Source organism: Rousettus aegyptiacus, unplaced genomic scaffold, assembly GCF_014176215.1.
Source record: "Rousettus aegyptiacus isolate mRouAeg1 unplaced genomic scaffold, mRouAeg1.p scaffold_m13_p_10, whole genome shotgun sequence".
Lineage (NCBI taxonomy): Eukaryota > Metazoa > Chordata > Mammalia > Chiroptera > Pteropodidae > Rousettus > Rousettus aegyptiacus.
The window spans coordinates 58415592-59569024 of record NW_023416285.1 but is presented as its reverse complement, the minus strand read 5'-3'; the positions used below and the strand labels follow the sequence as shown (position 1 = coordinate 59569024).

At 32.5% G+C, this 1153433-nt stretch overlaps 1 protein-coding gene, 2 non-coding genes and 7 pseudogenes across 29 annotated transcripts; 5 read left to right on the top strand and 5 right to left on the bottom strand.

Annotated features, from left to right (window-relative positions):
• The first annotated feature begins 17598 nt into the window (after positions 1 to 17598).
• Positions 17599 to 17717, top strand: LOC118609205 (annotated as a pseudogene).
• Positions 17718 to 277842: 260125 nt separating this feature from the next.
• On the bottom strand, positions 277843 to 299405 carry LOC107514911 (annotated as a pseudogene).
• Positions 299406 to 326709: 27304 nt separating this feature from the next.
• LOC118608841 lies at positions 326710 to 326828 on the top strand (annotated as a pseudogene).
• A 50020-nt stretch (positions 326829 to 376848) lies between these two features.
• Positions 376849 to 1089900, top strand: ADGRL3 (adhesion G protein-coupled receptor L3). Of its 27 annotated transcripts, XM_016153120.2 has the most exons (31): positions 376849 to 376965; positions 377291 to 377875; positions 408175 to 408240; positions 539858 to 539927; positions 580146 to 580244; positions 611935 to 612052; positions 613476 to 613598; positions 628666 to 628896; positions 648294 to 648497; positions 706646 to 706859; positions 781829 to 781938; positions 824163 to 824177; positions 826299 to 827099; positions 877717 to 877797; positions 949369 to 949671; positions 951703 to 951806; positions 957994 to 958179; positions 961217 to 961255; positions 981996 to 982179; positions 983085 to 983207; positions 986254 to 986462; positions 990259 to 990435; positions 1009579 to 1009788; positions 1012206 to 1012426; positions 1023068 to 1023134; positions 1024684 to 1024775; positions 1042335 to 1042361; positions 1044902 to 1045070; positions 1052570 to 1052695; positions 1058288 to 1058384; positions 1083575 to 1089900. In XM_016153120.2, the coding sequence occupies exons 8-31, from the start codon at positions 628842 to 628844 to the stop codon at positions 1084372 to 1084374; spliced, it is 4614 nt and encodes a 1537-aa protein (XP_016008606.2). In that variant the 5' UTR covers positions 376849 to 376965; positions 377291 to 377875; positions 408175 to 408240; positions 539858 to 539927; positions 580146 to 580244; positions 611935 to 612052; positions 613476 to 613598; positions 628666 to 628841; the 3' UTR covers positions 1084375 to 1089900. The 27 variants fall into 27 exon arrangements, with proteins under 27 accessions (XP_016008606.2, XP_036082721.1, XP_036082656.1 ...); XM_036226828.1 differs by lacking the exons at positions 580146 to 580244; positions 611935 to 612052; positions 613476 to 613598 and adding exons at positions 1076703 to 1076831; positions 1081616 to 1081667 and having other exon boundaries at positions 1083575 to 1083769; XM_036226763.1 differs by lacking the exons at positions 580146 to 580244; positions 611935 to 612052.
• LOC118609013 lies at positions 390912 to 391030 on the top strand (annotated as a pseudogene).
• LOC107514910 lies at positions 429973 to 439864 on the top strand (annotated as a pseudogene).
• LOC118608861 lies at positions 439783 to 439900 on the bottom strand (annotated as a pseudogene).
• On the bottom strand, positions 531910 to 532028 carry LOC118609083 (annotated as a pseudogene).
• A 12471-nt stretch (positions 1089901 to 1102371) lies between the features above and the next one.
• TRNAV-UAC lies at positions 1102372 to 1102444 on the bottom strand. The gene has a single exon. It is a non-coding gene; the product is annotated as a tRNA-Val (tRNA).
• Positions 1102445 to 1132448: 30004 nt separating this feature from the next.
• On the bottom strand, positions 1132449 to 1132567 carry LOC118608911. Its single transcript, XR_004953221.1, has one exon. It is a non-coding gene; the product is annotated as a 5S ribosomal RNA (ribosomal RNA).
• Between the last annotated feature and the right edge of the window lie 20866 nt (positions 1132568 to 1153433).

Sequence of the window (1153433 nt, the reverse complement as noted above, 5' to 3'; positions counted from 1 at the left end):
TACTCAGCATATCCCAAACTGAGTTTGATAACTAATCTAGTAAGCTATTTCTCTCTTACTTTCCTATCTCAATAAATAGGATTACCATCTATCCAGGTACCCAAACTTGACCCTGCAGTCATCCTTGAACCTTTCTATTCCTTAATTCATCACATTTTTAAAAATCGAAAACTAGGTTATCTTTTTTCCTTTAGATTCATTCTTACCAACTCTCTCTAAAATTATACCAGCTTGTCTGCCAGCATCCATATTTTCATGTTTAAATGCAACAGCCTTCTACCAGGATGTCCTACCTCAAAATAGGTATTAAAACAAGCAAGCAAACAAATAAGCAATAACAAAAAAACAACTAAAATGCCATTCACTGGCTAGTGGTGTATTGGAGATAGTACCTAATGGTCATGGGAACCGATGGTTAAATACTTAGGGATTTTTTGATTGATTTGCCAAACCATTGGTAGCTTAAAACTGGCCAGGGTGCAAGTATTTGTACTATAGAAATTAAACACTTCAGTCGATTTACCAGCATACAAATAGGTCTCCATTAAGAAGTAAGACTAACACTTTCAAAGCATAATTCTGATGATGTCATTCTCATGCTTAAAAATTGTTTGGTGGCCTTATCCCTTTCCTAATCAATTCTGGTGGTTCCAGTGGAGCAATAGAACTTATCAACCTGCATATCTTTGGGGCTTTTCTACTTGGCGAACCCTTCTGTTCCTGTCAGCAGACTTATCATCTTTGTCCCTGACCCAGCTCAAAAGAATTACCAGCCTCAAAATCTTAGAACTGTCTGTCACCTGCATCTCTCTGATATATATATAGTTCCAGACATCCCTTGTAATCTGAGCTATTCTCTGTCCTTTTTTCCATCACTGATGGAGCTCTACCTGCTCTAGGATGAGTCCAAAATCTGACATTCCTCTAGCTCAGTCACTGGAGACAAAGGAGGCACTGTGCCATCACCTGTAATTAGCAACCAAGGGATAAAATTGTACCTCACATTGGAGCAGGTAGAGGATTCACCTTACATTTTACAGAACTATAACCTAGAGTTAGACTATTTGGAGTGGTTGGATATTCAGAGGAAAATAAAATCACAAGATCAAATAGCTCCTGCAGCAGAATGTGGCTAATTTTATCATCCTCGCCATCACTACTAACCATAAAAATGATCAAATTATGGAAAATTATTGACAGATATTTTAAAAGGCTTACACTGTATAACCTAAAAGAGGAAAAAAACTTAAAGTCTTTATAGTAACGTCACTCCCCGTCATTATGCTGACCTGAGATTTCATGATGGAAAAGAGAATGTCTGCCAATGGCTTGTCATGCTGTCGTCAGTGACTGCGGAACATGAATGTCAGCAAATTACCTGAAAATCACCTTCTAGCACTTGACTATCAATATTAGAATCTTTATTTCGATGACAAACACTCCCTGATTCTAACCCATTGTTGTCTCACACATGCAGAGAATGTGACATCAGCAAAGAATGGCAAGCATGGACTAAGTTCTTCCAGGTTACTCTCTCCTGTACACAAGCTAAACTAAAATTCTCAAAGAGTTGATACCCTGAGGTCAAATTATTTTTGACCACATGTTTGATGTATAGGCCATAAAGGGAAATGCAGCGGTTTGTGATGTCCCTATCTTTTAATCACAGTTGAATAAAAGTCATATGCCATAATAAAGCATTAAAACATGATCTATAACTTATTTCTGAAAAAAACTATAAACTCTATTAGAGAAGAAACTTGGTTTTGGTTACAACTGTATCCTCACCATCTAGAACAGTTCTTGGCATATTCTAGAGCTTCAATGTTTGTTGATTTAATAAGTGCACGGTGATATGTGAACAGAGAAGGAAGTTTATAATTACATTTCAGGAATTCCGGGCACCGCTCTGTCCCCATGATACCGATTAAATCACCTCTCCTACCTGCAAGGCACTGTCTGGATGAGGCCCTAAAATGCTGAACAAGATCTTGGTTTTGTCCTTCTCTGAACATGCAATGTAGAACTTAAGTATCTGTGTTTCCGATTGATGTTTTATCCAGTTGTAGCCAAAGTCCTTTGCTTGAAATAGGAAGAGATAGTCTCGGTGTTGAAAAATATACTTGTAACTAAAAAAGATACATCCTGGTTCTTGGAAGGACCCAGATGTTGGGTCTCTATCTCTAGGCCACAGACCAGGACTCTGGAGCTGGTGATGAAGTTTAATGTGGCACTCACTGCAGGAAGGCATAAAATGGCATTGCTCTGGCTTGATTTATGATTCAGGCATATTTGCTGCCAACACAGATATAACTGGGGAACTCTTGACTTAAAAGGCCATATTGGCACTTACATTTTCCAGCACAGTGGTTGGAAGAAAGTCAAGAGCAATAGAGAGATAAAACATAATTAGAAAAAATCTCATGGGAACCTCATATAGCCTACAGAAAGAGCCACTCTATAATCAAGCAAAAAAAAGCCAAACTCATTTTTTCTAGTGATAACCATTCTATGTACCTGGGACTGTGACCTTAAGCTGGAGATAATGGTGCTTTTGAACACTGGCTCCATCCTCTTTTAGTTCTCTGGCCATGGGATCTTGTATCCCTAGGCCATATAAATGCAAAAGACAGAATGTCTGCTTATAGCTCTGTTTTAAACAAGTCAAGTGCTAAATGTTTTCTGATGTTGATTAGGCATATAATCTAAACTAACAATAAATATTACTTATTGAGTATTCCATTCTATTCTTTTATCAGGTATGTGACAGTGATTTAGAATCAGAGACCAATTGTCACTGAATAAAGCTACTAACAGTGGAGGTCAAGGACTAGAAGTTAATCTTCACATCAGATACTGAAACGTCTTTCTCAAATGGCTTATAAGACTCACGAAGGTTTCCAGCTTCTCAGCTCAGTCACTATAATTGTTCATTTAATTTGCCTGAAATAATTTTGTAAATAATGTCAACATTTTATAATTGCAAAGATTGTAAAGCAGGAAGATTGGCTGAAAAATGAGAGGAAAAAATGATTTAAAAGAAAAAATTTTAAAAAAGGAAAAATCAGAAATAATTAATAAAAAATGGGCGAAATATCAGATAACTCATGAAGGGTTGCAAATAACCTTTAGATGTCCCCAAATCATCAATGTTAAAAAACAAATCCTGTGACTAGAAATAATGATTTTCAATCAAACTATCATTTTAGATATATTGTCAAGTTGACCAATATGATTTTGCCCAATCTATTTTTAGCCAAATTACTGCACACAAGTAAATGCAATTACAACATGTTGGGAATTACACCAAGAGCTGGATAAATGTAAGATGCAGTGGAAGTACATAATCTGATCTTCCTGGAACCTATCATGGGTCAAGCAGGCATCCCATAGTAAGAAACAATAAAGTGGTAACTAGAAAGACAAATAAAAGTAAATAAGGTGAAATAAAGAAGAGGATATTACATGTGCAAACCTCTAGACTAATAGGAAAAAGCACACTTATCTTTGAAGTAGAGAAGGCAGGAAATTCATCATCAGCATACATCACAATATCCAACATGTATTAGGCACACTAAATTTTTGTGAATTATTTTAGTTTGCTTATCTATACCTCACATTATGAGTATGCATTATTTTTGCACTAAAAACACAAATGTTGAAAGAAAATAATACTTAGTTTTCAAATAGTCATATGGAAGCTCTAATTACTAGTTTTTGCATAACAGATACCTGAGGTTTTTTTCTCCCAACCAGACAACCCAAGCACATTTGTCATGTACATTAATGTCCAACCATAACTCAAAACAGTTGTCCTCATTGCCCAGCAGACCATAAGAAATTTGAGGAGAGGTGTCTAATTTACCATTGTCCCATCAGCACCTAGCTCAGTACCTAGGTCATACTATACACATTTGACAAGCATCATTGTACTGAATGGGAACATGCTCTTTCCATCACCTGTGTACTTAGTTTGCAATTCTCTGTTGATTACCAAGTCTATACTTCTAATACCTCTTGACCATTTTCACTGAGATGTCTCAAAAACACCTCAACACAAAATTTCAAAACATGTCTCTTTTCCATGCATTTTATATTAGTAAATGGTACCACAATTGATGCCATTAATTTTAAATAGCCCTAGATTTCTCTCTTCTCAATTATTGACTCTCTTTATTAATAACTAAGACCTATACATTCTCCCTTTCTAAATCCCTTGAAATCATCTCACCTCTGCTATTTCTCCTGCCATTCTCTAGGCATTCATCCCTTATTAGCTGGATTATAATCATATCCTTCTAATTGCACTAACTTCCTTCTATTGTTACCACTGTGATCCTCCTAGAATGCAAACTTGATTAGTTTTACACTTTTTAAAATCCTTTAATATCATTGGGATACATTTCAGGATAAATTTTAGACTCTAAGATAGTTTAAATAATCTTTTAGATTAAGAATTTCTAGCTTTACAAAGAATCTATAGCCCCCAAAAGCATTTAAAATACTCCCAAAGTTTGCTACAAAATGTGAGATATCTACTATACAGAAAATAAGGTATCATGAGATATCAACTAAAATTTTTTTCATGATGCTAACATTATCAGCAGATTCACTATTATTACTATTCTTAACACTCATAAAATTTTCATATTTTTTTCTCTTTTTTTTCCTGTGCCGATTTTGACATTCTTAGATGTGTAGCACTTTACACCAAGATAATGATGCCTCAGAATTTTGTGCAGCACTGTAAGTCTTAGATACTGAGAAAAGGTTAATCATTCCTAGTATATATTTTTCTAGAGTTTTGTCTATTTTCTTTTACTAATTTTAAAAAAGTTTCCCCACCTCATTAAGTATTTACATTTCAGGGGGCAGTTAGTATTCTTACTTTGTTTGTTCTGCATAATAATTGTTTATGTCTCTTAACTGCAAGCTTTCAAGGACAACAACCAGTTATTTGTCTAGTGGTGGCCCACGATGTATGTTTCCTGTCCGAAACAGGAAATAACCACCTGGTAGCTATTATGTAAAAAACAGCATACACAGAGCTACATGACAAATTATAATTTATAATGTCACAATAATCTTGGGTACTCACATTTGAATCAGAGTGGTAGAAAATCCAATTGCCCTAGCCTCCTCACTTGAAATAGTCAGCGCATCTATTTCTTTATACTATGTTCATTTTTGTTTGCTTTTTCCCTACGACAAACTAAAAATTCTATCTTCTGTATGATTAAGTCATAATTTGCTTAGGTATTCCATGGCTGCCAGTATATTTTCTGTCAATAATCTTTGGTTTGTTTCAATCAGCTCTCATTTATTGATTTTATGAGATGAGTTTTTTACAGAAAAGCAGTTAACTTAATTCAACTTCTGTAGCCTTTCTTCTTATGGACACCATATTATAGGTGTTTTTTTATAATATAATCAAAATTTACTACTGAGCAAACTCATTTTCGATTCACCCAAAGGCTAAATTTTTATCTAACTTGTTTTATATCATATTTTATTCTTGTGCTTGCTCTTATACAATATAGATTAAAACAGAGGGAAAATTCAATTGGAATGCCTATGAACAAAATACTGTTGATATTTATAATTTTATAAGTAATTCTGCAGAAGAAAAGTCTTCCATGTGTCTAACCATATGTTGGCAGATTGTAAAAACATGGTCACAAATTCCTTCATCCCTCTATGCGAGTATCTTTGCAATGTGACTTTACCATCAAAAGGTAAGTTCTATCTCTTTCACCTGTTGCATCTGCAGTTGGCCATGTGACTCACTTTAACTAATTAGACGTTAACAAGTGGGATGTAAAAAGAGGCTTGCAAATCACATTTACATTGTGGTTTGTTTCCTCTAACTGTTAGGAACATTTTCATCGCCATTTGACTAGCTTAATGGAACGCAAGGAAATACATGAAACAGAAAAAATGCATATCAGCTTAAATTCCTTAGACCTACCAGTACAAAAGTCAAAAACACCCTAGACTCCAGCCCCGGTCACAGCACCAAAGAGATCAACTACGTTAACCCAGATCAGAGGAATCACCTCACAGCATCTGAGAGAACTATGAACAAATGAAATGGTGATTGTGCTAAGTTTTGGGCTAGTCTGTTATGCAACAATAGATTGATAAAATAGGTAACAGTTTGCTCTTTGTATTGCAGACAGGTAGAAAAGACAGTACTGCAATGTGCAGCTATAAATTAATGGAGTATATCTTGTTTCTTGCCACCAAGAAGAAATTCTTTAACTTCCTTTATTCTCTGTTTTTTTTTTTTTTTTTTTTTGGTCTCAACCACAGACACACAGACACAGACACACAGACACACAGACACACAGACACTCCAAAATCTCAAACCACCAAAGACAGCCCAGTGATGAATGGATGCAAAAGGAAAGTTTAGAAATGAGAGGAGAGTTGATATGCGCACATTTTAATTGCTATCATTATCATTGATCTATTTGTAAACCTAATCATAATACATGCATAAATTTCTAAGAACTCAGGAAGCAAATATGGTTCATAGAAACCTACTAATTTTAAAAGATAGATATATAAAAAAGAAATGGGCTATCTTAGAAAGTTAATTATAATAGAATTTAATAATATAAAAATTTACATTCACAAAGCATTATAATTTAAAACTATTTTAGCTTTTGTTAGATAAATATTAGAAAATTTTGAGTCCATAGTTTAACTAATTTAAAAAAATAGTCAAATCATTGATTATTTTATTATATTTTTTTGTGCTAGATAATGTTTCACAGACCTCTCATCTTAGATCTAGCAGTAAATAATGTCAATTATTATAAGCCATGCTGCAAAGCATATACATAATATGTACTGAAATTTTAAAAAATTATTCTAATTTCTTACAGTCACAAGTACCAAGGGATAGGGAATCTCTATTAAAAATAATAATAATAATAATAAATAAAACTATCCAAAGAGCTATAATAAATCTCTTAAAGAATCAAAATTGCATCCTTATATAGTTCATTTTTGCAACTCAAAGAATCCAATTCTAAGTATTTTAGATGTAAAATGAACTACAATAGTCTAGTAGCAAGAAATTTATTTATCTAATGTCTTTTTTCTCTTGGAGAAAATTCACCTATGTCAATGAATTGCATTGCTAAAATAAAATTTGTCTCACTTCCGGGTGGAAAAACCTCAGAAAATAAATAACCAGATTATAGCATATTTATACCTCTATCCAAAAGGGTTTTCTTTGCTTTCTGTTTGTTTTTCCATTCTTATATTTGTGGTAGGACAAGGACCAGCCTACCTTAGGACATATAACAGCATTAAGATAATTTGACCTGTCCCCAGGCAAATGGTTAAAAAAAAGCTTACAATCCCTGCTGTCATGGTCTCCTCTAATATGACAGATTTCTTACTCTGTAAGAGCTGCACTGACCACTGGTGTGTCCTCAAGAATAAAGCAGAGCTTCCCCTACTTTGAATGTTGATCTTTCTTACTGTTTGCTTCTTTAGTAGTAAATGAAAATAGTAAACGAAAATGAAAGAGAACTTCAACTGAGTGTAAATTGCCATTTGAAGGGTCTTTAAACTTGGACCCACCATCCTCACCTTGCAAAATGTATCTCTTATGCTGCTTTATAGATAACTTTGTAATTTCTTTAATCAATTGGGCTTCCTGCTTTCGAGCATCTGTTTCTGTGGCATGAGTACATCCAAAGAAAGCATATTAATAGCATGATCTGTCCCTGAAATATACCCAAATGTAGCATTATACATTTTTAATCACCTCCTCTCAAAATAATAATTTACAATGCTTACATATACTCACTACTTTCTGTGTCTATGGAAATTAACTAGGACTGTAATATATTATTTATGTTGTTTCTAGAATTGAAGCCCTCTGGTGCTTTCGAATGTTGTAATTTATAAAATTATCTTATCTCAATATCATATGACAACTAGGTCACCAAAATCCTTCTCCTAAACTTAAGAATGTGAAAAATAAATTAAGACAGTAAATAAACCTGAGACCTGTGAGAACTAGACAGAGAGGGGAATGTAGAAATCTTTTGCTCTAAAGGTTGCTATTTACCGGGACTTAAGTTGAATATTTGCTTTATAAGAAAGTTATATGGAAAATAAGCACATGTAAGGACAATAGTTAACAACAATGATTTTTTGTTTGTTTGTTTAATAGTAAGTTCCTGAGGTATATTAGAAATGTGGTGCATGGTCAAGACAGTACATAACTAAATCAGGTATATGGAATAAACTACTTACTGTAAGTAAACACTTGATTTAGCTCCTGTTTTTCCTGGCAGTCAAGGCAATAATAAAAACATAGTAAATGCAGATTTTATTCTTGGACAAATGGAAACATCCAAGTGAATTCTGATAACAGACACATTATTTTCACTAAAAACTGAGCAGCATCCATAGTATGCTACTAGGTATAAGGTTATCATAATTAATGAATGGTAGTTTCAAATATGATTTTGTAAAAGATAAAGAATCATTCATCAAAAGATGATGTCTTTAACAAGTCTTGGTACATGAAGTCTGGGACATTAACTAATACAACAAGGCCTTAGTATAAAGCAACTAAAATAATATCATCCAGGTATTTTAATATATTGTGCTCTAAATTAATAAGGAACATGTTTAGAAAAACTACTTTCTAAATAGAAAGACACAGTTGACCTGTTCCTTCGACTGTCTTTCAGATCTTAGAGATTTTGACAAGTGCTGAATTACATATGAATCAAAATTCTATTTTCTGTTTCTATAGAATTTTATCCTAGGAAATAACTTTAAAAGCCATATCTTATATTTTTATAGCTCTTTAAATTTTGAAAACCCCCCTTTTTTTTTTTTAATATCGTCTCATCCAAACAAACCCACCTCGAATTACAGTCATTTTTATTTTACATTTTGCAGGTAAGGAAAGTCAGGCCTTTATAGAAAAGGGGATTTATTTCCCAAGATCAAGATAACTGACATTATCTATTCTCTACCTTTTTTTTTTCTTTTTTTTTTTTTTTGCCTCATTCTAGGCACTGTGTTTGCACTGGAGATACACTGATAAGTGATAAGACAGATGTGGTCTCTAAGCTGGGTCTCCACACAGATCTCTTTCCTCAACCAGGTTATGTGAATTCCATCTGCAAGGCCAGCACAACCTCCATTTGTAGGCCGCACACAAACTACTACAGAGAGATCTTAGATGGGGACCCAGGAACATTTACTGAACTTCGTTCTATTTTTTATCCAAGATGGAGTACATGTCTCTCTCTCTCTCTCTCTTTTAATTTCACCTAATTTCTTCACACTGTCATGCATGTAAACAGCAAAATTTCTATAGGTGGATCTTACATTGAAGTCTGAAGTCAGCCACTTTTACCAACTTTCCAAAGTATCAGAATATTATTTTATCTACCCAAGTATCAATGTCCTCAACTGTAAAAGGGGAAATTAATATCCATCTCGAAGGATGTTCATGAGCATCAGAACTAATATATTTAAAGCACTTAAAATATCAGGCACATAATAAGTGCTCATTAAAAATAAATGGTTATTATAAGCAGTACATGTAAATCTCAGCTTCATTAGAACTTAATTCTCTCCAACTCAGCTTAATTACCTACTCCAAATCTATTCTGCTCAGATGGCAAACCACTTAACCTCAGTTTTCACCCCACACCAGGTTGTGCTACAGGCCTAGAGCCATCTTTAGTGGCAAGCTCTTAGTTAAGAAGGAGACTGGGGACATAAGGTCCTCTGTCATTAATTGGCTCTACTAACTGCTCTTATCTTCTGTGTTACACTTGAGGCAGGGGAATCGTGGCAGCCCCAGACTCTCTCTACTGAGATGTCCCCTGTTACCATCCCTCTCTTGGGCTTTTTGCTACCTCTCTATTTCAAGATTCACATATGTTCTCCCTTCTGTTTTTCCACTGCCCAGAGTAATTTTCTTTCTAGACAAGAAAATTATCTTTTTCCTCTCATTGCACTAGTTAAACCTTCTTCCATTCTTCCCATTTTGGGGATTAATTTGTTTGAGGAAAAAAGCAACAAAAACTTCTCCCGCCCCCCCCCCCCATTTATCTTCTAAATAAATGAAAAGGGGAAAAATATGCTATAATGCCTCAAAATATTGGTTCTTATAATTCTGGCCCATCAAAGTCTGATTCCCAGGGCCTGAGGGTACCAGTATCTGTGGAGAGATTTCTCTGATGCCCAGTTATTGCTCCACCTATATTTAAAAACAGTGGTGATTCCTAACTGTCTTCCATATCATTCTCTCATCCTCCACAGGAACTTTGTGCCCCTCTTACCTCTGAGAAGCCTGGCTCCAGAGTGAGATCCTACAGAAGATTTTTCAGGCCTGAGCCAATTAATCACAAATGCGTTAGGGGCCAGTCCTTATGCAGGGGGGTTGCCCTCCACACACAAGGCTGTGTACACAGCCTGTTCACAGCAGTCTCTGAGCTGCAGTCAGGGTCCCAGGCACTAGGAATGTCGCACTCTTCTCCTGGGTGCATTTCCAGTCCAAGTGCTTCACTCAGAGGCCTTTTATAGGGAGTCTTCAGCTGCGGCCTCCCCCAAGTGCCTTTGCTAAAACCTCTTAAGGGGAAAGCCAGTTCCCTCTCCTCTTCAGCCTCTTGCTTACACTATCACAGTAAGTATGTGGGACTGTACTTTCATTTGGCTTATTGTCTTATTCAGGGATTCGGATACCCAGCAGCTCATCTCTCTCCAGATCAACCCAGCTCTTGACAATCTTTCATAATTAGAGCAGACCTAGACTTCTATTGCTGTATTCCCTAGAGTAACATTCTTTCTACCTCATTTGAGTTCTTTACAACCTGCTACTGCTTCTATGGTCTCTTCTCCATGGCGTGTATATAAATCTAAATTCATGTCCCAGAGTTGTCTGCCCTGCTCCTCCGCAGATGACAGGGACCTCACCAGTGCTGCCATGAGATTACAATATGTGATAGAATAAGGATTTCTCTCTCAATCCCACTATTTCTCATTCACAAATTTGCTTTAGATATCATAAAATTCCTTTTATGTTTTGAAAACATAGGAACCAGTTATATGGGCCTATTATCTGCAGATAATAAGATTTTTTCCCCAAAGTATTTCTCATGTAGTTTGTTGTATTGCAATTTGTATTTGCTTTAGAATTAGAGAACTGTGGATTCTGATCTTAGCTCCTCCACTTCCTAGACTAATCTCCCTGTGTCTTAATTTTCTTAATGTGAAAGAGGCTACTAATGCCTCCTACATAGGGTTGCTAGTAAATAAAATCAGTAGTATATGTACCTAGGACTGCACTTACCCCATAGCATACTCAAGCAATGTTAATAACATTTTGTTTTCTTGAAATGAGAGTAAATAAATGTGTATAAAAGAGATGATTAGAATTTTTATATGGAGAGGGAGAGTTTTATTATTATTATCTTATCAATAAAATAACCTATTGACCTACTGATCTTGATATCATTCTATCCTAAAGTATCCATAAAGGTGAATTAATTATCAAAACACTCTCACATGGCATTCTGAATGAAAATTCTAGGTAGTCTTTTTTCACTGATGCTCGCTTAGGTGTTGAAGAACTGCCCAAAAAACTTGTTTAGCAGAGTTGACAGGAAAATTTCTCATTGGTACTAATAAGGTGACCTCTACAGTTACATTTTAAGTCCACATTTAGCTGTTAATAAAAAAAAGTGTATCATTAGTGTACAAAGGGATCCATGATTTTCTCTATACTGTGATATAGAGAAATTATTTTGGTTCTTTTAGTTCTTATGTCAGGATCTGGAGATTTAAGTTAAAAGAAAGAATAAAGGAGCACCCAGTTCTATACCATGCTAAATTAAAACATAAATTCTCAGTTTTTTGCCAATTCTAAATCTCAATAGTATATAGTACTAGATTTGAAGAAATTACGCCCTGAGCCAAGACTATAAAGCTTGACCAGAAGACAACCCAGTATATGAAATTGATAAAATGTCACAGCTGTTTTAAATAATCTTATCAGTTCTGTTATTGAGATGAGGCAAAGTATGGTAGTCATCCTTAGCAGAATTCCACCTAAAAATTTACTTGTAAACAATTTAATAAATTTATTTTTAAAAACTTACTAAACAAAATTATGTTTTAGTAAATATATATTAAAATTATTCTAGAATTTAATGGAATGTGTCACATATTATCTTTTGGTAGTCAACTCCACCCCAGGCCTTCAGCTCCAGGAAGAAAATGGGCTTTCTATGATTTCTATATCACTGATCTCTGGATCATTCCTCTTTCTCACTTTTATTCTTCCAGTAATAGGCACAGTATTATGGGTTTCCTGTAATTATTAAAACCTAAGCAAAACCATACTTCCTCCCTTTTTCTTCTCAAACACTTTCAACAGTTTTGTCACTGATTTCTTACAATGAATTCTTCTCTGTTTGAATATGTACAATAGTTTCTGTTTTCTTGTATGGACAGTGACAGCTGTACTGTGGTAGTGTGTGGGTGAAATCTACCATTACATAATTTATATCTACCACAGTGGATTACATTCAAGATGTTAAGAGTGTTCATCGATGTGAAATTAAATGAATTTTAATTGTTTACATGGTAATTCTTCAAACACAATTCTATTTGAATCTCATAATGCTTGAAGGACAGGGTAATAAGTAATATTTATAAATGTGTAAATTTATATGTATTAGCCTCAAGAGATTAATTGATCTGCTTATGATCGTAAAACTAATTTATTTATGGAATAACTATTGTATCAAACAGGGTCCTTAACTGTAAGCAGGTGAAACTGACTCTATATTTTAAGCAAAAATATAGTGCATTAAAAGAATATCGAGTAACTCAGAATTACTGCAAGGCTCTCGTACCAGTATTGAAAAATGGGAAGGAGCAAAGGGATGCTGGATGGCAAATTGACTAAGCACTCAGATATCGAGGTCGTGCTGCCTAAATTTGAATCCCACCTGTGCCACTTAATACCTACTTGATTTCAGGAAAATTGCTTATTTTTTTCTTTTCCCCATTACTTCATCTGTGCAATGAGAATAAAAATAGTGTTTATCTTAGAAAATTTTTATAAAGAATAAATTAGCTTAATCAATGAAAAGTATTTAGAATGGTATTGACCACAGTGAGATCTCAATAAATATTAAAATGAATAAATGAAAATCATGCCAGTCAGGAGATAACAGCCACTCTATTTCCATTGCGTTGGTTTTTACACTTCCCACCACCAGACTTTGGATGCTGTCCCTGACCAAGTCCTGGTTGCTGATAACAAATCACATATTTATGCATCAGCTGCCATAAATTCTAAAAGATCCTTCTCATGTTCTATAACTGAAAGTAGGCCCTTCCCAATGATAGTCCACAGAGTAAATAATTTTCCAGACTTTGGGTGTCCATATACCGGGCAGACTAAAAAAAAAAAAAAAAAAGAAAAGAAAAAAAGACGAAGAAGAAGAAAAGAGGAAAGAAAAAAAGGAAGAAAGGAAAGAAAGAAAAAGAAGGCAGGGAGGGAGGAAAAAAAGTCCTCTATATATAGCTTTTAGTACCAAAGGCTAGTTTTTTATCTCAGGATGAAAAGATATCATTACTACATATTAACAGCAAGCATTTGAGGGGTGAAAATGGTAGTTCACTCATCTTTTACATTACCAAAAAATGCAATCCTGAATCAGCCTATAGTTAGAGATTCATATCCAAGCCCTGTTATTCTGCCTATGGGTAAACTTTAAAAAGATTAAACTGCATTTTTCTTCTTCTTTTACATCTAACTCTACTAAGTCTCCCCATGTTTTTGAACTCTAATAAAAAAGTGCTGATAGACATAGTGAGTCAAAATAGAGAACTTTATTATTTTTTTTGTCACATGATAGCAAGCAAATACAGCATATCAGGTAGAATGAATGGGTTATATATTATTCTTGCCTGGAAAATTGTTTCTTTACTTCAAAGTTTTCAGCCCAATTAGATTCTGTTGCATATAAACAGGGCTTAACCTCTCTCTCTTATTCTCTTTTTCGTTCTCTTCTTCCAGTGTATGAAATGGGTAGGAGTATCTTGCACATATGCACAAAATGGGACTCTATAAGGATGAATCTGATTTATTTACAAACATAGTGAGACTTAAATATACAAACAAGTGCTCTCTAACAGCTGTCTCCTTTCAAGGCTATATGTTATTTTAATGATGCTATTTCTGTTTGATCACAATCTGAAACTTCTCTATCAGAAATTGCAATTTCAATCATTTTAAGGCCTACAAAAGTTCTTCCCTTTTTCCTAAATTATATTTTAGTTTTTATTAATCATAGAAAGATAATACCAATAATATAATTTCTTATATTACTTATTAGACTTGATAGTGCAACTTTTGCAAAAAAAAAAAAGTAATCCATATTATAAAAATAGTTTTTCCACTAAAAATGATTTTTAAAACTATCCTTGCCTCTAGAAATAATTCCTAAGTAGATATTTTGCTGTATGACTTTTTGAAACCAGTGTTATTTGATTAAACCACATCTCATAGTAGTATTATTGATGATATGTAAAATAAATCTCATTTTGCCTTAACATGTATATAATATGCAACTGATTTAAGGTTATTTGCATCCTGTCTAATCAATTCTGTTAGTCCCCATTTCTAGTTATCTCACAATAAATATTTATCAACAAGAGAAAAATATAATATATTGAAAGAGAGAAAAGAAAAGAAAATGGAGTAGAGAAAATAAATGATACAGTCCTACCATTACATAGGCAGCTATTTAACCCAAAAACCTTCACACCTCCTGGCTAGATTTCTCCGAGACAACATCTTGAAAACTAATTCCATTTCCTTAGAACTCTCTAAAAGCTTCAATTAAATTGTGTACATACACAGAAGCTGAACCAAAGGTCACCTACCCAAACAAACAGGGAAAACACATAATTGTAAAACATTCAATAAATGTGTTTTAAACAACTGCAGAATGTGCCAGGTTAACTTCCAAATTATATAGTAGAGTAAGGAGCTAGCCTAGAAAACTGGCACGTATTTGTTTGTTTTTTTTCTCCTTCAAACACCCTCTTTCTATTAGAGCCTATGGTGTGCCTTAATCATTTAGAAAATCCCATTATTATTTAATGCACTTCTTCAAATACCAGTGAATCATGTCCATTAGCTTCCATCTAGGTAAAAACGTTAATAAATATGTTATAATTATAATTGGCTTTGGACTACTAAAACAAACATAAAAAATGAAATATTAAATGAATCTTTAAGGACCTAGTGTATGTTGTGTTTGGGTCACTGAAACATGTATCATTTTATAATCAAACAAAAACCTATTTCAACAAATTCAAGAAGTGAGACAGGGGTGTAATAAATGAATACATAGAAAAAACAACCATCTCTATTAACAGCAGTTGCTTCTATAATATTTGAAAGAGCAGAGTGCTGTCACTTTCTTTAACTTTATTTGCAATATTTCTGTAGCCAAGCCTATTTTGTCTACTTTATTTGTTGGTGAAATATTTGTTTTTGCAAGGCCATGGCAATAAAGACAAATAAAATATGACCATAATGCATCACTTTGCAGGTCTACTAATTTATCATCTCACAAATGTGACAACAGAAATGGAGCTTATATTTTAGAAAGTTAATCAATGTTTCAAGGTACAAAAGCATGGGCAGTTTTACAAGCAAATATTATATACTTATTGTCCAATAATTAGGGGGGAAAAAGTGAGATAAAATGTTGTTTAGTGAGAAGGGTTTAAGTAAAACTTTCAAAATAAAATCAAAGCCTTAATATGTGAAAATGAAAGACCACATTGTCATTAATTAATATTTTCAATTTAGAGTGTATTCTCTGAAGATTTTCGAAGGCCTGTAGATTTTTGTATGTTGAGTAAAGGATCACACAAAATAATTAAAAGGCATAAATTAATTGTTTCCTCTTATGAAATCAATCAAGAGAAGCTATATAAGCCAGAAAAGAATTGGACTTAACCCAGGAATTAAAATTAACAACACAAAAGAAACCTAACAACAGAAATGATAAACCCCTGGAGAGACAGACCATTTTCTTCAATAGTATGTACTAGATGCAAGAAGAATGAGGGTCATTGTTCTGACTAGAGGTAAAGACAAAAATAGATGGCAGAAGGAAGTTGAAAACAGACATTTTCATTCTGTTCTTGATCCTAGCAACACAGACTTCAGAAAATCATATTGGGCCCTTTCACCAGAGCAATCAATAACAGTCCTGATATAAGCAAAGAAGTCCATGGAAGAATTATGAGGTGAGCCCTGCACCCTACTGAGATGAAGAGTTATAGAAAACAGGAGAACATTGACCGGGAAATCATGAGAATTCACCCCTTCACAACTTCCTCTTTAAATACCCTATGGCTGGATTACAATCTGAAGACAATAGCTCCCATGAAGCTGCTTCTCTCTAAAGATTTATAATGATACCCAAGACAATATTTGGGATTTTGTGGCTTTATACTCATCCACCCCATCACTCAGTGTTCACTTCCCTATCAACTCCATGAGACCAACTAATGACTAGCTTTAGCCAGACAGTGTAGCTGATACTCATCCCTAGAAGGGAAGGAAGTTACAGGTCAAAGTAAATGGACACCTGAGGCATACAAGTACCTTAAATGTAAAATAACTTACTGGGAAACATATGATTCAAAGCAGAGTTAACAAAATGAACACAAAAATAATTTAAAATAATAATAATCTATAATTTATACTTAGGAGATATGAAAAGATAAGTGAAATTAAATCAGAAAGAAATCATAACAATGAATAAAAAAAGAAGAAAATGTGGTTAAACAAATGAAACAATACATTGGATAAGTAGTAATACGGACTCCACTGAAGGATAAAGTTTAGTGAGTTAGAAAATTAGATGCATAAACTCTCCCAAAGGTGCCAGGAAGGACTAAACAAATATGGAGTATAAATGGAGTGATAGATGTGCCAATATCAGATAATAGAAGTCCTGGAAAATAAAAAGCATAAAAAACGGACAGACGAAAGGTAAAAAATCCCAACCTTAAGTGATCTATACATTGATAAAGAGAATAGGTAAGGTGAAATGCAACAAAGACAACAAAGTCACCCCCACAAGAATACAAGGATCAAAGAATGTTAGATATAAGAACACAGTATACTATTCCTAAAATATTAAAGGAAAGAATATTGAGTCAATAATTTGATAGTCAAATTATAAAGAGATGACATTATAATGATGATAAAAATCCCAAAATAGGCCTTAGAAAATGTGCCATAAAGACCTGAATTAAAAATACTTTTTGGAATAATGATGCAAATAATAAGGAAACTCAGAAAACTTAAATATTTGAGCTGGTATCTGAACCTCAGTCAGGCTGCTTATAAGGTCCTATTCTTTTCACTCTACCATACTGATTTTAATTAACAACAATATCATCTACATTTAATGTCCTTATATTTAAAGCATGGTATAGAAGTAAAAAATGACAGTGGTTTTATGCTCTTGGTAGGAGTCATATATGATTATTTAAAATATAATTCATGTCTATGGCCACACTACCCTGAACAAGCCCAATCCTGTCTGATCCTGGAAGCTAAGCAAGGTCAGGCCTGGTTAGTACTTGAATGAGAGACCACTTAGGAAGATCAGGTGCTATAGGTGTAAAAAAATTAAAAAATAAAAAAAAATAAGGAATTGTAAACTGACAAGGTCTTTTCAATCTGTGAGGTCAACCAAGGGTTGCCTCACCTTAAATAAATAAATAGATGATAGATAGATAGATAGATAGATAGATAGATAGATAATTAATTTGCTTAAATGACATAATTTCTTTACATGTTTATCAGAACACATTTCACTATATTTATATGATTATAACTTTATGATCATTGTATCCATGAATATGTCTGAGAAGGAACTTGAGATCCTCAAAATAATTAGGGGTAGATAACTTTTCAAATGAATTAGAGAAATAAAACATCTTATCTGAAGTCACCTAACCAGTAAGTGGGAATCAATTTGGCAGTCATGGTTTTTCCCTCTGCTTCAGCTCTTTCCGAACTGCCTAATTAATGAATGTATGTTCCACCAAAATTCTTCGATTTTTGCCCTCTTAATATTAGGTGGCAATCCTTAGCTAGACACATGAATGCTTCATGTTAAAAAAAAAAAAATGCTGTCCAGCCTCTCTCAGGACTACTTGTGGCCATGTGCCTAAGCTATGGACAAAGAGATGTAAGAATAATTGTCGTTCTTACAATTGTTGTTCTTACAATTATTCTTACATCTCTTTGTCCATAGGAGAAATTTTCTCACCAGATGTTTAGAGGTTGCCTTTGACCCTTCAGTTTCATCTCTTTATCCTTCTTGATTGTTGAGATGAAGACACAATGGCAGGTGCTTGAGCAGGCATATTGGAGCAGGCAGAAGAGACGTGCACTTTAAGGGATAAAAAATAAAGTTAGGAAGGGCTCGAGTCCCTGATTATAACCAGTCCAGGATATCCTACCTCTAGACTTCTCTTACTTGAACAAAAGTAAATTATATCTCTTTTTTTGTACTATATATATTTTTGTCACATGTGTACAAACTAATCCAAACTAAAAATGATTCTAGTGAAATGTTGAGTATTGTTAGATATGAGGAGTAGAGGCCATTTACATTTGACATGTGAGTCAGATATATAGCCTGAAGATATGAATAGCACATAGGTACTATTTAGAGGCATGGGATAGAGAATTATTTGGAATGCACACAGACATCATTATCACATTTCTTAAATAAACCAATGTGATAAATGCATGGATAAGATTATTATATATAGGATATCATGAGTATATTTGTAATATATTTCCAATTTCTTCAAATGGTATCAAAATTAATAATAATAAAATCTATATTAAGAACTTATTATGTACTGTGTACTGTTATACATATCACAGGGGTCGACCTACTTGATATTCACAACAACACTGCGAAGTAGGCACTACTTTTATCTTTATTTGCAAGATAGGAAATTAAGGCTCAGAGAGGTGATTACCTAACCAAAAATCGAAGCATCTGTAAGTATTGGAAGCTGGAGTTAAACCCTAACGATCTAACAGTGTGTACATACATATGTGATGCCTCTGTTAGACACTACGTAACTCTGTTTTATCATGATTACTTGTTTAGTGCTGGCTTTTCCTTTGCTTATGGTATTCTCCAGGCCAAGAAACAAACCTTTCACAGCAGTAACTTTAAAGCTAGTGAAATGCCTGGCACTCAGGAAGCACCGAATAGATGTTTTTGAATGAATAATGTAAGTCATTGAACTCAATATACCAATTTTCACTTTCTCAAACAACCAAAGGAATAGGTTTTAAAGCCATTTCTACTCAAAACATTAAATACTTAAATTTTCAACATTTATATCATTTTTTTTAGGCTGCAGTAAATCTATCCCTTACCATTAGCAAAATGAACTAACAAGTAACTCACATAGTACCTTGCCTGACATCGTCAAAAAATCATCCTGGAATTTTCATTTAAGAATGTAAATCAGTATACATTAAACATTAAAGTCTGATTTCAATGAAAACATGTAACTTGATTGCAAGATAATGTAAAGGAAAAATTGCTCCAGATAAAATCCTGCCAAGAGTACTTTTATGATGCTTATTGCTTTTAAAGTGTTAGAGCAGCATGATAAAAGATCATACATTTGGTTTTGGTTTTGTGAATTTGTATGACATTGGCTTTCTTCCTCTTCTGAATCCATTTTTTGTTTTGCTTCAAACTGAGGCTACTTCATTTACTCCAGCCAAGATCTGAAAGATGCTGGGATTTTTTTTGCTCACTATCAGCCATTTGCTCAGCTTTATATCCACTTCTTTGCATACATCCAGAAATACACAGCCAGATTTTTGGAAATGCCAATAAATTGTGCAGTCCCTTTCTGATAAGTAAAAGGCCACACACCACTCAGTACTTCCTTCTCTACCTTTGTTCACAGAGTTGCACATGTATAAGCAAAGACAATCGGTTTGTGCTGTCAAAAGTCAAATGCTTTCAAGCAATTGCCCTGGCTCTAGTCCTACCTCCTAGCAGATGTATGAATATTTTTCCAGTCCTTTTATTACAAATCAGAACCTGCATACTGCTAAACAGAGCCAACAAATTCCAGACCCAAATTCTGGAAACTGTAATGAGAGACTGACAGAATTGAATAAAACCAAAATAAGGTTTCCAGTGAGATGTTCTAACCCTTACCAAGTTTCATTATGACCTATTCCAGGTATAAACATTAATAACAAGTGCTGGAGCTGGAGGAAACACTGGCAGAAGTAAAATAAAAGGGCTTCCCACAACCAGAGCAGAAAAACCCTAATAAAATCCTCATGACTTCAATTTGCCAATACACAAGCACGATGAGTCAATGTGATGTATTATACACATTTAGACTATCAAAATTTCCAAATGTGAGACTAAACAAAAAATAGGAGAAACAGTTTGCATGGCAAGATTTCCGTTGTTTTTTAATTTATTTTTTATTTTATTTTTCTCTTCCTGTAATGAGTTGTTTAAAGTTGTGAGTATCCTTAGGTCTCCAGATAAAAGACATCTGATTTCATTCAGGCCTGAAATTTTCTTTTCTCTTCTCATTTTGAATATATACTACAAAACCCCCACTAGAGTCATCATGCACATATTTCAGATTCCCCAGTGGGACTCCTTTCTAAAGTTTTCTCAATAAATTCAAACCTAATCTGTACTAGCAGCAATACTTTTAACACCAGCTGTTTCCTACTACTACTGTTGAGATGCAGTACTCCCATGATTTCATATTTTCCACCAACATCTGAAAGATCAAAGCCATGAACTGTGGAGAGAAGTCCAGGCCACTTCTGGCAAAATGAAAATAAAAGAAGGGATGTCTTACCAAGCACTTACAATGCATTAGCATCATTCTAAGCATTTTACATGTATGAATTAATTTATCCTCTGAACAACCCCCTAATATATTTTTTTCCTCAAATGAGGAAACCGAGTCTCAGAAATTTTAAACTAACTGCTTAAGATCACAGCAAGTAGTGGTGTGTCAAATTCAGGTACTCTCACTCCAGAGTCTAGTGTCGTAACTACTCTATGCTATGCTAGCTCTCCTTAATAACAATGGCTAACACTACCTAAGCACTTTTTAAGTCTTTTCTGAGTGCTAGAAGTGGAGTCATAAGTAGCCATCTCTTTTCAAGGTTTCAGCACACTGAGAAAGAACCTTCCTGGTTAAAGTGGTAGAACCTTGTGTAGTCATCAGTCCATGTTTCCATGATAAACTTTAGTAATGAAAAGACAAATCTTGGGTAGCTGTATAAAAGGTGAATCTTTGGTTTATATCCCTCAAACCTTCAGTTAACCATACCCTTTACAAAGCTAAGACAAATAATACAAGATTGATGTTTCAATTTACCATGATTCACTATTTTGTTAATTGTTTTGTATCACTTAGCAATTGCTTCTTGTATGCCCAGTTTAATGTTTAGATATGAAGAGGCAACTATTTTGGGCCATCTGAACTAAAACTTAATCTGAATGTAATGTGGTTTATGTTTGCTGCTTTTTACACTGAGATTATTCAAAAAGGTTTAAATCACTTTCAGAACTCCGATTCAAATTATAATAGGAATGAGGAAATGAATAAGGACTCTCAAAAAATGGAAGAAAAAGAGTTAGGTGTATAACTAGAGATGTAGCAGGATCAAGTATTGCTTTTTAAGAAAAAGAATGATTATCATTACTTTTAGTATATTAAATATTTTGTGGAAACTTGTTGAGCCACAGCGTTAGGAAAGTTGAGAGTCTCTGGGTCTATCTGAGCATGAGTGAGATGTAAGACACAGGAGATAAAATTGCTCTGTATGAGAGAGTACTAGTAATATGGAAGTTTGGAGTTCAGAAGCTCAGTGGAAGTAGCAAAGGGTATCAATTGGAGAAAGAGGCCCAAGGAGATGGTGATAATCTGAGTCTACTGAAACAATACAGTCAGCAAGAAATTCTCTTTGGCATAGAAGAAATAGTAAACTTTTAGGACAGTGGATCCTATTTAATTTTGATTTTTTTTTTTTCTTTCTTGGCTCTACCCTTTATCACCCTTCAGTAAAAGTCCATAATATACAATAACCTTATGCAAGTGGTAATTGAGGAAAATAAAAGGCAGGATCAAGCTGTCTGTGTCTGACAGTTACAGAAGTTTATAGTGCCTATGAGAATGAGCTTAAAATGGTGAAGGCAGTTGCAGTGTCTTCTGAGAAGAGGATTGTAAGCTCCTTGAAAGTGGTGGTGATATAAAGGTGACTCCCCCATGGTAGATCAATCAATGTATCAAGAGAATCCTCCCCCTGCCCCTACCAAAAACAAACAAACAAACAAAACAAAACAAAACAAAAAACCTAGAGGGAAAGAGAGAAAGAACATTTATTTATTTTCTTTAGAGAATTTTAATTATTTTAGCAAAGGGCCACAAAGGATAATACCCATCCTCTCACCTCACTCCTATTATTTTCACCAATAGCTATAGGAAAAGCACAAATTAACACTTGCAACTAACAAAACAGATGATTCCCACAGTAGTCACTGTACCAAAACGGAGACTCAGATCCCAAACTAGAAATATGATTTTCACATTATTATCTTTTCTCTAATAAAAACGATGACCTCAATCCAATGACTTTATTCAACACAATGGGAAAAAATATTGCATTAGGCCTGTAATTGTTTAGTTTTCTTTTCCAATAACAAGTAGTAGTATCATATAATGAAGAAAAGGAAACAAATTTTAAACAGAGTTGACACTTTTAAAGTCTAGCTGAGCATCAGCTTTCATTTAATGATTGGGATGCCCATGAGCACCTACACAAATGGAATAACAAGAATACATTTTTATCATATATGTATGAGAAGATGGATGTTGAACCTATTGTGGTAATTATTTTTAAATGTATGTAAATCAAACCATCATGCCATACACCTTAAACTTATGTTGTTTGTATGTCAATTATTTCTCAATAAAACTGAAAAAAAATACATTTTTGAGCTGATGGTAGGAAATTTTAGGTCTTCTAAAAATAAAAAAAGTTATACGAAACAGCTTTTACCTAGTAGATAAAAAAAAGGGAGAAATACATAGTATTATATTTACAGGCCATGAAAACTAGAAGATATGGATGAAAACCTAGCTTTATATGCTTGTTAGGCCAATATAATAAGTAAAACTATTAGATCTTGACAAGTAGACTTCTAAAACTCTGTATTTGTATTAGAATTGCATGGCTCAGACTTCACCCACATTCCAGATTGATGCTGTCTTAGTTTGTTCGGGCTGCTATAACAAAAATAACATAAATTTGATGGCTTAAACACTTACTTATCTCTCACAGTTCTGGAGACCAGGATGTCCAAGATCAAGGCACTGGCAGATTTCATGTCTGATAAGGGACTGCTTCCTGGGTCATAGGTTGCTGTCTGCTGCTATGTCCTCACCTGGCAGAAGAGCAAAAGAGCTCTAAACGGGCACTAAACCCATTTACCAGGACTCCACTCTCATGACCTAATTAATCACTTTCAAAAGGCCCTGCCTCCTAACATAACCACACGAGAATCAGGATTTCAACCTATGAATTTTAGTACACAAACATTCATTTCATAACAGATGGTGATACATAAATAGACATTAAATCATCAGTCAGTTTCTAGTGAATGGAAATGCAAGTGAGCCAAAGGCTGACCTACCGCTGATAGTGTTACTGCCCATAGCATAGAGGTAAAACCAATTCTTGTCTATAATTTAATCAGGGAACAAGCCCTTCCTAACTCAGGGAAAACATATGTCATTCAGTGACTATAACTTTTCTTGGCATTTCATGTATTTAAAAATGAAAAATTGTTTCCATCCTGAGTCTTGGCCTTTCCTTTGCTCTAGGGACTGAGTGTTACTAATGACTTTAGTTCTTGAATCTCTAAGAGAGTGTTGAGGACTCATTCAAATATCAGACACCAGCAGTTTTGTATTCACCAATCATGGAAGGAATTAGTGTTTATTAGAGTATATAAGACCAATGTTTCTCCTCTCTCTCTATCCATGGTAATTTAGAAATAAAGAATTAGTCCATAAGAATTTAAATTCTATTTTACAAATCCAGAACCACAAACACTAAAGCTACAGAACTTGTTTCTGCCTCTGTTATATTCAAGACCATTTATATACAACCACTTTGAAGAAAGGTTTGGTAGGGTTTATATATGTGTGTGTGTGTGTGTGTGTGTGTGTGTGTGTGTGTGTGTGTGTAAGCATACACTTACATTATGACACAATAATTCTACTTCTAAGTACTTTCCCAAGAGAAATGAAAATGTAGTAGTACCCAAAGATTTGTCCATAACCATAGTAGCTTTATCCAAAATTACCAAAAACTGTAAACAACCCAATGTTCATGTGTTATGTTCATGTAATGCAACATTACTCAACAATGAAAACAATCGATAACATAGATAAACCAAAACATATATAAATCTCGTAGACATTATGTAGAACCAAAGAAGTCATACCTAAATAGTTACATTATGGATCCTGGTGACTGTAATCATTGAAATAGCAACGCAAGTGGACCAAACATGCTTAAAAGAGAAAATTATGATCCATAATTAGAGATAGAGCTTTTTCTCTTGCTCTTCCGTTGGACGAATAAACATTACCTTAGATATTATTAACAGTCACTTTAAGGATATGATGGGAGCTAGTATCAAAGTGAAGTCTACAATTAGGATGATAGAACATAGAGCTAAATAAAAACTTTGGTTTTTGGACATAGTCCTAGGCATTAACTCAACCAATTGTGAAGACTGCCCTACTGTACTACTTCACGTTAGAACTTATACATTTTCTTAACTTCACAGCAGTCCGAGTGAGATATTCTGCTACAGACAAAGTATAGTAAATGAAAAGGCTCCATTCTCCACTTGGGATTCCTGTTAAATTAGTTTATTAAAAATATTCTGGCATCTAGGTTTTGCTATTTTATTCTGCCTTGTACAAGATTTCCTTGACTTTAAGGAACTTTCCATACCTCAAACTTTTAGGTTATGTCCTGCCCCAACCAATCTCTAGTTAAGAATGGCAGGAAATCTAATTTCTATGACCTCTAACCAGGTTCTCTTGAAGTTTTCCTCATTGATGTAAATGGTACTTCCATACTTCCAGTTGCTCCTGCTAAAATCTTTGAAAACATTTTTGATTCTTCTTAAATGATCTTTTTGTTACTGTTATGCCCCTACTTTATCCTGTTATTATCAAAGTAACTTACGAAATCCAGTTAAAGCCAAAGTTCAATCATATTAACTCTCTGTTTAAAACTCTACCACCTCAGAATAATATAATTCAGGCTTACAATAATCTGCAATACTCTACATGACCTGAACCCAGTTCCTTTTCCTACTTAACTTCTTAATATACTTTATTCAATCACTTCACTAGCTATAGTGGCTTCCTCTGTGATCCTGGGTCAAGCTTGCTAGACTCCCAACTGAGCATTTATTTTTATTTGCTATTACCTCCTCTTTAATTGCTCCTCTACACAGCTTGCCCCATCACATTAACTCAAATATCACTTTTTAAATGAAGGCCTCCCTGTCCCCCAAAAATTTCCTATGCTCCTTATTTATTTATTTTTCTCATGGCATTTCTCACAAACAAAAATACTATATACTTTATTTAAACCTTTTACATCATCTATTTCTGTGATAGAATTAAAACTCCACAAGGACAGAGATTTTTGCATGTTTTTGTATGCTATACTCCCATGTTTAGATAGGTATCTGATACATAGTAGATGCTCGAAAACATATATTAAATAAAATAATTATAAAAATCTATGAAGAAATATAAAGCAACTAAACAGAGCGACTGATAGTAATATCTTAGATAGGATGGTCAGGGAAGACCCCTCTAAATGAGTGCAGAAACTTGAACCAAGTAATGGGCTAAGCCATTCACCTATCTATGGGATGAACAGTCCAGGCAAAGAGAATGAGAATGTAAAAGCAATGAGGCAGGTATGTGTTTGGTGCTTTCTAGAAATAACAAGGAGGACAGTATGATTAGTTTCAGGGAGAAAAGGAAGTAGTAGGAGACCTTGTCAAAGTTTTTGGCCAGGTAAGATCATATTAGACTTAGGCCATAAAAAGCAAATTGTATTTTAGTTCTATGAACTGACTACTTTGCTTCAGGAGCTGTGGTAGAAGATAGTGTGACAAAAAAAAAAAAAAAAAAAAAAAAAAAGAGAGAGAGAGAGAGAGAGAGAGAGAGAGAGAGAGATATTTCTATAGAAAGTAACCTTATAGGGTGATCTGATCATACATTTCTAACTGGGCAGGTTATGATGGGTATTCATGCCCATTCCAGGTATTTAACTTCTTTAGTAAAAGGTTAATCTAGGTTAACCTTTGAAATAAATCAAGAGCATATAATCTTATTAACTAGCCTGTAATCTAAATCCCACCTTGATTTCTCTCACCTCCATGTACTCTTCCTTTTGTTCCCTCCTTAATCTCAAATTCATAAAAGAAGCTGCAAATCCGTTATTCTCTAGAGCATTTGAGATCTTGCCCCTCCACATGTTGTTTGGCTCAAATAAACTTCTACAAAAAATTTCTACAAGTTTGGAAGTTTCTTATATGGAGAATAGGAAATACGATAGCGATGAAAATTGCTCAGCCCCCTATTTATTGACAGCCTAGTAAGAGAAGCATCACTAATGAAAAACTCACATGAATACAAGTAAATTGCAGCTAAAATTTCCTCATTGTAAACTCATTTTCTGATTAACACATCTAATAGAGTTGTCTGAGTGGCAGAGTTATAAAGTTCTACTCTATGGCTTCTTATTAATTGACCCCTTGACTCTGAAATAATTAACCTTTTGTTGTCCCTGTTTCTTTCTAGAAATTTCAAGATATTTTCACAGTGAGAAAATGCGAAAAAATATATTGAAGTTTTATACATAAATTTAAAACAAAATCTAGATAAAGGGCTATTTTCATACCATGCTATATATATACTTTATTTTACTTACATAAACTTCTATCCATTCTCTCCTTTCTCACTCTCTTTCTTTCCTGAAGATACTGTTCCTTCCTTTAATCCTCTTTTATCCTCATTATAATCCAGATAGCTCCTGGAACCAAAGGACAGTATGCTCCAGGCTACTGTCCACCCAAAAAGTTGGGGAAAATTATTCCTTGATTTATATAAAGAAAAACATTTAATTACATTTACTTTTGTTTGTATATAAATATAAGAACAATATGAAAGTTTACTAATACTAAAATATTACATGAAAAGACTATATTACATAAGTGGAAAGTAAATATACATATATTAGAGATGACTGCCTTTAAAAGAAATATATGTATTGAAAAAAAATGGGCATAAACAGAATGTTCTCTCCTGTTTTTTTCTTCCATTTAGAACACTCTCTTAACTTTCTGAATCTAAATTTTTGCTCCTGACTTCAATATGATTATTCTTAATAATCATTAGAAATCTTTCAAAAATAGTAATAGTTATATTAGCTATCACATTAAACCTTTCGAACAAGCCCCAAATCTAGATATTATTATCTCTACAATGAAGAAAGTAGAGCTAGTGATGATTAAGTAAATCAAGATCAAATAGCTATTATAGTGCTAGGTATATATATGTCACCAACAAACACTTGTTGAATAAATGGCCATGCTTAGATTTATATCCAGTCCTTTAGAAATGAAAACTCCACTGTTTCTTGCAGTTTATGCTAAGATACTTGAGTTTTATTTTGTAAAAATAGAAAAATATCTTGGATAAACTTGAAGTGGAATAGTAGTGTTTGGTCATTACATGGCTAGATGTGGCATTTGAACAATGAATTATAGTAGAGTGCCGGGCAGTCCGAAAATACATTAATAATGATGCTGTCTTATAATATGTAGTAACCATTTATTATAGACAATACCTACATACTTATATTTATACATGTAATGCCATTTTATTTCTTCTCACATTCCTTAGAGAAAAGTATTATTTAGTAAATGTTTCAGGATCCAACAAATGTTAAATGAGTGTGCAAGGTTTATGACCTGATATGTATGACTTCAAAGCCATTATGCTAACTACTTGAGAGAGTGCTTTCCTGCTTCAGGTAGGATATGATGAGCCTACGAATTGAAGTAAGAGAAATATGAATGTAAAGGAGAGAATTGATTTAAAAAGGTAAACTGGTGATATCATTGGCAAAATTATTCTTCTAACTTTGAAGAATAATTAAATATGGAAATAAAAAGATACATTTATGTAAAAAATGATCCTGTTTTTACTATTTTTTCTTTTCTCCTCTTTACATCTTTTTTTTTTTTTAGGAGGGTGACATTGATTCATAAAATCCAATAAGTTTCAAGTGTACAATTCAAAAGTAAGTCATATATATATTGCATTGTGTGTTCACCTCCCATAGATTTTTTTCTGTCACCACATATTTGACCCCTTTTACTCCTGTCCACCACCCTTCTTGCCCTCCTTCCCTCTGGCAACCACTAGTCTATAGTCCATGTCCATGAGTCTCTGTTTATTTGTAATGTTTGTTTGTTGCTTTTAGGTTTATATCTCACATATAAGTGATATCATGGGGTTTTCAACTTTTTCTGTCTGGCTTTTTTTGCTTAATATGATTATCTCAAGATCCATACATGTTGTTGCAAAAGGCAGTATTTCATCTCTTCTTATGGATGAGTAATATCTCATTGTATATGTGTACCACTGATTCTTTATTTGATCATCTATTGTAGGACACTTCAGTTGCTTCCATGTTTTAGCCACTGTGAAAAAGGCTGCTATGAACACTGGTGTGCAAATATCTTTTTGGATATGGGTTTTTAAGTCTTTGGAGTAAATACCCAGTAGGGAGATTGCTGGATCATATGGTAAATCAATTCTTAGTTTTTAAGGAACCTTCATACTGTTTTCCATAGTGGCTGAACCAATTTGCAGTCCCAGTTGAAGTTTATGAGAGTTCCTTTTCCTCTACTTCCTCTCAAACACTTATTATTACTTATCCTGTTGATAAGTCATTTTAATAGGTGTGAAATGGTATCTCATTGTGGTTTTGATTTGAAGTTCCCTGATAGCTAATGAAGTTGAGCATCCCTTCATATGTTTGTTGGCCATTTGTATATCTTCTTGGGAGAAGTGTCTGTTCAGGTCCTCTGCCCATTTTTTAATTGGATTGTGTATTTTTTTGTTGTTGTTTTTGAGTGTATGCTTTCTTTGTATATTTTGGATATTAGGCCCTTATCAGAGGTGCTGCTTGCAAATACATTTTCCCATTCAGATGGTTGTCTCTTTGCCTGGTTGACCATTTCTTTTTCTGTGCAGAAGCTTTTTAGTTTAATATAGTCCTATTCATTTAGTTTTCCTTTTACTTCCCTTGCCTTTGAGGCCAAATCCATAAAATTCTCTTTAAGTCCAAGGTCCATCATTATAATTCCTGTTTTCTTCTATGCAATTTATTGTTTCAGGTCTTATATTCAGGTCCTTAATCCATTTTTAATTAATTTAGGTGTGTGGTGCCATTCAATAGTCTAATTTCATTCTTTTGCAGGTGGCTTTCCAGTTTTCTCAGCACCTTTTATTAAAGAAGCTTTCTTTTCTCCACTGTATGTTTTTGACTTTTTTGTTGAAAACTATTTGTCCATATGAACGGGGGTTTTATTCTGGACTCTCAATTCTGTTCCACTGGTCTATGTGTCTGTTTATCTACTGGTATCATGCCATTTTTATTATTGTCGCTTTGTAGTATAATTTGAAGTCAGGCAAAGTGTTGCCTCCAGCCTCATTCTTTTTTCTCAGGATGGCTTTGGTAATTCTGGGTCTTTTGTGCTTCCATACAAATTTAATATTTTTTTGTTCTATTTCTTTAAAAATGCCAATGAGATTATGATGGGGATTGCATTAAATTTGTTAATGCTTTAGGTAAAAGGCCAATTTAACTATGTTGATTCTTCCAAAGCAAGAACATAAAATATCTTTTCATTTTTTTGTGTCTTCTTCAATTTATTTTAACAGAGTCTTATAGTTTTCATTATATAGATCCTTCATATATTTCATTAGGTTTATTCCTAGGCATTTTATTCTTTTTTGTTGTAATTGCAAAAGGTATTTTTTTTTCATTTCTTTTTCTGACATTATTAGAGTATAGGAATGCTATGAATTTTTTAATGTTGATTTTTTTATCCATAAACTTTACTGTATTTGTTAATTGTTTCTAGCAATGTTCTTGTGGTGCCTTTAAAGTTTTATATAGAGAGAATCATGCCATCCATTAATGGTGACAGTTTGATTGTATTTCCTATTTGAATGCCTTTTATTTCTTTCTTTTGTCTGATTGCACTTGCTAGGACCTCTGATATTGTATTGAATAACTGTGATGATAGTGGACAGCCTTCTTTTGTTCCTGATCTTAGCGGAAACATTTTTAGTTTTTTATTGTTAAGTATGTTAGCTGAGGGTTTGTCATAAATGACCTTTATTGTGTTGAGGTACTTTCTTTTTATACCTATTTTATTAAGTGTTTTGATCATAAATAGATACTGTCTCTTGAAGATGACCCTGTTTTTAACCAGAGTAATTGAACATCATTGTCAGCAGTAACAAGAGCATAGGATTAAGAGGATGGAGGTAAAGCAGACAATGATTAAAAACATGTTTCTCAAAACATTCATTTCTGACAAAGTGGAATGTAAATTACTGTAGGACAGTTGGATAGAAAAGGTGAAATTGAAAAAAAAGGAAGAGAATAGCTTGGGATATATTAATAAGTTATTTAAAATAAAAGAGATATAAAATAAAAAAATTGCTTAGATAATGTACTTGTGTTTATGTGAAGAAAATCAATGTATTCTTTCTCTGAAAGATTGTTTATAAGCTGTGCTATCTTACAAGTAGCATCAATAGAGTAAATAATATACATGATGTTTGTTGTTGATAATGATATTTTTTTGGAAGAAATATTTACATCCAAGATTTTCTTCTAAAAACATTTTGGAGACAAAATTTTATATTTTTCTTTCCTCCAATAAGCCTTAAATTCTAGTCTTAATTTCCTGAGCAATAACTCTGTGGCGATTAGACTTAAATGTTTTATATTTACAAAGTTAATTCATTGCTCATCTACAGTGGTAGATCATATCCCTCTCAGCCATAGGGAGTGAGATTGTACACCAAATGCTATTTCCACACACACAGTGGTGTCAATGTGCCCTTCTTAGTCAAATACAACATACATTCTGGCTCTTGATCTTGCTTGCCCAGGTCCATCTGCTATGATGGCAGTGTGCCCATTTGCAAGACGCTCTGCCAGGTTTAGCTAAACAAAAGTACAAAGAGAGGTTAGAAGGAGAGTTTGTTTCCCATGCAAATGAATGTACTAGGTAAGAAAATGTGTCTGATCCTTGAAGATACCACATCTGAACTGTAAACACTGAGAACATTTGATCAGTATAGGCAATAGCCTTCAAAAGGCTTAAAAATCCAGTCTGTTTCCCAATGTGTTAACCACAGGTCTCTTCATTAAAACTGTAGGAACTAAGAGATGACTCTTCAGCACGTCACTTTAGACCTTAAGAGCAGTAAGTCCTTGTAAAAAGAAAATCTTTATAATAAAAAAAAAAGTTAATTTGTAAAATTAGTAGTGCTGTAGAAGAACAAATAACTCAGTGAATAACAGTCTCCATGATAGTGGCCAAATGAATATTCAAACACTTGGCCATTCTACATTCTTCAGCTTGCTCATTTTGTTCTTTATAATTATATTACTTACTCACCTTATTTTTCTATCATATGAGATCACAGGAATTTCATACCATAGATATGTCACACAATTTCTAATAAGAGTAAAACCTTCACTTGAGCAATATTTACTTGAGACTCTAGTTTCTTTTTCTTTTTAAAAATGAGGTTTTTCATTATATTTGGATATAGCACTTAGATAGGTAGTAAGTCTATCAGAAATAACTCCTTAATGCTGGTTTTCCTGTCATCAGAATTGTATTTCATTAATTGACCAAATATCCATCAATTTCTGCCAAGTTCTAGATTATAGTTATTTAACCATTCTTTTACTTAACTATGTTATTTTACAGATGACTATAAAATTCACTGGAATTTCTAAGTACACCAAATACATGTTTTTACCTTCAGACCTATAGATATGTATTTCCCATACTCTTATTAGTGAACTCCTTTTCTATCTTTTAGAGTAGTGGTCCTTAACCTTTTTGGTACTAGGGACTGGTGCCCATATGAGAATCTAATGCCTGATGATATGATGTGGAGATGAGGTGGTGATGCTAGCACTGGAGAACAGCTGTAAATACAGTTGAAGCTTTGCTCACTCATCTGCTGCTCACCTCTTGCTGTGCTACCCAGTTCCTAACAGGACACTGACTGGTACCTGTCTGCAGCCTAGGGGTTGGAGAACCATTCTGCTTTAGAAACCATTTCTGGTCTAAATAAGTTTCTTTTTTTATCATAACTCTTTATCTTACTGATTTTCTTCATAGTATTGATTCTTATTTGAGCATATTTGTTTATTTACTTATTAATCATTTCTCCCCCAACATATTTAAGCTTCCATATGTAGGGTTGATATCTGTTTTCATACACCAGTTTATGTGCATCATCTAAACCAATGTCTTATGCGCAATAATTATTTTGAATGGATATATATATAAATACGATTATTTTATATTAAGAAACTTTAATGAGGCTCCCTTATTTCAGTGTTCAAAATTTCTGTCTTACTTCAAGATTCGTAGTTATAGATAACAGAGTTCACTCTAGCTGGTTTAAGCAGAAGAGCCCTTATTAAAGCTAACTCATAGAATTTTGGGGAAGTCCAAGGAACTAAACTTGATACTAAACAGCCAAAATGATATAACCAGATTTACCCAGTGCTGCCAACCAGAAACAGCACTGATGCTACCACCTGCTGTTCAACAATCGTGAAAAGCAAAGGTTCATATATTCATATATCAAAACCTCTTAATGGACGCTATAGAAATAAAAGGCCTTTGGCTTACGTTCAGGAAAGAAAACAACTAGCCTTTGTCCCCAATGTTTATTTTTGCCTTCCTAGTCTTATTAATGCATGTTTATTTGGAGAAAGAAAGTCTCATCAGAATCCTGATCTACCAAAATCTAAGAAATGCAATCTTTAGCTTTTTAGCCTCTTGTTTAAAAGAAAATATGCTACCCAACAGACAACTGAGTTTGAATGAAATAATCTACAATATTTTCCATAATCTCATAATCTCTGTGACTGAAGAGAGTATAATGCAATCAAAGAATGGAAAGAAAGGCAATGGCGCTGAAGCACAATAAGAGTGAGTGTGCACTCCATATATACCTTCTCACTCAGTTCTCACCACAGTCCTCTGAATCAGGCAATCAATCACCTATTTTAACCCATCTATTTGACTCTAAAACTGAGTACCTAAAAATGTATCTCTATTTCTTTTACTATTATTACCAAATATTAAATGGCACAAACACTTAGCAATTGATTCCATATTATATATAAAATATAGAGACAAATTGATGTCCGAGGACCTTAGTAATTAAAAAAAAAAAAAATGTGCCATAATGTTAGAACTCATTCTTCAATCTCTTAGTTGTTTTTTATTTGGGGATCTAATTTTAAAATCCTCATTATGGCCCATTTGTAAAGCCCTAAGTAGTCCTATGCTGCTCCAGAAAATGAGCTGTCAATGTAAGTTCCTCTTGTGGGAAGCAGTCCAAAAGTATCCTGTTGGTCTACTTAAACTTAGTCATGCATAATTTACTGGATAATCACTAGTGTCCTAATCAATATCTCTATCTACCTACTCATTAATCCAGTTCAAGAACTATATGATTTAACATGCGACAGGCTCAGGACTAACCCTGAGCAAAATGGAAGTCAGTCTGTGGTATCCTCACTTCTCTCTTTAGCAACTACCCTCCCCCAAACTCTGACTGTGTTCTCATTAAATTTAAACCAAAAATGGCTTTAGAGGTTTTTTTTTTTTTTCAGTCTCTATCTCTCAATGTCAGAAAATCAAGGCTTATAAAGTGACTGACTAAGGCTTATAAAGGTTATTAAATTAAACAATGATAAGGTCAAAAATAATAACCTATTTCTAGGACATGCCGAATCCATAGCTCATAAAACTACCCATGGTCCATCTCTAAAGTGTTTCTAGGACTGTCCTGGTCAGTCCTAGAAAAAAATAAAATTAAATTAAAACACACACACACACACACACACACACATCTTCCAGTGAGTGATGAATAAACAAGAATCTAATCATTTTATTTAGTTCCAGGTGAAGAAATACATATTTTCCTTAAAGTAGTCTTGAATATTAAAATAAAAATTAATAATAATAATAATAACAATAATAAATAACTGGGTGTTTAGTCTAGCTCTGGTACTAACTAGTTCTAGGTTAGTGCTTTTCTCAGGCAACTAATTTTATTTCTCTAGGCTTTAGTAATAAAATATTTATAAAACAAGAAATTGAAATTGATGACTTCTGAATTTCCTTCCAGCTTAAGAAATTCATTAAGTAGTAGTATTGCTACTATACCACCAAAAAAATGACCTCAGGCCAGTGATTCACAACATTTTATGTATGACAAACATCTATCCCAGTATGACCAGGACAGTGTCAGTTTATACCTGTTGTCCTCGTATAATTAATTAGTTTCACTCTCAAAATTATTCTTGTTTTAAAGATAAATTATAAAAATAAAATTATACATGTAGAAGAGGTCATTGTTGGGTCAAACTGACATTTTTATATATCATGTAGAGTACTAATAACCATAATAACAGTTTCTATATTTACGAGAACAAATGCGATGTGCTTAGACACTTTTTTTATTCCAGAAATGCTGTGTTGTTTGCTAAGAAGATGATCTCTCTTAAGTCAGGTTGCTGGATTCAAACTTAGTTCAGCCATTCATTTACTATGTAAATTACCACACAAAAGAAATCTGTTTTCTCATCCACGAAAAATAAATAGGTGACAGATAGATAGATAGATAGATAGATAGATAGATAGATAGATAGATGATAGATAGATAATAAAGGAGTTGAGGGGGAGAGAGAGAGCATTGTTATAAGATCTAAATAAGTAAATTAAAGGTAAGAGCTTCAAATTGCACTTGGTAAACTGTACTTTTCAATGTACCTTAGATATCATTATTTCCAAAAAAGTATATAGGTAGCTCCTATTAAGCCTATTTTTACAGACTCTTGTCTGAAGTTTCTGGGAGGCTTTAAAATCTTACCTAAAAGGCAACACAATTTTCTTCATTTAATTGTCCAACCTGCTTAGCTCTTTCTCGTTATGGGGCTTACAGATTCCACTCCCATTACTTCTGTCACTGTTCCTCCCCGTTTCCAAATGGCTGTTTCCATTACCTTTAAGAGTCTCAGTTTAAATGCTTCTTCTTCAGAGAACTGTGATCCACAAGTACCAACTGAGCTACAAATCCCAAGTACTATTACTTTTGGTCACATCACTCTATTCTTCTTTATAGCATGGATCTCGATGTTTTGTTACATTTATTCGCTTAGTTGCCAGCTTGTCTGTTTTCTCCTCTAAGCTAGATGCTCAATGAGGTCAAGACTCATGTCAGTCTTTTTCATTATGGTGTATCAAGTACTGAACCCATGACTTGGTACTTAATAAGCACTTTAATGAATTTTTTAAAGGAATTTGACTGTGAATTTAATTAATGGGTAACTTGCAAGTGCCTAACTCAAGATTTACATCTGTATCTACTCACTTCAGTTTTTCTCCACACTATGAAACGTGATTTGTTGGTACAATCATTACTTTACACCTTCGTGTTAGCTGACTAATTCAAAAAATCCTATGCAAACATTAGAAAGTGATTATGAAGCTAGAAGTCCTAAAACATAATTTCTAGTTATTTCTCAAATTATGACTTCTCAAACACAAGATAAGAAATATTTCTATTAGGTTTAGCCACATCAAGATGTCATTTTTGTAGGTCAATATCAGTTAAATATTTTTTCGTCATTTATTTATAAGAATATCTTTTCTTGGGTTATCACTTCCTACTAGGTATAGTTAATCTTCTAGTAGAAATAAAATAATTTGGGGTCAAAGAATTGACTAATTAAAAACAAAAGGAAATTCTGCAAAGGTGGGCATTTATCACAAGTACCCAGGAAAAAATAAAGAAATAAATTTTCACTAAAATTTATTTGTGTAAGGATTTTACATCTGTGAAAATAATAATGTCATGAATTATAACTTTTTTTTTTGATTTAGGCTATGTTAAGAGCTTAACTCAATATTAATACTATATTCATATGATTCAAGAATTATTATTAAAGGAAAGATTAAAATTAACTAAGGCAATTATATCTGAGAAAAACAATACTTAAGGACTAAAAATAAGTAGTATGTAAAATGGTCATGAATCCAGCTATTTTAGCAAAAGTTACTTTTGTTCTTTATTTTTTTAGTAGGCAGTCTGCAACCTAGTTTTATGGTCTCCCAATGACAGGGGTTCTTTAAATAAAGCTTAAATTAAATACTATGGCTAATTCCAGTGCTCAAAAAACTTTATTTCTAGGTTTTCCCTAATTCTTCTTATATTCAGTTTAGATCTTAGCATCTTGAATGCTGTACATTTTATATTTTAAACAGGTGATTGGATAAAATTACAAATAAGAATTAATTAAGTCTGAAATAATCTCTCTCCTTTCTGTTCTTACATGAATCATACCTGGAAGAAAAATCATCTGCAGATTGAAAAGATTAGCAGGAGAGACTGTTTAGTCAGTTTTCACATTTAACAGGTATGCCAGTTGAAATTACTCCCTAGACTTGATTTGGCCTGCAGCCAGATAGTTGATACTGTTAATACAGAAAACATCTGTTTACCCTAATGTGTTAGTTTACTGTGCTTGGAGGCCATCAGCAGGAGCTGCTGTGCTCAGGTATTATAAGAGGAGTGAATAATCTTTTTTCATTTGGAAGTCAACAGTAGATAGAGGACTCTTGTTTATCGTCTCCATTTTAGGCCATGCTCAAACCCTGGAGAAAACGAATTACAGACAAACCAGAGACCACACTTTGTTCTCATTAATTCTAAATAAGCATTTCCCTTCCTGAGTGAAATCAAAAGACTATATTCTTATGCAGTTGGGTAAAATAAAGCAATTAATAAGAAAAATATATATACTGCACGTAGTTAATTAGCAAATCCAACAAAATAACCTATCATTTGATTATGTGACTTCTGAAATAGCCTCAGAACATCAGCCTGAAATTTGTGAAATACCTGATTTACATGTTTTACAGAGGCAATGTCAAATTAACTAATGGTACTCTAAAGCCATCACTGCGAATAGATAAAGGCTTGCAAATTGTACAGATGTGTGAGAAAAATACACAAAGATAGAATATCTTTTCAACAACTTGGAAGTAACATGTTCAGAGAAGTTCTTATGAAGGTCATAATGTGACCAAACTTCTGTGCTATCTTGGATAATTATGTAACCTTCATACATAATTATTGGTTATTGAAGTACAAGGAAAACAAGTTTGAATTTATATGGAGAAAGTCATTACTTAAATGTAGACCGTCTCATTGCTTTGCACGATAGGCTAATGAAAAATGTACTTGAACACCACAGCAAGAATCAGGGCATGAACTAAAGACATAAAACTTTTATGGAGCTTCTCCACAGATATCACATTGCTTTCTTTGCATTTCCTTTTTGCACTATGCTTGATAAGAAAAAGCTAAGTGTAGTACCAACATTTTGAGAAGCTTGCTCAAACTTAAATTATTTTGCTTTTGGGTTGAAGCAGAGTCCTTCTGACAGTTTTACTGGCTGCAGGTTTGGTGGAAGGTAAAACCATGCTTCATGTAGTGTTGTGACTATGAAGTATAAATCAGGTTTTATAAATATGCCCATTTGGTGTACTCAATTGACTGTAAAGTAATTATGCTCTGCTGTGTAATTGTTATGCTGTGGAAGAAAGCAGGACTTTAAACATCTAACAGAAAATGATTATGCAACCTGAATTAAGACAATTTTCTCTAGTCATCTTCTATAGTGCAACAAAAACATTTTGTAACAATTTAATCTTAAATCTATAGGGTGCAAACCTGCTTGAGTATTAGTTGTTGTTTTTCTTTTGTGTTTTTTTCATAATTGTTTCTGGCTGTTTATTTGTCCTCTCGTTCCAACATTTTAGATCCAGGGGATAAATGTAGTACATTTCAGTGAAAGTATCAGGAATTTATTTTACTTCAGTAGCTTTTTATTGACCAACTGAAGAGTGAGATGCAAAGTTTGAGGAGAAAATATTCATTATCTAAAATATTTTGTTTCATTTTTTTTCTGTTTAATTCAAAGCTTTTACTGAAAATTTGGTAATTTATGTTTCATCAGGAAACCTTTGGACATAATAATATAAACATTTTAGATATACCTTGAAATATATGTCCAATGATGTAACAGCATTCATTTTCCTATCATGATATAATCTAATAGAAATGTTCTAGTTATGTGTCCTTCATTATTTTTCCAGATATTGACCTAAGAAGAATAAATAAATAAGTCAGAAAATGAGTTAGAGCTTTCAGCTGTAATATTTTCAGTCTGCATTCCTCTCTGTTTATAAAATCAATAAGTGTTCAGTGTATAAAACATATGACAAGTTACCCACAATCCTATCGTTAACATTTTTATTTAACAAATGTATATTTTAATATGAAAATATTTTTCCCGGACCAAATCATCAGAGTTCTGAATATTTGCCAGTCAGTATATGACCACATTTCTCAGAACACTGGGCAACAATCTGAATATGAACCATAGTGTGGTATGTCCTAGTTTATAAATGTTATCATATGCATTTATTAAAGTCCCTATAGAAGTATTATTTTATTCCCTAGGCTTTCATACCTAAATATGAAGATAAAAACATATGTTCTTCTAATGAATCTAGAAAATAAAATTAGGAAAATCATTAACCTTGAACTCTTCAGTCTATTTATTTTGTTTTAAAGAAAGGTTCTCTTCAGCTTGAGTTTATCAATTCTATTTTGTGGTCTCTATTGCGACTTTCCACCAGTAACGACCTATCTAATATACAAATATTAGGGTTCTGACTTTTAATTGGGGTGTGTGTGTGTGTGTGTGTATAAATCACATCATCTTTTTCATATTTACCTTAAATTTTATAGTAGCGGAAGAACTTTGTAATGTCTAGGATGAAGCCATTATCTTTATGTCTAGGTTTCTTCAAAGACCATCTTAATCTATGAAATGCTGCTTTGAAGTTTACCTTTTTTTACTTATCCTTTGAATCCCCAGGGAGCATTTAATAATTCTTTAATCCAGAGCCAAAATGACTTCCTGCTCTGGTGCTGGCCTCAATTATGTTAGAAAATTGTCTTCTCTTAATTAAGAAAATCAGTTCTGTTTTGCAGTACTGAACATTAAATTTCCAAGGGTGGAACATCCATCTTCAGGCAAATATAAAATATTTGTTTTTATATCTGTTCTGGCCAGATTTTGGGAATAAAGGTCATTTTGCATACTACACATGTAAATAACATATGTAAATATCCAGAATTTGTCTAATTGGAAAGACAGAGGCTAAAGATTCAGTGGAGGATAGAGCCAACAAACCAGTTCTAATAGCAAAACTTAGCTTACTTAGAATTATTGAGTTGAATATGCTGTTTTTCTGGAAAAAAAAGGATAATGATAGACTAGCTTGTCAATAAAATTATTAGAGTGATTTGGTGATATTGAAAATTTGTTCCTCAATTAGACTTCATTCATTAATTTGTAGAAGGCTTTCAGTATATAAAGCATTATCTACTACTAAATAGATGATTGACCAATTTTCCACTGTATATTATTCCCCTAGGTAAAATATTTGTCTTTGGAAACATTGTCATTCTTATAAGTTCATCATCTTAATTCTTCAGTAAAGGTTTATTAAAAGTATTCGTATTCAGTATTTCTTTTAGAGTAGTATTTTCTAACGGAACTTTCCATGATAATGGAAATGTTCTATAATATACACCGTTCAATACATGTGGCTATTGTGCACTTTAAATGTAGCTATTGCAACTAAGAAACTGAATGCTTAGCTTTACTTGATTTTAATTCACTTTGATTTAAATTCAGATAGCCACATATGGCTAGTACTCTGTTAGTACAGATTTAAAAGACATTCATACAAATTCTCAGCAATTCATTCCGACATGATTCTTAAGAAAAATCAATAAAAATATTTTTGCATTTAATCACATATGCGCAGTAGATATTCAGCAGTAGCTACATATATTTATTTATTTATTTCATATTATACTACCTTAAACAAGAAATAATAACAGTTTAAAATGCTCATCTATGCCTTATACTTGTACTCACGTAGGAACTGAGCAGCTCAGCAGAACTACCAGATCAAAACACTATGCATAATATTTTAAATCAGAAATCCAGATGTCTCATTAAGCTTGGGTGAACTGTAATAACATAAAAAATAGATTTACATGTGACAAAATTTAAACGTATTTAAGATAAAGTTTGCCTAGAATTAAAATATGTCTTATTGCTATCAAAAGTCAATTCTTCATTATTCTCTCCCTTAAACATAATATCTCACTTCAGTGTCTTTGCACTGGCTGTTTGTGGCACTCTTTTTCCAGAGTCACAGGCCTCACTATTTCACCTCTTTCAAGCCCATACCAATATCACATTTTCAGTAAGGACAATTCTAACCACCCTATTTATGAGCACCTCTCAGCTTCCCCTCAACACTCTCAAATTTCCAGACCCTGCTCTATTTTTATTCACAAAATGTATTACTTCCCCAAATACTATGTAACTAATCAACTTATTCCCTTACTACTTTTATTTTCATGTTCTATAGATAGATGTGTAGTTCATGAAAGCAAGCAATTTGGATAAGTTTTACTCACTTCTGCATCACCAACTCCAGGATATAGCCAGGCAATTGGTAGCCCTCAATAAATATTAGAAACTGTCCAAAAGCCTTAGTGAATTGTCTAATTCACAGATTGGCAATTTTGTAAACTTTTCCATAAAATGTAAGATTATACATATTTTAAGTTTTGTGGGCCACATATGGTTACTGTCACAAATTCTTTAAAAACGTGAAAGTTTTCTTAGTTGGAAGACAGTATAAAAACAGACTATAGGCTAGACGTGGTTCATGGGCCATATAGATTACCAATCCTTGGTCCAATTTAATGAAGAGTTACAATAGAACAATAAACCCAAGAAGATTAGCTTTAGAATTATTTGTATTTGAAGTTAAAACAAGTTTTGTAGCTATGCATACTGAGTACAAACTTCACCAACTAAAGAGAAAATACTATTGTAGAGAATTTAGTGAGAATGGCCACAAAATTATCTAATTTAGCAACCCATACTCTTTCCATTCCTCATGTACCAAAATTGTTATAACTTATCTATTATAAAACATTTATACTAAAGTGATGTTTGGTTCTTAGTTTTTAAATAGATTTTGAGCCCTATTTAATAAAGGTTATGCTCTCTTTCTTCACTAAAAATTGGCATATACCCATGATTTTGCACACTTATTTTCAGGGTTTGTGAAATCACTGAAGGCTGTTATTAAAACTCCCTTCTATTCTTTGGATTTTTAATCTCTCTCACTCACTGTTGTTTCGTGTATCTACTAGAATGCAAAGATTTGCTTTAAATAGGCTTTTCTTCCAACTTATTTTTAAATGACATACTTGAGAATATCAAAGAACTTTAATCAGACACAGCACCTAGTAATTAGGTACTTAAAAGAATAATATGCCTGAGACATCATTTTAGACAGATAATTCCATCAGTAACTAGGATTTCATTTTAATGGTGAAACTTACATTTTTGTTGCTTTTGTTTGTTTTTAGTAATCAAGCCCATCTCATCCTTAGAATCTTCTGGATTGATAAAAATCTTCATTCTTTCATTTTGAGCATTGAAAATCTTAGAATAAACAAAACCAAGACTATAATAAAGAGTAACTATTATTTCATTTCTTTATTGATGTCACCAAGAAGTCTAGAAACTGGACTTTTTTTCCCCTAATCTTCCAAACATGAACCATTACCAATATCAAAAGAGCATATTCTATAAAAAAAAAAAAAAAGTATGCAAAAATAGCCATTTTACCAACAGCTGAGTTTTCAGGTCTACAGTCTTTGATAGTATCTAGAGCTGCAATTCTCAAGCATGAACACGATACCAGTGTTCCACACTGATGAGAGACAAGTTAACTGTTATTGATAACAGTTAAAGCATTTTCCTCCAAATAATTTACTTTGCAAAAAAAATTAAAGTTGTTTGTATTTATTTCTAGAATAGTAGTTCATTATCATTTAGTTGGGCATTCATGAGTGAGTGGGAAAGGAAATTTAAAGCCTTTCAATGTAAGTCAATGGGAACATGTTGGTCATGAGAGCATCTATCAAGTGTACCTTTGAGGAGAATAACAAATGGTGAGGAACAGGGACCTAAAGAAATTATCCCTCCTTATAGAAAATAGGCACTCAATGTGCTTATTAAGGAAAAGTGCTATACATATTCAGTAATAGTAATAGGTTTCCTGTTTAATAATTCTCAAGGACTCAAGAGGTAAGTCAACTGCTTAGGCTCAATAAAATATGGACGGAAAAATTATTCTGTTATTTGGTTAAATACAATCTATTTATTGAGGCTGCCTAGAGGAAATGAAGATAGAGTTGTGGCAAAGCACAGCCAGAATTAACAATGTCCAGGTCAAATTCATACGTGTTGCTTGGAAATGACAGAAGTTACAAGAAGAAAAACTATGACATAACTTGGTAATGACAATTTTTAAAAATAGGAACAAACTGTTGTACTTCTCCCCCCAAAAAGATAAAAAATACTGATTTATCGGTTCGATGATTCATAAATTCTATTGCCTTTCAAGAGAACATCTCATATCCCTGTTTTGTCACAATTTTAGAGAAAGAAAAATCAAAATATATCTCATTAGCCAAATATTAGATAACATTAACTGATCAGAGTTTGAGATGTATCTCACTAATAGAAGGGTCAATAACTTATAGATAAAGGGGCAATAGGAAAACATAGCAAAGTGAGAGACATCCTCAGATCTCTCCCCTTGAAACAACAGTAAGTTGAACATCTAGAACTCAACAAAAAACTCCCAAACTGCACACCAGCTCATCTGAGTGAAGGATCTGCACATAAGAGCTACCATAGGTCAGAGTCCCGGGTATCAGGCAGTGGACTCATAGAAATAAAGAAGCTGCCTCTCGCAGCCACCTGAGATCTTTGCAGGAGGAGGGGAAGGGGTGAAAGTGCGATGACTTTCCCGATTAGCCTGCCTGGAAGTACCGAAACGTCTAGCTGGCATGAGGGCCTAGTCATCAGGGCAGAAAGCAGAGGGGTGGGATTGAACAGCAGAGAAACAACAGTTGATTTTTACCAGCCCCGGTTGCAAAACAGAAGCTAAGCCGCAGCCTGTAACTCCCAACCCAGAGGGCCCCTCCCCATACCCTCCGAGACCGAACACCGTGGAATCCCAGGAGAATCTGAACAAAAGCTCTGAGACTGTTGCTAACACTGACGGGGGCTGAAACTGAGAGTAGCCAGTGTGATTAAATATCTACAAGAAAACAAAAAAGATATATAGGTTTTATATAACACAGGGATCTAAGAGGCTTGGACACCACCTGCTGGAAACCAAAAGAAAAGCACCTTCTTTGCAGCAGGCTAAAAAGATACCATTATATAGTAAATCTTCTTTCTGGAAAAACAACAGAATACACTTCCATTAATGCCCAGGCAGAGAAATAGTCCATTATACACCATGAACAACCAAGGTGACAAGATATCTCAGAAAGAAAGAGAAAAATCTCCAGAAAATAAGCTTACGGACATAGAAATATGTGACTTCGATTAGAGAATTCAGGATGATACTTCTGAAAAAATTCAATGAGATCCAAAACAACTCAAATCTACAATTTCAGGAATTGAAAAAACAACTATGTGAGCAGAGCAAGGAGATTGAAACCCTCAAAAAGAACCAAATACAACTTCTGGTCATGAAGAACACACTGCAATAGTTGAAAAATGCAATAGCAAGCTTGGGAGATAGAGTAGACCAAATGGAGGAAAGGACCAGTGATATCAAAGACAGAAATCTAGAAATAAATAAGAAGGAAGAAAAAAGAAACTGAAGAATGAAAAATAATGAAAGAGAAATTCAAGAACTAACTTTTACCATCAGGAGAGAAAACATAAGAATAGTGGGCATTACTGAAGGTGAGGAAAAGGAACAGGGACTAGAAAGCATTTTCAGAGAAATAGTGTATGAGAATTTCCCAAATCTAAGGAATGAGCTGTGCTTAGAATTCAAGAAGTCAACAGAACACCCAATTATCTCAACCCAGAAAGGCCTTCACTAAGACACATTATATTAAAGTTATCAAAAATCAACAACAAAAATCAACATGGCAGCCAGGGAAAAGAAGAAGGTAACATATAAAGGTAAATTTGTTAGATTATAGTCAGACTTTTCAATGCAAACCTTACAAACCAGAAAGGAATGGAATCAAATATTTAAACTATTAAGTGAGAGGGACTACCAGCCTAGAGTAATGTATCCAGCTAAGCTCTCCTTTAACTCTGAAGGAGAAATAAAGGCCTTTGCAGGCACACAAAAACTGAGGGAATTTTCAACTATGAGGCCTGCACTACAGGAAATAGTGAAAGGTGTCATCTCATCTAAAACAAAATAACAAAACAAAATAAAAGATACATAATTAGGAGTAAAGTGACTATCAGACAAATAGAAGCAGAGGACTGCAACCCTTACTAGGAACAGGGCATTATAAGCTTAAATAAAAAGAAGAGAATTGCTATAGCATGATAGTAATGAATGTTCAGCATACACAGGGACAAATTGAGATAACAGTGACTGAAAAGGGGAGGATTCAAAGATCCAAATGCACAAAGGGCACATGCAGAAAAAAAATGGACAACTGTATATATATAACTACCTGGTACATACTCATAATGGTAACCACACCCTAAAGATTCAGAAATGAAGTATATAACATGAAACAAGAAGAACCAAAGGTAAAACCCACCAAAGCCAACCAAAATAAAGAAAACAGAAACTTAAGGACGATGAAGCAAAAGATAAAATAGCTGTAAAAATACCTCATATTTCAATAATCACCCTAAATGTAAATGGACTAAACTAACCAATAAAAAGGCATGGAGTTGCAGAATGGATCAAAAAACAAAACACAACCATATGCTGCCTCAAGAAGAGACATCTCAGTTCAAGGGAAAATATATACTCAAAGTGAAAGGATGGGAAATTATAATTCAAGCAAATGACATTCAGAGAAAAGTGGGAGTAGCAGTACTAATATCAGATGAAATAGACTTTGAAATAAAAAATGTAAAGAAAGATACTGAGGTAAACTTCATAATGATAAAGGGAATCATGCACCAGGAAGACATAACACTTATTAATATCTATGCTCCCAATCAGGGAGCCCCAAAATATGTAAAGCACTTACTAACAGAACTAAAGGGAGAAACAGACCAAAACACTATCATAGTAGGGGACCTAAATACCCCACTGTTGGATGTGGACAGATCATCAAAACAGAAAATCAATAAGGAAATAACGTCCATAAATGACACATTAGACCAACTGGACATAATTGACATTACAGAGCCTCCCATCCCAAAATAACTGTTTATATATTCTTCCCTAGTGCATATAGAACATTCTCAAGAATCGACCACATACTGGGACACAGAAATAGCCTCAACTAATATGATGGTTGAAATCATACCAACCATATTCTCAGATCATAATGCTTGGAAACTAGAGATCAACTGCAGAAAGAAATCAGAAAGAACCACAAATATATGGAGTTTAAAGAACATGCTACTGAAAAACAATTAGGTAAGAGAAGAAATAAAAAGAAAAGTCAAGAGATACATATAAATAAATGATAATGATACTACAATATATCAAAACTTGTGGGATATGGCAAAAGTGGTCATAAGAGAAAAGTTTCTATCATTACAGGCCTACTTCCCAAAACAAAGAATGAGCCCAAATAAAGAATCTATCAATTCATCTTAAAAAAAAAACTAGAAAAGAAGAACAAATAAAGCCTAAGGCAGCAGAAGGAAAGAAATCATCAAAATTAGAGCAGAAATAAATGAAATTCAAAACAAAAAAAAAGTAGAATAAATAAACACAACGAGGAGTTCGTTCTTTGAGAAGGTTAACAAAATTGACAAACCACTGGCTAGACTCACTAAAGAAAAAAGGAAAAGGACACAAATAAACAAAATCAGGGATGAGAGAGAAAATTACAACTGACATCACAAAAATACAAAGTATCATTCAAGAATACAGTGAAAAAGTATATAATAACAAATTTAATAACCTAGAAGAAATAGACTAGTACTTAGAAAAATATACTCTTCCTAGATTGAATCAAGAGGATCTGAAAAATCTAAATAGACCTATCAGCAGTTAGGAAATTGAAACAATCATCAAAAACCTACCAAAAAGTAAAAGTCCAGGACCAGATGGTTTTACCAGTGAATTCTACCAAACATTCAAAGAAGATTTAATATCTATTGTCCTCAAATGTTTCAAAAAATCAAAGAAGAGGCAATACTTCCCAGTTCATTTTATGAGGTCAATATTACTCTGATACCAAAACCTGGTAGAGATAACACACAAAAAAGAAAGCTACAGACCAATATCTCTCATGAACACAGATGCAAAATCCTAGATACTAGCAAACCAAATACAGCAACATATGGAAAAGGTTATAAATCATGATCGAGTGGGCTTCACCCCAAGGGCACAGGGATAGTTCAACATAGCCAAATCAATTCATGTCATATACCACATAAATTAAAAAATATGAATCATATGATCATATCAATAGATACAGAAAAAGCCTTTGAAAAGATACAGCATCCATTTTTTATCAAAACACTTTACAAAATTGGTATAAAAGAAAAATTAAGTACCTTAATATAGTAAAGGTCATCTATGACAAACCCTCAGCCAACATTGTACCTGATGGTGAAAAACTAAAAACCTTCCCTCTAAGATCAGGAACAAGGCAAGGCTGTCCACTATCTCCACTGTTATTCAATATAACATTGGTAGTCCTAGCAAGTGCAATCAGACAAGAGAAAGATATAAAAGTCATCCAAGTAAGAAATGAAGAAGTCAAACTGTCACTGTTTGCAGATGACATGATTCTGTAAATAGAAAACCCTAAAGACTATGCAAGAACACTACTGGAAACAATAGCAAATACAATAAAGTCTCTGGATACAAAATCAATGTTCAAAAATCCATAGCGTTCCTATACTCTAATAATGAAGCATCAGAAAAAGAAGTGGAAAAAATAATTCCTCTTTTAATTGCAACACAAAGAATAAAATACCTAGGAATAAATTTAATGAAATATGTGAAGGACCTGTATAATAAAAACTGCAAGAACTTATTAAAAGTAATTGGAAAAAATACAAAGAAATGGAAAGATATACTGTGTTCTTGAACTGGAAGAACAACATGGTTAAAATGACCTTATTACCTAAAGCATTATATAGATTTACTGCAATCCCCATCAAAATCGCATTGGCATTTTTTAATGAAATAGAACAAAAAATCATTAGATTTGTATGGAAGCACAAAAGACCCTGAATTGCCAAAGCCATCCTGAGATTAAAGAAGGAGGCTAGAGGCATCACTTGACCTGACTTCAAATTATACTACGAAGTGACAGTAATCAAAACAGTATGGTATTGGCAGCAGAACAGACACACATACAAGTGAAACAGAACTGAGAGTCCAAAGGAAACCCATTTTTATATGGGAAAATAATTTTCAACAAGGAAGCCAAAAACATACAGTGGAGAAAGAAAAGCCTCTTCAATAAATGGTGCTGGGAAAATTGGAAGGCCACCTGCAAAAGAATGAAACTAGACTATCACCACACACCAAAATTAACTCAAAATGAATTAAGGACCTGAATATAAGACCAGAATTAATAAAATGAATATACAAAAACATAGTAACTAAACTCAAGGACCTTGGACTTAAGAAGTTTATGAATTTGACCTCAAAGGCAAGGGAAGTCAAATAAAAAATAAATGAATGGGATTACATCGAACTAAAAAAACTTCTGTGCAGCAAAAGAAATCATCAACAAGGTAAAGAGACAACCATCCAAATGGGAAAATATATTTGCAAGCAATGCCTCCAATAAGGGCCTAATATCCAAAATATACAAAGAACTCATACGACTCCATAACAATGAAAAAAAAACAAGTGACCCAATCAAAAAATGGGCAGAGGACCTGAACAGATACTTTACCCCAGAGGACATACAAATGGCCAACAAATATATGTAAAGATGCTCAACATTGCTAGCTATTAGAGAAATGCAAATCAAAACCACAATGAGATACCATCTCATACCTGTTAGAATAGCAGAATCAACCAAACGTGTAATAACAAATGTTGGAGAGAATGTGGAGTAAAGGAACCCTCATACACTGCTGATGGGACAGCAAATTGTTACAGCCACCATAGAAAACAGTACGGAGATTTCTCAAAAAACTAAGAATTGATCTACCATATGATCCAGCTGTCTGCATAATGGCTATTTACCCCAAAGACTTGAAAATTCATATCTGAAAAGATATTTGCACAGCAATGTTCATAGCAGCATTATTCACAGTGGTCAGGATATGGAAGCAACTGAAGTATCCTAAGATAGATGATTGGCTAAAGAAGTTGTGGTACATATATACAAAGGAGTATTACTCAACCATAAGAAGAGATGAAATACTGCCATTTGCGACACACGGATGGATATTGAGATAATCATGCTAAGTAAAATAAGCCAGACTGAAAAAGTTGAAAATTACATGATGTCACTTATATGTGGGATATAAACCTAAAGGCAACAAATGAACAGGACAAACAGAGATTCAGGGACTTGGACAATGGACTAGCAGTTACCAGAGGGTAGGAAGTGGGAGAGGAGGAAAGAAGTAGACAGGGCAAAGGGGTTCAAATATAGGGAGTTGGGGAAGGGTGAAGTGGGTAAAGGGGATCAAAGATGTGGTAGCTGAAGGAAACTAGACTCTGGGTGGTAATCACACAATAGAATATATAGATGTCAAATTATAATGTACATCCAAAAGTTATATAATTGTATTAACCAATGTTACCTCAATAAACTTAAATAAATAAATAAATAAATAAATAAATAAATAAATAAAAATAAAGGAAAGAAAAATGTTTTTTAAAACTCTTTAACTTTATTTACTGATTCTTTACAAAATATCATTCTTATTTTTTGCTGTGGGTGGCATCAATTGTTACAAAAATTTACATGTAGCACTGATTTCGAAGGAACAGAGAGTTGCATGATAAATAACTAGCTAAACCAACAAAGAAAGAGATAACTGGCAAGATGACTTCATAAATAAGATTTATCATCATCCCAAGTCTATCTATAGGTTACTGCATGTCCCAAAGAACAACAGTTTAAAAGTCATATTTCAAAGAATGATTGTTAATCTGAGCATAAATGGAAAGGATTTGCCATTCCAAATTGTATTAATGATCTCTTTAACATCCTTCCCATGGCAATGGTCAATTTTTTAACAGAAGAATGGGGAAAAGAGAAGAATATTTCTAATCCTTTTTCACCGTTGCCATAGGTAAGTGGATTCTGTTTAAACTCGGTGAAGAAAAGATCAATTCATTGTTCCTATCATGAATTAGGAACTATTTCTTATTTTACCGGGCATCGTTACTGACAGCAATAGCAAAAAACACAAAAGCAAACAAACTCAATCTTTTTTTAGTACTATATAAAATTATATACTTTCATAATGTCTAACAGATATGAAGAGACTACTACAGTTGAAAAATATTTTAAATTATTCTTTAGAATTCATGTGGTATCTTTAAATTTTAGTATTTTTCTTCCTTGTTAGTTCGTCCTCATTACTTTTCAATTGGTAAATGCTTTTCAATAACAGTCTTATAAAGGCAGGCATTAGGACTGAAACAGAAAAATCTTTACTAGTAAATAATACTCTGGCAGGTTTATTTGTATTACACCATATAATTTCAGGATTCTATTAATAGTCATATGATAACTAAATGCCCACTAAGTGGCCTTTTATGTGTTGTATGACTGAAAATTTCTTAGGGTCACCATCCATATGTGCTTGGGCATCTATTCACTCTTTTGACAAAGCTGAATTTTGAAAATTATTTTTCTTTATTTGGAGCTGTATCTAACTCCCTTAGTGTCATATAGAAATATAAACTTGCTTTTAAATAAAACAATTCCATGTATTTGAACTGCCTACATATGATGAAATAATCAGGAATTTTCTATATAATATATTTTAATGTGTATATTTTTAATATAATAAAACATTTCATCTGAAATTCAAAATGATTGTAAGATATGGATAAATAGAAAATCCATGTACCTACCATCCACCTTAAAAAAGCATTACATTCTAACATAATTGAAAGTCTCTAAAAACTTTTACTTAATTTTTCTTCTCACAATTATGTATTTTCCTAAATTTTCTCATTTGCATGCATTCTGTCATAATTTTTGACTTATACATATTTATCTTTAAACAATATATAGCATTTAGACTATTTTTAAATTTATATTAATGCTATCACACATTATAATTAATTTTATTTATTGGCTTAATATATTTTTTTAGTGACATTCATTTATATTTATATATGTAGCTCTATTTCATTCATTTTCATTTCTGTATCTTATTCATTTTTTTAACTTTTTAAATTTATGTATAATACATACAGTGAAAATGACATAAATTATGATTGTATATATCAATGAATTTTCAGAAACAGAACATATTTATGTAATAAGCATTATCATATCAGAACATTACCACATCCAAGAAGTTATTCTTTTACTCTTTCTGGTCACACATCCCCCACAATGGCAACCACTATCTTGACTTCTACTACTAGAGTATAGTTTTACCTGGTTTCGAACATTATATAAATTGATTCATACTATATATGTTCTTTAGTCTAACATGTTTGCAAGATTGATCAGCATTTTTTCACTCTCTGAATATCTTCTTACAGATGGCTAATTCTTTATGTCCACAAGTAGAAATAGTTCTTGTTATTTGTAGTATATTTATTTTAAAACATTGCTACAAGTACAGAATTTGTGAATATTTAATCATTACCCCTAAAGGAAAATGAAGTTAGGTTTCTATGAGCCTCGGATCACGTTTCCATTATCCAATCAATACATAACCTTATTTTATTTGTGTTTCAGTTTAAAGACACCTTATTTAATATATATTGCTGATTTATTAACATTGACCTTAACAACAGCATTATAACTCATATTCAAATGAAGCTTATCTAACAGATGTATTTTTTCTTAATACACACCATATCTTTCTTCCACTTAGAAACAACAGACAGCCCTTCAACACTACAACTAGAAACTACTTCAAACAGCAACATTTAAAAAAAAGCACAAAAATGTGAAAAATATGGTCCTAAATAGATCATGAAAAGGACACTTGTTTATAGTGTGAGGGCTCAAACAAAAAGGCAGAGCGTCTCCTTGTTTGGCTTCAGCTGGGAATGTTCACATCGGGCAACTTATTTTTTTGTTTCTCTGCACATGTACATGTCCCTGACTGACTACAAATGAACCATGGGTATTAATTTCAGGGTTACAAATAAATTTTAGTGACTAGACAAATTCACAAATACAGAATCCACAAATGAGGACTGACTGAGTCTCTTTAAAAAATCTCTATCCCTTCGTCATGTGAGATTACAGCAGCAAGACAGCTGTCTATAAAACAGGAAGCAGGCTCTCGCCAGACACTGAATCTACCAGTGCCTGGATTCCGGACTTCCCAGCCTGCAGAAGTGTAAGTAATGCATTGTTGTTTAAGCCAGCCAGTCTATGGTATTTTGTTGCAACAGCCCAAATGGACAAAAGCAGTTGACATTCAGGTTTCCCACAGGCACCTCCAATTCATCTCCTCCAAACTCACGTCTCCTGTTGCTTCAATATTATCCAAGATAGGAAATCGGAAGTTCCTGGACAACGCCCTCTTCCTCAACAAGATGCTTTTATCTGTAACCTAGTACTATGAATATCTCTCTCTCTCTCTCTCTCTCTCTCTCTCTCTCTCTCTCTCTCTCTCTCTCTCTCTCTCTCTATCATCTATTTATTTATAGTCTTTCTTTTCTTCATCTAAACTTTCTCCACTAGTTCAGTGTCTATCATTTCTTACCTAAATTCTTACCAAGGTCTCTTAGTTGTCTCCCTATCCCCCAGGAATTGCTGTTTTCTTTCTCCTTACTGTTCCTGAAGGTTCAGATGTTCAGAGACAATTTAAGAGCTATTGTATACACACAAATGTTATGGTTAAGAACCTTAGACACTTTTGTTTGAAAATAAAGTTGGCCGTACCTGTTTTGTGTTTGTTTCTCAATGCCACCACCCACCATATTCTTTTAGATTCTAATGTAATTAACTATGAAAGTTATTTTTTTCCCAATTTTTCTATTAGAATACAATAGAATCTATTGGGGGCCAACCTATGTATTCCAGAACGAGTTTATCACTATCCTTTCTCCTATTATACCACGTGTCACAGTGAATGTTAAATCTTTTTCTTTTAGCTGTTTTTCTTCACCATTTCTGTATGATTTCCTTAAGACAAAAAATTCTTTCCATTTTTATTTCTGCAGTCTAATTATCACCAATAAAAATATAAATCAATAAATTGGTGATGAAAAAAATAAGATTAACAATTGTGTGTGTACCATTTCCTTTTCTGATTACTCCCACACAACAAAATATAATCCAAAAGGAAAAGTCAACTTCCAAGGATATTTTGTATACATTTTCTTTTGTACAAAACTCCTAGAGTTTTCATGTTCATATAATTGCACTTGCCCAGTCTAATCACATATTAAACCAGAGAGGTAAAATTTAAAGGTTTGAGAGAAGATTTTTATTAGTTTAGTTGCCAATGTACTAATTATTTCTGAGGAATTTATACAAAGGAATAAACCCTTGTTCTTTTAAGAATTTGTTTTAATCCATTAAGCTTAAATTTCTATTTACCTGCTTTTCCCATTGTTCCAAATTATTTTAATCCCTTAGTGTCTGTTTTTAAATTAAAACTTTATAATGGACCACTAGGTTTAAACTCATTCCAGTTAGCATTTTCTTAGCTCTGGAAGTTGATTTAAATTAGGAGAAATCAGCAATGTTCTCAGACATGGTACATCATTAGGAACAATAGCCATTTGTCTCTCATGTAAGATAAAAGAATAAGAGTTAAACTGCACACGGAGACAAATAAAATAACAGGAAGAATTATCTCTGAGAGTTGGATGATAAAATAGATTTTATAAGTAATTAATGCTATAGCCTAGAGTGAAATGCTGGTGTTATTTAGGACATTAGGAGATTGAATTGTATTCATCTCCTCAAAAGTCTCAGAAGATTGTTATTGCTTCCATTTTCTCACCTCTCCCCAAAAGAATATTCAACTCTTTCCTTTAAATTCTCTTTTAAGCTTTATTGAAATATAATAAACAATTAGTTGCTCATATGTACATTGTACAATTCAATTATAGTTGGCATATAATATTAGTTTCAATTGTACAACATAGTGTTTACAGATCTATATGATTCACAGTGGTCACTTCCCTAAATCTAGTACCCATCTTCCCACTTACATGTTTATTACAACATTAACTAGTTTCCTTATGCTACACTTTCACTTCCATGACTATTTCGTACCTATCCATTTCTGCTTCTTAATCCCTTTGACCTTTTTTGCCATCCCCCAAACCCTTTCCGTCTAGTAGCCCTCAAAATATTCTCTGTATCTATGAGTTTATTTCCATTTTTGTTGTTGTTTACTTTGTTCTTTAGACTCCTCATGTACATGAAATCATGCACTATTTGTCTTTGTGTGACTTATTTCATTCAGCACAATACCCTGCAGGTCCATTGAGGCAATATCTTTTTCTATCCCCTTCCTTTTAGTCTGTATGTGTCTTTTAATCTGAAGTGAGTCTCTTATAGACAGCATATGTAGGGGTCTTGTTTTCTAATCCATTAAGCCACTCTATCTTTGGGTTGGAGAACATAATTCTTTTCCATTTGAGGTATTTGTTGATAGCAATGCAGTTATTACCATTCTTTATTCATGCTTTTGATACATTATTTTTTTTTATTCTTAAAGAAGTCCCTCCAACATTTCCTGTAATACTGGCTTGGGAGCGATAAATTCCTTTAGCTTATTTTTATCTGGGGAGCTCTTCATCTGTCGTTCGACTCTAAATAATAGCTTTGCTGGAAAAGTATCTTTGGTTGTAGATCCTAGGTTTTCATCACATCAAATATTTTGTGCCAAGGCCTTCTGTACTGCATAGTTTCTTTTGTGAAATCAGCTGCCAGTCTCATGGGTTCTTGCTTGTAGGTAACTAATGCTTTTCTCTTGCTGCTTTTAAGATTATCTCTTTGTATTTAACTTTTGGCACTTTAATTATGATGTGTCTTGGTGTGGGCCTCTTTGGGTTCCTGATTTTGGAGACTCTCTGAGCTTCCTGGGGTTGTATGTCTATTTCCTTCAACAGGTGAGAGAAGTTTTTCATCACTATTTCTTCAAATAGCTCTTTAACATCTTGTTTTCTTTCAGGTACCCCTATGATAGATATTTTTATATTTAATAGTTACTTAATGACTATTAAATTATAATTATATAATAGTTATTATAGTATAGGCTTTTTTTTTTTTTTTTTTTTTTTTTTTTTTTTTTTTTTTGCTGTTCTGATTGGGTGACTTTGGCTTCCCGATTCTCTGTATCAGTGGTTTGATCCTCTTCTTTATCCACTCTGTTGATTCCTTCTAATTTCTCTTCATCTCAGATAATATGTTCTTCATTTTCTACTGGTTCCCTTTTATAATTTTCATTTCCATTTTTATTTTTTTTAAATCTCTTTGTTAAAGTTCTCACTGAGTTCATCTACATTTACCCTAAGTTCATTGAGCATCTTTATAACTAGTGTTTTGAACTCTGCACCTGTTAGATTACTTGACTCCATTATTTCTGAATCTTTGTTCTGTTCTCTCATATGGTTTCTGCTGCTTTGTCTTTCTATTTTGTCTGCCTTTCTGTGTCTGTTTCTATGTACTAAGCAAAACTCCTAAGTCTCCCGGTCTTATTAGTGTGGATTTATGAAGTCGGTGTCTAATGGTACAGTCCTTAGAGAGGTTCAGCTGCAGGCCAAACTTAGCCCAAGCCTCTACCCCTCTGGGGTCACCTGTTAAGATTCATCAAACAATCCACAGATGCTGTGCTTATAGTTGCCTCAGAAAAACACACTAGAAACTGAGGCCAGCTGCCACTAGTGTGAGTCTTGACGCTGCTCAGCCAGGAGCACCAGACTTGCCAAGGACACAACTCGATGTGGCTTGAGTGGGGCTGTGATTTGTCAAGGCCGAGTTTCATGGAGTCCATTGGGTGGAGTGACCTCTGTTATCCAGTTTGATGACAGGTCAGCTATGGCAGCGCCTAGTCCAGACACTGGGAAGGGGGAAGGCTCGACAGATAAACAATGGATACCGCCGGTACTTTTGCCGGGGAGAGATCCTTGTCCTCGGCCTTTGCTCCGGCAACTCAGTGTCCTCCTGTAATTCCCTGGGGTCACCCATGCAACCGACCAGGTACTGGTGCTCAGAGCAAGAAGGTCCATTAGGTCAGAAGTCAGCTTACAGACACGGCCCCTTTGAGAGGCATCTGCAGCTGCTGGATGCAGCAGCCTCTGTTCCACTCAGCCACTGGGGAGCAGGAAAGCCTTACATCTTCACCCACTCCTGCCTTCTTCCATTGCAGGTTGATTAATTAATTCTCTCCCTAGTTGTAGTGCTTCTATTCATCTAGATCCCAGGTGACTTTACTTGCTGTTTACTTTATGTTTCTGTCACAACTTTGATGTGGTCACATGACAGATGAACAAAGCCTCTATCATCTACACCATTTTTACTCTCCTCTTTCCATTAAATTCTTATATAATAAAGTTAATCTGGTAATAGTCACCGCTGATTCATTTCTAGTCTCATATGAAGTCTTTGCTACATCTGGCCTTTTATTATCTTTTCCGTTCAGAACTCTTCTTTCTGAGCTGTCCATAACACCAAATTTCACCCTTTTAAATGCTCCTTTTAATTATTTGATCTGTAGTATGCTGAAACTTATCATTTAAACTGATTTGTTTTCCTTGTCATGTCCATAAATATTTGTATTCACTAATATACCATCTTCAACCCGTGTTCTTTCTTCATAATACATTTCCTAACTGTGAAATCTCATTTACTTCTGCATATTCAACCATCACAGATATGCTTGAGGCTCTTCTTTCACAAAACACATAGCTATATTTAAGCTGCCAACAAATTCTCAGCTGTATGACTCACAGAAATCTCTAATTCGACATATTCAAAAATGAATTTTGGTTTTTTTGAGGGGCGAGGCATTAGAGTGTGGTGATTGATCAAAAGATCAGTTCTGGAACTATACTCTGTCCATACTGCTCTACAGCTACCAGCTTATTATCACTTTGAACAATTTTTTAACTTGCTAGGCCTCAGATGCTATATCTGCAAAATTCAGAAAGAAGAATACTAAAGTAGGTATGATATTTTAATAAATTAACACATATAAGTTGCTTAGCACAATACATGTTCAGTGCCTGATAAAAGAGAAACATTTTCATTTTTATTGTTTGTGCTGTTAAGTTCCCTTTCTCAGCGAAGACTATCAATATCTGCCCATCTGTCCAAACCGGGACCTTAAAGTAATTCTACCAAATTCCTCAATGCCCAGATATTCAGTTCTGTACTAAATACTTCCTCTTCCACTTTCAAAGATTTCTTACTGCTGTCTTCTGCTCTCTGTCCTGTTGTTAATGCCATAATTCCAACACTTACTACCAGAACATTTTTTTAAACTTCCTAATCATGTAACTGTCTCCACGCACTCTTTTTCCATGAGTGTGCTGTTTCTCTGAGACAAGGTAATTCTATTCTTTCAATACTGACATCTACTCATTACCTTCAGAATAAATTTCAAACTTCATAGCACAGTATATAAGTCACAAACTGATCTATTTCTAGTCATTAGCCTCTGTTGCTATGTTCCAGTCTCATTCACTTAAATCATGCCCTTGTTAAGTCCTCCTTGCCTGCATACTGTCTGAAGTGCCTTGTCTACCTGGCAAAGACCTATTAATTCCTTAGGACTTATTCCAAAGATAACTTCTCTCTATGTATATCCCTGATTCTCTTGAATACCCACCCATTCTCCCTCAGAAAATTGTGTGCTTATATGTCTTTTTTACCCTATTAAAGAGATTTTCACATTATATCATTATTTTTGTATTTATTTTACTCTTAGACTTTGGTATTTTTAAAGGATGGAAAGAACGCTTTCCTCTGTATAATTTAGTAAATAATAAATAATTTGGTATTATACTATTATGTTAGTAACTAGTTGATTGTTTTGGTTAATTATAACAAATAGTCCCAAATTTACATACTGGCTAAAATATAATAGAAGTTTATTTCTTGCTCACAAAGATTTTCATGTCAACAAGGAGGCTCTGCTACACACATTGATTTAGGGTCATGGACTTAATTTTGTCTGGAATCTTTAACTCGTGGCTATAAAATTGGTCATGGAAAAAGCATCCAACTGACAGAAAGGGAAGAACATGGAAAGCCTTAAAAATATATATTTTTGTTAAAATTACAAATCATTTTTATTGATACCATATTGGCTAGAACTCAGCTACATGATCACACCTAGTATCAAGGAGGCCAAGAAATTCAATCTGTCTGCCTGAGAAGAAGAGAATAATTCTGGTGTATAGGTGCTAGAATTTATTGTCACAGACATATGGTAGGCACAAGCACATACACACAACAAAGTGAGTTGAATGGCAAACTAGTCTTTCAAATTAGAATTCTCTATGGAAATTTTTAAATATACAAATGCCTGAGCTACTACTAGCTGAAATCTTTTACACCTAAATATCCACCTGTACATTTAAGGGATCTGTATTTTGTAATTATTTCTAGTTGTACAGATCATTCTGATGTATAGACAGGTTAATGATTCTATAGCTACTAACTAAACAGTCTACTGAATAGCATTTATAATATACAGAAACAAAAGCAGTCATTATGGCACAGACTAAATCAAAAGATATTTAAAAATAGGTCAAAGTTTAAATAGAATGCATTAATTGTTCTATCTCATTAAAAATTCAATAAAATGATAGCCCCAACAATGCAGAAACTATATTGTTTTGTACATTTTCTTAAATTCCCTTCTGTAATAAGTACATATAACATGTGATACACTATCTGAGAGGACTTGTTTTTTCCTCCTCCAAGAACACCTCCAACATTAATTGGTACTTACTTGCAATCAATAAATATCAAAGGATCAAGTTCTATTATTTGCCCTTTGCTTTGCAGTAGGTTTGAGTGGAAGACTACACATAAATTAGTGAATGACTTGAGAAAAAGGATAAGTGGCTTTACTTTACTTGTAATAATATCCCCTTTGGTTACATTATCCATATGCAAATAAGGCTTCATATTTGTTTCAGCTTTAATCTGTGTTCCTCGATCACTTCAGTGCCATCTAATTAGTGTATAACTTGTAATCAACTTAGCCTTTTATTATCCAAAATGAAAATATTTATTCACAAGTAGTAATAATTAGTAAAGTTACACAGAACACTACCCTCGCCTATTCTGTCTTCACTAAGCTCCTCTGCCTTCTGTCAGTTAACTGTAAGACATTGCAAATTTATACAAGTATAAATATACAAAAATGCAAAGTTTTTTAAAAAATTAATAAGTAAGTAAACATAAGATGATATATAAAATTCAAATAATTTTTTCACTATACTGAAAACTATGAATCAGTAACTGGTTTATTTGCAATAGGAAAAGTGAGGTATTCAAATTTGCAAAATGATTTATTTTATTTTTAATTATGAGATTATTTCAAAACCTTCAACAGCATTTCTTAACATAGGAACATTTTATTCAGATCTATACTGCTACCTGGATTGGTCTCAAACTTATAGAAAGATGGGGTAGGTAAGGTCCTTTGTGAAAATACTCTTAAAATATACTTGTTTCATAGAGATGTGATATTGATTTGTCATTGGAGCTTGAAGGCTTATATAGCAATGGATTTCTACTTTCTGTCTAGATGGTACTAAAACTGACCATGGAGACACTTTTTGTAAAAGGCTAGATGTTAACAATAATGAAAAAGCTAAAGGAAATTGTAAAAAGATTACTGTAACAGAAGGGAAGAGAAGCACATTCATAGTACTATGTACCAGACTTTAAGACACTGTTTTGTGGTTTTGTTTTGTTTTAAAAACTGTTGTAGTTATAATAAAATGAGTTCCAAATAATAATGTCTAGGGAGATTAATAGTACTCTGTTGAAACCTTAGGAAGTAGAAGGGCTTCGGTTGGTTTCCTCATTTAAGGATCTAGTCTTCAGGTTTGCAGCTCCAGAAACTTTTGACCAAAGAACTGAGCAAGTTCAGAAATTACTCACGAAAAACAAATGTAAGCAGTAGCGAAGCAAATAGTAGAGCTGAACAATACTTTTTCCTGTGGCTACACATGCAAGAATATAAGGTAATTAGGGGGATTAAAAATTATTATCCAGAGTATTATATAGTGCGGCATTATTCTTCATACATTATTGGTACAACTACTTATAAAACTGTCAGTGTCTACTAAAACTGATTATACATATGCTCATTCAGCCAGCAATTCCACCTTTAGGTATGTAACCAATAAAAATGTATTGATATGATTAACAACACAACATACAAGAGTGTTCAGAGCAACACTGCATGTAAGAGTCAAAAACTGAAAACAATCCAAATGTCCATCAACACTAGAATCAGTAAAAAATTGTAGTATATTCATACAATAGAATATTAAACATAAATCACATGAGCAAACAATTTTCTATATGAAACACCATGGATAAATTCATAAACATATGGTAAACAAAATAACTGAGACTTAAGAGAAGACATATTGTATGATTCCGTTATGCAAGTTTGACCACAGACAAAATTATATTAGAAGTAAGGATAGAGATTTCTTTGAGATCATGAGGTTGCTTCTGGATAATTCTTAATATTCAATTTCTCAATTGGGATTCTGAATATACATATACAAGTAAAACAGTAAAATGATTTTACTTTGTGAAAATCTATTGAGCTATCTACTTATGATTTGTGGACTCCTCTGCATACATTGATAAAATGCTTTAAAAAATGTTAATAACTTGGGTGTATGTAGACATAGGAAAGAATACAGATAAGACAAAATTGACCATGAGTTGATAACTATTGATGAGAAGTGATGACTACATGACAGTTCATCACACAATGTTCCCTTCTTTTACATGTTTTAATATTCATGATTAAAAAAATAAATACCTAGAAAAAATGTAGTAATCTTTCTGAACTTGTGTTAGGCATTTATCTAAGCTATATATGAAAAGTACATTAAAAATGATACTTTTTAAAATAAAATTAAAAAATTGTATTCTTTAAAAAAATTTTATTTATTTTAATTAGTTTCAAGTATACAGTACATGGGTTAGACATTTATATAGCTCATAATACAATCTTCCAATTACTCCCTCCCTCCCCTGACCCTCCACCTAGCCAACATATTAATGCTAACTGCATTCCCCATGCTATGCTCCCAATCCCAGTGACCATACATCAGCTACTAATTTGTACTTCTTTAACCCTTCACCCTATTCTCCCATCCCCACAACCCTCCATCCCCTCTGTCTGTTACCAAATTGTCTACTATATTTGTGAGTCTGTTTTTGATTAGTTTGTTCTTTTTATTCCTTAGATTCCACATATAGGTGAAACCATATAGCACTTATCTTTCTTTGTCTGTCTTAAATACCTCCTAGGTCCTTCAAAGCAATATCTCTTTCCATCTCCCCTTACTTTTAGTCTGTGTGTATCTTTTAATCTGAAGTGAGTCTCTTATAGGCAACATGTAGGAGTCTTGTTTTCCTTTCTATTCAGTCACTCTAGTTTTAGTTGAAGAACATTATTTTCCATTTGAGGTACTTATTGATAGGAATGTAGTTGTTACCATTTTTTATTCCTGCTTTTGGCATGTTTTTTTTCTTCTTAAAGAAGTCTCTTTAACATTTCCTGTAATACTCCCTTTGAGATGATAAATTCCTTTAGTTTATTTTTGTCTGGGAAGGGTTTCATCTGTCCTTCAACTCTAAGTGATAGTTTTGCTGGGTAAAGTATCCTTGGTTGAACATCCTCGGTCTTCATTATATCAAAAATTTTCTGCCAAGCCCTTCTGTTGTGCAGTTTCTTTTGTGAAATCAGCTGCCAGTCTTATGGGTATTCCAGTCTTATGGGTAACTACCTGCTTTTCTCTTGCTGCTTTTAATATTCTTTCTTTGTATCTAAACTTTGGCATTTTAATTATGATGTGTCTTGGTGTGGGCCTCTTTGGATCCCCGTTTTTGGGGATTCTCTGAGTTCCTGGGGTTTAATGTCCATTTTCTTCACTAGGTTAAGGAAGTTTTCCATCATCATTTCTTTAAACAGCTGTTCAACATCTTGTTTTCCTTCAGGTATGCTGATCAGTGGATATTTGGACCCTTAATAGTGTCCTATATGCTTCTTAACTTATTCTTATAGACTTTGAATTTTATCTTTTGCCATTCTGATTGAATGTCCTTGGCTTTCCCATCCTCTAGATAGGGCATTTGATCCTTTCCTTTATTTACTTAGTTTATTCATCTGTTTATTCCATTTAATATACTTCTCATCACAGATAATGTTCTCCATTTTTATATTTTTTATCTCTTTGTTGAAGGTCTCACCGAATTTATCTACACTTTCCAAAAGTTCATTGAGCATTTTTATAACCAGTGTTTTGAACTCTGCATCTGTTAGACTTGACTCCATTATTTCTGAATCTTTGTTCTGTTCTCTCATATGGTTTCTGCTGCTTTGTCTTTCTATTTTGTCTGCCTTTCTGTATCTTCTTCTATGTACTAAGCAAAATTCCTAAGTCTCCCGGTCTTATTAGTGTGGATTTATGAAGTCAGTGTCTAGTAGAACAGTCCTGAGAGAGGTTCAGCTGCAAGCCAAACTTAGCCCAAGCCTCTGCCCCTCTGGGGCCACCTATTAAGATTCAGCAAGCAATCCACAGATTGCTGTGCTTATAGTTGTCTCAAAAAGCCACATCGGAAACCGAGGCCAGCTGCCTCCAGTGTGAGTCTAGGCACTGCTCAGCAAGGAGCACCTGACTCGCTGAGGATATACCTAGATGTGGCTTGGGTGGGGCTGTGAGTTGGAGGATGTGGGGTTTCAGGGAATCCTCTGGGCAGAGTGATCTCTGTTATGAATTTGGAGGTCTCAGCTATGTTGGCACAGTGTCTGTACTGGGTAGGGTGGAGGGTAAACAGGGAACAATGGATAATGCTAGTGCTTCTGTAGTCTTGCCGAGGCCCTCACTCCGTTTAATTGTCTTCCGTTAAGTCCCTGGTACCCACTCCACACAGCCAAATCGGCACTGGTGCTTAGAGTAAGCAGGTTTGTTACCACGAATACTCATTTGTGGGTGCAGCTCCTTTAAGAAGAGTCTGCTGCTGCTGCCACTGCTGCAGCCTCTGTCTCAGTCAGCTGCTCCAGACCAGGCAGCCCTGCATCCTCACCCCAACCTACCTTTTACCATTGCAGGGTGATTTCTTGGATTTCTACCTAGTTGTATGGCTTGTTCTTTTGGATTCCAGGTGATTTTTCCTTGCTGCTGCTCCTACTTTCCTTCACAACTTTGATTTGGTCACCAGAGGGATGAACAGAGACTGTATCAACTACACTATTTTTTTTCCCTCTCTCAAAAACTTTGTTCTTTGAAAGATTCTGCTAAGAGAATGAAAACACAAGTCACCAATAGGATAAAATATTTTTTAAACACATATTTAATATAGGACATTAATCCAGAGTGTATAAATAATTCTCAAATTTGATTAAGGTTATAGATAACACAATTTAAGAAATAGGAAAAACAATTAAACCGATATTTCATCCAAGATGACATAAGGATGTCAAATAAACTTATGAAAGATGTTCAACACTCTTATACATTAGGGGAATACAAATTCAAGCCACAAGGTACCACTACACATCTATTTAAATATAAAATTAAAAATACTGACTATACCAAATGTTGGTGAGGATATAGACAACTGGAACTCTCCTATGTTGTTGGTGAGAATATAAAATGTTACTACCCTTCTGGGAAACATTTTCCAAGTAAGTTAAAATGTTAAATATATAACTACCTTTTGACTCAGTATTTTTACTGAGTCAAATCTTTAAAATGGCTTTATTTTTAATAGTCAAAAATTGGAGACAACACGAATATCCATTCACAGGCAAATGGATGCAAAAAATGTGGTAAATCTGTAAAATGGAATATTACTCCACTGTAAAAATATAAATGAAATACTTATATATGCAACATGGATAATCTCAAAATAATTATGCTTTTTAAAAAGCCAGACAAAATGAGGAAATTATGATTCCATTTATGTAAAATTATGGAAAATACAAACTGTTTTATAATAACAGAAAGCAGTAATTGAGGACTGGGGAGGAGAAGGAGGTACAGAAGAGAGGGGTTACAAATAGCATGAGGAAACCATGGTGGGGGGTAATGGATGGGTGCATTTTCTCAATTGTTGTGATATGTATACAAATGTTCAAACTTTTCAAATTGTACACTTGAAATATATGCAGTTTTAGTATGGGAATTATACTTCAATATAGCTGTTAAGAAAAAGAAATAACTGTCATATCTTATTTATCTTTCTATTTTGAACTTACTCAATATTCAGTTCTTGTAATAAAAAAAACCTTGAAAAGCTTATTTTATTTAGGATACAATGAAGACTAGTATCTATCCCTACCTCTCAACAATACACACGTTCTTAAAGCCCAGAATATTCAAGTCCATATTTTTAGACTATCTTGAAAAAAAAAAAAGATTAAATTCTTCTTATTTTAGTGGTTTTAATCATTCTGTAGATGCTTTCTCTCATGTTAACTATTATTTTTTCTTTAAACAAGGGCCCATGTAGACCTGGAGAGTTTACAACTTAATTGAAATTTGAATCTTCCGTATGCTTTAGCTGCCATAAATTATTATTATATAGGCATTTTCTTTTCCTCTAATAAATCTTATGTGTATTTGGATTGTTTATAATTTTCTTCTCACAACATAACCTTACCCTCAAGTTTTGAGAAATAGCATATTATGTCCTTGTGCACTGTCAAAATAAGTGTAATTTAATTTTTACAAACTCAGAAGTAGTAATTATAACGAACTTTTGCTGACGAGAAACTCAGATTGAAAGAAACTTGCCTAAAATTACACATGTTAAGTTGTTAGGACTCAAACCCAGATATGACTTCTCATCGTATTGTACCACTTTCCAACAGATGAAAAGTACGACACTTTTAAGATGTTAAAACTTTTAAATTTATTTCTTCCTTTATAACATTTTCCCTCAGAATAGAAATCATTTTTTTAAATTATGTAAATCTAAGGGCACATATATACTGCTACATAACCTTCTGTAGTGGGAAATGTAATCATTAACAAAGGTGGTATGTTATTTTAAAAAAATGAGATTTTCAAATCAGACACAAGTTCAAATCTAGGTTCAGCTAACAACAATATGAGTGAATTCAGGAAAGTTATTTCACCCCACTATATTTCTATTCCCTAATTCTATAAAATTGAGAAATAATACTTACCTTGCTGACTACTCTCAAGCTTCAAGGTAATGCATACACATCAAAGTGCTCAATAAATGGCCTCTGTAAAAAACAGGATAGATGACTAAAGATTCTACTTCAAAGGGCAGTCATTAAATATTGCTACCACTTTGTAACAATCATTTGCATTTCTAAAGACAGATTTCTGAAAATATGTTACAAAATCACTTGAAGAAGACGAAAAACCTAAAATGTGTGTGTGTGTGTGTGTGTGTGTGTGTGAGAGAGAGAGAGAGAGAGAGAGAGAGAGAGAGATTCTTATTCTTTACAAAAGCATGCTTTGCAAAAAAAGAGAAAAACTGGAGATTAAGAAGACTCACAGATATGAATATCATACTTCACTTATTCTACACATATATTAGATAAGAGATAAAAACGATAGGATATATGAAGAACATGTTCCCATAACCTCTCTACCAACTGTAACAACTGCTTTGTGTGGCTTTGGGCAATTTACAGATAAGTTTCCACCTATCATAATGAGACAATAGAACTAGATTTTCTCTATACTATAGTAAAGCCCCCAAATTCTGTCCTGACTGTATTCCTCTTCCTAATTAAATAATATAAAATTAGCACAACTTTGAGTATTAATTTCATCTCACAAAATTAACACTCTGTAGGAAGATAAATTAATCTATGCCAGCTATATTCACAGTGCTCACTATTATAGAAATGCAATGAATCACATTTGCTGGCTTTTTCAGTTTAGTTGTTATAGGATTAATGCTGTGTTGGGCAATTTTGAGTTTTGCTCTATATTTGCAGTGCACAAGCTCAATATTATCAATTCAGCCGAAAGAAAACAAATCCCTGGGATTAGGTATACTCTATAAAATTTAAACTCTGTAATGATTCTCTCTTTTCTGTAACAATGTATCTCTTACAGAAGCCTTTGCAGTGTTATGTGAACAATCTTGAATAAAATAAACCCTCCTTGGACCCCATGTCCTTCTATAATCACTACCCCATTTCCCACCTCATTGATCCTAGTTTCGCTTCTCTGTTTACATTATTTGATGACTTAGCAATATTTGAAACTGCTTGCTATCTTTCTTCTTGTAATTTCTTTTTCCTCTACACATTCAAGATATCTCTTTCCTAGCTCTCTGCCTCTTTTACTGGCTACTCCTCCTCAATCTCCTATGCTAGCTTCACTTCCACTCTACTTCTCAGTATTCAAGGATATAATCCATAACCTATTCTAGGATCCTTTCTTCCTTGACATTCTTGTTTACCTCATGGCTTTGAATACATTTGTATGCCTTTGACCTCCAAATGTACACATTCAGACTTAAGGTCTTTTCTGAACTTCCAACTCATGTACTTGATTATTTGATATATCCATTTGGGTTTCTAATAGACTTCTCCTCAAAATTAACATGTCTAAAAAAGGACTACTTTGATCCTCCTTCATCCACACTCTCCAACAATTCCGATGAACATAATCTCTCATCATCTTTGGAGTTCTCACACGAGCTATAATCTTTCATCTAGACTGTTGCAAGAACCTTCTAATCAGTCCGCTTCCACCCTTGCCCCCTTTAATCTATTCTCAACAGAGCAATTGGAAAGGTTTTTTCAAAATACAAATCAAATTGTATTGTTCCTTTTATTGAAACCATCAAGACCTTAGAATAGAGTATGAGTATATACAGTAGACCTCAATATAATTAGTGCTAACTTCTGACCACATCTACTACAACTCTGTCCCTTGCTCAGTACACTCTATACTGGCATCTTTTCTGTTCTTTGACTATGTCAACAATGTTCAAACATTAATGCCTTATCCTGGGTTATTTGAATAGTTGACTCCTCAAAATTCTAAAATCAGTTTAAATGTTATCTCCTCAGGGAGGCCTTTCTTGTCCATTTAATTTCTAGCATATCATCCTGTTTTATATTCAATATATTATGCTCATTATTTTTTATTTATTTATTTTTTATTGTTTACCTTCTCCCACTAAATATAATCTTTAGGCAGAATCTTATCTATCTTATGCAATTTTTTTAGACCTAATGCTTAAAACAGTGTTTGCTTCATAGGAGACTCTCATTACATGTTGAAGGAACAAGTTGTAAATATATGTAGATGTAACTATTCAAAATAGGCATGAAACCAGTATCAGATAGTTGAACAGGGCTTAGGTAGTCTCTTCAAGAAATTAATAAAATGGTAGCGTGGCTAGGCTAAGAGGAGATATATATAATTTAGTAATAATTGGAAGTCAATAATTTTAGTACCTGTGAACAGAATAGAACTTATAAAATCTGTGTCTTTGGAACCCATATCAATTTTCCAACTAGTACATCCTTTTCACACCAAAGCAACGCTAACAGGTAAGCAGCCACTAAAAGCAACAGGCATTAGGGAAAAGCAGTGTCTGAAGGTCAATAATTGCTGGCCTGTTAATGTAGGCACATATCTGTGACCTCTTAGTTAAGTGGTGGGTCTAACTTAATTAAACAGGAAGAACTGAAGAAGAAAGGCCACTACACCCATTTCTGCACAGATTGCACTGATAAATTCAGTTTTGGAGAACTCCAGGCATGGACCTGACAGAGCCATTATTTCAGAGATTATTATATTGGTAACAACGCAAACCCTGGGATTTGGGATTAGGCTATTTTCCTAAGCCAATAGTCAATTCTTCCATTGTTTTTAAAATATCTAGGATTGATTCTAATAAATTATGCCATTACAGTTTAAGGACCATTGATAAGGCATGATTTCCTTAAGAATATTCTAAAAAGTTACCATAGTTAGCCTTAGGTGTTAGAAACCATATGTGATCAACTCTAAACATCTTTTATAAGCACAGACAAGCCCCTTTCCTGCTGTGTAATTTATAGCCGCACTGGCAAGGAAAACTCAGGCAGAGAAAGGTTAGTCTTTAGTGACCTGGATATTTCAAGTACTGGCATGAGTGGCAATCATCAGACATAGGCTGCATCCCTGAGGGTTCAGGGGCATTTGTGTATTTGTAGATTCACATTCCTGTGGATGGCTCTCTGTTAGACTGTCATTTCCTTAAGTGTAATAGGACATGAACACCCATCATTTATTTTCACAGAGAAATTTTCTTTCTCTCCTTATTCTTTTCCTCACCAGCAAAAAGAACCTGCTAATGACACAGTTTTTTAACAAGTCTACTCTCATTTATGATTATATGTGATCTCATTTTGCTTCTTTAAATATTCTCTCTTTTGCTATTTGTGATGATCCAGGGTACCGTGATTTATCATATTTCTCTACCTCTTAAAAGACTCAGTTTTGTTCTTTCATGAATTCTTATTAACATTTTTAATTTTGGCTGCTTTAAAGGACCTTTCATACTTCCCTCATCTTTCATGTCCCTAATCAGTTTTTTCTAATTTATATTATTCTATGTTACCTTTGTAAGTGTATTCTCTTAATCTAGATCTTTCTACAAAAGAAATTTATATCTGTCATTAGCTTTCTGTTAAGGTAGTAATGGCATGAATTTCACTTTGTAAGAAAGTTAAAGCAGATAACTTAAATGTTTTATTTAAAAAATAATAAAAAGTACCGGATTCAATTCAATACATTGAACTAAAAATAAATCCCAAATAAATAAGTAAATAATAATTTCTACAAAAGAAACAGATTTTTCATAACTCAGTATACAAAGATTCTAACTTATCATTCCTCAGCCTTCACTTATATCTATATTTAAGAAGCCATATTATTCATCAATGAGATTTAGGAGATTGTTTTAAGTGTTGATAAAAATAAAAGATGAATTGCTATATTAAATAAAGAGCATCTTATAGATATAATAAGATATGTAAAGCAATACAAGAATACTCAATATGCCTGAAGAAGTCAGCAGAATAAGTTTTCTTCCAACTAGAAAAATCATGGAAAACTTTTGAGAAAATGTGACAGTTGAGTTGGACATTAAATAAGATTTGGAATATTTGACATAATGACTAAAGCTTGTATCCCAAAAAAGCACAAAAGCAAAAAATATATATAGGATGTGTTTTGATGATATTAATGTAATAGGGAGATAGAGGAAAAGGTCTATATGAAATGAGATCAAGCTTAAGTGTAATTTAGGCTTCAATTATAGAGAACTTGAAATGAAAATTTAGCCCTGATATGCAATAGCAAAGCATTCAACAATTTAAGTTTGAGATATGTTTGCCTGTGTAATAAGAAAACTAATCTTATAGCGAAAGCCATGCCAGTTTTAAGACTATTGAAATAAACTAGGTCAAGCTTGAACTAAGGTGGCCAGAGGAGGAAATGGAAGCAAACTTGATTTAATGCTAAATTTAAGAGATAGAGTAAACATATTGGTAACCAATTAAACAAGAATAAGACTTCAGCCAAAGCTCCTACCAAGAGGCTTCAGTCCAAGATTTTGCAGCCAGGTAACTACCAACAATAAATAATAATAATAATATCAAACACTTACTTAGACATTGCTAAATATTAAATGCTCCAAACGTATTAATTTATTTATTCCTCAGACCATTCCTATGAAGCTAAGCAACTAGTGTGCCATTAACAGAAATTAGAATATGTGAAGAGGGAATAGATTTGAAGTTAAGAATAATGAGCTCTGTGTTTAACATTGTGGTTTTAGATTTAGTTTTAGTCAAAATAGGGCAAGATATGCAGCAGAAAGTTATCTACCATATCTTAGAAATCAGACGCAATGTACTTTTACTTTTTGTGCTCATTAAATGTCCCACACACATTGTCTCTGGACTCTGCCTTTATAATTCCAGGCTGATGAAGGTTCTGCCCTCTTTTAGCTAGTATTGAAACACATGGCCTCTGAAGTTTTCCATAAAAGGAGAAAATAGGAACGAAGTAGGCACATCCTTTTTACTGCATCAGCCCAGACAGGACTGATGTCATTTCCACTCACAGTTCTTTGAATAGAACTATCACATGGTTTTAACATAATTGCAAGGTAGGCTAGAATATACAGCAGCTCACATGGACTACTCGGTGAGTGACAGGCACCATCTATTCCTTTAAAAGACATAGTGGTATAATAAAAATGAGGTCTAGAACTACATATAGAGTTCCAAACTAATTTTTCCAATTATGTGCTATATTATTTATAGGTTTTAGATCCCATCATGTTCTTAATTGCATTTTTGTCATCCACTATGTGAATCCACTTGCTGAAAAGTCCTTCTCTTTCTTGTCTGCATAGTTCATCCCTATTCATTCTTCAAAATACAATTCAGTATATTAAAAAAAAAAAACAGTGTTATGGTAATTGATTATCTATGTGGAAAGGAAAGCATTCATCTCAAATAAATAAAAATCAAAGAGTAAACCTCAATTTAAAAAATTATTAAACACTAGAAGAAAATATATTAATATTTTGAGTATAGGTATAGAAAAATTCACAAAAAATATCAATTGATCTAACTACATATATTTCTAGACATTAAACATTAAAGTATAAAAATGAGTAAGGGAAAACACTTCCAAAATAGTAAACATTCAAAATATTTTATGTCACCAAGAGAAAAATGATAAAACCCAGCTGACTCATAAAATAAATATAACCACAAGAAACTTCTAAAAATGAAAAATTACTAATTATTATTTTTTAAATGCACATAGCAATAAGATTTACTTTTACACTTCTTAAATTGGCACTCAGAATACTAAACATATGTATCTGAAAGTATTAGAAAACTCATTTCTGGAAAATGTTTCTAAAAGTATTTTCTAAGTTTATTAGTTCATTCCACAAATTTTGCACACATACTCTGCACACGACTCTGTTGTAGATACATCAATTAATAATAATAATAATAATAATAATAATGATAATGATGATGATGATGATTAATAATAAAAGAAAAAGTCCTGCTCTTATGAAGCATACTCTAGCTGATGTCTTAGTTTGGATTCCCTCTGGAGAAGATCCTGAATAAGGTATTTGAGTAAAAAGAATTTATTTAGAAGTAGTGGATTTAGAAGGTATGGTAGTGGGCAATTGATTAAAGGATAGACAGACAACCAGTCAAAGATGAATCATTATGTCAATTATGATGGGAGATTGTCACATAGTCTTGTGCAGAACTGTGAACAAATGCAAAAGATAGTCTTGAGAATTATCTACAGAGGACTGAGAGAGCTTAGAGTATTTATAGACTAATTCACACGAGCTGGTTAAGAGTGGCTTTTGGGGTCCTTTCTCTACACATTCAGTCTGCCACATGCAGAACAGCCTTCTACAAATTCAAAGGGAAGCCATAAAGCCCAGTGATGCTGAAATTGGCACTGGGATAGGAGCAAGAATAAAGAGTTTACTAAGTATAAATAGGGTATTAACAGATATGCTATACTAAGAAAGACGGTAAAGAACAAGTATTATAAGAAAGTAAGTTACAAGTATATTAAAAGATGATAAATGTTATTGGCAAAAAGTAGATTAAAATAAAAGGAATTGGTATTTTTGGGCAGAGGAAAGGCCTGTTTTGAGTAATTAAATAGGGTGATCAGGGTAGATCCCATTGGGAGGATGAGACATACTCAAAGACTTTAAGAAGGAGGGAAATCAAGCAAATAAATATCTATGCAAGATTATTATAGGCAGAAAAGACATTTGATCAAAGAATCCATTGGATTTTCTCCGGAAGGTTTGAAGAGCAACAATAAGGTTAATGTAACTGGAATAATGGCAATGACAGGAGGAGAGGTGATGAGTTAGCTAGGGAGAGACCGTACGTGAATTTTGTAGGATCTTAGAGGACTTGTAAGGCCTTTACTACAACTGAAATGGAGATCTACAGCAGGATTTTGAACAGAGGGAGACATTAAATATTTTCTCTTAAAAAATGATTGCTTGGCCTTTTCCTTTCTGATCATGAGAAAGTAACTGGCATCAGACTTACCCTACTGGAATAAATAAATAAAATATGAGACAAAATAGATGTGGTAACTGTATTTATAAGCTCATATAAAAACACCTAGGAATAGAAATAATGAATAATAAACATAACCTCTACACTGAAAACTATGAGACACTGTTAAGAGAAATGAAAGGATATCTAAATAAGTGGGAAAACGTACTATGCTCATGGAATGTAAGACTCAATGTTGTTGAGGTATCAGTTTCTCCAAATTAATTTATACATTTCAATAGTCCTAATTAAAAGCTAAATAAAAATTTTGTAGCAATTCAGAAGCTAATTCAAAGTTTATATAAAAATGCAAAGATATAGCATAAAGAAAACTTTAAAATAATTTCCCCAGCTTTATTGAGATATAATTGACATATATATAACATTGTGTAAGTTTAAAGTATACAACAAGGTAATTAAATAAATCTATATATAACGAAATGATTACCACAGTAACATTATTTAATGTATCTCTTATGTCACAGTTACTTTATGTGTGTTGAGAACTTTGAAGATCTACTCTAAACAACTTTCAAATATACAATAGAGTATTTTTAAATATAATCATTATGCTGTACATTACATCCTTAGAACTTATTCATTTCCTAAGTGGAAAATCTTTTACATATATATGTATGTGTGTATGTGTACCTCCCAATAAATTCTCTCTCTCTCTCTCTCTCTCTCTATATATATATATGTAGAATATTTTCGTAATGCTGGAATAAACAATGATTTCCTTAAGAGGCTACTGAAAGCTATAACCATAACAAATATATATATATATATAAATTGGGCTTCATCAATTTTAAACACTGAAATTTCTGTACTCATATGTGGGATATAAAACAGAAAGCAGCAAATAAGACAAATAGAAGCTCATGGACACAGTCAACAGTTTAATAATTACCAGAGGGAAAAGGGAAGTGAGGGGAGGTAGATAAGGGTAAAAGGAGTCAAATATAAGGTGACAAAAGCAAACCTAACTTTGGTTGGTACACACACACAATGCAATACACATACGACATATTATTGAACTGTACACTTGAAACCTATGTAATTTTATTAACCAATGTCACCTTCCAATAAATTTAATAAATACAAATATATATATATATGCATGTATATACATATGGAAGGTGACATTGGTTAATATATATGTATGTGTATATACACACATACACACACAGTGATACTATGTGTGTATATATTGGTTAATATATATGTATATATTTGTTAACATATATGTGTGTATGTGTGTGTGTATTTGCACAAACACACACAAACACACATACTGATACTACTTTGGGAGGGTTTTATTTCATGATCTACACTATGCCCTGATAATTCCACTCTTAGTTGTTTACTAAAGAGAAATGAAGATATCTGAATATAAAAAAAAAGTTGTGCAAAATGTTTATAACTGCTCTATTTATAATAGTCACAAACTAGAAACTACCCAAATGTCCAACAAGTGAATGGACAATATAGGTGGTGTATGCATATATTATAAAACTACTGAACACTTTACGAAATGAACTATCGATTCAGTCAACAACATGGAAGGCTATATTATGTTAAAACACACAAAAAATAAACTATGTGATCGGCCGGAGATGAAAGTGAGGGTGAGATTGAACCAAAGTAAAGTATAAAACAGGCTTTATTAGGGTCTGCGGGCGAGGTTCACTGGTCCCGAGGAAAGGGGCCAGAGCAGTCGCACATTTCTGGGGTATAGGCGCGGTTTTTAAAGGTTTTGGTCCAGGATGTTGGTGGGGGTACAGGGCAGGGACTTCTCTGTTTGGCTGATCTCGCCGCCCAGGAAGTCTCTGCTGTAATTTTGGTCGTGAGCCGTAGGCCATCTTAGGTATTGAGCCACCTTCCCGCTGGTGTAATGGTGCCCATGAGCAACTAAACACTATGATTGTGATTGAATAATAAATGATATAGAAAGGAATAAACTATCATTATGATATAATAATGTATGCAACAGAAAGTCAGAAATGTCTGTGCCTTAAATTCCCTTTAATTACAGAACTACACAAGAGAAGCAAAAGATGGTTATGAAGTATTTGTAATGTTTTTTCAGATCAAATTATTTATAGTATGATGTCTCTCATCTCTTCATTTATGATATCATAGAAAGTACTAACTTTACCTAAAAGATAGGTAGAGTTACATGTAGTTAATTTGCTTTCTTTCAATATGAAAATACTTGCCAGGCCTTCTATGGCATTTAAAACCAACTAATGATAGACAGGGTGGAGGATTCCTGAGAAGAAATAGGACGAAATGTTGACTTTGGAAATCTGGAATTTCCTTGCTGAGGTTTATGCTACTATTAACTCATTTCACTATATTTCATGTTCGGGTTGGCATTTGTTTTTTAGTTTTATTTGTTTTGTTTCTGTTTGTTTTGGAGGGAGTGTGTGTGTGTATACGTGTGTTTGGTGGAAGGCAAATGTTGCAGTGGTTTGTTACATGTGGATTGTGAGTTTATTTGCCCTTGTGTGAACTAGATTTGAATTATATTACCTGTGTGTAAAATGGCTCCACTAATGTTAAACCTCAGAAATGTAACCAACTTGTTTTGCCGAACTGAAATCGTTTACCCCAAGAGTGCCATTGTTTTGACCAAGAGTGATAACTAGACACCCAGCGATGCTGGCTGAGACAGACACACTATGAGCAGGAACGGCGCCGTATCAATGCTGGGTCAATTACCGGTCGATCAACCGTTGATCGGCGAAGAGGCCTCTCTTTTGGATGGGCAGAGTCTTAGGCCAAGAAGTAAACCAAGGGACGGAGATACACACTCTTGTGAGACAGAGAGAGCGTTCTGATTCAGGCAGAGAGACCTGGAGATTTTATATGTAGCATTGACGTCTTCAGTGTCTTATCAGCCAGGTGCACGGGTGTCTGGTTATCACTCTTGGTCAAAACAATTGCACTCTTGGGGTAAACAATTTCGGTTCGGCAAAACAAGTTGGTTACATTTCTGAGGTTTAACATTAGTGAAACCATTTTACACACATGTAATATAATTCAAATCTAATTCACACAAGGGCAAATAAACTCACAATCCATATGTAACAAACCACTGCAACAGTAAAGGAAAATGTAATCTGCTTGGCTCATGAGACTGTGATTCTTTGGCAAGTTCTTATCACAAAACCGAATTCCTGATGGACAATGTGACATTTTTGTAAATAAAAATAGCTGTCAAAGTTGAAAATAAAAGTCTCTAGTAATGTCCTAATTATAATTCTCAGACCTTTGATATCCATATATCCACGCATTAAAGTGGCAGATTTGTTAGAAATTAAAATGTCCTTTATATTCATTGTCTTTCACAACTTAAACCTAAATTAGATGGAGCCATAGTTGATGTAAATGATCCTAAACTCCAAGGACAAAAACTAATAAAAAGGGAATTTAGGAAGGTCTAAAGGTTCAAACTGAGTATATTCTTCACTAAAATCAAGAATTCTCCTTTTATTCTTCCCAGTTTTGAAAACAGGAATAGCAGTTGGAAGGTAAATGGATACAGTTTTAGGCATATTTTGTGGTTCTTCCTTCTGAGGTCACAAGTCTCCACAGAAGACCTCAACTGCTTTTAATTACAGAAACTTTGGTCTGTCCACCATTCCCATTGTATTTCAATTAAACCCTTTATCATGTAAAGCCTCCAGAGGAAGCCCCCATAATCCTAAAGAATTAGGCAAATAGGACTCAGCTCTCTGAAACTTTAAATTCTTAAAGAAAAAAAACTCATGTGAAATATGTAAGAATGCAATGCTACAGCTATCTATAAAATCTGGTAAAGTATGTTAAGTGGGTGTCCTTACAAGAAGTTAGAAACACAAACTATGAGCAGAATAGGATTTGCTTTTGATTTCAATGTAGTTTTGGCTGTTGTTTTTTATGCCCACAGGTATATACACAGACAGGTGTTGCATCAAGTTGCAGCTAAACTAGCAGGGGTCCAGGACTTACTGGAGTTTATCAGTAAGAATCATAGCTCCATAAACAGAACATGGAAATTCCAAGGGTTTAGTACTGTTAGTAGTGAAGTTGTCATTGCTGAAGATTCTAGAGGCAAGCTGTCTATCTTCCGATGCTTCTCTTTTCATTGTTAAATGTTCATTGTATTTTAGAAGAGCAAGCGCATTGTCATTGGTAAACAACATTCAAGGTAATGTATTTATTATTTTTCTGCTGATATTTAGACTTTGTCTACTTTGTGCTATTGCCAAAAAGCACAGGTTTCTATATGTTCTGGTGTATTCTCGTACTCAAACTGACCTGAACCAGAAAGGCAGAAAAAGTGGACAAAAAAAAAAAAGGCCAGTGGGCTATAAAAGACAATTTAACTCTATGGTAAGAGGCTGCAAAAGTTCATCAAGGTCATTCACTTTTCTTGAAACAGAACTTAATCTAAAACTTTATTTCTTATATAATAAAATATTCTAATTACTTTCAATAATCAGAAAAGTTATATATAATCTCTTGTCAGCCTCAAAGCCTCCACCCTCAGCAAACATTAATTAAATTTCTGCTTGTCCCTCTCCTTCTGCCTGTCTCACCTCTGCTGAAAATGTGATATGAGTGTTCATCATCTTCATTCTTTTTCTCTCTGCTTCTCTCGCCCTCTTACACACCCAGATACACAATTTTACTCAAAAAGCTTGTAATATTTTCTCTCGAATATCGGTACTATAATGACAGTAGTTCCAACAGCACTTCTAAAAAAGATACATCTAGGAATAGATATGTAAACATATCTCAATAATATCCTTTCACTATATAAATACAGATTTTTCCCAGTCTTTGCATGTGCAACATAAAACTCCCAACGTCAACGTTCTGGTTTTCTTCAAAAGGTGGCAGTACATGCAACGCTATCAGCTCTTCCATTGACTGCTTGATATTGTGTTCGGCTGAGACAAGCTACATGAGGGTGGGGACGCGTAATGGTGCCTGATCTTGGCCAGTGTAGATCCCATTACAAGGGATTAGGTTGACACTAATGGGGTTGATTCTGCAGGCTGTTCATCTTCTGTCTGCCAATAGTCAGAGTGAGCAGCCAGAGAACAGAATATCTGAGTGTTCATGCCAAGACAACTGCAATAACTGAGGCTTGCTGCTATCAGTGCCTCTTCAGAATGGAGGCAGACAGAAACATGAACTAGAGACTAGCAGCAGCAGGGTTTTCAGATTATTTGATGCAAAAAGGCCAAGAATATCAGGTGTCATGCTCTGTTATCAATGCCTCTTGTTTAGGAAAGGTTAATGCTCACCCATGTATGCCCCTCGGGCGATAAAGTCTGATTTGGAGAAAAGTCTAAGATTATCACATAATGTTTTCTGCTATGCTTAAGAAGACTTTTACCTATATTTAGTGTGTTATAGATAAGATTGCATTCATGTTTGCTTTGTTTTGTTTTGTCCTGGCACAAAATCTGGCAAAGAGAGAATTTGTACCCCAAATAGCAAGTTCCTATATATTTCCACATGAGCCTTCTTTGGTGCCAGTTGGTGCAGCCACATCTTTTATCTGCTGCAGACACCAAGAACCAAATTACAGAAGCAGGAAGGAGGTAAAATTATGTCAAAAAATAGCTTCTAAATGTTTAGTCCCCCAAATATGCATTTGATAGTCTAGAGTCTTTGATTTATTTTTTAAAAGAAAAATAAGCATTTTCTTAAAGTCAGAGAACCAAGGTGAGTGTCTTGATTAGAAAATTGGCATTTTATTTCGGGTCCTTAGATGTCACTGTATTGTTGTCCCACCTGCCTGGCCTTGTTGAAAAAATTAAAACTACCAAACTGTTTGGTTAGCATTTCTTCAAATAAGAATAAACTGTTAATAACATTAGAAACTAACATTTTAATGTTTTTTAAATGTTTATTATGTGCCAATTACTTTACAAAGTACTTTAAGTTCATTATTTATGTATTTAATGTTAGATCTAAATATTTACATATTGTTTCAGTCTTTTCCTGGAAACTGCTATACAAATTTTTGAGTCCCATTCAGTTCTTGGTATCAGGAATCATGACTTTGAAAAAATACTCTTTTTTTACTGTGATATAGAGAGTATTATTCAAGGAAATTAAATAAGAAAGTAAGGCAAAGCCCCTGACTTCTGGAGACTAGAATTTCAAATAGGAATTCACTCTGTACTAACATCTCTCTCTTTCTCCATGTATATATATTTACACATTTCAATAAGGAGAGATGCTAAATAAAACTGTATTTGTATTTCTTGGATTTGAGGTGAGAAAGAATAAACACAATGAAAGTTTAATGATGTCCCTAGAGCTGTTCTTAAATACAATTTTAATTCTTTTTTTTTAATTCACATATACTCAAATAATTTTTATTAATGTCACAATTTCTATTTCCCACAATATTTGTAGTTAGATGGTTTCTTGTTGCAGTAAAAAAACAATCATGTAAGTAGGGAAAGGATATCTATTTTACTGTTTTAGAAGAAGAAATGGTCAAAGAGAAATTAAACATACTTGTATGAGTTTAAAACAGCTCACACTACTGATTCCTTTTTTAATGCTATAATCATGTTTTCTTCTGCACTGCATCCTTATTATAACATATTTCATTCATTAATCTATCTTGTCTGCAACAAAGAACCTCACCAGCCAATTAAAAAATAGATGAATGTGTGGCTAGGATGAGATCACTATAAAGAAAAAGGGTTTTTCACCAAAGAGTTGAAATTTGTGCCCTTGAGATCAACATCAGAAGGCCATTTAACTTTTTCCTTTCATAGCTCTTAGGCTTTATTAGGAACTGAAATATAGCCTTGTCTGTGTCTTAGGTATTTGAACTAGCTAATGTCAATAATTCAGGCCTATTTTGTTAGTCAGACTGTAGTCAGGAAACAGAAACCACACACGTATGTTAACAGAGAGAATTTAACATGAATAATTGTTAGCCAGGTGTTAGAGAACTGAAAGGAGAAAATGGACATGAAGGTATCATGCCACAGTAAACACAGGAAGCAGATGCTAACTCAGGGCTAGGAGAACAAAAGGACAAGATTGAAATTACTAAAGTTTAGAATCCTGGAGAAAGGGCTCAGTGAAATCTGAGAAAGGGGCACTGCTTGGATATTATTGGTGCCTCAGGAATCCATAGGAAAGACTCTAAGGAGTAGTGATTCAGGACTTGGAACAGGATGTCTCTAATGAGGTAGGTTACCTGCTGGCCGGAAACACTGTAATCTAGAATGTGTTGATCCGACTGTGGCAAACTGCTGCCATTAGGTAAAAAAGTGTTGCATAGGAGATGCTGACAGGAACAGAAAATGTCTCCTTCTGCCTCCAACCCACTAGTTTCCCAGTGGCATCCCCCACCCCCACCCAGTTGGAAGAACCTACCAGGAACCAGCTGATAAAGGAGACAAGGTGGTTTGTAGTAATTTGGCCTTAACATTACAAAGCAGAGTTTGAAAGAATAAGTTAGAAGCTGAGAGACAATAGTTTAATAATTGTCACACACGAAAAGAACACAAAGAAATTATGAAGATCTTCCGATAGGTTATTTTACCAGTAATTATTCTCCCAATTTCTAAGAAGTAGGCTCAAATCTGAAGCTGAGTATTTAATAAAAAAAATTATTAATAAATCTCAGTGGTTCTCAACTCTAGCTAAATATTATTAACATTCAAAGTACTTTTTAAAAAAATGCCAGGACAATCTGAATAAATTAAATCGGAATTTTTAGAAGTGGGACCTTAATATTATTGTGTGTATGTGTTTAATTTGAATTCCAGAGAGAGGCAGAAAAAATGCATAAATATCTATAATCAGATAATATGGTATTTTAATAAAAAATCAATTAAAAAATGGGTGCAGAATGAAGTTAGTTTAAATAGGATAGTCAGTGATGGTCTCTGAAGAGGTGATATCTATGGAATCAAATCCAAATAAATTTGTTATAGTTGAAGAACTGGAAGAAGTTTAATGTGGCCAAACTCAACAAAGGGCAAAAGAAGTAGGCAAGAAAGGCAGAGAATTACTCAGGAACCAGTGTAAGCTGAGCATCAAAGGCTACCATAAGGAGTTTGAACTTTACATCCAGTGAGAAATAATATGGAGTTTTAAGAGGAAAGTGACATAATCTAATCTGGGTTTTAAATTGTCACTCTGAAAGCTGTGGTGAGGAGGAAGGGGTTGGAAAGTGTAGAATTAGGAGGACTAGCAAAGTAATATTAAAGCTACCAAGGTGAGAGATGAGAGTGGTTCACTCTCACTCTACTACTAAATTAGTAGTCGCAAAATGAAAAAAGTAGAACCATATAGAACTTATATTTGAGGTAATGAATTAGATAATAAATGAGTAAAAAGGAAAAATACCTATAGTTTAAGTAATTTGGTAGATAGTATTTACTGAAATGGGATACTGAGGCAAAAAAAAAAACCTTTGGAAAAAAAATAAGGAATTTTTACTGTGTATTTCATGTTTTAGAGCCTATGCCAATATAATTGATATCTGGATAAAAGAGTCCGTCAATAGTGAGAGCACAGTTGGAAGTATGGAAGTCTTTAGCAGACTATGGCAATTGGAGATTCTGACAAATGTCTTTTTAATTAAAAGGCATTTGTTGTAATGCTTTTTTGTAATGGAAAACTTTGAAAATAATATAATAAAGATTAATAAAGTAATATAATGTCAGTAAAAAGAGAATCAGGTTGACTTCTATCCTACAGCCATCAGCACATTTTCTTTAATGAGACAAGGTTAGTGCTCAGTGATAACCATTATATGGCTCTGGAGCCACAATTATGATTGCGACTAAGAAAAAAATATTCGATGAGGCTTATAAATGCTTCATTTATGCTCATATAAAAACTATTTACAGAAGTAATTAGGCTAATTAAAAAAGAATTTAAAATAATTTAAAATTTAAAAGAATTTAAAAGGCTATCTACAAAATAAAATTAGAGACATCCATGAGTCATAAGAAAAGTTTTCTATAAATAGAAATAGAAAACCGTACTGCATGCATGAATGCATCAGAATAAAGATCTGGCTCTTCTTGGTTAAGGTTATGATCCAGTAGCAATTAATATCAGATAATTTTAGACTTCAAATATAAAATATGATCCTTCTACTCATTCATATTTAGGCCTAATTTAGTATGTCTTCATCTATTATCCTGTGTACTTTTATTTGAAATTAGTGCTAAACAATAGATTTCAGATGTGAAGGTTTAACTATGTAAGTGCCAGTATATATTATAGACACAAAGCATCAGACAATGCAGTTCACACAAATGTTTTTTTTTTGTTGTTGTTTTTTTGTTTTTGTGTTATAGTAGCAAAAGTTAGCAAACTTATTATCTCACCTTTCTTTAAGTCAGGAGTCTCTGTTAGTTTGGCTGGTTTTTCTGCTCCAAGTTTTAGAAGAATGAAATTAATGTGTAGGCCAACTTGTCTCTTTGTAAGGCTCTCCAACTTCCCTTTCTCACAAATCTCTGACTGACTCCTCTGCCTTTCTCTTCTCCTTTCAACTACTTATGTAATTACATTGGCCCACCCAGCCAATTCAGGTGAATCTCATTTTAAGGTAAGCTGATATTGTTTCTTTTGATACTAGTAATGTAATTCACCTTTTTTAAATTTCCACACTTGACATCAGAAGTGAATTATTTACCAATTTGAAACCAATCTAGCTGAAGTAAATTCGGTGACTTCTCAATTACATAGTTTTAATTATTTTCTTTCAGCACATTTCAGAAGTTAAGATTCACCCACATCCTGATACTCATATCTGCTTTATTAATCCATTCACATAAAATCATTGTTATTTACTTTGTATATGAATATTACAAAATAACAAATTTTTAAAATTGCAACATAGATCTCTTCATCAGTGAAAACTATTACACCTGTAAGTCTTTTATTTCATACTTTATATATGACTGGAGAAATTCCTGCTATCCTTCCTAAGGTTTAGGTGGAAATAAGTTTACATACTCTTAGAACATTAGCTAGAAACCATTTTTAATGAAATACTTTGTATTAGCTTTTTTGCAGTCCAAGTCAGTACTAACTATTCTTTGATTAAAATATTAACATAGACTTTCAGAATTCCAAAGTTCTTTCTTCTAAGAAAGTAAAACTTAAAAAAAATAAATAAATAGAAGATATACCTTCTGCATACAAAGAGCTATCAAAAAATAATGATGAATTAACAACAACGAGATAGTAATAAAAATAATTAGTAAATAAATAAAATAAACATGACACATTAGAATAAATTCAAGATTTAAAAGAGAACGATTTTTTTTTTTGATAGCCTTTCATTTCCTATTCGCTCTAAGCTGCTCTAAATCAATCTAATTCTCAGAAAAGACAAGGGAAAAACAAAATAAAAAAGATAAAATAGAAAAGAAAGTCTCTTATCTTAGATAGAAGCAAGAAAGACAGGACAAATTATCCTCTTTAAAAATTATTCTCCCTGTTTCTAACATATGATTTTAAAAATACAACTAGCTTTATTAATTAATCTCAGGATCATACACTTTAGGTATCATATTTCCTCTAACTTGCAAACTATCTTTCTTACTACCATAGATAGTAAAACCTTTTTTTTTTTAAAGTACACACATTTATATTCAATAGTTGCGCTATGTAAGAAGAACTATTCAATTCCTTAAATTATCCCTGCTTCTCTATCACATATCAGATATGTAACAGTTTTCCTAGAGATACTTTTTTCATGCTCTTCCATATATTGAACTAAAAAGAATGAAAATTCTCTATAAATTGATTCAGGATGAGAATATGATATTTTCTTCATTATATTCAAAAATATTTAGAGGTTATTATTTATGTATGTCCAGATATTATATACAATAAATCCCTGAGCAATAGCTCAGTACCACAGTTCTGTAATAGTAATTCTCAAAGATTGCTACATAGATCCCTAAAATTTCTGGATTCACCCCGGGGTTATAAAAACACTATCACAGTTCTTTTAATGTAGTGTTAAAAGGTGTTTGGCCCTGAAAAAACCTCATGAAGTATAGGAGAAACTGCTCGTGGCTTTTCAGAGCTAATTTCACCAACTCACAAATATAATAAAACAGAATGACTGAGGGGAAAAAGAACTGAAAAACAATTGCTCCTTAACTCAGCCTCAAGCTATTGAAATTAAATTAAAAAAAAAAAGGGGGAACAATTTAAGTAAAACTTCCAATGGAAATTAAATATTTATTTTATTCATTAACTTGTTGAATGAATTTAATAGTCACTACTGAGCTTATTTTCTGTGCATGAAGTTATGGAAAACACAAAGAAGTAAGAAAACATCTTATTTTTAAGAAGCTTAAAATCTGTCTGAAAAATAAAAAAAATTGGGACATAAATGGATCAATTGGAAAACAAAACAACTAATACCATAAAAGGACACATGAATGTGTATGAAATATAAGACAAAGGGTGATAATTACACATTAAAATTCAAAGTACAATTATTTTGGCAGAGGCAAATATAAGATTTATTCATTTATATAACCTACCCTCCCTCATTAAATGCATTTCGATATGTTGTAGAATTTTTGCTAATCCCAGATAACACCAGGATGACTAAAAAGCAGTCTCTACCCTATATATGTAAACTAATTCTTAAGCCATTTTGTTATGTGCTGTATTTGAGCATGAACCAGAAGTTAGGGAAGTTTAGGAAAAGAACTACTTAGTTATGTCAGAAGATGGCAGAGACGGTATTGCATAAAAAGTGACATTTGAGCTACTCTAAATGATGAACAGGAGAGTATCCTCAGCAGAAGGAACCACAAGTTAACAAACAGGCATTAAATATTGGTCATTCGCTATGCTTGTCTTGAGGAGACATGTGCACAATACTGTAAATGCTGCAAAGATACATAAGAATTTGGTCATGAATCCTTTGTATTTGATATTAAGAATTTTTAAATTTGTCATATGAGCTTTATGGGATCACTGAAGAACTTTAAGACTGTATTGATAGGATTTGAACTTTAAAAGATCAAGCTGGTGGCATTGCAGAAAATAGATTAGATGAAGTAAAGAAGGAAAAAGAGTTAGGAAGTGTGTTGGACACCCCTGATGAAACACCTTAGGTCCTCTCAGGCTCAGTTGTCTCTGCATGCCTCTGACTGAACTCAGACATTTACGATCCAACAGCACTTTTTCACATGACCTTGTCTGGTCATATGCCTCTAGTCTTGAGGCTTTTCTGTTGACCTTTGTGGTCCTAATTGGTACCCACTTTTGCGGAATCCAAAAGTGAGTCTGTAAAAGCCCCTGGACACATATTTGACTAATAGAAGATAGGAACAAATTGATAAAATTTTCCAACATTTTTTTAATCTCTCCGCTTTCCAGCCCTTAAATGTGGGTTATAGAATTTCTCAGGGGATGGTTTCTCAAGGTGGGGCAGTCACATTTAGTAGAAGCCAGCTAAGTAATGTGTCCACTTATTTGTTCTCTTTCCTTTCCTGCTTTATACCTCTTCACTCGTACTCTCTGTATTCCATTAAAAATATATTTACTAGGGAACTTATTTTAACCATTAGCAGTGAAGGAAGCAAGAGAATGGATTTAAGAGGTATTAAGAAGATAGACTCAATATGGCCTGATGACTGATTGGATGTGGTAATTGAGTAGTAGAGTAATATAGGCTAGAGCAGCTTCTGAGATGGTAGGCTGGGTAATATGTTTGAGAGTAGCACCATTAAACAAAATAACAAATGCTGGAAGAGAGGCAGGTTTGGAATGTAGAAGTCAATTCAATTTTAGATATAAGACATCATTTATCACTGAGAAGGAGCAAGCAAAAAGAATATTGGAAATACAAGAGTGGAGCTCAGAAAAAATGTTTAGAAATTATATTTTGGGAGTCATCGGCTTTAGACAGGTTGGTGGACTCACAGAGGAGAAGAGGATAGAGGATAAAACTCTTAAGTACTTTATTATTAAGGAACAGGAAACAAGAAAAGTTAGAAAGAGTCTTACAAAAAGTTGCAAATGAGAACTGAAGAGAAATAACATAGGCTTGGAAGCCAAGGAAGGAATTTCAAGGAGAGAAATCAACTGTGTTAATGTGGCAAAGAGATTAAATAAGATAGAGGGGAAAGTGTGAAGTGGATTGAAGGAAGATGTCATTGTTGACCTAACGAGAACATTTTCAGAAGTAGGGTGTTGTGGAACAAAGAAGTCCATAGAAGAAAAACAGTAACTGGAAAAAATGAAGTGAGCCAGGGAAATTGTAAAATACTATGTAGGTAAATGCCTATTTAATAGGCATTTCCCAGCCTCTCTCCCTCTTGTTCCATCAGGACTTCCTCCACCAGTAACTTGCAGATGCTTTAAAGGAAAGAGGCCCAGCTGGCAAACCTGCATTTAAAAAAAAAAAGTAAAAAAAAGAAAAAAACAAAAAAGGACTTAAGCCTTTCATTGTTTTCCTAAAGATTCACTACTGCTATTTTTGGCAATTCTTTCATCTTCTATTTTCCATGGACAAGATTCCTTGTTTTAATCCCTTTATGGAAATGGTGGCATCAGGAAGACTTATCTATTGTTCCACTTTGAAGGAGTGTACCATAGTTCTGCTGAGATGTTTGTCCGTGGCATTTATTTATCCATTTATCCAAGGGGAATATTTCCCCAGAACACCGGGAAACTTCTAGCTCCCAGAGTAGATCTGCATTAAGATAGGCAGAGCCATTTCTCACATCTACACTGGGAACATATATCCAGGATATGCATGACACTCTCGGAACAAACAAATCTCTGCCACCACTTCCCTACTCCACCCATCTTCCACCCCTCAACCCTTGAAAAAAAACAACATACTTTTCTCCTTTCTCTTCTTTCTCTCTCTTTTTTTCCTTTTTCAGGACACATTTTGCTTTTATAATTCTAATTCAAGCATTGCTTTTCCATTTGGGGGTTTAGTACCTAAACAAGTAAGTAGAGTAAAAAAATAAACAGAATTATGTATTAACATACTTGAAATAGTTTTTTTCTTTATGAAACAAAGGCATTTCTTATTGAAGCAGAGGGACATCTTGTATTTTAACATGATTCAGAACAATTTGTTACAAAAGAAATTATATTTTATGACCCCAAAGTTATTATTTCAATACAATGAGACAAGGTTTATTCTCTCATTGAACATGTTGGATCAATTTGGAACATCACTGTGAGTAGTGTAAATAATGCAGGAGAACATTAAGGAATTCTTGTACAGTTTCTTTATCCAGAAAAAGCAACTGAAATGCACCAGTATATTAGTGATAACTTGTAATGAGTAAAATAATACTGTTCAGTTATTTCAGCAAAAATAAAATAAGTTGGTACTAATCTATAACAATATATTCTAACATGTTTTGAGACTCTGGCAAAAATGAGAGAAAAAAAACTCAAAGTAAAGATAAAATATCAAGAGAGAGATAAAGGAGAAATGTAATATAAGGGTTGACCTGCTCAGAAATAAAGAAGAAAATTAAATCCTCATAATTTTAAATCATACTTAAATAATAGAAGTCTGTCTGGTTCAATAAGAGATGTAGTTCTTGCATAATAAAGAACAAGCATAGTTCAAATTTGTGACATATAGTTATGGTCAGCTTTGCTCATTAGACTAAAACTAAAAAACAAAATTGAGGAGCTCATTAAAAATGCAGGTGAGAAGCTCATTCTGGAAGGGTTAATTAAAGACCTCCTAAAACTTCCGATGTGATACAGTAGCAAAATATTCAACAAAATATAGCAAAACTATCTCAGCAACATAAAAAGGATTATAGACCATAACCAAGTAGGATTTATCTCAGAAATTCAAGGTTTGTTCAACATACAAAATCAATCATGTTAATATAGTATATGACTAAACTAAAAAAAAAAAAACAAAAAAAACAAAAAAAACCAAAAAAAAACATGATCTTCTCAATAGATACATAAAAAAAATCATTTGAAAAAATCTCAACATCTTTTTTCCATTAAAAGCACTGAACAAACTAAAAAGAAAGGGTAACTTTCTAAATCTGGTTAATAAAAAGAATTTTTAAAAAAGCAAGCATTAAGGAAAAACTCACAGCTAACCTACTTTATGGAGAAATACTACAAAATTTCTCACCAAGATCAGTAGGGACAAGGTAACTCTTCTCACATCTTCTATCCAACATTGTATTAAAGGTGCTAGCCAAGCAACTGAGCAAGATAAAAGAAATAAAAGACATCCATTTGGAAACAAAGAAGTAAAATTATCTCTATTACCAAATGACATGATCTCATATACAGAAAATTCTAAAGAATCCACACAAAAACTGTTAGAACTAATAAACAAATACAGCAATGTTACAGAATAATAGTTCAGTGTACAAAAGTCAATTGTCTTTTTACACACTAGCAACGAACAATCTGAAAATAAAATTAAAAAACTAATTCCATTTACAATAGTATCAAAATAATTAAAAATTAGGAATAAATTCAACAAAAGGAAATGCAAAACTTATTCACTGAAAACTGTAAGACATCATTGAAAGATAATAAGGACCTAAAAAAATAGAAAAATATTCAATATACATGGATCAGAAGACCAAATATTGTTCAACTGGTGTTATGGCTTGAATTGAAATTTCTATGTTGAGTTAAAATTTCTATGTTGAAGTCCTACCCCAAGGACTACAGAATGTGACCTTATTTGGAAATGGGTTCATTGCAGATGTAATTAAATTAAAATTAGTTTATATTGGAATAAGGCAAATTTCTAACAAAAAAAAATGTAGTATCCTTATTAAAGAAAATGCCGTTCGAAGAGAAAAAGACAAATGTAGAGGAAAGATATTGTGAAGACACCAGGAAGAATGCCATTTACCAGGAACTTCAAAGATTGCAGTAAACCAGAAAAATCTAGGAGAGAGACATGGAACAGATTTTACTTCATAGCCTTTAGAAGAAACCAATTCTGCTATCACCTTGATCCCAGACTTCTCTTGCTCTAAAACTTTGAGAAAATGAATTTCTATTGTTTAGGCCATTTAGGTTGTGGTACGTTGTACTGCAATCTCAGAAAACTAATATAGTTGGCAATGCTGCCAAAACTGATTTGCCGATCTAATACAAGTCCAATAAATATCCCAACTGCCTTTTCCACAGAAATTGATAAACTCATCCAAAAATTTTCATACAGCAATTCAAGGAACCTAGTATATCCAAAACAATATTGAAAAAAAGAAGAAAAAAAATGTTCCTTATTTCAGAACATATTACAAAGTCACAATAATCATGAATAATGTGGTACTGTCATAAGAATAAACATAGAGACCAATGGTACAGATTGAGTATCCAGAAATAAATCCTTAAGTTTTCATCAACTTATTTTGACAAGTGTCCCAACATAACTCAAAGGAGAAAAACAAGTCTTTTCAAAAAATGGTGCTGAACAATTGGATATCCATCTGCAAAAAAAAATAAAGTTTGGATTCCTTCCTCATATCTTATATAAAAATAACTCAAGAAAGATCTTGAAACTAAACACAGCTAAAAGTATACAAATGGATACAAATATAAGGGTAAATCTTCATGATTTTGGATTAGGTAATGGTTTCTAGATATGACACCAAAAGCACAAGGTACAAAAGATAAAATAGATAAATAGGACTATATAAAAGTTTAAAACTTTTATGCCGCCTTTTTGTATTCAGTTCTCTCGTGCGCATATATCTCTCAGATTGTTTTTAATCATAGGCAAAAATTTATTATACACAAAAATATTTAATTATTCATCATTCTACCATGTAACAGTTAGTTTTACTATAGCATCCCCTTCTAATTTTATGCCTATCCATATAAGTGAAGTTATGGTTACTCACAAATTTATATATTTTTATCACTACAACAATTGCAATGAAGTAAACTGATAAATTAAAATGGCAACCCAACGAATGAAAGGACATATTTGCAATTATGTATCTGATAATAATATTGCCTATGATGTATAAAGAAATATTGTAACTCAACAATAAAAGATAAGTAACAAACTTTAAAATTGACATCGAATTAGACATTTCTCCAAAGAAGATATGCAAATGGCCAATAAGTACATAAAAAGATGTTCGACTTTATTAATCATTAGGGAAATTCATATCAAAATCACAATGAGATACTACTTCATATCTATTAGAATGACTATAGTCAAAAAAGAAAGAGAATAACAAGTATTCGCAAGGAAGTGCAGAAACCGATATCCTCAAGCATTTCTAATGGGATTGTAAAATACTATAGATGTTTTTAAAAAGGTCGTCAGTTTCTCAAAAATTTAAACGTAGAATTTCACATGATCTAGCAATTTAATGCAAGGTATCTACCCAAAAGAATTGTAAACATATTCCCCACACAAAAATATGGATATGAATGTTAATAAGCAGCATTATTCATAACAGCCAAAACATAAATGTCTATCAACTGATAAAGAGATAAATGAAATGTAGCATATACATGCAATGGAATATTATTCAGCCTTAAAAAGAAATGGAGTTCTGCTATTTGCTACAACATGGATAAACCTTAAAGACATGCTAAATGAGAGAAAATCAGACAAAAAGACCACATGTTGCATGATTTCATTTACATAAAATGTCCAGAATAGGCATATCCACAGAGACAGAAAGTAGATTCAGATTTGTTAGGAGCAGGAGGCCAGGGCAAATGGAGAATGTCTGCTAATATGTGAGAGGTTTCTTTTTGTGGTGAGGAAAATATTCTGGAGTTCGATGATGATGGTTGTATAACTTTGTCAATATTCTACACATGTATACTTAAATAATACAAATGAATTGTATACTTTAATAATTAATAAGGAAAATTAATAAGTAATAATAATAAACTATTAAAAAATTACCACTATCAGCCTTATGAAATCAGAATTTCTAAAAGTAAGCTAATTGTAAACTTTTCTGACAGCTCTTAAACAAATTTTTAAAAAGGTGCAAGTAGCCCATTTCCTCATAGTCAAATGTATGAGACTCCTTACTATATAATAACTTTGAGATATTTCCTTCCTATATCTAGATTATTTTTTATCTTAAGGGAAAAGAGTTACAAATGCTCAAAGACATTTAATTAGTCCATCTCATTACCATAAAACAATTATTTTCATTTTAGCATTCCCTTCAATCCTTATCTTTTTCTATACAAGTGCAATTATGGTACATACAGATTTATATATTATGATTATCATACAAATACAATGTGCTAAAATTAACAAGTAAATTATCTTGCTAATCAATTTTATAATATTTCTATAACACAGATAATGCTAACATTAGAATATTAGTACTCATAATTTTTTTTTTCTGCTGTAGATTTTTTCCTTAAAATGATCTTCCAGAAGTGGGATTTTTGAAACAAGGGCTTTAGTATTTAGCTCTCTTTTCTAGAAAGGGTGATACTAATACATATGCCACTGGTGTTTATGTAAAAATTCTCCTACCCTTCATATTATCATGGCCATATATATATATATATATATATATATATATATATATATATATAATGGTGTTATAGCAGTGTTTACAGGGCAAAGCTCTATTATTTGTGTTTCATTTGTTTACACAGGAGTGAACTCAGGCTCTTCTACAGGGTGGCTCACCTAGTGCGAGATGATAATATGCAACCACAAATAGTAAGTTAATGAAACTAGCAGTACCCCAGAACGATTTTTAATACTATTTGTTTTAAGAATTGGCACAGCCAAACCATCCAACCTACATACTACATTCATAAAACCTTCATTAATGGGCCACATTAAATTTATCTGATAGCTACATCGTGGCATTCACAGAGTAGTTCTGAGTAAAATGAAAACTGTAAAAATCAACTTCTCCCATAAAAGATCCTTTCTCAATTCAATAGCCCTGTTTTCCCCACATTCTATTTTTTATTTTCATTCTGTATTATATTTTATTACAAAATACTAAATATTTATTGTAACAAGTTAAACAATTCAAAAATATATAAATTTTAAAAATTGCTTATCCAACACTTTCCATGGTTATGCCAGTCAAATCTCAACTCCAAGGTGACTAATGTTAACAGTCTTGTGTGTATCCTTTAATTCTTTCCCTGATGTTCATGCAAGCATAGGCAGAAATGTTTAGCATCTTTTTTTTTTCAAAGACTGCTGAGACTCTCATAATTATTTCATAAGCTCCTTACTAAAAAAACGTCTCCAATCTTTCCATTTACAGAAATGACTAACTTCTTAAAATATTAATCTTCCAATAATAATCTGTTGTTACCAGGCCAAAAATGCTGTAAATTAGAAATTAAATTCTAACATCAAAATTGTAAGCTTTGATCAGTGGATAAAAAATTGTAGATAGTTTGAGTAAGGGAAGAAGCAGTATGGCGCCTTCCAGAGCCTCAGAAATATATTTGATTTCTTATCTTTTCTTATATATAAGGTAGTATTTGAGCTATTCTTATTTACTAAGTATACAGGATTTGGAAAATTTCAGTTTACAGAAAGACTTTGGTAAAACATCACAGTCACATACATACATAAACATGTACCAGGTTACTCTTTCATCTATTTGCTAGTCCTTGCATGTTACTAAAGAACTATACAGGTTCATCAGTGAAAAGTGTCTTTGTTGTTTATGTACTGACTTTTTATGTGAGGACAAATGAAGTGGAAAATAATATGTAATGTATTAAATAATAAAGATCATTATTAAATATTTGAAAACAATGAGGAAAAAATGAGGTAACACAACAGCAATGTTTAGGCAACTCCTCTCACCCTACCTGCCCCAGGTAATGTGTGGGAGAAGGAAACGCAGAGAATATCTAAGCTTTGTTTTTTCTGTATCTTTGAAGTTCACACCTGCTAGTTACATCACTATATATTTAACTGTATAGCTTAGTTGAAGCAATTACTTACTGAGATTAGAGGGAAAAAAAAAAAAAGAAAGAAACCCTGACAACATTACATACAGAGCATTGATAGTTTCTTCTATAATAAAATCAAAATTATGGAATACCATAGAAAAAAATACTGTGGTTCTGGAAACAGTAATGGAGACAATTTAAGCACTGAAATAAATCTTACCAAATGTCATGGGAACATTTTTTATAGTCTCTCAAATAGATAAAATTAGAAGAAAGATGACTAACAAACAATTCATACATTCCTCTAGGGATATTTTCCCTTACATTTCTCTGGAGAAGGCATTGGAACCATTTCATGAAATAATCAAATAATTTTTGGTGCCACCATAAAATTAATATAAATCTTTGACATTAAAGGTAGCTGAGTTCACTTGGTCATCATGTTTATATTCTAAGTATCATAGCAATATTTCAACACTGGAAGTCTATGATTTAATTCTCTGTATTATCTCTATAAAATATTGTTGGGTATTTTGATCTTGCATTTATCTTCCCACCTTTCTTGCTTAACACAAACCTATCTTGGTTCAAGTAAATTAGTACAAATCAGTCAAAGAGGAAAGCCAAAGCTGAAGACAAGAGAAACAGTTCTAAAACCCTGGTTTAAGGAATGAAGTAAGATCCAAGATGCTAAAAGTGTTCATAATATTAGCAGCCAAAGATTTTGCAAACAGGTTGGAATATAGAGCATAAAGCAGAATATTGGTAACTGGGTATATTACAAAAGAGGGCAGAGGATGAATTTTATTGTCTGGCAGCCCTGGGATGTACCTACAAGGTTAACACAGATATAAAAATGGATTTCTATGCTAAATTAAGGCACTATTTGTGAATGTTCACTATTAAGCTTGCTTGATCTAATATTTTACCATCATTAGCATATTAAAAGTTGATTTATTATGTGATCTTTGGAAATGGGGCACAAAATATGTGATAAAAATAAAGGTTATGAACAGATGATGAATCACATATAAAGTGAGACATTTAAAATATGGTGCCTGGGAAGTCCTGGGGCAGCATAAAGCAATTAGTATCTCAAAAGACAAAATGTAAGCATAATTGCAGTCATTTTTTCCTGTATAAAAACATATATTTTACTTAATATATACATACTAATAAATTTTATTGGATTGTTTTAGAACTGAAATGGGCTTAATAAGAATCTTATCAGATTACAAATGAAAAAAGCTTGGAAAATAATGTGTTAAGAAAACATTAACACATTTTCAAATATGGTTTTTTTAAAAAAAAAACAAGTGTCATACTTAAGTGTATTCTAGAAATTTTAATAAAAAATAATGTAAAGGTTTTAAATGCTATCACAAATTATTCTTCAAACAAGACAAAATATACATGAAATCTAGTATAATTCTACCTGAAATTAGGTCATGATTTGAAAGAAGTATATAATTTAACTAGAAGATAAATGTCCACAAATATCATGCACGAAAATATACTAGCATTATGTTTCACAGGAAAGAATTAAAAAAAAAAACCTATTATTTCTTGATGAAATAGATATAATTATCTACATTTTAATTTAATTCATAGGAGGAAAATGAACACCCAGAGGCCAAAGAAGAATTACAACATTTAAAAATGTTAAAGCTTTGACATGGTTATTAGATTTTAGGCATTAATGAATGGGCCACTATGATAACAAATATGAATTGTTTAATCTCTGAAGCAAAAAAAATTATTAATTATACAGATCTATTTTTTAAATTGTGAGATATTTCTAGTTTTGATTAGCTAAAAAGGTTAGTCTGTATATTTGAATTTAAAAGTTCTTAGCGTCAAAACATTATTGAAAAAAATTCAGTTTCATAACTTTTAAAATGACCTAAAAGGATTATAATAGTGGGTTCTTGTATGAGGGTATAAACACTCTCCTTGACATTATCTTAGGCAATTTACTTTAAAATCCTCCTCTTCATAGTTGATACTAAGTAAACCATAATTTACCCCTTGTTCTATTTATTACAAACAGAAAAGCTTGATGTAAAGTTGGTGCTAATTAAATTATAATATAACCTTTGTTCCCATCATTACAATTAGAGAAGCCTGATGTAGTAAAAAGGGCACTGAAAAAAAATGTGGGAGAAACACCATGGTACAGGGGATTGCTTGTTACAAGTTTGCTGTAATACTTTAGTCTCATCACCTAATCCTTGACTCTAATTGTTTTCATTCATACAGTGAGCGAATTGGTTAAAAGAATCTATAAGCATCTTCCAGCTCAATTGATAAAGTACTAATTGATGAAAAATTACTGTAGTAGACTATTACTTGATTTAATAGTCTATCTTACACTGATAACTTAATAAATCAGCCAAGACATTTGGTAATAAATACAATGTAGCATAAGATTTATGCTTAAACTTTGATAGTTACTTAGTATATTTTTTACTACATATTTAATGGTCAGCTCTTGTTAGTACTATATAACTGTCAAATTTTTATAAATATCTAAGGCAGAAGTTAAAATCCAACAGCCTATGAATTAAATGTCTTCAGCAGTTGATGTTTAGCACTCATTGTGTTTAAATAATATGTATATGTATACATATATATATGACATATATATGTGTGTGTGTATATATATATATTATATATGATAGATACTTCTTAAATTAGAAAACTTGTGATTTAAAAAATATGGATTTCTAGCTTCTTTAGAAAAAGCAGATTTGGAAACACTGGTTCACTCTTTAGGACCCAGAAACAATTAGCTGGTGCCGAGTAGCTGAGACTCTAATACAGCAGGAGTTCACACCAGTCCCTACCCAGTCTCACCTTCTCATTTACTTTGTAGGCTTTTGGTTTTAAATCTTACCTCTCTATTTCAGTAATTCATCAAGAAATTAATCCAAGTTGCAAGAATAAAATATCATGAGACTTAGTCCTAGAGCATTCCTTTGTGGAGAGCTATGTCTTTCAGGAATGCTAGCAGAATATTTTAAATCAGAAACTTTGACTAATACCTTTTTCTATTTGCCACTAAGAGACATATCATCCTAGTAATATATCATCAAAATTTCTTCCCCCAAATATGTGCAGACAAAAAGACATTATCCTATTTTTTATATTTGTTGGCTAGAATATACAGTGCCTGAGCCGTATATAGTTTTGAATTGTAGCAGTAAAAAATTAGCTGTGTGAACAGGAACCAAGAGACAGACTGAGCACTATATTTCCTGCTCATATGTTGTCTCAGCTGTTTTGCACTTTATAGTTTCAGCTGAAGAATGTCTATTTATCACGTAATGCTAATCAGTTATCATTCTACTCTACGTTTTGTACAAAACATCGCTGGGAAGTCTGTTCTGGATTTGATGGATAGCCAGAATGGGATAGCACATAACCAAAAAAGGGTATAAATACTCACAGATGTCTGGTCATACAGATGGGTTAAAATCAAAGAAAATTAGAGCTGGATGAGACAGACGTGATCATGGAGCACATCAGGGGAGTGTACACTTGCTTTTTCTTCACCTTTCTCATCCAAATGGGTTTTCTTCTCATTAAAGTAAATATTGAAACCAGAAGGTCTTTCATTTATTTCCTTAAACTAGTAAGGTTTCCCTCCGCCAAATATAAACTCCACATCAAGAAGACAAAAAGCAGAAATCCTGTTTATTACCAAAGACATCCAAAAAGCTGTCCAAATCCAAATTAGAGCATATGGTACAAATTCCCCCCTTTTATGTACTCCGACATTCCCCATCTCATCCCCTCATCTCTCTACTGTTCTGGTTTGAGAAATTTGTTTATATTTCCTTAGTCAAGAGCCACTGAAGTCAAGTCATTTTTGCTTTACCAAAATAACTGGCTAGCTAAAAATAAAGCAGTAATTTTACTATTTCCTTATCCCATTGGTGATTCTGTATTTTTGTCAAGTGATATCTGATTATTAGAAATGTTTCTCACATATTATTTTTCACTCCTGAATATTATTATTTTTGTATACTGTTATCTATGTATCAGCATTTTCTGTTGTTGTACATTCTATTCATATCCTTTATGTTGCCAATCACCCATTACTCTCATAGCCACCTATTAAAATCAGGCCATATTAACTAGACTCAGCCTGAGCTTATTACTATCGCTTCAGTTTTTTTGTCTATAAAAATAATGAATAATTAATGAAATTTAAAATTACAAAAAGGTATGCGGCTGTTTCTTTCCATAGGAATTATCCTTTCACATTGTGATACTTCAAAATGCAAAGTAATATATTTTATTTGGATATTCAGTCATATGATTAATTTTCAATTCACCATAAATGTAAATTCAATCTTCAAAGTGTATTGTTTTTCAAATTACTTGATGGGTTTATACCATAATAATCTTTAACCATATAAAAGATAACTTTAACATATTGGATATTTGTATAACAAATGTTTAAGATATCAAGATTTCAAGTCAAATGGTAATGGCAATCCAAGAAAGAGGCTGACAACTAGGAAAGCTTTCCAGATTTGAAACTTAACACTAGATTTTTAAAATACAGTCTGGTCACTTCAGTAGACTTGTAAAGACCAAGGGTTATGACAGAAAAGACTCAAAGTAATTGTACACTTTAAATTTATGTTTTCTGAAGTTATTTTTCAGCATAGATTTTAGGACATAAATTTGTCTTAATTTATTTTGAGTTGGAATTGCTAGCAGGAAATAGACTATAATTTATATAATGCTATGCTTTCTTTCCAAGAAAAAAATAATGCTGTCATGTTGTTAATCAGAAAAAAAGTGTCTTTAAAAAAAAAAAAACTAGCAGAGTCTCTCCATATACATGACCAGTAATTTTATTTTTATTCTTTAACAGAATTATATAATTATTGCCAATACTTTTAAATAATTTAGCAACTAAACTATCTCCTCTTTTTTTTTAAGTTCAAGTGTCTCCAAAAAGATAAAGGAAAAGTTGTGAATTATAATATGATGGCATATTCTGATGGTGGATAGCAAATAAGAAACATAGTAAATAAAATACTCATATAAAAATTTAAAATAAGCAAAAAAGTATGAATTCGAGTTTCATTTTTTCAAAATATAAAATAATTATCTGATGATTTATATGTAAATTTAAGACAGAGCCTACTTAGTTTATTTATTCATTTTTAAAATTTATTTATTTAATACATAATTACTGAGTAATTTCTATGCCTAAGGCACTCCACTAACATACGAAAATATATTATTGAAACATCGGGATTCTAGAGTCAAGGAAAATTAATTTCAGCTTTATTTGAGTGTATACAGAATATGCCTTTTTACTCCCCATTTTATAAACCATAGGTTCGGGGCAACCGCTAATATAAATTTAGAACCATTATTAAATCACTAGTCCTGGACATGTCACTAATAAAGGCTAGCAACGCAATTTTCTATGCAAAGAGCAGTTCAATTAACTTCATTTATCACAAGATTGAAGGAAAAACAGATAACCACAATGCTCAATTTTTTTTTTTTTTTTTTTACTGTTTGGAACATCATAAATGTATTAACTTATCATTAATTTATTTTATAAATGTGTAAGGAGCACCTATGATGTGACGTATTTCTGTGTTGGCTGTGGTGAATAAGCGTAAAGATCTAACAAACTAGAGAGAAAGACAGATTAGAAAACAGACAATTTTAATACAGTAATGAATCAGGGAAGGTATTCTAGGAAAGATGGAGAAGTGGGGCCATATTTGGGGGTTTCAGATTTTATCCTGAAGACTATAGAAAGGCACTGATGCTATATATACTGGGAAGTAACTCAGTATGTTTTGTGTTTTAATAAGATCCCTCTGATTGAAAGTTAAAAAAATAGAAAAAAAAACACAATTGAAAACTGTAAGACTAGAAACTGGAAGATCAGACGAGGATTCCTTCAAGAAATAAGATGAAAAGAATAATGTCTGGAACTAAGGACATGATTATAAAGATGGAGAGAAGTAATTTGATGTGAGGTGAATCGAGAGATAGAAATGATGTGGTAATATGATTGATTTGATGTTGAGCTTATTGCAGAGAATATTACAGTTGACTTTGAAGAATCTGCAGGTGATTTGAATTCACTACATATAAGACTCATTCATTAACATGAACATTCATCATGTATATTTATCATTTCTATACCTAAAATTGTCTTATTAATTTAATATATAAGTTATTCTACCCCCAAATTTAGATATTGATCCATTCTTTATTCATGCATTCATTTAGTTATTAATTTGTCAAGTATTTATTGAGAATATTCTGAGTATTCTATACTTATTAGAATAAATAAGACATAACTAGTTGAAAAAGGATAGAAGAATGCAGGGAAATTCATGAGCAAATGTAATAAGAGAGATCCAGCATGTACAATGAACTAAAAGAAGGTAGAAAATTAAAACTGAAAATGCAAAGGAAATATGATACAAGAAGGAGATGCTGGAGAGGTAGTGCTGAGTCTTATTCAGTGGTCCCCAACCTTTTTTGGCACAAGCGATCAGTGCTCCTATGAGAATCCAAACCTGATAATCTGAGGTGGAGCTGAGGCAGTGATGCTAGAGCTGAAGAGCGACTGCAAATACAGATGAAACTTCACTCACTCACCTGCCACTCGCCTCCTGCTGTGTGGCCTGCTTCCTAATAGGTCACAGACTGGTACTGGTTTGAGGACCGGGGTTTGGGGACCCTGGCAATATTCAATGTATTAATTACCATTAATCTAAGAAAAACTAGCAAACTTCAAAGAATTTTAAACAGAGGAGGAAAAGTAGTGTCATTAACATATTTACGTTTTAAAAAGGTTATTCTGGCTGCAGTGTGAATAAATGGATTGGGAATTGTTAAGGAAGGACATAAATAAGAGAGTGCTTTTTTAGAGAACATGTTTAATGGTAATTAGCAGTAGGATAGTGGAATGAAGGATGTGAAAAGAAATGAAGATATTCAGAAGATAAAAGCAACAAAACTTGGAGGAAAAAGTAAATGGAGGGGAGTATCGAGATTTCTGGCTTGTATCACTATACGGATAGAAGCACTACTCACTGAGATAGGTAACATTGGCAGGTGGAAGTTTCATTCAGGGAAAAGTAGGGAAAGATCATATTTTTTGAGGTTCCATTGAAATCTATTAGAATAAATGTCTCATAGTTAGATAGAGTGTGTTCCGAATAGGTTGGTATGTTTAACCTGAAAGAGATGAGTGCTTCTATTTTCTCTGTAAATTGGAAGATATGGTCAGGGATAGAGCAGGAAACAAACAAAGTTGAAGTTTGTGAAGATTTTTTTATTTTATGTTTTAAATAGTTGAATGAATGAATTAGCCAGAAAAAATGTAATAAGCTTGATAAGCAATGAAGAAGTATCATGCATTTATAGTATTCACTGGACTTTCTTTTTCAATGCTAAGATATAAACAAATATAATTGAGTTTGTCTATGGTTGAGGAGTTGCCATATAGATTAGGAAAAAGGAGAAACAAGGGTGTTTGGTGTATTTGTAAAAGTACAGCTGATATTATTAACCATGAAAATAATTTGGATAAGGATAACAATGAAGGCAGAAGAAACCTCCGAATATTGGGAAATATTTGATTTTTAAATAGTTTCTCTTGATGTTGAGGAAGAATTAAAATGGGAGTAGAGGAAAAAGCAAGGTGGAAGAGAGTAGAATGACATATTTAGAGATTTTTTGAGATAGAGCAGTTATGGGTGATGACAGGATTCAAAGAGCAATTGTGGAAGAGAGAAACTAAAGAATTAAAATAACCAAATAAAACAGATTATTAAACAGTGGAACATTGATATGGCTTTGAAATTATTTAAATATCACAGCCTCTGGCTTCAAATTATATCACAAAGTGACAATAATTAAAACAGCATGGTATTGACAGAAAAAAAGAGACACAGAGACCAATGGAAGAGAATTGAAGAACCTATATAAGTACATATATATGTGTGTGTGTGAGTGTGTGTGTGTGTATACATACACAAATAATATTCAACAAAGAAGCCAAAAATATACAATGGAGAAAAGAAAGCCTCTTCAATAAATAGTGCTGGGAAAATTGCAAAAAAAATGCAAAACAGTGAAACTAAACTAGCATTTGTCCCCATACATAAAAATTAACTCAAAATGGATCAAAGACCTAAATATAAGACCTTAAACAATAAAATGCATAGAAGACAACCTAGGTGCTAAACTTATGGACTTTCATTTTAGGATTTTATAAATTTGACCTCAAAGGCAAGGGAAATTAATGTAAAAAAAGATGAATGGGATTATATCAAACTGAAAATTTCGTGCACAGCAAAATAAATTATCAATAAAACAAAGAGGCAATCAACTGAATGGGAGAGAATATTTGCAAAGAACATCTCCAATAAGGGGCTAATATACAAAATATAAAGAGCTCATACAATTCAACAAAAAAATTATAATTAAAAAATGGGCAGAAGATCCAAACAGACACTTCTCCCAAGAAGACATAAAAATGACCAACAGATATATGAAAAAATGATCAAATTCACTAGCTATTGGGAAAATACAAATCAAAACCACAATCAGATACCACCTCACACCTGTTAGAATGGCTGTTATCGATAAGACAAGTAATAACAAGTGTCAGAGAAGTTGTGGAGAAAAAGAAACACTCTTACACAGCTGGTGGAAGTGTAAACTAGTACAGTCACTATGAGAAACAAGATAGAAGTTCCTCAAAAAATTAAGACTAGAATAATCATATGACCCAGCAATCCTCTTTCTGGGTATCTACCTGAGAAATTTGAAAACATTAATTTGTAAAGATATACGCACCCCTGTATTTATTACAGCATTATTTATGATAGCCAAGATATAGAAAACAAAACAAAACAAAACAAAACTCAAGTATCTTTCAATAGATGATTGGATAAAGAAGATGTGATAATATATACAATAAAGTACCACTCAGCCATAATGACAGATGAAATACCGCCATTTGTGACATGGATGGATCTTAAGAATATGTTGCTAAGTGAAATAAGTCAGATTGAAAAAGGCAAGAACTACATGATTTCACTCACGTGTGGGATATAAACTAAAAGCAACAAAAAAACAAGACAAACAAACCCTCATAGACAGGGACAACAATATAGTGGTTACCAGAGAAAAAGGGTGCAGGGGGAAGGGATAGAAAAGGGTAATGGGGGTCAGACATATGGTGATGGAAGGAGATTTGACTTTGGGTGATGAACACATAATACAATATGCAGATGTTGCATAATAGAATTGTACTCTTGAAACTTATATATTTTTATTGCCAATGTCACTCCAGTAAATTTAATATTTTTTTAAGTAAAGGCAAGTTTTTTAAATAAGGTGCTTACATTTTTGCTAAATATGAAAGAATAATTAGGTTAGAGATTACCAGTAACTAATTGAGAAACTGGATAATAGAAGCTTGATTTTCAAAGGTATAAAAATGAGTAAGAAGGTGTTATAGGTGAATTACCCTCACTCTTAGTATCTCAGAATGTGACATTATTTGGAGTTCTAACCCCCAGTATCTCAGAATGTGACATTATTTGGAGATAAGGTCTTTGAAGTGGTAATTAAGGTTAAAAGGGGTCATTACAAAGGGCCCTAATTCAATATGACTGGTGTTCATATAAGAAGAGGTAATTAGGCTATAGATTCCCACAGAGAGAAGATGATGTGAGGCTCTTGGAAGAAGACCATCACTTATACATGAAAGAAAAGAGGTCTCGGAAGAAACATTTCTGCTGACATCTGGAACTTCTAACCTCTAGAACTATGAGAAAATAAGTTTCTCTTCTTTAAGCCACTCAGTTGTTGGTACTTTGTAGTGGCAACAAACTAATACAGGGGAATTATAAGAAGAATGGCCTGGAAGCAGCAATAGAGAGCTACCAACCCCCATTCTTGGTCCTGAGGTTCATGGAATATGGTGAAAGAACTAGCACCCATTTAAACATACTATAGGGGAAATTAGTCTTCAGGGTTCCAATTATGGCAAGGAGGCAGAGCAGTACTCAGTAAAATGTTTGAGGATATAGAGGGTGATATGAATAAATTCCTATTTCCAATAATTTGAACTTAGTTCTAAGGAAGAAAGCAACCAAAGGAGATCAAACTCTCCTAGCATTTTAGGTCAAAATATAATACAGCAGGCATTAACACACCCAATAGGCATTTCTAAGTATAAACTAAATAGTTTAATTAAGTGCACCATTTAGATCAATCCAGTTTTAGACAGTCAATTTAGACAGCAAGTCATCTGGCACAGAACAGAGAGAAAACCAACAATCTCTATCTTTCACATTCCTTCTACCGACTAAAATATGTAAAAAAAAAAAAAAAAAAAAAAAAAAAAAAGGTTTGCCATACACTCTCAACATTCTCAATAGCAATAATGGGAAAAGGGAAGAAAAATGAAGGCAGATACACTAACTGACCTGTGGAAAGACAGAAATTTTCTTAGGAGAAAGAGGTTTTAGAGGCCAACTTAGACATATATGAAAAAGAAACAATGATATATCTAACTACAAATAATTTTGAAGATTATAGAAAATAAAGATATTCTAATACTTTTCTTTGAGAATGTGTCCAAGACTAAAGCTGATTTAATGGAATGATAAGATTTCATAAAGTAAGCTGAATTGACTTTCTAAGAAGAAGAAGATAAAATGAAGAAACTTTTGAGGCTCTCTCTGAAAGCACAGGAAAGACAATAATTGGAGCGATTGTGGAACTCCTTTTTCGTAATGGGTCAATTAGATGTAAATATATTTGAAAAGGGAAAGCTAGAAAGATCAAGAAAGAATTCTTCTGAAACCGCTTAGTAGTTTCAAAGGGATCAAGTTATTTCATATGAAGAAGGAGTTCTGACTTCCATGAAGGGTCAGGGAAGGTAAAAAGAAGATATAGGAAAGACCAAATTTATTAAAAAGAAGCCATATGAAACAATTTGCTAATACCTACTATAAAAGGTAATTTTCTGTGTAAAAATATCATGATCAGGAAGAGGATGATAGGAAGGTGTTTTGTTTTGTTTTATTTTGTTTGTTCAAAACAACAGATGATTTGGAGAGTCCTACGACTCCTTGGCTCTTGAAGAAACTAAGAAGGCAGACGAAATAAGAATATATGCTCAAGTAATAAATGTCTAATTCTGAAACAAAGTAAAAAGAAAAAAAATTACCAGTATTATGGTATTCTTTCTAACAAAAACAAAAAGAAAAATTTACAATTAAAACGTAATTGGACTTTTTTAAATTTAAACTTTGGGGATTTGGGGTAAATTATGAAAGCCCTGAGAAATAAAAACACTGCTTTAGAAGTAAAGAAAGTAGAAAACATTTTTCTTATGCCTATGAAATAGCTAATAGAAGATACTATGGTTTGGAAAATCAAAACTCTGAGAGGAAGCAAAACTTTGAGAAGCAACAAAAAAATAAACTAATTTTTTTCATCCTCTGGGTTGCTAAACAAACTGTAAACATGAAAATCTATTGATAATGGCACTTTAATTAGTTCAGTGAGGATACCAGAAGAAAGTCTTCTTAGAAGGTCGCAGCAGTAAGTGCTATATAACACAAAGTAAAAAATAGGTGATACTATTTGTATAAAAAAAAAAATACAGATAAGAGAAAAAGTCATGTGTGGAATCAGAACAATTATGTCACTTGAAGAGCTGACTGCTACAAAGATGAAGTATCCTACTCACAGTTGAAAACAGAGTTCTGGTAACAGAAATGTCTCACAATGAACCCAACATTGGAATGTAAAACTGGCACAGAACTGTTTTTATTTATTTACCCATGGGAATTTTGGAACAGTGAAACACAGAAAATGTTTGAATTTAGAATAGTTACCCTTAAAAGTAGAGGAAAGTTTGGTCTAAAATTACTATAGTACATGTAATTAAGACTTCTGTTGCCAAATGGGTTAATTGGTATAGATGAAATCAGAGTTTAACATTTTTAAAATGTAATTTCTCCAGTCAAGAAGGGAATTTCATTTTTTATTATAATTTCTCTCTGAAAATGTAATAACGAGGTGTGATTTATGTTGTTAATATCCCCATATACGCAGTGTAATTGTATTTATTTCTAGGTTCTCAAATCTTTTAGGGGAGCAAGATGAATAGCAAGCTTTTGCTTTTTTTCAAAAAGTTGCAATGTTTAATCAAACAAGAGTCAAATTTTCAGCCTAATGTACAATATCTTTTTGAATTTGCTTTAGCTAATGTCCTAATAAGATCTGTTTCAAAAACTTTTGAGAACAATAGAACTACCCATTTTAGTATTCAAGTGTGTGTGTGTGTGTGTGTGTGTGTGTGCGCGCGCGTGCGTGTTTGTGTGTGTATTAGTCAGAGGCCAAAGGTAGACCCAGGACTATTTTTAAAGACTATTTGGCTCTTGCCCCACTTAAAAGAAGCAGAACATTCTGGATGACCATAGTCTCTCTGCATAATCCTAATGAGCTAAGAGGAAACAGGATAACAAGTAGTATTGAGGAATACTTTCCTCTTTCATTGCCTAGCAGAGCAGCCTCGCATAGTGAATGAAAATATAATTATGATTTCTAATTTCACAAGCTATCAACCTTTTGACCTTGGGCAAGTTACTTAGTCTCCCTAAACTTAGATTTTGTATCTTAAAAATAAAATTAATAAGATTATGCCTCAAACTATTATTGTGAGGGTTAAATGAAGGTACCAAGTGTGTGATAAGGATTCAATCAATTTTGCATATATTTAAAATTGTTTTCTCATGTTCGATTAAACGTACCTTGTGTCAACCCATACCAAATTCTTCTTTATCCTCACCACCCTCACATTCACCCTTAGAGAAAAAAAGCATAGCAAAATGGGGAAGAGCACTACCTCTGAAGCCAGGCTGTCTAGATGCAAATCCCAGCCCATAATGCAATTTGGGGACAGTTGCCCTCATTGAACCTCAGTTTTCTTCTTTGTACTTACCTTGCAGAGTTCTAATGAGAATTAATTATTCTCTATATGTGTGGTGCTTAGCAGACTACACACATATAATATGAATGTTTTAGAGTGCATAACATACATTATTAAGCATTACTTTTATCAATATGATTAACGAGAACGTGAGCATTCTAAAAATCTCATTTTACTGCTGTGCCTTAAAGCTTAGAATCCATATTCCACCTTTCCTCTTGCACTTTGTGCTCGCTATAGTGGCTGTGGAAGAAACATGTCTATGTCCTAGGGCAGCCCTGACTCAATCTCTCTTTGGGCCTGTTGTGCCCTCTTCGATTTCAATAACAGTAGGAATGTAGCAGGGTAGGCAATCTCACTTAGGCTCCAGCCTATGCAGAGACTCTGACTCAGGCTTTTCCCAAATGATCGGCATTAGAAGATTACAAAATTACAGTTATTGAATGGCCAATTCCAAATAAGTAAATCAATTAACTAAACAGCTTCTGTAGGAACCCTATAGAGTTAAAGGAGAGGTGTTTGACAACATTCACGGTTCAGGTATTTGTGAGTTCCTAGAAATAACAACAATACAACACTAAAATATCATCCTTAACTTTAACACACAATCTCTGATATTGAGAATATTTTTCAACATTTGTAAAATTATAAAATGTCATAGAGGAAAACTGGTATGAAATGACACACAAAGTTTAAAATTATTAATAAAACAAACTTTCAGCCCTCATCACCTACAAAAAGAAATAGAATATAAATTCCCTATGTAACAAAATTTTCTTATTTTTTTAAATAGAATATAACTTTCTCATCGTCCAATCATAAAATTTTCTTTCTCTTTCTCTCTTTCTCTCTCTCTCTCTCTCTCTCTCTCTCTCTCTCTCTCTCTCTCTCTCGGGGAAGCAACCTTTGGTTGACTTCATAGATTGCAAAGAACTTGTCAGCTTACAATCTCTTATCTTTTAAAATTTTTTAGACCTACAGCACCTGGTCTTCTTAAGTGTTCTCCCATTCAAGTACTGACCAGGCCTGACCCTGCTTAGCTTCCATGTTCTTTCTTTTTTTAATGAAATTATAATACTTTGGTATTAATATAAAGACTATTATTCATCAACTCATAACACTGAAACATTCTGGATTTCAACTCTTGGTGTAAACATAATATGCTCTGGGAAATAGATTTCCTCAAATGATGCCATCTTTTACTGTACATATTTTACACTGAATTAGTAAAATTCACTCAATAGTCAAAAAACATATTAAACACTTATCACACTGACAAGTTCTATGCTTGGTTTTCTCTGCTGAGTTTCACCCTCAAAACCATGGTCTTTCTAATAGCAAAGTATAAAATTGAAGATCAGTCAACCTCTCAAAGCTTAATTGCCAAAATAGACCTAGCACTGCTCTTTTGAACTTTCTTGTCTGAAGGACAATGTCTCCTCATGGCAAACTTCCCTGTACATGTACCAAATAGACTAAAGAAGTTCAAAGGGCACAATATTTTTGCTTACCCATATAATCTGCCTTTACTAATGTGTCTCGAATATCCAACAAGGTTCTAAAATGGTCTTCTTCCAAAAGACCACTGAAAAATATTTTGTGCATAGAAGTATAAACAGGGAGAAAATTTCTGAAGGAAAAATTAATCATAAGTAACAAAATGAGCATTACATATTCCCTTGATGCACTAATTCAAATTGTAGGTGTTTAACTAAATAAATATTCAGAGAAATGTGTAAAGAGATATATGGAAATTGTAGCAGTTTTGTGGTTTCACTTATGTTGTTTGTTGACAAGGCAAAAAATTTAAATACCAATTACTAATAGGAGATTGGTTAAATAAATTATAATGCCTTTATATATCAAAATGTTACATAGTAGTTAAAAAGAATTCAGAATATTTATATGTATTAAAACAGTTCAAAATAGAATAGTTGAAAAGAGATACAGAGAACATATAGAGCATGATTTTTATTTCTATTTTTGCATGTAGAAAAATCTTTAAAGGGTAGACATTAAATTGTTAACAGATTCTACCACTCAGAAGTGGAATAATGTGAAGACTTCTATTTTATATACTTGTATTCTTTAATATTATACAGTTCATTGTGTGTGTGTGTGTGTGTGTGTGTGTGTGTGTGTGTGTGTGTGTGTAATCAAGAGAGGAAAAAGAAAAGAGTGAGCCTCTGGAGATAAGCTCCTTTAGTCTTCTGAAATTCACTGGCAAAGATTATGTAAAATTAACTGGTCAATATTTAAAGTACTTTTACAATCTCAAAAAGATGAAGGAATGTATGTAGAACAAATCAATTTATAAAATGTCAGGAAAACTGAATATTGTATAGGTCCCTGGTGAAGAAGAAAGAACTAAAGGAAGGATGGAGATAAGTGGTATTCGTAAGAGAAGCTTTGATAATAATTTGACTACGTCCCAATTTAACTGGTTGCTAAGCTTACTATTTAAAGTTTTGGGTGTCTTACAACATTTAAAGTAAACTCTGACCAGCCAGAATTAAGAGGATGGGCCCTTCACTTCAAAAGAATAAGCTGATATAGCTCTCACCTATTTATCTCATACTAATATTAAAATTATGTAAATTGAGATTTTGCTTTTCTACCTTTAATAGAATAGAACATTTAATTCCTGGTACTTTTTCTGATACTCAGAGTTAGCACTTGCATTTATGCAGACGGTTTCAACAACAACAACAACAAAACAACATCAAGCATTGTAATTGTGGCTTGAAAAAAGAGGGAAAAAAACCTCTCATTCAACCACCAACCTCTTATCACAATTCATTTATGTTCCCCTTACCTGTTATTCTGCCATCAAAAGTTCTATATCTTAAATTCAGCTATATACAGGCAACTAAATGCTGGACTTTCACTTATCATGACTTTGATATTTTATAATTTTCCTTTTTTAACAAATGGTTTTCATTTGTACTTTAACTAAAACTGAGTTCTTGTTATTAATCACTTTGTGTGTGTGTGTGTGTGTGTGCGTGTGCGTGTGTGTGTTTAACTTATTGCATAATGTAGCACTGGGTACGCAAGAATGTTCTGTTGGTTGTAATGCCATTAAAAGCCACTGGCTTTTGAGTAAAATGGTTAACATGTTTGCCTCTATGGTGAACAAACTTTGACTAGTGTAATAGATCTATAAAGATCTACTTATGAAGTAGTCTTTAAATCTACTTTCCCATTGCAAACTGTACAGATGCAAAGAGTTTCTTATTTGGAAAATGGAGTGTATTACTGGGTAATATTGAGCTGCCTATGTTGTAGCCAAAAAATACAAATAGTTCCACTTACTGAGGCCTCTCCTGAGGATTTTAAAGACCACAATTTGCTGCCTTCTAATTCTAGATTTCTGGCATAAATATAAGACATCTTTGGAATAGGGAAGGTTTATAATCTATCCATAGGCTATTGCCAGAAAATAAAACATATTTAATTTCATTTAACATTTAGAGTGGCATTGCTTTATGAGAAATTTAGTCCTACTGAAATTATATGGCAATATTTTTGTTGAGTTTGAATCCTGTTGGAAGAGCTCATTTCACTGTGCATTCATCTAATTGAATATTTTCCACTGACAGTCAAACTAAAATTGTATTATTTGGCTAAGAGCCAGATGTAAACTTTTGAAGTATTGTAAGAGTTGTGTCAAAGCATTCTAAGACTGCAGAAAATTTATGAAGCCAAGTCTTGCAAGACTAACATGGGCTCAGGAAATTCATTGTTGGAACTTAATGATCTGCTATAACTTATATGCTATTCTCAAGATATGAGCTACATGACTCTAGAAAAAGCTGTTTGCTGTATCAGGCAATTATCACTAGAGGTACATTCTAATAATTAAAAGAAAGTCTGACATCTTTTTTTCTCAGAAGCGTATTCATAAGCCACTAAAATACACTCATTATAACACACATCACATATCCATACCTATATACAAATGATTTATGGAGCATTACATGTGGTGATGTCAAAATATGTTTATATATATGTAGTATGTGATTCATCATATTTTTAAAAATATACATTACATGCTTACATATAAAGGCTTATATATGCATAGATAATTCTGAAAAGATACATTAGAAATCATTACATAGAAAATATTCTGGGAAATATAACTAGGGAATTGAATATTTATGAGAGAAATATTTATTTTTCAACATATACTTCTCAGAACTATTAATTTTATTAAGTATTATTTATAATTTTATAATTTTAAAAACTAGTTATACATGTTTATATGTAGGATTAAAGAAATATGTTATTAAATCTTGATTTCATATAAATATGCAATTAATTTTCAATAAAAAATAAGAAATATGAATTCCCAAGAGAAATTTTTGTCATATTTACAGATCTAAACCCACCGAAGAAAAAATTCAGAGCCTCATTTTCTTATGTTGTACATACACACTTAATACAAATTTAACTTTTATATAAAACTTTTATTTTAACTTTTATGAGACGTTTAACCAGACAGAACAGACTCACACAAATATTTAGACACACTAATGACAACTTTCTCCTACCCTAAGCTTATTTAGTTGTATTTTCTAACAGTGAACTGGTTACTATTGATCAACTATGGAAACATTATCTCCTTGAAGAGGACTCAGAAAGGAATTAATAAGAACCAGTAGTGTTTCCAAGATAAAATAATTTTAAGCAATCCGAGGACTGTTAACATAAAAATTTGGCACTCAAAGTGAGTAAATATGGTTAGAATTCGGCTACAACTGGCAAATTCAAGGTCTCTCAAATACTTTAACAAAATACCTGTAAGGATAGAGTTTAGACAAAAATCAAAGATGTGCCTCAATACCATGCAAGATCCTCATTGCTTTAAGAGATTAGTGAGGAATACAAAAATAATTTCCCTTCAGATAGTTGTGAAGAGAGTCTACAAAGTGCAATAACAAACAAAAAAAAATGGAGAATAATATTCCATAAAGACAAGAAATCAGCCTCGAAGATTATATTCCACTAAAACTCAACCTAAAAACAGGACAGAATTTTTGTGTCAGTCCAGTGGTCAACTCGGTGATTACAGCATTATTTCCAAATAACAAGACATCAGATCTATGCAGTTTTTCTTTTCAGAAAATTCCCATTATAGCTTTTCTCCCCATCACAGTTTCCCCTATTATAATGTTATGCATCACTGTGGTACATTTGTTACAACTGATGGATCAGTATTGATCTATTATTATTAGCTAAAGTCCACAGTAGAATTCACTTTTTGTGTTGTAGTTTTATGGATTTTGACAAATGCATGATGTTATTTATCCACCATTACAGTATGATACAGAATAGTTTCACTGCTCTAAAAAATCCACTTATCCACTTCCCTTTTATACCTTCCTCCTCTAAACCTCTGGCAATCACTGATCTTTTTGCTGTTTCTGTAATCTTGCCTTTTCAGAATGTCAGATAGTGGGAATCATACAGTACATAGCCTTTTCAGATTGTCTTTTTCCCTATGCAAATATTTATTTAAGCTTCCTCCCTGTCTTTTTCATGATATGATAACTCATCTCTTTCTATCACTGTATAATATTCTATCGTATGGCTGTACCATAGTTTGTTTATCCATTCAGCTTTAGAAGAACATCATGGCTGCTTGCAGATGAATGTACTTTTAAGTAAATTTACCTTTCTGCCATCACCTCTCTGAGCTTAACTGCTGTTTCAAGTGGGTGATTTACAGCTGCATTACTCTTCCTTCCTGCGTTTTGTTGAGAAACTGAGTTATAGATAATGTAGCTTTAGTTTTTCACATCTAAATAATGACCATATTTTCCTTATCCTTTTGCTTTCTGGTACCTCCTGAATGAAAAGACACTCACTGGATGTATTTGCTTGCTCCACAGACCACTTCCCTACATCCTGATACTTTATAATCTATGCCTGAAATGGGGATAAATCTACTCTTAAAAATATTCATGGTAAGAAATATGAGAACACTTAATATTATAGTTGGCTTTGTGGGTTTAGATGCATTTATCTGTGCTCACTGAAAACATAAAGTCTTAATCTTGGATACCTTAAATCAAGAATGTAGAGTTTGGATTTTAAAAATTGCTAGGAAATGAAGTAGAAAAAACTAGCATAAACTTCAAGTCTCATATAGATTTTAAATAAAAGGAGTTTGTGGATTACAACCCTTGAGAGAAATTGGCTCTCATGATAACATTTATAATTTAATAAATATATATGAAACAATCACATATTTCAACATAAGCCAAATTCTTTAGTAGATGAGATTCCTATTGAAAGTATAGACCACTTTTAATATTATCCTTAGTAATTAGCATGTAAATTATTAAGGTAATCTGTAATTGTTTTTAATAAGTCATATAATTTTATATATTAATAGTAGTGTCTTGATATTCTAAAATTAGTACATCATTATAACATAAGATTTATATATATCTAACCTCTTCTCGAACATCTTACAAGTTGATGTGAGAGAATTCATTCAATAAATATTGATGATTTACTTATCCTCTATGTGCTGCATTTAAAATCTGCTGAACAAGTAACAGTGACCTATATTAGAGAATCAAAAATTTCAAAATACCAGAAAATAATAAAAATGTTAACTTGTTCATTTCATTTTTTTTTTACAATATGACATTAGTCAATAATAGGCAAATACAGAAAAAACTTACAAAATTGGGGAAAGAAATATGGTAGGCAGAATATGCACCACTACCACTACCCAAAATTGTCACAAAATCTTACTCCCTTAAACCTAAGAACATGGCAGAAGGAATTTGCAAAAGTGACTAAATTAAGGATCTTGAAAAGGGGACAGTATCTTGGGATACATTGGGAGCTGAATGTAATCACGAGGGTCCTTATTAGAAAGAGGCAAGAGAGTCAGAATTTAGAAAAGATTATGCAAAGACAAAATCGAAGATCAGACTAGTGTGGTATGGAGATGGATACTAGGAGCTGGAAAGGGCAAGGGATGTGTTTCCTCTAAAGCCTCCAGGAGAAATCAGCTCTGCAATCACTTTATTTTTAGCCCTATACGACCCATTTTGGACTCTAATCATCATAGCTATAATAAATTTATGTTACTTAAAGCCACTAAGTTTATGGTAATTTGTAGGGAGCTGGGTGAAAAAGGTGAAAAGATTAAGAAATACAAATGAGTGGTTACAAAATGGTCACAAGGATGTGAAATACAGCATAAGAAATAGAGTTAATAATATTGTAGTAATGCCAGGTGTGTACTAGACTAATGAAGGACATCACTTCATCAATTATATAAATGTCTAACCACTATGCTGTACACCTGAAATTAAAATAATATTGAATGTCAATTGTAATTGAAAAATTAAAAGTAAAATAAAATGTAAAAAAATTGAAACAAAAACAAAACAAAACAAAACAAACAAACAAACCTCATACAGAGAATAACACTATCTGCCAGTCACTGGCTTGTTTTCTCTCAGTACCATTTTAGGCTTTACTCTATCTCCAGCCCTTTTTTCCTCCAACTTCTAGATAATTGCAGCCAACTGAAGGATGGGGGGCGGGGCGGTGACTGGAGGGTGGGAGGAAGGGAAAAGCCAAAGAACTGCGTTCTCTGATTCGGGAGAGTTCCTCTGGGCTGCATTCCTCTCTGATGCCAGCCCCTGCTGGATAGCTCTTCCTTGTCCACTTGAAACTGGAAATAATCACTCACATATGCCAGAAATACTAGTATTGTGAAAACAGATATTTCAAGACATTTATATATATATTTAATACTAGTTTACTAGCTACCTTACTGGCTATCTAGCTATCTATCTTTACAAGCTATCTTACTAGAAAGAAAAAAAAAATTATAATTGCACACTTTGTACAAAATGTTATCTCAAATTTATCCCAGACTACTGCAATCTGTTACCCATACCGATTCTTCATTATCCCAAACTCAGATTCTTGTGTTGCTTAATGTTGGATTTGTATAACTTGTTACTATTTCTCAGCTCATTTTAGCTTGAAATTTCCAATAACTACCCTTCCTAGTTGGATCTGAGCTTGCATAATTCCGCATATTCCATCCCCTTTCCCTTTTAATGCCACCATTTAACAGTCTAGACTTACTATGTGAATTTAACTTGGCAATGCTTTCAGGCTTCCATTCTGCTAAATGTATCTCCACCTTTCATTGTGGGTACACCATCAAGGAGATGAGTCTTAAAAGCTATAACACATGAAAATTTTAAAAAGATATAAAGGTATATTTTACAAGCTATTAATGAAAATGTAGAGCAAACACCCATTGAGCTCATAAAATTGTGATTAAGTGATGAAAATGTACCATTAAGTATCTCCTGATATTTTCATAGCTATTAAACAGGTATCTTTATAGACATTTTAATAAAAAATAATTAACAACAAAAACAAAAATAAGAAGGCGACTGGTCTGCAGATGTCAGTGGGTTATCCAGGTTCTATATTTTTTAAGGCAGCTTATTTGCCCTGGCTCTTTAAAATACTAAAAAATTTCTTACAGATATCAATAATTTTTTTACTAAATTTTTATTCTAAATAATTTTTAGAAATTATTAATTCAACAATTCAAATGAAACATTTTTCTACAAGATTTTTCTACCTTAGGAAAGAATTCATTAAAAAAAAACAACAAGTAATGTTATTTTATTTTTCTACTTATAAACAATTATTAGCCTTCTTGGGTAAGAATTAAAATTCTGCATCTTCATAATATTGAAGAATTCATTACTCACACACTAACTACATCATCAAAACCCTCTCAAAGTGAACTGGGATTTCACAGTAATAAACTCTCACAAATTACTTCTTTTTCCTACATAAGGCTATATTAATGTATTGATTGCAGGCAAAAAGAAAGGTAACATTAAATTAAACTGTATTTGATTTGAGTCCAATTTGAAAAAGAAAAAAAATAAACTTAAACAGTATTGCACAATTTGCATAGTACTTTCGGAAAAATAGCAGGATGTCCAAGTACCATTGAATTTGGTCCCTAAATCACAAAATTATATCAAATTCAGGATTTATGGCTACTTTCATCAGAAAGGTGAAAGTTGCCTGCTCAGTCAGATTACTTTCAGCAATATTCCAGTACTTGTTGGCCATATGTTTCAAGTTGTAAGATGTCCTGTTAAAAGTTATGGATGCAGTTCTGTGGTTAGGAAAATGACAGATGTCTCTCCCTTGAAGACATTAACTTTATTCTACTTTGTTCTAACACTGTGTACAGACAATGAGAATGATATAGTAGTCCCATTTTCTCAATGAATATAATTCAAGGTGAGCCTACTGCTGCACTCTCACATTACCTCTCTCTGACCTTATGAATCCCAACTTACCCTCAGCCTTGTCTTCTACAAGAATTGCCTCACTTATTTCATTCTCTTACTCATTACTAATTTATGCAGTAATAATGAATTATTATTCATTCAAGAATAAAACATATTATTTATTATTACTGCATGCCAGAGAAAAGTATGTATCTGTTCACCTAGTCATACTAGTCAGTTCACAAGCAAATATTAAATATAAAATTAAATAGACAACCAAAAATGCAATTAGTGTCCATTGTCATGTAGAGAACACTTAACACTGATAATAAAATTTCACATTATACAGGTATTTTAATATAATAACTTGCATTTATATTCTATCATAAGAGGACTCTTTCTTCCCATTCTAAATGCTGGAATTTTTTATTTAATCCAAATGTACATGACCTTTAGCTTACATTATGGGTCTTCTTAATTATTCATCCTCAAACAGACATGAATTTAAGATCTTTTGGCCCCAGGATTATGCTAGTTCCCCAAACTTTTTAATCCACCTTAACATATTTTCCTGCACTCAGCTGTAAAGTTTTCTTCTTGGGTGCATGTCAATTAACACATAAATTTTTCTTTATTTTTACTAGCTCCTAATACAAAGATCTATCTCATTTTCTTCCTATCACTGTCTTTATTGGGGTATAATTGACAAATAAAACTTATTTATATTTAAATTGTACGGCTTGTTGTTTTGGTATGTGTATACTCTATTTTCTTTTCTTAAATGAGTTTTTATATTTGTCAATACTTATTTTATCCATTTAAAATCATAATCAGATGAAAATCCCACTCATAAACAGCTGAAGAGCACACCATGCACTGATTTTCATGTTGGAATACTGTGTTTTAGCAGATACTTAATAAATGAAGTATGATTATGGTGAAAAGCAGCCATTAGAAAGAATATTAAGTCGTTGTGAAGTTTTATTTATTCAACAAATACTGAGCACCTACTATGTGTCAAGAACTGTTAGAAGCATGAAACATATGGCAGAGAAGATGCCCTGCCCTCACAGACCTTACATTCTTATTGTTGTTAAAGACAGACAAGGAACAATAAATCTCATAGAATCATAATGCAAAAATATGGTTCAGATAGTAATATGTGTTTGAAGAAAACAAAACAAGATGCTATAATAGAAAGTGAATGGGAATAGGAGACCACATTAGTCCAAGGATGGAAGGAGGCCTCCCCAAGAAGATGGTCTCCAAGCCGAAACCTGAATGATAAGAGGAGTCCAGCTGTACAAAGATCTTTCAGATGAGTATTCAGGTAGCAGGAAAGTCTCTAATGAAAAATTAGCAGTGCTTTTAAAAACAACAACCAGATATAAAATAAATATATAAAAATGTGTTGTATTTCTATACCTTAATAACAAACTATCAGAAAACAGTCCTATTTACAACTGCATAAAAGAATAACATTTCTAAGAAAGAATGTAACTAAGGAGGAGTAAAACCTGTAAACTGCAAGCTATAAGACATTAAAAAAATAAAACAAAGAATTGAAGAAGATACAAATGAATGCAAAGATAGTTCATGCTCATGGATTGAAATAATTAATATTGCTAAAATAACCCAAAGCAATGTACAGATTTAATGCAATCCCTATCAAAATTCCAATGATATTTTTTCACCTAGATAGAACAATCCTAAATTATCCTAAAATTTGTATGGAACCACAAGAAACTTCAAATAGCCAACGAAACCTTGAGAAAAAGGAGAGAACAGAAGGATCATGCACCCTAATTTAAAACTATATTACAAAGCTATAGTAATAAAAACAGCATGGCACGGGCATAAAAATAGACACAGAGAACAATGGAACAAAATAGAGAGCCCGGAAATAAAGCCATGCATATATGGTCAAATAATTTATAACAAAGAAGCCAAGAATATACAATAGGGAAAAGACAGTCGCTTTAATAAGTGTCATTGGGAAACTGGACAATCACTTGCAAAAGAAATGAAAAGGAACCACTATCTTATATCATCCACAAAAATTAACTCAAAATAGATTAAAGACTTGAATGTAAGACCTGAAAATATAAAACTCTTAGAAGAAAACATAAGCAGTAAGTTCCTTGGCATCAATCTTGGTGATGATTTTTCTGATTTGACACCATAGCAAAAGCAATAAAAGCAAAAATCAACAAGCGGGACTGCATCAAACTAAAAATTTCTGCACAGGAAATAAAACTATCAACAAAATGAAAAGGCAGACTAGTAAAGGGAGAAATTATTTGCAAATCATTTATCTGATAAGGGGTCAATACCCAAAATATATAAAGAACTCATTACGCTCAATAACAAAAACAAAACAAATAAAAACCCCACAATCCAATTAAAAAATGGCAGAGGATTTCAATAGATATTTTTCCCAAAGCAGACATACAGTGACCAATAGATACATGAAAAGGTGCTCAACATCACTAATCATCAGGGAAATGTAAATCAAATTCATGATGAGATATCAATGCACACCCATTAGAATGGCTAATATCAAAAAGACAAGAAATAATAAGTGACAAGGATATGGAGAAAAGGGAACCCTTGTCTACTGTTGCTGAAAATGTAAATTGTTTTAACCTCTATAGAAGATAGTATGAGAGTTCCTCAAAAACTTAAAAAGAGGACTACCATATGTTCCAGCAATTCCAGTTCTGAGAATTTACCCAAAGAAAATGAAAACACTCATTTGAAAAGATATATTCATTGATAGATGAATGAATAAAATAATATGGTATACATACACAATAGAATATTCTTCAGTCATAAAGAGGAAAAAAATTGTCATTTGCAACAATGTGAAGAGAACTTGAAGGCATTATGCTAAGTGAAATGTAAGCAGAGAATGAATACAATATTATCTTATTTACATGTGGAATAAAACAAAAAACACAAAGAAAAGCTAGCTCATAGGCTCATAGAAACAGAAAAAAAGAAAAAACAGATTGATAATTGCCACAGGTGGAAAGGGAGTGAAAGGGTAGGGGAAATAAGTAGATGGGTAAAAAATAGAAACTTTCAGTTATAAGTAAGTTCTGAGGATTTATTGTACTGCATAACTTTGGTTAAAAATACCTTATTGCATATTTGAAAGTTACTAAGAAATTAGATCTTCAAGTTCTCATCAAAAGAAAAAAAATTAACTATGTATAGTAATAGATGTTAAATAAAATTATTGCAATGAAATTACTGCAGTGATTATTTTCCAATACATGCAAATATCGAATTATTATGTTATACACTTGAAACTAATATAATGCTATGTATCTATTTTGCCTCAATAAATAGGGAAAGAAGGAAAGAAAGAAAGAAAGAAAGAAAGAAAGAAAGAAAGAAAGAAAGAAAGAAAGAAAGAAAGAAAGAAAGAAAGAAAGAAAGAAAGAAAGAAGAAAGAAGAAGGAAGGAAGGAAGGAAGGAAGGAAGGAAGGAAGGAAGGAAGGAAGGAAGGAAGGAAGGAAGGAAGGAAGGAAGGAAGGAAAAGAAAGAAAAGCAAACAAGCAAGCAAGCAAGCTACTGAAAAGCTATTCCTGCAGAGTAAAAGGCAAAGGAAAAGAGACACAATAAGACTGGAAGGAAAGTAGGTACAATTCCTTGCAGGATTGCAGCCCGTAGTACGTGTTAGGTTTATTCTATTTGTAATGAGAAACCTTTAATAAAATGAGATGAAATGATTGAATTGACTTTTTAAAAGATCATTCTGGAGAATGAAAGATGTGCTGGAAAGACTGAAATAAGGTTAATGAGGAGGTTATTATAACAACCAAAAGTTCAGTTCCAACAAGGATTGAAAAAAATGCAAAATATATTTCATTGCAACACTTTTCTAAACTTTCCAAATCCTCAGCACTGGACTAAAGTACTTTCTATTTCTGAAGAGTTTCATTGATTAACATACCATTAATTCCTACAAATCGAAAATGAAATCTTTTTGGTTGGCTTATATATCCATTGTTGTTGTTGTTGCTATTGCTGTTTTTTTGATCAAACAAATTGTGAAATACGTGTGTCATATTAATTGTATTTTAAAACTGCAATTTCCTACTTTCCTGTGATGCAAGTACTTTTCCTTCCTGTAACAATATAGAATCGGTTAAATTACAGCAAACTGTAGGTAAAGTACAACTGAAAAGAAGATAGCCTACTAAGTCTCAACCTTCAAGTGTGGCACTGCTACCATATCCATCAACATTTTAGAGCTGCATTCAAGACCCAATTTCATCTATTTTTATCTATACATTCAAGTATTTTACAAACTGTGACAATCCTGACTCTGCCAGCTCAGCTAGTGGGATTATTATTAAATAGTCTTTCATACAGAAAATATTTTCTTAGAAATTTATATTCTTAGAAAGAAATGGATCCTAAAGCAAGATGAAGAAAATACGGTTTTTGTTGTTGTTTTTTATCTAGTACTCAAACTGAAGATAATTGTATTAGTTTAATGTGGAGACATCATTATGCCTTAAAACACAAGATTATTCATTTATCATTCTGAGGAAAAGGAAAGTGTTCATATATAAATACCACTCATAAATCTGAATTTTTTTTATCAGTTAACAATTTAACTTTCTTCTGAGATTAAGTTTGTCTTTTATTTTCTTAAGGCAGTTTGATTAATCAAGTATTTGATCTTGAAATTTATGTTGTTTCCAACTTTCATTCAAATCTTCCAATCTCATCAGACAAGATGAGGGAATGAGAAAAGCTTTGTACAATGCATAAAACCAAGACTCTCCTTGACTTTTACAGTGATGACTAAAGCAGAGTAAATGTCACATTCTTGTTAGAGGAATGAAACTGAGTAGAGTAGTGTATTTGGGAACCAGGGCCAAACTAAGATGATGGGACTTTGTAGTGAAGGAAAATGTAACTAGATTTAGTTACAAAGCTAAAATGAGGGCCAAAAGGCTAGGTGGAGGTCAGTTCTAAGAAGTAGTAATAAGTTATATTACAACATTTCCATGGCCTTCTCTGTACTGCTGAAATAAAGAATTTGCTGCAGCTAAAATTCAAACAAGATTAAGGTATATTTGGCCTTCTCTGAGACCTATCATCATCCTATTTTACCTGCCAGATACTCAGAAACCAAGTTCTCCCATCTAGCCCACATACAGCATTGATAGGCGAGAAGAAGAGACATTCCCCATTCTTAAGTTCAACTGTTACATGCAAATCTGGAGGAAAAAAAGGACAGCAATAATTACTCCGAACTGATTTCCAATGCGGCGAGCACATCAAGTTAAGAGCTTTCAGCTGCCTTTTAATAAACAAACATAACTAAGAGGTTTGTTTATTTACTATGGTTGGTATTTTATGCTCTTTTGAAAGAAAATGATAAAAAAGAAAATTACAGGAGTAGGGTATTTTTATTAATATATCTTATTTAGAGAGGATTAAGGGATATGTCTGTGCTTTGATTCTGCTTTTAGTTCATGCCTGAAGTAAGGGTAAGAGAAATAAATGCTTCAAATATTTTTCTTTTTCTCTGGTTGATGTCGGTGGAAAAGCAGCCTTGTAAACCCCTACTGCAAATTAGTTGCTGACACAATGGTGACTAGAGTGGGCCTTGTTTTATAGCAATAAAATAAGTTCATGAAGTCATAAAACCAGTACAAAGGTATATATAATGTTAGGTAAACATTCTCTTTCTCTCCTATTGCCTTCACATGACCTCTAGCCATATAACTCAATGGTCGTCTTTTTAATAACACTTCCTAGTGTGTCCTTCCAGATATTTGCTATGCATGTACAACATTTATAGAAATATTCTTTTTATTGAAAGAATAAAATTAAAATAATACTTTGAACTTGCTTTTTCATTAATAACACTTAGAATAAATGTTTGTATGCTTCTATTAATCTATGATTATTAAAGTCTGCATTTATTTGTGGCTGTATCAAAAATCAGTGTTAGGAAATAACAAACTGAAACACAGATATTTTCAGTATTTAAGACTACTTATGAATTTTTTTTTTAGGTTAGCAAATAAGCCAAAGGGAAAATAAAAGAAAGAAATTTGGTCTATTGGCCCAGAAAATACCAAATGAGAAAACATAAAAATCTAACCCCTCACCCCAAAAATGTGTATGTATATTGGCAAATGTGGAAATAAGTATTAATATGATATTTTTAAGAAAACTACTATTTTTACTGTAGTTGAAAAATTATTAAATAGAGATATTAGCTAAATGAAGTAAGGAAAAGCTAATGATTCTATTGGTTAGATTCTCTTAGTCCATAAGTTACTCTCTAGAAATTTAAGTGTTTTGACAGAAGCATAAACTCAGCATCCTGCAGCTGGAACATAGTCCCTGGAGCAAAATTTACACACGGAATTTCTGGCTCGCTATCAAGAAAACTTTTATTCAAATAAATAAAAAACATTATAGCGCTGGAAGGGATGATAAAATTCTCAAAAGAGAGAGTTTATTCCCCCATATCAAGACATTCCAAACCTTCTCAAAAGCATTTACTTTCTTTGCTCTTTAAAATTATCAGTGTCAGTAATTCTCTAATATCTTTGTGTGATGCAGTCCATAATTTCACACCCTTATGGTTAGAATCATATGGTTTTCTGGAAGTCTAACTGCAAATTATTTTAGCTATAATTCAGTTAATTCATCCTCTGTTGTTAATGAAAGAGAACTGAACACAAACTCACAGTTCATTTAGTCTAAGAGGATTATAAGCATGTGTCAGTATGCTATATTCCATAGAGAAATAGTTTTTCCACTCTACCATAATGTACCTAAGACTTTTAGCAATAGACTTATAAAAGCATCAGCACTATTTGCATGTGCTATACTGGGTGAAAACACAATTTTGGTCACTGCTCTGGTATCTCTTACGTGGCAGGAAGCAGAGAGAGTATAAAATGAGAAATCTCATCCTTGCCTGAGATCTGTTTACTCTGTGGTAGGGAAGAGGTAAAAGTCATTTTGAAATGTTTTCTGTGGCCACAGAAGAAATAGGTTTAAAATAAAATAACAGTTGAAGAGCTTTCAGTCTGAATGAAATCTGTATCTTTCAGTCTCAAAACAAAAATCCTATACAAGGTCTTTAAAGAGCTGCCAAACAAACTCCAGGAGGAAAAAGGCACAGTGGGGTAAATGTGTGTTCTGCAAAAGGAAATATATTGAAAGGCAGAGTTGTAGATGGAACAGAACCGAGAAGCAAACATAAAGTATTCATGGGTTGATTTCAGGGAATCCAAAGAAATAAACTTTTATGTGAAGTTGTAAATGAGCCATATGAAGGACCAGGAAAATGGAGAAAATGATCAAAGACCAAGGGGAAAAAAAGGTACATAGGATATTAACCTTGTAGAAACAGCCTGTTTGATTTAAAGAACACATGAAAACAATCCAGAAAGTAAAGGCAGAAAATGAAATGGAGAATATAAAAGGCAATGAGATAGAGGATAAAAGGTTTTTCAGATAAATAAAGCAACAATAAGCTTATAAGAGCCACTGTTGCCTCTTGAGAAACCAAAAGGCAAATGGATAATGTACCCGGGAGATGTAATGGGATGTGTTACCCCCCTTTTGTCCATCAGAAAGTAGAAGAAAACATGCCGAAAGTATATTCATTTTTTCCAAAGAAAATGAGACACGGAAAAAAAAGAAAATGAGAGTAGCTCAAAATGTGTTTAAAAACAAAACCAATTCTTAAGCCAGCTAAAACTAGAAATCTGAAAGAACTCGTAGTGATAGAAAAAGGAATAAATATTTACATACACTTATTAGGAGAGAAAAATAAAATGTACAGTAAAAGTATATTTTATATAGGCTAACAAGTCTTTTTTTTTTTTGTCGTTAAACATAGTTGTAGTTTTAGGTATAGTATGAGATAGTTTGTTAGTCAAACAAAATAAAATTTCCTTTCTATTTGAAAGAAATGGAAATGAAAAGATTGATAAAACATGTTATAGATACATCATTTTTTGAAGTTTCCTCACAATATAATTTTACTTCAGGTTTAGTACAGCTCTAAATTCCTGCTTTCATAGCAATGGTATAATATGATAACAATCTGAAAAAAATAATCAGTCTAAACCTTTGCAGAGATATCATGCATACGTGCTTATCAAATATCTTTAACTGCCTGGTAAATATAATTTCTATTATACTAATTTTTTTAGAAAATTTCTATAAAATATCCGAGTACCTCCTGTTCCTTAACATTCCACTATAAATTCGCTACAAATAAAAGTAGTCAATAATGTTTGTCAGTATGGTAAGTTATATAAAAACATATTCACTTTTATTTATTGTGCTTCATTTCTCTCAAATGCATGCAGTTGTACAGTGAAATCTGTGTAGCAATTGCGAAAGTCAGACTATATTGTTCATATGCATGCTTTCTTGTCCATACCTCCACATTCCGTAATTCTCTGTATTTGATAGCATCACATTTCTTTCTTGTTTTAGATTGTCTACGTTGAATCCAGTGTTGTGCACAACCCTTATTTGGTCAAGATCATTGAACCCAGACATGTAAAGTCATCTCCATAATTCTTTATTCACCAAAAGCAAGAAAGAGAAAGTTTAGAAAGTTCAGAAGTTTTCAAGCTCTTACCCCCTTTTCTGATTAAAAACCAGTTATTATCTCATTATTCTATCATATAAATCCAAGAAGGATTTATTACATGGTATCTTGATATTTTAAAAAGGTAATGTCAATTTCAGTCTCCTCATGATAGCATGAGATTATTGCAGACATACACCAAAATTAACAGAAAACTTGGGAAAATAACTCTAATGTATTCTTCAGAGGGTCACTCAAATACCTGTCAAACATTATCTGAAGGACTGGTTCTTTTTTAAATGATAAATTTTATAAGCTATATTAAAAATGCTTTCAACTGCTGCATAATTATAATAGAAACACAGATATCAAGACATCATCAGTCCTTTCATCTCTCAGCCATGAATAATTTTACTAACACTTAGAAGTGTTGCACTGAAAAAAAGGACCTCTGTTGACCATTTGATCTTAAATTATTTCTCATCAGCAAGTGCTCTATTAAGGTAATATGATTTATACAATCTACACTGCAGTGCAGTGTTGATTTTAAATTGATTCAACTGTATAACACATACATTACTATCAAAGCAAACATTCTCAAATGGATAGACTGATATAATGCAATATTCTGTTGACATAATTAACAATATAAACAATTTACCCTGCCATGTCTTTCCATGCAGCTAGTAGAGTCTGAAGAATATAAACTAATCATCTTCTGTAATGAAAAGTGAGCATGATTTTTGCCAAATATAGCATTAATTACTGAGGCAAAATGACATATAGTGCCAGTTCTTTAATAAGCTTTATCAATTAGCTTACCATTAAAAATATAAATTGTTGAGAAAACTGTCTTTCTTTTTTATTATTATTATTTTTTATGGTGACATTAGTTAATGAAATTCAATAAGTTTCAGCTGTACACTTTAACAGTAAGGCATACACACACACATACACACACATATATGTATATATTTACACTATATGTTCACCTCCCACAGTTAGATTTCTTTCTGTCACCACATATTTGACCCCCTTTACACTGTCTACCTTCTCCCATCCCCCAAAGCCCTACCCTCTGGTAACCACTAGCCTATAGTCTGTGTCTACAAGTCTCTGTTTATTTTTCCTGTTCATTTGTTGCTTTTAGGTGTATATCCCATATATAAGTGACTTTTAACTTTTTCTATCTAGCTTATTTTGCTTAGAATGATTATCTCAAGGTCCATCCATGTTGTCACAAATGGCAGTATTTCATCTCTTATGGCTGAGTGATATTTCACTGTATATATGTACCACTGCTTCTTTATCCAATCATCTATTGTAGGACACTTTGATTGTTTCCATATCCTGGCCACTATGAATAATGCCACTATGAACATCGGTGTGCAAATATCTTTTTGGATATGGGTTTTCAAGTCTTTGAGGTAAATACTCAGTAGAGGGATTGCTAGATCATATGGTAGGTCAACTGTTAGTTTTTTGAGGAACCTCCATACTGTTTTCTATAGTGGCTGCATCAAAAAATGAGCAGAGGACCTGGACAGACACTTCTCCCTAGAGAATATACAAATGACCAACAAATATATGAGAAGATGTTCAACATCACTAGCTATTAGGGAAATACAAATCAAAACCACAATGAGATACCATCTCACACCTGTTAGAGTAGCTATAATCAACAGGACAAGGAAGAACAAATGTTGTAAAGCATGTGAAGAAAACGAAACCCTCATATACTGCTGGTGAGAAAGTTGTCTTTCTTTAAGTGAATGGTATCATTCTGATTTCTCTGATTTTACTTTTTAATCAATGAGTTTAACTCTTGCTTATAAGTCACCAATTTCTAGCCCCAATCAATTTAATAAGATGTGCTCTAAGGCTGACCTTGTCGAATTACTTAAAATTTAAGAAATTCATAAAAGAACCAGGAGTTTCTGCTAAAATCAGATTTTTTTTTTTTTGCTAAAGCAAAATTATTTAGTATTACAGTAAAGTGGAACACAAAATCATGTCTCGTATTATGCCACTGAAAATTAAGCACATCAGAAATTATGTTATTAGCCAGGAAAATAGAAATGATCTTATTTTTGCCTCAAATTTTATCTTCTTTCACTAGCATCTAGATTACACTTAGTTTCTAAAAATAAATATTTTACTAAATACACTACTAATTTAATATTGCTACTGCCTTTGGACTGATTCACTCGCAAGTAAGCAAGGCAAAAATGTTACCGCAGTTATCTTTTAAAGCCCAGGCTTCTTTAGAACATGAAGCAAGTCTAAAGTCTAAAAATATTACAGAATCTGCCCAACTGATGTGCTTCATGTGCTAAGAGTCATGTTCACCATGCACTCTGTGAAGAAGCCATATAATTATGGCTGAACAGAAGTATAAATTTTAATTCTATAAAATAACTTAAAAAAAAATCCTACGCTATTTCTAAAATTAAAATTGTTCTTTAATGGGAACGTTCTCTACTGCCTTTGTCATTCCGAAGGGGAAGTTCAATATTTTTCATACCATGCTCAGCATATAAAATTGATAAGTAGAAAAGACCAGATCAGCTCTTAATACCAGAGGGGTAGTTTCTGGGAAACTATGATAAGAAACATAGATAAGAATAAGATAAGGTAGAGACACACACAGTTCAGAAAATCAAAAATTAAATATTGAATAAATAAATAGCACATACAATAATTTGTTTTAAGCTAAATCCATAGAAAGTGTCCGGAGGCACTATTTTTTTTTTATTTACCCCCAAAACTTTATGGTTAAAAATATTCACTTAACATAAGTCTAACTTTCAAATGCCAAATACAAAGAGTGACATGATTTCCAGATGTAGTTTTAGCAGATCATGTCTTGAGTAATTAAGTGCAGTCAGATCTGAAAAGACTAGTAATTGAAGCAGTATAGAATACAATTTATTGTCAAACAATTCCAGACATTAGAGAGAAACTAGAATTGAAGTACTTCAAACATCAGACTCCATGTTCTGGGAAGTTGCTTTTATGCCTTAAAGTAACAACATTCATTTTGTTTTAATACATAGACACACACATATACCATAAATAAGTTAGTTGAATTAAGAAGATAGAGGAAGTTCCTGGAAATATATTATCCCCTCTGGGGTATCCATTGTTTTAGAGTTACTTTGTTTAGTTTTGTTGTACATGTATATATGATATTATTTAGTGTCGTAATTGCACATATAATTAAAACTCTTTAGATGTCCACTTTACCCCACCCTAGTTAGTCCAAACGACAGACAGTTTGACTCCAAACATGAACATCAGCTCTCAGCTCTCAGCTCTGATGTGCTCAAAATAGTTTATGTTCAAGTATAAAATGAACCATCAGAAATAGGACCTCAATCCATTAAAATGTCAGACGATCAAGTTTACAGTGAGGCAATGGCTAAATTTCCAAGTCCAGAGCCTACATCATTGTCAGAATCTCAGGATTATTTAGGTGAACTGATTTACTAACACAGCAGCCAGGAAGATTTGTGTTCTTGGAGGTTGATTTATAAATTGAATTCTTTGTGTTCTACAAACTGTAAATAATATCTACTTAGAAAGATATTTAAAAGACTGCTTTTAAATATCAAAAAGCTATACAGAAGTCCTCAAATGTATTATTTTGTGAGGGGATGGATGTTAAAGAAATAGACAAGATCTGTTTAAATGCATTTTCACTGGAAAAACTAAAATGATAAAAATAGATTTTCTATTCTTTATAACTTTCATTTTTTATTTTGAAATGAGAAAAGAGTACCACCACAATAAAAATTGTAAGAAAGATATTTTGAAAGCACAACTGACCATAGCAGAAAAAAAAAAATCATAAGGAAGATATTTTCTTCTACTTCATTATTTCCTTAATTGCTACAATTTTTAGAATTACATACTACTATCTATGAGCTTCTGGGAAATCTAGTTTATCAAAGGTCAACCTATCATTACTACTTATAGATTCAATTCCAATAAGGGTGATATCTATATTTATTTTTTTCATCTTCAAAAGTACTTAAAAATGTTGTATTTTAATTTTTGCCAGGTATCTTTGGAAAGGAAGATATCCCAGGAGCTTTATGGTCCAAGTATATGCATTGCTTGAAATAATAGATTTGTATTTGAATATTTTTATATTTATCTCATACATAAAACACAAAACAGGTTAATTCTTACTTGTCAACACAGTAGCCATTGTGCATATGGTATGACTTAAACATTATAAGCAAAATGTATGAGTGAGATAACAAAAAGTTACCTATTAGAAAACATTTATCAGATATATTAAGGAATTAAATTCTCCCTTTAACAAAGTCTTAATTAAAAATGAAACAGCACTGGTTTTCGGGAAGAAGTGAGTAAAAAAAATACGACTTGCCTTTTTTTTTCTGGGATACTTTTGTTTTTCCTCTGATAGCATCCCTGCTTTTTTAGGATCAATCCATTTTGTGTATTTTACTCTTACAAATGGGGTCCAGGGAATAGGAGTACCTTTCGGTAAGATTATGGATTCAAATTGGGCATTTAAGCAATGAAGACCAATCAAAAGCCTCCATTGGCCAAACTACGTGAAATGTTCGATACATGTGTTTTGTTCTTCCTGGGATTATCAGGTTGGCAGGTTATAAATTTAGGAGAATCAGACAATTTCTATCCATCTGAAAAACAGGTGGAGAAGAATATGGAACATTAATAATATTGTTTGAGCCCCTGGATCCAGGAATACCAGAATCAAATGCATTTCTGGCTCATCTCATTACATAAAACAATAAATGCCAATTTTTTTTTTTTTTTGCTGATTAGATTTGGTTTGATTCTGCTTATAACTAAAGAAATGTTGACTTATACTATGATTATAATATGTGACATGTAAACATTAGAGCTACAGTTTAATTGGGCTGTTCAAATTTTTTTTTTTTACTTATGGCTCTTATGTTTACTAAAACTATTGGGGGCCTCTTTGGTTTGTGTTTGTTTGTTTGTTTGTTTGTTTTTTGATAGGATACATCACAAGACAGAAGGAATCCATGAATTCATTCATCCATAATGATTATTGTTTACTATGAGCCAAGGCGATTGCATCAACATTCTCTAATCTTTTTACATTATAGTGAGAAAGGCAAAACAAAAACAAGTAAACAAAAAAATTATTAATTTTGTAGAATTTATGAAGCCGCAGGGAGATTGGTAAGAGGGTTAGAGACGTGCAGTGGGCTAGCCCACAGACACCTGTAGCAGTTAAAAATTGTGAGGACTGTCTCAGCTGTAGATGTCTCCCCTGAGAAGTGAGGGGTGCCAGCCCCACACCAGGCTAGCCAGCTTAGGATTCCAGTACTATTTGCAATAGCCAAGATATGAAGGTATCCTGGGAGTCCATCAATGAATGAATGGATTAAGAAGATATATATATACACACACAAAGGAATATTACTCAACCATTAAAAAAAAAAATGAAATCTTGCCATTTGCAACAACATGGATGTACCTAGAGGTATTGTGCTGTGTGGAGTAAGTCAGAGAAAGACAAATGCCATATGATCTCACTACATGTGGAATCTAAAGAATAAAGGAAACAAACAAAACAGAAACAAACTCATAGATACAGAGAACATTTTGATGGTTGCCAGATGGAAGGGAGGTGGAAGGGACAGGCAAAAAAGTGGAAGGAATTCAGAAGTGGAAACTGATAGTTACAGAGTAGTCATCAGTTGTAAAGTATAGCATAAAGAATATAGTGAATAATATTATAATAACTGTATGATGTCAGACGGTACTAGATTTATTGGGATGATCACTTCATTAGTTATATAAATATCTAATCACTATGTTGTACACCTGAAACTAATATAATATTGTATGTCAGCTATAATTGAAAAATAAAAAAATACATACTTAAGAGGGAAGATGGTGGACTAGGTAAAAGCAGGGTTTGTTTCTTCTTAGGTCCACATTGAAATTATAGCCAAATTAAAAAATAATCAAAGTGGAGAATCACCTGAAGTCTAGCTGATTATAACACCTACATCTGATAATATAAAGGAGCCACATAGAAGCCAGTAGGAGGGGCAAAGTCACGAATGGGGCTGGACCCACACCTGTGGGTGGTGAAGGATCACTGGGAGGGAGAGTGAGGCTGCAGAGGCTCTCCTAAAGGAGGGGGGCAGTTTCCTGGTCTCGTCTGGGGCTCGGCTCAAGGAAGAGGATATCCAATAACTCCGACCATAGAAACCAGAGGGGAATCTATCATCTGGGTGAGACAGAAGGAGACTGAACCCCTAGACATCCCTTTGAAGGACCCACTCAAAGACTTTCTGATCTGTGGACACTCACCTAGGACACCAGCGGTGGGTCAGAGGCTCCTGTGGGATTCGTTCTGAAAAATCTCCATTACCTGGCATCAGAACAAAGGCTGGAAGGGCAGCCCTCATTGTGCCTTAGTCCAGCCCTCCTATAGGGTAACCTACAGATCATGCCAGCTTACTTGTGCAGACTCCTCCCACAGAGACTTTAGGAAGACTGGTCAGAGGGGAGCAGCCTGCCCTGCCAAATCTGTAAATTGCCTGGGGTAATTGTTGCTGAATGGCTGCCAAGCCCTGCTCCTATTAAGGGCCAAGTATTCATAGCAGGGAACCAGCGCTGTGCAGGATATTTGCAATCCCAGCAACAGCAGCCAGCACTGTGAACCACATTTCCATTCCCAGCGGGCTATGAGCACATTTCAGAGATAGGGTCAGGCAGATTACAGCTGCCAACACTAACTTCAGCAGATACCGGGGTCCTGTGGGCCAGTCCCAAACAGCAGCTGGCCTTGCTGTGATCTGGAACTTCTGCAGGAACTCACAAAGGGTTAGCAAAATTGCAGCAAGACTGAGCCTGTATAGATATGACTGCCATTGTCTCTCTGAGACCCTGCCTCACCCTATGCCAAAATTGCTCCAGGTGGCCTATTAACAGTGAACTCCTACTCCTCTCCTCTGATCTAATCTACACCAGCATCAAATTTGGGCTGGCACAGGGTGGATACTGCACAGAAATCAACAGCAGGCAGACCTTTGCTGCCGGCAAAAACTGCAGTATTGTATCCGGGGAGCACAAGGGTCTGTGGGACTGTCCCTGATGGCAACTGGTCTCACTGTGATCTATGTCTACAGCGGGAACACACAGGCACAGAAGTTAAAGCAAAACTGAGGCTGTATTGGCCAAACTAATCTTGTCTCCCTGAGATCCTGCTTCACCCTCACCACAAAGTGCCTGCAGCCCAGTGACATGGAGCCTCTTGTGTCCTGCTGACTCTGGGGTTGTGGAGTTAGAGCAGGCAATAGAACTTGGCTAGAGCAGTGCGTGCTTTTCGAGGAAAACAGTTGTAGACAGACCACGGCTGCCTGTACAAGCTGCAATATCCCTTGACTCCCTGAGCTACTGCTCCATCCAGTACACAAAGTGCCTCCTGCACATTGATAGCCAGATGCCCCTGCTCTGGAGAAATGCAGTTAGGCCCAGGGTTGGCAGCAGTTGACCTTGCTACAAGTGGAGGCTTATACAGCGAGCCACAGAGACAGCATGGGGAAGTGAACTGACACTTCAGTAGCAGGAGAAAATTTACTCAGTAGACCCAGGAGATTCCCAAGGTCCCTGCACCATCTAACATGCATATCACCCAGACTCTCAACCAGTTTCAGAGACTTTCGGGCAACCTATAGGCAGTATGAGGCTTTGAGGAGAACTGATCTCTCTGCTAAACTGCCATAGATGAGGGACGGGGAATAATTGAAAGCTGCCTACAGCGTTTTCTCTTTCACTTACCTAGAGATTCAACATAAGCAACAAACCATCAATGGATCGCCTTGTAGTTCTCACCTGGTAGCCCTGAGCAGTTAAAGCAGCTGCTGACCTTGACCTATGGGGGAACCTCTCCCAAGGTGCCACAAAATCAATGCATCTGGAGGCTGGCACCAGACCACCATGGAGCAACTCTTAACTGGTTCCATTGGTGATACACACAAAGGATGGGTGCGACAAGTACATGAGACTGCTAGGGCAAACCCCACTCAGTGGGGTCAGCCGCCACACAACTCTTATCCTGAGGGTGTAGCCAATTCCCACAATTAGTAAGCCTGCACATTAATCCCATCCACTGATCTACTAACAACAATAAAGACTCAGTGGCAACAGTAGATCACACACAGCCCACACCAAGGTCACATCCAGAGCTCCCGACATAAGGGATCAGGGAGAGTGTGCTACCGGGCCACACAAGACGCCTTATACATTAGGCCATCTGGCCAAGGCTGAGAGATGAAGCAAATATCCCTGACACATAGACACAAACACGGAGAGGCTAATAAAATGAGAAAACAAAGAAACATGCCACAAATGAAACAACAGGAGAAAACTCCAGAAAATAAGCAAAATGGAGGCAAGCAACCTATCATAAACGGAGTTCAGAAAAATGGTACAAGGATGTTCAATGAATTTATGGGGAGAATGGATGAGCACAATGAGAACCTCAACAGAGAGATAATAAGCATTAAAAAGTGCCGGAGCCCGCCGGCCTAGGTCGAACAGCACTCAAGATGGGGAGTGAAGATTAAAGAAAAAGGCAGAGACAAGAGATAGATTCGGGAGAGCTCACAGTCAATACTGCAGCAGACTCGAGTTTATTTTGCACAGATACTTATACCCTACTGAGTGCATAAGCAGCAAAACACCTTTAAATAACAACCAATCACAGAAACTCTGTAGCTATTCAAAAAACATTCTGTTTCCCACCCCCACGCCAGGTGCACTTCCTTTTGAGTCAGCAGACTGCACAGCTGGCCAACTTCGCAAAAACATCCTGCTTAACAAATAGTCTTGTTTTCCTCAAAATGGCTCCCGACATCTCCCCCTTTTCTATTTTATAAATGCTATATCCTTCCTAGCTATGGCGCAGATAGACTGTGCCTGTCTTAGGCGACCCTCCACAGGCCTGAGCCTTACCCGTCATTGGCTCATGAATCTCTTGCATCCATGCCCTGTCTTAGGTTGGTCCCAGCCCTGGAGGATTCTTACCCATCACTGACTACCAGCCTCTGCTAGCAGGGAGATCAAACCTGCTCAAACCCAGATTTGGAGCCTGAGACCACGCATTTCTGCATGGATCCTCAAGAAGGAGTTGAGGAAATACTTTAACAAAGGAGGAAGCAGACATAAACCTATAACCACACAAAGGCCCAGTGACATTAACTGGAAGCATAACAAAAGAGGGTTGATGGAGCACCATCACAGTAGTTCCATCAAAAACAGAAGAAACACAAGTGCTCAAAGCACAATTATTACAAGTAACATTAAATCTCTTATCCATTATGGTGCTGTTAATATTACCAACCAATAATACATAGTAACAGTGTAAAAAAATGCATTTCAATAGCATCTTCCTTGGTCACATCTCCCCTCTTTATTCTGGCCATTACTACTTTAGAAAATATGCTGTTATGGTTAGTGGTATCAATTCCTCAGTAAGTTAGCCCCAAGGACAGGGCAGAGAGTGATATCTCCAGGCGCCAGCTGCCTCAGAGAAAATAGCTCCAAGGTTCCCGAGAAGAAAAATAAAACAATATTGCCCCTGAAGTACAGATAACATAGCTGTCCACCAGAAACCATGTTTCTTTGTGCTAGACGCTAACAGATAACTTTTGCTTTTGTAATCTGCTTGCTTGCTTGATCAAATCCAAACAAGACGTAATTTTGGGCTTTATAAGCTGCCTCCTCTGGAGGCTCGGGGCTGACTCTCTATTGGGGAGGGTCAGTCGCTGGCTGGCTAATAAAGGCTCATAATTAATCTCAATGGGCTCCGTGGGTCTCAAATTTGACCACACCACAACAACATGAGGTGAAGTTACACATGCAATTACATTCTTTCCTTTGTCTATTATTACAGTGCCGTTGCTCCCACTCCCGCTAATAACCATGTCCATAGCAGCGGCAAGCTTCCATATGTAAGTCTGTGGAAGTCCATCATCTATCCATCATTAACCCGCAGGCAGACTCTTTTCCCTTGCGCAGTTACTCTGGTTCCCAGACCAGTCTATAACATGTTGATCGGCCCCTGACACATTATACCTGACTGGTTTGTCCATGTAACAGTTCTTCCATAACAGAGTCTTGTTGTTGACACGTGTTTCCTTCCCGCACAGGGAGAGCGACTGTGGAGGGGGAAGGGCTTCCTCAACTTTTTCTCCTCCACTTGGTGCACAAAGGCGCATGACCTGAGCTCCTTCAGAAAAAGAAATCCTAGAAACATTTAAACAGCCGGGTATTGTCTCATTTTTGGAGAAAGAGATTGGTAGTCCGATTCCAGAGCCTGTGTAGTTAAATCCTTTTCCAGTTTGTTCTTGCATTCTTCCCATTGATGGGTGATCTCATTTATTCTCACCATAATTTCTGAGCCTTCCAATATGGCAGGAACATAGGCCCAATACATCTCTCCTTCAACCATCAGAAGATTGCTTATCGGCATCATCATCAGGAGCAGCCTTCGTGGTAGGGGAGGTCCCCGCAAACCGAACCAATCTTTCTGGCAGCCACCTGGCATTTTCAGCATCCTGTGGAAAAGCACAAACATGCCCTCTTCCCCATATTAATACTGGGTCGGGGCCATTCCATGCGCTTGTGAGGGGATCCTTCCACCTCACCTGTGCGTACATAGTCTGAGTCTTTGGGTGCCAGAAACGCTCTGTAGCCGAAAGTCCCTGAGCATCCATGGTTAAAAAAATTTAAAATAAAAACTGTTTTGTGGGGAAGTAGAGTACAGCTCCCCCTTTTTTATTTTATGTAATTGATTTTTAAGAGCACCATGGGCTCGCTCTACAATTCCTTCACCTCGAGGATTATAGGGAATGTCTGTTTTGTGCACTATAGAAAGTTGAGAACAAAAGCGCTGGAATGCTTGACTTGTATACCCTGAATCATTATCAGTTTTTATTATAGATGGTTGATCTACTATAGCAAAGCATCGGAGGCAGTGAAAGAATAAACCCTGAATAGGTGTCAACTGTTACATGTACATACTCCACCACCTTCATAATAAAATTTCAAAACAAAAGCTCTATTGCCTCTAAAAATGAACCTATATAATGTTATTAAGAGTAGAAACTCTAAGCTGTCTTCTAATTATAATCCAGTTAAGTCCACCTACACTGTCAAAGCTTTTATGTTTGCCACAAAAGAAATAACAGTAATTAGCCTGAGGTATTTAATAGCATTCCCCCCCCCCTAAAAAAATGGTGTTTTTTGTTTTTCTTTTTGGTCCCATGATCTCTACAACATGGTCATAACTAAAATATCTAAAAACAATTCTGAACCTTTTGAAATAGTTATCCATCCACTTCTATTAAAATAGGAGCCAAAGTGTTATCTGACCAGATTCAGAATAAAGCACTTAATTTTTGTTTCCCAATTTTATCAAACCATGGAATGAATAAAATGCCAAATATCAGACTCATGGTGCAAACAGGTCCAAATTTTTAAGTTTTTATAAGGTTGAGAAACATTTCATAAAATTTAACTTAATATGCATAACACATATCTGTGAGGTAGTTAAGTAAACAGTATAGATCTAAATGTAACTTTTCCAAAAAACACCAAAAAGTACAGTGTAAAGCATCTCCTCATTAAATACAAACTTTAAACATAGTAAAAAGAAATAACATATTTTAAATTGGAACTATAGAGGTTTGGGGCCCTCTCATTCTAACCAGAAAAAAAGAAAAAAGAAAAACCTTAACTTTTTAGATTACATAAGATTTTGTCTTTCTTGTCCATACTGTCTTTCCAAACCATCGGGGCGTCCCCCAGGCAATTTGGCCCCTTCTTTTCTCTCGTATGATCTAAGGGCTGACCCCCAATTTTCTCTCTCTTATGCCTAGGATCCCAACTATCAAAAGCATGCTACTGTTTCCAGTCCCCATTTTCTTTTATTCTTTTATTTATTATTATTATTTTATTATTTATTTATTTATTTTCTCTCGCTCTTTTTTTTTTTTCCTCCTGAAGAATATTCACCGCAACCCTTACCTTTCCAAGCCCTCACTCTACGTGGTGTCCTTCAGTGTTGTCCCCAGTTCTCAGGTCCCTGTTCAGGCACCACCTGCCAGAGACTGCCGGCCTAGGTCGAACAGCACCCGAGATGGGGAGTGAGGATTAAAGAAAAAGACAGAGACAAGAGATAGATTCGGGAGGGCTCACAGTCAATACTGCAGCAGCCTCGAGTTTATTTTGCACAGATACTTATACCCTACTGAGTGCGTAAGCAGCAAAACACCTCTAAACAACAACCAATCACAGAAACTCTGTAGCTATTCAAAAAACATTCCGTTTTCCGCCCTCACACCAGGTGCACTTCCTCCTGAGTCAGTAGACTGCACAGCTGGCCAACTTTGCAAAAACATCCTGCTTAACAAATAGTCTTGGTTTCCTCAAAATGGCTCCTGACAAAAAAGGACATAGAAACCATAAAAAAGAACCAGACAGAAATGAGGAATACAATAACTGAAATGAAGAAAACACTAGAAGGATTCAACAGTTGACTGGGTGAAGCAGAAAAATTGAATCAGTGAATTGGAAGACCAAAGTAGCTGAATACATCCAATAGGAACAACATAAAGATAAAAGAATTTAAACAAATGAGGATAGTTTAAGAGGCTTCTGGGGCAACATGAAGTGTAAAAATATCTGAATCATAGGAGTACCTGAAGAGGAAGAGAGAGAGCACGAGATTGTGACTCTATCTGAAGAAATAATGACAGAAAACTTCTCTAATCTTGCAAAAGAATTAGACATACAAGTTCAGGAAGCACAAAGAGTCCCAAACAAGAGGGATTCAAACAGACCTACAACAAGACACATCAAAATTAAAATGTCAAAGGTCAAAGACAAAGAGAAAATCTTAAAAGTGGTAAGAGAAAAGAAACTTGTTACTTACAAGGGTACCCCCATAAGAATGTCTGCTGTCTTTTCAATGGAAACTTTGCAGGCCAAAAGGAAATGGCAAGAAATATTCAAAGTTATGAAAAACAAAAATTTATAACCACGGATACTCTACCCAGCAAGGCTTTCATTTAAAATGGAAGGTGAGATAAAAATCTTTTCAGACAGAAAAAAAGCTTAAGGAATGGATCACCAACAAGCCAGCATTATAAGAAATATTAAAGGGACTTCTGTAAAAAGAGAAGGGATAAAAAAGAAAATAGAAATAACAAAAATGAATAAAATGGTGGTAATAATATACCCATAAGTAATCACTTTAAATGTAAACAGATTAAATGCTCCAATCAAAATACATAGGTAGCTCAATGGATAAGAAAACAGACCCATGCATATGCTGTCTACAAGAGACCCACTTCAGATTAAATGACACTCATAGACTAAAAGAAAAGGGATGAAAAAGATATTTCACGCAAACAAAAATGAAAAAAAGCCAGGGTGGCAATACTTATATCAGATAAAATAGACTTTAAAACAAAGGCTATAATAAGAGATTAAAAAAAAAAGTATTACATAATAATAAAGAGATCGATAAATCAAGAGGACATAACCCTAATAAACATATATGCACACAACATAGGAGCACTCGCATACATAAAGCAATTATAGACTGACATAAAAAGAGAAATCAATAGTAATACACTCATAGTAGGGGACTTTAACACCCATTGACATCAATAGACAGGATCTTCCAGGCAAAGAATCAACAAGGAAATAATGGGCCTAAAAGACACACTACAACAGATGGACTTAATAGATATTTTCAGAGCATTTTACCCCAAAGCAGCAAAATATACATTCTTCTCAAGTGCCCATGGAACATTTTCCAGGATAGACCACATGTTAGGGCAAAGTCTCAATAAATTTAAGAATATTGAAATCATATCAACCATCTTCTCTGATTACAATAATATAAAACTAGATATCAACTACAAGAAAAAAATGGAAAATCCACAAACACATAGAGGCTAAATAACATGTTACTAAACAATGAATGGGTTATTAATGAGATCAAGGAAGAAATCAAGAGATACTTAGAGACAAATGAGAATGAAAACATGATTTGAAATTTATAGGACATAGCGGAAGGAGTCCTAAGAGGGAAATTCATAGCAATACAGGCCTACCTCAAGAAACGAACAAAAAAAAAAGCTCAAATAAACCATCTGAACTTACAATTAAAAGAACTAAAAAAAGAACAGCAAACAAAGCCCAAAGTGAATAGAAGGAAGGAAATAATAAAGATCACGGTAGAAATAAACAAAATATAGAAAAACAATGCAAAAGATTAATGAAACCAAAAGCTGGTTGTTTGAAAGGACAAACAAAATTGACAGACCCTTAACCAGACTCATCAAGGAAAAAAGAGAGAGGACTCAAATAAATAAACTCAGAAATGAAAAAGAAGGAATAACCATGGACTCCACAGAAATAAAATGGATCATAAGAAAATACTATGAACAATTTTACGCCAATAAATTGGACAACCTGGAAGAAATGGACACATTTCTAGAAACATACAATCTCCCAAGACTGAGCCAAGAACAAACAGAAAAGCTGAACCAACCAATTAACACCAAGGAAATAGAATCGGTAATCAAAAACCTACCCAAAACCAAAAGTCTTGGACCAGATGGCTTCATAGGTAAATTTTACCAAATGTTCAAAGAATTATCACCTATTCTTCTCAAACAATTCCAAAAATTTCAAGAAGAGGGAAGGCTCCCTAAATCCTTTTATGAGGCCACCGTTATCTTGATTCTAAAACCAGGTGAACATTACAAAAAAAAAGAAAGAAAGAAAAGAAAACTATAGGCCAATATCTCTTATGAACACTGATGCAAAAATCCTCAACAAAATATTACCAAACCGAATTCAGCAATACATTAAAAATACCATATATTGTGATTGAGTTGGATTTATTCCTGGGATGCAAAGTTGGTACAATATCCACAAATCATTTAATGTGATACGCCACATTAATAAATCGAAAGATAAAAACCATATGATTATATCAATAAGTGCAGAAAAAGTGTTCAACAAAATCGAGCATCCATTTATGATAAAAACTCTCAGCAAAGTGAGAATAGCGGGAACATACTTCAACATAATAAAGGCCGTATATGGCAAACCTACAGCTAACATCATACTCAATGGGGAAAAGCTAAAAACATTTTCCTTAAGATCCTGAATAAGACAAGGATACCTACTTTCACCACTTCTCTTCAACATTGTATTGGAATTCTTAGCCACAGCATTAAGACAAGAAAGAGAAATAAAAAGTATCCGAATTGGAAAGGAAAAAGTAAAACTCTTGCTATTTGACGATGACATTATACTATATAAAGAAAACCCTAAAGATTCCACTGAAAAAACTATTAGAACTGATCAATGGATTCAGTAAAGTAGTAAGTTACAAAATAAATATTCAGAAATCAGTGGCATTTTTATACACCAATGATGTACTATCAGAAAGAGACATTAAGAGAACAATCCCATTTACAATATATGGGAATCAAATTAACCAAGAAGGTAGAAAACCTGTTTTCAGAAAATTATAAGTCATTGAAAAAAGAAATCAAAGAAAATACAAATAAATGGAAGTACATACTGTGTTTATGGGTAGGAGAATCAACATTGTTAAAATGGCCATACTACCCAAAGCAATCTATAGATTCAATGTAATCCATATCAAAATACTAATGGCATTTTTCCAGAGATCTTGAACAAATAATTCTAAAATTTATATGGCGCCATAAAAAAACTGAAATAGCCATGACAATCTTGAGAAAGGAGAACAAAGATGGAGGTATTACACGACCTGATATCAAGCTATACTACAAGGCTACAGTAATCAAAATAGCAAGATACTGGCATTGAAACAGATACATCAATCAATGGAAATGAATAGAGAGCCCAGAAATAAATCCATGCCTATATGCTCACTTAATATATGACAAAGGAGGTAAGAATGTGCAATGGGATAAAGTCTGTCTCTTCAATAAATGGTTTTGGAAAAATTGGACAGATATATGCAAAAAATAAAAAGAAGAAGAAGAAGAAGCTGGACCATCTTCTTACACCGTATACAAGAGAGTCAAAATGAATTAAAGACTTAAATGTAAGACTCAAAACCATAAAACTTATAGAAGAAAACATAGGCAGGAGACTCTCTGATATTACTAACAGAAATTTCTTTTCAGATGTATCTCTTCACACAAGTGGAACAAAAGAAAAAATAAACAAATAGGACTACATCAACTAAAAAATTTTTGTGCAGCAAAGGCATCCATAAACAAAATAAAAAGACAACTGACTGTTTAAGAGAAGATATTTGTTAATGATACATCTGATAAAGGGTTAATATCCAAAATATATAAAGAACTTATACAACTCAACAATAAAAAACAATCCAATTGAAAAATGGGCAGAAGACCTGCACAGATACTTCCCCAAAGAGAAAGTACAGATGGCTAATAGACATATGAAAATGTGCTCAAGGTCACTAATCATCCGAGAAATGAATATTAAAACCACAATAAGATGTTACCTCACACCTGTCATAATGGTTATCATCAATAAATCAAAGAACAGCAAATGTTGGTGAGGATGCTGAGAAAAGGGAACCCTCATACACTGTTGTTGGGATTGCAAATTGGTACAACTGCTATGGAAAACAATATGTAAGTTTCTCGAAAAATTAAAAATGAATATAACTTTTGACCCAGCAATTGCACTGCTGGGTATTTATCTAAAGAAAACCAAAACAATAATTCTTGAAGATCTATGCACTCCAATATTCATGGCAGCACAATTTACAATAGCCAAGATATGGAAGCAACCTAAATGCCCATCAACAGATGATTGGATAAAGAAATTATAGTTCATATATACAATGGAATATTATTCAGTTATTTAAAAAAAAAATGAAATCCTACCATTTATAATGACATGGATGGACCTAAAGGTTTTATGCCGAGTCAGACAGAGAAAGATAAATACCATATGATTTCACTTATATGTGGAATCTAAGGGGAAAAAAGAACAAACTAATCAAAAACAGACTCACAAATATAGTGGACAATTTGGTGGTAGATAGAGGGGAGGGGAGGGGTCTGGAGGAATGGGCTGAAGGGTTAAAGAAGTACAAATTACTAGTTGATAGTTGGTTACATGGATGGGGAGCACAGCAGAGGGAATGCAGTTAATATTAATATGATGGCTAGGTGGAAGGCCAGAGAAGGGAGGGAGCAATTGGGGGAATTGTTTTATAAACTATATAGATGTCCAATGAATGTATTGTATACTTGAAACTAATTTAAATAAATAAATTAAAACATATATATATATATATCTCATATGTATGTATGTATGTATGTATGTATGTATGCATGTATGTATATATTTTTAAAAAGAACCAGTTAGAAATTAGGAAATAAAAAGAGATATTTCAAATACATTATTTTATTATTTATGCTTCTCGGACATATCAGGTCCATATGAGTGAGAAGGTAGTCATAACTACCCAGTCTATGTTTGAGATATCAAAAATCAAAACTAGAACTCTGACTATTCTATTGCGTATATTTCCTAGATCTCGTATGTTTTTGAGTGTCTTCTCTTGCCTCCGTTAAAGAGAACCAGGTAATAAAATATGATGAGCAGAACGAAGGTTCACTAAACTCTTTGTGAGATAGTATTGGCTACTTTGTATATTTACTTATAACTTATTCTGAATCATAGGTGTATAATTTGTCAGAAGTTCAGTTAGTTGATTTCTCAATGTATACTAATCTTTAGAGCATTTTTGAAAATACATCTTATTACTGAGTGCTAAACCACTATATATATTTATTGCCAGTACTGATTCACATTGAAAAAATCTGCATGCTTCACTTCTAACTAAGAAAACTGAGGCATGGAAACTTTACAGACAGGTTTAGGCATGAGGTCACATATGTGGTAAAAAATATATTTAATTTTAGTGTGTCACTATTAAAAATACATTTCATTCTGACTGATGCCAACTTTGAACATAAGCTATTCTATATATATAACATATACTATCTAAGAAGATATTTAGGACAGCAGTCCCCAATCTTTTTGGCACCAGGCACCGGTGCTCCTGAGAGAATCTCATGCTTGATGATCTGAAATGGAGCTGAGGGTGGTGATGCTAGTGCTGAGGAGCAGCTACAAAAGGAGATGCAGCTTCGCTCATTGGTCTGCTGCTCACTTCCAGCTGTGCAGCCCAGTTCCTAACAGGCTGCTGATGGGTACCCATCTGGTCCATGGCCTGGGAGGATGAGGATCCCTGATTTAGGAGATATTACTATTACTGAAGGAATAATATATTTTTTAAAAGATAAAAGATTTTTTTCTCTCTTGCTATTTCTATGATATTTAGAAAGCCATTACCAAATCATCTTTAGGATAAATAGTAATAAATTTGGTTTAATTTGCCTTACTATAGAATTATGCTACAAAAACTTAATAATAACTTCTAAATTGAATCACACATATTATAATTAATTAGTTGATTCTCATTATTGATAAATCCATAAAACTGAAGCTGAATTAAATTGTTTTCAGAGACAGCAAAGTAAGTTTTTAAGCTCCCATGATGTTGAGTGAAGCTTTATAATGAGCTGGTTCTATTTGTAAAAGCTCAGCAAAAGCTATTCACCATAATAATCAAGAATATTTTATTCAACTCCTCCTTAAAATGAAACTAGCAAATGGTAGGCAGTACTTGGTTATTGTTGGGTATACATAATAATAACAATAATAATAATAATTATTATTATTATTATTAGTAATAACAATAATTATGATGATGATGATGATGATGATGATGATGATAAATAATTTATACTATCAAAGAAGACTTATCGAGAGCTATGTTTCACTTAGGAAGGTGTTAGTTGTTATCATAATTCACTTTTATTGTAATCTAAATTCTCGGAAAGTTAGTATTGCAAGCAAGTTTGTGGCAACAACTATATTTTCACACCAACATGTCTATGGTTTGCTTTTTGCAGAGTAAAATTTATAATTGTTTAACTCCTATTAGACATCATCTAAAAGCTTCATCATAGTTTATATTTGACTAAAACATAACAATTGAGGATACTAAGATATGACATCTATTTCTGACCCTGATTCTGATAGACTTAAGGTAGAAAAGTTACTTTGACACGCATCCTGACTAGACAATGTCAAAATAAATTTCTAAGGCAGATTAGATACTGCCATGAATGCCAATATAAAATCCATAATGCTTTAAAACATTATAACAACATAATATATGTTGTTTTTCATTTCATGCTCCCTAAACACTGGACTAATTTTCTGAGTCAATCTTCTTCACTCCTTTATATGCCTTTGGCAGATATTGTTTTTCTTCATGCTATTTACAAGCTTGTCTTTGAGATTCTTAGAGTTTTTCTTTGTTTGTTTCTTGAATTTTTGTTTGTTTCCTTCAGTCTTTTTTTGTTAAAAAAAATGTCGAATCGTTATAGCTGAGCTTATATAATGAATGTCTTAATAGCTTGGTTATAAATAAATTGACATCTAAAATAATGTATGGATATATTTTAATCAATGAATACATTAACAAGTTATATATTTAGGAATTTATTCTATGTAGTATGTAAAGACATACTTTTATACATTTTGCCTAATTCACTTTTCTCACTAAATTTATTTTTAATCTCCTATGCAAAATCTATTTTCTCAAATTATTGTCATCAAACTAAACATTAATGATTTTTGCTATGTTAGTAATTCTAAATCTTACATATTCCCATGTTATGTCATAGCAGTACCACCCCTGAGAATTTTGGCTAATAGTGTTGGGTCCATAGAAAAATGCCGAATGCTGCAATATGGGAGAGAAGTTTGTAGTGATTGTCACTTGAAAGCCAACATGAGACCTGGAGACTTACCCAGAGTAGGTGCTCAATAAATGTATTATAATTTATTATTATACCTACATTTTATGTAGTATAATACTGTAACATTTATACTGTATATTTCCCCCCAAATTCTTATTTGTTATTTTATAAATTTTTTGAAATTTGAAATTTTTTTCTGAAACATGAAGACATATATTTTGTCTAGATCTTCTTTTTCCTCTATTAACTCCCCTTGGATACAGGGTCAATATCATAGCCAAAGACATCTCTATCATTTAATTACATGAACACATGGTAGTTGAAAAATTAAGTAAATAAATTTAAATAAGGATAGCAACATGTAGAAAAATAGTTTTGTCTGAGGTCACGGTGGTTAAAAAAAAAAAAAAATGAGAAAGCCAGAAGGTGATTCCAGAACTGCAGACACTCAATGTTTTTCTCCCCTAGAAAATATTTTCAAGATAAGTCATTTATCTGTTGGCTGGGGGTTTTGGGAGGGTAGAAGTTCAGTGCTTAGCATCTGAAAACTGTATATATTTCTCATATTGAAATCAGAGCAAAATAAAAGACCATGTTGTCAGGCTACAAAATCCAAAGCAGAATGCTTTTTGTAGTTATGTTATCACCCGCTGTATTAAGGGTGTCTTGCCAAGAAAACAACTACTTGTTAGGGATTTGCTCTCAGTTGATTAATCAGCCCCCAGATTGGTTGACTTTGGATCTATTTCTAATTGTAAAGTATCAAAGTGATCTTTGACTCTTCGGTAAGCTAAATGGTGGTAGGTGTATTTACGTATTCATTATGGTCTGTGCTATCTTCTCTCATTGTCCATCCTGGGTTTGTTAAATTGGTCAGAAAATAGAGATACTAAAGAATTGCTCTTTCCGTCACTTTTTGAAGACACATCTGTCATTGAGGTATTAGAGAATATACTCTCCTATAACTTATCTATTTTCTTTTCATTCTCATTGTGACTTTTTATTCACAGAATATAAAATTATTTACTAATTTTTTGGTACAATTACAATTTCAACCGTTGATTTAAATATGAAGTTTACATTTTTAAGCATCAAAAATATAATTCAATCTACTGTATTTACCTAATGCCTGCTGATTCAATACTAAAAGTCACGTTGTATGCAACATACTGTAATGATTAAGAGTGTGGAATCTGAAATTAGACTGCCTGGATTGAAATCTCTGGTCTCTTACTTATCCAATGTCAATTTCAGCAAGCTGCTTAACAGATTTTATGTATCAGTTTTTCAATTTAAAAATGAAAATAATAATAGCCCTTATTTCATAGAATTTTTCTAGAAATCAAATGAGTTAACACTTATAAAACACTCAGAACAATGCTGGGACTAAAAATAGTTTATTAAGTTAAATATATGTATATTAAATGCACTCATTTCTAGAGGCATTAACTCCATTTTATAGAGTAATTGACAATTTGACCATGAATTAATCAGAATTAATCAACTCATTCATCATTTTTATACTAAAACTTTACATCCTGGATACCATGGTTACTGTAAGGTTTTTACAGACTAGTGAGCAGTTAGGGTGTTGTGTGTGTGTGTGTGTGTGTGTGTGTGTGTGTTTTAACAAACTAATTTTATGAAGAACGTGAGAAAGAAGCATAAAAAAATAGTCTTAATAGCAATTCAGAAAATATGTACTGTTTTTAATGACAAGCATTGTAATTCATGACCTTTCTATTTTCACACCATTGCCAGAATATCTGCTTATCTATACTCATCGCAATGTAAATGGTCATTAAACAATGTAGGAATGTAAAAAAATTGGGCCTCCGGGAAAAGTCTATCTTCGTAAACTACCTTTATACATGAAAGCAGGGTTAATGATTTGGAGAAATAACCTGAGTGAAATACAAATTGTGCTGCTGTAGTTTTCTTTTTCTATCTATTCTGTTTTCTGGGGAAAAAAGTAATAAATTTAAGATCTGCTAGGAAGAAAAAAAGATAAGAGAACTAAACCATTAGCGGCAATATGTGACATTGTTTGAAAGCAGGAGTTCTAAATCTAGACTGCCTGAGTTCAAGACTTAGTTTAGCCACTCTCATGCTGTGTGACTTTAAGCAAGTAACTTCACTTCTCTGTAGTTGTTTCCTCAACTGTTAATGAAGGGTGATAAAAATAATGTTTGTTTTTGTTTGTCTGTAAAATGATACAGTGTTAGATATAAAAGAGGAGTTTAATAAATGCTATATAAACAGTATAATTTAGTTACTAAGAGCATAGGCTCTGAAGCAATATTGCTCAGATTTAAATCCTGGCTCTAATAATTGCAAAATGGGAAAAGTTCGCAAGTATTTCTAATAGCCTATAATTATCAATCAAAAGATCTTTTAAATATCAGAATATTTGGAAACATTATAAGAATAAAGAATTTTTATTTAATTTACCTTGAAAGAATCATTCAGCTGTAATTCATTAAACTATAAGGATGATCCCATATTAAGTAGTTTAAAATAACAATAGGCAAGCTTCTGGAAGACCATGCGGGATTGGAAACATTGCTGAGGAAATAATCTACCGTAATCTTTTCTCTGGTCAAAACAATTTATTCCCTCTCATGTATGAAATACGATCACTCCTATTAAAGACCCACTAAAGTTTTATCCCATTGTCATTAGTTTTATGATTGAGGTCCAGGATCTCATCATCTAAATCAGGTCCATAGATGAAGCACTTCAGGTGTAATTTGTCTAGTATAGCTTCTAGAAAACAGTTCCCATTGATATATAGACCCGTAAGCTAAATAAACAGGATATCTGCCCCTGCCACCAAATTCCAATATACCATGGTAAGACATGCTTTAGATCCTTCTATTTAAAAGTGTGGAGAATTTAAAAAACAAAGAAATTACTGGAGAATAGAAATTCTAAATTCCAGGTGAGTACATGTTGCCAGCGATGATTCTCCACAGATCTTGGCTTGCTTTCTGGGCTTTTGGTAACTTCCTCTAAGTAATTCTTTTTTGCCACAGAAATTGTTGGTGTAAGCAGATGAATGACATTTTTTTCCCCCTGCTTTCTATTACAGAAGTTTGAGAATCCAAAAGCATCTTTTCTTTTGACAATACCATTCTGTCTTTTGGTCCAAGCTGGCTGTGTTCTCACCAATATTATTCTCTTAAAGAGTTTATGGATTTTTTATAAATCGTATCATAGTTTACTCCATTAGACAGAATTCCACACTTAAAGATCTTGAAATAAGACTTTCTGTATCATGGTCTTTCTAAGAGGGAATTATAGAGCAATGTCCCTTAGAATCTTAGAAACCTCATTTTTCAGAGAATCTCAATGATACTAAAAAGGAATTTATATTGGATCAGAGTACTGCTTTAAGTCTTTCTGAACTCTCAACAAAGGGTTATACAGTTACTCATTGTGTTCATGTATAGATCATGTTTTATGACGGTACACTGATACTATTTTTCTTAGATTTCTTAACTTCAGTACTGTTTTTATCTGGAGATACTGGGGTTATTTTCAAACACAACAAGTACCTGTTCATTTGTATTTACTAGCTCCTTCTTAGTTTACCTTTTTTCTTCTTGAATATAATAGGCAGTGAAAACACTGAGAAGCACCTTCGTCATTTTTCCTGAAATCTCCTTAGCTGGCACATCAGTTTATTAATTATATTTTCTGTTTACACATTACTGCAGGCAACTGTTGTGAAACTTTCTACCACTACACAAGTTCTCTCTAGTCTCCAGCTTCCAATAACATCTAAACTCATTTTACTTTAAGCTATCAACAGCCAACTCAAATGCCATCAGGCTTTTTACCTTTCATTCTTCCAGTTTCTGCCTGCGCCACAATCCTAGAGCCACGTGACTAAGTTTGAGGTTTCCTTACATCACTTGTAGAAAAAATTACATATATATTAATGATATATATAAATTATAATACACAAATTATAATTTATATATAAATTACACATTTTATATATAATTTATATATAAAACATATATATTTCTCATCTATTGCTACTCTATCAACCATACTTTTGATTTTTTTGCTTTGATATCTGAGGCCTTGCTGTTTTAGTAAGAACTGCTTCTCCCAAATGCTAGCCAATTCAAAGAGATAGTAAATAACTCACCCCCCCCCCCCCAGTGTGCCTTTCAAATGTGAATTAAGCAATCTAGAGCCCACACTCCTGAACAGAACCCTCATTCAACTGCTCTAATCACCTCAGGGCCAGGTAGATATCAGACAACTAAGGATGACACCTCTGCCCCAGAGCGCATTGATTTTTTCTACAAGCAATCTTAAACCTACTTACTGAGCCCACTCCTTCTTGAATAACAACTATAAAGTCTCTTGCCTACACTTTTCTCTTGCTTCCTCTGCCTCCTGACAGACCCAGTGCTTCACTGTATGGCCTTCTGTGACATGGAGTGCCCCTCCTCTTGCGAACTATGCATATAACAATCTTTCAATGGCAGTCCTCTCCTGACCTTTTGATATTGCCATACCTAAATAGTAATAAAACCTATGTTTAGAAAAATAGTTATATAACAAATAATACCAAGGTAATAGCTTAGAATGACATGTTAACTTAATTACCGAGTTTGGCAGGGCTCACTAGTTTAGCTCAAAAATTAATAGAAGCAGCACAGTTCTGGAAGAGTATATGCAGCCAGAGTAGTGAGGAAGACATTCCTGAGAAATATTACTTACATGGATCATAATTTGAGAAAAATTATCCTAATAATTCTACAAAAAAGCTACCTAAAATGTTTGATATCTACTGTCAATGCAATAACATTCCTAAATACCAGATATCTGGAATATCATTATATTTTGAGTTACAGTAAATTATTATGGATCATGAAGTACTCTTCTTTCAACTACTTCATATATTTAATGTTTTATTTCTGAGTGTCTTAATCCACAAAATTTCCCCTGTACAAATATTTTAGATTATTTGTATACACTGGAAAAAATTGTTCCTTTGTCACATACACCCATGTTAAGAGCTAGTTACAATTTTTATTTTTTTACTTGATCCTTCTAACTACCAAATTATTTTTGCTCTTTATTTTATTAACCATCCTGATGAATTCACAGATACTTATTATCCAAATTTGTCTGAAAATGGGATTCAATAAAAAGGAATGTTCCTGGTAATTAAAGTTTTCACCTGAAGTGCCATCCATTCATTTATTCAACAGGTGAGAATAAACAGTGTGTAAATAATGTTTTTCTTTGTAATTTGGTACCTAAGATCATATTGATTATATATATATATTTCTGAATTCACTTTTATCTTTTAAAAGATTGAGATTTACAGCTGTTTGATTTCAAAAGTAGTGGTTTAGTGCTATATATTTTAAATTGAATTTAAAAATGTTTTTCTTGGGAAATTCCTGGGAATTTTATTCTTATTCTTGAAATAATCAACACCCCCTGGGAGTGTTGCAATAGCAATCAATTAACCATTCATAGAATTACTGTTCTAATAAAATTTCAATCTCTTGCTTTCTTAAGTGGTAGCTAGTGTGATCATCAAAATTATCTAGTAGATTCTGACATTTTTATTTTTTTCATATTTGCAAGAAGAAACATCTGGGTAAAACAGTGCTTTGATAAGGCAAAAAATACATACTTTTTTTTGAGAATTTTACATTTATAAATTGTTTTTTGATAATGAATGCTAGAAATATTTATTCAATTTACAACATTAGCTCATAAGTTTAGCTTACGAATTGGTAGATAATAAAAAATGCAAAGAATCTTTTTGCTTTTATTCTTTTACTCAAGTCCGAAAAGATTGCAATACAACAAGTAAATGTTGAACTCTTATTATGAGTGAAGAAAAACACCTAAAACGTCTTAAAATAATTATAAGAACTCTTATTTAAGACTACACGCAATTTCTTTAATATGAAATTGACTGTTGTTGACTTGTTACTAGGATTTCCTAGTGTTATATGGAGGGTTGAATTGCTGTTATTTTGAAGTACATACTGAAGGGGGAACATGGGTTTTTAAACAATAGAAATAATTTCTTTAATTTGTAGAAAAATAATAATGTAGGCAGGACACAAGATACTGAACTTTCACCTGTGGAGAGTAAAGTAAAACAGAACAGTTATTATACTACCAGTCACATTCAAGAATTTAGCTTAATGTGAGCTTCACAGTAGATAACGAGTGCAAATCATTATAACTGTGCAAGAATGTTAACTTACTCTGTCAACAGGAGAACTTTTTTGTTGTTGCTGTTTGTTTTTTGTTGTTTATTTGTTTGTTTTTATGCAGGATCAGCATTGCTTTGGACAATTCAGGGCAGAAAAATTGATAAATCAGCTTGCATTCATTCAGGCACCGTTCTGAACTAAATATTTACATTTTTATTTCAGGTACGGTCCAATGCAGCTAATATATATATATTTAAAAATCTCATTTCTGGGTACTTGGAGAATAATAGTTTCCTGATCATTTAGAATATTCTAAAATGACAAATATTCTATATTTTGAAATACAAAAATAAAATATTATTGATAATAATTTAAAATTTTTCTGACTTTTTTTTTTTCTTGAAACCCTCTTCTTTCTTGGCTTACTTGAAACTGTACTTTCCTCTTATTGGATCTATGGTAGCAATGGCCTGTTCTCACTCCACTGCTCTCTTAGTTCACTTATTTTCAAATCTTCAGATGGAGAATATCTTTGTTTTCATGTTGACATGAATGAGAAAGACAGCATTCAGGGAAGTACCAATAATCCATATGTAATCAGATACTGCCTTTGAAGCAACCTGCAGAGAAAATCCAATGATATTAAATTTAGCAAAAGATACAAAATCCAACTAGCTTACTAAATCTCATGATTATGCTAAGCCACTCTTCAGACCCCAAATTAACATCAATCTGGAACTTAAATCACTTTATATTATAGGCCCATAGAATAATGTTCAGAATAAAGAAAAAACTATTTCCTAAATTATTTATAAGGAATTTACAAAAAGCATGGATATAAAACTGAGGATATTCAACTGAAATGTAATCATGTTACCAACCTACAGCTGCAAGAATTGGAAAGAAACCAAAATCTTACACAAGAGACTGGATGGCTTTGAAAACGAGTGCAATGGAAGATATTCTACTGGAATAAAACCAATTTACTCCAACAGATAATCTAAGGAAATAACCATTGAGAATGATGCCTCTACTAGAACTAGCAACAAGCACAAACTTATTTAAGCCAACTATTCCAGATGTCCACCCATGGGCACAAAGCCGCAAAATCAGATGGTATGACCTGAGTGCCAAAGAAAAACCTTAAAAAACACCATAACAGAAAAAAAGGGCAGTTGATCTTAATGCCATACAACAGATGGCAGTAGAATGCAGAAACAATTATTATTACTCCTTGTGCCAAGGTTGGAAAGGAAAGGAGTCAATAAACATTCTAACTTGAGGTAAGAAAGTATATTGTGTCAAACCTAGAATATTCTGAAGTCTTTTTCAAAACAGAGTAAGACACTGAGAAGTAAATCTTTATTTTAAACCCATCAAACATTTTAATCATGCAAAATTCTATACACCAAGGTCACATTTCTTTGCCTATGATCAATGCATATTCTGGGTTTGAAGCTGCTCAGAAAATTATTTTTTAAATGTAACAAGTAACACAATGAGAGAAAAAATGTATGGAATTTGCTCTAGTCATAGGACGGATGATGAAATTTTGGATTCAATACCTTACTTCTTTACTTCATAATCTTTGCAATTTATTTAGTACCTATTGTATGCAGAGCTGAGAATAAAAATTTATGTTTTTTTCTTATTGTTCACTGCGTATGGGCAATGCCATAACACAGGACTATGCCATAACATAGTCCACAAGACTATCGTGGATCAGTTTTACATCGTCTTTATGTCACTTGGTAATATGGATTGACAGGAACATATAATTTATTCTTAATGATGCAGATACAAAGTGTCCATGGAATCATTTAATAATGCCCACTAACTGTCACTCAGGTTACTACTTTCCTCTCATCTATTGGCATGTATTCAAAGAAAGCAAATTAATGGTGAAAGTACTCAAACTACCATGTGAATAGAAAAATATATGTATAGTACAACTAGACAAACACATAGTGTATACCAAAACAAAAGAGCAAAGACTCTTGATTTATCTGTTTCTTTATGTGCCATTGTTTTCCAGTGTTTTCTAATTAGCATGTCATAATAACAGACACAGAACAGGAAATGCTTCTTAAATGTCACACATTTTGCATATATTATCTTTATGTTCATAACTGTTTCTTTCTAGAAGAGTAGACTGATGCTTATTGAGGTGACATAAAATAGCCAGAGCAACTCGACCAATATGTCACATGACGGATATCTAAAATTATCCATATGTTTTATTAATCTAAGGAAAACTCAGAGAAAAGTAAGAACCCCTCTATGTACCTAAATCTGAAATAATGAATGAAACCTGTTGTGCTTATTTAATCTGTGGCAGCATGTTGTTGGAAATCATTAGAGACATCCAGTGGGAATCATTAAAAATTCCTTCCAAATATTTTACCAGGTATCGGTATCAATGATTCGTTAGGATATCCATGGTTTTGAAATTGAGTTTTGTCCTTGATGACTTAAATAGGCCAGGTAGTTGATTCAAATGGACTGAATTTCTAAGCTGAAAGGCAGTCAATATTTATATTATCAATATATTAAGCAAAATAAATTAATAGTGATGCCCCACAAATTAGAGACTATAGGAACACTGTATGTATAAATAGATGGCTTATGAGAGATTTCATGCTATAATATTTTGTTTTTTAAATATGTCTGTTTCTTTTCTAATATCTTAAGTAGCTTTGCTGGTTTGCAAGTTAAAATGCCTTATATCACCAGACAGGAAATATTAATATGCAGATGGGCTAGTATCTTACAATAGGAAGTGGTGATATGTACATCAAGCCTAAATAATACTATGCAAGGCATTTTTATTATTATTCTTAACTAATAATGCACAAATAATAATGTAACATGTATTCACATATAATACATAATGCACATTCCATAGGTATTAGCTTTATTTTATGGATACAATAATTAATAACAACCATGAATTAATCTACTCATTCGTCAAATGTTATTGAAAATTTACATTCTGAATTTCATGATTTCAGAAAGCCTATCTAGGAAGATAGTTATAACTTAAATAAAGTCACCACAAATAATTTAAGGATCTAGATATTTTATAGAAACTTAATCAGCTATCTTTTGCAATTTAAGATATCATACTTTTACTATATACCCCATATTTTGGACAATGCCTTGAACATTATGTTCTCAATGTGTCTGGTAATTCATTCAAACATTTAATTGGTCATCTACTATAGTGCTTATGCTGAGGATCAATATCCAGCTTGCAGGGATCTTTATGATTTACTAACAATAAGATGGTGTTGATATTGATACCATGTATTCTCTAAAATATAACTTGTTTGAAGAATTCAATGCCAATAATTGTGTTATGGTATTGGCCAGAATATATCAGAAAATAAGGAATCAAAATTTATGAATGTTAAGGAAGAAGAGAATATGATAAATTTGTTTCTTCCCACTAGGTGCTATTTTATTAAGTGCCATAACTTGTAAAAGATTCAGTTTAGAATAGGCAATATAAGGTTAAAAGACTGTGATCTCCCTGTTGATAGCTCAGACCAGTAATTGAGGCTTGCTTCATTTTGTACCATCTGTAGACTCCATGTGGTCCTAGAACATAGAAAGCAGAATTGGACCCTTAAGCATGAATTAATCAATGCTCCTCCAAGGTCTGTCATAATTTACTGTGGGCACAAATGTTATGGAGGAAAACTGGTATTAAAATTACTCTTTCAAATATCATACAAAGCCAACATTATAAAGAGCAACACTTTAAAAAGAACTCCTGCAATTTTCAGCATATTTAACCTCTGAATTATTGGAATATTTTTTCTAATGTGTCGATTTTGTATTTTCATAAACTAATATTTTTTTGGTTGCTTTTCCTACTCCACCTCTGTTTCCCCCCAATTTGGATACCAGTTAATGTAATTAAGTTTGTTTGTTTTATTAGTTTTCTTCTTAATTACTAATACCAAAATCAGTGGTATAACAAAGGAAAATAGGAAAAGGTGATTGGGAATTTTGGTGTTTAATCTCTTCTTTGGGAAGTAGCTCATCTACACCTTTATTGTTTCTTATAAGAATAATTGATTTTCTGCTAAAACCCAGCAGTTGTACCTCTTCATGTACCCAGAATGAAATATCTCATAACTGCAGAATTTACTTGGGAATTCGTGTGAAACAACTACTCCCACTTGAGCTATTCATAGATGACTACAATTATTAGTCAGCTTATTGGACTTCAGAAGTTGCAGTAATGAAAGAATATTCTCTATCAACTTGGAAAGTAAAATATCATGGAGATTATTTTGTTCCCCCTCTTTTTAGTTCCTTGGGAGTTCTTTGTCAAACATCTATTCCTACCTGAAATATTCCTCTCATTGAACAGTCACCTGGATAACCATACTTCACTCTGAAACATGCAAAGGGTAAACAACCAAATATAACTCACAGTCTTTAAAAGAAACATTTCAGATTTTTGGTTGCATACCCACCATAACATTTCTAAAGACCTTGAATATCGAGTTAAAGTACATTAAGGAAGCATGGTTTTCCTATATTGTTACTGGGGGAGGCGGGGAGGGAGGGGAAGAGAGAGAGAGAGAGAGAGAGAGAGAGAGAGAGAGAGAGAGAGAGAGAGAGAGAATGTGTATGTGTTGCCAAGACACTAACTATGATAAATTCCAGTAGATAGACTGAAAGGCAAAATATGCAACTTCTTTATCCTTTAAGTCTTGGGTGGATAACCATAAAGGAAGAACTTCTTTCTTCTGCACCAAAGAGTCATAAGTAACAACAGGTAAGATGAGGGGAAAGTACACAAGCTGCCTCCTTACATACTGAATTTCTTTCCAGCAAGGTCCTAGTGAGATTTTTAGTCCAGGTGCAAGCTATTACCCTGTTTGTGACAACAAAGCATGTGATTTTAGCCTGAATATTTACAAACGAGTACAGGTGGCATTTCAAAATAGGCTTTGGAATAGATATTAGAAAGCAGAAAAAACAGCAGGCTGTCAAAGAGATTTACTCCAAAATTGTTTTACTTACAATTACGATCTATTGTTATTCAAAGACCAAACTATCTTCCTGAAACCATTATTATTATTGTCAACATTATTCTTACATATTATTATTTATTTTACCACTGTAAAAGTGCTCACTCACCAAAGCCACTATCGATTGTTTTCATTATATTTACATAGATCAAAACAGAGTTGCAATGTAATAAAATTTGAAATTTAGGCAAACTTTAATAATTAGCACTTTTTTCAAGTTTATTAATTGTGACTAGAGCTTTGTTTCCCCAAAATTGATTGGGGAATATCAACATAAAAAAGAATTTAAAAATCAGAAAAAAATGATTTGAAAACAAAGATGAATTATTGACCCAAATCCCTATCTATCTCTTTTTACTTCTTATTCTTCATCCGTTAAATGTGATAAATGTCACATTAAACAAACTGTCTGGCACTGTCCTTGGCATACAGTTGTTGTACTACATATTAGTTCTTTGAATTTATGTCATTTTGTTCCTGAAAGAGTATTATTGACATATACTCAACTTCAAACAATCCAACTCATTTTTTAATAAAAATTAAGAAAGGTGACAGAAATAAAAAAGACAAAGGATATGTCTTTGTGCTTTATAGCATTGAATAAAGATTACCTTAGGTCGAATATATATGGTCCAACTTTGCCTATAAATTTTCTTAAATTTCTTTTGTGTATTTTATAAAATAGTTGTAATTTTTTTGAAGTTACAATTATTAATGGAAATAGTTTTAGGTTAAACATGTGCTAGGATATTTTGTTCTTGAGTATCTAAATCAAGATTATACTACTAAGGATTGTCATATCTTAGTTTATAAAGCTACTTGTAAAATAAGTGACAATGTAAGTTAGTCCTGGATGTAAAAACTTTTAAATTATTTCTAATATCTAGATAAGAGATGTGTTTTTGATGATACACCATTATTCCAAGACCACCACATGTTTCTTTTCAAGATACCTTACCTTAAAAAATTTTTCATTTGAGCAACTGTTAGAAAAGTTATGTTTTTCTTCAAAACATGAAAAACTGACACCCCAGAACTCCTTTTTGTAAAATATTAAATAAAAATAATGCTTAGGCCTTGTAGAAAAACTTATTAAACATAAATTTCCAGATCCTATTACATCAAGTAATCACTTTGTCTGGGTTTGACTAAATAAATAAGAAAACAAAATTTTAAAGATTGAAATTAAATGTAATCTACCATTTAATTTTAAAATGTACTAAAAGGGCTATTTACTTTTCACTATTTCTGAATTCTCCTTTTTTATGAAAGCACCTTTCAGATTCTTAACTTTTTTCAACTGGCATGAAAATAAACTTCAAAACCAAAGCCATTCAAAAATTTCAGGATCTGCTGAATAACTTGAAATAATAATATTTGTTTACATGTCTTTCCTAAGATATTAAAATATAAACATAAAATATATGATTTACAACAGCCATATAAATTGAAGCCAAATCAGAAAGTAATGGGTCTTAGTAAACTTGACTAATTAGAAATATATTTTTTTTATGATGCCACCTTTACTTATATACATGGAACCTGTGTGACATTATAAATGATTCATCCCAAATAAATTAGATGACTGACATTGAATTAAAAGCTAAAATCAGAGACTATTTTATATATTTAAAGTATAGAAAAATTAGAATTTATCAAACTGTAATTAGTTCATCTATCAAAAAATAAATCTTATCTATATTTTCTATAAAGACAAAGGCCATGACATCCACTTAGGTTTGTTCTGTTTCTTCATTACATAAATGCATTTATAGATAAAATACCACATCTTTTATCATCCCTAATCCCCTTCCACCATCATTTTAAAGATATTTTAAGAGAGTATAACATCATTAAAATTTCAACAGAGAATATCATTAGTTGAAAATATCCAAAGAAAAGTCAATAGTAGAGTTACATTAGCAACAGCAACAACAGCAACAAAACGACATAGCAATTTCACTCCTGGGTATTTATCCAAAAAATAAAAATAAAAACACTAATTTGAAAAGACATATGCACCCCTATGTTCACTGCGGCATTATTGACATTAGCCAAGATATGGAAACAACCTAAGAGTCTATTAATTGATGAATGGATACATGAGATCTCACACACACACACACACACACACACACACACACACACACACACAATGGCATGTTATTCAGTAATAAAAAAGAACGAATCTTGCCCTTCGTGACAATATAAATGGACCTATTATACTATGTGAAATAAGTCAGAGAAAAAATATAATTTCACTTATATATATAATCTAAAATTAATAAAGCAAATTAACAAATTAGAAACAGACTAATAGATACAGAGAACAATATGATGGTTGCCAGAGGAGAGGAAGTGGGAGTGGGGGAGATAGTTGAAAAAGAAGGGGAATAAGAGGAACAAACTTTCAGTTATAAAAAATAATCCATGGATGTAATGTACAGCACAGGGAATATAGTCAATAATATCATAACTCGGTATGGTGAAAGAAGATTACTAAACTTATGGTGATTATATAATAAGGTAAATAAATGTCGAATTACTGTGTTGTACATCAAAAACTAATATTGTGTTTACTGATCAAATTTTAATAAAATTTAAAAAAATTATATTTACCTAAGCACATCTCACAAAGGAATTAATTTGACTAGCTATATATTTATGGTAATATTACAAAGATAATTTAATAAATATATGAATTGTAAAAAATACTGATTATGATAAAACAAAATCAGTTACTCATTTATGATTTTATATTGCTTGTCTAGAATAAGTCTTTTCATTAAACTATGCCTTTCAAATATTTAGGTAATTCAAATACTTCTCAGTTGCAAATTTTATATCTTCTGCTGTAAACTTCCATTGTGACAACACTGATGAATTTAAAACAGTTTCCATTAAAACTACTGGCTGATAGAATTATGTGAGCTTATTTAACATATTACAGTTCATCTTCCAGTCTTTTGCCTTATTATTTCAAATTTTATTTCCTTGAAAACATAAAGATTTTTGTCAATACACAGAGTTTAGAAATAGAATTAAATAGATTTTAAAAGAACTACAGTACAGAATTTTCAATTTGTCATTGAATAAAGTAATTAAGCAACAGTAATATGCTTGTATCATTAGAAAAACAGTTGGCATATAATTTTAATTTTATTTTTTAATCAATGAATAAAAGTAGGGGAGTACATAAAAAAATATTTCTTGATCTCATAAACTAGAAATACAAAGCAATGCTGTTTTTTTCCAGAATTGTTGAATAGCACATGCTGTGCTCTCACTTAGTTTTGAATAGTGTATTTTGTCCTTGTTACATGAGGAAAACCCCTCCCAAAGTGAGATAATAGTGACAAATTCTGAAGGGAAACCATGCTTTGACAGTATTAAACTTAAGCCAAAGGAAAAAAACGAGTTAAAATACCTATTTGCGAAATTCTAAATTCATACTCCTAGCTGTAAAAAGTAAAAACATTTTAATGATAACATGTAAAATGTAACTACAAAAGTAGATTATCTAATGATTTACATGTACTTCATCTTCTCAATGAGTAGATTAACTATCAGTTAGCTTTTGCTACAAAACAAACCTTCCAGAAACTTGATGGCTTAAAGTAACAATCTTTAGTTCATATTTCTGTGGTTCTGCTAGGGCTGGGCATAGCTAGGTAGTTCTTTTGATTTCATTTGGGCTCATTCATGTGTCTCCAGGCAATGAGGTGGCTGTGCTTGTGAGGGTTTTCTGGTTGTTGTGTTTGGGGACAGGATAGACTGGACCATGTCAATCTCATCATCCTGAAGGATTTTGCTCAGCTTTGTTCCTCTAGTAGCTGGACAAGTTTCCCAGAGAGGCTCTTGTGTGTAAAGATTTTGAATTGCTTCTGTCACATTGTCTTATCCAAGGCAAGTTAAAATGCCAACTCATATTCAAGGAGTGGAGAATAGACTCCAATACATGATAGGAAGAGCTACAAAGTCATGTTGCAAGGGGTGTGAATACAACTACAGAAAATTTTGTGGCCATTTCTTTTGCAATCTACTATAGTAGATTACATATATTAACCATCCAATAGAGTTGTTGATTGAATGAATGAGTACATGACATAGATGTTGATAATATTTTGTAACCATTATTTATTCAGAGAGGCTGTATTGGCTAAATTGAATATTTGTTTTTTCTAATTTTTTATATTTAAATTTCTGAGTTTCAGTTTTCTGAATTGCTAATATAATTCAGTTATAAAGGATATTATTGTTCACTCATCATGAATAAAATTTTCAAACTTCGTTTTATAGTAGTTGACCTCATTAAACTGATTCTGGCCTTTAAATAGTTCTTTTTTTGTCTTATTTTATCAAACTAAAAATTTAAACCTTATAGTAGAATTAGAACTGTTGTTTATGTATGTAAACAAGACTAAGTGCTATTAAATGTAGGAAGTCTTACATTAAATAACCTTACTTTCAGGAAAGTTTTCACCATCTTTTCAGCATCTATTCTTCCTACCGCAAAATAAGAATTATTTGAATAGATCTTTTTAATCCAAATTACATTTTCATTTCTGCTCATGTATTTTTAAAAAATGAAGAATACTGTAATAATGAGCTTTTAAAAGCATGACTGAAAACCATCCCAAATTAAACATATGCCCACATGCAACACACCTCAAAGAAAAGGCACAAAACTGTGAGGGCAGAAACAATGCAAAGATAATTCAATATGTAAGTAATTTTCATATGAACTTTGAAAATTTTGCTATATATGACAATGTGGACCACAGTGCTCGATCAGTCAAAGGGTAATGCTCCTTTGTGGAAGTTAGCTCATTTTCTTTTTATCAGTTGTAATGTGTATGGTCCCAAGCCACTCGTTTCATCTTCATTGTCTTAAAGAGAAAAGCTCATCTAAGTTAACAGATAAATTAATAATGCAACTACATCTACTAAATTCTTCTGCTTTTCCTCTACAAAGCTATTTAGTTTTTGTGGTAAAAAAAAAAAATCTTTTAATTGTTTTATTTTATCATAATTGTGCCTCACAGCTGCCTCCTATATCCTAGAGATGGAAGGAAAACAAAATTGGAGAATTAAAAAGAATCTTAAAATTTTCCAAGAATGAATCCACTTTAATTTAATACAAATTAGGAGTAACAAAACTATTTACAGAAACTTTTAAGAGAAACTATATATGTAGTCTATTAATATCACTCAGAATTTCTTTCTAGCTATACATGTGTGTGCGTGTGTGTGTGTGTGATACTACCTATACATTCGGATCAGTATTTATACAGATCCTCTGCTCATTGCTTTGTTGCTCTACTATGGTTACAGACCTAAGACTTCATTATTAAAAATGAAACTCTTCCCTCTAATTAAAGCTATGATATGATTCATTTAAGATAAATGTGCAAATAAATATCTTTCTACTTGACAATCCTACTGGGGAAGTTGATGAGTTTACATAAGCGAAGAAAAATGGTTTTACCATTAATTGGAACTACCTGAAAATACCTACATAGGAAAGTCAACCTGTGAGGAATCATTTTACATGTGATTGTTATTTTTCAAAGAAGTTGGAAAAGAAGACATGTAATAGTCTTTATAGATATGAGAATTCTAATACTCAAATATTGAACTTCTCAAAGCACCCAAAATAGAGAATCAAAATTTCCTCTTCTTTTGTCATCTAAACTCTTCACTCAGTCTCACTACAACAATATGAATCATAGCTTATCAATACCATCTACGTTCTGCTTTTAGCCAAGGCTCAACATTACTTAACATAAAACACCAATTTAACATTTCTTTAACAACAAAAAAGTATATTTAAGGCACATGTATTATCTCCATGTCTATAAATTACAAAAATCTATATTTTATTATATTTTCCCAGCTTTTTTTGAGGTATAACTGACAAATAAAACATAACTTATATTATGAATATTTATTTTCTCAAGCAAAAAATATTTTTCTAAAACATTTTTGGAAACATAGTATCTTCGATATTAAAATTAACTATAGAGATTATCTCCTTGAATCTCCTTTTTGTTCTAGGATATCCTTATATATGATCCTCAATTTCTACTTTTAAAAGTCATCTGAGAACATGAGTCCATCATTTCATTAGGAAGACTATGATACTTTGTTTTCAAGGTCTCGATTTGAGTTCATCTTACTCACTTTAAGCTTAACCACCATTAATAGTTCTGTACAATTAAGCTAGTTCTTGATTCCCTTTCCACATGAACTTATGTCCAAACATTTAGTAGTGATTGTATTAACAAAAACAACAATAATTAAAATTTATTGAGCACTATATTCCAGGAAAGGTTCTATATGCTTTGCATATATCTTTTAATGCTAACAACAATTCTACAAAGCAGATCCAGTTATTAACGCTGTTTTACCAATGTAGGGGAATGGGGAAAGGATATTAAAGTAATTTCCCAAAGGTTAGGCAACTTACCCAATGGTACTGGATCAAACCCAAGAAGCCGGTTCCACAGCTGGTAAAGCTATTTTGCTATAATAATACAGCTCACATATAATCTTTAAGTTTTTCCTTTTCAAACAAGTACATTTTATTCAACCACTTTTCATATATCAATAATTGGAGTACATTACAGGGAAAATATTTGTAATTATATATGGTGATAGATGTTAACTAGACTTATCGTGGTGATCATTTCACAATATATACAAATATAGAATTATTATATCATATACCCGAAATTAATATAATGTTAGATGTCAATTATACCTCAATAAAAATATTGGATAGTCTTCACTATCCTTTGTATTTTCCCATATAAATTGCAACTTTTCAAAATTGAATGCAATAACAATAGGTCACATGTGGTGTATTTGAAGTGCAAATCCTTGAGGATTGATTTTCCCACTTTGGGTAAGGACCAAGCTAGCACTAATGTAGTTTAAACTGGCATAAGCTTGGGTTGCAAATACGAATCATACTGTTACTATAACTGAGCCAAAGAACAATGGAAAAAATCGAAACTCATTCACACAAACTTTGCAATCAGATCTCCCTAAATCTTTACTTTGTAGATATATTATTAGACCTATATAAAAAATGCTATACTTTATGTACAATAAATTTTATTCCATTCGATTTAACTTGTCAAAAGCCTTTTTAACTTTGCTTTAAGTCCTGCATATCAACTACCTTTTAGTAGTGATTGTATTAGTCCTGCATATCGACTGGCATTGTATAGTTTATCTTATTATTATTAACATCAAACAATTTCTGTTCATTAATATTTATCTTATTATTATTATCATCAAATAATTTCTGTTCATTAATATTTCATTCTTGAAATAAAACAATGTTTTTGGTCCAATGGACAGACTAAGGTTACTCAAATATATTTTATTCTCACAAAAGCAGCCAGGGAAAACTTATTTAAACTTAAAACAGTTTTAAAAAATCATTTACCTTTTAAACATTCACTTTCCACTAAAGTGGCATAGGGATTGTTTACTTGATAAAGACTCACTTCCTTTCTGACTTATTTACCTATTCTCTTCCAATTCATTAGATTCCTAGACAAAGGATAAACTTCTCCTAGCAAGGAATAAATGTAGTTTCACCTAAAAGTAGAAAACTCTATTCTCAAATGTGCTCTGATAGAAACCAACTTTAAAGAGAACAAAGTCACTGTGATTGGAGAAAGTTTTCTTGCTTTGTTGTTGCAAACTCTTTGCACAACTCCCATTGCCATAGTCATTTTCCTTTAAGTCACTTGGAACTTCATTCATTGATATGGCCTCTTTTAGGATTATTTTAAAATACGTATGAGAACTAAAAAACGTAGTGAAAAAACAATTTAAATAAATCAGTATCTTTAATCGAATCAGCATTCCATTTTCAAAGTCTTTCCACAGTATTTTGAGAAAACATATTCATCTTGTTCCAGTGCTAATTCTTGGTATTCAACAATTAGAGAAAGAAAGACGTCAAATACACTATCAGAAAATACAGAATGGGGAAGGAAAACCAGATTTTTATTTGATGTGAACCAGGCACATAATAATTTTTCATTTGATATAGAGGTCTGAAAAATAAGTGAAAATAAAAGTTCTAAATTAATGTATACCAAGAACAATCTATTTTTGGTAGAAACTAACCTTGTGTAAACCCCTTAATAATATAATTAAGAATTCAACAACAGTACTCTATGTAATTCACAGTTTCAGATGTCTACAGCTCTGATTCTGACCTTTCAAAACCCCATTAAGCTATGTAAATACAGTACAAAGAAATGTGTACTATGCAAAACAGTATTCTAAAGTCAACTAGACAAGGACACATTGCCTCACTCTTGTTGGTAATACTTATAAGGGCATTGCTGAGGCATTAATACATTCTTCCTATTGATTTGTATATGACAGATCTACCATGGGACTCATGTTGTGGCCTTTCTGTTCAATATGTGGTTTAAGGATAACCCTTACTTATATTATTCTGACATATTAGACAGATTGTGATGGTGAATTTTATGTGTCAACTTGACTCGGCTAAAAGATGCCCAGATAACTGGTAAAACATTATTTCTGGAAAAGGTTAGAATTTGATTTAGTGGACTAAGCGAAGAGATTTGCACTCACAAACATGGGTGGGTATCACCCAATCCATTCGGGGCCAAATACAGCACATGATAAAGAAAGGGTGAATTTTCTCTCTCTCTTCTTAAGCTGGGATGTCCATATATTCCTGCCCTTGCACGTTGGAACTACTTGTTTCTGAGCATTCAGAATCTAGGACCTACATCAGCTGTCACCTGGTTCTCAGACCTTTGGACTCAAACTAAGTTACACCACTAGCTTTTCTGGTTCTCCAGCTTTCAAAGCAGATTGTGGGAATTCTAGCTGCCATAATTGATTTCTATAATAAATCTCTTCTTATATATATTTATATGCATCCTCTGGGCTCTATTTCTCTAGAGAACTCAGATGAATGCACAGATATTACAAACATCTTTAGTAGTTCAATAAAAATAATACCAGTGACTTTAAAAAAAAGAAAAAAGAAAAAAAGAAAAGCTCAGAACTTCACATTACATTTCATGAAATTCTAGTAGGACCATGTTTGATTACATATATATATATATATATATATATATATATATATACGCACACACATACATATATATCTTAATTACATAGTTAATATTCACTGTAGAAAATTTAAAAATATAAATCACCCATCATTGAAATTTTGCCCATCATTGAAAATGTCCATTAACATTTGATATTTACCTTGCAAAGTGTTATTTTGTATTTAGTGTATGTATTCCTATATGTCCACAATCATATAAACACATATGTAGACAAAAATAAATCAACCACTATGTTTAGAAACTTCTTTTGATTAACAATATACTGGAAACATATTTTTATGTCAAGAAGTATACTTCCAAAATATAATTTTGATGAATAATCAACATTCCAGTTTGTGTGTAACCCAAACAAAATTCCTTCCTGCCCCTGCCTTAAGGCTTACTATGTTATGTGATGAATTCAAAAGAAGCAAAAGTAAAATTTGTTAAGGACTTGGAAGGGTATGTAATAAATAATATACGTTTATCCAACTATATAAGTTGTCTATCTCTATGTAATGTATTATTATATATGTAACAACTTAAAACAACACTAATTTCTTCTTTCATGGTTTCTGTGTATCAGGGCTATGAGTTAGCTGAGTCCTCTGCTCAGGATATCAAAAGCTGAAATCAAATTGTCAGACAAGCTGCAATTTCTCATCTGGAAGTTGGACTCAGAAAGAATCTACTTCCAAACTCACTGGGGATTGGGCAGAATTCATCTCATTGCAGTTATAAAACCGAGGTCCTTGTTTTCTTGACTATTCTGTCGGTTACTCCGAGGTCCTAAAGGCCACACATTATTCCTTGACACATGGCCCTCCTAGGCAGTGGAAAACCTGGTAGTTTGTGTTCTCAAGAACAGGAGGGATTAATCTCTCTAGCTTCTTTGTCTGCAATTTGCCGGAGAAAACTACTTGCTTTTTAAAAATTTACGGGATTAGGTAACACCTAATCTCGAAAATCTTCTTTTTGCTGAAGAATATGACATAATTATAAAAGTGATATCTCATTGTATTCAGTTTCCAAATGTATTTATGAGGAAGATGTTATACAAGTATAAGGGTACCGGGAATAATCTGAGAATTCTACCTGCTACGGTATTTGCCCAATTACTTACAAATAAGACATATACATATATAATAAATAGATTTGTATATATAATATAATTATACCTAAAACAAAAAAATATTCACCAAAATTTGATATGAGATTATATTATTTTTCTTAATAAATTAAGCACTTATCAAATTTTGAATATTTTAAGTTTTTAAAAAGATTTTTATTAAAATATAGCTAACATAATATTGTATTAATTTCAGGTGTACACTATAGTTATTCAACCTTTATATACCTAAAGAAATTATTACCATGATAAGTCTCGCAACCGTCTGACACCATACAATGCTATCAAAATATTATTGATTATATTCCTTATGCTCTATATCACGACTCTGTGACTTATTTGTTTTATACGTAGAAATTTAAACCTCTTATTCTCCTTCACATTTTTCCTCTTTTTTTGATTTTTCATTTACAGTGACATTTAATAATATTTTATGTTATTTTCAGATATATAGCATAACGATTAGACATTTATATGTTTATGAAGTGATCCCACACACGTTTTGAATATTTTAAAATTGTCTGCAATTAAAATTATAATTTGTATTTTCCTTTAATCCACTGGATTTTTTATTTGTCTTTTTTCAAAATTAACTTACAAATGTGTATATTATGAAACGTAACTTATACAATCTTGATTTTTTATAATTTATAGGGACTTTCATTGTGGCTTGAGTAGAAAAAAGCTTCATAACTATTGCATAATTATTTGGAGGTGAAATAGAACTTAGGTTTTACAATTAAAGAAACTTTGAGTTAAACTATAAATAAGTATCTTTTAATTATATAACACATTTATTGCACATAGCATAGGATTATGACCACTGTTACAGATTAAATATCTCTTCTATTGAGCCAAGTACCTTCAAGAGCCTTCATTTTATTGACTTGTCCCTTATTCTCTTTTTCTCACTTCTGTACTATTCAGTCCCTTGTACTCTGTGACAGCAGTTGAATGATTTTTTGGGTGTATAATTTCTATTTTATCCTTTTATGGTTTCATCATTTGTAAAAATCCTCTTTCTTCTTTTTTGGTTTCTCTTGGCAGTACACTTTCCTCCTAGGAAACCACCACTGTTTGACTCAGCTACAAATATTTGAACTTAGTCAATATCAAATGAGTGATTGCTTGATTTTTTTTCAAGAGAACGATTTCTGTAGCTATATATTATGTTGAAAAAAATCTCTAAAGGAAAAGACAATATTTATTTTGAGTAGTTCTTTTTTTCAGAGACCTGTCTAGATATATTAATGTTAACAGAACTGTCAGTTTATTTAAACAATCCAAGAATTCTGAAAATGACAATGAAGTCTGAAAAAATTTTAAATTCTTACAATATAGAATTTAATGAGAACAAGTGTGACTGCACACTCTGTAGTACACACTAGTGAATTCTCGGTAATTTTTGATATTCAAGTCTAGAATATTATAACTATAGATAAAGTGGGGCTTTGTAATGCTATGGCTTTTGAATCATCTTCATATTATAGAACTGTTACTTAATAAATTATGAATAAAATACAAAGCATAAAAGTGTGTTACTATTTGTACTGCAAAAATAAAACCTTGAAAATTTTACAGTTTAAAGTGTAAACTCAAGTATATTTTCCAAAAAATTAAAGATGAGGCAAGAGACATATTTTACCTGTAATTTTAAGGTTAAATATCTTTATGCTAAGTACCTAGAAACAGACTTTGAGAATCCATGGGTAAGTCATTTATAAGAAAATTCTCTTCAAGAAACCATTAAAGCTATTATAGGGGATACCGGAGAAAGAAGAGTAGCCAAGCCATCCAAGCCCATGTCCTATATTGGTATCTTCAGCCTGACCCCACAGAATTATTCTGTAGTATAAATTGTGCTTTAGAGTTGTCCTGAACCCAGACAAGGAAATTGGGGCTTGCTATTCTAGCACCCCATCAGTCATTAGGGAAGGAATATCATTCCAAGAGGCCTTCAAATTGCAAAGGCAGTACTTCTTAAATTCCTCCAGCTATTGAAAGCAAAAACAAACAAAAAGCCCTCTACACACTCAACCAGGAGCAAAAGGAATGCTGGGAGATTTGAGTAAAGCATGTAAAATTATTCTTATTTGCATTCTGGGGTGTGAATTTAGACAATTATAACATTTTATATGACTAAAATTAGGCAGATAGAATATGAAGAATATTGCTGAAGAATAAATGACTTTCCAGTAGCTATCTATTATAGTTGAAATATATATAGAGAGTTGCTGCTGCTGCTGCTTCTGCTGCTGCTGCTGCTGCTGCTGCTGCTGCTGCTGCTGCTGCTGCTGCTGCTGCTCTTCTTCTTCTTCTTCTTCTTCTTCTTCTTCTTCTTCTTCTTCTTCTTCTTCTTCTTCTCTCTCTCTTTCTCTCTCTCTCTCTCTCTCTCTCTCTCTCTCTCTCTCTCTCCTTTTCTCTCTTCTCTTTAAACAATTAACCAAGCTTGTACATCTATCAGAGAATACAAAAGGAAAGATATAACCAGAGTGTGATTAGGCTGTCTGAGAAACAAAATTAGTAAGGCTCTCATTAAAAAACTACTAAATCATGTGCTTAATCATGTAATCATTCACTGTGGTCTAGAGTTAAAACATTTCAGTGGTAATTTTCATTTTTGAAACCAAAGTTTCTAATTGAGGCATAGCAAGATAACAGCCAAAGCACTAGACTCAATATTATCCAGAGCATTATGAGTTTGACTTGCTTGTTTATGTCTGTTTTAAAATTAGTATTATTCATGTTATTGGTAACAACAAGGTCCTTAGATCAGGCTGCTCACAGGCACCTTCCTAGTAATTTATCTTATACTCTCGGCCCTACATGAATCAAATGAACATAAGCAAACTCTGGCTCATTTTGACTTCCAAAGCAATTGTGAAAAGAATGTGAGTTTATGAAGGAATATTTGCAATCAGAAGGAATATACTGAGCAAAGGGATGTCCAATTTAGTTTAGTTGCATGGAAAGTTCTATCTAATTAAGTGATTTAAAAAATATATTTATTTTTTATAAGAGATTTATTTTTCCCTTTATTTCCTCTTTCCTCTCAATTTCTCCATATCTCTATTCCGTCATCCTAGTCATTCTGTAATCTTTGTCTCAAAAAATAGCCATAATTGCAGATAGCAGAGAATAAGTGTGTCTCTGCCCCCCTTTTGTTTCCAAAATTTAGGTTTTAAGAACCAGAAAGTACACTTGAATGAAAAAAAGAAAAATGATCACACAGAAAATATCATGAATCAAATATTGAACAAATGAAAAGAGAATAGATACTCAATTGCTTTTAAACATAAAATTTAATTAATAAAAGCACAATATATAATTAAGAAGTCCAGGAATCTACTATCATTTTTGTTAGTTTAAGTTCTGAAGTTCCTAGCCATAATTTTAGATATAAATGACTCAAAGGTTTCTATTTGATAAAATGACTACCCTGTTTCAAACTCACATATTTCTACACACACACACACACACACACACACACGTGCATACTTAAACTTTGTACCCAATGGTTAGAGAATACATATTATTCTCAAGCCCATGTGAAATATGATCATAAATTAACTATAAATATGTTCTCAACAAATTTCAAAGAATAATCATAAACTGGCTATAAATATAGTCTCAACAAATTTCAAACACTCGCCATATTCTATAACCATTATAAAGTAAGGTTAGTGTGATGATTAAGCCTATATGTCAATTTGATGAAGCCACAAGGGTACCCAGGCATTTGGTCAAACATTATTCTGGGTGTGTCTGAGAGGATATTTCTGGAAAAGATTAACATTTGATGGTAGATTCAGTAAAGCAGAGGGTGTGCTTTGTCCAATAGAACAAAAGCCTAAATAGAACAAAAAAGACTAACCTCCTGCCTCGCTACCTCCAAGTTGGAACATTAACTTCCAATTCAATTGAAACATGGGCTCTCCTGAGTCTCCTGCTTGCTAACTCACCCTGCAAATCTTGGAATGTCAGTTTTCAAAATCACATAAACTATATAAACATCCAATTAGTCCTGTTTATGTAGAGAACCCTAATACGATTGATATAAATTACAACAAAACATAATTTTAAAAAATCCTCATACATTTAAAAAATAAGAAATACATGACAAAATAATCCTGGAGTCAAAGAAATCATAGTGGAAACTAAAATACTTAGAATTGAATAATACAAACACGAATGTATATCAAAACTTATGAAGCAACTGTGAGAAATTCCCCACTTCTCTTGGCCATCAAAATTCATCATGTTACAAAAGTAGCAACTTTGATTTCCATTTTAACGACCACATTTGTAGCACTTCAAAATATCTCCTCATATATACAATGGAATATTAGCCAAAAAAAAAAAAAAAAGAAATCTTACCATTTGCAATGACATGGATGAACCTAGAGGTTATTATGCTGAGCAAGTAAGTCAGAGAAAGATTAATAACATGATTTCACTTATATGTGGTATCTAAGGAGCAAAAAGAAAAAACTGATTGAAAATACACTCACAAATATAGAGGACACTGGTGACGGCCAGAGGAGAGAGGAATCGGGGGCTAGGAGAAAGGGGTGAAGTGTTAAAGTACAAATTAGTAGTTGATAGGTCATGGAGATGGGGAACACAGCATTGGGAATTTAGACAACAGTAATTTATTTAATGGCTAGGTATAGAACCAGAGAGGTGATAATAATCAAAGGATTGTTTCATAAATGTCTAACCAATGTACTGTATACTTGAAACAAACAATAAAATAAAGTAAAATGCCAAAAAATAATAAAGTAAAATGAATAAAAATAAAATTTAAAAAAAGAACTTTATTCCAATTCATTTGAGTACTTACAATTAATAGATTCTTATAAAATTAGGTCAATCTTGACTTAATACTATATAGTCCCCTAACAATTATAGAAACAAGGAATAGTTAAAACACACACACACACACACACACACACACATACACACACACACACAGATACCTTGCAGCATCATATAGTTTGGGGAGAAAGTTTTGTCAAACTTTAAAATAACATATTATTCCCACATTATAAAACATCTTTAAGAAAGTAAAACATGACCATTTTCATTTCATGAAAGCAAAATTAGACAAGGACAATGAAGAAAGAAAAATTGCAGGCCAATTTGATTTTAAAAACATTCAGAAATGAACTTCCTTAAATTGATGAAGATTTGTTACCAAAACATTATAGTAAATATTCTTAATGGAAAAACTTTTAAATCTTTTACTTTGATATCACATAAAGGATAAAGATGCCCATTGATTTACTGATTCATTCATTCACTTACTGAAAACATGTCGATTGACCTCTTATTAGGCACTCTTCTAGGCATTCAAGATATATAAGGAAATAAAATAAAAATTCCTGATTTCAAGGAACTTATATTCTAACAAAAGGTAATAGAAAACAAACAATAAATACAATTAATGCAAACTACATAGAATATTGGAAGTTGAAATATGGTAAATATTTATAAATACAATAAATGTTAAATCTGAAATAAAATATTTAAAAAAAAAGTAGAGCAGACTAAATTAACTCAGGAATACAAGAGGGTAGAGATAGGAGTGTCACAGGTTGTAGCATTAAACTGGTAGTCATGCTAAGTCTCATTGAGAAGAAGGTAATTGACAATCATAAGAAAAGTATGAAGGAGATCAAACAGGTATCTGGAGGAAAAGAATTCCTGGCAATAAAATTGCTGTTAGGCAGTAATAAGCATTTATGTTTGAGAAATAGCAGAAGCCAGTGTCACCAAGTGGTTTGGGTTTTTCTGAAATTCATCCAATCATCAAGGGTTTGGATACGCATAGTTTATTTGAGGGGTAATACTGAGGAAGGAAGGAAGGAAAGTAAGGCAGAGAAAGAAGAATGACTAATAAAAAGTGAGTAGAAGGCAGCTCAGAATTTCCCAGGAAGAAGGAGGAAAGTAGGAGTATTTATCCACTGATTCCTATCCCTCACAGACTAAAGGATGTCCTTGGAGCATCTCCAGCATTTCTGGGCTGCTCTGCAGTGGGCTCAACAGGTTGCTCTGCTGTCAAAGCCTGTCCTTGGGCAAAGAAGCAAGAGACACAAGTATTTTAAGTGAGGTTGTGCTAGTGAACATTTGAGGTGCCCATCACCATAATTATAAGTAAGCTCGGAGGAAGTTCTCTGTGATGGGGAATCAACAGTGTTTGCTGCAAAGTGGCAGGAACAAGGGGAGCGAAAAAAGGTTGGTAAAGGGAGTTAAGAGAAGAGATCTTATAGAGCACTGTACTACGTGTGAAGAGTTGGCTTTAATTCTATAGCAAAGTTGGAACTATTAGAGGGTTATAAAACTATCTGGCTGTGCTACTGAGCATAGACTGTGGGTGATAGAGTAGAAACAAGATTAGGTGCAATAAACTGTTATGAAGCTATTCAAGAATTCCTTACAGGAAATCAAGATGGCTTAACCAGGCCGGTACTGGGTAATTGGTGAGACAAGATCAGATTCTACTTAATGTAAAATAATTTTCTATTTCAGATTCTACTAAATATTTTTAATATTAATGAAGAAAAATAGACAGAATGATTGACAAGAATATAAAATTGTCATCTTACATGATCATTTGACTTTCTACATGGAAAATTCAAAATACTCTGGAATCTAATTATTAAAAATAACCGTAAGTTTGGCATGGTGGATAGCTAGAAGATTGACATTTTATTTTTTTATGGCTTATACCATCTTTGTTTTTAAAATCCTGTTTTGTTTTCTTAAATTATGAAGAAATTATCATTATAAAATAAAGAATAATTTGCCATAAACCTGAAAATTAATACTATATGAAATTAAACTGAGTTCTTGGTATATAATTATAATACTTCATATTGGACAAAAGTAAATGTTCACTAAAATAAAATTGTTATCAAATAATATTTTACTAAGAATTATGCATATGCATATGACAACTGCAAATTACACCTATCTTCTTTTTTTATATATTTCTTTCTTTCTTTTTTTTTTTATGGTGACATTGGTTAACGAAATCCAGTAAGTTTCAGGGGTACAATTTAACAGTAAGGCATATATATATATATATATATTGCATTGTGTGTTCATCTCCCATAGTTAAATTTCTTTCTATCACCACATATTTGACCACTTTTACCCCATCTACCTCCCCCCTCAAACTCCCCTCTACCTCCCACCCTCTCCTCTAGTAACCAGTAGTCTATTGTCCATGTCCATGAGTCTGTTTGTTTGTCCTGTTTGTTTGTTGCTTTTAGGTTTATATGCCACATATAAGTGATATCATGTGGTTTTCAACTTTTTCTGTCTGGCTTATTTCGCTTAGCATCATTATCTCAAGGTCCATCCATGTTGCTGCAGTTTGCAGTCTTTATCACTTCTTATGACTGAGTACTATTCCATTATATATATGTACCACCACTTTTATCCAGTCATCTATCATAGGACATTTCAGTTGCTTCCATGTCCTGGCCACCATTAATAATGCTACTATGACCATCGGAGTACAAACATCTTTTCAAATCATTGGAGTAAATACCTAGTAGAGAAGTTGCTGAATCATATGATAGATCAATTCTTAGTTTTTTGAGGAATCTCCATACTGTGTTCCATCATGGCTATACCAATTTGCAGTCCCACCAGCAGTGTATGAGGGTTCCTTTTTCTCTGCATCCTCTCTAACATTTATTATTACTTGTCCTGTTGATAATAGCTATTCTAACAGGTATGAGGTGGTATCACATTGTGGCTTTGATTTGTATTTCCCTAATAGCTAGCAATGATGAGCATCTTTATATATATTTGTTGGCCATTTGTATGTAATCTAAGGAGAAGTGTCTGTTCAGGTACTCTGCCAATTTTTTGATTGAATTGTTTGTGTTTGTTGTGCTTAGTGTTATTGAGTCATATGAGTTCTTTGTATATTTTGGATATTAGGCCCTTATAGGAAGCATTGCTTGCAAATATATTTTATCATTCAGATGGTTGACTCTTTACCTTGTTGACAGTTTCTTCTGCTGTACAGAGCTTTTTATTTTGATGTCTCATTTATTTATTTTTGCTTTTACTTCCCTTGCCTTTGAGGTCGAATTCATAAAATCTTCTTTAAGGTCAAGGTCCTTGAGTTTAGTTCCTATGTTTTCTCCCATGCAATTTATTGTTCTAGGCCTTATATTCAAGTCCTTAATCCATTTTGAGTTAATTTTGGTGTGTGGTGATAGACGACAGTCTAGTTTCATTCTTTTGAAGGTGGCCTTCCTATTTTCCCAGCACCATGTATTGAAGAGGCTTTCCTTTACCACTGTATTTTTTTTTTTTTGGATTTTTTTGTTGAAAATTATTTGCCCATATAAACATGAGTTTACTTCTGGACTCTCAGCTCTGTTCCACTGGTTTATGTGTCTGTTTTTCTGCCAATGGTATGTCATTTTGATTATTGTCACTTTGCAGTATAATTTGAAGTCAGGCAAGGTGGTGCCCCCAGCTTTGTTCTTTTTTCTCAGATTGGCTTTGGTGATTCGGGGTCTTTTGTGCTTCCATACAAATCTGATGATTTTTTGTTCTATTTCTTTAAAAAATGCCAATGCATTTTGATGGGGATTCCATTAAATCTGTGTAATGCTTTAGATAATAAGGTCATTTTAACTATGTTGATTCTTCCAGTCTAAGGCTACAGATATTTTTCATTTCTTTGTATCTTCAATTTCTTTTAATAGGGTCTTATAGTTTTCATTATATAGGTCCTTCACATGTTTCATTAGATTTATTTCTGGTATTTTATTCTTTTCGTTGCAATTTCAAGAGGTATTATTTTTTCCACTTCTTTTTCTGACACTTTGTTATTAGAGTATAGGAACACTATGAATTTTTGAACGTTAAATTTGTATCCAGAGACCTTACTGCATTTGCTTATTGTTTCTAGTAGTGTTCTCGTGGAGACTTCTGGGTTTTCTATGTTGAAAATCATGCCATCTGCAAATAGTGACAGTTTGACTTCTTCATTTCCGATTTGGATGCCTTTTATATCTTTCTCTTGTCTGACTGCACTTGCTAGGACCTCCAATGTTATATTGAATAATAGTGGAGATAGTGGACAGCCTTGCCTTGTTCCTGATCTTAAAGGGAAGGTTTTAGTTTTTCACCATTAAGTATAATGTTGGCTGAGGGTTTGTCATATATGGTCTTTATTATGTTAAGGTACTTTCTTTCGATTCTGATTTTGTTAAGTATTTTGATTATAAATGGATGCTATATCTTGTCAAAGGCATTTTCTGCATTATTGATATAATCATATGATTCTTATTTTTTAATTTGTTTATGTGGTGTATCACATTAATTACTTTGCATATGTTGAACCATCCTTGTGCCCTGAGATGAAGCCCACTTGATCGTGGTGTATAATATTTGTAATATGTTACTGTAGTCTCTTATTTAGGATTTTTGCATCCATAATCATGAGAGATATTGGTGTGTAGTTTAATTTTTTGTGTTTTCTTTGCCAGGTTTTCATATTGAGATAATATGGCCTCATAAAAGAAGTTGGGAAGTATTGCCTACTCTTTGATATTTTTGGAAGAATTTGAGGAGAATAGGTATTAAATCTCCTTTGAGCGCTTGGTAGAATTCACTGGTGAAACCATCTGGTCCTGAACTTTTACTTTTTGGTAGGTTTTTGAAGACTTTTCAATTCCCATACTGTTAATTGGTCTATTTAGATTTTTCAGTTCTTGATTCAGTCTAGGAAGATTACGTTTGTTCTAAGTACTTATCCATTTCTTCTAGGCTATTAAATTTGGTGTTATATACTTTTTCATAGTAATCTTGTATGATCCTTTGTATTTCTGTGGTGTCTGTCATAATTTCTCTTCTTTCATCCCTGTTTATTTGTATCCTTTCTCTTTTTTCTTTAGTGAGTCTAGCCAAAAGTTTGTCAATTTTATTGACCTCAAAGAACCAGCTCTTTGTTGCATTTATTTTTATGTTGTTTTTGTTTTGTTTTCAATTTCATTTAATTCTGCTTTAATTTTGATTATTTCTTTCCTTCTACTAACTTTAGACTTCATATGTTCCTCTTTTTCTAGTTTTCTAAGATGAAGAATTAGGTTGTTTATTTGGGTTCATTCTTGCTTGTTGAGATAGAACTGTAATATGAACTTTCCTCTTATGACTGCTTTTTCCATGTCCCCCAAGTTTGAGATGTTGTACTATCTTTATCATTTATTTCTATGTATCTCTTCATCTCTCTTTTTATTTCTTCTCTGATCCAGTCTTTCTTCGGTAGCATGTTGTTTAATTTCCATGTATTTGCAGTTCTTCTGACTTTCTTTTTACAGTTGATCTCCAGCTTCAAAGCATTATGATCAGAGAGTATGGTTGGTATGATTTCAACCCTCTTATATTTGTTGAGGCTATTTCTGTGTCCCAGTAAATGGTCAATCCTTGAAAATGTTCCATGTGCACTAGAGAAGAATGTACAGGCAGCTGTTTTGGTATGAAAGGCTCTGTAAATGTCAATTATGTCCAGTGTCATTTAAGGATGTTATTTCCTTATTGATTTTCTGTTTGGATGATCTGTCCATATCCAACAGTGGGGTATTTAGGTCCCCTTCTACAAGAGCGTTTTGGTCTGTTTCTCCCTTTAATTCTGTTAGTAATTGCTTTATATATTTTGGGGCTCCCTAATTGGGAGCATAGATATTAATAAGTGTTATGTTTTTTTTTTTTTTTGGTGTATGATTCCCTTTATCATTATCAGTATCTTTCTTTATCTTTTTTTTTATTTCGAAGTCTATTTTGTCTGATATTAGAACCACTATTCTGCTTTTCTCTGAATTCTATTTGCTTGAAATATCATATTCCACCCTTTCACTTTGAGTCTATATTTCTCTTTGGAACTGAGATTTGTCTCCTGTAGGCAGCACATAGTTAGGTTTTGTTTTTTATCTGATCTGCAACTTGTGCCTTTTAATTGGTGAATTCATTGCATTTACATTTAGGGTGATTATTAAAATATGAGGTTTTCTTATTGCCATTTTATCTTTTGCTTTCTGGTAGCTCAGTGTGTCCCTTGCTTCCTTGTCCTTGTGTATCTGTTTATTATTATTATTATTATTATTTTGGTGGTTTTTATGGATTTTCCTTCTGGCCTTTCTTGTTTTATGTTATATACTTCAGTTCTGAATCTTTGGCATATGGTTACTATTATGAATATGTAAAGAATAGTTATATATATATACAGTCATATATTTACTTCCATGTGTACCTTATCTCCATTCCCCTTTGCAAATTTGTATCTTTGAATCCTCCCCTTTTCTGTTATTGTCTCGATTTGTCCCTATGTATGCTGAACGCTCATTACTATCTTACTATAGCAAATGCCTTCTTATCATTTAAGCTTATAATGTCCTGTTCTTAGTAAGGGTTGCAATCCTCTGCTTCTATCTGCCTACTAGTTGCCTTATTCATAGTTATGTATTTTTTTTTGTCATTTTGTTTAAGGTGATCTGACCCCTTTCAGTATGTCCTGTAATGCAGGCCTCGTAGTGAAGAATTTCTTTAGGTTTTTATGTCTGAAAACATCTTTATTTCTCCTTCATATCTAAAGGAGACCTTAGCTGGATACATTATTCTTGGCTAGTTGTTCCTTTCACTTAATAGTTTGAATATTTGATTTCACTTCTTTCTGGCTTGTATAGTTTGTGCTGAGAAATCTGATGATAACATAATGGGTTTTTCTTTATAGGTTATCGTCTTCTTTTCCCTGGCTACCCTGAGAATTCTTTCTTTGTCATTGATTTTTGAAAATCTTAATACGGTGTGTCTTGGAGAAGGCATTTTTGGTTGAGATAATTGGATGTTCTGTTGACTTTTTGAATTCCAAGCTCCAGCTCATTTTTATGGTAGTTCTTATATGCAGATCTCATGCTCAGACATGCTCATGTGCAGGTTGGGTGTTTTTTGTTGAGTTTTTAATGTTCAGCTTATTATTGTTTCAAGGAGAGAGATCCAGGGGACATCTCTCATTCTGCTATGTTTCTAACCAAGATTGATATTTTAAAAATTAATTGCATTTCTAGATTTCAGGAACATAAAGAACATATAATTATTTTAAGATACACCCTTGTGCATTAGCTACTGATGAGGTATCTAGGAATATATCCAATAGAAGATAAGTAAGACATGCATAAAAAGTTATAACATATTTTTATAGACGTTAAAGACATAAATAGAAAGATATTTTATGTTCACGGGCGGGAACATACAGTTAAGATAAAATATGTAAATTTACACTAAATAAATCTACAAAATCAATTCAATCAAATTTTAATAAGAATTTGAAATGCAGATCTTAAAATTTATGTGGAGTATACAGGAGCAAGGACAATTAAAACAAAGGTAAAAGAATAAAGTGATGGCACCTCTCTTCCCAGATATTAAAACCTACTACAAGGCTACGGTATTTGGATATGTAGCATTTGTGCAAAGAGATAAAAACTAAGCAATGAAACAGGTTAGAGAGCTTGGAACTGGTATGTACGGCAAACATAGTATACCAGATTGGGAAAACAAGGCGAGGGTGGGAGGAGGGAAGAGACATCAATGAATATCGTCAGCATAACTGGTGAGTCCATTTTAGGAAAAAAAAAAAAATTCTACCTCACACATCAATTTGAATTGGAAAGAAAGAAAGAACTGTGAAAAACAAAACATGATTTTTATGAATAAAAGTATAGAATGTTATCTTTATGATTTGGAGTGAGGGAATAATTTTTTAAATATGATTCCCACCCTGACAAAAGCTATAAATCTGACTACTTATATGAAATTCAGTTAATCAAAAATAAGCCAATGGATGTAAAATAATAAGCCACAAAGTAGAAGAAGATATTTATAATACACACAACTGACAAAGATTTAGTATCCAGAATAAAGAATGCTTACATATCATAAGAACAAGACAAATATATTCCATTTTATTATCTACTTACTTGGCCAGTTTTAAAAAGTCTATATTGAGAAAGAATGTGGATCAATGGAAACACATACATTACTCGTGAAACGCAACGTGGCATTTTCTGAAAAAAAATGAGGATTCACATACCCTACAGCCCAACAATTTGATTCCAAGATACATTCAAAGAAACTCATTTCCATGTATACTTAGCCACATGTACAAGAAGAATTACAGAAATGGACAAAATATCAGAGACAAAGTAAATGTCAATAAAGAAGAGAATAAATTAAAACTTACAGTATGTTCACATGTGGCATATTACAGAGCAGTGAAAATAAATATAGCTACAGCTACATTTAGCAGCATAGATGAATCATTAAAGCCTAACTTTGGGTTTTAAAATAAGTTTTAGAACACTAAAACTATATGCAAGTATGATAAATATCTACAGTTTTAAAAAAGCAAAACAAAATAGTACTTTTTTTTCACAATCTACTGATTAAGTATTCATTCCATCCAAAAATACCTTCATAGAAACATTGAGGATAAAATACCTGTGTACCATGGCCTAGTTGAATTGATACATAAAATTGACCACTACAGTAAGTCTTGCCAATATTGTTTTGTACATATCATATTTACATGAAAGAAGCAAATAATAGAGAAAGTATATAAGAGATTAAGGTGAGAAAATAGGCTGTAGTTGAAAAGATAGTGGGAAGGGATGAAAGGGATGCTAAAGGTAGAAGGAGAACTTTAGTGAGATATTTTTCTCTCTTGGCAGCAAAATCAGATGTTATTGGGGAATATTGAGTTTAACTCACAAATTTTATGAGTCCACTATTTTCAACCAGCCACTTAAAACAAGTTTTGTGCAGAGTTAACTTAAGCTCTCAGTCCCTTTGGTTCTCAGATGTAAAATGAGTATAATAACAGCTATTTGTCTACTATGACTGTTTTCATAATTAAATAAGGTATTATATGTAAAACCTTAAGAACAGTGCATGGAATATAGTAAATGTAAAATGTTAACATTATCATTGGTGAGATCAGTATTTATATTTGTACTCATATTCATTCAATATTTTTTAACATTATTGTTGCTGTTTTTTTTATTAAATAGAGGCATAAAAATGTTATACTTTCTCCATTAATACTGGTTTAATTCTGAGAACAAAAAGGAAGAGACAGAACTACTTTTGAGTTCCTTCTCAATCTGGTAGAGTGAGAGTGCCTCCTACATATAAAGCATCTATGTGCCCAAGAGGTGCAAAAGGACAAGGAGAAAGCCATACTAGCATATTTCATTCTTGCCTGCTGTGCGCAGTCATCTCGTTTCTGTTCATTCTTATATTTTAGGCTAAATAAGTCAAGAAGTTATAGCTGGTGTGTGGGTGATCTCTTTCCATCATTCCATACTCCACTAGATACATATCACATATGTAAAATATTATTTTTAAAATAATTGATGTATTTCTTTACTTTATAAGAAAAAAATAACTATAGTAAGTATCTCCGTATTACTTTAAATCCAGGTTTCAATAGGCAGAAATAATTTTTAAGATTTTAGTTGCAAATACGTATTTGTATAAAACTTAGCAGATAAAGAACGCTCCTCTGTAATCTCTCTAGCTTTTGAAAACAATACTGATAATTTACACTAAAATAATATCAAAAAGTATAATGTATTTTGCAAAATCACAATTCTTCTAGAGGAATCACCAGCTTCATAAAGAGTAACTCTTATCCATTGTAAGAATGGTTTGAAAACAGTTTTCTCTTCCTCTAAGACATTGATATAAAAGTAGTAACTCTGCTGCATTATGAGTAATTCAGTCAAGTTATCTATATTACTAAATGGTGCTGTCTGCGTGATCCTCTTTTACTTTCAGAAATTGTTTTGAAACTCTCAATGTCTCTTCAGTGGCCAACTTGATATTTTTCTTCCTACAATAACACTGGGAATAATTAAACTGTTAAGAAAAGATTCATAATGAAGCAACAAAACACAAAACAATTAAGGCAAATATTTTATGCTCATTTTATTTGCCTTCATTAGTATTTAAAGGTCAGAAAAACATAAAAACAAACAAATGCTAATTTTGGGGGGGCCCACTTGGAAAAATATTAACATTATTTTGAAATGTAAACCCAATAGGAATTTAAAAAATAATCATCTTTAGATTAATGTATTATTTATTTGCAGTTTTAAAAATCTTAAAAGAGTAACATAATGCTAAATTAAGGAAATGGTAGGTTTTAACCCTTATTCTTAAATAATAAAACTTCTTAAGTAGTATTTAGAATTGAGATACTCTATTTTTTTACATGTCTAATAGGATTTGCATTTCATATGCTAACCTGCCTCTGATAAAAACTATGTAATCTAGGATAAAGGACTAAAAAGCTCTAGTAAAGGTGGAATTCTTGTTTAAGTGAGAAAACCAATAATTCTATTACCAATTTTGAAGTTCATTTCCAATAGCAAGCACTTTTATTCTCAATTATAACATATTTCTATATATAAGGCCAAAAATCTAAACAAATTTCCCCAAATCACATTTACATGCTGCTTTTTTCTAATTTATCATTTTCGAAACCCAGTAATATTCATTTCACTATACCTAACATAAAATTTTTTGATGAAAAACAAATTATAGGCCCTACCATGGGGGAGGGATAAAGATACACACACACACACACACACACACACACACACATATATACATATTTCAAATATTAACATAATCATCATACATTTTATTAACTCACAATTCCTTGGAATTTTTAATAATTTAGAAGGGATTTAAGCTGAACTTTGTCTTAGTTTATCTATCCAATCTTTTTCAGATTCTATAAATGTATGGTATGGACAAAATAGGGATTTATTTTAAATAAGCCAAAGACCTATTTTTGAGAAGTTTCAAAAATTTATATACAGAAATATATTAATTACAATGTTTCTCTATTTTTTCATAAAAGAAAAGTCCCCGATGGTTGCAGGCTTTAAGAGAAAGACCAACCTCCATTCCCCACCTTCATCCCCAACCCCCAAAAGAGAGAATTCTGCCAGCAAGACTGCCTTCAGGCTAGACCTGCAGAAAAACATTTTAGACTAGTTAAGTTTTTCAGTTACTCTTTTTTGGGTTATTGTATGCCTCGAAAATTAAAACACTGTGTTTCTTTTAAATTTTGCCTACTTCAATTTTTAATTTATTAAAATGACCTCATTGAAGAGATTTTTATCAAAACAGTAAATAATACTTAATCTTCTTACTAGAACAATTAACAGCAAGAAAAAAATTTATTCTTTAAAGACATTTATAGGTCCTATTTATTACTACTAGCTCTATACTGACAACTAATACCTCTAGTTCTTGTACTTTTTCTCATCTTATGTCCTTATGTCTCTTAGGAAATCTTAAGTCTAGTCAATTCTGGAACACAGAAAATCTACATGCAAACTTCAAACAGCCATATTTATTGCAGTGGCTACTTATAATTAATCAGCATAATGGTTTTTTTATGTGTCAACTTGGCTATGCCACAATATCCACATATTTCATTCTAGATATTTCTGTGAAGTTACTTTTTGGATGAGATTAACATTTAAATCAGAAGACTCTGAGTAAGCAGAGTCCCCTTCATAATGTGAGAGATAACCTTGTGCAATCTGTTGAGGGCTTTAAGAAAAAGACTGATCTCCAAGCCCCATCCTCACCCCCAAGAGAGGGAATTCTGCCAGGAAACTGCCTTCAGACTAGAACTGCAACTCATACTTTGGTTTCTGACTGTCATCCTGTCCTGCAGATCTTGAACTTGCCAGCCTGCACAATCCTTTGAGCCAATTCCTTAAAATCTCTCTCTTATATACAAACACCCAGATATATAGGATGTGTGTGTATATATCTGTTTTTCTGGGGAATGCTGACAAATGCAATCTATGAAAGTGGCAAAAACAAACAATTTAAAAGAAAATTATTTTACTACCCTTAGATAGAATTATTTCAGTTGAAGCAGTTATTTGACTATATTAAATTGCGTGGTTCTTCATGTAAAAAATAATCGTACTGATTTTGATCATCGGTTTATAATTATTTGCAATTATTTTCAACATATGTAAAATTGTATTTTTCTTCTACCATATGATCATGACAGTATATTTCAAGCTCCTTATAATTATAAAATATTAGAAATAACTAAAATATCCAGCAATAAGTGAAATTAAAATTTCATTCTTCCATATAAAATATTACAAAAATTAAAATATTTATGATTTTTTATATACAGAAAAATATGAATGCATTACAAATAAAAGAGATATAATAAAGTGTACATGAAGTGCAACTTTAATCACATAAAATATATAGGAAATATATACATGAAATAAGACATAAAGTAAAATATGTCAAAATGTAAATAAAGGTTATTTCTAGAATATAGAATTACATGTGATTATTATTCTATTTTTCTTTTATATTTTCTAGTTTTCCACAGTAGCCCTGTGTTATCTTAATCATTAGGAAACACAGTCAAAAGCTTTCAGCAAACAAGTAATATGATTTTCTTAATGAATTATCCAGTGACTTCACATGATACCGTCTTTCTATAGCATTCATTATATGCCTGTATATGATAATCTTTATCAATTGTGCTGTAATTATCTATCTATATATCTATCTTCCCTTGAAGTCTGTGAGCTTTAAAGGGAAAGACATTGTGCCCTATTTGCCTGGGCATGCCCTCAGAACATAGCAGAGTTCATAATGCTTTTTTTATGATAGGTAATACATAATGTTGGCAGATCTTTAATAATACTGACTATTAATAATTAGTAATTAAATTATGGCTGTCATCAACAACAGTACATATTTTTTTTTAGCCAAGAGTACCTTTTTTATTAGGGTCTAGTTTTGTGAAAAAGTACACAAGAAAATTGATAGTGGTAGGAGCAATCCTTAAATGATCCTGTTTTCCCACCCCATATGATTACACACTGTTAACACACAGCACTGGGACTGGGAATCTGATGAGATATAATGCCTGTGATTATGTTATGTGACAAAAATGATTTCGAAGATTTAATTAAGGTTACTAATTAATTGACTTTTAGTTAATCCAAAGGGTGATTATTCTAGTAAGTGAACCAAATCTAATCACATGAACTTTTAAAAGCAGAGAGTTTTCTTTAACTGGTAGAAGAGGAGAAAATCAGAGCGATATAAAGCATGAGAAAGACTGGGCTTGCCGCTGCCGTTTTGAAGTTGGAGGAGGCATATGAGAAAGAATGCAGGTGGCTTCAAGAAATAGAAAGTAGACCCCAGATGACAGCCAGCAGGAAAACAAACACCTCAGTCCCTACAATTCACAAAGAACTGGGTTCTGCCAATGAAATGAATAAGCTTGAAGTGGATTTTTCCCCAGAGCATCTGCATAAAAGAGCTCAGGTCAGCAGATGCTTTTATTTCAGGCTTGGGAGATTAAGCAAAGAATCTAGGGGAGCTTGACCAGGCTTCTAATTTATAGAACTATGAGCTAATAAATTTAGGTTGTTTTAAGTTGTTAAATTTGTAACAATTTATTCTAAAACAATAGAATTCTAATACAATAATAAACTATCCTTATTTTATTGTGGAAATTCCCAATTATAATTTTCATTGTATAAGTAATATTTTAATATTTTGCAGTGCTTATAAGACCTAAATGAGTACAGAACATCATACAAACTTGGAAGGTTTTTAAAATTTTCTCACATTATACTCAGAATTATATAGAAAAATTTAGCTTCTTATTCTCTAAAACTGGCCTAATCTTCTATCCAAGCCCATTCCGCGTAGAAGATAATTAATTTCTGCCAAATAATAATATTTCAGTCTCTTCTAGTTTCTACATTTCTGGTTGTATACTTCAAAGTTCAAATCCCTCAAAGAACTGTTTTAAAGAGTCTTTTTGGACTGCCCAGACTTTTTAGTAGATGTTCCATCTCTAAATTTGTGCCCATTTATTCTTTTCTTCCCCAAAGCAGTGTACTGAGTATATTTAGTAAGCTCACATTGCGCTTACGTCGTCTGAGTGAGGAAGTGCTGGAATGCCCTGTGTTCACTGGCTCCTCTAGGCTCTGAGGACGTTTCTTATCTGTCTGCCTGCTGCTGTTCCTGCTGGAAACTCTCCTGTAATTCATAATCTGAGTTCTGCAAGGCTTCACCAAGGACAAGTGGGGAGCTCTGACTCATAAGGCCTCACCTCAGCTCTTGCTAGTATTGTGAATCTCTTTGAATCCTGTCTACATCTTCCACCCAGAGCCTGGAGTAGGCAACCCATTTCTAATCTCTAAACACTTTGGTTGGGTCATATCATTTCAAAAATTCCCAAGGGAGCAGGTTATACAAAAATACTTCATTCTACTCACAATCATAGGTACCGCAAGCAACTCAGGAAAAGTAAAGGTAAACCACATCTCGTCTTCATCCTAACCATGCTGAGTTCCAGAGGTTAGTTTTTCATGGCCTTTCGAGTGGTAGTCTCTTTTCAAAGTTCCAGAGATGAATCTAGGTAAGTACTCCTAGCCTTGGGAATTTTTTCATCTTATATAACATGCCTCCTTCTGCTCAACACAACATTTGAAAATCAGAGATTGGTGCTCAGATTCCTCCCTCCTTCACTCATTTGAATTTCTGTTCATTTACCTCTCAAAATTCCTTGACACCAAAATAGACAGGCTCTGAGTGATCTGTCTACTGCTTTTACATCATATCTTTCTACAATTGGTATCAAATCATAAAGATTATCCATAAAGGTGGAAGGTGTGACCTCTCTACATTTAGGGAATATTTTTGAATCGATGCCATTGATGCTTGGGTATTGGTATGTTAAGAAAATGTATAAAATACCTACTCCAAGGTCTTATTTCAAACCTATTTTCTTGTGGAAAATTATATTTTGATTTTAAGAAATTAAACACTAATTCTACCTTAATCTTTGCATACTTGCTATAAAATTCCTAATCTCATCTATCCATCCTCTGAAAACAACCGAACCTTCAGTTTAGCTAGAGAGAAGTCCTTATAAACAGAAGTCAAAATAGAATATCATAATAATATAATCAAGATATCACCTCAGATATATGAGATACCATAAGGTTGAGAAAAGAGGTATCAACATTGATATGTTTTGTATTTACTCATCTTTTATAGACATTAGTCAGTTTACAAATTTGTAGAAATAAACTTTACCTGAATTTTTCTGTGTGACTAGAGGAAAAGCAAATGTTATTTTACTTAATTACTACACTAAATACTGTAACGTGACATCTACTCTTCCTATTGCATTAAGGATTTTATGAATAGTAAAATTTAAAAGAAGTTTCCATAGGATGTTTTGTAATTGGTGCACTCTATATCACCATAACATATAAATGGCCACCCTAGCAGTCTTCCTTCTCTAATTTAAAGCACAGATAATATTTCCGCATATCTGAAAGCCTTTAAAACATCTAAGACAACTATCATGGACAGAAACTGATATAGCATCATGAGAGGTAGTTAAATTATGCAATCTTGGATTGTAACTAAATCCTAGCTTTGGGTGAATTTAAATGCTTATAAACTAAAACATGTTGCTTTTGAAGATTTTTCTCATATATTTAGTGTTCATGAAGCTTTTTTTTATAGAGACTTGCTAAAAATATAATGTAAGAAACAAACTTTTCTCTACATTTCCAAGGCTCTTAGTGTAAGAATAACATAAAAGTAATGCATTGTCCTAATTTATTTTTAATCTTTTCCTGTGATTTATTATGTAGGACACTAGACACTCCTTAGAGAGCCAGAATTCTGCACCATAGTATATTCAACAATGCCATTTATTCATTTAAGTCCATATTTCTAAAGTTGCAGTATTTCATTTACTAGGAAGTTCTCACAGTCTTGGAGTTTGCTAAATGGAAATTCAACTGTATTGTCTTTCAGCTGCAGAGAATTCCACTCTCTATGGAAAAATGTCAGTAACAACTTAAATTTCTCCTGTTGTGTGAATATCTTTTATCAACAAAATGTTCCCAATAATCACATCTCATTTTAGAATTCTATCTTTGGTTTACACAGACTGAGAAGTTAAGTGAGAGAAAGAGCAAAGGGAATTGGGAAAAAAACAATAATAATTGTGTGATAAAGAGATCGGTGACTACTAGCTGCGTATGAAAATGAAAAGTGTGCAGATTAACCGATCTGATACCATTTCTATTAGTCTCATTTAGTAAAGTTATAGCAAACTGTTTACCCTGCTGGTTAGCTCTTTGAATAGTGACTCTGATCTCATGAATGTCAGCATTTGCCCTCCAGGTTTACTCAGCTTTCAGCATGGATACCTTTCTTGTCCAGCTCTTCAAAGCACAGAAAAGAAGAAAGGAGGAAAAAAGCATGCAGTGGGAGATTACAATACCCTCTGCAGGGAATGCCTCCTGAGATCTGCTGACTGTAAGAATATGTTGAGAAGAAGCTCAGTGTGCCATAATCCATTCTGAATGTACCTGGAAACTTCTGTGCAAGGTGAGCCAAAGGTCACTCTGATGTCAACACAGAACAAAAAGAGAACACATATTTTGCAGCTATAATTTCTTATTGTTGGTAGTAAAGTCATGCTTTCTTAAAATTTTTTTCATTTTGCCAGATGAACAGAAACGAAGTAAAATGTTCACCTAAAAATATTTAGGCAATTACAATTTCACTATTTCAGTCTTTGTAAAATAAGTTCCAGCCCCAAGAATGTGTGACTAGACTTTAGAGTAATGTTCCAGGTAATCTCAGCTCTAGAGACATTCCTAGAAAATTTGAGTAGTTAAATAGCTTATACCATTCAATCTGGTTGCATTAAGTCTAGTTCACCTGCACCCATTTAGAGAAAGTGTGTTTTATTACTGAAAGTCACTCTAAAAAGAGAACAAAAATTTTTTTAGACCAATGTATATGTATGAGACAATTGTGATTAATTGGTAAATCGAAAATATGATATTTATCCAACAGATCGAAACGTTAAAAACTCTTTTTCTGTTACATGGAACTTCCCTATGTTAATTTCTCTTCTGATCTTTCTATAATATCCTGTTTGAAACTTGCATAATCTCTCACAGTATTTCGACAGCTTACTATTGAGTCTAAATTCTTCCTCTCCTGCATCCTATCTCTTCGTTTTCCACATTTCCACTCTGACACTACAGCTTTCTAAAATATAATCATGATCATCTCGCTTCCCTATTAAACCTTTTATGGACTTTTGTTTCATAGTAGATAAAGTCCAAACAGCTCACTGTTCAAATATATTTGCAATCTCTTTGAACTATCTTTTAAGACTCATCTACACCTTTGTTGTCACCTCCGTTTATAAACTTCACTCATAAAGTGTTCACTGCTTACAATGTATCGAAGACTAGCTTCTTTAGTTACTTCTTTTACTTTGTAAAGGAAGTTACCTTTTGTCTGTTTTGCACATATCTTATACACCTAAAATGTCAGCTACTTTCTCATATTCTCGATTGTTAGTCTTAGCACCAATATTTTCATATCCCTCCTTAACCACTTCATGTGGAAATAATTTCTCCTACTACTACACCCACTTAGAAGATAATTCTTAGTTAGAGACCACTATCTCCATAGACTCTTACCTTCTTAAATCTAGGTAGGGGCTTGTCTTATTCAATTTTTTTAAATAGGAATTACAGAAATTTTCAAAAAGTCTGTTGAATAAAAGTATAAAATAATCTAGTAAATTAATATATGATATTATTTCCTATGGATCTAGCCACCCCAAAGTATCTCTATTAACTCAGTTCTAAGGCAACATTATCTTTTCTTAGTATCTGGATATAATTGCTGAGTATATTTCTGTAATTCCATGGAAATAAATAAATTACAATTATACTAGCTGTGGAAAACAGACACCAGAGCTTTACTAAGATCTTATTATTTAATTACAAATTAATTAAGCTGAGATGACACAAAACAGTAATCCTAGGTAGCAGTATTTTTGGACTTAAAAGTGGCAGTATTATATGGCTTTGCCTGAATAACAGTTTTTACAAATCTTGAGGCATTATTAAGAACAACCACATGAAACAATTAGCATATATTTTATGATTTTACTCCCAATTCTTTACAAATATAAACCTGATCCCCTCGAGAATAACCTTTTACGATCTCTGTTAAACTGAAGAAACTTTACTTCTAGAATTGTACAAGTAACAATCTTCAGTTTACTTCCATTTCAAAACATGAAGTCCATTCTATTTATATATAACAAATACACAATAGATAACAATAATTTTTGTTTATCAAATAAAAGGAAAAAGAATTATTTTCTTACATTACCTTCTAAATTATTCAAATTATTTTAGATTTATAACTAAAGATACACAATCATTTGCCACTTTCTCCCATCTAAAAAATGGGTATCGTTTGATAAAATTTAAATATATTTGAACATCTGAGAAGTGTTTAAGCTACTTTTATTAAGGAGCTTTAGAAAGCAATGTTATTGATTTTTAAAAATGGCAAATCTTTGAAATACTTACAGAATGATTAAGGATTTAAATTCTAGGGAAGATAATCAATATTAAAACAATTAAATATTAATTTTTAAAAAACATTCTACAATCTTGTTTCAACCCAAAACTAAAATTAATAACAGTGAAAAAATAGCAAATAAAATTATGTTGCTATTTAATATTTGATTTCATTAGCATATCTCAACCAATTTTGCAAACCAAACTTCCTTGTGTCACTTCGTAGGTGGAACATATTTAAATGATTATTCATTTTCAACTAATCCAAGGATACTTGTAGAATCATTATATTTTAGCTTTATCCATCTTTGAATGCATTCCATTTTATAATTAAGGGAGAAAAAGTTAAACATGAGAAGTTTTAAAATAAATGTGTATATTACTAAGCTATTAAAATGAAAGAATTCTAAAATTATTATAAAGGGTTTAGGAAGAAATTTATTATCAGATCATCATCTTTATAAATTCTTTTCAAAATTGTCTAAATGTAAGAAAGAGAGTTGAAGGTAGAAATCAAGATTTCCTTTCAAATCTATTTTGAAATAATGCTACAGTTTGGAAAAAATCTAGTTTGAAATGATACTATAATTGGACCTAAACTACCAAAAAGTTATCATCATCATCAAGAAATATTTATTAAACACTTAAGAGTACATAAAGCTTCTCTTTTGATTTTACTTAAATTCTTCAAAAGAAGTAATCTATTTTTAGGCTCATTTACCAAATATTCTATCAATATAGCAAATACAATTAAATTAAATAATGAATAATCAGTAGATAAACAAAAAGTAAGATTTAACTAAATGAAATCAAAGGAAGAACTATCTTTAAAACAATGATCAGTAGTAAATAAAAGTCTTGAGCTTAAAAAAAATAGTTATTAGACATTTCCAAATGTGATTAGGCATCATTTGAGATATTGGGTGTGTGGCACACCTATGTTTAAGTATGAAATAAGCCTTTCATTTATTCCATCATAAAGTAGGCCAAATTAAATTACATTATAATGCACATGAAGAAGAACATTTCTCCCTCCTAATAAGTTTAGTAGTTTGAACAGGCCAACAAGAACCTTTAGAGAAACAGCAAGTCAAGTGGCAGAATTGATTGACCTGGTTATTATAGTTGAACACTTCCTACAGTACAATTTATCCTTTAACCAGTTTCATGCAAATTATGTAATTCTGCATTGTAAATTAGAAATATTCTGATGGCTCTTGTACACTAATATTTCTTCATTATTTTCTTTATAATTGATTTAAAGAAAGACATTTTTACCAACAATTCTTCAAGTTTATTTGGTGTTATAATTCAGTAAGCAACCTATTCTATAGATAGATAAAATGAGAAACATGAATCACTTAACTGGATAAACTTAGTTAACTCATCCGAAACTTGGAATCAGAATTCTAGGTTAAGGAAATAAAGAGAATCCATTAGCCCCAAGGTCAACATAACAAATGAAAGGAATAGGAAGCCATATACATAAAATGATATAATAATCATTGATATATTTTCAGAATAATGTAACCCATTTAATACATAAGAAATATTTTTGATGAGAGAGTGAGAGAGAGGAGGTAAGCGAAAATATTGAGCTCTTTATTGTTTTGATACAAAGGTAGAGGAAAAAAGTAAGAACCAGCTGAGACTGCTTTGGAATTGTTTTAAGTCTTGTCTTTTAGAGCCTTATTATAATTAATGATTGTCTCTACTACTCTATAATTATTTTCTGTATATTTATCTGTATGAATCATAAAAGAATATTTGGAAATGTATCATTTTTCTATTTCATACATACGTCATCATTGGAAGCAACTATCTGGTCCCTTCCTTGATTACTTTAAGTGTTAAAATCCTCTTTTTAAAATTACATTTGCTTTCAGGGATACCTTCCTTTATAACCCTCTTCATCCTGCAGGCAAGATGACTTTTTGTTAACTCTGTTCCAATCTGGGATTATCTTCACATTTACTTACATGGATTTTAAGGGTCTAGAGTTCCACACTCATAGAATTTAGCCACCCTTGCTTTTAAACAGGTTCTTAAATTCTAGTTCTGACTTATTACTGATAAAATTTTTAATAATACTAAAAATGATTACTCATATAGATCCTATGTCTAAATTTTTCAGATAATTATATTTATATATTGTACATTTAGATAATATAAGAATTTATGTGTCATGTTTTTATATAATAAAATTTTATATTTGTAAATATATAATCAATTTTGAAAATAGATATTACATTTTATTATGATAATATAAAACAATACTCTGAGCTAAATGTTCTGACAAAAATTCCTCTACTTGATTAAAGGGGTGCTGTGAAATTTATTATATTTTATTTATACATATTGTTATTTATTTTTCTTCATGTATGATCGTAATTTTTTTGGAACAAATTATGAAGTTGATGTGTCTGAAATTTTTAATCTCAAATTCTTTTAAATTTTAAAGTGCTAATAATGACAGCAGTGTCAGACAAAACAGCAAATTTTCAAATTCAAATTATCCATAAATGAAAAATAATTTACATAAACTTTGTTATCAGAATTTTCCTCTTTAATGTTAACATCTCAATATAAAGAATGTTACATTAATCTCAAGCTGTATAAATATATAATTATAGAATCATATCTCATTATATAAAGTTCCAAGATTTACAAAACAGCAAAATAAAATTCATCATTTAAATATAACTATATATAATCAAGACTTGCACATTTCAATTAGTTTTTTGTAAATCTGCTAAAAGCAAACCTCTGCTGCATTTGAAACAATATTAAATAGGAATTAATATTAAATAAGGATAAATGCATAGATTCCAACTTGGTAAAAGTTTTTTAGAAAGGAAAAGTGGAATATTATATTCACATATTTTGAACTGTTAATACTTGAAACAGCCTGGAGCAAAAGAGGGCATACATACACAGAGATAGAAGTCTTTACTTATTCCTAGAGATTTCTGTAAAAGCCATAGAACATAACTGAGGACAAATGCTGGAAGAAAATGGGTAATTATTCTCTTTATGATTCTTAACATTGAAAATCCTTTTGTTGAATTCTCTTTTAAAAACCAAAAGAATGATGTCATGTAGAAAGTATAATTTTATACTGACAGGGTGTTTTTTATACACAATTCTGAATGACGTCTGCCTAACATCTGCCTGATTTTACGATCAAAACTTTTAATCTTTGTGTATTATCAGATGCTTAGATAAAAGTATACTAAAGTTTTATAATAAAAATAAGTCTCAAATTAAGGTCATTTTTAATCCAAATAAAAACAGAAGAAATATCAATAAGAAATAGAGCTCTCATATACTTATCATTACCTATAATAAATTGTTCAGAGTGTTTTACAAATATATCTAATTTAAATCATAACAATTATGTGAAGTATGCACTATTTTAATTGTCTCCATTTTACAGATGAGGAAACTGGGTCACAGTGAGGTTAATCAAGGCCAAGAGCATACAACTAGTAACTTATTATATGTCTGACCTAGGCAGTCAGATTCTAGAGCTCATGAGCCTACAAACTACATCATTCCATATCTCATTATAAAAAATTGCAAACATCTAGGAAAAATAAAAACTGCAGTTCGCATATGAGTATAAACATCAAGCCACATATATTTTATTACATATAATAAAATCCACTGGGCATTTTCTTTACCTCTCTTAAAATATTTATTTCATTCTACCTAGTACTATAAATATTTTTTACATATCTCCTCTCACATACATCAAGACTCGGTTCCTTGACATAAAAACAGAGCCTGTTTTTTTTTTATCCTCCAAAATCCTAAATTCTTACATATACTTTAAGCATTCATTCATCATTTTTGAATGATAGAACATAAATTTGTCTCTTTTATTAAGAAAGGGGGTAAAAATGACAGTTAACACAATGTACTACAGATCTAGATTAAATTTTGACTCTATATAACTATCCCCCCCCCACACACACACACTGCAAAAAAAGGAGAAATAAATATCAACCCCCTGCACTGAGAGTGAATTCACTTCATGAAAATTGAGTAAAACTGAACATAAACTTTCAACCTATAGTAATCTCATTTTTAATGTTTTTGTAATTTCAAAAACACAATCTACTATATTTAATATTTAGTTTATTTTTATTTAGTCACTAACCTCTAGTCTTTTGACTTTAACTGGTAAAAAAGAAGTTTTAAAAATCATATCATTTCCACAGCAATTGAATTCTTAGCATTTTGGCATGCAAAGATAGAGAAATGGCTGAGGCCAAAAGCAGAGAATGCCCCAGATCATAGAGGTGAGAAACACCAGGAAGGTATGTTGATGATATGGTACCATTAGGTAGCTAGTAAGACCTGGGACCGGGAAATAAAGGAATAAGGACCCAGCCTAGAGACAGCCCAAAGAACACCCTATTGGTTGTTAGACAATCCCTGCTGCATCTCCAGAGACAAAGGAAAGGAGGATCATAATCCTGCTACAAACTCCTGTGCAGAAGGTACTACCTTAATTTGCCCACAATTTAAGCTTCATTATAATACTATGGTTATGTCTGAAAGTTTATGAATTTAATTATGACAGACTGAATTCTGGATAAGCACATGTACACTAAGCAAAGAATTATATAGCAGCCAAGTGTCAATCAAAATGACCTCATTTGCCAATCACCTAAGAACACCTTTGTAACCACCCATCACAGCCCATATATAATGTAGACCTCTCCCTCCCCTGGAATTGCAGCTTTCCATCTTCTCTGGCTATAACCCATACAGTCCCCACTCCCAGGGGTACAGTAACCTTGTTTCCACATGGTTAACCAGTTTTAGGCTTGACCTGTCTTCTACCTAATAACATGCTTTTAATAAATATTTCTCATATTCATTTTCTCATCAGTGGTAAGGATCTAGAGGTGGGTGTGTTACCAAAACTCCAATTGCTGCAACAATAACAATAGGTTTAATTAAAAAGATATATAGGGGAGTAATAAAAAGTAATAATGGAGACATAGTAGAGATTAGAGATAATGACAGAGTTGGCTTTTAACTTCTTTTGGGATGATGACAGACTTTGCATACTAACTACGTTTCTTGGGCAATGTGGGTGGATATGCAAAGAAAAGGAAGAAATGGAAAAATAACTCATTGGCATACTAGCTTAGATCATTTTAAAGAAAGCACGTGAACAACAATTTCAGAAAATAAGGAACACAGAAAGTTCAAGTTTCAAATATTTTATACAGTATAATGAGAAAAAGTTAAAAGAATTGTTATATTTTAATGACTAAACATTTTTAGTCACTATAGCATGGTTTTATTTGAATTTTGAAAGCTAACACATGGCTGGTAAAGAATGAAGATTATGACTGCTCAGGGGAAAAAAATATACACACAGATTACTTTTTAAAGAAAGACAGCAATTGAGTGATTGACTTAGAAGTTTACAAAAGCATGATCTGATCATTAATAACTACTGTTAGAACTTCTAGTAGAAGGAAAATGATTTTAACTAAAAAGATATTACACATATGAACATTTTTGAAGTGAACATCATTGCGGTTTTCTGAATATCCTCAATCATTAACCTATGATATATTTGATTCTGAAATACCTTTAGAAATATTATCTTAAATTTATATAACACTTCACATTTGCAAACAACTTTTTTGGCCTTGAGAGTGTTGTGATCCTCACAATACTATATGAGTAGGAAGAATGATTATCCTATCTTTTCAAATGAGAAAATATATTTTCTAAGAAATGTCATTTGGCCTTGAAGAATTAGTGGCACTGATTGGGCTAGAACTCAGTAGGTCAAAACCCCAGGGCTAATGCTCTTTCTACTAAAACCAATATGATTCAGGAAGAGTTGCATTCAGAGTTTCAAACCAAGACTTTACTTTAAAGACTCCATAACCCAATATATGTAAACACAAAAAGTTAGGTATACTTTACCACTAGTCTTAAGGCTATGAAGCACTTCAATAGCAGTCACTATACATTCACTTCTCATTTGTTTTTCATTATTCTCTCTCACAAGACCATTACTTGAGCTGATGTGTCAGTCTCTATTTTAGAGCAAAAATAAACAGAATGAGTTATTTGTTAAGTTTACAAAACAGGTCAATGACAGGACTGGTATTAGAATTTTAAAATCTCAACTCTTTATCCAGTTGCTTTTACTAAATAACCATATTCTTCACAAAACTAATTCTATTTACTATAATGAGTTTATTATGTTACAGTAAACATATAAATTATTATTTATACCTGCACATACATACAGATTTATCAAATATATGATTGTGTATAACTGAATTATATAACATAATATAATTGGATTTTCAAGCAATAGGGAGGATCAAAAATTCCTTTTTTCTCTCTTATCCATGCAAAACCAAGAGCTGAAACAGATTTTTCTTTATTTTGTTACTTAATTTAATGCACCCTGTATGAGCTTGACTTTGAAGTTCATGATACTACAGAAGCTGTTAGTTAAGCTAGTATTATACTTCGATGTAAGTGGAGGAGGGAAGTATATAAATATGATAGATATAAGAAAATAAAAAATAATTAGAGCTTAGATATCAAGCATGATTTTAAAATATAAACAATGTAAATTCAGGTTGTCTGGCTCCTTATCACTATCTGTGGGAAAAAATAATGACTCTCTATAAACATCTAGTACCCAGGAAACTATAAGAAAATATTGTTCAGAGGTATCTACTGATTGTAAAATTATCTTCATGAGAAAAAAAACTGAATGTACATTGAACCAAAGACAGAGAAAACATAAAATCTTATTGGATCAGAGATAAAAATTTGTGCTTCAACAAGTTTACTATTTTACAGTCTACCTTCTTTGCGAATGCTTACAAAATACATAGACAACTTAGTCATTAGCATTAAAACACAATAATTCTAAATCCTATAGCATGAAATGTGGGCAAAGCAGCCACTCAGAAAAATACTTAATGAATGAGATGAAATTCCATTAAAAAATTATTTTCTCTGATAAAGTTCACTTTACACAGAAACAACATTTATGAGGCACATGAAGACTAGAAGGCTCATTCAGAAAAGAATGTTGAACAAATAAAAAGTGTTTTGCTTTTGATACTAATCATATTTTAAAATACCTTGATGTACGCATTAAATATTGAATAGTAGCAAACTTTTATTATTTATCAGTCAACTACACTTACTTCTAATTCCTGAAAATTTAAGATTTTTTAAAATTCTTATTATCCTTACTTCTTATAGTTTCAGCCAATCAGATTCTACGCTGGTGCTACTGGTTCGGCCGAATGTCAGGAGCTATTTAACTTTCTATTTAATACTCATGTAGTTAATTTGGAATTATGAGGATGTGCTTGTTATTTTGTAAATAAATTATTCATTGCTAAAGACAACACACTCATGAATACAAGCAAGTTGTTTTAATTAAGGAAGACTTAGGGTCATAAAGTTATTATAGTTAAAAATCTAAAAACAAAAAAAGAAAAATGCAAAAATTTTAGATGCAATTAGCTGAAAAATCAACAAACAAAACTATATATCTTGAATTCTTCCTACAGAATCATATGTAAATCATGACATCTCATGAATCTCATATTTATAAGGATTTAAATTCTTATTATACCAAAAAAACTACGTGGCCATTCTGTTAATGATTACCTCAGCCCACTCCAATCTCCAGAACTAAATTCAGCCTTCTCGTGTCTATTTCATATTTAATAGACCCCCCAAATTGTGATCCATTGTCTCTCCAAAGCAAACTTTCTAAACAAGAAGGCATAACAATAGCTTGTAATATATATTGGCCCCTGGTTATTTGAATAATCTTATTCAAATTGAATAATAATGTTAAATTATTAAGTAGCTGAAGAATATCAAACCCAACTGAAGACACTTTATGCTGTATTGTTTTTATTTGGAGCCAGCAACAATAATGCTAATACTGATGATGACGATGATGATGATGATGACGATGATGATGATGATGATGATGATGATGATGATTACAGCTGCAAAAAAGCAAGCCATGAAAACATTATACATATATGTTTTCATATAAAACCTATGAAGTAGGTATTATTATGTATGTTTTCCCATAGAGAAAATAGTGGCTAAATAAAATATTTAACCCGTTTATTTTCATACCATCAGTAAAAGATTGATCCAGTACTTAAACCTAGATCTGTTTAACTAAAAGCTGTATTATTTTTACTTTGGTGATCTATTTTTAAGCTGTTAAGATTAAACAACATTGAATAATTACGTTTATCTTTGCTCCCTCCGAAATCCCACTAAAACTATAGTAAAAGGGGAAAAAAAAAGTATAAACTCAAAAAGAAAAGGGAAAAGGGGGAGATAATATATGAAAGAAGTAGTAAATATCTGGAAAATGAAAAGCAAATGGAAAGTAATTGACATGGTAGCTAGGCAAAAGTAAATTCCTATTGGAAAGCCCAGAAAAGATTAAGACCAAAATATCGGGCGGGGTTTGAAAAAAAAAAAAGATAATTAATTCAAAATCTTTAAAAGGTCAAAAACTTTAAAATATTTCCCCTAAATCCCTTTATCTACAATTTTATTTAGGAAATTACTCTGTCTCAACTTAGCAGAGGACTCCAGTTTTAGAGAAATTGAACCTAAAAAAAAAAATCTAGTCTTGTGAACATGGGTACAGTTGATGGTGGAAGAAGGATGCTATCCTGAAAAAAATGGAGACAGAAAATTTGCATTGGAAATGGTAATGTTCCTTCTTGGAGCATCCACCCCTAAGATCCCAGACTGATACCTCAGAAGCTTAGACCACACCAACACTTCCAGATCTGTACCCACTCTGCTCCAGACAGGAGAGAGAGTATTCCTCTCTGTAATAATTGACAAGCCTCAGAAAAAAAGCTCTTCAGTTACTGGTATTTGGTTCCTCAGGAAAACAGTAGTCTGTGCTTAATCACTCTGTGGCCTTTCACTTAGCAATTTATTTGTCTTTATGTCTGACTGTAGTATAGCCCCACTTCATCTCTCTTATAGTTGCTGCTTACATGGTACATCTTTCCTATCCTTTTATTTTCAACCTATTTGTATCTTTAAAGCTAAAGGGTATCACCTATGTATATTTGGGTCTTTCATGTTTAATTCGATTTGATACTATATGACTTTTGATTTAATTAGATAATTCATTCATATTTAATTTTATTAATGAATATAGTTAGATTTAACAATTCTTAGTGCTTGCTCTAGGAATATATATGATATATTAATATCAACATATTAATATATAACACGTATATTAATATTAACATATTAAATATAATAATATGTACTACATATATTAACTTCCAAAGTCTTCTTCAGGTTTTTTGTAAATTGATTCCAGGAAAATATAGAAGCTTTACTGATATATAGCTGCATCCTCCCCATTTTTGTGTTGTTGTTATCTATACATTACATTAAATATGTTATAAACCCTAGATTGGTATAATTATTACATTTTATAATATTACATCTTTTAAAGAGAACAGAAGAAAGGAGAGCAAATATGCTTTTATAGAATTTATTATCTTAATATTCCTATATATCATTTCTGATTCTCTTCAATTTTTTTCCTGCAGATTCAAGCTACCATCTGGTGTCACTTCCTTCCTCAAATAAAACCTTTTTCCCACCCACCATCTTTGTGATGTTTTTGTCAAATATGTTAGATTTGTATGTGTTTTAAGTTCAACAGTATAATTATATACATATTGTTTTATGCAAGTACTTTTTAAATTAGTTTTTTTTTTTTTTAAGGAGAATAAACATGCAATTACATTGTCAGGTATAATTATCTACATAATCACCTTTACTAAAATTTTTTGCATGTGTGGATTTGAATTACTGCCATGAGTCACTTGCTTCCAGCTTCTAAGTACTGCTTTAGTATTTTTGTAAAGTGGAATTGCTAACAAGTTCTCAGTTTTTACTTACTTAAGAATGTCTTTATTTAAACTTAATTTTTGAAAGATAGTTTTGCTAAATATAAGATTTTTGATTCACAGTTTTGTTTTGTTTTGTTTTGTTTTGTTTTACTTCAATCACTTTGAATAAGTTAAATGTGTTATCCTAGTGCCTTCTGGCCTCCATGGTTTCAGAAGAGAAGTTAGCTGTTAATTTTATTGGGGTTAACTTGAATATGATGAATCATTTTTCTTTTACTAAATTCAAAGTTTTTTGGTTTTAACATCTTGATTACAATGTATCTGGGTGTTATTAACCTTGCATTTATCCTACTTGATGTTTGTTAAGCTTCTTGGATGTGAGATTATTTTTTTTCAACAAATTTAGGAGATAAATAGTATCAGATTGCTATTTTTTAAAACATGGTCAAGAAAAGACAATCTTTGGATTTAAAGTTTGACCAGAGACATGAATTAAGTGACAGTAATTATAATTTGCTTATGTACTCAGAGATTCTAATCTGTTTGTAGTATTTTTCTTTTAAATAGGAAAAGACAAAGAATGAACACAAGTGTGTTACTGTTGTGTGAAATGTTATCACAGATTTAGCAGCTTAAAACAACACCCATCACTTTACAGTTCTCTAGGTAAGAAGACTAGGAATGCCTGAATGAGATTCTTTGCTCAGTATCTCAAAAGACTAAAATCAAAATGTCAGCCAAGCTGCATCCTCATTTACACCTTGATGAAGGAAGATTCATTACTAAGATTATTAAGTTGGTCAGCCAAATTCTATTTCCTATGGTTGTACAATGAGGAAATTCTATTTCCTTGTTTCCTGCCTGACTTTTATGTGAAGGCCAGTCTCAGCTATGTGAGACACTATCGCCTCTGTCTAGACATGTGGTCCTTTCCACACAGGGTGGTTTTTTTCTTCAAGGCCAACCAAAGACTCTTGCTCCAGTCTGCCAAGGTAGAGTGTTTTATAACATAAGTTAATTCTATAGGTGACTATCCCACCACCTTTACCATATCATGTATACTAATCAAAGAAGTGACTACCCCATCATATTCACAATTTCCATCACACCCAAGGGGAGAGGATTATATATGACATGTACACCAGGGACAAGAACTTTGGGGCCATCTTAGAATTCTACCTACAACATGAAATATTTCCAGATATTTGTGTATGTGTGTGTGTGTGGGGGGGGAATCCCTTGAGTAAACTAAGAAAAGATAGCAAAGACTAAGAAAATTTTAAAAAATCAAAAGAAATAGCGACAAGATAGGGAGCAAAAGAAAACATGAGGGAAATATCTATGGTTAATATCCTCAGAGAGATAAGAAAAAGCTTTGTTTTTGAGAAACAAGAATAGGCAATGATAAATAACAAATGAGAATGAGAATAAAGAGACCTCAAAATCTAAAATTATAAAAGAAAAAAATTTAATTAATAGAAAGTTCAAAAAGTAAAGCGAAGGAAATCTACCAGAAGGTATAAAAAGAAAAAAGAAAAAATAGAAAAATTAAAGGCACAATTCAGAAGCTCCAGCATCTAAATATTATAATTTCTATAAAGAAAGTAAAAAATTAAAGAAAGAAATTTAGAAAGAAAATAATATAAGGGAATTTCCTAGGATGAAAAAAATAATGTCCCAGATTTAAAATTTTAAAAAAAAAAATCAAAAGTCCAGTTAAATAATTGAAATTATATTCTTAACAAATCATATTATTATATAAATTCTGGAGCTACATAGAATATCCAAATAAAAATAAAAACAGTGTCACATGAAATATCTGGTATCAGAATGGCATTGAACATATCAACTGTATAGTGGAGATAGATGAAAATGGATCAGTATCTCCAATTGTCTTGGGAAAAAAATATTTGTAATCTAAAAACCTATATTCACCTGCAAATTAGTCTTTGGAAGAATAGAATAAAATAATTTTAGAGGTGCAATATCTAAAAAGTTATAACTCCTATTCACCATATATCAAGAACTCACTAGGAGGTGTACTTCATTAAAATGTAGGAGTAAACCAAAAGAGGAAGAGATGGTATCAAAGAATCAGGAAATTCAATACCAGAGAAAAGAGAATTCACAAAATTAATTTGGAGGGAGGTCTCAAAATAGTTTCTATGTTCCAGCCTAAAGAGAAATCTATATTTTAAAGGCCTCTAGGAGACCTGTCTCCAAGAAAAAAGTTAGACGATGTATTAACAGGAGTATTACAGATTTTCCAGAAATTTTGGTGTATATTAGTGATAGATACATAAAAGACTTTGTATCTGCCACCTCCCCTCCCCACCCCAAAAAAAATAAACTGCAATGGAGGTGTGTAAGTGGTCAAAGTCATTGTATTCAAATGTAATAAAATCATAGTTGACTATACAGCACAGCTTAAAAATGAACACTAAAAAATGGAGCACTTCTTAAAGAAAAGAGTCCCTGTGTCCTAAGAATGGAGCTTCGCCTCTCCTGCTTAGAGTTGTAGCAATTCATTATCAGCTTTTTATAAGTCTAATGCCACTTATCCTCCACAATAAAACAAGATAATTAATAAAACTCTGTTACAGAAAATGCGTTGATGAAATTATGGCGCCCCTCCTCTCTTCCTAAACTCGATATTAGATTGTGTCATTCCTATGCTTAAATTCCAGAATGGCTTCCTTCAATTTTAAGAACAATATGCAAGTCTTTGTTTATCATTCAAAAATCCCTGAGATTTTTACTTCTCCTACTTTTCAAAGAGCACTTTACTCAGCTCCCTGCCCCACACCCTCCTATCACCAATCATACGGTGAGCTACTCATGACATTTCACATCCCTGCACCTTTATACATCCCATTCATTCTGCTGGAAACATCACTATCAACTTGACTCCTCTGTCTACATAATTCCCACCATTCCTTTCAGTCTCTATACAAAATTCACTCATCATAGATATTTCCTGAATATTTAGTACCAAACAGCTCCTCTTGTGCCTTCGCAAATGTTAGCTAGCTCAAAAAACATTAAAATTCAGTTTCTCAAATTCTGAGACTAGATATTATTCAAGATTCCTTCCCTTCCTATATGCCCCATATGAAATCAAGGACTAAATTTCATTAATTCTACTGATAATATCTCTCCAGATAGGTCTCTTTTTTTCTTTCTCAACTGCCTATCTTAATCCCACTTTCTAGCACTATCATTTCTTCTCTAGAATATTACAGCAACTTGTGTCTGTATTTTTTGCCTTGTCTCCTGTTCCAATACATCACCTATAGTAAAGCTAGAGTAATAAAGGGGTTATATGTTTACTGCTACCCTAGTTCAGAGGAAAATTTCAAGTTGATTACTTCTAGTCCTATACTAGACAGGCTTTCCTTTCATTTTACCACCACTGCCAAATTCTCAAAATATCTGCTTTCTGTATAGGTTATCTTTTTTGGAAGTTCTTCACAAATAATAAGATGATAGAGTTGAGGAGGAACAAAAGCTGTGAGGTAAATGTCACTTTGAATTGGTGGCCAATCAGGTGACCTCTACGGATTTTAATAGGATTGTTGATCACTGAGTCAGCTTTCAAGTAGCTGCCTAGTACTTTATATCCTTGCTACTTAAAGCAGGGTCCATGGACCACTCACAATTTCACCTCCTGGTATCTTGGAAGAAATTCATATTCTCAGGCTTTATCTCAAGCCTACTCATTAAAATATGATACATATATAACATTAAAATTTGAGAATCTACTCTCTAAAAGAAAGCTTTCTACTAATTGACCACTCTCAGCCCCCTTCAATTGTCATGGCTTCTTCCCCCATTCTTGGTCTAAATCTTATCTAGTTTCTAGATGTAGAAAAACTTGCTCTGCTAGCATGTATTTAAATCTTCCTGTCTGGATCATTTGAGTCCTAGTCTCTGTTTGTGATTCCAGAATCTGTCAGTCATATTAGTCAGGATGATCTGGTGAGGGAAGTGGCCCTTGAGGGGCAGAGGGAAAAATTCTGTGAGTGATAAGGGGCAAAGAAACTCAGGAAATAATAGTTTGAAATTTGTAAATAAATCCTGACACTTATATACATTAAAATTCAAATATAAGCATGCTGGTTCACATTGTAAAGAGCCTTCAGTAGTAATCTGATGCTCTTAGAATAGAGTACATTCTCTTCAAAGTGGCTTGTAAGGCTATGTTGGACATTTATTTTTTTATGGCCCATTAACTCTGTTGATTTTTCTCAGAGCAACTGTACCTCTTCCATCCCCAGTCCATGTGCTTCATTAAAAGCTGGTTCCATCTTTAATTAGGGTGTGCATGAAACCTTAACCTGACCATAATCTGAACATAACCAGTGTGACCAGAAAGTGAGGAGTCCAGGCCCCAAGCCAAGTCAGTCAGATTTAGAGGTAATCATAGTACTTTCACCTTAAAAAGGGGGTTGGACCAGATGGCAAATATTTCAGGTTTTATGGGTCCAGCCATATATTGTTTCAATTACGTGCACTTTTTTATTTGTGTTTGTTTGTTTACAGCCCTTTAACAGAAAAAAAAAATCCTTAGCTTGCTAGCTGTCTTAGTTCAGGCTCCTTAGAATACCATAAACAACAGATATTTATTACTCAAAATTCTGGAAGCTCCAAGTCCAAAATCAGTTTGCAAGCATGGTCAGGTTCTAGTGAAGGCCAATTCTGTGTCGCAGACAGTGGTTTTCTTGTTGTATTCTCGCTTAGATGAGAAGGCAAGGCAGCTCTCTAGGGTCTCTTTTATAAGCATTAATCTCTTCATGAGAGTTTCACCCTCATGACCTAAGCACCTCCCAAAGGCCTCACCTTCTAGTACCAATGCATTGGGGTTAAGATTTCAACATATGAATTTTGGGGGGACAAGAATGTTCCAACTATAAAATGTTCTGGAACTGATTTGACCTACAGGCCATATTTTACCAACTCGCGCTAACAGATCAAGACAAAGGATTGTCTTTTCTGCTGTATTAGAAACTGTGAGAGATCTTTCACCAAGAAAGAATAAATGGTTAGAAAAAGAGACAGAGTGAAAGGACAGAGAAAGACAAGATTCTGGGGACATTGATGGAGCCCCATCAACTCTATTCCTGCATTTTCAGTTGTAAAAACTCAAAAAATTTCTTTTTACTTGAGTTGTTCTGGGCTATCTTTTTGTTTGTACTTGCAACTAGCAAGAGTTCTAACATAAAGAACCTTGTCGTTTGTGTCCCCACTTAAATCACCAGCATCAGTTCTTATAATAACCCAACTTACACTCAATGCTCCAGGCATGCATTCTCTTGCTTCTGATAAATTACAGAAGCGAGATTATCCTTCATTCTACAGTGACCTTTCCTCCCATGTTTACCGAGTTGAACTCCTAGAGAATTCAAAGAAGTCACTGCCTCTGAGAAGGCTTTGCTGCTTCCTGCCCTACATCTAACATTTTGCACTGTTAATACTCTTTATACAATGTTTTTCGTACAGTTTGGATGGCCTATTTGTTGGATTCTCCCATTAACTTATAGCCACTGTTGCTTCTGTTACATCTGCCTCTTCCTCTCCTTCTTCTTTCCTTTATTCCTCTTCTTTATGTTCATAATAATAGAAGCTAATATTAAATTATTTTATAATATTATGTACTAGAATAAATTTCAATATATTAAGTAATTTAATTTTCAGGGCATTCCTATGAAAAAAAATTTCTTAATAAACAAGAAAATTGAGGCATAGAGATTAAATAACTTACCTCCATTCATACAAATGTTTGGTAGAGAAGTTAGACTTTACTGAACTGATAAAGATACTCCAGTCACCAGTGTTTCCTGTCCTTTATTTTATTATAATTACTTACCACAAAGCCTGGAACAGAAAAGAGTAAAGTACTCAGTGTGTACCTCCTTATGAACCCAGAGAGTCCTGTATACGTTTCTATTTGATCCACTTTTCAAATTGTACTATAATAAATAATGTAAATATTTTCATCATTTCCAGAATTTTTAGCTCTATGAGAACACACAGCCAGTCATATGAATCTTTAAATCTTACTATTTAGCCCTGCTCTTAAAAATTTAGTGGATATTCAATTTATTATTAAATATTCTGTTACTACCCATTTGGTAACTTTTTAGTTCTGTTTACATTGAAAAACTTAATCAATGAAAAGTCAAATATAATCAGGATAAAGCACTGCTTTAAATCAATGGAATGCATTTGGTAAATACAACATTTATTTTTCTACTAAAATTCTAAAACATTTTCCTTGCTTTGAACTTTAGATGCAGGAGGGAAAACACATATTCAAAGTGTTCATCAACCATAAGATAACATGTGTCATTCTTTTTTGTAATAATCACTCTCAACATTTATAGAGTGCTGAGGTGACTAAATCAAGGAGTTAGCAGACAGTTTCCAATCTCTGATACAAACAAAATTAGTCGAATCTCACTTATGAATATGATGCACAGTTTCAAAACAAAACACTAGGAAGATAAATTTAGTAGTGTATTAAAGTAAAACATAATGATTTTTATTTAAACTTTTCACATTCCTGGGAAGAGAGACACGATAAGACTACCTCAAAAAATAAACATTAACTTAAATAATAAACCGGAATATAATAATAAAACAGGAATAGCCCACAGCCGGGTTTTTAAGAGCTTAGGACACATTTTAGGATGCTGCTGAAATTGCGTTCAAGACTCGCCCAGATAACGAAGGATGCTCCTGAGTTCCCACTGCATTGTCATACTCTAGCATCTAGAATCCTCTACTCTTTCCTCCACTGCTCTTTTACCTAATTGACTCGGCTACCCTCTGGCTATGCTTCTACTCTTCCTATAACCTTGATTCTTCCCTCCTTATAGTTTCTACTTATCATAGCACCTGTTAAACATACTTTTCAACAATCAAAAATTTTAAAAGACTAGGATATGTTACATATATTGTGTTCCTGGATGACTATTAAATGTTGTGAAGACATCAATTCCTAAATAAATGTAATACATTTGCAATGGAAACATAATTTTTTTCTTTTAAATGTGTGTATGTGTTCATCCTAAAATGTATCTAAAAGAATAAAGTAAGAATAACAAAAGTTAGCTGGAAAATATTAATAAAAATAAAAAAACACTATCATGAGTTATTAAAACATTTTAAAGTTACAGTTATAAACCCAGAGTGGTGTTATGGCAAAAAAAAAAAAAAAAAAAAAAAAAAAAAAAAGAGAGAGGTTTATATACTCCCTAGAAGCATATTCTAGTATCAGTAATGAAAAAAATTTAACATTTAATAAATGAAGTTTACAAATCAATAGAGAAATGATTCTTAGAAACAAATAATGTTGGAAAAATGGGCTAGCAAGTAGGAAAAATCCTCAAGTAGATCTTCACCTCATCTCATACAACAAAATATATTCCAGATAGATTAAATTGGTAAATGTAAAAATCTATAAAAACCAAATTTTCACTTTCTGTATAGTTGAATAAATGTAAATTGAAGCACAAATAAATCTTTTTTACTAATCAGGTAGTAAATATCTGTAGAAATGATACTTTTTGCTGCTGGAATCTGTGCTGGAAATGGACACAATGATTTAATTGTGATGTTCTCATCAATAATATGCATGAAAGTATAACTTTATAATGTTTTAGAAAATGATTTTTCAATGTAAATAAAGAGGTTCAGAATAGTTTATACCCAGTAATTAGAAATTCCCCTTAGAGAAAACCAGAAACATGTACAAATATGTACATACAAAATGCTCTGTAATTTTTTAAAAATTAAAATTTTAAATCCCAGAAACCCTTATTGTTGCCAGCATTTGGATCCTTTTTGAAAATAAAATAGAACTAAGACAATAATTTTAGGCATATTTTAATTTTTTAAAAATTAAAAAATCCAAACATTTAAATATAAAAAAATCATTTTACAAGAAGAATACAATACTTTTATTAGGAGTGAGAAGAGGAGAAGCTTAACACTATAGTAGTTTTGAAGATTATATAAAATGTTTATAGTAGATGTTCGATAAATGTTAGCTCTCCTCACACACTCCTCTAGATTTTCCTCTAAAGTTGTATCTAATAAAAACATATGTGTGTGTGTGTGTTATCCAAATGAGACATGTTACATTTATCAAGCATCATATAAATATGGATACCCAGTTATACTTAGAAGACCACTGAGACTAAGAAATATGGGAATTTGTCTATGGTCTCAAAAGCACTAAGATCCAGTCACCTAGCTCTCGGTTTATTGCTACAGAACACGGATGAAATATCAATGCTGAAACTGAGGTAACTTGTAAATACCTGGATGCCAAAAGTATATCTTCCCACGTTGTAACAATCACCTCCTTGTTTCTGGAATCTGTGAAGCATTCTGACTTGGATGTGCCCCAACTTATTGTCTTAGTTTTATTTTGTTTTCAAAAAGGATTCAAATGCTGGCAACAATAAGGCTTTCTGGCATTTAAAATGCAAGAGTAGATTTTCTTGACCATCTAAATTGGGTACATTGATAAGAAGCAGATTCATGGTAATGGAGAAGAATTTATGCCAAAAAGATCTAGCATTTATTTAAAAAATAGAGGGTGGATTGTCAACAAAACTAAGTTAGTTTTGAGATTGAATAACCCTAAGACTGTATTTGCTGACTATTTTAAAGGTCTTTTTTGACCATAAAAATTTTTATAACATCATCATCTTTGTATCTACCTACTCACCTTTGGAAAACAGATATGAAACTAAAATAGAATATGCCTCTTTCTGCATGATTGTTCCGAGATGTGTGGGAGAGCCATGTGTGGTCTTTCTTGCATATCTTTGTGAAAATATATTATAGCTGTCCTACCGGCCTGAGGAGTGGTGGGTGTTGTGCCATGTGGAGTTAGTAGTGTGCCGTGGGAAGAAAAGCTGTAGGAGGCTGGTGTGATGTGTCCAGGAACACGCATCAGTTATGAGTTAAAGATGAGTCACGTGTGTACGTAACAGGCAGCAAAATCTTTCCCTCAAGTGGGGAAAAATTTATTCTCAATATACCTTGAATTAGAAGATTTGAGACCACCCTTTGAAAAATCCAGGAACTCCTCCCAATATTGCCCTTAGAATTAATTATAAAACAAAGGTAGCCATGGTAGCACAGGAAGAACAATTTTAAAAGATATGGAAACATTGCACTTTCATCACTACCATGATACGAAAGCAAACTTCCTAATTTGTATCTAATTTAAGTTTGTGCTAGGCACAAAAAAAGTAGTTTAAAATACAGAGTATATAGGCAGATGTTGAATTATAATGTACCCCCAAAACTTATATAATAAATAATATGGTATATAGAATAAACTCAGAATTTAATATAGAATTATGTCCATCTTAAATATTTAAAATTTGTTCTCAAAAATATATGTCACATGATTATAAGTGATCAAAAATATACTTTTAATTATTTATTACTACTAATGATGTTGCTCTGAGAACATATTACTCAATGTATTATACATTGAGAATTTTTTCATTGTTGCTAGGTATACAAATTGAATAATATATTCCTCCAGTTCCATATCCTACTCTATATTAAATGCATTGTTAGCTATTTTCTTTTTATTACTGTATTCAATGAATATCTCTATGCATATATCTTGCCCAAATTATTAAATTTTTAGTTTGCCATCTGTTTCTACAACTAATCTGCAAATTTTTGAAAGGAGAGATAATATTATATTTTTGTTTGTATGCTAATCTCAGTATAACATTTAATAATGCAAAGCAGGCACTCATTATTGATAAACGAACGTGCCATAATTGAGGTATGTACTATAAATAACCATAATATAAAGGAAAGGAAAAAGAAAGGCAAGAAATTGTCTAAATTGTAGAAACTTGAGTCCTGATGGGTGACTAATAGTTTGTAATACTAGTCTTGCAACTTGTTTGTCTTCCTGAAGCATTATTGGATTAATTTCTACACCAATCCTCAACACACCTTACACCTGTTTATAGAAAGAGGTATCTAATAGTAGGCCTTACTGGCACCTTGTGGAGATGATTTCTGGAAAGCATTATGTAGCACTGAGTCAACATTAAAGAATAACATAAAAAGAAGCCAAACTCACTTTTCGGCCATTGGCTACCTCAAAGAGATGATTCAAAATAAGATAAAATAAAATAAAATATAATAAAATAAAATATTCTAAACACTGATACTCTAAATAATATTTTACTTTATTCATTCATTTATGAATTTGACAAAATATATCATCCTTTTATTACTTTCAGAGGGCAGAGACTATGGGCCTAGTGATAACATGTCTCATTCAGAACACTAAAGAGAATAAATTTCTCCCAGGTTTTAGTGGAAGGTTTTAAAAATTAGCAAAAATAATTTCAAAACAAAGATAAACCTATAAGAGAAAATGTGTAAATATTACAAATGTTTTTGCCTTGTTGCAGTTACTTAATCTAACTTTGCAGAGGGAGGTAAGGTGTATCTAAAGATCCTGTTTAACTTATTAAGATCAATAGTTAGTCTATTCTGCTTTCTCAAAAAGAAAAATTGTTACTTTCAGTGTCAGAAAATCTTTTACCCATAAAAAATATCTCCACAAGTTTTTCCCATAACTAGCCCTCATTTATAAGGACTCTTCAAAATGACAATTCAATGAGCATACCTATAAGAAAAATCTCAAAAGGAGAGATGCAAGAATTGCCTGTATATAACTACTGTCATCTCAAATGATATAGTGAAACATTCAAATGAGATCATTTTGAAACTTGTATGCAATCAATCCTTGTATAAGCCTAAGGTCAGGACCAGTCACACTGAATTCTACCTTATGACTGACATCCATACAGCCATTTCCAGGAAAATTTTATGAGCCATGCCTAGAACTTTTTGTGCTGGATTACCTTTTTGGCAATTCAGCAAGAATCTCTTTCTTCCATGCTCTCCCCTGTATCTCAGGGTCTGAAAGCCTGAGAACTACATTTCCCAGAATCTCGGGGTTAATTCTCATCAGTAACAGGCATTCATAGGAGATTTGGAAGGAAGAAAGAAAACAAATCAGTTTTCACAGATGTAAGTAAGACTTTTTTATTATTAAATTTATTGGGGCGACATTGGTAGACTTTGAAGAAGCTTCCTGTGAGTCACTCACCTCAGTTCTAAAGCTGTCATCATCACCAAGTACTGCACTTTTTAAAACAATCCATAAGCAATGATATGATGTCCTTTAAAAAAAAAATCCATTGTTTAAGAAAGATTTATTGAGTACATCCTAGGAGCCAGGTACTGGCAAGGCTCTATAGATACAAAATCAAAGAAAAATTTCCCTGACCCAAAGGAGCTTATTATAATTTTTATAACTATCTGACTACAACAAAAGACTCAAACCTACAGAGATTGATTTTCTCTCATTTACAGATGGAGAAAAGAGGCAGCGCTGGTTTTGCTTTCACTGAATACTGAATGCAGCAATTTGATCCTGTAAAGTTGCCAAGGCAATGCCAACTGTCTGTTACAGCATATGGGGGTAGACAGACACTCACATACATAGACACAGTGATTTTGTAAGCCTCCTTTATAAGATACCGAACTAAAAATAAAAAATTTCGTCAAGACTATATTTTATCACATTAAAATAGCCTAATTTGCCAGGCTGTGGAAAATAGATGCCGAACCACTTCTGGCGGCTTGAAATGTGTGATCTAAATATATTAGAAGATGAAATTTCTTTTACCTTATGCACTTCAGAGACTCATCACTGAGTAGTATTACAGGTAGCATAAAGGAACGAAATAAGAATGTTTATTACACTTTACATTCCTACATGATTTAATAGACACCTACATCCTTATATCATACTGAAGATCATAATGAGGAAATGATGAAAAAAACATTTCAGCAAAGTATCTTTCTATATATAGTTTAAGCCATGATTTTAAAATTAAAACGTTTATAATCTTAAAGTACATTCGGCTGCATTCAGAATGTCAATTCTACGTTCAATTCAAGTAAGAGACACAGAGTTGTTTTTAAAAGACATGAACTGAGATAGCACTAAACTTTTGATGTCTTTTCACGAAAAACAGTGAAAAAGCCAAAAGGAAATAGAATAATTTGCTTTACATTTTATATTTTAGTCTGCACATTTCTGTTAACAAATTTTCTTTTCTTTTTACTCTTACGACATTACTTAAGCATGAATATTATATATGGAATAATTTATTAGTTTAACAAAGAGATTAGCAATAATGTATTCAGGAGCACTTGATGATAAAGAAAACTGGGGCTCAAAATAATTTCAGTCAATATAAGTCACTGACCTTTTCAGAACATAAACTTTCTATTAATGGCTCTGTGAATTCTCTAAACTCTCATTTTAACAGAAAAAAAAAACTGCATTTTTCTTAATCATCTTGTTGAGAAAGACCAAACAATCATGTTTTAATTACAAAGCAAAGCCATATATACTAGAAGTCTCAAATATGTCAAGGTGAAAGTAAGGCATTTATAAGGAATTGTAGGGGAGGTTGAAGGGGATAGGTAGGGTAAAGGAGGTCAAATATGTGGTGACAGAAAAAAATCTAATTATGGGAGGTGAACACACAGTGTAAATATATATATATATGCCTTACTATTAAAGTGTACTGCTGAAACTTATTGGATTTCATTAACCAATGTCACCATAAAAATAAATAAATAATTTTTTTTTTTTTTTTAAGAAAGAAATTAGAGAACGTATCCAAAGCAAATAAGAACATTTAGCTTTAGGTTATTGTAAAACAAAACAAAACAAAACAAAACAAAAACAAAACAAAAAACAAACTAATGTTTTTGTAGAAGAATAGTGTTAGTATAAGATTGCAGGGGAAACATAACCATCAAAGGTAGGAGTATAAGAACAAATGGGATCCACATCATGGCCATGAGTTGGCTTAGGGTAATGCCAACACAGCCAGTGCCACAAGGTGGGTGCTTGGAATATTCGTTAAGGCAATGTCATGATGCTTTCAAAAACGGCATCTATCTTTAGTTTAATGCCCAAATAGAAAGTGACAATGTTTACTACTGTGCCTGTAATTAGGAATGAATGAATACATGAATGAATGAGTGAATGAATAAATATAATCCTCTTGATCAATCCAAGTGCACATAGGATCTAGAAAATAATAACCCACACAAATGCATAACAGCATTCTCCAATAAGAGAGATAAGTCATTCTTAAGTTAAATAATCACAGGTGCTTTGCAGGAAATATCACAGGGAATAAATGGGCATGGAAAACTTTTAATAAAAACTTAGTGTTTGAAACAAAATATTATCAGAGGAAAAAAATAGGCTGAAACTGAAAATAAGAATTCTAAAATAATTGCATAGCCAATTCACAAAAAACCCTCAGAACTGCAGATTAATGCCCTGCTTCTTATCTTCTGGTGTTCACCAAATGCATGAAGATTTTTTTTTCCCAAAAATATAAATTTATTAACCTGGAAGGCATACTTTGAAAAAAATTGCAGATGATTTATCAATAACCTTATCAGCAAAATGTTTTTAATTGAGAACTGGAAGGTCATATCACAATCAACAAACTAACTTTATTGTTGCTGAATATTTGTATTCAAGCTAATACATCACAACATGTATAATGTTCTCATTCCAGAGAAGGTTCAATTGTATTTTTCTAATTTCATGTGATTTTGTAACTGCTTAAATTAAAATACGATTTCAAGTATTGTTTTAGGAAGTTCTCCAACTCTCTGACAATTTCAATTAAAATTTTCACATTTAAAATGGTCAAAATGAGGTAAGCATCACCTCTTAGAGAATTCTGTCTTTGTTTTAAATCTATCTAGGTGTAATACATGTTACTAAAGAAAAATGTTTTCCACTAGGCTTATAATGTAATCCTGCTTTTAGATACAATTTCATGCATTTATAATTAATTTGTGTAGACAATATAATATTTACAATATAGTTTAGGCTGCCATAACAGAGAGATAAGAAAATAAGAGAGAAGTTTATTTCTCTTTTAAGTAATAGCCTAATACACAAGTGTGTACTCATACAGAGGCTCTGCTGTGTCTGGTATCCAGGCTTCTGTTATATTTTCCCAGATTTGCAGAAGTGGAAAACCTTCTTCTGTGTGGCCAAGGTGGCTCACCACCAACTAGTGAAGAGAGAAAGGGAAAAATGACATTATGTCCTCACAATTTAAAGAACAACCAGGAAGGGGCAACCAAAATTTCTACTCATATTCTATTTAACAAAGATCGGTCCCATGATTATATATGACTACACAGAGGCCAGGGAATTCTAGTCTTTATTGTGAAAGCCATAGATCACCCAAAACTCAAGGTTTATATTCTAGGAAAGAGTAGGTAAGAATAGATATTAGAAGTTGTCTTTGTTTCAGTTTGTCCCCAAATAAATGCTGATTCTAGGAGGTTATTGTAGATAGTGATCTCAGGAGGCAAAATCAGGAACTTTTCAAAAGTACTTTAATTCTGGTCCCCATACCCAACCAAAAGAATTAGAATCTTTGAGGCTGGGCTGTAGTAATTTTTTCCAAATATTTTCGAGATCTCCCAATGCTGCAGATCAAATTGAATAGAGAACACACACACACACACACACACACACACACACACACACACGTTGTTAAAATAAGATCATATCTCATTAGAATTATATTGTAAAAACATCAGGATGTTCTTTTGTGACATAAAAGAATGTCTAAAGATGGGAATTTAGACTGCAAAATATCTTATGAAAATGTAAAACATAGGATAAAATAGCATACTAGAAGTTTCTTAAAGGGTAAATCTTCAATTTTCTAATTATTTTCCTTGAGCTGTCTGCTATCATATAGATTGAATTAAATTATTAACAAAAACTAACCTTCCTAGAGGGCTCTTAACATAAAAGAAGAGTTGTACCTTCAGACTAGATGAAGTAATAGTTCTTAATGAGCAGTTTTCAGAAGTAATAAATTCAATTATGACATACTGTTTCTTCTCCCCTTCATTGAGGAATACTTAAGGTATTATGCAATCTAAAAATGAAAAATCTAAGTTATAGATGAAAATCTTAATGTTTATCTTGGAGATTTTTTCTTCTTTCAAAATAAATAATTATATTGAATTTTAAATACTAAAAACTGTATATAGTTTTTCATTTTAAAAACATTTTTATTGTGTATTTATATAACTCAACTAAAATACTTGTCTTTTACATGTTTCCCAATTAACTATAATTCTTTATCTTGTATATAGCAATAAATTATCTTAGGACTAAAAGCAACCTTCAGGTTCACTTCTTATTTTCAATTGAGGAAAAAGTTAAGGATCAAAATACCTTTCTCAGGATTCCATACTAGTTCTGTTAGGTAGCTAGTCAGACATAAATGAAAGGGGAACAAAGGAATAGGACCCAGTCTAAAGACCATCCAAAGAACACTCCAATGGTAGTAGAATTCTGGGTATGCATATGCATATTAGGCAAAATTATAGCAGCCAGGAGTCAATCGAAGTGATCTCACTTGTCAATGACCTAGGAATGCCTTTGGAACCACTAGTCATGGCCCAAATATAAAGCAGGCACTCCCACTTTTGCACCCTTTTTTACCATTCTGGGCTCCCCTCCCTTTTGCCCTCTGGATTCCCCCCTGCTTTTGCCCTTCTGGGCTCCCATTTTTTACCCTTTTGCCCTTCTGGGTTCTCTTTTTGGTGGCCTTTTCTGGCCCTTTTACACTTTTGTAGTCATTTTGGCCCCTTTGTGTTGGTTACGGCTCCGGAACCACGTGCCTCTTTGGGGCATACTTTGCCTTTCTAAAATATGCTTTAAATAACAGTTGTCTCAATGACCTGTGATTCTTCAGTGCCATCATTTGAGGAGGAACTGAGAGAAAATGCTTACTACGCTTCTGCACAGTCATTACCCTCTCCCTTCCCACTGCCGTTGGGGGCAACACCGAACTCTGAATGGCTTCAACGGTGACAGTTCTAAACAAGGAATCTCAATATACTGTTGTCATTAGTAGTTTTGAACCATATTGCAAGGAATGTGTTATTAATAACAGGAAAGAAACAAAATTTTGTTAATGATTTTTAGTTTTCTAGAGCAAAGAATTTCTAAGTTTATATCTACACTCATACATTTCTCTCACCTGAATGGCAATATACTATTTTGAGTAAATGCAAAAGCATCAGATTTATGACTAGCATGCTGATAATTGTGTGTGAGAATATGTCACATAAATTTCTAAAATGCATAATTCATTGTAGATTCAATCTCAGAACCTGAAGTTTCTGCTCATGTACTCAGTAATCTTTCTAGTTTGACCAGTAATAATCTATATGTTTTAGTGTAGCATCTTAAATGTACCCTAGTAACAGAATGCTAAAATGGAAGCTTCAGCTAAGAACGTAAGATGACAAGTGTCAAATATTAAAGTGAGATGTCAAACTAAATTTAAATCTCAAAGTAGGTGGTGAAGAACCTGTTGGATGAATCTTAAACTTCTCACTGACATTACAAATATAAAAGCTTTTCAAGAGCTGTACAAAAAGAAGTAGGGTTTCTTTTAAAAGAATAAAATTTTTTTGAAAAGAACTTTTTGGTTTATTATGAGTCAAAAAAAAAAAAAAAACCCTTAATGATTTAGAAGACGATCTGTATGCTCAGACACTGAAGTACAAAGTCATCAGAAAGGGGGGCTGGACAACACTCTCAACTATATGATTTTCATGTAAATGTTCATCCACCCTGTCTGCTCACATCTGTGCCCATATGCTAATATGATTAGCTCACCGCTACCCACTCTGTGCTTCCAGAATCTCCATCTTTACATCTTTCTGTTTACTCTCTTCACACAATCTAGGATAATCATCATGTTTCCATATTCTACTAATATAAAGCCCAAGTAGATTAAAAGTAAACAAATAAACAAACAAATATTTTTTGAAAGCCTGGGTGTTGTCTTTTAGCCTAGATTCTGTCTATAAACTCATCAATGATTACAATCTTTATTAATATAGTGTGATGGGCATTCTGCCACCAGAGTTTTCCCCACCTATCCCAAACAAAGCTTTGAACTTGATGCTGCACGTTGAATTACAGGTCTGAAGAAAGGGTTTTGGTCCTTCACCAAGCTGAAATAAATTGGATCAGCTGGAAACTTATCCAGGAACAGAGGCAACCATGCACAAGCACCACAGTATATCCCTATTAAATTCTTCCATTTTAATTATGTTCTTTATTAAATAATTAAGACATTTTACTATATATTCAAGTTTCATGTAATATTTAACTTTGATATTCATGTCTTCTAGACTATTAATGATTTTTTTTGCAGGAGGCTACAGAGTATTTATTGATTTTGAAATTATTTGAGAAATAGCCCTCCAGGAAAAGACTATTATGGTTGATAATATAATAATTATATTCAGAGACAACCCACTTCTTTGGCCAATGGCAGAATATAAAGATTACCTACCCAATACAAAAAAAATTTCAAGTTAATTTATTTATGTTTTTATGGTGACATTGCTTAACAAAACCAATAAGTTTCATATATATAAATTTTAACAGTAAGGCATATATATATTTACACTGTGTGTTTCCCTCCCATAGTTAGAGTATTTCTGTCACCACATATTTGACCCCCTTTACCCTGTCTGCTTCCCCTCTCTCCCGCCAAACCCCTAACGTCTGGTAACCAGTAGTCTATAGTTCATGTCCATGAGTCTGTTTGTCCTGTTCATTTGTTGCTTTTAGGTTTATATCCCACATATAAGTGATATTATGTGATTTTCAACTTTTTATGTCTGGGTTAATTCACTTAGCATGATTATCTCGAGGTCCATCTATGTCACAAATGGCAGTATTTCATCTCTTCTTATAGCTGAGTAATATTCCATTGTATATATGCACCACCACTTCTTTAGCTAATCATCTATAGGAGGACATTTCAGTTACTTCCATGTCCTGGCCACTGTGAATAATGTTGCTATGAACATTGGTGTGCAAATATCTTTTCAGGTATGAATTTTTCAGTCTTTGGGGAAATTCTCAGTAGAGGGATTGCTGGATTATATGGTAGATCAATTCTTAGATTTTTGAGAAACCTCCATACTGTTTTCCAAAGTGGCTATACCAATATTTAGTCCTACCAGCAGTGTATGAGGGTTTCTTTTTTTCTGCATCCTCTCCAACATCTGCTATTACTTGTCCTGTTGATAAGAGCTATTCTAACAGGTGTGAGATGGTATCTCATTGTGGTTTTGATTTGCATTTTCCTAATAAATAGCGATGTTGAGCATCTTTTCATGTTTGCTAGCCATTTGTATGTCTTCATAAGAGAAGTGTCCAGATCCATTTTTTTATTGCATTGTTTAATTTTTTGTTGTTGCTATTGAGTTGTATGAGTTCTTTGTATATTTTGGATATTAGGCCTTATTGAAGGCATTGCTTGCAAATATATTTTCCCATTCGGATGGTCGTCTCTTTGCCTTGTTGATGATTTCTTCTGCTGAACAAAAGTGTTTTAGTTTGATGTAGCCTCATTCATTTATTTTTTCTTTTACTTCCCTTACTTTTGAGGTCAAATTCATAAAATATTCTTTAAGGACAAGGTCTTTGAGTTTAGTTCCTATGTTTTGTTTTATGCAATTTATTGATTCAGGTCTTATATTCAGGTGCTTAATCCACTTTGAATTTTTGTTGTGTGGTGATAGACAACAGTTTAGTTTTATTCTTTTGCAGGTGGCTGTCCATGTTTTCTCAGCAGCATTTATTGAAGAGGCTTTCCATTCTCCACTGTATATTTTTGGCTTTTTGTCAAAAATTATTTGCCCATATAAATACGGATTTACTTCTGGACTCTCAATTCTGTTTCATTGGTCCGTGTATCTGTTTTTCTGCCAATTCCATGCCATTTTCATTACTGTCGCTTTGTAGTATAATTTGAAATCGGTCAGAGTGACACCTCCAGGTTCATTCCATTTTTCTCAGGATGGTTTGGCAATTCGAGGTCTTTTGTGCTTCCATACAATTCGATGGAGATTGAATTAAATCTGTATAATGCTTTAGATAATATGGTCATTTTAACTATGTTGATTCTTCCAATCCAAGCACACAGAATATCTTTCCATTTCTTTGTATCTTTTTTGATTTCTTTTGATAGAATCTTATAGTTTTCATTATATAGATCCTTAACATGTTTCATTAGATTTATTCCTAAATATTTTGTTCTTTTCATTGTAATTGGAAAAGGAATTCCTTTTTCCACTTCTTTTTCTGACACTTCATTATTACAGTATAGGAACGCTATGGGTTTTTGAACGTTGATTTTATATCCAGAAATTTTACTGTATTTGTTTATTGTTTGTAGTAGTGTTCTTGTGAAATCTTTAGAGTTTTCTGTATAGAGAATCATGGCATCCACAAATAGTGACAGTTTGACTTCTTCGTTTCCTATTTGGATGCCTTTTACATCTTTTTCTTGCCTGATTGACCTTGCTAGAACCTTCGATGTTATATTGAATAACAATGGAGATATTGGACAGCCTTGCATTCTTCCTGATCTTAGAGAGAAGGTTTTTAGGTCTCAGCATCAAGTATAATTTTGGCTGAAGGTTTGTCACGTATGGCCTTTCTTATGTTAAGGTACTTCAATTCTATACCAATTTTGTTAAGTGTCTTGATCATAAATGGATGCTGTATCTTGTTGAAAACTTTTTCTACATCTATTGATATGATCATATAATTCTTATTTTTTAATTTGTTTATGTGGTGTATCACATTAATCACTTTGCATATGTTGAACCATCCCTGTGCCTCTGGGATGAAACTCACTTGATTGTGGTATATAATTCTTTTAATATGTTGCTGTATTCAGTTCGGTAGTATCTTATTTAGGATTTTTACATCTGTGTTCATGAGAGATATTGGTCTGTAGTTTTCTTTTTTTGTGTTATCCTTATCAGGTTTTGATATCAGGGTAATACTGTCCTCATAAAATGAGTTAGGAAGAATTGCCTCCACTTCGATTTTTTGGAAGAGTTTGAAGAGAATAGGTATTAAATCTTCTTTGAATGTTTGGTAGAATTCACTGGTAAAGTCATCTGGTCCTGGATATTTACTTTTTGGTAGGTTTTTGATGATTGTTTCAATTTCCATACTGCTGATTGGTCTATTTAGATTTTCCAGTTCTTAATTCAGTCTAGGAAGATTGTATTTTTCTAAGTACTGATCCATTTCTTCCAGGTTATTAAATTTAGCATTATGTAGTGTTTTCATAGTATTCTTGTATGATCCTTTGTATTTCTGCAGTGTCTGTCATAAATTCTCCTCTTTCATCTCTGATTTTGTTTGTTTCTTTACTCTTTTTTCTTTAGTGAGTCTAGCCAGAAGTTTGTCAATTGTATTAACCTTCTCAAAGAACCAGGTTTTTGTTGCATTTATTTTTTCTCTTGTTTTTTTTTTTTTTGTTGTTGTTGTTGTTGTTTTCAATTTCATTTATTTCTGTTCTAGTTTTATTTATACCATTTTCCACTCTTTCACTTTGAGTCTCTATTTGTCTTTGGAGCTGAGATGTGTTTCCTGGAGGCAGCATATGGTTGGGTTTTGTTTTTTGGTCCATTCTGCAACTCTGTGCCTTTTTACTAGTGAATTCAATCCATTTACATTTAGAGTGACTATTGAAATATGAAATCTTCTTATAGCCATTTTATCTTTTACTTTCTGGTAATTCGGTGTTTCCATTGCTTCTTTGTTCTTTTGTTTCTATTTTCTTTATTTTGATGGGCTTCTGTAGGGTTTCCCTCTGGTTCTTATTTTATGTTTTAAACTTCTGTTCTGAATTTTTGGTGTGTGGTTACCATTACGAATATGTAAAGGATAGTTTTATACGCACACACACACACACATACACACATGCATGTATATGTGTATATATATATGTATATGTATATATACATATATATATACATATATACATATATATATATATATGTATATATACACACACAGTAGCCCATTTTCTTCTGCGCGTGCCTTATCTCCATTCCCCTTTGTGAATTTGGATCTTTGAATCCTCCTCCTTTCAGTCATCATTATCTCAATTTGTCCTTATGTATGCTGAACATTCATTAATATCTTGTTATAGCAATCCTCTTCTTATTATTTAAGCTTATAATGCCCTGTTCTTAGTAAGAGTTGAACTCCTAGGCTTCTATTTGCCTGCTAGTTGCCTTACTGCTAATTATGTTTTTTCCATTTGTTTATTTGTTTTTGTCATTTTGTTTTAGGTGAGCTGACCCCTTTCAGTATTTCCTGTAATTCAAGCCTCATAGTGGAGAATTCCCTCAATTTTTGTATGACTGGAAAGGTCTTTATTTCTCCTTTATATCTAAAGGAGTGCTTAGGTGTATACATTATTCTAGGCTGGTAGTTCCTTTCACTTAATAGTTTAAATATTTGATTTCATTTCTGTCTGGCTTGTAAGGTCTGTGCTGAGAAGTCTGATGATAATCTAATGTTTTTTTTTCTGTATAAGTTACCATTTTTTTTTCTCCCTGGCTGCCCTGAGAATTCTGTCTTGCTGTTGATTTTTGATAATTTTAATTCAATGCGTCTTAGAGAAGGTGTATTTAGGTTGAGATAATTGGGTGTCTTGTTGACTTCTTGAATTCCAAGATCTAGCTCATTCTTTAGCTTTGGGAAATTTTTGTCAACTATTTGTCTAAAAATGCTTTCTACTCCCTGCTCCTTTTCCTCATCTTTGATAATGTCAATAATTCTTATGTTTTCTCTCCTGATGGTATCAGCTAGTTTGTATTTCTTTCATTCTTTTTTATTCTTTGGTTTCTCTCTTCTTTCTGATTTATTTCTAGATTTCTATCTTTGATATAACTGATCCTTTCTTATTTTTGTTCAAATCTATTTCCCAAGCTTGCTATTTCATTTTTCAACTCTTATGGTATGTTCTTCATCTCCACAAGGTCTATTTGGTTCTTTTTGAGGGTTTCAATCTCGTTGCTAAAGAACTCATTCTGCTCACTCAATTTCTGAAATTGTTTATATGACTCGTTTCAGAACTCACTGAGTATTTTCAGAAGTATCATCATAAATTCTCGGTCATTTAAGTTGCATATTTCTATGTCTATAAGTTTATTTTCTGGAGATTTTTCTCTTTCTTTCTGAGATGCCTCGTCACCTTGGTTGCCCATGGTGTTTAATGGACTATTTATCCACCTGGGCATTAATAGAAGTGTATTCAGCTTTTTTCCCCAGAAAGATGATTTATTATATAAAGGTCTCCCTTTAGCCTGTTGCAAAGAAAGCACTTTTCTTTTAGTTTCCAGTAGGCAGCATCTAAGCCTCTTGGATCTCTGTTTTATGAAGCATTAGCAATGTCCTTTTTTTCCCTTATAGATATTTAATTGTGCTTACTACCCTCAGTCTCAGTCTCTGTAAGTGTTAGTGACAGTTTTAGTAGCATTCGCTCAGATTCCCCTGGGCTCCGTGGTGATCAATCTCAGAGGTTATGGGGGAAGTGGCTCTCTGGGTTGGGAGATGGAGTTTGTGCCTCAGATTCTGTTTTGCAACCACAGCTGGTAAAAATCAACTTTTGTTTCTCTGCCGACTGCTTCTCTGCTTTCTGTCTTTATGACTGGGCCCTGCTGCCGGCCGCATGGAGCTCACAGTGCCCCTAGGAGGGCTGTTCAGGGAACTCACCACACCTTCTCCTCTCTCCCTACTCCTAAGGGAGCTCCAATGTCTGCAAGAGGCAACTTCTTTATTTCTCCCAGTCCACTAGCCAACACCTCAGGCTCTTACGTGCAGATCCCATGCTCAGACATGCTGGTATGCAGTATGGGTGTTTTCCATTGAGTTTTAAATGTTCAGTTTATTGTTGTTTCAAGGGGAGAGATCTGGAGATGTCTCTCACTCTGCCATGTTTCTCTAAACTTTTTAATGATTATTTTGAACAGGACAGGGCTGAGAGTATAGTTTTGTGGTACAATGTTAAATATTTTAAGAATTCCTTCTAAGTTGGCCTTGATATATCACTCATACCCTCCAGGGAAAGCTTTTCAACTACCACATGTCACTGATTTTAACACCTACATGTTTTCACATTTTAACATGTCTAAAACCAAATAGCGTCTCATAATTACAGTTGGTCGGGCAGTGGTCAATGATATAGATTCATTGCCAGCCCTTATACTAACATCAAAATGAGCAACACAAAAACTTATGGAATTGGTGCCAGAAATTTCTGGAGACAATAGTGGAGGGCTATTTGATAACTACTGTATCATCTGTTCTCTTGATGTTACAGAGGACAATATTGTGTGGGAAAACATAGACCCTGATGACTGAGCTAAATGTAATTCAGAAAACTCTGAATGTGAAGAGGTTTTAGAAATAACTAAAAAAATTAATGTCACTTAAATGTTTGTTTTAATATAAACAGAGTGATATATGAAAAAATCTATGTCAAAAATTATGCTAAATTAGCTTTTTAAAGTAAATTTAACATATATATAAGGAAAAAGAAAATATTGTTGTAGTAATTAAAAATGATTTTATTTCTTTTTGTGTTATAGAATGAGAAAATGTACAATTAATAATATCTTAGATTCATAATAGATTTATAATATATAACATATTTTAAAATATAGTATATTTATGAACATAAGGAACTAGAAAAAGAAGAACAAACTAAGTCCAAAGTTATTAGAAGGCAGGGAATAATAAAGATTAGAGCTGAAATAAACAAAGATAGAATACAATAAAAATATAATAAAACTGAGTTATCTTTAAGTTTATCAAAAATTTTAAAAAGTTGTAATTAGACTAAGAAAAAAAGAGAGAATGTTCAAATTATAAATTTAGAAATGAAGGAGGAGACATCACAACTGATGCTACAGAAATGAAAAGGAATATGAAAATATAATGACAATCACATGCTTACAAATTGGGTAACCTAGAAGAAATAGAAAATTCCTAGAAATATGCCACCTACCAAGATTGAATCATGAAAAAAATAGGAAATCTGAAAAGACCAATAACAAATAAAAAAATTGAATCAGTAATCAAAAACTATCCAACAAAGAAAAGCCCAGGACCTAATTGCTTAACTGTAGAGTTCTAGCAAAAATTTAAATAATTAACTGCAATTCTTCCTTTGCAACTCTTTCAAAAAACTGAAGAGGAGGGGACACTTCTAAACAAGGACACTATAAGAAAAGAAAATTATAGGCCAATATCCATGATTAACATAAATGCACATATCGTCAACAAAATATTAGCAAACTGAATTCAATAGCACGTTAAAAGTTTAATACACATGGGATTTATTTTTGGAATGCATGAATGGTTCTACATATAAAAATCAATAAATGTGATACATGACATTAATAGAATAAGGATAACTATCATATGCTCACCTCAGTAGATGTAGAAAACGTATTTGACAAAATTTAACATTCTTTTATAATAAAAACTTTCAACAAGAAATAGATTAGTTCAATATAATCAAGGCCATAGATGACAAGCCACAGCTAACATCATATACAACATTGCAAAGCTGAAACTTTTCTTCTAAGATTAGGAGATTATTTTTCAGCCTTTAAAAAAGAAGAAAATCTTGTCATAACCTATACAGCATGGATAAACTTTGACAGAATAAGGCAGTCACTAATGGACAAATACTGCATGATTACACTTATATAAAATATCTAAAGTAATCAAACTCATAGAAACAGAAAATAGAATGGTGCTTGCCAGGTGCTAGGGATGGGGGTGTGTGGAAATTGGGAGTTCCTATTCACTAAGTATAGAATTTTAGTCAAGCTAGATGAAAAAGTTACATGAATATACTATTGCTGATTAATAAATGTTGATAATTGCTGAAAATTATAAAGTCTCAAAAGATGTTAATAGAACAAATAATCGAGCCAAGAACCAGTAATTAAGTGTTTCTCTTATTTAAACCAATAATAAAATTCCCCAGTGAGGTAGTTGTTTGAAAGTTTCATGATGGTATCTTCATAGCCCACTGCTCATTATTAATTTTTCTCGATCCATCTGGTAAAAGACCTGTTACTATTATTATTTCCTCACATACTAACATTCATTTAAACTGTTTTCTCACACCTAACATCAGTTACCTAATAAACCAAATATAACTAATAAACCAAATATATTAATACCATACAACTGTATAGCATTAACTGAGATTGTACATACATGCTAAAACATGAACAATACTTGAATTCTCGTACAGATTTCCCCTATTAGCTTTGTGACCTCAGGCAATACTTAACCTTCTCTGAGCTCACTTCTCTCACTGGAAGAATGAAATGAAAAACTGAGTGCCTTCTAGAACTAATGTTTCTCCCTAAGTAACCTGAATGCAACTGGTGGTCTTGTTTCTACCTTGTGGCACATTTCTATATACCATCACATTCAACTAATAAAAGTCTCATACTCCAAATGCACTGAAATGTATTTTTATTCAAGGGTCTTAGGATGGACAAGAGGTGATACATCACATGACACAAACCAATAGGCTCTAGAATTTCTCTTTGTTACTTTCTGTTCTCAAATATCTCCTCTCTCTGACTCTATTTTTTATTTCCAAAGATCTTTTCTCCCAAAACCCCCTTCAGTGTTCCAGCACTGGATTTTACTGTTATGCACTTTTTCCATATCCCTCCACACTGTGCTGTGTAGATCAGTTTAGCTTTTAGATTTTAATCAATTCTTTTTACCCATTACTCTCATCAGCCCTCACAGAGCAAAGTAGGCAAACATTTGTAACTTAATTCTTTTCCTTCTATATGCATGAAATTTTCAAATGTTGCCCCAAATTCTATGTGTTCCAATTCTGATCCAACCATGCATAACATTGAACATAATCCCAAGGAATATCCTTGTAAAAAGACTCACAGCTTTGGCAGTATCAATAGTAGCCCTACTGCCAGACACAAGATGTGTAATTAAAATAGATGACACTGTTTTTTTTCTTAGGCAAAAATGCTGGTTGTTGAGAGAATATATTGCAGAGCCCAGATCTTGGCTGAGAAACAGGAAATAATAAGTGAGTTAGGGTTTTAATTTCTTCTGTTTCCAGGAGATTCCTCAATTGTGTTTTGGGCTCAAAATAAAATACACTCTTCTTAACCAAATTGCTTTTAAAAATAAGTAGTGAAATTTCTTACCAAATATTACATTAAACAAATTACCAATACTTTGAAAACAATCTTCCTATTATTTTTATCTACTTATGTATTTATCAGAAAACAAACTGTTTAGTTACTATTACATGTACTTAGAGATACAATCTCTAAAAGAGTAATCCCAATAATATGGAAAAAACTGAACTGATTAGAATCATATATCATGTATCACAGAGTAAGACACTAAAATGATACAAAGATTTATCTAAAGCTTAGGTTGAATGGCTAGTACTTCACATTTCACCCTCACTGGCTAATCTGGTTAAAAAACTGTCCTAGGTATAATACAAGTTTCAGAGACTTTTGACATTTCTAGGCATTATTATTAGCTTTAGTTGAATCTGAAAATTTACCATAAGTACTTCACAATTATTATTGACTGGAATAGTTAGAACATACTTTCAATCAACTCAGTTATTCCATAGTTTGTCCTTTCACAAATTGAGGAGGCATTTATAAACTTTTCTAAATTGAATACTATTTTCTTCCCTATGCCTAGAATTTCAGACTTCCAAAACTCATGCTTTCTTTCTGTAGTGTGATATGCTCAAGCGTGTGCATGCACACACACACACACACACACACACACACACAGGGAGAGAGAGAGAGAGAGAGAGACAAAGTTCCTATTTCCTCTTATTCTCTGGAAGCATGTCTCTTTAACTCTCAATTCTTCTGATTTGTTGGATTTCTCAGTATAGGTATCTATTAACAACCAAAAGAAAAATGCCACATAGCTGTACCTGCATGCCAGTTCTGATGCCCAATACTCCCTGGCTCCATTTACATGAAATCATTCTACTCACAGCTCATAATTAAGGGGTAGCCCTAAATTTCCATAACACGTACAACTTGTCTGAGCTCTCTCTTAGACAAACCAGAAACAGGTACTTAATTCAAGTTCAACGATAATCAATAGGTTTTCCAGAACACATGAGATTGCCTGTGATAGCAAGTTAAGCTTAATTAAGTTAATTTTCTCTGGCATGTCAGCTTGGAAAGAACTCAAAAATTGTTGGAGAACAATTACTTACAGATGATCAAGAAGGTATAATCAGGGTTTAGAGGCAGGAAAGCTGAATCTAGAAATAAGCATCACAGAGAACCAAATATATGAGGACAGAGAAAAAATAAAGTATCAACAAGTTGAGTGGAGGAAAGAGGATAAAAACTGAGTCAAAAGCAAAAAACAAAATAATAGAAATAAGGAGAATAAATGAATTCATGATTAGAGAGAAAATAGAAGCTAGCTAGTTAATGACTAAATTGAAGATACATGCCCTTTTCTGTTTGAATTACAGCAATACTATCTTATCTGTAGCCCAATTGTTATGCTTGCCCTTTAGGATCCATCAATTCTCCATACAACAGTCAGTGTAGTCTTCCAAGTCAGGCATCCTGTCATATGACACCCTTTCTCAGAATCCTCCAAGAACTTCCCATTATATCAAGAATAAAACCTAAGGTCCCATATGAGCTACCCAGTTACTAAGCTTCAACAAAACTTGTACCACTTGCTCCTGCTCACTTAGCAACTACTTGCAATGTTTTGTCTCTAGATCTTTTCTTTATTGAGAACTCTTATCCAATACCAGCTCTTCTGAAAGGATGTCCCTGAACACCTACTCTAAAGCATCCTCAGTATCCCTCAAATCCTCTACTAGTCACTAACTCATCACCTGGTTTTATTTTCTTTTTAGCACTTGTCACTAGCTGCAGTTCTATTTGTTTACTGGTTAAGATCTACTGTCTTTCCCCACCATAAGAATGTAGGCAGAGACCTTGCCTGTATCTCCAGTGCTTAAAACATGGTATTTAAGAAATATTTAAGAAAAAATATTTAAGAAAAAAAATAATGAAAAGATGGAAAGAGAGGAAGAAGGAAAGAAGAAAGGGATGAAAAAAGAGAATGAAGGAAAGTATGAAGAATGAGGAAAGAAGCTTCTGGAAGAAATTCCTAGTGCTAGTTTGCAGTCTCTTATTTCAGATGTTGCTTTTCCTCAAAGAGTTCTTGAATTTTCTACAATTCTACAGTTCTTGTTTTGTCTGTGACCAGATAGTTCATATTTTTCTTGTTGTCTGATGTACATGAAGCATTATAATAAATACTCACTTACATGAAGTACCTTGTATAAATTTCAATTCCTTCTTAGTACAAGAAGAAAAATCCTTATAGGCATAGCAATAATGACAAAGAAAAACTGACCATTTAAGAATAAAAGAGCTGTACCTAGTTCTTTGTTAATCAAAAAGAAAAAGTTAAAATAATTATATTTCTTTTTAATTTTTATTGTCCTGTCATATAAATTATTTCACCTAGTTAAGTTTCTCCTTAAAATAAAAATATATTCATGTTGAAATTTTTAGAAAATATAGAAAAGCACAAAGAAAATGTAAAAATCTATCATAATCTTACCACCCAGTCATGATCACTGATGTTTGTCCATGCATTTTAAATAAAAGTGATATTATAATATACACAATTATTTATAACATGCTACTTCACTCAATAACATATCAATAATATTCCATGTCTTTAAATATTCTTCTATATACTTGTTTTTCATGTCTGCAGTTGATTTTATATAATATAAATCATTTTACATAGTTTACCATTATGTTTTACCTTTAGATTAGTTGAAATTTTCACAAATATAAACAACATTGAGATAAACTTTTATAAAAGATAAAGTTTTTATATTCATTCATGATTTTCCCTTAGGATAAATTCAAGGAGTTGTTTTTGCCATGTATTATTTTGTCTTCTGAATCACAAACAACTATAAAATACTAAAAGTTTAACAATCAAATTAAATTAAATTACACTTATTTTAAAAGAACTAAAGTGGGTAGGGATATTTGTACACATCATAAAATAGCCACTTTTTTTTTTTTTTACAATATTTTAAAACAGTGCAGATATAATGATGAGTTTAGATAGTAGAAGAGAAGGATACTGTCTCAAAATATGCACAAAGGTAATATTAGCAGGAACTAGATGAGCATTTTAAAACTATTTGGGCTTTTTAAAAACTTACTGTAAGGAAAGAAATATAAAGTTACATTGCCAATCAATAACATATTAGCAATTTTTTTTTTACAGTAATAGATGCCTTTAAGGTTTGTCCATAAACATATATTACAAACTTTAATTAAAACAAAACAAAACAAAACAAAACAAAACAAACAACTCTGCACATTTCTATTGATTTAAGATCAGAGTTTATGTGTCTTTAATTTAAGCGAGACAACCAAGGGAAAGGAAGAGAAGACTAGATGGAAAAAGAAACTTTCTTTTCCATACATTTTTCAAAGGAGCCCTAGGTTTAAAATCCACTAGATGAAGAACTACTTTACACGCTGAAGAGGATAGGCCCTCCTTAATCAGAGATGACACAAAATCAAGACTTTTCAGGCAATACCTGAAGTAAAGAGTAAGTATTCTGACAATGTCAGTGTCTGCAAACATCTCCTAGTGCCACCAGGTAAAAAATAATCACCATCAGCAGTATCTAATGCTTATTCAGCTAGTCACAGACCTAAATGACCCTTACTCAGATTTCTGCTGCAAGATTTATAGAGGTAAAAAAGTTGAAATTCAGCTAAAAAAGAAAAGTCACTAAAAAAGAAAAGAATCAAAATCAGATATGTGATCACCAATAATCGATGGTATCTAAATTGCCAAATAGCAGGCAGTAGGTAGTGATCTATTTATTGTTTTGGGTCTTGTTATGTTTAATGAAAAGCATTTTTTAGATATGTAAATACAGTATTTATATAGGTAAGCCAAGTAGCATGCTGAAGTCAGTGTGACAGCTGATTTGACTATCTCTTCTAAACTCTGCTTCTTTAGTGATATCAGTTGGTAGCTGAAAACTGGCCATGGAAGGTGTATTTAAATGGAAATTTTTCTTTTTCTTTTTGCCGTAATGTCAGTTGTTAATTTACCAGCACACTGCTAGAAACTTAACTGTATTTTTGTGAATTATATATTCAGATATAGACTCTTATGATGGATAAAATAAAGTATAAAATAATAAAATAACTAAGGGCAGGCCACACTGGTTAATGATGTTACAATTAGGCCCAGAAAGCAAATTTCCAGTCCAGACTCTTCAATGTGAGCAAAAAGGCACTTGATTTTCACTTAGCTACATCATGTGGTGGAATGATAATTTATAAATGCACTTTTTTTAATTACTCAATTTTACTGAGATTTTTTTACATAGAATGAAATACACCCTTCTTAATATAGTTCATGAGTTTGAACAGATGCATAACCCATGCAACTAACAACAAAATCAAGATATAGAACATTCCCATCACCTCTGAAAGCTCTCTTGTTTCCTTTCCAGCCAGTATTAAAAACACTTCTGTACTCTCTGCCCAGGTATCCCCAGTTCTAATTTCTAATATCATAGATAGGCTTTATTTATTCTAGATCATCTAAATGGAATTATACAGTAAGTACACTTTTGTCTTTGCCTTATTTCACTCAGAATAGTATTTTGAAATGTATCCTTGTGTTTTTAGTAGTTCTTTTAAAAATATGCTTCATTTAGAAATAATTCCAAATTTATAAAAAGTTTACAAGAATTGGAGTAAACACATACACAGAAAAAAAAAACCGTATACCTACCTCTTAGCCAGATTCATTTGTCGAAGGCCTTTGCCTATTTGTTGTAATATTTGTGTATGCTCTCTCCTTTTATACAAACACACATACATATATCCACATACATATGTATACATGTACATAAATATCTCTCTATATACATTTTATATAATATATGATATTTTTCTCAAACATTTTAGAAGTTACATGCATCATGGTTCTTTACTAGTACATGCTGTTGGCTACCTAAAAATAGGTATAGGTATTCTCTTACAAAATCACATTATATTCAGTAAATTTAACATCAATAAGATTCTTTAGTAAACTACCGCATATTCTAATTTTGTCAATAGACTCAGTTTTGTACTCTGTGTTGTCTTTCAGCCCCATACAGGGTCCAGTCTAGAATCAGACTTCTCTCTTATATAGCGCAGAGTATTCCTTTGTATGCTATATTTAAGTCATTTATTTAATCTTTTGTTGAAGGATATTTGAGTTATTTCAAGTCTAAGGCTGTCACAAATAAAACTGCCATAAACATTTTTGTCCATATTCTTTTGAATACATATACTATCATTCTCCTGAATGTATAACTGTGAAATTGTTGAGTCAAGGGTAAGAGATATTTGACTTCATAAGAAATTGCCACATACTTTTCTAAAGAAGTTGTGTAATTTTATAGGCCCCAGAATATGTTAGCATTCTAGGTACTCCATACTCTCATAAACATTTGTTGTTGGTTAGTCTTTAAATTTTAACAATCCAGAAAAATGTGAATCCAGAAAAATCTCTGTGGTTTACTTAATAAATCCCTAATGAAATATCTCATGGCTTATTTGCCATTTTTATCCTTTTGTTTTCTCTTTATTAATAATTTATAGAAGTTCATTATGAATTATTTATGAAAGACCTTTGTCAGATATATTTTTTGTAAAGACAATGTATACATATATCAAATCACCGTGTTTACTTTAAATATATTACAATTTTATTTATTGTTTTATCTCAGTAAAGCAGGGGAGAAATTGTTAAAAAAAAAAAGTCAACATTCTTTTTGTTTTTCCCCCATAGTTATCCAGTTGTTTCAGAAACATTTGTTTACAAATCTTTCATTTTTTCTTTGGATTGAATAGATGCATTTGTTTAAAATAACTTGATCCTATATCGTGGATCCTATTTCTGTACTTTTACTATATTCCTTTGATCTACTTGTACTGATGTCTATATGACATTGCCCTGATTTTTACAGCTTTAAAGTAAATCTAAGAATTAGGTAATATAAGTCTTCTCAGTTTATTCTTTTTCAAGATTTTTTACTTCTTCTGTGGCTTGTGCATTTTCCTATACGTATTAGTATCAGCTTATCATTTTCTAAAGAAAAATAAATCATTTAATAGTAATATGTAGAGTGTTCATTGAAACTATAGCTAAATTTGAGGTAAATTTACATCTTATTTATTGTTTTCCTAAAGCAAACATGGTGCATCTCTCCATCTAATTAGTTATTCTTTACTATTTCTCAGTACTGTACTATAATACTATACAGTATTATGCAATGCAACAATGTACTGTTGCTGGTGTATAGAAATTCAATTTTATTTTTATAAATTGATTTTTTATCATGGGAAGATGTTTCATTCAATCTTTATGCTCTGTATATCTTTTTGTGTATTATTGTACCAGTAGGACTTTTCAGAACAATGTTGAGTACAATAGTGAAAGCAGATACCCTTGCTTTTTTCCTGATCTTAGGGAAATTTATTCAAAACTTCATCATTAAGAATGATAACTGTAGATTATTGTAGATGACTTTTATCGGGTTGAGGACATTCTATTTTTAAATTGCTGAGAATTTTTATTATCAATGGATAGCAAATTTTATCAAATATGTTTTGTTTTAGTAGTTTATTTTTTGTTATTTTTTTTGCATCTACTACAATGTCTATATGATTTTTCTCCTTTATTCTATAAATATGGTGAATTGTATTATATAGATATAGCACTAATAAGATATAACTTACTTTTTTAAAATCCACAATATTAAGTGTACAATTCAATTCTTTTGATTGAATATATACATGAAGTCATATACTAGCCACCACAATCATGATATAGAACATTTCCATGGTCCGCAAAAGTTATCTTGTGCTCCTATTCCCTCACATCAGTCAAACTCTGCTCTCACTTTTAGCTCTGATAATCACTGTCTGATCCAAAATTTTGTAAATGGAATCGTACAGTATAGAATTTCTTGTGTCTGGAGCATTTCATTAAAACAATGCCTTTTAGAAAATACTCCCTTATTGAACTGAATTGACACAGTTATCAAATATCAATTAACTATATATGTGTGGGTCTATCCTTTCTCATGGACCTATAGTATTCTTGCACCAATGCCAAACAGCTTAGATGACTATCACTTTAGAATTAACCTTAGAATCTGTAGTTTAAGTTCTCTGACTTTGTTCCTCTTTAAAAAGTTATTTTATAAAGTCTAACTTGTTTGCTTTTTCATATAAATTTTAGCATATGCTTGTCAATTTTTATTTTGAAATGTGCTTAAATATTGAGTAGGATTGCTTTGAACACATAGATCGATTTGCAGAGAATTGGCGTGTTAATAATATGTAGTCTTCCAGTCTATGGATTTGGGATATCTCTTTCTTTAGTTAGGTTTTTCAAAATATTTCTCAACTACACTTTGTATTTTTAGTGTGCAGGTACTTCTCATAGTTTATAAAATATTTCAAAGAAATCATGTTTCTGTATATCCTCATTTAGGATTGTTTTCTTCATGAATTGATTTATCAAATTGATATTTCCCTATTTATCTGTAGTAATATTCCTTGTCCTCATCCACTTTGCCTGATATTGATATAAACAACTCCAGATTTCTTTTGTATATCCTCTTCTTTATTTATTTTTATTTCATCTTTTTCTTTTCATTCATTCTGCACCTTAATATGTAAATAAATTTCTTGTAGTCATCAGTTATATTTTGCTTTTGTATACAGTCTCAAATTTCTGCCTGTTAAACAGATTTATAGATCTCTTACATGTAATGTAATTACTGACATGAGTGTATATCAACTTACTATTGTGATATGTTTTCTATTCAGACTATTTGAATTTCATTTTTTAATTTTATATGCTTTGCTTTCCTTTCAATAAATTGAGGACTTAGGTTACATTTTCTCTCCACTATTCTCTGATTAGTGATACACTTTTGTTTTGCTTTATCTTCAGTGATTTTTCTAGCATTTGAAACATGTTATATATTTACGATTATATATTGCATCTATTATATTTTATATAATTGTATAAATTTTATGTACAATTATTAGTATATTTTAAATAATGTATATAATGTATGATATATAATAAATATATTTATTTATTAGAATAAATAAACTTATCATAGCCTACCTTTAAGTAATACTATATTTCTTTAGGTATATAGTAGAAGAACCTTACAACATTTTATTTCCATTTTTTTCTCCCATATTTTGGCTCATATTTTCACACATTTTATTTCTTCATACATTATAATCCCCACAATACTTTGTTGTTATTTTTGCTTTTTAAAATATTTTTTCGACTACAGTTGACAAAAAATATTATATTAGTTTTCAGTTTATAAGATGATTAGACATTTATATAACTTAAGTGATCACCCCAAAATCTAGTTCCCATCTGGCACCATACATAGCTATTACAGTATTATTGACTATTTCTTATGCTGTACATTACATCTCCATGACTATTTTGTAAATACTGATTTGTACTTTTTTAATCCCATCCCGTAAAGCCCCTTCCATCTGGCAATAATTAAAATGTTCTCTGTATCTATGAGTTAGTTTCTGTTTTGTTTGTTCATTCATTTTGTTTCTTAGATTTCACATATAACTGAAATCATATCATTTGTCTTTCTCTGTGTGACTTACTTCATTCAGCAAAATACCATCTAGGTCCATCCATGTTGCTGTAGATGGCAAGAGCTCATTGTTTTTAATGGCTGAGTAATATTCCATTGTATATATGTACTACTTCTTATTTATCCATTCATCCATTGATGGACACTTAGGTTGCTTCCATATCTTGACTATTGTGCATAAAGTTGTAACGAACATATTGATGTATATACCTTTTCAAATTAGTATTGTGGTGGCTGAAACAATGACTCTTACTGGAAAAATTGCTGCTTGGCTATCGCTTTGGGAACTTAGGCCTTTGATTATAGGAACATAACATTCTAAACAAGTTTTCTGCTTCTGTAACCTCGCTTACGCACCTGACCTGTAAAGTTGACAGGTAGTGAATAGAAAAAAAAAAATAGACCTTTGTGTTTAGACAGAATAAAGAATGGGATTTGGGGCTTAAAAACCCTGTACCTCTACATTTCAGGGCTGCTTAATTTGGGGTCTGTGTACCCCTGGCAGACCCAGCTGGCCGAATAAAGAGTGTTTCCTATAACTCACTCACTGAGTTCTGGTGGTCCTTGTGTCTTTCGGGGGCTGGCGGTTTCAACAGTATTTTGGATTTCTTTGAATAAATACCCAGAAGTGGGATTAGTGAGTTCTTTGTCTCTCCTTATGGCTTTTATTTTAAAGTCTACTTTGTCTAATATAAGTATTAGCACCCTAGCTCTGGGTTGGTTTTTTCATTTGTTTCCATTTTCATGATTTTTTTTTTACTTTCAGTCTGTGTTTGTCTTTGATCTGAAGTGAGTTTCTTGAAGGCAGCATATGTAAAGACCTTGTTTTCTTATCCATTCATCCACCTTATCTTTTAACTGTAGTTAAACATTTACATCGTAATGTAAATGTTAACCATTTACATTTAAAGTGATTGTTGATGTATATGTAGTTATTGCCATTTTATTTTTTGTTTTTATTTTTTTCCATTTTCTTCTTAAAGAAGTCTCTCTAATATTTCTTGTAATACTGGTTTAGTGGTAATGAACTCCTTAACTTTTTCTTGTTTGGGTAGTTCTTTAACTGCCCATCCCATCCTAAATGATAGCTTTGCTGGGTAGAGCAATCTAGATCCTTGCTTTTCATTACTTTATCTTTAATCTTTGATATTTTAATTATGATGTGTGCTGGTGTGGGCCTGTTTGGGTTTATCTTGTTTGAGACTCTGCACTTCCTGGGCTTGTATGTTTATTTTCTTCACCAGGTTAGGGGAGGTTTCCATCATTATTTCTTCAAATAGATTTTCAATTCCTTGCTCTCTCTCTCTTCTCTTTCTTGTACCGCTATGATACAAATGTTGGTATGCTTGATGTTGTCCGAGAGGCCCCTTAAACTATTCTTGCTTTTTTGGATTCTTTTTCCTTGTTGCTCTTCTGATTGTTTCCTGCTATCTTATCTTCTAAATCACTGCTTCATCCTCTACTTCATCGAATCTACTGTTGATTCCCTCTAATGTGGTCTTTATTTCAGTTATTACATTGTTCATTTCTGACTGTTACTTTTTTTATGGTTTCTATCTCAATTTTTACATCTTCTATCTCTTTGTTACAGTTTTCACTGAGTTCATCTACTCTTCTCTTAACTTCACTGAATATCCTTATAACCAGTGTTTTAAATTCTGCATCTGATAGATTGCTTATCTCTATTTTGTTTAGCTCTTTTTCTGGAGTTTTGTTTTGTTCCTTCATTTGAGGTGTGCTTCTTTGTCTCCCCATTTTGGCTGCCTCCCTTTGTCTGTTTCTATATATTAGGAAGGGCTGCTATGTCTCCCAGTCTTAGCAGAATGACCTTATGTAGTAGGTGTTCTGTAAGGTCCAATCTCTTGGTCACCTAAGCTAGGTGTTTCAGGTGTGTTACTTGTGTAGATTATGTGTGCCTTTCTGCTGTAGTTGAGCCTTGGTTTCTGTTTGCCTATCAGTGGGAGAAACTGCCCCTTAGGCCGATTGTTCATAAGGACTGGATGTGACTACAGCGGAGGAGCTGTTGAGCAGTGGCTGACCCTACAGAGAAGGATTTACTAGAGCAATTCTCTGGTGCTTGTTCAGTCTACCTTTGGGTGTGTTGTCCATGGAGGCAGCTGGGTACTGTTCCAGGGCACTGAAGTTGGCCACTGGTACACTGGACCTATTGCCTCCTGGAAGAAGCCTCACTGAAGACCAAGATCAGCTGCTACCTGTGCCCTTTCCAGGCTCACCTGGCATAAGCTGCAAAGTCATTCACAAATGGCTGCCACCTATGCTGGATTTGGAGGTGCCTGGGAGAGGTCAAGCCATGAAATGAAGCTGGCTGCCAGGAGTGCTAGCTTTAGGGCTACTCGGCAAGATGTACAGGGCACATTGAGGTTAGATGCTGCTTGTTTGGGATTGTAAACCTTTAAAAATATTTTGGAAAATTTTGCAGCATGAGCCAAGACTGGGCACTTTTATGGAAAAGCCACTGAAAGCAGCTTGGGCGGGCCCACAAGTTGGGTAGGGCAGGGTCTCAGGGAATCTGTTATTTTTCCTTTAAATAGTCAACTCTCTTTTAAAGAATCTAAAATAATATGAAGATAGTTTTTACATTTACTTAAATATAGTTCCTTTCCAATACTATTTTTTTTTATTTATTTTTTATTTTTTATTTTTATTTTTCTCTGGATCCACTTTTCCATTCAGACATGTTTCTTTTCAGATTGATAAACATTTTGGGGAATGTGTTTAATCTTCAAATTGCAGTTATCTGGAGTTGCAACTTTACTTGTGAAAGATAATTTTGCTAGATGTAAAGTTCAGATTACATAGTTTATTTTCTTATTTTAGCCCTGTTAAGATGTCATTCTATTGTCTTCTGGCTTCCATTTTCTTTTCATATGGCAAGTCAAACATGACTTTTCTCATTTTTCCACTAAGGGTGGCTACTTTCAAGTGTTTCTTTATATTTTCGGTCTTCAGTTGTCTGAATATGGCATTCCTATAGGTACCTTTATTTGTATGTATCCTACTTGAGTTTTACTGAGCTTCTTGAATATGCATGTTATTATTCTTCAGATTTCTAAAATGTTTTGCCATTTAAAAAGAATTTTGTCTCATTTCTCTTTCCTCTCTTTCTGAAATTCTGACTACATATATATCTAACCACTTTTTATTGTCCCAAAGGCTACACAGGCATAGTTTATTATTTTTAATATATTTTTCTGTGTATTTGAATTTATATAATAATTCAATACAATTTATATAACACACTTATATTTTATATACATTTTACCATATACATGTATATCTAATTTTTATATATTACATATAATACATAAAATGAATTACATAATACAATATAATTGTATTAGCCAGTGTTCTTTACTGATTCTTTTTGTTGTAATGTTTACTCTTCTCTAAATTCAATGTAACAAACTTTTATTTCAGATAGTGTAATGTTTTCAACTCTCAAACTTTTTATTTTGTTATAATCTGTATATACTGCTAATGTCCTGCAAATGTCTATCCATTCTATCTCCGTCTATATTATTTGAGATATTTATCACTATTTTAAAGTCCTTGTCAGTTAATTGTAACATCTGGGTTATCTTTGAGTCTACTTCTACCATCTTTTCCCTTCTTCATTATAGTTATAATTAACTTTTTTTTTGCATACCTAGTAATTTTTGATTGAGTATACTATATATTACAGATGATGCATTGTAGAAACTTTGATTTTGTTCCTGTTTTCTAATTACTGGCTTTTTTTCTGGCAGGCAGTTAAAGTACTATCTTATTACCTTAGTTTAATAAAAACTTAGTTTTAATCTTTGTTAAGGTGGTTATATTTTGATTTTTTTTTTTTCTTAATCATAGAGCATAGCACACATCCTGGGCTTATTTCTGTTTGAGTGTATGTGTCACTGGGTCACCTATAGTAAGTTGCCTACTGGCTCTAGATCCATAAGAGCAAAATAAAAGAGAAGGACCCGTTGGTGAAGCCCATCTTCCTACAATGTTCTTTCAGAACCTTTACTGACAAGCTCTAACCTGCAGCAGCTGGCAAAGAAAAAAAAAATATTTGAAAGGTCCACCTCTAGTATCATAATGCAGGGCAAAGAAAGATGCACAGATGGTGTAATATTTTCTTAATTATTATAAAATAGAAAAGAAAAAAGTTACAGTAATTTTATTTTTAATTTCCAGTTATCTAGTAAATCCAAACCTCAACCTATATCTGTTCCTCCTAGTAAGACTCTTATGTTCCTTAAGGGTATTTACTCATACATCATCCTGAATTGGCAAGTGCCTTGTTAGCTAATTGCAACATCTGAGTCATCTGTGGGTTCATGTGAACTTACTTGGGATTTAATGGAAAACCTGAGAATTGCATCAAGAGCCCCGAACTTAAAAGGTCTTGAATCCCAAACTCTTCTCACCAGCACCCCGCAACAGCTACCTTGAAAGTTCCCTACTGGACAATATCCTAGTGAGTCTTGCTGACACCCCGATGAGAAGCTTTCCATATCGTCTTTTCATCAATTTGGCATGCTGCTTCCTAACACATTTTGCCAGAATCAAAATTGACAGCTACCTAGTAAATTTCCTTGAAACCCTAATGGGTGTTTTCCTCCTCACCAGTCTTGGACCATGACATATCAGCAAACCTCCTCCATCCAGTGTTCCACTGCCACACCCTTTCTGTGAAGACTGAATCTCAGTTCATTTGTGGACACTATCTCTTCCAAGTTTGTTCCTTCCTTGAGTTTGCTCCCTCAACCGTACATATGCTATTCTAGCATTCTCTATGGTTCTCTTTACCTTTTCTTAGTAGTTAGTCCCATTTTACAATTTAAAAATCATTTTCAAATTCTAGTATGGTCTGTGCCTCCTTAATGGACCCTGATATCTTTAAATAATCTCAGTGCAACATTCAATTTTGACAAAAAAACTTCTCAAAGGATATATGGTTAAATTAAATTCAGTTTAAATTTCTAAAAGTGTGTCTGATGCTGAAATATCTACAAACAGAACAACAGAAAGAAATGCAGATTTAGTTATGAAGCTAGGGAGATTTTGGGAAACATAAATAACCCTGTAGCTTGCACATATTCTTTAAAAGTAGGTTCTAATTAACATAATGCCAGTGTCAATGTGTGATGATCCTATGATGGCAAAACAAGACTAAAGTTTTATTGTGAAGTTAAAAAAATTCATGTTACTTAACATAATTTTAAAACAGATGTTTCATCTATAAATATAATGAAAATAATATGAGATCATGAGATCATTTAACATGAGATAATATAAAACTTCTAATTTTTACCTTATGATAAGTGGACCTTCTTGATTACTGATATTTCTTTTTTCACCTGTGAACGTGGATTCAAATACTTCCTTCAAAGCCCATTACTTTAAATATCTTCGTTTACCTCACATTCTCTTTCTCAAAACAATTCACTTTTTCCCTCCCTCATCAGTCTCATTGCTGCTCTTTCTTCAGTCTTGCTGTAGTGGTATTTGTTTTTTTGTTTTGTTTTATTTTTATTGTCATAGGTAGAGAGGGGAAGCCTGGAAAACTGGTAAATACTGGATTTTGTTTTACCCCCTAAGTACTTGAAGCAACTGATTCCTTCTCTACTGCTGAGAGTTGCTGAAAGGGGAAACCCCACTGCTGTTTGCTATTCTAAAAACGTATTGACTATCAGTATCTCTGGGAAACTCCCTGCCGCATTGAGGGACTTCTGAAGTAAAAACTGAGAAAACATTCATTTTCTTAATGATAAATTGTTTCTCTCTAAAATATTTTTGAAAGATGATTGTTACTTGCTACTGCTCTTCTCAGGAAAGGGAGCTTTCCTTTTAGCAGGATATTGATTGATATAGATGAATAAGCTTGTTTTATCATGAAAAGACTCCATAGGGCTTACAAACTTTTCTTTATCCAGAGTGATGGAAATTGTCAACAGATATTCTGATTGATGAGCATATAAAGTCATTCTATGCAACTCAATAAGTATTTATGAAGTATCTAGCACATGTTTTGAATCATGTTAAAGCAGATGCATTTATAATTTAAAAAAATATTAAGGCCCTGTAGTCAAACTTTCTATATTTGAAATTTAACATTTCTTTCTAATACATGTGTAGTATAGGAAGCCTTTTCAGAACCAAAATATTATTTCTGTATATTTCTGTATAAGAAATAATATTACCTACTTTATAGGAGGAGTACATAAGATAATTCAAGGTTATTTATAATTATTATTACATAAAATATTTTTTAATATTGGAGAGTTGTATGAATTTTACTGCCCTCAAAAAGCTTGCATGAAGCAAGAAATAATAAAAATATATTATATATACATTTATTATATATTTGCTATACTTGTTATAATTGCTAGGCCCCATAAAATAAATTTTATAAATTACAGCACTACTAATGTATATAATAAACATTTAAGAAATAGTCATTTCCTAGAGTTTTCTGAAAAAACTTTAATAGAAAGATATAACTATAAATAGGTATAAATTAAGTGCATGAATAAAAGCAGAATATACAAAAATAAAATATTCTATTTTTTTAACATCCAAAATTCCTGGTCTCCATAGGAACATATATAGATTTAAAAAGTAATAAACAGCCTATCATCTATTAACTCATGAGCTCTAAAAATAATCATTTTCTGCTATACCATTAAAGAAGAAAATGACGAAGTAAGAAAGTCTTGGTTCCTGCTTCTTTAATGAAGCAGTGTCACTACCTAGTAAGAGCAAAACTCCTTGTGTATATGGGTAAATGTAAAAGTACACAGAATTATATATACATGAGCTAAACAGTTGCAAAATACATTTGCTAAACGATTATTATTTATACTCTAGTGCTCTATGCAATGTGTTTTGCTTTATTTTGTCTTACTTTTATGAGCCTTACTAGGAATCTTTTCCATCAGAACCAATTTCACTAAAGCTGTCTGCTTCACACTTCCCTAAACTGTGGAGACTGGAAAGTTCTCTGTCTACTTGTGGACAACTAGTAAATTAAAGTGAAATTAGAAGAAGATATTATTCATTTCCCTACTAGTAAAATTGTACCTCTCCTGATGACTTTTCATTAGTGGCTGCTGCTGATAGTAGGTGACCTTGGAAATGATATAACATGTATATGTAATGATGCAAATTCAAATACAGTCTGTCATCTGAGATCTTCCTGGGGTATAGCTCCTTTCTTTGGAAACTACCCCATCTTTCTTCATGCAATTTAGGTGAGACAGTCAAACTACCTTGGACAAGGACTGGCATATGACCTAAACCACATCAGTCGGAATCTCTCTCCTGAGTGTTTGTATCTTGAGCCGAATGACATGAGTTAAAAACACAAAGTTTCCCCTTTTATCTTCCACTGAGATGTGTACGGTTGACTCCATTCTTTGCCATGTCCTCTCACAACTTTAAAGAACAAAAGATTGCTGAACAATAAATGAAAGCAGAATCATCCCATTCCCCCAAAGAATTCAGATGAAAATTAGTAATAAATTCATATATGATAAGAGAAAATGTTAGGAAAGAAAAAAGTTGGGTCTATAAGAAATTGTACATGAAATGGCACAAATATTTATGTTGTATCAAGACCACTAGCATCTTACCATAATAAACTGAAAAGGTCACCACTATCTGGACAGTTAGACATGTTTTACTGAAGAACTGATGACTTCTTTTTTTCCCCTTATGCTTCTGTACTAGTAAGTTGGTTCAATAATACGTGACCTAATATTTGAGGAGAAAAAAGAAAAAAAACTGACCGCTCCAAAGAAAGAAACTTGAGAAAACTTTTCTGATACTTGAAGCTGCCCTAGTTTCTCTCCTCATTGCTTGGTTGTTCAGATTTTTCTGTAAAGTTTATGAGCTTTTCTGTGTATTTTTAACAAACGAATCTTTTACTTAAATTAGATAAATCAATTTCAATTTTTAGTAACCAGGGAGCCCTACCTGATGCACAACTGTACCAAAAAATGATTCTAAGTATAGTCAGAAAATATTAAAAAAAATTGTTTTTTTCTCATTTTTTAAATTTATGTTCAATTAAATGGAACCACGACAGCAGAAATAGCTATTTATGGCTAAAAATAACATTTTATTGTATATATACACCACTTTTTGTTTATCTATAAATTAGTTAATAAACATTTGAGTTATTTTCACTTTTTGACTGTTATTCATAATGCTGCTGGGAATATTCATATTTAAGCTTTAATGCAAACCTGTTTTCAATGCTCATGAGCACATACTTAGGAGTAAAATGGCTGTGTCATATGGTATATTTGTGTCTTTATGATATATTTGACCCTAAAGGATTCCCAGATGACAGCTGTGGTGCTGCTAGAGTATATTGGCTTCTTTTTCTGCACCTGTCAGGAGACGCTTTACTAATGAGAGACTGTTAAACTCTGTGATTGATTAAGTTCTCAAAAACAATTTTTCTTCTTCCTGTTATTGGTAGTTCTGAACACTAGATATCTCCCCACCACCACCACCACCACCACAGAGTCAAAAAGTACCAAAGTATATATGATTGCAAGTAAAAAAATAGGAAACAGGCATCAGGTATGAGCAGGGACATAAAGCATTAATACAAGACAAAATGTTTCAGTGAAAAGTTTCAGCAGTTCAACTTTACAAATAAATTCTTTACAAGAATTACAAATAAACCTGTTCAATTTTTCTGGACAATGGTAGCATAAATAACAAGTAAATTTTGTGTTAGTGGGAACTAAAGGATGTTTATAGCATTTTTATCATACAGTAGATTCTATCCATTCACTACATTGTTTTAACTAAGTTGTCCTACATGCAAGTAAATGTCTTTAATGTTATCTATCTTCTGTGTTGTTCTTGTAAGTTTGCTATTAAAATACATTATACTCTAAAAAAATTGGTCAGTATAATTATACATTGTGATATTTTTCTGTTTTACATTGTACATTTAAATAATCAGAAATTTAGATTATAAGTTATAATTATACAGTTTATCTACATTTTACAGATGGGCAACTGTACTGAATGACATTTAATATTTTCCCTAACTTTAAGAGACAAAAAATTTTTCAACTTCTAGTATAACTTCAAGTACAAAAAGATAAATCCTCTAAACATTTTGTTAATAGATCTTTTTGAATATATGTCATATCTAATTAAACTGTAAACTCCTTGGTCATGGAGCATGCAAAGCTAAGATGTAATACCACAAAGACAGCACAGTACTAGGTAGAGGGCTCCAGAATCTGAATCCAGAGTCTGTTTCTTACCACCTCAACAAATGTGATCATTCGCTAGAACTCTCTTACCCTCAAATTGCTCAATGATATAAGGTATGTAATGACACTTCCCTTAAAGTATTGTTGGGAAATTAAATGATGTACTGTGTAAAAAATCATTTTTCTTGCACAACACTCAAAAAATATGTGATTTTATTTTGTTTTTTGTTTTGTAAACTTCAGGCCTTAGGGGAGTTCTTTGTATGATAAGCACTCAACACAAAATATATTAAGGATAATGTAGCATTTTTATATAAATTTTTATCTGACAGGTGTATCCTTGCTAGTTCTTTAGTAATTATGTTCTAATATATTCTCAAATATATTCAAAATAGTAGTTATATTTAATATGTGTGTTTCTGAAATTATTAATAATTGAGTCAGTGATCCATTGTTGAAAATACATTTATTTTTGAGAAAAAATTATTTCCTCATCAAAATGTACAATATGACTTTGGTAGTTATTAGTGTGGGCCCTAATATTTTTTATTCTCCTCATGAGAAAATCATAGAATATTTCCCTGCCTCCTGGAAGTGCAACGGGGCCATGTTTTGATCAACCAAATGTAAGCAGAGGTAGTGTGAATCACTTCCAGGCAGAAGCCTGAAGAGACAACATGCAGTTTCTACTTGCTCTTTCCCTCTATCCTGACAACCAGCAGCATTTCAGAGAACAGTGATTGTGAAGTGATGCCTGAACCACCTTAGGGGACATTTGCCAATAACAGCATAACTGAGAAGGGTGTTCCCTGCATCTAGTGAGTAGAAGCCAGGTCTTTACTAAATATTCTAACTTGCAGAGGACAACTGTGACCAACTCTCATCCTGAAGCAACAAAAATTATCCAGACAGAAATGTCAATAGTGCCGCTGCTGAGAAACACTGGCTGGGGTTAAGGAACAAGTAGCTGTCCAGAAATGGACAGGAATCATAAGCAAGAAATGAACCTTAGCTATTCTTGACCACTAAGAGTATTAGATTGTGTTTTATTACAGCATAGCCTAACTTTCTCTAACTGACCCATTTATTCTGTAATTTGAGTGAAATTAGAACATGATGTGCTTCCTCTTGTAATGTTTAAATAATTTAGGTCTGATATTTCTGGATTTAATATTCATTGAATACATGACTGCTGAGATTAAAATTAAGGTTGAACTATGTTTAAAATTGAAAATAAATTGATCAATTTGGATTTCAAAAGAGGTTAGCTTGTCTTTAGTGGGAAATGATTGTTCATGAGAAGAAATGATTGTTCATGAGAAGGGTTTTCGTCCTTAATGCTCTTGCTCTAAGAAACCTAAGAATCCAGTCAAAGCTTGGGATGAAAATAGATACTATGAAATAAGCTTTGAAAACTGAACTGCAGAGTATAAGTTTACTGTAAAAACAACAACAGAAATAATTTTGTTACTTTTAGTTAAATAGTTTAATTATTTTTACTATTTTGCTTTGAAATATTTTAATACACATGTCAAACTAATCATAAAAAAAACTGTTTTGATTTATACTTTTATGAGAGCAAGAGATAGAGAAAATAAAAAAGAGTTATAATGACAAGAGATGTTTTTCTTATAAAAGAAAGTTCTTTAGATCAAAAATATTAGTTGTAATAGAGGTAAAACACTTATGCAATTTTAATTTGTTTTCAAAGTCACATACTTTCTCTCCTCAAGACATTCAATTTACTTTGTTATTTATTACTTTGAATAGTTAGTATATTCATATTAGTTCAAATAATTAAAAAGTATAAAAAGATAAAAAGAAAAAAAGTTATCCTCCCAGTCAAAATCGCCACTTATGATCATGCAGATTGTACATGGTTTAAAACTACTCATGAATGGAACTAGACATGCTGTCATATGACATCCCAACTCATGATACTAACATCATTCACAGTAACCCTGCTATTATTATTTGCATATGGTTATGCATATATTCATTCCCTTATACATTCATGTACATATATGATATATGCATATTAATATGTGATACATGCATGTAAATCAGATAGAAATGTGAAAAACTAATGTGAATTAAAAAATGTTTATTGTTTTTCTTACACTAAGCACTTCTGTAGGCTAGAACATAATCTCCATGTCCATCCACAATAAAAAGCTTTCAAGACTTTCCATTCAAGATGGTAAAATAGGTAGTAAACTCTGTGCTGGCAGAATCCACATCACTTTATTGAGCCCTCCTCACTCTCAGCATGACACAGGTGGCCACCATATCTGAGTCTCTATCAACTTGGCGAACATTGATTGCCATGCCCTGGTGATTCCTTGAGACACTGCCCCTCCCAACTTGTAGACCAAACCAAGCCTCATACAAATAGTCTATCTTAGCTTTTGCTGAGGACTTTCCTAAAATCTCTCAAAGGTTCACAAACCTCCGACAAGGAACATCTGGCCTCGGGATGCCACAGACCTCTTGCTTAGTAGCCCCAAGCTTGGAACTGCTGGAGCCAGCCTTGGTTCATGGCTTGGTCTCTCCCTGGCACCTCTAAGCCCAGCATGTGTGGCAACTAACTGATTTCTTGATGACCTCAGGCAGAGTATGGGCTGTGGCTGAACTTGGCCTGTGATGGGGTCTATCCCAGGAGGCCCCAAGACAGCACTCTCAGTGGCCAGCTTCAGACTGAGCCAGACCACCCAGAATCTTATCTAACAATGACACATCAAAGAGAAGACTGGGCAGGCACCAGAGCCCTGCTAAGGTAAATCCTGATCCTTAGAGTCAGCCCCGCGCAACAGGTCCTCTACTATAGTCACTGGACAGTCATCGAAATCAATTAGCCCAAGGATCAATCCCTCCCACTGATGTGCAAATGGTAATGAATATCAACTATGAGAAGAGAGTATATACGACCCATAAAAGGGACAGACCTGGAGCACTCAACTTAGATAAAAAGAGAGACTACACCACTGGAACCCACAAGATATCTACTATATAAGGCCATTTTACTAAGACAGGGAGACATAGCAGCCCAACCTAACATAGAAACAAACGCAGGGAGGCAGCCAATATGGGGAGACAAAGAAACAAGTTCCAAAAGAAACAAGAGAACAAAGCCCCAGAAAAAGAACTAAACAAAATGGAGATAAACAATCTACCAAATGCAGGGTTCAAAACACTGGTTATAAGGATACTCAGTGAAGTTAGGAGAAGAGTAGATGAACTCACTGAGAAATTTAACAAAGAGATGGAAAATATAAAAATTGAGATAGAAACCATAAAAAAAGCAGTCAGAAATAAACAATATAATAACAAATAAAGACCACATTAGAGGGAATCAATAGTAGGTGAGATGAAGCAGAGAATGAAGCAGCAATTTAGAAGATAAGACAGCAGAAAACATTCAATCAGAAGCATAACAAGGAAAAAGAATCTAAAAAAACAAGTATAGTTTAATGGATCTCTGAGACAACAGCAAGCATAACAACATTCCCATCATAGGTATACCAGAGGTAGAAGACCTAAGCGAAATAATGACCAAAATCTTCCTAGACATACAAGCCTAGGAAGCACAAATTCCCAAACAAAATGAGTCCAAACAGGCCCACACCAAGACATATCATAATTAAAATGCCAAAATCTGAAGACGAAGAGAAAATCTTAAAAGTAGCAGGAGAAAAGCAGTTAGCTATTGTTGTGGTGCGATCAAATCCAAGACCCACGGAGCCAATTGAGATGAATTGTGAGCCTTTATTAGCCGGCCGGTGACTGACTCTCTATACCACACAGGGTTAGAAGAGATCGGCCCCAAGCGCCCAGAAGAGGCAGTTTATATAGCCACCAGCATATCCCTGAGCAGATCACCACACCCTGGTTAACAGTTGGCCGTTAGCATATCCTTGATCAGATTACCACACCCTGGTTAACAGAATCAGAAGTAAATCCTTAATGTTGGCTTACTGGAAAATTGTCCACCCATAACACTATCTACAAGGAAGCTCTCATAAGACTGTCAGTTGATTTCTCAACAGAAACTTTGCGGTCCAGAGGTGATTGGCATGGAATATTCAAAGTAATGAAAAGCTAGGACCTACAACAAGGTTACTCTACCCAGCAAAGCTATAATTTAGAATTAAAGGACAAAGAGCTTCCCACAAAAAAAGTTAGAGTTCATCACCACCAAGCCAGTATTATAAGAAATGTTAGAGGAACTTCTGTAATAAGAAGGAGAAAAAAAAGATTTAAAAAACATGAATAATAAAATGGTAATAACTATGTATCTATCAATAATTACTTTAAAAGTAAATGGATTAAATGCTACAGTTAAAAGATAAGGTGGCTGAATGGATAACAAAACAAGGCCCTTACATATGCTGCCTACAAGAGATGCACTTCAGATCAAAGATACCTACAGACTAAAAAGGATAAAAAAGATATTTCATGAAAATGGAAACAAACAAACAAACAAACAAAAAGCTGGGGTAACGATATTTATACCAAAGTAGACTTTACAACAAAGGCCATAACTAGAGGCAAAGAAGAGCCCAGTAATTTTACTTCTGGGTATTTATCTGAAGAAACACAAAACACTACTTTTAAGGGACATGTGAATCCATATGGTCATTGCAGTATTATTTACAATAGCCAAGAGGCAACTTTGGTGTCCATCATGGATGAATGAATAAAAAAGAGGTGGTACATATGCTATGGAATATTACTCAGCCATTAAAAAAATAAATAAAATAAAATAAAAAATAAAATCTTGTCATATACAACATGGTCAGGCCTAGCAGTATTGTGCTGTGTAGAATAAGCTAGACAGAGAAAGACAAATGCCATGTGATTTCACTTACATGTGGAATCTAAAAACAAAATAAATGAATGAACAGAACAAAACTAACTCATAGATATAGAGAACATTTTGATGGTTGCCTGGCTGGTAGGGGCGGGGCAGGGGGAGAGAAAGGGAATGGGTGAAAAAGGGAAAGCAATGAAGAAGTGCAAACTGGTAGTTACAAAATAGTCATGGGTATGTAAAATACAGCATAAGAGATACAGTCAATAATATTGTAACAGCTATATAGTTATGTCAAATGGGCACTAGATTTATCAGAGTGATCACTTAAATTATATAAATGCCTAAACACAATGTTGTACACCTAAAACTAATAAAGTATTATTCTCCAACTATAATTGAAAAAAATTTTTTTAATTATAAAGCCTTCAAAAAAGTAGATCTGACTATTTTAAATGCCTTAGGTAAATATACTTCGATATTAGTCAAAGCTATTATTTAGCCAAAATGTAAAATGTATATAGCTTATGGTCTGTAATTTCCAGCATTTCATTGCAGAACCTGTTGCCCCTCTCTTTATAAACACTTCCGTAGATAATCCATGTCTTCTGCTACTCTAAAGCTCTCATTTTCAAGTCTGTCATCCCTTAATTGTGTTTTACTCATATAACTTACCCTGTTGACATAATTCATATTTCCTCTGTTTTACATTTAATAATCTAATACTTAATGCATAATGTTTTGAATGTTATCCCTGAGAAAAACATATTGTGATTTTTTTTTTTTATTTTTACGAATATATTTCATGTGTTTGTTTTAAAATGTTTAAAACATGTTATATTGGGCAACTTCATTTAAAAAAGATTTGGAATACTGTGTGAAGACTGATATTGGAGTCATAGTATTTAAACCTCTTCTCCTGGATACCAAAGAAAATGACATTTAAAATATGAAAACTTGTACTATTCAAAAATTAAGATGGTCAAGGAATTTCTGAATTATACAATGCAGACAGGCTCAGACTAGGACCAACTAATCATCAACACTCCTGTAAAAGAGTTGTGTGCCCAGGAAATACATAAAAAATGGCCCTGAGACTATATCAAATGAAAAAAAATCTGCATACCAAAAAAATAAATAAATAAAATAAACATAATGAAAGGGCAAGCTATGGAATTAAGGAAATATTTGCACACCATATATCTGAGAGGAGATAATAATCAAAATATTGGACACTCGTACAATTCAATAGCTAAAAAAATCTAATTTAAAATTGGGCAAAGGACTTGAAAAGACATCTTTTCCAAAGAAGACATACAAATGACCAACAGGTACATGAAAACATGTTCAACCTCACTAATCAAGGAAATATAAATCAAAACCACAGTGAGCCATCATCTCATATCTGTTAGAATCACCATTATAAAAAAGACATGACAACAATTATTAGGGAGGAAGTGGAGAAAAGGAAACCCTTGTGTACTATAGTGGAAATGTAAATTGGGGTCACCACTATGGAAAACAGTATATAGGTCCCTCATAAAACTAAAAATAGAATTAGCATATGATTTAGCAATTCCATTTCTAGGTATGTAACCAAAAGAAATGCTTTCACTATCTTGAAGAGATATCTGTATCCCCATGTTTATTGCCTCATTATTCAGCAGCCCATACATGGAAACAACCTGTCCATAAATGGATGAATAGATTTTTAAAAATGTGATAACAGGAAGACAGATAGATAGATGATTGATAGATAGATAGATAGATAGATAGATAGATAGATAGATAGACTGACAGATAGATGATGGATGGATGGATGGATGGATGGATGGATGGATGGATAGATAAAGACATAGACATAGATATAGACATACACAAAATAGAATATTATCCAGTCATACAAAAGAAGGAAATCTTGCCATTTGCAACAACGTGGATGGACCTCGAGGGCATTATACAAAGTGAAATAAGTCAGAGAAAGAAAAATACTATACATTCTTATATGTGGGATCTTAAGATAACAACTCATAGAAATAGAGAGTAGGATGGTGGTTACCAGGAGCAAGGGGTGAGGGAATAATGGGAGATACGCAGCATGGTGACTATAATTAACAATACTGCATTATATACCTTAGAGCTGTGAAAAGGGTCGATTTTAAACGTCATCATCATCACACACACAAAAAGTTATTATGTGAGGGGGTGAAAGTGTTAATTAACCTTATTGTGGTAATCATTTCTCAATACACAGCAGGTCCTCAAATAACATCACTTTATTCTAATGTTAATAAGAAAAAACCTGATTCCTGGCAGAGGTCACTGTCTGTGTGGAGTTTATATATTCTTCCCATGTCTGCATGGGTTTTATCCAGGTACTTTAGCTTTTTTCCACATCTGAAAGATGTGCATAGAAGTGAGGTGACATGTCTAAACTGACCCTCTCTAAATGACTAGGTATATAGTCATTTAGTGTGAGTGTGAGTGTGCCCTGTGATGGAAGAGCATTCTGTCCAGGTTTGGGTCCCAATTGGTGCTCTGAGCTGTCTGGACAGGCTCTAGCCACCCACCACCCTGAACCGGAATAAGCAGGTTTGAAAGGAATTGTCTTACTTGTGTTTTTTAGTCTCTTTTAAATGTATATATGGCTCGCGTTTATTTTAATGTTTACTATTAGAAGTGTTTGGGGTCTTTAAAAGTTTTTAATATGCTTTAAGAACTTAATTTCTGTTTATATCGATTAGCTTATAATAAATTGGTTTTATTATATGTTGTTTCACTTAAAATCACAGTTTCCAAGAACCTATTGACAACATTCAACGAGGACTTACATGTTTGTATATTGAATCATTCTATTATGCACATTAACATATGTCATATATCAATAATATCTCAATAAAACAAGCAGTGGGAAAGAAGCCCTGACAAAAATATAATAGCGTCCCCTAAGACAAGTGAGGGCTTTGATTTGTGATCAAAATAAACAAGATTCTACCATTACTGCACAGAAAGCCACAGAATCAATGAAATGATACCACAAAGAAGAAAAAAACCCATTCTTAAGAATAATATTGTATAATCTTTCTCACTGTAATAGATATCCTTCAAGAAATTATACTGTCAGAAAAATATTTTTCAGCCTCTAAAGGTTAAAAATATGCTCAGCAAGGTATTGTTATGCCCCGACTCGTATCTCCACGAACCACCAAGAAGCCGACACTGATGCAAGAGCAAGAGGGAGTTTATTTTAGACCCGAGTCCAGACTGCAGTCCGCACACCAACGCAGCAGTGAGTAGGAGGCGGTCCCGAACATGGGGCTTCAGGGGTATTTGAAGGGAAAAATCGTAAGCATGGGAGTGATGTCTTGGTGTTACAGGATTGGTACAATGAGCTTGTCTCTTAGCAGGATTGGCTGCATGATGGTGCCAAGGAACAAGGCGGGGAATTTAGAGAGTTACTTTCCATAGTTGCTCTGATTGGCTGAGTCTAGGGTGGGGTGATTGTCTCGCTATCTGCGGCTTTTCCGGGAACTAGCCTGTGCTTAAGATTGAGTCTTATAGCTAAGATGGAGTCACTTTGGTTGTTCAGTATGATTGAAAAAATATTTTACTTTCCACCTTAATAATCATTATTTTTGTCTGTTCTACAGAACATTCAAACTTTATCTCAAAAATGACACTCTGCAGATATAGAAAATATAACCTAAATGAGGTCAATAAGATTTTTATCTTCAAGTAATTTAAATTTTGAACAGAATCACATTGAGAGTAAACACAGTTGGAACTGAAACATTTGTTTACAGTGTCTGATGACAAAGTTCTTGGAATTTTTCAGTTCTTACTGATTCAGCTTGCCCTTCGGTTTCTTCAATTAGCCCATGATCCTTCCAGTAAGTCCCTCTTTTGCTCATTGGATTCAGTGTTTCAATTCCTAAAGAAACAAATAATCTTCATTAAATTTTTGTATCTTCAAAATCAAACATATCTTTGACATTAGAGCAAGTAATCACAAGAAAAAGAAAACAATATGGGAGCTGAAAAAAATTGCAACAACATGAAAAACAAGAGGTCAAAATTTAAAATATGATGTAGGCTCTGAAAAACAAATTAGTAACTGAAAGAAATCTATTTAGTATTAATAGAAGACTATTCAAATTCACCCACAATTCTGAGGATCATAAAGGAATAGAACTAAGTGATTATTATGGACTGAATGCTTATGTCTCCCTCTTCCTGTGATTTATATGTTGAAACCCTCATTCTCAATGTGGCTATATTTGGAGGTGGTATTTCTAAGGAAGTAATGAAGGTTAAATGAGGTCATAAGGGTAGAGCCCTGATCCCTTAGGATTAGGATTCTTACAAGGACAGAAAGAAGAGAGCTCTCTATCTCTCTCCCTGTTCCTATGCATCAAGGAAAAGCCAAATAAAGAAGTAATTAGGAGGCCACCAGATACAAGCCAGGTGGAAAGCCCTAACCAGAAACCAAATCTGCGAGAACCTTAATCTTGGACTAGTCTCCAAAACTACAAGCAAATAACTGCTGTTTAAGGAACTCAGTCAGTAGTTTTTTGTTATAGAAGTCTGAGCTGACTGATAAGCAATGATAAAAGAAAAAGGAACTAGATTCAGGAAATTTAATCTCAGTGGGCAGGGGGGAGGCGGGGGGAGCTAAAGAATTCATGAAAAAGCAAACAGATCCACAACAATAATAATAATAAAAAAAGAAACATTCTTAAACTGAAAATGAGCATTAACTTGAATATTTAAAGGTTCACCAAGTACGAAAAATGTAGACATACATAAAATAAATATTTTAATGACTATAGAACATTTCTGCAAATATCAAGAGAAAAAATTACCTACAAAGAAATAAAAAAATAAATAAAAATAAATTCAAGTGCCTATTATGCAAAGCAAATGATAATAATAATAGATTAATTAATGTCTGCAGTATTTTGAATAAAAATTATTGGTACTTAAAAATGTTATATCACTATTCCTAATTTTTTGTAGGTCAATGTACATACTAATCAAGTTGGTTTAAATGTTATAAATGTTATAACTAAACACCTCAACATAATAGATTAGCACATCAAGATTTATTTCTCATGCAGGTCATAGTTCGCCTTGGTTTGAAAAGGGGCCTCACCTCCTGTTTCATGCAATCATTCAGGAACACATTTTCCTTCCATGTTTAGTCCCAAAGAGATATATCATTTCCTCATAATTTATGGATAAGATCTAGTGACATGGCCAGGCCTCAATGTAAGAGACTGGAAAATATTTAGCTGCATGCCCAGGTAAAGAAAACAAGTTTGACAAACATCTAATCAGCATTATGCAATAAAACTTTCTATAAAAATAGAAATGTTCTATTTTATTGTCTAATATGAAAGGTACTCATGTGGCTGCTAAGCACTTGAAATGTAGCTAGTGTTACAAAGAAAATGTATATTTAATTTTAGTGAATTTAAATATAAATAATGATATGTAAGTGGTGGTTTTCATACTAGAGAATGCAGACCCATCTGTACAGGGCAATAAGATATATGTTCAAGGGAGTTGTTGAGCATTATTGGTAATAATAGAAATCTGGAGACAAAACAAATACCAAACAATTTGGGAATTTGTAATATAACCCTCTCAGTGAATGGTTAAAATATTATTTCTTTAATATTAGTGCTTAGGTTCTGTGCCTGTGAAGGATAGGAATTTAGAAGACTTGGTAGGAAATATTAAAGTATGAGAGCAGGTTGGCTATTCTAAAACCTCAGTAAGGTACTATGAAAAGCATCATGTTTTGGTCTAAGGCAGTGATACTCAAAGTGTGGCCTGGAATCAACAGCATCAGAATCACCTGGGAACTTGTTGGAAAAGCAAATTCTCCAGCCTACCCCAGACCTACTGAGTCAGAAATTCTGGGGGTGGAGCCAAGCAATCTGTGTTTAATAAGTCCTCCTGGTGATACTGACACATGCTTAAGTTTGAGAACCACCAATCTAAGGCGATAGTTCTCAGTTCTAGTTGCTCATTAGAATTACCAGGGGAATGATAAAAAATAGGGTTACCATGGCTTTACCCTTAGAGAGTTTCAGTTAATTGTTATGTGACAGGGCCAAGTATTTTTAAAAGCTCCCTGGGTGATTCAAATGTACAAACAGAATTGAGATCCAAAACTGAGGTGACCCAAAATGAAAGCAGAAAAGGAAGCTGAATGAAAATGTGTTGTGAAAACCTTTTTCTGTGGTCCACAGCACAAAATTGCTGAAAGCCAGTGATGACATGGGATGATTATAATAGCTTGATTCTTTGTATCATTTCAAATTTCATGTGAGCATAGACAAGGAAGGAGAAAAGCAAATAGAAGTGTGGACTAAGCCCTTAGTGGTACGATGGAACTGAAAACGTCTGAAGTTCCTAGCCCAGACAGCTGCACAAGCCTTCTGACAAAGCCTCCCTGAGATACATCCTGAGATATTGTTCACTTCGACTCTCCTTGACATTTAGCCTTACTCACTGCTCAGAGAAAGAAGCCAGGGCAAAGTTCATGAAAGTGGTCAAATGTACAGACTCAGGAGCCAAACTGCCACAGTTGAATTTTGGCTCTGCCCAAACGTAATTTAGGAAAATAAGTGAATTCTTTTATGCCTCACTCTCCTGCTCTAAAACAGGGATAACACTATTTTACCTACTCCATAGGGTTGCTGAGAAGGAAGAATGTAAGCCACTTAAAAGGGTGCTTGACACTTGTTAGACTTAGGAAAAAGATTAAAAACAGAGCTTATATTAGCTTATTGCTAAAAACAAAACCCAAAAAGGCAGATCAAATTAAACAATCTTGAGTTAGCAGTTGGTTATTAGCTTTAAAAGCAATTACACATACATTATATGTGATGTGAATAATTACATATACTATAACATGTGTTATAATACATATTATTAAGCATATGTTACATATGGGTGGATAGATAGATAAAATGTTTCAGACACCATTCTAGAAAACAGCAGTGAAGAAAATAGAGAAAACCTTGCTGTGAAAGAGATCACATTGTAGCATTTTAGTAGGGTGACAGAAAATAAATACACAAGTAATATATAACATTAGGTAAATATAAGCACTACAAAGAAAAATAAAATAACATAGAAGAAAGAAATGACATGTGAGGAGCAACTTGAAAGAAATAAAAAAACGTAATGCTCACATCTGGAGACAGAAAGAACCGAGGAAATAGCAACAAAAAAACCCTGGGGCATTATGACCTTGAAGTGTCCTTTGACTAACCACAAGGAAACTGGTGTGGGTGGAATGGGCTGAGCAAGGTGGAGCTCATCAGAGAATGAGATTTCAGAGGTGGTCATGGCCAAACATATAGAGCCTTGTAGGGAATAAGTCAGGATTTCTAATTTTACTTTAGAATAATGAGAAAGTAGGATTGTTTGGGCAGGAAAATTTCCTTGATCTTATAGCAGATTTTAAAACCAAATCTAATTTAACTACTATGCAGTGAATTTGCAGTACTGGGTCAGGAGTGAAGGTGAGACACCAGTGATGGAACATATGAACCTTATATTTCAGACAAGAGAGTATAGTAGTTTGAACCAGGATGATGTCAGTGAAAGTGGTGATAAATAGTCAGATTCAGAATAAACTTGAATTTATAGGTATGATTTATGAGCATTGGTTTGAATCATAGGGCCGGATACTAAGATATGTGAAGACCCAATGGTTTGGCCTTGTAAATTTATTCTCCCATGTGGAGGTTCTAAGGAATTGGAGATACAAGTCTGATGACCAGAGGAAACATGATTGCTAAAGATTAATCAGGCTTTACAACTGTATTTAAATCCATAAAAATACATGATATCACTTAGGAAGTAAGTATAGATGGAGGGGAAAAAACTAATTTCCTGGCATCCAACCAGTTATCTAAGTGAAATATTTGCCCCTGGGCCATCTGTCAGAGACCTAAGACTACTTTTCCATAAATTATAACCCACAGTGATCACATTCATGTTGGAAGTCCTTATATGAGGATGCTGTGTTATTTATGTGTGACCTTGATTTATAATATAAATACCTTGATTTTATACTAAACCAGTATTTCTCAAATAGTAACCCCAGTATCAATGGCTTACATGAGATATGCTTTGAAAAATTATTTTTTGGTCATTTAAATCTGAAAAATAAAGTTAAACAAAGTTTAAACAAGAAAATAAGTTCTTTGTTTCCCTACAATGTTTTTAAAGCTTCTAATTGCACTATAATTCTTTGTTGTGATGTAGAGTAGCCACAGTACCATCTATTCAAAGAAAATCATATCATTTATTAATATCTCCACAGAACACACTTTGAGAAATAATGGACTAGTTTATGTTATACATAGGAAAACTGTCCTTAGGAATGTTATTCTTATCTTGTTTGCTCTGATTTAAAGTCTTAAAAGAAAAAATAAAATAAAATAAAAAGTGATGGGGCCAGAAGGAAAATACCATTTTACCCCAGAGCAAAACACTCCCAGATAAGGATGCAAGTGAATTCAGCTTCAATGACCAACATTCAGGCTGTTAAATCAAATCAAGGAAAAGCAAAGCCCGAAGCCAAATAAACAAACCTCTAGTGATAGAGCCATAGTGACTGTGACTGGCAAATCTGGAATTATTTACGAATGAAAGAAATTTCCTAGTTTTAAAAATGACTGATGTGCTTAGATTCAGCAGTCTATAGTCCTGATAGGCATCAATTCTGATAAAAGAAGTTTATTCACGCTGTCTTAGGTGTTAAGGATTTCCTGATTCCCATATAGTCATGAAATGATAGTGATTTTTGAGAGGACTGTGGTAACTTTAGCTTCTAGATTAATCCTAAAATATAAAGTAATCATTTTTAAAGATAAACTAAAAAGAGGTTAAATTCTGGGCTCTCAACTATTAGGTTTAGTGCTGACCCAAAAGTGTGAAGACAGACTAACAGCCTTGAAAATCCTTGTAATCAGTGTCTAAAATAGAATGACCTGGCATTTTTCTAATGATTAAGATTTATATAATTTCTTTTATTTCAGCGCTGCCCAGGTTTTGAAAGTATTGGGTAGTATGAGAGAAAGGGGGAGAAAATGAGGTGTACACTTAGAACTTATAATTGAAAGAATTAAATTTGCTTTAAGATTCCAACTGATAATATCCATACAGAACAAATGTCAGTAGCTGTCGTGAAAATAAACCTAGAAATTGTCTGTCTGTATATGACTAATGTATACATGAACATAAAAAAAAAAAAAAAAAAAAAAAAAAGTCAGGTTGGCCTAAGTGATATCTCAGAGAAATTTCCAAGTTCAAAAAGTGGGAATCAAATAAAATATTTAGAAAAAAATTTAATAAAGAAAAATGTTATAGCAAAAGATAGGAAAATTATTCTAAATAAGACTTGTTTGCAGTGTTATAAGTATTATGCAGGTAAATCAAAAAATTGGGTAGATATCACTCATCAGCATTTATCATGGCCCAGAAGTTAACCTCAAAATCATGTGCTCTATTAGCTCTGAATGTATGCATAAGCTATGTTTGGATTACCACTATGGCTTCCCTCATATAACAAGAGATATATTAATCTGAATAGAAGATAAAAAGTAATCCAGCGACTGGAAATGCCTGTTTTATATGTTAATGTAACACATTTCCCAGGCCATTCCAATCCTGGTTATAAAATGAAGACATATTAGCAGTAAAGTTTACTTATTCTTGTTGTGACCTGCAGTTTCTCTAGTTCTTAACATGAAAATCCCAACAGCTAATTTCATGTGTTCACAAGCAATTTTGCTCAGTAACCACATGACAACACCGTTTGAATATTGTTTGTTTTGTTTTGCTTCCAATCATGACTAGAGTTGATGCCTCCTTCCAGGTGAGTTGTGTTCCCTAGAAACAGAGCCTGATTTGAGGATTCTTTTTCAACGGTATTTTGAAAGAGTGCTTTGATAAGAATTAGGATGAGAGAAGCTGGAAAGAGTAGGGGGAAAAGCTAAGCAAAGCTATATCTCAGCTGGAAAGTAACTTCCTTCTGCTCCCATAGTGAATTTCTGAAGTTTAAATTGTACCACAGAGACAACTCTACCTTAAGTTAAGAAGCTGCCCTTTAGAACACCCATGTCTAAAGTCCACAGTCATTGGCCAAAGTCCACTTGCAAGAGGTTCGAGAAGGTGGCCAGTAACAATTTAGGGAGAAAAGGAAAGCTATGGGTTGTTATTAAGCAACATTCAGACCAGATTGGGCATATATTGTATATATTCCATTGTCTTCTAAATCTATTTGTTTCATCTGTCTCTCCAAGTCTGGTCAGAGATCCTATGAAAACTGTTTACACCCTGAACCTTCATGAATTCACCAAAGTAATGCCATCTCATGAAGCCTTTCTGGAGACGACAATTGAAGTTTCTCCTCAAGGCATCCCAGCTTCATTATTGTCTCATTTCCTTCCTAAAACAAATACATTTTCTTATTTATTATTTTGTTTTTCTTTTCTTTCTATTGATATGAATTAAATTTCTATCATTTTATTTGATTTTATAACAGATACAGATTATAAAGAGCAGCAATGATTCAAAAGCTCCTGAAAATAAAATCCAAAGTTTGTAAAGCACATGTTGCATATGCTTTGTAACCACTTTCATTTCATGATTATCTCTATGAAGACCTGAATTGTTTAAATCATGATTTTAGTTGATAAGATTTAATAGGCTCAAAATTATTTTTTGTTCTGCTTTTCAAATATTAGACTTGCCCTTGCCTTATCTTTCTATGCATATAATCTTTAATAAAAATTAGAGTAATAAAGTAAACCAAATAATAAACATAAACACTCATTGGAAAAGAAACATAAATCATTTTCATATGACTCTAGGTATAAGAATTTCAGTAATTTGTTTCCACATATATATATAGTATACTTTGGTAAGCGACAAAAGAAGCATATTTTCTCCTGTCAAATCTTTGGTTTTTAACCTCATGGCATATAGTTTCTTTGTGACCAAAAATTTATTGAATATATAAAAAGGAAAGAAAATAAGGTTAAATTATTTGGACTCCCATTTCATCTCTCTCAATAGTTTATTTTAAAAAATCAGAATGTGTTTTTCTATAGAAGAATGTCCTAAATATTACTGTCTGGAAAGATGAGAAGGCTCATGTTATTTTAGCATTTGTTTGAAGTCAGGAAACCTGAGTTCTATTTACAGCTCTGATTGACATTATCAGCCAAAACCAAACATTTCACCTACTCTTCCTGAAGTTTCTATATTTGTACTATCAAATAATAATTACTGTGCTTGTTGCATGGGTAAAAATGGTTACTAGACTTATTGTAGTGATCACATCAGAAAGTATATAAATGTTGAATCACAATGTTGTACACCTGAAAATAATATAATATCATATGTCAACTAAATTTTAATAAAAATTAAATTGAAGTAAGCTTGGTACTTTAGAAATTAAGCATGTATTTCTAGAGACTTTGTAACACAGTATTATCAAGCATATATTTCACAATCAGACTGCCTTAGTTCAAATAACATCATTCCTTGTACAACTTTGATTTATCTATCATTTCTGTGCCTCAGTCTCTTCATCTATAAAATAGGGATAATACTAGTACTCATCATAAAGGGTGGTTATGAGGATTCAAGCTGTCAATATCTCTAAAGCTCTTAGGGTAGTAGCTGACACATAGTAAACGATATGTTTGTTGATGAATACCATTCAGGTAATTATTACAAAATTTAACATTGTTTAATTTGTACACATGTTGGTAGAGGGAGTCTAAAATAATAAAGAAGCAAATAACCATCCTTTAAAACAATACATAAAATGACATTCAGCAGTAGCAGAAACAAGTAAAAAAATTAAGCTGCCAAACCATCAAATGTGGTGTTTCTCCTTGTGTAATGGAAAAAATGGTATGCCCAAAGTTTGTCACTTGCCTTAGATTTTAAAATAATGGTTAAAATAATGAAAATAAAGTCTATACATCTTGTTTCTCAGGTTAATATCGCTTTAACTTTAAAAACATCATGGACTTCTCAAAGCCTCTTAAATATTTTTTTAAAGAGATATATAAAAAAAGTTCAGAATTTTAGAGATGAAAAAGTCAACTTTTATTGGCAGCAGTATATAGAGCTTAAAGGTTAAAGTTCTTGCCTCCTTACTACCTAGACATGTCAGTATGACTAAGCTCTGACAATTAATATCTAAGCATAAGTGCTGTGTAAGACTTCTAAAATGCCTACTTAAAGAGACTCTTCTCTGATCTTTCCTGCTCCTGTAATGGAGATGTGAGAGTGGGTGGGTGCCATTTTTGTCTATGAGAAAACCTTGGGAATGCAGGACATGTGTTGAGGCTGGAGGAGCAGAATGCTAAAATGAGACTGGGGACATAATATCTGTGAAACCACCAAGTCAGTCTCAACAATATTTTATCTCATGTTTTTAATTTTGAGAGAGAAATGAAATTTTAAATTATTTGAACCAATGTTAGTTTTATTATTTTATTCAGTCAAATAGAGTGTTAAATGATGCCTCTCACAGGAAGGACATAAGCAAATTTGCCTCTTCCCTACACCTAGTGAAATGTGGAAAGCTCTGTATGGAGAGAATGAGGTGAGGGGATATGATCTGAAAATACATACCTTAGTAAAAAGAAGTATTTGAGTGACACAGGTCAAGTTACCCAAATTATCTGCATTGGAATTCAGGGCAAAATTAAATTAGAAAATTTTTTTTTATTTCATTTCTTCCTGGGAATAGGCAACAGGATTTGATATTTCTGGGGTCCTTGTTCATATGCTTCCTTTCCTCTCCATAGCCCCAGAATCTCACCAGAACTCCTTATCTGAAGCTAATCAGAGTGCTGGGACACAGTGAATAGGGAGTGTCTCTGACAATACTCCTACATTAAAAGACAATGCAGCTCCCTTTAGTCATAATAAATGGCCAAAAATATTCTTTGTGAATGCCCATCTGTTATCAAAAAAGGCGATATTTTAAAATTACATATTTCGAGTGGAGTTTTAAATAGTCCAGAATTAAGCAAGGAAGTTATGGGCATTTGACTATTTTTTTTCTTTTTATATGATGCACAATAATTTGCCACCTAATAGATCTCAAAGAGCCAGCGATTCTAACAAAGAGTCGTTGTTTATTCAATAACCAGAACTTTGTTGACTTTCTCCACTGAACATAATTCACCTTGGGTAATGTTTCAGATAAATAATTTCCAAAATATGCATGGAAATTATAGGTCTAATCAAAATAAATAACAGTATTAGGTAAGAATATCTGGAACAGATATAGCTTGCCTATTCTCTTAAAACATTAAATTTAAATACTGCCAGTACTGAGGACTCATTTGCAGTGTAGTTAGGAAACAGTATTAGAAACAGTATTTCTTATAATTTTAGTTAGAATTAACTAACTTTATAGGATTCAGAAAGTTTATCAATTTATGGATTTTCTGTTACACAAAAGGCTATCTTTTTTTTTTTCTGAGAAAAAGAAGTGGTAGGAGTAGGAGAGATAATATTATTTGAAAGACATGAAATAAGTCATGCCTGATAGAGACTTTAGTATTCACAAACAGAATGAGACTGAATTAATCATTCCATGTTCATAATTCAGTTGGTTATATAAGTACTCACTGGGCTTAATGGGGTGTAGAAGTAACTCATCCTGAGAAATAATCTGTAAAAAGGTAAGTCACATACTATAGAGGAACCCCAAATTCTAATACTATTGACCAGAAGATAGTCTCAAGGAAGGATAACTAAACTCATTTCCATGTCTAAAGCTCAGAGAAGAATGTGTTGAACCCAGGCAGATGGTCTGTATAGAGTTGAGAAAGGTCAACCTAAAGAAAGAAAAGTTAGCATATTTATGCAATCTTGGCCAGGGAAAATGGAAACTAGATCTGACTAGAAAAGTTCATTTTAGTCAATAAAGTACATCCTCAAAAAAAAAAAAAGTTTCATTCTGTTTTATTTAAAACTCAGTACCCAAAGAACTAGCAAGATAATGCTACTAAAACAAAAATGCGAGTGGGAGAAATGCAGCCTTTAATTTAATTTTATCTAAGGGCCACACCACTTCTTTGAACTACTACAGGTGAAAGTCACCCACATCAAAAGAAACAAAGAGCCAGCCAAAAAGACATTTGGCAGGAGGAGAGTGAGAAGTATCTAAGGGAAAAAAGCAGTAACTGAAGGTAGAAAGTAGTATAACTTCAATTGTTTTATCAGCATCTATCTTTACAAAATACTATTTCTTTGTCTGGTCTGGATGGAGGAGAGAGATGTAATTCAAGACTGTGAATCGCGTATCTTATATATAAAAACATCTCCTCACCCTCAGACATATTGAGTCTAAATTTATGTATTAGATTATCAGAATGAGAGGGAAAATGTGAGAGAGGGAGAGGGGGAGTGAGGAGGAGAAGAAGAGGAAATACTCACAGTAGAATTTTCCCCAAGAATAACTGCTCATGCCTATCATGAAAATATATCATCCCTACTTTAGCAGCTTATCAAGTATTCTGATGGTGAGGAAGTGTGAGAGTATTGTGATCTTTGGATCTCATCACAAATTTCTTAAATATCAAACTAATTGATTGATTAATGTTTACGTATGAGATTAAGTATCATGGGACTAATAATAACTGAAAGGCATTGGAAGGCAGAATGAATCTCATTCGATCTTCTGTTGTAAGTTATGGTAGGCAGAATAATGCCTGGAACCCATAAATATGTTATTTTCCATAGCAAAACAGACTTTATGAATGTGATTATCCTGGGTTAAGTAGGTTGTCCCAATCTAATTACATGAGTCCTTAAAAGTGAAGAACTTTTCCTGGCTCAGAAAGATAAGATAGAAGAAGGAGGAGATATGTGAAAAGGGGGCTCAACCCTCTATTCCTGGCCTTAAAGATGGAGAAAAGAGCAGCCAAGAAATGTGGAAAAACTCTAGAAGCTGAGAATGGCTCTAAGCTGAAAGCCAGCAAGAAAATGGTGATCCAGTTCTAACTGCAATTAACTTAATTCTGCCAATGACTGGAATGAGCAAAGGAAAATTTTCCCCCAGAGCCTCCAGTAAGTAAGGTAACCCTACCAGCATCTTGATTTTAGCCCAGTAAGAACCATGTCAGGCTTCTGGACTATAGAACTGTATGAAAATAAATTTGCGCTGCTTTAAACCTCTAAGTTTGCTGTAATTTGTTATGACACCAATAGAAAATTAATACACCAACAGTTAACATTTTGTTTGACATATCAGAAGCACACAAGACAAACTTTAATTAAATGAGTCATTCATTAAAAACATAAAAAAAAACTACTCAAGTCCTTACCTCCTAAACTTAATATTTACTAAAACGTGTTATTCAAAAACATCAGAGCCAACAGATATTTTGTGGTGATAGGAGAGAGTCATAAAATATATTGAGAGAGAGAGAAAATTCCTGTTTGATAATCCATAGTTCACACTACCATAATAAAAAGTCAGAGAAATACTGCAAAAATAAACTTTGTAAATTCTATTTGATTTTATGTTTTCAAACTTATTTGATCTGAGAAGCTTTTTTTTTCTTATGAAAAAATTTTAATAGTCTCTGGAATGAAATAAAGAACTATGACTTAGTCATTGGCCTAGTTTGAGTTTCTTTTCTTAATACTACAGGAGAATCGGTAAACTTTAGTAGAAAGAATTATAAAATCATTAACATATAGTAATTATAAAGACCATATGGTTATTAATAATGACAAAAAGATAATGTTCTAAAAGAGCAGACTATAACATGGCAGGTCCATTTATTTGTTCTTTTAAGAATATCAAACCAAAAAAAAAAAAAAAAAAAACGAAAGAAAAGAAAATAATATCAAACCAAAAAACCATTTATCTTTAACCTTTCTTTGGAGTAAATTTTCTGTTTCTTTATATATGTGCAGAAACATTATTATAATATCAATAAATCAAGCACTTATAAAAATCCAGATCTTTGGTCTGATGTTAATATTTTGTTACTAAAGTATTTAATTCTAAAGGTTGAGAATTTTATTATATCTCAAAAGAGGATAATATGTTACCAAAAGTTAAGTATTAACAATTTAATGTTATTTTTTTAATTTATTAAATAACTTGAAACCCAATGACTCAAACTGGAAATCATAAAAACAAAATTTAGTCTATCTTATAATGTGCTTCTTTACAGTAGCCTTCTCTTCTACTAAAGGAGATTAATTTAATGGGAAGACAAAACTTCCAACTATAATTTCTTACTGTCACTGGACTCATTAAAATTGATTTTACAATTCTAGATTGTAAAACAAAAGACATTTATTGTTCTGAAACTGAAAAGTTTACTTTGACAAATTTATCATAAATGTTCTGTCAAATATTAAAATTTTATTGGATTCATTATTGCCAATATCCCTGAATTCCAGTATTTTAATACTATGATAATGGCATTAAAAATACTATCTAAAACATAACAAAAAATTACCAAAAATACAATTCAAATTAAAGATCATATATATAATACTATATGTGCTTTATATAATACTGTGTTTTAGTGCCAACTAAAACGTGACAATAGAACAGAAAAAAGTTTTCATTTGTAGGTTGAAATTTTTCATCATGATTGCTTCAATTTTACCTTAGCTTAGAATGTCAGCTTCTTTTCTTATCACATTATTTAAAGTCTTGTCTTTACGTATGAAATATATGAATCGAGGCACAATCAATCCATTATTTCAGCCTGCATAATGGCTGATGTCAACCACTGGTAGGCTGATGTAACCTACATCAATCATGACAATGGCTAAAATGAATGGTTTTACCAGTGCCAGGTGTCATGATCAGCAGCTACTGAAAGACATGGCAGACTGTGGAGACTTGAGTTGATCTAAGTACTTATGCCTCCAGCCATGTGTAAACTAAAATTAATAAAATTGTGACCAGGAGTATATTTGAAGTGATTTTGAAGAAACAGTTTAAACACCTTAAAACATTTTCTTTAAGAGATTATAATGAACTCAAATGGAAATAATCCTTTTAACAGATAAGAAAATTATTAGTCTAACAGTCATCTTTACTTCCTGTTTCATAGACTCTTGATAAAGATAATTCGAGGATATGAAAAAGTTATCAGGATAATCTTTTTAAAAGGAAAGTTTTTTAACTTTCAGGTTATTCCAAACGCACAAATAACCTGAATCACATATTTGACTGAGTCATTATGAACACTAAAGTTGAGGACTAGTCCTTCCATCTCCAAACTTTCTGTTCTACCTAAACAGTGCTGCACTTCAGTGTAAGCTAGAGCAGTAACCTCAAACATTATTTTCTGTTTCTCTTACTTGCATGAGAGGACAAGATTAAACTGTCTGTTGACCAGGCAGGGAATCCAGAGCCCCATGGAAATTGGCTAAGGCTGAGTGCTAAAACCAATTAATTCTAGCAGAATGTGGAGGTGGTCTATCAGGAAACTGGTTTACTCACTAGTTCATAAAAGCTGTAACAGGAATCTCGGAACACATCTGCCCTGATAACATCAAGAGACAGTCTGGTGCTCCCTCATTGTGTTTATAGAATAGGGCTGAAAACCAGGGTTTGCCATTTGTTGATGCTGCTGTTGCATCCCAGCTCCTTATCATGCATGCCATGAGAGGGACTGGTGATCTCCTAATCATGATGGTTAACAGACACAAGCTCTCAGGTCAGACTTCTGGCAAGGACAGATTCGGTTTGCTGTCCTTGATGGCAGTGGTCACCAGTAGACCACTATGGCTCTGGTCTCTGTGAGTTTCCTGCTGATAAAAATGGCTTCCTGAAGGCCTATTCAGTGTGTGCTATCTCGCCTTGTTTGCCTGACTCTTCCCCATGCATCTAGAGTACCCTGAGCCTATCTTTGTTTCTTGTAAGCCGAAGGTGCATAATTTAGATACTGTATCACATAAATCAAACAGAACAAAATTTCCAAACATTTTTAATGAAAATACAGCTTTTGCCAAGAAAACAAATATTGGCAACAGAGAAGAAAGAGCTTCAAATTTTACTGACAAAGTTTAAGAACCTGAAATTTCTCTGGAGAAAGGTTTAATATAGGGTCTTTCACCAGAAAATAGTATATATCCTCTGTTACAAACTAGGAAGCAAATGATGTAGTCAAAAGAACCCTGGATTAGGAGTCAATAGACAGAGATCATAGACCTGGCTCTGAAAACAAATCTACTGTGTAACCTGGAGCAAGTCACTTAAACTTTTTGAACCTGTTGAAAGAAAATTTGTGAGAGGGAGCAAGAATTGCCATGGCAAGTGAGGAGCGACTAAGTCATAGGCATTCCATGACTTGAAACTTTGAGCAGCAGAATATGTATTAAAACAGGCTTAGATGATTAAAGAGGGGCACCCTAATATTTACACTTCGAAAAGCCTATCAATTCATAAGTATAATGAAAACTTTTATTTTATCACCAATATTTTAATGTCTATATATACAATGTTGGATGAGAAAGCAGATGACATGTAGAGTATATCCAGCAATTTCAAACAACAAAATTATTTTAGGATAAATATAATTAGTACATTTTAAAAAGCATAAAGGCAAACACAACAAATAGTCACTGCTTCTTCAATAATTACCTAACAAGCTCTGAGGAAGTGCTTAGATGCAAAGAATTTTTAAAATGTGTTCACTCAAAATGTAATAGCACATTAACCTCACATGCCATTTTGTTTTCCTAAAGAATTCAAAAGTGCTTTGCATGATTTCATTCATCTATTTTAAAGTTTTTATTTTTAATAAAGGAAAAAAGATGTTCAGATATAAAATAGCTATGTTTATAAAAGATGTTAGTAAGTACTGCCCAGTCAGGATTTTAAGAATAAAACTCTCTGGAATACCAATTTTAGTTTGAGAATTTTTGTTTTATTTTTTGTTTTGTTTTTCCACCTGCTCTTGGTTGGATTGTTTTTTCTTTTGAGAAGATTTTTCATCTTATTTATTTTCTAAGTCTATTACCTAGAGTCCCTAGAAGTTATGTTTTTAAAGTTTCATAATTAATAATAGCAAATACTGTTTTTTTGTTTTATTTAAAATTAGAAGTCATTTATTATTATTATTATTATTATTATTATTATTAATTATTATTATTTATGTGACCAGAATTCTCATAGACCACTATCTACAAAGAAGTATATTAGAAGTATATTAGGATATCTTGTTTTACAGACATTCTGGATTTCTTCGCTACTCTTTGTCTTTTTTTTTTTTTTCTGAAAACAAGAAGGTGGAGGGGGCAATGTAGACAAAGGAAGTGGTGGTAACTACCATGAAGTGAGAAGAGAGGATGCCAGATGTGTATGAATATGTGTGTGTTTTTGCAAACCTTTGCAGCTGCTAGTTGTTATCTTCTTTCTTTCTGAGTTTCCCTTTATCCAAATCCCATCTCTCTACCAGTCCTGGCAAGGTCACAGATGTTTTGCAGACTGAGAAACATTGAGAAACAGTGGTATATAGAAAGACTAGTGTGGAGAAAAACAAAAACACACCCTGAGGAGGAGGATGACTGTCTTGTCTTGACAAGATGGTGGCAGCATAAATTGTTCCTGTGTATCTTAAAGAACAATTCTATCAGTGTTCCAGAATAGTGCTGTGTCTCAGCATGGTCTTAGCATACTATTTTGTGACAATATCCATTTTAGTGTTTCTGTACTGTAATTAAATGTTAGACGTACTAGATTTTCTTACCAAATTATACATTATTCCACAAATTTACAAAACAGTGTGAAATATACTTTCATATGTATTAAAAGTAGCAGCTCTCCAAGTGTCTCATATGTTTTTTTGACTCAATTCAAGAGTGATTGTTTTACATTAGTTTAGATTTAATAGGAATGATATTTTTATCCCAGGAATACAACAGTCACATAGTCTTTTATTTTGGAAGCTATGATAATCATCCTAAATTCCTAATTCTGTACAAATACATGGTAGAGTCTCAAAAACATATTTATCTCCTTACAAGCATGAATTACTAGGTGGTAGACAAAGAAATACAATTTTTTGAAACACAGTGAGTTCAGAAAATGATAATTTATTTGAACTGGAATCCCCTCCTCCCTGTTTCTTGGTCAATATTTGGTTCATTTTAAGAAATACTGAGCTCATTTATCTGTACAAAGGACTGCATTAGGTGCCAAAAGTAAGAAAGACTTTAGCTTTCAAAAGCTTATAGTCGCTTAGGCAGAAAGACAATATACAGACAATACAATAGCATAAGATAGAATATAGGCAAAGATACTAACATGTTTTAAGTAATATAGAAATGATGAGAGAACACAGATACATTCACTTGGGTAGAATCATGAAAAACAAAAAAGTATCTAAAAATGTTGATGTAATTATGATATCTACAGATAAGTGGTAGAAAGTATTACAAACAGAAGACTGAATGAGCAAAAACTTGAAAGCAGTAAAGGTTAAGCACAATTATTCTACTGTGGGTCAGACACTGGTGTTAGCACTAGCAATGCAATAATTAAAATTAAGGGCTTTCTATGTTACAGAGTTCATAGTCTGGTAATGATCTGAGAAGAACAAGTAGAGAAGTTTTTCCAACAAGACCAGTGCCATCCTATCGGTTATTGGGAAGTTATTCAGTGAATGCTGGAGTGAGTGTGGGTGTGTGTGTGTGTGCACATGCAAACATGCCTGCGAGTGCTTTAAGCAAGTGAGAGGCATAATCATAGTTGTGATTTAGAAAGATTTCGTAGAAAGGATGCGAAATTGATAGAAAGGAAATAATGAGGACAGGACATTTACTTCTGTATATCAAGTTCACTCTTTTTTAAGTAAAGTTTTACATTTTATCTCTCTTTCTTTAATATATATATATATGTGTGTGTGTGTGTGTGTATGTATGTGTGTGTGTATATATATATGTATATCTATATGTATATATATAATTTGTTTTTCATTTTTTTAATAGAAGACAGATAAAAGTGATTAGGGTCTCTTGCCTTTTCTGCACTTGCCACTTGCTTTGGTTTCTCTTATCATATATCTTGCATGGTCTTTCTGCTTCTTCTTACTTTTTATTTCTGTATCCATTGTTTTTTCTGTAATCTCCTTTGTCCCTAATGCCAATCCCAAGCACTCAAAAACTGGTCAATTTTATAAATGCCTACCTTCAAACTCAGATCTCTAAGTTCTTATATGGATGTATGTTTCATTTAGATTGGCAGTTCAATTTATAATAAGACCTTATACTGACAGAATCATATATTCAGGTCTTTTCATTTTAAAAATATATATATATATAAAATAAAAGAAACTGGTACCTCAGATAAAAGGGCTGCCCATTTACAAGGTAGAATAGGACCAGATGTATGATTGTGGAGAAAAAGGATTAGGAATCATAGTAGATAAGATGATAATGGGTCACCAGTGTGGGATCCATTAGAAAGGGAACATGATAGTGGGTTACATGGGTAGAATTATAAAATATAAAAGCCATAAAGTACTCAGCTTTAATCAGTTTCTACAAATCTGGGCTTTAGTATCAAAAGGAGTGTGATGACAGGGCTTGCCTAAGGCACAACTGCAAGGTAAGTGAATTTGGCTTCAACAGCTGCTGACCAATCTTTTCCACACCAGCTTATCACCACTGATGCTTATCCCTACAGGTAGATAGCACTCAGTACTGACACATGTGGCCCATCACCCTGGCACTATCCACAACGCAATATCATTTGGTTCTCTGTCTCTCTTTCAAATTTTCTCATAATTTGAGGCTGGGATTCCAGAACTCTGATAAACTACTTCAGAGAAAGTAGTTATGTTTTCAATGGAAAGCTTAGAATAACAAGACTTAAATCTAATGCAATGACATTGCAATGGTGCAATTTCAGACAGTATGGCACACAGTCTAGAGATATATTGGGATGGGGAGATGTAGTAAGGATGGCTTTATATTTTCTTGTTCTATACGAAATATTTAAACCCAAAACACATTATGCATGTAAATATCTATGGAAATACATAATCCTGGCATAAAATAATTTAGAATGGCTTTAAGTGACTAAATGGCTAAAAAGATAACATAATTCATATAATCCTAAAACATATTGCTCTTTACTTTTTCTTGCTGAGTTTTAATCTATTTGTTTCTGAGCAGTTCAAGTTAATAATATATATATATATATCATATAATCATAATCATTTATCTATTCTTTCATTTAAAATCCAAGTCATTCACTAAAATATTTTAAAACATTAAACCAAATTAGAGTGCAGTTGATCTCACTCCTTTTTCTAGGCTGCAAATAGGACTGAATATATGGAAACTAAAACTAAATCTCTCAAAACTTTTCTATATCTCAGAATATTTAAGTCTTCAGAACTATAATTTGGAAATTTGAGTCAATAGGAAGATTTTCAACACATCAAAAGGAAATAGCTGAGAAGTCCTTCTAAATCCATGATCCTTATGAGGCAGGGAGGAGGGAGCGTCCATTTAAAGCAAACCATGGCAAATAGTGCATATTCATTACATTTTCTTGCCAGTTAGAGTCAAATCTGCTCTCTAAATATGCACATTTATTCATTCACTTACAAGTTTTTGGTTTGATGTTTCTATATGCCAATACAAACGAAATCACCAAATTTTTTTTTCATGGAATTTAAATTCTAATTGAAAGAGGAAAGAAAATGAACAGTTTAAATAATATAAGATATGGATGAGTGCTCTTAAGAAAATAAAACACAGTGACAAGACAGTAAGTGTATGACGTGATGATACTTCAGATAGACAAACAGCAAAGGTTGCTTTGAAGAGGAGATCTTTGAGATGAGACCTAAATTTCACCAAGGATCTAGCCTTGCAAAGAGCTGAAGGAGAACCATTCCAGGAACAAGGAAGAGCAAATTCTAAGTCCTTAAAGTAGGAACAAGCTTAGAAGATTTAAAGAATAAAACGAAGGTTGATGTGTCCACAGTAGAGTGACTGAGGAGGCAATAAAAGAAAGGTGATCAGGGAGAAACAAGTATGTGCCAAATGATGTAGGGCTTTTTAGGTCTTGGTAAAGAACTTAAATTTGATTCTGAGTTAATGTGGAAGCTGGTGAAGACTGTTAACCTGGAGAGTGAAATTACTTTTTTTCTTTTTTTTTTGATGATTCTACCTCCTATATAGGGAATAGATCGAAAGTAGACAAGGTTATAGAAGAGGAACCAGTGGAGAGGCTGTTGCAGTTCTTAAGGAGAGTGAGCAGGTGGCTTTCACTAGGTAGTAGTAATTTAAATGGAGAAAAATGAAAAATTCAGGCTATATTTTTGTGGTAGAGCAAACAGAACTTGTTTTTTATTAGATGGAAGAGGAGGAAATGAATCAAGTTTAATTTTAAATCCCAGTCAAGCAATGAAATTATATACATATGAAAAGAAATTTTTTTAAAACTATAAAAAAAATAAAACTAGATGTATATTAAAGTCACTTGGTGAACTAATCCTATTGGAAACAAAAACTCCTTTAATTTTCATACAGTAAAATTCAACTAAAAATGTGTGCAAAGCATTTTGATAAGACAGATAACACAAAAGATACCATTTGTGCTAAACATAGGAGACCTATATAAGTAACTAGAGAACTCATTTTTAGATAATACTTTCAAATCAAGTAAAACATTTATTGAATGCCTACCATGAGCACAGCACTGCTAAGAATAAAAGGTGTTTATACACAGATGAGCAAAATGTGCCATTGGCAGTAAGTGACTTAAAATCTAAAAGAAAAATATAAAATATACATCTATCCATTCTATCTTCAATAAGTTTGGAATTATCATTGTATTGTTTCCCAAATCCATTGCTGCACTTGCTCAATGGCACTTAGTGGTCATATCCTTTTCCACCTTTATATCATGGCTCAGCAAAGTATGCTGAAGGGATTAAAGCACGTTGTTTTTCTTTCAGTCATCGTTTGCTTGGCTTTTGCTGTTTCAGGTAGAGAAGATGCACTGCTAAATTAAAAGGCTGTGTACTCACAGCAAGTGGGTTCTGATGACCTAAATGATTGGAAAGAGAGTGATTTGCTATGCTATCTGAACTCTGAGTGTGCAGAGCGGAGTCATGCACAGGGCACAGCTCTGTGCTTTTCTATGCATTCATGCACCAGGATTTCCTATTCCACATAATTAGTCACTTTATATTAAAATAATTAATTAGAAAGCATTTTTAGTATCTCGTGTGTTGCTAATGGTGTGTTGCCGCTAGCATAAAAATGCTTCAAATGTCTCTTTGGAATGTGAAAGTGTCTCAACTCAGCATCAGGCATTTTCAGGGCTGAGTGGGAGAATAGTGACAGAGGGTTTGTGTCTTGCGAAATGACTGAGATTACCTCATCTGCTACTTATAATTGTAGGTGTTAAATGCCAATGGTCTGTTTTCATTTTCAAGGGAAGTTTTATATTATGTCAAAGCCAATGATATGTGTATATTCATGAGATTTATGGCGAAGATTGGTAGAAACGCTTAAGGAGTATAATTTTTACATATGGAAGCAATTGAGGGCAAAACACAGGATCATAGGACAAATCTACTTTCAGGGATTCTGAGTACAGTTGACTTCTCTCTGAGTTCAGATGAGTACCTAGAGGCTGGATCTAGCCCTCATAGTGATAAAAATAACATGTTCTTACACTTATGATGATAGACACCTGTTATTTAGACAATTTCTCCCAACAGCAAAAAAAAATAAAAATAAAAATTTCTCATTGCCAGCACTTCTCTACTCACAGCTGCTTTTTCTCCATACTAATCACAGCAAAGCAAACACCCATCTCAAAATTGACCAGAGAATGCAAATGGAAATAAAAATCGTCACTAACACATCTGAATATGATAACCATCTAGCAACAGTGCTTAGGGAAAAGGGGAAATTTTAAAAGAAGTAACTGAACAGAAATGGAATTAGAAATAAAGTTTAACATAGTACAAATTCATAAGTCTATATTCAGATTTAAGTCCTTTATATATATGGATATAAAGTAAAAGATATCTGAGAAGATGTGTCTGTTTATCTTTATAAAAATTATATAACTTTATTCACTTAACATCTAGAGAGTGCCTATCATGAGAAAAGAGAAATTTCTTCTGGTTAGATCAGAATGTGGAAAAGATGGAATTTGTTATGAGTCTTAAAGAAGCAAAACCATTGTGTAGGAGAAAGATGGAAAATGATAATGTTAAAGTAACAGCCCTTTCTATCCTATGGACAAGTAAAATTGATTTTATTTTGGAGACTGTCTCAACCATGCCTGGGGATGCTACCTTCTAGACTCAAGGTCGGTCCTTTCTGCCAATAGAGCGGACGCAATCCTGACTTCCCTCAACCCATTCTCCAGTGGTACTTGCTTCTGAATTATCTAGAGCTGTGCCTTATGGTTTTGGATTGAGCAACTCAGAATTCACCAGCATTTTCTCCTGCCTTTTTAAAAATCGAACTTAAAATAAAGCAGGTGCTCAGAGTCTGCTATATTCTACTTTTCACATATGCCTCATTTAACATATGAGAATTATAAACATTGTGGTTTCAATTGGCTCTGTTCTAGGACCAAGTTTTTGCTTGCATTGATCTTGTCTTGTCACTTGATATTCACTAACATGTAAAGAATCTGGTGTCATGGAAACACAGATGATGAGAAAAAATGACTATGTTGTAGATGTTTTGCTTAATATGGAATATCCTGATTTTGTAAAAGTAACTTGCAAACTGAAATATTTTATACGAATGTGAAAAAAGTAGTTGCAGTAACATTATTATGCTATTGACCTTCTAAAGGACACACTGACCTTGAGTCAATTTTCTTTCTTGTTTTTACCGATGGCATCAATAAACAATACACGTATCTCTACATGGTACTCATATGACATATATAAAACTGCCAGCCACGGGTAGAGTGTGGTTGCTTCAACTTCAAAGAACATTTGACTCACTGAGAACTAATTTATTAAGGTCGTAGTTGATAATGTTAGCATAGATGCTGTCTTAACTGAACCACTCTCTAACATCAGTGAAGGAAGAAAGAACTATGTATGTATGTGTTAATTTCAGTCACAGGCTTATAGAATATGAAGAGGTTTGAGAGACCATTGGGTTGGCAGGGCTCAACCTAGAACTTATGAAGTTCAAGAACTTTCTAAAAACTATGAGAGAAGTTGGGCATTTTCCACTCAATAACACTACACATGTACACAAAAATAAGTTCTTTTACTTTAAGTGGAATTATGTAACTATGTGATAGAAGAAAATAAAAATAATTTTTGTGAATTGTGATCAATTATTACTTTAAAATTGTTTTTGAAACAAATCAAGTTACTAGTTTTAAAAAAATCTCCTTATCACCTGTCTTTCCATCTTTCTAATCCATTCACTATGATGCTAACATTATGACATTTAAAAAAAAAAATCAAACCTCAAGAGCTTCCTTATTTATAAATCCTATGAAAAATTCTCATTTGCCTAAGAGACAAAGCTCAAACTCCTTATCAGAGCATATAAGACATTCAGTGGCCAAACTCCAGCCTACCTTCTTAGCTACATTTCTCATCCAGCTTCTCATTTCCTTCTACCCACTCATCCACCTACTCTTCTCAACCTCAAACTATACAAAACTGCATGACTTGCAGTTCCTCATAAATGCCAGGATATTTCATGCTGCCTTGCTTTTTCATACACTGCTTCTTCTGCCAGAAGTACTCTTTCCATCTTTGTTTGCCTAGCAAACAAACACTTACTTATCTTTCAAAATTCAGCTATGCGTTATCTTTTCTATGAAGAGTTTCCAGATCCCTCCTTGCTACACTGCAGTGGAATTATCACTCCCATTTATGGTGTACATATCATGTCACATTTAGCACAAGGTGCACTATCTCGTTTACAAGTCTGCTCTTGCACTTTCACTCCACCCTAAGCCCCTTCCCACCACTGTCTTGATTGTTCCAAGGTCAGGAGATGTGCCATAATTATTTTAGGATCCCCAGGATTAGCATCCTCCCATTCAGTGTTTGTGGAAGGAAGAAGATGGAGAGGGAGAGATTCAAGGAAGCAAAGACAGAAAATCCTATGTATCTTACTAAAAATGTGATTCATACTAACAACATCTGGACACCCTGAGCAGAGCCACTCTAATCTGAACTTCTGCGATAGCTTCTCTTTCTGGTCATTTTCCTTCCACTTTTGCCTCGTCTAGTCCATTCTACATATAACTGCTAGAATAATCTTCCTAAAAAGCAAATCAGATCATGTGACTTCTGTGATAAAACTTTCTGAGGCTTCATATTAAAAAACAAACAAAAAAGATCTTCACATGCCAGGTCAGGTTTTCAATCTCATCTTGCATGCTGCTTCTCTTAATTCAATATCATCCAACCATACTGTTCTTATTCATTTCTCACCAAGACATCAAAGTTTTCCTGTCTCTGAACCTTTGCACTTAACGTGTCAAGAATATTCTCCCTGTACCTTCATATGGCTACTTTTTTCACATGATTCAGAGATGAGCTGACGAAAAACTTCCAAAAAGAAGTCCTTCCTGATCACCCTGGTATAGGCTCCATTCCATTCCGAATACTATAATTGTCTAAATGGAACTTACCACTATCTAAGGTTTCTTTTATTGTTCACTTATTTATTGCCTATGTCCCCCACTGGTAGAATAAAGAAGAGTTTTGTGTTGTTCAACACTCAATTTAAGTCTTAATAGTTATGTTTTCCAATGCAATCAAGGGCCTAAATTCTAGTTTAAGAAAACGTAGGTTTCAAACTCATTCCTCTTAGCCTTAGATGTGCTGGAAAGTCCTGATACCAAGGAATGGTATGAAGATATTGGTGTTTTTACAGTGCAAGAAGATAAAAGAGATGATCTATTGAGTCTCTGATCCTAACAGTTATTCTGAAGAGTGACTGGTCTGCAACGGCAACTCTTTATGAAGCTTAAGTCTTTTACTACAGAATAGAGTCAAACGCTGCCTCTGATTTTTGCTGGTAAATAATGCTCCAACTAAAAGAGCCTGGTCTAATTTTTTCTACAGCTATTAAGTACTGGAGTTTGAACTCAAGATATTAATCTCCCAAACAAGAGCTATTCCCACTATTCCACACTTCCTCCTCTTTTGTGCATGCATATCTTCACATGTACAAACGCCAATTACAAATGCGGGCTGTTGTTAACTGACAAGAAGCTTGTGTTTGTGTACAATGCAGCTGTGAAGAAACTGCACATTTCCTCCTGGGAAAAATAATATTATGCCTCTAGGCAAGCAAGCCATATATGTATTTTTTTTTTTTTTTTTTTTTTACCTAGATTTCAGCCCAAGTGTAATATTAATAGTATTACAGCACCTAATCACCATTTGTAAAAGTGCCACTATGGGAAACAGTGCACAAGATTTTAATTCATTGAATTGAAAACACCTCAGTGCCAGCTCTGTAAATAAGAAAACTCCCCAAGAAGTTTCTGCTGTTTCTCCACAGTGAAGATATATCACATGCAACAACGCAATTGCTACAGTGGAAAGCACAGCATTTCCCGATAGTTGGGAAAATAATACTTGAATAGGTTTGCTGTCGAGGTATTATCACGGACAGAATAATAGTTAATGCTTTTCATACTTAAGGTTGTAAAATATTATTTAAATCGATGCTAAATCAATTATTTAAATCAATTCTCCTTAATCAGTAATATTGAGTACTTAATACAGTCATTCTTTACTATTTCACTTTTGTATATGTGGTAGGCAGAATATTGCCTTTCCTCCATCTCCCCATATGTCCCAGTCTCAATTCCTATAACTTGTGAATATGTTGCCTTACATGGCAAAAGAGACTGGGTGACTAAGGTTAAAAGCTTTGAGATGAAGGGATATCCGGGATTATCTAAGTGTGCTCATTATTATCACAAGGGTCCTTAAAAGCTGAGAACTATTTCTAGCTCTAGCCAGAGAAGGAGATGAGGCTATGGAAAAAGAATCAGAACGTTGAGATGTGTAAAGGACTCTGCCCATTAACACTGGCTTTGAAGATGTTGGAGGAGGAATACCAGCCAAGGAATGTAGTTGGCATCTAGAAGCTGGAAAGGAGAAGACTGTTTCCTAGAGCCTCCAGAAAGGATCTCAGCCCTGCCAATCCCTTGATTTTAGCCCGTGGAGACCCATGTCAGACTTCTGACTTAGAGAACTGTAGGATAATAAATTCGTATTGCTTTAAGCTATCACATATGTGATACTTTGTTATGGCAGTGATAGAAAAGAATATTCATTTAAAAATATTTTTTTCACTAAGTATAAACCAAATATCAACTGGAATCTCCCTGTATCAAGAACACAAATGCAGATCCCCGGTCCACTGATCATAAGAGCCAATCTTTCCTCCAAATTTGAACACACTATAAGGTTAAGGGTAGTTTTCATGATCATCTTCATCGATTTGTTGTAGGAACTGTATCATTATCTTTTTATACATCACAGACCCAAGTGGAATTTACTTTTTGCCCTGCATTTTTACTAAAATATTTCATATAAGATTTTACTAAAGACAGAAAATTTATGATATGGAAACACAAACCACATAAAATCGATATTTGTCAAAAATATTTCTTTATCTTTTCTTCAACTGAAGTTTCAGAACTTAGTCATGTTTCTCTTCTCTCAAATCTTATTTCAGAGTAGTGTGCATTCTTTTGTTCTACTGAATCTTATAAGCCTCAAGCTAGAGTTCTCTTATCCCTATCCAGTGGCTGATCAAGTATTTTCTCTAACAAAATATTTCTTCCCTTAAAGGCTCCAACTAAGATAATTCATTTGTCACCCAACTACATAAACTTTAACAGTTTAATATATTTCTTTCTATGATCTAAGTAAAGAAATATTTTCCCTTCCCCACTGTTCCCCACCGATATACAATAAGACACATATTTTATGGCCACAGATCAAATTAGATAATCATTAAATTCTAATAGTATCATGACCATTTTTCTCATGAAACAGTAAATTAAAGTGGAGTGTTTAACTCCGAGTTTTTTATTAAATTGATTTCCTGTTTTAACTTCATATATAAAAATAAATTAATAAATAAATGTTGCTTATATTAATCCCCAATAGAAAGTCATATAGCCTTTAAGCAACTCATTACTGACTTACAGAAAAAAAGAGAAAATTTTATTAACTATTACCTACGTGCTAAGTATTTTGCAAGCATTATCTAATTTGATTAACACAATTAATAAAAAAATGATCAAATAGTATTTGATACTATAAGCTAGCAGAGCACATGTATTTTCTCATTCATAAATAAATTCACAAGGTAGATACTAATATCCTCATAATACAGATAAAGAATATAAGGCATAGAAAGGTTAAGTCACCTTCCCAGTGGCAAAACAAAGTGACGAAGCTAAGATTTATGTCCTGGAGTATTTGACTCAGATAATCTTTCTATCCTGTAGGTTATAAAACTACATGATTAAGTTACAGAAAAGTCAACTAAATTTCCAAGAATTTAAACAACTTTCCTACAGTTCCACAACTAATGAGCCAAAGACTAGCTTTCCAAACCCAGTCTATTAGGATACCAAAGTTCATGCACTTCTTATTGCTCCCATAATCTGCACAAGTTAAGCACTTGCAACTTTAAGCAGACACAATTTAGACTAGAAGACGATCACGTTTTTCCTCCTCAGTTTTGATGCTAAAATATCCCAAACAAATATGATATGTAAAACAATGTTTTGGAGAGGTGTAATTTTATAAAAAGAGTGAAAACTTTGTAGCAAAAAAGACCCAATTTTACGTTTAACACTCACAAAGAGAAGTTCTAGAAGATGCACAAGAAAATAAAGAAGTTTTGAGTCTAAGCAAACAAAAGTGTGTTTGGCAGATTAAAGTAAAAGAAAGCATTTTTTTTGCTAAATACAGTTTGCATTTTTAGAATTTTCTATAATAGATCAATGTATTAATTACAGGCAAAAATTAATTTTAAAGATTATTTAATATAAAGAACCTTGCATTGTACACGGCACTGGGTAGGAACTCAGTAAATGATCTTTTCTCCTTTTTTGAAACTGTTTATTTTCTTTTAATCTTACTTTTATTTTCTGTTTAAGAGTTTGTGGAGGAAGAGCTTAAGACCTCTCAGTGGTTGTTCCTACCCGTTCAGTGGCCGGAGCTGTGGAAGTGGAAGACCAGTCTTTGGAGGCAGGCTGAGCATTCTATTCTCCATTAAGGAACTGCTGAATCAGCTTGAAGGCACCTGCATACCTTATATTCATCTGTAGCCTCAGGTTGAGCAGCAGTAAATTCAGGAGCTGGAGCAGTCCACTCACCCTAAAGTTCCTCCTTGGTCACAGCCTTTTTCAGTGGTGGCCTGCTGTTAATTTTCAATCTCTTCAGGATCTCTGTGGAAGTAGAGACCAGGCAGAACCCCCTCCCCCCGCCCCACACCCCACCCTCTGGGGGTGCTCACAGAAGATGGTGCCACATATGTGCAGAATTTTCCAGCCCTGGACTAACTACATCAAACCCACTGAATGAGCTTCCTTCTTGTTTTAAGTGAAGGCAATCTCTACATAGCACAGAGGGGGGGCTGTGTTAACACAGAGCAATGCTAGGCAGGTAAATATGTCTCCTCTGGATCATCTCTGGATCAGTAACCACCAGAAGTCTTATTTTCTAGAAGCCTGCTTGGATCTGGTTCCAGGAGTGAAGTGGCAATAGGAATGGCTTCAGAGGCAGCAGCACACAACAGTAGAGCTCGCTGGCTAGTATTCCTGGAGGATATAATACTGACATCAGTTGGGTTTTCAATGGCAATGATGGTGCAAGATGCCAGCAGAAGCTTTTCCCAGATTCTTTTCAGATTTATGGTGTAGATATTATCTTTGGATTTATGCTGTAGATATTATCATTCTTCCTTTTGTAGATGTATTGTTTCATTTGGAAGTCAAGGTTGGTGCCACCTAAATGGGTTTCTGCTTCAAAGAATTTGAGGCCATCCTCCTCCTTTATTTGCAGAGGGCTCAGATATTGTGAAAGTTTCCCTTTAAGTTCTGAGGGGAATCCAGAATATTCCACTCTCCTCTAGTTGGCACAGAAAGCTCTTCTTTTTACTGAAAAATGGAAAATACCTTCAATATCAACAGGATACGAAATTCCTGATAAATAATTGTTTTAGAGCCAAATAATGCCCTCTCTCCAAAGATGCTGCTGCTCAATAAAAGTTTGGTATCCAATAGTTTTCTTTCCATAGTTTTGAAAAGAGGTGATTTCTTAGAAATAGAGCTACAAATGTAAAAGTTGCACTGTTCTTTATTTAAGATGCCATACTAAGCTTGACTTGCTTGAAAGAGCTAACTTACAAAATTCATACAACAAAGGTTTTAATTGCAGATAAATTATTTTGAACTTCAAGTTTTAAGATGTATATTTTTTCTGTAATATTTTGTAGCTCCTCTAAAAGCACTAACAAAATAAAATACATCAAAAAAGCAAGTAAAGATAGAGGTTTAATATGTCCAATCATTACTGGATTTTTCATACACACAAAATGAAAAATTGCTCTAATTGTCAGGATATTTATGAGACATTTGCTAAGTTGCTTCATTCTTAGAACAGATTTTCTCCAATCTGGTAGTAAAGAATGGTGAAGGTAGAAAAACAGGGCACTAGGGTATTATTTGACTTATTAAAAAGAAAAATCACTGTCCTACTTAACTGAGTTAGGGGTACTTTCAGAAAGAAAACTAAAAAGATAAAATATGCTTCTTTGAAAATATTTTCAAAGAGACTACATGTTTATAAAGTTCTTGAAAAATATAGTGAAGAATTTAATATTATTTATTAATCATAGAACATGTGGCCAATTACCCTAATTATGAAATAACCAATCCATGTTGACTCCTAACGTGACAGTCTTTTCAAAAACTAGGCAATATCTAGTGTTTTTGTTTATTCAACAAATGTTTAGCGAACATTTTCTAAGTCTAAGGTATTATACTAAGTGCTTTGAGTAATAGAATAGCATACCATATATAGTCCCTGACCATAATCACCAACAAAATTAGAATAGGACATTATTTCTGCCGAAATGCAACTTAAAATCTAGTGTGGCAGATAAGACATGTAAAATAATTTTAATAAAAGGTAGTATTTGAAAAATGTCTAATGACTACAATACTCTTAATAAATGCTCAAAAAAAGGATGTGGCTAGATGAACAGAGAAAGTTTACTGGTGCACAGGAAATGAGGCAAAGTATCAATCCCACCACAGGCTGCCGTCACCTATTCCTCCTGTGATACAGACAGAGTAGGTTTACAGAGTATGATCTAGCTAGGTTTGAATTCTAGTTCTGTTACCACTACTAGATAAATCTATTATCCTCTGTGAATCGATTTGTGAAATGGAGATTAACAATATCTACATGCCTTTTTAAAATCTCTTCTAGGGATGCAACCTCTTTCTCTTATTCATTTCTCAGTCCTTAGCAGTCTGGTTTCATCCCACTTTATCCCACTGGAATCAACACTGCAATAGGCACCCCTTAATTATCACTTTATGACAGTTAAATCCATCTGAGGTCTTTTGACCATTATCTTAATCTCTCTACTGTCTTTGACTCTCTTAATTAATCACTACTTGAAATTCTTCTATCCCAGGTCTTAATGACACTACACTTGTCGCTACTTTTCTCTGTAGAAGTATTATTCAAACCCCATATCAAGACTTACTAGTGGACTCAATTAGTTGATCATCAACACAAGTTTTTCTTTTAATACGATAAAATAGAATTGACTTGAAAACATCAGCTATACCACACAAAGTATAAGAATTGTTTGGTGACATATTAAGTTCAGGTTGCGTGTGTGTGTGTGTGCGTGCACGTGCGCACGTGCGCGTGTGCCCATGTATACGTGTATAAATGAGTTATTGTGTGTTTGTATACCTGATCAAAATATAAAATGTATTTTTCATTGCAAGTCATGATGAAAATTCCGCAACCTATGGTTCTAGAGACATCTCTTCTCAATTTAATTTGCTAGTTTCTATTCTTACACCTATCCCTTTGATATTAATTCTCCTCTTCTAATTATAACTCCTAACTATCTCTTTGGCAGCTGTCTCTAACTTCACAACAACCTTTTCAATACTACCACCTGGTTTTTTATAGATATCTAAATGTTACTCAATTAAAATATTGATTATTTTAATTGAGTGACATGAAGAAAGTGTTGGCATGCTTAGGCTGACAGCAGTATGAAAGATATGTCTGAAGAAGAGAGACTGGAAAAAGTAGATCAATTAGAAAGTTATTGCTGTGATCCAGGTTAAAGTGATTAGAGAATAATCCAGTGACAAATTTGATGCCAAGTCTAAAGAATTAAATTATTTTCCCAAAGTTTTCAATCTGAAGAGTAAAGCAATTTCAATAAAATAATCACCAGTGATAACAATATTATTTTTATTTTATTTTTAACTTAGGCCACTAGCAAGATACTAACCTAAGCAGTTAAAAGGCTAAAATATATCCAGAACTAAATCCAGTCCATAACTTAGTTTCATAGAAATGTTGGTTTAATAAACAGTATAAATCTCTAGATAGGTTTAATTTTGTGCAAAGTTAATTAAAAGCATAAATATATATTCAACAAAACTAACTCCTCTGAAATTCTACTGCTGGCTGAGCCCTTATACTTGTGCCATAACCAAATATATAAATGAATACATCATAATTTTTAAATTTTTCCAATAGTTCTTTACTCTGTAAAAATTAGAGTAAATAAGAGAAATTTAAATTATTATCTGAATCTTTAAATTCTAGATTTATGTGTAAAGATTATTTTCCCCAATGGGATCTCCTTTACTTCACAGTAAAATGTATCTTACTCTTTTCTAGAAATAGTTTAACTTTCAAATTATGTGTCAACAAAGAAATTTGTGATACTCTTATGTCAGATAATTAATTCCTCGTTTTCTCTTCCTCTTCAACTAAACTTCATAACATGCCCTCTAACCATACTTTAACAGGGTGATGACAATTTAATTAGATTAAGACCTCAGGAAAGAAGAATCATGATGGCATTGAAGACAGTTATAGATTACAGTTTGAGGTTTTGCTGCCATCCTTCAATGAGTCCAGCAGCTACATAAAATGACTACCTAAAAAGTCAATAAGTGCTTATAAATTTAGGTTTTTACTTTGCCACCAAAAGAATCAATGAGATAATACCCACCTATTAATACCCAATATCATTAAAATAGAATTGGTCTTGAAATCAGAAGAGCCCATTTTAAAACTGAATTTATATTTTTTTGTTAGTGATTTGGTTAACAATATCCCTTCTCAGAAAAAGGAGTCAGATAGACCAGAATCTGGTACTAAAGGAAAATAAAGAAAAGCAGGTCTGGGTTCAGAGAAGTTTATTTAAAAACGATTCTTTGTATGATGACTATGTAAGTTTATTTGGAATTATTTAGTAAAAGCATGAGATTATCAGTCAAAAAGTAGATGGACATATAGTAGGAATGCTGTTGCTGTGTTTGTATCCAAGAAGACTGACATTACAACAATGTTCATGGAATATTATGAAAGAACCATAAAAATTGTAGTCATGGTTTGCTTTCTTACACTCCAGAAGTGTATTGAGGAATGCAGAGTGGAGAATGGGCTGGAACCTAAAGCATCTCTTTCTCAAACAGTAAAAACTGCTCAGGAAGGGGATAAATACAGGTTTGCATCTGTCTTTCAAAAATAGGAAAAATCACTGGCACCAGGTCCATCATTCTCCCGAAAATGCTAGCCCAGAGAGAAAGATAGTCTCTGATGGCTAGGTTTCTCAAATGAATCTTTTTTCTTCTTTTTCCTCAATTCATATCGTTAATACCTCACTCCACAAATGATGTAAGGTTGCTAAGCCCTGGGAAATTCTTACTGGGTTTAATTCTTCTTTCCAGATTATGATTCAAGAACATATATTCTTCCTATGGAAGCAGATATTTTTCATGCAAAATATCTCTGGGAAACAACTCAAAATTTCTTTTAATTACGCATTGAATGTGCTTGATCTCAAAGCAAGCCTGATAAACAAGTGTGGTCAGTGAATAAGAAGAGGAAACCAAGACCGTAAAAGAAAGAGATAACAAAAAGAAGAAGAAGAAGAAGAAGAAGAAGAAGAAGAAGAAGAGAAAAGGGAGGAGGAGGAGGAGGAGGAGGGGCGTAGGAGAGAGGAGGTGCTTAGGAGCGGCTTACCCATCAACTCGTGCCTACTCCCCTCACCCCCGCATCCTCCTGCCGCTAGTCTTCTTCTTCTTCTCTTCGTCTTTTCTTCTGCTTCTTCCTTCTTCGACTCTGATCTTCGTGATGAATCCTCCAGAGAAGAAGAAAAAAAAGAAGAAGAAGAAGAAGAAGAAGAAGAAGAAGAAATATCCCGACTGACATTTCCTTAGGGCAGAGCTCTTTGAGGGGAGGAGAAGGATTATGTAAAGAATAGTGCACAAAGAGGCTATAGTTTATAATTTATATCAATAACCAGCAAAGACTAAGAGACTCTAATCAGGAAAATGGGGACAGAGAGCAAAGGTTCAAAGAAGCAGGCAAGTCTTGAAATCAGGTCTATAACAGGTGCCTAATATTAGGCCATCGAGCCATTTGGAAGTTACCAAACTGGTAATGACTATACCAGGAACAAGGTACAGCTTTTTATGCAATTGCTGTACCAAAAGCTCATCGAAGTGTTAGAGTTATTTTTAGGTAAGCAGTTCAGGACAAAACTATTGTAGAAAATTAGTACTTACCAGTACATAAAGGCAGAATTGAGCCAACTAATAAGGGCCATATGGAAAATATAGATTGAATAGGCATCTAAATCCAAGAAATTAATTTTAGACATATAAGATCCTGATTAAATAATATCAAAACCATTTCTAGACCCTATCACATTGGTGGGATCAAAATAACAAATGTGTTCCTGGTATTCATCAACATGATTTGAAGACCTAAGCAAAGATGAATCTTTGTATAAACTGACCCTACCAGACCTTGACCTGGGACTTCTATACTCCAGAATTGTGAGAAAATAAATTCCTAGTGTTTGTGTCACCCAGTCTGTGATATTTTGTTATGGCAACCTAAGGCTACCAAGACAGTCCTAGATTTGAAACACCACACCTGGATTCATCACTGCTGCAACTTCCCCAATATGTTCCTCTTAAGCAAAAGATGGGTGGGGACGGGGTGTCCACAGATAAAACACAACTCAAAGTATCAGAAACCATCAAATTAGATATGTTTTATTACTAAAGGATGCCAGATCTTTGAGGAAAAGCGATGCAAAGATCTATAATTAAAAAGCAAGATTTTACCCTCCTTCATCAATCAGGAGTCAACACTAGCAATAGTGTGATGTTTATCTTTCTAGACATATTTTTGAAAGTCAAGAATCAAGAAGTCAAGTGGATTTTAATAGTTTTCTAATTCTTACATTTATAAGAATCATCAGGAATACTACTAGATTTACGATCTAGATTGTTGTGATTCGCCTTCAGAAATTCTGACTTAATAGATCTGGGGCAAGAACGAGGAATCTGCATTTCAAACATCCAAGTAATTCTGATGATGGAATCCAAGACCACATTGGTCAAACATTAATTTAAATATTCTAGCTATGGGTTTGGTGTTTTTATTAATTTTACTACATGTTTAAATGTCATTCGATTATATTATTTTTGCCATTTCTCAAAAATGTATTCACTTTATGATGCTTTCATAATGTTATTTATATAACAGTCTCTAAACACTCATGAATCCCTTTAGAAAAATAGAAAATCATATTTTAATTGAGCTGTGAATTTGGATGCTGGCCTACTAGAACTCATAGGAAAAGGTATTTCTGCTTGATTTTTCTTTTTATTAGTTTACAGTAGCCGATTACTTGTTTATTTCCACATTTTATGGCTGAACTAATTTGATCCCATAATCTCAAGGCATTCATAAAGACAGAAAGATTAGGCAAATAAAAGACAACCGAATGTACCTTTTTCTCCTCTGATGAAATTTAAACTAGAGCAACTGAAGTTTATTGTAAACTGCCGGTGTTAAAAAAAAAAAAAATACTAGAAATTCATTTTATTGAAGAAGAATAGATAAGAAATGCTCTGCTCCCTTACAGTCATCATTAATACTTTTAACACAATTAAAAAAAATAGTCCATTAACAACTACAGGTGATTTGTAATGTGAGTTGAACATTGTTGTCATTGGGGTAAGTCAGGATAGATTTTCAATCAATTACCTATATGTACCAAACTCTTCAGTGATTTTTTTTTTACTTGAAGTTTAATAGCTCAATGGCAAATTAATGTATTGTACTTAAATTGCACTCAAATGTCATCATTTTAAAAATCTACTAACACAGCCTTACACTATGGAGTTAAATTCCATCATTCAATTTAGCTTTGGGTTCTTTGGAGAAATTATTTTTTTTTATATCAAATTCAAGCTGCAAGGCTGCCAGAAAAGATGTTAATCATGTCATTTGCTACCATTAATATAACTTTGTTTTCATCCAGTTCTCTGCTCTCCTTTATTTTGCATCAATTTTTGCCAGTCTTCCTCTGTACAATTACTTCCTAAGACTAACTTCCATGTATTATGAAGCATATTAAACAATTGATAAATATTTATCGAATGTCTACCATGTGCCTGAAAAAAGACCTGCACCCTTCACTCAAAGAAGTTATCATCTTATTGGAAAACGTGATTTACATATATAAAATGATTAAAGGGCCATAAAATAAAGTGGTAAAGAATTACATGCCATATGATTTCAATAATAGAAAAAAGGCCAGAGGATTTAAGTTGAATTCTAAAAAATGAGCAAGATTTGGGAGGAAGAAGAGAAAAATGAAAACCATTACAAAAAGACTGGAAATGGTATGAGTGCAGAAGTTAGGTTCAGAAGCAAGGAGTGTGGCCAATGTGACAGAGTGGGCAGTCTGCATGCCTGGACTGGAAGCTTCATATTGGGAAACAGTAGGAGATAAGACAGACTAGCTAAAACAAGAAAAAACATTTATTAAATTGTCCTGCTGTAAAACAAACAGAAGATCAAAGACCATCTCTGACCTCTAAAAGTTTACATTCCTTAGAGAAAGATAATATTTTAAGAACATACCATTCTTGCTTCTTCAAATAATTCACCTATAGATTTTTTTTTCTGCACTTAAATTTGATTTATTTTTTCCTATCACTGGATTTGCAGAATATCAGAGAAAGATTTAAACTCAACTTTGATTGTTTACGCTTATCTGTCCTTTTTCTTTATAGGTTAGGAAGTGATGGATTGAACTCAATAAAATTAATCATTGATGCAGCATTATAATAGCTAGACATTTGTTAGGGCCCAAATTCTCTATTGCTTTTAATATAGAATAACTCCCTGTGAGAATTATAGATTGGGAATTAAAACAAAGAGAAATTTAATTGAGAATATCTCAAGCATACTGCAAATGAATTATAATGTGAAGAGCATAACTTTTAAATTTTGAATATGACCATCTATTTTTCCTTACCTAGGAAGCTAGAAGTCTTTCTCCTCCAATATATATATATATATATATATTTTAAAGTATGACTTGATTTATTGTTCTTAGTTTCTCCACTCTTCTATTTTCTTTCTTGGTACCATGTAGGGGGTTTGCGAAGACCCTTGCCAGTAAGGCATAGTTTAGTTAATCCTGACATTTGGGCTTTATGACCTCCTTAAAATTCCCAGTAACCCTCATTCTCATTTTCTTTCACATTCTCTTGTATTGTTCTCATTATGTGTATGTAAGTGTTTGGTAAAGTATTTGTTGCCAATTGAAACTATTTATTGTCTTCACTGCTTCAGCTGCTGTTGGATTTCTAGACTTAATCTGCCAATAACTTCCATGCAACACATGCTCACTGCAGTTTTCATTCCTGTTGCCGGTTGCTGAACTCTTTGTACACATTCACAATTCATTGTGTTACCGGTACCCTTCATGCTGTTTCTGGCATCTGCCCTAACTGCTGGATTTTCCTGTTTGAAGAGGTTCAAGCAATTCTCTTTACAAACTCTCTGCCCAGTGGGAGGTACTATTATTTTACTGTATTTGGGGAAATTGGCTATTCCCCCAGGAAATCAAACAAAACCCCTGTCTTTTATACTTCCTCATTTTCTCACTCTGACTAAAGTCAAAAGGTATTTCACCCAGGGGCTATGAGCATAGCAGAAACATTTTTTTTTTTTGTTTATTTTATTTTAAACTCCATCCAGACTTTTCTCTAAATGTGGGTATAAAATCCAACCTCACAGAGTTTAGAGCTAGCTAATAGCTATTGTTACCTGAGCACCTACATTTTAAATTATATACTAAGTATTCACATGACTTATTTTAATTAATTTCCACAACAACCCAATGAAACAAGTACTATTATCCCCCTTATTTAGATAAATAAAGTTTTAAAAGTTAAGGAAATGTTCCTAAGTTAATGAAATCTGGCATTTAAATATAGGTAGGTATAAGTAGTAAAGGAACTACCAGATGCCAATTTCTTTAACTTCTATATTACATTACTCCTAAGAGCAACAATGACACTGAAAAATGAATCGATTTAGAACGAGATCATGAGCTTCTTGTCCATGTCCATTATTTTTTTTAAACAGGTAGAATTATGAGTGCCTAGGACAAAAATAATAATAATAATTCACTTTCCATTATGCATGTGTATTAAAGTAGGTACAACTAGATCTAAGTTCTTATTACAAATAGAACAAAGCTTTGCTCAAATTTAGTAGTTCATTCTTCATTCACTTAACAGTCCACAGGGAAGCATTTAGGCCAACAGGGTAATTTTCCTCAATGCTGTAATTCAGTGTCCCAAATTGCTAGGGCTTGGTCATTTACATTTGGTTTCCACCATTCCAACACAAAGAAAAGTGAGAAAGAACATGAGGGGACAAGACTGAAAGTCTTTGTAGCCAACCTCGGAAATGGCACACATTACTTCTACTCATATGGATGTATAGTGGAACCATTAGAAGAACAGAGTCTCATGACTACACCTAAATGCAAGGAAAGTTTCGAAACACTATGTAACTGGTTAGTATGTGTCCAAACCTTTAATTATAATGTAACAAAGGGGGGATGAATTCTTAGGGACAGATAGCTATCTCCACAGTCTACCTCTCTGACCATCAAATATATGTACTTGGATAAAATAGACTCATTTCTTTCCCCAGGAGGTACTTCAAAGTCTTATCTAGTTTCTGTATCCACTTCAAAGTCCAGTATCTATGGAACGTGAAGTTTCTCCATCAGAGCTAGATTTTTTTTTTTTTTTATTGTTGGTGAGTTATGCTGTGTGTGTGTGTGTGTGTGTGTGTGTGTGTGTGTGTGTGTGTAGTACAGAGACCAAAATGAAGGTTTTCTGCTTGAGCCCTAGTCAATATACATTGATGGAGTGTAATAACTACAATAAAATTCCTGCTAAAAAGGATAATATGTGGAGAAACAGAAGCATTAATTACTGGTAGGAATGTAAAGTGGTAAAGTCATTTTAGATGATAGTTTGGCAGTTTCATACAAAAGTAAACGTATTCTAACAGTATGATTCAGTACTCATGCTCCTTGGTATTTACCCAGATGAGTCAAATACTTATTTTTATGTCCACGTAAAAACCTGCACATGAATAATTTATGATCACCAAAATGTAGAAGCAACCAAGATATTCTTCAATAGGTGAATGGATAACAAACTGTGGTACATCTATATAATGGAGCACTATCCAGTGCTTAAAAAAATAAAAAATTATCAAGCCATGAAAAGACATGAAGACCCTCAAATGCAGATTGCTAAGTAAAAAAAAGTCAATTTGAAAAAACTACGTGCTGTATGACATTCTAGTAAAGGAAAAACTATTCTGACAGTAAAAAAATTACTGGCTCAATAAGCTACTACCTCACACCTGTTAGAATGGCTACTTTTAATAAGACAAGTAATACCAAGTGTTGGAGAGATTGTAGGGGAAAAGGAACCCTCATACACTGCTGTTGGGAATGTAAATTGGTACAGCCACTATGCAAAACAGTATGGAGGTTTCTCAAAAAGTTAATAATAAACTAATATATAACCCAGCAATCTCTCTTCTGGGTATCTACCTAAAAAAATTTTTTTGAAAACATTTATCTATAAAGATATATGCACTCCTATATTCATCACAGCATTATTCACAGTTTGCAAGACATGGAAACAACCAAAATATCCTTTGATAGATGATTGAAAAAAAGATGTGGTACATATACTCAGTGGAATATTACTAAGTTATAAAAAAAAAAGATGAAATACTGCCATTTGTGACAATAAGAATGAATCTTGAGATTATCATGCTAAGAGAAATAAATCAGACAGAAAAATTTGATAACCATGTGATTCACTCATATGTAGAATATAAAACTGAAAGCATCAAACAAATAAGACAAACAAACAACAATTCATAGACATAGACAACAGTTTAGTGGTTATCAGAGGGAATAGGGGGGAGGTACAAAGGGTAAAGGGGATCAAATACATGGTGATAGAAAATTTGACTTTGGATGGTAAACACAATGCAGTGTACAGATGATGTATTGTAGAATTGTACACTTGAAACCTATATAATTTTATTAACCAATGTCACCTCAATAAATTTAATAAAAAAAGAAAAGATTAGTAATTACCAGAGGCTAGAGTGGGACAGAAGTGTGGGTGGAGGTTTAAGGAGGAAAGAAGAGATGAATAGGTGGAGCACAGGAAGTTTTCAGGGAAGTGACACTATACTGTATTACATCATAATGATGGATATATGTCATTATACATTTCTCAAAACTCATAGAATGTACAACATAAAGAGTGAGTCCTAATAAAAATTATGGAATCTAGTTAATAATTTATAAACATTGGCTCATCAATTATAATAATGCACCACACTAATGGAAGATATTAACAATAGGAGAAATTGTGGGAGTTGGAGTTGCATTGAAGAGGTATAAGGGAACTCTCTGTACTTGCCGCTCAACTTTTCTGTAAATCTAAAACTGCTCAAAATAGAAAAGAAATACTTAAAAAAAATTTTTTTAAGAGAAGACTGGCAAAATGCTATAATCATGGTTTGTTGAAACAATGCACTCCTGCTGGGTGAGCACTGTGTAAGGCCCTGCACTGGCAGTAGAGGAGACCCCCGGAGTAGTGTGATTCTGCTTTCTGGGAGAAGTTTTGTTATTCACTATACTCAGAGGCCCCTGGATTTGCCCTCTGAGAGGTTCTTCCTTTTCTGTCAACCTCCATGCACATCTGTAATGCGCACTGAGTGTATGCCCTTTTTGCAGATCAAAGAGTCAAAAAACTTTCTCGTGAGATTTATGGTTTCTTTGAAATTACAATTCCCTCGAGAACTAAGTTTTTGGATTATTTATTTCCTGTCCCTTCCAAATGCCAGTGGCCATACCCAAAATAATCTCCTAGACATTATTTTTCAATCTGCTCTTTTTTTAACTACTCTGAAGAATGTGTTTATGTGGTTTATGTGTGTGTTCGAGTGTGTGTGTGCTCATGTATGGACTTACTGACAACTACTTAAGTACATCTAAAACAATTGGGTGGGAAGATATTAGATTTTTGTTGCAAGGCTAAGTACCTTAATTTAACTTAGACATCTTATTGGGTCTTTGTATTTGAAGCCTTTTAAAATCTTATTTTCTGTATGGGTTTCAGAAGTAGCTAGCTTTTTCAATCCTATGAGGCCCTTCATCTGTGAATTTTCTTTCTTCCCTTTACTCTCTGTGCATAAACCAGCCAATTTTTGTAATACAGTACCTTACTTGAAACAATGAATGGCAGCCAACAAGTATAAATGCTCCAGCTCTTTCCAATCGCTACACCTAAAACTATATGAGCATGCAGTCTACATTCCAAGTTGTAGTCAGAGATAGATTTAATAAATGTCAATATATTTCTCTAACTTTTCAGCCTGTGACATCACTGCCCAAACATTAATTTCTGAATTGGTTATGATAGGCAAATTGGTTGAACAAATACCAAAAATTCAGTGGTTTAAAAATACATCTCTCACATAAAAGGGGCTCCAGGCCAACTCCAGCTTTTCTCCATACAGCCATTCATGCATTAGTGTGATGCTGACTCTGCCATCTTCATCCCATACAAGTTTAAAGATCTCTGGCTATTGTCATACTAGTCAGGCAGAAGGAGAAAAGAACATGGCAAAATGCTTAGTAGGCTTATAATTACAAGCCAGGCCTGTGAGTGGGGTATATCACTTTTACTCACCTTCCATTAGAGATAACTCAGTCACATGGCAATATCTAACAGCAAAAAGAACTGGGAAATGTAGTGTAGCTGACCAACCATTTGCCCAACACTTCAAATCCAGTGAAAAAAAGGGAGAATGAATTTTAAAAGTCAGCAATATTTCCAAAATCACAATAGGCCTTAATCCCAATCCAGCCTAATTTTGTGGGATAGTGACTAATTTATACCTCACCACCACACAAGAGGATGCCAACCCACCTCCACATCTAGACACTCAAAAGTCCTTTGGTCAGAGCAGAAAGAAAAAAAATTTCCTTCCATATCGCTTGAAAGATCACCTTCTAATTTTCTGTTCCAGAATCTTCCTCTACTCAAGGTAGTTATGGGTGGGAAGTTTAATTCAGGAAAACTGCCTTCCTGAAACAGGTAAACACATCAGGACATAGTAGTACATATTACCATATCCATCTGGGTTAATCATGTGCAGAATCAACAGGCATTTTCATGTTGCACTTGCAACCATATACATTATACATAGTATTCCGAGCAGTAAGAATAGGATTTAGATTTCATTCCACTGTCTTTTTTCCAAAGTACCCACATCTCCAGGAAAAAAACAAAAATCCAGAGTAGTCTGGCACAGAGTAGTCTCAATTCAGTCAAGTAAGTGAAATATTTTTTTTTAAAAGCAGCGATATTATAGTACATCATTATCACTAATACTAAGCCACTTACTAGAGGTGAGACATAATTCAGAGGTTTACTTGTATTATTTGTTCTAATCCTCCCAAATATTACTGTCCCCATTTAACTGAGGAGAAAATCGAGGCTAGGAGAGATTCACTAAGCACAAGTAGAGACAAAATCATAATATTAGCATACAGTACAGTTAGCTTCACAGTCCAAAATGTTTTTGTTCGGGTAAATAATTACATCACATTTTTCTCCCCAAACAATATATAATTCATAAGTGATTCTTGCTATACCCATTTAGGAGTTTTTTTTTTTTCTTTCTCAGAATGAAGTAATAATTAGCTCCTAAGGAATAATCAAGTCTTTCCCCATTAAAGAACTTGCCTGTAGCTTTAATATGACAGTTTTTACAGCTTCTACCTACCCAGATTTCAGAACACACTATCGGAAAGACTTGTAAGTGTAAAGAGTTGCTCAGAAGCAATCTTACACTCATCCTACTTAATATTTGAGTCATTTAAAGCTACTTGTTTTAATCCCACATTTACCAAGCAACCTTCTGATTATGAGTTGGCTTCTTATGTGGTTCTGCACCAAGGAAAGAATGTGGTGATCAAAAGGATTTAGAGTATTTATGGCTTCTGTGACAATAGCTTCTTGTGGAAAAATTAATAAGTGGCTTAGATTATAGAGTAAATTCCCATGTCAATTGCAGAGAGACAACTGCAACGGTCATGCAAATTCAGGTGTTCTCATCAGGCAATAATTAATTTTATTGTTGAAAATTAAAAAATTTTATATTTAAATCTCAAAAGAGGCTTGAACACAGAAACCAAAATTCCTCACTAGCCATTTTGTTTGGTTCAAAGATACCAGGCTAATAGTTAAAGATGGAAAAACAGGAAAGGAATAACAATAAGAAGACTGGAAATTAAATTGTTCATAATTCAAGTTTCATTCAGATATTGATAAGGAGACACTATAGGATTTCAAGTAAGATGAGGACTTAGTCAAACCTAGAAAGTTTATTTTATAGTTTTACACCACACAAAAAGGAAAATTTTAGAAGATAATCTATCAAAAATTAATTTTAAATTTTCTGCTTGATGTTATTCAGACTCGAGCTCTAAGAAGAATGAAGAAATTGAATTCAACTGAAATAAATGCAGGAGGAAAAACTCAAGAAGCAAAGGCTAATATAAAATTTCATGTTTCAGAGCGATGGGAAATGGGCGTGCTTCCAACAGTGATGAAAAAATCAAATGGGGGAAAAAAGTTTTTGTGTTCTGAAAAGTTATGTTTCCCTCTGTTCAGATATTGATAGCACTCATTTTGACAGAATACTGTTGAACACCTGTATAAGTCCAGTGCTGTAGTAGATGTTGCATAAAATATGAAAAAAAATAGTTCTAACCTATATGCAACTTTAACTATTATTAAATAAAAAATACATAAATAGTTTCATAATTTATGAATATGAACAAATTGTGAAACTATTTGTTCATATTCATAAATTATGAAACTATTTATGTATATGAACAAATAGTTTCACAATTTGTATAATGAGACTATATACAAGTGAGTAATAAAGATTGCAAGCTCATTAGATGTTCAGAAAAGAATGACAACAAAGCAAACTAGAACTAGGAGAAAAATTCTCGAAGAAAAATAATTTTAAAAGCTTGTCTATAAAACCTCAAGAAAGCTTTTAGATATTGGCAATACAAGACTCAAAATATATCCGAATCATATAACAGCTGCTGGAGAAAGCTTTGGAACCAGCATAGCCTGTCCCTAGCCACCCCCTAATACATACATACATTACATACACACACACACACACACACACACACACACACACACACACACACGCATATAATAATTTTGTATAAAACTTTTATATTCATTATATATATTTACATATATAAACTCTTATGTATATACAAAACTCCTCAAAATCATTGTGAATTAAGAAGTTCTATAAGAAGTGAAGATAAATGACTAGAGACTTTAATAGGTATGCTCTGTTGATCCTCAATTATGAAAAGTCTGAGGATGGTTATACTGGGTGCCAAATTTGCTAACACACACATGAACCTTTAGAAAATCAAATTAAAATCTAGAGCATAGGTGGTAAGCAACAGTCTTCCTCAGTATATTTTGATTATCTGACAAGATGGGACCAATAGAATAATTTAACATTTTTAATTGGTTTCCAACATCTAAAAATCAGAACGTCTCAGCTAAAAATTCACTTTCCCAGTTTCCATATTTAAAAAAACCTGAAAATCTGATAACATTATGTCTGCACTCCCACATGTAACCAATATGTTCTTTCATTCAGCAAATATTCGCTGAGCTCTCTGAATGTGGGCCACGCACTGTACTAGTTACTGGGAATATATTATAGAATAACAGGAGAAAAAAAGAAAAAAAAAACGGAAAAAAAGGAAAAGATTCTCTAATTTTGCAGAGATTATTTTAGCAGTATCTACTTGAGTTTAGTAGTAGCTATCCATTTTAAACAGATATGCAATCTTCAGGGCTCTACAACTCCCACAGCTTCTAATTAGAAACAGAGAAAGAGACAAAAAGACAGGCATTTTGGAGAAAAGAAAAAAATAAAGTAGAATAAAATAATTCATGCTGCTAATGATAAAATAAAATGAAATACCGAGATACCTTTTATTTTAAATTTTTTCAATAATTTATGTTACTTGTCTGGTTCATAGGAATCCTACGTTGGAATTCGTAGGATTCATTGTTTCAAGTTAAGATCTCCTGCCTCTCAGAGATCTAGTGAAATTTGGATCTGAACCTCAATCTTTTAGTCTGTCACAGTTTAGAATCTTCCCATCAATTTCTACTAGTTTCTGCAACTTATTTAGGTCATGGTTTTCTCTTCCTTCACATGTTGCATCCTTGAAAGTTTAATCTCTTGCCTTGAGACATCCTAAAAAAATTCAATCTTTTAACCAATTTCCCTATAATATTTCTTCACATTAAACATATTATGATTTCAGTAGTCTTTATTCAAGATTTGGAGTAGAAGGCAGGCCTTAGAAAGGAACCGTAGTCTCTGGCATCAGTTTTGGAAGCTAAGGGTAAAGTGGGAAAATTCTGAAAGCTAAGGGTAAAGTGGGAAGGAGGCACAGACAATCCCAAATGAATGGGCGATGGGCTTCAGTGACACCACAGCTTTCCCATCAGCCTCGTCCTCCAGTGGAACATTTTGAGAGTTTTAAGAGGGTCTCCACATGGGTGGATTCCATCCATAGCAGTTAATAGACATAGTGATGCTTCTTCTATTGCCTTGTTATTTATCATTTTCTCATCTCCTTATTTCTTCACATTGGACAACTAAAATCACTTCCCAATAAGTACATTCACCCAGGTTGTGTCTCAAGTTTTTGTGTTTACCGTTTCTGTTATTTTTTTTTCCTTTTCTTTTCATTTTTGTTGTTGTTTTTATTGGAGTGGGGGTACTGAAACTAAGTGCCACAAATAGAGGTTACATGCCTGGGCTCATGAACATGATTTTACATCAGCTTACTAATTCCTCTTTTCTTTTTTTGCTGTTCTTTCCTCTACCATGCCTTCTCTAGAGGCAAGAAACAAATCTTTTATCTTGTAATTTGTAGAACAGTCTCACTGATATACCACATTTTTTGGACTCCTGTTCTATTTATAAATATTTACCCAAGTTTTACAAAATAAATATAGATATTTTTCCTAAGACAAATTTGGATGCCACCTGTTAATTACTTTTTCCGTTTTACTACAAATAGTAATTGTATAAATATAGATGCAAAAAAATAAAAAAAAGAATATTCAGCTTGAAGCTGGTGCTAAAGACTTGAATATCAGAGGTTGATTTTAAACTAGAAAAACTTGTAGATGATGCAAGGGGAAGCCACCAAATCAGATTTCAAAGGTTTTTTAGATTTGAATAGCTTCTAAATAAAAGTGAGTGGTACAGTTAGGACTCAACCTGGAGAAGTACTTAATTGAACAGTAACCATAAAGTAGAGAATAACTTAGTTCAGCCTTTTACTAGATAGAAATGAAACATATGCAAATGATTGTATGGTTGAAATTAAAGGGTAAGTCAGCCTTTCTAAGGGAAAAAGTAAAGAAGAATCTGAAAAATAATGTACTGAGCCCAGTGAATAAAGTCAGACTCTATGGTCCTAATTTACTAATTCCTCTCTCTTCAACAATGTAAGTGGGCCTCAAGATTCTTCATACTGGGGTCAAATAATAGGTTTTTTGTTTTTTTTTTTTTTCATTTTCAATACCTTACTGAAGTATTTAACAGTAGATGCTATCAAGAGGAAAGAAATTCCTGAGGGAGAAAAAAGTAAAGGGGAGTTATGATTCCTTCTATAACCTTGCCTACTTTCCCTGTCCCCGCTCCATTCCTTCCTGGGTGGCAAGAGAACAAAAATGTCCAAAGAGATGGCTAACAAATCTTTTTTCCTGAGTGCTGTGCTCATTTTTATTGGGGAAGGGTGGATGTGGTATACAGTGAGAATGTAAAAGGAGCTGCTTTTAAAGATAGGACCCACCCACATATGTCAAGATCATTAAAAATAATACTATCTAAAATATAGTCATTTGCTCTGAAAACACTTTTAATGGAGACTTTATAAGCAGCAATTATGTCTAGCAACCTTCTGAATTTCATTATGTGCTTTAAAAAATACGATAAAAATAATTAATAAGATTTGCTTGCCACTTCTAGAATGATTATTAAGCCTCAGTGAAGATAAGTAGCCAGTTACTTTGATGAAAAAAATATTTAAAGTCATTGTGTACCTGGACTAATCTAGTCAATACAGTTTAAAGGTAAATTTAGAAACTCCCTAAGTATAACCTACACACCTATGGATTTCTCATATATTATGCAAAAAAATTCAGGTACAGTTTGAAAATTTGTCAAAATAAAACAATGTTAAAAACTACTCTTACCTTAATGGTATAGAGCCTTTCAGGTTTCTTCCTATGAAATATAAAGAAGCCTTGTCATTTTCGGGAGCCACATCTCAATGACTTATATAACCAGAAAACCATTTATACAAGACAAAAGCTGTGGAAGCAATCTTGAGCATCTCTTTCTTCCCTCATACCAAATCCATATCCACATTCTGTGCATTTACTTCCTAAGGAATGTATTCACTCCTCTCCATATCCGTAGCCACCATCCTTGTCAAAGTTGTTGTCATCTCCTCTCTGAAATACTGCAATAGTTTTCTAATTTCCTCAGCTACACTCACGCCCATTAATTACATCTACATACAACTTCAGAATAATCTTTAAAAATATCAACCTGAAAATTTCATCCCCTAATTAAAAATATTTAATGGCTTTCCAATGCTATCATATTGAAGACAAAATTTCCTACTAGAGCCTACAAGACTTTATAAGATTTGTCTCCCAGCTATGACCCTAGCCACATTTGGAATTGTATTCTCTTTTCCTTACTATCTGCAGCTACATTTGAAGTAACTTTCATTAAGAAGAAAGTGCTATACAAACCCTAACCAGATTCAGACACTGCATATTCTAAAGTATCCTCTTTCTATTGCAATCTTAATTGTTACATTTGGAGTGCAGAAAATCCTCAACTTATAATAGTTCAATGCTCTTTCTAGAATTAATTAGGTTCAAAGCATTGAACAAGACAGATTTATCTAACATATAAGAAATATTCGACTCTCCTCTAGGAAAAAAGAAGGCTTAAAGTAAAACTCAAATCAAAATCACAATATCTTAGAATATATTCATTTTTGTTGATAAAAGTTTTGCATCTATAATAAATAACTTCAACAGGTAACTAATTTTAAGGTAATGAGAAATGTAAAAAGTCATAAAATATAGTAACTTACTTTAAACTTTCATTTTCTTCAATTAAAAAGGAATTTTATTATCAGTTATATTGAGAGAAAAATTTTTAAGTAGTCTAAACACCTTAAAATCATGTTCTAAAAATGCTCATATTCCAACTAGAAATAAAACCAACTTTAAAACAAAAGCAAAACACATGAAAGTTCTTGAAGAAAAGTAAAATGTCTTTTGAAATTTGAATTTGCACACTAAGGCGAGCAATCACATACAATATTGGAAATTCAAAGCTATCAAGCAAGAAAAAAGCTTTCCATCCAGAAATAATACTTCAAAATGTAATAGACTTTAAAAGAACACTTTCAAGGTTGTTAGGCCATTTTTGTGTCCTCTCTAAAGAGTTGCTATATTGTGAGACTCTTTCCCAAAGTAATACAGATATTTTATTCTCAATTTATCCTCCTCTAGTAAGAGAAGAAAAGGGAGGGAAGAAAAATCAGATTGTTCTGCAATTTTTCCAGAAACACACCATTACACCTGTTCCCTAACTCCTCTTTACAACATAAAGATCTAGTCAGTAAGTTTCAATCCTTTTTAAATCTAAAGGTATTCAGCATGCTGTCTTCTTGGAGCAAAACTGAATTAGAAAGAGGAAGTATAGAGTGGTAGAAGGGATTATCACTGTACTTGTAAAACTTAATGGGTTTTTTTTTTGGCATTTTTAGTTTATATAAATAATAATATAACTTATTTATATATGTTAATACAAAATTAGATACATAAAATAAAGTGCAACATATTATAAAGTAGGATATAAACAATGTAAGTTTAAGAAATAATGTCACAATAAATAATGTCACAATATCTTCAAGCATGATTAGCCTAACCTCTTTCTATAATCCAAGTGTAAAAATTGTTTGTATAATACAAATGAAAAAAAAAATCCCTAATAGAGGTGTGAAAACTCTATTTAGAGTCAGAACCATTCTAGTGCTAGTCCTGGATCAGCTACTCACTATTTAAAACCTCTAAACCCTAATTTTAAGGTGAAATTGTGGAGTAGATAAACACTGTGCTTGTCTCCTCTCATGACCACATCTAATTACAACTAAACTACAGAGCAATGAATCATCAAGAATCAGCTGAAGTCTAGCTGAACAGAAGTACTAAAACTAAGGACATAGAAGAAGTCACCTCAAGAATGGAAGGAGGGACAGAGACTCTGGAGGGGCTTGTCACAAACCCATGTATAACAGTTAAAAATCAAGAGGGTTATCTCAGCTGCAGAGGTCCTTCCTGAGAAACAAATGGTTTCAGTCCCAGATCAGGCTCCTCGGCCTAGGGTTCCATTGCCAGAAAAGGAGAAATTCCCACAACTTCTGGGTGTGAAAGCCAGCAGAAATTGTGGCGGAGGAAGACAAAGAGTGACTGGAGGTCCCAAGTATTCCTCTTAAAGGACCCACTCAATGAACTTACTCACTGATAGACTCACACTCTGTGTGCTCCAGCATTGGGGCAGCAGATTTAAAGGAACCAGGGAGATACAGGGAGAAACTTAGTTGTTTAGCTTCAGGGCAAGGGCTGGAGAAAGAGCTTGTGCTGGCAGAATCCATCATCGCATTGTTCAGCCCTCCCCACTCCCAGTATGCAGGCACAGGTGGCCACCATATCTTAATCGCCATCATCCTGACTTACACTAGTCACCCTGCCCTGGTGATTCCCTGAGAACCCCACCCCCACCCCACCCCTCAACTTGTGGGCCCACCCAAGCCATTCCAATGGTTTCTCCATATAAAAAGCCTATCTGGTTCATGCTGTGGACTTTCTTAAAATTTCTCAAAGGTTCACAAACCTCAGGCAAGTAGCATCTGGTATGACATACCCCAAACCTCTTCCTGAGTGTCCCCAAGCCCAGCACAGGCAGCAGCCAGCCTCGGTTCTTGGCTTGCCTTTCAAGGCAGTTCCAAGGCCAACCCGCATAGCAACCATCTGTAGATTGCCTGGTGGCCCACGTCAGCTGACCCTGGCAGGACATAGGCTGCAGCAAAACTTGGCCTGTAACAAGCCCCCTCCTGAATCCCTGAGGCTGGCATGCCCAGTGATCAGCTTTGGACCAAGCTAGAGCAGCATCTGGGGCCTCATCCAAAGATAACACACCCAAAAGGCAGACTGGGCAGGCACCAGAGCCCTGCTAAAGTAAATCCTGTTCTATAGGATCAGCCTGGGCACAATAGCTTCTCCACTATAATCACCAGCCAATCCTCACAACTAATCAGTTCAAGGGTCAGTCCCTCCCATTGACATTTAAACAGCAATAAAGAGTCAACTACAACAGGAAGGTACATACAACTCACAAAAAGGACATACCTGGAGCACCCAGCTCAGATGACCAGGGAGACTGTGCCACTGGGTCCCACAGGACACTTACTACATAAGGCCACTCTACTAAAACTAAGAGACTTAGAAGCCCTGTTCAATACATAGAAATAAACACGGAGAGACAGCCAAAATGAGGAGACAAAAAACAAGTTCCAAATGAAAGAACAGAACAAAGCTCCAGAAAAAAAAAAAAATACTAAACAAAATGAAGACAAGCAATCTACCAAATGCAAAGTTCAAAACACTAATTATAAGAGTGCTTGGTGAACTTAATGGAAAACTAGATAAACTCAGTAAGAACTTTAACAAAGATAGAAAAATAAAAACAGATAGAAACCATAAAAAAGAAGCAGTTAGAAATGAAGAATACAATACTGAAATGAAGAATACAATAGAGGAAATCAACAGTAGCTTAGATGAAGCAAAAGATCAAATCAGCGATTTAGAAGATAAGGTATCAGAAAATACCCAATCAGAACAGCAACAAGAAAAAAAGAATCCAAAAATATGAGGATAGTTTAAGAAGCCTCTGGGACAATATGAAGCATATCTACATTTGAATCATAGGGATACCAGAAGGAGAAGAGAGAGAGAGAGAGCAAGGAATTAAAACCTATTTGAAAAAATGACAAAACTTCCTTAACCTGTCAAGGAAAATAGACATATAAGCCCAGGAAGCACAGAGAATCCCAAACAAATTAACTCAATGAGGCCCACACAAAGACACATCATCATTAAAATGCCAAAGGTTAAAAACAAAGAATCTTAAAGACAGCAAGAGAACAGCAGTTAGTTACCTACCCATAAGACTGCCAGCTGATCTTTTAACAGAAACTTTGCAGGCCAGAAGGGACTGGCACTTAATATTCCAAGTGATGAATAGCAAGGACCTGAAACCAAGATTACTCTACCAGCAAAGTTATCTTTCAGAATTGAAGGATAGATAAAGAACTTCCAAGACAAGAAAAAGCTAAAAGAATTTACCATCACCAAGCCACTATTATAAGAAATATTAGAGGGGCTTCTTTAAGAAGAAGAAGAGAGAAAAAATATGAATAATAAAATGGTAATAACTACATATCTATCAATAATTACTTTAAATGTAAATGGATTAAATGCTCCAGTCAAAAGATAGCATGGCTGAATGGATAAGAAAACAAGGCCCTTACAAATGCTGCCTACAACAGACTCATTTTAGATCAAAGACACACACAGACTAAAAAGGATGGAAACAGATATTTCATGAAAATGGAAACAAACAAACAAATAAACAAATAAAAAGCTGGGGTAGCAATACTTATACCAGACAAAATAGACCTTAAAACAAAGGCTACAAGAAGAGACAAAGAAGGACCCAGTAATCTCATTTCTGGTTATTATCCGAAGACACCCAAAACATTGCATTGAATGGTTATATGCATCCATATATTCCTTGCAGTACTATTTGCAATAGCAAGATATGAACATAACCTGAGTTTTTATCAATGATGAATGGATAAAGAAGAGGTGGTACATATATACAATGGAATATTTCTCAGCCATGAAAAAGAATGAAATCTTACCATCTACAACAACATGGATGAACATAGAGGGTATTGTGCTGAGTGAAGTCAGACAGAGAAAGACAAATCTCATGTGATTTTACTTACATGTGGAATCTAAAGGATAAAATAAACAAAGAAACAAAATAGAAACAAACTCATAGATACAGAGAACATTTTGATGTTTGCCAGGTGGAAGGGGTTTAGGGGTTGGGTGAAAAAGGGGAAGGGATTAAAAACTACAAATTGGCAGCTACAAAATAGTCATAGGTATATAAAACATAGCATAGGGAATATAGTCAATAATATTGTAATAACTATGTACAGTGTCAAATGGGTACTAGATTTATCAGGGTAATTAGTTTGTAAATTATATAAATGTTTAATCACTATGTCATATACCTAAAACTAATATAATTTTGTATGTCAATGGTAATTGAAAAAATATGTATTTAAAAAAAGATCTAACTGAAAAAACATTTAGAATTCTATACACAAAAAAAATAAAATAAAACATTTATACGCTAATTCTTAGATGTCTAACCCAAGAAACGAAGGACTCTGATAAATTTCTGAGATTATATGATAACTTATTAAAATAATATTTTGTTAAGATAATTTTTATAGTTGCAAGGGTTAAATATATAAAAAACAAATTAGGAGAAATGGAAACTTATAAATATTAGTAACTAAAAGGGAAACTATTATAGAGAAAAACTTCATAAAGTAATGTTTGTAGTTGTGGTTGTAGTATGAATAAAATATGTGTTCGAGGATTTTAAAAAATGTTCTCTTGATTATAGTAGATTTAAACACAATGCATGGTTTTATTTGTTTTTGTTTGTTTGTTTTTACTATAAATTTATAGCAAATATTTAGCTATTCTGACAATCTACTAACTAGTTACATCTTTGTGTTATGAGTTTCAAAAATAAAAGTATAGCTTTGTGGCCATTACCAGTTATTCTTGTTGCTTAAATTTTCTCTTTTATTAATACATATAAGTCAAAAGATAATGTGGTTATTTTTTTCTTAAAAATAATGAAGATAGTCTAAACAGTAGACAGTATGTCCTATAGTTCCAACAATCTTATATAAAATATTCCTCAATCATATAAACATTTGTCAATATTGTGTTTTTCGCAGAGAGATAGTTATTTTACAATGTGAGGAAACCAGAGCTATATGTCATTATTTAGACAGTGCAGTATAATCAATACTTTGTGTAACCTAGACTGGTTTAGGATTGATTATTGCTTTTCTTCTTTCAGCAAAACAGTTAGGTCCAGTGGACCAGCATAAAGCATCTTAAGTCTATGTCAAAACAAATAACCCCCGATATGAAAGGATCTTAAGCCCCTGTTAAAACCTTTATACCTACTCTGACAGTTAGCCTTCAAAATGGCCCTAAAGGATCTCCACTTCCTGGTGTTCATGACCTACCTATACAGGTCCTACTACATTGGATAAAGCTAATATATCTATCCAATAAGATATTAAGAATACAATAGTGTGAATTTCAAGACCAGCTGATGAAAGACATAGTGCTTCTGTCTTACACTCTCTTTTAAACTGTTTATTCTGTGAGAATTTAGCTGCCTTGTCATGAGGATATATGTGCACCCATATGAAGAGATCTGTATTGAAAAAAATGAAGCACCCTATCAACAGCAAGTAAGGAACTAAGGTCTCCAGACAGTAGTTATGTTGAATGAACCATCTTGGAAATGAATCCTCCAGCATTCAGATGAATACAAGCCTAGCTGACATCTTGATTATAACCTCCTTAGAGGCCCATTGCCAGAGCCACTCAATTAAACTACCCCCAAATTCCTGACCCTCAGAATCATGTGAGATAAGAAATGTTTATCATTTTAATTAGCTAATTTAAGGAATAATTTTTAATAGGAAACAATTGTATTGATACAATACTAAGAACTTTTGATTTTTATTTTAAAAAAACATCTTGTCATCACTACCTCGCCACACACACACACTTGTAAGTATACAAGTGGAAAGCATATTCAAAAAATTATTTTTTCTACTCCAAAGGCACTCAGGAAAATTCACCTTCTCTAAATAACTTCCTCTTAGTTATTTCAGTACATATTAAAAATTGGTATACTTTTAAGTTATCTTAAAATTATTGCATCTTTTTAAAAATTTTATGAATTAAATTTACTTTTAACATTTCTATATTACACCAAATGAATTTAATCTAATAGTTAACAGCTACTTACCAAGAATAATAAGCCTGAACTCTATTACATAAGTATATTATTAAAAAATAAACCATTTCACTCTCTCAGACATTTAGTGTTCCTATGACTAAAACAGTTTATGGTACCAACAGAGACGTTCTTATTTTGACATGTATAAAGATAGTCTCCACAGAAAACTTTGCACCTGACACTGAACACGTAAGTTTTCCATCAACACAAAATGCTTCTTGGCTTAGACCTTTACCATGACACATAAACAATTCATAAGAGTGGATTGTTTTGCTGCTTCAGCTAGATTGCCTGCTTACCACAAAGAACTCCGAAGTGCAACATCTTGAAGACATTCCTCATATTTAACACTACAGGAAAACACTTTTTCACTCCCAATTTATTGTGATTTTTTTTTTTGAAGTGAGGATGCCACAGATTGGAAAGGCATGCCAAGTGTTGTTTGTTTCCCACAAACTGGACATCTTGCTGTGAATAAAAAGAAGCTCCCATCATAAACTTGTGCAGAAATGCACTGATTGGCACTCTGCTGACTCCTTGATATTAAGCACAGCCAGCAGAAGCCTGATTGTAATTATTCTTGTTCTTGCTCTCTGTGTACACATCAGGTGCAGCAGGGCTCTTGGGGATATGCTGTTTAGTATCAAAGCCCAACAGAGTTGGAAGGTTCCCCTTACTCATTCACTGGTAGGCAAGAAACACATTTAACATAGCTAAGTTGTTTGCAAGCCAAGTCAAACATAACAGGGCTCATGATCGGAGCTTAGCCAAGTGCTCATAGTGGGTGGTCAAAGCACATTTGTCTAATTTAATTCAATGATCACAGGGAGCTTTAAACTAAACTGGAGCTTTAAAAAAGTTTTCATTATAAATGCTAGCTTTTAACACTAAAATATGGTGGCAGATTCATATTCTCAGATTGTGATTACCAGAGTTTTTCTGGAAACTTCCTGGGGTGTAGGCTATAATTAGTATATGTGAGCAGTGTGGTCACAATGGAAGCTTCCTGCTATAGTGTTCTGGTCCTCCTAGAGATTTTATGAACTATCCAGTATCCTTTCAATGAATTCATTTCCTTTTTCAGTTATCAAGAGCTATTTTTATGTCTTACTATTGAGAATTTTGACTGATACAAAGGTCCTTTAAAAAATATCTTTCAGAATTTTAAGCTTTCAAGCCACTAAAATACATAAAATAAAAATTTATGGAATCAATGTAGAGCTGGCAAACACATGATATTTAAATAGTTTGAATATGATATTTTGATATTATATAATTCTAAAAAAAGTAAGACAAACATAATTCTGAAATTTAATTTATTTTTACATTTATCATACTTAGTTTCATGGCAAAGATAATTTTTTTATAGTGAAAATAGTGTTCCTCAAGCATTTTGGAATCACAGCTCTAGGACATTAAAGTATATTCCTAATCACCCTTCACCATTTCTCATGTTACCATTTATTTCATATTACACACTTCTCACAACTTGTCTTCTTTCATTTCTATATAATAAAATCATAATACATTTAAATAATTTATCAGTCTATAGGATAAACTAGGTTAGGAAAAAAGCTTTAAAAGAAATAGATCCCAAAATTAATCTAGAGGTAACACAACAATGTCTACCAAAACTCTACTGGCTTTTTTTGGTAGAAATTGACAAGCTGATCCTAAAACTCATAAAGAAATGCAAGGGATCCAGAATAACCAAAAATATCTTGAAAAAAAGCAAAGTTGGAGGATTTCCACTTACCAATCTCAAAACTTACTACAAAGCTATAGCAAACAATACTGTGTGCTACTAATATAAGTGTATATATATATATATATATATATGAAATAAAATTGACAGTCTAGAAATAAACATATAACTATGGTCAACTGATTACTACAAAGCAATTTAACAACAACAACAACAAAAAAAAGGAATAGTTTTTTCAACAGATATTGCTGGGACAACTGCAAAGCCACATTCAAAAGAATGAATTTGGACACATACTTCACACCATATGTAAAAATTAACTAAAAATGGATTGAAGACCTTAAAAGTGAGAGCTAAAACTATAAAACTCTTAGAAGAATATATAGGAATAAGCCTTTGTGATCTTGGATTAGGTAATATGTTCTTAGGTAAGACAACAAAAACAAAACAAAAAATTAGATAAATTGGATTTCATCAAACTTTGAAGCATTCATGCTTCAAAGGGTACTATCAAGAAAGTGAAAACAACGCACAGAATGGGGGGAAAAAAAACCTTTGCAAATTTCATATATACGACAATGGTCTATCATCCAGAACAAGAAGTGACCAACATTCCATGGGTTATAGTTTCATTGTCACTTCTATTTTTAAAGACTTTACAATGCTATTTAGATCTGTCCTGTATGTGTACTTCTCATTGGTCAGCCTGGGACTTGAGTGGAAATCTATCTCTTAGTTCAGTTCTGAAAATCATTAGTATGCTATTTAGGACCACAGCCATGTATATACATCTCATGGATGATTTCAAAAGTTCATAACAAATTTACGTGGCTTGATTTTTCAAACTCCTTTCTCTTCATGATTTCCCCGGTACTTCCCAGTTCCCTGTAGCTCTCCTTTTTAGTCCTCCACCCAGAAAGCTCGGGGTATGTTTACCTCACTCTGCCACACACTTGCTGCATATGGAGTAGAGTCTTTGTAGGATAAAATGAGACCCAACGCAACAAGGGTTTACCCCACTCTCTTAGGAGCACAGTTCCTCTGATCAAGAGTAAATTTCCCCTTCCTAGTTTTACACACCAGTGGGCCCCTGCTATCACCACCGTTGCTACCAGATCTCTTTTCTGCTCATCAGTTGTGAAATAGGGTGCTTTTACATGAGACAGAAAAAGACTAACATTTTATTGTTTGTTTCAATAAAGAATTATCTCACTGAAAATAGCTCATTTCATCCTTTATACTAATGATGAGAGTATATCTAAGAGATAATTTGTATGGAAGTTGGAAAATATAGGCAATAACTGAACAATCTTCTTTATGATTATTTCCTACCATTATTTCAATCTACTCATATAATAGTTGTTGAAAAGAATCCCCATTCCTTTACTTTTTTAAGACAAACTACATAAAAAAAAATCCAAAATATTTTAGTTGGGACTGTATAACTTAAAACACCTAAGTTTTCACTAATAGCTTCCTTTCTCTTCTATTCAAACTAAGTTGATGAGGAAATTATGTATTGTAGGTTTGAAAATAATTGCAAATGTTAACAATTGATTTAGTAATTACTGGAATGATTGTTTGATTTAATTCTAAACTGTTTTATTGGTTCTAAATGAATCTAGAATAGTAACAGTCTTATAAGAACAGAGACTTTCAAAAATGACACTTCCACACTCTCATGGCCTAATTATTGTCACAAAGAATCCTCCAACAAAGGTATTGCATCACACAGCTCCCTGCTCCTTGTTATAAATGAAGACCCGAATCTTCATAACATAAACAAAAAGAAAACATGTAATAAAACTTGAGTAATGTATTTGAAAGGAAACTGCCCTTTAAAGATAATGGATCTATTCTCGACTCCATGCATGAATGAAACTCTCATTAACACTAATGGAAGTTACTCATGAGAATCAAGAAAATATACCTGGTATAACAATTTCCAAAATGGGTAATGGCTTCTAATCTATTCCTGGCATAGATGTGTCTTTACGGAGCCAAACAAAAGTACTCCTGAAATTTAGGAATAGAAATAAGCATTTAAATCAAGAATTTTAAAGTACTAGGAAACTCTGAGAGTACAGCAGTAACTTTATATTTTTCTTTTCTCCTCAAATACTTTTTTCCAGTCACTTGATTGCTTCTCTTCTGCCATTATATGAGCTTTGAGAGACTGGTTTCAAAGCAAGGATGCAACATAATCAATTAGATAAGATAACTTATAGTACACTACCACAATCCCTAAAACAAATATAGTTCTCAGAAAAGTTAAGTTGTTTTCCCAATCTTATTTGAATATTCTTTATAGAAAATTGTCATGATGTGAGCTAGCAATTATCCAGAAACATTTTTTTCTCTGCATTTAGATGTTCCTGATTATAGATTATCTGTTGATATTTTCATAGCTTAAATTAGCTTTCTGAAGCCTTTCGCTATAGAATTTTTAAACATCAGAAAGTCACAACGTTCAAGAAAATTAAAAATTTTAATACACAAATTATACATGTAATTTATTTAAAATAATCAAGTTAGATAATATTATAATATTCCAATGAACAATAAAATATGTTGAAAAGCAGGGCAGTTTTGTTACCCCTTCATCTAAATATCTTCCATGGTTTCTGCTAGAGATGAAATGTAAGCATTGAATACAAGTACTTATGTTCAGATACACTTCAGCCTCCTTATATAGCTGATCTTTGTCCAACCATATGACAGAGAATACCTAATTGTTTTGAAATAAGCTACTTCGCAGTCCATGATCTTGGTTTTGTTCAAGTAATTAATTACTCAGTTTATCTAAATGAGGAGTTTTTATTTATTTCATGTATTTATAGTTCTCCGATCTTTCCTCTGCAAATTTTTTCTACCGAAATTAAGTCTCAGAAGCTTCCCAGTAACACTGATTTTTGTTCAATAATGGAAGTTACTCCTAGTCAACATGTAGACCTCTCTCTCACTCTCTCTCTTTCCCTCCTCTCTCTCTCTCCCCACTCCCCCCCTCCTCTTTACTGTTGCCTTTTGCTTTCCTTTCTGTCAACTTTACATATGGTGTAAGCATTTCTCCTTGTCTCCTATCTAACAGGGTAGAACGAGTTAATTATGTTAAAGTTTTCGAGAAGAGTGTACAAGATAGTAATGAAACTGACTTAATGCTAACATAAACATCTCCATACGTTTATGATAACCATATATATAAATATGCTACTAAAATGTTTTCAGGAAGATCGAAGCCATGCCTTTTGAGATCAAAAATTGAAAAAAGAGGGAAAATAGAGATTCTGACATAGAGTCTGGAATAGCAGAGATCAAACAAGTAGTGAAAGGAACTGTCAGGAATAGAACTAGCATGACTGAAAATTGCTTGTATGCCTGACACTTTAAAGTATTACTGCCATACATTAAGTATCATCCAAAGAGATTGAAGCTCAGAGAGATTTAGTAATTTTCCAAAGACATACATATTGCAAATAGTGTGTATATGTATATATGTGTGCATGTGTATGTATACACACATTTGATTCCAAAGCTTCTGAACTTTCTACAGCTGGACAAGATTGCTTCACTAATAAAATGGAATTTTATTTAGCCAGCATTCCCTGTTCTCTGAGTTGGTCATCCAGGCCATCACATTAGAAAGCTTTTGGTCTCCTAACTTCCAAATATATGTACCTCAAACCACATAATATATACACTAGAAAACAACACATTCTAATTTTCAGAAGTCGATAATGGCCAAATTTTTTCATATTTCTTATTGCATGTATATTGCTCTTAATCCCGAATTTAATACCTTTCAAAGGTATGCTTTTCCAGGCTGATTCACTGTTCCCCAATTCCTTATTCATTGTTCCCCAATTCCTTAATGTAAAATGAGGATGACCTGCCCTTCTTCCTTACACAGTAGTTGAAGGATAAAATTTATGCAAAATAATCTTGTTTGTTAGTGTGAGCTATTTTGTACTTTTTCTATTCCATTACCTAAAATAATGCTGTATATAATAATTCTAAATAAGTATTAAATGGATGACCTTTGACTTCTTAGTTCTAAATACAGCTCCAAAGAAGAAACATCATATAAGTGTGTGGGATAGGAGGGGGAGAGGGCGATATGTACATATGCAATTAATGTGATTATATTTTCCTGTTTATCTGTCTCATGTCAATTTAATTCTTGGGCTAGCCAGAATAACAATAGGGGAAAGAGGAAAATATTTTCCCTTCCCCCACATATTAATCTATTATAGTTACAATAATCTATTTTTAATGTTCTAAAAACAATGTTACAGGGCAATTATCTCTACCATTTTCTTCATTTATATGTGTTAATTTTGCATTTAAACAGGCAATGCCGGTATATAGAGAAAACATGAGAAATTCCAAAAAATACTTGTTCAAATCCATAAAAATACTCGTTATAATGTTTATAATCTTTGTGAAAGATTAAGTAACGTGTTTGTATTTCAGTCTCTACAGTTGCAAAATTGGAGCTGAATGTTTACCCTACTGATTTGTTTAAATGAAAGGCACTGTACCCATTACATATTATGCACAAAATAAATTCTTGTTACTTTATCATCAAAAGTCCTCAAGTCAATACAATGAGATTAAAAAGAATTACTTCAGAATATAACATATGCACAGTTTCCTGAAATGTATTTTTTAGTTTGTGACCAATACTCTCTAGTTGCTGGACATTAAATTAATTAAGATACACAAAGCACTAATTGCAGAGAACAATAAAAGATTCCTAATACAATTGCCTTGCAAAATAGAGAATGGAAGGTCATCTAATAGCGTCTGAGTTCTGTTAGCATGGCACTCCCCTTTTTTTTCCCTGCAAAATCTAAATTTATATTCCCATATGATATATTTGTGCCCTTGGAAGTGTAAACTAATCAACACTTTTCTCTTTTGTCCTTTTTTTCTTTTTCTTTTTTTTTATTTCAAAAATTGTAAATTTATTCAATATTCCAAGAAAATAAAACAATTTGCTGACTCTCTTTTCATTTTATTGTTTTCTTCTTTCAACTCCTCCCCATAATCTTTTTTTCAGTCCTTTACTTTTAAAAAAAGTCTCATTCATTCTAGAATATGAAAATTCAGACCAGATAAGAATAATAGTATTATTTATGGAAAGGAGAACAGTGTTATTTTATATTAGTATAAATCAAAGCATTAAATAATCAAGCAAGCACTTCCAAGTATAAAAATTTGGCCTCCCAAAATCTGACCAAGTCATGGTTTCCCAAAATCTGAACAAAATCTGGCAAATACCCTGTTTGCCACATTTTCATAGTTGCATCTCTGTAAAGTCCCAAAATATTGGCTAAAAACTTAGAGAAAAAAATACAACTGTCAGAAGCAAAATAGAATCACCAAATACACAGGAAATCAGCTACCTATCTTGAAAAGCACACATTGTGAGTTTATCCCAAACTTCTTATCAAGGTAGATCATTGAATATCTTTATATCTATCGAATAATAGGTATAAAGACCCTAAATTCTATACTATGGAAAGATCTATCACAACCATACAAAACTACAATATGTTCCTTTCTCAACATTTTTCTTTCTTTACGTTATACCTATGTCTTCTAAAAATAATAGAAACACTAGCTATATCTGCTTAGGAGTTAGAATGGAAAATACTCATTCTTTCATATAGGGTCATATTTACCAATGTATTACACCTTCATATTTATTTATCTAATAATATCCCAGTCGACACCTTAGACTTATGTTCTCCTATCTTTGATTAATGTAATGGAATTCTGAGTATGCCTTACAGAATTTCCCCCTGGTCCATTCTGAACCCATCTTGTACTAAGCCATGTTTCTTTTCAGGTCTGAATAGCTAAACCTTACATTTGATGGATTGAAGCAATGGCTTTTTGTTTGTTTGTTTGTGTTTTTTTTTTATTAAAAATACATACTGAGAAAAACAAACTTAACAAAGAATAAAGATTGACTCTACAAATTGGAACAAATAAAGCTCAAAACGCAAAAGAGTGGAGTTACATTAAAATAAGTATAATTTAAAAGTCAAATTTAAATATATGCAGAAAGCAAATGAAATTATGTGTATTTTAACCATCAATAGACAATATTATTTCCCTCAAAAATCTCATTTTTTTAATGAAATAATAAAATGTTTTAAATATGGAGAAAATGACTAAAAACTGAGTAGTGTTACTATGGAAACAGAAAACCATTCAACTAGTCTTAGGCTAAGAAAAGTGAAAATAGATTCTTGTTCTATGAGAAATAATATTAAGGAAAGATATGCAATTTAGTAGTTACACTTTTTACTTAATAAAGATTCTAGTAATATTTAAAAGCACATTTCTTAGAGGAACATTATGTTCTGAGTCTTTGGAAATACATATATTTTTTAAATTAAGAAACCATAGCTCAAATTCTGAAGGCAATGTTGATGTTCTTGGGATAAAATGGTACATCAAAGAAATGTATTTTATTTTTTGCTTAGTTCAACATATATTTATTAGATTTCTACAATGTTCCAGCACTGTGATAGGTGCTGAGATAAAAAGTGAAAAAACAACGCGATCTTTATTATCTTGGCAAGAAAAATGAAGTAGGAAAAAGGATACCTATCATTTAATCATATATGTAATTAATATCACTATAAGATCTTTGCATATGTTGTTCCTCCTGGAGAAAGGGTGATAGGAAAGTAATCCCTGACATAAGAAAAATGTATAGTAAATTCTAGAAACTATTTTTAAAAATCCAGTAGGAGCCTAAACATACAGGATCTTATAGATCAGTTAAGACTTTGGTCTTTAGTCTAATGGCAATAGAAACTATTGAAGTGCTAATCAGAGAAATTAAATGCTCATATTTTTTGTCTCAGAGAAAATTAAATTTTAGACTACATTGCTCAGCTTTGTTGTGGAAACAAACATCAAAAGCTATGAAACAACAAAAGGTTTGTATGTGAATAGCTGCTGGTCAGTTCTGGCTACCAGGCTACAGTTCTGCTTCCTAAGATTTTTTTTTTTTTTTTTTTCAGACCAGGCTGAAGGAGCAGCCTCTATTTGGAACATGCTCTTCTCAAGGCACATTAAAAAAAAAAAAAAAAAAAAAAAAGTCTCCAGCAACCCACAATGTTCTTAAAGGCCCTGGCTAAAAGTGGAATGAGATCTTTTTTGCTCCATTGGCTCCCACAAGTCACACAGCCAGACGGGCCAAGTGGTCAGAAAGTGTGCTTAGCCAAATGAGAGGTGTGGTAAACCACATGGCAAGGGAATTGGAGAGGAGATATATAATCTTTCCTTAGAGAGGGAAGAGAATAGTTAGGAACAATAAAACAATCTACCACAGAGAATTTTCTAACTTACCTATGCTTATATATATATATTTTTACTCTAATAAATAAAAGTATAAGGTCACATCATTCTTAAAATCACCTTGCTTATTACTTAAGTATGAGAGAATTTCTAAACTCGTACATAATTATCCCTTGTCTCTGAGAAATTTGTCTAGTCATGTGGCCTCCTGAGAATTTCACCAGTCTGTCTAGAAATTTGAACACCTCCTGCCTGATCAAAGTGTCCCAAATACAAGAATTTTAATGTTCCTTAGAATCTTATTTATACAAATAAATACCAATTTTCATAAGTATTATTCCATGAAAGTTTGTTTTCATTAAGTATGCCCTTTTAAAAATGACCCATTTATACTGTAATTATTTTTTTATTGCTATATAATATTACTACAAATTTAGCTATTTATGGCCATACAAATTTATTGTCTTACATTTTTCTTGGGTCAGGAATCTAAGTACAGTTTAGCTGGCACCTCTGCTCAGTCTCACTCGGCTAAAATTAAGGTGGTAGCCAGGACCGCTATCTCATCTTAGGCTCAGGGTCCTCTTCCAAATGTCCTGGTTGTTGGCAGAATCAGTCCTTTGAGGGATATTTTCTAACGAGCTGTAGGTCAGACAATTCTCAGCTACTAGAGGCTACCCTTGGGGCTTAGCCAAACACCCTCATCCCCATAGACAATTGATAGTATTCTAATTTGCTCCTTCAAGGTCAGCAGGAAAATCTGCTGTTTGCCTCTCTGGCTTCTTTTAAGGGCTCAACTGATTATATCAGTCTTGCTCAGGCAAATTTCCTTTGTGATTAATTCAAAGTCAACTGATTAGAAACCTTATTCAAATCTTCAGCATCTCTTTTGCCATATAAGGTCACATAATCACAACAATGATGCCCCATCATATTCACCGTCCTTCCCACACTCAAGGGGAAGTAATGAATCTTCTGAGCTATCTTAGAACTCTGCCTACCACACATGACTACAATTTTTTTTTTAATATCTTGCCCTGTGGACTCATTTAACAATCTAAAATTATAGCAATAGAAATTAAACAACACAATTAATTGTAAGTACAATCTGACAAATGATATGCCTGTAAGATCCTTGAGGGAAAAATAAATTTCACAATATATACTATGTTGAGAAATGATCTACAATTAAAAACTCACTTCATATGAACCTATATTTAAACTTAAAATAATTCTACTATAAAGAGTGAGTGAACTAGAGAGGTCTAAAAGGGAACTAAGATGGGTTCCTTAAAATTCCACACCCACAAATTTTATTAATTCAATCCTTTTCTTTTGCTTATTCCCTTTCCTCAAGGGATGACCCTGCATGAATATCAACACAGAGAACCACTACCAGCAACCTCAAAAGACGTGGAATTAGTAAACACCATCAACCCAAGATACTCTAGATTCCTGAAAATTGTGAGCTAGGTTTTTAGTAAATAAGCAAACAAATCAATAAATGAGAGAGAAAGATAATATTGGTTGGTAACTCTAGTCTTACGCCAACCAACATAAATTATGAAATTTGTGTTTTAATCTGAATGCTTAGCAAATTCTAAAGTTATATTGATTTTCTGCTGTTTTAAATTCTTAAGGCAACCTTATATATTCAAAAATGAGTATATTGCTATACTAATTTTTTTTCTTTTACTCAGAGTTTATAACAAACTGAATACCTGAGGGTGAAAACTTGTGAATGTTAAATGATGAAGGAAATCATTACCTTTTAATATAAGTAGAAAAATTCTAAGACTAATAAATAAAAACCTAGACACAGTTGAGTTGCCATTTATGACTGAAAAAGCATCTAATTTCAGCATGGTATAAATTACAGTATAAATATTTAATTGTTTATCAAAACTACTCAAGGGAGAGATGAGTTTTTAGGAACATGCTGCAGACAGGCATAAAGAAGTATTGAATTATCCAACTCGATTAGGGCTTGAAAACTGCACACTTTGAGATTCACTGCCCAGGTGAGTGAATTGACATTTACCTCATTTTTTTTTCTGTGATACTTTTTATTGTTTATAAGCTTCCTACATTTTTATATCTTTTATCCTATTATGAAATATAAGGCTCAGATCTTAAAATATAAAGATATAAGCTATAAATCATAGTTTTACCAAGCTGAGTAAGATGAACTAGGTATATAAGAATAGAAAAATTAACTAAAACATAACTTCAAAATATAATAACATTCTACCCTCCACAGTGGCAAAAATATTAAAAACGTATGGCAAAATATACTGAAATCTCACTAAAATGTTTTAGTCCTAAGACGAATTCTGTAGAAAAAGGATTTGTCTTGTGTTTTACCAAAGTTTAGAAGGTCAAGACAGAAAAAGGATCTCAATTCTAAGGTGATCTCTTGCTCTGGTCCCTCAAGGACTGTGTTATAGAAAAATTTTACAGCGTCCCCTCAGTCATTAATAAAATGAACAGATATTTAAAAATTCAGGAACTTATTCATACTTCTGAAAATATTTTTATTCCCCAGCTCCTCCTTCAAACCATTCAAACATTATTCTATTACTTAAAATAAGATAAAAATTAAGAGTTAGTACTAAAAATCAAATAATCTTTTTAAACTTTTTTCTAACTTTGCAAATATACTTCAGGAAAGTTGTCCTCTTTTAGTGTTCAAGAAATTATAATACACATACAGACTCTGATAACCACCACAACAATCAGAGTTCAGAATAGGTCCATCATCCTCCAAAAACTCACTAGAGCCGCACTCTGTAGTCACAGCATGTCGCATTCCCTGGCAAATGCTGATATATTCTCTTCACTATAGCTGTGTCTTTTCCAGAATGTCACAGAAATAAAATATGCAATATGTGACCTTTACATGTGGAATGTTGTGTGATACAAACAAGAGTAACCAAAAAAAAAAAAAAACTTCAGTATAATCATGTAGAGTCCATTAAAGTAATTTCATGTAAATAGAACTTAAATGTCTTCCCACAGACTTAGAACTGAAGATAAAACCAGTTTTATAATATATGAGGTCAGAATGAAAGGATAGAAATGGTCTGTGTCACCAGACTAAGAGAAGAAAATGTAAAGCTATCCCCTAAATTCATCTCTCAGTAGTATTTATCTTTTAGACATGTTTTACAACTTTAAAATTTATTTTGAACTGGTTATACCCATTCTCCCTTTTGGAATCTGAGGCTACACTACACCCACCTGATAGGGTCAATTAATTTATAAGAGAGAGCCAACAGCTGTCAGCAAAAGCTCTTTTACATTTATTAAGGCATCAGAGAGCTGTCATATGTTAATTGCTAATCCATTTCTCATTTAGAATAGCGAGACAATAAAAGGCCGAATTTACACAACACATTAAATTATCGTTCTTTTTAAATATAAATGGACATTTCTATAACAATAAGGACAAGCATTCCCCTAAAAATGTATCCCTTATTTGTGAAAACTTGTTTTCTGCAGTCCATTTTTTTGGAGGAAAAAAAATATAAACAGAGGAAAAAAGGACTTTCAATGGTTTTAAGTCATTTTTATAAATAAATTGTAGATTATAGGTATAATAATTTATAATAAAGGACAACTCCATAAAAAAATAGTTTATAAAGAAAATGCATACATTTATTTCAGTTAAAAGACTCTTGCTAGCTAATCAGATAGTAAAACAATGGAATAGACAAACTGGATACAATTATTGCACTTTGCTGGGACTGCCACATCTAGAAGGAATAAAGAAGGTTTCATATTCTTATTTAATTTTATGGTATTTTATTGGTTATTGGATGGTTCAAATGACCACTTTGAATCTCTATAAGAAAGGTTAATGAGAGAGCTTTTAAAGCGTTTGATGGTGATAAGAGTCCTTATCATTTACAGATGTGTGTTCAAAAAAAAGTTAGAGATTGGAGAAAGGAAATCTAAATTTCACTTTATGCTTCCTATTATCTGTCAGTTTCTCTTTTCTAATATAATAATATAAAACTTCAAAATTGATCAGTTAGTCATCATAGTATTTATAAATTGGTGAGAATATATTGATTTATGTATACTTCACTACCCTGGTAGGTTGCAAAATATTAATAATGACAGTTTCTCACATAAATAATATAATAGAAAAGTCTCATCTTGAAATACTGTATTTTGATTGTTGTAGATTAGAAAACTGTCACACAGAATTACACATGCTAAAATCTGGCTCACAATCTGCAAGGCCTTGAAAAATAGCTATTTCCCAAATAAGTCACAAAATAATATTTTTATTTTGTTCTTGTGTGCTACATAGTCGTGCTACAGCCAGTTTATTTTGTCACCGAGGACAGTTAGACAATTCATGTATTTCCTCCTTTTGGACATGCTTTTCCATAAGCTACTTAAGAAGTCATTGGCCTCGATTAACAACAATAAACATTTACTGAGCCTCTACTGTGTGTCAGGTGCTTTATTAGTCACCCTTTTAAAAGAAGAGTCACTCTAAAGCAAACATACCCAATTAGATTCCCTGTTTCTAATTCCTCTGAGGACTGTATCTATCCAATCACTTGGAAGATTTATTCACATGAAATAGAATCTCTACCTGCTCAGTTGATGAAATTTGTACTTCTAAAAATATGATACAGGACAATCAGCATTGCATCTATGGAGCAATTAGGTTAGTAAACTGGTTTGGCAATCAAGGAGAGGTCAAGAGTAAGGGCTCAGAGTTTATAGACCAGAAAGATAACATTGGAGTAGGATAGAAATATAACAAAGAAGGGCTTGATTTGATCTGAAGGAGAAGAAAGAAGGATCAACCCCATGCAAAAGCATGAAGCAGTGCATGTTTAGTGTCTGTCATTCCACTTTGCATTCTCTTTGGCTCCATGGAAACAATCTTTCTTTCTTTTTTTTTTTTTTTTCACTTTCATCATATAACTGGTGTTTTTCTATCCACCCACTAAGAAAATGTGTTCTTGAAAAGAATATAGCTTTCTTCACTTTAAGGTGTAAAATATAAACCTTCAAATTCTGTCCCATTTATTCCACACTGGAAAAGAATCAGCTAAAGATAAGAATCAATGTATTATGTAAATAGTACCTGCTGATCCTACCACCTCAGGTCTGACTGCCCTTGACTTCAAGAAAAAAGTGTTTAAACTAACTCTGGGCTGCCTGTTCTCCTTCAGGGGATTTTGAATCCCAGGAAGAGGAAATAAACAAGAGCCAGGGAAAGGTAGAAGGAAGCAAAGTTTTAAATATTTAATAATTTTTCTCTGGTTATTTCAATTTTATCCCTGACTTATTTTTGTTTTTTGGCCTTATTAAGCTGACTTTGTGTCAAGTCACTGTATGCTCATAAAAGCAAATTGCAGATGATAGCCAAGCATTGATACAGGATCTGCATCCCTCTCCAAGTCCATCCTCTGTAGTGCCTAATATATCACTATAGGCTCCTGCTTCCAAATTCTGGATTCTTATGGTACTTCAAAACTCTCCTTCAAATGTCACCCCTCTTGTTCTGGTTTGCTGACAGACTTTAGTGTTTTAGATGCAGGTGGTTCTCTCCTGTTTAGGCATTATCTATGGGCAAGAGAGGATTAACTCAGCAGGTCTGAGTTATTCAAACTCTGTACATGCCAATAAAAGACTTGTTTTCAGGACAGACCCTTGTCTGGCTCCTGCAAGGTAATTTCTGAACTACCCAAAATGAGGTGCCCTTGCTAAATAAAGAGAATTATGATAGGTAGACCAAAAACAAATATCCATAGCGAAGTAGTATTTAAGGCTGTTACCTAGGCCTAGGTTTTACTTTGTCTCCCAGAACCCCTTGCTTCTCACCAAACTTTGTATCTACCTTTAGTTACAAAAGTTTGTTCATTATTGTACAAAATATGTTGCCATGCCTTTATGTTTCTGGTCATGCTATTGTTTGTGTTTAGAAGGGCCTTCCTCAACTTCATCTTTCGAACTTTTATTTTCTCTTCAAAACTCAATTAGAATACAACTTTTTTGGTGACATTTGTCATAATCCACCAGTCAGAATCAATTGGTCACTCTGTGCTAATTTAGACAGTTTATATTTCTATTATGAATTCACAATCTTAGAGTTAGTTGTATTTATCTTCGCCCATCAGAAGATTAAAGAACAGGAAAAAATAAGTGTCTTAATTATTTACATCCTCTAATTTGTGGTGGTGCCCATGAATAGCTGGGCATCACCCTGCTGGGCACTCTCTCAATTTATAATCTAAGTAAAAAGCATAATTGCTGTGTAAAAACAGTATTAAGATAAGGCTCCTAACCTCACCTTCCCACCAGATTGCAACTAATAAGCATAACTCATATAGATATTCTAGAATCACTTCTAGTACTTAAATCATAATAAATGATAAATATTTAATTAAATTTGATTGAAGCAAAAAGCTATGTAGTCTCCCTTAAAATATTCTCATTGGCTCACAGTTAATTGTCCTACTAGTTAGATGACAAGTTGAGAATTAAGGTTTTAAGTAACAAGTGTTTGAGCAAGATCATAGGATGAGTATGTATCAGTATAGAAGTGAATTTAATTTGGATACATCATAAAAGATACAGAATTGTTATATATGCATATCTAAATAGTAAAAAAAATTGTTACTCATGAATAAATTGATTATATATCATATGTAAAAATATTACAAAATTTAGCTTTTTAAAAATAGTACATTCATAATCAATATAATTAGTTCTGTGACTTTACCTATTACTGTCTTTTTACAGACTATGACTACTGGATCACAACCAAATTTGTCAGCTGAATTCCAGCTGCAGAAATCATGTTTCTCTTAACTATATGAGAAGGAGATAGAGCACAGCCTCATTTCCAAGCCCCAGGTTGAGACCATAGTGTCAGCTGCAAAATGATAAACTTTAACTTTTAAATGAGTTCCTTTTATGAGGAAACCACTTAGAAAGTATAAATATGAAACTAGTTATAGTGTATTTTCTGATACATTTCAGATTTCAGCCAAAGCTAGAAAAGATGCTTGTAACGTTATAGAAAAAATTTTCCTGCCTACCAACAGATAATGCATATAGCTGTCTAAAATAGTCTCACTAGAGTGATGCATATTATACACTTACAGATTCCCATAATATAAATATCCAAAATAAAGCAAAAAAAAAATCACATTATAATTTTAAATTTAATTATTTAAATCATCTATTTTTGCCTTTACTTTCATATGTTTTTTCCCCAAAAGCTGAAATTTATCTTATAACATAGAAAAAGACATTTTCCAATAAATATACAATTGAGATTTTATTTTAGTTTTCTTTTTTTACTTTTAGATACAATTCTAGAATTAAAGACCTGTTTTTGTGTAATATATTAATTTATCTTTTGTAACTTGTTTTTTAATAAACAATAATAACTTTTAATATTTAAGCATGTAGTGTAAAATCTGCTTTTTAAGGTCTTCAATGAGCATGCCTATTATACCTTCCTAGCTAAACTTTGCTCTACTATCGTATAATAACAGGATGAATCAGTTATGCTGACCTTCTCAGATTATTGAATAGCCCAGTGACAATGTCTTTCACTTACTGATATCGTGTATTAGTGACAACACCAAACATTGTACATACTCTAATGAAAATTAGCATATTTGAATGGTTTAGACTTGCAAATATTTGAGGTTAAATACCAAACAAATCACTTAGTAGTTATGTGCCCATGGCAAGCTACTCAAACCTCCTTATGCTTACTTATCTTCATGTTTGATTTGGTGATAATAATAGTACTTAAGTCTTAGCGTTTTTATGAACATGAAATTAGTAAATCTATGAGAAGTGCTAGACAACTTGCAAGTGCTCAATAATTGTTAATTGGTGTTTTAGTCCTAGCTTTGTCACTAAATGATGTGAAACATCAGGCAAGTCATTTATTCTCTTTTGTCAAATGAAGATAATAGCACCTTTCTTAAGTAGTTACTAAGGTTGTCATCAGTGCAAAGTTTTAAAATTTTAGTAATTTGCATATTAAATTAAAAGAATCTTTTTTACTATAAGTGATTAGTCTTAAAGGGGGTAGAGTAAATAGAGTTAAAGATGTGTTTAAAGTAGGTATAATTGTAAATGGAAGATATGAGAAGATAAAAAAGAGAGAATAAACCAAGATATCATTTACCTGAGCCTGAAATTCTATAAACACTGAGCAGAATGTGTGACATGTACAGACCAAAATCAATGTCTGTAAAACACAGAAACCTGAAAAACACTATATAATAGAAAATATTATAAACTTATGATAGAGTAATTATTTTTAGAAAATGCAACATAAGTACTCAATAAATATGATTTATTATGAATAGACATCTTCAGAACAATCTTGCAATCTGTATATTTTTTATCTCCAATTTACTAATCAGAAAACAGAAGTTCATAAAATTTAGGTAAATTACCCAAGTTCCACAGCATAACTAAAATAAACTCAAGCCTTCTGCCAATAAAGCTTATAGTTCTTCTAAGATAATAAACTGCCTCTCAATTCCATGAAATCACAATATATAAGTATGTCTGAAGCAATGGTATAAACCCAGGATGAAATAGCCAACACATCTTTCCAAACACTTTAGAAAATTTATGTTTCTTTTTCCATTAAAAAGAAGTGGAATATATGATTCATGTGGCCATATAAATTCAAATGGTAATGGCTTCATCAATATCTTAAAGGAAGAAGTTGAATAATTAATTACCACTAGAAAATATTAACAATGCAAGAGTGTGACATAATCTTCTGTAGGTTTATATAAGGTCAAGAATATACATTTTTAATTGTATTATGTTCTATGTATCAAATTGTATGGAAAATTTCAAGGATAGTTTTGCCACATGCAATTTTAACTTTTCATATTGGCTTTAGTTTTTATTCTTTTGTTTTTTGTTATTTATTTATTTATTTATTTTTATGCTGGCATTGGTTAATAAAATCCAGTAAGTTTCAGGTGTAAAATTTATCAGTAAGGCATGTGTATATATATATATATAAATGCGCTATATATATTTATACATATGTAAATATATATTTATACATATATATTTTGCATTTATATATACATATTTTTATATATATGTATATATACATATATACATATATATAAATGCAATATATATATTTATACATATATAAATATATATTTATACATGTATAAATATATATTTATACATATATATTTTGCATTTATATATACATATTTATATATAAATATGTATATATTTATATATATATATACATATATATACATATATTGCATATATTGCACCACCCATAGTTAGATTTCTTTAAGTCACCATATGTTTGACCCCTTTCACTCCATCTACCTTCTCCCACACACACCCTCTGGTAACCACTAGTCTATTGTCCATGTCCATGAGTCTCTGTTTATTTGTCCTGTTTCTTTATTGCTTTTAGTTTTATATCCCACATATAAGTGACATCACGTGATTTTCAACTTTTTCTGTCTGGCTTATTTTCCTTAGCAAATATTACTCAGCCATAGGACGAGATGAAATACTGCCATTTGCAATAATATGAATGACTTTAGAACCTAACATTACACTTCCCATCCACTGATGGGAAGTGAATTTAATCAGTTCTCTTTAGATGATAATACTTCTTATATTCTCTGTATTAGTGAAAGTATGCTAATGGCTATAGTCCACAAATGTTGACATTTCAGTAGCTTACCACAATGAACATTTACTTCTCATTCAAAATGCCTCAAATAGGTTTTCCTGATCAGAGGGTGGCTCTCCTTCAAGCTGTGATTCGGGGATCTAGGCCTCTTCCATATTATGAATGTGATCTTTCAACTTTATCACTTGGTCTCTAAGATCTATGGACTATCTGCTGCAAGGAGAAGAACAGGAAAAAAAAATATGCAAATGGGAGGTTTTATACTCCTGACCTGGAAGTCTGAAAACTTTATAGAATTTTTACTGAATACATTATGCATTATATACATCACAACGTATATATAATATATATCCCTTTGACTAGAATTCAATCACACGGTTACACTTATCTACAAAAGAGGATGAGAAAAGTAATCTAGGTCGCACACAGGAAGAAGATGTGGCGACAAACTCTCCAAATTGAGATATTGTAGATATCTTCTCCACAAGAAGATAATGTCTCATTCTAGAGTTTCACATACCCATGTTTTGAAGACAATTCCAAATAAACCTTCCTAAAAAGCTGAGCTTCCCCAACACAGATGTGATTCTTCCATAAGTAACCATTAAACAAGTTTGTGGCATTTTTGTTTTGTTTTGTTTTTACATTGTTCTTAAGGAATGTAAAGGCAAATAGAGATGTTAAGGGTGTGGTTCAGGAACCAATATCACAAGTTCAAACTCCAACAGGTTTCTGGATTAACTTTATGACCTTGAAATTTTGCTTTAACACTCTGTGACTTAATTTTGTTATCTAAAAGATTCAGTTGGTAAGATATATAGATGTATTTTAGAAGAGTGCCTGGCACATGGTGAGTACCCAAAAAGTGTTATCAATTATCTTAAATCTGCCATTTATTATCCATTTACTTATCTCATAACCTTTCCTAAACCATAAACCTCCTGAAGTCCATGATCATGCCTTACTCAAATCAAATATTTGTTGGATCAAGCAAATAATTTATCTCTTCTTTTTTTATATAAAAAAATTATATGCACTGTCATTTTCATGATGAAAAGGATAATACATCAGAAAAAATACATAATGATGCTTCCTATTAAGTTGTAAAATATTAAAATATATTTATAATTTCCCCCATTACTTCACACAGCTTAGTACGTAAACACCCATCTAAATGTATAGGGTAGTATTTATGATTGTATTTTACCCTATGTGCCCTTTACATTAATGTAAATTCTTGAACAGTAACCAAAAATCGTTACAGTTTGATATCTTCCCAGTGGCCAGAATTAAGTGAATTGGTCTCAGTCCAAATCCTAGCGGACAAGTGTCTAAATCAAAAAAACACCAACACAATTAGCATCACTTTAGTTAATAGTTTTAACCACTGAGGTCAAGGATAAAATGAATAATAAAATTTGAACTAACCTTGCCATGCAAGTTGTACTCCTTCCAAAATAGAGATTGGATGAGCTTAAAGGGATATCTGTTAACTAGTTAATCTGCAAAATAAAAGGAATAAAGGAACTCCAATTAGGCTGACTAAGAAGTTATGTTGTTTTATAAAACCTAATTTTCTATAATAATCATTTATTTTCAAATAGCCTTTAAAGGTTTTCTTCATGAAAAATTAAAGTTGTACCAAAACTAATAAGAATTATCAACTTACTATTAATTTTGCAGACAAAGTTGAGAACTGAAATATAGCATATTTATTTCATTCCCAAGTCACCATGTCTTACACTCAAATTTCTAAAAACTAAGGAGAGACACAAATATTCCCTAGGGTCTTTACAGAAAATAGAAATGATCTCTGGATCCAAAGCACTTTATCAAAGGACTCCAAAGTAAAAAAGTTAAGTCTTTCTAGGAGAAAAAGGTAAAGCCTGACTATTCACCCCTTCATAGAATGATGGGATTCTCTATGTTTTAAGAGAATTCAGACATTTCATTTTTACATATGAGATAATTAAGGTTCTTATAAACCAAGTTGATTTACTTGGAGTTACATGGTGATCATTACTCTTCCTGTGGTACTTTAGTATCTACCCTAAACAAATATGCATTAATGAAATTTTTTTATTTATGCATTTATCTATGTATGTGATCAACACTGTTCAGGCACTGAGAAAAACATCCATGAATAAATTTGGTAGAACTTCATGCTTTTATGAAATTTACATTCTACTGATAAGAGAAAGAAAATAAATAAGAAATATATTTAATAATGCAATACTACAAGGTCAGGGAAATAAGTTTGAGGGTGGTATGTTAGTTTTCTAGGATTGCCATCAAAAGTATCTGTTGTTTAAGACTGGGAAGCTTGAACAACAGAAATTTATTTTCTCCCAATTCTGTAGACTGGAAGTCCATGGTGAAGGTGTTGGTTGGCAGTGTTGGTTTCTTCTGAGGTCCATGAGGGAAGAATCTGTTCTAGGCCTCTCTCCTTGGCTGGTAAATTACCATCCATTCTCTGTGTCTTCATATCATCTTCCCTTTGTACATGCAACTGTGTTCAAATATCCTCTTCTTATAAGGACACCAGTCATACTGGATTAGGTCCTACTCTAATGATCTCGTTTGAACTTTATTACCCCTTTGAGGATTCTATCACCATATACATTCACATTCAACATATATATTTTGAGGAGCTCACAATTTAGCCCATAAAGTAAAACTTGAATTTTAAATAAAATGATCAAGTTGGATTTCAATGAAAAGGTAACATTTGGTCAAAAGGATGGAGATAATTTGCAAAACAAAACAAAAAAAACCTTAAATGGCAACTTTGTAATAAAAAACAAATTTGCAATTAATAAGAATTAACTAATGCTAACTAAGGTAAGGACAAAGTAGAATCTCCCAGAATCCAGGAAAGGAGTTTAGCTTGGTTTCAGGAAGACTGTAAATCAGAACCCAGAAAGCCTCCAAGAATGTAGGCAGTACTATGTCTCTCCATCTCTCTTTTCTGCTTCTCTCAGCTTACCTGCTTTATTCTCTTTCTGTAGACCTCTCTCTGCTTATCAGACCACATAGTTGCTGAAGGCTCTTCATGCTTCATAGTTAATATATATCTTATTTTCAACTGTTCGTAGAGATTTAGTAGTTATTCTTGAATGCTAATTCCAAATTCCCAGGAGAGTCCAAGTGGTCAAGTTAACTGTGGACAAAGACCTAGGATAATAGAGAGATGCCAAGGATCCTTCTCTGTGGAAGAAGATGAGGGTATGACTTGTGGACTAAGTAAATGCCTCCAACATATTCTATGACAGACAGTAAAGTTTTCTTCTTTGGCTGCTAGAAATGACTTTTTTTTTTTTTTAGAAACTTTATTGTTTCAGTCCTTTTTCCATTCTTACAATTCCTTCATCAGATTTTACCAATTCTCTGTCAACTTAGTCTGTGTGTTTCTTCTCTGATATGGAAAGGTAGAAAGAGTACAGAAAGGAGAGTCATAAAAATTAGGTGAAATCCTAAATTTCACATTACATAGCCTTATGATCTTGAGCATTTTACTTTAAACGTCCAATCTAGAAAATGCAAAAAGCTGTTGTCCATTATAATATGATTGCTTGTTTGCTTAAACCCCCAACTACTCATTTAAAATATATTTATTAATTTATAATAAATAAAAAATAATAATTTATTGATTTCTCACCATGGGCCAGGCACACTAATATAGGGTATACAAACACGTGGAAGAGAAAAAGAACCTGGCACATTATCAACCCTTAGGAATTATTGTAGGTTGAATGTTTGTGTTTCCCCAAAATTTATAGGTTGAACTCTTAACCCTCAAATAATAGTATTAGGACATGGGGCCTTTGAGAGGTTATTAGGTCATGAAGGAAGAACCTTCATAAATGGGATCTAATCCTTATGAAAGAGGCCAAAGAAAGCTCTCCCCACCTGCATCATGTTAGGTTACAGTGAGAAGAGGTCTATGAATGAGGAAACAGGTTCTTATCAGATACCTAATTTGCCAGCACCATGCTTTTGGACTTCTCAGCCTTTAGAACTATAAGAAATAAATGTTTGTTGTTTATAAGCCATTCAATTATGATATTTTTGTTATCAGCCCAAATTGACTAAGGTAGGAATTGCTATTTGCAATTCAAAATTCCAGTCCATGGCCATGCCACCCTGAACAAGCCCGATCCCATCTGATCTTGGAAGCTAAGCAGGGTTGGGCCTAGTTAGTACTTAGATGGGAGACCACCTAGGAAGGCCAGGTACTGTAGGCGTAAAAAAAATAATAATAAAATAAAATAAAATAAAATTTTAAAATATAAAATAAAATTCCATTGGCTTTATGATAACCTTTACTTATTTTAGTAAAGTCTGAAGCAAGACCCTCCCATGAAAGTGAAACGGAGAAAGTAGAGATAGAAACCGTAAAGTTTTAGAGAACAGAAATAAATCTTAATTTAATTTACCTTAAATACTTAAGATTTCACAGATTTAAAAAAAGACTAAACAGTGATATTTTGTAGACAACGTCCCCATTCTCATATCTTTCATCTATAAGCAATATTTAAGAAGGGAAATTTCAGGACAGATGAAAACGCAGTGATTCCATGACCAACTAGTGAAGAATAAACCAGTATAAAAATAGGACTGTGAGATAACTATAAAATAAAAGCATTTTGGTCATTATATACTATTCATATTATATCTTGAAAGATATTCAATTCTCTTTTATCTCCACATAGATTACCAAAAATTTGACATGTGGTGATGGTTTTATTTTACCTCTAACTTCAGCCTCTAACCTCAACATTCATATCTCCCAAATGTAAGCAATCCATGAATAGCTAAATAATTTAAGGTTATTAATTAAAATTGGCAGTTTGACTGCAGAGTTCAGCCTGTTTTCTTGTGATTCTTTAATGTAGTTGACTGCCTGCAAACATTTAAATGATTCCCTTGCCACTTGTCTATGTATTTAAGCAAATAGACTATTACAAGAACAAAGACCTACTTGGTTTTTCTAATTTGATGGAGGATAAAAGGAGGCGTTCACAGCTTTGTTGTATTTCTAAACTCATTTAGCACTAAGTGCATATATACTTCGATTTTTTTGAAATAGGTTCATTGTGAAATAGTCTAATAACAAGTAGTTGGACCTAGAGTTTTTATCCATCCCTAAATGAGCCCAAATTGTTTCTCAACATTTCTTTGTTTTATTATTATGTTCTCTTTCAACCTATTCTGTAGTCTCCTTCTGAACATAATGAATATACCATTAGATGCAGTAATTTCTATTATAGATCTAACACTATAAATTCATCAACTTATCTCTACCTAGAGATCTCTATTTTTCTTAAATAACCCATTGACAATTTATAATATAGATGTTTGCTTAAAATCTTATTCTTATTAAGATCTTAGTCATATTAAGAAAATATGAGTTAGTAAGCCATTAAATTAAAAAAGAATGCAAAATATAAATGTTTTATAATTCTGAGGTTGACCTTTGCCCAAGACAAAGCTTGCTTGCAGATAGTTTGTTATGAATGTGACACAGATTTGAGGGCATAGATAGGAAAACATGAAAGGAGGGAAAGTAATGTAAGTCTGCAGAATCTAAAAAACCTAGGGTCAGGATACCAGCTCTTTTAATTCTATGTAAGTGGGACATTTTTTTGTGGTGTCCTGCAATTGTCTTGTGTGGGTTCCCAAGTGATGATTATTAATTTTCAGAAATTTGGCAAGTTGTTTTCCAAACCATTGGTACTTTGAAATTAGCCACAGTAATCAGCAAAAACTACCCATCAGGATGTTTATTTTTTTCCTAAGGAACACCACTCATGCAAATTTTTATCTGTTCTATCTGGATCTACAGACTACAGTGACATTTTTTGTTAAAACGTTTTGTTGAAACACAGTCACACCCATTTATTTATGTATTACCTATTACTGCTTTCACACAACAAAGTCAGATTTGAGTAATTGGGGCACAGATTATATGACCTACAAACCATAAAATATTTACAATATGGCTTTTTACAGAAAAAGACTGTTAAACTCCATTAAACAACACTAAGTGATTTTTCTCCCTTAATGCAAAACTCAGCAGCAAGATTATTCTATTTACATCTTTGCATTTGTTTATCAGTATAACAAGTGGGGATACCCTCACTCTTTCCTGAGTAAGGATTATGTATATCTGTCCCAACCCTTGTGTTTGGCTCCTCATATATAGATATGTTTCATAGCTCCCTAAATTTATCTGGCAGTTACAGAAAAATTTTAAACAGATTTTAATCTCCTAGACCCTGGATCACTACATCCCAGAAAAACAGTGTAACAAATTGTCCTCCTTGTGGTGGATTTTGCTTTTTTGTTTTTTAACCTAGTAATATACTATACTGATAAATCAATTTCTCCTTTGTGTAACTGATAGCTTAACCTGTGTTCTTCATTTTGGCATTCGGTTTTGCATGAGCCAAAGTCCCAACTACTCTATCCACTGCCTTCAGGATGTCTCTGATCCCAGAGAGCAATGGGGCAACTTTGATCTTCATAGCAGTGAACGTAAACCTCCGCTTTTTAAATTTATTTTCTAGGTCTTCGTCGAACTCCATTTTCCTTCTCCTGTTTTTTTTTATGTCCATTATTCCACCAAGAAAAGAAAATGTACATAGTTCATATAGACCTAAAGTAATATATAAAGCTTTTCTTTGATTCGTAGTCTTTTCTACATTTCATTATTCTCAAGAAATTTTTGAAATGTTATTTTGTTCAATATTTGCATAACTATATTTAATTTTAAAGCACCATTGCTCTTTTCCATATTTGATTATTTCACTTTTTTATTGCTAATCTCAATACTAATCATAATAGCTGATCAGAATTTAATAAAATTCAAAAACATAGCAAAACCCTTAAAAAATTAAATGCCAAATGTAACTCATACTCTGGTTAAAAACTATTATAGTTTTTCAAATATATTTTGATACTATATTGATACAAAATGCAGTCTAAGAAACCAAAACTAAAAACACATATTTAAAAAAATCCTAAGATTCTAAATAGAATACTACTTCATTATAAATAGCAGAAAAAGAAAAAGAGGTAAGTTAGTTCTGTTGCTTTCTTCATCAAACAGATTCTAGGTGTTATTGTTGCCAATAATCTTGCAATGAATAAAATCTAGCTTAAATATGCAAAATGGAAATATACGAAAGCTGAATATATCTGCCTAAATCCAGGATTCTCTCTCTCTCTCTATCTCTTGTCTCTGCTTCCTCCTCTGTTGGCTTTAATCTTAGGCAGACTCTCTACAAGTAGCAAAAATGACACCCTATAAGAGCTCTAAGCTTACATATTACCTGTTAGGCACCAAAAAGAAAAAGAACCTTTTACCAATAGCTCAAGAAAATGTGCCTTAGAATGACTTTGATTATCCCAACCAACACATATTTGTCTTTTCCTGACCCAATCTATGTGGTTATAAAAAATATATACTGTGATAGGCCAGGGCTAGATCACATGCTCTCCTCTATGGTATTTGAGAGACTGTCACATATAATTCTCAAATAATAATGAATTCTGTTAAAAAGACATAAACAACAGGGGAAAGGAAATAAAGGTCATTGTACTTACCAATGTCCTCTATATAGACTATAAAAAGCTGCTTGTTTCTAATGTAAAAATTCGCACTGTAATGAAGGTGTGTTATATGAAATATAACTAAAATTTGAGCACTACTGCTACTCTCTAAAAGAGTTTGCTCTAAAAAAAGGAACCCTCGTACACTGTGAGTGAGACTGCAAATTGGTACAGTCACTATGGAAAACAGTATGGAAGTTCTTCTGAAAACTATGATTTGATCTACCATATGATCTAGCAATCCCTCTACTTGGTATTTACTCCAAAGACTTGAAAACTTATATCCAAAAAGATATTTGCACACTGATGTTCATAGCAGCATCATTCACAGTGGCCAGGACATGGAAGCAACTTAAATGTCCTAAGATAGATGATTAGCTAAAGAAGCTGCAGTACATGTATACAATGGAATATCACTCAGCCATAAGAAGAGATGAAATACTGCCATTTGCAACAACATGGATGGACCCCGAGATAATCATGCTAAGTGAAATAAGCCAGACAGAAAAAGTTGAAAATCACATGATATCACTTTATATGTGGGATATAAACCTAAAAGCAACAAATGAATAGGACAAACAAACAGAGAGTCGTGGACATGGACTAGTGGATACCAGAGGACTATAGAGTAGTGGTTACTAGTGGAGTGGGGGAAGAGAGGGGAGGTAGATGTGGTAAAGGGGGTCAAATATATGGTAGCCGAAGGAAACTGGACTTTGAGTGGTAAATACACAATAGAATATACAGATGTCAAATGATAATGTACACCTTAAAATTATATAATTGTATTAACCAATGTTACCCCAATAAACTTAATTTTAAAAAATAAAAATAAATTTAAAAAAGGGTCTGCTCTATTTCAGATGAAATACTAGTGAATAAGTAGATGAATGAATGAATGAAGGAGTGATTAAACATGGACTCCTCTGTCCAGGGTATTTCTAACTTCAAGATTAAACTGACCATTTGTCCATTTTTTAAAAAGATGAAATCCACTGGGGGTTGAAGTCACCATTCCGTCTCCATTTACACATTGAAACAGACCCAGACCCACAGAAGTCAAGAGACAATTTAGAACAGGGGAAGTAGCCAGATTTGAACTCAATAGCAAAGTTGTTGAAAACATGAGCTTTAAAGTCTTTATTAAAATATTCCAATAAAGAAAAGGAAGTCATCACCTAATTCATCTGATGGCTCCCTTAAAACTTGTGAATCCCTGAATTTTGTAAATTGTCTTACTTTTAAGTGACTTAAAGACCCAATCGCAACAGATGTTCAACAATAAAATTCCTGATTATTTAATCACAAAACATTCAATCATTGATTCCTTCACCCAATTTTTTTTTGGCCAAGTAGCTTTGAACAAGGCTTTAAAAAAAAAAAATTCTCTATTCTTTCTCTTCACTTTTCCTTTTTCCCCATTGCCTCTAAATGCCATACTAAATACTTCAGACTGAATAAATCTATTTGCTTGATAAACACAGCACTTGATTTTAGCATTAATTTTATTAATTTGTAATTATGTATGTGTATGTATTTTTCTATTAGATGGCCATAGACTCTTTAATACTTATATCTCCAGTTCCAAATCCAGTGGAAGACAAGCAATTATTCAGTAAAATAATTGAGCTTATTTCCAAATTTTCAAATGAAACTACCTATGTGTAATGTTTGATATAAAATACTTTTTAATTTAAAAGGGGCAGGAAAGCTTCATAAGAATTCTAAGTGAGATTTTTTGGTATTTTTAAGGGCCCCAGAGATTATTTGCTATGATTTCAAATTCAAAACATTAAGACTTTTCTTTCATTGATATGAGTAAGAAAGCACTCTCTCTCTTTCTCTCTCTCTCTCTCACTCTGCCTCTCAGAAATATACAGAAATAGTATATTCTTCAGTTAAAGGGGAAAATGGAGGAAGAGTAGAGAATGAGTCAGAGATGCTTAAATGATCATATATGTAAATATTTTATATTTGACAGATGTTTACATATTATCATTTTGGAGTCAGTTTGATCCCATATGAAGTGAGAGGGAAGATATCATTATCTTTCCTTAACAGATCAGAAACTGGAAAATTAGAAAGTTAAGGAATTAAGGCAAGTTCATGAATCAAGTCTATACATGACTTCTCCTGTAATATGGAGCAGGATTGTAATTACAGCAAAATTTTCCCATCTTTTTCACTTATTACATTACATTTGACCAGCATCATTTTCCTTCATTTTGAAATAGGGATCAAATAGCACCCACCTAATAAAGTCATAGTGAAAAAAAGAAAAGAATCCATGGAAAGCATTGCTCAATAGAAAGTGTTTGTTTTATTGCCACTTGGGTAGCTCTTTCTAACTTCACCATGCCAACATGGCTTGTTTAAAAAAGATGTTTGCCTACAACACCTTTGATAAGGAGCTAATATCTAAAATATATAAAGAACTAATTCAAGTCAACAACAACAACAACAAAACAATCCAATTATGGACAGAGGACCTGAACACACACTTCTCCCAAGAAGACATACAAATGGCCAACAAATGTTTAAAAATATGCTCAACTTTACTAGTTATTAGGGAAATGCAAATCAAAACCACAATGAGATACCACTTAACACTTGTTAGAATAGCTATAATCAACAAGACAAATAATAACATGTGCTGGAGAGGTTGTAGAGAAAAAGGTAGCCTCATATGCTGCTGGTGGGAATGTAAATTGGTATAGCCACTGTGGAACAGTATGAAACTACCTCAAAAAACTATGAATAGAATTACCATGTGACCCAGCAATTCTTGTTTAGGGTACCTACCTAAAAAATGTAAAAATCTTTTTCTATAAAGATATACACACTGCTGTATTTATTGTAGCATTATTCATAGCAGCCAAAACATGAAAACAACCAGTGTCCTTTGATAGATGATTGAATAAAGAAGATGTGGTACATATAAACAATGGAATATTAGTCAGCCACAAGAAAAGATGAAATATTGCCCTTCGTGACAACATGGATGGATCTTGAGAATATCATGCTAAGTCAGACAGAAAAAGTCAAGAACCATATGATTTCACTCATGTGTGAGATATAAAACCGAAAGCAGCAAAGACAAGACAAACAAATAAATAATAATTCATAGACATAGACAACAGTATAAATGGTTACCAGAGGAGAAGGAAGGAGGGTAGGAAAGAGTAAAGGGAGTCAAATAAATAATGACGGAAGGAGATTTGACTTTGGGTGGTGAACACACAATGCAATGTATAGACGATGTATTATAGAATTGTACATTTGAAACCTATATAATTTCATCAACTGATGTCAACCTAATAAATTTAATAAAATTAAAAAAATAATTTAAAAAATTGCCTAGAAAAGGCAGAGGAAAAGTGGAAAATAACCATAAGTTGAAATTGCTAAGCTATAAGAAGAAAGGCCCTAGGAAAAAATATTTGCCTATTCAATCTGCGGATCAACAAGAAGTGTTACTGGTTGAAAATAGGTTGATTGCCATGGGAGAAAGAGCTTGTGGCTCAAGTTGGTGCAGTATCCGCAGGGTCAGATAGTCAAGAGGTGCATGTATGAATATTGAATGCTATTTCCCCACAAGACACTTGCAGGGGGGATGATTAGAAAAAGTAGCTAGAATCTATACTGACCAAAACAAGGAAATATTGAACCTCATAAAAGTTTTTTATATTGAAATGATAGTTTTTAGGACTAAAACACTAAAGTATAAATTTTAAAAATAAATGCTGGTGATATTGGAGCACTTTTCATATGCAAGTTGCTTGATATTTATGGACCTTTAATATTTGAAACCAAAAAGTTATTCCAGACATTTATATTAGGTGTGAAGGAAAACTGTAAACCAAGTGTTATAAGGTCTGGATTAGCAATTTATACAATTTTTCAGAAGTCTTCCAGGCCTACTAATGTTACAGTTTTCATATTCAATAAATATTAACTTAAATTTATTCTAGTTCTCATGAATTAGCAATTCTTCCATTTTTAAAAGAAAATACAGAGTTTTAATAACACAGTGTTCTTGCTGTAACTGAACAATCATTCTAACATTTGTATTTTGATAATAAATAAACAAGTTATTTATCCAAATATGAGTATATACTTCTGAAATGAGAGGTAAGAATTAGTTTCTCAAAATGTTCCCTAAAATAAAAGATAGTCATTTGGAAGAAAATATAATCAAAAAACAAGAACAGATATTTATAATCTGATAGTATTACTATTATTTGGGGGGAAAAAAACTACTTGGTTTCCCCCTTCCTTTACTTCTTGATAGTATAATGAATTCTAAAATTAACAATATACAAATTGTTCTAGCATCTTGCATACATCCTGGTCCCAGCCATCACAAATCCTCTTGTATAATCCACTTCTTTTGAGCTGTAGAATCTCAAATTGTGCAAAGAAAAGATATGAGAAATGGGAGAAGAAAAACTTGTCACAAAAGGCCAAAGATATATATATATACATATACATACATATATATATGTATATATATGTATATATGTATATATATGTGTATATATATAATAATGTTGAAGAAAAAGGAGGGAAGGATAGGTTGAGTAAGAAGCCACATGGGCTGTCATAGCCTGAAGACAGAGGCATATTTGTTGATGTTTAGGTGGTAAAGGTCACTGAAACCCAGAATGAGAACAGATTATGACTATATATCGAGTTTTTATGTAGAGGGAGCTTTATCATTCCAACACTGGAATTCTCTGGACACATAGGTCCAGAAATCAAAAGAGATATATTTGGAGGGATTATCTAAGATTTTGAAATAATTCTGAGAAAAAAAAAATCAGAACTACTAGGGATTTAGAATGATGATACTATCAAACTTCTATAAATTAGAAAGTCAAAGAAATATTATGAAGATAACAATATAATGAAGTCAAGTTACAAAGTAGAGAAAAATCTTTATATAGAAGTGGATATACCAGCCATAGATGTAAACAAATGCAGAATTACATTGTCCAGTACATTGAGAAAACTAAAAATATTGCCTTAAGGAGTATTTAGTAGAACACAGTTTTTGTCCACCCATTGACACACACATCCACACATCTATACACCCAATTTCTTAAAAAATTGGAGTCCTTATTAGAAAAAGAGTTCCAAGATTATCTTGCATGGATAAATGAGTGGTTTCTTTCCATTTCTACATCATCAAAAACAAATCTTTATGTGTGTGTGCATGGCAAGGGAGAGTGTTGGTACTAACAAGGAGGCAGAATTAAAATAATATTTTAATTTTCTATACAAGTTATTTGCCAAAGAAACTTGGAAAATAGGCAAGAAATAATATTTTACAAAGTGATTAAGATGCTAAGCCATAACTGAAATATTATAGGCAGAGAAAAACCACTGTTTTTAATTACTTTTTCAAGCCTTGCATTCATACTTAAAGCTGTAAAGAATCAAATTTCTATAAAAGCATTCATTCTCTGCACTAGAACAGGGATAGGCAAACTATGACCCAGGAGGCAAATCTGGCTACCTACATGTATTCTTACCACTCCTAAGAATGTCTTTCACTTTTTAAGTCATTGAAACAAATATCAAAAGAAGAATTATATTTGGTGATATGTGAAAATTATATAAAATTCAGATTTCAGTGTCTAGTGAAGTTTTATCGTGACATAGACATAGTCAAAACTCATTTATTTTCATGTTGTCTATGGCTACTTCACACTACAAGGGCAGAGTTGAGAAGTTAGAATAGATATCATATGTGGCCTGTAAAGCCTTAAGTTTTTACTATCTGAAGCTTTTCAGAAAAAGTTGGCCAAACACTGTACTTGAACAAGAATATTATGGAATGGAGGACACCTCCACCTCTGTCAGTTTCCTAACTTTACATTAAAACCAGGGGAAATGTATTCTGCCTCATGGATAGGCTGTATAGCTCTAGTGAACAGATCCACCTAGGACAGTAGAACAAGACATGGAGGCTCAGAAGTAAGTTAAAATGGAAGTGATTTGGAGTAAAAAATTCATAAGCTCTATTGAAATCCATGACTCATTCAAAATTTCCCAGATTCTTATTGTTGGTGAAACAAATCAGAGCAGAAGAGGAAAATGAGAACAAATTAGAAGCTATCAGGAAATCAAATTAACTAAAAAAATTCAAACTGAGATATAGGGATGAATATGATAAACCAAAGAAATACAAGTTTATCTTTGCCTTTAAAAACTGATGGACCCCAGAAGACTAAAATAAACAGGTTCCCCAGTCTTAATCAATGGACTCCACTAATTATATGTTAGGACTAGACCTACAAAGAATCACCATGCTTGCTTGGCTATTCATTCAGAAATCAGCTGGTGCAGAACTAGTTAGGCATTTACTCTGGTTTTGGTAAAGAAGATCTTTCAGTGGTAAATAACTATTAATATTATTATAGAGTAAATTCTTTGTCAAATTACTACTCAGTGATACTTGGAAGTGAGGAAAGTAAATGATAAGTTCCCTGACCCTAGCTTCAAGTGAGAGAGGCAGGATTGTGATGAATCCAATTAGGAGATTTTCTGGATAAATTAGATAGAGCTCTCCAAGCTCTCCTCCTCCCCTGGCCCCAGTAAAAGAATGAAAAGAAAGTGAGTCAGTGTGTGAGTTTGCCAATAAAAGGACTATCTGAAAGTTGCATTTAAATATTGGATTTACCTTTGGAAGCATCTATGAAAATTGACCAGAGTAAATGTATTAAAAGGGTAAAATTTTAACTCATAAATTTCCCAATTTTTTACTACATTAAAAAATTGTTTAGTTTCCTCTGTTTAGTTTCTCTCTGCCATTTACTCTTGTACAAAACATGTCTTTGCCAAAATATCATGATGCAGAATCAGATAACAAGTGGAGAGAAAGAAGAAAGTAGTAGATGGAGTAGGGAAAGAGCTTTTATGAAACACTGAGATTACCTACATAATAAACGTAATTAGAGATTGGAAAAATAAAGAAAAAAATCTGCATTGATTGAGAGATATTGAAAAGGAGGGTTTATTATCATTTATTTACACTCAGATATATTTTGAAACATTAGTTTGAAAGAACGACAGACTTCGAAGCAATATAGAGTAGAAGAGAATCAAAGAGAAAAGAGATAAGAATTCTAGAATTTAAATATCAGAAATATCATTTCAATTAGGTGTCTGCATACCTATTGAATATAACCAGGAATGAGATGGAATCTGGAGTTCTAAGATCCATAAAGTTTATCAAGTAGAGCACATATTCAGTAGGTGACAGCTTCATTAGAGCCATTCTTTGGAACAGCTCTTTATTCATAAGAATTAATCAGATTCACAGCCTAGGTGACTGTCCATAGAATTTCACTGCACCTTAAAGATTTTTGGTTGACCTTCTTTTAGTATGTCTTCTTGAGGATTCCGTTGTTTTCAATATTAGTGTTGACAAATCATCCTAATTTTCTATAACTTTTCCCTCTAAATTGTAAACACATAGCCATAAATCTTCAATTTTTTTTTATTTTTTAGGTGAGGCAACCCTTGGTTGACCTTGTCAGCTTACAGCCCCTAATTTTTTTTTTTTTTTATGCCTACAGAACCTGGTCTTCCTAGGTGGTCTTCCATCCAAGTACTAACCAGGCCCAACCCTGCTTAGCTTCTGATGTTGTAGCCGCCAGCCCTTGAAAAACACACAGACCACCAGAACTCAGTGAGTTATAGGGAACACACTCTTTATTCAGCCAGCTGGGTCTCCCAGGGGTACACAGACCCCAAATTAAGCAGCCTCAAAATGTAGAGGTACAAAGTTTTTAAGCCCAAAATCCCATTCTTCATTCTGTCTAAACACAAAGGTCTATTTTTCTTCTATTCATTACCTGTCGACCCACAGGTCAAATGTGCAAGTGGGAGTACAGAAGCAGAAAGCTTATCGTTTGACTGTTATGTTCCCATAGGTAATAGCCTATGTGCCCATGGTGATAGCCAAGCAATAATTTTCCAACCAGCACATTGAGATCTGTTGGGATTGGTCTAGTTCAGGGTAGCATGGCTGTAGACTCCCATAAATCCTCATTTTTGTGGTGACGCAATGACTACTCACTTTGTGGAAAGGAAATTGACTTAATTTTTCTCTATTCTCAAGAATATCTTGACAGCATATTTGCCTCTTATGCTCTAAAGGGATGGTAAATATAATCAATGTACAGTGAAATATTTATATGCATAATTCCATTTCTAATGCATTATCAAAATATCTGTTATCTCCACTTAAATAAAAGTTTAAAACATTGTGTTTCCCTAATAAGACAAAGAGAATGTCACAAAATCTTTAAAATGCAAAGGACTAGCACATTTTGGGTGGCACTTTAATACTTTGATACAACAGCCCGACAAATCATTTCCAATTAGACTTCCCATAGTAAGGAAATAATTTATGCTCAAAGATTGAACACTTCTTTTTTTCCAACATCGAAATACTGTTTTAAAAAGGGTATTTCAGAGGTATCCTGCTACTACTAAATAGTAAGGGTTGATATAAGTGAAGAGCAAACTTATCAAACAGATTAACTTTTGAAAAATGGCAATTACTCCTTCATTGAAGAGAATTGATATATCAAAAAATCAGTAAAACAGGATCCATACACACACATTCAATTCAACAATCATGTATTGAGTGTCTTCATAAAAGGCAATGTACTAGGTGTTTGGGTGCAAAGATGAGAAAACCACAAGTTAATGTGAAATAAATATATCACTTTCTCCACTATGATGTCAAATGAGCTATAGAGGTACAATGTGCTGCTACTAGAAAGGGAGAAAAATTATGCGGACTGTGGAATTGACAACTTCATGCTACATGTGGGTTTAGGCTGAGACTTCAAGAATTGTAACTGGTTGTGATATGGGGGAAAGTAGAAAAAAATGAGCATAAGTAGAAAAGCTCATAGGGTACTAGGTAAGGAGTAGAGGTATAGAATAGACTGGAGGAACTAATTCCAAAGACACTTTAGAGATTGAATTAATAAAGCATATAACGTAGTGGCATAAGATTTGGGTAAGAGAGCCAAGGTTGAGAAGTTCCCTCTCAATACATCTTCCTGCAAAGTTATATCCTTAAGTGATGCTGAAAATTCAGAATAAAATGCAAGGTTTCAGGATAAGGAAATCAATTCTGTTTTGAATATATTTGGGGTGACTGTCAGACATCCATAGTGGTACCACTCCAAAGGTACTATTCCTGCATTTGAAATATTTCTATGTGCATCTTTATCTGAATATCTTCACCTATCACTTACAATGAAAAAATTTCTCCTAAGACTAAGGTAGGTAACAAGATATTAAAAATTATACATTATTTCAAATGTAAAGATGTTCCCTCTTGAGCTCCAAATTTATAAATATAACCGTCCATTTGTTATGGTTACTTAGTCTCAAACTTATGATATTCAAAACAAATTTGTTGATAGGCCTCCCTTCCTCTCACCCTTCATAACCACTTGCTTCTCCCTCAAGATTTCTCACCTCAGTAAATTGCACCTTTGCTCTCCTGGTTGATCAGCCAAAAAAATGTCGGAATCTGTTTTTTGTTTTTTGTTTTTTGTTTAACATCCCTTCATCCTAAATGGTCTCTCTGATCCTGATATGGCTCCCAGGGCAGGAGTTAGAGTAATTAAAAAGAAAAATCCAGTCTAGTTATTCTTTAGTTTTAGCTTTCCAACCTTCTCAGAGGATAAGCCAAAATTCTCATAATAATATTCAGGGTTTTAAAGATCTCCTTGATCTCCCTCTTGAATCACTCCAGGCAGACGCTCCCATTTCCTTGTTATATCTCGAATACAACACGTATATTCTTACCTCAGAGCCGTGTACTTTGTTTCCTCTGCATTAAATAATCTTTCCTCAGATACTCCTATACTTACTCTCTTAACTTCATTCAAGCCTTAACCTAAGTTTCTTGTTTTCAGCAGAGCCTACTATATTCATCCTATCTAAAAGTTTAATCTTCCTCATACATACACACATGTAATACACTTCCTCTACTTTGTTTTATTTTACCTTTTAAAGTTCTCTATTATAATGTAACTGTTATGAGGTCAGGATTTTTATCTATTTTTTTCACTATTACATTATATCTGTGCCTAAATAGTGCAAGAAACATATGAAGTGACTGATCAATATGTCAAATATACACTAAAGATAAATAAATTATAACCCTTGAATAACTGCTAAACATATTCTCGGAAGGAAGGAAGGAAGGAAGGAAGGAAGGAAGGAAGGAAGGAAGGAAGGAAGGAAGGAAAGGAAAGGAAAGGAAGAGGAAGAAGGAAGAAGGAAGAAGGCAAGAAAAAAGGAGAAGGTGGCAGGACAGGAGGGGGAGGGAGGAAGGAAGGAAGGAAAATAAGAAAAGGGAAAAAGTGAAGAACAAAGAGGGAAAACAGGTATTTCATTTTCTAAGGCAACGACCTTTACACAATTAAGTTCTGTATACATTTATTCTATGGTTAATAGAGAAATATAAATAGCAACCTTAAAAGTACAGACACACTCAAATTTAACTTTAATAGAACCTCTAACACTCCTTCCCCATCCTGTCCTTTTGATATGGTCAGATTTAAATGAGTGATAAAGTAAAAGTAAAAACATACATATACATATACATAAATTCATGCATATAGTCTACATAGTCATGCCTTCAAGTTCTTAGTCTTCTAGGTCATAAATTCAACCATTATTCATCTGGAGCCTATCTTATCACCACAAGAAATCCAGTCCCTTCCACCAGTGCTACTGACATTTCCTGTTTATCTCCTCTGACCAATGCATAACTAACTTTTACTCCAAAAATTCGTGGGTCTCTTTGACTTTCACTACTCAATGCATACACCAACCTCTCGCTTTATTCTTTGCCTCTCATTTGAGACTTTTGAATTGAACATTCTAAGAACTTAGAAATTACAGAATTAGCAGCAAAATTGATCCTCATGCTTCCTTTGTATTCCATGTTTTGGTGAGTTTCCCCCCTATTCACCCAGATTTGTTTGTATGGTCCTAGGTTTCACTTCCTACTTAAATTAGAGTCCCCTTCGTAGATTCTCTTTTCTAAATCCCTACACCCCACATCCTGTCTGTGTCCTAAGATATAATAAGTATGTGTGCATAAATATCCCTACCTAAAACAAATATCTTATGAAACACATTGTTTAGCATCCCAGGCTGAAATATCTGCTTTTAAATTATTCCAAATTTGAGTGTCTTTATAGAAAAATAAAATTATTTTTTGGTATTTACTTTATATCTTCATTACTATAATCACTCTTAAAAATATTAGCTTCCAGATAAAGGGAGAATTGGCCACCAACATTTACAGCTTCTATCAGAGGTACAGAGAGTTCAGAAATATCAGAGTTCAGTCTCAAAACAATATATTAAATAAATTAATGTAAACATAGCAATTAAAATGATGGTTGTTTTAAGTACAGTGGTACCATTATATACATACTCAGATATTCAGAAGCTCATTCTGTTTCTTAGAATTAATACAGTGAAATACCTAAAATAATTTCTGAAAATAAATAAGTTTTCTGAATAGTTATGTTCTAAGGATTTAAATCTAGTGCGCAATGAATGAATGGTGATAATTTTCAATTTGAGTTGAATTCATTTTCTTAAAATTTCCATTTACAAAATTTAAATTAAATTGTGTTTTGAGAATGCACACATACACCTTTGGCCAGCTGCTTTACTTAAATGTATTTAAATCATCACAGTCCTTCGAGGTGAGTCTTCTTTTCCTATTTTTAAAGAAAATTTGCAAGAAAACAAATTCAATAATCTGAAGCTCAGACTTTTACTCCACTATACTACACAGCTCCAAAGAGAGGGAATATAATAAACTGTTTTCTTCTTTGATTGTTTCAATATTGAACAATTCCATGAAGTTAAGAATAACACTAAGGATAGACTGAAGATAATTGTTGCATTGCAAACATATTATTCTGACTATAAGACTTTTTTTATTCATCAATATTTCCCTTATCTTCGACGTTTTTGCTTCAGACATATTTAATGGGCAAATAAAAGCTAAAATTTCTCCTAATGATAGTTTGTCATATGAATGATCTCTTGCCTATTCTTTCAAAACACATTTACGAACATGGTTTTACAAAAACACAATATATATTTTTTTCACAAATAGATTTAAAATGTCTGTATACATAAGGACAGTTTTTATTACAGTCTTATTTAAAGCAAAGGCCTCTTCTTATTTCCGCAAAGATTTTGTGGAAAGTTGAAAAAAAACATGGGATAATTTGAAGATTTTTAACATTCTAAAGGTCATCATCTGTAGAGCTAAGATTAAGAACCTCTATAAAACAAAATCTAAAATAAAATCTTTCTTGAGATCTAAAGCTAAGACAATATTACTTACCTTAAGAATGTATTGTCTAACATACTTAACAGACTAGTGTGTGCAGGTGGTACTTATTAAACACTATTTTAATACTATGATTTGCGATGAATTTCAATTAGATTTGCTGTAGAATATGGAAAATTTTAACTTATAGCTGCATATGGCATTGTCACTTAAATGCCTTTCTTTAAGATTTATAAAACATCTTTAAAGTTTTTTTTTTTTTTCATACTGGCTAAGTGTTGCTTCTATAATATGTTCCAATACTAACAAGATAGAATAATTAATTTATTGATTTTTTTTAAAAAAAATTCTACTTGCATGTAGGCATTTGGCATATATTTCTACAGATAGTTAAATGCAGTACAAAAATTAGATGATTATATATAGTTGACCTAATTTGATTGAGCTAGAAAAAAAATAATTTTTTAAATTATCCTTTTTTTCAATTTTTTCTCAAATTAATTGTATGTATTTTGGAGAAAAATAACATGGAAACTTTGTTAAAACTACTTTAAAACCTTAAAATACAGCCAAAGGATCCTAATTTTCTAGCTAATAAATGTTATAGGTTGCAGTAAAATTACTAAAGCTTCCTCCCCAAAATATAAAGAAATACTAGAAAAAATTAATGTTTTCTTACTACGCTATAACTGAGAATTTTGCACATTTTCTAAAAGTGTATTAATCATCCCACCGAGTAAGTTTGTTCAGAGAATTTATCCCAGTTATACTAACCCTTTTTTAAAAAGTTGTCTGCTTTCTAAATATAATTAGAAATATTTTTCATTACTAATAAAGGCTTTGAATTTTAATTTGTTGAAACTGAAAAAAAAATTTAAACCCCAAATTCCAAACTCTCATTATTTTATACATATGTATTTGTGATTACAGTTATTTAAAAAAAATCATACATCTAAAAATAAATGAATTAAAGCCCAACACAACCATATGTAACAAAACTAGTTATGCAGAGTAAATTACCAAGCCAAGTAATCAAGAGACTTCTTTGTGAAACTGGTTTTTGTTTAGTGAGATGTGAGATTATATAAATTATATATATATATACACACACACACATAATTAAATCACAATTCACTGTTATCATTGTAATTAGAAATTTGTAACTCAGGGATTTAAAAAACTTAATAGAAATGTCTATTTTGAAGTGGAATAGAGAATCTTACAATAGATCAGTGCTCCACCTAGAACAATCAAAAAAGCTGTGTAAAATAGTAAGCTCAGGGAGCTGTTTAGGCAATCAGAACTAGAGAAAATCTTGAAATGGTAAATTTATTTCTACAAGCATTTTTACCCTGGAGCATTTGCCAATCCTGAATGTAGAAGGGACTTTGAATATGATAGATATCACTCTTGTAATTAGATTATGTTATATGGCACAGTTGACTTTAAGAAAGGGACAATATCCTTGATAGAACTAATCTAATCATGTGAGCTCTTAAGAGAACTGCATTGTTTCTGGTGAGAGATTCCACACGTGAGTGGTAATAAGGACATTCTTCTTTGCTGTGCTTGAAAATGGAAGGGACCATGTGGCAGAGTCAAGCTGGTAGCCTTCTAAGAGCTAAAAGTAATTCCTGGCCAGTATATAGGGGAAAAATGAGACCTCACACCTACAACTGCAAGGAACTAGATTCTTCCAACATCCTGAATGAGAGAGAAAGCAGACCCCTCCTTAGTAATTACTCCAAATGAACACACAACCCCCTTGATGCCATCTTGGTGAAAATGTGAGCAGATAACTCAGTCCTGCCATGCTCATACTTCTATCTATAGAAATACAACCCAATAAGTGGCTGCTGTTGTAAGCTGTGAAGTCTATGGTAATTTGTTATGCAGAAATTCTAAGCAAAGACAGACGGCTGAGAATATAGTTATTTATACTGATGAGGGGCCATTGCACAGAGAAACAAAAAAAGATTTTGGTAGAGGTTTCCAGATCAGTTTCTGTGTGGGATAGGGTGCTAAGTGGAAAGCCTCTGAAAAGCCCAGCAGGTAAGTAACAGAAGTAAGATCCAAGAAAACTAAACGGACTTTCAGTTGAATCTTGGAGAGACAGGGGTGGGCCAGAAACAGACTAAGACTTCCCAGGGCTACAGCTACCCTCTAATCAGTAAAATCCCTGATAGATTCAAGAACAACTCTCTTCAACTAGTGGAAAGAGTAAACCACATTATCTGGAATCTCTACAATATCCAGCAATCAAATATAAGTAGCCATGCCAAAAGTCAGGACTATGTGAGTTAAAAACAACAACAACAACAACAACAACATAGATGAAACAGATCTTCCAATGATACAGATGTTAGTTATCAAAAAGCTTTAAAGTAACTGGGATTAATAGGTCCTAGAAAATAAATGAATACAATGACAAAAAAGATAAAGTGAAGAATTTTACAAGAGAATTGGACTATGAAAAAATATAATCATGTAAACTTTTTGAACTTAAAAAAACTACAATAACTAAAATAAAGCATCGTAAATGATCTACTATTGATGAGAAAATTCATGTCAGAATTCTCTAGAATGAAAGAAAATGACCGAATAGAGATTACTTAGCTTGACTATCATTTTTAATTTAAAAGTATAATGTGATTTTACAAAAACGCTTCTTAAGAACCATTTTCCAAATACGTCATAGCAAGAGGATCAACAATGGTTGTTAGTTAGATGATTCACATACAGCTATATACTTGAGAATAGTTTAAAATTTGGTTATTCAAATGTGGAAAATAAAATATTGCATAACCAAAAGACTTTCCAACCTTTACCACTAAAGTTACTGGAATTCCGGAGGCATAAGAATTAATAGATTGGTAAAATTTAGGAAGTCCTAAAAGTCTAAAGCTAAACTTCTCTGAGGACTTTCATTTCAAAAAAAAATTTAAGAGACAATAGTTAGTTTGAAAGATACTCCTAGTTACTCTTTTTCAAATTAATAAAGCTTGTCACAAGTCATATTATAAAGTCTTTAATTTGATTTCTCTCAAAAATGTGAGAAACTAAAGAAAAACTAGAGATTAATTTTGTTTCTTAATACCTTGTTATAATCTGGTCATAAAGGAATTCAGAAAATGCTTACCAATAAATAAGCAGTTCTATATAAATTATATTTGATCCAGGGACACACAGGTATTAATTTATCTATGAGGTATTGATTTCACTCATATACTAATTGTTTTTGTTTTGTTCTTAAGTATAACATTAAAGTGGTTTTTTTTTTAACATGTTAACTAGCTAAAATGTTTTACATAAGGATTATAAAAACAAGCATACACTAAAATTTATTTTTCATTTCTTCTTCAAAAAATTTTGTGGACCAAAAAATGCCGTCAACTTTCTTTTGAAAGTTTGTTTTTTCTGAGTAAACATCTACTCATTGCAGGATTCTTGCTAGTACAGAAATAATAGATATTAGCTACCATTATTATTACAGATTTAATTTTTTAATGCTGAAACAAAAAGAAATGTCAAAATTCCAGTTAACATAAATTTATTGACATTTATAATTTAATTTTCTAAGCATATAATTTGATTTTTCTCAAAAAACAAAATATTTGTGTGATTATAGTTAACTATATTCCACATGGTTTTAAAACATATTTTATATAAAATGAAATTACAAAAGATATTACAATAATCAAGTTGAAATCAAATATAAAATTTTGAAAATTATAATAACAAATGTAGGCTACTAACGTGGGCTTATAGTAAATCATTACAAAATAGATTATAAATCTATTCATATACATATATATGAATTATATATACATATATGTTCCCTTAAAACGAGCCAATATTTTCCCATCTTACACCTGGTATTAAATACTACAGATAAGTCTTCTGAAATGAGGTAAAATGAACTCTTTCTGCCAATGCTTCTTTTTTTAATAGTAGTCATTAAAATGAAACAAACTTGGAAAACATTTATGATCTGAGCTTTGGACATCACTATGAATTACCTTTACAGAATTTTGGACCCTTTCAATAATTCAGCACTTCTATTTATTTTAGGGTTGGTCAGTATAAAATTTCAAATGTGTATGTAAATGGTTTTTATTTCTGAACTGGATCTTAAACTGTGTACTACAGGCGTATGTTAAAATAACTTGGCAAGACAAATGCTATTGAAGTTTTCAGCTTCCCAGATTCTAATTGCAAAGTCAAAGAATGACTAATAGACACTAAATAAATGAGAACATCCAAGAAATATACTACTCATATTTATCATGATTACATATAGTTTATGGTTTATGTAACTCATGTCTGAGATACCAGGGACTTGCACTCTACCTCATTTCACAGTAGGCCAGGTGAAGAAAGAAATGACATTTTGTTTGGCCGACCCTCTTTCAACACTAAGGAAAAAAAATATTTCTTTGGATTCAGCTTTATACAGATGAAAGAGAATTAGCTTTGGAATGGACAGATCTTTGTTCCATTCCTTTTCCTGGCCCTTGTTAGCTTTTGAAAATTAAACAAGTTACTTAATTTCTTTATTGGTAAAGTGATATACATGTAGGTATTTCTACCTATATAGGAATACATATATTTAAAGCTCTTGGCCCTTAGTAGGCATTCAATAGATGGTAAATATTCCTGGATGGCCTGGCCCTCAATTGGCAAGTATTCTATTCAGTGGTTCAAAAAAGTTAATTTACAGAAAACAAGGAAAAATGAAAAGTTTCACTAAATTCATTCAGCAAATAACTGTTAAATGCATATTATACTTACATAGGGGCTAGATATTATGGGTCACAAATACATATAAGAAGTGATTATTTTCGTTTTTTAAGTTATATAAATGTCTAATCACTATGTTGTACACCTGAAATTAATATAATAAATAATATAATGTACATCAACTGTAATTTAAAAATAAATAAATAATGTTAAAAAGATCATTTTATATTTTAAATAGGTAACAGTATTTTTAAGTGAAATGAAGCATGTAACCAAACGAATATAATATGAAGGAATTATTGATTCATAAGGTAGACGTGGGATTAAGTACTCAATGAGTTCTGAAAATAAGAGTATTTCTTGCTGAAAAATGAGAAGATGTTAAAACAAGTTGGTACTTGAGCTAAGTCTTAAAGGAGTAATAAATGCGTTAAGCCAAAATGGAAAAAAGAATATGAACAGATTCTCCAGAGTGAAGATGATCTAAGTGTGTTGAATTATGTCCCAAAAACACATGTTCAAGCCTTAATCCCTGGTACCAATGAATGCGACCCATTTGAAAACAGGATTTTTGCAGATATAATCAAGTTAAGATAAAATCATACTGTGTTAGGATGAGTCCTATATCTAATGGCTGGTTCCTTTATAATGAGAGAAAAATTTTGAGACACGCAGACACACAGGAAAGAAAGCCATGTTGATTATGGAGGCAGAGATTGAAGTAATGCAGCTATAAGCCAACAACACCCCGAATGACCCACAGCTGCCAGAGGCAAAGAAGAGACAAAAAGATTCTTTCCTAGAGCTTCCAGAGGAATCCTCTTCCTGCTGACACTTTGATTTCAGACCTCTAGCTTTCAGAACAGTGAGGCAACAATTTTTTGCTGTTTTAAGCCACTAAGTTGTGGTAATTTTTTGATAGCTATAAGAAACAAATATATTGGCCAAAAAATGTGTGTTTTCCACAAGTTTCCTTCTTCTGTTTAAGAGCTTCTGGGACATCAAGCTTAACAACATTTGCATCTTTGGGGTACCAGAAGGAGATGAGAGAGAGCAACAAATTAAAGCCCTATTCAAAGAAATAATGATGAAAAATTTCTCTAACCTGGTGAGAGAAATAGATGTAGAATCCCAGGAAGTTCAGAAAGTCCCAAACAAGATGAACCCAAAGAGGCCCATATCAAGACACATCATAATTAAAATGCCAAAGATTAAATTCAGAGAGAGAATCTTAAAAGCAGCAAGAGAAAAGCTATTATTTACATACAAGGGAATGCCCCTAACACTGTCTGCTGATCTCTCAATAGTAACTTTAAGGGCCAGAAAGGCTAGGCACAAAATATTTAAAGTGATGAAAAGCATGGACCTACAACCAAGATTACTCCACTCAGAAAAGTTATCATTTAAATTAAAGTAGAGATAAAGAGCTTCCCAGACACAAAAACAGTAGAAGGGTTCATCGCCACCAAGCCAGTATTATAGGAAGTGATGGAGAGACTTCTTTAAGAAGAAAAAATATGTATCAAAAGTCGAAATAAAGAATGGTAATAACTATATACCTATCAATGAATACCTCAATTGAAAAAGAATTAAATGTTCCAATCAAAAGATAGAATGGCTGAATGGATGAGACCTTTACATATACTGCCTAAAACAGACTCACTTCAGGTTAAAAGACACACACAGGCTAAAAGTAATGGGATGGGAAAAGATATTTCATGGTGGACCTAGAGGGTAGTGTGCTGAGTGAAGTAAGTCATACCGAGGAAGACAAATAACATATGATTGCAAGTATATGTAAAATTCAAAGGACAAAACAAACAAACAAAAAAACAGAAACGAACTCATAGATAAAGAGAACATTTTATGGGTTACCAGATAGGAGGGGAGTTTGGGAAGTTGGTGAAAAAGGGATATGGGATTAAGAAGTACAAATTGCTAGTTACAAAATATTCATTGAGGTAGAAAGTATAGCATAAGGAATATAGCCAACAATATTGTAATAACTATGTATGGTGTCAGAGGGGCACTGGATTTATTGCGGTGATCACTTTGTGAGTTATATAGATATCTAATAATTATATTGTACACCTGAAACTGAAACTGATGTATGCCAACTATAACTGAAAAATAATTATTATTAAAAAAAGTAAAATAGATAAACAAATTACTAGATAAATCAGTACTAGATAAATTACTAGATAAATTTTTTCATAATTACAAGTGGTATACCTGACTCTAAGCATTGCGTTTGATTGATATTAGGTAGTAAATAACACTAAATAAACAATGTTATTTTGTACAAGTGGATCAGAAATACGTTGGCATTATATTAGATAGGGTTAGATATTGGTACATTTCTTGGTACTATGTACTAGTGTATAACTTGAGGATCACATAGTTTCTGCTTTATTTATTTTTAATGAATGGAAGATAAATATATACAACTATACAATATTTATGTACATAAATATGTGCAGTCTGGTGTGCTTTGTCCATGCTTCTTAAAATTCGGTTTAAGAGGTATAAAAATTAGTGTATGAGGTGATACCTGACAACTTCATAGGATAAACAATGCATTTATTCCTATAGGCTAAATTTTAGGGAGACTAAAAAAGGAATTAAATTTATAATATCAAAGCAAGCATAGCAATGAATGAATGTTTAACTGCACAAGTTCTGAAGACAGAGAGTTCATCCTACATGACCAATCGTTAACTTTGTGAACTTGGGCAAGCTTCTTAACCTTTGCGTGTGTCAATTTTTCTAAGCTATAAGGTAGAAATAATCATTAGTATAACAATTAATAGGTTAATTGAGCTAATATACATAAGCACTTAAAAGAATAGTGCCTGATACCAGAGTTGGATTTACCATGAAGCTACAAACCTTAGCATTAAGTACTTTACTCATATCACTCATTCTGTCTTAGGAGGCAACTTGCAATATTTTCACAGGCTCACATCTTTTTGTAAATATGTAAAAAATAAGACATTTATCCACAATCACATAAGACAACCATCTTTTCATTATGAGTCCCTCTTCATCAGCTTTCTTTCATGTCAAGTGTTTTGGAGTGGCCCTGAGCATTTGAAACCAGCTAATGGTAAACTGAGTTGAGAAGATGCTGAGCCTAGATTTAGTAGGATAATTTGCATGTATAGTTAAGATTTTATTGACTATCTTGGTGACAGAATGCATTCCAAGATTACTCCTAGCCTACTGTGCTGATTTGCAGTGTCATGACATAATGGTAGAGGGCAAGAGGATAAATTGTCTTGTAGCAAGGTGAACTTGACCTGTAGCACCTGGCAGTGGAAGTATGTGGACAGTTAAGAAAAAAACAAGCTTTGAAATGTATAAGGCTAGAAGCTAGCTTCTTGAAAATTCTTCCAAGTATTGTAGCTTATACATAAAGTAAAGTTAATAAAAGTCTGTCCAAGTTTGAAAACAGTCCAAGACATTTACATGACATTATAAGTGAGCTGTGATGCTGAAAGAAGTTTTTCTGATGTCAATATTATTAAAAAAATAATAACCAATCAGTTCTGCCAGAAGGAAGACTAAATTATCTTTAAATTCTCTCTATAGAAAATGATATTGTGTAATTCTTGTCATATAATGAGGCAATCAAAAAGTATGAAGACAAAAGAAAAGGAAAAGAAAGTAATATAGAGGTATGTTATGCATTTAATTAATAAAGATGTTTTGTTTTTTCTGGATGCCCTTTGTATTTGTTGTGATTTCTTTCCTCATTCCAAATAAATATTTACTTACATACTTAATTTTATGTACATTATTTTTATTCATTTTCTTAATGAGCCAACAAATTTTATAAGCTTAAGAATCTGTAAAGCCTGGATTAGCCCCTGCCTGGTTTATATTAAGTATTAAGTAATAAAATCACAGAGCCATTAAAAGTATGTATGTAAATATATATAAGTATAATATAAACATACACATATATGTATGAATGTTAAAAAGTACCCTATTTTTAAATGTCTGAGAGTCCAACGAAATTTACAACTCACAGAGAGCAGGCTTTCTCATCACCATGTATGATTTTGAGATGCTCTGTATCATTTTAAACCATTCAGCGGACATTTGTTGAGCTCCCACTAAGTGTTGACTAGAATACAATTTGAACACCTCAACATTTCCATCTTTAAGGAGCAGAATATGTAAAAAGACAGAGTTGCTATAAGATAAACGAACAATGAATAACGATGATAAAAGAGAGAGAGGGAGAGAGAGAGAAAGAGAGAGAAAAAGAGAAAGGGAAGAAAGAAAGGAAAGGGAAGAGGAAAGAAGGAAAGAGAAGGGAAGACAATAATTTTACTCTTTTTTTACTACTGTTGAAATTAAATGTCAGAACAATGATTCAATTTTGTTGAACACAAATTTACTTCAACGTACTTTATAATACCTCTCTGTTATTTTCTGAATGTTAGTTCTTCTCATGTCATTCTGAAAAGAAATTAGTCAAGCATAGCAACTAATAGATATTATATATTCCCAAATAATCAAAATGCAAAATATTTCCAGATATTACTAAGTCAAAAGAGTGTTTCAGCAATGACGTATGACAAGTGAAAGAATGGCTCAGAAGAAAACAGTGAAATGAAAAAACAAACAAGCAAACAAACAAGAAGTGTTGGATGTTATATAAATTCATTGTGAGCTATTCCTCTATGTAATAAAGAAAATTCTTTAAAATGAAGATTCATTTTTATTATTTTCAAAATAAACTAAAATATAGTGGAGTAACAGAAGTAGTAAATCAGACTGAAAATATAAAAGCGAAGTAGTAAATTATATAAATCAATAGAAAATCTTTGGTGAATTACCATTAAAAAGTAAAAGAAAAAATAGCATAGCCATCACTGGGTTCTTCAACAATTAATGAGTTAAATAAAATCTTTAGCACATGTTCATGTTACATTTCTATTAATCTTAATTTTTTACTCTTAAAACAATTCATCAAGATGCTGAATGATTTCACGTGACAGAGACAGGTAAAATGTGTTGCTAGTTAATTGTATACCTAATGAATAGCTTAAGCCCGGGCATATCTTTTCTTAAACTCCCAGAGGTGAATCATGATTAACAATATAACTTTAATTTTCTATTCCCTAGCTCTTCTCTGCTAATTTTGTATTTTGTTTAGTTTTTGATTTGCACACAGAGGATAAATTTTACCCTTTGGGGCAGCAATAATTGAGAATTTAGTTTTATGGTTTGATCATTTCTGAAAATAGATTAATAAATTACATTTATTCTATGTGGAGGGAGATCTGACAGAATTGGATTTATTTGTTGTCTTTTAGTTTAATAAAAACATCTATGTATTTTTTCTGACATAGTTTTCAAGTTCTCTCTGTTTAAAGTACAATTATTCATGTTATTCTATTCGGATTTTCTTTTTCTAATCAAATTTTACTTTTTTAAAAAATCTTATCAAATAAACTAACTTTACTCCTACATAATGTTTAAGATTATTAAAATGTAAATTTGTGTTTAATGAAATTGAATCTTTGTTTTGACAATTTCAATAGTGATTTTTTATAGTGTGTCAACTTGAAGATACTTTCTAAAATCATTTAAGGCAACTTAACACCTTAAACTTATATTAAATTGAGTTAATTATAGATAACTATTGGATACCTAATTAGTCTGTAAGATAGAATACTGAAACATCCAAACTATTGATTGTGATTATGAGGCTATATCTTAGGCTAATGCTAACAAATGTTCATTTTTGCCACTTTAAGAAAGTGTGAAAAAAATGTGTAACTATCAAAACTAATTATTTATTTTCACAAACTTTCTTAATCTGTTAAAATCCTTGTGCAAAAGAGAAAGCTTCCATTATCCTCTCTCCCTCCAATCCATCCTGTTTTCTCTGTGAAATATATTAGTTTCTTTTCTATAAGAGTTATAATTAAGATGAGTAGTTAAGATTTCTTAAACTTTTTTGCCTACACATCTTAGGAATTATTAAGAACTCCCAAGAATTTGTATTTATGTGAGTTAAAGTTATCAATATCACCATGTTAGAAATTAGAATTGATAATTTTTAAAATGTTTATAAAGTTAGTTTTTTATCTAGTGGATTTCCTAAGAGCTGTCATAAAATAATGTATCAGTTCTAGAATATGAAAAAGAATAATAAAGACCAAAAGTGAGAAGGCAAATTTTATTTATTTTGAATCATAATACCTGAGTCTGAAAAGGAGCTAGCTAAGAAATGTGTTACAATTTAAGTTTGTTCCAACTTGATTGGCTTGTTTCCTTGCTTTACTGATAAATATCTTCACCTCAATGTGAAAGATAATTCTTTACTTTCTGTGTAATCTGTCAATTTTGTAAATTCTACGTTTTACTAGAACAATTTTCTGTGCTTTATATTCACTTCATTATATCCTCAATTATTTAAGGGGAAAAAAAATAAACCAAAAGTTCTCACTTATCAAAAACTGAGGTTCTTTACAATCTTGTTATCATCCGAGTTTATTTTACATGTTATTGTCATTTTAATTAAATGGTTAACCATTTCTCAAATGACCATGATTCTATCTTAATGGTGTGTCCAAATCTTTTCTGAATTTTTTTCTTATTTACCTTTGAAAAATCTAATCCTACACATAAAAAAAAAAGGATAAAACTTTTTGAATATTTTTACACTTAAACTATCAAATTATAATTAGAGAATCACTAGAAAATTACAAAGATTTGTTCATTCATCTCTTAAAAAGAGAAGCTAGAATATTTAGGTTTTTTTGATGGGCTTCATGAGAACAATTGTCAAATCAAAAGAGACACTCAAATTTCTTAAGTTGAATTGATATGAGTAAAATGTTATTAATGTAAATATTTCAGAATATCATGCTTTAGGGGAAGTCTTTGAGTATTTGAATGCCCTTGTTTTTTAGGAACATGTTTTAACCTCAGGGAAAATATCAATCAAAACTTTTAAGAAATAGTTTTTACAAGTTTTCCTACATAATTCAGAGTTCTGGTAGTGCTTTATCTAATAAATTAATCATCAACAAAATAATGTTATCAGCCATAGTTTCAGTTATTACTTAAAATGTACGTAGGCCACCATCTTTCTTTATTTTGAATCTAGCATCTTCCAGGTGCTAGATTCTCAATGGTGATATATTTTAGACTAATCTATGGCATTTTATAAAAATACAGATATGTAGGTCCTATGCCAGAATTTACTTGATATTTTTGGTATATTCTTGATCTGTATGTTATGCTTCAATATTATTATATGTTATATCTCAATATTATTTCTTCTACTACAAAAACAAGTCCTTCCATTTTTTAGCCATCAGATAAAACAGTCTTCGTCAACAAAGGATAGTCTTGAATGCTTGTGGGAAAGAATCAGACTAGGTACTTCAAGCTATTGATACTTCGTAAACATTGTTGGGTACATACTTTTGACCTTATTTATTTAGATCGTTATTTATTTAGATCATTTTTCGACTGTACCAGTGGACTGTTAGGATTTCCAGAACTCTTTTTAGTTGAGAAACTTGTGAAAACCCTGAACCAACATCCAAGAGAACAGAAAGTTAATTATATAAGACAGAATGAACTTATGAGGAAAATTTTGATTTTCTTTTTTTTTTGGGGGGGGGTGTGATATTATTAGTGTGGCTTTAATGTTCTTTTTCCTGAATATATACGAAAGTCCAATTTCTTTGTTAAGCTATCTGGAACCAAGAACAACTAAGTAAACTCTGCTTTTGTAAACTAAATAAAATATTTTAAATGATACCTAATTCTCAGTGATCATCAAATTTAGGAACTCTTTCTACTTCTCTTTACGTTTTATGGCAATATAGTTATTTGCATAGGCTTGATAAGAATGTCTTACTTTTTGCCAGGATTATGATAACAAAATAATTTTACAATCATGGACTTATCTTAAGTATCACATTTGAGAACAATGCTCATTTAATCATATGTGACAAGCTGCTTTTGAGAAACAAATGCTGGCTTTATTATGAAAACAATCCCTACAAAACCTTCCCAGGAAACTGCCTGTTATTTGGTTTGCAGGGTCCAACTTTACAAGTACTAAGGAAGGTTTCTTTCTGGTAGGTCGAGAATCTAGAAAATTTAAAACATTATGAGAAGAGAAAAAAAAAATCACCCAAAGTTAGCTACTGCTGACGAAATAGAGTGGAAAGAATATTTTGGGCCTTGTTTCCTCTCCTTGGGATAGTAAACAATAAGAGCTTTTATAAGTCAAATCTGAGATTACTTAGGAAAGTTTCCAGACAGAAGTTGACCTTATGGTATTTATAATTGTTAAATATTACATGGTTCTTGATTAGCAAAAGTTTAAGAAGGTCTATATGGTCAGTTAATACTCTTATAGTACCTACGTAAATAATCAGGCCAAATCTAGCGAGACTAACTTTATTTTGTAATCAGAAAATTTTTGTGATTATTACAATAACAGGTGAGGAGAGACTATCAGAAAAAAAGTGTGAAGGAATTTGAAAGGTATTAAGAAAACTACTAGGTTTACTCAGTGGAAGACTATGTGTTGTCTACAGCATACACTCCTAGGTACCTGACTATGGAGTCTGCAGTTTTCATTGTCTTTGACCTGAAGTAGCCCCCCTTTGCCAGTGGAGGACAGGTTGTTCCAATACCTGCAGTGGCTGCCTGAAACCACAGATGATATCAAACCCCATACATACTGTTTTTTCCTATGCATATGTATATACTTATGATAAAGTTTAATTTATAAATTAGGCAAAGTAGAGGTTAACAACAATAACTAATAATAAAATAAAACAATTATAACAATATACTATAATAAAACTTACGTGAATGTGGTCTCTCTCACTCTCAAAATATCCCATTGTACTGTACTCACCTTCATTTAAAGGTAGCACTTTAAAGATTCTCTTTGTCATACCTAAATTAACAGCATCACTACTCTTGCTCTTTGAGGACATTATTATGTAAAATAAGGGTTACCTGAACACAAGCACTGAAATACCAGGGCAGTGGATCTGATAACCATCTGCTCTGAAGTGACTGATAGACTGAGGTGTGTACAGGGTGAAGACTTTGGACAAAGGGATGAGTCTCATATCCAGTGGATGGAGATAGCACAAAATTTCATCATGACTACTTAGGCACACAATTTAAAAATTATGAAATATTTATTTCTGAAATTTTTCACTTAATATTTTCAGACTGTGGTTGACCACAAGTAATAAACCAAAGAAACAAAACTGCAGATAAAGAAGGATTACTATATTTTATAACTGTAAATTGTAGAATATCAAAATAATATGAATGATTCTTGATCATGGAAGAAAAAATTGATTGTGTTCAGTGGAATGAAATCAATTGCTCTGTGGAAATGAACCAATTTTGCCAGTTTTGTATCTATTAAGCAAATTTATTTGAACATTCACCATGGGTCTGCTCTTTGGATTCTCCTGCAAACTGGTCATACTATCTTATTGATTCTTTCATTACTTAATAAATTTTATAGAATTTTTGGTATGTATTCATTTAAAATATAAGTAAGTTATGATAAGTAGAATACTTGGATAAGTAGGAGGAGGATAATACACCTTCACAAGTTCAAGATAAAACATCTTAAATCAAATGTATAATTAAGCTTTCATTTTGATCTCACAAATGCTGTTAAAAAAAAAATGCCATTAAAGAAAAAGCTTAGATTTTAAAGTTTCATGTAAGCACATTTTATATATCTTTATTTTCTATAACACCAGCTAGCCTATCTCTCAGAAACTATTTTATGAGTACTGTTCAGTCACATAGTTTTATTGATTTAAATTGTGTAAAAGGTACAATGCTTTCATTTTTGAAACAGTGTAAATGTTCTGTCACCTAAAAATGATATCTCCAAAAGGAGAAAAACAGAACTCCATACGTTGAGTATAGTGCAATCTTGAAGATAAATTTCTGAAAACCGACAATTTTTATCAGTCCATAAAATTTCATAACTCTGCTCTTGCTTATCAGTGTCATGACTATAAGCACCCAACGTACAGACCATCTATGATCTTGAGGAAACTTGTGCTGACACACCATCTATCAAAGTTGTATAAGAAACACTTATTTTTAAAAAAAAAGTTGATAAATATTTAATGAAAAAAGGATCCAGTGTAAATTAAAATTGGGAAGGAAGAATCTCAATGAAAACTAAAATATTGGAAGTTCTGTGTATTCCTATCATTAAAAATCATACCTGTGAAACTTTAATTAAAACAAAGTTTTCCAAATGTATATAAGCATTTCCCCCCATAGATCGCTATTTACAGAATACGAAATACCATTCTTCAGAACAATGGTTTAGGGTATGCTACACTATGTTATGAATCATACTTTAGATTATCAATAAACTCTCAAAATATATCCTCTAAAATATGAAGTATTTTTAAAGATAGCAATTATAAATGCTTATAAAAATGAAGTATAAATATAAGCAAAAATAAATGAAAATTTTTATCACAAGTAATCCCATCATGTAGAGGTAACTGTATTTTACACTTTGCGTCATTTTTGTGTGCATTACTTTCATTTTTTAAAAGAATCATACTAAATGTTCTTTTCTATGGCCTCTATTTTTTATTATACATATTACAAAAATATAGGCTGTTAAATATTCTAAAACACAATTTTTAATGGCTTCATGATATTCTATTTAGAAATGTACCATAATTTTTTAATTTTTATTTATTTATTTTTTATTATATTTACTGGGGTAATGTTGGTTAATACAATTATATAATTTTCAGGAGTACATTATAATTTGACATCTATATATTCTATTGTGTATTTACCACCCAAAGTCCAGTTTCCTTCAGCTATAATATATTTGATCCCCTTTACCCATTTCACTGTACCATAATTTTTTAAACAAATCTTATCAATAGACATTTAAATTGGTTTAGGTTTTTCACCATCACAAATTCTTCCATGGGTACCCTTATGGCTTTATCTTGGGTACATTTATGATTACTTCTTTAGGATATATTTCTACTCCAAACAGAGTGAATCAAAAAGTACGCAAAATTCTATTGCTTCTCATCTGTGTAAGTGTTTGACCTCCAACCGCAATTGTGTCCTCCAGGCTGCAGATCTCTATTGTGTTTGTATGTTACTATCTGCTCCCTTCAAGCTTTTAAGATGTTTAAAATCATGACCACTCTATTCAAATCTTTAATTATATTTAGTTTCACCCAGCAGACACTATATCCTTCTTTGAAGAGAAAATAGAACAAACCAGAGAAGAATCGTCTTAACTTCCTTACCTGAAATAATTCTGCATATTTACTTGCATCACCATCTATTCTATTCATCTTGATTTAAACTGTGAATCTAAATATGTGAATCTGTTCTATTCATCTTCCCACAGATTAAAATATAGATCCTTGTCCTGCATATTAGAATCCACTCTTTTGGGTTTCTTGAAAGACCTTATGTTCACTCAGTGACCTGTTCTTTATTCTGCTTCATCAGCTTCTCCTTCTCTACTGATTCTTTCACAATATAGTTCTCCCCCACACCAAAAAAAAAAAAAAAAAAAAACAATTCAGTACAACTACCCACTCCAGTTACTATTTTATGCTTCTCCCTCCACAGTCAAACTGCTTAAAAATGTGGTCATTGTCTCACCTCCACTTGAGGCTCATTTCACTGTACGGCTGACTCACCTCCCACTTTCATTGCTCTTGCCAAAGGCATGTTTTTACTGATAATTCTAACAAAAACGTACCATTTTGTCCTTCTTTTATTTGCCCTGTCAGCAACATTTAACACTCTTGATTATTCTCTCTTCAAAACATTCACTTTCCTTGGTTTCACAAATGCATAGTGTTCCATTTTTCCTCTTACCTTTCTGACTCCTTGATCACACTCATTTGGCAACTTCTTTTACTCCAGCCATGCTTTATTTATTTATTTATTTTTGTAATTGTATCTTTTTAATCTCAAAAAATATAGAATACCTTATAGAATACCTTAGGAATATATCTGACAAAATTGTCATATTTTTAAATTAAATTAATTGGGATGACTTTGGTTAAAGTTAGCTATTTCTTTAAAGTATTGCATATGGCTCTTTTCTCTACTTTTTAATTGCTGTTTGTGTTTTTTTTTAAGATTCCTGCAACTCTGTAATTTGGTTAACTTAACATCATATTTGGATATTCATATCTATCACAGGAGCTAATAGGATAAGATGATGTGTGTGTTTATATCAATGCTAAACATTTGTTTAAGTATTTATGAATGAAAGAATGATGAGAAAGCTACAATAAACATGGCCTAATAAACATCCTCCAGGACACCTGTAGTAGACAATCCCTGAAATATTCTGTGATCTTATTTCTTAATATTCATATCCATGTGAAATCTCCTGTTAGCGTGAGCTTAGATGTAGTGACTTTCTCCTAACAAGTAGGATATGGGGAACATGAATCACTTCTGAGATTAAGTTACCAAAAGGCTAAGACTTTCATTTCTCTCTCTCAATCTCTCTCTCTCTCTCTCTCTCTCTCTCACACACACACACACACACACACACACACACACACACACACTGCCATGTTGTAACGGGAACAAGCTGCCATGTTGTAAATGTACTATGGAGACACACAAATGGCAAGGAGCTGATACCTCCGGTCAATAGTTAGCAAGGATTAGAGGTCTTTCAACAGCCCCATGAGTTAGTTGGAGGCAGATCTTACCCCACTCAAGCATTAAGGTGACCTCAGCTCCAGTTAATAACATTATTTATACCCCCATGGCATAGCCTGAGACAGAGGACCTGCATAAACTGAACCCAGATTCCTGACCCATCAGAATTGTGAGATAATAAATACGAGTTGTTTAAGCTTCTATGTTTTTGGAGTAATTTGTTATGCACAATAGATAAATAATAAAATATCTGACTGTTAAACAGCAAAGATTTAATTATTTCCAAAACTGGTATTCTGATGTAGAATAACTCACTTCTGGGGAAAAAAAGCAACAAAAAAAGATTTATTCCCATTTCTTCTTATAGTTTCCCTATGGTTAAGCTCACTTCCTGCCCCCAAAAAGCACTAGACTGCTAAATCAGAAATTTTCCTCTCTTTTATTTCACCCCTTAAGTTTTTGAACTACCCAAACTGTGCCTTGCTGTCTCTTACTCTTCTCTGATAATACATTTAATATTTCTCAGTGAACTATCTTTACCACAAACTTTTAAAAACGCTTTTCATAATATTCTTATCATATAAATAAAATTCAAATTGATCATAGAGTTTAGAAAACACAGATAAGTAAGAAAAAAAATCAACTATAATCCCATAACTCAGAGATCTATCATTAACATTTTGATGTATATCCTCAAGCAGCTATTTTATAATAACTTGAGTCCTCTGGATTTAAATAATTTAGGAATGATACATTTCTTTCTATATGCCAATTATTTTCCTAAGCATTGCATTCATACATATATATACACACACACACACACATATATACATGCATATATATGTATGTATGTATGTATATTATTGTCCCTGTGTTACAGATAAGTAAACCGAGGCTCAATATATTTATTTACATTTACACACATTGTTTCTCACTGAGCGAAGTGATCTAAAAGTTACTAATTTGAAACCTCTTAACACATCATTTAGTATCTCTCACTTGTTTACATTTTAACAAAAGCCATCTAGTGACAGACATACTTTGTCACAGTCATAAATTTGGGTAAATGATAAAATAATAGAAAGCCTGACGAATCCTTAATCACTGCTTTTAAAACACACACATGCATTTTTTTCACCTCTGCATAAAGCCAGTCCAGAGGTCAGCATTTCTCAGAAGTTACCCTGTGGTCCAGCCGCTGGAGAAGAGCATAGATCTATGTTCACATTTCATGCAGTATGATCGGGATAAAAGAGGCCATTCTGAGATATCTACTGAGTCTTTCTAACACCTAAGGTTACATTTCCTTATGCTTTATGAGATTTGGTAAACACATAATACCCGTAAGTTCAGAGAATAATAAAGGAGCCAGAAGGTGATTTAAAACCTAGGACATAGCATATGAGGAACTCTGGTATTTGTCTCAACTGCCTGATTAAAAGAATAAGTTAAACATCAAATCAAGCGTCATTTCACAGTAACTGGGACATCTCTGCATTGAGTGAAAGTTGCCAAATATACTTACTATATTGTATTCTGTACCTTGAGATAAAACATTAAGTACATATGGTGTATGTAAGAATTTGTGATTATATTGGCCACCTTGATTCCTGGATGATTTAAGAAAACATTCACTTCTTATTACCTATAAACATAAACAAAAATATAGAATATGTTGAATTAAATAGTCTTTCAAATATGTTGTTATAATTACAGAAAACATTACTATAATATATTCTATTTGTTACTATACTTTGACCAGTATAGCTGTCTCTTCAAATTTAATCTTCATCAAACATAAACTTATCTGTCTCATAAACCACTGTATCCCCTAGAATAGCTTTGCGCCAGGCACATATACCACATGTATTCATTCACTTAATAAATACATATGACTACATACTATTTACAAGGAAATGAGTTACCGAGAGGCTAAGTAACTAATTCAGGTTCATAGAGCTAGCATATATCAACTTGAATTCAAAATTATCTCTTAAAATGTCCACCACCACTACCACCACCACTAAGTAGGAGGAAAACAGTCACGGTGACAGCTAGAGATCTGGAACTCACACAAATCCTTAAGTCTGCTCCAGGAATATGCCACTAGGAAACATTTCAGTCACAGAATTTTAATGCCTGAGAAGTTTTACATCTCTATCTATTCATATTACTGATTTTTTTTTGTCCAGCATAGATTGTGATTCCATAAAAAATAAACTATGTAGAATTTGTATTTGTTATGAGCTAGTAGAGTACCTTGTACTCAGTAGACACCCAGTAAAGTTCTGGTGAATTGAATCAAAGAGGGATAATATGTAAGTGGTACAACAAATTCACAGAAATGAATATCCTTTTTACTGGACAAGGAAGAATATAAATATATACATATAAACATATGTATGTACATACACTCAGGTTCATCTAATCTGCTCTCAATATAGCATCAAACACCAAACCAAAGAGCTAGAGAGAGATGTTTATTTCTAATTTTTTATAGTGATGAAAGAGTTTAAAACCAAACCAGATACCTGCCGTGGGTTAAAGCTGGCAGTAATGGGCATGAATGTTAAATTAGACATAGATGTTGAGTTATAAAAGGCATTTTGCAAGGCAAATATTAAGAAAAAGCCAACTGACTAAAATATGGGACAGGTAAGAGGGACCTTCTAGATAAGTGGTTAGCATTAATATAAACACATATCAAACACCTCCTACTGGACTTTCTTAATACCATTAATATGCATACGTGTGAGTATGTACATACAAGTGCATGTTCATACATGTATATAGCAACAGACAGATGGTCAGGAAGGCTCTTATTCAGAATTGGGGCTATCTGTTCAATGGTAACAAGACCTTATGTGCATATCCGACATTCAAAAGGAGAGCTCCAAACTGGGAACAAGAGAAGCTGTAGAAAAAGTTTGTCAAACAGAATGGTGGTTATCAGAGGAGAAGTGGGTGGGGGGATGGTGAATTAGGTAAAGGGGATCAAATATATGGTAACGAAAGGGAACTAAACTGTGGGTGGTGAGCGCACAATAGAGTATACAGATATCAAAGTGTGTATATATATATAAAGTTTGTCAAAATAAAGAAGAGTTTCATTCTTGGCGGAAATGAGATATGAAGACATGTTGTCAAGCATAAAAGAGTAAAGCAGCTGTCCCAGCCACTCCAAGTTGGATACAGAGCAAGAATTTGTTCAGTGAATCAAGACAGAAATCATTAACACAGACTGAAGTAAACAGGGCAGAGCCAGACTTGAAACAAAACTGATGAAATGTTTAATTTTCTCACTTCTTTTTCTTTCTGTTTTAGGCTCTTTTCTCATCTTTTCCCCTCCTCTTTCTTACCTTCAATAAAAAAGAGAGATATCTCATAAATTAAAGCAGCACACTAGAAAACTGTAACATCATTTAAACAATGACAACAGACAAGTAATGATGAGAACAATAATCAACGCAGACAATGAAGTCTAGGAAAACTATTGCTATTGTGCACAAAACCCAGTGCTTATCTTTCAGGCATTCACAGTAAAAGGGGAACATAATAGGATATGTTGCTTTCAATAGCTAATAAGGTAAAAAACCAAATTATCAGAAAAGAGATATTTCCCCAGCTCTGAAATCTAAGAAGAAACATTGCATGGGTCTACATTGGGACTTTTTTTTTCTTTTTTGAATAACAGTAGTATTGTAATAAGATCTTTCAGGAGAACACACACACACACACACACACACACACACACACACAGAGAGAGAGGGGGGTGAGAGAGAGAGAGAGAGAGAGAGAGAGAGAGAGAGAGAGAGAGAGAGAGAGAGAGAGACTTTGGAGAAATAATGAAGTCATAGAAATAAGATAGAAAAAAATCAGCAATGCAAGTGAAGATGAGATTTATAAAACTAAAGGAGACAGGTAGAAATAACTAATCACAAAAAAATAAAGAAGCACAAAAAAGATAAAAGTGGTAGAATCATTTTCACAATCGACTTGGACATGACAAAATAGAGACGTAAAAATGATGTAAAACCTCATGGACCAATATCTGTCACTGTAAATGTCTACATTTCCCTCCCAAAAAGGTATTCATCATTGTCATATAGGTATCTCTGGCAGAAATCATTATGGTTCAGAATTGTCATTTTAATGCAGTGGTTATTGAATTAAAAATTTAAGAGATTATATAAAAATTTATTATGTTATCTTTCAATATCTTGTTCTATTCTTAAATGTCATATTACTCTGTAGAGTTGATTTTTTGCTCATGTGAAGATGTAGGAGAAAGAAGGTAAGTTTTGAAATTAGATAGATCTCGGTTTGTATTTAGCTCTTTAGCTTATTGGTTGTTTGAGTTAGATAGCCCTTGGCTTTTGTACTTATAATGTGGAATAAATAACTCTTAAATCTCTGAGTTGTTATTATTAAATGAAATCATGGATATAATTTCCCCAGCAAATTTTTAAGCAAGTCTTAGATAAATAATGGATCTGTTCCCTGCTCTGTTCTGATTGGGTTAGAACTCCATATCTTAAATTGGTAAATGAAATACATACTATCAGTAGTAAAAAAGAAACCTTCAAAGGAAAGAATTTCCTAAATATTTATACAATGAAAACAACTTTAGGAAAGTAGCCCTATGTCTATAGTTTTTCAATTGTTTCACATTCAACAGTTTATTCATTGAATATTTATTTGCTACAAAAAACTTCCTGCTGGATAATACATATATTAAAGTACATTGTTCATTCTTCCCCAACAGTCCAATGAAGGACAGACATATGTAACTAAATATCAAGTGTCAGTCAAGTTCTGAGGAAAACCCATGAGACTATTGTAGGTAGAACAAATGGCAAATTTCACAGTAGTTCCAGAAAGGGTAAAAAAATAACTATGAAGGTTCCTAATCAGTTGTACATTTAAATATTCTGCACATTATTAAATGTATGGGGTTCGGTAGTTACATTTTATTCTCAAAAATTCAAAAGTACTACTATTTTTCAGTACAAAATAAGCAATATTTATAGTCCTGCAAGTTTCACTTCAGTTTTTCCCAAATTAAATTGAAGGTCCGATCTTTCCTTTTCTAATAAATACAAGTCAAATTTAGTCATTCTCTTATCCTTGCTCTACCACCTGAGATCCATCAGTTTTCATAGAGTTTTATAATTTTTTTCCATTAAAACAAATCTCTGTAATATGGGAACCACACTAGTTTAGTTCTATAAAATTATTTTAAGGATTTTTCCTGATTTATTTTGTTACTTAGAAGATATATTAATACTATGGTTTATCTCAAAGTACCAGCAAAATGTTTTCTTGTAATTGTTCAAGGAAGGTTTTTTTTTTAATTAAAAAAATAATGTTTCTCATAAAGTTTGTAATAACTTCCTGACAGTGCATAGTACTCTCCAGTGTCCCAAGGTGGGCTACAAAAATGTAATTATTCCAGCTCATTTACCATAAACTTATGATAAGCTTGGGAACCATGGTTCCTGAGAACTGTTTAGGCCTGGGGTCCTGTGGTCAGTTCAAAGGTTTCTTGGCCTATTACAGAATTAGTCTCAAAGTTTTAAGTGTTGTGGAAATAACAGCACATTCTAGGTTAGATCATACAAACCTATTTCAGAAAAGGAATGGAAAATGAATTCTAATGGCATATAAAAATAATTTTTTTAGCCATTCATACGTTCTGTAAATATTTATTGACATTAATATACTCCAGGTCCTGTTTTACTTATTGGAGAAATATCAATGAGCAAAAAAGGGACAAAAGTCCTCTCTTCCAAGAGCCTACATTCTGATGGGGAGACAGTTATGAACCAGGGCCAATTTATCCATTATGCACAGGGCCTATGGCCCACAATACTTCTAGGAGATTATAAAAATGTTTAAATTTTTTTTAAAACTAGAAGAAAAAAGAATATAAGAATAATGAATTCATCTTGGATTATATTTTTTCTTTATGCCAATGCAGCCATAAAATAGCATTTTAAATATTTTTTTTCTTTTCTTTTTTTTTTTTAATGGAGGGAGAGGCCCATTAAGGCAAAAGAGCCTTAAGACCACAGAAGTCATATTGCAGATCTATAATAAACACATTGAATAAGTAAATTACTTGGTATATAAGAAGGTGAGAAGTTCTGTGGAGGGATGAAAAGGAAGTATTATAGAGTGTGGAATAAGGTTGTTTGTAATTTTAAACAGTGTTAGAGAGAGCATCAATGAGAAGCAACATTTGTGGTGAGATTGGAAGGAGATTAGGTAAAGAGACAAAGAGACATGTAGTCCCCAAGCAAAGAGCATTCTGGGTGCAAAAAAAGATAAACAGATAAAACCTTGAGATAAGGGTATAACTGGCATGTGGAAGGAGCCACAAGGAGGCTATTATGGCTGCAGCAAAATGATCCCTAGGGAGAGGAGCTGAAATCGGGCCATGGAGGAGTCAGGGGTCAGGCTGTATAGTGCTCTGCAGGTCACTTCTGGTTTCCTCTGAGTGCTTTAAGGAGCAACTGGAGGATTTGGGGCAGGGTCACTGTTAGGAGTTGAATTGTGTACTCTAAAAGTTATGTTGCTGTCCTAACCTGTAAATATGGTAATATGTAAATATGTAAATACAGATACCTATAAATATGACCTTATTTGGGAATATGACCTTTGTAAATATAATCAAGTTAAGATGAGGTCTTCAGAATTGGCCTTAATCAAACATGACCAATGTACTTATAAGAAAAGGCAAATACCACGCGAAGACAGAGACACACAGGGAGAAGGCCATGTGATGAGGCTGAATTTGGAGTGATATAGTTGCCAACTGAGAGCTGCCAAGGATTGACAGCCACTGTCGGAAGCTAGGGAGAAGTAAGGAAGGATTTTATCCAGAGTCTCAGAGGGAGCATAATTCTGCTGATATCTTGATTTTCAACTTTTAGCATAACTGTGAGAAAATAGATTTATGTTGTTTAAGCCACCCAGTTTGTGGTAATTTTTTATAGGAGCTCTAGGAACCTAATACAATCACAGTGTTCTAACAATATTTTTCTGGCTGAGTGTTGAAAATAAATTTTAGTAAGGGCAAGGGTAGGAATTAGAGGCTCTTAGGTCAAGTATTCTGGATAGCAGATTCTAAGAAAGAGAATTGCCAATAGGAGGTTTATGCCAGAGTGCTCTCGATACAGGGTAGGAGTGGGAATTGGGGGAACAAGGGACTCGGAATTGGGCAGAGGGAAAAATGAAACCGAGATAGAACCCTTGGGCACCCCAGAGGGAGCTCACTGAGCATTGGAGTTCCTTTAGAGTCATTTAGAAGTAGGAAGTGGACCTATTGCAAGTATCCTGTAAAAGAGGTATCAAATGTGGGCTGACTCCTGGGAAGGGCACATAATCTTGATTAAGTTGTCTCTTCTCTGCAGAGGGAGGGAAATATTTGAGGAAATGAATATTTTGGTCCGAGGAAGAAGGAATATGGAAGGCGCTTCACAGCATCCGTAAAAGAAGATAGTGCATTTATAGAGGAGAGATTCCAACAGCATGGGAAAACATAGGAATTAGAGAATGGTCCATGGAATTCTGTGTGTGAAAATGGTATGATTGTGTGCCTGTGTATGTGTGTGTGCATGTATGTGTCCTAACAAGGATCTTTCATTTGAATAACACTCAAAATTTACAATATACTTAATTTGTTAGCCACAATAAATTTTTCATGTAGGTAGGACAGATATTTTAATATGGCAATTTTACTGATACCAGAAATAAGCCTAGAAATATCACGTGACTTGCTCACAAGACAGTGATGTAGTGATAAAGACGTGACTTTAAATATGGTTTCCCGAATCCATGTCCTGAGCTCTTCGTACTATGTGATAAGACTTAAATATTACTTCAATTATGTGGCAATGATTGGGCTACACAATTTTGCATATTCTTTTACATTTTGTTATTTCACAACCAACAAGAGAGTGCCTGGCAAGAATTGCATACTTGTTTATCAAACTCATGTTAATTTCTTCCTGGACCCAAAGCTAGTCTACATTTGCCAGTCTCCTTTACAGTTAGGTGTAGCTATATGAACGAATTCTTATGTATGGGATATGAGTGGAAGTGATAAGAATCATGCAGGTCTATAAATAAAATACTAAGAAATCATCCATTTTCTCTGTTCTCCATGGTCTACCCAGTGCAACCTCAAAAGCCATGTGTTAAAGATGGAAGAAACTTCATTAGCATGAAAAGAGTAAAGATGCCCATCTGTCAGCCCTCCGTCCCCCAGTTTAGAGTCCTGACCCAGAAATTAGATTTTTTATTTTTTACTTGGAATTTTAAAAATTTTTTAATTGAAATTTTTAAACCTAAAATGGAATGACTTAAGGTAAGACTGTATCAAGCTGTTGGCATGTATATGTTTAATTTTTTTACCATTTTGTGGTACAAATTGGTAGACAATTTTTTTTTTCTTTTTGCTAAATCCCTAAGAGACAGTTAGGAAATAAGTAAGTAAGTAAATAACTACTTGAGATTTATAGCATTCCCACTTGAAAACGCACTAGAGAAAGAAGGATGATATCTCTGCTCTAGTGTTTATATTTTAAAAAATTGCAGGGAAGGACTCTGAATATCCTGGCTTAAGTGGCCGTCTATAACAAATCACTGGGTTTGAGTTGTTTACAATATTTGATTTGGCCTAGATCATTTGCCTTCCCTATGTGGCCTGGGTACCACAGTGGACAGATGATTATCAGTATATAAAGTAAAGAGGAAAAGTACACCCAATGAAGAAGCAAGCTATTTCCAGAAGTAGGAAGAAAAAAATGACTGATAAAATCCACTGACAACTACTACAAAGTTGTGCTAGCTTCATCAAACAAGAGAATGTACTTTAACACCACAGGGGCTGTTCTACAGAAATGAAGTACAGAAACGTAGCTGGATCTCAGGAGGAAAGAGAACCAGGGTCTAGAAAACCATACAAAATCTCTGCATTTCATCTAGGCTCTTCTCTGTGCATGTGTTTATGCTTCTTTCTTCAGATTAGCATTCTGTTCACTTCTGCTGGGTAGCTAAAAGCAAGTTCTACTAATGATGGAATAGTCTATGTCTCCCATCAAGACCAAACTATCTCTGATCCCTGCATTAATATGACAGGGAAAAGAGGGCCACACCACAACTGGATAGCTTACATGACTTATTTAGAGAAAGAAAAAAAAAATGACTCTATCAATCTCTATTCCAATTTCCCTGGGAAGAAGACTGATATTCAACCAACTTACCTCCTCCTGTGCCTGATTCAACAAACTGTAGCCAACGAGGAAGCTTTTCATTGTAAAAACTTGCTTTTAGGATCTTCACCAATGTAGGCAGAGGGTTAGCAAGATAAACTTTTTTAATCGGTGTACTCTACTGAATGTTTAGTCCTGGAAAAGTTATTATACCTTCTGAATCTCAGTATCATTATTAATAAAGTAGGAATAATGCCTACATTGCTGGTTTCTTGGGAGAATTAGGCCTAGCCCATAGAAGGTGATGTTCATTACTTTAAAGGAGTTGCAGTCTAAAATTAAACCACAGGGAAAAAGATAGTCATTCTTTTTTTATTATTATTATTTTGAACAAAAAAATATTGCCTTCTACCTTGATAACTAATTAGGTAACTTCTAGCTCTATTCCAGTTCTTTAACGCCAGTGATTTTTTTTCACTTGGTTCTAAATCATTAGCCAAAATAAAAAAAAAAAAATCAGAAAATCAAATGTATTTTAAAAGCAAAGAGATTGCTAATATCTTGAGGTTTTCCCAAGGTATGGCATAGTATAATATGATTTCAAAAGGATTCATTTGTTTTGAGCAACAGCAGCCTCCCCTAGTCAGTGTGACTAATTTAAATTTAATTGCTCTCGTTTAGATATATAAATTGTTTTAGATAATATTAATAGAATGATAGATATGTCTGATATTAATCAGACATAGTTTAATAGATATATCTTATGTATTTCATAATATATGTTATATAATACTTGCCTTCAATTATTTCATTCATCAAACATTTATTGAATATCTACAGTGGGCCTGAGCACTGTATTTCCAAGTAGGCAATAATTGTTGCTTTTCCTACCACTCTTCACTTCGCTTTTCTAATAATGTGACCAACATTCCCAGAAGAATAATGTAATATGACTTCTATGAGCTCAGCTTTCAGGAAAATCCAGTAGGCAATCTTAAGGGGAACCTCATTTTCTAGATATCACTATAACAAAGATTGCATGTTAGCACTGTAACAATATGTCCACACAGAAGTTTACACTTGTACACATCTAATTTGGGAGTTTAGCTATAGATACAAAACAAAGAAATGTGTTTAAGGCTAGCAGTATGTTTAAAACTTGATTGCATTCTTTAGGAAAATATTGCACTAAATAAGGGTTAGATAGCCCCATATAGAAGAAAATGTGGCCACAAATAGCCACTGAGTCTTTTACACCATTAGGAATGTATGGAGGCCTTCTGCATAGTATAGTCTGAAAAATCCTGGGGAAGTATTCTGATTATCCAAGCTTGGGTAAGTAGTCCTGGTCTGGATCAATCCACCATGACCAAGATAGAAGGCCAAATAGTATGGACAAAGCCACTTCACATATGCATTTGTAGGAACCATTCTTAGAAAAGAAGATATTATTATAAGTCAGATATCTACTATTGGTGTCTGGTATAGTCTTAAAATAGCTGGGTTGAGGAACAGAGTACAGCGGAGTGGCAATGATTTGTAAAGGAATGAATAGTCTATTTCCTTACTTTCTAAGCCAGGACAGTCATTATTGACTATCTTTGACTGACCATGATCTTTCCATTTACAAAATATTTGCTTTTATAAGAGAGAGACATTAAGAAACCAGTGTTGCGGTTTGCAATATTTTCATATTTCTAGAGACTAGAATTTTGACACTATGATGCGATACTTTTAAATTTAGTATGTTTGTATGAATGTTGAGTATTTCTGCAAAAGCTAGTGTTCTATCACTAACATTTATAGTAAGTAGCTGAAAGCATTTGGTGTAAAACCTAATTTGAAACTATAAAAGGTAATTTAATTGTGGGATCTGAGACAAAGTAGCTAGAAATTTGCAGAATAGAAGAAGAGGAAGAGGAAGAGGAAATAGCAGCAGAAGTAGCAGCAGCTTGTAGTTTCTTTCATAGTTGTCCAGAACTGGCATGCATATGTGTAAATATTAGAGACATGATAAAGAGTTTACTGGAGACTCATTCATTGGGAAGAAAAATGTCAGTATATGGAAAAAGTTAACCAATTAGGAGAAGCTGTTTTTTAAAAAAAAAATCCAGAACCAGATTCACTCTGTCCATGTCTATAGATAAGTTTCCAGGTCACTAAGAATATAGAATACAAAGATCTGTTTTGGAATGAAAAAGAATAAGGATAAATTGCTTGAAGCAGGAGATAATAGGCGATACTAAATTAGCAAGAGTAAAATAATCTGGGTAAGATTTTACAATCTTATAAATGGCCCTTTTATATATATTCCAGGGAACAGAGAGCATCCCTGGGTATTAAGCTATCCCATAGGATAGTCAAAAATGTTCTGATAGTATATATAATCTACATTTAAGTCATTATTTTAGTGAACCTAAAACTTTTTAGAGTTCTAATTATGCCATGGCATACTTCGGAATACTATGCTTTGCTGCCTGCTTTGCAGACGTGATTTAATCCCCATTACCTTGATTTGTCAGTGTATCTAGGTCCAGAGAAATTGAAGATAGTACTGTCCTTTGATACTTGATTGGGTTGTAGAGAGTATTTTTCAAAACAAAAGCTCAGTAATTAGAAATCTTGTGAACGTTTATATATGGTTGAAGGAGAAGGTCTTCATGAGAAGATGGCATCGTTTAGTGTCTGCATTAGCCATTCGTTTTGTTACTGAAAACTTAACATATGCAAAGTTCAGCCCATGATGGTACATAGTGTTAAGCCATAGGATGAGGAAGAGTTAAATCATGAAAAAAAGTCCTGATTTTTTTTTGAACACATGACTGCCTGTAATAGTCAACATTTCCCATTAACCTTGTAGCTAAGTGTTACCAGTTCACCATTTCTGAGGATAGAATAAAAGGGAAAATGGTATATGCAACTTTAGAAAAATATCCTCTGGTGTGAGTAAGTCTTTTTTCCCTCCTTTGCTTCTTTGCTCTTGCAATGTAGGCATGATTACTAGAACTGGAATTGGGACTAAAGGTCACAGGTACCTGAGCAAGAAGACAGAGGTGTCTGTTTCACTTCCTGTGTTTTGGAAGGCCAAAGCAGTCCTTGGATCACCAACTGCTAGACTTTCAATTGAAAAATAAACTTCTATCTTGTTTAGGTTGCTATTATTTTGTGTTTCTGTTGCTCACAGACGAAATGAATCCTTTTAATATAAAATGTATGAATCATCTTTAAAAATAAATTTTTGCTTTAACCAACTTTTTCCCCATTATCTAAATAACTACCGATTCCAATCAGATAAGAGGCTTTTACTGAGTATGAAAGAACAAGATCACTCTGAACATCTACATACCTTACATACTTACTCCCCTTACATAATAATTATGACTGAGATGCATATCATTGTATAAAATCCTTATCCATACCTGTTTTTTCTTTTTCCTGTAGAAGGGATATATGAAAGTAGAAACACTGAATTAATGATGTATATATTCTATAAGGCAGTTGATATATACTGTCAATGTTCTTTCTAGAAAAATTGTGTCAGTGTATATCACTAGCATAGTGGCATACTTGTCTCAATATACTTTTGTTAGAATTCAGTAGTAGGGTGCTGTTACTTTTCAGTTAATTTCATTGATGAAACATGAAGAATCTGGTGGCTGTATATATTTTTATATATTTGGGTTTGTATAGGCAGAACATATTTCCTTATATTTATTGGCCATTTGTATTTACTGTGAACAGATTATCCATGTTCTTTACTAACTTTTGTGTCATTGGAGATCTTACTATGTTTCTTATTAATTTGAAAAGGGATTTTGGTCAGAAAATTTAGTAGTTATTAAAATATTTTAATTTTAGTCATCTGATTTGATTGGATATTTAGCTTTTTTAAAATTTTGGAACATTCATTTCAATTTGGTAAATATTGAATTTTTATTTAACTTTAATGGAGCTAAAGTGCCATCTTTTTTCAAAAACCACCCTAGCACATAGAGTTACTGTGCATAATAGCATCTTCTCTCAAATATCCGTGATGCTATCTTGTCTCTGAATAGAGGGTGTTAAATATAGTTGTATTGAAAACAGGGCACAGAATTTACTTGGTTTTATTTTTGTGGAAGGTTCACCTTAGAAAAATATTGGCAAGAGTCAAGAATTTCCCGGCAATAAAATGGGACATTATATCTTAAATCAAATATGAAAGACTATGCTCATCAGATTAAAAATGACACTAAAGTATGGAGTATAAAATATAGGTAGCTGCTATAAAAATTGCTATCCTAAAATTTGGTTAAATCATATTAAAAAACTGACTTATTCTCTTTCCCTGCTTTTTTTTAACCATCAGTTATTTTTACTTTTAGTTACTCTTATTTTTTTTCCTATTTGGTTATTTTTCCATCATTATTGTTTTTTTTTAATCTTATTTGTGGTTAACTCCTTTAGAACTACTCATTTAACTTAAATGCTTACTTTTTAGCTAATGTTTCATATTTTATTATTTAACTTAATATAGTTAGTTCTCAGTTAATATGTTTCATATTTTGATAAACATATTAATTCCATTTTGAAATTCCATCCCTTTTCCATATCTTTCTACACTTGTCAAGTTGTGATAAATTTGATTCTAAAAACTGGTCTCTAGGTTCTGTTTACATTTCTGCTGCTACCAGTAATAACGATTAATATCTATACAGCACCTTTCATTGTGCATTCCATTATTTAATACTTTTTTGTATTCATTTGAGAGATGAATTGAGTAGTTTCCATTTTGCCTACTTTACAAATAAGAGACTCTTGTCACAATTGGCTATAGTCTACTCTTTCCAAAATTATTTAACAAGTGACTCCAGATGTCAGTTTATATTTTCTTTAAGTAGTCAGAAGAGTTCCTGGATGCTCCATATTAGACAAATTCAAGTAGTCTAACTTGAACCTGTGAAAATCTAGTTGGTCAGAACTCAGCAATATCATTAAACCCCCTCCCATTTTTTTTTTTAAAGAAGGAATTACAATGTGCAAAGTACTGTAGATAGAATAAAATGATGTTACACAGATGATTACAATTTGGAATTTGCATTCAGGGAAGATCTTATAACCTGAGGATGAATACAGACAAGCAACTATTTTCAAAAAACATGAAAAAAAAAAAACCCAGAATGAAATAAGTGTTATTGTAGAGAAACCATCAAAGTGCTATGGGAATATAATGAAAGGGGTGATTATTTTGATTGGGTTTGGTGAGAAAAAGCTTCTTGGAGCAGTTGGCACTGGAATTGAGCTTGAAGAATGAATGAGATTTTGATAGTCACTTGCATTGGGTCTGTTAATTCTAATGAGGTTTTAGGTTCTTCAGACATGCTGAGGTTGAAGTTACCTCCTTAAGACCTCTGAGAGGGTATTAGATCATTCTGAATATATACATCCCGATATAATTTGGGTATAATGTGCTTATTGGATGCATATAGCTTCTCTCATAATCGTAACTCGAATTTACTGATATGGAAAACAACACCATAGCCATTTCGAATCATGAAATTTTAGAGCAGGAAAAGACCTTAGAAATTATCTACTTACTTAACCCTTTCATTTAAAGAAGAAGACACAAAGAGTCAGTAATTGACCAAGGTCACTCAGTTAACTTGAGCAGACATTTTCTCTATCGAAAGATATTACTTGGAATCGGCACCTTCCTATATCCATTATGGTAATTTTTATTGATGTTATGAAATAAAATCATTGAATTCTCACATCCGATTTTCAGGGAAGGATACTTTAAAGTCTGCAATGAACTTGTACATTGAGGTAAGTTTGAAGAACAGAAAACTAATCAAAGGCAGTAAACACGCTGAACTCGATACCTGCACAATGAAAATGTGGAATAATCTGCACCTAGCAGGACTTTCAATTTGTCGTTTACTCACCTGTGGTGGAGTGGAGGACGAGAGAGAGAGAGAGAGAGAGAGAGAGAGAGAGAGAGAGAGAGAGAGAGAGAGAGCGCGAGAGCGAGAGCGAGCGAGCAGAGCGTGTCTCAAAGCTGCGAGGAGAGGTACCCTTTGTTTGACAAACCCTGAAAGGGAAGCCTCTTGTAGCAGCCCTGTCGTTCCTACCTCCAAGCGTTTGCTGAGCTGCTAGGTGGAGCCCGCGCGGCGTAGCCCGAGCGAACTCCAGATCCGGGTTTTGCTTGCCACCCCCTTCCCCCGGCGCGAGCCCCCTCTCCGGCTCTCGGCGCTCTCGGAGCTCGCCCCCCCGCGGCTCATTCTGGCCTTGGCTTCGGCCCCGGCTGCGTCCGCCGCGCGCAGGCTGCACGGCCCCGGCGCACCCGCTCTACGGCGGGCTCTCCGCGCGTAGCGCGGTCGCCTGCTTGCCCAGCACCTCTCGCCCCACTTCCCAGGAGCGGGGATGCAGATGCTGCCGCTAGTCCGGGTGGGCGCCGCCGCCGCTGCTGCTGGCTTTCCTGGGACTGCTTGTTGCCTCCGCTCCGGCAGCTGCTGCTGCTGCCTGTGACTCGCCCCCTCCCTTTTCTTTCTTCTCTTTTTGCCTCCATCCTCTTTCTCCGGTTGTGCGCGCGCGCGGGTTGCACGGTTTGCTTTGGCAGGAGCTCTCTCGTGTGTGCGCGTGTGAGTGTGCGTGTCTGGAGAGCGCCAGAGCCTTGCTCGCCCTCTGGGAGTCGAAGAAGAGAAAGAACCGAAGAGGCGGCGGCGGCGCGGAGCCTGGGGCCGCGCAATGAAGCTCCCACATGCCCGCAGCTGCCGGGTCCGGCCCGCGAGCTAATCAGCCAACCCCCGGGCTTGGGGCTCCGCGGCCCCCGGGACGCAACCCTCAGCGGCCCGGCGCCGGCTCCGCCTGCGCGCCCCAGCTGTGCACTGGGGAAGGAGTTTGCGTGGCCCTCGCTCCGGGTCTCAGCGCAGGTTGCGGACACCAGAGGAGACCCTCGGCAGGGAGAGAACCTCGGGAGAAGAAGAAGGAAGAGGGTTTGGCGGAGAAGAAGCCACCCGTGGCCCTCGTGGCTGCCCCTACCTATTCCATCGATCTCACTTTCAGACGGAAAGGAGAGGGAGAGGAAGAAGAAAAAGAAAGAGAAGGGGGTGGGGTGGGAGAACTGGATATAAAGATCGGCTGGGGGGATGGTGGAAGATTTTTGGTCTCTTCAGCAGCGTCTTTTCTTAAGCGGCGGCGGCGGCAGCAGCAGCAGCAGCAGCAGAAGCAGCAGCAGCAGCAGCAGCAGCGGCAGAAGCAGAAGCAGAAGCAGAAGCAGAAGCAGAAGCAGCCCCAGCTATGACTGCCGCATGTTAATAGCTGCCGCTTGGGTCCCTCGGCTGCTGCTGGAGACAGAGACTGACTCCGAAGTTGTGCAACTGTGGTCTGGGAGAGACATTTGAACCCTCCTCTCTCTTGGCTCCGTTTTTACCTCCTCGGTGTGTGCGAAGATAGGAAACGTAAAGGAAGACGAGCATTTGATTCTTCTTTATTCCCCTTCCCCTTTCTCCGTGGCTGTGTAGCAGAAGAAAAGGGGAAAAGAGAGACTTTTTGTTGTTTCCTCGGCTGGAGTCTCCACCCTCCTGCTGCCTCTCTGAGCTTTGGTTATCATCCTTTGCCGCGTGTGGTGGGGGTGTCTTCACTGGGGCCGGTCGGTATTTTTGCCCCGGGCTCTGTGGCTGGATTGTGGAAACTGCACCCGGCTGCAGGTTGTTGAGCAACTGATGGGACGATCTCAGGGAGCAGCGGTTACAAAAGGTAATTCTTCTCACTCTTGCTAATAGTGGTGGCCGGCGTCCGCGGGGCGGGCAACCGGGGAGTTGCAGAATTCACGCACACTCAACCTCCCACTCACACACTCGCCCGCACACACACTCATCTGATTGTGATGCGGGGCGTGAAGGGAGCCTCCTGCCTGGTGAGCGCTGGGGTTTGGCACGGGTTCGAGGTTTTCCCCGCTATTGAGCGATTTTGCGGCCAAGCGGTTAGAAGGGGAGAGCGGACCCGGCGCATTTGCAGTCCAATACGCTGGGGAATAGGAACGGTTTCCACCCCGGGAATTTTCCCTCCTCTCTCACCCCAGTGTCATCCTCTGGAGGGGGCTGAAAGGCAGACCAGGGGGCGCCTTCTCTACGCCTGCCGGGAGCCAGTGCTGCTGAAGGCGGGAGCAGGCTGGAGGACTGACAGACACCGGGTGAGGAGCTGGGCTCGGGGTGATGGGAACTACGGGGTGGCGAGTCCTCCAGGGACACCTGACTGGAGGCTCTGTGGTGCATGCGTTTGCCCAGGTCGCGCCCCGGAGTGGTAGAGCTGCGCTGCCTCCCCGCACCCACCCCGCCGGTTGTGTCCCCTTCATGGCAGTTTAGACCTGCTTGCCCAGGCTTTGTTAGGCGGTTTGGTTGAAGAAAGCTGCCACTTTCGTGGGTGGCCCGGGGCGGCTCGGTGTTGGGAGTGGACACAGGGCGTAGGGTGGTATTGCAGGAATCCGGGCAGCCGGAGAGGGGTGGGCAGAGCATCGGTGGCCGCGGTTGACTGGGTTACAGGTAGGAGGGCAGGCGTCCCAGACCTCACAGGAGGAGAGGCTCCGGGTGTCTCCAAGCGTCAGTGCCACTGTGCCCCCGCCACTGGAGCGGAGGGACTCAGCGTGCCAGGCTCCACGGCAGTATAGGTGGGTGGGTGTGTATGTTAGCTTGAGGGGGTGGGTGGGGGGCGACCTTCGCTGCCAGGATTAGTTGTCTGCTGTGCGTGTTTGTGTGTGCGCGTTTGTGCGCTCTGGCGATGGCCGGGCAATATTTGCGCGGATGGCAGAGCTGTTGCTACTTAAGCTCAGTTTGCTTATTGAAATCGACTGGGATCCTCTTAACTGCAAAATCTGGTTTGAGGAGGCCACGGGGACCCCGTAGGAGTATCGGGGAAGCCCCACAGTTGTTCCCTTTACCCCAGAGGGGAGCACCTCCGCTAGATGCGTGCGGCGCGTGAGAATCCCTGGTGCAGCGCTCCGACTCACCCCAGATTAGAGGATCAAGGGATAGTCATCTCTCCCGTTTACTGAAACAATTGAGTCAAGCCAGCATAAGCCCTTGTCCCTTGAATTCTCTGGCCACTTCACTCGCTCCGGTAGAAACGTGCGCTGCTTTATTCATGGTCAGAGATACCAGAGCAATTGGGCTAACTCGAGGCGTGCAAGCCACCTCTGGGTGTCTCCTCCTTGTGCCTGTGTGTTCTCCTGCCTGCGGTAGTTAGAGCACGTTGTAAACAATGGTGTTAGCAGTCCTGCCTGAGTCTCCTTTCCACCAAACCTAGTGGTGCCTGTTGTGTTTACTTCCTGGGTGGATTACTCATTAGGAAGTATAAGCCTTCTTGCACCTCTGCTTTTACATCCTTCCAGCCAGCTGCTGGGGAAATGAGTAGAAGCATAGACTCTGGCAAGAAGGAAAAATTGCCTTCTGTGTTTTGCTCTGAAGTAAATAGACGGTCTGCTAATTTAGTGTCATATGGGTTAGCAACACTAGTTACTAATGTAATTTCAGAGTCTATAAAGAAACACTTCTTGAGTAATTTTTAATTAGGAAAATATTTTTTTATTTCCCTATGAGGTTAAACAGAGTAAAGCAGATTTCCCTGGTATATTTTTAAATGTGAAATGATACTAAATGACCTAGAGTTCTAGTGCCCAGTTGTTTGTGCACTGCAGATAGAATCATCAGTTCTTTTACAGTATTACCAAAGAAATTTTCAGATAATTTGTATAGGAATTAAAAAGATACTTGTTTTAAAGTATCTCTCAGCTTTGTTTCACTTTTTTTTTTGTAACCAAAGCAAGGGTTAAAACAATACAAAGATAAACAATTTTAAAAAGTCGAAACTGCATTTCAGTTTCAATAATGAAAAGGTATTAAATGCCTTAGTTGTAGATTAGCTCTGACTGCTTTGGTGTTTGTTGCCAATGGCTATGCTTTATTTTGTTTTAAAAAGTATAGCACTGTAAATGTGAAAGGGTACTTTGGTACTATAATTTCTAGATTTTTTTCTAATAACTTGAAAAAGTTTAGGTTAAAAAAAAGGAGTACAGACTCATCGATATCTGATTTTAAGTTATTTTTTATGCGATATTGCTGGCAGTGGTCATCTTAAGAGAAAACTTAGAGAATTGTGATTTAATTCATGAGAATCTAGCCTCATATAATTGTTTCATTTCTACAGGGTATGTATTAAAGTCTACACTTTCAAATATTTCTGAGGATTAAAGCATACTTGTCCTCTCATTTTGGAAGATCTAATCGCCATGATTCACAGTCCTTACATTAGAAGATTCGATCAGATCTGTTCTTTGTTTCCTAGCAGCATGTGTTTCCTAGCATTTACATTCCACAGGTCCTGATGTCATTAGAACTGTGTCTGTCAGTGTATTGTGCTGTCTTTAGCTGAAGGTGAATGTGTCAGAGTGCTTGAATGCCATTCATTAGCACTTTATCACTGAATATTCAATAACCTGCTCCATTGGTGTATATGGTTAACTGGACTATTTCTATGAACTTGGGGTAGGAGGAATGATTAGTATAAAGGTTTATGTGAACTATTTACATTTTTTAGAAAGACATGTTAGGCTGCATCAGGCATCATTGGCCTGGAGTGATAAGCCCGCATGTGTTTTGCCTGATGGAGAATTGCTTTTGATGTCTTCTTTTAAGTTGCTTGGTGTGATTATTCTTCAAGTTGAGAGTGTCCTCAAAATATGAATGGAGAGTCTTTTAGAAATGATATTCTTCATAATGATCTTCTTACATTTTGGAGATTTAACTATTCCTTTCACTAGGAATAATAGTATGAGAATTACTAGTTCCAGCTATTGTGCCTGGCATTGTTTCTGCTAATTAGGAAAGGCAAAATTTTGATGAACTTGATTTACCTTTGATTCCTTGGTGAGCAATGGCCAAGGAAATCCTCAATAGAAGACAAAAAAAAAGTTATAAAATACAAAAAAAAAAAAGCTGAAAAGTTAGTCAAATAATATACACAATGCTAGACTGAACTGTTTTTCAAATAGTTTGGACCACTTTAACCACTGGTTAAAACTCTCTTTGAAAAGGGCTGCTACTTACGAGTGGCAGTTGATTTTAGAAGTGGGGCATTTTTTTTTTTTTTTTGTCTAGAATTCAGTAAGGAAAACTGTGATTTTTGTTTTTAAGAATGAAAAGTATTTTTGAGAAGTGCTATTTAGCCTTATTTAGCATGGTATGAATGGCTAGAGCAGTTGGAGTTAAATGCTCTTTCCTTAAATTTTGCAAATGGCTAGTTTCCCTTTGATTTCTTAGATTTGCATTGCATTCAAAATATGCATTTGCTCACATGGGGAGGAACCCTAAAGACAAAAGCTGTATTGTAATTTAGCATTTGTTTGCCTTCAAGGACATATTTATGCTTAGATTACCATTGCGTTTATGTCTTTTTCTTTTATGCAAATATATTTCTTTATAGAATATCCTATTTTATAATAAAATGTAAAATATTCAAATATTAGTAAGGTTCTTCTGACATTTTCTCTTTGTTATCTGTGTGTGTGTGTGTGTGTGTGTGTGTGGTTAGAGTTGTCTGTCAGTGGGGAGAAAAATTCAGATTTTCATTCATTGAGATTTTGATATTGCTGTTTATTGGCCACTTTGAGAAAGTAAGTGTGCCTCTTGATAGCATTTATGAGTCCTAAGATATGTGTATTTTCCCAAAATATTTTAATGTCATTACAGTGCTCTAAGTGTCTATGTGGTCCAATTAATTAACCCTACTACTGCATAAGTAACCAGGTGTAATTTTGTTCTTAGAATTGTGACATGCTTATGTATTCACAAATACAATATATTCAAAAAATTATCTGTCCTGCTCTGAAGCAATCGAACTTTTCCATTTGTTTTATGAAGTGGATGAAAATGGAGAAGAGAGTTCTTTCTATATTCGATCATAACAGATTCTATAAATCTTAATAATTTATGTCTTGCTTATGTCTTGTTGACACTAAAAACAAGAATTTAACATGAATGAATTTCTTCATAAAAATAAGTACATATATTAGAAGAAGTTCATATTTGGTCCATATTATTTGAGAATATTTTTAGTAGTAATCTTTTTTTGTGTGTGAAAATTATCTCTGGGATGGAAAAATAAGTCACTCAATTAAATATTTCTGTCTGGTAAAATTTCTATGTCAGTTATTTTGTAGAGCAGATGATCTTTCTTCTTAAAGAAGTGTATTCTGGGGAAACCTGTGGGTTTCTTAGACCCTTTTAGAGGATCCGTTAAGAAGGAACATTTTTATAATAATACTAAGATGTTATTTGCCTTTCACTCTCACACATTAAGAAGTGTGTAGTAGAGTTTTCCAGAAGGCACATAATATGTGATGACATCATTGCTCTGATGACATATGGCAAGTGTGCTCGTGCATTCTTGTTAAAAATTTTGTCCAGTTTAACTGTTAATAAATAAATATCAATAGTTATGTTCAACATAACTCAGAGTTGTGTTAGGTCATCAGTTTTTAAGCATGTAAAAGGGTCCTGGGACCAGAGAGTCTGACAGTCCCTGACAATTGACTTTTCTAAAATCCGCTTCCTTTTATGCACAAGTGCCACCTCGTCTGACCATATAAGGAGGCATCTAGAATGAGAAAACAAGTAGATTGTCCAAGCTTTGATAACAAAGCACGAGCAGGATGGAAGTTTTATTTATTATTTGACATTTTCTTTATTTTCTTCCCAAAATGGAAAGCTTGTTTTTAATATTTTTTGGTTCAGAGTTAATGAAATGGGAACTTTAAAGTTACAAGGTCTCCAGCTTGATCTGCTGACAGGAGCTACTGGGAAAAATTAAAATCTAGGCCCTTGGTCCTGATGTTCTGAAATCTGGAGAGACAGAATGGTGTGGTGGTGAAGAGAAGGGACTCTGTGGCATGTTTACATAGGTTTGATAAATATTTTGACTTTGGGCAAGATACCGGATTTCTCTATGCTTTAATTTCCTAATATGTTTTAATGGGTATAACAGTTGTACTTAATTCATAGGTTGTTGTGAAGATTTAATGAGAAAATATAAAGTACTTAAAACAGGTATGGGCACACAATAATATGCATGCAACTCTTTGCTGCTATTGCTGTTGTTAATTATTATTATTATTATTATTATTATTAACTAGATCTGCTGAGGGCCCCAGGAAACACTAATCAACTACTCTTGTGATTCAGATATGTAGTTATGTTTTACCTCATTGCTTTAGAGCATGCCTTAAAATGCTTTACATTTGAAAATTTTATATGAAAGCTAATTTTGATTTTATTTTATATTTCTACTTTAAAACTCATGAAGAGTTATTGGGATCTTTTTTTATGGTATGAATTAATAAAATACCTTTCTTAGCTTGGGCTAAGTCTGTAGTTGGTGAGAGTATGAATGCCCAATTAAAACTAGATTTCAAAGACCCTAATTGAATATTTATGTATCTTGGGAATTATTAGAGAGGAAATCACTTTTCTGAAGTGATATCAAGACGACTCAGTACACTTTTAGTCTGTTAATCACTATCTAAGCATCACAACAGGCCATTTTCAGTGAAAAGGATCCATGGGGTAATTATATACTATAGTTCAATTTGTTTGTGAGTGGTAATATGCCTAATGAGTAACAGAAGCTCCACATAGAGATTAGTTTTACTAGATGCTTAAGTTAAACTGGTGAACTGTAATACTTCTGAAAGGCTGTTGATGTCTATTTGAAAAATTTACAGATATATTTAGACATTAAAATATATATATGTGTGTGTGTGTGTGTGTGTGTGTGTATTCCCTGACTAGTTTAATATTTCCCTTATGCCTGCCACTAAGAAATTGATACAGCAGTACTTATCTTTTATTATACTTTGGTTAATTCTGATTTATATTTGTAGAAACAAAATTATACTCCTCAGATGAGCATAGCTGGATGCTGTCCCTGATTATGAATACCTCAGAAATGGCCTTTGGAATGAGAGACTTGAATACAATCCTAGTTCTACAACTTTCTAGCTCTTTTATCTCTCTGTTAAAAATAATAATAATAATAATGATATCTACATTGCTGATTTGGAGTGAGGAATAGAAGTAAATAGAAAAGTATCTGACATACTGAGCATTTAATAGATATTAGCTGACATTGTTAGTAATAGTATTAGTAGAAATGTCCTTAACTACCATTAAAATTTCAGCTAAATCATATATTATTTTCTCAATTACAGAGTTCTTGATGAGCTGTCAAAATTAGTAGCATTTATTGAAGCAGTGGAGAAAAGTTTTACATGTCTTTTTGTGTTTCCTGTGTTCTTTCCCTCTCTTTTCTTACCTTTTATTAAGTACCTATTTCTGAACTTTTCCTCTTAATCTTAAAATGTTATACTCTCTACTAATTCTCCACTACCAATCATAATCCTGACAGGAAAATATTTTTGACAGCCACCAAGTACGGTGTCTGAAGATTAACTTTAAATCATGTATAAAATGAAAGTAGCAATTTAACTTAAGACATTTTAAATTAGACTCCTGATCATCTTTTCACATGGTGTCAGCAGCTCTTTAAGCTTTAACTGCATCAGAATTTTCTACAATGTTGTCACCAAATCAAGTCATCATAAACTTCTAAGATTTAAGAATGCCTATACTTTTAAAAGATTTACAATCCCAAAGTTTAGGTCCTCATAAGATTGCTATAAATGCAGATGAAACCTTAAAATTGAGATCTCAAGTTGCTTTAAAGACTATACATATGGAAAAGGTAATAAATAAGTCCAAATTTTAGAATTAACATCTGTATTTCAGTGACAATTGCTAATAAGAGGTCTTATAATGTGTGTCTTTTACCTATTTTTATCCAGCATTAATTTTAAAACAGAAAGAGTGTACAGCGTGGTAGGTGGTAAAAATGAATGAAAAAATAAGCTGCACATTAGACAGTTGACTTAAGTGTTTTAAAGTATGACTCAAGAAAATGAAAGTCAAGTAGAAAGGATACCCCCTTCTGTTTGATCAGCTTGTGTTGGTATCTCTGCGTCCCGCAGTGGCAAAGTGTGTTACTATTCAGGACAGCCCCAGTGACTCCACAGTAGCCTGAGCCTGTGAGAATTGGGGAGAGACTCAAGCCCAGTTTTTGATGTTCTGCTTGGGTGGGTAACTTGAATACTAAAATGCATTCCATTGACAGCTAACCCTGTAAGAGGTTTTTCAATAGTCTTCTGTTTTGGTTTGGTTTGTTTTTCTCCTTCTTTTCCTTTCCTCAGAACTCTTCCAAATTCTTTTGAGTGAGAGGAATTGGTCTTGATGGTTGTCTTTTGTAAGAGATTTTATTTCTGGCAAGAATGGAAGGGCTCAACTGGTATACATTTATATCTTTTATTTTTTTCAATTTTTCAGTGGTCTTGATTTGTCAATAGCTGATGACTGTTGTTTGAACCTTGACTCAGAATACTGATCATGACTTCAAGGAGTGGACAAAGAGTCTATTGAGAAATGGTTCTGTGTTAACATGAGGCATGTGTATATCTAGACTTTCTTCTTTACATTGGCTTTAAGTGTTCAGTTGAAACTGTGTATTGAGTTTTAATTATAGTATTAACTGTAGTTGAACTTAGGAAACTATTTTCTTTTGAAATATTATACAATAATTTTTTTGAATTTTAAGCATTTTTAGTTAAATTTCACTTTAATTTGCAATATTTTTATGTATGACAATCAAATATTATTTTGCAGCATTCTAAAATACTTTATGTTTTGTAATAACATCTCAGTTGTCATACGGATAACTTATAAGATTTAACTTGTAAGACTTAGTACGTTAGATGTAATTCCTTATTTCTCTCTTAATTGCAAAGACACTTCCAACTAGCTTTTGGCCAGATGATTAGTTTATTGGGGGGTTACAGTATTTCTCACTTAAAGAATTTGTGAAGGATGGAAGTTCACCTAAGCATTAAAAAAAAAAAAAATAGCATTTTGAATACCACTAGGATTCTCATCCCATTGCATGTCCCTACCCAGACTACCAGTATTCCTTCCCTCTCCTACTGAATTCTTTCCCTTTCACCACCAGTCTAAATTAGGTACCCAGTTTTAGATTAGTCTGGTGTCACCAGCTTAGTGAAATCAGTTAACTGTATTGTAGTTCCTCTGTGGGTGGACAAATAGCTTGAAGAAGGAAAAAGTCAATTAAGAGAGGGATATTATCCACAGAAAAAATCAGAGGGGCCGATAAAACTTGAATATCCACTACGTGATCCTTTGTTAACTGAGATAGATCAGGCATTAAGAGAATTGGTTAGGAAAACCATTAAAAACAGGTTTTCTCTTTTTCTGTAGCAGCCAAAGTCATCTTGAAAAATGGTTTTTTACTCATTTGTCCCAGAAAACCAACAAAAACATGCATATCAAGGGATTAAAATTTCAAGTTCAAAAACATCTGTGAAACTGCCCAAGTTATCAAGGCCATGCATGTCTGAAAAGCCACCAACTCTCTGAAAGATATAATTTGCATAAGCAACATATCCCATTCTGTCATATGATGGTGGAGTTGTCACTGTACAATGCCAAATGGGCATTAGACACAGATTCAGTGACACATAGAATGCTGAATTTTTGCTGTTCGCACTTAAAAGAAAGCAGAGAAATGCTGATCTTACAGGTTTAGATGTAAATTATTTAGGCATTGAATACTTCCAAGTAAACAAGGCCCCCAAGATATACCATTGGACATGGAGCTCATGGTTGAATTAACTCATGTGTGAGCCCCACTTGTCACCTTAAGATGGTCTTTACTGAAAAGGAACAAATTGTTCCTAAACCAAAAGTGGAGGTTGCACAGAATAAAATGTTACTCTAGAAAAAACTAAATTAATAAATACTTATTGAATGAGAATAAATAGAGCATGAAATAAATGAAAATAGAAATAAAATCAACAAAATGGGTTTGCAAATATGAATCCATCTATCCATTTGAGACATCTAATTATTTTGCTCTTGTTAGTGTACCCGTTATGTCATACTACTGATGGGAATAGATGTTTATTCAAGTAAATTTTATGTTTAGAGGCAGAATACTGAAAAGTAGATCAAGTAGGATATTTCAAATAATTGAGTATGGATAACTTTATTAGTTGCCTAGAGAATCCAATGAAAATATACTTCAATCTATCCAGTAAAAATGTTATTCAAATGACAGACATCTAACATGGATCCATTATTACAAAAAATAGAGTCTGGGTAGTGTTTTATGCTGACACTTGCCCAGCTGAAGTAAAATGGTGCTTTAGAAATATTATTTGTATAAGTTGGGAGACCTCCTAAATTTACTGTTTTTTATTTTTCCATATTCAAAACAAAAAGTTATGTCGACTCTTCGTTTTTTATTTTTAAATACCAACCCAATATAAATAGTAACACATAATTTGGTATATTTTTAAATGTTAGTTGAAATATTAATGAGAAAAATGTCCATGTACCTTTTTTATCATTGCAAATCCTTGAAGAGGAAAAAGCACTAAAAATTAGTAGGCTGTCAACATTGCATTTTTATGGTTTGACATTATTAAGCAAACTTTGGGAGTATTTCTTTTTTAGGTGCATTTGATTAAATATGTGATCTTATCTTGGTGAAATAGCCTGCTGGGCTGCCGGCGGTAGTGTTCAGAAATGAAATTTGCTTAGAGCCTCTGAGCAGACATTTATTCAATGAGACCTTTCTTGAATAATGGATGATAGTGAGATTGCAGTGATGTGTATGTGTGCTTTTTTCCTTGAATATAGGGGTGTTGAGATAGAGCAACAACAACAAAAATGTAATGGGGTATGAAAGAAAGCATTAGGTTTATAAATGAGAAATTAACCTACTTTATTACAAGTGAATGAACTATCTGTATGAGGGACTCAGGGTATCAATGTCAGAGGATGCTATGCTAGTCCATCGGCTTTGTGTTAGTAATCTTGCTATGTCACTTCCTTTCCTGCTACTCTCTCTTAGTGTGGTAATGTTATTCTGGAATTTCAGCTACTATCTCAGTGTGTATCATTTATGTATGCTCTTTTGGTTCTATTTGAGTGCTAATAATAGATGACTTTTTATTCCCATTCATTATTCCCAATGCAGCTTCTTCTACATTTAAATGATCATATTACAAATAGTATTTTTTTCTGATTATAGCACGTACTCATGTTGAATACTTGTATAATGTAAAGATACATAAAGTCAAACCCCAAATCACTTAATATATTATAATATATTAGTAAATAATGTTCACAGAGATTATTTCACACTAATAATTTTAGCTTGATTACTTATGTATTTTATCCATGTGATATCTGTATTTTACCTATGTGTTTGTTTAAGTGGAATTAAAGTTAAATTATAGAGATATAGAGATATAGTTTTTATAAATCTCTCCAATTTCCCAATGCCATAATGTTTTTGAAAGCATCTTTTTTTATATATTGTATAATATTTCATAGTATGGATATACTATTCATGTGGATTGTTATGTTTTGCTAGGATAAGTAATGTAAAGCTTGGACCATTCTCATGATTTGTGTAGAACAAATTCCTTGAAGTACAATTAGTGGGATAAAGAGTAAATAAGTACTGTTTGACTTTTACTACTTGGTTACAGTGATTCACATGCATCATTGTCTTCTGTGTAACTAACTGGTCCTCCCAACTTTTTGGCAATTCTTTCTTAAGGATGCCGACTCTCTCAGTTATGTATAGTTAGTAAACTGAGTAACTTACTAATGGTTTGGTAATTCTTAAGAATTACTAACTCTTGTATATATCAATTTATAAAGCTGAGGCCAGTTAAATAGTAACAAAAATTAAATTTATTAGCTATTAACATTTAAATAGGATTGTGCCTAATGTTTCTGAATTTAACACAATATTAAAACAAAATTATACAATAAACTGATTTATGAAGGATTATGAAGTCCACCATCTGCTTCATTTGTCCATAAACTTTCATAGTTTTGTTCTCTGGTCTGAATGGACCACTTATCTCTTCAGCTAATTTGAAACGTGAATTTACCAAAATTATTTACCATACTTCTTGTGGAAGAAGAAAATTGGTTGACTGTGGGCAATCTTAAAAATTTAAATATGAAAAATAATAAATTGTCAGTAAACACATTTATAATAATTGAAGTTTGTCTACAGAAAGAGAGACCAGTAAAGTAAACAGAACATTGTGGTTCATAATTAGTAAACATGAACTCAATTTTCCTAGGTGTATGTTCAGTTAGAGATTTGCTCATAGCAATAAAAGTGAAGTTCAAAATACAAGGTGTTTGGTAGCTTGTAAATTAAATAGAAGAGTAAAACAGGTCTAGAATGCCACTTTTTATCATTCGTTCAGTAATGCAGTACCTACTGAATTTTATTTCATTAATTCATTCTTTGGCTAGATTGACTAACAGCATCTTTAAACAGCATCTTTGTGACATCTGCTTCCAGTCACGAAGACATATATTTAAAATACATTTCCAGGAGTCAGATAGGAAACCTATTCTTACTTCCCTTTCTATATTATCTTTAAACCTGCATCAGAACATATGTCTAGGACAGAGTTTAATTCTTGTTTTATGGATCTAGAAGAAACAACTGAACTTGAAAGTAGTTTTTGAAGTTAGTGTTCCAAGATAAATTCAAGTGCCATTGAAATTCGCTCTGTACCTGCATGTGGAATAAGAAAGGCATAGAAGGGACCTTCTATGCAAACTTGTTTCCTCAAAAAACCAAACCAAAACAAAACATGTTGATTAGCAACTCCCCATTTGCTAATCAAGGGATATAAAGTTTCAGTTATATAAGATGAGTAATTTCTAGAGACCTGCTGTACATTTTGCTGTTAACAACATTGTATAGTACTCTTAAAAATCCGTTAATAGGGTAGATCTCATGTTAAGTATTCTTACCACAATAAAAATAAAAATAAAATTAAGTTGTCAAGAATTGTAATAAGTTGCCCACATTGATATGACTAGTTGATAGCTTATGCTGCCTTCTTTCAAGGAATTTCCTTACCCTTGAGGGTTCTCATTTTTGAATGATTTTAGTCATGGCATTATCGCTAAATAGCTATATAACACTGATTATATAACTTCTTTAGGACTGTTTCATTTGCAAATAGGAGATAGGACTGGGGGTTCTTTTTCTGTAAAAATTCATGAGATAAAATTAAGTGGTAAAGCTTGTTAGAATAGAATACCTCTGCTTCCAAGTCACTTTTTCAAAAAAAACTTAATAGGTAATTGATTTTATAAGAATTTTCCTATTGCATCCTTCTTAAAGAGCTAGGACACAGTATTGCATGTGGTAATAGCATATTTTTAAAAGATCACATAGGTTAGACATTCATTTTGTAAAAGTTTTAAAAGAAATTGACACCTGAATGTATTTTACATTTTTAAAAAATGTTAAGGATTCTAATGAAGTTTCTTAATAACATATTTTTCTGCTATTGAGTATACTGTTTTTAGCAATGAACAATTTAGAATTTGATACAGGATTTGAGATAATTTTTTATATCAGCTTTTCCCCTTATGTTTACAGATTAAGTAAATTCTACATGCAGAGCTTCAAGCCTACAGTACTGTTATCTTAGATCAAGGCAATTTCATCATCTTTTCATTTAGAAAGCAGAAGTGTATACATGGAGTATAGAATACTCAGTGTTTCCCTTTCACTCCTTTTTTTCCACATGGCTGAATTTATTTACATAAAATTATTACTTCTTATTTTAAGGTTGAAGCATTAACCTGCATTTAATTCTACATTAAATGAATTTTGCTGAAAGTAATAGACACATATACAGAGAAATACAAAATAAAATATATATTAATGAGAAATAAAGAGGTAAAGTAGAAAGAGCATTAGCTTGGGTGTCAGAAATGCACGATTTCCAACCGTCTCTCTACATGACTCAGGAAAAGTTACTCAACCTCTCCATGCCTCAGTTTTCTCATATGTAAAATGGAGATAAAATATTACCAGTTATTGTGAAGATTAAATGAGATAATGTACATAAAACATATAGCACACCGATAGCTTTTATTGTTTTTGTTAATTTTTCCTCTGTTGTTGAAGCAGATATCTTCTAAGTGGGACTCTAAATCATTCTGCTTTTTTTTTTCTTAAGTTCCCAAAAGAGCAGCTTCATGAAATCATTAATTTTGTCAGTCACCATGTAGTCATTAGCACCAAATGTTTGCAGGATGCTGACATATGGAGCATAACATGGCAGAACGAGCCTCTGACTATATCACTTGCAAAATCATAGAAATAAAAAGGTATTAAGCAATGTATCTGTCATTAATAATTTAGTTAAAATTGTGGTTGCTGTTATGAAGGTCAAGTACAGGATGCTATGGGAGTTACAGCAGCAGGATCAGACCTTGTCTGAGTTGGGGCATGAGTGGGATCTGGAAAGATTTCCCAGAGCAAATGACATTTGAACTGAGATAGGAAGGTTGAATAGGCAGCCTTAGAGAATGAGCTGTTCACCTCTTCCTTTATATTCTGTCATCAGAAGAGCTGATGACAGATTCAAGCATATTCAGTGAAGGAGGTTGATAGAGCTGAGGGAAGGGAAGAAAATTGAGCATAGTTGCCTTGCTTTGTCAGTAGGACAACACACTTTAAATTTTCATTTTGTCTACAGCCATGCTACTCTGAACAAGCCTGATCCTGTCTGATCTTGGAAGCTAAGTAGGGTTGGGCCTGGTTAGTACTTGGATGGAAGACCACCTAGGAAGACCAGGTTCTGTAGGCATACAAAATAAAAAAAATAAGGGATTGTAAGCTGACAAGGTCCTTGCAATCTGTGAGGTCAACTGAAGGTTAACTTGCCTAAAAACAAAAAAAAAAAAAGAAAAAGAAAAAGAAAAAAAGTAAAAAAAATATAATAAATTTTTATTTTACAGGGAAAGTGAATTGACATAGAGAATGTTTTAATATCGGTTTTCTGTCTATAATACTCAATTTCAGAATGCAATCAAATAAGTTATCTGTTGACTGTAAAGAATGATCAGGCACTATAGTGTTGAGATGAGGAGACTACTTAAGATCTATATAGATATTGAAACCATGATTTCTTAGTTTAGCTTTGGAGATGTATATCTGTGTGTTAGTGACTGGGAGAAAGTTTTACTCCAGAAGGTTCGTTTCTGTTAACCCTTATCCTAACTTCTCCCCATTCCTATTGGTTTATTAAATGTCTGCTGTAGAAATAAAAGAACTAGCTTTAGGAATACCAGTGCTAAAATTTGGCAGTGTTATGGTTATGACTCTTATGCTATGGTTATTTGTCAAAGAACAGGAGGAAAATATAAATCTAGGAGAAAATTGATAAGAGAAATGTGGTATTTTCATTTAGTAAAGATAATAGACTTTGTCTATCATCTCTGCACTACTACAATTAAGCTTATTATTTAAATTTTTGGAAGGCTTTCCACAGAATACCATGATCAAGCTAAGTTCATTGCTATTTGGAGTAAGTTGTTTAATATTAATAAAGTAATGGAAAATTATGCTCTACTAAAGAGATGATTAAGAGTGAGCAAAATGATAAGTGTGGTTTAAGAAAAATTATTTTAGTGGAATCAAATTTTTAATAGAGAAAAAGTACTATAGTAAGAAGGCAATAAAATTGTAATCCTTAATCTTTTTTTTTATCACTTTCACTACAAATATTTATTGTATGCTTCTTATGTTACAACATGAAACGTAGTTGTAAAAGAAATTAGCATAGGGAAATACTGAGTTTTATGAGAACATTCGACCCAGGAATCTCAGGCATTCCAGATAAGTTTTCTCATCCTGCCAAGCCCAGGAACATAGGTAGGAATTGGCCAAGCAGACAGCCTTCTTGAAGAAAGGAACCTCTTGTCTTAAGGCCTAGAGTAAGAATGAGTTTGGTTCATGTGAGAAACTCAGAGACAGTCCTAGTAACTGGAATGTAAGGATGTAGAGAGGAAGTGATATGAAATCTGGCTGGAGAAGTCAGTGGGAGTTCAAAATTCGTAGTGTTTTTTGTTAAGATTAAGTATTTTCCACTTCATTTTATTTAGGAGCAATGGGGAGATCATTAAAGGTTTCAAGTAGGGAAATAACAAGGTCATTTTACAAAGATCATGTTGTCTGTTTTCTGTGTAGATGTAATTGGAGGAGGCACCAAGAGGAGATGAGGAGAGAGCAGTTCGATGAGAGTCCATGCCCCTTCTCAGCTGAGAAGTGTAGGATAGAGCTTGCTTCTTTCTGGCCTCAATAGATTCATGCATAAAGCGGTTTGTAGTACATAATATCCCTTTCAACTCTAATATTCCGTACTCCGATTATAAAGACATGGGGGAGCTAAGTGATGGCGGTCATTGTTTAAGTGACCTTATATGAACTTGTTATTAATTTTTACTGTTCTGCCTATTGATGTACTATTGTAATGTTGCATCCAATTGTTGAATCAGGTTTATTTTTTACTTGAAAATTAAAACCTGTTCTTCGGAGACATATAACTAGTTTTTTATACGTTTGGATTTTAAATGCTATATACAAATCATTAAGTCAGATGTTGAGACTGCATTTAATTTAGTTAAGAGGGTTCAAACAACAAATTTCTTTTATTTTGGTCAAAGTAATTTATTTATAAATCCTCATTATTGAAGTCATTCAAAGGAATTCCTGTTTTAACAATGCCCGAAAAGACAGTAGTACATGTTTCTTGCAACACTGCAGTGGTCTGATATTCTGAGTGACAAATGCAAAAACAAGGTTTGTGCTTTATGTTGGTAGGTTATTTTTTTAAAGATGGGGTTAGAATGTTAAAGCGTTGTATGTGAAATGTGCCTTGTATGATTAAAAAAATTAACAGCACTGACTTTAATGACTTGGCAATGTCAATGAGACTTAGTGATTTAGGACATGGGCTTTAGGGTCAGGTGAACTTGAGCCTACACCTTGGAATTACTATGTAATAGCTGTGTGACTTTTGGTCATTTTCTGAGCCTCAGTTCACTCTCTGTATCATCGGGCTAATGATATCTATTTCATAGTGGAATTATGAAAATTAAATTAGTTTCCATAATATAATACACTGCCATACGTTTGGTTGTTATATGTGAGAGTCAGATAGGATAATAGGTGCTATCACCCTTCATGTAGCAACAAAGAGTGGGACAGTGTGATTCAAGCCATCTCTTTTTTTCCTTTGGTCACAAACTTTTGCAAAATTGATACTACATTTTATACCTGTTGCTTTCAATCATTATGGCCTTCCATTTAGAATCATTTTGTCATGTTACTTCATGTATACCATACTATCTTTTTTATCTCTAACACATTCTGAAAGGAATGATTATCTAGCAATTTGTAAGATACAAATGGAAGCCTGAATATTTGCAGGCTCTGTCAGATAAGAATCCCAGAAATGCCTTATTACTTATTTTTCATATGTTCTGTGAGCTTATAGCCCTAATATATATAGACAATTTGTCTATAAAATACAATTTGTATAGTCAGTAGTTCAGGACATAGTCTTCCCTTTTCCCCAATGTACATTTCCTCCTAAATCAACTATTTTTAGGATTTGAAGAAAACCGTTTATTTTAAAAGCAACAATTTAAGAAAATACTATTACTGTCACACACAAAAAATAACTGTTACAGAGGACAGGGTATGAGTTCAGGGTCCTTTATCATGAATAAACTTCTCTTGCATTGAATACAGTTTTACAAATGCATATGACACAATGAGGAACTATAATTAAGTAATATTCAGCGCACTGGTGGCTTTGCGAAAAAAATATGCAAGTGACATGCATAATAAAAATACAGTTTTTAAAAACATTTTTAAGCCAGGCATTCTGAAAGCAGTTTCAGATGTGTTATGAACTGGGATTTGGTGCTCTTACACTTGGCCTGTGAGAACTTGCTCTTCAAAGGTAGGCTTGTAATATGATATCAATATTTGTATGCTCTTGAAGAACTGCTATTTCAATATAAGATATTCTCTGATCTCTAATTATAGTATATAGAAAAGATATAATTTTAAACCTCTCTTGACAGCTGAAAGGACTTTTTAAAAGAACACAAAACCTTTAAGTTCTTGTTCTGGGTAACCAAACTTAATTTATAATCCTAACTTCTCTAAAAGCGAATTAATCATTTTTCTGTGTTTTTGTGTTTCTTGGAATTGGAGTTAACGCTTTATGTCATAATTAAATTGTTTCATTATTTATTTTTTCCTGAAAGTTGTATTACAAAGACTATTAGACACAGTATTACATAGTTAAATGTGTTTAAAAAACTCATTTTGAATAATTTTGAGTAATTGTAGCAATACCAATGTCATTAAGTTTTTATTCAATTCGAGATAAAAAGTATTACCAATATAGTTTTGTCTAGCTGTCAACTTAGATAAATCCCTTTCAATCAGCATGCTCCTAGTTAAATAAAAGGGGAATATAATAACATTTTTCTAGCTACATTTGTTAAAAATAAATAATGATCTTCTATGTTGTTAAGACCATGCTGTGCCAATTCTATCATAACCATAATTGCAGAGACGCCTTTTAGATCTTTATTTTTATGAATTTTACTTTTTTTTTTCCTTCTGGAGGCATTGAATTTGTTTCTACTTTTCATTTGTATTATAAGTCTCTGTACATTCGTCTTTGTCTTATAGTATCTTGGGGCTACTTGTTAAGGCAATATAGGGTAGTTTAATTCTCCAAATATAATACCGTACATAGACAAGATTCTTTTTTCCTCCCAAACCTAAATCTCTACCTTTACCTTTCTTTTAAATCTGTCGTCATTCATGAGAGACATTTAAATGTTAATATTTTATATATCCCCTCTTCTATTTTATTCCTTAGTATTAGTTAAGACAACTATTTCCGGAACTGTGCCTGTTTGTCAGAAAATGGTGCATAAAGTAAAAGACTGAAGGAAAACAAAGTCTAGACTAACAAAACAAAACAAAGTAAGTCATAAGCGCCCCCCCCCCCCAAAAAAAAATTGTAATTTCAAGCTCCATTAGAAATGCCAGTGAGAAGAATGGCAGAAAAGCATGATAGGTACAGGGACCAAATTAATAAGCAGTGAGTTTACATATTCTAGTCTTATTGTGCAGTCAAGAGCAGCAGAAAGGAAAACAGACCATGAAGTGAATAATTTCCTCTTAAGACAATATCTACATCATTTTTTTTATTTTAATAAGAGTGTTGATTTTAAATGTATATTCTCTTTTACAGGCCTCAGGTATTATTATATACTAAGGTGTTTGATATTATGGTTGTAATTGTTGATTTTTGCCAAGTATATGGAAAGCTTGTAGGAAAAATTGTTAATATAGCAGAAAACCACCATTAGCTATGATTACCAGAGCTAATTAATTGTTCCAATTTGTGTGGTGGTTTCTCTAGGTTATTTATTGAGGAAATATAGAAAGTGAAGATTGAAAATTTCCATTTTTATGAATAATTCTTAAGAATGAGATTTTTCTTCTTTTGAAAGTCAGTTTCTCTCATGTCAGGTTTTTTTTTTTTTTTAATGTTTACGACTTCTTCAGAAAGCACATTTTGAAAGGGTTCTTAACTGGTGGATAGAAAATTGGTTGAGAGCATTTCACAAAATTTTCTTTGGAGAGAAATTAGAATGCTAAGGAAGAGAGGAAAATCGTAGGTATAGTTTTATCTCCTTTTGCTTTCTCTATAACATTTTGAAGATAGAGTAGAAAGCATTTTTGATTGGCTTTTTCTGCAGTTCTGGATACTACTTACAATATGAACAATGAGAAAAGAGTGATGTAAAGTTGTCCTTTTATGGATTTCTCATTGGCCTCCTTATTTCAGTGACTTGATGAATTAGAAATAAAACAATACTCATAGCTTCTCCTGGAACACAGTGGTTTTGAATGTAGGTGTGGAACCAGATTGGTGAGTAGTGGCGTCAGTCAAATGCATATTTGTGTTTAAGATTTGTATGTCAACATCATATGTGTTTTGCCAATACACTGTGGGGTAACCACATATATTTGAGTTTTATATTTTTTTCCTGCAGTGTTGAGGATGTATGTCTTAGTGTTTTTGACTTAGTGATTGTCTGGGCAGAAGAGGTAGGTCTTTTTGAGTTACCTTGCAATTCTTACATCGTCTAGTTTCTGCCTGCCTCCCTATGTCTTGTAAAGAAACAATCTAGAAAGCAAGCAGTCAGGTTCCAAGGGCAAAGTGTTAACAGATTCCAGCCTTTAAATAAATGATTTGTGGAATTGGCCAAATATTAAATTGAGAAATGTGAGTTCACAATGTACTAAGTAAGTGTCTCTATACTTGTTAACATTTCATTTTAATTTCTTGATGCCTCGCTTACTTGGTCAATACTTTTTCTACTCATAAATTTTTTATATTTGTAAGTGAAAACTTATTTTTGTGATAACTTTTTAAAATCTAATTTTCATTTTAAGAAATAATATTTGTGTATATCTGAGTGGGGTCTCAGAGTCAGATTTGATAAAAATATCATATCTAATAAACTACCTTTATTATTAGTCTTCCAGCTTTCAGAAAACTTTAAATATGTTTATTTTCTATAGCTATAATTTTTTGGAGTAGACTTATAAATATATAAAGTGAGTTTATATGCCTTTATTTGGGTCTTTATTAACATTTAAATGTATAGTACATGAATGTGGGAGCCACTCTTTTATTCTTTTAAAACTTATTATAATTTTGCCATAGTAGCGGCCCGCAAGTTTAAATGTGTGTGTTAATTTGGTCCACAAATTAAAAGTTTCCAAATTACAGATTTATTGCTTCTTACTATATTGTGTGTTTGCCTTTTTTTTTTTAACTAAAGGTGAGAAAAATGGCCTGGGTCTTCCAGATTTTCTCTGGAGGAAATAAAGAAAATTTGTGTTATAAATTTTACATTTTTTAAGGCCAGGAAAAAGTGTATACCTGAGCAGTGGTGGTGTTTAAAATGTATGAGTAGAGGTTAAAAATTAATAGTGGTCACTTACAGGTGCAGAAATGAACACATAACTGCTCACTGGTAGATACCTCTTTGAGTTCTCTGTGGACCTGGTCCAGGATTGGCATCATGGCTAACTTCTCTGCCACCCTAGGCTCGTAGTCATTTAGTAATCCTTGACAGGGCACACAAGTGGAGAATGGTGAATGCCAGGGGTCTGTGAGCCTCCCACCTAGATAATCACCCTTACACATTTCTGTTAAGGCCAGTGGAGCTTGTATACAAAAATGGAAGGATCCTCTGGCTCATTAAACTTTATCTTCTAAATATAACACCAGCCACCTCTGCCTGCATGAACCCCCAAACACTGCAGGGAACAAAGTGCTTCTCTTTCATGCTCCTTTCACTCTGTTCTCCAGAACTCTCACTTCTAGCCCAGAATCTGCTTTGTATTTTATCTTTTGGCAAAGGGAGGAAAAAAATAATTTTTTATCATTTCATCCTAAAGTTGTAACCCATCCCTGCAATTTGGCAATTTGCACTCTGGTGCTTTCAGCATAGCTGGGTGGAACAGCAATGCAGCGATCCCAGGTTTGAGAACAGCCACATTTCTTTGGTATTGGCTTGTGATGTGCCATTTTCTAGAACTAACTGTGGACTAGTTAGTTCCTAACCAAGCCCTCTTTCCTGGAGGTGATAGCCCTACAGTTAAGGGGATATGAAAGATGGATAATTTTTAAAATGTTCCAGTTTTTTTGTAGCTACTGGGCCAATGTATGGCCTGGCCATCTATCCCCTTTTTATCTCTCTATACTGATAGGGATGTTATTTTATTTTTTCTACTTCATCCCCTTCAACCTCATGCTGTCGTAAACATAATATCATTTAATTATCAAGTAATATGATTCATTTTACAAGATGCGTGAAGATCATCCCTAGTACCATAGTCAAAATTTCTCTGTGCAGGTAATTTCTAATACCACCTTTCTATTGAAATTAGCAAAATATAGATTATTATATTTCCATAGGCATTTGTTTAATAGGCTTCTCTTTTTTAACTTCTTTCTGCTCTTTTAATGATCTCCAGTTTAACTCCAGAGCCTAGCTAACTTCATTCCTAGAGAAGCAAGGTAGACAGTCAACACTGTCCTTTCAGTGACTTTCCTAGCTCATCAAAATATTTGGATTGCATTCTCTCTTCTCCTTCCTGACCCATGGTCAGAGTAAAAATCCAGTGACTATTTCCCTAGTCTCCTTTAATATCTTTTATATCACTGCTTTCTACCTTCTTGTTCTCTGAATTCTTTTACTAAAAGTCCTCAAGTTCTTATGTTTTCATAATAGCCTCTCAAAATGCTCCCCACTCCAATCTTTGTCTCCCCAAGAATTGCCATCTAGAATTTACTGAAGACTCATCCTGGGTTAGGGGTGAGCTTACTTTTGCCAAACTTAGATTTAGTTCTCTATTGTTCCTTTTCAGTTCAAATATTAACGTAAACATTAACATTTCTAAACCCAATTACAATTATCATGCTTCTCATCATACATTAGCATAGCTCTTCCTCCTAACTTGGTGAGAACTGTCTCAGAATCCATACTATCCAATTGGCTGAGATTAATGACTACTTCTTTAAAAGAAAACACCATGAGTTTATTTTAGTAATAAATAGACAATCTTTCAACGTGTAACAGCAAATAAATCATTTCATTTTGAAGTGTTGGATGAAAGAAACTTTTTTTTTTTTTTTTTGAAATGTCACTTTGCTTTCCACAGTGTCAGAAATCTGTTTTCCGTGCATCTGTGATTATTTTAACTTTGGGGTCATTAATAGCAGAACTGAGATTTAATGAATATATAGCAGAAGAGTATTCATTTTATGAGACTCTTCAGATACTTGACTTTAGGTGAAATACAAGTAACTACTACTGAGTTGAATAATTTCTGAATTATAAAATAGAATATATTTGACTTTGGTTTATTGGCCTTACTTCATGGAAAGATGGAGATGAAAAAACTACTTGAGGGGCAGTTTAAGTGGGAATGTGGCATGAAGTTGTAATTTCACTCTGCTCTGGAGATATTTAGGTGTTCGTTGAAAAAGAAAAAAAAAGAAACTAATGAGAAATGGATACTCTACGAAATTCAACTGTTTTCTACTAGCCCTAGATTAAATAAAAGTATATGAAAGTGAAGCCTCATTATCATTGTAAACCGAGATATTTAAACTCTTAATGGAGATGACCAAAAAAAAAGATATCCTTACTGAGAAACCATATTTGATCTCCTTCTGATATTTAGAACTAGATTATTCTACTAATTTGTGTTTTAGTAGTAAGTTATATATTTTAATGTGTAAAGCTTTGTTTTGCCTTCACAGAGATGTCTTCAAAAGATGACTTGGGGAATTTTTGCCTTTTCTTTTGGCAACACATTTTCCCATAAAGTGTTTCTTATCTCTTAGAATTATGTTACAATCATAATGGGAAAAAATGATCCATTTTAAATTCTTCCCTTGACTGAGCTGTGCTTTGGAATTTTTTAACTAATGAAATACAGTGTTTTTCTTCTCAGGTTCAAATGTAGATTTTAATTTTTCATTCATGGCTCTCTCTTTGTGAAACCATTCTTTGTAAAAAAATCAAAAGTTAATAAGCCTTAATTGTTAAACACAGTGAGTAGAAGCTGTGATATGCTAAAGCTTTGAATATTTGAAATGGTCACCATTTGATGCTCTGTGACATCTGGACTGCTCAGCACTCTAAAATTTTATGTTAAAAGAACTGGGGATTTTTTTTAAAGTGTTATTTTGAAACAATTATCAACTTAGAGAAAAGTGGTAAAAAGAGTAATAAGAGTTCCCATATACCTATTAATCAGCTTATCTTAATATTGCCATTTACATAACTGCTATAGTCTAAAAGTGTCTCCCCAAAATTCAGGTGTTGAAACCCTAAGGCCCTATGGGACTGTACAGAAGGTGGGGCCTGTGGGAGGTCCCTAGGTCATGAGGGTGGAGCCTCTATGAATGGGATTCCTGCTTTTTTAAAAGGGCTCCCACACAGCTTCCTAGCCCCTTCTGCCTTGTGAGGACACTGAAAAAGCAGGTGGCCTATGAATGAGGAAGCCCTTTCAAACACCATATCTGTGCCCTTATGATCTTGGACTTGTAGCCTCCAGAACTGTGAGAGATATATTTTTGTTTATAAGATACCCAGTGTCTGATATTTTGTTATAGCAGCCTCAACAGACTAAATAATAACTATAATTCAGTGATCAAAATCTGGAAATTAACATTGGTACAATGTTAATTTACCTGTTTTTCCTCCAACGTACTAAGGATATTAATAAATGTGAAGTGACTTAGAGTTGGAGTTCTGTAAGACTGATAATTTTTGGCCTTTATTTACTTTGTTAAAATAATAATAACAACTTTGACGTGCTTCTTTTAATACATAATGCTATGAGAATGGTTTTCCTTTTTTCTTATCCTGAAGTACATATTTGGATGCTAGCATATGACAAAAGGAATATCATTACTGTTGTAGGAAATTTAAAAAAGTTACTGATGTTAACATTTTATTTGTATTCCCATTTAAATGATCGTAGCATGATAAATACAGTATTTTCAAGTGGTCATGGTTATAGAATCCAGTTAAATATTCTCCTTTGATGTTTAGATCTATAATAATATAAAGTTATGTACTTCATCAATCTCAATCATACTAACCTAACCACTATTCTTATAGTAGAAGAATATAACTGGCAAAATATATTTTCTGGACTAAAAACAGGACTAAGAGGAACTTTAGCATAGTAAACCACGATTGATGAAAATTCGGATTATTTTTAAAAGATCTTCCTTGGCCCTTAACATTTTAACAACCTATTATGTGAAGAAAATTGTCTTTATGCCTAATTAAATATTGTAGCGTAAATGAAATCTTATTTTGTCAACAGCAGTTTGTAGATTGTGGGCTCATTGAGGGAAGGTTCATTTCCTATTTCCATTTATATGCTTGGCTGAGCCTGATATCAGGCACAGGTGCGGACACAATAAAAGTCTGTTTGCTTGAGGGACATGGTGCTGTAGAGGAAAAAGAAGGGATGCAGAGGTTTGCTCTGTTATCTTCCAGCCTGTAGACCTAGTCCCTGACTATTTTAAAGTGCTCTCCAGTGCATTCCTCTTTATTACCCAGTCATATTATACTACCATCAGTGTGCCAAATATGTTCAGCATTTCATGTGTTTGTATCTTTACTTATGTGCTCATTAAAGTCTTGTTTATCTCTTTATGAATAATGAGCAGTTATAAAATGACCTATGCCAAGTGCATTGTATAAATAGTAAGGTTTTGAAGTAAATCTTTCACAGAGTTACTAAGAAAATAATAAAACTAATTATTCTGGTAGCCCTATTTAGACATTATTAGCTTCATTATATTTCTTGCAGAAAACAAATTTTTGGCTAGCAAGGATTTTTTTAGATTTGAATTTTAAATAACATACTTTTTGATCTTCAGATTAATGCTGCATGTATTGCTTTTTTTCCCCACTTAATTTTTTTCTTTCCACTGTGTGTGCTAACTTTAACTTTGTACATGTATGAAATAAAGTCAGGCTAACATCAAATGACTTTATAAGTAAAATTCTAGAATGTACTAGTGTCTGATCTTTAACTGTTTCTAGTAATGGGGGCTTAATAATGTCTGGAAGTCAGTATCTTCTGAGTTTAGTTTTTGGCTCTAGCAAATATTAGGCTTGTGACTTTGGCATGTTCCTGAGTCTCTTGAAAATTGAGGATTTTAGATAGAACTGGCATCAATTGTGTTAAGATTAATGAGGTAACTTTAAAAGCATATAAGACACTATTTGGTCTATAATAAGGATTTACTAAATATGAATTATTATTTTAAAGAAGGCATAATTTTAGGATTTTAAATAAATGTATGACTTATGATAGTATTTTGAGAGAATATTTAAGATAAATTAGCAGAAGTATCCTTGCTGGGTAATTAGAAGTTACATTATTAAAACTGATATCACTTACTTTTGGTATATTTATTTACATTTTAGATACAGGAGAGATTTGTTAGAGACTATCATCACATGTAAATACTTTATCAAAATATGATTAAGAATGGGTAGGTAATCTGGCAGTCACACCAGCGCTAGGAAGCAATAAGGAAAAGTAGAGAGATAGGAATAAATTAGTAGTGGTATGACAGAAAATGTGAAAGTGATAAAATAATGGTGACTTTAATATGTTTTCCTCTTACTGCTATAGTAATAAAAATACTACCCTAGAGATATTTTTATATTTTTTAGGATCCTAAAGAAGAAGAATATTGTTAAATCTGACAAAATAAAAATCACAATGAGATAATGTAGGCAAATATGCCTGAAAAGATTTAACCAAATAGAGCTTTATCTTATTCATATAATAATTCCAGAGGTGAGTAGTTCAGTATGTAGTAGGATCATAATGATAGTAAGGCCCCAGACTCCTTTTGCTTTCTGGTTTATTAGCTTGACCATGTTGCCATTCTACCATATGTATATTCATGGTCACAACATGGTTCTTCATTTTCGGGCCTTCACATTCCAGGCATCCTTTTCAGCCATGTGAAAGAGGAGAAAATGTTGTTGGGAAGGGTTGGGAACTATATCGGTAAAGGAAAGCTTTCCTAGAGCCATCCCCAGCTAGTCTGGGGAAGCAAGTAATTTTTACATAAGCACATTTATACCCTGAATAAAATTTAAGATTCTGTTACTTAGGAAAAGGGAGATAATTGATAACTGGCCAGTACTTTGTATAGAAGCTTTTACAGTTTTTGGCACATAGTGAGTCCTCCAAGTCTGGTTGCTATTCTACTATTGTTATTATTGTTGTTACTATATTGCATTTGAGTTCTTTAAGATCATCAAGAGTCTCTGTTTGATTACAATGAAATAGTACATAGTAGAACTATCAAATATTGTAAATACTCCAAATGTTGCAGCCTTTCCCTATCATTTAATTTGTAATGTGGGGTTAATTGCATAAGTTATTGAGAAATTGTAATGAGATTTTTTTCCAGTTTATTTAAACCTTCTTCCCCAATGTGTTTCTTTTATTTGCATGCTATGTTTACAAAAAAGGGCATATTACTCTTTATCCCAACTACCTGTCATATATGAGTTTTATAGTAGTAAAGCTTTACTTAGCTATTCAATACAATGTTTACCGGACACTGACTAGAAGTGTGTATCCTGACATGCCTAATAATATATTGAGGCTTATCAAACTTGCAAATCAGTCTCAAAAATTTTACTCTTAGAGAAAAAAGTAAAGCTTCCTCGGGGGAGAGTAGAGATAAGAACTAGGCTGAGTGGCTTAGGCTCCTTAGGCAGTCTTTCATCCCATGCAGGCATCCAGTCCACACAAGCATTTATTGTGCAGGGGGATGGGGGTGGGAGGAGGGGGAAGGAAATGGAAATGTATAGAGTGGCCTAACAATGAGGATTGGTAGAAAGATGTCTGTGAGGAGATAGTCATAACAGTGGACAAGCAGGCCTAGACCCAGGGGAGCCAAATAAGCAGTTTGTGACAATAAGACTAAATCCACATGACTGCTGTGGGTGGACTTAAGTTGTTGCTATACTTGCATTCTTCACTGGCAATTGGGTGGGGCAGAAACTGAGGTTGGAAGACATCCTGTGATTACAGGTGAGAGAGTTTGAAGAATGAAGAGGCCAACAGTGCAGTTGTGATTCACATAGAGAAGTAATTTATGGAGGTTGTTGGGAGGCAGGAAAAACAAAAAGAAGACCGAACAATCTCACAGTGTTGGGTCTTTACCTTTTTCTTTCTTCAGGGATACTGTAATTTTCCTCATCTTTCCTGTTCACCTGGCTATTTTAAGCTTATCCTTTAGGTTTTAGATTAGACATTGCCTCCCCAAATCTGAATAAGGTTGTCCCATGTGTTTCCTTAGCAACAGAACTTCCCTTACCGCAGCACTTCTCAGGGCTTTGGTAAGCAACTATTTATTTCTCACAAATTGTATGCCTGTCCTTCATTTTATCCTCTGGGTCTAGCCCACTTCCTGGCATGTGGTAAATGATAAATATAAATTAATCAAATATATCTATGGTCCCATATATCTGCATTATAATTTACAGTACCTGAGTAGGACCCTATCTGAGTGTATAAAACTGAGGAGCTTAATTATGACTGTGCCATACTATTGCAATGCAAGAATGAGACCACCAGCTTGAAATAAGGGAATGAAGGAAACACTGTTTGAGAGAAGCATTGCTAGACAGATGAGGGAAATTGTAGAGATATGACCTTGCGTAAGTATTTAACCTCTCAGAGCCCCAGTTTCCTAATGTGAAAACAATGGTGAGAATGTTGGTATCTCCTACCTGGGATTGGTGTCAGGGTTAAATGTGATGAAGTGTGTGAAGCATCCAGAATTATGCTTGTTATAGGGTAAGCTCTCAAGTATTTTTAAATATTATATTATACTATATTATATGTTCTTATCTGGATTTAAAAAGATAGAATATGGATTCTGGAGCCTGTTTGCAGGCTCAAATTCCAGTTCTACCAGTTACTAGCAATGTCACTTTGGAAAATAAGTTTATTTATTTTTAAATTGGACTAACGACAGCACCTGCCTCACAGGGCTGTTATAAGGATTAAATCACTTAATACATTTCAAGTGTTTAGTGTAGTGCCTGACACTTAGAAAATGTGCGTTAAGACATTCAGTTATTCTTATAGTTAAAGACACTATGTTGAAGAGTTTCTCAGCTTTTATCAGAGCACTCACCAGAGTACAGCCAAAGGAAATATTATGTATTATGGAACTGTCATCAGCACCACGACTTACTCAAAGTTGTAATCAATCAAGATGACTTTGTTACCTCCTTGGCAGCACCAGTGGGGATGGTGACGATGCCTAAGTAGTGCTTTACTAGAACTCTATTGCAGAATTATGTGCTTGACTATTTTTATAGACTTTAAAAACAGATTTACTTATTTCATAATTAGTACTGACATTAATCATGAAAAAAGCCATTATCTAGTTTATTTGACTACATTAATGACAGTGTAAATATCCTTAATAATAATAACAAAATCTTATATTTAACGTATTAAAGTGCTTCTACACATGTACTTTTATTTAGAACCATGCCATGTATTAAGGAAATTTTGAGTAATTGAAGTCATGTGGGTTAAATTCTTATGATTCTATTTTAAATTAAACTCTTTTTTTTTCCCCTCTATTTTAGTTTCCATTTCTCTTTTTAAGGCTATTGTTCTTCCCCACTCTTTATACTATATACGACTTTTATATTTTCCTTCATTCATCCATTTCATTGTGAAGTATGCTAGCTGTTCTTCCCAGGCTATAATGCAAAAATTTTGAGTTGGACATAATATTACATTCAGTAATCATATCTTCATTATCTAGACCAAGTTAATTTGAAGTTGTCGAAAGTTTTAAATAACTTACCAAAATAATCCCAGAGGAACAAACAATAATAATGAAGTTAATATGAAAGTCACTGTTGAGGAGCCCCTGTGTCAATGTGCTCTATCGTGGCAGACAGAAGGGTTTTTAGGTTAATAGTCATGAACCCTGGAGAAGGATAGTCATGAACCAAGGAGTGTGCTGGGGGTGGTCTGGACGGTATATGAGAAGATATAATGAGGTTAGTTGCCATGGTACTGACCATGGGACTGTTCCAGAGTTAGTTACAAGTATCACATTCATCATTGATCTTATAATGCTGCTTAAGCAGTGAATAAGACAAACAGATGAATTTAAATTACGCATTCAGCATTTAACAAATGCATATTCATTTACCTATTCAAAACCAGGCATTGGTCTGTTTACTTAATATCATAAATGAACAATAGACAAAGATCCTGTACCCTGGGATATATATACATATATAGATAGTAAACTTAAAAAATGAGTAAATATTTATTGCTTTTTGACAGGTAGTAAGTACAATAAAAAAAAAAGAAGCAAAGCAGGATAAGGGAATCAGAGTGTTAGTTTGGGGGAATGAAAGGCAAGTTGTCATATTTATATGAAGGTCAGGGTAGGCATTATTAAAAAGGGTCTCATTGGAACAAAGACTTGAAGGATTTCAGAAGGTATAAGGAAGCTTAATCCAACTTTCTATACAGGTTTTACTTGCTTAGAAATTAGAAAATGAATAAAGAAATGAAAATTTATTACTCATTATCTCTACCTTTTGGGCATTGTGACACATAAGCCATAGATGTGAACCCTACTTTATCAGTAAAGAGAATTTCAAGGACGTTTGTTAAGGAAGACTTTAATTTACTAATAAGGAACAAAGTAACTTTTACTGATAGAATGAGGATAATAAATATAAATGACCTGCTTAAGTTAAGAATTTTATCATTCCCTCTAGCCACACAATGAGCATAGTCTCTTTAGGAAGTAGAGATTTTTTATTTTGAAAAATTAAATTTCCTTTAGTTTTACAGTAAGTTTATTATATCTTAAAATGTGTTTGGTATACGAATTAATATATTTTAAATTATATTTGCTTCCTTTTTGGTATCCATTTACATATGAAAGTGTTATGTTATCTGAGTGAATACAAGGGTTTGCCATTAAGACTTCAGCTTCACATTTAAATTTTTACTTGATGTTGGAAATTAACTCTGATCTAAATCCACATATTTAGTATTCTCAACTTAAGTAACATTACCACCATATTTTTAGTGTAGGGATTTATTATTATAGTGAGCTAAACCTGCTAAGTAATTCAGAAGTTCAGTTTGATAAAGTATAACCCTGTTAATAGTGGTAATGTTGAATAGAAACACTCGTAATTTGTAACAGAGAAGAATATAGTAATACTATACTTTGTTCAAAATTCTTGTTATGATGGAAATTGTGGTTTGGAAGTTGTTTGGCCCATCTAAATTGGCAAAGTGAGAATTAATCTGTTGGCACTTACCTGGGATAAGAACTGTGCAATTTTAATAGTCATACTTTAGTTTTAAAACATATTGTGGGGGAAGTCAGTCAACAGAAAGTTGAACTTGATTTCCTAGGACTGCATTAGGTGTTAGATCAGTGTGGCACTGATCTGAATATGAATATTATGCTATGTGGTGTGGCAGAAAGAGTATGAACTTTTGAATAAATTGTATGTATGTGTATAGGTGTGGTTTTTAGAAGGACTCAGGAGGAATTCTGAGAATTAAAGCTAGAAAGGTAGATATGAACCTAATCCTGGGCCTGCACATTCTGATAAAGAGTTTGGACTTCACTGCCGGTAGCAAGTGTAGGATGTGGATGGAGAATTTTAATTCTAGAAGCGAGGCTGGTTAGATACCTCTTTGAAAGATTGTAAGGACCAAATCAGGAAGTATTCCATGGGAACAACGAGAAGTTTACTGATGTATGAGGTTTTACGGAATTAAAATATTTAGGAGTTGATGATTAAATTAGAGGTGGACAGTAAAGGAGAAGTCAAGGTTGATTTACATATTGTTTATTTGGGGGATAGAGAAGATGGTGATGCCATTTTTTGGTTTTACAGGACCATGAAAAATTTGATGGGAAAGATATTGCATTCGGTATAGGAATTTCCTTCTTTTACATTGGCTAGATATAGACTTCTCGAGCTAAGGGGAGAATTTGAACTAGAAATAAAGATTTTGGCATCTTTGGGTGGATTGAGGCCAAAATTATAGATTAAATTACTAGGAGGAGACATAAAGTGTAGGCAAGAATATGGCCAAGAAAAAATCCATGAAGAATTCTAACACTGAAAAATAGAAATTGGAAAAGGGAAATGTGAAGGAATGGTGAAAGGACTAGAAGGCGAAACACTTTAATTTAAAAATGGAAGAAAAGAAAGAGAGCATTTCGAAAGTTCTTCCTGAAATGTAATTAATCATTTTTTCCAGAGCAGTTTTGAAGAAAAGTGGTGTTACCCCAAAGATGATTGCAGTGGCTTGGTGACCGAATAAGAGGTAAGAACAGGCAGCAAGTGTAAAATGGTTCCCCATTTGTTGGGAGGGGAAGGAGGAAATTTTGTCTGTGTCCAAAGGAGAATTATAGACAATTGTGAGGGTTGTTTTTTTTTTTATTTGTTTATTGCCTTACCCACTTGTGCACTCAAGACTGGAGAGGCTGGAACATGATTATAAGTTGTAGAAGTCAGTCAGAAGTGAAATTGTAGGCAGAAAAAGGACTAGCAACAGAGTAAGTTTCCCGAAGTAATAGAAGGAAGTAAGCAATTAATGAGAGAATATGCTCTTATTCACTGAATTTAGTGCCCAGTGATAACAGGCACTCAGGAAGTGTTAGGTCCATTCAGCCTCCAAATCCTCACTCCAAAAATGTGCCTTGCTGACTTATAGTTTGCGCTCAGTAGATATGAATTAAAGTATTCGACTGCACCATGTGTTTACTTATCCTACACTTAATGGTAATTTAAAAAGTGTTGAATTAGATCTGTAATTCTTAATTTGCCATCCAAAGCTATGATTTGGCTATTTTTTTTTTTTTTTTCTCTAAGCCTTGTATGGCTGGGTCACTGATTATATAAAACTCCACTAATATAATGCTTATGGTTCAGAATGATAGTGCTATGTGTTAGAGCTTGTGGACCAAATCGTTGCTTAAAGAAGTCAGAAGAAAGGGAAATAAAAATTCCTCAAACAGTAAGCTGAGCATAGAATGAAAAAAGCATAAATGTGTGAAGCCATCTCAAAATGACTGAATCGCTCCATGGCCTGAAGCGCTTAGCTTGGACTGGGTTGAAGTATTACTGCATCCGATGAAATAATGTGTCACTCATGAGAAGAGCTGGTTAACTATCGATATATAGAAGGAAAAAAAAATTCTGCTCTCTTTGGTAAGACCATCACTTATATGAGATAGATAGTTTGACTATCAATGGAGTCTTTAAATACTTGAATCAATTGATTTATCTTGTTCTGATTCCTCGTTTATTTGACTTTCCCTGAAGTCTGTCTTTAGGGAGAAAATGGGTGATAGATGAAACCTCTAGTATTGTCTCTGTGGAGGTTATTTTTCCTTATAAATTAATAAGTTGCCATTCTTTTTATGTATATTCATCTCTGCACTTGGAAAAGTGAATCCGCTCTTGTTAAATCATTTTTTTTCCCCCCCGTGAATGTGAAGGCTTCATCAATGTTTTTAAGCATGTGAGAGTGAATCGTTCTTTCTGGAATGTGGTCAGTGAAGAGACATCCAGCAGCTTTTTCTTTGGTGAACACATCAATCATTTTTCTACTGTGTGGATCATGCAGATAAGAATTTATATGTTCAAAGCTCTTGTTTTTTCTTTGGTATTATATGAAAACAGTCTATTCTACACATGAATGTTATTTTAATAAAACTATAGGGGTAATACATATGAAATATATATTTTATGAGCATACATTGATATGCCATAAAAATAGCAAACTATTTTTAGTGACTTTTAGTCTGTATAAAAGGAGGTCAGTGTAATATATAGGTTCATGTTGTCCGTCTTATTAGGTTTAAGAAAAACATAATACATTCTAGTAATAATTCCTGGGAATTACAATTGTCACATGAAGTTGTTTTGGAAAAATATTATTTATTTTATAATCAATAAAGTGAATTAGAGCTAAATTTCCTCAGTGTGGTATATATCACAACTCCTTGTCTGCCTGATGAAATCATTATTGTAAATCTGTCCAGGCCTGCATTTTTATCTTTTTAGATAAATAAGGCTATGAATTGGACTTTATATTTCAAATAGTATTACTCCATTAATATATTTTGGCCTACATGCAAATTTACATATACTCATTTACTCATTCATTTTTCAAGATAAAAAGAAACTTTATTTACTCATTTACAGTTGTACTTCATTTAAGTTTTTAGTATTTTATTTTGTTGTTATGACTAGTAAGAAATGATTTGAGTTTATTTTTCCTAAAATACTTTCCTTTAATGCCTGAGCAATATAATTCTGAAAATGTTAGGAATCTTTGCATTTTCCAAGTATATATTTATTTGGGCTGCTAGAAATTTATGTATATTAAATTTTTCAAATTTAAGAAATTAAAACATTACATAAAATGTTTTGTATATCTTGCTATTTTTATCTATCATATATCACAATATATAGTTTTGCAGGATGAGTTCTATCGGCCATTTAAATATTATTTTGGCTAACAGAGCTAGATTAGCTGCATTTTGGTCTTCAGAGAGATGGGTTCCTATTGGTCTCTTTTTTTGACACCGGGAGGAGCACCAAATGAGATGGAAGAGATCGCCACTAACACAATTCAAGAGTCTTTTGTCTATTGACAGCTTCATCAATGAAGATGAGAAACATACTATTTTTTTCTTGGGCCTGAAGTATAACCCCAGTCTTTACTTCAGATGTTCCGAATATTGATAAAGATCATACAAAACAATAGACCTATCGGTTAGCTTAAAAAAAGGAAAAAAACTACTGTAATATAATTAATGCAGCAAAGCTTTTCTGCAATTATTACTGTTCTGGAAATATCTCAGAGTTTTCAAAAAGCTAAGTTGCCTTAGCTTTTTGAAAACTCTGCAACATCCATTTTTAAAATCTGGTCGGTAATCACATCTGTAGTGCATTAAATGTAAAACTAACTCTCTTTAGAGCAAGAAGATATTGTGATATTGCATATGAAAACATTATGTAGTGAATGGTTAGGGTGAAATAGGGAAACAAAATAAAATACACTTGGGAGTAACTTTTATAACAATGTGAATCTGTGTTGCTCAGGCATGTAAGTTGACACGCTCTTTTGCACTGCTGAATTTGCACTGAAGGCCAACAACTTTCTGCTCTCAGCTGATTGATTTTGAATTTTTCAAACTGATTAATGTTTTCATTTGAATGGTAATGCTGACTTTGCAGACGATGTGATCTTTTAATTAGCAGATGCTGAGATTAGCATTAGGGCTGAGCAGTAATTAGCATTTGTTCTTAGAGTAGGAGAGCACTATAAACTAAGTGCTGCAGCAAATTGAGCTGCCCTGTCTTCTTTACATTGACTCTCCAGATCTTCTGTATAAGAGAGGCTTAAAATTATTGAAATACTTCATCGCTGTGGCACTAAAAGCATTTTAATAAATTGAAGATTCATATAAGAGAAAAATATTTGCATTTCTTTTATACTATCTGTACATATTATATGTAAGAACCTGTTGTCAAGGTTCACTAAATATTTTATAATGGAATTTGAACACTGTTTTGTGAAAGAGTAAATTCTTATTTGTATGCACATGTGTGTATACATGAATATGTATAGTTATCTGAAATAATCCAAAATCTTGGTTTTCAGATTGTGTTTATTTCAGTAACACTAACTCTATTTCTAACGCTATTATGAGAAATCAACTTAAAATACATTTGCCCTGACTAGAGACAGTAGAGTGAAAGAATTCAGAATTGAGGTTTGGGCTCATGCAAGCCTCGATTCAAATTGTTACTCTGCCACTTCCTAGGGTGTGTTATTTGACAATTCAGTTCTCAGTGTCTTCATATGTAACATGAAGATTGTAATGGAATTGTTGAGAAGATTAAAACTGGTATTTCACATAAAGCACAGAGTACTCATTAAGTAACAAGTAATTATTACTGTTTTTAAAAACCTGCTATGTGTATTAATATGCACTATGAACTACATTTTTAAAAAAATATAGAAAAATGATTTATTTTAGCTTAGTCAAGCTTAGCAAAGAAAATAATTATTAAACATGTATAGAGTAACTAAACCCCTTAAAATAAATATTATTCTTATTCCCGGCAAGGAGGCTTTTTACACTGTTTCGTAAGTATCTTGTATGTCTCTACCTCCTCTCCAGAAAGCCTTGTCCTGTCAGTCGTTTGTGTCTATTCTAGCTCGTCTTCAATAGGAATTTTTACAGATGAGTTGAGGTCTTTCTAAAACTGCTGCCAAACTGTGGCTCTTTTTGTTTTTGTTTTTTTGATCTAAATGGTTTCCCTAACATGGTAGGGAGAAAAAGTCAAAGTATGAATGACGAAATAGTCATATACATTGAAGGCCTCTTATTCTAATATACCATGTAAGCTCCCTTTTTTAGGTTGAAGGTAGAGAATGGGCAGTATTTTACGGCGACGCTAAACTTATGACTCACTGCTTCATGTATATCAAACTTCAACATGATGAGACTTTAGTAGGTAGTATTTGAAGAGGAAATCGTTGCTGATTCCTACTGCCTGGAGAAGCAAGGTCCAATGTAATTTTTTTTTTAAAACAAATAATGGCATTTAAATAGCCCTAAAGTAAGTGTGTTTACATTCGTTACTATGGATATTACTGTTTCCCAGGAGACATCAAACAGAACACTTAAACTCTGAGTGAGCAGAAAAACTGTCTCAATCTCTATCAGCTGTTTGTTGCTGCTTGCTCACTTAAACATTGAGAAAGAGTAACAAATGAGTCAAGGTAGAGTTTCAGATAAAAAGCAATCAATAAGGGGGAAGAAAGCCCCAAAAGAAGAAGAAACAAGATGTGATTCTTTATTTCTGTAAGGGAGTTTAAGTGGTGCTTGAATTGAATGTAATAAATATTTAACATGAAAAGAAAATAAGATTTTCTTTCAGAGTATCTTTTCCTTTGAAAATAGGTAAAATAAAACATGACATTGAAGTAGGAGAGCTTTTACTTCAGAATTAGAAAATAGTTATGAAATACATTCTTGAGAAAGAACTGGTTGTTTTATGTTCATAAACTTGAATGTCTGTTTACCTCAGTGTGTGTTTATTTAGTTTAGCATCAAAAGATAATAATATCATTGATTACTTGATAACCACTTCAGATTTCAGAACTTACTAATTGGGTTGTTTTCCAAGTTGATCTCATAAGATTTCCTTATCTTCCTATCTCTAAGCAGGACCTTCTGTTCCACAAATTCAATATAAATGAAAGTCCAGTTTTCTTTCGAATAAAGTAGAGCTTACTTGAACATATATAAAACAGATGTAAAGGTCTTTATCTGCCATCTTTTGCTTACTCTTTTATTTCTGAAATAAAATTTAGTTGAATAGAAGACAGTTTCCTATGTTTACTACCTTCACATTTTATTAGCAAATTTTCGGGAAGTTTGATGGATATGTAGAGCCATCTGCAAGATATTTTGATAGGCAAATACCCATGAACTACCAGCAAGTTTTTTGTAAGTGCTCATTTCTTACTTAATACTTGCCAAAAGAAGTAATTTTTTTTTTTTGCTCCTGCATTTACTTGTTTAATGTGAGTTTCATGAGAGATAAAGTCAATTTATCATGTTCATTACAATGTTATACATAGTACATGTTTGATAAATATTTGTTGAATGAGTTAATGAAAGACTTCTTGAAACAAATGATAGTTATGATTTTAGTGGATATTATACCTATGATAATATATAATACTGAGCATTTACTGTTTGGTCTCTCATCCATTATTTCATTTAAATCACATAAATTATCTTATATTTTTAGATAAAATACTGTATCTTCATATATATATCTATACAAAACAAAAATGGTGAGATTTATAGTAAGTATTTGATCATTTCTAGGAATAACCTGATACATTACCTAATTAAACAATTGTAGCTCATATTTGGCCTTAAAGAATAGAAGTACTTTAGAGATAAGAAAAATAGATAGGATGGTGCAGTAAATATGATAGAGTAATTTTTGATAGATTTTATAATTGTTTAGTATAAAAATTTTGGTAGAAGCTCTGTAGGTCGAGATAGATTCCAGAAGATCTTGAATGACAGGCGTAGGATTTTTCTTTACTTGTACACCATATATATTCTTGAATTATGCGTCAGAATATTGAAACTACTTTCATCAATACGCACTTTAGCCAGATTCATCTATAAGTGGCTAGAAATGCTTTTGAAAGAGATTAATATTCTTATTTTTAGGATGAATATTATAAAGAAAAAAATTGTTTTTACATTGTGCTTTCTTTATTTGATTTTTATAAAATTTACGTAACTTGTAAACAGAATCTATAGTTTGAATCGAGTGACCTCTCTTCATTCTTGTCCATTTGTAACTTGAACCTTTCTGAAATTTTAATAAAATGTTTTATATTTCACTATATCTAGACCTTAAAATATTAAATTTGTTGGGTATGTACATGAATTGTCAGAATGTATCTGATCATGTAACACCTTGTTCACCTCTCTTACCTATAACCCCTCTTTTCCTGGCCAACACTTAGTTATGGTTGGATTTGCTTGATTATCTGTTTAATATTTTACTCTTTGCACCAATTGTAACCTCACTGAAGATGGGGATTGTGTCTATTGTATTGCCCTGCTGTACATTTAATCCCCACAGAGGACTGGGCATGTAGTTGGTGTTCAGTAAATAGTTGTTAAATGAGGCGAATGAATGTCTTCCAGACCGATGAAGTTGTGCTTCAGTGTTTTTTAAACACACAGGATTGTTAATTGCCACAAGGAAGCCTGTGTTTAGCTATTAGAGTTTTGCTTCTGCAAATTTTCCTTTCTTTTTTCTTTTATACCATACATTAATTTATATTTGAATCGAAGGGAATTTGCATTGTTTTAAACATTTAGCCTCTTATCTATATGTAAGCTTAAAATTCGATTAATATCTGAAATCCCAGGGAAAACCAGGGCCTGGGTTTATCAGTGAAGATCTTTCCAATGAGAAACAGTTACATGAATTTTTCATGAACATTAGAACTAGCAGTGCAGAAAATACATAGAAATTCCCAGTGCACGAGTTATCATTGCCTGAAGGCTGTTGGCTAACAGTTCCCCCTAAATTGTTTAGGAATGTGCTTTTATTTGTTGGGTAAATGGAATTTCTATGATAATTTCATTTTTGCATACTGCCATTCTTTTTATACTTCATAAACACATTTTTAATATTTTAATGTTAAGGAATATATGAATTTCAGAGTTTAGGAAATTATTATTGAACAATTCTGTGCAAGGCCCTATTTAAAGGCTATACCAATAATTTATTGTCTCTGGCTTTAAAGGGTTTATTTGTAAGCTAGTGAGGAAATAGGAAAAGTGCTATAAGCAAAGGGCCTAGGGAACATTGAGGAGAAATAATTTCAATGGAATTAGTTAAATGTTCATTGAAATAGATAATAGTAAACATTTAAAGATAAGCAGAATTTTAGGCGAACTGGTAAGACTTCCTTGACCTCATTGTATATTTGGTATAGGGAGTTGAATTTCAAACCAAATGGGAATTAAACATAAGCATCAGATAGAGATAAAAACATCTACTTTATAATTGGTAAGACTCAGTTAGAAACCATAGTCTGGACCTACAGCCAAATGGTTTACCAACTATTTCTCCCCTGTAGTTAAATTTACCCAGACCAAGAGAGAAAAGAGACTCAGGTCATGGGCAAACTGTGACTTTTTATACCTTTCTCTTGTTAAATTGAGGAATGTTGGTGTTAATGTCATACTCTCAATGTTCTACCCACCATTTGATCTCTGCTTCTTCAATGGGCAACAGTGACTAAGAAATGAAGAGATGTTGAAATATATTTTTCTTCTGGGAATAGAAGTTTCTGCATGAGGGAAAGCATTAGTGTTCCTCTGAACAGTTTATATCTTAATAAAAACTGGCTTAAGTTTTAAATGATACATTATTTGTAATATTTAAATAAGGCCTTTAAAGCTCTAATATTGGCTTTCCTTTAATGCTAACATTTTGTTTTGAAGAAAGACTATCCATTCTGGTTCCTCTTCCTTCAGATTTTAAAGGGAAATCATGTTTGTATTAGTAGAAATCTTTGGCAAATAATGTTAAAAGGCTATTAACGTCTGATTTGTGAATGAAGCCCAAGGTTGATTTTAATATCATCATCATCATAAAATAAGTTAAAAGACATTATTTCATGGAACAACCTGATAAAGCTAACCATACTGTTAATATTGATTTAAATTCAATTTTACTTTACTACTGAAATATTTTAATGAATTGCTATCTTTGGACTTAGGGTTTTTTTTTCTATAGTGAAGGTAAATCTGTACTGGAAATTTGAAATATGGTTCACCATAGACTACTTAGATTAGGATCATTTGTTGCTATTCAGATCTACCTTAACTTCCCCAACCCGTCATATTTTATAGAGCAAATTTTTGTGGGTTATAGACTTCAATGTGAGATGTTTTGCTATGAAAGTTTATTAGCTGACTTGGTTATACTGATTTATGCAGTAGTAAATGTGAAGAAAAGGGAGTAATTGTATTTTATTTATCAGGAAACAGTTTGGGAATTAAACTGTATTTCAGGTCATCTATTCTCTGGAGAATATTTTCCTTATAAAAATGTTTTAATGATATAAATGCCCATTTGATAGAATAGAAATAAAAGTCACAAGAATAATATTATAGAAAAGTTTGTTGTTTTTTTTCCCCTTCTGTGAGGTCTTAAAAACTATACAATAAACATAATAAACATAAAAATGCTATTTCTCTTCTCTCAGATGTATGCATATGTAAATATATGTATGGTATGTTCTATAATGTGAGTTTAAATCTATATTACTGAGAAAGTAAAACTAGCACTCAATCTTTTAGGGTTATTGTGCAATAACAAAATAAACTCATGGAAGCCAAATAAAACTCATTCTTGGATTTTTTGCTTTGGAGCGATGTACCCTGAGTCAGTAATTTTGAACACACAGATGGAATCAGCTTCATAAAAACCAGTCTCAAAGTTGGTAGAACTTATGAATTCTGGAAGAAAGGGAGTATTAGAAGTATTGAATAGTGTCTGGAGAAATAGGCAGCCTGATAATCTTCGCCTCAATATTTGCACTTAACGTCGTGATATGACTTCACTGGATGACTTTTGTACCATCTGTCTGCTTTTTCTATTCTTTTATTTCTGCCACTCATCTTTGCTTATTATGTCAGATATATATATATATATATATATATTTTAATGTTTGTTTACAGAAGTGAACAAACTGAAAGGGGCCTCTCCACATCATCCTCTCCTTGCAGACACTCTTCTGCAGATACTGGTGTGAAGAATTAGGCTGCTAACCAGTGAGGCAATGGTTAATGGAGAGACAGCATTCTGGGCATTCTTTCTCTTTCCTTCTCGTCATCTTCTCTCTGAAGCACATTCAGTTTTGCTGTCCTTACTTCTGCTTTCTTTTCCATACTGTCAAGGAGAGCTGAAGAAAAATCAAATAGACTTGTGGATCAGTGCTATTACACATGTAAGGCTTTTAGCCTCAGCGGAACCTTGAGCACTGCTCAGCAAATCTTTTCACTTGTCTCCCAGTCAGCTCGCTTTCCCATCTATCATGGTCTTTATATTTGCATGTGCTATTCTTTTCCTGAAATACTTTTTTAAAGAGTTCCTTTTCAGATAAACTCTAGTCATCCTTCAAGACCAGCTAGAATGTTACCTCAATTTATGAAGCTTTGTGGTCTGTGCCTTCTTCCTGCCCATTTTCCCCATGTCTTATCCCCAGCAGAATTAAGATCTTTCTTTTGTGAGCTTTTAGCATATCATGAGTAGCACTGTGATAAGCGTTTATAACTTTCTTTCTCACATGCAATCATTGGAGGCCACATTCATGCCTCATTAATTATTCTCAAGCCATTGCATGGCACATGGTTGACATCAGTTTGTGTGATAATGTTGTCACTCTCAAAATACCATCTGCTGGAGAAGCCAGAGTCATTGTCATCATCTCCACATTTGTCACAAATATCTTTTATTTTATAATTACTATATTTTGTTTTAAATTTGTCACTACATAATAATACTATTGAGTGATAAACAGATGGAAGGGTGAAGAAACTGTCCAAAATTTAAGGTAGGGCAATAAAATACCTTTGGGTAGAGAGCTGTCTGTTCCTTTTATCTTTTAAAATAAGGTTTCTCAGGTTCTAGATTCTCATAATTTTTGTAAGTAGTTACTGCTACAGTCTGTTAGCATTGATATGCTACCACTAATATCAGCTTTCTCTATGTTTCTTTTTTACTCTCATCACCTCTTATCTTTGCTACTCTCTTTTGCCTCTCAATTGTAACTCTCTTCTACATAAAATCTCCAACTATTTTCAGATCTCAGTTTCATCAGCCACCTGCCAGCTGTTGAGGGAACAGCTGATTTTTGTTATATGATGAAAGGGTGGGGCCACTGGTTCACAGCTGCCAGGCTTCTGGTTCTTTTCCCTCATCACCTTGAAAACTCAAGTCCCTTATGACATAAAATCATCCAGCTGCGATCTGTCTTGTAACAGGTGACCAGGGAAGAGTTTTCATAGATGATTAATAGCAGGACTAGTTCTGAGTGGAACTAGGTGGTGCCCGACAGAACTTATATTAAGCATCAGCATCAGGAGTAGGTTTATTCATGCTATACTGCTGCAATTTGGGACTCTTAAAGGGTATGATTTTATGAAAAAGTTCACAAACTTTTAGGACCTGATTATTTGCTTGTGCCCAAAGTTGTTTAGTTTCACCATAAATTTAAATGTAAACATGTATTTAAGTTGGAACTTAGCAATATTAGCTTTGAAGATTTCCCAGTTTGATGAAAATTTCACTTGTTTTAATTTGTCTTATTTATTTCATGTTGTTTATTTTAATTTTGTTTTGTCCAGGGCAAATGAGGATTCACTATGCCCTTAACAATAGACTTATGAAACTAAAATGATGTTTTAGTTTTAGTTTTTGTGGGTTTTTTTTTTTTTTGAATCATGGATCAGCATTAAGATGAATGTTTTTGACTAGGATTACCCATTGTATAGCATCAAATTTTTGATTCCATGTGATTATGGGAAAGATATTCAATTTACAGTATATGTATAAAAAACAAATTGAATGCTACTACTAATAAGTTATCTTTTGGTAAACACTATGTGTGATAATGTAACAATCTGAGATTGAGATTTTTTTTTAAAAAAGAAAAGGAAATAAATGCTTATCATCATGACTGACGATTATGTTAAGTGATCACTTTTAGTTTTAGCGTAATTCATTTAGCCATATAATTTAACATATATTTACTGACTTCTTGTGTTCTGGATACTGAGCTATATCCTAAGGATAGGAGTTTAGTACAACACACAAGAGCCTCCACTGTATTCTATTGTAATTCAGGGGTGCTTTTGTAAATAGAAATATTGCCTGTATACTTTCTTCTGTAAATGGGCCAAGATGTATATGACAATTTTTATGTTGTAAACTCTATAAAATGTTTAGCTCTTTTTAAGAAGTTCACAGAGTATTCACTCTTTGATAGTACAAAATAGAAAACTTGGGTAGATTTTTAAATACCTTATAGTTTGTGATGAAAGTTAAGAACATTTCAAAGGACTTATTTTATACCATAGGTCCCAACTATTGCCATAATTCTCAGATATTCCAGAATGGTATTTAAGTATTGACTCTTTTCTGGCAAATTTTAGTCAGTTGAAGGGGAATTCTAGCTGAATAACAAAGAATAGTTCTATCATTTATATTCTGTATTGTACCATATTTTAAATGCATTTTCATAAAAAATATGATTATATCCTCCCAACTTCCCTATAATTTATGTATACCAGGAATTATTATTCCACTTTCTTATTTTAAAAAAAATGGTACTCAAAGATGTCAATAATAATAATGACAATAATATTAGCTGTCAGTTATAGATCAAGAACAAATGTTTGTCAAGAACAATATCAGGAGCCCAATGTTATAGTAGCCATGGAAGTTAGGGATTATTAACTTCTTGTTACAGTTGAGAAAATTGAAATTCAGATATGGTAAATGCCTCCCTTATCTACTGCCTAGCTACATCAGTATTTGGATTCAGATTTGTTTCTAAACTTCCTTGGAGTGTCTTTCTATCATATCATTGTGTCCCTCTTGTGTAAATTAACCAGTCATTCAGCCAGTTATCTAAACGAGAATGTCCAGATCTCATAGAATACGTAATTTGGTGCATCATTCCCTGACCCATTATTCCTTCAGAATATATATATTCTGTATGCCCACTCTATTCTTGTGATTATTTTCTTGCTAATAGAATTAATAGCAAAGAAACCAATTTGATTTTTCAGCTTATTAGTAATACTTAAAAAATATGAAAGCATTCAAACAAACAAAATTAATTTGCTATATGTTTTCGAGTTATTCTATTTACTCCAGACATTCCTCACAAGAGGAGTATGGTAACTTAGTTTTAATACCATTTAAAAGTTTGAGGGGCAAACTGTTTTTTTTGTGTGAAATGCGATGTTTACTCACTGAATTGAAACATTCTCATTTACTTGTCTTTGCTTCTTTAGCAGTTAGACCAGTTGTTGCTGTAAATTTTTTTGTCATTCTTACAGATTTTCAGATTATCTGCTAAACCAGACCCATGGTGAATTGTTGAAATGCTTCATTTCAGAAAGTTACATATGACTAGGCATGCTCTAAATTGAAAAGTTAAACTAAATTACTACTTATATAAGATTTCTTTCTAATACTTGAGTTTGATATCTATTACTTACTAACATACCAGTGATTTTATTTCTACTGCCTTAGTCTATTTATTGTTTGTTTAAAATACTTTAGAAAAACAAATTTAATTTATTTTATAACCAGTTGATTAAATAGCAAACACTGGGTTAATATTAAAATATTGGTTGTTTTACCTTTTGGTATAATTTGATCTCCAGTATAATCTAATCTGACATGATTTGTTTGTGGGTTGGTGACACATGAGCTGAAATGATTAATAGGAAAAACATCTAAAATGAGCTATTTTATGTTTGTCTAAAAGATTCTCTCTTCTTTGAGACACCAACCAATTTTTCTTTTAACAGCACATCTAATCAATTTCAAAATGAAGAAAAATAAAGCCTGAGCCTGTTTTGAAAATTATTTCTCCTTGAAATGTTCTGAGTGCTGGAATTTATTTTACAGCACCAGCTATGTAGGCTTCTAGACTGAAAAGAAGGGATGAATAGTGTTGAAATCTGCTTTAAGAGAGAGTTTGTTTATCGAGCTACACCTTATTTTCTCTTATCTGTTCTCTTATTATTCACTGCGTAAATAATAGGTAGAATTTCTTGGTTGGTTGTATGCTACATGCACAGCATGAAGCTTAGAGTTAACTAGCTAGCATTTCTGATTCTTTCTTAAGCTATCTTTTCCTTGCTAAGCTCCCTTCCCTGTCTCACCTTCCTGCTTACAATATGATCCAAACAGAATATGCAGTTTAGACAATTATAGTTTTCAGCGTCTATCTTTAAATGTGTACATTCATTTTTGAAATGAAGTATAGGTCCTTTGGAGGATGAAATAGAAATTACAGTGAAATATACTATTAGGTATAAATTGATTTTCTTTTTTTTTTTTTTTTTAGGAGCTTTCAACATTTTGTTTGGCAACATTTTTCTTACGTTAGGAAGGATTAGCTGTGTCTAACAGAATTTATCAGAAAACCCAATATATTCGGGGCTTAAACAGTGTAGAGATTTCTTTCTCTCAGAAAAGCAGTTTATCTGCAGGCAATGCATGCTCTATGTTGTCTTTGTGATGTTCAGAGGCCAATGCTCCTACCTCCTTCAATATTTTAACTCTGGTTTTCATTTTCAGCGTCACCTCATGTTACAAGATAGCTTCTGGAGCTATAGCTATCTCATCCACATTCCATATTGCAGAAAGGAAGAAAAGCAAGGAGGGCAAAAGGAATGCATTTTCCAGTTGAATCAACAGACTCCCAGGAAATTCCATACAACACTTAAATATATCATTAGACCGAACGTTATAAAATGACCATACCCAGCTGAAAGGGAAGTTGGGAAAACTACCAATTTTAATTGTGTGCATTGTCTCCTTATAAAATAAAAAAAAAAGGAGGGGGGGGGAGAATGGATTTTATGTGCAACTAGTAGTTACTGTCATTGTTTATATATGTGATTGGCTACTTCTCCACTTTTTAGTTTCTATAAAATGGGCAAAAGATTATCTTACCCATGGTGTTTGTATGAGGGTTAAGGGGGATACTGAATGATACTTAGTCCTGGAATACAGTAAACATTACTGTGGTTGCTTTTTTTTTTTTTTTTTTTTTTTTGAATTCTCATTTCCTTTATAATTACTTTAACATTAGAGCAGTGGGAAGTCTCAAGGCTTTATGGAATCTTATGATATAGTGATCTACATTAACTTGTAAATTATTTCACTTTTGGGGCTAATATGTGCTTTGCATTTGACGTCTCCTCCTATTGTTTCTCTTCTATAAGGCATTATGCAGAATGTGTACATTCCATCTTCATGCCCTGTATGTAACTGAGAACTATGGATTAGTCACTCCTTGAAGTGGAAAAGGATTAGCCACAGCAACGATTAATCTATTCTGAAATTTTGGGACTACTATTTATATGACGATGGATAGTGAGGGTCTGATCTGGCGGGCTTTAAGGAGTCCTTACAATTTTACACTATTGAATTTTACTACCTGAGACACTTACTTGTTTTCCTCTTTTGCATTCTAAAAATAGATTATTCTGATTTGAACTACTTTAATATTCTCAAGAATAAAATAGTTTAGTGATATTTACAAAAACATTTTTTTTTGTTGTGAAATACCTATAGGATTGTACCTTATTTTTCTTTACATTAATAGATTTTCAACATGCAGTTTTATGCATGGAACTGGGCAATTTTTCCTCCCAAATGAGCAGTGTGTTACCAATAACTGAGTTCTTCCAAATAACTGCAGGGAAATACTGGTTTTGGTAATTTGGTTCTATGTCTGTGGGAGAGTACTTATACGCTCACAGATTCATTTCCTCATCTACAAAAATAGGAATATCTGTTATATTTGTTTTATAGGTCTATAAGGAACAGTTAAATACAATTATAAATGTGAAGTGTTAACATTGTATCTGGAGCAAGAGATTATTACAATTTTTGTTTTAATACAGATACTACTACTGTTACTATTATGGAAATGGATTTAGACAGCTAATCTAATTAGGGTGATGGTCAATTTATCTATTGCTACATAGTGAGCTATCTCAAATCCAGTGGTGTAAAACAACAAACATTTTATTATGCTCACAAATTATGTGGACAAAATTCTCATAGGGCACAGAGGCAGTGGCTTGACTCTCCTCCACAATTGTCTTGGCCTCAGTGGGGATGATTTCAAAGGCTGGGTGGTCTGGAGGCTCCTTCATTCAGGCGTCTGGTTTCTCTGCTGTGGTGACTTGAAGGTTGTGTCCTGCTAGACTTTTGACTAGAGAAACTATACATGACCTCCATTTGGACTTCTCTCAGCATGACAGCTATGTTTGGAAGGGGGGCATTCAGAGATTGAGTGTTCCAAGTGACCGAGGGGAAACTCTGTGGCATTTTATGACCTTGCTTCAGAAGGCACATATCATCACTTCTGCCACATGCTATTAGCTGAAGTGTTCACAAGCCCTCCCAAATTCAAGGGGAAGAGACATATACCTTATATGTCATTGGAAGGAGTGTCAAAGGACTTGGAGCCACCTCCAGTACCCTACCGCTCTTTGTAGAAGGATGAAAAGTAGGAAGGAATAAACATGATTTGGTTTGAAAATAGTTTTTCTATAAACTATTCTGAGAGTAATGTAACTCTAATCTGTCACCATCTAGTACGGGCAAGCAGTTAAAGGTTTTCATCAAATATAATCCTAGCTTTTAATTATTTTAACCTTAGACATTTATACTATCAACTCTATGATAAATCTTTCTTTTAAAGTTTAAAAGTCACTGTGGTTCTCAGCAGGCATACACTATTTTTCTCTTATAGACATTTTCTCTTTCTAAGGTTTTTAAAAAGATTAAATTGCCTATTTTTAAAATGCTTACAACAGTACCAGGTGTGCCGTAAGTCCAATATAACTATCATATATATAAAATATATGTAATCCCTTTTAAAATACCATAAGGGATAATATGAAGTAAATTATTTTTAAGTCAATATAATATTTACCAATATCATATGATTAAGATTAGCACTACAACATTTTGTCAAAAGATTTGTAAAATAAACATGACTTAAATATTTTAAAAGTCAAAATTTATTGTCAACAAATTAGTCATTTTTATGTAATGAAAATGAGTTAATATTCTTTTTAGAGCCATACTTACAATTATGTTTCAGATGTGGATGTCTCATTAATTTTCCAAATTGATCTGTTATTTATTTAGAAGCAACAGCATATCATCAAATGAAGTTAATAGTTCACTTACTTGTTCATATTGTTGTATTTTGGATCATTTTTTATTTGTATTTCATTCGACTCAAATTAATTAAACATTTTTTGAAGGGCCTGATAGCTCATTTCAAAACTTGAGATTATACCACCCAGTGCATAATGATATTCTTCTATGCTTATTAAAAGCAAAAGAAAATATATTTACATCCAAATAACCCATACTCTCTTCTGCTCACTTTTGAGCCTTCTATTTCATTTTTATTTATAATGACCTCATACTAGGAGCACCTTGCATCAATAAGAGTCTAGAAATTTGAATAGCCAGGGTAAACATGCCTTTTCTTGATGCTGTTCCCCTCTGAGTTCAGTGAGGACACTGAGGTTAAAGTGTGTCATTCTTTTTTTTTTTTTTTTTTTTAGTTATTCATTCTCAGTCTATGCCAGTTACATGAGCAATTCTGACAGTTAACCTTGTAAATCATTCAGGAATCTGACTGCTTTTTCAAAACATACCTGAGCCTTTAGGCAGGACTCTACAGGTGATTGCCCCTGGATGTTTGCCTAGAGATGATTTAGAAAATTGGTTGGAAGCTGTGCTCTTCCCCAGCTATCAAAAATTAACCTGCCAGAAATTTGCAGACACAGCAATGTTAATAATTCTGACTCATGCGTAAGACTTTTTTTTTTTTTTTAAGCCAGCTATTCCAAATTCCAAAGATTCATCATTTATTATTTGGTAATTTACTTTTATATTTGTGCTATGAATAGGACATTCATTATCAGCCTCCTTGACTGCCTCAAACCTCTAGGGTGTTGACTCAATGTAGTATTTATTGGAGGCACATAACCAGTATTCTCTTACTGTAGTGGTGAACATAGTCCTCATTTGCTGGGAAAAAAGAGAAGAAAATATTTGAGACAAAGACTTACCTCTAAGGAGGACTGTTGTTTGATTTCTAAACAGGCAGGAAATAAATTGTGCTGCAGTGTCCCTTGGGTGTTCATTAAAGCATTCTGCCTGGGTCACAGCAGTGAGAGCTGACAGAGCCAAGGAGCTTAGTTTGTGACATATATACAACTTTGTTGAAATGTTCAGTTTCACTCATTTGTGTATCTATTTGTGATTTAGTATATAGTCAACCTTTTTATAAATTTATACATTTCTGTTTATTTCTAGAATTATTATATACTTTATAATTAAAGCTTCGAATACTTTGCAATTTTACATATAACTTAGTTAATTCTAACGCTGTCAGGACTGAACTAGATCATCTCCTAAAGCTTTTGTAGTCTAAATCCCTATGATTCTGTGATCCTGATTATTATTCTAAAATTTAACCTCTGATTTTATTACCTTTGCTTAATTCTAGTCTAAACATTATCCTGATCAAAGTGATATATAAAGCAATCAAGTAGCATTATCAATATTAATGTTTGAGAAAAGGAAAGCTTTCTACTTTTAGCTATTTTTATTTTAACCGCTTCTCAACATTATTGTGCATTTTTTTTTTCTTCCAGTTACGGGAGTTCATTTACATTCAGAATCTTTGGATTTAGTCTAAGTGTGTTAATAAATGTTCACTGTTCAGCCCCCTGTTCAGTATAAGGATCCTAAACTCAGAAACTTCAAGGATCAAGCAGGTATCCTTAATGAGTTAGGCATCTATTGTTTAAGTGTTGCTAGTTCCTCTGATTATTTTTCAAGAATCCAGAAACCCAAATTTTTATTATTAAATGTTCTACTTCCTTAGTGATGTCCAAAATTATGTTAAAACTATGAAAAAAAAGAGAAAGAATAAAAGTGGTATGACTCCACGTGACCAGGTCTACAGGTTCTTTACTCCCTACTTTAAAACCTGGGATGCTCTCCAGCTTCGCCCTGAAAGGTATTCCCTCTTCGAATCATCCCCCAGGTAGACCTTCCCCTTGGGGATAGCCACTCCTCACTGCAGGATTGTACAAATGTGAACCTGACTAGAAACTATGATTATCCCTGGATTTTGACAGAAGTCGCTCAGTAGTAGTTACCATGCTTATTAAGTTCCTCAACAAATAAATGCATACCCACTGAACTAATATCAGGATCACAGGCCTGCAGGATTCATACCGATCTTCGGGTTATCTATACACTGAAAACTCTTCTTATTGCCCGTCACTTTCTTTCTTGTGGATCAGCCTAGAACTTTTTATGTGTTTTCTGATTCATTCTTCATCTTTCAGAGTCATCCCTGCTCTTGATTCAGTGCACATTTCAGCACCAATGGTTTCCTTCATTCTTATCATCTTATTTCTGTTATAATATGCCCCTTCTTATCACTTTTAACACTCTTGCACCTTTTAATGGAAAAAAAAATAAGATGGATAATGTACCCAAAGTAATTTAAATTGCAGCACAGATATTGTGATCATGCATTACATTAAAGAACAATGTGGTGGGCAAGTATCAGAATGACATTGCCTGACCGTTAAATTTATTTGTTGTTGGCAGTCAGGGTTGATATCCTGTTGTTCATGAACACAGACTTGCTCATCCATGAAATTTTAAAGGAAAGTTCTCAAGAGAGGAGCTTCTCTTCTGAAGTAGCTCTAATGGCACAGAAGTTACGGTTTATCTAGACTGGTGCACCAGACTTCTTGAAATGACTCAGCTGGTCTTTTAATGAAATGGTTTCACTTACTACACATTAGTTTGATTTTATTTCTGTATTTCCCCTTGTATGGACAACACTGTCATGAGTGACCTTGCAAATCACCTTATTGAAACCAGTTAAACTCTTCTGCATTTCCCTGTTATCCATATCTGATATGTTCTGAAAGGGTGGTATTATAGTTAGAGTTGCCATTTTGGATTATTTCCTCTGAAAGAGACTTGCATTATTGTCTTATGTTATTCTGAGGTTCTATTAAATGCATGTATTTTTCACCACAGCATTGTGAAGAGGTGCTATTATTACCTTTTTCCAGAGGAGGTAAAGATATAGGGAGTGGAAATTACTTGCCCACTACACAAGTGGCAAACTAGTCCTGGGTGGTTGAACACAGAGCACATACTGTTAACCATTGCACTACACTATGTGTTATTTTTGTTTTAGATAACTCATGGTGAGCATAGCCAGGGTAGCCCCTGGTACACAATAAATTGTTTTCTAGCATCATACAAATCAAGTCCTAATAAGTTGTTATGGAAGCTTTTTAAAGAATAATGTAAAACTCTTCTGCCAATGTTTTGAAGAATTTGCTGTTTTCTTCTTTTGCAAACTGAAAATGCATTTGTCTGTCTGCTTGCAGTCTTCTGGCCCCTCTCCAATCCTTTAAGTTCCTTTAAAGATTACTGCAGTTGTTGGATCTATTTTTCAAGTTCTCTCAAAAAATCAGGTCCTTAGTCAAATGGTCCAGGAAATGGAAATGCTTTTCCAGCAACTGTTTCTCAAAAACACACTTTCTTATCTGTAGCTTCACTTTTCATTCTAACCAGTTTTGCTTCTGCATTTTTCAGTCAAATAGTCATTCTCTGTGACAGAAAATTCTGAGACGAAAAGAATATCATTTATTTGTCTATAATGTAATCATTATAATTATTAATTATTCTTTACCTTTTCTACCATTAATCTCAAAACATATGCCTTATTTCTTTCCTTGCTTGTGGGTATTTGTATATTGTTTTAAATTATAGCAGCGCTTTTTTTGTATTAAATTGATAGAGTTTAAAAATAAACAGAAATGATCTTTTTCCCCCCCCCCAAATCTGAGTAGATTTATAAAAGCTCCAAGAGCTGGTACCAATAATTACCAACATTTTTTCCCCCTCAGCATGAGCAGTAAAAGAACATGACAATTCAGAAACATCATGTATATCTTTCAAGATGATCTTTTGTTTGTTTGATTGTTTTGTGGGAATAAGTATTGTGAGTTAATGAACACAAATTCCAACACAGGAAACACATTTTTGCTTTGCCAGTGATTCACTTTATGTTAATTTTTACCTACCATGAAGTATGATCTCGAAACAAAACAAGTTAATAAACTCGGAGGATTATCGAGAACATCCAGGATAGAATCACATTTTTAACATGCAATCCTAGTTAAATTTGTAATGCATTTGACTACATCTGTAGTCTTATATCCTGTCATTTGTATTTATGGAAAAATAATCTGCACCACTGAAAACCGAATTAAAAATTTTTTCTACTGAAAATTGTAATGTTTGTGATTCTCTTATTTCTTATGCTTGAAGGTTTTTACACACATACACACACAAGAGCAAATTTTAGGATAAATTGAAATATGAAAATTATAATGCAATATTTCCCAGCTGAACAAAGAAGCATACTGAAAAAGTCTTACTGTACATTCTGCAAAGCCAGTGACAAATCTTGCCAATAGTTCTTAGAGTCAGTTTTATTGCAAAATATATTCGATACTTTTACTTTACCTTCTAATATCTTGAATTCCTCAGGATCGAAATGAGGTATTTGTATTAGATCCATATTCCCAAGTCTATTTCTGACACATTTGCCCTCCTGTGAATAATATCATTATAGTCTGTGACAGATCACAATGTCAAGAAACTGATCTTGGTCCAATTTTTAACTCTGTTGGATGAAATAAAAAAAAAAATTTGCTTACAAATTTTGGAGTGAGACAAAAGACAGCTATTTAAAACAATAGTTGTAACTTTTTTTTATGGTTTCTAATTAGTACTATTTATTATTGTTATTTTAAAAATCATTATAATACTCTGGTAGCAAGTTTATATTGTGAGGGCAATGAGTCTATTTGTTTAAGTTCTTAGACCAGATATGTATTACAAAAAATCAGGGTTCTTTGAACATGGTGTTAGATATGTTAACAAAGGTAGCTCAGAAACACTTTAAATGTGTATTGTAATTGCCATTTAAAAAAAGATGGTGATAAGTATTAAAATTCAACTAAAAACCCCACTACTGAAGTATTTTGGTAAAAATAATTGTTGACAGTCTTAAAGTAAATAAAACATGCTAGGATTACTGTATTATCACTGGTGTTCTGTAGTCAGTTTATATGAGCTTGTTAAAGATTATTTCACTACAAAATATTTTTGGATCCATTTTGCTCGATGGAAGTGGAGGTGTATGCGTGTGTGTGTGCATGTGTGCTCATGTACTTCTGGGCAGAAGGAAAAGTGTATGTGATCTCAACTGCCTATTTTTGTCTGAGAGAAGAAGTAAGCAGGTACGGGTTATGGTGCCCCAAGGTCTTAGTTTTAGCTACCACCTCCCTATTTCCACCATAACTTACATGTTTTTATAAACCTTAGCCTGGGTTTTAGCATTTCTACCCCACCAAGACTAAATACTTGGAATCTCAAGGAATCTTGCTTGTTAGCACTGAATGGATTCACGGTTCACATCCTTTGGTAAATGGTTGTAGTCTAGGTTCCAGTAAAAAAAAAAAAAAAAAAAAAGCTTCCTTACAACAGCGGGGTATCCCCGAAAGGAGGATGCACTGCTGTACCGGCCACCATGGTTTTGGTACTCATGTTTACATTTCCATCTATACCAGATGCCTCTCCACATAGAACTCTTGAAATATTTAGGACCCAGCAGGAACCTCTGGGCTGCATAAGCTTGTGGCATATGTTACATCATCATAAGGTGGTTCGTGGGGCCACTCACCTGGGATGTGTGACCTTGGGGATATTTATTTATTTCTCTGATTTCCTTCCTTCCTCATTGAAGGTCAATACAAATAGCACCTGCCTCCTGATTGTTCTGTTATGTTAAGTAACATAATGCATATAAAGTGCTTAGTTTTATATTAGGCACATAGTAAGAGCTCACTCAATGTTATTGATATCATTTAATTGTCATTGACACTATTGAGATGTTGTCTAACTGTTGAATAAATAAACCTAAGATACTGTTCATACTCATCCTTTGTAGCCTCTAAAATTATAACATCAATATGTCTATACTTTAGCAAAAATTACATATTATTTGCACGTATTATTAAAATAAAGTAACTCAGTTATAGAAATTATAATTAGATATAATACTGAATATTACAAGTGCAATAAAAATAGTCCTCATATACTTTGCTTCCTTAAATCCCATATGTAAGATAAGAAGATACTAATTTGGCCTTTCTCTCAAAGATTTTAAAGCATTTCAATATTTGCCTCATTAGCTCTTAATATCACTTCAGGAACACTTCTCCATCAGTTGAGCTTATCTCAAAACTAATTTAGGATTAATTCCAATAAAATATTTCACTAGTATTTTCTCATTATCATTATATTTAATTATTTTTTTAAATCAAGACAAATGACACAACAGTTTAATAGAAGACCATCACTATTCAGAATTGGTCCAGCTTCTTCCTCAGTCTAAGGAACTACGCAAAGCAGTTTTTCTCACTGCCTAGAGTCTTTACATTTTATCCTTGCAGTGATTGTATTGCATGAAGTTTCACTGAACTGTAGCTTAGTCCTTGTCTTTCATATACATGATGAGAGAAAGGAGGTAAATGGCAATGTTGGCTTTTGCATCTTTCTCTTGTACTTTGTCTTCTTTTTTCTTTGAACATATTTATATTTGAAAATACTCTCATTAGAAATCTGTGAGATTCTATTATAAAGTGATGTAAATCAGTGCAGACTCAAATAGGTTACAAAGATATATTCTTTTCTATAATTTCAAAAAATCATTTTATGATTCAATTTAGAAAAATTTGAATAAGTAATTGATATCTAATACTGTGCCAGAGGCCTCAGGGATTCCTAAAAGAGTATAAAAAATGTTTCTTACAGTTAAGGAACTTCAAATTTTATTGGTGTTTATGAGACATGTATGATTAAATGTCAAAATATATGATAGACATACTAGATAGTAATACCACATGAGGTTAGAGTCAGAAGAACTCAGACTGATTGAGATATTTGAAGATAGTTTCATCAAATATTAACCTATAAAGACAAAAAGCACTTGAAGAGTGTTTGGAACCCAGTAATGGTTTGGTTGTTTTATACTATATGGATGAGAGAGAGAATAAAGGACCCAAAAGAACTGTATAAATTTTAGTATCTCCTACCAAAGCAGTTATAGGAAGAACCAGATGAGATCGAGCACATTCAGGGCGGTGTGGCCGTAGACAGGAAGAACGGAAAGTGTACATATCTGTCTATCCTTTTCCCTGAGCATTGCTTTGATTTACCTGTTAATAAATAATTAAATGGCAGGAGACTGTATAATGTAGTATAGTTTTATGTCAGAAGTAGAGCATAAGGGTAAGAAAAAAGGCTTTGGTGTAGACAATGTGGTTTTGACTTTTATTTTTTGATTTTTACTATCTTTCCGATTTTAGAGAAGTTATTTCATATCACTGAGTCTCATGTTTTTCATCCATAAATATGTATTTCAGGGCGTTTGTGAGAATTAAATAGGGTAAGTAAAAAGTGCTTAGCAGAGTGTCTGTCATAGAATATACCTCAACACATAGAAATTTAACTATGACTTGAATTAAAGAGACTTGTTTAAGACCTTTGTAATTGTGTGCAACTGACTCTAGTTTCTTCTTCTATATTAAGAGAAAAATATCAATTTACCAAGATGCTTTTAAGGATTTAAATATTTAGTATTTTGAAATTGGCCATGGTGTGTGTGTGTGTGTGTGCGTGTGTGTGTGGAGGTAGTAGGGAATGTTTGCCATAAAAATTGACAAATGTTACAAATCATGGATGTTTATTTTTTCAAGAGCACAATTCTGATTAAAAGAGAGAAAGGATTAAACAATCACACCAAAGTGTGATACAAAGCATGTTTCAATGTAGTATTTAGAAGCACATTGAAACCAGCCAGGGAGGTCAAGGAGAGCATCTCCATTGAAGAGAAGTAACAACTAAATTGAATTCTGAAAGGTAGCAGCAGCAGAGAAAAGAGATTATTCAGTGGGAGACTGGGAAACCAAATTGACAGATTGGATTTTATCTGAAACTAGATGAACCTTTTAGCATTAGATATTAAGATAAAATCAAGGAGGTTATGGAGGAGGTGGCAAACAAGGTTTCATGTGCAATGACAGATGAAATTTGTCAACTCTCTGTTTTGATTGATGAATTTTGTTCTCAGTTTCATCCAATCCCAAAAGTATTGAACATATATTAAAAAGAGTTAAATAAGCACATATAGGATGGTATGGGAAGAGATTTGGCTGATCAATGCACCAATGAAGTCAACACTTCAATGCTTCAATGCCAGCAAGAACTTATTGAAATTTTCAAGTCATTATTTCTAGCTAGTATACAGAATGAACTATATATACTAATTCCTTGCAAGAAATTTGATCTCAGCTATGACCTAAATTGCCATAAGTTAGTTTCAGATTTTTGAGAGGTTATTGTATTTCGTTTGTCCCTGGACTGGTCTTCCCTTGGCCATTGTTTCTTAGGCCCCACAAATGCTCAGAGGATGCTTCTAGGATCATCAGAGCCTATTTTTCAGCTCTCCAGATCTTTATTGTCTATTTGCACTGTTCCTATGGATCCTACAACACTAGATAATGCCTCATAGATAGAATTCATGATTACTTAATAAGGAGATTAGCTTCTTTTACATCTAGAACATCCATAAGCATCATTGATGTTGGAGCAGTGATTTGGAAAAACTGTAGGCTGAAAACTCAAATCTGTTTCATTATGTATGTGCAGAGCTTTGCATCTTTATGAAAGGCTGACCTGGACCACGCCTGACAAGGAGAGAGGCTTTAAACAACAGTCTATGAGCTATGCAACTGAAAAATTGCAGGTAATTGTTAGCTCCATGAATGCAAACTGCAGCCATCAAGTACTATAAGAATTGGCAATCACTTTTGGTTGCATGTGCCAACAAATTGATAATACACAAAGACATCCAGAAAAAGAAATTCCTAAATTTTCCGAAGAAATAGATCTATTGGAGGAAATAGAAAATTACAGCTTTTAAGAAGTTAAGCTATTGAACTTGAAAGTGAGCTAGAGAATTTTTACTAAGGAGTTTCTACGTTCAAGCAATGGAGAAGAATCTTAAAAGAGAGATTGCTTTGATAATCATCATAGGAGAAAATGGAACTTGAATGATTTGGGACAGTCAGTTGTTTTTATGAAATGACTTTAAATATAAAATGTACGTACATAGGAAATTCTTGTATAGATTCTGGTAATGATCTACGTCAAGATATTTGCATTTTTGGCATTTCTGTAGAGTGGTCTGATGTCTCTTTCGTTTTAATTTTAGGTTAAGGAAAGCCTATATTGTTTGTGTTAAAGTGATAAATTAGTTTAGAAGCAACCGAGCCAACTATATGAGGGGTGGAGCCTTGCTCTCAATTGGAACTCTTTGTTTTTGATTCTGAGGAACTCTGCTTCCTGGAATCCAGGAGTTAGAGAAGGCTCATTTTCTCTAAATTCTTATTTTCATTTTGTTTTTAAAAACTAATATTTGATGTCGATTTAATGGGAACAGTAACTTTTTTTTTTGTAAACAGAATTATTGTAATCATCAAAAATAAATAAAATTAAGTCTGCAAGACTAGGATTTGCCTTGCAAAGTAAGAAGACAAAGTATTTATGGCAGAAGGAAACATGTGTGAAGGTCTAAAACTAAGAGAAGATTTTTCTTTCAAATACCTGAGTTCAATGGGGCTAGATCTTAAGTATCTATGGGAGAGAGAGAGATGTTAGGGAAAGAAAAAATTGATGAAGAGGTAAAATTGATGAAGATCAGAGAAAGGCTTAGTAAACTATGGTTAGAAGGTTTGACTTTCAACATCACTCCACATTGAAAGAAACAAGACTTATCTATGAGAGTAATCTCATGCAATAATCATATAATTTTTATTTTTTAGCATAGATTTAGCCATAGATTCTGGGAAATTATGGTCATTCATAGCCATCTATGTGGTATAGTCATTCAGCTATCTATAACTTCATAATTATATTTTTATTTCTTATGTATTAAGTATGTTAATTTTAAATAAAGGCCTTTGTGAAATTTGGTACACTGAGTATATGAATTCTGCCTGATAATAGTAACTGGTTTAAAATTAGAAGATAAAGTTAGTTTGGCATGACTTTCCTGTCCTGAGAATTACCCTTCCTTCAGTAAGGGCTAATTCTATTATATAATTGTATTAATTTTACTGGGAAGAAACATTAATCTCACCACTGCGTTATTCGTAGACTCTACATTCTTGAAAAAATCCTTGCAATGTTCACTTTTAAATTCTCTGAACAGTATATTATTAATCACCACTGTCAGATCTTTGACTGACCTGGACTGCTTCTTGCCTGGCCTAGCATCTTGAACTTATTTAAAATACCTTCCTTGGTTTCTTCCCATCATCTTAATTTAGAACCCTTATTTCCTCCTATCATATTTATAATAGCATATTCAATATTAAGAACATTTACCTTGGTTGAGAAAAGAGAAGGAAAATAGGAGTTGGAAATTTCTGTCTCTTCCCTCTAATTTTGTTTTACTTTATACAATGTTACCTGTTCACCAAGAATCATGGAATAATCTTCTTTATGTTGAAAACTGAGGAACCAGTTCATTATTTTTGTCCTGCAATGCACTACCACCACTCTTAAGAACCACTATTTCTCAACCATGGAATGATATGTTTTTTAAAGTATTTCCAGACAAACTGCCAGCATCTCAGGTCTCAGAGGTAGTACAAGAGAAGATTTATAAATAGCATGCAGATATATTAGGACTACATATTTAGACAAATTTAGACTCTCATACAAAGGTGAGTTTCACATTTGCAATTTCTGTATATTGTTGAATACAGTCTTGATTATTTAGTCACCAGGAGGATAATGAATAGCTACATTAAAAATTAGGCAAATGTAAAATTATCATAAAAACATTTCAGCCTCAATTTTTTCTATGCTGTTTTATTCCTAAATATAAAATATAACATCATTAGCATTATTAAATGAAAATAATTAGAATGAGATTTATAACGTGTAAACTCTTATTTAGTAGAAATTGAGGGTTGTAGTAAAGATACCCTTAATTTTCCCAGAAAGAAGGCTTTTAAAATAATGCATTAATTTCACATTGGCATTTAAAAGAAGTCAGGCTATTCCCGTGGAGAGGAACCTGGTGATTGGGGTTTAATCCTTTTAATGTTAGCGGTAATTGAGTATATATTATAAAGCAGTTGTCTTTGTATATAGTACCTTAAAAAATGACCCTGGAAAAGTCTTAGCTTTATACATTTTTATATCTAAGTCTAGCCCTTCATTTTGGAGGAAGAATAAATACTTCTAACTATTTCCCATTTGGATGGAGTGTCTGTCTACCATGAAGTGCCAGAAAAAGACTTAAATGATATGTGATATGCTACTAGTCATCTAATGAGGCATTCAGTGCAGCATAATTATGACTATGTTACTTGGTCATTTCAAGTTGTATCAAAACTGTGGGTACTCATTTCTCAAATGAATTTCAAAAAGTTTCTAAGGCCAGGAAAACATAAGTACTGAAATAGCGAGGAACAAACTTGCTATAAACTGGCCAATAGCAAATGTAATGTAGAGAGCTTCCTGGATGTCAATAAAATAGACTGTTTATTTATCCATTCAGAGTAGATTCTTCTTCTTTGTTCCAGGTTAATTTTGACTTTCTTTGAAATAAATGGAAATCATTTTGAGATAAACTTGTTGGTATCCTTGATTATCTGTGTGGTGTCTGCATGAAAAAAGAAACACATAGATTTCAGGAAGTTTCCATAATAGTTAATGGACACAATCAAACTGTCTAATTTATGAATTACTGCTCCATAAATAATTTTGGTTGGTTTCTAACTTTGATTTTATTTGGTCTAATAACAAGTATTGCTCTATAGATAATTGTTGATATTTGCAGACACTAATTTCATTCAATTAAGATGGTAACCTTTTTAAGAAACTGCCTGGGAGAAAGCCAAGAATTCCAGTCAACTGATTTCTAGGGGAACTGAATTGAAATTGTCTTAATCTAGAAACGGTCCATGTAGGCCACAGCTGTGTTAATTAACTTTTTCCTTAAACTATCGTCTGTACACAGAACTCCAAGTGGGAAAACATAGCAAAAGACCATGTTATCTGGATTCAGATTTTGCTTGGAGTAATTATAAATTTGGAAAGACACTATAAAATATGTTGAGACATATATAGTAAGAGTATGAAGGATGTTTTGTCTAAATCACATTAAAATTCAGATCCTCCCTTTTTCCCTTTCTTTTTAAAAATCACTGATGTGTGTATTTAAAAAGCAAAGCCAATGGGTATTACACAAAAGTTTGCTTTATGTCAAATTTTAAATTCATAATGATAAATATTGTGCTTGGAAGACATTAGGAAACTTGGTGAAACATACTTTTTCTTAATGAAATGGAGCTTATCAGAGTGATAACTAGTACTGCTAATATCAAAAATTTGTTCATCTTTTGTACTCTCCAGAATGGGAAAGGGAAAAAAAACACATTATGTTGAAACTGTATGTTATGCCTGGGGGGAAAAACTATTTCCTTAAATAAACAGAACTTTTTGAGTAAGTACCAATATAAGCAAGGAAGGCCAAGGTCCTAGTTCTGAGTAACCACATGTGTTAATAAATGACATCTATGTGTTATGACTATAAGTCAGTTATCTATAAAGTTATATCATTGATCAAGCTAGTAAGATGCAAGAAATTATTAATGAAATTTTGCAGTCATCCATCTCTACCTGCAAAAAGTAGAAAGACAAAAGATAAGTTCTTCAGACACGCTCATTTGAATGAGCAGTAGTAGATATTATCTTTCTATACAGAATATTTGAACTAATTTTTATTCATTGAATTAACTTGATAAATATATCTATATTTCTGGGAAATTAGAATCTACCAAAGAACTTGCTAAAAAAAACATTTGCAACATAGCCACAGATGCTGGGTTTTAATAAGTGAAGCTTCATCTGTTGATGATCTTTATATTCATCATGTTCACTATTCAAAAAATTATTTCCAAAGTGGTTTCGATTGACAGATTTTTTCCTTGCTCCATACATGACTTTTCTAGGCTCTATCATCTAGGTTTTATGTTTACCCCATGATAGTAGCAATTATTCCCTATCTCCCCAGGCTAAAAAATAAGGAGGTTAGTTAATAACTGAGCTTTGAATGGTGACAGAAAAATGTAGCACGTATAACTTGCGTTGTAAATAACCTCTAATCTCTGTGGGTGAAAGCTCCAGGTAATGTAAGATAAAAAAAGTAATAACATCACAGGTTTGTTAGGAAAGAAACAGTGAGATAATTGGTTAAAATGGACAAGTTTTGAAATCTACTAGCCTTGAACAATGATGAAAAGTGCTGAATCAAACTGGCTTTTGAATAAAAGCAGTATAACATACTGTGGGATCAGTTCCAGTAAGTGGAAAGTCCTGGCACACACAGTAAGATAATGTGAAAAATTAGCTTCAATTTAAGATTTTTGACCTTCAGCACAATTTCATTCAAAGTTAAGAGAGATTAACTTAAAAAATAATGATCTTCAAAATTTGCATTTTGGGATGTATTTTTCCCATTGTCCTTGCAAAAACACATACATTGATGCACATAGATATTTTAGGGAAATTATCCACAGTGGTGTCAATTTAATAACTTTGGAATTTTACAACTTTTAGTCTTGATATTCCAGAATTTTTATTCTGGGGGTTACACTTTGATAAAAAAAAACAAAAAAATACCTCAAGAATAATTTGTATCATTTCATGTTAGATATTTATTTGTATTTTTGTAGTGATTCTAACAGTGATTACATTTTCAGAGGCTCTCAGGGCTTCCTTCTTGATGCCTCCTTACCGACCTTGCACAACTCTATTCTAAGGGTCTTTCTGACCCTGGATTGATTCTTCATTTCGTGGTCTTTCTGGCTTGGGAGAACTTTAGACAGAGCTTTGGTTTGTATGCTTTCCTGGTGCTTCACTACCTTTCGAATGAATTGAGGGATACTTTAGAAAGATTAAATTATGCTCATACACATTCATAAGGTAGAATACAGAGCTGTTTTTTTTTTTTTAATTTGGGGGTACTTTTTTTTTATATATATATATGTATATAGAGTAGGGATTCTAGATGCTTAAGAATATACCATTCAATTTTAACATTATTTCTGTTAGAAAAAAGAGATTTGCTGTATATTGTTTGCTTCTCTAAATTCTTACCGGATATTTTTGGACAGAATTTGTAGATAGGGAATGTTCTACAGTGGATCCCATATAGAGCTTTGTGGTACGTATTTTTTTTATATATAAAATTATTATAAAAATATAGGGATAAGAGTTTTCAGGAAGTAATTTTTTTGATCTAGTCATTTAGAATTTAATGCTTATTCTTATAGAATGAAATGGTATTATATGTAAGAAAAATCCCATCATTCCAAAAATATTTAATGTGCGACTCAAAAATAATCTTAATCCAAATTAGAGTAGTTTAGTAAATAAAGTGAGCCATGGACTAATGTCAATGCCTGTGTTCTCCAAAGATAATTCACAGGAACATTATTGAAGTAAGGCAGTGGAGAATTAGTGTTCAAAGTTGTATTTTTAATTATGAAAATATGCTCGACTGTTGCTAATAAATGAATTTTAATTTGGTTTTGAATATATTTTAAATTTTGGTACATTACACTTTGTCTAAGTATTATAATACTGAGCTTCATAATAATTTTGATGTATTGGATACCATATTTTAAAATATGTTTAAAAGATTTAAGCAGACTCCAACAAGTTGCATAAATGAATGCAATTACAATTCTAGTTGGAAAATGAAGCCTTCAACTCTATTAGAATACATTTATAATAACCTTTTCTGAAAACAGATATCTAATAAATTACTGGCATATGATATTTAAGAAGCATCAATCAACATTTAAAAAAAAATTCAATGAGGGTTACAGTTTCAACTTAGCATGAATAAGTCTCTGTCCTCTTACCACTGCCCGCCCACTGCCCCAAATGGTTTATCTGTTTTTAGTAAGAGTTGCACAGAGAGTGTACTTGTGACACCAGTGTGCCATCATTGATTTCAGAGACTGGCCAACCTGAAGACACCTTCTCATTATCCATTGCCACATCAGTCCTGGAGAGTTGAGAAGGGCCAGATTTGATCTGTTTGTGTCTTGTGTCAGTTTTTTCATCCTTGTTTTGATTTTAGCTTACCTAAAAGCTAGACTCAATTTTCCAGCACAGACTTGAAAGAACATTTAACATGAATTGATAATGTAAGCTTGGTAAATAAGGATGCTATCCTTTTCTTTTGTTTTTATGCCTACAGCACTTGGTCTTCCTAGGTGGTCTCCATCCAAGTACTAACCAGACCCAACCCTGCTTAACTTCCGAGATCAGATGGGGTCAGGCTTGTTCAGGGTGGCATGGCTGTAGACTGTCTTAATATCATGATTCAGTAAGAAGAAAAACAAAGGTGCCTTCTTTTCTGTTTTCCTCTCTCTAATATACTAGCTCATAAAACCTGTATGCTACTCAATTAAAAGGCAGGCTGTACACGGACTAAATATCTCTCTTTCAGAGAAGGCAGTTTTTGTCTCGAATTGGAATAGAGTGTGGTATACTTTAATTGTATTCAGTTTTTTCAGTATTTTTGTTAAAATATTGTAATTATATAGTAAGTAGTTCAAATGTATCTACAAAGAGCTGTTGAAATGCTTTTAAAAATACAAAATCCTAATCAGGAGAATTTTGTGGAAATATGGGAATATGCTCTTAGTCCAAAATTGTGGCAAGGAAAATGTGATGACTTACCTTAAAATTTATTAATATGTTTAATTGAATTGGCCAACATGCCATTTTAATGATCCCATGTAAATGTATGCTTGATTTTCTAAAATATATAGATTTAGTTTTTAGAGATTCCATAAAATTTATTTTGCATTTTTAATAAGACCCATTTATTAAGTGATCAAAGTGAAAAAGTATAGGTAGTTTAGGGAAAAAAAGTATGTCTCAGTTAATATTGCTTCAATTCTTTTAAAAGTTATTTGAGTGAATAAAGTTAACTTCTTAGTGTAAAAGTCACAGGCCTACTGTATTCTACTTTGAAATAACTGCCATTTTTCTTTACTAAATTCATGTTTTTCTTCTATGTAGATGCTGAATACAAAATTTTATCTCAAGAATAGATATCCCTTTTACTTGCTGATTAATCTAACTAAATCTACATCTTCTTACTATGATTATGTTTTAGCCTAGGGTCTAATAAAGTGTATAAGACTTTATTGGACTCAGCCATTTTTCTAAGGTAAATTTTGTGCTGTGAGAAAGTTATTCATGTGTCTTAATTTCCTATGGAAATGACCTATGAAATATTTAACATCAAGTTACTAGTATGCCTTTTTAGTGCTAATAACCTACTCTAAAAAGAAAGAAATGGCCTTTCAATTTTATTTCAGTTGTGTGTGACATTAAAATATGACACCTATTTGGAAAGAGACTATGTAAAATTAAATGTTAAACCTGTAATACATCATTTATTAATTGCGTAAGATAATTTCTTGAGAAATACTGCTACTATACTATAGAAAATACCTAATCGAGTTTTTTAGATGGCAAACTATATTGATTCTTTAAAACTTAGGGCATTTATTTGGGGAGCACTCAGGGAAAATGAATAATTTTGTCAACTCAGTCATTATTTGCCCTTTATATTTAAAGTTTTAAAAAGTGAATGGTAAGTGATAGTATATCCACTGTTTCTTGGGCATTCAGATAGTAACTTGTTCAATTAAAATTCTTGTTAGGTCAGACATAATGGATTCTTGTTGTTACTTTAGTATTTGTTCAATGAAAGGGATCAATATTATGGCCCCAAGGGAGCTACACAGATAAGAGACTCTGCAGTAAGTCTCTCTGTTCATTATACACTTTTGGCTGGCAGGTGCAGTGTCTGCTGTATGACTAATTTTAAGTATAACATCAACGTGGAACAAGAATTCAGACATTCTATTTTTCCCTTTTTAATAGAACATATGCTTTGTTATTGCATTTTACATTCTCCTCCCTGTTCTCTTGTATGTGCTCCTTTTAGAAAGCATTTCTAAAAGAGAATTGAGAATAATAGTTCCGATTTTGAGAAATTTAACTATTGTGCACTTGAACTCTGTACAGAGCCCATTTGTTTTGAGTTCGAAGCGATTAAATCTTATCATGGCGGTGTACAGACTGGTTGTACCAGATAGGTAGAAAAATAATCCTTCTTCATTATCACAGTTACCTTCACCAAAGTTTGAAATATATCCGTGTTTAAATTTAATGAAACTGATTTGTGATATTTCTGAAGCATGGAATTAAATAAAGCCATATTAAAATCTATTTTGCTTTGCTTCTTTGAGCACTTTCAAAATATGGCCTAATGCTCTCTTCAAGTAATAATGTAATTTGCAGAACAAGCTGTCAGACTGGACTAGCTCTAAATTTGGCTAGAGCCATTATTTAAAAAATTAAACCAAAATGCAAGTCCTTGTCATTCACCAGCAAAAGCTTACACAGAACATCACATTTAATCTAATAGATGATTTATTAACTTACCATTTAATTCATCTGAGTAAAAGATTTAAATATGATCATTGATTTGAGAGCCGACAGGAACCTTTACAAATCATTTAGTTCTGTTCCCTTATATTACAGATGGAGAAACTGAGACCAAGATAAATTAAGTGGCAAGCACAAAGTTGCATATATCAAAATGTTGCCAGAAAAACCAGTTCCCCTAAACATCCAGTTTTCTTTTCAAAATATCATGTCAAAGAGATTTGCTTCTGTTTATAAGAAACAATAACTGTTTAACATTTATTTATGTAAACCAATTTGTTTTCAGACCTCAATTTACTTAGAATTATCAGAGTACAAATAATTTAGACCCATAGAACTTGCAAAAACAATCACATTTAAAGGTCAGAATATGTAAAGGTTAAATGTTAGAAGCCAAGAAATAATAGTTATAGCCTCGAAGCCTGCACTTAAAGTTGTAGGCTCCCGAGTGCATGGACCTTTACTTTTTCAGTTTTCTTAAAACCTGAAAGGTTAAAGTACTCGCAGGATGTTGTTGCAAGACTGATTAAATTCCATCGAGGGTGGGAATTTGAGAGTATTTTACATGTGACTAGCACCAATATTTCTGACATTAGAATTATATTATTTGTATGACTTTTCAGTTAGTATTGTTAAAGAGGAATAAATGTTTATCTGAGATTAGACATTCCTGGAAGCATATGGCTGTCTACTCATAAAGATCCTAAGTGTCATAGAAGAGTGGCAATTATAGTAGGGTAGATTTAGCTTGTAACACTGCATTAAAGACAGGAGTGTAAAATGCAAGGGCAATTGGAGAAGTTGTCAGGAAATTAATATTATCGGAAGCATTTTTTTTTTATTGCCTCAAATCGGGAGATGAAATGTAAGAATGGACAAGAAATGCAGAGTGTCCTAAACACCTACTATTTATAGAAGCTCACACAGTGAAAAAGAAAACATCTTCTTAAATATGGAGTCTAGCCTTTGCTATGTCAGAAACACCTGATTTTATTTTTGAGACTTTTCTAATCAATTCTTTCATTGATCATAGTTGTGTCAGGACTGAATTGGAGGATCTGACACCGGTGGTTTGTAAATTCTCTTTATATCATGCATATAGGAAATGATAACATTTCTTTGCTACATTCTTTCCTAGAAAACTGTCTTGTAATAAACTGAGGAAGCCCGTGGTTAAAGGAAACAATAGAAAAGCAATAGCAGTTATTGAGTATCTCTAATATGAGAGGACTATAAGAGACCCCTAAGAAAATGCTGAAGATGAGTAATAGTTTCCTTTTTCTATAAAATTAACACTCAGAGGATACAGCTAAGAAGTGGTAGAACCAAAATTCAAATCCAGGTCTTTAGAGTCCAAGTCATGACTGTAAACTCAAATGCCTTTAGGTGCCAAGAAGGCACAATGAAATTGTGAAACCTAACATGTGTTGTAAATCTTTGCTCTTCAGTTATATCACATTGAATATCTAAGTCCATGTCCTTCAAGATTTGACAGACTTGAATGTTGTGCAGTTTTTCAAACATCTCATCTTGCATGAGATTATGCTATGGCATTAAGAAATATAATTAATTACTCTAGTGTTTTTGGTGGCTCAGAATAAGAATACTGTTCTTTCGTGGCATTTAAAGGAAAACAAAGGAAACTACTAAAAGATGAAATGGGTAAGGAAACAGAGAAGCCTCCTCCTCTTCTGAACTCTTTACTAAAGACAGCTGTGTCCTAGAGCTCACTAATTTAGGGAAGAGTATTCACTGCTTTTGAGCTTCAGATTATTCAGAAGCAGCATTCATGGTCAGCCCAGAATTAATGTGTAAGTGACCTTTCTCAGAACCCAGACAGAGAGAAACATCACTTATCACTGAAAGAGGTAGGTTTTTAGATGTCACGAACCTCTCTTGCTTCTATTTGAGATAAATGGTAGAGGGTTTCCTTTTCACAGATGTTCATTCTCATTAGAGGATAAATGGGTGGTATATAGTTCTTTCTAACTCTAGATTTTTGCTGTTCATTTGTGTGATGTTTAATGCAAAAAAAAAAGGGGGGAAGAAAATGATGTGTCTGTTTAACAAAGAACCCTTTGGTATATATTAAATTTACCATGAGAGGTGGAAATCGTTTTTTAAGTACTTGATCTTTATAAGGTCTTCAGATAACAGAATGAATTCACAGTCAATTCAGTGCATTTTGGATATCTGGGAATTATTTAGCACATCTGATAGTAAGTAATGGTGTCTCATAGGACACTAAAACATTTTTCTTTTGCATGTAAGTGCTTATGCTGAAGGACAGCTTCTATAGTTTTTTTTTTAGACACACTTTTATGATATTGAGTTTTGAATTTGTGCATGTTCATTTCTTAGATTTTAGCACAAACTTTTAAAATTTTAATGAAAAAAATCTATGTTCAGAAACATAAGTATGTTCAAAAGTCATATGTTTTAAAAATAAATGAAGAAAGTTAATCTAAAAGGAAAGATAGGCTAATATATTGTCAAGCGAAATTAAAGATAATTTATTGGCAAGATTAATATTGTATTCACTTATATAAATCAAATATCTGTGTAATTAAGTTGTGTATTCTATATATTAAGGGCTACAGGGTACATTTTACTTTTTGAGAGTCCTTTTTAAAGTAAAAAAAGATGCAGTCCTGATTTTCATTTCATAGAAATACCTTTTGCTAACATTTCCATAGAGAGCTTGGGATAGACTGCTAGTGAGAATACTGTTTTGGCCTCTACAGGGACACCATGATGTGATGCTGACTAAAACCAGCACTGATTCTGCTAATTTATTGGCATATGTAATATTTAGAATGAAAAGTAGATCTTGAATGACCATAATTATTAACGATATTGAATTTATCTTGATATTTGTGAGAAAATATCTTTATTTAAAGCAAGAGTTTTAGAGATTATATATAATCAGATGCCCATTAAAAGATCATTCAGAATGCTGTATAAAGTATATTCTACAAAGATAGTAGTTGAAGTTAAATAAAATCTGCTTTAAACTATTATGTGATGTTCTGAGTGTACAGTACACTGTACCATGGAGTCTAACATCAGACTGCCTGGATTTGCTTCTTTCTACTTGCTAGCTCTATGGCTTGGGTTAGTTACACTCTCTAAGTCTTGATACCCTCATTAGTAAATAAGGGATAATAATACAACTCACTTTTTTTTAATTCCTTTTTTTTTTAATTTGTTTTGATGGATGGGATAAGATGGTGCATGTAAATGCTTAACATAACATCTGTCATAAGTGCTGACTTACTTATTTTTGTTGTTGCTGTTGTTTATAACAGAGAAAGGACACATGTTGACTCAGGACCAAATTTCAGTTTACTGTGTTGAATTTCATTTGACTTTGAAAGGAAAATAAATATTTAAGTGATACTACTATTATTAGTCTGAAGTTCTCTTTAAGAATGTTATTTGAAGGAAAGTGTGCGATATAGTGCCTTTTTGCAGTTGGCAGAGGCAAGTCACTGCCCTGTCCCAGATAAGGAGAAAGATAGTTTAATGACTCCATGAGGGTGGCATAGTAGCCATTTTTTCCCCAAATGTTCTTATACACCCAGCCATTTCTGCAGAGTTGTACAGAGGTGTCCTGTACTTGCTGAAAAAGTAGGCTTGTATGGAAAGGCCTTGTGATATATTTTGTGGCATTGAATTACTATCCTCTGTTTCTCAGCCAATGTTAAAAGACAAAGAAGACAAAGAGAAATGTCATTAGAACATGGAAGCATAGTTTTATAAAAGCTGTGGTAAAATTTTGTTTGTAACCCATCCCCTACTGTCTAACATGTGACAAGTGAGAGGAGAATGGCTTCCTCACTCACTATTTTAAATTTACCAATTTACAGCTGCATATTATAAAAACATTTAGAGGTTTTAACATGCTTTCTCTGTTAACTAACATCTGTCCCCTCAAATGGAATTTATGGTACAAGTCTTAATGGAACTTTGTTATATACTTATTATATTTTTAATAGACATTTAAAAAATATTTCCTCCCACAATTATATGTTTCTAGGCATAAAGAATCATTTTAAGAGAAATTGACATAATATTAATGGTTTAAAAAACTATGAAAATTCTGACTTTTTCAATAAATAATCTATTGTCTTCACAATCTTGGTTATAGTAAAAGATGCTAAAATGACCTTTGTCTTTTACTAAAAGGTGAATCTATGTGCAACATAATAAATGAGCACAGAATTAAGAAACCTTAAAGTGCATATGTAGCAGTATTAGAGGAAGAAGCTGCTGCAATTTGAATAGCTTTGGCAAGACAATGTTAGCTAAAGTATGGAAGTCTGAGATATATTTGATGACAGAGTCCTGGCATAAGTAGTTTTTTCTACCTTCAATATGAAGAATTTCCAACAGTTTAATGAACCAATATAAAAGTGATAGATGTTAACATTATTACGTAAACCATGGGAGTGACTGCCATCTCCAATACGAAACTGAAGAGTTTCAAATTGTACCTCATAAGTGAAAGACAAGAAAAAAAGAATATGTTATGCTCTTTAAACTATGTTGGCCCCATATTGCAAATATCTAATTCGCCATGACACTCAAGGGCAGAACTGTTTATGCTGTGTTTAGCAACTTATATCCTTAGTATCTAGTCTAGAATGCCTCAGTAAATGTGTTGAATAAATGACTGTACTTATCAGAATGACTGATTTAAAAAATAACATGTTTAGCATTCATCATGTGTCTTCTCTGTAGATTTTTTTGGTTTTCAGGGCTAGAGTGCTGGTCCGTAAAGAACACTAGATGGACACTTACAAATCTGCTCCTGGCTTTGCCACTGACTAGTTTTGTGACTTTGGGAAGTCTCTTCCTTTTATGGGCTTCATTCTTCTTTCTGGAAAACAGTGGTCTAGAATTGTAACTGAGGGCACTTTTAGCCTGAAACTTTATAGAGGATAGAGGCAACCTGCTATACTGTTCTTAGACAGAACAGATTGTCCATAGACCTGGGACAAAGTAAATATTCTTTATTGCCAGTATAGCCTGCTGTACTATTTAAACCTGCACTTCACTTCCTGTTATCAGATAACTAACTCCTCCATTACACTGTAAGTTTATCTGAAAGTAGGAATCTTGCCTTTATCAACTTCGAATGGTCTATCATATATATATATTAATGCCTGACAAAAATGCTTTATTCAGCAACAACAAAAAGTACCTTTTATTAATAACTAAGTTTCTAAGAGCATCTGACTACTTGTGGTAGCCGAAGGGTATTTACTTCTATTTTTATAGGATGTGCATACACTAGTTCATGCTGATAAGGCGTTTACTGTCCTTTTCCTGTATTATCTCAAGGGAAGCACTAGGTCTCTAGTTCTCCTGTTTTCCCTAGGAATCTTAGAATGTCCTGCATAATCTCTCTAGTTTTCAGTCTGTCCCTCAGGATACTTTATAAATTTGAATTAGATAACTTTAGAGAATATATAAATATTATAGTTTACCATAGCTCTCACTAATTCTCATTGCTTTGCTCCAGCCTGCTTGATTCATGGACATAAATTGCCTGGTTCCTGCAGGCCCTTGGGTGTGAACCATGTCAAGACAGATCAGACTGGGCATTTGGTTAGTTACATATCTAAAATAAAAGTGATGTCTTTTCGCCTCAGGGGAGACCCTGTTGAATCTATTTATTCTCTTAAAAATAGAAGTAGAAAACTAAGATCGAAGAACTTGACATTGTATCAGAGTTCATGATATGAGAGTGTGGGCTAAAAGCAGAAAGATGGGGGGTTTATTTTGGCCACATAAGGGGTAGGTACCTGAGAGCAAAGGCTGTTAGACAAAGGAAGTTGATTATTCTATTCAACAAACGGGTCTATTTAAATAAAGTTATGCTGCTGGACAAAAAAGAAAAATATTTTCTTTAGGATCTTCAAAATGTTGCTGTCTACAACAAAGAGGGCTCTTTCCCCGTCATAACTCCAAAGCTTCCTTGACTAACCTCCATTAAAAGCATGTTGTCTATAAATCCAGACGTTTTTAAGACATTTGTGTTTTCAGTCCATACATCTTAGGTTCATATATGTAATGATTGCAGTATTAAGGATGTACTTTTTGTTTGTTATAAATTTACCTATTTTAAACTTAAAAGAATAGCACTCAACTTTGCTACATGTGGGTTTAGCAAATATCTATTTCCACTAATCATGATTTTACAAATTTTGATTTCATTTATTCTCTGTTTCTGACTTTCTGGACTATAAAAATACTTTGTTTTGCCCTGGGATTCCACAGGTGTGTTTAAAGAATCATTTTGTATTACAAACTGTGAAATCCTCACTGTTCATTTCTAATTCATTTTAGTCAATTTAATTGATAATCTGTAACTGAGCTTCATTTTATATAGGTTTGCCTGTTTTTCTTTTTTAGATGGTCTTCCCCTTGTTATTTTTATTTTTTGCAAGCTGGAACATTTGTAAGAAGATAGCAAAAATTTAGGGGAAAAACTGCATTCAAATTCTTTTTCTTCTAAACGATTTTAACTATGGAATCTTAGACTTATTACTTAACTTTCTTAAATTATAGTGTACTCATTTATAAAATAGGGATAATACTCAACATATATAACAGATATTGTTGTGAGAATCAAATGACTAATGATTGTGAAAGAAACTGGAAACTTTGAAGTATTAATCAAGTTTAAATTTTTATTTATTTCGTATTGTAGCTGTTAGAAAAGAAATACCCCAGGCTTTGTTTATTTATTTAAAAAAAAATAATGGCTGGAATTTCAGCAAGTGTCTGGCAGTCTATGGATGGAGTTCAGAATATGTACATTCCCTGAAACATTACTAGGGCTAGTGACCTGATTTCAGTTGACTCTACCATAGAGTAGATGTGCAATTTGGGGAACATAAGTCATTTAACCTCTTGAGCTTTAAGTTCCACACTTTGTGGATGGTAACACAGGCCTGACCTAGTTATAGGGATCAGAGTCATGCATGTGAATCTTAGAATAGTGCATAAATGAAAGTACTTCAAGAAATGGTTGATATTGCTTTACCTTGATGGATGCAGATGACATATGAAATACCTAACATAGGGCATGATCCAGGTAGACACTCATCAATGTTAGTTGTGTTTTCCCCTTCTCATTACTTCGTGGAATATTTATATACACTGGAAATTCTGTTTTTTGATTCGAGTTTCAGTTACTTGGGTATAGTCAACATTTTGGCATAAATTTGACTAGAAGCCTGAATCTAAAATCACAGGGATGTAGTGCAAAGCATGTTTGAAAAGGAGTCTCAAAATCTTAATTTTAGTCCGAGGCACAGCTGTGTTCAGGACAGTTACTTAACCTTCCTGGTATCTGCCTCTCATTTATAAAAATGGGATAATAATATCTATCCTGTGTATCAGCAAAAACTCTTGAGGATCAAATAAATTAATACATGTGAAAATGTATCATAAGCTCTATTGCACTATAAAAATAAACAATGATATTATTCATTTTAGGCCAAGCAATGTAAATATTAGGAGGGACCTTTCAGGAGAAGACAGATAAACCTTCAAACCTATAGAAAACGTAATAATGGCCTATTCTCCTGAGTGAAGACAGCCAAGAATTTATACCTGCTGGGCAAATTCTCAGTTGTAAGGCTTAGTGACTGTGTGCAGCCAACAGCTTCCAAAGGGCTGGTCAGGAAATTAAGAGAGCAGATTAAAGTGAAATTAGGTAATGTTTCCTCTGGATCTTTATACTTGAAATTGTTCTGCTGAGATACAGCTAATCCTTTCATTTTTTTTTTTTTTAAACTATTGTAGCTGAGTTTTTTTTTTTTTAAACTGTTGTAGCTGTAGTTATGACATGAATCATCTTTATATTCTGAAAAGATGGGTCTCTTTCATGTGCCCTTTCTCTTGCTCTCCAACATGCAGCTAAGATCTAAAGTATTCCCCCCCCCCCCCCCTGCCAAGGGTATTTTGTTCTCAAATTAAAACTCTAGAGTTCTGAGCAAAGATTATGGATGAGCAAGGAGCAGATTTAATTTTAGCTTTTCTAAGACTATTAAAGTATTTCTTGTATTTCTGGTAGTCTTTGGATGGAAAATAAGAATCGTGACATCAAAATGCAAAATATTTTAGAAAACATTGCAGTGATATTTCAAAGGCAAAAGAAACACTTTATTAGCAGAGATGGTTTTGAGCACATATACAAAAAGGAACAGATATCAGCACAATACAGTATCAAAACCTAATTTATACCATAGGTTTTGTATGTTTTCTATACAGACATGTCAACTGTAATTCACATTGAACAAAACTCCTTTAATAATAAATTCCTTATGTGGCTACAACTTAATGCCATAAATGTTGTTACTCCATGTCTGTTCATGATCATAAAAGAAAAATATTTCAGACTCCAGCAGATCATGTCTGTCTAGACTGGTCTCAAAAAGGATATTGTATTATTTGATAATGGAAGTTGTAATATTTCATCTTAGTAACTATTTGCACTAGGACACGAAGCCAAAAATATATAACTTCTGAAACTTAGTTTCTTATGTAATGAAACTACTATATTGAAAATTGGATATTCATTAAAATTTCGGAGTGGTATTTTGTTGTGTTCACCTAATAAGGTAAAAATGTTGTTTCTCTGAATAGAATTCATTTTCTCATATCAACTGGCTGTCTTCCCATTCATCTATTCTGAATATATTTACTAAGTACCTTATACAAGTGCTATCATAAGAGAGACTGTTGAAGAATGTGGTCAAGGAAAGCATCTTTAAATAGATGACATTTAAGCTAGTCCTTCATCTATGTAAGGCTGGACTTTATGATATCTAAGGTCTCATCTTTAATTCTAGGTGTAAGTGAGTAATATAATCTTCTATGGCTGCCTTTGCCATGTTTGTTCATGGCTTTCTTTTTTAGTTTGAGGACTTTCCAGGTTTTTGCTGTATTTTCAATTTCTTTTCCATCTATTTTTTATTTTATTTTATCCCCCTTGCCCGCCCCAGCACACACCTTCATCCTTGCCCCATGACAAAAGCACTTTGATTTAGGAGGTTGATGTTAAGTGTGTTGTTCTTATATTGGTTCTGTTAATAAATGTGTGATTGTGGCCAAGCCACTTAACATCTTTGGGTGAAAGTTTCTTCATCTGTAAAATGAGGATAATTGTGTGTCGTAATTACTTCATAGGTACTAGAAAGCACTTAATAGTTCAGTATCGAATGTACTAATACATATGAAGGGACGCAGAGAAGTAGAAAATATGTTAAGAATATAATGTGTAGTGATACATTTACCTCAGGGAGGCTGACATTATTAGATATAAACCCAGTTGATTTACTGCTCTTTAAAATCAGTTTAATTTTTTTTTTTAAGAAAAAGCATAATTTAATGGAAGTAAAAGAAGTTTCTGTATAGGTGTTTTTTCATTCATTGTGCACCTAATGTACTAAGTTGCTTTTAAATATATCATGTTTCTTTGAAAGCTCTTAATGGATATTAAATATTGGATAATGTTAAATTAAAATCCTCCAAATTCTGACTTTTTATCATCTAAGAATATTTCCTCCCCCCCAAATTATTTCAGAGTAGATTGGATGTATATTTTAATAGCAAAGTATCAGAATCAATTTGTATAGCTAACAAAAAGATTAATTAAATATATTGTTATAGGTCTACTTAATGTATGGTTTGTGTTGTTGCAAAATTTACACTTATTGACCTGGAAAATAGCAGTAATATTTTACTGAAGATCGATCATATAACATGACCTACTTTTTAATAAAACATATTAATAGATATGATCATATAAAAAGTTCTGGAATACTGTACATCCAAATGTTATTTTTAGTTAAGACTTCTAGTAATTTTTGTTATTTTTTATTTTTAATATATACCTTTATATATGTTTAGAATCTTGAAAGTTAGCAAATTAATACTATATTATCAAAGAAATAAAGCTATTTTCAGGATTTTTTAAAAGATAGGATTGTTTGAACTATATTGTCTAAATTAGGTGCTATTCAAAAGACCAGTAAGATTATGATATTCAAAACCAAATTTTACCTATATACATTTTTGCTATTATTTTTAAGCTTTTCACATAGAAACTTCGGTTGTTATGAATCTAGCAATATTTTTTCACCTAACATTTTGGTACCTCAGAAGTAAAATCTCTTGCACATAAAGTGGTATTCTAATGAGGAACTAAATATTTTAAGAGGACTCATATGCCTATAGGTTGCAATACTTTTTTGCAGTAGAGATTGCTAATCATTAAGTATAGCTATGGGGATTTGATTCTTGGATGAGGATTAAATAGTTAAGAACAAGTGTGGAAAAGAAGGCAGGATGTAGACATCAGAATCATCAGACTGGAGTACTCCTCTTTGAAGTACTCATTCCTTCTAAATGCTTTAAGGTCAAGGGAACAAGAGCGAGAGAGAGAATAGGGCAAAGTAATTGTGTAGAATATCAATTTTAGATCTGAGTATGTTCGCTGACCTTGCTAAGCATTAGTTGTTTGTCTGGTTATTCTTCTTGCACAGTATTCCATTTCTTTAAATTGATAGAACAATAACATTGATTTGTGAAAAAGTTTTTAATAGTATTAGATTAGAAAAGTAGGTATTTTTCAAGGTTAGAAAATCCTTTCAATTTATTATTGTCAGTATCATCTTTCTAGAGTTACCAAAGTGAATATACTGTAAAAGCTACCCACTTTGTTTCTTTGTGCTGGTAAGGCACTTGGCCTTTAATGTCTAGGTCTTCTAACTATGGAAACTACATCCAGCCTATTTTTCATTTTTCTGTCTAAACTCTATATTGGGTGATGGCTGATGCTTTTGCTTGCCTTCCTAAAATGGAGCATTAAATATAAAATAAAAAAATAAAAAGTGATAACTTCAGTCTCCACTATTCATTCATCAAGGCGAAGTTTGGGAATAATTTGCACTTGAAGTCCTAAGTAGAAGGCTTCATAAATGGGCTGTAAAAAATGCCATTTATATGTCTTTATTCTTTCTCTGAAGTTTTAACAGCTGATAAAAGAATTTTTCAGTCAAAGAGAATTTAAAAATTTAATTCTTATAATTCTGAAGATTGTATTTAATGGCTACTTTCACAAGATCAAATTTAGGACTCTAATGAGGTTTTACATCACACTTGCAATCCACATTTGGTTATTAAATTGATTGATAATTATTTTAATATTAATATAAGATAACTTTGTGAGGGTATTTTGCACATGTGATTGTATAGCCTAGTAGAAAGGTAGCTTTGGGAGTCAGGAAGTTACATTCACAATGCTTTGAAAGTCCTTGATAACTTTAACATTTTATGAGTTTTTTGAATAATTCTTTGGATGTTGTAGCTTCATTAAAGAGATCCAAATGCTTTTTGTATTTAGCATAGTAATTTTTAATTTTTTTAATTCCACACTTACACATCTTTTAATGTTATCTCACACTGCTTAGACCTATTGAGACTGAATATTGCTCATAGATTTAAAATAAGTAGCATTGATATAAATACGAATCTGAAATTTCACAGTAACTTAGATTTAATATGGATCTGTAAACTCACAATTTAAATTTAACGAATAGTTGAAAACTATTGCCGTGTGTGACAACCAGTAATTATTTCATTTACTCACAATTGCTTATCAGACAAAGAGTTTTTGTTATCCATTGAAAGACTTCAGATGTGAACTTCTAACTATGAAATATAAATTTTCATATGGGAGAAAAAATCTCTTTTGTTTTATGGTGTATAAAATGCTTATTAATACTTTTTTTGTTTTGTTTTCTTGATTATGCACCTAGGGTGCTGGTGAGTCCTTTAACTTGATTCTTATGCATTTAAGTTTTTATTGAGTAACATTATCCCGTCACACTTTGCAAATCCCAATGTCAGTGCCTTGCTCAGGTCTGCTCTGTGCTACTTAATAAACTTTGCTCTAGAGATGGTGAAGCAAGACCGTCATTCATTTTAAACAAAGGAAAACTATGTGTTTTCTAACCTCACTTTTAACCTTGACTTGCTTTAGTTAGTGGTTTAAAAGAACCCAGTTCTGAGCCTGACGCTGTGCTGGAAATTGTTGTAGATTTTGTGACATGCTTGTTTGTTTGTTTGTTTGTTTTTTATTCTCCCTACATTGCAGTGAACTTGAATTCATAATATAGTACCAAATAAGCATAAAAAGGAGGCTAGTTTCTCTTAGGAAATTAAAAAAAATTGACTTGCTTTTACTTGACAAAAGAATGTTTAATTCCTTCAAAATTCTTTAAAAAAATGAAACTAGATCTTAAATATATTAAAATACTTTCTTTTATTACGCTGTAAAGTTTACCCTCTTTGTGGTCAACTGTTTCGCAGTATCTTGGCATAGGGGTATTTAATGTATTTTTTAAAATATCTTTATTTAAAACTTGATTTATTTTTTTGCCTCAAATATTTGAGCACATGGAATTTTTCACATAGATTGCAAAGCCAAATTCATGTCATTCTCAGAAAACAATGAAGTTCATTTTTTGGTTAGAGTATGGATTTACTTGTTAAGTTTTTTTTTCCCAATAATTAAGATTTTCAGTTACTCATGAAAGGTAGCTGGCATTGATAATGAAATTTTAAAAGAATGCTTGATTTTTGACATATTTTTAAGAGTAAATTTTAAGTTTATTTTTTAGAATATTTTAGAGCATTTGAAATGTGTGATAGTCATTAAATAAGAGAAGATAACTTCAGTGTGACACTTTAAGATGGTGCAATATTTATGTAATTAAGGCATATTGGTGAATTATATGTAATTACCCAGCGAATAGGAAAGCTATGCAAATAGTTAAATTATAATTCTGTCTGACATGAATTTTTCCCTCTTTTATACATCTGGGGTGGGGGAAAACCCTTGTGAACAGTTGTAGATTCTTATGTAAATTCCTTATATTCATTGAATTTTTTTTTTTCAAAGCAGTATGCCCTTTCTAGAGGTCCTAATTTGAATAAGGTAAGAAAAAAGAAAGGGGATGGCAGAAACTCAAAACTCAACACACACATACACTTTATATACGTATATATATATATATACACATACACACACATACACACACACACACACACACATATATATAATGTTAGGAATAATATTTCTTTAAAAACAGTAATATCCATCATTTTTCTTTTTAAATAGAGGTCACTAGTTTTATACACACATCCTTTTCCAGATTTTTTTGCTCTTATTTTCAGTAAACAGGACATCTGTGTTATTTAGTAATTATAAAAGTCAAAGGCCTCTTTCAGTTTCTTAGAAAAAAAAGTGTCCAGCTTTACTTTCACTGACTCATATTTAATGATTTGATATCATCAACCCCTTATTTTATTCATATTACTCCACTCATAGAGTAGGGGTTTTTAGTACGTAGAAAAGACCATATTCTCTGTACTTGAGTAGAAAATACCTTAATATACTAAGGGGGAAACAAAGTAAAAATTGTTTATAGTTATTCTAGCCATACTGTAGAAGTGTAGTAGTATAGAAGTTGCACTGTGACTACCATTTGTCCCTTGAATATTTTAGGATTTTAAATAACAGACAGCTACAATGCAGTTTTCTTTTATGTTGTGGTCTTGCCTCTTGGAGTATAAACATGTTTGATAATGTTGTTCAGGTGACACGTCTTGTTTCAATATATTGGCATTTCCATTTTAGCATGTTATACCTGTCTGGCAAGGATAACTTTAATGTGTTCTTAAAACAAAAAAAAATTACTTGAAAAGGAAATAAGTGTTCACTCTAAGTATTAGAGGTAATCTAACTTATTCTTTCTGCAGTGTAGAAAAATAATTGTTTGAGTAAATGTTACTGTTTTATGTATGTGAACTAAGTTGTAAAGGAATTCTGTAAGCAGCTTTCTGAATGGTAATCAGAAGTATAGAAATATGGGCTATGCTTTATCTGACATTTTAAAAATGTTTATAGCTCTATGTAGAAGAAATTGATAATATATGATTATGGATTCAGATTCTTGGTAACTTGAGAAAAACTTGTTTTCCTTGAGAAATAATACCTATCTTTTGGCATATAACTTTAATAAGCTAGAACAAATTATTTAATATCTTTTAAATTGTTAAGATATGTTTTGAGATATAGTTGAAAACTGTGATGATGACTTTAGGGACAGACAAAAATCTGATCCAGGTGACTTAATAAGATATATGCATTTGTTAATTTAAATAATGAATTCCAAGGGCATATCAGGCTTCACACAACAGCTTTAAGCAAGATTCAAGAGATATGGTCAGAAACAGATTTCTCTTTCTCCATTTCTTGGTCCTGCTTCCTCTGTGTTTACTGTTCTCTGGTGATTCTAACATGGTGGCCACAAGGGCCAGGAGTACATACTTTATCTTTAAAATGCTGAGAAGAGTCTGCGTCAGGTATTGTTTTATAAGTGTCTAGGATCAAAGTTATTGTCTCAGATTAGCTTGATTTGGAGAATATACATATCCTAATCAGTCTGTAGAGCAGTGAGGATGGCATATACTAATTGGCTTATGTCTAAATGGGTTAACTCTAGGTAGATCAGTTTCCCATTGCTGAGGGACTTGGAGTACTATTTAGAAAAGATAATAGATGCAGGGTGGCAACCAACAGGTGTTCACTGTAGTAGAAGGTGCGTTTAATTTTTGAAGCTAATGGACACTGAAACTATCAATGGGTTGAGAGAGCTTCCTATGTGTTTTTATGCATTTGGACATTGGCATTCACCCCTTCCCCTTATTTCATTCATACTACTCCACCCATACAGTGTGTTGGTAAAAGTGGAATGGAACATTATAATAAGAGCAGAATGTAGTATAATTCTTTTAGACCTCCTCCTAACCTGGAGCTATTTGGAGAGAGGCATTTTCTAACTTTATACTATCAATAGTGTAAGCGGATCTTGTGGGGGAGAAAACTTTGCTTTCTGGCTGCAGTGTCCCTCCTCTTATCCAGTTCCTAAGATAATTTTGTTTAACCAAGTAAATACCTTTCCTTGTATGAATCATTTAAGAGATTTTGGCTCTACATAACAAAAGACCAAACTAGCAGTGGCCTTAACTAAAAGGATACTTGCTTACCTAATAAGAGTTCTAAAAGAAAGTGGTACCTGTGATGGTTTGTCCTTGCAACTGATACATCAAAGACCCAATCTCTTTCAACATCTTTGGTGTGTAGTTTTGTTAACTCTAGTTAGTAAGTTGTTTTTCAGATAGCTTGACATCAGGTCCTGACGTAACAGAATTCAAAGATAAAAATACAATGTATTGAACAAATTTTGTTCTGAAGTCAGCCAGCAACTGCCCCCTGCCCCCCCACCTTACATCTCATCAGCTGGAACTAGGACACATAATAGATACTAGCTGTAAAGGCAGACTGGTAAATAGATATCAGGCTTTCAATATCTGTTGTAGGGACTGTGCCAGGTAGAATGTGAATTAAAATAGTTGTGTGGCTAGTGTCTCCCACAGCTGCTCAAAGGAAATAGGAGACAGCGCCCTTTGTTTTGTGTGGGGTCATGAAGTAAGAAGCCAGTCCTATGCTGAGCACTTTGTATTGAGATCCACTTTCTCTGGATTAGTTTTTGTACTTTTTCAATGGTTTTGAATTGTTAGCAAAGTGACATTTTAATAAAATATTTTATATAACAGAAGCAATTATGCTAAACTGTTATCGTTACATGCTTCTTCAACTAGAGCACTGATAGTGAAAATAGGATAAGTCAAAATCAATAAATCTTATAAAAATTAAAATTACACAAACATATGCATGCATACAACAGAATATTATGTACACTAAGATATGTGTACATGCTGACATGCACTGTGGAGGTATACATTTTCATTATGTAGCATAACTGAGGAATTCTAGTAATTTGAAATAGCCTCATAATATTTTTCTTTCATGTTCTGATTTCCAAGCTTTTCTTTTTTTCATAGGCTCAAACAGGTACCACTATCTTTTCATTTGGATTATATGATCACTGTAATCTATTAGCAAGAAATGCTTTAGGTATATTTTCACCCTAAAAATATTAGTATCTTCTCAGCGAAATGTTTCCTTATTGTATTTCATACCATCTTTCCCTTTATCTCACTTTATGTTTGACTGATGAGATACTTATCACTGTACCAAAATTTAAAGAGTAATGACATAAATAATTATTTTCACTGGTCATTTCCAACATTAGAAGACTAAATATGTTGCATACTAAATTATAAGGATATACATTATAGCAATAATTATCTTTATGGCATGTCATAATTTGTAATCTAGTAAGGCACCTGTTTGTAGATAAGTTCTAATATTATAGTTTTTTTTATGCCATGAAAATCAGAACTCCTAAATCAATGTTTTTCAAACTTTGAACTATCAACATATGTATTGATATACCAGAAATTATATTCATTATTGTTTTCTTTGTTTAGGTTAGATAACTTTAAAAAAAAGGAATAAAGGCAAATTTAGCGATTCCAATATAGTGTAAGGAGATCTATAGGATACTGAAGACAAAATATCTAGGCTGATAACCCAGCTTATTAGTTATGGTTTGTAACCCTTGGGTTACTTACTTTTACTCTTTGTTTCTCAGGTTAATTTTCTATAAAATGACTCTTATGAAGATTAAATGGAAGCAGTTAGCAGAGTATTAAAGTATGATAAGAACTTAGTAACTTTTAGCACTTGTCATCATTTAATTTGTAAAATGTTTGGAAGTGATACTTAAAATTATATTATTCCATTGAAAAATGAAAAACAAACAAAACATGTGTCCCGATGATTACCAAAGAAGTGTTGTAGGCCTCCATATGTCCATTAATACTAGATCATACTTATAAAAAGATTTGAACACTATTAGCTTCCATAATTACATTTAGTCACCAACTTACATCGTTAGTGCCACATTTCTTTAAAAAAATTAAAAATAAAAATAAATTACACTTGACATTTAATATTATTGTGTACAGTACAGTGGTTAAACATTTATATAACTTATGAGGTGATCTCCTTGATAAGCCTAGCAACTATTTGACATCAAAAATAATTATTACAATATTATTGACTATTCCTTATGCTGTAGTACCACATTTCTTGAATGCATTCATCCAAATCAGCCACAAATTTTGTAACTTTCACAAAATTTATGAGATTAATTTAGAATAAGTGACCTCTTGGAGTTGTAATTTTTCTTTTTATTATCAGAACACCTAGTTAGTTTGAAAAATAAAAAATTAAATGATTAATTATAAAATCCAGCATTTGAATGATATAGTATTATCACATAGTTAAATTTTTAATACATTAAAATATTTTTTTACTATTTCTCTAGGTTTACACACACACACACACACACACACACACACACACACATACAATGTTGAGGAATATAGGATCTTATTTGAGCTATTTTGTCCTTGTATGCTATTTTATTTATAATGAGTTGGGCCTTGACCAAGTTGACCACTGATTAATTTCATGTTACCCTAGTTGTAAATCTGTAGCACATTATTATTTTTTTTAGCTCCAGAAGTTATATTTCTAAATATAAGTAATAAGATATATTACAAGTACAACATATTATAAGTGAAAACTATTATAAACGAATGAGCTTTTAAAAATGCAAATGCTTGATTTCTTAAGGAACAACTGCCTACCTTTTCTTTAAATCACTTAGGGTCACTAGTGAAGATACAGATCTTGACTGAAAAGGGAAGTTAGAAATTGGTGAAAGAAAGATCATTGCCCATGCTATTATGTTTCTTTGTAAATAGGAACTGTGCTGTATTTATTTTGAATTTCAAAAGCTTAGTATTTTATTTGGGTTAGTGTGTGTGTGTGTGTGTGTGTGTGTGTGTATGTGTGTGTTTATTAATAAATAAATGAATAATTTAAAACAGATGCCAAAGAATAACTTCTTATGAAAGATGTTTATTTGTCTTATACCTTTTTCAGTATGTAAAACAATGACCACTTTTGAGATAGGAATATAAAATGGAGTCATAATAGCATAATGACTATTTTCAAATTATTTAGGAGGCAATTTTGTTTATTTTACATCTAATCTTCATTTTTAGGCTAGGTCTTTATATTTTATGGTATGATAATTTTTGCTAGTTGAAAATACACTGCTTTTCTTTGTTAAAAACATCAATTTTAAGCTCTGATGTAAAAAATAAATGGCAATTTTAATCACCGTTAATTTTTAAATTATGTAGCTAAGAAGGAAAGAGCAAATATTGCTCCCATTAGAATATATGAGTTGGAAATGGTGTTTCTTCAGTGTCTGTTGACAGTATAAAGTGTGTAGCCAAAAGTATAAAGCCTCTGTATCATAGCTATTATAAATGATGGTGTGATGAACGTAGGGGTGCATTTATCCTTTCAAGTTAGTGTTTTCATTTTCTTTGGATAAATACTAAGGAATAGAATTGTTGGATCATATGGTATTTTTACTTTTTAGTGTTTTGAGGAATCTCCATACTGTTTTCCATAGGAGCTGCACCAGTTTGAGTCTCACCAACAGTGCACAGGTGTTCCCTTTTTCCACATCCTCACCAACACGTGTTCTTTGTTGACTTTTTGATAATAGCCATTCTGGTGTAAGTTGATATCTCATTGTGGTTTTGATTTGCATTTCCCTGATGATAGTGACATTGAGCCACCATCAATAGTCAGTTGGCCATCCGTATGTCTTCTTTGGAGAAATGTCTTTTCATGCCCTCTGCCCATTTTTCGATGGGATTATTTTTTTACTGTTAAATTATATGAGTTTCTCATATACTTTGAATACCGACTCTGTTGATCAGATTCATCATTTGCAAATATATTCTGCCATCGGTAGGTTTGCTTTTTTGTTCTGTTGAAGGTTTCCTTGGCTGTGCAGAAGCAATCTAGGTGTCCATCGGTAGGTGAATGGATAAAACATGTGACACACACACACACACACACACACACACACACACAGGAATAGTATGCAGCAACAACAACAAAAAAAAGAAATGAAATTCTGCTGTTTGCAATAACATGGATGGATCTAGAGGGTATTATGCTAAGTGAAATAAGTCAGGCAGAGAAAGACAAATACTGTGTGATTTTGCTTATATGGGAAATCTATAAATAAAACAAACAAAACAGAAACAGACTCATAGTAACAGAGACCAAGGGGATGGTTACCAGAGCGGACAGGTGCAGGGAATGAGTGAAAAGGGAATGGGGATAAATTTACATGGTACAGATGATTCCCAGAATTAGTGAGGTTATCACATTGTAAAGTATAAAAATATCAAATCACTATATGTATGCCTGAAACAAATATAAACAATATAAGACTGTATACCAACTATGCATAAATAAATACATTTTAAGAAAGTATAAAGTCACAATTAATACTGAAGTCAGCATGAACCTCAAAAAACAGGTACAACTTATAGAGAGGCCAAAATCTCTTCATAATTAAAACAACCTTAATGCTTTTGAAATATAATCATTTTTCATCATGATTGAAGCATAATGTAATTCTGGGAATGAAAGTAAATTCAATCTAATTTGTTTATTTCAGTGGAAAAGTCTTGTAAATTTGATGACAAAAGGAATAGAACAACATAAAATGATCTCTGGGAGTTTTGTGGCTGTAGTTATAAGACCAGTAACATTTTCTACAGCCTCTCTGGAAGGCAGCGATAGTGTTATGGGGATCAGATTATCGTTGAACCAGTTAGCAAGCTTGTATATGTTTGTAATTTTCTTTTGTTTATATAGAAATGTGCCTGTGTATGTATATGTGATTCTGTATCCATAACTTGAACATTTTTTTTAAAATGTGAATTTTAAGATTGCTTACAACATAGTTCATTCATGACTATGCTATACATCCAAGGCATAATGGTATTGAAGGGAATAATATAAATAGTAGAGTGTCTGCCCAGGGGCTTTCCTTGTTAATACTAAATAAAGTTAGAGAGTTGGAGTCAAATAGAGAAAATTCAGGTAGCTGGGAGGTAGCTAGTTGTAAGGCAGGAAATACTCTAGTTTACAAGGGTTAAGAAGTTTAGATGCTTTTTCTCTGTTTTCAAACATTGAAAAGCTCTATTCTCAGAATGCTCTCCTTCAGATTGTACCACTGAAAAGGCAAATAGAACCATCTTGAAAACTAAACATCATTTTAACAAAACGTGCACCTGAGAGGCTTGACTAGCGGGATTTCAGAGAGAACTCAGGTGAACCATCTTCTTTGCTTCCTGTTTCAGCTCCACCCACAGCTAGTTGTCAGATATAAAACACTTGCCTCAGCAGAGCAGTGATGAGCAGGGAACAGAACTAGGGAGCTTTTGAGACACATTGTGTAGCAAATGGAGCTTTTATGTGGTTGAAGACACCAAAGTCAATCTCAAGTGCTGGTTATATCGAGAGGAAAAGAGCAACAGAGCTGACTCACCAGAAGAGTGCAGATACCAGGAGTGGAGAGAATGGTTGTGTTTCCCTTCCTTTTTTGTCTTTTAAACTGTTATTACCATAGCTATTTGAAAGGGATCTACATAAAACATGATGTCTCTTAGGTTTCTATAAAATATGTTGAATAAAGCCTTCTGGATTTTACTTGCAAACCATATGATTTAAAGCATTTGCTCAGACATTTCTAAAATTGATTTGTTCTCATTTTCTCACAATGATGTTAAAACTATACCTTTTCCTGTATATAAACAACTGAGGTATTCAGAATTCAGACTTACAACTTATTTTGCTCATTATAATGTACACATTTGCGCTGAATATAATCTTAGCAAACACCTTACCCATGTATTCCACATCACAACCACATTCTTAATGAGAAATTAATGAACTCAGATAAGAATGTTCTGATTAATGCTATATTGGTTGATAATACCTACAGGAAAGTGACTGAATAGGGAAGCATATTCTGTTCATTTCAAATATTTCTTTACTCACTTTCTAAGGAGTGAATCTAATTGCAAGTCTGTTAATAGGAATTCAGATCTAGCAAGTAATAAGCGTTGCTGAGGGGTCAACCAGTGTGAGATTACTTTTAAATTCTAACACTGACCTTACTAGTTGTGCTATAGAGCAAGTAACTAAATCTCTTTCCACTGGTTTCTCTACTTCATAGATATGAAAAACTCTCTTGTGGTTTTTAAAGATAAAATAGGTTAATGAACTTAAGGGTTTTGCACAGTGACTGGGACATACTATAATTTATTCATTCCAAGTTCTACATAATATTCATATTTTAACGTATCTGAGGTTGGATGCATCATAATAGTTAATAGTCTATCAATTTAAATGGGAACATACTGTTTTCCTTAATGGTGCATAAAATTACATTTTGTCTTATAATCAGAGACATCTTATATTCATTGAAATATGGTTTATAAGATGGTATATAAAATAATATTCTGCCCTTTAATGAAAGGTGTGTTAATATCTTATGAATATGGGAATTGGTGCTCCCTAACTATTGGTTTCCTTTCCTCTTTAGAGCTATTGAATGTTGTTAGTCATTGTTTACTACTTGTTTACTACTAAGGGCTATATAAGTCTCAATCTAGGCTCCTTTTGTAGTTTTCAAATTAAATATATTTATGTACATATGCACAAATTATTTTTAATGAATAAAACAGACCTCATATATTAAGCAAATAATAAAAGTACTAAAATTTTGTAACTGAACATCAAGTTAATAATTGCTATGATTTTACTAAATCTATGTTTTCCCATTTGATACTAAAATAAATTTATTTTCACACCTCACCGTTTCCTATAAAATAGTTGATCTCGATATAATACATAGGGGTTTTAAAAGTAAGACGCCAGTATGGCATTGATAGTGCATGTTATGTGTGTTTTCTATAGCTTGTCATCTAAAGTAAACTGATTTTTGTGGCTGAACAGTACACATGTGTGTAATTTATATGTGCAGTAGGATATTGTGAAGTGAGTATTACATTTTTCTGATAAGAAACAAAAGCAAAGCTGGTTTAAGAATACTTATTTTTCTGTTGCTTTGGTAAATTATTTGATGAGAGAGACTTGTGTTAGAGTACAGTGATGAAAAATCAGAACCAGAACAGGACATGTAGAGAGTCACAGGAAATGAAACAGAAGGTAAAGTGACTCTTACTCAGAACAAATCTCTCAGGTTAACAGAAAGTCCTGGGCTGGGAACAATGACAGACTCATTGCCCTTTTCATGGTAAATTCCTGCAAACCTTGTTTATGAGGGAGCTTTTGATGCCCTCGTGTGCCTTTCATCAGATTGGTAAATTCAGTAGAGATATGAAATAAAAAAATCAGCAGTTGGGAGTCAGTTCCTTGCCTTATAATTTGATAGATGGATGATTTAAAAGCCACCCACAGTAAGGATGATACATACTAAATTAGAATTAAGGGATTTCTTTGGGCTTCTTTTCCCAGAAAACCAAGATTTCCCTGTGTCAAAACAATGACTTGAGAAAGTGTAAATAGCAAAAGGCTTTACCTGAAACTTCATTTGGAAAAGAAGACTCTCATAATTCCAAAATATATCATTATAAGATATGATTTTGTGTACATTTATTTTTGAAAGTAGCTTTTGACAAAGCAAAACTTATGGAATTATGTTTATAAAACATTACTTTGTGAAAGTAGCCATGCTCATATATATGATTTATATGTCTATTTGAGTTATTAAGTCAAATCAATGAGCCTATTTTTGAGTCTGATATTGTTTGTTATACTTTTTATCTGGAGAGCTAACAGTTCATTTTCAAACTGTTCTATTTCCTTGATAAAATGGATGATTCTGATCTCTGAGTGGCAGTACTGAAAAGCATTAATGAAGAGATTCCAGAGATATTTTTGGAAAAGGGAGCTTTATGTTAGTGCTCCTTTAGTTGTATTGAATAGATTGCTACCTAATCAGTGTTATGAGTTTGGCCCTATTCCTTGTAGATGCGAAACTGCAGATTTCAAGCCTTTGTCAGTGAAATGGGGATGTTAATATATACTTTGAAAAACTGTGGGAAAAACAAAAACACTGAAAGTTAATTTCTAATTTATTACATTTGATGATAAAACTTTGCTGCACTTTAGTTTCTACCTCGAACTTTTGCAAAGGTTTCAGGTATAGTTTTTATTAATAACAAAATAATTTTTTTTTCTTGTTTTTTACTTTAGTCATTTCCATTCAATTGAAAACACAGTGTATCCCAAGGAAAAGGAGGGCTTTTGAGTAACATATCACTAAATTTTCAGCTTATTTTTTACTTTTTCAGATTATATTATTCTGTCATTTCTGGTATGAGGTGTAAGGGTAGAAAAATAATTTCCTTCTACCCTCCTTAGTTCTTAGCTGAGACACCTGTAATAAAAAAGAAATTACCAAGAGAAAAACAAGTTTATTGAGATGTATACTTCCTGTATAGATACATAGGAATAAATGAGTAACCCGTTGAGATGGCTAAGAATTTAGTCTTAAGTACCATTTTAATAGCAAAAGGGCAGGAGGATGTATGCTTTTTAAAGGAGAGTAAATGATATTTTAGGAAAGACAATCAGGGCCTTTAGAGGAATAGATGGGAGGTATGATAGTTTGTGACAAAGTGTGTCTGGGTGTGGTGTCAACTGCAATCTTCTCTCTTGTGAAACGTGTCAATCTCCCTGGATGATGAAACTCCCAGGGAGGGGATTTACAACTGCTGAGTTCTTTTTGGAAGCTCTGTCTTTAAGTAGATATAGAGAATTCAGAGAACCTCTTCTTGCGTTTGCTATTTTTCTTGTACCTGCAGCTGAAAATAATCAGTATTCTAAAGCAGCATATTTTAGAGTAAAATGTCCTGAAATCCTAGTCATATTTTGGGGCGGCACATTTGGCTACCCTTTGAGGGTTTGTTTTAATTTTCTTAGGAGAGTCTTGTGAGGATTAAATAAGATATTCTATGGAATAGTACTTACAACTGTTACTACTATTGTCACCCTTGAGTCCAGATAGAGTTTAATTGTTACCCTAACAGTAGGTGGGGGGAGACAGAGGGATAATGACAGCGTAGAAGTGTAGTTAGCATTTTCTCTCGGTTCTTTCTCAAGTGGCACTGAAGAATCACAGGTCATTGAGATTTAATAATTTTATTAAAAGTATATTTCAGAAAGACAGAGAATGCCCCAAGGAAGCACATGGTTCTAGGGCTGTAACCCAAAGCCACAAAAAAAGAAAGCCTAGAAAGGCATAAAAGAGCTTTAAGGGCCACAAAAGGGCAAAATTGGCCAAAAAAAAAAAAAAAAAAGGAGGGAGGCCAAAAGTGAGAATGTCTGCCTTATATTTGGGCTGTGATGGCTGGTTCTAAAGGCATTCCTTGGTGATTGGCTAGTGAGGTTATTTTGATTGACACTTGGCTGTATACTGCTTTGCCTAGTGCACATGTATTTACCCAGAATATAGTCTATTATAATTAGATTCATGAATTTCCAGGCATAAACATAGTATTAAAATGAAGCTTAAATTGTAGGTAAATTAGGGTAGTACCTTCTGTGCAGGTTTCTGTAGCCATATAAGGCTAGCTAAAACAATGACCCTCCTTGTCCTTTGTCTCTGGGGATGCAGAAGGGATTCTCTGACTACCAACTGAGTGTTCTTTGGGCCCTTATTCCTTTGTTCTCCCTGTCACTCATGTCTGACTACCTACCTAACACTATTACCGTAACTCTCACCGCTACTTACTAGTATTAGAACATTTGTTTTGCCAGGATTTCTGTTATGTGTTTGACCTGAAGAATCTGGTATAACCCTTCAAACAGTCATTTTACATGAAAACTGAGGTATAAAAAGAATCAGCTCCTGAAGGTTACATAGGTAGTATATATAACAGCCAAGGATTCTAGCTAATTTTTTATCTTTTTAATGATTTATGACACTTTTGTTACAAACCAATTTGAATATATATTTTAATTATTGAATATTCCTCAATTAATTATCAACCTATCCATGCAAGTTATGTAAATCGTTTCTATTTCTATGTACTCTCCTTTATTTTTTTCAAAAAGCATGAAAATATTAAGAAAGCTATCATGAAAATATCATAATATTAAGGGGAATAGTATTAGATTAAGTCCATTTATACTATGTTAACCAGCCTACACTTGTGATCCATCTACTTAGGCACACAAGCTGCTTGCTGAATTGTACTGGTAGATATAACTGTAAATTCCTCTGTACCCTATTTTGAATGATATAATTAAACAAAAGCCTTTGAATCTTCTTTTGTTGCTTAGAACAAATGGTTAGATTTAGGAAGTATAGCTACTTTTGTTATTCACAAATTCCAGAGCCTTTCAAAATTTATCATTCACATTCTCAGCTCTACACACAATCAGTCATTATGTCAGCAGCTGCCCGGGGAGCCTCACTTCAATTCGTTCATCCAAATAATAACCATCAGAACAACCATTGCCACATTAAAAATAATAATACAATTCTTAAATAGCAGAAATCGTTACTTCTGTAGTTAAAAATTAATCACTTATATTCAGTAGAAATCCCATTGTGCATTTTGACAGGTAGGGAAAAACAATATCTGTGTTGAAAGTTAAATTGATTAGATTGATATGTTTTAATAATAGAAAAGGTTATAAAGGGTTCCATTTCCAAATAAATGACTTCAAATGATTTATTACAGGCTACCATAACTTAATCAGATGCCAGATTTTTTTTTTTTTGTAGTTTAGCAAGTGAGCACTCAAAAATCTTGAACCATCCAAACGATTATAAATTTTGAAACAGCTTTAATGCACACAAATATCACAAGTTCACTTTTCTACATTAGAGATAATAAGCACATTACATACTGAATATTTAGCCTGGTTTTGAATATGTGATATATTTGTGATGAAATTAGAAAATGATTATTTTAAATTACAAGGTGTGTTCTTCCATTCTTTTCATACCCTTTCCCACCTTTTCTCTCTTTTCTTCTTTTCTCCTTCTTTGTCATTTCTGGCATTCCATGGCATATCACTGTTCAGAATATTGAAATAACACTTTATATATTACTATCAAAGTATAAAATAAATATTAATTTATATAGCATCAGGGACACTTTCATAGAACTCGTTTGCATAATATCGGGTTCTCATTATTTTAAATGTCCTTCATTATGTTCTCCTCTACTAGGTGTCTTAAATGAAAGCCCTTGTTTTTGTTAGCAACCTCACTTAATTTCCTACTTATTCTAAAAATAAAAGAAATGAGATGTAAATGCCCACTCAGAGTTTCAATTTGCTGGCAATTTGCTTTTAAACCACATATGGAATTAGAGACATCAATCCATGCACAATGTTGCCACCTTCTGCTGAACATTTTACATCATTGAAAAGATCTGTTTCACTTTTGGAGTCAGTATCAACTTGAACAAATGAGGGGCCTTATAAGAATTTAAATTCAGTTTTGGTTATATGAAAAAGAAAAAAAAAGTGCATCTGTCAGATGACCTGAAGACTCATTTTCTTTTTCTATATTGTATATAAGAGCTGCTGGTAAGAATCTGAATAACTCTCCTTAAAAATTTGTGGTATATTTTCTCTGTTGGTAAAAGTCTAATAATTAGCAGTTCACTATTAATTAACAATGTAAAGTAATAGAGATGATTTTCTAAAATGTTACCAAGAAATTTTTTATGTTTATAGCAGAAAATGTATATGGCGTTTGTTGTTGTTGTTGTTATTATTATTATTATTATTATTATTACCTCTTGTCTTATTCATCATCAAATATTGGGAGGGATTCAGTTTTCATTATGTAGACAAGTATAGCAGCACGCCAAAGAGTAGATTTATTTTAGGTTTAAAAATATACTTAGTTTACACTTATAAATAAAGGATAATTCTCACAATTTTCTTATTTATTTTCATGAAAGAACGTAGTTGAAATTAACAACTTCTTAAAAGTCACATTCACTGAGTAACTTTTCATCACATATAATGCCAAGATTTTAGCTCCATGTGATCTCAGTTTATTGGTGTCGTGGCCTTCATTCATTGTTTCAATGCAAATGTTTCTAAAGGGTTACTATGACTTTGCAAATGCTTCACAAAATAAATATGCATAAATCTGATATAGGATTAATATGAAACTGGAATGGGCCAGCCTAATGAATACCAAGCTTAATGTACAATATATATTTTAAATAAATCATACCATAAAATTGCAGAGTATGTAAATTACATAGTTATCATAAATCAATATTTCTTCGATTGCGCTAGAGACCTTAGATAAAGGATAACACTGCAGAGGCCACTAAATACTTGAAAGTGAATGAGAGGAAGACCATTAAAGTGAGAGAGGAATACCCATTGATGAAAGACAATGCTCAGAAAATTATTATGAAAGTTGAGTACACAAATTACACATCCCTGGGCAGTGGTTATTTGATGCAGAGTACAGGATTGAATGAGATGGCTCATGCTAATTTTCACTATGTGACTGTTACAAAACTGAGTTAAGATATTGGAACTGTTTCTGTAAATTTGTTCCAATACTTAAGAAAGAGTTTTCTAGATTGTAACATTGTTAAAGCAGTTTCTTATAAAGATATTGAATTCATTGATAAAGATCCTGATCTCTATTCTAATCTCAATTTGGTATAAGAAAATTAACTTTCATGGAAGATACTGGTAATCTCTTAAAAATATTTCACTATGGACCATATAATAATTTTATTACAAAAACATACATTGCCATCCACTTTACATTTGTATTGAATAAATGAAGAAAAATATTAGCGATAAAAATACTGTGTTTAAACTATCACTTTAAAATATTGTCTATACTGATAAAGTATGATTTGTGAAAAAATGTGAACACTTTTTTTTTTTTTAAGCCTTTTCACAGGATCATATTAACTGCCAGGAAGTTTTGCCAAACAGATTTTAAGGGGAAAATTAGGCCATCCTAACTGTCCAAATGTTTTCTCACGTTTCAAACAAGCAGCTGCTGGGAGTTCCTGCCAGTAGTAAACCTTTCGGGCAGATTGTGAGCAGCTGCCAATCTTGTGTCAATATTTTAAATTCACTTATAACCATCTTAACTGGTGTAAAAATTTCTCCTTCCCCCAAAAGGGCCAACAGATAACTCTTTGTGATGCTTTGCTCTTTTTACTCCCCTAGTGGTGAAATAGCCAAATAAGCACATTTAATAGAGAAAAAGATTTCTTTGGATATTAGGGGTTAAGAACAAATCTCAATTTGCATGTTGATGAACATAAATATATAATAACAAAAATAATAACAGCAGTAAGAAAAATGTAGAATAAGGTACAATCGATGAATATCTTAGCGAATACTTGTATAATGAATTTATTTATATAGTGCTTATTGCCAGAGCTTTTTGTGAAGAAGGAAAGTCTAGAATTTGACCATCAGAAACTTACAGGTCAAGATTGGCAAAGGCAAGAAATACATGCCTAGATTTTTAATATCTATTAAACTTAAACACAGGAAAATAATTCTTCGCTTGAGTCTAAATTTATGATATAAAGATTTTATCATAATCCATAGGCTAAATGAGTTTTTTTTTAAGGCAGATAAAAATTAAAAGTTTATGGTATTATCGCAGGTGAAACTGAGATGAAGAAATGGGCAGATTATATTCGAGACCAAGTTGCGTGAATCTTTGTTTCCTAAAGTAGGAGGATTTTATTAAAAGGGTGATGATGTGTAATCGTGGAGTGAGGATGGTAGGGGAAAAGATAAAGAAACAATGAAGGGAGAGCCATGTATGAGAGGCCACTTGTTTGCTTGGAAAATGAGAATTTGCCCAGAGTTAAAGATTGTGAATTGCAGGGTACTAGTGAAGCAAATGGTTCAAAATTCATCCTGTCCTTGCATGTTTTTATCTAAAAAGTACATATTTGGGATTTTTTATTAAAAGATGAACAGTTTGTGGAACTTAGCATTGTTTACTTCTCCTTGAACAATTTTCACTTTCTTTTTCGTTTATTTTGCATAGTGTTGAAAAAATTTATTTAGTCATGAATTTTTTTTTTGAAAAAATTAATGTCATCTCTAAAGTTTTGTGGTTTTTATTACTGAAGATCAAAAATGGCTGACATAAGTCATTATGCATATTAATAATATTTCAAAACATTTACAAAATGAAATTTTAACTCATTATGTTAGATTATGAAATGTAACTATAAGATAATATGATTTTAAAAACCAAACTTACAGAATTAGTGCAATTAATGCAAATAAGATATCTTTTAAAGTAGTCATTTTGGAAAACTACACTTGTCTAGTGATGAGGATATTGTTGAATCATCTTTAAAACTTTTAATATGAATTTTCTTTATAACCAGTAATGGATAAGAAAGTAAATCAAACTGTTTTGCTGAAAACTATATGAACTATTTCTGTCACTCACTTACCTGGCTTGGTTCAAAATATATTTTGACTTTTCAAAAAAATGAAATCCACTCCCAAAAGATACTATACTATTAAACGTAATATTGACCTCATTGGTATTCACTAAAACATTAGTGATTAATGAATATGAAAATTAATTTTAACAGGGTTCCTAAATTCAAAGACAGACCCCAATATATTTTTTAATTAAAGAAAAATTTGCTATTATTATTGCACAAATTTTAAGGTGACTTATAAGTAATCACATTTCTTAGTATGTATAAATTCTAATAAACATTTAAAAAATAAGATTGATTATTTTATAATATCAACCATGTGACTATCCAAATTTATTACTGATATTTATGTAGTTAACAAAAACATTTGCTTCTTGAGAGAGTAGATTAGATGCTAATGTGTAGTAGACTTTCAGGGACAGAATGCCCGTTTTGAAAGCCCATCTTCATCCTTTACTAGCTGTGTGGATTTAGGGGAAAAATTACTTCATCTTTCTATTACTCAGTTTCCTCATCTGTAAATTGGGAATAAAAATAGTGTACCCCTTATAGGTTGTTTTAAAGATTAATAACAGTACATGTGAAGTGCTTAGAGTAGTGCCCTGCACATGGAAAGTGTCATCTAATGGTTGACAGTTATTAAAAAGTGTTGCTGGTCTTTTTTTTCCTCACCAGTAAATTTAATATAAAATGATCCTGTTTGTGATTTTCACCAGAAAGTAGTTGTGGCCAAAATGGTTTCTGGAAAAATACTGTTATATGACTAAATCTGTCATTTTCTTTGATTGTTTGGAGTATTATTCATCCAAAATAAAGACTAATTAATTACATGCTCATACATTTTATAGTTTAGGTGACAGCATTAAGTGTCTCAAATGTGGGATTTTTAAGGTTAGTTAGCGCAGATTTTTTTCTCAGGGTTTTAAAGTTAATAATTCTGTGTTCTTAAACATAAGTGGTAAATTTTATGGTTTCCCAAACTGTCTAGTATAGTTTGATTACCTTATTTAATAAATACTAAAGAATGCACAGTTTTAGATGGTTACATAAAACATAGGTTGACAGAAAAATAAAGATATATTTAATTAAACCTTGCAAAAAATCACAATTTAAAGAAATGTATTTAAACACAACACTGAATCTTTGCTGTATTCACAAGGCACCTTGTTCAGTGTTAGCAGATGATAATAGATAGTTTGTTTTTTCAAGGGTGTGAACACATTCCTTCTCTGCCTTGGGTAGCAGCTGTGGCTGCTGTGTACAGATGTGACAGACCCTCCAGGTAAATGAAAGCTACAATGTTGTTTGTGTAGCCACCGCTGATAATTCTAGAATATCTGTGCTGTAGCCCTCCTACCTTCTTTCTCTTCTACTGCATTTGTAGTGGTAAAAATTTTATTGTGAGATTGGTTTTGCCTTCAGGTAATTGATTTAATCATTGTTTCACGTTCTGTAGTGAAATGCATTTGATTTTAATCCAATAGTTGTGCAACTCTCCAAAGAATACCGAGTGTACTACCGTAGAGGAAATTCCCTTTGCACCTGAGGTCATGAGGCTTCCGGCTTTTTTGTTTGTAATATTGGGTAAAGTGAATAAACACCCCACTCCACCTTTGAGTTATACTGCTGAAAAACAAACTCCTGAATGGCAACAGGCAGTAAGGAGGCCTTTTTAAAGAAAATATTTTTAAGTTCTATCCTTGAGGTTTTTTACTTTGTATATTCTCGCACTTAATAATAAATGAATTGTTTTGAATTTTGTTTGCTAATTATTTCTTTTCTGTTTTTGTGTTGGTTATAATTTTGAGTTTCATTTTAGAAGTTGTGTGTGTGTGAGAGAGAGGGGCGGGGAGTGTGTGTGTGTGTGTGTGTGTGTGTGTGTGTGTGTGTGTGTTCATTCCTTGTAATACTCCATTTCTGTGGGTCTGATTATGTCTGTTTTTACAAGTTCCAAAGGGCTTTGGAGTAACTTCTCTTAGGTATCTTCGCATTGATTTAAATCTCATAAATGAGTATTACTAACATAGTGAGCGCTTAATGAAATCCCAGAGCATTATAGATGTTTGATAGGAAAGTTCTTCCCATCTTGAGATAAGAATAACCTGAAGTGATTCTGACAGTCCTGGAAGAAGAGACTTGTTTCAACAGTGCAACACTGGTGCCTGCACTAAACTCCTTTGTCATGGATACTACCACTCAAGTAGGTAAAGAAATTTCTCGGACATAGTTATAATTCATTCAATTATGAGACAAAATTGAATTACTAGATTATGAAGACCAAATTGTATTATTCAAAATTGAACAATTAATGTTTGTTACCAATCATAAAGCTTGTGCCTTGCATAAACCATTTACAGGAATGGTTTGAATGGTTACATAAAATATAGATAAACAAAAATAAAGATATATTAAACCTTGCAAAATATCAATTTAAATAAATATATTACAACTCAGGAATAATTTGAAGCACTTAGTTCTTTGAGATTACAGATCTTGCAGATGATTTTCTTCAACAATTTCACTTTAAGTCTATAATAAAAGATATACAACAACACTTAAATTTTGAATATGTTTTTGAAAAATGAGTTTGAGTCTGCATTTACTCTTTCATTGGTTAGACACATGTATTAGAATTTCTTCATTATTTTATTGTTATAGAACATGTGTAGCATCTTCACATGTTCCCCTTCAGAGGAGAGTTCAAGTTTAAAGTACCAAAACATCTGTATTACATACAATGTTGTAGAATGGATTAAAATATCTGTGAGGCTTCTATTCACATAAGTATGTATAGCTGGTGTAGGGAATACTAGAGTTGGTAGAGTCTGAGGCAAACTCTTTCTAAAAGGTTAGCTTTTATTCAGCTTTAGTGATTATTGTCTTGAGGAAATTTGGGTTCACTCTTACCAGATCTGATTTTTAAAGAGAAAGACATCTATATTTCCATGTAAACTTTCCTACTGAATTAAACTTCTTTTTTCTATATTTAATAGTAAATGGTTCATAGAAAAAAAAAAAAGACATATAGTATCTATATAAAGCCTGTTGTGCCATAAAGCCTGTTGGTTTTCTAACTCTAGATCAACCTGGGTTTTAAAAAATTGAGACATGATTAACATGAAATAATATGAACACCTCTGAAGTATTCAGTGATTTTTGACAGTTCTACAACTGTGTAGCCACTACGTAAAACAAGATTTAGAACATTCTCATCACCCAGAAAGTTCCATACTGGCCTTTTCCAGTCAATTTCCCATTACCCACTGAGGTAACTATTTTTTAGAATTTTATTTTAACAGTTGAAGCTCAAGAGCTGCAAATGCTATTGTGCTATCTTCTCTTATAAAGAAAACAAAATGAACTCATGCCTTTGGTCAACGGGAGGAGGAAAAGAAAAGTATATTTGTTTACTGCTTACCCTATGCTAACCACTTTATTTCCATTATTGAATCCCATGTGAAAATATTCTGCAGTTTTTGAAGCACTATTTTCTAGTCATAATGAAATTTTGACTTGCCGAATGTCAAATAATTCGTGACCAAGGGGAGAAAGAAAAACCAGAACCATAGGTTTAAAGTTTTTTTTTTTTCCTACTGCTATAGGCCTGGAAATATATTTTTTGAAAATTAATGTAATAATGAAAAATGGTTATATATAAGATTACCACATAATAATGACAGTATCTAAAATATTTTGATCATTTACTAATTGCCTAATATCAATCTGAGAGAGTTTCCAACCTTACATTCACATTTATGAGGTAGTATTTTTATTCCTATTTAACAGATTAGGAAAATAAGAGTTATTAAGTATACTGTCCGAATTCACATACCAAATTAATGATAGAGGCGGATTTAACCAGAGATGTTTAAGAGTAGACTGTACTTTTTATAAATCTATTTTGTTGTTATATTTTAATGTTTTAATATTACTGGTTTTCTATTTTAAAACTTACTGATTAGTTTTTCATTCTATGACAAATGTTCATAAATTCAAATATCAATGAATATGGAGTATGAAAATATGTAAACAATATGTTCCTAAAAGTATGGAAACAATATGGACAAAAATGATATGTTTTGTATATAAGCATAATGTAATGTTAGAAAAAAAACATTTAAAGCACAATTAACATGTATAGCATATTGAACTAAAGGGTGAGTTCTTATAGTCCAGACATTGGATGATTAGCAATTCAATTTTTTTCCAATTTTTTTGGGTTGAATAGTACAAATTAATCACACACTTACTTTCATCTCATTTGCAAACCAATTGGGAAATTAAGATCAAACTGTTATTTTTAAAATTGTCAAGGATAACTTAAAGAATGTAGCTTGTATGAAATAGCGAAGTTTCCAACTACATCTGCCTGAAATTGTGTCACTTGCCAGTTTGTAGAGAGAGGGGTTAGAGAATCAAGATTTTTCTGAAAGCGAGCACAAGATTTGTCTTAGTGACTTCCTAGTAAGAAGGAAAAGATGCTATAGACATGCATGTCTCTGAAAAAGGCAAAGGGCCTTTTGCCTTTTGTCAGCGTGACCTTGGCACATTGGCTCACCGAAAGCTAGTGACTTAACAAATCTTTCTCTCCTTTAGGGGGAAAAATATAGGATGGGGAGAGAGAGAGAACACTGCTCCTGAGAATGGAAAGGTGCTAGGGAAACACTAGTGTATCTATGGAAGTGTGACAGTGAGAAGAGAGGGAGGCAGGAAAGGGGCCCATCTATATTAATTTGTTGTTCATTGTTTTTATACATCTGTTTGTGTCTTCATACTTTAGTGTTTTTAAGACTTCCTTAAGAGGACACTTAGGTATACTTAACCTGTTCATTCACTTGAGTCTACTGATAATCCATCCTGGTCTCATAACTGCATTTGAAATTCACAATAAAATAAAAACCATTAGTGAAGGCATCAGTCAGTAATAAAAATAAGGTCTGTAAAACTTGTATCTTAATTAAAAAGTGGAGGATCTTGAAAATAAGAGATGAATAGAGTCATAACATAGAAAAATTAAAATGCATATGTAAAACTGAATGGAATAATATTTCTGAAGATTTACTTTGTCTTAAAAGGGTCTCTGAAACTTTACTTTCAATAATAGATGGCAATTCTGAAGGTCTTGAAGCCAAAGAGGAAGGAGTTTTCATAATCAATATTGCTGAATGGATGATGATAGCATACCATAGCTTACTATTGTACTTGAAAAGATAATATAGTGAAAGAAACACTATTTTGTTTTTTTGTTTTATTTTTATATTCTATAAAATAAAGTAAAAAATATATTTAAGTCCTTCAGTTATATTTTTGCTGCACATATAGACAAAAGAATATTCCGAATTGTGTGACTTTAAAATTTCAAGAGATCAAAATTTATTTTGAGTCATGAAAATATAGAGATTTAAATGTTGCTCATTTTGAATTGATTTTCCAGAGGGGAGAAAAATCTGAAGGAAGAAAGAATGTCACATCTGTCAATTACTTTCTTGGAAATCTATTTGAATTCAGTAAATTAAGAGACAACCTGATCTACTATGTAGTTCAGTATCCGAAATCAGGACATCTGGTACCCTAATTTGGCTCTGCCATAGTTATACAGTGGGGATTTGGATAAAATTATTTAAACGCTTTTTTTTTTTTTGGCTCTATAAATTAAAATGAAGGGGAGTAACTACTGGGTTTTGTTACCAGCACCTTATCTGCTCATTGTCTATGTGAGAAAATTAGCACTTCCTATTACTGTGTAGCAATGATCATTTATCCACAATAAATAATTTCTTCCTTATGTACACAGCTCTTCTAATAAGTCATGTATAGCACAGCAGTATCTTCAGATACGAATAACAAATCATTGTTTAAAGTAGTTCGAAGGAAAAGAAAGGTAGATTGCAGACAATTCATTGGCTCAGAGTATTGGTTTTTAGTCGTTTTCACCAATACACCCGCAATATATGGACATTATCCACAAAAACCTCTCTATGACAGTCTTCCACTTAAATACAATGGAAAATATGATTTGGTTATCCCATAAATTATCTTTCCAAGAAAGCGAGTTGTTCTTGCAATAGGATGGCAGATGGAGCAGCTTTTTACCAGTAGGGGGGTTTTGTTCTCTGCTGCCAAGAATATTGAGGAAAGAAGGAATTATGCTAATTTATCTGTTTTTCTCCTTTGCAAGCAGTTTTATGTATAAGGAATTCACTTATTTTGGGATCTAAGTTATTATTTTTGGCACTTGGTACTTAGCACAAATTGTCTGCTGATTGTATATGTGCACTGTTTAATCCTTAAACATTAGCTATAAATGCAATATCTGTTAAAGGGTCTTTTGCTTGTTGAATTTGAAAAAGTCATAGGAAGATTAAGTCTGGAAAATTTTTTAAGTCATCACTTGCTGGCCAGTTTCTAAGATCATGTGCAGTACGTGAGCACTCTTAGAATAGTAGAGATTTTATTTTCCCTGGCTAAAACCTAACACACACACACACACACACACACACACACACACACACTCACGACCAACTCTTATTCCAATTAACCATTTAAAGATTATTTGTTAAATGACCAGGTTTATAAAAGAATAGAGTGCTTAGACTGGTAAAGTACTTATGGTGTTGGCTTCTGATATATGTACAGATAGTTTTGCTGTCTCTCCTGACTTTATACATTCTACTGAAATGCAGAATGTGTGTGTGTGTGTGTGTGTGTGTGTGTGTGTGTGTGTTTCTTTAAAGAACAATGCCAATTTTCTATTCTTTGCCAAGGGCATGGGTTATTCCAGGGTGAAGTTAAATAATCAATCCATCGGGACACATGATATATCCTGCTCTTTGATGCCTTCAAAGAGAATATTTTGCGAGAATTATCAGTTTTCTTAAGCAGTCACATGTGTATTGAAACTACAAGATAAAATCAAAATCCTTTGAGCTTTTTGGGAATAAAGATAGCATGCGAAAATGCTGAGCATTCTCATTACAATTACTACTTTCTAAGGAAGGCTTTTTTTTATGCCCTCTAAGATCAACATTTTTTTTTTTTTTTTAAGAATTTTATTGTTCCCCTTTCTTTCATCTGCTTCTTTTTACTTGTCCCACTTTAGGGAAAGATAATTGAATCACCGCAGGCTGAGTGCTTGTGAACTCTAGAAACTTAGTGCCTCTAAATTATGCATGTTACGCAGAATTTAGAAAAAGCGGAATGGGCATATTCCAGTCTCGGTTGTGATTTATTAGGTGTCTTGTACTATTTTGATACAAAGGAAATAAAAAAGGATATCCAGATCTTTAGGCAAGTACATTTTACTTTGTGTCAAATTTCAAAATTAGCCTGTTTTTTGAACTTCTCATCCTGATTGGTGAATAATTCTGACAAAAAACAAAACAACAAACAAACTAAAAACCCCAAAAAACCACTACTATACTATTTTTAGTGTATTAGTATAGTATCTAGGCTATGTTGTGACAAATACAAGGTTTTAACACTAAATATTTGTTTATTGCTTGTATACAATGCATATCAGGTGATTTTCTTGGGTACTTCTCTAAATTATGATGTATAAACTCAGCTTGCTTCCATTTTTTTGTTATACCTTCAGGAATATATGGCTTCTAATGTTTTTCTAATAGTTCACTTAAGTCCAAAGATTCTCAACTGGGGGCAGTCTTGCTCTCCAGGAAACATTTGATAATGTGTGGAAACACTTTTTGACTGTCATAGTTGAGAAGGTGCAGTGTGTGTGCTACTGAAATATCATAAAGTAGAGGTCAGGGATACTGCTAAACATTCTATAAGGTACAGCATAGCAACAAAGAAATATTCACCTTCACATGTCAGTAGTACTATGGTTAAGAAATCCTGCTTAGGCTTAATGTTTTTTACTTTGTTGAAAATGGAATCTATTATCTAATCATTGACATATTTATGCAATATCAAGGAAGTCTACCTAAGGAAAGGACATTTAAGCTGAGATTTGAAGGATAAGGAATAGTAAAAGTTATAAGAGTGGCATGGGAAAGGGTGTGGAGAGGGAAAATTATTGAAAGCAGAGCTAACACTCCCTGAGATGGATGAAAATCACGTTCAACTTCAAGAGGAAGAACTGCTTGATTCTTGACCAGTATCTTAACTCACAGGGGCCTTGTCCCTAGATCTCCTCCCTTCTGATCTGATATCTAATCCTATGGTTGGCCATGGACATTAAGTATTTGATTCTCTACCCCAATTCCAGGACACAGAATTTAAGGACTGTGGTTCATAGGTTCCTCCTAACCACTCAAAGGGGGCAAAAGGAAGTTCTGATGTCCAATGTACACTAGTCAAGATAACTCGGTGGTGAGCCTCAGGAAGTTAGGCAGGGGCACTGTATGAGGTCAGGAACTAAGCCACAAATGGCAGTGTTACAAAGTGTAGATCAAGTTATCTTGAAGGAGGAGCTTCAGAGAAAGGGAACTCGGCTGGGGTTGATTTTAAGTCTTGAATATGTAGATTAAACAGGTCTCTTCCTCTTATCAACAACTTATGGATACCATGAAAAAAAGTGGGAACCTAAATACATAACAGGAGCCAGACTTGGTTTGCTTTCTTGGGCTTTGATTGCTGTTTTCTAAATCACCGTAAAACCATATCTCCGTCTTATTAAAGAGTCCTCAAGATAACTTCTTAGCAGCAAGTTAAATGCCAAATGGACTTATAGGATAAGTTTCTCTCATTTTCTCTACCGGTTTCTAGATAAGTATCATGTGTAATACTTATGTACTGTTACTGGGGTATAACAGCAAATGAAAGTTTATGACTACTCTAATGAAACTTAATTCTACTTGAGGGAGACAGATTATTAAAAAAATATAAAAATTATAAATAACTTACTGGATAAAATAATTTCAGATTGTGTTAAATATAATTAAATAGTACACGGTAAATGTGTGTAGAGTGTTCTGGGAATGAAGCTCACCTAGGTTTCATTAAGGAGTAAGATTTGGGATGCAATCCAGAAGATAAAAAAGAGGAAACCTTTGAGGATCTAGGGGAACATCAAATCCAAAACCCCTGAAACACAAACAAGTTTGGCTTATTTCAGGGCAGAAAAGGCCAGTTTAGTCAGCATTTAGTTTGGTAGGCCAAGTGAGGTAAAGCAGAAAGTTAGAAAGTAGACAGGTGTAAATGTGTAGGGTCTCGAAATGTCACAGTAAGAAATTTGAATTGTCTTCTACTTTCTTGCAAGTCATTTTTAAGTCATAAAAAAACAAATTACATCTCTGATTTACATCGTAAAAGATCATTCTGGTTACTGAATGGATTAATGAGCTAGGGAGTTGGGGCAAAAGTAGAAGGCAGATAGCTACAAGGCTTCTGCAATTTTCTCAGTGAGAGAGATAATGGAAAGTTGCTAGGACTGAACAAAAAAATAACTGTGTGATTCAGGAAGTAATTTGGAATTGTTCAATTCATATTTTTTAAGACTGTTTACTTAGAGATTATTTTAAATATTTGTGTACATTTTTTGCTAACATACCAAGTATCTGATATATAATGTGAACTCTACTCTCTTTTGCTCTTTTCTTTCCTTCCTTATATTTCTGGGAACTATGTAAAGGGAAGTAGAGAATTTTAAGCCATTTTTCTAATGTCTCTTTTTCAGCATGCATTTATTAAACATAGTAGTAAAATTTCCGATAATACAGAAATCGAACAGTGTAAGTTGATTTCTTTTGAAGATTCTTTTTTTTTTAAGGCTTTGAAACTTTTAAGCTTCCACCCAGACTTACCTTTTGTGGGTGGGTGTCTGTCTGTCTGTCTGTCTGTCTTTCTATCTATCTATCATCATCTAGAAAAGCGTAGGAGAAATAAACCCTGAAACTTATGGATGTGAGCACTATTGATTTCTGAATTCCCTTACAGCTCTGAAAACTTTGGTTACTTTCTGATTGTATGATTGCTTTGTTATAAATCACAAGGCTAAATTCTGTGTTGTTCAAGCACATAAGTATGTTTGTTAGAGTTAAATCTGGGAGAGAATCTGGCAGACTACTATCCTAGCTACTGGTATTAAAGTAGCAGCAATTATTTTAACTTTTTGAAATACAAAGCAGATTTTCAGTGCAATCACATGCAAGTACCCTAGTAGATTGTAAGGTACTTTTGACACAAAGATTAATAGGGTCCTTACAAAGGCTTTGCATCATGTCATAATTCAAGGAGTGGTTAGAGTACATTCATTATGTATTGCCAGGATCCTTAAGGGGTTTACAGAAGGGCTGGAAATGTATCTCCCTACATCAAATGCTATTAACTTCTTTTTTCCTTGTTGCATAAAGCGTACATTAGTGCGCTTTTCTTTATGTATTGGGTTTGGTACTTTTTTGAAGGGCACAGTAAGAATGTATTGTGAAATATGAATGCAGATGAGTGGAGAGCAAAGTAGCTTGTTTTCTAATTATATATGTATTTTTTTTTTGATTGGGGAAGGAAAAGCAAAAGTGAAGATCGTGACTTCTATCCTCATAGAGTAACCAGAGACTATATTAGCTTTCCAATCTGCCACATTAACAGTTGTAATAGCAAAATACTGTATCTTAAATTTTTTTTACTTTTCTTCATCCTGACCCAAAAATTCAAAAAGAGAGCTATTCTTTCTGTGCATTATATAAAGAAAGTTAATGGGGGTATTATTGTAAATAAATTATTTTTTTAAAACTCAAATCTACTTAATTTTGGAAGATGATCCTTAGAAGTAACATTGAACAAGGCAACAAAGAAGTTTAGCTCTGGTTTTGCTAATGGGCCAAAATTCTACTTTCTCAGAACTCCAGTGCTTCCAGCAGCAAAAGCTGCCATAGTATTCATCTTGCAAGATGTTTTGAGAATCAAATGAGGTAATGTTTGGAAAAGTTTGTAAATCACTAAGTGGTGTATTGTCATTACCATTCTCATGATTTGAGACATCATTCCTTTTCAGAAGAATTAACTATACACACTGCTGAAGTTTCCTCACTCTGTTTGATGGAGTTAGTCCATGCTAGTCTACAAAATAATAAATGCACTATGAACATATTCTTCGGATAAGCATCATCAGGGTCCTTCACCAGGATAACAACTTAACATCACCCTACTACACAACAACTACAATTAATAGTGCATATCAAAATTTCTCCAGTTACAAACTCTAAGATTTTGAAAATATGAAAACTCCCTCAGTTAAATTTTCTGTTTTTTTTTTTCCTGGCAAATTTAATTTAATTCCAAAATAATTTAAAATATTTTAAATAGAATTATTATATTGACAGTCACATTGCTAATTAAATATCATGTTTATTTAGCAAATATTAGGTGTCAGATATTTGGCAAGTTCTATAAATACTCTAACTCAGTCGTTATAGCGGTTTTGCATTATTATGTCCATTTGAGTTAAAAAAAAAAATTAACAAAAATAAAAAACCCCTGAAACTTAGGCATACTAAGTAACTTGTCTAGGTGAAAACTGATTTGTAAATGGTGTAATTGAGAACCAGGCTGCCTGATTTTAAAACATGCACTGAAATGCTACCTTATACTACCTCATCCCAGGATCACTTTTGGTGAAAATTTTAAGAACAATTTTAGATAGAAATGTAGCATTTTCAAAAATTCAAAAAACTCGAAAAACACATGACAGTCATTCACTTTTGTTTCATTCTGAGGGAAGAAAATTTAAGTCCTCACTACAACTACTGAGAATAAATTACTAAGTAATGTGATAGATCTCTTCACATCAATGTTACTTTTTGTCCATATGCCCAAGATATTTAAAGTGTTTTCTTATTTTTTATTCTGTTAAAAACCCTGGGTGTATTTTACATGTTTACATTTAGAGCTAAGAAAAGTATCGTAATGTCTGGCTAATCCCTGAAAATTGACTTTAATATATTGTCCAGAAATTCTTCCCTGTTCTCCCATGTGTTACAGTTGATGTGCAGTTCTGAATATATTAACTTGTAACTTTTTCAATCAACAGGCATAATTCAACTCCTATAACCTGTTCGAGAATGTGTCATAAACTCTCAAAAGCTATATAAATAATTACATTAATTAAATTATAATGTAATAAACTATAGATCCTTGGCAATTGAGTAAGGTAAGGTGCTCATATCTACCTAACTTTCTTAAATTTCAAATATAGAAACTACTAAAATATGTGTATGTGCTTTGAAGAATGGTTTCTGCTCTGCTATGGACTGAATTTGCATCCCTCCCATCCCCCACCCCACACCACCAATTCATATGTTAAAAGCCCTGGCCCCCAGTGTGACTGCATTTGTAGATAAAATCTGTGAAAGAGCCATAAAGGTTAAATGAGGTTGTAAGTGTGGGGCCCTAATTCAATAGTACTAGTGACCTTATAAGAAGGGAGAGACACCAGAGCTCTCTCCTCTATGCGAGGACACAGTGAGAAGGCAGCTGTCTGCAAACCAGGAAGAGAGGCTCAGCAGGAACTAAATTGTGTGGCACCTTGATCTTGGACTTGCTACCATCCAGAAGGCTGAGGAATAAATTTTTATTGTTTAAGCCACCTGATGTGTGGTATTTTATTATAGCATCCCAAGCTTACTAATATACCATCTTCGATATTCTGTGGGTCCCAGGCATGGCTGTGATCCAGGCTCACGGCTAGGGACAGGACCCCGGATTTAGAATGTTACATTAGTGTAGTAGGGCGCCCACACCTAACATATGTAAGCACGCTTCAGCTTATTGTATCACACATGGGTGGCAGAATGCCACTATTGTACTCTGATATATGTTGAGCCCATGTGGTCCCCTGGGGCATAGTGTGTTCCCCACAATGGAAGTGCACTCCCCACAATAAAGTTGATGCTTGCTGTTTCATTCTCATGTTGGCCTCTTGTACATTCTTTCAACTGAGTGTCTCACCACCGAAACCTTCCCTTCTCAGTCATCTCCACACTGACATTTACTTAAGAATGATTGTAACAAATAGAATTAATAGCAAGTAACTAGTAGAAAGTTACATAAAAACAGAGAGGGCGGCACATTGACTTTAAGGAATTGGATCAAGCTGGAGAGTCAGGTAAATGCCGATGCTGCAGTTTTGAATGGTTACTCAGGTAGAATTTCTGTGTTGTAGCCTGAGGTAGAATTCTTTATCTTTGGGAAACCTTGGTCTTTACCCTAAATACCTTTAACTTACTGGATGAGGCCCACCCATATTATGAAAAGTAATCTGCTTTACTTAAAGTCAACTGATTTTAAATGTTAATCACATTTTAAAAATACCTTTACTCTGCCATACAGACTGATGTTTGGTCAAACAGTTGGTCCTCATAGTCTACTCAAGTTACATAAAATTAATTATTATATTGCTGTAATGAATTACTACAGATTTCATGGCCTAAAACAATGCAAACTTAGTACCTTACAGTCTGGAGGTCAGAAGTCTAAAATAGTTCTCACTGGTCTAAGGCCAAGATCTTGGCTTTATGAAAGTTTTAGGAGAAAATCCATTTGCTTGTTTTTTTTTTTTTTTTTCCAGCTTTTATAAGCTGTCCATAGTCCTTGGCTCATGGCCCCAATCTTCCATCTTCAAAGCCAAGTTCTTATTCTGCCATTTCCATAATTCTCTCATCTACCTCCATCTTCTTTTTATAAGGGTCCTGATGATTACATTGGCCCTACCTGGATAATTTCATAGAAAGGCCAGCAGATTAGCATCCTTAGTTCCATTTGCAACCTTAATTTCCCTTTGCCATACAACATAAGGTATTCACAAGTTCTGGGGCTTAGGACTTAATCATCTTGGCAGTGTATTCTTCTGCCTACTTCACTAACTGATCTTTGTGGTCAAAGAAATATGTGGTAATTGTTAAGAGAAGAACTTTCTTTTGTTGAAACCACCTGAGTTGGCAGTCTCAGCTCTTTCTCCTGCTTATTGAGTTCATCTGGCAGGTGACTTCATTTTGCCCCAGTTTTTTTGTCGACAAATTGAACTAATAGTTTTTGAGAGGATTAAGTGATTTGATACTTCTAAAGCACCTAAAAAAATGATTAGGACATATCAAGAAATCAATTTATTTATCCATTATTACACTCCTGACAGATTTCGACTTTGGTTGTTTCAGAGTGTTAAAAGTAAAATAATTGGTTAGGGGGAAGGAGAAAAATATATTAATCATTAGTTTTTTCCATAGTTTTTCTTTAGATTTTGTGCAATTTAGGATAACTCACTTTTTCTGTTTTAAGTTATCTGGAGACATAGTGAGATTTTCTCTCCCTGTATATGTACCTACCAAATAAAAAGTACTTCATGCCTGGAAATGAAAACAAGTAGACAAAGCATCACCAGAAATGTTAAAGAGTATATTAAAATAAGAGTATTTGAAGGAGAGGTCGATTGTGTTCTGACTTTCTTTTATTTGAAGAAGGAGGTGGGAGTTTTAGAAAAAGATACAAGTTAGGCTTGATTATGTTTAAGAATATAAATATTAAATTTTCTCATAGAAAATCAAAAGCAAAGCCCAATGAGATTACCAAATTGACTAAAGGCATAGATTTGTGTTTGCTTGCAATTTTTATTATTGGAGATGAGAAGTAATCTGCCAAATATTTTACCTATTAGCATCTGATACCTGAACAGGAAAATAAGAAAGCAGCAAAGATGATATATCATCTTTATATTGAATTTGAGAATATTTACAAAGCATTTTGGTAGACATTTTTAATTTTAAGACTTTGACAGCAGGGGCCACTATTAAACTATTCTGCATTTTTCTTTTTTGGCTAACAAATTCCTGTTTATGAAAAATATTGTGAATTTAAACACTTACATTGGCATAGTTAGAGAGAAGCTAAATTTTAACTAAGCATATGGATAATGTACTCCATTAAATCATACATAAAATAGAATGTTAAATTCTAAAAGCCTCAAATGGTAACCCTATTATCATAGTTATAATAGAGTTCTTATTGTGTGGAATTCTGACTTTATATATTACTTCACTGAATGCATTGATTAAAAATAGCATATATAAAATTTATGACAGATTTTGTACTGTTATTTTTACTTATGTTGTAGGGCAATATTTGGATATTAACATATGCTCATATACCAAGGCAGAAGTACTACTGAAATGTGAGTAGAAGGAACTTTTTCAGTAGCTCAATAGAAAACTATCACTTTGAAAGTTGCATGCAAATTCTCATTTAACAGGTTTTTTCTTTTTCTATTTTTTTCACTTAACAAATATTTGTTGAGCATGTTTCGATACTAAGTCTAGGTGTTAAGGACAGTTCAACAAAACAGAAAAGATTGTACCGCTATGTGTTTTACATTCTAGCCTTTTTTTTTTTTTTTTCTAACATATTTTTTATCTTCGCCGGTCATTTTAAAGTAGTATTCTTTTGTTACTGGATACATAAAATAAATTAGAGAAGTAAAAGAACATTTAATGTAATAAATTATTATGTAAAAAGCTAGTTTTAAACTAATAGGATTAAATAGCTTATGGTGAAATAGAGAAAAAGGGTGTTGTCTGAATAAAAAAAATTGATTACTTGAATATTGCAGAACATATGTCCTTTAGTAATATGAGAGCCGATTACATTGAAAAGCATAACTCCTATATAAGAAATTAAGAGAAAGGGCTACAGAGAAACTGGGACATAGATAGTTAAATAGTTTGTTTATGGTTATACAGGTGAAAAAGCAGAACTCTTCACTGAGGCTGGAAACCAGGTGTGTTTCATTCAAACATAAATCTTAACCCAAAGGAAACCTGACTTCTTGTTTTTTTGTAAGTTACTCCTCCTGAGTGAGACACTTTTAGTGTCTGTAAGCTGTTAATATGCACTGTGTTATGAGAAATTTGAAGTTTCTTTGGCCACATTGTTTGTGAGTATTATCACAAAGAAGGAGTCCTCTGAACTCATAACCATTATAACCTAGAGGAGTCCACATGCAGGTAAGAAAACAGACTCATTTGTCTGTAACTTCATGGGAATTCTGGATTATATGATTTTCATATAGATTCAAATGAGCACTTACGTACTTCAGAATAGTACAGAAAATAAACATTTATTACTTGTTTAATTATGAGAGAAAAATAGATCCTCTATAGTTTTTTTAATCAAGAAATTTCCTTTTGAATCTTCCTAACATGAAATCATTTTTTATAGTTGAAATTTATTTGTAACTTTTTTCTTTATTTTTCACATACATGGAAAAATTTTGTCAATATAAAGTTTATTTTGTTAATCTAAAAACCGCTATATATTAAACAAGATTTTACAATAAACATTTCTTGAGTAGTTACTATTTGTTATGTGTTGGGTATAAGAGGATGAATTTGCAAATCTCTTTCCTCAGTAACTAAATATTTAGAGATGTGTTCACTTCATTTAAATGTTATCTGAGACATGTAAAGAGATATTAGGTATTTTTTTTAGGGAAGTATTTATAATTATTCGTTTAATTTATTTTAAAATCATTGCAAAATAAATCATAAAAAATCATAAAATTCAGGCAGCTAATTTTATTTCTAATAGCTAGAATTATTTATTTAATATGGCAAAATCTATAAAATTTTATTTGATAGTTTTTTGCTTAGGACAATTTAATTTTGATTACGAAGTGTTTTTGCAGTATTACTGATATCCAACAGACCACTTATCTAGTTAAAAATGTAATTAGAAAAAAAAGAATTCCACATGTGATATTAGAATATTTCTAGCCAAGAATTTTCTGAGAATTGATAATATTTGCGAATGGTGTTTTTTGCCCAATTTTATTTGTTTTATACAATAAGCTCTAAATTCAAACATGAATTTAAATTTATATCAGCCAAATTTTTGGAAAATATGTAAGACAAGTTTGATGATATAAGGTACAAAAAGCATATTCATTACTCTTTTTGTGCCGAAGATTATCCACAGTCAACAGAAAGGCACATAGTTAAAGTAGCATATTTTGGTAAGCACAAGACAAGTTATTTAACAACACATTATTTTCAGTGAACTCTCCAAAATATTTGGAAGAGTTTCTTTATGATGTTATTATTAATGGAGAACAGAGCTATCATTATTAAAAATTATCATTAAACAATTTTTCTTTTACTTCGAGAAAACAACTAATGTTAAGGAAAAGAATACTAGTTTATTTTATGAGTTTAAGAATGGCGAATGGGTAATTCAACCAAAAAGGCTAGATTTGTGTTGGAAAATTTAAAATTTGCTTTCTTTTGGGGGAGCTTTTGCTCAGATGCTTTGGGGTAAATTTTCAAACACAGTGTGTGTTGAGATTGAACCATGCAACTCTCATTGAAGTTAATGGGAATCTCTGGGCTAAATCTGCTCATGCTGTGCTAAAAATGTACCCCCTAACGTTTGAATAGTTTTTCAGCTATCATGGATGCTAAAATAGAGTTATTATGGTCTACTGTATAAATGTATATTTAGATAGTTTTAACAATATTTATTTGATAAAGGGTTATGTGAATTTTTATATAGAGCTCAAACATAATCTTCTACCTCTTATTGCTGAAAATAGTGGTATTCAGTTAACTAAACTATACATTTCACTTCAAACAAGACAGAAATGTTATGTTTCATTTTGACTTTATTTTACTCCTTGCTATAATTCTGAAAAGAAGCCACTACCACACAAAGTGAGGGCACCCAGTGGATTCGTTAATGTGATGCCATATGTTAGGAGTATTCTTAGAGTTTCCTTCTTTTTCTACATTGTTCTTATTTTTAATTTAAGTACATCCAGTGCTTCAAAAACATTTTATCTAGTGAAAGCTCATTTTTTCTTTCATTTTGCTGGTCGAGGCAAAGTACATATTCTATATAATGTGCTCTTAGCTCTTTTTCTATTTTAGTACAAGTAGATATTTTATTGTTAGAGTGCTTTAACATTCTTTTTTAAATGCTTGAGTCAAAGAAACTCAAACCTATTGCAAAGCTAATTTATTGGATATTTACTGTAATAAATAGTCAACAGAAAATTTTTGATCATTGAAGAATGACGATAAAACATTTCTTATGTAGTACTTTCTGGTTAACAGGCTCCAGGTAAGATACATCCTAAGTTTTGCTTTGATTGTTTGTGTTTTATATTTGTTTAAACAAACGTCGTTATAGGAAGTTTCAGAAGAAATGTTAGAAGGAAAGGAAATCCAAAACTATCTATTAAATGAGATAGAATATAATAGTGATATAGCATATTTAAATTATGGAAAAATAAATGAAGGTATTATTGAAGATATTTTGACTTTGTTAGAAGTATCATAATATAATTCCACAACAGACTTAATTTACAAAATTTAGCTTTCCCCGTGTCAAGAACACTTCCTCTTTTATTCACAAGTAATGTTATTGAATAACACTATCCAAGGCTCACTCACCATTATATACTCTTCAAGATTAAAAGATGAATAACATGTAATTGGAGAGAGATTAGATATTTAAGAGCAATAAAGACTAGTTTAGACTTATTGAGTTCAAAGTGCGTCTAGGTGCCATGAAGAAGTAACTCCTAGTCAGATTAAAATTGGAAGTTCACAATTTTGAGAGAAGTTAAAGGGACAGATTTTGGAGTCATGAGCATAGAAGAGATTGTTAAAATGATGGACAAGATAAAAAACAATTTTAAGAAAGGTGAAGTGATCAAATATCTAATATTCTGTAATATTATTGACATGTCAACTGAGAAAAGGAAATGTAATTTATTCATGAGCATGTTCAAAAGTTTGAAAGATATAGAACTTAGGCTCTAAAATATTAAGGTGCAAATGGAAAATGAAGAAACGAAAGCTACCATTAAGACTCTCAAAAATTATATCAAGAAATTGGCCACGAGAATAAGGAATCATGTATAATGGTAGTATAGTATAGAGCAGGAGTTAGATCATTATTTTTGTTGATTTGTTTTTTATACATGAGCAAGATTTGCATACATCTTTCACTAGAAAAATGTGTTAATTTATAGTCTAAACTGAGTCACCTCTGACAGTGAAAAGGGGCTACTGGCATTTACTCCAGGACAATAGGCATACACTCCAATCGTGCCCAACAAATTAGGATATAATAGATACCCTATTTATAGGTGGAGAAATTAAGCCTAGTAATTTTTAATTCTAATCTGTTGGGTGGACAGGCTGGGATAGCATAGAAAGCTTTTAGAATTCTGGATGATATATAAAACAGAAGTAATTTGACATTAATTCCTGAGATTATTGGATCCAGTGACACTTTTCCAATGATTGGTAATAACATAAAGGCAGAACTTGTAAGACCTATGCCGATTGTTTCATTAAATAGTAAAGGTGATCTTCGTGCAGTGAAAAAACAGAAACACATTGTATACAGTGGTCCCTGACCTCTTTGGCACCAGGGACCAGTGCTCCTATGAGAATCTAATGCCTGATGATGTGAGGTGGAGCTGAGGCAGTGATGCTAGCGCTTGGGGAGCGGCTGCAAATACAGATGAAACTTCTCTAACTTGCTGGCCACTCACCTCCTGCTGTGCAGCCTGGTTCCTAACAGGCCATGGACAGATACTGCTCCGCAACCCTCACATATGACGTTGTAAACAACTTTTACATAGGCATGTATTCAGAGCATATAAAGGTATACGACAAAGAGAATACAATATATTACAAGAGAAAGTAGCTCAAATTGCAGTATTTTTCTTTTGAGTTCCAGTTTTTTTTTTTTTCCAGATATATTATAGGACATCTAAGATTTATATAACATTTTATTTGCATATTTTGTCTTTTTTTCCCTAAAGTGGAATGTTTTCCTGATAAATATGGTCAGAATGTTAGGTAATATGATGGGCTTCTCTTTATACTAAGAGAGTCTCGTTTGGTTTGTTACACTTTTGAATTTGCCTGGTCCGCCTCTTGCTTTATTGTATACTATTCTCCCTAGTTCCTCAAGCTGAAAATTTATCTCCAGTCAATAGTGTGCAGTGATTTAACCTACTCCATAATCATTCCCAATCTGTGAATGAAATTCATGGTGGGAGATTTGATTACTATCTCTGTTAGGCCTAACCTGTTTTGAAAGGGCTGTCAAGCTGCCTGAAATTTGGATGCTTTGGACGTTTGCCATAAGGAATTCTTTGCTCACCAAAAGAGCTAAAATTTGCAGAGATGAAGGACTGGTGTTTATTGATTTCATTTACCCCTTGCTTCTGAATAGCTAGAAGACAAAATACAAATTTAAATACGATACCCTCAGCATTTAAGTAAAATACTCCTCTACACTTACAAGTCTTCCTGATATGATGTCACATAACTTTATAAAACAAAGAAAGTTTTATAATTAAAAAAAAGAGACACATTTAGCTAGCTAATAGAAACCCAAAGAGATTTTCGATTGTTTTTGTCATTGCTTGTACGTGCTCTTGAAAGCTGATAGAGTTTCCTTTCTACAGGGATCAAACCATCCTTTGTTTGAAATGAAAGTCAATCCTTTGATGTTTCATTGAGGCTTTTTTTTTTTCTTCTTATTCTTTTTGTGTGTGTGTCTAATTTGTTTTAAATGTAGAAATTAGATTTTCTCCTGATTTATCAAAAAAAGATAAATGCTCAATGAAAAGCCAGCAGTACAGAAAAATGAGGAGCATAACATCACTTGATATCTCTATTTAAAATAAATTTAGGTCACTATCATTTTAGATATCTATTTGTGCTCATATATTGAATTGATGGTGTTCTGTAAACTGCCTTTTTAACTCAACAGTATGTCGTGACCACTTTCTAAGACAGTAATTATAGGTCTATGTTCCCTTTTTATGATTGTAGAGATTCAGATATTTAACTTATTTTCTAATGATGGGTGTATGGAGATGTTTTCAGTTTTTTAATATAAACAAGGCAGAGGATTAAATTTGTCTTATTCATTGGTGTTTGTAGAAAGCTGTTCAAGTTGTCTGAACACATAGAGATGTGTTAGCAGAGGACAGATGCACCTCCTAGAACCTAAGGATGTTCAGTGGAGTTGGGCCTTTTTTAGTGCTTGGAATCAAGAAATAAATTGGGGTCACTTTTGGGCACATTTCATTCTCTTAGTTTCTCTTTGGCATCTGCTGATGGCCTTGTATTTAGTGAAAAACGGCTGCTATACTACTATACTTTCTCATAATTTAAGGTTGATAAAGATTTTCATTTGTATTTCCAAATTCCAAGGAGAGGGACAGTAATTAGTCATCCTGGGTCAAGTGGCTCTTGCTTTTCTAATAAATTATAGGTTCAAAGGAGTGGTAACACATAGCCTATGCACTCAGTAGGGAGAATGAAAGTATTACGTGATGATGTATGTATTTTTGTGGTCATCTCATTATAACCCTAGGATAAATAACTATAAGTAAGATTTTAAGATAAAAAAATAAATATTGTAAATTTGAACATATACAGCTAACTCGATTATCAGAAAGATTTTTCCAGTAGACATTCCTTCCAATAGTAACTGAAATACCTATTCTCTGTGTTACTTATACCAACAACACTTAGTTCTCAATGTTTTAACTTGTAACCTAGATCATAGCCAAAAATTATGACCAATTATGTTTCAATAAAATTTATTTAAAAATGAAGTTAATATTTTATATATACTTCCCAGTGTTTTTTGTTCTATTTAAATTTTCATAGGTTAATTTTATTTTCTCAATTCGTAGGAGCTTTTTCTTAATATTTGGATTATTAATACTTTGTCTATCATTGATTATAAGTTATTTTTCCACTGATATTTTCCACCTAGTTTATGATAGTTCTGCTGGACAGGCATTAATTTTTTTTTTATTTAGTTAATTATTAGGCAATACGAAATTTTAGGTTTGAGAAATATACATTCTCATTAAGGTTAACTCTAGCTGTAAATAATAGTTTCTAACATTGCTAGGTATAAATTGTTAGTGTGTGTGTGTGTGTGTGTGTGTGTAAATATTTGCAGAATTTAGTCATTTTTCTAACTTGAATGCATGCATTGAAATTTCAAATCTGTCTTTTTTGATTTGGGGCACTAGGAGCACAATTTTGAGCGTCTCTCATGATAGTGGTAATAACAAGTAGGGCACCTTCACTTTCCTTTTGGAGCGGCCAAGTCTCTTAAATATTATGGCTTCATTTTTTGTGCTATAAAACAAGACAGTTGGAACTGTAATTTCTACAAATGTGTAGCATCTAAAATTTATCAGACTATTTACATGTGCTCTTTATTCATCATTTCAAACCTGTAAAATAGGTATTGTTGCTAGCTTTTTATGTGTGGAGAATCTGAAGTTCAGAGAGATGAAGAAGAGGATGTATTTAGTGGATGTTTACTATACAGACCAGGGATTGGTGTCTAGAATGGCACCACCCCTGGAGCATTTGAAAACAAGCAAGAATATTTTCTGTTGGCACACTGACTCAGAGTTGCCACTGTCATTTAGTGATTGGAGTATATGAGTGTTAAAAATTTTGCAATGTCTATTTCAGGCCCCTAGAACAAAGAATTTTTCCTCACATTTTCCATTGGCACCCCCATTGAGAAACATTGTTTTTCTCTTTGATATCTATGAGGACATTTCTTGTATTACTGCTGTGTAGCATAATATGCAATGTCTTTTGCTTTAGTTTGTTATCATATGTGCTGAAACTCCTAGAGTCATAGCCACAAATAAGAGCGGCCACACTAATGGAACAATAGCTATTCCCACCATTTACCATCTAACCTAGAGTTTCAATAGTGGACATGTTTGTTTACTAAAAGATTATCCAGATCTTCATGGTGTTATAGAGTGCACATCATAATCTGCTCCTATGATCTGACTTTTTCCCTGTCAAAATATGTCACTGATTACCTACTTTCCTCACACTTCTACTCGGTTAGTAGATAATTACCAAAATAACCCCATTTTCATCCTCTTTCATGTTACTCTCTCCTGGGTCATGTTTTTCTCTACTAAGAATGTCATTCCATTTTTTTTTTTTTTTAACCTCAGTAGATCTAACCCTCTTTCATTACTTAGTTCAGGTACACTCTTCTCCTGGAAGTCTTTTCTGAATCCCGAGGTGTAGGGGTAAATGTTTCTCCTCTGCAGTTCCAGAACATTCTGTTCATATTGCTTTTAAAGCATTTAACACTTTTATTGTGTTTTTGTCCTTGTTTCCCCTCTAGCCTATAAGATTCTTAAATATTTGGGATGATGTTTATTTTAGTAGATAAAAGATTGTAGAGTACTCTCCTTATAATTGGAGTTAAATTAATGTTTGAACTGTTCTTGAAGAGTTTACCACCAAGGTGAGAGTGATTTTGGAACAAGCTGTCCTTGCACCAATTCAAACTATCCAAACATTGGCTTATGTCTTGGCATTCTTTTCATTGGAATGAACCTTGTAAAATCTTAGTGTGTGTCCTTTTCACAAAAGAGATATTTTGTATGGCTTTCAATCCCTCATAGATTTCTAAATCTATCATCATTTTGCATTAGTCATGCTTTATGGGTTAATAAGGCTAAATTTTTGTTAAAATTCACTCTCTGCAGAGGCATCATTAAAAAAAAAAAAGCTTTAAATAAGCAATTTAATCAAAGTAAAATGAAATTACATATACTTTTCAAGTAAAGTAAGAACAGGAATTAACACCTATGAATAGGAGGGAAACTTGGAAATTTATTAGTGACTGCTATTTTGCACTATCATTATAAATTGACTTAAAAGCAAACTATAGTTTGATTAAATCCTGAACAGAAAACTTTTGTGGGCCTGGGACACTATTAAGAAAGCAAATATTTAAAATTCAAAAGTGCAAGAAATCAGTGGCAAATGGATTTCTCGGATAATTAAATATTCTGATTTAAAGGAGGTTCAAATTGAAAAATTGTGAACTAGTTACCTCAGTTTTTGAGTTGTATTACTAATATTCTAAAATGCTTTAGCTCATTAATTTAGAACTAGGGCATTATAAAAATCATATATCCTCCTTGATATTGAGTCTCATAGTGCCTGAGGATTTTTTTGAAATATGAAGTTTCTATCTGTAATTGTGGATTCTGAATCAAATTATGTGACATACCTTCTGAGTCCAGGACTTCTCTTGGATAATAGTGTTTTAAGAATAATTTACAATGTGTTTTCTTGTGATTTATCTTTTTTTCTTAAAAACTGTACAATAAAAAAATAACTTTTTAGTTGAAGTTTTATTGATAATTAAGATTTTAATGTGTCTATGAAATATAAGCTCTTTTTTGCTAATGCTATCAATGCTAATGACCAAAATGAACTATGGAACATTAGTTTACAAATAAATAAATGGTGATAGGTTGACAGGAAAAAAGAAAAATATCGCTTAAATTAATGAAGTTCTCTTTCCTATTATGATGTATATCTGAGCTTGTTTTTAGGTTCTAAATAACTATGTATACTTCTATATGGTAATGAGGAAAGTCAAATAATTCTGTAATTCTAATAAAAACCTTATGCTATTATGTTCTATTTTTTATATAATTGATTTTAATTGAAAAAAAAATACATGCACTAAAACCTCAATGAAAATAAAGCTGTCTCCTCAAATTTTGTGGATTTTGTCTTGAGAAACACACCAGTTAAAGAATTTATTGTCTATGAAGGCTCTGACAATTGGGTTGCTGTCATGGTAAAAGAATTTGTATTCCACTGAGTGAACTTCTTACCCATGTGATACATACTATACTGTACAAAGAAGTGGAGTGATGAAATTTATATCTTCTGCTTCGGGAAAATGAGGCAAGGTGAATATGGGTATCTTGCCTTAAAATGTACTCTTCTTACCACTAAACCACAGATAAAAATGCCTTGAGTCCAGGTCCTAAGCATATGACAAGATTTATTGAATCTTTTCTTTGGACTTTTTTGTAAATTAAATGAAAAAGAATACATTGTGAAATTTCAACTCTGGATTAAACAATGCTAATATTGCTTACAGAACTAATATTTATATAATAAACTAGTTAAGTTATATAGGGTTTTACCACACAGTGCTGTAATGACTCAGGGGTCACGATTTGAACTCAGGAACTTTTGAATTTTTATAATTATGAACTAATAGGATTCTACTTTATTTAGTGTTCTTCTGTTCAGGGTATAGGTAATGTCCTGAGAAGGTACTAAATTAGAAGATGCCTTAATTTTATTTGAGAGTGTCACTTATTGATTCCTTTATTCTGGATTTGTTCAATTCTTATTTAAACTTCCAATTCTATTGAACTTCCTGATCTTTGTATTACTAAAGCATCCTTAAATATAAAATTTTATTTGTAAAAATACTTTAAAATAGTTCCATAGTTTGTAGATAATTTAAATGTGTTTCTTTATCCAAGGATCAGACTAGATTTTCTAGAACATTGTAAAGGAGAGGGAGAAGTTCTGCCCTTGAAACTTTTGGTAAATTTCTTTCTTCCATTTTTTGTAATCAGGAAAGAAACTCTGAGAATACTGTGTGATAGATATTAATTACTTGTAGCAAAGTTTAAAAGTGTATATTTGGCATGAAATAAAAGTAAAAGGAAGCATTTTCAAATTTAGATTAGATACTAATGCTTTCAAAACAAAATACAGAGTGGTCACTATCAAGAGTGCCATCGCTGAATGTTTTCTAGGGTAACATCTCTTTTCTCATACAAACTGTGATCAGTTTCCACAGGTCTAGAAAATGTGCCTTAGAAGCCAGGTTTTTCTGGCTGTATTTTAGGTCTCTGATAAAACTTTTTTTTCTTTTTAGTTAGGAACAACCAATGTGAATATGAGGTTATGTAATACATGTTTTTAAAAGGCTCCTAGACAAGACTATAAAATGTCTTTTTCAAATTCAGTGGAGTTAGATTTTGAGAAACCTTTGGTAGGATTTTTCTATTCATTAAATTGGATTTCAAAAGAGACCTGTCATCTTAATAGGTTAAATGGGAGACATATCTTGTCTTAAGTTATATCCTACCATAATAATGAATAAAATTTCCCAAATCTATATGATAAATGCAATATTTGCTTCCTCATTAAACACAAAAGAATGACTATTATAATCTGTATAAATTGAATTCATAACTTTCCTTTTTAAAAACACTATTTTTATGAAAAAATTAGAATGATTTATGCTTTTCTTGAAAGAGCTTGCATAAAATAATAAACTAGTTTATTAAAAAACTAATAAAATGTTGAGTTTATAACCAGTTATCTATTTTTGTTTGAAGAAAAAGCATTTTAAAAGACATCATTATGTCTTTATGGAGAATTCGTATTGGGTTGTGAAGGTGGGCTTGTTCCTCATAAATGGCTGACCTAGAAAAGCAGTGCTTCATGCACATTCCTTTTCATTCTGTTTTACTCTTTAAATTACTCAGCTTTTAGAGAAATATCATTGCTGTTTAAGATTATTCCTTTAATGAGAAATCACAGCATGCATCTTGAAAAATGGTTTCCACTTCATCTTTTCTCATTCATCTCCTCGTGTAATTATAAATGCATGAGTGTAATGTATGGCTATTCAGGTCAAATTTTCTATCAGGATTGATGTTTCAGTTGTACAGTTTATCTATCTATTAAAACCCTGAAATGTCAAAAGCTTCATTTTTTAAGAGTAGAATGTCAGTTTCTTTTTTACTTAGAGCAATTCACCTAGCACAAAAGCAAGAGATTTGACAGGCAAAAACTGGCTGCTGATTTGAGGAAAAATGAGTAAATTTTCAAATATGTATCAGGGCGCCCATAGTTTATACTTCTAGGACAATGAATAAGATAATATGAAAGCACTAATCAGAATGATCCATGTGTATATAAAAAAAAAGCTGCATCTGACTCCTAAATTTCAGATTTTGAAAAATATTTATATATTTCTGTTAACTATTTAAAACTCAAGTGACTTTTGTACTTCAACCCTGTGTATTATCATGATTGCATCAAAGTAGTTTTCAATTACCTATTGGTTACATCTAAGTATTTGCAACTGTGATTAAATGCTTTTCATTGATAATTATAATTTTACTGTAAGCATAGTGACAATAAGGAGGCTGAAGATCTATATATATATATATGATGTATTCCATAAGCACTTAATTTTAATATATAAAATGTATAATATATACAATATTAAAATTACTATATAATACTGTTAATATGAATATGCTAACTTAATTGAGGTAATCATTTTACATTAAGTCATCACATTGTACGCCTTAAATTTTTTTTTTTAAGACTGTAAGTAGTATTTAGATCAAGGAAAGACTACACAGCAACATAGTTTCCAAGTTGGCAGTCAAATCCAAACAATAGGCTTCTGTCAAGTCTATCTGAAGATTCTCCTTTCTGTGAGAGAATGAATTTGGGTGGCTGTTTTTCTTTTTCATTTCAAAAATAAGTTGGATGGGAGGACTGATTCAGTTGTTATTTGCGCTCCATATGGATTGAAAATACCTTCTTAGATGCCTGTGTTGTGGGATTTCGACTAGCCTGTGCAGTCCTGGAGGGTCTGTGAGGCTGACCCTCTGCTCTTTTCTTTTATTTTTGTTCTCTGGGCAGTACTGTTCTGTCTTGATAAGTTCTGTTTAGAGTTTGCTGCTCTAAAAGCAAAGAGCACGGAGGGTAGCCGGTAATTTTGGTGGTTTGTTTTCTTGGTATGTAAGTGTGTGGGGAAGTGTGAGGGTGGAAGTAGGGCTCATTATGCTTTTCTGTTTATTCGTTTGTTGGTGCCCTGTCATTTTGCCAGCCCTCTCAGTGGAATAACTGCTCTTTGTATAATAATCTGCCAACATTCATGGTGGTTGCATTCACTATACCCATTCTACTGTGGAACTCCATTACGACTGGGGTTTGAATGCAAAGCTTCATGATATCTGGGTATAAACAGTGTGCTGAGCCACAAAGGCCTCCTTTGTAGTCCTTAGTCTTATAGCCCCCACCTCCTTGCAAAAAAAAAAAAAACAAAAAACAAAAAAACTTCCTTAACACTAGCTTTGAAGAGGGAATTTTCTGGAAATAGGAAGAGAAATACATGCAGTTACTACGCTGTTCTACACTTTAATATTGTGTTTAGAGAGGAGAGAAGCTTCTAATTTTAAAACCTGATTTGTTAGGGTAAAGTGGGCTACGTTTGAGGCTAATTTTCTACCTGTGGAGGTGTGGGTGAATTGGCCTTTGTTCTTTGCAGTTGCCTTGCCTGGCAGGTGGCCACATTGATTATTCTCGGCATGTGCATTATAAGTGTCTCTCTGATCCTTGTAAGCTCCTGCTTTATCCGCAGCACTCCTGTAGAATTCTTAACCCTGAACTCTTGTCAAAGGGAGATGAGCCTCTGACCTCTTTATGGTTACCTCTTCTGCGTCTCTTTTGTTTATTCTCTCTTGTCTGTGGGTGTGTGAGTTGGTTTTGAGAATAAAAAATGACAGAATCTTCAATCAGCAGACAAGTAACAATTACAAATTGAACAGGGAAGGTTTGTTTTCTTTCCCTTCACACCCCTACACATTACTTTAGAGACAATTAAAGCTTTGAGTTATGAAGAAAAGCAATACAATGGGGATGCTAAAGCAAACTAAGAGAACTGTTATGCCTCTGCTTTTTGTCATTTCCCGCCCCACCTAGGGAACTTTCAGAGGCTTTTTGAAGGTCAAGGTACTCTCTCCGTCTTTTCCCCTTTTCTGTTTTGATTTGTTGAAATATTTGACTTAGATGGAAATGATATATGCTCATTCTTTTCGTGATAAATCAGTATAAACTGATATTTAAATGATCATATTAAAGTTTTGAGCATTTGACGAGTATCCTACTTTACATGTGTTTTTTCATTTAACGGATGAACTTATAAATGATCATGAAAGTCAGTGCTTCTTGTGGAGATTCTTTGGCTTTTCAAGACAAATATGTCTGTTCATGTTATTGAACCTTAGCTGTTTGGGCAGAACATTGACCTCTACAAATTCTTACATATACTTAGACAACTACCCCTCCCCACCACACACACTAAAGATAGCAATGTCTGCTGATATCTTAATAACTATAGATAGATACAAGGCAGACCCTAGGTCTTCAACTAATGTAATTAAAAGGAAAAAAAAAAACACCTTGTTATATTGTATTCTCTTTAACATTAGTTTTAATACATCTTCAGAGTGCTACTTTAAATACTTCCATTGCAAAACAGGATGGAGGAATCCTGTCTTTCCGTTCTTTATGTTTGTAGGTCTCAAAATATAGTGTGCCTGTGATTCTCTGGTGTGTGTGTGTGTGTGTGTGTGTGTGTGTGTGTGTATTAGAGAAAGAGAGACGGGGCGGGAGGAGGGGAGAGGAGAAAGGAGAGATTGATTTAATTTAGCAGGTATTGTGGCACAGAGAGTTGCATAAATAAACAGTTTGATTTTCATACAAAAAGTTACTCAGAGACCGTGGTTCGAGGATCTCTGAGAAGAGTCATCACGTGTGGCATCTAAGTTTACACATGTATCATTCAGTATTGAGGGCCTGCTCATCAACTGGGCTAATTTAACTAAGCATTTCTAAATTTGATCAACAGAAGAACACTTTAATTTATATACTCTTATTTTATATATATATATGTATTTAAATATTGTGTAGATGACACCATATATTGGTTTTCATCCATCATTCAAAAACTATTGAATAACTATTAAGTGAATGTCAGTGTGTAAATCATAATGAACATTTTATATGAATGTGTATTATTGTATTCTTTGGACAAATTTTAGGTAAATTAAAAAATATAACAGTATTATGAAAGTGTATTTTATGTTAGATTGAGTTTATCAAATAATGCCATTTCTATGTGTGAGCAAACTTGACTCATAAACATTCTATTTCACACATGCAGTAATTCCTAACCCATACCACTGCTCTTATTAAAGAGTACTTATGGTAGTATTGGGAAGATTTAAACTTAAGTGCTTTCCCGTCAGACTGACTGTAGCAGTGATTGCTTCAAGTTTACTCTTTTCTAGTCTTTGCTCAGGATACTTAACTTCTCAGTACTTCCTATTAAAGAATTATAACAATATTCCTAACTCATAAGTTTATTGTCAGGCTTGATGAAAACATTTATGCACAAGCCCTTAGCATGATGCTTCATACATACTAAACCTTCCATGAATGATTAATTAGGTAGTCAGAAGTGTCAAAGAAACACAAGCAATGTGGACATTTGTTGATTGTGGGTACCAACACAATTTTGTTTTATTTAGATGTTTCTTAACCTCCACAATGCAGTTAAATAGAGATTATTATAAAAGAGATCTGAAAGATTTTCAAGTAAACATTTGTGCAGCTATCTTTCATTTTAGAAACAGGAAAATGTATACAGAATAATGAATGGACTGGCATTAGATTTGGTTTATTTAATCCAGATTTGGAATATGTACCTTATAGCCTCATTTGTACTTTTGAATATTAAATTATGGTTCCTTAACTCATGGAGGTTGAGATCATTGTTATTAGAGAGCTCCCATTTGATAATCATTTACACCATGCAAGAGACTTTGTGTGTATTTTAATTGTTAGCAGGAATATGAAATTTCTTTGTACTTAATTTTTGAAATATATTTTTTTAATTTGTTCTAGTAACAACATATAGCTACACAGATATTTAAAACAGACTTGTTACTGAAATCGTCTTGCCTTTTGTATATTAATTTAAATTGACTAAGGTGTTTCTGTAGTTTGGCAGTGGCTTTATGTGATGATGGAGCCCAGAGGGACAATCTTAGATCCCTTGGTCCTTGGGTTTGTGAAGCTCAGATGTTTTGGAACCAGTCTTCTGCCAGCTAGCTTATTCTCGAGAGGAGGTACTTGGGCAGTAACTCTTCAAGTAGATAGAAGCAGTCAGTTTGGTCAAAATAACTGAAAAACATCATTGGAATTCCTGTTTAGAATAATTCCTTTTCAACTGGACCTGGCTGCCCCTCGCAAAGAGTAGTACAGAGGTGGAGACAGTATCTAACTGTGCTTGTCTGCCCCTCATAAAGTACTCCATCTAAGGACACAGTGCTTTATTTTGGCAGCTGTGGTGTGGTGATTAGGCTTGTGTTTTAGAAAGGACATGCATCAGAGACGTCATTCTTCATATTCTAACTAAATTGGACATTCTGCCCTAGGGAATAATTCTGTTCTATTCACATCTGACTGCTTGCTGCTTACCAGTGGGTGGCCCCATTAACCCTATTAATCCTCATTTTAAAGTCCAGCCCAAGTATCACCTCAGTTAATCCTTTCTCACCTTCCTCTCTGCCACATCTTCCATGCTTCTCTTTATTATAGCAATTAGTGATTTCTAATTTTTTATCTCACTTTTGGAGGGCAAAGAGAATGAGATGGGCATTTACATACTGTCTTTTTCTTTAGAGCTTTTTAATTTTTTTTCCCCCAAATCTCTAGTATAATGTCAGGCTCATACCAAGTGCTTAATTAAAGTGGAATGAATGAATATATCATTTGGATCTCTTTTTGTTAGGTAGACTTTAATATGGTGTCACTGATTGTCAGTGGACATTGTTGCTATTGTCTATTTGAAATAAGCATAATTTATAGTAGACCATCTCCCTTAAGCTATTTTACTTGCTTGGAATACTACTCCTCATCTGGAGTGTTCTGTTCAACTCCTTTAGAGACCCTTTTATAAAGCTGTTTTTCACTAATATTTAATAACAACAATAATAATGATTTGTCAAGAGCCAAAAATCTTTCTTAAGGTTTCTTCATTGATTGGAGATTATATATGCATATATATACGCATACATGTATACATAATTTCTCTACCCTTCAAATAGGGTCTTTGGGGAAGGGAGATGGGCTGGGGTATGTAGTGATGGCAGTATATTTGAGGAACCGTGCTAACTGAGGTAAAAGGTGGATTTAATAACAACTTTTAAAAAAAGTTTGCTTTAAATGCACTCTCTTAGATGCAACTGTGGCAACATAACACTGAGGTTTAAAAAATATATGTGTGCTTTGTTTTATTTTCAGTGTAATGAGGTGTATGGGTTTTTTTTTTTATTGCAAAACTATTTTGTTAAAGGTATAACCTATTAAAATCAATATAATCGTGAGAATATATATACATATATATATATTAAAAGTATTAATCTATGGTGATATTTGTTAACTTGGGGCTATTATTTTATTTTAGGTAAATTTTATTTTAATATATTATTACAAAAGTAATTGATGAATTCTTAGGAAAAACTTAGAGTACAGGGGTGTATCAAGTTAATATAAACCTCCAACACTTTCTATTGCTCATAAGTAGATATGGTGAATGATTTAATATGTATTTTTTAGACTCTTCTCTGTCTATACTGAGTCACATATAAGATAGCATATTTATATAGGCAGAGTATGTATATGCACATATATGATATATTACATAAAATATTTATTTAAAAATAGAAACATAGTTATGTAGAATATTTATTGAGATGTTTTTGTCACTTCAAAACTTATATTAGAAATCTTTCTCAGTTACCATATATATATTTATTTTTCTTTTTATCAGTTCTGTAGTAGTTCCTTATATATGAGGTTCATATTCCTTAGTACTTGGACTTTTGCATTGTTTTCAGTTTTTCCCTACTTTGGATATAGCTGCAGCAGATATCATGAGTATACTTATTGGTACAAGTATTTTGGGAGACTATATTTGTAAACGTGGGATTACCGAGAAAATTATAAAACGTATAGCAAATGTCTTTCTAAATATTTCCAAAACACTCTCCAAAATGTAAGCTCTTTCTTATACATGATTATTTTAAAACCAGCTCTTATGTTTTAGGGCAAGTACTTTTTTAAAGCTATAAAAAAATGTATATTTATTGTAGAAATTTTGAATTTTAGAAATTTTACAGATGTTTTTAAAATAGCTTTGTAATTCTATCATCTAGAAGCAAGCACTATTATGATTTTAATATATTTACCTCCTGGTCATATTTCCTATGCATAATTTTTACTCTGTTGATATTTTACAATTGTATATTATGACTTTCTTATTTGGCATGATAACATAGTCATTTATACCTGCATCATTAGAGATATTGAAACACCAACAATACTGATTACCTAATAGTTTACTATTTAGCACTAGCATGATAACTTTGTATGTCTTTATTTTATTTTGATACTTAATGTGTCTCCATTGTGGGCAATCATAAATAATAAGGTACGACGTGTCTCATGTAAAGCTTCCCCTGCTTTATGTATTATCTCTTAGGGCATACTAAAAGTTATAGAAATATTAGGTAAAGTCATATTTATATTATCATGAATTTTGATGTCCTTTGCCTTATTATTTCCCACAAACACTGTACCAATTACAGTCTCTCCTATAGGATTAGAGTATGCCTATTTCACTATGACCATGCTGCTGCTGAAGGGTTTTTATGACACTTAAAAGGCTTCAATCCATTTCGTTTCTTTGAGTCCAAGAGTGTTATTTCTTATTTGCTATAGGTGCTTCTTTGTAGTTTTGGCTTAAAGTTACAACTTAGGCTAAACCTTTTGAGCCTGCAAGATGGCCAAAATTATTGGACCGTTTATGACTATTTATTTATTATATAGTTTTACATGCATTATGGGGGGGGGTGTAACCAATGGTCAACTATTGAATTATGTAAATATTTAATAGCGATGATAAAAACCTGGGTTCTCTTTTCAGAGAAACGCCATATTCATAAAATTTATTTTTAATTTGTTTATCTCTGAGTGATAGTTGAGGAGACCATACTCATTTCTCACATAACCTGTGTACCTCTGGGTGGGAAAAGGGGGTCAGTGTCTTCTTTGGTTGCTATTTTCTCTTTCATATTTATCTTCTTTTTGTGACAAGCCATATTCTTTTGAGACATTTGCCACTGGGCTTGACCACCTCTTCCCGCCTTCTTATTCCTGACATGACTGAACTCTTTGTCATTTTCTCATTCAGAGAACATTCTGGATTACTCTCATAGCTTTTCGCTCGCCAAACCCTTATCCTTGTTTTCAGTGACTGCAAACTGCCATGGTTTGAAGACATCTTAGCTTTGAGGATTAACCATCTCTTACAATTTTACCCATCTGTCATCATTATCCTAAATCTTTTTATCACCAGATAGTTCAGCTTTCAAATCCACAGAAAGCAGACTGCCTCTCTCACTACAGTCTCCTGTTCATATAGTGTACCTTTCTCAGATACCCTCATAGCATCAATGACATTAGTTCATTAATTTTTTTTTTTCCTTATTCATGTTAAATCCTGGATCATCATTTTTCTTACAGCTTTGCAAATACTCTCAAAAGCCTTGCTCCTTATTTCATCATACCAGCTTGGCAAGATGCCCTAGCCTGTGTCAAAAGTGATATGTCTGATGGACCCTGGCCTGGTATGGCCCTGGTCCTTGTTCTTGTCCTGATTGGCATTATAACCTTGGCAAGTTTTTTCACTAATCCAGGCTATATAAATTGTAGTGCTTGGACTAAAATCGTTATTTCTTAAAATAGATCCTAGACCTAGAAGTTACATAAAAAACAACAACAAAAAAGTTTTGCAGTCAAATGTTTCGGCAAACACAGCGTATATTATTCCCCCTTACAAATGTGCATGTGGTCATAATAACATCTTAAAGGCTCTAAGAATTCCTATTGGGAGGAAGACACCCCCAACAATTAAATGTTGTTTAACCTAGCATTTCTTAACCTATTTGACTAGGTTTTCTCACATACTTAATTTATTTCTGCAGAACTTGGGTTCAGTTGATGACATTTTTGGAAATCCTGGGCCTGATTGCACTTGACATTATTTATTTTTCATCTTTAATTTCAGTATTCTGTAATTTACTTTATGTGCTTCTTTAGTCACTAAGAATATCTAAGATAGTTACATGTAAGCCTCACCATAATTCAGTGAGGTGTATTTATGCTGTATATCACCCAAAATATAATAGTGCACCGACAGTGACTCTTCTTTTAAGGAGCATCCTTTTGAGATTAGCAGTATTTTATATGCTATATTAGAGAGATTAAATTCATATGATTTATTAACTACAGCATGGCAAGTAGTCTCTTAATTAACAGTCTTCAATAAATGAAATGAAGATTTCTTTAATACTTTCCTTCAAAGTCATTTAAGTGAAAAAGTAGATACTTTTTTGGGGGTGTATGAGGGAGTGTGGGTGTATGTATATAAGTATTGCCGATACTTGCTTGCATAATTTAGTGATCCTGATAGGTTTCTTGAGTATATACAAGTTAAACAGACACATGCAAGTACAGGACTGTAAAGTTCAAAGGAAATGCAAACTTGATTAACAAAAGTCACTGTCAAAGACTAATTGTAATTCTGCACCATATGAATACTTGAATAATGTCCCCTAAGAGGTCAGCCAAAAGTCCTGCTTCTGTCTACTGTTCCCTTGAAGAGACTTTTCAAATGTAGGCATTTCCTAGCATCATAAAAATCAAGAGAGCTATAAAGCATTTTTTTTTTTTCACAAGGTAAGGCAACATGTGAATCGTGAGAATAGCTGAGTCTTTTCTAGTCCAGTAATAAAGAGATTTAGCTTTTAATTAAATGAACTAAGTGTACTACATGTGAATCAGAGCTCTGTAAATTATATTTTCCCCCTTTTTTGTTTGCTTAAATTTATTTTTTTGAGAAAATATTTCTAGATTTGGCCTTTTTTATATGTTGTTAGTATATTAAAGAGTCATGTCAAAGTTATTAGTTATCACTTTAAAATAATTATGTTGGCTTTATTATAAATATGGAATATAATTTCCCAGGAGCATAGCAGAAATAATGAATTAGTACTTAGACATTTTTCTAGCTCTAATGATTAAATGATTGCTTCAATAGTGTAATTTTTCAACTCTACATAATTAATGACTCTGCATAAGCAATTAAATTATGTTTAATTTTGGTAAGTGTTATGATTAAATAATTACATATTTTGTTATTTCTAAAAATTAATTGTTTTATTGGCTATGATGTTGATTGAGTTCTCACTCATTTAATTTATTGATTTTTGTTTTATAGGAAACATTCTTTAAGTCAAACAAAAAGCCCATGTTGATAGCATGGAAAATCTCTATATGTTTATTACACTTTTCCATCTCTCATTCTCTTATAAAATGTTCAGTATTCCATAAGTGACTTGAAGAAAGTCATCACAGGAAATTTCTCTGTACTTTGCAGAAGACACCTATTTGGTAGCAATACTATTTTCAGAACTAAATTCCAGAATTTGTGTAGGTTGTAAAATTTATATGAGTTGAAGAATAGGTTTACATATCTTATTTTCTTCGATTTAAGAAGCCATTAGAGTAATTACTGGGATGAAGTGGGTTAGGAGCTGCTCAGTGTGCATAAAACTGAAGGGTTTTTATTCATTTGTCAAACCTGATTGAGAATTTCTTGCATACTGTTCTTGTGCCCTCAAGGAACTTAAAGAAACAGCTGAAACAGACATATGCAAAGTAGTGAAGTGCCATGGTATACATGCTTTGTCAGAAGTAGACTGTGTTTAAAGGAACAAAATTAAAGTCATTTTAACTATGGACATCACTTTGGAAATTTGAGGTTTGAATTACCTTACCACAATTTGACATTGTGGTAGATTAATGACAATTAATGCTATCTAGAATAAGGCAGTTACATTTAGTGTTGAAGAGAAAGAAACATAAGTTTAAGGCCATTCTTAGAGGCCCTAATCTTGAAAAATCATGATGGTGAAGAAGTTCCAGACCATATTATATAAAGAAAAATTGAAAGACTATTTAGCCTAAGGAAGAGAATACTTGGGGGCGTGACAGTTTTGTATTGAAGTCTACGGATACCATAATCCATGTTCTTACTATTCTATCCTTCCTGTAAATTTCTCACAGTGTTTGTGAGAGGTAATGCAAATTTCAGAGTACCCTACATTACACACGGCAAGTGTACTAGGCATTAAATATATTTATTGGTGGGTGAAACTTTCCTAGATCGATAATAGAGTTGTCTTAAACTCCTTGTGTGCCTTTCATCACACCCAAATGAAAATTTTTAGCTTCAGGAAAGAAAAAAACATGGAAATATAGTTTTTTTTTTCTTGCTACAAATAAAATGGTATATTAAATTTTATTTCTCCTAGCGACTAAGTCACTTCCTACAGCTATAGGAAGGCGAGTTAGCTCTTTCAGGGCCAGCAGGTATCGTTTAATACATTATTGAAATAATAGAGTCCGTTGTGTTATTAATATACCATTCTGGTTTTCAGTATATAACGCACAATTACTTAGAATGGTGTTTTGAGCTTACTTCTACAGTGTGATTTGTGAATTCACCAAAATGAAGAAAATCAGTGCAATATATACCTATGTTAAACCCCCTGATTTATATTTTAAAGTCTCAGGGAAAGTAATGACATGATTCAAATGAAAGGACCTATCACAGAGATTTGCTTTTTATTGTTAGGTGCTAGAAAATCTTGCATATGATGTGAGAAAAAATATTGAACTTTTATTCCGTGTTTAAAATCAGAATCAAAAGAAAAGGATTCACTAGTTTGATCCATGGTATCTTTCTTTATTATCCTCTATTTTGTACATTTTATATATGGAACATTTGCATTTTTTATAGTAAAAGGTCATATTGAGATACTTGTTAAAAATATTATTAGAAAATTTATATATTTTTCTGTATCTTTCAAACAGGTTATGTTAGGATCTATTTTCTCATTTCTTAAAACAAACTCTACCCCAATGGATCATTTTTTCTCTCTCATTTATTAAAGGCAGACAATCTGATGGGTTAATGTTTTCTCCTCATCTAAAACTGCACATGAGCACTCTTAGGTAATTTGAGCACTATTTTTAAAACTTGTAATAAAAGCAACATTGTAGAAAATATAGGCTACATGGATTAAGAAATCAAATCAAATCAAACCCCAAAAGTCAAAGACAGAGGTGGATACTTTTTATTTCCATATGCACTTATGAATGTTTTTAAACAGAATAATCATAATATGATTATTTTTCTATGTAAGTGATTATTTTGAATATATTTATATTCTACAATTTGAAATTGACAGAAGGGTAATCCTTAAATGTGTATTGAGACTTTTGTTAATTTTTTTATCTAAAATAATTACAGTTTGGTCTTTTAATTATTCTTCCCTGGAAACTTCAATTTGATCATGTAATAAATAATCTTTATTATTACAAAGCAGAGTTGTAAGAAAAGAAACATGACATATTCAAATGAGTATCCTAGTAGTACTGCCAGAATGTATATTTTTAAAATACATTAACAAAACACATTCTGTGGCATGCAGAAGCATAATTCTCAAATTAAACTTTTACAAGACAGAATTAAGGTTATTTAATGGGTGAAAATAAATTTCTCTAATACAGAAAGCTTCAATGTGAGAAAAGGATTAGTCAAATGTATAAAATATGGTAGATCTGATAATGAATTTAAAAACCTTAGTAAATCATAACTGTGCCATTATATTAGACATTGTTTCATATACTGAAAGACTTGGCAGTCTGATAAATCTGCCTTTTAATATTCAGTGTTTAATTTTTTAAATGTTATTTCTTTGCCTTCTACTACAGTAGTTAGCTAAATCAGTGTTAAGGAATGTAGAAATCTGCAGTCATGGCAAAGTGACAATACAAATGTAAGCAGAAAATTCTGGACTTAAAAAGTAAAACATTGTTTCAATCAAGTTTTTGGTGTAATTTTAGAAGAGAATTTTTGAAATGAAGGTGAAGGTGTTGGGAGGATAGTTATTTAAGATATATACATTTAATTTAACTGCCTTAAAATATTTATCTTAATTCTGTAAGAACTGATTACAGTTCAATGATAAGTAAATAAGGTTTTCGTGCTGTTTTTAGTTGTCATGTATAAAATGGCAGCACTATTTTTAAAAATAATAAAACATTTAAATCTTGTGAAGTAGTGAAACAATAATAAATTTTGGTATTTAGAGATATGTTGCATGAATATGTAGATTCCTTTCTTCTACAATTTTTAACATTTAAAAAGTATTCTCTGTACTGTAGAATCCTACACCTGAAACTTACTGGATTTCATTAACAAATGTCACCATAAAAATAAGTTAAAAAATTAAAAAACACTAAAAAGTATTCTCTGAATAGCAGAAAACGATATCAATTTTTAAAACTTCACTGAGAGCCATTTATGATATGTTTTTACTTTAAAGTAATTAAACATTTTATTATTTTGCTGTGTGATTATAGAAAATATAACTCCACAATAATAACCCATAGTTATGTTAACAATTAATTTCTCTAATGTATCTCTATATAAGTCTCACCATACCGTAAAATTTAGTGTCTCTTTATAAACTTTCATCAAGTCCAGACTCCTAGCTGCATTACATGCAAAGCTATAACTGCTTACTTTTTAAACTGTCCTTTAAATGGCATAATATTAGCACCTGTCTTATAGGTTGTAGTGAGGATTGAATGAAATCAGCATTAACAAATACCGGTACCTTTATGTAAAGTAAGCACTCAAAAAATATTAGATGGCATTATTTTCTATTAAACTGTGGGGTCAATAACGGTTTGTTCTCTATAATATTTATCTATGGCTTCTAAAATTATGTCTTGCCCATAGTTAATATTTGTTATAAATCAGTAAATGAATGGATGTTCATGGGTGGTATTTTTACACTATACCTTGCTCCTATTCATTTTTAATTAGAAATTGAAAACATGTATTACTTCTTATATTTATTCTACAAATATTTATTGGGTAATCACTCAGAATCAGAACACTCTTTGATATTGTCAGTAGGTTAGTATATATTTAGTTATTCTTAAAGTTTATTAGTTTCACAGATACATATTGAAAATTTATTATGTATGGACCAGGTGTTATAAAGAATGCTTCATAAAGGGTTCAGATTGGAAGAAAGGAGAAAGTTTGAACACAATGCCGATATCAGTTAGAGAAAATAATTTTGAGTTTCGGACATCTATGGAACATTAACTCATATGTTTTAATATTTTCAGTTAAGTTAATACAGCTATCGTGGTCCTTTTGGATTTTGAGTTCTATACCAAAGAATAAATATGATGTAGACAATGTCATTTTTATGAAAAGGTATGCCTCTTACAAAATATTTTGATGGAATTTTTTCTTCTGTCTAGACAATGCTGAGTGTTTGTAATAACTGTCCGGTCAGAAGTATAAAACTAAGAGCAGTAATGCAGTACTCTTTCACTTATTTCTAATGACTAATTTAGTGCATTCAGGTACCTAACGATTTAAATAACTTATGAACTGAAAATATTCAATGCCCATTAGTTCCCAGACTTGCAGCTTAACATGACTATAAAGGAACGAAGTCTTTCCATCTATTTGACCCTGGTTCAAAAATTCTAAGAGAGGAATATTTTAGGTCTAGCTCCTGTAGCTTAGGGAGACAGGCCCTAGCACATCTTAGAAAGATGAGTTTTTTTGATATTTTAGGCAGACAAAGTGATCCTGATGATTTGTTATCATTTATTTCTGTGCTGTTTTGAATAAGTAAATAAGTATATATTTATATATGCATGTTTATATTCAGTTGACCTTTGAACAAGGTGGAGGAGTAGGGGCACTAATCCCCACACAGTTAAAAATCTGCATGTAACTTTTGACTTCCCAAAATCTTAGCTACAGTGTGCCCTTAACATCTGAGGATTCACCCAATTGTGGATCCAAAATGGCGTTTTCTGTCTGTGGCTGGGAATATGCAGTTTGGAATGTGAAAAAACTGTTTTTGATACATGTTTTGTTGAATCTGTGAATGCAAAACCCACAGATATGAAGGGCCCTTACTGTATTTCTTGAATAAAATCTAATTATAAGTGGGCCCATGCAGTTCAAACCCCTGTTATTCAAGGGTCAACTGTGTGTATATATATTTATATAAGTTTATTTATATGTATGATCATTGCATATATGTGTATATACGAAATATGTGTGTATAGCTATATACACATACATATGTATATATAGAATATACTACAATGTGCAGGTTTACACAGTATCTATTTTTAATGCATTTATATTTATGAGTGTTTCCATGGAAAATATGGTAAAAACTCTATTTAGTTAGACATTTGTACACATATCATGTAAAATGACCATTCATATATTCTAAGTTTCATCCCAATAAGGTGTTTTAATAGGTAGCTTTAGCATCTTAATATTTATATTTAGGTTTTGATATCAACTGTGTTACAGGATAACAGGCAAAAAAGGAATTTAATAGGTGACATTATTGGATATAATTAGAGTTGCAAATTTTAATTTGTAGGTAGAAATGTCAAACCTTGTGATATTGATTTGAGAAGTTGTGGGGGTTTTTGGCAGGTGTGTTGGCTGGTGAAATGAAAAATTTGGAAAATATCTGAAAAGTTTTAATGATTAAATCAAGAAAGAAGTATGAACAAAATATTGTATAGTTTTAAAATGCTAATTGGTGGCTCTGGTATATCAGTAAACTAGTTGAAGCATAGGAAGTGAAAAGAGTAAAGGTATGAGGAGGATATGGTGGTATTTCCAAAAGTCTTGACTAGAGAGAAGTTAGGCTACACAAGGCTCCTCACACACGCCCCTTTTCCCCATCATGCTTCCCAACATAAATCCTTTCGGAAGTTAAGAAGAATATTAAAATAAATGAGAGAGGAAGACTAATTAACTGGTTGATGGTGTTTAAAGAATCCTTTCTTGAGGAAGGAAGGGGAAGATGCCTCTGGAATAGCCTACTGTTTGTGACTCAAAATATGTGCTCAATAAATATTTGTTGATGGAATAACTAGACTTCCCAAGGCTTCCCTTTTGTCTTGTGGTTCTATCATATAAATATAACAGATAGGTTACCCTAACCTTGGGGAAAGCAATACTTTTTGATCTTTTGTTCACTCTACACTAAAGAATCCATTTCTGGAAATGTAAATCAAAACCACAATAAGATATCACTTTACACCTATTAGAATGACTATTATCAAAAAGACAATACATAATAAGTACTGGTGAGGGCGTTGAGAAAAGGGAATCCTTTTGCACTGTTGGTGGAAACATAAATTGGTGCAGCTGCTATGGAAATAGTATGGAGGTTCCTCAAAAAATTAAAAGTAAAGATGGCCCTTGATTTATGACAGTTAAACATGATTTTTTTTTTGACTTTACAATGATGTGATAAACATTTAGTAGAAACTATACTTCAAATTTAAAATTTTGATCTTTTCCTGAACTAGCAATATGTGGTGTGATACTCTCATGATGCTGGGCAGTGGGCGTGAGATGATTTTGCCAAAGTGTAGGCTAATGTACATATTCTTAGCACATTTTAAGGTAGGCTATGCTAAGCTATAATGTTTGGTAGGTTAGGCATATTAAATGCATTTTTGACAACATTATTTTCAACTTAAAATAGGTTTATTGGGATATAACCCCCTTGTAATTTGAGGAGCATCTGTAGAACTACCATAGGATCTAGCAATTTTACTCCTATCTGATGAATATGAAAACATTAAAACTTGAAAAGATATATGCACCCTTTTGCTTATTCCAGTATTATTTACAATAGCCAAGATAAGAAAACATCTTAAGCATCCATCCATGGATGAACTGATAAGAAAAATTACATATATGCACGCATGCGCACACACACACACACATACACAGAAGAATATTATTCAGCCATAAAAATATGAAATTTTGCCATTTGTGAAAACATGAATGGACCTGAAGGACATTATGCTGAGTGAAACAAGTCAGACAGTATCATATGATCTCACTTATATGTGGAATCTAAAACAAAACAAAACAAAAATAAATACAGCTCACAGGTATGGATAACAGATTGTTGGCTGCCAGCCTCAGGGGCTGAAGGGTGAGCAAAATAGGTGAAAAGAGCTAAAAGGTATAAAATTCAGGTTATAAAATAAATATATCATGCGAATTTAATGTACAGAATGACAACTATATTTAATACTGTATTGCATATTTGAAGGTTAATAAAAAGTAAATCTTAAAAGTTCTCTTTACAAGAAAAATAATTCTGTACCTATGTATGGTGATGGATGTTAGTAGACTATTGTGGCAATCATATACAAATATGGAATCATTACATTGTACACCTGAAAATAATGTAATGTATATTGCTTATGTCTAAAAAAAGTATTTGAGATTAACTTAAGAAAGGCACTGCTTAATAAAATATTCCTTGTGGAAGGAGGTCTCTTCTAGATTAAAATATTAAAATGCATGGTCAAATATGGATATAAACTTTTATTATAGTTTTTGAACAAGTTGGCACAAATAAATTGGATAGTGGGTGATATTAAATAATTGTTAAATCAGGTGTGAAATTAAAATGGTTAAATAGAAAATATTCTTATTTTTTAGATAAGAACGCCGAAGTATTTAGAAGGGAAATGTCAATCTGAGTATAATTTATTTTAAAATGCCTTAGCCTCTATCCATCCCTCGAGAGAGATGAAGCAAAGAAGGCACAGTTTTAGCAATTTTTATATGTAGATAATGGGTATAAATGAATGCTTTGCATTGTTCTCTTCACTTTTCTAATTGGAATTATTTTTTTTTTTTATGTCATAAAGTTTACTGGTACAGTTATCCACCTGTCTTTCTAAAACCACAAGTGGATTTAATAGTCTCACTTTTATTTTTCTAGTTAGAACCTTCACCCAGCCATGCTTTGTATTTGTCTCTCTTCTTTCAGCAACATTTAGTATATAAATAATAACTATAATACCAAGTATTTATTGGTTGTTTACTATGTGTCATGTGTGGTCTAAGTGATTAACTTGTCTTTTAATTCTCACAATGACCCTGTGATTTGGGTAATGATATATTCTCTTTTCATAGGGGAACTGAGGTGTAGAGAAATTAAGCAGCTGTCTTAGGTATCACAACTAGTAATTGGAGAGTTAGGAATGAGATCTTTGCAAGTCTAGCTACATTGCTTATGCTATTAACCACTAAATTTGCTACTTCTATAAAATAGTTTATTACAAATAGCTGGAAATTTTAAGTATACTACATTATAATGTAACATGAACTTTCAGAAACTAAATTGTTTAAGAAAACATTATGTGAAGGGTAATACAAAAAAATTACAGGAATGAAGGAAGGGTTAACTTGAGAAGGAATTTTAATGATTGAGGTTGTGCATTTGGGAAATGGAGCATGAAGGCAGACATATATAAAGTCCTCTAGTACCCAGAGAGTGTAAGACTTTTCTTTTTCTTTTTTTTTATGCTGTAGTGGCCCAGATAGAGTACAGACTTTGAACTCTGACTCAATAAGCTATTATAAGATATATAAAATTTTCAAAATTATTACTCAGAAATGCAAATGATTTGCCTATTACCTCTTGGTTCAGAGAGGCCAGGATAGTGGGTTCTGAAGAAATTAGCGTGATTTATTAGTAGTTCCAAGTCATATTCATTTCAATTTATCAACATTACCTTGCCAAGACTTTAAAAAGCCTCTAGCGTTCACCTTGAGTCTGTTCTGCCTTCGTTTGAACAGTGGTATAGTTTTATGGTCTCTTTTTCTCTTCTCAATTTATTCTCTCTGGAGCAGGTTACTCTCTGGTTTCAACTTTTCCTATGATCACAGTCCTAATTGATTGGAATATTTAAGGTCAATGGACCAGAATAATTTGTCCTTGGCCCTTTATTGTGGTCCTTTAAAGTAAAATGACTAGGTTTTATGAACATAGGAGTATAGAGACCTCTTTTCTAATAGCAATGCTTTGAACTGCATGACGGGTAATTTTAAATGAGACACAACTAAGGTTCAGTGTTTTCATTGAAATTTAGTAAAATGAAATCTAATCTGTTTAATGCTCATAAATGTTATAAAGGTCAAGTAATAGAAAATATATTAATTAGCTATAAATAAGTCCCACTGCTGTGTGCATTATGTTATTATAGTTGAATTTTATTAATGTTTTTGCATTAACTTTATTTTAAACCTCTTTTAAAAAGGCATTTTCTCAGAAACATATATTTTACCCTCAGAATATATTTGTGCATCCATAGCCCATCTTTTCAGATAATTTTCCAATCCTTAAATAATAGTAATGCATTGCTCACTCCACAGAAATTGAGTTGGCTCCTATTATTTATCATCATAACTATTGTATATGGTTTAAAAGCATTTTCTAAGTTCTCAGGTGAGGGTATGTATCAAAATATGGAAACCTTTACTTATCTTTCTAAAATTGGAGATTTGAAAATTATATTGTGTGTTTTTAATCTATGGAAGGTATATGACTAAACCCCTTGTGGCCATGTCTGTTTAGAAAAAATATGGTTTGGAAGTCAGCAGATATTGACCCACCATCTCTTTAAAAGATGTATGTATGTATGCATGTCATATTTAGTTGCTGACCATTTCACTTCTCAGCACAGCTATGCCAACCTTTCTATGGGAGTTATGTGTCTAGCAGCAAAGAAAAGAAATGGCAGTTTTCATTAAATGAATGGAAAATAAATTTATATTTCAAGGATACTCTTGGCTTTGGAGAAAATGTTCATAATGTTCAAGTTTGGGGTGTAATCCTGAAACTATTAATTAATGTATTAATTTTTTATTAATTTAAATTTAGTAATACTAACAGTTTTATAATTTATTAATATTTTATCTACAGCAATATATATGTTAATGCTGTGCATTCCTGTAGGAAAACTTTACCACCAGATCCTTACATATAGAATGTGATATTTATTACTGATGGGTAGAGATGATACATTTTGACCACAATTTCATTTCTTTTATCTGCGATAAATTCCTCTCCATTTTTTTCCAAAGTGGAAAAATGTAAAAGCTTTTGCCTCTACTAACTCAGATTGCTAACCTATATTCTCATTGGTGTTTAGGTAAAGTTAGAGATGTCTGTGTGTCAAAAGATGTTGGAAACAAATGCTTTTGAACTCAAGAAATAAGTTGCATAGAATTCTTTTCTACAAAACACTTAGAACTGTATAAATGCACTGTTTTTGGTACTTCATTAGCAAAATGGAACATTGTTTCTTTTAATGTAATAAAAATGATTTCACACGTTAAGGTGAAGAATTTAATATTATTTTTCCTCAAAGAGGAAAAAAAATTCAGTTATGTTACATAACCATATACAATAGCTTTTTTTCTCATTTCCATAATACTGATCATAGCTTTTATTTTATTTTTGTAAGCATTCGTAATACTCTAGGGAAGCAAATACAATTTATTCTGTGGGATATTTGACAAGGTCATTGCATTAAATAGCTTTTTCAGTTTTGCTTAATTTTCTTTGCTTGGTTTCATTTTAAATTAAAAACAAACATTAAAATTTCCCTTGCAGTTTCTTTTTGTAAACAGAATGACTTACAAATGCATTTTATCATTTATTATAGGCAGCAAAATGATTAGTGTAAGAAAATAACCAATTAATATACCATTACTTCAAAGTCCTGCCCTGAAAGTTGTTTTTTGTTTTTTGTTTTTTTCTGTTTGACATATTGGGCACTTTCCCTCACTGAACACATTCATCCTGTATCTCAACTTCCTCACTGGTAGCTGGCGATTTGCTGATACAATTCAATCACAAAATATGGAGCTTTATATTTTTTAAAATAAAGTATTGGTTAATTATATGTGCAAACATGATTGAATTAGTCAATTAAAGTGGCATTAGTTTTAAATCCTGTCATTACAAATTCAGTTCACTATCCATTGGCATTAAGGAATTTTAAAGTTTAACTTATTGTGTTGATTTGGGGAAACTTTTGATCCAAAGCCTTCTTTTACTAACTAATTAGATTCTCTGATTTTACAATGTACTAAATCAATTGCTTATTAAAGGTTAATATATATTTCAGTTTATATATGATGTTAATCAAAATAATAGCATGGGAAAAGAAAACTTTTAAGGACATGAATTCCTGTATACATAATTAGAATTAATGCAGTAAAATTTTTGGAATTATATTGAATTATAATAGAGAATGTTTATTTTTTTCATTATGTTAGTTCATATCTATTAAGGAACAAATGCAGAAAAGAGGAAATTAAGAACTTTTACTTATAAGGTCACCAAAATGTAAAATTAGTTAATATATTTTGTTTTATTCCTTTTGTGATTATTTTAAAAACATAATTACAATATGTTTATCTAATTTAGTTTCCTGCTTTCTTTAATTCACATTATATTATAAGTACTTTAAAGACTATTTTACATTTTTTATATTGAGGGTGGTTTTCTTTACGCATATAGAGCCACATATTTTGGGGGAAAATAACTAGGGAAACTTGATGAAAATATATAGATATGACAGTTTTAAGACACACATGGAAGTTGTCTAAAATCAATAAGCACTTTGATCTTTTTGGAAAAAAGCAAAAATCATTTAAAATACAAAAAGATCATATTTAATATATACAAAATAAAACATTTCTATGCAAAAAATTTGTTCTAACATAAGTCAGAAGCTATCACTTATGTATGTTATGTGAAGAAAACCAAAGTATTGCCCAGAGGTTAAGGTACAAACCTTAGAATCAGAATGATTAATTATAGGCAATTTACTTAGCTTTTGTCTCCTCAAAACTTATGGGTAGTTAGGATGGTAAAAGGTACTAGCAGAATTTTCCTTGTTTCATCTTTTTAAAAACCTATAACTAGGATATGGTTCTATAGTATAGCGGTTAGCGCATCTGCTTTACATGCAGAAAGTCCCGGTTTCATGCCCCAGTGGAGCCATGGTCCATGGTCTACAGCCATGCCACCCTGAACAACCCTGATGTCTGATCTCAGAAGCTAAGCAGGGTCGGGCCTGGTTAGTACTTGGATGGGAAAACCAGGTGCTGTAGGCATAAATAATAATAATAAACAAAAACAAACAAACCCATTACTACCAGGGTTTAGTCCAGAACATTCTACCCAAACCGTTTTTTTTAGTGACTGTACTGTGAAATCCAGAGAGGAATTCTTAATTTCCCCTTATTGGTTTTGATATAGTTTCTCTTCTCCTCGAAACTGTTTCTTCCCCCACCCCCAACTATTTTCCAGTTTATTGTGTGTTCCTAGTTTTCCTTGTATTTTTCTGGCATATCCTTTAGTTTTCTTCAGTGATTACTGATCATCTTCCCCTATCTATAACTTTAGAGATTTGCAGAGCTCAGTCTTTGCTTCTTTTCTGTTTCTGCCTATGTTCACTTCCTTGGTGGTCTCTTCCAGTTTTGTTTTAAATATTACATAAATACTGATTATTCCTAAATTTTATGTATAGCCCAAACATCATCACCAACTGTACACCCACATATGTAGCAACTTTCTGAAACATCTTCGCTAGGTTGTGTAATAGATATTTTCAACTTAATATGTCTAAAACTAAGCTTCTACTCTTTCCATACATCTAAAATGTTTGTTTGTTTGTTTGTTTTTGCTGAAGCCCCTCAGTCTCAAAAAATGGCAACTTCTTTCTTTCAGTTGCAAATGTAAGAAATATTGACTTTCAATTCTCTCACACCTCATATACTGTTTTCAAGCAAATGCTATTGGCTCTACCTTATATTCATTGAGAATTCCACTGCCATCATCTTGCAGCTAAACCACCATTCTCACTTGGGTTATTATTGTATCTTTCCAAGTAGTACATCAGGCCCCCTATAATTTGTTCTTGATACAGCAGCCAGAACCATCATTTAAAATATAAGTCATAAGATTGTACTTTGCTAAAAATTTTTCAGTGGCTTTTTATCTCATGGAATAAAAGAGTGTGAATAATAGCCTAAAAAGTTGTGCCGGAACTGGATTTAGTCCTCTGTTAGCTCTCTGATTCCTAAGACCATTCTTTCCCTCTCTTGCCCTGTGGTGGCCTGTTAGTCTCCTTGCTACTGTTTAAAAGTTCTTTTCACATCCTGGCTTTGCACCTGATCCCTCTGCCTGGAATTGCTCTTGATATAGATACCCACACAACTTGTTACCTTGATTCCTTCAGGTTTTTACTCAAGTGTCACCTTCTTATTGAAATATTCTGTTGTCATACTATCTAAAATTCTAAAATCCTTACACAAGTCTGTTATTTCATACTGTGAAACATGCTATCTGTTTTACTTAGATTTTTTGTTACCTGAATTCCTTTTGTTATCTAAGTCAGGAATATTAGTTTTGTTCATTTTTTTATTCCAAGTACCTAGAAAAATAATGCTTAGCACATAGAAGCAGCTCAATAACTTTCTTGGATTAATTAAATATTTACTGAATTTACTGAATAGATGAATTTTAAATCACTTATAACCTATTCAGTTCATGTCATGGACTATTATCATGTTATTATTTTCATTCACATACACAGCATTCTTTATCATATTGATTAGTCTTTATTTATAGTATCGGCTTTACATCTTGATTGTATGTCTATAGGAGAAATATCTCCGAAATTACCTACCCGGGAAAGAGGTATAGGAATGAGGGTATTTCTTTCAATGGAATGTATTAGAGTTAGGACTCAACAGAGATCCCTTAGAGTGATGTCATAGGAAATACTCTATGCTTGATACGGACTTGGGAGCTAGACAGTTTCACATTGTGATTTTAAAGTTTATAAATATTTCTAAGATGACTTTGAATACAGTTCTTAGAATTCAGTCTAATGTAAAATGAGCTATTTATTGAGGTAGGAGTCCTAAAGTGACAAAAATCAATAGAACAGATGATATATATGAAATTCCCAAAGAAATTGAGATTATTCAGTCTGAATAAACAAGGGTAAATGACAAGCTTTATGTACGTGACAAAGGGCATTGACCAAATAGTTCTTGTAGCTACCAAAAATGGAACAAAAGAAATTAAGAATGGTTTTTGGCCCAAACTGTAAAAATTTCCTATAAGTTAGAGTTATTAAACTTGATGATATATTATTAATAAAATTATCTTTACATGGTTGTTTTTCTTAAAAAAAAGAAAAGTTCTCTTCTGGAAACTAAACTCTAAGAAGGATTTGAATTTTTAGATGTGTAAAAATAGCTGCTGAATGCAACATATTTCAATGAGACTTTTCCCACTTACAGTAACAAGTAGTGAATTTGCTAAAATCCTTCAGACACTTAATGAACATCTTTTTTTGTTACATAGTAAATACTAGAGATACAACATTCTTGAGTATATGGTTCTTTCAAATAGCTCTTCCCCTATAGGATGACAATGTCATATAATAGTAATAATAGCAGCTAAAATTTATGTATCTGGCTCTTTTAGTGAGTATGTGCCTATGTTATGTCATTTAGTTCTCCAAACGAACTCTGAGATAGACATTATTTTTTTATATACATATTACCAGTGAAGAAACTGAGGCTAGGAGATACTGCAACCCACCAAAGGCCATGCATTTAATAAGGAGGAGACCCAGGGATGAGCCTAGTGCTCCTAATCCTGATTCTGTTCTTTTAAATAGGCAATAACAGAATGTTATGTGTCCTGAGTGTTATGGGGAGCACTCAGCTCCTTGGATTGAGTTCTTTATCAGCCCTGTGACTTACTGTGACTTTTTAAATGTCTTTCACCTTCATTTCTTACATTTATAAAGTTGGGATAATTATATTACCTGTATCATTTATGAGGTAATTCATGTATAGAAACAGTGCCTGATATATAGTGGATATTCAGTGAGGATCAGAGAAGAATAGCTACATGTTATGAGAAGAGAGACTGATTGCATGATTATAACAGACTTTATTGAAATATCTGCTTTAGATTTCAGCCTTAAAGTATCAACAGCATTAAACCAGTCAAAGAAAGTAGAGAGGAAAATGAAGTGGTTAAGAACATAGGCTTTGAGGTAAATAGGCTTTATTTCTAGCCCAGGCCCTGCCAATTACTAATAAATTTCAAGGCCTCCATTGCAACATTTTAAAATCAGGACAGTAAGATAGCTACTTTCATGATGTTGTGAAGATTGGGTGAGTAAATCTATGCACAAAGGCTTAGAATACTGCCTTTTCTCTGTGCTTGGAATACAGAACATAGTAATGTTAGCTGTTTTTATTATGAATTTACCTATATTTTAAGACACATACCCTGGAAGCAATAAATAGTATGGATTGGCAGAAGGAGAATAGGAGATATAGAAAACTATAATATACTTCTATAAATTAAAATTAGCAAAAGATAAGTTATAAATGTTACTAAGAATTCCAGAGTGTTGTGTTTTGTTTTTTTAAGGAAATTACCATAAATTTTGAAACATACATATTCAATCATAAAATTGTAGAAAAATAACCAGAAACAATTAAAGGTATTATGACATTAGCTATGTGTAAGCTGAAGTAGAAAAGTTCTCTGAGAAAGAATAGTTTTTTTCATGATACGAGTATACATTTTGAAATGCTATTTTTATTTAATGTATATGAATATATGTAAGAAAAAAATATATGTAAGAAAAAATTGATTATTTCCTGGACACTTCTGCTATAAAATACCCCAACATCTATTCTGTTTTTCAAAGCTTTGTATAATCATTTACCAATGAAAATCTTATCTTCCTGCATTTTAATTTAAAGCATAACCATTGTCCCATGACTAGCCCTTTGCTCTGAGTTTAAGTTCTGTATTATGATACAACAGCTTAGATTGATGAATTTGTAATATCTCTTTTAGAACTTTATTGAACACCTGTGGTACTAGAATGACAGCTTCTCTATTTAAGCAGTTAGTTAGTTGGTATGTGCAGCATTTGTCCTAACATTAGCTTTAGAAGAGATATTGTGATAATCATCATGTAAACCTTGTGGCACTCTTATTAGAGTTGTCTTGGCTTCCTACTTCTGTGGGGAATTTCTGTTTCAATTGTTGAAACGATTATTGTATTTTTGAAATTATCGTATAGTATTATTGAAAATTATTATAATTTACTCTTATTATAAATATATTTTATAATTTATGTGTATAATTTGTGATACATAATTGTGGGAGTGTTCACACCATTGAATAAATAGTCTCCTATAGGTTTATCATGTAGTAGATAATATACGAAATGTACAATATTGGCATACAAGACAAGATGGTTTTATTTGTTTCACATGAAAACCTATTGTGCATCATCAGTGCTGTTAGTTCTTATTTAAAAACAAAATATTTATCTCATGTTTTTGAATATTTATTTACACGACTGTTTCTTCCACAGAATATTAAGCTTCTTAGAAAGCAAAGCTCTCGGTGTTATTTTTGTATCATATATGTAATAGTGCAGTGTCTATAGCACAGAAGATTTTGAATAAATGTTGCAGGATGAATAGACAAATACATGAAGCCATTAACAAAGATGGAGAATCAGAGAAGGACATTCTAAATTTAGGACACCATATGTACACAGGTTAGAGTTAGAGATGAGGACAGAGCATTTAAGAGACCACCAAAGTTTAATGATAGTAATGGCTACTGCAATATGACTTGAAGTGGTCTTTCTCTTCAATAGTTACTGTTTCTTAATGTTATCATCAAGGGTTTTTTTTTTTTTCCAATTACAGTTAATATTCAAAATTTTATATTAGTTTCAGATGTGCAGAATAATGGTTAGACATTTATATAATTTACAAAGTGATGCCTTCCTTTCCCACCATTAGTCTAGTACCCACTTGGCACTGTTACAGTATTATTGACTATATTTCCTATGCCGTATTTTACATCCTTTTGACTATTTTGTAATTACCAATGTGTACTTATCCGTTCACCTTTTCACCCATCCCCCCAACCTGCCTCCCATCTGGCAACCATTAGTTTTGTCAGCATCAACTTTTGAACAGCTGTGTTGTGCATAGTATTGTAATAGATGTAATAAAGAAAAGTTCTGCTCTGCTGTTCTTAAAACTGTTATAATAATTATGGCAAACCTTACTTTAGCCTTAGGTTGAATTTCTAGAGGGAACATTAAACAGTAGGATAGTCTCTAAGTGATCCCCGTAAAAAAATGCTTATCTGGTAAAGGGAATGAAAAATGAGATGGATATTGTAGGCTAATACCATTATGCCCAAGCCGTAAAACAATGGTAATGTCATTATGACTATCATGCAGATGCTACTGCCTAGGCATCCTCCAACAGAAGTTATTTGTTCTAAACAGAAAAAAAAAAAATGAAATAAAAGGGAAACTGTTACTATTGACTTCTCTTGACTTTGAAGATCACATCAAAGCAAACAAACAAAACACTTTAATATAGTCTATCACTCAGAAGTTTAACTGATTTTTCTAAAATGTAAAAGCTAATTTTCTTTAGCTCTACAGAGACTGCAGAAGGGACCAATATTTTGGGAAATGGAAAAGGCATAGAGGAGGCTCTCAGAAAGCACAGACTGTTTGATATTCAAGATCATTAGAGCTAAACTCTCAACACGAGTTACATCATCCATGTATATTGGAGGCAAGCAGAATATATCTTCTCCATACCAGCTCTGCTCTAAACTGTCAGGTGGCCCAGGTGTAGTTTCCAGTGGTGCTGTTGCATGTCAGGTTCTCTCAGTGTTTGGTTCAGATATTTTGAGGGCATGTTTCATGGCAGCAAATCTAAAGTTGCTTCTACTTCTAAAAGCAATTCATACAACTCCTCAAGTTCTATAGCACCATAATTTCCTGCCTAAAGTATATAGAACTATGGAACACCAAGTCAGTATCCTTACAAGCTGCAAATATTAACAACAAAAAAATTTTCTTTGTTTTCTTTCTCTTGTTTTATATTTCAAATAACAAGAAAAAAATGAGTATTTCTGTCTTGTACAGTTAGAATTCTATGTAATGCCTGTAACAATGCAGATTGATGAGAATAATGATGAAAGAGAAAAGATGATACTTATAAGAGTTAGAAAAGCTATTATCTTAATTTTGTTGTGAGGCTCATTCACTTTCTCAACAAATTAGACTACTTATCAGATAACTGATTTGAACTAGAGTTTATAATTTACAGTTTGACGATAAGCTAGCTACTTTCCCTGAATGTAAGGCAATAGGAGGGGAAAAAAGACATTATTTTTTAAAAAATAAATAATTGTACTTGGGTCCTTTATTTTAAAACAGCTCTTCTTTTTCCAATATGTCACCAGAAATGCTAAAAAGATTCTAGATTTCTATAAAGCCACAGTTTTATGGAACACTTAAATGGCAATAGTTTGGCTAGCTTTACCATCAGCCTCAGAAAGGTCAATGGCTATTGACACATTATAAAGGCAAAAGTGGAAAGCAGCCTGGCCTGCTGCTGTCTGTGCTGTTTTCATAGGGCAACTGTATCATTTTTCCCACTGGAAAATAACAGGATGTCGCCTTGTAATTTTTTTACTACTGTATAATAAAATATAGCCATAATAAATAGCATCTAAGCAAATAAAGCAGATTTGGACTGAATCCATTTTGCCTTCATCACTTGGTATAGTTCAGGCTTTTAAGTAGTTGTGTATCCTAAATTGGCTTAATTGGATTCAGTTACATTTGACTTCAACTGCAGTGAAGTAGAGAAAGATTTTATTTTTATTTGCTATTTAATATTTAAGTAATATTTTCAGTATACTTTTGTACTCTATTGTGCTGTTAACAGTTTGTCCAGATTGCAGTCTAAATTGTGCTTTCATTAAGTTAGTTGACCTCTTAAATTGTTATTTCTGTTGTTATTGTTACTATTATTCTTATCCATAATGCTCCTAATTAAATAGTTTCAAACCCAGAGTGTTGTACATTGGTAAGAATTTGCACATTTGGCTGTCAGTGTCCTGGGAGCAGGAATAATATTTAATTCAGTTTAGTAATTGTTAGCTAGTCCAGCTCCCAGTTTACTGTGTTTTTTTTTTTATTCCATTGATTATTGAAGCTTTTACTTGAAATCTAAAGATATAAATAGGTTTGTTTTTTTAAAGTATTTAAAATTTTAATCCATTTAAAAGTTAAAGTTACAAGTCAAAAATATAGGATTAATAGCATTTGCCTATTAGTAGGAGTTTTGCCAAGCATTAGAAGAAACACTTGATTTGGGAAGTGAAAAAATGATTTTAGCCAAGTTTTTTAAACTTCTTATCTGTCGCTCTCCCAGAAATACCTTATTCATATTTCATCTTGATTTTTGACTACAATAACATAGCATGCTATTCTTATAGTAAGAAAAGGTACATAATAATCACGTAAAACATAGATGTAGGACTATGTTTTCTATAAAGCATGACCTTTTAGTTTTAAATACTATCCAGAAGGTATAAGGACATATAAAACTTTATTTTCATTTACAGTTATAGGTAAAGTTATATTTGAATACTTTATCCCATATGAATTTGAGAATTTAACTTTATTTGTTAATGGAAAAGTTAGAAAAAAAGTCATTTTAACTATTGGTATTTTCTTTATATTGCCTGAATGCATACTTCAAAGTAAATTGGTTATATTTAGTAACAATTCAAACTAAATTCAGTACCAATTAAATTTTTAAAACTATATTTTTATTAAAGTAAGTAATTTCCCTTGTATTATATTCTTTGACATGGTATTTTAAAACATACTGTTTCAGTTCGATAGACCTTACTTTATAAAGAGTTGTGTCAGTGGCTTTGGGCCAACATTCATTACTGTTAAAAGGTCTAAAAATGAATGTGCTTTTAAGGAATATGCTTTCCTTAAAAGAAATATGCTTAAGGAATATGCTTTCTAAGGAAAACCAACTAATTAAAAAAAAATTTGAGTGAACATTGTTTCAAAGGAGTGATATGAATTCCCTCCCCTTTTGTTTATGTGATATCAAAATAACTTAGAATATGGGTTTATATGCTCCTCTTTTTACATACATAATATATAGAAACAAAATAGATATACTTAAAAGCAATGTCCTTAAAATGGATGGGTAAAATACATACTAGTATATACATATCTTTTACTAAGGGTGTTAATTTTTAGTTGTCTATAATATAAGTAGAATTTGATCTTATTCATTTATAATTAGTTTGAATTATACATGAGTAAAACTCTAGTTATGTGGAATCTTGTTTGGAGAAGGGGTTTCTTTGGAGAGAGAAAAAATTTGAAATATTTGAGACAGTTATTCACCCAATTAAGTTGGTAACACTCCAGGTATTTGACAGTTTGAATAAAACTGTTTTAAAGTTCTTTTTTTTGTAGTGCTCAGTTTTCCTCAGAGCTTTAAGTATTTGTGTTGGTTGTTACTCTGTCGATATGCTTCCTCCGCTTCTTCTGATTTTTATTTGTTAACATTCTATATAAAGTAAAGAATGACTGAGTCTTGATCGAGGGCCTCTGTGTGAGTAAGTTCATTGAGTTTTAGTACAGTGCAACCTTTTTTTCTTTTTTTCTTTTTTGTAATATATTTTCTGATTTAGGAGCGTACATTAGATTGGTCTGATTTCTAGATGTTGGTTTAAGGGACTTATTATTGGGGAATAGAAAGCACACCATTTTAAAGACCTCAGTACTGAAAGTTTTCTGCTTGAATCTTATATAAAATGAGAAATAAAGCTTCTTGCAATGAACTACAGGTAATGTAAGAATGGGACAAAAAAAAAAAAAAGGAGAAAGTAGAATAGCAGTGCAATGGAAATCTGATCGTTGATATGTAAGCTAATCTCTTTATTCCTCTAGATAGATTCTTTTATTTTATTTTGTTTTGTTTCTTTCTTTATGGTTTTTGATCCCACACACTCGCACAGTTGGAACATCCCCAAAAGACTTTGGCAGAGGTCACTTCTCAGAAGCTTTTAAAACTTTAGTTAGAATACATTTATTGATTTTTTTTTTTTTAATGACCAAAGGAATGAGGATTTTTGGAAAAAATTGATCTGAGATTCAGTGTCTGGCTTGGCAATCCAAACTCATACCTTTGAGAACACTTCATTAGATGCCAGGTTCTCATCTTTAGTAAAACTTAATTAGGATTCTGACATATTGGATTTCATTGGGATTGATATCAGCTGATAATTGCTGGGAGATAAAAATCACATTTCTAGAACCGAGTCCAAAACTGCATGAATATATAAAAATTCAGGAACTCCTTTTTGAAAATTCAATCATAAGTCTGTAGAAAATATTTAGTAGACTGTGTTGGCACAATAACTTGTTCTTAGGCGATTCTCTCCATATTTGTTTGAAATTAAACTGTTTTATTTGTCTAAATTAACCACAAAGGGAAAGTAAACTTTTGTGAACTAAAAACCTTATAATTAAGGATAGGGTAATGTTTAAAGAAAAATATCTTTTCATATTTCAGCATTTCTACTTCAATGCATTTTTAAAGTTTCTTGTTTAAAATTGAACATTAAATAAAATGTGACAAATTTTCCTACATTCATCATTCTGAGATTATTCTTGTAGGAATCAGGAAGTGTACTCTCTAGGTTATTCTGGTTGATACTTAGTACCCACATTTCATGTTATTCTCTAGTATCAAAAGGAGGGAGATACAAAGCAATGTTTCAATAATACACATTGAAAGGTGGAGATTATACTTTGTTTCAAAATTATTTAAAGATCATTTAAATGGAAAATATCTTGAGTTCATTCAAATCAATTAATTCATATGCAACCTTTCAAAGATACATCTATTAGATCATGGTAATTATATATTTTTCTATAACCACCTAATAAAACAAACGGACATGCGAGCTTTACACTTCATATCTAAAGAAGCAATAGTAATCAGTTTCACTTGGTTGAAGTATAATTTGAAAATTCTATATAATTTATGAGTTGTAGTTTTCTACTTTAACAGGAATTCTGAGACTACATTTTCCTTCCTAATTCCTCTGTATTTTGAAAAGTATTTTTAAAATTTGCTATATTGCTACCGAAGTTGAAACAAGTGAACATTGTTCTATATAATCTTCTTAATTATACCTTAAATACTAAATTATTGTATTATAATTTCATTAGTTATAAAGCAAACTGTTCAAATTATTTTGAACTTTTCTGTCAGAGAACATGAAATGTGTGTACTTTTTAACAATTATTATGTTATAGGTACTAGGGTAGATCTCAGTGTGTTTTATTGGAAAACGGTTACTTCAAAGTATAGAGTAGGCACATTTATTGTAGATGGAAGAAGCTCAATGAATCCTATTATATTTGGAAACCAAGATTAGGATGCAAATATGTTATATATAATTATAGTGATGCCATAGTCATTTTTGAGGGGAAAACCAGATTCAACTGAATGACTGATTTTTTTTATATTGATTACTTAAAAGATATTTTTCAAGCAGAAGAAAAGAAAAACATATGTTGTTGAGGAAATCTTTCTGAAAGCCTGCTAAGTCTTCTTAGGGTTAGAGCAGTGGGCTGCTGAGTAATTATAATATCTAACTGTTAAAAGGAGAGCAGGAAGCTCTTTTGCCCCCAGCCATTAATTCATCTTGCCCCCACAGATCTCTGCTATGAACTGAGTATTTTTCTAGGTATTGTTTCTAGCCTTTAATGGCCACATCTGTTGTATATTTTATCATTTCTCCCATCATAGGAAACATCTAATTTCCAATGTACTACAGAATGCTAGAACTTCTTCTGATGGCAAATTATTCACAGCAGGTCACATTTTATCCTTTATGCCATAAGGCAATAGCTACATAGATCCTTACATAGAAACAAACTAAACTATCTGTGAATCAGTCCTTGGCCAGCCTCAAAGAAAGAGATGCTTGTTGAGTATATAAGCTTTGGGTAGTTTTGGATACTTGGAATAGGATAATGTCCTTGACTTTTGGTATCTTTATCACGATTGAAAGAGTTTAGCAAAAAGAGATCCTTGGAAGAATTACCACTCAAGTATAATGTTTTAGCCAAATACCTGCTGAGAGAAGAGTTTTGGTATCATAAATGCCATGCACTTCTGATTAATTAATTAGGACATTACCATTTATGTGGGGACAGAAACAATCTCTATGTAACTGAATTGCAAACTAAAGGAAATAAGTAAAAGGCCGAATTTTCTATTTTGATTTTAATAAGTAAAAGTTATTCTCCTTTAGGGCAAGAAATTTATATATACTGCTTTAATCTTTGATATCACGCAGTAGCTGGGTATATGGTAGACACTAATTAAGGGTTCTGTCCTTTCCTCTTTTTGCTTTCCATCTCCTGTCCTACTTTATCCTATTCTATTCTTTCCTATTCTATCCTATTGTATCCTATCCCATCCTATATTCTACATGCACGTAGGCAAACTGTCACCACCAGAGATTCCTTCTGTTATTCTGTATTTTGACATATTTTTTCTAGCTTTATTGAAATATAATAGACAATTAGTTGCTTGTATTTACATTACACAATTCAATGATTTTTTTCAAATAAATTGGCATACAAAAATATACCAGTTTCAGTTGTACAACATAGTGATCAGAGATCTACATAACTCACAAAGTAATCACCCTACCAAATCTAGTATACTTCTTCTCCCTTACATATTTATTACATTATTAACCCTATTCCCCATGCTACAGTTGATATCTTCATGTCTGTTCTGCAACTACCTATTTGTATCTCTTGATCCTTTTGCCCTTTTTTTTTTTTTGCTGTCCTCCACAACCTCCCTCACATCTAGTAGCCCTCAAAATATTCTCTATATCTATGAGTTTATTTCCGCTTTTGCTGTTGTTGCTGATTTTGTTCTTTAGATTCCACGTGTATGTGAAATCATGCAAAATCTGTCTTTATTCGATCCTTTTTATTCAGCACAGTATCCTCAAGGTCCAGCACAATATCATCAAGGTCCAATATCTTTTTCCATCCCCCTCCCTTTAGTCTGTGGGTGTCTTTTAATCCAAAGTGAGTCCCTTGTAGGCAGCATATGCAAGGGTTTTGTTTTCTTTTCCATTCAGCCACTCTTTCTTTGGGTTGGAGCACTTAATTCTTTTTTATTTGAGGTACTTGGTAGAAATGTAATTATTACCATTTTTTATTCGTATTTCGATACATGTTTTTTCTTCTTAAAGAAGTCCCTCAAACGTTTCCTGTAATATTGATTTGGTGTTGCTAAATTCCCTTAGCTTATTTTTGTCTCAGAATCTCTTTATCTTTATCTGTTCTTTTACTCTAAATGATAGCTTTGCTGGATAAAGTATTCTTGGTTGTAGATCCTGAGTTGACATCATATCGAATATTTTGTGCCAAGTTTTTCTGCCCTGCATAGTTTCTTTTGAAAAATCAGCTGCCAGTCTTATGTATGCTCCCTTGAAGGTAACTAACTTTTTTTTTTCTTGGTGCTTTTAAGATTCTCTCTTTGTATTTAACCTTTGGCATTTTAATTATTATTTTTTATTTTTTATTTTATTTATTTATTTGTTTAGGCAAAGCAGCCCTTGGTTGACCTCACAGATTGCAAGGAACTTATGAGCTTACAAACCCTTATTTTTTTAGTTTTTTATTTTTTTCGCCTACAACACCTGGTCTTCCTAAATGGTCTCTCATCCAAGTACTAACCAGGCCTGACCCTGCTTAGCTTCTGAGATCAGACAGGATTGGGCTTGTTCAGGGTAGCATGGCTATAGACTGGCATTTTAATTATGATGTGTCTTGGTGTCGGCCTCTTTGGATTCCTCTTTTTTAGGACTCTGAGCTTCCTGAGGTCATATGTCTATTTCCTTCAACAGGTAAGGGACGTTTTCCATTATTATTTATTTAAGTAGCTCTTTAATATCTTGTTCTTCTGGTACCCCTTCGACATAGATAATTTTACATTTAACAGTGTCCCATAGGCTCTTTAAGTTATTAATATGGTCTTGGCTTCTTCCTTGCCATTCTGATTGAATGTGCTTAGCTTCCCCATCCTCTGTTGGTCATTTAATCCTCTTCTTTAGCCACTCTGTTTATTCCATCTAATATACTCTTCATCTCAGATAATGTATTCTTCATTTCTGACTGGGTCCTTTTTTATAATTTCCTTATCCACTTTTAGGGTTTTTTTTTTTTTTTTTTAATCTCTTCACTGAAGTTCTCACTGAATTTATCTACACTTACCAAAAGTTCATTGAGCATTTTTATAACCAGTGTTTTGAACTCTACATCTTTTAGATTACTTGACTCTGTTATTTCTGGATCTCTGTTCTGGTCTCTCATATGGTTTCTGCTTCTTTGACTTCCCAATTAGTCTGCCCATCTGTGTCTGTTTCTATATACTAAGCAAAACTCCTAAGTCTCCCGGTCTTATTAGCGTGGATTTATGAAGTCGATGTCTAGTGGCACAGTCTTGAGAGGGGTTCAGCTGCAGGCCAAATTTAGCCCCAGTCTATGCCCTTCTGGGGCCAACTGTTAAAATTCAGCTAGCAATCCACAGATGTGGTGCTTATAGTTGCCTCAAGAGGCTACTCCAGAAACTGAGGCTAGCTGCCACCAGTGTGAGTCTGGGAGCTGAGTAGGCTCACCTGATTAGGCAAAGACACACCTGGATGTGGCTTGGGTGGGGCCATGAGTGGGGGAGGCAGAATTTCAGGGAATCCTCTGGGCAGAGCACCTCTGTTATCCGGTTTGATGACGTCTCAGCTATGGTGGCACTTTGCACACAGTATAGGGAGGGCTCAACAGAAGAACAATGGATACTGCCACCACTTCTGTAAAAAGAGATCCTCACCTCTGACCGATAACTCAGTGTCCAGGCAACGTTAATTGCCTTTTCTTCCTTGTTTTTGTCTAAGAGGGATGAATAGAGCCTCTATCATCTATGCCATTTTTTTTCTTTCTCCTATTTTAATGTATTTTGATATTCATCTAAACAAAATGTAAGAATTTCAGCCCTTTATATGTAAAGTGTTGGGAAATACATAGATTAAGCTTTGAGGATTATTCTCTGTTGTGGATTATCTGCAGTTCTTTTCCCCTAATAATAAGCTATGAGTTTTCTGTGCACCATATATTATTTATGCCCTATGTAGTTTTAATGGCTGTTCCAAGAGAGTTACATATTTTTAGTGGGAGAAAGTTTTGAGTAATTTGTTCTAATTATTATATTAAAGATGAAGACATTAAGGGCTAGAAAAGGTAAGGATTTTCATAACGTAAATAATTAGTGGGAGGGTTTTCATTTTAACATGGGTCTTCTGATTAACATTCACCTTTGCTTCTTTTATTATTTCTTTCCTTTTGCTTAACTTGTATTTACATTTTTTTTTTAACTTGCTTAAGGTAGCAGCTTTGGTATTCATTCAAGAACATTTTTCTTTTCTAATGAATGTTTAAAACTATAAATTTGCCTTTAAGCACTACTTTAGCTGCATTCCATAAATTTGGATATATCGTGCTTTAGTTTTGATTCAGTTCAAATTTTTTTCTAATTTCTCTTATAATTTCTTCTTGATACATAGCTATTTAGCAGTTTTTATTCAAATGTCCATTTATTTAGGGATTTTCAAAAATTATTATTCTTTTACTTTGAATGTAGTTCTGTTTGGTTAGAAAACTCACTCTGTACAATTTTAATTATTTTCAATTTATCAAGATTTACTACTATATTTCAACAACAAAAAAATAATTTGTTCTATGACCTAAAAGTCTAGGGTAAGAGGGGATATGGGAAAATTCCCAGGAAGAAATGCCACAGTATCCCCACTGTAACTACCAGTAAAGTCATTTTTCTAGAATGAACACTTCTTAATTTATTGCATGACTAGTCAGTTTCCATTTTTCTGAAACAGTTGTTTTGCAATCATTTTCAATTATTTCATTGATTTAAAAGTTGTGCCGAAGGCACTTTCCACATGATGACTTCACAAATCATCGCATGTGGAAATATAGTATATTTAGAACTAAATTTTGTATTTCCAATTTAAAAATTTACTAGGAGCTTAGAGATGTATTTGTGTTCAAATTGTTGAGACTAATTTCATGGGTGGTCAAAACTTTAGTATTGTATTAGTAAGATATTCAACATATAAGTATAGAGAAGTGCAGAGAGCATTCTTGGCACAGAGGAGTGCATTAACGAGCCACTATGTCCAGAACAATCTGTTTGAGAAGTCAGTCAGCAACTCAAGCTAACTGATGTTCAGATTCTACATAGTACAGTAGAGTAGTGTCAAAAGGATGTTTGCATTAGAAAATAATGTATTCATCCTATAAAGGGTCTTGAAAGCCACATTCTATGGATAGCAATGGAGTGCTTTTATGGATTGCTGAGTAGAAAGTCATCATGAGAAAAATGAAGTTTCATATTATCTTACAAACAGTTTGTCAAAATGAATTCACAGGGGATAGAGTGGTACTGTAAGAATACCAAGCCGCTATTGTAATATACCAGATATAGTGGCCTGTGGTGACAGAATGTAGTGGGCAGGAGGCCGAATGGAGTGCAAAATGCCTTGGAATCTTGTCTTGGCACCATCAGTTGATAACCCTGATAATCTTTATATTTGCAGCTTTCTAATCTGTAATTATAAAATATTCCTTCTCTGCTTACTTCACATGGCTGTAAAGATTTTGGTATTAGAAATGAGATGAAAAACAAATCTGAACCCTATGTAGAGATAATAATGTGGTACATGATGATAGATATTCAACAAGGAATGAATGTAGATGATACTTGAAGATAACCGATAGACAAGTAAATTGAGAGACCGAAAGAAGATAATTGGAAAAATAATTTTGAATATCATGAGCAAAATAACATTTGAAGGCCTAGGTAAACTTGTGGAGGTAGAATGTCATAAATGTAATTGTGTCTATTGCATTTTATCTCATATTTTATTATTGAAATCTTCCTAATAATTTGAAATGATAGATTTAAAATTATATTCTTCATTTTACAGATAATAAAATTGTGGCACCTGATATTTAACTATTTATTTAATTCTAAAAATTATTTAAGGACTAACTCCTACATATAAAATTTGTCTTACAAAGTTTTCTCTAATTTATTAAAATTTTTTAAAAATGTCTTACTGATCTTTTAAAAAATATCAGTCATTTTATGCCGCAAACCATCTATTAACTGACATCAGAATGATCTTTTAAAAGTATATTCGTACATGTAACTTTTTCATTGTTTCATGAAACTTTACAAGACAGTTCTGTAGTATATGTTACATAACTTTGTAATTAATGGCATACAAAGACAGTAAAATAAGTTTTTTTAACATTTTATTTTTTTATTTTCCCCCTCCCTTCTGGTAACCACTAGTCTATTGTCCATGTTTATGAGTCTCTGCTTGTTTGTCATGTTCATTTATTGCTTTTGGGTTGATATCCCACATATGTGATATCATGTGATTTTCAGCCTTTTTTGTTTGGCTTATTTCACTTAGTATGGTTATTTCAAGGTTCATCCATGCTGTTGCAAATGACTGTATTTCATCTCTTCTTATGGCTGAGTCATATTCCATTGGATATATGTACCACAACTTCTTTAGCCAATCATCTATTGTAGGAGACTTTGGTTGCTTCTATGTCCTGGCCACTCTGAATAATGCTGCTATGAACATCAGTGTGCAAATATCTTCGAATATGAGTTTTCAGGTCTTTGGGATAAATACCCATTAGAAGGATTGCCGGATCATATGGTAGGTCAATTCTTACTGTTGTGAGAAACCTCCATACTGCTTTCCATAGTCGCCGTACCGATTTGCAGTCCCACCAGCAGTGCATGAGGGTTCTTTTTTCTCCACATCCTCTCCAACATTTGTTATTTCATGTCCTGTTGATTATAGGTATTCAAACAGGTGTGAGATGGTATCTCATCGTGGTTTTGATTTGCATTTCCCTAATTGCTAGCAATGTTGAGGATCTTTTCATATACTTGTTGGCCCTTTGTATGTCCTCTAGGGAGAAGTGTCTGTTAGGTCCTCTGCTCATTTTTTGTTTGGATTGTTTGTTTGTTTGTTTGTTTATTGTTATGGAGTTGTATGAGTTCTTTGTATATTTTAGATATTAAGCCCTTATCGGAGGTGTTGCTTGCAAATATATTTTCCCATTCAGATGGTTGTCTCTTTTCCTTGTTAACAGTTTTTTTGCTGAGCAGAAGTTTTTTAGTTTAATGTAGTCCCATTTATTTAGTTTTGCTCTTAATTCCCTTGCCTTTGAGGTCAAATTCATAAAATCTTCTTTAAGCCCAAGGTCCTTGAGTTTAGTTCCTATGTTTTCTTCTATGCATAAACTAAATTTTTATCTTAATTCCTGGACTAATTTTTACTGGGATTTCCTGGAATCGCATTTAAATATCAGAATGCGAAGCCAAGGTACATTCTAGTAATATTTAGTGTTATGGAATTCTGACATGATTATTTCCTGAAAAAGTTATTTTAATAATCTTTTCTGCCATTTATTATAAACATTCTCTTATCAAATCTGGACAGTAATAATCATTATAATGCTATTTGAGAAACTTGAGGGTATAGATTCTGAATTTGTGCCATTTGTGTTCAAATTCTGACTTTATTTCTCAGTGTTCAAGAATAGTTGTTCGTAATGTGAAAAAGACAATATTCATAGCAACCTCAAAAGATTTTTGTAAAGGGTAAGTAATAGTAATAGAAGAATTTAAATTCTCTTAAAAATTTAAGGTTAAATGAGAATATAAAGTGTTCAAGAATAAAGTTCTTAAATTTAAAAATTATTTTTTAAAATGAAGAATATAAAGTCTCTTTTTATATTCTGTTCTTACTCCTTATTGAGAATGCAAATGTAAACTTTATGAGTGCTTTTTTTTTCTGTCCAGTTCATTCCTGAGTACACAGCATTTAAAACAGTGCCTGACTACTAAATACATATTTGATAATGAAATGAATACATGAATGTATGAATGAATGAAGTCTCTCTACTTTTTAAACTTACTATGTCAGGATTAGAAAATTTTCCTTGAAAATTCTTAGGTATTCATTTTTTTTTAAACACTGAATCAAACCTTATTGTTTATTTTATTCTGCATTTCTATGTCTTATGTATGTGTTTGTTTATAAGGTTTCATCTAAAGTGTGCAATAATTTAAGTTTTAATTTTTAATTAAAACAGCCTGTTATTTATAACCAAAGTATTTCCATCTGATTTGCAAGATTGAATTGCAGTACTAATTGCTTGTGAATTGCTTTTATCTCATTTTGAACAGTAATGATAATATGAAAATATATTTCTATGGATTGTTTTTCATCCAAAACACACCAAATTTTTCTATCTTCTGCTAGTGCTTTCTTTCAAAATATAATTCTAGTAACTCTCTTTTAAAACCTCTTTTAGATCAAATTTACTAATTAGACATTTACCTTTTTACTTTGTACTAGTAGAACAGTATCACTTGACATGATATATTCTCCTGACTAGTTTTCTATTCTTCATATTGTCTACCTCCCTTTTCCTTTCCTATGTTTTCACTCAGACCTGGCCTCCTCCTTCTGAAGAGGCTAAGTAACTCTCTGTAACTGGTTCTTTCTTTTTAGTTGTCTACTACCACTTAAGGGTCTTAAGTGGATATAATTAAGTGAAGCACTGAGATGTTGAATAGCAAAACTGTAAATTGAAGATTCTCTGTTTTTTTTTTTTTTTTTTGTACAAAGAGAAAAACCAAAGGACCTATAAAGATAACTATACAAACAAATTCAAACACACATAATGCTTCTTGATCTCAATTTATGTGAATCCAATATAAACTCTTTTCAATAAATATTTTTAACAAAAAAATGTAAATGTTTTGTGTACTCAGTCAGCATTTTTGAGGTCCTATAAAGTGCTTAGTTTTTTAAAGAGGAGTGACGTAAACTGAAGTAGTCAGTTTCTTAAGCAATTCATGTTATAGCTTATGGTTCAGCAAAATAGAAAAATATGTAAAGAGGTAAAGAAGTATCAGGGAAGATACCATTGTTTCTTTTTGTGGTTGAGTAGGTCTGGTGGTATCAGAGAGAACTTTGTGGAAATAATGTTTGAATTTCAAAATATATTTCCTAAATGGGAGGAAATTTTCTAAAGGGTAGGGATAATGGTAGGTGAGCCTGTGCTGGCATTCCCCGTGATTGTTCACATATATAGACTACTTATAAGAACAGATATTCTTGTTCTTCAAAAACCAGAGAAATATACCTCATGCAAACAACCAATAATTATTGAAGGAACATGCTAGATTTGTTGAAAGAATAGTTGTCCAGGAAATTCAAGAAGTTTATTAAAACATTCCTTCAATTGCCCGTTTAAGTAGTCAAGCATGCCGTTCAAATATGGACGTAGATTGATCTTGTGGCACAAAACCTCACTACTTGGCTAAATATAGGTGGACACTCTTAGAAAAAAATTCAGTGAGTTTCATTGCTTTAAAATTTTAAAATCCTCAAACAAAATATAGTGTTTTTTAAAAGTAAATATAAATGTATAAAAATATGTACGTATGTATGTATGTATGTTTGTAATGATAATCGATAGTGATTCTGTAAAGGAGAACTCAATTATAATTATATGCTAATCACCATCTGACCATATCTAATTCTTGATCCATTTGGAGACAAGACTCTAGATCATAAATTTTGCCAGTGTTATGGGATATATATGGTTAATTAACTCCTAATTAACTACTAATAATAACATAATAAATACTAAGTATCATAATAATTAACTAATGCAGTTGATTCTTGTATAAAGTACTTAGATACACTAGAAAGCTCAAAAATTGATATGACTAGTTGCAAATCCATCAGAAAATTGACATTTCCAAGAAAGTACTTTGAAGGACATTATACTTTCTCTTGTGTGTGTGTGTGTTAAATACCTGGTAGGTTATTTTTTCAGTAATGAAAGAAATAGAAAAATATGATGATTTAAAGAAAACTAAGACAACCCTCTATAAATGTACCACTTAAGTAAACTTATATTTTTTATTTATTCCTTTCTAATATTTTTAAAATCTAAATTTGTTTAGATTATTATAATTAGTCTCAGAGTACGTATACATAAGTGTGTGTGTATATGTGTGAATGATTAAGTAGCAAAATGTACTAGAGTTTCTCAGTTTTTTTTTTCCCCCACAGCAGTTCTCTAATAATAAAAGTAATTACACACATCCTTAGATAGCTTGAAGTGACTACCATAAGAAATCAGAAAATTTATTGGGAACCTCGGAATGTATTTTAAAAACTCATATGTTCTTTTAATTAAGAAAATATTTAAATTTCTTACATACCAAATTTATTACCATTTAGCAATGAACATTATAGTAAATTAGATCGTGGAGGAAAATATGTCACAGGGAAATTGAATTTTTTTTTTACAGCATGGTTTTTCCACTATAGCCTAAACATTGTGGGGGAAAAATACACTGGCAAGCAATAAGAAATATATCTATTCAGATAGTTTTATAACTATAACCATAAAAAAGTATTTTTTCAGCATTAAATGTCTATTTGTGTTTTTTTACAGAAATGTTTAAATGTTCAGTAAATTGGAGGAAAAAAAACATGGATTTTTAGCAACCGAAGAGCAATTTAAGGTAATTAGTAGATTATTGTCACCAATCCATTTGTTAGTAATTTCAAAGTGTATTTAAAATATTTATATTCAATATAGTATTTTTTGTGAGTATCATATTGAAAATTCATCATATTGTTTAATGAGTTACTAAAATGGAATTATATATTTTTGGAAAATAAATTGACATTTCTTGTGAACAAATGTGTAACTAATATAGTTCAAAATATTTGCTGTTGTGAGGATATAAAGACTATAGCTATATTAAAAATAAATGAACTACTGAAGGTAATAATTTTAGTGGCTCTCTACCCCTTTGGAAAGGCACATAGCTCTATTACGTTAAATATCTAATATTGAATAACTATTGAGAGTTTTTTCTTTTAATTGATGCATGTATACTAACACTATCTATTATAGTCAATTTTGTTTAATTTATCCGATTTGTTCTCAATTACATACCCGTGATGGTGAATGTGACTATTAGGAAATAAAATGTATTCATTTTATAGCTCCAAGCTGTTTAATATAAATCGTTTTCATAATTAATGTTTTTATTTATCACAAATATATTTATGATGTACAACATAAAAGATCTCAAGGAAAATACCTTTGGGCCAGTACGCATAAGTGCATTATCTTCAGCAAATCATCTGAAAGCAAAATAGACCTTTACAGTAATCAACCGACAGTAAAATTGGAATTCCCTTTCTTTTTGAAGTTACTGAAGTTAATTTCTGTAAAGTGACTTTGTAATGTCTGAAATGCAAGTTAATATACAGCCTAAAATTAGATATGTTAGCTATATTATTTTCTTCATATTAAAATAATTCACATTCATTTTGAATTACTGATGTAATTGGTGTATATTATAAATTATTCTCAATCTATTTTCAAAGACTTTCTAGTTTACTTTTTACTCTAAGGTTCTGATTGAATTAGACTATAAACACATTGCACTTGTCTTTGTAAGCACTAAATTTTTTGATTGATATTCCTTTTTATTTTTTAGATAGTTTTACTTTTGTCACTACTTTCTTTTCTATATTCATTCACAATGAAAACAATAAATATTATTCTTGTTTTCTAGTGTAGATATGATTGATTCTACTTCATTTGTATTCATTAGCTTATGTATACCTTAAGATAAGTTTTCAGTCATTCTGTTTCTGACTTAAATGTAAATTAACAAAAACAAATTGATTTATTCTTCCTTTCTTTCTTCCTTCCCTCCTTTCTTTTTTCTTCCCTCCTCTCCTCTCCTCTCCTCTCCTCTCCTCTCCTCTCCTCTCCTCTCCTCTCCTCTCTTTATTTTCTTCTCTTTTCTTTCTTATATTCAAATATAAATGATGGTGAGAAATTGAAGCTTTATAGAAATTATTATATATATATATTTTAAAAGAGTCAATGAAAAATTGCTAAAGAAACAAAGGTGAGAGGGAGCAGGTCACGTTAGGTAGAGGATCTTGAAATCTTCATGAAAGCTGTGAAATTCACTGAGGAGTTATTGAGGCAGGGAAGGTGAGGTCATGCATTCCAGGCCAATAGAAGAACTTATATAGAAGAACATATATAGGAGCAAGTGATGGCCATTCAAGAATCAGTATTTCTAGTGTGGCTAAAGGATTAGCCACATGTGGTTAGACAATGTTAAGTGATGGGTTTGGAAAAGTAGGTTTGGAACAATCCATGAAATATCAGGTTTGCCATTCTAAAGCTTAATTCTCCAGACTGATGTCTCCAGTGCATACTGGTATCCAGGGGTTTGTGAGAAGAAAATTTCCAAACCTCCCCTGATACTTATTTTCATTAAGAAAATAAAAAAAAATACTTAAGACCTCATAATATTTAATATACTGACTACTGCAGGCCTCCAAATAAGAAGTTTCTGGAGGAATCATAGGGATTTTTATAGTGTCTAATGATTGATAGGGTTTACTTCCTTGGTTTTTAATTGATATAATTTGTATACTATAAATGTACCCTTTTAAAGCATACAATTCAGTGGTTTTGAGTATATCCACAAAGTTGTGCAACTATCACCATTGTCTAATCTAGAACATTTTTTATCATTCTTAAAAGAAAACTTCCCCCTTCCCCACCCCTGGCAACTTATAATATACTTTCTGCCTCTGTGAATTTACTATAAATTGGAATTGTATGATATGTGGCCTTTCAGATCAGCTTTTTTTCACTTAACATAATGTTCATGTTTCATCCTTGTTGATGAATCGGTATTTAATTTCTTTTCATGTCTGAATAGCATTCCATTATATGGATATATCACATTTTGTTTATCCATTCATTAATTGGTGGACATTTGTGTTTTTTATACTTTTGGCTATTATGAATAATGCTGCTATAAATATTCATTTACAAATTTTGGTGTAGTTATATGTATTCATTTCTTTTGGACACGTACATGGGGCGGAATTGCTGGATCATATACTAACTATGTTTTACCTTTTAAGAAATTTCAAAATTATTTTATAAAGTGGCTGCACCATTTTACATTCCCACCAGAAATGTATGAGTGTTCCTGTGTCACCATATCCTTGTCAAATGTTATTATAATCTGTCATTTTGATTATAGCCATCTTAATGGATGTCAAGTAGTATCTCATTGGATTTTGATGGCAGTGTTTGTTTTTAAGAGTATTTTAGTGTACTGATGTTACATATGTTTGGATAAGTGCATTAATGGAATTGTTGTCAGTTTTAACCAGACTAGTCTAGTCATATTTAGACAATCGATCTTATAAAGTATTAAATAAAAATTATAAAATTAATATTAATCAAATGATTTTTTAATGACAGCTGAAATCTCACCAACTCCTATTACAGAATATTTTTCAGATTTACTATAGGACATAAACATTGATGATCTCAGATTTAAGGAGCTAACTTAAAAGTTAAAATAATCAAGATTGTGAAATAGGCTGTGTCTTTCATATCATAAAGTGATTGAACTTCCCTGAAGACTTATTTTGTCTTGAAGTTTAATGATAGTACACAGCAACAAGAATAGCAAAATTCTTAATAACAATGTCTGGATCACAAATGTAAACCTCTCTGGGTTTTTCAACAATGTTTAAAGTCAATTGAGTCATTTACAGATTTCCACTAAATTTATGACAAATCATTGGACACACCCTAGTTCTTCCTGTTGTGAACATGGCTGAAATCATGCAAGAATAATTATACGGAAATATATAAAAATGTATTACTTTGTCAGCAAATACTGTTGGATGATGACATGAAGAACATTAATCAAAAAAAAAAAAACAAATTTTGTAATATGAGAGGTTCATTTTACATTTGGACAAAATATACATACACATTTCTAACATGTGTCAATTTAAGATATTTGCTAGATTATTTTTTAAAATCAGGTTTATTGATATATAATTTATGTATAGTAAATTCACTCTTTTTATGCACAGTTGTGTTTCCACAAACACATAAAGTTGTGTAAGTACCACAAAAATCAAGATATGAAATATATCCATCACCCCCAGAAGTTTTCTCGTGCCCCTTTGTCATCTGCACTTCACACCACTGTCAGTCTTGAGAACCTCAAATTCTATTTTAATAGTAAGATACAAAAAAATATGAGACAAAGAAAATAGGTCAGGATTTGAAGATAGACTTGATATACAGCCTTAGAAGCGTACAGGCCTCCCTGTACTTCAGCTTCCTCATTGATAATATGGGGTTAAGAAAATTACCTACCACTAGGCTTTTGGAATAAAGTTTGGCATATATCTAAGTACTATGTGTTTTTAAAATAAAGTATAATTTTTTGAACCTTAAAGGAAAGATGTACTGGAGCACTATTTTCCACAGTAAATGACCTCTTTGAATGTATTTAACACAGTCTATTTTCAAAATCATAAAGCCTATTCAGAAATATCACTCTTAAAAAAGTGTTCTGATGGCTCCATTTTTCCAATTTCTTAAGCATAAATCCTTAAAGTAATTGTTGAATTTTTTTTTTTTTTTGCTCATATTACAAATCCATCAGCATATTCTGTCTACTTTTGAGAACCTCGTTGGCTACTAACTTGGTCCAAATCACAAACCCCTCTTGCCTAGGGAAAGAAAACAGCCTTCATCTTTTCTTGCTCCACTGTTTTCACTGTATAGTGCTCAGAGACCGGTTCTATCTTCAGTCTTCCCTGAACATCCTATAAAATTGAAACTGCCTGGGGGTACCCTCTGCCCTCTTCTGCTTTATTTTTCTGCAGCTCACATATTACACATAACACACAATTTTATTTATGATCTCTTACCCTTATGTAATATATTGTAAACATTTACCTTATAGTATCCTTTTAATTTCTATTTTTCTGTTTCTTTTATATTGTACCACAGGCCTTGCTCATGGATTTGGGTATTAGAAAAGATAACTGGAGGCATGTGGGTGACTGTGAGACTCGAGGCAGGAGGATTATCTGGGAAGAATTTGCAATAATTCAGGTCTAATGAGGATCTGGTTTAAGGTAACAACATTGGAGATTGAGAGGTAGTAGCACATTTAGACTATTTAGAAAGTAAAATTGACAGATCTCAGTGACGGATTACATTTGAGTAGTGAGAGTTTAAGTCTCTGTGGGATGAATCAGGTTTAAAACTGGCAACCCAATGGCTGGTGGCGCCACTTAGTGGGTTTTTGGAAAGAGGAGTTTGTGTGTGTGTGTGTGTGTGCGCGCGCGAGCGCTCATGCACGTTTGAACAGAAATTTTTTATAGAAATGATATCCAGAGCTAAGTGTTAATTTTTATTTCCAGGAAGGAGTGATCTCTACAATTATAACACTTTAAATTGAAGATGTCTTACTTTTTTACCCGATGTTTATATAAATGTTTATATATTTTTGCTATGAAATTATATTTTCTAATTAATTTCTAAAATACAGTCAGAAAGTGTAGGACATAAAAACTGGCCATGGGCAGAGTAAAAGCACATTAATTATTCAGACAGTTATCCTTGCTTATTCTGTTCTTGGCGATATAGTGGCTGTCAGAATCTGTCAGCTGTATAGTTAGTGCCCTTCAGAATTTACATGCATAAATGGTAACCTTTGGAAATTTTGCATAATAATAAGTCTGGCATTAGAATGATAGCTGCCACTTAGTTGAGCAAAGCAAAGTTGTGCCATTGCTTAAACCACAGAATGGGCCATAGACAGCAAATAGATTATATACAAAACAATTATACTTTTTTTCACTGAAACAAAAATAAAACCTATTTTAATAGAGTTTTACAGTGACTAAAGAAGTTATAACCAATTACTGAATAACCTTAGGTCAGTATTTTTGGTGTATATAACTTTTTCACTAAAGGTTTCTGTTTTAAAATGACTAAATTTTATAATTTAGCCATTTAATAATGTTTATTATATTTCATATTATAAAATGTATACTCATTATAGAAAATTTAGAAAAAATTACAGAGAGTATATTAAATTACTTATAATCCCACACCCAGAGGAAATTAGTGTAAATTTAGTGTAAATTTTTCTTTACCTTTTAAATAAACAAATATACATGAACATATTTATAGATTAATAATATGTGCAAGTACCTTTTATTAACATCATATTACACTTTACTCATTATAAATACTACTGAAACAAGGATATATTTGTGTAAATCTTTTGTTACATAAGTGATTATTTCATTGAGTATCTATTTAGTAGCACTATTGGGTCCAATCGTATAACTCATTTTACAGCTTCTGATATGTATCGTTAAAATTTCATTTCAGGTTTTATTTCCATAATCTGTCACTTTACCTGTATCCTCACCTTCTTCTTTTAATAATTTTTAAGTGCTGTATTTTAAATGTCTGATAAAAGCTTGCCATTTAGGAACCGTCTTATTAAAACTAAGGCAGAAAAAATCATTTTCAATTTGAAAAATCCATTTTTCTTTGATTATGGTTACAAATTTCAATTTTCCTGCGTAGTAGAATGTTCCTTATCACTTACTTCAACTGTCAACCTAAATCTAAAACATTCATATTTCAGAATAGTGCTGAATACTTAGAATAAAAGAAAAAATAATAAAAACAATTCTAAAACTTTGAGTATTAAAAATAACTATACATTAATTGTGTATAGGACAGACAATCAGAGCAAACAGTTTATTATTACCTCCTGTATGTTTTTGTAGTACATCTTTACTCATTTTAAACACCCATATCTTTTTTTGCTTTGGCAAACTAGTGGCCATCATAATTTTGAGATCAACCAGAAATCCTTTAGTTTTTTATCTTGGAAATACCTGAACTCGTCCTTTCCTTTAATTCAGGTACCTTAAAGATAAAACAAAAAGACTAATTGAGCATAAACACTATGAATGTATATACAATTTTGCCGATATAATAGTTAACCTTGAGTTTAGGTGATGTGTAGGAAGTATACTAGTCCAGTTGAAATTCTAAAATGATCGTTGTGTTCACTTTCCATTACTTCTTATATTTTTGGATAAATCCTGAACCAACAGTGGCCCAAGAAGAACTTCGTTTCCTGATTCTTGTTCTGAACCAGATCTTCTTTATCTTACACTATCTTCTGTTACCTCTAATCCATAGCATTGGAAAATTATTATTATGGTTCAAAAAAAAACTTTTTATTTTCATCTAAATTAGGGATACTATATTCAATAGAAATCTGCTCTAAGCTATAAATATTTATTGTTGGCATTTTGTGCCACAACTAAAAGCTAAAAACAATTTATTAATGGCTATTATTTTTTGTCATTGTTAGAGAGGGATTTATAATTTTTTAAATTGAGTATCTACATTTATTTAAATTTTTATCGAGTACATTTGTTTAAAATCACCCACTGTAAATGTTTGAGGAATTTTAACATAACGTATATACCCACATAACCATATCTGTCTATATAGCTGTCTATCTACCTGGCTGTCCATCCGTATTTATAGTTTGTTTTGTTTTGTTTTCTATGTACAATTCTGAGTTGTAAAACTTGTAAAGAATTGTGTTTTTCCCACAAGTAGGGTACAGAGTACTTTTATTACATAAAAATTTCCTCATGGTGCCCCTTTGTAATTATTCTCTACCTCTGTCCCTAACCCCTAGAAACCATTATCTATTCTTTATTCCTGTATTTTTAACTTTTTCAGAATGTCCTATAAATGAATCATACAGTACATAGCCTTTTGAAACTTCTTTCACTCATAATAATGCCTTTGAGATTCATCCTTTTTTTTTTTTTTTTTGAGTATATCACCAATTCATCCCTTCTTTTTTGTTGGGCATTGTTCCATTTTGTTAATATTTCACAGTTCATTTATCCATTTATCTGTTGAAGAACATTTGGCTTGTTTTTAATCTTCAGTGATAATAAAGTTTCTATAAATATTCATATGCAGTATGTGTGTGTGTGTGTGTGCGCACGCGCATGCACAGACGTGCATGCACATAATTTTGTTTTTTTCTCTAGGGTAGATACCTATGAGTTGTATTGCTAGGTCATATGGTAAGTGTGTTTATCAATTTTTTTTTTATTTTTGTTTATTTTATTGAATTTTGTTCCTGTTTTTATTTTTTTATTATTATTTAAATTGGTGTTTTACAAACACATTAATTTTCTTCAAGTGCTGAGTTAAATTGTTAATTTTTTGACACTAGCCTGACTATGGTAGGTCTTGCTTTTATCGGTCTCTGAATTGGGGCAGGAAAAACTGCATCATCCAAGTGGAAAATGCTGCTTTTCTGATTTTTTCTTTCATGATAATTTTTCACTTTTTAAAAGAAATGTATCTTGATTCCTTTAGCAAATGATTCTAATACAACCAAGCACAGGGACTACAGTTTAACTGTTTCCGCACTGGTTGTAATATTCAGCTGTTTTATTCTAACTATAGCTCACATGTTTTTCACATAAAAAAGATTCTCACAGAAAACATATTTTACATGTAACAAATGTGATCATCTAGCATCCAATATATAGCAGATTAAGTTTACTATATTATTAAAGAATAGACAAATTGAAAACTGCATGCGAATCTGACATTGTATATTAAGGATAGAGGCCAAATAATCACTAAAAGTTATAAAAAGTTTTAGTAGATATAGGAGGCTGGATCTATTATATATCAGAATAAAGTTTCCGTATGTATCTAAGAGACTCTGATCTATAAACATTTTACAGGTGCGATTTTTATTAGGAAGCACTCTGGGTCAGGCTACCTTTACTCTGGGCCTGGTCTTGCTGTTAACTTGCTATGAGACCCAGGGTACATCACATAATCTCTCTGGGTTGTAGAATTCTCATTTGTCCAATTAGTGAGGGCAGCATTAGATTATCCATAAAGAACATTCTTGCTCTTAAAAAACATAGGATGCTGCAATTCTGTGATGATCTTGGGTCATTGGGAAGAAAAAGTTAGTTTGTATGTGTGTTTAACATACTTTGTTAGAAGGCAAGGATATGTACAATACATTTTAAAAGACTTAAAAATACTTATAATTTTGAAAAACTGTTTGGTGTTTGGAAATAAGTATTATAGAATCATTGATTTCCCTACTTTTTTCAAAAGTTTAGGAATTTTAAAAATTCTGGATTTTTTTTTTATTAAGAAATATGTCGGTAAGTGCAAAATCACATCTCAATTTATTAGTATTATAAGATTTCATTGAGAATTCTATTTTAAATATTTTTCTAGAATTTCTGTCAATAAAATTTGATTAGTACATCTTAATTATGAAACATAGGCTTTGTAATAAATTATTTTTTTTTCAGAATGAATATGCATTTTTCTAAACAATTTCAAGCTTATACACACACAAGAAGAGGAGATTGATTAAAAACATCACCTTTGGTTACATTCGCTTAATGCAACTAATAATATGACTTTATTAAGTAACATATTTCAAAAGCTAGGAAATGTCATTATAAATCTTGAAGAGAAATGAAGATAAAAACTCATTAACTTTAATTTACTTAAAAATCATATATTTAGTACATATTATATTAGTGTCATATGTGCCTGAGACCTCTGCTATGTTCCGGAGTGATAATGATATTCTGACCTAGAGAAAAAAACCTAACTGGAGATATAGAACATGTATAACTAGCTATATTATAATATGTTGAGTACTTTAAGAAAAAAAAAGGAGTAATTAATTCAGAAGAAAAGGTCTCGAGAAAGCTTTACAGAAGTGGTAGTATATGAGAAGAATTTTACTGTTCTAAAAGAGAGACTAGGCAAGGCCAAAATATTCATTAGAGACTAATGTATAATCTGTTCTGGGGGGATATACTTTTCCTCAGTGATAAGAGTATTGGGTAAAGATACTTAAGAAGAAATTTAAGGACATGTTAAGAGACCCTTTTTACATTACTATATATTTAGTAGAGACCTAATTACATAAATATTATGATACTGTTTTCTTAACAACTCTTGGACTTGTGAGAGATGCATTGTATTAGAGGTAAGATAAGACAATCAGATAAAATATGAAATAAAAGACTAGAGCTGATAACTACAGTATTCTGTGAACTATTCAGAAATACCAGTGCTCTCAGCACTGATGAAAGTTGAAATGGTGAGCTACCTTCACTGCGCTTTTACATAAATCTTTGAAATATACTTTTAGAACTTTTTTGGCCAAGGAGGACTACATATTTCTTCTTTAAAACATTTAAAATTTTACATTTAAATATATTTCCAAACCATATAATGTAATATATGCATTTTTTTCCTTGGGCCCTAAGATGTGTTAGTGGAAGAGAATTTATTTGCTTAAGAAAAAACAAAGAAATAAATTGGATTTCTTGGTTTGGCTAAGTGCTGCCTTCAATGTTCTGAGAACAATAATGCAATTAACTAAAATGTTTATTCACAAAATTTAATTCCTGGGGAGTATTTTCTCAAATTGCCTCTTACAAGTGTAATGAAAGCAAGTAATTGTTTGCTGTCTTTGTTGCCAAAAATTGTGAATGGCTAGATTTTATAAAACTTGGTGGTAATGCATGTATAATCATGTAATCTCTCTATCATAAATTTCAATGAAGAAATTGAATTTTGTAGACAAACACTTTTTGTTATATTGTGTCTCAATGTTCTCAGCCAAGAGTGAAGAAATCCTTAGTGTTATTAATTATTCCACAAATGAATTTTATAATAGATTTCTTTTTCATTTCAATTTAATTTTATCCCTGATTAAATATACTAAATTAGCAATATTTTTGGATTGTCAGTTTATGGATAATCTAGTGATAAGTATGTGAAATGAAAGTTTTATGTTTATTTCAGGCATATATAAATATCCAAAGCAATGCTTCAGATCACTGTACACAGTAAATATTGTAGCAGGCATTCCCTCTGATATCAACTTTGAAAAGTATTGCTAGTAGGAAAACAGTGGGGGGAGAGTATTAAAAAATCATTTGCTGTATATATAGCTTCAGAAAAGTTGCCCAAAAGTAATCTTTTGGTCAAAAGATTATACAGATCAATTCTAACAACTTGGCTTTACTGTACTTTTTTATTTCAGGTACTTTTCACCTCAACTGGATTATGTATTAGCTGTAGTTATAACATACTATTAGTTAATACTATATAATAAATAAATAAAAATAGGGTTATTATATATTATTAAGTAATTTAAGCAAAATATTACAACAAATCAAAGTTTCATTTAAAAAATGGCCAATTGTAACCCATTTGAAATAGATAAGAAAACTATAAGATAGCTGAAAAGGTTTTAACTGGCATGGACTTCAATGGAATGCCAAATAAGAAATTAAAGGTAAAACAATTTGAAAAACATTAATATGGAGAGGAATAGCTCGACTATTAGTTGAGAAAGAGCAGCAGTAATAGGTTTTTTAACCCATCTTCTGGTAGTGCACATTGTGCTAATGCTAAGAGACAAATGAGGAATAATGAATGAATGGTCTACACCAAACTATATTCACCATAAATTGAACTTCACACCTGAATTGAGATCATTTTCAAATTGCATTTACTATAGCTCATTTTTAGCTAACGAGGGGAAGGGTTTATTTGTGAAGTGCTACCTACAGTGTGCCTTTCATCCAGATACTTTTCATATTTTCTGTGCATATATGATATCCAGCAAAAATTATTTTAACTTTAGCTATAGCAGAAAATGAACTTATAATAGTTTATAATTAATGAAAAAACATTAATTTTTCTCATTATATATTCATGTTTAAAAATTTAGAATGAAAATTGAATTATAACACTCAATTGTTAATTATATTCCTGACATTAATGATGAGAACGTCCTTAATTTAAAGTGAAAACAAATTATTTACTAGCTTTTATAATGCCCTAGATCAATCAGCATTGGTATTTTTTAACTTTTATGGGAATGTACATATATGAAGTTACATTAAAAGACACTTGTTATATGAATATTGAAGGAGAGATTCTTGTTTTGAGCTACAATTGAAAATTCTGCCAACTTGACTCATCTGAACTGAGTTCTTGAGCATTTCATCATTTAAAGGGCTTTGCTCTCTGACAGCATATGGGATAGAATGTGTAAAAATGAAGAGTAACCAGCATACTTCTGGCTTTCCCCATCACTGCCTTTTCTGACACATTCAAGTTTTACTGATTAAGGAAGAAAACTCTTTATTGTTGTTATTTTAATATACGATGTAGTTACTATGAATTTATTTTTCAGCTAATATATTAGTTTATAAATTTGTACTAATAACATGTATTTATGTAGTGCTTTGCCTGGCCTTTTTGATACTGCTCACATTCAAATTCACATCACTTAGGGTCTATTATGTCCTAGGCACTATGGAAGATATTTTAATATAATTATCTATTAACCTAGTAAGGGAGATAGTATTTTACTACTGAGAGGAATGAAAATTTGAAATGGTAGAATAAAGTTGTAATTTCATTATTAGTTTTCAATATAATTTAATTTAAAACTCTAAAATAATATATAATAATGATAATACTGCAGTTTCTATAAATTCACATCTATAGAAAATGTCAACAAATCAGTATATCATCATTCAGCAATTATTATGGAATTATATAAAGTTAGGACTTTTAAACAAATTTTTCCTTGCCTATTAATATAGTCTTTTTTCCTGTTACGATTTTACCTTGTTATTCTAAGAAAGCTTTCTGAATTTCAAATAATTTTACAAAAGGGAGTAAGGAATAGGACAGACATGACTGAAGCAGAGACTCTATTTCTCTGGCCTGGTCAGTATTAAAAACAAATAGTTAAAAAGATATCCAAAGTGAAAAGGGGCAAATATAGTGATATTAAAATATTAAAGCACATGATATTCAGAGGTCTTGCTTTTAAAACTTCTTTAGAAGCCACCTTAATTCTCCAGAGAATTGTGAATTACACAGCATCTTTCTACCTCTCATTTTCTATTTAGCTATGTTGTCTGTTTCCTCATCAACTCATCCTCCTTTTGCACCACAGAGCTAGAATGCCAGTGTTTCTCAGATGCTGGCTGAGACTAATCCTGTTGTTCTCTTCTATTTTCTAAGTGCTACATATGAGTACCTATCTTGGGAAAATTTGAATAACCACAGAAGTTGTTAATCTGAAAAAAAGATGTTGAAAACTATACCTAATCTTTTCTGGCTCCTGAGAAGGTATACTGAGTCTCTTATCTTTAAGAATCATTTTTTTTTTTCTTAGAAGAGATTTTAAGTTTATATTAAAGGTTCTACTTTTCTGTATTTTACTCCAAAGATAGTTTGAATGTATAGCTGTAGAATAGAATGAGTGAGTAATAAGTCAGTTCGTGGAAAGCCATAACAGGTAAGTAAATCTGGACTTTGTAAGTAGATGTTTTGTTGACATTTCTCGAATGAATCATTCTTCATTTTATTTTATAAACCTTTTTTAATCACACCCAGCAGGCTAGACTCAGTGAAATAGTAAAGTGATGTTAATTTTGATATATTTTATTTTGCCTCACGAAAAACATCATTGAACAATGTTTCACTTAAAGTGCAATCCTAAAAATTTGTCAGCATACAAGAATTAAAATAAAGAAGAGTTGAATATGATAAAATGATTTATTAAATAAGAAAATAGCCTTTGGATCTCTAAAGATAGATACTATAAAGATTTTGATAGATTGAAAATATCTGTTTTATTAGACCTTTCATTAAATATCATGGGGTGAGAATTATTAGCCTCTGTAAATGTGCTGACATTAAATGACATGACAATTCAACGTGAAGAATCTATTTTTTCATTTAGGTAAGTTATCTTCTTCTTTATTAACATTTAAAACATGGCAAAAAATTTTATGTATAGTCTTCATCCAGTTTAATCTATGTTAATCCTATCTATCAACCTTAATCTAGTTCATTGTTACTTAGTAAAATAATGCCTTCTTTTATGCCTTTCCTGGCTTGTATAGATTTGTCGATCACTTCACCTTTGTGGCTTCCTCTGTATTATTATCCACTGACTCCATTTATGAAGCCTCTGATACAGAACACCATTTAAAAAAAAAATGTTTGCCTTTCTTTGTATATTCCTGAATATGAACTAACATATTCAAAGGATCTTTCAAAATCTAATATTTATTTCAAAATGGAATAATATCTGATGTAGAGAACATGTAAGTAAATGAATCCTCTTTTCTTATTTTTTTCCCCTTCCACAGTGGTTCCCCTCTATACCCATAGCCACACGCATGCACCAGTCCTTTTCTCTGTTTCATTCTTTCTTACAGAAAAGGAATGAATAACTTATCCTAGAGTACTTTATGTACACATTCTAATTAGAAATAAAAGTTCTAGGATGAGTTATAGGATGAGACAATCTTTAACTTTCAAGTAGAAAGTATACAGAAATAAAATTGTCCAGAGTCAGATGTTACTTAAAATTATTATTTACTCAAATGTCAGAATAGTATTTGAAGTAAAAATTGCTTACTTCAGTTAATAGTCAGATCTTCACTAAAAGATAAATAACATTAAATGAACTATGTGGAAGGAATAGAGATTTTATAAAAATATTTTCACAGTAGGAATTAATATGAATTAGTAAAAGTTACTGTTGTCTAGTTTAGCAATGATTTTGAAAATGTGTTTTATGGCTAAAGATGTAATCATAACAAACAGATTATTTTCAGTGCGAACTCAAATATTTAAATTACATAAATCATATTACACAGCAATATATAACAAAATTATTAATTTACCCCTATTTTATCTTTTGGATCAATTCTATTAATTTTCAAGATCAATTTCACAAATACTCTATACACTTTATGTTTTAAATAAAAGTAGGTTGTTAAATAAAAGTAGAAAAAGTATGAACTAATAAGAGAAGTGTTACTCTTTTATAATAAATGAATAAAAATGTTAAATGAATACTTTACTACTACTGGTTCAAGTACTAGATATATTAAGGGTATTATTTAACTTCTCTGAGCCTCAATACTACCCTAAATTTTGAGATTATTGGACTTAATGACAAATGTATCTTCTTGATTCTAAATGTTTAATATTTAAAATATTCCCCCTTACTCTATAAACTTAAACAGTTCCTTTGGGATTTTAAGAGTGGAGAGGAATGTCATTCATGTTTGCTCTAATATATGATAAGGTAGGCAAGAAGCTCAGTTGGAACGACAGAGTATAATTTCCAAATTTAAAATGTTGTTGTGACTAATGTAATAAATTTGTACTTAGTTATAAGTAAAACCGATGAGAAGCAGGGCACATGATCAGTGCAAATGAGCCCCTGAGACAATATAATTTTCTGCAAATCAAAATAATCAGCGAGAGAGAATATATTTCTTTAATGGAGTACTGAGAATTTATCAGCTCCTATTAGAGTGTTCATTAAAAGAAAGGAAGAAAAAAAAAATCCAGTCGAATTTTTAAACCTCAGTTTAAAAGATTTTGCGTATGTTGTATCTTAATTAACATACCTAGAAGGGTTAATTTCATGTTGAAGAGAACAGTGTAATAATTATAAAAATAAGCATAATTATTGCAAGTGGATCTGAGGAATTAAAATATCATATAGTTTCATTTATTAGCCTAGTATACTAGACCATTATAAGAAGCCTTTGCTCCCGTTAAATAGGCAAATGAAATAAATATAGAATAATAATTTTTTAAAAAGTATATAAACAGAAGAAAATATACATTATTTTCTAGAGAAGACTAGAAAGTCAATTAGAAATAATTCCTCTGTATAAACCTAGCATTTTATAAAGAGATCCATCACTATATATTGTTCATGAGATTCCCTGTGAATAACTGGCAATGTGAGGCTATAGTAGTCAGAGATCTTTATTCCTTCCAAACCAGTTATTGTGCTGCTAATTAGAATTGGATATTGGTGGTAGTGGAAATGAGGGAGACTATCAATGTTACTTTGTGTTAAATTTTAATCACACAAGTTAGTACATTCAGAATTATGGTTTCCATGGTAACCACAACACTGAGCCCTGTGTGAAGGCATTACAGTGGGGGTCTTTGATTAAAAGAAAGTAAACCAGAAGTGAAACAAAATGCTCCATATGTGAAGCTAAAGTTACAAAAAAAAAAAAAAAAAAAAAAAAGTCCAGCTCCCTTATCCGTAATTATTTTTGCTTAATAGTATGTCACGTGCTTGTGCAGCACACTGAAAGTCTGTTGTAATTCTCATGTGGATGCTGTGTTTTCATTAGGTTTTAAATGATTATTTTATAGTACCTTTTGCATTTTTAAATTTTTTTTTATTTAAAATTGTCTTCAGAATTTGACTTTAGGGAAATTAAGATAATTCATGTGGAAGAGGATTTTTTTCTTGCTGAATTTCTTTTTTTAATATGTAGATTGAATTATTGTACTGGACTTTTGCTTATAAATTTTCATTTTGAATATTTGGGTTAAGACAGCCATTTAAAGTTCTATTTTTATTAACTCAACTGTTACCATCAACATGAAGAGAATCCCAAGCAAGAAATGAAATTAATTCAGGGCATGGAGATCACTAGATCCATAAAAAGATTGTAATAGTAAAATGTAGTTGGAAATACTGAGTAGTAAAAACAAAATGTATTTGTAGAAGATTTATTTTTGAAGAATACGTTTTAGTCAAGAACGGAGATAATCATTAAACCATGTTATATTCCTGTCTCATTTTTAATAGAAATGTAATATTAAATAGTCAAGAATATGTATCATACAATTAAATATATATACTTTATATATATATATTTTAAAGTGCACACACATGACTGGAAAATCTTGTTTGTGCTGTAGGACCAGAAGAGGCCTTTTCAGATAAGGTATATTTCACGTATTGTAGTAATGAGCATCTATTATGGGCTAAGTTAAGTTTGTCATTACTTGAGTTTATATGCATTAAGGAGCATAGGATCTAGTAAAATTTTTGCTGAGAATAACTAAAAATAAGGACAAATATTTTTCAACATTTCATCTCTAATCGTATATAATGCTAATTAAATTACAATTTCTCATGAAATAGTTAAAAAAAACTGGTAACATTTAAATCAGTAACATAGATTCTGTACTTCCCTATGTATTAAATTTTAGTTTTCAAAATCCAGCACAATTTCCATTGATGATTTGAATATTTGATGATCCATTCTATTTCAGAACAATGGTAATATCATCTACAGGGATTTGAGGGCCCAATAAATAGCATACTATTTCCACATGTAAGTTTTAATCAAAGTGAAATCTAGTCAAGAATGTGGGTAGATGGAGATTAAAATGTTAGTAAAGGGATGTATCTTACACATACACCTATAATGGACTCCCCAGTAGCTCATCCCGGAATTAAGAAGTTTCAAGCTCAGAGGGATATGTAGGCCTCTCCGTATAGAGTGATGCCACTGAAAAATTTTAGATGTAATAATACACCAGAATCTTTGTTTCCTGTGTGTACCTGGCTGCCCTAAGATGGGAGAAAGAAAAGAAGCTAGCTGAATATGTCACTTTCCTTTCCTAAACTTATCAGTTAGAAAAGTCACTTTTTTTTTTTTCCATTTTGGTAGACTAAGTGCAGGCTGGAAAATACCAGAAAGTTATATTAAATGCAATTCTTTCTGATGAAAAATTAACTTAGGGAAAAGTTTTTTGTTCCCCATTATCTTTTATTCATTTATTTAATCATTCAACACATCTTTTTAGTTACTTACTATATTAGGTTTCAGGCCACCATAACAAAATATATAGTCTGGGTGGATTAAACAACAGAAATTTATTTCCTTACAGTTTCGGAGGCTAGAAGTCCTTTCTGAAGTTGCCTATTTGGTCCTGATATGGATTCTCTTCTTGGCTTGTAGATGGCTTTCTTCTTACTATTCCTCACATAGCCTTTCAACCAACCATGCCTATGTGTGGAGAGAGAAAGGGAGGAAGTGAGTTTAGTGTCTCTTTTTCTCAGGTCACTAATCTCATTGAATGAGGGCTTCATCCCTGTGACTGTGTTTAATCTATATACTTTCTTAGAGGCCCCATCTTCAAATACAATCACATTGGTATTTAGGACTTCATAATAAATTTTAGAAGAACACGATTTAGTCCATAACACCTACTTTGTGCCTTTCTCTGTTCCAGTTACTGTATATATGTTAGTCAGCAAGTCCCTGGTACCATGGTGTCTACAGTCTGTTGGCAGAGATAGATCTTACTCAAATAATTACACAAATTAATGTATAATTGCAAACTGAAATAGTTTGTCTACAGAAAAGAACAATATTTTTGAGACTATTATAATAATAAAAAATATATATGTAATATATAGTTAAAAACCTAATTTAGCCAGATAGGTTCAGAAAAGACCTCAGTGGGGACCAAAGAGGAATATTCTGGAGAAAGAAAGCAGCTTGGGAAAAAACCTTTTCTTCCTGTAGGGAACATGTTTCTATAGTGATTTCCTGTTCAATTACTATGATGGAAAAAGTACTCTGCTCTTGTCCTATTGCAGCTTATTTTGTGGTCTGCAAAAACACAAAAATAAATTCAAGTTCTATAAAAAATTATTCAATTGAAGTTGAAACAACTTACTTGAAATATGTTCAGAATCATGTCATTTGATACTTTATTTTGGCTTTTATTAATATTGAATACTCTTCAACTGGGTGTTACTGCTAAGAATTAGAAACATTCTTTCAATCCATCAATTTTTTTATCACCACCCAAAATGAAAAAAAAAACCTTGATACTGTATATAAATAGTTCAGTCTAAGTTGAAACCATATTCACTTTTAACCTCCATTTGACCAAAAGTTCTTCACTAAATAAACCCTTTCCCAGACTTGATCTTGGAAAGTCTTCACAGTAGCTACTTACCCTTTTTGAAAAGAGATAAACTTGAGGACGGAATGTGCATGTCAAGAATTTTGGAACCATTGCTACTTGCTTATTAAGGTGAATACAAAAAATATTGGAAGATTAAAAAAAAATCATGATTTTACAGTGAATAAATGCTTCCATTAGGAAAGGAAATTTAAGATTTCATAGGATTTGAAAAATATTTTTCATGTATGTCAGGAACTCAGTCTTAATTGTAATTGTCATTATAGTAACTACATTTCTTATTACTGTATGTACAGGGCACAATTCTGTAAGAGGTACTATTTATAAACTTTTAGAACTGAATCTTAATTGGTATTGGCTATGATCTACCTAATACAAGTATATATCTATAATAATACCCAAAGGAATTCTTTTAGATTTATGATAAAAATAAAAACTTTTGTTAAGAGTGATTAAAACATTCCTATGGCAAGATAGCTAGCCATTAAGTTGAATGGAATACTAAACTATTCTGGTGTATATCATTTGTTGTAGTTGATTCAAATCCTCCATAATCTTGAAGTAAAAAAAAATTAAATGTAAAATTATGGTAAATATTAGTACTGACTGTGAAACATAGATTTGTTAATTTAGGTATGCTAAGTAGAATCTGAATCATAGATTTTGAACCCAACTTTAACAAATTCTTATATCGAGAGGCTTCTTTGTATTAAATCAAAACGTTTTCACATTGCCGAATGCTAAGTTTTCTAAATAATTAACATTACTAGTGTAATGGTCAACCACAGCAGAAAAAGAATTCATTTTGATCTATATAATTCAACATCTGGTTGTTACTATAATGCTAAGCCTACCACAAAATATGCTTTGCCAGATGTGACTTATGGTTTCACTAAATTTTATTTTGTTCAGTGAAATGTATTTGAAAAGAAATCAAAAAGATATTACCATAAATAAACCTCACACCATTTATATATTCATTCATTGAAATGGTAAAATCATTCATAATGAAAATAGTTAACATTTATTGAGAAGGCTTTGGACACCTGCTATTTGGATATATATTACCTTGTTAATGTTCACATCAACTCTGTGATTTTGAGAACATTCTGTTTGTTCTTCATGGTATAGATGAGGAAACAGGATAAGAAATTTGTGGATGGTCACACAACCAATGTGAGAAAGCCAAGCTTTGAATCCAAGCCAAGACCCAAATGCTCCATGGTATAGCCTCGATCTATGTTGCTTTAGTTTCTAGAATAATTTTTTACTCTACCTATAAGAATAACTTAAGTGACTAAATTTCACAGGTCAAATGATGTAATTTTTATAATATTTAATAAGGGACTATATGATGATCCTATGAAATTAGTACATTTTAAAAATATATACATTATTAAGGGACTCTATAAGACATTTTATCAAGATGTCTTTCTCTAGTGAATATACAGATTTTTCTACTTTTAATATATCTGATTTGTTAAATGCTGTACTTTCATTTTAAAAAAGTGAAATACGTCATTTCCAGATTTATATTTTAAATGTCTTTTTTCCATTTCTTATTTATGCAAACAAAATAGATAGATAATGTGAATGATAAATCACAGGAATTATAACTTTGCAATATGTTTTGAAAGGCAAGGGCATTTTAAATATTTTAACTATAATATGTTTGTAGAAGAAATTATTCTTTGCAACTTATTTGACATGGCAGGTTAGGAAAAATTTAAAACACTGTTAGTATTGTCTTTAATAGCTGAGCTTATCTCTTATAATGGCTAAATGATGTCATTGGTATTTCCTTTAGCTAATAACAGTGTGCAGTATGCCACAATCATGCTAAGGAACCAACTATCATAAAATAGAGTGTAAAGTTTTATATTACAACTAAGGTTAAAAATAACAAAACAGAATATTATGAACGGAATTAATCTGATCTGTATAGTTTTATTTCATTCCTGTGGCATTCTAAATTAAGCAAGTAATTGTATAAGTAATTTAGTAGAAATTCTGTTCTTTGGTTCAGTGATACAATTTATATTTAATGCCTAAATCTGATACAATGAAAACTTACAATGCTTTATTATAATTTTTTTGGAATTAATAAGATGATTTGAGGTAATTTTTTTCCAACTGGAAGCCAAGATTAAAGCCACATGGGAAAAACTGTATTAAAGAATTAAAATAATACGCTTAAAAAATAACTTACTTTGATATTGCATAAGTGGATATGTCATTCGTCTTTCACATATTAATTTGCTCTTTGCTCAGAGCTGTTATGAGAACAGTCCTAGCCCTTTAAGATTTGAACAAAATCTGAAAGTATAATACAATAAATATTATAGTTAATCCTATGGTTTTCTTTCTTTATATCTTGTGAAGCCTTTAAACTTCAAGGTTTAAGAAATTTACAATCTCACTTTATTTTTAACATCTTGATAGCATCTTATAGTTGTCCACAAGAGACAAAAGAAAATGGCAGCTATATAAACTAATTTTTAATTTACATTGCATCTTGTTTTACCTTCCAAACAAAGCTCTATAACAACTGTTTCTCTGTTATTGTTATAGTATATATTGAAGGATTGGGAAAAGGCAATAGAGATTCAAATCCCGAGAGATGAAGGAGGCTGGATTAGCTCATGTGTACCATTAATTTTACAAATGCTTATATTAATGGCTATAAAAATTCTTTTGGATTTTGGCTTCATTTTCAAAGATGCATGTGGGTACGCTATAATTGAACGGGTAAATTCACTAGAGAATGCATATTAAATGAGTAAACGAAAGTATTCTTCTGTAAGTCAGACTGAAAATCATAAATTAGTTATCCATAACAAACATTTTGTAAACTTTCTTTATGAGGAATGCTTCTGAAAAAATAACCAACTAAATATGAATGAAGGTAAGTCTACATTATGTCATTTTTTGGAAAAGAAGTTGGGGTAGGGGAAGAGGGAAAAGGAAAGGTCATAAGAGGAAAACGTGAAAATGAAGGGTCCCAATACTATTTATAATATGAATCTATGCGTCTCAGAGAAACATCGCAGAATTTAACACTTAAGCAAGGGCATTTTAAAGATTGCGGTGACTATTTGTAGTCTATATGTTTTCTTTTTTGTGGAAGTTTTTCATTCTCTTTGCTTCCAATGAATTCCAAATGTGCCAACCTTATTAGCTTGGCCATCCTCTGGCTGGACCCAGTTGGCCAATGAGAAACGTTTTTTAAACTATTGACCCTGCACCTGGGTATTTGCAGCCCATAGGGTTATTAGCTGCTGTCCATTTTTAACCCTCGCTCTACTGCTTGGAAAGATTTCCTCATTGCAGATTGTACAGAAATTAATTTGATTATTCCTTACTTATGAGACTAGGTTACTAGAAGCTTTACATCTATTTTCTAGGTCTCATTGGTATGGAGGACTGACTCTGGATAGTAACCTGATTTTCTGGCCTAAGCCTCTTGAAAATGTCCCTTACTTACCAATATTTAAGTTGGGAATTAATTTTTAATGAACATTATTTAGTTTATATGAGCTAAAAAAGTCATTAATGTTGCATTTTAAATTTCTCAAAATGAAAATGTATGGTTTTAGACTAAGATTCAAATCTAAATTAAGTGATGACTGATTTTGTTTTTGGAAGTTTAATAAGAAAACGTTAGTTTGTATGACACCAGAAGGTTTGCATTGCCTCTTATTAACTCTAACATGCTATTAAGCTTATTTCCAAAAAATTTAAAATTATTTTTATAAATTAATTTAAAATAATCATTAGTAATGAAGAAATTCATTGATTCTTCAGCTAAAATATATTGACTTTTAAGTCTAAATAATGCACTTTTCTTATTAATTTTGTCTTTTTGACTCAACATGTCATAAGAATGATAATTTAGACTGTGGAATTCTGATATTGGCATTTTATGCTCCAAGACTAGCTCTGCCTGGTTTATTAATTTACTTTTTTCATTATCTTTTAATAAAAGCAAAGATATGCTTGAAAAAAATTCACTAGAAGTTCCCATTTTGTTGAAAAAATTTATGACATCTAATCTATCTCTTCCCCAGCTTTTCTTTTGCATATTTATCAAGCAGGATACATATAATTTGTTTTATTTTCTGATATGTCTAATTTTAAGGCACTACTATAATCTTAATTAATTCAAAGTTGCAAAATGCTAGTTCACATGAACTAAACAAAAAAATAGAGTTCGGAAAACCAAATTGTGTAGAGGCCTAAATGTTTCAGTTTTAAATACAGTCATCTCATTCCCTTTTCACTCTCTTTTAGCAATATCTAGAAAAAAAAAGTATTTTGCCATCATCTGTTTTAAACTAAAATGTGAACTGGAAAATAAAATTTTATACTTTAAAAAAAATTATTAGTAAACATGAAATTATATACTTTTACTGGGAGTCAGTAAATGCTGATTTAAGTTTATTTTTAATTGAGATTACACACACACACATACGTGCATACACACACAAACATGGATTCATTATTATAAAAATAAAGCTTATCTATCCTCATAGACAAAATGTAACTATGTTATTTCTATCCTAAACTTCCCACTCTGTGATCTCTTATTAATTAAGCTCTCAACTAGGTTTTAATTTTATAAAGAGTTGAATTCAAAAAGTGCACTTAAAATGTAAAGATAACACTTCTTTAAAAGAAAGGCATAGCAGAACCCATTCTCCCTTTGGATTAACATAAAATATGTCAATATTTTAATTTTAACAATATAAATTAAGCATTTTGACAAATACAAAAGGAGAAAAAATTAAAACTCTATGTTATTTCTAGTTATTCATTACTTTAAAAGAATTAGTATTAGACTTTTTTAAATAATGGGTTTTTCATAACTTTATATTTGTAATTCTGTAAGCATGGGTTATAAAATGAATAATGTTCCGAGGTGAGTTAGATAGGATTTTTTTTTAATTTTATATGTTGTAAAAATTATATAAATAATTTCTTTATATCTTTCAATCACATTCTCTAAAATATTCAAATTTTTACCTGTTATCATAGTGCTATAAAAAGACAAATTTTTTAGGATATAGCTACGGATACTCTATCATCCCGTCAGGCTTCACTTATAAAACACAAACTCAGAGATAAAATTAAGAATTCAAGATGATTCCTGAAGGGTATTTAACCCCAAATCTTGATCTTTTTGAATGTAAAGCTCATATGACTGTACTGATCGCATGCCATAAAGTCAGCCCTAAATATAAACCTTTTTCAGATGTTGTTAATTGTCCCAATAATGCCCACTATAACAAAAGAACATTCCTAATCATACATTACACTCAGCAATCATGCTTCTTCAGTTTATTTTTAAGAATGGTTTCTCAGTCTTTCTTTTATGTCTCATGACATTGATGTTTATAAATAATATAGAGCAGAATATTCCTCAATTTGAGTTCTTCTGATGTTTTCTCATAATTAGATTTATGTTATGCATTTTGGGGCAGGAATACCACAGAAGTCATGTGGTGTTCTCAGTACATAGTATCAGGAGGCAAGTGATGCTACCAACAATAATTTGCCAGCCCTCTTTCCTTTGTAGAGTTTATGCTATAACAAAATAAGCAGGATTGTTTCTTTAAAAGCTTGGCAAATTTTTATTTGGCTCTTATATAGATACCTGGCTATTTCACACATAATATGACCTGTGTTAATGCTTAAAAACATTATTTAACTTCTAGATTTAAATTGTTAATGATATTTTTGTACTTTCATATATAATTTCGACTAATAGTTTTTTGTCTTTTGTTAGTTCTCTTTTATTATATCATTACTTTTTTCCTCCACATCCATGACCTGTCAGAAATTTTAGGCACATCTTAATCTTATCTGGAAGGACTGCTTATATTTTATTTACTAGATATCAAGAACTACTTGGGAGATTTGAAAGATTTCCCCAAAACTTTCAAAAGTCGTGGTATTACTGAGAAAATCACTTTAAAATTTTAATTAATGAAGTGATCATTCTATTTTAAGGTAAGAACCAATTTTGAAAGGATTTAAGTATTAACGTCATTAAAACTCTTTATTTTTTAGATTAAATATTAAGACTGTGTTAACCCTCATTCATTCATTTTAATAAATATGATTTGAGTTCTGGGTTCTGTGTCACCTCTCAAACCTCCAACCCAGTAGTTGAGGTGCTGTGGTCTCCTGTCTCAAAAAGCTCATTGTTTGGCACAGAAAAGTAACCCAATAATTTCAGTTCAGTGGGGATAAGTTCTAAATTACCTTTAGTGGGCATACGATGTTTTGAGAGTACTGATGTGGTTACCATGAAGAGGAATTTTCCACTCATATGGCTAACCTTATAATCAGCCCTTTGTTCTGCTTCTGTAGGCTAAAGGGCAGGGTGACATTGAGATCACCTGAAGACTTACCATTTCTTTGCTTGTTCTGTCTAGATAACAGATATGTGTCCTTTGCTTGTTAAGCCTTATAAAAGTAAGATTACCCCTGAACTCGGGGTAATCTTCAGAGCAGTAGCCCTTCTGGGAACCTGAGTTCCCCAACTCTGAGTGGTGCTTGGTTTCTTGCCGGTCTAATTTTTCTACAACAACCTGACACAGCCTAGAAATTTATTGAAGTGTTAAATTTTCTGGAAAACTTGCCCCAACACTTGCATAAATTTTAAATGACAGCTAAAGAAAGCATTCCAAATGGAATAGTTTTGTATCTTTATAAATTGGAGATAATGCACTTATATCATCTTAATTATTTATTTCATAATATTTAGTAAATTTGATTTCATTTGTTGATTCCTAGAAGAGGTTCCATAGCTTCCCCTACCCCTACCTCAAAAATGATTTGAAACATAACATTAAGCATAGAATGAACAGGAGAGAATATTCAAAAACATTGCTTGAGACCAGAATGAATATTTAGTTAATTTGAATATGTCTCAGAGGGAACATTATGAACTGGATATTTTCTCTTTCAGTAAAATGTTAGATTTTCCATAGAGTGGGCTTTTTATTCATTTGTTAATCTCAAATGAGTTCTCCCAAAGATCTTGGGTTTTCAAGGAAAATGATTTAAAAGTATCATTATTGCAACTAAGATTTGATAACACTTGGTGTGATTTTGTGATATTTCAAAGTAATTTTTCTTTAATATCTTGGGGAAAAATCTTCATACAATTTGAGGGGCACAGAAACTGTTTATTAGAATGAATAGCTTGAAAAAAATATTTTAAATTGTATTTCAAATTGCAATGTATGACTAGAGCCTGGAACCTAATAATATTTTATAAAGTAATAAAAATAAGAAAAACCACAAAAATAGCCATAATTAAAACTATTAGTTTTTTTTTAACCAAAAACTGGTATAATAACTTTATATTAAGGAATCCTAAATACTTTAAATATATTAAACATAGATGATGACAACTCTATGAAGTCTTTGTCTAGCCCAAAGATTTTCCTTATAGTTTTCCTTAAAATTTGTATTGTTTTATGTCCGTGATCCATTTTATGTTAATTTTCTGTTAATTTTTTAATAAGATGTATGAATTTGATCAGTTTTTGATTATGCATATTTAGTTGCTTCCATGACATTTGTTGAAAAGGCTATCTCTCCGCTATTGGATTGCAACTTTATCACGTCAGTGGGTCTATTTCTGTGTCCCTAATTTTTCCCCCCAGCGATCTGTACGGCAGTCTCTCCCCAATAACATATATGCTTGATTACTTAACAATACAAGGCTTGAAATCTTGTAGAATGATTCCCACTATTTTATGCTTTTTCAAAATTGTTTTAGCTATTCTTATTTCTTACATTTTATATGTTATAATAATTTTCTCTATGAGAAATTTTGCTGAGATTTTGACACAAATTATGTTAAACCTTTTTATCAATTTGAGGAGAGCTGATACTTTGAGCCGTTGAGTCTTCCAGTTAATAAACACTATAAAGCTCTTAATAAACACCACCTTGCCCTCTTTGATTCCTTTCATCAGTGTCTTGTAGTTTCCAGCATGTCCTGTACCTATTTGGTTAGATTTATACATATTTCTTTTTTTTAAGTTGTTATAAATAATAACGCTTTGGTGTTTGTGTGTACAGTGCTAGTATATAGAAATATAATTAATTTTCATATACTTATATCATGAAACCTTTCTGAACTTACTTTTTAAATCTAGTAGATTTTGTAGTTGGGACTTTATTTTTACATAGACAATCATGCCACCTGCAAATAGGGGCAATCTTATTTCTTCTTTGTATTGTGTGCCTTTTACTTTTTTGCTGCACTATACTGGCTGGAACTTCCAGTATTGTTTTAAATAAGAGTAGTGAAAGTGTACATCTTTGCTTCATTCCTGATCCTAGGAGGAAATCACTGAGTCTTTACCATTATGGATATTGTTAGTTGTCATTTTATTATTGACACCCTTTATCAAATTGAGGAATATCTTGTATGTTTCTATTTTTTTTCTGAGAATTTTTGGCATGAATGGGTGATAGATTTTGTAAATTTTTTTTTCTGCTTTTATGAACATGATCATGTGATATTTTTCTTCTTTAGCCTTCCTTAACTGATTAAAGTGATTGATTTTAAATATTGAACCAATGCTGCATCAGTAGAATAAGTCCCTCTTCAGTGATTTGATATACATAAATATATATGTGTTATATATGAATGAATTCTAATTGTTAACATTTTATTAAGGATTTTTGTATATATATTCATGAGTGGAATTCAATTGTAAATGGCTTTCCTATCAGGATAATGTTAGCTTTGTAAAATAAACTGAGAGGTATTCCTCCACTTCTATGTTCTGAACAAAATTGAGTGGAGTTGTGAATTCTTTAAACATGGGTAAAATTCTTAAGTGAAACCATCTAGGACTGGCAGTTCATATTTTGAGAGTTTTTAAGTTACAAATTCAATTTGTTCAACAGTTACCGAGCTATTTAAATTATTTTATATTGTATGAGTTGTGTTAATTTGTGTGTGTGTGTGCGTGTTTTGTTTTAGAGATTGGTTCACTTCATCGAAGTTCTCAAGTTTCTGTGTTTAGAGTTGTTTATATCTTTTTATTATTATATTTAATGTTATGCTGTTTAATAATACTGGTAATTAGTAATTGTGCCCCTCCCATTTTTTAAGTCAGTCTTGCTAGAGGTGTGTCAATTGTAATGGTTATATCAGAGAACACTTTTATTTCATTGATTTTTCTGTTTTTTTTTTTTAATTCATTGATTTCTTTACTCATCTATATCATGTCCTTCTTCTGTTTGTTTTGAGTTTATTTTTCTTATTCTTTTCTAGGTTCCTGTGATGGTAGCTTAGATTATCCATTTGACTCTTTTCTTTTTTTTTCTAATATATGTATTTTTACCTTAAATTTTCTCAGCATTGCTGTAGCTGTGTCCCACAAATTTTGGTATGATGTATTTTTTTTCCCTCATTTTATTATTAGTGTCAAGTATATAGTACATTATTTAGACATTTATATAGTCTGTTTAAAAAAAATCTCTTTAGACTTGGTCTTTGAACTCTTTAATTATTTAGATGTGTATTGCTTAATTTACATGTATTTGAAGATTTTCCTGTTATCCTTCTGTTATAATTTATAGTTCTGTTTATTTTGTCAGAGAGCACATTTTCGTGATTTCAATTGTTTTCTACTAGTTAAATTTTATTTTCTATCCTAGGATATAGTCATTCTCTGTGTGTTCTATGGGTCCTTAAAAGAAACACATATTTTGCTGTTTGGAGGTAGAGTATTCCACAACATCATTTAGAGTCTTTTGATTGATGCTGTTTTGAGTCTTTGTGTGTCCTTGCTTATTTTTTGCCTAGTTGTTTTATCAATTATGGAGAACGGGATGTTGAAGTCTCAAACTATAATTGTGAATTTGTTTATATCTCTTTTTTAGTTCTACCAAATTTTCATATATTTTGCAGCTTTGTTATTTGGTGCATTCACATTTAGGATCGATATATCCTTGTTGGTTTGACTCTTTCATCATTATATAGTGTCCCTCTCTGTTTATGATAATTTTCTTTTCTTCGAAGTCTTCTTTAAACGATATTGATATAGCCTATATTGTTTTCCGCTCTTACTTACAACCTACCTATTATAATTTTCAGTGTGAAAAAGGCAAGGGAAAGTTGAGAATACTTTTGGAAGCTTTTATAACAGTTTGATATTTGCTGCAACTCCCAAAAATAAGCTCGGTGGACTTGTTTTGTTGAGAGGGGAATATTTAATGAAATACTTTAAATGCAATCTATGACAGATTACATTAAAAAAAAAAAAAGATCCTTCACTGCAAATAGTCTGTAAAACACTCACTGTTTTAGAAAACAACAGCCTAGTTTGGCTTGATTGTTTTGTGTAAGGTTATTTTTGAGAAAATTTAGTGAAGTTTTTTTTTTTTTAATTTAAATGAAATAATAGATGTTTTAAAATAGTTGAAGCCAAATTTAATTTTTTCCACTTTACAGCAGGTATATATAGATACATTGATATTCACTTTTATACTTAAATTTATTTCAATTCATGAATGAAACATAATGATTATGAACGTTTCTGAGGGATAGGGTTTTGGGGGAAACCTTTGACTGCTAAAGTAATATGTCTAAAGCAATTGGATTGGTTGTATATTGATAGGGTAGTAAAAGCTTACAGTAAACATTTGTTGACTTTTTTTTTTTAACGAGACAAATTTTAGGCAAGTCTATCAGTTAGCAGTTGAGTTTGGTCTAATTTTTTTTTTTTTTTTCCCATAAGATGTGCCATCTAAATACAGGGAATGAAGACTGGTATGGCTTCATAGGACTCAGCTTTCTGTTGTCCTTATGTGTGATCTTCATTTTCATTACTGCAAATTGGTACTAGAATGCCAGTCACCATGCTTAGACTGGAAAAGGAGAATAACAAAAAGCAAAAGGCACATTTTATCTAAGACTGCCATTCATTTTAAAGATTTTCAAGATATTGCACTCTGCAACTTTCTCTTACATTTTATTCGACAAAATGATGCCATATATTCTCCCATATCTGAAAGAGTGGAAGTGCAATTTCTTTTTAAGGTGAGAATAGTGATTCTGCCAAGAGAAATGGAGTCTTCTTAGTAAAGAGGAACTAGAAAATGGATATTGGGTAATTGCCTGGCAGTCTTCGCTGTATCAATTGTCTGCTGTTCCACAATTGAGCATATTTCAAGCTCTCAACATCTGACCTGCTTTTGTCTTCAAATGGCAGCAAATTTTGATAAAATTTTGTTTGGGTCATCTGTGAGCATCACTTCTGTGTCTTTAGCGTTGTCTGATCCTTTATGTTTTTGTAGTGCTTTACCTGACAGTCTTCCTATTGATATATTTTTTTTGTCTTACTAAGAGCTTTATTATTTAATAAAATGATACAGATTGATAAACTCTGCAAAATAAAATAACATTTTGAATTAAAACAGATCATTTGACCAGAAAAACAGCATTCTGTTTAGAAAATTAACATTAAGGCCTAAATCTTTTTGTTCATTTCTTAGTAAAACATTCTATTCATTCACATTAATATATGTTAATTGAAAGTATTATGGCTTAGTACTTAATTTTATTGTGTTGAATATTCATGTTTCTATGAGAGTAGTTTAAGAGGAAATACTCAAATGAATATACAAGAACACAGTAAAATTTAAAGGTTGTATACTATATAGGAAAATAAGTATTAATTTCAGATATTATAAACATTTTAGTGAGTATAAATAGAAATTCCAAGTTATAAATTTCAATAGTCTATTTGTTTTAAACTTTAATACTGTAGTTTCCATGGCTTTATAGTTCTCAAAATTTTTAGCTTAGATGAAAATTACTGTTAAGATTGTAGGTATAATTCATGTATGACACACACAAGTAGATATTTAGTAGCATTATGCTATATTTATTTTGGTATTTTAAGAGAAGTAAAAGATAGATATTTTAATAGTCTGCTTTTTTTTATCTTTAGATCTGGTTGAGAGTAACCTATACAATTAAAAATTTTAAAGGCACATTTTTTAAGTCTTCATTTTTATCTTTCATGACATCTTATACATTAAGGAACATTTTATGCATTTTTTTTTTTTACTAATCAATAATTTTAAAACATTTTGGTTACTGTAAATACACTTTGGTTAGTGTTTCTTCACACATTTTATTATGATAAATTCTAGAATAATAATAAACTATTTACACATTTAGAGATTAGTTCAAAGTCTTGTTTTTAGAGATGAAAAAACTAAAGCATAGGACAATTAAGGGTCATGCCCAAGCTCAAAAAAGCCACTCCTTTGGTGAGGTAAATTAGAACTTCATTTTTTAAATCTTTTCCTATCACCAGTTTCAAAGAAGAAATTTGTATACCAGATGAGAAATCCCACTCCATTGATTTTGAAATGCTAGTGGAAGACCTATATTCACATCGTAAGCTATCTCTTAAGAACTATATAACCTGGAGCAAGATACTTCTCTGTTATCAGTTTTTTATAAAACTGGTAAATGCCATCTTACTAACAAATTCACACAATCGCTGTGAAGATCAAATGAGATGCATGTGAGAAGCACTAGAGGTCTAATAATAGTATGAGCAACAAGAATAATTTATAACTCGGTACTTTTAGAACTAGTGTCTATTATTGCTCTAGTTCCTTATTCATTTTATCTTATTTTTTTTTACATTTTACACAGAGGAATCATGAAAAATATTTCCACATGCTATAAATTGAAATACAAATAGGAAAATTTACCTCATAATTTTAGCATGATTAAATTTAAATTTATTAATTGTTCAAATTAATTAAACTTAATTTATATAAATGTTGAGACATCAAATAACTAAATATTAGGAACTTTAGTAAAGTTGTCTGATGCTAGATAATTCCACGGGTATGATTGATACCCATGAGTCAGAACACCTTGATTGTACTGATTTTAGTAAAGTCATTCCCCTTTATTCCTGGTTATGATTTCCAAGATTTCCATTACTCATGATCACCGTGGTCTAAAAATACTAAATGGGAAATTCCAGAAATAAACAATTCATAATTTAAATCACAGGCTCTTCTGAGTAGCATGATGAAATCTTGTGTGTCCCTCATGGGGCATCAGTCATTTCTTTGTCCAGTGTTTCTATGCTGTGAGTCTGCCTGACCTTTAGTCACTTTAGCATCTTGATTATCATCAGAGTGACTGTTTCAGTATTGCAGTACTTTTCTTCAAGTAATCTTTATTTTATTTGATAATGGCCCTAAAGTGCAAGAGTAATGATGCTGAAAATTTATCCATAGTAAAGAGAAGCTTTCTTTAAGTGAAAAAGTGCTTTCTTTAAATGAAAAGGTAAAAGTTCTTGACTTAAGAAAAGATTCATATGCTAAGTTTGCTAAAATCTACATTAAGAACAAATCTATCCGTGAAATACTAAAGAAGATAAAAGAAATTTGTTCTAGTTTTGCCATTGCACCTCAAATGCAAAAGTTAAGGACACAATACATGATAAGTTTTTAGTTAAGATGAAAAAAGCATTAAAATGTGGGTGGAAGACTTGAATAGAAAACAGAATTTGACTGCTGGCAATGTGTTATATCAGAAAACTTCGAACATATACAAAGACTTAAGCAATGGAGTCTCTGAAACTATTGACACTAAGCTATTTACTGCAAGTGAGGAATGGTTACACAGATTCAAGAATAGGTTTAGACCAAAATATGTAAAAAATACTGGAGAGGCTACATCTATAAGCTGCTGCTACATTTCTGGTAAAATTGAAGAAATTGATTAAGTAGAAGGTATATATAGCAGGAAAAAACGGTACTTATAAGGTTCAGTACTATCTGCAGTTTCAGGCGTCTACTAGAGGTCATGGACCGTACATATCCCCCATAAATAAGGGCAGACTACTGTATCTATTTTCAAGAAAATAATGACATAACTTGCTACTGGAATAAGTATCTCATGTTTGTGACTAAATATGATTCACAGTGTTTATAATTAGACATGAATTTTCTTCAGTCATAATTAATTTGTTCCATCATCTTTTCTTGGCCTTGAAAATATCTAATCTTTCTTCAAGTTCTCAGTAAGAAACTACCCCCTTTAAAAATCTTTCCTAACTTATCTTTTAATTTATATAACTTATATAACTGGTACAAGGATGTATCGCAACAAAAACATGTAGTAAATTACTGCTTTGCCTTTTCATGTTTTTACGTTTAAAAAAGAGCAATCATCAGATTTCAATGTATATATGTTGTGGGTGGAGAGTCTTGAAAATCTTTCATTTAAAGTAAACATTAACCTAAAATTTCTAATGGATATATAACCTCTTTATGCAGTATTAACTTTAGTATCTCTAGAATTTCTTCTTTAAAAAATCTTCCTTAAAATAGTCTTAAATATGTGGCTTTTTATCAATATAAAATGTTTCTTTTATTATTTATTTTATTTCTCATTATATTCTCAACTAAGATTGTTTTGAATACTTCTTCAATGTTATGAAGAAGTATTGCTGAGAAGTATAAAAGGACTATATTTTATGAGTTTTGACGTCAATTTTGGTGTGGGGCGGTATGGCTTAGACTTTTTAAAATTGACAAGAACTAGATAGAGATTTGGATAAAACTAAAGTTTTTCTGATTTGGATGCATCTTGGTTACTCCTCAAATTTAATAATTTTACTTATCAGACTTAATAACCTTTCTGTACAACAGCAATTGAGGATTCTCTGGAAAGGAATCTTGAAGTTGGGAGTCAGCTATTCCAGTAAAACAACCAGAAAAGCATTGATTATTTCAGTAAAGAAATAGATACAGAATTATTAAGGTTCTGATAGATGAACTTCCATATAAAGAAGTAGTAGACAATAGTCAGTGAAAGAAGCTGAGAAGGGCCAGTATTAATTAGATATTTAAAAGGAAGCAGAGGGGAGGACAGTGTCAAAGAAGATAGTATTGAAGAGTATTTTGAGGAAAAAAAATAGTGTCAAAGTTTACAAAAGTTAGGCATGAAATACTATACTGCCTGAAAATATAGTTTATATTTAGATATTGAGAGGCAATATATATAATAGCCTGGGTAAGAGTGGGCTTAGGAGCATAGGAAATAAAAGGAATCAAAACTTGACAATTTTAAACTGAGGTTTAGCAAAGGAAATAGGTTGCCCAAAGAAATACTTCTAATAAATGGCAAAGTAAATACTCATAATCAGATCTAAAGAAACACAGTCCTCAAGTCCTTTCTGTTGCAGCATGTTGTTTCTCTAGAAAAGAAAGAATGGGTAGAAAGTATGCTGGAAAGTAAAACGTGAAGAATCAAGTATTCATTCAATTAGTAATTGGCGAGAGAAGACACTTTGGAGTATTATCTTCATGAGTATTTGGGTTGACATATCGTATATCTTTTAATATATTCCGAGGTACTGCACATGGTAATTTTACAATAAAAGTAATTGAAATGGATTTTACCTTCACAGTTGTTTAGTGTTGGGGAAAATGACTATGGAAATTTATGAAAATGAGTTTTATCAGCTCATTCCTTTTTTTTTAACATAAGAAGTAGCTCTATGACTCTCACATACACATTTGTAAAAATGATTTTTAAAAGTTTGTTTTGTAGGCAGTATGATATAAGAAATTAAGGCAATAGTTTGCCTAAGTAGTGAATATTCAGAGATTCTCAAACTATTATAAATTATAGTTCAGAAATATGAATGGGAAATAGTCATTTTAATTAGGAAGATACATTTGGAAATAAAGTGTTTTACTGATGAAATAAAATGAACTTATTTACTACACACACGTCACAATAAAATTGGTATTTATGGGGTAGTTTTTAATTAGAAATAATGGCTTGTAGAGTGAAGTAATGAATGATTTTATTCATATATTGGCTTAAATGGCCCTTGTGAAAGATGATTCCATTGACAGCTTTGGAGTATCCTAACTGAATGCTTTATTTTCTAAAACACAATGAAATCTGTCTTACATATTGGTGTATATTCAAAAGATCTGCATCTATAATGAGACACAAAAATAATCAAAATATGAACCTGTGCTTTGAAAACAAACATGTGATTTTGACTTTCATCATAACTGAAGCACTTTATAAATTAATAGAAAAGTAAGTTATGTGGCTACATGTTTCTAAATGTAAATAGGATTGGAAGAGAATCAACCAACCTTGTCAAATTTATGAGCATGAATGCAGTGGTCTAGCTGATGAGATGGCTTTGCAGGTATGAAGGATATGTCATTCAGAAGGACAAATTGATTCAAGTTAGTTCTTTTCTGTTTGTTTGCATTTCATTATGGCCTAAAATGATTGGTATAGAGAATAAACTATACATGAACTAGCATTTCTGATTTACAAAAGTATATCAATGGCATTACAATTTAGAATACAATCTCTGTCAGGAAAATAAGACTGTGTACATGTGACTTGCATTTACAATATTGAATTCAAATGAAAATTTATTCTTATTTTTCCCTCTTCTTTTAGATCAGATTTTTCATTCCTACTGCAATGTACATTTTAACATTGCTTGTACTTAAAACTCACAGTTCATAAAACTAAGATATAAAAATAAATAAAACTTGGAAAAAGGCACTACTTAATTCCATTATTTTTTATAAAGTGGTGCTTCTCAATGCTCTTTAGATAATTATAGATTTAAAAATTGAATCCACCACTAACTGACTATGTAGAATTATATTTTTTTCTTGTTAATGCACCAGCATTTTATATGTTCATATCAGAATATATTCCACTAAGTATTTTAATATAAAGAATAGCACTAGTTTGTGACAACGTTAATACCTTGAACTTAGGAAAACTTCGTACTTAGGAAAACCTCATAAAAAGAGTAATGAGCCTTAGCCATAGTTTTATATTCAGTGTCTTTGATGTTCAAATAGTCATTTGTTGCTATTAATATCCATTCTCCTTCCATAAGTCTTGACCTTTTCCTAAAAGTTTGAGCCACAGCCAGTATGACATACTGGTTCTCTCTTTAATTTTAAATTACTTGTCATTGTAATCATTATTATCATCAGTTGTAACCAAAGAGGTGGATTGGGGATACAGTCTCTGCATAGTTGCTGTTATTTTATTTAAAACAGTATGTCTTTGTGAAGAATCTGAGGTAAATTGCACCAACCATGAAATAGGATCTTAAGGATAGCTTGAAACAATCCCTCTATAAAACAAGACCAATAGTAATGAAGGCCATCTGGTGGCACCCTTCACCCCGCTCCCCCCTCCCCCCGCCTCGCTGCTCTCATTGGATAATAGGCACCCCTTCCTTTGTCAGGGAAATTTGTCTCTTTAGAGGCTAAAGATGGCCTACTGAGATAGAGGGTAACTGTTTTTTGTAAGAGTGCTTAGTCTCAGGTAACTAGACCTGTTTGCTGTCACCTGTAACTAATTCACTTGAAATTAAACTGATAATTTTGTGTGTGTGTGTGTGTGTGTGTGTGTGTGTGTGTGTGTGTGTTACACAGAGAGCAAACTAAATATCAACAAAATTAATTGGAATATAACAAATTTTTATTGTAAAATTATATTAGAAATGGTTGGGATAGAATGAAAGAAAGAAAATCTGAAGACAGATTAATGTTAAATCTTCCTCAGGAAGGAAGGTATTTTGAGTCACATTATTATCAATAATAGGTTACAATGTCTGTCTAATAGAGTCTTATAACACAATATTTAAAAAATAACAAACTCTTGATAAAATACAATAATAGCAATACTACTTCCTGTTTAAGTGACCATGGCTGTTAATGAATTTATCTTTGCTTTAGTGTCCTCGGAAACTAAAATGGGGATGACAGTAATTATTTCATAGTGTTACAATGGCAACTGAGTCAATATATGTTGAGTTCAGATGGGTTCTAGCAGTAAGTTAAATATTTGCTATTATATTTTTAATTACTAATAATGGTAAACCGAACCTGCCTGGCTTTTCTTTATCCTTTTGCAGAATCTCTTGCTTCGTTTGACATAAACAAACCAATCAATCTTCTTCCCTGAAGAATTAGTATAATACCAAGTTTTTGAATTGGCTTATTTCAAGATATAATTGAAATTGCACTACCGTATTTATGATTCTGTGAAGGTCATAAATTTTTGTTTGTAGTAAATATAAAGATAAAAAGTTCACTCTCTTTAGTCAAGTTATCATATTAATCTGATTATAGCTATTCTGTCATGATGTGTTTCTTCCATTCTCATCCAGTTTTAGTTCATTCCACATCTGTAAATTATCCATTGCACAGGGAGATTATAATATAAGGCAGGCTTTAACTTTTAAAAGCCAAGTGAATTCTAATGAGTAACAAATACATTGGACTTTCTTCTAATTCTAATTAATGTTGCAAGTTTCTCATTAATTATAGTACTTTTCTTATGTTTGGTGTTTTCTATGTTTCTAGTGCTTCATTTAGGCATAAAGTTATTAATTTTCTAAAGCTCAGAATCAGGGAATGCTGATTAATAGTCCTATAAGGGTTATTTTAACATTTAGAAGTGGCAGTTCTACAGAAAAATGTATAGAATATCGAAATTAAATGATTATTTTTCTGTATTCCAATGACCATGAAACTTTATTATGCATTCCTTATATCTGGTATTTTCATGTTTCATATGTATATTTATATCATTATGTTCTGAACTTAATATATATAAAGATTGTAGGTCATGTATTTTTCCCATTTGAGTTATCAGCTCACAGTAAATTGCTTGCCACTTAATAGAAATTTAATAAAAGTTTGTCAAATTTAATTTACCAATACATACATAATATATATGATGTTTAGATATTGTATTAGATGGTAAAATGTTTACAAATGCATGACTTTTAATAATTTGTAATTGCCGGATTGTGAGTAGAATTTTGCTTAATTTTTCAAGTCACATATGATATAATGATATAATTTATATGTTATAATTTATGTTACAATGATATAATTTGATATAGTTTGTATGTTGCCAAATAGATTGATAATTTTCAGTATCACCTCACTTAAGTCTCAGTAGTATTCAGAGCATTCAATGACTAACTTTTTCTCTGAAATCTTTTTTATTTTTTAATGCGAGTGTCTCTTGTGCTTTCTTTTCAGTTTTAGGCAATGCCATTTGATTTTCCTCCTTTACCTGTTACTGAGTTTATTCTTTTGTTTTTCTATCCTACTTGACCATTTACATTCATATTCTGTCATTAGTAACTCTGTGTCATTGATAAAATTTAGATCTATATGGATTTTTCTTTTTTTTTTAGCTCCAGACTCATTTTTAGATTGACATTGTAACTCGGATATCTCATAAGCTTCTCAAAGTTAACATTTTAAACATATTTTTTAAAAAAATTATCTGCTTTCTTAAACATTTTTATCTCCAGGTATTCATCATATCAACAAATAAGAGTTCCACCATGCTAAAAGCTTTTGAATTATTCTTGAAACTTTTGTCTTGCTTCCTCCAGAAGCCACTCCTTCATCATGTCTTATTAATTGGACTCCTCCAAATATGTCTCAAATGAATCCAGTTTTTGTTATATTTCTATATACTATGTATTTAGTCTAAGCCATTTAGTTTTCTGGTTCAGTCTCCTTCACTAGAATGTAAGCTTCTTAGGGTCAAGGATTAGATATGTTTTGGCTCTTTTCATTTTTCAAATGAAAAACCAGTACCTGTCTCACAGTAGGTATCAGAATGAATGGAATAAATGTAGGAGTGTCTTCTATAATCATTGATAAATGGTTTCTTGGTAATGAGATCTGCCACAGCCATTTGGAAAGACCATCAGCCAGTCCTGTACTAATTGATCCTAGTATTATGAGATAAATTTAAATGACAGTTTTAGTGGAATAGTTATGGAACTTTGATAATGTGATAAGTTTTGACAGAATGGCTCAAGATTTAGATTAAAGCAAGTGATGTAAAGGCCATATGTGTGTATGTATATCTTTAATTCAAAATATATTGTATCTAACTATGAAATTCCATATATTTGAATAATAATAAAATGAAATATTTGGATTTTTATCCTTTGTTTCTATAATGAGAATAGGTAATAGATACACACAGAATAGTTTTCTTTAACATTAATTAAGGCAATGATTATCTTGAATCTTGCTGACAATTTTAACTGTTCTCAAATTTAATATGTGATGATTTCAAATCAAGAGTACTTTATACCACTGTATTTAGTAAATCTTTAGCATTTTATGCATAGAGTAATTTCAAAGTTCATGAGATATGCCAGTTATTTTTTTGTTTTTGATTAGAGCTTCATTTAATTGATAAAACTTGTAAAAATGAAGATGTACGTACATGTTATCATTCTCATTTTTGAAACCAAATGAACTTTGCAAATATTTTTAATAATGATTACATTTATGTTTATAAAATAAAATTGATTTGTAGGTAGCATGGCTAGTGAGAATTAGCAAGGATATTATGTAAATTTTAAGTTCTATAAGAGAAAGTTCTCAAACATGCAATCGCAGACCACATAATTCAAAGTCCATTTATTGTAGATGATATTGAAGTAAAAACAAAGTAACCTGGATTTTTAAATGGCAGAACAATTTTGATTTGCTATGTATGTTGGAAATATTTTATCAGTAACACATTTGGCCATATGCAATTATAATGTTTTGGTGAATTTTTATGTGATAAGACCATTTAATTTTGATATTCTTAATGCAGCTAAAATAATTTTTTAATGGAGGCTGTAGTCTCTACTATTAATACTAAGTTATTGACTTTGCCATCTATTTAATTTTTTTATGATAGAAATATGTTCCATTTTTTCTAAAAGAGCTTACATTCACTAATAAAAATAAAATTAAAAAAAAAAACAGCAAATGTACAGAGTAAAAAGTAGAGTTTCTGTCTAATTCTCTACTTAAATTTCAAATCCTACCAGACAGATTCATTATAAATCTCTTGTTTTCTACACAAGTGCATTTCTTGATGAACAAATATATGCCAATTTTCAATGTGAAAACAGAATGTTTGATTTAGGTTTCCATGTATAGACTCGACAAGTTATTTTGTCTATTCTATTGTCTGTATATTGTATCATGGTAAAATACATATTAATCTGATGACTTCTTATCATCTTCTTTGACCACTGTGTAATCCATATGTCTTAGCCCTCACCTGGACAACTGTATCAGTCTCCTATCTGGTCTATTTCCTCTCTTGTCCCCTGACAGTCCAGTCTCCATAAAATAGTCAATGAAAATCATCCCAAAAGATAAATCAAGTCTCATTACTTCTCTGATTAAAGCTCTCAAATTAGACAGTTTTTTTTTTTTTTTGGTTATTTTAGGAGATCCAAATAAAGATTGTCAATAGAAATTAATCTTCATTTTGTCAGTTTCATTCTTAGAGTTAATATTTCTTCTGGTCATTTTTTTAGTAATCACTTTTGGAATCACAATTAGGAAATGTTAAAGAGCTCAAGATAATTATTTTTAATATTAGACTGTCAAATATTTCTAGTTCTATTTGAGGTTTCATATTACAAACCTTTGGAGCAGGGCTATTTGATATTCCTTTTTATGTTTACACAACCAGTTATTGCCTATGCATTACAGATTTTCTTTTGTAGACTATTCTTATGTTTAAACTATAGTATATGTGTTAGCAGTTTATGTATTGTGAAATGTTAAGAATCTATTCTTGGGTCATTTATTTCTAAAGAGGTTATAAAATATCGTTTATACAGAATGTAGGAAGTATCTTTGCTAGAACAGAAAAATGCAATCTGAGTCAAATTTAGAAGGGAAAAACACTCAAAATTACTCTAAAAGATTTTTGTTTGCACTATGACATTCTCATATGAAAAAAAAATGCACTTTTGTGTCAGCTCACAAATGGATATGGATCTGTACCAGCTTAATGGTATTTATTCTTTTTCACTAGTGTTTCAGTTTTTATAAGGACAAGAAGATTGAATGTCGTGTATGTGTGCTGTGTGTGTCATCTGCTCTTTTGGAAATCAGTGTATAAACATATTCTGAGGTACGTCACATACATTGATACGTACTGTTTTAATTATTAGATATCGATGTTAAGTCAGTTAAGGAAGTAAGTTACAATTATTTTAAGAGGCATGTATTGATATGATATATCACAATGAGACAATGAGAGAACACATCTCATTTTATGAACGTTTTCATCCTTTCTAGTTCTAGTGTGTTTTCTTGTTCCTACTCTCATCACATTTCCATACTTCTGTCTGTACTCTCATATGATTTTTATGCTATTTTTCTTAAAATACAAAAAAAAACCTCTTAACTTTATATAATCTAGCATATTTTAAAACATGTACAAAATTAAAAGTAGTTTGTAATATGAAATGTATGTACATATACTGTAAACTTTGCACAGAAACTATTTATAAATTTGTGCTTCTAAAAATTAAATTAGTATGCAAACGCTTTCAGACCTGATGTACTCTGAATAACTTTATTAGTATGAAAGACAAAAAGAATTGATTTCATTTTCCATGTAATCAAGAATAAGAGGTGGTGTGCACTGAATAAAGTTTATGGTTTCAAATGTGAATAGTTCTTGTATAATAATACTTTTTTCAGTACTGGTTAGCACATTATCTTTAACATCTAGGTCTTATCAGCTTTAAAATTTATTGTTTTTTCTTTGGAAAAATTAAAGACAGCAATATTAATTTTTGCTTTTTAAATTTTGAAATATTTCTAAATTGTGATTTTATTTATGGAATAGATGATTTTGAATATGCAGTTTGGTCTGTGGCCCACCCTAAAGCAGACTGTGATCAGTAGATCACTTTTTATTTGGATAAGCTCATCCTGATTCTTATTTGATTCTTGAGCAGTTACTGACTATCACTCTATTTTCTGTAGTAGTATTTGTGATGCACACCTGACTGGACAGTGTCTACTCTCAAGTAGCTCATAGTTTAGTAGATTGTGGTTGAATTGAGGAGACTGATTTCTAAATAAAGAGTTATAGGGAAATGTAACAATTTTCTTAAGAGATGTATGTACAGGCAGCATTGCTGAAATAAAGGAGACCAATGAAATTTGCAGAAGTTCAGAGGAAAGAAGCAAGTACTAAGAGATTATGAGACCTAACATTGCCTGCTGTTCATTCCAGGTTGAGAGAATATGTTCAGATCCCCAAAGTATAGCAATAGGGCAGTCTCCCTGTGACTGTTGAGGTCAGTTTTTATGAAAACTTGTGGTAAGATTTATAGGTGAGAAAACTAATACCTCATATGAAATACAGGTGAGATTCAAAGCCATTGTCTACATACAAAGACTGTTAGAATAATGGTTTTAAATATGTAATGCTTGGCATTGAAGAAAGAGATCTAGACTGGAGATAAACATTTGAGATTGATCGGTATGTAGATAACAAAAAAATTGGGTTGCCAGAACTTTTCAAGAACCTACAACTTTATAAACCTTTAGCAATTACCAACTTTGTTTTAAATGCATACATTTCTAAAGATCACAAGTAGTTCTGGACTAAATAATGTTGATAGGAATCTAAAAATAGGAAAACAAAAGATGAGTTTATAAAAATATTGGTATATATGAATATAGAAAAATAATATTTGAGGAGAAGAGTGTGATGACCGGTACACGGTTGATCAAAAACTAAAAAAAAAAAATGGTGTCTTATAATTAAATTTTATTTAAAGATTTTAAAATGCGAGTGTACTCTAATATATAATATATACAACATAATTAATGTTTTAAAAATCTTTAGGATATATGTTAAAAATGTGAAGATATCATACAAAATATCCATTGTATTTTTGTGATTGCTAACTTTAATCAACGGTATCCTTTAATACATCATAATATTATTGGCAGTAAGGCAGATACTTCGCATTGTTTTCCTAGAAATTTGACAGCTCCCTTTTTTCAAACTAACCTACTCATCTTATCAGTCACAGTGTCTTGTCTATGTGATCTATAACAGTTTTATATGTTTACTTTCTTATTCCCACTGCTGTTTGAATTTACATTAAAGCTACCAGCTTCTAACTGTAAGTTTTCTCTCATCTCTCACTTTTGAACCACATACTGGTCCAGAATCTTTGTAAAATATGACTTTTATCATGAATAAGTTTCTCCTCAAGCAGATCTCCCTTTTAGTATGAGCTTCTCTGGCCTATGTACCTTGTTTTCCCTAGCTACCCAGAAAATTCCACATGGGCTGGCAACATATTCTGTACTTCTTGGAATTCCTTATACCCAACAATGCTTTACTCACATTATTGTCTTTCCTTAAGCATTTTTGATGTAGTAGTAAGGCAAATGTGCCCTCAGTGAGCTGATGAATATAAATATGACAAAGTGCAAAGAATGTATGAATATTTTAATACTCCTTTTAGGAATTTGCATGCTAAAATGCACATAAAAATATAAAACTGTCTATAGGTATTTGAAGCACTCTGTCACTTTCACAATAACCCATTTCATTTCCTTTATAGTACTGTTTCAACAGAAGTGAGCTCATTTATTTATTATGTTGCATTTTTGTTTATTTTATATATATACTAGGCACAGGAGACTTGTCTGCCTTCGCTCCTATGTCCCCAGCATCAGCACAGTATCTGGAACTTAAAAATAATAGTTCAGTCAATTAATTAATTACCTAAGCAACAACATACAGTTTTAATACCCTACGATAGTGTCTACAGATAGTGTCTACAGATTCTCGTTCACTGGGCGTTAAATTAAAAGAATGGGAAACCTAGGAAAAGGTGAGCTCTGTGTGTGTGTATGTATGTATATATACACATGTGTGTGTATATGTATGTGTATATATACACATGTGTGTGTATATATATGCGTGTATATATACACATGTGTGTATATATGTGTGTATATATACACATGTGTGTATATATATACACATACATACACCTATATATGTATGCATGCATACATATAGCAAAATTAAGAAACTTGTGAAAGCATGCTTATGTTGTAGTATACTATTCAATTAAAACATCCTGATTTGGACTACATTTGCTAAGGAATCTGCAAATTTATCTGAGATGTATTAACTCTGAACTCACTATACGTAGAAATAATTGAAAGAGTGTGTATATAGACCTTAGGAGGTTGAAAGACAATATTTGATAAGAATAGCTTTTTCTTAGTTACACTTCTGTCAAGATCTGGTCTCCAGTAATGTTTAGAATGCTCCCCTTATAAGTCAGAGGTGACATTTTTCTTGCTGAAGAAATAGATATAAATATCATGTTTGCTGAATTTTTGTTTTAAACAGCCCATTTGTTTATCTTAAGAAGATGACCCGCCCAAGTATAAATTTCAAAAAATATTCATTTCCTCTTTTTTTAATACTCATTCTATACTTCCACCCCTTTTTCTATTTCATTACCTCCACATGCATATAGGTTTAATATGTATGTATATGTCATATGCGATAAAATTACTGCACTTTTACCTATTCCCATCAATGATGTAAATGCCTTATATTTCTTTTACTATGTTTATGGTTCTTGCATTTATAATTTTTTATTTCAAAATTCATTTGAAACTGACAAACTTTAGAAGAAGTGCTTAGCAATGGGACTGCTCAAATCATGTAACAGGTGATTCAAAGACTATTTATAAAGCATCATCTGTTGTCTCAAGGGACTTCTCGGATTTATCAGTAGATTCCTTATAGTTTGTTAGTTGCTCTTCTTAAGGGAGCATGATGAGGATGATTTTATAAGAGGCTAACGTGCAGGTGGTAGAAGCTGAGTTACTATTTGAAAAGATTGAGACTGAAATATATACAATCCATCCCAATATATTGTTGTTGACCCATGATTTTCTACTCATTTCTCCTCTCATGATTTCTATAGTGGTATGTTGTCCTAATTCTCATTATTCCTTGTCTTCTTTTCCTAATAGTAGTAGGGGTGATGATTATAACAGAAACAATAGAATTACAGTTCACTTATTGAGGACTTAATATGTACTAGGTCATATGCTATATATATTATTAAATTTACTGAGGTGACGTCGGTTAATAAAGTCATATAAAATTGATACTTATAATCCCATTCCTCTCTTCTGACTTCCAATATATATCTCTAGATATCTGATTATTGTCTCTGCCTGAAAATACTCTGGAAATATAACTGTCTTTCTATCAACATTTACCTCATATTCTTCTTGATAAATATTGTTATCCTTTTAACTAAACAGACTCATAATGTTTACTTTATTATTTTTTCTTTCAATTTCTATCTACATATAAGAAGCACATATGTTAATTTTTACACCATTTTGTAGTTTCTTTATTATTCTGTATCTGCGGTATCCCACAGGCACATACAATTCTATTTTCATTGCTATTTAGCATGTTCTAAAGCCAGCAAATAGACCTACAAATTATTCCTGCATGTTACCGCTGAATCATATTTCTGAAATTATTGTAAAGATTCTCTTTATGCACTAACAATCTTCATTGCCTGCACATTTTACAAAAGAATTATAGAGGGCAATCTTGCCATTTTGTCTTTTATAATTGCATGCCAACAAATATTAGTTACAACCAGAAATCTCCTTCACAAATCATAAACTTCAATCAAGCGAGATAACTTTTTGTTACTTATTAATGTGTCCAAGTCCTTGTTCATGACTCCTTTTTCTTACTTGAATACCCTATTCTCCCCATTCTCTTGTTAACTGTCTTCGTGAATTATACCCTTCATTGTATTTAGATAATTTTTCCCAGTGTGTGGAGTGAGGAGAAGAGAAGATGGTGAGGGGAGTATTCTCTTCCTTGACTGAGTGGACCATCCCTGATTCAGCTTTCTCTTTTCATGGTAGAAATCCAATAAATGTTTATTGAATTGAACAAGATTTGTCCAAATTTTAAGCTTGGCTATTAAAATATAGATAATTTTCTAGCTCTCAGTTTATGTGAATTATGGTTTTTGCTGGAATTGTATTGATTCTGATTATATTAGTTGAATATGTTTTCTTTATAGTAACATCACTTTTGAATAAATTGTATGGTTCAAATCGATGTCCATAATATGCTTGTTTAAAAATCAAGAAGATTTTTATGCTACCAAATGAAAATTATGAATAATATTTTCAACTAAAGGAATAATTTGGATTTCGTTTTGTAGGGCTGTTTGCTAGCTTTCGAACAAATAACTTTTTCATTAAAACTGAATGTATTTTATTCCTTATAAAGTATTACTCAACTCAGTAAAACACATTAATTATTTTGAGTTTGAGAAAATATTTATAATACTTAATGTACATTTTACTGAGTACCTGGGAGATGAATAAGACCCCCTTGATGTGCTGAAAATAGAATATCAATTAAAGTATTAGGGAATGGATGGGGGAGTTGATTTTTTCACATGGCAGAGTTATATTTGAGTTGAACGTTGAAGCATAAATCTGAGTATTCAAAGATATTACAAATAAAGGGGAACGTATTGAACAGTTTTTGAAGGAATTATGTGTATTTTGCTAGGTAAGTGGAGCCAATGAGGCTCTAATATCAGATATATGCAAGAAAGTTACAAGAGGTTAGGCTTAAACCTAGGTTGGAATAGGTATGAGAGAGCCATTGGATCTTTTTAACCATAATATGATACAGTCATAATATGACATTGTAAATGCTAGATTGGAGAGGGAGAATAGCTGGGAAGAGAGATCATTTAGGAACCAATTCCAAGAATCTAGGAGAGAATATCATGCTTAGGCTGGGATAGGGAATAAGGATGGAAGGAGGCATGTGTGAGAAGTAAAAGAAAATAGTACTTGACTGAAAGCAGGTCTAGAGGGAGACTTTGAAATTTATCTTGAACATTGGGGTGGCCGATAATGCTGCCATTTAATACAGAAAACAGAAGAGTTTGGGAGAGGGAGTAAGCAGGAATTTTTCACACACTTATTAACTACTTGTGCTTAATCTAGGTTTTTTGAAGTCAAAACATGATTATGCATTTTAATAATTTATACTTCTAAAAAACAACATCATAATCATATATTTCTTCTTATAGTTCTGCATTCCCAAGCATGGAATTCTTCTTCTTGGCTCTTTTTTTTTTTTTTTACAGCCAACAAGAGAGAGTGGAAATGTGAAACATTCTTGATCAAGGCATTCACTGCTATGGGGGCATTTTTCAATTTGAATTCATTTTTTTTGTCCTAAATTGTTTAATATAATGTGTCTTGGTAACACAAAATAGACTATATAGCATTTTAAACAGAAGTTATTATAGGACCCAAATATAACACCATTCGTTCTTAATCTACTACATTGTTTCTGACCCCCCCCTTTTTTTTGCCCAATTCAGCTAGTTTTATAACAATGAAGTAATATAGTTTTCTCAACTAAAGGTCACTTAGGATTTGTTTTATGCAACATAGTCTGTTTACCAGCAACTGAAGTAATTTTCCAAATCCCATTGCAGCATACACTGTTACATTATTTATAAATACTCTATTTTTAAGTGTTAAATAAGAATTTACAGGAATTAATGCTCTAAAGAATATTTCAGTACTTGTTATTTAATATTACTTAAAATTTAAATCAGTTCTTTTATATTAAAGCAATTGGAGCCAAGTTGTTTTATCATTAACAAGGATATTATTTATTTCCATTACCTGCTCGATTTGTTAGGGTTATTATCTAAGGGAACCCTTGAAAGTTAGCCTATAAAACATACAACATTTAATTCATTTTTTCACATTTCTTTAAATCTGAAGATATTATTCATCATATATTACATGTGTACTTCATGTGATCATGATTTACTTCATGTGATCATTTACACCAGATTGGTAGTGTGGGAACAGTGTACAAATTTGTGACACATTTGTGAACAATGTACAAATTTGTGACTATTCTTCATTAAAAATTATGTATCAATTTTTCAAAGAAAGAACAGGATGAAGATTAGCCATAACTAACTTTAAATATCAAAACCTTTCCTTGCTATTCAATGAAAGTGATGGTGGGTACAGGGACACATTTCACTATAAATTTTGCAAGATTTATATGAAAACTCACTAATTCTCTAACACTAGATTTAGATGATTTCATTTTCAGTGGGTATCATTTAAAATACATTGCAAATATATTTGATTCTGATGCCTGAATCAGCATGAGCTATTGAATGGAAACCAGTGACAGGAATTTATTTTATATTTTGTAGTATTGGCAAAAAATAAACAACTATATTTGCTGGAATAAAAAAAAAACACACACACATTCTTTGTTCACTATGACAAACCAGTTCTATTCATTTAATATCATATGATTTAGGAATGCAATGTCATTCTATTTATGAGGGCACATTTGCAGTCTTCCTCACTTGGTATTTTTGTTAGCCTAATGTGATTAAGTCCTTCAGATGAACAGCTTTTAGTAATATTGGAGCTTTGTCTGCAGTTATAGGCCTTTGTGCTGTTTTCCCAGCCTGTCAGTTCTTGACTCTAGCCCTGTCTCCTTTTTCAAACGCTTGGATTGGCTGTGTACACTCCAAAGTCCCGCCTCCCCCGCCACTCACACACCGGATTTGATCAATGACTTTTGTTTTGATATCTGGACCCAACTCGAGCTTGAACTCATGTTGTCTAAATCTACTTTTTGTTGTTGAATTGGGCTTTTACTTTTCAAAATTGGACCTTGGCCTATCTTTTTTAGTACATTTTCAAAGCTGACAACTTTTGATGAGCTAAAACCACTTTGTGGTCAAGTAAAATCATTTCTTTTCTAGTTTCTCCCTTTTTTTAAAGTCTACATTTTCTCCCAAATCTGCTCATACACCCTCACCCACACATTATGGTCTCTGTCTCTAGATTTGATTTTTGTTGGAGTGACATGTCGATGGGAATATTTATTGCTGTAAGGTGTTTTTGTCATTGAAAAAAGTATTTCAAGTAAAATATAAAAGTCTCTGTAAATAGTTTTATAAATTAAGAATGTTTAGACAAGAGAAGTCTGCAAAAGTGGAGAATAGTTAATTTTACTGTTTATTGAATTCCTACAATATTTCAAATATTGCCTCAGAAACACTATATACCTTATCTAATTCTAAGAGAAGTCATAGGAAGTTGGCTTTTTTATCTTCATTTATAGATGAGGAAACTGATGTTCCAAGGAGGATGATAGATCTTCAAAGAACTCTAAAGTTAAAAACAGAGCCAGGATTTAATCTTAAGTCTATCTGACATAAAGAAAGACAATCATTTTTCTGCTATAATGATATGAGGAGTAACTAAGATTGGTGATAAACATCAAGACAATATTGTATTTATGAACTAAGAACTCAGGTTAATTAGTTTGATGAATTACCTAATAAGAACTAAAAAGAAAGTATAGGAAAGCTTGTTAACTATTTAATTTTGTTCACTAATTTGGGTCCAATGTACAGAGGAAAAATATGTAGTAGAGTGGAGGGTCTCATAGATCTTGAGAGAGAGAGTGTTGACTTAGAAATAAATGGGTGATGTTAATGGGGTAATGAACAGGTTGTGTTAAGGAAGCAATTGCCACTGTAGTAAATTCCATAAATATGACGTCATATTTGTTTATAACTCATCCTCCCTACTTCATTGTATTTCCTTCAAATCTCAATTCTCCATTACTTCCTCAGAGAGACTTTCTTTGAGCCCTCTGTCTAGGTCAGATTTCTTTGCCATAAATATTTTACACTGAGTATAAGTAAGAGTTCTGCCCTGGAGAAATATGTGGCATGTGGCGTCTCTCTCTCATGCATGCTTTCTTTTCCTCCCTCCTTCTCTCTCTCTCTCTCTCTCTCTCTCTCTCTCTCTCTCTCTCTCTCTCTCTCTCTCTCTCTCTCTGTGTGCTTCAGTTTCTTTCCTTATCTGTGGAATGTAGATAATAAAAATACTTAACTTTATAGGTATTTGTGAGGTTTAAACAATAAAATATATATAAGAAGTGCTTAGGTTGCTTTTTGGCATTTGCAGCAGTTTATACCTTATATTCTGTGGACTTAGGTAATTAAATTGAAATTTGATTTAAATGTATATCATTAGCAGCCTTAAAGAGGAAGAAAAATGACCGTGGATGTTGTTTGTAGGGCAGTTGGAATTGAAAATATATCTCTTTTGCCAACTTCTAAGGGTTGTTGAGCTTTATGGGTTAACAGATCACATAATAAATTGAAGTGTTCACTTCATTTTTTGATTAGAGGTAGATTCTTAACTCTCTTGATAAATTTAGTAAGAAACTTTGATAAATCACTTTTAGAATTTGGAATGATATACTTTTTCATGTGTCAGACCACATAAAAATATACTTATATGGAAAAATAATATACTCTTTTTATTTTCAGTCTTTGACCACCAGTTGTTATAATCTGTAGAGTACATAGTTTACCAAGAATAATGGAATATAGATTGATAAATTGCCTCCACTTTCCCTAAAATGAAACAAAAAGAAGGGTTTGAAAGCCTGTAGAATAAGACTATGTTTTAGTTTTTCTCTTTTTTCTCTGCTGGTGTCCCATTTGATTTTCTCATAGCAGTATAATTTTATAAAGTCTATAAACAAAATATTTAATCAAATGATATTTTTGGACAACTATTTCATGGTATTTCTTTCTGGTAGTTATAATGTTGTCATGTACAGATATACAGTTTGCTTACTGTACAAATCAAGGAGGCAAATAAAGCCTGAAACCCTGACTCTGTTTTTAATTCCCAAGGTACATGCTCTAGTATGGGGCTGAGTTAGCACGGTCCTTTTCAAATGAATTTGCATAAACTTATTCTATGGGCTAACAGCAGCTCTGAATAATTGGGTCTAATATTCATCTAATATACAGGAGACAAAAAGGATTAGATAATTGAATTCTCTGTCCCAAATGTGTTGTATCCTAGAGTTATTCAATGGCAGTTATTATTCCACAGAGATACTTTTATAAAAGAATATGGCATGCCCTTACACTCATCTTTTAATTCTTTGGGGATTAAAAGCACTATTCTTAGATATTTGATTATTCTGTTTATAATTTATTTATCAAATATTTTATATTGTGAATCCATATAAATATTGCTTACTTGTAAATATTTATTTTTAACCCTTTTTATCTCTGTTTCCACACGCAAGACTAGGTGTAAGGAAACTATTTGTGATTGGAGTATTATCATTGCTTTTTTTTTCTCCTTCTCTTACTGAGTTTTAGAATTTAAGGCTAAAGACATGGGTTCCTTTTTACTCTGAATGATCATTTGCAATAAAATAGTAAAAATAGAAAATATAGATGATGGTAATATATTTAAAAATTAGAAACCTACAACATAAATAAACTGACATGTTTTGAGGATTATGCATAGTGGTTTTATTCCACCCAGGCTCTCCATGTACACCCAATTTCAATTGTGAACAGGAGCCTCTACTGTTTTGGGCAGAAGGACAAGTATCAGGCTTGTTATAACTTTATAGTGACTTAGTATTTTCCACAGTTTCACTTAAAGTCAAAGCAACACATTTATACTATGTTTATTCTGAACTGTCAATTATCCTTTAAGATAGATAGATGATTGATAGATAGCTAGCTAGCTAGATAGATAGATAGGTAGATAGTAGATAAATAGATGATAGATAGATATATACACATGTGTGTGTATAACCATGCACGCTAACATTTTTCTTAGGAATACAGTTATTAATGATTATAATTTTAATAGAATATTTTAATGAACACTTCTCTGATTTGACATTAATAAAGGGTTATTGGGAAAGTTACTTCTAGGACTTAAAATCGCTCTTAAAGATAGTAATAGCTTTCTCCTTGCAATTTATAGATCATTTTAGAATAACAGCTGATATGTAGACCTTAAAATGTTTTGAAGCTTGTGGCGGTAAAAAAAAAAAAAAAAAAATCATTATTACTACATTTTTCTGGGAAGAAAGTACTTGATCATGAAAAGACCTAAAACCCTATGTCTAGACATATCAATTTACTTGTGAAGAACAATTAAAACACAATAAGATACTCTTGAAAAGGAGCCGAATGTGCAAGACAGTGCAAGTTTAAACTGATATATAATTTGTAAAAAAATAAATAAATAGTGGAGAAGTAAAATGTACTGGTGAAGAAAATGGATGTGAATTGGTCAGGTTTCAAACACTGGTTTTGCCAGCTACTTGTTGATTGGATTTGGAAAAGTCAATGTCCTCTCTGTTCCTCAGCTTCTTTACATACCTATTAGGGATCCTAAGAGTCCTTACTTTGTATGGTTGTTGTGAATATAAATGAGATAACATGTATAAAATCCTCAGCGTAGTGCCTGGCAGAAAGGAAAGTTTCAGCTGTTGCCTAGCCTTGAATTTCAGGTCTTCCTGCCCCTCTGAATAGTGTGAGGTTTTAAACAACTCCCATGACTAAGGTGATCCTTAAATTAAGTTGCCTTGGAAAAGAACTTAAAAATATACAGTTCTAGTTTTTGAATACGGTTTAACTGAGAGGGAAAGAAAAAGATATCTTTAATTGCTTTTTCTTTTCTGAGTTGTTTTTTATCCCTGTGTTTCTGTTAGGATAATGTTCAGGTAACTTTTAACATGACACAAATATTTTGTATTTTAATTTTGCTTAAAAATAAAGATTTATTTTTAAAACAAAACAATGAGAATACATGCAAATAGTATGTTTTTTTGTATGTGAAAAGTATGCTGTATGATTACAGTGTACTGGAGTGTGAAGAGCTTAATTTATAACCCTGGATAGTTAATAAGAATAAATCATACATTACAACGGTGAGCTTTTTCTGAGATTTAGACTACCTTATTTTGCATATAGTTAGAATGAATTTGACTGAAAAGTGGTAGTTTCTGTGTGCATGTATGTATACATATACATAAGCATGCAGTTGAAAATGTATTTATGTATATACACACAGTCTTTAGTATTTTGTCTATGTAAACTCATGTACAAATACTCATGAAGCACTAGATACTTATCCAAATATATAATTAGACAGAATAGAAGATTTTTTTTTTCTTTAATCTGCAAGTGAGAGGGAGGGGTATCTATACTTGGAATTTCTTTTTTTTTTTTAGAGCTCACTTTATCAGTAAGGCATGAATGCCTTTCACATTTGAAATCCTCTCTCGATGACAATGGTATTAACCGTTAAAGATGAGAAATTTTAGTATGTGGCTGATAATATATTTTCCCTGTTTGTTAAAGAAAAAAAAACTCAACCACTTTAAAATATTGAACTAAGTTTTAAGTTAGTTCTCCTTTTGTATACCTAATTTTAACTACTCAAAAATAGTGGTGGTTGGGTGGGGAATTTTTTATTAGATTTGAGACACTTCAGAAAGGTTATTTCCTGCCTCATGATGACTCTTGAAGCGAAAAGATCAAATTAAGACTGGAGGAGTGGACAGCACAGTGGGAAACCCATCAAAGCAGTATTATTAAGTGAAAAAGAACTAATCATAACTTTGGAATATTTTCAAAGTTGAAGATGTTTTCTGACAACAAGAGGCATAGATGAGGACAGCTGTATCTAAAAAAATTAGAAATGTGATGAGACCTTATCTGTATCTTGAGGATGAATGCTGAGGATACAGTGTTCTTATCTGTTTTTTTATTCATTCATTCTACACTTTTACTGAGCATCAGCCGTGTGCCAGGCCCTGAGACTGTAGATATGAACAAAACAGAAACATTTTTTTGGAGTATATATTTGACTGAGGAAGTAGATAATTAAACAAATATTATAAGTATAATAAATAGCATTATTATATTAATAGTCTACAACTATTCAACTCTGCTATTCTACTCATCTGGTCTATTCTATTCTATTCTATTCTATTCTATTCTATTCTATTCTATTCTATTCTATTCTATTCTATTCTATTCTATTCTATTCTTCTGTTCCATTCAGTCCTGTCCTACTATATTCTATCCTATTCCACTCTATTTCACTTTATCACTCCATTCTACTCCATTTTATTCTTTACTAGACTCTGAATTAAGAGTAAAAATATTTCCAGATAATAACCCTATTTTAATTAAACTCATTATTTTGCATAAAGATATTAGAAATTGAATAAACCTATTTTTTTTCAGAATTAAGTGTAAAACACTTTTGATCAACAGTTATGTAGATACATGTTTAGTTATTTGTTCAGCAAAAGAAAAGCAATTTTTACATAGGTACTAGGAGTTATATCTGTTTTATTCGAATATTGCATTATATTAGTTCCACATGTATTTAATAGTAAAACCCAATATTTGAATGAAATATTACAAAATAAATGCTAAAGGTGCTCAATGACTTGGTTATTTCATCAGCCTTTATTCCATACCAACAGCCTGACTTTGCTGTGTAACTTAGATCAAAATGCAAAGTGAAACAGCCCCTGCAGTTCTGGGAACAAGAGGACAAACAAAATTTGTGATTCAGATAAAACTATGTAGGGATGCTTTTGGGTATAGAAGAGGTTAATAAAAGTTTTGAAATAAGGTATACTGAGGTCATCAGAAGATGGAAAATTACTTTCTATTTATTGGTTAAAATTTAGTCATATGAATTTTTTATATGGTAAAGTTTAGGGGTTTATATAACTTAATTTTATCTTCTAAATTTCTTTTTGATGTTTTTTACCAATGAATGTTACTTATTCATATTTTGATATACTTTTTACTCTTTTGAAAAATATGCACCTATGATTATTTTCTGATATATAGTCTTTATGGACCAGAATATGTGTATTTTTTGTGTCTTTTACATAAATTAATATATCATGAGGTACTCTCCTTGCTTCCTTGCCTTTGAATATTTTTCAGAATGTGATTCTATTAAACCATACTTTGAAAATATATAATTGCTCAACTTAATAATAACTTATCCAGATGTAAAATAGAGTTAATAATTTAAAAAGTTATTTCACAAGATTGTATGTAGTCATTCTCAAAATTTAGGGCTGCCACTTGGTAGTCAGGATGCTTAATTTGGAAGATATGGGAAATTGATTATTAAACATAAAATAGTAAGACATATGATTTTTATTGTCATTTAAACCATCTCATACATTAAGAAAATATTTGAGGCAAATTTAAAATTAAAAAAAATTTATTCATTAGCTCATTCTTTTCTGTGAATAGTTTTGATAGCATAACTCTCAGCTTAATCATGTAACAGTAGGAAACTGGTTATCTTCATGGAGTATATAAATGGTGGTAGAAAGAAACATGATTTCATTGTGTTTCCAATTTGGGCATGAAATTAAAAATAAACATAGTCAATTGTTGTCTATTGTCATTTCCAGAATACCAGAAAGATTACCTGGATCCAGTAATTTCTTACTTTGCTAATGAGTGAAATCTCCAATTCTTGGCTCTTATGAAAATACAGGCATTCCTAGGAAGAATAACAATTTGAGTCCTAATAGAACTTTATGATTTAGGTAATGGAGCATAATTATTACACTGTTTCCTAAGTAAGGGAGATAAGGAGTGAGAGTTTGAGGAAAGGGGGCCTCTGAAGGGAAGAGACAGTATGAATGTGGAAACAGTAGCTCCAAAATAGAGGAGTCTGGGCCACAGTGTCTCGGATGCTTTGGTCTTGCTTTGCTCTTGTTCACTGAATCATTAGAAAAAAACATGGTATGTACTAAAATTTAATTAGCAAAGGATATGATGTGTCACTGTCTATTGATCAACTATTCCTTAAATGTCACTTAACAGAGGGAAATAATAGAGCTTGAGTATTTAAGAGAAATAAAAAATAAAAAATAAAAAAAGAAGAAAGAAAGTTATTTGAGAGTTCTGATTTAGACTTAGTCAAGTATATTGGGCTGATTAACCAAGGCAGGTGTTTCTGTGATACCTTAGATAACCAGCCATTGTTCAGTGAATATATAATGGTTGTTGTATAGTACCTACTTCTTGGCAGAAGACAGAGAGCCAAAGCTAAATAACACAATCCCTACACCAAAGAGATTAAAGATTAGTCCCATTTGAGCCCATTCAGAGCTGTTTCAGTAACCCGATGCTCAGATGTTTGCTTTTTCCCACTTTCAGGGTGCTCAGTAGAAAAAGATGAGCCTCAGTTGTAGAGCTAATATTCGGAGCTGTTTCAGTAGCCTCATGCTCACATGTTTGCTTTTTCCCACTTTTAGAGTGTTTGGTAGAAAAAGATAAGCCTCAGTTGCAGAGCTAATACCATTCCTAAGGGGAATTAGATTAAAAGTAAAGTGACTGTAGAAAGAAAATGACAAAAAGAAGCAGGCATACCCCCTTCTAATTTTCCCCGTTTTTAGGTATTATTAAAGGGGAGGAGGAAAGGACGTGTATAATGACCTACAATATTCAGAACATACTTACACTAAAAATATATGTTTTTAATACGAAATTCAAATTTCACCTAGCATCCTGCATTTTTTACTTTAATCTAGCAATCCTATTTTAGGGTCACAGCACTCAAAACTTCATTAGTGACATATTGAAAAGAAAAAAAATGGTAGGAATATAAAAATGCCATAAATATGGTCCTTTATCTTGTAAAAGACGTCAATTTTGTTGTGGAACTGGTTATCAGCTTGTGAGTTATTGGGAGGAAGAATGGATATGAGGGTTATCTGAAATTGGATGGAAAATTCTAACATCAGATTAAAATGGGCATGATTCATATTCTATACAGTAAACTAAATACACTAGTAGAAATTTGAAGGTGTATTTATCCATTTTGTGTATTCCTCTGTAGCGTGGTTCAGTTGAGTGTAGCCATTTTTCTAAAAGGCTAGAGGTAATCTGTTACAATCACTCAACTCTAACTTTGGAAACATGAAAGCAGTTATAGACAGTACATACAAGAACTGGCATGGCTGTTAATAAAGTTTTATTTACAAAAACTGATCACCTGCCAGATTTGCATAGATTTGCAGACCAATGACATACTGTTTCCTCCCTACAAAATCTCATATAAGCAAATACCAAAGCTGCATTATGTTCAAATAGTTTGCCAAACACATCAATTTCTTTGGAACAAGTTTATGTTTTCAAAATAAGTCGCGGTTTATTCTTAAATTTGGCATGTTAAGATAAGGGGTACATGGGCATATAGCAAAGAGAGCGTAACAAATTAGGACTAATTAATGCTTGTCCTGTGATGTAAAGTTTTTAGCTGAGACATATTAATGAGGTTCACTTTCTCTGCTAAGAGATTTTCATGCTTTCATTTCTTTAAATTCTTATGTTCAACCTTTATTTTGCCCTGTTTACTCATATATTTTAAAATATTAATTTACTCCAGAAATCCAGTGCCCTATGGATTTAATTTAGATTTTTGCATGCATGCATAAACAAATTAATGAGAAGTTTGATTACATTGCATATGTAGACACAAACACACCCTCACACGCAAACACATACACACACATGCACATATATGTATGTGTGTATATATGTGCATGTGTGTGTATGTGTATATACATATAAATATATAAAGATGGAGGTAGGTAGAGAACAGTTCCTTTAAAAAGTGTGGTAGTGAACAGCACTCTTATTTAAAGTTTCGAATGCTCTAGAGTAGAAATTATCTCTAGTTTCCTTGTCAGTTTGTGTGACTGCAACTAAATCACCTTCTAATTATTTGACACCTCATTATCCCATTGTAAATTTTGCAGAACTTGCTTTCCTTCAACAATTCCAATTTTCATTTAAAAAACTATATTTTATTAATTTTCTTGCTGTCTCATATATTTTAATTTTTGAAACACTGAAATATCTATGAATACCCATATATATTCTCTTTTCTTTTCATGACTATGGCTGCACCACTGAGTTGACATGTACATCAGGGGAAATTATAATCTGCAAAAATTTGTGTTCTTGTTACTTAAATGTGTTTGGTCACACCTTCGGCCTCTATCAAAGGAAGGATAAACTAGACCCTTGTTGAGGCAAGTGTGCCATGATATCTCAGGAAATAGACGGAAAGGGTTATGGAAAAGAAGACAAGTGTCCAGAGAAGAGAATGTATGTTTCTCTGTGTCAAGAGGATGAATTGGAGAAAGAAGTAGCTACTTAGATGCTATTTCCCACGCATTAGTCACTAGCCTCATATAAGACAAATGCTCATATTTGAAACTTTGGAATAATTTGGCTGGTCAAATGGTCAAATGTCTATCTTATAGGGGGAACCTTGAGCTGTAGAAACAATGCATTAAAAAAAACTATTATGATGCTATGCAACACATACATAAGAGATAGCATTTTTCCCTCTAAACTCTAGCAATAATCTCTTATTTCAATACACTTGCTAAATGTAATGTGAAAAGCAAAGGAATAATCCAGCTAATTTGATAGAACATATTTTGTAGTTTTGATAATTATCAACATAAGGAATACAAATATTCCTCAAATTATTTTATATATATGTGTGTGTGTATATATACACACACACACACACATACACACATATATATACACACACACACATATATATATATGTGTGGATATATATATATATATGACACATTCTGGATATTGAGTGTTAATCTACATGTTCTTGTTTTACTCAAACATATGTTCTCTGAGTATATTCAAATCTTGGGGAAAATTACACTAAACGTTTATATGAGGGTCAGTCTCCAAAGTAAAACTATAAACTACAATTTCAAAGCCAACAGTCTCCCATATTTCCAGAATTATACTCTTTATTTATTTCCATTTCATATGGCAATTAGTACTTTTCTCCAGAGGCTGAAATTTCATACAGTTCTTAACTAGCAGTTTGGGGTTGGGGATGAAGGGGGAGACCTTGGCAGGGCACTGAGATGACTCAAAGTTTAGAGACCTAGTAACATGCTTTAAAAACTTTAATAGCATTAGATCCTATTGATCTAATTATCCATCCTTTAATTTTTGAAATGTCTAAAGTCAGCATCCATTAAGGTTGTATTTAAGGTGACATATTTAATTGTATCAAAAGCACTTCTTTATCAGAATTTTTTTATAGAATTAAAACTATTCAGTTATTTAAATGTAATCATGTGATCTTGTGTGAATTTTTATTTGTTTTAGAGTGTTTGCCAATATTAAGAGCTTAAGTACAATTGTTGAGGCTATTGCCTTTATTTTCCAGTTTTTTTGTAGTATGACATATTAGGGAGCCCTGATTTATAGTTCTTTTGACTGGTTTATAAGCCTTGATGATACTGTCTGGATATGAGTAAATTTCTCTCTTTACTTGAGTTCTGAGAACTTGCTATATAATATCCTTTGGAAAGATTTATTTCTGAGACATTTGATTTATTTCAGATATATAGTATTTAAACTGAAATAGGAAAAAAAATTTAAACTCCTATTGCCGAATAATAGTAACCACTTGAGTCTCAATACTTCTATTAAATAGTAGGTGCAATGGAACAAACTGATTTAGGGGTTTTAATAGAACTTAGTTTCTTTCTTGGCAAACTAACTGAATGATAATCACATTGATTTTCTCATTAATAATGTTTTTATTAATATTTGATATTTTGCCTCTAAATATTTTGACAGGTCACTATAATTCTGTATAAGCTTTAAAATATTTCCAGATTTAATGATGATTGATTTCTGACCTGAGAGAACGTTCCAATTGAATTGAATATTGGTGCAAAAGTCCTCATTATATCAAATTATTTGTCTTTTTTGAAACATCCATTGTCATCCTCACAAAATATTGTGTGGAGAAGTTCACACATACAATTCTGTACTATGTATGATACACAATAATTTGAGATTAAATAATTTAGCATGGACATACTTATGTTCTGACACATTCATGCGCCTATTGCTTTCTTTTAGCTCTCTGCTAGGGAAGCAATAAATAGCCAGGCTCTAACAGGCTTCCCCCTGTAGTCTTTGTAGTTACAAAAATTACTTTAGGCTAACAACTCTCTAAATCATTGCAGCATATTTTGCAACAGGTACTAAAAAGGAGTTAAACATAAAAGAAAAGAAAAAGTAAAAACCCCATTGTTGAAAAACAGTTACTACTGGGGTAATTTTTTCCATTCCTTCTCCCAAACCCCTACCCATATAGATGCCACCATTTCTTAAGTAATAGTGGGGTAAATTTTTGTGAAAATGTGTCTGTATTTTACAGCCAGGCATATGAATACCAAGTAGCTCAGCTTCAGCAGTTGTTTTCCTGAGTTTGTAGCTTTCGTGCATCATCACGAGGGTGCAGCTGGAATACCAGTACCATAGAGCTAGAGAGGGATTTGCTTTTGTCAAATCATCAGAAGGGAACCATTTTTCTCTAAAAGCCTTTTTCTGTTATATACAGGATGATTAGAATTTAGATAAGATTTAACTTTATCAAAATCTTAACCTCAACTGAGTTAAAATTATTTTAATTTGTTCAAAATAACAGTGTCTTATGAATCTGCATGATTCAAATAGTGGGGAGGGAGAACTGAGACCCTTGTAATAGAGGCCGGAAATAGGACTAGGATTGTTATTACCAATTGTGAGAAGTCATTGTTTCTTGTTTACTGGACTAAATAATAAAGGCTGTGTTACGGTGGCTGGCATAAAGAGAGAGGATTTTTTTTTTAGGAGAGCCTACACTGCACACTCATCCAGGAAAAAAAGGGTATCTAACTTCTCTACTTTAGTCATTAATTGTCAGCACAACTATCGCTTTGTACTGACAGAGCTCCCCATTTCTCAAGTACTAGGTAAAACAAAAGATAAAAGTTATTAAATTATATATAAAAAGTTATAATTATACTCTTCTTTGTGTCCCTTGATCCAGAGTTCTGCACCATACGCTCTACAGGGCTGGACTTTGTCATGGTTGTAACTCCGTGCTCACTCCAGGGAGCATTAGAGTATTGGAATATTCTCCGTTCTTAATGGGAGGTTCAGCTACCCTTATATCTGACTGACTCCTATTCAGTCCTCAGATCTTAGAAGGACAGGATTGCCTTATGGTTTTGAGTTTCGGCTTGGAGTCACCATGCCTGATTTGAAACACTTTTTGCCACTGTGTGACTTTGTGAACAGTGATGTCTTCTAGGAAAATTACTTGTTTTGTGTCTCAGTTCTTGCATCTATAAAAGAGAAGATTTAAAAAGTGTATAAATTATTTATTGTGAGGATTAAATGAATTAACATTTGTCACATGTTTTGAACAGAGCTAAGCAAATAGTGGGTGTTCAGCCTGGAGAAGTCTTTCCTAAATAAGACTTCTATAAGCTCTCACAGTCCTATAGATTTCTATTTAAAAGCATTGGTTAAGAGTCACAATTTTATTGTGTGTGTGTGTGTGTGTGTGTGTGTGTGTGTGTGTGTGTGTGTGAGAGAGAGAGAGAGAGAGAGAGAGAGAGAGAGAAAGGTCTACTTTCTTCATTTGAAACCTATGCAGTTGAACATTTCAAATATTGTTTTATATTAAAACTTGGTCTTTTTATCATCCTAATAACACTTATCCCTTGTAAAATATTCTTAGTCACTCTTCTGAAGTTAATTCGGATAGGAAAAAAGAACAGATTTGGCCATATGAATCTTCTAAGTTATAAATATTATCCATTTTCAAAGTCATTTATAGTTTACATTATAAAAATATTGCCCGAAATACAAATGTCAAGAGAATATATTGTATGGAAATTCATTTAGGGACAGTTGTGGATGATTTGTTTGAGAAGTCATATATAACTTCAAGGCCCCTCGAAAGGAAAAGAAGATAATATTTTTTATCATACTTTGTGCCCCAATAAGAATTAATTTTATCATGATTTTTTTAAAGAATACTCTAAATCAATTTATATGCTTTTTAAAAGGATGCTTTATTTTTTTTATTATTGATAATATACACCAAATAGGTAAGGCTAATTTAAGTTCAACATTTCCTTTTTAATTACTTTGTTTATATTTCACACTTATAGACAGTACATCATAGTAAGATTATAGACAGCTGAGAGGAAGTATTTTTTTTTAATCAGGAAAAGTAATTTTTAAAAAGGGCTAAGGAGGATAAACTTGATCCCAAGTATCTTCTGAGGCAGATTCATTTTTTAAAGAATATGTTGAATTTTAGGATTTCAAAACTGATTATCTTAAAGTTATGTGGGATCCCATACCTTTTAGAGAATTATACTATATTCCCAGAGTAGGAATAACTGAATGTAAAGGGCATTATATTAAAACAGTAAAGTAATAACTGAAACTAATAATAGAACCTATAAAACAGGATAGTGTTTGTGTGGTTAACAAAAGCATTTGGATTATAGTGATTTATTGGAATTGCAGAAGTGGTCAATGTAGGTATTATTTAACAGAGTTTTTCCTAGTTCTGTGCATTCTTGTAAGATTTCGATACCTATTCTAAGGACTCAAATGTTATGATCAAAGTATCAGAAGGAAACTATCAGATATATTTGAGAAACAGTAAACAGTAAACCAGTTAGCACAATGTGGTTTTCTTCGAGCACTCAATTCAGAATTTTTAACATATCCTTGGTTTACTGTTATGTTTAAGACATTAGTTATGGGGTATTGATTAATAGAAAAACATGGTCCATGTCATAGTGTTGGAAGGACGAAGGAATAGAACAATACGAAATAACTTGGAACAGAGATACTTGAACTATTACAATAGTGTTGGGATAAGATGTTGTTTTATCTTTGCTGCATGAGAATAAATACTCCAAAACTACCATGCTAAAACAAGCATTATATCCTAATTTATATGGGTCATGAACCTGAGTGTTACTTAGGTGAGTACTTCTGATCTGTGTCTCTTATGAGTTGCCATGGAGCTGATGGCCAGAGCCACAGTCTCCTTTGAAGGTTCAACTGAAGAAGAATCCATTTTCAAGTTTACTCCCTGGGCCTCTCTAGAGTTTCATCTTCACATGGATCCCTCCAGAGTGAGCCATAAAAAATACATAGTACATAAGATGAAAGCCTCAGTCTTTTGATTATCTAATCTCAGAAATAACATCTTATCACTTCTACCATATTCTCTTTATTAGAAGTGAGTCGTAAGTCCAGTCCAACCTCAAGAGGAATAGATTACACAAGAGTGTGGGTACCTGCTGACAAGAAACATCAATGCCCATCTTACAGCTGCTGAGCAGAAGTATAGATTTGGTAGAAGTTGAAAGAAAGAACTATTTGACAAAAATATTGATAAACTTTGGAGAAATAGCTCTAAATAGTCACCATAGCTCTGTGTCTAATTCAAGATATGACCTTTAGAGAACTTTCCTCATTTAGTCTATAGGTTTTTCATTTGCAAAGTGAAATGCTGGGCTCAATTATGCCTCAGTTTTCTTTATTATTTAGTAGTATCTCCTTTTATCCCTTGCATCTGATAGAATTTTAGGATACAAGGAATTTGGGTACAAATAAGTAAATTGAAAACTATGTGTTTCAATTGGTGTTACAAGTAAATAAATTGAAAACTATGAAAAGGCTATTATATTTAATAGTTACAATAAGGTTCTTAAACTTTTTGAAATAATTTTCAGTGAGTGAAGGAGACAGAACCTGCACTAGAAGTGGTTACAGATTGAAGTGGCAGTGAGGTAATAGAGCCTACATTTATTCATTGCTCTATTGAGAATTTTGGTAGCGAAATGAAAAAAGACACCTACTTGTATGTGTTTTAGTGTATGTATGTCTTTTTTATTTTCTTTTTTGTTTTTCTCTTTTCTTTCCTCTCCTTTCCTCTCCTCTCCTCTTTTTCCTTTTCTTTTTTTTCTCTTCTTTTCTGTTCTTAGTATGAGAAACATTGGTATATATCTGAGAAAGAGACCAGGGGGAAAAAGGGAGCTTCAGTCTTATTCACATTTTACCTTTGTTACTTTGTACAATACCTGGAGCAAAGCAAACAGAGAAAGGGTCTGGTAAATGAATGAAAGGAGCTTTTTCTCCTTTGATCATCGGAGGTGGGGAATATGTGATTCAGTAAGCTCTAGATTGAGACTGCCTAGATTGAACAATGGCTCCAGCATTTATTTGTTTGGTGACATGTATTTGAGCAAGTTCATTAAAGTTTTGTGTCTCAATTTTTCTATATGTAAAGTGGGTATAATTCCACACTGTACAAGAAATGAATGAGGAGAAGAAAAAAAAAACAACAACAAAACATCCATGGTGTTTAGCACAGGGTATAAGAGTTTAATACAGTTTAATACATAGTTTTATTCAGGAAAAAAGATTATTCAAGAAATTTTCTTTGACCTAACCATCTCTAATTTCTCTGTTATCTGGAATCTTAATCATTGGCTTGCTTTATCACAATTTAGTGAAGCAGTTTATTAACCTATTAGATGCTTAGCCTTATGCTAGTTGATGAGAACATTTAAAAAAAAAATGAATAAAACATGACCTTGCCTATTTGGCCCTTTTGTTCAAGAGGAGATATATATACATGAATAAATGAGAGTAATAAAGTATTCTTGATAGAATTCTATGATTCTGTCAAGAATTGTGAATAGGCATTTTGAGGAATTGTCAGAAAAATCTTTGCGGGGGCGGGGAGGAATCCATGAATATTATAGGCTTATTTTTTGATGGGAAGAGATTAACAAATGGATTAGTGATATAGATGATTAGGGAGTTTCTGCAGTATGTATTTACAATACAGCCGGCAGTACAAGAGTAAGTTTCGGAGTATAATAATAATGTAAGACAACTTGTATAATCCCTCTGAAATATTCAGATGTAGTCTTGGCATGTAGGTACAAGGGTCGTATATGAATAACCTTTAAATAGTGAAAATAAAAGAATGTGAACAAGATCCTGCCATCTTTTGTGAATGAAAGTGAAAAAAATCAATTTGAATCTTTCTTGTGAGAGGCTTTGGTCTGCTTCTCTACCATGCGAAGTTCTAAAAGTTAAGTATATTTAAAAAATAAGTATCCCTGTGTGTTATGAAAACTGGAACTTCAAAGACACTGAGATAATTTATTTATTTACATTCTTTGTTGAATACAGGGCTGTTACAGAATATTATTAGTTGGTAACTTCAGAGAATCAAAGTGATATTATCATTGCTGTAAAGTGCTGATTTTTTTTTTTTTAGGAAGAACAAATAAAAATCTTCATTTGTCTAATGAGAAGAAACAGTAGAAACACTTCAAATAGAAAAATAAACAAAAAATGATAAATGTCCTCCTTGTTTTCCTTAAACAGGAATGAATATAACCGCATCAGTACCATCATAGATTTTATTAACAGGAAAAGACTTATATACCTCATTGCTTTAACATTAAGGAATTACCAGCCCTTTAGTATCTAAAGCATAAATATATTTCACACGGGTGTTATTATGTTTCACCTATTTATCCAAATGTAGTGTACCTCCTCCAAAAATAAATTATTTTTCCCAACAAGAGTTTGTTGCTGATTAAATTAATGTAAATTACTGGCTAACTCTCATTAAATCACTATTGCCCGATCTTTTAAAGTTACAGTTTTAATTTAAAATGACTAATCTCTCACCAAAGAATGTGTGTACTTTATAACAATCAATTCGACTATTTTAGACTACTAACCTAACAAACTGTTTTAGATTGTGGAGGAAAAATGTGAAATAAATATCTTCCCTAAATAAATATCTGCTCTAATTAAACATTCCGAACAGAGTTTTCACAAGATAGGACATTTCTTAAAGCTTCTTTGTTTAGCACTGACTTGTTTTACTATAGTATTTATTGCATGTTACATATCATAGGGCCCCTTTGTTCTCTGTAAAAAATAATTACGGTGTATGGAATCATGAAATTTTAAGCATATTTTATCTGAATCTGAAGGGGATGAAATAAGCTGAAATGCCATTAACAAAACTATTATGTTACCTCAACTGAGACAAAAGGAAAATACTCCATTCTGGTTGAATTCAGAGCTCATTTCCAAAAGTGACACAGATTTATAGTTTCTTTTCTGTCAGTCCAACTTAGTCCCCAGAGTACTACATCTTTCTTGAAGTACATAAACCCTTAGTGCTAATGGCAAGATATTTTCTATAAAAGTGTATTTATAGATGGATTTGGGAAATGTTAGTAAAGCCACTCTGATTTTTTGAAACAGTGATGAATTATCACTGCTAAGTGTGGCTCTTGATTAATATTCATAAAATACATCTTACAGTTTCTTTATTTAATAAAAATACCTGGCAAGATATTGTGTTAACTGCTATGACTATAGAGGTTCTACAGGAGCCTTGGTAATATTTCAAAGATTTAAACTTCAATTTAAAAATATTAAATCAGGGATAACTGAAACTTCCAAATTCTGTTGCCTCAGTAGATTTATAGACTGTGTGCATTTAGTGTTGAAATCTATAGACATCATCTTATTCATTGTGAAGCAAATCCATAGATCATGTACTGATAAAAAATAATGACAACCTTTAATTTCAAAAAGTTCATATTACATATTTGTTAAGAATTTAGACTTTACTCCTAAAATATGAAATGACTTTTCAAAAAATGTGGGTTTATTAGCAGTATTACATTCTGTGGCCCTGAGTCACATTTTTGGGCTGTGCTCAGGTCATAAGACTTCTCATATTTATCATTGTATTTAAAAGTTAGATTTTCTGTTGCGAAGCTGCCATACTATTCTGTCTTATGGCTAATTCCTTCCTACTTATTATTTCTATAATCAATTATTTAACAAATAATCATGTGTATCAAAGTTTATAAGGGTAATTATTATTGCCAGGACTCTTCTATTCCACCTCCTAGTTTTCACTTTGTTTTTTAAAGGACTTGAACTTAATTCATTTGAAAACACCAAAGAAATATTTAGAAATAAAGATATTACCCAAATCTTACTCTTTGTGGTTTGAAAAAGTATTATGGAGAAATATGTCTGATATTTAATTTAAAAAAAATCTGTATTTCAGTTTTTCAATTAATTTTGGGGTTTGTTACATCTAAACTAATTTTAACTACAGTGTGGGACTCTATATAAATAAAATAAAATCAAAAAAGTCAACTGCACCACAAAAATTAATGAGATTCCACATTATTCTATTAAAATGTTCATGGCTGAAATTTTCATTCGAGCAATAGTCAAGCTTTGATGTGGTGGTAATTTCTGTTTTCTTATTAAGCTATAGTAGTAATTGATTTTTTAAATGATGATATTTGATTTAAGAGAGCAATGATCCACATCAAAATTTACAAAAAATAGTTGAACCAAAAAGTGGTTCTATTTTTTCATAAAGGTATTAACATTCCATGAATCAGTAAATTCTCTGGACGAAAGTGCTTGCTGCTAAAATATGTGGAAACAAGAATTTAAACTGTACTTTAGCTCTTTTCAATCAAAAAGTTATTCCCCCACTGTATTTTATAATTTCTTCACTTTCTCTTAGACATTTGGCAAATGTGTCTGAGCAGTAAGAAGTGTGTATAGGGCAAGGATTCAGAGAGCTTAGGAAAGTATGTAACATATTTTCCTCACTTGGTTTAGGAATTTAAGAGTCTGTGTATAATTGAAAATTTCTTGGAATGTATTTTGGGATTGGAGTCAGTACATTCTGCCATAATAATATGATCCCTTATTATTTTAAAAAGCTTTAATTATTTTGAGACAAAAATTTATTTATACTAGAGAATTTGTAAAAAAAAAAAAAAAACTAGTCAGCTTTTAATGTTTAATGCATTACACTGCCCCCACCCCCAGCTTTTTCTTTTTTTTTCTTTTTTTTTAAAAAGGGCTTGAAATAGATGAGTTTGAGTTTTCCTTAGTTCTGGCACATGATAATTACCCAAATATGGAGTTTTTACTTTTTACATATATTAAACTATTTCAGTTAATTTTTCCATGAAATGTCTTAAGAGACTCATGTTTCATTTTTATTTCCTTATGAATTTGCTTGAAGAATAGAACATAAAATAATAATCACTTCATTTAGAACAGAATCTCCCAAAGTCAATAAAACATTGATCTATGTCAGAATAATTTTTATAGGTGTCTGGGGTGAACTTTATGCTAAAAAAGATTAATGCTACATTTCTTTCCAGAGAATTTTGTATCTTCTGTTTAATTTTAAGATACACAAGCTGACATTGAGATATGTATTTGTATGAAAGCATTTGCATTGATATCAGGGTGATTCTGGTAATAGTGTTAGTGAAGCTTTGCTTTCTTGGAGGGAACACTGTGAGCCAACAAAGCAAAAGAGAAAGAAAAAAGAAAGAAAAGAAAACTTAGCAGGGTCATGTCTGGAGTAGCTAATGGATGCTTTTGGTTTAATGATGTCTGAAATGTATTTTGTAATGCTCCTTAGAATTCAAAGAAACTTTTCCATTACATTAACTGTTTTAATCACTGAGAACACTGAAATTCTCCAGACTGCCAATCACATTTCTTTTTGGCCTCTGCTATATTTTCATATCCAAATCTGAAAAAAAAAAAAAAAATTGGCAAATTGCTTATGGAGCTTTTTGACTCTATTTGAGATATTAAAGATCATCATTACATCTATTTCTTGGATCCTTCTTTTTTATATATCCTTGCTTGTTATGTCTTGTCTTGTTGATAATAGCCATTCTAACAGGTTTAGGTGATATCTTGTTGTAGTTTTGATTTGCATTTCCTGGGTGATTATCAAGATTGACCATCTATTTATGTACCTGCTAGCTATCTATGTATCTTCTTTAGGAAAATGTCTAGTTAGATCCTCTGCCCATTTTTTAATTGAATTGTTTGTTTTGTTTCGCTTTCACCTTATATGTATTTATGTATTTCGGATATTATCCTCATAAGATAAATAACTTCCAAATATTTTTCTTTGATTGCCTTTTCATTTTGTTGATGATTTCTTTTTCTGTGCAGAAGCTTTTCAGTTTGATGTAGTCCCACTTGTTGATTTTGTTATTTTTGCCTTTTCTTTTAGTGTCAAATCCAAAAAATCTTCACCAAGCCCTATGTAAAGGAGCTTACCACCTATACTTTCATCCAGGAGTTTTATGGTTTCAGGTCCTACATTCAAGTCTTCAATTCAATTCAGTTAATTTTTGTGTATGGTATTAAATAGTGACCCAGTTTCATTCTTTTGCCTGTTGCTGTACAGTTTTCCCAGCACAACTTATTGAAGAGCCTGTTCTTTTTCATTGAATATTCTTGGCTCCATCATCATAAATTATTTGACCATATATATGTGGGTATATTTCTGGGCTCTCAATTCTGGTCCATTTATCTGTCTTTCTGTTTTTATTCTTATACCCTACTGTTTTGATTACTGTATTTCTATGATATATTTTGAAATCCAGGCATGTAAAACCTCTAGCTTTTTTCTTATTTCTCAAGATTGCTTTGGCTATTCATGGTCTTTTGTGATTCCATACAAATTTTAGAATTGTTTCTTCTGGTTCTGAGAAAAATGGCATAAGAATTTTGATAGAAATTACATTGAATCTGTACATTGATCTGTGTAGTAAAGACATTTTAACAATATTAATTTTTCCAATCCATGACCATGGATTATCTTTCCATTTATTATCTTTCCTGTTTTTTTTTTCAATTTATCTTATCAATGTCTTAAATTTTTCAGTACACAGGTCTTTCACTTCCTTGGTTAAATTTATTCCTATATATTTTATACTTACCATTTGATGTAATTGCAAATGACATTGTTTTCTTAGTTCCTCTTTCTGATAGTTTGTTATTGGTGTATGAAAATGAAACAATAATAATAAAAAAAAGGGACAGTAATCAGAACAACATGGTATTGGCAGAAAAACAGACACACATGTCCATGGAATAGAATTGACAGCCCAGAAATAAACCCACATGTATATGGGCAAATAATTTTTGACATAAGAGAGAAATATGCAATGGAGAAAAGAAAGCCTATTCAATAAATAGTGCTGGAAAAACTGGAAAGCCACATGTAATAGAATGAAACTAGACTATTATTTGTCACCATATACCAAAATTAACTCAAAACAGATCAACGATCTAAATATAACACCCAAAACAATAAATTACATAGAAGGAAACAAGTACTAAATTCATGAACCTTGGATTTAGAGTGAGTTTTATGTATTGGATCTCAAAGGCAAAGGAAGTAAAAGCAAGAATAAATGAATGGGATATGTCAAACTAAAAAGCTTCTGAACAGCAAAAGAAACCAATGACAAAACAAAGAGGCAACCACTAGATGGGAGAAGATATTTGCAAACAGTCCCCCCTATAAGGAGTTAATATCCAAAATATATAAAGAACTCATACAATTCAACAACAAAAAATCAAACAATTCAATTAAAAAATGTGCAGAAGATCTAAACAGACATTTCTCCCAAGAAGACATACAAACAGCCAACAGACATATAAAAAGATGCTCAACTTTATTACTATTGGGAAAATGCAAATTAATAGCACAATGAGATACTACCTTATACTTATTAGAATGGTTATCATCAACAGGACAAGTAATAACAAGTGTGAGAGAGGAAGTGGGGAAATGAAATCCTCACACACTGCTAGTGAGACTGCAAATTGGTACACCACTATGAAAAACAGTATGGAGGTTCCTCAAAAAAATTAAATATAGAATTACTGTATGACGCAGTAATTTTTCTTTTGGGTATTGAAAATATTTATACATAAAGATATATACACCCCAATGTCTATAGCAACTTTATTCACAGGGCCAAGACATGAGAACAACCAAAGGGTTCTGCTATTTATGACAACGTGGATAGATCTTGAGATTGTCATGTTAAGCAAAATAAGTCAAACAGAAAAAGTTGAGAACTGTATGGTTTCACTTATATGTGGTATATAAAACTGAAAGCGATAAATGAACATGACAAACAGACTCATGGACATGGACAATAGCTTAGTGGTTATCAGAGGAAAGGGGGAAGGGGGTGTTTGTTAACAGTAAAGAGGGTCAAAAATATGGTAGCAGAAGGAAATTTAACTTAGGATTGTGAACACACAATGTAATATCCGTGCCATATGACCTATTATTGAATTGTACACTTGAAACCTATATGATTTTATCAACCACTGTCACCCTAATAAATTTAATAAAAATATATATTCCCTGAAAAAATGCAACAAATTTCTATATATTGATTTTGTATCCTGTGTAACTTTGCTGAATTCATTTCTTAGTTTACAGTTTTTTTTTGATATTCTTTAGGATTTTTTACATATGGTATGTCATCTGCAAATATTGACAGTTTTATTTCTTTTTTCCCATATTATATGCCATTTTTTTTTCTTGCCTAATTTTTTTTCTTGCCTATTTTCTTGCTTTGGCTGGGACTTCCAATACTATGTTGAATGTAAGTGGTGAAAGTAGGTATCCTTGTCTTGTTCTTTGAGCTTTCCACCTTTCGGTGTGATGTTAGCTATGGGCTTGTCACCTATGGCTTTATTAATGTTGGTGTATGTTCCCTGTATACCTACTCTGTTGAGAGTTTTTATCTTAAATTTTGAATTTTATCAAGTGCTCTACCTGCATCTCTTGAGATGGTTTTATGATTTTTATCTTTCATTTTATTAATGTGCTATATCATTGTTGATTGCTTTGTGGTTGTTTAACCATCCTGACATCCCTGGAATAAACAGTTGATCATGGCATGCGATCCTTTTAATATATTGTTTAATTTGGTTTGCTAATTTTTTGAGGATTTTTACATCTATAGTCATCAAAAATTTTGCCTATGAGTTTTCTTTATTATGATATCCTTGTCTGCTTTTGTATCACGGTTATACTGGCCTCATATTATTAGTTTGGGAGTTATTCCTTTGATTCTATTTTTTGGAAGAGTTTGACAAGGATTGGTATTAATTCTTTGAATGTTTGGTAGAATTTACCACTGGACTTTGTTCACAGGGAGTTTTTAAATTACTAATTAAATGTCCTTAGTAATTGGTCTATTCAGATTTTCTATTTCTTCACCATGCAGTACTGGCAGGTTTTACGTTTTCAAAAATTTACCCATTTCTTCTAGCTTGTTCAATTTATTGGTCTATAATTGTTCTTATTAGTCTCTCATGATCCTTTGGACTTATGTGGTAGGAGTTTTAATGTTTCCTCTTTAATTTCTGATTTTATTTATTTGAGCTCTCTTTCCCTACCCCTACCCACCTTGATTCATCTAGCTAAAGGTTTTTAGCAATTTTGTTTACCTTTTGAAAGAACCAACTACTGATTTTGTTGATTTTTTTCCATTGTCTTTTTAGTCTCTATTTTATTTACTCTGCAGTGATCCTTATTATTTTCCTTCTATTAACTTTGGGATTTGTTCTTATCCTAGACCTTCATGTGTGTAGTATTATTAATTTTATGTCATAGTGAATTATTCTAAAATACATTAACTTATTTGCTGAACAGTTTTTAATGGCCAATTTGATATTTTATACATAATTATAAATTAAAAATATGCCTAACACACTTCTAATAATATCCTGGCTGTGGCAATGAACAGTCATTTATTTCAGACAACTAGAGTCTGAAATGGTATAATTGTCAATAATCTAATTAGTGTATTCTAGTCAGCTCAGTAATGGGATTTAATCAACTTAAATAATTTCATTCATTTATTCATTCTAACCAAAATTACCTACTAATTGCAAATTTTTATTTGTATAATGAATATATAAATGAATACCAAGAAAAAGCAAAGAAAAGAAAGAAAGGTAATATGATCCTCTATAAATAGCACATACTGATTGATGATGCGACTGTATAGGACTTGGTTTTCTCAGCCTCCTCAGGTTTGATGGGGGAGCTGAAGGAAGACGAGCTTTGGATTATCCAACTTTAAAAGGCCGACAACACCCACTGTAAATGTACATGTCCTTCATATGGGCAAAAGTGTTGCAGGTAGGATAAAATGAGAATTATGATGAAAAACCATTAAATAAAATTAATTCATGGACACATTAATGTTAGGAATGTTTGGGATTTATATATTAAGTAGATTCCCTTATCAAGACCATGGGAAAGTTTGAGTAAAGTATGTTTATCTATGCTTTATTTTAAATCACTTATTAGAATATACATTAAATGTATTGCAGAGGAACAAGAAACAACCCTTATCAAAAGGCCACTATTTTCATTGACTAATCTTAAATTATTTATCAAAAAATAATTATCCTCCCTTTCACCTAAAATAATTATCTTCCCTTTATTTTAACATTTTTAGAAAATACTAAACCCTGCTTTTAAACTGTTATGCTTCATGCATAGCATTAAAAAAATCATTGGTATATTAGTACTTCATAAAAGCAAGACTATTTTCTTCTTGTATGCAGTGGTCTCGAGATTTTCAGAGAGCACCTAATTTTTTTAAACCACTTAAAAATAACCCAATGTCTAAAATGCAGAGAGAATGGGCATGGTTCCTTAGTGTACTGGTTAGCATGTCTGCTTTACATGCAGAAGGTCCTGGGTTCATGCCTCAGTGGAGCCACAATCCTTAGTCTGTGGCCCTGCCAACTTGAACAAGCCCAATGCCTGATCTCAGAAGCTAAGCAGGGTTGGTTGGGCCTGTTTAGTACTTGGATGGGAGACCACCTAGAAAGACCAGGTGCTATAGGCATAACTCATAGATTTTGCATTGTAGGGAATTATTGACTTTGGCTCTTTATGTACCATCGTTATGAAGTAGATTATGAGAATATTTAAATAAAACGTTAGCTTAAAAAGATCCAGATAGACATTATGTATAATAATCTGCTACCTTGGCTGTTTCTGATGGATTTTCCATCACAGTCAACCTGTGTTTCCTTTATTTATATCTAGAGCCAAGTGTTAGACAATGACACTATATATCTTTTTGTACAATTTGCCAATTTTGGGTACTTTAGAACCTATGTTCTCCTGAATTGTCCTTGTGAATCTCCATTCTGCAGAGAAAGGACTGAACAAAGAAGTGATTTATGTACTGAAACATCAATGTAATTCTTAAACTACATATCTCAAAGATATTTTTATCAAAGGAAAGAAAAAGGTATTTTGTGGGGATGAACACAATGGTATCTTTTAAATAAATAGAGCCATTAAGCTATTTTAGATTTCTTAATTATTAAGAAAATAAAAATTCATGGAAAACATTTCTTACAGGCATTTACCTTAAATAATAATCTTTGCCAATAATTCTGGACAGCTATTTTTATGTTGTATTTTTCAAGTTTCTTTATGCATTTCAGTTGCATAATCTCTATTTAGAATGGTTTGTGATATGACCTTAATTCATTTAAATATAACTTGGAGATAACTATACAATGTATTTTATATCCTAAAGGGAAATGAAAAACAGTCACCTATGGAATATGTGTTGCTCAAATCAGTGAGATGATTTCATTGAATTTTCTGGTTTTTGAGCACTTGATAAAGATTGGACACAGTGCAAAGACCTCTAAATGAGGTATGTATCCTTGTTTTTGTGGGTAGTTTTTCATACCCTTTCACATTTTCAATGAGGCTATTCTTTATCAAGTATTTTACTTCCCATTTGCCAAATCTTTCTTTGGTTACCAGTTGTTCTAGTTAAGTCAGTATATTTGATCGGTCTAATTATTTCTCTACTTAAGAAAATGTATTATTTGTTTATATATCTTTAGAAGTCATTCATTGTAACTTTTCAAATGACAAGTTTTTGACATTATTTAATGAGATGCTATTATTTTTACTATTATAAAATATACAAAATATATAGATGATACACAGAGAAAAATCAATTGACTAATGATAGCTTTGAATTATGTATTTGTAGCTATTCTCTTGTTACTAGGTTATTAAAATCATAAAAATTTGAGTTGCAATATTTATTGGATAAAAATATTAAAGAATTATGTAACAGAAATTATACACTGTCATGTGGTTGTATTTACTTTTACATAAAATATAAATAAGTAAGTATATTATTAAGTATCACAACTTCTGTTAGAGAATTCTTTAATTATTGGAATCTAAACAGGACTTGGCTTATATCTTTTTTCTCTAAATACATCCTTTATTATCCTGTATTTAAATATATTAGTCAAACCTGTTTAGTGATTCATTTTCCACTCAGATACTTTCACTTCAAAATTTTCCCTACTTATCTCCGGACGTCACTGGTGCTTTTTAGTTTTTAGTTTTGTTTTGGTTTGTTTTTTTAATACTATCGTCATGGGACTAATAGAAACAAGGTCAATCTAACAAAAGAATGGTTTTATTCTGATTTCCTTTTATTCACTGTTTGCCATTTTGTCTATCTATTAAAATGCTAGAAGTCAAGGAGACATTTTTGATGGGAAAATAGGCTTCTTAATCTTGAAACCTGGAATGCCAATAGGTACATCTTATACTCGTTTTATATTATTATACTTAGAGTAAATTTAAATAAGGCATGTAAAGTGAAAATGTTGTCAATGTATTAGCACATATTAAGAACCCCTGAAGAATAGCTATTATGATAACTATTATTTCTGCTAAATTATATGCATTTTACTCTAAAGATTATATTTACTTTAGGTTTTATTGTTTTTCTTCTCCATGAAAATATACTTTGGGGTCAAAGTAGCAATCTTTAAAATTTATGTTGTAAAATGACCCAGTTTATAATTTGGTAACTACCTATAAGTGCTAATTATTAAGCCATTCATATAAAAATGTATTGATACACTTATATTTTTAATTTGTTTCTTGTAGTTATGCTAAGACTTACTGTGGTAGTTATTGATTTTAAAGCCATAAATATGTATTTAAATAAACTCCCAGTCAGGGTAAAGTTACAGCAGAAATATTGCATCATATGCTACAACCTTAGAAACTCTCCCTTGGCAGTAATAGCCCCTGACTCCCTTTGGGTATTTTAGGCACTGATACTCTATAATGGGCCATTAAGGAAGATGTTTAATTTGAAACCTATCCAGGTGCACCCTACTGAGATGAGATAATTTCAAAACATGTGTATTTTCTCTCCTGCATGGTTGCTACTGATAACATGAACAACAAGAAATGAAATATAGGAAAGCTATCTTGGAATACTTTGTGAACCACAAAAGACAATACATTTCTTTTATAATTTCAAGAACAAGATATTTAAAATGTACAGATATCTTCTTTAGGGAATTTCTAACAGAAATATTTCTAGATCTTATCTGCTATACATTTTTAAAATTTTTCTATCGTATCTTATTAATACTTGTTTAAATTGCTTTTGAAAATAAAGAGACCTATTGGAATTTTTAAGAAATGTGAATATCGAGGATTTAAAGTCACATTGTTTATCTGTAAGAGATGAATGGGACTGGCCAGTAATGATAACTTGACCACAGTGAAACTCCGATATAGTCATCTAGCTTATAATGAGATTTAGCATCAATGCATTCCTCACAATTTGGAAAGTCTTCAGAGAATGTGTAAGTAGATACAGTATTTTTTTTTCCCTTATATTCCTGGATGAAGTGAAATAGAATGAATTTGATATCACTATTTAATTCTTGGAGTTTCCATATTCTAGGCCTTTTTTTTTTTTTTTCAGTTATTTAGTAATGGTCATCATTTTCAGAGAAATAATATTAGGAAATGAGATGTTTCTGAGTTCAGTGTAGTAAATCCACAGTGTCACTTGATACAATTCTGGTCATCTAATTTGACATTTAAAGTTTACTGTTCCCAGCTCTGGAAACTTTTTTCACAATCTCAACTGTAGGCTACTTGTAATAATAATGATAAATTATAGAATTTTACAAAATATGCGATTTAGTTGTTTTATCTTTTTTCTGGCTTTATTAAAATATAATAGACAAGTAATTGCTTGTTTTTATGTTGTATGATTCAATGAGTTTTTAAAATTATAGTTGGCATACAATAATATACTAGTTTCACTTGTACAGCATAGTGATCAGAAATCCACGTAATACACAAAGCTATCACCCCCCTTAAATCTAGTACCTCACTTCTCCTTTATGAATTTATTACATTGGTAACCATCATCCCCATGCTACACTCTATATCTCCATGTCTATTCTGCAACTATCTATTTGTACTGCTTTTTTTGCTGTTCCTCCAACCCCATTCCCATGTAATATTCCCCACTCCCTTAAAATATTCTCTGTATCTATGAGTTTTTTTTTCCCACTGTTGTTTTGCTTCTGTTGTTGATTTTGTTCTTTAGATTAAACATGTACATAAAATCATGTGATATTTGTCTTTCTCTATGCGACCCATTTCAGTCAGCTCAATACCCTCTAGGTCCATCAAGGCAATACCTTTTTCCATCCTCTTCCTTTTAGTTTGTGTGTGTCTTTTAATATGAAGTGAGTTTCTTGTAGGGGTCTTGTTTTCTTATTCATTCAAGCACTCTGTCTTTTGTTTGGAGCACTTTATTCTTTTCCATTTGAGGTACTTGTTGATAGGAATGTAGTTATTACCATAATCTATTTCTGTTTTTGATATATGTTTTTTCTTCTTAAAGAAGTTCCTCCAATGTTTCCTGTAATACTGGCTTGGTGTTGATAAATTCGCTTATCTTATTTTTGTCTGGGAAGCTCTTTATCTCTCCTTTGACTCTAAATGATAGCTTTGCTGGATTAAGTATTCTCGGTTATAGATTCTGTATTTTCATCATGTCAAATAGTTTGTGCCAAGCCCTTCTGTCCTGCATAGTTTCTTGTGAGAAGTCAGCTGCCAGGCTTATGGGTGTGCCCTTGTAAGTAACTAAAACTGTTTTTCTCTTATTGCTTTTTAGATTCTCTCTTTGTGTTTAACCTTTTGCATTTTAATTATGATGTGTCTTGGTGTGGGCCTCTTTGGGTTCTTCTTTCTTGGGACTCTCTGAGCTTCCTGGGGTCATATGTTTATTTCCTTCACCAGCTGAGGAAAGTTTTCCATCATCATTTCTTCAAATAGCTCAATATCTTGTTTTCTTTCCGGTACCCCTATGACATGGATATTTTTACCTTTAATAGTGTCCAATAGGCTCCTTAAATTATTATTATAATCTTGGTTTCTTTTTTCTTGCCATTCTTATATTATTGAGTGTCCTTGGCCTCCCTATTCTCTGTATCTGTCATTTGATCCTTCTTTATCCACTCTGTTAATTACATCTAATAAACTCTTCATCTCAGATAATATGTTCTTTATTTCTGACTGGTTCCCTTTTATTATTTCCATTTCCAGTTTTATGTTTTATCTCTTTGTTAAAGTTCTCCCTGAATTCATCTATACTTCCCCTAATTTCACTGAGCATCTTTATAACCAGTGTTTTGAACTCTCCATCTGTTAGATTGTTTGACTCCATTATTCCTGGATCTTTGTTCTGTTTTCTCATGTGGTTTCTGCTTCTTTATCTTCCCATTTTGGCTGCCTTTCCATGTCTGTTTCTATATACTAAGCAAAGCTCCTAAGTCTCCTGGTCCTATTAGTGCAGCTTTGTATAGTAGATGTCCAGTGGTGGAGTCCAGAGAAGGGTTCAGCTGCCGGCCACGTTTAGCCCCACTCTGGGCCCCTTAGGGGCCAAAGGTTAAGATTTAGCAAGCAATCCACTGATCCTGTGCTTATGATTACCTCAAAAGGCCACACGAGAAACCAAGGCCAGCTGCCACCAGTGTGAGTCATGGAGCTGCTCAGCAAGAATTACCTGACTATGCAAAGACACACTTGAATGTGACTTGGGTGGGGCTGTGAGTTGGAAGAGGCCGAGTTTCAGAGAGTCTTCAGGGCAGAGAGACCTCTGTTATCCAGTTCGATGAGGTCTCAGCTATGGTGGCACTGAGTACATGCATTGGGAAGACGGAGAGAGGGCTCAACAAAGGAATAATGGATACGGCGGGCACTTCTGTACAGAGAATGTATCTCCTCTGCTCTCACTCCGACAACTCAGTGTCCCCCTTTAAGTCCCCAATGTTCCCTGAGCAGCTGACCTGATGCTGATGCTCAGACCAAGCAGGTCCATCACTGTGAAAGTCCGCTCGGGGACACAGCCCCTTTAAGAGAACTCTGCAGCTGCTGCCGCTGCTGCCATAGCTTCAGTCTTACTCAGCCACTTGGGACTGGACAGCCTTGTGTCTTCACCCCATCCTACCTTCTTCTATTGCAGGTTGATTGATTATTTCTCTTCCTAGTTGTAGTGCTTCTGTTCTTCTAGATCTCAGGCAACTTTCCTTGCTGTTTGCTCTGTGTTTCTCTCACAGCTTCAATTTGGTCACAAGAGGAATAAACAAATCCTCTATCATCTACACCGTGTTTTTTCCTCCCCTGTTTATGCTGGTTTTAAATCATACCTTGGAACTTCACTTATAACATAAAGTTATACCAGATATCATTGTCATGGTTGTCAGTCATGAAGTTTTCAGGTAATTTCAGTTATAAAATTACCAAAAAGGATAAAAAGGCAGTACTATTCAATTCCAATCATAAAGCCTCTGTAGATAATAAAAATTCAACAAATATTAAAAAAGGTTTGAAGGTAGCTTGATTAATTGTCAGTTTGATTTTTGAAGTTAAACTAAGTATGATAAAGTCCCAAATAATTCTACTTAGAAAATATATTTTCTTTTACGTAGTATAATTCCAAGTAATTTCAGTTTCCTTTTTGGAAAAATTATTTTAATTATAAAATTTAATAGTCATACTGATTGGGATTAGATTTTGAAGTCTTTAAAAATCTCAGTTGGGAGATTTTTTTCCCTGGTTGTTTTCAACTTTTTATATAATCTAAAAAGCATTTTCTTGGCTCCTAGCACCTCCAAGATTATCATTCCTGGGTAACTCACCTAAGGAAGTCTGTGTTCTTGCCACTCACCTAAACAAGCATGAGTAAAATGTGTGATTGGTATTCATTCAGATGCATCAGGACATATGTGATGCTAGATAGGAATTATTCAGAAGGAAGGTAATGAAGACCTTGCTTGACTATTTCAGTGTATATCTGTATCCTAGATCTTCATCTCATTCCACTCAACTGACTAATCATACCTACTTAAACATTCCTTATGTTTATGTAAATTGTTGTCCTCGTACAGGCTGCTATACCAAAAGTCCCACAGACAGCATCTAATAAACAACAGCTATTTATTTCCCACAGTTCTGGAGACTGGAAGTCCGAGATTAAGGAGACAGCCGGTTGGGTTCTGGTGAGGGTCCACTTTCTCAGTTATAGATAGTTGTCTTCTTGCTTTAACCTCACATTGGAGAAGGGGCTGGAAAGTTCTCTGGGGTTTCTTTTATAAGGGCACTAATTTCATTTATGAAGTCACCACTCTTATAATCTAATTCCCTCCCAAAACTACTACCTACAAGCACCTTCACTTTGGGAATTAATATATAACATATGAATTCTGGGGGACACAAACTTTCAGTTTATAGTAGGTATTCTGCAGAATCATTGGTCAATAGAATTGATGAGAAGCAGTAGGCTCTAATGAATGGAAACAGAAACCATGGATCTAGACTCTTTAGTTGTAAATCTGGGCTCTTTCATTTGTAGCTATGTGACCATAATTTGCACTTTAACCTCTTAGTCCCTCAGTTTCCTTATTTATCAGTTACAAAATAATAATGATGATGATGATGATGATATAATAATAATAATAATAATAATAATAATAATAAATAATAATAATAATAATAATAATAATAGTAGTAGTAGTAGTAGCAGCAGCCCCTTTCTTTGGAGGTTATAAGCTTACCAATGTTTATATGTAAAATCAATTAAATGATTTAATATGTGAAAAGCTCTTATAATATTGCCTGATATAGTAAGGGCTCAATAAATGTTAGCTATTGTTTTACTGGTGCTCTGTAGACTTTGGAATAGATTCACATGTTCCTATTACAAATAGAATTTAATTTGAAGTAGACACCTGTAATATCCTGAATACTTTTAACTGTAGCTTGCTTGCCTTTACTACTTTCTACTTCTCTTAGAAATATAGAACTTTACATATTGTAAAGTAATTGCTGATTTTTAAATATCTTCTTAAATAATAGCTATATGTATTCAACTCACTGCAGTTAATATTTATGATAGAAAATTGAGATTTTTATGTGTGCTTTTTATTTTTGAAGAGCAAAGTATTTTTCAAATCAGATGTATTTTACAAATCGTATACATGGAGAGTATGTGATCAATGTTTTAGTTTTAATTATCTCATTTCAAGAAGTTGAATTGTTTTTCAAACTAGTTGCATTATCATAATTATTTATACTTAGCTTAATTTCAGGCTAATAGATTTTATTTCCTATCGAACTTATCGATGGCAGCAAATATTATCTTTATCAAAGCCTGTTGGAAATGAACTCCAATAAAATCCTTTGTGGGATCTCCAGGAAGAGGTTAACTCAAAAACATCTCACAAGAAAATGATCCTGTGTAAAACATCAATCTATTTCATGGTTAAATGATATGCTGTCCTAAAACCAAAAATAGCCATGTTCATTAAATACAAATTTGTTCCTAAACATTAATAGGCACTTATTAGAATATAGCATTATCTGAAAGACATTTAGATGGGACTTTTGCTCTAAAGAATTTTCTTATTAAACGTACCTTCTTAGACTACTTGTTTTTAAATGTAGCATCAAATTATATTTGAACTATAATTTTAAAGAGATATGTGTTTTACTTAAGCAATAAAAATATTCATTGTTAGTGTTTCAGCTAATGTTTAAAGATTTAACATTTCATTGCATGAAAAGTGTTGTTTATAAAAAAATAACTGATTTAAATAGGTCTTTCTTTGCACGTGCATTCTCCCTCTCCCTCTCCCTCTCCCTCTCCCTCTCTCTCTCTCTCTCTTTCTCCCTTTCCCTCTCCCTCTCCCTCTCTCTCTCCCTCTCCTTCTCCCTTTTCCCTCTCCTTCTCTCTCTCCCTCTCCCTCTCCCTCTCCCTCTCCCTCGCTCTCTCCTTCTCCCTTTCCCTCTCCTTCTCCCTCTCCCTCTTCCTCTCCTTCTCCCTCTCCCTCTTCCTCTCCTTCTCCCTCTCCCTCTTCCTCTCTCTCCCTCTCTCTCTCTCACTTGTGGAGGAGTGGAGACTTGAATGAAAGTTCTAGTGGAAATGTAGTTTTATCCCTATTTCCAATTTGATTTAACTTTTTTTTCTATCTTTGTACCCATCCTGTTTTTTTCTTCTATTTTCTGTCCTGATTTATTTTTCCTTTCATCCTGACAAAACATAACTGTGATATTTCTACAACTTGAAAAACTGTTGTCTTGACTTTCTTCAAATATTCTATATCTTAAATCACAATCTGGACTTGTAGGTGACTGTAAACTCCTACCATAATAACTGGCAAATATTATTACTGACACTGCTAGCCCAAGGTATTTTTCTTTCCTCTCCATTATCTCCTATATACTGCAACCAATTTAATCTTCTAAAAGCATAGTATTTCTGATGTACCTTCTGATTCTGTCCCCTTTTTCATTTAGCCATTTACAAACTCCTATCAAATGTTCTTCTGTCCCGCTCACCACCAAATGTAATCTCATTTGCCATTTGTAATCCTCAAGTGGAATATAAAACCCTTCATTAAATGTAAACAAGTACTTTTCTTACTTATTAAATGCCTACTCTCGCCAGGAGTCTACAGATTTTACACACACACACACACACACACACACACACACACACACACACACTCTTTATTTAAGTTGTAACTACCTGGTGGAATAAATATTAATTTCATATGTGAACATCAGTGTATAGAAAATTTGCATAAGCTTCCTGTGGTCATACAGATCATAGCTTGAAGAGAGAGGACTTAAAAGCCTTTTCTCACTTCAGAGTTTATGTCGTACCTTCATTCTTGGTGTTTCTGATGGCTTTGACACATACAATGTTTAATCCTTAATGACAGCAGCTTAGAATCTTTTTATTCAATTTATAGTGGTGACATTGTTTAGTAAAATCATATAGGTTTCAAGTATACAATTCAATAATATGTCATATGTATATTTTATCTTTTGTTTGCCACTCTAGAAATTACGTATCTATTATTTATAATAATGGTTTATTTTAAGATATCGCAGCTGGGCATAAAGCTACTTCTAATGAGATATTTTACATTTGATTTGGACATAGGAATTTATTTTCATGATTATTGTAAATAGAGGTGGGGAAAGAAATTTAGAATAGAAGCTATTATTTTAGGAGGGTCACATGTTCTCACACTCCATCCTCACAATCTGCGTACCTCTCACCCATAGTCCCCTCAAAATAGGCTAATTTGGGAGCACATATATAAAATTCCAATAATTAAACTACATAAATTTTAAAAATAATTGAAAGACAAGATTGCTTATAACCTAATGAAAGATTACCTCCTACTCCTTGAATATTAACATTAAAAGAAAAAAGAACACATTCTGGAATAATTTATTTTCTAATTTATGTGTTGTCATTAATTTCACCAAACCAGTTTTCATATAAAAGGGATTTTCACTCAACTCATTTCTGAAACATAGGTCTTCAAAATGCAAAGAGAATAAAAACCAAGAAGAGGCATTAAGAACTCATTTAGTTATGACAAAATAATTACTTATAAAAAGAAAACTCACTAAAGAGATAAAGCATTTAACAAGTCAATTTGAAAATATATTTCTGTCTCCAATAAAATTTATTTAGCCTTCTTTATGTACAAATCTCTGTGCTAACACTACAGGACAAAATGGAAAGAGTATAGCTATAAGTCTACAATGTGATCACCATCTTAAAACCACTTGCTGTGCAATATGAATGCCAAAAGTATGCTCATCAATAATTCAAGTATTGCACAAAATGTAGTATATTATGTGAGATGTTATAGAAAAACAAAGTAAAAATCTGTCAGATTTTCTTTTGTGTATATCAGCAACAGATTTAAAATCATGTTGACCTACTATTCTGGTGCTAGGCAAATTTGCATACCTCTCTGTCTCAGTTTCCTCAACTATAAGAGAAAAAACAATATTGGCCTTGCAGGTTGCTTTCCCTTAAGATTAGAGATATTGTAAATTACTGCCTTATGCAGAGATTGCCAAGTGATCGTGAATATCTATCAGTAAATGCCTGTCATTTGTCAGATTCTTTTGTTACCTTTATTCCTTCAGAATGAGAGATAGGCTATATGCCCCACTCATCACTCTCACTTACATGTTTGGGAAATTACTAACACAGTTATCTAGATATGCATATTCTCCTTGAGAATTCTGTAGGCAAACAATGTATACCAAAACTATATGAGATTTCATGAAAAAGGACTTTCAATATGTTTGTCTTGTTTATAATATACTTTATATTATAAACATACTTTATTACTTATGCTAATTTTCATTAATAAATCAACACATGAATGTTATAAAATTTTTCTATCTTTTATCAAAGATTACATAATAGTGATGGCAATCAGTTTTGTGTGTTACCCTAGGCAAAGCTTGGAGGGAGTGTATTTCTAGTGCAGTTCTTGATTAGGTACCTAAAGTTTATATGTCCTTAAACAAAACTACCTAACTTCTTGTTGTATTTATTTTTTCTATTGTTCTTTTTTTTTTCAATTTCATTTATTTCTGCTCTAATCTTGATGATATCTTTCCTTTTGCAACTTTAGGCCTCATTTGTTCATCCTCTTCTAGTTTTCTAAGATGAAACGTTAAGTTGTTTATTTGGGTTTATTCTTGTTTTTAGAAATAGACCTTCAATGACATAAACTTCCCTCTTATGATTCCTTTCACTGTGTTCCACAAGTTTTGATATTATGTTCTATCTTTATTATTCATTTCTATGTATCTCTTCCTCTCCCTTTTTATTTCTATCCTGACCCAGTTATTCTTCAGTAGCATATTGTTTAATCTCAATGTATTTGTGATTCTTCCTGATTTCTTTTTGCAGTTGATCTCTAGTTTCAAAGGATTATGATCATAGAATATGGTTTGTATTATTTCAACCTTCATATGTTTGTTGAGTCTATCTCTGTGTCCCAGTATGTGGTCGATTCTTGAGAATGTTCTATGTGCACTAGAGAAGAATGTATAAACAGTTGTTTGGGGATGGAAGGTTCTATAAATGTCAATAATGTCCAGTCAGTCTAATGTGTCATTTAAGGATGTTATTTCCTTATTGATTTTTTGTTTGGATGATTCGTCCATATGTGACAGTGGGGTATATAGGTCCCCTACTATGATAGTGTTTTTGGTCTGTTTTTCCCTTTAGTTCTGTCAGTCATTGCTTTACATATTTCGGGGCTCCCTGTTCGGGAGCATAGATATTAAGTGTTATGTCTTCTTGGTGCATGATTCCCTTTATCATTATGAAGTGTCCCTTCATATCTTTCTTTACCTTTTTGATTTTGAAGTCTATTTCATCCTATATTAGTACCACTACTCCTGCTTTTCACTGAATGCCATTTGCTTAAAATATCATTTTCTTCCCTTTCACTTTGAGTTTATATTTGTCTTTGGAGCTGAGATGTGTCTCCTGGAGGCAGCATATGGTTTGGCTTGTTTTTTTTTTTTTTTTTTGATTCATTTTACAACTCTGTGCTTTTTTATCAGTGAGTTCAATCTATTTACATTTAAGGTGATTATTGAAATATGAGGTCTCCTTATAGCCATTTTACCTTTTGCTTTCTGGTAACTTGGTGTTTCCATCGCTTCCTTGTCCTTGTGTTTCTGTTTTCTTTATTTTGTTCAGCTTTTGTGGGTTTTGCCTCTAGTTCTTCTTGTTTTATCTTATATACTTCAGTTCTGAATCTTTGGCATGTGGTTACCATTATGAATATGAAAAGGATAGTTTTATATACGGTCATCCATTTTCTTTTGTGTGTGCCTTATTTCTTTTCCCCTTTGTGAACTTAGATCTTTGAATCCTCCCCTTTTCAGTTATTGTTATCTCAATTTGTCCCTATGTATGTTGAATATTCATTATTATCTTGCTATAATAATTCTCTTATTATTTAAGCTTATAATGCCCTGTTTTTAGTAAGAGTGCATTCCTTTGTTTCTATTTGTCTAGTCACTCTACTCCTAATTATGTATTTTTTTGTTGTTGTTATTTTGTTTTAGATGAGATGACACCTTTCAGTATTCCCTGTAGTGCAGACCTAATAGTAGAGAATTCCCTCAATTTGTGTATGTCTGAAAAGGTCTTAATTTCTCCTTCATATCTAAAGTAGAGCTTAGCCAGATACATTATTCTAAGCTCATAGTTCCTGTCACTTAATAGTTTAAATGTTTGATTCCATTCCTTTCTGGCTTATAAGATTTTCACTGAGAAGTCCAATGATAATCTAAAAGGCTTTCCTCTATATGTTACCATCTTCTTTTCCCAGGCTGCCCTGAGAATTGTGTCTTTGTCATTGATATTTGATAATTTTAATACAATGTGTCTTGGTGAAGGCCTTTTTGCATTGAGATATTTGGGTGTTCTGTTGACTTCTTGATTTCCAAGTTCCAGCTGATTCCTTAGATTTGGGTAATTCTTGTCCACGATTTTTCTAAAATACTTTCTAGTCCCTGCTCCTTTTCCTCACCTTTAGTAATGCCCATTAATCTTGCGTTTCTTCTTCTGATGGTATTAGTTAACTCTTGTATTCCTTTTTCATTATTTTTTATTCTTCGGTTTCTCTCTCCTTCCTTCTGATTTATTTCTAGATTTCTGAATTTGCTATCACTGATCCTTTCCTTTATTTGGTTGACTCTGTTTCCTAAGCTTGTTATTTTCATTTTCCAACTCTTGCGATGTGTTCTATTTGGTTCCTCTTGAGGATTTCAGTCTATTTGCTTTGCTTATCTAGTTGTTTTTTTCAATTCCTGAAATTGTTGATTTGAGTTGTTTTGGATCTCATCGAGTTTTTTTCAGAAGTACCATCCTGAATTCTCTGTCATTTAAGTCTCATATTTCTATATCTGTAAGTTTATTTTCTGGAGATTTTTCTCTTTCTTTCTGAGATATCTTGTCACCTTTGTTGTTCATGATGTTTAATGGACTATTTCTTTGCCTGGGCATTAATGGAAGTGTATGCCATTGTTTTTCCAGAAATATTTATTATATAAAGTCCTCTCTTTAGCCTGCTGCAAGAAAGGCTCTTTTTTTTTTTTGGTGTCCAGTAGATGGCATCTAAGCCTCTTGAATCCCTGCTTTATGTAAATCCTATATGTCTTTTTAATTTTCTCGTAGATATTAAATCATACTTGCGACTCTCAGTTTCAGTCCCTCTCAGTGTTAGCAACAGTTTCAGTAGCGTTTGCTCAGATTCTCCTGCGGCTCCCAGTGTTCGGTCTTGGAGAGTATGGGGGGAGGGGCCATCTGGGTGAGGGGTTTGGGGCTGCAGCTCAACCTAGTGTTTGAAACCAGGGCCTGTAAAAAATCACCTATTGTTTCTCTGCTGTCCTGACCCACTTCTCTACTTTCTGCCCTGCTGCCTGGGCCCTGTTGCTGGCTGCTAGAAGTTCGGGCACTTCCAGGCAGGCTGATCAGGGAAGTCGCTGCACCCTTTTCCCTCTCCCTCCCCTTACAGGGAGCTGCAGCCACTACAAGAGTCAGCTTTTTTATTTCTCCCCGTTTACCACCCATCATCTGGGGTTCTGACCTGTGGTAGCTCTTAATGTGCTCAGACATGCTGGTGTATAGTTTGGGTATTTTTTGTTGAGTTTTAGATGTTCAGCTTATTGTTGTTTCAGGGGGAGAGATCTGAGGATATCTCTCACTCCGCCATGTTTCCTCACAAATCCCCCTTTCTACATTGTTTCATCTCAACCACAGTTACTTTCTTTTCAATGCTTTTCATATTTTAAGAGTAAAATATTATGAGATTATATATTATGATTTTCACTTTTTATGACTGAGATTAAAAAGAAAATTTTTTTATATGTTATATCCAGATTTAATGGTCTTGGAGCCTATCTACACAATAGTGACTCAGTAAATATTTTTAAATTATCAAATGATCTTCAAATTGAGAAGTAAATGTATAATAATTGTGAAGACATATAGCTCATCCCATGCTAGACACTATTCTGGGCAGTACAGATTTTGTGTTATATATAACTGAGTATTAAAAATTTTAGCTCATTTAATGTTCATACAACCATATGGATTAAGTAGTATCACACCTCCCTTCCATTAACAGATAGGAAACTGAGGCACTGAAAGCATAAACAATGAAGTAACAGTACTAGTAGAGTTAATAATTGAGATTGGGTGGTCTTGCTCCAGAACACGTGCTGTTAATTACAATGCTATAAATAACAATGCCAGAAATTAAGATCAATCTGTGTAATTTTGTTCTATAATCAATGCACATACTTCAGAAATATTTTGTAATTTATTTTGGTAGAATGAAGCTTATTAATATCTTTAGTAAACTATCTTTATTTTGAAAGTCTCTTTCCAGAAAAAAATTTAAATTTATACTCAAAATATGAAATGACTTTAAATATATATCAATCACCAGAATAGAAAGGAGAGCAAGAGAGAGAGAGAAAGAAAAAGAAAAAAATGATCTGGATTATACTTGATTGATCAATTCTAAAGGTTCTGACTGTGAAAGACACATTTTTCAAAATTTGGGTCATGTTCCTTTAGTATTTTTGTGTCCTATAATATATATATATTGTATATTTATATATATAATATATATATATTATATATTTATATATATTTATAATATATATTATATATAATATGTAATATATATGTTATATATATATGTTTATATACATATATATTTGCAGACTTTTAAGAAGAGGCAGCTATATCAGCTTAATGTTTTTAATGCTTATAATTTTCAATGCTTTCCATATACATATGTATATATATTCAACACTTTTAAGCAAGATTTTTCTTCTTAAGTTGTGAGATCCTGGAAAGTAGATTGCATGTTTTATTCAGAGATCTATCCTGTGTTCCTAGCCCAGTGCTTTGTATTTCAGTGGGCACTCAGTAAACTTCTGTCGAATAAATTAATTATCTTTGAGCATAATTAATTAACATAAATCTATGATCTTCACAGATTTATTTACAAAGACTCTTAGAATAGTAATGCGGTTAATATGTAGAATAATTTCTGAACAGATATCAGGGCCAGGAATGAAAGTAAGACATACATTTAACTATTTTTGTTTTAAACTCATAATAATGATAGTGAATGATTTTTTTTAGTATTCTAGTTTGTAAAAATTGTATTTGTGGAAAATGTTTATACACAGTAAACCCCAAATCTATTCTACATGTTGACAAATTATGCAAATTAATTATTAATTATTAACAAATTGATGTATTTATTATATTAAATGTAGTAAATGAGACTGAATCATTTATTTCAGTGCTTTTGGGATCTGAGAAATAAACACTGGTAATACATTCATAAATAATGTTTTTTAGGTTATTAGTCATTAGTCATTTCTATATATAATGACTCTTTATTAAAATGAAGTGAGGAGGTACAACATGTTCTAGCAGGAGATAAACTTTCAAAGAATTAAGAAAACCTATATTTAATAACCCCCTCCCTTTTTTTTTATTGCAGGATTCCGATTTGGGATATTGGTGTTTCTGTTTTTGAGGAATATTTCTTTTTCGATTTCGAATTTTTTTTTTTTAAATCATCAATCTTGGAATACAGGAGAAACTATAAAGACAATTATTTTGTTTCACGTTTGAAACATTCGCTCTTGAGGCACTCTCACGCCCAAGTACACAACCATGTGGCCATCACAGCTACTAGTCTTCATGATGCTCTTGGCACCAATAGTTCATGGTAAGACCTTAAATTGACTTTTGTGTGATGCTTAATGTTGTTTAAGTTATTTATACTAGACCCTTTCCTTCAAATCTTTGCTCTAAGATTTTGCAGCTTTTGCCTTCTATACATTAATAGATTTAAGTTAAAGGCCATAATGTGTACCTTAAGCTGCAATAAATATGAGTTTGAGTTTAATTTCTTAAGTTACCTTTTGAAATGTATATAACCAAGTTTTTTTTTAAGACGTATATTTTATTCTTCATTTTTTAACCACACAGGGAAAATCAACTTAATTATTAACTTCATCATTTATTATTATTTTTTGTGTGCATATTTTGTAATAAAAATAATTTTTAATGTAGTAAGTATACACATTTAAAAGAAAATACCTTCAAAATTCTGCTTTCCCAAACTAAATAATCATTTTCTTTCTGAGTGTTTACTACTCTGTTTAATCTTTAATACATAGAGTACAAACTGAACTTATCATTAAAGAAAATTTGTTTTTGTCATATACCTTTCAATGCAAAAAAGAAAAAAGTATTAAAATTGTGTGGGCATATGCAGAAAGTCAATTTTAGTGAAACATGCTAATATACTCAAAAGACTGTATACTTTATTCATTTATAATTTGTAATCAAAATATAATAGTTAAGAAATAATGTACCTTTGCAAATATTACAAAACACATAATAAATATGACAAATTCTATACTACTTAGTATATAATATTCACTAAATCTCTATAAAAACCATCAAATTAAAGTCTATTTGTATGTTCCTTTTTCATGATTTAAAGTTTTTCACTAATTACCATTAGTTTTGGACTAAGATGAAAATGGTATAATATAGTCGTTATCTCATATTAATGGTAATTATAGCAAAGAAAAAGGGACACAGCTGTATTTGCCATTGGTTTGGAGGTCTCAGAATATTATAACATATCAAGCAGCTGAAATAATTTTTAGGCTCTTTAACTCACTTTTGGGTTTTAATTGATTATAAAAATCTATTGTAGTTCATCAGTGATGCGATTCCAAATTGGGCTTCTGTTCTTAAATTTCAACTTGAGTTGTATTCTGCTGTCATTATAAGAACTGGATAAAATAATTTTGTTTCTTTTGACGTTTTCCTCTAAACTTCCCCTTATTTAACATTTATTTCTAACAAATCACTGTAATATAAGTAGTACTTTTTGAAGAAAGGAAGCAAATTTATACAATCATCCAATTTTAAACAATGTAAATTTGGTCAACAATTTCAAAATGTTTCCTTAATTCATATACTGATTCAGCACTTGAACATTTACATACTTGGGAACATCTAACATTTTGCAATATGGGACAATTATAGAATGATGTCGCTTTAAACAATTGTTTTCTCAATTATCTGCATATCTAAAAATGATTCGTTAATTTTTTCCCGATGTTATAAAAATGCCTCACTCATAAGGTTCTTTTGAGGATCAAATAAATAACGTATTTAAAGAATTCAGCACAGAATATGTTGAATATTAAGTGCTTGAATATGTCAATTTTTTCATCATATTATTTGTCCTTCTAGTCTTGCTTCCAGTCAAATGTAACAACCAGGAATTAGCTCAGGAATTATCCAACCATGAGAGCTATTCTGTTGCATAATTAAGGGAGAAAAATATATACGACCATATACAGACACATAAGCATACACACAACTTATGTTTGAAAAGTCACTCTAACATTACACTTGTTTGAGGAAGGTCGGTTAAAAATAGCAGAAATAGGTGTTGGAAAGAAGACTTTCTTTTCTGAAATTTCTGATCTCCTAAACTGATATCTACTATATATTTCATTGGGCCCCAAATGTGGAAGAGTCATAGATCTTGGCTCTTGGGTTGGGACCTGTATTGAACATGTGCACACATGCACGCTCTCTGTCTCTGTCTCTGTCTCTCTCTCTCTCTCTGTCTCTCTCTCCCTCTCTCTCTCTCTCTCTCGCGTGCGCGCGTGCCCACACACACACATACACACACACCCCATTTCTCCAAGTAACTCTGAGAAGCATTTTTAAAAATCCTAATATCGCATACAGAAAATTTGGTATAGGAAATATTTTAGGATAAAACTTAAAGTAATTCTTCCTATTTTTGTGAACTATTTTCCATTATCTTTTCCTTGAACCATATGAGGCTAAACAATATAGATGCTATCTACTTATAAATTTTATCCTTTCTACCTTGCATTGGTATTTTAAAACTTTTACCAGAGAAAATGCAAGTCAGTTTTGTCTGCCTTCTAGAGAAGTCTTCTCCATAGCTGATGTGGTACCACTTTTGACTTGTAAATAAAAGACTTCACATGAACAGACTTTTAGAACTTAGCTTGCTCATACATAGAGGGATGTATTAACTATTGATCAGTGTGAAATCTAGGATAGATGTTTTTAGAGTTCCACCAATCCTGGGTTAAAGGATTATTGCATAACCTAAAATCTTAGTTGATTGAGCTAAAATGGTTGTCACAATGATATAAGTACTCTTGTTTCTAAAATATCCCCTAATAACATTTCTTTGCCCACTATTGTTATAATGTCCAGTTTTGTTTGCCCTCCTGACCAAAAAGAATTAATTTTTTTGAGTATGACCTGAGTAACTATCCTTTTCTCCTGAGTAAATGATAATGATGATTACTGATTTTACAGTCATACATTTTAGATGTATTGTAGCAATTAATTCTCATTACATTCTAATGGGTTTAATAATGTTTATTATTATAGTTTTCATCATTAACTTTTTATGGTCAAAACATTGAGGTATAAAGTGGTAAAAGAACTTGACTGAAGTTTCACTGCTATTATGAGACCCAGAGGGGATTTGAAATGAAACACTTAGCTTCTTGAGCTCTGGTCCTACTGCCAGTAGATAATCAATTCCTATTGAGGCCATTCTTCCCAATAGAGAGTTCTATCTCAACTCTCAGGTCATTTAGGACAAATAAGGCAAAATTACAGATCATCTGCCTCTTTTATATTCTGGGTACAGGCAGACTGGACTTTGAAGTCTGACAGATCTGAGATACAATTTCTTCTCAGACACCTATCAGCTCTGTAACCTTGCTACTTGGTGAACTAGTCAACAACTATAATTTGCCACCTACTTTGAACCATAAAACTGTGCTAGCTGCTGAAAATATGGTAGTGGAAAAAAAGAGATTTTTAATTATTTCCTCAAGGAACTTACAGTAACTTAAAAATTTATAAGCTAACTTTTTATTAGCAAGAGTAAATATTTTTTCCATGCAGAGTTATTTTAAGAATGGATAGAACAATACATGGATAGTTTCTAACATAGTGCTTGGCATTTGGTGAATCTCTATTATATTAACTTCCTTGAAATAAAACTAAATCTCAGAATGTAGAAGAGGAAAATGCATGATTATCTTTATTCTTGCCCTGAGAATAGAAATAAATATTTTTCTACTTAAACATCAGTATTCAAGTTTTGTCAGAAATTTCTTAAAACTAGCATCTAATAAAAACTGTTGTTAAACCAATATATATGAAGCTTAGTATGGAATGCTAGTATATGATAATATAATTATAATATATAATTAGCAGTTATGTAAGGATATAATTGTCAGTGGTAGTAGTTATATATTGTTAGAACATAATTGTCTGCGATGCATTTTTGCATAATCTCTACATGAATAGAATTAGAAACTAAGCTAAAGACTTAATTCCAAATAATGTTTACATTAGTTGAATAATCTCCACATAATACTAGAAAGTTTGGCCAATAATTTCTATAGGGAAACATAATTAATCAGTACTTTCACAATTCTTTTAAATTAGGAAATGTCTCTAGTTCTATGTTTATCCATCCATATTTTATGTCTCTATGTGCCTCCGTATTTCTCCTTGTTTTTCATGACCATGCCCCGCTTCCTGTACAAAACCCTTATCTATAATGAAATGAGACCTGGCAGAAGTAAAGAGAAGCAGCTAAAGCAGATGGCCAGTACTTTGCTTTTAACTAATGTAGTGTTGCATGAAGATAAAGGCTTTTTTTTTTGTTGTCGTTGTATTGATGTAGTTGCAAACAAGGGAAAATAATGGAATCAGAGAACAATAATCCAATGATAATATGGGCACGTGGGGCCCATGCTGATTGGCAGTAAAGGAATACCAAGGTTCAATGTAGAACCTGGGCTGGGAGATCTGGTCCAGGGTGTGACTTCACCAAAGCCACAATGCATTGCGGTGCTGAGATATTTTAAAATATATTTCATCTTAATTAAAATGTGTACTTATAAATTGTGTCACTATTGAAAAGATAGAAAATAGGACCATTGGAGCTCACTATGGGTAAAATAAGTAAGCATTATTTTTTTTATCATACATTTGCATAAAAGTAGTTTTAAAATTTTTTCTACAAACACCACCTGCATACCTTTTTCTGCAAGTCTGTTTTTTGTTGCTAAAACTATATGTGTATTTATATGTTTATGGATTTTATGGGATAACCTACTTAATTATGTTTAAGAAGTTAATTATAATAAACAGTGTTTAGCAGGGACAAAACAGTGCTCAGATGCATATAGATTTAGTACTATGTTTTTTATGTAATTTGTATTCTATTATTAATCTCTTAACTGTTACATACTATTTAATATGTCAGTGGTTTAAAATAATACCTATATATTTTTAACTTCTGATAAGATGTGAAGCTTGAGAAAGTACATAATTACATTTTACTACATACCATCTTACCATATAATTCTTTTTATGAAGTCATGTTTTATCAAATGTCAAAAGTCAGGTTGACTGCTAAGCATTGCTTAACTTTGTTATTTTTAGAAATTATTCATCCTTGAAATGTTTATAATGTTTGCCTGCCTAGGTAATTTGTAATATTTACAGTAATATCACTATTTTCATGATCAAATATGTTATACAGAAAAATCTTTGTCATGATCATGATATATGAGCTTACTGAAAATACATACAATTCCATTTTCATTAGCTATTTGGTACTAAATTTCAAAATACATATTTCATAAGTTGACTATGTAGTCTCTAATAGCACAACATAAACTACAAATGTACATGGCTGTTAGCTTTCTTTTATAAGAATGCCTTTATGAACCTTCCCTACATACTTGGTACGCAGGTGATCAATTGGAAGAAAACTTTCTTTTGCCTTTGCACTTGCAAAATACATGTGATTTTGATTATAGCAACACTCATGAGTAACATGAACATACTTTGCAAGTAAAATAGTATTTTCTTATTTTCAGATTTTTATATGTTGTGCCTATTTGGGAAGGTTAGGATCATATCTTATTATTTATATTTCTTGGGCTCATAGTGGACAGTAACTGCAATAGGGTAGTTGTATACTTGGTGTTGAATGAGTTTAAAAATATTTGAATATATAATGTATACTTATCTGTTTCCTTTTTATTGCATTGCTAACCTTCTCCCCTTTCATACAGCACTTTGTTGTATTGCTATTTACTTTAATTCTCAGAATAAGAATAATGCTCTCGCATTTATAATTTTATATAAATAGCTATAGTATATTTCCCATGCATTTATTTTTTCCATTCTTATTGGAAAATGATTCCTTAATGACGAGTCAAAAACTTGAAATGCAATAGGAAAGAGATGCATCAATTTGTCATATAAAAAAGAGACTAGATATAAGACTATTTGTTGTATTATCATGTTTTAATTTGACAGTTCAGAATAAGGCCCTTTTGAAAATGAGAGCTAATTCATTATCTGTATTTTTCAGATTTTTAATTGACAAATTGAAAATTCTTTAAATTCTGTTAATAATTACATAGCATTTTATTTGAATCTGTATCTTTCTTTATTGCCAAAATAGCAGAATTAGTTTATTTAAATATAGAAGATTGTCTTCTTATCAGAAAAAAATCTATTGTGTATGAAAGATTTGATATACAAATAAGCGAGGCTAATTAAGGATTTGCAAGAGAAATATGCTAGTTGTACTTTCAGAAGTAATGGATATAGGTCTTTGTATAAAATTAGGCTCTCACAAATGCAATTTGATAAGCTATCTATATTTATTTCATCTACATATATAACACTTTGTGGTGATTTAAATGTCATGAAGTCAAGGTTGCAGCTTACTGGTAAAATACTATAACAATAATCTCATATATTTCTTTGTCATTCAGTGTCACCTATTTATTGTTAAAGTAATTCTCCTCATAGAAATTTAAATGAGAAAGCAAAACTGTAATAATCCCATATCCCTGTGATATAATTAATGTTTGTTAGATTTTTCCTGCTGTCATGTATGTGTGTGTATTATTTTTAAATGAAAGGATGCTAGAATCTGTCTTTCGTTTTGACTTAATTTTAAAAGGTAGACCCTTCTATGGTCTCATTAGTTATAACATTGTCTCATATGAAGAAATCAGTGTTCATCCAACCATAATGGTGATGGCTCAGTAGTGAAGGTCATTGATATTCTACTATTTCAAATAGCACTATAAATAATATGCTTTATTATAAAATTTGACTATATTTCTATACCCCCAAAACAAAATCTCAAGAAATGGAAAGTAAAAGAATGATTCCTTTTTAGGTTAATTAACAACTGTCTTAAATGAATGGTAATAAATAATCAATTTATTGTTATTGCTACAATCTCTTTAAAAGTTCCTTAAGTTTTGACTACACTAGTAATAAATAAAATATAAATAAGAATAAATATCCAAATATTAAGATATCCTTATTATTTGAAGAGGTTTAATGATGTATTCATTCAGTAGATTCAAAAAATAAAAACTTTCTCAGAATTAAAGAGACCAGTTTGAGTTCAGATTCATGATTCACCCATAAGTTTTGTATGTAATTAAGTAACTCATAAATTTCATTGCTTATTTGAGTCAAAGCAGCCTGAAATGTATGAGTTACTTTGGAAATATCATAGCAGGAAATATATGGAATCTATGAGAAGAAAACTCTGAAACTTTACTGGGGATTATAAAAGAAGACATACCATATTCCTGGATGAAAAGATTGAGGACAGCAAAATTGATAAATATTTTCAGATGAGTTCCTATGGATTTTTACACAACTGCATTTATAGTACCAATGTGAGCTTTTCTGTGTAGAAATTCAACAAAAATATTGTAAAGTATACATTGAATATTAAGCAAAAGAAAATAGAAATGAAAAGAGTAATCAGAAGGCACTCGGCCAATCATAATATATATATAAAATACAGTAATTAAAATCTCAAAATTAGTTAAATTGATCAATTATAAAAATGAGATCTCTGAAACATCACTGTAGTTTATTTATTTATGTTGCAATGTGATAGGAATGACTCCTCAGAAAGTCAAATGTCTAGGACATGAGTTAGCCATGATCAAATCAATCGTGTGTATGTGTGTGTGTGTGTGTGTGTGTTTCAAATTATGTATTATGAAATTTCTGGAGGAAGACTCTTTTGTGTTACCTGCCTTAATCTCCATTTTTGAACAATGTATTAGAATAAACTAGGCAGTAGTCACAGTAGATTCCAAAATTAATAATGGCTTCCTGAGACTATTTTCTTATTCTCCAAACATTCCAAGGCAGGTAAGTGTTTCTGGTCAGAGTGTGTGTGTAGGAAAAAGGGATGGAGATACAGATGCCACTCTATTACTCTTACAGTTATTCAAAGACCTAGTCAAATGACATGAGGTTTCCCGGGTGTTGATATTGCCATTCAAATCCCAGGAAGGAAGAACAAGCATGTGGAGATTTTAATGGAAAGTTTTTATGGAGATGCTTGAAGGTAGTGAACGTTACTTCTGCTTCCATGTACATTGTATAAAACTCAGCCAGCCTCAATAGCCACACCTATCAAATAGTCTGAAAATTGTAGTCTTCTTGTGATAAAGAAAGAAGATACTTATAAAAGATAACATGTATCTTAAAAATAATGATCTAATGCACTATTTTAATGCATAAATGGAATTTTTATTGAGATATATTACCATACCATAAAACTCCCCCTTTTAAATTGTATATAGTTCAATGGACTTCAGTGTATGTGCAGTTATGCCATCATCACCACAACCAATTTTAGAACATTATTAGTACTCCAAAACAAAACAAAACAAAACAAAATCCATAGCCATTAGTAGTCACAACCAGTTTTTCTCCCTCCATTCACCCTTCCCTAGCAACCAATAATCTACTTTATGTCTCTATGGATTTGTTTATTCTGACATTTTGTCTAAATGGAATCATATGATTTTATGTTTTTTTTTGTGGTTTGCTTTTGCTTAATATAATTTAAGAATTTATGCATATCATAGCATATATCAGTACTTAATTTTTTATTGCATTGTATGAACATGCCATATTGTATTTATCAGTTGATGGAAATCTTGATTATTTCTACTTTTTAGCTATTCTGCACAATGCTGCCATTAAAATTCATGTATAAGTTTCTGTGTGTACATGTTTTCCCTTCTCTTTGGTATGCACCTAGGAGTGGAATTGATGAATCGCATGATAACTCTATGTTTAGCATTTTTAAGAACTGCTAAATTTTTACAGAGTGGTTTCACAGTTATCCATTCTAAATAGGAAAGTGTTTCTATTTTCATTTTTCAACATCTTTGCTCACACTTATTCTTTTTTATTATAACCATTCTAGTCAAAATGAAGTAATAACTTGTGGTTTTGATTTGCATTTCTCTAATGCATAATGATGTCGATCTTTTTTCATGTGCTCATTTGATCTTTTGTATATTTTACTTGGAGAAATATTCAATCATTTATTAATTTTTAATTTTTTTGTTATTGTGTTCTAAGTACTCCGTATAGATTTTTTTTTTCCAGAAAAGACTAGAGGATATTATTGTTAGAATACATTCAGATTTAAGAGTTTTTTAGACTGTATATTTTAAGACAGGCTTTCTACCTGGACTTACCCACTTGAATCTCATAGATTTTACGTTCATTTTGAAATTATATACCATTGTTCTAGCCTCATGCTACCTCCCCTTTTACTTACATATTTGACTTTTGAAAGTAGTTCATTAATTCTGGCTTTTATTATGTTGACAAAAACTCATATTTAGCAGTGATTGAAATTTCACTCTGATATGTAAACTGTGTAGCAATGACTTATATACAAAACAACAAGGTAATTCATTCTAGTAGCTTAAGATTATTCCAGCCTAAAACAATGATAAATAACATTAAGCTTTAATTATGGTGGCCAAAAAGTTTCTAGTTTAGTTCTAATCTGAATTCCTGTCCTTCTAGATTTTAAAAGTTCTCTTATTTATATTTTTTGTATCTTTACTCAAATTACATGATAAATATCGGGTCTTTTATTTTCATAGATTCTTTCTAATATGTTCTACAAACTACTGGTTACTTTTTACTTCATCTCAAGATAGTTATGCAATTCATTATGTCTATCGAACCTACGTATTGTAGATTAGTGACCACTCACATTACATCTACAATTAAACAAACAAAAATGAAAATCAAAAGAGAAGATGAGGAATTATATGGCAAGAAACCTAGCAAACTTGCATTATTTTGGGCAAATGGGTTCATTTGAAATATTACTATTTGGGAAGAAAATTTTAGGATAAATTTAAATAAAGATAATAAACGATCTACAAATATTAATGCAAAAGAGCTCCTGCAATTCCGAGGAACTATGGATAGAGGAAGATGACAACATATATAGAAAGTGATATTTACATGAAGTCCTGAAGCTTAAGTTTATAATATTGTCTTCTCTAAGATGCTTTAGAATCTGAATTTGCATGGTCCTGTTGAATGAAAAGAAAGATCTGAAGCCTTAGAGTCTAATTTAAATTCTGTTGCTTCCAAGATACATGACCTTAACCAATTTAATTCAGTTTCCTTATTTGTTAAATGGGGTAATTAGGCCTACTTTGTTATCATGTGAAGATTAAGTAAAATAATGTGTAGAAAAGCCCTAACACAAAACCTCACACGCTTAATCCTGGGAGAATGTGGTCATTAAAACATACCTTTTGGAATTAGAAGTGAAAAACAAATGACCTGGGTAGTAAGCAAAATTTAAAATACAACACCACCTTGGGGTCACTTATTTTCCATAGAGTTTTTCAAAGACTGTATTGTATATTTTTAATCCCCAAATGTGAATGCCTCTAATTATGACCCTATACATTTGTACACACATTCCATCATTATATTCAGGAATCATCCACTGGACTGTAACTAAGTCTCTAATGAGTTACTAATGAACGTCTTAAGCTTAAATCAGCATTAAAAAAAAAATGTTAAAGAGTGTTGAAAAGCTATTCAGAGTGTAAGCCTGTTGCTTTTAATTAGACTATAAACCCAATAAATTCCTGTCTTCACTATTCATCTCAGGTTGAAGAAACTGAATAGTGAATGACAGATATACCTCATTTCAGTATTATTAGTCTAACATGAAGTTAAAGAGGATAAATCCATTGAGCTAAATTAGATAAATCATCATTTTGATTAAATGAAAAGATAAAAATAATATGCAAAATCAAAATAGCATTTTAAAATGATTCATTTTTTGTTAGACCCAGATGATTTTAAAACAGATTAATTTTGTTGTTTGCATTAAAGAATAATAGATGAGGGAAAAAGATCCAGATGTGATTAGATCATGTAAATGAAAAAAAAAAAACCCTGCTATATTTATAAAAAGAATGGTCACCTTTCACACATTACTGCTTCTCTTCAGGCTGTTAGAGATATCATGAAAGTAGTAATTCTAGACACTACCTGAACTAGATCAGGACTATTCTTTTCTGTACCTCTTGTTAAAAATCAACAATAGTAGTGACTATTTACCAATGATCCTTTTTTTTCTTCTTTTGATAGTGATGTGGTGAAACCATGCTAACCTTAAGGGCACATGATTTAATAATGAAGGCGGATTATACGTTAAATTTAAAGCAACAGGCTGGTGTGATGCTCTCCCTCCAAGAAACATTGTGCATTTGCTTAAAAGAAAGCCTTTTAGATTAATCACAATAGCTCAGACAGTGGAATAGCTGTGATAGCCCAAATATTTTATAGGTTATAGGTTGTTCTTAGGAGGCAGGCTTTATGTCGTTCCTCTGCACACAGATAAAAAATCACTATGTTGATTTTTAAAAGTAAGTGTCCAATAATAATCACACACTGTGTATGTACTAACAACATAATGTAATCGATCATTTTGACATGTGAGCCTGTTACATAGCATATCTCCTTTCTTGTTAACACACGTTTTGCATTTGTTTTGTGTGTGTGTGTGTGTGTGTGTGTGTGTGTTGAGGAAGAAATGGAGGGGTTAAAAATCTCTTATTACCAGAAAAAAAACATATATATAGAAAGTTTTCATTCTTCTCAACTATCTTCAGAGATGTCAGCTGTAATTAGGATAGGGAAAAAGAACTCACTAACGAGATAGATCTCTGTCAAAATGTGTGTGTGTGTGTGTGTGTGTGTGTGTGTGTGTGTGTGTGTGTGTGTGTGTGTGTTCCCCTCTGGTTTTTCCGACACATCAAGTATAATTGGCAGTGTGATTAAGAAAAAGTGCCCCATTACTATAGTTATAAAGCTTTTCAAAGAAACAATTTTCTTTACAAAATTTTGAAAACACAGTTTTCCATACCATTAAAAATTTAATATTCATACAGAGGGGAGTAAGGAAAGGAAATTAAAAGAAAGTTAGTATTCTTCAATTAATTTTAGAATTTTATTTTTGTTACCATGAATTTAAATACTCTTTGCTTTATGTTAACAAGTAGGGAAGTGTTTTTAGTTAGAAAAGAAAAAAAACTGTTACCATTCCTTTTATGAATGAAGTGTATAATATAACTTTCATTTAAGTTGAGTGAAAATAATGTCTATGTCAGAAGCTGATTAATTTTATAAATTTATATCACATAAACTCTGCTTACTCATTTTCACAAATGTTTGAGGTATTTATATCACAATATTATAACCAATGAAAAAGCCACAATTTTTCCCTCTATATTTAGGACATGGACAATGCCAGACTTGAAAGCCAATTAAAAGTAATCTTTAAACCTTGTTTCTTTTATTCTTTTATTTTTTAACACTAGGAATTAAGTTTCTCTTTAGTTTTATCTGTAACCAAGTGTTTGACTCTTTCACTATTCTCAGAATGTCTTATACAACTTTTATAACTTGATTGTTCAGTCTTCTGGTGAATGATAGTTTAACCAAAATAGGTTTTATTTTACTACAACAAGCTATGCTGTATAAAAGTGAAGAACCTAGCTTGAAGGGAAAATTGCTTATTCACATAAGGCATACTGATATTCATGAAACAATTCAGTGTAGTGAATGTGTCTATTTAGTTAAATTGAATAATATTTAGTTATATTTTTAATGTTGCTTCATCATACACATGTGGACAGATAATCACTACTGAGCCATTTTCTTGTAAGACCCAGAATCAAAACATATTTTTCTGTATTAGAACTTTTATGTTGTAATTTCTACCCAGTGGCATTCTTAGGTGCTTAAATTGGAACTTTTATGAGTATTGTTAGAGATTACTACCCAGCCTATAAAGAAATTATGCAACTGTCACATACTCCTTAGTGAGAAATCAGGAAAAATGTAATCTTTTTATATGACCAAAATGAAGGTGCTGGGAGAAGGGTAGAGGCTTTCAGGTATGCATAAGAAAGCAGGATTAAAAAAAATAATAATAAGTGAAAGCGGTAGTCTTACTCTTTTTCCTTCTCTCCCTCTCTCCTTCTGCTCCCTCCCCTCACCATATACATATGTATATATATGGCACTAAAGTTGGATTAGTCATTCCGTATCAATCATTTGTTGTTATAAGTATTTCAATATAAGTTTCTAGCATTTACACAACACTTTTCAGTTACCTGAACACTTTTGCACACAATAGCTCAGTGAACTCTTATAACAATTCAGTGAGTCAGAGGTAGTAGCATCAATAATTTTAAGATTAAAAATAGACTCAGAGCCATCAATCTAATGATGCGATAACATTTAAAATAGTTGTTAGGCAAGAAACCCAAATCGAAATCGCTTAACCATCTTGTGATAACTTCTTCCAAAGACATTTTAATATCCTACTGAGCATTTACCTTATTTTATAGACCTATGTTTTAAATTAGAAATAAACCAACCAAAACAATATATAGAATGAACTAGAATATTACAAAACAAGTAAAATTTTAAAAGGTTTATTTAAGGAAGAAAGTAATATTGCTTAACCTTAGAGATTAAAAAAAAAAACAACACGATTTTAAATTATTAGATTTAAATTTAAATTTAAAAGTAGGTTTTAAATTTTAAATTTTAGTATAGAATGGAAGAGAACTAGTGTGAAATTTGTTGTCGATTATGTATATAGTGAACAGTTAGAAAAATGATGAAAAGGGTGATATCTGGAAAGCCTGAGCTGTAGGGGAAAGGATTTCCCACTAGGAAGTATAATTTGAACGAACATTAGGCAGGTGTGTATAGGAGGATAGGTACTATATCCAAGAGATAATAGTGAAGGCAAAATTGAATGTATAGGTTAGGGTCAAGTTAGGGTTATAGCTCTCTGTACATTTAAAACTCTCTGAGGCTCATAATTAGCTAATTACTAAAAAGATATGGTAAAATATTACCCTGAAACACAAAAACAAATGACTCATAAGAAACATTCTTAGTACATGAAAGTTAAATCACTGTAACTCTGATAAATACATTCCAGTAGTATTTTATTGTTAGCATTTCCCTCACCTTAGAAATATCAGAGTACTGCAGGCAATGTTTTGTCTAGATTCCAAGCTCACTGCTATGATCAGTAGATATTTGAAGGAAGAAGGTAAATAATTAACCGAATTACGTAGTTCTCATGTAAGGAGAATAAGAAAACAAAAACAATTGAAATTGATTAGAAATAATATTTAGTATATTTTAAATTAGTATTGGTAAATCAGTATTGATCTCTGAAAGTATATAACAATGAAATCTGATATTTTTGATATTTATTTCAAATATCAGCTCCACAGCAAAGATAAAAACTCTGGTACTGCCATCATAAATACTTTACCTCTTACATGCTTATTTTTCCTTTTCTTCTTGCTTCATATTTATCCACAACCAATATTCAGGAACTTTGATGTTCTGATGGCCTTTGATGTTTGGAGACTATACATAAACATGGGGGAAATATTTTCATCATTTCAGTAGATTATGAAATATTAATTTTCATATTGTGTGCTTGCCCACTGAAAGCAGAATCAAAGTGTTGAAATGGTAAAAATATCTGAGTATGAGTGCTTGTGTGGACATTTTGATTATGGCACTAACTATGATGAATATTAATAACCTACAAGTAAAGAAATGTAAAGTTTATAAAAATTAATGAATTCTTTTTTAAAAAATTGAAGTCTCAGGTATACATTTTTTCCATTTTTTTGAGAAATAATTGATTTATATCACTGTATACATTAAGGCAAACAGCACTATAGTTTGATTTACATGCATTACAAAATGATTACCACAATAGATTCAGCTAACATAGATGCAATAAAATTAAAAGAAATTAGAAAGGTAAATGGAAAAAACAGTTCTCTTTGTGTTCCGAACTCTGGGATTTACTCTTTTAACAACCTTCCTGTTTATCATACAGCAGTGTGAGCTACAGTCATCATGACGTATGTTACATTCCTAGTGCTTATTTAACTGATAACTGGAAATTTGTACCTTTTGACCACCTTTCTCCAATTCCTCTTCCCCCTACTTCTCTGCCTCTGGAAACCACAAGTATGGCCTCTTTTTTTATGATTTTTTTTTGCACGTATACATGAGATCACACAGTTTTTGTCTTCTTCTGTCTGATTCATTTCACTTACCATAATGCCTTCATGGTCTGTCTATTCATGTTATTGCAAGTGGTAGGATTTTCTCATTTTTTTGATCAGGTAATATTCCATTGTATATATACACCACAGATTCTTTATCCTTTCATCCATTGATGGACACTTGGGTTGTTTGCCATGTCTTGGCTATTGTAAATATTGCTGTTATGAACATGGGAGTACAGATATCTTTTCAAGTTAGTGTCTTTATTTTCTTTGGATATGTTTTGAGAAGTGGAATTGCAGTATTATGCTAGTTCTATTTTTAATTCTTTGAGGATCCTTCATATTGTTTTCACACTGGCCATACCAATGTACATTCCTACCAACAGTGTACAAGGCTTCCCTTTTTGCTACATCCATACCAGCATTTGTTATCTCTTTTCTTTTAGATATTAGCCATTGCTACAAGTGCAAGGTGATATCTCATTATATGAGTTTTTGTTTCTTGTTTTGTTGCTATTGAGTTGTATAAGTTTTTAATATATTTTGGAAATTAGCTCCTTAGCATGTATATGGTTTGCAATCTTTTTCCCATTCCATAGGGTGTTTTTTCACTTCATTTATCATTTCTTATGCTGTGCAAAAGCTTCTTTAGTTGGATGCAGTTTCACTTATTTTAAATTTTTTTGCTTGTGCTTTAGGAAATATATATATATATTTAAAATATATATATATATATATATGTTACCAAGACTCATGTCAGGAGCCTTGATCCTATGTTTTCTTCTAGGAGTTTCATAGATTTAGGTCTTAGATTTCAGTGTTTTATCCATTTTGAGTTAATTTTTGTGAGTGGTGTAACAAATGGATCCAGTTTTATTCTCTTAGTTGTGAATATCAATTATCCTAGCACCACTTACTAAAGAGACTTTTTCCCATTGAGTATTCTTGGTTCCCTTGTCAGATATGTTATTGTAAATAGGATCAATTCATTTTCATTTCTTTTTCAGAAAATTTGTTTTTAGTGTTGTAATTTTTAAAGGAGATTAGATGAAGTTTCTCTCTATCTCTGTAAAAAAGAGAGAAAGAAGAACAGAATGTGTTGTTCTTATTGTTACTTTTTGCCCCAGAACCACAATTACATTTTAAATATCTTAGTGTTGCATACGACAAAGCTTGAAAATGTGATCTCAAATGGAGGTAGGAGAGCAGAATAAGGAAATGCCTCCAAATTATAGTTAATAATGTAACATTGTGAGGTATATTTTATAGTTAATTTGAAAGAAACCTTTATCCTTATGAATCTAGAGAACAAAAGAGACATTTAGGATGTAAAGGCTATCTTCAATTATCTGAAGACAAGCACCTTCTAGAGGTAGCTTGATGTGTTTTGCATAACTCATTTGTATAGAAATTAGACAAGTGAGTAGAGAATATCAGGGTATAGATGTCACCTTTCTTGATATGACAAAGAACTTGCTTCTTCAAATGTGATCAAGTGTTTCAAGGACAGAGTGATCACTGCCTCTTCATATGAAACTTGGGCGATTTTTTAGCCGGAATGTTCTAAGGGTTGTTATCTAGAATATCAGTTGAATGTTTCTCTCCACATTTGAGATTTCATGCTTCTAATGGAATAACAGACTTGTAACTGTGAAATTTATCTTAAAGAATTATTTTTATAATAGTTTCAGAAAGAAAAATTAGATTTATATTAATAACTCAAGTATATCTCCAGAAGTTATACAATATGTTAAGCGTAATATATACAATATTTTTAAACAAGAATTTAAAATAAGGTTTTGGCTCTGTCCTAATTGCCCTTCTCCAGGTGGGCCATATAATAGACCATCCACTTTTGCTGCCACTGATGGATGACTCTAGATTCCTTTCATAGAGATGATGAATTTTAAGGAAAGTCTAATTTATAGACATATAAGATATTCCAGCTTCATAGAACACATTGGAATCTTATTTCATTCAACTTAAGAGTGAAGTCTGCTTAACTTCCCAGTATTTTGTATTCCTCGGTCTCACTTCATAAAATCATTTTTTCATCTCTGATCCATACCTATTCTTTAGGTCCGTCGATTTCAAGTTCCACTTCGAGCACATTCTTATTTCTCTTTTAAGATGAGATTCTTTCATTTAATAAGGAGACTATTATATTTTTTAGCTGATGATTTTAAGTCAATAATCATTATCTGCCTACTCTAGAAATTGACCATTTCTGAAATAATTGACCTCTAGTTCAGCAGAGATCACTATTTCCATTTTTCTCTTATCTTGGAATATTCTGATTTCCTAGGAGCATTATTCAATATCCTAAACAGATGCTTGATTGTACCAAAACTAAACTTCTTATCCTGGTTTACAAAGCTCATCATCTAGCCCTTGTTTATCTCGCTAATCTTATTCCAGACCATTCTCTCAGTCTACTATACACAGCTTCATTAACCAATATGCTATTTCTTGAACAGACTAGTTCCAGCCTGAGGCTTTTCCAGCAGCCTGGAGTGCTCTTTACTCCTGATTTTTATATGATTAGCAATTTGAGATCTGTTTAGATTTTACTCCCATAGGTAAGTCTTTCATAAAAACCTAAACAGAGTAGTTGTTGCATGTTGTGTTTAAATTTCTGTAGATTACTCATCTCTATATGGTATTTAAAAATATATTTTTTGTTTGTGTATTCTTTGTCTCTCACATTAGAATGAATGATTCATTAAAGTAAATATTGGTCTGTTTTGCTCACCCAAATCTCCAGCATTTAAAAAAGAACTTGACACATAATAAGAACTCAATAAATATCTGTTGAATAAATGAACAAATAAGCATATGCTCCATCACTCCAAATGTCCTTATATGTTAACTTAGCTGAGGGTGAAATCTTTCATCTTTATTATAACTGAAGCTTGTAGGATAATATAGGTTTATAATATTTTGCTAATTTTGTTTCATAGAGTATTTATAAAGGTGTTAAGGAAAATATGCCTATGTGTATTCATGTAAAAACTTATCAAAAAATAATCACATTGTCATTTTGGGCAAGGAGGAGAGGGATATTTTAGAAGTCAAAAGATCATAAAAGATGTTACTGGATTTAGACATTAAAGGAGTCAATTACTTTGAGATTTTTATTTTTACAAATTTTTTCGTCTTAAAACTTGTTTCCTTCTTTGGCATCTTTTTCATTCACAGAAACTATCAAAATAACATTTAGATTAACATTTACTTAGATATTTTAATACTCATACCTTAAAATGAATTCAAATAAAAATGTTTTAGGGTGATACCTTAGAGTTATAATCTAAAATTTTCATTATAAATGGTTTGCTTGATAGATTTATTAATATAATTTATTTTTTTTCTAAAAGGGCTTTAATGTCTTGTGATGTGGAAGAAAACATGTTTTCATTCTTAATATGCAAATATTTTATATATCAAGAAATTGTAGCACCACCGTATAAACTTCCAATGTTAGATGATTATAAAATTCTCTTGCATTATTAAATTTCTTAATTTCTCTCGCCTCTATTGAATGGTAGCCATATAGCATTATTAGCATGTTTTTAAATGTGCATGTTATAGTATGTTAAAAAATAATTGTGTAAAGCAAAATCTTTTTCTTTGTAAACTATTTCTCTTTCTTTAACAAGGACATTTTCCTTATTATTCCTATTTATTACGCTAGTTGCAATTAGTGTAGAGAAATTGTATATCTCATGTATCAATTCTCCAGAAAAAATTCCTGTGCTTAAATAGCTGTGTTTTTCAAAGCATAGAATGTATGACTGTTTTGTGAATTATTAAAAAAAATCATATGTATGTAATTTTATTTTTTCATTATTGTCTTGGTCTTTCATATTTATTCATTTATGTAATTTGTACCATTTGTCAGTAAAATCACTGTGTATATAAATGGTGAAATGTGTGCATATTCTTTTCACTTTAATACTTATCACAGATCTTAATAGCGTATCTTTCAAAAATTGTTAAATGACCTGAAACATATAAATAAATTTAAAACAACCCATGTCAGTGTAACAATACAATAAACAAAACAAAACTATTTATAAAACACCTCTCTGAAACTTTCTTCACCCATTACCTTATCAAGCTTTTTGTGTATAAATAATTAGTTCAGTAACCAATATTTTTATTTATACTTACAGATATTTGTACCCATAATTTACATTAAAATACTGTGAATCTATAAAAATATAAATAATATTTATATTTTTCAGGTAGCTTTCTTGATTTCATTAACAGTTGAATTTTCTAATCATTGTTAGAGATTAGGATGAGCTTTCCTGCTTACTTAAGATAGTGTTTAAGCCAGATAGTGTTCAACTAATATAGCGTTTAACTACACAGTCATTCACACTAGGACCAGGGAGATAGGATCTCCTCAGCTCCAGGATTGTCTTAGTGGGGTCTGGGGTGGCTGGAGCCAGGGCCTATGGCCTGCAGCAGATTGCAGCCTTGGGAATAGACCCTAGCAGGGATCTTCTGAGGCCATCCTGAACTGAGTGGAGTCTGATGGTACGCCCTGCGGTCCCCGCAGGTGGCAAGCACAATGATCGACATCCAGCCTTTGCTGCTCCGCTGCGACATGCTGAGCGCAGCCCAGGAGGCGCTCTACCACCCAGGCATCTTCTTCAGCAGCCAGCCGCAGAGCGTGCCACTTCTCATCGTGGACAAGGGCCCCGTGGAGCTTCCAGAGGAGTTCGTGGTCCAGGTGCCCAAGGAGCCCAGATCACAGCCCAAGGTGCGGCCAGCGGTGGGGAAAGAGGGCTGGGGGTGGCTGGGCAGGGTCTCCTGGGAGGTTCAGCTCCAGGCAGTGCCCCAAATGTGTCTTTTCATATATTTGTTCTGCATCCACTCACAGTAGCTGAAGTTTGCACTTAGTTGTATCCTAGCCAGTTTAACAATGCATGATTGCTCTACATGAAAGCCTTATAACTTCATAATGTTTGACTTTAAATTTCTGATTGGGTTTGAATATCTTTGCATTATCACAGGATATTTAAAATTACTTTTCATGACAGTTTCAACTCTTGTAGAATTTAAATGCTTGTAAAATACGTTTTAACATTTCTGATCATCTGCTTGCTTGAATAAAAAAGGTCTCACCAATGGAAACTACCAAAATTTGAGGAGATTAATTCTTGGTTAAGAATTAGAATCATTTAGGTATAAAACCTTGTAGAAAAGTGATGACTATAGAAACAACCTAATTTTTTTTTAATGAAAATGTTGGAAAGTACTTTATAGTATTGTTTCTGCAGCTACGGTGAGTGACATCCAGCTCCTAAAGTGAGGAATATTATATAATATTTGGACAAAATTCAATACTATTATTTTCCACAATATTTTATATTTTATTTAAACTTTACATAGTATTTGGACAAAGTAACTTTTATTTTTTTCTCACTAAACTCTATACAGGCACTCCTACTCTTCTAATTCCCCCCAGGGAATATAATATCATAATACATAATTATATATAGACATGTAATATGATGTAATATATATCATATAATATTTCCTATAGTACTTATAATTCTTTTTGTGTGACACACATGAAAAAGGCTAGGAAGCATTTGGCTGGTGGAACTATATAAATACCGAGTCTTGTCCCAAAACACAGTCACCTCTTCTACCTCATAATTTCCTAAAGAGGATATACGTACAAGAAATACTGCCAAAGGAACATGAAATACCGATATATTAGTTGAGCTTATATTCTAAACCCCATTACAGAATTGTCTGATAAAATAAGTTGGGATACTTTATTTCAGTTCGGGATCTAAGGGAGAAACATCATAACTTCATTGAGATTTAAGAGAGCTATAAGAGTTAAACTTAGTTCTTCAACTATAGCAGCTGTATAAAAAGGTTAAGTGTATAGGTGACTTGGCACTCATCGTCACTCTGTCCACTCAGTCACATCATTCAGTCAATGGTCTTCCCATTTAGATAAGTATTTCTTTCTGTAGGCGATAACTAGTTTGTGTGTTTGGGGGTGGGAGGGATTGAGGGGAAGATGAGTACATACACTTCCCTAGAAACATGTAGAATTGACTGCAGTGTGTTCTGAAAATTCAAAGAAAATGCAAACCTTCTTTAAGAAATTTATTTTTTACTTTCCCTATTTCTGTTTTTAAAACCATTTTAAACCTGAAATTCTCTAAATTGATTGCAGTTATATTTTTCCCAGAATGTATTTCAGCAGTCACAAAGTTTTCATTATGATGTTGGCTTTGATTTATATTATAAAATGATAATATAGAATTAATATTAATTTACTCCAATGCATATATATTCATTACAATTTCTAGTACTAACAAAGTAGAAATCCAGAAACAAATTTTAATTTTTAATGAAGTTTTTGATTAATTTTAAATCAATAACTAACATAAGCACATATATACACACACACACATACCTGCTGGTAATTCTTTCTTTTGACAAAAATTTAGAATATTAGACAGAATATTTTTCCTATAGAACTTTACTAAAGAGTTGGCTGATTTAAACATTCTCCAACTTTTAAAGCGTAATAAGATTTTTCTGTATTACTAGCTTTTACTTTTTGCCATGTATGTGGCAGGTTGCAGTGGAGTAATGGATTATAAATTATGTTTTCTACCAATTTATAAATGAGAAAATTATATTCTGTTTTGGACATACATGAAAATGATGGTACAAGGAAAACTTAAGGTGATCTCATAAGTGGAGATTGATATAAATGTCATATGATTTAAAAGGATCCAGCAGAATTGTGTTAATCTCTTATGATGAGACAGTAGTTTTTGAAAGTTGTTTGTGCAAAAATAATTTTATCAGTGAGACAGAGAACAACTGAAGGTCATCTTTGAGTGCTCCATATAGAAAGAATAAAGAAAGACGAATAAGTAAATATTACAGGGGCAAATCTTTCCTGATATAGAAGAGACTACATACAGCTAGAGTGCTTGGGCAAGTATTAAAAATAAAATTGAAATAAGAGATACTGCAATACCTTGAGCTCTTCAAATTGAAAAAGAATGGAAGAATGCAATCAAGAAAATGTCAGAGAACTCCACTTCCCTCTTTCCCTCCCCTTCCACATTTCTAAAAAACAAAACAATAACCTGTTTTGGAAACAGATACTTTAAGATATAGAACACTCAGAAATAAATATAAATAATAAAGATGGTTATTAATGCAATGTGACTGAAAAATAAAATGGATATTACTTTTAAAAAATGTTAACCCTTTTTTGTTCCATAGATAGCCAGACAAGCAAGTGGAAACCCAACAAAAATAGCCATAACAACATAACAAAATTTTTATTTATTGAAATTAAACTTTGCCCTTTTTTCCGTTTACTTTCATTTGACTCCAGATAGCTAATAGTAGTTCTTGAAGGTTAATGAGTGTTTGAATTCATAGGAATTAGGACTTCACAATAAAGCAGCAAAGCATAAAGAATTTAAAAAAAAAATAGTGTTCCCAGAAGACATATTTCTTTTTAACATTTAAGGCTGACAGAAGTCTGAAGGCAGATTGCCCAGTTAATGACTAGATATCAAGAGTTTTCCTTGAAGCTAAAGGAATGTTAATGTATTTTTATCAGCACTTTCCTTTCTTCATGATTTGCATGCAGATGTATAAAAAGTCCATTGAGATGTTCTACAAATAAACCTCCTGCAAGCCACACTTATAGTGTCCAGGGTTCATACAAGTGTCCTCTCAGAATACAGCAAAAACATTTCAAACCTGATGAGTCATAAACTCTACCTTTTGCAAGAGCCAAAATGCTTTACAAGGAGCTTGGGTACTCTATCAGACCCTTTGGAGAACCACAGCAAACTCTACCATCATTTTTTTCTATTTTACCCCATTTTGGAATTTTTATGTTTACAGATGGGAATGCTTTTATAATAATTATAAGCAAGGAGAAAATGTCATTTGATTTTTTTCTTTAAATAAAAGTCAGCCTTTAAAATCAGTCTGAATTATTAAATATTGGAGGAGTCTTTATTTATTCTTGCCTTCACTTATTTTTTTCAACAACACTGGATTTAGTGCAAGTGCATGCTGGGTACTGCACTAAGTGCCAGGAAAGCAAAGATGGAGAATTCACAAACTCTTCATTTCTCAATCATTAATGGGAGACAGAAAGGTAGTACAGTGTGGCAAGTGTTTGCTAGAGGATACGTCTTTCCTGTACCCTAAGTGGCAAGAGCCTTGTTTATAAAATGATAGTGATCACAAGCTTGTGAGTGTTTGTGTGTGTGTGCGTGTGCATGCACATGCACACGTTTGTGTGTGTTATGGACCTTGGATATCAGGAAATAATATTAGGGAATTGTTTTCCCCAATAGGCCTGGCTCTTCTTTGGTTCTCTAACTTTATATCAGCTTTCTTGGCTCATTAACATTATAAGTGACTGTTACCGCAAATGGTACAGCACTCCTCTTAGTGCCAACCATCAACTGGCACTGTCGTCTTGCTTTTTAGTTAAAATTTCCAAGAAAAGGAATTTAATTCCCATTAGGTTATGTTAATATTCATGATCTAATTATTCATGTCACTGGCTATCCCATGACTTAGGCTCACATAGTAGCAATTGTAAAACAGACAGACAATATTGGGAATACCTATTTCAGAGTTGAGTATAGAGTACTATAGAACATGTAGAGGGAACATCTATTCAGTCTTGGAGGGTCAGAGAAAGTGCTCCTGAAGTGACATCTAAGCTCCCAACCTGACAGATAAGTAGTATTTAGCTAAGTGCAGAGGTAGAAGAAGAAAAATACTATTATAAATAGAGAAAACGGTAGAACAAAGGCTTAGTTAGGTACGATTGGAGCATAGAAGTCCAAAGGATAGTTTTTAGACATCAGTCCAGAATGATCTGGAGAAGTGGCCAAGGGTCTAATCAGGATGGCATGATATAACATTATGAAGAGTTGGAAAGGTTTCTTATGGCAGCAGTGTAGCAATTAAATTCATCTTAAAGGAATTAGGTAAGAAGTGACCCGCTGCCAGCATTTGAAGAATGAACTCGAAGCTTGAAGACTGGAGATAAGGAGTTTATTTTATTGATATGGGCAGGAAATGATGGTGACCCTAACTCAAGGAGTGACATTAATGATAATGAGGACCACTTGACATAAGGTAGAAATTCATTGTAAGACAGAAAGAAAACCCAAAGAGGATAACCAAGTTTCTGGCTTAAGAGGATTGCATTATGAATGATTGCATCACTTACTGAGAAAGACAAGAAGAGGCAGAGAAAGTTGATAAGGAAGGATAGCGCTGTTTTCCAAAAGACTTCTCCACATATTCCTTTGAATAGAAACCCAATTATCTAGCCTCCAATTAAAGAACTCATAACTTATATAAAATATACAAATCTAAAAATAATAATTAAAAATGCTATTTGTTGTACATAAGTTATTCTCATCAAAAAGAAAAAAGCTATTACTGTTCTTTGTTAGGCATTCTACTTTAGCTTGGATACAGTAAGATTTCTGCAACAAAAGAGCATCTGCTAGGATTTTCATCCAATCCTTCCTTTTACTTACCAATAATACCTAGCAGCGCTTTAGAGGAGCCAAGATTAGATTTGACTTTGAGCTTTCCTGTGTTCTCCCGAAACAGCTGAAAGAATTTTTACTATACATGTACGTTTGCAATGTATACTTTTCAGTACTATAGCAAAGAGACAAATTGAAGAAAATTAGAACAGTTGATCTACTGGCCTAGATATATTTGGCATTCTTTCAGTTCTTAGTAGAATGTTTCAGGTAAAAATTTGGAAAGACACAGGAGACTAATCTCATATTTGTGCTCATTAACAATGTAACATAGCACACAATTTAATAAAATAATAACAAAAAATAATCTCCATGTGTATTTTGAGAGTACCTCAAAAAATGAATTGACATACACTCTTGCCTAATTACATCTGATTATTAAAATAACAATATCCCTTGGTATATTGTAAAGCAACGCTTTACCTTAAGGAAATGGTTAATGTTCTCATTGGTTAAGAATCTAAAAAATGAAAGCTGCACTCAATAAGCACTTTTAAGTCATAGATCCAAGGCCACAGTTGAAGAGCTTACCTATTTGTACATACGATGGTGTTATAATAAACTAGTAGCAGGGAAAGGGTGGCAAAAGCTCACTTGTCAGGTTACTTGTAACACAATGATTTGAGATTTTCTATACCATGAACTCACAAACATGATTGGACAAGTCGTGGACACTAGAATAAATGAGGAACAGGGAGAGGTAAATGTAGGATGCTTTAAAACCTAAGAATCAGAACATATACATACAGTAAATAAGATTAATAGGCAACACACTTTATCTTACTTCAAACCACATCCCCACACATCTTATTCTTCAACCCCAAGGAAGTTATTTCAATTTCCTAGACAAACCATGACCCCTTCTACATCTTTGGCAAACAATGTTATCTTTGCTGGTTGGAATGTCCTATACGAACTGAGCCCTCTTCAGCTCAGCTAAACATTCAATATAGATTGGTTTGGGTTGATTTTCTTCCTCTTTCACTCATTCCCTAGCCCTATTCTTAACAGAATAATTCCTCACCTCCCTCTGATCCTGAATTAGAGTAGCCTGAAAGTTGGGTGTGTGCATGAGGTAAACAATTTATCTTTACTTCCTTCTGGCTTTTATGTTTTCATTTCATATAACTGATGATCACTGGAAAATCTGAGACCTTGTTCCTCTTAATATGTTTTTAGTAGTGTTATTTATTTTGACTTTGATGAGTTAAATGTCTGGCATGTTCTCATGTTCTTACTCTCCTTACTCCCAAATTTTTGGAAAAGCTGGTTCTAATTTTTTATAATTTTATTATTATATTACTGTCTGAAGTGTGTAGGTAAAGTTTAGGAATTCATGAGGAGGTAAGGAGATGAAAAAACTTGTAACAGAAGAACAGAGATTAATGTTTCTACAGCAATGGAAACTTCTCTGTTTTACAAGCTCAGCTTTGAGGATGTAACCTATTGCAACAGAATGATATAATAGGGTTTTCAAAGTGCTCGTTAGCTTCTCGATTTATATGCAATGCAATATTATTTCAGATAAAAGCCCCTTTTCACATTTATTTGTGTTTTTAGTCACGGTTTACCAGTTCAGAGAAAACAACAGGTCTAACTGATGTACAAAATGCATTCTTTGCACATCACTCTTTAAAATTCTTATGTACATCTTGAGTCATATTTTCATGTGAGAAGAAGGCAATAGGAGTATAGAGAAGTAGCTTATAGTATTGACGTTAAAAAATTAATAATAAACTTTACAGCCCTAAACATGACTTTAAATCATTTGTTTAGGAACTTGTTTCTTTACCAAATGGTGTGAGTACCAGAATGGTGGGGCAGTATTATTGTGTATAGAACATCTGACTTTCATAGATTGGCTTATGTCTGTGTTTTTAGATTCTGCATTATTAAAATAGGTCTATAGTACAGAAATACAGAATTTTGGCCATGCACTCTAATATATATATATATATATATATATATATATATATATATATATATATATATAGTTAATTAAGTTGATATTTTTCCCCATTTATTACTTCTTGAGAAGCAATTTATTTTCTTGGTTATTAGACATATCTGCAGCTTTTACAGCTACAGAGAGGGTAGTAATAATTATAGTTACTATGTGAACTTAGGTGAGAGAAATTTTGGTTTATTTCCATATTTACTGTTTATTAACCATCTTAACCAAGGCCAAGGACTTAGATTTAAAAAGCTTTTGTTATCTCATCTGTATAGGTGATAATAGATGTACATATATTATTGTTGTGATGATTAAGCATCATATATAAATGTATTAAACACAATTAAGCATTTAATTCTTAAGACTTAGTAAGTTATTTACCCCATCTCCTTCCTTCCTTCCTTCCTTCCTTCCTTCCTTCCTTCCTTCCTTCCTTCCTTCCTTCCTTTTTTCTTTTTCTTTTTGGCTTTCTGCTTTATAGTAATTATACCAGAGATATATAATGGGAAATTAAAGAAGAATTTTCAATGAATTTAGCTACTTATTAATATTGGGTTTAGTTTGGAGAAGAGGCAAAGTTATGTTCTAAAATACTGGCTTTATAATTTGGCCACATTCATGGATTCATGGCTTGGGTAACTGAACATCAAATATAAATATTTAGGAGAGAAAATAGTTTAATTCACATATTTGTTGTGCCAATAATATACATAGAACCTTCTAGAAGGCCGTTTTCTTCCTCAAAGAATTACAATCTCTTGCTAGTAACAGAAAGAATAGGGAAACTAGTATGCATTTCACTCTATGATTTTGTGAAATGTGGTATCATTCACGTGCTGTATTTTGAAGAAGGAGGAAATGGCATTCCTGATGTAGGCTGGGGATAGGAAAGAAGGAAAGATGGGTAAAGCTTAGAATATGTAGTATTTTAAACTAACTCTTAAAAGACCTCTTGGATCATTTGCAAGCATAGATGGGAGGTGCTGGGGGAGGGAGAGTGTTACAGGTAATTGAATTATGTGAACAAAGTTATAGTTGGAGAAAAGTAAGTCACATTCGTCAGACTGTGAATAGTCTAGTTTAATCAACAATAAAGACATGAGGAAAGAAGTAGTGAGGCAGGAAGCTTGAGAGGTAGGTTGTAGCCATCTCGTAGGGGGTCTTACATGTCAGGATGAGACTCTGTACATAATTTTGTCTGCAGTGAGATTCTTTGAAAGCTCTTGATCAAAGTTGCAATTTAGAGCCTGTCAGAAATATGTGGAAAATTTTAGGGTAGACAGGGACTTGAAAGTGAGGAGATCATTAGGTTGTTACCATAGGGCAGAAGGTAATGAGTACCTGAACTGGGGAGATAGCAATGGGGATGGAAAGAAGAGGGATGATGTGAGAAATGCACAGAGATTGAATCTGCAGCGCTTGGTTACTAATTGGATGTAGGAGGTGAGTATGAGGGAAGAATCAAAGATGCCTAGGTAACTGGGTGGTACCATTCACAGAATTAGGATTCAAAAGGAAGCTTTGGATTTTAGAAAAAAAAAATGATGAGTTTGGTATAGGAAATATTGAATTAGAGCTGTCAATGTAAAGCAAACTGACATATGAATAAATATCAAGAGAAAAGTTATTGGTATTCAACATAAAAGTGATAATTAGAGCTATTGGGGTTTGTGAAATTGCCAAAGCAGAGAAAGGAATGGGCAAAGAGAGATCTTGGGGATACACTTACATTTAGAGAAGGCAAAATTCTAAGCCATTGAAGGTGATCAAATCATAGGTTGGTACAATTGATGAATTGAAGAGATGTCGCAAACTTTTCTTACATGTTGCCTCTCTAGCAGCCTCTGCTAACGCTAATCCACAGAAAGTTTATACATATATAATAAGATGATGACAGAGCATAAGCTAAATGCATTAGTAAATGAAAGTGCTTTTGATTGTCACTGATGAATTAGTGAGACAGCAATATATCTCAAATGCCCTGTATGTAAATAGAGCACATAATAGAGAATTAGGTTTATGAGTGTATATAATGGAATTGAGAAAAAATGATGAAGTTTAGTGATTTTTTATTTTTGGTATTTCAGTTCCCTGATTCTTTTTGATCACTGGTTAATGGTAAACAGGCTAATGTAGTGCTTTAGTGAACACATTTTAAAAGTACATAAAGCATTTAACAATTTTTATTTCTGGAATGTTGTAATACTTTTTGAGATTAATAAAAACACTAGGATATTTTTGGATCAGACTTGGAAATTAAAAATTAAGCTAAATATTACATATTGTAATAAGCTTTAACTGAATGGATCTAAATAACTATATATAGGCTATAGCAAAAAAAAAAAAAAGAAGTGAAGACTTGTTTAAATATTAAAATCATTTTAAAATTTTAGAATTATACTATGGCAACAATATTTGTTACTAATATGCTTATCAAACTAGCCTTGAAATATGAAAAGAATAAATTAACATTATTTGCAACACAGTTTTTAAACACAAAAGTATATTCACCTTCATTTCTACCTTAAAAAGTAAACACATTAAGACATTTATTCTTTAAAAATCTTAGGATTTCAAAAACAGATTAACTTCTCAATTTTATTTGAAAATATTGGTCTTGTATGAGTAATTTGTTCCCAGTTTTACTTCTGAAAGGAAAGTTGTGCCCTTTGTTCATCTACTATTTCTAAATTTGTTTTCATCTATATTAAATAATGTGACTATTTATAGCCATAGAAAATTAATGTGATTATTTATAATTAGAAGATAATCTAGCAAATTTTTTTGAATGGCCTATGAAGATATCTATATTGTTGGTTTATTTTTTACTTATATTTTATTTTTTTCTGTTATACAAAACTGTTATCGATATTAAACACCTATGACAACATAGTATTATTGAATAGCTCGAGATCTATTTTTACATTTATATCATTTTTAGTTTATGACCTACATATACATAGTACATATCCATAAGCTTATGTAATTACATGTGTGAAATTTAAACAGTAGAAATACTCAAGAAATACATGGATAGAACTCTAGATTAGATGAAAATTGTGTTAAAATCTTTATTTGTATTGTGTCATAGTCAGAGAATATGAATTTTTTGTAAAATCTTTCCATAAATTCAAAGAAAACTATTAATTAAAATTTTCAAGGCTTGTTTTTGGTTTTTGCTTTTCATGCTACATAATATATTCAGCTATTTTCTGAGATAAAATCATGATTCATACTTTGTGTTATGTGGCCATGTGACAAAGGTGTTTTGTTAAGAGCTTTGGTAATCTCATTTTCTGGGCCTTGCCGAATTTAGTGGCTTCACCTCTTATAATTCTTTGTACCTATGCCATGTTCTAACTGTTGAACTTTAGCAGTTGTCTTAGTTTGGATTCTCTCATTACCATGCTCTTCTCCCTTTCTTTGTCTTTCTAATTCCCTGTCATATTTTAGTTCTTGCTATTTGGGGTATGGTGGTAGTGGTAGTGCAATTTAGTGATTAAGAAGATAGTTTCTTGGGCCAGAATGCCTAGCATTCAATCCTGATTCCTCCATTTGCTATATGTGTGACCTCTTCGCACCTCCTTTCTCTAATTTTTCAAATAGGAATAATAGCAGTAATAACTCATTGTGTCATTGTGGGTATTAAATGAGTTAATCCACATCGATTACTCAGAAATTTTTATAGCCTACAGTAAGCAATAAGTGTTAGTTTATTTTTCTCTTTTGTTCTGTTCTATTTTATCCTCTTCTGTATTCTCTAATGTCACTTCTCAGAAGCCTTCCTTGCTCCCTGGAGTCCAGGATATGATAACAATTATACCTTGTCTGTTTACCGATCTGTTTTCCTTCTTAGGCTCTGTTTAAGAACAAAGGCTACTGTGTCTTTCATCTTTAAATCCCAAGAACTCAGAATTGAGCATGCTGTATGCAAGGTACTCATATTTGTTGAATGAATAATAACTTAATTGGATTTTAGACATATGTAGTGTTGTGTGGATATATGCACTATTTAGATATATATACTGTTGTGAAGATCCATAGTTAGAAGGTGCCTGGAGGTAACACAGGTTTACTTTGTTGAACACTCAATCACAGATGCAGTTTATTGGTTAACATGTTGAGCTGCTATAGGTTATGTCTGTGTTTCTAAAGTAGAGAACACATGGGGTTAGAAAAGAGCCATAATGGATGTCACCAAGGGAGGCAGATTTAGAAATGAATAGCTGTCAATCTGGAGGCTTTATGAATATTTAAGAGACATAGTCTTTGCATCCCTTTCGAGGTCATTTGTTCCGTTGTTGTTATTGATATTCAACAGACCTATGTTTCATTAATTCTATAATATATCTGTGGAGTGCTAACTTACTCTCTATTCTTAATACATCTTATGAATTCTGCCTATGTCTATCAATTTACTTGTCTATACATTATGTATGTTTAACACATAAGTTTATCTATTCCATTTGTTTGTCTCTATAACAGATTGAATATTCTCAGTTAAAGCAGTAACTACACATCCCATGTGTTATAGTTAGGCTAACCATATGTCTTGGTTTCCCCAGAGAGACCTAGTTTACACCTGTTGTCCTGCAGTAATTCTTAATAGTATCCTCTTTCATTCTCAAAAGTGTCCTGATTTGGGTGATAATGTATATCACCTTATTATTAATCCACCATCTGCTACTTGTAAAACTATGTAAATTGAGGTAAATTATATACTATTCCATCTACAACATTAGTGGATTGGCTGTTATTTGAAAAGCCCTTGCCAAATCTAAAATTCTTTGACACTTATGGAAAAAATATAGAGCTTTTTACTTCCTTGAGTCTATTCATATGACTAATTTCCATTAAAAGTAGATCTAAATACAAGTTGAATATAAATGTATGCATTAACTACTTTGATATGTGCAAAATTACAGTTTTAATTTGTACTTGGGGCAACATATTTGAGACATCGTGACCACAGAATTTAAAGTTGAAAAACTAAAAGCACTTTTATTAATTTCTTTAAAATGGAGCATATTAAATAAAAGAATTTAAATTATTATACATGGTTTTAAAAATACGGCTGTGAGCTCAACCTATGCTTATATTCCTTATCTATATATTGAATTAAATAGTTGGCAAGGAAAACTGGTTTCTAAAGAAGGTAATGATTTTAGTTTCTATTATGATATATTTCCAGGTGTTCACGAGCCAGTTCTGTAGAGATTTTGAGAATAATGGGAATTAAAGTAAATTCGATCCTTAACAACAGATCTGGATATCACCTGCAGAGAGAAAATCACATAAATGTGTGAATTGTCCTAGAAGGATTTATGTAGATGTAGAAAGGAAGTGAAGAAAATCTGAACAGCATTTCTGACTGTTTTAGCTGGTCATTTGTTCCCTAGATATTTAAAGACGGACAACTAAAAATCTCACCATATAGTGACAGGGTTTGCTCCCCTCTTCACCCCACCAAAAAAAAAAAAAATATATATATATATATATCTTCCCAGAGTATATGGTTATATGAATTGTTTTATTTTAATGCAGTATTGCTTGTTACTTTTTTTTTTTTTTTTCATGGCTAGAAAATTTCATGGCTCAGTGTATGGGTTTGTGAACATCGACTATGGGGAGATAGATTTTACCTTTTGGAATTTTACGCTAATGATGTTATCCAGTTTGAAGAGGGTAAAGTTGATACATTTATTCATTATTCTAGTCTCCCTGTATCCTGCCTAGGTGATCTGATACTACTGAAAAAATGGTAATACCAGCCAGCTGTGGTAATCACAATATTTTTGAAAATATCAAGAAATTTGATAGGTGATTAAATAGCTTGGGCTTGGTAGAAACTTACTCATTTTTGTAGGCATATAGAGAAACAGGAGTATTGAAAATTTATTCATCTTTATATTATTGGCAGTTTCTAGGAATTAGTATAAGTGCAAATAGCTGTACTTGGTGCTTAAGTGTATTAGGGAACCTATCATTCTATCACAGATATGCATATATGTACTTTTTCCTCCTTGCTTATAAAATTCTTAAAGAACTATGTTTTATCATATATTTTTCAGGGTTCTTAATATGATCTGGGTTCATTGCATTTTTCAATACATTTCCTTAATGTTATATTAATTACAATGCAGATAGCAGAGTATTTCTGACCTGTAGACCATCACCTTTGAAAGCTGGTTAAAATATTAGCATACTTGTATGGGACATCACTGACAAGCCTATTAAGGCAATCAAAGAAAATAAAATGAGTGTGCATATTTGTATACATGCTGTTTCACAGACCTGAATCTCAGTGAAATAATCAGATGCTTTGCTCCCACCTTTACCCTACATGAGACAAATTTGCTTCTAGTTTAACTTGCATTATACTAAGAATGCAGTTTCAGTTTTTGCTTCTGGGCTTTGTGGAAGCTGTTTATTAATTCTCTTGGGCTAGTGGAGGGGAGGAAAGGTAAGTATCTTGCATCATTCTGTGGCAGCCTCAGGGGTTCATTCAAGAACCTTAGTGACTTGCTGCGGTGAGAGCAATGAACAGCCCTCCAGTTGGAAAGACATCCTAATTAAAGTATTTCATTTCCTTCATTCATCAGGCATTTACTATGAATCTACTGTATGTAAATAAATGACTGTGTTTAGATAAATAATAGAAATCTGAAGATTTCACTCTTACTCGAGAAGAAATTATAAACCAAAAGATAGGATATAAAATGAAGTTGAGAGGAGAGCAACCCTAATTTAAATTATCATTGAGGGATTTGGGATGGTTGTTGGAAGAGAATTCCCATGTGTGTTGTGCTCTCTGATGTTCTAAGAGTATGCCTTGTTTTTCCTCATGTCTGTATTACTTTGGCCTTAGTAAATTTTTAGAAAAGCAGACAGTCCTTTTTGTCCTCCAGTATAATTTTCGTTAGCCTGTGGAAATGTTATTTTCACTTCCCATAATGCAACTTTAAATATGTAATATAGCGTCTGTATTTCAAATGAAGGTGATATGTTTTCGTTTTCTACCACTTGCATATAAAATAAGGAAAGGCTCATTTTGGCTCCCTGAGTACATTACTTATTTGATTCCATTCAATCTCTTTTATAATACTGAGTAGTTAGCAAGTTAAAACATAATATTTGGCAAAGTTGATGATCTCTTCTCTTAGGAGAGCTGTGGGGATTGGAAGGTGTACCTCAATTTATATGAAGGTCACCAGTTTATACTGAATGTGTGAAAAAGCCAGGCAGTCCGATATGCACAGCTGCATCTAGACGGAAAAAAAAGCCTTGCATTTATAGCCACAACAACTCTGGTTTTATCTTTGAAGTTAGAATAAAAGTTTGTATGACTTGGAGTGGGAAAAAAAATTATCAGCAAGATCATTAATAACTTGGGACTCCGCTTTTCAAGTTACAATTAGCTGCTCAACAGCTGTGACCTTCAAGAGCTACTCATTATTGTTATTCCTGATTGTTCACTCCCACTCTAGAGTTCTTTTCAGAAATAGTTTCGCTGACATCATTGACCCCAGGGGTCAATGTGAGAAATGAGTCTTCAAGCACTCATTTGTAAGTCTTATTTCTGCAGGATGCTCTGTGTGTGTGTGTGTGTGTGTGTGTGTGTGTGTGTGTGTGTGTGTGTGATTTAGCATCTGGTTAATGCCTCATTGTAAATCCAGCTGTTTGGTCATATCCCAATTAGGATAATGGCTATTGGATGAGCGGGCACTCCTGGGAGTAGCAAGAAGATTTAGTGTCCTCAAAAACAGTAAAACTGATGGTAACACGGGCTTCATTTTATTTAGATGTAAAAAAAGAAAAAAAGCTCATGCTTGCCAAACTCTGTCATGCACTGTGTAGCATCTCAACGAATCAGCAGGGATTTTAAACATGCTGTGTGTTTGGCATACACTGCAACCCAAGAGAAACCGGGAATTAGAGAAACTGTAGTGAAGTATGAAATGAAAGCTCAGCTGGAGAGGGTGGACTGGATTATTATGTTCAGCTTCTTTGCCTCAGTTCCTTTAGATATTAAGAACATGGGACCCTTAGGAAAAGGGAATTTGCCTTCTCAAGGTATAGGACATACTCTCTGTGTTCTAAAAGAAGACCTAATTAGAGAAAAGCTATCTGTCATAAAACAAAGAATAAGGCCATCAACAACAAAGTTGATAGAACCTGTTACTGATAAAGACTTTTCTGGCCAATTAAGACTCAGAATTAAATATTGTACTCTTTGAGAATTCTTATCAGTAATATGCATAGAGTATGAAGCTTTTTAACATTCAGCTTTGGTGGTTTCAAACTAAGATTTCAAACATGTGAAATCATCATGATGTGGCAAATGAGATCTTTGGATATAGAACGAGGTGGTTTGGCTTCTAGTTCTAACTCCATTCCTTTCAAACCGTATGATCCTGGATAGGTCTTCTGGCCTATGTGCTTTTGAGTTCTTATCTGTGAAAATGATAGAATTGGGTTAGACTTGGATATGTCAAACTTTTAGGAAACTACAATTCTTGGAATTGTGTTCTCTCTCAGACCATTTGTATTTCTTTATCACCTTCATTTTAACTATCTTCCCTAATTTCACTATTACTAGCCTCAGTGACTAAAGGAATCATTGAATTAATTCTAAATAAGTTACAAAGTCTCTTCCTTTGTTCTTCAGCCTTAGCCTCACTATTATTATGTGCCATGTCTAATACGAATGGTTAGGTTACTTATTTTCTATTTTTTGAAATGTTCATATTCATGAATTTTCTAATATAATAATTTCCAAAGCATAGCTTCACATTCAAATGTCCAGTAAATTTTGCCTAAAAATTACTTTATAGTGATGAGATTTAAACTATTGTTGATACTTTTAGGGAAAAGTACAGATGAGTAATGACAGCAGGAGTAGTAAAAACTTAGTAAAAATATACTATTTTTTAAGCACTTCATATATATTAACATTTAATTTTCATAACCAACTTATAGGCACAATTGTTATTCCTTTTACAAAGAAATAACCTAAGGTACAACAAAATTAAATGACTTATCTAAAGTCATGGCAGAATTGGATTTAAATCCATGGAATATGCAAAAAGTCTGAAATCTTTACCACTATACCATATTTTAAAACACTAATATTGAATGAAATTCCATGGACTTTTTTCAAGGAATCGAAGATTCACATATGTTTTAGACATTTGAATTATTAAACACATTCCTAAAACTGGATTAAATATAGCCAAATCTTGAGGGAGAAGATTTGAGAATATAGCACAATTGTCAAGTTTAATTTATTGTGCTTATAGATTAACTTGCAGTTAATGCCTAGGTTGATTTTCATAAGAAATTTTTTAAAGATTAAATCTATGCATATTAGAAATCTATCACTGATTACTACGACTGATCCGTGATAGAAAAAGGCATACTTGGGTATAGAAAATAAAGTAAAATATACAACATTAATATCACTAGATTTTTATCAAATGTTAAATTTGGTATAGAAAATATTCCCAACAAAAGAAAACACACACACACACACACACAATTAGACACACACCTTTATTCACAACGTAATTAAGATCAGCTGAACTGATCTGGGGAGGTAATGACCCAGAAGCTTGGTAAGCAGAAACCATGACCACATTGTTATCAGAGGCAGAGTAATAGGGGCAGTCCAAAGTTCAGAGAAACTGCCTGCAGCCTGGAGAGTGGAGAGTCATAGGAAATGAAAGGTCCAGGGCAAGATAGGCAGGAGTTCATGGCCCCAGCAGCAAAAAAAAAAAAAAAAAAAAAAAAAAGGTCCTGAAGCAGTGTGACTGCTCAATCTTGACAGTCTTTATTTGCTTCACCTTTGGTGAAAGTTCATCCTGAGGGAACCTGGCCAGCAGGTGAGAATAACTGAAAACAGTTGGCTGTTAGTGAGGGCAGGGGTAGAGCAAATGCTATTTTTCTGGTAGAGGTTTTTTTTTTTTTTTTTTTTTCTCCTGACAGCTGAGCAAGTCACATGTAGCTTACTTCTTTAGCTAGACATTATGATAGTTGTTTTTATAATTCCATGCCTACAGCCTGTCATTCCTATATCTTTCAGGGCTGATGTGTCTAAGGAAAAATAATAAAGGATTGGAAATTAAGTATTGATATTCTTCAGTAAGGTTGATTTGTCCCCATCTTATAACTAAACTCCAATCATCTTGACAGGAATGCTGTCATTGGAAAATAGAAGAGTGCTCTCAAGAAAACGAGGAGGAATAAATGTGAGTTCTATTCAGCCAGATTACCTGGAGAGCAGTTCCTCTGTGCATTTCCAGAGGGTGCTCTCTACCAAAAAAGAGCTAGAATAATTGATTTTCCAAAGTTTCCTTGAGCCTCTGAATTGGCCTTACTTTTCATCAAAGTAAACAATCTATAAAGAAAGGTAACCAACCAGGTAAATAGATATATTAACCTCCCCCCCCCCCCACACACACACTAGTATTTCAGTAGCAGAGCTGGGTGAGTTTCTGAAACCCCTTCAAATCATTTGTCTGTTCATGCCTGTGACCGTATTTGGTGATAATGTTCTGTGAGGTTTCAGCAAATTCATCCAAGCTTTGAAAAAACACTGTTACCAGAAGTAGTAGAAAAGACTGTTTGCTTCTAATAATTTTTGATTTAATTAAATTATATAGATTTTTTTATGTAAGTAAAGATGACAATGTAATTTGAATATGGATATTCTCATAAAAGATTTAAACTAGATGGAGTATCTGAGATCACACCTGCTATCTAGTTACTTATAGATGAGGAATCTGTGGCCAAGAAGTTTCAAGAAACCTCCCCATGATTAATGCTCTGACCCTAGTTATGGATCCCATTTCCATTTCTGATCAAGTTTTTAACAGTTTCTTTACTATGAACACATATACATTTTGAAGTAAAATATTTTACATTTCTTTCTTGTTTAAACAAAAACAAATTTGAAGAATCTTACTATGTTTAAAGATTTACATTATTTCTGGGAATTAAAAAAAAGTAATTCATGTTTATAATAGAATATAGGAAAAATAGGACGATTTTAAAGAAAAAAATATTTATATGTCAACCTGCAAAAGACAACCCCTATGACGACTTTCATGTATTTATCTTTTTATCTATGTATCTATTTCTTCTAGTGCAGTGTGATTTTACTATCATTTTTCCTTTTCAAATAAAATTTCATAAACATCACACTCTTTGAAAATGTTTTACAGCAGTTGCATTTGCATGATATTCCATTTAGAAAGAATCATTTGCTTTCACATGTTCTCTATTTTGTGACATTTCATTTTTACTGTATTTCACTTCTTACTTATCCAGAATGAATACTTAAGATGCTTCTAACTCTTCATGATCAAAGACAATGTGACAGACTTTGTCCTAGATGTCCCTTTATGGATCAGTATGAGAGTTTCCTTGGGAATATATTCCAAAGTAGAATATACACACAGGTAACTTCAGTAAACACTGACAGATTGTTTGTAGATGGCTGCAACAGTTTTCACCTGAACAAACAGGTCAGGAGAGCTTTTTCTTCTTAGCTTCACTGAAGCTTGATTGTAGAAGCCACTTTTTTATTTTGTCTACCTGAGAGATATTAAATAGTATCTTATTGTTTTAATTTGCATTTCTCTGATTATTGTGAGATTGACCATCTTCCTTCAATACTAATTAGTCATTTGGATAGTTCCTTCTGATTCTCATAGTCATTAACTATTTTTCTTTTAGGTTGCCTCCCTACCCCAGGTTTTAAGAACTCTTGATATTAAGCCTTTGCCATTTACAATTGTATAAATGTTTTCTTCTCTGTCACCCTCTAGATAACTTTGGGCAGAACTCTTCCATTGAGATATACTCAGAACATTTCATTTTTTTCCTTTTGTGATTTGCAGGTGTCAGAAACTATTCCTCACCCAATCACAAATATTTTACCTTTTACATTTAGACTAACACTTAGAATTCAAGTAAATTAACCTGAAGTTTTGACATGTTATAAATTAGAAAAACAACATTATTTAGTGGTGCTGTCATTTTTAAAAAAAATACACATTACCAAATAATGCAGGCTCTCTCCAGTGCTTTGTGATGTTACTTCTGTACAACAGGTGTACTCATAGCCTCTTTATTCTCTTTCACTGGTTCATTAGCCTATATCTAATCCAGTATGCCACAGTGAATTTACACTATTTTTTAATACCTGCGGGAACAAGTTTCTTTAACTCTTTTTCAAAATTGGCTTTAAAAATTGTAAAACAGATCGTCAAATTTCTACCCAAACTTTGATTGCATTTTGATTGGAAATTTATTGTATTTAGATTGATTTGTAAAAAGTTAATAAAGGGAATCATACTAAGATCCATTTAGAAATCTAGAAATCATCTTGAATTTTAATTTTTTATTTACCTTTTTCTCCCACTTTGTCTTTAATGTTTGTGGGGCCTAGAATAGAAGTATAAATGGAAGCTACATTTTATGCATCCTAGTTAAAAGTTATAAATCAAGCTATCCCCAACACTCTTCCCACGTTATCTTGAAATCTAGAGGCTAAAGGGTTTCCCCTCCTGTAAGACCAACACTAGTAAACCAGAAGCCAGCACTGTTCTGTTTGGTGTGAAAAGGTAGGAAGCCAGATTCAGCTCAGGATTGACCCAGAGGTGGGACTGACATGATCAAACTCTCTTGGGGGAAAAGCGTGAGTAATGCCTCTCCTCCATATCTCACTTTTCCAACTCAGAATTTCTAGGGAGCTCGAGATTCTTTCAAGCAGAGAGGGAGAGAGCTCTATCAGCCTAGACGTTGACTCCAGATAAATTGAGAAAGAAAACTCTAAGACAATGATAGCCATCTTTTCTCTGATTTTTAGTACTGGATAGTCCATGAAGCTAGTTGTAAGACTTGCTTCCTTTGCTCTATAGAGCCAGTTTAGCTCCTGTGTCTTTCTCTATAATTATCTTTGATTATTGAACTTTCAAAAAACTTCCTTCTGACCTAAAAAATAATATAAAGGAGTTTCTATATGAAATGTGGGTCTTCTTAATCTTTTCCAAGGGCTGTACTTTCTCTACCTCAGTCTATCAATAATTCTCATCAGTCTACCATCTAAACATCATTTTAATGAGTATATTCTTTCCTAAGTCCTCTTTCACCTAAACTTTTATAGTAGCTTCTATCTGCCTCTATTTTTACCTTCTTAGAATCAGTTCTCCTGAGCACTAAGAAGAAACATTTTAGAATACAAATTAAGTCATCTCTCTCTCTGGATTTCAACCCTCCAAAATTTGCTTTATTTTTAAAATTCATACAGTATACTCATCTTTGCAAAATAAATATTTTTTGGATTAGAATAGTTTTGCTCTGGTATTCGGTTGGGACCGAGGAGATAAGTAGATTCATGGAACTAGATTTTCTCTTTTATGGTTTCTAGGATGAGAAGACTAATTAGATGGTGCTAAAAAAGACAATATTGTTAATAAAGACAGTGTTGACAAGGTATTAAAATAATTTACTTCTCAGAGAAAAGAATTTAGAATTCACATACTTTGTCAGAAAGAGGCATGCTTACTTGCATAGTAATTCAAGTATAGATGCATGTATGTGTCCATATTTTAATTGGCTATGACAATAAAATATTGGAATACAGATTACTTCCATGTCCTTTAATCTTTGTTGATTCATTTCATGGAGCAGCAGACAAGATTGTTTAGATACTTTGCTATGGTGAGCAGTGAATCAGCAATTCTGGTCGTAGTCAGGGAATAACAAAGGAAGGAATATAAATATGATTCCACAAGTAGTCTTGCTTCTGAGGCTAATTGATTTTGAGAGGTTGGTTAAGGCATAGTTTTAAAGCCATGATATATTTATTAATTTATGGGTCATTAATCTAGGGAGCTGGCCAACTAAGTAGTTACTTTGTTAAATAATGACACTATAAATCTAGGTAATTCCTAGATATTTCACTGTTTATGGTATAAGTTGAGCTAGTCACAGGAGCTTTCACTTCTATACTGTCAACTTGCATGTGTGTGTGTGACTAGACATTTGTAAATTTTTGTGTTGATGAAATTAATCACATTGTAGCTATATTGTCTTTTTTATATCAGCTCAACTGTTAGCAGTAGATTGCAGCTAAACATTTCATACAAGGATCACTATGCATATTCCTTTTGGATTAAACTAAAGATTCTAAGGATAGTTCTCTAGCATCAGGACTTGAGACAAGTGTAAGTGGTTGCAATTATACAGTAATTCCTCAGACTCCTAAACTTAATTATTTTATTTTTACTTATTTTATTTATTTATTTATTTATTTATTTATTTATTTATTTATTTATTTTTATTTATTTTTTTAGGTAAGGCAACACTTGGTTGCCTCACAGTTTGCAAGGACCTTGTCAGCTTACAGTCCCTTATTTTTTTATTTTTTATGCCTATAGCACCTGGTCTTCTTAGGTGGTCTCCCATCCAATAAACTTAATTATTTTAAAAACTGCTTCTCAATTATTAGCAAATGCATAGTAATTTTTGTGCAAATAGAAAACCAGTTATGCACACAATGAAAAAAAAAGACATATTTCTAAAGTCATAATCAGAATTCTTCATTTTAGCTGTAGTTGAAAATATATATCTAAAAAATCATGGCATGGGATGTTTTAATGCTAACGTGTGTTTAGGTCATTTGCCTCTTTCTTATTTTGATATAATTATATATCAAAACTATGAATTATAATTCTGGAGGAGACTGAAGGAACTATGATAACCAGAAACACTGAGGTTAACACCGAGAATAACTAAGGAATACTACAAGACTTTATTCATATGAGGTACTATCAACATTTATACAAACTGTAATTGCATTTATAAAAACACATTATATAAAGAGTTGGATATGATATCTTTTGCTCAGATAAACAAGATCTTTTCTTACTCTTGGTTTGGTAATTTTGTAATTCTTGGGTAATATGACAAAGTATATATTACATGAAATATATTCTACACCCATCTCCAACAAATATACTCATGCCTGGGTTACTACTGTCAGGAATTGCAAAGAAGAATGGTGATGAATAAGTGAAACCTTAGTACATGTTTTTATAAAACTTATGTTGCCTGTCACAGAAAGAAAATAGTTTTTAGTATTCCGAAAATGCTGAATTTAGAGATATTAAATGGAACTACATATATTATAGATACACTTATATATGTATAAATTTATATAATATAATGAGTATACAATTTTAAAATTAATTTAATTACATAAATACAATTGTAGGACAAATAATTTTTTCCTATCTCTGAGTGCCCACCCGAGATCTCTTGTAATTAAAAAAATATATAAACAAATATTGACAAGAGAAAAACAAACACAAGTTTATTAATATGTATAATTTATGTACACATGGGAGATGCTCAGGGAAAATGAGTAAATTTTAGAGGTGGCCTCTAAATATCATCCTTAGCTAAAGACAAAAGAAAGGTGAGTGTGTGTGTGGTGGTATTGGCAGGAGTGAGGGTCAGTTATGAGAGATTCCTAGAAAAAGAAAGATAAACAGGGTAATATTTATACAGATTTATTTATTTTTTAAAAATTGTTTTCAATTATAGTTGACATTCAATGTTATATTAATTTCAGTTATATGGCATAGTGGTTAGACATTTATATAACTCATGAATTGATCTCTCTGGTAGGTCTAGTACTCATCCGGCACATGTATAATTATTACAATATTATCATCTATATTCCCTATGCTATAATTTACATCCCCATGACTATTTTGTAACTACCACTTTGTGCTTCTTAATCTCTTTATCTTTTTTACCCAGTTCCCCAACCCCCTCTAATCTAGCAACCATTAGTTTGTTCTCTGTATCTATGAGTTCGTTTCTGTTTTGTTTTTTTCCTTTATTTTGTTTTATAGATTCATGTAGATGTAAAATCATATGATATTTGTCTTTCTCTGTCTTACTTATTTCACTTAGCATAATATTCTTTGGTCCATCTATATAGTTGCAAGTGGTAAGATTTCCTTCTTTTTTAATGGCTGAGTATTATTCCATTATATACATGTACCACATCTTTATTCAATCATCTATCAATGGACACTTAGATTGCTTTCATATCTTGGCTAAACAATGCTGCAGTGAATATAGGGATGCATATATCTTTTTGAATTAGTGTTTATGTAGATTTAATTTGGTATCCCTCCATTAATAAAATTCTCTTGTTATCTAGTCATCAATCTCTTCCTTATACAGAGAGGAAGACCCCATTTACAAATGGAGATTCTTTTTATAAATGTAAATGTGTCTTACAAAAGAGTAACTCCTCTGTTTTTAGAACTTATTTCTATCTACTGTTTCTCAAAATAATCAGTTCGAAATAATCTTTATACCAAAGAAGCACATTTTGGGGTGGCATATTCTGCTACTTTTTACAACTTCACTCAAATGTAGAAGTTGCCAGCCCACTAAGTGAAACCACCACTTTCTGTTAGATGGGTTATTTTTATTTAACAATATAAATTTTGGGATACAAGGACATAAAATTTTCTTCTTCACTTCTAGGTTTTTTGGCTGGTCAAATAATTAAATTGACAAAAGATTGATTAACTGGAGAAAAACAAATTTGATTTGTACATACGGGAGCCCCATAAAAATATGAGACTTAATATCAATTGAGGCTTATATGTTACTCTAAGCAAAAGAAAGGGATGGAGATTATGGCTTCAGTGGCAAAGAAGTGATTCGCAGGAAGATGAGAAGAGCAGATGTCTAATAATCAGATCATTGCCCTACCATACAGATAAATCTTTCAGATAAAAAAAAAAAGAGGGGGTAGTATATCTGATAATAGCTTTTTTTTTTTTTTCTGTTACAGGCCCCCTATCTAAAGTATTTATGGAATTAAGGGGGAGATAAGAAGGGTTTTCTGAGTCTGCTGGGTCTTGATTGTCTTCAGCTCATAATAATCCACGTGACAAAAGTGGCACTTTTGAGGGCGGAATAATCTGCTCCCTTCCAGGAGCAAATTAAGTTTTAAGATATGTATTGATTATAAATATGGAATGAGTGATTGTTTAGGGAATACACTCAATAAATTTAGGAGCGGGTGCTTAGTGACAATAAAAGGCTCATATATGTCATTAACTCACTCAAACAAATTTAATCTATTTGACCAAATTTATTGAGTATTGAGCACCTACTATAATATCAAGTACTGTCTCATCATAATCTATCTCATACTTTATTACCAATCTTTATTTTTAAATCTTTAGATACCGGCTACAGACATTCAATTCAGAATTTTTAATTTATAAGTATTCTATATTTTTTTTAAAAAAATGGAAAATCTTCAGAAAATTGCCAAACTGCATCACAGAGTAGTACTCCTTAACTGAATCATACTTTCCTTTTTTATCTTCAGAAGTTCTAATGTCACTAGTCTTTGTTATATAAAGGCCGAAATTATATTACTAGATTTTTATATGCTAAAAATATTAAAAAACTACTTCTTTATCTTATTTTCTTGATTCCTTGTTTGTTTTTTGTATTTTGTCCTACATTCAAGTACTTATCTATTTTCATAAATATTTATGAAGAGCCTACGATGTGCCAACACCATGCTAAGTTCTGGAAAACAGAGATATATACCATTAATCTTTACCTAGTAGGAGGAAGCAACACATAGTAACAGGTGATTTCATTGACTATAATAGGTCGTTGGTTATTGCCCCTGTGCCATTTAAATTATAAGCTGCCTTCAATCATTTAATATAGGTATATGTCATAAGTGTGTATTTCACATTTGGATATGTTACTAAGTGCCTTCGCTGGATTTCTTTTAATCAAATCTTGCATAAATGGGCTGTGACAAAGGTGTAACAGCTGTTATTTTTGTATTTACACTATCCTTTAGTTTGGAATTATAAACCCAACGAAAACATTTCTATGAGAATAAGCATCTATGTATCTAAAACATATAACCCCGATCAAAAATAAAAATAAAAATGTTTCAATGCAGTAGACAAAATTTAAAAATAGATTTTTAGGCAGAGGAGAAAGAGAGACTGTTTTTTTGTTTTGTTTTGTTTTTTGTTTGTTTTTTTAGCCAGATAGAATAGCACAACTATTAATTATTCTCCCACAAGAATACAGTTCTTCTCAGAATGCGCAATAAAGAAAGCTAAACAGTATACATGATTTAGCATTAGAACAGACTCAACTTTTCCAATTGACTACACTGGTTGGTTGTATTTTTTTGGAATCATTGTTTAACTTTATTTGTTGCTCGTATGGACACATTGATTGCTTGTGACGTCACAATGTAATAAAAGGAATGATTGATTATTACATATTAAGAACAAGTATAGGCATAAAAGGAAATTACAAAAATTCTAAGTCATTGGATATTTTTCTTTCAAGTGCTTATTTACCATGTTGCTGTAAACATCTCACCCAGTGGAAATATTTGGTTAATCAGTGACTAAGAAAAAGGATGTTTTGTAGACTTAGGTGGAAATTTTCCAAACTTCTCAATTAACTCTCACAACTTATATCTTTAAGTTTTCAGATTCTTCAACACAAAACTGAGTTAACAGCCCATTTTTAAATTAGTTTATGCAAATGATATTTGAGCTGAAACAATTAAAATTTACATATTAATGTTATGTTGGATTTTCTTTAAAATAGGCCTTGGGTAATGCCTCTATTACCTAAGCAGGGGTCCTTACACCTCACAGAATAGAAATCAAAAATGTGGGTGAAACAGTTTTGCAGTGAGAAAGGTTCATTAAAGCAAAACGATGCACCAAGGGCACACACTCTGGAGAAGGACGGATGTGCCTCCCGGAGATTTACAGGTACAGTGTTTATATGACTCTAGGGATTACGAGCTACCTCTTTGTCTTTCCCTCCTCAAAGTTATGTTGACTCGGGTCCTTTCCTGGGCCTGTACAGTTTTACCTAAATGGTACTTGGGTATTGCAGGATTCAATAGCATCTTAAATATCCACCTAGGGGTACATTTTTCAAAGTAATAATGAAGAGCTTTCCCTGGGCATACTTATCTCTCCTGCAATTAATTATGGTCCTTTTTGCTCATCCTTTCTTATTGTCCCAGGTATGTGATGCAAGGTCGTTTTCAGGTTCCAGTTACATGACTACTGACCATATCTCTACATAATGGAGGACCAAGAAGAATTTTTTTGAGTGAAAGCTGTTAAAATGGGGGGAAAAAATCCATTTTTTCAATCTTTATTTTAGGAATTAATTGAATTCTCATTAATTAATAAGATTATTAAGAAATACATTTAACCTTCCCCAAATTGGAATAATAGCACTTTAATGAAACTCTCACATATTAACTACAGACTTTCACTGTAAATTAGACATGGACCTTTTTTTTACATTTTAAATGTTTAATACTATTTATTAAACATTTTTTTTTTTTAGTTTTAAGTGTTTAATTCTCTCATTTGTATTTATATTTTCTACCACGTATTTCATGATCACCACCTGTGTGTGTGTGAGTGAAAGTGAGAGTGAGAGAGAGAGGAGGGGGGAGGGAGATGGAGATTTATAACTGTCTTTAAAAAATAATTACTGAGTAACACAGATTTTTAAACTTCTGGCATTCCTGTTTAATTTTATTTGCCAAGGTAAATTAAATTGCATCTTACTGTAGAGGAGGTAAAACTTTCTTTTGGTCTCTTAGATTCAGGGGTTGGAGCCTCTGAATTAAATTGATGAAAGACAAATTAGTAGGAAAAACTTTTGTTTTTATGCACACGGCAGGCATCATAGAAAAGAGTTTCACCTTGGAGCTTATATACCATTTTAACAGTTTGAAAAAAATGTAGAGAAGAGACTAGGCAAAGGAAAAAGGTGTTGGACTTCTGTGGGAAAAGTACTTTGGGAAGGTGACTAGGAAATGTATGTATGGTAATAATCATTCATTCGTGTGTAAACTGTCATCTCAGATGATGAGTTGTGGACGGCTTAACAAATGAAAATTTTCTTTAAAGATGTAAATTTATACCCTGCTTTCAGGTAGAAAGTGAGAGGACAGAGAAATCCTCCCACGTTTGCTATTTCTTAATTGCCTTCTGCTCAAAATAATCCTCATGCCAATGTAGCATATTTTGGGTTGACATAGTCTCATCTCCCTCATTTGCTTTAGAATTTTATTAAATGTCCATTAAGAGAATTTTCTTTAATTTTTTAGCATGTTTTAATTTTAACAGTATATACATTAGGTCTTTGTTTACCACCTAAAAGTTAGCATAAATATCTCTTAGTGAATGCAAATGACAAATGAAGCTCTTCAAAAAATAAAGCCATTGTTATATACATTCTACCTTTTTTTTTTTCCCCAGTAAATATTGAGTACCACTCTATTTCTTGAGCTGTTCTAGATGCTTGGAACACAGCAGCAGGATAGGAATGAGCAACAGAAAATATTCTGCCCTCGTGAGAAGGTAGTTTAGAGGGAGCAGATAGAGGAAAAAGAATGAAAATATATTTTAAAAGTGTGGCATGTCATATATTCAAAAGTGGTATGGAGTTAATAAGTCATAGAAGGGGAAGAGAGATTGTTGGTCTAACAGGATGCAACCATTTGGGGGTGATTTGAACTCTGGTATCACCCCAACAGTGTGGAGATAGGTAATGACACAGCACAGAATTACAAGTCGATGAGATTTGAAAAAAGTAAGTTTTATTAAACTTACATTTTAGAAGGAGATAGGCTATGCTAAGGAAGGCTATAGCTCTGTGGAATTTGGGAGGTGAAAAGATAAAATATAGAGTACGCCCCAAGAGAGGAGTGGATTCTCAGCAAAGAGGGCTGTAATAGTGCAGAAGTGGAAAAGGTCTGCATTATATTAGGGCCATAATGGGTGGTTCTAGGTGATGGGCACATAAGATCATTTTGATTGATATTTGGCTGTTATATAACTCCCTGCTTAACTGTACATGCAGTTACCCAGAATTCAGTCTATTATAATTAGACTCATAAACTTATCAGCATAAACATGGTATTATAATGATGGTATAATGAAGCTGAGATTGTGGACAGGTTAGGGTAGTACCTTCAGCATAAGCATCTATGGCCAGATTAAACCAGCTATAGGTTTATGGTTCCCCAGGCCTTTATCTCTCAGGATGCAAGAGGGACTCTTTAACTACCAATGGGTGGTCTTTGGGGGATCTCTGGGCTGTCTCTGGGCCAGGCCCCCATTCCTTTCTTCCCCTGTCATTCACGTCTGACTACCTAACAAGGAAGTTATAAATATATAAAATATAGGTAAGATTTCAGTGAAAAAATGATTTCTGATCAATGATTTATCTTGGGAAAGGGCATTCCATGTAGAAGAAACAAGTATTTTAAAAAAGGATATGAAAAAGAAGTGCATTTGAGGAGTAGCAAGGAGATTGGTGTGACTAAAGCAAAATGAACAAGGGGTGGGTATTGGAGAGGGTGAGAGTTATGGAAGCAAGAGTTATTGCGCAATGGGGAATTAGTTTGGACAGAGTAAGGACTTTGGATCTGGAGAAAATGAGAAAGCTCCAAGCAGAGCAGTGGTGACATTTGACCTATCTATCTTCTAGGATCACCCTTCCTGCTGTATAGAGAATAGATTGCCTTCTTTATTTTGAAATAAAAGGTTTTTCTATACCCGAAACTTATAGATGTCTGTAGGGCCAGTGTTACTGAACCTCAATGTGAGGTCCTCCACGTTATCTCACCAGTTAAAAGAAGCATGAGCAGGAGTTTGAAGCAGAGAAAGGAATTAGTTTATTATACTATTGGTCAATATGGAGAACGGACAGGTTTGTGCACTGAAAGAGAGGACTCCCAGGTTGTTTATAGGTTACAGATTATATAGGGCAAAATAACAAGATATCATGGGTTAGGAATTCAGGTTTATGTTAGGAACTGGTTCCTTGAAGATGAACTAAAGGTAATTTCTTCAGGTCTTGCTTCAGCATTCCTCTATCTGGTTTAATTGAAAAGTAGCCAGTGGGTCATTTCGCCTTAGGGCTCAGGAGCTGAAACATATCTTAGTTCATGATGTTATCTTTCATCTGCTAGAGGCTCAACCTTGTGACCATTAGTCAGAACTGGACTATTGTCTTCTGCTGCCTCTGGAGTTAATGATTATCGAGGGGAAAGTGTAGGTCTGTGAGGTGTGTAGAGGGAGAGAATGGGGAAAATAATCTCTAAAGCTATAGTCACAAACCAAATCAAAATTATGAGGACCCTCAGTTTCATCAGTAAATGATGTAAAAGAATTAAGATAAATGATGAAAGCAACTGGGTGTTAAGATGATAAAAGGCAAGGTCCTTAGCTTCAGTGAGGAGGATTCCAGGGAGTGATGGAGGTTGCAGCAATTCAGATGGAGGGTTCCCATTATGCAGGGCAGTCTGCTCAACTCCATGAGCCCAAATGTATCTATTGTTTCAAAATTTTTTAAGAGAATTCAAAAATATGAATTGTTATGTTAAATATCTTTAAGTTTTAGAAGTGCAGTCATGCACCACATAATGGAATTTTAGTTAAGGATGAACTGCATACATAACATTGGTCTCATACATTAGAATGGAGCTGAAAAATTCTTATTACCTGTTGATGCCGTAGCCGTCATAACATAGGACAGTACATTACACAAATACTTGCCATTGTGTTAACAATTGCCTACAGGTTTAGACATATAAATGTCTAAACCTGTAGAGAATTTTTATAAGCGTTTATTTGAGCCAAGCTGAGGACATCCAGGAAGCAAGATCGCAAATGCTTGGAGAATGATACTTTTGCAGTTCTTTTTATACATTTGGAATTAAGCGGGGAGAGGAAGGTTGGTGGGAAATGTAAGTAAGATTACAAGAAAGTGGGAGAAAGCAAGGTAGGAAATCTCCATGATTGGATTATAGTATAGTTAATAAGATTATTTGTTCCCTTGAGGGTGTTTATACCACTCATGGGTCTGAAAATGGGGATTATTGCTGGCATTTCAAAGGCCTAGTAACCTGGGTTCACAAGAACAATAGAGCTTATTTAAGGCAAAAGTAAACCTTTTATAGGCCTGTGGTGTGACAGATCACCCTGCAAGGTTACTTTTTGTCACTGAATTTGTACATAGCTCCCCTTTTTAAACATTAACATGTCGTGCAGATTTGTAGCCTGTAGGGGAACAGAATTTTTTGCCCCAAAATATATCTCTTTGACATAAGGATAATTTTCAGCTGGTTAATTTTTAGAAACATCAAACATGGAGGAAGCTCTGAAAACCAAGTAGAAGTTACGTTTTGTAATGGAAGTTGACATGTGTAAGGGAAATCTCCATTTATAAGGGTATCTCCCTTGCTATACCTGTACAAGAGAGGTTATGCTATGTCTAGGAACTCATCAATGCAGTGTACATGGACTTAAACATGCATAACAAACTTACCCTTGTTTTACTAAGCTTTAGCTGTGGTGCTTCCATAACTGACTCTCTACTCCCAACATATTTTGTCTTCATGTGAAGATGATATTAAAGGTGGTGATTTCAGTTGTTTGGGTTGGCTATGCAATTTTCCTGGGTCTCCTCCTTGTATACAGAAGATATACTTGTTATTAAACCTTTATTTTTCTCCTGTTAATCTGTTTTTAATTATAGGATGTCTCAGCCAAAAAGCAAAAGGCTACAACATATAGCTTATGTGTGTAGTAGTGCGTTTAGGTTTGTTCTAAATGTAGTCTATGATGTTTGCACAATGAGGAAATTGCCTAAGGAGGTATTTCTTAGAACATATTCTTATTGTTAAGAGGCATGTGACTGTATAGATATTTACTCATATTTAAAACACTCCACAGACCAATACTATTCTCTGGGATGATTAAAGCATTTCTAAGGGTAGAGTTTACTAGAAAGCCTATAGTATGCATTCTTTAATCTATAGGAAGATAAAACAAATAAGTTCAACACTGATAAATAAGAAGTGAGATAAAGATAAAGGGAGAGAGGTCATGTTACTGAATCAAAGTTCATGTACCTGATGCTTCCAAAAGCCAAAACTCAAAACATCAGTTTTGAGTTTGGAGTAAGGAAAGGTTTATTGATGGAGAAGGAGAAGGTGCCAACTGAGAAGATGGAGACCTAATGGTCAAATCTATCTTGCTCGCTGGACTAAGTTAAGGGGTTTTAAGGGGTTATTGGAACTTGGTCATTTATAATAAAAGAGCATCAACACTGGATCTTCCTGGAAAATAAACCCTTGGCTTTTGAAAGGGTTCCAGTGTTCGAATTCCAGTTATGTCCTGGTCCTTTGGTTTTAGTGGTGATGTCAGGGGTTTTATTTCAGGGTGAAGCTGTGCATATTTCTGTCTGTGCATATTTTGGCTGCATGACTTGGTTTTGGTCTGCCATCTCTGAAAAGCAATTCAGTATCTTGTTAAACAGGATATGACTATTTTGAGCTATTTCTGCAGTTACAGTCAGTGCCTAAATTCAGATCTTTTTAGGTAAAATTCATATCAAAATTTTCTTCTTATAAATATTTAGTTGTAACCCAATAGAGAGCATGAACTAAATTAAAGTATTTTTGCCTAATGATTTTTAATTTGCTATCATCTTAAAATGCTGCTCAAAACAGACACACATTAGAATGCTTCATCCTTAATAAGCAGGAGCACTCATACACATCTTTAAAACAAATCCCATTATGGACACTAAATAAATGTGTGGCATGAGGAATTGCTAGATTCTGTAGACTCACTATGTGATTTTAGTAAAAATAAAACAGTGAATGTCAATAAGACATTGTACCCTTTACAGAATTGAACATTTTAATGATGACATCGCCTATTCCAGTGGATAGAGCTGCCTTTCAGTGGCATTTTCAAGTCATTACTAATGTAAAATTATCTAGCAGGCTGACTGCCTATTTTGTACTCTGTAGTGCTAAAGTGCTTTTGGTCCCCAGAGTTGCAATTAATAAGAGCACTGAAAAATAAACCTTAGGAATCTCTCACAGGGTGTGGTCTATATAGTATGAAAGCATGTACTTTGGCTCCTTTACCTTAAAACATTGGTCAGATTTTCAGAGTGTGTCTCGTGTGTGTGTGTGTGTGTGTGTGTGTTTAATAAGAAATATTAAAGAACTGTGATTGATTCTAGCATTTTTTCTTGAAAAAAGACTATCGAGTTGCCTAAATAAGACTATTTACAAAAGAGTTGATGTAATATGGCTCTTTACCTTAAAACCCTGTGTAGAACCTAGAGGTAAAAACAACAACCTTGATATAGTGGCTTATGAAATTAGATTTAAAAAGTATCCCAAGGATATGGAATGTCAGAATATATATCTTGCATTTTAGTAGTCCTGTTAATTCAGAATTTGAAGTTAATGATTTACATTCTGTCCTATCACAATATCCTGAAATTTCTGGCTACAAAATCTGATGATAGTCTAGTTGAATAGAGATGTTGATAGAATTGTAATATTTTTAAATTGTTTTTCTTACGTGTTCCTGGATCAATGACTTATGCACTTTTCCTGTCTACACTGAATGTTCATTTTAGAGGCTGATTAAGAAAAGATAGCAATTTGAAATTTATATTTGGCCCTTTGGTAAACCTCTAATCCATATTATTGCGTTTGGTTCCATTGTCTTTTACCTGTTCTAGAGATAAGATAAATCTTTCTTTCTCATTCTGGACATCTACACATCTACATACCTATATATCTAGGTTCACTGCCTTTAAAATTGCTCAAATAACATCTTTGCTATTGTTCAACTGTTTTTCAAAAGAAAAAGGTAGGATTTGTATAATGGCAATATTTTATTTTGAGGAGGGATCCTATTATGCTTCTAGCAGAAATGGACACCCTTTCCTAGGTCATGAAGAACCCATTTGATATAACCGAATCTCTTAAAAAGTTTCCAGATGTTGTTGAACAGTGAGTGAATGGCTTGAACTTTCAGAGTCCTCTTTTTCCATTGGTAAATGCAAATGGCAGTACCCCTTGGATTATCTTAAGAATTAAAGGAGAATACTATGTGTGAATAGTAATTTTGTTAAGAATTAAATAATAATGGTTAGCACGGGTACTGGTGCAGAATAAGTATACTTAGGGATTATTATTATCATCACATAGTGTGCTGTGTAAAGAATAGATGAGACAGGTTACGTAATACCTTTAGTGCTGAGTTTGGCACAGAGAGGTAGCTCCTTAAATATCTCCATTATCCTCTCCACCACCACTATCCCTAACCACTGAAAACTTCTCACTGCATAAAGTTCCAAGTTTTATTCTTTGAATAATAAGCAAAATAATCTATTTCTAGAGAAATAAGTCAAAGGGTATGGAGTGTTTCTCAGTTTCCTTTATTTTTATGTGATGACTTGAACATCTTCTCCCTTTGCCAATATAAGCTGCTTTTGTTTGTAGCCTGGCTGATACCTAAATAAAAATTAGAGAATTAAAAAGTTTAAAAATAAATGCTTGGATTGCACTCACCATGGCATTTAGTATGATTAGGCTGAGTTTGGCTCTTTCTTGTACTAGTGTACACTAATAGTCATTGCGTCTGACACATTGGCAGCAAGTTTTTCCAGCCCAAATGTTCATGCTTTGTAATATTTTGTACTTATGTGTGGACATATTTGTTATGTGTTACTTTTTTTCTGGCAGTACCATAAGGGGATGGAAGTGTGACTGAAAATTTAGGAAACAAGAAAAGCATGAGTAAAATATTTGTGTCTTTCTTTCCTATTTGCTTATGTCCACATTAGTGTGTATACTTTATTGACCTAGACATAAAATATAAAGTGTTTATGTATAATAATAATTACGTTTTTATGGTCTAGTGTTATATATGTTTTATAGAGCAAAATTAGCTTTGAAAGAATGGAATATGATACTGTGTACTCGTTGCTTCCAGAACAGGCCATACTAATTTGCGCCTCTTTCCTCTACTTATAATTCTCTTCTTTGTCTTTACTCTGACTCACATGACAACCTCCTAATGATTTCTGGAGATTCGGCTTCAAGGTTCCTCCCTTTATGGTCCCATGGCCTAAGCTACACAGGTCTATTATGGCACTTAGCTTATTACATTGTTATTGATCATTTGCCTGGAAACGAAATTAAAAGTACAAACTAGGGAAAACTGTTAGATGTGTCTTTTTGTCGTTTTAAATCTCTGGTGCCTAGCATGACAACTAGATTGTCATACACAATAAATAATAAATTTTTATGAGATAATGCATGTTGACTAGACTGTAATATCCCTTAGAATATAATATCCCTTTCTTCCATTTCGAAATAGAAACTGTAAAAGTAATGGTAATCAGATGATGTTTGACCTTTAAGTGATAAGGAAAATCTAAATTTCCAAGGATCAATTTATTATATTCTGAAATTGTTGTGTGATGATTGGGTTTACCTTTTGAAAAATAGTGGGATAATATGAGCACCTAAAGTAACTATGGTAGATTCTTCCCTTTAGAGGCCACTAAGTGTGTGGGGACAGAAAACCCAGTTCTACCAAACCAGCCCAAATCCCACTGAATTTACTTAAATTTTTAAATTACTTTAAAAAAAATGGAGGATAATATACTCTATCTGATTGATTCCACATTACCTCCCACATTGCTTAAGGCGTACTTTATACATTGATCTCCCTTACTGTGGCAATAAGACAGTGGGAAAGACATAAGCCTATTTGTTTTCCAGTCATAAGTTTGTTATCATTGTCACCGAAATATAGATCCTATGATTTATTTAAAGTCGTAGCAATTTTCTTTCAAGTGAAATGTCATGGTAATTTTGGTTGTGAATAACTTGAAAAAGGTATATAGATTGTGGAGAAAGATATAATATGTAGATACATAAATGTGATATTTCTTATTTTAAGTTTTGGGATGTTAAGGGGTATGAATGTGCTTTATTAATAATGTACTTACACTGCAAGATCTTTTTTTTTTTTTTTGCCATCCAGGTAAAATTAATTCTACCATTCAAGATTCTTTTCTATCAGGATGCATTGCTCTATGCTGAATACTTTATTCAATAGTAGATAAAAGAGGAAGTGATTCTGCTTATCTACCATTATTTAATAATGCCATTTAAAAATGATTCTGAAGAAGTATGCCTTTTACTCTTAATTCTCTGGTTTAGGAAAATTGAGAAAATAGTGCATACCCTGGAAGATGATTGACCTTTAATTTATTGAGGTGTAATTATTTCAACCTGTACCTCATTTATGATCTCATTTAACTATAAGTACATTAGAAGGTTTCCTGACACATCTTTTCTCCAGGAAGAAAAAAAAAGTAATTTCCTGTGTTTTTCAAAACAGATGATTCAGAGGTCTGAGGAGGAAGGAGAGAGAAAAGTCTCTTCATGATATTTGACCTATTTTAGAATGAATTTTTGAATACCTGAAGTTTCCATAGCTTTATGCTAAATAAATATTGTTCAAATCCTTATAGAGGAAGCAGATATGCTCTGCATGTTTTTCTCTTTTATGAAACACACTAGCAATTGTTCCATTTTGACTTCATAGAAATTTAGAAATTGTAACCTATAATTTTTTTTTTAATCTACTATATAAATATGAATTATAGTTTTCATTCTCAGTGAGGATGTTAGAAATTTTGGCTGGAGGATCCCATTTAGTCTCACACACACATACACACACATACACAATTTATACTGATATAAAGTTTGTTTTTATCTTGTACCATCTATTCTATGGATTGCTCATTTTCAGGCTTTCTACCTTTCAAATTTATTTCTCATAAGAAAGCCCTAAATATATATCAGTGTTTTAAGTAGACCTAACATTCATACTTAATCACTATCATTTTGGCACTATCAATGATCATGTGGGATAATAAATCTTGACTAACTGACAGTAAATTGAAACTTAAGTGTAAGGCCAACTCAATGAACTGGGATATATCAGTTTGTACATTTGGTCTTTTCAATTTACTTTCATTTAGAAAGCTGTTAATATTAGCTCTGTTACTGCTAAAATAATTATTTTTCCCCCTCATTTGCTTGATTCTGTATGGATTTTTCAACTGCTTTCTTGGTATTCATGATTTCCAATTTACAGTTTTGAAGAGAAATCATAAAGTATATTGTTTCTGGGAAAGGGAGATGAGAGGATTTGCCCCAAAACATTGAACTACAGGAAGTTTATTAGTTTGCTAGTGCTGCAGTACCCAAGTACCATAATCTGGGCAGTTTAAACAACAAAAATGTATTGTCTCACCATTCTGGAGGCTACAAATCTGAGACCAAGGTATTCACAGGATTGGTTCCTTCTAGGGGCTGTGAAGGAAGGACCTATTAACAGGCCTCTCTCCTTTTCTTATAGATAGCTGTCTTCTTCCTGTGTCCTTTCATGTAATCTCATCTTTATATGTGCCCTCTGTCCAAATTTCCTTTTGTAAGGACATCAGTCATTTTGGATTGGGCTCTATCCTAATAACCTCATTTTAACTTGTTTTTCTTTGTAAAAATCCCATCTCCACATAAGGTCACATTCTGAGATACTGAGGGTTAGGACTTTAACATAGGAATTGTGGCAGTGGACACAAGTCAATACATAATAGGAAGGAAAAGCTGCATTTCAACTAGCAGAGATGCACCTATTTGAACTTACTTTTTAAACTAAACACTTTCTCTTGGTATCTGTGGTAACTTAAGGGAGATTAACAAAATATGTTTTGACATAGACTCAATAGTTTTTGTGTCTGAAGAAGTTAAGACATATATAATTAATGAATAGAATTGAATTAACTATAACATGCAATTTGACAGTATATGCAAAGAAGTTCATTCTTAAGGAATATTTATGAATAAGATTGAGTGTAAAATTTGTACTATTTATACTATCATTAGCAATATATGTGTTCCCATTTTATTTTTCTTTGTTATAATTAAAAAAAAACACTTTTATTTTGAGGAAACTGATCTATTTGCTCAACAAAAAATATATCCTTACTTATATAGTATGGAATTGCCCATACTGTGTCTTCAATCACCCATTCGACTTGGACTCTAAGTTTGAAGAACATTATTAATCATTTACTTCACTTTTATGATAAGGAAATAGATGCCCAAAGCAGAGAAAACTTGCTAAATGTGATGCAATTAGTAGAAAATGTAGGGCAAGAACCCAAAAATTATAGAATAAAAATTCACCAAATTTTACAATTTTAAGTGACCTTTGAGATCATCAGGTCTGTAATTTTCCAGAGGAAGGAGCTAAGTCTCTGAGGAGTTAAATAATGAGTGGTAGAGTAAATATCAAAATGCAAGTTTAACTAGTGCACTTATTTCTAAATCAATTCAAGCAAGATCAGTGTCAAAGGGCCTTTAGGTAGCCTGCACTCCTTCTCCTCCATATAACTCTAGATATAACTACTAAAATATTTAAGTAAATATACACATAAGTAGAGAAAAATAGGCAGAATATCTGCACTCTTTAGACTACTGAAGTCACAGAGCAATTTGTACTATTATTGAAGTTGTCAGTCATTACGAAGAAAGGATGTATTAAAGTTTAAGGACAAGACCCTCTGTCTTCCCACTATCTAATTATCCAACTAGATTGGTAACCTTTAGTCCCTTTTGGAGCCTCTCCTGAATTCATTGATATCTTATGTACACAATTCTTGTCAGGGCAAGAAGTAAATTAAGTCTAATTATTAATTTGTTTTGTTGTGGTTTTTCTACTTATTAGGGTGCCTTATATTTTTCCTCATTTAACTTTCATTTATCTTTTAATCTATACAGTTATTCATATATTATCTCTTTATCTAAAACCTTACTTCTTTATTGGTATGTAATTTTATCTGCTTTCATTTTTAATTTTTTTGCATGGCCCCACACCAAATACCTAAAAACATTTTTAAGTCTTCTCTCACAAGACATGCTCAAACAAGCAAACAGACAAAATAAAATAATGATGATGATAATTTCTAAAAATATATACACCATGCTACTCTTCAACTTATTTCCTTTTGATATTTTGCCTTCAAATCATATGAATAATTTGTAACTAAATTTATATTTTAATGTACCCCAAATCATGTTTTCTTTTCTTTCTCACTATGCTGTTCAACCCATCCTTCATAAATGGAAACAGTAGAAGAAAGGTGTAAAATAATTGTTTACATTCATAGTTGAGTCTCTGAGGAATTGAGAAATTATACAGTGGTTATACACTTAAAATAATGAAATCAGAAGTCTGCAACAATGAATTTCTCCATATTCTGTATTTGTTCCACTATAATATGTTAAAGGAAAGGCATTAACTAAATGTCTTAGTTTGTTCAGGCTTCTATGAAAGATATACTATAGATTGAGTGACCTATAAACCATGGAAATTTATATCTCACAGTTCTGGAGACTGGGAAGTCCAAGATCAAGCTGCTGGCATATTCCTTGTATTGTATATCCCTTGTTTGATGAGGGCCTGCTTTCTGGTTCATAGGTGGCTAACTTTCTGTTGTTGTTGTTGTTCTCACTGGTACAGTATGAAGGAATCTCTCTGGGGTCTTTTTTATATGAGCATTAATCCCACTCATGAGGGCTCTGCTCTCATGACCTAATCACCATCCAAAGGCCCCACCTCCAAATACCATCACATTGGGGATTAAGTTTCAATGTATAAATTCAGTGTTTAGGGGGACATAAACATTTAGTCTGTATAGCACTTAAGTTAATGGTCTTCAGTCTTCAACATCACTGAAAATTCTGCACTATCATATTAGTTGCTAGTTCTTTCATGTTTCCCTTTATTTGATTCTGTAAAGCGTAATTATAGATCTCTTCTTGCTGCTTTAACTTCCCCCTTTTTATTTTCCTTCATGTTTCCTTCTTCCATTTTTTTCCCTTTTCCCTAAAATCAATCTAATCTTTGGTATAATCCTTGGCTATTTTGTCTTCTCTAGAATAGTCATCAATTTTTGGATAATGACTGATGATAGAGTTATAAAAGTGGCTTAATGAATTGAGACTAGAATTATTTTAATGAACCCGAATAGAATAGAATGAACCTTATAGAGCGAGCATTGGTGTTGGTCGAAGAGACTTGTTTCCATTGTGTATGTCTGTGTGTATGAGTTTTGTATTGGGTTAAAGATAAAAACGTTCTTATTACTGTAGTGTCATGGTCGAAAAGAGTTTCAGAAACACCTCTCTGTTTAGATTGTCTTCTTTGGCAATTAAAAAAAATAGCTTTATTTATGTACAGTTCACAATCTATAAAATTTATCCTCCTAACATATACAATTCAGTGATTTCAGTATATTTACAGAATTGTGCAACCATCACCACAATCTAGAATATGGAATATTTTCATCATTCCCAAAAGAAACACTGCCTGATGGTAGTCACTCACCACGTTCTTTCAAACTCTCCCAACACCTGAGCAACCATTAACGCACTATTGTTTTCTATAAATGTGCCTATCTGTATATTTTATATAAATAAGAATAATATATTATATTTTGTAATTGGCTTCTTTACTTTGCATAATGTTTTCAAGGTTTGCATAAATTATAGCATGTATCAGTACTTCAATTTATTTTATTTTAATTTTTCTTTTGGGGTGAAAGTCACAAAGTATAAAATTGACTATTTAAAATTATATGCTTATATAGAATTTAATACATTCACAGAAATGTGAAGCAACCACATATATCAAGTTGTAAAACATTTTTGTCACCCACTTCATTTATTTTTCTACTCAAAAGTTATTCCATTTTATAGCACATTTTGGTTTTTTACTCATCAGCTGACGGACATTTGGTGTTATGAATATGAACATTTGTATACAAATTTTGTTGGCAATCATTTTTAACTCATAGACTTCATATATTATTTAATTTCGGATGACCACGATTCACATTCTCCCAAGACTGATTTACATATGTGCTTAAGATTTAAGGACTAAATCATTATTGAGCATTTTTGTATATAAAGGCTCACCTAAAAGTGAACTTGACTTTGTCTCCCTCCCCAGAAACTTAAATATCCCTGAGGTTTCTTTTTTCTGCTGCTAATATAGCCCTGTCTATCAATTTTAACATCATCCTATCCTCTTCCCTGCATCCTGAGCATTAAGAAAAATTTGGACTGATTTCCATGAGTATCTTAGAGTAGCACTATTTATGTTCTTTACTAACATTGCCATTTCCTCTTATCTGGGTGATTACAATTATCATCTTGTTATTTTTTTCTATCATTCCCTGCTCTCTAGCCCTAAATTCTGTCAAATCTATCTTGTTCATCTGTTCATCTCAGGCAGATTATTCTTCCTAATATGTGGTTATAACCAAATCAAGATTCCACTCAAGATATCAATGCCTTACCTCTGAAACACTTCCTTATAGTCTATGTTCCCACAGTATCTTGCCCTCAGCTAGAAACACTTGTACTCTCTGAGGCCTGCATTGCTTGTAGTTAGCCCCCACCGACATCTCTGCCAATGTTGTGGTTCTTTTTATGACCTCAGGACGCATTTCCAGAACAACCATTGGGGAACTTTGAGGAAAATATTTTAACTCAAAGGTCTTAGAGGGCACACCGCATACCCAAAGGGCACACAGAGAGGCTGTGGGTAGAGAGAATATGGAACAAGTCTCTGCTTTTATTAGGGTCTGAGGATAGGGTTTTGTGTGTTCAATCTTTATTGGTTAATTTAAAGGATCAGAGTGGGAATTAGGGCTCAGGAAGAGAAAAGCAGGGACATTCAAGCAGTCAGTTATCTAGGTTACCCAGGGCTTTCTGAAAGAGGGACCTCAGTGGGAGGTGTGGCCTATTTTCTTATTTGGTTGTTTTGTTAGTAGCCATATCATACAGCTGGCAATATGTTTATTCCAGATGGATGTTTTTTGAAATGGATGCCTTAGCAATCAAAAGTTTAATGTCAGGTACTTACATTGCAATCAAAAAACTTAATGTCAGAAACTTACACTATAGTCTATTCTATTTTTCATCAAAACACAACTAATGAATACATCATGAATATATATTCCACTTTCTTTCTCTCTCAGAAATTAAGCTTCATGAGGGTAGATTATTTTTCTTTTTCTTTTTTTTTCTTTTTATTAGTGTACTGCTAGCACCAGTTCTATGGACTGTGTGTACAAACTCCATAATTATTTGTTAAATGAAGTAAAAACTAAACTCAGTGCTCTCTTTAACATAACAGAACATATATTTTCACTGGTCACATATATTAATTCTTATAGCATTAGCAATAGCAGAACTATACAACTTGCCGTTTTCCAACTAAACCTTGTTGTTGTTGTTTTTGTTTTGTTTTGTTTTTACCTCTGTGTTTATTCCAATTTAAACCAAATAGAGAAATGAGTGAGCATGAAAATGACTGCGGCTTTAGTACTTTTACTCAGGATTTGACTATATGGGAGAAGTTTGATTAATCTGGTCCTGAAGTCAAAGTTCTCTCAAAGGACATTTTTAAGCAATGAAGACACAGAGGACACAAGATATGGTCTGGAAAAAAGAAAGCATAAAATCTAAAGGAGATTTATAGTGAAATAGAGACTGCAAACATAAGATACTATATTTACAGACATTAAGGCAATTAGAGGGCTCAGATCACAGGTATGTGGAGTTTTGAGACAGCATGGAGGTAGATAGTTATTTTACTGGAATCCTGTGTGTATGTAGGACCCCAGATGGCTCTCCATGCCTTCATTCATACCATCCCCTCCATTAGGAATGATTTTGCACATATTTCTTATATTCACTACAACCCTAGCAATATCAAAACATAGTAGATATGTAACTTTGAGCATCTACTATATGCTTAACAAGTGATTTAATTTCTTTGAAGGAGGTTCAAATTATTTATCCTCATTTAATATAGAAGAAAGCTACTACTTAACAAGTTTAAGAAAGTTGCTCATGAACATATAGCTTTTGGATGGGAACCATAACATTTATATTCAGTGCATTCATATTCGTCTACCAGAGAATAAAGCTTATTTCTTGGCATATACTACAACTCAACAGCTGTTTGTTGAATGAATGGCTGAGTAGATAGATAAATAAATTGTATTAACTTACAGATAATAAGAAGTTCACATCAGATAATTTTTCCTAAATGGGCTGTTTATTTTTGAAGATTTTAGTAATATTTGTAAGAGAGTTTTTGAAAATTCTGTTGGCTTGTATTAAATCCTTTTTCTTGGCAAAACTTGCATTAATGGATTTAGTGTTATGGTAAACAAACCGATAAGCCATACAAAACACTATAATCAAGCAATTCATTACTTTTTTAAAAGTATAAATATTATTCCAATGGGTTTACATTTCCTCTATAGAAACTGATAAGGGAACTACAAGTACAGAAGAAACTTTAATTCTTAGTAAATTCTATCTTTGCAGTTATTCTTACTTGTGTCATTTTTTGCTTCAGTGAAAACCACAGTTCATTCAGCTTCTCAGAGTCTTGTATCTTGTTCTGTGAACCAATTTATAGCTCGGTCTGTTCTTAAAAGTGGAAATTCTTAGTTTACCCAGATGTTGTAATGTGAGAAAAGAAACACAGTTTTAAATGCATATATAAAGACTATGAATTATGTATGAGACTTTAAATGATCCTATTCTCTTAAACATACATATTGAAAAATACATTTCCCAATTTTTAAAAAAATTCAACCATGTGACTGACAGGTGGTATTTGTAAAAATACTGTATCTGAAAATAAATATAAATATATAAATATATTTATAAATATATCAGAACTTATGATTGATAAAAACCTATCTTATGTCACAATTCAGTTGACCCCATAAATAACACTGTATCAATTTTTGTCATGTTAAATTAGTACTGCAGAAATTTATAATTATTATAGATGTGAAAGTTCCATATCTTTTTAAGGCCCATTCTGTGTTCTGATATAAAGAAGTGCTCCTGGCACTTTGAATCCCCAAGCATTTTTATGTAAATTATCATCTTTTGCCAAGAGTTCAGATTTTTTATGTGCCAATTTCAGGCCATTTCTGAAATAAGATTTATGGGTCATCTGAGAAAAATCCTTTATATTCATAATATTATGTTTTTCTAAATTGATATTCATGTCATATTAAATTATGGTTCTGTAAAATAGAAACTGAGTAATTCATATTTTCTCATCAATTTATGGACTAAAATCTCTTCTTTGTTGAGACTTTGAGCAAAGAACCTATTCAATTAAAATTAATAAATATAAAAAAATAAAAATACTTCTAACTTGCATTCAACATATATCTATAAGAAGCCTAATAAATTATATACACTGTTTTAAGGGCTTGGACATGTAAAACATAACCAGAGAGAGCATATTAACTGTGAAAAACTAGATATTACTCATATTTTATTATAGAATGATAATTGACTTTTTAAATAACCACTGATCTCTCTTGAAAGTTTATGTAAAGGTAAAGTTACAAAATGTTGGCCAAAAAGTGTATAAACAAGAAAAATGAAGAACACTTAAAAAATGTATATGATTATTTTCTAAACTCTTTAAAAAGAAATACTTTCAATCTCAAACCAACTGGCCTCTTTATTCAAATTAACTCTTTTTGACTAGGACATTTACTCATAGCCAGTCATCTTGAAAGCATGCTCCGTATCAAACCAAGAGAAAGTGTGTGGATCTATCAGATCTAAACCATCAGAGTGTTAGAATAATAACTTAAAAATACACATTTTTATAAAGCAACTGTGTGTATGTGTGTGTGTATGATTTATGACACCTTGTGTATATTAAAAGAGAAAGCATAAATAAAAGGAATTATTGCAGTAAGGTATATAGGTATAGTAACCATTTATAAGTATCAATGTATCACTTTAGAAATTTAATAAGGTTGAAGCTTTAGTGTTTAAATAAAATTTGCAAAATGCCTCTGTACTCAATGTATAAATTCTGTGAACAGGTAATTAAAAAAAATAAATGAAAACAAACAAACAAAAAAACTTCCTCAAATATTAGGAAGAGAATCCTGTTTAGAGAATAGGGAAATACAGCAAAAGTAGTCAAGATAAAACAAGGGTCTTGGAGATACTAGAGGATGTCTAGTGATAAATAAATATTAAAATAGATTATCATCAAGATATAATTAAAGTTCAATTTAATGAATCTAATATGGTTGACAAGAAGATGTGTCAACTTAGGAAATAATTTTGGATTTATGTATTTCTAATGATAGGCTTGTTTCTTGGAGCTAGGCAAATTCCTAGGCATTAAAAGGATTCTCTCATTAAAAACAACTTTCATTTTACTTTATAATTCTGAAATGATAATTTGGAGACCTATTAAAATTTGCAAGATATCTTCGTTCATGTAAACTTTTTAGAAATAGGTTGACAAATTCATATTAGAATACCTAAGTGTGTTATTAATCATTAATATTAGAAGATTTTCTTATTATTTATTACAGATTACATATATCTTTTTAAACCTGCTTTCTCAAGAAAATTTATTCTATGCCAATTAAATCAAAGATCTGAAAATCTTTTTACGAATGTCAGCATTTTCTTTTTATTGCGTTTGTTTAAATATTCTTGCAAAGTGATGTGGAATGATCGAAATGGGAAAAATAATGAAGTTTGTCCCTTCATTTATCCTATTTTGTTATGCATCTCTGAAAGCCATTTGTGAATGTAATCATGCTTTTCTTCTCTCCCCTTCAACAACTTATTGATTCAAGTAAATGTCTGTCTGTAATATACTTTCATCTTCCTCTACTAAGAGTTTAAGCACGATATAATATGATAATTTATTTTGAGTAACATAGAGCATTATGAGGTTCTTAACTTGTGTTTTAGTAATTTTAAAAATACTCTTGTTAAAATTATTTTGAATCCTCTGAACTTTCTGAGGTAATCCATAGACAGATATGTTGTTCAAACTGAATATTGGTGAAATTGTGCTATTTTCTCTCACAGTATCATATTTTGTTTTGTTGTTTTGCCATCATAATTCTTATTTTGGGGTTTATTTATTTTTTTGTATGTTTAATTGTTTTTAATGTTTATACTCTGTCCCTATTTATGTTGTAAATTCTATGAGATCACAAATCTATGTTTTATTTACCACCAAATACACACAACATGGAATTAATTGTCTGGAATTTCCCTAGTGTTTAATTTATATTCGTTGAATGAATAAATTAGTGATCGACTAATTTATCAATTATACCAGTATAATTGATATTGATATTGATCATTCAGACATGTCAGAATATGTATTTCTCAACCAGAACTTTGAAAATTAGTTTTTATTTCACAATTTATTATTTTTAATAATTTGAGGAAACATTGAGGTGGATGTTTGGAACTTTGATTTTAATATATTTCAAGAAACTTGCTGTATAGCCCTGAACACGTACTATTTAAATACTTTTTATTAAATATTTTTTGGTGGAAGAAAGTCTTTTACTAACCTCAGTAGCATATTTTGTGGTTGAGTTGAACAGATATAATTGAGTGCTGTACGTGCTCTATCTCATTTTATGACTGTTTTCCTACATATATAAATAATCCTTATCACCTGTTTCCTGTGATTTTTTAAAATGTGGCTTTCAAAGTCAATTTTTATGGCTTTAGAAACTTAAGTCTGTGAGCTGCTTTTTTTGCTTTTTAGAATATTTTTGTGGTTTTTATTGTTGTTAGAAGATAAAAATATATTTATTTAGAATCCTTAGGACTTCACCTCAAAGCTGGGGAGAGATGAGATTTCATTTCTGAACTAATACAACAGATCTTACTTTCACCCAAAAGATCTTCACTAGAGTCTAGAGGTGTCTAATGTGTGCTGTTTTATTTTATTTATTTAATTTTATTTTTGTGGTTATAATTTTTTGTTTGTTTTCTTTTCTAGGATATATAGTTTCTTTTTGACTAAGTTTTTGTCACTTTTTTTCCTGCTTTGAAAAAAAAAAGTGACAAAACTGGCTACTCTTCCTAGTCCACATTTTGAGTATTTAGCAAATATCTGGACTTACATAGGCTGAGAGATTTGGTTGGTTAATAGATTCCTCATTTACCAGTATCGCTAAATAGAGATTCATTGTTTTCAGTTAAAGCCAGAATTTGCATTTAGCTGTTAGTGTTAATCAACTTGTTAATGAAAATTTATTTGTTCGAAAATATCACTAATGAAAATTTTCATTTGGAATAAAATAGAGAATAAGCATTTCATTTTGCAAGTAGCATATTCAATATACAGACTTCTTCCTAACAAGTATGTTCTACTGGAATGAATATTAACTTTTAGCTTCCCAAAAAAGGTAACAGGAAACTTTGGTCAAAAGACATGATGATGCGGAGATACAGATTTTGTCAGCCTGTTATGGTTATTCTTATTATCCTAATCTCAGGTGGATTGCATAGACACTAACAGTTCAACATTTATTATACCAGTCTAATCAATGTTGAACTGTTAGTGTGGGTAACAGCTTGTGGGTAAGGGTTTTATAAACATTGTTGTATATGTTTTTCAAAGTGGAGGGCATAACCAAAGAGGTTATTACTAGGTCTCTTTCTTCTGTAGATGAAAGAAATGTTTTACCATCACTTCCTTTAATGATAAAATATAGGCCACTGAAAGCTCTTTATCCTTTCCTGTGAAGTGTGTTGGGGGGGTGGGGAGTGGGGGAAGGGAAATAATGTAGAACCATGCTGCTTGTGTATTTCTGAATGACGCATGCGGTGCAGTAGTATGTTTATTCACTGTTTAGCAACTCCTTTCCTCTCAAATTAAATTTTGTTTAGCTTTAAGCTATGACATCACTGTTTATTCAAAATTGTTTATCCTTTATTGAATTTCCTGTATGTTTCTTCTGTTAAAATTTACATGACTATAGATTTTTCTTGGTTTCACTTTAAAAGTAACAAACTTTAGGTTTGTTGATTTGCAGTAAAAAAAATTATATAATTACATACCGCAGTAAAAGTATAATGACTACATTTAAGAATTAATGCTACATTTTTTTTTTAAAAAGTAATTTCCATCTTAATGCACTAAACTTTCACAAAAAGACAATCTTCATATTAATTTTTCTGGTATAATATCAAAGGGTTAAAAAAGAATTCTTAAAATTCTCAAAATAGCAGTAGTATGCTATTATGTTTTTTGCTAGTAAAAAAAAAAAAAAATGCCCGTGCCAGAGATAATAAATAGAATATTTAACTTAATATTTCATATTTAAGAATTAGACTTTATTTCATGAAAGTGATGTAATCCATGAACTTTATATCATTGATTAGTAGTGCTGTATTATCCTCATTTATGTATTTCCTGAGAGAAGTCCCCTCCCTTAGTTTTCTCTGTCTGTGTGACACACAGAAGAATCTTAACATCTTCTCTCTCACCTGTATAACTTTCTAGTCCATGCCTCCCATTCTTACCATTTTTGGCTAAGCTACAGTTTCCTGATATACTAAATTGGACTGAACATATTGCCAAGCTCTTATTGTTTGGAGTTTGAAATAAAAGATATTTTTCAAGCACCAGTACAAAGAAAACTCTCAATAAATGTTAACAATTATTATTGTTATATCACTCTAAATAGCTTTTCACAATATCTTTCTCATTAATTTCCAGACTGTTATCTTTCACTCTAATCTGTTTAAATGATCTATTGGTTAGTGCTTTTAAAGATTAATTTGATTAATGTTATTATGTTGTAACATCTTCTTCCACTTACCTATGTAATCGGGACTATATTCTGAATCTGATTTTATGACTCTTTTCAGTCTGGCTACTGTTTAGTTCTGTCTATCATCTGCTCTTATTCTCTTGTGATTAATTTTTTTTCTAGCTTTATTGAAATATAATTGACATTTTGTATAAGTTTAAGTATACAATGTGTTGATTTAATATACATACTGCAGAAGGGTTAGTAAATACCTCCATCACCTCACACAATTGCCATTTATTTATTTATTTATTTTTGTGGCAAAAACATTTAAAATCTACTCTCTTAGCAACTTTCAAGTGTATAATATAGTATTGTTGACTATGATCACCATGCTATACATTAGATCTCCAGAATTTATTTATCTTTTAACTAGACGTTTGTACCTTTTGATCAGCATCCTCCCATTTCCCTAAATTCCCTTTCTCTGTCAGCCATTATTCTACTCTCTTTCTAAGAATTTGTCTTTTTAAATTCCATATATAAAAGATATCATACAGTATTTGTCTTTTTCTGTCTATCATTTCACTTAGCCTAATGCCCCAAGGTCCATCCATGTTATCACAAATGGCAGAACTTTCTTTTTCCACATGACTGAATAATATTCCATCATGTATATGTGCTACATCTTTGCTATCCATTTATTTATTGATGGATGCTTAGTTTTTTTCTATTTCTTGGGTATTGAGAATAATGCCGCAATAAAATGGGAATACAGGTATCTCTTCGAGATCCTTACTCAGGATTCTCTGAGTATATCTTTCTTTGCTCAGAATTTCTGCCTGAAATGTTTTACTATCTCCTCTCCTATATTCACAAATTGTTTCATCTTTAAAGGCCAGGTTAAGTTTGCTTTCTTCAAGAAATCTTCTTCGAGCACTCAAACACATGTATCACTTCATTACTCTTTAATCTGTCCCATGTAATTCATTGTGCTTTATAATGTTTTACAATCCTGCGTAGGTATATGCATTCTTTCTCCAACTATAAACTTCTAGAGCCCTCTGGAGACACTTAGGAAGATTCTTGGTACTTTTGCCCTGGGTTATCTGCCCATCTGCCCTCCTGTTCTCTGAACTTTTGACCATCTGATCTTGTCATTACCCTGTAACCTTATGGTTTCAACAATCATGGATGCCATCTTTTGGCTTTGGGGAGTTTGCCACACCTCCATTGTTAGTCTGAGTTCTCCAAATTGTTTTCCAGTTATATTCGGGAAGGATAAAATTTTGAAAATAATGTCACAATTATCCACATATATGAAGAGATTTATTATTATTATAAGGAGTTGGTTTACACAATTATGAAGGCTGAGAAGCCCCAAAATTTGCTGTCTGCAAGTTGGAGGCACACAGAAGCTAATGATGTAGTTCCAGACCAAACTTGGTCTGAGAACTATAGAAGCCAACGGTATGAGTCCTAGTCTGAATTCAAAGGCCTGAGGACCAAGAGAGCAGCTATGGTTAAAGAGCAGGAGAAGATGGATGCCACGCAGACAGCAAATTTACATATTCAACTTTCGTTCTATTTAGGCCCTCAACAGATTGAATAATGCCCACCCAAATGTTGGGGTGATCTGTAATTATTCCTAAATCAAATGCTTATCTTTACCATTTAGAAAAAGATTGGGATAATTGCAATATGTGAAATTTGACACAGTTTTATAAACTTATCCCTCATGAATGTAATTGGAAGACAGTGTGGAATATTATTTTATTAAATGGCAAAACGTTATAATAAATAGATATGAACTCATTTATTGAAACACTTCCTACAGTTTTTAGGCAATCTCCCTGCAGACAATTTTACTTGAAGGCCACTACTTTGTATATGTATCCTCAAAAAGTATGATTAATGTTCCTCTCATGCTGAAGATCTGTAAGTCAAAAGGGTAGCTGAGCAATAACTCTTTTTATGATATTCCTCTCATTAGAAAATTTTTCCTGTATTTCCAGAAATTCTAATTTTCGTGCTTTTTTTTTTTGACTCAGAACATAATTGCCTTTGTCAGTTTTAATTATCACTGTGTTACACTTAATTAAATGCTAAAATATCATTTAAATTATATGTATTCTTCGTTGAAGTAGACTTGTTGAAATTCAGTGTACTAGAAGCTTACTGGTAGCAGATGTGCTTTTAAAGAAAGTAGATGATAGGTTGATATTTCATTAGGTTTCCAATGTTACTTTTGCTGCCTAATAATTTGGACTAGATTTTCAGAGCATATTGTAGTCGACATGTGAAATGGCAAAGAGAAAATACACATATTAAGAAAGTCATGTTATAGCCTCAGCTCAAACTTAAAATTGGGGATATTTTCTTTTTGGCAGCAAAAAATGAAGTGTTTTAAAAAGGCATTGGCAGTAAGTAAAAACTAGCCCTCTTCCAGATATGTAAGTCTTCCTCTCTATAATTGAGAAACTCCTTTAAAATCATTAGCCTTGACTTACAAATAGTTTAATTTGCTTCTTTCTTATGAGGAATCAGATCTATTTATTTTTCAGTCTAAAGTATTTAAAAGTGCCGTTCTTTTTTCTTCTTATGTCACTGGGATACAGGAAAAAATGTTTTAAATACCTAGTAGTAATCAGCATTCAGTGCCAAAAACTGATTTTATATATACACACACACACACACACAATTATATATAATTAAATAACAAATTAAAATATATTTCATATATTTAAATTTTGAAATTTTATATATATTTATATCTTTATATTTATACTTAAACTAGTGGCCTAAATGATGTGTAAGCAAAAGAATAGTCACATTATACTATCTGTGTGGGTAATTAACAATACTTTTTTTTAATTGATTTGGTAATTTTTCAATATCTGCCCAATAGTTACAAAGTCCACTCTTTAAATATTCCTTCAGGTTTGGTTCAGGGCTATATTATAATGTATAGCTCCAAATTTAATAGCTTAAAACAATAAATATTTATTATCTTCCATGGTTTTTTAGATTAGGAATCTGGGACTAGTTTAACTAGCTGGTTCTGCCTCAAGGTCTCCCTCAGGCTTGCAGTAGCCCAAAGACTTTCTGGGGCCTGGAGGATCAGCTTCCAAGATGCCTCACTCACCTGCCTTGCAAGTTCTGGCTGGCTTGCACGAGGGCTCGGTTTGTGGCCTGAACCTCACTGTGAAGCTACTTGAGTGTTCTGAAGATATGGTGACCAACTGTGCACCAAGTGTGTGATCCAAGAAAGAGGCTGAGGCTGCAATGTCTCGTTAATGAACTGCCCTTGGAAATCTCACATTCTCATTTTTATCACATTATGTTTATTAGATATGAGTCACAAAGTAAAGGCTACATTCAAGGAGAAAGGGAATAAAAATGGAGGACTATGCAAGAATCGTGAAGGTATTTAAAAACTGCCTAATGGATCTCCGTAATAAAATCTATATTCCCTTTCTAGGTTACCTTATTTCCAGCTCTGGTTTTAAGTACTACCTTACAATTCTCAAATTTAGAAAGATCTCTCTTCTGAGTCATTTTGTTCATGGCATTAGAGTGTAACTATTTGCTTATGCCAGAAACCTGGTAGTCATCCTTGTCACCCTCTTTGTTACCCTTCACATTCAACCAATAATCAAATCCTGTAATGTTTTATTCCTAAACAGAGATCAAATATGTTTTCTGTCATTACTCTAAAGCAATCGTTTTGTCTTTACTGATCAAAGTAGCCTTCTAATTTGCATTTCTTTATCCATGTTTTTTTTTCTCTAGTAGATTTAATTTTATTTAAATATACATAATTTGGGATAAACAAAGTGTAAAGGTAAAGAAATGGAAAATAAATATAAATGTAGGCTGTTGAGCTATGTTTTTGTGTTTACAACAAACAAACATATAAGGCAGGCTGACCGTTTCATTCTCTGCTAAATGTGAATTCTGCTAGAGCCCTTAATTTTTGAGTAGGTCCTTAAGTATATAGAACAATCTATGGATAAATCAGATTTGAATGGATCATTGAAAGTTTGGCCCAGAAATAAATAAATATCCCCATTGTGAGAAGCAGGCAAGAGACCAAATCCTCTCCTGACAACCAGCCCAAACTTTCAAGGCAGATAAGTGAGGCACCTTGGAAGCTGATCCTCTGGCCTCCAGAAAGCTTTTGGGCTACTGAAAGCCTGAGGGAGACCTTGAGCCAGAACCAACTAGTTAAACTAGTTCCAGATATCTAACCACAAAAAAAAAAAAAAAGAAGATACATATATCTGATTGATTCATCTGTCCTGTAACTATTTAAGTACCCTCCCCTAAAAGCAGTGGCAGGATGCTTAGTCTGTTTAGTCAAAATCTTCCTTTAATGGACACACAGCACCCTCTCCGTGGCTAATTACTGTGTGCCTTCAACATTTCTTCCATGGCCACTGATAATCCAACTTCTGCATTTATCCTCTTCTACTCAGTAGGTACTCGCTGAGATATGTCACATTATTACCATGGTTTTAGTTTAAATTTTATTCCTGAATTTTAGATTCATGAATCTAACTGATTATTGAACATTTTGAGTGTTATTCTGACACTTAATGCAACATGTTTAAAACATAATTAATTATACTGGGCTAAGTCCTCAACCAGCTAACTGGCCTCTTGCCTCTTAGTCTGTGTTTAGTCTTTTGGTTATTCTTACTGATATCCTTTTTTATTTTTTTTAGAATTAAATTTTATTTAACTGGAAAACTATAGTCCTACTTTTTTATTATTAAATTTATTGGGGTGACTGATTAATAAAATTATATAGGTTTCGAGTGTATAATTCAATAATACATCACATGTATGTTGTATCAGACATTCACCATCCAATGTTAAATTTCATTCTGTCACCATATATTTGACCCCTTTATCCTTATCTCCTGCCCCTCCTTCCCTCTGATAACCACTAAAGTGTTGTCTATATCTACGAGTTTTTATTTGTTTCTCTTGTTTGTTTCTTTCAGTTTAATATACCACATATAAGTGAAATTATATGGACTTATTTCACTTAGCAGGATAATATCAAGATCCATCCATGTTGATGCAAATGGCAGTATTTCAACTTTTCTTATGGCTGAGTAATATTCCATTATATCTATATGTATGTATCACATCTCTTTAGCCAACCATCTATCAAAGGACACTTCAGTTGTTTCTATATCTTGGCCACTGTGAATAATGCTGCAATGAACATCAGGGTGCATATATCTTTATGAATAAATGTTTTCAAATTTTGGGGGGTAAATACCCAGAAGAGGGATTGCTGGGTGTTCTTAATTTTTTGAAGAATCTCCAAACTGTTTTTCATAGTAACTGTGCTGATTTACATTCTCAAAAGATCTCCGCCTTATGCCTAGCAGGTTTCCCTGCCTCCAGCCTCTCTCCATGCAGGATGCCCTGCACTTTGAGTCAGAATTTCTGAGTTAGAAGGGACAAGACACAATATTCCAAAGCACTACATTCATCATGTCCCCTGCCCCATCACAAACATCCCAGAGTCTTCACTCAGATCAGATGGCGAGACCTGCTCCTGCCACCTGCTGCTCTGCTTCATCTCTCTCTTCCTCACCTGCCTCTCCCTGCCAGGCAGCAGTTGCTGAGTCCTATGAACAGTTTCCTGCCATGTGCATTCCTTCAAGATTTTCTTCTCTCTCACTCAGAATCAGTCACTCAGCATATGGGTAAGACCACTTCCCCCTCTAAGAGACTTGTCAGGAGCTTGGAGGATGCTCCTGACACTGCTGTCCTAGAGAAAACAGGGCTTGGGGAAGGGCTTTCAACAGTACAAAGGAGTTCTCCTCCTGGGAAAAATGTGTCTTCATTGTCGATTTCTGTATTAAACATGCCTGTGAATGAGGAGAGTTGGGGAGGACAATGGGGCTCAGGTAAGACATTCTTTTCCAAGTGAGAGATCCCTAGTTCTTGGTACCTGCTACCTGCGCCTATGGGGCACCTTCTCTAGTTTATGCACCCCATCTTGCAGGGAGGATGGAGTTGGGAGAAGCTGTAGGAGTCAGGGCTGCACTTCTATACTGTGGCTCTGAGCTCTATGAGAACAAAGAGAGAGATTGCCATCTATTGACAGATATGCCACCTGCAAAGAGGAATGCTTTTGTAACTAGCATGTCTCTGTGATCTTCAAACATGATAACAGGGGCTATTAATTCTTTCATTTTTTTCCCCCATTCAGTCAGTCCTTCTGCTCTTAGTATTGTCATTCCAGCGTAAGAGGGTTTCACAACCTCTCCAATACTTGTTATTACCTGTCTTATTGTCATTCCTACAGCTGTCAGGTAACCTCTAATTGTGTTTTTGATTAGTATTTCTCTAATAGCTAGTGAAGTTGAGCATCTTTTCAAATGTATGTTGGTGATTTGTATATCTTGGGAGAAATGTCTGTTCAGATCTTCTGCCCATTTTTTAAATTGAATGGTTTGTTTTTATTGTTGAGCTGTATAAGATATTTATATATTTTGGCTATTAGCCCCTTATCAAAGGCATCGTTTGCAAATATCTTCTCTTATTGAGTAGGTTGCCTCTTTGTTTTGTTGATGGTTTCTTTTTCTGTTCAGTAGCTTTTTAGTTTGATATAGTCTCATTCATTTATTTCTCCTTTTACTTCCCTTGCCTCTGAGGTCCAATTCATGAAATAATCTCTAAATCCAAGGTTCATGAGTTTAGTACCTATTTTTCCTTCTATGTAATTTATTGCTACAGGTGTTATATTTAAGTATTTGATCCATTTTCTGTTATTTTTGGTGTTTGGTGACAGATAGCAGTCTAGGTTAATTCTTTTTCCCAGCACCACTTATTAAGGAGGCTTTCTTCATTTTATATTGCTAGCTCCTTTGTTGAAAATTATTTGCCCTTACATATATGAGTCTGTGTCTCAGGATTGCTTTGGCTATTCAGGGTCTTTTGTGATTCTATACATATCCTATGATTTTTTTGTTCTATTTCTTTAAAAAATACCATTGGGATTTTGATGGAGATTTCATTAAATCTGTATATTGCTTTGGGTAATATGGCTGTTACCACTGGGACGATCTAAAATCTGTCATTGCCCCGTAGTATTGAGGGGTATGTTAGTTCTTCCCTGACTATCCAGTAAAGAATTAGAGATCAGCGAGATTTAGAGAAAGTAAGATTTATTATTAAAGTGCTTTAAGAGAGAAACGGGCTATGCAAAAGAGGGCTGTAGCAGCTTGGAAACAAAAGATATGATTAAAGTACTCTCCAAAAGTGGGGCAGGTTACAGCAAAGAAACTGTAACAGCTTACAATTCAGGAAGTAAACCTTATATTGTAATCGTGATGAGCAGTTACAGGAATGGCGTTAGATGATTTGGCATGTGAGGTCATTTTGATTGACATTTGGTTGTTATATAATCCCTTTGCCTATTGCACATGCGATTTCCCAGAATTCAGTCTATTATTAGATTCATAAACCTCCAGGCATAGACGTGATATTATAATGATGGTATAAATTAGGCCAGGTCATGGGGAGGTTATTTATTGTAGGACTGATTGTGCATGTGATGGTGGCTGGATTAAACGGGCCACTGGCTTATGGTTCCTTTATTCCTTTGTTCCTCAGGATGCAGGGGTGATTTATAGCTATAACATGAGTGTTCTAAAGAGGTCTTTGAAAGGACCCTTTTCCTTGGTTCCTCCATTGATCACATCTTCCTAATTACCTAACATGATCATTTTAACTATGTTGATTTTTCCAATTCATGAATGCAGATTATCTTTGTGTTTTCTTAAATTTCTTTTAATAATGTCTTGTAGTTTTCAGTGTATAGGTCTGTCATATGCTTTACATTTATTCCTAGGTATTTTATTCTTTTTGTTGTGATTGCAAAATGAATTTTTCTTTTCATTTCCTGAAATTTCATTGTTGATATATACAAATGCAATGGGTCAGTGGGTAGTTTCAAAGTGCAGCATTCTATCAGAAGGTTACCAAATTTCACATATAAAGCTCTTTCAATTTATTCAGCTAATATCTGTTGCACACCTAGTAGGTGACATTCTGTTCCTTGTTATAACAAATTAACTCATGGAATAAAAGTGAGACGAAGTTCAAGAATATGTCTTCTTTGTACAGTTATTTTTTAAGGCCATTCTACAATGCCTCATGCAACATTACCCTGATACAACAACATACAATAGACTATTTATTGACTATCCTGCATTTGAATTATTGATATTTTCTTAGTCTTTTTTTCTAGAAACTAAAGTTTCTCCATTTTTAGCCTGATAACTGAATGGTAAATAAAAAAATAAATAAATTTTTGCATATTGTTTTCATTGGACTTTGCTTGCTCATTAAAGTATCTAGCAGTATAATTAAAAGCAATTTTAATAAGTAACTAGATAATGTTATAGAATAGTTTCTAGTAAGCCATTCCTTTAAACAAAGCACTTATCATTTGGCAGTACATTTTATCAATGGGTTACTAATAAAAACACAACTATATATTAAATGGTCAAAAGCATTCACAAATGAACTCTAGTAATAATTGCCATATCCATAGTTTTCGAATAAGTCTTATAGGGCCAAAGGAGACATATGAAAAATTTAGGTCTCCACATTCTACTTGACTTTGTAACTGTCTAGTGTCTCATTTTAAATCATTTTTTGACAATTATGACTCACATTAAATCTTTGTTTATGTACACATTTTGACAAAATTGACTGATGAGTTTAATCAACAAAATTGTCCAGTTATACTCAAACAAAGGCTTTGTATATAATTTGCTTATTTTGTTTCTTTGTGAAATTAACTTGTTTTTAACTTAATTTAACTTAATTGGTTGACAAAACATAACCAGAAAATTCAATGTGGAAGCAGTTTCAACATGAGTTTTTAATTATTATACCAAAAATAGAAAGTAAATTACCTCTTAGCAAATGCTCAAATATTTACTATAAACATGCTGGAAAATTCTAATTTAAATGACCTTTTATTAATAATAAACAAACCTCTATAATTCCATTTAAACTGACTGAAATCCTGAAACTGGATTCCCAAATTGGAACATTTTTACTATTCAATGATTCCATTAATGAGAATACTAAATACATTAATGAAAATGTCTTTATCCATAAAAATAGACTCTCAATTAAAAATGACTTTATGTTTAAACAGCTATCTAATTTGTGAATGATAGGTAAATAAGGCTATTTTATTTTAGAAATAATAGAAATACACATTTCAGAAATTCAGTGCCTTTCTATTGTGGGAATACTGTCAAAATGTTGACTGAATATCAGACTTTAAAAATGTTAACCACTTCTAATTATAGTAACTCTCTTTGAGCCATGAATATACTAGATGAGAGAAAGAGAGAGGGAGAGTCTAAAGAGAGAGAACAAACAAGATGTTGAAGGACAATTAGGATGGAATTAACTGTGTACACTTGAGAACTTTAGTTTCACTGTACAAATAAAATAGTAAAATTTAGATAAGGTTTATGTCATTATCACAATAAGAAAATTTAAAGGAATCGGTAGTATGTAGTTTTGATGAGAATAGTATTGGTGATGGACATGTATGTACATTTTATTAAACATTTTGGACATCTACTTGATATTTGCCAACCTTGAAATATATATTCCCTTTGATACAATACTTTAATTTATATAAATATATCATAAAATATATTTAATTATATTTTTTCCTAAATATTATAGCCAAGGTACACAATATGTCCATGCCTCTTTGCAGTATTATGACACAAAAACACTGAGATATTCCTAAATGTCCATAAACATAAGACCAATTAAATAATATTTTATAAATAATGCATCTATTAAGCATGAAGAATACAACATATAAATTAAAAGAGTTATTGTTAAATTAATAAAAGAAATCAAGGTATGAAACAATATGTAGTATGCTATGAACTCAGTAAAATTTACTTGAATGAAATTAAAAGAGGGGCGGGAGGAAACATTATATCTGTTTGTTTTTCTGCAGAAAGTTCTGATATGAAGGTTACCACATCGTTAACTGGTTACCTCTTGACATTGGGGAAAAGGTGTGGGCAGAGACCAGAAAGGAAATTTAATTTTTCTCCATACATATCTCGTTTTTTTAAATAAAGAAAATTAATCATTTCTGTATTTAACTCCAAAATATATTATGTTAACTATCACTTAAAACTATAAAATTGTGTTTTAAAATTGAAATTGACTAAATAGACTATTTGAATAAGACTATTTAAATAAATAAAATTTAAATAGACTAAATATAAACGCAAGAACAATTAGTTCAAATTTTTTGGTAACCGTTTTCATATCCAAAGCAAAACACACACACACAGTCACTCACTCACTACCCCTGAGGTTTATTTGAGTATTTTGCTAAGCAAATTGAAAGATATCTCTGTATAGTCTACCTCATATACCGGCCAAAATTTTTAAAAATCCGGAATGTTTCCTTTTCCATTTATAAGAAACTGTTAGATAAGGTTTTTAAGAAATAAAGCTATTCATTGGCGTAATATTCTATTTTAGTTAAAATTATGAATTGTAATTGCTTTATTATTTGGTATTAGCTTACCCAAACACTGGAAAGGCAAGAACATGTATTTTCCTTTGTATGTTATAAAGAGGACTTCTTTTTCTTCCTCCTCCTTCCGGTAGCTTTCAGCCGCGCCCCAATACCAATGGCTGTGGTCCGCAGAGAGCTCTCCTGTGAAAGCTACCCCATAGAGCTCCGCTGTCCAGGAACAGATGTCATCATGATTGAAAGTGCCAACTATGGGAGGACTGATGACAAAATCTGTGACTCTGACCCTGCTCAGATGGAGAATATACGATGCTATCTGCCAGATGCCTATAAGATTATGTCTCAAAGGTATGATACTTCTAATATTTGTTTTCTTTGTGCATTTAATATAAACTCTCCATATGCATCTGTGTGACATTCAGCATAGGCAAGAACATAAATGGTATTGTGTTATGTTAGGAAAATTTGAACTACTTTTTCAGTATCAAACTATTCACTAAAACATTAGCGTTAGAAATTATGAATGACATTGGGAAATTATTAAAATTGATTAGGTTAGTAATTACATTCCATGGTCTACTTTATGTTTTCTAGAACTGGGTTCATTACATGAGAAACTCAATTTATTTTTCACATTTTCCAAAAGTAGAATTTTGTAGTTTTTTTCCAGAAATTACAGAAAAGTCATTTTACTACTAATAATTACTTTCTATCAGTGTGGGGAAAAGAATAAAAATTAAAATAACAGGCAATTTTTATAACCATTAATCAAAATACAGTATAGTAAAAGACTATTGATTAAAGATTATTTGCTCTTGGAAACAATTTTAAGAGATTTTTTAAGATAACTAGTATATCTGTTACTTTAATACATTAAGTGTTCTAAAAATGTTACTATATTAAAATATAAATTAAAGTACTTTATCACTAGATAAGAAAAGAAAGATCCTCGGCTCTAAAGAGTCTGGTCGATAGGATTCTATGATATAGAAGTTTTAAAGTATGCTAAAAATTTTTTATAAGTTTGCTAAATATTAGATATGTTTTAGGTATTTGTTCACTGTTACTGTGATTTCTTATAAATCATGTAACTCATTTATTTAATATAAGCCTTCATGCTTTCAGATAACTTGCTCACAAAGTAAGTTTTAAATAATAAATTAGTGAATTTTTTTTCATTAGATTTCTATTTAGACATACCTTATGTTGTGTAAGGATCTCTTAAAATATGGGGGAAATCACAGCATATATAGTATGTTTCAAGGACTATCTTTCTTGTGCTTAAAAAGGCTTGCTTTATTTTTAAATTTGTGTCTTCTTGATACACTTAAAATTCTGATATGTATGTTTGTGTGTGCTTAAAAAGTTGATAGAGTCAATACCTTACTTTTATAAGTTGCTGTTGTATCAATTATTAAAAGAAATTATAACATGCCAGGTTTCTGATGATCAAAGTACCTGAGATATACATGAAGGATAATGGTCTCTCTGGGAAAACCCGAGGGCTTTTGTTTTTCTATTTCTAAAACACTGGTTCATGCTAAGTTGAGTGTTTATGAGAATTAAGATTTTAAAATTAGGGGTACCATTTGATATATGTTTAGTTGAATTTGGTTCTTGTGTCTATCTCTCTTGTTATATATTTGACATACCTCCAACTATGGTTAAAATTTCTAATGTTATGCCTAAAAGAAGTCCAATCATCATTTCATTGCATATAGGTGTTGTAATGGTCTTTTAGGAGTGGTTTTCCATGAGTAGTAAGGATCAGGCATTTTATTTGTTTCTCCCAGATCACCAAACATTGGATTCTTTAGAATCCATATGAGGTATTGGGTTGGGTAGGAGATTCTGCTTTTTCTGTGATTAGATTCTCATTTAAAATGTAGCAGGAGCATTAACTTCAGTAACTCTTAGATCTCTCTATGATTTTCATTGGAATTGTTTTAATCCTTTTGTTGATATTATTAATGGCTCCCAAAATAAGCCTTTAATCTTATAATTATGTGGAAAAAAAATCCTCTGGAGCAACTGAATTATATAGGATGCAACTATAAAGTGACAAATCTTCAGAGTAAAATTGCTTTAAGCACCCTGAATAAATCATTTGTGGAAGCCCTCCTGGTGGTTTCTCAAGTAAGAATTGTCACTTAACTGAAATAACTGTGGTTAATTCTCCACAGAGGCAAATTCCTTGCTTATATTTGAACTATATTTACACTTGTCCAAAATGAATGCTTTCAACTTTTGAGGAGAAGAAACTGGGTTCCATCTTGTAAACTCCCAAGAGATAGAATGACCATGTCCACTTAAGAGGCTTTATAATGAACTTTCACTGTCATACCAATGCAGAATATTAAATAATGCTAATAATTACTTGTATGATATGATCATATCCTGTTGACAATGATATGAACAGTTTATATAATGTGTTTTAGATAAAATCATAACAGAAAACACCTTTTCTAAAATATATCTTAAATGATTGTATTTTCTTTCATTATAACTTCTAGAAATACACTATTTCAGGGTCTAAACATTTTTAAGCATACCTCTAGATGGGAGGACTATTACTAAAAGATTTATTTGTCTATCCTTGCATAACCTGGTTTACAACAGCTTCATAACTTACTTTAAGCTCATAAATTAGACGTATGTCACAGGCAAAGGTAGACATGAAATGGTATTTATGCAGATGTTTGCATACACATTGAACAAATGCATAAATAAAGCTGTAACTTGTTAGTTAAGTGTGAAAAATTGGGGACTTGAATCGAAAAGGATATGGCATTTGATTTCCACATTTTCCCCCAGTAAAACTATGCAATCTGACATCTGCTCTAAAGAAGTTAATTTCCTCACAGCCTTTCATATTGTATTCATCTTCTCAAATCCAAGTGTGTTCTCATGCCATTCTGGCCCCACTCCAAATGTTCTGTGCTTTATCTTCTTTTCATTATCCTGCTAGAAGACTTGTGAAATATCAGAAAACATTTATTTATCATTCTCAGAACTTCTAATCTCACTCATTATCATCTGCATCCATCTTTATTGCATCTAAACATTTATAAATCTATATTATCACATTTTAGATAGTTGCTTTGTCTAAATTGTAAGCTTCTAGAGGGCAGACTTTCTGTTCATTTTACCTAAAACTAACTTTTGACATATAATGATGTGTAAATGAATTTAAAAATATGTATTCTCCAATTTTGGCATGCCACTGAAAAGCTTTCTTAACTCTATTATCTGAGTGATTTTTATTTCTTTTTTATTTTATGTTTACAAACTTCAGAGATCTTAGAAATAGTACATATAGCTTTGGAATCTAAATGTGAAAAATGACCACTGCCGAAATTTTACATTTCAAATTCAGCTGAGGGTTCATGTTATCTTCAGGTATTAATGGAAATATTTTCATTTTTAAGACCATCAGCTCTTGGATGTCCATGATGTGCAGTTCACGCTGATAATTACTCTGGAGTTCAGAGGATAAAACAAGTCAAGCATCCTTCTTGTCTGCAAAACTAGGGGTTTTTTTTGCAGATAAAAAACAAATCACTTTATCATTTGCGCAATATTTTTTTTATCTCATTTACATATATTGAGGACTTATAAAAAGGAGAAAGCTCTTTCAGTTATATAATATTAGGAAATGTTCATTGGAGAGGAAGTGTTAAACTGGTCCTTGAAGGATGACAGCATTAGAGAAACCAAAAGAGACCAAAGTGATATTAGCTTATTAATGGATGAACACCAAAAAGAATACGAGAGAATGACTTCCCTTCAATAATGGTTCATCCACCTTTTTCTGTTCTGGCTTCATAAGCTCATTGGTGTTCTGCTGTACAATGTTTAATTTAAAACCTCTTCCAAATGTGTCACTGCATGAAGCCAGCCCCCATCCCCCTATGCCCCAAATCCTCTCCTAAGATCTGTTACAGTCTCTTACGAAACCTATCATTTCATGATTAAAGAGCTTGATGCTATTCCCTTGCCAATAAAAACTCATTTGGAGCCTTTCTTATAGATTGGACATAAACTTCATCTAAGAGTGGGAAATTTAAATATCATGTAACCTGGTAACCTCATGCCCGCTTTTTACGACTCATTTTAAATATGTGATATAACAGTCTTACTTTACATGGAATTTCATATATTTTTCAAATTGAAAAGGCATTTGTGAATATGCATATATAAATACATATGACATGCAACAGAAAATTGCACATAAATGTACAACTCAATAAATTTTCACCAAGCTCATCCAACTAACAGCCAAATGGAGACACAGAACATTAACAGTACCTCAAACCCCCCACCTTGTGCCTTCTACCAGCAATATACCCCACCCACAAAGAATTGCTCTAATTCTAATTTAGACATTTAAAAAAAATACCATCTTTAGAGTTTTTTGTCAATCAGCGATGTTAAATATATAAAGTTGGAGATTTTTTTTCTATTTGAGTGATCTAAGTTCTTTTAGCAGTATTTTAACAATATTACATTTTTGCTTGTCATAGTCACATCAGGAACATGCCAAAAAAAAAAAAAAAAAGAGTGAACGAGAATTGTTTCTCACATATCTAAAAAAGTTATATTTCAGTTTATATCAGTACCACTGCAGGGGATTTTACAGTTTACAGTGGATCTTGGTTTCTGTTGTATTCATTCCTGCCGAAGTTAAAAACTCTTTCAGTAGGAGAAGAATAAATGCCAGTGGCAATTTTTTAGATGTATGTGGCTGAGTAAATACTATGCCATGACCTTGGTATATACATGAATTTTTTCAATGTAAGTATTATTTCTTCCCTTCACAGATTCATTACATTATGTCTTTTATTTCTGTTTTGAATTATAACAGATCAGAAATAGTTCCTTATATCAGGTATTTTTTCATTGAATCCATGTTCTTTGTAGTAAAAAGAACAAATAGCCATAGAAACTATAATCTATAACTCAGTGCTTTAAGGACGACTGTTGTGTGCCTGTTTATTAAAAAAAAAAAAATTAAAAGGACATGAAGAAAGAAAGAAAGATAATTACCATTCCAAAAACCCAAATACAAAGAGTATGGAAAAACGGGAAAGTTCTTATCTGGAAGGCATTTATATCTTCTCTTCTAATATTTTGGCCCATTGAAATTCCGAGAAACTATTTTGATAATATTCTCCTAAAATGCTTCCTAGAACTCCTTGCTTTTAATTTAATTTTGAATGGAATTATATGTTATATAGGTGTCGTTCTAAATTTAAAAATTGAGTAATTGATTCAAATATCTCAGGATAGTTTAGAGTAAAAGCCTAGAGGGAGTTCTGTTAGCTGTCTCTTATGGGCCATGGGAAATATTAATCGTTTGTGCAGCCATTCTTGAAGCAGGGCTCATGAAAATTTGGAATCCCTGAGGTCTTCCCAGGAATTCCAGGTCAGAACTGTTTTCATAACAATACTGACACGTTTTTGCCTTTTTCAGTGTATTAAATAAAGGCACTGGTGATGCAAAAGCAATGGCGTGTAAAACTGCTGGTGTTTTAGCAGGGATCAGGGCAGTAGCAACAATGTACTTTAAAATATTTCTATTTTCATTTCTAATATGATAAATATCAGTAGACATAACTCACATAAACTGATAGTCTTTGGGAATCTTAATATTTTAAGAGTTAAAGAGTTATTGAAACAAAGGAGAATTGATGCTTTTGCAAATTTATTTTTTTACTTTTACTAATTGGCTAAACAGTCATTTATATCTTGTTTTCATTATTTTCACATTGCATCATACTCATTCTATTTGTTTTAAACCCATCCAGTCTTTTTCTATGAGTGAATTATTTTTGAAGGGAAGACTGTGTTATACAGCAGCCCCTGCCCCTACAGAGGCCATTGTAATTAGACCAATTGTAATCTGAAAATGATTGGGTCGTCTTCTGTTCAGACACTCATGTAATTAATGATAAAATGATAAAAAACTGCTTAAAATTAAAAATAAAATGACTAAAATAATAGAAATTTAGATTAGCTTATTTTTAAATGAACTGTATTGCATAGATTAGTAGTATTGGGCTGGGGGAGCCCTGCCATGATATTATTTTAAACACAAAAATGTTGGAAGACTTTAATTTATAAGTATATAGACTGGAAAAAAGTTGTTGTTGTTTTTTTTTTTTTTTTTCATTTTAAAGGACCATCGATTTTAATCTTTGATAAAAAAGGAGTCAATCTTGTAAAGACAGAATTTGAGAAGCTTGTGACTACTGTTTTCCAGTATGCTTTACATTTTCTGAGTTATTTTAAATTTGTCAGTATTAGTTGTTAACTCCAGTTAATTTACCCATTAGTAAATACATTGCCAAACTAACTAAGCAAAATAAGCCTAAAAGGTATTTAGATACAGATAGAGTTAGTCTGATAAATTTACTTGGAATTTGTCTTGTTTCACATTTCATTTATAAAACATAAGAATCTTATTTTGTTTTAATTTACAGCAATGAACACCTTAGATGTTTTCCTACTTCTAGCTTTTTAGATAATTTTACATTCTGCGGTCAGTCTATATAATTTGATATCTTGTGGAAAATATTTCTAAGATATTACTAGAAAGGAAAGATTAAAATGTTTTTGAAAATTAGAAGATGTGGTATAAAAATATTTGGGGTAATTATCTTGAGTATAAATTAAATCTCAATGGAAAAGAATTAAGCATATTATGAACATTAATTCTGTTACTAAACTTGAGAAAAATTAGTTATAGTGATATTGAGTAGACATTCTAAATCCCTCAGTTTCTCTATTATTACAATGATTATAAAGACTTCTGGGTTATTCGGTGAGTAGGTCCCAAAATATTTTGATTGTCTTTCGTTTTTTTCTGTTTACTGATGAGATGAATTACATAGAGTTTAAACAATTTACCTGAAATTACTTACTACACATTAGCACAAACATTCCTGCTCTCTTTAAGTACAAAGCCTATGACTTTTTTACTATTTTTTTCCTTCTTTTAAGACACTGAGAATAATTTTTGTTACAACAAAAGAGGTTTATTCACTTTTTTAGTATATTAATAAAGGCAAGTGAAAGATTCAAATTCATCCACATTTTATATAATTGAAAAGAGAGTAAGATTTCTGTTTTTTTTCCTTTTTGAGTTACTTATTTATTTATCTAGAACCACCTTATTGTACAGTAAGGCTTGCAGCGGTTGAAAGTACAAAGGCATTGCAGTTGGGGTCTAGAGATGGAAAAAGACAAGTGTTGCAGGGTCTTATACCAGCAGGATAGAAAGGTGACAAAAGGAGTTGAGCCAGGTGGGCCTAGAGAGGTTATGCCCTTTCAAAGAGACAGTGGCTCCTGCTTCAGCAAACTGCTGCTTGGTGGGAAGGAATGCCCAGGGTTGCTGGATCTGATTGCTCTGAGGATGGCATAAGTAAAGATTTCCTGATTTATCAATATCAAAACTCAATTTTGTAGAATCCTCAGGTTTGAATCTCTGGTATTGGAAGTTAGACAGTGGTTTTTCTTACAGGACTGAGGATGCCCATGGGCAGAGACTGGAGTGGTACATGAGGAGAATTGTTGGAATGTTCTGTGCCTTGATCTTACCTGGTTACATGGGTGTGTACAGTTGGTGAATATCTCATGGAACCATGAAACCAAGTGGACAAAATTGATCAATGTAGCCATCGAGCATCATTAAGAAACTGCCCTGTTCTTGCCTTTGGATTATTTAGTCAGTTTTTCTTTAGCTGTAGTTTTAATATCAAAGATATAATGTCCCCAAATAAATAGAGAACATATTCAATTGTTATTGATAATAATACATGTTAACATTTATCATGTACTTTTTATTTGCCATGTACTCTGAAAAATAATGTATTTTTCATTGTTTTAATTATTCCTCCCCATAACACCAAGAAATACATAATTGTATCACTTCCATTTTGCAAACGAAATCATTAAACCACTTAGAAATTGACTTGCTGATTATTTTAAGCCAACACATAGGCTTATTTGAGAGATTTGGGTCTTGTTTATTATAGCAAGGGTGATTAAATGATGAAGTTTTAAGAATAGTTAAAAACTGCTCCTTATTGTGATCATGATTATGGGAAAAGAAACTCATTTCCTCTGTTGTAAACACTCAATCAAATATTGGATTGATTTGGCAAAGGTTTTATCAATATTCAATTAGAGCCACATACAAATTTTTATTATTGAAATTTTTGATAGAAACAATTTAATTATTGTGAATCTGAAACTCTCCATCTTCTAAACCTCTTTTTTATTTGAATCAATTATGTTTATAAAGCGTTTTAGATAATGTAATGATTATAAAAATAAACATTGATAGAACAGAGCTGATTGTATTACTAAATATTTACAGATATAACTATGTGTTAGCAATATTTATTGAGAACTTCCAATGGGTCAGACAGTATTCTAAGTACTTGGCATGTCTAAAATCATTTAATTCTTCTCTAGAGCCAGTGAAATGGATACAGTTGTCATCCTTACTTCAGTGTTTAAGCAACACAGTGATTGGCAAAGCTGCATTTTTAACCTAGGCAGTCCAGTTCCAAAATTCATGATAACTTCTCTGATCTTTTGCATTGTGAGCCATGTCTAAAATGTGTACTGGTTTCAATAAATTGGGCTGACCTAGGAAATGAGGATGAACTATTACTGAAAATACATACATGCATGTGTGTGCCTGTATGTTCATCCTCATATATATGTACAGTATTAGTTATCATTTTCACATACAAATAATGAGAACATGGCTTGTTAAGTTATGTGAAATTTATTTTCTAATTTAGAATAAGTTTTCTGGAAAAAAACTCAAATATTGTGAGAAAATATATGAAATCAGATTTTATTGTTTTTAACATTTTGGAGTTCACGGGGACACAATTATCTATACAAATACTTCCGGAAAGATGAATTTACTAGGGATAATAGGAAATAAGTTGACATTTATATGGTATATGGAATTAGAAGAAAATAGATGTCACAACGTTCAAACTTTGAAACAGAGAGAACTCCAGAGTTTAAAAACTAAATACATCACATGAATACTTGGAAATACCTGTAAGTGAGAAAATATATCATTCCAGCCTTTCTTAATGAAACTTGAATATAAGATGTTATACAATGTAAATCACAATCAAAGTTTTTACTAATAAGTTATAAAAATGAAAGTGGATCTTTACTTGTACCATTCTATAGTAATTTTATTTGACTGTATAGATCAATTTGTTCTTGTTTGTATTGTGATTTTTTTGTTTGTTTGTTTCCTGTTTGGACTCAATTGTGCTGAAAACATTGCTCAATTGGACTCCATGAATACTCTACTAGACACAAGTTTAATTGATTCATTGTTTCTTAATAATTCTCTATTAAGAACATTACTAAATGTAGTAATATCATTCTGTGTAATACATTTTAAATCTTCCTATGATGTACTGATGTGAATAGTTTAAGAGAAATATATATTTCTCAAGTTCTTGGGGAATAAATATTACTCTAATATTTATTATTATGAAAAAAATGCATTAATGACACTGGTTTCTGTAAAATTAGATGTTTATCACGTGTAACAGGAGTACATGTAAATCATATTTATAAAATGGTAAATGCACAATATGCTTTTTTATGCAATTGGCTGATTTCAGTATATAATATTTGAATGTATGCTTTGGCTTGAAAGACTTGAGATCTTTCCAAAAAATGCTAGCATCCATAGCTATTAGTACTGTCAACAATATGAAAATAAACATTTGGAGCTGTTTCTTGGACTTTTTAGTGTATAGAGGAAATAGCACTTGGAAAAGAGTATAAGTCTATAAGAATATTGCAACATAAAAAGAAATCATACTTCAAAAGTAATAAAGACAAGAAGAGACGTCATTATAAAAAGAGGAAACTAGAAAACTATGGGTTTGAAGGTGAGTAGATGGTAATTGAACTCCACAGAATTTTTTCAGCTAAAATTATTGATGTTGAATTATTTAGAGACACTTCATTTTCAAACCATCGCCAGTGATCACTAAACAACTCTGTATATTTTACATTTAATGTAAATTAATGTACCCCTAGATATTTTAATTTACTTATCAGATATTATATAATTTTATGTGATTTATGATAACTCTCTACTAATGGGAACATCTTATTAAAGATAATATTACATCCTGATTTAGAAACATTGTCTTTTCTGTTTCATGATAATAGTGTTTTTGTTTTAGATTCAGAATTATACCCATGGAGCCCACCAAACCATGGCCATGTACTACAATGCTTGAGTGTTTCTGTTATATGTCATTCATGTTACATTTGTGTTTCTGATATGTTATACCTACACATTGCTAACTTAATCTAGATACTAACTTTTATTATCATTTCTCTCCCAAAACCACAATTTTTGTTTTGTTTTGTTTTTGTGAGGATATAGTGTAAAAATGCCTATAACTAGTTTCACCATTTACAACCTTCCACACAGTGGTATTATTTCTCTGTAGGTATTTTAGAAATTAAGGTCACAAAAATGTACTTCTCTATAAATTAGTCTCTGTAAAATTTGTTATAATAAAATGTCTTTTACCTTTCCAAGGAATTCAAGTAGATCATTTTTGCCTGAGGAGATAGAAGGATTCTGAATTACTTTTCAAGTTTAGTTCTAAAAAAAGAACATAGAATCCTTCAAATGACCTTATATTCAATAGTAGTTCTCTGCTGTAAAACAAACAAACAAACAAACAAACAAACAAATAAAACAATTATGTGTAGTATAATCCTTCACCGAATATTAGAAATAGAAAAGCACAAATTAGTAAAAGCAGTGCAAGCCCACATTGATATTAGCATGGAACATGAGCTTGCTGCAAAATCACAGAAAAACGTGCCTTGAAGTTGTAAGGTACATGACACAACTTAAAATGTTATACATTAGTGCATGTAAAGAAACAATAATTCTTGATGTCGTATGGTTAAATACATATTTGATGGCTGTAGTTGCCTTATAAAAGGATGTAGGCAACAAAAGACGAAAATAAATTGCAGCATAACTCTTATCCCCTAGATTCTTGTATTCTGTTGTACCACAGTTATCATGGGAAATAATTAAAGAACATGTTGTTTTGATGATTATAGCATGAATTCAATGTATCCTTAGAGTTAAGCTTTGAAACCATATGCCAATAGTGTTAGCATACATGTGTGTACACACACACACACACACACACACAAATAAATGAGAACATAATTTCTGAGCTATACATATTTAGAGTACTTATGATTTGTATTCTAGGGTACAGGTTAATTTCAAGAAAAATATATTTTTCCCTCTGAAACAGAAGCACACTGTTACCTATTGATTCAAGATTTGAGGTTTACTGTTTCTCTCATTTAAAAAGTAGAGGAATATCTTTCTTATCCATTTATTTTATTATTTTATTTTTAAAATTTGTGTCAGGAAAATAGAAGAGACATAATTATTTTATTTTGTTATTGACAGTACTAATGCTTAAACAGGTAAAATGATTAATCTAAGGTTAAAAGTGACCCTGTGCCATTTTTTTTAAGTTTAACTGTATAAATCTCTTTCACCACCAGCTTATTTGGAAAACAGATGACTTGTATGTGTTATTATGAAATAAAAGTATATCTTTTTTATTAGCAAGATAAACAAGTTAAATTGGACTTCAAAATTGAAAAATAGAAGTTTCTCATCATGAGAGAAAACAAATTGGAAATGAGATTTTTAACAGTTGTATAAAGACTTTATAAAGAAAAATATGGTTTTTTTTGGAGCACCAAAATTATATTAGTTTTAGTAAGATTTAGAAACTACTCCCTACTCTTCAGATACTTAGGCCTCTAGGTTCAGAGCATGTGCTTTGAAATCTTTGCAGCAGACTTTGGCTTGAAATGCAAGCCATGTGTCCCGGCGCACATTGCCTCTCTGAGCAACTTGGAAGCAAAATACTTGCATAGAAGGCTCATCAGAAGGATAGAAAAATCTATGATTTTTCATATGTGTTGCATCACGTTGCTAAAGTGGTTACTATTATGACTAGATATATATTTTTACATTTCCCTCTATTGTTGAATAAGAGGTGTCTTTCTGGATTTTGATAATGTTTGTTTTCCCATGTAAGTCAAAAGAGTCGTGTATAAAAAATTTGTCAGAAAAAATCTCCATTATGTCTTTCTAATATATCACCTTCATATTCTAAACAAATGTTATGATGTATTTAGATTCATAATTTTTTTTCTTTGCTCTACTTATTTTTAATTATTTTATTTTATGACCTTTGGCTAAAGAGTTTGGTTCTGAGGAAATCCTTATAGCGCATGAAATTTGCCTTTAAAACCATAAAGATTTTTTGTATGTGTGTTTTTATTTTGGTTTGTTTTTTCCCATTGTGGGGACTTTCACTTCTTTAATTTCTGGGACCTCAGTAGTATCTTTTCTCCACTCCTTATTTATAGTTCTCTATAAGAATGCTATCACTTTTTTTTTACTTTAAAATTATCTCTATGATTTTGAATGTTACTGTAGATTTCCAATTTTCATATTTATCTTTCACGAAACTTCTAACAAAGTTTGTTTCCTTTCAGACAGTACAAAGCAAACTCTTTGCTTTGTGTATCTATTCAACAGGCCCCAGCGAAAATTACTCTTTAATGCTGTTGTACCAGTTTTTGAAACTTATAGAACTATTCCTAATATCGTAATATCTACAAAACATTTATTTTCCTAATTAACCAATTTAATGTTAAACACAGTTTTTTAGATAAACCTGAATGAGCTCTGTCTGTGTCACTGAACTCAAGTCTGTGTCAGTGAACTCAAATCATTAATTCTCATAAGGAACAATACGCTTTGACCATAATTTGGCAAACAAGTTTTGACACATATTCGGTACTGTGTTCGTGAAGCTCAAATAACCACAATTGAAGATAATGTAAATTTTAATTTTTCCTGACTTTCTAAGACCCTAAGTGAGTGACATTACAAAAGCATCTATTTACATACTAAGACATAAATATTCCAAATTAATTTTCTCGATTACACTTTGTGTCAGTGGTGGTAGGGCCTAGTCTGTCAGGGTTCCACTGTGGTTTTAAGCTAGAGAAAGCAAAATCATTATTTTTGGAAGCTTTTTTGAGATGAATGGAATTTAAGAAAAATGAATTCGTATCTGTCTTAGCAGGTGAGTGGAAGTACTATCATTTCTAGGTCATGCAAACTACTATAGCTAAGGATTTCATCATCCTTATGTCTTAAAATAGTTTATAGTTTTTAAAGCAAGTTGTTTTAATGTAAGTTGTTAGATTATGCATCTGTTAAGAAAGTTTTAGTTTTAAATGAGATAGATAAAAATACATAAATACATAAATAAATAGAAGTATATTGTTTCAGATAAATGAATAGTCTTTGGAAAAGTTGAGTTGCTTATGAGTTGCTTATGAATTGCTTGATTCGAGCTTCGTGCCTTATATCTGCTAACTCTGGGTTGGCTGCTTCCTTAGTCAGCCACAAGGTGATATCCTCCAACCCACAGTAACTCCAGGTGCACGCTCTCTCTCTCTCATGAATAGAGGTGTTCCAAGACTCTCTGGAGACATGCCCTAAGGAGACGTCTTTATCTCTGCATTCCCAGCCAAACCCATTTCTCCTGACTGGATCAACCTGAGCTCATATCTCTAAGCAATCTCTGTTGCAGAGGGTGGCATATGTAGAGTGCCTTAAGCCAATGGTTCTCAACTCGGGATGATTTCTACTTCCCAGAGTATATTTGGCAATGCCTGGAGACATTTTTGGTTATTACAACTGGAAGGATGGTGAAACTGTCTTGTGTTAAGAGTCTAGGCATGCTGTAAAATATCTACACTGCTCAGAACAATCACTCAACAAAAATTATCAAGCCCCAAATGTAATAGTGCCAATGCTGAGAAATCTTGCCTTGAGCCAGTCAGTATCCACCCTAATCCAAGATGAAGCACATGCCTAAAAATGAGAAAAGAATGTTCACTTGAGGTACATCTGTATGTATGTTCTTGACAGAAAATAAGAAAAGCAGGTGTGAGGATATAATCAAAATGATCCATCCCCTTACTCCAAAAGTAATTCAATGTTTTATGTGCAGTAGCACAAAATAGTTTACCCTTTGCTATAAATGACAGTTCTAGATGTAATACTGTGTAATACCTACAGATATAACCAAGGTTATGATTACTTTTAGGTTTTGCTTCCCATTTAGGAGTTTTTCTACATACTTACAGGAGGCTATATTTTGAGCCATGAAAATATCACTGGATTGATAAGAAATGTGGCTTAAAAATGTCTCCACAAGTAATCCCTTTTATTTAGTACTTAACAATTAAATTTTGAAGATTTTCTCTATTCTATTTAAGATCTTTTAAACAATAATCTTTGTAGACTTTTGGAGAAAAAGATCTTAGAGATTTTTAGAGAAAGACGTCACAGTGTCATCTCATTCTGACAGTATTGTTGAAAATCTCTTGGTAGACCACATACAAAGCAGTTACCCACGCGCCGTTTACATTAGTAATTAGCAGAGAGAATTTTAGGAGGGATTATGGACAATGTCATCACTTCACTGTCCTCTTAATGAAGTAACCAGCACAGTGGTAAGCCACCTGCACTTTTCAACCCAGCAGGCTAACTTGTGGAATAGAAACTGTTAAGTATCAGAGGGAAGGGTTTGAATACAAAATTTGCTACTGGTGAACGTGATAAGAAGACTCTTGTTAGGAAACATCTCTTGGACGATGCAGTCTAAGAGTTTAGAAAACTTCAGGGCTCTTTTCAAGTATATATCACTGTGTATTTTCTAGTTCAGCTGTAGCCATTTTGTAGCCTAAGGGATTGCAAAGTCTAAAAGGATAAAAGTTCTTCTTTGCATGTGAAGACCCTCATCCATAAGACCAGAACTGAAATTATTTGAGTTTAGTTTTTTTACATAGACACATAGGTTTAGGAATAAAGTATTCATCTCTCAGCACTCAGAACATTTTCAGAAAGAAACATTGAACAAGAAACAGCAGTTCTTTGAAAAACTAATCTTACTAAGTCCCATTCCTTAGTCTTTTTCCTTTCCTTTTTCTTGACATCAGGCATTCAGTTTAATGGCACCAATGAATAAGAATAATTCCAATACCAGGAAAAACACATACCTGAAAATGAGTGAAGGGTGCTCAAGGTAAATCTGTATGTTATTGACAGAGACAAGATAAAAAGATGATGAGGAGATAATGTAAGGCACTCTACATATTACAATGTTTGCCATTATTCATCCTATACTCCAAAGGCAGTTCAGTATTTTATGTGGAATATCATTAAATGGTTTATCCTTTACTAGAATACAATGCCAATGACAAAGACTCGGCATCTCAAAGCCTTTGAGGTCACTGCAGCACCACCACCTCCCAAAAAAACAAATGAAACCAATCAAAGAAGACAAAAGTTGTGCCCACATGATGGTGCTTCAGTTTTGAAAGACAACCGATGCTTCTGGTTTAGTCTCACAGCACTTAGAACATTGGATGTCCTATGATCTGCTTGGAGATCCTGCGTGCAAGGAGAGATATTTGGAACTGAGTAAATATGAATTCAAATTTAGTTTTGTTACAAGTTTTGTGTCTAAGGCCTTTGTGAATTCTTCCGCTCTTTTCATCACTGGTCTGTGGAGACTGACTGAAGCCCTGGGCTGACCCTCTGCCCTGAGTGTGCTCTGGTGCTCCTGACTTGAGACCTAGATGCCTCCTAACTGGTAACACCTCTCCTCTGCTCCAGGTTAAGGTCAAGCTAATAATGAAAGAAACTGGATGTGGGAGCACAGGATAAGCTTCATACTAACCACAGCTTTTAAAATTACTTTAAAACTGTTTAATCAGTGACACTTTTGCTCTGAAATAAAATGTTCATAATAAGGAAAAAACAGAAATGCCATCACATTTTGCTCTTAGAATGAAGTAACTAGTGAACCCCATGCTGAATTTTTTTAAATGTTTAAAATTGTATATTATGACTTAGTAAAAAATGTAAATAAATAATATGGTGTTGTTATTTAGAAGCATCTAGCAACTCTACTAGTCAGTCATAATAAATGCAAGAATATGCATTCTCAATAATTGTCATTCTATATAAACATTATGATATTCAAGTATTCCTACATATAATCTATGATACAATTAAGGGTAGTTCAAGATCCTTGATTTCAAACTAAAGGTATTAAAAAAAAACAAGTTTGTTTTGTTTTGCCAATAAAATTACTTTGATACAAAACATGCCAGTTTTACTTTTTGAAAATCCAACAAATATCCAGAGTTTCTGTATTACAGTACACCATTCTTAAAGACTTGAAAACTGATGCTGTGCATGTCCAGCCTTGATAGCATAAAAAGACTCAGATTAACCATAGAGATAAGCTATTGCTAAAGATACTTCCACATAGGCTACTGTGCCAGGAATCATAAATCCCAAGGTTCTATCTTAGGAAAATAGATTTTGATACTGCCGTAGAAGAACAACCTACGTGATAAGGGAATGAATTTCTGTAAGGCCTGCAAAGCTGGACCAGTCTCCCTCCATTGCTCACCTGCAGCTGGCATCCCATATTTGCACACACAGCTTTCCCTTTTTGATCTTGTCTCTTTGTACTTCAAATCTTGTTCCTTCTGATCCAACTATGATGGATGGAGTCCTTGAACGTGACAGACATAAGACACCTATTATTGCTATTAATTTTTCCATTGATCAATTTTACAACCTAAACAATATTTCTGTTAACTTACTGTGAAATACTCTAAATCCAAAAGTATATGCAAAAAGAAAAAAGAAAAAACTTCTAAATACAGTCAGCCTTAAAAATAATGAGGGAATTTTTTTTTCAAAACTATTAAAGACTGAGGCAAATATTAGAAATGCAAAAGGAAAACAGCATTTTACAAAGTCAATCGAAATTTGTTTATTTATTGCAATACAGAGAAGCTCTCATAGCTTTAGATGATAAATAGAACCCTGTTAAACTGAAGATATATGCACCATCTAGAGGGTTTGCCTTGTTGGAGTGCTAACCATATGCAGTTAGATCTTTTTATTCTTAAAGACAATTCAGAAACTGGATCCCTAGGAAAATTTCCTAAATTTTAAATTTTGAATCACTTAAAAAATACACCATGTGATTCCAATTATGCCTGAAGAGATTTAGCTTATATTTTATTGGTGTCTTCTAGAATCTTGGATTTCAAATATGAATTACCATGAATGATAATTCCTTCAGGAATTCAATGAATAGGGCTCTGTTTCATCTTTTACTAAATTTTATTTCAGTCATTCAAGGATCTTAATTAGAATAAATGATCTCTCAAGTTTATAGAACTGACAATATCAGATTTTGTTTTAGTTTACTTTCAAAATCATAGCACGTGCTATGTCCCATGTCTGTTTTGGTGGTAGTGAAAGGAGAGCTAAAGACCATTAGGGTATAACATTGCAACACATACTGAAATTATGTCAAAGTAAGGTTTTTATAATTAAATTTGGTCTGATCCAGATAGTAAAATAACAAATTATTATAGATTTATTAGAAATTGTTTTCCCTCAGACATGATGTCATTAGAAATGGTATACCATCACTTAGTAATTTGAGAAGATGTTCGCCTAAGTAAATCGAATGAAGTGGGACACATTATCACTGATTTTCATAGTTGAAAAATATGGAAATACAGCTGTAAGTTTCCAAATATAACTTATTCAGTGCCAAACATCTCACATTTATTGCGTAACTGTTCTTTTGTTTATTTGGCTGTTTTGCTGGGCTTTTTACATATTTTACTGTATGTGCACAGGAGAAAATGAGTGAGAAGAAAGTGAAATTTCCATCCATTAATTTTGTCTTTTAAACATATGTCTTTTTTTTTTTTTAATAGGGTTGTTTTTTATGGAAAACATTGCAAAGTCATAGTTAAATGGAATTTACTGTACTTTATTTTATATTATTTGAGAGTAGCTTAGATCACTGATATATGAAATCGTGTAAAGATATAACTTAGATTAGCAATATAACTAGAGGTATTCATGGCATCCAGTTCACTGATGTGGCAGTTGTTCTTGAAACAGAGCTATTATTATTTTTTTGGGGAAAATTAATATTTCACTTACTACTTGTGATCTTATTTGGAATTCTTCCTAATGACTAAGGTGAAAAAAACAGGTGTGTTTGTGTGTGTATGTGAAAATTGTTACTCTTTGTTTTTTTATAGTTTCGCATTCTGTCAGAATGTATGTTAATGTTTATTTGTTTGTGTTTATGTAATAAGCTTTATCAACTGTGAAACTATTAACTATAAAGAGGAAGTCACAGCAGGGATGAGGCAGGAAAATCATTGCCAACAGTATTCTTATTGGTTAGTCTGTTTACCAACTTTACATGGAAAAAGGATATGAGTTCCAAATTGTTTAATGTTACGATTAACATTTACTCATCATTATTTCCAAAGAAATCTACAACCATGTTATTTCTTAACTTCTGAAATAATAAATTCTAACTTTGCAGATATGTGCAAATACATAATTAATGAACAAGATATAATATGCTGTACATATTATGTGGGACTATACTCCAAAGAGTATTTTAAAACCTTTATTAGGTTTCATAAAATCATTTATGAGTAAGAATGAGCCTGATTCATTTTCATAGCTATTAATATTTAATAGCTTAACTCTTAAAGAAGTAAACATGGTTCTTTTTAAAGAAGAAGACATTTAAAGTGTTGTGGGTTCATTTTTAAATAATTGTGTCACATTTTAACTGATGTTATTTAGTTTAGTTTCTCCTTAAGTATTTAATATTTTAGAATTCTACATCCTGAATTTCCTTTCCTGTATTTATATATACAATCCTGATTATACAACCCGGCTTCACCTAATATTGTTATGTCTTAATCCTTCTTTCCCTTGGGCATGCCCCATCTTATTTTCAAATGTGTAACATTGTGATAACAAATATATCAAATTTGGACCCTCCAGCTTCTGATCTGAATTTTAAAAACGGCCCGTGAGTAGTTGGTTTTAATATACAGAATAAAAGGGGCATAAATTATCCATGGTTACTTTTGCTATCTTTAGTAAACCTTCTCTCCAAAAGAAATTGAAATGATAATAGGTACCAAAGATTTGTCATATGTAGGGTGGTATGTATTTTTGTCTAAACAGAGACACTTTTGAAACCTAAAGTTTGTGGTGTTGGGAATTTTGTCAAGATCATAAGCATATACCAGAGGAGCCATGGACTAACTGGGACATGTGTATGAAAGCTAGCAACCAGAATTAACTATATTTTTATGAGCATTTCATGGTAAGATAAGAAAAGTAATGCATGTGCCTCTTATAAAAGGACACGATTTCATTTTTAATGCAAGGGAATCTATGATGCAAACATTTAATATATAGTTTTATTGACCGCCTAACCTAGTACTTTTCTTTGAGGCAAATGTCACGTTTCTAAAATCCATTCTTCATTTAGGCTTATGTGAGTAATGCATTGTTTCTTCATCTCTAATGGGTCCTATTACCAAAGATTGCCCAGGGGTAGGTCAGCAAACTATAATTTAGAAGATATGTAATTTAAATTTAGACATGATAGGTCACCTTCTTATATTAGGACTGATCTTCAAAGGATGTAATGAGCAAGAAAACATTATTTTCAACCTTTGGGAAATACAATTTAATGTTTCAGTAGTGTATATGGTCTAGCAGATCAAAGAAATATCTTCAGACTAAGTATTTGTTAAAGAGTTCTCTAGAAATAATTTTACAGAGATTATAGAGAGATAGTCAAGTGACTAGTGCATATTGTATTTCTTCTTGAATTTTAGCAAAAAGATAGGAAACCATTCAGATGTTCAATTTATTCTTCTAACATGTTATTTTCTTGAAAGTGTAAAGAAAAAAAAAATGGTTTTAACCATAGGGAAAAGAACATTACATTATTACTTTAAAAGAGAAAGTCTTTCATTGCTTTTAGATTAGAAATTTATTTCCTAGAGATCAAAAAATAAATACTAAAGAAGTTAGTGAGATGAAGCATGAAAATTAGCAATTTGACTAAAAAGTGACAAAATTTTACTTCTTAAAATATTTTATTTTAAGCATAGGAAAAGTATTCTTTTTTTTTTTTTTTCCTCTCAGGTCTATTATATCAAAATGTCTATATATACAGGACTATTCTGTATTAGGGAGATCCTAGATGCTCTCATAAATAAACTCCAACATTTCAGTGGCTTAACAGAGAGGTGTGTATTTCTTGTCCATTTAAGACTTCAGAGATGATGCTTTAGCAGGTGACTTTTTTTCATGTGGTTAGCAGAAAACCCAGGGGTCCCTCCAACTTGTGAATCTCATTTTTCCTAGAGTCTAGGAGTCTCCCGTATCCAGATGGCAGAAGTGACAGGGGACATGGATTAAATGTAGAGGAACCCTAACTGGTCCCCAAAACCCTAGCCTGGAAAGATCACCTATCATCTCCAATCATGATCCACTAAAAAGAACATAACCATGCCTAATGAGGAGTTCTGCAGCTCTATAGTTTCTTTAGGTGGCCAATTCCCACATCCTGGAATAAACAACATGATTTTTGTTGGACAACTATCTGTCTGCTATAGTAACTATGACAAGTTTAATTTGGTAGTGAAAGGCCATTCAAAAGATAAGTATTAACGAGATATCAAAGTGTTACTTTTAGGGAGGCGAAATGGGTCCCTGAGAGGAAAAATATCTTTAGAGAACATCTTTTTCATGTTTTGAATTAATACTATGTGTATGAAAGAGCTGATTAAACATCAATTATATTTTTTAAAATTTTATGCATAAATTTAATGGGAAGAAAGCTTCTTAATCAGTGACTCATCCAACCTGTGTTTTATTATAAACTATATAGACATTTTCTATTCTCTCAGTACATTGCAAAATAGAAATTTGATCATTTAAAGAAAATAAAAATTAAAAATAAGGATTAGCATTTGCTTTATTTTCCTGTTGGAAAATGTTCCCACTAATTAACATGGAAGGAAAAAAAGTCCCTTTATTCTAGTCAAATTGAAATATGGCCAATTTAAGCATGCAACGAGTTTTAGAAACAAAAGCAGCTATAGCACAGTACTTGGAATGATTATGATATCATTCTATCTTTCAGCCGTGAGGTTATTGTGAATTTTATCAAATGAAGCATTTACTGGTAAAAACCTGCTCACTTCCCCTCTGAAAAATCTCCAGATGATGTAGTCTGCTAAAAGACTCATTAGAAACCAGAAAAAATTGTCAAAGACTCATCAGATACTAGATGCTGAAAGGAATGACGGTTATGCCTGTGTTGTGTCCTGAAAATATACACCTTTACTTATTCGTTGGGTCAACCAAAAATATGAAGAGACATTTAACTAGTTTCTCAAGAGTTCACATTAATATAATGACCTTTTTTTTTATTTTTATAGCACAATTATTACCTTTGTTAGATATAGTAACACAGTTTAAAAGAGAATTATAAATAAAGGCACTTAAAAAAAAAAAACCTCAAGTACAAAAGTCAGTCTCTTTTTTATCATTGGGAAAATAAATTATATTACTATCTACAAAAAGGTGAGTGATTTAGGCTTTTGCATCCTAATATTCAAAACAAAGGGCCATTTATAGATTTTACTGCTTTGAGCTCTGTTAAATTATTTACTGTTATTTCTGCAATGTCTGATTTTTTGTGTTTTCCAGTTAAGTCTAGCCAATTTGAACACTAGATTGGCAGCCCCACTTTAGGTTTGAGAAGCTGTAACTCTCAGGGCATGACTGGGAACTGCTGTGTACTTCAAGGGAAAAAAGGAGGAAGAAATCCTAAAGGTTCTTTAAATCTCAACAGGGTGAATTTTTTTTTCATCATCCTCGATTATTATGTGATATATCTATACACAATTTAGACAAAGTATCCTAATAGAGCTGAAATTATTTACTAAAAACGTTAAAGGGACATATTAGCTCTTAAAATTAAATAACTGTATCTTGTACCTTACTATGGCCTTCAAGGCTCAATATGATGTGGATCCCCAACTTCTGTCTGACCTCGTCTCCTATCATGTCCCCAATGCCCATTTCACCTGAACATTGTATATGGCTCCGAATATGTTCTCTTATTTGTTCTTTATATTGGTGTGAGGAAACTTTTAATCCAACTTAAATGAGAAAACACTTTTTTATTTTCCTTATCTATTTTCTTGTTCTGAATATTTTACTACAGAGAATGATATATTTAAGGCCTATGCATACAATTGCGTTTTTTTTTTAATTTTCACTGTTTTCCGAGGTTTTTGTACATTTAAAAAATTGGTCAAGAGTAGGACTACTTCCATGTTGTAGTAGTAGGTTTGATTGTAATAATATTAGTACATTGTTAAATGAAATACATAAACTGAGATACAAATGGGGAATATATAATGTAAAATGAACAGTGTGATAGCAACATTGAAACTTGATACCTATGACTGCAAAATTCCAACTGTGAAGAAAGAGGCATGTGTTAAAATCCTAAATGGTATGCATCAAAAGCAACAGTGTGAATTTGTTCGAAACTTACTGGCAAGGATAATTTATGGGTAATGAATTTATTCCCTACATGTTTCATTTTTAACAAAATTGAAAAAGCAGACTTTTTTTTTAACAAAAGAAGTAAAATACTTAGAGCTAAAGAAAATATTACAAAGTAAAAAGATAATACTGCTAACTATATTTGCAATGTTCACCATCACCAGCCAGCACCATAGTGAAGGTTGTCACTGGAAGTCTCAAAGGCTGCTAGCATACTTCCATACAGTACTCTCACTAACAGCATTATGCATGCTTACTTTGAGAATAATATCAAAACAATCGAATCTATCCCAAGTGGTAAACTTCAAAAGGATCTCTTTCCAAACTTTGTAGCATGTAGTTCAGAAAGTGATTGATCTTATTAAGCCTTTGCTGTCATCTGCCACAAGACAGCTGATGCTTAAAGTCACTTATTCTGTGCTCCATCCATTTCTACTGTGAATACTCTCACTGCAGGATGTGAGCAATCAATTGGGATTCTCATGAGTAAAATAGAAAGGCCAGTCTCTGATAGTTTCAACAAGCCACTCTAGATTTAAAGCACTGTTTAGTATAGTGATCACCTTGTTGCTCAGAGAATTAAGGTAAATTTGTCAAGTTTAATTGAGAAAGAAAATCCAGGATGCCAAGAAAGGACATATTGGACGTGGAATGATGCTTGCTTTATTTAATCTCTATTTAAAATCTCACCTTGTGAAAGAATCCTTCTATGACTGCCAATCTAAAATGGCAGTTGTATCCCCAACCCCATCAGACAAACTTATTCTGTCACCTTCTCTTGATATATTTTTCTTCAGACCTGACTACCAGTCATTATAATTAATTTAAATAATTTATTTATTTTTAGCTTGTTCAATTAGAATATCAGCTCCGTGAGGGTAGGGACTTTGTCTTTTTAGGTCACTATGATATGTCAGTGTTTAAAAGTGTGCCTTGAATATAAAAGACATTTAAAAAATAAATATATAAATACAAGAAAGACTGTACTGTTCTTTCTCACCGGTACCAGAGGACTTTTCTGTCAGCAGACTCACAATATAGAAAGAATTTTACAAAGAATCTTTTATAGAGAAAGGAAGCTATTTATTTGTAGGGTAATGATTAAAAAATAACTGCAGTTTGAAAGGAAACAAAAAATTGATATTAATTTCAGGTATGTCTAAGGATGAAGGTTTTAAGAAATCTATCATCTTGAATTATGATTGCTAGATTTGTTTATAATTATTATATTATCTTTAATGTGTCTGACATTATGCTAAACATTAGGCATAAGAAGATTAAGAGTATATATATCTTGTTCTTCAGGGATTGACAGACCAGAGAGAGTTGAGAGTAGCTAGCACATATTTAAATCAATAATGCATATTCTAAAGTAGAAGTCAGTACAAGGCTCTGTAGGAGCAAAAAAGGGAGAATGCCTTGTGATGTTAAGGGAAAGATCTGAGAAAGAAGTACGATTTAAATTGAATTGTGAAATATGTTAGGGGTTTGTTTCTTGGTTAGACCGAAAATACTGAAAGGAGAAAAGATGTGAGAAAGAATTGATATATTCTGATTGGAACGTGTGAGTGAGTGAGTGAGTGAGTGAGTGTGTGTGTGTGTGTGTGTGTGTGAGTATATGTGATGTGACAGAATGGCAGGGGTCTCTGATGGAGAGAGAGAGAACACTGGTTTTTAATGCCAGATTAGAGAATACAATTTTATTTTATTCTCCAGGTGTTAGAAAGCTGCCAAAAATTTTTAAGCAAGAAGATATAATCTAAAAATATTCGTTAAAAATAAAAAATGACTTCTATGGCCAGAATGTGACTAATAGATAGCAGCAGGGAGACAATGTGGCAAGGTAGGAGACTGATATCTTAACCCTCCACTGTTCTCCAAAGTTTGTTCAGTGGAACACTGTTTTTAGGACATGTCTATTGAGTGTGTGTAAAAAAGAATCATGTTATCAGCTTTGTTTTGGAAATATTAAGTTAAGCAATGATAAATGGGTTTATTATTTATATTATTATTATCTTGATTATTATTACAGAACTTCTTAGCAAATTTCATATGTTTATATGCATCATGAATCTCTAAGATGGGACCAAGTTATATAGTATTTTCTAAACATGATTGACCATTGAAACATCCACTCTTTCTCCTCCTGACAAGTGTCACCCATCCAATCTTATATGACATTCTTTTGAGTGTTCAATAGGGGCAATGTTCAGGCAGAATTTCTCAACTGGGCTTCTATGAGAAAACTGAGCTCTATAGAAAATTATTTGAGTAAGTCTTTGGCAATTATCCTAAGCACAATGCATAGATAGAGCCATTCTAAATGCATAAGAGAGAAGCTAATTCTGTACGTACAGTGAATGCCTTTGAACATTAGAGATTGGTTCTTTTATGGGATACCAACTAAGAGGAATGAATACACTTTGGGACATGCTGGTATAGATAATAAGTTGTGAGAGCTTGAGTAAAGCAATTGCAGTGTTAATAAAAAGTCTGCTTCATACATTTTAGTGAGTTATTTTGTTATTTTTATGTGAATGTGTTTGTGTGAATTTGTAGCTTGTATTGAAAGCTGTTATCATGGGTTTTCTTTATTGAAGATATGTATTTGAATTTATCAGTCTGTTTTTTTATTCTCATAATTGTATAAAATCAAGATAGAGTTCTGTTCAAAACTTTTAGAGAAATCTTGATAATAGAAACAAACTTCTATAGAATATAATGAGTAGGGGAAGTTTGTAATCAGAGTCTGGGAGCAGATATTTTAATAAAACTATTTTGTTGAGTCGAAGGAAAGACATTAGAAATATAATAAAGATCACATTGAAAATTATGATAAAATTAAACATTGAAAGAAAATGGTTTAAAAGATATTTTTAAAGGTTGACTGTATAAGTGGTAGGAAAAGAAAACGTGGATTTGAATAACTTATTTGATCAGAATGATTAGTACTTACATGATAACTGTGACTTAGGGATATGTTGGAAACTAAAACATTATTAGAAATAAAAGTTTTTTGAAGCAGTGTTTTACAGAAAATATGAAAACATACATGGTAGATTGCCTAAACTCATATAATTAATGTTTTAAAAATATAATTTAAGGCCATTTATAATTTTATTTTGAGAGTGCAAGCTATTGAATACTTCAGTGGGCAAAACAATTTCATCACTACTGGAGATTGATTTTCACTTCAGTAATCAAGAGAAAGGAATTTAAATTTTGCTGTCCTTAAAAGATGTCATGCAGAATTTTAAGCAACACAAAAGACCACAAGAGAAAGCTTATTATTCACCAACAGCTTGATTGGTGGAAGATTGCTTTCTTTTTTTCAAATAGTGCTATTTTGCCAGTTGGATAGTCTCTTTCCAACTATTGACTATAACCTCCTATGTTGACAAAGATCCCCTTTATAATTTTGATTAATACCAGCAATAGGAAAGCCTGGATTTCTAATACTATTTTTTTTTTCTCTCCACTCTTATGTATTTATAGAAAAGTTCAAACATAAGGAATAGAGAGAAATGTGTTTCAACAATTACCAACGCATGGCCAATTTCCTTCCATTTCCTTCCCTACCCTCATTACTTTTTTGTATTTATTTATTTTTTGATAAATTTATTTATTAAATTAGTTTCACATATACGGTGCATTGGTTAGACATCTATAATGTTCATAAACCTATACCCCCAATTGCTCCCTCCCTCCCCTGGCATTTAGGTTGCTTCCATATTTTGGCGATTGTAAATTGTGCTGCCATGAATATTGGAGTGCAGAGGTCTTTACAAATTATTGTTTTGCTTTTCTTCGGATAAATACCCAGAAGTGCAATTGCTGAGTCAAAAGGTATATCCATTTTTAATTTTTTGAGAAACTCGATACTGTTTCCATAGCAGCTGTACCAATTTGCAATCCCACCAACAGTGTATGAGGGTTCCCTTTTCTCCGCATCCTCACCAACACTTGCTGGTTTTTGATTTATTGATGATAGCCATTCTGACCGGTGTGAGGTGATATTGTGGTTTTAATTAGCATTTCTCTGATGATTAGCAACCTTGAGTATCTTTTCATATGTCTGTCAGCCATCTGTATTTCCTCTTTAGAGAAGCATCTCTTCAAGTTTTCTGCCTATTTTTTAATTGGATTGTTTGTTTTTTTGTTGTTGATCTAATACTAATGTTTGACTTTCAATTCTGTTCTTCATACCATATAATGTGACTGTTGCTTTTATTTATTTGTTATAAGTATATCATATTTATTTACCTTGGTCTCCAGAATTAGAAAAATTAATTAATTTGTATGAATTTGTGATACTTAAACATGATCCTGTAATTTCTGATTTCTTTCTAAAATAAAACTTTATATTTATGATACAGTGAACATTTCTTGTATTTATTGTATTTCATAAAAATCTAGACTTGCAGAGGTACTTTCATAGGCATAGGATTAATTAATTTTGATTCCTAAAGGATTTGAACACAAAATGCAGATAGGTGGTCTATGTTATTCATTAGACTGATATTTCCCCATATTTTAAATATGCAAAAATATAACCTTATGAAAAAAAGCATAGCATTTTATTTAATATGATTGTTATCAATTTTACTATATATACTATTTATGACAAATGCTGGCTTTTAGAATTTTTGCTTATTAATTGAGTGCATTTACATTTTAACTGTTTTCTTCTCTCTACATTTTACCCTTTCTCTCTATTGCACCATTTACATTTTTTTAAGCTTCATAACCCAAAAGCAGTTACTTTCTCTTAATCATATCATGAATTTTCTCCAAAATTACCATGAAGTCTTTCTCTAATGTGAGCACCTCTGCTGCTCATTCAGAAAGAAACTCCTCTTTCAAAGTTGCTCCATGGAGTAAAATAAGCGAGTTAGAGGCAACAAAGAGACTTCAAACAGCATGTGTCCTCAACTCAAGTCCCTTCATTATTTCTTGAGCAACAGCTCTACTTATTTCTTGAACAGTGAATCAAGTTTTACATTGCTTGAATTCTGAAGATATTCTCAATATTTCCTCCCTCAAGCACAACCTCAACTTGTTCTCTATTAACTTTTATTATAAATCTTAATTATTCACCTATTTCTATTACCAACCTAGAGTTTCTATGACTGTTCTATATCAGCCAAATTCAAAAACTCATACTAGTAAATTCAGCTCAATATCATAGATTTGATATTTACTATTTAAAAATATTTAATACTGGACTCAATATTAGTGCTTCAATGACAATGAGACATTTTTCTACCTTGGAGTTTAAAGTCTGATAAGGAAAAAATCACATCAACAGATAATTTTATCCTACTGTTATGAGCCCTAGAATTGAAGTGTTATCAGTGTTCTGTTGGAATCTAGAAAGAAAGTCTTGGCCTGATTTTGAAATTAAAGGATAGCCTCCTGAGAAAAATTATATTTTGGAAAAATAGGCAATGTGAGAAAATACTTCTAAGAGCAGAAGCCCAGAGATGTGAGATGGAATAAATATGAAGAAAACTGTAAGCTTTTTATTTAATAAATGCTGTTGTATTATTTTAATACTTGTTTCAACATATTATTTTTTTAACCTGTGAATATTTATTAAATTAAGATAGTGCATAAAGTTAGTGTATCAGTTGTTTCTATTTAACAAACAACCCAAAACCTGAGGTCTTAAAACTGTAGACATTGCTCAAACTCATAGTTCTATTGGTCAGTGGTGCACTTCTTCTGATCTGATCTGTGTCTACTAGGCTTGATAGTCCAGAAAGGCCTCCCCCACATTTCCTGTGATTTGGCAAGATGATTAGTTCGGTTAGGAGTGTTGGAGGGCTCAGATGGGACAGTTTGTATGAGCTTTCCTTGATCTCCAACTTCCAGGTTTCTTTATAAGGTAGTCTCAAGATTACAGAGAGCCAAAGGCAAAACTAAGGTCCAGTGTGCAAGCACTTTTCAATCTCTGCTTGAGTCACCTTTTTTTTTTTTTCTTAATTCAACAGTTAGCCAAAGCAATGGCCAAATCCCAGAGACAATTTACGGAGAAAGAAACCACAACCCTGTAAGAGAGAAGTTGCAATTCCACTTGAAAACGGATTATACAGGGATAGGAACAATCTGTGACTATCTTTGTAATTAACCAGTCATCCTGTAAACTTTGTGATGTTATCATGATTTTATTCTTTTTTTCTTCCTTCATTATATTGCTTTCCTATTGGAAAGCACATTCCAGTTTGCCATGGAGCACATTATTAGTTATAAATTGACAGCAAGAAGAGCTGGTATGTTTTTTATTTGTTTGTTTTTGTTACTACTAATTGAATACATGCATTAACCTTCTGATAGATCTCACCTCTTTCTGTTTGACCTTTTCATTGTAATATTCCATATACAAATCCCCCAAATACTTTTTCTCCCTAGAAATCAAAGACGTGCCAATATTTTCTTTGGAAGGTGATAATGAAATTCTTTTTTTAAAGAAATTTCCATGCTATTTAATATCCATATTTTAACTATTCTGTTTTTGTTTGTTAGCTCTATCACCAAGTTTTGCAGAATATGATATATGTACACACACACATGCACACACACACATATAGTTATGCTTTTGGATTTATAGCAACTTGTATGATATTTTTGAACCAATTTGTCCCTGGTGTCCCAGGTAGTCCTAGCTAGTGACTGAAATTCACAAGGTGGCTTACTACTGCTTTCTGAGCACCAGGGTGCCATTCAGAGCAGAGACACTGGAGTCACTGCAGTTCACACTTGAAAGTTTTCATGGCTGAAATTTAGCTATTTTTTTCGTTCTCTTTTTCATTCAAACTATAACAGCTGTTTCAAAAGAAACATATCGTACCACAGAATACATTCTGAAAAATACAAATTTATTTTTTAGCGATTACTGTAGACTAAGCAAAAATGTTCTGCTGTTCTTCCTGCTAAGAACAAATAGTTAAAAGTTTATTTGCATTGTTTCTAGTGGAGTTTTTACCAGTAGAAAGAGTAGACTAGAGTGAAACTTTAAATGAAAACTAGTTAAAACCTGTTCTTAGATGATTTAGGATATTTTCTCCCAGTTTTTCAGAAATATATACATATATTTATATAAATGCATATATGTTGATATATACATATATAAATAAATATACATATAGATATATGTGTGTATATATTAATTAATTAATATATATAATTAAAAGAAGTCTGGCTTTAGGCTTTTTTGTTTTAGAAAATAGGTGGGATGATCATTAACAGTATAGAAAAGTATAAATGAACACTTCCTAATAAATCTAATGGATTTAACTCATACAACTAATTTCTCTCCCTTCTGAACCTCGTACTAAAATGACAATAAAGACATGTTTAAAACATACATTTTACAATAATAGGAAGAACAGTAAAGGAGACAATAGCTAGGTAATTTGGAGAGCTGGAATAAATATTAACTAATTGAGCAGACCTGAGAAATTTCTGTTCTGAACTGACATTGCAGAAAGCCTAAAACCAACCCCATCCAAAGGTCTCAGGGATTGGTAGCACCAGGATTTTCCAGAGGTGGAACTAAAATAACAAGAAAACTATTTAATAAAAGAGATTCACAGAGAAGCTCAAGTACTTGGATCTACTCATTTCTTTTGTATGCCTTTTATCCTCTTTTCCTTATCACTTCTGCAGTAGTAATTGCCAAGAAATAGATTAGCTGATTTATTTTCTACTTTTGTGTTTAGTGTAGGTAATATAAATCATTATTTCCTTTAGGATAGTTTACACTTGAAATCATTATGATTTTATGAGTCTATTTGTTGTTTTATTTCTGTTTTCTTTTCATTTTTATTTTTGTTTGTTTTGTTTTAAGCAATAAAGTTTCCTTAGAATTTTCTTGGAGGATTTGAACTCTCTTGTTCAAAGAATTCATGTTGATAATGAACAGTCTTATAGCTTTCTTTAATTTTATTTTTTTAAAATATTTTTTCTGACTTTTTCTAATTTTTATTTACCTATAACCTTTTTTTATATAGTTTATTTTAATAATACGAATGGATCGAAGACTGAAGATTACAATGAAATTGCCCCAGACTAAATTTTTGTCTAGAGTTTTTAAAATAACAGTAATGACAAACACATAGTAACTGATAATTTCTAAGAAAGATGTTGTACTCCTTCTTTACCCTAGCAGATCTCAATTTAGTTGACTTCCAGAAATTTTTTAGAGTTTATAATTGTGAGGGTATTGTTCATGGTAAATAGTAAAATCTGAATGGAAAAATAAATTTTATTAGTTTAATATATATTTTTTATTTTTAAAAATGTTCAATACTGGGATTTTAGCATATGTGTTAACATTTTGTTCCTGTTCTCTCTATTTAAAAAAAAAAATACTATGCTCAACATTAACAAAAAAATCTTTGTATATTAACTGTTCCCAGTGTAACCAACATTACTCATTTTTCTAGGTAGTGCTTAGTAAATTCTTCCAAACAGCTAATTTTTCTTTTACTTACTGTCACCAGGATAACAGAATTAATTAATTTGAGTACAACAAGGTACTTTTAGTGTGTACGTTGGGGGGGGGGTGTTAATTTTTGCTGGACAATTTTAAATTAATGGGAAAAAACAGTCATACTTCTCATTTTCTGCTTTAAAGAGAGAAAAAGCCAATTAATCTTTACCTGCAGAATTAATTCAAATGAAGACTAAAGGTAGAAGAAATTGCTCTTTAAATCTGAGTCTGTACTTGTAAGCAAAATTTTAGTCAAACAATTAGACCACAGTAATTATTCATCAAGAGGTTCCCTGCATGTCTATGACTGCTGTTAGTATATTTATTAAAACAGTACTGCTTTCAGTGTTTTCTGAGAGTTTACAGAACCAAATTTAGGGCATGTGTACAAAACAAAGAAAACTTTGGGACTGTATCTCTTTTAAATATTGCCAAAAAGTAGCCCTTTAAAGGAAAATTATTATAAAATCATTGTCTTGACATCAGTAAGCCAGATTTCTCCATTTTCATTTAAAATATTCCATACATTCTTCTATATTCAGATTGGAGATATTCTGTTGAAATAAGAGAATACTAACCCAAACCAATATTGATATTGATGTTAATGGATGTTGAATTAAAAAAAAAAAAGTCCAAATAATGTTCTCACTGGATGTTATAAAGATCTCAATCTTCTCAGCATTACCTTCCATTTCCCCACAACTTTTCTTCACAAATTCAGTCTGATTTATGAGGATATTTTTCATATATGTGGCAGGATAATAAGACTGAAAATGCTACTACTAATAATAATATGATAATGATAGAAAATTAAGTTAGTTTATTAAATATTTGCTATGCACCAGCATTCCAGTATGTACTTTATGTAAACTATCTCATTTAATCTTTATAACAATTTGGTGGATACATATTTTGCTTGTACGTAAAAAAAAAAAGAAAAAAAAAAACCTGTGTTAGAATTTTAGAATGTTTTCCCAATTCACAGAGTTAGGAAGCAAAGGCGCTTTAACTGATATCAAAGAAGCCATTTTCAAGAATTCACTCTAACCATGACATTCTATTTCCTCTACCTCAAAGGCAACTTTAATCATATCATAAAATAACTAGGATGATTCCATTCTTCCCAGGAATAATTAAGCAAAAATTGAGAAAAGTAGCTGCTCAGTCTCTAGTTTTTTTCATCAGAAGGGAGGAAAAAAAGTTTTAAAAAAGTTTAGTATCTTATCAAGGTCATATTAATAGTCTAATAAATAGGTAAGGGTTTTCAAATGTAACTTGAAATTGTCTGCCTCTTTAACCAGGTACCATATTCCACTTTCTCACTGTAGCCTTGAATTACATTTCTGCAATTGGAGGAAATGACCCAGTTTCATCTTCAAACCTTATTCTACTGTTCCATTTTGCCTTTGCCACATATCTTCTTTCCTAACTTAAGGTCCTAACTTGTTCTTCCTTGACTCAGTTTATTCATTCACACCTTTCTTATAAAACTATCCCTTACTTAGCAATGTGTTAATTTTTCAAAAGACCATCTCGGTCAGCACACTTTGGATCTTTCAAAAGTGGGCAAAACAAAAGATTACTTAAAAATAATAATAATGAAGAGGGATTTTTTTTTAAGCAGAGCTGTATGGTTATAACCATGTAATTTTATGAGATTTTGATATGAATGTATCATCTTCTTTCATGAAATTTGAATTTTAGGATCCAATCCTTCTAGAAATAATTTTTTGTAAATTTCTCCAAAGATAAAACACATTCATCTTTCAGGAGCTCAGTTAGTCTCTTCCATCATTAACTATATTTGCCAATAACTTGTATTAATTTTATTTCTGATCTTAATAATTTCAGCAGATGTTTACTATGTTCCTGATATGTGATAAGCACTAAGCTAGGGAATACAGAGACCATACAGTCTCTGTTGATGGAGACAAATATTCAGAGAATAACCCCAACTAGTATATTATCTGATAGTAGTTATCTAAAGGATAGGGGCACTGTTTTGAAAGAGATTTAACAATGACATCTGAGATAATCTAGTGGAATGGGGCCATGCCATGGGAAACCATATTAAAAGAGACATGGGCTAAAACACAGGAGAAGAGTAGGAGGTGTGTAGGAGTGAGATGAGAATAGTGTTCAAAGAAAAGGAAACGGTATGGCCAAAGACTCTTTAAAGAACTTAAACACTCTATATCTAGTGTGTGACTGGCACTCCAAGTGCAGGGTAGTGAATGAGCACACAGTGAAGCTGGAGATACAGGAATGTCACAGATCATGTAAGGTTCAACTGTCTGCGTTACAGCGTTTTCTTTTAAACCTAAAATCAATAAAGGTTATTGAATGGATTTAAGCAAGGCTGAAAAATAATATTTTAGATTTGTATTTTGAAAAGATTTGGCTTCAGAGTGGAGTTTGATAGCCTGTTATTTTAAAGTAGAAAACTAGAAATTACTTTGAAAATTTACCTGGGTGTTGTCATAGACCCAAATGAACCTTAAATGTGGAAAATGAAATGATGCCATATGAACTTTGAACCTGAGATATAATTACTTTAAGGTAAGATATTGTTTTTTATTCAGTCAGTCATTTAATAATTATTTATTTAGCACTTGGTGTATGCCAAGCAGTGAATACATGAGTGAAAAATTCAGATAAAGTGTGTGTTTGTGGATAGGATAGGCCAAATTGTTATTTACATAGGGTGTTCGGAAAAGTCCTTGTTAAAAATTCTAATCAAGGTTGATAGTATTTGTGACAAAAAGTACATAGACTTAGTTTATAAACTTTTATGTTTTTTTTTCTCTTTTTTGACAGTCTTAAGCCTGTATATAGTAATTAGTTTTTAGAGACTTGCATATTGGTTACAATATTAATTTAAAATTTAAAAAGTAAATTTATATATAACAACCTTGACTTACATGTTTTCCACTTTTTAGTTTGAATATTTTAAAATGTGAATATAGATTGTTTGTCCTTTCAAAGACCTTTTAGTCCTAACAGAGGCTAGGCAGAGATATAAAGATCCATGATACAATGCTAAGAACTTGGATGGGGTCAACTCAGGCTGATAGATTACATTGGTACAGTATGCGACTCAGCATGGGTGTGGTGAGGGAGACAAGAAACTGATTTATTTTTATATGATTTAATGACTCATTTTATTCAAAAATATTACTGTGATAGTAATTAAATGAAAGTTTTATGCAGAATAACTCTTGTCTATGTGTGTCTTCAACTCTATTACCTTTTCTCTAAATATTCACTTATTTGGATACTTACCATCAAGTATTCATATTTTCATATAATTCAGAAGTCAATGTATTTCTTAAGGCATAAAGCTAGGTAAGAAGCAGGTTGGTATCACTGACTGCATTCTACTTATAGTCTCCACAAACTTTTTTAAAAGGTAATCTTTTTTTTTTTTTTTTTTTTTTGATCTATGTTACATTATCCTGTTAGTATTGTCTACTCTCTGTCAAGGTTAAATAGTAAGATTTAGTCTTCCTCAAGAGGGATCAAGAACAACAGGATAAGAATCATTAATTAAAAATTTTATTTTAGATACAAGAATATGTTTCCTAATTTATGCTTATAAATTGCTCACTGTCTAACTCAACTTTCTATTACACCTTTGTGAAAGAAAACTTGGGAAGTATTTGATGCTGATAAAAGAACAGACTTTATGCAGACTAAGTTAAATAACACTTTATTTATCCGTGAAGTTATCTTTTTAAAAAAATTTCCTGATTTTTACTATCTTAATCTCTAAGATGAGACTAATAATGCAAATATATTTTAATGAAAATTAAATAAAATTTCAAATATGTGTCACCCTGCAACACATCTGACATAGTGCACAATTGTATGTCCTTATGACTTGTCATTTATCAAAGAAGACATCTGCCATTATATCTGACCAACTAGAATAAATAATATAGTGCATCGATTCATTATTTTAATCTGGATATTCTCTTTTCCAGAAACAATTAGAAAAAACCCTCTACTTTTTGTTGCTTTTGATTAATACTAATATTTTTATGATTTTCTTGTATATCAAGGGACACTATAATTCTGCTGTTCTACAAAGTTTGCAACTTTACTTAACCTTGTATTCATTTTACCATTTTAAAAATGTGTCTTTTCTACTTGTAACATGTGAAAAATAAAACTAATCTTTTCCAAAGTGATCACATAATTTCCTTCAGAGATATTACATTGGTATAAATAATAATAAATACTACCTCTCAGTATAGTGGAATTACAACAACAGACTGCATTTTAAAAAGTAGAATAAACATCAGTGTTTGGGTGCTTCAAAAGGGGCAGTACCCTTCTTAGCCTACCCTGCCTACTTATAGTATTTTAATTGTCAATAATTTAAACCATTTTTTGCATTAAAATTTATTTAAAATATAAATACGTTACTTTGAAAATCATCTTTGAGTTGCTGTCATATGTTTTGTGATTGAGTGGGATGGTAATTTAAGGAAGAAAGGAGCTGATACAGGAGCAAGAGTATATACATAGGGAGCAAACTCAGTTAACATATTACATGGTAGCTGTCCTTGGGGTTAACTTGATAGCATGGTAGGAAGAAGTACACAGCATAACAATAATGATAATGATAGTAATTGATACATAACATGGTTATGTCCTAGGCTTGCTATTAATTTACTTAATTTTACAAGTGTTCAACATAAGTACAGTTACTGTCTCATATTATAATGTGAGAAATCTGGCACAGAATTTAAATAACTTGTCCAATACTCACACAGCTACGAAGTAGTGAAGCCTGGGTACAAATCTAAGCAGCTCGATCCCAGAGTCTCTCTGGTCTTAACTATTAACCTGCGCTGACAATCTAATGAGCTTTACTGTCCCAACCTACTGCTACTATCAGTGACTCAATGATTAGTAAGACAAAAATAATTCATGTTTTGGATTCTTTGACAAAGTATTTGTTTTAAAACAAAGGAGTTCTTGAGGAACAATGAATATTTATAATATGGTTTATGCATGACTGAGTTCATTAAGCAATTTCATTTAACCTTTGCATCTCACTGATGATTAATTTAATTATAAATGAAGAGTAAGAGTTTAAATTATGGTGTTCACTTCTCAAACAGATAGCTATAAAAGAAGTTGAGAACTGCTTTGGCAAAACTCAACTTTTCCTACTTCAAAATATAACTTAGGGACAGTCCTGTTTAAAAATCTCAGTATTAAAGAAAATAAAATTGGACGTTGCTCTTTTCGATAGTGTATAAAACCCCAGAGAATAAGTGCTGCCAAGGCACGGTGGTGGTACTTTGTGTTTACATAGCACCTATTCCCACAAAGAAAATACAACCTTGCCTGCCTGAGAGCTTCCAAATCTATTGAATGTGAGACCTTGCTACCACACTTGACTAACAAATCGATACTGAAAAGACAGAGTGAGACTTTGGTGAGAATGATATGATTTGCACATCAGCAAGGTGAGAATGAGTGAAACTTAACATATACAGATGGAGACCCTCTTCTTTGCCTTAAAAGTGCTATGTAGATAGAAATGATTCATTTTCATTTTCTAAAAGGACAACTTGTAATATTGATAAACAATTGATGCTGATCCTATTAGAAATTAGTGGGGATAAGTGTATATCTTCATAGCAATGTAGAGCAATTAGTTATATCTGCCACCATTACCTACTTTGTGAACTTATATTTGTATTTGACAGTATCCATCTTTTCTCTTGATTCAGAACCACCAATTATTAGTATAAGTACTCTTTATTTTCTCTCCATTTTTAGAAATGACCCTAGTAATTTGGATTCATCCAGAAATCATAATGCAAACGGCCAGAATCAAAGTCATTTGCATTGAACATGTGTCCTAATTGTATCCATGTGTTGGCATGATATTCTGTAGAGACTGATTCTAATCAATTCTGTCTAAACATTCTTATTTCCCATCAATTACTATGCTAAGTCTTTGGCAGAATCTATGCCAATCTTTGGGCAAATGCTTCCCAGTACTGCCATTTTAACACCCCAGACTGAGAGCAACATGACAGATCTCTTCATCTACATATTTTGCATCCCCACTTTGTTTAAATGTGAAAGATTACTCCTGTGACATTGGTACTTCAAGAATATCGTATTTTTATAGATCTCAGTGTACTGTACAAATTGTAATAATATTTTATCCCACTTTTCTGAACTGAATCAGCCATTACATTATAATAGTATGTTTATACATATGTAATATTTCAGGTCTACTATAATCTTGCTAACTAATATTACTTAAAAGGTGAAGTAATTTTTTTATTATTGACATTATTAGAACTACATATATGTAGTTTTATTCATGACATTTCTGTTTCAGTCTTATGTGTTTTTACTGCAAGGAATGGGATCTTAGTAAAGAATAGCTTGATTGAAAAATAAATGTTTTTGAAATACATTGTGTTGTCAACAGATTTGAAATTGTCCTGGGACAAACAACTGTAAAAACATTAGGAACCCAGAAAGCTAGATGTCTTTCCATCTTCCTCTCACTCTCTTATTCCCCTTTTCCCCCTTAATCTCTCTATAACCCTCTCTTTTTTTCCACTTTATTTTTCTCAGTGTTAAATATTTCTTGTAGCAAATGTGTATAAATGGTCAAATAATTCCATACGAATAATTTTTGCCTGTCTGTAGTTTAAGAAACCTGTCAAGGTCCCTATCCATTTAAATACTCAGGAAAGAACATTTGGGTTAGGTTGTAAATCTTGGCTACAAAGTAGATATAGGAATGTGTGCATAGTGCATATATAAATATGGAGGCTTTTTATGGACAGGAATGTAGATAGTAGTTCTCAAAGCAGAGGTGGGCAAATGCCCAGAAAGATGTCCCCTTACATTATCTTATAGAGCATATTGTAGTTCAGTCATTAAGCTATTATGGTTAACATAGGTTATTTTTTTTTTCCTTTCTAGCCACCACTTTCATAGCCTAAATAATTCTGAATGCTAAATAAATATTGCATGATAAAATAAATGAAGTAACGGATGGCAGGCATACCTATCAGCATCTCAAGTTATGTTAATAATTCCATTATTTTCTCACATCTCAAGCTAAAAACTGTGGTAATTATCTGTGACTAGTCCTTCTCTTGCATTCTCTTTTAGAAATGTTTCTTGTTCGTGTTATTCCTTCACCATGCTTAATGAATTTGTACCTTTCTTAGTATTTACAACAGCATCTCCCTAATTCTGACTTCACCTAGATCAGCATTTTCTAAATTTTGTTTTTTGGAATAGTTATATCCAGTGAGATATTAATGAGTGTTCTGAGGAAAAATAATAAACAGTTTCTAAGGTCAAATAATTTTGAGAAAGCTGCATGCTCTATCACACCTCGGAGATTTACAGTGTACATTAGTGCTTCTAGAAGGTATACAATGAAGAAACATGTTTAAAACTAAATGAAAACAGACTTACAGATACAGAGGACAATCTGGTGACTTCTAGAAGGAAGAGGGTTATGGGCTGGGAGAAAAAGGCGAAGGGATGAAGAAGTACAAATTAGTAGTTATAAAATAGTAATGAAGATATAGACATAGCATAGAGAGTATAGTCAATTGTATTGTAATGGCCATTTTGTATAGTATTGTGATTTAGTATTTTACTTAAAAATTATTATTTATATACCTATATATAAGGTGTCTATAAAGAAACTATGAAGCAAAATATCTAGACAGCTTCTTGCAACACACACACCAACTCAAAATGATAATTGCTTATACTGAAAGTCTTTGTAGACTTCTCTCTCAACTCTCTTCTCCCTCCCTTAATGGAAGACAGGCACTGAGTCACTCAGTCAAGAGTACCTATGGAGCTTGTGTCAATTCTCCCATTGCCCTCAAACATTAGCAGGTTGCGTGGAAAGTCTCATCTCTCTCGGTCCTCACCCCACCTCACCCCCAGCTCAGCTTAAGGTCCAGCCTTATGCCAGTGCACCTCAGGCAGAGGGTAGGAGTGGGACTCTCTTCCGCCACTTCTCCTTCGGCAGATTGCCTCTGCCACTTCCTTGTACAATTCAAGGCCCGAAATGCAGAAGCATGTCTCTTAGTTCTTATTCTTCACACTAAGACTACAGCAGACTCAGTGTGCTTGCTCTTCATAGGATGCACTTCTCAGTTCCCTTGCCCTCACCCCAGTCTCTCTCATGAGCTCTCAATGAAGGCCCATGGAAAAAAAAAGGTGGGGTGTGAGTAAAGATTCTCCTTGTATCTAGAACTCCTAGGAATTCTAAACTATACCAGCCCACATTTGGCATTTAAAATTTTTAAAGTTCAGCTGTTTTATTTTTACTGCATCTGTGGTGACTTCCTCCACCTACGTTTCAAAAATGAAAGCAGCTCTGGATCCTGTATATCCTAGGAGAGATCTGTCAAATTTTAGATTTTAATTTATTCAATTGCTTTGAACCTGAGTCTTTGATAGGCTAAAATAACTGATTCCGCAGTTTATTGAGCTTCTTTTTATTGTTAGGTTAGTTGCGACTTTCTCTTGTAATATTCTGTATCCTAAACAGAAACTGTAGCCCCATCATGTTTCTCTTTAATTACCCTTTCTCAATTTCCTGCTTTACCTTTTTGTTTCCCTCTTTTTTTCATGCCTGTATTTTAATGTTCCAGTGGTCTATACATAGTTGGCAGTTTTCATTCCATTATTTTTAACAGCTAAAAATTATCAAGTATTTACTAAGTAGACACACTGTATTAAGGGCATTATACATCACATCGCATGATTAATTTTTAGAACAACTCTACAAGGAACATACTTTAATGATACCCCCTTTACAGGTAAGAAAAAAAAAAAAAGAGTCTTGAGTGACTTGGGCAAGGTCACAGAGCTAGGAAGGGATAAATTTAAACCCAGGTAGTCTAACTTTATAAGGATCTCTCAACTGGTATACTTCTTTTATGTCTTAGTATACCACGACTTGTTTCTTTTCTGTGCCCTTAGAATATGTGAAATCATATCTTTGGGGTATTGTAACTTAGAAGTGACTTGCAATTAACATTAATACTGGGATTCTGCTAATTTTATTTTTGCATTTTGTAAAGGGGCACACAAAAGTTAGAACAAACTTAAGACTGTACATGAAATAGATGTTAAATGAAACTGTAAGTGTCCATACTGAAAACCAAAAGCTACAACACGGGGTCTGGTTTTATTGAGTTGTTTCTTCAAGAATAAAGGAATAAGAAAAACTGTCTTTGGAATCCCAGCTCAAAAAGTTACTATGTGTACAAGAACATAATGTAATAGACTTTCCAATATGCAGTTCACTTCTTCTTTATATGTTGTAATAACTATAATCTTCACAGTGTTGCTGCAAGGACCAACCAAATAAGGTAATATATTGAAGGCACATCTGAAAACCTGCAAGTCAGTTTTAAAATGTAAAATGTGAACATCATCGTTATTACTGGGAAGCTCTAAATTTTAAAAGTTATCAATGTTATATCTTAAAAAAAGTAATGAACCTATTAAATTGTCAATAACATGGACTCATATTTGGGGCATTCAATACCAACCACATATGGTGGATCGACTAAGGTGAAAAACGTTCTGGAAACTCAGGAAGGTCATTTACTTCAGCCAATAATTACAATGTATTGATAATTTATATTTATACCTTTAAGGAAAGCACTAAGAACTATGTGTAATTATCCTTAGCTATCGAAATAAAATAAGCACAGGAACAGAAAAGGTGCTTGGGGGTAATGAGGCTCTGAAACAAGAGGCCATAATTAGCTTTCTGATATAAAATATCAAGGACCAGTATCTAGGTTAGACTGGGATGCAAGTTCATTTTTATCATGGACTTAACCAAGGTGACACCAGACTGTACATCTAAGGGCTAAACAAAGACTCTTCCTAAGCTTCCAGGCAGAGGAAGAAAAAAACTAAAGTGGAAAGAGCAATACAGAGAGCAGTTCTCTCATTGATTTTTAAACAATATATGCTTTGATGATGACTGTTGCTTCCTTTTATTAACTTAAAAGAACAAGCTCACACTGAGGGAGATTTAAAGACTCAGTAACATATTCTCATTCTTAATGTGATTTTTGAAATATATACGGACATTTTATTTAACTCAGAAAAAATGATTAAAGCCTTAAATTTTCTATTACACAAATATAAATTTTTTTTCTGGATAAGATTTAAAAAAAATTCTCTAGTATCACCAGTTTAAATGAAATAATGTCTATAGATATAAGCAAATAAAATGACAGAAGCAATGATCAAAATCAGTACTTTGATTTGTCCTATAAGCCAGCAGTCCTCAGCCATTTTGACCCAGGGACCGATTCCATGGACCAGGGGTGAAGGGATGGGTGTGGCTCCAGGATGATTCAAGTGCATTACATTTATTATATTACATTTTAATATTTAATTAAATAATTAGACAACTCATCTTAATACAGAACCATTGGAAGCCCTAAGCTGTTTTCCTGCAACTAAATGGTCCCATCTGGGGGTGATGGGAGACAGTGACACCTGAAGTGTGTTGCTTATGTTCAGTCTGTTCCATAATCTTGCTTTGGTTGCTGTCACTGCAAAAAACCCTGCTTCACAAAGATAGGATGTTGGAAATGGAAGGACACTTTTCAGTGTTTTTGTGTCTCAGAATATTCTGATTTGACTTTGATGCAGACTGTGTGGAGACCTGAAGTTGAGTCAAAAACATACTTTCAAGGCCACTGTCATATGCAATCTTAAGCAGTTGATCTCTTCCAGCACTGACACAGTTGATTCACCTTTCATATTCACAAGTGTGTCGCAGATCCAGTCCTTCCCAGTTTTGAGGTCTTTTTTGATTGAGAAGTAAGACTCTAACTCTTTTGAAAGGTGATCAGGCACCAGCTGGGAGAAAGAGGTCCTGGCTCAGTCTCTTTTAAAATCTCTGCCAATGTTTGAAACATGTCAAAAATCCCACTGTTTACTTGTCACCTCCATGATTTCAGTTTGGCTTTGAATGCATCCACTTTATCTTCTGACTTGAACACAGTTGTCATTCTCCTCTTAAATGACACAATGAGTTGGTTAAGCAGGTTGAATATGTTATGCAAGTAAGCAATATTTGTGACCTATTCTGTGTCACTGAAATGTTCTGCCAGTGGTGACTGATTTTAAAAGAAATCTCTGGATCTCATAACTCAAAAACTCTGGCCAGTGATCTACCTTTAGAAAGCCATTTCACATCTGTGTATGAGAAAATGTAAGTGCTCTGTGTCCGTTTCCTCACAGAGCTGCATGACCATATGTGAGTTAAAAGCATGTACTTTAATGTGGTCGATCATTTTATTCACATCCTGCAAAATGTTGCTAAGTTCAGGTGACATTTTTCGGCTAGCCAGCATTTCTCTATATATGACACAGTGTGTAGACTCATATTCAGAAGTGACCTCTTTGACCCAAGTAGTGAAACCAGAAAGCTGTCTAGTCATGGCAGCCGCTCCATCTGGGCATGTACTGACACAAAATGACCAATTCAGTTTTCCTGATACATAATCATTTAAAGACTTGAATGGTTCTGTAGCTGTGGTGTTGGTTGGCAACAAAAGTAAACCTAACACATCCTCATACACATCCTCCTGAAAAATACATCACACAAAAACAAGCATCGTTGCCTTGTTGTCGATATTAGTAGTCTCATCAACCTGGATTGTGTACCTTGGGGACTCATTAATCCTAACAATTGTGTCTCAGTATCCTCTGCTGTTTCATCGATTCGTCTAGCTATGGTGCTAGCCAAAAAAGAAACACGTGCTACCTTTTGAACTGTAGTCTCTCCTAAAGGTTCATGACAAATGTCTTTAGCAGTAGGCAGGATCAACTCTTCACCAATAGTAAAGGGCTTTCTAGCTTTAGCAATGCGTTTAGCCACTAAGAATGATGCTCTCAGTGCAAACGCATTTGATTAGGTGGTGGCCTTCAATAATTGCTTCTGTTCTTCATGCTCACATGTTTTTTCCTTTGAAAAACTCCAAAGACTTGTCTTTCAATGCAGGGTGCTTTGTTTCCATGTGATGAAGCAGTGTTCTAGGTGCCGTGGCTTCGTTGGATAGCTGGTTGCCACATATTATACAAACAAACTTGGATGTGAATCACCTGTTGCAATGAACCTATAATTTAAGTAGGACCTTTGTTATTTTCTTTTAAACACAATTTTCTTTTTGTTGGCAATCTTAGAGTCTTTTACTCTCTCATCATTTGGTCTTTCTCTCATTTCAAAGAAGCTCTCCAGTGATGTTTGTTTTTTACTCATTTTGGGTAGGTTTAGCTTGTGGGCTTACTAAAACTGAGTGAGACCAGTGTGCAGTGGGGGAAAGAGGCACAGATGGAAGTGGTAAATAAAACAAGGGGCAGGACAAGCACAGACTAAAATGTGTCAGATTCTGATTTAAAGGCTGTCATCAGATGCGGCTTAATTGTCACTTACCATTCATCAATAGGATTTCGATGCAAATCTGCAAGCAATTGATTTGTTATGGTCTCTGTAAAGTCAAACCTCACTGCTAATGTTAATCTATATTTGCAGCAACTCCCCAGCACTAGCATCACTGCCTCAGCTCCGCTTCAGATTATCAGACATTAGGTTCTCTCTCATAAGAAGCGTGCAACCTAGACCCCTCACATGCTCAGTTTACAATAGGGCTTGCGCTCCTCTGAGAATCAAGTGCCTGATGATCTGAGGCGGAGCTGAGGCAGTGATGCTAGTGCTGGGGAATGCCTGCCAATACAGATGAAGCTTTGCTCACTGGCCCCCCACTCACCTCCTGCTGTGTGGCAGTTTCCTAACATGCAATGGGCTGGTATCTGTCCAGTCTGTGGGCTGAGGGTTGAGGACTCCTGGTTTAGTTCATAACACCTAAACATACAGTAGATTGATTCAACCAGCTATATGAACAACCAGTCTAAACAAGAGATGTGTCCTTTTCTGTGTGTAAATATTTTTTACATAAGTTTATACACAGTGTTTATATGCAATGAAAAAAAAATTGCATTATAGAAAAAAAGCAACAAAATGTGATTCTTAGCCAAGTTAGGAAAGTATCAATAAACCCAGATCTAAGATGTTGCAATTATCAGACAACATTTTAAAACACCTCTAATAAATACATTAAGAAATTTATTTGAAAATGTTGGTATGTGTGGACAGATGGGTAATTTCAGCAAAGAGATAGAAATTATGAAAAAGTATCAAATGTAAATGTTAGAAATGAAAAATGCTGTAGTGGAGTTAATACTTTTTCTTATGAGTTATCAGTAATCTAACACATGAAAAGAAATATCAGTGAACCTGGCAAAAGACAGGAAATAGAAATTTTCTAAATTAAAATACAGAGAGAACTATAAAAAAGTAACAGTTTATGTGATACTAGGTTTAATTGGAGTTCCAGAAGGAGAAGAGAAAGAATAAGAAAATAAATACTTGAATAATGATTAGTAATTTTACAAAATTCCTGAAAAACTTTTACCCATAGATCAAATAGCTAGAGAACTTCAAGCAGAATAAATACAAAGGAAAATATACCTAGGCATAGCGTAGTCAAATTCTGAAAATCAAAGCTAAGGAAAATTCATGAAAATAACCAGATGAAAAAAATATTAAATATAGTGTAAGTGATATAAATGATGGCCAGTTTCTTATCAGATGCCATGGAAGCCATGAGACTTCAGAGTAACATCTTCAAGGTTCTGAAAAATAGATCTGTCAACCTAGAGTTAATACTCCATAAAAAAATCTATCAAAAAAGGTGAAATGAAAACATTTTCCTCAATTAAAAAAGCCAAGTTTTTCTCTAAAAGTTCTTCACTACAATTATGGTTTTAAAAATTTTTTTAGCAGACTTCCTGGAAATATCAGATATGTAGCTGTTGATCTTTGAGGTGGAGAGTACCTCAGAGAATCACATATCAATAAATATAAAACAACTTATTTTTATTTATGGAATACATATGAATATATATTGACATATATAGGAATATTTATGTAAATATACATAATATAAAATATTCTATATAATATATACATTATTATGTAATTAATTTTATTGAAGATAATTGCCTGAATATAACAACAATGTAATGTTTTTATAGTATACATAAAAGTAAAACATGGTAATAAGAACCCAAAGGATAGGATGATAATTGGAAATATACTATTGTAAGGTTTTTATGTTTCTTATGCACTAACAGAATATTTTTTTTTGAAAGTAGACTGTGATAAGTCAAAGAATCATAACGTCTTGAGCAATAACTAAAGTCAACACAAAGAGGCATTGTTATGAGTTAAATTCTGTTTCTTCCCTCAAAATCGATATGTTTTAATATCTCAGAATATGACTTTGGCAATAATCTCATTTTCAGTGTAATGAGTTAAGATGAGGTCATACTGGAGTAGAGTGGATCCCTAATCCAATCTGACTGCTGTCTTTAAAGAAAGGGGGAATTTGAATGCAGGGAGCATGCCATGTGAAGATGAAGGCAGAGATCAGGGTCATGTTTCAACAAGTCAAGGGATACCAGATATTGCGAGGAAAACACCAGAAGCCGGGAGAAAGACTTAGGAACACATTCTCTTCAATAACCCTCAGAAGGAACCAACACTCTTGACACCTTAATTTGGGGACTTCTAGGCTCTAAAACTATAAGACAATGAATTTCTGTCATTAAGCCACCCAGTTTGTGGAACTTTGTTACAGCCATTCCAGCAAAGTAATGCAGGCACCAATAAAAAATTAGTAGAGAAGATAAAGTGAAATACTAAAAATTAGATCAACTTGTGACCAAAACAAGGAAGAAAGAAGGAAGAAAGAAAGTACAGATTGGATGAAATAAAGTTAAACACCTAGATAGTAAACTTAAATTCAAACATTACAATACTTGCAGTTAATATAAATGGACCAAACCCTCCAATTACATGCCAGAAATTGTGAGATTGGATAATAACTGTTTGTCAGTTCTCCATAAAAATTACCAGGTCAACTTTGTGACCCAGTCATTCCAAACCCAAATAGTTACATATGATAAATAAAAACATATCCACACAAATACTTATATGAGTATGTTCATATTAGCTTTATTGATAACCGAACTTGGTTTCATAGTATAACAGCACGTCTGCTTTACACACAGAAAATCCTGGGTTCATGCCTCAATGGAGCCACAGTTCATGGTCTACGGCCATGCCACCCTGAACAAATCCAATATCTGATAATATCCCAAAACAGGACTGGGTAAACAAAATGGTATAGTCTTGCAATATGAGATTACTCACTAATAAAAAGGAACAAACTACTGATACTTGCCACAATATGGACAACTTTTAAAAATATGTTGAGTGAAAGAAACCAGACACCACAAAGTATACACTTATAATTTCTTAGTAATAGAAATCAGATGACTTGTATTATTTTATTATTATTATTATTATTATTATTATTATTATTTATTTTGTGTGTACGTGTGTGCACGCTAGTCAAGTAGGGATTGGGTGGGATGGCATATGAGGAAACTGAAGTAATGGGGATATTCTGTTTTTTATAGCAGAGTGACATACAATCTTTCACTTTTTGGTTTCTTATTTTTCTTTAGTAACCAATATGCACCACTAGTATACTACTACTACAAATACTTAATGTTTATACTCTTGAGTTTTAGTTTATAAAGTATTCTACATACCCAATGTTTCATTCAGGCTTCAAAATTACTCCGTTAAGCAGAGAAAGCACAATATAGTTATCTTTGCTTTATAGAGGTATGATGTCATTCATGATTATTCAGAATCTGTTAGGTGATCAGTGGCCAAGACAAATCTTAAATGATAATATTTAACTCTAACTCATTTCAGAGAATTTATTCTACTGAAAACTCCACAGTATGTAAATTAAGTTTTTCCATCTCTCCTCCTCACTTGACCTGTTCTTATGTATCATTTATGTAAAGGTAGTTCTTTTTGAATATCAGGTGGCATAGGGTTTAGTGGTGTGTTGAATTGACCATATGTCCTAAGCCAGTTACATTGGATTTTCTTGTTCTAGAATGGAACCCGGTTATTGAAGCAGTCAAGAGACCAACAGAAAGAGTGAGGCTGTTTCCTATGTGCACACGCAGGTTTAGCAGTTAAGTGCCAATCCAAAGTATCTCTGTACTCCAAAGTTTAAAAGCCATTTTTTTCAACTACGTTTTTCTGGCAACTCTCTCACCCCACCTCCTCAAGGCTGATAAGTATATTGTGATGATTATTAAAAGATGTTAGATTTTATAGAACTTAAGTCTCTACAACTTTCTTAAGAGGAAGATAAGAGTGGAATGATATTCAATATATTATGTAAATAATTTAATATCTTAATAAAATAATCATGCACAATTTTTTTAAATTAGAAAAACTTCCTCCAAAAATAGAATTAGACATTACTACTGTGTTCTGAAATTGATTTTCAAAACTTATATCCTTGTGATATTCCAAAAGGGACACTTCAAGAGTTACCTTTACAACTCAACATAGGAAATGATGAATGTAAATTAAAATCTTTTTGGAAAGTAAGTTTATTATCCAAAATAGGACTGATTCATTAGGGGAATTTATTTTACTCAATTAATAAAATATATTATAATATCTTGCTGAAGACTCTACTGAAGCAAGTATAAACCAAAGTAGCAGAAGGTCATAAAATCTCATTAAAAGGGATTTTAAAGTTGTAGTCTCAATAGTGGGTTAAATTAAAGAAAATGAGCCCACATATTTCTCATTCAGAATTATGTGTTCATAATTTTAAAATTGTGTTCGTATAGCCTTTATTAAGTTCTAATTAATATTGACCCTCTTTTCAAATAATTTTAGTATCTAGCTAGATTTCTATTTAGTCCTCATGTTACAAATTATATGAAAAAACAATTGAAACCATCTATATTTCACAGAGGCCGACTGATACACTCATTAAAGGAGAGTGGAATTGTCTGAATAAATTACTTCTGACTTTTCTGCTGACAGCTGGAATCTAGGGAGTTGGTTCAGTGTGTAATATCCTTACCTCCCTAAATAAGAAGTGGTCAGAATAGTTAACACTTCTTTTTACTTTCAGCAAACTGACTATGTAGAGTCATTTAAAATGCTATGACCAAATAATCAGATTAGATCATGCTGCCATCACCGACAAAAGCACAACATGGCAAGAAGAAATAATTAAATATGTCTATATTTTGAATAGAAAAAAAAAAGCCAAGAAATAATAAATACTAATACCATGTATTTAACAGATTTCATCTTTTGAGAACAAGTTACATAACATCATTCTATGACTGATGGCATCCACTGGATGCTACCTTTGCCCTCTGTGTACTGAACTGAGAAGTTAATGGTACCTTGAAGAAGATTCCTGTATATGTAGTAAGCCATAATTGCCTTTTACGGTAGACAGTCTCATTATGTGGGATTCTGTGGGCAAATCTTTGTTCATTCTATTTTCCATGTGACCTTACAGTTATGACATATTTCTATTATCCTTTTTGATTTATTCATTTATATCTAATATTTCTTCATGTAACAACTCTGAGTATGAAAACTGCTATTTATTAATTTACCTGTCAGTGATAGTGATCCCTGGCTCAGGCCTTAACATATTACATGCTCAGTAACTATTTTTGTTTGTGTGAACACCCTTTATTTAAAAAAAAATTTATTGACTTCTACCAGAAAAAGAGACCATTTAAATCATTCTTTATACATGCCATTCAACAGGTCTCATTGTTATTCCCGAGTTCTACTTGGATGGGCTCTTTTTTTTTTTTTTTTTTTTTTTAAAACATAACTGCTTTGTTTTTCTAGGACGAATTTATTTTCCTTTGTGAAATAATCAGAATTTGAGCAAATAGAGTTGTTTAATTTTCTTCATTTACTCAGTGTTTTGGATAGCTATATTTTTCAAAAAAAGTTTTTGAGTTTATTTTTTAAAGTAGCTTTAGGTTTACAACAAAATTGATAAGAAGGTACAGAGATTTCCCTTATACCCCCTGCCATCACCCTTGTGTAACTTTTATCATTATCAACATAATTCGCCAGAATGATATTTTTTATCAAGGAATCTATGTTAATACACTATAAAACCCAAATCCATAGTGTGCTTTAGTGTTCACTTTTGATGTTATTCATTCTGTGGGTTAGAACAAAATGATAATGACATATATCCATCATTAAATATCATACGGAATATTTTCACTGCCCTAAAAATCCTCTCTGTTCCGCTGATTTACCATCCTCCAGCAGCCACTGGTCTTTGTATTGTCTCCATAGTTTTAGCTTTTTCAAAATGTCATATAGTTGGAATTATACCGCCTTTTCAGGTTGGCTTCTTTCACTTAGTAGTATGCATTTAAGGTTCCTGCTTGTCATCTTATGGTTTGTTAGCTTTTTTTTTTTTTAATAGCTGAATTATATTTTATTGCCTGGATTTATACAGTTTATTTATCTGTTCAGCTACTGAGGGCATCTTGATTGCTTCTAAGTCTTGGTAATTATGAATAAAGCTGCTGTAATCATCTATGTGCAGGTTTTTCTGTAGACATAAGTTTTCAACTCCTTTGAGTGAATACCAAGGAATGAAATGCTGGATTCTATCATAAGAGTATGTTTAGTTTTATAAGAAACCAACAAGCTGTCTTTCAAAGTGGCTGTAGTATTTTACATTTCCATCGGCAATGTTATGAAGAGTTTCTGTTGCTTCACATCCTTTTCAGCCTCTGATGTCAGTGGTCCCAATTTTGACCACTTAAATAGGTGTATAGTGGTATCTTGTTATTTTAATCTGTTTTTCCCTGGTTATATATAATGTGGGCATCTTTTCATGTGCTTACTTGCCTCTGCATATCTTCTTTGGTGAGGTGCCTGTTAAAGTCTTTGATCCATTTTTAATTCTGTTGTTTGTTTTCTTACTGTTGAGTTTTATGGGGGGAGTTGTTTGTTTGTTTGTTTGTTTGTTTTTATATGTTTTGGATAAGTCTTTTGCAAAGGTTTTCTTTCAGTCTGTGAACTATCTTATTTTCTTGACAGTTTTTCACAGAGCAGAAGTTTTAAATCTTTTATACTAGATCAAGGATTCTAGTGAGTAGATTTTAAGAGTTTGGGAATGAAATATCCATATATTTTTTCAGTTAAAGACAACTCTTATTGAGTGATTTTTCTATGCAGCTATGTTGGAAATGAGACACATTTCTTTCTAGGTCACTAAGTTAATCAAGTTAAGGATTTGTCTCCATTGTCATTCTTATTCATCACAGGTATCATTTGTATTAGTGTTTTTGTTTTTGTTTTTTGAGATTTTAAAAAGCCTTTTCCTGTACTGAATAATCTTTCATGTCTGTAAGGCTAAATGTCTAATAAGCTATGTTTCTGTTTTCTAATAAGGAGAGAAAGAACAGTCTAGAATATGAAACATCTTTGCTTTTCACTAATGAACAAGGGAGGAAAATGAGGAAACTGGCATTCGTTTAGAAGCCGCTATGTGCCAGACACCATTAAGCACCTTATATATATATATATATATATATATATCATTTTAATTACTTCTCATCTAATCCAGTCATTTAGATATTGTTCCAGTTTTATTGATGAGGAAATTGAAGCCTAACGGATGTAGAGAATTTTTCATAGTTTCACATGTTGAAAGTACTAGGGACATAAAAACACACTTTTTCTGACTTTGGTCGTTTCTTTCTAGTATTCTATATATTATCTTTCTCTCTTTTAAATTCTTCTTTAAATTATAGAAATAATTTTCTCCAAAATCATATCTGACTTCTTAGAAGTACCCAATTTTAACAGTCATATTTTAATGCTACATATATTTACTACATAAGAAAATGGGATTTTACTGTATATATTGCTCTGCAACAAGATATTTGCAGTTAAAATATATTTTGGAAATGAATTTTAAAAATATAGTGCTATTTTATTCTTTTTAATAGTTATATATGAATCTACCATCAGTTATTAATGAAAAAAATCAAGTTCATAAATTTTTATAATGTGATAACAGGATGTGTCTCCCTCTAGTATTCAGTATTTTATTAATAAGATGTAGGCCTATAATTAATTAATTCTTAATAGTAATAACATCTAAATCTGTCAGAAAAAAATTAAGACTTAGGTCTCTCTCTCCTCAGAATGTGTTTATCTTTTATATTTATGCAAGCTTAAGTCCTCAGAAATTTATAGGTGGAACTTTGCTTTGCCTTTTCATACTAGTCTTTATTTTCTAGAGACCCCTTACTTCTTTGGCTAGATATATAGTTTATTTTTGTACTTTGTCGAAGAGTTTAGCCTTTTGTCACATCTTTTTATTGTATTTTTTTTTTTTTCATTTAGGAAAACACAAAACCTCTGCCAGGCTAATCCTAAAAATTAATTATCTTATCATTTTACAGCATTTGTTGTTTAAGATAAAAAGTCTAGAGAGAATTCAGTTTTTTTTTATAGAGGAAAAAATTAATATATCAATCCCAAGATCCATCAAGCTTTCAGGAACAAAGTTTGGAAGAGAACAAGCACCAATGGTACAACTCCTGTGTCAATTATTACTTCTACGAAATATTGATCTGTGTGTGTGTGTGTGTGTGTGTGTGTGTGTGTTATGAATTTGAGTGCACATTTCAGTTTGCTTTCCTATTATAGTGATCATTCATATTTTGGGAGGGAATTGTGATTCTTGTTCCAGTAGAGTGACAAAGATGCAACTAATCCAGCTTTGTCCAGGCTTCACTGTGACCTTATTTCAGGATGGACAGTTGTAATTAGTGCTATATAGTACATTGTATGATTAAAAGAGTGTTGTATCCAGTTAATAATAATATATTTTTAACCAACGACAGTGTGAAAATGGGGATGAAATTTATGGCAACTAAATCTAGCAAGAGAAAGGCATTTAATTTTTGTCTTAACAATAAATGTTTTCATGCATTTTCTTATATCATCAGAATGTACAATGAAAATTTATTAAGCAAGACTACCAATAAAGTAAAATACTATATTAGAAACTATAATAAAAATTGAACATTGATTTATTCTCAAATATGTGTTATGTTTTAAAAAATAAATTGTAATTATCAGTAATACATGCTCCATACCATTAGAAAAAAAAAAATGTACTGAATGGAAGCATATTACAAGGCTTCCAAAGATTTTGCCAGATTCATTATGCTGTCATATTATTAGCACTCTTGGCTGAAGCTTTTCTTTTGTATATTTTTATAATGATATACTACTTAAACTTAAGTAGTAAATTCCAGTTATAATGTTTTAACCACAGTGTTTATTTAAATAGACTGAGTATTAGCCTTCATGTTTTTGTAGTAGTTTTTTAAATATATTTACTAGGTTTTTAAAATTTTTTTGTTTTGCTGTTTTTGGGTTTTTTTTGTTTTTGTTTTTTTGCTATAAAAGTAACTACCAAGTGAATTAAATTAACGAATTGGAATAATTTGACCTGTATCACTATAAATTGAAGGCAACTTGACTTTCTGACTATAAGGTTGTAATGAAGATCATCCTTTATTGTAATCATAGTACATAAAATAATTTAAGTAAAATGTGAGAATGATAAAAGTTATTATAGTTCCTACATTCATATGTGAAGTAGGAGTGAGCTGGCAAAATCCATGCTATTTTGGACAATAAATGATATATAATTTTAGGAAGGGTATCTTTTGAATATCCTTTTGAACATGTGCTTAAGAAAAAAAAAGAATAATAGAAAATACAATCAGGGATCAATGAAAGGACAGAGATTTTTTATAACATGATTGACCACAATCATTGTAATTTTGAACAAGATGATTTTTTTCCCATTTATTTGATAGTTTAAAGATGTTGAGAAGAAAGATTTTTGCTTATGGAGGTACTTTCCATTTGAGAAAGAGTTAAGAAATTTTAGCAAATAATCAATGGTTCATTAAAAAGCAGAAATGACTCTTTTTTGGATTATATTGCAAGGGTAATTTCAATCCACAACAACAAAAATGTGGCGATGAAAACTGATAAATATGTAAAGTGGATATAAATCCTTTGTATTTATGCTGTTTCCTAAACCACTAAAATATCACTACATATATTATAAAAATAAATATCACTAAATATGTAATATATGTATATCAAGAAATATGTAATTATCATTATACATATCACTAAATACAGTATAAATGTATACTGATATTTAAATCAGTAAGAAGATAACCCACTAAATTACTAACATTTCTGTGTCATTAATTGCTATATAAGAGCACTTCTAATATGCAATATTCTTATCCCGCAGATACAGGTTTGAAAATATTTTTCACATGGTAGTGCATTTGAGATTGAAATGAAAACTTTTCATAGAGAAACTGTATTTCAATGTGGAGGGTTTAAAACATTTATTGAATAATCTTCTTAAATTACTTTGTAAGATAATTCTAATAGAGTTTTAAAAATACAAATTTTATTTAAAATAAATTTTAATATATTTGTTAAGGCCAAGAAGTAGCAATAATTGGATGAAGTATTTATTTTTCATCAATCTTTCTGACAAAGTTTGCATAAGCATATTTTAAAAGAATTTCTTAAATACCCTCTAAAACAACTGGACCATGTATAAGAGGAAACATATTTTATATTCATTGTTTTGCCAAGCACAGAGATCACCCGTACTACAGATAACTTGATCAGAATATTGAAGAATATTGGAAAGTTATTTTTGTAATACAAACATGTACATAGATACAAAGCTATATAGTTAGTGGGCATTTTTTTATATTACTTAATGATAGAATACATAGGATTTTAGTAATTATTTTTCATTTTATTTTACCCAGTCTGAAAAGTAAAGATGGCTTTTATTGCTGAAATCAAAATAGAGTTCTTTGGACTGATTCATTAAATAAAACAGGTGACAGCAAGCAATGGCCCTTATTCCAAATTAGGCCTGTTTCAACACAACTTACTTGTTTATTGTCTATGGAGGTATTCTTACCACAATGACAGAGTCGAATAGCTGTGACAGAGCCTATTAGTCTCATAAGACCTAAAATATTTACTATCTGACCTTTAAAAAACTTTTGTTGACCTCTCAGAGAAATACATGCATGCATACCATACATACGTCATCATACGATATATTTTTAAAAAAGAATTTGCAGAGAAATATTGGGATACAAAATGAACTCTTCTAAGACTGTCTCCCTATATGCTTCCCTGACCTTACAGTATTTATATTTCTGTCATAATTATAACCCCCTTTATTTTCCTTTTCATTTTTAAGAGCATTTTTCATATAACAGTATCAATAAAATGATAATTAATGCATTGATCACTGACTGGACACATGCTATGAGCAAAAACAGTGACTACTAATGATATAAAAGTGAATAATTTGCACAATCCAATGGGAGATTCACAGATAATGTAAATTGACACATGCATTGTATGCACAAAACAAGATTTGGTCAAGGAAATTTAACTTACTCTCCATTGGAAGGAGCTGAGGCCTAACTTAAAATGACTTCAGAGAAAGAAATGACTCTTTTAACTAAAAATCCCAGGTTTAATTGACTCGAGGTCTCCCTTCATCCAGGTGCTCAAGTGATAGAATCAGAAATCTATTTTTTTCCCTCTGCTTGTCTAGTCCTTTGTATTGGACTGCATTGCAAGTTTTTAGTATAGGAGCCCCCAGCAGCACTGGGCTTATGTACTTGACTTTTTCAATCTCAGTTTTAGATTACCAATAATCTTTTTTGTGTCTTCAGCAAAAGTTTCAAGTTTAGATACTGTTTACTTCTCTTGGATTGCATGCCTGCCCCTGAAGCAATCACTAATTAGGAAGATGAATTAGGTAGGCCATGGTTCACACGCCCAAGTAGACTGAAAATATAGCAAAATCTTTCTGCAGAGCAAAGTCCCGATACTCTTGTATTAGGGTGCTAGGTGGGCAAATAGACGTGGACTATATTCAGTTAACCTGAAAAGTCATTCTAGGGAAACTTTTCAATAATGCCCTAATAAACAATGCACCATATACTTAAAATTTATAGTAGTAATCTTTCTTTGACATATTTTGAGCTAAAAAGAATGTGACTTTTGTGTTTGGTGATGCACATTGAAAAACTATTTATGAGAAAAGACTAGAATAGCTATAACTTTTTGATAAAATTTTGAGTACTCATATTATTTATTCCTGGTAGTTAATTTAAGAAATTTGAAACTGCCAAGAAAGCTGTTTTTTTTTTTTTTTTAATATATATTCCTGGTAATGAAAATTTGTGTAATGAATATGACTTTTTCATTAGGACAAAACTATTTTTGAACTATCTCTTAGTACCAAAAATCTACAAAAATCTGTTATAAAATTTAGATATGAATACAAATATGATTTTTATATTAAGTTTGATTATCTTATTCATTATTATCTGAGGTAAATTTTAAGTACTTTCAGATAAATATATAAAATTACTAATGTGCCATAGAATAAATACTGACTTAAAAATTAATATTAAAATGATTTTAACACTTTGTACTTTTTAGAATTCTATTCTATTTCATTTTCTATTATTGCCTGAAGTAAAAATTATTATGAAATTTGTATTATATAGTAATAAGACTTTAGTATACTTTTTAAAATCTTTATTCTTTAATTATTTTACATAGGGAAATGGAAAGGAAGCAGTTTTTAAAGATTCTCCAAGAATCATGATCTTTCTAAATGAGCTACCTCTTTTTTATTACAACACTTTTTTGGGAGGAGAATGAACTGTCTTCAGAACTATCCATACCTAAAAGACAGTGTCTTCTTTGTGAATTAGCATTGTGCTTACATATACTATAAGATTTGCCTTTTTAAATTTATACAGAAACCTTATGAATTATGGGTATAATTATTATATTTATAATATAGTTGTGGAACTTGACACTTAGAGAGATTAAGTTATATAAGCTATAATAGCTGATAATTGACTGACACTGGATTCATTCTCAAGCTTGCCTATATTTTAAACAAATATTTTTAACTTACGCAAGGCTGCCTCCTTACCTCTGTTGTGTAATTTGAAAATCATGTATTTGAAAAACGTTATCATAAATGCAACAGTATATATAGAAAGTCTTTATTATCAAACTCATTGTGATTTAATAGTAATGTGTTTCCTTTAGGCTTACCATTAAGTCAAATCTGTATTAACTAAAATAAAGTGAAATGAAATTTAAAAAAATAATAAGAAAGCGCCTTAAAAAACAAAAATGCTTGTACATTAGTGAGAAATTAGCCTATAGTTTGAGGTACTTTTTTTGCAAATAAATGCCTTTTATATTTAGTATTTTTTGATTCTACTTTAGAATCAAAGATTGAGGTTATGGTTGGTAGCAAACAAGGCCTTCATTTTTCTCTCGATAGATTTATTCAAAAAGAGTTTTAATTGGTGATTTATATATGCTGGCGACTTGGTAAATATAGTATAAAATGGCAAGTTACACCTCTGCATGAGTTAAATTCCTAAATAAGATTTTTTTCTTCTGAAACTCTAAGTATACCATTGAATTGAATATAACTTGATACAAATATGTTATAGCTTTCAATTTCAAGTAAAAACATGTATTTTCTTTGGATTGCTGAGATTTTGTATATTTGTAATTCATTTTACTCGCTGGTAAAAAAGAAATATGCCTGCTTCCTTGTCAGTGTTGAAATTCAAGATTGACTGTTGACTTAGTCCCATTTGTTTGGTTTTCTCCAGTGGCTTTTGATGCATTTTCTCAATCACATGTTTTTGATGTTGAAATGAAGCATTAAATAATTGCTTTATTTCCAAAGGGGATTCATTATCATAGTAAAGAATACTCTTCATCTTTCAACAGACAATGATACAAATAATGTTCTTCAGTGTCCTTCATTGGTGCCATCACTTATATGTAAAATTGTAAAGAGAGCATCTTAAAATGCCATAAAAGATGAATGTGAATCAGTAATTTAGTAGTTTAGTTTTTTTTTTATATATGAAGTTAAACTTACATGTGACCATTTGCTGAATGAAAAAAAGAAATAGAAGTACATGAAATGGTTGAAACACAGAAAAATGTATTGTTAAACATTTTTTTCATTGCTGTACGCAGTATACTCAAGAAGTCCTTGAAGGTTAGAATAAATACTTATTGGAACACATACTCCTTAATTTTGGAATTAAATTTTAAAACCAATGTATAAATAACTATATAAGTAAGTTATTTGGTTTCTAGGTAAATGTAAGTCAAGAAAATTATATATATATATTTTTTTAATTTCATTTTTTGCCTTATCATTTTGTACATTTTTTCAAGTTTAGATATAGTAGTTGTATGCCTCATTCCTAGAGTTTGTCTCCATTTATGGAGGAAAGCCAATGTATGATTTAGAGAATTGAACAATGACTTTCCTAGCTTTATCTACCTGCTCACTCCACATATGCCATCATACTTGCTAGTTAACCACTTGATCATGTCCATTTAGACATCTCAGATCTAGTTAGCCATTGCAGCTACTTAATTTTTTACACTCTGCTATTTTTCTTTATTTCCTAAATTTCCATTGCATTTCTAAGTTGTAGTGATATGACAGTCTCCCAATATTCTTTTCCCTTTGTAAAAGTGGCAAACACATCCTTCAGTTCCCTTACATTTGCTAAATTCTACCCTTTTGATACTTTTTATTTATAAAATATGTTTAGCAGTGGATTAAAATGCTTAAAAGCTGGTAACCAATAAACAACATTGTATTTTTTTCCCCTTTGTTCCTGTCTATTCTTCACTTTCCTTTTCTTTCCATCACTTTTATGTAACTTGCTTCCAGCTTGAGAAGTCATGAGGGCGGCTTTTCCTCAAGCTGACGCAAGTATCACTGTTTAATTAGACCATAGGGAATGCTGCAGAAGGAAACAGCTAATTTCTTTCTCTCCTTATGGACCATCATCTCTGCAACACACTCAAACTTCGTAATCCTCCAGAGCTAAATCTATATCTATATTTATCTATATCTATATTTATATCTATCATCTATATGTGTGTGTATATATACATACCACACATTTTTATACATATACATACTCAGTAAATAAATGTTTATTCATAATTTCCTATGTTTTAAAATATATTGCTGTTACCACTGGGGCGATGTGAAATCTGGCATTCGCCCCAGTGAGTTAGGGAAAGGTGGTGTCCCTCAGTTCTTCCTTACCAATGCAACAAAGATTCACAGGTCAGTGAGATTTAGAAGAAGTTAAATTTATTGAAAGTACATTTTAGGAGAAGGGCCATGCTAAGAAAGGCTGCAGCCCTGTGGAATTTGGAAGGTGAAGAGATAAGACAGATAAGATAGAGTATGCACCAAAGGAGGAGCAGGTTTTTAGTTAAGAGAGTTGTAACCCTGGTGGTGGAGGGGGTAGGGGGTGTGGGGCTGCATTATATTAGGGCCATGATGAGTGATTATAAAGGCTTTTTCAGGTGATTGGCAAGCGAGGTCATTTTGATTGACGCTTAGCTGCTGCCTAACATTTTGCCTAATGCACATGCGTTTACCCAGAATTCAGTCTGTTATAATTAGATTCATGAACTTCTAGGCATAGTCATGGTATTATAATGGTCTAATGAGGCTGAGGTTGTGGACAGGTTAGGGTAGTTCTTTCTTTCTGCACTTGCATTTGTGGCTTAGCCAGCAGCTTTTATAGCTTTTGTGCTCTAGGATTTGGAGTAATTTATAACTCTAAAAGGAAGGTATTTCTGGGAAGTCCTTAAGGAAGATCTTCAAGGTAGGTTACTATGGTTACAGAGTTGGGCCTTCAATCTTGTTGCTCATGCCTGACTGACTACCTAACATTGCCAGCCAATGGTAATTCAGATCTGTATATGACAGTTTGGGAATTTTATTCATCTAGGTATTATTATCTCTGTGGGGACTCAGTTCTTTAAAATGTGGTTTAAAAATCCTCATTTAACACCAAGAATCAAGAAACAAGTTTGTCTTTTTAATTCCATACCTGACTACCTAAACCTTGTCTTATGTTTGCTCTCTTGAGAGATTTGACTCTGACTAATTTTGAAAATGTCTCTTTCTTCAGAGAGAGAACAAGCAACAACAAAAAAATCTAGTTATATAAATCTACATGCATTTCACCAGAAATGGCTAATATTTCAGAATACACATTAGAAAACCAAAGGATGAATACCATGTTATTTCTCTTTTGACATCTGAAATTTAGGTTTATGTCTTAATCTTTTGGGGGACAACAATAAACATTGGAGGGCAGGAGACAGGAGGATATTTAATAGAATTATAGCACAGTGAAGCACAGCACAGCAGAGGAGCAGTGCTTGCAAAAGGACCGGAGGATTACTAGCAGCCACTAAGAGCTCCTCTTATGTATATATTGACACAAAACCAGTTCTTAATTTGTCATTTTCCTAATGAGGGTTCATTGTAACCTCTGCCTCTTTTTGCATTCTCTTAATGGGTTACACCACCAGCCTTAATTTCTAAAGCGAGCCTACCTTCATCTTTTCTCCTTTTAGTTCTTGACATTCCAACTAATTATCAAGATCTTCCAATTTTACCCCCTTAAATATTTCTTGAATTTACCCATTTTCTACATCTCTGAGATCTCTATGTCTGTAGGCCCGTTCTTCACAGATTTATTTTCTTGAGAAATGGCACATTAACCTATATCAGGCAATGAGAGCTTATTGCTTCCTTGCTTATAACACATTTCATGATTCCACTAAACCAAATAGATCAAGTCCAGACTCATTTAATAACTAGCTAAATAACCTTTACATAAATCATATAACTGTTTGGTTTTCTCACCTATACATGTATACAGCCCATTAGGGTCATTGTGAAGATTCCACAAAACACCCGTACATAAAGCACTTTGCACACTGCTAAACACAGAGAAAGTGATCAATACATGTTAGCCATTATCATTTAGTAATATGTTATGCAAAATCTCTGTATTTGAGCCTCCATTCACCTCTCTAACCTTCTATCTTGTCAGTCTGTGTCTTTTACTCCAAAAGCCCCAAATGGCTTCTGGCTCTCTACATTATCATGCTGCTTCTACTCTCTTTCTCTTTTTATGTTACTGAAATGTCTTCGCTATTCTCTCATTAATTTCACCAGGAAGACCGCTACTCATTTCTTAACACTCAATTCCAGTGTCACCTCCTCTAGAAAACTTGCTCTGATATTTCCTATTTGTCCAGGTTAGGTATATATATTAGTTTCCTAGGACCACTGTAATAAACTACCACAAACTAGGTGGTTTAGAACAACAAATATATTCTCTCAAAGTTCTGAAAGCCTGAAATGCAAAAATATTATTAAGGATGTACTGCCTCTGAGACTCTAAGTAGAATCCTTCCTTGCCTCTTCCTGGCTTTTAGTGGTGGTCAGTCCTTGCTTCTTTTTGGCTTGCAGCTGCATCACTCTCATCTCTGCCTCTGTCATAATATGGTGTTCTCCCTCTGGGTCTCTGTATCTGTTCAAATTTTCTCTTCTTATAAAGACACACATCATGTTGGATTAAGGGCCCACCCACTCTGACCTCATTTTACCTAAATGCATCTGCAACAATAATTCTAAATAAACTCACATTCTGAGGTATTAGGGATTAGCACTTAAATGTCTCTTTTGAGAGATACAATTCAATTTATAACAGTGACCCTTATGTGTACTTTCATATTACTTGTGCATACATACATCTGTCATTTGCACTTAATTCGTTATGTGTTAATAACCTGTTCATGTGTCTGTCTCCTCTAATAGATTTCAAGCTCTTTAGAGCATGTGCCACATCTAATCTGTATAATCTATCTTTGTCTTTCTAGCATGGGGTACATGGTAGGCTTTTAATTCACGTGAATTAAATGACAAATCATTGCTCACTATTTTAAAAACAGGTCTTATGATACAAAAGATTATAAATTTAAGTTATGTCACATAATACCTCTTGATCTAATTTTTATTTTCTAATTACAAAAAGAAAGGAAGTAGAAATACCTTGAATCAGGGACGGAGAGAATTTACTTCTTTCCCCAGGGTCTTTATTGTTAGTGTAGCCTTGAGAAAATTAATTTTTTCATGCTTATCTATAAAATATAAAAAAAAAGATGTTTTAGCTTACAGATATTCTTTCAAATATTTATATTTTGTGTTTTCCATTCTAGACCCACCAAAGGCTTAATTTAATCAGAAACTAGAGGCTACTTATGAAGAGCCTGGCATGTCATGTTTAGTTTTTACCCTGGAAGAAATAAAGGGTCATGAAAATCAAATGAGGATTCTGAGATTAGCTGAACTAAAGCAGCACTAGTGAAGCTAGTTAGGAAAATACCAGAGATGAGGCGAAGTACACACACATTACAGGCTGATTAGATGTTGGGAGGAAGGGAGGAGAAAGAGATTCAGGGAGCACTGTTGAATGACTCTATTGAACACCTACCTCATCAAATGCCAGATATGATGCTATAGATGCTGGAATCTAAAATTTTGGACCTTGATAGAATGATATTTTTGATAAATATAGAAAGCTTTTATGTCTGTATATGTATGCATCAATGAGAACTCTATTAAAGTTATTAAACCTTGTAATTGTAAAATATTTACATTTCCTCAGTGTTCCCCACTTCATATTACCTTTGATGTAGGGAGATGAAGGCTATTACAGTTGTTTTACACAAATAAAGTAAAACTCTAAGAAATGATTTGCTTGCATAGTTATTACTTTGAAAATAGTCTTTTGATTCAGAATTTTTTCTTAAAGTATACATGTAATTTTAATCTTACTTTCTATGTCTCCACCCATATATATTCCATTCTTTCGACTACAAAAAATCAACGGATGTTTCTTAATCATTTTGTGTCTTCCTGGTGGTCTCCTATAAAGGCAAAATTATTGTTTGTGTTTGGAGGTGGACATGAAGTTAATGGGCAGCATAATTCTCCCCAAATAAATGCTTTTCTATTTTTGTCTGTTAATCAAGAGCACATTAATTAAGCTGCTCAGGAATAAAATGTAATGGCCTAGTGATAACAAGATTACCATGTATTACTATATTAGTTGATGACAATACAGTGTTAAGGAAGAAAAGTGAAATGTAGAGTGTTAAGTGGCTTCTTTCTGCTCAGTCACATGTCTATATTAAATCTGATTGATCAAAAGTGAAACTGTGGTTTAGATGTAGATTGCCTTACTTGGCTACCTATACAGTTGTTTTATTTTACTTGGAATTCCAAATTAAACACTTAAAAGTGCCTTTTTTTTTTTGAAATTTTACTCTATTTTTATCTTTATGATAGGTTACTTCTTACTATTTTTTCGAAGTAATTATCTCATATCTTCACTTCAGTAACAACATTTATTGAGTACTTACACTCTCCTGGGTGATATACTTCTTATTATTTTTTAGAAGTAATTATCTCATATCTTCAATTCAGTAACAACATTTATTGAGTACTTACACCCCCCTGGGTTATATGTGGTGTTGTCTTATATGTTACTGTTTTAAGCCACAAAATTGTCACAGGTTATAATTACAAATAAACAGAAAGTTAGGCCCTGAAAAGTTATATATTTTGTCTTATTTCTCACAATAGTATGTATTCAAATATAGATTGTTTCAGTATCTCAAAATTATTTAACGTTTAAAGAATTGTCAGTTTCCTGAATATTTTCTTTGAACATTTTGCATATTTTAAAAATATGTACAAAATCCATTGTGAATAATAAATATAAATCTAATTAAAAATAGTAAGGAAAAATGACTTTTAATTATAGATTTTTTCAATAAAAAGTACAACTACTATTCTATTTAAAGATTTTTTCTTTAAAAAGGAGACCATATTCTTCAGAAGATTGGAAATCATTGTCTTATACCAGAGCATTTTCTTAATTGTTTTAATAATGTATGTGAATAATGAAGAGTCTAGCATAGTAGTCACACAAGAGAGGTACTCATAAGCAAGCTTTGTTTTTTATTGCGTATTTGTTATCAGAAATATTTATCTAACAGTTTTTTTAAGGATACAGTTCTTAAAACAACAATGTAATGACAGTCGAATAATGGTGATATAGATTGCTATTTTATCTCTCAATTTTAAGACAAAATTTCATTATAAAATTTTCTACAATGGTACTTTAGGCATTGTACTATGTATTTCCAGTTTATATTTGGGATTCCATAATTATAAAAGGAAACTGATGAAACAAAAGTATTTAATCTTACTTGAATTCAATAATAAAAAGTTTTTTCACTTAAACTTCAAATTGTATGGAACATTCATTAAATATCTATATTTATCTATCTATTTATCTACCTACCTATGCACCTATTTATTCATTCTAAATTCAAGAATAAACACCAAATGCCAATTATTGAAAATGGCAACCAAGAAAATAAATACATTGTATTTACTTAACTTTTGCTTATTCTTTTTAAAAAGCAGGTAGTGATATTAGATTTTTTTGTTCCCTCTTTCACAACAAACTTTAAGTAGTTGATGGCTTTCTCAACCATGCATAAATTATGTCCCAGATAATTCACTGTGTCGGGTTCAGTATTATCATCCCACTTGAATGTATTTATCTCAGATATGGAATAAGAACCATAACTTTGAAAAAAATAAATGTGCAACACTCCCCGAAGGCAATGTCTGTCCTCATTATAAGATGTCATAAGTTATTATCAGAGTCATTCCAAGATGGATCAACTAACATGTCATCTTAACGCCTTTAGCAACTATGGCAGAGGATCCCTAATATAGGGTGTTAGGCACGAGCTTTATGAACATGTGGCAACCTGGGTTTCCATAGTGCCGGAGTCCCTCAGTAATCTATTCCTGCACATTATCTCTAGAAGGAGGCTATCTCTTATCTCATTACCAAAAGTAAGCACAATGTTTTAGAAGCAGAGAGATGTACAGTAAATAGAGGAAAAACTTTTGGGGAATTTCACAGAAACACAACTTCTATGAAAACTTCATTATATAGATGTTATTATGTAAAATTTAAAAGAGTTAAAAGTCAATCCAAATATGAAATAGTTAATATGGATACTCCTGAAAGAATCACCATCCTTTTTAAATTTTAAATATGCTTTGGAATGATCATTAAATAATAAATGCTCATTTTGTTTTAAAATGGAGAAAAATATTAATGAACTGAAAAATTACAATTATCTTACATTTCAGTGATAATCACAGTTGCTGTAAATCAATCATAGTCATTCTCTACATGTGTACATGCATACAGTTACATAGCTATGTTTTTATGTTTTCATTATAAATTTTGGCATGGAGTTTTTTGTTTTGTTTTTTTTTTTCCTAATGGATAGAGTTACTTCTTTGGCTATCTGGCATCACACAGAAGGGGGAGGCAATTTAATATATTTAACCAGATTCTATACATTTAAAATGCTCACATCATATACTTTCAAAGTAAAATATTGTTTTAAATTTCACAAAATATTTTTATATCTTTTTTGGGGAGTAACTGTAATATAAATTTTATATTTTAAATATGAAGTGTTTTTCTATAGAGAAGGAAATTGAGGGAATGGTATGTCAGATACTGTTGAGTGCCTACACAGACTCATCCCCTAACCATACCCCAACCCTTACTTCTTTCTCACTGGGGAATCTCAGATTTGTTCACTCTTCTGTAAGTTGCCCAAGTGTTTCAAAGGAGACTGGGTGTCTCTCTGGCCTTGTGATGATGAACCTTTACTGAGTAAATCAACTCGTGGATGTTATTTTCTTGTGTAATTGCCTATGTTAATTACATTAACATAGACATGTTAATGTAGGCATAGGCATTGGCTCATTTTGGCCAATATTCTTTGAGGCTGAATAGAACATCCTTATTCTTAAATTGAGATACAAGACACTTTACATTTTCCCCAATTTTATTTTCTCCATGTAATACCTGCAAATGCAGTGGCCTTCTTAGGACCATAGGACAAGATCCAAGATAATATCATAGAATCCAAGTCATGGCCCTGATTTTGTTAATCAACAGAATTTACTAACTTGAACCAACCTATCCTCTAATTTTTAATATGTGAAATAATATAAGCCTATTTTAAGCCATTTTAATTTGTATTTACTGTTTTTTTGCAGCCTAAATCATTCTGATACAAATAGAAATGTCTTTGTAGTTCTTGTATTTATTGCTTGCTGTTGATACCATAAATCAGAACAGGTAGGATATATGCTTGATGTAAGACTCTGTCTAAAGTCATGAATGGACTTAATTCAACTAAGGCAATCCAATAAGCCTTGGTATCAGAAGTGGGAAAGAAGCATCTAGGAAGAGAGGCAACTGTGAGAATTATTGGGCTTCAGTCACTGTCATCTGTGGGCTTTCTTTCGTAGTTTATTATGAGCACTATGTCTGTTACATTATATTCATAAAGTAGGAAGACAACTAAAATTATTTTTACATAACATAAAAACTTACTGTCTCTTCGTAAATCTATGTATAAGGACAGAGTTAGACACAAAAGTTCATTTCTCTCTGCTGCATATTCCTGCTTTGAAAACCTTTTTTAATATATATATAAAAGGTTACGTATACTTTGTACATATGAGCATGTGCACATTTATCAGTTTGTTTTCATTTAGCACTTTATTAAAATCAAATATGAGAAAGCCAAAGGTATTTTCCCTAGCTCATCCCATGTTGTTCTCTGTATGGACTTTGATTTTAACTGACTTCAGTATCAACATAAGCAAAATTCCTTGTTCTTCCCAACTCTGTTTCTCAAGATTTATTTTTATTTCTGTTTTTCTCATACATCATTTTATTTGTAAATACCACATATTGACAAGAAAAAAACTAAATGACTGAATATAACATCATTCATCTTAGCCTTGTTGTGCAGATAGGACAGTTTTTTTAGCTCAGGGAAGAAAATAATGCCTTGTAGCATTCTTAGGAAGTATAATGAATTAATTCTGTCTCTGACTTGAATGAATGAATGAATGAATGAATGAATGGTCCTGGGAAATAGATGGGTATAGTAATATCCTAATTATTAGCAAAGTGAATATGGTTCATCTTAATAAAAATACATATGAAATGTATACATATAAAATGTTGCTCCTTTTTATTTAAGAGAAAACAAGCAATACCTCTATTTGTTATATGTTCAGATAATGAATACAGACACACACATTGATTTATATGGTTAATCATAAATGCATGTAAAGAATGTTTAGCTCAAAAATGCTGCCCCAAGTGTATGATAATAAACTAATACAAATGCAATTACAGTTATTTTTAAATGAAAAGCTTTTTATAATTCTATATAGCTATTGTTATAGCATCCAACTACTATTGGAAGATTATAGCTTAAAAATCACTAACACAGAACTCAGGACTGAAATGCTTTTCCAAGCAATATGTGTGAACATGTTAATTTTAAAAGTATGTTTTCATTTATTTTGGAGTCATAATTCAATGAATTGTACCCATGCACGACATAGCTAATCATTTTATTTTTGAAATAGCTCCATGAATATTCCATAGATCTTGACTATGATTATGATAATTTATTTTATCAAATATTTCCAAGACTACCACATTTTCAAACATATTTCTAAGGTAGGCCTTAGATATAATCACAAGGGTTCTTTTAAGAGAGAGTCAAGAAGGCCTTAGATATAATCACAAGGGTTCTTTTAAGAGAGAGTGAAGAAGGTCAAAGAAGAGAAGGTGATGTCATGTCAGAATCAGTTTAAAAACCTGATGTGATCTGGGGCCACAAGCCAACGAATGAGGGGGAAGCTGGAAATAAAGGAAGAAACAGATTTTCCCCAGAGCCTCCATGTGGAGCTAACCCTACCAACACCTTGCTTTTAGCCATAAGACTCATTTTGAATGCTTACTTCCAGACCCAGAAGAGAATATATTTGCATTGTTTAAAGCTACAAAGTTTGTGATATTTTCTTCCAAAGCAACAAGAAAACTAATATAGCACCACCCTAGTTTCTACAGAGCTCCTCTCCTCAATTGGGTCATGTTTTCACTTCGTTGTGTCAAATTCTATTTCTCTAATGTAAAGGAATATTTGTGAAATTACATATGAAAGAATATAGAAAACGAAAGACTTGAGGTGATTCTAGAGAATCATCTTGTGAAAAATAGAACTTGGTTTACATGCATTGTCACACTGTAAGATCCTGCAATACATTTAGTTTATGATTTAGGATTAGTTTTCTCAAAAATGAAAATACCAATTGGAGGGGCTTATCACCTGTGTTACTTTTCTTACATTGGCACTGAAATTGTAAGTATATATATCTACAATATAAGGGTGAGATAATTTATTTTAACAAAGAAAAGAGAATTGTTTTATTTATTGACACTGAGCAAAATACTGTTGGTATTCACATATTAACTTAGATTTTCCTGTGTTGCTACATTCTATCCTGAGAATAAAAAAACTCCTAGTTATCCTGATTACCTAAACCATTTTCATATTGTAAATATTAATGTATTGTGATGGTGGGGCCTTTTTTTTTTTTTTTCCGACCTTAATAGATGTCTTTAAAATGTTTTCTTCTTAGAGAGTAATGCCTTATTCTTATATGATTCAAACACAACTTTGTCATATTTTCAATACCATAAACTGGGAATACTAAATGTGTGTTTTTTTATCACATGTTTTTGTATATCAATTGATAAGTACTAATGTAAATTCATATGCCTAATTTTGCTAACAAAAAGACACACAATGACTATTTTTTGCACTATCATATCTTATCATTCCAGTAATTTTCAGTGAAGTTTTATATATTTGCATGGATGAAGCATTAACATTCCCACTAATGCCTTATTTCTACATACTGATTTTAGAGGATAATAAGAATAAATGATTGAAGGTTTATTAATGGAGAATCCTGGAGGATTGTACCCCCCCAGTACATAAATACAATAATATTTTATTTAAATTATTTTGATGGTGCCATATTATGTAACAAGAGCTGAGGAACCAGTCAGCATCATAATGATATGTCTACTGTATGAGAATATTTTAAAGCACAATTATATTTAAGCCTTATTTTTATATGCTTCATCTGTAAATATGTTGTAACTAAACACGAAATAGTGGGCTGCTAAGTTTTATCTGGATAATAAAGTTAAAACAAACATCACTAATTAAATGTAGCTGTAAAGATGCCAATTAATTTATTTTATATATAATAACATCTGAACAGTCGACATGCACATAAATGCAGCAATACCATTTTGACTATTTGCTGCAGTATGTTGTGGCAAATAGAAGAACTTTTTTCCCAGAGATGATTTTTTCATTATCATACTTAACTAATTTTGTTCTCACACTGCTATGAACCATATTGGAAGGAATAAGTTAGCAGCAAAAGGTTACTAATTCTGTGATTATGCATGTCTTCCCTGGCAGTTCATCATATTACACCTTTTTAAGTTAAACTATATTACTTTAAAATTACTGCTAATAACTAATAGCATTCACTATATTAAGTAACATTTATTAAATAAACTTCATCAATAGATGGCAACTATACTTAAGTGGGAAGTTTATGTGCGAGTTGAATTAAAATGGCATGTTTTTGTTTTTGTTTTTCTTTTGGAATAGTCTATGTTTAAATAAATATTCATTCATCCTATTTTACTCCTTCTACCTTATGTTCAGAGATTTAGCTTTACGATTGCTGCGTGCCAATTTGGATTGAGAGGACTTGGTTATGTAATGTTAATTTAAATTCAGAACTTCCTTGGAACACCGGATCCACACCATTACTGAGTGAATCCTGGGCCACTTAGATACTTCACAGCTGGTATTTACCTAATCAGATCATCACAGTACTCCTCAGAATGTATCAGAGTGAATTCAATCAGTTTCCCAGAGTGACTCACACTCTCACAAGACAGCAGTATTGTGTTTTTCAGGCTACTCTTTTGGAGTTCAGTGACTGTCATTTGATTACTGAGAGTCTGAAAAGTTATTTAACATCTTCGTAACTATTACCTCCTTACCTCCTCTGTAAAATTGGGAGTAGTAATATTCATCTCAAAAAGGAAGTAACATAGTATACTATATGTGAATATGTTCTCTAAGTTTTAAGGGTTATACAGATAAAGGGCATTGTTACTATAAATATTAGACGTGTCTTGGGGTACTCCACGTAAAGTAGTTTGCATACATCTAATTACTTAGCTTACCCTTTTTTAAAAAAATATAAATCTGTTTTTTTCCAATTTCTACTCTCAACCAAAAGATTGTGTATACTTTTCTGTGTCAGTGTTTCTATCTAGTAACTTTCACTCAAAAGACTCAGTCTACCAGGAATGAAGTGTTCTTACCCGATTCTAAAACAGATGACTAATGAATGTTAGTAATGATAACAATGATGATAACTACAACAGCAAAATGTATACCTTGTGCATATATATGACACTTAACAATTTTTCCAGTGCATTTTTGTAAGCACATCCACTTTTCGAGGTAGTAAAATGACTCTTATATAATGTATGTGAACACTGAAGCTCCAAGAGATTTCTTTGAGAAGTCTGCCTGGCATTTGAGTGTGTTACCTGTTTATGTTTTATTTGAAAATTATTAATTGTAAGGGTAGAAATCTTTATCACATGAAGTTTCTGATAAAAAATATTAAAATGTTTATCACTGTAAATAAGATTTAATACTTGTATAAGATTATGATATTTTCTCTGTGACAGTTGAATATATTATTTCAATCTTTTCTCATCCTTTTATTGTGGGTTTTAGAAATATTTTTAACATCATGAGGGGGAAAAAAAGAACGTAGATAATAGAGGCTTTGTTCATCCCTCTTGTGAACAAATCAAAGTTGGGACAGAAACAGGGAGCAAACAGCATGGAAAGTTGTTTGAGGTCTAGACAAACAAAAGCACTACAATTAGGGAGAGAAATAATTAGTCAACCTGCAACAGTAGAAGGTAGGAGGGGGAGCAGATGCGAAGCTGCCAGGTCTTGAGCAACTGAGTGGGACAGAAGCTGCAGGAGCAGCAGTGGCGGCGGCAGACACCTCTTAAAGGGGCTTTGTCCGCAAGTGGACTTCTGCGGTGACAGACCTGCTTGCTCTGACAACCAGCAAGGGTCAGGGCTGCTTGGGATGGGGGGAGGCTACCAGGGGGACACCGAATTGTCAGAATGAGGGCCAGAGGTGAGGCTCTCTCCCAAACGGAAGTGCTGGTGGTATCATCATTCCTCTGTTGAGCCCTCCACCCTCCCAGTGTGCAGAGACAGTGCTAACATAGCTGAGACGTCACCAAACTGGATGACAGACTTCAGTCTACCCAGAGAACTCCCTGAAACTCTGCCTGCCCCAATTCACAGCCCCACCCAAGACACATCCAGGTGTGTCCTCTACAAGTCAGGTGCTCGTTGCTGAGCAGTGCCAAGACTCACACTGGTGGCAGCTGGCCTCAGTTTCTGGTGTGGTTTCTTAAGGCAAATATGAGCACAGCATCTGTGGATTGCTTGCTAAATATTAACGGATAGCCCTGGAGGGACACAGGCTGGTGCTAAACTTTGCCTGCAGCTGAAACCATCCCAGGACTATGCCACTGGACACCTACTACACAAAGCTGTGCTAGTTAGACCAGGAGACTTAGAAGCTTTGCTTAGTACATAGAAACAGACACAGAAAGGCAGCCAAAATAGGATGACAAAGAAGCAGAAGCCATATGAGAGAACAGAACAGAGATCTAGGAATAATGGAGTCAAGCAATCTGACACATGCAGAGTTCAAAATACTGGTTATAAAGATGCTCAATGAACTTTGGGAAAGTGTAGATGAATTCAGTGAGAACTTTAACAAAGAGATAAAAATCATAAAAATGGAAATGGAAATTATAAAAGGAAACCAGTCAGAAATGAAGAACCCATTATCTGAGGTAAAGAGTATATTAGAGGGAATAAACATAGTGATTAAAGAGCATTGAACCACTGATATGAAGGACGGAGAAACCAAAGACAGTAACAGCAAGAAACCAAAGCTATAATAATAATTTAAGGATCCTATGGGACACTATTAAATGTAAAAATACCCATGTCATATGGGTACCTGAGAAGAGCTAGAAGTAGAGCTATTTGAAGTAATAGTGATGAAAAACTTTTCTAACCTGGTAAAGAAAATAGACATACAACCCCAGGAAACTCAGAGAGTCCAAAAAAAGAGGAACCTACAGAAGCCCACACCAAGACACATCATAAATAAAATGCAAAGGTTAAATACAAAGAAAGAATCATAAAAGCAGCAAGAGAAAAGCAATTAGTTACCTGCAAGAGAGAACGCATAAGACTCAACAGAAACTATGCAGGACAGAAGGGCTTGGCACAAAATATTCAATGTGATGAACACCCAGCATCTACAATCAAGAATACTTTATCCAGCAAAGCTGTCACTTAGAGTCAAAGGACAGATAAAGAGCATCCCAGAAAAAAATAAGCTAAAAGAATTTATCACCACCAAACCAGTATTACAGGAAATGTTGAAGGGATTTCTTTAAGAAGGAAAACACATGTATCAAAAACAAATAAAATATGGTAATAACTACATTCCTATCAACAAGTACCTCAAATGGAAAAGAATTAAGTGGTCCAACCAAAAGTTAGAATGGCAGCATGAATGGCAGAATGTTAGAATGGCAGAAGAAAACAAGACCCCTACACATGCTGCCTACAAGAAACTCACTTCAGATTAAAAGACACACACAGACTAAAAGAAAGGGGATGGAAAAAAATATTGGTTTGATGAACTTAGAAGATATTGCTCTGAATGAAATGGGTCAGATAAAGACAAATATCATGTGATTTCACGTACATGTAGCATCTAAAGAAAATAACAAAGACAACAAAAATGAAAATAAACTCATAAATACAGAGAATATTTTGAAGGCTACTAGATTGGAGGTGGGTTGGGGAGATGGCAAAAACAAGGCAAAGGGTTTTAGAGGTAAAATGGATGTTGCAAAATAGACATAGAGGTGTAGTATATAGCATGGGGAAGATGGTTAATAAGTTGTAATAAATATGTAAGGGCAAAGAGGTCCTATATTTAGTAGGGTAATTGCTTTGTGAGTTATGTTGATCTCTGATGACTATTCTGTACAACTGAAACTGGTATATTCTTGTATGCTAACTATAATTTTTTTAAAACAACTCATTGAATTGTACAATGTAAATATGAGCAACTAATTGTCTATTATATTTAAATAAAGCTGGAAAAATTTTAACATCTAGGATACTGAAAATCACTTTTAATTTATATTTGTTTTAAAAGTAAATAATGGAAGATCTGAGTTTAAAGCACAGGAGAAAATTCCATTATTTTACTTTTATCATCTGTATTATTTTAGAATGAATTTAGACAATTTTGATATAACTGTAAAAGTACTCTTATGGATGTGAATTGTTCATTAGTCTTTAATCTAATATTAAAGTTGACTTTGTTTTGACTCACATAACTGAAATCATATTTTTAAAAAAGAGCTTTAAACTCCTGTTTTCAAAATGTAGATAGTCTTTAAACAATCGATTTATAATGTACCTATACAGAAATAATATTTCAGAGATTGTCTACCTTTCTTTTTTGATTTTTAAGAATCTCGATTTATAAAAATCACTTGATATAGATAAGTAATAGAATACTAAGTTATTTTGAAAAGGGAATGTTATAAAGCATCATTGTTTTCTATGGAACATTGATAATAATGACTGAATATATTTTTGGTATAGCACATTTTGGATTGTATACCTCTTCTCATACACTATCTCCTCATCTTTTGCTAACGTTGAGATATTTGGGACTCACAAGGCCAACTAATATTTATAACAAATGGTTGCTTGTTTTAATTTTCTTACATATACATAAATAATTAATATTTTTAAAATTTAAATAATGTATAAATAGGTCAATATGCAGGATAGGATAACTAGATGGATGGATGGAAGGATGTGTATAGTGTCTATATTTTTATCTAATCTGTACAAATATAACCGTTTGAAATTACTGTTGATTCAAGATAAATTTCTGTTAAACAAACACTTCCGTTTTTATAAATTTTAACCTTTATACCCTACTCATAAATGAGTAGTAATCTGATTTGTTGATATCAAATGTTGATTGTTTAAATAATAAAGGATTTGTAAATGGCTGTCCATCTGAAAATTACAAGAATGGACATAGCTTCTAAATGAATTTTATTGTTATATCTGTAGTAATAAGAAGAAAAAGTTGATAATAGGAAGTAAATAAAAGTAAACCAAGAACGGGAGATCAACAACGATATTATACTTACGAATATTTATATTTCATCAAATTTTATTGTCTATATTTCTTTTAATTTCATTATTTCTACTTCAAATGCATTCCTGAAAATAGCTAACTTTCTATAATAATTATGGAAATAACTGAGTTTGTCTAGATGCTCATTGTATAATATCCTGAGATAGATTTATGAGTTTATTTTGTCAAGGTCTGATGTGAAAATTGTATTCCTTTAACTGCAAGTCTTTTAACTTGAGACAGCTTCTTCAAATGGGTTTTCTATGTAATAGGAAAGTTCTGCTATTTTTTTTTTAAGTTCTATTCTTTTTTAAAAGTTCAGTACACAAAAATATCAAGCTCCCTATTTGCAATGCGTGTGTGAAAACAGCCACATTTACATTAATGTATTATATGGTTGTCTGATAATCATCTTCAGACATTAAATCTACACAAGAGAACTTTAGAACATGTTGACCTTCAGGATTAACCATTATGCTAAATTGTCTGATGAGTATGGAATATAGACTTTTATTAATCTTTCACTGATAACATAGAATATATTTTTCAGCTTAAGACATTCACTAAAAAATCAATTTTAATTTTGAGACTAAATAAAATCCTCGATAAGCCTGACAAATGGTAGCCTCGAGTAAACACAAAACATTTTTACTCTTAATCAAACTGAATTCTGCCCTAAATGCTTCCTATCCTGCCAGTATCCTAGCAAGGATTCAGAGGTATAGGTTATATCAGAGAATGAAGTGTTTAAGGAAGTAACAGAAAAATTTTGCCCTGAGTTATATTTCTGAGATAAATAAACAAGAACATATACAGAGCTTAACTAGAATGTCTCATCCTATACTCTTAGTGTCAATAATTTGAGTGGGAAAAAAACCATGATTTTCCCACAGAAATCTCTACTAATTGAAAACTTATTGAATCTAAAAAGTTTCTTAGTAAAATTTACCATAATGACACTGCTCTGAAATGGGTATTTTTATCAGAATAGGAATCAATTTCATTACATGTGTTACTGTCCATGATTAAATCATGGTAGCCTTGATCTGTTTAACCCTGTTGCCAAAAAAGATATTTGTATTTCTATTTCAATAGCAATGTTTGATTGTTCTCTTTGGAGATTTAAAGTTATTTTAAATTATGTGATATTTGCATTTGTGAACAGCATTCTGTAAGTTTAGTATCATTATTTGGCTAAACATAAGAAAATTCCTAAATACGGTTTTACTTATTTTTGCATTAAGTAAAAATTATTATTTTATATATTTAGTATTAACTTACTACTGATTTTTTTAGGTTTGGCTCAAAGCTTTCAACATCATATTTACTGTCTGTTAAAAAGGAATGTCATGAAAATCTGTGAATTTAATTTAAAACAGAATAATGCAGTTACATTTTCTTAATTTAGTTTTGTAATCAGAGTGAGTCTTTCCTACCAAATAATTCTTCTTAGCTGTCTTCACACTGACAATATCCTACAGACCAGTTAATTTTGCTTAAGCAATGTTTAACTTCTAACTCAAAATCATGCTGTATTCAATCAAATATTAAATTAGTATGAATAAACTGAATAAATTGATTTTTACATCTAGCTTATTTTAAAGTATACTACATAATTTCCTTAGTAAGTCTAAAATACTAAATTACCAAAACCTTGTTTAAATCTGTATAATAAGAACTAAAATAAAATTAGTAATAAAATACAATGTTGATAATGATTTAACTGCATAACCTTATTTCTCTTCTTTTCTTTTAACTTCAGGTGCAATAACAGAACCCAGTGTGCAGTGGTGGCAGGTCCTGATGTTTTTCCAGACCCATGTCCGGGGACCTATAAATACCTTGAAGTGCAGTATGAATGTGTCCCTTACAGTATGTATATTCCTATGATTTTCTTATAAAAAGAAATTATATTTGTTTTGCATGCATAGACAAAATATTCTCTATGAAAATGTAAAAATAATTATATGAAAAAGCAAAAATTGGATTATTTACATTTTTCAGTATCATAAACTCTCCCCACCACAGGAAGAATTAGATGTTTCTTACATGATCCTGCAGTATTTAATTTAGACCAAACATTTCTGTGCATCGATTCTTATTCTAAACTTTTTTTTTCTTAATGCAAGAATATGAAACACTTAGAAAAAGGTTGAAAAGTGGTAAACCACTAACTACTACATTCCTCCAGGTCCAAGTAAAAGGTAGTGTAAGTAAATAATATACTTATGTAGAGAGAGGTACAGAAGATACATTTTTTTTGTTTTATAGAAGCAATTATATCTAAAGTTTGTGCTGTCAACATTTCAAGGAATAAAAATGTGTTCATCAAAAGGGAGCAGACTAAAAAGAAAATACAAGGATTACATGAACTAAAGCACCCTTAGAATGTTTATTTTACAGCCTCAGGAAGTATCTTTGCAACCTTTATGCCAGATACAATATATGCCAACAACTTATTTTTTCTTCAGGAATAATGAAGAATCAAACAATCAAAAATGAAGTATTTCTGACTTTTCACCCAGGGGAAGACTCACCATCTCAAATAAAAATATTTTTGAGCCACCCAGTTTATTATTCATGAGTTTTCTTAGTGAAGATCCCTCAGAAAAACCTCTATTCTCATATTAGATATTCAGCTGATCCCAGAGGTATAAAACACTTGAGATCATAAACAAAACCCAGGTTTCAACTTCCTTTGACATCACAAAAGAAACAAAGTATCTGGGGATCAGCAAGTTGACTGTGTCAAAAGATAATTCTAAGCTTGCCTCATTTTTGCTTATTTAATCGGTAGCACATTACTTATAAAGTGTAAGTGTGCATTCTTCAGAGAGCCATTTGACCAGCAAGAATGAATTGAAACTTAAATATAATAATGAAAGCAATTGAGAACATTTCATTTTGCTTTATTTATATCGTGTGTGATTAGAGGAAGTTTAGGAAAGTTGTATAAGCTAATTTTTATTATTAGGAAAAAAAGCAGCGTGTAGATTTTATTGAAATCTCAACTGAGGTTGTGCTTTTTACATTGTTATCTCAGGGACCCTTCTATGAAAATTTTAATCTCGTACTGACTATTTATTGTTAATCAGTGATATTTTAAAGAAATAACATTTGAAGGCCGTTTAGGAACTGTGACAATTATATTTGGATTGCATAATAAGATTTTGTGAAAAAAATTAGAATTGCTGTTTCCAAAAGCATCGTATAAAAATATAAATTAAGGTATAATTCATTTTCAAAGACAATTTTAAGACACTTAAAATCATATTTTGAAACATGAAAGCTAAAGTCAGAATGTCAAATTATAGATTTTTTCACAATTATTAAAAATTGAAGAATTTCACAGCTGTGTTTTTAGTTTGTTTGTTTGTGTTTCTTCAGAATTTCTTTGTGGATAGTTTCTCTGCCAAACTCATTCTGAAAAATCATCTACTTAATTAATTTAATTAAAAGTGAAGACTTGCTCATACACTCTTGCATAAAAGGATTGTGGTGTACCACAGTTTTTGTTTCCCTCATAAATTTCTGTAGATGGACAGTTTGATTTTTAAATATCTTATTTTGCAAGTTTCTGTTAATCCTGAATATTTATTCATTGCCTTAGAAGTACATTCCTTTTATATGGAAATATTTATCTGATTTTTTTCATTAAATAAGAATTATAAACAGATTCAGCCACTTACCAGTTTATGCACAAGTTTAATTTATACGGTGCACATAGCACGATTCTGTTTGTTTAAATTATCTTTAGTATGTTTCAGTTAAAAATATAATATATAATTGGGAATTCTTTTAGTAAACTGAACTTGATTTTAAAAGAAAACAAACCAAAATAAAATATAAACCATCAAATAAATAGTAGGAACTCATTTAAAAGGTAGGTTGGTTTAGTAGAAAGATGACCAGAGATCAGTACACCTGGGTTTGGATTACGGTCTGGTTACTTAACAGAAAACCTGAGTCCTTTAGTTCAGGTAAGCTATTGAATTTTTCTGGATCTCACCTTATGGACCTTTTCTGATATGTAGTAAATTGTGGTTTTGATTAACATTAAGCTACTTTTTCTTTTCTCTAGCATAAAATACATATACTTTTCCAATACTGAAATAAATCCACTTATTTATGATAGCAATCATTGACTCTATGTGACATTCACTACTTGGGTTAAATGTTTACATACATTATTTTATTCTTACAATATCCTTTTTAGATTTGAATATAACCATTTTACTAACGAAGAAACTGAGGCTCCATTGGATAAGCAACTATCTCATGTAAAATGTAGGATAGCTAGAAAATGGCAGAGCCAAGATTTGAGTTTGTTGTTAATACATGTTCTTAAGGACTTAACTAGATTTTTCCACAGATTTTTTTTTCTTATATTTTCATGAGTTACTCAATCTTGTTCAATGTTTAACTCATAATTTTTACTAGTACTGTAATACTATATGGTGAAAGTAAGGGCCCAGAACCTTTTTTTTAAAAAGATTTTATTAATTTCTTTTGTACTTACTTTTAAAGGGTTTGTATTCCTTTCTGAAAGCAAACGAATCACTGCAAACTTTTTGTTTTCCATATACTTAATTAGCTCTATGGCATAAACTAGATTATGCCATAAAAATACCTCCCACTATTTAGAATAAAGCTCCGATGTAAGTAGTAAATTAAGAAGTTTTTAAATTCCCTGTATTATAAGAGAAAATCCTTATAATTAATATGCTTGTTAAAAGATCCCTATTATTAGAAGATAAGCTTCAGACTTAGAATACATTATTAATGTTTGAAAATTTTCTAATTGAACAACTGAATAAACAAGCAAATATTGTTGGGTTCTATTTGTTACACAATTCAGTAATATTCATTTTTCATTTTGAATTTAATAAGCAAAACTTAACTGTTTATAATGATATATTTATTATTTATGAATATTTTATTTTTAATATTGATAAGTATAAAATATTATTGATATTTTTCCATATACATGCTCTCTTATGTGTGTGCTTCCATGGCAATATTAATTTTTAAGCTGATGCTTTTCAATGGAAAAATATAGAAAAAATCAAAATATGGAATTATAGAAAAAACTAAAATCCATTGGAAAACATCGATATTAATGGGAATTATCCATATTAAAGGTAATATAGACAAAAATTCAACAAAGTTCTTTGTATCACAGAAGAGAAGTAAAGTTAAATATATCTAAGTTAAGTTTGTAATAAATTTTGCACAGATTTTTAGCAGTCAGTAAATAGCTATTTTAGTGAATAATAACAGTTTTAGAAAGACCTTACATTGACTTACAAATAGTGTGACTTATTTAAAGGTGGTGGTAGGAAAGAAAGTAAGAAAAATTAGTGATTATAAACAAGTTTGTGAAGGTCATTTTCTTGGAGTGTCTTGCAGTCATTTTTTTTTTGGAATCTCTAAAGTTAATCTTTTCTAAGTCTTCTTCCTGTTATCTGTATTTTCTTGTTTGTGTTCACAGGTACCCTGTTTGTAACCAAATTTGGGACAGAAGAATTAATAGTTTTCTCTGTTCCCGTCACACCTTAGTTCCAGTGTGACTTTTATAGCCTTTGTGTTTTCTTTTGAGGTTTGATTTTTCTCCTTTCTTATATATTCCTCCAGGAGATGACCCAAATATCCCAGAGGTTAAACATTAGCATTTACCAATCCCATGTTTTTGCTCTCCCATTTTCCTTCTTTTCACGCCACTCTCATCCATTCTGGCCGGATTTGGTTTTGAAATTGTTCTACATCTTCAAGTAGAACTTTCTTCATTTAGCCAGTTTACAGGGATGACTTGTGTTAGGGAGATGACAGTAAAAGAACTAACCACCTACATAGAGTACGTCTGAGCAAAGAATCTCTACTTTGTATCTTGCTGACAATTTGTCTTTTTTCCAAGGCATACAATTTCACACACATTAAACTCAAAAAGAGCTTGTCTTTTCTCATAATCTAGCCTTTCTCTTTAATTCTTTGTTTCTTCCTTTCAGAAATACAAAGCATATGTTACTTATTCCAGCAATTTTCTATCATGGTGGATGTCCTTAAAAAATAGAGGAAGCATACAATTTTGAGAACTACTAGAAATGAGTGTTTAATTAAACCAATCTTATGTTGTAGCACTTACAGACTTTCTCACCATTAGCATTAGCCATCTGAAGAGTTATGTAGTTGGCCATCTTTATGGAAATACATGCAAAATGAGTATTATTGGAATATTAATATTTATAAGTAATTATTAATCTTTTAGGTTTTTCTACTATAAAAAGTATTATACTTTCAGCATTTAAACCAAAGTCTTTATTTAATTATAAATAACTAAATACATTTTTGCAACTAATGTTTAGATGAATGCATATTTTAATACATGCATACTTTGGTTCCTATTCTGTAAAATAGTAATTACATATTTTAAAACTTATTGTGCTGAAATTAACTCATATGTTTAATTTTTAAAATATAACAGAACTATCAAGATATAATCTGATTCCCAGTGCCTCAGTACCTTTTCCAGCTTCTGACATATAGGAAACATTAAATACATATTTATATTGATTGAGAGAAAATAAAGGAAATTTAGTCAAAATGGCCCCTCCAAAAGTATTACATTCATTGCTAAAATGCCAAATACAAGAAACTCTTGTCTACAAACAAGACTTTATTAATTCAAATGGAGGATATGATAAAGTATAGATTATATGAATTTTAGTTTCCTCAAATTGCTTGTTGATGATTGTACTCCCTAGTTTTTACTAGTGAACAATTCGTTTTCCATACCTTCTGCATTTCCATATAATATTAGCAATTATTATCCCTTAAATATTACTCTCTCTATTAGAGAAGTGCCAGTTATCGGAATTATATTTTTTAGAATGATATTTATAACCAGAGCAACAAAATTCTTTGTTTCCCTCCACTTTTTTCCTATCAGTTTCTTTTTTCTCTGTCAACCAATTTCTCTCTTCCTTGTGGTATCTTGCACCTAACTGGTAATCCACAAAGCTTTTACAAATGGATCAGTGATTACTTAGTAGTTAATTTAAACTTTGTATACCCACAATATATATTCACAAAAATGGCTATCATTTTAGAAAGCAGGAAGAGTAGATGGACTATATTTTCTTGGAGGACCTTCTCCTAAACTCTCTCATATCTTTGTCTAGCTGTTTAATATGTTCATGGAAATTATTCTTCATTACCTCCCTCTTTCAACTTCCCTCCTTCACTCAACATTTATTGCAGACCAGGCACTATACTAAACAGTAGAGTAGAAACCTAGGATAAACATTCTGCCATCAAGGAAATTAGTCAGATGGGGCTCAAGGTCCCCAAAGTTACAACATTACTAGTTTGGGAAAGCAATTTCATATCAGCAGTTTACAGAGAAGTACATTCATCCCATAGTGGACAGTATTTGTGCAGGTTAGAGGGTAGGTATCTTCAGGAATGGTTTGCTAGAGATGACCCTTGAGCTGAGTCATAAAGAATAAATAGACTGTAGTGAGAAGATAAATCATTTTTAACAGATGGGATAGTGGAAGTTGGGAAACTGGTAAATATAAAACTCAAACAATTTCGTGTCTGCATATGATGCAAAACACAAGAGAGATAGGAGACGAACCCATAGATGGACAAAATAGAAATCATAGACTTCTTGTATTCTGATTTCTCTGTTTGGAAATCTATAAAAGCCAATTTTGACTAATTTAAGTTAAAAAAAAAAAAGAAAGGATTTTTAGGGGGAATACACAAAGTACTATTTCCAGAATCAAAGAAAAAACAGGTGAAAACAGGTCCAGTGATCTAGAGAGTCAGAAGTAGTAGACAGTTTCTTAAGGACTCTGTTCAGATTAATCAATTTCAAAAACAATCCAGCTGATCTACTTCCTGTAACGATCTGGTCTGGTTCATCGTGACTGCATGAGATTCAGGATTGAGGTGTTTCCAAGGAAGGAGAAGAAGAATGGCAAAGAGCCTGCATATTATTGGGAAACCTCAGATCACTCAGTAGACTTGAGAACAAAGAGAGGCCAGGTTGGTGGTTGTGGACCAGGTTCAACCTGCAGAGGAATTCCTTAGGCCTCACAAATACCTAAGGGTCAGATTTAACAAAAAATATGAAGCAATACTGGGCCCGCATTCTCTGGGGCCACAATAGACTAGGGCTGAGCAGCTGCTGCTTCTTTTAAATAGGGCCCATTCTTTTCTATTTGTTGTATTTTCCAGCACTTACTGTATTGTATCTGGCTTACTATAATCATTTAAAATGTCTCCTGGCTTCTGAAGATACTTAAATTTACAACTCTTATTCTAGAGTTTAGATCTAATCAATGATAATAGATGCAAAAGCACTCAAAATTGTTACTATATTTTTTAATTTTCAAAAGAGTAATAAGTTCTTACATCAATACTAATTTTACCAGTAGAAGTTTGTTGGTGCCTACTATGGGTCAGTTACTATATTAAAAGCTGGGGAAGCATAGCTTTTGATCCCGTGGCACTGGCAGTCTCCATAGGCAAATAACAAACACATGAAGCAATATATATATATTCATCAATGATTAATGAAAGAAGAAAATAAATATTGTTGTATGATAGAAATTAATGAAAGGGCCAGCATATATGAGGAGTGATGAAAGACTGCTCTGAAGAGAGGACATTTGAGACCTGAAGAATGAGAGTGAGACCGTCAGTCACAGAGCCTGGGTAACAACTTTCAAAGCAGAGAGACTGTCAGCTCCAAAGACCTGAGGTTGAGAAGATGTCAGCCTGTTACAATACCTGACAGAAAGTCAGAGTGAGAGTGACTTAGCAAGATATGATCCAGCAATTAGTACTTATTGATGCCATCGATAATGGAGCAGAAATTTCTTTTAAGTTTCTGAGATTTATTGAGAATCCAACTATGTTTTCAGAATAAAATTGAATAAAGTGACATTCTCTTTTAAATAGATGCTGTAGAAAATGTTACATGATTCTACAGTAACACAAAGGTAAACAACATCAAATGGCATCAGCGACTAGATAGGATTAATATATATTTATAGTAGATTAAAAATATGTAAACATATACCTAGATGCTAATTCTAAGGAACCAAGATGAATTGAGAGTGTTAAAAAATAAATTAGATTCAAGAGTTAGGAAAATATTTGGTTCAGACAGTAAAATGTTGTGGGCATAAAGTTTGAGAGATTAGTTTACCCACACTCTTTTGCCTTATTTGAAATAGTAAGATTATAGAGTTTATGCACTTAATTTAAGAAATTTTTATAAGGTGATCAAAACGAATAGCATAAACATATGAGATTTAAAAAGATATGGAATGTAACATTTTGTTTTTAAAATATACTGCATATGGGAAGAGTACTGAAAACATGTGAAGGTGAGGTGTTTTTACAATGTGTTTGTTGCTAAAAAGACCTTAGAGCAAACATTGATATATTAGATCTAGGGAGTAATTGTCTAGATAAAATTTTACTAAATACACGTAAAATCAAAAAAAAAAAAGTAGGAAATAACACTAAATTTTCTTGTATTTCAATTATTAATCTTATGAAACTAAAAAAAAAAACCAATATGGTTAAAAATTATTTCATCCAGATATTTAAATTTAACATAATAGTACCTCCTTAAAATGAGTGCTTAGTAAAGAGGAAAATCTACATACGTTTTAATGTTTTGTTTTGTTTTTGAGGAATTTTTCGAGTGGTAGGAGATCACAATTCCTGTGAATGTTGTAAAAATTTTAATTGCTTATTCTTTTTTTCAAAACCCTCTTATAAAACCCAAAGTCTTTAAACAATTAAATCTTATATAGCAAACTCAATAATGATCCCCCATAGAAATCCATATCCTTATCCTCAGAACCTGTGAATCTTACTTTAAATGGCACAAGGATAGTGCAGATTTGGGTAGATCAGGGATTTTGAAATGAATTTTCCAGGTGGACTCAGTCTAATCATAAGTGTCCTTATTACAAGGCAACAAGGGATTAATGTTGGAAAGTGGAGATATGACAAGAGAAGCAGAGTTTGGAGTGATACACATGGAAGATGGAGGAAGGGGCCACAAGACAAGGAATGCAGGTGACCTCTAAGAAGCTGGAAAAAGCTAGGAAATGAATTTTCCTGTAGAGCCTCTGGAATAAATACAATTCTGCTGACCCCTTAAGACTTATTTCAGACTTCTGACAATTTTGTGTTTGAGAACAATAAATTCGTGATATTTTATTATAGGCATAGTAGAATGTTGCTATTATATAATATCATCTATTAAAATATTACTTTGTCTCAAATTATTAATATACTTTAAAAATTATTTCTTAGGATGTGGACTAATAGAATTATAGTTTTGTTTTTTAAATAAACATTATCATATGTTTCTATTATGATCTTTTCTTAAAAATATATAAACATAAACCTCTGTCATGGTCTATCTGGGGGTGATATGTGCAGTATGTCATTATAGGCAAAAGTCATTTTAATTCTCTTTATGAATATATCAAACCTAAAGCAAACAAAGTGAGGGTTTAGTAAAATGGATTTTACTCTATTACACTTGTATGCTACTTGTGTGAGACAGCTAAAATAGTGGATGGGTAAATAAGAAGCTGATTGTGAATACATGAGCTAGATAAACAGAATGAATAAATGTAGTATTTCCATTTACATTTTCTTATATTTTTAAATATACATAAATTTCTCATGATGACTGATTTGTAATACTTGAATTAAATCCATATTTATGGATTCCAAGTCTTCTCTGTGTATAGTAATTTAATTTAGTTTTACTGGCACTTAATGAAAACATGGATATCTTTAAAACATTGCACAATGTTCAAATGCCTTCAATGTTACAAATATGACTAAGAAATTATGGGTTCCAAGAATCCATAATTGCTTCAACATTCTACCATTCTTCAAGAAATCATATTAACATAGAATCAATGACTGAGAAAGGAACTCAATACCATTTAGTTTTTATTGATATATATTATAAATATATTTTCTTCTCTCTATGCTGATTATTTTTCTATTCAATTACAACAAAAATCAATGTAGAATAGAATAGTAAGAGATATGGAGAAAAAGAAGTGGATGTTTTTAAGTATGTCTCCATGGCAAAGACATATTTCTAATTATCATTTAGGCTCTTTGTCAGGTCCTACCACATTTTCCTTTTCTCTACCTTTGAGTGATTGTACCATAGCAGTTAAGAGAGCCTTAGAATTTCAGTTCTGACTTTGCCAATTACTAGCTATGTTCTAGTAATGTTTTACTGCTCTGCAAATGTTCTCTTAGAAAATGGGGGTGATAATTAATTCACAGAGTTTCCATGAAAATTAAAATTAAATATGTGTGAAAACCTTTGTACAATGATGGTCATATTAGCAACACTCAGTATATGATAGCCATTCAAATTAACAGGACTGTTGCATTTCACTCATTTTTGAATTATTTTTATAATCAGTACTATTGTGTACTGGGGCTTGGAATTATGTAATGCTATTATTTTATCCCGCGACTTGGAGAACTCCAGACATTATAGTTATAACATTCTCTAGTGCTCTTGACTTTTGGCATAATTTTACAGACAAGACTCCTGTCTTAATTATTCATTTTTAATTTCGATCAACTCTGGGTTTTGAGTTCTTTTCAGAGCTAGTTACAAGAGTACAACCCATATGATTTAGCTCTTAAACCAGTTCTTTCTTATGAGATTGCTCTCTATAATGCTAAACTGATACTATGACACATCAGGTGAATTTTCTGAATCCACACTCAGGCTACTATGTTTCTGTGGGTTCTTTTATCACTTTAATTTCCTGATCTGCATTCTCTTCAAACTTGACCTGCTGGTACTGATAATTGCATGAATCACACCCCAGCTTGCCATGATGTTTGGGCATCATGTCTTTAATTTTCACACTTTTCTAATGGTGTTAGCTTTTAGTACTTATTTATGGACCTTCAGCCCCAATTCTCCCCTTAAATACCATGAGATAAAGAGGTGCAAAGGTCCTCAAATGTCTTCAGGTAGATCCTGGCTACGCCATTTATTTTACTCAATAAGTATTGTTCAAGCCCCTATTTTATAACTCTTCACATACTGTCTCTAGGTAATAACAATGAAATTTAATTATAAAGCAATATAAACTCATCTTTTAATTTTTTATAGGTAAAGAACCTGAGACTCAGAATAAATGAAATAGTCAATAATTATATAGTTAAAACTCATTGACTCTTAATTGCTAGTTGAGTGCCAGAGCCAGCTGGCCTAGGTCAAACAGCACCCAAGATGGGGAGTGAGGGTTAGAGAAAAAGACAAGAGACAAGAGATAGATTCTGGAGGGCTCACAGTCAATACTGCAGCGGCCTCCAGTTTATTTTGCAGCGCATACTTATACCCTACTGAGCGCATAAGCAGCAAAACACCTCTAAATAACAACCAATCACGGAAAGTCTGTAACATTCCGTTTCCCGCCCCCACACCAGGTGCACTTCCTCCTGAGTCAGCAGACTGCACAGCTGACTGACTCTGCAAAAACATCCTGCTTAAGGAACAGTCTTGTTTTCCTCAAAATGGCTCCTCACAGTTGAGGTATATTTCCATCAAGTTACTCTGCTTCTTTAAATTTCACTAATTTTCACTAGTTTTCCTAGAGTCTAAAGATGGAAAAAGTGGTTAGGCTTGCTATCAAAAATATAAAAGATGGAAATATAGTCTCTTTAATTGAAATTTGGTAAAATAACCCTGTTTTTCATTTTTAATTCAAATTATTTCAGAATTCAAAATGGTGCTAATGTGACTGCTTGATTATTTGGTCTTTACCTTCAGTATGTCCTATAATTAACATAGTTAATAATGACATATTAAAATATTTTTTTAAAAATCAACTTTCTCAATATTTTGAGAGAGTAATCTTTTTGTGCATATGGCTAGATTTCAAGTGTCATGGTCTTTCTCATAAATCGAGTTCAAAACTGCCTGGAGAAAGCCAGTAAGTGAACCTTTTTCGAGAAGGTGGGATGTGCAGTTGCTTTTATGTTCACTATACTCTAAATTAATACAAACTTACAATTTGTTTTTGGAAGCCTTTAAATATGCATTTAAATTTCTATGACAAAACTTTTTTGGTCTCAGTTTTTAGAGCAGCTTGAAATAAGAATAGTACAAAGTAACATTGATTTTTTACATAGTTGCCAAAACTGTCTGCAGTTTAAAAAAAAAAAAAAAAAAGGCCTTATGGAATTATGGAGAGAAGAATGAATCTCTTCCAAAAGACAGAACATGCCATTTGCTTTACTATGATTTTCTTTGACTTGCTCTCTTCCTTATTCTTCTTACCTCTTAGAGAACTCACCAATGGCATTAATAGAATTGGTAGACAACTACTTGTGTGTATCAGACTCTTATAGAAACAGTTTTAATGGCAGTATTTTGGTCTTATCCTGATCTGTTACTTGCCAAAAGCTATTCATTCAGACTCATCAAGCTTAACTTTGAGAAAAAAATGCCTGCCTAGTAAAAGACTATTATTGGGCATATTATCAAGGCAAAGCTCTAAGAATTTCTCATTTCACTTTATCACGCACTCGTTAATTCTGATATTAAATGGATTCCAATATCAAGCTAAAATCTCATAAATTATGAATGACTGTCCTGGAACAGATGGCATGCGTTACTCTTTTTAAGAACAAATGATAAGTATAAATTAAGAAACATGCTATTCTGTGTCTTTAGGACTCAGCAATCCTTGTTGTTTCTCAATATTGGCCTATATTTTTTATTAACGCTGATTTTAATACAAAATTCAAGAGTTTATCATGAGTTATATTACTCGATTGAATCTTACAAGCTACTGCTCCTTGGAGGTATCAGATGATATTTTTGAAAATGTTGATATACCTTATCTATCCTCAGCAGTAGCTTGAATGCCAGTAGGAGCCATTTCCTAAAAATCCCATTATCATTGGTTCCAAAAGTACTGAAGAATGAGAGCTGATAGGGACCAACCTATAAAAGCCATTTTATTTTACATGAATAGTAGAAATTCAGGTCCTTTCCCTGGCCTCCTTTCATGAATAATAGGATTGAAGAGTTTCATTGTTTACTAGAAATACCCCAACTAATCTAATGCTTATGAAATACGATTTATTCTTCAATTACTTCAAAGTTATTTTGACTGTCCAAATAAGTCATATAACAGAATTAAAATAGTTTCTAGCACACAATGCTTGGTAAAAGCTTGTTACTGTTATTTTAATGTATTCCATACAACATGGAAAGAGTATTTAATTTTTTGTCGAAAATATTAAATATAAAATTTTGAATACCAAGCAATAAATAATATTGTACACTTTGATTTAAGCTCATGAGATATTCTGGATGTGTTTCTAAGTTAAAATTTTGACACTGACTGGTATTCATCTATCTGCAAATCCTTTTGGTAGATTATAGACTTTTACAGAAACTCAGATCTAATTTTACATTAGTGTGGGTTGCTAGGTAATGATTTAGTGCAGATTAATCATTAAACATTTAGAAGCTCATTCTGTGATTGGAGTGGAAACTGGAATGACTTAGAAGCTGATGTCTCAGGAAACAACTGATTGAGAAAGAATATCTTGGGGTGTTTAATAAAAATAAGACTCTAACTCCTCTACTTGATTTTCTTCCTCTTTGTCAAAATCAAAAAAGAAAAAAAAACACTAGAGAAAAATGAGAGCTTTTTTCTATTGTAGATACTGTTCTCTGTACAAGTTCTAAGTGCTAACACTGTGCTAAGTACTTTGTATACAATATAATTTTGTTCCCCAGCAGTCTGTTTATTTAGTTAGAATAGCTCCCATCTTAAAAACAGCACAAAAATATGAGCTAAGTCCTTAGCTTGTCCAATTTTTCATGCTTAATTAGGTGAGTAGAAAGGGGAAGTAGGGATTTGAATACAGGCCTTTTGACTCATGTGATTTTACTCTTTTCATTACGCTAAAGAAAACTAAAAATATCTGTTTAGGAATTAACAAGGCTAACAAGCTATCTTTTGCAAAATATTTTGCTGCTCTGTAGCCTGGTGGCTAAAATATGGAGTCATGTGTGCTGAAGTTAGCTTCACTTCAAAATAATTTTTATCATGAGGCAGGGGTTCTTGTTAGGAGACTAGTGTTGGAACGAGGAAGGAGAAAAACTGCAATTGGTGAGTGAAGTGATCACTATCACTTATTCTGTAAGTCTTGCCCTGAACCAAATCTGATTTATAATGTTGTGTTGCTGTTAATAATTAGAAAGCTTTTATATTCGTTTTCTACTGTTACTATGTCAAATTATGACACACACAGGCTTAAAATAACACGAGCTTATGTATTACAGGTATTAATGGGTTGAAGTCTAAAGTTAGGGTGTTGGCAGGTGCTCACTCCTTTTAGAGGCTTTAAGGGAGAATCTGCGTCCTTGTCTTTTCCATTTACCAAAGCCTTTTCCATTTTCTTTTATTCTGTGACTCATGGCCCCTTCCTCCATCTTCACATCACATCAATCCAGCCTCTACTTCTGTCCTCACATAGCCTCTCTGTCATTGACCCTCTTGCTCCCCTTTCATAAGGACTCTTGGGATTAGATTAGATCCACCTGGGTGACTCAGGGTCATCTTCTCATCTCAAAAGTCTTAATTTAATCACATCTGCAAATGTTTCTTTTGCTATGAAAGGTAAAACTTTCACAAGTTCTGTGTATAAGAGTATGAACAATTGGGAGAGCATGGTTCAGTCTACTATAGGTTTGTTTTAATTAAGTAAAATGTGTATTTTAAAAAATACATAATTTGGTATAGAACGCATGTAAGCTCTGTTTTAATGAGTAAGTATACCTGATCACCAAGTGTCAATGATTGAAGAATACTCATAAATAAAAATAAAGAATAAATTGAAGAGTACTCATAAATATTGAGGAGAAAATGGGCCGTCTATGGCTGATTTCAGACTGCTGGATTAAATCGAAACCAAGCCACTTGACTTTTTCTTTTACAATAAAATGTCTCCTTTTTTTTGGTTACATAAATAAAATAAATAAATAAATAATGAAAATACTATAAAAATATGAAGATAAAAGTAAAATTTACTTGGAGTTTCCACCACTGGAGATAAGTTCAACTAACTTTGTACTAACCGTTCTTTTAGGCATGATTTTACACATACATACACATGGGTGATTTTACAAGGATGCTATTCTATTATCATGCTTTACCTCACTATTACCACTTTTTATTTAGTTACTTACCATAAGTAACCAAATTAACCTTCAGATTATCATGTTAACTTTTCTAAATGTATATACATGCACACACAATTTAATGTATATTCTTTATAGTTCTCTCTGTACTCAGGTGTTCTTTGGAGACCTTTACATGAATATAAATTTACATATTTAAATGTTTGTGTTTGTGTTTACGAAAACAAGATCATATGATACACACATCTTGGTTTTCTCACTATATGATATCTTGTGAATTTCACCCATCTGCTAGTATAATTTTATTTTATTATTTTTAAGGGTTTTATGATAGTTTATGGATTGATGGACAGCATATTCAATCATTCCCCTATTGATGGAGATTAATTTTTTGGTTTGCTTCATATGTGATAAGGCGAAATGATGTTTAAATCATTTCCCTGGTAAAAATATCTCAGTTGGCCTACTAAAAATCATTTGCTACATCTTACTTTTCAAAAAGCAGTGAGGCACTTGTAACTTGATACAAGAGAACCTTTCTGATGACTACAGTTAATGGTTTAAGCTATAAAGCTGAATGGAATTGAACCTGTGACCTTTAGTTCTTCACCAAAGTGACTGACCTCACATCCTTGACAATTCTTAGCTTTTGCTAACGTTTGAGGTATGTGTTTTAAGTATCTGTACAGGCAGTTGATTTTGAGAGTTTTTATTAAATAGATTTTAAAAATATCTAATAATATCTGTCACAGGTAGTGCACCTCACTTAATCAAAATAATTTTGAACCACTCAGAAAAGGAGGGACTGTTACATATATGAACTAATTTCTGTAGTGGTACCACTGTTTGTTTGTTTGTTTGTTTGTTTTTGCTGTTGTTTTTGTTTGTTCAATGATATGCTTTAAGCATTTAGTAGCTTCCTCTGTGCAATCTGTCGTTTTTCTCTGCCAGTTTACTCATTTTATCAAAAATCATATGAAATTTTCTGTTGAGTCAAACTTTATTTTCATAGAACTGATCCTCAGAATCTCTGCAGTTATTGTGACCATTTACCCTCTCCTCCTTTACTGAGCTCTCCCTTCTGCCTTATATGAAAATATTACATCTTCACTTATATCTCTCGAATTCCATATCTCAATTTTCTTACTTATTTCATTTTGTCAACACATTCTTACCCTCTTCCCTGCACTTTCTTTTGTCTCTCTCTTCTTCTCAAACCCCATATGAACTACACAATCAGGGTACTGGGTATTGAGTTTTACTTGCCTTCTAATCGGTCATTAATCATTCAATCAATTCCCCCCTCCCCATATGACAGTGTCAAGACTTCTTTAAATTTTGAAGAAATCCTCCCCAATTCAATCTTATATTACTATTATTATTTTTCTTTGTTAAAATTCCTCATACTCTGAAGAATTCAATAATTCTAACCTTTCAACAAACTTGTAGTAGGTAGTTTCAGTGTGTTCTTGATTAGTCATGTTCTTGACTAGTTCTTGACTAGTCAAATGGAAAAATGTGAATTCTTATCTTGAAAATTATTGTGCTCTAATCCTTTTGTTCCTTAACATTCCTTCATGTTTCCAAACTATTGTATAATTTCATCTTTTATAATGCTTCCCTGCATGAAAGTAATTTAGAACTCAGGGAGAAATGCCAAAATCTAGGAAGGAAAGTACTTAACGTTAAGGATAATTTTTTTTTTGTCATTCTTAACTTTGTAAGGCTTTATGATACACACTTTTGTAAAAAGAAAAGCAATAATTAGAATAACAGAAAATGTATTTTTTATTTATGCTATTTTTTATTTATTTACCTATATTAAGTAACCAGATTAACCTTTAGACTGTCATTTTACTTTTCCTAAAGCATCAAAGGAAATGAATAACTTAAGCTCCAACCAAAATTTATTCTATTTTTCAATGTGTGTTTTAGACAAACCATAGACAAAAAATGCCAAAATTCTGCTGGCATGCCTAAAGCTTATAATGTTAGACCCTTAAAATCAGTATTGTTAAATCACCAAGAAGTTTCAAAGTGGTAGAATAAAGATTATGTTAAATCTGAGATTAAGCTGTCACATCAGAGTAATTTGATTTTAAGTCTGGCTCCACTGCCTCCATTAGTAATCATATCCTTGATAGAGACAAAGTTCATTCAATATGAGTTCTCATAGCAGATGAGGTATTGATGTTTTCATGTTACTTTGGTCAGTCAATAAGGTTAAAAGGATAAAGTTTATTTAGTTTTCAACATTGCCTTCTTGAAGTCAAATGTCTATTTAATTAGATTTTCCAATATTTGGCAAGGAAGTGCTGGTAGTGTCAGCTTTCTTCAGCTTGATATTAAATAGCATCTTGTGAAATTTGGTAAAGACTATCTACAATAATATGAAACAGATATACTGCAAGTCTACTTAGGAGAGCATTAGGAAGTCCAAATTCTTTGTCAAGATAGTTAATAATTTCTAAGAGTCTTTTAATGCTAAAAGGATGAAGTGTCTGTCGATCTCAAGTATGATATTCATTTTCTAACTGACATAGTAATCTACAGTATTCTACTTCTTCAAGTATTGAGCAAAAAATATATACCTTATGTAACTCTCAAAATTACTTCTGAACCAAGCAGGTGAGAATGAGTTCAAACAGTATGTCTTCTTTGTACATTTTATTTATAATCCAGGCATCCATCATATAATCATCTTATTTTTCTTCCCAGCCCTATCAAAAAATTACAATCATTCTTTTAATATTTTGACTACATATATAAATAAAAAATTAATAGAAATTTAGCTTATGAAAAATTTAGCCACATTACAATTGTTCTTTTAATATTTTGACTACATATATAAATAAGAAATTAATAGAAATTTAACTTATGAAAAATTTAGCCACATTTGGGGTATGAATAGTTAATTTACTCAACAACTGTGTTTTTTGAGTTTCCTCAAAAAATTACAAAATTTACTCAACAGTTGAATCTTTTATGCAATTAATATAAGTAGCAAGTTAAGGACCCAGCATGGAAAAATGAATAAGATGGGCAATATGATAAGGTTCTTGCCTTTATAGTATTTTCTTTACAGTGTATCAAATAGTCATTAAATATTAACAGGTATTAATTACATTTATGATAAATAATTATTACAAAGGAAACCTCTAAAACATATGAGTCAGCCATTAAATTTTTTAGAGTAGAATTCCTTGATCATATTTGTCATTTCTGAGTCTATACCTGACTTTAGCCCACAAAGTCAAGGGGGATATCTCATTCAGGAAAGTAGACTTATTCCTAGAACAGGGTTTTAGCTGCCTAGGAATTGACAGTTACTTGCCAATGATACTTAATCTACATGTTAATTTTCCGTCTTAAGAAAATGAGAAATTAAATGTCATTTGAATTATCTACTTTATTTCTTTATCACTATTATAAATTTAAGTAATATTTTATTAATTTAATTATTTAGTAGACTTGAAGCGCAACTAGCTAATATTTTAGTTATAATTGCAACAAATACTAAATCTTAAAGTCTCACCTACCACAGAAAAATAATTTTCTCATGTACATTCTAGAAGTATTCATTAAATGCCTTCCATATGAACAATAAGTTATATATTTCTCAAGTTCTATGTAGTCAGGAGCTATACATTTCTTGTCCATGTTTATGTCTCGTTTTGTATTACATTGTCTAGTATATAGTAGATATTTAATCGTCTTGATTAAATAATTGAAGACTAAATACTAAGATAACTTTAACATTCATAAAAACTTATCAACAAATAGGCGAGATAATATGAATGCTCAGATAACTATTATAGATAGATGTGTAAAATAAGAACTAGCATGTACCATAGGCCTCAAAACATTTTTTAAATTTTTTTTAGGTGAGACAATCCTTAGTTGACCTCACAGATTGCAAGGACCTCATCAGCTCACAATCCCTTATTATTATTAAAAAAAAATTTTTTTTACACTACAGCACCTGGTCTTTCTAGGTGGTCTCCACAAAAACATTTTAAATTAAACATATTTGATATTATTTTAGAAATTGGTAAAAATAGGAGTGAACATCAAAAAGTTCAGTGAAACATCAGAGAGCTCCCTCTAAGTAGTACATGTACTAGAGGTTTTTCAAGAAAAATTATCACCTAGATTTCTTTTTATTTCTGAATTCTCCAGGAGCTGAACTAATTGTAGCATTCTTTGGTTATGCTTAAGGGACTTTGCTGTATCTTTGAACTTGAACCAGTGCCCTCTCTGGAAACCCAGAAAGTAGGTACAAAGCTTCTTCCTCAGAGGGCCTATGCTATTATCAACCTAATCTGATATTCACCTGTTTTAATTACCATTTAGCCACAGACAAATTGCTTCCATATAAAAGCCGGAAGAGGTCATTAGACTATAGCAGATTATTCTGATCCATACCACTGTCTCTCAGTTATCAAGTAATTCTTAGAATAAGCAAATACTTTTCAGGGGGCTTCCTACCATTAAGAATTAGAAGACATAAAATAGAATGTTACTCATCTTATTTTTCTCTGTTGGGTTTCTGACTCTTCCTTTGAGGCATTAGTACCAAAACTTACTTGCCTATATGAAGTTATACAGTTCTAATACAGTATTAATTATACTGTATTAATGCTTGAGAACATTATGATTCATTTAAAAAATATTTGTCAATCTCCAGTGCTATATGCTAGGCATTGGATAAAAACCTGAAGCCAGAGTGGAAAAAATATATATATGTATATATACACACACAAACGTATGTATTTGGTTGCAGACCTTACAGAGTAGAAAACAGTTCTTGGGAAATTCTCTTTTAGGTTTTATGACACTCATTCAAGTTCCTATGATACTCTTAAACACTCATTTTTAAAATTCTACTAATTATACATGAAATAATTTATAGAATTTTCAGTAGTATGTGAGTTTATCCTAAGAAAAATGTGTGTTAAAGTATTATGAAGAATCATTTTGGTGTGTAATTCTCCATTAAGTCACTGTGTATCACAATCTTTGATTCCAGCCCCTGCTTATAAACTAGGATAATTGCATATTACATAGACTTCCAGAAAATCCACTTTAAAATTATATCTTATGTAAATGGCAGACTTTTCTTTCGCAATGGGTGGCATTATTTAATCCAGTTAAAATTACTTTATTTTTAACTCTAGAGCTTTGACTTAAATTAGTTTATCTTGAGGCTTCAGCATCTCACTTAAACCATTAGTGTGCTTCTCCTCTGGGGATTCCATTTATACTTTCCCATTCAGAATGTAATCCTATCAGAAATGATGATAATATTTTATACTTGGTAACATCTTTCATCCAAAGAAGTTTTGAGCACTTTTAAATATGACCTTGTTAATATTTGTAAGATCTCTAAGATGTAGCTGTGATCCGAAGATTCCTTCAGTTTTGCAAATGGAAAAATTGGGTGAAGGACAAAAACTGAGTTTTTCAAAAGTGATTTTAAGCAGGCACTCTTGTATGATGTAATGAGCATTTTAAAATAATGGAGAAACAGGAAGAGAAGTAAGCTGAATATCAAATGTTCTCCAAAGGAATGTCAGAAGTTTGTTGAAAGACTGAAAGCAGGTTTTGGATTTTTAAAAAGTTACTCTTTGTAGAATGTGAAATGGAAGATGTGAGAGAGTGAACAGAGAAAACCCATTAAGATTTTAATTTCTAACATTGTATGTTGATTGTTTTTACTCTTTTAACCACATGCCAAGTGGTTCCTAAACACACAACAGTCACTAATAGAAATCCTTGCAATTATATTGGATTAAATAATGTTAAATGTGTTGCATTTTAGAATAAAATATGCTGTTCCATTGATTCAGGAGTACTCAAAAACTTTTACACATATTGTGTCATTTATTTCACGAACACTATAAAAGATGATGAAGAAGATATAGATATAAGACATTGTTTTCATATTCAGAGCGCTCACAGTCTATTAGAAGAAATAAATAATTAAACGAAAAAACTAGTATGAAGCATAGTCCCATAAGTAGCACAAAATGCAAATATGAAAGAAGAAATTTAATTCAGCTACAGAATCCAAGTAGATTTTACATTAGAAAGTAATAGAAAATAACAAAGCAAGTTTTAATTGAAGAGAGAATAGATTTTCCTTTAAACATCAGTTTAAAAGAAGACAAAAGTACTACTAGAGCAATTTTAGAGAATACTACAGCTATTGCATCCAGGGTGCTTTAGATTCAGAAAATAATGGGTAAGTAAATGAATTAGCAGATGAATGCTACAGTCTACATGCAGAGCAGTTCCAACTGAACTAAGGTGCCGATGATTGTGATGGAAAGAAATGAGATTGGCTTTAGGCAGTGAAGAAAATTTGATGGAAACTGTCAAATACTTGAATGCGGTAAGTCAATAAGTGAGTTTTGAGCCATTGTAATTGTATGAGTGCTGATTCCATTATTTAAATAGGAAAACCAAAAAAATGTTTTATAAAGTTCAGTGATGTGGTGTTAGAAGTAAGTCGAGGTGCTGGTGAAATATGCAGTGATCGACAGTGAAGATAGCCTAAGGGTCAGAAAAGAGGTTGGGTTGAGGCATTTTATCTGAAACTTAATTCTCAAAACTTGTTGAGCAAATAAATACTACTTACTTAAACCCAACAACATGTAGCTAGTAAGTAGAGACATGAGCTTTGAATTCCTTTGGAGCTATTACACCGTTGTACTATGCCACCACTCAGGAAGGAACTAAACATTTGAGAAATATTTGTATAGAGGTACAACTAAAATGTTAAGAATGGTGGGAATATCTGAAAATAATTAAAGAAAAGCTATCGAACAAAGATTTGGTTAAGTTTTAGGGATGGAGAAAGAAAATGAGCTGAAGATGTACATAGAGAAGGAGTATCAAAGTTAAATGCAGCTAATCCTAAATCTAGGAAAGAATTTAATGTCAAACTTGAGGAATATTTAAAGAAAAAGAAGCATATTTGCTTATGGAATTTTGTAGAGCAGTATTTTTCAAAATCTGGCCTATGGAACATTAGCCACACAATATATTTGTTGAGGGCAGATTCTATCTATTGTCAAGTAAGATACAAAATAATAAGCTGTCACTGTTACTGCCTTCCCTCTTATCTTCTAGAATCACAATATACATTAGCACATTTAAGGGACAGGGAATTAATTAAAGGAGGTTATTAATGTCATGGTAGCTTAGGCATCTTCTTTTTAATGTTTTAACCAAGAAAATACAGTTTTGAACATATTTTTTTACAAAAGAATCATATTTAGGGATAAGACAAAGATTCTAAAAGAGTGGCACTATTTAAGAGAGTGATACAGAGATCAAAGAACAGTTTAAATCTGGGCATGAGGATTAGGGATAAAAAATGAAGCAAAGTCAGAAAATTATGAAATCGTAGAATTAGAATAAAACTGTAAGGCCAAGAGTTTAATGACTGCATGTTAGAATTACCCTGGAGCCTGGCTGGGTGCAGGGCTGGCCACAGACTCACTACAGAGGATCTGGGATGTGTAAAGAATGATAGGCATACCAGCCTCTGAATTATTTCTTCCTGCTTATTACTCCAGTTTGTGTGTGTGTGTGTGCACATGCGCACGCGCATGTGAGCATGTGTGTGTTTTCTAGATCCTACTACTTTCTTGTTTCAAACTTCAGACTTGTCACTTTGATGATGTTGCACTCAAAATATGTTGCTCAGAACTGAAATAGTACTTCAGTTGTCTTTTCCAGAACACTGAGTGTTTTATGACAACATGACCAGAGGGCTTATTCTCTTTGAATTTTAGTCAAATTTATTTAATTTAGATGAATTTTTATAATTCTTATAGTACCTATACAACTTTTGTACATGAGTAGAACACCTTTTTAAGGTCGTGTTATAGCTTTACTTTAGAATTTGCATTTACATTTCATTACTTCTAGGCCTTTATTCCTGTCTGGCCTTTAAGAATTTTTGTTCTGAATTCTTTTTCATTAGAGCCCCGAGCTTCGTGTGAATCGTAGATTCTCTTTCATGACTTTGATTTCTCCAGCTGAATGTTAATATTAAAGTGATCATTATAAGGAAGGAGATTTGCTGAGCCCACTGGAAGTAATTGTACAACCTTAACTTACTAGGGGTGTCTCTTTGGGTACAGATACTAGTTGTGTCCAACTCTTTCAGTACAACTTTGAGTCCTCTAAAGGAATCATCACTGTTGTTTTTATTTCTACGTTCTGTCCACTTATATATCAGGATAAATTTTGTTAAAATCATCTGGAGTCCAGTAAAATTTTTATTCCTGCATTTCCTGATTTTTTATCTATAAAGAAAGTAGTATTAATTTGATATAACTTTTAAGTGATTCCATTTTTATTTTTAGATGCTTAGCAGCCGTCTCTTCATTCATTCTAGGCTCTTGCCAGTGCCCTAACTCAATATCATCAACATGTTTCTCTAAACATACATTTCCTCTCTTTTTACAAAAGGTATTTATCTGTCTTCTTGTTTCTCCACAACTTTCCTTTGTGTTTTATTATGTTATTTGTGAAGTAGTTTTATCATAGTAACTTTGGATTCTTGAGTAATTTCCTCAAATTTTTTTTATCTCAATTTCCACATCAGTGACATGAAAATAATTGTACCTACCTTATAAAATTACTGTGGGAATTTAATAAATTTATATACTTAGAATATATCTTATGAAAAGTAAATACTCAACACATTTTGGTTGTTATTTTTTCATTATCCTACTCTTGACTGAGACTCAGGATCCATTTACAACCATATTGTGAAAGTGCTTTTTGGAACTGTATTGTTGAATAAATTCAAATTTCTTAGTATTTCTTTCAATTACTAAGCTTGAGGAGTGAAATTATGCTAGGAACTTAGTATTTAATTATATCTACATAATCATCTCATGAGAGACAGCTATCCAGTTAAAAATATGCATTAATGAAGGGTTCCATTTATCCATCTAATACCCCAAAATAACTTTCTGCATTTGAAGTTTAAATGCCAAGCAGCAGAAAGATAGGGTATGGTTTCAGGAAAAATGGATCAATTTATAAAAGAGAAAGACATCGAGACTGCTATTTCTATTGTTAGGGAGAGTAAATTAGGACGGTCTTGCTGGGCAGTGACTCAGAGAGGCAGGTGACAGGGAAAATGGGTACTAAAAAAAGACCAAACCCTGTCTACTATATCCCCTTCCTCCACCAGGCTATGTGATGCTCCTTTATGATGTGTTTTTTTTGTCTGTTGTTTGCTTCAATGTTTATTTTAACCATTCTCTTTTTAAATAAAAGGGGTTGTTTAGAGGCCAGAATGGAGAAAGGATGAATAGTATCTACGCCCTTGGAAGTGGTCAGTTGTCATTGCCACCTCGGAATCACTTGCTTCAAAAGTGCTAAGCAGGATATTCTTTCTTTGGGGTAGCACCTGTGCTCACTAGAAGACCTAATATGTAACAGTTTTTAAAATCTAATTAACAATGCTTCAGGGGGCAACATTATTAATGGCTGAAAGATTTTAATGGGAACATAAAAATTATAATTGCTAAAGAAGGTCAAGTTTGCCCAGGCTTTGTTATTTGATATCACAGCAAATCCAAGATTGATTGAAAAAATGTATCAGAGTCTCTTCGCTTACCAATAGGTAAACATTTCTATAGGACATGCCATTTTTTGAGTTCTAATACTTTCAAAGAAAGATAAAATACTGAATGAGAGTTTTGATATTAAACAATTAATAACAGCTAGTTGCTATATGTTTAATGTGTTAGCATTACTATCTAGTCAACTTATTTTAAAAGTGTTTGTTTGACCTTGATTTCCTTAAGGCTGTGCTAGTTTAACTTTTTCAAGCATGTGAACATTTTTAGTTGTCTAATCAGATCTAAGTAATAATTTTCAGTGTGTTTAAGTCTACTGACTTTTTTAAAGAAATGAAGAAGAATTATGGAAAATAAATGAAAACACCAGAGTTTCATATGCTCATCTCTCTTCATACGTGCCCCAGCATGTACTCCATGGTATGTAAGATCATCCTCCATTCAGAAACCCACTGATGATAGTCCCATATGTGCTCACATACCTGCTGCAGCCTAACATGGTCCCATTACAAACATTGCAGAGGGCTTAATTTACTGTGTTACTGCTCGTATTAATTTATTTCAAACTCAGTGTGGGTCACCCTGTCTCTCTTTTATTCTTTCTCTTCTTTTATGGCTATAATGTGTAATTTAACTAAATTTCCTTCAGTATGCTACATTCAACTTACCCAAATTTCAGACATTCCCTTCTGAAATTCAAGTTTCGTGGGTCATTTGGCACAGAGTTATTGGATTATTTCCAAACTTGCCATCTCCCTTTTGTTTAGCATTGCTGACATTTTCATGTTTATTCATGAAAAATATCATGTGAATTTATACTGGCACTGGGAGAAAGGGGCCTCTGTGCCAACAATAAGTGTCATTTGGGATGTAGAGGGATTTAGAGCCATAATAAATTGTCTCATTCTAAGTAATGTATCAAAGTCATAAATCTTACCTTTCAAATTCTTTTCCTTAATTGCAGTTGCTATTTTTTTTATATCACTGCAAGAAAGCTTTGATTATTCTTAATGTTTTTAAAGGTACTATTTTTTACTCAATCACTGGTTGTTTAAATTCTTGAGGTCTTAGCTCTTTTTTTAATGGAAAATTTCCAAGTTAAAAATTTGGAATTTCTTAGATGTATTTTTAAAAGTAGGAATAGGAAAACAATAAAAATTCAAAGAAACACATGGTGTTTTCTACTTATATTTTTATCAGTTATAAATGAAAATTCATCACAGTTAAAAGATCATCTATTTTATTCTTAACAGTTCTTTAACTTTCATTTTAAAGTTCTACATTACCCATAGAACATTTCATTTAAAAAAATCATATTAATCTTGATAATATACCCTTCTGGCCATTTGTAGCACATTATATTTGCTTCTTAAATTTAACCCATTATTTTAGCCCATTTTATTTTAGCCCAATTTGTATTTAATATAGTACTTTATTTTATATTTAAATGTTACCTGATTAGCCCATATATTTAATTTTCTACTTATTAAATGAGTACAGGCCCTAGCTTTAGTTATATTTTTATATTTATAAAAGAAAGCTTATTAATAGCTTTGTTGTTCAGAATGATAGGTGATATTTACAGATAAGAAAAGGCAAGGAGTCGGTTTTGCGACATAGGTATTGATCCAATTTTGACTTTTAAAAAATTCTTAAATATGCACATAGGGAGGCCCTGGCCTTCTGGGACCTCTCTTCATGATGCCTCTTTACTCTCCTAGAGACCTTTACCTGCGGGATTCCAGGTACCTGTCCATTGGAGCAATTGCCTTTGTCAGTTCTTCTGCTCAGGTGGCAGGCTAACAGGACTAGAGCAGTGTATTGAATTTCTTAATTCACAAACAGGATTTTGAAAGAATGACTGTTGATTTTCAACCAATTCAGGTTTTAGGAGAACTAACCCCCTATACAGTTGAAAATCTGTGTGTAGCTTTTGACTCTCCCAGAACTTAACTACCAATAACCTACTGTTGACCAGAAACCTTACCAATAAAATAAACAGTTGATTAACACATATTTAGCATATTTTATGTAGTAGATACTAAATTCTTACAAAAAAAAAAACTAAGCTAGAGAAAAGAAAATGTTATTAAGAAAATCATAAGGAAAAGAAAATGCATTTATAGTATTTATTGAAAAAATATTGCATATAAATAGACCTGCACATTTCAAACCTGTGCCGTTCAATGGTCAACTGTATACTGAGTGAGGGTATTTTAGATAATTCTTAGAGTACATATCAATGGTCCTGAACTTATATGTTTATGTGTATATATTTAAAGTGTGTCTAAATACCAGAATCTTAGTGATTCTCTTGAATAAATTAAATTTCGTTCACAAATATATATTAACTTAATGTGTTGCCCTCTCAAAATTACCATGCTGACCTACTACACTTACATCTTTGTCAAGCAAAATTTATACATTTCAAGTGAATATTACTGACTTGAATTTTGTTTGTTCACTTGTTTGGAGTATTTTGGGTATCGTCTGTACTTTGAATAATTGTTACCTCATGATGCCGCCAAACTTAACATTCCATCCAGCAGATGATTCCAAATTTTATTCATAATAAATTTTGCACATTGATCAAAATTTAAGAGCACATCTGTGAAGAATTTGTGATAGGTTATATATTATATAGACTTTTGCAATCTGTCCAGAAAAATTACCAAAAGGTGGGGACTACTTTTAGAGAAGACTAATCTCAAATTTAAATGATCTAATTAGATGCATGATTTTTTTAAATACAACATCAAGGATCACTTTTCTTACAAAATACATATGTAACACCACTGTCAGCATCCACAGATAATGGGACCAAATATCATTTGCCTATGACAGTTGATCAGGGAAATGTATTTTACTGTACTAGTTATAGATGATATTTAGTTCACAATGTTTAGTTAGAATATCACTGACTTTGAACATATTAGTGAAAAATATTTTTGAGATTTTAAAGAGTTATTCCAAAGAAAAGTTATATTTTACATTGCATTTCAATCTATGCTCTGTTACATCCACAAGCAGCAATATTTTTGTTTAGCATATAAGTTTTGGAATCTGACAGATTTGGGTTGAAATCCCAAGCTTGTCAATTGTGAGCTATGTGTCCTAAGATCAGTCCGTTCATTGAGCCTCATGTCACTCATCTACGACACAAAAACATGAGGATAACTATACAATGAATAAATGTAAAGTTGTATGTAAAGTGCTTAACACAATGTCAAGTATATAATAATCACTCAGTTAAGTATATGCTTCACTACCATATATCCCAATTCCCACAAATTTTTACTTATGGTGATAGGGAAGGAAAAGATGATTTTTTTCCTGCGTTCCTGCCATGTTCTGTAGCTTAGGCCCTGTATATTGAAATGACAAAAGACAGATTAACAAGAGAAAAAGCACTCAACTTTAATATAATTACTATGTGGCACAGGAAAGGAAATGATGACCCAATGAACGGTTTAATCTGAGTGTTTTTATATTAGGTATGATGTAGAGTAAAAAGTTGTGGAAAAACATGATAGAACAAAAGGCCATGAGTTGAGGGTATTACTGGGGAAAACGTAAGCCTGTTCTCATCTCAGCATCCCTCTGTATTTAGATTCTTCTTTCTCCCAAGTACAAGGAGGGCACTTCTCACAAGAGAATCTTATGACCTGCTTCAGGGGAGAAGAGGAAGTTCAGAGAATCCTTTCTGCACCTGCTGTTTCTCACATTTCTTCAGCTTAAAATATTTATTTTTCCTAGGCACCATATTTTAGAGTAGTATCTCCTAATCCCTTTCATGGTCCATACAGTTATATAGCTGAAACACTGCGTGAACATCCTTATCACCTATTCAAATTCAAGAGATGGCTGCCATCTGTGTGGAGGCAAATGATACCTTATTCTTCACTATGATTTTGGTTCCTTTTGTCTCTTGATGTTGTTCTCTCTATACACTTATGGTCTGTGTTTATGCATTAAAATGTGTTGTTTGAAAATTAAAATTGCCCTTTTGACATTTATTTCCTCTAATAAGAAAATATTTTGTAGCCAGTTATGTTTGTATGATGAGCACTGTGTGTACTCAAATTTTTTTCTGTATATTCTTCTCCACCTAGAAATTAGTTTTTTATTAATGCATCATTGTGCTCATTAAGTTAATTAATTAGCAACTATTTATTGTGTATCCAGTGTTCACCAAAGCATAGTTTCTTGCCTTTAAATTGCTTATAAATATTTCACGTGGCTTCCTAATTTAGTGTCAGATTGCCTCTGATCTAAGTCTATGTTTAAATTATGTTCTCTCAGAATCTTAAATGGTTCAAGGGCTCACTTTTCTATATGTAAGTTAGTAAATGAAAATATATGAGTTGAAATTGCAAGCCTCTCTCATCTCTTTCATACTTCTTATTAAAGAATTCTTGACTCCTACAGGTGAGTTCTTAAAGTACAATTTTTTAAAACACCAAGAAATAAGACCACAGAAAATAAGCAATCATTTTTATGTAGGGAATATTTTAATAGTTTCTTATGATAGAGGTCTATCTAAACATATTTGCTTATCAAAAGAGGAAGGACTATCCAAGGGCAAAATTTTAATTAATATTATTATAGCATAAAATAAAATAATAGAAAATAAATATTACCTCTGTTGAAGCCCTACTTGTCAGCTGGGTCTTAGTGGCTTATGAACTCAGGATACATAATCTAATTGATTTATCTTTCTCCATTGCCAGGATTGAAGTGAGAATAGACAGAATCAGCCACAAGTTCTATTTCTCCTCTATATCTACAGCAGCAGTTTTGTAGAATGTGTAAATTTTAGACTTCTAACTACAGTGTAGCTGGAAAAGCTGTTAAGCTAGTAACATTACTAGCTTATTTTTAATATATCTTTTATATATTATAGGTAGATGATATAGATAAGATTTTAATAATAACATAGAAATAAAAATTTCTGTATATCATATAGAAAAAAAGATAATAACAGTATTATTTGCAGTATCTAAAATTGAAGCAACTGCTAAGTAAATGTAAAACTCAGTATTGTGAATTAAATATTAAGGTCTATATGCTGTTTTATTTGCACATGTGCTGACACACAACACGCACGCGCACATATCCACAAACACACCTTTTAGCAGATGCCTCTGACACGTATAGTATGCCCTTTGCTCAACTCTGAGTTTACCAGACCTAAGTAAACTATTTCGTGGGCACTCAGGCCTATCTCATCCAACTTCACACTGCTTCTATTTGTCTTTTAGCGTTCTACCATAAGGCTTTCCCCAAGGCCAGCAGCTTGCTCAGCTGGCACTTAGCCATCTGCTTGTGTTCAGGGGAGTATTTGCCAGTAAAGACTGCCCTCAGCCCTGGGGACAAAGGCCCATTACCTCCGCTTTATATTTCTCAGAGATCTGGGAAGAATTTGGTCCTCCTTGCCTATAATAGCAACTTCAATATTAACAGATATATGGCTCTTCTTCCTTTTCTGTATTTCTCTCCCTGTTTCTTTACACTTGTCTCCTGGGATTACCTGCATCAAAATCCTTGTCTTGAGCCTGCTGTCCTAGGATCCCAGATTAGGACACTATACCCCATAAAACAGTTGAATTATGTTTGAGTAACTGAAAACATTTTTAGACATACTAAGTATTTACCAACTATTTTTTAAGTATTTAGTGTTATTATGAAAATATGACAATGCCTTTTATAAATCTGCTTTGACAAAATGTTAATCATTTTACAAACCTCTTTTTAACATTTAACATATTATCTGTCTTCTTGGAGAACAGCTGTAATGTGGTTGGTGAAGGAGGATTTACATGCTTGAAACAGTTGGCCAATATTATACAGAATCTGCTCCTTTCTGGCGTTGTACTGATGACTGATTCCTTGTTAACATACTAATTAGAGTGATATCTTCCTCCAGACCTCCCAAAGCAATCTCTCTATTGCAGCAAAATTTTCTTCCTAAAGCTTGTCTTTCAAAAGTAGGGTTTCCTGAGAGCTGTGGGTTACATAGGAAGTTGTTGAAAAAAACCTCATTGAGCAGTGAAATTTCACCCAATTGTAGATAAATGTACTGGAGATTATGAAAGTAGCTATGAAATAGTAAGTGATGTGTGCAAGGGCATAGATTTAGGAGAATAATTATGTTTCATCCCAAAAGAGATAGGGAGAGAATGGCTCTAGAACCAACTTGTTTTTTTCTTGTGTAGAGAGGAAATTTTATGTAAAAAAAAATAATAATATATAAAAATAAAAGTAAGACACTCATTAATAACACAGTTTTACAGAAGTAAAGTCAAATGTGTCAAAATAAAAATTCTGACATATATACTGAGATATTTTGTACTCATGATAGGTATATAAAATGTATAAAATAGCTATTTTACAGCTGTGAGCATCATCTGGTTTAATAAACATCAACATTTTTCTTCCATTGTATTGTCATAACCAAGGAAAAAGTAACTGTCACAAAGAACTCTGAGGGAGGGGTTGTATTTTCTGTGATCATCTATTATAAATGTTACATGATTGACCAGTTGGTCACTATGGCTCTATGTGGATTGATTTATGTAAGTCATATCCATAACCATTTTCCGTAGGGCATAAGAGACTGAAAAAAAAAAGTTTGCCTGTCTTCAGAGTAAAAAATTATTTTGCTGTATAGTACTGTCAAAAGCAGAACCAACTATTCCCGTTTTGTTTATTTCTCAGCTGTCAGTTTAAGAATCATGTATAGGGCTAAATTTTATTTTAATTTAATTTAATTTAATTTAATTTTAATTTTGTCTAACCAGAAATAAACAACGTTTCTTAATGGCCTAGTTTTCTGGTGGTAAATCTAAGAAAGGCATCGAATTAATATTATAAAATTCAACCAAATAACTTAAGCTGTTTTTCTATAGTGAAGGAGTCATATGGCTCAAGAAACAGAATCTCTCAGAGTCTGAATAGACCCCTCATTGACTCTTTTCTAAATATTTTCAAATACACATTAGAAATATAGATCTGGTCCTATTAAACTGCCATTTATTAAGGTTAACAAAGAAGCATTACTGCCATGAAAAATAACCTTTCTTTCTAGTTTCTTGACGTTTGCAAGATAAACATGTACTGATTTTAAATGAAAGTGAACATCAGTAAACTAGACAGATTTATTGAGTTAGCTTGTAGCAAAATGAGCTTGTTCCATTTTCACATACTTTTTCTGGTAGTAAATACTTTAATCTATTGATGCCATTGAGAAATGCTACGTTAGCTATAAAACAGAAAGAGGGCACTGTTCAGTGACAGGACCAATAATATGTATAGTGCAGTAAACACTTTGTAGGAATTTACTGGCCCTGAATTCAAATAGACAATGTATACTTTATTAAGCTGAAGATTCATAAAAAACTGCTGATTTCTCCAAATGCTTACACTTAACTTAGAAATTATATTAAGACATCACTTTTACAGTGGTAGAAGAAACTCTGTTTGATTTCAAAAAGAAGGAAAACCCATTCTCATAGTACTCTGCACTTTCATAATAGAGGCATTTGATTTTTATTTTTGTTGCTAAGGAGTTATAATTTTCCAGCACAGATTTCTTCTCTTTTCTAAAATTTGCAGGCACAGCAGAGCATAGAACCTCTCTGTGGTCGGATGGATCCATGTTACACGTGTAACAAGAGAACTGATGTTAAGAGACTTATGAGTTAAGGTGCCGGTGTTAGTGATTAGAAAATATCAACCTGAGAAATCTAAGAAATCTAAAACTAACCTCCATGCTCTACAATCAAAATTCACAACTTGAGATTTCATTGAAAAATCACACATTTAAATCTACTTTTCTAATTTATTGATATTTGAAGTAGGGTATCAGACTGTTGTGTTGCTTCATTTTGTGGGACAGAAAAATTAATCAGTATAAACTGATCAGTAATCTTGGGAGACTATGCAGACCATCCAATGAACATAAAAACTTTAGAGCCAGATTGTCTTTTTTCAAATGCTAGCTCAGTTTCTTACTAGATTTGTGACCTTCAGCAATTAACTTAATTTCTGTGCCTCACACTTTCTTCATCTGTAAAATGATAATAATATAGTTACTTTAAGGAGTTTTTTGATAATTATGATTTCCACATAGTAAACATTCGATAACTGTTGGTTATTTTCACTATAAATACTTTTTTATTTATTAAAATACATTTCAATTTTATTGTTATTTTTTAATTAAAATTATTGAGGTGATCTTGATTAATAAAATCAAATAAGTTTCAAGTGTACCATTTAACAGTATGTCATATATATGTTGTATTGTGAGTTCACCTCCCAAAGTTAGATTTCTGTCATTTTTTACCCTTACCTACCTACTCGCTTTCCCCTTCCCACTAGAAATCACTAATCCACTCTCCATGTCCATGAGTTTCTGTTTGTCATTTTTGTTTGTTGCTTTCAGTTTTATATCTCACATATGAGTGGAATCATATGGTTTTCTACTTTTTCTATCTGATTTATTTTGCTTAGCATGATTATCTCAAGATCCATCCATGTGCCACAAATGACAGTATTTCATCTTTTCTTGTGGCTGAGTAATATTCCATTGTATATATGTACCACATCTTCTTTCTCTAGTCATCTATCTTAGGACACTTTGGTCACTTCCATGGCCTGGCAAATGCTTTTTATTGCAAGATTATATAGTTATTCAACCATGTTTGAAAATTCCCCAAAATGCAAGTTATTTTGTTTTCAGTGTTTATTATTTTAAAATGTAGCATGATGAAACAAAATATAGTAGTAGTTGTGGTTTAGTAATTAGATATTAACCAAAACATCAAATGGATTTATTAATTAAATGTCATTTTCAGAAAATATTTACTTCAGAAGATCAATTATACAATCCACATACACATTTTATTTTTTCTTTTTGTTTTTTCTTTGATATGTATAAAGTTATACCAGATAGTCAAGAGCATCAAACATAGAGACCCTTTGAATTGATTCACAAATTTAAAACATTTGTTGCATAGCTTTTATACTGAAAACAGTGTTACAGGTGCTCAGACACAGCAGTGAATGAAATGGAGAGTGTCTTTGAACATACATGACTAACTTTCTAGTAGATTAACAGAGTGTGTCATATATAGAGGTTCCTGAGGAAATATTGTTTATATGGGGATTTTATTTTGTCTTTAATGTTGTATTTTAAAAATAATCACCTATTGTGGTAAATGAAATAATGCTATACCTATAAACAAGAAATTAAAGTTTTAATTAATACCAAATACAATCAGTTTATTAGCTATCAACTGCTCTATTTTGTCTACAAGGAAGTTTGTTTCATTAAAAACTGAAAAAAATGCACCTAATAATGTTATACTGTTCATAGTTCCTTCTTCAGTGTTCTAACCTGAAAATTCATTTTAATGAACTTTCTGCAGATAGCTTTTAAGGAAAAACAAACCGTTGGAGGCTGGTTAAATAGACTATGAAGTATGTCGCTAATGGTCCAATAGAGCAAGAATAATGTCATCATTTGTTTCATTCATTAAAACCTAATTTTTTCAAATTTGATATAGTCGCTAAAACAAACAAAAAGTTCATTTAGTGAATTACTGAGCAGATACCTCAGTATTATAACGAATGGGAGAGAAACATACTTTTTTGTTGTTAATTTTAATTTAGTTTTAAACATAATATCTTGGCTTTAGATATTGTACTACACTGAACACGTTTGAAGGACTGTCTGCTTGTTATTTCCTTTCTCAATTTTGACCTAGATAATTTGTAACCTTCTTTTTAATAATAGTTATTCCTGTTGTCATAGTCTCTCAAAGAACGAACATAAATTCATAAGAAAAACAGATGAGAAAAGATATGTTCCCATTCTTAGGAGCATGTAATACTTGTGTCAAATACTATAATGTTATAGCGCTAAACCCCATCATGAACACTTTTCAACTACGAGTGGGAAATGAATAGAAACTAATATAATTAACTGCATTTGGCTAGGCCAATGGCATCTTGATATAGAACTATCACAGACACACTGTGATGGACACTAAAGAATTAAAGAAGAAACATGAGACACTCATGAGAAAAGTGGCACTTTTAGAGTTTACTCTCTAAGTTGCATAATGAATAAAACATGTGTTTCTTCCTTCAAGTAAGAACAAAGTAGCAAGGTGTTTTATGTATGCCACCTTCTTTCTGGCATATTTAATTATTTTATGACTGCATTTCTTTCACCTCTGTCAGATATTATTTATTTACGTCAAATGCTGGCTCCTTGCTTTACAGGTGACCAACATGTGCCTTGTGAGCCTGGAATGTGACACTGACCTAAAAGGTTTCCGAAGAAAGGCTCTTCTTGTCCAAAATGAGATCTTAACTACATGGCTCTGAGAATATATTCTATATGAGAAAAAAATCAGTGTAACGCTTTTTTTTTCCTAAATAAGTTATTACTAGTTATTAATACAACTTTTAAAAAGGTTTTGTTTGTTGAAATCACAATCAGGCATTTTAATTGAGAGCAGACCATCAAATCATTTTCTATATTTGATAAATTTAACTTAATGAATATAGCAAAGCTAGCATTTAGAAAGTAACAGGGGTAGCATAAAACTCTACTTCCTCCCTCAATCAATGGAATTACTCAACAAAAGTAGCTTGCACTTGGAAGGTAGTTATTTAGCACTTGGGTTCTAGTTTCAGAGGCTTGGCATTGGGTCTGCCATTTACTATTTATTTAACTTCTCTGTATCATAATTCCCTTATTTGTAATATTGAGGTAATAATACTATCTACTTTATAGTGGTAATACTAAGTGGATAACACATGTCAATTATTTAAAACCATACACTATCTAGTAAGTAGTAAGCACTCAATTAATATTAATTATCCTCATTATTTTAATCATGATTTCCTTCTTGTTTGCTGGAGAGTATGGCATAGAGGTTAAGAGTGTAGGCTGAGAAGTTCGAAGACCAGCTCTAATGATTACTAGTTATATGACCTCTGTACTCAGTCTTCTTCATATAATAATGACAATAATCTCAACAGGATTGTTGTGAGGATTAAATAGAATAATATAAAGTATTCAGTAAATAGACTGACATAGTATAATACTAAATAAATGGGACCAAAATTAACTTAAGTTTCGATATCACTAAGGAGGATTTCCACAGAGATTGCAAAATCTTTCTTAACAGTTGTTCATAGACCAAATAGTTTTCAGTATACAAATGTGTAAGTAGATAGAGATATAATGGACTCCATAGAGGAAAAAAGAAGTAGAACCTCAGGAGGATTTTATGTGCCTACTTAACAGAAGGAAATAACATACTTTGCCATCTGTAAGATTTGTCTTCTCCTTTGTTCACATCATTAAATAAATCATACCAAGTTCTTATTTGAAGCTATTTGCCTGTGACTTTGAAAGCATGTTAGCGACATCTATTGACTAGCAGTTATGAACATTGAGAAAGAACCCGATGGTTCCTGGATGAATGATACAGGATTCTCTATCTTCAGGAACCTCCAAGTACTTCCAGAAGAATGATAGAGAGGAGGTAAAAATACCAAGCGCCAAGAGAATAGAAAATGAGATAGCATAAGTGAAATAAATAGGAATTGGCAAACTATGGCCATGTGATAAATATCCACTGGTTGTTTTTGTACTGGCTCATGAGCTAAGAATGTCTTTTACATTCTTTAAGAGTTGTAAAAACAAACAACAAGAACAAAAAAGAAAAACTGCAACTGTGCAACATGGCCTGCATGTAGCTCACAAAGCCTCAATTATGTACTGTCTGGCCCTTTGCAGAAAAGTTTGCTAATCATTAGAACATTATTGAAAACTTCCCCATAGACTATAGTGAAATTATATAGTCGTTCAGTATAGAACAGGTGAATATGGTAGTATTCATGAAGGAATAACTTAGAACCTAAAAATAGAGTTTGGCTTAACTGGGGAATAAGAGGCGTGAGGCATTTTGAACAGGGGCAACCAAGTAAGCAGAAGTTGAGAAATAAAATAAGTGTTGAGTATATGCAGTAAAAATGAATAATCCACTGTGAAGAATGTGGTCAGCATTACAGTATGAGTAAGACATAAAATTAGAAAATATTATAAGAATCACGTTTTTGGAAAATTACAGTAATGAATCTAAAGAACTAAAGGTTATTCAGATGAATTGGTATTAGCATGTTAATTTCATCAAACACCAAAAAACTAAATGAGTAAGAATCTAAATCTATTTTCCAAGAGATTCCACTGTATATTTTCTACTAATTCTGAAATTAATTTTGTTTGTTTGTTGTTTACAGTTATGGAAATCATATATGTATTATTTACTTTGTTATTTTTAACCACATTGTTATGAATAAAAAGTATTTTCTGTTCTTTGGCTAATGTGAATCAAGTCTTAAGTGAGTCGGAGTATTTGGAAGACTCCTACAAAGTGACAGTATATAGTAGCTCCTCAGATTCCTAATCTATTCCTTAGAATGTTGGACTTTTTTTTTTTCCTTAAATGTCTCCTTGGGTTTTGCTGTCCTTTTGTTGTCCCATTCTTTTGTACCAAGTGGTACAACTTTCAATTCCAAGATTAATTCACCAGATCTTAAGAGCTCTGGCAAAGACTACCATCAAATTCACAGCTTCTTTGAGGATTAAATGAAATGATCCACAGGAGGACTGTTCTCATAGTACATGTTTAGTAACTATTAGGTGTTATAATTCTTATTGTCTCTGTATTCACAGCTCCAAGGCCCTTGCACATACAAATATATTCAGATCTAATCTATAAATATACATATATACTCTTATCCACTCTGAGGGGACTCTGTATTTTGTATAGCAATTCTAAATGTCATGTGATTGTTACACAGTGGTGACAAATCATTATGCCAAGGATATATCCTTGATGAACAAAATGTAATGCTGACTAAGTCTTACCAATAATAACTTTGAAAAATTATTATTTTTACTAGAAGCTGTTACCAATAGATTCTCAAAAGAGCCTACTGATAGCACCATTTTCTTTTAAAAGGCAAAATTAATAGTTTTAAAGGTTTTATGAATCTATCAATGGAATGGAAAGTTTTAAATAAAAATAAAAGTCAATTTCAGTTTCTGCAGCATCTATACATATTGTATCTAAGTGTTTAAACTAGAATGTGGCTAGTGAAAGCATTTTATGAATTATTGACATTTTCAATCTACACACTCAAGGATGAAATTCATTAGGAGGTGTTAATTTTGGAAACACATTATATAAAGCCATTGTAATACAAGGTTCTTGAGCGGCACTTTTATTCACTGATGCACGGTATTATTTGAAAAACATAATTTAGAAGCTGAGCTGCAGTGATTACCCCTGTCTTTCATTAAATAAAGGATTAGCACTTTTATTTACTGAAAAGAGACAGATGTCTGTCAGAGTTTTGATATGCAGTATACCAAAAAAAATTAATGAACTTCACAGATGTTTTTATTTCTATTTATCAAAGTGCTTCAGTATTTTCTTGGTGTATGTGAAATGGAATAAGAGACAATTTTCACCATTTTGGAATAATAAGAATTAATAGGACATGAAGCATTCAGCACAATTTATTCTGGGGATAAGAAATATCTTGTTTTCTTGTCCAAGAAATTAGTAACCCATTTTTTTTTCCTATTATTTTATCTTCTCTGGAGAGATGCTTTGCTTCGCTAGTCTCAGGGTTGATAGCACTGAAAGATATAACATCTAGTCCCTTCCTTTGAAAAGACCAAAATATAATTCACGATTGCATGGAGGCATACGAAATATTAATTGAGATCTTTCTAGGTATTGGGCACTGGAGATGCAATAATAAATAAGATCAAGACATAGATTTGAATTCCAACTCTACCACTTATTAACCAAAGTGTCATGCATCTTCGTACCTGTAACTCAGCTTGAAAAGTTAAGATAACGAGAATATCTACCCCATAAGTTTGCTGTGGGATATTTAAATTAGTTTTGTATGCAAAACTTTAGAGCAATATATGGCACATGGCACATGCTTATTGAACATTCTTATAACAGACACAGTGCCTACTCTCAGGGAGATTTCATTTAAGTATTTTGTCCTCTAAAGTGTACTCCTCTGTGGATTTGACTGACAAAAAGGAAATGAAGAGCAAGAATGCAATAAACAGTATTTCATTGAATTTACATGTTGTGAGAACCAGTAATATTAGACAAATGACAAGACTCTGCTACATAACAGGGTCAATCTTGGTCAAATCCTTTAACCTTTTGAGTTTGGATTGACTTATCTATGATACAGAATTAAGATATATCACTTCACAGTGTTGTTTGAAGAGTTAAAGCAAGCAATCCATGTGAAAAAAAAAATTAATTATAAAGTTCAATACAAGTATAAAGTATTATTATGGACTTTTAGTTATCCACTTACAGAGGACTTTGTGGATGATGCACAAATTTTCATCTTAGACTGATTCTTTTATTACTTACCTAGTTTTGACATCTCCCTAATGTATTTTAATTGTCTAAGCCAACGTAGCCAAGAAAATATTCTGTTTCAAACACTACTATATTCTAGTGAGAAAAAAATATTTATTTATAAATTATTTAATACCTTATAGCCATCTTATGTTCCCCATAGTGGCTATTTATTTATATATTACAGAAATAAAGAGGCATCATTGAATTATGACACTCTACTCATTTAGAACATTTAAATTGTAGATAGAAAATATATTGTGTGACATAGTTTAAAAGAAAAGAAAATTTAAGCTACATTAGAATTAGGTACAATTTTATACTTCTTAGTTAAAGCACTAATGATTTTTGGCAAACAACAATTTTATTTCTTTGTAATTTGCAATGCAGTTTTAAAAAGCTTGCCAATGCATGCATATGCTCTCTCATCCATACCTTTTCTAATTAAAGTATGCAATTCAGAAGTATTACATACAGCACAGATATGAATAGAACTAAAACATCTTATTTTCTAAACAATAACATAACTATATATTATATCTATTTTATGAACTGTTTGGAAATGAAGGGAAATTGTACTTTTTTTCCTGTTCCTTCTTTTTATACAGAATAAGATTATCCTTAGTTTGAATCTGTCATTTACTCTAACCACAGGATATAGCTTATGACATTAAGCTTGACAAAGGATAACAATGAAATCACTTTAAGGAAATGCATAAATATATTTGCAGAGGCAATAAAAATAGTTTGACAATTAAAAGTGAAGAGAGATAAGGAGAGAAACTAGTTCCAAAGAGGTTTGGAAATGAATGATGACAGCTATGATGTTAGAATTCAGGATATTGGACCAGACCGACCGTAAGACAGGGGGTCCTGAAGAAGGCCTAGCACAGGTGTCATCATACAATTTATTTATAATTTCATCACAGAGAGGAGAGTAGGGACTATTTTCAGCCTGTATGTTTACATCATTATAGGCTGTTTTATAGCAACAAGTTTTTCTTGCCAAAATTCCCCTGAAGATCATCTATTCATTTTTTTCTTTTCCTTTTTTTTTTTTTTGCTCTAGTTTTACATTTAATGAATAGGAGATACATATTGCTCATAAATTTTACCTTTCTCCCTGTCCACTGAAATATTTAAGGACATGATACAGATAATCCATTGTATGTATGATTCTATATAGTAAATCCAATTTTGTTTCACCACTTTTTTTAATACATGCTTAAAATATCAAAGAGAAAAATTAATCACCTTTATTTGTATTATTTATTAATTCTCTAGATGTTTACTAAAAATTTATAATGTACCCACAGTGTGGGATACAGTGGTAAGCATGTTTCTTGTACCCATGCAATTTGTTTGTTTATTTGTTTCAGCGGAGAGAAGCTTCTGGAATCAGAATTAGATGGTGGACAATGACTGGCTAATCTTAAATGTTACCAAGCCTTTCAATGACAAATTATGTTTGCCGTGCCAGTTTTTGTTATTGGACTATGATTTGTGTATGCCCGTATCAACTTAAATTATGAGATTATTTTACTTCCATTTGGAAAATGGCAAATAAATGATAAATGAGCTACAACCAGTCATGACATAGTCAAGACCATAATAATTTTATCTGAAGTAGAACTGCCTAATGAATCTTAATTTTTAGTAACCAGCAAGTAACAGAGGCAAACATTACTTATGCTACAGCTAATGCCAATGTCTCTGAAATTAGACCAGGACCAGGGAATTAAAAGCAAAATTTTACCTAATGACAATTGAGAAAATGGAGAAGGAAGTTCTCTGAAAAAAAAAAAAAAAAAAACACCCATTAAAGTATAAGACAGTATTTACTTTCATCACATATTCCCTCTTCCCCGTTAAGTGTTTGTTGAAGAGAAATACCAGTCCCAGTCACCAAGAAGTTAGGATATTTGCCCTTAAATATAAGACTGCCTTATTTAGATGAAATAAGACTAAAGTTCTGTGAATATACATTTTACATTTTAGAATATAAATACCTCCATTTATAATTGTCTAAAGGATATATATTTAGAGCTATTTCAAAAAATGAAGTTAGTTCTTAAAATTATTTTGTAGGCTAGTCTTTGAAAAATGTCAACTTTAGTATGACTGTACACTGCTAACCTCCATTTTCACTGTACTGGGTCCAAATTTTTGAAACTATAGATTAAGTAATTCTTTAAGGTCATTAGTTATGCTGCTTCTAGTTGTCAGTCTGAACTCATATTTGATAGTGTTCTTGTCATAGCATGAATTGTATCTTTTAGGTAAAGATTTTAACTGACCAATAATGAGTCATACAGTCCAGAGAACACTGTAGTTACTCACTAAAGATTAATTGAGGATGATGATGAATTGTAACAGTGTAATAGTTTTTAAAAGTCCTAGAAATACTGTTAAAAATAAGATTTATAAATTAGTGAGATAAGGAATCTGAAAAAGATAATATTATTTGTAACTTCCTAAGCATATTTTTGATATATAGGAATCTTGTCTTCTAGCACATAAGATATTGAAGTTTCAAAAAAAGTCAGTGAAGAGAAGTGAGTGTGATTTTACAGTAATCGAAGACAGGAGCTTAGGTCAAAGCACAAAAGTTTCACCCAAATATAATTACCCCAAACATTTCTCCCCTGTTTTGAAACTTTTCTAGAGCTTCAAATGTATTTATTACACATGTCTCACTCAGTCCATCTCTTCCACTGAAATTATCTTTGATTTATATCACTTGCAATCTGATTTTTAAGTTTGTGTTAGGCACCCAATTTTTCCCCTTTTTTTCCATTGTCCTTTTTTCCCTTTTTTGTGATCTAGGCAAATTGTTTCTGATGAGACAGTTTTTTCATAGGATAAGGAAGATAGTACTTGAAGAGTTTTGTGGATATGTTGCAGTTTCCCAGAATTTCCCCTGACTTGTATTGATCAGTACCTTAAAAATAATGACGGAATCTAATTTAACTGTAACTTGTTTGAGGATCTCAATTTATTCTTACAAGAGTCTGTTGAAAGACTAATTTAAGAATTGCAGAAGAGGCCAGAGCAATATTTCACTATTTATCTCAACCTTCTGATATAGCTTTTTCTAAAAGACAGTATTTTTCCACAATAATATAAAATATCGACGAGGGCTTAAAAATTGACAAATGGGAGGAAGAGTGCTTTTTAAATAAAGATTCTAAAACCATTTTTCAGAGTGTTAATGTGTAGCCTCATGTTGTGCATTTCCCATAAGACTGACGAACTCTGGAAAATCTTAGGCCTTAGGAAATAAGTCACTGAATTCTTCTGAAGAGTTCTTGAGATGGGTAAAAAGCAACACTATTATTATGTTAAATAGTGGCATACACTTTAGCATTTCCTAAATAAGACTAGCCAAAACTATTTGAAAGCTTTTTGTGTGTATTACCTACCTGCCTTTCAAATGTAAATTGGTGTTCTCATCAATATTACATTTTCTGTATCTATAATTGGGAATGGTATGTTTATTAAATCATAACTTGATTAACTTTTGCGTTATTTTTTCCAAGTTTGTACTGTATTTTTAAGCTTATAATATGGTTGCTTTAAAAAAAGAATTTTGTTAGAGGAGTGGGTTTATAAAAAACATATAATGTTCAATAAAGCAAGTATGAGTGAAATAAATTATTTACTTTCGGTTTGGAAGAGATGAATAAAAAGTGCTTGGCCAATACCGTACCATTAATCTATTCTCTTTTCTCCTTTCTCTCTTTACTTCTCTCTCTCCAATAGAAGTGGAACAAAAAGGTAATTAAATACCTTTCATAAATTATATACTATTTATAGGCTAAGTTATTTAACAGTTTAACATTTAGTTAAAATAATTTTGTTATTAATTCTTATCTATTTTATGAAAATATATTTACTACTTCTGCTGCTCAACTTCACTTTAATCTGTCGTACTGACCAGTGCTGGTTTGATTCTTTTATCCTAAAATAATTTAATAGTGTAAAATTTTCAACCATGTATTTTATTTTATTCCTCATTATTTTTAAATAAGTAGTTAGAAATCCAGTAGATGGTGATGGATAGTGATTGCTTTAGATTTGTTTTTATTTCTATTCTAGATTATTTTCCATAGCTCTGATATAGTTTCCCTTTAAAAAAAATTAACTATTGGAGGAAAAGGGAGATGGTTTTCTTAAAATACCTTAAATCACTTTAGGAACCAAGGACTGATTATTAACTAACATAAAATTTATATACAATTTTGGTAACAATGCCTACTCATCCTTTATAATTATAACCATCATATTAGAATCCTGAGAAATTCTACTCGTTGATTTTATTATTGAGCATAAATTGACAATAGCCCCCTATCCTTGATATGGAAAATTTTGATAGTCAACCCTCCCCCAAACTTTTTATTTCTCCAAAAGTAAAACTTTGGACACTTTAACAATATACTTTGTACTTTCCTATTTAATAACCACTAAATCTTAGTTGAGTTTCATCTTAGACTGTTTCCACTGGATCTAGATTTATGGTTTCTGTTAAAGAGCTAATCACTAATATCAAGAATATAATACTTTTTTCATTAATCATTAAAATATAGGTAAACATCCAAATTTTTTGTGATTTCCTAATTTCTCTTCCCAATACATTTGTGATCATTTCAAACATAACAGTGCACTGCATGATTATTTTTCAGTATGTTTGCTTTGCAAAAATATTAGAGCAATGTTTCCCTTAGGTTGAGCAGAATACTGTACTCTAAAGAGGCTCCGTAGAAAGGGTTCTGTGATCAAATTAACTGGCAAATTTTGCTCAACCTCCTACTTCTGCTTTGGAGATTTACTAATGTATCTGAGCTACTGGAATCACAATTCTATTTGACATATGTTTCCATGTGGCTAAGGACCCATTTTCTCTCTGTGTAACATCTAGCTATACCACTTGAAACGGGTGCTTCAAGTACCACCCTTTGGGAAATATTGCTTTATAGCCTCTTCATTATGGATCAATCAAATCAGCCAGGCTTTCTTACCACCATTGACACAATGTGTTACTGCGTCATACTGAAAATCAAGTGAATCAGATAATTCTTGCCCATTTTCAGTCTGAAGTATGAGCAGCAAAATACTATAGCAAGTAATCTTGTTTTTTTTTTTTTAATGCTCTTCTCATGTAACAGTAAAAGGTACATGTTTTAAGTTCCAATAATACTGTATTTAACAGGACATTTTAACTGATTAAAATCTAGATCTTGGGTTCTTCTCTGTAACCTTTCACCTTTTTTCTTTCCTTATTCCTTCTTTCCTATTTCTTCCTTTCTCTTTTTCCTTCCCGTATTCATCCATCACTCATTTTTAATTGTGTGGGATGCATGCTCTATGGGTGCTATCGCAGCTTTAAGAGCTTTTTTGCTAGAAGATTCAGTGGCCTGTATTACAGAACTTTCCTTTATTATTATATTTTAATTACTATTGGATTTCCATATATTTTCTAACGATAAGTATTGAATAGCTAGTGTCAGCAGAGTGAAAACAGTATTTTTTGAAATTTCCAAATAAGATACCTAAAAATATCATGTATTAACATTTATATTTGTTATGTCTATAAGTATATAGACATATATGACATTTGTATACATATATCCAAAAATATTGTAATACATGTTTACAAAGGTAAAACTCAAAGGAAAGCACAGCTACTCATAAAAATGCAAATTTTTTTCAGCAAATGAAATCAAAATGATTTTAAACAAAAGTCAGAATTAATGTGTGTGACTACTCTGTATTCTCAGAAGAATGACTAAGTGGTGATGGATATTTCTCGTTAGAGTCGCATTCCATTTGGTGAAAAATAAGAATGTATGTCAATATATTCGAATTAATATATATATTATTTTAACTCCCTTCCAACAGTTTTTCTTTGTCCTGGACTACTAAAAGGAGTTTACCAGAGTGAACATTTGTTTGAGTCCGACCACCAGTCTGGGGCATGGTGCAAAGACCCTCTGCAGGCTTCTGACAAGATTTATTATATGCCCTGGACCCCCTACAGAACTGATACGCTGACCGAGTACTCATCCAAGGATGACTTCATTGCTGGAAGGCCAACTACAACCTACAAGCTTCCTCACAGGGTGGATGGCACAGGATTTGTAGTATACGATGGAGCTTTGTTCTTCAACAAAGAGCGCACCAGAAACATAGTAAAGTTCGATTTGCGAACTAGGATAAAGAGTGGAGAGGCTATCATAGCAAATGCCAATTACCATGATACTTCCCCTTACCGATGGGGAGGCAAATCTGACATAGACCTGGCAGTGGATGAGAATGGGCTATGGGTCATCTATGCAACAGAACAAAACAATGGTAAAATTGTCATTAGTCAATTAAACCCTTACACCCTGCGGATTGAAGGGACATGGGATACTGCATATGATAAAAGGTCAGCTTCCAATGCTTTTATGATTTGTGGGATTTTGTATGTGGTCAAATCTGTATATGAGGATGATGACAATGAGGCCACAGGGAATAAGATTGACTACATTTACAACACCGACCAAAGTAAGGATAGTTTGGTGGATGTACCTTTTCCCAACTCATACCAGTACATAGCAGCCGTGGATTACAACCCCAGGGACAACCTTCTTTATGTATGGAATAACTATCATGTCGTGAAATATTCCTTGGATTTTGGACCTCTGGATAGTAGATCAGGTAAGTTTGACTTTTGGTGGTTCTCAAGGGGGAAAATATTTCGTTTGTTCTCAGTAAATTTATTGGATGTATTGATTGGACTAGCCTGTGTACCTGAAAAAGGTTTCATTGTCTTAAAAAGTGTTGCTGTTCATTAACCATGTTCAGCTGTAAAGAAGTTTAAGGGACTGATGTGTTTTCCTCTGTGCAGCTATTCTTTGGCCCTTCTTTGAAGGGCATTTTCATTATCAGCTAGTAATTCTTTGTGTAGTGAAGTACGTGGAATCTTTGCTAAAATCAAATGCTATCCCATCTAATTAATTATGACATGCTCTCAGAAATGCTCTTAGAATTAGCTTGTATTAATGATTCAGGAGTCCTGCACCAATATATTCACATTGTAGAAAGCATCATATCTGGCCACTTCTATTGACAACATTGTCAGTTTGAGTGTTCATATATCTGAGGGTACTTACTTGATATATACAGAAAATATTTATAACTGATAAATACAGAAAAAAATAGATCTAAATTTTATTATAAAAAACAATACAAAACATAGCTTTGAGTAAATACGAGATAATCTTTAATCCCATTCTTTAAGAGTGTCTTTTCCGTCTCTAGGACATATCGTTCCCTTTTCATGTTGTTCAAAGACAATCACAGTTTTTTCTTTAAATTTTTACTTCTATAACTGAGATGTATTAGTTTAGAAGCTAGATTATTTTAAACTAGCAATCATACTATATCTCATTAAAAAGTATTATGGAAAACTAAGATACAGGTGTCTGAATTTTGATAATATAGCAACTCAAAGTTTATTTTTTTCTCTCAGTGCTTACATGTTAATATTTATTTTCTCTATTGCTTTTACAATGATTTTATTAGCAAGCCATTCTTCCTAACTTAGCTCATTTTTTACATATTTTCTTATACAACTAGATTCTAAGTCTCATATGGCCAATAACCTTGTCTTACTCATCTTTTATTGTATTTTTATTTGACCATTATTTCTGCCTTCTCAGACACTAGTGTAATATGTGGCATATATAAAGTAAAGCCTCAACAACTCTTTGTTAAATGAATGAATGTATGAATGAATGAATGGTTTCCAATTCTTACTGTGACAGAATGCCAAATTAGGTGGCATTTTCTCTAATCCATAAGAGGCTTTGGTCAGAGTGACAGTAGCACAAAAAACTTCTCCTTACTAAGTCCTCAAAAAATCTCATAGACTAAGTGCATTATCTGACTCACCTCTGTACTGGTAAGGTTTTTCAATCCAGTGCACCCTTTAGTTGGAAACCTAAGCAAGAATCAATCATCTGGACTATTGAAGAAAGATAATTTATCCAGCATAAGAGCTATAATATTCTTAACCATTATTTTTATTTAGAACAATAAATAGCTTAAAATTAATTAGCATTCCGGGTTTTTATTTGATGCACTGAAGCAAACTCCTGACTTAGTTTTAATAAATTGTTCTTAAAGAGTACTTAGAGACTTGCCTCCCCAAAATATTTCTAGCCTACATTAATAAAGTTATGTATGCATTAATATATATGATAAATCAATATAACTGTGGACATAAGGAAAATTATACCATTTAATTTTATTTCTGGGAGTTAACATATGAACCATTTGCCTATGTATTCTAATACTCACATTTCTTTAAAGGATATTATTAACATGACAAACATAGAGAAATGACAAAGTTCAGCTTTTTAAAGAAATTCCTAAGTTAGCCAGAAGATTCAGTTTTTACTTTTTTAAAACAACACTAAAGACCTCTGTTTTGTAAAGCATGAGTTTTTACCTTTATTAAATTTGTTAATACATCTGTAGGAAAAAAGTATGATTTTAATGCGTAAATGCTCAAATTAAAAAGTTGTTACCTTGGTGTGAACTTAGTGCAGTTTAGAAGTGGAAAGAATAAGTGTGGGAAGTAAATTTTATGCATGATATGTGTGGATATGAGAATTTCAATTAGCATCAATAGAGGCTGTTCATCTTATTCCACACAGTTTCAGCTGGGAGTTTTTCTTTAGTAAATTACATTGACATTTTTCAAAGAAATTGCCTTTAGTGAATTCTTATTATGGATCTCCTTATGTGTCTATCTATGGAAACCAACTTACTGTAAATATGTTAGGGTCAAAAAGACTAATTCTGAGTCTGTAGATCTTAAGTGTATTTACTGTTGCCATCTGTTGGAAGCAGGCTGAATATTTTTGCTCCGATTTTAACAAAGTTCTAATCAATGGAAATTCACATTTTTGCAGTTGTTTTTCTGACAGGATATCCGTGTTTTACCTCTTTGAGATATAACTATTCTGTACGTTAAAAGATCTGGGCATTGGAAGTTAAGAGACAAGTAGGCTTCTCTTGTATCTATAAAAATCCTCTGATAAAGCATACATGCAGGAGCATACTGCTTCTGAACATGAGCTTGGGAGTCTGAAGAACTTGGGTTTCAATTCTTCCTTTAGTGCTTCTTTGTGAACAGGTTGTATTTGTTTCAACTACAAAATGAAAAAAAAAAAAAAAAAGACCTAACTCAGAAGATTATTGTTGTATTTTAATGAGACGATACCTGTAACAGATGCAACAAACCAAGCCTAATAGCTACAAATCAACCTATTAGGACCATTATTATCCACATTTTCTAAATGAGGTATCTAAAATGATATAGCTCATATAAATTACTCAAAAATCACCCAGCTATTAAAGTGCAGCCTGACTTCAGATTTGTGCTCCCTTCTTTGGCACTAGTAGTGGAAAGATGCTTACCGAGGCTGTGTGTCTAGATTCATTCACTGGATAGAAATGATATCAATATCCCCATGTGTCAAGCACTCTGTAAATGCAAATCTAATTTGTAGGTCTCACACTTAGATAATTACCATAGAATTGTGCTCTTAAAACATTATACCTATTCTTTAACCATGAAATCAGATGTGTATTTTTTTAAATGGTCACTTTTAAATTCTGAAGTGATAAAGTTTAAGGAAGACTATGATGCAAAACTTAGCTTCTCAGAAATATTTTTAAAAAGTAGTTTCAAAAGTCATTTAATTCTAGTTCCTAACTTTTCCTAACATCCATTCTCAAATTGTTAATTGCCATGTCTTTTAGGTTGGCTCATATCTGTGACATTTATGTTTGTATTTTTTTCAAGGTAAAACATTAGGGGAGTGGTAAATCTGTGAAAAGAGTTGTTTTCAACAACAGCTGTATAAAGAAATTAATTTTAATTTGATTTTTTAAATTCTATTTTAGATGTTCATTGTTGGTTTCTCCTTAAAAAGATTTTTAATGGGCCCGTTCGTCTGGATGACGTTTTTAAATGTTTAAAATTTGTTCTCATTTTCTCTAACAATTTTTTGAGAACATTACACTCTCATCACTTATTGTGTGTTATCTAAGATGCAAGTTTGCCAGCATTTTTGCAGTTTTCCAGCATGAAATTAGTAGGAGAGTGAATCAGAAGTTATTTTATATTGCTATTCACATAGTTTATATTTGCAAATTTTATAGAAATATTTTTTAATAATATAGTTATATCATATGGTAAAGAACAAACAAATGCAAAGAATTTTCAATTTATAAAATGCTTTTGTTCAGGAACTAAGGCTTAAATTCACATTGTACTAATCTTATTGATATCGTTTTAGTCATTTTTGTTAATAAATCCTTATAGAGTGCCTGATAAATACTAGGTGATCTGTCAGGGTTTGTTCAATTATTTAAGAAATGAGTGAATGAATTATAACATATTTTTAAAAGTTTCTTATTCATAATGTTATAGGATTGAGAATATTAGTCCTAAATTTTGTTTTATTAAGATTGGATGTATGCTATTTGCCCACACTTCTATAATCTAAAAAATGTCTATGTTCATGCCACCCTGAACAAGCCCCATCCTGTCTGATATCAAAAGCTAACCAGGGTTGGGCCTGATTAGTACTTGGATGGGAGACCACCTAGGAAGACCAGATGCTGTAGGCGTAAAAAATAAAAAATAAGGGATTGTAAGCTGACAAGGTCCTTGCAATCTGTGAAGTCAACCAAGTGTTGCCGCACCTAAAAAAATTAAAAAATTTAAAAAAAATTTATAGGTCACTTTAATTATTCCCTACCCCACCACCCACACATAATTCCTTCCCTTCTTCACTCAGATTATAGTGAGCTTTAGTAACCTAAAAGAAGTTTGCAGGTGTTAAGGAGACGTGCCAAAGTTAAAGTTAGTGTCTCTTAACAGATCTAAAAATCTATCGGTTGAGATTTAGTGAAATACATCAATCAGTACAAATAACCCAGTGATAGACATATAACTGTCTTGTGCTTGCTCTTCTGCTTACCAAATACGATCCACATTTTCTTGAAAGCCATTTGAGGTTATGTAAATATAACTATTATATGTACTGAAGATGGTAGAGTCTAAAATAACAGAAAGCCTGCAGGTAAGTTTAACAATGCAGATGAATCGAACCTCTGTCTTTATAATATGCTAATTAAGTGCATTTGCATCTTCAGTAAAAGCTGTAGCTATGTAGTAATGAATAAAAACTTTAAACACACATGACACTTCGTTAAAATGTAATTTTTACATCATATATCTGAGCTCTTTACTTTGACAGCTGAGTAATGTGAGTACTGGCAGAGAATCTTGAACATTTTGAAACTGTCACATGTTTAATAGGTAGCCGAATTTGCTTCCTGAGTGGTTTAGATAAATATGATGTATTCTAGATACAAAATAGAGCCTGAAAGTAGTGGGATGTTAAATCAAACTTGTCCTCAGCCTATGAGTTATGATTGCTTCACAGTTCCAATTGATATGCCACATTGTCTCTAAAGTTTAATTGACATCTATCTTAGTAGCCAAGTAAACTTTACTAAAAGAATAGTCAGCCACTTGTTGCTAATTTCATTCAGGTCTGTATTTTTATGCATCAGCTGTTTCCCTGTCTGCAGAGAAGCCCCCTCTCTTTCCAATACTTGCTTCTCTTTGTCTATAGTGACAGCTGCTGCTTGAAGGTCATTGCTGCTGGTGATTTTTCAGGGAGCACAACCAAAAAGGCTGCTAATTTTGCATAGCTACTCCATTGCCATTTAACATCAGCTGAATTCTCTTATGTTTGTTGTATGTTTCTTGTATTTTCCTTTCTTCATAATTGAAGGTTAACTTTTCCAGAATGACACCTTCTACTTTTCAGGCTCTGAGTATCAAAATCTCACTCCTGTATGTACAAAGCAAAGCTGGCCCTGGCTCTTTACAGCTGAGCCCAGTATTAGCCATTAATCTAACGTGTAGGTGACCTTCTTCATAAAAGAGACAAGATGCAAGGGATAAAAAGATTCGCAAGTGTTGCTACCTTATTATTTTTTCCTACAGAGTGATGTCTCTGATAAATGTATTAGAAAAGTAATCAAAATCATTCCTACATGTAAGTCACACTCATAAAAAGATGACTTGTGAATAAGCTTCCCACTCACACCAGCTGTCTTTTCTGTAGCCATTTCACTGCTCATTAGCACATCCACCAGAGGGCAGGCAGGTGGAACTGAAATAGTTCTGCTCATTATTATCGCATTTTATGAAGGTCGGCAATAGTGGCTCAAATGAGATTTATGATTATCGAAGAGTTTCACTTTAGAGTTCTCTGCCTCTATCTACATTAGCACAGATAAGTGAGAACTGACTTTATTATATAGTGAAGTCTTTGTGTTTTAAAATTTTAGAATATGTTCAAGTACCTTAGAATAGAGTTGACAAGCGAAAATATGAATTTAAACACAAAGGTATTTCCCTCTTAATAACTGCTTTTCCACCAGAAAGCTAAATTCTCAGAAAATAATGATTAATGACTATTAAATAAGAATTCTGCCTATTTCTCTTTATGTCCTTCAATAGTACAAATTCATGACCTAACTTTTTGCATCCACTTACCACAAATAAAAATACAACTTAAAATTCAGTGATTTCTCTCTGAAATGTTTTGTGACTAAAATATTTTAGACTTATATTTTGGATTGTTAAAACTAATGTTAGAAAAATAATTTTAACCAAAAATACATGAATGGAAGTGAAATGTTAGATACTTGTTGATTTCATGACTTAGAATTATCTCTTGTGCACTTTTTTAGTAAAAATTGTCTTTGAAAAACTTTTACCTGTGAGAAAAAATAAAATGGCATTTCCCTTAGAAACACTCTGTCAATTCAATAAAAATATAAAATAGACTATTTTAAAAACATTAAATGTTTCAAAATCTATGATAATTCTTGCTATATAGCATATATATTTATATAGTAAATTAAAATTTTAGACTTTTATATTTTAAAGAGAAGCCCATTGAGAGACATAAGTGGTAATGGTTTGTGAAAAAGCTTGAAAGTGGAATTAGACATAATAAGAAAAAGCCAAAGATGAAAAGTGAAATTTAGGTACAAAATCAGACCTGCTATAGAAAGCAGAAACAGGAAGTCAAAACTGGGCTTAAGTCAGAAGCCCGTTGATTAATTGATTAATTCTCACTCTTTCCTCCCTCCCTTCCTTCTTCTCTTCCTCCCTTCCTTGCTTTTCTTTTTCTTCCTCTCTTCCTCCTTTCTTTACTCAGGAAACATCTTTTATAGCCAAGGCTAAGCACTTGTGCTACGGTCTGCGGTTACAACTGTGTTCTGAGCACGCATTGACCTTGCCATCATAAAGCTTACAGAATAGTGAAAACAAGAGGAAAGAGAAAGAAGGTTGTCAAAAAATAGAAGTATTATCTACTGTTAATTGAGTATTGTCTTTTTTGTCCATTTACATATTATCAAATTTAATCATGTAAAGAAAGCATCATCCTCATTTCCAGATAAAGAAATTGAGGATCGGAGAAGGTAAATAACCCAAATCTGAATAACATACTTAATTCACATTTGCAGTTAGAATCTAGTCTGACTTTCTGCTATGTCATGTTTTCTCCATCAGTGATTAAAGGGAATATAAGTGGCACAGCTAAGGAGCAAGGGGAAACACAAGAAGGCAGCGTACATGTACTAGAATGTAAAGCAGGTAAGCTGAAGTAACAAATGCAAGGCAGGAAGGACCCATCCACCTTCAGTCAGTCAGAACAAGCACACAGTAACTAGTGTTGTAGAGTGTCCACCATGCCCTCCAAATTATGCTAGGTTTGTGAACACACATACCTTAACCCTTAAAAAATGAGGTGCAGATGAGGAAGCTAAGTTAACTCAGAAATGTAAAATCACCTGCCCAGAAAAACCCAGTTTATAAATGTAGGTGTGGGCTTCAAAGAAGCCCAGGTTTCTTTGACTCTGAATCACGAAGCCGGAACACTTTATATTTACAATGGAAAAAAATTATAATGTACACAAACATGAAATATAATGTGATATAATGCTGCATGGATTTAGTGTATGTGTGTGTGTGCGTATGTGTGTGTGTGCGTATGTGTGTGTATATGTGTGTGTTTGTGTGTTCTTGGAAATAATTGAAGAAATAGATTGAATTATTGGAGGATTAGAAGTCTTAGAAACTTGCAGAAATCCTGAGAAATTTGAAAGACTTTAGAGATTTGGGGACTGACTCTTTATTAGATTTAATTGTACTTAACATGTATTATTTCCATTTTCATAATTCAGATGTATTCCTAGCAATACTTTTATGGTTACCATCTATGTATATGATTGGCAGAATGATGAAAAATTAAAATGAAAAAAGAAAATAGAGAAGAATAAAAGGGACATAAATCTATTTCTCCTAAAAATAAAAAGGTGATAAAAGAACATGCATTTTAAAACGTTAAAAAGTTACTTTCCAAGATTGATTTAATTAATTACCACAAATGGTTAAAGGTAAAATTAAGGACAAAGTATGGAATGCTTATACCTTGTTGGTTGGGATGCAAATTGGTATAACCACTTTGGAGAGTGACTTGGCAATATCTAGTAAAACCTATATCTACATGATAGGCATACTTTATATTCTAGCAAATCCATTTCTAGTTTCTTCTCTAGAGAAATGGTCATAGTTGTATGCAAAGAGATTTGTACAATGGTGTTCATTATAGCAATGTTTAAAATAACATAAAAGTGGAGTATAACAAATTATCCCTTGGTAGGTGAAAGGAGACCAGATGGGTTAGGGAAGGAAGACAGAGAACAGTTTGTGTGTAATTGCCCAGGTGAATAATAAGCAGCCACAATAGGAGATATGAATGACAACTGTCTGCATAGGCACAAGAGATTTTAAAATCTTGGTCAGCGTGGAGGGTAAAAACAAGTACTAAGTGATTAGTTATCCCATAGGAAGAAACACATCAAGTCAAGTATTGGTACCTGTGAAATGATAAGTAAGAAAAGATCTTATATTGGAATTTTATTTTCTACTAATATAGGGCCATTTGGCTTTAAGTTGGCTTTAATAACTGAAAGTCGGAATTGCAACTTCCCAAAGCAGCAACATTTAACATCCACAAATCTTGCTACAAAATCCATTATATTGTTAGTAAAAAAAGCCCTCTCTCATTTAAAAAAGGTAATTTTACTCTGGAATTTTTATTGTGACCTATATTAGTAACTATTGTTGTGTTCCGGCTACCATGCACATTAAATCATTATTGAAAATTTAATTGCTTAAAAATTATTTATTATATCATCTTCGCTGAATTTTCCCCTGAGTATGAATATATTGACTTTTCACATTTTCCAGATCCCTACAACAGCTTTTAGGGTAACTATAATTTTTAAGCTTTCAGGAACATGGCAAAGTACTTCAGTGGATTAACAGGACTAATGACTTAGCTGTTTATATTCTAGAATGAAGAATTTGAAATACTATGACATAGGTTCAAGAATGGAAAAGCTACAATTTTTAAAACCTAACAGTGGAAAAGAAGACATATGTGAATGATGGTAGGGGTTTTAGTTCTCTGATTTACTATTGCAAAAAAAATAAGCCAGTCAGAGTAGATATGTTCCAGAAACTTGAATTTCAGGACAGAATTCACATAAGGAATGTCAAAAATAATCATCTAGTGAAATTGAATTGTATATTAGAGAGTCTTAAGTCATTTATTAAAAATTAAATATAATCAAAATTTTCAAACTCCTTTATTTATCTGTTAAATATAGTGAGTTTTAAAAAGTATTTTCCTATAGAGTACAGAGGTTATATTATGTATTACTGCGCAATAGATATTGTACATAGTAAAAAGTGCTTTTACAAAGTATAATTTTACATTATTTTAATTACAATTACAGAACTATTTGAATTTGTATAAATTAAATGTATCTGTGATGCAACTCTTCTGTATTAACAAAGTTCCATCGTTATTCTGTGGAGATAAATACTTGCCGTGAGAACTTTTTCCTCCAAATACCTCATATAGTCTTTTTAATATATTGATTTCAACTTTCCCATTAAACTTATAAACAATTAGATCACTTATTAAATGTCTCAATGATTCAAGTAAAAACAGTTATGTGATATAAGAATATTTAATGGTATGAAAAATGTTCATTATGTATTGCTATTTTTTTAAGCATGTTTAAATGATTTGAAATTTAGATCATTATATATATATTTTCTCTACTTTGACTATGTTTTAAAATTTATATGAAAAGTTTTTCTAAAAATGGTTTATGTAGGCTCAGCCTATTTTTATTACACATAGTACGTAATTTTAAAAGCATATAATCCAAAGTTTTAATGGTAATTAATTTGTGAATGGTTCAAATTTGAGCTTTTTATGTGTTTTACCAAATTTATTTAGTGAATATGATCAGTCTTTGAAATAGCAAAATAAAGTTCTGAAAATTAAGCTAACATTTCTTGTGAATAGAGTACCAATAATCTATTTAGAATAATGTGATGGGATGTAAAAAGGCCTCCTAATTGTCTTTAAAACAGTTATCCAACTAATTAGCACCCTCTTGTGACTAGGACAAACAAATGAGAAAGTGCCAAAGTCTTGTTGAGAGAATGAAATTGTGATATACTCTATTTCTAGTGTTTCTTTTTTTTCTTTTTTCTTTGTTAAGGAAGAAATGTTTGTAGTTCTTAAACGTATTGGGTATTCCAAAAGACTTTGTGTTTACCCTTAGATTACGGAGCCCTACAGTGTGTAATACAAGATTGAAATCTGCTCTCATAGGAATATCAAATAACAGAGTAGGTTGATCTCTCACTCCAGAGACTTAATAAATAGTTCTAATGTCCCATTACATTATTTGGTCTAATGGTACTCTCTATCGATTTTCACTTTTAACTGTTCAAACCATCAATTTTTAGCAGTTGTTTGTAAGGGTAAAAACTGAAAAAGAAAAAACATAAAAAGAGAACCGTAAGTTTAAATAAATGAATATCGATTTTAAATTAAAGGAAAGTCAACCTTTCTAATCAGAGGAGAAACTTATTTATTTATTTATTTATTTATTTATTTATTTATTTATTTATTTTACTTTTAGCTTTGACAATAAAACAGGTAAATTTCTCCACCTGAAATATTCAATAATTCTTTTTTATGTATACAACTCTACCTTTTTAATGTTCATACTTGTATTTTCTAGGAGAAGCAAGTATGCTCATTGAAATGAGATATTCAGTGAATATTTTTGATGAAAGAGGGGTCATTTTTAGGTTATTATGATATCGAAAATCATTCGTAGAGAAAATATTAGAATATTTTACTATAATTTTATGTAATTATTTCAAGAGACAATTTTATTCTAGTGATGAGTTGGTTAAAATACTTTGGTGTATTAGAAACCTCTCTTTAGATTTATTTGTATAATAACATTTAAGTATGTGAAAATAGATTACAGGTATCTGATTCCTGAGTTATACAGGATAATAGACCTCAAAGTGTGGTCCAACAGGAGCTTGTTATGAATGCAAATTCTCAGGGTCCATCCCAGATTGAATCAGAAACTCTAGGGACGGATCCCAGTATCTATTTTTACTAAGCCATTAAATTTGATAATTACTGTGTAGACTACAATTCCTACTAGGTTAGTATATATTACAGTGCAATGATAATATTAAGCTGTTTTTTTTTTCTTGTTTTAAATTTCTGTGACTAGTTTTATTGATTGCATATGCGTTTCCCAATCCCCTGTCTAATGACTACCAAAAAGATGTTGCATCAGTCATCCAGGGAGCATGTTAAAATGTAGATTTTCTGTCTCTTACCTACCCCATCACATCACAGTCCTAAGATGTGAAGTGAGGCCCCAGGATAGTACTTTTTAGAGATGATTCTTGTTTTGGAAAATAATCACTGCTCTAGGTTCCCTAATGTTTAAATAGAATTTATATCTTAGCATGAATATTGTCTTAATGCATTAAGAATCTGTGGAGCAAATTATACTAACTGTTGTGGCACAATCAATTCTAAGACCCGCAGAGCCAATTGAGATGAATTATGAGCCTTTATTAGCTGGCCAGCAACTGACTCTCCACCACGCAGGGTCAAAGAATCACCCCTAGCTGCCAAAAGAGGCAGCTTATAAAGCATAGAACCTCATCCTGGTGGGCCTTTGAACAAGCAAGCAGATTACAGAAGCAGAAGTTGGCCCTTAGCATATCTTTGCACAAAACATCTCCTAGAACCACACCCTGGTTAATATCAAACAAGCAAGCAGATTACAGAAGCAGAAGCTGGCTCGCTTGAAATTTTCCACCCTTAACATTCTCCACTGGTTTTTAGGGGAATTCAAATCATTAATTCATAAACCTGGAGAGGTGGGCAGTGAGTTCTGAGAACCATGAGTTTCACTGTCTGCACTCTTTTTTTAACATATGTAGTTACCAATTAATTATACAAGGTCCAAATAGTAACCCTAGAAATGCTAATATTAGGGGTCCTGCAATAGAGGAAAGCAAAATAGTTAACCACAGGGACCAGTTAAACATGTTCTCATACCAAGATCCTGTTCTCTGGCATTGGGCATTGTTCTTCTGTCACTAAACCATTGTCTGACTAATGCTAGGATACCTTTAATAATGCCTGAATGGTTCGCATAAAAACAGCAGGTTTCACCTAAAGCCATACAAAGACCCCCTTGCTTTAGAACAGTAGGGCTAATCCTCTCCTATTCTGTAAAACAACTTCAGCAAATGAGTCTACAGAAGTTTCTAAGTGAGATATTGAAGTTTCAAGATCCCGTAAGTCTTTGTCTACTTGTTCACTGAGTGTCCAGTAGTTGGAATCTCCATTGACTAGAGCTGTGGTTCCTACTGCAGAAGAACCTGCAATGCCTATACCTACTAGTAAGGGGACTAAGATAGGGGCTGCTCTCTTAGCTCGGTGATCTATATACAGAAAATGTTTACGCCCTCCCCCAACCCCCAGAGTAAAAATATACTTGCGGAACAACATGGACTAATATACAAAATCCTCCAGTACCCTGTGTGTGACCAGTAGCCAGTATTGATACAAGGAGTGAGTCCAGTATTACATGCAAACCAAGTCCCTTGGGGAGTAACTAGGTTGTAATGGAAAGGAGTAGCTATGAGTGTAGTGAGAAGCGGTCCCCTGCTCCCATACCGCTGAACGTGCCCCCTCCTACAGTGTTCGGTACCACCTTTGGGGAGAACTGTCCCTCGTATGGATGGTTCTAATACTGCCCAAGGATGTCACATAAGTCTAGGTGATATGTTGGTTGTCCTGTAGCATTGATGGAAATAGGGACACCAGTTTCTGCCCTAGTAAGCTCCCAGTTAACTGGCATAGGCTGATGGGGGTTACTGGGGTTACAATCAGAGGGGTGGAAGAGTCCTCCATCTGGCACAGGGTCCATTGTTTTGATGCCTGAGGAGGATGGGCCACCTTAATCCTAGTCTGGTAAATCCAGTGGAAGTGTCCTGCTACCTTAACAGAGATGAGGGCAGCCAAGATGACAGAAAAAGGTCTGTCCCAGCAAGGCTCAAGTGAGGCAGGTTGTATTTTCTTCACCCATATTCAGTTGCCCGGAGAGTAGTTGTGTGGCTGGACTAGGGGCTGAGCTGGGGCTCTGGTTGCAGAAACTAACTAGTGGGTCTTTTGCCTCACCAGGTGGAGGGCCTGTAAGGACTTCAGAAGGGAGAAGTTATGGATTTCTGTAAGCCTTTTTTCCCCTATCTTGGGGAGTAGTAGTAGAGGGGGTCTTCCAAACGTGATTTTGTAGGGTGTGATTCCCTTACAGTAAAGGGTGCACCATCGTGCCCTTAATAGGGTGAAGGGAAGGAGGCTTACCCAGTTTTCGCCAGTTTCTGACTTAAACTTAGTCAAAGTTTCTTTTAGGGTCCTATTCATCCTCTCTACCTGTCTTGAGCTCTGAGGTCTGTAAATACAATGTAGTTTCCAATTAATTCCTAGAACCTTGACTAAAGATTGGCTGGTCTGGGCAATAAACGCCGGGCCATTGTCAGACCCCAGTGCTATGGGCAGGCCGAATCAATGTACTATCTCTGAGGCTAATTTCTTTGTTACCACCTGAGCTGTCTCCTGTTTTGTAGGGAAGGATTCAGTCCATCCTGAATATGTGTCTATGAACACAAGTAGATACTTGAAACTGTAGGCTCCTGGGCCGACTTCAGTAAAATCTAACTCCCAAAGTTCTCTTGGTGCCTGTCCATGAGGCCTTACACCTTACTGGATCTCCTTTGGTGGTCCTTGGTTGACCTGTGCGCAGGTATGGCACCGTGACGAAATCTGTTTGGCAGTCTGCTGTAATTTAGGGATGTAGTAGTCCCTTTTCAACTAACTTTGTTCCCCCTAAATGAGTACCTTGATGTATCTGTAAAATGAGGTTCTGACCTAGGGCCTCTAGAATGAAGATACGGCCATCCGGGAGCTGTACTCATCTGGAGGACCTCTCCTTTCCCCTGAGCTTGCTGTAAAGTTCAACTTCTTCTTGGGCGTATATGGGGGAGTCCCTCAGCACCTTCGATGATAGGGCTGGCAAGACATTAATAGGCCCCACTGGTTTTCTGGCAGCTTCCTTGCCTGTTTGGTCTGCGAAGGCATTGCCCCTGGATACTTCGGAGCCCGAGGTTTGGTGCCCGGGGCAGTGGATGATTGCTACCGTCTTTGATAGCCAAATTGCTTCAAAGAGAGTCAGAATTTCCTCCCTGTTCTTAATTTCTTTCCCCCCCAAAGTCAATGGGCCCTGTTCCTTGTATGAAGCCCCATGCATATGAGCCGTAGCAAAAGCATACCTGCTGTCTGTGTATATATTCACAGTCTTCTCCTTACCGCACTATAGAGCCTGAGTCACTGCTATTAATTCAGCTCATTGGGCCGAAGTCCTGTGACTTAAAGCTTGTGCCCAAATGACAGTCTCAGTAGTTACTACAGCAGCCCCGGGGAACCTGACTCCTTCTGAAATTAAATTGCATCCATCTGTAAACAGCATAGCGTCTGGATTTGGCCAAGAGCTGTCTGTCAGGTCCGTTCTGGTGCAGGTGACATTCTCTAGGACCTCAAGGCAGTCATGCAGGGGTTGGCGAGAGTCATCATCAGGCAGTCGGGTAGCTGGGTTGAGTGCGGCAGTTTTCAGAAACTGTATGTGAGGTGAGTTGAGAAGCAGGACCTGATGCTGCGTGATCCACGCGTTGGAGATCCAGTGATCTGGTGGGCTGTGGAGCAGTGATTCTACAGAGTGCGAGACAACAATCTGGAGGGTCTGTCCTAGCGTTAGCTTCAGGGCTTCCTTAGTGAGGACAGTGGTGGCAGCGATTACCCTTAAGCAGTTAGGCTATCCAGCCACTACATAGTCTAATGACTTCGAGAGGTAAGCGACTGGCCATTTCCATGGCCCAAGGTTCTGGGTCAGAACACCCTTTGCAATTCCCCACACCTTTGTGATAAAGAGTTGAGAAGGCTTCTTCAAATTGGGCAGAACTAGCACGGGGGCTGTGGTCAGGGCTGTCTTCAGGGCCTCAAATGCCTTTCTTTCCTCCTCTCCCTAGGTAAGGTTTTGTTGTTGTTGTTGTTGTTGTTGTTGTTGTTTTGTTTGTTTCTTTCCCTCCAGTGCTGGCATACAGCGACTTGGCTATTTCTGCAACCCAGAGATTCAGAGCCAACAGTAACCCACATCCCTAAGGAACTCTTGTACCCGTCACTTGGTCTGAGGCTGGCGTAGCCTCAGGATGGCTTCAAGCCTGCGGGAGGACAGGGTCCTTTTCCCTTTCTGTAGGTTGCAGCCTAGATAGGCTACCTGAGGGTACAGAGTTGAGCCTTCTTAGCCAACACAGGATACCTACTCTTCTTATCTAGCTCTAAAAGCAAATCCTCAGTTGCCTTCAAACCCTTCTATCTTTTGCAGCTTCCTCCTAATATCTGGGGATGACTGACTAACAAAAGCAAGATTAATGGCTCGCCTATTGTTTGGATCCTCTGGGTCAATGGGGGTATACAACTGGTATGACTCTAAGAGTCCTTCCAAAAACACCGCTGGTGACTCATCCTTGGTTTGGATGACTAGGCTTACCTTAGAGGGATTAGTAGGTCTTCTGGCGGCAGACCAGAGGCCCTGGAGCAGAAACTGGCGATACCATTTGAGAGCCTCCTTACCTTGTTCGATGTTGGGGTCCCAGGGTGGACAGGTATTCAGGAGGACATGATGGACATGGGTAGGATTAGTGGTGGGCTGCCCATTTGGTTTGAACACAGCTTTGGCAGCTTCTCGGAGGATTCACTCTCATTCCTCCGAGGTAAAGAGGACCTGGAGGAGCTGCCGGCAGTCATCCCAGGTTGGCTGATGAATAAAGAAGATTGTCTCCAGAAGAGAGGTTAATCCCTGTGGTTTCTCTGAGAAAGAAGGGTTCTGATGTTTCCAGTTATACAGATCACTAGTAGGGAAAGGAACATAGACTATGAAAGGCCTCTGAGGTTTGGTCCCTGCAGGGGAGGAGGACGATTTGAGGAAGAAGCCTGACCCATTTAGTAAAAACAGGCAAGAAAAGAGAGAATCCCCACAGAAGCCAAATAAGCCAGGGTTAGTATCAGCCTCTGACCCAGAGTCTAGTCGGACAGGGCCACAGCGACCAGACCTAAGGAAAGAATCAAAATAAGTAAACTTATGAAGACCAAGACAATAGGAGGGTAAAAGTACATTTGACCATTCCGGACAGACAGACACAATACAGACAGATAAGACAAACTACAGGTAACGCAAAGCGCTAGTGTACCCCAAAACCTGAATACCTAAAGTCAAGTCTGATGTCTCAGACCTTGACTGAACTAGGGAAGTATTGCCGCATCCAGCCCTCCACTAGTTCCCTTTAGGGCCCACCAACAGACAAATCCAAGTGCAGTCTTACCGGTGAAGCTGCTCCAGATGGCTCATGCCCAACTATTACAGAATTGAACTTTTTTGTCCACCTGCCCTCCTGGACGAGTTCGCCTGGCGTCTGGGGCTGAGGAACGTCTCTCAGCGGCCATCCCCTGGATGAGGCAGGTCCTCACCCAAGGTGGCCAGGGTTTCAGGTCTTAGGAGATCTACCCTTCTGGAAAGATCTCGTTCGGGCCTCCAAATGTTGTGGCACAATCAATTCTAAGACTCACAGAGCCAATTGAGATGAATTATGAGCCTTTATTAGCCGCCTGGCGACTGACTCTCCACCACACAGGGTCAGAGAATCAGCCCTTAGTTCCCAAATGAGGCAATTTATAAAGCCTAGAACCTCACTCTGGTGGGTCTTTGAACAAGCAAGCAGATTACAGAAGCAGATGTTGGCCCTTAGCATATCTTTGCATAAAACATCTTCTAGAACCACACCCTGGTTAACATCAAACAAGCAAGCAGATTACAGAAACAGAAGTTGGTTCACTTGAAAATGTTCCATCCTTAATATAACTACCCTCTCTGGGCTCAGGCCACTCTCGCCGTGAAATGTATCACTTTGTTTTATCTGTTTTGTGTCCTCATAGAATTACTACCTGTGTGGTTGACAGAAAAGAACAGCAGCTTGATACAGAATGGACATGTTCCCTCTCAGTCTTGTCCTGGCAAAGCGAGGTGCCATTCATCTTCACCTTGAATAGCTGAAATAAATTAACACAGCAAGGAGAGCAATGAGACTAGGCAATCATGCAGTGCTTTGCAGCCACTCATGGTCTATTCATGTGTTGGGAAACAAACAACAACAAAAAAAGGTGAAAAATGGGCAGGAAATTAAGTTCAACCTGTCACTATAGTCAAAGGAATGTAGTAACCTCATCTATACCATAAGAAGTACCTCAGACTTCCATATTTTAAGGCAAATGTATGTTTGATACTCAAAAGTGGGAGTAGGTAGAATTCTGAATTTTTTATTAATTTGTAATGTTCCAAGTGCACTAAAGCATAGGCTGTAGTACATGCTGATTCCCTCTTCTGTCCATTCCCACTGACTTTCCTAAACCTGGACAGATGAAGAACTGTTTTGTAATGCTGTGTTGCTGCATGAGTTCAATCACTCTTTCTGACTGTGTTAATTTATTCTGGCTATTCAAGGCCAGCATGAATGGCACTCAGCTTTGCCAGCTGAGATCTGAGTGAATGCAGAGAATGTGCCCATCCTGAATCTGATATGTAAACTTTGTTTGGTCCAGTCCCCTGCTTCTCTTACTTTTCTCTCTTAAGACAGAAAAATCCTGTGGCTTTGACCCAATGAAACTGTAAAATTTAAAAGCTTGTTTTCAAATGTGAAGCTTGAATTAAATACTCTGATATGCTTAAAAGGGACTCAAAAATATTATATCTTTCTAATTTTTAAATTAAAATTGTGTGTGAAAGTGCTCTTGCTTAACAAAATGATCATTTTTATAAAAAACTTTTCTTTGTGTTAAATTCTCCTTCACCTCTTTTTTATATATATCGTTAGAGTTATCCTTAGAAATGTTTGTCTTAGTGAATAAGGTGAGTAGTAGTTGTTTGTTGCAAAGACTTTTTGTTCAGTTTCCTTTAATTTAAAAAAAAAATTTTATACCCACCCTTTCCCCAATTTAGATATGAAAATATAGTCATTAATCCTGAATGCATGAAATTTGATTTATTTACTTAGACTGTATTCTTTTCCAATTAGAATATTAAGCAATTCTACTATTATTGCTGTTTAAAATTATATGAAATAATAAAAGCATTAAAATACTGTAAAGCCTCACATAAGGCTTTGAAGTTTTTTATATTTTTAAACTCTAGAAAAAAGGAAAATCTAAAACATGTATCACTTTCTTATTTTACTAATAGCTATGATGATTACCTTTTGCAGATTCTATTTTCTCTGAGATAATTCAGAGGCCTTTTAGATTTTCTAAATTATTTTATATAATAAGGCTGAAAATTTTACATAATTCACTCTATTAACAAATACTTATTCAATTCTTAATTTTGTGTCCAGCTCTGTACTGAAGATTTTAAGTGAATTAGAATGAATATGTGATGGAATTAATTTTTTTTTAATTCTAAAGCAATTCTTTTTAATATTAAAGTGAACTGATTATACTGCTTGAAATGGAATGAGTAGAGCATAGTTATCATTTGTCAGAGTATTGATGATTACTATAGGCAGAGCTGCAACACTGGCTGCATCCTAAATATGTAATCTCCCTGTTATTTTGACATGCACATCTTATACCAGATTCCTTTCTTTTTTCATTAAAGAAAATGAATAATATTCACTTGTTCAGTCTGTAGCACTTGGGCATTATTTGCTGAGCTGTATAAACAATGAGCAGTTATATCATTGTTTTATATTAAATGATTTTGTTTATTCATTTAAAATTTTTTATGAAAAGAGTGTAACTTAGCAGCATGCTTTTATGGTGATGAAGTAAATTAGCAATATCAAGCAAGACTTCAAGAGATGAGTTTTAATAAGTTATGTGAAAAAATATTACAGTAGTCATCCACAGATAAACATAATAATCCTCAGACAAATAGAAAAAATGTTCAGATTACAAGAAAAATCACTTTAGAATCCTTTGGGTTTCAGTTTCAAAAGAATGGCATAGATAAGTACATACTTATTCACAAACCAAGGATAGTGACTGTAATTTCCCTTTTTTGTTTTTTTCCCCCCTAGCATAAAACTACCAAAAAATAGAAGATTAACAAAAAATAAGCAATCATCCTTTAATAATAAATTCACTCTGATAGAAAAAGAAGACTCTGCCAGTAAAGGAGTCAGACAGCTTACTGAGAATCCTGGAATTACATGAGCTTTCCAGCCCAGAAATATTGACAGACATAGTCTAAGTGTGTTAGTCTGCTTTGTTTTAGAGCCAGTGAAGTCTTAATTCAAACACTAGAAAATCTATAATTGGAAAGAATCCCATAGTTACTGCTGATATTTTCCTCTAATTATAAGTGACTTTGTTGTCTCATAAGCCCACTTAAGAACTCTGGATTTTTATTTGAAAAAAAAAAAAAAAAAAAAAAAGAAGTATTCTCAGACTTCACTGACTAGACCTGATGTTATCAGAAATTCACTTCTGTTGGCTATGCCGTATAGTATTTGATACAGTGATATCAAATGCTAATAGAGTATTTTAATATGGCATCAGTTTTGCGTGAGAGTCAAACAGGTTACATTTCTTGAAATTAGTAACTTAACATATACTCCTTTGACTCATTTGGGGATTTTACTGTGATTGAGATAGGCGATGTTACTTTACTCTTTTGTCATGCCACCATAAGCAGTGTCGCCATATCTTAGGGTGATTAAGTATATATATATTCAGTTTCCATAGGCCTGAAGAGGTTACTTTTAATGATGAAAAAGGGCTTTTTCTTGTTTATAAATGTAGATATAAGTCTCATAGGTGAGAAACGCCAAGAGCTATTAAAGCCAAGAGAAGTTAGATTGGTTATAGGAGATGCTTTTTAAAAGAGGTAGTTTCAGAAAATTTTATATAAAGCCTCTAAATGAAGATTCTGTTTTAGATGAATTATGACACATTTAAAATATTTGATTTTATTTATTTGACATTTAGTGAGTGTTTGTCATATACAAAATACCTTACTGAATGTTGTAGAAGATAAAGAGCCTTTCTCCCATAGATAATAAATTTATAATTTAGTTAGGGAGCCAACACACTTGAACAGAATCAAGTCATGCCAAGTAGCCAAATTTATTAGTTTTTTATAAAACTTAACAAATGAATAATAATAAATATTAATAAATAAAATAAATCTTGTGAAAGTCACGTTTGACATGAATTTAATTTTACATAAATTAGCTATTTAGCAAAATCTCATGACACTTTTAAGATGAAAAATTAGGTTAAATTATATAAAGTTGCCACTATTTGACAGTTCTGATGTACAAAAATACCAATTTCATATGAGTTGACCTAATTTAATATAATGTCTTTATTAGTAGCTCAAATTACCGAATCAGAATAAAGCAAATGTTGATCCATCAGTCAGCCTAGAAGGTGTCTTCTGGGCATGTAACAAGCTTTGTCATTGTTCTGCTCATCCTCAATACTTTTAATCAATAATTTTGATAAAGATATAGAAAATGTGACAACTCGCATTGTGAGATGACAGATTGTTAGGAAGGAATTTACTAATAGACCAGATGATTACCAGCAATCATATGGTTCTGGACAGTCTGTATCAGTGATCTAAAATGAAAAAAAAATAAAAACTAACAAAGATAAATGTAAATTTCCCTGTTTAGATGTTTTATTTGTTTGTTTGTTTGTTTGTTTTATATTTCAAAGAAATTAAAAGACTGCTAAACAGTTGTTCATGTGGGAAAAGCAAAACAAAAATCCATTGGTTCATTTTCAGCCAGCAAATTAGTTTATTCACTCTTTGTTAGTCCTTGCAATATATACCAGGGTTGCAGTGACCCAGACACAGTCCCTATTTCACAAGCTTACAGGATTTGGAGGACCACAGATTAAATTTGTATCAACAGTTTGGGGTATGGGGTGGGAAAGATAGATAAAGTCTTCAACTGTGTTGATAATGATGATAATGCACCTAGAATAAAATTATTTTATACTGTTCTCATTCAGTCAGACCGTTTCCTAGGAATTTAGTTCAGAACTTCCTGGCATCAGCTTATAGAAGAGATATCAGTATGTGAGAGTTCGTCCAGTGAAGGATGTGTAGGTTGTTGTGTGTTCTCATAAATGTGATTCATTTGATGAAAGTTGAAGGATTAGGATATTTAGCTAAAGGCTATGAAATCTGATTACCTGTGTTTGAAAACAGTTCCTGCTTTTACTAGTTGTGTGACTTTGGGCAAGTTACTTGGCCTCTCTTCAATATCTTCATCTACAGAATGGAAATTATAATAGTACCTATATCTCAGGTTTGTTAGAAAGAGTTAGTGAATTAATATTTGTAAAGTACTTAGAACAATGAATGGAACTTGGTAAGTGACATACAAGTACTAAAAATGCATAAATGGCTCTTTGGTAAGTAGGTAGATGATTAGACAATAATGATAGATGACAGATAGATAGATAGATACATACATACATACATACATACATACATACAAATATAGATACATAGATAGATATTGATAAATAAATAAGGGAGATTAGGAGAGAAATCAAGAGGTATCTTCAAATATCTGAAGAGAGTCTGCAAGATGAGAAAGAGCTCACACTTTATTTTTTCTACAGGGAGCATGAGCAAGTAGATAGAAACCATAGGGTGAAGAGAAATTTTTTCTTCATTTTAGTCATTTCCAAAATGATGCAAAATTTGAAAAATTAGCTTTAACAACTCTGTTACTTGACACCTTTCATGTGAAGGAGGTAGCAGTGCTATTAAGATCTAAGCTAACTTCAGAAATGTTGACAACTCCTAATAGAAACAAAATATATTCTAATAATGATTTGGAACCTAACTGCGTGCATGCCATGTTAAAGCGTGACTGCCAATTGACTGATGATATAGCTGACTTATGGTGGTAATTGGTAGTCTGTGTTCCAGGAGCTCTTCTGCCAGAGGTTGTCTGAATAAATTCAAATAATTTTCTTAGTCTCTCTTTCTTTAATCAAATGCAGTGCTATTACTAACACTATCAGATTTCTTATAGTAACTGGGAATATTGCAGTGGCTTTATCCTTCACATAGTATTTGACTATTCTTAATGGTTTTAGTGAAACCTCTTGCTAACATTAATTTAGTGTAGCTTGTTCAGAGTAAAACCCTGATTATGAAGAAACAGCGGAGATTTTGAAGTAGTATTTTTAAAAATTATTTCCTTAAAATGGAATTGTTTTTTTCTGTGACATGCTTAGCCTACAATATTTTTAGGCCAGTGATATTAGGTGAGTAATGTTATATAATTGAAAAACAGGTTTTCCCTTATAAACTTGAAGGCAATATACTTAAAGTAGTTGTATATACTACGTGGATAATATTTACAGCTTCATTTGTAGAATGTTAGTTTTGTGTCTCCACTGATACATATCTACATTGGTGCTAATAGAAAGCCACTCAGTGTTATTTTGGATGTTATTTTCAAAAAGGCCAGTTTCTCCTTATTAGAAATGTGTAAGGTTTTAAATGTGATTGGCAAGCAGTTTTTAGCATTTGGTAAATAATTCATTCTTCTTCTTATAGTGTAAACATTAATTTATTGATTCATTCATTCTCTTTTGAGTGAAGTTATTCAATGAGCTGTATGTGGATTTAACATTTATGAAATACAACTCTTGCCAAAAATGAACATAATCCAGTTGGGGATACAGACTTTAAATGAATAAACCAAGTGGAGAAGGGATGGCAAGAACATTTATACTCAGAAGAACATTATAATACTCAAAACAGTAAAAGGAATGAGAGACCATGGGGAAAAAAGATGTAAGATATTCGGTAAGGTACCCTTTCCTTAGTACTTCGACATTGCTAACAAAGTATTACATTTTCCATGGCTTTTTTTTGTTTTCTTTTTAACAAATAACCTATCTGGAAAGGGTATTATATTGGATAGTATAAACATCAATTGAAAAATTGTAGTTCTTTCCCACCGATGAACTTATGTACTAATAGAATATTTTTGCCCTAATATTTTTGGTCCAAAAAATATTCCATTTTCCCATTATGCTTTCACACATGTATTGTAACAATTTCTCAGTTCATAATCAGATTGGACTTTAAGAACTACTCAGCTTTCTAAAAAGTAAAATTAAATTCATCATGTGGGACCCAAAATAATCATTGTATTACAATTGTAGTAATCCATACATACCAGATGGGCATATTTCAAGAACTCTTATTTTACAGTAACAGTAACAAAAATTAGAACTTGGTGAAGTCTTATCCCAATTACACAAAGTTTTCTTCAGGATTAAAAAGAGAAAAAAAATTTTTGACACAAAGTGATGTGCTAATACTGATGGCATTCATCAGTATAAAAAAGATAAAGAGAAATCTGGAACAAAAATTAATTAAAATAAATGTATTCACATTTCTTAATTTCCTGTACTAGGTATGCCCTGGGAGGTTGTTAGAGGTAAGAGAAAAGGCAAAGGGGTTGCTGTTTTATCTTGTAAATGACAATATGTGTGAATAATTGATTAACATCACAATGCAAGGTATCATTTATTTTTAATTGATATGTCACATAAGATGAATTATTGTTTCCCACTAATTGCATATGCCATTTAGGCATTTTTGGACATACTAGAATTCAGTGATACTATTTAATTATTCTCACATTATTTTTTAAACATTCCAGCATTTAGTAAGCATAAAAGCAAATCATGAGTAAAAAAAAAGAAAAAAAAAAGCTTAGGAGCATGTGACAGTGAATTTGACTTTAAAAATATTTTGCCAGCTCATACCCAGCACTATGTTTCTTGAATTTTTATTGTGCATTCTTTACAGTATAGTAGATAACACCACAAAGAGTGTTTGGAGGAATTTTAATATTTATTTATGACTCTCTAAAGGGAGAAAATAATTTTAGTGGAATTTAATATCCAAAACAAACCCATTCAAAATAGTTCTATTTTTCTTTCAGTTTACCATTAATTGAAGCTTGCCTGAACTCCTATGACATATTGTTTTCTTTACTTTTATTAAAACCCTACCTTATTTCTAAAGGAAATTTGTCCATATTTTAAAATTAGAGTATAAACTACAGTAAAATTCACCCATTTTAATCTAAGTTTCTGTAAATTTTGACAAATGCAGTCATAAATTTATCACCCCAGTCAAGACATAGAATAGTTCCCCAAAAATCCAGAAAATAATTAAGGCTAACATTGGTACATAAAACAGATTAAGAACACATAAATTAAAACTAAGAAAAACTAATAAAAACAATAGACAAAATAAAATGAAAAAATTAATGAGTCTAAAACTGCCTACTTACAGAACCTGGTATCTGGCTACAATTTTAAAGTTAAAGATCTGCTTTTATAAATGAAAATATGATAAATATTTATGTACATATATTTATATATATAAATATGTATATATATGTTGACAAATATTAAAGTTGAAAAATAATTAGATGTTATTTTACATGTCTTCTCTCTATATACAGAAATTCTTTCTGTAATTTCTGTGCAGATGGCCATCCTTTTTCTACTTTCTGTGATATGGATTTCGTTTTTGGAGAATGGATTCTGCTGTTGAGAATTGATTCTATTGTTTCAGTGTAATAAGTTCTTTCTTACACTGAATCAATATCTTTCTTTGTACATTTTACCCAGTTAAATTGTTTTCCACTTCCCATTGGAGCAGGATGCAATAAATCACTTTTCCTTTAAATATAATGGCCCATCACAGATTTAATAATTGTCCTTTTTCAGCCTTTGCTTCTACAGTCTGAGCACCCTTAGTTTTCAACCACATATATTTTCTGACATGGTTCTCAGACGTCTTGTCTCCTTTTCTCCTTCCATTCTCACGCTAGGTGCAATACAGAATTATAATGAAATCAATGGAAAGATGATTTAAGTATCATCAACAGTAACCACTGAAACTTATTGAGCTTTTCCAATGAATCGTGGTTTTATTTTTATCATTTTACAGATAAAGAAATCAGGAGTTACAAAGATTAAATTATATCTGTATGATCACATAACTAGTAAGCTTAAAAGCCAGGATTTCAATTTACATCTGACTTTGTTCAGAATACTATACCATTTTAATATAGATTAAGAGTGTGTTAAAGTTTAAGCCTCTGTATCCTTCTATTGATTCATGATGAGTCTATGGTTAAGAAAACCAACTAGGGCTTTCCAAAATATGACTTTATGTGAAATATCAAATTATATCTCCACTATATATAGTGTACATGTGTGTATATATATACACAAACAATATTATAAAAGTTAAATTTAATCCAAGTATGAGGTCTTAAATGAAGTCAGTTCCTCACTTTTAAAATTCAAGTAGAAAATAGGAAACATTTAAAGAAATTCTAATAGGAGCCATGATATTAAAAATGTATACATTTATGACATAAATATATATATAGGAATTTGCTGTTTATCCAGATTGCTTATTTTTTCATTTATTTTAAAAATGTTTTCGTTAAGATAATTACAGTTTAAATTTTTTTATCATACATATTTTTGTAATGGAAAATATTTATTTGCTGAATTTATGTTTCTTTTCACTAAATAATGCAAGTAAAAATATGGATCGAGGTTGGTGTTTATTAACAAAAGAAACTTTCAAAGAGAATGAATGTCCTATGATGACATTATATGACACACTTAAAAGCAGACCAATTAATCGCCAAATATGCTGAATAAAGTAATTGCTTTGTGACTTGCTTAAGGAAGAGCTTAGATTCACATTTTCTATGGATTATCAAATAGTTGGGCAATTCTAGAAAAGAATCTTACTCATTTTAAGTGTTTTTTTTCTTTGAAAGTCAAAATATATTACTGTTTAGATTTTTTCTAATTATGTTTAGAATATTCTTGCAAAGTAATAGGATACTAAGCTTTCTTTTAATTGACAAATTTGATCTGTAAGTATTTAATTGGTACTTCATAAAAAAATGACTGATAATCTACTTTCAAAGAATTCTCTAAGGAATGAAATGTCTTCATTATCAGTCAGTTGTAATTACAGTAATTTTTAATTATTTTCACTTTTGCCAGAATATGTTTATACACTAGAACATATATTATGTAATTCCAATGCTAAAGGTTCAAAAGAGACACTGAGAATGTGTTGCATGATCAAAACTGGGATGTACAACATAATGCATAAATTAAGCATGCTTTTTTCTCAGCAACTATTATTAAAAATAAAATGAAAAATTTCCTTTTAGATCTTTCAGAAAATGAGTCATTTTGAATAACTGAATTTTCTACCTAAATGAAATGTTTAAGCTTTAAAACATTTAAGACATATCTTAATCATTTTGAAGAGATTCTTTCTGTAATTTTTATACTATACCTTTTTCTATAGCAAAGCTAACTCAATTTAGCTATTTACTTTTTCTTGATCACTCCAGATTATCATTATACTTGTGGGTTTTGAGCTGTCCCACATATTTCATATTCAAATACCTGGTTTCAAAATAAATAGTTTATTTTTTTACTATGACATTAGGGGCAGTTAAGTGTCCCCAGCTTAAAACATATATCTGTTATATACATTTATAGTTCTAAATTAAACGTTGGAAATTCACACAACTCCTATGACAATAGTTGACTGTACATATATTTATGCAATCATAAATTACATGGACAGCACAGAATTAATGTTTGTTTCATATTATTTAAAATAAGCAAAACAGAAGCAGAACGTATATTCTCTTCAAACTCTGACATACTAGATTGATTGATTGATTGATTGATTGATTGATTGAATGAATGATTTAAATCACATAACCTTAGAATCTCCCTTTTCACTTCACTGTCATTGTTTTAGTTTAATCTTTTGATCCTCTACTGGGGTAGTGAGGGATGGGAGGGGGCAATTATGGTATTATAATCACCTGAACACACATCAATAATCTGAAAACTTTTCATCCTCCAGAGTTCACCTGTTGAGAATGACTGCTATGTGAGTCCCTGTTTCTGATGGAAATATGCCTTTCCTTTAAGTTATGTGGAGTGTGAAAAGCAGGAGAACTGTTGGCCAAGGCTCTCAGCATCACTTGCCTATGCTCTTGCAACAACTAATTTAACTCTGTCTCAGCATACTCCTGTCCACCCCCATCCCCACACTCAGTCTGTTTTCTACACAGCTACTAGATAGTTCCAAATTCAAAACAATAATTTAAATTATGTAGTTTATTTTCTTGACTCCATATTGTTTTGTATGATAAACCCTATGAAACCTATCACGAGAAATATGACCTCAGTATATAATCTACAGCGTAAACAATCTGTAGTCATAATTTCATCTAACTTTATACAATGGATGAGAATGCATTTTATATTTTTAATTTCCACAGAGAAAATTATTAATGTAAGTGTAAGTGAAAAAAAGGTTGTAAATACATTGGGAGCTGGGAAAGGGAGAATAAATTTTTAATATATAATGATCAGCACATTGAATCATGGGAAATCTATTTGAACAAAAAGAATGCTAGGTGCCATCTCCATGATGCTATAACTTACTTTGCAGACACGGTCATAGTTGATAAGGTTATATTACCTTCAAAGAACCCAGTATATCACTTTTATTTTTGTTACAAAAGTCTTAAACATGTGACCTGGTTTAGTTGACAGTACTCACACAAAATGTCATTTAGTCATTTTGTCTACTTATAAATTGATTTACTGGGGGAGGGGGGTCATTGTCATCTGAACATTTGCCAAGGGGTCATTTTGTTCTCACAAGGTAAGGATGTAAGTGGATGAATTATTATAACATGCTGTCTTTAATAGTTTTTCCTCTGTAGAAATTTATACCCTTGTGATGTCCTTTACTAACATATTCGAAAGAGGAAGGAAATTTCTCCTTGTAATGCTTTCTGAAAAGAACAAATTGGTTGTTTTTTAAACCGATTAATCTGTAAAGAGAATACTTCTCATCCTAAATAATGAGTGTGATGTTTTCCCATGAATTCTATTTGATAATGCTAATCTGAATAGCCATGATTCATTTCTGGTTATCTATTTCTTCCAATTTGAATCAAATAAAAGCTTCTTGTTATTGAAGTTCCTGGAAACTAAAGACAAGTGATTGTTCACTTGCCTGTAGAGATATCCTTAGAGAAGAGGAACTCAAATGTTCTTAGCGATGATTGACTGACTAAAGAATAGGGTAGCACAGTTGTAAAAGGCACTTGCTCATTTGTAAATCCTAGAGCCTAAATGAGGTAAACCATTATGTAAGGTGATGGCTCCTTCAGTTTTCTGTCATGTTTGCTTGTGAACTAACCACTACTTTAAGCATAGATCTTAACTACAAATTTTCTAAAAAAATTCACATCATGTCATTACAATTACTTTCATATAACTTCTTATCTCTTAACCTCTTTTCATGCCTAAACAGCTCAAAAAATTTCTATGCAATAAATGCATTTTACATGAGTAGTTTTCTGTCAGGCCACAGAGGAGAAATTGAAGAGCTTATTCATTGAATCTTTCTGTATGACATATAGAAAGAATAATAGCTATTTTCTAAAAAATGAAAAAAAAGTGTTTGAACAACCTAGATTTAAAAAGGAACAGATCAAGAATAATTAGCCACTGCTGTTTAAAATTCTTAGTTTCATTTTTCTCAGTTCATATGTGACCTTGACAAAACCATCTGAACAAATCTCCATTTAACTATGGATAAAGAGTCCATATATTATGCAAATTTTGAAAATATAATATATATATATACATAAAGAAAATGAATATTTTTCAGCTATTTATATTAAATGTATGAATACATAACGAAAAAGTTACTTTTCTAGCTTATCTACCCTTTCAAAAGAAAAATATTAACATAATCATGGAGGCTTCTATTGTTTCTTAGAATTATGCCAAATTCAGAGAGAAGCCCAAAGGAACTACTACTTTTTGAAAAGGATCATTTTACTTTATTCCCTAAAAGAAAGATCTGCAGCCATGCTGGAGAATACAAGCATAATCTGATTCTGCCTACTTTATCTCATATTCCACTTCTTTCTCCTTGAAGTTTGCACCCCAACGCAACAAACTTGTTGTGGGCCCTGTGCTATGTCATGCAAATGAACCTCTGCACCTGCTGCTACCTTGATGCTGTTTTTCTCTCCTTACTCTGGAGGCAAACTCCTTTGTACCTTTTAAGATTGGGATCATATAATGTATCATTCAAATTGAGACAATTGAGAAGAAAAGGTGAGCTTACCCAAACAGAAGTCTAAAAATAGATGTCAAAGTGCCTTATGGTCATATTACTTAAGATCCAGCTGGAGCTTATCTCTTCTGTGATGGTTACCCCCCAAACAGAGATGCTTGTTTCCTAATTTTGTTGCTCTCGTACCTCTGTTATGGCACTTAACACATAATAAACTTAATATTTGTATACATGTCTGTGTCTCCTGTTAGAATTGGACATTTCAAGGCATATTCTATGCCATAAACATTTTGAATTCTTATTATACTTTCTTCATAGGGAGACTCATTTTTTTCCACTCCAACATATCTGAGGGACTTCTTCCTCTCATCATTACTAGAGTAATTCTTGGTGGAGATGGAAAGGCTGCCTCTCTAGTTTGAAGATAAAAGGATTAAATCATAAACTTATAAAATTTAAAAATGCCCTGAAGGTGAATCTGAGGGAAATGAGGCTAGGGAATCACTAGATTAACATATTATGTGGATTCAATAAATATTTATTGATGGATTAATAAAAGAGATACCTGTTCTAATAATGATATTTTATTAAATCTATCATAAATTGGAAAAAGCTTTACTGATTTCACTTTGCCTCAGTTTTTTTATGCTTAATCTAAATGTCTCATCTTTTCTTGTATTCATTATTTTAGTTTTTATACAGTATTGTTAGTTATGTACTAGTATGAGTTAAAATTTTTCCTCGCAATAGTTCAAACATTAATGGATCTCTTTCTAAGAAAATAGAAATGGATTTCAACAACAAAAGAAAGAAAGAAAGAAAAAGAGAAAGAAAAAGAAGGAATTAAGGAAGGAAGGAAGGAAGGAAGGAAGGAAAGAAGGAAGGAAGGAAGGAAGGAAGGAAGGAAGGAAGGAAGGAAGGAAGGAAGGAAGGAAGGAAGGAAGGAAGGAAGGAAGGAAGGAAGGAAGGAAGGAAAGAAGATAAAAGAAAAAAACAGTTTTCACCCCTTCTATATGTTGTGTTCTATAGTAGCACAATACAATTTTGCGGTGGAGTTATTTTCAGCATTTACAATCTTTTCTCTCTAGTTGGCTTTACCTTTGCTTCTCAAACACAGCACCCCTTTGCTTCTCCAAAGAATTAAGGGGATTTCTCAGAAGCTGTTGTCTTATTTTCTTTACATGACCAATTCAAATGATATTTGGTGTTACTTTTACTTCTTTCAATTCTCTGATAGCTTTGCATTCACAGAGAAGTTAACCAAACTAAATTTATAACATAAGAAAATCAGTTTTGTTTAGAACTCTAGTATCTAAGGATATTCAGATTTTATGGTACATGATGACTAATATTTTCAAATACCAGTTGTTTAATTTTAGACCAATATGAAAATTAGGTACCCTACAAAAGTGTATTTGTAAATTTAAATCCTTAATATTAATTTGGGGGTCATATTTTATCTGAAATTACCACAGATTTGAGTCAACGTTATGTGGGGGAAAAATATATATAATTTAAACTGAGAATTAGTTTCCTCATTGGCTAAATAGGGATAACTACAGTGACTATCTAATTGATTTGTTGTGAGGATAAATTATATTGTAAAATACTTGTAAATACTTATAAAATACTTAACAGAGAATTTAGCACAGTTAATTATTCAATGTATGTTATAAACATTATCCTTATCCTCATTTTCATATTATCTTTCATAATAGTTTATCTTTTCACAAACCAACTGATAAACCAAGAAAGAATCAACATGCTTAACCAAATATTCTTGCTATTGGGAGAAAAAAAAATACATAAAGACATATTCCTATTTAGATTAAATTTAACTATCATGTACATAAATTCTCATTTTTTAATAGATAAATTTTCTTTTTCACATTCATTTTGCACATCAGGAGCCATGCCAATATTAATGTTAAACAATAAATATATTATCATTCTGGATAGCTATTTTATTTTTGTGTTCACCTCATATGGACTTGTTTTGAGACCCTGGAAAAAGTCACTGGGCCACCAATCTATGAATATCGGAAGGCATAGTCTTCTATTACATTTGGCAAGTTGAAGGGTTAGGATGCTTAGAAAATGTATCTCAATCATTTTTATTCACAGGCAGTTTTATTTCACAATGATGGACAAAATCAGGAGCATGCATTTTCTGAAGCAATTAACTCCCACTTTCTTGTCTTGTGTTCTACTGATTACTAATAAACTACCCAGAGGGACAATCAACTATTACTAGATCCAAAAACCTCTCAAAGCAAAATTGTACCTAATCACATTGGAAACTTTTATCAGTTCTGTAGTGTGTGACTGCCCCCTTTGATAAATTTGAGCAAACTGTAGGTACACAAAAACCACCATCCATAATACTTTGTGTGTGTATATGTGTATATATGAGCCTGGATGAAGATCTTTGATATAGGATTCATGGAACTGCATGAAACAAAATAATCTATTTTTGCCAAAAAAAAAAAAAAAATTCTGGTAAAGATAATATCATACATCCACCCCTGCCTTATTTAGCATATTTCTTTAACCAGGAAAAAAAGAAGCCTTTTGGAAGGTTCTTTCTAATGAGTTTAGAATACCAGATATTTCCACATCAGCAGTTAAAGTTGGCACAAGAAGAATTACTACTTCCTTTACTGTGACATTTAGATGAAGGCTTAGAAGGTTAGTAGCAAGAATAATAACTATAATTATGCCAAGTCTTCTGCTTAGCATATTTCAAATATTGGCTCCTTTAATATTCACAGTAATTCAAAGACAGAGATCAGCAAACTCTGTAAAGGACCAGATAGTAAATATATTAGGTTTTGTAGGCTTACAACTGGTACTTCTGGCAATCTTTGCAGTCATCCTCCTTCTTTTCTCCTTCTCTTTCTACTTCCTCTTCTTCTAACCTTTTTGAAAAGTAGAGAAACAACTCAGATCACAGGCCATGCAAAATCAGGTCATGGGGCAGATTTGGCCTATCGGCTGTCATTGGCTAACCCGTGTTCTATGCAATGTCTGTCACTATTGCTTTGTTACAAATGGGGAAAAGGAACTTCCAAGAGGCCAACTAACTTGCCCGGTATTCCTCAGTTAAAGGCAGTGCTTTCAGCCTTAGCTGAGAATATCACCTCTAAATACCATCTCCATAATCACCAAGCTAAAATACCCTATGGCTCAAAAGGAATTTGATTAACTGTGCTTGTATTGTTTTCATTTGTCTTAGAGGAAATAAATGTGAGATAGTGTTGATGCAAAGAATGATGATGACAGTAGTTCAACATCCAGGTGCCTATTATGTGGCAGATACTTTGCTTTGCATATATGTTTTGTTTTGTTGTTTTTGTTTTTGTTTTTGTTTTTTTAATTCTCACCACAGTTTTAGGAAACGGGACTGTAATTGTTTATTTTTAAAAGATGAAGAAACTGAACCTATATATACCCAAGGCCACAGAGTCCATCAGTGATGTAAACAAAATTAGTATACAAAGGTGTTCTGTCTCTAAAACCTGTTCTTAGCTATGACACTAGATTGCCTCGCCTCTGAAGCTCATGTGTTCTGGGATATGTGATTTTGGTTAGAGTTAGTGAAACCCATCTCAACCCAGCCTTGCAATGTCTAACAAAGACTAACCTTCTTAACCATCTAGTAACAGTGAGTGAAAGAGTGAAATAGAAAACAGAAAAAAAATTGTGTGTGTGTGTGTGTATGTGTGTGTGTGTGTACTGTTTCCCTAGTGAGTACAGTTGAGGCAGAACCTGCGCTACCAGCATGGATACAGCAGAATTACTGCTGTTTTGGAATACTGAGTGACACTTTGAACATTAAGAAAACTTGGCAAAATGTGTTAATTATTTTCGTAGATCTGCTTTAGGGAGTTCATTCTTCTCTGCACCTTTTGGATGCTTCTTGATAAGAAGTAGAGTGACATTTAGATAAGGATACTATCCATTAAGTTCTCATCCTGAACTGAGATAGATACATGCAGTTGTGGTCAGAAAATGTTAATATCTGGCCAAAGGTATATTGAAAATAATTAGCTCAGAGCCAGGATGATGGTAGCAGATGTACAAGGTAGAACCAGGAATTGTTCACATTGTTTTAATTAACTTACCAAAATCAAGAAGTTCAACTCTTATTATCCTAAAATATAACCAAAGATACTTGTTCAGACATTTACTGTAATTTTCTAATAATACAATTTCTTGTAACGGATTATCGTGACCAGCTAGATTTGGACTAAAGACCTTTAGAACCTTCTCGATATTAGAGCCAATTGTATATATTCAAGCATAATTCTAAAGAGGATTTTGTGAAAATGATCCCTTCATGTGTGTAATATTTTCAAGATAATGTGATGACAACATTCTGGAATAACAATTTAAATTTTCCCTTTAAAAGTACACTTTACAGCCAATAAGTCGAATTAATTTTTTATGACCAACTTTGCTTCTTCAGCCAGTTCCAGTGCTGATCTCCTCTTTTGTACCTGGTTTATATAGATGAGTCTGCTGTTGTACACTGTTAACTGTGCAATTTAATCAGGTTGAAAAGATGGTTAAGAAGATCCAAAAGCCTCAAACCTTCCATAGAGTTAGCAGAGTGTCACCTCAGAGGTTCAGTGGCAGATGATTTGAGCCTTAGTGTTCAACATTGTTTTTCTGGTATTGCACCTCCTGCTCTTTTGCACAATAATCTACTTGAGAATATGCTTATTTCTAGAAATGAGATTAGTGATTGATACTTGGTAAAGCAAATGCTAAATTGAAGGCTATTGATTTTATTTATGATGGATTTTATATATCTCAAGATACTATTTCTGTGAGAATCAAGCATTGAAAACCTCAAGGCTATCTAAATACGTCACCAGCCCCTGATATGAAATATTAATAACATGATTTATGAATATCATAACATTGTAACATGAAACAGGTTTTTAATTAAGAGTAGATTTAAATTCTGTTCCTTATCTAGCCTTTTTTTCTTTAATAGAATCTCACATTCATATCATGAAAATAACGTGTTGGATATTAGAATAAAGTGAAAAAAAAAAACAGCATTCCTTCGTTGAAACCATAGCTTCTTGTTACGGTAGATCTTTGGACTACCACATTCTCAATCCTCTGGCAGTGAAATACAAAGGCTCATGGTATAAGGATCAATTGTTCTTTCTGTATGAAAGGAGGATTCAATAACAAGTCTAACTTTCTTATATAAACAACAAGTCCTTATAGCAGGATTTGTTAAGAGTCTTGATTGATGCTTATTGTTTCTAAAAAGCCTTATCGAAATATAACAGTACTTTAAACATTTTGGATTTTAACATGATTAATTTCCAGAAATGAATATACTCCTTAATGGTTTAATGATTTCATGTTCTCTGAATATATGTAAAATAATATACATGAGGGTTTCTCCCCATTGACATATGAAGTGATTTAGCAAATTTCTCTATTTTGTATTTGTAGACATTGCCGTCTAAATTTTCTAAGGTGTCTCCTCTTTATTGCTAATTAATAAGCACTTTAGGGTTTATTGATAATGAGTAATTTTAAAAGAATCACATATTAGCCCTCTGAATATTCCCATTCAAAAAATAATATATAAAGATGTGTCAGTTAAATATTGTTGGCTGAATTAATTAAGTTGAAACCATATTACTAAATTTTTGAATGGGCAAGGGAAAAAAGCTTAAGTGATTAGCTTCCTCTTAGAGAATGCATTTATTAAAGGAAGAAAATACTCTGCTTCCCAGACATGTATGCACATGTCTGCACACATAGTACTAGTCTAGGTGCTTTTATTTTAAAGTAAGAAAAGCCTAACTCGAGTTAGCTAAAGCTAAAAGAAGAATGTCACACAGATAACCAGATGTCCAAAGAGTGAGTCTTGCTTCAGACATAAAAAGGAGGTGTTCATATTCTGTTATCAAGGCTTTATCTCACTCAGTCCCTAAACTCTGCTTGCTTCCAACAGGCTCCCTTTTCAGAGCCTTTTCCTCCATGTAGTGAGGCGACACAATGACCACTGTCATCTTCAAGCCTGTGTTTTATGGAGCTCAGGTTCTCACAGAAGAAGCATCCCTTCTCCCTGTTAGCACTAGGAAGTTCCAGAGAGGGATCTGATTGTGTCTTCTGATACATTTGGTACAACTTCCGAGTGGCCATACCTGGGTGATGAAGTCATTTCTCAAATTTTAGAAGATACTGGAGAAGGTCAGCTCTACCCACTATATTTAAACTGAGCAATGTGAATATTGAATGCTGTATGTATCTTGAAGCAAAAGGATGCTGAAAAAGAAATTTGACATATAATCCTACACAATAACAACAAAAAATCATCTACATTTACACTAGTTGAGTATTTTGGATTTTTTATAAACATAGAGTCTCGTTTATTTTTTGATGTTTCCCCAAATATAAATCTTAAAAGAAAAAAATAAAAAATAAAAAAGTAAATCTTAAAAGAAAATTCTTTATGAATAAGAATTAAAACTTTAGTCTTACTTGAGGCAAGCTGAAGTCTCTTTTCATATGCTATTTCCTTGAAGTCTGAAGGAAAAAAAAAGTAAGATTGTAATATGCAAAATTTTTGCCAAAATAGAGATATAGTAGGAGCTGAGAGATTCATTTAATTGTATGTTAAGTTGCAATAAAGATATAGGATGACCTTTTTAAAAATATGAAGGTAACATTTCTCCTTCTTAAAGAGAAAAACAAAATTATTAAATAATATGAATTATTATGAACAGATTTTTCTATTAAAACCTAATGTACATTATCTTAAAATCAAACTCTATACTATTTCTTTATAAATATTTTCACTTCTATAACAACTTTCACTTTTTATAGATAACTGTAATATAAATATCTAGTACCTCCAAATTATGCTATAGTATTTCCTATTCTGTGCATGTAAAGCCGAACTCTAACTTTTTAAAATTTCTTTGATTAAGACTGCAAACATAAAAGTAGGATAAATCTGTCAAAAATGAACAATTTTCACAAAGAGTTCAAATTTTTCAGCTGACAGCACTTTAGCACACAGAGGGGAGTTGTCAAAATTTCACTACAGGCAATTTCATTCTATATAATGATATATTTTAGAATTTATTGAAAAGAATTAGGTGGTAAAATTCACTGTCATTGTCCTGGGAGAATATTCGTTTCCTTTTGTTTCGCTATATTATGCATGGGTCATTCTGATTCCACTTTTATAAGCCTATACATGCCATACCTTTGCATGGAATTTTCTCATTTCAGGTCCTTCAGGGGCATTTATTGATTTCTGTCAACTAATTGAATGTGCTGGTAGGTCTTGATAGGTTGTCTTCTTGAGAGATCCTCTCACAGATAGCATGGATAGATGAAAAGGAAGGAGAAATTCTGACCTAATTGTGGGGAAATAAATATCTCCCTGTCTTTCTTTAAAAAAAATAGTTAATATCACAAACAAGTCTTTTATCTATTCTTACAAAAACCTCTGATTCTTTATTATCTTGTTTAATTATATCATTGTACATGTGAAAAACTTCTTTGCACACTGGACCTATAATGTATATATTCGAATTTTTCTACCCTTCTCTGAAGTGAGTTGAGGTATGTTTAGTTTACTATGATTCTGGTATCCAAATGTCTCATTCTAATTGCCCTATAGATCTGCCTTCTCTAACATTTCCTGACTCAGCAGCTGAGAGGAAAAATGATGTGAGAGTAACGCATGATGATTAGCTTTCACTTTGAGATCTATATTGTCGCACTGCTCCATTGATAACATTCAATAAGATCCAGGCTGTTGCTTCTCATCCTGGAATCTTCCTTGGGGAGGGGGCTGAGGGGTTGGATAGCATTTTCTTGCTATCCACCTATGAACCTTGTTTCAAATACCTTTAACATGTTTTTCCTTCCCTCTTTTGCGTTAATGTTACCAAATGTTTTCTGATCTATTAACTGGGAAAAGAAGAAAATTTAACAAGTTTTTCTTACCATGCCAGGATAGTCTTTGAAGCAGAACTTTAAAAACATAGGCACAGCAGGCCGGCTTCCTGTATCTGTACTCTAAGACACAAATCTCTTTGTTTTGAATACCTGGCCTATACTTTTCTTCTTGCTGCTGGCTCCTGTAGCTGTAGAAGCAATGTTCACCTGCTAGTTTTCTAATTCTAGTATCACTTTTCAGGCAACATAACCCTCTCTCCTGAACACATAATTTTAATCTTTCCTTTATGACATCAACTATTTTCAGTTCTTTAAACACAGATAAATAATAGAAATATAATGCCAATTTATCCATGTCAGTTTATCATAATGATGTAATTGCTGCCTACTTAATAATTATATTATTGGGGAGAAATAGAATTGATCAAAGTATATTAGAAGAGTATTTTTTAAAAGATCTACTTTATATAAAAGCATTGAGTTAAAGTCTGTATTTGAGGAATTGGTATGTCTTTCCTTTGGCAGGAACTTTTCAAGAACCTCATGAATGCCTTCTGCTAGAAAAGAATAGGCTGAGAGAGTTAACATAGCAAATTTGTAACATTTTGCAATTAAACAAAATTAGTCGCCTGATGAATATATTTCTGTTTTTGAAAGAACTTTTCCCAGAGTTTTATTACTCGCTTTGTTTATGATTTGAAGGGTAGCAATTTTAACACTCGTCTTAATTTCTTTGATGTTCTTAATGCGAATTTTCACCAGAAATGCATTGAGTTCTTTCAGTGTCTAAGACATCTGAGTAGTCCTAGGATGGCAGAGAAGACATAGAAACTGTAGTTATGCTTCTAGCCCTCCTAAATCATCTGTCTGTCCAATTTAAAGTCTTCACTAAATATGTTTGTTAGGTTTCTCTTCTATTAAAGGCAGATTAGAGAAGTAAAATGATGTGTTGATTTTATTATTCATAAAATTATAGCAAATGTTAAAGGAAGTTTAAGAATTCCTAGAATAATTTGAGAGTAGCTAAGTTTTGTGTATATATATGTGACTATAAATATAAATACAAATAAATAAATATTTATAAGTATATACACATATTTACTATTCATATTTTTTCATGTAGTACACAATTCCTGGAGAATATAAAATTTTAAATATTATACAAATTTTTATAACAGAAAAAAATAGTATAAAGTCTAATTTGCCCTTTTTGCCCTTTTGTTATCTCAGAATTTGATATCTAAGCTGCATGTTGAAAAAGTTAAATAATTGGTATCTTTTTTTAATATTAAGTTTTGATAGGTAAATTGAATTATAAGTAAAATATAGATTCAAAAAATTCCATATGCCCTTTGTATGTTTGCTGTAAATAACATACCATGGAAAACACCTCTACTTTTTCTCTCTCTTCAAAAGCACTTTGTAATCTGGTGAATCATGTTTCCAAATATCACAAGTAAATTAGGAGAGTGAACATGACAAATAACTTCAGACTTACAGAGTCGCAGCATCTGCCTTGTGATTCTTCCTCTGCCAGCCTTTCCTGAGTCACCCCAAGAGATTTTACTTCTCAATTATCAAGGTTATTTCTGTCCTGACAAAAAAATAATATTTATTTATTGAACACCTACTGTGAGGCACACGTATATTTATTGAGCTCCCCTTTACTTTAGCAAATGGATTTCCAATTGAAGCCCAAACTTTTATATTTCTAATTATAAATTCCAAGAGTTGACAGTTCACTGGTTTATTTCCAGCACCTGGTATCAGCCACATAGTAGTCATTCATTAAATATGTTCCTAGCGAATAAATGAATAACTGAGGGAATTAATAAAAGCTCATTCACAGTTCCTTTTTTTTTCTCTTTTGCCTTTATGTGGGTTGAAGAATTATTTTATTCTGTCTTTGCAAGCTCCAAGATAAATAACTGGTAGAAAACTAACATTAGATAATTTACTTATTTTTTTTAAATTACACTTTTAGAATGACTAATTCTTGAACATTCATCAGGAAGATCATCTCTGCTTAATTATCACAAACCTGCACAGAATAACTGTTACGTTGTTTAAATACCAAGAAATATTTGGATATTTACAAGGAATGCAGCTGATAAATAGTGGACAATTTGAATCATTTGCCAAGCTTGCCTGCATTTTACTGTCCTACCACATAATCAATTCTGACTGTCAGAAAACATGACAAAGAATAATTCCTGGTCAGTCCAAAACTGGCATGTTGTAACTTCCTCCCTCCAAAACTAGCTTTTTTTAAAGTTATTTTTATTTACTTTTGTTTATCATTTTTCTTACTGTTATGTAAGATGTCATAAATGCATACCATACCATAGCAATGAAATAATCCAAAAGAAAATATTTATTAAAGGGGTAGGATGGGTAAAGAAACTCACATTTAATGAACTTTGATTCTGTACTAGACACTAATAATTGTGTCACTAATAGTTTCATTCTCATAGTAAATTTGTGACCTATATAATATCAAAAAGGTGGATTGGCTTTAAATCTTAATTTTATACAAAACTTTATTTTTCTCTATATTGCAGCATTTCTAGCCCCATTTTATTAACCAACCAAGTTTCTATGTTTTATGCATTTTCTAACATGAAAATAAAAAGCTAAAGGAGGAGAAGGAATGAATAAGTGGAACACAGAGGATTTTTAGGGCAATGAAAATACTCTATATAATACCATAATGATGGGCACATGTCATTACACATTTGTCCATAGAATATACAAAACCAAAAGTGAACCCGAATACTGTGGTGATTGTGATATGTCAATGATGTAGGTTCATCAGCTAACAAATGTACCACCGTGATGGAGAGTGTTGATAATGACTATACCCATTTGGAGGCAGGGGATATATGGAAAATCTCTGTACCTTCCCTCTTAATTTTGCCATGAATTTTAATTTGCTCTAAAGAATCAAGTCTTAATAATGATTTTTTTAGAGTAAAGAGACAGAGTAGTATAGAGGAAAGGATACATAACTAGGAGTCATATAATGATTATTCTATGTCTACTTCTGCCCTTAACTGAAGAGTGACCTTAATGTGTGTCATATATTTTGTTTGGGCCTATTTACTCTTAAATCACAGAACTTGGGCTAAATGATTTCTAAAGAAATCATTTCATCTTTGATATTTTGTTTTGTCTAATTAATCATCTCACTATACATAGTTATGTTTTATGCTTATCATTTAGTCGCAATCATCAAGTTATTACATTGCCTTATGAAATGTTCTTCTATTTGTGATTTTAAAAAATGCCATGCTATCTGTGCTACTAGTGAAATTTTAGAACATGGAACATTCTTCATCTTGTAATGTGGGGATCTGTATGTATTAGAAAGGTGTGGGTAAACGGTTAAAGGTCTAAATTACCTTTTAGAGCAGGCTTGACAAAGTGCAGAATATACATGTGTGTAAATATGGCAATAATTCAAATAAGTGCATGTGTGTGAGAGGAGGAGAAAGAGGAGAAGAAGAGAGAGAGAGGAAGGGAGGGGGGAGGGGGGAGGGGGAGGGAGAGAGAGAGAGAGAGAGAGAGAGAGAGAAAGAGAGAGAGTGATTGAGAGTTTAAAGGGCACAGAATAACTCCAGAAAGATATGCAAGATACTGGAAAGACAGATTGCCTGTGGGAGGTTATCATATTGGTAAAATGCTACAATTTCCCAGTTGAATATGTATCATGTATATGTTTTAGCTATTCAAATAATTAGCAAATTTAATAAAAACAGGATTTTTTAGACTCAAAATAAATACCCGTTAATAAGTTGTTTATTAGTTTTCTATCACTTCCGGAACAAATTATCGCAAACTTAGAGGTTTAAATAATTCAAATTTATTATTTAATGTTTCACTAGAAGTTCAACATGGGTCTCAACAGGCTTAAATTGGTTCTTTATTAGACTTTGGTGAAGATTCATCTCTTTCCAGCTTTTACAAGCAGCTCTCATTACTTTGTTCTTCTTCCCCATTCCTCTATCTTTCTCACATTGAACCACTGTGAAGGACTCTTCTGCTTCCCTTTCAACTTTTAAGACCTATGATTAGATAGGACGATTTCTCTATCTTAGCCTTTACCACACCTGCAGTGTCCCTTCTGCCATGTGAGATAACATTCACAGATTCTGGGGATTAGGAAGTGAGCATCTTTGAGGGACCATTGATCTACCTACCATCAGTTATAAGCAAAATATTTATGATTAAATTTATAAATCAGACTCGTTCTGGCAGAGAAGGAGGCTTAGGAACATCCTCTTATATGTCTTGTGCTAATTGATCAACTACAATTATCAATCCCTTTGTTCATGCTAAATAGTAATTGTTTCAACAGTATTTTCTTCTTACTCTACTGTGTGCTAAACTTGGCCTCCATGCAATACTGATAAAGAATAGGGAAGATATGAGTGTGGGGGCAGCAGGGTTCACTTCAAAGGTCTTTTTCCAGCTTCTGAAAATCAGAATGAATCATGGAGATCTGTAGATATAATTCTAATTTTAACCTAATACATTTTAAGGCCTGCATTGAAATAAAAAACAATGCCAGGAGAGGGCTAAAATATTTAACATCTTGTTAATTGGAACATAGCAATTTCCTCATTGTCTGAGAGAAGTAATTTTAAAATCCTGATTATTTTGTGATTTCATATTTTGGTAATATAAACACTTAATTTTAGGTAACTTGGAAATGGAGAACTAAAAGTTTCTAATGTTTCAGAAATTATAGTATTTTTGCCTTCTCTTCCCACCCTAGTAGCTATATTTATAAGATGTGGGGGCAGTTAGCTGTATAGTAAGAACATGGTCTCTGGACTTGAAACCTGATTCCCACACACACTATTGTGTAACCTTTAAAAATATGCTGAACCTTATGGAGCTTTAGTTATTTTATTTTTAAAATGGGAAGCAATATTTACCTCACATGGTGCTTCATAATATTTGGCTTCTAGAAAATAACGATTTTTATTAATGTGATCTTCAGTTTTCTAATATGTTCATTTCTGTTTATTTTGAAGGATTATTTTTGAAAAAAAAATAGAAATCCGGGAAAGATAAGTACTCTGACTTTTTTTTTATTTTTCTATTTTTTTCCTAGTTTATTATAATGCTTGATACAATACATTTTTGAGACTTTATAGAATAATTTTGAAGTGATGCTTCCAAAACTCACTGTTTGTCTATTTTTTATGTTTGTGAAAAAGGAAAAGCATTTTTTTTGGCTTTATAAAGTACATTTCTCTCCATATTTGTGAGCACCTGAAATTCATCATAAATATAAAGCATTCCTCAGTCCAGCACAGTTTGAACACCAGGACTAATGTGATATTTTGCAAGCTTGAAAGGTTTCATTTCTTTCAGACTTTATTTTTTTTTCCTGACAATTGCTTTATTGAATTTTACATTAAATTCATTTTTCATATTGTATCTTCTTAATGTTTAGGTATCATAGTGGTATTATAGTTATTTGTTAAAGAACTCATATTTTATAATTTAAAGATTTACAGCTAATAATTCACAGATGAAATTATATGATGTCTGGGATTTGCTTCAACGTATTCTAGGATAGTAAAGGAAGCATGGGTAGAGGGAGATGAAATAATATAGACTCTTAACTAATCGTTGATGAAACCAGATGACAGGCATATGTAGGGGTGGAAAACTTTCCCTTCTTCTCTTCTATGTTTTTTGGCTGGTATAATAATTAAGTTGACATTAATAGCTGAAAAACAAATTTGATTTCTTATATACAGAGACCCCATAAAAATATTGGACTCAAAGAAATGATCATAACAGGAAGCTTTTATGCCGTTAGGACAAAGAAACCATAAATTCGTGAAGAATCGACAAGACAAGGAGTTTTGGGCTTGGGGTAGTAAATTAGTAAAGAAGTAACAAGCTTTGTTTATTCAGCTTTCTTGGCCCTGAATTCCCTGTCTTTGGTAATAAGAATGGCTTCTACCCTCCCGGTACAGGGAGCATGACTTCATAGGAGATTTATTTCTTGATTTCAGGACAAAGAGGGTGAGAAGGTCCTTTTTGTACCAGCTATTTCTCAAGTAATTTTAATTCCAAATAATAGGCCAAAGTGACCTATTTGGGGATGACATATTCTGTTCCCCTTCATACATATTCTTTATTCTTTCCCTATTTTGTACATTTTTGAAGGTGTTAATTATTTTTTTAATTATCCTTTTTGCCCACCCTCAACCTATGGTTCCTTGTCTTCTGTCCCTCTTACTTATCTGTCTTACTGGCATCCACTTATAATATCCCTTCAGGTGCCCCATGCTTGCCATAGTCTTTCATTAGACTACTACTTTTGTTTCCTCAGTCTCGGCTTCCTCAGGTGCTATTCTTCCCTCACATCACTTACCTCAGGTAGATGCTCTTGTTGTGTTCTTCTCTATTGTTTCCATCAAGGTACATGTTATACTTCACTATAATGGATTAATCCTGCATCTAAACTGGAATCTCTCAATGGAGGGATTATATTATTTTCTTTATATGGTTTTGTTAATACTGGCCACAGAGTGGAAGCAGGTACCGAAGAAATACACACACACACACACACACACACACACACACACACACACACACGAAAGTTTGCTTCTTATTACCCTGTCTGTTTTCTATGTGTCAAGTAATATCTACCGGGAAAAGCCCGTCAGTGACCTTTCCTTCTCTCTCAATGACTTTATATCCTTAACAAATCAAGCAACTAGCTGTTTCTCTGCTACCTCATATTTTACTAAATTCACTGAAAATACATATGAGTAATAACATTCAAGGGAAAAAGGAACCCAGAGTGAAAAGATAATTACCAAATTGACAACTTTACAATTCTTTTCTTTGATGATTACTTTTGACTGGTATTTACATTTTCATCTGAAAGCTGACTTAATAAATTTGAGATGGCTATAATCAGACTGGTATTTAAAGACAAAAGCAAGTTGTTATAATGCTAGGCATACCCAATTTTCCATCAGTTCAAATAACACATTGACCTCTGGTATTTTTTATCAGTAGCTGAGATTATTTTTAACACAGAAATACATATATATGTGTGTGTGTGTGTATATATATATATACATATACATATATATATATATATGTGTGTGTGTGTGTGTGTGTGTGTGTATATATATACACACATACATAAAGTTTTGGAGGAGGTGGAGAAAGCTAAGCTATTTCCAAAGTATTAGATATACTATGGAAGATTTCATATGGCATTCTTAGATGTAGTTTAGTATAGGTTTCCACCTTCCACATGGAAGTATAGTAGAGCAGAGAGATGTAGAGATGTAACTTGCTATCATCCTAAAGATTGTAAAGGGAAAGAGATAATATTATTTAAAAACCTATGAGCAAAAATGAGAGATTTATTTTATTGTTTTTAAGGATGGGGGAATGTCATTTCTCTAGAGGAAATACTCAAGATTAGAAGTTGAAATTCTAAAGCAAACCAACAACAACAACAAAAAGGCATAAAATCTGCCCGGAGGGATACAAACTATTAAACTTGTTTACACACTATATACAAAATAAGGGAAAAATCGAGTTGCAAAATAATGTAACTGGAGAAACCAATGGGGATTTTATGGTAGTAAAATTTGTTTTTATGAAGAGAGCTGTGTTCATATCTTTCTATGTTATTTATTTCTTTTTTCATTGGTCACGTCATTAATGTGTCAATAAATATGTGGAAATTTTTAAGTAAATGTATGAGGAAAAAGCATCTGATACCAACACACTTTGTTATATTATCCTTAGTTATTAAAATTAGATTTGGGCCCTTATGTATAATTTTATCTTTTTAGTTTTCTATGAAAGTCAGATATTATCTTTTTTTCTTGAACTCTTCAAATGCTGTTCATGGAAATAGAGTTAGGCCTTTTTTGATCACCCTATTTAAAATTGCAACCTGCCCCTCCTAATCCAGATCCCCTTTAGCCGGTTGTAATTTGTTTTCATTGCCCTTGGCATCTCGCACATGCAATACTATTGATGTATTTATTGTGTTAATTGCTTACTCACTGTGCCCCCCTACATAAAGGTGTGGATCATCATTCATTTTGTTGTGTGATATATGCCAACCAACTAGGAAGACACCTGTTATATATGAGGCACTTGAGTAATATTGATTGATGAATTAATGAATGAAAGAATTAATAATAATAATAACAATAATAATAATAGCTAAAAATTCTTAGTACTTTACTATGTCCCAAGCACTGTTCTAATTACTACATATGTATAAATACATTTAGCCTTCAAAATATCTCTATGAGGTCAGTGCTATTATAATCCTCGTTATACAAATGAAGAAATTGAGGCACATAGAAGTTATACATGTTGATAGTTCACTGCTAATAACTCATATAGCTAATAGTTATATGGTGAAAAAGTGGCAGAATCTAGATACCAACACGGGCAGATCTGTTCTCAGGAATATTTTGCTTAAATGCCTTTAGTCTGTAGACAAAGCCTAATGGAAAATGTACACATTTTCCTAAATAAATAGCATTAAATATAACTCAATATAACTGAAAAATTATGCTTCACACATCTTGAAAATTATGGCTTACTAAGGAAGGCTTCTGCGGCCTTACTGTAAAGCATCCCCTTTCTTACTATCCTCTAGCATCGCTATTGAAAACAACCACCTGATCTGACTTTTGAAAATCGCCAATTTCTCATTCTAAAATGTAGGTTTGGGACTATACACTTTAAAATGTCTTTTTCCCCTCTAAATTCTAGGTTCTAAAAATGTATTTCTGTGCTCTGATGTGCATCTAAAGTATTGACAGTAGAAAGAGAGGGAAAAAAAAGCCCTTTCTATACCTACTGCTGGTCAACTCTTTTCTGTATTGGAACTTTAGTAGAAATTGCACATGATTCCTCAATGAAATAGAAATTAAACGGAAGCTGACAAAGAGATAGGAGATAGAAAAAAAATGGCTTTTCCAAACTTCATAATAGCCTTTGGGTTTTTGCTATAGTGCTATATCGTACTGACCAGCACCCTTTGGCATACCTGATACTGGATAGCCCACACATAGAGTTACTATATGACTCGGCAATTCCACTCCTAGGTGTATATATATATACATATATTATAGATAGATGATAGATAGATGATAGATAGATAGATAGATAGATAGATAGATAGATAGATAGATTTAAGAAAAATACAAATATGTCCATGCAAAAAATTGTACATTAAGATTCAGAGAAATCTTATCCATAACAGTCAAAAGTGAAAATGATACCAAATATTAACTGATGAATAGATACATAAAATGTAGTTGTCTGTACAGCAAAATATTACTTGGCAATAAAAGGGAATGAAGTATTGATTTGTACTACCATATAAATGAGCTTTGAAATATAATATTGAGTGAAGGAAGCTGATCACAAATGACTATATATTTATATAATTCCATTTATAGAAAATGTCCAGAATAGCCATATAGAGAGAGATGGAAAGTAGATGAATGATTGCCTAGAACTCGGATGGGTTGGGAGGAAATGAAGAATTACTACTGATAGGCTTTGGAGTGTGTGTGTGTGTGTGTGTGCGCGCGTGCGCGCGCATGTGAATGTGTGCACACGTGCGTGCACACGCATGTGTGTGTGTGTGTGTGTGTGTGTTGAAAATGGGCTCAAATTGTGGTGGTTACATAAATTTGTAAATATACTGGAAACCATTGTATACTTGAACTGAGTCACTGTGGGGATGTGAATATTACATATTATTGTAGATATATCACAGATATACACACATGTATATGACATCTCCATAAAAATGTATAATTTATGTAGACTGAAAACTGAATAAAAACTAATCCATAAGCTACCCACTCATTTCCCTATTGTCATTGTTCTTTTGGAACATTTAGAAAAACCAAGATTTTATTTTCTCCTTTCTAATTCTTTATGATTTTTTTTATAAATCTATTATTAAGCATTATTTATTCATTGAAAGTACTTTGGAAGAACTTCAAGTAAAATGATAGGTTAATAGCAGCACCATTAAATTTTATGTACTAAATTGCATCTATAAAATAAATCTTTAAAATTTAAATTCTGTAGCACAAATTAAATACAAGAGTATATAGATGAATCTTAACATGGGAGTCTATTTCATACAAGCAATAAAGGTCACAGAAAATAACTAAAATTTTATTATCAGTGTCTCTAGTTCTAAGTAGCTAAGGAGGTCAAAGTTAATAACTAATAATGCCAATAATAACCATCAAAAAATTTCAATGAAAGTTATCAAGAAAATTTAAAAATTTTATTTGAAATGGGGAAAATAGAAAGTTAAACAATGGAATTTTTATAACCAAAATATAGAAAACTTGAAAAAATAATTTATTCTTGTTTCTTAAAAAGCAATTCAAACAAATGGGGATTCATTTAAAACTATACGAAAAGAAATATTTTAAATGTTTATTCTCCAAATTAATATATAGAAAATATAATTCTAAGTAAAATCTCGGTATTATTATTATTTGCTTTAAAAAATAAGAAATAAAATTCAGAAAGAAAAAGCAGCACATTTTTTTTTTAATTCAGAAAAATAAGGGCAAAAAATAGAAGCAGTACATCACATATTTAGATATACAAAGCTGCTGTAAGATGGTAGATCATGGTGAAAAATATGATGAATGAGACTAGGTATGTTCCTGAGCATTATTCTAGTCAAAACTTTAAAAACACTGTGTGTATTGCTATGTTCTTTATCTACCTCAGCTTTTTTTGAACAGGCCACAGTTTTTGTTGAATATTATTCACCATAAGGTCTAAGAAATATTTATGATAGCTATTTATTGTTTTAACTGGAGTTTAGTTTATTATGATTATTTTCAGTAATTCTTAATGAGAGGGATGGAACTTAGAGAGTTACTTTTTGTTTTGTTTTGTTTTTTTCACACTATGCACAGCCTTTTCGGCATATTCTGATATGCTCTCCTTGATGAAGACTGGTTACGTCCCTGAGAATCATTGCCTTAGTTAACCACAGATTAGAATAGGTTTTATTACCTTTTATGTGTGTTTTTTTTTTTTTTTGGAAATAAATATGTCAGTACCACTGATCTAAACTAAAGTGGAAATCCTTTTTAAGAATCTGATTAATATAGTCAATCAACAACAACCTCCATAATTTCTAGTTTTTATTCTGTGGATATGAAATCTCAATTACCAAATTGAAATCCATTACTGCAGTTCTGACCTTCCCTAAGGCTTAGAGTTTGAGTCAAATGCTACCCTGGTGGCTTTCCCTGCCAGACCTCATCCTATAGTTTGCTAGATTTCTCCTTGGAAAAAGAACATGTATTATGGTAAACCAAGTTCAACACTTACTATCAATAATCTCTGCCCCATTCTACTGGCTCTTCGATCTCCCCATTCCTCTTAAAGACATACACACTGTGATCTTGTACTGCCTAAAGTATCTATGATGAGCACTCTTGAAGTTACATGCTTATCCCAAGACCAGAGGAAATTGTGGCATTTAAAAGGACTCTATTTCAATCTGAATGTAGAGCCAACACTTCCAAAAGCAATACCTATCAGAATTTAATCACTAAAATCTATGCATATTTTTTTCCAGGTTTAGTATACTGAGACCTTCTTTGCGAAAAAAGTGTTATGCTATAGATGATAACACTTTAGAGTCAAAATGCTACTGGCCTTGCTATATACTAGTACTTAAGCAAGTTGCTTAATCTCTATTTGTTTCTTTGATTTAAAAAAAATATAGATGTATTTACATGGTACCTATCTTTAAATCCTTATAGTGATGTTGGTTGCATTAAAGGAAATGATGTATGTATGCGTGCATGACATTTATATTATTTGTGGGGAAAGCAATGTTCCTTGATTAGACATGAAATCAATATTATTTTATATGCTGAGGTTATTTTGAACCAAAATAAAGTAAAAGATTCTTATATTCACTTGTATGATTGATAAAGTTTCAAATCAATTCATTTGTAATGACGCAGGACCTTAAAAACAAAAATGGTTTTTGCAACCAAGTATGCAACATAGGTAAACATCAGATGTTTTTATAATTAAGATCGTCTGAAGTTTTTAATAAGCTATATTACACATGGACTGCTTACAGTGCACAACCACTGTCTTATTTCCTTTATAATAGTGCATTTAGTGTTCCACTGAAACATGACCAGTGAATGCACAATATTCTTAGTTACCATTATGAGGGGCTCTGTATATTACAGCTGCTCCACTGTGTCTGCTGTTAGCTAGAAAAATGCTGGGAGCAACAGCAGCTACTATCAACAGGGAGCCATATTAATTATTTGAAATGTGCCTCATAAGAGGAATCAGCAAAGTTTATTACTAGTCGAATATTACTTGAAACAGGAAGGTTACTCTAACTGTTATCATAATCTATGTATCATTAACTTTCCTTGTTTAGGAAAAGAGATTAACGACCCTGTAAATTGGTATAGTAAATGTGTAAAATATAACTGCATATTCCCATTGTAGAAAGGAGTGGGTCATCCACTTGTACCCAAACCTTCTTTACATAAAGTAGCTTTAGAAATTGAACTGACTCTGTAATTATGTTTTCTTGCCTTAAAATCCTGTCGCTTCCTGGATCATAGGTATGCAAACTATAGCTGCTTTGACTATTAGAAAATTCTTTTGTTTTTCAGCTAACAATTTTTTTCAGTCAACATCTCAGCCTTCAATTAAAGTTTAACTCATAACCCAGAAAATATATCACAAATTTGTATAAGCTAGCAGAATGCTTTTTAAGGAATAAAAAATGAATGCATCTACCTGCTTTTTATATTGTGGTCAGCTATTGTTTTTTTGTTGTTGTTTTGTTTTGTTTCTGTTTTTGTTTTTATCAACTACAATAAGAGGTAGGAGTAGTATGCTATTAAAATAATGTAAGTAAATCATAAAAATAAGAGTTAATTAGGGTTATAAAGTTATCTAAATAAGTCCTGCTCAAAGTGTTATCTGACATTGATGCCTGTCTGCAATGTGTTTATTACTGATCTGCAATGAATGAGTTCAGAAACTGAGAATGTTTAGAAATAGCAAATTGATAAAGTACTTATAATCTAACAATTAAAACCAGAACTGGTATTTTGTATGTCTGTGCTTTTAGTTTTTCCTTTTCATTTTTCTTGTAAATCATTTTGTCATTTTAAAAGTGTCACTTGACAATAAATTTGTAATTTAACAACAACCAAATATCTGGATAGTATGAGAAGGACTGATTTAATTGGTTGTTTTTTGGATGACTCAAAATGTTTTCTGTGCTTGAATAGATATGTCCACACTCTATAATGGCTATTAATTTAGTATAAAGAGAGATAATGTGACATCATAAAACAAAACAAACAAACAAACAAACAAAAAGCAACAATACATAACCACAGTATAATTTTAACATTTAATTTTGGGTCCACAGGGCAGGCACATCATGGACAGATATCATATATCTCTCCACCAATTCACCTTGACTCAGAGCTGGAAAGACCCCCTGTTAGAGGTAAGATTTTTTGTTTTTGTTTTTTGTTTCACCCACTCCCTCCCCTTCTCCCCTACTTAATTTAAAGAGGAACTCTATTCATTCTTTGGTGAAGGTAATTAATTAAATTGAAGATGGTTGTAAATGTGTATTTTACAATGCAGTGCCTGTTTAAAAAGCAGGGGGAAATAGTGTGTCAGAAATCTAATGATAGAATGAGTAACTTTTATTTATAAACTAAAATGTGAAATGTTGTCCTGAAAAGTGTTTGTAAACCAAAATAAGAAATAAGAATGCATAGTGATTCAACTAGTGGAAGCTTTGTTAAAAACCAACCTAGATTTAGAGATTATCAATAACCATCCCTTTTATTTTTATTAGAACTTATTTTCTCTATTATTCTATTTTTTTATAAAATAAGATGTCAACCCAAGTCATATTGATAGATATATTTCCTTACAAATTGATAATTTATATTTTATTATTTTAAAGTCATTTTAGTATTACTATCATTTAGTTTTAAAATGTATAAATTATAATTATGTATTTTAAATTGATGCCGCCTGTTTAAATATGTTTTTTAAAGTGTCATACAAAATAAAAGTAACATTCGTAATTTCATAACCTAAATACATAATTTATCTTTTTGCTTTTAAGAAATACTTATTAATGCTTTTCAAAATGTTTTATAAGGTTCAAAGCTGAAGTAATATAGATGTCTTTAATTTTATAAATTCCAAATATCCTACGATTAATTTTTCAGTTTGAAGTAATGCAGTATATTTTCTTATACCTTCAAAAGTATTAATTACTTGATATAATAAAAGTAATTAGATTTGACTTTTATGAGCATGTTTTCTATACATGCTATTTATTCTGCCAGTTTTTTGGGGTTTTTTTAGCTTTTCTTTTCTACCCATTAAGCTTCTGCCAGTGTTTCAAAGCTCTTTATCTGATAAGCTTTCCCTGACTTTGTACTAGGGAGGAGCTAAATGAATGCCTCTATTCTCCAAAGGTTCTGTGCTTGCCTCAGTTTTTATACATACGGCAATGTATTTTATTTTTTATTGTGCATGTTTCTCTTTCTCTTCCCTAAGATCCTTGAGGGTAAAAAGTGTCATAATTACTATTTCTATTCCAGCAACCTGTATATGCTTGGCACATAGTAGGTACTCATAAGATAATTTCTAAGTGACTTAAATTGAAGGTGACAACCTAGATTTTGAAAGGTGCATTCTCATTTTTCAAAGAGAAAAGGGATCAGGGAAAATAAGGGAATCCCACGAAGAGGAAGCAGAATGAACCAAAATGTGAATATGTGAAAGTTGTGATGTTTTTAAGGAAACACTCTGGGTGCTCAGTAAAACAGTAGCAGTTCCAGCAGAAGAGACTAGAAAGATGTAATGAGGCAGATTTTGAAGGATTCTGTATTCCATGCCAAAGAGTTTCTATTTTATCCTGAAAAAAATCATGGAATATATTTTTTAATTTATTACTCTTTTTAATACAGATTTTTTATTATTATTATGGTGGCATTGATTATTGAAACTCAGTAAGTTTCAAGTGTACAATAAAGCATATATATACATATATATACATGTATATATACATGTATTAGCAGTAAAGCATATATATACATATATATATATACATATATATATATCATTGTGTTGAAATATTTTTAATTTAAAAATTTTTTTTCTTCAGTCAGTGGGTTGTTATAACATTATCGGTTCTAGATATGAAAAAAATATATCTAAAGTCAGAGTGGATGATGAGAGATTGGCAGAGAGAGGCTGTTTCAGTAGTACAAGAAAAGATGACTGAAAAATAAGCGATATGTCAGCACCAATGGCAAAGCTGAGAAATATTTTGAAGAGACATGGCATTTAGCTGAGCAGAACAGGGAAATGAGCGGAAATGCCTCTAAGGTTCCTATATTACTTAAAAGCTTGGATCCTTATGATATCATCCCTCACCAAGAGGAATAGATGAATTTTAAATTGATGGATTGTTTTAGATATGTTAATTCTTAGTAGAGACTAGATGTTTAGTAGGTAGTTAGCAGACTGATTGCTTTTGGAGGGGAAGGTGCTCAAAGTATGGTAGTTACCTCAGTGTCATTTGGGGTGACAGCCACATGACTCTCATTATCAAGCAGACTATCACAGGCTCATTCCTACTGTGACAGGATTTTCAGCAATAAGTAGGCAAGTCATAAAGTTCAGGTATTTTTCAAGATTCTGTTTGTGTTGGCCAAAGCAAATCAGCCAATCCCAGACTTAAGAGGGAAAAAATAGGCTTCATCTCTTAATGATGGAATGACAGTCTAAAAGATCGTGAATATAGTAAAGAGGAATTTGAGCCATTTCAAATTATTATAGTTGGGTAGACAAAGAGTAAAATAAAATAAAACAAAAATCGATTGATAAAATGAAAGGATATAGAGCTAATAAACTTGGAAGTTATAGACCTTTCTTATTTTTAGTTTCCTCAAGTACTGCACCGAAGATCAAAAATAAGAACATCACAGTGTTGGAGATAATACAGAATAGAGTCTGGTATCTGGTAGGCCCTAGACAAAATGTGTTACTACTTATTTTTGAGTTCACTGCCGTGGCATATGGAAGAAATTGGGCTTTGAAGGCTGGCAGAACTGTTTGACCTTAGGCAGCTTCCCTCTATCAGCTGTAAAACAAGAATAACAATGCTATTGTGGTGATATTATTAGGATAGTTAAGTGAAATAGTTTCAAGTTCCTGCAAAATCCATGATATAAACTAGACCCTGAAGAGTTGGTAGGGAGGTAGGCATTATTAAAAGCTTTGCTTTAAAATGACTTCATCTTAGTAAAATGTACTGATGATGTTGACCTGAGTAAGAATGAATTACTGGAATGCAACAGTCGTGTCTGCTTGACATCTGCCTCAAATTGTGCTCTCTGCCTCAGAATGATTGTCTTGATAGCTTCTAGTTTTCATATCATCCCTCTACAAACATTGTCCCGAAGACCTTCCTAAACTGTTCTGTGATTAATGCAATTTCAGCCATAGTCACTAGCTCATATGCCACAGTACATGTGCAGTTTTCAAAAAAAGAACATCTAACTATATAGAAAGGTTTATATAAATCAAAATAACATTGGGAAACATCTTGTCCTTTTTTTCTTAAATCTAATATTTTATTTAAAAACAAATCTCAGAAGTGGGATAAAGTTGGCATAATAATGTAATTACTTTGGAACCACAAAATATTTCCTGTCGACTTTCAATCATTTACTATTTTTAATTAAAGTGTAAACCATTGATAATATTTATATGAAACACATCATATTGTTTCAGATATTTTACCATTTTTTTTGTTCTCATCTGAAATATTCTAGATTACTTGGTGCTATCTTTTTTAATAGTGATTGTGCTCTGAGTATTTGAGACAGTGAATTACACAAATGAACTGTACTGTATCTATATCTACACAAACACACACACACACACACACACACACACACACACACACACACACACAGAACCCTCATGTGTATTATAGGTTTTTATTTGAATTAATATGATAAGACAAATTAATGTCTTTAAATAATTTGGAATTTTATCTCTAGTAATTATATTTTTTTCTGTGAGATTATATAGCAATATCCTCTGAATGACCTGAAAACTAACATTTTTAACTTTTCCTTTTATATTTTTCTGCTATAATTGTATACCTATTCAGAAATGAGAGATATGTCTAGATATTTTCATTCCCACAATGACCTATAGCTCTATATCCTCTTTCTTGTCTACATGCATGTTAATGCTTTAAGAAATGTTGCTTTAAGGATTCATTCCTTGTGTATTTTACCGACTGAACTATATTTTTTATAGGAAAACTATACTTAATTTTCTGATATTCATCCAGCTAGCAATACAAAACAACATAATTTAAAAATTATTAATATGTTTATCAGTATTAGCATAAGGAACCTTTAAATAGAAAATATGAACTATCTAATATATAATAACACATCATATTGTTTCAGATATTTTACCATTTGTTCTTATCTGAAATATTCTAGATTATATTGTACTCTTTTTTTAATAGTGATTGAGCTCTGAGTATTTGAGACAGTGAACTAATTATTATTTACTTTGAAATTGTGTTTTAAAATCCTATGCCAAGCAATCGTTATTCAAATATGTATACATACAGACACAGATATAAATATAGATATCACAATTTTAATCCTTTGTTTTGTTTTTGCCTCTTCAAATTCTATATCACCTATGAATCATTTTGGCTTTAATTCACATATCACCATCCTTCCTCCTTTCAATTCTCTTAATTTCTTTTAGTTTTGTTCCTTTTTTCGGGTAAAATATTTTGTGGAATTGATGTATTTATTAGTCAAAATATTTTTTTCTTTGGTATTATATATTTTAATTGTGACTAACATGCTCTTAGTAACAAAATAGAAAATGTAGTATCAAGTTACCAAATAGCCTTGAATAAAATGTTGTAATCTACATTTCAAAGCAATCAAAATATATCAATTCAGCTGCTCTTACTGGTGAGTAAATTTGTTCCTTAAATTTAATGTGATCATACATGGCATTTGGTCACATAATTTATGCCTGTGGTGACTTTCTTCAATTTACAGATTTTATTACTGAATAGGGGTGTAAATTCCAATAGTTTACTAGTGCATTAATGTCACAATACATTACAAGGTAATTAACCAGAGCTGCCACTATAAATAGAAAAATAGTCATAGCCCTCACTATAAACTACTTAATAAAAGTAAGGTCCCGAATCAGCATTCACCATTATAGTAATTTTTTCTTGCCATATGTCTCATTAATCAGGGTTTTAAAAAAAAAAAAAAAATCATGGCTTCATCTAGAAGCACTATTATTTTTAAAGCTTTCATTATTAAAATAAGTTTGTTATAATTCTGTAGTTAATTTAATGGGATTGATTATATATTTCTGTATGTGAATAAGTACTACATGTTTTTCAGACATATTTCACAATTTTATGTATTATAATTGGAAACGAAAGACTTCTTTGGTAATATTGATAACAGATTCATAAATAAGCACAGTGGAATCTTAGCAGGGCTCATTAAGAGTTGCAGTTCTGAAGGGCATGTGTCCTCACCAACTATTCTTTCTTCCCTAACCTTTATTTTGCCTCCTAACTATTCACATGAGAAATATCCTATCCCAGAATTATGTCTGTGTTACAGTCTGAATCACTCAATAAAGGGAATTTGTAAGAGTTTGTGTTGGAAGCTGAATCAGAATCCTAAACAGAGACTATTATTCGACAATCAAATACACCAGTTGGGGCATGCTCTTCAGGTGAAACTTTGTTATTTTGTTTTTGGCTTTCTTTTGTTTAACTGTTTTCCAATACGATCTGGTGACAGTCTTAGCTGCCAATTATAGAACTCAACCTAGGAATTCTTTACAACAGCTACACCCAACCTTCTTAGCATCAGAGACCAGTGCTTCTATGAGAATCTAATGCCTAATGATCTGAGATGGAACTGAGGCTGTGATACTGGTGCTGGGGAGTGACTGCAAACACGAATGAAGTTTCTATTGCCTGCTGCTCACCTCCTGCTGTGGGCCCAGTTCTTAACAGGCCATGGACCTATACTAGTCCATTGCCGAGGGTTGGAGACCCTGCTTTACAACATCACTAGCAATTCAAGTTAGGTAAATTCCTGTCAATAACCAACAAGACATTAACTTCTGAAAATTATCCTCCATTTATATTACTAAGGATGATATTTTGAATGTTCTGCTACGTAAAAAAAATTGACAGTTATCAGGTATACTTCACCTTCCAATATGATAAACCATTAGTTTTACAGCATTGTATTTATTTTATATGTAATATTTTATATAACCTTTCTTTATATATAATCATATTTAATCAGAAGTCTAATACTAAATACTAATTTGTGCATTTACTAATTGTTTACAGTTACAATTTATACTCAGAGAAAAAGCTAAAATATTTGGGTACATTTGAAAAACTACATCTATTTTTTTACTTTTTTTTCGTATAATAAACTGAGTAATATAAACATGGTTCAATTGGCACATAATCAATAAACTAGAATAATGCCAGGCATTAAGTTTCATGTGCAAATTGAATTACATTCAGCAATCCACACACTGAAAATATTTTTTAAAGTTCAAAATAAACAGATGGTCTTGCCTAGTGCATCTATATTAAAAATAGGCTATAGCCAAAGATTTAGCATCACAAATTAAAGACATTAACACACAACATTATCTAGTGAAATGTAAAAACATTTGAAATTGATTAAAATAAAATAGGAACTAGACATCTGGCATTCTTACTGAGGAGTTTCCAAGCCTGTTCTTTAATATTCATGACAGTGTTTTCCTAACTTATCTGGTTAGCAAACATATGATAGAACATAATTCCCTACCTTTAGTTCCGCTTAACACAAAGGAATAAAAAGGAAACTTGCTAATAACAGAGTGTTCTGACCATGTTAAGTAAACATCTCTTTCCTGCACTTGTAAATGCCAAACATTTTTGCTGTGTTTCAAGTATACTGTGACAATAAAGAGAGTATAGCTTGTTAATATAAATTGTACTCCCAGACACAGGATAAATATTTTATATACATTCTCTCATTTAGTCTTACAAGGATCCTATCCCTTTTTTATTCATACTTATTGTTTGTCATTATATTTTGAGCACTGAGCATACTACTGTAGTACTACATAGTAATAATTGAATTTGAGTTGAATTTAATTGAAGTTAAATCCTAAACTTAATGGTAAAATCTATTTTTTATTTAGTATTTTTAGGGATTACTATGAAGGTTTTGTAAATTAGAACATACTTTTCAAATATGTATAAATTATAGTTTAAAAGCCAACATTTATCATTTGAAATAACTTAGCGCACTCTTCCATGCCCATTGTGGTATATAATTTATATCTTGAGAATAATAATTCCAGAGAGTAATGTGATCTGGAAATTTTTCACTTTAGGTTCTTAGTCAACTTGTCTCGGCAGTCTCTCAGTGAGCCTGAATGACAATGGGGAGAGAGTTTGAATACTACTTCCCCATTGGCTGATGGAATAATATTCTTAGTATTCAAAAGGCATTAAATAGAGGCTTGATACTGTTGTGATCTGAACATCCCCCTTCAGAATTGCTGTGACTGATGGCATATTCAGTGGTAATGATATTTGACTTGAAGATGGTGGCTCTTCCATGGAGCTCTTGCTTGCGGCAAGGGAAAGTCACCAGAATTAGGATTTCTCTAAGCAGCTATGACCAGGATTCAGGCCTCTGAAATTCACACCTCTCGCCTCCCCCAACTCCCTCTGCCCACTCCTAACATTGCTACTATAGTTTCCAGAACATACTTTGTCTTATTTTATCTTTAGTCCCATTCAGAAAAATGAGAGTATAGCTGCTTTATCTTGTTCAGAGAAAACATTTAATATTTTCTAAATGTCACAACTTTTTACATTGAGATATCGCTAGTCAGTAATAATAATAATAGCTAACATATATTATGCAAATTAACTTTAAATCATGTTCAGACTAAAAATTATCTATATGATACCCTTTCTCCCAATTCCCCAAAAGAGCCAATGATAATATTCTTCAGGATATTCTCATACATACCACCGTTTTAAGTGGGCATGGTATGAACACTACATATTTAAACTTAACATTTATGCCCAGCCCATTTTAAGCACTTGCCATGGACCATTATTTTATTAATTTCCTGAATTCCATGAAGCAAATAGTAATGCTGTAATTTTGTAATTGAATAAACTGAGGCATAGAGAGTTGTTTTTTAACTTCATAAAGGTCGGACAAGTATTAAGTATTAGAGCCAAGATTCAAACCCAGGCATCTATAAAAATATTTTATGGAATCTTTTCACATATACCTGTGACTTAATTTCCAAAACTGCATATTACAGCAAGGCATGGAGGAGTCTGACTACCATTAGTACAGTATTTTTAAGAAAATTTCTTACCATCCTTATTATTCATCTTAAGAACACAACATGACACAAGTAGTTTGAGCACTTATATACTATTTATTACCCGGTGACAAATAAATGTTTTGCGTGTCCATTTTATTTTATAAAATAGAATGTCTTTGTTTACTGCTACTGTTATCTTTTACTCTTTTAATTAAATGTCTTATAGTTTGTCTCAAAAGAGCTGTCTAAAATCATTCCATAAAAAAGTTAGGCATTCTGATGGTGTTTTACAAAATATATACAAATTAATGTACTAAATTTTGTTATGTTTTATTTGTGGTGAAATACCTTATGTGTGCTTTTTATTTATTTTTTTAATTCCTCAAAATGATCATTATATATGTAATTATCAGAAAATAATTTTATACCTGTAAACTGAAAATTAATTACCTTGTCGCCTGCAGTTATGTTGACTGCCACTGCCAAAGTCTGGGATGGGATGAAGAAAGAATTGGCCTTGATTGTCCAATGTAACAGTCACCTTCATCCCCACCTCCTGAATATCCACAGCTGCAAGGTTCCAATTCTTTGGTGTACCCACATAGCGTATACGTGCACATGTTCATACACATTCACACACACACACACATACACACACCCCACTCAGGATTATCTTTTTAATATAACAATTTCTATTTGATAATAGATTTAGAAGATGAGTTATGATAAAAAATTATGTATGATAAATTATTTTTTTTAATGTCTTTTAGAGCCAATTGCCTGAAATTAGATAAAAATCTCTTTTCTCTAGATTCATTTTTATACTTGGACAGTAGGGGTTGGGAGTGTTTCAGATACAACGTTTATCCCCATATCACCATTTGGAGGATGAGAGCCCTATATCCTTAGTGGTGCAAAGGTATGCTTTGCATGGGAAGTGCTGAATTCAGTTATTCTTCATCTCATAATGCACCAAACAACATTGGCTTCACACAAAGAGGTACTTCACTCCCTCAATACTAAGCCCTTTTCTCTTCGTTAGTCATAGCTCTGAGTCCAGTGTTTATTACCAATTTGTAAGAGTCCACCAAAAACCAATTTCCCTCACTGGAACAGGTACTCCTATTAAGTTCGGCATCAGATTCCCCTGGCTAGAGTCACATGGAAACATGCAGATTGAATACTAATGCTTGCATTTAATCCTGAGAACCCATTTTGCTAACTAGATGACCATGGACAAATCCCATAGCCACAGCAACAACCTCTTTCCCCGGATTGTTTATATATCAAATGTCAAATGTAATATTATATGTGAAAGTGCTTCTTACCCTATAGAATGCCATACAAATATTACCTAATATAATTTAGCAGCAACACTTTATTGCCCTAGTCTAAAACTCAGTATAACTTATACATGGTAAGATCAAGAAAATAAGTCCTCTAAAGTTTTACAATGTTCTCATTCTCCTTAAATCCTGTTAGTTTAACTATGATACAATTTTATATTAAACATAACAATATTTTCCCTGTGAATGTCTCTACATTTAAAATCTAAAACTTGTATCAGACAATAAAACTATATATCAACTTTTTCTCTCTGTGCTCTCCTGAAAGATTAACTTTCAGTCAGTATTCAACAAATATTCTCTATGCAGTTGCATGTTATGCATGGGTTAGATTTAGAAGTTAGTGATTAAGGCCAAAAGAAAACCAAAAAAAACCAAATCCCACCTTGAAAAAAATCCCCTAAATTATCAATAAAATATGGTAGATTCAACACTGAGTTATTCCTCAATGTCAGAAAATATGAATACAAAAATACCCAAAATCTCACTTGGATGTGGAGACCCTTAAGTGGTAAGTGTCTACCAATAGTACAGTATTTTTAAGAAATACCGTGATGGGGAAGACAGAGGACCCAGAGCTGCCATCCCTACCCTTCCAGTCAGTCTGTGCCGTGTGCTCAATTGAGGAAAATGGCAAATGGCATTTTCTTCCAAGTTATTTTTGAATGTATTTAGTTGAATGTACATCAAATTAATTTTCATATGACTATACTATTGTGAATGCTACTATCTGCCGTGTACTCTGCTGGGACCTGAAAGTACATTTGAATACAAGAGAGAAAAGGTGTTTGCCTCATGAACTTTACCTTGTAGTGGGGGAGATGAACAATAGATCAATTATGGATTAAATATCAAGATTATAAGTAGGTTATGATTAGAGGATATAAGGTAGATGATCAAGGAAAATCACAACAGGGTAGTGACTAATGAGCTGAACTGTAAGAATAAAAGTGAATTGGCCATTATTAAAGTTGAAGGATAGTAAAATCAAAGGCCCTAAAGTAGATAAGTCATGGTGTGTCAATTCCTTTGTTCACTAAGCAAATACTGATTAGGGCTTCATATGTACCAGGCCTTGATGGAATTGTGCAGTTTACAAGTCTTTCAAGACTTCTGTTTTCATGAAACATATACTCTAGACAGGGGAAAGAACCGTAAAGCAACAAAGTATTAAACAAATAAATGGACATGATCATTTCTGGAACATAATGTAGCGGGGGTGGCGGGGGAGAGGTTTACTGTGGATATAGTCAGAGTATTTAAGGAAGACTCAGATCATGCAGGGCCTTTTCAAAGAAAAAAACAGAGCTGAATAGTAGTCAAAATGCTAAAAACGGACTTTTTTCGAAGGGACCTCAGTATAGAATGGGCATCAACTCTAAATACAGCATGGACAAATGGGAACTTATAGCCAAAGAACAGAGTGGGAAGGGAATTACTAAGAAAAATACTAAATTAGAGGTCAAAGAGATTTAGGAACCAACATGATAGGGCTCCTGCTGAAGGCCAGGGTAATCAGATCCCACCTAGGGGACTGGAGGATGCAGAACTGCATCAGATAAGGAAGACTAGCACATGTAGAGGATTGGGGGTTCTGGTTAAACTGCCTTAGCAGAATTCTTACTAAAACTGGATTTTACAAGGAATTACACAGATGGTCCTAGGAAAAGCTTCAGAAATCTAATTAAAGTTTGGCCAAGTAAAGAATCTTTGTCAGTCTTGTAGGTCTTGAAAGCAGCTGGGGTTTTATTTTAAGAGCTATGAGGATCCCCTAACAGTTTTTTACACGCAGTAATACATAATCTGATTTCGATTTTTAAAAGACAACTCTAGCTATAGGCAGAATGGAGAATAGCCTAGAGAGAGGTAAATCCAATCATATTGGTGTGGTCTTTCTTAAAATTTTATTTCCAGAATTCCCTCCTGCCATTTAAATTCTCTGAAGATTGTCTTTCCTTCTTTCCCCTCCATTTTTCACATTACTGGCCTCTGGGTAATGTCTGACTTCTCTGATCCAGAAGCAGCAGAATAATTTGGAAACTTGTGAATTCAAATTGGTGTGGGACTAAATGCCGAGCCCTTTAGATGCAGTACCTGAGGGAACACCTTCCTAGATTCCAGTTAATGCCCTGGAGTTGCAGCCGCCACAGGGAGAAAGAGCATTAGCTGCTAACGGGTAACCAAAGAAAAGACTGCATTTGTTGAGTCCATAAGGATCAAATTCTCATGCTAGGCACATTGACTATTGATCCTGTGAAAACAAGAACAGTTTCAGACATGGCTGGCGATTGTGAAACTGTTAGTCAATTGGTCAGATTAGTCTGCATTGCCTCCAGTACTGGATTAGACTTAAGTGTCCACAGTCAATATGAACTGAGGAGAAACAACTGAGTACAGGGCTTGTATATCAGATTAGAATAGATCTTTATGTACCAAGCCTAGCAATTCTAAATATCCTATGGATGCTGGGAAACCACAAAAGATTTCAGGCAAAGAGGCATTAATACAACTTGCACAGAAATGTTGACTCCAATGTTGAGGATAGATTGAGAGCAGAGAGAACTGATAGGTTATATCAAGAAAGAGTTATTGAGAGTATAAACCAAAAGACAGTAGCAATGGGAATGAAGAGGTCAAGGTGGATTCATAAACACCGCAGTTAAAGCATTAAAAATCTTAGTGAGTGGTTGGATATGTTGAGAGAGAAAACACAGTTCCTTGATTTCTAATTTTGATCATTTCTGTAGATACTGATAACTATTCTGGAAGACGAGTAGTTCATGTTCAAACTAAAAATTATCCATTATTAATCCTTTGAAATGAGATTGGAAATTGTTTCCTTTCAGTTTATGAGAGATATAAAAATAATTTCAGGAGTATCTGAAACCTTTAGCCTTTTACGAGTAATTGAATTGGCCCTTTTGTCACCAGGTGGTTAGTTATTTCAAGAAGTAATTTATTTAGAAAAGTATGACTAGTGGATTTATGTGATACTGAGTCTGATAAAGTTATTTTCTGGAACCTGAAAGGCATGCCTGCCAGACTTTATTTAGGTGTTAATGAATGAATAAACGAAGTCAATACTAGAGAGTAAAAACCACCTCTGGTTACTAAGCAGTCCATGCCTTTCCTTTGTTTCACTATTTTGAACAATTGTACTTCTTCATTTTAAATGTGTATGTTCATTTGAGAGGGGCACCTCCGGGGCATACTTGTTTGTGTATTAGATAAAACCATTTTTGAAGACAGACATGGAATGTACAGGCTGCACTGCAAGCACATAAAACCTGGAATACCAGCTGGAAAATGTTAGTCTTGTATTTCTGATTTCTTAAAGTATTAAAAAAAAAATTAAGTTTTAAGTTTTGCTTCTGTTATTTTTCTGTTATAAAAAAAGTGATGTTATCTTATAAAAAATGGGATTTTTTTTAGAAGCAAATCCTTTTTTTAAAATCTCTCCTTAAAAAAAGAATCTGTGCTATATTTTTCTTTATAAAATCTACCTGGTAAAATATTTACTGCTGAGTTTAAATGCATATAAACTGTTACTCTGGAAATTTTCTTAATTGAGTACTTCATTTTGCACTTTGTTGAGATGTGCACCTTGAAAACACTGGTGAAATTTGCTATTTCCACCTGATGCCAGCTACAGCTGGAGCCCAGGCCATTTCTGTACTTCACACAGCACTAGTTTAAAGCAAATTCCATATTAAAGGCTACCTCCCTGCTCTTTCTTCTGTTAAACACATCTAAGGCAAAGAAAGAGCATAATATTTTATTTAAGTTCCAGTTATTTTCCTTTTCACCTCTTCCCTTTCCATTTCTGTTACTCTAGAACTATTACTACCGGTCATGCTCTTAACTTTGAAATATTTATAGGAAAGATTTATTTTAAATGAGCAGATGGGCCAGTTCTAAGACAAGCTGCTATATTAATAAACATGTGTGGTGCTTTATCAGCAAAGGAGCCTATTTTGACATTTCTTCTGGATGATTTGTATAGCCTATCACTATCACACCTCGTGCAGGGACAATAAATGGACACTTAATAGTCAAGAAGTGTGTGAACACCTTCCATTATAACTTCATTATGCTAGATATAATCATCTATTACTGAATGTCAGGCACTTAATTTATGATCAACTGCCCTATGGAACTAATGGCCATACAAATGAATGGTCTGTTCATGTCACTTTTACTGTGAATTTTCTTCTCTCAATTCCATCTCCTTTTTAAAATGCATGGAATTAATTTATATCTTTTGGGGATTTTAGAATATAAGATGTTTTGTTTATATTTATGAAATTTGAGAAGGAAAATATGAATCACACGTGATGTAAAATTTCATATGTTAATGTAAATATCTGTTTAAAATTATAATGCAAATTTTAGTTATCTTTATGCTGCACAACAATGTACATATAGTTAACAGTATTGTACTGAATATTTAAAAATGCAAGAATGCAAATTTTGTTTATTTTTTGCTATAATAATAATAATGATAATAATAATAATAAAAACCTTCTCTGATCTCAGAAGCTAAGGAGGGTGGGACCTAGTTAGTATTTGGATGGAAGACCATGTAGGAACCCAGGTGCTGTAAGCATTAAAAAAAAAAAAAAAAAAAAAAACTTTTCTATTGGACAACATAAACAACTATATATTCAGCGTGATACTATTGACAATATAGATACAAGAAAAATAGTGAAAATAAAAGAGAAAATTACTAGTAGAGAGGAGCTGAGGGAAATAAAAAGGAAAAAGGTAGCCACGGAATTAATACTTAATAGGCTTTCAGAATTGTTTCCTTCTGGCATCTCCAGAAACTTCTGACCTTTTCCTTTGGACTTAAGGACACCTAGTCAGAACTTTATCATGTCTTATTTCAAGAGTATTATTAGAAGGAGCTTCAGCTCTCGTGAAGATTCTGATTGAAATTACTAACTAGGAAAAAGTTCCTTTCAGAGATGTCTCAGTTGCTGTCTAATGAGGACCTGACGACTGGGGAAATGGAAAAGAAATCTCAAAAACTATTTAATAGTCAGTAAAACTATCAGACCTTCTAGATCAGGAAGAAACTACATTACAGACAGGAAAATATTAACAAACTGATAACAGAGTTGGATGGTATGAGAATGAATCTACATTAGTACCAATCTACATTAGAATGACAATCCGTTATGATTGTCTTACCATTTGAAGGTCTGGAGCTGCCAAAAAGAAGGCTCTGCCTTTTTTATAATGTTACAGACTAGCAGGCGTCCACCAGTTTTAGCTTTTAGTTTGATGAATAGTAGTAGCACTCACACAGGAAACAAGATGGCGGAAGATTATTAAGTGCTTCATTGGAGTTGTAAACTTAAAGAAACCATGCATTTGGAAGGGAAGTGTTATATAACTGAAAACTGTCATCAAGGAGAAATTAGGGGTAGATCCCAAATGTGGATAATGATAAATTTATTACTAATGTTACCTTTGGGGTAATCTGAAATCTGTTGTCACCCCATAAGTACTGAGGGGTCCTTGGTTCTTTTTGCCAATACAGTGAATAATTAAAGATCAGCTAGATTTAGAAAAAGTATGGTTTATTAAAGTGTCTTTCAAGAGAGAAAGGGGTTTGATTAAAGTATGCTCCAAGGGAGGGGTAGGTTACAGTGAAAAGAATTGTAACCCTGTGGAAGTGGGGAGATCTGTATTTTTTTAGAGCCACGATGGGAGGTTACAGCAGTGTTACTAGATGATTGGCACATGAGGTCATTTTGATTGACATTTGGCTGTTATACAACCCTTTACTTACTGTGCATGTGGTTACCCAGGATTCAGTCTATATAATTAGATTCATGAACTTCAGGCATAGGCATGATATTATAATGATGATATAATGAGGCTGAGGTGAAAAGGAGGTCAGTGCAGGATCAATTGCACATGCCCTTGTGGCCATTTTAAACCAGCTACTGGTTTATGGCCTGTCATTTCTTCATTCCTCAGGATGCAGGAGTTATTTATAACTATAAAATGGGTGTTTCAAGGAGGTCTTTGGGTGGGGCTTTATTCCCCAGTCACTCATGTCTACCTAACTATCCAACACTAATATCTAAATAATTAAAAAGCCCTGGTACTATGAAAGAATAAAATTTCAAAGTCTCACTACACAGATACATTTGTAATTGGCATGGACATAGCTGCCTTGATTTCTACTCTCTATAGATACTAGTGGTCAGTAGACATACTAGTGTACAGAATATCCCATTGACTCGAATGACTGGAAAGCTCATTAACGTATGTGTTATAGAAGATGATCTTATAATGATGAATCTGAATATTGTTAAGATTGGTTTGGTGAAAATTTATTCTATAGTGACTTAGAGTGACTCTGGCTGAGACGCTTCAGGGGTACAGGCTCCCCAGAACAACTAATCAAGACTGCTATGTTTTATAGATCTGAACCCTTGTCCAAGTGTAACCAGAATCAAGGGCACTTCTGGCAGCAAGGCTCAGTTGGTTGGTCAAAATTCCAAAACCTGCAGAGTAAGCTTCATGTAGAAGAACCTTGAGTTAGTTCAGGCACCGGATAGCTCACTATCTGGTGACCTCAGTACTTGTTCTGAGGTACTAGACTGGTACTTGACAGGGACCTTTGGTAATTTCTTTTACATCCCCCCTTGTTATGTATGTTTTTTTCTTTTTTTTTCTTTTCTCACAACTTCTTTGGATTTGCCACATCAAAAATCTAGCTTGATTATTTAGAACCTTATTGGAAAATCTGGTTTTATAATCGCCTGACTGACTAGTCTAGAATCATTGTTTTTCTCACCTTTCTAACCATCAGGTTTATATAGAAATACACTTTTTTTTTTTTCTGTAGTATCTACAGGTAAGATCTTGATTGTTTTGTGGGCAAAGTAAAAACCATTGAGGAATATCACCATCTGAAAGTTTGGAGAAAAAATATGCATTCATTTGTATCTTTATCTTCAAATTTACTTTATTTATGCTGCTTTTGCCAAGACTGAATTAGGAATAGAAGCATTTATTGTAGTGTATAATTGGTAGGAAAAAGGTGGAGTACACTGTAATTTAATGTAAAATAACTAACATAATTCTTACAAAGTAATTTGGGTCATACTGCATTAAAAATGTGCAAAGATGAACACTTAACCTTTTTATTTTCGGCTATATTTATGGTCTTTAAAAACCATATTAGTAAGCAGCTTTAGTTATCATAGATGCTAATATTGGGCTTAACCCCTGCTAAAAGACAACATAAATTCAAATATACTTTAAAATAATTTAGATGTTTCAAAAAGAAAAGAGAAAAATGTTAATAAATGTAAAAATAATTTTAAAAAATTAATGAAATAGCACATGGTAGAAAATAGGACAACAGTAATTTGTAATAGTAATATGGAGGAAGCCCATTTATTTAGGGTGCATATCTTCACAATGAAAAGACTATAAATACTGATATTTACAAACCTTACTTTTAACACTAATATGTTAATAAATGTTGGCCAAATTTAATGGCAAACTTTGAGATGTAGCATCTATTTTAGACTATAAGGCAATGAAATGTAAATTGCTTTCAGTTCAGCAGAAATTGAATAATTCTAAAATGTAAGCAGCTCTCTTTATCCTCTTGGGTATAATTAGAGCCATTATTAATTTAGATCCATTAAACAGCTAGGAATTTGGGAACAATAATTAGATTTATTTGCAGAAATTGATTGAAGAATATCTAATCTAAAGAAAAATAACGTACAGTAGTCCCTCCCCACTTATCTATGAAGATACATTCCAAGACCCCCAGCGGATGCCTATAACTGCAAATAGTACTGAATCCTATCTATATACTATGTTGTTGTTGTTGTTGTTGTTTTGTACACATACATACCCATGATGAAGTTTTAATTTATAAATTAGGTAATTTCACAAATAAAAGATTCACTCTTACCGTAGATCTCGGCAATCTCAGAATACGATATTTCTTCTTATTAAGTTGAGAACTTTCATTTTTTCAACTGAAGATAGCATTTTACAGCTTCCTTTTGGCATATCTGTATTGCCAGTATCGCTACCCTGTGCTTTAAGGCCATAATTAAGTAAAATAAGAGTTGTTTGAACACGGGCAATGTGATACCATGACAGACGATCTGATAACCTAGACAGCTATTTAGTGACTAAGGGGAAGGTAGTATAATTTATTTCCTGTGTAGGACAGAGGGCGATGGTGTGAGATTTCATCGTGCTACTCAGAATGGCCCACAACTTAAAATTTATGAATAGTTTATTTTTGAAATTTCCATTTAATATTTTCAAATTGCAGTTGACTGCAGATAATTAAAAGTATGGAAAGCAAAATCACAAATAAGGGGGGACCACCATCATTTTTTGAGAATTCACACTTTTACTGTGTGTATTCTTTTTATATGTTTCATTTAAGTGACTTAATCTCTTTTCATTTTCTAAACTGGAAAAATTGCTCATTACATTAAACCTCCAAAATTCCACAATCACTGAGAAAAATATTTTATAACTAGTTTCCTATCAAAATATGACCCATTATTGTATGTACTGTTGAGTAACATTTGAGATGCAAACAATTGAAGCCTTGGAGTGATTAAAGTAGTAGAAGCCAAGTAAAAACAATTTAAATGCATTGTTTCCTTTATAAAGTCCACTGGAGTTTTGCTTTGTTTTGTTTTCCTGTGATTTAGAGTAGATAGTGTTAAATGAGTGACATGGAACTATATAATCTCTTGTTCATTTTACCAATCAAATTTGAATGTGTGCTATTCAGGACATTATGCATTGCTAAACTATGTGAATTAGAAGTACTCATAATTTCGAATCAAGAGATATGCAAAACCCAATGTCTTCCTTATGCTAATGTTTTTTTGCATAACAATATTATTCATGAATGCTTATTATAGCACGTATTAACATTTCATTTTTCATATTTATCATGAAACAAATTTACTTTCGTTAGACTTTTTAATATGTTCTCTATTAAGAAAGAAATTGGTAGGTGATTTCCATTTTTTTCTGTCATGTGAAATCTTTGCCTTTATAAACATGTAATTTAAAATATGACTTTTACTCAGCTTCTATCCAACTGTAAATGTAGGAGTAATATTGAATAATAGAAGCAAAATTGAAATCCAAGACTTAGGAAACATGGTTAGACATGCCATTACCTAATAAAATAAGAACAAGAAAGGTCACCAGTGACTGAATAGCAATTTTAAGACTAATACACTGTTTGGTACTTCATATAGGTTATTTTAATTCTTATGAAAACTTGGGATGGTAGGTATTTTTATCCTCATAGATGTAAGAAGCTGAAGTTTAGAGAAGGTAAGGTAGCTCACTCAGTGTTATTCAGCAATTAAATGCTAGAGCTAGGCTCTGGAAAAAATTCTAAACAGTAACCATGTTTTTTAGTAAATTATATAATAGTAGTAAAATACTAGCATTTCTCAGAAAACAACTTAAAAAAATAACAATGATGATAGCCTTCTAGGGAGAAAAGATCACACATGTTATTAGTAAATAGACCTTATTTCTCAGAGGTAGGGTTGGGGGAAGGCATTGCATTATTATTTTAAAGTTAGATGAAATGAACTGAATTCCATTTGTCATAATGTACTTTATACAGTTAGGAGTAAGCTTTAGAATGGTTTTGTTTGTTGTTGTTGATAAAGTTTTTATGTTTGACTTCTTTATTTCTCATCAAACTCTTATTACTTTGGGTCACATTACCCAAACCCCCATCTGTGGCTAAATGTAAACTACATTGTCATGATATTTAGTAATAATAACACTTGCTGAATTCTATGACAGAGGGAAAAAGGAAGAAATGTTCATGAACCACTTTGACTATCTCATTATATATCAAGAAAAATATCAAATTTGAAATTAAAAAACCCTCATATTTCTGTTTGTGGAAAATGCAGAGCTATTTTAAGGGTGTTTTTACAGTGGTTTAAAATTACTTACCAGGAGTAATATGAACCTAACTCTATAAAAAGGAAACTTAGAAATAAGCAGGACATTTTTATAGAATTTGTCATGGTAGTTAAGCATTTGTCATCTAGGATTCTATCTAATGTAAGATTGTCAAGTAGGTAAACTCAAAACTATTTTTCTATTTGTTAAATTTAAAATTTGTGTATATGAAGTAAATTAGATCTATATATGAACATGGCAATTTAGTTACTTTTATGTGGGAGGAAAATTGTTTTCTGCCCTTCTAGGTTTTTTCAGCTTATCTAATAATTAAATAAACATGAAATACATTAATAAGAGAAAATAACCAAATTTAAATACATGTTGACATAGAGGAGTTCCACAACCAGAGACCTAATACATGAGAGGTTCAGAAACAGTAAGGTAAAATGAGGTTTTATGACATCCTGAACCAAGGAATGAGGTAAGATCTCTCTTCAGAAAGAGGAGGCTGATAAGAAGAGCAGATGTTCAGTAATTAGTTGTTTGCCCTGCCATATAGATAGTCAACAAATAATCATTTCTGATAATAATCCTTATTGTGGGCAAGGCCCACAATTTGTATTCTTTTAGGTAAATAAGGGAGGGGCAGAAGTTTCTTCTGAGCCCTCAGGGTCTCAGTTGCCTTCAGCTCAAAATAATCCACATGCCAAAGTGGTACATTTGGGGAAGTCCTGTTCTGAACCCATTCCTTTTGGTTAAATTCAGATACAGATATCTAATATTTAGCTGTATCTCATATTTTACAGTAGAGGAATTGAAAACCACTAGTTTTGTTGTATTAATAAAGTTTTAGCACATGAAAAACTATAACTTCTCTAGTTGAAAGTAAAAAAAAAAAGGTCTGTGCCTTTTATCTTTAAGAAAAGGTCTAAAGATGCTGATTTTTAAAATTTCTTTTGTTATATTTTATTGTGGAGAAGGTAAGGGAGTGAATTCAATTTAATGAAAAATGAAAGATTCTGTCTATAACTTCATTCCAGTTAATTTATGTGTCTATGTACCTAGAGAAGATGAAAATGATATTTTGAGAAATCTAAGTTGAATTCTAGCACAACTAACACAAAAATGATCTTCAGAATCAATATGAAAAATAGTATTGATAGAGTGATTTTATGTTAAAGAAACTTGGTAGGTAGGGTAGAGTAATAGGAATGGACAGGAATGAAGATGTATGTTAGAGTATTTAAAACTATTATACATCTTGCGGTAGTTTTAAAATATGTATTACTAATCATGTTATGTTTTGTTTTTATATAACTATAAAGTCGGTAGCTATATTGCGATTCTTGAGTTGATTATCAGGGACATATTAATTAGTTGATTGTTTTTGATCAGTTTAGGTTTTGGAGATAAGACATCTGAAAAATTACAGTTTACAAAAACAAGAAGGCGAATCCAGGTTCTCATGTAATGATAAAATAATGCTACCTTTTTGACTTAAGAAGTTAACTATTAAAAATTTGTGTCATTTAGTTTTCACAAATACATATTAAGTGATATAAAAGCCCATTTGCAAATAAGGAAAGGGAAGTTCTAATAGTTTATGACTGGTAGTAATATTTTGAGTGTTCCCTTTTGTGAATCTAAGTCTGAGCTTATTGTTCTAAATCCACTAGATTCTCCATGTACTATCTTTAACTGGCCAAACAGTACTGAAATTCTCTATTTTTGCTTTTCTCTTTTTCAGTGTTTATTTTACCAGTTACTGTAGTAGTGCCTTTGGGAGATTATAATAAAGGTGTTTATCGTTTCTTTAGTTTTCTTGCTGTCCCCTCTTAAAACTAGAATTTTTCCCCTAAAAGATTGAACCAGATAAGTTAGAAAACAGCAATGTTTATGAGTTTGCACCTGGATTTGGAGTAAGGAAATGGTCAAAAAATTATTGCTGTGTCTGGATGATCTATCAAAATATACTACGTAGGGTAAAACTTCCCTCTTTAGTGAAAGGAGAGGAGATAATTCTGTGTTGTTTTGTTTTTGTTTTAGATTATGCTTTTTAGAATTACTTCCTTTCCTCCTCCCTCCTCCTCTTCTATTCTAAGTAATCAATTTTTCTTCCTCAAACTTACATTGAGAGAGAGTAGTAACTAAACTCCAGTGTACTTTATCAATGTACCATAAGTATTTACATTGAATAGATTTTTAAAGTCAGATACTTCACATTCCCATAACAGGCAAACCATTAGCTAGCCTCCCCTCAACCTTTCTTTCTTCGTCTCTTGCCTTCTCTACACTAGGCCCTCTCTTTTCTTTTTTTTTTTTTTCTCCAATTATGGCTAAACAAAAACAACTGTGACAACACTGTAAGTCCTAGTTCAAACATTAAACACTGGAAAACTCACAGAATGGAAATCCTTAGGCATAGCAGAAAATTATCACTCTTCACCATGTTTTTCCAATAAGCTGGAGGCTCACTTATGTACTTGCATATAAATTATTTAGTTTCTTAAATTTCCATATACAACCTTAGGCCTTACAAAAATTTTCAGGTCATTCTCAAGTCAAAATCACAATAAGTTATTTTTTAATTTTCTATTATCCTTACCTTTTCATCCCACCCACTCATTGTAATTAACTCCAAACTCATGTAACCACCACATAGATGCTAGAGATTTGGGGAATAGGAGATAAAGAAAAGAGGTTAAAAAAGACAAAAAAAAGATTTGTTTCAAAAAATATTCCACACAAGGACAAATTCTGAGGATAGAAAAGAACACACCTGTGAGAAAATTTCAAAATTGTAGAATAGAAAAAAAAAAATTGTGTGTGTTATTGGACAGCAACATAAATTACTTATTATGAAGAAAAGTAATTTCTATTGCTGAATGTCTATATGAACAGGGAATAATTGTACCTGCCTGATATTTCCTTGAAGATTTTGTGTTCCTTGCTACCTAATATTTACTCTTATCTTTTCACACATTATTATTATAGTACATACTTGTGGGAGGGAGAGGGCATATGGGAAGAGGCCAGCATGCATACAAATAGATGACTGAAATTTGGCTTTGGTTGTCCAGAGTAGGAGCCAGCAAAGTTGACACTGTGGGTATTTTGTAATTATTTGTTAATTAGCTGAAACTCCTAAGGGAAAATTTTATGAAATGGCAAATTCCCAAAGCCTAATTTAAATCTGTTTGCCTATGTATGACAAAATTTCATAATACAGAGACATTAAAAAGGCCCTAGTGAATAAAACTCTATGCAGTCAAAACCTTTTAATACCAAAAGCAATATCTTACAGAAAAATGTGAAGATAAATTATATAGTTTAAAATATTGTCCACATGAGACAACTGAGGTAAATGTTTGGAGGTGACTAAGAAGATACTATTTTCGCATGGGGATTTTTTTTACATCCTTCGTTTTCTCTCTTTTTTTGTTTCCTATGGATTTTTCTATGTATATAATCAAGCTTATATTCTATTCTTGTCTAATGGAGTTCAATCTAAGATATTTGCTTTTGGAACAACTAAAAGGAAATCTCTAAAGGCTATAACATCTTCATTATTCTGCTTTGATATTTTCGGAGTTTAGATTTAGGTAACTGGTTGATTGAGAAGGCCAGTGGGTTAGGTTTTCTTTTGCATTTGGCTACACAGGCATGAAAACAGCTGTGACTGTGAGTCACACTCCCATGGGAGAAAAAAGCATCTGGCCAAAGAACTATCTTCTCAAGTTCTTGGTTTAAAAAAAAAAAAAAGTAATAATTCACGGTATCATTTATAAAATCAAATTGTTATTAATATATTGATCCCAGATGAATAAATCCATTAGTTCTGTCATAATCCTGAGGCTAGAGGATGAACCTAGGCAAACTCTACTTAAAAGCAATGTGTTCTATATGAAGCTGCATTATTTGCTGTTTTCAATAGCTGATGACTAGTATAATTTTCTTGTCATGACTTCTAGTCGTGACTCTAGTCTACGCCGAAGATGTAGTTTATACACTGGAGATTGGAAACAGGTGTTCCATCATTAGTTCCATAAGGACTGTTACAAATTGCTTTCACTAGTAGGTTATGAAGAAACACATGTAAGAAAAGAGCAATTTAGAATTCTTATGGTTATTACCTCATTTATACAAGCATTGAGTGACTCAAACGGAAAAGGGAATGAAGAGCACCATGACATTAAATCTTTCAAAACATGGATCTAGGTGGGAAGGGTGTGATAGGACAGAGATAGAGACATATTCATTTTTCACATTAGAAAATTGTTTAATTTCTTTTTACTCTTAGGAATTAGATCGAGTTGATGTCATTTCAAAATTTGTATGTATAAACTTATAGTTATGCAAAATCCATGGAGTAGATGTCCACCAGTATCTTTTGTCTTTAGTATTGGAGCCCTCAATTTTATCTGGACTCTTGGCTACTGGGAATAGAGATTTTTCAATGCAGCCAAGGTACGTCTAAGCCAATGATACATAAATAGAGGTGGTAGGTGCAACTTCCAGGAAGTGTTCTTGAATGAAAGTGGCCTTGTTTCCTTTTTTTCCTTCTGACTAGTCAGTTGCTATGGGCTAGAATATCCATTACATAGTATCACAAAGTACACACTTATGTATTAAAGATAACGAAGAACATGACAGAAGATGCTTGCTTTTATACTAGCCTTGGAAACACGTTTTCTCTTGAGGGAAAAATTAAATGATCTCTTGAATTAGCCATTGTTATGTTGAGTTTCCTGTCACTAGCAGCTGAACCTCGTCCTACTGTACTCTAGCATAAGATCCAATAATAATTTTACCAGTAGACTGTGCCTATATCACATTCATGAGGGGTTGTGCCTCTCAAAACTGTAGAAAATTATGAAAATTAATGTTTTCTGTTTTATCTTTGCTTTTTTATTTCCTGTGCTAATTTTACTATAGCAATTGCTATCAGTAAAACAAAATAGCACTCAGAGGTCTCATAAAAAAATTATAGACTTTAATTACTTTTTGCCTTTTACAAATTGTGAAAAGCCTGGCTGAAAGTGAATAATGACAAAAAATCAGTTTCATAGTTTGAACACTTCTACTGTAAAGATTGTCATTTATGTAGGCTTCATATCCATTCCAACTGTCTGTGCTTTTTTGCAAATCCTCCACATCTCTTGTGTGCTTGTGATTCCAACAAACTCAAACTACAGTCACTGCTTTTGGGCTGTTTTTTCTCTCTTCTCTGACCAGCTCTCTCATTCTCTTGTGCTATCATACATTTATAACTCTTTAACACATAACCATAGACTGCACTTATTCTTCACTTGTCAATGACAACTGAACTATTTGTTCCTGCAGGGCATTTGTGTATTAGACTAAAGGACATATAGTATCTACTCATTAATGTTAGGAAAGAAAAAGGAACAAACAAAGTTAGCAAAGAAGGAAGGGGTTTTTGTTAAAATACGCTGGATTTCCTGTTTATATTCATTTAAAAATTTTTATGTGGATCGGTGCAGTCATCAAATACATTTCTAGTATGTACAATAAACTTTTTTATTACGATTGCATGTTTTGAAAGTTCATTTCTTTGCATTTAATTTTATTTGAGGCATTAAGTCTCTTGGAATACCTCTTTACCTCTTCTTTTTCAGGACAATCTCTTTTATTGAGAAATAGGAAGAAACTACTCTTGATCAATGTTAAGGGCCCCCATTATGTTTTTTCTCTACTCATTTATTAACAATTATCACTCTCCACTGTGCTCTATTTATTGACTCATAATTTGCTTAATGGTATCTTAATCCTTAATGACAAATCAGTAGCTTCTGTGGGAAGTATGACAGTTTGGGGGACAATCAGAAGAGATTATAGTAGTCCAATAACATACTTAAACTGAGACAATGTAGGCACATGATGGGATGTAAACCAATTCTTGCCAGCAATTGCTTCTACTACTACTATTCTATTAATGTGTACTGTTTGGTATACTTTTTACAGCACTTGTTGGCATAACATTTCTTTATCAGCAATTCTTTTTTTCTTTGGTTGTAAAATTTTATAGAAAATTTTACAGAAATTGTTTTTTATTAAAAACAACGTACATGCTTATGTAGAATGTATTTTTAAAAAAAGAATAAAAATATAAATCGCTCATACCTATTTTCCAGAGTTACCAATATTATCATCTTAGTTTAGACCCACCTCACTTTCTGTTCTATTTATATAGGGAACACTATTGTACATTTTGTTTTGCAACCTACTTTATTAATTTCAGAATAGGTAATAAAAAAACTGTCCACATCAATAAATATTTTTATAAATATTATTAATGATGGTGTATATTTCATTTATATGGTATATGATAATGCATTCAACAAATCTCATATTATAGGACGCTTAGGATAATTCCCAGTCGTTCATATTATAAATAGCACTGCAACAAATATTTTTACAAGTTGTATGATTATATTTTTTGTGCATATCTATGATTTAATTCTTAGACTAAATTCCTTAGTAATGAAATTTCTAAGTTAAAGTTTAAACAAAATACTATAATATCTTTTTAAAAATATTTATTGACAGTTGTCTTACAGAAATAATATACCAATTTATAATCTAAGCAGCAGTATATGGGAGAGCAGGGTTTTCTCCCAAATCTCATCAATTCTGTACAGCTATTTAAAAAAAAAAAGTTTCCCTATTTAAGATGTGGGAAATGTGTGTGTGTGTGTGTATGTATGTGTGTGCGCGCGCGCACGCGCATGTATTTGTGTTTGTGTGTGTGTGTCACATGAAAGTAACTATAAACTTTGTGCGTGAAGAATCATTAAATTTTATCATAGAATTTTGTTGCTTAAAAGTCCCAAATGGGAATTTATGTTAAATAAAAAGAATATATAGATATTTACTGATAGAAGAAGGGCAGAATGTTTCAAAATCATGTAACTAAAATTTTATCCAAAAACCAGTGTTATTTTTGGTAATGAGATACAGTAGTTCTTACTTCTAATTCTGAAATCATGTATATTAGTTTCCTAAGTCTGCTGTAACAAATCACTACATATTTTAATAACTGCAAAGATTAGAAATTTATCCTGTCCATAGTTCTGGAGGCTAGAAGTTCAAAATCAGGATGTCAGCTGGATGATGATTCCTCCAAAGCCTCTAAGAGAAGATCCTTCTTCACCTCTTTAAGCTTCTGGTAGCCCCAGGAATTCCTTGGCTTAAGGCAATAAAATTTCAGTCTCTGTCACGATCTTTCACATGGGCATCTTTATCCTGCATCTTTCTGTCTCTGGACACCAGTCATACTAAATTTAGGGCCCTAAATTTTGACCTCACCTTAACTTGATTATATCTGCAAAGATCCTATTTTTGAATGAGGCCACATTCACAGGTACCAGGGTTAGGACTTCAACCAAGCTATTTTTGGAGGATACATTTCAAACCATAACCCCAGGTGTCTTAGATTTTATTCAATAAATTATAATCTAGTTTTAATAATGAGAGAGTAGTAGTTCTTACTTGTAGGTTAATATTTTTAATATCATTACCTTGTATGAGAAGAAATTAATTGAATGATCAAACTTTGTAAGAGGCTCAATTTAGCATCCTATGACTACGATCTGTTTGAGAAATCCTCTTATATACAAATAAGTAATAACAACATTAAAATACACTTTTCTGACATATGCTGCTGAGGTCACAGGTGCCTAGATCATGACAGCAAGGCAGTGAAGCAAGAAAGTTCCATCTCATTCAGATCTCAGTCCATAGTAATATTTCAAGAAATGCTTTATGAAGCTGTCAAAATAGTTCAAAATAACTGAACCAACTTGCATAAATAGAAAGTACATGTGTTTCAACAATTTCAGCTTTTAGTGATACACAACTAAGGTATGATAGGAGTATCCAGTTTTATTCTAGTGAAATGTCTTAGCCTCTCTTGTAAAAGATTTATTTTAAACGGGTCCAGATTTCTTTATTCTCTGCTTTAAGTTCTATTGATCTTTTCTCTTTTAATTTTTTTCTCACAATAGTCTATTATGGGATGCCACTTTCTTTTATTAAGGTCCTTAATACTATTCCAGTCTGTTCATAGAGGTACTCAAATTTCACTTTAAATACAAAGATTTTTTTTTTAGCATTGTATTACTGATGGAGTATTGCTTCCTTATGGCATAAACTTTTAAATACTGTCTGCTGTCTATATTACTCAGCCTTACTTAGTGTTGAAGCTCTCTGTGTCATTATGATAGATTCCAAAATGTTTTCTGCTTTACTGTGAAGATAGAAATATTTTACATAATTTTTCTGGGATATGGTTCAAAAATTGGATCCCCCTTCTTTCATTAGACAAAAGCTGACATTTCTTAACTATTCTTATGTGACCTCATTAAACATTATCTCTGAAACATTTTTGTGGGGTCTTTTTTATCCATTTTATATAGATGTTTTATATAGGTTTTAGAAATAGTTCTATGTCTTCTGATTGTTGTCTCTGATTAAATTGCCTTTAGGTTAAATTTCCAATTCTTTCTTACAAACATACTCATTTAATATCCAAATGTCAGCTGCAGTTTCATTTTTACAAAGAGAAAATGTATTCAACATAACCAAACACATTTAGTTTATTCCTAATTTGAAGACTGCTTAAAATATTTTTATACTTCTGTAAACATTGGCGTGGATATTTTAGGTATAAACGTATTACATGTAAACAGAATGCTTTTACAAAACAGATTGATTTGAAAAATATTCACTTAAATTATATGGCACTATGTAGTGTGTTCAGGCAGTTTTTGACATTATTTTAGCTTCCTAATTTCTCCTCTCAGGGGCATCAGAATTTTAATCCCTAATGCATGTGTAGTGTCCTCTAAGATATATCTTGATTAAAAACAATAACTAGAGGAATCATTTAACTCAGAGCATTATGATGGTCAATCCAAATTCTTAAAATATTTATTGAGCATAGGCCATGGGCCACACACACTCTGCTCAGCACTTTATGTTCATTATTTCCTTTTATGCTCACAACAGTTTTATATTATTATTCCATATATATATATATATATATATATGATAAAGACACTGAATCTTAGAGAAATTAAATAATTGAATTTCTTGTTCTAGTGTTAAATATTTTTCAATTTACTACCATCAGTGAAATATCAACAGTAGAATGGGTTCTGATATCAGACTTCAGCTTCTCATAGCGATCTTCATGAGATGATAAAGTTTACTAACTAAGTGAAGAGTTCTGATTTATTTAACATTTTTTGCATAATCTTTTTTCTGGGCCAGAGTTTCAGACAATGCAGGAGAATCACATTGTTAATGACATAAAATGTCAACATAAAACAAACAAACAAACTAGTTCTGTGAGATCTCCCTAGACAGCAGTTTATTTACACTTTACACTTAAAATAGATACTCTTTAAACAGGTCTATTACTATTTGATAACAAGATTAAGTATCCTCCAAGTTATATAGGATTATATTTAAATAGACATTTAAATATAGGACAAAAGCCTAAATTTCCTGTCAATAGATCATTTAGATAGTGTAACCTATGCAAAAAAAAGGAAACAACAACAACAAAATTTAAATAGACCAAAATATAAATCACTCACTATCAAGCCATACTGCTATTGAAAATTATATCCCCATATGGACTCCTCTTCCACAGTGGCATTACCATCTTGAAATGAAGAAAAGCACATGTCTCAATAATGAAACTACATTTAGAAGCAAGCCAAATGGCATTTTTAATTATTCAACAGTAAAAATTTGAATTAAATGCTTCATATCTTTTTTTAAAAAAAGATATTGTATATGTGATCTATTTTTATCACATATTACTTTAATATCCAGTCATTTATCTCTTTTTTTTTTAACATAGTGCTGTATCCAAAAGTCATGTTATGCAGAGAAGTTACGAATCCTTAATAGTAACTTAAGTGACCAAAGATGGAAAGCTCAGGAAGGAGTATTTGTTTATTTCAGGAGCACTTATTAAGTACATATAATGTGAATAACAAACTGAGGTTCTTGATTCAATTCATTTGAGTTTATTTTTAGGGGGCACTTGCTACAGAGTAACTTTGGTAAAGATTTTAAGAATTTCACTCTAGTGTTCCCTGAAATTAGGTATGAAAGTTTTTTTTTTCTCTCTCTCTCTTTGAGATATACAGAATAAACTGCAATGACATGTGAAACTAGTCATGTGTCATTGGTATAACATAATGGATACAAAGGATTTACATTTTTAAATCTTGAAAGACAATATCAGCATGCAATAGTAAAGACTTATTTTGCCATACAACTAGAAAAGAGAATGCTATACCTTTTAGTTTGTCTGGAACTGATTATGTAGATATGTATATGTTTATGGAGAAAAGACTCATAGATAAAATGTATATTGTTAGCATCTAAGATTTTCCAAAGTAATTTAAAATTTAAATGTTAAAGATTACTAACATGTTGGAAGACCTCTAAGATAGAAAACAAATTTGAGGGTGGCCATGTTACTATGTGTTTCATTTATTTGTCAGAACAATTTTTTGAAAGATTAAATGAAGTGAAAAAAAAAAGAAATATGCCTTGGTTTCTCTAAACTCTGCTTTGTTAACATTGATGTTACCTTGATGCATTATATAACATAATAAAAAATATTCTTGTAGTGTAGATGCCATAGTTAGTTTATTTAGTCTGTTTATTGCACTTAGGATATATAAAGTTTAATATGAAAAAATCTTTATGAGTTGTCTCAAATTGTATGGAATTACTAGGTAGATATTTTTGCTCAAAGAAAAATACTGTTGTAGAGCTCAGCTCCTTATTTTTTAAAAAAAAAAAAATACATCTGTCTACAGTCATGCAACCCTGAATGTGCCCGATCTCATCTGATCTCAGAAGCTAAGCAGGGTTGGGCGACCACCAAGAAATACCAGGTGCTATAGGTGCTAAAAAAAAAAAAAAAAAAAAAAAAAAAATTGAACGAATGAATACATTCATCCAACTTCTCTCTTTTGACATCACCAGCTACTGGCTGTAAGAGAAAGAAACAACTTTGTGCCCTAGAGGTGTGTCCCCGTCATCAGCTTATCTTTCTTTATTCTCCTATTCTTATTCAACACAATGGACTTAACGCAAATTAGACTCTCTGGGGCAAGATTTAATAATCTAGTATTTATTGATTGCCTTAAGCATTTAATATTTCTTTTTTTGGGGGGGAGGAGTTGTTTTGATTTGAAAAGGGTTTTTTTTCATCTTATTGAAATATAATAGACAATTAGTTGCTCATATTTACTTTGTACAATTCAATGTGTTTTTTCAATTACAGTTGGCATACAATAATATACTCGTTTCAGTGGTACAGCATAATAATTTGAGATCTATATAACTCACAATGTGATCACCTACTAAATCTAGTAAACTTCTTCCCCCTTACATGTTTGTTACATTGACTATTTTCCTTACACTACACTTTATATCTCCATGTCTATTTTGTAACTGTCCATTTGTACCTCTTAATCCCTTTGCCTTTTTTTTTTTTTTTTTGGCCATCTTCCCAACCCCCTTCCCTTCTAGTGACCCTCAAAATATTCTCTGTATCTATGAGTTTATTTCCATTTTTGTTGTTGTTGTTTATTTTGTTACTTAGATTCCACATGTATGGGAAATCGTGATATTTATCTTTATCCAACATATTTTATTCAGGGTCCTAAGTCCATCAAGGCAATATTTTATTTTTTTTCCATCTCCTTTCTTTTAGTCTGTGTGTGTCTTTTAATCTGAAGTGAGTCTCTTGTAGGCAGTATATGTAGGGGTCTTGTTTTCTTATCCATTCAGCCACTCTATCTTTTGGTTGGAGAACATAATTCTTTTCCATTTGAAGTACTTGTTGATAGGAATGTAGTTATTACCATTCTTTATTCGTACTTTTGACAAATGTATTTTTTCTTCTTAAAGAAGTCCCTCTAACATTTCCTGTAATACTGGCTTGGTGTTGACAAATTCTTTTAGCTTGTTTTTGTCTGGGATGCCCTTTATTTGTCCTTTGACTCTAAATAATAGCCTTGCTTGATAAAGTATTCTTGATTGTAGATCCTGGGTCTTCATCATGTTGACTGTTTTGTGCCAAGCCCTTCTGTCCTGCATAGTTTCTTTTGAGAAATCAGCTTATTAGTCTATGGGTGCTCCCTCGTAGTTAACTAACTGCTTTTCTCTTGCTGCTTTTAAGATTCTCTTTTTGTATTTAACCTTTGGCATTTTAATTATGATGTGTCTTGGTGTGGGCCTCTTTGGGTTCCTCTTTCTTGGGACTCTCTGAGCTTCCAGGGGTTGTGTGTCTGTTTCCTTCACCAGGTGAGAGAAGTTTTCCATCATTATTTCTTCAAGTAGCTCTTCAACTTCTTGTTTTCCTTCAAGTACCCCAATGACACAAACATTTTTACATTCAGTGGTGACCCATAGGCTTTTTAAATTATTATTATAGTCTTGACTTCTTTTTTTTTTTTTGCTGTTCTGATTAAGTGTTCTTGGCTTCCCCATCCTCTATATTGGTGGTTCGATCCTCTTTTTTATCCACTGTGTTTATTTCATCCTCTTTATCCACTCTGTTAATATCCTCTTCATTTCAGATATGTGTTCTTCATTTCTGACTTGTTCCATTTAATAATTTCCATTTCCATTTTTATGTTTTTTATCTCCTTGTTAAAGTTCTCACTAAGTATATCTACACTTCTCATAAGTTCATTGAGCATCTTTATAATCAATGTTTTGAACTCTGCATCTGTTAAATTGCTTGACTCCATTATTCCTGGATCTCTGTTCTGTTCTCTCATATGGTTTCTACTTCTTTGTCTTCCTATTTTGGCTGCCTTTCTATATACTAAGCAAAGCTCTTAAGTCTCCCAGTGTTATTAGTGAGGCTTTGTGTAATAGGTGTCCAATAGCACAGTCCTGAGAGGGGTTCAGCTGCAGACCAAACTTAGCCCAAGCCTCTACCCCTCCGGGGTCGTCTGTTAAGATTCAGCAAGCATTTACAGATTCTGTGCTTACAGTAGCCTCAAGAAGCCACACCAGAAACCACTGTCAGCTGCCACCAGTGTGAGTCTTGGCGCTGCTCAGCAAGGAACACTAGACTTTCTGAGGACACAACTAGATGTGGCTTGAGTGGAGTTGCAAGTTGGGGAAAGTAGAGTTTCAAGGAATCCTCTGGGCGGACTGACCTCCGTTATCCAGTTTGATGAAGTCTCAGCTATTATGGCACTCAGTCCACATACTAGGAGTGAGGAGAGCTCAAAAGAGGAACAATGGATACCACCAGCACTTCTGCCCAACACAAAGCCTCATCTCCAGCCCTCACTCCGACAACTCACTGTTCGCCCGTAAGTCCCTTGTGCTGAGAACTAGCAAATCTGTCACCACGAAAATCTGCTCATGGACACGGCCCCTTTAAGGAGTGTCTGCAGCTGCTGCTGCCGCAGCCTCTCTCTCACTCAGCTGCGGGGGACCAGGCAGCCTCGTCTTTGCCCCCTCCTACCTTCTACCATTGCAGGTTGATTAATATTTCTCTCCCTACTTGTAGTGCTTCTATTCATCTAGATCCTAGGTGACTTTACTTGCTGTTTGCTCTGTGTTTCTGTCACAACTTTAATGTGGTCACGAGAGGAATGAAGAAAGCCTCTATCATCTATGCCGTTTTCCCCCTCCTCCAGTGTTTAATATTTCTTAAAGAAATGTAAAAGAGAATTTATTTAAGGGCCTGGTGGTCTATATTTTCACATATTTGCATAATAATTTCTTGGACGCAGATTCCAGGACCTGTCTTCCAGATTCTAATTCTTCAATTTTGTGATGGGGAAACAGAATTTACATTGTTAGCAAGCAAATTTAGGAGATTTTGATAATTGTAACCCTTTCATCCCTCCAACCTAGACTCTAATGTTACTTCTATTATTGACAACTTGTGTTGTTAATATTCATTAAACATGTCATGTGCTAGGCAGCACTGCTTGCATTTTTTAAAGTTCTGGCTTTTTGTGTCCTTACAACTTTATATAGTAGGCACTGTTTCTCTCAGTTTTACAGCCAAAATAACTGAAACCCAGAGAGTGTGGTAATTTGCCCCAAATTACAGAGCTAATAAGTGAATTTATAGAAATCTCTGGCCTTAAAGTTCTTAACATTTAACATTTATTGAACATTTATAATATCCCCAAGGGGTTTTCACAAGATGGCTGAAACAAACAAAACAATAAACCAGACTGCTCTAACACACATATTATTCACATGTAGTCTAATTCCTACTAAACAATGACTTCATTTCCCTCATTACAATGGCATTGATTTTTAATGCAAAAATCAAACAAAGATTCTCTCAATTACCACCACAGGTTTTTCTTTAGGTGCCCATTCTCATTAGCCTAAGTGAAAATGGTTTTTTCTTGTGTCAGTAACCACTTCTTTACAATCAAGGATGAGCAAAGCTGTCTACAGTCCTCACTGAGGTTTACCTATTATTAACTCTCTTCAAGAACTGGGATAAAGGCATTGCTTTTTAGTGATAAGTAATGTCATTTTTTTTTTTTTATCCAGCTCTATGTTTCACCTTTGTTGTGTAATCTGTCAGTATTCTAGGTACAGCTCACCCACACTACCCTAAACAATTCAGCTTATGTGCTCTAAAAGGAACTCGTATTAGTAAAACTTAACTAAATATATACATATGTTCACAAATAAGGGGTGAGAAATACAAGGTGGACTTTTTTTTGTCAAGTAAGGATATTTTATATATATATTTATATATATATATATAAATTATACACACACACACACACACACACACACACACATATATATAAAACTATTATTGACATCAGTTCATGAGAAGAAAGGCTATTTTAGACCCTTCTCCAGTGAAGAAGGGAAGAATAAAAGTCATAATTTCTGAATACAGGATATTGTTTTGAATTCTGGTAAAAAGTGAAATATGTTGGTATATGTGTTCCTGGGCTGGTATTTGAGAACCACTGTTTTAGGCAGTTACCTATGCTGTCTTTTCAAAAGCTTCCTAATTAATTATCCCCTGCTTTTATGCTTGCTTATAAATATTTTCCTTCAAATTTTCAATGAGTTTGAAAGAATGCAATATTTTAACATTCCATTTAGAGTTTAAAATTTCGTGGCATCATAGCAGTGCCATTTTCTAAGTGGGTAGCAATATGAATCCCCACACAGTGTTTTGTTTTGTTTTGTTTTGTTTTAATTTCTGTAAAATATATTCTTCATGTTTCTCACTTTACTTGTTTCTATTTTACTAAAAAAATATATTTAGTATGCTATTGGTGCTTAATATTATCTTTAAAAAAGAAAAAGCAGCTCTTGGTTGCAATTTTAAAGTAATAGGAATAGTTATTTTGTTTGCTTTTATTTATTTTTCTTACTAATGCATTGGAAGCACTAAGAAAAGAAAGTCTAGAATTAGAGTATTTAGGGACTAAATGTTATATCTTTAATAAGTATTGTTATTTTTTTAGGGTTTGTTTCCATATTGTTTCCATGAGGTTTTTTCTGACATCAACTGAGTGTCTAACAATTCAATTTAATTCTGACATTAACTCCCAGTAAAAGAGCAGACCCCATAGTTTAAAGTGTCAGTCCAAGAAGACTGACCGAACTTCAGACACCAGCTTCAGATGGGTACCCAAGCTACCTACACGTTTGCCCAGCTAACTACAAATTTAGGGGGTTCCCATGATCCCATTCCCCCTACCTCTGGTTCAGAAATTCAGTAGAACAAATCGTAGAACTCTAAACTCAGGAAAGTGCTCTACTTAGGATTATAGCTTTATTACAAAGGATACAACTCAGAAACAGCCAAATAGAAGTGATTTACAAGGCAATACATGGGGTATAGGGTTGGGTTCAGCAGAGTTTCAATGCGCTCTCTGATTGTGCCACTCTCCCAGTACATTGACATGTTCACTAACCCAGAAGCTCTCTGAATACCCTTGTTTAAGAGTTTTATAATCTAACCCTCAGACACCCTCTCCTCTCACAAGAGGTTGAGGGGTAAAATTTAAAGTTCCTACCTTCCTATCATGTGTTTGGTCTTTCTCTTAACAGGCCCTATCTAGGGGCCTCACCCAGAGTCATCTCATTAGCACGAACTCCTATGTGGTAGAAAGAGACTTGGATAAGAAACTCTAATCCAAGAGTTTCAGGAGCTCTATGCCAGGAATAGAAACAAAGACCAAATACATATTTTTATTACACCACAATTTGATTTCTGAGGAAAGCGAATATCATTACCAGATTGTCCTCTCCTAAATCCTCAGTAACCTTTCACATTGTATTTACTGTCCCATCATTTGCTAATTTTCTTATGTTCTACTATATAATTTCATTTTTGATTGTAGCATAATAGCTATGAAAGAACTTGGAAAATCATAAAGTGGTCTCTGTCCATATAGTATTATTATTACTTTAATTATGTTGAAGAACATTTCTCTCCTTGAGACCCAGAAAAAGTATGTTTGTGTCCTCTGTCTCTGACCCACCAAATCTCAAAGCCACCTACTGAAACATTTTTTCTTTACATGATTTGTATTCCTTAAATTGATGTTTACATATAGCTCCTAATATTTGAGATTCAAGCTTACTTTTCAAGATTCCCAGTCACTGTCCCCAGAGACAAGTTTGTTTGTAAAACTCGACAAGGGAGAGCCAGATATGGGAAGTATAAGCTATGATAATTCCCGAGTATAATTGTTTTTATTTATCCCTCTTTTCTAGAGCCTGTATGTAAGATATCTATTACTTAGCATTGAAAGCATATCTATCTTTTGGGATAGTTATGAATGTTACATTACAGTTACCATTTACAGATGTGGTTTGGTTTATTTTTTAAGAAATCGTCTATCTTTGCATACTTATAAGCCTGAGTATCTGGAAATGGATTGCCTCTTTATTGGTAGAAATACATATGTATTTGAATATGTTTTTATTCATATTCATTAAAAGTAATGATGGGATTGTAATGGAGGGCATGTAGAAAGTTGGCTGGTCAATACCTGTCCCATAAATTCGATGCCAAAAAAGAAAAAAAAAAATCTAGCACCCAAGCTCTGGCCTCTAATGCAATTCTCCAATAAAAGGACAAATTTCTGATTTTGAGGCTAGGGAGGAAATTATACACAATGAGCCTGGAGAATCATATAGGGCCAGAAAGTAAAGAAGTGCTTAGAAAATAAAACAATAGAGCTATATCAAAGAGAGAACAGAGCCACCAACCATAAAGAGCCCCCATGGCCAAAGCTGAAATAATTTGTGCAATAGATTAAATAATGTAGCATTGAATTACAAACTAGATTATAAAATAAATCTCAGTGAGTCCATACTGAACCAAATAAATGATTGAAAAAATAAATATGTGAAGGAGGAGAGACATATCTCCTGTAGGAAAGGATTTCAAAAAATTCCTGTAGATACTGTCTTCTCAATGAGATGGAACTTAATCCCCACACCTTCAGTGTGGGTTATGCTTAGTAACTTGCTACCAAAGAATATAATATGGAAGAGGAAAAAAATCTTTACCATGAAGAAACTCGGGAGACGCTACCTCAGTCAGATGATCAATGTAAGCATCAGGGTCAATAAGACATGTTAATAGCACATACACTAGATAGGATGGGATCAAAGTGGCTCTTCACCTCTGTGGTCATCCCTCTTAACACCCACATTCCCAATCTAACCATGAGAAAAGTTCATGAGATCAGCACAGTTTTAGGGATATTCTACACAATTTCTGACCAGCATTCCTCAAAATCGTCAAGATCTCCAAAAATAAGGAAAGTGTTGCCATCCGGAGAAAGCGAAGGAGACAGGATAACTAAATGTAATGTGATATCCTGGACGGGATCCTGAAACATAAAAAAGACATTAGAGGAAAGCTAATTAAATCCAAATAAACTATGGAGTTTAGTTAACATAATTTATTAATACTGGTTTATTAGTTATGACAGGTATACTGTAGTAATGTAAGATGTGACAAATAGGGGAACTGAGTACTGGGTATATAGGAAACCAGTTGCAAAGATTTGCAACTTTTATGTTATACTCTAGAAACCACATTTTTATTGTAAAATAAAAAGTTAATTAAAAGTGAGAAAATCAAGAGACCAAAAGTCTTACATTTATAGAGTTAGTGACTGAATTGTTGTTTTGAAGAATATTTTCTGGAAGTAGTCAAATCCAGCATATGGTATTTGCTTGCTTTTTAATAGATAAGTATTCTTATTTAAAAGACATTGTTTAGTGAGTAAGTTGAGTATTGATAAAAATATTGATATATTGATAGGAAATATCAACGAAAATTATTTTTCGATTTTAAATTTTTCTAGGACTGTTGAAAATATGGCAGATTAAATTATGTCCTTCAGATATCAGCAACTTGTTACCAATAAAATGCACAACTGGCCCACACTGGGATTCTAAGAACCCATCTTAAATCATTTAAGTAGTTCTATGAGGGTTATGAACCATCAGTGAAGAAAATATTTGCCTAACAGCCACTGAAAGGCGATAGATGTAAATCCTTTAGTTTTTGTGTTTTTGTTTTCTTTTGTTTTGTTTTTTTCCCAGCCAACATTTACCTCATGCCTACTAAATCCTAGACTCTGGGGACACAAATTTAGCCCCTAATTTCAAGGAGGTTACAGTCTAATAAAGGACAATGATCATATAATCAATAAGAATAATTAAGTAAACTATTTCTCTGTGCCCATCGATTACAGAGGATAGGGACAGTTCGAAAAAGCTTTGCAGAACAGATGATTTTAGAGCCGAAACATATTTTTCCATGCCAAAATTGTTGAGAAACCAAAGGCACAATCAGAAGCCTTAAGCAGCATGTCAAATTTAGGCAACTGCTAGTGTTTAAAAATTAGTCATGGTGGGAGTAAAGATTCTACAAGAGAAAGCATTCTATAAGAAAATTCCTGGAAATACAAGTATACTTTAGGTTATAGACGGGTTTATAAAACTGACTAGAGTTTTAAATAAGAGAATAAGATGATCAAGTCATTCTAGTAGCTGTTTATCAAGGACAGTGAGGTCTTTGATAATATTTTAACTTCTTATCACCCTATCATTGCTAATTTCACCCACTATGATGAAATAATATACCTAAGAATGCCCTTACAACCTCTTGATTGTGATGTGGTAAAAAGTTAAGGAAGGCTTTGGAGGTGCATAAGGTTGTAGACAACTGAGAAAGGTGTTAAATAACTGGTTGTTGTGTTGTTCTTTATTAATTAATTAATTAATTAATTATGGCAACATTAGTTAACGGAATCCAATAAATTTCAACTGTTAAATAACTGTTTTAATAGTCCATGGAAGCATTTGAATTAGGTTTAGGAATAATGACAAAAAAGAAGACAAATGTGAGAAACGTTGAAGAGGCAGAATCATTTGGAATTTGATCATTGATAGGTGGTAAGAGTAAAGATGTCACAAGTGACTTTTCCTTATTAAAAGGAACAGAAGTTGGTTTGTGAAGAAAGATGATGAATTAAGTTTTAGAATATTGAGTGTGAAATACCTATGGAATGCAAAGATGACATGCTCAAAATATAAAAATAAAATGATCTGGAACAGAAGTTGGCAAACTCTTATTTTAAAGGACCAGATAGTAAATATTTTAGTCTTTGAAGGTTGTGTAAGGTCTCTGTCACAGCTATGCAGTTTTATTGTTGTAGCTGGGAAGCAGCCATAGGCAGCAATATGTCAACAAATGAGTGTGGCTATATTCCCAAAAAAACTTTATCAACACTAAAATTTGAATTTCATATTTTAATATCATGAAATACCCCTCCCCCAAACTAGTTAAAAATGAGGGAAAAAATCAATCTACACTAATGGACTATACAAAAACAGATAATGGGAAAGATTTGGCCCAAGGTCTTTAATTTCTGACCTTAGGTATAGAAATAAGTCTGGCTTAGAAATAGGAATGTTTTGTTATCGATATAGAGAGAGCAAACTGATGGTTATAAGTTCCATCATATCTATGGATTAATTAAGATATGGCTAGAGAATGGCCAGAATTTATGGGATAGGAGCCAATAAGTGAGATTCGGGAAGTAAAACAAATCTTGTATTGTTGTGAATAATCTCTTAATTATTCTACATATACATTAACTGTATGAAATATATTATATACTATATCGTAAGTACTTTTGGGCTCGTTCTTTGATGTACTTTTCAGTGCTTAGTATACCACCTGAAATAGAGCTGATATTTGAAAAACGTCTAAGGGATGGATGGTTAATGAAATTTTAAAATATTCTTATTTATAGCTGTTCGATTTAACACTGGAAGTGTTAGATTGTATTTTTTTCCTATCTATTAATTTAGATAAGCAGAAAGGAAACTAAATGAAATGCTCGGAACTTTGAAATAATTTGTAGATCAAGTAGTAGTAAAAGTATTAGCAATGGTAATAAGGCAAATCAGTGGCTAAATTTAATTTTTTCATATGGTAGTCATGATGGAGTTAAATGTTGTTTGTTTTTCCTAACTCCTTGATGTTTAAAGTGGTTACCTAAAAAACATTTATTAATAAAGTCCCTGATCATTAAGATTTTAGTGAACTAAATTTCACCTTTCCTCAATACTGTTTTTCTCTTTCCATTTTGTAAGTTGTCGAAAGCATGACCTGGAAACAACAATAACCTCATGCAGTTCTGTAAGAAGTAGAAATTTAAATTTAAAAAAATTAAAAACTATTGGAAGATATTTATAATTTAGTTCTGATTAAATACTGGGAAATAACCGTGGTAACGATTGTCCTGCAGTATGTAGTATTAAAGTGGCATTATTTTTACTAAAGAGGCAGCCACTAAACAGAGCCAGTTATCTCATCAGTGAAACCAATTTCAAGGAAAGCAAGTTAGTGCCTGAATATTCTTGTTAAAGAAATGATGACATTATCTTTTTCTGATGCTTGTCCAAGTTAGAGAGATATGATCTCATTGCTTTTAGATTAATAAAATAACACATACTAAAAGCTAATGGGTGTTTTTCAATGTAGAAATCCTTATGCTTACCTATAAAAATAGAAATAAAACTGTATATCTGTGTTCATTATTTTGGAGCAAAGCTTCTAACTACAGGGTGTACTTCAGAATTATATGTGGATTTTTTTCTTTCGGTAGGTTCTGGGTGCAGGGTATTTAATTTTAAACCACACTCCCCACCAAGTGCTTTCTAACATGCAGCTCGAAGAAACACAGTTGTGATGTGCGTGCACGTGTGTGTATGTGTGTATGTGTGTGTGTGCGCGCGTGCACGTGCATGCATGCACGTTCTTATGTATTATTTTGTTCCTTCTCTGCATCCAGCTTAGGCCAACTATCCTGAAGAACAGTCTCATTTTATATTTCTTTTTTATTAACAATATGGAGATAAATTTACACCTTTTTATTTACTGGCATTGTCCAAAATCACATGAGAGTCAGAGTGCAATTTGGAATTATTTTCATTGCTGATCAGAAAATGATCGAATTTGTCCATAAGCAAAGGAGGATAATACTAGCTGCCAACTAATCCTTTTATCTCTCTGAATCTGGGTGTAGTAGATGACATTTATAACGGTGTCATTAATACAGCGTGCTGATGACAATATATGGGCCCCTTTGTTGATATCATACACGTCTCCTCAACCACATTACTCCATCTGTGGTACTTACCCTGGGTGCCACGGCTAAGAATTGTCACTGAAATGCCCCATTCCAGCACAGTTGTCTCTGAGAGATTCTTCAAGTTCTTAGTAGCTGCCGTGAGAATACATGTCATGTGGCAACTACTCTTCTGGGCACTTTATGTTTTCTCATATAATGACTGCAGTATTAGGAGATAGTTGTTATTAGTATCATCATCATCCTTTTATGATAAATAAGAAAATTGAGTCTCACCAAGTATAAAGTAACATATTCAACAGTGGAAAGTGATAGATCCAGGAGAACGACCATGTTCAGTCTAATCCTTAAGTCTTTGCTTTTTTTTCCCCCAAGCCATGCTGCCAAATATTACTACTAAATCACTCATACAGTATGTCAAACTGGTAAGTGTTTATATTAAAAACTGCTTTCTGGTATAGTGAGGATATAGGATGCTGCTTTGTGTCAGAAGAGACAACTTTGAAATAGGATATGTGTACAAGGTCAGTTAGGTCCTTTTGTTAAAAAAAGAAAAAATAGTTTCAATTAAGAAAACTAGCTTCAGGGTTATCGGAAAGGACCAGAAAAAGATAGGAGCAGAATATAACATGATTGTTAAAAGCAAAGACTTTAGAATAAGGCATGTATTTGACTCAGAATCCAGTGCTTATAAAATGTCAACCTCGGAATGTGTGAAATGGGGATAATAGCATCACAGGGTGTAGTGAAGATTACACAGAATAATATAGGTTATTGATTTATGGTAATGTCTGATGAATAGTTAGTGCTTAGTTTTGAAAAAAAAAAATCCAAAAGACTTAGGTATTGGGTTGGATTAAATCAAAGAATTAAAGGGATGAAAGTTTAAATTCAACTGAAAAACAGCATGCTTGAGCAATAATCTTCACAGCGCCAAGTCTAAATAGGAACACAGATGATACCTTTTCAATTAAATGGGGTTTTGATTACCTATTGGTGCATAATAAACCACCCCAAATTTAGTAACAATCTGTCATTTTATTCTGCTCATGAATTTTGAGGTCAGGAATTCATTCAAGTCAGAGTGGAACTGGTTTATTTTTGTTTCATGATGTCTATGCCCCCCACAGAGAAGACTTGGACACTGTAGGTGATTTTAATGACTGGGAATGGAATCATCTGGAAGCTTTTTCATTCATATGTCAACTGCTGGAGTTTGATTACTTGAAGCCCAAATCTACCTAAAACTGACAACTGGAACACCTACATATGGCTTTTCCACATGGAATTGACTTCTCTCCACGTGGCATCTGTTTTCTGAAGGAGAGTGCCCCAAGTCTCTTGGAAGAACAAATATTCCAAGAGAACAGTAATAGCCACATAGCCTCATCCAACCTAGTCCTGCAAGTGGTGTAGCATCTTTTCAGGAACATTGGTGCAAGGCAGTCACCAAGGACAACCAAGATTTAAGGGAGATGAGTTAGATTCTCCCTTTTGATGGGGGAATGGCAAGGTAGAATGGCCAACGCTCAGCTCCCACAGGACTTTGGGAGTTATCATGAAGAAAACCAGGACAAATTGGTTTCTTTATGGCAAGGTCACATTCAAAAGAATTGGGATGAAGTTACTTTTGCTCAAAATAGTCTGCACCGGTGCCTATGGAGCAAAGCTGTGACTATGACAAGCCAGAGTATAAATCAGCCAGAACACAGGCATTTGCATGTTTCAGCTGGCCTGGCTCAATTTTAATTAGAGTTGTTTGTTGGCATTTTCAAATGTACATTGGAAGAGGAAGAGATAGTATATTAAATAATCTGGCCCTGAGTGAAAACAAAGCCTACTCTTTGTCCCCTCACACATGGCCCTTGGTGTTCTATGTAGCACCACTGCCAGCATTACCCTGGGAGAAACCTCTGCTTCAAGTCTCTGCATACACAAGTGGCCTTACTCTCCTAACAGTGCAATTCAGAGTATGATTCCTAGAAGAGTAACATTAACTTGTTAGAACTACAGATTCATGGACTCTATCCCAGACTGACTGAATCAGAATCAATGGGAGGAGACCCAGAAATCTGTGGTTTAACAGCTCCCCGGTGATTCTGATGTTTGCTAAAGTTTGAGAAGCGCTGCTCCAACACAACTACTCCAGAATAACTCAACACAACTACTAGGTTAGTGGTTCTCATCCTGAGAGTGTATCCAACTTTTTTTTTTTTTTTTTTTTGGTGTATGCGTGGAATGTAAATTTTAAATCAGACTAAATTCAGCTTCCAAGATTCTACACTAAAATGATTCTGATTTAGTAGGTTGGGGAAACAGTGACATAGGCAAAAGAACACAGGACGTGGATTTCAGAAACTGATATTTACAGCCTAGCTTTGTCACTTCAATAGTTTGACTCCTTCCTGAAAAGGGCAGGGTGAACCAGATGAACAGTGTGACCCTTTTCTCTTCTGATATTCTGTGATATGCATGATATCCTGAATTCACTAGCACATGCCAATGCATTATTAACAAGGAAATGTTCTGCATCACATAGTGTCTGGACGTCACTGATTCTCAGGAATTCCAGACCCTCATCTTTAGAGAAGTGTGATAAAGTGGATATTTATGATGGTAGCAATACACACAAACACACACATAGGTACATATGGAAATTACTTTGTTTTCAAACATTGTTCAATACAAGTTCTACAAACATATCACATTAGTTGTAGGCAGAATTTAAATATTTTGTAACTTTAGAACAGTAGGTTGTTATTGGCAAAAATGAAAAAAAGATGCAAAGCCTCACTGTCAGTATGAGGGCACAATTTGAACCAACTGAAATCATACAAGCATTGCTACATAAATATTGGTTTGTGTGTGGCATAGTTTTAGAAAAGTTATTTTTAAATATTTTAATTATACTCTAATAGGCATTTAGAATGAAATGCTATATTGTAGTTATTCATGTGAAGGTTTGGTCAGTATTGATTATTATGAATGTTTAGCTCCATAAGAGAGCAAAAGGAAAGCAATTTTCAATAGATAAAATTTATAGAGTATATTTTAAGTGACTAGTAGTTAGATTATCATCAAAACTTTTAAAATAGTCTCAGTATATTTAAGTGAACAAAGATAACTTCTCTAGGCCCATAACAATTTTGCCACTGAATTCAAGCTCCCAATCAGAGCAAGAAGGCAAACTAACAAGTTTTCTCCTCAGTGCAAAAGGCCTTTCATGGGCCTCAATAAATATTGGCATGTCCGATATAAAATCCTGGTTATTCTCTGTCTTACATTCGAGTTGAACATTCCAAAGCCCCAGGGTATCAGATACACATGTTAAACTGAGCTTGCCAGAAGCCAAGGTTTTAGATGACACATGCAGAAACTGTAGTAATGCTGGCTTTAGAAGGTCAAATTTTTGATGCACTATTCCCTTTTATTCGAGGGTAGAATAACTTTATATTGTTGCGGCAACAAATAAAGCCAAGGTCACTAGCAGAAACTTGAGCAAATAATGGAATTTTCAAACAAGATTCTTTTGAATCTGGTGTTGAACTGACTGAGAAAAAAAAATGTGTTATACATTTACTTGAACTGAGAGAGTTCTGTGCATAGTGCCCTAAAGACAAATAAAAGGAACAGATTGGGAAAACTAGTGAAATTGTGAAACTGTAGAACTGAAATGCAATTATCAGAAACACAGTATATAATGTTTGATTTAATTGCATTTTGTTGTTGTTTTGTTTGGGGGATGTACACTGTTTCTTTGATGCAAAATGGCCAAATATCTAAATAATGATGCAAAATCTAATGATATTTAGCCCGTTAAAATGAAATGTAGAAGCTATTATTTATGTATGTGTGTTTGTAATTACTAAGTATTTTGCTTATATCTCACTGAATTAGATGAGTATAAACTAAGCATAAACTATGAAGTATAATCTTGATCTAACTATTTTAGATGAGAAACTTAAAACCATCCAAGGAAAAACAACACAAAATGAAACAGATTTGAATATATCAGTTTATTCAGGACCTAGTGTAACACTCTTGTGTCCTGGTATCACTTCACCCAAGATGCAGATTCCCAGACAGTCTAGTTGGCCTAGGCTGCCTCACAGCCCCACTTCTGGACCAGGGGGTACAAGATATCTTGAGTGGCATTTCACAGATTTGTAGGCACAGGAGGCTAATAGTTTCTCAAAGTAAAATTGAGATACTTCTGCGAGGAAAGGAAGTGAAAGCCAGGGAAGCAAAAATAACAAATATTCATAGAAAATTAAATAGAAAGTTGTTTTTACTAGTTCTTCTAATGTAGGGTAAGTTTTTACCAGTCTCATATTTTTTTTGCATTTCAGCTAACGGGTAGATTTCCAAATATCCCTGTAAAGACACACACACACACACACACACACACACACACACACACACTCTCTCTTTCTCTCTTTCTCTCTCTCTCTCTCTCTCTCTCTTTATTTGATAGCAAAAGCTCATGCCCATTCCTTCTCCTTGACTTTCTCAAATTCAATTCCATTTGGCATTTTGGATCGTTATTTTAATAGTCAGTTTTCTCTGGACCAAAGAAGTATCTGAGATATGTTTGATTGACTAACAACTGTAAATGTTAGCAGTTAGCACTTCTCTCCCCTCACACTCTGCTTAAATACGTAAAAAACCAAAAGCTAAAAAAGCTAAATCTCAGATAGTTTTAAAAAGATTATTAGGCTTTTTCTCCACTAATATAGATCTTGTAGGGCTATCTTCAAGACAGTATTTTTAAAACCGTGTGTGTCTAGAAGGATATGATTGAATATTTCAATCTACCAATGTAACCAACTAGACTGTAATCAGTCTAGTTAAATAAGGCTTCCAAGTCCAGTCATAAAACAACTTATTTTAATCTTTCCACATGTATGGCTTCCTGTCCTTTTAGCCTCCTTTGCCACAGAGTAATCCCATATTTAAAATTCAATGTACAGTTCCATAGGATAGTAACATTTCTGAACTTTAGAGTAAAATTTCTTCAGACCGGAGGCTTGCAGTGCTAAATGGATGCTTTACAGGCTTCCTCTCCATTTCCCCACTTGATGTTCACACTTGTCTTCTGTTGGCTAGATAGCCTCATGCTCTTCAATAGTTAAGTAAGTGTGTGAGGGAAAGGGATGGGGGACAGGTAGAGCACAAGGAAAATTCTCATGTGACAGGTTTTGATGAAATTAAAAAAAATAGTTTATTTTTAGAAAAGATAAAGATGAATCTCTGGCTTGTGCAGATTTTTAAAAGATGAAAGGTCCTGTTGAGGAATATTTGACTGTGTTTCATGTGAAAATGAATGATGCATGTTCTTCCAACTGGATGACCGCTCGCATTTCTTCCTTAAGGCCCTGGGAATTCAGTTGTGCACCTCTTTTGATGACACCAATTTTCACCTCTAAAAAGTCACCTTAGGCTTCCTGGTCGGCACCCTCCCTTGGCCTCTGGAAAATTCATGTACCTTGCTTTTAGCTTTAGAGTAGAATTATAACTAATTCTTTATGTGTCTTGGTCTTTCTCTGCTTTGTCTTCAAACTCTGGGGAACATATATTAAACTCCCATGAATTCTTTCTCATTAGATTTAAATGAGGAGAAAGCAAACTCACATCCCTTCAATAACTTAAATAGACTTGATAGTGGCATATCTCATCCTTCTCACTGAAGTATAGTCTTCATGGTCACGTGACTTGTGCAACCTGCCAGCAGTACTGGGAACTTCCTCAGGACTGTCTGCAGTCTTCAATGACATCAGATTTGTCTGCTCTGCAGCTGGTCAGCCTGTCCTCAGCATATATGTTTCCTGTGTCAGGAGAAATTCATACACTATTGGTGCTGGCCCAAAGCCACTTTGTTCTCTTTCTTCCTGTCAACAGTGAGGCTGGAAAATGCTATTTCAAAATGCCTCCAAGCTTTTCACTAGGCCTCCTGAAACCTCATTATTAAGGAACTCCCTGCATAGTCAGTCTTTTCACTGAAGACTCCTTTCACTTCCTGGCATTTACTAAAATGCATCTCTCCCCTGAGTACACCCTCAAGTCCTCTTTGCAGGAATATTATTTTCTCATGTCTGTTCTAATTCTGTTTTAGGGATTAAAGGTAGTGTCACATTGATCAATCCTCCATATGCTTGTTGAATAACAAAATTAAACCAGGCAAAAGAAAAAATCCTCTGTTCTTTTGAAGCTCATGACATTCAGCTCTACTCCCTGAGAGTCAACTACAGGCACATTAGAGATTAAGTACAAACTTTATGAAGATCATAGTGACTTTGTTACAAGTTTCTTTTGATTACAACATAGAAAATTCTTGTGTACTTGGCCTTCAAATTCTGATTCTTAGATTTAAAAAAAAATAGAATGATCATTATGATATCAGCCAATATCTCTTTTTTAAGATATGCTAAGGAATATTTGCATTAAAACTGGTTAGATTAAACAAAAAACAGAAATTTACATCTAAATATAAATGACTTTGAGATAATCATATCAATACCCAGTAAACACGCATCAAACACGCATTTTGTGTCCTTTAAAGTAAGAACTGTAAAATGCAACTCAATTTGTGCATTAATGCTACAAAATATTTTAAGCAGCACATTAAAATAGTAAATTTATCCAATGTTTATGGTACAATGTGAGCAAAGATTTTTGTTGGCTATTTGAAGTGATATTCCAGTAAGAACTAACATCATTATTTTTTTATATTTTAAAAGTTTTCTGAATAACCCGTATCTTAATTTAGCAAATACACGTGGAGTACTTGTAAGAGGAAATAGATTTTTGCTTTTTTTGATAAAGGTGAATTTATATCTTTTCTTTTTTATGGGAAATGCTACTTAATCAAAATGTTGATGTTGTGTGCGTTTGATAATAGTAGTAAATTCGTAGGAACATGTGCTATATTCCAAAAAAGGAGTATAATTGAACTTATTTTATAAAAGGGTACGGCAGAGAACTTTTTAAAATGACTTTTACATCCTAATTGTCTTTTATAGTATGCAGATTGACATGAAATATTAATCTTTTACTTAGGTCAGTGTAATATCTAAGAGTAAGATTGATTTTTGTCGTCATTAAAGATCTTCTGATTCAATACTTAAGATAATTAGCAATATACACATGATGTAGATAAGATACAATATTGGTGCAAAAATGCAATATTATTCTCAATAACTTTACTATATGAAGTTGTATCTATAAATATACTCATATATTTAATTCCCAGTGAAGTAAGGAAGTTGAGATAAAATCAAGGAACATAAAATACTCCATAGTAGAACAATATGAACTATAGTATGACTACTTAACAAATCCGTATATCTCAATCCAGAAATGAAAATTATACCTTATAGCCTGTTTTAGTATTTATGCTCTATTCCAGTGCCGTGCCAGTTACTCAGCTTTTACATGGCTATAATAATTAGGCATATGTTGGGTTTCATACTTTTTTCCCTCTTATATATTGGATAAACTATTAGATATCTATCTGAATAGCTTATATATTTATCATTTTCAGTGGCAATAATCTATAGGCCACTTAAGACATTCTCCAACTGCGCATATTTGTACTATTTATATCTGCCGCTCCCTAGTATATAGCACAAATAAACATCACTTTATATAAATATATAAATTTCTTTTGTAAAATGTTCTTACGATCTAGTCCCTTAAGTGGAAATATAAAAATGATTTTTCCATCCTCTAAATGTCACTTATAGTTGAGATTTCTCTTTGCTTGAAATTTTATAATATTCTGTTTTCATTGTAATTAATTATAGAAAATCCAGTTTAACTAGTGATTTAGTTACGCACAAATAACAAAAGTGAGAATTGAAACATATATGTTCCCAGGGATAGATATATATGTGTTTTCTTTTGTTTGCAAATAAATAAAATGTCTTTGAGGTTTAATGTCCTAAAAAGTAATTAAGTGATTAAGACTTTCAACAAGATTCTCTAGTTTCTCTCATTTTTCTATCTTTTCCTTTCCTTCTGCATTTCAGGAAATCTTAAATTCCAATTGTGATTCTTTTGAACACCAAGAGATATCTATATCTCTCCCTCCCTTGTCTTTCCCCATTAGAGTCATCTATGCCCACATCTATCATTAGCACATTTGAGTAGATAATTATCAGATCTACATATCTAACCCGAACTTTTTCTGAGCTCTAGTAATGAGTTTCTAATTTTCTGTTAGATATCTTTGACTCAAAAACAAACTAATAATAGGAGTGCATTTCAAATGCACTCTACCTTTTCCATTACCACTGCCATGTGACCCTATTGTCCTTTACGTTGCTATTTATCATAATAACCTCCACACTATTCTTTCTAATTCTTCTTTCTTTTTTCTGTTATATTTTATATTCTGGAGCCAAATCAAACTTTCTAAAACAGAACTTAATTCTCTGTTCATAATCCTTAATAGAAGCTTTGATTTCTAACTAATTTAGTAGACAATTTAAGTCTTTAGCAAGAGATTGAAAATACTGAAAAGTATCACTTCATCTTACTTTTATAGCATTGCAACTCACATTTAAATGCCTTCTATTGATACAATTAGTCATTAGAGTACTGCCAATCATCCAAGGTTGATCTAAAAGGTCTTTCTTTAACTTGCCAAACATTTACCAAATGCCTATTATGTAGCAGACACTTAGAAATTCAAAAATGAAAGAAAAACAAAGCATGCTCTTGGGATATTCATTGCACTGATTTAAGATTTAAAACATTACAATTTTATAATTGTTGACAGTGTGAATACAACTAAAGTTGCTTTGAATGATGAGTAAGTGTATACCAGGTATAAGAAATTAAGGACACAACAATTCAGTGGGAAAATAGTAGTAGTCTTTTCCATGATAGGATATTCTCATGCCAATGAATGGAGTTGGACTTATACCTTATAACATACACAAAATTAACTAATAAACCTGAATGCAAGAGTTAAAACTTTAAAACTGTTAAGAGAAAACAGGAATCAATCTTCATGACATTGTATCAAGCAATGCCTTTTTCAGCATGACTCCAAAAGTACAAGCAAAACAGAAAAAAATAGATTTGACTTCATCAAAATGAAAAGCAACTGTGCTTCAAAGCATATTGTCAAGAAAGTGAAAAGATACCCACAGAATTGGAGAAATATTTGCAAATCATGTATCTGAAGAGAGACATATATTCAGAATACATAAAGAATTCGTACATCTCTATAATAAAAAATAAAATAACTCAATTAAAAATTGGTCAAAGAATTTGAATGGACATTTCTCTAAGGAAGATATACAAATATCCAATAAGCACATGCAAAGACAGTCAACATTATTAATCATCAGGGAAATGTAAATCAAAATTATAATGAGATACCACTTTGTAACCACTAGACAGGCTGTAATCAAAAAAGACAGATAACTTTAAACGTTTGCAAGGCTATGAAGAAATTGGAACACTTATACACTAATAGATGGATTGCAAAATGGTGTGGCCACTTTGGAAAACAGTCTGACAGTTCTTCATGTGGTTGAATAAAGAGATACCATTTGATCTAGCAATTTCATTTCTTGGTATATATCCAAGAAAAAAATAAAACATATGTCTGTATAAACAATGTATACAAATGTTCATAGCAGCATTTATTCATAAAAGATTAAAAGTAGAAATAACCCAGATGCCCATAAACAGATTAATGGATAAATACAATATGGTACACTCATAAATAGAATAGCATTCAGCAGTAGAAAAGAATGAAGTACTTATTCAAGCTACAACATGCATGAACCTCGAAAACATTATGCTAAGTGAAATAAACCAGTCACAATGGTCACATGCAATATGATTCCATTTATAAGAAATGTCTGGAATAGGCAAATCTATAGAAATAGAAAGTAGATTAGCTTTTTCTAATAACTAAGGTGTTAGAGAAAATGGAGAGTGACTTCTAATGAGTATAGGATTTCTTTTTAAGGTAAGGAAATTATTCTAAAATAGAATATGATGATGAATATACACTTCTATGGATATACTAAAAATCATTGAACTGTACACTTTAAATGGCTAAGTTATATAGTATGTCAATTGTATCTCAAGAGAGTCATTATTTTTAAAAAGTAAAGAAGGATGAGACACAGAAAAATGGCATAGATGAGAGAAGCTCTGTTCATCCCTCTGGCGACCAAATCAAAGTTGTGATGGAAACAGCACAAACAGCAAGGAAAAATCACCTAGGATCTAAATGAACAAGCCATACAACTAGGGAGAAATCTAAGAAATCACCCTGCAAGGGCAGAAGGTAGGACAGGACAAGGACAAGAGGCTTTCCAGGCTAGAGTGGCTGAGTGAGATGACAGGCACCTTTAAAAGAAGCCATGTCCACAAGCAGACATTGCGGTGACCGACGGGCTAGCTCTGAGCATCTGTGCCAATTCAGCTGCGCGCAGGCACCAGGGACTTACAAGGAAACATTGTCAGAGTGAGGGCCAAGGAGATACTCGCTCTGGACAGAAGTGCCTGTGGTATCCATTTTTCCTCTGTTGAACCCTCTCCCCACCTGTTGAGCGGACACAGTGTAGCCATAGCCTACACATCACCAAACTGGATAACGGAGGTCGCCTCACCCAGAGGATTCCCTGAAACTCTGCCTTTTCCAACTTGCAGCCCCACCCAAGCTACATCCATGTGTGTCCTCAGTACTCCTTACTGAGCAGCACCTAGACTCACACTGGAGGTGGCTGGCCTCGGTTTCTGGTGTGGCCTTTTAAGGCAGCTATAAGCACAGCATCTGTGGATTGCTTGCTGAATCTTAACAGGTGGTCCTGGAGGAGAACAGACTTGGGCTAAGTTTGGTCTGCAGCTGAACTCTCAAGAATGTGCCATTGGACACCTACTACACAAATCCACACTAATAAGACTGGGAAACTTAAGAGCTTTGCTTAGTACATAGAAACAGACACAGAAGAGCAGCCGTAATGTTATGACAAGGAAGCAGAGACCATATGAGAGAACAGAACAGAGATCCAGATATAATGGAGTCAAGCAATCTAACAGATGCAGAATTCAAAATACTGGTTATAAAGATGCTCAATGAACTTATGGTAAGTGTAGGTAAATTCAGTGAAAACTTTTAACAAAAAGATAAAAAACATAAAAATAGAAATGGAAATTGTTAAAGGAAACCAGTCTGAAATGAAGAACACATTATCTGAGATGAGAAGTATATTAAATGGAATAAACAAAGGAATAAATGAAGTGAATAAAGAAGAGGATCACATGCCCTATCTAGAAAACAGGAAAGCCAAGGACAATCAGAATGGCAAGGAAAAATAAGCCAAGACTATAAAAATAATTTAAGAAGCCTGTGGGACACTATTAAAGGTCAAAATATCTGTCTCGTCCACATACCGGAAGGAAAACAAGATGTTGAACAGCTATTTGAAAAAATAATCATGGAAAACTTCCCTAACTGGTGAAGGAAATAGACACACAAGCCCAAGAAGCTCAGAGAATCTCAAAAACCAGGAAACCAAAGAGGCCCACACCAAGACACATCAAAATTAAAATGCCAAAGGTTAAATACAAAGAGAGAATCTTAAAAGCATCAAGAGAAAAGCAGGTAGGTATCTATAAGGAAACACCCATAAGACTGCCAGCTGATTTCTCAAAAGAAACTATACAGGACAGAATGGCTTGGCACAAAATATTCGACGTGATGAAAACCTAGGATCTACAACCAAGAATACTTTATCCAGAAAAGCTATCATTTAGAGTTGAAGAATAGATAAATAGCTTCCCATACAAAAATAAGCTAAAGGAATTTATCAACACCAAGCCAGTATTACAGGAAATGTTGGAGGGACTTTTTTAAGAAGAAAAAAAAACATGTTTCAAAAAAGGAATAAAGAATGGTAATAACTACATTCCTATCAACAAGTACCTCAAATGGAAAATAATTAAGTGCTCCAACCAAAAGAAAGAGTGCCTCAGTGAATAAGAAAACAAGACCCCTACATATGCTACCTATAAGAGACTCACTTCAGATTAAAAGGCACACACAGACTAAAAGGAATAGGACAGAAAAAGATATTGCCTTGATGGACCTAAAAGCCATGTAAGTCAGACGGAGAAAGATAAATACCGTATGATTTCACTTAATGCAGGATCTAAGAAGAAAAATGAACAAACTAATCAAAAACAGACTCACAAATATAGTGGACAGTTTGGTGACAGACAGAGGGGAAGGGGGATTGGAAGGCTAGGAGAATAGGGCGAAGGGTTAAAGAAGTACAAATTAGTAGCTAATGGATGGTCACAGGGGTAGGAAGCATGGCATAGGGAATGCAGTTAGCAGTAATATGTTGGTAGGTGGAAGGTCAGGGGAGGGAGGGAGCAATTGAGGGAATCGTTTTATGAACTAAATGGATGTCTAACAAATGTACTTGAAACTAATTAAAATATAAATAAATTTATTTTAAAAAAAGTAAAGAAGGATGCAGAGAGGTATATTCCTTTTGCTTGCTATTTCCTCTACATAAAATGCTCTTCCCTAGTTACCTGTATGGCTCACGGCCTTATTACCTTCACTGTTACCTTTTAGTGAGGCCTGCCTTGATCACCAATCTAAATTTCAAAATTGTCTTCTTTGTACATAATGCTATCTAATACATGAAATTTTACTTATTCATCTTATTTATTATTTCCCCCCTCATGAATGAAAGAAGTTTTGATTGTTGATTTGTTACTGTATCTCCAGTTTCTAGAAAATGCCTGACACTTAGAAGATACTCAGTATTTGTTCAATGAATGAATGTTATCACATAAAAGATGTGACAGACATACCCAGATCTCAAACAACCTGTGTGTTTAGACACTACAAATAGCTGGATTGGTGGATAGCCAGTGGGGTGCGATTATAATAAAGCTGTAGAGGAGAGGAGAAGCTTTGCTATTGAGGATCTGTTATAGACTCACTGAGGTGTTGAATCAGTTACCTATAGGCAGGAGAGAGCCATGGAAGGGGAGAGGTGAGCAAGGAAACCATTAAGTGTGTTGCTTTGCTAAAGGCAGAGAATTCTCTCTCTCTCTCTCTCTCTCTCTCTCTCTCTCTCTCTCTCTCTCTCTCTCTCTCTCTCTTTCTCTCATAGGAAGAGGAATCTCTGAAACTATTTTGAATTTTTCCACCTTTCCATACTAGCTTATGTTAAAATGTACTTGAAAGTACTGGTGACACTAAGGATGTATAACTTTTAAGATGATTTACATTTGTTTACTTATTATTTTATTTTAGACTTTCCCCCATGGTTTATTTAATCCATATCAAGTCAGTTTCTAGTCTCAATGTTTACCTTATTTACAGAAATGTGAGTAAAAATTCAGACAAGCTAAAACATTTTGTCTTCCAAAAAAAAATAACATTGAAAAACAGTATTTTTCCAATTTACCTTGGTTAATAGCAGTATTAGGATTTCACACTACAGAGTAACTTAAACAGGATCTGCATGAGCAAGGTGAGAAAAGTACTAATTTTCTTTTTTCAGTTTTAAATTAGTATTTAGTCCAAATATGTAAAAAAAAAAAAAAGTGATCAGAGTTTATTTTATACTCTTAAAGCAAAATCTATTTATCAACCCATAAGGAAATTACAAGCCCTGCTTTCAATCCTTTGTTTAAAGTGCACTGTAGTGCAGTATGATTTGCATGTTAATGATGTGAATCCAACTGTATAATAAATGAGAAGGGAAGATACAAACTAGTTTCAGAGAGTAGGTTTGTTTGTTTTTCATGATTTCTTTCTCAGATGTTTAATTTGAGAATACATCTATGACGTATGCTTATGTGAAAGCTGAAAACTTGTGATCATGGAATGAAGTGGCAATGAAGCAAGAAGTTTTATTCTGAGATTTCTCAGAGAGCCAACTGGACACTAGAGGCATTTGAACATATTTGGAAGGCAGATATAATGTAGTAAACAAGAGGCTGGCAGAACTCATTTCATGCAGTGTGGTCTCTGAAATCAGAAAGCATGAAGCCACTAGTTTCTTTTCCTCTCACCAACTCTCCTCCCTTACTACCATCCTTGACACAATTCAAGCATGCAATTGGGATGCTTTGTATTTTTTGCTTTTCATTAGTTTTCTGATATATTGTAATGCATGTTTTCCTTAAGTAAAACAAACAATAAAACCAGTTTTTAAATATTAATGTATGATTTGTAGAAGTGTATCTTAGAAGTATTTGAATCACTAGAAATTGAAAAGGCATAATCCGAATTTTTGAAAGCCATCCAATTTCTTTTTATTTACAGTTTTTGAGCCATTTCACAAATTGAAAAGCAACCATCCAGCCATCTAATGTTTAGAGTAATATATATTTAAAAGATTCTAAAACCATTATTAGCATGCAGTAGCCTTGTCAAGAGCAAATACAGATTAGAGGTAAATGAAGAAATTCCTCTAAATCTGTGGTTCTTAAACAGAGGTGATTCTACCTCTAAAGAACATTTAGCAATTTCTAGAGATATGTTTGTCACAACTAGAGGCAGTAAATACTGTTGGCATCCAGTGTATAAATGAGTCTAAGAATATTAGGAAATATTCTACAATGCATAGGAGAACCCCCTATACCCACACCCACACAATAATGAATGTGTGTGCCCTAAAAATGTCAATGGTACCAAGGTTGTTTGAAATTACTTCTCTAAATAAAGATAAAAAGCAAAATTATACTAAATTTTACATTTTAATTCACGAACTGGGAAAAGAGTTAGGGCTTGAATTATCTACCAGTATATTTCAATGCTACCACAAACTTAGTGGCTTAAAATCTACACATTTGTTATCTCAGATATTCTGTGAGTCAGGAGTCCAGGCCCAGTTTAAGCAGGTCTTCTATAAGGCTGAAATCATAGTGCCGCCCAGGGATGTGCTCACACTTGAATGCTCAATGAGGAAGACCCTTTTTCCAAGCTCATGTGGTCGTTGGTGGCAGTCAATACTGTGTGCTGCCAAACTAAGGACCACAGTTTCTTGCCAGGTGTTGTTCTCAGCCCCTGTTCCATGGCCATCTCTGTAGGCAGCTCATAACATGGCAGCTTGTTTTTTCAAGGCCAGAAGGGAACATCTTCTCCCAAGACAGACATTACAGTTACAGGTAAGGTAATTTTGCACATAGTCACATATATCCCACCACCTTTGCCATATTCTACAGGTTAGAAGCAAGTACAGATCTCACCCACACTCAAGGGTAAGGAATCACACAAAGGTGATAGGACCGTTAGGTGGGGATCATGGTGGTTGGAGGTTGGGGGTTTGGGGAACAGAAAAACAATCCTGGTTTCTTCATTGCTAGTGATAGGTGAACGATCTTCTGCATTTAAAATATATCATTGTAAATAAGTTAAATAGAATAACAATAACTGAAAGTAATGTGAGTTATATAACAAAAATAGGTATTGAAACTCTCAATATCATAAATTAAATCTAGCTTATAATAAATTAGTCTTATAATAAATTTTGTTTACTAGATCATTGCTGGGAAACTTTCTCTGTTTACTTTTAAGTGTATACTGTCTTTCCTTTGTCTTTAATACAAACCAGATGAATTGGTACACAGTGTTGGAAATTAATTTCAGTAGTGAGAGTGTGATACTACAAAGGTTATACTATTAAAGAGATTCATTATTAGGCAAGGAGGCACACATAATAAGAGTTTCATGATTACATTGATTCTTTTATGCATCTGTGTTCTTTTAAGATCTATAAATAACTAGTTCTTTGCAGATACTATTCAATCTATTAGATATACTATAAGACATGTTCTATGGTATTTAATACATATACGATGACTTATAAAATTGCACTATGATAGATACCAAGTATAGTTTTCACTTTTATAGGAGAATTAAGAATTTCAATTTTATATAAGTTGTACTCATTATAAACAATTTTAGGGACATGAAAATTATATAGTCAAATATATTTTTTGTTCTCTTCAAATAACTTCCTTGTATGTTTGCACCATTTGTGTATCTTATATGTTGACAGTACACAAAATATTTATTAAACACTTATTACTTGCCCAAAACTGTACTGAATGTTTAATATTACATTATTTTTCATAAGTCCATTGTAACACTCACCCTGACTTAGAGATCTGCCCAATGTTTCCCAACTAGAGAGTGGAGGAGCTGGTACTCATATGTAGACATGTGTCCCTTCATGTGTCCCTACCTAGCTAGCAGTATAAAAAATTACCATTCCCAGAAATAATAAAATCTTATTTTTTTTATTCAGAATTATAGTCTGACAATTATAAACATATATAAAATTTAAGTATGAGTAATCAAGAATAACAGTTTGACTTATTCTTTTCCATTTTCTGATTTCAGTCACTATAAATTATATATATTGAAAGGATTAGATATTTAACCATGTAAAGGGGGGTGAGGTGTAGAAGGGAAGAATAGTTAAGATTGAGATTACAGGGTTTCAGAAAGAAACATTCGCATTATTGAAGATGAGAAAGGGCTTTTTCAGGACACAGGAAATAAATCCAGAGAGCAAATGCAACAGAGGCTTACGTAGAAGCTTGAGAGATATAGCAGAATGGGGATTAGAGGACTTTTCAAGCCCCGTTTAAGGTTTCAACTTTATAATAAGATCAGCTGGAAGCTTTTAAAGATCAACAGCATGAGATTTACATTTTTCAAAGATCATTCCCACTAAAAAGTAAAAGATAGATTACAGGTATTCATGGGATGATAAAGGGAAATGACTTAACTATTGATAACTGCCAACTACCTGGATGGACGTCAAGAGCATTATGCTTTGTGAAAAAAAAAAAAAAATGAAGTCTCTAAAGGTTTCATGCTTATGATTTAATTTATATAACATTCTTGAAAGAGGTAAACTATAGAGATGGAAACAGATAAGTGGTTGCCAGGAAATAGAAATGGGTCGTGGGTATGAATAGAAAGAGGTGGTGGGGCCAATTCTTTGGTAGTGATGGAATAGTTTTGTATATTGAATATGGTGGTGGTCACAGAAATTTATACATGAGATAAAATCACATATATGCACAAATGAGTAAATTAATGAAGGTAAAAAAATTATGAAAACTAAAGTCTATAGTCAAATTAACAACCATGCACCAATGCCCATTCCCTGCCTTTGATATTAAACTGTAGCTATGTAAGTTTTCACCATCAGGGAAGCTGAGGAAAGGGATTTTTCGTACTGTGTTTGTAACTTTTTGTGAGTCTATACTTATTTCAAAATGAAACATTTTTTTAAGTGCTGATATAATCAAATAGGAGTAAATCATGATACTTGATGTTAGAGTGCATTTACTGAGCAAACATTAATTGAGTATCTTCTCTGCATGTCACTTGCTGTATCTTCTCTGCATGTCACTTGCTGTTCAAGGCACCGAGCATTGATGATGAACAAAACAATAACAGTATGTTTTCAGACTGTGGGGCTGCCAAAGTGATTCTAAAACTCAGCTTGTAGAGTGTGTACAAATTTTTGGCACTCTCCTATATGAAGATCAGGCTGCACTTCCAAGTAATTATGCTACAGGTAGAATTGTTATCACTTCTGAACTCCAAAATTATGTAGGCCATCTACAATTTAGATTCCACAATAATTTAATCTTATTCATATTATATGCTTCAATATCAATTTAAAATGTTCCTTTTCCTGTCTCATCTCCCCCTTCTACTTTAATTTCAAAGCTAAATACTGAACCTTTTTTTAAATAAAAAGGTTTGTTATATCCTGTATGCCTTCAAATCCTATCACCTTAAATTTTAAAATACCATAAAGCAGGCATATGTTTCTGAAGAAATGTTTTTCTTTTTATTTACCCTATTCATTCTTTTAAAAAGATAAGTATTTCCCATTGGGGTGCAAGCAACAACATCACATATCTTTCTAAAGTGGTTTTGGATAATGTAGGTGGTAATTATTACTGAGGTTTTAATGACCTTCAGAGATTGAAGTGAAAAAGATAAACTTATAATTTTACTTCAGGCTGGCCTATCATCAGGATGATGTTTAAAAATGCAGAAAATAATTCACCTTTCTAAGTTAGATGACTGTTTATAACTTTCCTAAAACAGAGTTGAGGATATCTTTGAATTTGAATTGGATCGTACTAATATTATCATTCCTTAATGTCTATTGTATGTCAGTATTGTTGAAGTAAATATAGGAATCCGTATTTTTAAAAATAAGAAAATTTTGACTTTCTGGAAGATTAATTTTCCAAAAGCCACACTTTGGCTAATAGAAAATTATCTAATATTTGAACCTAAAATCCTCTTTCTAGGACATCTTGCTGCCTTTTATTTTATTATTACTACAGTAAATGCACTGTTGTATGAAGCATTTAAAGTCTCATCATAGTTCTCTGAAAATGAATGAAGTTTTTTTTGGAGCATAAAAGCTTAATATAATCAATATCATAGTATCTACTTTATTTACTTATTTCCCTAGCAATTTGGAATATATGTGTAATGTGCTTGTATTTATATGTATATCTATGCATATGTGAGGGTGGTTTTTTAGTAGAAAAACCTGTAAATCATTACCCTATGGGCAGATTTTCCCACAGAAGCAATTGGCTGCTTAGACCCATGTATTACTATTTGCAGAATGCACAACTCCATTCTCTTAAAAAAAAAAAAAATGGGAGGTTTTAATCACTCTATTGATTTGGAAAGTGATGCATGGTTGGAATGAATGTTGAAAGAAAATTGTTTGGTGCATATATGAGTAAGGAGAAGTTGTTAAATCCTCAACTTGAGGATTGGTCTCAAACATTTGCCTTAGAGATAAATGACATGAATTCTATTCCTGAATCTATAACAGAAAATACCTTGGTCTAATCACTCAGTCACTTAGTCCTCAGTTCAACATAGACAATCCCTACCCTTTCCTTTATTTTTGAGGAAAGTTTGAATTAGTAGTATCTATATAAATATTTAAGTTTTTTGAGAGTCTAAGTCTATAATTTCTGATACTTACAGTATGGCTATTAATATTGTATAAGTAGATCCACTTATATGTGGAATCTAAAAACAAAACAAAGAAAACAAAACAAAAGCAGATTCACAGAAACAGAGACCAAAATGATAGCTATCAGAAGGAAAGTATAGGAGGATGGATGAAAAGGGGAAAGGAAATGTAGTCAAGAATATTGTGATAAGTTTACATGGTGATAGACGATTATTAGAATTAGTGGGGTGATCACATCGTAATGTATAAAAATCTCAAATCACTATATTTTAAACCTGAAACCAGTATAACCAATATAAGATTGTATATCAACTATAAAATAAATATATAAATAAATAAAAATAAATAGTAAAACAAAACTGACTCAATAAAAATATTTGAAACTCCAGTATATTGTCTTCTTAAAAAATTTAATCTGGAGTGGGTGATCGAATTATTTAATTCAACTATCAAAATCTCCATGTACTTGAGATACAGTAGTTTGCATAGGCCTTCTGAAAATACTTTTCAAAATAAAACATAAATACTTATTGTCATTCACCCATCATGCATTACGGAGCACTTAAGTTATAGCAGGACGTATATGTGCATAGAAAATGAAGTGGAAAGTCAAATTTTTATGCACTCAGGAAGAGTTGTGGAATATAAATTTGGGGGGGGAGGGAATGAATTTATCAAATTTATAATCTGGATATTGATAATTAAGTGATCTTTAAGGAATTACAATATTTTTGTAGTTTTACTTGAAATTAAGAACGATTTATATGCCAATTATGCAGATCTCTTTTCTTTTTTTATTATTTAAATTACCTCATAAAACAAATTGTTTAGTGGACTCACCAGTGTCAGACTGGGCAAAGTGCAGAGCCAAGCTTTGGCTTTCTCGAACCCATAATAAAGAAATACTTGAGGCACTTAAAAAGAAGATATCCTTTTTTTTTCCTAGACTCAACTATATACAAAACAATAACAGTAGCTACTCTGAAATAGGGCCTTATATTTTATCACTTTCTTAGAAACTTGTGCATATGTAACAAGGATGAGCAAATATACATATTTTTTAAGTATCTGCAATGGATCAAAGTGACTAAAATCGCCTTTTAAAAAAAACCTGCAGCTTAAATTATCTTCTTTACCGTTTAAATATTTCATTTCCAAATGGAAGATAATTCTATTTTTTCTTGCATTTATTTTAACTTTATACTTATAAATAAATCATGTATAACCCCTATATCTAAGTATCACTTTATCTTCATAGGTAAACTACAATTCACAAATTAATAATAAAAAACATATTTCACCGCAAATGTTAGGTAATAACTCTAGCAACTAAATAACAATAATGTCAAAACTAGGAGCATAAAATACAATACAGAGGTTAGGAGTAAGGAATTATTCTAAATCCTAACACAAGTTTAACTCTTTGCCATCCTTAAATGTTTTACAAGTTATTGAGAAATCAATAAGCTCAAATTCAATTGAATTTATTACCCCAGCTTATTTGTTTGCATGGTTTTGTCACTACAAACATTTACTTGATATTCTCATAAACTAACACTTAATAGAAATTTTACAGTAATAAGAACATCAATATAACTTTGCTGGTTATAATTCAGGAATCCTCAGGAATATTCTCATATAAAATATATAAAACTTCCCATATGAAACCAATATATATGTGGTTGTTTCGATTTTAAATAAATAATTGTAATTGAGAAGGAACTGGAAAAGAATTTACATGATGTCTAACTTTTTTTTATGAAAATGAAAAAGAAAATATCAATTCAACCAGCAATTATTGAACACCTACTGTATGTCATGAGGATTATAATCATATTTGAAAATCATCACCCCCTGTCTCTAGTATTTGATATACAAGAGTTTCAAATATTTACTTATACTTCCATCCCATCGCCCCATGCTCTTTTATGTATGTGTCCTATAATATTGTTGTCATCATCACCACCACTGCCACCTCAGATGTATAGCCAAATAGATAACTGTTCTCCCTATTTCTGCTCTTCTCCAATTCAGTCACTCTTAAACACAACAACCCACATTATCCTATTAAACCTAAGTCCGATCATGTCACTCCTCTGCTCAGAACTTTCCAGTAGCTTCCCATACCAGACAGAGTAAATGCCAAAGTCACACCATTACCTCTAAAGTCATGTATGCTACTATCCCCACCATTTCATATCACCTTTCCTGTGCCCTTTGCCTAGAAAGCCCCCCCCCAATTATTTACATATTTCATTCCCAGCAGGTCTTCCTCTCACATTAACAGCTAGACCAAAACTTACACTCTATAAAAATTTTCTATTACTTTCCCCTGCATTATTTTTTTTCTTCTTATCCTTAGCACTTTTTAATATCTAATATGCTATATATTTTAATTCTGTCCTATTTATTATTTATCTCTCCTATTAAAATGAGAGCTCTGTGAAGGCAAGGATTTTGTTGTTGTTGTTGTTGTTGTTGTTTTATTCACTTCTGTATCCCCAGAATTTAGAATAACATTTGGAACATAGTAACCAATAATTCTAGGTTGAAGTAAGAAATAAATAGCATTATTATTACTAATAGTAAATATTTATTTATCTGTTATTCTCTGTCATTACTTTGCCAAGTAAATCCAGATTGCCATTTTTTTCCAATAATTATGTACATTATTATAGCGATACCTAATTTTATTGTTTTTCTTTATTGTGCTATGCAGATATTGCATATTTTACAAACTGAAGGTTTGTCAAAATCGTAAGTCAAGCAAGTCTATTGGTGACATTTTTTTGGATTACTTCATTTCTCTGTGTTAGTTTTTGATAATCCTCACAATATTTTAAACTTTTCCATTATTATTATATTCATTATGGTGATCTGTGATCTTTGATGTTACTATTATAATTGTTTTGGGAAACCAAGAAACTCACTCATATAAGATGGCATACTTAATCTGTGAATGTTGTGTGTGTTCTGACTACTCTACCAGCCAGCTATTCCCCCATCTCTCTTCCTCTGCTTGGGCCTTCCTATTCCCTGAGACACAACAATATTGAAATTAGGCCGCTTACTAACCCTATAATGCCTCTAAGTACTCAGGTGAAAGAAAGAGTTACACTTCTCTCACGTTGGACCAAGGAGTCTCATTATATAAGAAATACATTTTGTAAGGCTATAGCTACTGTAGATAATGATTTCTCTGATGGATCTGCAAAAAATAAATTGAAAACCTTCTTGAAAGGATTCGCCATTCTAGATTCCTTTAAGAACATTTGTAGTTTGTGGGAAGAGGTCAAATTATCCACATTAACAAGAGTTTGAAAGAAATTGAGTCCAGCTCTTATGGATTGACTCCAAGGAGTTCAAGACTTCAGTGGAGGAAGTAACTGTAGATGTTTGTGATAGAAATAGCAAGAGAAATGAATTGCTGCAATCTCATGATAAAATTTGAACAGATAAGGAGTTGCTTCCTATAGATGAACAAAGAAAGTAGTTTCTTGAGATAACATCTACTCCTTGTAGAGATGTTGTGAAGATTGTTGAAATGGTAATAAAAGATTTAGAATATTACATAAACTTAGTTGCTAAAGCAGTGGCAAGGTCTGAGAGAATCAACTCCAATTTTGAAAGAAGTTCTACTGTGGGTAAAATGCTATCAAATAGCATTGCGTGCTAAAGAGAAATGATTCATGAATGGAAGAGTCAATTGATGTGACAAACTCTGTGGTTGTCTTATTTTAAGAAATTGCCACAGCCACCCCAGCCTCAGCAACCACCACCTTGATTAGTCAGCAGTAATCAACATCGAGGCAAGCCCCTCCACCAGCAAAAAGATTACAATGATATGAACATTCAGGTGATAGTTAGCATTGTTTAGCGATGAAATTTTTTTAAAAAAAATTAAAGTATGTGCATCATTTCTAGACATAATACTACTGCACACTTAATAGGCTACAGTATACCTGAAACATAATTTTTATATGCACTGAGAATCCAGAAATTTGTGTGACTAGCTTTATAGCGATAATCACATTATTTTGGTGATTAGAACCAAACCCACAGTATCTTCAAGTATCTTCAAGATATGCTTGTTATGTCCATGTAGTGGGGGAAAATACAAGACCTAAGGCAGAGAGAAATGTTATGATTAGTCCAAAGTCACATCTTTTTATAAATAATTGCTTATCTCATTGTGTTATAGGGAGCTATTTCTGCTTTTACAGAATTTTGTCAGCTCTAAGATTCTCATGATTTTGCCTTCTGACCTTTCATGAATTGGAATGTGCCTAACAATTAAAGGCATGTCAGAGTTAAATTGGAATAGATTTTTTCTTTCCATAGAGTAAGTGATGGTGGTATACCTTCCACAAAAATACAGTTATTAAACTGTATTTAATAACCGTAAAAATACAGTTATTAAAATCTTCTTGCAGGCAATATTCTTTGCTTCATCTCTGAATGCTCTGTACAACATGTAATATAAAATGAACACCAATAAATATTGAATGAGTAAATACGGTTAGCATGTTTCTTCTTTTTGTATTTCCTATCTTCTTCAATACCTTTTTCTGTGAAGTCTCTTAAAGAAGGCTTTTTAAGAGCAAGGAACACGATAACTATAGTCAACATTTCATTCTTAGTGCAATGTGTGTCGGATGGTAGTCGACTAATAACTATGTATGGAATCAATTAACCTTGTCATTCTCAGGGCTGAGCTCTGTTATAAATAACATATACCATACTTGATACTTAAAAAAAAAATGACTTCAATCCTTTGTAAGTCATGGATACACATGGGTTTTGGATTCAAACTATCTGTATTAAAATCCTGGCTTTATCACTTATGGACTATGTGAAGATAGGAAATGCAGTTTATCTCTCTGTACCTCAATAGTGTATGTGAAGCATTAGTACACTTCCTGGTATATAATATAGACACAAGAAACATCAGCTATTAGTTCATATTACTATTACTGGTTGCTTATTGCCTACTTAAGAGCTGAACAATGTATTAAGTGTTCTGGATTCTACAGTTTTTTCTAAGCTGGTTCTGAATCTTAAGTTTAGGAGAATTAGAAATGTCATAAACAGAAAGAAACCATCTCAAAGAGGGTTACTTTCCTCTCTTCTCAGTGAGCAGTAAGCAGGCTACTTTCTTGTAGATCAAATCAAGTTTGCTTTTTCAATATTCCCTTCAGGTTAGTGTGGTTAAAGGTGGGCTCTCTGTAATAGTGCCTATGTTATTTCTCTGTTATATACTTTTAACTTTTGAAAAATTACTGAATCTCTTGGTGCTTCAGTTTCACCATCTCTAAAATGAGGATAATTAATAGTACCTTCCCTCAGATTTCTTGTCAGAATTAAATAAGCTAATTCCTGTAAAGTGCTCAGAATAGTCCCCCTAGTCCATAATGAGTGCTTGGTAAGTACCCAACAGGTCTAGGCCATGGCAGTGCCAGTAAAAGTATATGTGAGTAGTGTCTGGGTTGAATTAATTTCCATATATATCAAGAGTTTTTATATGTGTTTCTGTCATTAAATTTTCCGAATTTTTAACTACAACATAGTTCTAATGGAAAGAGAGATTTTGATAGACTTGGATTAGAATCTGCATTTTATTATTTGCCAGCTACGTAAGCTTGGGAAAGTTATTTAATTTATAGAGGACTTTTGTCCTTTTGAAGAGAATATGTTTACTCTTCAAAATGAAGATAAGTATACCCACCCCAAAATTATTATGAATACTAAATTAGAGTGCATATTAACACACACAACACAATTTCTGGCATGATAGGGGCAAAATATATAGCAAATAATTTTAATAAGATGTCCCCAAATCCTATATTTTTAACTTACATGATGAGTTCATTGCAAGTTTTTGTTTATTAGAACAGATAGTTTGTTCTATCTACCATTAGGGTAAAATCCTATAAGAGAATCAGAAATATAAATGGGCCAAATTACAAAAATAAGTATACTTCCAGATGGCTGATAACATGTGGAATTTTCACTCTCACATGAGGCCGTAGATCCAAGTACTATAAATGGGTTCTGCAAGACGTAGATAATTTCATGGCTGGTAATATTAACGTTTCTTTTTCTTTCTTCTTCTTCTTCTTTTTTTTTTTTTTTTTTTTTGAAGCTTGGTATAATCAAATCTACTGCCACCAACTGATATCCATGGAGTCAGGCAGATTCCTCTTTTCCAGTCAGAGCCCTACACAAGTAGCCAAAATCCATTTGCAGCATTGTTATGGTTTTCATTTTCTTATTTCCTCTATCAGGTCCTTGGAAAGACTTCTTCAATAATTGACCTCGAATTTAAATAAAAACTTAGAAGGTGAGGAGAAAGAAATCTGTAGTCAGCCAAAATATTATATGTTAGAATGAAACCAACACAAAAGAAAGGTTTATAAAGGGAAACTATGAGGGCGGTGCTATTTTGGGAGAGGAAAGCTAAAATGAAAATGAATCAAGAAGAAAGTCTAAGCACTTTATGAGTAGAAGGTAATCCTTTATTTTAGAAGATGCCTGTATTTGTCTGCTAGGACTGCCATAACAAAATACCATAGTCTGGGTAGCTTAAACAACAGAATTTCATTTTCCCACAGTTCTGGCAGATGAAAGTCCAAGAAAAAGTACTAGCGGGGTTGGTTTTTCCTGAGGCCCCCCTCCTTGACTTTAAGACAGTCACTTTCTCACTGTGTCCTCATATGGCCTTTACTCTGTGCTTGTGCATTCCTGGTAACTCTTTGTATTCTTTTAAGGAGATTAGTCGTATTGGATTTAGGTCCCCACTCTTATGGCATCCTTCAATCTTAGTGACCACTTTAAAGGTTCTATTTCCAAATAAGTCCCATATTAGTCAGGGTTTCAACATATGAATTTGGAGTGAAGACAAGTCCATATCAATGTCCATCCCAAATAATAAATGCATTATAGTTGTAGAACACATCAAATAATTCAAGATGTCATTTTTTATAGCATATTATGAAAAACATAAAATTCTGGTATTTAGGGACACTGATTTACTTATTATATATATGATTATATATATATTATTCACTTATATTTGAGTCTGTTGTTTCATTTGTGAAATTAGGAATTCATAGTTACAATTACTCTATTTTTTGTCAGAATTCAATGAGATAATAGAGATAAAGAAAAACATTGCAAAGTGTAAAACACTATACAAAAGTTGGTTATTTTTACTGTTTTCCATTAGTATACTCCACCAACTATAACCTATAGTAATATTCACAATAATTTTTTTTTCTTTCCAAGGCAGACTGAAGGGGAAAAAATTAAACAGAGTAAATCAAAATATAAGAATAAAATAATTTATGGGCAATGAATTTCAAAGGACAGAAGAATTAAAACTTTCTTTTGAAAACAAAGTTAATTGTTAGGGGAAAATCTTAATGTGAAGTTCTGTTTAGTTACTTTTATGAAAATATAAATTTATATAAGCTTAATGAGCATAATACTTATGACAAAATAATAAAGAAAACTGCATAATTTTGATAAAGTCTTATGTATAAGTGGTCACTCTAACTTATTTTCTTTGACACAGTAACCTTTCTTTGATACAGAAGCACATGAGGCACTTAGTAACATACACTTTCATTACTAGCTGTATTATCAGGTAAGATTCAATAACAGTATACACTGAAAAAGTATCATATTACTTCTCCCTTTCTGGAAGATAGGGAAGGACAAACACTGGTAGCATGTGATATAGGTAGGAACCTGGGCAATCAAAGTGTGCTGTTTTGACTGCAGTAAATCTAGATTATTTTTCACAGGATCTAGCAATAAGACAAGTTATTTTGGGGCACTGGTGACAATATGTATATCACTACTTCTTATTCTGCCAAAGCTGGCATTGAGCAGAGCCCTTGGGAGTTTCACATAGCAAGAATGGAAAGGATGGGGGATCAGGGACAACATTTAAAATTGACTTTCATTCTGCTTCAAGTCAATGAGAATGATGTAACCCTGCTTGTAGACAACTCTCTGTGGAACAATTCCAAAAAAATATGTTCTATACCAATCCTTAATGTTAGTATGTCTGTATTAAATGAAGTCTCTGCAATGTATTTCATAACAAATTGAACTTTTATAGAAAATGAAGGTATTGCTTCATTAGAGTATGGTCAATTTAAATGTAATTATTCTAAGATAGAGTCATTTGGGGGAAAGAAAGGGGGTTTAGTGTTTTTCCTGCTTATTTTTTCTTTAAGGTATCTGGTGATTTTATTAATGTAAAGCAAAATGTATTTATAAAATATCTTTTCCAGCCTATCAAATGTGGGGACTCTTAGCCACTCCATTTCCTACTTCCCTCTATTTATCATTTCCCTTCTTTTGTGAAATTTCAAAACTAGACCCTCTCCTGCTTTCTTGACCTGTCCCTTATGTTCATCCATCTTGGCTGATAACATTTACTCTTGGTCAGACACGAGGCTAAAGGTAGGAAATTACTTTGAACAAAACATATGCTAGTATAGAATCCCATCTTGGTGAATTCAAAAAGGCTTCTTGATGGAGATGGCATCCAAGGTAAGCCCCAAAGAATAAACAAGGATTAACCAGGTAGGAATGGGGCAGGACATTGTAGCATATGCAAAGGCCCTAAGACAGAAAGGACAGGTTGCAGTTGGGACACTGGTAACTTTACATGGTTTAAGAGTAGAGTTAATAGGTGAAGAAACATTATAAATGAAGTAAACTCATGAAAGGATTTAGGCATGAAGAAAAGGAGCCCAAAATTTGTTTGGAGGACAGCAGAAACCATTTAAAGATTTAAATCTGGGGAGTAACATATTCCAATTTATACCTTATGAGATACCTCTAGCAAAATATAGAGAATGGTTTGAGTAGGGTAATTTTAGAGAAAAATAAAGAACACTGATTTTTATTATGTGACGCTATTGCTAAATACACTTTGGTGTGATACTATAGTCTTTAAAAACCTGAAATCTAGATCATTTAAATAGAGCATAATGATTTTACACACACACACACACACACACACACACACACACACACACACATTCTGTTCTGAAAGACTATTCTATTCAAAATTGGCAAGTACAAAGTCACAGCAAACAAAAATCTTGTCATAGGCTATCCTTGCTCCTTGTCTATGATTTGTGTGATTGAGACAATAACAGGCAGACAAATCCTTTCCCTTCATATGGGATTATGCAGTTTTATCAGAGCAAAAATGATTACAGAACAAATTTATTTTCTTCCCAGAGTTTTATATGCTAATCAAAATATCTAACTGAAGGAAGATGCATTCATTTAGAAAGTATTCTTTGGTGTCTATATAGTTATCAAGAAAAAAAAGGTCATTGAAAAACAGAGCTTCTATTTTGAAATTAAATTTTACTCTAGTTCAAAACCTTCCTAAACAAGTAAATTTGAATATGAGATTAACTAATATTGCTAACTGCTATGAATCTCTATTTTTACATGATCAAACAAAAGACAACAAAGAACTGGAAATGCTGTGTTTGAAACAAAAACTATAGCTTATTATCAATGAAAAGTTTAGAGTCCCCTCAAAAAATTAAGTTACTCAAAATAGTCCCTTCAAAAGTACAAATGAGAGATGGCATTATTTAAAGAAGTCAGAGAGAATACTTGGAGTTAGTTTTTAACTATTGCTTTATTACTGAACCAAGTAATTTGAAATTAAAAAGAATTTTGCCATTAGCTGGAATATTTGCATAAAATATGTCTTCATCCTAGCAACAATATCATTGATACTTTTTTCAGGCTAGTACTTAATAAAATAATATTTAATGTTATATTAATTTACTTTATTAATTTTCATATTAATAAATTTCAAGTTATCATTATTAAATTTTCTCAATTGTATTTTGAAACAGTTCACTCATTTTAAAAGAAAAATAAATACAAGAATTATATTTTTACTTATATAATTTTAAAAATTTGTTTACACTTAATATTTCAAAGTAGGCAGCTAAATTTTATATTCGAATTGTGTTAAATGCTTAGTGTCAGTAACTTTATTTTATGGATCATGAATTTTTATTTTGCAAAAATAGATATTGAAATACTGCTATTGACATGTTGCTCTGGCATCGCTTTCATTAGCAAAAAGGTTAACTTCTGTTTTCATACATCAATGGTGGTGGGTTGAACATAAATAATGGTGATTGGAGAGAAAGAATAATGAAAGAGTGAGGCGGAGTCAACAAGACTTGGCAATTTGGGGATTATGGATGATGTATATGGAAGAAGGGGAAAAAAAAGATACTCGGCCTTCTTGCGTTGATTTTGAATAAGTGTATTTATGCATATTATCATTCACATAGAGAGGGAACATGAGAGAAAAGGAGGAAAGCTGAGAAGAGAGGGAGATTAATCAGAACAAGTAAGAAGACAAATAACAAATAGCATCACTTCTGAAAATAGTACAATTTCAATAGCTTAGTTCAGAAAATTCACACCCCTTCCGCCTGCCATATCTATACTGTTTTGCAAGCTTTATACACCAAATACACTGTGATCGATTTGGTTCCTCTTCTAGGGTAGCAGAGTCAAGTTGATGACATGTTAAAGAAAGCAGATAATGAATAACAAGCATCAGGAGATTCACCACAGGATTCTCTTTAGTTCCTTAAACCAGAGCTGCTTTGAATTCGGGTAGAGTCAATGCCCCTATGGTTTATTGCCACTAAGTAAGGTTAAGACTAGTAATTTCTAATCTTACAGTTAAGAATGCAGTATATGTATATGTGTGCACTTGCATCCCTAGGATGGGAATATGTAGAATATATTCCCAGAAAGATGATTCTCTGCAATGATTAATTTCCATAATATGGTTAGAATATTCTTTCGGTTATATTATTGATTTAATTGCCTGTAATATGTGGTCATTGACCCTAATCACTTTTACTTGGAAGTTAGAGTACTTTATTAAAAAATAATCAGAACATAGTTTATGAACACTACTAATTGCAAACTGCTTATATTTTACACTACTAAATTTGAAAGTTTTGATAAGATGGGTCAATTCTAATAGCATCAGAGTAGACCATGAAGCTACTCTATGTTAAAGAGACTATATTCAGCATTATATTTTACTTTTTAGCTCATGAGCATTTTAAATTATGACTTTTTTTTTTTTGCCTCTCCTGTATTTACTGCATCTTTAGAAACTCATGTTATACTTAATGTGAAAAGAATATTGTATGTGCTTTCTTCCTTTCTATACCACGTTTGAAAATTCTAAGGAGAGGGCTTTAAGTTTTAATTCTCTAACTGTATAAAAGGCAGGAAAGCATTAAGTAGCTTACTGAAAAGTTGAGATGCGCTATAATTTTGTTTTCTGTGATTTGAGTTGAGAAGAACCATAAACAAGCCCGTGTTTGGCATTGATCAAACAACTGTCTTGGCACCCGAGTGCCACTCTGATAGCTTATTTTTCCCATGTTTAAGACTCTGAATTTTCAAAAATTTTTTTTTTTAAGTATTAGGACATCTCAAGGTCCTACTATGAACAAGCAATGCAGGAGTTTTCTTTTGAATTTTATTTCAGAAATTTCTACTACAGGACCACTTGGCATGGGAAGCACCACCACCAGTACCACCCTTCGGACCACAACTGGGAGTGCAGGCAGGAGTACCACTCCATCAGTGTCAGGAAGAAAAAACTGGAGTACTAGCACCCCGTCTCCAGCTGTTGAAGTGCTTGATGATATTACCACACACCTTCCATCAGCATCATCCCAAATCCCAGCTATGGAAGAGAGCTGTGAGGCTGTGGAAGCCCGAGAAATCATGTGGTTTAAGACCCGTCAAGGACAGATGGCAAAACAGCCATGCCCCACAGGAACTATAGGTAAATATGTCCTACAGAGCTAAGCTAAATGTGTATCATTGCTTTGGTTTGCTTTTCTAGTATCTTTCTTTTTTTTTTTTCTTCACATTTGATTAAATTCTGAACCCAGCTAAGTCACAATTTAAAGCAATGTATTATCAGAGTTTGAAAATGCATTCTAAAGAAGTCATGGTGAGAATTTGATGGGAATACGTATGAGTTCAGTACTTTTTACCAATGGCGTGTAGTCTCTAAGTGGAATTACAGTTAGGCTGTAGATGTCTTGGCTACTCCTGAGAACCAGCTCTTCTGTGCAGCAGCCCAGAGAGAATCACTGGATGGATGGGGGCCAGCACTCATGCTTGTCACCAGCCTTAGATGTTGATTGCAGAAAATGAGGCTAAGGATTTCCATGTTAGTAGACAAACATTCTTTTTTCCAGTCATAGTAGCTGTCCTTTAATAGTCAAAGGCTCCTATGTGAATAATTGTCCAGGATCATACAGGCAGATGCCAGTATCCTACCTACTCAGCATCCACTAGGGAGAACAATCCTGCATTGTTTTCACTAAGGGAGAGTTAAGAACTAAACAGCTCTTTGCCCCTCCTTTTTTACAGATATGATTCATAATATCCCCAAGTGGTAACCATATTATTATGTACAATTTTTAAACCAGAAATCTTTTGATTTTTTATTGTTACATACATTGATTTTCATAAAACTTTACCTAATACAATGAATAACATCTACATTATTACATAAAATATGTGAATAAACAAATACAGAATAGACGTTATTATGCTGTTATCCTTAGGGACTCTTTCTTCGGGTGTTATTGATTTAGTTACTCTAAGGAAGCAGGTTTCTCTTAGAAAATTTCCAATGTAGGTTTGTCATTCTGAAATCCATGATATATAAAGTGATGAGAAGACCTGAGGTGTGGTGGTTTTTGCAAAAGTGCACATTTAATTTTTTTTTCAATAGTGTTTGAAACTATTCCGAAATCTACCTTCCTTTTGTGAAGGGGGACAATGTTTCGTTCTAAAATTTTCCGTGGTAATGGAATCAGAAAACTATTTGAAACCTTCAGTGTTTAGCACTGTCACCTGAGTGCTGGGCCTCAGTTCCTTTCTCATTGAGATAATTACAGCCCCCCTCCTTTAGACATTTGTTGTGAAGGCTAGTGAAATACTTTATTTGAAAGCACTTTTTAAACTACAAAGCATTCAGAAATAAGTCGTTATTGTTCTTGAAAACTGGGAAGAGATTTAAAGGAAACCTTCTGAAACCCTCCCGTGTGACTGTCCATATGCTTCAGTCTTATTTTTACCTTTCTCTGTCTCCTCTGCTGTGCTACTGTTGGAGCCTACAGTCTCCCACTTAAATTATTGTGATAGCTTCCTCACAACCTCTGCATGGCTCCCCCAAATTCGTCCTCCACGATGCTTCCACAGTTATTTTTCTAAAACCTTAATCAGCTCATTTCTCTCATCCGCTTAATGTTTTTCATTGATTTTCCAGCACGCACACGTGACAGACAAGGAAGTTCATGATCTGGTTTTGCCTACATTTCCAATTCCATTAAAAACACCCCTATTCAGTAGACCTCAGTTCAAACACTCGAAGTTTCCCAAAGACAGCATATGTTTCCTCCACCTAGAATGTCCTTCCCCACATTGTTTTCTTGAAAAACCTGCAAACTGATTGCTTTACAACTCAGTTGCTACCTTGTTTCTGAAAACTTCAAGCAATAAGCTCCATCAAGACAGGTACTATGTCTATTTAATTCATGAAATTATTCCCTATACCTGGCATAGTTGCTAGCAAGTGCTTTAAAAATATTAGATGTTTTTTTTTGTTTGTTTTTGTATTATGTTTCTCCATAGCCAGTTGTTTCCCAGGTACTATACATGGTGTTTTAATAGACATTATCTCTTTTTAATGATCTAATTTTTGCCTTTGCTCGTATTTAAAACATAACGTAGATATATAGTCTTTGTAAGAAAGATGATTTGAATATATGAAACAGGCCTCTTTCTCTCATTATTTTAGGAGTATCAACTTATCTATGCCTGGCTCCTGATGGAATCTGGGATCCCCAGGGTCCAGATCTTAGCAACTGTTCTTCTCCTTGGGTCAACCATATAACACAAAAGGTAAATCATGTGACTGACAAGAAAGGCTTTGCTAAACTTAGATCCTCTGTTGCTGATTATAACTGCTATAAACAAGAGTCAAAAAAAAAAAATTTAAAAACTAATATGGAACAATTCTCCCATATTAATTTAATTTAAGATTTAATGACAACCTTTAAGATGCTATGACCTAATTCTGGAATTTGTTATTCTTTAAGGGCAAATCCATGAACTTCTAGGCCAGGTAATATCGCTTATAATATTTTCATTAATAGTAATGGTTATATGGTGTTGTGAACTACAGATATGAAGGTCTAAGAGATATATAAAGCAAGCAAAAGCTTTTAGCATACACACATATGGATTTTCCTGTGGAAATAATACTTATAATTTTTAAAAGTCTACCTTTAGAATCATAAGCCATTTGATAAATGTTCTGTGACCTAATCATTTATCAGTATTAAAAGTCTGCACATGTGTGACAGAATCTTGCAGACTCAAATTTGCAGGGCTTATTTGGTTGCAATATGTTGAACATTTTTATTATTAATGCACTGTGGGGCTTTGAATTGATTTCATTACAAACAGAGACCAGATGTGCATTTATGCCAAAAGGGCTATGGGATGAATCCTTATTATAGCAATTTATGTGGATTTATGCACTCCTAAAATGGAGAGTCCTTCTATGGCACATTAGCTATGCTAAGGAATTTCTGAAAGAGATTTTTCCTGAGAAATATTCAAATGATGGCCTTACTAAAAGCCTGTCTCTGCCATTTGCTCTTTTCTCTATTTGTTTTTAACCAAGCTGATCCTCAATAATATACTGTATAATAATCCATAAATATATACCCAGTAGATCATCTAGCAGATGAGCCATAACTATCTATTTATCCTAAATCATGGAAGAACAGTGGTTATATTGACTCTAGTTTCCCTCTTACATATGCATTCCCATACTTGTTACTATTCATAATGATGCTTCTCCAATTTTAGCACTGTTCCTGCCACTGTTTTTATGTCCTTTTATTTTATTACAATGTAGCTCAGAACCCAGGGCGAATAAGTCTTGCTGAATGTTATCAGATTGAGACTAGAAGCATATCTCCTTACATTAGCAACTTTCAAAAAATATTCCCTACGTAATATAGCCCAGGGATTAATATTAATTCAGTAATAATCTACATAGAAAGTTGAGTAGTTTTCAAGATGATTCCTGAATATAGTTGGACTATCTCATTGCAGAAATCCCTGGGTGACTTTAACTGACAATGATGCTTATTTCTTTTCTTTCCTCTGCGGGACCTGTTAATCTTATGACAAAAGAGATAATTCCTTGCAAAGACCAGACAGCTGTTGTTGCCCATTTGATTTATAGATGGGATGCTTTGGTTTTAGAACAAATATGTTCTGTTCTTTCAGAACATTTGGTTCATCCTGTAGAGTGTACAAAATTATGTTATAATGATATTAAGATTATGGAATTTAGGCAATTGGAATTTATAATAAATACCTTAGCTTTATTACTTATAAATTTATAAAATCTTCGAAGTGTAACAGGAGGCTTCGGAGCACAACAAATTGGCTTCTGTAACTAACCCGAGGTTAGTGTTAGAGCTGACATTTTAGCTGGGTCTGCCTTTAGCAGGACATCATGTTTAGCCACAATGCTGAATAAACTATGACTTGATTATGATTACCTTTATAGTACATTGTCACTGACCTAGTGTCTCTACCCTTTTACCTAGTGTGTCTCTCATACCTCCAAATATTTATGCTTTTCATTGAATATAAATAGTAGTTGAACACGTTTCTTTATGACAAAACTCCAAAATATTAAAACTATTAATATTTAATACTTTTAAATATTAACATTGTAAACCTCCAAGAGAGAATTAGTATACAGTGTTCAGAGTTGTTTGTCCATATTTTCTCTCCTTCTTCTCCAAACCATCTTCCTCTGAATTCATACCTTTGCTCATTTCCTCCCTCAGTGCCAGAGTCCCAACAACAAATAGATGGGACATTGAAAGAGGGTTTGTTTGCAGTGGTGTTGGGTGAGCAGATCTGATCTGCAAGGGATTCATCGAGAACCCAGAGTTAGTAACAGGAATGGAGCTGTTCCTCACCCCAGGCATATGGTTGCTAGATCCAAGGAGCGATGAAAAACTGGAAGCAGAGTGTCCTAGAAAGGGAAGATGACCTATAGCTCAGAGACACAGCCTAGCCTCAGGCAATTTTTGAGAAAGAGATTTAGGGGAATAAATATTTTGATCTCACTCTCCCGCCTTCTTCTTCACCTGCCCAACCTCCCCATTGGCCAAACCCAAACAGAAGCCAAGAAAGATGAGTGCTCTTAATAATGGTCATGTGACTCTACCTTCTAAGTCAGAGGGCAAGATGGAGGAGGATGGAAAATGGCCTTGAACCTGCCAGTGGAAAGTACCCAACATAGTTCTCAGCTCTTTCCTCCTCTTTTCTCACTCCTCCTACCTTTCCCATCACCCTATCCTTTCTCTCTTCATTGCCTCTTTCCTTCCTCCTTTCTTTTCCTTGTCCCATCTCCTTTCTTCTTCTTTTACCTCCCCGCTTCTAATATAATAGATTTTTTAATGCCATGTAGAAAAATCAAAGTAAAATAGATATCTTTTAATCATTCATTTTTTCCCTCCTTTCCTCCATTATAGTTCTATGAAATTCAGACTTATATAAGGGGATACTTTTTACCTTCAGTGAAGGCATTGATGAGAAAATAAAAGAGAGGGTGATTCTCTTATTTAAACAGTGTGTTCAGTTTCCCCTCCCCAAGGGTTTGTGGGTGAGTATACCCTGGAGTGTGAGGCAACTCCTCTGTGGCTTTATAGTGTTACTGGGGGATTCCTGAGGACTTTAAACCTCTGGATCACAGTCCACATCTATACCATGGGAGGATCATTCATTTCATTATTGATACAATTTACTCACTATATGTCAGGCATTGTAGACAGCAAGTATATACAAATAAATGGACAAGATGCTTACTTCAGTTGGAAAGAACAAACTTTGTATTTTCATTTTTGTTAAGAAATAAATGAGCTGTGCTCTTTCCCCTGCAATCAGACCAAGAGGGGGGAAACAGTCAAAGAATCTTGATGGTTTCTGACTCACAAATGAATTCAGGCCACTTATATACTTGTAAAATTATAGATTAAATTTTGTGTGGTAATAGACAATGTATTACATTTTATTAACTTTAAAGTTAGAATATCATGAAGAAATTTATTACAAACTATCCAGAATGTTTTAATGATGAGATTAAATAAAAAACAAAAGGGAAAGGCAAAAGTTATACACAAAGAGACCTTTACCCTAGCAACAATAGAAGGTGAGAAGGGCAGGAAGAGAGAGGGAGAGAGAAAGATTTATAGGTAGGTGGGTGGGTGGATGGATGGATGGATGGATAAATAGATGGAAGGAAAAGTAGGTACAAAAATAAATGGATGGATAGAAAAATAGGTAGATCTGTCTTCAGACTGATGTTTTAAATTTTTTTTTTTTTTCAGTTTTTACTGAAAGCCAAGTGATCAGTTCAGAGCTCTGCCTTCTCAAACATATATGGCAAAAATATCCTGTTTTCTCACCTTTTTAAATGACTAGCTTAGATTCAAATTTTCAAAAACTTGTTTATATTTATATCTCAGAAAACTTTAAAGAGTTTATTGCACCTTATAATCTCTCCAGTCGTTTTTTGATTAAAAAATCTGTGAGATTACAGTTTTAAATAGCTTCCGTATTTATTTACATTTAAAGTGAGATGTGCTTTCTGCTTCATTACCTGGTCCAACTATTATTTGAAAAAGAAATGCTGAATTGTTCCAGGGAAATAGTCTGTTTGTACACGTGCTACAAGATTTTTGAGATAAGTAGGGTTCTTCTCTCCTTTTTACAAGAAGGATATAGAAACCTAGAAAATATTGTAACTATTTTATAATGTTATATAAGCCAGTTATTTGCCCGGGAAAACTAGTTTGAATTCTGTCACCTATATTTTAATTTCTCATTTTTTAAATCTCCATAGATATAAGATGAAATGAAAGTAAATTGTTTCTTGATTTATTGGAGATTGATGGAGGTTCCAAGACTTTAGACTTATTTAGCCTACTTTAAATTGTAAGATAGAAGCATTTAATTGTTTACATACCTACTTGACTAAAATTTATAGCAAAATAGAGAGATCTTTCAATGAAATACTAGTCATATACTCAAACACTCTGGGTAACAACTTTGTGACTTGTCTTGGCACCTGATTAATGTTTGATGTAATAAATCTCATAAAATGTTAAGCTTACTTTAGAGAAAATTGTTTTTACTGTTTCAAAATTTGAAATGTAAATAGTATCCATCTCTGTCATAATTATCATCCTTAACTAATGCTGCAGGATTTCTCCCTCACCTATTCAAGTTCTAGATATAATCTCACCATTTCAATACAGACATTAATTTACTAATCCTCAGAAAACTCAAGATTTCTCAGTATGCATGTGCTTATTTCTAAGAAATAATTTTAGTAGAATTTAGTAAAAGAAATGTTAGAACTAGACATTTTAATGAAGTCTGTAAGCTAGGATATGTGGAATAACTTTATTTGTCTTGCTTCTTTGCATAGGAGATACGGCAGATTAAAAGTTTGTGTATATATTTACATGGAAATAAAGTAATTGCTGTTCATATGGTGAGAGAAATAAATAGAGTTATCAGAAAGATAGTAGAGTAGTAGCTTCTGGATGCCACTATAAAGAATATGGTCAGTGAAGACCTGGTCTGGAAAAGCATCCTTTAACTGAGCCATCAATACTGAGGTCACAGCGACTATGGGAGAATCCAGTTAAGGGCACCACCAATGAGTCATGTAAACAAGAAACTTGGGCATTACTCTCAGTGCCTTCTTTTCCTTCCTCTCCCACATCCAGACATTAGTCCTATTTGTGTATCTGTGAATCTCTAAGTGAGGCCACTTTTTACTTTGTTCCACTGCTGCTATCCTAATCCACAACAGTTTCTACTGATGTGGCTTCACAACAGGTTTCCTTTCATTCACTCCTGAACCCTCTAATTCATTCTCCTGACTTTGGTTTCAAATCAATAAGACCACTCGTGTTTAGATACTTCAGTCCCTTCTCTTGCTCTTAGCACAATTCCCAAAATCTTCCACATGACATCCAAAGGGGGACTACTTAATCTGCTCCTTGCTCAGCTCTCTAGCTGTCTAAACCCCAGTTACAGTGAGTACCCTTTGTGCAGTTTCCCTAAAACTCCATGACCCTCCCCCCTAAACGTGGTTCTCTCTGCCTGGCCCCCAACCCTCATCCCAACCCTATTCCTTCTTTTCCATTTCATCTCAGATTAAACATTCTTCCTTAGAGAAGCAGTTCCTAAATTATTTTCTAACTTCATATGCCAGGTTGAAATGCCCTTAATGACTCTATTTTAAGTTGTAATAGTAAAAGATATCCCAACTTATTACCCAGAGCTATCAAATGTGCTCATGTGATCATGAGGTATTAGCTTTTATCTCTTTGAACATCTTTGGAGTTTTGACATTTTGAAATATTCTTATAGAATATACTTTAATATACTGAAAGATCAGCATATAGTTTCAGAAAACGAAAATTCTAAAAAGAGTAATAGTTTGCTACTAGTACATTGGGAGCAAAATCTCTTATTTAGTGGGAAAGAAGATGAAGATCACTTTGAAAGCAGGGATTTTATTTGGGATAAAATTTTCACATAGCTTAGCAGATGGTAAGTATTCATTGTGTACTAAGTACTAAATTAGGCACAATGGAAAATTTGTACTTGCCTCTTAGAACTTATAATATATTTGGGGATTCAAATGCAAACTCATCAACATTCGATTTAGAAACTCACAGAGAAAAATCATAGGTTAAACAGGCTTAACCACCCAAATGGATAATTAAGGTGAGAATAAGTTTTCGAAGTAAGATTTCTCAGGAGAAGCTTAGTAAAAGGCATGAATTTCTAGTCAGGTATTGTAGAAAAAGACGGATTAGCAGGAACACTCAGAGAATGTATTCTAGGTGAAGATGGAGTTTAATAATTTTTTCATGGCTCAAAGATTATAACATATGCAAAAGAATAGTCCACAGAGACCAATAAAATTACTTATTTAAGATCACTTTCCTTCTTAATTCTGTTATCAAAATTGCAGTTGAAATCTGGAGAGACAGCTGCCAACATTGCTCGAGAGTTGGCTGAACAAACAAGAAATCATTTGAATGCTGGAGACATCACCTATTCTGTCCGTGCCATGGATCAGCTGGTCGGCCTCCTTGATGTACAACTCAGGAACTTAACCCCAGGTGGAAAAGACAGTGCTGCACGCAGTTTGAACAAGGTAAAGACATTGATTTTATATATATACATATATATATAGTTGTAGTAATACCAGCGAGACTTCTTCGGTTAATTTCTCTCTAATAAAATCAAATCATTTTAAAGAGCTGCATTAGATATCTAGTCAATTCACTATTTCATTATAATTATGATCCTATTTGGATTTGAATCCAAAAAATAATAAATAATAATCTCTCCATACAGATTTACAATTCTATTTTCCATAATGTTTACTCTATTTGGTATGCTAAATTCTGACAGGATTAAAATGGATAATGTAATTTATTTTGTTTCTTTTTTTCAGCTTTTATATTAAAATAATTAATAAAATGTGTAATTGATAGGTAGAAATTTAGAAAATAGCAACAATGGAAAAAATATTAGCATCCATCATAGATATTTTAAAATAAATAATTTAATCTAATTAATATTACATTTAAAAACATGTTGCCAATAACTAGGTTTTAATATTTATTGCTTTTGATATTTAAGTTACTCAGATTTTCCATTACTACCTTTAAAACTTAAAAGATTTCAATGTATTTCAGGAAATTTGAATTGTAAATAATGAAAATAATTATTTTTTAAATTTCAGAAAACATATTTTATGTTTTATGTTTATAAATATAAAAATGTTATATACATATATAAGCAATATATATGCACATTGTATATAACCTATATACTATATAAGCAGTTTATTGATAAATGTAAAATACATTTTGCATATTTTACATATTTATAAAGAATATAATTTATTTATGTAACAAAGTATCACATGGTGATTTAACCTCATGAGAGAAAAGATATTAGAATTGCTACTATCAAATGACATGTGCACCCTGAAAGTTATTGTAGAATTGATCAGTTGTTGAAACTGAATGCTAAGGCTTTGAACATCATGAAAATCTTTACTGAAAAAGCAAGAATTTGGCACTGATAGACTAATAGCCTCTATGGAATTTACTAAATGAGCATTCCCTTTTAGAATGAAAAATGACTGCAGAGTGGTCTTTTAATATGTATATGTTTAGTTATTTTGTGTCCTGTTAGACTAAGACTCTCACTCATCAAGATGAATTTTTTTTTAAATAATAATGGTATGACATAGGAAAGCCTGATATTTTATTTAGCAAATACAGTTTTTCCTATAATTTCACCCTCAGAAAATAGGTTCCGTTTAATCTAATAGATATAAATTACTATTAAAGTTTTATTTTTTTTCCATGCTGAGCATAAAGGAGTTATTTTTATCACTTAGAACCCCCTGATAGAATCATAAGGAAGCTCCTGATAGAATATAATCTACAGCTGCTTATGTAATCTGGGCATGCTGTGATTTTAATGTGTTATTATCCAAACTGACTAGATGCTATTAATGAATATTGCTGCCAGCTATTGTTATCATAATGTACTGCAAGTAGTAATTTCTATTAATGTTACATATCCATAACATTACTTGTTATAGCAATACTTTATATCCTTATTTAAAAAAACAGTGTTGATGTTTGACAGTATCAGGTAAAGCTGGCAATTAATGTCACATTCTAACTGGCTACAGCTAATCAGCTTGCCTACTCTGTATATCAAATAACTACTTAATGGGCAAATTTCCATTTGTGAAGCTTTTTAATGCTCTCTTTTGTTTCCCATTTGGCTCTTTTCAATTGTTTATATAATGTGGTTTGTCGTATGTTAATTTGCATGATGGGGTAAGTAGATGGGAGGGCAAAGGTTATTCACATGCTTGCTGGCTCACTCTCATTTCCTGTGGATCCCACTGTTCCCTGAAGCAGTTATAACCCATCAGATTTGCAAAGTCAACTCCTTACAAATCAATTGTGCTCCACATTGAAATTCTGGAGGGCTTAGAGTCCTGCAAAACCAAGATGCGAGTCAGTGATCCAGATGACAGCACTAGCAATTTACTTGCACTCATTCCTCGCTTAATTCTTTAGAGGAGTAACTGCTCTATGCTCATTGAAGAATGCATGAATTAAAGTTGGGAGAGTGTTAGCCACACAAAAGGCATCAGAGTAACTGCTTCTCAAAACTGAGTAATTTTCTCCTTCAACAATCAAGGCTACTGAAGGGGAAAAAAATAGGGAAAAGGAGGAAAACCACAGTTTAATTTATAAAACTTTGGGTCATTTATTTAAACGGGGCAAATGAGCTTATTAATTATTCATTTTATTACCAGGAAAAAATGTTTGGAACTAAATATGAATTACTATTAACCTTTCTCTCAGTTAAACATCACTATGTATACAAATAAACATAAACAGGTTTCTTATCCCACAGAAGTTTCTAAAATGTATGTGTGTGTGTGTATATATATATATATATATATATATATATGTATATACATTCATACACCTTTTTTTGTCAAAATTGTCAAAAGACATTTTTCAAGAAATAAAAACGATGATGACTCAGTTTATTGTTTACATTATTTTAATCAGAAGTTACTTATCGCTTGGTATTTATCCCCAGATTCCAGTAGTCATAATGAATGGGCATTTCAATTTTCTTGATAAACAGAATTTTTTGTATGTTTGAACATATAGTTTGTGGTACATATTAAGCATCTCTATAATTTGTAAACCACAAACAATGTACTATCTTTGAAAAATGGGTTTCAAATTTCTGACATAATTTACCTAACTTCATATGTCTTCATTTGTGGTCCATGAATTAATAACTAACCTGATGTGATGTGAAATGAATCATTTCAAATGAATGAAATATATTGATTTTTTACTAATTTATACTAAATTTATTCCAAGATTTCTTTCCATCATTAACAGCTTTATACCATCCAGTTTTCACTCAGGTTATTCTGAAAGGGTATTTGTTGGCTACTATTTTTCAAGCCACGGCTTACATTTGCTGCTGCTTAGCTTTCATTCTCTTCTGGAAAGTAGTGCACAACAAAATAAGGTGTTTTGTGTAGATGTGTTCTTTTATTTTTCTTGTTTCTTCTGTCACTAACTTGTTTTTTCTATTCTGTGTTTAATCTGCTGTCTTAATGGATTCAGCTTCAGAAAAGAGAGCGCTCTTGCAGAGCCTATGTCCAGGTACTTTCTGCGTTTTTATAAATGTGTAAAGTTGTTGAATTGTCTCTGTTGGTGATAGCGTGTATGGGCATCCAATAGAAAAATGATATAAACCCCGTTGAACTGAAGGAATTTCAGGGGGTGCATGAGTGTGGGAATGGAAAAACATATAAAAGAGTATATGCTGAAGAGACATTTGGCAGTGCCACAGCTCTGTCATACAAGAGGAGCACAGCCTGAAACTCGTGGTGTATTTCGATCATCAATAAAAGGTGAGTTGGGTGTAATATATGAATCTCTAATTTATTCGTAGAAGTATATATGAGAACATTTCATTAATATGTTGGGCCAGCTAATATTTTGGCAGCAAGTCACTCAGAAATGATACTCAGTCAAAGTCATGTAAGACAATGAATAGTCCAAGATACTTGGAATACCATGGAATACAATGTTCTCCAGTTAACATGTTGTTTGTTCCTAAGCAAGGTTAAAAACTATTCCTAAGTTTATGAATTCTGTGTGAAAAAACAGATCAATAAAAATCCCAGAAACAAGTTTTATAGTTCTTTTTGCAAGAAGAGAAGAGAGGCAAGAAGGCAGTGCAGGGGAGGAAAATTTTCCCTTCTTCCCTTCTAGGTTCTAATAAGTAAATTGACATAAGACAGATTAACAGGAGTAGAAGAATTTTAATTATATTCTCATAGGAGCCCCATGAAAACATGAGATTCAAAGTCAATGATGCAGCTGAAGTTTATATGCAGTCCTGGGCTAGGGAAAAGGATAAGGGCCTAGGGCTTCATAGTGGAAAGATTGACGTACACAGGAGTATGAGAAGCTCAGACGCTTGGAAAACAAATGCTCGTTCTGCCATGCAGAAAAGTCTTTCAGATAAAAATAATTATTTCTAGTAATAACTGTCTTTCTGGTACAGCTTTTCTATCTCAGTTCTTTCAGGTAGTTATGGAAGAGGTAAAAGTTTTGCCTGAGTATGTAGGTTTTGATTGCCTTCAGCTCAAAGTAATCTGCATGTCAAAGTGGACAATTTGGGCGCTATATTCTGATCTCCTTCAGCAGGAAGGAAGGAAAGTCAAGAAAGAAGGAAAGACATGAAACTGTGTGACTGTAAACTTTATTGTTTATGCATATATATGTATGTGTGTATATCATAGCATTTTTAAAGGAGAAAGTCAATTGCATTTATAAAGAGAAATGCCCTCAAGAACCAAAGTTACTGGTTCTCAGATTGGCAGTTCAAAAATGAAAACTTATCAGTTTATTCAAATAAATGTATTTTGTGAGAGTCATTTAAAAGGGGGAAAAATAGTAATTTAAATATCAAACAGATATAGGGAGATTAACTTTTAATTTATATTTTACTTTATTAGACAATGAATCTTCGTGCATAAGAAACTGGATTTATTGTTCTAAGGTTTTAGGAAAGAAATTGCTTTGGGAGGTTAATATACTATATAAAGTATATATATATATATATACTATATATTATATATATCTTATATATATATAAGATATATCTATTATATATATTTTTAAAAAAAAAACCTATACTGTAGTGCATGCAAAAGAGAAATGAAAATATTCTTCAGCATTAAAAGCCAAAGATCATTTGTGAGCAGTTTTAGGATTGTTTTGGGGGCCTTGGGGATAATTAGCCTTTCGATATTTAAATCTATGAAATGCATGGTCATTCACACACAAATCTCTGATGGAAAATTAATAGCACAGTTTATTCATTGGCTGATTTCCTGGTGTTATAATTGACTGGCTGTGAGTAAACGTTTCAGCTATTGACTAAACATCTGATAAGACCAAGTACACACAGAGTGTTGGTGAAGCGGAAATGCTCTGCTCACTAATACATGACATTACTTCTGTTCATTTTAACGTGGATCATTCTGTGAAATTCTAGAATGAATAATATTTTAAACTTTAGTCTATATGAATTTTAAAGACTTATTTATATTCTCTATTTTTCTATGTTCAGAGCATGTTCTGAGCTATATATTAAATAGGTAAGAAATACACGTGAAGTACTATATGCATTCAATTTGAAAAATGATAATTGTTTAGTCGTCATGAGATTCTTAAAAAATATGGCCTTTCCTTGAGCACAAACAATGATTCTTCTAGGTCTGGTTTTGACCATCTAATCCACTTAGCTTTTAATTATTTAGAGATACAGTGTTTATTTTATGAATTACTTAGATCCATCCTTTATTTCTTCTTGCTTCCTACCTTTTGTTTATTTTACAAAAAATAAAAAGCACAATGAAATCAGTACTGTCATCTGTCAGCTGTGAAAACTGATCTGTAGGTGAACAATTACAAATTTGCTGCTTTGATTTTTTAAGTACATTAATCGTTTAAAGCATTATACTTGTTTCAATAATTTTTACAAAATTCTGTCCAATATATTCGTCTTTATTTACTTGTAATTTTAGATTATACTAAAATTCTTATTGACTACCAAAAGTAAAAATTGACACTAGTCACAATAAAGAATATTCTTACTGTATATAGGGTATAATGCACACCTTTATTTTAGAAGAGAGTTTTAAGTTTTATGCCAGAGAAGATATGTAAGGCTTGTGTTGTATATGAATATTAAAGAGCTACTGTGGCATAATATTGCTAGAAGGAACCTTAGAGTTGAAGATGAGATAGCTGAGATCTAGAGGAGATGAAATGACTGGCCCAAGGTCACATGACTAGCACTGAAGGCACTGATGTTTCCCTCTGACATGCATCCAATGCTTCTTCAACACCAACAGTGATTTATTATTGAGAATAAATGCATTTATTAGTCTAGTCCCAAATTATGTGGCCATCACAGTTCAGAGCATTTTGCATAAATTCTTACTTAATATTCACAGTAAGCTTATGATGTAATTATTGATATTCTTTAGTTAGTGTAGAGAAAATGGGGCCAAGAGAAGATTAAATGACTTTTACCAGATCATACAGTAATAATTGACAGGGTCCTGAATTCTCAGCTAGGTTTTCCTAATTTGGAAGCTCATGCTATCATCCATAAAACAGTACTATTGCAGAACTGACTTTATTATTTGGTATTAGATATCAGGATAAATCTTTTGGTTTATATTTATTAATTTATTATACTATGTTTCAGGAATGGTATAGAGTAAAACTTACTTGTCTATATCTCTTTGTTTATTTGTTTTGAGACAGTTCAAATTGGCTGTATTTTGTTCTGCTATATCAAGGTCAAATACAAGCATAATTTGCTTTGAGGTCCTTCGCCCCTCCCACCGCCAGAGGAGACTGTGATTTAAAAATTTTCATATAGAAAAGAAAAAAACAAGTAGATAATATGATAACTCTATATTAAAGGAAGCAGTGTCAAACTTTTCCAAAGTACCCTTACAATTTTATATTTCCACCAACAATATATGAGGATTTTGGCTTCTTCATGTCTTCAGCAACACTTGTCATTTTCTGTCTTTTTTATTATAGCCATCCTAGTACAAGTGAATTGCAGAAATCTATAATTCTACTCATGGAATGGGGGCAAGAGAAGGTTTGGAGTATAATTCATGACCCAGTAACAGATCAGATGACTCCAAAGAAAGGTTTTTGTGCGAATCTGGGAGCAGTGTTAGGTAGCTAGTCAGGCATGAGCAACAGGAGTGAAGGCCCAGATCTACAACCATAGAAACTTCCCTTGAATACCTTCCTTAAGAACCTGCCAGAGATACCTCTTTTTTAGGGTTGTAAGTTACCTAAATCCTAGAGCACAAAGGCCTTTACAGCTGCTGGCTAAAGCAGCCACAAACACATGCACAGAAAGTACTGCCCATAATTTCAACGTCATTATACCATCATTATAATCTCATGGCTAAGCCTACAAGTTCATGAATCTAATTATAACAGAGTGAATTCTGAGTAAGCACATGCGTAGTAGGCAAAAGGTTTATATAGCAACCAAGTGTCAATCAAAATGACCTCACGAACCGATTACCTAAGAATGCTTTTGAAACCACCCATCATGGCCCAAATATAATGCAGACCTTCCCACTCATGTGCGGTTATAGCTCTCTTTGCTGAAAACCCGCTCCTCTCTTCACCTCCCAAATTCCACAGGGCTGCAGCCTTTCCCAGTATGGCCCATCTCCTTCTAAAATGTAATTTCAATAAATCATTTTCTAAGTCTCACCAACCTGTAATTCTTTCTGAGTCGGTGGGGAAGAACCAAGGGACAACACAAAATACCACCATTCGCCTCCTCCTCCATGCCACTGGGGTGACGCTGGATTCCACACACATTACCCCAGCGGTAACACTTCCTTTTTTATCCTCTTTTTTTTTTTTTTTTGAAAGGCAGATGTTATGTATGTTCTTTAAAGCTTCCAGTATTTAAAACAAGTCTTTTTTAATTTTAATTTGTAACTATAATTTGCTCATTTTATTGAATTAATTTATGTTGTTGGTTTTACCTTAATTATCCACTAGAAATCTCCATCTAAGATACCAGCAGAGCAAAAACAATCTCAGTCCTCAACTAGAAAAAATCACATAGTAGTTAACAACAAAAACATCCAAGAATTAATAATTGAGCTTATGTGCCCAGTAACCTTATCAGCACTGGGAATACAGCAGTATAAGTAACAGGTGAATATTCTATTTTCTCACCTAAGGGTAGATTATAATTAATACATTAAGTATATGAAATAAATTGTATATGAGATGGTGATAAATGCTAAAGAGAAAAAACAAGAAAGTGTAGGGGGTGGAAATTTTTTTTTTCTACCTGTATAGATTCTTTGCTAATAACCAAATAAGATAGATTTGCAGGAGGAAAACAAAAGTTTAATAACATCTATACCTCCTGTATATACGGGAGAGACCCATGAAAACTGAGTAATTCACCAAATGGCTGAAACTATCACCTTAAATACCATTCTCAGCTAAAGATAAAAGAAGATGTGGGGGTGGGGAGAGTCAGTTATGAGAGGTTACCAAGAAAAGCACAGTAACAAGAATAAAGTTGTGCAGATTTAAATCATTGTCTTCTCCATCGATAAGAGTTTCTAGAGATTGAGTCATCCTTGTCTTTCTGGTACAGAGAGAGAGACATCCTTACAAATGGAGATTTACTTTATAAATATGTCTACACTTAGTTTTCAGAGCTTCTCCTATGTCTACTATTTCTTTAAAATAACCAGCTTTAAATAATTCTTATTCTATAGAGACATGTTTTGAGATGGCAAACTCTTCTATCTTAAAAAAGCAGGAAATACATCACTGAGGTAATACTTGAGCAAAACTCTGAAGGCTGTGAAGGGGAGAACTATGCAGATATGCAGAAAAAAGCATTCTAGAGGAGAGACAGAAAGTTTCTGATGCAGAAATATGTCTATGATGTTCCATGAGGCCAGTGAAAGTGGGACAAAATGAAGAGGAAGAGGATAATAGGAAACGAATTTGGGGGGTGGCAAGTGCCCGGATCTGATAGATCATTGCAAGGACTTTGGCTTTTATTCAGAGAGATATTGTAAATGAGCAGAAGGAAGACATAACCTTATGTGTTTTAAAAGTGGAAGATAGATTATAATAGGAAAACTAAGGGCTGAAACAGGGTCACTAACTGAGAAATAATAGTCACATAGAGTAGAATATGAGTGTGGCATGCTGAGATAATTATTCATGTTCAGGATTTGTTTTTAAGTGAGGCAACCAGAATTTGTCTCACTTACAGGGATTGTATGTGGAGTATCAGAGAAGAGTTGAAATTTGCTTGAGCAACTGGAAGGATGAAGTCACCATTTATTGATATGGTCTAATGAGTGATCTATTTGGAAAGGACATGAAATAAACTTTACTTGGAGAATCTTATCTTTAAGATTCCTATTAGAATGCAATATAGATGTTACAAATGCCTTTAGATATATAAGCTTGAACTTTAACTGAGAGGTTAAGCTTGAAATAATCAGTTAGTTGTTTCACTTAGAGTGGCATTTAATGTTTCACTTAGAGTGGCATTTACAGCTAGTTTACGAGATGACCTACTAGAGAGAGAAGAGAAAGAATCTAGGGCTGAACCCCAGGACACTGTCACGTTAAGAAGTCAGGGAGAAGAGGAGAAATCAGCAGTAGCTACCAAAGAGCAGCCTTAAAGAAGGAGGAGGACCTGGAGAACATGGCATCCAGGAACACACTCAAGCTCTGCTTTCACAGAGAAGGAAACAATGTCAGGTGCTGCTGAATCTGCTCAGAAATGCTGATACAGCTTTTCAAGGATAAAAGTACTGTCAACTTTTGATTGATTTTTTAAAATTCCAAAGCCTGGACATCTATATTATTATATGTACTATCTAAACATTTTTACCTGTTCCTTTCGTTTTTTGTCTTTAATGCAGACTTTCTGTGAACCAAAGTTGCTACTTGCACCTTTGACAAAGTGCAAATTGAATTATGCCAGTTTTACTTGTGAGCCTCTGGTATAAAAGACAAGAAGAATTCTAACCTCCATTTATACTGCTAGGAAGAAATTAATGAGTATTTTCAAGTTGCTTGTTTGGTCACTTAATTGGCTGTGTGACAAAGAGCTCTGTGGTGCATGTCAAACAACTTTCAGAGTCCTCTAATGATTTGTGCTTTGCTTGACTTGTGATACTATTCTGTGTGGCCTGTCAGGCTGGATCTCCTTGTTAAAGTGGCTAGAATAAATTGGCTAGCAGTGTGCATACAATGTAGTATATTAACTACAGCAACAGGGAGTACTTTTAGCAGCTCTTTCAAGAGATTTCAATGTTTGCCCATAAGCATCAAAGCCAACCCAAACTTTCATTTAATATAATTAAAAGGACATCTGAAAGTAGTTTGAATCACAGCAGGTTCTTGAGGTTTGGTAACCCTTTGTTAAAACCCTGTGAACTTAATATATTTCACAGCTTGATAAATCTGCTCTTGATTTGTGTCAGTAAGAGAGAAAATATAAATCTGCACCCTGCATGTTTCTGGTGCCCTGAACCTATTGCTAAAAGACACTAAGATCAAAGAAAGTGACTTCTATCTACAAATGCAGAGTAGATTTCTTTAGCTTAAGAAGTTATAAGGATTCTCTCCTGTAAGTTGTAGTCATTAAATGCTGTTATAAGGCAATGATTGACTAAAAAGGCAGTAAAACTATATGTAATGTAAGTAGAGTAAATTATAGAGGTATTATTCAAGAGCTTGAAAAAAATGTAATGATTCAGAAACCTCCAAAGGACGACGGATGTTGATGATGGAAATCCTGCTTTGACACACAAAGAACATTATTCCGGGAATCTCTCAAAATTCCCGTAGTGAATGTGTCAGGTCAGGCAGAGATGGCTGCTTTACAAAGTCATTTCTGACTCTCCTATTTTGCACATTTCCTATAAATAAACAAAATGTTTCAGCTGCTGTTTGTATATACATGGTTTGCAAATGCTTCAGGAAGTAATTTAATGAGGATGATAAAAAGCCCTTCTGTTTTTAAATAAAATGTTTTCATCTAAAACAAAAATATTTTCTTCCTTCTTTATACCAAATGGTATTCTCTTCTCTCTAATGATTTCCTGATCAAAGTCTGGGTCATTATTTAATTGTAAAATGGCTTATTTAAAGCCCATTCTAATCTGATCTTTGCTTTCTGAATGTGAGTTTACCTTCAGAAAAATTTTAAATACATAGAACACAAATAGATATTATTTCTGTGTAAGCACAAGAGAATACACATCGATTTATTTTACTTCCTCTCTAACAGCTTTATGATCACATAGCTAACCAGAAGGAAAAATATATTAAAAATAGTATTACAGATTTAAGATCCTACTTTCTGGAAGTATCATTAACTTTTCTGGTACAGGTCAGAAGAGAAATGGAAATTTTAAGGTTTAATTTGCAGTAAAGTAGTTGCCTGATGGCTCGGAACCAAACAAATGATATTTTAGTACTGCTCCCAACAGAGTTATAATTTGGATTATTTTTCTTTATTTAATGTATGAATTTTGTACAGCTGGTAGTAACAGCAACTTGACTATAGTAACTTAAGTAAGCCAGGGCTTTATTCTCACATATAAAAAATAAGTGTAGATCCTGCCATCAAGGATTAGCGTGAAAAGTCTACATCATAAGAAACCAAGGCTTCGTCTATTTTCCTTCTCTGTGATCTTTAGCACATGGGATTCCGTCTTCAATATGACTAGAAAGCTACTTAGGTTTCAATCATCACTTCACACTAATCTCTAAACAGGAAGAAGAAGAAAGATAAGTAACTGAAAGATTTATCTCTTAGAACTTTCCAGAAGTCTCACTCAACTGCTTCATACCATATCCCTTGGGCTGGTCAGTTGGCATAGCTAAACACTACGTTAATAGGTATAACTTCACACCTGGGCACAGGCTCCAGTGATTCTGTGTTTAAGGCAAGAGAGTTACTTGGCAGGTAGCATTCTTAGATGCAACCAAAAATACTTTTTTTTTTTCTTACTTAATGATATTTATTGATATCTTTATCCAGTTTTGTCATAATAACCTACCATAGATTTATGACAATAGCAGGGTTACATTTGAACCCTAAGTACAGATTATTATGTTTTTTTGATTATTCTGTTAGTTATACTTTGAGGCCAATCACTTTGTTAAAAGAAAAAAAAATATTTTAAATCATTATCAGATGGCCTTTTTCTTCTCTAAGTAACATCTTGAATGGCTAATATAGAGACACATGGTTTAAAATTCAAAAATTAGAATAATAAATACACCCCCTGCTCACCAAGGCTGGTTCATTGCTAACTCTGCTGCATGCTACTGACATTGTGATGTATTTGAATGGTGTCCCCTTAGAGTTACTTAGTATAACCCTACCTCTCGCCTCTCTCCCAGTCCTTCAGCTCTCCTCCTTTAAAGCAATCATTGGTATCAGCCTTTTAAATATCCTACAAGAGGAAACTCTTTTTACTCACATCCATGTTTTTATAACGTTCCTTTATAAAGCTTATCATACGATCACAAAACAGTGCCATTCTCCTTGCCTAGAATAAAAACTTTGGGAGTAATTTTTGACTAACCCACACAATGAGGTACTGTTCCACTGCTGAAAAGAATAAATGTGTAGTGACGATCACAAGGTAGACTTGTATCATGGTTTATATCAACAAAACAACTTAACCCTTCATCTGTAGAAAACTGGTTGAAGGAACTGCTCCACCAAGTAATGGAACACTCTTTTGCCCTGGAGAGAATGAGGTCGATTTTATATTGAATAAAGAAGATGGGTGTGATACATTATGAAGTAAAAACAAACAAGCAAGCAAAAACCAATAGATAATAGCATCATTATGTGATCACGTTTATTTGTGTGTATGTATACATATTTACAAGTCTGAAAGAGTCCAAAACAAACTGTCGAAAGGTGGATGTTGTTATTCCTTAAATAGACTTTTGGGTTTTAATTTATATACATCTGTATTTTTTAACCATTTGCAAGCCTATACTTTAGTTTTGTTTTGTTTTTTACTAATAGAAATTATTTTTTGGACCAGTTTTAAATTTACAGAAAAATGGATTAGATAATACCGAGTTCCCATATATCCCCCCTACAGTTTCCTCTATTGTTAATATCTAACATTTGTATGGTACGTTTATTATAATTAATGAATTAATATTGATACATTATTATTAACGAAAATGTATAGTTTACTCAGATTTCCTTAATTTTTACCTATTCCCTTTTTCTGTTTTAGGATCCTATTCAGAATATCACATTACATTACATACATACATACATTACATTATAATCATCATGTCTCAGGCTTCTCTAAGCTATAACAGTTTTTCAGATTTTCCTGCAAACTTGTCATTTTTAAAAGACAGGAAAATGTGTTTTCCATTTAGGAAAGAATAGCCTCTATAGTTTAAGAATAACATAGAATTAGTCATTGACAATTAGTCTCAGACAATTATTTGTGAGCTCTTATGTTTCAAGCACTGTTACATGTGAAGCAATCCAGGTGTAAAGACAAGCAGAATTTCTACACTTGTAAAGCTCACATCCTAGTTGAGTAGAAAGAAGTTTGGGTAGGAGATAGACAATAAATCTATCAAAATAGTAAAATAAAATAATGTCAGAAATACAAATGAAAACAGAGTCATGGCAAGTGGAAGTGACTACTTGGTTACTTTAGATTGTTTATCAGGAGAGACTTTCTAATGAAGTGACAATGAAGTGAGTCATAAGCAGTATGAGATTAGCTATGTGCCTAACTGGAGAAAAAGCATTCCAGGATCAGAGATCACCCAGGCCACCCTGTGACCTTTGAGTGATTGAAGGGTTTTGAAAATAGAAAGAAGGCCGATATCCAGGGTTAAGGGAAAATACTGGGGTAGGAAAGCTATGGAAAGGAGTTAATATTCTAGATGCTATTAAAGCGCTTTAACTAGGCTCATGACATTGTATTCTTGCATGATTATTTTGGTTGCAATCTTCATTTTCCTCTGATAGCCATTCTTATAGCTTCAGCTGTCACCTTTATGAAGGTAATTCTCAAAAAGACATTAAGCAATAGCTTCACACACTTAAAATTCTTCTGTTAATCTAGTCTCTCTATTGCTGAATAATGTTTTAAAAATGCAAATTGGATCATGACTTGACTGTATGCAGAGACTTTTCATTACTCCCCTTTTTCCATTAAGAACAAATTGCCCTTTGGGGACTAGTGTTTGAGAATTTGATTCTTCTTGTTGATTTCCCACACCTTGAACCATCTTTTCCCACATTCTTGGATTCTGCACTCCCAAACCACTTAATTACTTTTAGTTCATGTCCTATGCCTTTGTGGTCATAGTACCTTCTGCTTAGATTACTTCTAAATTTGTTTCTTTTTCTCCATCCTTTCATCTCGATAACTTTGACTTAATCCGTGAAGACCCACTTTATATATCACTTACTCTAAGAAAGCATTTTTAATTTTTGTCCTACTTAGTCTGGATAAATGCCCTCTTATGTGAACTTATAACATCCTCAGTTTTTCATTTATTACAACATTTATCAAGCTACATCTTAATATCTATTCACTTTTCAATCTCTGAGCTTCTTAGCAATGAACAGTGCCGCTTTTATTTCTATATCCTAAAGACCTTTTGAACTGTACATAGTACATACAAAGTAACCTCTAACCATTAACGGTGTAATTGAAACTCAAGGACTCTATTTCCCATGGCCTACTGGTATGTCCACTGCAATTGAAATCCTCGAAATGCTTGCCTACACTATCGCCGATCCCTCTCCCATTCCCTTTTAAATTCACCTCATCAGGCTTTTGCCTTCACCACTGTGCTACAGCTGCATTGTTGAGGTACTAATGACTTTATTCTGCTAAACTCAATTGTCAGTTGTCAATCATCTGACCAGTCAGAAACATCTGAAACAATTGATCACCCCTCTTCCTTTATATGCTCTTATCAGGAGAACTCATTCTCTTGATTTTTCTCCTATTTGATGCTTCTTTCCAGTCTTGTTTGTTGGTTCCTCCTCTTCACCAAACCCCTTAAGGCTGGAGTGCCCTCTAGCTTAATACGTAGTTCTCTCATTTTCTCCGTATACAGTCACTGCCTTGGTTATCTATCTCACTGATTTAAATACCACCTATATGCCTATGACTCATAAATGTTATCTTCAGGCCAGGCCACTCTCCTGAACTCAAAAATTAATATTCAAGCTCATTTCTACATATCTTTACTTTATTGTGAAATAGACACCTCAGACTTTCCATATTCATAATGGAATTTCTAATCTTCACTCATGAACTAGTTTTATATGCAGTCTTCACATACCTTTACAGTTTTCTTTCTCTTTCCTCCCAATATGGCCTCCTTAAGGTTTTAGAACATGCAAATGATGTTTCCACTTGGGAACTTTTATTCGGATTCTTCCTTCTGATTAGAATATCTCTTCCAAATATCTGCATGGCTAACTCCCTAACAGCTTTGTCTTTCTGAATGGTCTCTTTTTCAGTGAAGCTCTCCTGAACCATTGCTATATAAAATCATAAACCATTCTTTCTCCAACCCTACCTCTGACCCCTGACTTTAGATCTTTCTATAATGTCTATTTTCCTTTTATTTTGCATGGTACTTAGCTCCTATCTATATCTTTTTTATTTTTTTTTTAAATCACCTTGCCAGAATGTTCAGTTCTAGGATTTATTTTTCTCTACTTTGTTTAAATTGTATCCCAAGAGTCTAAAACAACATTGACACACATTAAATGCTAAAGAAATATTTATTGAATGAATAAATGTCCAACTTCAAGGATACACAATTTCGAACAATTTATCCCTTAAATGCAGCTTTTCTGTTTGTTTGTTTTTTTAACAACCATTCTACCAGTTACCCCCTCCCCAAAATCTAAAGTTATTGTTTCAAGAAGAAGGGCATTTTGGATGTGTTTACATTTGAATGGATTTTTAAACTGGTGGAAACTCTCTTCCCTTGACTTGTATGATATCACACTCTTCTGGCTACTTCCTCTTTCTTTATCTCAGATGTTGACTGTTCTTTCTATACTTTCTTCCCTATATTGTTAATGTTTCAGGGTCATTGATTCTTCTCACCCTACTAAGTTTATCTGGATAATATCAGACATATTAATGGCTTCAGTGACCTCATGATGCTTAAACCTTTGTGTCAAGAACACATATTTGAGTAAGCTCCAGGCTGATGAGGTTAAGAACATGCAACCCCAAAATATGCCCAAATATGCCATTAACTATTTTGAAGGCAATTGAGAAATAGCAGATGAAGAAAGGTTCTCTGTTTCCCCCATTTCTTCCTAAAAGTAGATCATAAAACTTCCCATGTATTAGGAAGAGAAGAATATTCTTATCACCAGAGAATGGCAATCAATGTCAAAATGGATCTGTACAAACACACTAAAATAACCCTTATCTTCCATTAGTTTCCACTGTATATTTTCTAGTCACTTTTCCCAAATTTACTGCTTCTAGAATCTCAAATCCTTTTCCTTTATCTTGTCACTTAAAAAATTTATCATTTTTCATTTGTAAAAAGAATATAAGCTCTTCGGTCTTAACTACTTGTTCGGGTCTTCATTTTCCTACGAAGGCTCCTGTGTGCACATACAAACATTAAATAAATATTTTGTGCTTTTCTCCTAATACACTATCTGAAGTCAGTTTAATTCTCAGGTCCAGTCACAAAATCTAAGAAGATTGAGGAAAGGTTTTCCTTCTCTACAAGGTTTATCTAGACTTTTCTAATTGTTACCATTCAAGTACTTTACATTTAAAATAGGCAACTCTGAATTCATCATGTTCTGTACATTCTTCCCCCATACATACTTACAATACCTCCTGTCTTTTAACAAACACAAATTTACTCTTGTTTTTTATTCCCATTTTGAGTGCCTGATCGCCTACTTCCAAATTCTGTGCACTGAACTTTTTAAAATTATTTTTCTCACTAACTGACTTTAATTAATCAACAATTATTATGTATTTTTGTAATCTCTACTTTGGAGAGTATTAAATATCTTTGTAATCTCTAGTTCCCTTCATTCCCAGAGCCAGAATGCATGAATTTGAACCCTGGTTCTGCCTTGTTAGCTAATTAGCCTTTAGCAAGTTACTTAACATCTCTGAGTCTCAATTTTCTAACTGCAAGGGGAGGATAATAATTTCTACTTCTTTGGGTTATTGTCACAATTAAATGAGAGTCTGGAACACACTCAATAATTATTAACCATTATAATTTATATCATTCCCCTACTTTAAAACTTTCAATAACTTCTTACCCTTAGGAAGAATTGCAAGTATCTTAACATGGTTTGCGAGCCTCTTTGAAAACTAGCCTTCACTCACTAATTTGCCATTGAACCCTTTGTACTCTTTGTTCTGCCATGAGGAATTTTTTTTGGTTCCTCTGATGTGCCTGTTTTTTCATCCCTGCACCTATAAGCACATGTTCTACCCTTGCCTATTTGGTTAATGTTTAGTTTAAGCTTGGATTTCTACTTCATGGAGCCTTTCCAATATAGAGCTTAAACTCTGTATTTCCACTATTATAATGTGTGCCACGTTATATTTGAATTACTTGTATAATTTTTTGGCCTCATATATTGTCATATCTTTAAAGGAACATCTGTCTTTCTTTTGACATCACAATTGAAGGTACTTAGATAATATTTGTTAAATGAATGTTGAGTTAGAAAGAAATTTGAGTTAACTTTGTAGCTCCATTTATTTTCTGTAACAATATAGATTTATTTGGCAGCAATCATTTAATTTTAAATGATATTTTAAAAATAATAGTCACTTACACTTTGCTAGAAACAATACATTTTTGAACAAGTGTTTTCTTGAGGCAGAATCTTTTCTATAAAATTTTAATTTCATCCTGTTCTACTGTTAAAGGTTCTTATTACTATATTAAGGTCAGTTGTGTTATACAATCTAATTTTAATTAAGACTTGAAAATGCCAACACTTTTCTGTAATATAAAAGGAAGTTCAGAGATTAGTAGTTTTTATATACTTAATAATATTAAATGACAGTGATTATAAAAAGAACCTTAGGTTTATTGATCAGATGTGTAAATATCAGTGTCTCAACTTCTCATAAAAAAACCTGCAAGTTTAAAACTGTTTTGAAGATTCTACTAACATTTGACCTTTAAAATTTTGATTTGAATCAATATCTAAACACAGATTTGAGTACAATGTGCCCTATTCAGTAATGATTTTAAACTTACACTCTATTTTATTTTATTCTCAACTGATAAACTTCATATCATGAAGTCAAAAATGAAGAATTAAAGTTGTTTTTATTTTTTCAAATTATAAATAAATATAAACTATATTTACATACATAAGTGTAATCCGAAAGCAAGAGATGGGAGCAGAGGAGACCTGAAGACTTATTTCTCTTTCTACATATCTGGAGATTTATACATGAAAAATATTTAATATATAAGAAAAATATTTAAACATAACTGTATATATAAATAGCAATAGTAAAACAGCAATGTTCAACATAAAATGTCCTGATATACTGATAAATATTGCATTCAGGAGACCACGTTAAAAACCAAAAATACAGAAGTAAAGAGTAAAATAAAAATTTCATATTACTAGGCAATTTTTCAAAAGAATGTCAGCAACTTACGAATTTGAATTTATCTACTAATAGGAAATAATTGTTCTCAACTTTCTAATGGGCTGCCAAATAATGATTTGCATACTTATAAATTTTTATTTTGTTTTAACACAAAAGAACTTAAAAAATAATGAAAGAATTTATATAGAATTCATTCCCCATTTTGCTATTTTTCTTGGATTTATAAATTCAATCCCCATTCATCCTTTAATATTTTCTGAGGAAATTTTCTTTAAAAAGAAATCTAAATATATAACTCCTTCACTTAAAAATCTGTAATAACTATACATTTTCGACATAATGAAGCCCAAAGTTATATCATACTGAAGATCTACATTTTGACTTCTACCTACTGTACTACTTTCATTTCTCCCACTATACTCATCTTTTAACATTCTCCATACACCAGTTTTCTCATCCCAAACACATTACATTTTCTGCCTTAGTATTTTTTTTTTAAATCATCAACATGCTTACTATGTACTTTAGCCTCAAATTTATCCTTCATAATCAAGGAATGTTTATTCATCTTTTAGTGTCTAACTTAAAATCATATACCTTCTAGGATCTTTTCTTGATCCTCCTCAGCAAGAAATCATTATTTTTTGTCCCATATGCTATGAGTTTTTAGCTCTATTTTGTGCTTACCTTCTACCATGTATCATAGGCAAATTGAGGGCAGAGTCTATGTTTTTCTTCTGTTTTCTAACCTCATCCAACAACGAAATTCCTAGTTCTTTGCATACCATACATATTATACATATTTAACAGAACCTTCATTTAATTACATTGAAAGTGAGCTTTGCTACACTTAAAAACATTTTGGAAAGATTTTTATGGAATATGTTGTTATGCTTAGTGGTCTGCATTCACTACAATAACATGCGCTTCTGGTTTTTCTTTTCTTTTTTTAAAAACTCTGAGTGTCTTAATTCCACCAAATTCAGCTTTTCTTCCTTGCAGAGCATACTGATATCTGAGCACTTTATTATCTCAGAATTCTTGGGAGACGTGGCAAAACATTGTAGAACTGGAAGTGATGCTTTAAGTTTTCCTATTGTATATGAAGTCATTCATGATTCGATAGTAAAAGTAGATTACCTTTATTTAATGGGCATTTGTCGCATACCGGAAGTGTCTCAAGGCACTAAAATTTACCTGGGAAAACACAAATGAACAAGACCTCGTCTCTTAAAACATCATGGCCTAGTGAGAAAGCCAGAACTTTTCTTGAGTGAGAGATCTAAAATAGTAATTTGGGTAAATAAATAGATGCTTTAGATAATGATATATGATACAAAGAAAACAAATCAGGTAATGGATTTAAGGGTGGGGAGATTCTCCCTAGGTATGCCGATAATGGAAGAACTCTGAGCAGTTGATAACTTGAGTTAAAACTTGGATGATGATCTCATGATTAAAAAGTTTGTGTTTAGAAAAAAATACAATAGTGGAAAAGTTATTTATCTTTTCATAAGGCAGTCATTAAATTTGGATCTTTATTTAGGTAGTTTTCAGATGAAAGAAGGATCGCTAAATTCCCCAGGTGATTCTGCTTTCCTAGTTTGAGATTTACTGGTCTCCTGGGTTAGAAGTATCATTGGTATGTTTCTCACCATTGATCCTTTTGTGTATTCTTGCTAAGGAATCCTAGGCTATTTCGCAAGCACACCCTCATAGAAATAATGACAAAAGTTGTTATTGAAAGGATATATAGCTGGTTTTTCCCAAAATTTTTCATAGTAGTTGTAACACATAATTAAATCTTCCCTTTTGAAATATACCAAGTATAATTATATAATTTATAACATCTTTTAACAAACATACTACAATTATATGCTATGAGTAAAACTAGTCAAATGAATTTGCTTAAGATCCAAATAATGATAAGTGGTCCAATAATGTTGTATAATGCCAATATATATTCAGAAGGACATGGTAAATCCATGATCATGGTATGAATCTAAGCAACTTTTGACACTTTCTAATTTATGTTTGAGTTCTAGAAATAGTCAAAAATCTAGTCCATAAACTGTAGAATGAAGAGTATTATCTGATAGTAGGATGCCCCTATCTAGTCTAACTTACTTTCTTATGTAGTTCAGACTCTGTTGACTGGTTAGAAAACAAATTTGTCAGAAGGCACACTGAAATTTAGTGGCAGAACTAAAATGCAAATTTCTAGCACCCAACTCTGATTTAGTTTCTAGTAATTTAAAAAAGATAATGAAGTGAGGTAGCATTTACTTTCCAGCAAGGACATCATTGATTAAATTTATTTTTCAAAATTTTGGGTTTCAGTCTATACCTATCAATACTACTAGGTGATTTTTTTTTTTTTTTTAATCCTGGATCAATGCATAGTGGTGAAATGTAAAGTCCTTTAATATGAATTCAAGACCAATCTTATTTTTTTCAACTTTAGAATATAAATTTTAAGTCAGAAAAATATAATAGAAAAGAGAAATCAGTAATAGCTGTTAGATAAATATTAAAGTGATGTCCTAGTAACTCACTTTGATCCAATTCATTGTACATTTCCCATTCGACTGTTCAACTTGGTTCTAAATATAGTTAAGCTCATTTCTTTGTAAATAAATACAATGAAAATCTACCTGTTTTTAAAGAGATGTTGTTGGCCTTGTAAAAAATAATTCAAATAACTAATTTGACCAAAAAAAATTTATGATCAGCTGTCATCATTTGTGGGTAAAATATACAAATGCGTAAATGTAATAAAGAAAACAAAATATAGATATCCTTTTATCGTTGAGGAGTTGTGACTATTTGGCATTCATTAAACTGGTAATAGCAATATGTCAGCAACCTTTGGAAAGCTTAAACAAATTGTATTAATTATAAAGCTGTTATCAAAATTAACTTAATTGTGCTGTCTCACTAGCAAGAAATAGGCCAGTTTGTTCAAACGTCTAGAACACACATTATGGACTATTTAATACACATGTTCCTCTACTCTCCTTTCCTCAAAGCTTCATGTAGTATAGTCTTTAGTAATTAAGTTCTGTAACAGGTCTGTTTATAAAGATTGCATTGCAGAAGTTATTCCTTCCAAATCTCTCTTCCGTGTGAGTATTTTGCAGTCATCATGTATGACTTGTGCTTCATTCAGTGAAGACCTGTCTTCTTTTCACACTGGACTTCGATATCAAATAAAAGTGAAGATAAGATTATACTTTAAGCACTTATTATGAGCCAGGCAACCTTATGAAATGTTATATTATCATCTCTAATTTACAAGTTAGGTAAATTGCCCACCATTACACAGCTAGTAAGTGACAGAGTCCAGGTTCAGACCCAGAAAACATGGTTCTAAATCTAACATTCTGATTTTAATACTGCAGAATTTTGTCTCTTCGTGCCCTGTATTGACATTTCCTTACAATTATACTTAAATCATAGCAAGTGATTTTATAAGAATAAATGACTGTTACCTACCCAGGTTTCAGGACCATATTTTAAGTCTGTCATTTCTATGATAAACTTAGAAATTTAGGGAGCTTTAATAAAAAGCTTCTCTAAAGACTTTTTTGGAAGAAGCAATTGTTGAAAATGTACTCAAAATTTATAACTATGAAGAAATATTGCACGTTAGGCATTTTCAGTTACAAAACTGAGATTAATTAATAAGAGGTGCCTTTTATTCATTTGCTATCGATATAAAGATGTGGTATTTTAGCTGAAGCCACCTCTTATACAAAGTTTCTATTTAGAACATTCTCAGAATTGATCATAGTTGTTTCTTTTTTCTTTTTTCTTCCTTTCCATTTTTTAAGTTTAAAAAGTTATAAGTAATAAAGGCCAGAATAGAAATACTGTATTATCCTCAAAAAATGTTCCCTGAGGTGAGGTTTAAATTAACCAATGTAAGATTATTAATTAATACTAAAATGGCTGCTCCTTAAAGAATAGGCATAATTTCTGTTGCATGAGGGATTGTTTGGAGCATTTATAATGAATTCAGAAGATTACCTAATCCAAGAAAGAATACTTTCACTCAAGAGGTTCGTGTTCTCTATTGGCTTTAGAAAATACCTAAACTTTTTTGCTCGTTTTCTATTTGGTACCACCTTTCTGCCATATCCTGTTGGTATTACCCCTATAGAGAACTTCCTGGAAAGCAGATCATTTTGTTGTGATCCGGAGATGCTTTTGTTTGGCTTCTAAGTCATGCTTTAAGCTCCGAACAAATGACAGAGCTAAGCACAGTATGTGAAAATGTCCAATCATTAAACTCATGAGAAATTTTTTTTTTCTTTTTTAAATGATGCAAAGAACTCAGGTTGTAAGTAGGACTGTTTTACATAAAAGAAGTCCAGTGAAGTTGATTTTTGGCCACAATTTGGAATAGCTGGGAAAAATATCAAGAAAAACAATTTTTATCTAAAAGCAAATTAATTTTTGAAGCTAGTGTTAATTGGCGGCCAAGGTGTTTCATTATGAAGCTGAATTTTTAACAGTTGTTACTTGGTTACAATGAAAAGCACCAGCAAGAAAAAAACACTACAGTGCAGTGGATATTTGTCCGGTCTTTCCCAATCTCTCTACCAACATGTCAATAATGTGAGTCCTGTTTTAAAACACCCGTGTGCTGCCTATGAAGTGCTTGTGTTGGTTGTTTATTCAACTTTGTTTCTGGATAATATGGATATTTCATAATCAAAGGGTACAGGGATAATCACTTTCACATTTCAAATGTCGTGTTTCTCTATTTTGCAATTCTTTGAATTAAACCTTAAGAACACCTTATTGGGAGAATTGCTTTTTCTCTGTAACCTAAAGTATAAAGCTAGCCACAGGAAATATATAAATTGTAACTACAGAGATGATTCTTTTGAATGAAGCAATATGAAATGTGGTTCTTTATCTCTATGTTTGAGTGTACCTACTGCCAATTCCTTTTAAGGAAAAACACCTGAGGGCCATAAGTAGCAAGTTCCAACTGTTTACTCCCTTTCCCAACAGTAAACAGCATGAAAGTTTCTCTCCACACATAACATATCCAAAGCCCCAGGGAGTATTTATGCTTTGATATTTTCCCCACTCTAACATTTTTCTAGCCGGGTAAGAAAAAAAAATTGGTTTGTTCAGGGAGTCCTCAACATAGGCAACAAATTCTTATATTGTCCTGTCTCTAGTTATTCTTTTAATCTCTGTTGTGTTCAGCATCTAGTTTTATGGTGATATATAGACAAAAAAAAATTGTGAATGATGTGATAAAAGTGTTGGTTTAAATTACTTGCCAACAGTTCCCAGCCAAATAATTTAAAGCTGTGATTATAGTCTTACTTAAGCCATTGCTATTGATTCTAAGAAGCAAGCATGGCTTTATTTGTTGTCCTTCAAAACAAAAGCAGGTTTGTCTCTTGCCTTGAAAATTCTCAGCTAGAGTTTTACAGAACAAAATAATGAATGCTTCCACTGCGGCATGTCACAGGGGAGGCTGGGACAATACTGAACTCATGCACACCGCTGATCCTTACTTGCTGGGCAACATGTACACCTGGATTTCTGACAGCTCTGTAGATTCACTAGAGACCTGTGTCATTCTGTTCATCCTCTCGTAGGCAATGGTTGAGACAGTTAACAACCTCCTTCAGCCACAAGCTTTGAATGCGTGGAGAGACCTGACTACAAGTGATCAACTCCGTGCAGCCACCATGTTGCTTGACACTGTGGAGGAAAGTGCTTTTGTGCTGGCTGATAACCTTTTGAAGACTGACATTGTCAGGGAGAACACAGACAATATTCGTAAGTGGCCTTTGTTAATACAGGAGGCCAGAGACCCATGCACAGCAAAAGAAGGAAAAGAAAAAACTATCTATGGTGGCTTAAATATTATGAGTAACATTTTATTTCACTGAAGTTATTATTTTTCTATAATTGGAAGGATATCACTTGTCATTGCTTAAAAGGGTCTTCATAATCATGTATGTTACCCTCCTTAGGATAGTCTAACATTAGATACATTAGCCTGTGATCACTTACAGTGAGGTCTTTTTTTTTTTTTAAGTATATATATAGGTATTATACTATTTAAAATTTTATTCTCCTAATATAAGACTTAAGGATCATTTCAGTTACCATTAAAGTATCTCTTAATTACATACTATAAAGAAATTAGTCATTTAAGTAAAGACAGTAAAACAATTTTTGATAATTGTGTTATTGGCTTATAAAGAATATAAATCTATTTTTATTGTGTATAAGGTTGTAGCTGACAGTTTTATTTCAGAAGATTTGATAAAGCTGTTTCAAACTTATTACATTTAAAGATAGATCAATATTTTTATAATAGTTCAGCTCTAAATTATAAAAAGATCTTTTACTTAATTTATAAAATAATGATAATGTATTGAACATAAAGTTAAAGTCAGTGACAAAGTATAAGGATTTGAGCTTGAGGTTTAAATTTTAGGCTTTATAACCGATACATTTGTATTCTTATTTACCTGATTTTAATAGTTTTTATTTGCTTTATTAAAAAAAAATAAGATACTAAAAGAATACTTTCTAAATAAAAGATTGAACTACTGTAAAAAATGACAGATAGAACATTAATTCCAGTGTTTTGATGTCAGAACTATTTCACTGATTTAGGAAATTAGCTTTGTAATGTTTCTCAATAAGCATTGATATCTCTTTGACATTAACAGAATTGGAAGTTGCAAGACTGAGTACAGAAGGAAACTTAGAAGACTTAAAATTTCCAGAAACCATGAGTCATGGAAGCACTATTCAGCTTTCTGCAAATACTTTAAAACAAAATGGCCGAAATGGTAGGTTAGAGTATGTTTGTTAAGATTGATAAAATTAAACTTGTCATCAATGTGTTGTTTCTTGGCTTAGAATTTTAACTGTGCTATCCCAAATCTGCTATCCAAGTCATCTGCTATCCGTCTTCTCTCTTGCTTCACTGCTCTCATTTTCCTGTTTTTCCTCCTCTTTCTTAACTTCTGCACCAACAATATTGCTTGTTGTCAGGACAAAATTCTTTCTAAATGTTGAAAATTTTATAAGACTAGAGTTATAATCATTGTTATGTCACTAATTTGGTAAAATTAATTTTGAGGCAGCAATAAGATTTTCTGCAGAGAAAAATCAGATTCCTGATATAGCTTCCTAACTGGTTTCTTTTTTTCCACTCTTGCTCTCAAAGAGTATATCCTGTTGACAAAGATTCTTTCTGAAACAGGAATCTTGCCAGTTTTGCTTCTAGTTAAACTTAGAATGAAATCAAATGCCTTGACCAGGCTTACCACATGCTACCTGGTCTATGACATTCCTGCCTCATGTGTCCACTTCTCATCTGCCTTTAGCATGCTGCCTGTGATCCAGACAGTCTAGTCTTGATTCTTTTTTTTTATTATTATTATTGAGATATAATTGACATATAACATTATACTAGTTTCAAGTATACGACATGATTAAATATTGGTATATATTGTAAAATAAATAACAGAATAAGTCTAGTTAACATCTATCATTACACATAGTTATAATTCTTTTCTTTTGATGAAAACTTTTAAGATTTACTCTGTTAGCAACTCTCAATACATGCAACACGGTATTATTAACTACAGTCACCATGCTATACATTATATCCCCATGATTTACTTATTTTTTAATCAAAAGTTATACCTTTTGACCCCTTTCACCCATTTTTTCCTACTCTCCATCCCCTTTTCTGGCAGCCACCAATCTATTCTCTGTATCTATGAGTTTTTTTTTAATTTTGTTTAATAAGATTGCACATATAAGTGTATTTGTCTTTCTCATCTAACTTATTTTACTTAGTATAATGCCCTCAAGATTCATCCATGTTGTCACAAGTAGCAAGATATCCTTTTTTATGGTTGAATAATATTGCATTGTGTGTGTACCACATTTTCTTTATCTATTTATGCATCCATGAAATCCGTGAACACTTAGGTTGTTTCCATGTATTGGCTCTTGTAAATAATGCTGCAGTTATCATGGGGATAGGGTGCATAGATCTTTTTGAGTTAGTGTTTTTTCATTCTTTGAATGAGTACCCAGAAGTAGAATAGCTGGATCACATGGTAGTTCTATTTTTAATTTTTGAGGGACCTCCGTATTGCTGCTGCCACCAATTTACATTCCCACCAACAGTGCACAAGGGTTCCCTAGTTTAGTCTTGATTTTGTTCCTCGAACACACCAAGAGTGTCCCTGCATCAGATTTTTGCATTTTATTTTTTTTCTTTCTGGAATGCAATTTTAAATTTCTTTGTATAGTAGTTTTTTATTCACAACTCGATATAAATCTTACCTCTTTAGGAAGGTTTCCTTGTTTCCTGGAAGGTAGATGGCTCTTTCCTATTAGACATTTTATGCCAATTCTTCTTCATAGCATTTATTCGTTTACTATTATACAAAATTATATTGTATATATTTATCTTTATATATTTATATATAATATAATTATATATATACACATAATATATACTTATGTTGCCTTCTTATTGTCTAGGCAGTCAGCTCCATGAGAGCAAGGATCTTTCCTAATTTATTCATTTATATAACCCTAGTGCCTGACACATGAATGCACATACTAAGGATTTATCAAATAAATGTGTAAACTTTCTGATACAAAGTTATGAAGACTGAAATATGTCTATATTAGGCATATTATGTTTTATACCCATTTATTTGATTTACTAAATTAATGGCGTGTGTTTGTGTGTTAGGTCACGTTTAAGCATTAATTTTTGAGTGAAGAATTTTTAACACTTATATGTGACTAAATTCACTGGTAAAACAAGGTGAGATGGAACAAGTGGAAATTTGTATAAATTATCAGCCAGTCATAAACCAATTTAAAAAAAAAGTCGTTACTGTCAACAAGAAAAATACGTAGATGTTCTTAAGTTTAGCCTCTAAAAATCAGCTTTTATTTATTAAATCTAGAGGGAAAGAACTAAAATTAAATTCTGTATTATAACAGTCAAGAAGTATTTAGTACATTACTATCTTTGTTTAGTACTATGTTAATGGATGTGGATTGGAAGTTTAAGAATGCCCCTGTCCTTCATATAGCTCACCAGCAGTGTACAAGAGTTCCAATTGTTCCACATCCTTATCAACATTAGTGTGGACAGTCTTTTTTATTTTAGAGAATCTAGTGGATATGAATGGTATTTCAGTGTGATTTTAATTTTTATTTCCATAATTACTAATGATGTTGAAAATTTTTCATATGTCTCTTAGCCTATCATATATCTTTCTTTTCTAAAGTATTTGTTTATATATTTTGTTATTTTTGGTATTTATTCTTTTACTGTTTATGCATGCAGAAACACATATACCCATTAGTCATATATATGCATATATATGTGTATATTTCTGAGTCTGTGGTTTGCCTATTAATTTTCTTGATGCTGCATTTCAATAGACAAAAATTTTCAATTTTGATAAAAATCAATTTACTATTTTTTTTCTTTTACAGTGTTTTTGGGGTCCTAACATCTAAGATAAAAAATATATCCTATATTTTGTTCTAGGAGTTGTATGGTTCTGATTTTTATGTTTATTTCTGTGATCCATCTTGAATTAAGTTTTGAGTATGGAGTGAGATAGGGATTGAGGATCACATTTTGTAAAGCTGATACATAGTTGTTTCAGCATCTTTTGATTTTCCTTTCCTCATGAATGACTTGGTACTTTGATTAAAATTAATACTTGATTTTTTTTATGTATGTATTATGCAGATCTTATTATAATCTAATTAGAACTATCTAAGCGGAATATACGAAGTAATCAGAGTTTCTTCCCAATTTATAATTCCCATTTGCATTTTTTTTAGGAGAGATCAGAGTGGCCTTTGTCCTATATAACAATTTGGGTCCTTATTTGTCCACGGAGAATGCCAGCATGAAGTTGGGAACAGAAGCTATGTCCACCAATCATTCTGTTATTGTCAATTCCCCTGTAATTACAGCAGCAATAAACAAAGAGTTCAGTAATAAGGTCTATTTGGCCGATCCTGTGGTGTTCACAGTAAAGCATATTAAGGTAAGAAAATGGTATGGTAAGTTTAGTTGTCTATGCTGTATATATTTACTATAGCATGAACACAAATGTACTATTTTTTTTCTATTTTTTGATATATAACAATTCATTATCTATTAAAGGATAGAGATAATTTTTTTTCTGATATGAAGAAGGAGAATATTTCTTTAATATGTAAATACTGATGGTAAAAACATTCATAGATTGATTTATAAATACTTCTCCATAATTAAAAAGAGCAATATGTTCAGTAGAACTGGACATGGCTTCACATATGATGTTACAAGTAATTATGACTTTGTGTGTAGATACATTTTTGTGTATATACAAAGATTGTTTTGTAAATTGAACAAAGATTTCTAAAGACCATCCTTTTGGAAGTTGATTGCTTAGACCAATTGACTTTTTTTTTTTAGTATGTAAATTGGTTTCAGTTTACTCTTGTCTGAGCTTGACTAATCTAAAACAGCCCGAGTCTAGTGAACTAAGGAGGGCCAACCCCAGTAACGCATTTTCCTAGACAGCATGTAAACTCTACCATAGCTTTTCAATTTACAACAATCTTTAGTGACTAAAGCAAAGATGTACAATGTAATATCTATAAAGAAACTGGAGATAAATACAGAAAAATTATGACAAAAAGGTTCATTCCTATCAGAATGCCACTTACCTAGAATAAGTTGCCAACTTATAAATGGATAGGTAAAACATACAATAAAAACATAGAGGTAAGTACATCAGATTTAGAAACAGAAATTGGATCAGTGTCCTCAAGGGCACTATAGCATACTTGCAAGAATCCTAGAATAAGAAAAATTAAAAATCCAGAGAAGCACTTTTGTTACAGACCACTGGCTCTAGTTCTAGATATGTTGTCAAAACACTAACCACTAGCTATTTGTGCTATGTAAACTTAAATCAATTAAAGTTAAATAAAATTAAAAATTCAGTTTCATAGTCACATTAGCCATATTTCAAGGACTAAGCCACATGTGGTTAGTGGCTACAATATTGGATACCATGAGTTCAGTGTATGTTCTCGACAAAATCCGAAACATAGTGTCACTAGATAGAAAACTCCTTACATACGTATGGCTCTCACTTTTGATACCACTCACCAAGCCACCTATGATGAAACTCTAGGAATGAAGACACAGATAAAATACAGTGCTAGCTTTCTGTCCTTGTTTCTTTATTTCTAAGAATATACAGCCTTTACAGCTGGAATTGTCCCTTCCTTTGAATTAACTGTTAGGATCATTTACATTATAAATAACCAGAGGAATTTACTGAGTATAACTGGCCTAGAACACAGCAAGTATTCAGTAATTATCTCTGTCAACAACTGGCCTAGAACACAGCAGTTACTCAGTAATTATCTCTGCCAACATAGGTCAATGTAGGAGGCACAGAAATAGATCAACTCCCTACCCTCCATGTCTCTCTATATGGGTCCAGAATTGTCCTTTAGAAGCTAAGTTGCTACATTGTCTCTGAATATCACTAACTTATGCAGTTACCAGGTCCTCTGTTATAATGGCTTTACATCTGAAAGAGTTCCAGGATGCATTTTTTTAGTTCCCTACCATGAATTCTCAGATTTGGTAGAACTTAACATCTAAATTACAACAGGCTTTCTTTTGGTTCCCCAACCATTTCTGCATGTGTTTTCAGACTGACTTCTTTGCTTTCTCACATTTTCCCAATGACTGAAAATAAGATTCGTAAGTTATAAATTACTTTTTCAGGTCTTAAAGGCCTATCTATAGTCATCTCCATTATCTTTGAAACCATAGATGAGATTTCTTCCATATCGCTGTCTTACAAAGAGATGGCTCTTGCTGCAAACATAGATTTATTTCCCTCACTAAGAATTTATCTCACTATCTTCATAAAATTTCCAGAGACTACTCTAAATGTGTGTATGGATTGTATGAAATAATTTAGAATATAAATTATATACTGTTACATACCACAAAACTATGACCAGAAGTACATTCTTCTGCCCATGTTTGGCATAAATGCTGCAGTGCTCACACTGGTCAAAAAAACTCTAAGGATGAATCATTTAAGTGTTGTTCTAGTTCTGGCTGTCCTAGAGGACCAAATAAACTTAATCCAGCAGTATGACTAGATAACTCTGCTGCATATAGGACTATTGTACTTTGCAACCGTTAAAATTTCGGTATCAGCCGTTAAATTAATCACATTAGAAAAGTCATGATCTGTGATTTTGTTTTTAATTATCTTAAGCCTTACAATCACATAATTCACAATTTTGTGCTGATAGTCTATTCTCCTCTTTTCTAATCCTCCTAATGAGTTGGCAAAAGCACTATTACCAATCATACATATACCATAACTCTACAGTTGTGTTTTTGAATAACTGTTTAAAAGACAATTCTAAATTATAATTTAATCTGATATAGTGACATATTCATAAGCAGAGTTTGCTACTCTGTCTTTTCATGCTGAATTTTAAAACATCTGACCTTATAGATCATCTATAAAATGTGAGAAATGTTAAATATTCTTTATTTGATATTGTAAATAACCACACTAAAATGTCTTTTGTTAAGTAAAAAGCAACAGTTTATATACAGTCAATTTTAATTAAATTGGCATAGTTAGGACCAAAAAATGAACACCACTAGTTTATCTTCATTCCTTCCCTTTAACAGGCTAATGAACATAACTTGAAACACAAGCAAGTTCTTGCTATTCTATAATACAATGAATGGATTTCCTTGGTATTTAAACATATTAATATAATCAGTTACATAAATCTAAATATAAAACCAACCTCCTTCAGATTTTCAGATGGTAATCACCATTTTTGTAAAAAGTTGAACATTACTAACAAAGTCTAATAATATCTTTAAAAGGAGAAAACAGTGATCACACTTGCTGAACCAAAATTACTATCAAAGTTCAAAAAACTGATCATATTCATTGAACCACAAGCCAAAATTATTTAAATCAGGACTACCTAAGAGAAATGTTTTATCAACCATTCATGATTTGGATTCTGGTGTATGAGATCAATTTAAAATTTTTATGGTTCACAAAAAAAAAAAAGTCATGAGACATTTCTGTTTTATAATAAATAAGGCACTGACCAACCATTACTCATTAGTAGCTTTTTTGAGTTAAGTTATTAAGTCTGCCCATTCTGAAGTCTTCTTAATGCCAGTAAAGATCATTTTTGGAATTCTCCAAATACTCTACCAGTGTCTTCTGTCCCCAGGTGATACCTTTTTTCTTGTTGACATCCGTGTAAGAAAATCCAGCAGCCTGACCTATCTTTCACCTAAATAGACCATGGAGATTTGACCAAGTGTTGTGCTTGCCTCCCTTTTCCATACTATGGCACTGGACACACTTTTGAACAAAAATCTTCTTTCCTCTCAGTTTCACCCACTTTTAAATCACTCTTCCATTGCATACGATGATGCAGAGGTTCCCACTCACAAGCTGGATGTCCCACTCTCTTGCAATTGACTTCTTTCTTCTTTACTAAGTATATATTTTTTTACTTTGAAAATAATAGATATGAGCCTGAGACAGTGGTACTAGTATTCCTTCAATATTAATTCTTGAAAAAGTAAACTCACTTCTAATCAAGGGGAATAAACAACAACATAGACTTGATGAGTCCCCCTTAATAGATAAACACTGGTAGACATCTCTACAAAAATTAGAAGAGAGTATGAAATTATGTTGATGTAAAGAAAATGCCTACCTAATTTATGTGATCATAAAGTAATATTGCCTTATCGATTTTTTTTTTCCCCTGTAGCAGTCTGAGGAAAATTTCAACCCCAACTGTTCATTTTGGAGCTATTCCAAGCGCACAATGACAGGTTACTGGTCAACTCAAGGCTGTCGGCTCTTGACAACGAATAAGACTCATACTACATGCTCTTGTAATCACCTAACCAATTTCGCAGTACTGATGGCACATGTGGAAGTTAAGGTAAGGCCTATACCATAAAATAAAGAATGCATACAATCAGAATACTAACTGTAAAAGGTCTTAACTTATGGGCCAGTCTCACTTCAGAGTTTTTCCACTTTTATAGTAATTCTATTCAGGAATTCTCTGGTGTTCAATCCATATCCTCCTAGATGAGTCAGAGAATTCTTTTTTTTCTTTTATCAACATAGTCCATAAAATTGAAGTTTGCTTATAAATAAGACTTTGCTTACAAAATTTCCCTTAGGATCCTCTGCTTTTATGTTGTATGAAATGAATAAATATCAGCCCTCATGAACAGGGCAAGATAAGACCTCAGTACCAGTGCCCGTGTGGTGAAGTTAGGAACCAGGTATGTTGAAGACTAAGGAGCTATGTGTGGGATTAAATCCTGTCAAAATGACTGGTGGGAAAGCAGCCAATAAGCACAATGCACAGTGTGTGGTAATGCAAAGGGCTTAGCAATTCTAGTATATTAAGACATGATCTTAATGAAAAATCTAGATGATAGGTAGTTTCGAATGTCAGAGACATTGCTGACTTGACTGCATCAGTCTTTTCCCAGCATGACTCTGGCTGTCAGGGTGGGTAAACAGAATTTAGATTTCAAATATATTTAAGACATAAAAATATAATGGGGTGGTTAACTTGCTTATAGAGATTGGTAGATGGGATACTAACAAGAAATTATATACTTATGAATTCTCATCTCTCTGTCAATAAATATAGAGGCAGTATTACTGTCTGACATCTTTTAAAAAGGAAAAACTGTTGCAAGTGTATATCTACCTTTTGTCATTGATCCAAATAGTTTCATCCAAAATTTTCTTTGACACTGTTGAATTTAGAGATGGTACAGGTATCCCAGAGAGAGACCAAATGCAAGCCCAGTCACACCTTAAGAGTAAATTGCCTTAGCTGTGTAAGCACAGTACAAATTTGGGTTTTTAAAGGACTACAAACACAGTTTGTCAAAGCATTACAAATTGATCTAGTTTAGCAAGATTGGCTACACTAACAAATGTTAGATTTAAACTGGGAATGTGTTAGTATGGCTCTGGGATTCTATTTTTCAGCTTAAGGAATAAATTCAAACTCAGAAAAAAATGGATTCTATTTGAAGCAACAGCAAAATATCATTCTGCTCAGTCCATTGCATAACAACTTCTACCTAATCCATTATACAGGAATCCTGACTGTGACCATTATTGTGTGTCAACAAGAGCTAAAATAAATGGAAATCAATATTTCCCTTTGGCAGTCAATCACACAGTATGTATGTCCTGGATTTCTTATATCACATATGCTTGTGATTGCCTAAGCCAATCTCATTTTGATCTCATAACATGATTTTGACACCTGAAAAACAGAAAACAGGCAGACTGATCATACCTGAAAATCCAGAAAGTAACGCACTAACCCAAACTCCATCACACTAATGTCTAAAACAGAACACTAATTTATTCATGCACAGTGAGAAATAGAGCAGCCAGTTGGAACTGATATTTATGTTTGCTGGTTGTCACTTTCTAATTCTGCAGGAAAATCTATAAAGGAAACAAAATAATATTGGAGAATTTTGCTTGATGATCTTAGAAAGAGAGCAAGAAGAGTTAGCTCAGTAATCTTGATAGCTATTGCTATTAAACTGTGGTGCCCTGCTGCATAGGGCTCTGCCTGTGCAGACCTGAGTGTCCTTATCTGTCATCTGTGTTATCTCTACTATCCATTCAGCTATTCCTTTAGTCTTTTATTAACATTTTTGAGTACTTCAGTAGAGATATTGACATGTTGCCTGCTACACAGTAGGTTCTCAATTAATGTACTTTCCTCCTTCCCATTTTCCAGAGATAGTACTAGATTCCAGCGTTACAGTGAAGCTTCTGGCCCTCAGGGAACTCACATTTTTGAGGGGGAAGCAAGGGCAGAGAAGTGAGTATTATGTAGTCATAAATGTGATGAGTATTATAAGTAAGGTCTACACAGTAATTTAAGGACACAGGGGGATCATCTGTCTAAGACAGGACTGCTCAGAGAGGGCTCATTAAAAAGAACCCAGCTCTGAAGGATAAGTAAGATGTATTTAGTAAGGCAACATGTGGAGCATTTGTGTTGACCACATTCTTGCAATGTTTTCTTCACTTTGTCTTGGGTACATCATTCTCTCTTGATTCTTTTCTTCCTCAGCAACTGATCCTTCTTAGCTTCCAGTGTTGGTTCCTCCTCATCGCTATGACCTCTCGTTGCTAGGAGTGTAATCATAGATGTAGTCTAGGCACTATTCTTCTCTCTAGTGATTTCATATAGTCATGTGGCTCTAAACATCATCTCATGATTCTGATTTCTGTCCTCATTTTTTAACTACAAATTCGTAGATTCAACTTCTGCCTTGATATGTTCACCTAGACTTCTAGTAAGTGTCACAATTCTAGAACTAGACTTTTGGTAGTCTCCCATCTGAGTCTTAGTAAATGGCTACTTTGTTCTTCCAGATACCCCGGCCCAAAACTAAATCCTTTGTCTGTCTGTTTGTTTGTTTATATTTTATTTTATTTTTTTCCCAACTCATACTCACACCCAATCTTATGAAGCATGTTCTGCCAGAACCAACATCTGACAGCTTCTCAGCATCTTCACCTACATTCACACCACTACTACCTCTATATTTTTTGGTTATAGCCCTTTAATTGGTCTCCTTTCTTCCTTCCTTGTCCCCCTTCAATTTATTCTTAGCAGAATGGTCAGAGAGATACTCTTAAAATGTGAATCAGACCTTATCTTGCCTCTGATTCATTCTCAAAAAGCAGTTCTGTAATACTTTTAAAATGCAAATCAGGTAGTCCCTACCTTTGATTCAATCTGAAGGACTCATCTCAATAAGAGCAAAATCCCAATTCATGGCTGCATTAACAGCTCTTGACCTCCTCTCTTACTAGTCTTCCCCTTGTTCACTTGGCTTTAGCCACAGGGACTTCATTGCTTTTCCACAAACACATTAGATATGTCTAGGTTAGACCTGAAGGGCTCCATCCTACTATGCCCCAAAGGGCCATAGGGCCAACTTCCTCATTTCTTTGCTCCAGTATTACCATTTCAAAGAGGCTTTCTCTATCCACCCTATTTAAAATTTCAGATTGCCTTCTCCCCACTCCCTCCCAACCCACACCCACCAGCCCAGAGCGCGCAGGTGCCTACACACACACACACACACACACACACACACACACACACACACACACACACACACACAATACTGTGGGGAGTAAGGCAAAACAAATCCTTGGCCTCAGAGAATTTATAGGTTATCAAAGGAAAGAAGTGTTGTTGATGTAAGAAATGTTCTAACCTGAGAATTTTTGTAAGTTTGTTTGAGCCAAGCTGTCAACATATGCCAGGGAGTAAGTTCTCTATTGCTCCCTAGAATAAAAGTTTTGCAGCTTCTTTTATGTATTTGATATTAAGGAAGAGGTGGGAAAAAGCAAGGTTGGAATTGAATTACAGGATATTTAACAAGATTATGTGGTTTCTGGAGGATGGTTACAGTTTATTTCAAAGGTGTGTTGACTGGGATGCACAGAAACAATGGACAGGCTTGATTAAAACAAAGATAAACCTTTTTTACTAAAAAGTTAAATGGGGCGTAACTATGCACCATGACCTGCCATTTAGGAATTTATGATCAGATCACCCTGTGCAGTTACTTTCCCTATGACCTATTTTTTTTTTCTTCACAGTATTAAGACTGATTTTTGAATGGAATGAGGAGAAATTTTAAAGCTAGTTTCATTTAGGCTGATAGAAGAAGGTAAAAGATGCTACCACCTCTAGATGGCAACACAGCTAGTTAACTCTTCTGAGTTTTCTCTACTTCTATTATCTAAGAAACATTTGATTGTCTTCTCTTTTAGACGGAAAAGTAATCATTACAGATACTTAAATAATACAGTTTTATACTAAGATAGTATATATGGTATTAAAACCCTTTCCATTATTGGAAATCATCTACAGATTTGTCTGTTGTTCAGAAGAAGGTTAAATGCACTAAGTTAGAATCTCTATCTTCTCTTACCAGTAATTCTTTTTGTGAACACAATTTGTAAGAGGAGTAATTTAGTTTATAGGAGCATAAGTTTCAAACTAATTGACTAACATTTCTACTATGGTTTTGTAGAATACTGTAATGAATACTTTAGAAAAGGATCTGACCATTTATGTCACCTGTATCTCTTTCTTCTCCTCAAATTATAATTCTTTAGGAGTTAATAGGAAAAAAAAGTCTTCCTACCCTCCTGTCAGTTCAATTTGATATCATTTTTTATTATCTTTAACAGACTTCCCTTTCCTTAGTTTGATACTTATACCTCTCTCTCCTCTCTCTCTTTCTCTCTCTCTCTCTAGCTTAATATATCTTATTGCCTCATCCCAGCTTCACTCTTGTTCAAGTGTAGATACTGATTTTGCTATTTAAAATCATTGTATTTTTTTCTTAATTTAGTATTTATTCAAAACAGTGACAATATGGCAACTTTCAATTTCATACCATAGATCCAATGTGTCATATTTTATAGCTGGTCTTTTATAGGCTAGAAGAAACCATGAGGTAACTTTATACTGCAAAGTTTTGCAGTTGCACAAGAAAGGAAGTACTTAATTTTCAAAAAAAAAAAAAATTATTATTGAAAGTCTCAAATTAAATGTTACTTAGAGCTTAAGTAATAATTTTGTTAATGAATAATAAAGCAGTTAGTGCATGGTGCTAAAGACTGTACACTTCCATTACCAATTTTTTATGCTAATATTATGTTTTTCCATCTATATTGTGATGGAATTGAGGTGAAGGTAGAAGTTTAAAATCCTAGCTAGTATATATTGCTTTTAACTGTATTTATTTAGGAAAAAAATAGATGACCCTCCAAATATGGAATATTCCATAAAAATAAAATGTTTTATAAAATGGTCAAAATATAAGATTTTGTTATATTGTTATCTTGAATATTAACTTTATATCAAAAAATTGATAACCTTTTAGAATCAAGAAATATTCTTGAATTTTTCTCATTGAATGGTTTTATAATGATGTATTTTCTTCATAGGTTTATTAAAATTTGAAATTATGTGGTTGCTAGTATGATATTTTATTGTCTATATCCTCCAAGTAGACCCAAAGCTCAGCGTTAGGAGCAGAGAGAAGTGAGAGAGCCAATCTTCCAGATCATCTAGGGAAAGACTCTTCCAGGAAGATGGAACAAAAACAAGACACTGAACCAGCGATGATCCAGATGTGTTTGAGAAATTGCAAAGAGAACAGTATAGTTTTGTTTCAGTTTCAGGGAGAATCGAACTCCAGTGTCGCCCCTGTGGGATGGGGAGGGTAACGATACAGAAGTGCAGTTAGCATTTTCCCTTGGTTCTTCCCCACTGAGGCAGCAAAGAATCACAGGTCAGCGAGATTTAGAAAAAGTATTTATTAAAGATATTATTTAGATGGAGACAGGACACACTGAGGAAGGCAGCAGCCATGTGGAATTTGGGAGGTGAAAGGATAAAAGAAATAAAAGATAGGGTACACCCCAAGGGAGGAGTGGATTTTCAGTAAAGAGAGCTATAACACCACAGAAGTGGGAAGGTCTGTATTATATTGGGGTCATGTTGGGTGTTTACAAAGGCGTTCCTAGGTGATTAGCATGTAAGGTTATTTTGATCGATACTTGGCTGTTAAATAACTCCCTGCCTAGTTCCCATGTGCTTACCCAAAATTCAGACTGTTATAATTAGCTTCATGAACTTCCAGGCAAAAAACATGGTATTAAAATAATGCTATAATGAGGCTGAGGTCGTGGACAGGTTAGGGTAGTACTTTCTGTACATTGATCTGTGGCCATATTAAACCAGCTCTAGGTTATGGCACTCCTGTTCTTTGTCTCCTGGGATGCAAGAGGGACTCTTTGGGGTGTTCTTTGGGTGATGTCTGGGATGGGCCTCCATTCCTTTGTTCCTTTGTTGCTCATGTCTGACTAGTTACCTAACAGAGTGGAAATAGTAAGACAGAATGTATGTTGTCAGATAAAGTCAGAGTATCTAGAACAGAAGGCTTTGTAGGTCATCAGAAGTACTTTGGGTGTGGGTTTTACTTCATTGCGATAGAAACTCCACAGAAGAATTTTGAGCAGAGAAACAGTATGATCATATACATATGTAATATATTTAATGTTTTCCGTCTACCAATTTGACATATATTTATTAAGAAGGAAATCTACTGATTCGATATGCATTTATTAAGAAGGAAACTTTAGCCATGCCTAGACTCTAAATTATGTGTGTGTGTGTGTGTGTGTGTGTGTGTATACACGCACACTTCTTATAAGTATAGATTAGTTTTTACACTGAGAAAAATGTATTTTGCAAGATAGCTTATCTTATATATTTTAGTCCATCTGAATTTTAAGTTCTTTCAGACATATTCCGGAGTCTTATAGGCCTAGAACTTAGTCTGTTACATTTAAAATCTTTTGGGGTTGTTTAAATTTTTGCCTAGACTACTAAGAATTAATATGTTTGTACATATATATTGTGCTGTATCATTTTACTTTAGGAAACTAAATTGCTGACTTTATACCATTTAATTCCTAAATCCTTCTGCAAATGTTTTAAAAACAAAAATATTCCCTCTTTACCGTTAATACATACAAGAAATTGAACATTAATTAAGTGCTATTATGTACTATATAATCTATACAAAATTTTTTTCTAATTATCCCAATAATGCCTTGATTTTTCCATGTAGGACTCAACTAAGAATCACACACTTCTTTTGTTGCCGCATCTCTTTTGTCTTCTTTAATGTACAGGTTTCCCTGCCTGTTTTTCTTTCACAAAAAATGCCATTTTGTAGAATCCAGCTCATTTGTCCTGTGGTTGTTCCATGGTTGCAATCTCTCTGATTGCTTTCCCATAATTAGATTCAGGTTAAACATATTGGCACACCATGTAAAAGAAGCTGTATCCTTCCTGTTGTATCAAGAGGCCCCTTATTGGAGTTACTGAGTTTCATAGCTTGGTTAAAGTTACATTTTACTTGAATTTTTTATAATTAAGAGGAACCTGTGGAAATAAATTTGAAAGCTTTGTTTTATTAATTTCTGTTTCTTTCATTGTAATGTTCTTAATCCATTCTTTATTTGTTCCTAAATAATTGAGTATCATCTTTGTGATAGGCAAAGCTTACAGTCTAACTTGTAATATAGTTAAGTAATCAACAAAATCAGTAGGTTGTGAGAAATGTCTTATTATTACACTAGAGGATGCTGTGAAAACACTTAGAAACTAGCCTTAACTTGACCTTGAGGGTCAGGGAGAGTGCTCTAGATGAAGTTACATAAATGCTTAAGCAAAATGAGAGTGACAGGGTTGAAGTAGCATGTAATAAGGCTGAATTTTATGGTTTCACCATATTTTTTTCAGCTACTTTGATATCTTTAGTATTAATATTCTTCTGCTGGATGTTTTTATTCTGGGTTGTAGCAGAATTTTTAAGCGCTGAAAGACCTACAGTCTTCTCATACACAGCTTGGGCCCTTATCCCTACAATGTGTAGTTTCTTTATTATCTTCATTTAATAAGATTGGCTAAAAATAGCCAGTTGTAATTATAGTGAGAAATATTTTATAATAAATAAGTAAACAAGTTTATGGAGGCTCTAAAAAGTGGAGATTGGGTGAGGACTTCAACCTCATGTCCAATAATGTCTACTTACATTATCTCATTTAATTCACAGCATCACAATAGATATTGTCATTATGGCTTATTTACCCAATTTATATTCTGAAGGGAAGTTAGAATAAGAATTAAAACTTAGGAGATTTATGATCGTGATTTTATTTCTTTAAATAATTGCCTCTTGTCCTTAGGCAAATCATCCGAATAGCCTATTCTCATTATTAATTGGTTAGATATCACTATTAATTTTTTTCTAACATTATCAGGATTACTTTAGGGATTTTGAATAACAAAATCATTGAGAATTATAAACTTTTTGAAATTATGATTTTAAAAAAATTCATTAATTTCTTTCTTAAAGCCCTTGAGCTCTTCTTGATCAGGTGTGTATGTTGGTGGTGGGGAAGGATTTAACTATCAAATCCCAAATATTTAATCTGGTTTTTAGTAATAAATAATGGTTTATCTACCCCTATGCAGATAAACATTTCCTGAAAGAGAGAAGTTTAGGCTAATGTTTTGCCTCATTTTTAAAATTGAGACTTTTTTTCTGCAATAAAAGTATGAAATAATGGATCTGCACCAAGATACTATTTTAACTACAGATAACTTTCCACATCTTCAAAATGGACATTGTGAATTTAAGTACAATCATAAATCAATACTAAGTATGAATAACCTTTTTTATTAATTGGGTTTCTTCTTCATTAGAGATATGATTTTTGGCATTAACTAACAACTGAAATAACATTTTTATTATTTTAACTATAATGACTCGCCCAATTTACTCATACTTAAGAAAGTATAGTCAACCAGCTAAGCAAGTATTAAAAACTCTTCCATTCTAATGTTCTAAAAACATCCTCAATTGCTTATACTGTTTTTAGTAAGAACTAGTTTACTAACTGTACTCTATTTGTTCTAGCTCATAAAATTTTACTTTTTTTTTTTTTTAACATTGATACTATTCAGTGATTGTTTCTATTTTTTGCTTGGCCTGTTTCATTCCACTGAATCTAGTAAATAAAGTGATAAAGCTAGAGAACTACTGGACTCTAGAGGAATTAGGCTAGATTTTCCAGAAGTTATTTATAACTTTCTAAGATAGGCAATAAGGTCAACTTGTTATAAATAAGATTTTAAAAGCATTTGAACAAAAGTATGGCTGAACTAAACTACTTTTTCTCTGTTGTTTTAAACAACTCAAGAGACAGCCAATTTACTTTGTGTATCCTTTCAGTATAAGCATTACTATTTAAAGATCTTCTATGGTTGATTGCTTGCTGATTTAAAAATCCAATTCATGAAACTTTTAGGATGTTAATTTTGTAAACATTAATGTTAATTCTACTTGTGGTCTCTTGGCCTGTGAGATAATTGCCCCCAGGATTATTATCTGGAAGACCTCAACTCTGTTTAAAATATAATAAATTTATTCAAGAGAATGGAAAAAAAGAAAGCCTAATAACTACTTCCTTTTTATTTTTTCTGAAATTGCTTTAGCTAAGAAAACTAAATGAAAATGGAATGATGTAGTAAAAATGGGATGTGTGTATGTGTATACGTATATGTATATGTATGTATGTATATTTATGTTTACATTCTGTTTTTACAGTACCTGAACATAATAGTCATCGAATGAAAATTCTTAGACTAAATCTACCAAATTCTAATTTGGTATTTTTGGTTTTGTGTTCTTTCTTTCTCTTTCTTTCTTTCTTTCTTTCTTTCTTTCTTTCTTTCCTTCCTTCCTTCCTTCCTTCTTTCTTTCATTTTAATTTTAAGAGTTTATTCGAGCAAAACTGATGACATATGCTGAGGCACAAGACCTCAAATGCTCTTGGTATAGCTTCCATTTGTATGATTTTTTATAATCTAGTTATGTGAAATTACTTTCTCTTTTAAGCCTAATTCAATTTGTCTCTATATTAAACTTTTCTTTCTCATTTTGGTGAATTTATTTTTTTTCTTACATGCCAGGGGAAATGACTCTAAGAGAAGAATGATATATAAATAGCAGTAAACATATCTGGATAATGCAAGTTTGACATTTCTATGATTCTCTCCTGTCATGCTTCAGCTGCTCTATCCCATTTTATATTATTTAATGCCTTTAAGAAATAGTGTGTGTGTGTGTGTGTGTGTGTGTGTGTGTGTGTTTTAATGGAAACAATCTTAGGAGAAGTTACCATTTTTTCTAAGAATCATGAACTTTGCTGAATGATTTCCAGCAAACTTTGTTTTAACAAAACCATTAGGTTTAATCATTGCATTCACGGAATAGTCAAGAAATTTTCACCCATGAAAACCTGGCTCTGTCCAGTTCCAAGCCGCTTAGTATATATAATTGGGTCAAAAATGTAATAGAGGAAAGGATCTGTGGTCTATCCACTGTTACTGAAGTTGTTAAGGACATGGAGTATTTGGCCACCATTTTGGGCAATCAACTTTTTGGATAGCCAACTGGAGAACAACACTACCAGATCATAAGTACTTAGTATGTAATAAGTAATTATGCACATGTGTGTCATTACTACTTAGAAGTAACAATTCATAGTATTAAGTCTTATAAGATTCAGTTCCCATTTATCAAAAAATGGCCATCCACTGTTTATCTGTAGGCTTATTTTGGTAGACCAGCTATTTGTTAATTAGTCCTTTTGCATCTGTGAATTCATCAAACAGGCTGCCAGTGTCCAAAATGTTTATCATTTTTAAACACTTTCAAGCACATTAATGTCAACATAAGGTAAAATACTATCATGGATAATGGCTTTAAAGCACAGAGGTAATTTTGCCTTATGAAATCTAGATTGGATTCCAAATAAATTACAGTTTTAATAAAGACATGAGAGAGTCTCATTTAACTTGACTGCCTTGTCCTGGTGATATTTTTTGGAAACAGTCTTAATCCCAAAAATAAGTCATGTTTTTCTCTATATAAGTTTTTATCCTAACCTACACAGAACTTTAAGCAACTTAAGTAGAGTTAGTTCATCTTTTTCCAGGTTCCTTATAGCATCTCTTCCGAGTTCATCAAACAATTTTTGAGAAATAGCTTGTAAATTTATTTTACTGTAACCTTTTTTCTTTATTCTCATCTGTCATATATTTCAAGATTAAAGACAAAATTTATTTTCTTGTCTCATACTTTGACAATATGATTTTGCAGAAAGCCAATATTTTAACATCTTTTCTATGGCCAGCCTCAGTGATATCCATCTTGTAGGCACATGTCTTAGAAGATTGTTTCCTTCCATTTCTAGAAAGTTAAAAAACTCATTAAGTACTTCTTCACATTTTGAGAAAACTATAAAGTGACCAAAAATTTTATTATGAAACTTTATTATCACGGGAAATAAAATCACATCTGTTTTTAACAGCCTAGTCTACAAGGTGTATGAGACATTTAATAGGTAAGAACTGTTTATTTTCTTTTGTAAGAAGTTTATAGGCTGAATGGAATTTTCCAAAATTTACATTATCTGTTGATTATGTAGATAAATGAGCGAAGTGTTCTTTATATCTGAACAAGGTGGAAATAATTTATTTTTGTTTTATGTCTTCAGAAGTTTCATCAAAATGTTTGTAGAAATCAAGAAGAGGATTTGAAACTCCATTTCCCAAATCAAAATACTTAAGAGCTAGGGGAACCGTTATTTTGTTGCTATGATTTAACACATCACTTGACATGCTGGGGGATGGGGGCAAAGCATGATAAGTAAAATCCGACAGAATCAGTTCTACTGTAAGAAGCCAAAACATTGCCTATCAAAATTTCCTCTTTTGTTTACCCACAGGACGTATTATTTTCAAACTTAAATCAAGAAAAGTAACTTTACTTAGGTGTATAGATAAATAAAGGGAACAAAACAAAAATGTGTATTTATTCTTGTGGTATACTCAAGCCTATTCCACCACTGTTAACTTCATCCGAGTATTTAGTGTCTTTTTGGAAGATTAAAAAAAAAAAAAAAAACTTGATTTTACAAAAATTTGCCTATCTCATCCTAGACTTGTGAGATTAAGTTTCTGTATGTACATTTACACCATGCCATGTCTCAAATTCATTCCTGCTTGTTGCACAACATGCTCTATTTATCTCTCTAATCTAGTTTTATATGTCTTTCCATGTATCTCTACAGTAAGACAGTTGTTTGTTTAGCCTTCTTTCAGTATTATCAAGTTATTATATTATAATAGTTCTCATTTTCATTCATTAACTATTAGAAAAAATGGTTGCAAAATTTACAATATTAAAAATTAAAGTAGCACAGTCTTGATACAAAACATAACAGCTAACCCAAAGTCAAAGAGGATCACAACTCACAGAAATCGTATACTAAGTCATATCACTCAGAATGGTGGGATAATAGACAATCCAGTACTGGGAACTGCAAATCATGGTTGCCAGCATCAACAGTCAGGAAGAAAAACACCAGCAGTCACTAAGGAAGGCGGATAATTGATGCTGCGTCCATTTGACAATAAAGTGGTGTTGCTTCCAGCCACTGTTTTCTAGGCTGTCATATGGTTTTTGTACTTTCCTTCTAAATTTCTGCACCTATCTCTGATCTCTGAGACTTTTTTCATGTCTTAGAAAGTGCTTTTCCAAGATGCAAAAATTTAGTACTAAAACTAAGACATTCCTGAGCAAACTTGGTCATCCTACCAAAAATCCTTTCTCTACTGCCTACTAGTTGAATTATTTTGAGTAAATTACTTATTCTCTGTGCTTCTATTTCTTCATCTGTAAAATAGAGATAATAATAGTATCATATCATAGTGTTTTGTAGGATTAAGTGAGTATCCTAATAAAATAAAATAAATTAGCACTCCTAATAGAATCTTAAAAGTTATGCGTTACTATCATCATCATCATTATCATTATCTGTACTTAACTCAGAAACACTAGGATGGAATTTTCTATCTGCATAGCTTATTTCTTGTCCTTACCCCATCAATACTTTAAAAGTAAGACCTCGGATATTCCTAAAATCTTTTTCTTATTCACTGCTTAACCAGTTTATGTCCTTTAAAAATTTCTTACTGATCACTAATCATTTTTTGGTTTATCAACTTTAATCTACTTTTTTAAAACCTATATCTGTATGTAATTTTCAGCTACTGTAAGATACTAAATTCCCCATATTTTACTATTATCTTTTCTGTTTCCTTCATTATGGCTGTTGCAGATCTGGTTGACCAAGTATAGTAAAATTTTAATTTTTTAAAAATTCAAAGCAAGAAAATCTCAGTAACTTAGAGTGTGCTCTGCTATACTTCTGTTATCAAAGATATTTGCTGAATAAGTTTTATTGAATCCAGAGGATAGTTGGATATGAATATTTTTGTGTGTTCTTACTTTGCCAGTGTTTCTCTCTTAACGATTAAAGCCTGAAAATGTTTATATTACTTTTTTTAAATCAACTTGATACAAATTTGAAAATTATTGCTGAATTATTTTGGTTAATTTACTATAGAAATTATAAGAAATGCAGTTAATTGTTCTTCTTACTGTTACTCATCTTTGACCTTCAGCCTGTTCTGAAATCCTAATTTTCTCAGGCCATTGAGCCCTTTATTTTCCCATGTAATTGCAGAGTGACCTTTGTGTCTGATGACATGGTTTCCAAGAGTTAGAGCAATGCTAGTAACTTATTTCACAGAGTTCATACCACATTTATCAGAAAATAGGCCTTTCGTAACCCTCTTGGCTTTAGTGAAATTCATCATTCAGACCAATGCCTTAATGCTTATATAACACATTAATAGCAAAACGAGTGCTCATAGGTTTGAAAAAAGAAAAAAACCATTTTTAGCTATATAACAAGTATTTCAGAACAAAATATGTTTGATACAATTTAAAAATATTGTTGTGCTTTAACAAATACAACTCAACATTAAAATAATACATTATTATGTAGAAAGTAAAACAGAGTCTTGGTAATTATTGGCCCAGAGTTAATTATAGGGTGATTGTTCAGGGAGAGTCTGGAAAATGCAACTTTCTAAAAATATTTAAAAAAAAAAAAATCTAAAGGGGTTCAAAATTAACTTATATAATTAATGTCCCATCCAGAAACAGTTATTCAGTTAAAATAAAAAATAATTCAAAATCTCATTCTCCATATTATTTGCTGACTTGCTTTTTAGACAATAAAGTTAGCAATATCAAGATTTTCACAAAATGTCTTGGTGTATTAAGATTGAGTTATTTTTAAATAATGAGGCAAAAATCATATTTCACTATTTCATGGATTTGGACTTAGTTTTATTAAATTTATTTATTGGTACACTTGAGAGTTTTACATTAACAGAGTGACTTTCACAAAGTATCACTCTTTTAGCCATCCTTTTTACCCCAGTGTAGCACTCACCCTTTTGTGTGGTATTTGAGTTACTAAATAATCCCATAATAGAAAAGAGCAGATTCCTTGAGATAAAAATAAAATGGAAAATCAAGACATTTCTGCAGTTTTTACAAAATATCTGTCATTTTATGTATGAATAGAAACGTCATATAAAGCCTGAAAAACAAGGGTTATTTTAATAAAGATTTATTTCTAGAGAAGATAAATCATTGAATTTCCTGAAAGTATTTCCTAATGAATCATTTTCTCTCATACCTTCTCTTAATTTTTTTGAAGTTTTTGATTTTTCAGTTTATTTATTTATTTACTTACTTACTTACTTTGTAATTTCTAAGCATTCTTTCCAACAACTTATACTAGTCTATGGTATAAACTCTGGGAAAAAATAAATTATACGTCTTTTTTTGCTACTTAATTTATCTTTTTGTTATAATTTAAGGAAGAATATATAGATGAAATTGAATCCTCTATGTGTTGTTATTTAAAAGTCATAAACACAATTGTATAGTAGTGAAGGTGAAATTCAGATTCTGTAGTTAAAATCTGTCTCCTTTAGATGGTTATGGCATTTTGTGGCCTTAATTTTTCAGTAGTCCAAATAATATTAATAATATAAACTAAGCTGGCATATTATAAAGTAAAATTAGGTAACTCATTAATTGGTTAGAATAATGTTTTGTGTCCTTAGTGAAAACAACATTAACATTTATTCTTGTTATAGTTATTATTTTTTTATTCATCCTGTATCATACATATAGACTTTTGAATATTTAAATGAAGATTTTTTCAAACATGAAAAAATCCAGAATGTTTTCAGATTAAAAAGGAAAAAAAAACATTGTTTTTTACCTTCACATTAATTAATAATTAATAAGTAATTATCCTAATTACTTACCACAGTAACCTGAAGACTCAGTTATTTTATGTGTATAAAGTTTTTGATAGTCAAAAGCATAAGTAGTTTTTTCAAAGTAACAATCGTAAAATTGGAGTGACAAGGTTAAATTCATGTTGGTAGGTATGAAGACTTACTCTAAAGTTCTCTTACTTCCATGCATAGTTTTACCTCCATTATCATAATTGTTTGACAGCTTGATATTTTAATATATCTTAAGATAATATGGTATAAACAGCTTCTCATTCCCCACCTCTAATTGTCTTCAACTTATACTCAAGATTTTAGAACAAGTAATTGAAGAACCAGAGTGTCAAAGGCTCTGTAATGGGCAGCATTATACAATTTTTAGTGTATAGCCTAAATCCATTGTAGATGAGGTGGATAATTAAAGAGTAATTCATTTATTCAATTAACACTTTGTAGGAACTGGGGATGAAATGGTGATCAGAAGCAATAAAACAATTTGTTCTCTTGAAGCATATATCTCTGGAGGGCACAGACAATTAACGAATAACAATAAAATACTTTAGGTAAGTGATAAGGAGAAAAAATAATGCAGGAAAGGCGATAGAGTCAGAATGGGGAAAAGATGTTTGTAAGTTTAGGTGGGGTGACTCAGGAAAACCCTCTGTGAGAAGGTAACATTTGAACGAAGGACCAAAGGAGGTTAGTGAGTAAACCATGCATATATCTTTTGGAAGAGCATTCTAGGCCAAGGGCACATCAAGTGGAAGAACTCTGAAGCTGGAATGTGCTTGACATATTCAAAGAACAGAGCAGACCATATGGGGTAGAATGAACTGAATAAAGGGGAAAATAGGAAATGATGCACAGGGGCACAGATCTTACAGTACTTTGTGATCTTTGTGAAGAATTTGGTTTTTATTTTCATTGAGATGGATGGGAGACATTGGATGCTTTCATCAATGAGTCATTATTTGACTTATATTTTTTTTAAAAATCCCTGTTCTGATAAATATAGAAGGGGGATATGAGTGTTGAAGTAGGGAGTTCAATTAGGAGGCTATTCAAAAAAAAAATCAGGTGGCTCTAATCAATTTTGTGAAGTTAAGGTGATGAGAAGCTGTCAAATTCAGAAAGCAGGGCCTACAAGGTTTCTTGATGGATTACTTGTAGTGTGTTAAAGAAAGGAATCAATATGACTTCTAAATCTTTAGCCAGAACACCTCAAATAATGAAGCTGCTATTTGCTGGAATGGGGAAAATAGAGGGAAAAGCAGTTTAGGGAGGGCGAAGAGTGTAGAAACAGGATAATATCAGAGGCTCAGTTTTGAACATATAATATTTGATTACTTTTTAAATATTCAGTAGGGATTAAATAGATGCTAAAGCTATACTGAGAGTTCAGCTCTAAGACAATTTAGTCTAAACGGAATGGGATTACTATAATCATTCAAAAACAAATATTTATTAAGCATGTTTAATATGTCAAGCTCAGTATGAGGTGCTGATATATATTAATATGATACAAGATTTAAAAGATCTCAAGCACGCAGTGATATACAGTTCATGTAGCAGGTGATTGAATTAGATAGTGCTCACAAACATGGAACTTTGGAAACAGGAATACTTGGTTCATGATCACATCGTTACAGCCATGTCCAGGAGCTTAATTCAGTTGCCCATTCTCTTGAAGGGAGTTTGGTTTTTATCATAGCTTGGTCTCCTGGAAATTCCAGTATGGCAGACTTGTTAAAAGAAAACCATACTCAGCTCTTATTGGCATTTAGTGCCCATTGTTCTTCTCTTTTCATGTTACTGATAAAGTTCTAGCAGTAGGTTGTATTCAGAGTGCTGCTGTCACAGGGTGGTGTACACAAGATGTTGATATTGTTTTCTGAGCTAGATGGTCATACCAGAAAGGTGATTAATCACTAGACTTCTGTTTTCTTTGAGTGTTATGTACTTTTTGTACTGATGTTTTGATATCTGGTATTCTTCATTTAATCACTCTGCATGGGGTTTTTGAAGGACCTACGAAGGCACTGAGTAAAGTAAATACATCTCTAATAATGCAACTACTCAGAAAAAGGCAAGAGTTTGAAGGTTCCTTTTTATTCCCTCTTTTTCTTTTCCTTTTTTTTTTTTTTTTTTTTTTTGGTTTCCTTTTAGTGTTTTTGGTCTTTAGGATACATTTGAGAATGTATTATACCTGTCATTTTCCTCATTATGAAAGACTGCTGTGCAGAAGGTTGGCGCTTCATACTCAATCACAGCATCTTTCCTTTGAGTCAAAGAGAGCAAATAGCCCTCTGGTCAGGGAACCAGGTAGCACTAACCACTCTTTGCTCTCAAAGAGTAAAAGTAATTTAAGCTATCGGAGACCCAACACTACTTTAGTAATATCCCCTGGAGAACAAAGCAGTAAAAGCAAAATTACATGTGGTTTTCTTTCATGATTTGAGCTCCTTCTGAGAAATATATCTAGAATTATGCAGGAATATTTTAAAACTGATTCATTGACAGTATTCTAGCAGAGTTCTTTATCAAATAACAACTGTGAAGTCATATCTGGCAATATGAGAAGTGCTATGATTCAGGTTATAGCACGGTACCTCAGTTATAAGAAGAAATTTCACATTTGGAATAATCTTTGTATGAAGTTTGTATAAAACATAAAACTGTGAAGTTTGAGTAAAAACAAATAAAAATGAAAAACCTGAACATTTATCTATTTTTAAAGCATGTTAACCATGTGGAAGACAATTAAATATAGTAATATAGTAATTTATAGGATATAGTAATTTACATCCTAAAACAAAAATCAATGAGTATGATCTACACAATAAAAAAGGGTGTCACATCCCTTTGTTTACTATTAAAAAATTCCTATAAATATTTTATATGCATAGTGCTTATGCATATATCCATAAAAATCAATGTCACTGATTTATGTTTTTTAAAATTTTACGCAGTTAGAATTACATGGTACAGAGCCTTTTGCGACTTGCGTTTGTAAAAATGTTATGTTTTTGAGAAGTATCTGTGTTTGTGACTATAAAATTATAATACTGATTTTCTACTGTTTAGAATATCATTCCATAAATTAGCCATTATTTATTTATCCATTCCCTTACTAACGCAAGTTAGATCTTTAGGGTTTTTCAAGAAACTTAGAAAGAAAAAAGAAATTGACAATTATACGTAATTTCTCAGCTTGCTCCAACATCTTGGCATACTGATGTGTTGGCCCACCATGAATTTTAAAGCTTCACAGAAGTAGTTTTAGATAGAGGCAAACTACCGTAGAGTAAAAATAGAATTTTGAATCTTCAAACAAGGACAGAGATGAGATAGTGGACAGACCAATGAATATGGCAGGTATGGAGCTCACAGAACTATTTTAACAGAGCCAAAAAAAAAAAAAAATCAACTTCATAAGGTTTTCATGAGCTTTTGCATTTTCTTAGCTCTACTATCTGGTCTATGCTGTTATTAGATATAGTAATTCTGGGTGCTTATTTTCCATCTGTGTAAAACCCTTCAAGGATCAAGCTTCCTGATCTACTTAAGCCATTTAATATAAATATAAATCCAGTGACTATTCTCATTCTTTTAGATCTTCCACTAAATAAATGGTACACATATGTGGCTATTCTTCAAAACAAACTGGGGATCTTTATAAAAATACATACTTTTTGAACTCAACCTTGGAAATTCTGATAAAGTGTTTATAGGACACAGAAATTACATTTTTTTATAAAACTCCCCCAGTGATTTAAAAAGCATTTCAGTAGAGATACCACTTCCCTAAGTGTATAGCTTAATTTTTAAATAGAGTATTCCCTAGTGGTAGTTGTCAAAGAATTAGCCTAAAAAAGTAATACTGGTTAAAAAAAAAAATAAGTTGATTTGTTTTAGATTTGTATTAGTAAAAGATGTATGTAGCTAAGAAAGTTTCAAGCACTACTGACATCCTTGAATATCAAACTGATTTATACCTCAGAGAAAAGATAAAATATTTGACCTATGGACTAGAAAAAACAAATAATTAAGTTATCTTGTTCATTTTGCATGGGGAAAATATTTAGTACATTATTAAAATCATACTTCATTCACCCAGGACCTTACAACACTTAGTAATTCATGATGTATGCATAGTTGCAACTTTTGGCTTTTCTGTTGTGTTTCCAGCACAGTGACGCAGTCCATGACCTTCTTCTGGATGTGATCACATGGGTTGGAATTCTGCTGTCCCTTGTTTGTCTCTTGATCTGCATCTTCACATTTTGCTTCTTCCGCGGGCTCCAGAGCGACCGTAACACCATCCACAAGAACCTCTGCATCAGCCTCTTTGTAGCAGAATTACTCTTTCTGATCGGGATCAACCGAACTGACCAACCGGTAAGCCACTTATAGTAGTAAAGAATTTCTCCACTCCATCTGTCCAATACTGGAAATACTCATGTTTGAAAATAACCTCTCTTCCAGTTGTCTAAGATAGATACTGATTTTCAAATCTTACTCAGTTTTCCCCTTTTCATGTGCCATCATCATAAAGTGGCTAATGTTATGGATGTATGAATGTAAATTTCTTCAGAAATTCTGTTTATAAACCTCTTTCTAAAGAATTGTGTCTCTTCATTAGTTTCTTTCCCTCTTTAAAAATTACAGAGCTGAATATTGAGGAAAGTTAAATAACATGATTTAAGAGAATAGAGGAGTATCTAACAGATATGACTGTTATTTATTGAAGCTTATTATATACTTTGTTTAAAAACAGTCGATATACTAAAAACTATATGTCTAAAATGAGTTTTTTAATTGACGTATTTGAGAAAATTGTTCAAACTATAGGCCATTTTTAGACAATATAACTCTTCCCAAATTTTGTTTGACACTGTATATTTGGTCAAATTCTGTTTACATCTTTAAGTGCCAACTTTATACTTTACTACTACCTACATTTAATCATATTAAGAAATATAGGATGTGGGGGAGGGAGGAAAGATGGGAGGGAAAGAAAAGGTAATAAAGGAACAGTAATAGTCAACTGTTCTTGGGAAACTCAAACAGAATGAATAACAGATAATATCCAATATATTACAGACTTTATTCCCAGTTAAAATTTTTGTTAGGCCCTTTTCTATTTACTTAAGATTCATGCACAGAGTGTAAGTTTGTTATCATAACTAAAACTACAAATAAAAAGAAAATCTTTTTTTGAAAGCTTTTAGGCATAATAAATAATTCATTCTCTTAATGTTGTTTTCTGGTATGTGTTCATATGTATGGAGCACTTTACAATAAAAATGCAGTTGGATTCGTATTTATGATTACACATTCATGATTAATGGCTGTAAAGGGTACAATTACAGTGATTATACTTTTAATCTGTTATCATATACAAATGTGACAGCTTTTTCCATAAATGCATACATATGAATAAGCAATCAAAGTGAACATTTCTTTTCCCCAAAAAGTAAAGCCTTCTAATAACAAAAAATTAATAGTTGAAGTTCTAACTCTAAAAAGCAAGAAATGGAAGACTGTGTTATTTTTCCAAAAAGAAATCATTCCATTCTCTTCTTAACCTGCAATTCAAACACTGTGTGATTTCTTTTCATTTAGAATCCTTATTTTTATTTTTCCTTCCCGATGGTACATGCGGTACGATAAACTTCACCACATGTTGTATACTGCACAAAACTAATTTTTGACAAATAGCATAAAGAACAATGATTAATATGAAAACCTGGAGTAGAGTGCAGCTCAGCTCAAGTTGCCTTTATTCTTATTGTTAGACAGGTGTCCTCTTCCTGCATCCCACATAGTGTATAGACTATGCTTTCTCTCTAGCCCTCTGATATTTGACTTACTCATCTCCCCCTCATTGTTATCTCTCTAAACCAAATAAATTGACCTATACTTTGTGTCATTTCTCAAGGATCATACCCATCATCGAACCCTTATTAATCTGATAATTTCTATAAATGTGTTGCCTCATCTAGTAGGAACCGTAGATTTTACTTAGGACTTCTTATTAGAAATGAAAACCCCCAAAGGAGCAAGAATTTCAGAAACTGACATCAGATTAATATATGGTCTGTCTGCTGATTTGTAGTACCTTTTAAATTTGCCAAAGAAAATAGTTCAAACTGCCATTTTTGACCAAGCTTGTCTAGACATTTAATATAATCACACAAAAAAATGAGAGAGAAAGCACTTCTGAAATCCCTTATTTTAATCGGATCTACTTTTATACCTATGTAGCATGAACTTCTCAATGCCATCTTAGATTCTTTCTGAAACAAAGCAGGGAAGAAATAAATAAGAACAATAATAACAAATTAATAATCTCATCATAAAATGGTGTAATTAATCATTTAATTTTAAGAACTTTTATTTCCCTTGGTTTTCATATTTCTCTTTCATTTATAATTGAAGAACTTAATACATTAGTACACACATGATTATGGACAATAGAAAAAAAATTCCTGAGGTCTATTTTAAAATCTTTAGACTAATCTCAGCAATAATTATCAGTAGGCACTTAGAATGTTTTCCTAAATGTCATAATCTTTAATATAATGTTATGCTGTCACCGACAAGCCATTATTAATAAAATGCTAAATATAATTTTCAAAGATAAGTTATATTTAATTAGGTGTCAGTATCTGAATTTTAAGAAATGTCTACATTATTCTTTTGCAGACCTATTTTTTTGTTATAGTCTTGATAAATATTTATTTTAATTTGATGGCAGTTGATAATATTTTATTTAGTAATTGTTTGACTAAATCATTTGTTCCTTTTCCTAGATTGCCTGTGCTGTTTTTGCTGCCCTCTTACATTTCTTCTTCTTGGCTGCCTTCACCTGGATGTTCCTGGAGGGAGTGCAGCTCTATATCATGCTGGTGGAGGTTTTTGAGAGCGAACATTCACGTAGAAAATACTTTTACCTGGTCGGCTATGGCATGCCTGCACTCATTGTGGCTGTGTCAGCTGCAGTAGACTATAGGAGTTATGGAACGGATAAAGTGTGAGTTTATGTTTTCTTTCTTTTTCTCTCTCTTTTTAAAGCTAGTTCAAATAAAAACTTTGGATTTTCTTGGAAGCGAAGGTCTTTCTGTCACCTTACAACAATAAATGAAGGAAATGGAAAAACAAATGGGGGATAATTCAATCCATGGTTGTACTTTTGTTATGTTGTAAAAAGAGCAAATAATGTACTGAGATTCAGTATGATGCTGTTTTTAAAGCAGCATAATTTTTCTGTATCTAAATCATAACCTTTAGTAATTATAAAGAGATGATTATTTTAGTCTCTTTCAAAGCATTGAGACATTTGTCAAATGAAGAACTAGCTATATTTAAAACTATCTTTTCAGAGGAGAGTGCAGTCCTTGACATTTATGGTTTCTGTTCTTCCAGATGTACAAGTTCTAATCACCGGAAATATATATCATTAACAAAGAAAGACTATGGGAACAGGGGCAGTTTGTGTTTTATCTTTTTTTCCTAAGTGAGTATTAGGGTATAAATGAATTTTACTTTCTGTATAACTTTAAATCGGTGAGACATATATGTAGGGATATCTAGCATACTGGCAAGGAGTTCAGTGAAAAATAGTTTTGTAATCCACATCAATACAACAGTTGGATCCTGAGAATGAATGAAAGTTTCAATAAAAAGAAAAAAAGATTAGAAAGATGACCAAGATAGATCTCTGTTGAAAACCTACATTTAGGACATAGATTGAGGAGGGAAAATAAAAATAGAGGCCTTAGAAAGAGAACCACAAGATTTGGGATCAGGCAGAGCAAGAAGAAAGTTTCAAGATGGTATTCAAAACTATGGTGTTTTATGTCAAAGATAACTCAAGTAGGATAAGCATTGAAGGAAAATCGTTTGACCTTTGTAACAGCTATTTTGACAAAGTGTTAGAAGCAGAAGCCAAATTGGAAGGTGTGAAGAAATGTCAGTAGTAGGAAAGTAGAGTCTTTAAGTGTTTTCTGCACCCTGAAGAAATTTGATTGAGACATAGTAAAAATATTAACTCAAGTGATAACAGTAATAAAGAAGGATTTGATAAAAAAAAAAAAATGAAGTCCCAAGCATGTCTAGGCTGAGAAACATCAAGCTGATAGGAGATTCCTAGAGAGAAAATATCCTATGCCTCATTTGTATTCAATATATATAGGCTGAATAAAAGGGAAGATTCTAGAGGGGTAGAAAGGCCTAAGATTGAATATGAAATAAGGAAAACCTTGATTTGGCACTGAAAGTGGCCTTACTATTCCTCAAGTCCAAGGCATTATTTTTACAGGTGAAAAAAAATAATCAAGGACCAGATAAATTGCCTTTCCCATGGAGTGGCAGACAAGTGATAAAACATCAAGTTTATTTCTACCAAAGATGTTTTTAAAAGGTAAATCACTCCTCTCTCCTGTGTAAAGGAAAGAACATATAAGATAAATTTTAAAGTAGAAGAACTTTTCCATCAGGTAGGAAACGCTGACACTTGTGAATGAACTGGGGAGGTCATGTTGAATAAACACGGGATTTGAAAAGCTTTGAAATAAGCACTATGAAAAATGTGTTAAAGAGCCAATTAGACATTAATAAAAAGATTTCCAAGCAGTAGTGAAGGCTCAGATGAGGTTAGATAACATCAATTTGAACAGAAGTTAATAAGCCAAATTTCATGACTTTTTACCAGCAATCAGCAGCCGGAATATGCTGGCGATAAAGCCTTCACTTCACAGAAGAAAGGATTCAAAAGGAGAAATCAGAAGAGGACTCCAGAGTTACTGGGAGCATAGTTAAAATGGAATAGACATTGATGCACAGGCACCAACAATACAATGAAAATGAATTGTGGTTCATTTTCTGGATCCCACCGACAAGTGTGACAGACTAGGAATAGATCAAAACATAATCTGTAGTTACCACTAAAGACTTAGATAGATCATAGGATTTTGAAAAATAACACCTTTATTGATATAATTGCATACCATAAAATTCACTCTTTTAAAGTGTACACTTCATTTGTTTTTAGAACATTCACAGTGTTTGTACCATCACCATTAATTAACATTTTACATTTTAATTAATGCATTTCCTAAGATATTAAATTGAATGATATAGTCATTTGTGACCTTATACTACCTCAAATATTGTGTTGATGTAGTTCAACTTTACTCTCAATTCCTGGTTTACTTTTATTTTTACTTTATGTTGATTTTTTTTTCCCTGTTAGATATTTGCAAGTTTTTTTGTTAGGGAACTGACTCAACTTGTTTGCTTTGTGTTTTAGTCATTTATTTTGAGACAGAAGTCATTCTGCATAGTATGAATCTATCTAGGATCAATAATGTATAGTCTCTTGTGACTTTGTTAAAGCTTTGGCCATCATTACTTTAATTTCCTGCACCATAACTGGAAGCTCTCATTTACTGACGTTATTGCTGTGTGGGAATAGAGGCTAATTTATTTCCCAGGCACTGATTTAAAACAAGCCTTACTAATAGTTCAATTTCACAATTATGATTTTTCCCAACACAAAGAAAGGCAAAACAAATATAGAGAAAAGGGAGGGTAGATGAAAGAGGGAGAAAAACAGGGGAAAATTGCATTAAAATTCTATCACGGGTAGGCATAAAACATTTAAATGTATGCTTCGAATGTTTTAAATAAATTGTCCATAGAGAGACTTTCAAACTAAATGGAAAAAAAAATGTTTAACTTCTACCCTTTGGGAATTTATTTAATTCAATATCTATACAAGGCTGTTTTGCCCATTGAGAAACCAGGTGTTCAAAAAAAGAAACTTTTTTCATTCATTTTTATTTACTTGAGAAGCTGAAATGAGCAGATCATGTTCAATCAGGAGTTTAATCAAGATATCTTCTCAAAGAAAAAAGTAAGCAAGGAATTTTTACACAACTTGAAGAATTTCTGCATATATATCTTGTTCCTTATTATCAAATCTATCTTGGTGGTTTTAGTTTCTGTTTATTTCAAATGGTGTTTTCTACTTCCTGCTCATTCATCATCACATGATTTTTTTAATGTAACTCTACTACATCAAGGTTTTTTTTTTTTTGCCATTGTTATCTACTTATGTGCTACATTGAATTTTTTAAATACAAATATGTATACTCCACAGTCTAAAAGAGAGTTAAGAATTCAGAGACATATTATTAGGTATTTTCTATAAATTCTTAAAGATCAATAATTTTTATATCTTAGAAATCTATTATTCTTATTTTTGGACTTCATTATTATTACATTTTTACTCCTCAGTCTCAGGCTCTTAGAGTACATATAGAATAAAACCATGAAATATATATTACAGTAACCCAAATAATAATTGTTTCCCTTTTTTCTCCTCTTAATGTACATAAATATATTTTATTAAACTGACGATGAAGTTTTATCTCCAAAACCTTTAATAATAATAGCTAACATTTCTAAAATGTGAAGCATCATATCAGTGGTAGGAGATAAAATTGTTTTTGTAGGTTAAATAAATGTTGTTTTAATACAGATAGTGGTAACTATCATATTCCATCTGGCTGATGGATTAGGATGTATTTTTCCATAAAATGTTATTAGGGCTGTTGAATTGATTATTATGTACAAAACACATACTCACACACAAAGAATACATAATGTGATTTTGAGAGGTTGCTTTGCCATCAATCTGCAATATTTGCAAGATAAAATTATTATTATTTTCTGATTTTTAATGAAATATTTTTATCTGTACTGACATTATTCTCGAGAGTGTTCTGAGTATTACATTTAGTCACAGTAATCAGACATTTACAAAATCCAATCAAAAGACCAATATAGTCATAAAAAATAAAAAAACTCTCAGCTAATGGACCACAGGTCTAAATTGCACTGTTAAAAATTGGCATTTATTCCATTTTATCTATTTGTGTACTTCCCTTACTTTCACTTGTACCATTACATTGGCTGTTTAGTGAAGCCATTTAATGTGATTCTCTCAAAAGATAAAGACTGACATTGACTTTACAACAATTCAGACAGAACAAATTTGGCAATTCAGTCCTAAATACTTTGATTTTTATGACCCAAAACTAATCAGTTCATTTAAACTTTAATTACCTCAATATTACCAAAAATGCAAACTTTTTGAACAGTTAATTTTTATTTAAAGAAAAAAATTACATTTATAGTTTATAGCACTTACCTCACAGTCTAAGTATACAACTGAAAAAGCAGTGATTAATTGGATGAGTAGATTGGAAAAGGCTTGGGAGTAAGTTCAAGGAGGAGGAAGGGTGCTGGGAAGGAGGAAAGCCCAGAGAATCGCCTAGGAGTTTGAATATAGGCTCAAAAATTAGTAAGGGGTTTCTGAAAGATATCAATTAATTCATCAACATTTATAATGGATCAGAACATCCTTGAGTACTAAAAGCATAGCTAGGCTCTTAAAATAATTGATATCAAATTTTATGATCTGAAAATTATTATAAATCATCTCTTAAGTCAGACTTCTTTCCCCAGCTCACTAGCTTAAGAACAGCTCTAAAAGGTGTGATAGTTTAAAGTCCCCAGGTTTCTTTATTTTCACATCATTACCTAAGTAGTATAGTCATTTGGATGGAAAAGTGATTATTGATTTTTAAAAATACTAGATTATAGTATTATTCAAAAAAGAGCCTAGCCAAGGAACATTGAACTTACAGTTATCTGCAACTTGTATGCAAAGTTTTGTTTAATACATTTCACAATTTCTAAGCATGGCAACCCACTCATAGAAAATTATATCTTCATTTGTACTATTTCTCTAAGCATATTATTATATGATATTATAAAACATTCTTACTTTGACATGAAGGGTGTACCTTACTGAATATCTTATCACCAGATATCTTTGACTGTAGCTTGGCTAGTGGGAAATGGTACAGATAATGAAGTATTTTTTATTGGCATATATCAAGATAATTGTTCAATGTATGTGTGGGGAGTGCAAGTGTATGTATATATGTTATTTGATTAAAGACCAAAAATATGTTTTAGTGTGTGTGTATTAGAGATTGAGGGCTTATTGTGTCATCATTTCAGCACCCAGGAACCTTATGAAATGGCATAAAATTACCATTATATATAAGAATTTTTGGTTGAGTTTAATTTTTTGATTAACAAGTTAGCCAGCACTATATCAGAGAACATCAGGACTGCTGTCCTGTTATTTACAAAATGCATTTAAGTATTGATCTTAAAGTCTAATGTTGTCCTTGAGTTCTTATTGAAACCAAAGAAATATGACAACTTCCACATCTAGAGATCCCTTTATATTGTAACTTCCCCCACTAGAAGTTTACAATAAAAAAGACATAATAGCATATAATGTTGAGAATGTAAAAAAATTAGAATCTTCACATATCGCGGGTAACAGTATAAAATGATGCAGCTAGCAAAGTAAAACAGTTTAGCAGATCTTCAGAATGTTAAACATAGTTACCATATGACCTGGCAGTTCTACTACCAGGTATTTATCCAAGAAAAACAAAAACATAGGTTCATTCAAAAAACTTGTACACAAGTGTTCATAATAACATTATATTGGCCCCAAAGTGGAAACACCCAGTGTCCATCAACTGATAATAAGATTACCAAAATGTAGTCTATTTGATAGAATATTATTTGGAAATGAAAATGAATAAAGTATCGATACATGCTTCAAAATGAATATGCCTTAAAACATATTAAATGAAAGAATCCAGTTACAAAAAACTACACATTGTGTGATGAGTAGTTTGCTAGGACTGGATATAAATGAGGAAATGTAAATTTTATGTTTAGCAACAATCTTTTAATTATAAATAAGTTATTTAAAGTATCCATTTATAAAGGAATTGATTAAAATTCTTAAGCTACTGACTCCTATTAATTTAAGCAACATGAGACCACGGGAATGATTCCAACATTTATTCTTAATAAATTATAACGGATAGTGCCATTTTTACCTTTGTAGTCCACAATAAAGATATAGAACGTATTTTGCTGAAGAAATAGTGAAACCCTTATTTAAAAAAATAACATATGGGGGACATGAAGATAACATAACTTATATTTGATGTATGAAAGCTAGTTTTCAATTCTAAGATGCAAAGCTGTAGTTGGATCACAGATGCTAGTCTTAACTGCTACTGATCACATTCCATTCCTGCATCACTCTGCCATCCTTTTTTTCCAGTTCACGCACTTGCTCACAAAGTATTTCAAGATTAGATGCCTGAGAATGCTGTGATGAAAATGGCATTTTAGAATTTCTTAACAGACATATTATGCAATAAGTTTAGAACTAGAGTAGTTGCACTTTAAGTCTATATCTGTCTCTTTTCTTCTTTCCTTCCTTCTTTCTTGCCCCAATTCTCTTTATTCTTTCTTTTCTCTCTCAATGTTGCCAGATACACATAGTACAAATATAGAGGACTGCATCTGTTACAGAGAAAAGATTATATAGTTCACAAACTCTCATAAACAACCTAATATAATTAAGTCTTGTAAATTTCATTGTCTAATAGTAGCCAAAATTTATTTACCGGTAACATTTAATATTCACATGGACAGTTTAGTCTGTGATTTACAGTCTAATAGAAAATGAAGATACCATTGTTAACTTACATTATTTCAGTAAAACTGATAATAGTCAGATGTCACTTTTGATAAGAGTATTTTAAACAGATAAGAAAATACGGTGTTCCAAAGCTTCTTAATGGCATACATTAAATATGCTAACTTTGAATAAGGAACTACACTCTGGTAGTGTTACTAGTATCTGAAAGCATAATAACACATATGTTATGGGTGACATTTATATATAGGACAATTGACCTAACCATTTTTCCAAATACAATATCATAAATGACTGATGTTAATAAAATGATGAGGAGTGGTGTACTAGTAGAAGAGAATAAACTTTAGAAGTATTGTTTTCTATTCTCCTGTTTTGACAAATTAATTTAGTTCATTATTTAATTTTTCTCTATTCTGAGTAAACAGGAAGTGGTATTCGCAGGATTAGTAATTGACATGTTTATGGGAGATTGATCCAGATATCAACATCTTTATTATTTAATTTATAATGATATTTCTTATATTTTAGAATAATTCACTCATATGGAATAGCTCTATTTCATCAGAGTAGTAAGCTAATAAGCTTATGTTAATGCAGTAAGAATTCCTCATATATACAATACATATCACTTTTATAATTTGAAAAAATGCTACAAAAATAATTCTAGTAACATCTTAATATTAATTATTTTTTTAAAAAAAACTCAAATGTATGGTATATGATAAGTGCTCCTTTAAATTCCAGAATATACGTGGTATCATAATATTTTTAAGTATTGCTTCAAATAAATATACAGTGTGTTCAGAATGCACTTGCTTTTCCAAGTCATCTCTTTTGTTATAGTGCTACTGTAAACATAAATTATAGATTATATAATGACTGAATTTCATTTTTAAAAGATATTGACATCTTAAAAATTAAATGAAAATGGCCTATTAAAATTAATTATCTTACAAATTAAATGTCATTTAGTGGATAAAGGCAATTTTCAGATAAATCCTATTTTTTTAGTAGCAGGTCTATCTTACTGCCTATAAACTGGACTTTCTTGTGCTTCGTGAAATAAGTTCTTACTCCAGTATTTGTTTTGCCAATCTGGCCTACTTTTGCTTTTAACCAGTAGTTTTGTATGGTATCCAAGTAACATTGAATGGCCTATATTTATAGAATACTATGAAGTGGGATATATGTGCCTAGGCATATAATATACACTCCAAGTGATGTTATATACGTGTAATATACACCTCTTTTACCTTAAAACCAGAGTGAACCGGTTCAACATTGGCACAGGGAACTCAAGGAGGGAATCATACAAACTTTAAAGGCAGTTAATAGGAAAGAAGAAGTACAGAAAGCTTTGAGAACCCCAGCATGGGCCAAAAACAACATCAGGTGTGGCCATATGGCAATCAAATTAGAAAAGGGATCCTTGCCACATTGCCTTTCAGAAGGTGCTCAAGCCCAGGCAGCTCTCATGGAGGGATGATTTACTCAGTACATTTAAGTGTTTCATACTGCTTCTTTCATTGTTCAATCCTGAAGGGAATTTAAAATCTATCGTACCAAATAGATGTTGAAGAATTTCTTTGAATAATAAAAATTAAAACTTCTAAAGTAATTTTGCTTTCGCATTTAGAGATCACTATGCCAAAAGCATATTTATTTCCAAATAAAGCATGTGCTAAGCTGAGGTTGTTTTTAAAAAAGTAAAGCATTGTAAAGCTAAAATTTAATGACATTATTTTATTTTAACAAAACATTTAATGAGATTATTTATAATTTTGAGATTTCCTAATTAGGTCAAGACATTTGTTAATAATGTAATTAAAATTATTTTTTAAGAAGTCAAACTGTAGAATAACATTTTTCAGAAGTCCTTGAAGCACATTTTTCTTTAAAAGGAATTTGCTGAAAATGTTTCAGTGCTCAGATTAGCTCTCAAAAACTTGTTTGACCTACAAAAGAACAAGGACTGTACAATTAACACTTATTCTTAAATGTATTATTAGTACTGTATCATGTTATAATTTCAGCAACATACTTGGGCTGTGTGTGTGCATGTGTGTGCATGTTTTCTAAACTGGGAAAATGTCCCCACTCTCTCCTTAATTGCTATTATCTTGAGGGAAAATATGGTCGTTTTTGAGAACTTAGACCCATGAACATTCCCCCTACTCTGGTCTTACAACACAGCTTTGTTAAGGTGGCGACAAATCAGCCTATGGTCAGAATGAAGACAATGTTCATATTTCACCCTTAACTTCTTTGATTTGTTTCTGCTTACTTGGCAGCACCACACTTTTACTTTCCATGACCAAATTTTTGGAATAATAGCACAACGAAAAGATAACCAATTACTCAAACAAGCCATAGTTTATGTATTGATTGCTTCCCTAATAGTATTTTAATAAGATTATCATCTTTATTTTGAATAAACAAAAATTATCTGCCTGTGTAAAAATGTGACTTTGTCATAAATCTCCTATTGGAGCACAAATATTATACTTCTACTGAAATTAGTGTACATATATTTAATAGAAGGCAGCTAAATTTTATTGTCTTGAAATAGATTTTTTCAGAGAATGTTTTTTTTTTTGCTTAAAAACCTAGCTTATAACATTTTTTAGTGTTAAAGTTATAGAAAAATTAAAAAAAAAAACATAAGTATCACTGCCTCTGTCTCCCAGATGTTAAAACTGTTAATATTTTTGGCACATGGCTTTCAATAATCATTACAATAAAACTTGGCTAAAGCACCTTTCGTCCACCTCTACTTCTCTCTACTTTTTTATAAGAGGCAACCACTAATATGAGTTTGGTGATTATTTTCCCCTTTTAATTAAAAAAAATTACATACATTTACATATCTGTCAAAAACAAGTGAGTATTAAATTTATATATACAGTTCAAAGATATCTTATATAAATTGTTCATGTTACTTTTTCACCTAACTTTGTTATCGTGATCTATCCTATTGATATATAAAGATCTATTTCCCTCCCCCCTTTCAACTGTTTTGTAACATTTTATCATAAAAGTTAAAAATATTTTATTTATCTATTGCTCTATCAATGGACATTTATAAGTTCCTTTCTTCATAGCTTTTCTGATATTCCATTATTCCTGAGATTTAATGAACATTTTTATAAAAATGTAGTTTCACAGTTTTAGACTGCTTAGCAAGCCTCTCTTGAACAGTTTCAACTGGAGATGTTTTATTTTTAAATTATGCCTGATATATAGAAAAATGGCAAATAATTCAAGATATGATTTTTAACATCAAATGTAATTTGTTCAAAATTTATATTAATCTTTCTCATAACTAATCACTTCCATTTTATCTTCCTGTCATCCTGAAGAATGAAAATGTAATTTCCCAGAGGCTTTAAGAATTGGGGTATATTCAATGTAGCTGAAATTAAGTGATTAATAATTTACTTTTGGGTCATGAATCAACTTCATGGGATGCTAAGGATCATTTGCAACCCCAGAAGCACTAGCAGTAACAATGCACTTTTTAAGACTCAAGAACTCTCAAAGGTTGGCTACTCAACCTAATTAAACTTCAATCTTCTGATACCAAATTTATTTCTCCTTTGTACAGAATTTCCTCAGATCTACTTGACAGGAAAATGTCACTTTGCCTGACAGCTGATAGACAGGTTATGTAGCACCATAATTGGAGAGAAATGGATAGCTTAAAGCTACTCAATTTAATAGCTATGTGTATGGCTTTTTCTTTCTTTTTCTTTTTCTTTCTTTTCTTTTCTTTTCTTTCTTTTTATTTTTTTATAAGGTTTCTATGACAGACAAAAGGCCTTAGCAAATAGGCCCAGTGCCATTTTTTTCCTGTTTCCTCCAGGGGTAATTATCTTACTCCATCAATAGTGCTGTCAGAAATTGGGCACGTAATTCAGCATTTAAATGAACAAGCAATGTAATATTTCCTGTCTCCCAGTGGAATGCTTTGCAGCTCACATTCTTCTATGTCACTCGCTCACTCTTGATGTATGTCCCATACCCAGTCCTTGAATGCCTTCTCTCCCTTGTGTTTCATTGCAGATGTTGGCTCCGACTTGACACCTACTTCATTTGGAGTTTTATAGGACCAGCAACCTTGATAATTATGGTAAGAACTCCAAATTAACTATTTGTTTCCCAGGTCAAGAAATAAAACTTTCACTATCCTTGTACTGACTATCTTTAATTTACATAGATTAATTTGGAAAGAACAAGTACTTGTTTGACCCTATATAACTCAAGCAATTAGACCCTCGTTATAGTCTACTTTCATATTTGTAAAATACTTAATCAAAACCATTGGGAGAAGAAAACATGCATTTGCATGTTTATATGGTACTGTGGCTCCTGAGGAGGCCGATCCAACATAATCCATTTGGTTTTGTAGATTTTTGAGCAGTGATGACCTTAAGTTTGACAATAGTACATTTCCACTTATTTTCATTTGGATAATTTGAATACTAAATGGAATCAGAAATTGTACAAGTGGCAAAGTATGTTATTGTTCATAACAGTTTTGTTTTTTATAAATCTTGAAAACTTTAATATGTAAAAGAATTTTATTTGAGAATGGCACAAGCAAGCATTCTGGAGTCCTACTTTTTAAAAAAAATTTAGATGCATAATATGTTGATTTTAAATATGAATCATTTGTTCTAATTTAGATGTAATTATTGGTGTCATTTGCATACTTATCATTTTAAAATATAAAGTTGCTATCCATTCTCTGAAATCCTTTGGGTCAGATGTATTTTGAAATTCAGACATTTTTCAGACTTTAGAAAGGTAATATGATACATATACTGCATATTACATATTACCTCTAGTGGGGAATAAGCAGTTTCCCCAAATCAAACCTATCAACCAATATATTAGAGACTAGGCAGTACTCTGAAACAAAACACAGTATTAATTAAGCAGAAAAAAAATAGGAAAAATAAGATGAAATAGAATAAAGAATAAAGGCTCGTAAGTGCCTTATGTCTATTCAAATCAGGTTCTCCCATCAGGTTCAGCTCAGGTTAGGCATTCGGGCTACCCAATGAATTTTTTTAAACTTTCACATTTCAGACTTTTCGAATTTGATAAAGGATTGTAGACCTGTATTATTTAGAGAATTTCAGTGGGACTCATACTTTAACTTTCCTAGGCCTATCAATCTCAAATTCTAGCATATTTAAACAAATCAGGTGATAAATGGCAATTCAACATGAAGTTTTCCATACAGTTTACATATATGTGATATCTGAAATTTATACGAGAACTTTTTGTTTTGTTATGTTTTAAATCATATGCTCTCTGTGGCTCCAGTCATATAACAATCTCATTGGACGTTTCCTCTACTTTAATCCTAGTTTGTTTTAACATCAGAATTTAGTTAACATTTTATAATCCTCATGATCTGGCTTTTCAAAAATATATTGATTTTAGTATTTGCATATATTTGGCTTAACAGTGCTTTTTACCTCATTAGTATCTCAATTCCCCAAACTGGCTTTTTGCCTTTACTAAAATATTAGTCAGTCATCTATGATCCAATTCCCTTAAAAATGTAATGAGAGCTAATTTCCCAGAACAACTTATCTGTTATGTTGAATAGACTTACTTTTTATTTCCTACTCCAGTTATGCTATATAACAGCACCTTTTATATTACAGCTTAATGTCATCTTCCTTGGGATTGCTTTATATAAAATGTTTCATCATACTGCCATTCTGAAACCTGAATCAGGCTGTCTTGATAATATCAAGTAAGTGATTTTTCTTTTTGTTTTCTCTGGGCTGATTTACTTTGGTATACTAACCAACCCTACTTTTAATTGAAAATCTTATGAAATTCTTATGACAAAATGGTAAAGATCAGCATGTTGTCTTTTCTGAATAAGATCATTTATTCACTATTAAGGTAACTTGATCTGCCTGAAAATAAGTATGATGAGGCTCTGTCTTCAAAGAAACTTTTCTCTCTAAACTCTGATTTACGACATAAGAATTTACATACACACCTACATACATATGTATATATATGTTGTCCCAAAAGCAAATACAAAGTTTCTGGATCCAGGCAGACTATTCTTTTTTAGAAAAATAATATATCAGTTTCCAGCATTCTATGCTCCCATTCAGAGCAATGTGAAGAGAGCTAGATATTGACATCTGTAAGTATCAGAAGGGACATTTGAACCTCAAGAGAAAGGAGCTCCATAATTATTAACCTGGGTATAAAGGAACTACTATAGATCTGCCCTTCTTTTCTCCTGAGAGAAAAAGAGAAACCTCAACTCCGTAATGTAAAATCTTTTGGAATGTAAATATATGGCTCCAGGCTTTAGCCCCCTTTAAAATGTTAGTGTTTACCTCCTGGGAGGTAAATCCTGGGAGGAAATTTCTCACTATCTATTCAGTCATTTAGTCATCTTTTAACTTCCTAGGTTTGTCTTTTAACACAAATTACAACTCTGTCTGTACTCAGAAAATCCTAGCCATGTGGAGATATGAAAATATTCACATTATTTTTCATACTGGTAGTACTTCCTTTATATATACAGAAAAAGAAGTAATTTACATTTTCTGAAATGATATATAGTTCCTCAATGTAAAAATTTATTTTTTTCTTTTAGAGTCTCATTTGAGAAAGCTAGTAATGTTGAGATGTACTTTAGTCATTAATGCATATAATGTATTAAACTACATTTGTATATAATTTGCCCATGTGTTACCTTGGTTAAATGTTTGTATTAAAATGAATGTACTTTCAGAAGTTTCCTGAGGTCACGTGTGACTTTCATGTGCTACCGACATTCTTTTTGAACTACCTCAGATGATAGCTATGTCACCCATTTTCCATCTTTCTACATTTAATACTGACGTAGTTCTTTGCCCACAGTAGGTCTTTAATGAATGTTTATAGAATAAATGAATACATTAAATACTTTAGTAACAAAAGTGTATTGACATTAAGCGATTAGTTTTGCTGAAGGAATTATTTGTCTAAATTAGTTGAAAAGGATAGCTGAAGAATTAGAAAATAATAATATAATGGAGCAAACTAGGAATATCTACTCTGAATAATAATTTTTAAAGTTCTTAATATTTAGTTGAGATAATATTGTTGAATTATGTACAGTTAGGCTGCCCTTCTAAAATAGTGTCAGTTCTTTGGACTATTTGATCTTGATGAAATTGAATTTGTGTAAATTAAATAAAATATATTTCCTTTATCATATTATACTTTCACTCACTGTAGTATAAATTATAATATCTTTGTATCTATTATTCTGTAATATAAAGCCATATACAAGTAATAGTTTATCACTTATGTTTTTAAAGTAATACCATAAAGAAGTGAATAATACTTTGATATTTATGTAATAGCATTTGCCAGGTTAAAAATCAGAAAAAATAAGTCATGTACTTATCTTTAGGTCACATATTTTAAAAGATCATTTTGTTTTCTCATTATTCACATGTAGTTCTTTAAGTAATATGAATTGAATATGATATTACTATTTATAAAAATAAACACAAGAACAAATCATTACATATAATGACATTGATGGCATCAAGCTTTATATTGCAAAGTAAAGCCTTAGATAAGAATATCTTGATTAGAGTTCTGTCTAAACTGCTTTATATTTTATAGTTTTGGGAAAGTTTATTTAACCTTACTCAGCCTTCTTGTCTTATTTAAAATAGGCATAATAATGAAACATGTCCAACTGTCAAGTGAGCAGAAGAATATAAACAACTTTTATGATGCTTTTTTTAGAAAGTCAACAAAGCAAGGAGAAAATTCGGCAATTGTTAGAAAGGGTACAAAATGTGGTTTTAAGATGGAAGGAACATGAATATGAATATGCTGATGGAAAAGAACTGAAAATAGAAGGGTTAAAAAATATAAGAAAGGAAATTATTGTTACATTTGTAACCTGAGGCATTGTAGGGAATGATATCTAGAACAGTGGCAGAGAAATTCAACTCCATTAGGTTTCATGAAGGTTACTTTTCCTCTGAGTTACCAGAAGCCAGGAAGGAGGACTCTTTTCCACTGAGACTGGATGAAATAAAAGGTGTGATGTAGATATGTTTGTGGAACCAGTGTAGAGCAGTGAATCAAGGGGTTTCTGCCTATTCTCCTCTATGAAGTAGGGAAGATGCTTATCTGTAGGATACAGGGTAATGTTGAAGAGAGAGCATAAGAAAGAATCTTGAGAAAATTTTTAGAACTCTTTAGAATCAGAAGGACATTTTGTTTTATTTAAATCTATATTAACTATTTAAGAAATGTGTGTAAGAAGTAGTGGGGCATATCTGATAAGAACTTAGAAAGGTAATAATGATTTTGAACATTAAGCGTAAAATCTGGCTTTGTTATTTTTAACAAAAATGAAAATCTACATACTATGTATTTTTTAAATATATGGCTGATGTGAGAGTATTTATTTAAAGGCATAAACATTATTTATCTAGAAAGGCTTTTCATGAGTACACGAGAGAGGACATTAAAATTAATAATGTTTATTTCTTTTGTTTTTTGAATTTTCATAAAGTGGTGAATAAGACAGACCACACTGTCTAGTGTATTAAGGGAAAAGAATACCATGTAAAGCCTTCTGGAAGTTGTTGTCTTTCTAAAACAATTCCTTCATTTATTTATCAAATCTTTATTGCTTTTATTATATGTGTTCTTTCATACATAGATATCTCCTTTACCTAAAATGTGTTTGCTTTTTCCTTATATTCACTGCTACCATTTTCCTGTAGGTCACCATAAACTTCTACAGAGCCACTAGAGTGGTCTCCTAACTTATTTTCACATATTGATTCTTGGTCCTGCTTTCATCAGCTAGACTGATCTCTCAAAAAGTTAAAATCTTACCATGCAACTCTCTTGGGTAAAACTCTTCAATGGCTTCCTGTTACTCTTATACTAAAGTTCAGACCATCTACCATGGCCCACTGCATCTCCCTGATCTAGTTACCACTCTCTTTCATCAGCCTCTTTTTGAGACATGTGCCCCTCTGATCATTCTAGATGCACTCTCTTTGGCCTCAGGTCTGTTTCTCTATTGAGATTCTCTTCGTTAACACTATGCCTGGCTGGTTCCAATTTATTCATATAAATTTAATTCTTATTTTTTAAAAATAATTATGTTTATATTTTATTTACAAATTTATGTCACTGTTATAATAAATACATTTTGATGTTATTCTAGATGTTATTCATTTGGCTTGCTCATTACTATAGAAATAGTATACTCTGGGAAAAAATAATAAACAAATAAAGTGAATTACTATAAATAATATGATTAAAGAAGGAATGAGGTATGTCAATCCTCAGATTTAACTAAAAAAAGTAATTAAAATTAAACAATATTGTTCTACTTGCTATTTGTTTACTTTGTCTCTTTTTCATCAAAATAAGTAATTATATTTGAAGGAAAAAAGTAACTCCAGTCATTTGAATTTCCTGATTGTATTTCTAACAAGTCGAAATTGGAACTAAAAGTAATCACAGCAAAAGTCTAACCTAATTTTTAAAATATTTATGTAAATTGAATAAAACAATTACTGAATTTTTACCGGCACAAAATTAACTTCTGGTATCGCTGAGCTGTTATATGTAAAACTTTAATCCTTAAGGAGTATTTAGGGCACTCTTTACATTTACCTTCAAAATAAAAATTGCTAGTTTCTGTAGTTATCTACTACTTCTATTATTTAAAATTGCATTTAATAACATCATAAATGTTTTGAAGAATAAAAAGAAAAAATAGAGGCTTTTCAGGCTAAGAAAGAAAATGGATGCCCCAGTGGAAGGACAAGGCCCTGCTAGACTTTCCTTTCCTGTGTCTTTCCCTTTGGTTTATCCATGGATTGACTTCTATATCCAGGGTTCTGATTTTAGCCTACTCATGTTTTTCGATTTCTGGTCTCTCCTCTTAATTTAGGTTTTACTTGAGCCACCAATAGGTCAGCAAAAACATTGTCAGATGGTTAAAGAAACACCTTTCACTTTTCTTTCTCCTTCCCTCTATTTGCTAAAGGAAGGCATTATAGGGGAGTAATAACTTTAGGGTCACATACACTTAGATTTGAATTTCTTTTCGGTCTGTAATGATTATGTGGCCTTGCAAGTTATATCATTTTTCTCCATTTTAGTATCTGCTCTGAATTGGGAATTATTGTATCTACTTAGTAGAGTTTTATAATAATTAAATATAATCATATGTGTAAAGTGTACAGCCCATAATTTAGTGCCCATACAGGATGGTTTTATTATTTTTAACCACTCCGTGTGGAAGTATACTACTGACTTTGCTTCTTTATATTTTCCATTATAAAATTTACCGAACCTCTTATCAAAATCCCATTAAAATTTGACTAACTCTTTTTACCATATGGTATCATTAAGAATTTGCTCCAGAATTCTTGATGAAGAAATATGAGAATAGATATTTTTGAAGAATAAACCTATATACAATTGATAAATATCTGACATATTGTGTGTGAGAGGCACTGTGACAGACCAAAATGAATAAAACCTAATCCCAGTCAAAAACAAAAAAAAAAAGAGAGAGAGAAAAAGAAAAAGAAAAGAATTTGCATGATATACTTTTTTTTAAAGCCAGACTTATCCTATTATGAAAGAATTGGATTCAGGAGTAAAACGATCATTTGATTAATAAATAACAAGTTCTTTAATTAGTCCTTAAGAAAAAAAAAGTTCCTTCAGTGAACTTAGACCTCTCCATATATAAAGAAATTTGATAAGGCTTCTGAATAGCCTCAGTGGTGGATAAAAATTATTTTTTTCATCTTACCAATATCCACAATAACTTATGCTATAGAAAGTAAATTTTGTCTTGAGTACGGTTTCCAGATACTGATAGAAATAGTGAAGTTAGAATTACATTCAGCTTGACTAGAGTTACATTAAACCTTAGTATTTGGAGTCATCAGTGTATAGATTTGTTTTGACGTGATTTTCGTGTCTAATTTTTTTTGTATTTTATTTATTTTTAGTATTGATCCATTTTATATATCTTTATTATTTTCTATAATGGCAAATAATCTTGCTTTTTATTTATACCCATGATATATTTCCTTTTAAAACATGAAGCCAGCAGAGTGAGATCATTTTTTAAAATGTATTAATTGTGAAAATTATATGTAGATATGGCAAAAAATCAGGATAGTGATTTTCTAGTCATACTGGTTACTGTCACTAGTTACTAGAACGTATGTGCCTGTTAAGATGGCCCTGCTGTGAGTATCAAATGCTGACCAATAAAATAGCCTAAATTATAATGACATCAATGATTTACAGAACATAAAATTCAGAGATATGTGCTTCCAGAGTTGGTTCAGTTTTTCAATGAAGTCAGTAAGGAGCTATGCTGTTAACATCTTTTATCATCACAGCTTGTAGGCTGTTGTCATTCACTGTATCAACTTAAGGTCCAAAGATGGCTTCTTTAGCTACCTACATCTTACTTTTAGCAAATATTCTCAAAAGCAGAAAAGAAAACAAAAGAGGACTCTTTTTGTAAGCCTTTCCTGATGGGTTTTTCTCCTACGGTCAGGATGGGAAATATTTTCCAGAACCCTTTTCTTGGCATTACATGTCTGTGCTAGGAACCAAGGACAAAGACCAAATACCTATTTTTTATTATACCACAGTGATTTTGACTTTTGAACATTGGTATGAAAAATGCAAGGTATTCTTATAAATTATTTTCTTAAAAGTGGCTTTCTCTACATTATGTTCATAAACTTGTTATAGGCAGAACAATCTAATAATATATTTTTTCTGAAAGAGTTATTCTATATTTTTAACCCCTGAAAAGGTGTTGAAAAGTTAAGTCTAATTTTCTATTGTGAATATGCAACTATGGATATAGCTACATAATGTAGATGTAATAAAATCTTATGAAAATGAGAACATTTAATTACTGTAATTCATTTGTCTCCAAATTCTTTGTAAGGTAGATCTCATTCTAGATTTTGAATTGTATTTATTTATATATTTATATAATTTAAAAATTAATAGAAGAATCATAATAGTTATGTTTTTGAGATAATTTTTTCAAAACTTACTCTCTTTTATCTTTTTTTTCATTTTTTAAAGGTAATTGTTTTTTTTTTTTTTTTGGATTTTAAACCTTTGAATAAAGTTCAAAAGCAGGTACATGTATTTAGTATTATCTTGTTTAATCCTTTTTTGTAAAATTAACTATTACACACCATGGGTGAAACTTATAAATATTCCCCTAAAATGATTTTATTCACATTTAACATTTATTTTAATGTAGTTTCAACTCATAAACAGTTACACAAGGAATGAGTAGATTTGGAACTTCTGAATGTAAATAAAGACATTGAATCACTTTTGAATTATTTTTCTGGCAGATTGGTTTTTTTTGATACATAAGCCATTTTTACCCAATGGTTATTTAAGATAATAATTCTTCAAAGTCTTAAATAGAAATGTTAATACTTTCAAAGGTTGAATGAAATACACATGAAATCTCATAGATATAACATTGTGACTTCAAAGAGTTTGGCTTGGTTACTATAATCAGAACCAACTAGAAATACATTTTTTACTAACATAGCTCTGTTTAAAATGATACAAATTAATTCAAAAATAAGTTTTTATTTAATACAATGACTATACATTTATATTTTCTGAAAATTGACAAAAACTTACTAATTTAAACAATTTGTTGTGAGAAACTTTAAAGAATATTGGATTGAAAGACTTTTAACCTTGAAATCCTAATCAACTCAAGTTTCAAATGCTTCTTGGAGATATTTAAAGTAAAAATTAATGATAATATTAAGTGAAATATTTTATTGTAATTTTAGTCATATACTATAAGTAAAAATTTAGTCATAGGTTCTGAAATAAAAGATAGATACTTCCTGGTTCTACCCCTAAATCAACTCTAATTGTTGCACTTGATGAAACACCAATTTGAGATTTTATGTATTGTGTCTATCCAAAATTATGTACGAAATAAAAAAGACAAATAGTTAATCTCATTAAGTTTTATCACGTACTGGGCACAATTTGAAGTCCTTTGCATTTGCAAACTCTTTGTTTTCATGAATTTAGAATGTTTTCAGAAATCATGGTCATGTAGTATTATTCCAGCAATGTTCACATATTCAAGGTTGAGATGTTTTTTCAAATCATTAGAGGGGAAAATGTATTAAGAAAGTACGAAGCCATATGATCTGGGTTGGCCAAGGAGTGAAGTATGAATTTGAAGGGGGTGATGTATAGTGAAAACTGGAGAGACAGAAGAACAGAAGGTTTAGAGATGTTAGTAGATACAAAAATTAGAAAGAATAAAGGATGGTATCAAAATTTTGATGGCACAAATCTCAAAGGAGCTGGGTTTTTGACAAAGGGTAACTCATGGTTCGGCAGTGGTACTTCTGTTGCCTGAAGGTTGTGAGAGAACCAGTACTAGAGTTTCTGTAGTCATCATGGAAAGCACTGTCAGCGAGGGAAAATTTTACTTAGAGTGTGAAGGTGGCAGAAACATGGAAGGATGAAGTTTAAGATACAGGAGAATTTGTTGGTATTGGACTGTGAGTTCAAAGGATAGGATGGAATTTTTAAGGAAGAAGAAAAATGGTGGAAAGTTGGATTGGATTAAGAGATATACAAAGAAATGTTAGAATAAATGGAAGGAATAGCCCATGACCATTTTAGTTATCCAAATTCATTACTTCCTACCTCCTCACGGTCAATTACCATATTAGTCAACAGAGTCCTACCCAGTAGCTATGGAAAAGTTTCCTAGATGAGTGACAACACTACTTACATTCTATCTTAGATACATACATGTTCTCCCCAAATTCTAGAAAATAACAAGACACATAAATCATAAAAGTCACAACTCAGGCTATTTAACTATAACTGATTCATAAACAGAAACTAAAATGTACTGTAATTGAAGGTAATAAATCAATAATCACTGATTATTAAAATGTTCATAACGGTTATAGACTACTCAAATGGACTGAAAAACTTATCAGCATACTCTGGGTACATATCAGTTTCCTCTATTTCCAAGGGAATACCTCACTTAAGTAAAACAACAATATAGTAACACGTTTCAGACCAGCTTTTTTCATTCTTCTGTTTTCTTAGGTGTACTTTCTAACAGTAATATTTGTTCTAAAATATTTTTTTATCTCATATAAAAATTGATGAAAGCATAAGTCATAGTTACTTAAATAAAATACTATGTATTAAATTACTGGATTTATAATTAAAATGTGCAGACAGTATAAGTGTCTTGAGCTACTCAGTCCACACTTGAAAATTTCCTAATCTATATTTTTCTTGGCCGAGTCCAAATTGTTGTTGGATTTTTTCACTACATACAATTATAAAATTTTTAAATGTCTGTCACCAAAGACCTTGGCACTTTATAAATGTGCTATTTGAATATGCATTCTAGAATAATCTGGAATGTTGTCTGCGGAAGTAGGTATTTTAAATCAGACACTTTAACATGCTAATATTAAATACTCTCAGTTCCAGAACCAAGATTGATAGTCTCAGGATATAATTTAAAGCTTTTTAATTATGAGTTTAAGAAAACAAGCCATGAGCATAAAAATTTAAAATCTATCAGCAAAAATATTAACATTACTGGATATTAATATTTGACATATACTAAGATGTAAGTCAAAAAATGGCACTTTTGGTAGTAGTCATTGTTATTTCAGTTCTCTGATTTTTCTGCCTTCTTTGAATTTACCACACCTTATTCAATAAACTGTAGAGTAATTTCTAAAATTGACAGATCTCCCATTCAATAACTTTCATAATGTAATATAATGAAATAGCAAATATGTATCATCTCAGTATATCAGTTAATACTTATAGGACCCCTCTTAATAAAATGATTTTGGCCATTTGTTTCTACTAGATTTTCTCTTTTTAAAAAATGTTTTATTTTATTTTTCATTTTTTCCTGTTAGCTTTTCTGTGCTTTTTTTTTTTAAACTGATAATACACAATTTAAGTGCTTTTGCTATTACATGTATCTCCTTAGCCTGTCATGTGTCTGTTAACTTTGCGTTTGTTTCAGGGAAATTTACAAATTTAAATCACCGATTCTTTCCTCTGTGGTATATGCTTTTGAGGTCTTTGAACAGAAATCCTTTTCAACTAAGAGTAGGAATATATATATATTTTTTTATTTCCTTTTATTTCCTACATTTTCTTTGTCTTATAGTTTTGCAATTCACTTTAATGTCTTTGGAGGATATTCTGTTTTCTTTTTATAATAAGCCAAATTTCAACGTCATTTGCTAAATAACTCATCCTTTTCCTCCATAATTGCGCTACCACACTATCTTATATCAAATCTGTTTCTGTGCTCTCTCTTCTGTTCCATAGACATACATTTTCTTACTCTACTATTAATTACCACATTACCAGAATATGTTTAATATCTGGTAGAGTGAGTCCATCCATTTTGATCATCTCCTTCAAAATTACTCATGGACTTTTACTATTCTTTCACATAAATTTCAGAATCAGTTGATGAAATTCTTCAAATATATTTCTTACCATTTCGAGATAAATCTTAATTAGTCATGATGTTTATGTACCATCAGATTTTGCTAATTAACAGTTTATCTAGGATTTTATATAAGTTCTCAAGTAAATTAGTCTAATTTATTTTTCATTCTCTTAAATTACCTTTACCTGGTAAGTTATAGTAGTCACATAAAATGTTTTTCTTCTTTTCTGTTTAGTCCTACCCTATATGAGAAAAGAATTATTTGTTACTTAAATATTAGATAACACTTATGTGTAATATGTTTTTGGGCTGGAGACTATTTTGGAGATGTAGCAACAGATGGATATGTGTGTATATTCTATTAGTTACTGATTTCTAATTTAATTTCATTATCATCAGGGAATATATTCTGATTGATGTTGATTCTTAGTACTTTATTGAGGCAACCCTTTCACTTAAAATGTGATTGATTTAAGATTTGCTATTTTGCCACTTAGAGCATTGATAAATCTACAAAATTTGGTTTATTTATTATATTGCTTAAATTTTTTATAACATTTCCTAATTTTTTTCTCATTAACATAATTTTAAGAAGATTATATTTAAATTCCTAGTAACAAATTTAATTGGGAACAATAATATCTCATAGGGCTTCTGTATTAAAAGCAGGCTTGAAATAGAGATCTTAGGTTATAATTAGGCCTACCCACTGTCCATATAATAACTAGCTTTTGAGCACTATCTATACAGGGTGACTTCAAATTCTTGACTCGATAATTACACTTTCACTGTTCTATATGACAAATTCAAGAACTCAGAGTGCTCTTCAATAGTTCTTACTAATTGATAACTTAGGAGTCATGGGTTATTCTTTTTTTGGTTCTATTTAACTCTAAAAAGATCCTAGTGAGATTTTTTTATTCATTGTGGAGGTGAGTAAACTAAGGCTTATAAAGGTTAAGTTACTTGTCCAAAATTAATTAAAACCTGTCTGCTTCTTAATGTTTCATTGCCTCACTTGGTTCCATTTATCGGAAACTTTAGAAGTACAGATGTGTTTTAAATACCCAGTCATGCATTTTTTGTTTTAGTTATTCTTACAACCAGTTTATAAAAAGGTGTTTATTCACAGATTAGGTATGATGAATGTTTTTGTTACAAGTTGTTGAAACAAGAGGTGATGATACCATATGGTATGAGAAAGCATATAACAGCAATTCAACTTGTCAAAACATATTTGGCAAGAATACCAAAAAGTTATTAATTTCCTAGCTTATTTTTCTTACCTTAAAAGTTTGTGTATCTTCTGACTTAAAAAAGAAATTCTGAAAGAATGCAATATATTTTTTAAAGTACTTCATTTCCTTGCATTTTATCAGCCCTATAGTCACATGTTCTAAAGAGTCACATGTTCTAAGACTGTGTGTTAAGTCTTAAAAATATTGGACTGCCTATAGTGAGCCAGGAAACATTATAATATTAATTATAAGTATCAATTAATAAAAGATGTTAAATTGTTGCTAATATTTTATGGATCTTGAAGTATTACTGACTAAAGCTACAGTTTAGATTGATTATAAGTTAAAAAAATATTGAAAAAATATACTACTTTATATATAACTAACTTGTCAATTATTTCATCTTTTCTATTCAAGATTTCAAATTTTCAAAAGAAAACTAGAAAAAATGTTCAATTTTAGATTATATATCTCTTAATGAATTTTAATGAACATCTCCCATATGATTTTATGTCTTTTATTCATTATTTTATAGTCAAATGATTATATTTGGTGAAACATTGAAGTAACTTAGTGGACTTTTCAACACTGAGGATACATATATTTATGAGTTAAACCCAGAGAAATCTAGGTTTCAATTTTAATGTTCATTAGAAATCTGGATATACCTCATTTCAACTGAGAATGTAAAAGTTCATAGCATTTACTAACCCTAAAGGTCTATAAACTGAGGCTTTTCAAATGTAAATATTAAAGGTCATATCTGAAAGAGGCAGTGACTTGCTCTTTTTCTTCAGATTTCTACTTAATATTTGAATTTACAAAACACTTACAAGGAAATCTAATGTAGCATCGTGTTTGTATTTTTCTCTATAGCCCTTTTTTTTGAGATCATAAGGTCAATATACGACATGAGTAATAACAAATATTTATGTAGTGCTTTTGTGTATTAAATTTTTACATATTTGCACATTTTTGTATATTAGATAAAAGTGTTAAGCCATTTTATATAATACACAAAATAGCCCTAGGAAGAAAGTTTGTGTTTATCCCCATTTCACAAATGAGGAATGTGAGGCTCAGAGAGGTTAATTAGTCCAAAGTTGCAAAGTTAGTAAAGTGCTCAGCTGGCATTCAAACTCAGGTAGGCTCATTCAAAAGTCCATGCATTCAGTCACTATGGTAGACTACCTTTTATATATTAATATTAATAAGTAATCATTCAATGGTATTGTTTGCTTATAACATAAGGTTCCAAATTTTATATCTATTTGCATCAAACCTATCAATTCATTTTTATAATAGATGGAAATACTAAGTTATAATGTTTGTAGCTATCTCTGTGTAATATAATAATTCATTATCCATTCTCATAATTAATACACTTAATTTTTTCATATATATATTAGTTCTTTAACCATATTATATTGAGGTATAAAAATTCACACAACATTTTTGAATTATGGAGATAATATAATTAATGTTTTATCTGTCATTGATTTAATATTTATTTATCCTGATTTATTATATTCAATTCTCCCTAATTTCAGGCTTACCCAATTCATCAGTGGTGTGAAATCTGTGATTAAAATTTAATATTGGTTTGTGCTTTCAAATCTGTACTATTATTATAGGGATATAGAGGCATGGGACTGAAAGTGTTTATGATATACTTTAAACCATTTATTTTATTTACTTGGTTCATTTCATTCTTTTAATAAATTTCACATGAACAAAATGTAGTAATATAGCTTTTAGTAGTAATATTTAATAGTAATAAAATTCAGAGTTGAAATATAATCATATTCTCTGCTGTTTATCATTTTTACATTTATATTATATGACTTTGTTTTTCTCAGAATTTTTAAAACTTTAACACTTAGTGATTTAAACATATAACCATAATGAAACATTCATATTTTAGTCAGAAATATTGAATTACATTCTAAATGACATTTCCTTTTAATCTTCTTACAGTGGTTAAGAGAGAGAGAGAGAATGTAAAATAATAATGTAATTTAGGATGGTATAGTCCCACTAATATAAAATACATTAGAAATGTAAAGCAGTCAGGATTTCTTTCATAAGTGTTACTAGTTAATTGAGCATTTTCCTCAGTGAGGTGTAAACATAAAATGTTTTGATTTTTCTCTGATTACTATTCTTTTAGCTATCCTCTCTTAGATATTTCTTAACCACTGGATAGCAGATTTCTTAATGTTACCTTAGATGTTGATACTTTGCCAGTCTATCTGGTTAGTAAATGCTTGACCAATTTAAAGCTTCAATAACATAACCCATTTAAAACATTCTTCCTCTACTGCCTGCTAAAATTTGTGACTGGCGGATTCATATAAGTAAAGATATCTTTTTCCTCTTTTCACTATTTCATATGTTCTGTGAATATTGCAGTCTTTAAGGGTTTTGTCTGTACTCTTCCAATCTGAAAGACTGGGACCCAAGGGACTGGTAATGTGGCAAAGCAGTGTCTCAGAGATCACTTTGAAGTGAGTTCTATTAGCTTGAGTTGCTGCTGTTTCCTTTTAGAATATGGATAACTAAATCCACTTAGTCCTCGGTTTGGGAGCCTCTTTGTTGATTGAGAGGGAAAAAGAAAAGCCTACTCAACATACAGATGCAAGTGTTTATCACCTTTTTTCCTTCTATGAGGAATAAAGAATAATTTTATCTTGAGACACTCACCCATATTACCTTTATCATTGCTACAATAACCCAAACCAGATTCATAATAATTAATTTTATATAAGGAAAAGTGAATTCAGCTGCATAGTGAACCTGGAAATATTGGGATACTAATCAGAGTATATATCATGATAGCTCTTTTTCTCACTTTTAAATACAAAGTTCACTCACCAAACCAATTAGCTAATTCCTAAACAATTTCAGAGGATCTCAGAATGTATTAATCTTGAAATTGATGGGATCAATAATTCTGCCTGAGGCATTCTTTTTCTTTACCTGTTGTGAGTTATCCATGACCAGACCTTTTGGCTTGAGGATTAAATACTCAAAAATGCCTCGCATAACTGGGATGCTGGAGAGCTCACAGGATAGGAGTCCAAAAAGGAACCCCGGACCTGGAGTTCAGATGACTAGGTTCTTGTCTCATGCTGAGAGAAAGAATTCAAGGACACAACAAACAGCAAGCAGGAAAATGCAAATTTTATTAAAGTAAAAGTACACACTTAAAGGAGAAGTATGGGCAACTCAGAAAGAGTCCGTTTATCTGGAGTTGTCTAAATTACGGGTTCCCCCCCTCCCCTTTCTCAGGTGGAGTCTTCTGCTTGGAATCAAAACTGGGAGATGGCTGAGTAGGGGACAAGGGAGAAGTTCCAGAGCCATAGGGAGAGAGCTGAGTAAGGGACTGAGGAAAAATTCCAAAGCCACATCTTGGAAGGGAGGAGCACTTTCTTAGGCTAACTATCCTGCCTCAACTCCATCTTCCTGCACACCAAATTCTACCCATCTCACTAATTAAGAAAATTATATAATAGAAGGTACATATAATAGGGAAATTTTTAAACTATTTAAAGAATTTATCTCCTTTATATTAAATTTTAGATAAATTTTAGATGAAAACAATATTTTATCTTGAACTCTTGAAGCCAGAGAAAGCATATCTCATAACTAACTGGATTTTGTCCATTCATTATTCGTCTATACTGATATAGTATGAGTCTTTACATCATAGCAGTAATTTATAAGTTCATATATTTTGGTTGAAAAATCTATTTTCTTTAAGATGTATTTTGAGCTACTCTTCCATGGAGCTAGATGTTAATAGCCATTTTTTTCTGCTTTTGAATTGTTATAGAATATATAAATATATGTATAATTTTTATCATCTATGCAGAAACCCACAAAAATTTTAATTTTGATTCTAATTATCACTTTAAAAATATTTATGGCCTTACTATTTAAATAAAGTTATTTTATATTAGTAAGAATAAAATAATAAATGACAAAAGAAAATGTATTTGCTAAAGGAGGGTTTTTCTTATATGTTCCTTGACAATTTTATATACAAGTTATTTTAAACAAATCACCACTTATAAATTATAAGACAACATGTAAGTTCTTGTTAACATGTGCAAAGAGCATCTCAGGCTTTTATGTCAATATTTCCATGAAACCTTAAAAATAGCTGTGGTAAAGTTGGTTTAGTCATTACCCTGGAATGAGATTTTTGTTTTTATGGACCTGCATTGGTAAATCAGAATGAAAATTATGTAGCATTAGAAACTAGTTTCATAAATGTGTTTTTTAGAATTAAAAAAATAATAAATCAAGCATGTATAGCTTTGCCAGCATAACTGATGGCCAATTTAATTTGGATTTGGTAGAGAGACATTATGAAACTAGAGTCTCTAAGCCAATAGACTATCTCACAAAATGATAGAAGGCAGTGACATTATAGGTAATCTTTAGTGATGTTTAGATTTTGAAGCATTGTATATTAATTATGTCTTTCTGGGAATAAAATTAATTAATAGTTCTTTGTCCATTAGCATGAATTTCTATATTGAATATGAACTCAGAATTTGCATAACTCAAAGATAAAATTAAGTGCTCTAGTAATTATTGCACAGGCTAAGCCACTGTGAAAAATTCTCTAAAATATAGTGGCTTAAACTTATTATGGAAGAATCTGGAAGTAGGTGTTCTAAATCTAATAAGGCAGTTTCATCTCAGTAAACAGCTTTAATTTATGGGTCTGAGGTTCTACTGTCATTTAATCCTAGCAAAAGGAGGGAAAGAGTGTGAAAGAAAGCCCAATTCCAATCCTATAATTGGCAAGACCCAGAAATGTCACAACTGACTTGTGGTCATATCCCAGTGGACACTAAACACATGGCTATAGTCAATTGTAAGTGAAGGTAGAATTACACCCTTTTTTATTGAATGGCACAACTGGCTGGACCCCACAATTGCCAACAAAAACTGCTGAATTGTACCCTAATATCTCTCTTTTGGATATTTTGCAGAAATGTCTAGAACTACACTGCCCAATACGGCAGTTTTGGAAGCTTTCTAGCACTTGTAATATGAACAGTGTGACTAAGGAACTCAATCTTAAACTTTATTTTATTTTAATAAATTTACCTTTAAATTAATTCATGTGGCCTAAAGTCGCCATATTAAACAACACCGTCACTCCCTGCTCCATCTACAAACTTATTTCAACCACATTTATTCTACTGCATAATATTACTCCTGAAACATCTTCAAATGAATTTAGTTAGTCAACATTTATTATTTGGTATTTTATTCTTTGAGGGAGAAATTCTACATTTTCAGTGTGACTTTAGCTTTAAATACATAAACACTATATATATAATATTTACTAAACACAATATGTGTCAGGCACTGTTCTGAGCACTGTATATGTAATATATCATATCATTATCATAAGAAACTTACATTATGATTATCACCATTTTATTGATGCATAAACTGACACAACCACAGGTTAATTAATTTTGCCTAGATAAGTAGCTAGTAAGTAGTTGAGCTAGAACGTAAACCCTAGGCAAACTGGCTTTAAATCTTAGGCTCTCACTCCATCCTTTACTCTTTCATCATTCTGGAAAGTGAGGTTTTCATCAATAGTTCTCTTATTCAAAATGCATCACAGTTGGGGCCTTCCTAAAAGCTTTAGATATGCATAACATCAGAAACTATTGCCTCTGGCAAGAGGTAAGAGAAAAGAGCGGACAATTTCCTTTCCTTTTCTGCCCTATCACAATTCACTGAGCAGCAACTATGTTTGTAAAAAGATTATCTAAAATGTTCCCTAACTTGTCTTTACTAATTTGGCACTGGGATCTTATTTTATCAGAATGATACTAAATAAGTAAATATAAGTGATAATGAACAGGTGCTGTATGTTTGTTTCTATTACTACAAAAATATTATTCAATTTTTTTTTCTAAGTAAACTGATGGAAAAGAATTCTAATATAGTCAGGATCAATTATTTTCAAAGGAGTATAATGTTCAGAGTTAACTCAGGTTAATCATCTGCAAGTTAAAATTACTTAGAAGCATACTGTCCATAATTAAGTAATCTTACCTCCTAATATTACAGAATAAGGATACCTTTAGATGACATGAAATCTGTCATTTTAAATATGCCCCCAGGCCTTTTCCAGATTGCTCATGATTTCTCATTCTCTAGAGAAATGCGATCTCTAAGAAATAAATGTCTCTGTCAAATCACAAGTAATATGAGCACATGATGAAAAAATGGAATGCTTTAGTCTCATAAGGGATATTGCAGTTTTGTAAAATTGACTTTATTCCTTGTTATTTAAGTTCTCATGATCATTTTAAGATTTATCTTCTAGATATAAAGGGAAAGTTATAATGCCTTTAAGGATTTTAGGGAGGTGGGTGACAGAGGCCTTTGGGGATCAGGAGAATATTTTTCATATGAATTTCTTTGTCATAAAATGCTAATGTTGGTGTTCTTGTCTTTATGTCTATGCATTCTTTAGCTATGAGGATAACAGACCCTTCATCAAGTAAGAATGACCTGAATGGCTGATAAATTTCAGTGTGGTCCCATGAAACAGCTATCAGATCAGTACTGAAAAATCATTAGAGCTTCTGTCATTCACATTGAGGCAGAAGAGCAAACTGTGCAGGAAAATAATCAGGCACACAACTTCTATGCAGAATAAATATGCTGCAGGTGTACTGCCAAAGAAATTCTGCTTCACTTCTTTAATTGGATATCATCTGAATTCAGTGCCACAGTTAATAGCAGCTTCATGTGGTACAGACTTGTTTCGCTTTAAGTAGCTTTCTCCTTTCATTGTGATGTGTTCCTCTGTGCCGCATAGTCATTTCTGTTGTTTGTTTGGACGTCATTCATCTAAAATTATTTTGTAATTTAGTAGTTCAACTTCAAAATGCTCTATGGCTATGAAACTACCCAATTGCAATTGATATTAATGAACTTCTTTACTAAATTGCCAAAAAGAAAATATACCTCCTTAAAAAATTAAATTTTATAAATGCAAAATTATATTTCAATTTGATACATGTCACTTGATTAATGATCTAATTGTTTATGAATATATTTTTCAAATTTCTGAAGCAAAGCTACAAGTCTGTACTAATCAAATAAAAATAAACATAGATGTTAATATTCGAGCTTTTTTTCCTTTGAACATTTTAAAATTACATGTACTGCAACAATAAACGTAAAAATTGGCAACCTACGGGTGACCTTGCTTTAGACTTTCAGTTTGTTCTTCTGGTGAAGAGTCCTTTGCTTTAATTTTTTTCCAATGCCATTTCACTTATTTCTTCATGTTCTTGCATATATATGTGTGTGTGCATTTATATATATATATATATATATATATATATGAAATTGGGCTCATTGATATTTTATATTATTAATTCTTGGGCCCATAATATGTAATAGCTAAGTTGAGTATTGTATCCTATCATTTTATTTCTAAGTCTAAATATCAATTTATTTAATGGCAATTTTTTCCATTTTTCCTTTTTCCAATGTCTAAGAATCTGAGCGCTTTACTTTGAAACTTTCCATATTTCTGAATTTAAATTGTAGAAGAAACTATTGACATCTAAGTTGTTTTCAAAATCATATAAGCAAACATGCCACATACAATGGCAAGCCTCCTTTAGGTGCTCTTCATTCAAAAATGTTGATGTTTTAAATTAAACATGTTAAATTTAGTGGATATTCAAATCTGAAATATAGTGGCAGATGCTGTTACTATTTAAAGGAAATCATAAATATTTGAGATTAATTTTAATAAGACTTTAATAATAATTGACTACTTTGAGACCATATCTTTCTTAAGATATAGTTCTCTTTGAAAAATTCTATAAAACTCAACTTTAGATTATGGTGAACATATGTGATTTTTTTTCTCCATTTTGAAAAGTTTCAGTTCCTATAAATATTTCTTACTTAGTGTAAGTAGAGGATAATAGTCTTGTGAAAGGAAATATTAATTTATTCTGTTCAAGAAAGGTGTACTGTGAAAGGAAAGAGTGGGTTCATGAGTATATAGAGATCTAGACTGGTTTGGTCCTATTGTCTTCTCTACTTAGAGAGGAGTTAACAAGGATTCCATTTTCAATTATTGGATTCCATTCTATTGGAAAGATTCATTCTATGTTGATATAAAAACATAACATATAACCACAAATATATGGACTTTTGTCACCTGCTTATTACTATTAAGATTGGCAGCTTAGAGAAAAGTAGGGGAATGGAGACTGAGAATTTGTTTTCCTTTTGAGACTACTTCATTCATACCACTCCATCCCCATTTTCAGCTTCATTTTTTCCTTGAGTTTACAGATACTTCCAAGAGATCAAGATGCCTTGAGCCTTTAAGCTTCTGTTCAACAAAGCTGCCAAATGCCCAATTTCCAAAGTCTAATCCATTGTAACATAGAGACAGCAATCCAAAGGCTGAAAGAAAGATCAGAGTGAAGCTAGTTTTTCCCATACACTATACCCCACATTTGCTCTATATAACTATAGAATCATACAAATGGAACTTTTAAAATCCAAAAATGTGTTCCATATACTTGTTCCTTCTAATATAATTCTGTTTTTGTCAGTAAACACAAAAAAAAATTATAGAAAAGAGGAAATATGGAAAAAGGGGGTAAAGGTGTATCAGATGAAGTATAAGGAGAAAGTCCAATCAAACAAATTTTGTACCAGTGAAACCAGTGGAGACTAATATAGTTTACAGACATTTTTCTTTCTTGCCATTACCATAATTACATCTCCATGTCATTTGCATATGTGCAAAAACTACATGAATAATTTAATAGTACAATTGTGCTTTTGCTTAACTGAATTTCTGTGTTCACATTTTCATGTATATGAAGCTTGAAAATTTGTAGTCCCCATTAAAATCTTAAAGTTCTTATGCCACCTGTCTTACATTTTCTGTCAATAAAACTTATTGTAACATTTTTTCAGTGTCAGTTTTGTTGATATGAATTGACTGTGTTAATTAAAGACCGATTATTTAAAAACCCTTAATTTTTCTTCTCTCTGCAGGTCATGGGTTATAGGTGCAATAGCTCTTCTCTGCCTCTTAGGATTGACCTGGGCCTTTGGACTCATGTATATTAATGAAAGCACTGTCATCATGGCGTATCTCTTCACCATTTTCAATTCTCTACAAGGGATGTTTATATTCATTTTCCATTGTGTCCTACAAAAGAAGGTAAGCTAGAATTCTCTATTCAGGAATAAATGGCATACATTTAATGATAGCAAAGCTATCATAACAAAATCATTCTTGATATGTTTGCCTAAGAAATAATAATTCAGTGATTTGATTTTTAGAATAGTAAAGACAAAATAGACACAAAATATAAGAATACTAGTTGGTAAATGTGTTTAACAGAAAAAAAATCAAAGTATTTTTTTATTTGGACAGTGTACAAAAATTATATTCTTGAGGATTTCAACTTACAGTCTTTAATATTTTTATTGGTAGATGTGTAAAATTTGTGTATTAGGAAGTAGCTTTTCTAAAATGTTATGAAGGCATGTTATGTATGTGGTGTGTGTGCATATATACATGCACATATGTATGGCATGGCATAGGAAATATATATTTTTCAGTTTCCTTAAAAATTAGTTTGGATATTCTAGAAAATATAAATGTCTAAATATTTTATGATAAAATAACATTTATATTTTTTTGAGTAAATGATGGAGTACTTAGTAATGGTCTCTGTACTTTTTTTCTTTTAAAGCATCTTTTATAAACTCTATAAATTAGATTAGAATGCAATGTTTAATTTTTATACTGATCTATTTTTGTGATTTCTTTTATATCTACAAAGACTTAAAATATTCATTTGCATTTTTATAATCTCAAGATCAATTCTTTCCTCTTATCCTCCTTAACTCTATTAAAAATGTGGTACTTATAATTTTGATTACCTAAACTCCTGAGCCAAGACTGTCTGGGTCTAAATCTTAGTTTCTCTGCCTAAAAGTTTATGGGACTTTGGGCAAGGTAATTAACTTTTCATACCCCATTTTCCTCATGTGTAACATGGAGATAATAAAAATAATTATGAGATATTGAGAGGTGACTCTAAAAATAAAAAGACAAAATGTGAATTTTCTTTTATAAGAATGAAACAAAATCTAATTTTTTCTTTGAAAAAGAAAAAAATAAAGAGTAGAGACATCTATCTCAACAAGTTTTGGTTAGAGAGACTGATGGGATGTAAAACAGAAGTTGAAAGGGGTGTCCACTTGTCAAGATGAGATCAATTTCATTCTGTTTCAATTTTATGTGTGGTAGGTATTTAAAATGTTAACATGATCATAAATACAGGCTATTAATAATGATGTAATTATGGTAATGATGACTCTAGCCTATAAATTCAGGTTACAGAAAAGAAGTTATATTAAAATAGATGAATCTTCCCAAATATTTAGTGTATACACCCTTCAAATTACAGTTGCTTAAACCAATACATGTATACTGTTTTACTCATGGCCAGTAGATTAGATAGGGGTGGCCTATGAAGGGACACAGGCTGGTGAAGGTTCAACCAACCTCAATATATGATTTCTAGTTACCTTAGGTGTCGACATTCAGCAGGCAGTCTGAGAAAGGGAAAGAGAATCTTCTATAAAAGGTCCAAAAGAACTCACATCACTTCTGCTCACTTTCCACTAGATAGAACATGATCAATGGTATCACTTAAACAACAAGCAAGACTGGAAAACAGTCTTTTATACCCCAAGAAGATGAGGAACTTGGTGTTTCAAACAGCTAGCAATATACTGCACTTGATGATTGTAAAGAGTAGAAGACATCTGAATAATGAATACTAATAGAGACAGAAGGAAGGGAGTGTCTGAGGAAAGAATGAGAATCAAAACAATATATTAAATTAAAAATAGGAGAAAATGTCCAGAAGTAGACGATGGTCAGTATTATAAAACACTTCAAAGAAGTCAGAAAGACTAGGCACTTGGGAAAGATTTCTAGCTTTGACAGAAGAAAGCCATAACTGATTGTCAAGAGATATATATGTAGGAAAGTGGGAGTGAAATTAGGAGATTAAGGAAAAATTGCATGCCCATATAAATAAAGGAATATCAGGATATCATAATCAATTATAATATCTTCAAATATAGTGAACTAGATTTACCTATTATCTTTATTTTATATATTAGCTAAAAATTTGGACTAATGTTAGCACAGAAATTTTCTACATAACGAAAAATATTTTTTGTACTTTATGTATTAATTATTTTAGTTGTATTTTTTATTAGCCAATACCTATTAGAGTTTTTGCAGTTATTATTTTTATTTTTCTGACCTTACAAATGCACATCACTGGTGTAACTTAGAAGTGCATTTGATATCCAGGTAGAGATATTGACCCTCAATATCCAAAAATGAGTCCAGAGTTTTTAGTAGATTTAACGTATTTAATAACATTGAATTTTTAAATAATATGTGTCATCAAGTTCAATTTTGTGATTGATTAGAGCAGAATTCAGCAAACTACAGTTCATAAGCCAAATTTATTCAGCTGGCTTTACTTTCTTCAGCCAGTCAGCCAAGAATAATTTTTACAGTTTTAAATGGTTATATTTAAAATTTTAAATAAGTATATACACAAAATCCTTGGTTTTTTCCTCTTGGCTCACAAGACCTAAAATATTGATTATCTGGCCCTTCATGAAAAAATTTGCCAAGTACTTATTAGAAGCTTACTTATATGACTTATTATAACAAGTAATATAATATTGTTTTCATCCATTCTGTGTTTTGAATTTTTCAATTTTGGTGGCATTTTTATTGGTGTTAAAAACATGACCCAAATCAGAGAATATAGAAAACATGGAATTATCATTTGCTTTTTTTCCTACAGAAAATCAGGTACTTCTTTGTGAAATTGCAGAGATAGTCTATGAGATATTTATTTTATTCCTTTTATTTAAAAAAAATAGAGATATAATTGAGATATAACTGTGCAAGTTCAAGGTGTATAGTACATTGATTTGATATACATAGATGTGAAATTATTACCACCATAGTATTAGCTAATACCTCCATCACCTCCCATAATTATTATTTCTTTTGTGTGATGAGAACATTTAAGATCTCTCTTAGCAACTTTCAAGTATATAACACAGTATCGTTAGTTATAATTATCATTCTATACATTAGATCCCCATAACTTTCTTGTCTTATAGCTAGAAGTTTGTATACTTTCACCAACAACTTCCGATTTCCCCTACCCCAAACCTCTGGTAACCACTATTCTCATTTGTTTCTGAGTTTGGTTCTTTTAGATTCCACATATAAGTGATATCATGCAGTATCTGTCTTTCTCTGTCTGACTTATTTCAGTTAGCATAATGCCCTCAAGGTCCATCCATATTGTTGCAAATGGCAGGATTTTCATTCTCGTGGCTGAAAAAAATATTGCATTGTACATATGCACCGCATCTTCTTATCCATTCACTTATTTATATATCTTATCTATTGTGAATAATGCTGCAAAAAACATGAGAATGCATACATCTCTTTGAGATCCTGATTTCATTTCCTTTGGATATACACCCAGAAGTGTGATTGCTAGATCATATGGTAGTCCTATTTTTAATTTTTAATCTCCATAGTGTTTTTCATACTGTTTATGTCCCTACTGACAGTGCACAAGAGCTCCCTTTTCTCCATATGTTCACCAACACTACGTATCTCTTGTCCTTGTGATCATGGCCATTCTAAAATGTGTGTGGTGATATCTCACTGTGATTTTGGTTTGCATTTTCCCAACTGGTGATGCTGAGCATCTTTCATGTTTGCCATTTGTACGTCTTAGGAAAAATGACTATTTGTTTCCAAAGTTCATTTTTTTAAACCAGATTGTTCGTTTTTTGCTATTGAGCTATATAAGTTCTTTATATATTTTTGATATTAACCTCATATGAGATATATGATTTGCAAATATTTTCTTCTATTTCGTAGATTGTATTTTTATTTTGTTGATTGCTTCTTTTGCTATATAGAACCTTTTTAGGTTGACGTAGTCCCATTTATTAATTTTTGTTTTTGTTCCTTGTGATTTCAATGTCATACCCCCCAAAAAATCATTCCTTAAGACCAATCTCCAGGGAATTTTCCCCTATTTTTTTATAGGTGTTTTATGGTTTCAGGTCTTATAATTAAGTCTTACTCCATTTTGAGTTAAATTGTGTGAGTTATGTTAAGATAGAGATCCAGTTTCATTCCTCGGCATGTGATTATCTAGTTTTCCCAACACCATTTATTGAAGGGATTGTCCTATCCCCATTCAATATTCTTGAGCTCTTTGTCAAATATTAAGTGACCACATTGTGAGGTTTTATTACTGGGTTATCCATTTTGCTCTGTTGGTTTATGCGTCTATTTTTATATTACATTTTGTATTAATATATCTTTGTACTGTAGTTTGAAATCAGGAAGTGTGATACCTCTAGCTTTGTTCTTTTTTAGGATTGTTTGGCTATTTGGGAGCATTTGTGGTTCTGTCCAAATGTAAGATTTTTTTTTCTATGTCTGTGAAAAACACCATTGGAATTTGGATAGAGATTGCATTGAATCTATAGATTGCTTTGTGTAATACGGATATTTTAACATCATAATTCTTGTAGGAGGACCTTATTAAGTCATCTGATTGAATTTCAATAATATGCCCATGTTGAGTAACTGCTTATATGTTTTCATTAGATATGAAACATTCTATTTTTGAGTTATTTTGGTTTATATGGTTACTAGTTGATTCATTCAACTGATTAATAAATATAAAACTCTGAGTTGTTTTTTTTTTTTTTTTTCTGAGTGTCTATTGCATGATTATATCAATGGTATTTCCACTGGTAACATTGGAGATGTCACTTTTTCTTTTGGTATGCACTCTATTATGTGATACAACTCAGAGGGTTTCATAATTATTTTATTTCTGATGTGTGTATGAAAATTATTCCATTGGTAAGGCATGTTTTCTTTTCCATCTTCCTATTATAAAACAACTTCGCATTGAAATAAGATATTGTATCTGATTGGAGTAAGATGCAGTACCTTGTGAAATAGTGGATTAGAATATACAAATGACTGAACAGTCAAATAACTTTTATTATAATCTAAAAAAAAGAAATCTCATGAACATGGTCCAATAAGTACTATAGCTTAATATAGGACTTGCCATCACTAGGTATCTTGATTTGCTAGTTGTTTTTATAATCAGTCCAGAACATTTAACCTTTGTTGGAAAATGTAAACAGTCCATGATATGACTTACACAATATTGCTGCCTTGTAACTGGAAGGGAAGTTCTTCTCTTTCTCTCCTCTCCTTCTTCTCTCTTTTCTCTTCTCTCTGTGTCTCCTAAAATATGTTTAGATTTAAATCACTTTATTAAAAGGCACTTTCTCTTTTAAAAAGATAAATATCTCCTAGTGAGGATATTAGGAAAAACAAAGTAGGATGTAAATTATGATCAAAGCTTAGATTTTGGGAGATGCTTCATATACTCAGTGCAAGTTACAAAACTGTAATTGATAGTGCTTAGCTTTGGGTAGAGATTATTATAAGCTTTTTTGAATCTAATTAAAACATTTGTCCTTATTTTTTCCAGATACAGAGAAGGAAATAACCTAATAGATTACTTTAATAATAATGTTAATAATATATATTGCCTTGTTTGGTCATATGTTAATGTTAGAAATGTGAAATGTAACATCTTAAAAAGGGCTTTCTGATCATAGAGAACCCAAGAGATTTGGATTTGTCCACATAGAAAACATTGCTTAACCTTTTCAGTCTTTTAGTTTACATTTATTACTTAACCTTTTCAGTGTTCTTATCTGTAAAATATGGGTAATAATTATTTCCCAGACTCATTTTAAGGGAGGGGCCTAGCATAATTTCTAGCAATTAGTGATTAAACATTAAAACCTTTTTTATTCCACATTCCCAAACTCACATATATTGTGGAAACTCGTGAAAGTGGGTACAGACTTACTCCTTTTAAAAAATAAACAAAATATGAATTGGCTTATAAACACTGAATAAAGTAATTATTTCTAATTATTGATAAATGTACCATAGATGAGATTGGTTATAAAAAAAGATCAATGTAATTTAAAATATTTTGAAAAGAATATATAATTTGGCATTTCAGATCAAAGAAAGTCCTCAAAAGTTAGCACATCATGTCTCTGTTTTCCTCACTGTCCTGACTACCTAGAATGCTTTTTATTCTCTTGTCTATCCTTTTTTTCAACTTTATTCTTTAAACTGACTAATTCCAACCTATTTTTTGAAGCTTCTTCCAGAAGTCCTCTTCTCTGAGAAGCTTTCTTGGCCCCCTACCTACTTGCAGCAGGCGCTTCATTTTCATGCTTTGATTCACCTGACTCTATATCATTTTTTCTATCACATACTAATCTTTCAATATATGTGAATTCTTCAAACAAATCTGAATATATTCTATCTCTAATTCTGCTATATCTTTATTAGAATGAACTTTTATAACATTAAGATATGTTTGTTTTGAATATTAATTTCAATGTATCATTCACAGTCCTTTTTTTGCTTTCGATTCTAAATAACATTCCTCAGAAAAAGCATACATTTATACCTTTTTTTTAAATAAAATTACATCGGAATATTACATTATCAGAAATTGTGGCAAGTAGGAGCTCATGTGAAATAAGTGTATAAAAAGCTAAGAATAAGATATATTCAGTGTTATTTCATAATGAATATAAATTTGTGAACGTATAACCAGTAAGACGTCCCAGAATATGTTTTTAGGTAACAAACACATAGTTGGGGATTATTTTTGTTGATGTTGATGTTGATGTTGGTAGCGGAGGTACGATTTAGGACAGTTACTTTTTTTTCTTTTTATATATTTTGTTTGATTAAATAGGTGGGAATAAAAATGTTAAACATGATAAAAGTTTTCCCCAAAGTTGTTGATATAGTTTCCTGCTTGAAAACACAACTAAAAAATGTTTATGTCTTTTTCCCCTGTGATTTTGTAGTATAACAAGGATTAAGAATTTACAGCGATGCTATAAAAGCAATCATATTTCTCCGTGATTATTGAATAAAGAACTATTTTAAGGAAATAAATTTTGAATTTTATATTCTGAGGTCACAAATTTGATCTTTTATAAGAGAAATAAACTTCAAAAAATAAATTTGAAAGAAATGCTTAGCCCAGCCTATTTATTTTTTTTTGATCTAAATATTTTCTTTCCCTCCCTTGTTCCTCTCTTTCTTTATCCTCTGTTCTCTGTAACTTCCTCACTAGACTTCTACCTAAAGACAATTGTACCAATAGGCTATTTAATATCAAATTTATGAAACCAAAAATAGTGTCTGGAAGAGTCATTTTTTTTCCTTTGAACTAGGAGCTTCGATTGGAAGGTGTGCGTGGGTGTGTGTGTGCGCGCGCGCGCGCGCGCGCACACGCAAGTTAAAAGCCTCTAATCATACAAAATTTCAAGCTTTATGGTATGAATGCCATTATTTTACATTGTAAAAATATGCTGAACAGGCTCTTTTAGATCTATAGGGCAAGGAAATAATTACATGAATTATCTAAAAATAAAATTCATATGTTTTATACCATAGTTCCCAGCTAAAATGAATTACTTGCTAACAAAACTTAATATTTAATTGGCTAGGTACGCAAAGAGTACGGGAAATGCCTGAGAACACATTGTTGTAGTGGCAAAAGTACAGAGAGTTCCATTGGCTCAGGGAAAACATCTGGTTCTCGAACTCCTGGACGCTACTCCACAGGCTCACAGGTAAACAATATTTGCTAATTAAAATGAAATATATTTTACCTATATTTTGGTATGGCTTTCTTTACTTTCTTAATCAGATCTCTTTTCTATCCTGTTTAACATTTCAGATTTGTTGTTGTTGTTGCTTTAGTATGTTTCAAATAGGAATAATTAGGAAAGAAATTTAAGAAACCAAATTGCAATAAAATCATGAAATGTAGGGTCTAAGTTTGTGAAATGATTTCAAATTGGTTCAGGTGAATGAATATAGAGGTGAGGAAAGGAATTTGGCACTTCACTCAAAATTCTAAGAAAGTAATATTTAATATATGTGATTCTTGAGTTAATTGCTTCTTTTAGCCAGTGTAATAATTCTTTATCACATACTGAAAATATTTACTTATTAAATAGTTTGCTTAGTAAAAATAGTTATAATTCATACCATATCATCTGCCGATTAGTTGAAGAACAAGTCAGGGCAGTGTAGGATACCATAACAGCATTATTTTTTGAACTAGTATAAGTGCTCCCTCCCACCAGACCAGCACTAGTTCTAGTAGCTGCATGGTTCCTTACCAGCGAAATTCTAAACTTTGGGGTACCCGTCAGCCATATTTCCCAGGCAACAGTGTCAGTCCAAAGATTATTACATAGAAATTTTAGCAACTTTAGGATGCTAAAATGAGCCAGTCGAATAAAAGACATAGGATTATGTGGGTCATGAGTGCGTTTGGGTTCAGACTAGCAAACTAATGATTTTAAGATTGCATGATTCAGTGGGAAAACAGCTGAAGATTTGAATTTAAATTGATAAAGTTATAAATCGAGAACTTAGTTTTTTTCTTACATCTTTTAGCTCGATCTATAAATCTATTTTTGGTAAATTTGATAATTTTATATAATGTAAGAAAGATCACTGTATTTGTTCTTTGATTAATGCTTACTTGGCTTATAAACTCAACATTAAATTCCCCTGAACAATTCCATTCATATGCTTAGAAAATTAAATATCCTTATAACTCTTAAATATCATTTACGAATTTAATATACATGATTCTTTCAAACACAGCCATTGTCAGATTAGACAGTTGTATTCATCTAACTAGCACTTGCACAACTCTTATAAATCAAAGATAATGAATAATGTATAAACAAACACTTTTCTCAAACTAATGGTTTCTCTTTTATCTTACAGATAAAACTACATGTCTAATATCAATCTAATATTTCCAACTAAAAATTTTAAAATCAACATATTAACTTTCAAACCTATTAGATTATGTTATTGCTTAAGTTAATAATGAATGATTATGATAATAAAACTTACTCCTATGTATAATAAATAATTATTAATCATTTGAATTTGATTTATTTTATTAATTCTATGCCTTCCTGAGGTTGAAAATTTGCAAGTTAGGGGAATAGATGTATGAACTGGGTGGGTTGAGATTTCTGAGTTTAGGACTACTAAATTTGTCAATTCGAAATCTGAAGTCTCACATCATAGTAAAAGTACACCTCCCTTTTTTGTAATTGTCTTTCCCACAACTTTTAAATTAAAATTGTTGAGATTCTATATATTATCCAGCTTAATTAGTTCTGGCATGCTTTTCACCTAACAGAGCTCACAACCATTATCCTATAGTCATTTTTTTGAAATTTGCCCCTAATGGAACAGTAATATTTGGGAGATTCATTTATTATAACAGAGGTATACAGTGTTTAGTGATACTCCTAAACAACAATGCAGCTTAATAGAATAATCCTGAACAATATACTTAAGACAAATTAGGGGCGCTTAATAAATTGGAGCAACTACCATTTATTAGGTTCATTATTTCCAATACATATTTTAAGTTGTATCATATTTTTTCTTCACTTTTACAATTGTAACATCACAATTCCAATTTTGGGGGAAAACAAACTGTCTTCTTATTTTTAATGTAATACTATCTCTGATTAACTATTACAATCCAATTCAAAAAAAAATAATAGTTACTTAAATCCAGTATGTTTAGGTAGAAATAATAAATGCACTTCATGTTAACTGTGACCTTTCATAAGCAAAGTCTAAAATACTGATATTAAAGTAAAATATTGAGAGTATATATGGCTTTTTCACATCAGAGAATTTCTAAAATAGCAATCTTCATATTTTTTACTTTTTATCGAGAAATATTTTCTTCTATATAATGCCGAACAGTTTTCCATGTTCTATAGATACAATTGTTAAATAAAAAATAATTTCCCTTAAATCTGAATCTTCAATTCTAGTTGTGCAATACAGAAAATTTAGTAACAAACCAATGATTCAACAAAAAATATCAGATTATGAAAGCCGATAAAGAACCAAGTATGGTGATGTGATACAGAAAGTCCAGGCATCTACTTAGATTAAGTGCTGGAGAAAGACTATTTTGAAAGATGATATTTATGCCAAGAATCTGAATGACAGGAAGGAAGTTCAGGGGAACAAAATTCCAAGTGACAATTCACCTAATGCAAAATACTCAGGTAAGGGGGAACTTGCATACTTCAGAATAAAAGGATATTGGGTAAAGTGGATGAGAGAGTAAATAGAATATAAGTCAAAGGAGAAGGCTAAAGACAGATCCGTAGGTGTTAGTAAGAGTATGTGAGTTTTGACCTTATTTTGATTACTTTAGGAAGCCAACTGGATGATTTCGAAAAGGAAGTGACAAGATAGCATTCACATCTAATAAAAATCATATGGCTACTTCATGGACAATGTGCAGTGTTCCCCTTACAACCTCTCCCTAATTAATCCCTACACATCTCCACCAGCATAAACCTTCAAACTTTTATTCTTCAGTTCTTTGACTTATTCTAGTAGTTTTTTCACCTCCTAAAAGATGTTGTTTAGTATGCTTTTAAAAATCTTTCTTTAAAATGGGATCTTGCTGTATGTAATCTTCTGTGACTTCTTTTTACCCCCATATTCTAAGATTCATCCTGGTTTGTTCTATGAAGTTTTAAGCGTTAGCTCTATTCTACATACTATATATTTTTTTCCCTTTCTTCTTCTTCCTATTCAACTATTCTTTGATACAGTAGAGTGAGTTGTTAACCTCTTAGATCAGGAGCCAAATGACAATTCAAATTCTGGTTAAGCCACTTAGGTCTGTAACATTGATCATGTTAATTAATCTTTGAACCTCAGTTTTCTAATGAATAAAAGAGTACCTACCTCAGGGAGTTCTTGTGAGGTTTCAGTGACTGAATACATGAAAAATACATGGTATAGAACCTAGAACACAGAAATAATTAATACACATATATAATATATTATATATACGTAAGTATAATATTTACCATGTACCAGACATTATTTCAGGTGAGTGATACATCAGTGAACAAAAAAGACAAACATTCTGTTTTTGCTGACCTTCAAATATAATGCACATATTAGACATTACATATTGAACATTAAGTATAAAAAATAAATACATTATTATAATATGCAGTATTGTAGGAAATGGTAATATCTATGGGAGGTAATAGTAGAGTTAGGGGCAAGGAATACAATTCTAAATATGATGGTCATGTTAGGTCTCTTTAAAGAGAAAATATACAAGAAAAACCTTAAAATTGATGAAGCAGTTACTCATACCTATATCTGAGGAAGGAGCATTCCAGGCAGAGGAAACAAGTACACCAAGCTCTAAGGCAGAGGCGTGCTTGCTATATTAAGGAAAAGCAAGGGAACAGGTGTGGCTAGCCCAGGTAGAAGACACTAATAGAAGGTGAGATAATGAGAGCAGGTCATATAAATGTCACCTAACAAGATGACAATTCCATCAACTCTCATTTAAGATGTCACTTCAGTGCAGTGTTCTCAGTTTCTAGACAAAGACTTATCCCCTTAAGTGCAGTTTCTAAACTGTATTTTAGTTATGTAGTGTAACAAACATTCACGAAAATGCATAAAATTTAAGTGCATGACATAGTGAGTTATCACCTCTTCTCAGGTCAAATAATAGAATATTGTGAGTACCTCAGACACCCTTTGAACTTTTTTTAAATATTCACCTCCAAACTTAACCACTATCTGAACTTTTAACATTACATTTTGTTTTGTATGTGTTTGACACATTCACATGAAATCATCCAGAACATATTGGGGTTTTTGTTGTTGTTTTCTTTCTTTGGACATCTGTGTTGCTGCAGAGGACTGTGTTGCTTTTTTATTCGCTGTTGTTTATCATTCTGTGATTTATTCATCCATTCTACCATTGATAGTCATTTGAGTTGTTTGCAGTTTTGCGTTATAATAACTAATGCTTCTATGGAGATTTGTGTGCACATTATTATGCTTTTGCATTTATTTTTATGATTTGATTGATTTCTCACTTACTAGTATAGCAGCTCCATGAAGCAAAGACATCCTGTGTTTGCCTTTCCCTTTTATATTTCCCCAGTTAGCATTCGGCATATAGTATAGAAAATTAATATTTTAATTAACGAATTAATAAAAACATATGTGAGAGATTTGTTACCAGTATTTCAATCTGAAGCTTTGAAGTATTTTTTCAATACAGACATTCTTAAGTTCTAAGGACCTATAATCCTGTACCAGTGTTCTTATTCTGCTTTTATTTATTAGTTTTACTGTGTCTGTGTGTTTGCTGACCTGTATAAACTATACTGTTATATAGACAACATTTCTGAAGGATAAACATGTCCCAAGGGTCCTAAAACCAATTTTAAATTTAGGCACTTCTATTATTCATAAAGTTCCAATATATTTGGAACGTAACCTATTTATGAGCTTCGTTACACCATTAGTTCTTATAACTATTTTATCCTGGGAAAAGTTTCTGGAAATATTGTGTTTCCTCCTCACAAGATTGTCAATACTCTTTTGATCCCTAACTCAATACAATAGCAAAACAGCATAAATCAAAAAAAAAAAAAAAATCTCTTCACAAATGGATAAATATTACATTGCTTTCTTGAATTATCCCACACTTAAAATATTGAGAATATATATGATATAAGAATTTTCAGTTATTTATAAAACTTCCTATTATGAAATGATAAATAAGGGTGAATCAACTTCCTTTTTCTCCTTCAAAAGAAAGGAAAATCAAGATTGGATGTAATCTATAAAATTATGTTCTTTTCTTACCAAAAGCTTTCTTGCAAGGTTCTGCATCTTGAACTAAATATTTTGTTAATAAAACTGATAATCTAATGCATGTAAAATATCTCTTTCCCATTAAAGTTACAACGAAAATCATTTCTTTTACCTTGAAAACTAAAATTATTACATTCCAACTGTCTAGCATACACTTCTATATATATCTTCAACAAGTTTAAATTGGGATAGTATGTTACATCTACTCTTTTTTATAATTATTATTGTTTTGGGTATAGGCATTTACATTAAGTATATAAAGATATACTTAATGAGAACTAATTATCATTTTGTTTCTGATGTTTCATGCTACTATATTGCATGCATGTAGACACTGTATATTTGCCAGATGCCAGAAACACAGTCCTCATATAATTAAGAAAGAAAAATAAGGATTGTTTTGTGAAAATTCACTGCTTGGTGAATTAGTTTCCTTTTCTTTATTTCCTATCTAGAGCCGAATTCGTAGAATGTGGAATGACACGGTCCGAAAGCAGTCAGAATCCTCCTTCATTACTGGAGATATAAACAGTTCAGCGTCACTCAACAGAGGTAATTAGAAATGATTTTTTTATATTCATTACTTTTGTGATTGCTTTAAGACATTCTTAAATGCATTGCTTTATTTGAGATTTCCGAACCTTATTCCATATGATAGAAATATTTCAAGGATATAAAACCTGGTTGAGTGTAGCAGTATGTTCCATTATTCATAAACCCTTTTTTTAATCTTGAATTTTCAGGAAATCTTTTCTAAAAGGAAGTTAGTAAATGAGAACTTTCTTTTTCTAGTCATCTGCCACTGCTATAAACTGGTGAGATGTTAGGCCTCATTGGAAGCAATGAGAATGGGCAATTGTGTGGCTGTATAGTCTGCTAAGCATCATAGAGTTGCACATTGTCCTAGGCATAGAGCAATTTCATAGTTTTTGTGGAAGTAAATATATACTTTCTAATACACACTGAAGGCGACTTGTGTATTTGGGGGAAAATCGCATCTAATCTTGATATCAGAAAGACATTTATCCAGATAATGCTAGATATTTAAAGATATAGGAGAAAAATGCTACACACACACACACACACACACACACACAATGATTTGTGAATGTGTATGTGCTTCGGATTAAAATATTCCTAGGTCATGACTTAGTTTTTTTTAATGAAGTTCCCCTAATCTACTGTTTTGTTTATGGTTGATTTTTTTTTTTTTTAATTTTCTTTCTCTCTCACCCCTACTCCCATCTACCCTCGCTCTCTCATAGTATATGTGTGGGTGTGTATGTGACTAGAATTAAATTACAATAAAAATGAGTATATGCAATATCTGTGGAGAGTTACAGTACACTAGTCAATGCTGGAAAATATTTAGAGTACAGTATAGTGTTATCTGAGAAGGTGGATTTTTGTGAGTTTATTTCAATCAGGCTGTCCTAAGAGACAATTTTGAAACATACATCCAGAAGTCATTTTTATGATCAACATTATTATTTTTTTCTTACACACGTACTAAGATTATTAGCTTGTTCTAATCATGTTTCTGTCAGTTCTTTTTACATTAAATGATACTTAGAAACAACTTAACAATTATGGCTAAGATTAGGAAAGAGTCAGATGCTGGTGTTCTTAATTACTTTTATTCAAATTGCATCTTGTTTATATAAAGGAAGTTAGGACATGTAGTCTACAACTTGAATTTTATGTAAGGATCCATGTTATATATAATCTTAACTGACTTTCATATGTGATTTGGGGCAGTGATATAGTAACAATCACCTAGTGATGATATTAAATTTTCTATATCACTTTTGCTTATATAAGAACAGTGAGTGCAAATATTCTTCCAAATATGAAGAAAATACATTACAATAAAACAATTACATTCTTGTATTTTGTTTCATTATTAGTCTTTTTATTTGCTAGGGTTTATTGATTTACATAACATCTCTCAAGTATTCTCTCTTTAAATTTTATTTTAATGATTTATTTGTAAAAATTTATTTAAATATGAATTCTCTAACTTTTTGACAAACTTTGCAAGTTATTGAGAACAAATTACTTAGAAAAGCCTCTAAAGCTTAGGAACTAATTTGCTTCCATAGTGACAGATTTTTTTTATTCTTTAAAACAATCCCATACATAGAAAATTACAGTATACTCCTACAAAGAGAATTATTCTTATTAACAGAATTTATTGTTAGAAGCATCTTGCATCTAATGATCACAGAAACCATAGAATAATTATTTAAACAAAAGATGAAATAATATGATTTTAATGACGCATTATTTATTTGCCTACTGTGAAGATGGATAAAAACATAAAATTATTATTTTGTCTAGAATTATCATCCAAATTTATGTAAGGATGGTAAGGTACATAACTTTAGGAAAAAAAAAAAAAACTTGATTTGAAGGTTGATCACATTACATAATATTGCTGAGCCCTTTGTAGTTTCTTCTCAAAATTTTCATTAACTTGGACTATGGAATATGTAGATGACTGCATCAATCTGAATTATATTTAAAGAAAAAAATTTATATTGGCCGATCATATGTTTAAGTTTATTTTTTAAATCTTTAATTTTAAAAGATATTTCTTGAAGTAATTGAAGAAAGTATAAAATGTCTTGTGACATTCAGTAAGTTACTTTAATGATGACTTTTGGAGTAAGTTAAATTGAATTTACGATTTGAAGTGTGTCCAGGCAGTGATCTTTTCCTTCAGGATATATATACTTCCTTTCATTCATTGATTCTAATAGTGGTAGACATCATAGTGATCTTCTTGATTCCCTATATTAATTTTCTAGTCCCTTAAGTCAGAAACTCCTCATTTTATTCTCATCTCATTATTTTTTATCTTTGATGAGTGAAATACTTTTATTTCTTCATATTATATCTCTGAACATGGGCTTTAACCTTCTTCTTTACTCTTGTCTTATTTCCCAGGATCCTATCTTCCCTGCATTCAGGCGTGTGTATCATATTTAGGTAGGTGACATCCAAGATTCACCTTTCCAGATAAACACTTCAGTCACCTCAGCTACATGATTATTCACCTCTGTTTATTTAAAAGATTATATTCTGTTATTAAAATAAAAATTTTAGGCACTGAATCTTTACATCTTCATATATTCTGATTTCCCATTCACTGTTAGGTTCTTATAGCTAGCAACTTTTTTTTAACTCAAACTCTATTTTCCTTGCTTTCTAAGTTAGATATAGTAGATATCTTATATTTATCTTTAGAATAGTCTGACTCTTGAACACTACAAGAAATTGTCAAAAAAAAAATTTTTTTCACGTTAGGTTTAGTTTCCTATTCATATCACCTAATAATTATTTTAAAATTCTGTATGTCTTATCATCTATTCTCCCAAATAGGAATCCATCATTATGACCTTTGGGATCTATTAAGAAAAAAGCATCTACCATGCCATGTAGAACTTCTCAATGGTTTTTATTTTTTCAAGCCATCTCTAATAATATGTTCTTGCACCTACTTATTACATACTATATATATCAGATAAGCTGTCTAGATTTCCCAATATAGTAAACTTGATTACTATTGAGATTTTACTCCTTGAAATCTTGTGAGACCTTGGAATATTTATTATTTATAATTTATCTAATCATTTTTATATATTCTCTTTGGGATTTTGTTATTTAGTCACCTCATCTCTTTAAAACATTTCATTACACTTGTCCTTTGAACATGTATATTTATGAAGATGTTTCCCAGATGTTTCCTATACCTTTCAAAATATTTTTCTACCACTAATATGTTTGCTACAATGCTACACACTAATATAAATCCAGAATTCCTTGAGGCCAATACCCCAAGTCTATTATCAAGTTATTTCACACATGCAACATGACATGTAAAACACAGGTAAAAAAGAGCTTTTAGAGAACCCTGAGGTAATACTTGATTACCAAGATTTTCAAGGAAGGTTAACCCAAATGCAAACTTAAGTTTTCACATACCCCACAGATGAATTTATTCATTTGTTCATTTAAATATTTATTATTTTCACATATCTTGAAGTCAGTCCTCAAACCTCGAGCTCCTCCCAAGTCTATTGGAAATCTAATTCAAATTTCTAGCATCCCCAACTTCCTGGTAGTGATAGAAATAATTTGTAGGTAATCTTTCCCACCTGTATTTTCTATCCACAATCTCTGCTAGCAAAATCTCATCTTAAGCAATTTAGATTAATGGTGTCTTAAAAACTTGATTTTGATCCAAAAATGAACATTTGCTGAGAAATTTATCTGGTAATTCAATTAATTGTTAAATATTTGCACTTTTAGTAAGTCTATAAAAAATGGGGTAATTTCTAAAATTGGATTGTATTAGGTTTTATTTCATTATGAGTAACAAAATTGCATTACCCTTGTCTTTTTACTTAATTGATTGAATTGACCTCATGAATTTCAATTTAAAATCAAGTTTTGCTAAATCATTGCTACCAATATGGTATGGTTGTGTGAATTACAGAAAGGTGCCTCCCTCCCCCCACCCCCACCTTAACTGTGGAGTTATTGCAAAAATGCGCCCCATTTGAGTGGCAGAATTAGCAAAAGGGCATTTCTTCTTTTGGAACAGTGGCTTGGCTAGCTTCATGGGTTTCTGTTTACCCCTACCTCCCATTCACCATCTCATAAACCTCCCACACAATGCAATTCAGATTTTTATACATGGAGATCTGACTGTTAGGTAACTAGTCAGACTTGAGCAACAAGGAGAACAAAGTAATAGGAATAGAGATGACCCAAAGAACTATTGGTAGTTAGAGAATCCCTCCTGCATTCCCAGAGAAAAAGAAAAGGAGGGTCATAATCTTAGCTGACCTAATCTGGCTACAGATGCCTGCACAGAAAGTACTACCCTAATTTCCCCACAGTTTAAGCTTCATTATAATACCATGTTTAGGCCTGGAAGTTCATGAATCTAATTACAACAGACTGAATTCTGGGTAATCACTTGCATAGTAGGCAAAGTGTTGTATAGCAGCCAACTGTCAGTCAAGGTGACCTCACAAATAGATCATCTAAGACCTCCTGTCACAATTCAAATATTAACAGACCTTTCTACTTCTTCATTGTTACAGCTCTCCTTGCTGAAAACCCGCTCCTCCCTTGGGGCGTACTCTGTCTTATCTCCACCTCCCAAATTCCAGAGCATTGCAGCCTTCCTTAGCATGGCCTGTCTTCTTGTAAAATGTACTTTCAATAAATCTTACTTTTTCTAAATCTTGCTGACCTCTACTTCTTTGCTGCATTGTCAGGGAAGAACCGAGAGACAACACACAATACCTCTGTCCTCCCCCATGCTTCTGGGGCAGCGCTAGATTTCAAACCACCCCAGAAGTAATATGACCACTAATGCCATATTTATTTAAGCAAAAATTAAGTGTTATGTGGCAGAAGACTAATCTGTAGACATGTGGCACTTATCAATGTTGGTGGATTCTCCCTCTGGCATTCAGAGTTGTATTAACCTATACATACATTCTCAATAAACGTATGTAATCAGTAAAATTATGATGTCCCATGGCAATTTTTTCATAAACGTTAAGGGTGAATTTTGGCTTTCAGTAGCACTGCTGAGAGTTGACCCCACCTGTTAAGAGCATTTTTAATACAGAGGGGAAAGAGGACATCAAATAGACATTTGCGAGTAGTTGACTTCCTCATTGCAGTTTTGTATAGTGGTTTTAAGAATCCATTTAACCAAAGTGTTATATAGTAAATTGCTTAATGTCTCAGTTTCTGTACAATAGACATCTAAAGAAAACCCATATCAAGGAGACCTTGAGAGTATTAAGTGAATTAATATATGTTTTGTGCTTGCAATAGTGCCTGGAACATAATAAGTACTATTATTATTATTATTATTATTATTATTATTTAATTCAGAAATTCACTTATGTTTTATACAAATGAAAATTGTTTCTTGCCAGTGCTCTCAAGTAATCAGATATTAAAATTATCATTCAATACTAAAGTTTTCCTTTTTTTTATTTTATAGTAATAAAGTGGTAGGAATAAGGTGTTACCTAAATGCCAAGTAATAATAATAATTTACCTAAGATGGTTCTACCCTTGAGACTAACAAAAATAAATTAATTAACTAATAAAACTGAATTGTTTCTTCTAAATCAGACATTATATTTATTTCTGCCTTAGTTGTACTTGCCACTTTTAATCTGTAACCTGTTTTAGCATGGAAAAAAATAAAGGTAAAATATTTTTTCTCCCCACCTTTGATAATGATATAAGCAAATAATGTCTTCTCTTTCCATCAAGCGCTATTACACCATTCACAAACTTAAAGAACACTGGTTCAATTCAGACAGCCCTGCTAAGTAACCAGTTGTGTAGCAGAGCAGGGACATGACTCATTGCCATTTCAAGTTCACGTCTTCTCAGAGCCTGTATTGTCTTTTTGAAGAGGTTGGTCACTGAGGCAGAAGAAATTTCACAATAAATCACCTGCCACCTCATTAATATTCGAGCTACTAAACATTTTTTATGGTTAAAAAAATGCAAATGAAAAAGTATAAGTGGTGTTTCACTATGATTAATGATTTTTGTAAATTAAAGCAACTAGGATGAAATACTCATAGTCGTTCACTGCACTTTATTGTCAGTAAATATAATTTGGCTTATATGCATGAAATATGTCATATTGCCCAAAATCCTTGCTATTTTGAAATGTTATGAAATCATTCTTCGTAAATATTAACCAAATGCTATTTGTGAAATTTGTAAAAACAGTTAATGATGTGCCTAAGAGTACTTGCAGAGCTAACAAATCAGAATGGCCTTATAATAAATTACTTTTTGTTATGAACAAGCATTAATGATAATATGAGTACAAACATAGTAAGTATCCTTTGGCATAGAAAAACTTTTTATTTGAAATTTGCTATTATATTTATATCTAGTATATTTATCTTTATACTCTTTATTTAAAAGTGTGGCAACAGTGCTATGTTAATTTCTTTCCTTTGTACATGTTGTCAGTAAAGACATAATCAGAAAATATACAATAAAATAAGGAAATCTGTGTTAGGAAAATCAGTTTAATAGCACAAAAGCAAAATAGGTACAGATTTTAAGTGAAATGTTTTGTCAAGTAAATAATTAAACAATGCTATTAATATCCTGATTTCTAATTCAAAGAAACTGAATAATTTTCAGAGTAAACTCACCATTGAAAAAAGAAATATATTAAATATCAATTTCTATGCAATCGGAGGCAAGTATTTTTGCTATAAACTGTTAACAGGAACTAAAAAAGAAAAACTTTTAAAATGCTTCCCCCATGAGCCCTTCTTATGTTTTGTTTTTAACTTTGACTCTTTGATATGAATCCTTCAAATTATCCAGTCTCCCACAGCCAATTACACAATAGTAAAAGTGTTTTATATTATTGTTATTACTACTATTTTATAGCTTTCATAGATTCCTTCATAAAGAAAGTTTTTTATCTATATGAAGAAAATTTCTTCTGGTTTATTATCTTATTGCCTTATATATAGTTAGCAGTATCTCTTACCTCTTTATTGTAAATCAAACGAGCATCAGTGAAATACCTTGGTAACTTCTAAATATAGTGCTATAGAACATTTCCACTTAGTTTTAAAATATACCATTGTTTCATATAAGTTGTTGAGGTTATAATTTTCCAAAAATATTCTTTTTTAGAACTTAATGTAAAAACTTTAACTTATCTTCAGAAATTGCTGGTATTCTCTTCTGTAATAGAATGCAATATGTCTTTATAATTCTTGATAAATTTGAGATTTCTCCCTTAGTGTGTATAGCTATCATTTATCTATTGTACATACTTAATTATTCATTATCCATTATCTTAATATCCATCACGAATCTGGGTTTCTTGGAAACTTTCCAAGATCATATAGCTAGTAAAGGGCAAATTCTAGATTCCAAACATGGTTTTCTAACCATAAAGCCCTACTCATGATAACAAAAAATTTTCATTATTTTCTGAAGACAGTTTTTCATGAAGCTTGTTGAAGAATAGAATAAAGATATTTTCCAAGGACACATTTCAAATGATTTTTGTCATCTCACATGGAAATAAGATATTCCTAACAACACAATTATCCATATCTTTACTTCTTAATTTCCTTCCTGTACAATTCACTTTCTTCCATTTAATTTTTTCTAAGTACAGTTCTGTAGTGTGGTCTTATCCTATTCATTTAAGGAAAGAAAAGCTTTAATACTGTGGCTATATGGGGAGATTGATTGTCTGATACATATTACTTTTACAAAACTATTTAATATGGAATATGCTGAATTACCAGACATCATTGTCCAGTTGTAGGACGAAGGTTACAAGAAGAATTTTATAATCATTCTTTCCTGGAAGCTCTCAAAGTATTTTATTGGTAGAATCCTTTTATCTTTAATTTTTAATTTCTTAAATTTCAGTGAAAGGATGAACATTTTAGGGCAAAATTCTGTTAAAAAATCAGGTAAATAACTTCCATCTATAACATTTAGTAATAGAACCAAAGATAAAACTTTTCCCAGATCTTTGTACTAAACTTGATATTTCTTGAAACTGTCCTCTGTCAGGACAACATAATAATTTCTCGAATAAGTAGAAAATCTACTTGAGCTGACTTCTAACAGATAGTGATAATATTAAAATTAAACTTCTCATTACTTTTATGTGCCAGTTCTTGTTTTAACGAAAGCTATGAAATGTCTTATAATTCAAAATTTTAAAATAAACAATACCTGACTGTCTCATTTGAAAAAATGTTCTTACTCTATTATAGACATAAAGGTTGTGATAATATACATGTAGTCTACAATATCCAAAGTTAACTGAGTTATCACTTTTCAAATTATTTTAAGAAATAGATTATTTAACTTATATCTGATGTTTTAAAAATGAATAGAAATTAATTCAATTGCATGAAAAATTAAAATGTAAAACAGGGAATCTATACATAGCAAAAAAAGATACCTAAATTCTCAATATCAATAATTATGTAGTATCCAATTAAAATAGCTCCTGTTGAATTGCATACAAATACTTTCACTTTATACAGCTCAACCTTATATACTGTATGCTATTTAAAATAAGTGTTTATGTGATAAGTTCTCCTATGATATTTATAATAGGCTTTCTTCATAATTTATCATTATAAGGGATACTGGTGCTTTAAAAACTAAGACAAGTTACCTATAACATTTATTGAAAGTAATTTACAACACCAGAAAATCACTGGTGAATTAGGAAAGATTTGAGAGGATATACAGATTGAAGGAAGACAGTTAATTTTGATGTAGAAAAATAGAAACAATATAAATTTCCTAAAACAGCCTCAGTGTAAACAGAACAGAGCTGATTTTGATTACTACATGGTAAAATAAGCCTTCTCTGAAAAATATTGTCAAGAATATTTCTATTCAGATACCTTGATTTAATCAAAATCTACTTTGGCCAGACATACTTTTTTCAAATACAGGTGCCAATTTTAAAATTCAGGTTTTAGCCAAGATTGGCCTCTGCATGTAAGCTCATGTAATTTGTGTAATATAAGAAAGTATGCCAAAATAGGGCTGAGAATTACATGAAAAGACATAATTTCTTTATATTAGTGAATTATTTTGTATTAAATGGTTATTATACTTTCCTTTGTTCTGAGCATTGTTTTTTCCAGCAAAAATGCACAAGCAATGTATGATTTACAAACGTAATTGGGGGGTTAAATATATTCCACTTTCTACATTTTTACTAAAAATAACTGTGACTACTATATTGCCTATGGATAAGCAAACTTGGCCTGTTATCTTTAGGTTTAGTATTTTTTGTTTTGAGTACTATACCACATATTCAAAATCCAAGTTAACAGTTCATGACAAAGATATAGAGATGAATGACTGAGTATTATAGGTTCATTATTTTCACTGCAGACCAACCACTTCCTCTACTGTGAAGCAAGAATTCACTAAGAATTCTGAATTACAATTCTACCATTCTTGGCTTCAGCAGTCAAAAACCTAAAATCTCTAAAAAGCTTTGCTTTCTGCTAATTATGTAAAAAACAACACTGAATATCTAATGGTATCAGTTTCTTCAACTGCAGCACAATTGTGTTGCATTTCATGGCAATATAAATTAGAATATATATATATATAAACAATAATTTAGAGCTTTTAGAAGAAAATATATTTTAGATTTAGTTAAAGGAGGAATTCTTAAAAGTAAAATAACAAAAATCATAAACAAAGAAAAAGGCATTTAAAATTCTTATTCGAAAATTTAAACAGTACTCATAACAGGTGAGATATTGGGAGAAGGTGTGAATAACACATATAACAAACAAATTACTAGTACTTACATTGAATAAAGAATGTCTACAAATCAATAAATAATATTCAAAAACTCAACCTATATGTGGGTAAAAGATAACAAGTGATTCACAGAATAGCAAACCCTATGGCCAATAAACATATGAAAGATTATCCTGTCTCTTGGGTAATTGGGGAAATGAATGTATTGCAGTAGTATGAGATATAAATTCATACTCTGTCAAATTGGCAAAAATGTCAATCTGTTAATACCAAGTCCTAGTTAGAAGTTAAGAAATATACACTGCTCTTGGAAGCGCGAATTAGTACAAACACATTTGGCAGCATTTTGATGATATTTTGTAAGTTATGGACAACACATGACCCAGTAAGTTGACTTCTAAATATCTATTGTAGAAAAACTCATGTGTCTGGACAAGAAGACATGTATAAAGCCAATTAGTGCAAAACAAGGGGAATAATTTCTAGGGTTCACACCTCAAAAGCTCTGATTTTCAATATTAAAATAGAGGCAAAATCACTGTATTCAGAATATTTCATCTTTTACTGAATTAACAATAACCCAGTCTATACTTTGGAGAAAACATGTCATTGAAATCCATATTAAAAGATTCTCAATGAATGAATTAGCTATTAAAAGAAGTTGAAGCATCTTGGAACAATTTGAAAGAAATTTAATAGGCAGGTTGATTAAATTTTAATAGCAAACTTGTTGGCTATTAAAAGTACACAGTGTGATAAATCAAGATGTCAGCTCTTCAATTTATGACTTTAGAAAAAAATGATGAAAGGGCTCTTGGCTTTTAATGAAATATTTCTTCCCTGAGACTTTGTAATTTCATTAATTGTTTGGTTACAAATAGTAAAAAACATAAAATTATGGTTTCTGTGTTTTTTAAGGTTACTTCTATAAATTTTAAGAATAGCATACAGATTCTGTTAGTTTTGTTTATTATTATAAGCAACTTAGTCTTGATTTATATTGCTGTCTCCATTTTACAGAGTAGCCGTTTAAAATTGAACTAATCTTTGCTTGCACTGTCTTTCTGTAGGTTATGTGTGTTGATATTGTTTTGTTATACAGAAATGCAAAAAAAAAAAAATAGAAAGGAAACAAAACACTTAAAATAGACAGGGTCTATTGAATTAGTTCTCCACAGTTCTAGAAGCCTCATCTATTTTTATTTTTATTTAGTCATGTTATATAAATCGATACATGAATATGAAAATTAAATAATTCAACATTAAAGAGAAGCAAATGAGTAAAAAGTAATGTACTCCTACAAGGCTCCTAAGAGAATTTTGTTGAAACATTCCTGGAAGAGTGCTAAAAAATGTTAGAAAATCTTTGATTTAAATATGTTTAAATTAAACTGAAAGTCATGTGGGACCTTGAAAACAAATATATTTCCATATTTGTATTTTGTATATATTAAATGATGATGATTGATTAGATAATGTTAAAAACCTTATTCACTTCTAAATTCTAAGTTATAACTTTTCTCTTGGTGCTATATTTCAATTGATTAGATGATATTTGTACATAAGATCTATCTTGGGTACTTCTGATTCACTTTTTCCAGTTTTCTTGTTTATATTATAGTTTACTCACTAAAGAAGGAGACTTATGACTTTTTTCCTTTCTACAAGTTTTCTTAACACTGAAAAGGCAATAAATGTTACAGGGCCCTTTCACTAGAAAGAAGGGCAGGCACAATGAAACACACAAACATATGCCTAAAGCACTTTACATACAATTTTAATGGCTTCACAGATTCATAGATACCATATCGCAGTAAAAGATCCCTCGCCTTACACTAAGGTTAATGTTCTAATTCTATAGAAAATACATTAGTGAAACTATATTTACTGACATAAAATGAAGTCTCCAGGGGCCACATGTAGAGGCATCACTTAGTAGTAACTCTGCTTTATCTATAAGTCTGATTTAAATACATCAATCAATGTATATAATGGAAATGATTTCATAAGAGAAAAATATGTCAAATCAAGGGAGAGAGAACCATGAAGGAATAGAATGGAGGATGATGTAGATTAAGGAAGAAAGAACTTCCTTTTTAACTTTCTAGTTAAAATTTTTATTGATATAAACAGAACATTTACCATTCTATATATTTATAAATAATAACTATTTTAAAATTGAGGTGTATTGGTAGGTGACTATTAAAGAATGGTTGTGTTCATTTGGCTCTTTATTTAGATCACAAAGTTTTTGAATTATAAAACTTTGCGAATATACTTGCATTATATCAAAGAATGCAAGTATATTTTTAAAAACTGAAGTATGAGGGGCAGAGCGGAGTGATAATTCAAGTTATTTTAAAAGCTTTTCAGTATACTTTTGTTAGCCTGCCGTCAAGAAGAAACGTTTGAATTATGTTTCTGAATGGTATAATATAGGTCAAGTGGGATCCAACTGTCATCTTACTGCAGATCTATTCTTTATTTTATAATTTCAAAGCACACTGATCTGCCTTAGGTTTTGTTTTTTTTTTTTTTTTTTTTTTTAGTTAGCAATTACATGGATTACACTGAACTGGCCTAGACAGTGCTGTCGTTCAGGGGCTCCCAGTGTCAAAACACCCATTTTATTTTAATATAGAAAGATATAACAGTTTTGGGGTAAAACTATACATTTGAAAAGAATAGAGTCATTTATAATTACATTCCATTGAAATATTACTCATTCAAAAACATTTATGTAAGTATCTTCAGGTATAAAAAAAGTAAAATATAAAAAGACTTTTTTTTAAAATGACTATGATTTTACACTTAACCTTTTCTAGTCACCTTAGGGTCCGACTTTCAAATAATTGTCAGAAAAACTTTCCTAAGTTTTGCATATGGAATATGAAAATTCAATTTGCTTTGTATTACAGCTTTAGCAGAAATAAAGATTTGTGATTGACTTTCTCTATCTTCGTTGATGATTCACATATAATTAAATTCAATGTTAATTCCTTTTCCATGGTTTTATTAAAGACCTAATAAGCAGGTATGACTAGACGATAGTTAGAATTTAGTGAGTCAGATAATTAAGAAACAACTATTTTTACATACCCACTTTGAGCTCTTCATTTTGAGTCACGGCAAGTTGTGCTAGGGTTTTTTCCACGATTTATTATGTTAGTATTGAGGTAGCAAATAATTATATGAGTGTTTATTTCTACTCTAACAGTTTCAATATTTAGTACCTAGTATAATATCAGAAGGAAACAAAGAAATCACAGTAAGAACTGGCAATTGGCACTCTTAAAAATTAACTTATATTATAAAACTACTTATATTTGATAAAATGACTTTTTTAGTTTTATTTCAAGATGCTATAGAGTTCATACAAGTTTTTCATTAATTAAGCAAATATTTTTTGACCTCTAGGAACAAACTATTCTAGAACTTGGTACAGAGCAATGGAAAAAAAACTCTTAAATACTCCCTATTTTCCTGAAGTTTCATTCCAATGAAATTAGCATATAAATAGTCTTTTCACATATGTAATATTGTAACTTTCTTTCTCTCCACCCCCAACATCAGCTTATTTGTGTCTTCAAACTGACTAACCAGTAAGCTTAACTTTTCAGCTGAAAAACAGTAACAGATGGTCTGTAAACACTGATCTTCTTGGAAGTCTACAGCAATTTCACAGCTATTAGAAGGGAAGTTTATAAATCAGAAGTTAGTTGGAGGGAAGAGGAGTAGACAGGATGGACAGAATCTTGGAAAATAGTATCTGAATTCAAAGTGACCTTAGTAAATTGAGGAAACAAACAGAAACAAACAGAATAGACTTTACCAAAGACAAGTGAAATGCAGTGCAGCTCTAGAAAAACAAAAAAAGTAACTTTGCACATGAAAGACAGAAGGAGACAGCTTCTGCATAAGTTTTCAGGTAAAATATTGAGACATTGGCAACAAGCTGGTTTTTTCAACACAGTGAGTGCCACCTTTCAAAAGTGTAATTGAAATGTCTAAATTTAAGTGGGGATTATAGGAACCGTGTGGTAGTAACTCCCAGGCAAATTGTACTTGTTAGGATGGCAACAGGAAGAATGACCTTTTAGGTCACTGCCAACCCTGAGTGTCCATGAAAAGCATGAAAAAGAATTGACTTCTTTCACCAGGTGAATCAAATGAGGGATAATTGGCTGGTTACTCAGACATATCTCTCCTTTCAAACTAGCAAACCCATAGAGTTTATCTGTAACTTTATACACTACAAATCATTAATCATCAAACTTCATATTCTACTCTGTTGTAGTTCCTGTTACTGAGCCCTCACTTGAATTATAACTCTCCATTTTTGGAACTAAAGTTAGTTTCAGTGACATTAATTATATTGGTTTCAAATAGTGTGTGAGGTATAAAAGTGAATGATAGTAAAAAAAGCAACTTACTTTAGTGATTCTTTTCTATCAGAAGACTGTCCTTAATATCAAGAGTAAAGAGGAAAATGTTTAAGTTTTTAATTATTTTTATGTGTTTTTGTGACTTTAAATTTAACGGCAATTGGATCTCCAATTATGACTGCATGTCTCTCATTATGTCTATAGATCATTAACTGATTCTAGATTGCAACCAGATTTGAGGAGCACCCACCAAAGACTTGTGGCTGAGATTGATATTGCTCCATTTAGCCAACATTGTGTCATAACACAGCAGTACACCGATAGCATTTCTACTATTGTTCTTGGCCTTTTCACCTTAGCAGGAAGTGATGATAAATAAAATGAACTTTAAAACTCATTCTTCCTACATTAGTAGTTTCATTGGTAAAAGTGCTGTACATTCAGAAATTAGAAAAACTCAGAAAAATTAAAAGGAACTTTATGCTAGGAAACATATAATCAGATGATCATCTATAAAAATGTTGATAGCTTCACTAGATTTCATTATAGAACTCCATTTTGATATATTAACATTTTTTTTCTTATATTTTTTGGCTTTTTTAGTAAACTGAATGATAAACAGAAACCAAAATATTGACTTACCTGTTTTTTGCTTATGCTTATGCTTGATTCTTCCCAACTCATTCTTCCTTATTCTTAAGCACATATCAGTTTTTTTAAAAAAATATATTTTTTTATTTTTTATTTATTTGTATTCCATTATTTTTGGAGTATAATACACAATAACAATATATTTAGTTTCAAGTGTACAACATAATGATTCAATTTTCGTATGTATTATAAAATGTTCATAACGAGGAGTCTAGTTAACATCTGTCATCTGAACAGGTACAATGTTTTTCTTTCTTGTGATGAGAAATTTTACACAGAGCCTCTTCCTAACATTGCATAGAAAATATATATATATATATATTATACATATAACAAAGAAATATTTCCTTTATAAGCTATATAAAGCAAGGGAAAATTTGGCATGTAATCTCAGTCTATTGTTTGTTTTCCAATTAGTTCAAACTAAATAATGTGTAGTAATGAAGGGAAATATGTAGAGATGCAGACATAAATTTCAGCCATAAAGATTTACCCATATGATCTGTGAAAGAATATAAAGAATTTGAGCAATTTTGTATTTTTAAGGTTTTTATCCTAGTTTATTTTAAGTTGTTTACCCTTTCATTTTCTATTTAAATGCTTATTTAGAGTAATTTTAGAAGGCATTTATTTATATTAGAAGACTAACTTTTTTTTTACTTGAAAAAGAAAGGCTAGAATAATAAATATGAGGTAGCCAGTACAATTTCATGTAATTTGCTTTTTTAAAATGTTGTGCAATCTAAATCCTGTTACTAACAATAACATTTAAATTTGCATAACCAACAATATACGTGTTTAAGATGTACAGTATTCCATTTTTTATCTGAAAGGCACTATAACCAGCTCCTTTTAGAGTTTTAAAATTAATTTTTCATTTATTTCATTGGTGAGAAATAATTTCCTGATAGATTATGATAAATTGACAATCTGCCATCACATTTTGTAAAAACATTTAAATATATATGTTGTAGAACTTCAGCAAATATTCAACAAGCACTTAGTGAGTGAAAATTTCTGTGCTAGTTCTGTGTCAGTTCTTTGCAGGACGTGTAAGATGCAAACACATGGCTTATTTCTTGAAAGAACTGAAATTTTCCAGCTCTAGAGAGCTGACAAGCTATATTGTCCTTTAAATCAAGAGACGTTCAATTCCCAATTATGAAGTTAAAATATTTGTTATTTGACTGATAATTTGCCTTATGGCAAACAGCTATGATTTTGAAAAAGTCGAAACTACCCTGGCCATTTTTTTCTTTTTCATTTTTTAAAACATTTTCTACAAGTGACTAAATGTTCTTGTTTTATTCATTTAATATGGATTACTTTTTATTTTGAGGTAATTGTAGATTCACTTGCAGTTGTATGAAATAATACAAGAATCAAATACCTTTTACCTAGTTTCCCTCAAGAATATCTTGTAAAACTATATACTTAATATCATAGCTAGGATATAGACATTCATACAATCCACCAATCTTGTTCAGATTTCTTCAGTTTTTCTTATATTTAATTGTATTTGTGTGTGTATGTGTTTACTTCTATACAAGTCTATCATAAGAGTAAGTTTGTGTATTTACTGCCATAATAAAGATACAGAGTAATTCCATCACCACAAGGTTGGCTCATGTTGCACTTTTGGGACCATACCCACTCAACCCTGGTAATCACTAATCTATTCTCCATCTCTATAATTTTTTTCATTTCAAGAATGTTATGCACATAAGTGAATCATAAGGGTATATCATTTTTGGGATTGTCTTTTTTACTCAGTGTAATTCTCTACAGTTTCATCCAGATCATGTGCATCAGTGATTTGTTCCTTGCTATTGCCGAGTAGTATTCCATACTATGGATGTGCCACAGATTGTTTAACCATTCACCAGCTGAAGAACATCTGGACTGTTTCCCATTATGGGCTCTTATAAATAAAGCTGCCATGAACATTCATATGCAGGTGTTTATGTGAACATAAATTTCCATTTCTCTGGGATAAACATCCAAGAGTACAATTGCAGGGTGGTATGATAATTGCACTTTTCATATTATAAGAAACTGCCAAACTATTTTCCAGAATAGCTGCACTGTTTTGCAACCTCACCAGCAAATATGAATGATCTAGTTTCTCTTCAGTACCAGCATTTGGTATTGTCATCATTTTAAAGTGTATAGTGATATCTCATTGTGATTTTAAACTGTTTTTCCCTAATAGCTAATAGCAGTTCTTTTGATGAGCTTGTCTGACACCTTTATATTCTCTTCTATGAAATGTCTATTTATGCTTTTAGCCCATTTCTAGTAGAATTGTTTTTAGTGTTTTATTTGTTTGTTTTTATTGTTGACTTATCAGAGTTCTTTGTATAGTCCAAATACTATCCCTTTGTTGGATTGCAAATATTTGTAAATTTGTTTGCAAATATTTTCTCTTTATCCATAAATTTTATTTTCATTCTCTAATATATAATTTAAATTAACATATACCTGTATGTTCAACCTATTTCTGTACAATTTTTGTTTTCCTCAATCATTTTTCCTTACTTCATTATCTAACATAAATACACATTCTGCCTATCATTTTCATACATGCCCTATTATATTTAATAAAACTATTTCTCTGATTTTTTGCTTTTTGGCTAAATGGCTTTGGAGGGTAGAAGGTTGGAACTCATACTGATGATATGTTAGAAACTAAGTAAGTACATCTGTTCACAAAAGATGAAAGAATTTAATTTCGTTATTTCACTTTGCCAAAGACCAAACAACCCATTGGAAAATGGAAAATGGAATTACATATGTTGCATGATATCACGAAGTCAATATTCTATTTAAAATATTTTAAAATAATATCCATATAACCATTTTATCATATTTGTTAAGTTCACCTGATTAGTATGCTTACTCTGGTGTACTAATAGGAGTGATAATATCTTATAATTTAAAGAATTCCTCTTCGTGATATTTTAAGAAATGTCCAGTTCTCTTGTGTCAACGACTGCTCTCCAAATAAATATTTTTATCATAAATGTTGCCTTTTATATTTTTTTACTTCCATTGAAAACAATTCAATGTTTTCTGTGAATGAGGAGATGTTTTGTTTAACTTTAGATTTTCTCTTTGTGTTTTAAACCTTTTTTTTTTTTTTGGTTTTGTGTTCTGTTTTCTTTGTATGGAAGACTGTATTTTACTTTTTTTTTTAATTTTTATTTTTAGCAAGCATGAGAATATATTCTTGCTTATACTTTGGGAAAGAGAACACCCTAAAATGTGGCTTAATCAACATTGTAAATCATTTCTTTCCCATCGACTCAGATATGTGCATTGTTGAAAACTGTGCTTAGCCGCATATTTTTTTTAGTCTAATTAGCTGCCTGCCTGTAATCAGGACTATGTCAACTGTTGTCATTCTAAATGTTTCCTTTATTTTTTTTTCAAACACATTTGCCTGATTGACCTTTTTTTTCTCTGTCTTTCTATGGGGCTGCTCCAGGAGCCATGGCTAATCATCTTATAAGCAATGCTCTGCTTCGTCCGCATGGTACTAACAATCCCTATAATACATTGCTTGGGGAACCGGCGGTCTGTAACAACCCTTCTGTCAGCATGTACAACGCACAAGGTGTGCTGGAGTTTATCTTAATTTTTCAAGTGAGAGTCCCATTTTATGTAGCTTTTATGGCCATATTTTTCTTTTCTTCCTCCTGCCTTTTCTTTCTCTTGGAAGCAGACACACAGATTTCTTTCACCTTCTGCCCCTCTTGGTGCTTTTATTTTCCATTTTCCTTAGGTTTTCCTTAGTAAGAAATGGATTCCTTCCTTCTGATAAACACAGACTTAATTCACCAATACGTGTTTGTTTCTCTGTAATGTTTATAAAATGTATTGTGGCTTGTCAGTACTTTTCTTGTTGTTGATTGATTTCTGTATTAAACACCTATGTATTTATTTTGAGAAATGAGATATTTGCCTAAGGTAAGTAAGTTAAAGCAACACTTGATCTAATAGTCTAAATGTTAGAAGATCAAGAAAATAATCTTACTCTATTGTACCATGAGCACATTCTAGGCACAAAGTAACAGTACTGATAAAAACAGTTAGACTCCAGGGAAAATTATGTTGAACTAAGCTGTGGAGAAAAGCTCTGTGAACCTCAGCGATTCTACTCCAGCTTGCCATTGCCCATGTGAGCTGGATCAATAAAGTCACAAAATCCTTTCTCTACCATGTCTATGTGTTAAAAACAAGGCTTTTAAATGTTACCTCTATATTTTCTAGCTTTAAATGGTATAAAACTTTAATTTTCTCTCAAAGAAGCATAAATCTCTTTGAAACTCTTATAAGCACTTGGATATGACTTTATCTTTTCTAAAAATAAAAATTTATTAGGGGACAAGAAATTCAAAAAATCCGTATCATATATATAGAGACCACAGGGAAAAAATACTCAAATAAAATTTTCAATTTTAAAAATCCTACTAAGTCTTCTACTTATTTTAAATTATATTTGAAAGAAAATTCACTATAACAAAAAGACTTCCAAGATTCTTTTTAGTATGATGTGATAAATTAGCAGAATTTAACTTTTCCATGCCATTCGGAATAAAATTTTTATTATCCTCAGATATTTTGCATCTTTTTTTTTTTTTTTCTGCTCCGTCTGTGGTAAAACATTAGCGGTGTGAGTGCATAAAATTTGGTGTGAATGCCCATTCCAGAGAAGCATGTCTGTTGTAACATGGCAATTAGGTGTCTAAAACAATATGAACTTTCCTGGGTGACACCTTTCCAAACACAAAGAATGACTTTAAATTTTTTTTAAATACCAAATTCAATAATTTAGAAGTGACTTCATGAATATAGTTGAGTCGTTTGTTGCTAGGATGAAATAATTAAGCAAAACTTAAATTTTGTCAGCTTTCTTAAAGACTACATATCTAGGAAGTATAGACTTCTAAAATTAAAAATGTAGAGCTCATTGGGTCCTCTCACTACATTGCTGACATTCTGTCAGCCTGTGCTTAATTATTTCCTGTAATGGGGCCCTTCCCACCTCAGGACTTCATAAATAGTTGACTCGAACAAACAGGACTTAGGCATGCCAATTCCCTATGCAGTCAAAATCTGTATTTAACTTTTGACTCCCAAAAATCTTAACTACTAATAGGCTATTGTTGACTGGAAGTATTATTAGTAACATAAACCAGTTGATTAACACTTATTTTATATATGTATTATACATGTAACCTTACAATAAACTAGAGAAAAGAAAATGTTTTTAAGATAACCATAAGGGAAAATATATATACAGTATTGAAAAATATCCGCATAAAGTGGACCTGCACAGTTCAAACCCATGTTGTTCATGGGTCAAGGGTACTCAGTTGTTGAAATACTCCATTTGTCATATATATATATATTTTCCCTCCACTAAGCTGAAATTTGCCTCTGGCCATGATAGTTAGGTTTGCCCTCCAGAGCAAAGCGCAAAGCGTTCTGCTCTCTGTGGCAATCTTTTAAATACTTGAAAGCGGCTAGCTAACCTGTCTTTTTAGTCCTTTATTTTCTTCATGAAACAACCTCAATGCCATCAATATGAGATGGTTTCTAGGTCCTCCTTCATGGTTACCCCCACCCCTAAATTGCTTCTCATTTATCAATATCTGTATTTCATTGTAGCACTCAATGAAGTGTATATTACACAATGTACCAGATGTGGTTTGGTAAAACGGTTTAGCAGACCTTTTAAAAAAAAAAAAAATTAGGCTATGTAACAGATATTTGTGTCATAAACATTTTAAGGTGTGCTGACATATTAGTCAGTTCTGAATGTTGTTAAATGAAGATTTATACCATATTTGTAAATTGTCTATTCTACATTATCATTTACCTTACACAAAAAGTTGTTGAACATTGTTTTAAAACAAATAATAAATTTGAATCACATTTTGCTCAGCTTTTTTGATTATTCACATATGTCTTACATAATGAAAAAATTTAACAATTATTTTACATGTTTTTCCTAATTCAGTATCTGCCTTCTTGTCTTATTTTATTTTTATTGATATTTTAAATTAAGGGATTTTTATAAAGATAGAACACTTCTGTAAATAGTGTCCAATTGAAATTCTTATGATGCAGAATTTAAAATAATACCATATAGATTCAAAGTTTATTTCTATAGAATCCATTACTGGATATTGATATTAAGATTATCAATAAATATATAAATGATTCTTCTGAATGGATTTGTTTTTTATGCCAGTAAGTTAAATAAATTCTACTGAATTTTCTTAAAACTGAAAGTATATAATTTTAATGTTTTTCAGAGTCACAAATGGAATCATTAAGCTATTTGATGTTTCAATATTTTTAAGATGTTAAGAAACTATAGTAGTGCTTAAAATAATTCTTTTTACCACTGATTCAAAATAGATCTTGGTGATTGTCATTTTGCTACTAATTTTATGCTTTCAGATGAATGCACTTATATTCTTACTGGCAAAGTGAAATCTTACATGAAATATAGGTGGCTTGGTATGTACTGGAGTGGTTTATGTTGAATTTCCACTTGGTTCTATTCTATGGGTCTTCTAATTCAGTTACACCAATGACATCCAAGCAAAGAAGAGTTCAGAAATACGTGTCCATTTTTGCTTGTAATGCCTTTATTTAACAATATGTAAGGATGTGTTTCTAGTATTAGTGAAGCTTATAGAGTTAGGAATAACAATGAATAATATACTTTTATTATATTGCATTCAGATTGTCTGTGGAAATATTTAAAACTTCATGCATAGTATTTCTGGGCCATTGTCTTCTTGTCAGTATTGGAGAATTTAATTTTTGTAAGATCAATTTTATTATTGATAAACCTGTCAACAAAGCATAATATAGAGGTCATGATTTTGCAAAATAATTTACATTTTAAAGTAATTTAATTCAATTCTAAAACTTCGAAGAAAGACATATATCCTTAGTATGAGATATAGTGAAAAATACATTGTAGTTGGTAAAAATACAAGGTTATATTATAAAATATATAAATAAATATTCTGTTAGAACTTTCAAAGCCTAAGGCAAATGTGAAGAGAAAGAGATAAATAGTAATACATAGAGGGGATCCAGAAAATTCCTTTTCTTATCTCAGTTCTGCCACTGTTAGCAGGATGGTGTTAGGTGATGCTCACCCTCCCTTGGCTGCAGTTTCCTCATCTCCGAAGAGCAGGAGTTGAACCTCAGTTATCTCTCATGTGCTTTCCAGTTCTAAACTTTTGTCATTTAAAGAGGGAGTTATAAAGAACCTACGAACAATTTCCATCTGTTGCTATACTGGTTTGGCTCTTTATTTCCAGTTCTTTTTCTAAAGCTCTTTTGAAAATCTATAAGAAATTTTATCTGCAATTTGAAATATTGTTGGCTTTTGCTGAGAAGCTTATCAACATTTAAAGTACAAACACCGTATCTCTAAAGCAGTAGTTAAATTACGAGTTGGAATCTCTAAATAATATAGCCAGTAAATTCACCAGTTTTTATTTTTTGATGATTTAACCTTCCCGTAAACAAAATCAGCAAGAGCAGTTCTTTTGACCTGATTATAATATGAGTTAAAAAAAAATTTTGCTCTGATTGTTTTTAAGGGATCAACTCTAAAAATGTTTGATTGCATATGATTGTGCAACAATACAGAAAAAATCCTGATATCGATGGTGGTAATTTTTTCCCTTTGCATTTTCTTGATACAGAATAAGATTGGATTTAACCTTTTTTTTTTTTCTCCATAGTTATACAACTTTTGCATATGAGCTCCAGAAATGACCAATATTATTCACAATTGGTAAAGAAGCATTCGTATAGATATAGTTGGGGAAAAATAACTTATACATGCACAGAGAAGATACATAAGGGAAAAAACACAATTACGAAAACTTTCAACTGTAGATTCCTCTCTGCATATAAGCTCAAGACTTTTTAATGAAAATTTTAAAGTTAATAACATTCCTTAGAAGCAAGTATTTTCTAACACACACATTAATATTTATATATAGTTGTGGAAGTAGTTGTGGCTTGTCCTCACATTCTTTATCTTCTTGTTTGGTGAGATAATCTTAACTTTTAAAAAAAGTGTATTTGTTTGAAATTTACTAAAAACTGTAGAAATGCTTATTAAAGACTCATTTTATTAGCATGTGTTAAGGGGATTTTTTATTTTCTGACTAACATTTCAGTATTTTTAATTATGATAAACCATGTAACACAAACTCATGTATTTTGGGGCACTGGAAATTATTTCCTTTGACTCTTTTTTCTGCATATCATCAATTTGCTTTTTACTCATGTTTCTTCTACTGTCGCTGTAAGCTTACTTGTTGTTTTTTCTTTCCTTTTCTTCATGCTGTCGTTTAGAGCCCTACAGAGAGACAAGTATGGGAGTAAAGCTAAACATTGCATATCAAATGTAATTTTTTTTAGTTCACTTTTATTGCATCACATATAGATGATGTAGTTATTAAAAACAGTTCATCTCACAATTTAAAAACTAAAGAACCTATGAATTGACTTATTTAAATATATGTTAATAGAGAATAGACGCTTTTGTTGTCTGATTCTTTTATTGTGTCACATAATCAACATAGTTGTTAAGTCTCATGTAATGTTTGTGTGAGTTAAATTGTTTTTAAATTAAGCATTTATTTTTGCTAATTCATAAACTTTTAATTTTTATTAATACATTTCATCATATAAATATATGTCACATGCAACATGGCCACTTTATTTTACTATGGCTGTTTTGGACTCATACCTAATGCATTGACAACAGAAATAATAAACATATGTTTCAATGCATCAGTCACTAGACCATAACCATCAAGCATACCATAGCAACCTCTGCAGCAACAATCACCCATCACGTATGGCCCTTTAAAAGGCATTTACTTTTTTTTTCTTAACATTGTGGATTTGTCTAAAAGATATCTTATAACATGAAAATAAATCACTTCACCCTATGTCTGTGATGGCTGCCTTTTAAAGTATTTAATGCATTGCTATTTTCAAAAACTGTGCTACTTGAATACAGAGTACTCATCAGAAGTCCATATAAAAATTGAACATATTTGGGATACTTTATTTAAACCAGCAATGAACTAGTTTAGTTTTGTTAAACATAACTGCATCACAGATATAGAATGAATCCTGTATTTTCACAAGTTAACGGTGTATTGAGAAGTTTAATAGAATTCTTCAATTAATTGTTTTATAAAGAAATACCTTTTCTTATTGACTAGTATTGGTTAAATGTTCATGTTTTATTTTCTTTTGTGGTTGCATTCAAAGTGATTTATGAAACGATTATAGATTCTTGGATTTCTGTTCATTCAAGATTATGCAAAAGCCTTGAATAAGCATGCGGTCAAATTTATTTTACTGAAGTTCTTTCTTTCCAGAATGTAATATTTAAGCTCTTTTAAATCCAAATTTTAACACACACAAAGTCGTCACTCATTATGAAATGGAACTTTTAATTCTAACATTGCGTTTTAAGGAATCAGACCCCTATGTCTCTATACATTTTTTTATAGTATTATCTAATGACCCTAAGCAATTACTAATGGGTTAATATATAATAGTAACCAAAGTGCTTATGTCAGAAAAAAAAATTAGAAAGTAAATCCAAATATTTTCGTTTTGAAAGTTTTTATATGCAAATTATTTTGATGTGTCATTTTTTTGACTAAGCATTATTTCATGACTACATCATTCTGGCAAATTTAACATAATCCTTTTGTGGTTTTATGTTTAGGGATGATTTTTAATGTCATCAAATTACTAGAACCTGCTTGATTCTTTTACTTTAACCAGTATATTTGAAGTACCACACATGAATTATGTTAATATTATATCCGTTTCAATGTTAAGATAACATGTAAAATTAAAGGCAATTAATTATTGATTGACTTTGATGTGTGTAAATTAAAAGGAATGAATGATTATCCCAAAATTTTGTGTTATTTTTTCTAAGTTCTAACCGAATAGGCTTCAAATAATTCCAGGCAATGTTTGAGTGGAAATTGCAAATTCATAGTTTTTTTTTTTTTAAGATTTATTTTGAACACTTCTTTTCTATTTTTAAGATTTCTATCAATTGTCTGATTAGATAGATGATACATTGATCAATCAATTGATAGATAGATAATGTATATATAGATTTAATAGTGTTTCTTTGTTTCCAAAGATTTTATACTTAACTAAAAGTGCTAGCAATTTATACATACTTTATAGTCATCTGATTTTGCTTTTGTGCTTGTGTGTGTGTTCTGTGGTCAATTGAATATAAATGTCATAGTGTTTTGTAATCTTTTTCAGAGGGGCTTCTGAACAATGCCAGGGATACAAGTGTCATGGATACTCTACCACTGAATGGTAACCATGGCAATAGTTACAGCATTGCCAGTGGTGAATACCTGAGCAACTGTGTGCAAATCCTAGACCGTGGCTATAACCATAATGAGACCGCCCTAGAGAAAAAGATTCTGAAGGAACTCACTTCCAACTATATACCTTCCTACCTGAACAATCATGAACGCTCCAGCGAACAGAACAGGAATCTGATGAACAAGCTGGTGAATAACCTTGGCAGTGGGAGTGAAGATGATGCCATTGTTCTGGATGATGCCACCTCCTTTAACCATGAGGAGAGTTTGGGCCTGGAACTCATACACGAGGAATCTGATGCTCCTTTGCTGCCTCCAAGAGTTTACTCCACAGAGAACCACCAGCCACACCATTATACCAGAAGGCGGATCCCCCAAGACCACAGTGAGAGCTTTTTCCCTTTGCTAACCAACGAGCACACAGAAGATCTCCAGTCACCCCACAGGGACTCTCTCTACACCAGCATGCCGGCACTGGCTGGTGTGCCTGCCGCAGAGAGTGTTACCACCAGCACCCAGACCGAACCCCCACCGGCCAAATGTGGTGATGCCGAAGATGTTTACTACAAAAGCATGCCAAATCTAGGCTCCAGAAACCACATTCATCCGCTGCACACCTACTACCAGCTAGGTCGTGGGAGCAGTGATGGATTTATAGTTCCTCCAAACAAAGAAGGGACCCCTCCGGAGGGAAGCGTGAAAGGACTTGCTCATTTGGTCACTAGTCTATAGAAGATGACAGAGAAATTTAAACGAACAAACCCACTAACACCTGGTTGACTGTTCTGAGTTGCTATAAGCAGTGGTAATAATGTGTGTACTCCTAAATCTTTATGCTGTTCCTGAATGACAAACACAAACTCTCAGACTTTTCTTTTTTTTAATGGGATTTTTAGGTCAGCCCAGGGGAGAAAGATAACTGCTGAAAATCCCCGGCACCCTATCCTTTTCTGTCTTTTCCCCCCTCAGATGGAGACTTCATTATGTTAATGAACAAGATATGAAGAAAATGGCGCTCATTGTGGCCTCGTTGAATTATGTTGTGTTTGTTCTAACATCTCTGATGCTGTTACTATTATGACAAGGACCTGATTTTTAAATGGCCAGAACAGTTGTTTGACATCAGTAACGATGCTGCGTCTAGATTGGAGTGCTGCACAAACATGAAAGCAAAGCAGAACCGCATCACACAGTGGTTTTTAGTCACTCAAAACCCAAGTTCACCACAGCGAAAATAGCTGTGGTATACAAAATAAGACCACAAAATTAATAACAAAATGGAGGGGAATTCTAGAATTATATGCTAAATGCATATTTTATGATTTGCTGTCTTAATTGATGATAAAACTAATGGCAGAAAAAAAGAACTGAACAATTTCTATGTAATGTACAGATACTAGATTGCATATATAGTCTGCTTTCTGTTCCTCCAGAATTTGAGTCCTGTTAATGTAGTGGAAAAAAAAAAAAAGAAATTTTCTTTTACTTTCGTGCTGGTCTTGCAAGTTTGTCTACCAGTAAGAGAGCAAAGTTTCCTTCCTTTCTTCTTTCATTTTCTTTTTTTTTTTTTCCTCTCTCTCTCTCTATCTTTTTTTTTTTTTTTTTTTTTTTTGCCTATTTTCTTTAAAAATTCACTTGGCAAAAAATAAATAACTAAATAATAAATAAATGAAACTATCACTTTATAAGAATCATTTTCTAGTAATGCAAACAAATTATTTTTTACAAAAAAAAATAAAATAAATAAAATTAGACTTCCTTCCCTCACTATATATCTTTATTCAGTCAGGATATTTCCAAGAGCATTTTTTGAGAAATAGAGCAGGACGAACTTTTATGTTTAGAGTGCATATCTGTTATAATGCAAGCATATTTGGCAAGCAGTTCATCACCAAGACAGTAGCTATGATTCTAGAAGTCAGGAGGTGTCAATAGAACTAGTGGGGCTTCTGCATGTGAAAAAAACAGTATCCCATAGGCATTAAGATGCTGAATGCTCAGTTTGATTCCCAAGTGTGCACTTGCACTATCAACTTTTAAAGGAAATTTACTCCCTCATAGTAAGAATTGAAAGGTCAAGTTATTTTGAAATGATTAAAAAAAAACTGTTTATTAACATGAAAATTTATTTATTTGACAAGATTTTAAGTGATGTCGGAATACAGAGGTATATTAGCAGCACATATAATTTTTTTTTTAAATTTATGGTTCATTTTGTATGGTCTCAAAGTTGGATGACCTCATTACTAATATTTGTTGTAAAAGTGAAACTTGTTTGCCAACCAATAAACAACTGATTGAGATTTAGTAGATACCGTATTGATGTATGTACTATATGATTATTCTTTTTTTCCTCACCTTTCTTTCCTTCTGTTTTCAGTGTATAAACTTTGCAATCCTCTATGGCCTAAATGAGCCATGCAAAAGAAATCAATCTGTCTAAATGAATAAATTAAGCACAAAATTATACACCTTTTGCAGACAGAGTAAACCAGAAAAATGGGATGGGCTTTTTTATGTTGGCTGAAATATGATGCATAACTTACTTTCCAGCAGGTTAATATATAGGTTATTATATGCTTATTTATAAGCCAGCTGCAGTCTCTATGCTTAAAAGGCAGCTTCAATCAGAGATTTAAATACTTCATGGGGGGAGGGTGGATCATATTTTTTCCTCCCTTTTAAGCTCTTTTTTGATGTCAGAAATTTAAATTTACTCAATTGGCAAAACGCTGCAAGAATAAAGGAAGAGAGAATATCTGTTTTATAAAGATAGTAAAAGACATTTTAATGCTATTTTTTTTTCTTGTTCTATATAAGAAGAAAGTGGGAGGGAAAATCCTTTCAAATAAACCTTCTAGGTTTCTAAGTACTGAACAACCTTTACCAGCAGTGTCCAAGCATGGAGCCCCTCTAAAGGCAAAGCTAGAATGAATTTGCCAAATCATAACTTATCTTGTAGTATGTGATATCTTGGTGATGTTTTTCTTTTTCCTTTTAATGTCCCCCAACTTTAAACACCATCCTCCTATAAATTAATTTCTTAATATGAGAAAAGAGTAGCTTAGAGAATAGCCAGTAATCTATACATACAGTTTAAAATAGATATGACGAAAGAAAATATTCTGTGCTGGGTCAGAGTATGTTATAACCTTAATATAACCTCAAAACATCTTATGCATCATTATTCCTTTTTAGTCACTTGACATGAATATTTTTGTCTACAGATTTGCTTTAAATTGTAGGAGAACCATAGCTTTAAATGGTAATTAGGTTTTCTCATACCACACTATGGCGATATTAGCACCTGAAAGATGGTTAGCCTATCTGCTACATAAAATACATTTGGTTATGAAAGAAACATTTTTAGACATATTTAAGGTGACTACAGAAATAAATGTGGTCTGTGGATTATGAGCACTTATGTTTGTTTTGCCAATCCAACAATAATCTATATGAGAACAATTCTGCCAATAAGAAGCTAGTTTCACAGAACAATGGGGAAACTACCTCAATTCAGCTTGCTGATGCTACCAATTCTGATTTTCTGATATTTGCTACCTCCCTGCCCACTATCTTTTGTGTTTCATTATATAAAATTTGAAGCCGGTAGCCTCCCCACCTCTCCATAGACCAGGTTGAAAATCACTTGAATACGCAAACTGGTGCAGAAGGCCATTTAGTACTATCAGTTATTTCCAAGCTCTTACATCAGGATGAAAGGGTAAGAGTTTTGAACTTGCATACATCATAGCTGGCATGCTTTCAGAGAGACCGAAGAGCTCAAAGACTATTACAAGAAGGGATTATTCCCCCAAGTTTTACATGACTATGATGAAAACAAAACACTTGATAAAAGAGTTAATTACATATATTTCAATAGAAATTCATGTATATCTAACAAGTATCCATTTAGTCCTCTTTACATTAGCAAGGGTTAAATTCCTGAACTTGAATCTTTCTTTTTCACATGCATTTTTATGTGTAGCTATTGATAAATTAATAATTTTAATTTTTTTACCACCTTTGTCTGTATTTTCCATACACTGTGACATTCATGACCTACTCATCTGCATACTTCTGATGTTTATCTGATTTTTTTTTATTAAGAAGTAAATTTGCAACGAACACATATTATACACACATAGCACATGATCCAATAGCTGGAAGTAAAAGTTATGCTAATAAAAAAAAAACAATTATTATTTCCTGGTAAAATAATATTTTTATATAACATTTTACACCTGATTTATTTTTCTTTCTGAGGTTTATTTCATATGATACTTTATCAGGACACTAGCTAAGAGAACACATGTTTAGTTAATTCAGAAACTATTTGAAATTGTATAGCCCGTGTTTGTAACTGATACTATTTATGAAGAATTCTAAATTTTGCAAAGGAGAAATCAGTTGAAATTTCAATTTAACTTTTTGAGCGCCCCCTCTTTGTTTCCACTCTATTAAAATTAAAACACTATAGTTCAATAATAAATCTCTGTGCTAAAATAATCATGACAGAAGAGAACTGATATAAGAACAATTATGTTGGAGTAAAAATAATGAGGAAAATGTATTGATCAACTGTAGGTAATGCAAATACCCTTAACTTCCTGCAAAACATATTCAAAATGATTCTAAAATAAAATCCAATTTATTATCTATATTTTTAAAATCCTCATTAATCTAAAAAATGAAAGATCTTAAGATTTATTTATTTTTAACATTCATTGGTGTGATGAAACATTTCAGAACAATGGAGATAAGCATATAAGTAAATTAGTAATATTTATAAAGAACGCATTGTTGTAGGCAATAATTTTAGGCTTTTTCTCCACACAATCTAAATCCATTGACTGGTTTGTTTTTGCTAAAAAATTACATTCAGAATTTAAAAGGCTGACTTTCTGCATTATTGCAGAGACCAAAAGGGAGAGAAAAAATATTTTCTGAGTTGTCTAAAGATCAACTCTGAACTAATTAATAGTCATCTCTTATTAGTGAAAGAATAATTAGTCGTTAGAAGTTGTCCATCAGTACTGTAACAAAGTGCCACTGTTTGGGATGCTTTGTGGGGGGGGGGGCGGGGGAACAACACTATGGAACTACTATGCATGTCAATTCAAATTTAGAGAAAGAGAAAAAGAATCCAAAACCAAATATGATTTTGAGCAATTCTGAAAATATCGTCAAGAATATTGTTTCTTCTATAACAAACATACTTGAGATAAAATAACAATATGTATGATCTTCCCAGTCTATTGTAGTGTGCCAATTAAGATTTAGTTTGTTTAGTAATTCATAAGTATAACTTGCCACATAAATTATTACTATGCACTCTGAAGTAATATTTTAAATATATCTCATGTTTGATTTCTACACATTCATAAATTAGATAGAAACGTGGAAGCACAAGAGTGAAAAAGCAACATTACAAAATAGTTTATGGAATCATTTTTGTGCAAATGAATTCTACATAAGAAGCTTCTTTGAGCTCACAAAGTAGATTTGATAGATCCCAACTATAAATTTAATTTTGTAATCAGCAAATATGTCCTCCTTAAACCATCTAAAAATATTGCTAAATATCTTAATTTTTATTTCTAGACTAGTAGAAATTAAGAAGTTTGGTAGCTACTTCTTTCCTGCTTAGGCCATGAGAGGAATCTTTTTTATTTACTGATTAATTTGATTACTTCTTCTTTGCTTTAAAAAGATAATCAATCTTCAAACTTCATCTGTACACATACTTACATACTCTAGTTTCTTTTATTTACAACTTGCCGAGGAAATAGCTTGATTATAATATTGCAAATTTCATGATTTTTGCAATAAAATGGATAGTTATGGTTGTGCACCTTCTCATTGAAATAAAGTTAGTACTATCTGTCCCTTTTTAAAAAATTAGATAAGCACTTCTCTAACATCTAAGACCTTTAAGTTATTATTTCGATGTCTCTATTTCAACTATGTTTGATATTTCTTTCTCTTAATACATGTCACTCAAATTTTTCTCATTTAAGTTCTGTCCCATTAAAGTATGTCAAAGGTAAATGCAAACTGATTTTTAAGAAAGCATGTGAAGGGAGAACTTTAATTTATGTGAAGAAGTTAAGGAAGATTATAGGAAAAAAAAAAACCTGTATTGGGATAAACAAGTCTTTTCAATCACAATATGAATAAAAGAAAAGCAGAATCAATCAAGTTAGCAAATTTTTGGTGAGGTAGCAGGACCTAAATTAGGGTTACAGAGAAAAACTTTTCAGAAAAAAATAGCAAAATCATTTAGAGTGATAAATATCTTTTAAACACTGTACCGAACACTATCGATGCATTGAAAAACAATAAAATTAGAGTTCACCATATTATAATTTTATCCTACTGATTCCACAGGAAATACTAAACACTTTAACACCATAGTTACTTCTTGTCTGGCTATCCCCTCCCTCAAAGACACATGAATATTTTATAAATGTTTCTTAAATATAAATATTTTTGCCTCAATTCACTTTCACTCTCTTATCAGCTTATTCTGTTGTATGCCAACACAGTTCATGCTACTAGTAGCTTTGTACCTTTTAGAGCTTTATTATGAATCTTTCTAATAAGCATTAAATTAATATTAACTTGGAATTATGTACATTGTGCAAAATAATTCATAACCAAGCAATATTTATATTACCAGATAATTCAATATATATATATGAATATTACTCTGAGATTGAACAAATAATAACACTGCTGAAAATATTACTCTCAATTTCTCTCTATTGTAGTCAGTTTATAAAATTCTGCAGACAGTTGTACACATGGTGTGTTATCAGAGTACTCCATAATCCAAATGTGTCTAAAAGTATTCCCAATGCTTCTTCATTCTAGAATGCCAAAGAAAATAGCTTGAAAGAAGAGGACAGTAAAGCCAACTTCTAAAGATCTAATTTAGATAAACATTGTCATCCAGAATGAATAATTTTAAAATGAGAATATTCGGCTCTGTGATCAAAGGGAGAGGTTATTAAAGGTTTACAGTTAGTACGATATCGGAGGATTTAAAATTTTAAAGGTGTTAAGTTTGTCTCAATAGATCAAGACTGCAGAATTTTATACTACGTTGGCAAGAAAATATGTTTGAAATTCATAAAGTAGTTTTTTAAAGGTTAAGAATTCTTCTAATTCTTCTGAAGGTAAAACTGACAAAATGATCCTGGCTTCAAAATGAAATGTTTTGGTTGCCCTCAAAAAATGAAATGTTTTGGCAAATTTCATGAATGCCGTCAACTCTTTCATAGTAGGTACAGATTCTGAGGGATGGAACTTGGGAAAAAATGACTAGAATAGAGTGTCCTTTTATGCTCACCACTGCTTCATCCTCTAGAGCCTTTTTTAAATTTTCTGAACATCAAGTTGTCACAATGTCTTATGTTTTGAATGACATTATGAATCAAGAAAGATGAGGAAAAAACATTTAAAGTTGATTTTCATGCCTCATTTGAGAACAAAGATTTCCTTTACCATCCTAAGTAATAAAAAGATGATATGTCTTGAGACAGAGCTGTGGACAATCAGAATGTGTACATTTATAAACAAATATTCTTTGTATATTCTAACACTGATCTTTGCCTATGAACTATAAGATTGAAAATTGTAGAAAGAACTTGATTTCCCTTCACTTGGCTTCTTTGAACACATTGGAAAGTAGAAGGATAATTTGGAAAAGTTTTTCATTCTGTTTTCCCACTTGCCAAGCATTAAACCTAATTAAAGATATTTCTTTTAAAAATGATAGTTTATTTTAAAAACTAACAACTAATTATGCTATTTCTCATTGATAAGAAAATCACTTTTTAGGAACAAGAATATATAGCTATTGCAGGCTTTGGTCTGTTACCATTCTCATATATTTACACATGGCATTAATCTTATAATATACACCTACCAGATTTCAATCTACTGGATTTTTTCCCTTGTACAATCTTTCCAACCATTTTTTTCCCCCTTAAATGCTCTGTACAATCACCTGTAAAATCATGAGCTACAAACCTCAATAAAAAATGTCAGTAAAGAATAAGCGATGTAGTCACTGTTGTTATATGGTAGTACCAAAACTTTGGTTTTGGGAGTGTTTCAAACTGCAGGATAATAATGGAGACATGAACTCTTAATAGGTTTTCTTACTATCCCCAAACCCTGCCACCCTCCTCTTCACACATTGAAAATAAAATGTGAGCCTTTTTTTTCTCCCTTATGTTTTCAGAGAACTGCTGCCACCAAGGTGTCTGTATGGCTATTTGTTCTTTCCAGGAAGATAGGAAATTAAATTAAGGACTTACTGTTTGCCCTTAAAGTTTGCCAATAATGAGATATAATCAATTGTAATCTTGTATCTGCTGATCTCATTTTTCCTCATCTCTAACTGGGGAGTAGGACAGTCAGTCACCAATAAACCTTTGGTCCAAAGGAGAGTTTGGAGTTCTGTGCTGCGGCATGCTATTCTTCTTTAGAAGAAAAGTCACAATAAAAGTTAATGTATGTTGTGTATCACAAAGACATTATGTAATCACCATTATGCAGTGCCAGGGATCAGCAGCTCCGAGTGCCTAGTATGTACCTGTCATATTACTTTTTTTTTTTCATTTAATGTGTTTCAACAATATAGTGAAATATAGTTTTTTATAGTCACTTTATAGAGGAAATTTGAATTCAGATTCACAGTTATAGAGGTAGTAAGTTTTGAACCCAAATCTCTCAATCTAAGGTCCATTTTATTCTTTTTAACCATGTTATATTGCATCGACTAAATGATGAGTTAAGAAGAAATTAACCCATCCTTTTCATTTAAATAAGAGGAGAGGGGACAGACATTCAAGGAAACTGAAAAAAAAATATGGAGCCTGCTTTCAAGGAGCAAAAGTTTATATAAACTCCGTTTTACTAGACAGTTAAGAGAGAGAGGTATCATCGATTTTACACCTTTGATCAAATTACCAAATTTTCTAAGAATAGGATTTTTGATCTCTAGAGTAAATGTAATATCTATTTTGTATGTGATATATAATGTACTTGGCACACATGAAATTCTCATCCAGAAAATTCTTAAAACAGATACTGGCTTAGAACTAAATAGACTTTGTGTGTCTTGTTTCTGTTATTACCACGTCCCCACCCACTCCCACACATAATGGTTAGAGGATAGTAATATGCTTCTAAATCAAATTCTAGTTTAAAGTTCTGCTCTTTTATGTGTGATTTGTTCATTTCATTATCAGAGCATGCATAATAACTGCAAGTTTCTTAGTCTTTTTTTAATATATTTTTTTCAATCACAGTTGACATACAATATTATATGAGTTTCAGGTATACAACATAGTGATTAGATATTTATAAATTTACAAAGTGATCTTAGTCTTTATGCAATTTCTCAATATTTAATCTTTTAATCTTTACACAACAATTTTACCAATTGTAGTTCTAGTACTCAAATGCAGCATTTTATGATCTGTATTAAACAGGTCTTATTTTTTGAGGGGAAAAATGGCTCTGAGTTAAATATATTTGGGAGATGTCATGCTAAACAAAATAAAATAATTTTTCTTATTGTAGAATTTCAGAGACTGCATTGCAAAACTATTAGAGAGATGTATATATTGTGCTTTCTCCTAAAAATTATTTGGCCCTGAAATTCTGAAGCAACCTGCAGAGGAATACTTTGAGAAGTAGAACTCACTTTGTGAAAAATGTTTTTGCTACAACTGCATTTTTTTCCCTTATATTTTACATCAATAAAATCTGGAAGTGTGACTCCTTCAATATTAATTGGATTTACAATTAATGATAAAATAATGTTATAAAAGTATCTCCACTAAATATCTGGTTCCCATCTTTAGCCGGAGAAAGAACAATTAACAAGATGAATGCTGCGTGGAGAACTGTGCCCAAACCATAGAATCCTTTATTTTAGTAAAGTTTCCTATCTTCTAGTATCAAATACCCATTTAGCTACAGCAACTCGAGACAAAAAAAAAAAAAAAGTATACACTCAATTGTTTTTCTCATTTATAAAGTGCATATGAATTACAAGGGAATCCTGTTAAAATGAAATTTTTGATTTCTGTTAGTCTGTGGGTGGGTGTGAGTTTTTGCATTTCAAATAAGCTCTCAGGGATGTTTGTGTTGCTGTTCCACCTAAGACCAAAGTCCTTAGACTTTCTCTGTCTCCCTCAGAAACAAAACTAATTTACTGTAGGCTAATTAACATGAATAACAGTTAAATTCCTATGGCATCTTAACAACGTTATAATGAAATGACACTGAAAGAAACAATGTTATTTAAATAACTGCTGTGTTTGTTTTGTTACAATACCAAAATGTTTACTACAAAACCAGTGAAGAATCTTCTCTAAGTAAGACAAGAGTCAACTCACTTTCCTCTACTGACCTGAGACAATTACTTCCAGGCACAGCAGCATAAAATATAACTGTCTTATCCAAAAAGTATCAAGAATATTAACGTGCTCTGAAGATTTTATGTATAAACTGAAATACAAGATCTCGTCCATATTGGTGATTGTGTATTGTGTTAAAGTCAAAACACAACATGATATTTTTAAAAAGTGCAAATAATTATGAAGTAGGTAATTCTTATAATGAACATAATATTTCAAATAATCACAACTCTAAAGACAATACTCATGTCTGAATCTCTAAAATATTAATTCTTCTTATATTTCTAATTGAGGAAAAAACTCAAACCCTTTTATTTTCATTTTGAAATTTCTACTTTGCTTATATGAAATGTACAAACCACATATTTTATATTCAGTAAATAACCTTAATTGTTAAATTAACGTTACCTTAATTAAGCCATATTTCAGAAATTAACATTTTTAAATTTGTGGGAAAAAGATAAGATATATTAAAGTATAAGCCTCCTGTCCTTCACTTCATCTTCCTTCCTTCCTTCCTTCCTTCCTTCCTTCCTTCCTTCCTTCCTTCCTTCCTTCCTTCCTTCCTCTCTCTCTCTCTCTCTCTCTCTTTCTCTCTCTCTATCTCTTTCTTTCTTTATTTCTTTTAAAGAGTTTTATCATATTAGTGCCTTTATTTAGGTCTTTGGTCCACTTTGAATTATTATTTTTTTTAATTTATTTATTTTTTTAATTGAAGAAATGATTTAAATTTTTCTTCCCGTCTACCTCTCCCCCCATGTTTTTTTAAAGCTAATAATTTTTACATTCTTGGAAAGTCTTTAGTGTTAATTTTCACCATTCTATTGTAACTCATAAAAATGGAATTCCATTAATTCTGTTAATGCAAAAAAAAACAAAGAGAAATAGATTTAAACTGGAAAAAAAATGCAAACTTAAACAAACCCCTGTGAAAAACACAATAACTTGGTGTTACATTTTATTCACTTATTTTGAAAAAAGGATAGTTAAATTTATATTGTTATTTTATGTGTTATTGTGAGGGTCAATAAAATTGTTAGCTCAGTATTTCCCATTTCCGATTTTGTTTAGAATTACCTACAGTGTATTAAAAATAAAATGAAACAATAAAAATGAGCATTTGAGAACTTGCTCCCTAGCACATGTATTCAAATAAACTCTTATAAAAATTCTCTACAGGTTTGGACATTTTTTTTACTTATCAATGTTAAGTATACTTAGCATAGTTGGTAGGATTCCGGAGCAGTCCACTCAGTACCACCCTGTGTATTGGACCTGGTGGTACAAGCCCTAAAGGGCCTGTTGTGCCCCACAAGCTCCTGCCTTCATATCAGGTGAACTTGGGCGAGTTTCCTTTGGAATTCTGGTGTTTCTTGATTTAAAAAGCACGTATGACTTTTTTTGAGCTATTCTTAGAAAAAGCCTCGAGGTGGCTAAGAGTTGAGATAACCCACTGGGTTACTGCTTTTATTTTATTTTATTTTTTTATGAATTGGATTATTGAAAATCTAAACAACATCTTTGTTGGTTAAATGAGAGATTGAACTCTTCTTAGCTCTAAAAGAGAAAGGACATTTTCTTTCTCAACCTAAATAGCTCATAGAGTGGCAACAGTTGTTCTAGATCCCTAAATCCTTAATGACAGAGATAGGTGAAGCAGAGTCCAGTGCAGTAACACAGCCAGTATAAGAGAAGCTGCCAGGAACCCTGGGGAAGAGGGCAGAGCACTCTGGAATGAATTCGCTCTGAGAGAAGGGCCCAAGAGAGAGGGGCTATGCCTTGGTAAACATTGAGGTTCTGGTGATGGTAAGTTCTCCTTGGCCATATTCTTAGGTGACTAAGAATCTTTGTGGTGTTGCCTGGGGAAAAAATTTCCTCTAGGATGTGAAGTGGTCTTATAGGGGTGTTGACATTTGGCTTGATTGAAGATGTGCACATAAAGGCTGGTTTTCCCTAGAAATTTGTTCAGATTCTACAGATCTCAAAGTTAACATGGGAAATAGTGCCTCCCAAGCCAATAAGTCCCACCACAGTCAGCCTCCTATTTCTAACTAAGACGGCTGTTGTAAGGATCCTTTGCTATCTAACTCTTTTGCTCATACAATTAGAAAAAGCTGGCTATAAAATTAGGTAAAATGAATTGAAAGAAAATTATTAGAGACTGTCTCAGAACTTAAAAAGGACTTCTCCCCTAGGCTAAAATGAAGGGATGTAAAGGATTTACAAGGGTAAAAAAAAGAGAGAGAAATAATTTAGATAAGTAAATCAACTTATGTCAGTTAGGTATCAACCCAGTTCTTTGAGGTATTAAACATGAATTTCCTTATTTTAAAAGGGGGAAGATAATTTGGAACTTGACTTGTCAAGTACAGATATACATTGTAAAATGCCTCCATTACAAAATTTGGATCAAATTATTCTGTTTGTGGCTGTCCGTTTATGTCTATGTATGTATATTATAAATGTGAGATAATTTTATACCTCCAGATAGTATTGTCAAAATTAATTTAAAGACAAGTGTAGGATTGGGTATTCTAAAATCTCAAGATATAAAGAAACTAATTCAAATGCTTTTCAAGTTCATGTGATCTAATATTAATCTTTAAAAAACAAAAGCTAACTTGTTTCTTGGTCTATGTAAACAGACATGCTTTTATTTTGCTCAGAGGTTTTACAAAAATAAATCCATGTTAATAATTGACTTTGATGTCTATGAAATATCTTTCTAGAGGTTATAAAATGTCTTTATAAATCTACCAAGCTAAAGAATGCTAATTGATTATGTTAGTTTTCATTAGACATTCAGATTTTAAAGGTTAAAATCTCAATATATATAGAAATAACTTTGCAGTGTTTCAGAAGGAGCCCTAGAACACCCCAAAGGATTTAAAATTGCATTGTAAAATAAGTAATAAAAACTTCTAGGATATATTGTATGGGTGAACAATAGTTGTAACTTAAACCAATTGTCAGAGCTATAGAAAACCCAAGAGGGCCACTTCATTCTTTTCTGCTTCCTGGCAAACCCCATTTTTTGTTTTTTGCATTCCTTCATGCATCACAGTACATTTAAGTTGAAATTAGATGAAGGAATTTGTGACCTGACATTGTTGAAAGGAGACATCTTACACTATTGCCAAGGTTTTATAAAGTCACTTCAAGAAAATACCAAGTTGGTAAACACTTTCTTTCACAGCAAGCTCTCAGGAGACAGAGTTTAAAGATCATTGAATGCCACCTGAAGATCTTGTTTATTGGAAAGGACATCAAATAAAAAGCACTGTCCAACTTTAGTGGAAGGGACCTCATCAGGCACCTAACAGCGAATGGACATCTACCACCTCTATGTATATCAAACTCCTTGAGGATGAGAAGCCACCAACATCAGAGGTAGACAGCTATCTCAAGACCTTGACAAGGCCCATATGTGTACAGATTGATGTTGAACTCAGAAACAAATTGTTTGATTGTCTTTACCTGTCTGCCAATGATATTAGTCATAATAATCATTATGTTCATTCTTTGAGTTTTTCTATATAGTCCAACTGTTTATGGTTACTTGAAAAAGCATAAAATGACTGTTAATAATCTTTTATGGTTTATGCAAATGTTGTACTAGATGCCAAATGCAAAAAAATAAAAAATAAATGAGACAGAAGACAAAACTTGGATCATGGTAGTTCAAAGGATAGCAGTAATCCAGAGTGGCTTTTTTGTTGTTGTTCTGTTTTGTTTTTTGTTTTCTGCAATGAAGGCCATAACACCAAAATTTGTCCTCAACTAGGATCCTCTGTTCCCAATGGTCAACAAGGTCACTTTTTTACTGAGACTTCCTAGGAATGAGCCTTCCTAGCACTATGAGACCACATTATCTGACCAAAAAAGTTAGTTATCAATGCATTCTTGGATTGATTTATGACAAAAAGGGAGAATTGTGGATAAAAAAATGAGATTCTATAGAAAGTAGCCTCACAGGGTGATCTGATCATAAATTCTTAATTGGCTGGTCATATAATTTTTAATTAGAAGGTTTATTTTTCCCTTTAGTTGGCCCTGTTTCTGTGCATCTAGGTTAACACACCTTTGAAATGCCTCGTTTCAGACTACTCCTTCTAAAAGGTAACCACTGTTAAGAGTTAAGAGAGTAAATAATTTTAACTATCCTTTAATCCAATTCCCACCTGCTTTCTCCTGTCTTCATGTAACCTTTCTTACATTCCCTCCTTAATTTCAAATCCATAAAGAAACTGCAAAACTCATTCTCTGGAGCATTGGAGATTTTGCTCCCTGGCCTATGTCATCAATTTGGCTCAAAAAAAAAAAAAAAAAAAAAAAAAAAAAAAAAAAAAAAAGAAAAGAAAAAAGAAAACTCTTATAAAAATTCTCTACAGATTTAGACATTTCCTAACATTGATAAGACTAAACTCCATTCAGTCTCATAAAAATATGGGCTTTCTTTCTCTTTTTTTAATCTGTCCTACCTTTTAATCTCATTCTCAGTCTTTTATGTTTAATCTCAGCCTTACTCTTTTCTCACTTTTGTTTGTTTCACAAAAGTCATTTATATCTTATCTCATCTTTCTTTGCTCCAGGTATCAGCAGCCTCTTCTCTCACTCATGGAATTTATTCTTCATCCTGTCCTTTGCCTTGTCTCCTTTCTTTCTCTCAATATTTCTAGATCTACCTTGGCCTCAGCCCTCAACCAAATTTTTTTTCTAGGTCATTTTAATTTGTCTCTATGGACTTATCCACCCATCACACTAGGCCATTTGTTTTTTTCTGTGCACAGTGTAAATTCACAGAATTGCAGCTCTTAAAATAATTTAGTCTAACCCCTTTCTTCACAGGTAAGTAAAATGAGAACTACAAAGGACATGAGATTGTTCAATGTCAAACATACCTCATTCATGCTGGAGCTAACTCTTGTGTCAGAGTTTCCTGATCGGCACATTTTCTACTATGTTTTTTTTGTTTTTAAATATTTTCATGGCTAAGCTTTCCTACTACAATATGTCACCCTCATGTGTGATCTAGTTTCTCCTCTCTTGCCAAAGTACTTTTCAGGATCCTTTGGTTTTAAGTAAAAGAACAATAGCTCAAACATACTAGCAAAACAAAACAAAACAAAAATCATCAAATACTTTTAATGGAATATATCCACTAACTTAATCTGGGAAGATTCCCAAGTTTATAGTTAATTCAGAACCAAAGCAACGAACAGTAAAGACTGTCTCTTTATGTTATTTCTGTTTTCCCTGTGTGCTAGCGTGATCCCCATTTTCTGGTCTTGAGATTTTTCAGCAAGTTTTTTCCTGTACCTCAGTTTCCTCTTCTGTTAAATGGGGGGTAATAATAAAATCGACTAAATAGAATTATTGGGATAATAGTTAAAATCATGACTTACTAAAGTGTTTAGAACAGTGGCTGACACATGATAAATGCTTAATAATTAGTCCCTATTCTTTAAAAAAAAAAACAAAAAACTTTTTCTCCTTTTATTTTGAAGTTCAAGAGACATCCTAGGAGTGATAATGATTTCGCATTTGACCCAAACAAAATAGATTGCTTTGCAAGTAAATCTGCATAGTCGATTTCTAATTAAACTAGCATTTATACTTTGGAATAGTTTATTAATCTCACAGTTGTTCTCTATTCCTATTATTGAAACAGGATAGTCTCTTGTATAGAGTCATATTTGGCAACAACTTTGGACTTTCAATCAAATAGCTCCATGAAAATATGAAAGAACTCTTTTGTTAAAAAAAAAAAAAAATCACAAGGAAATATTCAGATTAACCATGCTTGGTTCTTACACTTTACCTTAAACCAGTTTTGCCCAGGGGATTACCAGAATTGGTAATCCAGAATAGGTCATTACCAGAATACTTTAGGTTACTGTTTATTTCTCCAACTAGGGAGGCAACGTCTTACCAAGAGCTGGCTTGAGGGGAAAGCTAGACAAACACACCTGCGTTGGTATCACTTCTTACAATGCTATCGCTTACCCAGTCCATCTGAAACATAAGCCTTGTAAATATCAGTCTTTCACACCTAAATCATGTTTTACATATAAATGACCTTAATTCTTTATCTTTACTCAGTTTTATTTTTATATCACTAGTGTAATGTTAATCAAAGCAAGTATTAAACTCACAATTCAATCAATATTATAAAGTTGCCATTTCCATTGGTTACAATTACTTTCTATCCTCTCCTTAATAAGCCTTAATTGCAAACATTAGAAAGTCAGAACTGAATATTTAGTTCTACTCACTATTCTACCAAGTTCCTGAATTTCACTTAGTTTGAAATTTTCAAGTAGAGAAATACTACTTTTCCTAAACATAAATGTATCCTTGAAAAAGATAATTATATTAATTTTGATGAAAACGCTTTCTGAAAAAAGAGTAGAAATTAAAATGCTATTAACTTTAATCTAGGATTAGCAAAAGATGGCCAGAAAAGCTGTTACTCTCATCAAGCTGAAGGTTTAGAGCCGAGGGATATACCCCACCACAACACTTATATCTAAATAAAAAAATAAAAAATAAAAAAATAAAAAAATAAAAACAGTTATTTTTAAAAGAATGTTGCCACCAGTTAGTAACAGTCTTTCAGATAAAATTGTGGAAACTTTTCCCAAGTATACCTTGCACTCAAGCATTTTATCTAACTAAATATGGATAGCTGATCATATCTTTCAACACACATGCAACTATTGAAAGGAAAAATAAGTGAATACACACACACACACACACAATTTTAACAAGAAAAAAAGAGTACTAGCATTTTCCCTCTAATTTCATGAAGATTTGAGAAGAAATATATATGCCATACCCTCTGAGGTTTTCCACATTCTTTAATTCAAGAAGATTCATCCCATTATAAAATAATACCATTAGATTTCCAGCTCTAAAAAAGAATATCAGAAACAAAAACAATTACAATTCTGTTTTTTCTGCTCAATGATCCATAGGTATACAGATTTGCGTTTTATTTATTAGTATTTTCAGTTTTATTCTAAATGGAAATGGTTATTGAGATTTTTATAAATAAACAAACTAGAAGTGACACTAAATTTTGATTTTTTAAAAAGTGTTTCTAGAAATAGTAAAAGCTAGACAAAAATAAAAACTGACTGGGCTCATTAAAAATATATAGTTTGAAGTGTTCCAAATCTGAAACACAGAGACTTGAACATACATTGGAAGAAATTACTTATTATTTCCAGTAGGTTTAATTTAAAACAAGCTACATGAGAGATCGTCATAAGGAAATAACACAAATCTTTCATTAGAATAATTAAAGCCTAATTGTGCTTTAATTACAGATTAGATTACATTTTACCATGTTTAAATAAGAATGGTAATACTTTATTGAAGCTTTGCTAGATGTAAAAGTCTAGATTTTGGAATTCTGAAATTTGTTCATAAAAAATTTTTATTTCTCTGTTAATGTATATAGTCTTTATGTTAAAGCAGTAAATTAAAGCATAATTTCAGGACACTGAAATTTTTAAGGTGATCAAATGATCAACTATTTCTCGACATCCTACATAAATCCTAACAACATAAAAAATTAGCATACACAGTACTTTCAGTTTTCTCAGAGAAATGACAACTTCAAGAACAAACCAAAATACTGGGGATTAAATTACACTTGGGGTTTATATAGTCTGCATGCCCAAAGTGTTTGAAAATGGTTTCAAGAGAAGGGAGTGCTTGAAAAGATTATAACTCTCAAGACTATTGTAACTAAGCATAATGTACTACAAATAAATTCTGATGTGACTGTTACAGAAATAGGTGTTGTAAAGACCATCCTTTAGAGGGAAAATATAAGCTGTCTATGCAAATAATAAAACCTCTTTGATTAAATGAGCTGAAGCTCTGATGTCTCTAGAGTTTTAGAATACTATTCAGCAATTACATTCCTATCGAGATTTAATTACCCTATTAGGTATTTATTTACTACCACATATTAAATTACAGTATAGCACCATTACAGTTGTGGACTAAATAAATACATGCTAGATAGAAACAGCTTAGCCAAGCAATTATATTCAATTATTTTACAATCTTTTAACACTATACCCAGAACAATGCCTTGCCCATTGTAGGCATCTAATGATTTTATTTATTTATTTATTTATCTATTATTATTTATGCCTACAGCACCTGGTCTTCTTAGGTGGTCTCCCATCCAAGTACTAACCAGGCTCAACCCTGCTTAATTTCAAGATCAGACATCAGGCTTGTTCAGGATGGCATGGCCATAGACCATGGATCATGGCTCCACTGGGGAGCGAACCCAGGACCTTCTGCATGTAAAGCAGACATGCTAACCACTACACTATGGAGCCATGTCTGTAATCTTTTTTGTTTTTTAGTAAGAAGATGAGTGACCTGACCTCCATTTCATTTGATTACTGATCTCTTTTGTAATAAACCTTATAGTGATCCACTTCAAACTTTACCTTGAATCCTGAATTATATTAAATTGACTTAGGGAAGCAAAGTAACATAGAAAAATGGAATAATGTAAAGGGTCACTTATAAGTAACACAGCCCTTAAAATACACACACACACACATACACACACACACACACACACACACACACACATCCTGACAGATCATTTTCTCTGCCCAAAACTAGGCAGGAGAATATGAACTGATTTTAAAACTGGGACATGTAGGATTAGAGGGAAAGGCTTCGGATAACATTTCCATTTTGTAGTTCCTCAAAAGAAAAAAAAAATGATCTCCTGATCTCAAAGTAAGCTTAGTGGCTCCCCAGTAAATTGATGTTTACCTAACACTTCTTATTCAAAGAGTTTAGAAAAAATTATCAAGACTTCAAAATAATCTATAATGATGGCATTTCCATAGCAATAAAGCATAAGGAAGTTACTTTAAGACTTAAGTAAATGTTTCCCAAAATGTTCTGATAAAATTCTGTTCTTTGAGGTATTGTGGAGGGGAGGGAGGTTGGGGATCAATAGGGGGACTTTCTGTGAGTCAAGTAAATTCAAGGAGACTAGATTAAACAAATTTAAATACATCTCTTCAAAATTTACAAAAGCTTTAATATACTAATCTTTATAGTGAGTCTCCTCAAAGAAAGCATAAACTGAATATTAAGAGAGTAAATGATGGGATTTAAAAGAAGAATATCAAGTGAGAAAGAATATTAGAGATTCATTACTATGTCCATGATTCTTTGATTTCTAAGTCTAGTTCTCGATCAGCAAGATCTTAATCATGCCCAATTTTATAAGTAAGATGTGCAGAGGAGTGACAGAATAAATTCACTCTTTGGCGAATGAAGAAGTACAGGTTATTCAGTCATCTTTGTCCCTCTTAGAGAGCTGGGATAGATATTAGCAGGAAATAAAGCATGGCTTGCAACTGTTATTGGAACACAGCCATACCTATTTATTTAGTGTCATCTATGGATGCTTTTCAGTTATAAAAGTAGTGTTGGATAGTTGCACAGAGATCTTGTGGCTGACAAGCCTAAAATGTTTAGTAGCTGATCCTTTTTAAGAAAAGATTGATAACCTCTGCATTGGTGGTTGAGTGTATAAACACCAAACCAGAAAGTCAAGTTTCAAATCTTGGCTAATTTTTGACTTAAGGCAAATTATTTAACCCAGCAATGCCTCAGTTTCTTCATCCGTAAAACACAAATAACAATTTAGCTACCTCTTACGAAAATAGAATAAATTAATCTATGAAAATCACTTAGAATATGTGATATACTTTTGTGCCTTACATACATAAAATGTATATATATATTATTACTATTGCTAATAAAACCCTGTTATTATTTTAAGTTTGCATTTGCCCAGCTAGAAGTTTAGACTACTCATTCTTTCTTGTAGCTAGATGGGATCAATGAGATATAGGTAGAAATCATTGATATTGCTTCCAAGAAGACTCCCTAAAGGGGGCTGTATCAGTTGAGCAGTGTGTTCTTTACCCTTCTATCCCTTCCTCTTTTTTCTTATTGGAATGTAACCTCAACAGCCATCTTGGACCATTAACAACCTTGAAGAATAAAGCTGTATGCTAAAGATGGCAAAGCCAAGAGATTGACAGAGCATAGGTCCTGGCTGACAGCACAGCTTCTCTGTGATGCGAAATTGTCCACCTTCAGACCTTTTATTACCTGAACAAAAATTAATCACAATCTTGTTTTTGTCATTGTTCTTTATGATTAATTATTAATAATTAACAATATAGAACAGTGAATCAATTAAAATTATTATTTGTGTTTTCGACCAATGTGGAAAAAGGTAATAATAACATTTTTTAAATATGAGAGTGGCATGACCTTACAGTTTAACATTAAATTGCAGCTTTGCATCAAGATCCCATTTTAGACTACTTAAAACAGGATAATTCCACTTAGTTCTGATCTCTTCATGTATTACATATTATTGTGGGGCTACATCTCGGCTATCATTTAGCTCCTACACAGCATGATTTCTCATACTTGCCGGCAGTTATCAAAAGAGTTTCCTCTCAAGGTTGTAATTGTTATGAAAATAGCAATGAAGTACTTAGAAAAAAGATAGTAGAGTATGCTTCATTTAAAAACTGATAACAACACAAATCTTTATTTTTTTCTTAACTCATGAATAAAAGCTGTCCATACCAACGCTTAACTACTCAATTAGAAACCAGAACTAGATAAGGGTTAGCAAGGGCCACAAAGATAAATACACCATAAAAGTGGCTATTTAACAAATGCTGTAGGATCCTATGAGAGAGGTAAGGGCCACATATGTGATTTAACTTTTCTCTTGATAATTCCATATCATTTTACTATAAGACTTCCATAGAATATAAGTCTCTGTTCAAGTAGCGCATGACATAGATGACTATATAATATAATGACTTATAGATGATGAGTACTTATCTCATTGGTAAAATCCCTTGGTAAAATGTAACTTAGATGGACATTTCTGTATGTATCTATGTTCTCCCTCTTTTGCCCACATATAGGTACCTCTGTGACTTGGAACTAACAGAAGTAAATAGGGAGAGTATAATTGATGCAGTGGCAAGTGAAGAAACTAGTTTTAGCAAGTGGTTACAAGAAAAAAAAAATGAAGATTATTAGAACTAAATATATAATCATTTAAAAATGACTTAAGGTTTGATTTGATAGGTTCTAAACAGATTACTGCTAACTGGCAGCCAAACTAATGCTTTGCTTTTCTGGAAATGGTCAGAATTCCAAGTTAAATGAAGACAATGAACATGTCTTTTTATAAGTATTTTCATATAACAACAATACCAACTTATAAATCACAACAGAATAACTACACAAGAAGATTCTGCAAAGTTGCTATTGCAAAAACAACAGGAAGCATCTGATGGCCTTTTGTATCTCAGGGTAAATGGTAAATCCTTACTAAGACCTATGGGGCCCTGCGTGATCAGTTACCCAGTTCCCTCGGAATTCATCTCTACTTACTCTTCCTTCTCTCCTCTCAGCCCCACTCCTCCGTGCTGGTCCTCAAAGATAGAATGTGTGCTCTTGCTAAAGAACTTTGCAACTGCCTTTTCTTCTGCTGCAGTGATCCTTCCCAAGAAAATCCCTGTTAACTTCCCATGCTGCCTTAGTGAGACTTGTGCTGGCTGATCTATCAAAAAACCAGCAATTCCTCCTACCCCCAAAACTTTCTGTGTCTTATTTTCCTCGTGACATACTATAATTTATACTTATTTATCTGGCATACTATCTGTCTCTCCAGGTTATATTTCCATGAAGGTAGTGATTTATATTCGTGGTATTCATTAGTGTATTCCCAGTACCTGAAAGAGTACATGGTATATAGTAGATGCTAAATAGATATTTGTTTAATGAGTGAGTGAATGAATGGATAAGCAGTAACATATATTTTTTTTAAATAGCATTTTATGTGCTCACTTTGCCAGCACACATATTAACAAAAATAGCAGTTTATAAAATTTGCCACTGATATCAGTTTGGTGCATATTCTTCTAAAAACTTTTTAGGGGTATGCCAATGTGTATCTGTGCTTATGTAGATGTTCACACATGTACGTTTGCATGCATGTATATACACGCTTTTATATAATTATATATTTTTCACTGACATACATTTAGATATACAAATTTAATATGTTACTTATGAGAAATAGTTTTTTTTGCAAATGCCTTTTGAAGATAGCTTCCTGTAATACATTTCTATCATTTTTAATAAGTGTGTTTTTCAACCAGGTTTAACCTCCAATTTAAGTTAATTCTAGCTTTCTAGTGTTCTTTTTACAGATATCTTTCACACATATGTAAGTGTATTTATAGATAAAGTCTTAGAAGTAAAATTACCAAGTCAAATGTGTGTGTATTTTTAACTTATTATGGACTATTTTAAACATGCACTAAAGCAGACAGATTAATATAAACCCTCATATACATACCATCCAGTTCAACCATTATCAAAAATTGGCCAGTGTTGTTTCATCTATATCTCCATCCACCTCCTTTCTTCCCATATTAAAGAAAATATTTTTTATGATTCATATGTATTTTTATGAGGTAAATCATGAATTTTATTCATACATATTTTAATATATACTCTAAGAAATAATGGCTTTTAAACATAACTGTTATACCATTTGCACACCTTAAAATTCAAAATAACTTTTTTAAATCTTCAAATATTTGGTCAGTGTTCATGTTCTAAATTGTCAGTTGTTTTATAGTTTGTTGGAATCAGGATTTTGCTTGATATATCCTCCATTCTCTATGATGATAGTTGGATCCAGGTACAGTGGTTTGGGCAAGACTTCTTCACAGGCGATGCTTTCTTTCAACAGGAATCAAATAATGCCTGTTTTCTCCCTTTATGAAGTATTAGTATCCATCAGTAATAACATTGATAATCACATTAATATGTATGTCAATATATTTCCAGTCATTTTTATTACCTGACCCTTATTTTCTAGTGGATTTCTCAAGAAGGATTCCTGAGAACATTATTGGCTAAATTCATATATGTTTTAAAAGTTTAATTGTAAATTTCATACTTGAAAGACAGTTTGGCTATAAAAATCGTTGACTCACATTTGCTTTTCTTGAGTATGTAAAATATGGTAAATGTGTTACTTTGTTTTTCTTTTGGCATAAGTGCTACTGCTGAAACTGACAATCTTATTTTCTTTTCCTCATAAGTAATTTAGTCTTTTTGCCTTTAATATTCACAGTATTTTTTCTTCAAATTCTTATAATGCCATGTAAATGCATCCTTAATGTTGGCAGTTCTGGGTCAAGTTTTCCAGTATGTATACATTTTCAGTATTTTTTTTTCAGGCTAGTACTCCTAAATTAAAACTTTTAGCATTTTTTCCTCAAAATTTCTATTGCTTTTCTCACATTTTTACAATGTTTTCTTTGTATTTATTTTAAGAAATTACCTGTTGAGTTTGGTAACTTCCATATTCTTTATAATTATTTTTCATTGCTAAATTTACTTTATTGTTATTTTCAATTTTTTTGTTTGATCATTTTTTAAACTTAAATTTCTGATTTATATCGTTCTTTCATAACTTTTATCATCAATTCTTTGAGTTCATTTTAAATTTTTTGCTTATAATTTTCATCTTTTTTTTAACATGTTTGGCCTGCTTTCATGTCTATTGGAGATTTTCTGCTCTAAATATTTTTGTTACTTTCAAAAAACTAGAAGGATTTCAAACCAATTACTTCCTGTAGCCTATTTTTATATGAAATTGGTTTTACTGAACTTTCAGAAAAGAGAGATGGGTTAGAATGTGCTTTCTAGCTTCATAGTTCTAGGGCTCCTTCTTGTTTTCATGAAGTGTTAAAAAATATAATTTTATATTTTCTGAACTCTCCTAATCTAGTCCTTCTACTTTTATCTGAACCTTCTCTCTCTCTCTCTCTCTCTCTCTTTTTTTTTTTTTTCTCCCTTTTATTGCCTCTGCCCTGCTCAACTTGGATTCTGTTCCCAACAATTTCTTATCATTGTGGGACTTCACCCTAGATGGAAGCTTTGGCTGATGAGTCTTTAGTGTTTATAGACACTAGATTTATTTATCTTGTCAGATCTTAACATAAAATTCATGCACCCAGAATTAATAATGTAAGAATTTTGCTTTATAGCAAAATTTTTTGTAATTCTGGGATTCTCCTCTCTTCAGGTCATTCAGGTGCCCACTTGCTTTATACCCATCTCTCCAATAGATGTTATACATTACAGTTTTATAGCTATAGTGGTTTATCCTTACTTGCTTGTATTTGGAAGTCCATAGAGACACATTGTCACATTTATTGTAATTGCTAACTGTAATGTTTTGGCTTTACTATCCTAGTTTGGACAATCATGTATGTTTTACTATGAGTTAATACTTTATGTCTTTTGAACATATTTCTAATGGATTATCTGTATTAATTTATTATTTTAATCTATTAAGAAATCAGTTAGATTATTTAGAGGATTTTAATATAATAATTCATATGTCAAAAGTATTACATGTATTTTGTTTTTTATAAATATCCTATATTTAAACATTCTATTATCTAAAAGTTCTGTTTTCATCAATGATTTGAAATCCTACATGTATCACTCTGAAATTAAGAAAATGTACTTGGATCGACTAATGGATATTAAATTCTGATTCACTGAACTGTCTGTTACTCTTTTTCTAACAACCATTTAAAATTACTATCTTTATAATATGTTTTAATATCTATAAGAACTGTGTTCCTCTCACATTTTTTTTTCGTTCTTTCAGATAAAATTTAGCTATGATTTTCACTTTCTAAGGAAATAAGTGGCTTGTCTGAGGTCACATATCTAGGTGAAGACAGAGGCAGCACTTGAAATAAAATCTTCCTGGCTCCAAAATTTATGCTTGATTTACATAGTTCTTTTACAAAAATCCACTTGTTTTCATTCAACAGGAAAATAAATCCATGGTGTGTTCTATGTGCCAGATTCTTCACTAACTGCGAAGGCTACAAAGATAAATTACTTTGTTTCTGGACTTGAGAGCTTATTCCTTAATATTCTATTGTTATCCTTTTTTATTGCCAATTTCCCTCCAAAAAATCATATATAAATCTTTACATAACCTTTTAAATCCATAAAATTAATCATTTTTAATATTATAAATATATTAGTTGGCCAGAGACAATATCTGAAATAATTTTTGTTTGCATTTATTTTATGGAAGAAGAACTCTTAAAAAGGAATGGAAGCAAGATTTATATTTTAAAAATAACAGAGTAAGTGTTATTTCTTCTACAAAAAGTCACATTTTTGAGTTTATTCATAATGGTCCTAATTCATGTTCCCTAATTCCCTTCTAAAGATTATTTGATATATTGGAAAGCCTGGCTTAGATTTCAAGGTTTGTCTACTTAAACTAGCTGTTCATAGCTGTATAAAATATTACCCTGAGATTTAGTGGCTTAAAACAACAATATTTATTATCTCACAGTTTCAGTAAGTCAGGAATCCAAGTGAGGCTAGGCTGTGTGTTCTCCTTAAGTGGCAATCAATCAAGACGTCAGCCAGGAGCACAGTCATTGTAAAGTTCAACTGACTAAAGGGCCACTTACCAGGCTATTGTCAGGATTCAGGGTCTCAGTTTTTCCCAAGCTGTTGGTCAGAGGCTGCCCTCAATTCCTTGCCACTTGGACCTCTGTATAGTATAGTTCACATGGCAACTTGCTTCATTAGAGCAAGCAGGAAGATAAGAGAACAGTGTGCTATCAAATGACAGTCAGATTTTAATCCAGTCTTGATAATACCATCCTATCACCTTTGCTGAATTCAATTCATTGGCAGGTCACTAATTTCATCCCACGAGCAAGTAGAGGGTATCATAAAAAGACATAAATAACAGGAGTTAGACATCATTACAGATCACTTTAGTCGTCTGCTTACCACTCTCCTCTCTGTTCTGATTCCGCAACCCTAGTTTATCTGTATAATAGAGTTGTAGAAGAAAAAAACCATGTTTATAAATTATTATTAATTAAAATAAATCAGTATGCATGAAATGAAATTCTGTTAATATTTTCTTAATTTTTATTATTATTGGTAATAGCTAACATTAATTAAACACTCTATGACTAGTGCTGAACTAAATGTTATACAAATTTTATCTCATTTAGTTTTCACATAAGTTTGCTACCACAGTCTATTACTATTTTCCATTTGTTATATTTGTGGGAGCCAGGGTACAAAGAATCTAAGTAATTTGCCCCAAGTCATACAACTTGTAAAAACCTGACAGCCTATCTCCTACTCCATGATTGCCACCACCACATTAAAAACAAAGTTTTTTTTTTCTTTTTAAGTCTCTCAAAAATTGTGAACTGTATATTCTCTACTTCATTGTTAGTAACTAATCTGAGAGCATGATCATCCTTTAGATAGGACTTTTGTGGTTCTGTTTAAAAAATCCATCTATGAGTTAAACTCCACATGAACATCATGTAGCAGCTGCACAGAAATTTATTAGCCTGCAGCAGTTATTACCTTGAACTGTGGAAAAACCTGAATAGACACAAACAGTTTGCAGATAATCATACTAATATTCCTACTTCATTACTTTTAATAGAATTGAATTTGTGGTGCTCATGCCAGGGTACATGAGCACTACCTTTAGGAGGAAGATATGTCACATGTTCTTACTCTCAACTGAATAAAATGTTTTTTGTTTTGTTTTTTGTTTTTTGTTATTTTTTTGCAGCACAAAGACATTCACTTAACTAAGGGAATGGCCCTAATTAAAATAAATAATTTTAAAAGAAGATTTTGAATGTTCCTGTATATCTAGCTCACCTACAGGTAGGATATAGGTAAAAGAGATTAGATGATAGAAAATAGTTATATAATGGAGCTCTGTGTGCAAATATATTCATTCCGATGTATATCAAGCATCTGCTAGATAATCCACTCTTTTAAACTCTGAGGAGGAATAAAGTCTGAGACAAACATAGATACGTTATGAAGGAGTACCAACAGTAAGAAAACTTTATGACATTTTATGGGAAATTAATTAATAAAACTAAATAATTAAACATAATACTCAGGTTCCTTCACCTACCAAATTAACTTCTTTATGGCCCTAAAACCAATTCATTTTCTGTACTATGACTCTTTAGTCATTCCAGTCATTTTATTAAAGGAATATCTAATAACAATAGATTGCGTATTAGTGCTAATCTTCTCACTCATTCAACTAGTGATTGCACATGCTTCCCCTTCCAAGAGACTTTTCTGACTAATACTATCCCACGCATTATTGTTTGTTTCTACACATTTAAAAATATGTAACATTTGCCAAAGAATTCCTAAAATGTATAGCTTAAAGAATAATTATAATGCAATTGCATATTTAACCAATACTCAGGTTAGGAATTAGAAACGTCAGTAACTCATATGCCTATAGCATGGCCTTTCTTGTTTTATCTCTTTCTTTAACTCTTGTCTTTTTTTACAGCTTTGTCACTTGTTTGCATATCCTAAAACATAATATTGCCCGTTTTTGAATGATATTTAAATGAAATCATATTGAATCCCTTTGCAACTTATTTCTTGCTAAATTTCTTGTTTCTAAAAGCAATTCTTTTTGGTGTGAATACCTATAGTTAATTTTCATTGTTGAAGAGCAATCTGTTTTATCAATATGCTACAATTTATTTATCTAATCTATTCTCAAAAATTTGGATTGTTTCCAGTTTGCTGTTATTACATCAAAGGTGCTATGAGCATCCAGAGCATGTCTTTTGTGTATATTTGTAAGAATCTATGAGGTTTTCTTGATTTCTACTAGAAAATGCCAAATTATTGTCAATTTTACTAGATAATTCTAAATAATTTTCAAAAGTGAATATACCTACAATGTGTAAGAATTTTTCCATATCTTCACTAACACTGTTATTTTCCCATTCCTTCATCCTACTCCTCATTCTTATACTTATCAATTCTAGTTAGCCTGGTGGCCATGTACTACTCACTCATGTTACTTTTAATTTATATTTTTTTGATTATTAATAAAGTTGTGTATATTTTTATATAGCTATTGATCATATGAATATCCATTTGCATGAAATACTTATTTTGGTCTTAGTACCATTGGGGAGGATCATTTTTTTTCTTATTTATTTATAGGAGTTATTATATATTAAAGATCTAAATTATTAGTTTTATGTGTTAAAAATATCTTCATTTTGTAGCTGTATTTTCATTTAATTCATGGTGACTTTTAATAAACAGATCTCCTATATTTTAATATAGTCACAGATATCATTATTTTTCTGTATATATATGTAATACTCTCCAAATTGATGTAAAGATTTAATTCGATTTCTATCAAAATCCCAGTGACTTTGTTTAAAAGAATTTGGCAAGCTCTTTTTAATATTCATGTGAAAATGACAGGGGCTGTGAATAACTAAACAAGCTTAAAAAACAATAAAGTTGAAGGACCCACACTTCTTGATTTTAAAACTTACTGCAAAACTAGTTGACAAGACAACAGAATTGACATACATATCAATGGAATAAACTTCAAATTTCATAAATAAACCTTTATATTTATGGTCAATTGGTTTTACAGTGGTGCCAAGCTGATTCAATGGGAGGGAATGGTGAAAGGGGGAGGAGGGATAGAAATCCTTCTATAAATAGTGCTGACAACTGGACATCCACATGAAATAGAATTTGGTTCTCTACCCCACATCATATACAAAAACTAATTCAAAATGAATCAAAGACATAAATTTAAGAGCTAAACATCTGAAACTCTTAGAAGAAAACATAGGGCCTTGAATTAATAAAGTTTCTTAGTTATAATGCCAAAAATACAAACAACAACAAAAAAATAAATTACACTTTTTCAAAAATAAAAATGTTTGTGCTTTAATGTATACCATTAAGAAAGTAAAAAGACAACCTGCAGAATGAGATAAAATATTTACAAATCATAGAAATTTATATTCAGAATATGGTGGGGAAAAACACTCTTATAACTCGACTAGAAAAAGTTAATTGACCTAATTAAATAATAATAGATTAAAAATGAATAGATAGTTCTCCCCAAAGATCTAAGAGTAGCAAATAAGCTTGGAAGCTTTGAACATTGCTTGTGCTATTGTAAAAAATGCAAGCACTGTGGATAACAGTTTAGTAGTTTCTCAAAAGTTTAAACATAGAGCTACCACACAATGCAGCAATTCTAAGATAATATTCAAGAAGACTGAAAACGTATGTCTACACAAAAACTTGAAAAACAAATGTTCACAGCAGCATTAGTCATAAGTCAAAAAATAGAAATAAACCAAATGTCCATTAAGTGATAAATGGATAAATAAATGTGGTATATCCATACAATGGAATATTATTCATACATTAAAAGGAACAAAGTACCAGCACATGCTACGACTCAGATGAATCTCAAAAATATTGTGCTATGTAAAAGAAGCCAATCACAGACAACCACATATTGTATCATTCACTTATATGAAATGTTCAGAATAGGTAAGTCCATACAAAGATAAAGTAGTTTCGTGGTTGCCAAGGGGTGAGAGAAGGGGAAAATTTGGAGTGACTGCTCATGTGTAAGGAGTTCCTTTGGGGGATGATAAAAATCTTTTAAAATTAGATAGTGGTTATGTTTGCACAATACATGAACGTTGAAAACCATTAGGCTGTATACTTTTGATAGGTAATTTTTATATGAATTATATCTCAATAAAAATTTATAGGAAAATTTATTTGCTTCATTGTGGATTTGTTTATTATTTTTTTCTATTACATTTTAAGTTTTTATTACCTGAAAACAAAAATTTATTAAAATTAAAATGATTATACCTTTCTGGAGAATTATACCTTTTATCTTTAATAACTATCTTAACTGTACTTTTTGACTTAAAGTCTATTCTAGTATTTGTGAATACACCTATGTCAGTTTCATTTGATAAAAATTAGGCTGGTTATAATTTTTTAAGAATTATCTTACTTTCAACTTCTCTATTTTCCAATTCTAGATGTTTCTTTCACAATGCCCTTTTAAAGACCCTAGCAATGTATTCACTGGCCATATGTTTTGGTTAAACTTGCAGTCTCAGGTTTTTTGGATAGTAAATGTGTAAAAATGCTATTTTTTTCCACTCAGTTCTTCCACTCTGTCAAATTTCCCCATCTAATGAATGGTAATACAATGGCCATGGGAATTTGAGGGGTTCAGCTAAGGTAATAAGTGTTTTAGGTATAGAAGGATATATTAACGTGATTTATCGAGTCACTTTTCTGGATATTTAATTGTTGTTTTCCATGTAGGAATGCCTTTTAGGAGTCCCCCGACTGTGCATTGGGCTAACTCACCTTGCATCATGTCTCAGAACTTATGATCCCAAAGCTAAAATTGTCATATGAACTTGTCATACAGTACCTGGAACTAAAAATATGTGTGGATGAGAAGTAAATTTTGAAAAGTATGACTGCAGGAACTTACCTGGGGGAAAAATTTTCCAATGAAAATAGTTTAAAATTGTAAGCAGAGGATTTGGTTCTTCTCAACACTTAGTCAAAACAAAAGTACTCCCCTATCAGGTATATACTCAGTAATTCACATATATAATTATAAAGACAGAATTTTTTTTAAGTATCTTAATAAAATCTATAAGACCTCCTGCATTTCATAGGGCACAGACCTATAGACATGATATAAATAAGTGTGTTCAGTTTTATGCTTATATATCTCAACATATGGGAGCATGTTAGTACATTCGATGCACCGTATCCTTTAAGTTTCAGATGACATGACTCATATTGAGAAAAAAAATTTCTCTTGCTAATGTGACCCAAAATATTAACATTAATGAATATATCATAAAATATACCACATGATAAGGTTATCAACAATAACTTGGTTAATGAGTACATAATTCTTTAATATCATTTTCTTGCACAAGAATATTTTAAATGCTCTGAAATTTCACAGCTAATTATAAAACACATTTAGAGAGGTTTTTCTAATTTTGACAAAAATTATTTTAAAATCTAAATGGTATTACTAATAAGAAGTCATAAAACTGAAACTTCTATACAATCAATATCAAGAATAAATTTCAATCATATTTAAAAATATGATTATATTTCTATTCTGTTTACAGAAAAAAATCCAAAATTATTATTATATAAAGAGCAATAGAAAAGTATGTGACCAAAAAATTTAAGAAAATATTGTTATATAGGTGTGTTCAAAAGGAATTTTTTTAGTTTCATTTATTTACTTGTTTTGGCTTACGGTGTTTATCAGCTTTTTGAAATTGTAATTTGTTATAATTTGCTTTCTCATTCTAAATAAGTATTTATACTTAAATATTTATACTTAATTTGTTATTTATACTTAAATATTTATACTTAAATATTTATACTTAAATATTTATACTTAAAAATTTATACTTAATTTGTTATTAGTTATTCTTTATTTTTCTTAGAGAAAGAAAGCCAAATTAAACTGCGGCCCCTTACAAAGCCTGGATCTGTGTCTACCTTTTTTTCTTGGAATAATCATCCATTTACATTTTTGTCATTAAGTGCATATAAACATTCCAAGAATAATCATCCATTTACATGTTATTGGTTGTGTTTAAGACTAACAACCATACTTTGAGTTTGAACTGAAGATAGTTTAAATATTTGAGAAATAGGAAGTCTAATATTTCCTTCAGATCCTAGTTTTTGTGCTAGCTTTGTAACACCTGTGTTACTGAAATGGTCTGATTGCTACAAATGTGTGGATTCAGTTTAAAATTTAAGGTTAGATGAGTTTATTAGCTAGCTATTCAGTTATAAAATTCATCATTGAATGCTTATAGGAAGTTGATTTGGCCAGAGCCCAAAAACTAGAGATGTTTTTATGTATTGCTTATTTGTAAACATTTTGCTTAATCAGGCTAAACCTTTAAGTAGTTAAATGTGAGTAGATATTGTGCATAATAATGTAAGCACCAAGTAGTTAACATACCTTTATCTAAAGAAAAATACCATTCTGGTGCTTTGTTAACAACAATCAACATATGCATTTAATGTAAGATTTGTCATCATTGTAATTAACTACTGAGCTTATAAAAGAAGAAAAGCATACATTTTTAAAAGGCAGCTTGCTTAGCTTATGGAAATATAAAATCCACTCATATGTTACTTAATAGATTTTTTTTTATCATTGCACATCTGTACATCTAATGATTGCTATCTTTATTTATTTAGAACCAAATTCTAAAGTAACAGATGTACTGAAATAATATATTTGATGGAAAAATTCATTATAATAATGCGCATGTGTGTAATATATGTTATTATATATATACTTGTGCCTGCTTAGCACAGATTCTTAGCTAGCACTTCACATAAATGAGACTGTGATTATGATTCCTGAACTCATGTGCTTTTAGATGTATAGAGAAAAAGTACATTGCACTTTAAAATATAGTTAACACTCCTTAAATTGTATGAAATAGAAACCCACTCAGCTTGAGCAAAAAGGTAATTTATTAAACCAGCAATATACCTAGGTCTTGGGAATAGAATTAAAATAGGAACACACTAAAGAATCCATAAAGTTACTCTCTTGGTGCCTCTTATGCCTATTTCTCTCTGAATATTGTGTTCTATTTTTCTCCTTCATTTGCAGAACAGTTTTTCTCTTTCTCTGTCCCCTAGGTAGAAAATGACCTCCAACACTTGCTTTGAAATTTATGTAAAGTCACAAGGTAATTGAGAAATACTAAATTTATTCTCTCTGGGGATCAGCTCTCAATATTTGAAGGAATGATTGGTTGAGCAAAGGGCTCACCCCTGGAGTATGAATGATGATCAAGTATGATTATGATGGCTGCCATTGTACCAGTGTTGGTGGAGAGAGAGGAGACTATTTCCAGAAAAGAGATCCTGGAAGACAATTTAATAACTGTGTTTTGTGTAAGACCAGAGACTGTATTCTTAAAGACCTTACCATTCAATATGTGGTCAATGGAATGGCAACCCTGATATTACCAGGGAGCTCGTTAGAAATTTAGACTCTTAACTCCATCGCCTCTTTTAAGATCAGGATTTACATTTAATAGGATCCTCTGGTGATTTATATGCATGTTAAAAATTAAAACATGGCTCTAGTCTGTTTAAAAGTCAGCTGCATAAAAATAGGTTTTATTTCAAGGTTCATTTTGCTCCTATCCAGACATAACTCTTTTTCTTCCTGTGTCAACACTTTAGATCCTGGCAGAATTCTTATCAATTGTTATATATATATTTATACATACATATAAAATTATAATATGAACAATATCTTGAGAGTGTGTAGATCACTGGTTATTTATTCCCACTAAAGAAAAATCAAACAATTTAAAGTTCAGAGCCTAATAATTTGGGTCAATAGTTCCAATTATATATATATATAAAGGATAGCATAATATATCCATCGACAATGTATTTATAATATTTCTAAATTTTTCTGGCGTGACACATTTATATTAATTAACAACAACAACAACAAAAAACCCAGCTGATTGAACAACTCAGATGGAAACAAGTAATTCATGTAAACTTGCTAAAGATGTTTGAGATAACAGGAATCCTAAGCTCTTAAGTATCATATACTTTAGTTTTTATGTAAATATAGAATAAAATATTATTAGTTAAGTATTACTCATGCTTATTACATGCCAAAAACTTTGTTAAATAATTTACGTAAATTTTATGGTTTATGTTCATTTGTGTTCAGATCATGATCTATCATAACTGAATTTTTACAAATATGTTGTTTTTAGCTAGGTTCTCTTTTTTTTATTTTTATCACTACTCTATACATTTTAACTTGAGCTTTGTATATGCGGTTTAACTGACTTGCATTTGAATTCTGGTTTAACCTCTATTTGCACATATTGGACTACTTATTTCAACTCCCTAAGCCTCATTTCCCTGTCTGAAAAGTGCTAAAGATAACAATTCCTTTATAAAGTTGTGAGAATTAAAGAGAAAATGCATATGTCCTGGCATAGAATTTGCATCAGTAAGGATTAGTCATTATTATAATCATTTACCTTATATGCTCATACTTACTTAATTTCATTTGGTTCATGACAGCGAGCTTTATCATGTTGGTTTTGGGGAAAAAAAATTATTATATCTAACCACTTGGAAAAAGAAACTTCCTCTTTTGATCAGCCTATTTTTATGGAGCCACGTATGATAGGTTTGGATTAGATGATTATTGCTATTAAGTCTCTTTCTTGAATGGGAACTAGAAAATAGTAGGTGCCCGTATTAGGTTATAAATTCTATTTGTAATTTTCAACTCAATGCATAATTTAAGCTGACTTCATGCAATCTTACACCATTGAACATATACTGTGTCAGAAACATATAAGCAGAGAAAAGTTAACATGGAAGACATTGTTCAATGATGCTTATATATATTTCCTTCCATAAATAGAACTTTAGTTTCCTGATTTCCTAACTCAATATTAGATTTGCCGCAAATAATGCATGCAACATTTCACAGGTCAGAACCTCCGGGTTAGAAGTTTTGTGGTAAATTTATGGCATCCTATAATCATAAAAGGAATCCTTGATCTCATAAAAATTGATTTTAAAGAACTTTGCAAGTATTCTTTAATATCTCTATATGAAATGAGGTTAGGAAGAATATTATTCTGATTCAATATTTTGTTTCTTATTTCTCACATTTTTTAAAATGAAAAATTCAGGTAAAATGTATCATATAAAAATACATTGAATTCTTTATTCTTTTGTCAAGTTTTATTGTTTCTCAAGTTTGGAAGCAACCGGGTGACTTAGAGGTCAGAGTAAAATGTCACATTCACTTCTCTCACAACTAATTAGAAAAGGTGAATTTAGTTGTAAGGGTAAGTTGGCTTGTTAATAATTCATCTGTGTATTAGACTAACTCTCCCTATTAATGGGAGACTGGACAGTTTTAGAGTGGACATGGCAGACTTCTTCTCCAACTCCTTACAAATGAGACAGAAAATAGACCTACTGCAGACAACATAGAGGCATGAAATTTGCCAAGAGACATATGTTCAGTTCTTTTTTTCAGAATATTCAGAAAAATCATTTCTCTTTCTCTGATTAAGGTAATTTGAGCTTCACTGAAAATTTTTTTTCCCACTCAAGATGCCTTGAAATTTTAATATTACTGAGGCAGGATCGATAGCCCAGGGATAACTCCTTCCCCAGTAGGATATGGCTCTGGATTTTTTTTTTTTTTCTTTCATGACTTCCCCTGTCTTAGACCTGGCGAGAGCAGCTAAGCCAAAATCGGTCTTTTTCCAGCTTAGATACCATCTTTGGCTAAGTTATGACCTTTGGATAATTATACTATCATTATAATCTTACCTGTATTGCAAATATTACAGTTCCCATCATGCAACTGATGCGATGACAGTTTTGGAAACACCATAAGAAAGAAAGGGGGAAAACCAAGCACCTCACTTACTGAGAAGAGACAACGAGGCTACACCAATACCATGTTTCCAGGCCCTGCACCCAGGAAGATCAAAGTTCATAACGCAAACATCTCATATGACTCTCTCTTCTTTCACCTCTCTCTCTCTCTTACCCACACTCCCTCAGTGAGTGTATATTTTCACTTTATTAAAGCTTTCACTTTCCTGCCTGCTGTTCACCTTGTCCTTGAATTCTTTCTCGCAGCATAAGAACCTGATCGCTGTAGCTTCAAGCTCTCCAGCAACATTACTTTACTTAGGAAGATATCCTAAGCACTGGTAAATAATAGCATTCTAACATTCTGGGTAGTTTTCAGAATTGAAGAATAAATTTTTTCATCTGAAATGTTTTAATTATTATTTTATATTTTATGTAAGGTTAAGAAGAAATTGATAATACCCTCAGAAAAATAAAATTTAGCCCACTCTTTGGAACTATGAGTTCAAACTTAACTTTAATGTGTAATTAAAAAGCTGTTAATTTCCTTTAACCATTGACAATTAAAAGTTACATCTTCTTTTCTAAAACTCTTCTAACTTCATGTATTTTCTTCTGCTTAATTTTCTATTATTTCAATAGCTTCAGTGTTAGAGGAAGCTCATTGGGTTGAATTCAAAGCAAACCATGAATTACAATGCAATTGCATCAATAAAAATTTCAAGTATCAAATTTAGCGTTTATTTTTATTTTTCTTCTTCATAGGATCAATTCAATTTACTTTGACTCCTCTAGCTCCAACCTCAGTTAGACTCATTATATCATCATAAGAAGCTAGTCTCTTCCCATGACACTATGCATGTGGAATGCATAAAAAAGCCACGGAGAAAAGATTTGTCAAATCTCTAAGCTCTAAGCTTTTAGAGTGGACTAAGAAGCTTGAGTTCTGCTTCTCCTTTTCTAATTTTTTCTTCCATTTTGTCCTTTCCTTTGTGTTTATTTCACCTACAATTTTTTAAAGCCATTTCTTTTCTTTTTCTTTTTAGACATAAAAATATAGCTATTTATTTGTAATATGGTACAAATTTTAATGTTATTAATTTTGTAGTTTAATAACAAAATCACTAGCCAATATGTAAAATCTTATATCTTAATTGTAGTTTTAAGACTATTTTTTAATCTGCAACTTTTATCATTTAGTTTGAGACTCATCTGAAACAGATATTGAGACATTAGTTTTTAAATATAAATACCCATTTAAAAATACACATGTTGAGTATTAGTGACATTCTTAAAGATGATTAAACTATTCTCTCTGGACAGTTTAACAGCATTCTTACTGCATACACGTTCAACCATCTGTTTTACCTAAAGAGAATGTAAAGAATGATGTCACCAGAGTACCTCATCTCATTGAAAACACTGTATTACATATACAAGAGTATTATTAGAAACATATGTTTGGTTTTAAAATGCCTGTCATTTCATTAACTGTAAGCTAGATTCTATCAGTGACAAATATTTCTCAGGAAGTTAGCTGGCACTTAAATTTATTAAATTACAACTATAAGGCACATCTTAAAACTAGTTTCAAATATCTGTTGCACTAATCAAAACATTTATTTACTCTATGGAGAATATTCTCCTCTTAAAAAAAGCGAACATGTATATTATAATTGAGAAAACATGGTAAGATTTAGAGAGTCTGCATACCATCATTTATATTACTTCACATTGAAAAAGAGGAAGGTCCAAATTTAATCCCACAGTAATATAATCAATTTATTTCCAAAGAGGGATATAAGGGTTTGTTTGTTTGCTTTAATTGTCCAGCTTCAAAGAGGAACTGCAAAAGACACCTTATAAGGAACTAGTTAAAAGAAATTATCAGAACAAAATGGTCTTTTTGGGTTGAGCTAGTGTTTCAGTGACTTCATTTTTAAAAGAGCTCTTTATATGCTACCTTTTAAGTATAAGGAAAATAATAGCAATATTGCAATGAAGAAAAAAGATTAAGAACTTTTTTGTAATAATGATTGAGGTTAGACTGCAAAAATTACAGAATATATATTTTATTTATACAGTGAATTTTAACTTTTGCTTTCAAATATTACTTAAATGGGTCCTCCTCTCAATTGCCATCTAAGTTATTTTAAAGATTTTTTTCGTGAAAAATAAAAATCTTCAAATTAGCAAATTTTATTTTACTTACTTTTAAAATAGTCTATCCTCATCAGAGAAGGGGAGTGGTAAATAGCAAACAAAATTAGATTTCTAAGAGCAAGCATAAATATAGAATGATTTTTGGATAGGCAGTTAAGTACATAGGTTTCTATGGACTTGTTTGAAATCAATTTCGATATAGTCAAATTATTTAATGTATTTAAAGTATAATGTTACTGCATTGCTACATGTGTGTTAATTGAAATAGTTATTATAAAAGTTAAACCCTAAAAATAAAAAATCCATATTTTTCTATATAAAATAACAAACAAAAAAATATACCTTAAAGTCAATGACACTAATAAAATATGTATAGGACATAAATGACTTAGAAATAATGTGGTCTCCTACAAGCACATCATGTACTTTTTTGTGCTTGCTAATGTACCAAATTACATATGTAGGATGGTCCTGAACTTATCAAATATCATAAATGTAATGTCCTATTTAAACAAGGTTTATTTTATAGACTAGTGAGTATCCATAAAGTTCAACAACTTCCAAACTGAGATATTTTTAGGAGATGTATAGTATGGTGAACAGGGCATGATTTCAGGAAAGCAAAGCAAAACAGAATAAAAACAGCCCGAATTTTAATTCCAATATCTTTATATACTAACTGTGTGGCTCAGAGTGAGTCATATAATTTCTTTGAATCTGTTCTCACTTCCATAAAATGGGAAAATTTTACGGTACTGTGTGTATGAAACATGCTTATTCCAGTTACTAGGGCTTCCTAACAAACTACCCAAAATTTAAATGGTGTAACACATATACATGGGTTCTGTGGGTCTGGAATTCAGACAGGGCACAGTGGGGATGGTTTCTATCTGCTCTGTAATGTCCTTAGCCTTAGCTGGTAGACTTAAGGATAGAGGCTTGAATTATATGAGGAAATCAACTCATACATCTAGAGTTGAAGCGAGTTGCCACCTGGGGGCCTCAGTACTTCTCCACAGGAGCCTCTCCATGTGAGGTTAGTTTAGGCTTCCTCACAGCATGGTGTTTGGGTTGCAAGTATTGCAAGGACTCCTGAGAGTGTGCCAAAAGGAAGTTCTAGCATTATGAAACCTAGGCTCAAAAGACATGGAAAATCATCCTGCCATACTCTCTGTTGGTTAAAGCACTGTTCCATTGTATCCTGCCCAGATACAATGGAACCCTACCTCTCGATGGGAAAATTTTCAGTCACATTATATGGGGTACATGTTTTTTGTGACCATCATGAGAAAATAAAACCTTCTACAGTCTTCAATATATAGAAGCATCATTACTTTTGTATGATTTAGTCTAGAATTGTGGGAAAGGCAAGAATTCGGAAATCACAACATTTTGACATTTAACTTAAAAATCTTTGTTAGATTATTGTGTCTGTGACAAATTCTCCATCTATTAAATTATTAGGATACACTAATTTTGAAGGGTTATTCTAAGAATTAAAGAGCTAATGTGCAAAAGAACTTAATAGACTCTAAGTACTAATAAATTCTCCCCTACCGCCTCCACCAAATTTTGGCTCTACAGGTAATGGAGCTAAAATGCTTCACCTGCTACTAAATCAGAGTTCCCAACAGGCCAGAACAGTTGTCAGTAGGTAACAGGGCTAAATTTCTGTTTAGAAACAAACTTTGAGCAGCATGTTAAGGACAGGGCAAAATATAACTTTTTATGTGGAGAAATTCAATGTCACCAACAGGCTTGAGAAACAAATTGAATTACAGATTCATAGAATCTGAGAAAAGAAAGGTGGCCGTTAGGGTGAACTCCACATTTTATAGATAAAGGAATCAAGAGAGGTTAAATTGCTTAAGGTTTCACTCTAAGAAGCAAACCTGTGGCTGAAATTCATGTCTGCTAATTTGTAAGTTCAAATCTCTAATATTTAACTATGCACATTATAAACTTTCTTTATACCCTTTTTCTCCAGGAATGAAATCATGTGTTCATGATAATTGAGAAAATTATTTGTGTGAATACGATAATGTGATTATAATAATTAATTAATATGTCTTATGATAGTTTTTCAAAATCTTTAATAGAAGGATAATTATTTTATTGTAGGAAACAATCAGAAACCAAAGTTTAAAAATAGCTGAAATCATTTCCAAACAACGTTCCCCAAAATACACTTTTCTGTTTTGAATTCTTAAGACATTGTTTAACTAAAAGTCCACATGTGGTTGCTTGACTATAGATATATACTGGGAATGTCAGTCAATTTTCCTACCATGGAATACAGTGCCATAGTAAAGGACAAAGGTTTTGGAGTCAGACTGCCTGGATTGGCTCCTGCTCTGCCAATTTACTTAACTTCTTTATGGTTCTAATAACAGTTTGTACATTGAGTGGTTGTGAGAACTAAGTGATGGATCAGTTTCTTGTTGCTGCTGAAACCAATTACAACAAACTTGGTGGCATAAAACAATAAAAGATAGTCTCTCACAATTCTCGCAAGTCCTAAATCAGTTCTACTATGCTGAGGTCAAGGTGTAGGCAGGGTTGATTCTTTTTAGAGGCTCTCAGGAGAAAATCTGCTCTCGTGGTTTTTTTCAACTTTTAGTGACCACCTGCATTCCTTGTGATTATATTTAGGATTTACACAGGTAATCTAGGATCATCATCCTTTCTTGAGATAATTCATATAATTTAATCAATTCAGCAAAATTCTTTTTGCCAAATTAGGAAACATTCACAGTTTCTGGGGATTAGGATGTAGATGAATTTAGGATCCATTATTCACCCTACTGCAAGTGGGTGATGCATACAAAGTATTTTATAACTTGCCTGGCTCTAAGTAAATGATCATAAATGCTAACAGTTATATTATTATGAGATATAGCCAATTTATAGTTATGCACACAGATATCACTTGTTTCCCTTAAAAGCCACACTACAGTGTAATATGTTATTCAAAGAATATGGATGACAAAAGTAACAAGGTAAAAATCATCTTTATCTCTGAGCTTCAACTAGTGACATCACTGGGATTCTAAGCACATCCCATATCTCTTGCCTTCTCTCACATGATCTAAGAAGTCATCTCTGTATTCTATGGCACTTTTAAATCTTCTTTCATTTTTTCCTGATTTTCACTCTTGATCTCTTGAGCTGCAAAAATGTGCACTTTTGTATTTTCCTGTATCATTGACATTTTCGCACTCCTGCTGATGCATTTCAGCTCTGTTTCTGACAACTGGTCTTGTTCCGCTCACCATGAATCCTCAACTATGAGTGAGTTGCCCAACGCTTTTTTCTCTCCATCACTCTGATGATTTGATCCTATTTTTGAGGCCTTCTCCTACCCTACATTTCTATATTTTCTTTTTACCAACTTTAATATTGTACACTCTTTAATTAATTGCCATCTCAAGATCTCATATAGCCTCTTCTCACAAGGCAATTGAAGCAGGTTTTCCCTAGGCTAGATTAGAGGACATTACCATCAGTTGCCTCATTGACAAATGTTCAAGATGAAGCATATAGATGCTCTTCCTGTTGAGCCAGGACATGAATAATTATCAAAAACCTAGTGTATATCAGGCCTGTGTTGATGAATGTGAAAGCTACAATCTCTGCCCAAGAAGTTTTAAATTAAGTATAATATATATTTAAAACACACACATACACGAAATAGGTTATTTTAATTCAGGGTGGAATGCCAAAGAATATAACATTCAGTGTGCTATAGGAGCACATAAGTGAGGCAACTAACCCTAATTTGGAAGACCTGAGGAGGATCCTTGGAGAAAATGTTCTGTAGGATGAGACTGAATGAATCAAATAACTCTTTAACTAATAAAATGCAAGAGAAGACAGAATTGATGGTTGCAAGGAGAAAACAGTGTTCAAAGAAGAAAGAAGACCCTAAAGTAACGACTTGGAGAATAAAGCAAAAATGGCATGTGTAAATTTTGTGTGAATTTCAGAACAGCTAAAGCATTGGTTATGACAAACGGGAAGAGAGAAGACTGGTGAGGTCAGCCAGATCCTGAGAACATTGAGAGTCATTTTAAGAAGTTTAGATTTTATATAAAGAGCAAAGAATAGTCCCTAAATTAGAGTGCTATTTTAAGACTGGTGTTTAGAAAAATTATTCTTTCAATCATATTGCAATGGAAAAAGGGCAAATGGCATGATTGAAGATGGATTGGGTTGGGCAGCTTGGAGCCTATTACAGACATTCAATTGAGACATGATGGTAGCTTTATCTTAAAATGGCATGTGAAAGAGTGAAGTAGACATGTTTAAGAATTATTTAGGAGGTAAATCTCACAGTATTTGATGCTTGTTTGAATGTGTATGTTGGGATAAAATGAGAGAAAAAGAGGAGTTCCTGGTGGCTCTCAGATATAAGTTCTCAGTTGTTTCTGAGGTTAATTGTCAGACTTCACGGGCCATTTGTAGTTTTTTGTTTTGTTTTGTTTTTGAGGAAAACTTTCATTCATGTGTTAAAAAAACTAATAAGCTACAGTTCACAGTGTACTGACAGATACAGCCCTTAAATCAGGCCCCTGTTGTATATTTACATTTTTAATTATAATTATGATTGTTTAACTATTGTATTGAATTTTTTTCTTGAACCCTCCCATAGAATTAGACAGTACTGATTTTTATGGGCCCCAGAAATAAGGAAAAAGCAACATGGCTAAAAATTCATCAGAAAGTCTTGCTATTTAGGAGACTAAGGAATTTTGGTGAAGTCCCTGGAAATCTGTAAGCTGAGAGAGGTTCTTGACAGTTTCCTTCTGCTATTTTAGAGGAATCAGAGGTGACGGTCTTATTAGAGATAACGAGACAACATTTTTCTACTCTGCTCCTGCCTTCAACTTTTTTCAGAGTTATTTCCTGATGTGATTCCAGAATGTTGTTAGATGCTAAATTATGAGTAAATCCAAACAATAAAAAGGCATGGTAAATGCTTTCATAACTGGAAGATGGGAAAAAAATCTTTATCCAATGGATTATTTTCTCTTCCTTCTAAGAAATGGCTTTAGACTCTCAAATTGTGTCAAGCATGATCACAATATATACTACACAGTCATTAGGAATTCATCCCATTATTACAGGAAATGGTAAGATCTGTAGTTTCAAAGCTTTATACACTGCTAGTCTTTGCAAACAATGTGGGAAAAGCACAATTCTTGGGTTTCTAGAGTGGACAGAATTCTTTAATTTTTTGTTAAAGAATATGAACAGTTTGTGCAGTTGTCTGCATTTTCAAACAGAGAAAACCAGGCAGGTCGAATTTCAGAAAGATATCAAATACTCTTCAGAATGCCAGTGTGTTTTTCTTTGTATGTTATACAGCACAGCATGAAATAACTATTAAAAAATATATATATAATACAAATCAAAATGAAAAAACAAAACAATAAACAATATGAGAATAAATAGATAAATATATATATTTTTATTGTATCACAGGTAGGGCATTTAAAAGCACAAAACAAATGAAAGAAATCACAAAGGTGGACGATTCATGTCAGAAAATTTCTGTACATAATATTAATCAAATTGAACGCATCTAAAAAAACTGAGAAGAAATTGTATGATTAAGAAATATGACAGACAAATAGTTTATAATCTTAACATCTTTTTTAAAAAAATAAATCCACAAAGAAAATCCTAATATTATAGGCCATAGTTTGAAAATAGCTCACAAATGCCAATATCCTATAATTATATTGTGATGAACATTTATTTTTGCTTGAATTCTCCAGCAGTTTTTCCCCTTCTTCTGATAACAGACTGAAATTTATTTTGGAACTCTGCTCCAAACCGCAGCGATGAAACATATGATGTAGACTCAAGACAATCCACAGTTCAGGGCTGAGCAGGTATCAATTCAGGTCTTAGGATCTTGCTGGGGGCTATTAGTAAATAGACTTTCCCACTGGCCTTGAACCCAAGAATATATGAAGTTGGAGCTACTGCAGCCATTTTGCTATGGTAGTGGAGCCTGAGAATAAAGTTCATATATAACTTAATAAAAAAAAGAATATGACAAGTCAACAAATAAAGACTAGGAGATGATGTCATTGTTTGAACCTAGAAATCTAGCTGAGCTGGGAAAGTACTTGCAACCTTTCTGCAGAACAACATGTTAATAATAATATTATCTCATATGACCCAGAATATATAAATTAATATGCTCAAATGTTAATATATTCATATTGTATGTATCTGAGTGATATAATTATTGATGATTTTAATTTTCTTTGTTATACTCTTTTGTTCCATAAATTTTTCTAAATGACATGTATTTTGTTTTTAAATTTTTATTTTTTGTGTGTTACTTTTATAAGTCAGAAAAAATATACATTATTAATGTGTTACTTAATTTGATAAATTGTATGGACAACATGACTTAATTTATGTGAATTCAATTCGACTTAAAAAACATTAATTCTCACAGCTATTATAACATGCTACCAGAGTTAGCCAAACTCTGAGTTTCGAGGACATAGTCCTTCACACTGCCAAGTCTGGCCAAGACTTCTGACATCAACTGAAACTTTTGGGAATTACCAAAACCACCCCCAATTTCAATAATTTACTAGTATTCACAGAACTCACTGAAAGCTAGTGTACTCATTGTGCAGGTTATTAGAGGGGAAGAAGACAGATAAAAAAATCAGCCAAGGAAAGATATGCATAGTGCATGTGGAGTCTACGAGGGTTCCGAACATGAAACTACTATTGTTTTCTGGACTAGTTACTCTCTTAGCATTGATATTCAACAATATACCTGAAGTATTGCCACACCAAGGAAGTTCATCCGAGTTTCAGTATCCAGTTTTTACTGAGGTTCTTTGATTGATTGCCCACATAGTTTAAATCTGTTGCCAGGTGTATTACTCTACATGGACTACTATAACAAAATGCCACAGACTGAGTAGCTTTAATGATATTTATTTCTTATTGTTCTAGAGGTTGGAAAGTCTTAAGATCAAGGTGCTGTTAATGTGAATTTTATTCTGAGGCTTCTTGTCTTGGCCTGTTGGTGGCCACCATCTTACAGTGTGTTGAGAGAGAGAAAAAAAGAGAAGGGGGTGGGGTGAGAGGGAGAGAGCTCTTTAGTGTATCTTCTTTTAAAGTCACTAGTGTTATCAAACCAGGGTCCCACTCTTATAAATGCATCTAACCCAAATCACTTCACAAAGCCTCATCTCCAAATATCACATTGGGAGTTAAAGCTTCAACATTTGAATTTTTAAGGGGAAACAAATATTTAACCCAAAATACCAGGTCAACTAATACTGTGTGACTAAAAGCCCCTACTTTAAACTACATGACTAGTCTTTCTAGCACAGCCAGCCTCACATTAAGATCCAGTGTGGCCAGCTACCCACTCTAAACAAAAGCAGATTATTGCATAGAGCTGAAGGCAAAGGCCAGACCTTTCTTTGGGAAAGGCCAAATTCTTTACCACAGAAGTGGTAGACACATATACAAATGTACATATATTTTACACACACACACACACACACACACACACACACACGTGTATATATTTAGGCTATTTTCTTAAATGAGTTTAACTTATTAAAGTGAAATAAAGGAACAGCTTTATTCATTATTTTTCACCTTTCACTATCTTCTGATATAGACTCTCCTTTCCCCACCTGATGACAACATCTCTGGCAGATCCTGTAGCTGTATATTGTTACTGTCGACTATAAAATGATTAGTTTGATTTTAAATAAAATTTAAAGCTATTCTTCTTCCTCTCATTCATATCAAATCTGTGGTCTGCCAGTACTTGCAGTAGGGATGAGGCCTTGTTTTCTTCCCTCTCTCTCTCCCAATACTTCCTTCCCAATCTTTTTAATATACTTCCAAGACAGGATTTGGATGCAACAGAGAAATAGAGCAAATATTGTATTGGTTGGGTACTACTGCAATCTGGTTGTCAGTACACTCCGTCATGTCAGGCATCCATGCATTCATGTAGGCTCATACAAAGTAGATCAAACTTTTTGGCTGGTCTCTATCCACTCTTTTCTTAGTTGTTTCCCAGGACACAGCTCCAGATCAAGCTGCTTACCCACAGTGGCATTCTTGTGGCCCAAGGGCACTCATGCCTTTTGGCTACACAAAATGTTGTAGGGCTGCTTGCCTCCTATGCTATCCTCTCTCTTTCTTTTGTCATTATGTTTACAAAGCCTTGTTTCCCAAGACAAGTGTATGTCAATCTTTCTCTTCACATGTACCCCCAAATCCTGGGGACTCATGTCAGTTTTTCCTCAGAATTCTCTTATGTCCTATGTCATTAGGTTTGTATTTCAGAGAGTATAAGATCCATAGTGTGAGAATGATGCTAACCCTCTTATAGACTACTCTCTATGAATGATTCTTTTGGGCCTCTTTCTTCACTTGATGGTGGTGGGACAGTAGAGACACAGAAGGAAAAAAGAGAGAGGCCACAGCATTCTCTACTTTTACAGTTCCTTTAAGTAATTTTCTCAATGAATCTTTCAGTTATTTTTAACAGAGACTGAAAGTGGTAATGATAGTTGATAGCTGAAGGAGCAATTTAATCACTTTAGTAAATTCAGTTTACTATGTGTATAGCTCACTTTGAATGTGTGAGTAATATATCACCTACTGTCGTCAGTTTTGGGGATTTAGCCAAAATTTCCAAGTTGACAGGAAATGTTTCATTCAACATCCTGTAACATATGGCATATATTACTAAGCTCATTTGCTGCCCAGAAAGCTAAGGTGTATTAAACTTAGATAAACTTAAGGAAAAGTATTATTTCTGACTGATAGATCTTATTCTAATCTAGAATTTCCTAATGCTGATTTAGAAAAACTGCCTTCCAAATGTGAGATCATAAGACTCTCAGCATATTAAAGATTCTGAGACGTCACAACAATGCTCTGTACCAAATCATCCCAAAATTTAGTGGGTTATGATAACATTCCTTTATTCTTGTGCATCTGTGTGTCATCTGGAGCTTCGCTGATCTCATTTGAATTTGGCTGCATAGAACTCTGCAGGCAGTGGTGAATGGAGTCTTCTGGCCAACTGTTACTTCTTCCCATATGTTCTTGGTCAAAGGAAGTTATTTGGTTACACATGAAGTCAAGGGGTGGTGAAACATACCCATGATGAAGTGGACAGGAATCATGTGGATGCAATGAGAGGGAAAGCATCAGGGAAATAATTCAATCTCAAAAAATGGACAAAAATCTACCTGTTGTGTCAGAGATATGTTCTAATAGTTCACATCAACAACTAGTTAAGTTACTTCAAACAAGTAATGATGAAGTCATTAAATATACTTCAAACTTAAGAATTGGAACCTATCTGTGCTACCTTTTATCTGAATGACCATAGGTAAGATGCTTTACTTCTCTAAAGTTTAACTTCCTAATATGCAAATCTACAGAATATTAAACTACATGTCACTGAAAAGCGGTGATGAGTAAAAGGATAACATGAATGATTAAGTAATTCTTTATTTTCTGTATTGTTTATTCCTTACCAGCATCATCTGTGTATTAAATTTCACAAATGCCATGTCTTTTCTTAATATATTCAACACCTCTTCAGTTTTGAATAGTACTTGTGAACTTTTCAATGCTTAATAATCTCTATCCCTAACTTCTTTTCTTCCTCATTACTTCCAACTTCTTCTGGGTTGTAATCATCTCAGACTTAAACAGTCTCAATAACTTCCTAACTGAGCTTCTCATATTTCCTATTGCCTTATTACCTACCAACTCATTCTCCTCAATGTAGTAATGTGGTACTTTTAAGAGAAACTTACAAATGTACAGATATCATGCACATGTACAGATGTTATCTGTACAGATATCACACATATGCACAGATAACATGTACATTTCACTGTTCTTAAAAAGACCAAAATAATTAACAAAGGATACAAGATACAAAGTGTTGCCTATTATTTGTTACCTATTTTCCTCCAACTCTCAAAATATCCCTCCCCTCAGTCTTTGTACAACAACTACATCAATCTCTCAAACGGCCAAGCTCTTTCCTGTCCTTGCCTTTTCAGAGACTGTTTCCTCTACTAAGAGTTATAGCTCCCTTCACTAATTAAGTTTCCCTCTCCTTCATGTTTTAGTCAATCACAACTTCCTTGGGCAAGTTTTTTTGAGAACCTCCCACCTTAGTCATTTCACTCATTATAAGTTCTAGTAATTATCATGTACCCTCTTGATACAATTACAGGGTAGGAAAAAAAATCCTCTCCTCAACTCATTTTCGGTTCTCTAGCTGGGGCTCTGTAAATTAGACTATCTAAAGACAAATTAACAAGAGGAAAATAAACACATCATATTAACAAATGCATAATGCATGCATACACAAGAGCACTCAGTGATGAGTAAACAGAGAGGGTGTTTAGAACTTAGACTTACATGCCATACAAAACCAAAACAAAGGAAAGGGGCCTTAGAATTTAACAAGAGGGTGACCAGAAAAAGTATAGTGAATAAGAGTTGCTTAGTGAGGTTTGTTATACATTTGTCAGTTGGTGTGGTAACTTCTCCATTGATAAGAGTTGTTGAGAGTCCTTCTCTTCAAGTGTGGGAGAGGGAGACACATTTTACAAACAGAAATTTCCTTTATAAATGGACATTTCCTTTATCAAAGAAAAACTTGTTCCCTGTTTTTATTAAAGCCTACAGCACCCGGTATTCCCAGATGGTCCCCCATCCAAGTACTAACCAGGCCTGACCCTGCATAGCTTCAGAGATCAGATGAGATCAGGTGTGTTCAGGGTGGTATAGCTGTAGACCTAGACTTTTTCCTTTATCTTCTAGTCCTCAGTGGCCTTTAGCTCAAAATAATTCATATGTCAAAGAGGCATATTTTGGAGTGGCATATTCTGGTACCGTTCACATTATTTATTACAGTGGCAATGTCATATTTCTTTTTGTGACTATTTGATTAATATCTTTTGTGAGCAAGTAAAGCAGCCACCAAAGTAACAATCTTGAATGCATTTGTGTCTTTCTACAATGCCAGATTTATTGAGTGGAACCTTCTCAGATTGAAGAGGAATTTTCTACTCAAATGGCTAACCTTGTAATCAGCTCTTTGTCCTGCTTCTGTGGACATGCTTGCTGCATAGGCCAAAAGACAGAGCAATCTCAAGATCAAATGAGGACTTCCCCTCCCCTATGATTGTTCTGTCTCGATAACAGATATATTACCTAAATTCCTGTTCAAAAATCACATGCTCTGTAACTGCCCGTAACCCATGGCAACTCGGTGGTCTGTAACCATCTGAGGACAAATCCACCAACCAGCCCATGCCAACTGTAACAATGTGGATATAAAAGCAAAATTGCCCCTGAGCTCAGGGTCCAGATCTTCAGAGTACTAGCTCTTCTGGGATCGCTGGCTTAATAAACCTGAGTTCTCTAACTCTCTGAGTGGTGCTTGGTTTCTTGAAGATCTTGTTTTGCAATATTTCTGCAACACGATAACTAATCAGGTACTCACGCAGGTTAACACACAACACAGAAAAGGGAAGTACAGAGGAGAAGTATAGAATCTTACCCCACAGACTGACAGAGTGAAGAGATGACAGTTCTTAGCATCTCCAAAGTGAGCTCTATTGACGGGTGGTGTGGATTGCTGCACATCAGTCCCAAGACAGTGGTTACTACGGGTCAGGTCAGAGTATTCGGCTCTCAATGCACCCATCCGTGATGTTCTCAGGTCAGGCTTGAGCATCGTCTAAGCTTATATGGGGGACCTTACATGAGGAGAATCTTTATGCTTATTGGTGCCTGCAGATTGGGGCTTATCCAGACTAGTCATGGCTGACATTTCTGTGGTTTTGGGCATTCTGGTCATACCTTAAGCGTGTTCCCATTATGCGCCAGTTGACATTACAGTCACGGCTCCCATGGAATCCATTTTGTAAAGTCTAAAAAGTTTTTATTTCTTTATGCTTTGTACAATATCTCTCTTACTAACTCGATTATAGGGTCCAAGAAGACAGGAAACATGCTGTATTTAGTCAGTTTGATTTCACTAGCATCTTGCAAAGCACCTCCCCCAAATTCAAGAAATATGTTTATTGGAATATTTTGACTATTTTTTCATATTGTGTGGGATAAAAATAATTTATAAACTCTGAGATTGTATTATGGAAACACAAAAATATATATAAGGAAACATATTGCATAGATACTTGTTTCTTGTCAGAATGACTCCAAATTTTTTCCTGATTTCTTTTTTAAATCAGGTTTCCGCCTATATTATGCCTCTTATTAAAGATAGTCTATCTTTTTTACAACCCCCCTTTCATCCTTCTTTCATATCACTCTATTCTTCATCTTCAAAATAAGTGTTTTAATACTGAACCCTAAACTAACCTAATTCTATACCCAGAAAGCCCAAATTTTGGCAAATCCCAAGGGCTAAGCAAGCTAAAAGAAACACTGATTTACGTGAATGGATGAAGTCTTTACCATCTCAAATTCTTGTTATAATTAGTTTCAGAAGAACAGATCCATGTTGTGTCTATTTCTATTCCTTTCCTCATCTGTGACAGGGGAATGAGTCATTAGAATTTTAATGTCTGCATTACTTGCCAGCAGTGGTCTGTTGTTATGCTTTAACTATTTAGATATTCTGAATTCTGACTGGCTAAATCCATTCTACCTTTTATTGTAAGAGAACAGAAATAGGCTGCTAATCAAACAGGAGAGCATGGAAAAGGTCGACTAAGTCCAAAAACATCTGTCTATCAATAAATGGTGATAGAATCAAAAGGCGTGCTTTTGTGACAAAGAATAAAATTGGAACATAGAATATTACCACATGAATCCTCTAGATTAACTACGAATGTGGTTAGAGTAGGAATGGTGAATAACAATTTTTAAATATTTCTTTGCATATGAAAATTCTAAAAGGAGATGTTCTTTAGCCACAGGATATGGTTCTCCTAAAGAAACAGTGATTTAAATAATAATGAGGTAGTGTTAAGGTAATGGTTTAAACCCATCTGAATGCAATTTTTTTTTTTTGGCTAAATATTTTAAAAGAAGCCAAGTTCTCAAAGCAATTCATAAATTTCACTACTAAAATATTATGCCTTTTCAATTTGATCTTGTGCTTGTATCTCTAAAATTCAAAAATAATTGCTTTTAGTTTGAAAATTATAAAGTGCTATTTTTAGAAATGAATTTGTCTCTATTTCATTTATTGTTTGGCTACATTTTAATTCTCATATTCATTTTTATCTTTTTTTCCCACAAAGTTTGCCAAATAATACTTCTTTAGATTTCTAATTTATCATGACTGAAAGCTATGTACCAGCCACAAAGTTAGATTTTTTAAAGAAGACACTCATCTTATTTGTGGACTATTTAGAATAATTTCTTTTTCTTTCACTGTTCCCTGAAGATTTCCTTTGCCTGCCGTGCTGTGTTTTAAGCTTCTCTGTGGAAAATAGGAGCATGGATAAAACTGAAGGAGTGAGGTCCAATCTAATGACTAAATGCAGTTCACAGTGTTTTCTATATGGCTTAGTTTCCTCTGCCCCCTTTATCTTTCTAAGTGTGGATCTTTGATAATTAAATTTATTCCTTTGCTGGTGTTGAGGCATCTACAAGATCATCTGAAGAGTTCTTTGTTTTATATGGATAACAATTCTAAAGCACTTGACCATTTATCATAAGTTGTATTCTTTAGCCTACCAATTGCTTTGTTAGCTAGCAGGTTCAGAGAAAAGATTTTTGATCATTGGTATTATAGACATGCAGTCTGTAATAGAAATTTTGGAAGTTCAGAAGGAACTGTGTACAGAAGTACAAGATAAATTATTGTTACTCTCATGACAAAAGTAAAAAGCCAAATTAGCTGATCCAGAAGAAAATCAGAGCACCGTGCTTAGGACATAATTTTATATTTCATGAAAGTTGAGAGATAGACAACAAAATCTTAGGTACAAACTAATAGAAAAATAGAGAAGGCCCAGAAAATAGAAGTCACTATTAAAGTATGTGATTTATAGGTCTGCCGCAGGGGACTCTTCGAGTCCTGATTTCAGTGAAATTATTTGAAAAATCTATTCAGAGATGTGCAATGTAGAGTGCAAAACAAGAGTGGAATAAAATTGATAGGACCCTTCACCTTCGCATACTCAACATATGACTTAAAGGCTCAGTAAAAGTGCAGTATTTTAAGCCCATAATGTATTAGGAAACTGTGTCATTTTCATGAGTCCCCATTAAAACTGATTAAAATTCATAGTTGGATTATGCAAGTTCAGTTTGTTCAATATTTATGCAAATTAATTATAATACTTTTTTTCCCCATTGCATAGGGGAATACAATCAAACTTGGAAAATTTTCTAGACCTGGGATTTCATGTTTATAAAACCAATTTGCTTTTCATTGTGTCTCCTCTACATTGTTTTAGTCTTGAACTAGAAAATGAAAGTACCAAATAAAGAAATGCTTTGTGGGTACGTGGCCTACAAAAAAAAAATGTAAAAAGATGAAAAACATAATTGGACACAGACAATGTATGTGATATAGTGAGAGACTGTGGCCCAAATGTGGCAACACATTACAAGATCTCTGATAATTTCAAATACCTATTTTAGCATGCTATTTCACCCTCGCAGTGTCTGAAACATGCATAAGAACATTGTACAAGGCTGCCCATGGTTGGAGGAGGGAATGTAAGGTCATCTTTGTCAGTTGCATCTCTTTAATATTATTAAATTATTTAGTTTACTGAAAGTGATGAAGGAATAGAAAGTAATCATGAAAATATACTATTTCTAGGATGTTTGAGTCTTTAAAGGGCTCTTGGGGGTCATAAAGAAGCAATCTATTTAAAGAATTGGATACCTGCTATGTTTGAGGCATTGTGCCAGGTGAGGAAGCAGACTACAAATAAACCGTAGAACCAGTTAAGACTCTTAAGCAATATGCTATCTTGATTGAGACAGAAAATCTGAAGCAACACAAAGGAACAATTCAATAATGTGGGACTCCAGCTTAATTACCTAGAATACATTGGGCATCATTAAATATTAAATGGAATACATTTATTCATTCATTTATTCTTTGGAGGAGTGGAAATGCCACTGGAAAGAGGATGTGAGTTCATGTCTTCTTATTTCAGCCTCTCTTGACATCATCATACACTACTAAATACTGGTACATGGGGAACAAGAATGGAAAGAGGGAGATGTTGCATAGCAGGTTGGCAAGAGTGACCACTGAAAATTTTTTTTCACTCAGTTTAACTTGTTTATATTATTGTAGAAAAATGAATAACAGATGTAGGGGAAGGAGAAGCAATATTCCCTCTATCCTTCTGAGTTCTTGGCTGAGATTCCTTCTTACAAAAAAACAATTTAATAAGAAAAAAACAAACAAGTTTAATAACATGCATGCATCATGTATACATGGAAAATACTCATAAAGGAATGAGAAGCTCTCTGGGGTAGCTTTGAACTCAGGCTTAAATACCATCTTCAGCTAAAGACAGAAGAAAGGTGTTAGGGTAGGGGAAAGGGAGAGACCAGTTATGAGCAGGGAAAAGCTCAGTAAGTAGAGACAAGGTTTGTTATGCAGATTTAAGTGAGTGACTTCTCTATTGATAAGATTCTCTTGTCATTTAGAGTCATCCTTCTCTTCCAGGTACAGAGATGGGGACACCCTTACAAATGAAGATTTCCTTTATTAATGTAAATTTCTCTTTCAAATATGAAACTTCTACTTGTTTTTAGAACTTCTCCTGTGTCCCCTGTTTTTCAAAATAGTCAGCTCAAAATAATGCTTATGCCAAAGAGACATATTTTGGGGTGGCATATTCTGTTATTCAAACAATATAACTTGATCACATAATTATGTAAGTCAATATAACCTAGAAGAAAATCTAAATTGCATTTGTCTTAATTTTATTGATTTTGTATAATTTTCAAAATGTGCAGGGAATGTATATAAAAGGATCAACCAGGTAACTAATACAAACATTTTTTTTCCTCAGTTTTATATTTGTGATACAATGTTTTTTAAAAGATTTTAAAAATTTTTTTCTTAAATAAAATCCTCCAAATTATGAGTTCCTTGTCCCATAAATCTTTTATACACCTCTAAAAGTATTTAGCAATAATAAATTAAAAAATACATTTGATTAAATAAATATAAACTCTTAATCATTTAACCAAAAATACATTTTAATTGTATTTTGGACATTTTTAAAATCATTGTGATAATAAGCCTATACATATTAATAGGTTCACAAGTGACAAAAAAGGCTAATTAATGTGACAGGAAAGTTAGTTGTTAGGATCATTAGATAGATAGGGGGGGGAAAAGCCATAAAAATGAGAGTATGAATATTACATGAATAGTAAAAATGTATATAAAACTTACCACATTTTGTACAAAAAATTTTAGTGTAGGAAAAATACACTGATGCAAAATGCAATTATTTGAAAGTTTTACACATCTTATTTTTTTTTAAATGACATATTTTTCTTTACAAGGTTTCATTGATACTCAAAAGTGCCTTTGAAATAGCTCAGATTTGTTAATGGAAATTCTGCCATACTTATAATATTTTTCTAATATAATATTTCAAAAATAAAAAATTCTGGAAGAATTAGTCAATAATTATTTTTCTCTAGATAGATATTAGTAGTAATGAATACATTTTAATTCATTGGTAAATGTGTCAGACTAAAATGAAAATAATATCACATCAAGATATTTATCTTAATGTTTTGCATTTTTTCAATACTGAATTCTTGATTAATACAATGTTTGAGAAAGTGAATCTACACCTGTCAGTGCTTCCCTGTGATAGTTCTATTCCTCAATTTCGCTTCTTAAAAGGCTTCCTGACTGACTCTCTTTAGCCCTCTCTCCCCTGAAATGTTATATTACCTATTGTTTTATAAATACTCTTTATAAGTTACTCTATATTGGTAATTAAATTCTTCATTTTTTTCAAGTCTAATCTCTCCTAATTAGCTTTTAATCTTTATCAAGACAGGATCTTTGTCTTTTACCTTTTTGGTATTGCTCACAGTAATATGTAATTAGGACAGTGTAATTGAGTTTAACTTGATACGGAGTCCAACGGATTTTTTTCTAGACAGTGTGAAGTTTTATCCAGTAAAAAAGATGTAAATTATTACAAATTTTAGCCTTTGTCACTTTTCAAAGAGTGAGCTAAGACTTCAGTTGTATTTTATAATCTTGAGATACACATGCTCTTCATCTAATTACCTTTTTAGTCATCTTTTACAAATTCTAGCCATAAAATATATCATGCAATTATCTCAGCTCAGATTTACTACAAATCCTTGTTCTACAAGATACTATGTATTTATATATTCATAAAAAAAACCATAGCAATAGATGTAGAAGAAAGGACACATTGATAAATTTTAAAATACATCATTCAAGAAAGAAATGATAATGTATCAGGCCAAATATCAATCCTGGATAGGAGGCATAACTTCTGGATACGTAGGGTCTAGGTCTGATTGCTGGTCTCCTGACCCTTCCACTCACAATTTGAGTACTCTCTTCAAACATTAAATACACACACACACACACACACACACACACACACACACACACAATTAACCCCTGAAAAATGGAGGGCATTAGAAATGTTGATTCCCATGCAGTCAAAAACACACAAAGGACTTTTGGCTTCCCCAAGACTTAAGTTGTCCTTCACTATCTGAGAGGAATCGAAATGCTGCAGGCACCCAAATTCGCAGATTCTCAAGTCTCTTATATAAAATGACATAGATCAATGCATACAGTCCGTATCTGAGGACTTCTAACTGCAGATTGAAAACAGTCAGGTATTTATTAAAATATATCTATACATAAGTGGACCTGTGCAATTTAAAATTGTGTTGTTCAAGGGTAAAATGTATATTTAAAACTGTTCAAGGATATATGTAATCAGTTTGTTGAGCTGTCTAAATTCAATTGCCTAAAAACACAGAGCAGTTTTATTTCTCTTTAATCACTTCCTTCATCTATGCTGGGACAAATTTTCATTTCTGGTCCCTTAAACAATATCAGAGAGATCCCTATTTAGAATCGCACTTATTAAAACCAGTCCAGTTAGAAAATTGAACCTCAAACTCTATTTAAATATCATCTCCTCACCTCTACCTACAGTGGACCAGATTACTGCCTCTAGGACCTGAAGGGAACACTGAGAAGAGTAGTCTGGCTCTGAGATGCATCCTCTACCTCTCTCTTCTAGGTTCAAAATTTTCTCTTTGAGAAATTGAGGGTGAAGCTTAAGGGACAAAAGCAGCCATTACTTAAGGAGGAAGTGATAAAATCACCTCTTGTTGGCTGTACAGCTTCTCAGGACAGATCTCAGTTGGTTGAGTGGCTCCAAAAAGATATGTCCAAGTTCTAACCCTTGGTACCTGCAAATATGACCATATCTGTAAATAGAGTTTTGCAGATGTTCTTCATTTAAGGATCTCAAGATGAGATCATTTATCTCAAGATGAGATCCTGCATTTATAATGGTCTCTCAATCCAATGACAAATGTCCTCATAAAGAAAAAAAAAAAAAAGGAGAAAACACAGACATATAGAGAAAAAGGCCATATGAAGCTGGAAACAGAGATTGGAGTTTTGTATCTACAAGCCAAGGAATGTTAATAATTCTGGAAGACACCAGAAGCTAGGAATTAATTCTCCCTTAGAGCCTCAAGAAGGAATCAATACTTCAGCCACCTTGATTTTAGACTTCTGGACTACAGAAATGGAAAGTCAGACTTGAGCTTGACTTTCCCTTCTTTTCTTAACCCTTATAGTAGACGGTATATCCAAAAATTTGTGCTGCTGTCATCCTCTTGCCCCAAGGATAGTTATTATATATTATATATTATATTATATATGGTATACTGAAAATATAGCTCAGAAATTCTATTTCTCAGAACTCTGAGAAACCCACACATTCTTAACATGCCAAATAGTGAAATCAAGTTGTCTACTTTTATTTCCACACCTCTCTCACAGGGAATGAGGGTGCTGCTCCTCAAAATTTCTGAAATCATGTGATACTCTTAGAAATGGATTTTCAGCAAGAAAGGGAGCATGGTGTAACATTCCTTAAGTTAGTTGTCTGTTAGGCAATAGACTTCTAAGAGCAGAATGAAAAAATTAATAATTTTTCTCCAAAAGCTTACAATTTCTATAAGAGAAAAAAAAAATCTAATGTTCGCCTCTCTCTTACTTCAAATAGCTCTACTTTATTTTTTAGATTGGGAAAGAGGATAAAATAGTAGTTGTTAGTAGAGTTAAGGCTGGTTCTACAATCCCATAATTAGCTCAAGAGTGGTTGACCAGCTGTCTTGGATAGTTAGTACATATTTGTCTTCAACTTTGGACCCTGGTTACTAATTCTTAGACACTGGAAGACATTTTACTCAGTGACAGTTACACATGCTTTACATAAAATCATTCTACTAGTTATTGTCAGGTTTGTGGGTTTGAATCTTTAGTGTGAAAATCAGTTAGCAAGATTTGTTTTCACTATTTAATGCCTAATTCAACTCTTCAATTTTCTTTTCTTTTTTTTCTTCCTTTTTTTTTTTCCGTAAAATGAAAGAATGAACTGAAATCAGGGATTTCTTAAATGATTTTAGGAGCTAGAAGGGAAAGTAAACCAATCATAGTAGGTCTCCTTGAAGCCAGTTACTAACCTAGATGCTAGATGGCCTTTAATGTCCGTTCCATATTTCATTGCCTATGCATCTGTTCTCTGTACTATTTAGACAATATATGAGGGCATTTTTTCATAATGATTAGAAATGGGTGCATTTTAATTATGATATGTCTTGGTGTGGTCCTATTTGGGTTCATCTTGTTTGCGACTCTCTGTGCTTCCTAGACTTGTATGTTTATTTACTTTACCAAGTTAAAGAAGTATTTCTTGATTATTTTTTCAAATAGGTTTTCAATCCCTTGCTTTCTCTTATCTCCTTCTGGTTCCCCTATCATGTGAATGTTGGTACACTTGATGTTGCACCAGGGGTCTCTTAAACTATCCTCATTTTTTAAAAATACCTTTTTTTTTCTTTTTGGTATTCTGATTGGGTGTTTTCTGCTACCTTGTCTGCCAAATCACTGATTCAATCCTCTACTTTAACTAATTGACTGTTGATTCCCTCTAATGTATTCTTCATTTCAATTATTGTAGTCCTCCCTTCTGATTTTTTTTGTTTGTTTTCTATCTTCATACTCATCTGTTTGTTTGTTTCCTATCTCTTTGTTAAAGTTCTCACTGAGTTCATCTACTCTTTTATTGAGTTCACTAAGCAGCTTTATAATTAGTGTTCTGAACTCTACATCCAGTAGATCGCTCTTCTCCTTTTTGTTTAGTTCTTTTTCTGAAGTTTTGTCCTATTCCTTGATTTGGGACATGTTTTTTTGTTTTGTTTTGTTTTGTTTTGTTTTGTCTTCTCATTTTACTGACTCCCTATGTTTGTTTCTATATATTAGGTAGATTGGCTATGTCTCCCAGTCTCAGCAAAGTGGACTTATATAGTAGGTGTCCTGTGGGACCCATAGGCATAGTGACCCTTGTCATCTGAGTCATATACTCCAGGGGTATCCTTTGTGTGAGTTGTGTGTGCCCTCCTGTTGTAGTTGAGCCTTGATTGCTGTTGTGGCATCAGTAGGAGGGATTTACCCTCAGGATGACTGGCTGTGAAGAATGGCTGTGACAATAGTGGAGGAGCTGTTGTGCAGGGCTGACCTCATGGAGTGAGATTCACTTTAGTGGGGCTCTTGCGCTAGCTGAGTCTGCACTTTGGGTATATTGTTTGTGGTGGTGCTTGGGTAGTGCTCTGGTGCTTGTGGTGATCTGAAGCTGGCCACCAGGTGTGTTGGTTGTGGGCCTCTAGGGAGGGATTCTGGTGCATGCCAAGTTCAGCTGCTGTCCTTACACAGCCTAGAGCTACTTCCACCTGATCCCAGACATAGGAGCTACAAAGTGATCTACAGATTACTGACACCTTTTCTGGGTTTGGAGGCTCATGGAAGAGGCTAAGTTGCAAACCCAAGTCAGCTGTCATTAGTGCTGGAAGTGGGGCTGCTTAGCAAAAGGCACAGGACATGCTGAGCCAGGTCACTGTTTGTTTAGAGTTTGTGAATCTTTAAGAGATTTTACAAAAGTCTAAAATGTGAGCCAAGACAGACTGTTTGTGGGAAAAGACACTGGAATTGGTTTGGGTGGGCCTGCAAGTTGAATAGGACAAGACCTTATAGAATCACTAGAGTAGGTCACACGGTATTAGCCAGGTTGATGGAGACTCAGACTTGGCACCCGCCTATGCCTACAGGCTATGTGGGAGAAGGACTGAACAAAGAAACAATGACACCTGCCAGAACTTCTGTATGGAAGAGAGTTGCTGTTCCACTTCTCACCTTGAAGCCAAACAATTTAGTATATCCTTATATGCCCCTGACACTTTTACAGTTACTACCCCAGCACTGGAACTCAGAGCGAGTGAGTCCATCAGCAGTAAGTCTGTGTCTGGGTCCATTAAGAGGAACACCTGGAACTCCTATTGCCCTCCGTCACACCGGCCATAATCCCTGCTGATTTTTACAGTCAGTAGTTATATAGTTATATAGACTTCTCTTCCTGGCACTGGAACCCTGAGCTGGGAAGACTGGTGTGGGGCTGGGACCCCCTCACTCTTCAGGGGAGAGCTCTATGCTCGAGCTATTCCTCGTGTTTTCTAACCACCACACAGTGGCTGTGGGGCCTGCCCATTTCATGTCTCTGCCCCTCCTACCACTCTCAGTGTGGCTTCTTCTGTATATCCTTAGTTATAGGGCTTCGGTTCACCTAGTCTTCAGGTCTTTCTCAAGGGTGGTTATTCTGTAATTTAGTTGCACTTTTGATGTGATCTGGGAGGAGGCAAGCACAGTGTTTATATATATATATATATATATATATATATATATATCATGTATATATATCATATATATATATTTTTTTCCTAAGGCATCAAGGGCCTAAAATAATCTCATCTTACTTCAGCATAATGAAAACTTCAACCTGAGACCAACTGCCAGAGAACCTGTTAATTTGATGGTTTCCCAAATATAGTTTTTAATTCTAAATTTAATATTAAAAAGTACAGCTTCCTAAGTATTGTTTATGGTTATTTTTAGATATATACAAAATCATTTTTGTCATGATAAAAAATATTTATGAAACTGAGGAGATTTTAAAATTCGAACTAATAAATTAGATAAAAATGTTAAATGGCAAAGAATTTTTAACAGTATAAAGAGAATGTGTCATTTAATTTTCAAATGTTTTATCTTTCTAATTGAATTTCTAATTAGGGAGCACATGCTGAAAAGGTACAAATATTAACGAGATAGTCATAGATCACAGATGTATTATAGAATGAGAGCAAATATCATATATATATATGTGCATATGTTACAGAGAAAATTCTCATTATACAAGATAATTGTGTAACTTGTCATAAATTTTTTTCAAAGAGATTATAGGTGGCATAAAATTAAAAGAAGCCAATTCTTTGATCTTTCACTTTTCAATTATTAAATTCTTTTTGTCTATAGATAAATGCTCCTATTTGCTCATTTCTTTAAATTCCTTTAATTACAACTAAAAACTAAAAGATAAGACTGAAAATAATTAGACAGCAATTTCTACTAAATAAACTAAAAATTTGCTTATTTTGCAAACATATACTGAGGATCATCTATTCATGAGATGGTATAAATGCTGTGAGGGATAGAGAGTGTAAGATAGAATCTAAGAACCATTATTCTGCAATTATAGAAACAATTTACATTTTCATTTTTAAAATTATGTATTTTTTATTTAATTACTTTCATCGAGTTGGGTAACATAAATTAAGTGATATTCAGGTTAATGATTTTTATATCTTCTTTTTTCCTATTTTATATTTTCATATTTTTACATTATTTTTGTTCTTTCACAAAGTTTTATATTTCTGTGTTGTAATGTCTAAATTTAGAGACTGAAACAACCCAAGTCAACACTAAATAAGAGCAGGAGTACAATCCAGAAGGAACACTTTTATATTGTTGTTCATGAATGTTTCTATTTTGGACTATCGTTATTAAGGAGATCTATCTACAAAAGTTTACTTGGCAGAAGATTTAACTACAGTGTTATGTAACACACAAATTGCTCCTCAAGGTAGCTACCTGGCTTGAAAGAACCTATAACTATTGCGTCCCTGAGGTGTGCTTAACCTGAAGTTCGAGACTGAAATTGTATGCAATATTTTAAGTATCTGTTCAAATTATGTATGTGTGTTTATATGCATGTATGTGTGTTCACGATTTTGGGTGTGATGTGGCCCACTAGATATTATCAGATTCTAAAGTCTGATGGTCTGTGACTTCCCAAACCTTACCACTCCCTGAAAACTCAGCTTCCTGTCTCTGTATAATTCTAAGAAAGGATTTAATTTGCCCTCTATTTTAAATGTTTCACTGAATAAACAAATTATCCTGCCCTTTAACTGATAGAGTCAATACATTACTTTGGTCATTAAAGTCCACTAGTACTACAGGCTTTGACAGGTTCTGCTCAAATAAAGACTAGTTATACTTCATTTCCAAGCCATTCAACACAATCTGAGTGACATTCCTGAAAGCTGTACATTTCATTTGTGCATTCTAATGATTTAACTTAGTAAGCTTAATAAACTTATCTCTAGTCAAAGATATCATGACATTTGTATGACTCCAGGGTGTGTGATAGGACTGGATTCTTCCTGCTTCAGTGTCAACATCGACTCTATTTTGATTAGATTAGATACCAAAGTAAGCGTGATATAAATATACCGATGAAGATTTTAAAAGAAACGGATTAAGAACTTATTCTTTTATTTTTTGAACACTTTCATGTACTTAGAGAATATATAGGAGAGTCATGGTCTCAAGAGAGAATTTTATAAAAGAGATCTGTAAAGATATTTCTTTAGAGAGAGATTTTGCCTTTTTGGCTGTACCATCCTCTTTTGAGGAAGAAGCACTAGGAGGGAGGTCTCTTTCCAACCTAAACTTTAAAAGGGTGAACTTCTAGGCTCTCATTTAAAGACCTTTAAAATAGTCATGAAACTCTGATTACTAGTGCCTGACCACAACAAAGAAAGGTAAAGCATAATGTATTCCGAGAAACTCCAGAGAAAGAGAGATGGTCTGAATGACAGCTTTGGTGGCTGTGCTGGGGTTGGCCCACCTTCTCCAAGCTTGTCAAAGCAAGAAATGTGTGATTATTTCTGGTGAACCAGATGTGGGCCATGTTATCAGGGTTTTCTTTTTTTTGGGGGGGGGGGTAGTAGAGACAGATCAAGCCAGGGCAAGAGAATTTAAGGCAAGAAGAGGAGCAGGGAAACATCCCAAATTTCATAAACCCAGGGTCATGAGATTCAGCTTTAATCATCTGCTAGGGACAACAATGGTACCCAGGTTCATGAATCTACTCTGCCAAATACCACAAAGCCATAATCAAATAAATCTGCTAAGGAACCAAACTATAGCTTGCAAGTAAAGGAAGAGAGGAGCCAGCAGTAGATATCAGAAATACAAGGTGCCACCCTGGTCTGCCATCCCTGAGCTTTTATTTGAGGAGAAAGAAGAGATTTAAAGCTACATCAAGATTGGAATGTTTTGAGTATCTTATAATGGATATTCTAATTACCAAACTGAAATAGTATTTTCAAATTAAAGTGCCCATACTATGATTTTTTCCCTAAGAATGTTCAAAAAGGCCTCAGGACCTACCTGAGCTTCTGTGCTGGGCTACAGGAAGATGGTCTCTGTTAAAGAAAGTTTAAAGGGATGGTGGGAGAGAAAAAGTTTAAAGGGATGGTGGTTTATTCGTGTCTCAAGTCCAGCTTGCTCATCATACAAGTTGTGCTGTTTGAATAGAATCCAGACAATTAGTTTAACTAGAATCTAGCCAATTAGTACTCATATTGAGATCTGATTCATTTTTTTATGCAACACACAATTTTGTTTTTCACCATGCCATTGATAAGAGATGGATGGAGTCTAATAGTATTTACCTCTCAACTAAAACATTTTAGTCTCCATTTATTCCACTGTTAAAAAGATCAAATCATGCATGCTTAATGCTTCATGTGTGTGTCACACTATTTCAGGTTATGATATAGTTCATTTTGAAACAGTGATACTTAAAAGATTTTGGGTCCCTTTTATGTTACTGAGTTTGTCATCCTTGAGTCCACACTGCTGTTTCCCACACATCTCCCATTGGAAATGAGAAAACTCTTGACTTTTAGAGACAAATTATCTGGAAGTCGCATTGTGAAATTGCCTTTTAAACGAATTCAGCTAAATCACTTTTAATATCAGATTTTAGTGACTTTCTCATGATTGTTTGTCAGCTCTTTCAAATCCCAAATGACTCTTTAATTAACTGTTCTCCTTTAAAGCCTCATTTTTTCATAAGGTTCCTTTCCTTAGAGCACTGTTTTTATTCTGTATGGCAGAAAGGCTGTCTGAAATTCTGCTATTATTAAATATAACTGGTATCATTTAAGTGTGTTACCTTGATGATGGTGACGTCACTCAGGTACTTGGCCTACAAGGAACTAGCACAATTTCACTTATTTCATTTTGATGGGTCCCCTCGGCTTTAAGGCTATAAACTAAAATACCATTGCAGTCTCCTCCAGCAATCTCAAACTTAATTATTCCACTCCAGGAAGCTGTCTGATGGCCCTGCAGAGACCTGCTTTTGCACTAAAATGCAATCCCTTTTTGATTGACAAAATTACCTTTGTTATATGTTCTTTTAAAAATTTATTTACAAAGAGCATAGAAAAGCACTTGTCAGTACATCTTAATAGGTGATTACCACAAATTTCATTCAAGAATTTTGATTGGCTATTTGTTAGAGTTTTCTTTTTACTTTTTCCTATGTAATCATGTTGACTTCTTAAATATTATTCCAAGTACTGGGCATTGTGGGTAATGTCCTGTAAATTGCCAGGATAGCTGACTCAAATCTTTTCCCCTACTAAGTTTTGATATTATTTATTAAGTTTCATAGCTTCGATGACATGTCTTATATGCCTACCTCTTCTGATATCTTTTTTGCTGCTTTGCGCAAATTTAGTTTTATAAACTAAAATTTCTAAGTGATTTTTGCAGAAAGCAGGAGAGAGACAAAGATACGTTGCAAGAGAAAGAGCCAGAGAGATTGGAGATTTACAAATGTTGTCATTTGCAATACACAGTTATCTAAGAAAATGAAAATGGTCAGTAACATGTGATGAGCAATCAAATTTTTTTAAATGTAGAATATTTTCACAATTTAAATAACAACCAAAAAAAAATTCAGTTCTGCTCATAATCAAAGAGAGCATTAACCTGAGAGCTACAAATTTTGTAAATTTATAGAAGGAAAATATTTGGGCTCTGTTCATCACTTGTTCTACAGGAAACTTTTTCTTGTTTCTGTCTCACATTCTCTAAAGATAAAGAAGCAGCCTATGCATGCACACTGTTTCCTAATAATAACATTTTCTCTCTATTACTAGTTTCTTACCTTTTGAAAAAATGATAAGATGAGAGAGAAAAAGTGAGTCAGTCATTATTATACATTATGTGTGCAAGTCATTTTTAATTGCATACTTTTCAGCCTTATCTGTGCAAGATATGAAATGCATGAGAATAAGTATATTCAAGTCAATAGGGGAAGCAATAAAATATAACCAAATAAAAAGAGTGCCCATCATGCACATGCTTTATAGACATTTAATTCCCTGTGTGGAAGAAATATTTACTTATCTGGACCAGAGCGTCACACAAAACAAGAATTAGATTTTCTTCATTTTGAACTTGCAATCCTACTTCACTTAACAGCTGTGGAATTGGGAAAGAAAAACAGAAGCAGGGACAGATAATATTTGGCAAAAGAGCCAGAGTGAAGTTGAAGTCTGCCTGTTTATTTTGGGTTTGGGAGAATGTAGAGAAAGAGAGATTGAATTTATACACACTAAAAACCAAGAACACTTTTTCTAAAACTCATTTTTAGTTTATCCTCCCTGAACGAACTAAACAATATTTAGTGAAGTTCTGTCTTAGTTCCCATTACCACTTTCAAATTACAGGATGGTCAGGGGAGGATTGGTGAGCATATCAAGATTGATAAGTCACTGCAGATGGAGCAAGCAAATTCAAGTTTCATGTAATATTTTGTCTCAATATGAAAGTTTGCCCATAGAATGAATTACTTTACTTTGGAGGCACATTAACAATATATGTGTATTCAGAGATATCATTTGATTAGTATCAGAAATAAACAAAAATTAATATTAAGATCACGTAAAGAGATGCCAATTTAAAAGTCTTTCTAAGCTCTAATATCAAATATTTTATTATTTAAGGTTAATACACCAACCCATAAAACCTAGTGTTAACACATAACTGAGGCATATAATTTTCTGCGCTAAGGAAACTAATATGTTAAAATGAGAGAATAGTCCTGAAATAATTGTAGAATATGAAGTAAACCTCTAGCTTTGGTTCCAATTCGATCATAATAAATTTTATTATTTTACAATCCTTCCAAAGATATTATTTTCTATATTCAATAAAGATTATATATTTTATAAACTTTCTTTCTATTATAAGGGCTGATTTATTCAACAAATACTAATTAGTGGTACTTAGTACTATGTAAGTTGGTTTAGATTTGTTTCACTCTGTGTCCATCAAATAGAAGACTTTTAGGCAGGCTGGATACTGATCTTGTGGTGCCTGAAGCTTATCAAATTTTGGAAGTCCTTTTTAAGAAATAAAATACAAAATTACAAAATGTTTTCTAGTGAGGGTTCTGAAGTTTAAGTTACATTAGCGTCATAGTCAATCTTACCCTAGTCTATCGTAAACTTATAGAAATCACAATTCTTTCATCCTTTGAAATGGAAACAAATGGCATCAACCTGAAAAAAAAAAAAGAGAGAGAGAGAGAGACAGAGAGAAAAGAATGCACTCTCCTTTGCTTTTCAATATAATGCCGAACAAGATTTTCCTTACATTTCCAGCTTCCCATGTCTTTTCCTACCTCCTTAGAGGTATTATTATAAGGGTGCAGTGTTTGGGAGACAATTAACGTTAATGGTCTTAATTGACCTTAACAGGAGAGTGTAGATAATAGGATGCAGAATATCTTCTTGGTCCTCTCACTTTTGCCTTTTTTACAGTGTGTATAAAGAAGAGCCATGCCAATTTGTTTGGCCACTATGTTGCTATTGGTACATTTTTTTCTTTAACAGATTTTATTTGAATAGATGATATGCTTACATATTTCTGTTATTGCTCGGTAAGCATGCTAGGTTTACGAATACCCAAGAATGTTGGTTTTAGAAGCTACCAAGATGGTCAGTGCCCAAGAGACTCTTTTTGGTTTGTTGGCTGTGCTTGTCATGTGGGGTTGATGACTGTTCTTTCTAGAACTTAAGAGCTGTATTTCCAATATGTGAGGAGCATTTCTCATTGCTTTCAGTGATGTGCTTAATCTAGGAGTAACAAAACTGTTATTTCTTCCCGCTGGGGCCTTCAACACTTCAACATGTGGAACTAGGAAATGTCTTTTTTAGGAAGTGAGAGAAATTACAAGCATATCTAAACAATTTTTGGGTAATATAATCTATGAAAATAGTTTTATTAGTCAACACTTCTGAGATGTGAAAATGAAACATACAAAACCAATCAAAAGCACCATGGGATTAAATAGTTTATAAATAGAAGAATTAGCTAAAGTCTGTATGTTTTTTGTGGCTTCAAGTACTTAAAATGCAGCCAATAGGGAAGAAAGTGTAAGCAAAAGGCTTCATTCAAGGAAAAAAAGAAAAACATAAATATTGAATTATCTGTAGTTAATCAACATGCAGAATTTATCAATTACTTAAACTGATATTTCTGAAAAACACCTATAGAACAGTTGTTTGGCTTTACCAACTTTTAATTTCTAGTTAGATATATTTTTACACACTTGAATGGAGTTGAAAAGCAATTCACGTATGCTTTACAATTATGAAATATTTGTGCAGGAGAAAATGTCAAACCCTAAAGTTCAGAAGATTGTAGAAAGGTAAAAAATCTTGAAAGACCTTTCTAAGGAACTGAAAAGTTTAGATTAACTTATCGGTGAAATGATTTAAAGTCTAGATCCTAATTTTTGGTAACTTTAAACCTTTAACATATATTTTAATAGTTTTATTGAGTACATATTAATCTTTTAAAATATCTTAACTACCTTTTAAACATTCTGGCTCTCTCCACTGTAATTTAGATTAAATATTACATAAAAATAGACATGAGATGATAATCCCTTTAAGGGAAACATATTTACTTCACATGGTTTTCATTCTCTAAAATAATCTCAAATTCATATATATTTTTAATACAATTTGACAATATGTGGCATAAAACTTGGCCTATGATAGTTATATAAGTCTGGACTCTGGTTTGTAAGCCACAAAAACAAGGTCTAACTTATCAGAAAATGAATTTATTAGATGCATATTAGGCCATTACTCATAGGCTTAATGGGAAGTCTGGAGAATCAGGCTCAGAACAGGAAACAGGAAGCACCAGCACCAAGATTCTCAGCTCAAATCATGTTGCAAAGTTGTCTCATCTGGTCTCCATGACCAAACACTGTAGCTGCTGAAAGTTGCCCCCTGAGAAGACATTAAAAACCATGCTTTTGTCTTCACATTTCAAGATCAACATTCAGTGTCCTGGTTCAATTGACTGAACCTAGGTCAGGTGCCTGTACTCTTACTGCCCAAGTTATGGAGAGATAGTCTAATTCCCTTCAGTTTATCAACTTACATTCTAACTGAGACTTAAACAATGGGGGGAATCTCCTTTACCAAATAAGAAAAAATTTGAATGATGGGAAACTAAAGAAAAACAAATGGCATTCATTAATAGAGAGATAGTCCATTCCTGTTATTCATGAGAGTTATGTTCTGTTAAGTCTCTTTGAATCCTTAATGAGTGATCATTAAGCATTGTACCCAGGTAAAAATACAGGGTTAGGTTTCTGCTGTGAGCCTCTAGTCACATTTTCATCAGCCGATCAATATATAACCTCATTTCATTTGTATTGCTGTTTAAAGACATTCTATTTAATATATATTTTTGATTTATTAACATTGAACTCACAGCTAACAGAATAATAACTTCTGCCTGAATGAAGCTTGTCTAATACATGTATCTTCTCAGTAAGGAACATCAGAGCCTTCTACCCTTAGGGACACTAGACAGCACTTTGCCACTAGGCTAAGGGGGTGGGACATTTTAAACATCAAATCCTCCAGGAGAAAGCACAACAATGCAAACAATGTGGTGTTAAATAAACTGCAAAAAAGACACTCATTTACAATATGAGAGCTAGAAGAGGAAGGCAGAGTGTCGCCTCATTCAATCTCTGCTGGGGATGTGAAAATCGAGTGGCTGAAATTTTTCACTGCTCTGTGCATGAGTATGCCTGCAAATGACAGCAAAAGTGGTGTGAGTAATGATTTTCAGGTTACAAATAAATTTTAGCTAGTAATTGAATTTGCAAATATAAAATCTGAGGATAATGAGGATAGACTACATACATATATACATCCATATATATTTAGAATTAACAAGTACTGCTGTGAATTTGAGAACTGTAAAACACACACATACATATAAGAACTGAAATCATAGTAAGAATGTAAGAGAATGATCTAACATACAAAAAGTATGTATTGGCATTGACACCTGTCAACTTTTAAAATTCTTAGTTTATTTCTATTATTAGACAAATATGATAATGTAGGAAATTACATATTTGATTATCCAAGTTAAAAACTGTTTTACATCTATAAACTTGCTTATCATCTGTGGGTTTTAGTTTTGCTTAGATATATCAAAATCTCTTAGCCGTTATTCAAGTATTCATTACAAAAAATAATGCCTGAGACCTCTATAATATTTTCAGTTTTTAAATTATATTTAAAATCTATCAATTAATCTATCAATTAATCACTCTCCTTTGTTCAAAGATACTTCAGATTGAAATAAATTTTTTCTTTTATTTACACAGCTGATGAGTTGAATAGACCTCGTTAATCAATAACTTCCCTGAGCATTTGGCAAATTAAAGATATTAAAATACAGATAAGCCTAAATCTTCTCAACATCCAACCTGTGGTTTCTTTCTGGACACTAGCCGAGAGTTGGTGTGGCTTGGTGCTCTCAGTACTTAATATCTTCCATCTTTTTCAGCTTTTTTTTGACTCACTGACTTTGACCTTTGATTTATGTCAATAGAGATAATATCATGAAATACATCTAATGGAAAATAATGAGAGAGAAATGTCAGATTAAAAAACTTTGTTCCAGATGGAAAAACTTGCCAGTCCTACAGTTAATGTCACTGTTAATACTTCGAGCAATGGCAGATCAGAAAAATAGTGTTAGGACTAGACCGAAGCAAAGATTTGAATTAGGGATGCAATAAGCTTTTACATTAACATAAGGTTGGTGAAGGGAGACAGAACTAAAAAAAAATTACAATAGATAGAAGAGGTCGG

What these genes read in the sequence shown, in the direction of transcription:
- ADGRL3 (XM_036226761.1), top strand. Translation starts at nt 628,842, where the DNA reads ATGTGGCCATCACAGCTACTAGTCTTCATGATGCTCTTGGCACCAATA. An exon ending in CTTGGCACCAATAGTTCATG is followed by an intron (nt 628,897 to 648,293) that starts GTAAGACCTTAA and finishes CGGTCCCCGCAG; the next exon opens with GTGGCAAGCACAATGATCGA. An exon ending in AAAACAAAATGGCCGAAATG is followed by an intron (nt 983,208 to 986,253) that starts GTAGGTTAGAGT and finishes CATTTTTTTTAG; the next exon opens with GAGAGATCAGAGTGGCCTTT.